The sequence below is a fragment of the Lacerta agilis genome, chromosome 1, assembly GCF_009819535.1.
Source record: "Lacerta agilis isolate rLacAgi1 chromosome 1, rLacAgi1.pri, whole genome shotgun sequence".
Taxonomy (NCBI): Eukaryota; Metazoa; Chordata; class Lepidosauria; order Squamata; family Lacertidae; genus Lacerta; species Lacerta agilis.
Genome location: NC_046312.1, coordinates 124,500,819 through 125,534,245, shown reverse-complemented (window position 1 = coordinate 125,534,245; position 1,033,427 = coordinate 124,500,819). Strand labels below are relative to the sequence as shown.

Below are 1,033,427 nucleotides of genomic sequence, written 5' to 3'. Positions count from 1 at the left end.
AAGAAAACTGCAACATTAAAGGGTAACACTGCACAGAACACTTCATCGGGCAGAACGGAACCAAAGAATTGGAAGGGACCAAGACGATCATATAGAGAGTCCACCCCCTTTTGCAACGCCCCGTGTGAGGCTCAAACCCACAACCCTGAGATTTAGAGTCTCCTCCTCTCCCGACTGAGCTAGCATGAAAACCTCAGTGTAATATGGAAATGCGTGCATTCTTATGCCTAGTTCTCATTGAAGTGGCTTTACCTATTATTTCCCATTCCTTCCACAATCCTCAGAGCGTTGACCTGCAATTGACACCCAGTCAAAACTGGTAGAACTTAAAGGAGGACTAAGGAACTGGTGCTGGAGGAGACTCTTGAGAGTCCCATGGACTGCAAGAAGATCAAACCTATCCATTCTCAAAGAAATCAGCCCTGAGTGCTCACTAGAAGGACAGATCCTGAAGTTGAGGCTCCAGTACTTTGGCCACCTCATGAGAAGAGAAGACTCCCTAGAAAAGACCCTGATGTTGGGAAAGATGGAGGGCACAAGGAGAAGGGGACGACAGAGGATGAGATGGTTGGACAGTGTTCTCGAAGCTACTGACATGAGTTTGGCCAAACTGCGAGAGGCAGTCAAGGATAGGCGTGCCTGGCGTGCTCTGGTCCATGGGGTCACGAAGAGTCGGACACAACTGAACGACTGAACAACAACAACAACAAGGAACCCGTGACCCCCTGGGATGTTGTTGGACTGTAACTCCCATCATCCTGGGCTATTGGCTGTGCTGGCTGGAGCTGAAAGGAGTCGGGAGTCCCATGGAGGACCACAGATTCCCCACCCCCCACCCCCATCCTTGACTTGGGAGGCCGATTCCCATAACCACATCTGACACTGAAGGCACCTATGTCAGTGAAGTGCTGGTGTCGAAGGAATGATGTGCCACAGGCTGACTTTTAGCAGGTCCCTCTGTGTTTTAGGAGCACCTGGCTGCATCCCCAAAAGCAGTGCGCGCCATCAGCCAGACCAGGGGTAGGCAACCTAAGGCCCGAGGGCCGGATGCGGCCCAATCGCCTTCTCAATCCGGCCCACGGACGGTCCGGGAATCAGCATGTTTTTACATGAGTAGAATGTGTGCTTTTATTTAAAATGCATCTCTGGGTTATTTGTGGGGCATAGGACTTGGTTCATTTACCCCCACAAAAAATATAGTCCGGCCCACCACATGGTCTGAGGGACGCTGGACCGGCCCACGGCTGAAAAAGGTTGCTGACCCCTGAGCCACACACATAAGCTCTTCCACATATGGCGCTGGCAGCTGGAATTTAGCATCCACTGTAGCCAGCTCCAACCCGAGACATTCTGTTTCTGTTTTTAAAATTTTCAAATTTATACATTCCATTAGTTTTACAATCCATTTAACATTACAAAATTTGACTTCCTTCACCCTCTTTCTGCGGTTCCTTAAACTCATTTTTTCTATCTTCTGCATATCCAAATTCGTTTAACTTGCTCATTTCTTTATCTACTGTAGATATACACTCTTATAAAACTGCAGGTTATTATATTAATCCCGCTAATTTTTTTAATCTGTTTACAACTTATCTGTAAACATTCAATAAACCATTTCCATTCTTTTATTAAAAGTTTCTTGGTTGATTTCTTATTCTTCCAGTAAGTTTCACCATTTCTGCACATTCCATGAGTTTTTGTATCCATTCTTCCTTTACTGGGACTTCTGCTTCTTTCCACTTTGGGGCAAGTAACATTCTTGCTGCTGTAGTAGCATACATAAACAAATTTCTATACAATTTAGGTAGTTCTGTCTCTATAATTCTCAAAAGAAATGCTTCTGGTTTTTTTTTTAACAAATGTTATTTTAAACATCTTTTTCAATTCATTATATATCATTTCCCAATACAGTGGTACCTCGGGTTACGTACTTAATTGGTTCCGGGTTGCCGTTCATAACCCGAAAAGTACGCGACCCGAAAATCATGCTTTGCGCATGCCCGAACTGTATCATACCACTTTAAACAGCCATGTTGTTGTTGTTGTTCAGTCGTTCAGTCATGTCCGACTCTTCGTGACCCCATGGACCAGAGCACGCCAGGTACCCTTGTCTTCCACTGCCTCCCGCAGTTTGGCCAAACTCATGCCAGTTGCTTCGAGAACACTGTCCAACCATCTCATCCTCTGTCGTCCCCTTCTCTCTTTCCCAACATCAGGGTCTTTTCCAGGGAGTCTTCTCTTCTCATGAGGTGGCCAAAGTACTTAACATGTATTTAAAAAGTACTTAAACAGCCATGGCTTCCCCCAAAAGCATCCTTGGGAAGTGTCCTTTGTTAAAGGTGCTGAGAGCCATTAGGAGACCCTTAATCGCCTCCCAAAGATGCAAAGCTCAGAGTGGCTTAACAGTCAATCTTTCTTTCCAAGGAACCTCCCTTGCAGAGCCAGTGTGGTGTAGTGGTTAAGAGTGGTAGATTCGTTATCTGGTGAACCGGGTTCGCGTCTCCACTCCTCCACATGCAGCTGCTGGGTGACCTTGGGCTAGTCACACTTCTCTGAAGTCTCTCAGCCCCACTCACCTCACACAGTGTTTGTTGTGGGGGAGGAAGGGAAAGGAGAATGTTAGCCGCTTTGAGACTCCTTCGGGTAGTGATAAAGCGGGATATCAAATCCAAACTCTTCTTCTTCTTCCCTGACTTGGGCTCACCTGCAGCGACTCAGATCAGTTTCTTTGCCCTTTGAAGCGAAAGGTAACACGGAGGCATTTAATACTAATGAGCCACATAATTAAAACCTTGTTTGTTATTGTGATAAGGACATGCATTGATTCACTGCTGCCCTAGGGTCCTTTGGGAGGATTGCTAGGATATAAATTTAATAAATAACTTACTGTTGCATGCTGTGCTCTCTCTCTGTCTCTCTCTCTCTGTGTGCTTAAACATATGCTTGGGGAAGAAAAGGGTACCTTTGCCAAGCCAAGGTTTGGGTTGGCTCTCAGTGGAACAATATAAAACGATACCATTAATCTGAAGGAAAAAGGAATGCGGCTACTCAGACAGAAAGAAGCACGGGTAGAGGAGAGTGAAACAGAAATGTGTGAGAAACTCTCCTTTATTTTTTTTTATGGTGATATGGTATTCCAAAGATAGACAGCTTGTACCTACCAAGTATTTTTAAACTGTGTGGGTGCATGTGTACATTTCACGAGTTCACACAGAGACCCAGGGCTAACAGATTGGAAAACACTTCAGCTTCCCCTCTGAATACCGAAGCGAGACTTGCGGGTTCCAAGCAGCCTTCCTGCAACAGACAGACGTAAATACTGAGACTGTGTACACGCTGTGCCTTAACAGCACATTCGAAGCACGTAACCTCCTAATTCTGGGCCCTGTAGTTTACCTCTTGCAGAGTTACCATTCCCAGCAGCCCTTAACAAACTATAGTGCCCAAAGGGTGGGCATGAGCTTTGAATTTGCTCTACTGGGAAGATCAGCACTAATAATAATAATAATAATAATAATAATAATAATAATAATAATAATAATTTATTATGTCCCCAAATGTCCATCTGATGGATCAAACCATGTCAAACCTTGATAGGGCAGCTCCAGAGAATCAGAAATACACACACACACACACACACACACACACACACACACACCGGGTTACTACCAGTGTGCTGTAGTGGTTAAGAGTGGTAGACTCGTAATCTGGGGAACCGGATTCGCGTCTCCGCTCCTCCACATGCAGCTGCTGGGTGACCTTGGGCTCGTCACACTTCTTTGAAGTCTCTCAGCCCCACTCACCTCACAGAGTGTTTGTTGTGGGGGAGGAAGGGAAAGGAGAATGTGAGCCACTTTGAGACTCCTTCGGGTAGTGATCAAGCGGGATATCAAATCCAAACTCTTCTTCTTCTACTACTTCTGAAAGAATAAGTAGGGCGTTTATATTTCGCGCATCAAATTTTTATTTCCCCCTCCCCAGAAGCACTTGCACCTGATTTTAATTCAAGCGTCATTGTTTTAGACCAGGCATGGCCAAACTCGGCCCTCCAGCTGTTTTTGGGACTACAACTCCCATCATCCCTAGCTAACAGGACCATTGGCAGGGATGATGGGAGTTGTAGTCCCAAAACATCCGGAGGGCCGAGTTTGGCCATGCCTGTTTTAGACTGTAAAGGTGGAAAAGAATGAATTGCTCCTCTTCACTCACCCATCTTCCCTCTTTCGGGGACAACCGGTGAAACATGCTCTTCCAAGGAGAATATGATTCTCCCCTGCTCCCTCCACGGTCTTCATCACATCAAGCCCTCACTTCCCTTATCTTTGATCATAGACCATACGCCTAAAAATGGGGTGATAAGGATTTCCAAGATAATGTGCGTGAAGTGCTTTGGCCACTTAGTAAAAGCTCGGTATCAATATCAACATCTGGCGCTGCAAGGCAGGTAGGGCAGCTGTTAAGAGCTCTCCTCCTTCTTTCAGAAGCAGGTAGTCTTCTCAGGGAAGTTGTTGTTTTGAATTCCACAACTGTAGGGCCCTGGCCTTTGTCTGGTGCTTCTTCGTTTATGAGGCGACTTTCAGATCTCTCAGTGGTGATTACTAATTGGATGTTATCATCACACACACAACACACACACACACACACACCCCTCCAGGAAAGTGTCACCTTCTGGGGACAGAAGAAAAGTCCACAGTGAATGTTTGTGCCGATAAAGCAAAGCTCTTGGTAATCCTGAATTTATTTTTATTTTATTTTTTTTAATCGCTGGAAGTTCAGATATACTACTGCCCACCTCCCTTGAGCGTACATTGGACCCAGGGCCGGATTTACGTATAAGCTAAACAAGCTATAGCTTAGGGCCCCACTCTCTTGGGGGGGCCCAAAGAATTTAAAGGAAAAAAGCCACCTGGATGTATATATTTTCAAAATATAAAATAAAAAACCAAATGAAATAAAACCTACATACAGCAACCGTGTTTTGTGTTGTGTATTACTTTGATAAAAATACGTCTTTTGTTATGTGCAAAAGGCTTTAGATACCTATTAGGTCCCTAAATTACCATATAGCATATATTCGACACAAAAAACAGCAACAGTTTGTTGACAAAGGACAGCTGGACATATAAAGGGCCCCATTACCTTCAGTATCTTAGGGCCTCATCAAACCTAAATCCGGCCCTGAGTGGACCCAGCTCCCCTCCCCTCCTGCCAGTTTCATCTCCTTTCCTGCCTCTCTCCTCAAATCCCACGCAGCCATTTTCTTCTCACTCAAAACTTGTTAGGTTGTTTTCCTAGGCGTACCATCTGGGGTGCAATGGGCCTGCAGCCTGTAGCAGGAGATATACGGTACTTACTCCGCCTGTTTGAATTAGTGTGCTGGGGGAGAACCGTACGTAGCTCATTGGCGGAGCATCTCCATTGCACACAGGGTCCCAGGGTCGGATCCTGGCAACTCCAGGTAGGAGCTCGGAAAGGCCTGAAACCCTGCAAACCTCTGCTGACTGTCCGAGAGTGCTGACTTAGATGGATCAAGGCTAGCTTCCTACGCTCGCCAATGTACTACCAATACGGGCTAGTGCACAATAGTAGCAAAAACTATGAATTAAGAGGTCTTCAGCTTCACAGCCAAATAATCAGTAGCATGGACTTCTCTAAGCCACTGCCCTCCCTGAGCGCAGGAAAGGAAATCAACAATAGAGACAGACTACTTACTGGAATAGGGACGCGGGTGGCACTTTGGGTTAAACCACAGAGCCTAGGGCTTGCCGATCAGAAGGTTGGCGGTTCGAATCCCCGCGACGGGGTGAGCTCCCGTTGCTCGGTCCCTGCTCCTGCCCACCTAGCAGTTCGAAAGCACGTCAAAGGGCAAGTAGATAAATAGGTACCGCTCTGGCGGGAAGGTAAACGGCGTTTCCGTGCGCTGCTCTGGCTCACCAGAAGCGGCTTAGTCATGCTGGAAGCCGTCTGCGGACAAACGCCGGCTCCCTCAGCCTATAGAGCAAGATGAGCACGCAACCCCAGAGTCGGACATGACTGGACCTAATGGTCAGGGATACCTTTACCTTTACCTTTACTTACTGGGATAATACAACATTTGAAATTGGTAGGAATATATCAGGAAGAGTGTTGCGGTAACAACACTTAGCATTTATACAGCACTGTAGAGTATTTAAAGTGCTCTCTCACATTGAAACCAGCTCCAGGCACAATATGATGAATGAGATGTTATAGGCATGAGATCTGCTACCTAACCATCTCATGAAGAATCCTATGGCAACTTAAATGTATCAGATTGATGGTGTCACAATAAAGCTTATGTTGCAATAAGGCTGCAATCCTAACGCATACCTGGGATTAAGTCTCATTGAGCTTAATGAGAACTTACTTCTGAGTAAACATGCACAGGGTCACACTGTCATTTTCCTTATCTTTAAGATTGCCACAGTAAACTTTATGTTTGCGGGCACAGACTGGCATGGCTACCTCTCTGAGATATTCATGAGATCACCGGGGATCAGTTCAGCTACTCTGCAAGCTGAGATAAGCAAGAGAAACCACGCTGTAAGAGGTGAGGTCAGCTGAACACAAATGTGAATTAAATTGGTGCCCGCATATTTTTTTTACAAAAATCTATGACCTAATTTAGTTGCCAGTGCAATCCCATTGAGTCCATTGACATTTACTCATAGGTAAGTGTGTCTAGAATCGCTGCCCGTTGGAACCAATCTCTTGCAGTTAGTTCAAGCAGTGAGAGTTTGGTAGGCAATTTCTAAGTCTGGTGGCCTTGGACTACTTTGGGACTTTCATATAGGCAGAAAAAGCACTGTCTCAACAGGCCTTTGCACAGAATAATTTTCCAGTGGATTGGGCCCATTGTCAGTAGAGTTATTTGTTTCAAGTATTTCCATAAAGTATAACATCTGATAGGGCATATTTTTGTCTTCATTACAATCTACACCTGCTCACATTTATAAAAAACAACAACAACCTGGAAACTTTATTTAGTCGGTCGCAGATGTCTAAGGAGAATTTTTAATACACCGCAATGCCCAATTTTGTTCTCATTCTGAAAACCAGGAAGAACTGGAGAGTGGTGGGGACACGGGGAAAGTGTCTTGGCCATTAATATAACAAAATCTGCTGTGTCTCAAGATGAGCCACATGCTACTTTTTGCCCACAAGTAGCAAGAAGTCTGAGAGACCTGGAAGCTCTGTGGTGATACGGATCCAAATCATGGATTCCTTGGGGGACCTGTGGTCCACCAGATGTTGCTGGACTTCAGCTCCAAGCCAGTAGGGTCAATGGTCAGGCATGATGGGAGTTGTAGTCTAACAACACCCGGTAGGCCAAAGGTTAGCTACCCTTGTCTCAAAGACAGTTCACAACCAGGTCCGGTGCACCTGGAAAGAGGAGAATCAACCAACTTACAATTTTTGTGTGCCCAGGCTCATTTTCTACAAAGCTGCTTCAGAAATACATGCCTAAACCATAGTTAGTGGCATTCGTTTGGATTGATGGACAAAGGTTCTAAATTTTGTTGGTTTATTCAAGCTAATAATATCCAGATATTGCCATGGTCCACCATAAACAGAGAGTATCTTTCTGTTTCTAACATACAGGCTTTGCCTCATGTTGAAGTCAAGGGATTGCTTAGGCCCAATTTGTGAGATAATTATAATTTTTAACTTGGCTCAGTGGTATTTTTCTACTCTGATTCTTACAGACGCTTCAGTATGGGGCTGTTTCACCGGCCACCTGTAGCAGTCATTAATAAAATTGGGAGCATAATCAGGTCCTTTATTCACCAAATTTTTCAGGATGGAAACGTGTGACTTTTTAATGGCTAGCTTATGGCTAAACAACTATCAAACTAGTCAAGAGGCTGGTTTATTTTAGTATATAAATCACTCCTGGAAACCATAACAGAGCTGCTTGTGTGTTCTATATAATTGCACAACCTTCAGAATCCCTATTTGGATACAGATGTGCTGGCGAAAAGAGAACGTGGGACTAAAATGAAGGGAATCGAGTCTGAAACATTTTGGCACGATCTCCAAGTATTTCTTACAGGCTGGCAAAATAAATACCTCAACTGCAATGGGAGCATTACTATGTGATTAGTACATAAATTCAGCTAGAGCAACACGATGCATCTGCTAAAGCAGGTAATCAGTAGCTAAAATATCCAGTAGCTGATATTCAGTGTTCTCTTCTAGTTGGTAGCTGTTCTTGGAAACTATGGCTAGACAGAAGCATGTACCATGTCACTGTGGTGTGACAAAACACATATGTTCTGCTCTGGCTGAAATGTTGATCCTTTAAAAAAAAAAAAACCACAATTGTAGCTGTTTCATCTGTTTTTATAATTGTACATTATATTGTTGTAGCATGCCCTGGGACTTTTTTTGGCAAAGGGCAAGTAAGAAACCTTGTAAATAAATATATTTCAGGGCCCTCCAGAACCCACGGCCCTCCAGATGTTGTTGGACCCCAACTTCCAAGTGCCCCAACCAGCAAGGCCAATGCCCACTGGTGATCATTGAACTGTAGAGTTTCAGGAGACCAAAAGGCAGGTTCCTCACTCCTGTAATATATCAACAGCTCACCATCGGCAGCAGCCACGAAACAACCGGATTTTAATGAGCCACAATGCAGCCATTTGTTCCTTTAAATTGACTATGTGCTTATGAGAACTATTCATATGAACGCTGCCTCCTAGGAAGTCAGACCATTGGTCTATCCAGCTCAGTATTGTCTACTCCAGAGATGTCCAACTTCCAAGAGACTGCGATCTACTCCCACCAAAAAAACCAGAACAAAAACCAAACCTGCCAGTGATCTACCCATTGTATTGACCAAAGTTGTTGAGCTTTTTTTGGGCAGGAAAACCCAAAGTTGTCGACCACAATCTACCAGGGACGCCCCGCAAATCGAACCAGTAGATCTGACTGACAGCGACTCTCTATTAGATGTAATTCAAGTGATTTTTTTGCATACAATTAAAGAAATGTTTTCGGTTCAACAACCAAAACCATTCAACAACCATTTGTACTTAAAGGTAAAGGGACCCCTGACCATTAGGTCCAGTTGTGTCCGACTCTGGGGTTGCGGCGCTCACCTCGCTTTACTGGCCAAGGGAGCCGGTGTACAGCTTCCAGGTCACGTGGCCAGCATGACTAAGCCGCTTCTGGCGAACCAGAGCAGCGCACGGGAACGCCGTTTACCTTCCCGCCAGAGTGGTATCTATTTATCTACTTGCACTTTGACGTGCTTTCGAACTGCTAGGTGGGCAGGAGCTGGGACCGAGCAACGGGAGCTCGCCCCGTCGCCCGCGACCTTCTGAACAGCAAGCCCTAGGCTCTGTGGTTTAACCCACAGCGCCACCCACGTCCCATTTGTACTTAGGTGTGCTGTTTTTATTTTATTTTATTTTTAAAACCAACCACCTTATTCCCCCCCCCTTTTGGCAGAATATAGAATTGGCAGAATTTAGGGGGCAAGAAGCCTGGAATGCCACAGAGGTGGCTGAAGGCATCTACTGCTGGAGGTGTTGGGTAGGAACAGATTGGCAGGTGCCTCTAAGTGGGGGCTGGTAGCAATACAGATGCTCTGTCTCTCCTCCAATGTTACATCTGCTAGCATTTCTCCCTCCTCCCTCCCCCCAGCACCCTCCCAGACATCTCTCTCTCTCTCTCCACAGCCATGAGAATCTTAAAGTTGTCTTTAATGAATGAGAATTGAGATCCTCTGGAATCTCACTTCTGTGCCAGATCCCACATGGGATTCCATGCAAGAGGAGCCACAGAAAAAGGAACAGCTGTTCCTGTAGCACATTATCTACACAGCTATAGAAGGGAAGAGATCTCTATCTGCGTTAGGCATGCATCTGGTTTACTTTCCCTCCCTTGACTGCACAGAGCTAAAGACCCTTTGTTGGCTTCCAGTAGGTACCAGCTTTGCCTTGGAATCAATGGCTACGGATGTATCAAATGGAATCCAGCTGTGGAGGTGGCTGCTCAGGGCAACCAGTCTTAATCTGGTCCCGGATTCCGCTTTTCCACCGACTTCAGCAAGAGCTCCGCTTACAAAGGGTAGAGAAGTTCTGGTCCCTTCGCGTTATTTCCACTGGAATGCAGAGGCTCAGCAAATGTTATCAGCGCACTATTGGAAGCTGCTGCAACCCACCCCCTTCTCGGTATATGAGAAACATCCATAAAACCTCACTGAAAAATAGGACAATCTGTAATTTAATTGCTCTTTAATAGTTTGTTTACTTCGCCATCTGCATTAAATTTGGTTGGAAGAATTTCACAGATGAAGTGCTGGCTGCAGTTTGCATGGGATGGAATTTCCTCTCACTGGAGGGGTGGGGGGTGGGTGTCGGCGATGGTTCTTCAAGTATGGAACCTATTTTCTCCCCCCCACACACACACACATTATTCTCTATTCCTGTCCTGAGAGAAAGGATTTCCTCTTCCAGCATCTCACCTTTCCTTTCTTCCTGTCTCTTAAGAAGCTGCGGCGCGAAAGGTTTCTCTCTGAATGGTGCCATGCCACTCCTTGACCACACTTGATAAAAGACAGAAAAGTTGCGTTCATAGAAACTGGCTCCAGGACTTGTATTTTGTGTCTATGTGGCTAAAACAGAGATTGGGAACCTGTGGCTCTCCATATGTTGTCAGACTCCTGTTCTCAGCACGACCAACGGTAAGTGATCATGGGATATGCAGTCCAACATCTGAGAAGCTGTAACTTTCATATTCCCAACCTAAAACAGGCTGGTTACCCTATGGAATTGCCAAGAGATGGACATTGCTGTAAATTGTCCATATCAGTGTGGGACACAAGCAAGGCAGACAGTGTCCGTGTCAGTATAGGACTCCCATGCGGCTGTGGTGATCTAGGCAACAAAGGCTGCATTGCCTGCTGCCACATGGGACAAGTTCCTTACAGAAGGCCTTTGCTCCCAAATAATCCCTTGACATCGCAATGGTGGCAATCAGCAACTTGAGAGAAGGCTCTGGGAAATGCAGTGTGGGGTATATTGCCCCAGAGCACCCCCTAAGGGGAGTGGCACTGGTTTCACTGCCTGCTTGCCTACCCAAACAGGCAGTGGCATAGCGTGGGTTGACAGAGGCCGGGGCTGTGCGGAGGAAGGGAAATGGACAGAGTACACATGTGTATTCAGCTTCCTCATCCAGGAGATTGCAGCTGCAGAGATAAGAAAAGAAGAGTCGTTCCGTTGTCTGGAGAGGTCACTTCCTGGTTTGCATGGAGAAGCCGTTTTCAACCGAGTCCAGCGACGGAAGCACAAACTGTATCGAGGCAGTATCGGGTGTGGAAATTTTGCGACCCTAACAATTTTGCACCAGGGGCAACTGTCCCTGTGTGCCCCCCCCCCATAACGCCACTGCAAACAGGGACCCTGGGGGGAGCAAAAGAGTTGGAATCGAAGTATAGAGCAGCTTTTCCCAAACCTGGTTCCCTCCCAATGTTGGTCTCCAGACTCCCATCAGTCACAGCCAGCATGGCGGAGAGTGAGGGATGATGGGAGCTGTAGTTCAGCAACATCTGGAGGGTGCCAGGTTGGCCTACCCAAACAGGCAGTGGCATAGCGTGGGTTGCCAGAGCCTGGGGCTGTACGGAGGAAGGGAAATGGAGGAAGGGAAGTCTGGGATGGGACAAGGAACTGAAACTTGGGGAGGGGGCACCATGCATTCTTAGGTTTGTTATTTTGATATCCCGACATTTCTCTGTGGATATCAGAGTTGCTTTTAAGCCTCACATGCAAAGTAAGTTGAGGCGCAGAGTAGTTCCTTATAGAAACCAAGACTACGCCATGCTTCCGAGGCCACTGAGCCCAGATAAGCCACTGTTATGTCACACCACATATTGTTTCTATCACAGACCCTTGAAACCATTCCAAAGAAGCAAACAAAATGGCAGGGCTGAGATTAGCGCGACCGAAAGCCAAACACAAGATTCGCTTGGCCACAAAAATGTGCAGAGCTGAAACTTCTCCCCCTGGCAAGGAACCAGAAGCAACGTAGCAGTGAGAGCACAAGGCAAGGAGCCAATGGCAAAATTATGGGTTTCAAGTCGTCATCTAACCTTGAGTCCGTTATGTGAGCTTAAGTATCAACAGCCTCAGCTTATGAAACCAGATCTAAGGGAACCAAGTTCCCCCTCTAAGAATGTATAATGTAGTGTTGCTGGAAGAACTCAAAGGGCTATCATAGCAGGAAAGTACGGCACCAATACACAGACCCACAAACATATACCAACACACACACACACACCCCAAATAAGGACTGAACATGCTTATCAATGCTGTTTCCCAAGGGTGGGAAACTTCAAGGCAAATTGAAATCTTCCAATGAAGAGATGTGTGTAACTTTAAAAGACGGCACTCTTTTACAACAGACTAGTAATGGCACCAAATTTTCTGAAATGCGGCTTGGGGGAGGCAGGATTGAGGTAAGTGCCTGGCCTCACTGGCAATGTTAGGATGCAACTGTGGCCCACAGCCCTTGCCAATTTGTAACAGGCTCGTTTAAAAAAAAGAAAAGAAAGAAATTAATTCAGGGTGCTCAGCAGGTGACCTCTTAATTAAGCTCAATTTAAATGGGCCAATTATAAATCAGGCTCGGGGAAGGCTGCCCAACTCTGTTCACCCTCCGTGGCTGATCCAGTTGGAAGGCTAAACATTAGTTATTTTGAATTACCATCTGCTGCTGTTGTGGTTCGAGGTGGTTAGTGCTGGTGGAAACAGGACTGGGAAGTCCCAAGTTCAAACACCCACGTGGTCATGAAACTCTCGGTTGCTCTCTCTCTCTCAGCCTAACGTACTTCACAGGGTTGCTGCGAGGTTACGAGGGAAGGGGGACCATGTGAGTTCTTTGAAGAATATAAATTTCATAAAGAGAACCCCGAGGGTCATCTAGTCCAACCCCCCCTGCAACGCTGGAATCTTTTGCCCAACATTGGACACGAACCCACAACCTTAAGAGTCTCATGCTCTACCAACTGAGCTATCCCTGGGTCTGTGGGTCTATAGGCAAGCGGTGATAGATAACAAGCTGTTTTCCTGGCCAATCGCACAGCCATGTTGAAAGTTAAAATGACAGGTCATCTCCATCAAATTCCTATTTAAATAGGGGCTGATTTCTCACTTGGGAAAATGTAAATATAAAGTTAGATGGACCCCAAATGTACCCACACACAGAGAGTGTTGTTCAATACCTGGTTCTGACTTGCTTTCCTCCTAAACTTTCAAACTGCTGTTAGTTTAATTAGCCATTCTTCTGGTGTGAAATCAATAGCTTTGAGCCTGGAGTAAGCAGGGAGATGAGGAGAGGAAGGTAGAGGGGAAATTACAGTTTTGGTCCTGAAGAGACTTCCAAGTGGGCCAAACCAATAGCCTACTCTACTCCTACACTGTTTGCAGAGATGTCAGTCAAAGGTCACAGTTAGGGGCAGGGCTGCTTTGGAGGAACAAACATCCCTTACAGTGTTTTTCAACATTTTTTGGGCAAAGGCACACTTGTTTCATGAAAAAAATCACGAGGCACACCACCATTAGAACATGTTAAAAAAATTAACTCTGTGCCTATATTGACTATATATAAAGTAATTTTTCAATTTTTCCCACAGCACACCAGGCAACATCTCGCGGCACACTAGTGTGCCGCGGAACAGTGGTTGAAAAACACTGCCTTATACTTTGCACGCCAGCGAGTTGGGACAGCTTTTAATTTCATTGCCCTTTATTGTGCATCTCCAGGATAAACACATTTGATACTATTATTTCAGGGGCAGTGCAATTCAGTTGTTCGTTTAAGGCTACGGTTGATAACTGACAGTTCGATTTAGATCACATATACAGTAGCACCATGGGATCCTTTAAAAAAAAATCTGCATTTTGAGGCTTATTTCATTGCGGCATAGTTCCCTAAAAACACCTATTTTCTTTATCTATCAGGTCATCTATACAGTACTTACTGATTTGTAGGAAGCTCTTTGCACCCATTGCCTTCTTGCAACCCTTACCACCTTCCTGTCAGTTTGGCCAATATTATTACATTCGCATTGCAGAAAGCCAGTGGTTTGCCTAAGGCCAGCTGGGGCTGCAAGAAGCCAGCTGCTCCTAAACCGGCACGCTGCCTCCGATCTTCACTTTGTAGCAGACTAGGAACTTGGGCTCTCATTTCTCATGCTGGGCTAGCAAGTTAGGTAAAGGTAAAGGGCCCCCTGACCATTAGGTCCAGTCGTGTCCGACTCTGGGGTTGTGGCGCTCATCTCGCTTTACTGGCCAAGGGAGCCGGCATACAGCTTCCGGGTCATGTGGCCAGCATGACAAAGCCGCTTCTGGCGAAACCAGAGCAGCGCACGGAAACGCCGTTTACCTTCCCGCCGGAGCGGTGCCTACAGGTGAAACTCGAAAAATTAAATATTGTGGAAAGGTTCATTTCTTTCAGTAATTCAACTTAAAAGGTGAAACTAATGTATGCAATAGACTCGTGACATGCAAAGCGAGATATGTCAAGCCTTTATTTGTTATAATTGTGATGATTATGGCGTACAGCTGATGAGAACCCCAAATTAACAATTTCAACTTTGGGGTTTTCATCAGCTGCACGCCATAATTGTCACAATTATAACAAGCAAAGGCTTGACATATCTCGCTTTGCATGTCATGAGTCTATCTCATATATTAAACTCCAGTAGCTAATGAAAACAATTGCTTACATAAATGGACTTTTTCCACGATATTCTAATTTTTCGAGTTTCACCTGTATTTATCCTACTTGCACTTTGATGTGCTTTCGAACTGCTAGGTTGGCAGGGGCAGGGACCGAGCAACGGGAGCTCGCCCCGTCGCGGGGATTCGAACCGCCGACCTTCTGATCGGCAAGCCCTAGGCTCTGTGGTTTAACCCACAGCGCCACCCGCTAGCAAGTTAGTTCTGACTTAATTGGGTTCTGGGTGCCCAGAAAGTCTCCGGCTCCTGGAAGTCACACGAGGTCATGTGCGTTTTCACTTTCTTTCTTTATAGTAATGTTTGCAATGAAAGAAAATATTTTTTTTAAGTGCACCTGAATGCAATGCTCCCTTACCGCCAGTTCAGACGAATAAGCATTGCTAGAAGTCCTTATTTAGATACGGTTCCTTGTCTTTCTCCTCCCCCATTCCAGGGCTTTGAAGCTGTAATGTGCCCAGGAACCATTAGGGGGCAGCTGTGACCAGAAAAGAGCTCAGCCAGAGGAATGGGGGGAGAGGGAGGGGGAAGGGAGTACGTAAGAAAAAAGAGGGCAGAATGAAGGAAATATTAAAAGAGAGAAACATGGGATAAAGTTATATATATATACAGTGTATACACACACACACACACACACACACACACACACACAGTACAGGGAATATCTACAGAAAGAGCAGATGGAGAATGAAAGGGGAAAGTACGACATGAATGGCATAAATACAATGAAATGGGGGAAAAAATAAACAAATTAATAAAAGGAAGATGGGGGGGGAACCCTCTGAATTAATCAGGATGAAATCTGCAATCATATTAGAGGAAAGGAATCGAGCACTGCTGAACCTGGGGAGGTTTAAGTCTTTCGAAAGCTCCTTCGGAGAGGGTGGAGTGGGGAGTTAATATTTTTTTTAAAAATAATAATATTTATTGCATTTTTTTTTACTAAAAACGTACAAAAAGAAAACACAACTACATTAATAACAAGCATAACAAAAACAACAACTTACACAATTATTTAAACTAATATTCCATCAAAGAATCCACATAAAAATGACAAATTCCAAAACTTGTTAAAAACCATTATACATCCATACATATTCCTTATACATCCCTATACTCTGCCGAGTATTGTGACTTTGATGTAATAAATAAAAGCACAATAAAAAATATAAAAATAAAAATAAACTAATATTCCTTCCTCGCATCATATTTGGACTTCCTCCTGTCTCCTCCTCCTCCTGCGTCCCTTGTGAATACCTTTTTTTTTGTAACTTCCAAAATTTCCTAACATTCTGTTCTATTCAATAACAAAAATCATGAATATTTTATCTCTCTTAATCTATATTATACCATTGCCTAAATAATTCCTCATATATCATATCTCAATGGAGTGGGGAGTTGATAATAATTTTTTTTTAAAAAGCTTTCAGACCTCAATAGGGCTGAATTAGAAAGGTGCCCATATTATTTCTCTCAGTGCCTCAGCAGTTTAAAAGGAGGCGATGGGTCTTTCTTTTCTTTTCCCTTTCTTTCTTTCTTTCTTTCTTTTTTTAAAGGCAGCTTCTTTACAATCTGAAGCTTTCAAGACCCACTTCAAGATCCCAAGCGCTCTTTTGGTTCCAGCAGGTTAACTTCATTAAAGTCTCCCTTCGGCCGCTTTCATGTTTGCTGGGAATCCCTACTGGGTGGTTACATTAGGCAGAGGAAAAAACCCTCTGTGGGGCGATTGTAAACGGATGTTTTACACCGGGGAAATGGAACGCATGGGCGGGTTTGGAGGGCTGGAGGGGGGAGAGAAAAAGGGGGGTCTTTCTGGACAGGAGAGATGGGAATCCTCCTCCTGGAGCTATTAATTGCAGCCCGCACACCAAGGCCCCAGACCCTTAGCAAGAAGCAGCCCTGGGGATTGGAGATGTGTAACTGAACAGGAGAATCTTAAAAAAACAAAAAACTGGATTCTGCGGAAGGAAGAGAATCGCCAGGCAGTCCGCCACTGACCTCTTTGTGATAAGGAATCTCAGTGGATGGTATTTCCCTTCCAGTTCCACTTCTTCTTCTTCTTCTTCTTCTTCTTCTTCTTCTTCTTCTTCTTCTTCTTCTTCTTCTTCTTCTTCTTCTTCTTCTTCTTCTTCTCCTTCTTCTTCTTCTTCTTCTTCTTCTTCTTCTGCAGCAGTTGCTGCCTCAAAGCTTTATCTCACTGGGCTTCCTCGCCTTTCTTCTCGCGGAGATTGGGAGAGAAGGTGTGGGTTTTCCTCTTGTGCGCAGGAGGGCCTGAAATCTAAAGGATTGGCCGGACGAGCAAATTAGTCCCCTGGCATTTCTAGCCATGTAAGCAAGCAACCCCCGATTTACGTTGGGGGGTTGTGTCCCGTGGCATTGTACGCAGTTGAAACACCCCGTTTTCCCTCCCCATCCCTGTTCCTCCCTTTCAGTGACATCTTTTACGAACGTTTCCAGGTCGCTTCTGGGTTTGGTGCTGTGTGCGATTGTGCACATATTTTTTTTGCGCCTAAAATGAACCCCCATTTTAGGCGCAAAAAAAATATGTGCACAGTCGCACACAGCACCACAGCCTGTACACTAGGGTCTGCACTCCATTCACCAACCCTGCTGCTATGTGAACCGTCCTGAGACCTCTGGGTATAGGGCAATATATAAATTCAATTAATAATACCCCCCCCCATGCACACACACATTAGCTCGCGAAGCTTCCCCATTCCACCCCATGCAGTTATTAGGTAAGCCTTTCATGGCCCCTTGGGTTTTTCTTCATGCAAATCCAGGATTTTGGTGTGGTAATCGAAATCCTCCAATGGGGCCTACGTGGCGACAGCCTTATATTTATATGTATATAGGAAGATACACCTGTGTGTGTATTAGCCACAATGCCCAATTCTCCTCTGGCACAAGTGGGACAAACAAACTGGAAAACCACAGTTAAGCTTGGCTCCCCATGACAGCCAAACTCAGTAGCATGGTGTTGTTGTTGTTGGTTTTTTGGTAAACCGCTTTGAGATTTTTCCCCCCCAATCAAGCACTGTATAAATGTTGTTAAATAAATAAACAAATTGGTGTTCCCTACAAAGCCAGGATTGCACGCTGGCCTTAAGTTACACTTTTGTTCTGGCGCGTTAAGGAGCAACAAATCGGAGGCCCTGGTTTTGACGTCACATGAAGCCAAGCTGAACTGCAGTTTTGTGGTTTGCTTCTTGCCCTCCTGCCGAGGGAGGAGCAAAGTGTGAGCTAGCACACTGTCCATTCCTGATAAACCATAATAAGCAAGTTGTCCAGGCTCCTGCCCCAGACATAGCAGCAGAGGCTCTTACCTGAGAGTAAAGGAGAGTACAATACAGGTGTAGCCAATGCTTTTTTCCCCCCTTAAAAAAATGTTTAGGGGTACTCTCATTTTGACTCAAGAAAATAGCCATTTTACAGTTCAAATCGGGGGAAATAAATACAGTAAATGGACAAAAGTAGAAAGATTCACAAAACGTTTAGGGGTATGCGTCCCCCTAGAAGAAAAGCACTGGGTGAAGCAAGCATGAACTTGAGGCTGAAAAGGTTCCTGGCACCTGAACGAGCTCATGGTCACCCAGTATGTTTCATGGCTGAGTGCAGATTATAATGCAACCCTCACCCAGTCCTGCACTCTAACCATTACCCCACACTGTCTACAAGCAGAATGGGGGTGTTACAAACTGGTACCTAAATTAATCACTCAAATCTTTGAATGTCTGCTATTTATTCTTGTTGACTAGAACAAGAAGCAAACTACACTGTATGAACGCTTTGACATAATTAAAAAACAACAACTTCTAATTGATTGGTAAAAGGTAAATGACCCCTGGATGGTTAAGTCCAGCCAAAGGTGACTATGGGGAGAGGCGCTCATCTCGCTTTCAGGCCAAGGGAGCCGGCATTTGTCCACAGAAGCTTTCCGGGTCATGTGGCCAGCAGGACTATACTGCTTCTGGCGCAACGGGACACTGTGACAGAATCCAGAGTGCACGGAAATACCTTGCCGCCGCAGCAGTACCTATTTATCTACTTGCACTGGTATGCTTTTGAACTGCTTGGTTGGCAGGAGCTGGGACAGAGCAACGGGAGCTCATCCCGTTGTGCGGATTCGAGCTGCCGGCCATCTGATCGGCAAGCTCAAGAAGCTCAGTGGTTTATTGCAAGCATTGCCCAGTAGCCTATGGAACCTGCTTTTCTGCTATATATGTCCTGCAGGCTGCCTTGCCGTCAGTACTGACCAGAGCGAGGGCCCCATCACGCGGAGTTCCCGTCAACAGGGGACTTCCAGCTACACAGTCAAAAAGGAGAAGCATTGCTCAGGACGTGGGCATGTGTCTGCCCTTGTGATGTGTTAAGAAAACATGTAAGGAAAAGGAAGTAATCTATGATTGTATGTTACGTTAGAAACCTTTAAAAATATGTCACAGAATCATAGAGTTGGAAGGGACCCAAGGGTCATCTCGTCCAACCTCCTGCAATGCAGGAATCTCAGCTAAAGCATCCATGACAGATGGCCATCCAACCTCTGCTTAGAAACCTCCAAGGAAGGAGAGTCCACCACCTCTCTTAAGAAGAGTCCATTCCACTGTCAAACAGCTCTTACTCTCAGAAAGTTCTTCCTGATGTTTAGTTGGAATCTCCTTTCTTGAAACATGTAGTCATTGCTTTGGTTCCTACTCTCCAGAGCAGGAAAAAACAAGCTTGTTCCCTCTTCCATGTGGCAGCATTCGAGGTATTTGAAGATGGCTGCCATATCTCCTCTCAGTCGCCTCTTTTCCAGGCTAAACATCTGCATTAATAGGGAACTTCTCAACCACTGAGTGTGGTCAATGGCCATGTAAACATCCACTGGACTCATATTTTGAGGTTGTATTTGTAAGAATCCAGGACAGCCAAACACAACATTGAAGTGTAACTTGATAAGGGGCCTGGCCTGTTCTACAGAAGCAGAAACCAGCACTACAGACTGGCGTCCATTCGGCTGATCACCGAAGAATTGATGCTTTTGAATTATGGTGCTGGAGGAGACTCTTGAGAGTCCCATGGACTGCAAGAAGATCAAACCTATCCATTCTTAAAGAAATGAGCCATGAATGTTCACTAGAAGGACAGATCCTGAAGTTGAGGCTCCAGTACTTTGGCCACCTCATGAGAAGAGAAGACTCCCTAGAAAAGACCCTGATGTTGGGAAAGATGGAGGGCACAAGGAGAAGGGGACGACAGAGGATGAGATGGTTGGACAGTGTTCTCGAAGCTACTAACATGAGTTTGGCCAAACTGCAAGAGGCAGTGAAGGATAGGCGTGCCTGGCGTGCTCTGGTCCATGGGGTCATGAAGAGTCGGACACGACTGAACGACTGAACAACAACAACAATTAAATTTGTATACCAACCGTCATCCAAAGATCCCAGGCGTTTCACAACAGAAAAATTCAAAATTCAAAATAAGGAAGGCAAAAACAAACCAATACCCCCCCCTTCCCTTTGTAGAAAACTCCTTTTGAAAAGTATGGGCCCTGGGAATGATCTGGGAGAGAGGAAGCTGTGTGGTTGAGTGAAGACCTATCAGGTGGTTGAATGAATGGATACCTAAACTGTTTGTGCTCCATGCCCCTGAACGTAGGGAATACCAAAATGCAAGCACAAAGCAGTACAGGCACAGAAACAAAGCCAATATCTGTAAAGATTCTTTTTTAAAAAACAACAACAACAACAACACCACGCACCATATTCACTTTTATAAATAGCCTTTCATTTTCTGCAGCAGTTCCTGCTACTGTTCTTAGAAGGAACCGGCTGCCTTTGATTTAGCTGTGCTCCTCGCTGCATTTCGAGGCCACCCTCCTCATTTCAGGGGCAGAGAACTAAGTGCCAGAATGTCTGTGCGGTATTTTATTCTATATTTATTTTTCTGCCAGCAGCCACCCTGTTATAAACACTGCCATAAAAAAAACAACAGATCCCTAAACCAAATTATCAGAGGCATATTTCATCTCCCTCCTGTCTGAAACAGCAAATAAATTATCGGGCCAGAAGTGATTCTCCCCCCCCTCCCAACTCCCCCCATCTTTCTTCTCCTCCATCCCCCCCACCCCTGCTTTTTTAAAAAGTGTGATTTGCAGTGTTTTGACTCTCCATTTGATGGGCCCTGGCAATAAAATCTACATATATTTCAACGACCTTCTCTTCATCTCTCTCTCCACCCCCCCCAACCTCGTTCCAATTTTGCTACGTTTTCATTTGCGACCTCTCATCTCCCCAATATTTGCACACGTTTTGGAATATATTTCCATCCTACCACACTCATATAATGCATGGCCATTAGTAGAAATTAACTCCGTTCATGCTATTATAGAAGAGGCTGTGAAACATTTTCCCCAGTTTCAAGGCACAAGGCTCTCAGCTTGTTCCACCAGTAAGTGCCATTGCGGCACTTCCTAAGCATTGCAGGGGGAAAAAAAGAATAATTCCTTGATCTGAAATGCCACCCCTAAAAGGAGGGTTGCTTGTTATCTCTGGGGGAAGGCAGGATGCTAAGTGACATCTTCACTTTCACAGTTACTCAGATAATACATTTAAGGATTTCTTGATCCATCTTGTTTGGAGGCAATTTCTCAGCATTAAACACAATGTCACAAACTAAGTGTGAAAAGAGGGGGAGAAAAGCAATGGGTCCCCAGAGGGAGCTGTTCAAATTCAAGAAAACACTGAAGAAGCTATAGATATTTATGCTTGAAAACAGAAAGGGTCATCGCACACTCACATACACTAAAATACGTTACAAATGTGCTTGCTTTACAGTACGCTAACGGGAGGTCTGGTGTACGCTTCTGAACAAACCAAATTAGTTAACTCCTGTGGGATGCCATACCAAAGTTGGCCAAATCAGTGTTGAAGTAAAGGTAAAGGGACCCCTGACCACCAGGTCCAGTCGTGTCCGACTCTGGGGTTGTGGCGCTCATCTCGCTCTATAGGCCGAGGGAGCCGGTGTTGTCCACAGATAGCTTCCGGGTCATGTGGCCAGCATGACAAAGCCGCTTCTGGTGAACCAGAGCAGCGCACGGAAATGCCGTTTACCTTCCCGCTGGAGCGGTCCCTATTTATCTACTTGCACTTTGACGTGCTTTCGAACTGCTAGGTGGGCAGGAGCTGGGACCGAGCAACGGGAGCTCACCCCGTGGCAGGGATTCAAACCGCCGACCTTCTGATCGGCAAGCCCTAGACTCTGTGGTTTAACCCACAGCGCCACCTGGGTCCTCCTCCAGTGTTGAAATACTAACCTCCAAATCCATAGTGCTCTGCAAGCCAAGGGGGGAATTGTCACATTCGGATCTTGAAATGGTATGTGTGCGCTTTCTGAAAATAGTTGTGTCTCAGTCCATGTGTGTCTCTGTGTGAACTGGACCCACAGTTTAGTTTGGACTGTGCACTCATTCCGTATTTGTTAAGTGTTGAATGGGGTCATAACACACTAAAAGAGCTTTCTGCAAAATACCTGGTTTTCATCAGATAATTATTATTTTTTTTTGGTGGATATCAAAAGGTACAGGCCCCCAAGTCACCGAGGCATGGAATATGAGGTAGCCCAAATATTATTCTGCAGGGCAGGGGCGTATCAACTTCAGTTCCTTACTGAGGCTGCTCCTTCAGCGGTTTTGAATGTTTGCAGATATGTCCGGGGGGGGGGGGGCAAGGATGGAAGAATGAGGAAATCCCAACAAAAGAACAATGGCAAGAAAAACTGATGAGTTATGTGGACAGGGCAAAGTTAACATATAAGTTACATGAGAAGGACAACCGTGACTTCAAGGAAGAATGGGAACTTTTTACAAACTATTTAAAAAGACAACAAAAGGACCTGGACTCCTTGTCAGGTTTTGAATAAACATCTACAAATTTTATTAGTAGAACATATGATAGATAAAGTAATGATATGTACAAATGCACAACATGCAGAGAATAATATGTGTAAGCAAACCAGAGAGGGGAGCTGAGGGTGGGAGAGGGAGGGGTGGGAGGGAATAAAGGGGGGTGTAATGGGTTATATTGATTGATAATTTGTTTTGTTAAATTTGTTCAATAAAAATATTTATAAAGAGAGAGAGAGAGGTCCGGAGGGTGGCAACACGAGAACGGGGCCTTCTTTGCAGTGGCTCCCCATCTGTGGAATGCTCTACCCAGGGAAGTTCGCCTGGTGCCTTCATTATACACCTTTAGGCGCCAGGAAAAAATGTTCCTTTTTAACCAGGCCTTTGGTTGATCTTATTGGCATCCAATAACCTTTTAGAATGTGGATTTTTGAGAGGGGGTGTTATTGGGTTATTGGGTTATTGCTTTCGGTTTGATTTTATATGTTGTGGTCTTGTTGTGAACTGCCCTGAGACCTCTGTGTATAGGGCAGTGTATAAGTTGAATAAATAATAATAATAATAATAATAATAATAATAATAATAATAATAATGTCCAAGGTCAGCCTCGTGAGCCACGATCTGCGGTCAGAGAGAAAGTGACAAATAAGTGCCATCACAACCTTTGAATACAACTGAGGAAAATAATCGTAGCCACGGTGCATAGGTGTATCTAGCTGAGCAGATACTTCTCGGGGGCTTGCAAGCAAAACGTGAAGGCTGCCTCTTTTCATCTGCCCCAGAAACTGGCATTTAGATGCCTACTGCCACCGGTCTTCACCGCTGCTAGCAGTATGGTCAAGAGGCCACGATTAACGTCCAAATCTCCTTTAAAGTCATCCAAGTTGGTGAGCAGGTGTGCCACTGCCAACTTGAATAAAATATTGGGATGGGCCCAGGTAAACCCGCCCTGCATAATCGATCACATGACATGGTACACTCACAACATTGGAATGGCAATGCCTATCAACTTGGGGACCCCCTCAAATATATTGTTGGGGGGCAGGCAAAGGGACCGCGGCCCCTAGCAGTTGTCTCCTACGTTGGTTACCGTCACCGAATCTTGCGGCAGCAAATTCCATGGTTTAACTACGTGCCTATTCTGCATCTTTCCAAACTGGGTGAACATACAGGTTCTCTGGATGACCCCGGGCTCTAGAGGAAGGAACGAGAGAGAGAGAAAGAGAAACTCATCTCTAGCCCCCTTCCCCCACCTTACTTATCATTTTTCTGTACTAAAAAGTCCCTTGACTCACAGGGAAATTCTAGTCCCATGATTTGTTCCGGTTGCTCTTTTCTGAAACGTTTCCAGCTCCGCAATAACCTTTTTGGAGCTGCGATGATCTCAGCTGAAAACAGCATTTCAACGCTGGTCTCAGCACAGGTTTGTATAACAGCAGGGTTCCCCCCCCACCTCCAGTTCCTTTCTGAATGATTTCTCACATTCAATGCGCCTTTTTCGCAGTTGCCACACACTACCCACCACAACTCCAGTATCTCTTTCCTGGTCAGCCACCACCCAGTTCAGAACTGGTGCATATGGGATGCTGGATTATTTATTTATTTCCACCACAGCTGCATCACCTTATGCTTGTTTACATTGACATACCCTCCAACATTTCCTCCAATGAAAATTGTTGTTGTTGTTCAGTCGTTCAGTTGTGTCCGACTCTTCGTGACCCCATGGACCAGAGCACGTCAGGCACGCCTATCCGTCACTGCCTCTCACAGTTTGGCCAAACTCATGCCAGTCGCTTCGAGAACACTGTCCAAACATCTCATCCTCTGTCGTCCCCTTCTCCTTGTGCCCTCCATCTTTCCCAACATCAGGGTCTTTTCTAGGGAGTCTTCTCTTCTCATGAGGTGGCCAAAGTACTGGAGCCTCAACTTCAGGATCTGTCCTTCTAGTGAGCACTCAGGGCTGATTTCTTTAAGGATGGATAAGTTTGATCTTCTTGCAGTCCATGGGACTCCAGCACCACAAGTCACTGATATCTTAAGGATGTAAAATCTTAAACAGTAAAACAGTAAATTTAATAAAAATTATATACAAAAAAAGAAAATCACATTCCGGGATCAAATCAGAACCCGGAATGGCTTCTGTAAATCCAGGACCATCCCTGGAAAATAGGGACACTGAGTCGCATTTACCATTTTAATACTTATTCCCCTCCCTGCAATCCCACACCACCCGATCTAGAGAGATCATTTTGGGAGCTCCTCTAATCCAGCTCACTTATACAGTATACCACATTTCCAGCAGATAGGTGCTCACAACAGTTTGCCAAAAACGACACTCTAAAATGCAATAGTACAATAACCGTGATATTATGTAATTCAGTTTAGCATTTTAGTATGACTGCAGTTCAACAATTAACAAGCCATTTAAAATATATAAAAGGAAATTAAGTGAGCATGAAGCTTACCAACAGGCCAATTAATATCCCAAAGGAACCCTAAAGCTAGTGACAGTATTAACTAGCAACTCCACACCCTCGGAAAATTTCTCCGATGAAAATAGGGACACCCTATTCCATAATCACCGTCATTATAATTGTATTATTTAAACCCCGCCCAACAGACTGGGTTGCCCCAGCCACTCTGGGCGGCTTCCAACATATATAAAAGCATAATAAAACATTAAACAACTTCCCTATACAGATGTCTTCTAAAGGTTGTAAAGTTCCTTATCTCCTTGGCTCAGGGGTTGCATGACTCCAACATTTCTGTGATGAAAATAGGAACGTCCTAAGGAAAAGTGGGACATTCTGGGATCAGATCAGAAACCGGGACAGCTTCTGTGAATCTGGGACTGTGCTTGGAAAATAGGGACACTTGGATGTGGGGTTAGCCTGCGGATGGGACGGCCGGTAATCCTGGATCCCTGCTCCCACCGCGCCGTGAAAAAGGGTCCGCTGGCTGGAATCTGAAGGTTAAGCTTGTGAGTTCGTAGTGTTGATGCCTCGGAAGTTCTCTGCGAGCGTCTGTGAGTTCCAAGATGTTCCGGAAAATAAGAAGAACTAAACTAAAAGGTGGCCAAAAACTAGACGGCCAAATAAAAGGCTTTGAAGTAAAAACGAAAATGAAATAAATACAACGGAGACTGCAGTCTGGTGAAGAAGCCTGCCGCTACCCTGCGTGGTTGGTTTCAGTTTCTCTTTCTCTCTGTGCTTGCCACGCAACGATGTTCTCACTCGGCTTGCCTCGCGCTTTCTCCACACCACAAACAGGGAGCGGCCGCTATTTATTAGAAGATCAACCAACGTCATAACAAGCATAACAACCAATTACAGTCCTGTTACCGGGCTAAGTTTAGGTGGGAAGAAGACTAACGACCGTTACCTTATTTAAAGTTGGAGACTTTTTTACCCGTGGAGGGATCCATGCATTGAACTGCCCGTCGGATCCCCTTTTTACCCTTCCTTCCAAGGCGGAAGGATATTACCAAGTAAACACAAACAAGCATAAATAAACATAAATAACCTGGTGCAAGGGCACCTACAAAACATAATCCCACACTTGGAGGGTTTGGAACTTTCTCCCCCAGCCCCGTGACACTTTTATACTATGAACTCAGAAGGTCAGAAACCTCCCTTACAGTTATCTGGGCAGCTCTTCCTTTCCAAAGGCGCCTGAGGCCACAAGTTGGGGCATGGCTGGTGAAAACAGCCACCCCAGGTGAAATATACTCGGAGTCAAGGGTGAATTCCATGCTCTTTATTCAGCTCAAAGTAGTGAGGAAAACGTCTGCTTTATATACACTGTTTACACAATGGGCCCCACGTGATTGGCTAATTCCTGTATGCAGGGGCGTAGCAAGGTAAATTGGTACCCGGGGGCATTTTTTTTGTCAACCCCCCCCCCAAGGCATGGGAAGGTCAGGTGGTACCCGGTGCAGAAAATTTCTTGTCAACCCCCCCATTGATCCCCCCCCGCAAAAATGGTTTTAAGTTATTTCATATTTTCTTACAAAGGAATAATAACAAGTAAATTATATATATATAGTAAAGTATAATAAAAAAAACTTTTTTTATATCCCACCCTCCCCGGCCGAAGTCGGGCTCAGGGTGGCTAACATCAGATACATAACATTGGTATAAAATCAAACAATAATTAAATTGCCTTCTAAAAACATCTCAAAATCAAATTAAGGTCTAATTAGATGGCTTTCCACAGGGTTAGGGTTGGGAACAGTAATTGTTCTCTGAACTGAAATTTCACCCTTCATGACGTAGGAAAACAGCCAAGTGAACAGCTATTTTGGTGGAGGAGGGTCAAGATACTAACCGATATGCATGAAATTTCACATATAGCTATATAATCCCTAGTATAGTAAGATAAGACCTTCGGAGCAGGCATTTTCAAAAAAATAATAATCAAAAACAAATTTCCCCCAAAAAAATTCGACCCCCCCAAAAAATTGTTCCTTGATAATTTGTCACCCCCTCCATTATGGAACATGGGGCGGACCACCCCCGCCCCCCTTGCTATGCCCCTGCCTATATGCCAATCGGGTTGCGGGTTCACTTCCACCTGGAGCTCGATTGGGTGGCTCCTGCAGACCAATCAGACTGCTGCATTCTGGATCCTATTGTTCTAGGACCAATCAGACTGCTGCATTTTGGATCCTATTCAACTCAGTACATAACACCAGGAATGAAAAACGCAGCCTCTCTTCCTCCCTCTCCTGCCGAAGTGGGTTGAGCAGCTCCTGCTACGGAGCCTCTTGGTGGGCAACTGGCCGAGTGGCCACTTAGCCGTGGATTGAAAGCTAATCACTATCGCTACCCTATGCCTGGGAAGCCCAGCCACCCCAACGCAGAAATGTTTCATGAATCAGCTTGAAAGGGAAACGAAGATGAAACGCTTCGCTTCTCCCAGCCTAAGGGGAATCAGGAGGTTGCGCTTTCAAATTACGTTTAGAGGAAAGAGCTCGATTCAGGCCCCAATTTAAACACCTCTGAGGGTTAGGAAAGCTTTAGTATGCAGTCGGTCTTCAATATAATACATTAACCATCCTATTAGCTCGTCTTGGGGAGGGGCCATGGTTCAGGGGCAGAGTGCAGGCATGCACCGCATACAGAACGGCCCGGCTTTGCTTCCAGTTAGACGGCTCTCAGGAGGCAGGGGCCTCCCCTCTCAAGATCTTGGAGGGTCCCTGCCACTGCAGGTAGATCAAAATGGTCTCGCTCGACTGTCACGACTGGTTTCCGGAAGGGTAGCTGCGTTAGCCCCCAGCAGTCTGTTGGCACTGCAAAGACTGCTGACTTGTTACGGAGTGAGCTTTTTTTTTTTTGTACTAACAAAAAGTTTTATTTATAAAGAACTACAATTCAACACCAATGTAGAAAAGTTATTGAAAACTATGCGAGCACAAATTACGTAACTGGCTTCATTCTTCACTCTTTAAACACCAATGGTAGAATTGGGAGTGATACCATTAAACCACTGCATATTTTCTTCTATAGGTTTAAAGATTAGAATAATAAGCAAAACAGACCCAATAGCTATTTCTAGTTAGAAACACTCGGTAGAAGAGCAATATTGTCTCCTTTTAACATGATTCGACCCAGCTGTTTTCTTGATTTTGTCTTTGAGTGAATCTCCTCAGCATCATCCAGAACCAAGTTCATATATTCATCAAATCCAATAACACAGCCTTCTAGCCTCATGTTCACCTGTTCATACAGCCACACCTGAATTCTGGACCTATTCTGTAGGTATCTGAAGATGAGGTTGATGGGCTGCAGCACCATCACTTTCTGCAGCTTCTGGCCTTGCCTGCGGTACGCCATGGCCGGCAGCTGGTCTGGGAAAGACCCTTGACAGAATGAGCCCTACTTAGGCGGGACGGGGCAGCCAACGGTCAACTCCTCTCCCTCCTCGCTTTCGGCATGAGCTTTTTGTGTGAACTTTATAAGGTGCGTGAAGTGTTAGCCTGAGTTACAAGGGGCGCGGAGCGGGGATTGGGAAGGAAGGAAACGAAAGGCAGAAAGGCACAAATAGCGCAGGGTTGCCGTACGTCCGGAATTTCCGGGACGTAGTCAGGATTCGGTCATCGGAAACAGTGTCCGGGTGGGAATTGCTGAAATGTTCGGGAAAGTCCGGATGAATTGCAATAGATTTTGGCGAATTTCCTTAAAAATAGGTCAAAGTTTTCTTTTTTGAGCTCGACAACTTTGCCAAAAAAAAAAAAAAAGTTCAACAACGTTTGTGTCCGGATGGCAACCCTAAGATAGGGTTGTGTTGATAATGCAGACATTCTGGCATTGGTGAACTAATTAACACTTGTAGGGTGAGATTCAACTTATGGGTACTGCTAGCAGAAGCCAGTGCAGGGGCTCCAGCTGGTGCAACAAGGGTTCCCCTCTCTCCTCTTTCTGTACCCCACGCCCCCCCTATTGACTCTGGGGCAGCACAGAACAGTGTGTGGCAGGACGAGATCTGGCTGTGAAGATGTTCACCTCCCATGGAGTCATGGCCCTGATCTGAAGATGTACATGTTCTCAGATGGTAACAGCAGTCACGAAATTAGAAGACGCCTGCTTCTTGGGAGAAAAGCAATGACAAACCTAGACAGCATCTTGAAAAGCAAAGACATCACCTTGCCGACAAAGGTCCATATAGTTAAAGCTATGGTTTTCCCAGTAGTAATGTACGGAAGTGAGAGCTGGACCATCAAGAAGGCTGATCGCCGAAGAATTGATGCTTTTGAATTATGGTGCTGGAGGAGACTCTTGAGAGTCCCATGGACTGCAAGAAGATCAAACCTATCCATTCTTAAAGAAATCAGCCCTGAGTGCTCACTGGAAGGGCAGATCCTGAAGTTAAGGCTCCAGTACTTTGGCCACCTCATGAGAAGAGAAGACTCCCTGGAAAAGACACTGATGTTGGGAAAGATGGAGGGCACAAGGAGAAGGGGACGACAGGATGAGATGGTTGGACAGTGTTCTCGAAGCTACTAACATGAGTTTAGCCAAACTACGGGAGGCAGTGAAGGATAGGCGTGCCTGGCGTGCTCTGGTCCATGGGGTCACGAGGAATCAGACACGACTGAACGACTGAACAACAACAACAAGAAGAAGTGGTGGAGTTTGGCAGCTAAATATGCGGGCAGCACAATCAGGGATGATATTCTGGGTGGCCTATAGTTCACCTTTGTGGGGAATGGTGGGACAAAAGGCCTCAAAACTCAAAATAACCAGGATGGTGTTTTCTGGGAGGTTGTCAGTGGATTGTGGTTTCCTCAGAAAGTCAGTGGAATCCCATAAGTAACTTGGGAGTACCTGTGGCATATGATCTGACGACGGACACTCTAGGCGACTCGAGGGGCCTCTTTGGGGGTCTCTGACTGCGTGGACAAAATGTCCTGCCCTTTCGCAATCCGCCATCATCCTATGACAAGAAGGAAAAGGTGCTGGTAGCAGCAGGAACATTAGGGTTCAGTTGCCAATGACTGAGAAAATTGATACCAGGTTAAGGTTTAACACACATAAAGGTAAAGGTAAAGGGACCCCTGACCATCAGGTCCAGTCGTGTCCGACTCTGGGGTTGCGGCGCTCATCTCGCTCTATAGGCCGAGGGAGCCGGCGTTTGTCCGCAGACAGCTTCCGGGTCATGTGGCCAGCATGACAAAGCCGCTTCTGGTGAATCAGAGCAGCGCACAGAAACTCCGTTTACCTTCTCGCCGGAGCGGTACCTATTTATCTACTTGTACTTTGCCGTGCTTTCGAACTGCTAGGTGGGCAGGAGCTGGGACCGAGCAACGGGAGCTCACCCCGTGGCAGGGATTCGAACTGCCAACCTTCTGATCAGCAAGCCCTAGGCTCTCTGGTTTAACCCACCGCGCCACCTGGTCCCAAAAAAGCAGGCCTACTGTGCCTTTCTTTACCTGTTTGCATGCCAGACAGAAGCTCAAGAGGTGAAGCCTGTCCCCATATCTCCATTCTGGGGAAATCTCTACCACTCGAATCCCTGCAAGCCACAAAGCTGTTAAACGCACAGTAGCCCTACCAGGAACAGAGGTTGAAATTCCAACAACCGAGGGGGTGCATTTGTAGCAGGCAGTGCAGGAAATAGTCATTTGGGAAGGAGAGTTTATTAGGTCTTGTCCAACCCAGGGAAAGGAAATCCACACGCCCAAGTGGCTAGTTGCCAGAGGACTGTGCGTCAGGCTTAGGAGCCGATTCAAATGCTGTTAGCTGCCAAGCCAAGGCGGCTGCAAATGCTTCCATCTGGCAAGTTCTTCGTGGGGAGCTAAGGGGGGGGGGGCTGCGACAAGCGAAAGCTGCTCATTATGTGTGGGTCACCCTAATCTCAATGACAGCCACAGCCGCATGGTAAATGATGTAGAGATTCTAACTCAGGGGTGGACCAACAACTCCTACCATCGCCGACCATTGAGCATGCTGTCTGGGGCTGGGGGGTGGGGTTGGAGTTCAGCAGCATCTGGGAGGCCACAGGTTCCCCACCCTGCTTTAAGTGGAAGAATCCCTAGGGGCAGCAGCTTTCAAACATGAGGGCGGTTTTCAGGGCCATCTTAAGCATATCCGGCGCCGTGGTGCAAATATCTCCCCGGCGGCGCCCCCCATTTCCCAGAGTTGTCGACCTTTTCTTGGGGGGGGGCCTTTGGTCCAGTGTGGGAATGCCGCCGTCCTGCCGATCCCTCCGTGCTGCTGCGCGCAGAAGGAGGAGAGAAAGACGATCCGTCCGGGATCACGGAGCTGGAGTTAAGTTCCCTCCGCTCCAAGAAAAGCGCTCCAGGAAGCCCCCAAATTAACGGTCCCTGAGACTGTTTCCCGCCCGGAAGGGCTTGTTATGCTTAAAGGTTATTGGATGTTGTTATGCTGATGTTATTATACAAATTGTTAATAAATAGCCCCTGCCTCTGTGAGAGGGAAGGAGGGCTCACTCGCTACCATTGAGTGCACTACAAGCTTCGACTGCAGTCCTTTTATTTTCGGCCACCTTCTGCTGCTTCGGCCGCCTTTGCTTCTTTAACAGCCTTTCGCTTCTTCAGCCCTGAACCTCCTATCATCTCTCCAAATCCTCACGACCTTCATGACTTGTTGGAGCAGGTTACTCCAACAGTCCAGCTTGTTTACATTGCGTGGTCCGACACATGCTCGGCGCTGCACATAAGAGGTGCCCGGATCGCAGCCCATACAACCTTCTGCACTCTCCTGTTAGGCCTCCCTCTGAGCGCCCAGCGCCCCTTACCTGCCCCCATCTGGGGAAGTCCGCACAACTGGAGGGCCAGCAAGCAGATTGGGTGGCTCTCCGGCTGTGCCATCCTCGCTCGGCACCAGGATTGCACAGGGTGCTTCCCTGCTCTGTTTGCAGGCTCCGCAGGGAGGCCCGCAGGCAGCGACGCGGCCAGAGTGGGGCGGGAGAGACAGGCCTGCCCTGTCCCGCGCCCACCCCCGATTGCAGCTCTGGCGGGAGGGAACGCAAAGGGGATTCCCTGAGCCGGATGCAGCGCGCTCCGATGGGCGGCTGAGAGGAGAGGAGTGGGCTGCCCCAGAGCGGGGAAGGGAGCGCGCCCTGACTCTCCTTTCTGGACACTCAGCCCAAAATCTGGCGCCCCGGTGCCCCGCGCCACTAACGTCTATGGGTAAGACGCCCCTGGCGGTTTTCGTTGGCAGCAAGTGGCCCTTAGTGTGATTGATGGTCACAACCTTGAGCATCAGGAGTGCCCATTTCTGATAGTCCTGGTGCCATCTTACAGTCAATCTTACAGTGCCCAAAGGAAAGCACTCAGCTCTCACCTGTGGCTCCTAGAAGCTGTCAGCATGAGACAGCGGCCATACTTTGACTGGCCAACTAAACCAGGTGAGGGTAGCCAATGGGTCTCAGGCCCTCAGTGAGTCAGGGACTTCCCCCTGCATGTGAAGACAGGCTCCAGCGGTATGAGCAAATGAGACCAATAGCCAACGGTCAAGAAAGCAGTTTCTGCAGGTGAGGGGCAGATGGGGCTCCTCAACTTGGGAAGGTAGCCCATCTAGGAGAAGGAAACTCTGATCCTAAATCTCCGCTGCCTTGCAGGATATCTTCAGGAGAAGAAAAGCGTAAGGAGTAAACCCTACACAGATCTGGAGTGGAGTCCCGAAGATGGTTGGGTGGCTCCTTGTACGGCAACTCCTGCAGCCAAGATGGTGCCAAACATGTTGCTCTGCTTTCCTTTGGACCGCATCAGTGAGGACGAGAGGGGGGGGGTCTTGTCATCTGGGCACCCCAGGACCTCCAGCCCAGGCTTGCACCCTGAGGAGGTCACTTTGGTGCTGCTGATGCAGAGGTCTGGCTTCACCCCGGGAGGCATACTCCATTGTCTCTTGTAGAAGAAGAATTTGGATTTGATATCCCACTTTATTATTACCCGAAGGAGTCTCAAAGCGGCTAACATTCTCCTTTCCCTTCCTCCCCCACAACAAACACTCTGTGAGGTGAGTGGAGCTGAGAGACTTCAGAGGAGTGTGACTAGCCCAAGGTCACCCAGCAGCTGCATGTGGAGGAGCGGAGACGCGAACCCGGTTCACCAGATTACAAGTCCACCGCTCTTAACCACTACACCACGCTGGCTCTTGAGACAGACGGGTGCCAACAACATGGGAAAGCAGGTCTGTTGGATCTTTGTGCTTTATTACTTCAACATGTCCAGCAGGAGAATGCAAAGCATTCAGCTTTCTTGTCAATATTTCACCAGGCAAAGGTGGTATAAAATCTGAATTTTTATTTTTTTGGTGTGTGTGTGTGTGTGCGCGCGCGCCCGCTGGTTCGATTGTAAGCCGGAGGATCATTACCATTAAAGAGACTGTGGAATGGCAGCTTTTAGTAAAACAAATGAAAAGCTGTATTTAGTGTCTTTTGCCACATTGTGAGAGGAATGAATAAAACACTTTATAATATATTTTACAGCTGCCATTTCTTAGGGTTTTCTGCTTCACAATAGTCAAAGCAGCTCTGGCTGGGGAGTAGCTGTGAAAACATTTTTGTTGTTGTTGTTTTAAACTGCTCTATTGAAAGAATGCATATTAATTGCCTCATCATTCCTGAAACTGTTGTTGTGGAGAGTTTGGGACCAGGGGTTTAGACGGAAGCAGTAGCTGCAGCTGGGAAGAAGAGGCCGGGCGAAGGAAGGCAAGTTCGAGGTAGTGTCATGGGTGACTAGCAGAAGCAAGGAAGCAGAGAAAACAGTGGCCGGGCACTGCCAAAACAAAGAGAGAGAAATTTAGATAGATTGCTCTGAGCTGGTCTCTGAGCCGCAGGGATCCCGAAGTACCAGGAGCTGGGAAAGAAGGAGGATTTCAGGGAGGTGTGTGGAGAACAAAGGAGATACGGTGTGGGGAGCGAAGGGAAACCAGGGAAGGAAAGATTAGGAAGGCACCATTTCTGGAGGGTCAGAAGCAGGGGCGTCGTAGGGTGGGGGCGGTGGGGGCGGGCCGCCCCTCGTGCCGCCCCTAGGCGGGTGTGTGCGGTGCTGCTGCTCCCGGGGTGACGGAGGGAGCGGCGGCGCGTCCCACCACTCCCATGCGCCGCCGCTTCCTCCGTCACCCCGGGAGCAGCAGCGCTGCACGGACGAGGCTCCCGAAGTGGCGGCCCGGCATACCCCAGGGGCGGGGGTGTCGCTGCGCGCGTCATGACGCACACGCAGCGATGCCCCGCCCCCTGGGATGCCGGGCCGCCGCTTCTGGAGCTTCGGTGGGCTGCAAAGAGCTCCGAAGCCGCAGCCTGGCAGCCCTTTGCGCTATGGCAGCGGCTTCGGGGCTCTTTGTAGCCCGCCGATGCCCCCAAGCCCCCGCCCGGCATACCCCAGGGGCGGGGGTGTCGCTGCGCGCGCGTGCGTCATGACGCACACGCAGCGATGCCCCGCCCCCTGGGATGCCGGGCCGCCGCTTCCGGAGCTTCGGTGGGCTGCAAAGAGCTCCGAAGCCGCAGCCTGGCAGCCCTTTGCGCTATGGCAGCGGCTTCGGGGCTCTTTGTAGCCCGCCGATGCCCCCAAGCCCCCGCCCGGCATACCCCAGGGGCGGGGCTGTCGCTGCGCGCGCGTGCGTCATGACGCACACGCAGCGATGCCCCGCCCCCGGGGATGCCGGGCCGTCGCCGCGCGTGTGTGCGTCATGACGTCATGACGCACGCGCGCGCCGCGATGCCCCGCCCCCCAGGGGTGCCCCTTGGCTTCCCGCCCCGGGCAGCCAAGGGGCTAGGAACGCCCCTGGTCAGAAGAGAGCCATCCTTCCACACCCTGCGTTTAAGACCACGAGACGCTTGTGTGCAAAGTGGGTTTTTGCATGAGGAGCGCAAACAGGGGGGAGAGCAAAGCTGAAGGAGGTGGGAATTGACGGCGTTGGGCCCCTGCTTAATCTTTCTGGAAAAGTGTGAAGGACTAAAATGGCCACCTTCTCCGAAAGCTGCTTGGAATGTCGCATACACCCCAGGGGAAGCCTTCCAGCACCAGAGGGCTCTGTGAAGGAACCAGCCAGCTCAGGGTGCCGCAGGGCCCTCCTCCCCGACTGTTGCTTCAAGGGCAAAGGCTTATTTCCCCCGTTCCAGGAGCGGTGGGGACTCGGAGAGAACGCACGTCCGGGGATCGGTCCCTGGGCGCAAATCCCTCCAGCCTCCGGCTGAGCCCTGCTTCCCCTCAGAGATAACAATGGGAGATGGGGAAGAAGAAGAAGAAGAAGAAGAAGAAGAAGAAGAAGAAGAAGAAGAAGAAGAGGAGGAGGAGGAGGAGGAGGAGGAGGAGGAGGGAGGAGGAGTAGTTTGGATTTGATATCCCGCTTTATCACTACCCAGCTAACATTCTCCTTTCCCTTCCTCCCCCACAACAAACACTCTGTGAGGTGAGTGGGGCTGAGAGACTTCAGAGAAGTGTGACTAGCCCAAGGTCACCCAGCAGCTGCATGTGGAGGAGCGGGGACGCGAACCCAGTTCACCAGATTACAAGTCTACTGCTCTTAACCGCTACACCACACTGGCCCTTAACCGCTACATCATTGGGTCAGAGACAGGGCCCAGTTCCTTCCTCATAATGGTGATCTAGAGGCCAAATGGAGGGTGGGCCTCCTCTTCCACGCTGAAGCAACCACGGAGGAGAGAGGGGGACAATTTGGGCTAAAGAACGGCGCATCCCTGTGGTGTCTTTGAGCCCAAATGCCCCCCTTCCCCATTATCTCAGAGGATGGATAAGGGAGGGCTTAGTTCAAGGGGGTCCCTCTATCTATTTGAAGGGCCACCAAGTCCAAGCAGGGGCCTTTGAGCTGCCCACCAACAGTTAGCACCCAAAGAGTGGACTAATCTGGTGAACCGGTTTAATATATATATATTTTTTTTAAAAAATAATCTGGTGAACCGGGTTCGCGTCTCCGCTCCTCCACATGCAGCTGCTGGGTGTCCTTGGGCTAGTCACACTTCTCTGAAGTCTCTCAGCCCCACTCACCTGACAGAATGTTTGTTGTGCGGGAGGAAGGGAAAGGAGAACATTAGCCGCTTTGAGACTCCTTCGGGTAGTGATAAAGCGGGATATTAAATCCAAACGCTTGTTCTTCAGTGGCAAGTCATCTTTCTGTTTCTATTATAATAATTATTTCTAAATTTGCCCCAATACTTACAAATTGGCACGTGCAAATTTTATGCATATCAGGGTAATTTTTTGGGGGGGGGCTGAGATCACCCTACTTTATTCCCTTTTCCCACAAGCCTTGCAGGGAGGAACCCCCCCCCACTTCTGCAGTACCACCTTTCACAAGGCATTTGCATGCCTTCTTATTTCATATACTGTTGGGTTTAGTTTGTGCATTGTTGCTTTTTAAATATTGCACATGTTCAAAAACAAGCTTCCTTTTGATACCCTGGGGTGGGTGAGAGGCAGAGCTTGGCTCACTTGCATAAATAACCTCAAGCTAGCAGTTCGAAAGCACGTCAAAGTGCAAGTAGATAAATAGGTACCGCTCCGGTGGGATGGTAAACGGTGTTTCCGTGTGCTGCTCTGGTTCGCCAGAAGCGGCTTAGACATGCTGGCCACATGACCCGGAAGCTGTACGCCGGCTCCCTTGGCCAGTAAAGCGAGATGAGCGCCGCAACCCCAGAGTCGTCCACAACTGGACCTAATGGTCAGGGGGCCCTTTACCTTTACCTAACTTGCTAGTCCAGCATGAGAAATGAGAGCCCAAGTTCCTAGTCTGCTACAAAGTGAAGATCGGAGGCAGCGTGCCGGTTTAGGAGCAGCTGGCTTCTTGCAGCCCCAGCTGGCCTTAGGCAAACCACTGGCTTTCTGAAATGCGAATGTAATAATATTGGCCAAACTGGCAGGAAGGTGGTAAGGGTTGCAAGAAGGCAATGGGTGCAAAGAGCTTCCTACAAATCAGTAAGTACTCTATAGATGACCTGATAGATAAAGAAAATAGATGTTTTTAGTGAACTATGCCGCAATGAAATAAGCCTCAAAATGCAGATTTTTTTAAAGGATCCCATGGTGCTACTGTATATGTGATCTAAATCCAACTGTCAGTTATCAACCGTAGCCTTAAATGAACAACTGAATTGCACTGCCCCTGAAATAATAGTATCAAATGGGTTTATCCTGGAGATGCACAATAAAGGGGTCAGGGGTCCCTTTACCTTTACCTTTATTGCGCTATATGAAAAACACATGTTGTTGTTGTTCAGTCGTTCAGTCCGACTCTTCGTGACCCCATGGACCAGAGCACGCCAGGCACGCCTATCCTTCACTGCCTCTCCCAGTTTGGCCAAACTCATGTTAGTAGCTTCGAGAACACTGTCCAACCATCTCATCCTCTGTCGTCCCCTTCTCCTTGTGCCCTCCATCTTTCCCAACATCAGGGTCTTTTCCAGGGAGTCTTCTCTTCTCATGAGGTGGCCAAAGTACTGGAGCCTCAAGTTCAGGATCTGTCCTTCCAGTGAGCACTCAGGGCTGATTTCTTTAAGAATGGATAGGTTTGATCTTCTTGCAGTCCATGGGACTCTCAAGAGTCTCCTCCAGCACCATAATTCAAAAGCATCCATTCTTCGGCGATCAGCCTTCTTGATGGTCCAGCTCTCACTTCCGTACATTACTACTGGGAAAACCATAGCTTTAACTATATGGACCTTTGTCGGCAAAGTGATGTCTTTGCTTTTTAAGATGCTGTCTAGGTTTGTCATTGCTTTTCTCCCAAGAAGCAGGCATCTTTTAATTTCGTGACTGCTGTCACCATCTGCAGTGATCATGGAAAAACACATACAGTATTGAAATGCCCTGGCTGTAGGCTTGAGGCAGGCTTTGCATAACCTGATATACGAAGTTGGGGCCGGTGGGGCAGCCCATTCCTTAGAGCGGAAGAGGAAATGGGTCGGACATCCAAGTCCTTCGCTGTTTATTTCCATGTTCGAAAGGCAGCTAAAGATTTATCTTTCTGAATCGCTACTATTAAAAGAGGGAATTTTCCGAGCATCTCTCATGGGTTGCCAGTGCAAACCGTTGTTGCGGGGTCATTGACCAGCTGAACATTTACTGTTTTAGCCCATTAGTATTTTCATTAAAAAATATATCACTCGGAATAACTCAACTGATTCTTAGGGCAAAAGAAACATGCAATCTGTCTCTGCAATTACAGTTGCTAAGGAATTGGAATGGAAGCCGCCGTCATATTACTGTAACTCATTACGGCTACTAATTGGACACTCATCTGACAAGTACCTTATTGCTTTACTAGGGAGAAAAAAAGACAATTAGAGACAAAACAAAATTAAAAATCTCTTTATGGCTGTAGGTACAATCAGGTTGCCGTTGTGTGTTCCCCCCCCCCCCTGCATGGTTACATACTTGTACATTAAGAAGCAACAGCTAATCAGATCTTGTTTCGGCTTTTTGTCTTGGGCGCTTGAATCCGATTGCCTCCCACTGTTGTGTCACATCGCCAGAGATAAAGCGACGATGACTTTCAAAGGTGCTCATTGCATCAAAGAACCGTGGACTCCATCAGGAATGGCTGGTTCCCGACACATCTGAAAACCAGCCTAGGAAACCTTCGAAGAGTTTGCACAACAAATATATATACCATCATTTTTTTTCTCGGCTTAGGATGCCATCCCCTTGCTAGGAAGAAAAACCAAAAGGAAAAATAAAAGGCTTGGGGTTTTGGTTTTTTTTTTTCCCTTTTCTGCAGTAAATCACAAAAATATCCCACGCCAGCGTTACCAGAATTCAATTTTAGCTCTAAGGCACGTGTCCCTGGCTGTGCGAAACACATAAACAGCTGTCATTCCAATAGATATTAATTTATATTGTTTTTTTCATTCTAGCCCTTGGTGCACCAACATACAAAGGGTGGCAGTGTGAGCTTTACATAAAGACATCTGCTTGAAAGGCTCACAGTAGCTGCAATGGGAATACCGCACCTGGGCTTCTGCTTCTATTTTTTTATTTATTTATTTTCAAACACTGTACAGTAACTGAATTGCTTCTTGGCTCTCTGCTTTGCAACCCACCTCAGCTCTCAGTCCTTCTGTACAGCTCCCTGCTAACCCCCCCCACCCCCACCCCCACCCCCAATTTATTTTCCATCAGTCAGAAGGAAATTAAATTCCAGAACGCGTTCTGGTGCCACGTGTAAATGGAAGCCAGGATTTTAGTGCCATGTGGATTTGATTCAAAACAACCCCCCCCCCAAAAAAGAGGCAAGTGGGGGGGAGGAGGAGAGAGAGAGAGCGAAGAGGAGGAGGGGGGGACAAAGCTGGTTATCTGGAAATCAGTAGCATCCATCCAACTTTTTAAAAGGCTTTCTAACAAGTAAGTGCTTGGAAATTCCCAGGGGTGGTGGTGGTGACGACCAGATCAGTAGCCTGACCAGCTGTTTCATATTTCAGGAAAAACATCTCTCCTTGAACTCTCTCTCCCTCCCTCCTCCTCCTTTTCCTTGGATTTAGGATTTTCATGGGCCAAATGAAATCTTGCTGTCTGTCAAACTACAGGCAGGAAACAGGGAGGGGAGTTTAAGCACACCTGATCCGGCTGGTAGGAGGACTTGCTCTGAGCAATTGGCTTCAGGTGTGGAGAGACAGGGAAGCTGCAAAAGCAGGAAAGGAAACCCTTTGGCTTCCAGAAATTTGGGTTGCTCCAGATCCTTCACTCTTTGGTGACCCCAGCAAGAGAAGCCTTAAAATTGCACAGAAAGAAGAATCTGGGTTAGGTGACCAAGGTAGGGTTTTCCCTGGCGCAGCGGTGCCATTGTGCGTCATATTATGTTTCTATGTGTGTTGGAAGCCGCCCAGAGTGGCTGGGGCAACCCAGCCTGGTGGGGTAATAATAATAATAATAATAATAATAATAATAATAATAATAGGCCTAAGAGCAGGTGGTCTACCCCACTCCAGAGTCAATGAAATGATTCGTATCTGAAGAAGTGTGCATGCACACGAAAGCTCATACCAAGAACAAACTTAGTTGGTCTCTAAGGTGCTACTGGAAGGAATTTTTTAATTTATTTTTAATTTTGTTTTGACTATGGCAGACCAACACGGCTACCTACCTGTAACTGAATCATTCACATTGCCATCTAAAAGGTTGTTTCTCATGAGACGATTAGGACTTTAAAAGCACCCAAGCCTCAGGTGGGCATTGCAAGCTGCTTCTGCACCAGGGCTGGGGAAGCTCAGGCCCAGGGGTCAAATGCAGCCTTTTAGACTTCTCTATTGGTCTCTTTAGGGACGCAGGTGGCGCGGTGGTCTAAACCACGTAGCTAGGACTTGCCAATCAGAAGGTCAGCGGTCGGTGATGGTGTGAGCTCCCGTTGCTCAGTCCCAGCTCCTCCCCACCTAGCAGTTCGAAAGCATGTCAAAAGTGCAAGTAGATAAATGGGTACCACTCCAGCGGGAAGGTAAACGGCATGTCCGTGCGCTGCTCTGGTTCACCAGAAGCGGCTTAGTCATGGTGGCTACATGACCCAGAAGCTGTACGCCGGTTCCCTCGGCCAATAAAGCAAGATGAGCGCCGCAACTCCAGAGTCGCCCGTGATTGGACCTAACGGTCAGGGCTCCCTTTACCTTTTTATTGGTCTCTTTGGACTCTTCCTCGGAGCACAAACAGTCTCCCCACTGGGCACACCCCTCACCATCATTGCCTATGGTTTAAAAAGCCCCCACCATTGGGACAGAAACCCTACAACATGATCTGGGCAGCTTAATCCTGTGCGAGAGAGAGACATTGGTGGTACAGTTAGGAGCGTGTGAGTGTGTGTGGGGGGGATGCCTCTGGGAGTTGTGTTTTTATAGCCTAATCTGATCTCTGCAACTTAACTCAGGAGGAAATCCTTATTGAGCTCTGTGGTGTTTTCATATTATTATTATTATTATTATTATTATTATTATTAAAATTTCTATACCAACACCTGTAGTTCTAATTGTAGTTCACAACATAAAAATCCAAGATAAAAACACAAAATACACGATAGAAAAAACAAGAACAACATACACAAACCGATCGACCTCCCCCAACACATTTAGAAAGGGTATAAGGTATTATTCATCCAAAAGCGTGGTTGGAGAGGAACATTTTCGCCTGGTGCCTAAAGGTGAAGGCGCCCGGCGAGCCTCCCTTGGGACAGCATTCCACAAACGGGGAGCCGCTGCAGAAAAGGCCCCTTTCCGTGTTGCCGCCCTCTGGACCCCGTGTGGAAGAGGCACACATAGAGAGGGGCCTCAGAGGATTATCTCGGGGTCTGAGTAGCGGGAATGCCAAATTGGCCCTGCGACCGTGGGTGCCATGCAGCGTGCATGCCCCTGGCGCTGAAATTTGGGGGTGCGCGGCCTCTTCATGGGGAATTTTGTGGGTGCACCCAGGGAGTTGGTACCTACGCTGATTAGGTTCATATGAGGAGATGTGGCCCTTGAGGTTTCGCGTTCTTGAGCAGTTTAAGGCTTTATAGGTCAAAAACAGCACTTTGAATTAGGTCTGGAAACTTAATAATAATAATTATTATTATTTATACCCCGCCCATCTGGCTGGGTTTCCCCAGCCACTCTGGGCAGCTTCCAACAGAATATTAAAATACAATAGTCTATTAAACATTAAAAGCTTCCCTAAACAGGGCTAATGTAGCTTGTGCAGTACTTTCAAGCAATGGTGTGCAGGCAGGAAGCCCTAAGCCGTCAGGCAAATTGTCAGCTTAGCAGCAATGGGGACGAAGGGGAGCAGAAACCGGAACAGCTCACCTGCCTATGAGTAAGAGGGTGGTCAGCACCCATGAGGTGGACTGGAAGCACCCACAACCCTAAAGCCAGACTTGCCCCATCTCAAACTGCTCTCCTGTTGCCCAGGTTTGCCTGCCTAACTATTTGGATTTTCTGTCTTATATCTAACTCATGGGTAGGCAAACTAAGGCCCGAGGGCCGGATCCGGCCCAATTGCCTTCTCAATCCGGCCTGTGGACGGTCCAGGAATCAGCATGTTTTTACATGAGTAGAATGTGTGTTTTTATTTAAAATACATCTCTGGGTTATTTGTGGGGCCTGCCTGGTGTTTTTACACAAGCAGAAAGTGTGTTTTTATTTAAAACGCATCTCTGGGTTATTTGTGGGGCATAGGAATTTGTTCATATTTCCCCCCCAAAATATAGTCCAACCCCCAACAAGGTGTGAGGGACAGTGGACCGGCCCCTGCTGAAAAAGTTTGCTGAGCCCTGATCTAACCCCAACCTCTGGTTGAAAGGCCTAAATGGATAGTAAACAATGGCACAGGACAGCGGGGATCTGCTTAGGAAAATCACAGGTTTGTTATTGCAGGGGGGTCTGGGTCAAAGTTCACGCTGGCTGCCGAGGCGAAATGTTTCAGTGGCAGCTCCCAGTGCTGCCGTCCTTTTGATTCCTAACTTTCCAACGCATATTTTCCCCATATGGGGTTGAGGGGTGGGGATCGCCTGCAGGGGAGAAGTGGGGGGCAGGAAGGGGCTTAACCCCCACGCCTCCACCAATTCACCCCTGCAAATGCCTCCCAATTTGGGGGCTGGCGTGTGTAGTGGTTATTGCTGGACTAGGGAGGCCCATGTTCAAATCCACTCTCGGTCACGAAGCCCACCAGGTGACTTGAGTCAGTCATTACACCTCAGAATAAAACACAGGAGACTGAGCAACTTGGATTTAAGTGCAAAAGAGAACAAAAGCATGCTAAGTCTTTTTCCCAGCCAGGTTCTTAAACCAGCTTTTCGATGGGGAGAGGAATAAGGTTGTGTTGAAGAGGGAGAGTTTTAATTCTCTAGTTTATAAGTTTATAAGTCTGTTTGTAACCAAGCTTTCTTGGTTAGCTTTCTCTCTCTCTGTATAAGTTGGAAAAAAAAAGTTTTTAGCTAAGAGCTTGTCTGCTAATGCATTCTTTACTGACATACTGTTAATCCAGAAGCGGGCAGCTAAGGGAGGGGGCTTCCTCCCCCTTTCTCCTCCTCTCTCTCCTCTCCTTATCTCATACCTGGCTCTGAGTTGAACGAAGAGGCCCCCCTGAATAACTGGAGCTTTCAGTTATTCTGTGAAAGTCAGTATACAGACGCAAGCTTTTTTCTGAATAGGAGTTTTTCAACTTACTCTGGAGTTCTCAGTTTTCTGAGCTGAAAGTCAGTCTTTTAACTGATATTTAGACGGAAAGCCTTCTCTGAATAACTGGAGTTCTGGAAGCCTCCCCTGGATAGTTTGATCTTCTTTCTTCTATGTAAGTTTTACCTTCTTCTCTATGCAACTAACCTTCTTCTCTATGCTTTTACCTTCTTCTCTATGCAATTAAGTCCTTTTAACTGATCTTCCTTTTTCTCCCTTTTAAGTCTTTTAAACTGATATTCTTTGTCTCTCTCTCTAATGCTTTTTAAGTTCTTTTATTTGACATGTAGCTTCTACTGATGTGTAGCATTCCTAGCCTCTCTATAAATGGTATTTAGACTTTACCTGAGTTTGTAAAACTTTGGCTTTTGTCTGTAGCCCCTTTTATTTGATACTATTTGCCTGGCTTTTATTTGATACTATTTGCATGGCCTTTTTAATATTTCTATGTTATTGGCATAATATTTAGCTTTTACTGTAAGCTCTGTCTTTGTGCTACTTGCTCTTAGTACATACCTCTCTGGCATATCATTAATCATGAAAAGGAGCAGGTTAGAGCGCCCCGTCCTTGGAGCGCCCCTTCCCTGGATGGCACAGGAATTCCTGGCCGAGGGATGTAAGAGTTGCCAGATAGCCAGAGACAGGATAATTCTTTGATGGATGGTCCTGCCGGTTGGAGGGAAAGGCGGGAGGTACCAGGGGCAGTCAGGGGCTGCTTAACCCCCACTTTGAGATAAGAGTGTGAGACAGGAATTTTCACCCAATAATGAACTCAAGGCTGAAACCCTTTAAGTAAAAGCTTTTCTGTAACCTGTTTAGATGAAACCTTTTCTGATAGATATGAACCTTGATTAGTAGTGCATTCCTTACTGGCATATTAAGCCAGGAAAGGAATAGATCAAGAGGGGCCCACTCAAGGAGACAGGCAGGCACCAGGAACGAACTCAACCTAAGTGACCTTTTGGCCTAAAGATAAGATTGTAAGAACAGGAATTTTCAAGGATGGTACTAATGGTGTGACGTGCAAGAAGCAGATTCCTGGGGAGGGGGAAAGAGGGGTTTGAAGATTATATAAACTGTATGCAACTGATGCTCGGCGCAGTTCGCTGTGAATTATCACGCGAGTGCCTTCCTGCCATTCTAAATGACAGGAATAAAAAATTCTTTCTCTATTTCAAATCCTCAGTGTCTTTTTTTGACTCCTTCCTCCCCCACCCCCCCGGGTGCAACAAAGAACCCAAGGTTAACGGAAAGGCCTGCAATAAGGCTACAGTGTGTGTGTGTGTGTGTGTGTGTGGATAAGCATTTGTCCCCCGCATATCTGTTGTCTCAGCAAAGGAAAATTTGAAGGAAAAAAATGGTTGTTTTTCTTAAGACAGCACGTAGTTCTACCCTGATGATATCCTGCATGCTTGTTTTGTCTTGTTAATTTATTCCAATGGCAGGACTTGGGTCCCTTTTTAAAAGAATTTTGCCTCAGGCTTGCGATAGTAGGTTTTGACACCAAAGGGCTTTTTATGCTCCCTTCTTAGCCCTTTCCAGCCTAGGCCTCAACTCCGTTAATTATTGCTCCAATTAATGGAGGCGAACAGCAGAGGCCGGTTGTTAACAAAGTGGACCCTCTGCAGAGATTCTTGGAGGAATAGTTGGAAACGGGGCCTGCTGGCAGGAGGATTGTCACTAGACCAAGATGGAGTGATGGAGGGGGGGGATCAACCTTTGTTGTTTTTGCGTAGGACCAGGCAGGAGGGGGGGGGCTTGTATGAGAAGGAACCAACAAATCAGGAAGAAAACACCAGACTGTGTCTTGCAATGAACAGATGACTGAAGCCCCTCTCTGAGGTGGGAGAAGAAGGCACCCCCCCCTGGCATTCTCCGCTCTGGTTTTTGCCTTGCCTCCAATCTGGTATCAAATTAGAATCAAACTTGGCCGGGGCACTTTGAAGTCTCCCTGTTTGAGGTTATTACGGTAAAGGGATAATGAGTGGATGAAAGGAGCCTCTTTAGCTTGAGCTTGTTTTCATGGAGACATAGATGAATTAACTTCAGAAGCAGGGGAGAGCACTTTGCAATGCCCTGGAAACAGAGGGCACCCGGCTGTGGCGTTTGCCTGCAGCAGTGGATTAGAGGGAGCAACGCCGCCCGCCCCCCCGCCCCCCCACCCCCCCACCCCCGGCCGCCAGGAAGGAACTTCACAGGGGATGCTTCTGTGTCAGATCCTGGAAAGCCGAAAGCTGCATCTGTGGGAGATTTCGGAAAGGGGGAACGTGCAGGCGGTTCAGTGGGGAGCTGGGTGGGCAGACAGAGTGCAGCTGTACTGCAAAAACCGTATTATTGTCAAATCTGCAGGCATGTGAAGCCCGGGTATAATGGTTGTTCAAAGCTTCTGTGGAGCATCTCTACTTCTCCTTCCAGCTTCCACCCAGTGGTATCTTCTTCCCATCTTGGGGCCTCCACCCGACGCACCCTTTTAGCAAGGCTAAATGTTGTCTTCCCTCGAAGCATTTGAGTGGGAACCCGAGTCTCTTGGTTCTGTTTTACCTTGCAGGTGACTGGGAAATCTCTTCCCCCCCTCCCAATATTGCCGCCCCCACCAATATATGGGGAATTGTTCAGCTATTACAGGCATGTCCCAAGTCTGTTTTGGGGGCCTAATTTGGCCCCCTGTGGCAGTTTATTTATTGGGCTCAAATCCTAAAAAAGCTGAACAAGTTCAATCCTAAAAACTCAACAACTTTGGGATAAAATCGTAAAAAAAAGCTCAACAACTTTGGTTGGTCCTCATGCATGTTCACTTCATCAACTCTGGCCCTCTTTGAAAAAAGGTTGGGCACCCCTGAGCTATTAAGTTCCGATTTTTAAGGTGGGATTCAATTAAAAGCAAATTTGGGTTGCGCATCTGAAGTAGTTTTGGTGCTGTTGTGCAACAAACCTATTGTTGGTGTTGTTGTTATATTTTTAAAAAGACAGCCACAAATTTCTGCAGTCAGGAAAGCGTGAGCTAACAGCGGATTGACATGACATTGTATAACCTCCCTGCAAACAAATCAGAACGGTTGCACAATAAACAGCCAAGTTGTGCAAACTAATTGTGATGAATTAGGAATAAAACAGGTAGTCTGGAAGTAAGATGTGAGAGGACAAAGGAGGATATGCATTCGTGGTGCTATTCCTGGCTCTTTCTTTTTTTCTTTGTCTCCCCCCCCCCCCTTTCTCCATCCATTCTGATCTGCTTTCCCAGTGGTTTGACTATGTCTGGTTTTTACTGAGCAGTCATTGCGATTTGTTTATGGGATGGCTGCATGACAATGATTGTTCATTTTGATTTGCTTGTGGGGTGTTTGCAGGTCTTTCTGTTATTCATTTGTCCCCCCCCCATTTCCTCATCACTTTCTTAAACAGCAAAAATTTCATTTCATTTCATTTTTTTAAAAGTGGATTTGTTGCTGTAGGCCATCCAAGTGCTTTCATCCATTGTAATTGAGCAAGCCTAAAGTTCTGGAGTGTGATTGAATCCTCCCACAAAATAGTGACTGCCCGAAACCACCCTAAGCTCATGATCATCTGGTGTAGTCAATGCATGAATTATATGAAAAAGGAGAGGGACGAGTTGGCCTGTTAGAGATTTCAAAGTGCCTACGTGCAGAAAGTCAGCTTATCACCTCTGTAGCAATTACCAGTTCGCAGAAAGCCAAGATCTGCTCTCTCTTCAGACCCTTAGCTCTCTCTTCAGACCCTCTCTCTTCAGACCTGTGATTGGTCAATGAGTTCCTAAAGAATGAGCTCTGTGTGAGAGCTGTGGTTGGTTGTTAGTGGTGTACTGAAGGTTGAGAGAGAGAGACAGAGAGGAGAGATTTTATGATTTGTTTCTTTTATTTGTAAAGTCTGTACATAGTAACTTATGGATACTAGTTGCTTCAATAAATACTGTATATAGTTATCCAAGTGAGTTGCTGAGTTCCTGAGTTGTGCTGTCCAGTTAATGCTCTACAGCCAGAAGCTTCAAGAAAACCTGCGGTTAACTCTGCTGTGTCCAGGACTACGTTATTTCCTGACACTAAATCTTAAGATGGCCAGCATCCACCCATTTGGATTCGTGGCCAACCAGAATGGCCAGTTGCATTGCAAAGACAAGTTTAGCTTGAAATGCTCAGGCTGAGGAGGAGTTCTGTATGGCTCATAGTAGATATCCAAGCATTTTAAGCAGTGATTGGTTGATCAAAGACAAATGTCTTCCAAGGGTCTGTGCATATGCAAGGGAGTGAATGGGTTGAGCTTTCTGTCTGCCTGTAACTGATGCAGCAGTAGAAAAACAGCATTCCTGGGAGAGATGTGTGAACTCCGTTCTGCCTCCAAGGCATGCACATCCATGGGTGGCGCTGTGGGTTAAACCACAGAGCCTAGGACTTGCCGATCAGAAGGTTGGTGAATCCCTGCGACGGGTGAGCTCCCATTGCTCGGTCCCTGTTCCTGCCAACCTAGCAGTTCGAAAGCACATCAAAGTGCAAGTAGATAAATAGGTACCACTCCGGCGGGAAGGTAAACGGCGTTTCCGTGCGCTGCTCTGGTTTGCCGGAAGCGGCTTAGTCATGCTGGCCACATGACCCGGAAACTGTACGCCAGCTCCCTCGGACAGTAAAGCGAGATGAGCGCTGCAACCCCAGAGTCGGACACGACTGGACCTAATGGTCAGGGGTCCCTTTACCTTTAATGCAAAAGCCCTCCTTGCTTCTCTGGGATTTGAGTCCTGTAGGAACGTCACAGCTGCAAAAATTGCATCGCATTCCAAAACTACCTACTGGGGAGTCAGAAATGGAGCAGCAGCTCCCCTGGGGGCAAGTCAAACAAGCCACAACCCCTCAAGCCTGGACTGAAAAACCTTTTGAATTGACACTGACATTACTCTGCACTCTGAGATATTTGGCTGAAGTTCTACTTCTTCCTTTCCTCCCTCTGTATTGAGGGAGCAGCACTTTTCCTGTCCTCTGCTGGGTTGCAAGATCAGCAGCTGCTTGGAGGGGGGGAACCTACAGCAACAGCCTGCCCCAGAAAGCATTGTAGTCACAAAAGACCCCACTGTGAGCCCCCTAGTATTGATTTAAGATAAGACTTATGTCCAAACCTTCCTGTTGTTTTTCTGTCTTCTTCCCTGCTGAGATCTGGCAGGCAGTTGTAGGATGGGAAGGAATATGCAGGCAGTACAATCTGATATACAGTAATAACAATAACAGTTATTGCTTCTTTTTAAAAATAAATTTTATTAAATTTTATATGGGATTAAAGAAAATAACACCATTTTACATTACATATTAGAATACACACGGACCAGATGCCAACCCCTTCCCCCAATAATTTCTTTGTAAGTAAGGCGCTGAGTCGAATATGTTTCATTGTTCATGTATATCCAATGTATCGGCTGCCTGGGGGGAATTCACTGTTTTTGTCTGAGTTGTTGGTGATCTAAATAATAAAAATTAATAATAATTTTTTTTAAAAAAAGAAAAAAAATCTTCATCCTGAGTGACCTCTATCTCCTCCTCTCCTTTTCTCTGCAGTCTTATAAACCTTTCCCCAGATAAATGCATAGTTTTTAAAGCAATAATAATTCAACACGGCCCGTTAACACAGCATACTTTGAGCCCACAAGCCAAACATTTATCTTCTGAACTCATACTTGTTTTGTTTCCAGTGGATTTAGCATTGCCTTATCTGGCGCTGTATGGCCTTGCACCCTGAGTTTTAAGTTCCCAATTTGCCCAGTGACATTTTAAAATTGTTTTAATATGCACGTGCCTAAAGATTTATAAGACTATATCCTGTTAGTAACAAAAATTTCCTGGCAAAAACAGCACCATCCTGAATTCATTTCTGTCTTGAACTTTTCCTGTGTTTACAGTCCCCACAATGTGATGTTTATGTGCTGGATGATAAGGACAGCACAAAATCTCTTGGTTTGAGAAAGCTGGCAGGAGGGAATCTCACACCCAAGTGAGCCATCAAAGCACTTTCAAGCACACATCACACACACACACACACACACACACACACAGACACACATCACACACACAAAATGTGTTCCAACAAACAACAAAGGCAGTTGGAGAAAAGTCTCATATATAGTTCCCGATTCAAAATGCCCAATATTACGAGTTAGGACTGCACATCCCTGCCCTAACACGCTTTGAAACATTTCTTATTTAAAAAAAATAATGCTGCTCTTTTAGTTATTATGCAAATGCATTTCATAGCTTTTGTAGAGACCAGGGGAATGGAGTACAAAATTTGTTCAAGGAACACAGCATGGGTGTTAGAGCTCCCTGTGCCTGGAGAGACGGGGGGGGGGGGCTAAAGGAAACTGGCTCTAGCTGCAGGGGCGTCGCTGGGGAGGGCGGTAGGGGCGGTACGCCCTGGGTGACAGGGGAGGGTGGGGGTGACAAGTGGCGGCCCCTCCCGCCACTCCCATTATCCGCCGCTCCCTCCGTCACCCCGGGAGCAGCAGCACACGGCCGAGCGAGCACCCCGTCTGTGCAGCGCTGCTTCTCCCGGGGTGACCGGTGGTGCATGGGGAGTGGCAGGAGGGGCCGCCGCTTGCCACCCCCACGCGCCGCCGCTCGCTCCATCGCCCTGGGAGCAGCAGCGCACGGTGTGTGCGGTGCTGCTGCTCCCGGGGCGACGGAACGAACGGCGGCACGTGGGGGTGACAAGCGGTGGCCCCTCCCACCACTCCCACGTGCCGCCGCTCCCTCCGTCACCCCGGGAGCAGCAACGCACGGCCCGATGACGGAGTGCGCCTGCGTGACATTTTGTGCAGGCGCACTCCATCGTCGGACTGCCTCTTCCGCAGCTCCCTTTTGAGCTGTAGAGGGAAAAGGCGGCTCGTGGGGCTGCCGTGCGCAATCGGTGGGGAGCCGGCGATAGTGCTCAGCAGCCCCACGAGCCGCCTTTTCCCTCTGCGGCTTAAAAGGGGACTGTGGAAGCGGTGGCGGCCCGGCGAGCGTGACGTCACAATGTGACGTACCGACGCCCCGCCCCCGGGGTGTGTTTTTTCGCCGCCCCAGGTAGCGCGGAGCCTTCCTCCGCCACTGTCTAGCTGCATCCAATAACAGCACTTGCCACAGGAGGTGTCACAATGAGAGAGGGGAAAGGCAGTGAAGTTTGGAAGCAGTGAAGAAGGCAAGGTGAAGAGGCAGCTCAAGATATTCCGCGACTCAAAGCTATAAAGATATTCCGTGACCCAACTATGAAGTCTGCTGCCTCAAGGACAATGCCTTATCCTACCTAACAAATGAGACCAGCCCAACAGGTAGAACAAGGAGCAGCAGCATAGAGATGGTGAGCACACAGGATTTGGGCTGCGGCCTCTGCCCTCAACATACATGTGCTCGTTTGAAAACATTCAAAAACACGTCTTGATTGTCACCTCTTTTCGTTGAAATGCAACTACTAATGTTAGAAGTGTCTGTCGTGTCTTTGATTTGGATGTATCGGGTAGCTGAGCCTCTTGGGCTTGCCGATCAGAAGGTTGGCGGTTCGAATCCCCGCAACGGGGTGAGCTCCCGTTGCTCTGTCCCAGCTCCTGCCAACCTAGCAGTTCGAAAGCACACCAGTGCAAGTAGATAAATAGGTACCGCTGTGGCAGGAAGGTAAACAGTGTTTCCATGCGCTCTGGTTTCTGTCACGGTGTTCCGTTGCACCAGAAGCAGTTTAGTCATGCTGGCCAAATAATAATAATAATAATAATGATAATAATAATTTATTTGTACCCTGCCACTCTGGGCGGCTTCCAACAAAGATTAAAAATACATTAAAATGACCTGGGAAGTCTGAAAGCGAGATGAGTGCCTCAACCACATAGTTGCCTTTGACTGGACTTAACCGCCCAGGGGTCCTTTACCTTTTACCTTTTACCTTTATGTTGCCTAGATAAGAAAAAAAGAATAATTGTGGCAAACTCTGAGAGCCCCGAAGCTGGTAGAAGAGACCTACTTTGGTTGCTCTTGAAGGTGTGTGACCCGTATCGCTGTTGTCTAACCTGAGCCTGTGACATACAGTTTTGAATTAAGTCCGTAAATGTGCTTGGACTTTCCCTGTGGCAGTTGGGATAGCCATTGTTCTAGCAGCACCCCCAGAGCAACTAGCTGTCATGGAAACAATTTTGTGGTAGTGCTCACTGCATACTTTTTTACAATGCAATATCTTAAATTTCCAGATGTGCCCACCAAGCCAAAAGGCTGAGGACTGGTGCATTTGCTCATCTATGCCTATGTACTTTAACATTTGCCCTGGAAACATCTCCAGTTGCATAATCTCATGCCTTGTACAGTACTGGTTTGTTTTGGGGAAACTAGCGACACTTCTTTTGCGTCTTTTTATTGGACCTGAGCAAATGCAACTAACTGAGTCAGAATGTTCTTCTCATTTTGGAGTTGCTGGAATATGCCTTGGGATGAATCTAACCCAATAGCTACCAATATTTTGTCTGTATTTTTATTTATTTTTTAATAGAAAAGTTATCTCCAAGGAAAAAGTGACTCCAGATCAGAAGCTTCGGTGGTCATCATGCAAAGTTCAAGTTGTCTGCCCCAGCATTGTTAATATTTCCTTCCTTCAAGGAAACAACTTCTCTGTGAACTGCAGAACTTTCCGGGGGCATTTTGAGGGTTGCTTTTGCAGTAAGAATTTAAGAACCACCAAGCATACAGAAAAAGTGGAGAAGGCAGTATAGCACCAGTACCCAGTAACAAACAATATTCATGCAATCCTGAAACGAATACAGTGGTACCTTGGTTTACGGACTTAATCCGTTCCGGAAGTCCATTCTTAATCCAAAGCGTTCTTAAACCAAGGCGTGCTTTCCCATAGCAGCGGGGGACTCAATTTACACTCAACAGGAAGCGGAACGTGTTCTGCTTCCAAGCAAAGTTCACAAACCAAAACACCTACTTCCGGGTTAGCAGTGTTCTTAATCCAAGTTCTTCATAAACTAAGATGTTCTTAAACCAAGGTACCACTGTAGTATGAAAGGACAGGTAACCCTTTCCTTCCCTGCTGTGCTCCTGAAGAATACTTTTCCTCTGGAGTTGATGACTATTGGGCGGTGGTGGTGGTGGGGGTTAATTTCAATGCAAATACAGTGTTACCTTGGTTCTCAAACTTAATCGGTTCCGGAAGTTTGTTCCAAAACCAAAGCATTCCAAAACCAAGGTGCGCTTTCCCATAGAAAGTGATGCAAAACGGATTAATCCGTTCCAGACTTTTAAAAACAACCCCCTAAAGAGCAATTTAACATGAAATTTACTATCTAACGAGACAATTGAGCCATAAATTGAAAGCAATAATCAGTGTTCTGTACTGAAAAATAAATAAGATTGTATTGTAGATGGTAAAAATTAAAATTATTTTTTTTCATACCTGCACTGATGATAGTCATTGTTTGGATGGGGGGCTTTTATCCATTTCCGCAGTCACACAATCAATCAATCAATCAATCAATCAATCATAAAATGAAAAGCAAGCCAAGTCACAAAAATGAAAAAGACACAAAAACAAAAACGCAAAAAATAGCAAAAACGAAAGCACCAAATATCACCTCAGAACACTGCAATCAGAAACAGAAGGCTTTAATTACGAAGCCGGGGGAGGGGGGCTTAAATTAGCTGCTCATGAATACAAACGGGATGAAAATAGCCTTTATTACGACCTGGGGGGGGGGGGACTGAAATGAGCTGCGCAACAGTGAAAACGGAAGCTCAGGAACACGTTCGGCTTCCGGGGCAAAGTTCAAAAACCGGAACACCTACTTCCGGGTTTGCAGCGTTCGGATTCCGAGTTGTCTGGGAACTAAGCTGTTCGAAAACTGAGCTACCGCTGTAGTGCATTCACAGGACATAGCGTAGCAAGCTTGATGCTTCATGCCAGGAGTGTGGAAAGGGTAGATCTGGATCTACTGATAGGTCCCTGGGTGATTTGCAGTAGATTGGCAAGGATTTCTCACCAGTGCTGTCAAGTATCCCGTTTTCCCCGGGATTCTCCCTTATTTCAAGCAGTTTCCCGCTGCTCTCCCTTATATTTTATTTCCCTTAAATTTCCCGTTTTTAATGGAAGCAGCTCCTCCCCTGCTGGCCAGGGACTGGGTGGGAAGACCTCACCTACTTGGAGAGAAAAGCCTCAGCTCTCAAAGCAAGTGGGAGCCGTTTCCCGTGCTTACGGGGGGTGTATTCCTCCCCCTGCATCAGCCCCTATCCGTTGCCGCCGAGCCCCTCAGCCGGCCAATAAGGTTAGCTGGCGGGCGGAGCCTGGCTGCCTTTGAGCAGCTGCTGCTTCCTGTCCTGTTTTGATGGGATCAGACAAGAAGGCGATGGGGCTCCATTGCGCGGAGCACATGGCTGCCCTCCTCTTTGCTGGCTGCCTTCCTATTTGTTCCGCTCCGAGCCCGAGCCCGCTTGGAGTTTACATTGCTGCTCCGCCCACTTTTTCACACCAGTGCCGCCCACTTTTGCTTCTGGCTCCGCCCACCACTGGCATGTGACTGTCCCCGGGATAGGAGAGACTGCTGATCCCTTATTTTCAAATCCGAAACTTGACAGCTATGTTTCTCACTCCCAGATCTTTAACAACAGCAACAATAACTTAGTCTCTACCTCAGTAGGGCTGCTGAGATGAAGAAAGGCAGAGGTAACCGGGAATGGATTTTTGTTAACACAGTGTAACAGAGAAATAAATCCCCGTGCGCGGCAGAAACGCGTTGCTTCGTAATTCTGTCCTTTACGCTTGGCTGTAGCTGGTGGATCTCAGGGTTTTGCTAAAACACAAAATCAGATGGCACAAGCCTGAAATCTCTCCCCTCACAGACCCACTCTATGCCACTGACAGAGGCAGGTACTTCTTAGAGGCCTCTTTTCAGATCAGGAGCTACCACAGGGGATATCCATGATCACTGGAATGGTTTCTGATCTTATCACAAGGAGCTCAGGGCAGAGAGGACATGGGGTTATCGCCCCATCGCTCTGATTTTGTCCCAACAACCTGGTGCTGCAGGTTTGGCTGGGAGGTAGGGACTGAACCAAGGTCACCAAGTGAGATCCATGACAGAGTGGAGTTTGCACTTTGATGTTCCCAGTTCATTTTTTCTTGCCCATTATACAGCATCTGCTATGACCCTGATAGCCCTGCACCAGTCAGGTCCATTACAGCTAGTTACGGACATTAAAGATGTGCAATACGGGATCTGTACTGAGACCGAACATATAATTTGCTAACAAGTCCATTTTCCTCCCTTGCACCAGTACTTTGAGCTATAATAAAACCAAGAGATAAAGGGAGAGTCGCTGATGGAAATTGTTTCACTATCTTAGGTTTTACATCTCTACGGCCACTTTGTGCTGGGGCTGAAAATGAAGCCGTAATGCTTTATGATATCAGGGTCGTTTTTATTGCGGTAGGCGGTGGGGGAATTGCTGGAGAAAGGTTAACCATATGCCACGTTTTTAATTAGGAGTCACCTCCAAGTAACTGACGACTGGGCCAGGATATCTGTCTGATTTTTTTACTAGTGTTTCCTTCCAGGTTTCTTATAAAACTAAAGCTCAGGTGTGGGAATACGCTCCGACGCCTCCCGCGCGCGCAGCCGCTCTCTTGCCGATCTTGTGCTGCCGCGCGCGGAGGAAAGAAAGAAGATCCGGCTGGGATCACGGAGCTGGAGTTGAGTTCCCTCCGCTCCAGGAAAAGCGTGCCAGGAAGACCCCTTTACTAACAGTCCCTGGAGCTGTTTCCCGCCTGGAAGGGCGCTTTATGCTTAATTATTATTGGTTGCTTTTATGCTTACGTTGCTGTACAAATTCACAATAAATAGCCCCTGTCTCCGTTAGAGGGAAGGAGAGCTCACTCACAACCATTGAGTGCACTACAAGTTTGACTGCAGTCTCTTTATTTTCGGCCACCTTCTGCTGCTTCGGCCGCCTTTGCTTCTACAGCCCTGAACCTCCTATCTTCTATACCTCAAATCTCACGACCTTCTGGAATTGTTGGAGCAGGTTACTCCAACACTCAGGCAATGGGGGCTGTGTTGCTATCCACTCCCTCTGCAAGTGGGTCTTGAGCTGGTTAATTCAGGAGTGAGGAGCAACTCTGTAATGTCTTCAAAGGAAGCCAGGGGATTAAGGAGGACTCCTGTTATCATCTCTCCTATGACAAGTAGGAAAGGCAAGCCTAGAGAAGGGCCTTCTCATTATTGAGGCTCCGGGATTCCCTTTCTTAGGTACGCTAAGCTCATTTCAAGAGTCCTTGTTGCTTTACAGAAGAAATTAAGCGTGTTCCTGTCATTAAAGCCCCACAGAGACTTCTTTTTTTGCCATTGAAATTAATGGGGCTTGTTATCAGGGTGAGGCTGCCTCTGGTTTGTGATGACATCCCTCCAGCAGGAAATGCAGCCCCCATATAATTATTATTTTACCTGCCCTAAGGTCCCTGGGTGGGTTCCAACATGAAAACACAATATTAAAAGCAGTTTTAAACTACTTATATGTATATTTTCCGAAGCGAATCTCTCCAAGATGGCGGCACAGGGAAGGAGGCTCATGGGCCCGGCAGCTCCAGCGGGAGGGAGAAGGTCACCATTTCTGCCATGGACTGTTACGTCGTTCGCAAAATCTACCAGGGCAAGAATGCTCTGGAGCTGTTTGAGCGCAAGCTGGAGCAGGCCTTGGAGGCTCAGTACAAATACATTGTGATTGAGCCCATGCGTATTGGGGAAGAGGCTGCCTGCTGGATCACTGTTGGGAACTGGCTGCACAAGACGGCCATGCTAGCCGGCAGAGCTTGCCTCTTCAACCCCCCCCCCCGGCTGTTCCAGTCGATTACTCCCATTACATCTCTTTGCCTGCTGGCGTCCTCAGCATAGCCTGCTGCACCCTCTATGCCAGGGGTAGGCAACCTAAGGCCCGGGGGCCGGATGCGGCCCAATCGCCTTCTAAATCCAGCCCGTGGACAGTCCAGGAATCAGTGTGTTTTTACACGAGTAGAATGTGTCCTTTTATTTAAAATGCATCTCTGGGTTATTTGTGAGAGCAGTACATGTGAAAAGGATCTAGGAGTCTTGGTAGACCATAAACTTGACATGAGTCAACCGTGTGATGCAGCAGCTAAAAAAGCCAATGCAATTCTGGGCTGCATCAATAGGAGTATAGCATCTAGATCAAGGGAAGTAATAGTACCACTATATTCTGCTCTGGTCAGACCTCAACTGGAGTACTGTGTCCAGTTCTGGGCACCACAGTTCAAGAAGGATACTGACAAGCTGGAACGTGTCCAGAAGAGGGTAACCAAAATGGTCAAAGGCCTGGAAACGATGCCTTATGAGGAACGGCTTAGGGAGCTGGGTATGTTTAGCCTGGAGAAGAGAAGGTTAAGGGGTGATATGATAGCCATGTTCAAATATATAAAAAGGATGTCATGTAGAGGAGGGAGAAAGGTTGTTTTCTGCTGCTCCAGAGAAGCGGACACGGAGCAATGGATTCAAACTACAAGAAAGAAGATTCCACCTAAACATTAGGAAGAACTTCCTGACAGTAAGAGCTGTTCGACAGTGGGATTTGCTGCCAAGGAGTGTGGTGGAGTCTCCTTCTTTGGAGGTCTTTAAGCAGAGGCTTGACAGCCATCTGTCAGGAATGCTTTGATGGTGTTTCCTGCTTGGCAGGGGGTTGGTCTGGATGGCCCTTGTGGTCTCTTCCAACTCTATGATTCTATGATTCATTCCCCCTCCAAAAAGAAATATAGTCCGCCCCCCCCACATGGTCTGAGGGACGGTGGACAGGCCCCCTGCTGAAAAAGGTTGCTGACCTCTGCTCTATGGCAAGCATAGCCAAACTTGGCCCTCCAGATGTTCTGGGACTACAATTCCCATCATCCCTGACCACTGGTCCTGTTACCTAAGGATGATGGGAGTTGTAGTCCCAAAACATTTGGAGGGCCGAGTTTGCCTATGTCTGCTCTATGACATCTCTTGGCAATTCGACCCCTGCTGCAAGTACCAATTGGAGTATAATGCCTATAAAGTCTCTCGCTGCCCCTGCACACACTCGCCTCCTCCACTCCCGTGGTTCTGGTGAGGGAGGACGACCTGCACAATAGCACTCACTGCCCTGTTGTACTTCACGTCGGATGATTGCGGCAGAGGAAGGAGAAAACCGCAAAGACCAACCACAGGGTGAGCTCCTGCTGTTCGGTCCCATCTCCTGCCAACCTAGCCGTTCGAAAGCACGTCAAAGTGCAAGTAGATAAATAGGTACCGCTCCAGCGGGAAGGTAAACGGTGTTTCCGTGCGCTGCTCTGGCTTTGCCAGAAGCGGTTTAGTCATCCTGGCCACATGACCCGGAAGCTATCTGCTAGTTTGGTCCCAAAAATGTGCCCAAAGAGGCGTATTTTAAGTTAAAAATTTGTGCAAAAAGCAAACATACCTGCTTTCGGGGTGAAATGCATGGAAACACCTGGAAACTGCTATTTTGCAGGAGGAGTGCATACAATTTAGATGATAATTGTGTGTATGTGTGCGCACGCGTATTCTTTTTGGAAAGCATTCAGGAGGGAAACCCTGTTGGAATAGACCTATGGTGGACACGGAACAGACTTCAGCTGGTCTCGTCTTCCCTGGCTTGTAAAGGGTGGTTCTTTGCTGGGGTTTGTGAGGATGTTCATGCCGGCAAAATAGATCTCCTCCGCTTCACAGCAGGCCATAAACCAGGCAAATTACATCACTTTCCCACTTACTCAATATGGTAGAAATTACATCAGTGCTAAACAGGATGCTCTTGATTCAGCGAGAAAAGGAGCCGCTACAGCTCTCGCCTGCTTCCCCTCCACTTGTTCTGCCTGGATAAGCCAACAATTTAGGCTCCGAGTGAGAAATATGCAGTGAGATTTTTATTTCTCTTATTACTTTCAAAGCCATCTTTTTCAAATCACTTTCCCGTTTCTAGAGGAGGAGAAATACAGGTGAAACGCGAAAAATTAGAATATCGTGGAAAGGTTCATTTCTTTCAGTAATTCAACTTAAAAGGTGAAACTAATATACGAGATAGACCCATGACATGCAAAGCGAGATATGTCAAGCCTTTATTTGTTATAATTGTGATGATTATGGCGTACAGCTGATGAGAACCCCAAATTCACAATTTCAACTTTGGGGTTTTCATCAGCTGTACGCCATAATCATCACAATTATAACAGACAAAGGCTTGACATATCTCGCTTTGCATGTCATGAGTCTATCTCATATATTAAACTCCAGTAGCTAATGAAAACAATTGCTTACGTAAATGGACTTTTCCACGGTATTCTAATTTTTCGAGTTTCACCTGTACCCCCTGGGTGCTGCTATGAAACAGAAGAAGCTCCCGATTTTGCAGCATTTCTGGGTAGATTATTGCTTGACGCAGGTGAGGCTTGGCAGGAAGACCACCTCCCTCTCCTCCCCCCAAAAAACAAGTGCAGAAAGTTTCCAAAGAGTGGAGCGGATCTTAGTGCAAGTTTACTCCCCTCCCCCTTTTTCTAATGAATTTTCATGGCGCCATTCGCCCCAGCCGCCGCGATTCATAAGAGAAAATTAAAAACCTGCCTTGAAACCTGGATGACAATGCCGCTAACATCTTGCAGTCGCTGGCATTATCCTTTGAGAACCTTTCAGCTCCATTTCTATGCCCCATTGTTTTCCCTCACAAAAACATATTTTAAATATGAAACATTGAATGTTCATTGCTTCTTTATATCATTTTTTTTTTTAGTATTCATTGTGTGTCGGAGGCAAAGGGCATGGTTTTATATAGAATCTACCCCGAGTGTCTGAATTTTGCATTTTCATTTGATGGTGCAGATTCCCTAAGGAATTTATTTTCTTTCAGATGCAGATGTTCTCTTGGGAATGGGAGTTACAAGTTTCTACTGAGGGTTACCAGGTCCCTGGAGACTCTGAGAGAAGAGGGCAGGGCACTGTGGCAGGTTAATGAGGCAAGAGCCAATGGCAAGAGCTCTCCCTTCAGCCTGCCGCTGACTTGTTCTTATAAGCCCCATATCAGATGGAACCTCGTGGTTGGCATCTTGGGAGACAATGGAGGAGTTCGCCCCGTTTAGATGCACCCAGGGGCGTCGCTAGGGGGGGGCGCTGGGGGCGGTACGCCCCCGGGCGACAGGGGCCACAAGTGGCGGGTGGGGGCGACAAGCGGTGGGTGGGGGCGACAAGCGGCGCCCCTCCCGCCACTCCCCAGGCAACGCCGGTCACCCCGGGAGCAGCAGCGCTGCACGGATGGGGTGCTCCCTCGGCCGTGCGCTGTTGCTCCTGGGGCGACCGGAGCGAGCGGCGGCGCATGGGGGTGACAAGCGGCAGCCCCTCCCGCCATTCCCAAGCGCTGCCGCTCCCTCCGTCACCCCAGGAGCAACAGCGCACGGCCGAGGGAGCACCCCGTCCGTGCAGCGCTGCTGCTCCCGGGGTGACCGGCAGCGTGGGGAGTGGCAGGAGGGGCCGGCGCTTGTCAGCCCCACGCGCTGCCGCTGGCTCCGTCCCCCCCCGGGAGCAGCAGCGCACGGTGTGTGCGGTGCTGCTGCTCCTGGGGCAACGGAGCGAACGGCGGCACGTGGGGGTGGCAGGAGGCAGCCCCTCCCACCATTCCCACGCGCTGCCGCTCCCTCCGTCACCCTGGGAGCGGCAGCGCACGGCCCGACGACGGAGTGCGCCTGCGCGCGCAGGCGCACTCTGTCATCGGATCGCCGCTTCCACAGCCTCCTTTTGAGCCGGAGAGCTTAAAAGCGAGCTCTTCGGCTTAAAAGAGGGCTGCAGAAGCGGCGCCGGCACCCCCGGAAACGCCCTGGGGGCGGAGCGTCATGACGTCACAATGTGATGTCACGACGCCCCGCCCCCGGGGCGTTTCCTTTGCCGCCCCGGGTACCGCGGAGCCTTATTCCGCCACTGGATGCACCCCAAGATTTCTTCTCTCTGCACTCCTCCCTGACTGCCTGTCTCCACGCACCGTGGTAATCTGCAAAGGATTCCCACACATGTCACATGTCAAAGAGCAAGCCAGCAGTAAACCACAAAGTTGGATTTGCATGTACTTTGCATGTCCTCTATAATGTATGTTTACAGTAGGTAGGCACAGTCGTACCTTGGATCCCAAATGCTTTGCAAGTTGAACATTTTGGCTCCCAAATGCCGTAAACCCGGAAGTGAGTGTTTCGGTTTCTGAACGTTCTTTGGTACCCGAACGTCCGATGTGGCTTCCGCGGCTTCTGAAGGTTTTGGAAGCCAAACAGACTTCCGGAACGGATTCCGTTTGACTCCTGAAGTACTACTGTATTCTCTGTCTCCTAGATTTGGACTTAGTTTGTGTCTTTTGAAGAACAAAGGAAAGCCAAAGTGTGCATTCTGTGTCTCTTCTTTCTTCTACTTTGGCGATCCCTTGTAGACAAGTAAGATTGTCTTCCATAAACACGGTTTTAACAAAACAAAACAAAACAAAAAATTACCAAACTTAAAACCATAAAGAGACCTGGTCTGAATAGAGACATTGGATTCTTATCTCACTATACATGACAAAGCTATTTTTAACCTCCTCACCTCTTGCTTTTTCCTGTAAGACCAATTGCAGTCGTTAACAGTCGTCAACAGGTTTTCCTCACCTATCAGCCTATCACCCATTCCCACCACCCTTCTGAGTAATACCCCTCCCCACTCCCTCACTATATATAAAGGTCTGGTGACTTCTGTTTCACTGTATCTGAAGAAGTGTGCATGCACACGAAAGCTCATACCAAGAACAAACTTAGTTGTTCTCTAAGGTGCTACTGTAAGCAATTTTATTTTATTTTTTAGTTTGTTTTGACTATGGCAGACCAACACGGCTACCTACCTGTAACGGTTTTAACAGTGAGTCCGTAAGTGACTGTGGAGGCCAATTCTGGATCCACACTTCCTTCCACAGTGGGGGCATTGGTTTCCGGGTGGGAGTTGATCACGGTGTGGATTTGCCAAGCGTGTCTTCCTCTTAGCACGTTTCTCCCTTGCGTCCTGAGTTCGAGAGTCTTCAAAGCCCATGACACCTTTGGTAAAGGCTGTTCTCCAACTGGAGCGCTCGCAGGCCAGTGTTTCCCAGTTGTTGGTGCTTATACTACATTTTTAAAGATTTGCCTTGAGAGAGTCTTTAAACCTCTTTTGTTGACCACCAGCATTACGCTTTCCATTTTTAAGTTCGGAATAGAGTCGTTGCTTTGGAAGACGATCATCAGGCACCCGCACAACATGACCAGTCCAACGAAGTTGATGTTGAAGAATCATTGCTTCAACGCTGGTGATTTTTGCTTCTTCCAGTAGCATTCTACTTCACTTATTGTAATATACATTTTCCCTTCTACCATGGTGCTCCCCTCCTCTCAATGTGTAGCTTTTAAAATTTTTACAGCAGGTAAGATTCTTGAATTCCTTTTCTGCTGGATTTCAAATCTGCAAGAGCATATGCCATACAATTGAATCGTTGGATCAGATCAGCTGGTGGGATACCTCATTCCACTAAACGGGGAAGTAATTCCAAGAGTCTCTGTAATCTTACTCTTGATATATGGTTATACTTGAATACTTTGTACAGGTATGTCTCTTTTTCTGATTCCACCCCACCCCTCCTGGGCCCCCTTCCTATTTCAGACATCAATCTCCATCAGGAGTTTGAACTGCAAAGGCATATACCATACTTCTCAAAGAATACGACAGGCCCTGCCTACAGGGTTACAGTTTAATTAATGGCACAAGATGGAGGAAAGGGGAAAGGGAAGGAGGGTCAGACAGGAACAACCGATTGGGGAGGGGGGGCGAAGGAAGAGAGGTGTCTTAGGGGAGTGTATGCATTTGATAACAGAGGAGGAAGGCAAATGACCGGTAGTAAAGATATCCTGGTCTTTGGTTTAATTAAGAAATTGGTGCCGGTGGAGTGGAGGGCCCAGGAAGAGAAGGAAAACACAGAAGAATGCAACCAGGCACCTGAGAATTATGTACAGGAAGCTCAGACTGGAGATAAACAGAAAGAGGAAGCTGATTGCAAAGAATTCTTCTCAGCTTCGCAGTTCCACAAGCAGTGAGAAGTTCGAATGGAAGCACTGTTGGTTTGGGGTGTTTGGTTAATGAGAATAAAAGGAGAATTCCCTGGATGCCTAGATTCAGGTTTGGGGCAGGCAAGTACTTTTTGGTGAGAGTCCCAACAAAGATTTAAAATCACGAAACATGCAGCAAAGGAAAGCATGGAAATATAGGCTGTTAGATCTTTAAAACATCCCCTTCTAAATTTCTTTCCAAATCTTTTCCTTGGTACCGAAAGAGACCAATGTTTGGTAAATGTTAATAATGGTTTACTTACAAACTCTCAAAGTCATATTCATGTGCTTTTCCATACAACAGCAATAAAACATTGACAGCAAAACTTAGTTTCAAAATCGGTAAATGTTTCTAAATTATTTGTATAGAAACACAAATATGACTTGCTAAAGCCACATGGTCTTGCTAAAACCACATGATCAGCCCAGACATCTTTTCTGGTCGGCTTCACATGGTGGAAGAGAGTGAACAAAGGCTTTTGACAAACATTTCTCCCAAGCTACGACCTAGTTACATTTGGCAGAACTGCTTACTCTATGGTCTTAACTCTTTCATGCATTAACTAGAGCTAAGCATGCTGGTTATATGAGGCTGATATCCCACAAGCACGATGTGCGTTTGGTTTTCATTGGCTGAGAATGAACTAGAAGCTTATAGCATATCTGAAACGTTTGCTTGATGATCTGCCTCGATATTTGAACGAATCCAGAATCCCAAGGTGAAGTGGGATGTCTCCGAGGGATTTTTGGCTTGTTATAAGTGAAGCAGGATCAGTACAAGGTGGAAGTAGAAGTGGGGACTCCTGAAGCGGTTTGTGTGAGCCTCAGCGATCCTGATATTTTCAGCAAAAGCTGGAGACAGTCATCAGCTGCAAGCAAAAGCAGTGTCCTTAAGCTTATCATAACTGAGTGGGATGATGGAGGAAGGGACAGCATACAATTTAGAGTGTTGTAAGGGAGAACTCCATGGTCCCTTTTAACCAGAATGGTTTTACCTGGGAAGCAGATCCATTCTTGTTCTCTCCACCCTTCTTTACTTTGGCAGGATTTCGCCCCCTTACAAATGGCAACCTTGCCATTGAATTTCATCCGAATCCACCCAGTTATTAATAATAAAAGTTAAACAAGGTTTCTTTCCCTCTTCTTTAAAATCGAACTGTAAAGATGTCTAGCGTAAAAGCCCCTGGACCTACAGTGGTACCTTGGTTCTCAAACGCCTTGGTACTCAAAGAACTTCGAACCCAAACACTGCAAACCCAGAAGTAAGTGTTCCAGTTTGTCAGGATAATTAGCTTCTGGGATAACCAGTCATCTGAGAGCCTGCTCTGGCTGGTTATGATGGGTCCGCTGGTTATGAAGTTTTCCTGAAGGTCGTGAGGAGTTTTCGGGAGTTGCAAAGGTTCTGAAGAGGATAGGATAGGCAGCAAGAAGCAAAGCAAAAGGTGTGGCTGAAGAAGCGGGAAGAAGGCCAAATAAAACAGTTTCAAGTGCACTCAATGCGAGCGAGCTCTCTGTCTCTCTGTCGCTCTGTGGCTCTGTCACCGAGCTAACAGAAGCAGGGGCTATTTATTGGCAAATTATACAGCGTCATCAAATAAGCATCAACCAATAATAATACAGCAACAACGAGTGTTTCCGGGCGGGAAACCAGCCTTGTGACCGTTTCCAGGAGGCTTCCTGGCGCGCTTTCGAGCAGGCGTGGAGGGATCCAGGCACCAATCTCCGGCCGGATCTTATTTCTTTCCGTGCAGTAGCGCGGAAGGATAAATAAAGCGGCAAAAGCGCGGGAAATCCCAAAACGTATTCCCACACCAGTTTGCAAACTCTTTTTGGAAGCTGAACGTACTCCACTCCACATGTTACGCTTCCAATTTGAGTGCCACACTTCCGTTTTGAGTGTTACCCTGAGGTCTGTCTGTTTTTGCTATTTTTTTGCGTTTCTGTTTTTGCGTCTTTTTTGTTTTGTTTTTGTGACTGTGTGGAACTCAGTTCAGCTACTGATTGATTGATTGTGTGACTGCAGTACATTGTTTATTGCTTTCATTTTACGGATCAATGGTCTTGTTAGTAAAATTCATGTTAAATTGCTGTTTCAGGCGTTGTTTTTAAAAGTCTGGAATGGATTAATCCGCTTTGCATTACTTTCTATGGGAAAGCACGCCTTGGTTTTGGAACGCTTTGGTTTTGGAATGGACTTCCGGAACGGATTAAGTTTGAGAACCAAGGTACCACTGTACTTGCTTGTAATTTGGCAGGCTTTGCCTACTTTGAAGGGGCACATATGCCTGCAAATTTCATCCGCTTCTGTCAAAACGGGGTGGGGAAGTTACAGCCATTTTAAAATCTCTCAACAGTAAAGAGGGACATTCTGAACTCTAATGAACCCCAAGCTGAATCAGGCAGCTTGCAGAGTACTTAAGGCAGGCCGTTTTCCAAAACACTGAACTTTGTGGCTGGTGCAGACCCCTGAACAGTAGTTAAGTAGGACTTTGGTGGAGAGAGCCATCAAGCATTCCTTCCTTCAAGGCCCCCCAGAGAGCAAGCTGGTCAGCCCTCTAGTCTGTGCCCCCAAGTTTCAGCTAAATCCAGCTAAAAACTCTCAGCTCTCTCCCTAAGGACATAGGAGATAAACGAGGAGCTATTTTGAGCTGGGTCCCCATAGTTTTAGGTTGTTCATGACTGGACAAATTGTGCTCCATAGTCTGTTCCTGCTTGATCAGAGAGTGTACAGTGGAATCCCTTCTAAAAATCACACAAATCTAGTGCTCGTTCTTTGATTTTAGTAGCCCAATCTAACACTTACGGCAGCTGCACAAGTTGGAATTGTTCAGCCTTCTGGTCTCCTTATAATTGCCAGTAGAGGTTTGTGCCTCTCCAGCTGTAGCTGTGCTCCATGGGCTGCAACTTTTTCAAGAAATTTGTATTTCTGTGTTAGAGAACTGTTTTGAATAAAAACCAACATTAATCTAGAATCAGGGGTAGGCAACCTAAGACCCGGGGGGGGCGGATGCGGCCCAATCGCCTTCTCAATCCGGCCCACGGACAGTCCGGGAATCGCATGTTTTTACATGAGTAGAATGTGTCCTTTTATTTAAAATGCATCTCTGGGTTATTTGTGGGGCCTGCCTGGTGTTTTTACATGAGTAGAATGTGTCCTTTTATTTAAAATGCATCTCTGGGTTATTTGTGGGGCCTGCCTGGTGTTTTTACATGAGTAGAATGTGTCCTTTTATTTAAAATGTATCTCTGGGTTATTTGTGGGGTCTGCCTGGTGTTTTTACATGAGTAGAATGTGTGCTTTTATTTAAAATGCATCTCTGGGTTATTTGTGGGGCCTGCCTGGTGTTTTTACATGAGTAGAATGTGTGCTTTTATTTAAAATGCATCTCTCAGTTACTTGTGGGGCATAGGAATTCGTTCATTTCCCTCCCAAAATATAGTCCGGCCCACCACATGGTCTGAGGGACGGTGGACCGGCCCACAGCCGAAAAAAGTAGCTGACACTCTTCCAGCCACTGACACCCACAATTCTACTCATCTCCCATGCAAAATAACTTTTCACCAAGTTCTGTGTCTATAGACTATAATTCAAACTAGTGTGCTCAGGATATAACAAGATAGGTAAACTCCACCGGTTTTATTTTCCGGCTATTGGAACAAACCTTTTTGTTGGTGACCCCACTCTTGTCTTCTTCCAGGCCCCATGCATGTTGGCATTTTTCTTATAGCATGGGCCAAGGGCTCAGTCAGAACAGTATTCTAGAAGTTGCTCACCTTTCTACCAATGGCATCTTGTTATATTTAAAACATAGAGCGTAAGACCAGTATATTGACATGGCATGGGTGGGGGGAAAACAACAACCCAGCCCTTCAGAAGCTGCATGTTGATTAGTCATCTGGGCTCATGGGTCAGCCTCTGTTTCTCTCCATCTCCTCAGTTCAATCCCACTTGTATTGTCTCTGCATTCTGGTATGAGAGAACTTTAGTTCAACTTCTGGTCTGCCTATATTACACTCCCTCACCATGTAATTAAGGTGAGTTGGCAACCAGGGCCGTCTTAAGGGGATCGGGCACCCTGGCGCGACGATCCCTCGGCGCCCCCGGTGGGCCACCTCTCCGCCCACCTCCCTCCCGCACTGGCCGCCCCTCGGGAGGGGGGGTGGGTGAGCGGGAGATGAGGGGCGTGGCGCTGGAGCGGTGTGGGGCTTTGCGCGCTCTTCCCAGCGCTCCAGCTGGGACTCCGGAGGGCAGCCGGCTTGCATCTTGCCCGCCGGCGCGCGAGCGCCCGCCCGCTCACCCACCCATGGGGGCGGGGGCGGGTTGGGGAGGGGGCGCCTGGTATGCCGGCGGGCTCGCGGGGGCGCCCCTGGGGGGCCTGGCACCCTGGTGCACCGCGCCACCCAGCCCCTATGACGAAACGGCCCTGTTGGCAACGCATTATCTGTGTAATGCCCAGGGAGATTTATTGCCTATCTCTTACTTAGGTTGTAAATCCTGGGTCATACCACTTCTAGCCCCTTGGCTGCCAGGGGCGGCAAGCCAAGAGGCACCCTGGGGGCGGGGCATTGTGGCATGTGCATGCGTCATGACGTCATGACGCACGTGCACAGCGCGATGCCACGCCCCTGGGGATGCCCCCGCAGGGGGAAAAAAGGAAAGCAAAGCGCCCGCTTTGCTTCCTTTCCTCTCCCTTTTGGCGCCGAAAGGCGGCCGAAAGGGGGGGAGAGAAGCAAACAGGCGCGTTTAAGCGACCGAAAGGGGAGAAAAGCGCCCGTTTGCTTCCCCCCCCCTTTTCATTTTCGGACGCTTCTTTCGGCGCTGGCTGGGCTGCGGCTCTGCAGCCCAGCCAGCATTGAAAGAAGCGTCTGAAAGGGGAGAAAAGCGCCCATTTGCTTTCGTCCGAAAGTGAAAAGGGGGGGAAGCAAATGGGCGCTTTTCTCCCCTTTCGGCTGCTTAAACGCGCCTGTTTGCTTCTCCCCCCCCTTTCGGCCGCCCCTTTCGGCTCCGCAGCCCAGCCAGCGCTGAAAGGGGCGGCCGAAAGGTGTGGGGGAGAAGCAAAGCTTGCACGTTTAAGCGGCCGAAAGGGGGGAAGCGCCCGTTTGCTCCCCCCTTTCCCTTTTGCCGCCGTTCGTTCCGTCGCCCCAGGAGCAGCAGCACCGCACACACTGTGCGCTGCTGCTCCCACGGCGATGGAGCGAGCGGTGGTGCGTGGGGGTGACACGCGGCGGCCCCTCCCACCACTCCCCACGCACCACCGGTCACCCCGGGAGGAGCAGCACTGCACGGACGGGGTGCTCGCTCGGTCGAGCGAGCACCCCGTCCGTGCAGCGCTGCTGCTCCCGGGGTGACGGAGGGAGCGGCAGCGCAGGGGGGTGGCGCTTGTCACCCCCACCCGCCGCTGCTCACCCTGTCACTGGGGGCGTACCGCCCCTACCGCCCCTCCCCAGCGACGCCCCTGCTCACTAAACCCTTCTGTTTCTGGCTGCACAAGACATATTTCTCCAGCCAAAACTTTTGTGCACAATCACGTGTGAAAATGGCACGAATGCTCACCATGCAACGATTACACGGCGCACTGATTTGCTATCATTTATTTTTGACTGGGATTCTTAATACAACCCTTAGCTTGCTGCTGAAGCGAAGGCAATTTCCAAGGATTCTCTCTTTCCTCAGCATCCACCACACACATTGTTCAGGGGGACACCGTGACCCCTGTGCAGGCGGCAGGAACTTCTCTGAAAGTCCTTGTTAACTTACCGGTATCTTAGCACCCGAGCTTCTGTGTTTGTGTGTAGCGGCAGCATGGAATACAGCAGATTTAAGAGTAGCTTAAAAAGAAAAAACAGCACAGTCACCGGGTTCTTTGTGCTTAAAAGACTTCTTTTGTTTCCTGTTCTCTTGATTCATCTGTTTATATCATTAGCGGGGGGAAAGGGGAATTAAAGCATTAGAGCTTTATCTACCTATGTAGATTTAGCTAAAAGTGCAACACACTTGACAGAAATCCCCTTCAAAATTGCTGTCTACACGGATTATCATTTAATATGTGCTAAAACCAACTTAATGTTGCCTGCGCCTTGGGTATAAATGTCAAACTCTGCATATATATGTCCTGGATTTTCTTGAGGACTGAATATGTTTTAATGAATCCAGTCACAACCTTGATAGATTTGAAGACCTTCTCATGTTCCAGGGTTGAGGTTTCGCCATCCTTCAGTTTGTTCACTGAATATCATAAAGGAAGAAATGCTTTTATTTAGTGTTGGAATAATCTCTTTACTGACTGCTACGGAGGATTCCATTTTCTTTTCTGCTTCTTTGAGGTGCTTTTGCCAGGCCGCAAGATCTCAAAGAGTGGCTCTAACCATCTAAAGATGTGGACCTGTATTATATATTCCTTTGACATCTGTCTTGACTGCTTCGCTTTAGTGTGAAATCTGTCCCCTTTCCCCCTGCATCTACTTTTAAAACATCCGACAAACTCGCTCGGTGGTTTTGCTGATTACAAACCACAGAGCAGAAGCTTACAAGACCAGAAGGGAAGTAATCTATGTGTAACTGAGACTACATAAGGGATTTGGGCAGATAAAAAGCAGCCCCTGACTGGACGATGCCAGACCACATCTAAACTCCTGTTAAAAGTGACAGAGGGCTTAGGGTAAGAGAGCTAAACTTGGCAGCCACTCATGTTAGAATGCTATGTCTCTGTCACGTGATTAAGCCCGTTCCATATTTCTGAAGAGTGAAGTGGCGGTTTGGAAACCATGCACGGTATTTTATACAGAAGGAAATCGTATCTTCTGAACACTGGAAACAGTGACAAGCTCTTCTGCATTTGTCACCCCCTTTCTCTTTGCCTGATTACCAGGGGCGTAGCAAGGTAAACTGGTACCCGGGGGCAAAAAAAAAAAAATTGTCACCCCACCCCCCCGAGGCATGGGAAGGTCAGGTGGTACACGGTGTGGAAAATTTCTTGTCAACCCCCCCCCATTGATCCCCCCCAGCAAAAATGGTTTTACGTTATTTCATATTTTCTTACAAAGGAATAATAAGAAGTAATGAAAAAACCTTTTATTTATATCCCACCCTCCCCGGCTGAAGTCGGGCTCAGGGTGGCTAACATCAGATACATAACGTTGGTATAAAATCAAACAATAATTAAATTACCTCCTAAAAAATCTCAAAATCAAATTAAAGTCTAATTAGATGGCTTTCCAAAGGGTTAGGGTTGGGAACAGTAAGTGTTCTCTGAACTGAAATTTGAGCCTTCATGACAGGAAAACAGCCAAGTGAACAGCTATTTTGGGGGAGGAGGGTCAAGGTATTAACCGATATGCATGAAATTTCATATATAGCTATATAATCCCTAGTATAGTAAGATAAGACCTTTGCAGCAGGCATTAAAAAATTTTTTTTAAAAAAAGCTATCAATTTTTTTTTCAAATTTTTTTTTTCCAAAAAAAATTGTTCCTTGATAATTTGTCACCCCCTCCATTATGGAACCCGGGCCGGACCACCCCCCACCCCCCTTGCTACGCCCCTGCTGATTACCCTTTCAACCCCCTGAACCCCTATTGCACATTGCTTGCTACTTATTCTGCAACTCTGATGCCGGTTAATTGACCGTGATTTCACTTTTGTAAAAAACAAAACCCCTCCAATACTTAAAAACCTCTCCTTCCCCAATTTATCTGGTTGTCCTTAAAGAACAGTAGCAACTCGAACGTGTCCTGCAACATTTACTATTACATACGGTCAGTGCTTCCCCCCCCTTAAATAAAAATGTTTAGGGGTACTCTCATTTTCCTACTCTATTGAAATACTGCCCCTCAATGAGGCCAAATTTAAGATTCACAAAATGTTTAGGGGTATAAAAAAGCACTGCATACAGTGCCTTGTTTTCCACCCAACCGGCAATATCATGGGTCAGCCCAGGTAACATATTTGTACATTTTGGCTAATGGACGCGGGTGGCGCTGTGGGTTAAACCACAGAGCCTAGGGCTTGCTGATCAGAAGGTCGGCGGTTCAAATCTCCGCGATGGGGTGAGCTCCCGTTGCTCGGTCACAGCTCCTGCCCACCTAGCAGTTTGAAAGCACGTCAAAGTGCAAGTAGATAAATAGGTACCACTCCGGCGGGAAGGTAAACGGCGTTTCCGTGCGCTGCTCTGGTTCGCCAGAAGTGGCTTAGTCATGCTGGCCACATGACCTGGAAGGTGTACGCCGGCTCCCTCGGCCAGTAACGAGAGATGAGCGCCGCAACCCCAGAGTCGGACACGACTAGACCTAATTGGTCAGGGGTCCCTTTACCTTTGCCACAGCGATTAATGTTGTCCTATGCTTAAGCCATTGTCCTACTTAAGCCATTTCTTGCTCTTGTTCCTAGGAGGCTGGTATTCGGAGATACAGTGCCTCTAGTGCAGAAGTACAGGGTAGCCATTTGCCCAGCTCCAAAGAGGATAGTCATCGGGTCCATGCTTGGATTGAAGAACCATAAGGAGGAATAGGGAAAGTTCCTCATCAGGTCAGTCTTCTGCCCTATACTGAGATGTACTGTATGTCCATTTAAATGGTAGCAATTATTCCTAAATTGGTGTTTATACATATACCAGGGACAGGGACAAGAACGTCCCTATAAATAAGGCACCGCTGGCTTCAGTTGAATCTAGTTCCAAGTAGGTGTGCTTAGATTTGCTTGGTATCTATTTGCTGTGCGGATAGACATTCACAAAAGCAGTTTTGAGCAGCTTCATTAACGTGTGACAAGGTTGGATTTGGGGACCCCGATTTGCTGTGTCAGTTACAGCGGTACCTCTGGTTACGAACTTAATTCGTTCCGGAGGTCCGTTCTTAACCTGAAACTGTTCTTAACCCGAGGTACCACTTTAGCTAACGGGGCCTCCAGCTGCCGCCGCCGCTGCGCAATTTCTGTTCTCATCCTGAGGTAAAGTTGTTAGCCAGAGGTACTACTTCCGGGTTAGCGGAGTCTGTAACCTGAAGCGTTTGTAACCCGAGGTACCACTGTACTCAGTTTGGGGTGGTGGTGGTAAGAAACTTAGGGTTTGCGGCACAAAAATGGTACTAAACTTTGGCATCAGGTTTTTTTTTGGGGGGGTGGGTGGGAAAGATCTGGAATTTCGGGGTCACGCTTTAATGAAGCTGTATTGAGCTAGACCTGCCACTGGATGAACGCAGCCTGAAGGTTTGTGGTGTGCAAAACAATGACAAGAAGGAAACTAGCCATTGTCGCAGCTGCCTGCACCCCCCCCCATTATGTTTCTTCTCAAAGAGTGCCTCTGTTGAGGGCTGAGCACAGTTGATGGGGATCAAAAGATCAGACAAAAAGAGCCCTTAGCAGTTGTTCTTAAAAGCCTTTATTTTAATGCAAAATAAAACTGTTCAGCATTTATATTGGTGATATGTAACACAAAAAAGTGAAACAGTGGTACCAGATGATCTCTTAAATCCCCCCCATAATTTTTAAACAATTTTAAAAAAGCACACACACACAAATATAGGCGCATATGCGCAACAACCAGAAAGAGTAGAAAAGGACATTGGTGTGCAAAACGAGCAATTCCCATTACCGTTAGTGGGATTGCGCCAGAAATAATCTGAAATTGATGCCTTGTGAATGAAGGCTTAAAAATATGCATGTGTAAGAAGAAAAAAGGTTCTGGTTTCTGCACCGAGAGGCGGACGTCTCTCGAGTAAGTGCACAGATGGCTGGAATGCTCTTGCAAAGAGTTATACTGTACTTGAGAGCCTGATCCGGGAAAGCTGTCCATGGATCTTAGCTCCCACAAGGGAGAGGATATGTTCACCCCAGAGCGCATCTACCATGGAACATCTAGTGTTTTTAAAAAGGCAGAAAGGAAGGAGGTAGCGTTTCAACAGTTTACGAAGATTAGGCAGCACGTGAAGCTTTATATCTGGCTAACGGTAGCACTTGGAATGTTGGGGTTTTGAAGAGGATCCGGAAAGATGACTTCCCAGGACCTCTCCTTGTTTTTTTTTTTTTTTTGGACTACTTGGCCTTTTCAGTTGCTGCAGTCAGAGTTGATCCTCCGTCCCATGAGCCAACAATGTCAACAGATGGTTCAGGAAACTGTTGGGTGTCTGTATGGAGCATCCAGTCACTCAACAGTTAACGCGTCAAATCTAGTTTTCGTAACAAATATAAAATAGATTTTTTTTTTTTTTAAAAAAAAATGCAACAGGAATTTGCTCCAAAGTACACTGATGTTTCCAGTAAGTTCAGCGGGCTTCCAGCCAGGCTTCTGTTCCAAATGCAGTACCTAAGCCAGCTCAGCGCTCGGGGAATAAATGTACGAAGCTGTATCTTGCCATTTTGACTGCATGGTCTGAAAGCAGTGTTATGCAGCTCCCATCCCTTGCGCTGTCCTTACGATTCCCCCGCTGGCATGGGCAAAACCTTTGCCCCTCTTCACAAGGGAGCCTTGTCCTTTGAAGAGCCAGCCTTTGAAGAAAGCACATCACACAGTTGGCTAGCAACTGCAGTGTGCTCCTCCTTAGCCCTTTGGGGGGTTAAGTGCTCATAAGGTGGGAATAAGGTATAGATGTCTTGTGCAGCTCATAGTTTGTGCCTTAGGATTGGACGCGTTCTCCCTACCGCTTGTCAGGATACGGGCATGAATCTGGACATCCATAGATGTTTGTTGGCCTGAGCTTTTCGTTTTGCAAACACTCTTCTGGCTACATCTCTAAAGCAAGGGGAAATTGGGGGGTGGGTGTAGTAGGAAGCCCCCTATGTCTTCTTCATAGGGCGGGGCCGACACAGCGAACCTAATCGACAAGCGCACTTTGTGCCCAGTTTCGAACTTGCGTGTGAAAACGCAACCCGCAGGGGGCAGATCGGAGCCACCCAAATCCACTTGCGATGGCTTCTGTCAGATTGGCACATTATCACAGACGTTTAGCAGACAAGGCCTTTGTGAGTAGAAAAAGAACTCAGATCCATTAATATTCGCAAACATGCGAGAAAAGAGCAACTTGTTTTCTTAATGGCTCGTGTGGAATTGTTGTGTGTGCAAGTGATATATATTTTGATCCACCAGCTGCAGCACCTTGTGATATATGTGTGTGCTACACATTTGTTTGCAATATGGTGCCGATAGCTTGTTTTGCGTTATTCCAGAGAAGCAGGATATATATACACATACACGCGTGCGTACACACACACACACACACACACCCACACCCTTCTGTGAGTCACTTAAAGCAGCCAACTGCTATCCCTCCCCATTAGAATCACGGGGGCATTTTTCAGACTGATGGGGATGCCATTCAGTTTCCTTTGCTCCTGTCCCCCCCAAAACCGGGCCAGGAGTTTTTGCTCCTTTCAGCAAAGCATGAAGCACCTATATAGTACTGCATCTATTTATTTTTTTTAACCAAAAGGAGGAAAAGTCTCCTATAGCTTTGGAAGCAGAAGCGTAGTTGAATACCCCACTGGCTAAGATTAACAGCTGAGAAGGGTCGTCTTTTGACCTGCCTTGTCCTACCGAATGGAGCCGCTGCAGTCAATGGGAGTTTTAGAAGGGTGTTTCGTGTTACATGGAAAACAACTGAGCACGAGCTTCAAAGGCCATAAATAATCCGGACAGGCTCTTTCCATTCAATTTGGATTTATCCCTAGCTCCTGAAATGCTGTCAGTTATCTCTGTGAATGGGAATGAAATGGCACCAGAGAAGGGGTTAGGAGGCAGGTGATTTATAAGGCAGGAGCTTATCTTCCAAAGCTCCCCTTAATTGTGATCAGGCTAGAGATAAAGCCACTGTCATCAACATTGGCTTCTTCCATCGAAGGATCCAACGTATCATAGGTTATATTTGTACAAAGTGCATTTTAAAATTTCTGCACTCCTTGAACACCTGCCTATCTTTGTCTGCCTTACATATGGTCTATTTTACAGAAATCTTTGAGGGGCAAGCACTTGTACTACACCCCAAAGGGGGAAAGGAAATGGGGTGGTTGTTCGAGAGCGGCCTTCTCAAGATCAATCTTGCTTCAGATCCAAAGTTGAAGCTTATCTCAGTTAAATGATTGCCTGCTCACACCTGAGACGAATGTCCACCTCCATGCTCTTCAAAAGAGTCCACAAGGCAAGGGATAAAGTAGAAGAATTTAATCACAGAGAATTCCCCCCACAGGCTGGGTTAGATGACCTGGATCATATTGTTCGGGAGCCACCAGGCACTCCAAGTGACCTAAAAATGTCATGCATTTGGGGTAACTTCCACTGTTGCAGGTGAAGCTGTAGACGCCCGCAAAATGGCTGGCACAGACTACAGGGCCACAGAAGGCAGAAAGCAACCTCTTTTTTCATAACGAACTGCACCCAGTGTTTCTCAGACTTGGGTGCCCAGGTGTTGTTGAACTACAGCTCCCACCACCCCTAGCTAGCAGGACCTGCGCTCAGGGATGAGGGGAATTGTAGCCCAACAGCAGTTGGGGTCCCAAGTTTGAGAAACAAGGAATAGCTTTGTCCGTCCTTCACCAAAGAGCCACAAACCAGGACAGAAGGAGGAAAGTAACATTTTAACATGATTGATCTGGTTTGGATGGCCAGTCACTACACACCAGTGATGAAAACAGGCCATTATTTCCTGTCTTCCCTGTGGTATCTTACCTCGGTTCAGATATGAAACAAGATATTCAACAGGAACTTAGGCTTAGCAAGGAGTAAACAATTCGACGTTCAACACTACTTAAGCCTGCAAATGTTAAGGAAGACATGACTGCACTTACCGGGAGGGATTTAGTGGCCCATTTAAAAGTGGACTGGACAAAATTTAAGGGTATTTTATAAAGATACATTTCCCAAAAATATCAGCCGTCTCGGCTTACTTATCCACAGCCACTTGAAATTCATCTGCTGGAAACAGATATTGGCCTTTTACATGGCTATAATATGTATTTGCCATTTTAGGAACAAGTAGCCTGAGAATAATTACAGGGGAAAAGTCACTCCTTGGTGACGTTTCCTTGTTAGAATTAATGGCAGAAACACAATTGTCCTCACTAAACTGTTTCCTGCTTGGTCCTGCCTACAGAGTAAATGACCTAGAGAAGGCGATGAGACGAACAACCTTGGATCCCAACCCTGCTATTTGTTACTCAGGGACTTTGAATCTGAGGCTCTTAGGTTTGGGTTTTGTTCCTTTTTATATTAAACAAACAAACAAACAAAAAATCAATTACTTATATGGATATTAATACTTGGGGGAAACAATGTTAGAAGCCAGTGGGTTCAATACGACACCGTAGAACCTTCCATGGGCAACGGAGAAGCTGGTCCTTTCAAACGCAGCAACACAAATTTGTGTGGTGTGACAGATTCACTAAGCGCAAAGTCTCTAGAGGCCACCGGGTATAATGAAGCCATTTCAGAAAGGGTAAATGATAAATGGCTGTGCCTGGTAGATGACCCCTCTGTGCAATATATAATAATTATGAGACGACCTGTGTAATGAATCCTGTTAATTTGCTGCATACCAAAAGGAAACCAACAGCTCCTTCTGCGGCCAGGCCCCCAAGGTCTTTCCCTTGAAAGGAAAAGGGCTATGGAATAAATAGCCTTGAAAGGCATCCAAAGGAAAGGATGGTTTTTTTTAAAGGGGGGGGGAATTAAAAAAACGATGCTGGAGCTGCTCAGAATTCCTAGCTCGTCAAAGTTTCAGAGGCAACTAAAAATAAACAGACCCTCCACGTCCCCCGCAGTCAATAACCTGCAAACAGGACCATGTCCCCCAGAAATGCAAGCTAGAGGAACACCAGGGACCACCTGGTGTGTTTTTGTCTTCTTTGTTAAAATGACCACCTGATAATCCACCATTTTAAAACAGAAGGAGCCTCCCTTGCTACCGGCCCACCAAGCCCCGGGTGCTGCAGCCCTGGAGAATTTCTGCCAGGCAACAGGGGCCCTGGTGTCCTTCAAGAGACCATGACCTCCCTTCCTGGGGTGGGATCTGAAGAAGAATAGCTTTCACAGGAGACACTTTGAAGTCAAAAGCCAATGCAAGGATAGCTGGGGTGCTGTGCTTGCCTGGCCAGCAACTGTTTGCATGGGAGGGACAGACTCCCGCTATTACTTCTGCAAAATTGGGTCCTGCCACCCTCCCTACAAACTTTTCATCTCTGAATTGGCAACTGTCGAGAGCAAATAAGATTCTCCAAAGTGCCTCCATGTGACAAAGTGAAAAACTGAAGAGGGAAACAGAAAAAAATGAGTATCTGAAGGGGCAATTAAAAAAATATTACCAGGATGAGAGCAAAACAGCATTTCCCTATGATAACAGAGAGAAATGTCAGGTCACACCGTGAGCCCATCTCCACTCTTAAAACAATTCTCCAATCAGAGGTCATAAGAGAAGAAGGGTCTGCCATACTGGGGGGCACACACAGTGGCACCCATAGAATACTCTTTCTGAAACAATGTCCAAAATAGTTCCCTGCAATGTGGGCATCTAGCATGCGCTTGTGTAATTAGTTGCAAACAGCCCTGAGTGGCACTTTTAAGGTGTGCTTAGAAGAAATTCTGCTTACTCTTCACCTGCCGCCACCTTCTACGTTTGAGGAAGCGTTAAAACACACACTCCGATACACTGGTGGTACCCAAAAGTCACTGTACCGCTTTTTGCGAGCTCGCAGTTATGTTCACGAACGTGTCCTGGGTGCAAACTGGACAGGCTCAAACGACATCTCTCCCCTGGGGTAGGCAGGATCAGTGGTAACGGCTGCAAGGAGAGATATCGACAGGAGTCCGGCTTTAGGCTATACAGCCGCAGTCATGGGGTCCTTCTGCCTAGGATCTTGATGCCTGTATTGGTACTGATCCGGACCAGCTCGGCGATGAGCGAGTCTGCCCATTTCATGATAAGGCAGCCCCCTGTGGCCTTGAGGCGGGGAGGGCGGCACATCTTGGCGGAGGGGTCCTTTGTGCTGGCCTACTGGTTGTTGTGGGAGACCACACTGAAGATACCATAAATCTGTTGCCCTTGGGCCATCTTGTGGGTGAGCATAGCTCCCTTTGGAGGGATGTACTGGCGGGTGGCCGGCTTGATAGTAAGGAAGATCTCTGTCTTTATACATCACCCGTTGCCCTGCTACATACTCCATGGGTTCTATGGGTCCATGCCTGGGAGGGAAAGAAAAGAAGAGAGCTGTCAATAGAAAGCCCCACGTCGCTTCCATTTGAAGTTCCCCGTTTGTTTGGGACAAGAAATGCTACCAAGCTCTAGCAACTGGCCAACGTGAGTCAAGACAGAATAAAGACTTCCTGGCTAGATTGGTAAAACACACGCCGGAAGCTGGCGCAAAGGTCCAGCGCACATCGCAGCTCCTTTAGAAAAAGGCACCACTGGAATCCTCCGGCTCACAATGCGAGCCCCTCACGATCCGCTTGCAATAAATGGGAAACAAAGAGCCCTTTCAGTGGTGTGTGTCGGACTGTGTCTTATCTAGCCTGAGGATAAACAGACGAGTTGGGCCTGCATCCTGGCGAGCCCCACAAGGCTCACGAACACCAATATTCACACCTCAAAGCTGTTTCGCCAATTTTCTTGTCTCAAACATGTCAGTCCATAAAAACTCTCCAAGCCTCGCAGTTGGAAAGCCGGGAACTCCCAAAAGAAAACAGTACGGATATGAGGATATCGTATCTGCATTTAGTGGGCTAGCTGCCAATACCGTTTCAGTGGAAAAGAGCACACTCAAACACACGTGGGCGTGAGTAGGAGGGCCTAAATCTGTTAACGTGCCGCCATCAATAAGGATTTGACAAGCTCTGGTGCATGTGAAAAGCAACATGTGTGACCATGTAATGTCATGGGGCCTGATTATGGAGTAATTTCTGTAAGTTTTCTCTGTCTTAATTCCAGGATTTACATTAATGAGGGGATTCTCCCTAATAAGGGTAAAGCCGGGATAAGTGTTACATGGAATAAATAACAGTTTTATGTAGATGTCAACCCAGAACCCACAAAAAAACAACAACTCTGTGTGGTTAGAGATTGTTCTCTTCAAGGCTAAAATATTCCTTCAGTTACAGAAAGAATGCTGACTGGCTCTGAAGAGAACTGTTGACGGCAACATTTTTTCAGATGCAAAAATAGATACCATGCTTTCTGGAATGTGTTGGTTTTTGCAGACCAAACATCGCCCTGCAATGCAGTGCTGAATATTTCCCCCACACAGACATATATGCTTTCTCTTTTGGACCTGCAGTGATTTGGGTTCTTTTTTTTAAATGTTTCATTAAAATAAAAAAAAGCAAATGCTGAATCTCTGCAATCACAGCCCTTCTCCTCTCCCCCATAACTCTGGTCCAGCTTCCCAGAAAAAGGTGGGCAACCTTGGAGCAAGCTAAGCTTATCTTCCACCTTAAGCAGTCTTGGCGCATGGAAACTCAGATATACGGATGCCAATTACAAGCAAACTGGAGGCCGCCTCCAGTAGGAAGGAGGAGAGGCAAGACTCTAGCCAGGGAGATATTTTTGGTCATTGTTTTTCAGGCCAATTGTTTTTCAGGCCAATCTTCTGAAATGCTGCTCAAGATATAACACACACAACCGGGAAGTAGAGCTCAGACAGCGACAGATCCCGGACCAACCTTGCTCCTTGTGCATTCAGGGAAGATCATCAAAAAACAAAACAGAAAAAACCCAGAGGAACTCAAGATGTAGCATACGACCATTTAACATCATATTAGCATCAAGTTAGCATGAGAGCTGTTCGGCAGTGGAATTTGCTGCCAAGAAGTGTGGTGGAGTCTCCTTCTTTGGAGGTCTTTAAGCAGAGGCTTGACAGCCATCTGTCAGGAATGCTTTGATGGTGTTTCCTGCTTGGCAGGGGGTTGGACTGGATGGCCCTTGTCGTCTCTTCCAACTCTATGATTCTAAGTAAAATTGGTAAAGGTAAAGGGACCCCTGACGATTAGGTCCAGTCGTGTCCGACTCTGGGGTTGCGGCGCTCATCTCGCATTACTGGCTGAGGGAGCCAGCGTACAGCTTCCGGGTCATGTGGACAGCCTGACAAAGCCGCTTCTGGCGAACCAGAGCAGCGCACGGAAACGCCGTTTACCTTCCCGCCGGAGCGGTACCTATTTATCTACTTGCACTTTGACGTGCTTTCGAACTGCTAGGTGGGCAGGAGCTGGGACCGAGCAACGGGAGCTCACTCCCTCGCGGGGTTTCGAACCGCCAACCTTCTGATCAGCAAGCCCTAGGCTATGTGGTTTAACCCACAATGCCACCTGCGCTGGTAAGAGTGAGCAATAAAGATTTACACAACGGCAACCTAAATCCACAAAAGGGAAGGAAAAGCCAGCAGATTCAAGAGGTGTGGGGAATTTAAAAAGTTTTCACCTGGAAAGAATCTAAGAAGAGTCCTGCTTGATCAGACCATTGTCAACCTCATGTGAAACTTTTTTCTTTTTTTCATTGTTGTGCCATACAACCTGAGCCCTTGTGGTGAAGAGTCTCACTCCCTCAGCCTTCACTCTTCTGAAAATTCATTCCCACCCCAATTTCAATTCCTGCAGATAACACTTATGTTTTCTAATAGGAGAGCAGCAGGAAATACCAGCCCAGGAAGCAAGAAACCACAGCATATCACCACCAGGATATATATGCACCCAGAAGCAGTCATTTGCTGTGGACACACACGGCAATTTCAGATACTGATAAAATGTTCTGAGAGTACCTGTGTAAACAGAAAGAAAAGAAGGAAGTGTGGAATGTTGCTGATTCAGCTCCAGCTCATTTTAACTTGGTTGCGCGAGGCATACACTTAACTGAGAAAGGACAGTTGTGCTTCCAGTTTGTGAAGTAAGACATACAAGAAAATTAAGAGCTCATATACAGGTGAAACTCGAAAAATTAGAATATCGTGGAAAAGTCCATTTATGTAAGCAATTGTTTTCATTAGCTACTGGAGTTTAATGTATGAGATAGATTCATGACATGCAGAGTGAGATATGTCAAACCTTTGCTTGTTATAATTGTGATGATTATGGCGTGCAGCTGATGAAAACCCCAAATTCACAATCTCAGAAAATTAGAATATTAAATGAAATCATCAAAACAAGGATTGCAAATAGAACAATAGTGGACCACTGAAAAGTAGAAGCATGCATATGTACTCAGTACTTGGTTTGGGCCCCTTTTGTATCAATTACTGCCGCAGTGCGGCGTGGCATGGATGCTATCAGGCTGTGGCATTGCTGAGGTGTTATGGAAGACCAGGATGCTTCAATAGTGGCCTTCAGCTCTTCTGGATTGCTCGGTCCCATATCTCTCATCTTTCTCTTGGCAATGCCCCATAGATTCTCTATGGGGTTCAGGTCAGGCGAGTTTGCTGGCCAATCAAGCACAGTAATCCCATGGGCATTGAACCAGGTTTTGATGAAAACCCCAAAGTTGAAATTGTAAATTTGGGTTTCTCATCAGCTGTACGCCATAATCATCACAATTATAACAAATAAAGGCTTGACACATCTCACTTTGCATGTCATGAGTCTATCTCATATATTAGTTTCACCTTTTAAGCTGAATTACTGAAATAAATGAACCATTCCACGATATTCTAATTTTTCGAGTTTCACCTGTATATGAACAAGCACCACATGGCATCACTTGGGTACCACAAGTATTACACATCTCCTGTTCCTAGTCATTTGCTTCTATAAATGCTGCAGAGACTGCAGTGGGGAAACTGAGTCCCTTGCCCATCAGGAACAGTGCTTGGACTGATCCAGCGCTCAGTCATCTTCATTAGGCGCTGGCCATTGACATCTGAGTAGCACAGGTTTTACTGGTGAGGGGGGGGGGGAAACACATGACAGCAAGGCAGAAAACAAAACACTGCAGACTCGCGATCTGATGCAATTCAGCTTGTGGTACTGTCTACTTCCAACCTCACAGGCCTGCTGGTATCAAAGCACAGCGGGCAAAGCCTATGTACTGTTGCTGCTCTTTCTTTTGCAGTTCCAGCAGCAGACTACAGTTAGAAATAAGGCTGAATATCCACCCACCCACCCCTGCAAACTCCCGGCTCAGATTTAGTCATCACTAAAGCGACAGCTTTTACTTGACAGATCTGATTCTGGTCACCCGACAGAGCCAGAGATGCTGCAAATAAGAATGGATGAGCGTCGCTGTGCCTACGGAGGGCAAACTCTCAAAATAGTATCAATTGGTTGGAGCAGAGAACGGTCCACCTGGCATTCAGAATATCAGGGGAAAGCACATCATCCTATTATTTAACACCTCAGTGGTTTTATTCATAAACTGTCAAGGAGGAATGAGATTGGCTCCTTCGCCAGCGAAGCAAATGTGCTCTCTGGCCAAAACGAATCCTTCCTATTGTCTCTCAAGGAAGCCCGTAAGAGGGACTTTGCAAAGGAGCTCAGTCACCAAAGACTAAATCTAGAGCTCGGGTGATTACGATTACAGCCATGCCAGTCACTGACATTTTTCATAACCCCACAGAATGACAAAGGAACAAAGCTCAAGATAAGCAGGGCCGCCTCACTTATGAGGCAATATGAGGTGAGTGGCAGGATCCCCAGAGGCGGCAGCAGTAGCAGGGAAGCTGTGGCACACTCCTTGGGAGACTGCATCTGCTGCCTCCTCGGCAGCCACCCCACAAATACAGCCTCAACAGTAGCCTCTCGGTCCTGGTGAGGAGAAACCATTTTGTGGTTTGCCTCAGGTGCCAAAATGTATTGGGTCAGCCTTGATGATGAGACTGGTTCATGTTTGTGTGTGTGTGTGTGTGTGTGTGTGTGTGTGGAGGCACAAGCTCTCTGCTTAGCCTTTTCTCCTGTTACTCTACCAACCGCAAGCTCTGTTTGAAACTGTTCTGCCACATAATACTCAAAAAATTTCCCTGATGCAGAGCGTGTGGGAACTTTTGAGGCGTCGCTCATGACAGCTGTCAGTTGTCCACAACTCACTTCCGAAAAGCAGCATGCTCAACATCCAAGCCTCGTAGACCTTCATCTTCGTAGTGGACATTAGCATCGCATTCTCTTTTACCGTTTTGGAGAGGTGAGCCATTGCCGTAGCTGCCTTGCTAATGCTCTCGTCCAGCTCAGCATCGATGCGTGGAACCGAGAAGAGTGGAACCCAGTTACACAAACCACCCCAAGTGTGTGATCACCATTGTTGATGCACGGAATGCTGGGCATCGCCCTAAAGACCTGCAAAGGCAACTTGGATTTCTCCATTTTCCTCTTTGTATGCCCAATCAAGGCACATGGTATCACTGTCACCCCTCCAAGTCCACCAAGGATGATAGCATCATAGAATCATAGAGTTGGAAAGGGACCCCAGGGGCCATTAATTCAACCGCCTGCAATGCAGGAATCTCAGCCAAAGCATCCATGACAGATGGCCATCCAACCTCTGCTTAGAAACCTCCAAGGAAGGAGAGTCCACCACCTCTGTTCCACTGCCAAACAGTCAAGGACATACAGTCAAGGTCCGGAGCCAACACTACCTGATAACACCAAAATTAAGGCAGGCCTTGGTGACAAGGGCTTTGCCTTTTTAGCAACCTCAAACAGTCCCCGGCTCAGCTTTGCCGAACCTGCACCAACGTGACATGCCATACCATGGTTTGTGGTGATGCCACGCCAGGTCCTGTTCCTGAAATGGCCACAAAGACCCACTGCCACCAAAGCCCCATGAGCCCAGCAGCCGAACAGAAAAGGCGCATAAAACCGGTTTAGTAATAACGGCACACCCAGACGGTTTCCCAGCAGTGGTTGGTGCTCTGGGTCACCCATTTTTGTGGCCAAAAGTCTAAACTTCAGCAGCTGCTCAACTCTTGTCAGATAAATGCATAGAATGAATACCCTCCCTCTCCTGGGCTGGCCACTAGTTTCTCTGGAAGGGGAATGAATGTTGTGGGCTGACGGCAACAGATCCCTAGACTGGAGGGCACACATGGAAGAAGAGAAAATTGGGACTGCCTTCAAGGGTGCTTCCTGATGTGGATATAATATTGTGGGGTCATTCAACTACCACAAAGGGGTCATTGGCAACAGGGTATTAATTTTTTTTATCAAATGGGGGGCAAAGTATTTCCATCACATGTTGCTTCTTAAAAAGCAAAGACATCACCTTGCCGACAAAGGTCCGTATAGTTAAAGCTATGGTTTTCCCAGTAGTAATGTATGGAAGTGAGAGCTGGACCATAAAGAAGGCTGATCACCGAAGAATGGATGCTTTTGAATTATGGTGCTGGAGGAGACTCTTGAGAGTCCCGTGGACTGCAAGAAGATCAAACCTATCCATTCTTAAAGAAATCAGCCCTGAGAGCTCACTAGAAGGACAGATCCTGAAGTTGAGGCTCCAGTACTTTGGCCACCTCATGAGAAGAGAAGACTCCCTGGAGAAGACTCTGATGCTGGGAAAGATGGAGGGCACAAGGAGAAGGGGACGACAGAGGATGAGATGGTTGGACAGTGTTCTCGAAGCTACTAACATGAGTTTGGCCAAACTGCGAGAGGCAGTGAAGGATAGGCATGCCTGGCGTGCTCTGGTCCATGGGGTCACGAAGAGTCGGACACGACTGAACGACAACAACAACACAGAAGCGGTTTTGGTTTGGGGTTGGGAGGAGTCCTTTAGTGTTTTGGGTTGCAATCCTAAGGAGAAAATCCTAGTGAACTCTGCAAGATCTCACAGTAAATACACCTAAGATTGTGCTCTAATCCCTGACCCAGAACATCCTTAGGGTGGTCATATTTCAAAAAAAAAAAAAAAAAAAACCCAGGTCAGCCCAGAAGTTGTTGGGCTTTTAAAAGGACCCCCCCCCCCCCGGACGTCAATTCTGGCTTCAAAATTCTGGTGATGTCCGGATGTATGGCATCCCTAATCTAGATGCAGCAACCATCTCCAGATAAGAAAGTTAACTTCCCCTCTTTCTTTAACCCCCTAGAAAAACACTTATCAGGTAAAAAGTCAACATGAGCATTGACTGAACCTACCTGGATCTTTCCACCAAAATACAGTATATATTTAGCAGCAATAACTCCAGATATTAGACTGAGAATGAGCTTTGTGCCCTCATGTTCCCTCCTCCTTTTTCTACCAAGCCTTAAATCAATACTCAGGAGGTTTGTTAGACCATAGTTTCTCACATCTGAAATGGGAAGCTTTGGTTTAATCAGACTACAAAACCAGATCGACCCATTTGACAACAACACTAGTAAAAAGGTAAAGGTAAAGGACCCCTGACAGTTAAGTCCAGTCGCAGACGACTCTGGGGTTGCGGCACTCATCTCGCTTTACAGGCCGAGGGAGCCGGCGTTTGTCCACAAACAGTTTTTCCGGGTCACATGGCCAGCATGACTGAGCCACTTCTGGCGAAACCAGAGCAGCGCATGGAAACGCCGTTTACCTTCCCGCCGGAGCGGTACCTATTTATCTACTTGCGCTGGTGTGCTTTTGAACTGCTAGGTTGGCAGGAGCTGGGACCGAGCAATGAGAGCTCACCCCGTTGTGGGGATTTGAACCACTGACCTTCTGATTGGCAAAACCCAAGTGGCTCAGTGGTTTAGACCACAGTGCCACCCGCGTCCCTTACAACAGTAGTACTCAGTCTGATAAACCATGGTTTATACTGTATTATTGCATCTGATCTGGTCCCCCAGGTTAGCTGGACGACCTAGAGTATTGCACTACAGCGCCTCCCATTATTTTGTATGCCAGTGTGGAAGAGCCGTTCCTTTTCTTGCAGATAAAACATAAACTTCCTTATCTTAATGAAAAGAATACGACTGGACAATATGACTGCTGTTGTCCACCTTTGGTATGCAATAGAAATCAAATAATGCCCCACACCTGCTGCTAAAATGTGGGTTTTTTAGGTGGCCCTGGTAGTAGCTGTCTCAACAACAATAGTAGCTGTCTCAACAACATGTGGCTTCAGAGTCCTTTCTGTGTCTCCAAGGGTGGCTTCGGAGTCCTTCAGCACTTTGTCTGGAGTTTCTCATGCAGAACTGGGAGGGCCTGTCTTCTATAACGTTCTGTTTTTAAAGTGAAAAATCTCTGGGGAAGGATGAGGGGTCCTAAAAGTCCAAGGCCTGGAATTCTTCCTCCCTCTCTTATTCCACTTTAAACAGGAAACGTTGGCGCTAAGCGATTCCAGGGGGAGAACGTAGGTTCATTTCAAGGCAGATAATGTTGGTACATTGCCTACATCAGAGATCTGTCCTATGGAATTAAGTGAGCGGGGCAGCGGAAAAATGCACATTATGTTTCACTTCATGCCAAACAATTCTCAGTGAGACGGGAGCACAGGTTAGATTACAGTACACTCAGAGGTGTGTGTACGTGTGGCGGGGGGTGGGGGACACACATTACTATACAAACAAGACAGACAGTGGAGGGCAAAAAACAGGGAGCAACCAACAATTTTCCTTTTTCTTAAAATTATTATGTTGTCAACTACGGAATATTTTTAAGTCTACAAAGTGCTCAGCACCAAGAGCAATTTATCTAAATGGCAATACGACTGGCTCATAATTGTCCTCTCAAATCAGAGGTCACTGGGATTGTGTTTTTGCAGTAAACTACATTCTCTGCTTAGGGACGTGGGTGGTGCTGTGGGTTAAACCACAGAGCCTAGGGCTTGCTGATCAGAAGGTCGGCGGTTTGAATCCCTGTGACAGGGTGAGCTCCCGTTGCTCGGTCCCAGCTCCTGCCCACTTAGCAGTTCGAAAGCACGTCAAAGTGCAAGTAGATAAATAGGGACCGCTATAGCGGGAAGGTAAACGGCATTTCCCTGAGCTGCTCTGGTTTGCCAGAAGCGGCTTAGTCATGCTGGCCACATGACCCGGAAGCTGTACGCCGGCTCCCTCGGCCAGTAAAGCGAGATGAGCGCCGCAACCCCAGAGTCGGACACGACTGGACTTAATGGTCAGGGGTCCCTTTACCTTTACATTCTGCTTGCAAATGTAAGCAAGAGGGGTTGGGGGGGGGCAGAGGGAGAGTACAAAGTCCCACTAGTCTAATCAGGTGGATGACAAAAGACCAGGCAGCAGGATTAACGGGGCTTGTGGTTAAATATGTGAACAATGACCCTTAGAGTTGTTTTTTTTAAATGAAACAGAGCAAGGAAGTCTGTTTAAGCCTACTGAGAGTAGGAAGGCTCCCAGGATGGACTTTGCATTCTTTTCTTGAGTGGTTTGATCAAAATCTCATCACGGCCCTGAAGATCCAGAACGACCTACTTGTTTTTATTTCTCTCTGGGACCATAAATAAGGCCCAGTGTCAAGTGTCCACCTGAGCTAATTTGGGGAGGAAGTGCATCTATTAACCTTTTGCTGCTCGGGAGGGATTGGTGAATGTCACTGCTGTTATAAATGCGTTTTCTAGGGGTCTATGACATCACAGGAAATCTTAATTCTGGCTGACTCCTTGAGCACAGATAACGCAACATACTTCTCACAGACCCCTGAGAGAATAAAGAAATCACTGGCTAGGATAGGGAAGTGACTGCTTGGAGCGGCCTAACCATGATTGCATTGAATTTCAGCCACATGTGCTGCTGACCCCTGCGAAGGCACTGTATAGGCATTCGCTCTTGAATTCTGCACCAGAGTTGACTTGTATAAATTTTGCCTGTCTTTAATCACACCGCAATGCTATTAAAATGTACTTCAAGTGTGAGTAGACTTGAGTGCACTCTGTGTAGAAAAAGGAGAGGATATAAATATTTTTTATTAAGAACCCTTTTTTGGGGGATAATATTACTTTTTTTCTTTTAGATGTAGGAAGACACAAAGTACTACACGACACACTCCCCGGCCCCAAATGCTGCCCAGCTTTTTCCTCTGCTTTTTTGTATATCTTTGCAGTATTTGTTATCGTTCAGTCATGTCCGACTCTTCGTGACCCCATGGACCAGAGCATGCCAGACACGCCTATCCTTCACTGCCTCTAGCAGTTTGGCCAAACTCATGTTAGTAGTTTCGAGAACACTGTCCAACCATCTCATCCTCTGTCGTCCCCTTCTCCATGTGCCCTCCATCTTTCCCAACATCAGGGTCTTTTCCAGGGAGTCTTCTCTCCTCATGAGGTATTAGGGGGGGGGGGCTTTTTAAAAAAGTGAAGACAGATGATTCGCAGGATGCTAAATTCAACACAGCCGAGGAGCTACGGCAAGGCAAAGCAGCCCCCTATGCAAATGCAGAGCTGGATTACGTGAGCAAAAATCCACATGGTGACAGTTCTATACCCTTCCTGTACTTTTACTTTCAAAATCACTTATTTTTGCACAGCGCTGCAAACCCAATGATCTACTATGGCTTCTAGCAAGGTCATGAAGTTGAAATTGCGGCTGGGGTGGTTCGCCAACTTTCTCATCACGTCCTACTGATGACATCAGGGCATGCCATAGCAGAACCCTCTTTCTGTCCATTACAAAAGGAAACACAATAGGGCAGGGATCAGCAAAATTTTTCAGCAGGGGGCCGGTCCACTGTCCCTCAGACCTTGTGGGGGGCCAGACTATATTTTTTGGGGGAAATGAACAAATTCCTATGCCCCACAAATGCATTTTAAATAAAAGGGCACATTCAACTCATGAAAAAACACGCTGATTCCCGGACCATCCACGGACCAGATTTAGAAGGCAATTGGGCTGGATCCGGCCCCCAGGCCTTAGTTTGCCTACCCGTGCAATAGGGGGACATCATTTTCTGCTACTGTTTCAGTTTGAGTGTGGGATTTACAAATGAGTCCCCTGACAAAATCCATCTATTTAGTAGGAAGTTGAAAAGTGTCCCCGAATTCATTGAAAAAAATCTGGTAACCTTACTGTAGTCATGCCCTCTGATATCAGAAAGAAAACTGAGATCAGACCCCACTGAAACCAGGGGAAGTGCTGGGGGAGATTTACAAGCAACCCCACCCAAAAGCGTGTTATCAAAAGCGGTAAAAGGATGAATCTATAGAAGTGCCCACTCCTACTTGGGCTTACGAAAAGCCTAACTTGTTACTTACTTTTCCTAAAAACTAATCACACACTCGCACACAGTTCACGCGCATGCTTTTGTCACCACCATTCCAGTGATAAACAAAACATGGACTGCATACTCCCCCTGAGGAAGTCCTAATGAATTTTGCCCCCACTTCTTGTTTTCGTTGGCTCCTGGGGAGCTCAGAGTTCAGATGCTTGGTTCATGCCTCTCCAGTGACCCATGATTTGGAGGGTACACATGTCTGCCAGGCCAACATTGAGAAGTGGAAAATTTGTGACCTCCGGGCCTCATCCAACCTGGCTGCTTCAGGCCCATCCATTCCAGAAGGCATGTGGGGGACCTTATCTGTAGCAGGAAATGACGAGAAGTGTCTGTTCTTCTTCGATTTCGTTAACTAAAGCGTGGAAAGGGACTGGATGCGAGCCAAAGAGGATTTAGGAAGATAGAAAGCTGTCTTATACAGAATCGGTATTGGTCACTCGATCCAGGGTCTCGGGCAGAAAGTCTTCTCTTTTCCCTTTGCTCAGATGCTAAGATCGATCCTGAAAGCTTATGATATGCAGGCAGAGCATGGGCCCTAACACCATTGCGGATTTGACTACCCAGATGAATGGCTGGAAAACTGCTAGGCTCTTCCAATGAGATTGTTATAACCATAGAATCGCTTGTCTGTCAGGCTGGCAATACAGAGTTAAGCTCGCAGTTGCACTAAGCAGGCAGGCAGTGATTGAACGCGTTTCTGAGATCAAGGAGCAAGCTAGAACGGCGGTGGAAAGACAAAGGTTGCATCCATACCACACAATGCTTCCCTCAGTTGTGGGAACTGCAGTCAACCCTTTACAATTGTGGATTTGGAAGGGATCGCGAGGGTCAACTAGTTCAGCCCCCTGCAATGCAGGAATCTGTTGACCAATGTGGGGCTCAAGCCCACAGCCCTGAGATTAAGAGTCTCGTTCTTTACCGAGGGAGCTGTTCCCATCATCTTTAACAAACTACAGCGCCTAGGCTTCTTTGGGGGAAGTCGTGTGCCTTGAAAGTATGGTGTCAGGATGTGACCATCCATGCCTGGATGTGGTGGTGATGATGATGGTGATGATGATAATTGTCAGGAGTAGCCCAGCTACTTACGAGGAGAGGGAGAGAGGAAGCCCTGCTCAGGAGCAGGGCAGGGAGAGCTGCTCTTCAAGGGAAGACAGCTCACGAAGCTATAGGGAACCCGAGCCCCTCTTGCAGACGGACTCCTCCTCCAGCTTATCACATGAATTGTCTCCAAGCGAGGGAGCGGAGCAAGGGCTCCGTGACACTGCTGAAAGACCCAGCACCACCAGCCAGACGAGATGGGACAGAAGCCCACAGCTTCCGACACACAGGCACAGTGCAGGGGGGCTAGAGGACCCAGGAGACATCGTTTCAGGGTGCCGAAAATCTGGTGTTGGGCGGGGAGCCGAAGGAATGTACTTCCGGATTCTGATAGTGATTGAACGGTCACGTTTTTGACTATCTCCGCTTGTAAATAGCAATGCTTAATAAATAGCTTCAGTTTTCAAAAGAGGCTCTGTTGTTACTCATGAGCAGTACTGGGGAAGATCCTGACGACGACGACGACGACAACAACAACAACAACAACAACAACAACAACAACACCTTTATTGTCAATGTGCAACCTGCGTACAATGAAATTAACCAAGCCTCCCCCCCCAAACACTCAAACTCATTGCATTCTGTGTGCTTGTCACACAACACACCAACCCCGAAAGTCAGTTGCCCTATATTATTTTCCGTTCAGCAGCCTAACAGCCCACAGATAGAAACTGTTTTTTAGCCTGTTGGTACAACTGATTATGTTTCTATCTCCTGCCCAAGGGTAGAAGATTAAAGAGGTGCTGGCCGGGGTGTGAATCGTCCCTGAGAATTTTTCTCATTCTCCTAAGGCATCGATCCCTTGCGATGTCATCTAGCGGGCTCAGGGGACAGCCCATGATATCATGTGCTGTGTTCACCACCCTCTGTAAAGACTTTCTGTCCGTGGCTGTCAAGCCAACGTACCACACTGTGATACAATTTGAGAGGACACTTTCTGTAGTGGACCGGTAGGAGGAGGTGATCAATTGTTGTTTAACATTGTTCTTTCACAAGACCCTGAGGAAATGGAGTCTCTGTTGGGCCTTCCTAACCACCTGAGTTATATTGTTTTCCCAAGTGAGGACTTCACTAAGGTAAACTCCCAGGAATTTAAATAAAGAGACTCTCCACACAACCCCCCCAGAGTCCTTTGTCTGAGGCACCTGGAGCTTCACACTGTTCTGTTGCAACAAAGGTTTGCCCCTCGCACCCAACAGAGATGTGCAGGCAGAATTTCACAGGTGCAGCTCCCTAAACACTCTGGCAAAATGGGGAAAAGAATCATGCTGCGACGAAAAGCATTAGAAGGACGGCAGATAACTGACTGATCAGAGGATCCGCCTGTAATTTTTAGATTATTCACATATGCAAAGGAGTAATCCCCAAAAAAACCTGTAGCAATTTCTTCCATTGGTGGTAATAGCTTTGGGTTTAATACCCTTCCCTCCAACACATGAATCCCACAGCGATAAAAACACAAAGGGAAAACTGCTAATCCTATGCTCAATGATCTTCCTTCCTATGAAAGGTTTTAGTAGGCTAGGCTTTAAACAACATGGAGATAACATGATGCTTTCGCTATTAGCTTCTTCGTGCCTGTTGAAAATCACCCTTAACCAACAAACCTTTTAAGAGGAGGTTTTTAACCCAGCACGTCTCTGTATTGGACTTGAAATGGTTTTCAATATATGCTTTTGTTGTCAAGATGCTTCAGGATGTTTTTCATGAGAAGCAACTCATAAATTAAACAAACATACAAACAAACAATAATAACCAAGAATTGCTGTTTCTGGAGCAAGAAGCCTAGCTTGGAAAAGCCTGATTTGGCCTGACTCACCAAACCATTTATTTTAATGAAGTGAAATGCCTGTGTGTGTTTGTGCATATGCACATGGGAACGAGAGAATGACTGCTCTCATGAATGCACCAGCAAGAACTGAGAACTCAACCAGCCCTTTTCTCAAACAGAATTTAAAAAAAAATTCCTTCTAGTAGCACCTTAGAGACCAACTAAGTTTGTTCTTGGTATGAGCTTTCGTGTGCATGCACACTTCTTCAGAAACTTCAGAATTCTTCAGTATCTGCATGCACACGAAAGCTCATACCAAGAACAAACTTAGTTGGTCTCTAAGGTGCTACTGGAAAGAATTTTTTGTTTTGTTTTGACTATGGCAGACCAACACGGCTACCTACCTGTAACTAGAATTCAAAAAAGCCCTCAAGGCTGGTGAATCAGGACCCACTGCTGGTCACCGTATGATCTAAGGTAAGTCACAACATTAGCATTACCACTAAAAAATATATTGCAAGAAGATAAAACATGGGTCCCCAAATGCATGTTTGGATTAAAGGTTACAGGTAGGTAGCCGTGTTGGTCTACCTCCTTATATATAGTGAGAGAGACCCTTATATATAGTGAGAGAGTGGGGAGGGGTATGACTCAGAAGGGTGGTTTTCCACACCTATCAGCCAATCCCCCATTCCCACCACCCTTCTGAGTCATACCCCTCCCCACCCTCTCACTATATATAAGGGTCTGGTGACTTCTGTTTTAGTGTATCTGAAGAAGTGTGCATGTACATGAAAGCTCATACTAAGAACAAACTTAGTTGGTCTCTAAGGTGCTACTGGAAGGAATTATTTATTTATTTTGGATTAAAGGTGGGTCCCAAATTTGGGGAAAAAACAAAACGCTTTAAGGCAATGGTGAGCCATGCTCTCCAATGTACATTACAGCATTCACAACTTGTGGTGGGGGTTTTTTTCAGTGGGGGGGGGGGGAAACATTCAGTACCATGTGAAACTGCCATGTGAATTTTCCCAAACACTGCAAGGTCCTAAGTTGTAAAACCAAATAAAAGGAAACAGTGGCACAGGCACATTAAAAGCCATTTCCACTAATGCAGGGATGTCCAACAGGTAGATCGTGATCTACTGGTAGATCGCGGGTGGTATGTGGTAGATCGTGTCCCCCCCCAAAAAGCTCAACAGCTATGACTTCCTAAAAAAAAAAAGCTCAACAACTTTGGTAGCTCTCTTGAAAGTTGGACATGCCTTCACTAATGTATTCATGCAGAAGAGTGAAACAGAATGCAAACAATGCATGGCAGACAGTGAAAATCCAGGAGAAAGAGCCCTGATTTTGGATCCTGGTGACTTTTCTTCAAGCCCTAGCTGGGTCACGGAGTCATTGTGGGGCCTCAGCGTTCTTCTCTCTCGCTCATCTTCAGTTCCCCATTTGTAAAATGGGGAAATCCCAGAGGCTTGTGGGGGAGAACTCACTAAAGATTATAAAGCACTCTGCAAATTAAAAATGTTACAGAAATGATAAATGGTGGCTGCTCGGTTAAGAACTACTTGCCCGTCTTCTCTTTCTGCAGAGGCTGGAAAAGATGCAAAAATGCAGACAGCCTCTGTGCCTCGAATGCTTTCACCATGAGGTTATAAACATGTGACATTTGCTTCTTGGCACAATCAAGAACTAAGCTTATAAAACCACCTGTCTAACCATCCGTGCACTGCTCTGGTTCGCCGGATGTGGTGAGCTCCCGTTGCTCGGTCCCAGCTCCTGCCAACCTAGCAGTACGAAAGCACGTCAAAGTGCAAGTAGATAAATAGGTACGGCTCCAGTGGGAAGGTAAACGGCGTTTCCGTGCGCTGCTCTGGTTCGCCAGAAGCGGCTTAGTCATGCTGGCCACATGACCCAGAAGCTGACTCGGCCAATAAAGCGAGATGAGCGCCGCAACCCCAGAGTCGTCCACGACTTTTCCTAACGGTCAGGGGTCCCTTTACCTTTACCTAACCATCAGGTGAGAATTTGTGCCTTAAATTTAGGACTGGTTCCTTCGCACTGAATTGTTTCGCTTCACCTCCTGAAGGAGACTCACCTAAGGGCACATTCCTCCATTCGAAAATGTGTCAGGTTTTTTTATTTTTAAGCTGCCTATATTTTCAGTCACATGAGCTGCACTTGCAGTCGAAAGGTTACTACCCTAATAAGAACAGGGTCTCAGATTAAGTACCGCTTGCAATTTGCAAACTAGTTCCGAATTCTTCCTTATACTGCACAAAATTGCTAAAGTTACGGACATTTAGGTAGGAAACCAGTGTTCCTCTACTTGAAAATGGGGTTTTGGCTAAATAACCCTCCCATCACCATAATGGAAAAAGGTGAGGAATGCCTACAATAAACAAGTGTCTCCCCACATTATCCATACTCAGCAGAAATCAGGCAAATTGTACAACCTTGCAGAGTGAGAAGGTGCACATGCCAAAATTCTGGCTCATTAAGCAGCACATAAACGGCACACAGAAATCTACCAAATCATTCCACGTTTTAAATCTTATATTAGTAATCCAAGAATTGAGAGAACAATGTGCAAAATCTAAAGACTGGAATTTTCCTTTTGTACAAACTTGAATTAGTTTTCTGTTTGTGGCTTCTGTATTAGATTTTGCACATTGTTCTCTCAATTCTTGGATTACTAATATAAGATTTAAAACGTGGAATGATTTGGTAGATTTCTGTGTGCCGTTTATGGGCTGCTTAATGTACCACGAGTATTGGCAGTATAGGTTTATTTTTTCAGAAATTCTGGCTCAGGCAAAATATCTTAGGAGTTCTGAAGTAACTTAAAAAGGAACATTATCCTACCTAAATTGGCAGTTTTCAGATGTTTCAGTGCAGAACGCATTGGTTAGATGTATAGTGTTATAATTATCTCAAATAATCCCAAGTTCGTAAGTATGTGTTTGGGGGAAGGAACTTGTGAAAAAAAGGGGCCTGTTTCTAGAGCACAGATTTCCCGGTAGTGGGATAGGACCTGCCAGTGGGTTGCAAAATCCTTGCCAGACTTTTGCTAATTCACGTTGAAGAACACAAGCCCGGAGTTTAAAGGAGCTTTCTTCTGAATGAGGGGGTTGTATTGGCAGGTTGGACGTGAACAAAAGAAAATTTCTGTGGGTGAATCATCTCGGTAAGAAGAAAGGGAGTCTCCAATGTGTGTGTAGGGAAAAGGCTGTTGGCCACAGCTCATTAAAATCAATTTTGTAACCCAAGAAGTCTCTGATACTGGCCTGCTATTCATCAAGTGCTCTTTGTTTTAGCAATTTTAAAACAACATTTACAGAAAAAGGGGGCATGATTTTTGCATTTTAAAAATTGCAGGAACACAAACGGACTTGCCGTGCTAAAAGGAAAACTTGCTCTATGATGCCCTGTTCTTTTTGCTACTGCTGATGTCGAAGAAAGGCTACCAAACAGATTTCCAGCACATGCCACACACGTGTTATTTATAGGCTGCTCTGGTAAAGGTGCTTTCTTCTCCTGCACTTCATCAACAACGAGTGGCTAACTCGCCCCCACCCGATAATGTAAACTAATGCAATCCCAGGGCTCTCACACAACACAGGCCTGGCTGCAGGGGAGCTGTTTTCAGTCTGAGGATTGCAACTGGAATTCCTAGAGTGTCAGATTTCCAGTTACCAGACCCCAGACCCTGGTCCCAGGCACGACTGTGGTTGAGCAGGATTAGCGGACCACTCTGCAACGTTATGTATTACATAGCTCTGCCTTCTTTAGGCTTTACAGATCCATAAAAAATAATGATCATTTGATGACCTAAGTACTGAGTGGAAAACAAATAGCGAAAGAAAAAAAACCCTTTACTTGTGCTACCTGTATCTGCTTTGGATTGCACGGAGCTGGAGTTCCCTCACTATTTGCCAGCGGTGTAATTAATTCAAGCAAGGGCACATTTTTAGCCAAGCTGATCGATAAGCGGTGGACTCCCAATTGACATAACTGCACTCAGCTGCAACTCCACGGCCATCCCTAACACACTCTCGGTGTGAAAAAAAATATCAGGTCCAAAATACTTTGCATCGTTTCCTCGTTCCTGTCTACAGAAAGAAAACAAGCTGAAAAACCTCCACTGGGAATAGTCAGGGCCTGATTAGAACTTACTGAAATGGGAAGCTGAACCTCCAGTGACAACCCTTCGTATTAAGGGCTGTCAAATAAAAATCAACCCAGTGCAGCTGTTTTAACTGGTTGAGTTGGAAACTCAATGCTAACCAACTTCAGAACGCGGAAGAAGATTCTGCTCCGGTAGAGTAATGAGATGCAAAGAAGAACCAAGGCTCCTGTGAGTTTAATAGTTGTGTAGAAGAGAGATTCTCCCTTTTTTTCAGACAGCTGCTGTTATTAAGCCACCAGAGCAGTCGTTCTCCAGTTCTGGAAAGACATATCGTGCCTTTTGTGTGCATGCAACACAAGCAGGTATTGGGAAGCGTACTTTACAACTGGTTTACTGCTGGAACTAACGAGTTCTCCTGCCACTTTAGCACACCTCAGGAGTAGTTTGATACTAAATCAAATGTGTTTTCAACTGGAAAAATCAAGCAGCGGTATCCCCGGGGAACAAACATTCAAGAGATGGCACAGACGGTTCTTAGATTTAATTGTAACCGACTTCTGTCCTGCCGCGGCGACAAGGTTGTCTAAGGTGCCTCGCGTCACGTGCCGCAGAGTCATTTCTTACTCGTGTGAGAATGCCATTCCAAAACGTGAAAATCGAGGGAGACGGAAATGAGTATGAACAGAAAACAGTTGAATTAAGAGCACTTGCCACATATACAGTGGTGCCTCGCAAGACGAAATTAATTCGTTCCGCAAGACTTTTCGTCTTGCGGAAATTTCATCTTGCGAGGCACCGTTTCCCATAGGAACGCATTAAAATTTAATTAATGCGTTCCTATGGGGAAAAAAGTCCGGGGGCCCCTTCCGACCGTCACCGGAGCCTCGCCGCGCCGTGTTTTAAAGCTACAGGGAGCGAACAGCAGCACTGCTGTTCGCTCCTTGCAGCTTTAAAACGTGGCGCGATGAGGCTCCGGTGGGGAGAGGCGGCGTCGGATCGCGCACGGCCATCCAAAATGGCGGCGCGATCCCACTCCGCCCCCCCGCGCACCGGAGCCTCGCCGTGCCGTGTTTTAAAGCTGCAGGGAGCGAACAGAAGCATTGCTGTTCGCTCCCTGAAGCTTTAAAACGCGGCGCGATGAGGCTCCGGTGCGCGGGGGGCGGCGTCGGATCGCGCACGGCCATCCAAAATGGAGATCGCAGACATGCACAGTCGATCCAAGATGGATGCGATGCACAACACCCCTCCCGACCGGAGAAAAAGGTAAGCCTTTACAGCTCCCTGTAATGGCGCGGCACCGCGTTTTAAAGCTGCAGGGAGCGAACAGGAGTGCTGCTGTTGGCTCCCTGCAGCTTTAAAACACGGCGCGACGAGGCTCCGGTGCGCGGGGGGGCGGAGTGGGATCGCGCCGCCATTTTGGATGGCCGTGCGCGATCCGACGCCGCCCCCCGCGCACCGGATCCGCGTCGCGCCGCGTTTTAAAGCTGCAAGGAGCGAACAGCAGCACTCCCTGCAGCTTTAAAACACGGCGGGGCAAGGCTCTGGGGGGCGGGGGGATCGCGCCGCCATTTTGGATGGCCGTGCGCGATCCGACGCCGCCCCCGCGCACCGGATCCGCGTCGCGCAGCGTTTTAAAGCTGCAAGGAGCGAACAGCAACACTCCCTGCAGCTTTAAAACATGGCGGGGCGAGGCTCCGGTGCTTACAGTGGTACCTCGCCAGACGAATTCGTCTTGCGAAAAAGAGCCATAGACGAATTCGTCTCGCGAGTCAACTAAAAACTCGCAAAACCCTTTCGTTTTGCGAGTTTTTCGTTGTGCGAGGCATTCGTCTTGCGGGGTACCACTGTAGTTGAGGCTCAATAAGTCTTCACCGGGTGAGTAGAATCAGATTAGAAAGGACCATTGCTTAGAGGCAGAGCACATGCACAAGGTGGGTCAATGGTTTGACAGACTATAAGGCAGTTTCCTATATTCTTAGATTTAAAATACTGCAAGTGCCGGGGGAAGTTTTTCAACCTTATTTGTTGAACAAAATGCAGCTTCCTTCTGAACTGGATTGGACTGAAAATGCAGCAAAGGCCTTCTGCCCCCTCAAAACCCCTTCTCTTCCCCATAACACCTCAACACAAGTGAGTGACCGAGCTCAGGAAGTCAGAAAGACACCTTTTACTTAACACTAACAACCCCTGGAAAAGACCCTGATGTTGGGAAAGATGGAGGGCACAAGGAGAAGGGGACGACAGAGAAGGAGATGGTTGGACAGCGTTCTCAAAGCTACCAACATGAGTCTTACCAGACTGCAGGAGGCAGTGGAAGACAGGAGTGCCTGGCGTGCTGTGGTCCATGGGGTCACGAAGAGTCAGAAACGACTAAACAACTTAACAACAACAACAACAACAACAACAACCCCTTCCCTGTGTTTGAGCTGCTCAAGATGGCGGCTGGTGTTCTACTGTGACCCTCCTTGACACAAAGGCAATAATGAGATTTGCACAAACTCTGGACACAAGAGAAAGTGAGCACTCTGCTTTCCTCCCTTTAGCCTACAGATCATCTCAAGCAATGCCGCCGTCTCCTCCGGGAGGTTGCGTGGAATTAAAGGACCCATTGAGCAACGTGAAGCTATTTTGCGACCTTTTCAAAAGCAAAAGGGGGCAAAAGCAGATTGTAATGGCTCGCTACTTAAATTAACAACATGTGTCATTTTGTATGTTGTACATTATTCCGCCCTGCGTAATACCTTGAGAGTCATTAACCTCTTGGCACCACCGGCTCCTGTCTCCATACTAACTAGTCACGCCTTTTGTGTTGCAGCCCCTGTTTAAAGAGCCCCAGGATTAGGATTTGGGGTCTCTGGCCTTTTGTTCCTTGGATCAGCAGAGGCTGAGATCTTTATGTAGAGAAAAACACCCAGTCTTGTGAAAGGGGTGCTTTGCATCTCATTGAATTAACCTTTCCGCTCAGCCTGCTAGAGAAACCTTACCCAATCCCTTTTAGCTAAAGGGAAGGCATTTTTGTGTCTGTCGTGTTTCAGGGAGGCAGCAATTCTTTGGCTGCTAACTGGAGCAATTCTTGCCTGGAACCTACCATGTTTATGAACATGAAATTGCAAGTAGTAGGCAAGGAGATGGTAGCACCATGTTGGGACCTCGGCCCCAAGGGGGTTGCTGATAAATTCACTGGGCATGTCCTCATCACGCAGTATTGTTTTTGATGGAAAAAGTAAGTAGAAAATATTATTATTTAGGCAGGGTATGGGTCTAACTTGAGAGTCCCATGGACTGCAAGAAGATCAAACCTATCCATTCTTAAGGAAATCAGCCCTGAGTGCTCACTGGATGAAGGACAGATCCTGAAGCTGAGGCTCCAATACTCTGGCCACCTCATGAGAAGACTCCCTGGAAAGGACCCTGATATTGGGAAAGATGGAGGGCACAAGGAGAAGGGGGCGACAGAGGATTAGATGGTTGGACAGTGTTCTCGAAGCGACTAGCCTGAGTTTGGACAAACTGCGGGAGGCAGTGGAAGACAGGAGAGCCTGGCGTGCTGGGGTCACGAAGAGTCAGACATGACTAAACCACAACAACAAAGGGTCTAAGATGGGAGAATGTGAGATGATCCACTCCTGTACCAAAATGAAGTGAAATATCTTCCCTTGCTGTATATCTCCTAGTCTAGTAACTTAGGGTTGTTGCACTTTTTAGGGGGAACGTGGCAAAAAAATAATAATTATCCCCCTTGCCAGATTTCGCAAAAATCCGCCCAGACATCAAAATGCTGCCCGATTCCTGGATGTGTTCAGGAAAACCCGGACCTATGGCAGTCCTGAGTACCGTATTTTTCACTCCATAAGACACACTTTTTTCCTCCTAAAAAGTAAGGGGAAATATCTGTGTGTCTTATGGAGCAAATGGTGGTCCCTGGAGCTGAATTGCCCAGGGGCCAAAAGAGGATCATGCTTTTTATTTTACAAGGAGAAAAGGGGGTGTTGAAAGGACCCCGCTCAGCAGCTGATCAGCAAGAGATCGGGAGAGAGATAAGAGTCCCGGCTCCCTTTCAGCCCTGCCCTCCTTTGTTGAATGTGCTGCAGAGGGAGGTTGTTTGTTTCCCCAGCGACATGTGACTGGCTGATTAGATTATCTGTCTGGAAACTGTAGAAAAGGCTCCCTTTAGAAGCTGCAGAAGTGTGAGTTGAACCCCATAAAAACAGAGCTTTTCCTCTTTGCTTTTCCCCCTTTGCAAAAGGAGTTTTGCTTTTCCCCCTTTGCAAAAAACTGCAAAACCTTTAGCTGATCCTCAAAAAACAGGGTTTTTCCCTTTGCAAAAAAAGCTGCAAAACCTTTAGCTGATCCTCAAAAAAACAGGGTTTTTCCCTTTGCAAAAAAACTGCAAAACTTTTAGCTGATCCTCAAAAAACAGGGCTTTTCCCTTTGCAAAAAAGCTGCAAAACTTTTAGCTGATCCTCGAAAAAACAGGGCTTTTAGAGGAGAAAAACCAGAAAAATATTTTTTTTCCCTTGTTTCCTCCTCTAAAATCGAGGTGCGCCCTATGGTCCTGTGCGCCCTATGGAGCGAAAAATACGGTAACTAAACACCTGACCAGAAAAGATATATGGTAGCTAGAAGGACAAGCTGTGTTACACCTCACATTAAATAGAAGCAGATGACAGAAAGGAAGTCCAACAGGTCGGAACGCTGCATGCTAGGAATTGCCCAGATTCCAAGGGGGTGTTGCTTCTGTATTTAAGACGAGCACTGCTGGTGTGCTGACGAAAACCATCCTCTCACATACGAAGGAAATGAGCAATCCTGGCTCTAAGGAATGGGGCTGCCGAAGAGCTACTGCAATGTATGTAATAATTCTTCCCTTCACTACATTGCAAGTATCCAAATCTTTCTATAAAGCACTTTGAAAGTCACATAAAAAAACACATTTTAATCAGTTCTCGTTCTACACATGAAACGAATTTTAAAGCACAATGAACATTCAGCCACATTGTTAAAAATGATTTTCGACAAATAATAGAAGCCATTAGAGAGTCTCCTTAAGTAATAACAACTGGTGCAGAGGTTCTAGCTATTCAAATATTGGATTACTATTAATACACAGCCTGATATTTAGAGGCTGCGTAAAGCAGCACGAGAGCAGGTTATCAATGCTATTACAGAACTTTTATTTTTAACATTATCTTTCATCTAAATCAAAGCATTTCCCCCCTGTTTTCCCTCCTTGCTGTCAGCATCCTCCCTCCTTAGCTATATTCTGTGATTAAAAGAAAACACCCCTCCATAAATTACAAAGATACAGAGCCAGAACAGATTGTATTTTCCTTCTGCTTTATTATTTTATTTCTAGATATGGTAACTCAATCGAACGCACTGAAATGTGCCTTTTTATTTTTTCATCTACGTGGTAAAAGACAACAGTTTAAGCTCAAAGGAAGTTCACAGTCTTTTTTTTTTTTAAATCAAGTTTTGTCATTGGTTTTATTTAGATATTACAGTTCATGCTCTCGCCTAGGCCTCAAGTGTACAGCTATGCCCTTAAACAGGTAACAAAAACAATTAATCATGTTTCTATTTCTGCTAGTTAGCGTGTCATTCCTATCTTCAGGCACACCAAAAGGTGTTTGGTATATTATGAAGGTGTTTCAGAAGGTAACAGCACTCTCTAAGCGTTATACTCCAGGCAGTCATTTTGCTGGTATTCCAACACATTCTTGTAGATTCCCAAACAGTCCACCATTCTAGTAACCATACTTCAAGAGAAAGCAGTTAACAATGAAGAAGAAGAAGAAGAAGAAGAAGAAGAAGAAGAAGAAGAAGAAGAAGAAGAAGAGTTTGGATTTGATATCCCGCTTTTCACTACTCGAAGGAGTCTCAAAGCGGCTAACATTCTCCTTTCCCTTCCTCCCCCACAACAAACACTCTGTGAGGTGAGTGGGGCTGAGAGACTTCAGAGAAGTGTGACTAGGCCAAGGTCACCCAGAAGCTGCATGTGGAGGAGAGGAGACGCGAACCCGGTTCCCCAGATTACGAGTCTACCGCTCTTAACCACTACACCACACTGGCTGAACTCATATTTTCAAACTGCAGGTGACGGCGGCAGAACTTTTGGTGCGCCCATCATGTAAAAAGTGAGGGCTGGGAGGGCAATTTCATAGCAGAAGAAGAGAAGAAGAGAAGAAGAAGAGTTTGGATTTGATATCCTGCTTTTCACTACCCGAAGGAGTCTCAAAGCGGCTCACATTCTCCTTTCCCTTCCTCCCCCACAACAAACACTCTGTGAGGTGAGTGGGGCCGAGAGACTTCAGAGAAGTGTGACTAGCCCAAGGTCACCCAGCAGCTGCATGTGGAGGAGTGGAGACGCGAATCCGGTTCCCCAGATTACGAGTCCACCACTCTTAACCACTACACCACACTGGCTCTCTAGTTTGAAACCCAAACTAATGTTGCTTTACGCATCTACTGAAAGCCAGCACCCCTCCTTTGTACACCAGAACCATACTCATACTTCTCTTCTACTTTCACACCAGAAACGGTTTCACGGCTACAGCAACCGAAGAGTAGGTTACCAATCTCCCCCGCCCCGCAATCAGGCAAAATTAAGATGGCAGCGTTGAAGAGAGGGAGCCCATTCACCTTTGATAATTCACTGATATTTACAGAGCTTAATTTGTTAAAAGAAAACTGATTGCATTAATTAGCAACGATATACCAATGTTAATAACGACAATCAAGAAGCATTAAGTGCACCAGTGATTCGTGATTGGTACATTTAACCACTTTGGTCATCAATATGCATCTTTGCACTAACCAGAGAACACAGCTGGAGGTCTCTTGCTTTCCCGAGAAAGTAGAGACTCTCATTGTTTTACACTGGTTGGGATTTCTGTGAGCTGCCTTGAGCAATTTTTCAAAAGGTGGAGTACCTACAGTTAATGAGGTGGTAATTTTGGCCTCAAGAACTTGCTGGTATATCATGAAATGTGTTGCATAAGTGTGTTTTGGAGAAAAAACAGCCCTCACTGAAAAGCTAACATGGAAGTTATGACCAGCAAGAGGAACAAAACATGAGACACTTTTGCTGGAGAGTGGTGAACCTCATTGGGGACAGGCACCACACTCCAGCAAAAAAAAGGAAAGGGGGGGGGAGAAAACCAGTTATCATGAAATCCATTTATTGCCAGAGTTTACACTAATATATGCATTTCATGATAATTTATTTCTGCATCCTTCTCCTCCTATTTATAGATACGTGTGCCATTATTACGTGGAAATTACAAGGGTGAAGATATCTCCAGAGTTGGGACGTGGGATTTTTTTGTTGCTGTTGACTTTGATTGTGTGCTTAGCGCTACAAGGTACAATGTTCACCACAACCCAGAAATAATACAGTGGTACCTTGGTTCTCAAACGCTTTGGTACTCAAACAACTTGGAACCCAAACACTGCAAACCCAGAAGTAAGTGTTCCGGTTTGTGAACTTTTTTCGGAAGCCGAAGGTGCGCCGTTTTGAGTGTTACGCTTCCGATTTGAGTGCCACACTTCCGTTTTGAGTGTTACGCGGAGGTCTGTCTGCCTTTGCTATTTATTTTGCGTTTTTGTTTTTGCGGCTGTTTTTGTTTTGTTTTTGTGACTGCGTGGAACCCAGTTCAGCTACTGATTGATTGATTGATTGTGTGACTGCAGTACATTGTTTATTGCTTTCACTTTATGGATCACTTGTCTTGTTAGATAGTAAAATTCATGTTAAATTGCTGTTTCGTTGCTTTTAAAAGTCTGGAACAGATTAATCCATTTTGCATTACTTGGTTCTGGAACGCTTTGGTTTTGGAACGGACTTCCGGAACGGATTTAAGTTTGAGAACCAAGGTACCACTGTTCTAGATTCAGGTAGGTAGCCATGTTGGTCTGACACAATCGAAATAAATAATTATTATTTTTTAGAAAAGATTGTCCAGTAGCACCTTAGGTACCACTGCATCTGCCTTTTTCGTGTGCTCTGCCCCCATATATACTGGTGTTGCAACTGCTGCTCTTTCCTGGTGCCTCTGGTTTCTAAGCAGGAAACATCTCTCTGTGTGTAGAGGTACTGAGGTTGAGTGAAGGGGTGTACATTGATACACTCCCTTCAAAGGACTGCCTCCAAATCTCAGTCCCTTCCCTCAACACCTGCCCTGATGTCCTCCTATTTAGAAACTAGGCCAGAGAGGATCAAGGTGCCAATAATATGACTCCCTGCTACACGAAACACTGGGCAACCTTGATTCTTTATAACCCTGACACACAGTTGGCATGTTTCCTTGCTGGTTTGCATATAAATAGTTGCTATGCCATAATCTGAGGGTTTTAAAAAAGATATTGGTATAAACTCATGGTTTATAACATTAAGGAAGGGTTAAGGAATGATTTTCATAACGTAGATGGGCACATTACGTTTTGCTTGAAACGTTAACAATGTGTTATTAAAATGTGACGCCAGAGGGTGCTGCAGAACAACCAGGAACTAATAATAATAATAATAATAATAATAATAATAATAATAATAATACAGTGGTACCTCTGGTTAAGTACATAATTCGTTCTGGAGGTCCGTTCTTAACCTGAAAGTGTTCTTAACCTGAAGCACCACTTTAGCTAATGGGGCCTCCTGCTGCCGCTGCGCCGCCAGAGCACGATTTCTGTTCTTATCCTGAAGCAAAGTTCTTAACCTGAAGCGTTATTTCTGGGTTAGCGGAGTATGTAACCTGAAGCGTATGTAACCTGAAGCGTATGTAACCCAAGGTACCACTGTAATAATAATAATAATAAATTTATATGCTGCCCATTTGACTTGATTCTCCCAGCCACTCTGGGTGGCTTCCAACAATAGGGAAACTGCACTGGTACGAAAAAAATAAGGCGAGGAACGTTTTTATTTTACCAGTATCTTTTGAATGCGGTTCCAGAGGGCTCCTGGTATGATCTTGGAAGGCCTTTGGGGGGGCTGCAGTGGAAAAGCCAGCATGCAGAAGTACAAAACACTTAGGGTTTGAATGTGACGTGTGTGTCTGTGTTTGTGTACAAACACACACAGCAAGTTATGTAAAGTCCTATAGTTAAAAATCCAGTCATGCATGTACAGTGGTACCTCTGGTTACGAACTTAATTCGTTCCAGAGGTCCATTCTTAACCTGAGGTACCACTCTAGCTAATGGGGCCTCCCGTTGCCAACACACGATTTCTATTCTCATCCTGAGGTAAAGTTCTTAACCCGACTTTCGCAACGCATTTAAATTGTTTGCATGGGTACCACGGAGTAATTTTGTTCTTCTCCAGAACATGTTAATCTGTAGGTCATGCTCATTATCAACCCCATCAGGTCCCAGTCACCTCAGGACAGCAAGCGAAGCAAATAAATAAATTTGTTACCCAGAAATGACAACTGCTGCTACTGATAAACTTTTATTTAATACCCGTGGTTTGCTTGCATATTTGGATTACAAAGTAAGGATCAGCATTGCGTAGTGTTGGCTAAGACCAGTTTCATGTAATTTGGGAACAGTTCCCAGGGGGTTATTTTTTTTGCTTGTACTTGAATAGTGCCAGCAAATGACCTAACAGAATGCATGATTCCCACATTTCTCGTCTTCCTTCTCAACCAGCAGTTATACATTATTTAAAACTCTCCTGCAACAGTGCAATGCTGTAGAGAACCTTATTTGATGTCACATTTCATTAAGAAAATTATTTATTTCTCTCTTTCTTTAGGTAGAAACAGTCTTTGTGCTGGTTGTATCTATACTGAATAAACGAACAGTAATATTGAATGTAAAGATAATACGGAAACATAGTATAAACCTGAATCTCTTTTTATTCCTTTATTTTGCTTTCAGCAAGCTTTCCTGTATTGTCTTTGGTCTCTCATTAAAACCTTAACTGTCCTTAGACCCAAGATTGCTACTGAACTTTTCAATCTTACTTATCAGAAAAGCGTTCGTCTGCTTTGTAAAATTTTTAATAAATACGGTGTATATATAATAAAGAGCAGAGCGCTTTTAAATGCCCAGAGGAGAGATGAGATACACTCATCAAATACCAGCATAGAACTAACACAGGCTTCCTCAACCTCGGCCCTCCAGATGTTTTTGGCCTACAACTCCCATGATCCCTAGCTAGCAGGACCAGTGGTCAGGGATGATGGGAACTGTAGTCTCAAAACATCCGGAGGGCCGAGGTTGAGGAAGCCTGAACTAACACATCAGGAGAAACCCTCAGTTTTGCAGGAGACATAGCTCATGGTTCTAGAGGATATGCTGTGCATCTGAAGGGTGCTATGCTCAAACCCTGGCTTCTCCAGGAATAGGAGGGCAAGGCTTCTGCCAGAAACCAGCATAGAGAAAGCTAAGCTGGGGAGATCAATGGCCTGACTTTCTAGAAGTCTGCTTCCTACAGGTCTCCTGGACTGACTGTGTTGCAACCAGGTTGCTAATGTTGTTTATAGCATGCATGAAGGAGAATGATGAGGAAGAAGAAGAAGAAGAAGAAGAAGAAGAAGAAGAAGAGTAGTTTGGATTTGATACCCCGCTTTATCACTACCCAAAGGAGTCTCAAAGCGGCTAACCTTCTCCTTTCCCTTCCTCCCCCACAACAAACACTCTGTGAGGTGAGTGGGGCTGAGAGACTGAAGTGTGACTAGCCCAAGGTCACCCAGCAGCTGCATGTGGAGGAGCGGAGACGCAAACTCGGTTCCCCAGATTATGAGTCTACCACTCTTAACCACTACACCGCACTGGCTACACCACAGGGAACAATGCCTTCCCTGTGAGAAGCATGGGGACGTTGTCACACTCCTAAAGCGTATTAAAAAATAATAATAATAAAGCACAGTTCATAGAATTGGAAGAGAGCACAAGGGTCATCTAACCAACCCCTTCAACGCGATGCTCGAACCCACAGCCCTTATATTAAGAGTCTCATGCTCCACCGACTGAGCTATCCCAGCTTGTTTTGCAACAGAAATGGGTCATATTGGAACTGTAGAATCTATGAAAAGTAAGCATAACAGAAAGATGCGTTTCCAACTCTCTCTCAGCTACTAGACGTCTGTGTGAGACACAAAGACTTTGAAATCTGATTCTAGCCCTAGAAGCGTTCATAATATTTTGTCTGCCTGTTCCATAAAAGCATAGAGGGACACAATCGGCTCTGCTGACTAACAACAGTCACAGGGTTTCTGACTGCACAGTTTGGCTTCTTTTTGAAGGGATTTCTGCTTTCTTCAAAACGGTACAACTTTTTCACTGCCCTAAATGCCGATTTCCAGATGTCTTGAGGGCTGACAGTACGTAAAAGACGTACATTACAGACACCTCAGCTCTCACGGAAACAGTTAGCAATGAGAGCAGTCAAGCCTGTATTTGGCCATTCCAGGATGTTTAGAAAGACACTTCTATATAAATGTCAGGTGATATTATCTGTGTTTCTTAAAAAAAAGAAAATAGAGTTTTATTAAGCAACAGAAAATACTGCCCATAAATGATCTGTGCATTTCCTTCTTTTTACTAGGTTATCCACATCAAAGTGCACAACATACCTTTTTCATGTTTGTTTTCCTGCTACTTCAATAAAAAAACCTCTATTTATTTATTTAAAAAATGAAAATTGATAACTAAAATGTCAAATGCTGTCATATAATACAGTTGCCGCAGCACCTTGATGCAAGTGAAAAGCCATTTGCGCAGAGTTTCAACTGTGAAATCCCACTGAGATTGCCTGCTCTTGCCAAATGTTGTTGCTATCTATAGCCGCTCGCTCTACGGAACACACCTTGTTTCACCCAGAAATCAAGAGGTTGTGAGTGATAGCAAAAAGGCTTCCATTTAATTTCTCACGATACACCCCCCGGATTCCCTGGGTGCTCCCCCAAGCCCTCTTCTGCATCAGGAGCCACTCAGAATTAATACACACTTGCTTTTGCTTTCCTCGGCTCCGTAGATTATGCCGCCCACCCGTTTCTAGAACACGGCCCAACAGATAGCTGAATGTGCAGTTTGCATTCTCCATACTAAATTAACTTTGAAGTGGAACAAAACTGGTAGGTAACTCACTTTCCTTCAAGGGTAACACCCTCCTTCCTCTCACTTCCTACGGCTGTTGAAGTCGTGTAGAGCATGTTATGCTGTTTTTTCAGCTGTTGCAAAAGTACCGGATATCAATTACTTTGCTCACGAAGGATGCTGACCTGAATAATGTCTCTCCCGTTTAACATTACTTCTCACCTCCCTATCAACCGCCTTGCCATTTAAATTCATGCCTCCTGGACTCCTCTTGAGTCAGGGCTTCCTGACTTCCCTTTCCCTTTTATTTTACTGGTTCAGAGGGGATTAACTCTTTTAAAACTAACATTTGTCCAAGGGTCTCCCAGGATTGCATGCATTTCAGTCTTCTGAGGCCAAAAGAAGGAGCGAAAAGCCTAGTAATGTGAGACTCGCATCACTATTAAGAGATGAAAGTTAAGCGGCAAGAACTTCGTTAAGCATGCGCGCAACTGGATAAAGTCGCACTTTAATTTAGTTACATGTCAGCTAAAGCTTTTCAGCACAAGATCATACTCCTGCCACCGTTGAAAGCTCTCAAACGTTTATTAATTTCTACCTTTCGTTAGGAAAAAGGCTAAAGGAAAGGGCCAGTGAAATTGAAAACGGTGTGTGACGCCACATGCATGCTGAAAAACGTATCATAAACACAGCACTCAGCATTCAGGTTTGACGCCGGTGATCTTTGAAACGGAGACGAAACGGGTCCAATAACACTTGAATCGCAGAAACATTTGCAAAACAGAAATGTGGTGCTCTCTCTCCGTCAAGCTGTGTGTTTTTGTGTGAACTGTTTCTCCATGCATCTCAACTCATGAAAAGATTCAAGTGTGTGTGTTTGTGTTTGTTTGTGTGTGTGTGTGTGTGTGTGTGTGTAGATAGATAGATATTTATTATTACGGCCATTGGCCCATCGCGCACGATTTTTCAAACAACATATATATACTTAGCCTTTCTACTTAGAACTTCGAAAGGACTTTAAAGTAACAGACTAAGCAGTAAATTTACAACATAAAACATCACTCCCTATTTATAAAATTATAAAAACATCAATTAAGGTAACACATAATTACTTCCTGAGTCATGATTTAAAAGGAATGTCCAATCCGCCCAGAAGTCCGTTTTTCTTCTTTTGGGATAGGATGGTGATCAGAAATCTGGCAACCGTAAGTGATCTTGGAGGGTCTTCATCATTCAGTAGGTATCTCAGTTTGGCTTCGAGTGTGTGTGTGTGTGTGTGTGTGTGTGTTGCCTTGATGTCCCTTCTCCATTGATTTACCATGTGGGCAGAAACTGTCCAGAATATTCGGTGTCGTGAAAAATTTCAGAGTATTACTTCGGATGATAATATCACATCATACAGGGTAAACCTCTTCGGCCACATTCCCACTATACCGTATCTTTCTGTGTATAACATGAGAGTGCAGACGATTGGTGGCTGAGACGATGCGTATTATTTTCATTGGTGGGCAGGTTGTAGAGCAATTGGTGGCAGTGACCCCCCCCAAAAAAGCTCAACAACTCTGGGCAATTCCCCCCCCCCAGTTTTTGTTGCGGTCCAAAAAAAATATAGGGGTCGTCTTATACATGGAGGCGTGTTATGGACGGAAGAATACAGTACTTTTAACGCATTACAGTACCGCTTGAAACAGTTATGGGTTTTCTTGAAGAATTCTGGGGGCTGCAGAGTTGTTAAGAGTGCCGAGAGTAGTTAGGAGACCCCCTTATTCCCCTTGGTGTTGTGCTTAACAGCAAGCAGTGCTCCGCAGAAAGCTATGTAGACCGTCTCCTTCTTGCAAAGCCCATGGACCTAGAGAAATAATAAGCTATTCTGTACAGAAAGTACAGGGAAAAAAACAAACCATCAGAGATCTTTGTGTCCTTGAGGGTAGTGGAGTGCCCCTATGCAGTCAAAATCTTGCTCCCCCCAATGCAAATTATCTCCTAATACGTTTTTGTAATTTTATTTCAAAACCAAACCAATTTTATTTTGATCTGTTGTTCTGGGGCCCCTACAGGCGGGTGCCTACTTTGCCTATCTGGCAATCTGGCACAGTCATGGTTCAACTCAGGGGGAAGGAAGACCCCCCCCAAATTACCCTGATTTGCCTCATTGTTTGGTTGCCACACTGACCCAGTGCACAACCTTCATTAGATGTACCTGACATAAGGGGGAACATGAAACCAGGTCTGACTGCGTTCAACCCTCAACACTCTAGATAGCTATTTCACTCCACTTCTAATTTTGCACACTCCCTTCAAGCCAGCCAGCTGAGCTTCTCAATCTCCCATCTCCTGAGTGATTACAGTACCTGCGTTATCCATGCCAAGGTTGCGTTTTGCTGCAGAGCTCTGTATTCTCCACACGCCGACCTCTTGATGTGTTCTATGGGACAAACACTTTTGTTTTGTTTAATTTGATCTTTCTCTTTTTAATTTGCATACAATTTTCTTTTTCTTCTGAGAGAGCGCAAAATCCTTCCTTTTGACTAAAAGCATTTTCCATTAAAATTTGTGTTTCTTTCTCTACCATAAATGGTTTGTTTTCAAAAATAATTTTTGCTCCCAGACTTCTGTGGTTACATGCTATCCTTTTCTTAATGGTTTAATACGTCTGTAATTTCTCTATTTATATGTGCTAGCATGCCTTTCTTTGGAGAAAGCTTTTTTCCTAGATCTCTCCAGGGCTGATCTTTTCCCCTTCCTATGCTTAAGAGTTAGCTCTGAGGCCATGAGAGCCATATGCCAAGAAAGACAAAACTGTTCCCCTTTCGCTTTGTACAAATGTACTACTTAGGGAACCATTAAATAAAAATCTCCTTTTCTATTTATTCAACTGTTTAGTTACAAGGAACCAACTGACTTCTAAACCATCTCATTTATATCAACTGGCTCTTTCTGAGGATGAGTCAAGAGCCATTAAGAGAGCAAAATCCAACTCTCTCTCTCTCTCTCTCTCCCTTTCTGATCTTAGTCTACATCTCCAAAGTATTATTCTGGAACAACTGGTTTTAACGGTTTCAGGGACCTTTGTTTTGTTTCGGTTTTTAAAAGAAATGTCCTCATTGATACCAGGATACCACTGCCCCGCCCGCAAGTTGAAATTTCTTTAGTTACTCCCTTGGAGATTACAGATCTGGTTGAACAGCTGCACTCCATGACTTGATGCTTTGACCTTGTGACCTCCTTGACTTCCTTCAAAAAGAATGCCTTTTCAGTATAAAAGACCCAATTCAGCCTTCAGAAATCGCAACTTGTTAATTACAGGCTTTGTTCCACTTTACATTAAAGGAGCACAAATTATTCCCCTTCCATTATCGGCGTCAAGTCTTTTCCTTTTTCCCTCTTGTAGGTTGCATCAAATTTCTACTTCCCCTTAAAAGAGAAAGTATTTCGCATTTCAGATGCAAACACACCTGACAATATATGCATGGTGGTGTCCGTATTCAAGAAGTGTCTTTCCCTGTTTTATGTTTGAGCTGAATACCTTGCTCTAAGGGAGCTTCCTTGCAGAGTAAGCCAGAGAGTTTGATCACAGTGGAACATAAACCCAGGCCACTTCCGTACTTACAAAAACTGAAGAAGTGTGCATGCACACGAAAGCTCATACCAAGAACAAACTCAGTTGGTCTCTAAGGTGCTACTGGAAAGAATTTTCTATTTTGTTACAAAAACATGTCGTGGTTCAGTTGGATGCTGTGTAAAAGGCTGTAAAGAGCACAGCCCATAGCAGTGGTGACCAAACTAGACACAAATTTACTTGTGTGAACGCAACCATTTTTTAAAACTTTAAATATCAGACGGGTAGTGGCGGAACTGGGTCTACAGCGTACAGTAGTTTTTAAACATCCACCTCACACCTTGTGGTCAGAATGAAAACCGCCACTCTCAAAACTCCTTTTCATCCCAATAATAAATCTTGTTCTTGGGTGGGGAGAGGGGGAGGGATATTTCTTTGCCTAGACCATGGTGGGGGAAAGGGTTAAACCCCACTCCCAGTATGCTGCAGGCCTGATCCTAACTGGTGAGCTCTGCAGTTGCCATTTAAGCTTTTTAAAACTTGGGGATGGGTTCATACCATTAATATCACGTCCAGTTTGTGGAGAGAAAAACGGGAAGCTGTGCAAGATGGATGTTATGAAAAGGGGTGCACATATGAGGAAACCCAGAGGGTCTTTTGGCCTCACTTAGGTCTGGCATTCCTGTCAGTTTTGTGCTTAGCCACTTGTACTAAATGCTTGCTCGCAACTTTCATCCCATCACAGAGGACACCCAAATTGCTCCACAGTGAAGAGTCTTCCTTCTTCATCTCGAAGTAATTTGCAGTTAGGTAGGGGCAGCTCACATAGGGACGCGGGTGGCGCTGTGGTCTAAACCACTGAGCCTAGGGCTTGCCGGTCAGAAGTTCGGCAGTTCGAATCCCCGCGACTGGGTGAGCTCCTGTTGTTCGGTCCCTGCTCCTGCCAACCTAGCAGTTCGAAAGCACGCAGTGCAAGTAGATAAATAGGTACTGCTCCGGCGGGAAGGTAAATGGCGTTTCCGTGAGCTGCTTTGGTTTTCCAGAAGTGGCTTAGTCATGCTGGCCTCATGACCCGGAAGCTGTACGCCGGCTCCCTCGGCCAGTAAAGCGAGATGAGCGCCGCAACCCGAGTCGTCTGCGACTGGACCTAACGGTCAGGGGTCCCTTTACCTTTAGGGGAAGCTCACAAACCATGACTAATCTGGAGGTGACTGCATTTCACCCTACTAACCAGTCCATAGGGTGGCTCTGGCTGCCGGCTTCCTCCTCCTCCGCCTCAGTGTTGCCCTTGCAAAACTCAGCAGGAGAGGTAGACTCTGTCTGGCATTGGCTCTCTGGCTCATCCCTACTGCTGGGCTCCTTGCTTCTTCCTTCACCATCACCAATGGGCAGCAGCCACCTCTGGTGTCCTAACCCATGACCACATCTCTAAAACTGGTCTAGATTGCTTCCAGTTCCTACTCGCTTGCTTGTAGCCTTAGCAACTCTGCCACAGTTCTGGCCCTAGACCTTGACATTCCTTTCAACAGCAATTGCTGTTCTTTCCATCCGGGGCCAAGTTTTTGCAAGCAGATGGAACATAACACGGATGTTGGCTTCCACCCCTCGCACTCAGTTTAAGAGACAAAGGCTCAACACAAAGAGGCACGCACACACACAAAAGAAACAGTGTGGTATGCCCAATATGATGAATGAAACATCCTAGTCTAAGCAAAATCAAACTGTCTTTGAGCTCGTAAATCTGACCTATGTGGAAAAACGATGACATGGAAAGCTGTGGTTGGACTGCAACACCTTCTCATAGCCCTGTTGAAATGACTTGGTTAAGAATGTGATTTAATGATGACAGCTCAGTCCCATGAACTGTACAGATGTTCCCCATTATGTGAGCATAGGGAAATAATAGGAAGCTGCTTTTTATCAAGTCAGGTTATAGCTCCATATCGTCTTCACTGGCTGGGACTGTCTCTCCAGGGTTTCTGATGGCAGCGTTCCCCAGTCAGACCGAGAGACATCAGGGGCTGAACCTGGGAGTTTTTGCATGCAAAGCACAGGCTCTTCCACTGAACCCTTTCCCAACAAGCAGAGGGTGAGGGAAAATGTCTGGCAAGCATTCCTTTCAGCCAGTCACAGCTAGATGTTGGTCAGAAGTGCCTTAGATGTCACTCTAACAGGAATCTGCCTTCAATTAAACAGAGAAACTCGGAACTGGACTGTCAGCATGAGGCTCAGTGGTGGGATCCAAACATTTTCACTAGTGCCAAGTACTTTTGGCTGGGCAACACAACTTCCCTTCCCTCTCCCTGCCTCCCCCTAAATCTAATCTGGAGGGCTAGGGGAAAACCCACAACATATTTAGGAGGCACATGGAGAGAGGGAGAGGAAGTTCTGCCACACAGCCCAAAGTACTTGCACTAGCAGAACGACTTACCGTATTTTTGCTCCATAAGACGCACTTTTTTCCTCCTAAAAAGTAAGGGGAAATATCTGTGCGTCTTATGGAGCAAATGGTGGTCCGTGGAGCCGAATTGCCCAGGAGCCAAAAGAGGATCATGCTTTTTATTTTACAAAGAGAAAAGGGGGTATTGAAAGGACCCCACTCAGCAGCTGATCAGCAAGAGATTGGGAGAGAGATAAGAATCCCCGGCTCCCTTTCAGCCCCGCCCTCTTGCCCAGGCCTCCATTGTTGATTGTGCTGCAGAGGGAGGTTGTTTGTTTCCCCAGCGACATGTGACTGGCTGATTAGGTTATCTGTCTGGAAACTGTAGAAAAGGCTCCCTTTCCTTCAGAAGCTGCAGAAATGTGAGTTGAACCCCATAAAAATGGGGCTTTTCCTCTTTGCTTTTCCCCCTTTGCAAAAGGAGCTTTGCTTTTCCCCCTTTGCACAAAAAGCTGCAAAACTTTTAGCTGATCCTCAAAAAAAACAGGGCTATTAGAGGAGGAAAACCAGAAAAATGTTTTTTTTCTTGTTTCCTCCTCTAAAAACAAGGTGCGCCCTATGGTCCGGTGCGCCCCATGGAGTGAAAAATATGGTAGTTCAATACCGCCCACAAAGTCAATGAACATCGTTTTCAAACAGGGGACACAGCATTTACTGGGGTGAAAAGAAGCTGAGCAAATATAAATTTACTGCAATGTTATTTATCAAGCCAAATCAACAACAACAACAACAAAAATTGCTAAGGAAGATATTTAACAGATCCATCAGTTTGGCGGTGGCAACAAAACACTCAGACTGGTGGCTGTTATCGCAAGCTTACATCTGCACGTAACCTTGCAAGAAGAAAAAAAAGTAATTGCAAACTCTGCATCTTGCTTCAACCTCAAGGGGAATATTCAAAATGGTAAGGTGACTCCAGAAGACAAATGCCTTCTACTGAGCAGATTAATTTTGCACAATAGCATGGGAGAGGCTGGATGGGAAGGGTGAATGTGTAAAATAAAGAACATGAATCTAAGAAATCTCAGGGTGATTATGGACATGAATTAATGCATTCTTTCAAGGTTTGGCAAGGATGTTGAATTTATGCAAATACAGCAGTTGTATAATAGTGTTGACTCCCCTCTTTGTCAAGTTATTATTTGATTCGCCCCTCTTAAATTACTGTAACAAATTACGCTGCGGGGAAGCCTCTGGTCCCTTGGGACATTTCACTAGACTTATCTTATTTAGTAGCCGGGGAAAAGTAAAGCAGCCATGGCAGGTCCTGAATGTCAAAGGAATGAGCTTCTGCAAGACAAACTATTCATCTGAGATAAGTCTAGATGTCCTTTATAAGGCCCACCTTAAACTTTAATGAGCCTGTGAAGATGGGAGTGTCATAGTAATTCCCCTCACCCATTTTCTTCACTGCTCCAGAAAGTGATTTGCACAACGAGATCTCACCCTTTATAGTCTTTCCAGTGTCCTTTATGGTACAAAATGTTGTTCTTGAATCAACACAAGGGCTGAGAAGGATCGAAACATTGATTTTTTAAGAATCAGCATTTCTTGCTAGAAAGGTGGCCAAGGCGCAGGAGATACATCATATTAATACCGATCATTAAAGGTCTCAGTGACTGACCTCTACTTCTGGTTAAGAGTCTATTTCTGGGTCCAAAAGGAGAAACTTTTCACATCTAAAGGCACCAACAGTTCTCTAACTTGGAACGCTCCTGATTATCCCTTGTATAGAAGGAGACGGCAATGAAGCCAAAGTCGGGAAGCAGGCTAATTTTAACTAGAGATAGTCATACTCAAAGTACACCCAGTGAAATCGAAAACTTAAATAACTTAAGTCCATTGATTTCAATGGGTCTACTCTGAGAAGGGGAAGAAATGGAGACAGTGAGAGATTTCACTTTCTTGGGTTCCATGATCACTGCAGATGGTGACAGCAGTCACGAAATTAGAAGACGCCTAAGCAATGACAAACCTAGACAGCATCTTAAAAAGCAAAGACATCACCTTGCCGACAAAGGTCCGTATAGTTAAAGCTATGGTTTTCCCAGTAGTAATGTACGGAAGTGAGAGCTGGACCATCAAGAAGGCTGATCGCCGAAGAATTGATGCTTTTGAATTATGGTGCTGGAGGAGACTCTTGAGAGTCCCATGGACTGCAAGAAGGTCAAATCTATCCATTCTCCAAGAAATCAGCCCTGAGTGCTCACTAGAAGAACAGATCCTGAAGTTGAGGCTCCAGTACTTTGGCCACCTCATGAGAAGAGAAGACTCCCTAGAAAAGACCCTGATGTTGGGAAAGATGGAGGGCACAAGGAGAAGGGGACGACAGAGGATGAGATGGTTGGACAGTGTTCTCGAAGCTACTAACATGAGTTTGGCCAAACTGCGAGAGGCAGTGAAGGATAGGCATGCCTGGCATGCTCTGGTCCATGGGGTCACAAAGAGTCGGACACGACTGAACAACAACAACAAAGTCATACTCAAAGTACACCCAGTGAAATCGAAAACTTAAATAACTTAAGTTACAGGTGGGTAGCCGTGTTGGTCTGCCATAGTCGAAACAAAATAGGAAATTCTTTCCAGTAGCACCTTAGAGACCAACTGAGTTTGTTCTTGGTATGAGCTTTCGTGTGCATGCAGAAGAAGTGTGCATGCACACGAAAGCTCATACCAAGAACAAACTCAGTTGGTCTCTAAGGTGCTACTGGAAAGAATTTCCTATTTTGTTTTAAATAACTTAAGTCCATTGATTTCAATGGGTCTACTCTGAGTATGGGCGGCAATGGATATTGTCCATTAAATGAAAACCACCCAACGTATCCACATGTCACAGATGGAACCAGAAAACAGTTTAGAGGCTTTTGGGGGAGGGGCAAAGGGGCAAGATTTTCAAGTATATTACCATTACCTGGCCTTATGGTGAAATTCACGGTGCCAAAAAAGCAAAGCATGGCTGGCAAGAATCATGCTATTTCCTTCCTAAGTGAGAAGCTTTAACATTGCTGAGTAACACTGCTCTGTTCACCTTAGAGCCCTAGAGCAACTACCGGTAGTGAGTATGAAGATCTCTTATCTTTCCTGCAAATCCTTGGCTTTGCCTTTTACGCTTTTCCTTCCCTTCTGGAGATTAAATAACACAATCCGGTATAAGAATAAGTATCCATCACTCCTGAGCCACTGGGAAGGTCTGACTTAGCAGAAAGTTTCCCATAGAAGGTTGCCAAATTATGACTGTATTTTTTTTTATTAGTATTAGGTTGTTGTTTTTTTAAATAAAAAGACACATGTTTGATTTGATTGACTCCTGGTTATTTTCCTTCACAGCTTTTCACAACAGAGAACTCACGCCACCCTTAGGACTCGTGTTCCATTAACACTGATGCTTATTTAAAAAGTCAACGTTATTTAACAACCGGAACCTCCAAAGCAGACTCCAAAGCAAAACAGCTAACTGAATTTATCAGCACGTTCATTTGCTTAGGAAGAGGGAGGCATCTCCCACCTTCCTGCCATTGGTATTAAACTGGGATAGCAAAGCTAGGGAGGTTGTGCTCTTGCTGATTAGTGTTGCTTCAAACTGTCACGGTGTGCATCTGGTATACTTGTTATCTTTGCATAGGCTGTACCAATGGCATTGCCAGCGGATTTTGGCTTCATTACATTCCCGCCCACTTTAATAGGGTATGACTGCATATCTCCACCAGCCCCTTTCTTAGCTAAGTATAATCCTTCATCAGGCTTATTAACTACTAGTGGTTTAAACACGTTAAATTAACGGGCGCTAGAACAGGGCTCCCCCCACCCTGCTCCTCACCCCTGTTTCCCCTGCCCTCGAAGCCCCCTCACAGGCCCTCAAGATGGGGAAAGAAAGTGGGCGGGGATCCCTGGAGGAGAGGTGTGGCCTCTCCACCACCACGCCCACCACCACCTCCCTCTCGCTCCAGGCCAGCGGATGACATTACTCCCTCTCGCGCAGGGGGGAGGGGCTAAGCATTGCCGTTTTTGCCGGCGGCAACAGCCGGGTGGCGTGCAGGATCCGTGGGCGGGGGGCGCCTCTGCTCTGGCGTCTCTCCCTCGGACCGTTTCCTTGGCAACGGGGGATGGAAACTGCATCTCCCCCAGCAGTGGGAGAAAGGGTGGCAAGGCGAGAGCCGCCCGCAAGCCCCAGCGCCGCGAGCTCCTCAGTGGCTGCGAGTCCCTGGCAGTGCGATGCCGCAGTGGCTGCTGAGTCTCCTGCTCTCTCCCGTGCCCAGCGCTGGCGCAGCCTCCGCTGCTGGCATGTTCCGAAGTGTCTCTGCGTTCCAAGTGCCAACGGCTGTCCATGGGGCACATGCACAGTAGCATAAACCCACGGACACAGGGACTGGGCGCAGAGACACTTGGACTTTATTATATAGGAAGTGTCAGGGACAGGCTGAAAGACAAAGAGTTGTGGGCGCTGTGGGCTAAGTCTCACAGAGGGCTTAGACCCAGGTCAGTGGTGGTGGGACACAGAGGACCAGTCTGTGGAAGGGGAAAGTTGGGAGGTGAAAGTAGCAGGGCAGGGTTGAATGCCGAGGGTCAGAGTGTGAGTGCATACTCTGACAGAGGGGAGCCAGACACTGCTTCAGCCCTTCTTCAGCTGGCTCTCCTCCTCCACTGACACCCAGATCATGAAGAGCTTTGCACATTGTCCAGAGGGAGATCCCTCTCCCTTTACGGGGTCTATAGCTGCTTGGGAGGAGTCCAGAAGGAGAGGGCTACAGAGGGCTACAGGGACCAAATGCCAGCTCCAGCAATGTCTTCAACTAGGGCATATTAGCCAAGATCAGGGGTCAGCAAACTTTTCCAGCAGGGGGCCGGTCCACTGTCCCTTAGACCTTGTGTGGGGGCCGGACTATATTTTGAAAAAAATAATAATGAAAGGATTCCTATGCCCCACAAATAACCCAGAGACGCATTTTAAATAAAAGGACACATTCTACTCAAACACGCCTTCTAAATGCAACAGCAGGCCAGATTTAGAAGGCGATTGGGCCAGATCCGGCCCTGGGCCTTAGTTTGCCTACCCATGGTCTAGAATGAACGCCGTTGTGTTTTTACTATTGTGAACAAAAGCCGATTGCCATTCCTGTCTTCTTTTCCTGACCTGTGGATGAACCTGCATTCCTGACAGTCCCTGGATGCTAATGAATGCCAAAATTTGGGATTCCCTCCAAACGCGTGCCAAAGTTTTGCAGTCGTTTTGCAGCTCTCCGAAACAGAAATTGATCCATCAAACCAGGGTTCGTAGTTAACACCCCGAAACCCAACAGTGTCCGAATCACTTCAAACCGGTGCGAAAGTTCAGCAACAGATTTGCAGCGAAAACTCCACCATTTTCAGCCCCCCAACTGAGTAATTTAAACAGAAACTGAAAGTCATAAGTATCACCCCCAAACCCAACGTTGTCTGATTTACTCCAAGCTGTTGCCAAGGTTTGCCGATAGTCCAATTGCAGTGTTTTTCAGCAAATACCCCACCAAGCTGAGTAATTGATATTCAGACTGAGGGTCATCGGTATCAAGCCAAAGCCCAACATTGTCCGATTCACTCTCAACTGGTGTCCACCAAGTATTCCTGGTGAGTGGGCAAGTGAGGCTCAGTTAGCCTCTTCCCGTCTATCGCAGGTAAATCTAAAGCAAATCATTGGCGTGGAATTCAAGGTAGTGCTAACTGGGACTCCCCCCCCCCCTTATTTCAGTCCAAATCTTCACCACCACAGCTAGGGTATGTGCTGGTGGGAGGTAGATGTTGATGCAGAAAAATGGGTCTCCCGCCCCTGCACTGAACTGTAGTGGCAAAAAATATTCATAAAGGAGATCTGACTCCACAACAATGATTTCCCCAGCCAAATCCAGTGAGGCAAAGGTGGTCAGTCCCCCACTTCCTCGTCCTTTTTGATGTCTCTTGACAGCAGGGAGGCTATGCTTAGAGTATCCCTTGCAAGTGTGGAAGGTTAGCATCTTGCAGCCAGGTTTCTTGTAGGCAGATGATGTCAAAATTCTGCAGAAACATAGTAAGATCTTTATCTCCTTTCTTGCTCTCCCATCCTGCCAAGTTCCAGGTGAGGATGTTAAGATCTTTCTTGAGTCTACTGAGTCAACAGCGAGAGCTCTCAGGTGGTCTCACCGCAGCACCAGCTCCAGTGTGGGTGCCTGTATCACCGACATTTAAACTTGAGGTTGCAAGGTTTTTTAAAAATTCTGGGCTCTTATGGAAATGACTAAATGTCAATTCCCCTTCCCTAGGTGGAGGCTTCTTCATCTAGCGTGGGAGCAGGGGCGTCGCTAGGGGGCGCTAGGGGTGGTATGCCCTGGGTGACAGGGGAGGGTGGGGGTGACAAGCGGCAGCCCCTCCCGCCACTCCCACGCTGCCGCCGCTCCCTCCGTCACCCCGGGGTGACAGGCAGTCCGTGGGGAGTAGCAGGAGGGTCCGCCGCTTGTCATCCCCCCGGGAGCGGCAGCGCACGGTGTGTGCGGTGCTGCTGCTCCCGGGGCAACGGAACAAACGACGGCACGTGGGGGGTGACAAGCGGCGGCCCCTCACACCACTCCCACGCGCCGCCGCTCCCTCCGTCACCCCGGGAGCAGCGGCGCACGGCCTGACGACGGAGTGCGCCTGCGCGACATTTCGTGCAGGCGCACTCCGGCGTCAGACCGCCGCTTCCGCGGCCCCCTTTTGAGCCACAGATGGAAAAGGCGGCTTGTGGGGCTGCTCTGCGGCTTAAAAGGGGGCTGTGGAAGCGGCGGTGGCCCGGCGATCGTGACGTCACAATGTGACGTCACGGCGCCGTGCCCCCGGGGCGTGTTTTTTCGCCGCCCCGGGTAGCGCGGAGCCTTCCTCCGCCACTGTGTGGGAGGGTCCTGCCATGGGGATCTAGGCGCGATGCTGGAGTAAGGGTGTCATCTCTGGGGAGAGGCTTTTCTTGTTGCCCATGTCTCTCCCTATGCACGGGGATGTTATTGGGGTAGGTTATATATGGGTTCAAGGGAGGAGCAGGAGTAACTCAACTGCTCTGCATTTATTCTGAAATATTTGCCTGTTGTCACACAATTCTCAAATAAAAATAAAGTAAAATAAAAAAACCTCACATTTTGTACCAGCTGAAATATCAATATTCAGAAATAATAATCTAAATTTGCTTATGTTATTTAAAGAACGGCATTCCAGATATTCTCACTTAAACTAGAGGCTGCCACAAACGCACCAGCTGACTGAGCAGAAATGAAACCCCTTCTACCCCCAGAAACGCGAAGGCTATGGAACATCTTGATTGCTTCTTAAACCCTTTCCAAATACATATCCGGAACAGAGATAAAAACTGAAGTTTGGAAAAGCAGAGGGTAAGATTAATGGCTTGATTTAGATTTAGAATCGATCAGGAAAGGAGATCTTTGTGTTCGTGTGAACAATGTAAATCTGCTAAACGCCCAGCAGAAGCTGCAGTCAAAGTAGTAAACAAGATGTTGAGGTGGAGGAGAACTGAATGGGAAAATAATATTGAAAAAGCTCCTATGTAATATAAATCAATAGTACATGCACAGCTGGGTACTATATTCAGTTCTGATGATCTATTACAGAGCAGATGTAAAAGAAATAGAGGGGATTCGGAGATGAGATGGAAGACAGCAGTGGCTGCAGGCCTAGAAATGACTTGAACTTGAAGGCGCAGAAGGAATGGAATAGATCTGTTAGGGAGAGGAAATGAGAGGATGCAATCAAAGGACGGAAGGAAAGACCTGGGCGGAGGGGTATGTTTGGCTCAGCCTTTTAACCTGCTCCTTTATGGAAACTTTAGTAACTTTCTGCAATACATAACCTGCCAGTGGGACTCACAACGCAAATGGACAGTAGCGGAGAAGAATTTCTGAAGATTAAAAAAGGGATCTTGAAAATATCTCATTACCTGAGGCATGCAGGAAAACAGTGGGGAGCCAAACTAAACTTTTAAGGAAGATAGCTCCTCTGATACTAACTTAGCAAATTACGTCCCGTATTAGTCACAGATGTGAATTAAAGAGATAGTCTGAAATGTAAAAATCCCCTTTAAACTGGAGAACACTATTAACAGTTCTAGTGCATGGTTAAAGAAAGTTAAAGCCTGGGAAAACTCTAATATAAGCCACAGCCTTTGGGAAACATAATGCAAAACAGAACTAAAATAATGCTGTACATAGATGGCTACCTCTTGGATTTAGAGCATTTTTGCATCACTTCTGAAAGGTGCTCATGCCCCAGATTTTTCACTATTCAAAATACTAGGGGGAGTGAAATTATGGTGCCAATTCCCTTTATTGGGATTCTGCCCTGTTATACCACATCAATGAAAGCATGGCATAAATACAGCGAGTGGCATTCAACTAAGTTTTAATCAAAGTAGACCCACTAAAATGAATGAAAATTGCTCCATTAGAGCCATTGATTTTAGTGCGCCCGCTCTGAGCAAAGCACAGTTGAGTAACACCCAATCTCTTAAGAGCGCAACACTTTCTTGTAAAAATATACTGGCAGGATCACTTGAGTGAAAACATGGGCGGCCAGGAAAATAGGGAGAAGTGTCATTTGGCAGATGCCAGATCTTTGAACAGTTTTGTAGGAATGCTCAAGGGAGCCAGCAAAGCGTCTTCAACCAGAACCCATCCTTCTCAAGGTGGGAAAGGATCCTGAGCTTGTGAACTACTAAGACAGGGATAGCCGACGTGGTGTCATGTAGATATGGGCCACAACTCCAATTGTAGCCCCAGCCAGTTTGGCGAATTGTCAGGGATGATGGGAGTTGTAGTCCCATAACATCTGGCAGGCACCATGCTAGCTGTCCGTGTACCAAGAGAAAGGCACCGGTTACATAGAATCATCGAACTGTAGAGTTGCCAGGGAACCCAAGAGTCATTTAGTCCAACCCCCTGCAATGCAGGAATCACAACTCAAGCATCCATGGCAGATGCCCATCAAATAGACTAATAGAATCAAAGATTTGTAGAGTTGGAAGGGACAACAATGACCATATAGTCCAACCCCCTGCAATACAGGAATCTTTCGCCCAACGTGGGGGTCAAACCCATGACCCTACGATTAAGAGTCTCGTGCTTCACTGACTGAGTCAGGTTTATTAAGGATATTTATTGCTTTCCACTACCAAAAGTCCCAAAGTGATTTACAACCAGAAGAAAAACACCATAATGAAAATACATATTAAAACCATAATCGGAATAAAAACAAATGCCTGGGAGAATGAAAAGGTATTTTCTTGGTTCCAAAATGATGACCAAGTTGGTGCCAGGCGGGCCTCAAATCAGGGGTCGGCAACATGCGGCTCATGGGCACGAAGACCGTTTTACCAGCCCACGAGCCGTCCCCAAACCGAGCCACCCACTCGGCGAGTCCCTTCTGCGCTGCGCTAAATCAGCGCAGCATGGTGCGGGGACTCGCTGAGTGGCGCCAGAAACCACGTCTGCGCATGGGCAGATACTGGAAATCACGTCTGTGCAGGTCCAGATGCCGAAAATCCCTTCTGCACAGGCACAATTTTTGGCATCTGGGCATGCACAGAAGCGATTTCCGGCGCTACGGACGTGCGCAGATGCGATTTCCGGCATCGCGCTGCACCAGTCTGGTCCACAGACGATCTCTGTAGGAGTGATCCGGCCCATGGCTGGTAAACCTTGCCAACCCCTGCATCAAATGGAACAAACCATTGTTTGCTCGTCAAGAGGCTAGAATTTCAAAGCACGTGATACAGTCTGAAGAGAAAACATTACTGCCTTCACACTCTGCTTCCAAAGCTGCGGTCACTTCTGTGTCGCCACAAGCAAAGGCTCCTGAAGGAAGCAGGTCCCTTTCAAGGCGGGGACCTCATTCATCACGGGACACCACTGGCTACCTAGAGCAGGGGTCAGCAAACTTTTTCAGCCATGGGCCGGTCCACTGTTCCTTAGACCTTGTGGGGGGCCGGACTATATTTTGGAAAAAAATATGAACGAATTCCTGTTCCCCACAAATAACCCAGAGATGCATTTTAAATAAAAGCACACATTCTACTCATGTAAAAACACCAGGCAGGCCCCACAAATAACCCAGAGATGCATTTTAAATAAAAGGACACATTCTACTCATGTAAAAACACGCTGATTCCCGGACCATCTGCGGGCCGCATTTAGAAGGCGATTGGGCCGCATCCGGCCCCCGGGCCTTAGTTTGGGGACCCCTAACCTAGAGGAAACCGGAAACCTACTCAAGGTACCCTCAGAGTTTTCTAGCTGTTAAGCAGCATTCAAGTAAGGCTTCTCTGGTTTCCAGGCCTACTGGGAGCTGTCCGTGGTGCTAACCACATCCTTGCTTGTCCTTTTCCGAGACCTGACCTCCACTTCTACCTTGTTTGTGGAACCTGCCCCTTGCTAGCCATCCTGGAACCTGAACTCACCATCCGTATTGATGTTTGCGGACCTGCCTTCCTGGAATTTGACCTGGGCTCCAGCGAACTCTGCTCACCAGGCCCTGTCTTGCGACACAGAGCTCAAGAAGCCAGTAGCAGGGATGGGGAGGGAGGAGAACAAATGTCTGAGACTTGCTCTCCCTCCGCATGACCATGGCTATTTATGGAGTTAACTATGCAGATACTTGGAGGATGTACTGTGGAGCTGTTACTGCTTACAGGACACACACATCAATGTGGTGTGTGTCACTGTGATCTCGGGTCAAACCTGATTTTTATGGTTCTGTAGCTCTCCAAGGAGTGAGAGCTGGACCATAAAGAAGGCTGATCGCCGAAGAATTGATACTTTTGAATTATGGTTCTGGAGGAGACTCTTGAGAGTCCCATGGACTGCAAGAAGATCAAACCTATCCATTCTTAAAGAAATCAGCCTTGAGTGCTCACTAGGACAGATCGTGAAGTTGAGGCTCCAGTACTTTGGCCACCTCATGAGAAGGGAAGACTCCCTGGAAAAGACCCTGATGTTGGGAAAGATGGAGGGCACGAGGAGAAGGGGACGACAGAGGATGAGATGGTTGGACGGTGTTCTTGAAGCGACTGGCATGAGTTTGGCCAAACTGCGGGAGGCAGTGAAGGATAGGGGTGCCTGGCATGCTCTGGTCCATGGGGTCATGAAGAGTCGGACACGACTGAACGACTGAACAACAAAACTCTCCAAGGAGTATGCAGGGAAAGGAGAAACAAGCCCACAGGTGTGAAAGTCGCAGGTACTACCCAACAGGTGCCTGGTGATGATTAACACACACTGTGCCTAGAGCATCTTTGGTTCTGATTTTGCAAATCTGAGAAGGAACTGAGTGGTTGTGTAACCTTCTAAAAAATAAAGGAGCAGACTTTTGCTTAGGAATGTAACTCTTCTTCTTCTTAATTAAATTGCTATACTGCCCTTCATCCGAAGATCACAGGTTGACTACACACACCCCATAAGCAAGAGAAGTTCTAACAATTATCCTCACTTCCAATTTTCTTTAGTCACAGAGCACAATCCTGTGCAGGTCTACTCAGAAGCTAGTCCTATTAAGTTCTGTGGGACTTATTCCCAGGCAAGTGTGTAAAGGATTGCAGCCTTAGCGTATTGGGAGAAAGAAACCAGAAACCCAGGTTCTTTTCACTCACCTCTGAAGCCACAAACTGCTGCACCGCTGAACTTTTCACAGCACAGTTCTGTCACTGCTAGCTATGATTTTTTCCCCCCATTGTAAATTCTGTCTCAGGCCCTGCTAAGACCTACTATAACTCTTGTGGAATAAGCTTCCTTCTATGTCATATTCTTCTTCGGCAGATCATGACTCTTGCTGACATGTTCATTGAGAGAGACTTTACTCTTCCTCCCCCCCCTCCAAATTGGCTGGCTAAATTATTAACACAGCTATAAAGATGGCACTAAATCATCAGCGGAAGGGCAGCACGACCAAATTGCAGCATAATCTCTCATTTCGTTGCCAGATGTCTGTTTGATGCAGATTTAGCTAAACAGTGCGACAACAGCAGAAAACCTGCCTGCGGAAGCAGTGTGCCTGTGTGTGCTTACACATGTATGTATATACTAGAGAGTGGGAGTATGTAAATCTAAAACAGAAGTTACCTGGGCAAGGAGGCGTATTGTCTCTCTCTTCCCTCAAACTGGAGATGGTGCGAAGTCCCATCTGGAGTTTTTCCAGGCACCTGTGGAGAACAGCATAATTAGAGATGAAGATCAATTATTCAACCCAGTTACTGACAATGTTTCTCAAAATGATAATCAGAGAACAAACGACGCGCCAGCATGCCAAAATCAACAAAGAAAAAAAATGCTGAGGAACCCACATTAATCTTACCACTATTATTAAAATTAAATATATACATGGAACAAGAGTGCTTGTTTTCCTGGTTTTGGCATTCTTTTTTGCAGTCCAGAAGAGATGCTGTCAATTTGTACGTAACACGGGGCAACAGAAAAAGATGTCCTGTGTATCCTACAGTCCATAAAAAACTAAGAAAAAGAATCAAGAATAATACTGGATGAAGTGAAAGCAGCCATTGATCATTGTGGACCATCTTAGGACTTGGGCCCAAGATAGCTATATCTGAACTGCGACGCACGCCATCGATAGGATGCACAACTCAGTTCTCCCGTTTACAAATGGGAATATTGTTGGGGTGACAACATAAAGGAGTGTTGATTTTGCAAACCCAAAGTATAGTGGGATTGAATAATCACTAACTGAAATAGCTCAGAACCCACATCTGCTTTCACTTTCCATCTCCTTATCACTCCCATTTTTTTCACAAGGCAGCAGCAGCCTCCAGAGGTATGGCTACAGCTATGGTTTGTCAACTCAAGACACAATGGAAACCATACGTTAGCACACACCATGGTTTGAAAACCTTTTTTGTAGCCATCATTTCTGATTCTGGTTTGCTGGCTGATCTCAAAGCATGACCTGTCAATTCAGCATTCTCAACTGTGGGTGGGCATGCTATCTAAACTGGGCCAGTTGCCTTATTAATGTGAATAAAATTTGGGCTCTTGATCACTCCCTCCCCCCGGGCAGCTTTTGCTTCCATTTTAAGTTAATGGCAGTTACTTGTTATGGCCGACAAAGGTCCGTATAGTTAAAGCTATGGTTTTCCCAGGAGTAATGTATGGAAGGGAGAGCTGGACCATAAAGAAGGCTGATCGCCGAAGAATGGATGCTTTTGAATTCTGGTGCTGGGGGAGACTCTTGAGAGTCCCATGGGCTGCAAGAAGATCAAACCTATCCATTCTGAAAGAAATCAGCCCTGAGTGCTCACTAGAAGGACAGATCCTGAAGTTGAGGCTCCAGTACTTTGGCCACCTCATGAGAAGAGAAGACTCCCTAGAAAAGACCCTGATGTTGGGAAAGATGGAGGGCACAAGGAGAAGGGGACGACAGAGGATGAGATGGTTGGACAGTGTTCTCGAAGCTACTAACATGAGTTTGGCCAAACTGCGGGAGGCAGTGAAAGACAGGCGTGCCTGGCATGCTCTGGTCCATGGGGTCACGAAGAGTCGGACACGACTGAACGACAACAACTTGTTATGGCTGAACCCAGATGTTATTTATTTATCGAAATATAGCCTACCTTTCCCTGCAAAGATCTCAGGACAAAGAAAAACGCAATTACACTTAGAAACGCCAGTCTACAACACATTAAGTGCAGAATAAAATTCATATTTCAATCAATCATAAAAATGCAAATGCCTACAAATTCTAGCTGAACATTAAAACTTTCCAAAGGCCGGAGTGGTTTAGTCATGCTTTCTCCTGGCGTGTAAATGGGAAAGAGAGAGAGTTGGCAGACTGCGGAGGAGTTTCACAACTCGGACACCATCACGGAGAAGATCCTCTCTCAGACCAGTGCATGATGTTTGACACCCGATGGCAGAATGCAAGTCTGAGCCTCCCTAGCTGATCTTAACACACCCAGGAAGGACTATATTTAGAGAGACATTCAAGCTTTTAAAGTCCCCGGTCATTCGGGGCTTGATAAGTCATCACCAGGGCCGTCTTAAGTATATCTGGCGACGTGGTGCAAAGATCCCTCCGGTGTGCCCCCCCCCCATTTCCCAGAGTTGCCAACCTTTTTATGGTGCTGCCAGCAGCTTTGCGGGGCTGGAGGTGGCGGGCGGCGGCTGGAGGGCGGCTCCTCTGGCGGGGAAGAGGCGGAGGCTCCGAGCGTGGCGCTGCTTCAGCGAGGCTGGCGAGGGCGGCAAGCTGATGCCAGGAGGCACCACGTCCAGCCTCCGCCTCTTCCCTGGCACCCTCCAGAACTTGGCACCGTGGCGCCCCACGCCACTTGCCTCTATGGGCAAGACGCCCCTGGTCATCACCAATACACTGAGTCAACCTCAAGGGCAGCCCTCCACAGAGCATGTTTCCTACATTTATAACTTGCCATGGGACACTCGGTAGAATGCGTGTGATTCCCAGGTAATCACCCCATTTGAAACCATGGCATACAATATTGGTTTGTCTCCTTACACCTGCCTTTGCCAACCTGGTGCTCTCCAGAAGTTGCTGAATTCTGACTCCATCAGCCCCAGCTGGCATGGCTAAGGCTGATGGGAGCTGTAGCTAAAAATAATAATAATAAAAAATCTGGAGGGCACCAGGTTGGGGAAGCCTGTCCTAAATCACAGTTAATAAAAATGAACGATGATTTCAAGCACTGACAGAAGGATAAACCATGGTTAATTTAAAATGTAGGTGAAGTATGAGCAGGAGGCTTATGCATGTAACACTAAACCATAGTTTGCCATTATGACTGAACCAGATCAATGTCTGCTGATGACTCAGAATATCAAGATGCTTCTTCAAATGACTTGTAATTCTCTAGCAAATGCAGGAGCTGCTGTGGCTGGATTCCCTGTTTCTTACATTAGCACGTGTTCCTATCCTGCTACCGCTTGAATCAGCAATTTTATAAAGCAATGCACTAAGAGGCCATTCGAAATATTTTTTTTTTCTATTAATCCCTGCTCCAGCACAGATTAATGGAAGAGAAAGGGGACAGGATTTAATGTCTTTTCAAAACATTGTTAACAATTTATGTAACAATTAATTGTTATTATTTTTCATAGGTTTTGGAAACGTGTGTTTAGCCATATATACAAGTAAAGCAAGACAAGGTGCAAAATTCAGCAGAAACTTTACTTGGTCCTCAGAGTTGACTATTGATTTGGGAATACGATAGGTCATTGCATTTTCATCCATGTCTTTCAGCTGCATTTGCCACATATCACACCACAGAGGTTGTGCCGCAGTGTAGAAATGTCACAGTCAAAACAGACGATGTTGCTTAAAAGTAGGGCTTTCATACTGCCTAACTTTATTGTAAAACTTTGGCTGACTCTGCAGGGAAATAAGTGGTGTGAGTCTCGATACTAATGCTTCCCTTTTGTCTTTTCCACACCTGAAAGTCTGCCCGTATGGTAGTGTGTTGGTGAGTTAAACTAGATTTAATATACTTTTTTTTCACATATGGACGGGCTGGAAATCTTTAAGTCGGCTGGACCCACTGACCTTCCTGCCTGACGATAGCAAATGTCTCATCTGGTACGCCTCATAATAATTTACAGTAATTGCAATATCTGAAGAAAATCTTTTTGGGAAATGGAACAATACGAGGAGTCTCTGCTAGCCAAATTCCCAAAGGACTGAGGTGGAAGGCCGAGGCTCTGCTGCTTATCACACAAGTCCATCCAGGACACAGTGATCAGTGATTTTTCTTGTAGAACTTGCAAGGAAGTTCCGACAAGGTACATTCCCTTATGTGAGGCTGCAAAGAAGAGCCCAGGAAATAGCGGTGCAAGAGAAGAAGTTTGGGAGGGTATCGGACCTCCTTCCTCAGAGGTCTCAGAGACAAAAATGCGTCAGGATTAGGGGTAACACGAGTTATCAAACCTGTGCTCCGATTCAGTCAGTCTTGTTATCCAATCCACATTTCATCCATTCATTTAATTCCTTGCATTTCACAATTCCCAGCAGCCAAGGGCTGTTGCTTTGGAGATATGCAACCAACAGGTGCGTTAACGAACCCGTAGGCAAGCACTTCAGTACCTTGTGACGTTCCATCTTTGAATTTATGGCCATGTCATGGAACGATGACACCAGAAGTCATGACAATATGAGTTGGTTAAGGAATCTGATTGCATTCTACAGGGTTTGAACAAGCGCTATGGAGTTACTATGGAGTTATTCTTTCACTATAAACAGTAATCGTGCTTGCTTATTGTATTCATGGCGTGTGCCACAAATCCAAAGCTCTCCAAGGAGTGTTTAGGAGTCCTTTATCGCCTTGATCATCAAGGTTTACTCCACCATGAGATGACACTATTTTTATACCATTATTTATTATCAATCATTTTGAGAAGACGATCAGTGTGGCTTACATGGGTGGCCCATTATACCCTCATAACAGCCTGTGACATAGGTTAGAATAATAGAGTTTTGAGGGCCAATGTGGATCATCTAGTCTGGGGGTCAGAACACTTTTTCAGCAGGGGGCCAGTCCACTGTCGCTCAGACCTTGTGGGGGGCTGGAATATTTTGGGGGGGGCGGGGGGGGGAAATGAACAAATTCCTATGCCCCACAAATAACCCAGAGATGCATTTAAAATAAAGCACACCATCTACTCTTGTAAAAACACCAGGCAGGCCCCACAAATAACCCAGAGATGCATTTTAAATAAAAGGACACATTCTACTCATGTAAAAGCATGCTGATTCCCGGACTGTCCGCAGGCCGGATTTAGAAGGCGATTGGGCTGGATCGGGCCCCTGGGCCTTAGTTTGCCTACCCATGATCTAGTCCAACCCCCTGCAATGCAGGCATATGCAGCTGTCCCTTCCGGGGATCGAGCTTGCAACCTTGGTGCTATCAGCACCGCGCTTTAACCAACTGCGCTGTCTGAGCTAGATTGTGACTGGGCCAAGCCATTCAGTGAGCTGAGCAGATGAATGGCTGAGCAGACATTTAAACCAGGTCTCACAAACTGATGTCTGGCACAATATTCACTATACCAGAAAGTAGCCTTTTAGTCTTTTCAGACGTGGAGTCCATCCTTCACACCAACCTGCTACTTGTTACTTAGTTTTCAGTTGTTATTATAGAAGCCCAACTTTCTGCTGCTTCCTCCCTTCCCTTTCTCCTTCATTTCCCACCATCTTCCCATTGTATGCTATGTTTCCCATATTCTTTAAAAATAACAAAGGGACCTAAGAGAAAAGGAACAGTTGTGCTCCTGGTGTGACCCAACCCAAGGTTGTCTCACAACACAGCTTTGGGTCCCCAACCCTCTAGTTTATTGTATTGTATTTATTATAATTATATGGCACCTTTACCTTCCAAGGAGCTCAAAGTGGTTCTCCTCTTCCCCATTCCATCCTCACAACGACCCTGTGAGGCAGGTTAGGCTAAGAGAGATGGTGACTGGCTCAAAGTCACCCAGTGAGCTTCATGGCTGAACAGGGATTTGAACCCTGGTCTCCCAAGTCACAGTCCAACACTCTAACCATTATGCCACACTGTACTCCAATGCACTGCACCTCACTGGTTCTGTGTTTTAAGGTACTGTATTTTCTGCTCCATAAGACACACTTTTTTCCTCCTAAAAAGTAAGGGGAAATGTCTGTGTGTCTTATGGAGCGAATGCATGGTCCCTGGAACTGAATTGCCTAGGGGCCAAAAGCAGATCGTGCTCTTTTTTTTTTACAAAGAGAGAAGGGGGTGTTGAAAGGAAGCCTCTAAACAGCTGTTCAGCAAGTGATCGGGAGAGAGATAAGGCTCCCTTTCCAGCCCGGCCCCCTTGCCCAGGCCTCCATTGTTGAATGCAGAGGGAAGCTGTTTGTTTCCCCAGCGACATGTGACTGGCTGATTAGATTATCTGTCTGGAAACTGTAGAAATGGCTGTAGGACTAGAAGCTGCAGAACTGTGAGTTGGACCCCATAAAAACGGGGCTTTTCCTCTTTGCAAAAAAAAGCTGCAACACTTTCAGCTGGTCCTAAAAAAACAGGGCTTTTCCCTTTGCAAAAAAAGCTGCACCACTTTAAGCTGATCCTCAAAAAAAATAGGGCTTTCCCCCTTTCCTCCTCTAAAAACTAGGTGCGTCTTATGGAGCGAAAAATGATCTTGACTGAGATTCAGAAAATCAGCATCCTGTGTCTTTTCCTTTCTTCTTCAGTTTTTTCACCAGAAAAACAACAGGTGTTTCAGGGAGGGGAAAACAACGTTAAACACCATCGCTGCTCATTGCCGTCACATTTGTAATTTAAGCAACTAATATTACTTTAAATAAATGGAAACTCTGGTGACAGACCAGCCTGGAATACTGTACTTAATCTTGTTTTGTGGAAAAATGAAATGAGTCCATGCTCCTGGAGCCAAGGGAACAGAAAATAAATACTGCTATCTGCTTGATCAGGAATGCCCAATTGCAGCTTCAAGCGATCTGCAAGGAAAAAGGATCTCCAAAGCCACTAATTACATATTCTAAAGCAGAACAGTCGTTTGAGGATGATGGTGATGAGTTCTCAAATCCACCAAGAATAAGGAGTCCATTAGTGTACAGAAACACTAAAAAACAACAACAACTATGAATTCATGGTTGTTTACCAAGGCAAGCCCACACAGCTGCCTTGCAAGGAAAAAGTGCTTGCATTACACGTGTGTCTTGTAATAGGGCTGTACCATCCAATTTCTGATTGTTTCTTTCAGAGGAAAAAGAAGGGATGGGAAAGGGGGGGCAATATCCCCCTGCCAGTGCTGTTTGTGTATGTGCTCTGAGATACAGTTGCCATAGAAACTGATTGTGGATACAGCCTTACCAAATTTGGCTCTGCAAGGCTGATAGATTCTTTAGTGAGGGTGAACTGGGAAGTGAGCTCAAAGAGCAGACTATAAGGTCCAGCGTCTCTCATTAGAGGCTCAGCTAAGCCCTTCTACCCCTCGCCATCTGTCTAGACACAAGCCGAGATGTTACGCCGGCGAATCAGGAGCGAAGGAGAGACTTGTCTGACCTGGTAGAGGATGGGGAAAACACACAATAACTTATGGAACCAGGAGAGCCTGTCAAGTCAGGCTGCCATTATAGTAACTGATTTTTACGTGGGGCCTTCTTGCCAAAACAAGTTTATCTTTGAGGCAGAGATTGATATCATAAATCTGATATCGGGAATCACAAGACAGAGAAACCAGTAGGAGAACACTTCAGTCTCCCAGGACATTCTATAAAAGATCTCAAAGTAGCTGTCCTAATACAAAAGGAATTTCAGAAATAGACTGGAAAGAGAAGTGGCCGAATTGCAACTAAACACCAAACTTAAAACCATGGAGAAACCTGGTCTGAACAAAGACATTGGATTCTTATCTCATTATACATGACAAAGCTATCTTTAGCCATCTCACCCCTTGCCTTTCCCTGTAAGACCAATTGCAGTCGTTAACAGTCGTCAACAGGTTTTCCACACTTATCAGCCGATCACCCATTCCCACCACCCTTCTGAGTAATACCCCTCCCCACTCCCTCACTGTATTTAAGGGTCTGGTGACTTCCGTTTCAGTGTATCTGAAGAAGTGTGCATGCACATGAAAGCTCATACCAAGAACAAACTTAGTTCGTCTCTAAGGTGCTACTGGAAGGAATTTTTTTATTTTGTTTTGTTTTGAGGTAGAGGTCACCCATGCCACAGATATTAGCACAATGAGTTTAGGAAATCTCGTGTCGTTTAGAGAACTTTCTCCTCCCATCTCCCTCTTTGGAACGGGTTAGCTGAATCTTTTGATCTATGGTTTTCTATTCACTGGACGGATCACATATACAGTGGTACCTCGGGTTACAGACGTTTCAGGTTACAGGCGCTTTAGGTTACAGACTCCGCTAACCCAGAAATAGTACCTCGGGTTAAGAACATTGCTTCAGGATGAGAACAGAAATCGTGCGGCGGCAGCGGAAGGCTCCATTAGCTAAAGTGGTACCTCAGGTTAAGAACAGTTTCTGGTTAAGAACACACCTCCAGGACGAATTAAGCTAAAGTGGTACCTCAGGTTAAGAACAGTTTCAGGTTAAGAACGGACCTCCAGAACGAATTAAGTTATTAACCCGAGGTACCACTGTTGTACATGAGAAATAAAATGAACCCCAAATGTTTTACATCCAACCCATGTGGAGAAAGAGGGAATGCAACACACTTTTGGTGGATATGTTCACGTTGCACATTTTACAGTTTCTGAAAACTTTCCCTTCCTTGCCTCACACAAACCACAACTAAACCGTACTTTGTTGCAATTCCCCTGCTAACCGCTGGGTGTATTTTACATAAGGCACCACTTCAGGTTGATAAGCCCCAGGGGAGAAGTGTGGCTAATATGAAATATCATTTGTGGAACTTTAAAGTATTTTAATTTTTACAATCTCTTACTGCTCTCATCATCATAATTGCAGTGTTATTCCAAAGAGCCTGTTTGGTTTTTTTTAAAGCAACAACCTGATTCCACCCCACCCCAAACAGCCAAACAGTTCCTGCTGAAAGTGAATCTTAGCGGATGTAAAGATACTATTCCCATTTGTACAGAATGCAGCAGAAACATTAGGCATGGGAAGCCTTGAAGTTTACACTGACACACTTGACTGGATTCGAAATAAAGCAGTTATCTCAGGAAAATGGGCTGGGCTCCTCTGGGGAGAAGACAGCCGAAGTCTGGGTCTGCCACAAAATCTGTTCTCGTGTTTTGATTTATTTCTTTGCTCAGCTCTTGCAAACCAGTGGTTCCAAAGTATTTGAATCTAAGTGGAACTAAAGGTGCTGAAACCCAGGTAAGGTAAAGGTAAAGGGACCCCTGACCATCAGGTCCAGTCGTGTCCGACTCTGGGGTTGTGGCACTCATCTCGCTCTATAGGCCAAAGGAGCCGGCGTTTGTCCGCAGACAGCTTCCGGGTCATGTGGCCAGCATGACAAAGCCGCTTCTGGCGAACCAGAGCAGCGCACGGAAACGCCGTTTACCTTCCCGCTGGAGCGGTACCTATTTATCTACTTGCACTTTGACGTGCTTTTGAACTGCTAGGTTGGCAGGAGCTGGGACCGAGCAATGGGAGCTCACCCCGTCGCGGGGATTCGAACCACCGACCTTCTGATCAGCAAGCCCTAGACTCTGTGGTGACCCACAGCGCCACCTGGGTCCCTAGTGAAACCCAGGTACTCCACCTTAAATGATTTGTGGATCAGACTAGAAAACACAAGGAGATTGGTGAGAACTTAGGGTAATGGGTGAGAGCGGGAGGGACCTCCAGAGTCATCTAGTCCAGGCATAGGCAAACTCGGCCCTCCAGATGTTTTGGGACTACAACTCCCATCATCCCTGACCACTGGTCCTGTTAGCTAGGGATGATGGGAGTTGTAGTCCCAAAAGATCTGGAGGGTTGAGTTTGCCTATGCCTGGACTAGTCCAACCCCCTGCAATGCAGGAATCACAGCTAAGGAATCCTTAACAGATGACCATCCAACTTCTGCTTAAAAACCTCCAATGAAGGAGAGTCCTCCACCTTCTGAGGGAGTCCATTCTAATGTTGAGCAGCTCTTACCGCCAGAAAGTTCTTACTAATGTTTAGTTTGAACCTTCTTCCTTATATTATGAATCCATTGTTCCGGGGCCTGAGTTATTTATGCTGCCCAAGGTGGCGTAAACATGCTAGTTTCTGTTTCCTAGCATCTCATAGAAAGATGTGACGGGATATATTAGGCCAGTGGTTTTCTAAACTTTAAGGTAAGGTTCCCCAGAGACGCATGGAGAGTTGCCAGGGAAGGAATTGTGAGCTTACAGCATACATAAAACACAGTAAAATATCAAACATTAAAAACTTCCCTAAACAGGGCTGCCTTAGATGTCTTCTAAAAGTCAGATAGTCGTTAATTTCCTTGACATCTGGTGGGAGCGTGTTCCACAGGGCAGACGCCACTACTGAGAAGGCCCTCTGCCTGGTTCCCTGCAACTTGGCTTCTTGCAGTGAGGGAACTGACAGAAGGTCCTCGGCGCTGGACCTCAGTGAACGATGTGGGGTGGAGACGCTCCTTCAGGTATACTGGGCCGAGGCTGTTTAGGGCTTTAAAGGTCAGCACCAACACTTTGAACTGTGCTCGGAAACGTACTGGGAGCCAACGTAGGTCTTTCAGGACCGGTGTTATGTGGTCTTGGCGGCTGCTCCCAGTCACCAGTCTAGCTGCCACATTCTGGATTAGTTGTAGTTTCCTGGTCACCTTCAAAGGCTGAGCCCCACGTAGAGCACATTGCAGTAGTCCAAGCGGGAGATAACCAGAGCATGCGCCACTTTGGCAAGACATTCTGCAGGGAGGTAGGGGCTCAGCAGGCATACCAGATAGAGCTGGTAGACAGCTGCCCTGGACACAGAATGGGTGCCACTCTTGCTAAGTGTGTATAGGTCAGGCATAGGCAAATCTGTCTAGGAAGGCTCAATAAGGTGTGGAAGAATAGTATCTTAAAAAGAAACCAAAGTTCTGGGTTTATCTGCAACGGGGAGATGAAAATTATTAATACATGGACCAAACATTTACAACCAACGTTGGAAAGGTATTGGATGGAATAGTGAGATGACAGAATACGTAAAATGAAACCACAGATCTGTGGAACTCCTTGACTCCAGAAACCACCCCAAAGGAAAAGCTAAATAGAACCTACATAAAATCAGATGGAACTACAACATAAAAGATTGGAGTTTGTCAAGCTACAAGTAAAGCAGTGAACTGTAAAGCAGTTAAAACAGACAAATGAAGTCTTTTGTCACCTTTCTGGGATTTTTAAAATTTATTTTAGGTGCATGAGCAGACATACAGAAGTAACTGTGGCTGGAGAAAATGCATTAGATGCTCAGGAGTGGGGAGTGACTGAGAGGAGGAGGAGGAAGAGTTTGGACTTGATATCCCGCTTTATCACTACCCAAAGGAGTCTCAAAGCGGCTCACCATCTCCTTTCCCTTCCTCCCCCACAACAAACACTCTGTGAGGTGAGTGGGGCTGAGAGACTTCAGAGAAGTGTGACTAGCCCAAGGTCACCCAGCAGCTGCATGTGGAGGAGCGGAGACGCGAACCCGGTTCACCAGATTATGAGTCTACCGCTCTTAACCACTGCACCACATGACTGATCCATTCCATCAAGCTCTACGACTGGTGTGGATGGCAAATGCCAGAACAGCAATGAATACTAAAACTGAAACTCAGCAGGGGTGGTGCCTGTCTAACTTCTAGTGGGGGGGAGTTCCATAGAGTTGGGTCTACGACACTCTTCATTGACAGGAGTCATGCTTCTGGCCCACAGGAGACCATTAATGTTGCTCCTCCAGGTGATCACAGTGATCAATTTGGGATGTACTAGTGAACACGGTCCTTAAGGTTCTAGGACGCAGTCATTTAGGAGACCTAGAAGTTTTACTTCTCTGTCATGCATAGAACACATATGTAGCCAGTGTACGTGAGGGAAGGTGCTGTTGCTGTTGCACACGTGGAAGAACGCATTTGTGGTAGAAATAAATATCTATCTGGAAGCACTCCAACACATTTATTACGGCATTAAGCTTTTGTACATGAATTTATTACCTTGGTGGACAAACCTCTCAGGGCACTAAGCTCCCCTCAGCAAGGTAGTCGCTATAAGCCCAACATTCTGCTTCAGTTCAAATAGTTATTGGTTGTTGCCCTGGATTCTGCAAAAGGAGAAAAGACGGACCCACAGGTGGCAGACAATGCCACAGGCAAAACGATTAGGATTAGCATTCAGATCCGGCAGGATGATAACTGCTGGCCTCTCAAGCCCAGCCAACTTGTTTTCTGCACGATTAATGCTACTACTCTTGCTGTTTCGAGTATCATTTCAGCCCAGTAGCCATTTCCAGCAGCAGCCAGTTTTATTATTCGGGCACTAAGACTTTTTTTTGGGTGGGGGGATAAAAAATTGCTGCTTTTGGGGGGTAAGGAGGGTGAGATGCAGTGATGCCTCGGCACCATTTAAAGATAATAATAGTAAAATGGCAATTGAGCCGAAGCAGATATTGAACAAGTAAGATGGGAAGAAGAAGTGAGTGGACGATCATAGAATCCTAGAGTTGGAAGAGACCACAAGGGCCATCCAGTCCAACCCCCTGCCAAGCAGGAAACACCATCAAAGCATTCCTGACAGATGGCTGCCAAGCCTCGGCTTAAAGACCTACAAAGAAGGAGACTCCACCACACTCCTTGGCAGCAAATTCCACTGTCAAACAGCTCTTACTGTCAGGAAGTTCTTCCTAATGTTTAGGTGGAATCTTCTTTGCCCTGTGTCCTCTTCTCTGGAGCAGCAGAAAACAACCTTTCTCACCTCCTCTACATGACGTCCTTTTATATATTTGAACATGGCTATCATATCACCCCTTAGCCTTCTCTTCTCCAGGCTAAACATAGCCAGCTCCCTAAGCCATTCTTCATAAGGCAATGTTTCCAGGCCTTTGACCATTTTGGTTGCCCTCTTCTGGACACGTTCCAGCTTGTCAGTATCCTTCTTGAACTGTGGTGCCCAGAACTGGACACAGTATTCCAGGTGAGGTCTGACCAAAGAGGAATACAGTGGTACTATTACTTCCCTTGATCTAGATGCTATACTCCTATTGACGCAGCCCAGAATTGCATTGGCTTTTTTAGCTGCTGCATCACACTGTTGACTCATGTCAAGTTTGTGGTCTACCAAGACTCCTAGATCCTTTTCACATGTACTGCTCTCAAGCCAGGTGTCACCCATCCTGTATTTGTGCCTTTCATTATTTTTTTTGCCCAAGTGTAGTACTTTACATTTCTCCTTGTTAAAATTCATCTTGTTTGCTTTGGCCCAGTTGTCTAATCTGTTGGTCATTTTGAAGTGTGATCCTGTCCTCTGGGGTATTAGCCACCCCTCCTAATTTGGTGTCATCTGCAAACTTGATCAGGATGGTCTCAAGCCCATCATCCAAGTCATTGATGAAGATGTTGAATAAGACTGGGCCCAAGACAGAACCCTGCGGCACCCCACTAGTCACATCTCTCCAGGATGAAGAGGAGCCATTGATGAGCACCCTTTGGTTTCGGTCAGTCAGCCAGTTACAAACCCACTGAATGGTAGCATTGTCTAGCCCGCATTTTACCAGCTTCTTTACAAGAATATCATGGGGGCACCTTGTCAAAGGCCTTGCTGAAATCAAGATAGGCTACATCCACAGCGTTCCCTTCATCTACCAGGCTTGTAATTCAGTCTTGCCGTGGCTGTCTGATGAGGAGCCTTACCACGAGACAAGAGAGGAACTAGTAAGGTGTGGGAGTCATGGAGTGCAAGATTCTCATAATTCCCCCCCCTTAAAAGGTGAGAGAATCAGAAATGGATCTCCACTGCACATTATATAATTCAATCCAAGAGAAATGGAGCGAAATAAAAGGGAGGGAGGGAGGGAGAGATAGGCATCTGAGAAATGTAAGCCATGGCCCTGTCAACTGTGATAACTATACAGTGCTTTAGCTGAGGCCTGTAATAAGAGCGCTGCAAATAATATCTCAATGCCTGACAATTCCCTCTATGAAATCTTCCCAGAGGGAAAGGGGGAAAAAACCCCACCCAATACAAACGTATGAGAGGAAGGACCTGGAGGCTAGTGGAGCAATGCTGCACATCAACGGAAGAGGAATGCAAAAAAATATTATGGTACAAGGGCAGCAGGATCTAACCACTGAGAGAAAGCCCACCCGTGGAGGTTCTTTCTATTGGGGGGGGGGTGCAAGCTAATTTGAGTCAGATATGTTGACGTTCGGGAAGCGGGTGGCGCTGTGGGTTAAACCACTGAGCCTAGGGCTTGCCGATCAGAAGGTCGGCGGTTCGGATCCCCGCGATGGGGTGAGCTCCCGTTGCTCGGTCCCAGCTCCTGCCCACCTAGCAGTTTGAAAGCACGTCAAAATGCAAGTAGATAAATAGGTACCGCTCCGGCGGGAAGGTAAACGGTGTTTCCGTGTGCTGCTCTGGTTCGCCAGAAGCGGCTTAGTCATGCTGGCCACATGACCCGGAAAAACTGTCTATGGACAAACGCCGGCTCCCTCGGCCAGTAAAGCGAGATGAGTGCCACAACCCCAGAGTTGTCCGCGACTGGACCTAATGGTCAGGGGTCCCTTTACCTTTACTATGTTGACGTTCATTTGAAATTGTTCAGACGTAGGTATACCTAACATTTTCTGAACTGAGTCACTGCTGAACCAGGCTATTGAGGGGTGTGTGTGGTCATTACGTTTTTTTCCACGTTTTTACATTGATTTGTGGGAAGATAAGCCTGCTTATGCCCAATCCCAAAGAAGGGCAGTGCCAAAGAATGCTCCAACTACCGCACAATTGCACTCATTTCACATGCTAGCAAGGTTATGCTTAAAATTCTACAAGGCAGGCTTAAGCAGTATGTGGACCGAGAACTCCCAGAAGTGCAAGCTGGATTTCGAAGGGGCAGAGGAACCAGAGACCAAATTGCAAACATGCGCTGGATTATGGAGAAAGCCAGAGAGTTCCAGAAAAACATCTACTTCTGCTTCATTGATTATGCAAAAGCATTTGACTGTGTCGACCACAGCAAACTATGGCAAGTTCTTAAAGAAATGGGAGTGCCGGATCACCTCATTTGCCTCCTGAGAAATCTCTATGTGGGACAAGAAGCTACAGTTAGAACTGGATATGGAACAACTGATTGGTTCAAAATTGGGAAAGGAGTACGACAAGGCTGTATATTGTCTCCCTGCTTATTTAACTTATATGCAGAATACATCATGCGAAAGGCTGGACTGGATGAATCCCCAACCGGAATTAAGATTGCCGGAAAAAATATCAACAACCTCAGATATGCTGATGATACTACCTTGATGGCAGAAAGTGAGGAAGAATTGAAGAACCTTTTAATGAGGGTGAAAGAAGAGAGCGCAAAATATGGTCTGAAGCTCAACATCAAAAAAACTAAGATCATGGCCACTGGTCCCATCACCTCCTGGCAAATAGAAGGGGAAGAAATGGAGGCAGTGAGAGATTTCACTTTCTTGGGTTCCATGATCACTGCAGATGGTGACAGCAGTCACGAAATCAGAAGACGCCTGCTTCTTGGGAGAAAAGCAATGACAAACCTAGACAGCATCTTAAAAAGCAAAGACATCACCTTGCCGACAAAAGTCCGTATAGTTAAAGCTATGGTTTTCCCAGTAGTAATGTACGGAAGTGAGAGCTGGACCATAAAGAAGGCTGATCGCCGTAGAATTGATGCTTTTGAATTATGGTGCTGGAGGAGACTCTTGAGAGTCCCGTGGACTGCAAGAAGATCAAACCTATCCATTCTCAAAGAAATCAGCCCTGAGTACTCACTAGAAGGACAGATCCTGAAGTTGAGGCTCCAGTACTTTGGCCACCTCATGAGAAGAGAAGAATCCCTAGAAAAGACCCTGATGTTGGGAAAGATGGAGGGCACAAGGAGAAGGGGACGACAGAGGATGAGATTGTTGGACAGTGTTCTTGAAGCTACTAACATGAGTTTGGCCAAACTGCGAGAGGCAGTGAAGGATAGGCGTGCCTGGCGTGCTCTGGTCCATGGGGTCACGAAGAGTCAGACACAACTGAACGACTGAACAACAACAAAGCCTGCTGAACATTTGGCTGGCACAGTCAAGTTTCGCAGCACTGTGCACCAAGGAGCATGGGAAAGCTGCAGGGTGGATAAGAATCAATGATTTTTTTTTAAATAATAATTTTAAAAAAACGGATTTTTAAAAATTTAAATCAGTTTTTTTTAAAAAAAAATTATCGGATATTTCAAAATAAAATGCTTTTGGAGGGAAAATCTTTCTAAAGATTGTTTTCTATTTAAGTTACATTATAGCCCGAAGGCTATTCAGCAGGAAATAAGGATTTGTTTTAAGTTTTTCACGTGTGCTAAAACTTAGTTAAAAATAATAATCGTTTAACCACATCAGTTAACGAACATGGATACATCTACACTAATAAAGTGCAAATGTCTCTGCGTCCAGAGCACGCCAGGCACGCCTATCCTCCACTGCCTCCCGCAGTTTGGTCAAACTCATGCCAGTCACTTCGAGAACACTGTCCAACCATCTCATCTTCTGTCGTTCCCTTCTCCTTGTGCCCTCCATCTTTCCCAACATCAGGGTCTTTTCCAGGGAGTCTTCTCTTCTCATGAGGTGGCCAAAGTACTGGAGCCTCAACTTCAGGATCTGTCCTTCCAGTGAGCACTCAGGGCTGATTTCTTTAAGGATGGATATGTTTTATCTTTTTGCTGTCCATGGGACTCTCAAGAGTCTCCTCCAGCACCATAATTCAAAATTCATAATGCTACCATTAGCTGCCTTTTGTTATTAATTAGTTCCGTTTGTCACACTTTCAGACATAAGACGATGCTGAAGGAAGGTATCAGCAGGAAATGGCATTGCCAACAGGAACTGTGCATTGTAATCTTTGGAGGAGGAGGAGGAGGAGGAGGAGGAGGAGGAGGAGGAGAAGAAGAAGAAGAAGAAGAAGAAGAAGAAGAAGAAGAAGAAGAAGAAGAGGAGGAGGAGGAGGAGGAGGAGGAGGAGGAGGAGTTTGGATTTGATATCCCGCTTTATCACTACCCGAAGGAGTCTCAAAGTGGCTAACATTCTCCTTTCCCTTCCTCCCCCACAACAAACACTCTGTGAGGTGAGTGAGGCTGAGAGACTTCAGAGAAGTGTGACTAGCCCAAGGTGACCCAGCAGCTGCATGTGGAGGAGCGGGGACGTGAACCTGGTTCACCAGATTACGAGTCTACCACTCTTAACCACTACACCATACTTGACAATCCTTGGACTTTACAATACCAATACATATAGAAGATATGATTATGTTGCGATCAGGAACTGTGCTTTTTGATATGACGATTAGAATTACAGTTTTATTACGTATCATGTTATGTTACTTTACAGCTAGTTACGTGTGTGTGTGTGTGTGTGTGTGTGTGTTGTGGTGTCTCTCTGCGTACCAGCCTATTTCTGCTGTGTGCTGCCAAGTTCAATGACTCAAAAGCACCTTCTGAGAAAAGTGACTTCCACCTTGGGTAGCAATGATGCTCAATGAAACTTTTATTTAATAATTCTAGGAACATGGAGAGCAAAAAATATGCTTCAGTTTGGAGGAACAGGCAAACCTTAGCTACCCAGAAGGGCTATAGGCATATGTTTGCTTATTAAGACTCATAACTGCAAGATGTTCCAACATATTCTGCAAAGAGCAAATCTAGCCTGGGCTTTCAGACTGCCCCAGGTATTAAGACACCAAGAAGCCATTGCGCATAAGGCGAAGATCTTAAACGCAGAGAGGCTGCTTAAATGTCAGCAACTTCAAATGGTGTTTAAGCACCTCAACTGTGCACAAAATTGTAGTCGTAACAGTGATAGGCATCACGTGCAAACTCCGTGGGTCCCACACATCTAAAAAAATAAATGGCCAGCTGCTCTTTTATGTCAAAGTGTCACCTTCCCGCCAGTGAAAGGTGACATTAGCAACTCTGAGATGTCTTGTTTGCAGTATTTTCTTTTACCTTTGCCAGACACAATAAAGTTGCCCTTTTGAGCCAAGTTCCGCTGTCTTTAGCTGCCCATCCACATTGTGCTCTGGGGTTTAGCTGCTGGCGGCCTCCTGACCTCTCCTCTCCAGTAATCTCCCCCCCCCCCCAACCCCATGGAAACCCCTCCACGCTTCTGATCCAAGTGCTGAAAAAGTAAAGGCAAGAAAAGAACCATGTGGAATTTGCTCTTTGATCTTTAGACATCTCCTCGCTTGGTTTTTATTTTCCACTTGGGGCGTGTCGGTGGGGGTGGAAATGGAAATAGTTTCTTTTTTTTCTTTTTTAAAAAAGTATCTTGCCCTGTCCACCTAAAGCTAAAACAAAACAAAATAAAAAATTCCTTCCAGCAGCACCTTAGAGACCAACTAAGTTTGTTCTTGGTATGAGCTTTCGTGTGCATGCACACTTCTTCAGATACACTGAAACAGAAGTCACCAGACCCTTATATATAGTGAGGGAGTGGGGAGGGGTATGACTCAGAAGGGTGGTGGGAATGGGTGATTGACTGATAGGTGTGGAAAACCTGTTGACTGTTAACGACTGCAATTGGTCTTACAGGAAAAAGCAAGGGGTGAGATGGCTAAAGATAGCTTTGTCATGTATAGTAAGAATCCAATGTCTTTGTTCAGACCAGGTCTCTCCATGGTCTTAAGTTTGGTAATATTCTTATCTCATTGGATTCTTATCTCATTAAAAAAATAAAGCTATTTTTGGCCATCTCATCCCTTGCTTTTTCCTGTAAGACCAATTGCAGTCGTTAACAGTCGTCAAATAAATAAGCTTCGGACAACAGTACTTTGGCCACCTCATGAGAAGAGAAGACTCCCCAGAAAAGACCCTGATGTTGGGAAAGGAGAAGGGAACGACAGAGGATGAGATAGTTGGACAGTGTTATTGAAGTGAGTGGCATTTGTTTGGCCAAACTGCGGGAGGCAGTGAAAGATAGGCGTGCCTAGCGTGCTCTGGTCCATGGGGTCACGAAGAGTCGGACACGACTGAACAACAACAAAAACAGTCGTCAACAGGTTTTCCACACCTATCAGCCAATCACCCATTCCCACCACCCTTCTGAGTAATACCCCTCCCCACCCTCTCACTATATATAAGGGTCTGGTGACTTCTGTTTCAGTGTATCTGAAGAAGTGATTCCTGTTTCCCTGGACCAGAGTCCCTGCCTGATGCATGCACACGAAAGCTCATACCAAGAACAAACTTAGATGGTCTCTAAGGTGCTACTGGAAGGAATTTTTTATTTTATTTTGTTTTGACTATGGCAGACCAACACGGCTACCTACCTGTAACTGCACCTAAAGCTACCGGTACATTAACTCGTGTAAGCAGAAAAAGAACATGTCCAATTCTATCATACGTAAGGGATTACCACATAAACAGCAGTCTTTGTGAACTGGTGTGCTGTTTCCTTTTCGGTACCAACCAAACTAACGCCTTTTCTCTGTCTCTAGATTCCACGGCACATTATTCGCTAAACCCTCCAAGGATTGTCCACTTGTCTTTTTATTTAATCAAAAAGGTGCAAATTAAAATTTCAAACATGTTGTGCTCAATTTAAAAAGGAGAAAAAGAAAGGAAAGGAAACAGCGCCAGCGTTTCCTTTACACAGGAGAGGGGGGTGTATTTTTTTTTTTTGCTACCCTGCTTCTTACGATCAAAGTTGAAACAGTGATTTAGCATTATTATAACACTCATCATTTCTGCCTCTAATTTGGATGGTTTTTAATAAAGCTCCATTGATTCCACTGAATGAAATCCCTCTTGGCAAATGCAGAACACACACACACTGATTACTAAATATGCAGCAATTATCATATTGAGCAGCTCACTTTAATATCTTATTTATAGACGTATCTGCCTATAATTTGCTTTAATTAAGTTGCATTGATTTTAATGGCAGGAGCCATCTCTTGAAGACGGGAGCTGGAGTTATGAGACCCTACCAGCACTGATGTGCCTTTGCCGGATGACAGCGACATTTCATAGTCCTCCTCAACTTCATTCTGCCACTGGTTCTCTCCTTTTTAAGGTGCACCAAGAGAGAGAAGAGGGATGCTTTTATTGCACCAACAGCTGTCATTGGAGGAACGTGGAAGCTTTCAAGTTAAACAAAACTAGTTCTGCATGCTTACCGTATATACCCGAGTATAAGCCGACCCGAATATAAACCGAGGCACCTAATTTTCCCACAAAAACCTGGGAAAGCTTATTGACTCGAGTATAAGCCGGTTCACCTTTGCCGCTGTGGAGAAGGAGGAGGAACGAGCAGCCCGAAAGCAGCCCTTTGGGCTGCTCCTTCCTCTTCCTCCTTTGCCAAGTTTGCATTTATGCGAGCAGTTCAGGAATGGAACAAGCTGCCTGGGGAGAGTAAAGAACCGCCGTTCTTGTACGCTTCTTAAGGAATGGTTGACTGGGGAGAGTGGGTGGCGGCGCGAGCGGAGAGAAAGGGCTTCTTTCTCGCTGCCCCCACCGCCCGCCTCACTCAAGTATAAACCGAGGGCAGCTTTTTCAGCACAAAAAAATGTGCTGAAAAACTAGGCTTATACTCAAGTATATACAGTAATCGGCAGATGAATCAAGCAGGGCTTTAGTTAATTAATGGAAGGGATTAAAATGGAGATGGGCTATGCATTAAGGTACCCTTGTGGTTTGTTTTGTTGTTTGGCTATTGTGTGTGTGTGTGTGTGTGTGTGTGTGTGTGTTAACTGCAATAGGGAATGGACAAGGCATCATTACATATGGTTTTTCTTTTTAACAAGCAGGATGCATCTTCACCTACAGTATGGTGTAGTGGTTAAGAGCGGTAGACTCGTAATCTGGTGAACCGGGTTCGCGTCTCTGCTCCTCCACATGCAGCTGCTGGGTGACCTTGGGCTAGTCACACTTCTCTGAAGTCTCTCAGCCCCACTCACCTCACAGAGTGTTTGTTGTGAGGGAGGAAGGGAAAGGAGAATGTTAGCCACTTTGAGACTCCTTCGGATAAAGCGGGGTATCAATTCCAAACTCTTCTTCTACACCTGTCACAGACAACAGACATACACAAGCAACACTGTTGGTCCTTTAACCAAGAGACCTGGTGTGCCATGGAAAACTGGGCCTCTTAATGAGAAGTATTGTCGATGAGACATGACTCAAAGATTAGAATAATCCAATACACAGTTTGCTGCAGAAACAGAACACAGACTGGACTAGCAATTATTTGGTTAAATCTATAAGCAGGGGTGACCCAGGGCTTGCCGATCAGAAGGTCGGCGGTTCAAACCCCTGGCACGGTGTGAGCTCCCGTTGCTCGGTCCCAGCTCCTGCCAACCTAGCAGTTCAAAAGCACACCAAAAAGTGCAAGTAGATAAATAGGTACTGCTCCAGCGGGAAGGTAAACGGCGTTTCCGTGCGCTGCTCTGGTTCGCCAGAAGTGGCTTTGTCATGCTGGCCACATGACCCGGAAGCTGTCTGCGGACAAACGACGGCTCCCTTGGCCTATAGAGCAAGATGAGCGCCGCAACCCCAGAGCCGGACACGACTGGACCTGATGGTCAGGGGTCCCTTTACCTTTACCTATAAGCAGGGGTGGGGAACCTTTTTTTAAGGAGTGAAGAACTCCATTAGGCTCTGTGAAATGCTGTACTTCATTAACAGTGTAGGGCTAGACCAGGGGTTGGCAAAAAGTTTTAGCCACGGGCCGGTCCACTGTCCCTCAGACCTTACGGCGGGACGGAGAAGCAGCACTGGGAGGGGGGAGCTGGAAGAAGAGACGAGGGGGGCAAGTAGTCCTCCCCCCACCCCCCAGCTGCTGTGCTTACCTTCCTAGGGGCTGCTGCCGCTGCTGCTTCTCGTGGGTAGGCAGAGTGAGCTCATCCACTCCGCTCTCTGGCCCACAGGAGCACCAGGGCGGAGGGGTCAGGAAGATGAGCGGCGCGAAAGGGCTGGCTCCGGAGAGGGGCTGCTTAAAATGGCGCTCAGCCAGCTCAGCCCAGCCCTCTTCCTCCTCTAGGCAGGGCGGGGAGAAGCCAGGAGGAGGGAGGGCGCCGCTGCGGTGTGTGTGAGGTGGGGGAAATGGAATGGCGCAGGGAAAAAATGGCACAGCCCGAATGAACAGAATCCCCACGCTGATCCACGGACAGTCCGCAGGCCGGAGATCCGGCTCACGGGCCTTAGTTTGCTAACCCCTGGGCTAGACCCACACAATCACAATCATAGTCACATGAACAGTCACACAGTACCCCTTCCCTCGCTCTCTGAGCAAGATCAGTTGAGTTTACAATGTACAGTACTGCAGTAACAAGGTGAAAAAGATAACACAGATCCACACATTATTAAATATTACGCAACGCTACATTCAAACATGGGAAATCCTAGGTTTCTCGTTCTTAATACTACTGATAATTGTTTATTGCTCAAAATGGCTTTTAAATTTTTTATTTTTATTTTTTTTTGCTTTTTGAAAAAGGGAGAGCAAGATATCGAAAACTGTTAAGGTCTTGCCACAGGTGATGAGTTCAGAAATGTGTAGGGTGCAAGTGGGGGTCACATGTGTGCAATCTGGGTGGAAATCTCCAACCCTGATTGGTGCTAACATGTGTACCTGTGGTTGGCATGGTATGTCTCCTAATACTGTGGGAGAGGGTTATTGTTAATGTTTTCTTATTATAGTATGTGTTTTTGTGTTGTATATTGTGAATTGCCCTGTGATCTTCAGGTGAAGAGTGGTATAGAAACTAACTAACTAACTAACTAACTAACTAACTAACTTGACAGGCGGAGTTAGAGGAGAAATGACGCAGAAAACTTTTGGTGAATGGAAAATATTTAAAGAATACATAAGAATATATTGCAATAATAAGGCCATATTAGCAGAACTAGAGTGATACTTGTAATTAAATAAATATTGAATACTATTGAAGATAAAAGAATGAGAAATAAAGATCAAAACTGTGCAGACAAACAATGATGTAACGAAAGTACATTAAGAAAGATTGGAAGATTTGTATGCATGTGAGAAGTGTGGTTATGTAAACCAATTTTAACTTTTTTCGCGTGTTTTTCTTTTTCTTTATTTTCTTCTTCTATTTCTTCTTCTTTTATTTGTATCGATGAGACTGTAAATATTTTTTAATGTGTGTAAATAAAACCAATAAAGATTACTTAAAAAAAAAACTAACTAACTAACTAACTAAATTCAAACTAGTTAAGAGTCACTTGTGCAATCTATGTTAACAATGGACCATCAATATTCAATGTTACTTTCTTATAGCCTGAATTCCTGAGCTTGGGCTTAGTATGGCCTTGTAGGTCAAACTGAGATTTATTGGAGTCAATGTGGTAGGCAGATACTGAAAATGACAACTCAGGCTGAGCCGTTGAGCAACAAGTGGAGGTTTTTGTTCTGCTTACAATTCCCTCCATATATATAAAAAGGCACTAATACCGAGGTATTTGTACTATGCAAACACATTTAAATTTCATTCATTTGTTAAAGGGTAGATGATTAATCAACTAAACATCATTTAGTCATCTGACAGCTCTATACAAAACTCTTAGTTAGCGAAATCAAGAGGGAAACGGGTCATAAATGCAAATATTTTTTAGTCACTTCAAATAGATAAAAGGCCTAATCACAAAAAAACACCGTTCACTTCCACCGTGCATACTAACTGAAAGTTACAGAATGTTGCCATGAGTGTAATTGTTGTTCCTGTGTTTTTTGTCTTGTCTTTCTATGAGCTTAAAGCTGAAATAAACTGATTGGATTGTTGCCATGAGCAAAGAAGTTAAAAAGATACCTCTCATCCTTGTTTGTGGAGCCCAATCCTAAAACTATTAAATCTATTAAGTTCTATGGGGATTATTCCCAGGTGCTGTGCAAAAGCAATCTCTTACTTTTGAAGAACCGGGATTGCAACAGATGAGTCACGACCACGGCCATTATGTGTACGGCCAGGGTCTGCACCCAAGGGCCGTGTACAGAGGGAGCCTTGCCACCAAGTGTGCGAAGGTTGGAGTGCGGGAATTGAAAGGCTTCCGAACAGGGGTATGATCAAAGGGCAGGAGGAAGTTAAGAACAAAGGAAGGAAAGGAGGAAGAGATGAATCAAGGGGTGCGGCTGAGAGGGAGGAGAAGCCATTCGCCCAGGAAGATGAAAAGGTTGTTTCTGGGGACTGATGGAGGAATGAGAGAGAGCGAGAGAGAGCAATAAAAAGGAGGTCGTTTCTTCAAGAAGCAGAAGACTCCACAGGGCCAGAGGCAGCACAGCACCCTCAGAAGAGATGGGTGAACAAAAGGCCCACACATCAATTACATTCGTACCTCGGAAGTTGAATGGAATCCGTTCCGGAAGTCCGTTTGACTTCCAAAACGTTCGGAAACCAAAGCGTGGCTTCTGATTGGCTGCAGGAAGCAGCGTCAGATGTTCAGGTTCCAAAAAAGTTTGCAAACCAGAACACTCACTTCCGGGTTTGTGGCGTTCAGAAGCCAAAACGTTTGAGCCACGAGGCATTTGACTTCCGAGGTACGGCTGTATAGGCCAAGTTGGAGTTTGCCAGCTTTCTGAGCTTCAGTGCTCTGCTTTGTTGCCCAAAAGCGAAGGCCACACCTAGGAGGAAGGGACGTAAAATAGTTCTCCTGGGCCAGAAGTTGCTTTCACTATACAATCCAATCCAGCTAAAAAAACATGTTTAAATGTTTCTCAGATTGTCCTTCAGTTTTCCTGCCACACTTGCCGTCCTCTCCAGTACCCACACCACCAGTATGGCACGCCAGACCCTTGGAGACCCACTGCCTTAGTGCTACTCTGAATACAAGCCAGAATTATCATCATCTTCATTATCTTCACCACCACCATAATTAATAGTGCTGTTACTATTACTACACACACCTCTTCCTGAACTCTGTGGAAATTTCTTTTAAACAACCTGTTATTGTGATTACAATGCCTTCATGGTTCCCAGAGCATTCCACAATGCTTATACACACACACACACACACACACACACACGTATAAAATGGATGGATCTGAACTGCTTTTGTAAATCACTGCGTTTTAGAATATATCATCATAACTGTGCTAGCATTATCCAACTAAAAATGCAAGAGCATGATCTGAAAAGGAGGGGGGGAACTCCTCTAAGGCAGTTTTACTGGTGCATTTTCAGTTTCTGGTCATTTTTCAACTCCCTGATTACCGCCATAAGCGTTGATTAATAGTTATGCTCATGTCACTAGAATGCACTTCCCATGGGTCAGGAAAATATCCCTGAATAAAATAACTAGATAGAATAATCGCACCATCCTTCTCGTTCACCATAAAAGACCAGCAACAGACTTGTGCATTAAGAGCTCGGTGTCTCTGGTTAGCAGTTCTGAACACTTTTGCTGAAAAGCAAAATTAGACAATTACGTGCCCTTTTAATCTCACCATTGTTCTTTTTTTTTTGAGAAAGACGGTGAAAAATACATAGAGAGTGGTGCTCAAATAATGACATTGCTAATATGTTTAAATTTCGGTTCTTCCCTCCATACAGAACCACCATGAAGCTTCTAAGACAATTGTTATTAGCTTGTTTCACTAATGCAATATCTGGACTTGGACAAGAGAACAGTTCTTAATGAAGAAACCAGAATGCAGATGGGGATTTCTGGCAAGAAAAATAAGAGAAAGAAACACCTGCACCTAAAATTGTATCAGTTGCCTTATCAAAGTAGTAGAGTAACTCAGAATTAGGTGTTATCGCTCTGTATAAAAAAATACAGAGGTTAACAGATTATGTAGCAAATGCAGGCGCAAGTAAATGTCCAAACCCTGAGCACACTGGCTATTCTTTCTCAAGCTCAATAAGCTTCTGCGTCAAGAATCTCATGGCTTGCCTCTGTTTCTTTTATCTATTACGGATGAGATCATTGGCTCCTCGGTGCCCTTCTCTCTGGGTGGCTTTCCTTCCCATTAATCCAATAATTTGTTTTTGTTAATTTGACCCCTTAATTGTCTTAAATGCGCACCAGATTGGTGAGCCCCTCACGGCTGCAACCGAACCCTGAGATAAACTTGAAAAGCAAACAGCAGACACCTCCAGCTTAGGGCTGGGAGTACTGGTATTTCAAACAAGCAGAAAGGCTCACATATGCTATTCCCACTTTTCTTCAGACCACATTAGTAATATCTCAGCGTCTTCACAGAACGTGGAACAGACAAAAGGAGGAGAGCCTCTTTCGAAGGCATCTAAGGAGCAGCAGTCACTCGGAAGGGCCAGCTTTTGTTTATTTTTTTTGAACTGGACGGACATGGTTTATCTAATACAGTCATGACAATCTGCCCCTTTGGCACATCCATAATATTAAAAACCAACCTTCTGACATTGCCTGTGACTGAGAATGAACTGCCTTTTGTTCATCCAAGATCTTGCAGTCTCCTCTCCTCCTTTTTTCTGCAATTAGTTTACTATACAATTTATCCAGATAACTGCTGCTTTCAGATTACAGGCTGTTCCCCTTTCAAGTCAACTCATTGTCTTGTTAACATTCAGAATTGTTATCTGTACTTCCAGGCTCTTGTGAGGCATTTCCTCCTATCACATTAGCCTTTTAACCAGAAGTATGCTGAGCTCTCCACACTCAGTGCTACTTCTCAGGGGCTAATCCAGCGGTCAGCAACCTTTTTCAGCTGTGGGCCGGTCCACCGTCCCTCAGACCATGTGGTGGGCTGGATTATATTTTGGAAAAATAAATAAATGAATGAATTCCTATGCCCCACAAATAACCCAGAGATGCGTTTTAAATAAAAGGACACATTCTACTCATGTAGAAACACGCTGATTCCCGGACTGTCCGTGGGCCAGATTGAGAAGGCGATTGGGCCACATCTGGCCCCTGGGCCTTAGGTTGCCTACCCCTGGGCTAATCTGTCCAGCCTAAGCCAGGCATAGGCAAAGTTGGCCCTCCAGATGTTTTGAGACTACAATCCCCATCAACCCTGACCACTGGTCCCGTTAGCTAGGGATGATGGGAGTTGTAGTCCCAAAACATCTGAGTTTCCCTATGTCTGGCCTAAGCCATGCAACAGATCTTTAGAAAAGGCAGCAGTGAAGTCAAAAAGGGGGGTGGGGGAGAGCGGGCAAAGGGCAGGGGTAGGGGCACCCAATTTCCCCCCTGTTCATTTGTTCAAGATGAAGCTTTTACCACTTTTAAAATAGCTAGCATGGTTCTGTCGTGCTACCATACCTGACTACAAGTGATTGGAAATGCTGGTGTTATAATAAAACACCCATATTTGCATACACGTGTGTCCTTGGTCATATTCACAGAATGGAAGATGGCAGGACCCCCAGGGTTTCCACCCCCCCCCAGCCAGAGCTCAATAGAACTCAGCTCTGGCTTAGAGACTCCATTCTCGATTTGTTTACTCCTTAGACTTTTCTTCTCCCCCCCCCCCACAAAAAATTCTTCCAGTAGCACCTTACAGACCAACTAAGTTTGTTATCGGTATGAGCCTTTCGTGTGCATGCTCACTTCTTCAGATACATCAGGAATCACAAGACAGAGAAACCAGTAGGAGAACACTTTAGGATTGAACTGTAGCACGGAGCATTCTTCGTCAAATATCTATCATGGCAGCGCAAAATCTGGCGAATGGATATGTGACTTCTGGGCTCTCGTCCTGTAGGGAGATGTTGTGTTGTTCTGAATGCACAGGAAGCTTATATAAGATGGGTTGGATAATGTCGGAATACACTTCGTGGATCCGTTAAAGATCCGCGGTTATTTGTTTATTTTAATGGTTATTGAGAACTACTTTTTGTATCCTTACACTTGAAAGTGAAAGTGAAAGTAAGAATGAATAGTCATTTTGCCAGTAGGATTATTCCGCCTTTAACTTGTAGTTCCGGTAATGTTTCAAAGTTATCAATGAACGTTTATCCTGCTTCCTGCCTTTTTGGAGGGCAGCAACAGTGGTTTTATTGGTTAAAATATTGGTCGTGATGTCATACCTGTTCCTAAATAAAAGGCTGAGGCTCCCCGCTTAGGCACGTTCAGTTTGGGTTAGTCAATCGTTCATTTACGTTTTTCCTTAGTTCTTTCAGTTAGGTCAAGTTTAGTTTAAGGGTTTTTTGGGAGCGGGCTGGACGGGTTTCTTTTAGTTAAGTTCAGTTTGCAGAAGATCTATCGGTGAAGTTTTAGTTAGGCTTTTAGGTTTAGCCTAGGGCTAGATTTGCGGAAGATTTATCGGTCTAGTTTTATTTAGTTTAGTATCGCGGAAGATTGGGCGCGCAGGGACTGAGAGCTTAGGGAAACTTAGCTTAGGGCAAGAAAACGAGCCTACGCGGGTTTTGCCAAAGCCACTAAAGATAGATTCGGTGTCTGTCGTCCTTTGGGGAAAAGGGTAAAGGTTTTAAGAATTTTTAATTTCAATCAAAACTCAGATAACGTCCTTGGTTTGGTTTTTCCAGTTCAGATTCGAGGCATCCATTAGTTTTCGAGGCAACCATTTAGTTTTGAGGCATTCATCCACTCACGCACCTTCGGAGTCATTTTCCGTCTTACTCAGCTTCCTTCAGATTGTGAGACTTGGCCGGCGCCCGTGCTCACAAGCACACGGAACGCTGGCCGCTTTCCCCCCGCAACTGGTACCTCGTGCGTGGGCAGCTTAGGCTCACGCACGGGGAGCTCCAGCACCGAACCCCGGCAGGATAAACCTAGTTCAACTGTCTACATAATATATATAAAACTGGCCATGAAGAAGGGCATGCTCTGTTGTTTCCTGATTTTATTTATTTTCATGGTACAGAAGATAAATTTTGAGAGAACAATTGTTACAACAGTAAACAGCACTGCACCAATTGGGACACAACTTTAGGGAAAAGGAAAATGAGACACTGCTGAGCAAAATCTACAAATTCCTTAAAAAGTGATCAAAAACACCCATCACGGTGGGGGTCGGGGGTGGGAACGGGACGCCTCACACAAGTTTTTGCTGTTACATTTTAACCCTGGACGTCTTTCCTTCTAATCTTAACGACAAACCAGATGAGTATTCGAGGAATTTTAATGGCCAGAGAAGTAAATCCACCTTAATCCTTTAAAAAATAAAGAGTAAGCAAGAAACGAAATCTCCTCGGCTATCCTCTTTCTCCATCCCACCTTAAATAACTGTGGCAAAACAACACCACCACCTTCCTGCAAACTCTGCCTTCAACAAAACACACCAACAAAATCCAGCAATTCTGCCTTATAAAAGCTCTCAGTAGAAAAGGGTAGCTCTATTCCATATGCCAAACCATCCTCCCTCTCTCTTTCTCTCTCTTTCTCTCTCTCTCTTTTGGTCCCAGCTTTCCAAACGATACGGATATTGTTTCCTTCAGTTGGCAGTCATGATTGGGAGGCAACCTCCCTTTCCGTGCCGATACCAATTTGGCAGCTGGTATAGTATTTCTGCGATCTGGTGCTATCTGTTATTTGTTGGTACCAGATGGATGCCAGATGGGCAATAATGGCCAACGCCTTCCCCGGCACTGCGGTTCTAAAAAGCACCACATACAGGGTCAAGTCCTGTCAGCTGGTGGACTCAAATGGCACTTCAAAGCAAGGCAACTTGGGGTGGGGGAGAGAGAGGGAGGGATTTTCAACATCTGTTCCTTACTCCTAATGACCCTACACACTGTATGTATATATGCCATGGGTAGCTATACTCTCTTTTAGCCAGAAGTTAATATCCAGATGCGGGGAAAGTTACAAGAATCTAGTTTCTACACTATGCCTTAGTAGATGGCACGGATGCCAATTCTTCGACCCCCCCCCCCAGTGTCGTCTCTGAATGTGACGCATAATCAATATAGTTCTCTCCTGTGATAGCACCACAAATAAGAGGCTCAGAGACTGAGCAGGGAAGCTTGAAAGTTCAATCTTTGTGCACTGGGCAAAGCGGGACAACAAGAAAACAAAACTCTCCGTGGCTTTTGAAGAGCTTCGGGGATGGACAAGAGGAGGAAAGTAATGGAAGAAGCCTGTTATAGGTACTGTATTCATATTCATATTCATATTCATATTATTATTATTATTATTATTTCTTTCAGGAGGCTGACCTGCCAATTCAAACTGGAATGGAAACTTAGAAAGGGTCATTTAATGGTTCCGAATGAAGCCTGAGGCAGTTAATACAAATGCAGTTTCGCAAAAGGCTCCATCCACTTCCACACACACACACACACACACACACACACACACACACAGAGACAGACACACCCCTCACACTTTCTTTATGTATAAATGAAAAAAAGTTTAAGAGGGTGAGTTAAATTGTCCTTAAGTTTAGAAGGGTATCTGCAGGAAAATACAGCTAACATCAAAGCATGCTCTCCACTCTGCAATTTGCTTCATGGAGAAGTTATGATAAACAGGATGTGTGGTTCCCTAAGGTAACCATGGAAACCTTTTTCTTTTCAGGCCATCATTTCCAAAGGTACAATTTGCATTAAAATGACAGAACTTGATTTTTTTTATTTTTTATTGGTAAGACTCAAGAGGGGTCATGCCGCCATATATTATAGCTATTATTTCAAAAACTTACGTGCATAATGTTCAAGGGAGAGAACTATTAATCCACATAAATATCTTGGTGACCAAGTACACTTTAATTGCTGGCTTGGCAGGCATTTTCCTGACAAATTAGCAGAGAATATTAGAAGAATAAAAGTTAAAGCTAATCCACTGGTTGTATACTTTTTTCTTCTATGGCTATGTTCACATACTTGGGTCTGGATTTTGGATGGCGGCAGGTCAGTCGTGTAAAAGATGACTTCCCATCTCTCTCACAAGAGCTTTGTGTTTCTGAATCAGTAAGTTAGTTTAAAAAAATAAAGAATAATCTTAAAATGGCACATGAAAGCACCGCGTAGTCACTGCAATATAAAAAAGATAACTCCGAGGCCTACACTTGTCTGTTTCTTCTGTAGCGGATGATTTCTTGGTGCATTGTATGTACAGAGACACAATAGCTTTTTAAAAAAATCATCCAAATGATAACCTCCATGTCTATTGCAGACATGTTTAAGATCATAAACACACAGGAACAGCTTTTTACACACACAGTCGTGTCCTCTTCAATGCGACATGTTCAAGAGTTGTACATGTGCGATGAGAAACGATGCCTTATGAGGAACGGCTTAGGGAGCTCAGTATGTTTAGCCTGGAGAAGAGAAGGTTAAGGGGTGATAGATTGCCATGTTCAAATATATCAAAGGATGTCATATAGAGGAGGGAGAAAGGTTGTTTTCTGCTGCTCCAGAGAAGCGGACACGGGGCAATAGATTCAAACTACAAGAAAGAAGATTCCACCTAAACATTAGGAAGAACTTCCTGACAGTAAGAGCTGTTCGACAGTGGAATTTGCTGCCAAGGAGTGTGGTGGAGTCTCCTTCTTTGGAGGTCTTTAAGTGGAGGCTTGACAGCCATCTGTCAGGAATGCTTTGATGGTGTTTCCTGCTTGGCAGGGGGTTGGACTGGATGGCCCTTGTGGTCTCTTCCAACGCTATGATTCTATGAGTATGTGTACACAGAACCCAAGCAGCAAACAATTCACCCATTGCTCAGAGGATGAAGGACACATTTACATCTCTCTCAACAGGTTGATCTGAGTTAAAGATGGCTCTTTGTAGACATATGCAAAGAACATGTAGATATATGCAAAAAGCATATTTTCAATTCCAAGCAAACGGATCTGACTATTTGAACTTTGGCTAGTTCCAAAAGTGCAGAATCTTGAATTAATTTCCTAAAGGCCACAGCCATTATGTCTATTTGGGGATGGGGGGGGGGAGGAGGTTGGCATGTCAGTGTTTTGCCACCAAAATAAGAGCCATGTGGTGTCCTGTTTGCTTGATGGGGGCAGTGGTAAAACCACTCCTCAAGAAACCCTGCTTGGATTTGGAAAACCTAAAGAATGGAAGATTAAAGGTACTATCCAAGTGGATATATAATATTGGTTTTAGTGTAAAAACTGGGATATTTTACACTTCTATTTTGACGCGATGGAGAGTAAGTGTAGGGAAGTCAACATTGGTATAAAAAATTGCACAAAACAATGTACTAAATATTGTATAAAAACTGATTCCCCCCTTTTCTTTATATTACTTTTTATTTAGTCTGTGTAAAAGAATCTAGTATTTCATGAAGAAATGTATGTTTATGTTAAAACTTTTTGTTGTAGTGATTGTTGATGTTGTTGTTGTTTGGTTATGTGAGTATGTTTGTCAAAAATGCATAATGAATAAATAAAAATTTAAAAATTTAAAAGAAAGAAAGAATGGAAGTGGTTTTGTTTGTAAAATATGGCAAGCATGGTTTGGGCTTTCACACATGCACGTTTTGCTTGTCATAATACAGACAATTTGGCACGACTCTGTTGAAGTACCCCATGAATTATGTTTTTGTTCGAAAAGACTGAAATACTGCAAATATATATATATGCAGAAGTATCATACAAACACATTCAAATAAGATAAAATAAAAAATTCTTTCCAGTAGCACCTTAGAGACCAACTAAGTTTGTTCTTGGTATGAACTTTCGTGTGCATGCACACTTCTTCAGATCATTCAAATAAGAATGATTCATAGGCAGATCATTGAAAGCATGGCAGATTTTGGAATGGTTTTCAGAACTTTTGAATTAATATTCAAAAGTGACCGTCCTGCAACATTCGGCTGGAATACAATTGCTCAAATGTCAGCAGCAAATCTATCCGTCTGTGTGTCGAGCTGCTAAGCAAATTCCCGAAGGGGGCATTTTAGCCTATGACCAGCCTTTATATAGCCATTGGAGCAGGCATGTCCAAAGTCCTAATCCGGGCCGCCGGTCGATTTAATCTGGCTCCTGTGGCAGTATATGTCCTGGGGTAAAATCCTAAAAAAGCTCAGCAACTTCAATCCTAAAAAAAGCTCAACAAATTTGGTCGGCCTTCATGATGTATGTTCACTTCATCAAATTTGGCCCTCTTTGAAAAAGGTTTGGGCACCCCTGCATGGTTGGAGTGACGAATGGCAAGGAGGAGGAGATGTAGCTTGGGGGTAGGGAGTGATATGGAATCTCTCCCTTCCTACCATCGCACTGTGCCACTCAACGAAATAAAACAGGAGAGCAGGAATGCTTTGATGGTGTTTCCTGTTTGGCAGGAGGTTGGACTGGATGGCCCTTGTGGTCTCTTCCAACTCTATGATTCTATGATTCTAAAAATTAAATTAACCAACCAACCAAACAAACAAACGGAAAAAAAAACAACCCCCAAAAAATGCCGTAATCACTTCCAGTACCAAACCAAATTTCATAGTGGAGACCTGAAGCCCCATGGATGAATGGGTTTCTCATTCACTCGTGTAAGGAGGAAATGGTCTGCAAATGACTGGAGATGGTGGATTGCGGCCAAGGGGAGCAATCCAGCGATAACGACACACACTTATTGAAATCAATGAGCCTTGGATTCTCAACAGCCTACTTCTCCTATTTACGGCTCAACCATACCCAATTATAACATCCTAGAACTTCTTCCCCAAAGGTTTTATTTGCTATGGCTGCGATCCCCTGGAATGATTCGATTTACTTAAGATCACACAATGCTTTTTTTGGGGGGGGGGAGTTTAGGATAAATGATTTTGCCATGACCTTAATAGTCGTGGACAGGGCTAGCACTCATTATCTTTTCCATAGTGAGCAAAGCCCAGGTGCCTCGTTTCTGAGTGGCGGAGAAGTACCTTTCGATTTCGCAACCGTGTAATATGATAAAGCAACCCAGCAGGACAGAGCAAAATGTGTAAATGCTACAGATGGGCGAACCATGCTGGCTCCAGTCCCCAAAAACAGACCTGCTGGCTGTTAAGATTATATTAATATTGTGACTCATGCTGCCTAAGCCTCAGGAACTGGTCCAGATCAGCAAATAAGAACACCAAACCTGGGACATGGTCAATCGAAGCATTGCGGCTTTTGCTGCTGCCTCAGTGGTCAAGAGAGCCAATGTGGTGTAGTGGTTAAGAGCGGCAGACTCGTAATCTGGGGAACCGGGTTCGCGTCCCCGCTCCTCCACATGCAGCTGCTGGGTGACCTTGGGCTAGTCACACTTCTTTGAAGTCTCTCAGCCCCACTCACCTCACAGAGTGTTTGTTGTGGGGGAGGAAGGGAAAGGAGAATGTTAGCCGCTTTGAGACTCCTTCGGGTAGTGAAAAGCGGGATATCAAATCCAAACTCTTCTTCTTCTTCTTCTTCAAGGGAATGGGAGCGATGGAAACACTAGGTCTCACTAAGCCAGTGCCCAGCCTTGTGATAGCCAATCCTGCCCTGCCCTGGGTTCAATCCTTGGCATTTCCAGTGAGAAAAGGTGGAGCCACTGCCAATCAGAGCAAACGAGATTGGCCTGACTCAGTATACGGTGGCTTTATATACAGCTGCGAGAGTGTACACAAATATACGGATGCGGGTGGCGCTGCGGTCTAAACCACTGAGCCTCTTGGGCTTGCTGAATGGAAGGTTGGCGGTTCGAATCCCTGCGACAGGGTGAGCTCCCGTTGCTCTGTCCCAGTTCCTGCCAACCTAGCACCTTGAAAGCACACCAGTGCAAGTAGATAAATAGGTACCGCTCTGGTGGGAAGGTAAGTAGTGTTTCCGTGCACTCAGGTTCCTGTTATGCCAGAAGCGGTTTAGTCCTGCTGGCCACATGACCCAGAAAGCTGTCTGTGGACAAATGTCGGCTCCCTTGGCCTGAAAGCGAGATGAGCACCGCAACCCCATAGTTGCCTTTGACTGGACTTAACCGTCCAGGGGTCCTTTATCTCTCCTATCTATCTATCTATCTATCTATTCTATACACACACACATACCCACACAAATATACATTCATTCAAATGCTCTAGCCATTTAAAAAATAAATAAACTGCGGCTAACTTTTTTGCTTTTGAACCCGTTACAACAGCAAGGACACTTCCTTCCACCTACTGCTAGGTGAATTAGCAGCTTTTGTCTATCTCGAAATCTAACAAAAAAACCTCTACCCCCAGATAAACCACAGGACTCCTTCTTCCTCAATTCCACCATTCTGTAGTCTGTCTGAAGCCTCACCGTGGACAGGCAAGGGATAATTTTAATTCTTAAAAAACACTAGAGGCCTCCTTCAAATAATAATGTCAGGTTCCTACTGGAAGACCGGATAAATGATAGAACATTAGCAGTGGCGAAGTTTCTATCGGTGGTGGCAAGAACCAATGATCTCTCTTCCTAAGTCTGTACATAATGCTTATATAACCTGAAGGCGGGCTGTCAAAACTGTGTACTGTTTTATAATGAATTGTTGGGTCTCTGGGCCGTAATAAAGATTTTATTTATTTTATTTAAAATGAGATAAAACACAAAACAAACAAAAATTTGCTAGGAGATTCCAATGATTTCCAGACTTCAGGTCCAATGAATGTGCAAACCAGCCGCACTGTCTTACATCGTTGTAAGAACACTGGGAAAATAAAATGTGGATGTGCTAACTTGCTAAGATTGTACATTAAATGGGGCTGCAGAGTCACACGAAATACGGTGAATATGCCCTTGACACAAAACGCTTCAAATAAAAGCTTAATATCATAAGTCTGTACTTTAAACGAGGCTGTGTTGTTTTAAAGCGTAGGTACTTAGGCCTCTAAAATAGTCAACTTCTCTCTCTTTCTGGAAAAAACTGAAAGCGTGGATTTCTTTTTTTTAAAATCCAATTTATTCAAGTACACAGGCACACCGAAGAAGATTTTTAAAACTAGAAATACAAACAAAATGGAATTGCCCGAGAACCCGAGCGGATGCTTTTAACACAAACCATGGCTTGCGCAGAACACCCTTTAATTATTTAAATCACATTTCCATTAAAAAAAATAAAATAAAGGTGGGGTCAGGCTACCTTTTTAAAAAAAATTCAGCATGTAGTGAAGTCGTGGGCAGGAAATCACAAAAAGAGAAGAGGACAAAAAAGAAGAGGAGACTTTTTCTTCTTCCAGAAGAGCTAGGTTTGTGTAATGCCAGGGGTTGATTTAGCAAATGAAGTTTTTTTCTGCCCTATTTTGGTCTGTACTTTAATGCATTATCTTATCAGATTAGGATCTGCACTTTGCAGACCTCGAAGTGGGAACTAATAAAGTTATCCGCACAATCTCCAGGTGTCTTAGCCACTGACTTTATTTTTCCTTTAAAATAATTATAACAATGCCACTTGTTTGTTAAAAAGCCTTTTTATATTCACAGATAATTGCCTTCTGCAACACCCAGCAATACATTCTCATTTTCACATCTTTGCTGAGAAAGTGTGTGTGTGTGTGTGGGAGAGAGAAAGAAACCTCACACTCTTTAGAGTTTGCTGCAAGTTAACAACAATGCAGCCACCATATTTTAAAGCGCTGAAGTTAAACAAGCGCAGGAGCTCTAACTGTAGATTAACAAGCAGCCGGGCAATTTCAGAACACCTTTAGTGGTGATATATTTTATCAGCCACGGGACTATTACCCATGAAAATTTATGGCCTGACCTATTCCAAGGAGTTAGGAAAGTATACGTGATAAACACTCAGATTTTAACCATGAAATAAGAGGTCGATCCCTTCTGTCCTTGACACCCAAACTGTAGCACCTCATTTTATCTGAGTCTAACATACAGTCAAGGGACGCGCTGTGGTCTAAACCACTGAGCCTCTTGGGCTTGCAGATCAGAAGGTCAGCGGTTCGAATCCCCGCGACGGGGTGAGCTCCCGTTGCTCGGTCCCAGCTCCTGCCAACCTAGCAGTTCGAAAGCGTGCCAAAAATGCAAGTAGATAAATAGGTACCACTCCGGCGGGAAGGTAAACGGCGTTTCCGTGCACTGCTCTGGTTTCACCAGAAGCAGCTTAGTCATGCTGGCCACATGACCCAGAAAAACTGCCTGCGGACAAACGCCGGCTCCCTCGGCCTGTAAAGCGAGATGAGCAATGTGGGAATATGTTTTGAGGTGCTCCTGCACCTGTTTGCTTTATGTTTTCTTTAAGGTAACCTTCCGCACATCGCAAGGAAGGTAAAGGATCCGGCAGAAGGTTTGCTGCCTGGATCCCTCCGCGCTGGGGGCAAAGCGCGCCAATTTAGCCAATGTAGCGGTCAGTTAAGAGTTTCCAACCCAGAAACTAGCCTAGAGACAACATTGCGATTGGTTGTTGTTAATGTTGTGATGATGTTTAGCTTCCTAATAAATAGCCTCTGCTCTCTGTAGCGTGTGTGGAGAACGCGCGAGACAAGCCAGAGAGAACATCAGTGCGAGACAAGCCAGAGAGAAACCGAAAGAGAAACCAAGCCGCACAGAGCAGTTGAGAGCTTCTTCACCATTGACTGCAGTCTCTTAGTCTTTATTTCTTTTATTTCAAAAACGTTTATTTGGCCTTCTAAGTTTTGGCCACTACTTAGCTTAACCTATCTTTCCTATCCGGAAACCTCCGGAACCTTCAGAAACCTTCAGAAACCTCCAGAACTCACAACAACTACCTTCAGATCATAGCCAGCGGACCCTTTCACGGCCAGTGGGAGCAGGAACTCCGGGATTACTGGTCGTCACATCTGCTGGCTATCCCCACAGAGCACCGCTATCCCAGAGCCGTCTGTGACTGGACTTCAACGTCAGGGGTCCTTTACCTTTTAACATACAGTCAGTGGAGCTGTGGTTCCACGCCATGATGTCTGCACCATCAGTTCAGATGGAGAATCATGGCAACTGTCCTCTTGATGAAGTCCGTTCCTTGATGAAACCGTACCCGGGAAATGGGGGACAACAAGCTAGCCACCCGTCGGAGGACAGATGAGGACGCCTGAGAGACTTTGCAGTATCACTTTGCAGTATATAAATATTGCACATATTTATATAATTCTGCACCTTCAGAGCTGATCATTTGGATAATAAGCCATAGATCATGCCTTCGAGATGATACTTGCATACATGTTTTATGTGATTTCAGTCTATTTGTTGATATAAATAATTTCTAGTTTAAATATTTTCATAATATTCTCGTAGTTCATACTGTAGTGTCTTGCATGGTTTTGTGTATTTTATATTGGGGTGGGGCCTGGCAGGCTCCATAAAAGACTGCTGCTGCTGCTGTTGGGCAGAGAGGGCTCTGTTTTTGTTTTGTTTTTTAATTGCTTTTATTTTTTTATCTATGCCATTTTGAATTGTGATTTGATATTAATGCTGTATTCTTTTTATATGCGACTACTGCAGCAAGAATATTACTAGCCCAAAGATGGAAGCAAGAAGAGATACCAACAAAAGAAGAGGGGCAATTAAAACGGAGGGACTATGCCGAGCTGGCAAGACTTCGAAACCAGACTTTCCTAAAGGACTGGAAGAAATTTATGTTGTATTTGAAAGACAATCGTAATTAACAAACATCGCTTGCAGGGTTGCGAGACGTTTTGCAAGGATGATTATTCAAATTATTGTGAAAAGGACTAAGACTAGCTGGTGTAAGAATGGACTTACAACAATAAGCATAGTCATAAAATGCAAAATCAGAAAGGTTGAAGGAAGTCTTAGGCTGTGATAGCCAAGGATTTGTTATGTTGTGTTGGAAAATTGTGTAAAATTTAATAAAAATTATATATATATATATGAATGAGATTTATATAATTATTTAATATAATTTATATAAAAATTATATATATGTGTGTGTGTGTGTTTGTGTGTGTGTGTGATATTAATGCAGTATTCTTAGTTTTAGATTTTATGATTTATGTGGAAATTGTTTTCCATTTGGTTGTGTACTTTTTGATGTGTTTTATTTATTGTTCATGATTTTTGTTATGTTGGTAATTATGTAAATCTTGTCATGTTGTAAGCTGCCTTGAGCACTGTTTTAACTACGGAAAGGCGGCATACAAATGAAATGATGGATGGATGGATGAATCAGCAGAAGACGTGCAGGAAGGCTTTCCTTCCTCTTCTCCTTCACCATGCCCCTAAAATTGGCTGGAACAAAGCATGCGGGGAGGAGGGAAGGTCATTCCTTCCGGCAAGCTGAAATGCTTGCACTGACAACATTATCAGAAGAGTGTGATGTTGACTTCCTCTCTCTGTTTTTCTTTCCTGACATCAGAAAAGTTGGGGTAGCGTTTGTAAAGTTATCAAAAAATAACCTTACTTCTTGGGGGGGGGGGTGGGAGGGATGTGGTTGTCAAACTTTTAAGAGGAATTCTACTTTTCTTTTCTTAACAAACACATTTAGATGTCAGAAGAAAGTGTATTTTATCCTTTGGCATAAATGGCACTAGCATGCTGGATGTCAAGAACAGAGCTGTAATTTGGGAGTGCGTTTCAAGCAGGCGAGTGAAGGCTCAAATGGAGAAATATTAGGAACGTGACGTCTTGTTCATCTTCAGAAAGGCTTAATGTCAGAAGCCCAACCACCCTTTTGTGATTGCTGCGGTTCGTGCGCTCTTTTCCACATGGATGGCCAATTCCAAGTTTGGAATACATGGAATCGGGTGCTTCAACTATGTTAACATATATACAGTGGTATCTTGGTTTAAGAACAAGTTAGTTGATGAACAACTTGGATTAAGAACGCTGCAAACCCAGAAGTAGGTGTTTTGGTTTGTGAACTTTGCTTGGAAGCAGAACATGTTGAGTGTGTCCCATCTGTAAATCGAGTCCCCCGCTGCTATGGGAAAGCACACCTTGGTTTAAGAACGCTTTAGTTTCAGAACGGACTTGGGCCATTCCATGAAAAATGAGCCTGATAAGAATGCTTGATGAGCGCTGGACTTTGGTGAGGAAGTTTCCAAACGTGCAGTCTAACCATTTTTTAAAAAGCTAGTCAAAAGAAGTTTATTTTATGGACCTTCTTTTCAAAAGTCCACCCACGTAGTCTTCACAGAAGTGTTCAAGTTAAAAGTTTTCTGATGATTGTCCCCCCCCCCCGTGACAGCATTTTTTCCTTAATTTTGTATCGTTAAATTTCTTAAACTTTATTCCTGATTGCATAGTTGTAACCAATAAACATTGTTTTAAACAGATATGCTGAGTTTATCATTGATTCACCTCCCAACTCAGAGTTTTTCCATAAATCAAACTTATCTCAAGCTCCATGTCATTTTTTGTCCCACCCGTGACAGCACTTAAAATATCCATAAAAATAATAAAAAATTAGTAAAATGTTCAGTATCTTATTAAGAACATAGTTTAAATTTTGATTGTTAATTTTTATGTATATTTACATTGTTACACATGTGTGAATACCAAAAAACATGGTCCTAGTGTCCCACCCGTGACAATGGAATGGCCCACTTCCAAGGTACCACTGTAACGCTGCACTTCACGAATGGCAGCAGCAGGGGTCTAGAAAGCTTTGGATGTTAGCCTGCAAATGCGCAGGTAATTCTTAGGGACTCACCTAACTGTGCAAAACATTGAGCTTGATGGCTCATTAGCCAGACCTGGCTATATCTGAGCATACAATAGAGTGGTACTTGCTGATGTGGAGTCTGTGGAAGTCGGTTGACCTTTATTGGTCTCTCTTGTGGTCGGTGACTTTGTTCTGCCTTGTCAAGTGAAAGGGGATGGACAGAACTCGTTACAAAGCTTTGAGTACAGAGCAAAAGGGGGGGAAAGCCGTATTGATCTGTGGGCACAATTTGTGGACGGGAGGAAATAAGTTAAGAAGTACTGTGATCTGTAAATAATTAAGGACGAAACGTCGGGTCCCTTTCAGCACAGCTGTTTTAGGAAACTAGGACAGTACTGGCCAGGATCAGTTCTTCATCACAGGGGGAGGAAATTAACCCTTCCCCTGTACTCTGATCCTGATAAAAAATCCCCCCATCCTGGTATTTGTCAAAGCACCTGCTAGAGCAGTTTGTTTCTCACAGCAAATGGCAACTAAGAGGGGGAGATCTCTGCCAGAAAGGGAGAAAGAGTCAAGCCCTCTCTCTGTTCATCATGGTCCTGGTACTCACAATCCCCCAACCCCTGGTTGCTTATAAAATCAAAACAAAAATGAAAGAGATGTGCTGAATGCGAACACACACATGACGTCAACGTGGATTCTTACTAGGCATCTGTATGGCCAAGAAGAGCTGGGAAGTGAGTGAGCAATGGCAGTACGTACTGCAAGCAGGGCTGGCCCACCCATGAGGCAAGGTGAGGAGACCGCCTCAGGCGGCAGGATACACAGGGGCAGCACATCCAGCCAAAAGGAATGCATTGCCCGCTGCAGCTATGGCAGATTGCTTGGAGGCCAGATCTGCTGCTGTCTTGACAACCAACTCAATGCCGTGTCTACAGTACCCTCTTGGAGGCACTTCTGGTCTCCTTCTAACCCTAGGGAGGAAATGGTGGGGTCTCCCAGGCTTTGCACCTGTCCTTCGTGGCCCAGAGTGGGCCTCTTTTGCCCCTGCGATGGACCTTGATTCCCATTTCAACCATCTGATAAGGTTGATTTGATTATTCCTTGGTTCCCAGTGTTGATCTTCACTCACTGCTTCTTCCCTGGGAGGGTGGAGCTGCCATTCTGTGGTTTGCCTTGGGTGCCAAAATGTATTGGACCAGCCCTGACTGCAAGGAGTACTCAGGACTGGGGAGGAAGGATAGGAATTCGCTGCTGCTACTTCTCGGCAACAGCTGGTCAGGAGGTTGGTACCAGTGCCCCCCCCAAGTCACTGGGGCCTTGGAAGCTGCCCAGTGGTGCCAAGCCAAGAGGGCACTGAAGACTTAAGGGAGTTCTGTAGTGCCTGTTTAGTTAACACTATGCATAAAGAAGGCTAATCGGCGAAGAACTGATGCTTTTGAATTATGGTGCTGGAGGAGACCCATGGACTGCAAAAAGATCAAACATATCCATCCTTAAAGAAAGCAGCCCTGAGTGCTCACTGGAAGGGTAGATCCTGAAGTTGAGGCTCCAATACTTTGGCCACCTCATGAGAAGAGAAGCCTCCCTGGAAAAGACCCTGATGTTGGGAAAGATGGAGGGCACAAGGAGAAGGGGACGACAGAGGATGAGATGGTTGGACAGTGTTCTCGAAGCGACCGGCATGAGTTTGGCCAAACTGCGGGAGGCAGTGGAGGATAGGGGTGCCTGGCGTGCTCTGGTCCATGGGGTCACGAAGAGTCGGACACGACTGAACGACTGAACAACAACAACAACATGCATGAGTTTGGCCAAACTGTGGGAAGCAGTGAAAGATAGGCATGCCTGGCGTGCTCTGGTCCATGGGGTCACGAAGAATCGGACACGACTGAACGACTGAACAACAACAACAACATGCATAAGTTTGGCCAAACTGTGGGAAGCAGTGAAAGATAGGCATGCCTGACGTGCTCTGGTCCATGGGGTCACGAAGAGTCAGACACGACTGAACAACTGAACAACAAAATGCATATGGAGCCCAGAAAAGGAGAAGAAATAGATACCCAGTACTGTTTAAGAAAGTAGAACTGGCTTTTCCTGAACAACAGTACCTGGTTCATTCCCCACACTTGCTTTGTGATAACAGCTGCAAAAATACCGACTTCATTTCTCTCTCGCACGTGCCATTATCTACGCATTTCTTCTTTTCCCTGCCAGGCTGAACACTGGTCTCAGCTCTCCTGTACGGAGAGGTAGGTGTGGTCTTCTAGGAACATGGAATGCCCAGCGGCGTTAACCGAACAAGCGTTAATTAACATCAGCTATCCAACAGCTCCACAAATTAACCTAGAGAAAAACTAACGTCTTCTCTTTGCTGCCAAGAAAGGACATCATTTTGGGGCAACGCAAGTCATAAGGCAGTTTTGTGAAAGGGATACCCCCGCGGCACATTTTTAAAACCGAGGTTTTCTTAAAAGGAGCTAAGAAGTACGGAAAGGAGTAAGAACGGCCCAATTGACTTTGCCAGCCAGATGGCTTTCAGAAACACTTGAATTCATAGGGCGGGTCGGCAGTGGCTTCCAGGATCACATAAAGTTGTCATATCTCCCATTGCATGAGAAGACAGGAATGCTATTACTCTCCCAGAGCTGGAATGCCCCCTTTTCAAAAAACACGATCCAATACAAACGTTTGTGGTTTTGGGGAGCCTAACCTACTTGAAACTCAACATCCTGAAGCTGGAATTAATTGCTCATTAAATGCACAAAGAGCTCCTTTCTGAGTCCAAAGTAAGCACAGAACCTTTTGACACGTTATGGAAAAATAATGCCGTTCTCAGGCTTCTTTTTCTCCATTTTACTTTTTTTGAGGTCTGGAACAGTGCCAGATGCACAATAAACTCCCTGGCCTTTAACACAAACTAGCATGATTCGTCTTCTTTCAGTAACCTTAATTGGGAACTGACAAAACTGAGCATGTTACAAAAGTGTTTCTGTCAAAAACCTGTTGACAGACCATATATTTGGGCCATACTATACAGATTTGACTCCGGGAATGGCTGAGAGGAGATCAAATAACAAAACATGTGATCATTTTTTAAGATGTTATTTATCAACATTTAAATCTTACTTGCAAAAGAGGAAAGGGGAAAAAAAAGAGAGTTATGAGGCTGGATGTAAACAAGGCATCTTAAAAGGAAATTGTCATGCCGTCTGCATCTCCCCTACTAGTGAAGAACTACACAATTACTGTGTTTTATGTGTTTTCTTGAAGACGAAAAGATAAGCAAGGGAGGAAATTAATGCCCCACCGAGGGACAGGGCTAAGATTATAAAGTAACCAAATCTATGTGTGAAATCTGTAAAGCAATCCCCACAAATGCACGAAGAAGATTACTAATTCTTAGCTATTTTAGGTTCCATGGGTGTGTGGAGATGCGGACATCCATATTCAGTGGTTCCAATCCAGCAGAGCATGCAAGGAGCAGCTGAAGCTGTGTGGGTGCATCACTTTTTACAAAGGGTTATATGCACCCGGGTTCAGATATTGGACTGGGCACATGTAGTTCCACCCCCCCCCCACCTGATTCCCCCCACCTCTTAAATATAGGCACAGTTCCCCATTCAAGGCAGTGGATAGCTTGGTTGGTTAGAGCGTGGTCAAGGTTGTGGGTTGGAACCCCGTATGGGACAGCTGCATATTCCTGCATTGTGTGGGAATGTTCAGGGTGGCAGGAGAGGATATATTGTTTATTAATATCCTTCCTAACTTGCACTAGCCAAGTTCCTTTACTTAGCAGAGTTTACATTCCCCTTTTACATGCACAGCAGATAGCTGGTTGCAGGCTCGTTTCAGCTTCGCACTATTATACAATTCTGTCTGTTTCAGATTGCATTGTACGTTCCTGGTAAGTTCCTTTGAATCCCTCTTAAAAGAACAAAGACACCACAATCTTATTCAAAGTCAATAAAATAAGTTTACAGTGGTACCTTTAGTTATGGACTCGATCCGTTCCAGGGTGCTGTTTGCACCCTGAAAAGTCTGTAACTAGAGCTCTGCTTCTGTGCATGTGCAAAGTGCGCAGAACGCTTCTGCATGCATGGCCAGGGGCGGAGGAAAAGGGGCGATGGGAGCGCACCGTCTCCACTGGTGTGATCCTGGTGGGGTTCCATCGCAGCTGCCCCCCTGCCCGCTCTGGGCGCCACACCCCCGCAGGCTGCGCACCACGCCCCAGAACGTGCATCCCACCCTTGCGGGCGGCGTGCCCCGCCCAAGTATGTGTGCCCCGCCCCTTTGGGCAGCATGCCCCCGCCCCCGGGATGCATGCCAGCCCCGCCCTGCCTGCTTCCCGGCCCCAGTGCTGGAGAATGAAGTTCCGCCACTGCGCACGGCGCAACCCAAAGTATACACTTCTGGGTTTGCCGCGTTCGCAAGCTGAAAAGACACAACATGAACCGAACGCAACACGAAGAAGAGAAGAAGAAGAGTTTGGATTTGATATCCCGCTTTATCAGTACCCAAAGGAGTCTCAAAGCGGCTAACAATCTCCTTTCCCTTCCTCCCCCACAACAAACACTCTGTGAGGTGAGTGGGGCTGAGAGACTTCAGAGAAGTGTGACTAGCCCAAGGTCACCCAGCAGCTGCATGGGGAAGAGCAGGGAAGCGAACGCGGTTCACCAGATTACGAGTCCACCACTCTTAACCACTACACCACACTGGCACATGAGGTATGACTATACTTACATCAGTTCACAGTTGGATTCCTGAAGGCAGACTTAGTTACAAATATGTACATGTGGAGCTACCCCACTTGGGGGAATAATCCCAGTGCTTCTGCTAGCTAGCAGAGCAGTCCTAGCTAAAAAGCTGATCAAACGAAGAAGGAAGTAAAAAAGAGGGAAGGTTGCAGCATGACTCATCCTCTTGTTACCTGGACAGGTTAGGTCATGCCCACCTTTTATCACATGCAAAAGGAAGGATGCTCCAGCCAGGAGGAACAGGAAGTTTCGACTGGCTGGACCAAACATTCCCTTCGAATGTCTTCTCTAGCATTTCAAGGAATGTTGTACTTGACTGCCTCTCATGGATCACATCCCACACATTACTGGGGGTTGGACTGGATCAGGGGTAGGAAACCTAAGGCCTGTAGGCCAGATGCGGCCCAATCGCCTTCTCAATCCGGCCCGCGGATGGTCCAGGAATCGGCGTGTTTTTACATGAGTAGAATGTGTCCTTTTATTTAAAATGCACCTCTGGGTTATTTGTGGGTGCTGCCTTGTGTTTTCACAGGAGTAGAATATGTGGTTTTCTTTAGAATGCATCTCTGGGTTATTTGTGGGGCATAGGCATTCGTTCATTTCCCCCCCCCCCAAAAAAAAATATAGTCCGGCCCACCACGTGGTCTGAGGGACGGTGGACCGGCCCACGGCTGAAAAACGGTGCTGACCCCTGGACTGGATGATATTCAGGATCCCTTCCAACAGTACAATTCTATGATTCGATCCAACCAGGGGATATGTACCTGTTTCAGCAAGTGCGCAGACCCAACAGGATCATGACAACATTACCTTCCTCAGCTTAGAATGCTTTTCTTAGCAGGAGCAAAGAAGGCCCAAATATACCAAGGCCCCAATATACTCTCAATTTCCTGTAATTTTCTTTCTGTTTGTGGAAGTACACTGAGATTAATAGGGAATTCTGTGTTTGACTTCAAAGGATTTTCACTCAGATTCCCTAAAGCGGAGACCAAAGGCTGCCTTAATTTATTACAGAGAACAATATACAAAACCTATTGATACCAGGCTAGCAGTATAGTCATAAGTAGATGTAATTTTTAAATCTGGGAACCTGTCTTGATTTTCTGATTGTTTTAAAAAGCAAGTATCACTTTTATAACTACCGCCTTGCCTGATTTGAGTTGCAGAGATGGCCCAAAAAAGGTTAACTGAAATATGTTAATAATCCAGATATGGTACAAGTGATACAGGATTCTATCATTTCTCCTCATGCTGAGAAAGTACAAGCTGTCCAGGAGTGAAGGCAGCAGGTTCTACGTTAGAAAGCAATCTGAGAAAAAATTAAAAGATTTCAGTCCTGATCTGAATATTCAATAATTCTAACCAGAACTTCTTACTAGTGTGGCACTGATTATATCAAAATCTGAAGTCCTTTTTCAAAAAATAAATAAATCCATAATTTGTGCATTGATGTTGTGCATTAAAAAAACACATGAAAACATCCTCAACAGAATAAATATTTTCCTTTCTAAGGAAGGTGGGTCTTTTCAAATAATGATGTGTAAGTTATATTTAATTTGTTGTGTTTTTATTTTGAGCTAGAGTGGTGAGGCACTCCTGCAGAAAGAAAGCTTTAAAATAATTTTTTTTAAAAAAAAACCTAAAAGGAAAAAAAGCCATTTTCTTCTTCCAAGCCAGCAAGATTTATTTATTTAGTAATCAAAAAATAAAATAAAAAAATACAGTGTTCAACTTTTTATTTTGTGCTGGTGTGATCCTTTTGAGTTATAAAATATTTTTTATGTTGCTCAAAGGAGCAAAAAGTTAATAACAAAAACCATCTTCAAAGGGATGAGCATCTCCTCCTCCCTCACAGAGATGTAGGGAATTTTTTGTTCTGTGCATGGGCAAAAATGCATGACCAGCATTCCCAAATTTTCCTTCCTTGCTGAAAGACAACTGGGGAGGAAGCCAAAACACAACAGAATGGTGGGAATAACGGAGTGGTAATGGGAGAAAACCATTGGGTCCATAGCAGAAACAATAAGCAACAACTATACAATCACAAAGAAAAACTATATAATCACTGGGATGCGGGTGGCGCTGTGGGTTAAACCACAGAGCCTAGGGCTTGCCGATCAGAAGGTCGGCGGTTCGAATCCCCGCGACGGGGTGAGCTCCCGTTGCTCGGTCCCTGCTCCTGCCCACCTAGCAGTTCGAAAGCACATCAAAGTGCAAGTAGATAAATAGGTACCGCTCCGGTGGGAAGGTAAACAGCGTTTCTGTGCGCTGCTCTGGTTTGCCAGAAGCGGCTTAGTCATGCTGGCCACATGACCCGGAAGCTGTCTGCGGACAAACGTTGGCTCCCTTGGCCAATAAAGCAAGATGAGCGCGACAACCCCAGAGTAGGACATGACTGGACCTAATGGTCAGGGGTCCCTTTACCTTTACCTTTATACAATCACTGTGTAAGAAACAGAATTGCAGAACAACATGAAGACAAAGCATTGTTGCTTGTTTGAAATGATATTTTTGGCTTGACTTCTAAACAACGATAAGTTTTACTTCTTCTACTTCTTCTTCTTCTTGTTGTTTCTTCAGACCCTCCAAGTGCCCCTATTTTCCAGGGACAGTGGCCTTGATTTCCAATTACCCCCACAACACTGGGTCGGGTTGCAGGTCGCACCGCAACATGTGCCCTCTTTTAACGGAGGACCCGATTTGTGAAACAAATTGCTCCATTCCTTTTTATGCTCTTAAGGCCGACGTGCTACGAAGTGGTGCTGGGAGGTTCTTAAGCCACTGCAGTATGGGGGAATGGAATCTAGAGACAGTGTGGTGTAGTGGTTAAGAGCGGTAGTCTCGTAATCTGGTGAACCGGGTTCGCGTCTCCGCTCCTCCACATGCAGCTGCTGGGTGACCTTGGGCTAGTCACACTTCTCTGAAGTCTCTCAGCCCCACTCACCTCACAGAGTGTTTGTTGTGGGGGAGGAAGGGAAAGGAGAATGTTAGCCACTTTGAGACTCCTTCGGGTAGTGATAAAGCGGGATATCAAATCCAAACTACTACTACTACTACTACTTCTTCTTCTTCTTCTTCTTCTTCTCTTCCCCAAAAGGGATGGTTAGAAATGCCTCTGTCAAAAGCTCTGCCCCCATTACGTCGTCAGCAAAAGGCCACTTGCTAACGTCAGCTCTACCCTTGTTTTATTTGTGTGTCCACACGTACGCAACCGGTATACACCAATGCATTCGAAAGAGGGACTGTTCTTAGCCTGCGGACTCGTGGCAGATGCCATCCAAACTGAACACTCGGTTAGATAGTGAACGGTGAATAATACAGCAGCTGCTATACATTAGCAGGACGTATTATAAAGGAAAGCTGGCTTAGTTAGCATGGCTAACTGACAAGAAACACAGGGAGAACCTATCTAGCATTAACTGTACATAAGAGGGGGTCACCAGCTGCATTCCCCCCAAGTGAATACCCTATACAGGGAAAGGGGAAAACCTTTTTAACAGCAGGATTTCCTCTTGTCTCAGCATTATGTGCCTTATTCAGAACAAAGACTTGGAACGATGTGGAGCTGCAGTAAGTTTTCAATTTAATCACAATTATGGAATTAGCCTTTTCTCTTCTCTTCTAGGAAGCAAGTCAGCTGTTGCTCAGGGAGGAAAAGCTAGTCGTAAGTAGCCTGTCTGCTAGCGATCATGGTCTAGGCTAGATCATTCTTGACCACATGGGAAGGGGAAATATACTACCCATACAAAAGCAGCATGAAGCAGGGTCTAAATTTTGGGTTGCAGCTGGATGCAGCACCAGCAGAGAAAAAAAAAAACGTTTGCAAGGACGTTCCCAGAGGCCCATAGCTAAGTGACCTATATGAACCAAGTTAGTGCAAAACTTGAATCAAATCAGTGCAAAATTCAGTTTCACTGCTGAGGGCATGCAAAATTTAGAAGATTCATATTTGAGTGTTTAGACCTCTTACCCACCCCCTAGAAATAAATTCAGTCAAGACTCCAATTTTGGTTTGGTTTTTGGCAGAATTTAGGCCACAACGTTATTGATTACAATCAAGTGAGTGGTTGCATAGGCTCTGGTTCGACTAGCTCCCTGCACCCTTGCAGGCAGCGCTGACCCAGAGCTCTATCGTAGGTCAGCCAAGGGTGAACACCTGGAACAGTGGAAAGCGGAGACATACTAGTCCACCATCCAGATGCCCCCCTGGACTCTGGCACAGGCACAACCCCTCTCAGGGTTGACTAAACCATTGAGTCCCTGGATTCCTTTCCCGGAATACCCTTCGCTTAGGGATGGCGAGAGCGTTCCCCCATCTATATCACCTGAACCAGACAGAGCCTATCCGCAACCTTACAAGTTGTGACGATTTGCTACACGGCAGGTGAAACCCAAATGGCAACAGCCAATCAGCCAAGTGGGGAAAATTCCTGCCGTGCCCCTGTCCCAACGACAGACCACACACGATGGCATAGCAGGGTCAATCGCAAAATACCCTAAATATAGGGACAGGTGGGTGGGTGTTCCGATGCACTAGCCCCAAGAGGAAGCTCAGGTACACGTGCATGGGGTTAAATAGGCCCCTCAATGTCCTTCTCTTGCATCCCATTGGTCAGATTGCTCCCAGCACCTACCAATAGGGTGTTGTGGCTATCTAAACGATCCCACCCACAACACAGGGTTTGGTTGCCAGGTTGCACCGCAACACGTGCCCTCTTTGAGGGAGGACCCGATTTGAGAAGATCCATTTGAGGGTGCCAAATGGATATGCCGACAGGGTCTCCTTGCTGCTGGCAATCGTGCTGCAGCATTCTGCACTAACTGCAGCTTCCAGACCAAGCATATGGGAGGCCCCACACAGAACGCACTGCAGTAATCCAACCCGGAAGTCACCAATAAAGGTAAAGGGACCCCTGAGCATTAGGTCCAGTCGCAGACGACTCTGGGGTTGCGGCGCTCATCTCACTTTACTGGCCGAGGGAGCCGGCGTACAGCTTCCGGGTCATGTGGCCCGCATGACTAAGCCGCTTCTGGCGAACCAGAGCAGCGCACGGAAACGCCGTTTACCTTCCTGCCAGAGTGGTACCTATTTATCTACCTGCACTTTGACGTGCTTTCAAACTGCTAGGTTGGCAGGAGCAGGGACCGAGCAATGGGAGCTCACCCCGTCACGGGGATTCGAACCACCGACTTTCTGATCAGCAAGCCCTAGGCTCTGTGGTTTAACCCACAGCGCCACCCGCGTCCCAATACTATGGTCAAATTCTGCCTGTCCAGGAATAGCCATAGCTGTCACACATAAGGCAATTCCTCTAGCTGCTGAGGCTACCTGGGTCTCCAGTGGCAGAGCTTGTTTTCTGCACTGGCAGGACGTTGGGCTGAATCCCTTCCGACTTCGTGATTCTGTGTGGAATTATCGCTTTTTCCGGGGCACGTTTGTGATCCTCTTAATTTTCAATACGACATGCTCCCAAAACCAAATAGCAATCACAGTTGGGAGAAGCTGGGCAGTTTGTGGAGTGGTGCTCAAGAATCAACGCAACGCCTGAGATTTATTTCATATTTTTTTTGCCAGTGAAGTTGGGCGAGTGTGATTCCCAGCCAGCCTCCTTGCGTTTCGAGCCGCCGAGTTAATGTTAGCACAAATGCATTTGAATGAGAAATGAAAAACAGCCTTGAGACTCCTGATATTAATCCGAGGGACTGAGAGATTTAAAGCTATCTTGGGTGCTTTGATTAACAACCTCTCCTCTCAAAAAACATGTCGCCTTGGGAATCAGTAATCTTAGGGTATTACACCTAATAGAAATGGCTTAAAGAGGATTACCCAGAAGAGACCTTTGTGAGGCTTTGGAGACTATATGGGGCCGCAGGTCTGAGCTCCCTCAGCAAGGTAATAAAGCCCTTCGAGGTCTGATAAGAAATGGGAATCCTCAGCCTGCTCCCAAAGCTTCATTGACCAGTCCTGGGATTATTTGCTGGGATATCCATTATTCTTTAAACATCTACCCTGGGAGCACAGGCATGTTATTTACGAGCATCGTTTGGTGAATGGTTTTCTTTTTAAAAAAACAAACAAACCTAAGCACTAAAACTTTGTATATTTGCCAAATAAGGTTGACTTCATCAGGAGTACGTTAAACTGATTTATTCAGCAGAAATCCCAACAAGAATATCTCTGTTAGAGCCTACAAAAAAGTCACTATGCAGTGAGCTAGCTATTGCGTTCATCGTAACTCTTCCTTGGGCTCGATGTCCAGCAAACAAACAAATGGAAAGAGGAAGGAGAGAAGCAACACTTGGGTATGGTGAACTCCGCAGTTTGAAATAAGAGTCAGTAATATATTGTGCAGACAATTAGCAGCAGGAGGCTAGAGGTTAAAAATCAAGGGGTGCAGGACCCCACCCCAAGAGGCCACAATTCAGATCATGAAAGTCTGGAGCCCCAGTTGTTGACTTGGAAGGGAGGTCTAGGGTGCTGTGACATGCTGTCTCTCTATTAGTAACTCAAGATTTCTGCTACAGGTAGGTAGCCGCATTGGTCTGCCATAATCAAAACAAAATATAAAATAGAATAAAAACCAAAAAATCCTTCCAGTAGCACCTTACGAGACCAACTAAGTTTGTTCTTGGTATGAGCTTTCGTGTGCATGCATCAGGCAGGGACTCTGGTCCAGGGAAACAGGAATTAAGTTACTGCAGGGCAGACAGGTGTAGGTTTGGTGATGCACAATGGACAATACTGATTTTTGACATAGCTTCCTAGTTTGATAAACATCTGTTCTATTAGACTGCATTTGTGACATCTGGACATTCAGTAAACCCCTCACCTGAACCCACTGCTTGACTTACAAAGCACGGATATTCCAAAACTGCTCTAATTTGTAAGGAAGAAGAATCTACTTAAAAAGATAGCACAAAGTTTAATAGCAGCGTATTGAAGAGATCACGAAATGTTCCCGATATAGACAGAAGATTTAAAGGGACAGCTCAATCCTTGTTAATATTCATAATTACATATTGATGCAATGTAGTTCCAGTCTATGAGGATTTGACCTAACGCCACTGAAAATTATGGCATAGATACCGAAATCAATTTATGAGGAAGGGCGAGGAAGTGGTTTTGTTTTTGCAAATAGTTTTGCTTCTTTTGGTAATTTGGTAGAGAAAATAAAACAACAACAACAACAACAACAACTCTAAATTGGCTTTGTGATGTCACACAACCATACCTTATTGGCTATGTTGCATTGTGGTATCATCCGGCTGACAGCATGACCTGTAAGCAGCTGGGGTCATGTGGCCAGCATGAAGGATTCAATATATTGGTTCAAAAAATGCAGCCAAAACACAAAAACCATGAGAAATGCAAAAACTTCCCAAATGTTAAATGGGTACACTAAATCCCTCCCCCTCTTTTCCATGAAAGTTGTTTGCTTTGTGGACATTTAAGTATAGGTAAAGGGACCACTGACTGTTAGGTCCAGTCGCGGACGACTCTGGGGTTGCAGTGCTCATCTCGCTTTACTGGCCAAGGGAGCAGGCGTACAGCTTCCGGGTCATGTGGCCAGCATGACTAAGCCGCTTCTGGCGAACCAGAGCAGCGCACGGAAACGCCGTTTACCTTCCCGCCAGAGCGGTGCCTATTTATCTACTCGCACTTTGACGTGCTTTCGAACTGCTAGGTTGGCAGGAGCTGGGACCGAGCAATGGGAGAGCTCACCCCGTCGCGGGGATTCGAACCGCAGACCTTCCGATCGGCAAGCCCTAGGCTCAGTGGGTTAGACCACGGCGCCCCCCGCGTCCCATATCTTGTGGACATTTAGGACAGCCTTAATGTCTCATCAGCTTTAGTTTTGGCAACATGCTTGGACGTAGAATGCAGAATAGTCCACGGTGTATTATGTACTCTGAAGGTATTTACAGCTTTCAATGTTAAGGTATCATCATAAAAACCAGGGGAAACTGTTTTAACAATTCCAGTCATTTCCGCTCCTCTGTCATGTGATAAGAGAACAGCCAGTGTAGTCTGAGACTGGGGAGAATTTAAGAGTCTAGCACAGGGCACAGAAGCAGAGACACTCATTTATGCTTACACAATCAAAGGGACTCTATTTTATAGCTTACTTAGCATAATGGCCAGTTTATCCCTGAAAGGCCCCGAGCTTTTCACAGAGCAGTTATTAACTTGGGGAGGGAAAGAGAGGCTTGATCATAATTCTGGAGAAAGGAAATCAAATGCCATTACCTGCTTTCATATGAACATGTAGCAACTTGGCACATAGAGGATCGGGTTGGGGTGGGGAGGCGATAAAAAAGATATTATATGACCACAGCAGACCCCCGGCGAAGATGTGTACCTCCTTCCATCACATGGATCTATCTCAATTAGCCCAGCTGAACATGAAACCAACTGAAGAACTGATATATAATTGAAATATCTCAATTGCCATGCTCACCTGTAAGACCGCTGGTTCTTCCTTAGCTACCACAATCTACATCACCCTTGCTTTAAGCACTTCTGTAGGAGCCACAGATAAAAATGAATTGTCTACAGGTAAGTACACACAGCCCCATCTAGATGAGCAAGGAAGCAGGCAGAAGCTGTGAGCTATCAAAAGTGTCGCAGGGTGGCGAAGGAGGGATGGCGCTCTCTGTCCCTCCTCTGCCAGCCCCCAGTAGCCTACTATTTTTTTTCCCACAGGCTAGTAATTTATGTGGGCTTATTTGCAAGGCTGGCCAACATATACTTCTCAATGAATTATTTGGGAAACACAACTGATCTTTTGTGTGTTGTCCCCATAAAACTCGACGCATACTTATTAGACTTTGGCTGAGCGCCTTACCCAGTGCTGATCATAGTCAGATGGCCTTCCTCTGCCCTCCTCTTCGTCGTAGAAAGGTAAGCCTTCTCGTCTTGCTTGATGGTACTCCTTCCGTAACTTCTGGATGCGGTCTGCAGTTCCAACAGCTGGATGGTCACTGGAGAATGAAGAAAACGTAGCGTGAGTTGCACCAGAGGGCATTTCATCGGCAGCAGGTGTAAGCCCAGAGTCCAGGTGGAATTCATTTTCAGTTCAAGTTGTAGTGAAAACTTTCATTTTGGAAAAGGAAACTAGCACGGACAGGCTAGTTAGGGCTCCTGCTTGCACCGTTTACACCAGGGGTCGGCAACCTAAGGCCCATGGGCCACTTGTTAACTGGTCCATGGACCCCCGCTGCCCACTCGGGGACCCCAGCTGCCCGCTTGGTCGGCACACATGTACCGCGCTAAACCGGCGTTGAGCAGAGCGGGGACCACCTTCTGTGATGCTGGCCGGCTTCCCATTGGCTGCAGGAAGCTCCTGCAGCCAATGGGAAGCTGCGCACACCTCCTCCGTGCCAGAAATAGCATGTGCGCATGCGTGCACAAACATTCCGGCCCACCGCAGCGTCTGCGGGACCGTGAACTGGCCCAAGCCACAAAAACTTTGCTGACCCCTGGTTTATACCTTTTCTCCAAGCCACCAATTCAAGAAAGCAAAATATTTAACAAATGAAACGGAACATGTTAATATTTATTTGGGTCTGTCTACATTGCAAGTTTATTTTTGGGTCACCGCAGAGCTCAACCTGAAACACCTACACCCAAGACATCTGGAAACCTGTGCAGACACCTGGATACCTGCCACAACTTAACTTTCAACCCGCTACTTAAAACAAAAGTGTGTTTTCATGAAACAATTCTCCGGCTTGGTTTGCTATGGCTCGGTTGGCTACTGAAGTAATTTGTTCAGAGTTAGAACACTGTGGTTGAAAGGGCTGAGAGATAGTTGGGTGGGAAGAAGGAGACAGTGGTGTTTGAGATGCACGATCAGCCTCTAAATTACAGTAATATTAAGCTTGCATTAGACGCATAAAGCAAAGAAAGAAATGAAAGCATATGCAGGGTTTGGGAGACTGCTAGCTGGCTAAGATTTATATTTCCTGTCTTATGCGGGTTTAAATATAAAAATACTAAACTAATTTGATTCACAGCGACGTTTATGGATGCCATATATACATTCCCCGTGCCTGCCCAATGTAGGTATTAAATGTCAAGGGAGAGGGAATAGTTTTTGATGAATGAGGTCACTTTGGGTAAATAATATAGGCACACTGTGGAAACCAAGCACCTGAATACTTCCCTTGATGTGGACACTATCCTTCTGTTGATGCAGAATAGCATTAGCCGTTTTTGCTGCTGCATCACACTGTTGCCTCATGTTAAGCTTATGGTCCACTAAGACCCCTAGATCCTTTTCACATGTACTACTGGTAAACCAGGTGATTGCCATTTGTGAGAGAGCCAGTGTGGTGTAGTGTTTAAGAGTGGTAGACTCGTAATCTGGGGAACTGGGTTCGCTTCCCCGCTCCTCCACGGTTGACTCCTCCACGGCTGACTGCGCGAGGTTGCAGGCACCGTCGTCTTCACAACATAATGAGAGAAACTGCCCTTGGTGGAAGCACTGTCTATAAAATACGATCTGTTGGCAAATCTATATGGTGGAATAGCAAGTTGGCTTTGCTGGCCATTTTTTGTGGGGCAGCAAACCTCTTCTGAGAAACCTTCTGCAGGATAATTGCAAGCTTAACCTGGTGCAGAGTCTTAAATACTAAGGGCTAAATGAAAAAATCAAGCTGCTGTGTGCCTTAGAATGAACTTTCACCAGCAGATTGCCCACAATTTAGCTGTAGGTTGGAGCTACAAAGCTCCACATTATAATAAGAGTGAAATTCTTCTGAAAGAAGAAGAAGCGTTTGGATTTGATATCCCGCTTTATCACTACCCGAAGGAGTCTCAAAGCGGCTAACATTCTCCTTTCCCTTCCTCCCCCACAACAAACACTCTGCGAGGTGAGTGGGGCTGAGAGACTTCAGAGAAGTGTGAGGGCCTTCTGGCGGTTCCCTCACTGCGAGAAGCAAAGCTACAGGGAACCAGACAGAGGACCTTCTCGGTAGTGGCGCCCGCCCTGTGGAACGCCCTCCCATCAGGGGTCAGAGAGATAAACAACTACCTGTCATTTAGAAAATACCTGAAGGCAGCCCTGTTTAGGGAAGTTTTTAATTTGTGACTTTGTATTGTATTTTAGCATTTGTTGGAGGCCGCCCAGAGTGGCTGGGGAGACCCAGCCAGATGGGCGGGGTATAAATAAATTATTATTATTAATTATTATTATTATTGCCCAAGGTCACCCAGCAGCTGCATGTGGAGGAGCGGAGACGCAAACCAGGTGTGGAGAACTAGCCCAAAGCCAGGGCTAAGCAAGGTAGGGGTTAAATTTTGTGTCAGTTAGAACCCAAAGGGGCGGGCTCAGCCTGGGTATAAAAACCCCTCCCTGTGGTCAGTCAGAGTGAGAGTTGGTGGGAGAAGTAAGTTGAGCAGGGAGTGAGTCAGGAGTGAGAGCTGGGTCTAAGAGTCTGAGGTGTAGCATTGGTGGAAGTTAGCAGCGAGGATAAACAGTTATTGTGAAATGTGTTGTTATTGTTAATTAGTTGACTGTTAGAGGTAATAGGCCGGTATCACCTAGCGGTAATAGGCCGGTATAGGACCCTCTTTATAAGCTTATTGAACACCGTTTAGTTATCAGAAACCACAAGCTTTTGTAAACAATAAACAACTTCTTTATTCACATAAACATCGTCTGTGGTAAATAAAGCAAGCAGGTTCTGATGGGTTGCAGCTGGGGACCGTTTGTCGTTGGTGCAGCACTCATAGGCCGTGAAACGTCCGGGGGTGGCTGTATAGGGTTGAAGTGCCCGCGACACCCGGTTCACCAGATTAGGAGTCTACCGCTCTTAACCACTACACCACACTGGGTGGGTTGGTGGGTGGAAGCTGAGGAAGGTCAGTGTTGGCAGTACTGTATAGCCCCCTTTTATCCCCCAAACATAAAATGCCGGACACAGCCTTAAGAGATGTTTGGCTTAATAACTGCCCACATAGTTAGAAGTACAGTACTGGCATTTTAAAGATTTCAGTATAACTGAGTAGAGAAATATGAACTGAGTAACCAATGCAAAGTCCCCAAGCAATGTGAAAGAAATGACTGTGATGCCCAGTCATTTAAGAGTTCTGAATCTCAACTTGGCTCCTGACAATTACATGAATATATGAACCACATTCAAACTCACCAGATGAATTCAATCAGGGCCAGGCAAATATCGCATACATAATCTATTAGTTTACCCCAAAGAAACCGAAGCATTGAATTCAAACAGAATGAAGTCATCAGTAATAAAAAAAAAGAGAAACTGATAAGGCAATATTAAAAAAAAGACCACCATTTCCCTCACATTTTCAAGAAAAATACTTTGACTGCAACCTATTCTCCCATCTGACTATAAATACATATATTTAAAAATATGGGTTTGATCAGATACCAATTCTAAAGCAAAGGAATGGAGAAGGTGGGGTGCGTGTGTATTTTTTTTTTTTTAGCTGCACAGGATGAACAAATGATTGTCCTGAAAAGAAATCAGACCTTGAAATAGAAATATAAAAGAATTATGCCAACTGCAAAACTAATACTTAAAAAAATTATACAATAAACAATCTCGCTGGAATGCATCAGTAAGACTTTGTGATCAGCATTTTAATTGTAAGATGGTTAAAGAGAGCTGCATTATCTCTTTCCTTTTGCGTGTCGAGGCTCCAGGACAGCCCCCCACCCCCAATAATTCAGACGTCACACAGTCATTTAAGTTTAAGGTTTTCTTGGCATAAATTTTTGGCCACAACTTTATTTAAATACAACCAATGTGAGTGGTTGCTTAGGCATTGGTTCCGACTATCTGTCCCCCGCCCTGGGACAGAACTGACACCCAGAGCCGTCTTAAGGAGATCGGCCGCCCTGGTGCGGCTATCCCTCCGGCGCCCCCGCCATGCCGCCTCTCCGCCGCCTCCCTCCCACGCTTGCCGCCCCTTGAGAGGGGGGTGGGCGAGCGGGGGATGAGGGGCGTGGCGCTGGAGCGGCGCGGGGCTCTGTGCGCCCTTCCAGCGCTTCCGGGATGGACTCTACACATGGACATCACCAGATGGGCAACATCGAAATCAGATTGATTATATTCTCTGCAGCCAAAGATGGAGAAGCTCTATACCGGGGGTCTGCAACCCGCGGCTCCGGAGCCGCATGCGGCTCTTTTGCATATTTGCTGCGGCTCCAGGCAGGGCCGGTGCATTTAGCGCCGAAATGTAGGGGGCGCTGCGCCACGCTGCTGGCCCGCCTGCGCCCACCCACTTCTCTACCTTGCCGGCGGCTGTGCTGCTCATGCGTGCCTTGTTTCGTGCCAGCGCAGGGGCAGCAACAGACCGCAGCAGCTTCCCTCCTTGGCGCCTGTCCCGGCGCTTGTGTTTGGCTGCTGCTGGTGGAGCTGCTGGCTGCTGCGATTCGACGAGGCGCGACTCGACGAGATATGGAGGCAGCTGCGGGCTGGGCCAGGGGCGGAGGGCGGTGGGCGAGGGGGAAGCCCTCTTTTAAAAAAGTGGAAGGGCCCGGCTCCAGGACACGTGGCAGTCTGGGAAGGAAAAGGAAGCCCGGCTGTTCAGCTAAGCGTGGCCCAACGGGATGAGATGGGCGCGGGAAAAAGCTCAGGGGACGACCGGTCCCGGGCTCTGTTTCGGGGGCGCACAGGAGACTTCCCTTAAGCAGCGTGGCGAAAGGGGCCCGAGCATGGGCGTGCCGACGGGGGGCAGGAGGGGCAGCGGCCCCCCCAGAAGCCCCCTGCCCCCCTAGAAGCGGGAGTCCCATGGACTGAAAGAAGGGTTTTATCCATTCTGAAGGAATGTTTTCCCGTGCCTGCAGGGGGGACTTCAGCCCCTCTCAGCTGCCCTGCCCAGCCCCTCTGCTGGCCAATAGTGATTGGGGCAGTGTGCATGCTGTGTGCTTTTGCATAAGTTTGCTAAACTTTTAGGGTTGCATTTGTGCTGTTCATGGGGCGGAAGTATTCTGGGGAGTTGGATTTCCCCTTCTAGATTTGCCCCTGCAGCGTCAGGCGTTCGGACGGTTCCTTTAATGCAGTGCTTGTTGTTTGGCTGGGGGGGGGGGAGCGTTTCGTGATATTTTGCCTTCATTACCTGCTCTTCATTACCTGTCTAAATTGTGCTATGAGCTTCTGGGTGTTTATAGTGCTTGGAGCCTGTACTTGCATCCGTGTTGGGCAGTAGTTTGGGGACATATTGGAGGTCACCATTTTTGGTGGGTAAAAAACTTCGTGTTTTAAAAGTCACCCTGCTGCATTTTAGAATTGCCCTTTGACTTTTCCCCCCCAGGCACTGTAGCTTAATCGCTGGCCTCTTTGTTATTCAGTTGCCTTGGAATTAGCTACATTGTTCTTTAATAGCTGGGCTATTACCTCACCGCAACTGGATTCCCAAATTGTTTTTTTTAAAAAAAGATTTTCTTGGTTTACAAAGTGTGTGCATTGAGAGAAGGGGGAAAGAGGTTTTTGTGCTGTTCATGGGGCGGAAGTATTCTGGGGGGGTTGGATTTCCCCTTCTAGATTTGCCCCTGCAGCGTCAGGCGTTCGGATGGTTCCTTTAATACAGTGCTTGTTGTTTGGCTGGGGGGGGGAGCGTTTCGTGATATTTTGCCATTTTGCCTTCATTACCTGCTCTTCATTACCTGTCTAAATTGTGCTATGAGCTTCTGGGTGTTTATATTTTTGTGGGCCGCAATGGTTTTGCGGCTCCCAGTTTTTTTTCCTCTTCGGAAACGGGTCCAAGTGGCTCTTTTTGTCTTAAAGGTTGCAGACCCCTGCTCTATACACTCAGCAAAAACAAGACCTGGAGCTGACTGTGGCTCAGATCATCAGCTTCTTATTGCAAAATTCCAGCTTAAACTGAAGAAAGTAGGAAAAACCACTGGTCCAGTAAGATACAATCTAAATCAAATTCCTTATGATTACACAGTTGAAGTGAAGAACAGGTTTAAGGATTTAGATTTGGTGGATAGAGTGCCTGAAGAACTGTGGATGGAGGCTCGTAACATTATACAGGAAGCAGCAACAAAAACCATTCCAGGGGTTAGCAGCTCAAAGCGGCTAACATTCTTCTTTCCCTTCTTCCCCCACAACAAACACTCTGTGAGGTGAGTGAGGCTGAGAGACTTCAAAGAAGTGTGACTAGCCCAAGGTCACCCAGCAGCTGCATGTGGAGGAGCGGGGACGCAAACCCGGTTCCCCAGATTATGAGACTACCGCTCTTAACCACTACACCCCACTGGCTCAGTGACTGCTGTAGCAATATGTCCCACAGTACAACAGCCTAAATGTGAGATTCCCAATGCATGTGCCACAGCGGACAAATGTCCAGGAAAGGGTGCTGTTGACACACCAGCCCAAGCTGATTGTAGGTACTCTTGGCTGTGGAGTCCACATGGGCATCCATGGGCCTAGATGGTTGCAGGAGCACCAAAACAACCTTCTTGCTGCGTTGCCCCTTCCTGGTAAGAAGCCATGACTCAGCTGTCAGAAGATTAGGTAAGCGCCAGAGATTTTAAAAATCAATATACAGAATAAAAGCCGCCACCCCAACCCCATTTTAAAGGATTCTGGCAGGAGGGGAAGAAACAATCCCATTCACAAACGAAGAAACACAACCGTGTAGTGATTGGAGGAACATGTCGATTCCTACAGCTACAATGCCATAAAAGTCAAAACAGAATTCTATCTACAGAAAGGAACACCCCTGTCTTGTACGTACATAAAACGTGTGGGAAAGCACTCCTGAATGGTATTGTTCATTTATGGTATCACTCACTTTAAGAAGTCAAGGCTGGTGAATTTCAAAGGGTGCGTTACAAAGGCTACATTTACGGTGCCAGCATTTTATTTCAGAGCAGTGAAATCTTGCATGTTTTATCGAAGCGCCTTCGCAGCTTCAATAATAGGAAGAGAGAAAAAGAATAGTTGGGGGAAAATGATAAAAAATAAAACCCACACTAAAAATTTTTTTAACTCTCCAATATTTCAAGCTTTCATCTTTGTCAGCTATGGAGAGAAAAAATATAGCTTACAAGGAAATGAGCTTTTGATGTTTACATCTCTACTTGAGCAAATGAATGATACTGCGATAGAAGAGCTCTCTGACAATTCTCTAAGATAACAGAAGTTAAAATTCAAATAAAGAGTACTCAAAATGTAAAAAAACCACACACACACACAAAAAAACACAGCTTGCAGTTTTGGAAGCCGAAATCGGCCGCAGGCTTCCGATTTCTGTTTTTCCGAACCAGGAAAAGTCTATGAACTGGTTAAAAAGAAAATGGGGGGAGAGTGAAGGTACCATACTACCAAAGTGGAGATTCCATGCCGTATCTTCCTATTATTGCAGTGGCAAAAAACAATGGCCAATGAAGTTAGGCACCATGCTATCCAACAAACACAAGAACCTTGGGCACCCCTGGAGATATGCATGGCAGTGGACTAAATTGGAAAGGCTGGCTAAACTTCTTGGCCCAAGGACCACATTCAAGAACCACATGCCTGTGGCCACTGAGCATACACTCGCTCTTGCATATTTGCACTGCGCACACCATGCATATAGACCCCATACTGCCACCACACATGCAGGGCACACACACCCTACTTTCTCTCCCCTTTCCACACATGCAGACATTTGCTGCATGCACCCCCAACACAGCACAAGGCTAAGAGGAAAGGTTTAAACCTCCTCTGTGGCGCTGTGGTCTAAACCACTGAGCCTCTTGGGCTTGCTGATTGGAAGGTCAGCGGTTCGAATCCCTGCGACGGGTTGAGCTCCCATTGCTCGGTCCCTGCTCCTGCCAACCTAGTAGCTCGAAAGCACGTCAAAGTGCAAGTAGATAAATAGGGACCACTCCAGCGGGAAGGTAAACGGCGTTTTTGTGTGCTGCTCTGGTTTCGCCAGAAGCGGCTTAGTCACGCTGGCCACATGACCCAGAAGCTGTCTGCAAACAAACGCTGGTTCCCTTGGCCAGTAAAGCAAGATGAGCGCTGCAACCCCAGAGTCGTTCGCAACTGGACTTAACTGTCAGGGGTCTTTTACCTTTACCTCCCCCCCCAACCCAGTGCTGCAATGAGAAAACCACCCCAGGGGTTAGCAGCTAACCAGGGTTTGTTTCAAGCCAAGATGCCTGGTTCTCACCTAACACTAAACCGAGTGAGAGTCTTTTAAAATAGAAGGAAAGGTGGGGTAAATTCTGTTTGTGGCTCCAGGGGAGGGAAGTGTGCAAGCCTGTTGGGGCTCCCTGAGGCTCCTACACAGTGGGTAGCGTTATATGAGAACATGGAGATAGGCAGTGCTTTTTTCCTAGAAAAAGGGTTGCCTGTACTCAGGGGCGTAGCAAGGGGGGGTGAGGGGGGCGGGGCGCCCCGGGTTCCATAATGGAGGGGGTGACAAATTAGCAAGATTTTTTTTTTGAAAATGCCTGCTCCAAAGGTCTTATCTTACTATACTAGGGATTATATAGCTATATATGAAATTTCATGCATATCGGTTAATATCTTGACCCTCCTCCACCAAAATAGCTGTTCACTTGGCTGTTTTCCTATGTCATGAAGGCTGAAATTTCAGTTCAGAGAACACTTACTGTTCCCAATCCCAACCCTGTGGAAAGCCATCTAATTAGACTTTGAGATGTTTTTAGGAGGTAATTTAATTATTGTTTGATTTTATACCAATGTTATGTATCTGGTGTTAGCCACCCTGAGTCCGACTTCGGCTGGGGAGGGCGGGATATAAATAAAAGGTTTTTATTATTATTACTTATTATCATTCCTTTGTAAGAAAATATGAAATAACGTAAAACCATTTTTGCGGGGGGGGGGGGGGGAATCAATGGTTGACAAGAAATTTTCCGCACCGGGTACCACCTGACCTTCCCATGCCGGGGGGGGGGGGGGTTTGACAATTTTTTTTTGCCCCCGGGTACCAATTTACCTAGCTACGCCCCTGCCTGTACTCACCACGAAGTTGTTACAGTAAGTGCCACACTTTTAACAACAACAAAAAGAGGTGCAGGTACTGCGTACCTTTGAGCACCCCCCCCCTGGGGGGGGAAGGGATCACTGGAGATGGGATACTTGGCTGCTGTTTCCAACACATTGTCTGTGCCTTTTATTGTGAAATAGCTCCAGTGTGGTGGCGAGCATTGGCGGAGGGGCATACTTTGAAAAAGCACATGGAAAGGCGAAGTTTAAGACAAAACACTTTGGGCACTGGGGGAGCTGCTGAAAAGGAAAAGAGGAGGGGAAGGTGTTCTCTTTCAGCTGCTCTTGAACACTCAAGAGTGCTTTAGGAACTCGGGATAGTGGGATGGTGTGTGTTGAAAGGGAAACTCTCTGGAAACTGGGAGGCTCACCTCAATCAACATCACAACTGATGCCAGCAGCATTTGAAAATGTATCCCCCACAACCGCGAGAGTGCAGTCAAGTTTTAAAGGCGGAAACCCGAGAATTTTCAGCGCACAATTCTGGGGCAGAATTCCTTTCGGGCAGAGTTACAGCCCTAGACATCCCTGAAAACGGGAACTGACAGAAAGGTAACCCTATAGCTAGACATATATAGAATATATGGAAACCATATTATTTGGTCACAGAGCAACACAAAATGCATGCCAGGGAGGGAGAACCAAGAGAAAATTGCATAGACATCCATTTGTAAACAGAAACTGGCTTTAGCTTGGGCTGGAAAAACACCAACCAGATCATGATCTAGTTTTAAATGCTTTTTTAGAAATGAAAAACAAACGTGGCGACCTTTTAGCCCTGCAAACTTGCACGAAAGCATTACGGCCACTTCCACCCAAAAGGTTAAGGATTCCCAAAGCAACACATGGGCATCATTTATCTGGATGAAAATTGAGCCTAGTGACCCACAACATCGCTGGTGACTCTTTGACTTCAGAGGCGGCTTAGTGGAAATGCAGCAACTAATATTATTCTGGCTCCCAGGGATTAATTAAAAAACAATTAGGCTCTTCTTCTTACCTGTAGCAAGCAGCACTGAGTGGAATTAAATATCAGCTGCCTGAACTAGTTGGCAGAAGTGCTTTTTGCAAACATCTCACGGTCCGTTGTTATTACTTTTTAAGTATGACTTAGCGTGCTCGAACTATTTTCTCGACTGCTCATAATGTATCTTCTCGATACAAAATATTAAAACAACAACAACACACTGATGAACTACTTCATTCAAGCTTCTTTCCCACCCTGCCTTTGCTTCAAACCCACGCTTTCTTGATTTCGTAACCTACAGCTGGCAACGGAATTCTCTTCCGACCGACCTTGATAAAAGAAGGCTGCAAGAAAACATATTCCAAGATTGGCTGAGGTTCACTTGGATTCTGCACCCTAATCAGCAAAGCCCAGATTATCTCCATTTTGGGGTTGGAGGATGCTTAATTTTAAAACAGGGCAAAGTCCCCAGGAACACAGAAATGTACCTTGTTTAAAAAATGTCAGATCCTTGAGCCACCGAGCTCAGTACAGTGGTACCTCGGTTTTCGAACAGCTAAGTTCCCGAACAACTTGGAACCCAAATTCTGCAAACACGGAAGTAGGTGTTCCGGTTTTCAAATTTTGCCTCAGTGCTTCTGTGCTTCCGTTTTTACCGTTGTGCAGCAAATTTGAGCCCCCCCCATCGTAATTATGGTTTTTTCCATCCTCTTTTACCCTTGTGCAGCAAATATATGCCCCCCATCATAATTAGGGTTTTTTTATCCTGTTTTCAGCATCTTAAAAAGCAGAGACATCACCTTGCCGACAAAGGTCCGTATAGTTAAAGCTATGGTTTTCCCAGTAGTGATGTATGGAAGTGAGAGCTGGACCATAAAGACGACTGATCGCCAAATAATTGATGCTTTTCAATTATGGTGCTGGAGGAGACTCTTGAGAGTCCCATGGACTGCAAAAAGATCAAACTTATCCATCCTTAAAGAAATAAGCCCTTAGTGCTCACTAGAAGGACAGATCCTGAAGTTGAGGCTCCAGTACCTTGGCCACCTCATGAGAAGAGAAGACTCCCTAGAAAAGACCCTGATGTTGGGAAAGATGGAGGGCACAAGGAGAAGGGGACGACAGAGGATGAGATGGTTGGACAGTGTTCTCGAAGCGACTGGCATGAGTTTGGCCAAACTGCGGGAGGCAGTGGAGGATAGGGGTGCCTGGCGTGCTCTGGTCCATGGGGTCACGAAGAGTCGGACACGACTGAACAGCAACAATCCTGTTTTACCCTTGCACAGCAAATTTAAGTCCCCCCCCCATCGCAATTAGGGTTTTTTATTCATCTCGTTTGTATTCTTGAGCAGCTAATTTAAGCCCCCCCCCCCCGTAATTAAAGCCTTCCGTTTCTGTTTGCAGTGTTCTGAAGAGATATTTGGTGCTCTCTTTTTTTGCATTTTCTTGCGTTTTTGTTTGTGTGTCTTTTTCATTTTTGTGACTTGGCTTGTTTTTCGTTTTATGATTGTGTGACTGCGGAAATGGATAAAAGCCCCCCATCCAAACAATGACCATCATCAGTGCAGGTAAGAGAAAAAAAAGTAATTTTAATTTTGATCATCTACAATACTGTCTTATTTATTTTGTAGTACAGAACAATGAGTATTGCTTTCATTTTATGGATCAATGGTCTCATTAGATAGTAAAATTCATGCTAAATTGCTCTTTTAGGGGTTGTTTCGCTGTGGGTTAAACCACTGAGCCTAGGGCTTGCTGATCAGAAGGTCGGCAGTTCGAATCCCTGCCACGGGGTGAGCTCCCGTTGCTTGGTCCCAGCTCCTGCCCACCTAGCAGTTCGAAAGCACATCAAAGTGCAAGTAGGTAAATAGGTACCGCTCCGACGGGAAGGTAAACGGCGTTTCCGTGCGCTGCCCTGGTTCGCCAGAAGCAGCTTTGTCATGCTGGCCACATGACCCGGAAGCTGTCTACGGACAAACGCCGGCTCCCTCGGCCTATAGAGCGAGATGAGCGCCGCAACCCCAGAGTCGGACACGACTGGACCTGATGGCCAGGGGTCCCTTTACCTTTACTTTGAAAGTCTGGAACAGTTTAATCCATTTTGCATTATGGGAAAGTGCGCCTTGGTTTCTATGGGAAAGTGCACCAAAGTGCAAGTAGATAAATAGGTACCACTCCAGCGGGAAGGTAAACGGCGTTTTTGTCTGCTTAAAAACCATGCACCTTTAAGGTCCTGTGAGGCTGCACTAGAAAAGGGGCAATCCGGTATTCCTTACTTCGCTGAATGCAGTACAACAAAAATGTTTAATTTTCAGCCTCACCAGAACGGCAGCTACAGGAGGGGGGGGGGGACCCAATGGCTGGATAAATTGGCTGCTTGCGGTCATATGGTTGAGGGGAAGAGTCATTTGGGGGAAAAAACATTTCTTGCACCGAAAGACTCTTAGCCAGAATGCGCCTGTTATGGGAAAACAGTCACAAGATCTTCATTAAAAAGTATTATGGAAAGGGTGACGTTTGAGGAGCTAGTTAAGGGGCATATATACTCCCGCTGGTAGTTCTACAATATGAATGATTCTGCAAAGGGCTACAAAGTGCAGGGCGATTACGGGACTCAGCTGCTGACAACAGTTGAACTTTCCGCAGCCTATGCACAATAGCAAATAACAAAAGAGAGACTCAGGGTGTCCCCCCCTCCCACCTGCCGCCAATGCTCGAGTTTCTATTTTGTACTACAAAAATGACATCAATTATGTCTTCTTTCCATCACAGGATCTTAATGAGGTACAATAATGGAGGGCAATCTCTGTGTGGCAGTTTCCTTAGGACACACACAGCAGAATACTTAAAATTGCCATCTTCTGGCACCCTCTCGTTTTACAACTGACGTTTTATTTTTATTTTATTTATTTTATATATATATATTTAAAAAAAAACTTCACTGAGAGAAAGCAGCTGGCACGTTTTTAACATATAGGTCACACCAGCACGGAGTGAAGATTTTCAGCCTTCCCACTCAATTTACCAACAGCTGTAACAATTCAAGGGAACAAACGCTGAATGCTAATTATGGCAAAGGAATGCTATTGTATTTCTCACACCTCTCTGCTAAGAACGCTTACTAAGGGTGCAATCCTACACGCACTTAACTTGGGAGCAAGTCCCCTCGGACTTAGGACCTGTTTCTGCGTAGACCTACATAGGACCGCACTGTCAGAAGTCGGCGTTATTTTTTATTTTGTAAAATTTATACACCTCTTGATTGCAAAAGAACAACAACAACAACCCCGAGGGCGGTTTACGGAGAGATGAAAACAATAAAATAAAGAAAAATCCACAAACGTACTTTAAAATATACAAAACATGCTAAAAGGGATAAAAACCCAACTTTCTGAGCATTGTATTGGCATCCATATTCAATCACAACTAGTCAATTGGTGACACTGCTCCAGGTCTGGAAACACACATGGCGACAAGCAGCAATTCTCTGTCATACTTCAGAGAAAGGGGGGGGGGAACGCATCCTGTTTTGCTGTGCTGCTGCTGCAGACTCAGAGGCAGACAAAAGGGTGCAGGGTACTTGCCGTCCTGTCTTGCCATACCAGTGTGGTATGGCACACCCTTTGAGAGAGGGTTCCCCTACCTCTTTAGGACACAGGTTTTCTAAACCACTGAGCCTCTTGGGCTTGCTGAATGGAAGGTTGGCGGTTCGAATCCGTGCGACAGGGTGAGCTCCCGTTGCTCTGTCCCAGCTCCTGCCAACCTAGCAGTTCGAAAGCATGCCAGTGCAAGTAGATAAATAGGTACCACTCCGGCGGGAAGGTAAACGGTCTTTCCGTGCGCCACTCTGGCTTCCATCACGGTGTCCCGTTGCGCCAGAAGCGGTTTCATCATGTTGGCCACATGACCCGGAAAGCTGTCTGTGGACAAACGCCGGCTCCCTCGGCCTGAAAGCGAGATGAGCGCCGCAACCCCATAGTTGCCTTTGACTGGACTTAACTGTCCAGGGGTCCTTTACCTTTACCCTCCTACCTCTGAGAGGATATTGTAATAAATAAGTCACATATATTGCCTTTTCAAGCAGGAAGCTTGGTAGGTGCAGGGCTCTTCTGTACGGTCATCATGAGTTAACACGGCAGGGGAAATCAGCGCTCTGCTTTAAGGAGACCCGCAGCTGCTCAGCAGCAAAATCCTGGAGCAGAGCTCTGATCAGAGAGACCACCTAAGGATGTGGTGTGGATAACTTGAGATATATCTCAAGCACAGCTCAAGGAAAAAAACAACAACCAGCTGCTGTGGACACACCCTTAGGAGTTCTGCCACAGAGGGAGGCAGATAATCTTTCCTATATTGCTGAAACAGCAAATATCGAGTGAGACCCTTTCCCCCCACACTCTAGGTCACGTCATACGATCTGTTGAGAGGTCATAAATTCCAAATGATCACACGCCACATCATTTCTTTCGCCCTGCCATAAATTCTGGCACCAAAGTGTAGCCGTAGGGAGGTGAAAATAAAGGGATGCCATGCTGATCTTTAAAAAAAAAAAAAGGCACGGCGTAATATCAGGAACTATGATTACACCTGGAAATACTTGAAAATGAAATAGACAGTGTTGAGTAGTGGGCGGGAACCCTAAATTTTGCTTATTATGAATCGGCACATCAACGTCACCGGGGGAAGTTCGGTGTCCCATTTTATCGCGCTCCTTCATTTTTTAAACGCTTATCCCGAAGCAGAACTATCGCAAGGATATACGGCCATGGCAAAATCTCCTTACATTTTAGATTCTCTGCATAGGTAATCCTGAAGAAATAATTTGCTTCTCTCTTCTTTAAAGGTTATTTATAGGCAGCCTAAGATGTCAGAGGAAAGTAGATTGCGCACATGGTCAAAAAGCACCCTTATAATAAAAAAGAAACCTTTTAATGGATGATGGCTACTGGGATAACATTAATCCAGTATTAGGACTTTTACGGGAAAAAAATACAAATGTAATTTATCTTTTTAACTGTCAGCTGCACTTCTAAAGCTTTCAAATCTGTAGCATCCAGGGGCCCTTTGTCTTTCTGCCATGGCAGGAATATCTTGGACAGCTGTAAGAGCCTTGGAAGCTATCTTTCTCAAAATCCATTAGCTAATTCAAGGAACCTAATTAGAGCTGCCATTTTGATGAAGCATACCAAATTCTTAATACAAACTAGTAACACCACCAGTGTTTATTAGGAGACCGCAAGAAACAAAGGCCCATTAAATGTTAAGAACAAAAAGTGATGGACATAAGCGCACAATTTATGAAAACGTGCATGTTAATGACTATATAAAGGAATATTAAGGAAATGAATGCACATTTCTTGGCGGAATATAGACATACACTAAAATGCACAATTTCATATAAATTAGTAATCTTGGCGGGGTGTTGCTGCAAGAGGAGCTGTTCTCCTGCTGGCATTTATGACTTTTTTCCCTTTTTAAATATGCAATTAAATGACTACTTAATTTAATTATAAAATTAATATACTGCCCATTCAGCAAAGCTCTCTGAGCAGTTTGTAAACTGATTAAAATTGGGTGGAAGAACACAAAAGCCACTGAAATTAAAAGGTCTGCTTTTTAAAAGGTCACAAAATGGTCTACGATTGTAACAGATTTTGTGGGAGGGCAGTTATGTCATGAGCCGCACTCCAAAGTTCCTTTTCATTGCTGACTGACTGGGGAAAACCTCTCATATTTACATATTATAGTTTTATTAAATAAAGCATAGACAAGAACTTTAGTAGGAGACACGAAGACGAACTTTAGGAAGTCATTTTTACTTTTTTTTTTTACTTTTTTCCCCTCTGTCTTTTTTGAGTTCTATTTTTACTTGATTGTGTAATTGTATGTAATGATGTGGTTGTGTAATTGTTTTTTGTAACTGTGTAGACTGTGTTTGTATTATTATTTGTATTATCTTAAAGAAATTTCAATAAAAACTTGTTTTTTTAAAAAAATTTTTTTTACATATTATAGTTAACTAGATAGACATTAAGCCTGTTAAATTAACGGGCGCTAGAACATATGTGGTCTATGGTATAGATCACACCAGTGGTTCCCCCCCCCCCCCCAAATAATGTTTGTCCTACAGAATTTCAGAGGTGACTGCCTCAATGTTAGTTATAGAAACTTTGTCAGCTCTGCGTCCCTGTTGCCCTAGCAACGCCGGGGACATGCGCAGAGCTGACTGAGCGGCTCTGGCTTATCTCGGTTTTTTTCCCTAATAACGCGAGAGCCGCATGACATAGCCAGCTCTGCGCATAGCATCCCTGTTCCCCTCGCCCGCCGCCACTTGTAACGGCCGCTGCCGCTTAGAAGTAAGCCCACGCAAGCGCACACCCGCGCACACCCGCCGCTTCAACAGTTTCGCCCGGCCGCCCAAGGTCTCTGCGCTCCACGTCCCAACGGCTGTCCGTGGGGCACATGCGCAGTAGCGCAATCCCACGGACACAGGGACTGGGCGCAGAGACACTTGCACTTTATTCTAGTGGATTGCCACAAGCCATTAACAAGGATACGTATCAATCTTCAACTGCTATAGCATATTACACTGGCTCCTGCTCTGGAGGGTAGGACTTGAACCCGTGGCTTCATGTTACAAAAAAAGGAGACTCTTAACTAAACATCAGGAAGAACTTTCTGACGGCAAGAGGTGCTCAACAGTGGAACAGCCTCTCACAAGAGGTAGGTGATGGGCTCTCCATCCTCAGAGGTTTCTAAGCAGAGGATGGATGGCCAACTGTCATGGATGTTTCAGCTGAGATTCCTGCATTGCAAGGGGTTGGACTAGATGACCCCTGGTGGCCCTTTCTCACGCTACAATTCTATGATTGTTTCCTTGCAAAACAAAATGAGTGGAACAGAGCTATGGCCCACAAAACCTATGTCACAACAGAATTGTTAGTTTTAAGGTGCTACAGTTGTCCTGGGGCTAAATTATATATACCGTATATGAAATTATATATGACAGATAACTTCATCATCCAACAGTTTTTTTAGCTTAAAACAATGCTGTGGAGGGGAAAGCGAGCTGTTTGCCTTCTCCATCCCAGATGTTTTTAAGGCTAAAATATAATAATAATAATAATAATAATAATAATAATAATAATAATAATAATAATAATAATAATAATAATAATAATAGTGATGGGGTGGGGAGAATGTTATGTTGGAATTTGCACAGCTATTCCTCTGGAAATTTTTACTAAATGTATGACTCAGTCTACAACCTACTTCTAACTCAGGGGTCAGCAAACTTTTTCAGCAGGGGGCCAGTCCACCGTCCCTCAGACCTTGTGGGGGGCCGGGCTATTTTTTTTGGGGGGGATGAACGAATTCCTAGGCCCCACAAAGAACCCAGACATGCATCTACTACATACATAAAATCCTTCAAGTTGGGTGTTTGTTACTGACAGCTTTTCTCTGCAACCGCTTGACCGATTCCGTTCAAATTTGGAAACAAGGTTCCATGGGCATATGGGAAGGATCTTACGTAGTTAGATTGCAAAAATAATACACCTAACCCACTGAAAAAATGTGATTTTTTGCCAAAAAACACAGCGCCGTCCAGTGGACGGAACGCAGCATAACACACTGAAAACGACTCAAACCCCTCCTCCTCCTGTTAGAATGTCACTACCACCAGCCAATAGAAAGGCAGGCCACTCACAAACACCGCTGCTGTCATCGCCAACCGCAAAAACGGCTTTTCCTGTCAGCGGCCAAGGCACCATTGGGTGGGGTGTGAAAGGTAGCCAAAACGTCGCATCCGCTATTTGTGCTAATACCTCGCCCGCCTACAGAGCCAGTACGGAAACAAGCGGGGGGGGGGGACGACTACGTCACCCACAACGCCAAAACAACACCCAAATCCAATCGTCACCATAAAAAAAAAACATTCCTAACTTCACCATTACGGAGCAACAATCCATCTACACACCATCAACTTCAACAAGAAAAATTGTTGGTAAACACACACTTGGTCTTTGGCTATGCACCTCCCTTTTCCTTATCACAAAAACAGCCACAGCAACGTGCGGCCGGGCCAGCTAGTTTTAAATAAAAGGACACATTCTACTCATGTAAAAACACCAGGCAGGCCCCACAAATAACCCAGAGATGCATTTTAAATAAAAGGACACATTCTACTCATGTAAAAACACTAGGCAGGCCCCACAAATAACCCAGAGATGCATTTTAAATAAAAGCACACATTCTACTCATGTAAAAACACCAGGCAGGCCCCACAAATAACCCAGAGATGCATTTTAAATAAAAGCACACATTCTACTCATGTAAAAACACCAGGCAGGCCCCACAAATAACCTAGAGATGCATTTAAAATAAAGGGACACATTCTACTCATGTAAAAACACGCGGATTCCCGGACCGTCTGTGGGCCGGATTGAGAAGGCGTTTGGGCCTGATCTGGCCCCCAGGCCTTAGTTTACCTACCCATGTTCTAACTGAATAAAGCTATTATTTATTACACTTTGATGGGTGTGTGTGTGTGTGTGTGGTCTAAACCACAGAGCCTGGGGCTTGCCGACCAGAAGTCGGCGGTTTGAATCCCTGTGACGGGGTGAGCTCCCGTTGCTCGGTCCCTGCTCCTGCCCACCTAGCAGTTCGAAAGCACGTCAAAGTGCAAGTAGATAAATAGGTACCACTCCAGCGGGAAGGTAAACGGCGTTTCCATGTGCTGCTCTGGTTCGCCAGAAGCGGCTTAGTCATGGTGGCCACATGACACGGAAGCTGTACGCCGGCTCCCTCGGCCAGTAAAGCGAGATGAGCACCGCAACCCCACAGTCGTCCGCGACTGGACCTAATGGTCAGGGGTCCATTTACCTTTATTATTTATTACACTTTGATGGGGGGGGGAGCAATTTGGTTTGCTTTTACATACGTTTTCAAATCCAGACCTCTAACGTTGCAAACAATGGAAGACTTGGCATACCCTAGCAAGAGCATATGTGGCGATGCATTTCGAAACAAACATCTAATTATATCTCAATCCCACTTACATGTTCAACCAAACAGATGTAAAAACAAAACCAGCATCTTTTTTTTTTCCTACAGAAAGACAGCAGATGTTCTAGTTAAGCCACTTGCGAGCGGGAGGTGAAAGGTGCGAGCCTTACAAGGAGAAGAATGAAGCATCCGAACGGCGATTTAACGAGGGACAGCGCAAACAGCAAATGAAATAATTTGTAAAGTATTCCATTAGCTGTCAGCGCAAGATGCGAGGCAGGATGAAAGCACGCTGGGTAGTAGCTGTGCATGGCAGAGTGGCTCTTACCAGAACAGAGAGCTCCTCAGAGATGGGCACATTTAATCAGTATTATAATTATTGTGATATTGCCTCAGGAGTCCCAAGCACAGGGACCAGAAGCAATTTTGCTAGGCATTGCTCAAAGACACAGCCAGTGCAGTTCTTCAGTAGATCGCACACATCATTCTCAAGGAGCCTTTGGAATCGGGGAAGCGCCACACAATAGGAAAGAAGGCAAGCATCCTTTGAATTAGTAAGGAAACTATTCGGGGGGTGGGGGTTCTGGCACTCCTATGAGAAGTGCAACAATGCAGTTAACGTGGAGAGCGATCCGAAAGCGCCTTTGGCTCACGAACCCGAATGAAATTCAAATCTCCATGCATGGCCGCCGATAATAATCATTCTGTTTTTGCCACCCACCAGCAGCTGTCAGGCACCAAGACACTTGAGGGAGCGCCTATTCCCAAATTGTCCTGCCCAAACATTAAGATCTGCCGGGGTGGGGCTCTCTTGCACCCATGAAGCAAGAAGGCTTGGCGGCGATGCCTTGTGGAACGCCCAAGCTGAGCCAGTGTGGTGTAATCGTCTTGATGGTGGCGCCATTTTTGTATCAAAACTCAGTATTAATCCCTCAACGGCTCCCACCCTGGGAGCCAGTGTGGTGTAGTGGTTAAGAGTGGTAGACTCGTAATCTGGTGAACTGGGTTCGCTTCCCCGCTCCTCCACATGCAGCTGCTGGGTGACCTTGGGCTAGTCACACTTCTCTGAAGTCTCTCAGCCCCACTCACCTCACAGAGTGTTTGTTGTGGGGGAGGAAGGGAAAGGAGAATGTTAGCCGCTTTGAGACTCCTTCGGGTAGTGAAAAGCGGGATATCAAATCCAAATCCAAACTCTACTTTTATACATTCTAAATAGCTTTTCTCTCTCTCTTTCTTCACTGCCTTCCCAACCCATCGTGAAGCTTATCAAAAGTGACCATAGCAAACAAAAACAACAGTTTAGGTTACAAGTGTTTGTACAAACTCAGGGTGACATTGATTCATTTCCCCCTTTTCCATTAAACAGTAGGCTTTTACCACTGCCAAGGCTACATTTGAAACTCCTTTGAATTCAGAAAGGAGTCAGAGAAGGAAACCCATTTGGATGTAACATCGCATAAGAACACCCCATTACAAGCCCTTGGTACTAAGAAATCTAATTTGAAGACAAGTAAACAGTAGACTAGAAGGACAGATCCTGAAGTTGAGGCTTCAGTACTTTGGCCACCTCATGAGAAGAGAAGACTCCCTGGAAAAGACCCTGATGTTGGGAAAGATGGAGGGCACAAGGAGAAGGGGACGACAGAGGATGAGATGGTTGGACAGTGTTCTCGAAGCTACTAACATGAGTTTGGCCAAACTGCGGGAGGCAGTGAAGGATAGGCGTGCCTGGCATGCTCTGGTCCATGGGGTCACGAAGAGTCGGACACGACTGAACAACAACAAAAACAGTATGGATTCTACCCTATAGCTTGATTGCTTGTAGGGAGGTCACACCCACCCACACCACCAGAAAGCGAGATTGGGCGGTGGGGTGGGAAGGAAATCACACATAACTGCATAAAATTTGGATGTGCTGAATTATACATATAGAAATTCACACCAGAAAGAAAGCTTTGTCGCCAGCAGAAGACCCATTCAGAGAGAACTTTTAGCTTCAAAATACAGTTTTGATAAGAAACGGCACAATGGAGATTATCATGTCCGGAGCCTTTGAAAATTGCTCAAGTCATAAGGTGAAAGATGGTTCCCTCTGTGTGCGTGTATGGTGCTGGTTTTTCACAGTGACGCTGCGTAAGTTACCTCCCAAATGGCCACATTCACACATGACGCCAAACCCGAGTTTGTTCTGAACTATGGTTAAACATGAAAGAGTTGCCCTGCTTATTCTCAATGCGCTAGCATCGTGCTCTGTGAACCAAGCTTGCGGTTCGAAAGAAACCACAAACACTTGGCCAGAAATGAGCCAAGGGTAAATAGCATGCAAAACAAAAAAAAAACCAAACCCCACAGTTCACGAGAGGAGTCCCACATAGTGCAGATCGAGAAAGTGGAAAGGTCATATTCAAATCAAATAATTCAGGCTTAGCTTTCAGCTTAAGTTCAGAGTAGGTTTCAGGTTTAGGTTGTAAAGCTAAAAGTCCAGCTTTGGTTCAGTTCTAAAAACCAGTTAGAGATTATTAGGTTTTTGGCTTTCTTGGCCTGAATGTCAAGTAGAGACTCATAGTTTTCACTATAGGTGAGGAGGTGATTTGTCTAGACTGGGGTGTGGTTTGGACTTTTTGTTGACTGCTTTTGTTATGTTGCAGTTGTGTACTTTTTCATGTCGTAAACATGCACATGTATAGCTGTACATTTATAATTAATTGCTGCAATTATTTATATACCCCCATAGTGGGTATATACCTATATACCTGAGAAGCAGGTGGCGCTGTGGTATAAACCACTGAACTTCTTGGGCTTGCTGATCGGAAGGTCAGCAGTTCGAATCCCCGTGACGGGGTAAGCGCCTGTTGCTTTGCCCAGCTTCTGCCAACCTAGCAGTTCGAAAGTACACCAGTGCAAGCAGATAAATAGGTACCACTGTGGCAGGAAGGTAAACGGCGTTTCCGTGCGCTCTGGTTTCCGTCGCGGTGTCCCATTGTGCCAGAAGTGGTTTAGTCTATGGACAAATGGCGGCCACATGACGTGGAAGGCGGTCTATGGACAAATGGCGGCTCCCTTGCACTGAAAGCGAGATGAGTGCCGCAACCCCATAGTCACCTTTGACTGGAGTTAACTGTCTTTTACCTTCACCTATTCAGAGGCTCCGTCATGGTTTAATGCTCTCTGGCACACACACACACATGTTCTACGATGTCTGGAGTAGTATTATTTTTCCTTCCTATCATAATCTAAGAAGATGGAGAATTACATTCCTAGGTCGGCGGTTCAAATCCCCGCGACAGGGTGAGCTCCCATTGCTCAGTCCCAGCTCCTGCCCACCTAGCAGTTTGAAAGCACGTCAAAGTGCAAGTAGATAAATAGGTACCGCTCCGGCGGGAAGGTACTGGTAAATTGTGGGAATATGTTTCGCAGGTGCTTTTGCACCTGTGGTTATTTATGTTTATTTGTATTTATTTGGTGATATCCTTCCGCCTTGGAAGGAAAGGTAAAAAGGGATCCGACGGGCGGTTCACTGCCTGGATCCCTCCGCGGGTAAAAAAAGGCTCCAACTTTAAATGAGGTAATGGTCATTAGTCTTCTTCCCGCCAAAATCTAGCACGGTAACAGGACTGTCATTGGTTGTTGTACTTGTTATGACGTTGATTGATCTTCTAAAAAATAGTAGCCACTCCCTGTTTGTGGTGTGGAGAAAGCGTGAGGCAAGCCGACTAAGAACATCGTTGCGTGGCAAGCACAGATAGAAAGAGAAAGTGAAACCAACCACGCAGGGTAGCGGTAGGCTTCTTCACCAGACTGCAGTCTCTGTTGTATTTATTTCATTTTCGTTTTTACTTTAAAACCTTTTATTTGGCCGTTAGTTTTTGGCCGCCCTTTAGTTTAGTTCTTCTTATTTTCCGAAACATTTTGGAACTCACAGACGCTCGCAGAAGACTTACGAGGCATCAACAATCCGAATTCACAAGCTAAAACCTTCAGATTGTGGCCAGCGGACCCTTTTCACGGCGCGGTGGGAGCAGGGCTCCAGCATTACCGGCCGTCCCATCCGCAGGCTACCCCCACAGTAAACGTTTCCGTGCGCTGCTCTGGTTCGCCAGAAGCGGCTTAGTCATGCTGGCCACATGACCCGGAAGCTGTACGCCGGCTCCCTCGGCCATTAACACGAGATGAGCACCGCAACCCCAGAGTCGGACACAACTGGACCTAATGGTCAGGGGTCCCTTTACCCTACCTTTACCTATACCCCCTATAGTGGAGAAATGCTGTGATCATTCTGCCAGCTCAGCCTGCTCCTCAAGTGATAAGTGTTGATGGGCAACTGTGAGACCCCCTGTGCTCTCCTTTCCTAGGGTCCTTTATATTTAAACCAGACTTGGGCTGGGCATCCCTTCAAGCAGAGGGCTGCTTCATGTAGAGGACCACTGTAAAAAGCTGGACATTTGGCCACAACAACAGCTCTAGGAGTGCAATTCTCCATCTTCTTAGAATATGATGGGAAGGAAGAAAAAGACTACTCCAGACATCGTAGAACATTTGTGTGTGTGTGTGCCAGAGAGCATTAAACCATGATGGAGCCTCTGAACACTCTAGTAGTATAAATATCGAACAGCCATAGTTCTGTTTCGAGCCTTTGTGGGCAGATAGCTCTTGCGCCCGTGTTCCAAATGAAGCTGTAGTCAGCTTAATGAGATGGCTAATTGATGAGCACCACTTCCTTCTCTCGTCCATTAAGGGAAGTGGAGCACGTGGACATCTCAGCTCGTCAAAGGCAAGAAAAACACATTAATTTGGTGAGTAGGGGAGCTGTTAATAAATCTGACATTGCCTGGCAGTTTTTCTTCATTTCCTCCTATTTGATGGACACTGCGATCGTAAGTTGCAGAAGACCTGTTCTCCACCACCACCACCCCCAAGAAATTGCTACGTGTTTGTGTGTGTGTGCTCACAGAAAGAAGCTTCAAAATACAGCCACAAGGGTATTTTATTTCACTTTAGGAAGCCTACTCAGTGAATATTTGCTAGTGTGAGCAAGCCACTTACTCAAACCTGCCCTGTGCTGTATTCATGAATTTTATTATAAAAAAAACAAAACATGCAGTCTGCTTGTTTTGATGTAGTTGGTATTCTGTTCAGAGGCACTCCTCGTTGTAAATCCCTTATACTATACTTTTCTCCCTCCCTCCGAAACTGAAATTTGTACAGGCTCAGCTGAGCTATTTCTAATAATTTTTCATTACTAACAGATTTTCATGTGTGCGGGTGTTATGCCTTTGCCTTTGGGATGGGGAGAGGCAAAGGGCAGGAGGAAAAGCTTCTTTAACTGCCCTGAAAATGATCTTCCTGAATCTGGGCCTCATAAATCCTATTAAATGTTATATTTCATCAGCAGACTGGGGGTGGGGGTGGGGGTGGGGAGCTTCTTCTTTATTTTCCTGGGCAGTGATGAAGCCCAGCCTTTAAATTTATGGTTTCATTTTAGAAATGGACTATAAAGAGAGCCTGGCTTTGTTGTCTATCAAAGTGACATGTGTGTGTGTGTGTGTGTGTGTTTTCTAAACAGGCTTCATTAATGCATTTATTGTGTGGGCCCTGGGCACATTTGAAATTGGGGGTGCTGAATTTACAGACATACCAAAAGAAAAATTCTCTCCTAAGGACTGCATACTTGTGTCAGTAAGCAATCCTCTAGAAGAGTTCTATTGTTTTCCTCAAGCAGTAAACACAGGGAGGGGGGGGGAATATGTTCGGCTAAATCTCCTCCAATCTGCCTTTTTCACACGTGACTACTTAGCCTCTTGAACCCCTCTAGGATGTTCCTGCATCACTGCTACTTCCCAGCTCTGCCCCCTTCCCTTGGACTCCTCTGCAAACTACTTCACACTTTACTGAGCAGTTGTGATTGTCATGACGACACGGCCAACATACATAGTAAACACATCATGTGGGGAAGGGCACTCAGGAGCAGGCAGAGGAGGAGAGCACTGACTGGCTATAGCTTCTTGGCACATGTCCACAGCACATAGCTACGGCAAACAGGATTGCTGTGCAAAATGACGCTGCCTTCAGGTTTTGTTTCCCACTTGAAGAATGCAAGGCGAATCGCTCTGTGTGTATTTGAAGAAGAAGAAGAAGAAGAAGAAGAAGAAGAAGAGGAGGAGGAGGAGGAGGAGGAGGAGTTTGGATTTGATATCCCGCTTTATCACTACCCGAAGGAGTCTCAAAGCGGCTAACATTCTCCTTTCCCTTCCTCCCCCACAACAAACACTCTGTGAGGTGAGTGAGGCTGAAAGACTTCAGAGAAGTGTGACTAGCCCAAGGTCACCCAGCAGCTGCATGTGGAGGAGCGGGGAAGCGAACCCGGTTCCCCAGATTACGAGTCTACCGCTCTTAACCACTACACCACACTGGCTCTCCTTCGGTTCTTCTTTGCCTGCTTCTTGGGAGAAAAGCAATGACAAACCTAGACAGCATCTTAAAAAGCAGAGACATCACCTTGCCGACAAAGGTCTGCATAGTTAAAGCTATGGTTTTCCCAGTAGTGATGTATGGAAGTGAGAGCTGGACCATAAAGAAGGCTGATCGCCAAAGAATTGATGCTTTTCAATTATGGTGCTGGAGGAGACTCTTGAGAGTCCCATGGACTGCAAGAAGATCAAACCTATCCATTCTGAAGGAAATCAGCCCTGAGTGCTCACTGGAAGGGCAGATCCTGAAGCTGATGCCCCAATACTTTGGCCACTTCATGAGAAGAGAAGACTGCCTGGAAAAGACCCTGGTGTTGGGAAAGATGGAGGTCACAAGGAGAAGGGGACGACAGAGGACAAGATGGTTGGACAGTGTTCTCGAAGCTACCAGTGCCAACATGAGTCTGACCAAACTGCAGGAGGCAGTGGAAGACAGGAGTGCCTGGCGTGCTCTGGTCTCGTCAGACACAACTAAACAACAACAACAACAACAACAACAACAACAACAACAAATTTGGGTTTGGAGCAAGATCCAGGCACCTCAACACCCCATTCTGGGCTTCCTGCCAGTTCTGTGCCTGTTCTAAGGCAGGGATGGGAAACCTTTCTCTCTCTCCGAGGGCTACATTTCCTCTTGGGCCAGCCTTCCATGCTAGTAATGGGATGGGTTAGAGGCAACAGATGTGACAGAACTCAACCATGCAAGAGTCAGAGGTGAACCAGTGAGAGACGCAGCCTGTGGAGAGTCTCGAGGGCTGGAGAGAGAGGCCTGGAGGTCTGCATTCAGCCCCCTTGCCCTGAGACCCCCTGTGCCTGGCTCTAAGGAAATACTATACTCAGGCAACACAGCTTGGTTACATTTTTTCAGAATTCCTTCTACAACCCCATCCAGAGAGCCAAGCATCTCATGAGCACTTCAATTGCCCAGGTGAAACTTTGCACCTAGGCATTTAGCACATCTTAATCAATGCCTTAGTCACAAATGGAAATAGATTATTTGCGAATTGAGGAAAGAAAGATAAAAGAGAGAGGCAGGCTCCCATAGAACACAAGACTAAAAACTGGATTTTTGGGGGGGGGGGGAGAGAAGGAGCTAGGTAGTGTTGCCATGGCAAAGTCCAGATTCTTACATAGCATTCTTTTTCCTCCCACTGATAAGCGCTATTATTATTTTCAAACCCATGTATTCAAAGTAGCAACACTGCCAGAAAAAGTCACATTAGCATGATAAAATAATGTTTATGGCCTCACAGATGAAAGATCTCTATGCTTGGCGTATAAATTTAGGGAGAATTCAGCAATTTGCATCCAATTGTTGCTAGGTGAGCAGAGAACCCCACGCACCGGCATCGCTATAATGAAAGTGGAATAAAAATCCACACAGGAGCAGAAAACAATGTAGCTGGAATTCCCTTTTGCTATTGTTGTTGGCATTCTCCCTACTCAGTCAAAAAGAAAAGAGTGGCTTTGGGGCAGGAAAAAAAGGCCTACCCGTCTTATTCGGCATTATAGCATGGTGTGAAAGTTGCACCACGAGGAGACAATGGTTGGAGGTGAATAGTGAAGAGAGAAAGACAATGGTACTGATGGGGGGGGGGGAGAAGGGAGTTAATGGGCAAGATTCTGAATACAGGGAGCACCCTCTCTCTTTTTCCATTGCCAAAGGATATATTAAACCTGAAATTAAATACAGGTCACTTGCACCAGTGGCGTAGTGTAGGTTGCCAGAGCCCGGGGCAAAGCAAGTATTGTGCCCCCTTGTCAGGGCAGGGCATTGGCGGTGGGGAAGGGTCTTCCCATGGAAGGAAACTGGGGATGGGACAGCTGCTGTTGCCACCATTTATTTTATTTTTATTTATTTCAAGGAATTTTTACACTGTTTGATTATTTTTTTAATAAACAACAACAACAACAACCCTCAAAGCGTTTTCTTTTTCTTTTGAAATTTCGTGCCCTCCCCAAATTTTGCCCCCAGGGCAGTAGCCCCTCTGCTGCCCCCCCCCAATTACACCACTGTCACGCAGGTGCGGCCTCTGACTGCTTGGAGAGGAGGGGACTTAGGCAGTTGTGGGGAGATGGGGACCCTCAGTCTTGACAGCTGCTTCATGGAGGCAAGACCTGCCAGAGACCAGTTGCTGTGCTCATGAGTGCTATAGCTGTGTGGTCAAGCCATGGCAGAGCTCAGTGGAGGGAGAAGCCAGCCAACCAGCCTAGTCTCAGGGGGTACTTGCCTGGAGGCAGAGTCCGTAAACAAGGTCCAGTCCAGCCCAGTACTAAGGTCAGGAATATCTCAGTTCATGTAGTCAGACACAAGAAGGTTACAAGAAGAAGCAAGGTCTGGCCAGGAACAACAAATGCTGTTGCCACGAACTAACTGAGGCTGGAAACCCAGCTCAAGAAAGCTGGAGCCAGCTCGTTCTCATCAGGAGCAAGAAGGCTGATCAGCAGCAGGTGGAGTCACTTTGCCTTCTGCTCCTTCAGGCTGCTGTTCAGCAGGTGAAGCCGACTCCTGGCCAATGACAATTAGGCCTGGTACTCGGGTGCAGATCCTGCATTTGCTAATGAAGAATTAACTCCAACTTGCTCGGGCAATTTACAGCTAGCTAAACCACTTCTGGCGCGATGGGACACCGTGACAGAAGCCAGAGCGCACGGAAACGCCGTTTACCTCCCTGCCACAGTGGTACCTATTTATCTCCTTGCACTGGTGTACTTTCGAACTGCTAGGTTGGCAGAAGCTGGCTCCTGTCAGCACATGATAATGGGAGTTCTCCGTGCTTAGATTTCGAAGAACCTGATGGCAAATTTTCCAGTGACAATGGAATTCTCCCGATACTTCTTCAGCAGTTGGGTAAAATCCCTTGAAATCACATAAGTTCCCCACAGGTTTGACCGTGTCTCTTCTGAAGCAAGCACAGAGAAGACCCCAAGCAGTGCCGGATTTACGTATAAGCTAAACAAGCTATATCTTAGGGCCTCACTCTCTTGGGGGACCCCAAAAAATTTAAAGGAAAAAACAAATGGATGTACATTTGCAAAGTACAGTGGTAGCTCGGGTTACAAACTTAATTCGTTCCGGAGGTCCGTTCTTAACCCGAAACCATTCTTAACCTGAGGTGCGCTCAGGCCAATGGGGCCTCCTGCTGCCACCGCGCCGCCAGCATGCGATAACCGTTCTCATCCTGGGGCAAAGTTCGCAACCCGAGGTACTACTTCCGGGTTAGCAGAGTTTGTAACCGGAAGTGTTTGTAACCCGAAGCGTTTGTAACCCGAGGCACCGCTGTATAAGATTAAAAAAAGCAACCTACATATAGCAAGGGTGTTTTGTGTTGGGTAGGCTATGATGTAAGTAATGGGCCCCGCCTGCTAGCCTGCTCCCTAAAATATCACTGGTTTGCTCATTTCTATATATAGGGTGCCTACATTCGGCATGGACTGGTTGCATGGGAACATGTGCAAATGGCTTTAGATACCTATCAAGTCCGTAAATTACCAAATAGCATATATTCAACACAACTGAATATTTGTGACAAGTTGTTGTTGACAAAGGACAGCTGTACATATAAAGGGCCCCATTACCTTCAGTAGCTTAGGGCCTCATCAAACCTAAATCCGGCCCTGACAAGGCACATATGATCAATGCACTAAAGGAGAACTCGGCAACCATTTTAGCCTTTTCCCTTAAAGTCCATTTGAGATCGTCTTAATGGTGGCACCATTTTTGTATCAAAACTCAGTATTAATTAAAAGTATGACATCCCTCAACTGCTCCCACCAATGGGAGCCAGTGTGGTGTAGTGGTCAAGAGTGGTAGACTCGTAATCTGGTGAACCGGGTTCGCGTCCCCGCTCCTCCACATGCAGCTGCTGGGTGACCTTGGGCTAGTCACACTTCTTTGAAGTCTCTCAGCCCCACTCACCTCACAGAGTGTTTGTTGTGGGGGAGGAAGGAAAAAAGGAGAATGTTAGCCGCTTTGAGACTCCTTCGGGTAGTGATAAAGCGGGATATCAAATCCAAACTCTTCTTCTTCTCTTCTTCTATAAAACTGAAGGCCATGTTGCAGGCCAAATAAGTGGGTTTCCTCCTTGAAGAAATAATTTGGTTTTTATTGTAATTAAATACACTTACAATGAAGACATTTCGTTATCCACTATATTATATTTTCGCTAAAAGGTAAACAGTGATTCTGATGAGTAAATACTGAGTAATCTATCTGCACTTTACACAACAAAGGAGTAGAAAATCTGCTTAAAGTGATATTTAAAACCTTCTCCCTAAGGAGATGAATGCAACAGAAAGCGGATTCTAGCATCTTGGCGGCAGAGTATCCATTCCTCTATTTCCGAATAGCTGTGCATATCAGCATGTTAGTGATGCTTTTGCAAAGAAGGTTTGACAACAATAGAGAGTCCCCCGCCCGCTAAACAAGAAGTGACAACTCCATTTGAAAGCTGTCCCTGGATGTGTTTTATGTGCAGAAATTATCTGTGACAGTTCAAATCAAAACAGAGTTTTCATTTCACATGGGAGGTAAATGGACGATAGAGTAGGTTGCTTTAAATGCTACGGTCTGGTGCAATTAACGTTGCAGAAAATTTCTTTCTGGGGAGACTGCTCATTGCTAGTTCTAAACTTTCGGGGAGAAAAGAATGTAAAAAAAAAAAAAAAGTTATTTCCTCTGATGGCTACTCCTTGGGAGGAAAAAAAAAATCAAAATGGAATTAAATGTAACTTCCAAGAAAGAAGCATCAACTTTCAGCTACTGTGCCAAAGCAGTGACATTAATCATAGAAATAAAGAAGAAAGTGAGTTCATTATCATTTTAACAATTATATTCTTAGCTTAATTTTCCACTCTACTATTCGAGCACACATTTAACTGCATGTCAAGGAATAGAAGCTTCATTCCCAAGGATTTGGGAAACTAGGAAAGAATATGATTGCATTCTATCCTTCACGCAGAAGAGAAGGGACTGTAACTTTGTGGCCGAGCACATACTTTTCATGTAGAAGGTGGATAGATCTACATAGAATCATAGAGCTGGAAGAGACCACAAGGGCCATCCAGTCCAACCCCCTGCCAAGCAGGAAACACCATCAAAGCATTCCTGACAGATGGCTGTCAAGCCTCCACTTAAAGACCTCCAAAGAAGGAGACTCCACCACACTCCTTGGCAGCAAATGCCACTGTCGAACAGCTCTTACTGTCAGGAAGTTCTTCCCAATGTTTAGGTGGAATCTTCTTTCTTGTAGTTTGAATCCATTGCCCCGTGTCCGCTTCTCTGGAGCAGCAGAAAACAACCTTTCTCCCTCCTCTATATGACATCCTTTTATATATTTGAACATGGCTATCATATCACCCCTTAACCTTCTCTTCTCCAGGCTAAACATACCCAGCTCCCTAAGCCGTTCCTCATAAGGCATCGTTTCCAGGCCTTTGACCATTTTGGTTGCCCTCCTCTGGAAACGTTGCAGCTTGTCAGTATCCTTCTTGAACTGTGGTGCCCAGAACTGGACACAGTATTCCAGGTGAGGTCTGACCAGAGCAGAATACAGTGGAACTATTACTTCCCTTGATCTAGGGAATCTACATCTATCTTAGCTTAAAGCAGGGATGGCCAAACTTGGCCCTCCAGCTGTTTTGGGACTACAGTTCCCATCATCCCCGATGACTGGTCCTTTTAGCTAGGGATGATGGGAGCTGTAGTCCAAAAACAGCTGGAGGGCCAAGTTTGGCCATCACTGGCTTACAGAAACCTCAGGTATCAAGAGCGAGGAAAAGCCACCTTAGAGTCGGTTCAGTCAGAGTAGAAATAATTGGATTGACTGGAATAATGATATTCCACTTTGCATTGATATACACGTGTTGTACAACCATTATTACGACATTCAGAAGACATCTGAAGGCAGCCCCGTTTAGGGAAGTTTTTAATGTGTGACATTTTAATGTATTTTTAACCTTTGTTGGAAGCAGCCCAGAGTGGCTGGGTAAACCCAGCCATATGGGTGGGATACAAATAAATTATTATTATTATTATTATTATTATTATTATTATTATTATTATTATTATTATGTGAATATTTGCATTTTTATGGAACCCACTCCTTTGCTCTCACTTAATGTATAATAATGATAATGATAATGATAATGATAATGATAATGATAATGATAATGATAATAATAATAATAATAATAATAATAATTTATACCCCGCCCATCAGCCTGGATCTCCCCAGCCACTCTGGGCGGCTTCCAACAAAAATCAGATACAAAAATATCACACATTAAAAACTTCCCTAAAAAGGGCTGCCTTCAGGTATTTTCTGAATGTCAGGTAGTTGTTTATCTCCTTGACCTGTGATGGGAGGGCGTTCCACAGTGCGGGCGCCACTACCGAGAAGGCCCACTGCCTGGTTCCCTGTATGAATAAAATTTTAAACCAACAAATTAGGCTTTCTAACACTTTACAGGGCTACTCTATATGGAGAATACTCATATTTTAAATAACCCCATTTCCAATGTCTCTCCCCCCCCCTTTTTGGGGAGCAGGCAGAATAGCTATACAAATGCCTTAACTTAATGATGCTTAACCCCAAGTGTGTGTCGGAATACGTTTCACGGATCCGCCATGGATTCATAATTAATTGGTTATTTTATGGGTTTTTCAAGGTCTACTTTTGGTATAATTGCGCGCAAAAGTGAAAGTGAAAGCATGAATGAATAGTGTGATTCACTTACAAGATTAATCCGCCTTTATTTTGTAGATCCGGTCATGTTCAAAGTTGTTAATGAGCGTTAAACTTGCTTCCCGCCCTTTTGGAGGGCAGCAACAGTGATTTTATTGGTTAAAGTACTAATGATGATGTCACGTTTGTTCCCTAATAAAAGGCAGAGGCACCCCGCTTAGGCAGGAGGAGTAGCACGAGACCGCACGTTCTTCTTATGTTCTTTTAGTTGGGTTTTAGTTGAAGTCAAGTTTAGTTTAAGGGGCTAGGAGCGGGCTGGACGGGTTGGATGGGTTTTTCTTTAGTTAGAGTTAGATCGCGGAAGATCATTCGGTTTAGCCTTAGTTAGGTTTTCTTTAGGTTTAGCCTAGGGCTAGAATTGCGGAAGATATTTCGGTTTTAGTTTATTTAGTTAGCCTCGCGGAAGATTGGGCGCGCAGGGTCTTTAAGCTTAGGAGAACTTAGCTTAGGGGACGAGCCTACGCGGGTTCTGCCGAAGCCACTAAAGATACAACCGGTGTCTGTCTTCCTTTGGGGTTAAAGGGGGGAGTAAAGTAAAATTTTTATTTCTTTAAATTGGTCCGTCTATTCAGAGTCAGGGTATATATTTTATTTCACGAGGCAACTGTTCATTAAAGAAGGCAATTAGGAACTCACACTTCATCGGAGTCGTCAATTGGCTTACTCATCATCCTTCAGACTGTGAGGCTTGGCCGGCGACCGTGCTCAAAAGCACGCGGAACGCTGGCCACTTTCCCCACAACTGGTACCTCGTGCATAACCAATCCAAGGCCGTGCACGAGGAGCTCCAGCACCCAAACCCCGACAAGTGGTGCCCTCTCTGAGGCAAAGCGTAGTCAAAAATCGCTTCCACGAAGACTCCGGTTAAAGGCAACATATCGGAAGTGGCTCGGAAACAGACATTGAGAGGTGAGGTATAACGGCCCGGTTTATCCAGGATTTCGCTGCAGTAGCGCGAATCCACCGCTTGCCCAAAGTAGTGTAAATAGAAGTCGCGCGCGTATATTTTGCCCCAAGGGGTCCCCGGGTAGAGCGGCAAGGAGTTTAGTGTAAGCCTACGGGCAGAGTAAGGTCTTCCCTAAAGCCTACGGGTGGGAAGGGTTCTGGCAAAAGCCTACGGGTGCCAGGGTCTGGCAAAAGCCTACGGGTGCCAGGGTTTTCGGTCAAAGCCTACGGGTAGGGCCGGTGTCTCCCGAAAAAGCCTACGGGTGGGAGGGAAAGGTTTTCTGGCTAAAGCCTACGGGTGCCAGGTTTTTCGGTCAAAGCCTACGGGTAGGGCCGGTAGCCCCTAGTAGAAGCCCACGGGTGGGGGCGGAGGTTTTCTGGCTAAAGCCTACGGGTGCCAGGTTTTTCGGTTAAAGCCTACGGGTAGAGCCGGTGTCCCCTAGTAGAAGCCTACGGGTGGGGGAGGAAAAGTTTTTGAAAAGTGTTTAAAAAAATGGGCTCCTCACTCTCAACTGCTCAAGTAAAATTTTGTGAAGATTTATTGTACCTTTTGAAAAGAAATGGTCACCCTGTCTCTGAATCAGAAGTAGAGCTTTTAGTTAAAACCATTGGGGAAATTTGTCCCTGGGTCCCTAAGGAGGGAACGAAAGATTTAGCCTCATGGGAAAGGATCGGGTTAGAATTTATGGCCAACCCGAAAATCGGAATTCCTGTACAATTAGTATGGAGCAAAGTAAGAAACTGCTTTCAACAAATCGCTCCAAGAAATGTTTTGCTTAATGGAACAGTGAATTTAGGAAATACTGCTTTTAATAGTGCCCCTGTGCTGCCGCTTGCGGTTGTGCCATTTTCGGCCCCCTCGCAGCAGCCAGTTCAGGCCCCGTTGTCGTACACGCACTCGCCCTTGTCCAATTTGTCATTGCCAGATTCATTGCCGCCTGTGCCGGTGCAGCAGACGCCGTCGGCCTTTCAAGCCCCGCCGCGGACTGCCCCACCGCCAGTCGCTCAGCAGTCATCGCAGGCCTTTTACCAGCCAGCGATTTCAAGTCAGCAGCAGCCGCGGACCTCGCTCCAAGCAACGGTCCCGCTTCCTCCATCGCAAGCCGCGCTTTTGCCAGCGATCCAGCAGCAGCAGCAGCAAGCAGCCTTTTTGCCAGCAAACCCTGCTGCCCTGCAGGCCGCGCTCAAGCCAGCAGCTCCAGTTTTGCAGCAAGCTGATTTCCAATCAACAGCAATCCAAGCTTCAATGCAAGCAGCACAACAGCAATTTACCAACCCTTCAGCACCTCCAATGCCAATGCAGATTCCAAGACAAGAGCAAAGCCAAACAATAATGATCCAGATGCCAGGACTTGCAGTACAGAGCCAACAACCTTATGCTCCAACTTCAAGTCATCCATCTTTTCTTCATCCAACTTCAAGTCAGCCATCTTGTCTTCATAGTCAGCCATCTTCAAGGCATCCAGATGTCAAAGACTCTTTAGCACCATCTAGTGGCTCATCATTTGGAAAGCATCAAGAAGATTTAAACTCACTGATGCCACCTACAGATCCAACAGCAATGCAGCCCATCTGCAGAACCCAAGCTTTGGAAGCAGCTTTGGGACAAATAGACTTTAGTGCTGATCCAATGCACATCTTTCCAGTGATTCGTGCTAATGGAGGACAACCTGCAAGATATCAAGCCATTCCTTTTGAAACACTACGTGAACTGCGAAAAGCCATACGCGAAAATGGACTTCAAGCTCCTTATACTAGAAGTTTACTTGAAGGACTGTCCACTAGTAGACTTCTGCCATCTGATTGGAAGTTGATTCTTCGCACCTTCCTGTCGCCTACAGATGCTCTTCTGTGCCTGCAAGAGTGGAAAGAAGTAGCAGCCAGACGTGCAACGCCACTTGCCACAGAAGATATGCTCACAGGATCAGGACATTACTCCAATCTCAATCAACAGCTAGCCATACCTGATGCTGCACTTGTCACCATAGCAGACATTGTAGTCAAAGCTTGGCGCAGACTACCCAATCGCACAGATGCTAGCTCAGTATCAGGATTCGCTGCAGTTAGGCAAGGTCCAAAAGAACCTTATGGGGACTTCGTGGATCGCCTGATTGTTGCAGTGGAACGCCAGATAGAAGATCGTCATGCCAGAAACATGCTGACAAAACAACTTGCCTTTGAAAATGCCAATGATGACTGCAAGAATGCCCTAACAGCAGTTGCAGCTCGTCCAGATGCCACATTGACTGAGATGCTACGCGTCTGCCAGAATGTCGGTACCCACTCCTACAAAGCACAGCTCTTGGCAGCTGCGGTACAGATGCCACGTCAAGACAGCTCTACGCCAGTCAAGAAGTGCTATGGGTGTGGAGGCGATGGGCATTTCCGGTCGCAGTGCACAACAACGCCAAGGCCTTCTGCCAAGCCGCCAGAGAGATGTCCCATCTGTCAGAAAGGATTTCATTGGGCGAATGATTGTCGCTTGAATCCACAAAACACATCACCTACCTCATCTCCAGTTCAGGGAAACGGTTCTGCGGGCCGCGCCCCGGCCCCGGTAAAACAATAGGGTGCAAGTTCAAGAACATCATGAAGGTCAACCATCCCAGAAAGGTGAACAACGCTACTCCTTATCCAGGTCATCAGGAAAAAAGAGTGATCCAGAGAGATATCTACTCTTCAGATGTCCAGAGAAAAGATGTGACCTCATCAAACATTCAGGTTCCAGAGGTTTCATCATCTGCCTTACCTATTCAAAGGGTTCCAGTAGAGAACACAGCATTCAGTTCACCTTCTGCTGACCGCCCTTCAGTTCCTGCTGATGTTGATCCTGCTTCACAGCAAGCAATCACAGTCAAGCCTCTGATCGCAGAATTGCCTTCAACGTTGAGAAGACATCCTACTGAGATCAATCTCGCAACTCCTGAGCTTTATTCATCTTCAAATCAAGGTCAATCTGTCATTGAAGGACATTTGCCCTTGATGAAACAGCAGTGTTCAAGTTGCAACCCAGCTGATGATCACTTTCCATGTGGCCAAAGAATGCAAGTGAGTGAGCCAGCTCCCTCTTGTGGAAGCTTAAGCATCACTCCAGTTAACAATGTCCACACCTTTGTGTCACCTCCAGCTTTTAAGCTCAGCCCGCCACAACCAAACAACTATCAGGAACAACAACTTCTACTGCCTCGTGTCAAAGAAGAAGTTCCATCCTGCCAGTTTGATGCACAACTGACTGAATGCCAGCAGGTTCAACAGCATCAGCAACTTTTACCAACAGAGGAACCTCAAGTTTGCCAACTCAACGCCAAGCAGCTTCAGAGTTGCCAACTTCAGCAGTGCAAAAAACCCGAAGCCAAAAAGATATCTTCAAACACTGCCAACGAAGAACAAGAAGAATCTTCTGTCCCAGGTATACCACTCTTCTTAACAGAGGACTGTTACTTTTCAAATCCATGGTTTGCTCAGCAATTGCCAACATCCATTCGTGGTCCATTCCCAGACACCTCAATTTGCCTTATCCTGCCTAGGATGGATCGCCTCCCTGCCACAGTCACACTGACTGCAGGCCTAGTTCGAATCACAGATTCATCGCAGTTGCTGATTCCAGGATTTTCAACTGTTCCTTGTGTCCTAACAAAAGGTTTGGAAATTGCCAGACTCTATTTGCTTACTTCTACGCCTACAGCTCCTGTAGACTCTTTGCCTCCTCAGACAGCAATGGCGCTAATCAAGATTACAGAAGAACGCCCTCATCTCGTCTTAGAAATGGGTGGACGAAAGATCAAGGGTCTTCTTGATACAGGCGCAGATGTTACAGTGATCGCCAGAAAAGATTGGCCTGACCAGTGGGCAACGACTGTCACCCAGGAAGGCTTCGGAGTCGGAGGTTTCGAACCCGCCCACCAGAGTGTGCATCCGATTACCTTCCAGTCAGACTCAGGCTCCATGGTGCAGCTCCGTCCACTTGTTATGGATGTGCCTATCACCCTTTGGGGTAGAGACTTATTGTCTAAAGCAAGAACTGTTGTCCATACACATTTTTGATGTGGGCCTTTGCATCAGCGCCAGTACATGCTCTTCCACTCACATGGAAGGAAGGACCCCCTGTATGGGTCGACCAATGGGCGCTGACGTCAGAAAAGCTCGCTGCAGCAGAGGCCCTAATCAAAGAGCTGCTACACCAGAATCACATGCAACTCTTTACTCTCCATCAGTACCTCATGGATAAAGCTCCACAGTCATTGACTTTAGAGTGTTCCCTTGATAGTCTTCAAACTGTCCCTTGCAGAAAACCTATTGCAAAGTTCTCCTGGAGAATTTCACTGCTTGGTAAGGTGAATTCTCCTGTCTACAAGTTCTGTTCAGCAGCATCTTCAAGCACTCTCACGCCGTTGAAACTTTCCTTTGTCTCAGTGATCCAATCGTCAACCATGGGACGCTCCTTGCTATGTTCCGTGCTGTCTTTTGCATGGGCATTCTGTTGGCTGGTTTTGAATGGTACTCACCGTGCCTACAGATTGCTGCCATCACTTCTTGCAGCATACCTGTTTCCAACCAAAACCGCAAACCCTTTTCACCTGCTTTCTGTTGCTCTCTACCTGGTTGCAAATATGCTCCGCATCTCCCCAGGTATTCTTCTGGAGTATCTTTTCCTGCATCAACCAAGAACTCTACTACAGGCTCTTCAGGCAGTTCCTCCCTGTGCTCAGAAGTACTGTCTTCCGCAAGGAACTCTTCACCTGAAGATCAAGTCATGTAACCCTGCGTGGTACTTGCCAGCCTGCATCTTCAACGACAACCCCTTGTTGCTTAATCTTCTCAGCGGAGGACTGTCCCTACTTCTGCGGAAAGAACCCCTATTTCCCACACCTGTTTGTGTGCTCAACTCCATTCTTCACTCAAGAAACACGCTGGACAAACTTTGCGTGAAATTCGATACTCCCTTTTCATCACAAGCCGTGATGTCTAACTCTGGTTGTTAGCTATTCGCTAACTTCTCAACTTCCTGTCAAATGCAGCAACTCTTCAACTATCCTCAACCTATGCCTTTTGTTTGCCTCTGGGCAGCCCCTTGGTTCCTGGCTGCCTAGATTTGTTCCAGTTATTCCCATACCTGCATTCACTAGCAGATCACCTTGATTTGCTTGCTTAACCTCCTTTCTTCTACAGGTATCATTGTTTCTTCAGAACTCGATGTTTCAGTACTTTCCTGAGCTCCATGAACTTTTCCTGAGTTCCAGGACTATTTCTTCTACATGGTCATGTGTAGTCGGAGAAGAAGACGACCGGCAACTCATTCATCGTCTTCATCCTCCTCTCCAACACCATTTTGCAGTTCTAAACCTGTCTTGTATTTGTAAAAATTGCATATTTACCTTTGTATGCTTCTTGAAATATCCGCCTCGCATATTACATGTGTTTTCCATATAGCTTGGTAATTAATGATATGGATGTTTATATATGCAAAGCTTTTCTGAAATGGTTTCCATTTAGAGCGTCACAACTTTGATGATATGGAAATGTTTATGTAAGGTTAAAAACATCATCTTTGTGCAGTTCTAGTCATAGATATATTTATACATATATGTTTTATTTCAATAATCCTAAATCTCCACGTTGTGCTTGCAAAAGTTGTAGTTCAAAATGTGGTAACACTTATATGCCTTATTTGAAATATTTCCTTTGGTCAAAGAATTGGTCATTCTCGGATTTGTTCAAGATATATGTGTCAAGTCTGGTGGCGTCCTACCCTTTTGGTAACCCTATTTTCTTTGAAGAATACCCCTCTATATGCTACCTTTGGCAGTAAACCAGGTTCCCAGCTTTTCCCTTCACTTTGTTTCCTGCTGTTGATGGGAGACCCTTATGTAGTTGGTTTAATTCCCATCTCGTTTCGCTGGAAACCCTTGCGTAGATGGTTTAAATCCTCATCCTGGCTGGGACACCTTTATATAGGTAGCTTAAATCCCCTCTTGTGGCGAAAACCACTTGTACATAGGTGGCTTAAATCCCCTCTCTGGAATCGGACCCTAGTTCCCCGTTACCTGTGGTCGCTGTGGTAAGTCCAGAATCTAAAGTTCCCTCGATTCTGTAGCCTCAGAGCCACAACCCTTTTATGTTTCCTTATCCATTTTCCTTAGTTTCCAAATAAAAAATTTAAAAAAAATGGGGGAGGGGTCTGGGTAGGCCATGTAGCCCCAGCTCTAGTTATACTTTAATTTTGGGTCCCGGATCGGGACCTCTCTTATGTTTGGGCAGTCGTTATCCGTTATTCTTAATTTTGGACCTGTATCAGGTCCTCTCTTGTGTTTGGGGAGTAATTTGTTGTTTTACGCTGCACGCGAAAGTATACATGCTTATGAGGTGATTTGTTGTGTTACACTACATATTGAAGTATTTATATATATGCCTAGAAGGTTTATAGTGTATCGGATCGATCATTTTTTATGTTCGGCTAGTGGTTTGTTATTTTCATGACTTTATTGCTACATTATTGTACAAGTATTTCCTCCTATGAAAGGGGTGGATGTTGATGGTTTTGCTGGTGTTTATATCACAGTCTTGATGTGGACACTGTCAGCACTGTTGACGCTTTGCCTTTTCATGTCGAGGTTTATATCGAAGCAAATGGTAATGTTTGTGTCAAGATAAATGCTTATGATATCTCTAATTTTTTTTATATAACTAAATCAAAATTAATTTAATTTAAAACAAAAAAAGAAAGATGATATGTCGGAATACGTTTCACGGATCCGCCATGGATTCATAATTAATTGGTTATTTTATGGGTTTTTCAAGGTCTACTTTTGGTATAATTGCGCGCAAAAGTGAAAGTGAAAGCATGAATGAATAGTGTGATTCACTTACAAGATTAATCCGCCTTTATTTTGTAGATCCGGTCATGTTCAAAGTTGTTAATGAGCGTTAAACTTGCTTCCCGCCCTTTTGGAGGGCAGCAACAGTGATTTTATTGGTTAAAGTACTAATGATGATGTCACGTTTGTTCCCTAATAAAAGGCAGAGGCACCCCGCTTAGGCAGGAGGAGTAGCACGAGACCGCACGTTCTTCTTATGTTCTTTTAGTTGGGTTTTAGTTGAAGTCAAGTTTAGTTTAAGGGGCTAGGAGCGGGCTGGACGGGTTGGATGGGTTTTTCTTTAGTTAGAGTTAGATCGCGGAAGATCATTCGGTTTAGCCTTAGTTAGGTTTTCTTTAGGTTTAGCCTAGGGCTAGAATTGCGGAAGATATTTCGGTTTTAGTTTATTTAGTTAGCCTCGCGGAAGATTGGGCGCGCAGGGTCTTTAAGCTTAGGAGAACTTAGCTTAGGGGACGAGCCTACGCGGGTTCTGCCGAAGCCACTAAAGATACAACCGGTGTCTGTCTTCCTTTGGGGTTAAAGGGGGGAGTAAAGTAAAATTTTTATTTCTTTAAATTGGTCCGTCTATTCAGAGTCAGGGTATATATTTTATTTCACGAGGCAACTGTTCATTAAAGAAGGCAATTAGGAACTCACACTTCATCGGAGTCGTCAATTGGCTTACTCATCATCCTTCAGACTGTGAGGCTTGGCCGGCGACCGTGCTCAAAAGCACGCGGAACGCTGGCCACTTTCCCCACAACTGGTACCTCGTGCATAACCAATCCAAGGCCGTGCACGAGGAGCTCCAGCACCCAAACCCCGACAAGTGTGCAAAAAGTGCACAAGGGTTTTGAGCACTTGAGGGTCACTTGTTTCACATTCACGGTGAGGCACCTCGCTGGTTGTTTCTGTGCCCGCGCAGAATTGCAAACATCTCGTTTGATTGCACACCCAAATTAAGCTTCTCAATGGATCTATGTAACCCAAGACTACAGAAGTGGCTTTGAGCTTAACAGGAGAGGGAACTAAGTGAGAAAATGAAAGCGCGCAGATCAAAGAAAAGTGAAAGAAACGCGACTTAATAGGACTGTTTAATATGGCAGCCCAACCACAAAAGGCAGCCTTACAGGTGAAACTCAAAAATTTAGAATATCGTGGAAAAGTCCATTTATGTAAGCAATTGTTTTCATTAGCTACTGGAGTTTAATATATGAGATAGACTCATGACATGCAAAGCAAGATATGTCAAGCCTTTGCTTGTTATAATTGTGATGATTATGGCGTACAGCTGATGGAAACCCCAAAGTTGAAATTGTTAATTTGGGGTTCTCATCAGCTGTACGCCATAATCATCACAATTATAACAAATAAAGGCTTGACATATCTCGCTTTGCATGTCACGAGTCTATCTCATATATTAGTTTCACCTTTTAAGTACTTTTAAGTAGCTGAAGAAGTGTGCATGTACATGAAAGCTCATACCAAGAACAAACTTATCTGGTCTCTAATGTTCTACTGGAAGGAATTTTTTAATTTTATTTTGTTTTGACTTTTAAGTTGAATTACTGAAAGAAACGAACCTTTCCACGATATTCTAATTTTTCGAGTTTCACCTGTACATGTTGGTAAGTACAATTCATGATAGCGGAACTTTCTTTATGTGAGGTTTGGAGCTTTGAGGGTTAAAGAAGCTCAACAGTTCGCTCCTCCCACAGGGATGATGTCACTACTGTCTGCTGTATGCGATGTCTTTGTGATTTATGTGACGCACCGTTTATTTCTTGGTCAGTCCTGCTTTCACTTTTGAGCGGACATGTCTTCCGTGAGCCCCAGAGAGGAGCTCCATGATTCATATGCTTGTAAATAAAGCTTACTTGCTTTAATCAAGCCAGACTTTGTGGGAGTTTAATTGCTGGCACGAAAGGCACACATACCGTTGCGCAGGAAGAAGAAGTTAGAAGTTTGAAGAAACTCTGCTAAAGCACTGGAGAAGCAGGAGAACGTAGAAGGAAGCCTAGCTGGACACCACTCCAAGTGCTAAACTGGTTTTGAGACTTTTCCAGTTAAAACCAAAAGCCCTACACTTTACAGCAAAGCGTAAGAAGGATAGCGGCACGAAGCAGGTTTAACTAGAAATAGCCGAGCATCAGTTGCGGTTAAACTGATCAAGTTGGCATCAGCACTCAAGGCACGAGAATGAGATTTTCTGACTGTTGAGCTCTGCAGACAGTGCCTATTGCTCAAGGTGGAAAAAAGGCTTTTCAAGCTCTGAAGCAGGGAGGTCAAAGCTTCAACAATGATGCAGACAGTGGCATTTACAGGGAAAAAGAGGAAAAGATCAGTTCACCCCCTTCCCCACCCATTTAGAAGCAGCAGCTGCATAAACATTGCTATTTGCCATACAGGCCCCTGAATAGCTGCCTCTCTTATCCTTACAAATCAGGAGCAGTAGTTACGGAAAATATCAAAGGGAGGAAACGAGACTTTCTTCAGGTGGGGAACTCGCATGGGCTGTTTTCCCCGCAATTTGGGCACTTAACAATCAATAACAATTAGGCGCAGGCTTGTGGCTGATTTAATGTGGCTCCCCAAAGCCGTGCCCCCCCACCTCTCTCCCCCCACAAACCACAACTCACCCCCCCACCCCAACCCCTCCATCATGCTGCAGGAGTAGCTGCTGATTTGTAAAGCAGGGACCCGCATTGCAACAACCCGCCTCTATCATTACCTGCGAATGGATAGAAAGCACTTCAGCTCCCCTGGTTAGCGGAACACTTACTGCACAAAAGTACTCAATTAAAGCAGTCCTTTCAGGCAATTATTGAGCATTACAGGCGCCGAGAAACAGAAAATAGCACTACCCTTTACTCCAAAAGAGTGGGTTTTTACCCCTTCCATCAGTGCTCCATACTCCCCCCCCCCCCCAAAAAAAAAACCTATATATGTCGTGGCTACTTTCAAGATTTTTTTTTTTTTAAAACCACAAAAGTTTATTTATAAATGTTTTTGGCTTGTGGCCTTAAACAAACCGCACATACAGGCTAACCCCGCCCCCCTCTCCATTAATAAATTAAACGGTGTCCCCTTTGATATGTTTTAAGGTTCCTACCGACTTATGAGGTAAACACATCTTGGGCTGAATATCCTTAAAAGCCCAAAGGCAGAACTGTTTAACGCCGATAAATTCAAGAAGCGAGCGCAGGCTATGTTTTCAGTGATTACGGAGTTGACAGACAACACCCCAAAGTAACTATTACGCTGAAAATTATAATGTATCACCATTTGAATTTTAAACGAATAAAGGGGGGGGGGAATCAGGCACAACAATGGGTTGTCAAAAGGGCTGATTATTCAGATTTATTTGCAAAGGCGGTAAAATATTGGCACCTCGCTGCCCTTTCCCTCCATTGTGACGGCACTCTCATCTCGCACCTTCTTGGCAAGACTCAAAAGCTCTTATTCCCTCGGAGATGAATCGAGAGGGAGGGGGCGCACACTGTGACAATAATATGTGACAGCTGCACAATGGAGAATGAAAAGACTTTTGGCCTCTGGGGGAGGAGAGGGATCGCGGCATGAGGAATGGAGGAGGAAGGAGGCATTAAAGGACAGGGCCTGAATAATGTCTTATGTTTCAAATATATACTAAGAGTGCATGGCATTATTGCAGCCAGACAGGCCTGGCCCTATATGCTGTTTCTATGCCTACAGCAATCTGCTCCTCAAAGAAGGAATTTGAGCAGCAACATTCAAAAGGCATTAAAAAAAAATAGCAACAACCAACGTTTGCTTTAAAACACGAGCGCTCCATGTATTACTGAGCTGGCACTCCTGTAAATTCAATAAATAATAATATATTTAGTGGTTTTATATTTGGATTTTGTTCTGTGAAGCGCCCTGAGACTTCTGGGTATAGGGCGGTATAGAAATTCTATAAATCACCACCATCATCATGATTCACTGACTTTGGTCACACTGAGTTGAGTCCAACACGGTCTGGATACCTACACAAATTTCCAACCCATTGTTTGTAAAATTATAGAAAATACGGAGAAAGCAGATGGAGATGTTTTATTTCTTTTCATTATGATTACAAAAAACTGTATTATAAATAAAAGGGAGCTGTCAGTTCTTATAGCCTAATCATGATAATGAAAATTGGTTAATGAAAAGATATTCCATCTATCTATACCTACCTACCTACCTACCTACAAGAGCCCTTTTTCCCATCTTTCTTCAAATAGTAAAGTTAAGTGAAACAATGTTGAATGTTGCAGGTGGGTAGCCGTGTTGGCCTGCCATAGTCGAAACAAAATAAAAAATTCTTTCCAGTAGCACCTTAGAGACCAACTAAGTTTGTTCTTGGTATGAGCTTTCGTGTGCATGCACACTTCTTCAGATACCTGAAGAAGAAGTGTGGTATCTGAAGAAGTGTGCATGCACACGGAAGCTCATACCAAGAACAAACTTAGCTGGTCTCTAAGGTGCTACTGGAAAGAATTTTTTATTTTGTTTTGACAATGTTGAATATTAGGGATGGAGAGATTTTATTCCCATGTGTTGAAATTTGGGGTTGCTCAAATTTGGGATGGTGAGTAGTAGTTTAGAAGCTTCTGTATCTTGCCAGCCACATCTTTCCATGACGTTCCGATCCAAAATTGTGCTTCATTTTAACTAAGACTAACAAGTAACTTCAGTAACCATCGTTTGAAGTTGGCTGTTTGAAACCAGCCCCTAGCTAATGTTGACCACCGTTTGTAAGTCAGTGTGACATGACAAATAGAGGCTAAACAAAGGCCCTAGTGAAAGCTTTTGAACTCCTTCCCCTGGCTCTGTGAGAGGGGGCTCTTTAATGTTCATTTGCATGGCACTAGACTATGGTTTAGCATGATGGTCTTGTTTAGATGGAAAACTCTGATCACCAGGCATGGCCGCATGGTCATGGGAATGCATAAAGGCAGCTCTCTTTTAAACTATCTAGAAGAAGAAGCTTGAACTGCCCATGTGCAAAATGACGGACACTTCTGTGTTATGCCTGTTTGCAAATTAATTCATATCTGTAAACCCCGTAATTAAATAGTAATACCGAATTTTTCCGTGTATAAGACAAAGTGTTTTGCTATAAAAAATTAAGGCAAAAATTGGGGGTCATCTTATACACAGATAGTGAATGCAGAAGGGGTGGGTAGGCGATTGGCAGTGGCAACCTCCCCCCCCCCAACCCCAAAAGCTAAACAACTCCAGAAATATTGATTTCTTAATTTGGGGTTTAAAAAGGGGGGGTTCTGTTTTACATGGGGGTGTCTTATACATGGAAAAATACGATAATACTTGCCCATGGTTCAAATGACTGATCTACTCTGGAGATCCGCCAGTACATTTCTTTTGTGCAATATGAATTGCCTGAAGAGTCAATTGGTGAAGACCCCATCACCTTTCTCCACATGCTGGACTGATGCAGTGCTCATATTAATACTTTGGTGCCAATGTCTGTGGCTGGTTGCCCAGTTTTGTCCATTGCCATAGGTGCCAAAGATGTCAATTCCCAATTCTAGCACATTGGTATGAAGAACTTTTTTCCTGTTTCAACTATCTCCTATTGACCAGGTGCCATGCACAATGAGCCCCCCCCCCCACCTCCAAGCTTCCAGTAGACAACCTCGGTGGAACTACCTTGTATTTCAGGTGCCAAGTCCCAAATCAATATTTCAGGAATTTCCTGTGGTGCTGATGGGTTGCTTTGCAAACAAAAAAGCCTCCTTTAAAAACCATAAAGGATTTGGGCCACCTTAATTGGTTACTAGGGACGCGGGTGGCGCTGTGGTCTAAACCACAGAGCCTAGGGATTGCCGATCAGAAGGTCAGCGGTTCGAATCCCCACAATGGGGTGAGCTCCCGTTGTTCGGTCCCTGCTGCTGCCCACCTAGCAGTTCAAAAGCACGTCAAAGTGCAAGTAGATAAATAGGTACCACTCCAGCGGGAAGGTAAATGGTTTTTCTGTGCGCTGCTCTGGTTCGCCAGAAGCGGCTTAGTCATGCTGGCCACATGACCCGGAAGCTGTCTGCGGATGAACGCCGGCTCCCTTGGCCTATGGAGCGAGGTGAGCGTGCAACCCCAGAGTCATCCGCGACTGGACCTAACGGTCAGGGGTACCATTATATTTACTTGGTTACTATGCCTGAAAAGTCTATTGTTGCTGTTTTACTTGTTGAAGGCCCTTGGGTCCAGCATAGACACTTTCCCTTGCTGATCAGAAAACACCTGAAATTTATTAGGTAGTTCCTGATTTAATAATTACTCAGGCATCGATTGAAGAAATGGAGGCAGTGAGAGATTTCACTTTCTTGGGTTCCATGATCACTGCAGATGGTGACAGCAGTCACGAAATTAGAAGATGCCTGCTTCTTGGGAGAAAAGCAATGACAAACCTAGACAGCATCTTAAAAAGCAAAGACATCACCTTGCCGACAAAGGTCCGTATAGTTAAAGGTACCATTGGCACAGCATTTTCTCTCAAATTGTAACATGCGGTGAACTTTATGTCTTCTCTCCAAAGCCTTTGGGTTGGACTAGAGTGCTCACTGGACTAGAGTGCTCACTGGAAGGACAGATCCTGAAGTTGAGGCTCCAGTACTTTGACCACCTCATGAGAAGAGAAGAATCCCTAGAAAAGACCCTGATGTTGGGAAAGATGGAGGGCACAAGGAGAAGGGGACGACAGAGGATGAGATGGTTGGACAGTGTTCTCGAAGCGACTGGCACGAGTTTGGCCAAACTGCTTCAGGCAGTGAAGGATAGGGGTGCCTGGCGTGCTCTGGTCCATGGGGTCGCGAAGAGTCAGACACGACTGAACAACAACAACAACAGGCATCGATTGCATAACTCTTTTTATAAACCTGCTTCCTATTGGAGCGGCGTCTGATAATCTAAAAGCATTGTCAGTGCATCAGGAAGAACATGAAAAAAAAATCATATAACCTCTAGAAATTATGGAAGGATCCCACTAGTTTGATGTAATTTCTGACCAAAAGTCTCCAAATGGGGTAGCTTATTGCTGTAAGATAGGTAGGCAACACATCTGTTGTGAATCATAGTGGAAAGGTCTGCTTAGAAGTCAAGGAAACGGTCTCCAGGGGAATGTGAATATTATTTCCCACTAGGTTTCTGGTACTGACGACAGCCCTGCTGCTGGTGGCCATACTAAGATTTATAATGAATATTACATTGCATGAATATCTATTCTGCCTAGGATAATGAATCTGAGGTGTCACAAAACACCTCCGATTTTGTACTGTTGGAAGAGGAGCTGTAAGCCTGAAGGACTGTGCCAGGAACCTATTTTCCCCGAACTTTTCCAGGAAGTTTTATTTCTGGGACATTAAACAGTAAGTTCTTCCATCTTTGCCTTCGCATTAGCTTGCAAAGCAGTGAAATCCAGCCAAACATGGCTTCTAAAAAAAACAAAAAACCAGCTGTGGCAGTATTTCTTTACAATCCACAGCATGGCACACCACATTTCTTTTTGCCTTGTTGAATTGCCCCTTTCCTTTAGAATTGCCCCCTCTCTCCTGTCGCTTCTTGTCCAGAATGAGATCTGGCTAAGATCTTTCCCAAAAAGATCTTAGTCAGAACTCATTCCAAAAAGACCAGATCCCTCCCAATAATCAGCTGGTTTAATTATCCAGTAGTTTCTTAGTACAGAATAGAATATACCTCTCCTTATCGAGTCCAGTTCCCCCCCCCCGCTTCCTTCATTTATAATAATAATAATAATAATAATAATAATAATAATAATAATAATAATTTATTTGTACCCCTACCATCTGGCTGGGCTTCCCCAGCCACTCTGGGCGGCTCCCAAACGAATGTTAAAACAATACAGCGTTTACAGGTGCTGAAAGAGCATGCATTTGTTTTTCCTTGCATAGCTTTGAGCGCTGCATAGCTCTGGAACTGGCTTAGGGACGTGTATACAAAAATAAACAGCCTCTTGCTAAGGCTTATACCCTGGTCCCATCATTTTAAATGGCAGCGAAGCTACTTTCACCTACAGTTTGAATGCAACATCTAAGAGCTGTTGTAAGACGACTGGACTCATTATTTTCCTGTGAAGAACTCTGAATACTGGATACTCTGAATACTGGATCCAACATTTGTGGAAGGGCTGGAAATCTCTGTGCCCCCCCCCGTATAGTCCTCATTGGGTGGCACAGAATTAGGATTCCCCCTGCTGCCTTTTTGCCATCAGGCAATGGTTCAAATGGTTCAATGGTTGGACAGTGTTCTCGAAGCTACTAACATGAGTTTGGCCAAACTGTGGGAGGCAGTGAAGGATAGGCGTGCCTGGCGTGCTCTGGTCCATGGGATCACGAAGAGTCGGACACGACTGAACGACTGAACAACAACAACAAATGGTTCAAAGGAGAAATCTTGACCCTGATATAAATCACTTTCATGCTCATGTTAGTTGAAAATCTGGATCTTTCTAGTTATCGTAATATAGGGGATGACGAAATTGTGGTTCAGAATAAGGACCTGGTGTTCTCTAACCAACTCTTTGTATCCGAAGAAGTGTGCATGCACACGAAAGCTCATACCAAGAACAAACTTAGTTGGTCTCTAAGGTGATACCAGAAGGATTTTTTAATTTTTAATTTTGTTTCAACTCTGTACAGTATTCCACATAAGGGCTGTCAACATAATAACTTCTGAGCACCACCCAGCTCTGCAGCAACTCTCCTCAGGACTGAGTGGATACAAATATAATTCCTTTTCCTCAAAAACAAAGTGTCTATAGCTGATGTACTGGCAAGCTTCAATCTCATCTCAAATGCACTGATCAAACAGTGTCGGAAACAAATTTTAAAAATGGCAGCCCTAAAATGTGGGATGGGTACTCTTGGCGAAGGACTAATGTCTCTCATATTTTTTAACACCCATTTGCCACTTTATCCCAAATAATGAGAGCGCCTTGCAATCTTGGATTTCTTTCTCCAATGGTTCCAAAGCTGATTCCTCCTGACCCTTATCCCTGCTCTGAGGAAATGAAAAGGACCACACTCTATGCTTAGGTAAAGGGTAAAGGGACCCCCGACCATTAGGTACAATTGCAGACGACTCTGGGGTTGCGGCACTCATCTCGCTTTACTGGCCGAGGGAGCCGGCGTACAGCTTCCGGGTCATGTGGCCAGCATGACTAAGCCGCTTCTGGCGAACCAGAGCAGCGCACGGAAACGCCGTTTACCTTCCCACCGGAGATGTACCTATTTATCTACTTGCACTCTGACATGCTTTCAAACTGCAATAATAATAATAATAATAATAATAATAATAATAATAATAATAATAATTTATTTGTACCCCGCCCATCTGCCACTCTGGGCAGCTTCCATCAAATATTAAAATACATTTAAAATATCACAGTTTAAAAACTTCCCTAAAAATTCCTGCTAGGTTGGCAGGAGCTGGGACTGAACAACGGGAGCTCACCCCATCGCGGGGATTCGAACCGCTGACCTTCTGATCAGCAAGCCCTAGGCTCTGTGGTTTAACCCACAGCGCCGCCCGCATCCCATTACTCTATGCTTAGCTCTCTTTATAATGCAATTATTTCTGTACTGGGCTCAGTTTCAACTGAATCTGGGTGGATTCTAACTATCACATCACACCCACTGCCAAGGCAGTGCTTTAAGCTGCTTTAAGGGACACAGCCCAGTCACTGTGGGCTTTTGGCACGAATTGCTGGCAAGCAGGCCTCCTCTCGCCTGGGTATACTTTGGCAAAAGCCCTGTCGGTGCCATAAATTCCGCAGCCCATGCCAATGGATGCAAGCACATGTTTGGATTTTACTTTCTTGGGATCCATGATCACTGCAGATGGTGACAGCAGTCACGAAATTAGAAGACGCCTGCTTCTTGGGAGAAAAGCAATGACAAACCTAGACAGCATCTTAAAAAGCAAAGACATCACCCTGCCGACAAAGGTCCATATAGTTAAAGCTATGGTTTTCCCAGTAGTAATGTACGGAAGTCAGAGCTGGACCATAAAGAAGGCTGATCGCCGAAGAATTGATGCTTTTGAATTATGGTGCTGGAGGAGACTCTTGAGAGTCCCATGGACTGCAAGAAGATCAAACTTATCCATCTTTAAAGAAATCAGCCCTGAGTGCTCACTGGGAGGACAGATCCTGAAGTTGAGACTCCAGTACTTTGGCCACCTCATGAGAAGAGAAGACTCCCTGGAAAAGACTCTGATGTTGGGAAACATGGAGGGCACAAGGAGAAGGGGACGGCAGAGGACAAGATGGTTGGACAGTGTTCTCGAAGTGACTGGCATGAGTTTGGCCAAACTGCGAGAGGCAGTGAAGGGTAGGCGTGCCTGGCGTGCTCTGGTCCATGGGGTCACGAAGAGTCGGACACGACTGAACGACTGAACAACAACAACAACAACATGTTTGTAAGGCGACTTCTTTCAAAGAACAAACAAAACCACTGCAACCTAAAGAGAATCTCTTGAGGATGGAAACACCAGAAAGCACACGCAAATGCTAGAGGGACACTTGAATGGTAGAGGACTCTGGAAATTTCCACGGCCGGCATGTTCGTGCACAGTTCCCAACACGGCAACTGTGCATTGACCATGAGGATGAATTATCAGTGGCTAATAGCTATCGCAGGTGGCGCTGTGGGTTAAACCACAGAGCCTCTTGGGCTTGCCGATCAAAAGGGTGGCGGTTCAAATCCCTGCAACGGGGTGAGCTCCCGTTGTTTGGTCCCAGCTCCTGCCCACCTAGCAGTTCAAAAGCATGTCAAAGTGCAAGTAGATAAATACAGGTGAAACTCGAAAAATTAGAATATCGTGGAAAAGTCCATTTATGTAAGCAATTGTTTTCATTAGCTACTGGAGTTTAATATATGAGACAGACTCATGACATGCAAAGCGAGATATGTCAAGCCTGTGCTTGTTATAATTGTGATGATTATGGCGTACAGCTGATGAAAACCCCAAAGTTGAAATTGTGAATTGGGGGTTCTCATCAGCTGTACGCCATAATCATCACAATTGTAACAAATAAAGGCTTGATATATCTCGCTTTGCATGTCACGAGTCTATCTCATATATTAGTTTCACCTTTTAAGTCAAATTACTGAAAGAAATGAACCTTTCCATGATATTCTAATTTTTTGAGTTTCACCTGTAGGTACTGCTCCGGCAAATTACTGAAAGAAATGAACCTTTCCATGATATTCTAATTTTTTTGAGTTTCACCTGTAGGTACTGCTCCGGCAGGAAGGTAAACGGTGTTTCCGTGCGCTGCTCTGGTTCGCCAGAAGTGGAAGCTGTCTGCGGACAAATGCTGGCTCCCTTGGCCTATAGAGCGAGATGAGCGCTGCAACCCCAGTGTCTGTGACTGGAACTAATGGTCAGGGGTACCTTTACCTTTACCTTTAATAGCTATCACCGCTAAATAGAACACCCATGTTCAGAGGCAGCATGCAACTAACACTGGGAAACCAAATGCTTGGATAGGCTGTTGCTTTCATATCCTGCTTTGCCCATGGGCTTCCTGGAGGAATCTGCCTAGGAAAGAGGGTTCTGCAACAGAAAGAACATCTGGCTGTTGCCTCCAGCACAACTCTGCATATTTTTCCTTGTATAAGACGGACCCCTATTTTTTGGGACTCCAAATCAAGGAAATGGGGTAAGATTGCCCAGAGTTCATGAGCTTTTTTGTGGGGAGGGATTGCTCAGAGTTGTTGAAATTTTATTGTTGGGGATTGCCGCCAATCACTCACCCGCCTGACTGCCGCTGCCAATCGCACACCTCATTGAAGCCCCCAATCGTCTGCCCGCTCACCACCAACAGCCCGCCCACTTGCCGCAGCAACAGCCAATCACCAGCAGGCCTTGCCGCAGCCACCAATCACCGCTTACAATCTCCTGCTCGCAGCCACCACCAATCCCACATCCCCCCTCTGCACTATCAGTGTGTAAGACGAGCCCCTATTTATCACAATTCGTTATAATAATAATAATAAACCTCGTCTTATACACGGAAAAATATGGCATGTAGTTTCATAGCTCAGTTTGCACACAGCATATATCAGCAGCAATATATTCATGGACATATAAAGGAAAGGAAACGACTGCAGAAACTTTTGTCTGCAGACTTTAACAATGGCTTCCTTATTTCAAAAACCGAAGCACAGAAATGCACACAGTGGGGGAATTGCCGCACACTCACTCTAAAAAAATCAGACACAGTAGCCAGCCCAGGTGGTCTTCATCTTAAGCAATACAGAACCCAGGGAGAGCGTTGCAGCTGTTTCCAGTTCACTGTCATCTTAATCATCATTGTGCGTGTCCTCTTCCACCACTTCGTGCATTAAGACTTTCCATCACTGTCTAACAAATCTTTTGCAGCAAGCAGCATGTAATAATTGCCAGGGGAGCTCTCTTGGTTGCTCCATACTGACCTCACGCTTATGAGGTCACCTGGTCAACCGAAGTATTTATTTTGATATAGATGGGAGAACTAGGCCTGACATCCCTGCTTAATCATGCTAATCACTGTAGGAAAGAACTCAAGATTGGAAATGACTTGGGAAGGGCTTTGCACTTTGCTTCTCCATCAGACTGCCTCCCCCCCCGGGGGGGGGGCAGTGTCATGTTGTTATCTGTGTCCACAACCTCTCCATCACCAACACCTGCTGGGAATAGGAATATCTGATTCCCCCCCCCCACTATAATTCCTGTGCTGCATTGCAGACGGACTCAAAGGCAATTTGGTTTGCCAGTTGCGATGGATTTTGTTAAGGGGGAAGCTCATCGTTCAGCAGGCATGCTCTGCCATTGACAGGCCCTGTGCCAATTGGGGGGAAGGAAGTTTTAGTTGTGATGGTGGATTACAGTTAACGGTTTGTCCGTTCAGCCTGCGGTAACTGCGGCTGAGAGCGCTGGCCCTCTTAAGAACGTGAAAGCCGACACTCTCTGGTATGGCCTCAAACGAAGGAATGATATACAAGTCGTACCAAAGCCTAGAATGCTTCTTTCTCAAGATTCTCAATATGCACAATATGGTGAACTGTGTTCTAAGGAATGAAAACAGTACATTAACGGGCTTTCCAGAGAATCATTATATTGCACCAAAAATAAGAAATAAAAGTGGATAGCTGCCTTGCGATCCAAATCTCCCCCCTCCCCAAGCTAGTGCGTTTCCCAGCTTTCAAAAACAGCAGCGTTTTGATGCTTACAAAATGTGAATCTCCTTCCCTTCCTCACCCACCACCAGTGAGATGAATACTGGTGGAACAACAAATTCAAAGTTTTATCGTTCGTTTTGTGGTATTTATTTAGTATTAATGTAAGGTAAAGGTAAAGGGGCCCCTGACCATCAGGTCCAGTCGTGGCCGACTGGGGTTGCGGCGCTCATCTCGCTCTATAGGCCGAGGGAGCTGACGTTTGTCCACAGACAGCTTCCGGGTTATGTGGCCAGCATGACAAAGACGCTTCTGGCGAACCAGAGCAGCGCACGGAAACACCGTTTACCTTCCTGCTGGAGCAGTCCCTATTTATCTACTTGCACTTTTAAGTGCTTTCGAACTGCTAGGTAGGCAGGAGCTGGGACCGAGCAACGGGAGCTCACCCCGTGGCAGGGATTCGAACCGCCGACCTTCTGATCAGCAAGCCCTAGACTCTGTGGTTTAACCCACAGCGCCACCTGGGTCCCTAGTATTAATGTACCCTGCAGTAAAACCTTTGTGACCTTACATGTATGTAGCATGCTGGAAAGGTGTGTGTGTGTGTGTGTGTGTGTGTTGTTTGAGGAGGGAAATACTCTAAATTGCTTGCTAGATAGGCTTGCACTTTCGCTATGAAAGTGACTGGCCTACTAACAAGATTTTAGCAGGTTCTCTTTTGAACAACTCTGACTATTTAATTAATCTTCAAGCCATTAACCATTCATTTAAAATGCCACTTACGAAATCTTCATTTTGCACATTATCAGCTGGTTTGCAAATAGCTATCCATGAGCAGAGGCGTAATGATCTCTCTCTCTCCCATTCTTAGAGCTTACCAAGCTCATAGTCAATTTTGGCTTCTTAATTACCTGCACACATATTAGCATTTAAAATTAAATGGCAGATTTTTTTTTTTAAAAAAATTATTATATGCCCCCGCACAAAAAAGTTAATATTCTTATTACTGTGCTGCCTGTTAAAGGGACCACAACCCACTTTTGGTTAAAGGGCACTTTGGTGCTTTCCCCCCACCACACACACACACACACACACAGAGAGAGAGAGAGAGAGAGAGAGAGAGAGAGAGGAAAAACAACAACATTGTGGAGAAGCGTTCACCTGTTCAGAAATGGATTTGAATCAGAGTTCTAAATTCCTGTTCAGGCTTGAATTTAGTGGCTGAACCTGGGCATCACATCAAACCAAATGTAAGAAAGCTAAACGATAGTTTGGCTTTATATCCAGATCGACAAACCATAGTCTGCAACCAGCCAACAGACCAGAAACAGCAGGGCTTGCCCAACACATTTTGTTGCTATTGGCAAAACGACCCAATGCCCTCCAACCAGATCTGGGGCCCTGCCGCTGCAGCCTCGCCACTGCAACTGTATCCTTACTGAACCGGAGCGGAGATGTCGTCTGAATCTCCGGGAAAGTGTCCGTGATTTATATGTCTGTAAATAAAGCGTGCTTACTTTGAAACAACCCAGACGTTGTGGGAGTTTATTTGCTGGCACGAAAGGCACACATACCGTTGCGCAAGAAGAAGAAGTTTGAAGTCTGAAAAACTCTGCAAAAGCACTGGAGAAGCAGGAAAACGCAGGGGAAGCGTAGCTAGACACCACTCCAAGTGCTAAACTGGTTTTGAGGCTTTTCCAGTTAAAACCAAAAGCCCAACAGGAGTACATTTAATTTTCTTTTTGTACACGAAAGAAGAAAGAGGAGAAAGAAAGATTCTAACACATTGTTCAAAGTTTAGACCCGTGGTTCCCAATGTGGCGAATGTTCCCTTTGACTTGCATTTGCAGCATGGACATAGCGTCACAGGTTGCCTCCTGTGTTATCCTGAATTCCTCCCTCTCCTTTCTTGCCCTCTCTCCTTTTTTTACACTCTTTTATTTCCTTGAGTGACCTTTTGACTGTCTCTTTCAAATTCTGTATTTTATTTTTGTTGTCCTGTATTGTCTTTGTCAATTCCTTGTTCTCCTCAGCTAGTTCAGATACCTGTGTTTTCAACTCTGTAATTGATTTTGTATTAATTTCTATTCTTCCATTCATTTTGTCTAATTTTTCCTCTATTCCTTTCATGTTATTACTCACTTCCATTTTTAAATCATTAAATTCTTTCCTCATTTCTCCAATGTCCCCTCTTAGACTCAAAATTAAGTCTTCCATTTCTTGTTCTAAACCCGAGTTCCTTCTTACTTGTTGATTATATAACCCACTTTGGTTGTATTTTTGTTGTTGTTAATGGCCTTTTAGGCTTCCTCCATGTGAATAGGAGTTCACTTCTTGAATAATAAGAATTATATGTCAACGGGAGGGGAGGGGTAATCAGGATTTTAGAGATGCTTAGGCGGGGCATGGCCAAAAAAAGGTTGGGAACCACTGGTTTAGCTCTCTGGAAGACCGGGGGTTCCTGGCTCTACTACACAAAATGGAGTGTGGAATTTGCCAGTTTGAGGAGTGGTGGTTTAGAGAGAGCCAGCCTGGTGTAGGCGTTAGCGTGCCCGACTGGAACATGGGATACCAGGATTCCAACCCCAAACTCAGCCATGAAGCGCGCTCGGGCCAATCACTGCCTCTCAATTAACTCTCAGGGCTGTTGTGCTTGGAATAAAACGAGGAAGGGGGAGAACCACGTATGCCACCTGGCACCATTGGAAGGAAAGGCGAGGTGTAAATGCAATGGAAAGATAAAACAACAGAAGGAAAGATAGAGGCATGCATGGCACAAATCTTTGAATTAGTGGAAGTGCTTGGTGAACATGTACGAGTCAGATGATTGGTTAGAGCATGGTGCTGATAATGCCAAGGTTGCAAATTCAATTCCCATATGGGACAACTGCATATTCCTGCATTGCAGGGGGTTGGACTTGATGATCCTCAGGGTCCCTTCCAACTCTATGATTCTATGAGTTCCATGAGTTCAACAGGTAGCGTTTCTCTAAAGCCAGTATTTTCCCATCCCAGTTACTTTTGTGATGGGATTAAGTCTACAGCAGAGAGGCCTCTACCACAGTGCCTCGGTTCCTCCATGAGGTCTCAAAGAAGACAGTCTTAGTTGATAGAATGCAAAAGCCCACCAAGCTATTTAAGCTCAGGTAACTGTGACCCAGGTGGCGCTGTGGGTTAAACCACAGAGCCTAGGGCTTGCTGATCAGAAGGTCGGCGGTTCGAATCCCTGCCACGGGGTGAGCTCCCGTTGCTCGGTCCCAGCTCCTGTTTCGATTATCTCCTATTGACCAGGTGCCATGCACAATGAGCCCCTCCCCACCTCCAAGCTTCCAGTAGACAACCTCGGTGGAACTACCTTGTATTTCAGGTGCCAAGTCCCAAATCAATATTTCAGTAATTTCCTGTGGTGCTGATGGGTTGCTTTGCAAACAAAAAGGCCTCCTTTAAAACCCATAAAGGATTTGGGCTACCTTAATTGGTTACCAGGGACGCGGGTGGCGCTGCGGTCTAAACCACAGAGCCTAGGGCTTGCTGATCAGAAGGTCAGCGGTTCGAATCCCTACAATGGGGTGAGCTCCAGTTGTTCGGTCCCTGTTCCTGCTCACCTAGTAGTTCGAAAGCACGTCAAAGTGCAAGTAGAGAAGTAGGTACCACTCCGGCGGGAAGGTAAATGGTGTTTCTGTGCGCTGCTCTGGTTCGCCAGAAATGGCTTAGTCATGCTGGCCACATGACCCGGAAGCTGTCTGTGGACTAACGCCGGATCCCTCGGCCTATAGAGCAAGATGAGCACCGCAACCCCAGAGTCGGACACGACTGGACCTGATGGTCAGGGGTCCCTTTACTTTTACCTTTAACTGTGAATTTTACAGACTGCAAATCATCCTCCAGTTACACACACTGGGATCCTATTAAACTAAACCAGGGATAAGGCATAAGGAATGCGTTCGCAGGATACAGGTTCACGCTACATGCTTTCAACAGGAGGGATTAACACTATACTGGTAAACATACGATTTTAGCCCTTGCATTTGGGATTATTTCTTGGGTTTTGATGTATGGAAAGGCTTCTAATTATTGGAATGCTTTGACAGTAATGTCCTATAATGAGTAGGACTTTAAAACCGGGCACTTTGTAGAGGGAGCTATGACTAGCTGTACGTCAGTATGAGGTACACTGATCAAGCCACAGAGATCTTTCATTATAAGATGCCTCATAATTTTATAAAATCATTAAAGGGATGATAATACATTTTTCACCGGGGAAAATAAGTGATTGCATGAGTTTTAATTCAATCCTCTATGGTAATGGCCCATGACTGGAATTCTAAGACTGAGATGAAGTAATCTGGGTTCTGTTTGTTGAAGCTAAACAACTAAACACGAGCACTGTGCACAGACACCCCCCCCCATTCTGATTCGTGGCCTCAGTTTGTAAATCTGGATTGGACCTGATTCAGTCTGGACTGGTTTGGACCCGATCCTATTTGCCCTGGATCATGATCCGGAAAATACAAATCTCTAGAAATCCCGTTGAATTGCATAGCCAAACCAAAATGGAAATAACTTTCTTGTTGTTGCCCACATAAGTCCATATTATTTACTGTCCCTTTAACCAAAAATAGGACTAGTGATAGTGCTGACAAACAAATTATATGAACCTTAGTAACAACCATTCATTTTTTATTCTTCCATCATAGGTGCCAACTCCCTGGGACCCTGTGTGCCCAAGCACCCAAAAAAACACCCCATGAAGGGGCCAGGCACCCACAAATTTCGGTGTCAGGGCCATGCACACCGCATGCCACCCACGGCTCCGGGCTCCCACGGTCGCAGGGCCAAGCTGGCACTCCTGTCTTCTAATTTGTCCAGCTGTTTGTCTTGCTTACACTTTCACATACTGCCTCCACCTCCAAAAATGCCTGCTCCGAAGGTCTTATCTTACTATACTAGGGATTATATAGCTATATATGAAATTTCATGCATATCGGTTAATATCTTGACCCTCCTCCACAAAAATAGCTGTTTACTTGGCTGTTTTCCTATGTCATGAAGGCTGAAATTTCAGTTCAGAGAACACTTACTGTTCCCAACCCTAACCCTGTGGAAAGCCATCTAATTAGACTTTAATTTGATTATGAGATGTTTTTAGGAGGTCATTTAATTATTGTTTGATTTTATACCAATGTTATGTGTCTGATGTTAGCCACCCTGAGCCCGACTTTGCCCGGGGAGGGTGGGATATAAATAAAAGTTTATTATTATTATTATTATTATTATTATTATTATTATTATTATTATTTGTTATTATTCCTTTGTAAGAAAATATGAAATAACGTAAAACCATTTTTGCAGGGGGGGGGATTAATGGGGGGCTGACAAGAAATTTTCCGCACCGGGTACCACCTGACCTTCCCATGCCTTGGGGGGGGGGGATTTTTCTACGCCCCTGCATGCAGGAAGCCTAGTCAAGCTCTCTCTCTGAGAGCCAGTGTGGTGTAGTGGTTAAGAGCGGCAGACTCGTAATCTGGTGAACCGGGTTCGCGTCTCCACTCCTCCACATGCAGCTGCTGGGTGACCTTGGGCTAGTCACACTTCTTTGAAGTCTCTCAGCCCCACTCACCTCACAGAGTGTTTGTGGTGGGGGAGGAAGGGAAAGGAGAATGTTAGCCGCTTTGAGACTCCTTTGGGTAGTGATAAAGCGGGATATCAAATCCAAACTCTTCTATTTTTATTTTGTATTATCAAATGCCAACTTTCAGAATCTCATGGTGATGGCCCACAACTGGGCCTGGGAAACTGTGTTTTCTTTTTCTTTTTAACTCATGGGGGGGGTGGGATACTATATTTCTTACTGCTATCAACCTGGAAGCTTGACAGTAAGGATTAAAAATGGCTGCTCTCTCCCTACTTGGTTATTGGAAAGGCCCTGAAAGGCAATCTGTCTTGCAAAGCCACGCTCTACAGTCTGCATAAAAGTGCCATGATTCTCAGTCCTCCCTCCAACTTAATTGAAAGCGCATAATATCACACAACAGGGGAAATGTAAACTGTAAGCATACATAGTAAATCACTGCATATGGTACAAAAGCTGGTTGCTAATGGCGCCGAATGACCATGGGGGCAAAAAACAACAACAAAAAAAACCCACAATTTGAGCACACAAGTCTTTTATGCTGCAAAACAACAAGTTCTTCAGAGCAGAAAGGGGGAGGGAAGAACCCACTTATTTGGTGGCGCCGCAACTGGATTGGAGTCAGGTCAATTCTGTCAATTTTGTGAAGTAGAAGCCTTTCAATAACGATTTCGATTTCATCATGACCCTGGGCAGTGGGACTGGGAACTGGTGCAAATGTAAAGCGAATATTGTGTTCGCATTTAAACAAATTTCCCCCGATCGTTTGCAGTAGCTAAGCCAAAGTGAGTAAAATTGCAAAAGCGCTGAAGCAAAGTTATAATCTGGATCTCTCCTCTTGTAAAAAGTGGATTTGGGAATGGAAAAAAAATCTGAAGCTTATGATCTTGACATTCTGATCATAAAACATTTCGACTGTTTAATTTCACCACCTCTCAGTACTTTGTCATAACATCACAGTTTGTGATGGTGTTGCAGTGCTACAGCCATTCGTGTACGCTATCCAAAGTGGTAGAATCATAGAGTTGGAAGAGACCCCAAGGGCCATCCAGTCCAACCCCCTGCCAAGCAGGAAACACCATCAAAGCATTCCTGACAGATGGCTGTCAAGCCTCTGCTTAAAGACCTCCAAAGAAGGAGACTCCACCACACTCCTTGGCAGCAAATTCCACTGCCAAACAGCTCTCACTGTCAGGAAGTTCTTCCTAATGTTTAGGTGGAATCTACTTTCTTGTAGTTTGAATCCATTGCCCCGTGTCCGCTTCTCTGGAGCAGCAGAAAACAACCTTTTCTGCTCATGCTCTGGTAATATGCTCATGGGACAAACCTTGCAGAAAGTCACAAAACCAGCCCGATCTCAGAGACTGATGGAACCTAGTACAGTATGTTCCTGAATGTCCTGCCTTTTGAGGTCAAGCCTTCATTGTATTCCTTTTGGTGCCTGCTAAAAGCATTCTTGTTTAGGCAAGCCTACCCCAGATTCTTAGAAAGTTGAGGTAATCTTAAACTCTTTTAGTATTTTAACTTTTGTATGTCTGTAAAGTGTGGTTGTGATTTTTTTCCTTGATTTTACTGTTTTATCTTCTGCAAACTGCTTTGAGGATTTTTAACAACCAAGCGGTGTACAGCTGTACCTCAGTCATCAAACGGAATCCATTCCGAAAGTCCATTCAAATTCTGAAAACGTTCGGAAACCATGGCACGGCGCCCAATTGGCTGCAGGAGCTTCCTGCACTCAACCGGAAGCCGCGGAAGCCCCGTCACACGTTCAGCTTCCAAAAAAACGTTTGCAAGCCGGAACACTCACTTCCGGGTTTGCGGTGTTCGGGAGCCAAAACATTCAAGTCGCAAGGCGTTCCACAACCAAGGTACGACTGTATAAATTTTATGACATAAACAAACAAACGACATGCTATTTTGTTACACCTGTAAATACTTGCAGATGCATTGATTTCCATGATATGAATTATTACCTCTCCACAGGAGCATGCTGATGAAGCGGCTTGTTTATCCTGGCATACAGTCCTTCAAGGTGGTCCCTGTCCACTGGCACCGGAGGGCTGTCACACCCAAAGTTTTCCGACACAGGTGGAGAAGACGGCCTGTAAGAACTGGGAGATGGATACATTTCTCGGAAGTGATTGACTTGTGCGTAATTGGGGTCTGTCTCGTCGTCGTCAATATCAGGCGGAGGGCCCACGGGGCCAGGGGAATACTCGGCAAGCCCCCTGGCCTGCTTCTGCCGCAGCTCCTGATGTTTCGCACCAATCCTAGGAGACAAAACAACGAAGCTCAGCGTCTGCATCTAGCGAAGCGAAGCATGCCTACTTCCGGAAGCAACAGTTGTTTTGCACAGACAACAAAAACCACAGCTAGAACCTTAGGAAACATCTCACGCTTTATAATCATGCTCCAGAACTTAACGCAACATATATCAAGCAAGCATGTCGATCATAAACCCACCACGATTCGCAACAGACAAGCGCCCAAGCGCCATCCAAGTATTTGCAACATGGTGACCCATATCCTAACTGCAGAAGCATGCATTACTTGGAAGAAGAAGAAGAAGAAGAAGAAGAAGAAGAAGAAGAAGAGGAGGAGGAGTTTGGATTTGATATCCCGCTTTATCACTACCCGAAGGAGTCTCAAAGCGGCTAATATTCTCCTTTCCCTTCCTCCCCCACAACAAACACTCTGTGAGGTGAGTGGGGCTGAGAGACTTCAGAGAAGTGTGACTAGCCCAAGGTCACCCAGCAGCTGCATGTGGAGGAGGGGAGACGCGAACCCGGTTCACCAGATAACGAGTCTACCGCTCTTCACCACTACACCACACTGGCTCTCTTTGAAGATTATGAAAAAGACATCTCCATAACAGGTCCATATTAAACGCCTGATGAAAAGTAACCCCTTCTTCTTCTTTGCCTCTGAATTAACAGATAACGTTATCGGTGCCACTTCCTCTCATTTGTGAGAAGTGCAGTAATGTGGGCATATAAATGCAAAAGGGGGCTTGGTGTCCTGAAGAGTCAAAAAGACCAGAGTCAGTTCACTAGGGATTTTTGGACCCCCCCCCTCCCCCACTTAAGTGGGGGGACATCATACCTCATTATACAGAGGCTAGGGACAGAGTAAGACAGGGGAGAAATGAATAGAAGCCTGACAGAGATGAATTGGTACATATAAGTGAATTAAAGACTATTACTGGCAGTACTCCACTGTGATAAAGCCTTAAGTGGTATTACAAAATGCTGCTGCTAATCAGTGCCATTGTGTAATCTGCTGGGAATAGGAACGGTAAAAACATACCCAGGTATAATTTCAAACCTCGCCAAATTCAGATGATTCAACATTTGCTTTGCAACTGAAAACTTTAAACAAGGCGCTATTAATATGAAACTTAAACGTTCAGCTGCCACACTCCATAATGAAAGCAACGGAAAAGATCACAGCGGCAAGATGAGCCCCGGTACACGGAGAGCAGGGAATGAAAGGCGAGAGACGGATTAAAGCATAAGGAAAGCTGCCAATTAAAAAAGCCTGGCTTTACCCACCATTATTAAATTCTGGAGAACAGAAGATGCTCCTGGAAGCAAGTAGGTGTAGAGGATGTATGAAAAGAATGACGAGAGAATAACAAATGTTTTTTTTTTTTTAACCCATCAACTTTTGAAGTTGGAGAAAAATCAAGAATCAGTACACGAGTAACTTTCGATGGCAAATTAGGGAAAACACACACACACACACACACACACACACACACCAAGAATTAGGTAAACTAGGTAGAGAAGACGGAAAATACCGTATTTTTCGCTCCATAGGGCGCACCGGACCATAGGGCGCACCTCGTTTTTAGAGGAGGAAACAAGAAAAAAATTATTTTTCTAGTTTTCCTCCTCTAAAAGCCCTGTTTTTTGAGGATCAGCTAAAACTTTTGCAGCTTTTTTTGCAAAGGGAAAAGCCCTGGGTTTTTTTGATCATCAGCTAAAAGTTTTGCAGCTTTTTTTTTGCAAAGGGGGAAAAGCAAAGAGTAAAAGCCCCGTTTTTATGGGGTTCAACTCACATTTCTGCAGCTTCTAAAGGAAAGGGAGCCATTTCTACAGTTTCCAGACAGATAATCTAATCAGCCAGTCACATGTCGCTGGGGAAACAAACAACCTCCCTCTGCAGCACATTCAACAATGGAGGCCTGGGCAAGAGGGCGGGGCTGAAAGGGAGAAGCAGGGGACTCTTATCTCTCTCCCAATCTCTTGCTGCTCAGCGGGGTCCTTTCAACACCCCCTTTTCTCTTTGTAAAATAAAAAGCATGATCCTCTTTTGACCCCTGGGCAATTCAACTCCAGGGACCACCATTCGCTCCATAAGGCGCACAGATATTTCCCCTTACTTTTTAGGAGGAAAAAAGTGTGTCTTATGGAGCGAAAAATACAGTAGATGCCTCTAGAAAATGAACACAAATGAGAAGGCATGAAGACATTAATGCTTATACAATGCTTGCTACCCAGTAAATGTAAAATTATTATACCCCAGTGTCTTTCACTAAGAATGATTGTGAAATCAGTGGACCTCTTCCTGTATTAGAGGCTTTAGGTATATGCCAGGGATTGCGTACATCTAAAATTGAAGATGCGGACATTGTGTAAAAGAGGTTTGCAACCCATGTTATCATGGCACAAGGTTAGATAGCCTCAATCAGCTCCAGTTCTCTGTAAGTTGTAAACTCAGTTAGAAACTTGGGTTTAGTGTTGTGTGAATAGCCAGAGCGCAAACTGCAAAACCTGACGATTTCACACGTCAGTTTCTCATTCAGTGCTGGGAAACTGGAGCAAACGCAGGCCCCTAACGCATGCAGAGACAGATAACCCCATGTGTAAGTTCGCCATACGCAGGGATCCATAAATCTTGAGGGAAAGTGGAGTGGGGAAGAGAGAATCACAGTTTCTCAACAGCTAAATGTTCACTTTGATTGTGCAAATACATCATATGTGCAACAAAAATGCCGCCTCGAGGAAAGAACTCTGGATCTTCTGTATTAAAGAAGTAACAGCAGTGCTTTTTTTAATAAGGCCTTTCTAGACAAAATAAGTTTATCTCTTAAACCCATTTACTGAATTCCCTACCTTTAAGCCTACAGACAAGTTCTTTCTTGAACACTTCAAAAATCTTAGCTAGCCATTCTGATCTCCCCTCCCCCTTCCTATCATCTTCATAGTCACCTGAGAACCCCTCATGGTAGCAGGATACCACAGCCCATCAGGGTTTCGTATGGGCTGCAGGATTGTGCAGTCTCTCCCCAATCTGCTTTGAAACTAGTTTCCAAACCCTGCTTAATAAACAACCCATGTTATGTGGGATATCCAACACTCATAACTCTAATTAATGCATTAAGGGGTTAAGACCACAGAGTAAGTTATCCTGCCAGGCTTAGCTAGGTCACCCCTCCTCACTTTGGGATGAAGCCTTTGTTCTTTCATTCAACCATGTGAACTCTACCAGCAAGACAAAATAAAATAAAAAATTCCTTCCAGGAGCACCTTAGAGACCAACTAAGTTTGTTCTTGGTATGAGCTTTCGTGTGCATGCACACTTCTTCAGATACACTGAAATGCATGCACGTGCATGCACACGAAAGCTCATACCAAGAACAAACTTAGTTGGTCTCTAAGGTGCTACTGGAAGGAATTTTTTATTTTATTTTGTTTTGACTATGGCACGGCTACCTACCTGTAACTCTACCAGCAAGGTCTAAGCTGGGTGCTCGAAGCTTAGACCCGTGTGGCTTAAGCAAGCCACATTTGCGTTTCTATACCAATAATTTAGAAACTCTTGCCATTTTGGAATCTTAAGTTACGCTGCCTATGTTTTCTTGCTATGCGGAAAAACACATGAACCTGACCTTTGGAGAGTTTGTAAGTAAACCTTTTTTTTTAACTCACCAAACGTGTGGTCTCTTTCTATGCTGGGAACTTTGGAAGCGACTTAGAAGGGGATATTTTAAAGGTCGAACAGCCTGCATTTCCATGCTTTATTTTGCTGCATGTTTTGTGATTTTAAATCTCTGCTGGGGTTTTCTCACCAAAGAATACCTGCCCCAAACCTGGGTCTAGGGCATTCTCCTTTTATGACGGCGTACTACATTTTCCCTTTTACCGAAACCCAACAAGTTAGCCCTAACCGATGGTTAAGGGCGGGCGCCAAAATGGGGGTCGCATGCAGAAGGGAGTGGTTTGGAAATAAAGCCCATGATCTATTTCCAATCCTTTAATCATGAGCACAAACACCCTATCCGCAATCACTGTTATTCCCATGTACAGAATGTTTATTGTTAACTGCAGGCAAAAACACGCCTCCAGGATGGTAGGGCTATTTTGTGTGTGTGTTTGTGGGGGGGGGGGCATTCTTCAGATGCAAGTAATCCCCAGAAAGTTGGAAGAGCTGTAAACAAACAAAAATAGGATTAAGGAGAGGCTTTGAGGTTGCCACAGATAAAAATAAAGAATGAACATTTCCCTTTTATTTCTATAATGTAACAATCCCTAGCACACAAGTAATTAGTGAACAGATTTTTAAAAAAAGAAATATGAAAGAGGCTCAATTCTCCGAGGGTCCCTGAAAGAAAGATGAAAGAAAGATCACATAACAGCGAGAGAGAAGCAGAGGCCCGGTTTGCCCATTCAATGTCTTGACGGAACAAATGCATGTGGAAAGTTAAAACCTGATCAATTTTTGTCAACAGAAACAATCCTTCCTGAGAGAGTGGAGCCTATGGATCCCATTGCCGGCGAATGCCCGCTGCATGGCAACAACCAAGATGGATTTCCATTGCAAATAAAGGTACGAAACGTCAATACCAAAGACATTTGTGGGTGGGGGGGGGGAGGGGGGCAACTGAATGGATGCTCTCTAGCTCTCTCCCTTTCACACAGAGTGCTTTCAAGAGAAATTATTATGTAGAAAAGAAATTATTTTACACACCCCACTATAGGGTTTTGTAGTAATGTACGGAAGTGAGAGCTGGACCATAAAGAAGGCCGATCGCCGAAGAATTGATGCTTTTGAATTATGGTGCTGGAGGAGACTCTTGAGAGTCCCATGGACTGCAAGAAGATCAAACCTATCCATTCTCAAGGAAATCGGTCCTGAGTGCTCACTAGAAGGACAGATCCTGTAGTTGAGGCTCCAGTACTTTGGCCACCTCATGAGAAGAGAAGACTCCCTAGAAAAGACCCTGATGTTGGGAAGGAAGGAGGGCACAAGGAGAAGGGGGTGACAGAGGATGAGATGGTTGGACAGTGTTCTCGAAGCTACTAACATGAGTTTGGGCAAACTGCGAGAGGCAGTGAAGGATAGGCGTGCCTGGCGTGCTCTGGTCCATGGGGTCACGAAGAGTCGGACACGACTGAACGACTGAACAACAACAAATACAAATGAAGATTGATTTAAATATATATATATATCTGTCAGTCAATTGATTGGCGTCTGTTTCTGAATGCTTCTGTCTTCTGCTGTCACGGAATCATAGACTTGGAAGGAATCTCAACAGTCGTCTAGTCCAGGCATGGCCAAACTTGGCCCTCCATCTGTTTTGGGACTACAACTCCCACGATCCCTAGCTACAGGGGCGTAGCAAGGTAAATTGGTACACAGGGGCAATTTTTTTGTCACCCCCCCAGGCATGGGAAGTTCAGGTGGTACCCGGTGCAGAAAATTTCTTGATTCCCCCCCACCCGCAAAAATGGTTTTACGTTATTTCATATTTTCTTACAAAGGAATAATAACAAGTAATTAAAAAAACAACAACTTTTATTTATATCCCGCCCTCCCCGGCCAAAGTTGGGCTCAGGGTGGCTAACATCAGATACATAGCATTGGTAAAAAAATCAAACAATAATTAAATTACCTCCTAAAAATATCACAAAATCAAATGCAAAGTCTAATTAGATGGCTTTCCAAAGAGTTAGGGTTGGGAACAGTAAGTGTTCTCTGAACTGAAATTTCAGCCTTCATGACATAACAGCTAAGTGAACAGCTATTTTGGTGGAGGAGGGTCAAGATATTAACCGATATGCATGAAATTTCATATATAATCCCTAGTAAAGTAAGATAAGACCTTCAGAGCAGGCATTTTCAGAAAAAAATTGTTCCTTGATAATTTGTCACCCCCTCCATTATGGAACCCGGGGCGGCCCACCCCCACCCCCTTGCTACGCCCCTGCCTAGCTAACAGGACCAGTGGTCAGGGATGATGGGAGTTGTAGTCCCCAAACAGCTGGAGGGCCAAGTTTGGCCATGCCTAATCTAGTTCAACCCCTGCAATGCAGGAATTTTTCACCCAATGCGGGGCTCAAACTCACGACCTGAGATTAAGAGCCTCATGCTGACTGAGTTGTATCTGACTGACCAAGGTCTGAAGGCCTGATGTTCAGTTGGCTTCCCTTGAATTATCTCTGCTGATATCAGTTGAGTGTTATATTTACAACAAGTTAGGGTTGCCATACGTACAGAATTTCCTGGAAACACCCAGAATACTGCAGTGGGAAGCAGTGTCTGGGCAGAAATTGTTGAAATGTCTGGGAAAATCAGGACGCATGGCAATCCATGTCGGCAGTGTCGTTTTTGCCGATTTACAATTTGAATTTTCCCCATTCTTTCTCCACCGCGTCGTCTCTCTGGTCACGGATCTTTCCGGTCATTTCTGCAAGCTCCATGTAGTCCATCATTTTCATCTGCCATTCTTCGATCATTGGTAAATCTTCTGTCTTCCAGTTTTTAGCTATCAAAATTCTAGCTGCTGTTGTGGCATACAAAAACCAATTCCTATCACTTTTTGCAATGACTTGACCTAGGATGCCCAGTAAAAAGGCCTCTGGTTTCTTCTTAAATGTGTTTTTCACCTTAGGGCACAATCACCACATATGGAAGAAGGTTCCTTCTGTTTGTTTACATTTCCAGCATTTGTTACTTTGACCATGGTATATTTTAGCCAATTTCACAGGGGTCAAATACCACCTGTACATCATCTTCATGATATTCTCTCTTCTCCTTTCCATTTTGGGGCAAAGGAATTTTATTTTATTTTATTTTGGCTGTAGTTCAACAGCTTTGGTCCAACCCCAGCCCCCCAACTCAACAACTTTCGTGTCTGGATTTTTACTTTTTGAAATACACCAACCCTAAATCAAGTGAGAATCTTGCCCATTTACGACATAGCTTTTGTGCCAGACATGGGAAAGCCTACAAGTATTAGAAAACCTCCCTACTAGTATTAAATATGTGTATTTTGCACTGCAAATCACACTTTCAGAAATGTAACGAAGGAAGGCTATACTGGGCTAACCTCCAGAATTAAGAAAAGAGTTCTTGAAAGGTTACAAGTATGAGAACAGTCAAACTAACAAACTGGATAAGTATCCCACGAGGAGGATGAAGCTGTAACCACGGCTGTTCGTATTCTGGGAATTTTGATGAAGACGATGCATCCTTAACAACAGCTACAGCTGGGATAGCTCAGTCGGTATAGAACGAGACTCTTAATCTCAGGGTTGTTTGCCAAAAGATTCCTGCATTGCAGAGGATTGGACTAGATGACCCTCAAGGTCCCTTCCGACTCTACGATTCTACAATTCTATACTATCCATAGATTTGTCTTCTTGATAGATTTGAAATGCAATGTTAAAGAGGATTAATAAAATAAGAGCTCCTGCCTAATTATATTATCCACCCATTAGATCTGTTCAACCAAGGCACAAAGAGAGGAGTTCTTTGTGCTGGCTCCCAAGCGGCCTCCTTGCATTGGCATGCCAGCATATGATTTTACAGCTTGTATTGTTGAATATGCCCGTTTTCCACTGCCAGGCAGGCATACTGGATTTGCGTGTCAAGACCCTCAAGCCATCCCCCATTAGAATAAAGAAATTCACACTGGCGCAGAATTTTGGTTTAAGGTTAATGGGCAGAATTTAGGCCACAGACTTTATTGATCACAGCAAATGTGAGCGGTATTGGCTGAGGCATCGGCGAAAAGCTATCTCGGACTCCTGCCCGCTTTGCAGAAAGGTCAGTAAGGGGAAACCACCAAAGAGGGAGCTGCTTCGGGGGAACCCGCCTGCATCTCCCCTGGTGTTCCAAGAGGTCTGGCATGGCCCTAGCCCCTCAACCGGACTTTGGACAGGATCCAGGCCCCGGATTCCTTTAACGGAATACCCTTGGACAATGGAGGGGCAGGTGATGGATGACCTCCCCTCCCCCACTCATCAATAAGCCAATGCCTAACATCCAAACCTTATAAAGTTGTGATGATTGCCAAGAGGTACCGTATTTTTCGCTCCATATGGCGCACTGGGCCATAGGGCACACCTCGTTTTTAGAGGAGGAAACAAGAAAAGCTCTGTTTTTTGAGGATCAGCTAAAGGTTTTGCAGCTTTTTTTGCAAAGGGAAAAACCCTGGTTTTTTTGAGGATCAGCTAAAAGTTTTGCAGCTTTTTTACAAAGGGAAAAGCCCTGTTTTTCTGAGGATCAGCTAAATGTTTTGCAGCTTTTTTGCAAAGGGAAAAACCCTGTTTTTTTAGGATCAGCTAAAATTTTTGCAGCTTTTTTTGCAAAGGGGAAAAAGCAAAGCTCCTTTTGCAAAGGGGGAAAAGCAAAGAGGAAAAGCCCCATTTTTATGGGGTTCAACTCACATTTCTGCAGCTTCTAAAGGAAAGGGAGCCTTTTCTACAGTTTCCAGACAGATAATCTAATCAGCCAGTCACATGTCGCTGGGGAAACAAACAACCTCCCTCTGCAGCACATTCAACAAAGGAGGGCGGGGCTGAAAGGGAGCAGGGACTCTTATCCCTCTTCTGATCTCTTGCTGATCAGCTGCTGAGTGGGGTCCTTTCAACACACCTTTTTCTCATTGTAAAATAAAAAGCATGATCCTCTTTTGGCCCCTGGACAATTCGGCTCCAGGGACCACCATTCGCTCCATAAGACGCACAGATATTTCCCCTTACTTTTTAGGAGGAAAAAAGTGCGTCTTATGGAGCGAAAAATACGGTAGGTGAAAAACCAAAAAGGCTAGTGCCAGTCTTCCAAATGGAAAAAATTCCTTCCCAGTCCCCGTCCCAAGACGGGTGACCAACCGAAGTCCAAAGCAAGGCCAGAGGACACCTAAATTAAAGGGAGGGCGGGCGGGTGTTCGGCAGCGCGAAGCAGGTGCTTGGCACACGTCGTGCTGCCGCTTTTATATCCCCCATGATCACACCACTCAAAATGATTGGCCAATAGGCCTGGGGTGATCGTGGTGCCACCCCGGCGTGAGGGTATTAATCCACCCACGCCAGGGTAGGGGGAACTGGGTTGAGGGCCTGCCTGCAACCGGGACCATCTTTTAAGATGATCCCACTTACTCCATAGGGCTCTGATTGAATCATTCTATAGAATCGTGCATACTGCTAAGCAGATAATGCAGATTCGTTTTAACCACACCAGCACTTTGCTGTGCCACTGAAATAAATAAGACTAAACCAAGAGTAAACGGCTGGACAAACTGCGGCCTTAAGAGAAGGAACAGGTAAGTCAAGTACCATCTATGCATCTGAATGCACACAACACACACAGAGATAGCTTAGTCTGGAGAACCTGAGCATCTAAAACATCAGGGTTGTTGGTTCAAGCCCCACGTTTGCAAAAGATTCCTGCCCCATGGGTCCTTTCCAACTCTACGATTCTATGAAAAAAATCCAGGTTGATAATCATTTATTGTTAGTAGTCGAAGAACCTGGGATTTCTTGCTTAGTTCATATTTCGGGGGATGGCTCAGTAAATACTGCCTGAAGAAAGAACAATATGGGTGTGTGTGTGTATATATATATATATATATATAGTGTATATATGTGTGTGTGTGTGTGTATATGTATGTATGTATATATATATATATATATATATATATATATATATATATATGTATATGTACAGGACCCCATGACAGTTAAGTCCAGTCAAAGGTGACTATGGGATTGTGGTGCTCATCTCACTTTCAGGCCGAGGGAGCCAGCGTTTGTCCACAGACAGCTTTCCGGGTCATGTGGCCAGCATGACTAAACCGTTTCTGCCACAATGGGACACCGTGACGGAAACCTTCCCACCACAGCGGTACCTATTTATCTACTTGCGCTGGTGTGCTTTCAAACTGCTAGGTTGGCAGGAGCTGGGACAGAGCAACAGGAGCTCACTCCACCGCGGGGATTCGAATCACTGACCTTCTGATCGGCAAGCCCAAGAGGCCCAGTGGTTTAGAAGAATAGCATGGGAAGGCTATGAGATGCTCTACCAATATGAAGAATGTCATCTTCTGGTCAAGCTCATGCTTCACCCATTTTCTATAGTGGCACCAACTACAATTACATCATATTTGGACCACTGGTACATTGCTAAACATTTTAAAAGCTGGTGTCAAATCACATGCAAACCACGGAGACTATATTATTATTATTATTATTATTATTATTATTATTATTATTAATAATAATAAAATTTGCATACCCACAGATTGCAGGGCGGTTCACAACACAGAACTACAATATAAAAAACACAGAATACATAACAGAGATAAGAACAAAGGGCACACAGTAATCCTCCCTTCCACAACCTATTTGAGTTAGGGTGTATTCACCCTACTGCTTCATGAATGTACCTCACTTCTGGGTCTCCCTAACAGTAAACTCAAATCTCAGTGTGGTTATTCTATGGCAAATACATCCAGCTGCCTGACTGGTTCAGTATTAGCTTTGCTGCTGGGGGAACTGCTAGCCAAACAGATTATTCCCCGGCTGCTGCTATGGGAAAATGTGTGTTGTGGCTCAAAGTGCAGGTTAAAGTTTAAGTCATAAGCAGAGCCATTTGTGAGTGCAGTTGTTCACAATACTGATCATGCACCAAAATGGACAACGCAAGAGTCCAGGATTCTAAGTATCTCTGCTTTAATTTGAAAGAAAAAAACCCCCAAGTTTCCAGCCATTATGTCTGGTAAAAAAATTGCTGCAAGTTTGTGGGTTATGTCTGCTGGAAACTCAGACGCCACTGTTTTGCACATATCATTCTTTGCCAAACCTCTGAGGCAGAACCAGTGAAAATCTCTTCTCCTTCCTTTCTGTGCTGGTGGAAGTAGTACCCTCTGGGTCAAAGAGTCTTTGGGCTGCAAAGGGATATGGTTGAATGCAGCCTACAGTGTGTCTCTCTCTCAAGAGGATTATTGTGAAGATAAAATGGGAAAAGCAGAGCCATATATGTCACCTTTAGCTAACCGGAGCAAAGGCAGTCTATGATTGTGATAAATAAACTAACAGCAGGCCCATGGGTGAACGTTAGTGATAGAAAGGAATAAACAAATTGCTGTCATTCATAATAATCTTTTGCTTGTCTCATTAATGCTTCTTTAGTTCAACTTCCCCTCTTTTACCCCAATGGCGTGTCCTTTATCTATTGCTACTTAATCTCACTCCACCAACAAATTTCGCCATGCCATTTCTTGAAAGAAATAGCAATTGGTCAATTGGTCGCTCCAATGCAAAATATTTGTTTTACATGCATTTTTTAAAAAAATGAATGTCCAATATTAACCAATTGTGTTTGATACCACTGAAGGCCATTATTGACCCAAAAATATAGTCCGGCCCCCCACAAGGTCTGAGGGACAGTGGACCAGCCCTCTGCTGAAAAAAGTTTGCGGACCCCTGTTTAAGCCCTTTGGGATAGTGGGCTTAAATATGGAAATGGAGTACAGTCGTACCTTGGATCCCAAACGCCTTGGTACTCGGATATCTTAGCTCCCGAACATCGCAAACCCGGAACTCTTCCAGTTTGCAAACATTCTTTGGAACCCGAATGTCCGACGGGGCTTCCACTGCTTCCAATTGGCTGCAGGAGCTTCCTGGAGCCAATCAGAAGCCGCGCTTTGGTTTCTGAACTTTTTGGAAGTCGAACAGACTTCCAGAACAGATTCCGTTTGACTTCCGAGGTACACCTGTAGTTGGTCCTAAGAATTCTTCAGTGGAAGACTTGAGAAGGTTCATTAAAAGTACTGGGCTCCTTTGGAAGGAAAAATGGAGTGCCAATTTCAGGAAAGAAGGAAGGAAGGAAGGAAGGAAGGAAGGAAGGAAGGAAGGGAGGGAGGGAGGAAGGAAGGAAAGTACTAGGCCCAGATTTTTTTCTCTCTTAAAAACTTTGAGAGATTTCTAAATTGTATCCAAGGAGGTGGCTCAATCCATCTCAGACATACAGTAGTAGCATTCTTTCGTATTTGATAGCAACAATAACTTGCACTGCTGTCAATACTGGCGCTCTGTACACAACAAAAGCTGGAATTGGGTCACCACAATTCTCTTTTGTTCCTACAGAAAGAAAGAAAAATATATATACATACAGTTTCTTCACTTCGTTCCCTTATAAATGCAGCCTACAATTGCTTCCACAGCTGTAGTCTGTACCTGCTCAAAGACAATGACTGCCTCTTTATGTTGTTACATGGCTAGCCAATACTAGCCTTTGCAAATTTGTCCATGATCAATGCTTCATCTCCTTGACAAGGCTATTATAATTGCATTAATATTTCTTGTTTATTTCTCGCTCCTCTGTGGAAAATCTATACTGTTTCGTCAATGATCTCTCTTTTATCCAGTTCCATTTTTCACTTGTTAGTTCAGTTATAATGCCCGAACAATACTGTACACATTTCTGCCTATTTTACCATATTCCCGCTAACTTCTTTCTCCTGCCTTCCGAAGAATCATTTGGAAGGCCACATTTTAAAATGTTTGTACCTTTGGGGAAACTGAAATGCACCTACTGTGTAATAGACCAGGATACTTTGCCATTTCCCTAAAAATGGTAGTAAGCTCACCTGGAAAGCAAACCCACATTAATTGTGTATTTCCGCAGCATTTCATTATTTGCTAATATATTGCTCGCGACATTCATCTGCAGATAAATCAAATCAATTGAAATCAAATCGATTTAAATCACGATTTAAATCACTAGTCAGTAAGACTTGATTTAAATCTTTTTTTTTCTTTTTTCTTTTTACACAAAGACTCATTCTTGCTGGTATAATCTTAATATTTACAACCAGATGAAGGTTTCATTTTGGGAATACCGGTAATAAATTTTCAGAGTAGTTTTTAGAGTTATATAAAAATTACTGATTTGGTTATACTATTAGAAATGTACATAGACAGATAATTATGAAATTATTGTGAGGTTTAATAAGTTGACTGTTTATATTTGGACAACTTTTCTGCTGTACTTTATTGGAAGGAGAAAAATAATCATTCCTTAATAACAATTTAAACAATTTATTTAACTAAAACAATAACATTATAGCATATGTATCCATGTTTGTTAACTGATGTGGTTAAACGGGTTAAAAAAAAAAAAACTTAGACTACGTTTTAGCACACATGGAAAACTTAAAACAAATCCTTATTTCCTGATGAATAGCCTTTGGACTATAATGAAACTTAAATAGAAAACTAGCTTTAGAAATATTTTTCCTCCAAAAGCATTTTAGTATAAAAATCCGATTTAAATTTAAAAAAAAATCCGATTTAAATAAAATATATATAATTAAATTTAAAAAAACCCATTGATTTTTATCCTCCCTGTCTAGAACTCACAGGAGACAATCGGCAGAAAATCTTTCATTTCTTCCCCAAACTTTGCTTTTCTAAGGCACAAGTTTAGAGTGGGAGACAATGGAGATTCCATCTGTTGTTCCTCCCATTGGACTTGTTTCTGAAACACTTTTGGGCACAATAGTTCAAAGCATAATGTAGAAAATGGAAACCTGCTATTATTTCTAGCAATCAGAGTACATATACAAGTTACTCTTCTTACAAAAGGCTGCCACATCAATGACAAACCAGCCTTTGGAGTTGCCGTAACAACCTTTGGGTTTGATCAACTGCGTCCAGGGGGCAAATTTTGTCAAATGGCAGGCATAGATGCATAGCAACCGACTCATCAGCCATGATGATGGAAATAAAAACACAGAGAATGCAAGATATGGATCACAATTGCTATCACTCATTGTAATTGAAAGGTTCTTCCTGATGGTAAAAGTGCAATAGAACAAAAAATAGGGAAGAGTCAGAGAGCAGCCTTCACTTTCCCTAAAAAGGTAAAGGACCCCTGACAGTTAAGTCCGCTCACAGACGACTCTGTGGTTGTGGCGCTCATCTCGCTTTACAGGCCGAGGGAGCTGGTGTTTGTCCACAGACAGTTTTTCCAGGTCACATGGCCAGCATGACTAAGCCGCTTCTGGCGAACCAGAGCAGCGCACGGAAACGCCCTTTACCTTCCCGCAGGAGAGGTACCTATTTATCTACTTGCACTTGATGTGCTTTGGAACTGCTAGGTTGGCAGGAGCAGGGACTGAGGCAACGGGAGCTCATCCTGTCGCGGGGATTCGAACCGCCGACCTTCTGATCGGCAAGCCCAAGAGGCTCAGGGGTTTAGATAACAGCACCACCTACTTTCCCTACTAAGCTCTTGTTCTTCTGCAGAGATGCCTATCTCCTACTTTAAGAACTCTGGGTCTAGAAGACATCACAACAGGTCACATCACCCAGCAACACAAAGCTAGGTGAGCATGAAACTAAGGGATGAGGGCTGCACAGTATAGCAATGCAGTACACTACTGCCAGGCTGGATTTAGGGTGGCTCCACATAGGACAGGCATAGCTGCACAGATCCTGTGTCTTCATTTCCAGGAGCAGAGTATGACACCTTAGTGGAGGCATCAGGGAGGTTCCCAAAGCATGTGTACATGGGCGCATCTGAATATGTCGCCCTGCCATAAGTGTTTGCTGTTGAAAAACCACAATGTACCCACACAGCAGCCCCGCTCTCTGCATCGAGTGAAGTATGGAAATGAGTGTCTCCATTTCCAGATCTCTAGTGCAGGGGTCAGCCAACTTTTTCAGCAGGGGGCCGGTCCACTGTCCCTCAGACCTTGTGGGGGGGGCGGACTATTTTTTTTTGGGGGGGGGAGAAAGTGAATGAATTCCTATGCCCCACAAATAACCCAGAGATGCATTTTAAATAAAAGTACACATCTACTCATGTAAAAACACACTGATTCCTGGACCGTCCGCGGGCTGGATTGAGAAGGCAATTGGGCCGGATCCAGCCCCCGGGCCTTAGTTTGCCTACCCATGTGAGTGGCATGTGAGAAGGAGGAAGGACTTTCAGGAGAGCCTCTCACACCTCCTCCTTGCCCAACTGCCCAGCAGTGTTTCTAGGGGGCAGGGGTGGGCCAGCCCATTTTACTGCCTGAGGCTTGACCCTTTCTTACCAGGGTCAAGTAGCTGCAGTGGCTTCCAGCAAGATCATGCAGAACTCTCACAAGATTTACATTTCCTAAAGCTGCTGGGTGACCTTGGGCTAGTCACACTTCTCTGAAGTCTCTCAGCCCCACTCACCTCACAGAGTGTTTGTTGTGGGGGAGGAAGGGAAAGGAGAATGTGAGCCGCTTTGAGACTCCTTCGGGTAGTGATAAAGTGGGGTATCAAATCCAAACTCTTCTTCTTCTTCTTCTTCTTCTTCTTCTTCTTCTTCTTCTTCTTCTTCTATGGCTATTTCTCAAATAAGCTTGCCTATACAAACGCAGCCATGCCCTTAAAAGTTGCCTTCCCTCAGGAAAAGCTACGCTGGGTGGATTCCATTTTGTGTCTTTGCTGAGGAGCAAAAGAGGAGGCTTGGCTATCTCTATATATCTGCAGGAATAATTTATTCTTACAATGGGTCTGTAGCAATCAAGCAAACTCTAAGCCCTCCCTACCTATAATCTATGTTATCTAGGAAAAATAATTATCCTAGAAACATTGCCATTTTTATTTAAAATATTTCTTCTTCTTCTTCTTCTTACCTGCATTATCTGATCTGGGAAAATTCTGACTGGCTCATTTTCTACTTCATTAGTGCCTTTATCCTCCTGGTCAGACTTATTAATGAAATGCACTACAACTGATTGCGATAAGGTTTGCGTTTCATGGCGATGATATGTGGTTAGAAGTTGGAACCTGAAGAGTCAGCAGATGGATGCTTAAACCAGCACAACTATACGAAAAATAAAAATCTCAAGAGTCCTGCTGCTATAGATTCTTTAAAAAAGAAAAGAAAAGAAAGGGAAAAAAACAGCAGATGGTGGCAGGCTGCCAATTTATAATGTGTTTTCGTGTGGCCTCAATCCCAGCAACAGCGATGGAGTAACTAAAACCCCGTCAACAGCAGGCTATGGGCTGAAAGTATGGTTGGTCCTGCGCGGTAGTGGCAGTGGAAATGGGCTGAAATATGGAGACAAATCCCACAGGGCAGCTTCGTTTAAAATTAGGAAGCAGTTGGATAAAAGATACCCAAGGAAGTCAACCTGGAGCCCACGTCTATCATAGGCAGGGGACCCAGAAGACGAGGAATTCAGGGGAGCATCAGATCGAAAAGGAGGCAGCTGTCAAAAGATAAATAAAACCACTCTGGAAATCAGGGAAAGGCATGTGCAGGGAAATCTAGAGACAAATTCGGATTTTGTCTTTTACACAGGCAAAGCATTTACAGTCAAACTAAGACTAATAATAATACAGTAGTACCTCGACTTCCGCATTTTTCGACTTCCGAATGACCTCCGGAAGCGAAAAAATGGCCGCCGCTTCCGAAATTTTCGACTTCCGAAGTGAAAGTGGCGGCACGATACCTCGACTTACGAAGATTTTAATGCGCTTTTTTCGACGTATGAATTTTTTTTTTTCGTTCCGAGATGGCGGCTTCGACCTGCGAAGATTTCGACTTAGGAGCGCGCCTTCGGAACGGATTAACTTCGTAAATTGAGGTACCACTGTAATAATAATAATTTATTATTTATACCCTGCCCATCTGGCTGAGTTTCCCCAGCCACTCTGGGCGGCTCCCAATCGAGTGTTAAAAACAATACAGCATTAAATATTTAAAACTTCCCTAAACAGGGCTGCCTTCAGATGTCTTTCAAAAATAAGATAGCTGCTTATTTCCTTGATATCTGATGGGAGGGTGTTCCACAGGGTGGGCGCCACTACTGAGAAGGTCTGCTGTCTGGTTCCCTGTAACATCACTTCTCACAGGGAGGGAACTGCCAGAAGGCCCTCGGAGCTGGACCTCAGTGTCCGGGCTGGATGATGGGGGTGAAGATGCTCCTTCAGGTATACAGGACCGAGGCTGTTTAGGGCTTTAAAGGTCAGCACCAACACTTTGAATTGTGCTCGGAAATGTACTGGGAGCCAATGCAGATCTCTCAGGACCGGTGTTATGTGGTCCCGGCGGCCACTCCCAGTCACCAGTCTAGCTGCCGCATTCTGGATTAGTTTTAGTTTCCAGGTCACCTTCAAAGGTAGCCCCACGTAGAGTGCATTGCAGTAGTCCAACGGTGTGAGAGGCAGCCGTGCTATTGCCTAAGAAGGAATTACAGCAGTACCTCCAGTTGCGGACGGGATCCATTCCGGATCCCGAGGTTTCCACAACCTGAGTACAGTTTCTGTGCATGCGCGCAGGGCGAAACCCCGTAAAATACTTCCGGTTTGCCACGCATGCATCCCGAAGTTTACATAACCAGAGGGTTACGTAAATGGAGGTTCAACTGTCCTACCCCTCCCCCCGCCCCCCATCTCCCCTCAAACCTTAACTGTTTCACCACAAGGAGGTCTAGTACACATACGGCAATGCGCTTAGCTCAAGTCCTGGCTGATCCCGACAACCTCCGACTTACAACAAGCTCTTGACTTTCGTTCTCTATACACCGTGCAATAATTCACAATGCATGTAGTCTTTCAGCCCTGACTCAGTAACATAAACTATGGTAGTGCTTATCTTTATTCTGAGTGCTTATCATCACAAAACTATTGACCAATGTAAACTATAGAACACGAAGAGCTGTTGAAAGTTTTGTTTCTGTGCTCCATTCTTACGCTTCATGGTGAACACTTCTATTGGTGAACTGCTTGGAGAGCTTTTCATTAATGGGTGGGACAGAAAATATAGATAAATTCCACGTTGCAGAGGATAGACATCTTCAATTTTCATTATATATACTCCATGAAAAAGATGAAAATTGAAATGATGTCTATCCTCTGCAACGTGGAATCTATCTGTCTATCTATCTATCTATCTATCTATCTATCTATCTATCTATCTATCTATCTATCTATCTATCTATCTAATGTGTGTGTATAGCTGTCATTTGTTAATGAAAATATGGAGGAAGGAGGGAAGTCATGCCTGAGAATTCTGTTGTGGCTACAACAGGCTGACGTGGGTGGCGCTGTGGGTTAAACCACAGAGCCTAGGGCTTGCCGATCAGAAGGTCAGTGGTTCGAATCCCCGCGACGGGGTGAGCTCCCGTTGCTCAGTCCCTGCTCCTGCCAACCTAGCAGTTCGAAAGCACGTCAAAGTGCAAGTAGATAAATAGGGACCACTCTGGCGGGAAGGTAAACGGCGTTTCCGTGCGCTGTTCTGGTTCACCAGAAGTGGCTTTGTCATGCTGGCCACATGACCCGGAAGCTGTACGCCGGCTCCCTCGGCCAGTAACACGAGATGAGCGCCGCAACCCCAGAGTCGTCCGTGACTGGACCTGATGGTCAGGGTCCCTTTACCTTACAACAGGCTGAATTTTGGGCTGTGACAGTAAAACCATGGTTTGATGCAGTTCCAAAAATCATCATATGGGCACCAAGGTACCTCTGTGGTTTTTAAGCCACAAACAAACAAACAAACAAACAAACCAAAAACAAGAAAGAAGATCATCCAGGTACAAAACCCCTCTATTTCCATCCGCAACAACGATGCATGAGAAACTTGATTTGTGGTGAACTGACCCAATAGACATTCACTGTGAGGCTAGAGGAGTACAAAAACAGAAGGCTGAAAGCACACTGTTCTGCACTGAAGCAGTATAAAAGATTTACCACCAGTTAAACACACAATGTGATATCCCTCTCAATTCTGCAAAACATTTTTGGCAGGGAAAGGAGCACCAACAGAGCGAATGATAAAGAGATGCCTTCTGCAAGACTTGGAAAGCCATTTTTTGTTCGGGTTTGCAATTACCTTAAATCATCGTTATTTATTTTCAAAAGGTGACCAGTGAGAGTTTGATAAAAGAAGACGTCTGACAAGATCAATAGAAAAGTGACCTGTTGCACGCACATCTGCCGAAATTCAATTCAGGTGGAAGCACAACTGTCTCAACTCTTTTTGCAAGCATTTCCTGGTTTAGCAGTAGCAGATTAAGCCGTATCTGAAAGTGTGGTGTAGTCACAAGTGAAGAAGTGAAAATGCACTGAATGGAACATCTGCAAATATTGCTACTGTAGGATGGAAAATTGGAAGAAACACATAAGTTTTCCATTTTTGAATTACTCAAAAGTACAATTTGTCAAGAGCAGTGCAGCAAATCTGTCAAGTTCCAAGTCTGTTTTAGTCAGCCCAGAAGTTACTACTTTATTCTAAATGCTGCATCACACTCTATGGATGGAAAGATAAACAAACTGTTTACACTGGCCTGTATTGTCAACCACATTCCTTAAATGGCCAGTGGAGAAGTGTATACCAGAAGATCTGACTATCCTAACCTTCTGTGTTGTGCTTTTGGTGTTTCTTTGGAAACCAGAAATCTGATAACTTCATGTAATGGTAAAGGCCAGTCATGTCCGACTCTGGGGTTGTGGCGCTCATCTCGTTTTATTGGCTGAGGGAGCAGGAGTACAACTTCCGGGTCATGTGGCCAGCATCACTAAGCCGCTTCTGGCGAACCAGAGCAGCGCATGGAAACACCGTTTACTTTCCCACTGGAGCGGTACCTATTTATCTACTTGCACTATGACGTGCTTTCGAACTGCTAGGTGGGCAGGAGCAGGGTCCGAGCAACGGGAGCTCACCCCGTCGCTCACCCCGTCGCGGGGATTCGAACCGCCGACCTTCTGATCAGCAAGCCCTAGGCTCTGTGGTTTAACCCACAGTGCCACCCGTGTCCCGTAGTCAGCATAAAATAGAATGGCGACCTTGTCTAGCACAACACCAGCCAGTATATTTTTCCCATAAATTAGACATACCATAGCTATGCTGCTATGATCTAATAAGAATCTAAAAGTAATTAACTGATTTTTATAAAAAATATATATAAAAAGCCCAACCTTAATCAAATATGTATTCTTATCAGGGTTCTGAGGCAGCAGTAAATTGGGACATTTAAAAAACTGGGACCTCATCCAATCTGTGATCTGATCAGGGTTCAATGCTTATAATAAATTGGACTATTAAAACTGGGATCTCATCCAAAACTTTATTTTGTCTAAACCACAGAACCTAGCGGTGCTGCTAAATCAGGAATATTCAATGAACAGAAATGCTGTGTTGAATTAACTCTTACCAAATACGATGCAAAATATATAGGAGATTCAACAAAGATACACTCGTTCTAACGTTGCGTTGTGGTTATAATAACATTAGCTATGTTTTATTTGGAATTCAGTAAGATTTTCTAGTATAATATCTTTCTATATCTATCAATACAATTACTATATAATGTTATTTTAGAAGCAATAATAATAGTAATAATAATAATCTATTTCTGCTATCCATTTCAGGAACAACCTGAAGGACAATCTGCCTTAACGTTGATATCCACTATCACTTGAAAAAGAAAAGAAAAAAGATGAAACATTGCATAGGCTAGAAATAGATTTTTCAAGCCTCCAGCATTCCTTCAAATATACAGGCCTGGTTCAAAGGTCACAATAATCCAAACTGTGTCTAACTGGGACCACGTACCGTATTTTTCGCTCCATAGGGCGCACTGGACCATAGGGTGCACCTCGTTTTTAGAGGAGGAAACAAGAAAAAAAATATTTTTATGGTTTTGCTCCTCTAAAAGCCCTTTTTTTTGAGGATGAGCTAAAAGTTTTGCAGCTTTTTGCAAAGGGAAAAGCCCTGTTTTTTTTTTTAGGATCAGCTAAAAGTTTTGCAGCTTTTTTTGCAAAGGGAAAAACCCTGTTTTTTGAGGATCAGCTAAAAGTTTTGCAGTTTTTTTGCAAAGGGGGAAAAGCAAAGAGGAAAAGCTCTGTTTTTATGGGGTTCAACTCACATTTCTGCAGCTTCTAAAGGAAAGGGAGCCTTTTCTACAGTTTCCAGACAGATAATCTAATCAGCCAGTCACATGTCGCTGGGGAAACAAACAACCTCCCTTTGCAGCACATTCAACAAAGAAGGGCGGGGCTGAAAGGGAGCCGGGACTCTTATCTCTCTCCCGATCTCTTGCCGATCAGCTGCTGAGCAGGGTCCTTTCAACACCCCCTTTTCTCTTTGTAAAATAAAAAGCACGATCTGGTTTTGGCTCCAGGGCAATTCAGCTCCAGGGAACCACAATTCGCTCCATAAGACACACAGATATTTCCCCTTACTTTTTAGGAGGAAAAAAGTGCGTCTTATGGAGCGAAAAATACGGTAGATGTTTGGGCTCTTAGAGAAGAACTCAAATCCACTTCGCTCGCACTGGTCTTATTTATTCCCATACCCCATTGAGCTAAGCCAAGATGAATCCCAAATCGGAATTAAGATTGCTGGAAGAAATATCAACAACCTCAGATATGCTGATGACACAACCTTGATGGCAGACAGTGAGGAGGAATTAAAGAACCTCTTAATGAGGGTGAAAGAGTAGAGCGCAAAAAAGGTCTGAAGCACAACATCAAAAAAACTAAGATCATGGCCACTGGTCCCATCACCTCCTAGCAAACAGAAGGGAAATAAATGGAGGCAGTGAGAGATTTCACTTTCTTGGGCTCCATGATCAATGCAGATGGTGACAGCAGTCACGAAATTAAAAGACGCCTGGTTCTCGGGAGTAAAGCAATGACAAACCTAGACAGCATCCTTATATGCAGAAACACCAACTTGCTGACAAAGGTCCGTATAGTTAAAGGTATGGTTTTCCCAGTAGTGAGCTGGACCATAAAGAAGGCTGATCGCCGAAGAATTGATGCTTTTGAATTATGGTGCTGGAGGAGACTCTTGAGAGTCCCATGGACTGCAAAAAGATCAAACCTATCCATTCTTAAAGAAATCAGCCCTGAGTGCTCACTGGAAGGACAGATCCTGAAGCTGAGGCTCCAGTACTTTGGCCACCTCATGAGAAGAGAACACTCCCTAGAAAAGACCCTGATGTTGGGAAAGATGGAGGGCACAAGGAGAAGGGGACGACAGAGGATGAGATGGTTGGACAGTGTTCTCGAATCAGCAAGCATGAGTTTGGCCAAACTGCGGGAGGCAGTGGAAGACAAGGGTGCCTGGCATGCTCTGGTCCATGGGGTCACGAAGAGTCGGGCACGACTAAATGACTAAACAACAACAAGGTGTGAACCCAGGCTTATGGTTGAGCTCTCTCTTCACTAACCCTGAAATGTAGCCAAGATTGGCACAGGAGTTAAAAAAACCCAAAACTAGGCAGGAGAATGTTGGGCGAAAGATTCGTGCATTGCAGGGGGTTGGAAGAAATGACCCTCACGGCCCTATCTGACTCTACAATTCTATGATTCTATGAAAGTGGATGTGAAACAACTTTGCCCAGAGGCTTGCATGGTCCCAGTAACCCATAGTTTAGCTTACCATGCCATGTAAATCAGTTTCTCTCTCTCCCCATACACATGAATAAAAATGTTTCTTCTTCTTCTGTGGGATGAATGTAGCTTGTACAGGATGCTCAGAGCTGCGATATTAAATTGCACTTTCCAAAACGTATGTATTGATTTAAAGAATATTAACATGCAGCAAGGCTCAGGGCTGATAAGACAGGGGAGAACAATTCTACGGCGTTGGAAGGCTTCCTAGAAGTAAACCACAAACCTGAAGTCATTTGCAAGGTCCTAAGTCTGAGATTCACTTGCTTAAATATTCAGTCCTTGCCGGCTGCTGAGAATAGGAGCCAGATGTACATCCAACTTCTTACTTTTCTGCTTATTTTATCCAGTGAGAAAACCACAGGCACAAGTGTTTTTATTAAGAAAATAAGCTCCTATCACAAAGGGACCAGCATCAGGATTTAACTGTATCCAAGGCTGTGCCAGTGGAGCTCCATTGGTTCAATGGGACTTTTGTTCCCACTCTTCCCCAGTAGGCCCCCCAAATCTGCTCCAGTGGGTCCCCCAACCTTCTGGAGGTCATTTTGAGGGAGCAGGGGCAGGGGTTGGAGGGGACGGGACAAGGAGACCAATGTCTGATGGAATGCATTGGCTGCGGCCCTTTATATTTACAATTTATATTCTATAATGAGCTTTTATGAAAAAATACAATAAATTATTACACACACACACACACACATTTTAGGGGTGTGTGTCTATATTTATTTATCAGCAGAAAGATGTAAGGATCTCCTGAAAATAAGAATCTCAGTAGGGATACTTAGGAGAAACAGGTAAATAATCAAGAAAACAGCTCTCTTTCAGCAGATAGTAATATGAAATTCAGTTTCAAAAAAGAGGACAAATTATCACAAAGCAAAAGCTACTCAATACATCTGGTTTACTTTAGATAGATCTTCAAAGACAAGAATATTAAAAAGCAACATGAGTAGCCTCACAGGTCTGAGTGAGGGAAACACTTTTCATTTCAGAAAAGGAAGCCTGCGTCTTTCCATACTGAAAGTTTAATCTGCAGTGGTTTAAGACTGAATCATCTCAATTAAAAAGAAAATACACCGAAAGTAATGTTTTCCTTTTATGGGTAGACTTTAAACCTTTGAAGCTGGTCTAGCCAAATTTTGAAAAGCAGGAGCTACACAGTGACTTTATGCATACCATGAAACAGATTCACTCTGATGAGACAATAACTCGGTTTACGAAGGACTAGTAATCTGCTCTCTGCGAAAACTGTATCCCTGGGAAATGAAGACCAGCAGTGGCCTCCTTAGGGACAACTGATCTTTAGTTTTCGGTCACCTCACTGATGTGTCAAGGGTGACTTTCACCTATAGCTTTGGTACATTCTTGGTTGGACCAACAAATATTCTCGTGTCTAAATGGCTAGGTAAAGGGACCCCTGACCGTTAAGTCCAGCCGCGGACGACTCTGGGGTTGCGGTGCTCATCTCGCTTTACTGGTCGAGGGAGCCACCGTTTGTCCACAGACAGTTTTTCCAGGTCATGTGGCCAACATGACTAATCTGCTTCTGGTGAACCAGAGCAGCGCACAGAAACGGCGTTTACCTTTCCGCCGGAGCGGTGCCTATTTATCTACTTGCACTTGACGTGCTTTCGAACTGCTAGGTTGGCAGGAGCTGGGACCGAGCAACGGGAGCTCACCCCGTGGCAGGGATTTGAACCGCCGACCTTCCGATCAGCAAGCCCTAGGATCTGTGGTTTAGACCACCGCACCACCCGCGTCCCTCCTGTCTAAATGGCTAGCCATTTGTCATCTGACTGGTTTTGTCCGGCTATTGCCACTCATAGGCGAGCAGCTTCTTCCAGCCATGAAAGGCACTGAACATTTACCAGAAGCTTAGATATGTTTGCAATGTGGACTACACTCTCTGTGCCAACATCTCCACAGGAACCTCGAACGCACAAGCAGTCAGTGCCGGTGGTGAGAAGGGGAAGAAATCTGCACATTTGAGCTTTGGCTGAAAAGAAAGCCATAGTAGTAGTAGTAGTTCTTTATTACGGTCGATGACCAGCACACACACACACACACACAAAAGACACATACAGAATCAGTAATAAATGCAATTTAAAATTTATCTGAGATTTGATCTAAAAGGGGTTGGCCATCTTAAAATTAAAGTACATTAAAATTAATAATTATTGCTTTAAAAGAATAAATTTAAAAATTAATTAAAAGAATCAACAATTCAGGTGGTCAGGTATTTAAACATTTTAAAAAGCAATTTAGCACAGGCCTTTTCTAAGACTTATGTGGATTTTTTTTCAGCAGTAAGACTTGACACCTGCACATTCTTGGCTGATTGGGCTAAATGGCTGCGATCATCCCTGCCAGGTGTCAGTACATCCCATTTACTGTTGGAAAGGCACTTGACAGCCATGCTAGTCAATCTACACTTACAGAGGATATTGTGCTTCCTTGACTAAAATTCTTTTGAAGAGCTCACCCGTCAGCCTCTGTGACAACGGAAGATTTTCTGGAGGCGTCTATCACAGAACTGTCCCCATCAGCAGAGCCCAGTCAGAACCAAGATGGCCGCTTTCAGCATGATCCTCTCCACTTTGTGCGTTGGGAGACGTTTGCTTCACAGAAGGAATTGCTTCGTGTGAGAGCAAGCTTTCTCTCTGTCTTCTCTGAGATGATTCCACTCTGTTTTCTTGACAACCAAGGCAGGAATGAGGACAGGCTGATGTCTCACTTTGCAGACATCTCTCAACACAACCGAGTGGCTTGGTGGGAGAAGAAGAGAGCATGTTGGGTATTTTTACACTTGTCTGTTGTTACACGTTAGACCAGGCTTCCTCAATCTCGGCCCTCCAGATGTTTTGGGCCTACAACTCCCATGATCCCTAAGCTAGCAGTACCAGTGGTCAGGGATGATGGGAATTGTAGTCTCAAAACTTCTGGAGGGCCGAGTTGAGGAAGCCTGTGTTGTTGTTGTTTAGTCATTTAGTCGTGTCCGACTCTTCGTGACCCCATGGACCAGAGCACGCCAGGCACTCCTGTCTTCCACTGCCTCCCGCAGTTTGGTCATACTCATGTTGGTAGCTTTGAGAACACTGTCTAAGCCTGCGTTAGACCAAGGCAATCTTTATCTCTCCAGTCTCAATGGCTGGCCAGACTGGTCAATTCTTATCTGACTGGTTGGGCTTGGCTCCTACCACCCAAAAAAGCAGCTGCTTCTTTGAGGCTTCTTGCACTTTGAGCACTTGCACTTTCCATCGAAAATGCAGTTTTCACCGAGGAACCCAGGGGTGGGTTTTTTGTTGTTGTTTTTTTGCATCTGACGTGTGCCACATATGAAACTGTGAATGGGCCACGGCAAGCCAAAACAACTGGAATATGTAAATCTGTGACACCCGCAAAAACAAAACAAAACCCTACATTGGCCTATTCCACCAGTCCTTGGTTAACGGAGGCCTCAGTATTGGGTGGAAGGAGGGCAGTGCATCAGAATCTTTCTTCTGAAAAGCAGCACCGAGTTAGGCCAGAGTTCTTGGGCTTGGACCAATTCTCTCCCTGTTTCCTTTCACCACCAACACCAACAAAATCTTCCATGTTACCAGGCATGGAAAGTGAGCAGTAGGAGGCTAGCGAACTTTTACCGACGACAGCGAATCAGGAGAGCAATTAAGATCTCCCACAAGGCCAAGTTGTTTGTACCTGTGGTGGCTTTCTCACGCCACATACAATACTCCTTTCAACTCTGGGCCCGTCAATCGTTACGTTTTACTATAAATTAATTTCTCTCCTAGTAAGGAATGTGCCGAGTCTACATTCTAGTAAATCTTTCCCGAAGCTTTCGTCCATTTGGAAGGCAAGACAAAGTATGCAGCCAGTGAAGTCATAGTGGCAGCAAGATCTATGGCACCGAATCGCTGTGCAGTCGCCGTTGCCAATATGTGCATTAAAATCTTAGGCCTGAATTACATTATACATTATGGGATTAGTGGATCTGGGGACAGAGTTATAAAACTCATCTTTACTGTCTATGTAAGCTATCATTAGGTGAGCAGTCAATAAAAACATAAAACACCAAAGTTCCACTCAACTGGATAACTTGGAGCTTATCTTTCAAACTCTCCTGCAATTCCACCCCTCCCAGAAATATGTCACAAGGAAGGCAGCTTTCCCTTTTTATTGTTGCTAATATCATCTGCTACCTTTCCAAGGGCTCGGCAATAAATTATTTTCACCAGCCCAAACTAGGCTCCTGAGTTACTTCAGGACTTCTCTTCCCTAGGGACCAGTTCATACTGTACATGCATGTTCATCATTTGATGACTGAAGCATCATCACACAGGCGATTTGTATCTGTAAAACAAGCTATCACTCATCTTATCCATCCATCCATCCATCCATCCATCCATCCAAAAATACAGTCAGCATAAAATAATCACTGAGTGCCCAATCAGTAGTACAGGTGGCCACAGACAGAATGGGTTTGAAGCCAGTTATTTACTTATTTAGGGACGCGGGTGGCACTGTGGGTTTAACCACAGAGCCTAGGGTTTGCCGATCAGAAGGTCGGCGGTTCGAATCCCTGCAACGGGGTGAGCTCCTGTGGCTTGGTCCCTGCTCCTGCCAACCTAGCAGTTCGAAAGCACATCAAAGTGCAAGGAGATAAAGAGGTACCGCTCCAGCGGGAAGGTAAACGGCATTTCCGTGCGCTGCTCTGGTTCGCCAGAAACGGCTTAGTCCTGCTGGCCACATGACCAGGAAGCTGTATGCCGGCTCCCTCGGCCAATAAAGCGAGTGAGCGCCGCAACCCCAGAGTCGTCCGCGACTGGGCCTAACGGTCAGGGGTCCCTTTGCCTTTACTATTTACTTATTCATATTTACTGAATTACATTTATACCCTGTTCTTCCTCCTGAAGGAGCTGAAGCAGGGCATGAATTCAATCCTTTCTCAAGTAGCTTAGCTGATCAGATTTTTTTGGGGGGGGGGTTTAACTGTGGAACTGCTACATGCATGTGCTAGAACGAAGCACTCGTGACGCAGTTGCCAGCTACCACTGCTACCAAGCAATGTGAGCTTGAAAGTGAGGTTATGTAGATATGACAGAGAAAACAGAAATAGCCTGCTTATCTCAAGTCATCCTTTGGGAGTTCACTGGATAAGCATCCCCCCCCCCCACAACAGAATTAAAAGGATATGAAATTGCCCAGTGGAAAAAAAGGTGATATTTCAGCTCTCGTTAATTGTGGGATAAGAATCAAATATGTGAGTTAAAAATATCATCTAGGTTCATCAGCTTCTAAGCACACCTGCTGTTCTCCATTTCAGTCTCAAACATTTCCAGGTCAGAAAGGTGAATAATTATTAGAGAAGATAAACCAGAATTATAAAGGCATTGAACTGACTGTTTTTAATAGGTTCTTACCAATTAACTGTCACTCCAGGGAATACATTCTATTTCGGAGGAGAATTTATCACTAAAAGAAATGTTCACAACAATTATTCCACGTCCAATTGGAACATTAGCCCTAGAAACAGACGGGATCATTCCTTTAAGTCTGCCAACGATTTTGCAAATGACACTGGCCCTTTAACAGATGGGACGCATACTTCTTAGCTTGCCAGGATCCTAATAAAAGACATTGGCTCCTGTAAATGAAGGACACATACCTCTCAAATTGCCAGCATCCAAACGGGGAGTTAGAAGTTTAAAATAAATGAGGACCCAAGCTAGCAGTACCAGGCATATGTTACAGAAATTTCAGTACCACCGGTGCAAACCTTGGCCAAATACTAATTAATTTGAAAAAAACCACTTGTGTATATTCGGGATAAAGTTCCATTTCTACTAGACAGACTGTCAGTTGTGCCATAACAGAAACTTGGTGTGTGTGTGTGTAGTGTTTCGCTTTTCAGTTTGTTTGGCATGGCTGCTGATTTTGTGATCGCCGGATATTGTTAGAAGGTTTCATCATTCTATAAAGCTTTGATCATATTTTTAATGTAGAAAATCATGTTATAAACAAACTATAATGAAACAATTTGCTGCATTGAGCAACCAGAACTAATTAACAGAATTAATTTTGTTCATTGCTGGGTGATGTGGTCTTGTCTTTTATGACATTTCAAGGATTTCCATTGTACACGGCATTGTTTTTCTTATGAGTTGGCAGTTTACAAATGCCCCAACAAACAAACACTAACCATTAGCCTTATGGTCGCAAGTTATGACCCACCAAGCCAAATGATGTGCGTAAGCCATGCACAACAAACTTACCATTTCTTGTTCCCTGGAAGATCAGGGCTCTATCTAAATCGCTAATGGGGCCTAAATGTGCACAGCTGGCTCCCTGCTGCAAATGTTACCTTCACAACACATAAAAAGTGATGTGACAAAGGAGGCCGGGTCATTCCACCTGCTTGCATGAATGTAACTGTGTGACGAGGAACACCAGAGGAGGGTTTAAGTATTTACCTGTACTTGGGATCTGTCTCTCTCTCCCACCACCTCTTTCAGTGCGGAAACAGATAGAGCTTCAATTATGAAGGAAGAGATGGGGGTGGGGGTCTTTAATTAAATCCACAAGCCCACCCCTTGTCTCCACCCATTAGTTTAGACTAATTATCTTTTAGAGACGGAAGCTAAGCAGGCCGGTGCAAAAGGTTGGGGGAGAACTCACTTTGGGCAGGTTCAAGGAAATACTAGGTACAGCTGTGGCAGGACAGACTCTAGTGCAGGCATAGGCAAAGCCGGCCCTCCAGATGTTTTGGGACTACAACTCCCATGATCCCTAAGCTAACAGGACCAGTGGTCAGGGATGATGGGAACTGTAGTCTCGAAACATCTGGAGGGCCGACTTTGCCTATGCCTCCTCTAGTGATTTGCAAGGAGGATGTTCAACGCACACAGGGTTCAGAAATGACGGTCTGAGTAGGGCCAGAGCTAAGGAAGGTATATTCCAGCTGCGGTCAATGAAGAATCTCATATGGTTGCTTTCCTTCCAACCTAGCCAACTCGTTGTGCTGTTTGAGAGCCAAAATAATCTGTCCGGAGTGGTCGACCTGCAAACAGTGCTGCACGGGTATTTGCCTGAAACGATCAACTTTGGCCATGCCATTTCTGCATGGAACCCTTATTTATTTATTTTAAAATATTTTTATTTTGCACCATAAAAACAAAACGAAAAATGAAAAATAAAAACGAAAAATGAAAAATAAAAACGAAAAATGAAAAATAAAAACGAAAAATGAAAAATAAAAACGAAAAATGAAAAATAAATGCATGGAACCCTTAACCAATTTATTTTTGGCTTTTTCTGGGGGAAGGGAACCATCTCCAAGTTACTCCCCCGCTGCCCGCTCTGGGTTGAAATGCCAGAGCGTCCAACCCAGAGATGCCACACAGTGATGGCTCACGATGTGGGTTGACAGAAACGAACAGGGGACCCAAGATTGAGAAGACGTCTTCCCCTTTTCCAGGGATGTTAGGCATCGAGCACTGGCCTTGTCACTAGTACGGTGCAACGTGCTAATAACAGATACAAGGAAACAAAAACAGTGTGTAGTGCAGGCTTCTTCAATCTCGGCCCTCCAGATGTTTTGGGCCTACAACTCCTATGATCCCTAGCTAGCAGGACCAGTGGCCAGGTATACAGTAATGGGAATTGTAGTCTCAAAACATCTGGAGGGCCGAGGTTGAGGAAGCCTGGTGTAGTGTGTGGTGGACATGTAAAGAGGTAAAAGCTTACTGGGAAATGATATATAATGAGTTAAAGAAAATGTATAAAAACACTTTTGTTAAAAAAAACTGGAAGCATTTTTATTCGGTATAGAGGGGGGAGAGATACCAAAGGGAGATAAAAAATTATTTATGTATGCAACAACTGCAGCAAGAATCCTTTTAGCCCCAAAATGGAAACAACAAGAAATACCAAGGAAAGAAGAGTGGCAGATGAAGATGATGGACTTTGCGGAACTGGTGAAGCTGACAGGGAAACGACCAGCACAATCAAGTATTCCAAAAAGACTAGAGGAAATTTATACAATATTTGAAGGACCATTGTAAGCAATTAACAACACTAGCAGGGTTGCAAGAAGACTTATCATGATAATTGTTCTTACCTTTCTATATTTATTCAAAAATTGTGACATTTTGAATGAGTGAGACCTACCGTAAGTTGGAGAATGCATAAATGCTATGATATCAAGTTTAACTCTGAAAACCAAGAGGCGGGAGGGAGGGGAGTCAAAGCTCGTAAGAGCAAAAGAAGTTAAGTGGATAATGAGGATGTGTTTAAATATTATGGGAACTCAATAAAAAATATTATTATAAAACAAACAAACAAACAAAAGCAGTGTGTAGCGAAGCAAAGTGAGGCTTGCTGTGGCGCAAGAGTCTGGCAAAAGACGGAGGAGAGCTAAACAACATGGCTGTCTGCAAGAGAATAATAACTGACACACTGGTTGCAGGATGACTGGGTTTGCTATGTAAGCTGTATCTGCTCTGGCTTCTCGCCCATCTTCAGTGAACACAGGCAGGGGCGTACCCAGGATCAAAACTGGGGGGGGGGGGGAGCCATGGTCGTTCAGATTGTGACATTTCAGCATGGAAAGGTGAATGAAACAAAATTTTTAGGAAAATTATATATAATTATAGCAGTGCTTTATTACGGTAGTTATTATTTGCTTGAATTTTTTTTAAATTTTTATTCTAGTTACATGTCTTATATCATACCAGGGGTGGCCAACTCCCAAGAGACTGTGATCTACTTTCAGCAGTGATCTACCCCCGTTTTTGGGGGTTCAGCTCAAAGTTGTTGACCTTTTTTGGGGATGAGGAATGCCCCGTTTTTTAGGGGTTCGGTTCATTTTTAGATTACTGACCATATTATGTAAACAGCAAACCAAAACAGCTTCAATAGACAGAAAAACTCCCCCCCCCCAAACAGAAAGCCCCCAAATGGCTGAAAAACTCAGTTTCCCAGGATCCTCAGCCCTCGCAAAGGAACTACTCACCATGCAAGGGAACTGTTTCCAAAGCTCCTTTGCAACGATCAGCCGGCGCAACACACACACACACACACACACAGTGGTGGCCGGCTGCTGGTCGGCAGAGCTCAATTGTTATTTAGATTTTGGGAGGGGGAGAAAGACCAGTAGTTGAGCTTTTTTAGGAGAGCTTTTTTTTTCCTTTTAGGCTGCCGATAACCATTTAATTATTATTATTATTATTTTGCTTCGGGGGGCAGGTGCCCCCTCCTGCCCCCCCTTGGGTACGCCCATGAACACAGGACAAAATATACCTGTCGCTCCGACTCACCTTTCCCGCTCCTCCTTCATCTTTTCCAGGTCCTCTTCTCTGAGCTTGGAGTTTCCCTTCTGATCACCTTTGGCACCTTTCTCCTCTTTTTTCTTGCCAAACCTAATTAGGAAAGGTGAGATTAAAGGAGGCTTATAAACAGGAGGAAAAGTGGGCACAAACCAAAACCCGCATGATTTAAACAAGTACGGTATAATGTGCTTCTGGTACGTACAACTCCTAAAACAAAGCTGATACGCAACTAAACATCCCTCAGAGTATGAATTAACTAATTTTCCATACACTTGCAGCTTAATTTTTTTCCAAGACACATGAGTAATGCATGCTAGAGATTTCTCAAGATGTTAAATGAATGGAGTTTTCAGTGCTAAACTATTATTAGCATAAATTCTGAAGGAGTTGAAGGGTCTTCTTTCCCCAGGGACAGCTTGTGTGTAAGTAATCCTTTGGCAGCCTCCAAGCTAACACAAGGAACCACTAAACCATATCTTGGTCTCATCAGTAAAAGCTCCTGCACATCATGCACAGCCTAGGTTGCATTCTCTTTACCTCTAAAATAAAAGTTATGCGTAGACAGCGTCAAACTAAATGATACTCCATTGGATGGGCAACAAAAATAATCTACTTTAGGAAAACCACTTTGCAAAACTCAATACTCTTTTTCATTACGAGGAAGTAACTTGCCTAGGCTAGTGACATAAAAGGTCCTGCAAATAATAGTTTTCAATTGTGCGCATATATATATATATATATATATATATATATATATATATATATATATATAATCTCCTATGCTGAAAACCCACTAAGCATTATGGATTAGAACTGCAACTTTTATAACCAAGACTAATGCCTGCAGTTGGAATGTTTTATCTTCTTATTTAGATATATGCATTATGCTGCTTTTTTCTGACTCAAATTTGCATGTAGGACTGTTTCTTTGAAAATTTGACCATGCAATACAGGATTTTAAATGGGGGAATGCAAATGATATGGAAAATACAAATGAATAAGGATTTATTTATTTTTTACTAATATATCTCTGACCAGAGGACATTGGGTTGCCCTCCTCTGTGGACTGCCAAATGACAATTTGATTTATTTTGTTTTATTTTTACTTAAAGCAAGAATCACAACATTGGAAACATATAGCACCGATTCAGTTCAGTACGAAAAACAAATGCCACTGATGAAATGATAAGACATTTTAGGAATTAATTATTTGCGTAGCTCAATACATGCTGAATATTTCATATTTCATTTGCCATTCATCCCTAATGCCATCTATTTAACAGAAAGCATTTATCTTCGATTTCCATTAAATTAGGAATTAGAATCGAGATGCAATAGATGTGAGACAACATCTCCCTCTAAATGCTACCTTCTGCCTACCGAACCCTTGTAGATAACTTTGCATAAAACTACATGCCCCAAAATGTATCCAATAAGCACATTTCATATTTATCAACATAATCTTCAGGTGATTTTAAAAATCCCGTTTCTCATCTGTCTAGAAAATGTTCTTTTATTCATTAAGTAGGCTCTCCATGGCCTCCAGCATGTTGGCTGAACTATATTCTTCTCCTCAATATTGGCATTTCTCCAGTGACCAACACTGAGATCTTGGGTTTCACGGCAATCTTACAGAACTCAAATTACTAATGAATTCAAGCAGCGAGACTATAGCAGACACGCAAAATTAGCCCCCAAAAGGCAACACAGTACCGCAGACTATCCCCAAAGTGTTCGCTGCAGACTGAAAAAGTCTTACCATAAACAAATCCCTAGCTAACAGGAACAGTGGTCAGGGATGATGCGAATTGTAGTCTCAAAACATCTGGAGGGCCGAGTTTGCCTATGCCTGGACAAGACAGACTCCATCACGTGCAAATGCAGTCTGCTTCAGATGGCGTCTGAAAGAGTGGGCCTTTGGAGGTCTTCCTGCATCTGCCCAGGTGATGTGGAGAGCCTTATACATACTTGGATTATGGGTACAATTATGAGGGTGAAAGAGGAGAGCGCAAAATATGGTCTGAAGCTCAACATCAAAAACAAAACAAAACCCTAAGATCATGGCCACTGGTCCCATCACCTCCTGGCAAATAGAAGGGGAAGAAATGGAGGCAGTGAGAGATTTTACTTTCTTGGGCTCCATGATCACTGCAGATGGTGACAGCAGTCACAAAATTAGAAGACGCCTGCTTCTTGGGAGGAAAGCAATGACAAACCTAGATAGCATCTTAAAAAGCAGAGACATCAACTTGCCGACAAAGGTCCGTATAGTTAAAGCTATGGTTTTCCCAGTAGTAATGTAAGGAAGTGAGAGCTGGACCATAAAGAAGACTGATCGTCGAAGAATTGATGCTTTTGAATTATGGTGCTGGAGGAGACTCTTGAGAGTCACATGGACTGCAAGAAGATCAAACCTATCCATTCTTAAGGAAATCAGCCCTGAGTGCTCACTGGAAGGACAGATCCTGAAGCTGAGGCTCCAATACTTTGGCCACCTCATGAGAAGAGAAGACTCCCTGGAAAAGACCTTGATGTTGGGAAAGATGGAGGGCACAAGGAGAAGGGGGCGACAGACGATGAGATGGTTGGACAGTGTTCTCGAAGCTACTAACATGAGTTTGGCCTAACTGCGAGAGGCAGTGAAGGATAGGCGTGCCTGGCGTGCTCTGGTCCATGGGGCCACGAAGAGTCGGACACGACTGAACGACTGAACAACAACAATTATGACCCTATCAGATCACGGATAACCTGGATTCAGTCATCTATGCTCTGGTCACCTCCGCTGCCTTACGCATCATTGAGCATCATGAAAGGGCAGAACGTTGATCAGTTTATTATTGTTGCATTTTAACTGCCAGGGAAAGGGAGATGCACATGTGATGTTTTTCATTTAACCTCGAGTGCCAAAATATGTATTTGTATGTATACTTGCTGTTGCACCCAAGGCAACAAAATATCTCGCATTGCCCATGCTAAGAGTGTGTCTGTGTGTGCATGCATACACATAAGCACATATAGGTGAAACTCGAAAAATTAGAATATCGTGGAAAGGTTCATTTCTTTCAGTAATTCATTTCTTTCAGTAATTCAACTTAAAAGGTGAAACTAATATATGCAATAGACTCATGACATGCAAAGCAAGATACGTCAAGCCTTTATTTGTTATAATTGTGATGATTATGGCCCAAATTCACAATATCAACTTTGGGGTTTTCATCGGCTGTACGCCATAATCATCACAATTATAACAAACAAAGGCTTGACATATCTCGCTTTGCATGTCATGAGTCTGTCTCATATATTAAACTCCAGTAGCTAATGAAAACAATTGCTTACATAAATGGACTTTTCCATGATATTCTAATTTTTCGAGTTTCGCCTGTACATATGAACTGGGGGAGTGGCTGCTTCTTTTGTTTGCTGCAGTGTTTAACCAGCTGCAGATTTTTTTGTTAAATGTACCACCATTTAAGTCCTTGAACATGATTTTGAGGGCCCTGCTGCTTTTTATACAACAACTGAGAAACTGGGGGCCCTGACCAAATCAAATCATTATCTTTTTTAATGATCAGGAACCATTGACCATGATATGAAGGACCACAGGTTGTCCATGGCCATAGCTGTCAACTTTTCCTTTTTTTGCAATGGGAAACGGCACTGGAATAAGGGAATTTCCTGCAAAAAAAAGGGAAAGTTGACAGCTAGGCATGGCTGGTTAGTGAGTCTCAAGTGCTACTTCTCTCTTTGCTAGTAGCAGACATGGAAAAACAATTCTCTCCCCTATAAAGTCCATGCAGATGCTTTCGGTGGCTCTACTCTGGTCTTCCTTCAGATATGGACTTCTTGTTCAGGGAAACTGAAGCCCTGGTTTCTATATATGCTACCAATCACAGTGCTTGTTCCGCACAAGGAATGGGATAAAAGAAACAACCGAGAAACCCGATCAGAAAACAGAAAGAGAATGGAAGAAGTGGAGAACGCTTCCTTCCTTAAGAGCAGGAATACCACTGGTTTCCACCTTCCTCCTTTTCAAGATGGAAGTGGAAAACGATACGTAGAAAATATCTGCTCCCCGTTTTTTGTTTTGTTTTGTTTGAGAGATCATCAGAAGAGGAGGATTTGGGGGAGATTCTTCGGATCCACACACATTCCCCTCTGAAGGATCAAGCTCGCACTTCGGCAGAATACTCATGAACACAAGGAGATCACAAACTACGCATAAATACCGCAGATCTACAACTTTATAGGTTCAGGCAACTCATATATGTCAAAACCTAAACAGAGAAAAGTGAATGGGAATATAACTGTATCATGCAACGTTCCAAGTATAATCAAATGCATAGTGTAAAATGGCCTTGAAACCAATTCTGGAAAGGTCTGAATCTAAGAGCAGATAGCTTTCTTGACTATACCATAGATATTCAATGAATGCCTCATTGCTTCTGTTGTTGTTCAGTCTTTCAATCGTGTCCGACTCTTCGTGACCCCATGGACCAGAGCACGCCAGGCACCCCTATCCTCCACTGCCTCCCGCAGGTTGGCCAAACTCAGGCTAGTCGCTTCGAGAACACTGTCCAACCATCTCATCCTCTGTCGTCCCCTTCTCCTTGTGCCCTCCATCTTTCCCAAGGAGTCTTCTCTTCTCATGAGGTGGCCAAAGTACTGGAGCCTCAACTTCAGGATCTGTCCTTCCAGTGAGCAATCAGGGCTGATTTCTTTAAGGATGGGTAAGTTTGATCTTCTTGCAGTCCATGGGACTCTCAAGAGTCTCCTCCAGCACCATAATTCAAAAGCATCAATTCTTCGGTGATCAGTCTTCTTTATGGTCCAGCTCTCACTTCCGTACATTACTACTGGGAAAACTGTAGCTTTAACTATACGGACCTTTCTCGGCAAGGTGATGTCTCTGCTTTTTTTTTTTTTTTTTTTTTGCTTCTAGACAGTACCAAAAAACGCCTGGCTATGTTCCATAACATACTTTTGTTCTACCTGCATTCATTTCCTTATAGTTTCATCTAAGTAGGCCTGGAGTATTTGATTTAGCATTTATAGATTTTTTTTTTAAAAAAGGAATATATTATTGCTGGGGTTTTTTATATTATGATAGGGGGAAAGGCAAACATAATAACATATATCAACACAAGTTACATAATAAAAAGGAATGCAGCAGCTACATAATTTACCTCTGCTGTCTCTTCGAATCTGATACTGGTTCTTTTGCATAGAAGAAAAAAGCTTTATTTTTAGAAATGACAATTTTAATTTCCATAACCGCCAATCAAACAATATGGGAAATCATTGCTGCCTGGCGGTACAGTTTCTGTTGTTGCAAGAAACTGGTAAGTTCAAATGTGATTAAAAACTAGTAAGTGGTTAGTAAATTTAGAAGGAAATTATTTTTTTCACCTTTTTTTTTTTTTGGCTTCACAGCGGAGCTGTCTGAAGTTGTTTACCACACCTGCTCTACTAAATAAGCAATCTTTGGCCCCAGGTTGGATCTTTTTTGTCTTTTACGAAATCCTTAAAAAAAAAATCCTATTTAGCCTTACACCAGAGCAGAAAAGTAGACAAACAAAAGTAGAAAATGCATCATACGCCCTTTCTCATACATCACAAGAATTCAAAGGGTTTGATCCAATGACATTGACAGGACTTGAGGTAATCATGACCACCTCAAGTCTCACTGATTTCAAGTGAACTGTTCCAAGTATGAACAGGTCTGACTTCAGCCCTTAGTATTAACTTATCCCTGGTCTCCTTCCCTCTTTCCATGATTCGTGTTACTAAGTGTACCGCAGGCATGGCCAAACTTGGCCCTCCAGCTGTTTTGGGACTACAACTCCCATCATCCCTAGCTAACAGTACCAGTGGTCAGGGAGGATGGACATTGTAGTCCCAAAACAGCTGGAGGGCCGAGTTTGGCCATGCCTGGTGTTTGGATTTGATATCCCGCTTTATCACTACCCGAAGGAGTCTCAAAGAGGCTAACATTCTCCTTTCCCTTCCTCCCCCACAACAAACACTCTGTGAGGTGAGTGGGGCTGAGAGACTTCAGAGAAGTGTGACTAGCCCAAGGTCACCCAGCAGCTGCATGTGGAGGAGCGGAGGTGCGAACCCGGTTCACCAGATTACGAGTCCACCACTCTTAACCACTACACCACACTGCCTGGTATACTGGAAGCAGAGGACGCCTTCAGAAAATATGGTACACTGCTACAGTTGGTCTGATTCAGAGATCAAGAATACATTCAAGTGTTGAAGTTCATAAGTGTAAGCTAGGTCTGTCTATTGCAGGAAATAGGATGGAGATCTGTCCTTCAGGTGTGGAAAGGTGCCAATCATCTGCGGAAGGCAGCCCTGAAACAGTGGCAGGAACTGACTGCATTTAATAGCCATGGTGAACAGGTCTCTTCATCCGGCGACCGTTCTGTTACTGGTCAAATTAGGAGGACAGAAGGAAAGGGAACGGAGAGCAGTAGCATTAGACAGAAAGGAATTATGAGCAACATTAGATTTCTGCTGCCCAAAGATGGAAAGAAGCAGCAATCCCAATGAAAGATGACTGGCAATTAAAACTCATGGAATACACAGAGATGGCAAAACTTACTGGAAGAATAAGAGATCAAAATGAGAGACTTCTTTTAATAGAATGGGGGGGGGATGGTTGAATGTATGAAGACAAACCGTAAACAATTAAAATCACTAGCATTATTGACAAAAACATGAGCAGTAAGAAATAACTTAAAAGGGAGTAAAAAGGTTAAATTTGTAAATAATTTTTAATTGGTTATGCAGTAAGGTAAGGAACTGCAGAGAGAAGTCGAAGAAAATGGAGGTTGAATTTGTTTAGATTTAGTTTTTGTTGTTGAAATATTGTAAAATGGAAAATTAAAATATCTGAGGAACATTAGGTTTCTAAACGGCAGGCTGGTGCATGAACATGGCTGGAACCAAAAGAGAGCAGCAGAATTGAAGTCTATATTGCCTGTATAGGTTTTGACCATGGGGGCATATACTGTCCATTGTTCCCAATTCCTCTCTGGGAGAATGCGCTCAGATAACTTTTCACGATCAATACAAGCACATGGCTGTGCAGTCATGAAAGAAGTGTAGGCAGAGCAAATAATTAACTTCTAATAGGGCTCAGGATCCAGAAGTCTCACATGATGCCGATGGGAAGAGGGTGATCTAGAAAGGGATGTGAGTTGTTGCATGGGGGGGGGGGCAGAGGTGGTGACAGGGCCACAATTCACAGCAAGTATAAACAGAAACAAAATTCTGTTGAAGAGAATTTCTTGTGCGATCCGTTGGAAAAGAAACCACACCTCAGAATACCCAGAGATGGGAGTATTATTCCTCAGGCATGGGAGGAGTGTCAGAAAGCGATGGGGGCAAACCGTGTCCTCGCAGCCAAAATTGCCAATTCAATGAGCAGAGAAGAGACTCGGAAAAGATGAACAAATCCGCTGGCTATTTAATATGTTAAATATTTCAGAATTGCTGTTTTAAAACTGCATTAAAAAAGGAGAGAGGGGGGGATATCAAGTTACAAACACTGTGGCCTCATGCCATCCTGTACAGTGTTTTGGTGACACAGACGGAAGTCCGTAAGACGCTACGAAGGCAGCTGTAGCTATAAAGCCATTAGTATTCTGTCTACAAGGGAAAGGCAATATTCCAAATGCATTGTGCATACGAGGTGCGCATACGAAAGCAGGAAGGGATTTTCCTTTATGTGACTTGCCACCAGATTTTATTTTATTTATTTTATTTTTTTGAAGAAGGGTCATTCTCACGGGAGAGCCAGCAGCGCACTGTACTTGAGAACAAGCAATGCAGATACATGAGATACACTCCCCACCAATTTCTGATACTAGCTTTAACAACAACACCCCGAGAACAAGAAGTGGTCCAAGTTCTGGAGCTCCGCTTTTGGCTACAGGAATACGAATCAGTGGTATGCGCCACAGCAGCAACTTACCACCAGTCTTTCCCAGTCTTACCACCAGTCTTTCCCAATCTAATGACAGTGTTCTCGAAGCTGCTAACACAAGGGCACAAGAAGAAGGAGACAACAGAGGATGAGATGGTTGGACAGTGTTCTCAAAGCGACTGGCATGAGTTTGGCCAAAATGCGGGAGGCAGTGGAGGATAGGCGTGCCTGGCGTGCTCTGGTCCATGGGGTCACGAAGAGTCGGACACGACTGAACAACAACAAAATTGTTGAACTACAACTCCCATCAGACTTGACATTATAGAGCTGCATGGGCAGGGGGGTGTTGTAGTCTAAAACAGCCGTAAGGAATTAGGTTGGGGGAAGGCTGCCCCAGTCACCTCCACAGAATGGAAGATGGCAGGATTCCTGACGACGTGGTCTATGGGGAGCTGGCTTCGGGCACCAGGCCCATTGGCAGACCAACTCTGCGCTACAAAGATGGCTGCAGACATGACATGAAGGCGGCCAACATTAAGCCCACTGTGTAATAACCGCTTGCAGGTAATCACAGTGCCTGGAGAAGGCAAACAGGTCATGCACCCATAGCAGTGACCAGAGGAGGGATGATTGCTGAGAGGAGCGCAAAGAATGGAGTCGTCATTGTACGCCTGCATCTGAAGGGGTTAATTAGCTAACCTGTATATATTTACCTGAATGTACTGTTAGTCCAGAAGTATAAAAGAACTCTTTCTTATGGAGGCTTTTGCTGTGAACTTTGATCTGCATTGCACTCCTTACTGTGTAAGCTATGACTAAGAGACTGGAGATAACAGTAGAAGATCAACCTTGCACAGAGAGGAACTGTCTAGGTCAGAGACAGATAGGATAGCCTTGCTGAAGTACGCATGAACCAACTCAGGGCTAAATGTCCTTTTGCCTTATATGTACAACAGGAAATGTACAACAGGAAATGCTCTTTATATGGACAAGGATGTACAAGAGGCAGATTCCTGGGGTGGGGAGAGCCAGAGAACTGTCTATAAGAACTGTCTGAAAATTGACTAGCTTTTGTACTTGCTTGGGTGTCTGAACACCGCAAGTGCCTCTGCATGCAGAAAATAAATCTTTCTCTCTCTGAAGCCAGCAGCCTCAGGTGTCTTTTCTGCTTCCATGTTTTCTCACCGGGCGCAACCATGGGAACCCGTAGGGGCAAATAAGGCTTCACATCAGCACGACCGGAAGCTACCCTCTGCCCCAGCTGCAACAAAACATGTCTCTCCCATATTGGCCTCTCTACAGCAACAGCAGCTGCTGTAACTCTCCAACAGTTTGACTTCACCCCCAAAGGCGCACTCCTCCGTCATCTCCAGAGTCTGACAAATGCCACCAACAAAAACATTCTACACATTCGAGGTATAAGCTTATTTAAGATGCTGTGTGAGAAACAGCCGCCACCTCTGTACCACTCCAGCTGCTGTTGGATCATGGAGGGCAGATATAAGCACAAGAGGCCCACAGGATGAAAGACTTCACTGGCATGGATTAGCTTGGTCTTTCTGAGCTGTTGCACCCAGGTAATGAAAGGGCATCACTTGCAAATGACCCTGGTTTCATCAAGTCACGCCATTGTGACATCTTTAGTTTAAAACAACATGTGGGTCTTGTTGATTTCTGCTCAGTGCCTATACTGCTTTGGCTGATTGCTTGATTTTATACTATGATTATTGCTTTACGGTTATATATGTTGAATTGCGGTTTTACTGGCCATATCCTGGCCTGAGAACGGTTGATATGAGCAGGTTAGAAATATTTTAATAAAACAGTTAGTAACAAATGAAAAGTGGATCCATCATTTGAATTTGGAATGTGCGATTGTGTACAAGAATATTTGTCGATCTACCGTATTTTTCGCTCCATAAGACGCACTTTTTCCCTCATAAAAAGTAAGGGGAAATATCTGTGCGTCTTATGGAGCAAATGGTGGTCCCTGGAGCTGAATTGCCCAGGGGCCAAAAGAGGATCATGCTTTTTATTTTACAAAGAGAAAAAGGGGTGTTGAAAGGACCCCACTCAGCAGCTGATCAGCAAGAGATCGGGAGAGAGATAAGAGTCCCCGGCTCCCTTTCAGCGCCGCCCTTCATTGTTGAATGTGCTGCAGAGGGAGGTTGTTTGTTTCCCCAGCGACATGTGACAGGCTGATTAGATTATCTGTCTGGAAACTAGAAAAGGCTCCCTTTCCTTTAGTAGCTGCAGAAATGTGAGTTGAACCCCATAAAAAACAGAGCTTTTCCTCTTTCCTTTTCCCCCTTTGCAAAAGGAGCTTTGCTTTTCCCCCTTTGCAAAAAAAAAAAAAAACAACAACAACAACTGCAAAACTTTTAGCTGATCCTCAAAAAACAGGGTTTTTCCCTTTGCAAAAAGCTGCAAAACTTTTAGCTGATCCTCAAAAAAAAAAAAAAAAAAAAAACCAACCACAGGGCTTTTCCCTTTGCAAAAAAGCTGCAAAACTTTTAGCTGATCCTAAAAAAAACAGGGCTTTTCCCTTTGCAAAAAAGCTGCAAAACCTTTAGCTGATCTTCAAAAAAACAGGGCTTTTAGAGGAGGAAAACCAGATTTTTTTTCTTGTTTCCTTTAAAAACGAGGTGCACCCTAAGGAGCGAAAAATATGGTAATTTGTCACTTATGTTTTATATATTCTGTAAGCTGTCCAGAGTGGCTGGGGAAACCCAGCCAGAGGGGCGGGGTATAAATAATAAAAGTATTATTATTACTATCAAATTACTAGTGTACATGAGACAATATTTCTGTATCTATGCTGACTTGCCCAGGCGATGAGAAGAGCTGATTATTACTCATCCCAGTGACATCATCTTTTCTTTGTTTCCTTTTTAATTTTGAGGCAGGCTTAAGATGAACTTGCTGTTCTGTGAATCTACTTTGTTGCTCCCACGATGGATTTCTTACATGCGAGACCTAAAAGCGGTGGCCATGGTAACATTTCATTTCTGTGCTGAAGAGCCAGTTTTCCACATCTCAAATGTGTTGATATTTACTTTGAGGATTAAAGAGCAGGGAGGTCTACAAAGTCCCCAGACTTCTAATGCAGGGGAAACATCTGCTGGACAGAGTCCTAAGCAGATTGCTAGCTAAATCCAGCAACTGGGAATTCTTTTAGTTAATTAGGTCTCCCATATCAGTAGATGTCACAGCAGCTAACTGAGAACACAATGGTATTTGAAGCATTTTGTGAGAAAGGAACATTAATTCAAAAGGTCACCCAGTAAAAGGGGGGGGGGAACGACGGTGACGACACAGCAGCAACAACAACAACAGCAAAACTTAATACGTAAATGTTGCCATCTGTAGATGCGATCTGTGTTTTTGTAAAACTAAAGTGGCTTGAAAATTACATGAAGAGGTGTGTGGGCGCACCATCAAACCCATAACCGCACCCGCTACTGTTTCTGTTGGGACTGTCCTTTGTCGGGCTTCATCAGCATTTAAAGTAGATGGAGCTCGTCAACCTGGGCAGGTAGCCCACCTAGGAGAAGGAAAACGCCGACCCTAAACCTCCGCTGCCATGTGGGATAACTTCGGGAGAAGAAAAGGCTAAGGAAGAAACCGTACACAAATCCAGAGTGGAGTCCCTAAGATGGTTGGGTGGCACCTTGTACGTTTCCTTCTGGAAACTCTTGCCGCCAAGCCTGTGCCAAACGCATTGCTCCATTTGGAGCATATTAGCAAGACCAAGAGGGGGGGTCCTTGTTGTCTGGGAAGACCAGAACCTCCACACACACTGCCCAGGCTTGTGTTTCGGAGAGGTCGCATTGATGCTGCTAACACAGAAATTTGACTCCGCCCCAGGACACACCAAGGGCGTAGCAAGGTAAATTGGTACGCGGGGGCATGGGAAGGTCAGGTGGTACCTGGTGTGGAAAATTTCTTGTCCCCCCCCATTGATTCCCCCCCTCACAAAAATGGTTTTATGTTATTTCATATGTTCTTACAAAGGAATAATAACAAGTAATAATAATAATAAAAAACTTTTATTTATATCCCGCCCTCCCCTGCCGAAGTCGGGCTCAGGGTGGCTAACATCAGATACATAACATTGGTATAAAAATCAAACAATAATTAAATTACCTCCTAAAAACATCTCAAAATCAAATTAAAGTCTAATTAGATGGCTTTCCACAGGGTTAGGGTTGGGAACAGTAAGTGTTCTCTGAACTGGAATTTCAGCCTTCACGACATAGGAAAACAGCCAAGTGAACAGCTATTTTGGTGGAGGAGGGTCAAGATATTAACCGATATGCATGAAACTTCACATATACAGTAGCTATATAATCCCTAGTATAGTAAGATAAGACCTTCGGAGCAGGCATTTTCAAAAAAATAATAATTCCAAAAAAATTGTTCCTTGATAATTTGTCACCCCATGGCACACTGGTTGAAAACCACTGGTGTAAACAATAATCTGTTGAGTTGTAAACTAAAAGTGTTTAATGGTCAGGTTTGCATCATTGTTTAGGAAATACACCAACTATCGACAGGAAGCTCAGTTTAAATCAACCCACTCTGTTTCTATTTGAAGGCAAGTGAAATAAACATACAGCAAAACATTCTCAATTTTTTTTGGGGGGGGATGTGTACAGGAAAACCCCTCATTGCTAAATTCAAATGTAAGTAACAAAAGTGAGTGAGAAAGATAAAGATACTAATAAGGTATGATTTTCAGGTCCACACAGGGACTATAAAAAGCTTATTAGCTGCCACTATTGCTGTGTGTTTTAAGTTATTTTATCACTCTGCTTTACAGCAGGAGAAATACTCTCTTGGAGCAGCACTGTGCTTTTGATTAATTACTTTCATACATAGGCTTTTACAGTGCCGGAGTGAGTCAGACTGGCTGCCTGTGATTACCAGCCAAGGCTCATTTTACATTTATGTTAATAGGAGTGTTAATGAAAGAAATCTTTTACATTTTTAGTGTTTTTCTAACTACCTAAAAGCTTTCTGGTTATATACTTATTGGACAGGAATTATGGGTGCTGTGCACTGCAATTCTATGGAATATGCACAGTAAATCACAGAGGAGCCAGCTCTCAGCCTGGGAACAACTGGCCAGACACCCAGCCCTTCACACCTTAAGTGAGGACGACAACAGCCATGCGAGCTACTTGCTGTTCAGATTTAAAGCACAGCTAGACAACATTGAAGTTTCCAGAGCTCTTCAGCTATGGCATATCTATATCTATACCTATCAATCTAGATCTTCCTTTATTTTGAGATCTGATGCTAATAGGAATGGTGGTTTCTCAAAATGTCAGGCAGGTGTTTATAGTCAAATCAAATGTCAGGCAGACGTTTGTTCAGGGTCCATTGTGAATTTACGTGGCGGTTGAGAGGAGACATGACATCTATCTTCCAATATCTAAAGGGCTATCACATGGAAGATGGCGCAAGCTTGTTTTCTAGTAGGATCTGAACCAATGGAATCAAGTCACAGGAAAAGAGATTCTGATTAAACATTCAGGTTTTTTTTGGGGGGGGGGGCTTTCTGACAGGAAGAGATGTTCGATAGTGGAATAAACTCCCTCATAAGGTCGTGGACTCTTCTTCATTTGAGGTTTTCAAGCAAAAGTTAGATGGCCATCAGTCAGGACTAGATGACTCTACAATTCTATGATTACAAGACAAAACCATTATGAAAAAAAATAACTCAAGAGAAACCACATGAATAAACTATTAAACACTCAAGTGGACCAAACTTCACATTGCTATTAGAGGTGATGCACTTCAGATCAAAAGTGTTGTAAACTTCAAGCATCTCCTTGAGCCGACACTATGAATGCAAGTCCTGGCATTAGCCCAGTGTATTTCCAGGAGCAGCAAACTTCTGGTGCAGGCTAAAGCTTTTTGTAAGCTAGGAGTGGGATGGGGGTGGGGATAGCAGCAGCTCCTACCTTTGCTGGTATTGGGCAGATGGTCCAGGCTTCATGCCATAAGCTAACAGACACAGAGCAGTAAGTCTTCAACTCTCACCCTCTGGCTCCCACCTTTTACTTCCTTATTATACCAAGAAGGGAGGGGAAATAAACATTGCCTAGTTCCAACCTCTATATGCATGTCACCTAAAGCAACAGCCCCATGACTCTTCATCTGGTGTAGAGTGTTGTATCCAGTTCAAAAATATCTATTGTCATAAACTTCCAAACCTAATACATCTGTATTCTCCAACAATATCCAATCCCTTAACCAACATAGACAGGACATTTCATAATATAATCTCAAATCTGGCAGAGAGAAACCACTTCATTCTTTTGTATCTGTAAGAAGCTTATATTTAATTCTTGGTGTGTCCCCCCCCCCCAGATAAATTTTGATAATACTTTTTGCTATTCTTTCAAGTGACCCACCCCGCTGATCACCGGGATTGTTTGAAATAAAAGCAACATTTTAGGTAGCACATTCATCTTTACAGCAGATATTCTTCCCCAAAAAGATAATTTCATCCTTCCCGTAATGCTAAACTCTTTTAACAGGGCTAGGACTGAACTGGGACCTCAACAATTCAGATTCCTCATCCCTACAGCAATGACTAAACCAAGTCCCGATGGGTCTACCAAGTCTGGATCTAACCTAACATCTAGTTCTAACCTTGGTAGGTCATCCAAAAACAGGTTAAAACAATGCCTAATGCTGCTATGATCAGCAATATGGGACAACAAGGAAGGACAAGACATTTTGCACTCTGGATGTGCACTATGAATGGGGGAATAGATATGCTGAAATAGCATGGCAGCTGGAAAATATAAGAGTGAAAGAGAAATAATCATGCAGGAGTGGGATGATTGAGTCCCCTATGGTTAAATCTTATCACTGCTTTCAGTAAATCAGACTAAAGATAGAGAATAAACACACATTCACAGAGAAAAGTCCTCTTTGAAGTCAGTGTATCTCAATGTGTGAGGAAGGAATCTTCCATTTCAAATCTTACCTCAGTCATAGAGGTTGCTAAATTATAGCAGGGGTCACCGAGCCAATGTTTGTGAAGCACTTTAAACACTCAGAAAGCATTATATATCTGGTAGGATTTCTCCTTCTGAAAACTCAAAACGGCGGATAGCTTATTTTCAGCTGCACTGCAAGAATGGTGCTTCAAGCAGATGAATGCAGAGTGGATAAAGTCAAGAGTGGGAAGTAACACATTCTTACAGAAATAAAGATATGAAGGAATTCGGCTGAGCAAGCCGAAACAACTGCATTGGAAGAAACTTGCCACTTATTTGATTAAAGCATTAAAAAACAACAACAAAAACCAGCGGTTTTGAGCAGAAATGGGTTGGAGGGCAAAAAAGGGTGAACCAACAAGGACAAAATTGGAGAGGCGTGAAATCCAGTTCAAAAATTTGGTAGGGAGGGAAAAAAATGAAGGAGAATAATGATGCTCTGTTAACAAGTGAGACACCTGAAACAGAATGGGACTCCTTCCAGTAACTGCACTTACGTTCAGGACTCCAGCCCATGCGAACATAAGCTTTGTGGTGCTGTTCTGACCTCTTGTGTGGGTTATATACCAGTAATTGATATATATGAAAATGTTCAAGATGGGTGTGCGGCCGCGAAGGCCTTGCTCCGTAACCGCTTGACCGGTTGCCTTCAAATTTGGACACAACATTCCTTGGCCATATGGGAAGGTTCTTAGGTACCTAGATTGCAAAAATATCACACTTTCCCCAGGTAAATCCATGAATTTCTGCAAAAAAGAAAAGCGCCCTCCAGTGGACGTCAAAGCAACACACGCTTTACAACAACAGACTTCAGAAGCAGGTAGGAGGGGGAGCGGAACTTGAGGTTGCCTCAGCCAATAGGCTGTTGGCGGGGGAGGGGCCGAATCCACCTTTAGCTACCACCGCCATAACAACTCCTTGCCTCAGGCTTGGACAATCCCCATTTTAAAACAGTGAGCAACAGACAGGAGAGTGCAGAGGTGACGGAACAAATCACAGTACAGGAGTTCCACAGAACAAGCTGTGGAGAGCCAGGCGAAACCGGGGGGGGGGGGGACCGGAGAGAAGGGAGGTAGGAGATCAACACAGTTTCAGGGTGACCACGGAGAGTGCAGGGGAGGGGAATAAATCACGCCGCGTGAGTGGGAGGAAGACGAAAATGGGGGGGACGGGACTGAGAGGGGGCACGCAGAAGTTCATCAGGATAAGCTGTGGGAAACAAGGCGAAAACGGGAGAGAAAGACTGAGAGGAGGCAGGCTTAAGTTCATCAGGATAACGTGTGGGAAACCAGGCGGAAACGGGGGGGGGGAGGGAAGACTGAAATGGGGCACACGGAAGTTCGTGGGGATAAGCTGTGGGAAACCAGGCGAGAACGGGGGGGGGGGGGGAAGAGCCACAGCAAGGCGTGGCTGGGCCAGCTAGTATCTTATATAAACTTACTTAGTAGCGACCTGAGAGAAATGCACCGTCTCCCAAAATATTTAGGGAATACTCCTTGTGGTGCAACAAATTATTGTGAAATGGACCCCGGCTTTAGATCTTCTTACAATCCTTTACCCTCCAGAAGTCAGGCAAAACTGTTATTTAATAAACATTAGCCCAGGCTTTCTCAAACTCGCCCCTCCAGATGTTTTGAGACTACAATTCCCATCATCCCTGACCGCTAGTCCTGCTAGCTAGGGATCATGGGAGTTGTAGGCCAAAAATATCTGGAGGCCTGAGTTTGAGGAAGCCTGCATTCGCCGCACAAGCATTATACGGTTGCAAGGATAGTACATGTATGATAGGAAACTGAACGTGCATTCTTAGAAAATATGACACTGTTATAAATCCGTTCCTTAGCCAGTTCTTGCAAATAAGCGGAGGGTCCTTACAGATAAAAGAGATTATCATAACAAGTGCAGTATTACTTTGATGGACAAAAAAAATTCAGCTGTATGCAATAATAATAGATATCTCTCTTCCACTTTTCATGAAATATAAAGACAACAAAAGATAAAACAAATTAAAATATCAAAGCCCAGTAATGTAGATTAAAAGAGTATTGAAACAAAAACAAGTTGAAATATTTATTCTCCCAACTACTGGCATCATCCCCTTATCGCTGAAATGTAATTATGAGAGAATTCAGATCTCACAATGCGCCGCAACAATGTGAAATCAAAAACTCTCCAAACCTGCCACCAAATGTGGTATTCTTAGGGAACAGATGACAATTAGACTCATATCTATCTTGCGGGAGAGCTGTATCCCTAGACTGTTATTTAACCCACTGAACAATAGAAGAAGAAAAAACAATTCAAATATGGCCCCTTCAGAATTTACAATGCTTTCCTGTCCTGATTATGCCTATTCTTGCATGCACTCGTTTTATCATTTTCAGAGAGCAAAATTAAAAACAATCATTGATTGTAGCCATAACCCTGCCACTTGCCGTACAAGATCAGCAACCATCCCGATGGCTGTGTGTGTGTGTGTGTGTGAGAGAGAGAGAGAGAGAGAGAGAGAGAGTGTTAGGGAGGCCCAGTTCCATTTCCACTCCCCAATGAAACTGCAGACCTTGAAGAAACTGCTGGTGAAACGGGAAGTTTTGAAGCTGGCCACCCGTCGGGAGGACGTACCCACATGTTTGAGTGACTTTGGGTAACCTTCTCCAACACTGGGAGGATGGAGCCATGCGTCTTATAGACTTTTGCATAACCATCTTTAACATTATATTGAACATTATATTGAACTTTGTATATTGCACTTTGTATCAGCACTTTGATGTTTTAAATCATATATAGGCTTTGCCTCTGAGGAAATATCTATGAATGCTTTTTGTATGATGATATTGAAAGCTTTCAATAGGCTACTGTTAAAATGTAAGTAGACAGGATATATTTTAATTAGCCCCGAATCCTTGGGCGAGAGCACAAAAATCTAAACAAACTCCTGTTTTCTAAGAATATGCTTAAAAACAAAAACAAAATGCAACAGCCGATTCGGACTTTTCAGATTTGTGGCTAATTATTTCAAAAGTTAGATCACATGCTTTGAGACCACCAGCTGAGACGTTGCATCTGCTGTGGTTGTGAAGATAATATAAAATAACATGAAAAACATGCACAAGTACCATGGTGGTACAGAAAGCTCACTGGGAGAAAATAGCTCGGGGTGATGCCGCAAATAATAATAATAATAATAATAATAATAATAATAATAATAATAATAGTAATAGGAATCACTAGAAAAGGAATTAAAGATAAAAGAGCAATTCATCACAACACCATTGTATAAATCAGGTTGGCTAACCTGCGGCCTGGCAGGTGTTGCTGAACTACAGCTCCCAAAACAACTTCAAACCTTGCATTACGTGAAATACATTCGACAAACACACAAGATGCAACTGGCTGTGCATTCACATAAACAATACTCTCCCATATATTCTTATCACAATATCAAATGTTTATCTTGCACATAAACAACACATAAAATGCAGTAATATAGACGGAAGTCCATTCATAAAGACCAAATATCTGCTAGTTTCTGTTCCACATATGTTCATAAAGTCCAAATTGGAGCCTACTACAATGGGGTTTAGGGACGCGGGTGGCGCTGTGGTCTAAACCACAGAGCCTAAGGCTTGCCGATCAGAAGGTCAGCGGTTCGAATCCCCATGACGAGGTGAGCTTCCGTTGCTTGGTCCCAGCTCCTGCCAACCTAGCAGTTCAAAAGCACATCAAAGTGCAAGTAGATTAGTAGGTACCACTCCAGCGGGAAGGTAAACAGCGTTTCCGTGCGCTGCTGTGGTTCGCCAGAAGCGACTTAGTCATGCTGGCCACATGACTTGGAAGCTGTATGCCGGCTGCCTCAGCTAGTAAAGCAAGATGAGTGCCGCAACCCCAGAGTCGTCCGCGACTGGACCTACCTGTAATGGTCAGGGGTCACTTTACCTTTACCTTTTTACAATGGGACGTCCGAGTGTATTATTGCACTTTATGTGTTGTTTATGTGCAAGATAAACATTTGATATTGTGATAAGAATATATAGGAGAGTATTGTTTATGGGAATGCACAGCCGGTTACGTCTTGTGTCTTTGTCGAACTACAGCTCACATCATCCCTGATAATTGCCACTCCCAGTGTCACTTATGGACTCACTGTTAAAAACGTGTTCTTACTTGGCTATTAGTGATGAAGAAGAAGAAGAAGAAGAAGAAGAAGAAGAAGAAGAAGAAGAAGAAGAAGAAGAAGAAGAAGACGTAAAAGTTATAATTGTTGTTTCCTATCTGAAATGGTTTTAAGATTGCACTGCTAGGGCGGACCAGATGAGGAGGAAGCCAACTCCTTAGGTCCTTCACAATCTACCACAACTATACACAACACACAATTCTGGTTGCCGCCATCTCAAAAAGATATGTAAGAAAACGTACAGAAAAAAACCACTAAAAGGAGCAAGGAATAGGGTACATCTTTGTCATGACATACAAAAGAAAGCAATGCCACCACAAACAACACATAATTTACGAAAATTGCTACTTGCTTAGACAGATGAGACAATTTTAATGAAAAGCAGGCCTTATAGCTGGGACGAGGGTGGAGCTGTGGGTCTAAACTACAGAGCCTAGGGCTTGCTGATCAGACAGTCGATGGTTCAAATCCCCGCGACGGGGTGAGCTCCCGTTGTTCGGTCCCAGCTCCTGCCCACCTAGTAGTTCGAAAGCATGTCAAAGTGCAAGTAGATAAATAGGTACCGCTCCGGCGGGAAGGTAAACGGCGTTTCCATGCGCTGCTCTGGTTCGCCAGAAGCGGCTTAGTCCTGCTGGCCACACGACCCGGAAGCTGTACGCCGGCTCCCTCGGCCTATAGAGCAAGATGAGCGCCGCAACCTGAGTCGGACATGACTGGACCTAACCGTCAGGGGTCCCTTTACCTTTTCGCCTTATAGCTAAGCCAGCTAAACTGAATGTCTGTGCCTAGAGGCTTGGGTCCCCCAAACCACGAATGGAGAAAGTGTGTTAGTGTAGTTCTGCGAACTCTTGCACAAGCCAGCGGAAAACTTTTCATAGCACAGCACTGCCATGTATCCAGGGTTTGGTTTATGCTATGAGAAATGTGGTGCACAGGGCTTTTTCCAGCTGGATCTCACTGGAACTCAGTTCCAGCACCTCTCAGGTGGGCGCCATTGCCATTATGAGAAAACGAGGGAGGCATTTATGGTGAATTCTAGAAAAATAGCACTGGTGGTACATAAGGAAAACGGGTTATGGAAAGGTATTCAGAAAGAGCTCAGCACAAGGACTTGGGTGAACAGATCTTACCAGGGTTTGAGGTCCTTTCCCCTCACATATCAACATTCCCCTAGGTCAGGAACTGCCTTTTTGTGAATAGAAATGCCCCTTTGGCTCCAACATCCCTTGCAAGTGAGTTTCAGAAACATCTGATTGGCCATTGCTGTAGGCAAAATGGACTGTAGAGGTTTGGAGCTTTTAGAGTTAACAAGCTCAACCAGGTTGTCCCACCCACAGGAGGAAGAGCGTCACCGGAAGACACTGTGTAATGTGATACTTGTTTTTTCTGTGTCCGGAGAACGGAGAAGGGAGAAGACGGCAAAATGTCTTGCGTCTCTCCAGGAATGTAAATTTATGCCTTGTAAATTAAAGCTTCTAGATTAGAAAGAAGCCGTTATCTGTCGTCTGTAATTTTGCTGGCAATGCACACACCCCGCTGCGCGAGATAAGAGGAATACTCTGCTGATAGCACAGGTGAAGCAAGCAAGGAGAACGTACAGCAGCTACGGGCGCAGAAGGAAGCTTGCTGGACACCATTTATGTGCCTTGTTGGTTTGAAGCCTTTCCAACAATCAAAAAACGCTTCATGGACCTTTAGTCTCATGCACCATAAAGTCAATTGTTCTTCTTAAGTCAAATACACAGTGTTTTATTGTTGTTTGACTTGTGATACGACTCTTCATGTTCCTCAGTCCTCACCCTTGCGTTAGATGGAGTCAGTTCTAAGTAGGAGGCATTAAGAGCTCAGCATTGACAAAACCCAAGGCCTAACTTCCCAGCATTCTGCTGAAAGAGAAGGATTACTGCCACAAAGGTTTAATCGGATGTTTGCTCAAATATCAGTTTTGTTAGAAATGACAACCTGGCTGAAATCAAGGTTAACCGAAACACTTCAGTATATCAAATCCATGCATTTTGAAATCAGCTTTAGAAAGAAAGAGCTCCCGACAGTAGAAGATTGGCAGATGAAGCTAATTGAATACATGGAACTCGCAGAACTGACCGCGAAACTCCGAGACCAGAGGGAGGAGAAGGTGCAAGAAGAGGTGCAAGAAGAGTGGAAGAAATTCAAAGAATATTTGAAACAACGTGAAAAGTTGGACATTTGAGAAATCGGCGAATATAATAGGCGATAGCTATACAATGTTAGGTTAAAATAGTATATAAGAAGTTAAGATTGTGATTTCTTCTTAGAATTTATATTATGGTTATAAATAAATTGATAGAGATAAGGTGCAAGATTAGGATTAAGAATAATTGTGAAATGAGTGTTAAAGTAGTTACAAAGTTACTAAAGCAAATTTGAACTGAACGCAGAAGAGAGAACGTGAGGAAGTCCCCTAAGTAAGATTCAAAATAAGGTTAAAATTAGGTATGTATCTGTTTGTCATGTTTTTGTTTTTTTTTTGTATTTGGATTTTGCAGTTTGTTTGTATTTTTTGTAGTATGTAAGTTTTTGCTTTGTTTGTTTTGTGTGGAAATACCAATAAATTCTTATTAAAAAAAGAAAGAAAGAAAGAAAGAAACTGGTCATGGCAGTACCGATAGACAATATTTACTATTTGCCAGGAGAAATTGAGAATGGAACAGTGAAGCAATTCAAAATGTTACCTGGAGTTTATTTCTAAAATTCAAAGCAGCCTCATTTTGTTAAAAAGGACAACGCTCATTAACATCATCAATATTGGCTGCTGTTGATGCTTATAACATGAAAAAAGCACTCCTATTCTCAGGATTCAATTGTGGGGAGCAACACCCAAATCACCGAGCTCCCGGAAAGTCCAATGGGAGCTAAACTTATCTTTTTCAACAACTCTGATTAAACAAAAAGGAACGACTACTTTGATGCTCAAATTAGCATCTTTTCTTCAACAAGCTGAATTAATTAGCAGAGTGACAAAAGAATTAGTCCAGATAGGATCAAAGCTGAAACTATATTTATTTGGAATTTTAAATGAAACGCACAAAACATTAACCCTTTACATCCCAATTTATCTCTTTTGTTCAAGTGTGCGGAACATGTCACAAACTGAACCCTCAGATTGTTGCCTGTGGTGTTCTGAAAGTGTGTGTGTGTGGAAATGGGATCGCTGTAGCAAAGCTTTCCAATTCCACAAGGAATCCTAGGGCGTCGGGGTGGGTGGTTTGGAGTTGCTGGGGCTTGTTTTTTGTGGTCCCCCCCCCCTTTTTTCTTTTTGGTCTTCTTGATTAAGTAATTTCAAAAGCATCAATATAATTAAGCATGAGAGATCTCATGAAGAATGCTTAATTTGAACTATCGCTCAGATCATTATTTTAATTAGATCTTAGGCCCAATTTTAGAAACCTTCTCTCTCATGTGATAGTTACAACCATATTTTAGTTATAATTGCCTGCATGTGTGAAATGGCTGTCACAGATTCTAACCTTATGGCTCAAAATAGCATTGTTTCGTGTTTGTGAGCCTGTGTCATCTGTACATTTTTTTTCACGTTTTGTATGTTCAGCTGTGATTTCAAATATCACCATTTACGGTGTTATATCCCACCTTTTCCTCCAAGGAGCTCAAGGCGGCAGTGACAGACCCTCCGTGTCCCAATTTTCCAGGGACAGTCCGGGATTTACAGAAGCTGTCCCGGTTTCTGATTTGATCCTGGAATGTCCCGCTTTTCCTTAGGATGTCCCTATTGACATCGGACTGCAAGAAGATCAAACCTATCCATTCTGAAGGAAATCAGCCTTGAGTGCTCACTGGAAGGACAGATCCTGAAGTTGAGGCTCCAGTACTTTGGCCACCTCATGAGAAGAGAAGACTCCCTAGAAAAGACCCTGATGTTGGGAAAGATGGAGGGCACAAGGAGAAGGGGACGACAGAGGATGAGATGGTTGGACAGTGTTCTCAAAGCGACTTGCATGAGTTTGGCCAAACTGCGAGAGGCAGTGCAGGATAGGCGTGCCTGGCGTGCTCTGGTCCATGGGGTCACGAAGCGTCGGACACGACTGAACGACTGAACAACAACAACAAAATTGACATCGGAGAAATGTTGGAGGGTATGGTAGGATATGTCCCTATTTTCATCAGAGAAATGTTGGAGGGTATGGAGGTATCTGACCCCCCCCCCCAAGGCATCTAAAGGCAGCCCTGTGTAGGGAAGCTTTTTAACATATAATGTTTTATTATGTTTTTATATATGTTGGAAGCCGCAAAGAGTGGCTGCAGCAAGCTAATCAGATGGGTGGGGTATAATAATAATAATAATAATAATAATAATAATAATAGAATAGGACATCTCTATTTTCATCAGAAATGCTGTAAGGTATACCATGACTGTTCCAAGGTGAATTTGTAAGTGGTTATAGCTGATTAGAGATTTGAACCCTGGTCTTCTAGACCCCAGTCTGACACATCCCAGGGCCTACAAACGCCTTGATTACTCAAACGTCTTGGTACTCAAACACCTTGGCTCTTAAACACCAAAAACCCGGAAGCATGCCTTGGTTTTAGGACGCTCTGGTTTTGAAACAGACTTCCGGAACAGATCAAGTTTGAGAACCAAGATACCACTGTACTGGACCCAGCTTCCATCTTGAGTTATGGAGCAGGTAGTTTGGGAAACCTTATAACTGAGATGCTGGTCCATGTGTTGAGTATGATGTACAAGCAGGTTCTAAGAAAGCCTCTGCTCCTAGCCTCAACCCCTTTGCTAAGCCATCTTGGCAAGGTTGCTCCCTATATAGAATCATAGAATCATAGAGTTGGAAGAGACCACAAGGGCCATCCAGTCCAACCCCCTGCCAAGCAGGAAACACCATCAAAGCATTCCTGACAGATGGCTGTCAAGCCTCTGCTTAAAGACCTCCAAAGAAGGAGACTCCACCACACTCCTTGGTAGCAAATTCCACTGCCGAACAGCTCTTACTGTCAGGAAGTTCTTCCTAATGTTTGGGTGGAATCTTCTTTCTTGTAGTTTGAATCCATTGCCCCGTGTCCGCTTCTCTGGAGCAGCAGAAAACAACCTTTCACCCTCCTCTATATGACATCCTTTTATATATTTGAACATGGCTATCATATCACCCCTTAACCTTCTCTTCTCCAGGCTAAACATACCCAGCTCCCTAAGCCGTTCCTCATAAGGCATCATTCCCAGGCCTATGACCATTTTGGTTGCCCTCTTGTGGACACGTTCCAGCTTGCCAGTATCCTTCTTGAACTGTGGTGCCCAGAACTGGACACAGTATTCCAGGTGAGGTCTGACCAGAGCAGAATATAGTGGTACTATTACTTCCCTTGATCTAGACGCTATACTCCTATTGATGCAGCCCAGAATTGCATTGGCTTTTTTATCTGCTTCATCACACTGTTGACTCATGTCAAGTTTGTGGTCTACCAAGACTCCTAGATCCTTTTCACATGTACTGCTCTCAAGCCAGGTGTCACCCATCCTGTATTTGTGCCTTTCATTTTTTTTGCCCAAGTGTAGTAAGTACTTTACATTTCTCCTTGTTAAAATTCATCTTGTTTGCTTTGACCCAGTTGCCTAATCTGTTAAGGTCATTTTGAAGTGTGATCCTGTCCTCTGGGGTATTAGCCACCACTCCCGATTTGGTGTCATCTGCAAACTTGATCAGGATGCCCTCAAGCCCATCATCCAAGTCATTGATGAAGATGTTGAATAAGACTGGGCCCAAGCCAGAACCCTGTGGCACCCCACTAGTCACTTCTCTCCAGGAGGAAGAGGAGCCAACCCCAACTTACACACTGAGTTGTATTAACTGTGGTTGGGCGAGAAATTTGCCAAAGGGACTCTTCTTCATAGGGCAGATAAAACATCTGGATCACAGATCTCCCACTGGTGTTCTTATATTCCAAAGAAGAAGCAGAAATGGGAACACCAAAATGGCGTGCTTCTAGTGTAACTTATGAGAAGGATTTTTGTGCAGACAGAATAACAGAATTGTAGTGTTTGTGCAGCACAAACTTTGATCACCTTTTTTAAGACTGTACAAACCCTATCTGAGCAATGTCAGGGTAATGCTCTGTAGTTTATCTGTAATGAATTTCAACCTTGCTCAAGTCCAGGCTGTTCGAGCATTTTTATATGCAGTAAGGTAAAATAAATAAATAAATGGTTTGTTTGTTTTGGGGTTTGTTTGTTTTTTTAAAAAAAATCCTCACATTTTCCAAATATAAATGGCGTGTCTCAATATCATAAACATCTAATATTTTAGCACTTTAAAGTGTCAAAAGAAGGCTGTATGACAAATAATATCTTCCATCCCTGGCTATAACCACAGCACTCTCATACATTTATAATTAGATATAGTAAGATATGCTTAGCATCTCATGAGATTTATTATCAGTGTGTAGATTCTTTTTCAGTTGAAATCAGCTAATGCTAAGGATCACTGGAGTCAAATCATTTGAAGCACCGGCAAAGAGAAATCCGCTTGCCTGTCAAAAGGGTGGTTATCAATTATAAACTGTAAATGCATTTTTTCCTTACATTTTGTTTTGTTGGCAGATGAGCATTCTAAGCGATGCATGTGGGGTTTGAGAGACTGGTTTTGTATTAAACTAGGGGATCTTTAGAAAAGAACTGATGTACCAATAAAGAGGGGGGAGGGGACTGCTCTTTAAAAAAAAAACAAGAAAACAAAACTAGGTCCAGAATAATCATGCTTAATACACACACACACACACACACACACACACACGTGAAACTCGAAAAATTAGAATATCGTGGAGAGGTTCCTTTCTTTCAGTAATTCAACTTAAAAGGTGAAACTAATATATGAGATAGACTCGTGACATGCAAAGCGAGATATGTCAAGCCTTTATTTGTTATAATTGTGATGATTATGGCGTACAGCTGATGAGAACTCCAAATTCACAATTTCAACTTTGGGGTTTTCATCAGCTGCACGCCATCATCATCACAATTATTCCAAGCAAAGGCTTGACATATCTCGCCTTGCACGTCATGAGTCTATCTCATATATTAAACTCTGGTAGCTAATGACAACAATTGCTTAAATAAATGGACTTCTCCACGATATTCTAATTTTTTGAGTTTCACCTCTGTTTGTGTGTGTGTGTGTGTGTGTGTGTGTGTATATATATATATATATATATATATATATATATATATATATATATGCATTCAAATCATTTTAAAGACTCATTGAATGGGACATCTTAATAAATCTGGGTCGGGTTCATTCTTGTTAGGTGGCTTAGCAAAAATTGCAAGACAGCTGCTAAATAGAACAGGAAATAATGAAACAGTTGAAAAACACAGTGCATAAAAGCTAGCAGAAGGATGCAATTATACTGCTCAGTAGAAGAATCTAATTTAGGGGGGGAAACCTCAGGAGCAAAGGTAGTTGTTTTTTCTTTGATACAAGCACATAACTCTCATTAGTGTTAATAAGACTTATGTGCACATATATCGAGGAGAGCATTCTTTCCCGGAGATTAACGCTACCTTGTTATGTGGACTAAAGGAGGTTCTGTCACTCAAAGACTGTGTCTCCGCTGGTTAATTAAGCAGGAACCTCTGTTGTCTATCTTGGGAGGAGGCTCTGCCTCTTCTACCTCCAGCCAGGTCGACACAAAACCAATTGTCAAATGTCAAGAACAACAAAATGGATGATAGCAGCATAAAAAATAGACGTATCCAAGACAGGTTCCAACATCTCACTGCCCTGGTGCTGGGCCGACTCGGGCTTCTGACACAGTTGAAGTCCAATTGATTTCTTACAGATAAATTTGGGCTTTGGAGGCTGCGGATAAATAAATCCAAGGAAAGGATTTGTTTAATATCAGAATTGCATATTCATTATCTTGTCTCGGGGATAGGCCAAGATGTATGAATAAGGATCAAGCCAGTTTAAGATAACAAAGATTCTCTCCCTCCCAAGTGGCTGGTACAAATAATATATGCCAGCAAAAGCCCAGGATAATACTATGCGATCAAAAAGATGACTTTCTGCTCTCAAAAGGGCAAAGATCCAAGACATGGACGGATTTGTTCATCGGCTACGTACACAACAGACAACTCCAAAATGTTAAGAAATGAGGCAAACAGAAACATTTCGCCATTCCACCAATGCAAAGCTATATGTTAAAAAAGAATACATCCCAAACCAACAAACTACAGTAGTGAATATTCCTTTAATAAAGCCTGATTATTATTTTTTAAGATGCTGTATTTTAAGATTTCATGTTAAACATCTCAGGAATAAAAATAGCCAGGGCATAATAACCTGGAAACAAATTATATGCATAAAAATCCCATGGAAACAAGGCATATTTATGGATTATTTAGTGAATTACAAGATATTTACATAAAAGACTACAGGATTAGAGTGTGTCCCCCTCTTTAGTCTTAAAGGTCATAGACGAAGAAAGGGACCCGTGGAGCTAATGTACCATGCTGTTTTGTACCAACGGTTAATAGTAGTAGCAGTCGTAAGCATTTTAAAACATTTCACGCATTATAATTCTTTCAGTGTTAAGAGATGCAACGAATACCAACACAATAGTGACAGCCATAGGCAGCCTATGGGAACACATGTTTCTAGCGGCATAAACAGTATATGTTTGCCCTGTCGTCTACTACAGGGATCTGTGGGCAAGAAGCAACCCAACCCATCCCCAAGCAAGGAAAAACCCATATTTCCAGTAGTGTGACCAGGGGTGGCATGTCCCGTTTTGCATGCTGTTTTGCTACAGGGAACCAGGCAGAGGGCCTTCTCGGTAGTGGCGCCCGCCCTGTGGAACGCCCTCCCATCAGAGGTCAAAGAGATAAACAACTACCTGACATTTATAAAATACCTGAAGGCAGCCCTTTTTAGGGAAGTTTTTAATCTGTGATATTCTAATGTATTTTAATATTTGTTGGAAGCCGCCCAAAGTGGCCGGGGAGACCCAGCCAGATGGGTGGGGTACAAATAATAAATTATTATTATTATTATTATTATTATTATTATTGCCCTGCCGCTGCTCCTGCCACCACCTACCTGCCCCTGTGTTGCCCTGCCACACCCATCTGCCTCTGGTAGAGAAGCAGCACCACCATCCGTGCTAAATTTGGGCAGGATCGCGCTGGTTTTTGGTGAGATCTCACCCAAAACCACGCGAGATCTTGTGTGCTCCACAAGAGCTCGCCCAAAATGGACGCAATCTTGCCCCCAAATCGGCGCCGAGGCAGAGGGGTACCCTTGTGTATGCCACCTCTGAGGTTTCTGCTGTCTGAAGCAGTTGACTCACCCTCCCTAATGACTGTGTAACATTATCTCATTCTTTGGACATCATTTGTGGCACACCTGTCAAGAAGACACCGCAACACTGCTTTAGAAGGAGATATAATATTTGCTTTCCACGCCGCCACACAGAACTCCCCTCCGCATCGCTGTGCCATTTTGCATTTCTCTATCTTTCCCTTGGGTGCCGTTTCATTGCACCCTTGAATATCTCAAGTTTGTACTCCTTGCGCTGCTCTGTACCCTATAACCAAATGTTAATCTGGGCAACAAATTGTACAAAGCACAAAACAATCCATTCTTGAAAGCAATTCTAACATCTAGCAGACACAAAAACAGCTAGGGCCTAGTTCAGATATAGCAATTTAGAGTCCAGCAAACCTCCCAGTACATGCCTGGTTTCGTAAAATTGGTTTTCCATGACATTCAAACTAGGAGGTCATGATTTCGCATCTTGGCTTGTAGAGAGTCCTTAAATTGTGGCTTCCTAGTGTGGCTGTCACAGAGGCCACCGATATAAGAAACTGGGAAAGCTTCACTGAAGCTTGTGTGTGTGAAAAGAGGAAGGGAGAAGATGAAGAAGAAGAGAAGAAGAGTTTGGATTTGATATCCCGCTTTTCACTACCCGAAGGAGTCTCAAAGCGGCTAACATTCTCCTTTCCCTTCCTTTGTGAGGTGAGTGGGGCTGAGAGACTTCAGAGAAGTGTGACTGGCCCAAGGTCACCCAGCAGCTGCATGTGGAGGAGGGGAGACGCGAACCCGGTTCTCCAGATTACGAGTCTACCGCTCTTAACCACTACACCACACTGGCTCTCACACTGGAAGGGGGGCAAGAAAGGGACATGAATCATTCCTGGTCCAAAAACCTATAAATGGAGCCTGATAATGGGGTGGGGGGATCTTCATAATATAGCTCACACAAACTCGTTGGGACAGAACGTGACAGAAAAACCCAGGCACATATTTCAAACAATTACACAGAATGTTACTGTAACTGACAGAAAAATCAATGGTTGAGATGAATGAAAATGTGTTGATAAACACCATACATCTGTAACCAATTTGTAAATAACTTAGCCTCTTCACTTCAACTCTCAGTCTGCCTCTGCATTAACCGCAAATCGTCCGAATCTGCTTATTATTAGCACCTATCCCTCAAATCTGTGGGGGGAGGCAGTAATATTCCTAAACCATTTCTAAGAAGTCCTTTCCCCTCCTCGCTACATTCTTCCACGAGCCCAACATTTGTTATACAAGCAAAGCTGTTTGGAGAATGGTATAATGATACAAAATGGTCGAGACCAGGCAGGCGACCAACAACAACATATAGGGTTGCTAGCAAATTGTGTCAGCATAATTTCAGGTCAATATATGCAATTGCATCAAGTGAGAATATTGCTCTGAAATTGCAGGCAGTATTACTGAAATCCGCGATGCCTCTGTCAGATCTGCTAGTCTTATTCTCTGAAGTGGCGGAGCTTTCAGTGCCACACAACCAGTGTCCTGTATTCTTAAAATATTTTAACCCAATTATGTCAAACCATCTCATAGAAACCGCATCCAAACCCACATCATTTTTAGGCACTGAACGTCAGTTGGAAACTTTGAAAGTCTGCCGCCTTCCCTGCCAGTGTGGTGTAGTGGTTAAGAGTGGCAGACTCGTAATCTGGTGAACCGGGTTCGCGTCTCCGCTCCTCCACATGCAGCTGCTGGGTGACCTTGGGCTAGTCACACTTCTCTGAAGTCCTTCAGCCTCACTCACCTCACAGAGTGTTTGTTGTGGGGGAGGAAGGGAAAGGAGAATGTTAGCCGCTTTGAGACTCCTTCGGGTAGTGATAAAGCGGGATATCAAATCCAAACTCTTCTTCTTCTTCTTCCTCACAGATCAGAGAACAGAAGCTTTAGTACTACAAAAGCATGATTGCAGCGTAAATGGAATACGCACAAGCGAGAATTTGTGGGCGTCTTGAATTTAAGACGAACTTGGGAGAGCCAGGGGCAGCCTGTCTGAGGCAGACAGAGGCCACCACCACCCCAGCAGCAGAAGCCAAGGGCTGCCTCTGCAGATCTGCCGTCGCCAGAGAAGTTAGGAGAAGCAGCCGCGGCATCTTCCAGATTCCAGCAAGATCTGGCAAGAGCCCTGAAAGGTTGCGCAGAGGCCTTGCGTGGCGTTCCCAAGACCCTGGTAAGCAGCGCAGAGTACCTCGCTTATCAGGGTCTCAGGAAGGCCTCTGCAGGGCTCTCTTAAGACCCCACTGAAACCAAGAAGCTGTAGCTTTGTTGTTGTTGTTGTTGTTGTTGTTGTTCAGTCGTTCAGTCGTGTCTGACTCTTCGTGACCCCATGGACCAGAGCACTCCAGGCATGCCTATCTTTCACTGCCTCTCGCAGTTTGGCCAAACTCATGTTAGTAGCTTCGAGAACACTGTCCAATTATCTCATCCTCCGTCGTCCCCTTCTCCTTGTGCCCTCCATCTTTCCCAACATCAGGGTCTTTTCCAGGGAGTCTTTTCTTCTCATGAGGTGGCCAAAGTACTGGAGCCTCAACTTCAGGATCTGTCCTTCTAGTGAGCACTCAGGGCTGATTTCTTTCAGAATGGATAGGTTTGATCTTCTTGCAGTCCATGGGACTCTCAAGAGTCTCCTCCAGCACCATAATTCAAAAGCATCAATTCTTCGGCGATCAGCCTTCTATTACTACTGGGAAAACCATAGCTTTAACTATACGGACCTTTGTCGGCAAGCTATAGCTACACGAGCCCAATAAGCGAGGCTTCCTGCTTTGCCTCAGGTGGTGAAAACCAAGGGTTTAGTTAAGTTTGGGTTATATCTTTACTACATCTTCACCTCGTTTTCACCTACATCTTCACCTCATGTCACGGCTGAGTATTTTATACTTTTTTCCCTTGGTTATTATATCAGGTGGTGAAAAAGCATGGGAGACGTCTATGGAGGTTGAAGGCAAACACAGGAATGGGCCGTGAAGAATTGGCCCAACGTCTGGTAGCTCGGGTCCGTGAACATGTTATTGGCAACGGAATTTCTGCACGCGGATTTCTGCACGTTCCCAGGATGTGCCTAAATAAAACTGGCAAGCAATGCCAACTTGTAGTCTTGTGCCCATTCGCCTCGGAGTACCCACCACAATAAGACACTGACTTCTGAATAGACATACATAAAACTGCACTGTGAAGCTTTCTCACTGCAGGGGCGGGGGGGGGGGACCTTGATCCTGTGAAGTATCCAGAAAAAAAGTCTTCTGTCTACTGTGTCCAACGGTCTACTGTGTTTTGTATGCTATCAGTTCATAATGTTTCCCTTGCTGTCACCCCTTATTAATCTAAGTAGCCTCAATCTTTTTCTATCGCTCCCTCCAGGTAGACTAATATTGTATGGACTGTGTTTGGCTAATATTTGTTCATCCCTTGACCCCTTCTGTTTCAGTTTTCCTGGCGAGAGCCATACTATTGATTTATATAAGCGAATTTTACATTTCCAGTATTATTATTTTCCCCCAGCTATATATCTCAGTCATATTCTGCTCCCTCCCCCTGCTAATAAAGATGGAAATGAAACCCCTTTTTCATTCTTCTCTTTCAGTCACACAATTTCCTGTCACCTTAATACTCCAGTTCTACAGTCATACTGGTGGGAATTGTGAACACACTGGCCAGTGATATTTAGCGGTAGAGAACAATAGGATGTAGGAGCAGAAAGTGGAAATCATGATAAAATCCAAGGCCCTTAAAATGCGGCTGATGGAAGCTTTATGTCCTGAGAAACAGGAAGCAACCTAGGTCAGTCATAATACCTGAGATTTAACGACCGTCTTCATGATATCAGGTTTTGCTTTTTTGCTTTTCTGCTTTAACCCACTGTTTGTCTTCTTATGCAAATCAAGAACGGTAATAAAATAGCTCACCCTTCATTGTCGCTGCCTTGTTCTGAAACTCGAGTCAGTTTTTGGATAGGGCTGGAAGCCAATTTCTGAAACACTGCAGCCCGACTGATATAATAATAATAATAATAATAATAATAATAATAATAATAATAATAATAATAATAATTTATACCCCGCCCATCTGGCTGGGTTTCCCCAGCCACTCTGGGAGGCTTCCAACAGAACATTAAAATGCAACAATCTATTAAACATTAAAAGCCTCCCTAAACAGGGCTGCCTTCAGATGTCTTCTAAAAGTCTGGTAGTTGTTTTTCTCTTTGACATCCGGTGGGAGGGCGTTCCACAGGGCGGGTGCCACTACCGAGAAGGCCCTCTGCCTGCTTCCCTGTAACTTCACTTCTCGCAGTGAGGCATAGCTGTCAAGTTTCGGATTTGAAAATAAGGGATCAGCAGTCTCACCTATCCTGGGGACAGTAACATGTCAGTGGTGGGCGGAGCCAGAAGCAAAAGTGGGTGGAGCAGCAATGTAAACTCCAAGCGGGCTCGGGCTCAGAGCGGAACAAAGAGGAGGGCAGCCAGCAAAGAGGAGGGCAGCCATGTGCTCCGTGCAATGGAGCCCCATCGTCTTTTTGTCTGATCCCATTAAAACAGGACAGGAAGCAGCAGCTGCTCAAAGGCAGCCATGCTCCACCCGTCAGCTAACCCTATTGGCCGGCTGAGGGGCTCGGCGGCAACGGATAGGCTAATGCAGTGGGAGGAATACACCCCCTGTAAGCACAGGAAACGGCTCCCACTTGCTTTGAGGGCTGAGGCTTTTCTCTCCAAGTAGGCGAGGTCTTCCCACCCAGTCCCTGGCCAGCAGGGGAGGAGCTGCTTCCATTAAAAACGGGAAATTTAAGGGAAATAAAAAATAAGGGAGAGCAGTGGGAAACTGCTTAAAATAAGGGAGAATCCTGGGGAAAACGGGATACTTGACAGCACTGCAGTGAGGGAACCACCAGAATGCCCTCGGCACCAGTGTCTGGGCAGAACAATGGGGGTGGAGATGCTTCTTCAGGTATACTGGGCCGAGGCTGACTTCAGATCAACTGAGGCCAACTTCCAAGAAGGTTACAAACCTGGGTGGTCTGTGAGATCCAGGGAACAGTAGTGGACAGTGAAGTGGAGCGACACCATTTTCCTGACCTCCCCTGCAGTCAAGTTCCTGCTGCATGCTGGGACGGAAAGAGGGGAGAGCTGGTGGCAAGATTAGCCTGGTTAAAATGCACCAGCAGAACCTACCGTATTCAGTGCCCCTGCCAGTGAGTTTGCATCATGCTGACCTTTTCCACCCTGATATGCAACAGTGACTTGGGTGGAAACTGGACACATATAAAAACCATCCTGAAAATGCCTTTAAAGAAAAGTGTTTTTAAAAATACACTGAATTTTCCATAAGGCTCACCATTGCCATCTAGTGTCACATTGAATATTGCACTTAAAACAAACTTAAAACGTTTTTATTTACAGCTGTATAACTGACCTATCCATTCTCAAAGAAATCAGCCCTGAGTGCTCACTAGAAGGACAGATCCTGAAGTTGAGGCTCCAGTACTTTGGCCACCTCATGAGAAGAGAAGACTCCCTAGAAAAGACCCTGATGTTGGGAAAGATGGAGGGCACAAGGAGAAGGGGACGACAGAGGATGAGATGGTTGGACAGTGTTCTCGAAGCTACTGGCATGAGTTTGGCCAAACTGCGAGAGGCAGTGAAGGATAGGCGTGCCTGGCGTGCTCTGGTCCATGGGGTCACGAAGAGTCGGACACGACTGAACAACAACAAGTATAACTGACTCCTTGGTCAGAGATAGGTCAGGCAATTGTTCATCATCATCATCATTATTTATTGAATTACAACACCACACCATAGCAGCAAACCAGAAGAGTAACCCCCTCCGCACAGTTTTAGAAGGCTATAGATTGTTTCATTAGCCAAAGGCCTGGGAGAAGTGGAATGTGTTTGCCCGGTACGCCTAAATAAATGTAACAAAGGTGCCAGGCAAGCTTCCCTGGGGAGAGCATTCTACAAGCGTGGAGCCACCACAGAAAAGGCCCGTTCTCGTGTTGCTGCCCTCTGGACCTCTCACAGAGGAGGTATATGAAGAAGCGCCTCAGAGGACGGGTTGGTTCAAATGGCATAAGTGTCACAGCCTCACCATGCTGTTCACCGCCAAAAACAGATTATCACATTCATAGTCTGAGGGTCCTTCCTGAAATTATATTCATAACACAGGGGCCTCTTCAGCCCAGCTTCGTCCCATACAACGAAGGTAGCATCACAAGCCCCGTGCCAAGAGCCCCAAATCCAAAATCTTCCCATATCTGTGTTGCAATTCCTAGAAAATTTAGATTGCATAAGGGGAAACTGAACCCTAAGGACTCTTATACAGTAATACCTCCGTGAACGTCCACCTCGTCTAGCGTCCGTTCCGGCAAACATCCGCGGCAAACCCGGAAGTACCGGAACAGGTTACTCCCGGGTTCGCCACTCGCCCATGTGTAGAAGCACTAAAGCACGCTTTGCACATGCGCAGAAGCGCAAACCGTTCCGCGCACGTGCGCAGACGCGGCGCTTTGCCCTGCATCCTGTACGGCTAGTGGCTGGGGCTCCGGAACGGATCCCGGTCACAAAACAAGGTACGACTGTATAAGCCAAAACATGACTAATGCACACAGTGTTGGCGACCGGCAGCATTCTGAGAGAAACCAGGAGAATTTCTGCAACAGTAGCATGGTAAAATGGCTTGGCATGTGCTTGGAGGTCTGCAAATGCTGCGACACTATGGGATCATCGCTATTTCAAGACATGCCTTCTCTGTTGTTGTTTTTTTAAAGCCTTTTAAAGGTTCCTTCAGTTTCCACGTAAGCAAAGCGTGTTATAAATGTCCGTTACAAATATTTGCAGCAAGACCAGCTGCCAACGTGACTATTAAAGTCCTGATCAAATAGTATATAGCAGGATATGTGGAGTACAGCTATAATTTTCATTTGTTAAAGCTACATACATTTTATTTTGCCTATGTTAATCTTTACTCCTGCTAATTGAGTGCAAAAAAAAACAAGCTGCAGCTGTACTTTGATACCTCTGCTCCCAAATTGAAATGACTTCTAACCCAGCATTAAATATTTAAAGAACTTTCCTTTTGCTACACTAACTTACGAGAGCTTCGGAAAACAGCTCCCTTTCTCATTGCAAATGCTCTCTGGCATTTACTTCTGACGCTCTGAGCTGCAGCCATGTCAGACTGCAGAAGCTAAACAATTTCTCAAAAATAATAAGTAGCCAGGTTCAGAAAGTAGTCACGATACACGGATAGAAACCTGTTCAACCTTATCTAAGAAACTCTAAATGTGCAATTAAGGTAAATGAAGAATAGCTTCTTGCCAGGAGGCAAGCACCAGTCTCCCGGAGGGCAGGGAGTATATATTTATGGACACGTGGAAAATAATTGTCGGATAGCTAGGGCAGTTGTCTTGTTAGCAGGTCACTGTGTGCAGCACTCAGAGGCCAGATCAGAAATCAGCCCTGGGCTAACAGCAGCATAATTTAGATGACAGTATAGCAGCTATCGCCAAAGGAAAAACCAGCGAGCGTTGCAGAATCTGGTGTTTCAAGTTGAATGTAGATCAAAGCCGTAAGACAGGTTACTTGTGAAGTATAGCCTACGGACCGAAATAACACCAGGTGTACACTGGAGAGAGAAAAACCTTGTTGCTTCCTGCCCTACTGTATGTTGCGAAATGGCCATTGTCATTTAGTCATGACTACAGCCAGCATACAACCTATGCTGATGATACAACCTTGATGGCAGAAAGTGAGGAGGAATTAAAGAACCTTTTAATGAGGGTGAAAGAGGAGAGCGCAAAATATGGTCTGAAGCTCAACATCAAAAAAACTAAAATCATGGCCACTGGTCCCATCACCTCCTGGCAAATAGAAGGGGAAGAAATGGAGGCAGTGAGAGATTTCACTTTCTTGGGCTCCATGATCACTGCAGATGGTGACAGCAGTCACGAAATTAGAAGACGCCTGCTTCTTGGGAGAAAAGCAATGACAAACCTAGACAGATTCTTAAAAAGCAAAAACATCACCTTGCCGACAAAGGTCCGTATAGTTAAAGCTATGGTTTTCCCAGTAGTAATGTTTGGAAGTGAGAGCTGGACCATCAAGAAGGCTGATCGCCAAAGAATTGATGCTTTTGAATTATGGTGCTGGAGGAGACTCTTGAGAGTCCCATGGACTGCAAAAAGATCAAACCTATCCATTCTCAAAGAAATCAGCCCTGAGTGCTCACTAGAAGGACAGATCCTGAAGTTGAGGCTCCAGTACTTTGGCCACCTCATGAGAAGGGAAGACTCCCTGGAAAAGACCCTGATGTTGGGAAAGAGGGAGGGCACAAGGAGAAGGGGACGACAGAGGATGAGGTGGATGGACAGTGTTCTCGAAGCTACTAACATGAGTTTGGCCAAACTGCGGGAGGCAGTGAAGGATAGGCGTGCCTGGCATGCTCTGGTCCATGGGGTCATGAAGAGTCGGACACGACTGAACGAATGAACAACAACAAATCAATAATTTCCAAAACAAAATAAAAATAAAATGAAATTCTTTCCAGTAGCACCTTAGAGACCAACTAAGTTTGTTCTTGGTATGAGCTTTCGTGTGCATGCACACTTCTTCAGATACCTATCATTTTCCAATAAGTGAAGTTCATGTATGTGAGAAAAGAACTCAACTCATTCTCCTAAGTATCTTTTGTTGCTTCCGACGGGAAGGAAGTAACACTCTAGAGAGTAACTTTCTGACTTTCTTTCAGTGACCCTCATCCCAAACATCTGAGAGTCTATTTGCAATTGTGCAGCTCATAATGCCTTAATGCTCTGATGCATTTGAATGGACCTGCTATACGGCTGAATGCAGAGAGAGAAAAACGAATGAAGTCAACAGGGTTTCTGATTCTCCGGAATGCAACGCCCATCTGGAATCCTCACGTCATTAGAAAACAACAGTTTGGCTGGTGGATGGAAGGGTTTATTTTCTAAATGCACGCAGGGAAACTAACAGAGAACATTCCCTCTCTTCTAAATCAAGACAATGCATTGCCAGCCACATAGCTCTTTGATTAGGAGCCATATGTCATTGAGTTTGTCAGCCTCTAGAAAGCACATGTTGATACCTCACAGAATGAGTGTTTTCATGGAGTTTGCACCTGACCCGCTTTGATATTCAGATGTCGGCGGGCGGAGAGAACATTGCCAAAGCTGTTTGAGCTTCGCCAGCCAAGACCGGAAAGGGGGAAGAAGCAGAGGCCCTGTCTTCCCTTCTCCAAAGATACCTGGTTTAGTGCTGAGGCTTTCCCTACAGGCAGCCGTGACCAGAAACACACACACACTGTGTTCGTTTCTGAAAGCCCCAGCAGGGCAAAGCTGAAGGGATGAATTGGGATGTAGTTTGTGGGAGGAGGTGAAAGCAAAATGACCTGCCCTCTTTGCACAGGGCTTCGTGGGACACTGGCAGAGATGACACCCCATTCTTGTACATCCAAAACAAGAATCTTATACAGGGAATGGCCATTCTGGGTGTGACCCAAACATGGTATGGTCCATTTAGAGCTGGACCATACAGAAGGCTGATCGCCGAAGAATTGATGATTTTGAATTATGGTGCTGGAGGAGACTCTTGAGAGTCCCATGGACTGCAAGAAGATCAAACCTATCCATTCTTAAAGAAATCAGCCCTGAGTGCTCACTAGAAGGACAGATCCTGAAGTTGAGGCTCCAGTACTTTGGCCACCTCATGAGAAGGGAAGACTCCCTGGAAAAGACCCTGATGTTGGGAAAGATGGAGGGCACAAGGAGAAGGGGACGACAGATGAGATGGTTGGACAGTGTTCTCGAAGCGACTGGCATGAGTTTGGCCAAACTGTGGGAGGCAGTGGAGGATAGGGGTGCCTGGCGTGCTCTGGTCCATGGGGTCACGAAGAGTCAGACACGACTGAACGACTGAACAACAACAACAACAACAACAATTGTGGGAGGAGGTGAAAGCAAAATGACCTGCCCTCTTTGCACAGGGCTTCGTGGGACACTGGCAGAGATGACACCCCATTCTCGCACATCCAAAACCAGAATCTTATACAGGGAATGGCCATTTTGGGCGTGCTCAAAGCACGCACGACCGTGCATGCACATGGAGTGCAATGGGGCGGTCTTATGCATGCTCCGACCTGGATTGTAATAGCTGCACAAATCAAGGGTTGCCTGTATATCACTACAAACTCTCATTTCCTATTTTCTCAGGTTTCATTCCCAAAATGTGTACCCGTGTGTGTGTGTGTGAGAGAGAGAGAGAGAGAGAGAGAGAGAGAAAGAAAGAAAGAAAGAAAGAGAAATGAAGATGCGTTAGCTGTTCCTCCTGATGTGTAAGCAGTGCCGGATTTACGTATAAGCTAAACAAGCTATAGCTTAGGGCCCCACTCTCTTGGGGGCCCTCAAAAAATTTAAAGGAAAAATAAACTGGATGCACATTTCCAAAATATAAGATAAAAAAACAAATAAAATAAAGCCTACATACAGCAACAGTGTTTTGTGTTGTGTAGGCTCCCTAAAATATCACTGGTTTGCTCATTTCTATACATAGGGTACCTACATCCTGCATGGACTGGTTGCATGGGAATATGTAGCATGCAGCTGCAAGACTGCAGCGCAGCCTAGCTGAATGTGGGTCAAGCTGTTGTACCCGTTACCTAATATTAAAGAGTGCTTGTCGACTGATGATCAGGCAGCATAGACTAAGGGTATGAGTCTTATGCTTACCGACTGATTTCATGTAATGCACAATTTATTTATTTATTTTGGTCCCATTATGGCTTTCGATACCTATTAGGTCCACAAATTACCATATAGCATATAATATATTCAACACAAAAAAACAGCGGCAATTTGTTGTTGACAAAGGACAGCTGGACATATAAAGGGCCCCAATAACCTTCATCAAACCTAAATCCGGCCCTGTGTGTAAGAAATCAGGGCTGGAGAGGAGGACTTCCTTCCTTTATCTGACTCTCCCACAGGGCAGAAGGCATGTTTACCAAACAGTTCTGTATTGCAAAGGGTTGGACTCGATGGCTCTTGGGGGTTCCCTTCCCACTCCACAATCCTATGATTCTACGGAGGGGGGCATACTATTATTATATGCCGATAAGACGAAGGCTTTCCTATGACTTTGTAGAACAGACCTGCATCCTGTCAACATTAAATTAAATATGTAAATCATTCTGCAATACATATTCATAAGTGGGTAGCGATACACTCAAGGTGCCAGAGGAGGATTTACAATCTTCATATACAGAGCTCGCAAGGATATTGCAGCATGTTATTGATTACTGATATCAGGCACAGTGTGGAACATTAACTATAAATTTGTTGACATTTTCCTGTTGATGTTCTCTGCTTTAACCTTTGAAGGTATTGGTCTGGTTGCTTGGGGAATGTAAGTATAACTAATTCCTTATTTCTCTCCAATGAATAAACCTTACCATTATGAAGATGTATCTTCATTTGTGATATCGTTGCAGTTAGTTTCAAGGCGCCTCTCATAAACGAAATTAACTAGGAAATTCATTAACTTATTTGGTCATAAATGCAGCCCTAGATCATGGGAACTTCTCAACATCTGCGGGGTACTTTGGTAAGTGATACAAATTAGGATCACTAAACGGAGATGGAAGCAAGTGCTGCTGTAATATATAGGGCGTAAAAAGTGAAATTGTTATTATTGCTTAAAGTCCCTTCAGATTCTAACACGTCTTTCAAGGCATAACAACTAAAAACAGCAGCAGCAATAAAGTTTAAGAACAACCCAAGCTTACTGATTACAAAGCTTTCTATAAACAGTTTGCCTCGCTTTTAGCTGATTAATTAACAAATTAAAATATTATAGTATCTCATCACAGATGTTTCGAGGATATGGAGCGAAGACAATAGATCCAGCTAATTTTAAACACACTGCATGGATCAAAGGGAAGAAGAAAGAGGGTTTATGTCATCAGCCCTGAAAGTCTCTTCAAAAGGAACACATCCAACTCAGATCTCAAAGTCTGTGGTTAAGGGATGAATTAATTGATTCCAACTTTTGTATTTAGTCTTTCACATTTCAAGCCTGATTTAGGGGAATTAAAGTCTGTTCTGCCCACTCATGGGGGAGAGTTGCGCTCCCCCCGGATGGCTGGCAGTGCGCAGCTACGGCAACCCCAACACTATCCGTGGTAATTTGTTGGCGCTGAGCGGATATCTGCACCCCGGCGCCACATCTGCTAAAGACGGCGCTGCATGAATATAAGGAAAAACGAAATAAACACTCTTAATTTGGGGCAGGGGGTGGTTAGGCAAAGCAAACAGTGCAAACCATCAAGTGCAGATGGCCTGTAAAAGTTTGATTTGCAAGTCTATAAAGTACGCCCATAAAATATGCACAGAGATGCAGCAGTTGGTAAACACCAAAGCTTCACCGTACACTGTTCTTACAAGTCAACCGACTTTTAAAACGGAAAAGCACCTCTCACGTTTCGACTGAGGGCTTGAAACATTTAAATCTCTGCTGTTCACAGGTATTGCTAAGGCTGCTTAAGTCTTCCCACACATTTACTAGCGACTTGGCGCACAGGTGCGTTTTGAGACGGGGAAAGAGAAGTTGGGCTCTTGTTCAAGAAGCCAAGGAACTGTCGGTTTTCCACATATAGCACACCAAAATTTCCTCATTTAGCTTGCTATTTGGCATAGATCAGTGATTAATTATGTCTCCATTAAGCTGAAATTCCTGATGTAAAACTATAACACACACACACACATACCCCAGCTTTTCATTTTGAGTGGCTGGTACCATCTTCAGGGATTAGGCAAGGTAATATTTGTTTCATAGCCTTTGAACCTAGTAAAATTATGAGTCATGATAGTGGTTGGCATTGAATAGCTGGACCCCCACCCCACAAAACCTCCACAGGGGGTGTAAAAATAGCCATAATGCAAAATAATCAAATGTGAGCAACACCAATGAGAAAACAACTTGGAAAATGCAGTATAGTCTAAAAGTGATAGAGGAAAATAACAGATTTTGATTCCCTGACAATACTTTCATTATGCTAGTCTGCTGCCATACCTCCATTCACAAGTCCACAAAAGCAGAAAAGCAAAGATGTGTTTTCTCTAGCACTTTAACTCACTATGAAAACAATCGTCTCTTTAATAGCAACATGGCTCATTACTAGGGTCCTATCCTATCCAAAAAAGGGGGGAAAGTTTCCTTGGTTATTTACCCTGGATGCTAATGAGCCTCTTCTGGTCCACAGACTTCATGGAGCTTCCAAAAAAAAAAAAAAAAAACCAACCATGTACATGTGAAATTGATGGTATAGCTTTAAGATTACAAAAACCATGATGCAGTGTGCCTGGAACCATACACATGCAACTCCACCACACAAATAACTGGAGCTTTTAAGTCTGTTGATTATATTGAACAAAGAGCAGCAGAAACTAAACTGTCACCAGCCAAAATTCAAATATACAGATGGATTATTATTTTTTCTAGAAATCTGCTGCTGAAGAGAAATGGAACTGTTATTAAAGGGGGGGAAAGCAGAATTGGAACATGCTGAAAAATGTTCAAAACATGCCTGTGTTTTAAATAAACTGTTTGGTAGCCCGAGAAGTAATGGACAACTAGCTTAAGTTACTCAAATTCTGAGAGGCCCCCAATTGTAATTATACTTACACAATGAAAAGCAACTTCTGACTTCTTGGGATTATTTATTTCAAAGGGCTGGTGCAGATGTCAACGCAGGTGATCATTAAGATATTGGGAATCCACTGTGGGACTTTGTATTCTCTCCTTCCCCTGGAGTATGAATTCCCTTCACATGGTATTTGTATGGTTAGCCGTGATAGCGACACTGATGTCAACAGCGGCAAAAGGCAGCCAAGGTTCCCAAGTAATTCATGATTTGAAACTGGATCGAAACCTTGATTTTAGTTCCTGATGAAGGCAAAACCCTCTACATTAAGCAACATGAACCAAACTGGACATTCACTTCAGATGTGCTTTGTAATAAAATATTAAGGTGGTCGGTACTTGAAGCCTCAGGCTTTCTTCATCTAAGACTTTTGTTGACTGTTTAAAAAAGAAATTCTACTAAATAACTTGAAATAGTCTGACTTCAGAAGTCCAGGTTCACAGGTCATTGTGACCCGACAAGGCAAGTAAGAGAATGTGCAGGGAGGAAGCGTTACAAGCGTTACCAGTCTCTCTGTCGACATCTTGGGAGATCATTTCCAGACCCTCTTTCTGTGCACAAAGTAGAGACTCGCTCATTATAGGTAGACAGAGCACAATTTGCAACAGAGGCCAGTTGTTCAGGAAATAGATGCCATTTGGCAAATGGCACGACATGCACTTTGCGTTCCTTGATGCAGCTGCTAATGTCCTAGGTTGCAATCCTGGAGTCGCTTGCGCTAAGCCCACTGCATTCAAAAGCTCCTGAAGGATATACAATTGCAACTCATATGCAGCCATAAGTACATGCTTAATGGTGATACTACATATGGGACGGGGATGGCGCTGTGGTCTAAACCACTCTTGGGCTTCCTGATCTGAAGGTTGGTGGTTCGAATCCCCGTGACGGAGTGGAGCTCCCATTGCTCGGTCCCTGCTCCTGCCCACCTAGCAGTTCGAAAGCACGTCAAAGTGCAAGTAGATAAATAGGTACCACTCCGGCGGGAAGGTAAACGGCGTTTCCATGCACGGCTCTGGTTCGCCAGAAGCAGCTTAGTCATGCTGGCCACATGATCCAGAAGCTGTCTTCGGACAAACGCCGGCTCCCTCGGCTAGTAAAGCAAGACGAGCGCTGCAACCCCAGAGTCGTTCGCGACTGGACTTAACTCTCAGGGGTCCTTTACCTTTACATATGGCCATCTTTTCACCTTCCCTCTGGCTTCTTATTATTTTTGCTGTTTGCAAGTATATTTGTATTCCTAAGTCACATCAAATACCTTTTCATTTCCCTTCCATTTTACCCCAAGGTTAACCAATACCTTAATGCATTTCTGAATGCCTTTCGTTCTATCCATACTGTATTCTGAAGAATGATGGAACCAAAAATAAATGAAAATCAGCACCACCATTTCCAGAATTCACACAAGGGAAGGAGACTTAGATCTCCAATCTTCTTTCCTTGCTATCACGGGGGGGGGGGGGGAATGAAAGCCCAGAATGCATATAACATTTCCCATTCATACTAGAGGTGATGGAATAATGAATTATAAGGGAAATTATGCTAGTCACCATTAAAAGATTAGGCTACCTTTGCAGAAATTGAAAGGCTTTGCAGATGCATAGGGAGAAGATAGACCACATGTTGCAACCCTCCACCATACAGTTTTGAACACCAGCATTGTTTAAATCTGAATCAATTCTTTTTTACATAACCTACTCCAAGCATAATGCGTTTATTGGCAACCCCAGTTGGACGCATTATGAGACTTCTGGAGCCTTTTCTGCCATGAAGTTTCTTCATGTTTTCCATGGAAGCTCATCAGATTCAGCCAGATGGGGAAATAGGAGGGAGGGGAAGCCATGGACATCTGTCTCTTTCTGATGTGCCACAACCGAAAGCAAAAGAAACTTGCGGACAAGTGGGAAGGAGGCTAGGAGCTTTTTCACCAGGACCCATGAATGCTATCAACATAGCTTTATGGAAAATAAGGTCCTCTTGCCATTCCACCCAGCCATTAAATCCTCCTCCTCATGTGTACTCAGAATCCAAGACTTCCAAATCCAGCTTGAATCAGGCTCGCATGGTGAGCACATTCTCAGTCGATATGCGGTGTTGCCTATTCATATTCTGTATCAGCTTAACCAACTGCCTGCAAGGGAAAGGGTTCCTTTAAAAAAAAAATTCTCCCCCTATTGTTACACAATTATTAGGCTCCCTATTCTGCTTCCCTGAAACACCACGGCTGTATTTACAGAAAGGCAGACTGTGTTCTTTGAAGGTTACAGGTTAGTTTTGTGACAAATGAGGAATGTGCAGGGCTGAAATCCAGCACTCCTTATGCACCATAGGTAAACAGACATTTCCACAAGAGAGTATTCAATCACTATGCCCAGGAGCGGCAACTGTATAGAGGGACTTGTTAATACATACCATCTGTAACCACTTCATCAACTTCAAAGTACGTACACAAAGTCAATTAAAAATCCCTAAAAGTTTGATTCACCTCCTTGTCTCTTCTTTCAAGTGCACCTCTGCTCTATACATGGGACGCGGGCATTAGGGGGAAGGGAATGGGGGGCGTAAGGTGGGTGCCCCAAAAGCAAGCCGCCCAAACAATTTAAAACATCTGCTTTGAGGCGAAGAACAAGCACAATGTCAGGTTTTGTTTTAGGTGGCCTTTGTGTCAAGGTACAATGAAGCAAAGCATGCACATCCATCAACTGAAAGATCCAGAGCCGAGATTAAAAAAAAAACTCAGAATGCCTAAAAACCTGGTTCTTCGGCATTCCAAAATCATTTTTCAAATGAAGAGTGGGAACATTGGAATGAGCACGATTCTTTTCGCTCCCCCAAGAGCTTATAGAAAATTCAGGGGTTAACATCCCACCCGAAGCTACTAACATGAGTTTGCCCAAACTGCGGGAGGCAATGAAAGATAGGGGTGCCTGCCGTGCTCTGGTCCATGGGGTCACAAAGAGTCGGACACGAGTGAACGACTGAACAACAACAACAACCCACCCATGTCCATGATTAAGGAGAAAATACCTTCCACTCAGGAAAAGAGATGTGGGCTAACATTTCTTTCCATCAGCAGCTCCTCATGTCTCAAGAGGTGACACTCCAGAGATCCCTTGATCTTGGAGGTAGCTTCTCAAGAGACATGTGGGGCTGACCCTGGAAGCACGGCTGAAATTCCCCAAGAGCACAAAGGTACGGTAATAACTGCATGTCACAGAATGCCATCAATTTTTAACATATTTATTAAAAAATGCAGGAGGTCAAGTTCTCTCTGATATATTATCCTTCTGCATACCCAACTGATCTCTGGAAACCTTCAGGGCTGTTTTAACTGGGATGTCAGTGGTGGAATTACCGGTAGTTAATTTTTTGACTCGTCGGTCTTACCCAGGGGGATGGGAGGCAACTCTTGCTGATTACTTTACTTATTTTGAAATGTGTAAAAGACGGGCATGTTGACAGTGTGCTGTGTGGTAGACTAGAACCTGGGAGACCAGGGTTCAAATCCCCACTTGACCATGAAGCTCACTCAGGGGGGTCTTGGGCCAATCACTCACTCTTACCCTAACCTACTTCACAAGTTTGTTTTGAAAATAAATAGGGAGGAGTGTGGGGTCTCAGGAAAAGCCACAGAGGCCTGTTCTTGTCCTGTTTTTTTGGTTAGCCGGACGGATGCCATTTTGCTTCTGTAAAAAAACTGCCTGCTTTAGAATTTAGGAGGGTGAGCCACAAATATGTGAAGACCAGATGACGTTGCTAGGCGATTCTCAGGAAAACCTCCCTCTGCCAGGCAACTCTCCCCTTCAAGGTCTCCAGGCAGGGTGTCCTGTTTCGATCAGCGCAAGGAACCTCGAAAGGGGGAAAGGGAGCGGAGGGTGCCTGTAAAAAGTATGAAGAAAGGCTATTTGGGGCAGCTTCACCATCACACTGGGGAGTGTGGCTTTCCCGCTCTGAATACTCCAGATAAAATACAAAACCGTGTGTATAACAATGTATTAATATGGAACTAAACTGACAATATCATCATACAAAAGGGCTTTGCCTCTGAGGAAATATCTATGAATGCTTTTTGTATGATGATATTGTCCGTTTAGTTCCATATTAATACATTGTTATACACACGGTTTTGTATTTTATCTGAGGTACAGATACCGTGACTGTCTGTTGTTGTTTCTACTGTGTAACCGCTCTGAATACTCAGCTGAATAAACGAGTGATTATGGGAATCTCCTCGGTCTATGGCACTTATTGGCTTTTCAGTGACCAAGGCAGCTTGGGCGCGACTAGCGGACCCCAATAGGAGGAGAAATATTTACGCCACCTTGAGCACCTTGGAAGAAAGTTGGAAAATAAATGTAACAAAATAGAAAATTCTTTCCAGTAGCACCTTAGAGACCAACTGAGTTTGTTCTTGGTATGAGCTTTCGTGTGCATGCACACTTCTTCAGATACACAAAAGCTCATACCAAGAACAAACTCAGTTGGTCTCTAAGGTGCTACTGGAAAGAATTTTCTATTTTGTTTCAACTATGGCAGACCAACACGGCTACCCACCTGTAAAATAAATGTAGTAACTAAATAAATAATTTTTGAGGGAATGGTGTCCTTTGACTCACTCTTCTGAGTGGGGCCTGGTATATATTTAGGAATTAGCACAAGAAGCAGCATGTTTGATGCCCTTTGTCAAGGCATTAATCAAATTGTCATTGCTTTCTGTAGCACCAAGAATTTTACCGCCTCTTAAAACTTCAACATGTGCACATGGACAGGAAGGGGAAAAAACAAGAAAGACAAAGCGACAGACAAAGCAATTTTAACTTTCCTATGCACCGACCTCTAGATTTCCCCAATCTGCGCCATTTTGTATTCGATGTAATCTCCTAGAATAAAGAATTTTTGACCATCCTGCATTTTTTTGTGTGTGCTCGCATGCACTAAAGGAGTGCTGGACCACAGATAAAGAGACCGTATCGGTCACCCAAAAGTTGAACACAGCAAATACTCTGAAGGTGTTACAACATCTAAGAGGAGGAGGAGGCATTAGCCATTCTTTAAAAAGCCACTTTTAAATGGGGTGGGGAGAAAACAGGCAATTCTGTGTGGCAGGGAAGAAGGAAAAACTAGAAGAACAAGGTACCAAGAATCTATGAGACCGTGCAGGAGTCCTTGCGTACCTCAGATGTCACCCTTGCTTAGTTACAGTCTGTGTAAAATAAAAAACCCCTTTCACATTTAGAATGAGTGGAATAATTGTCAAACACATCTCCCATTTAAAAAGAAACAAACTTTGTTTCATCAGTGTTTATTTGACTTCAATATAGTAATAACCAGTGCTTTTTTCCCAGGGTGTGTGTGCAGGGGTACGCATACCCCTAAACATTTTGTGAATTTTGTACTTTTGTCCGTTTACTGCATTTATTTCCCCCAATTTGAACTATAAAATGGTGGTTTTCTTTAGTCAACATGAGAGTAGCCCTAAACATTTTTAAAGTAGAAAAGCACTGGTAATAACCAATATAAGCAAGTTGTTGTGATGATGGAAACAGCAGATCTCAAAGCTAGCAACTGCTTTTCAGGCTCTCTGTTTTCTTTTCACAGGTTATAGAGTTGTTCCGTCTCAACAGCCACAATGGATTTGCAATTATAAGGTCAAGTGAAACGTTTCTGGAAAGACTGGGCAGACAGTACTAGGAAGTAGAGGGATGCAGGTGGCGCTGTGGGTTAAACCACAGAGTCTAGGGCTTGCTGATCAGAAGGGCGGCGGTTTGAATCCCCGCGATGGGGTGAGCTCCCGTTGCTCGGTCCCTGCTCCTGCCAACCTAGCAGTTCGAAAGCATGTCAAAGTGCAAGTAGATAAATAGGGACTGCTCCGGCGGGAAGGTAAACGGTGTTTCCGTGCGCTGCTCTGGATCGCCAGAAGCGGCTTAGTTATCCAGGCCACGGATAACTACCGGAAGCGGTACGCCGGCTCCTTCGGCCAATAAAGCGAGATGAGCGCCGCAACCCCAGAGTCGTTCGCGACTGGACCTAATGGTCAGAGGTCCCTTTACCTTTACCTTACATACATACAAATCCTTTATTCGACATACATACAAATCCTTTACCTTTACCCTTTCTAGGAAGTAGAAGCTTCTAAGCATTTGGCTAGATCCTGAAAATCTCTCTCACAGTACCCTTTCAAGGCAACTTACTATTTATGAACCAATTCACAATGTTGGCTAAGTTCTTCCAGGTTAACTTAATTTCTCCAGTTTCAAACTTGGAGGAAGAGCAATAGGAGTGAATTACTAAGAAACACACACACACGATTAGCTCCTCTTTCCCCACCTCCCATTATTATCAGGCAGTTGCTCATTGAAAGCGCATTACTGAACATTATGGTTGGATCATAGCCACAACTTAAATCTCCCCTTTGGCTCTGCTCAAGGTTTCAGCAATATTGTAATAAGCCAGGACCTCAACATTAATAGTAATGCTTTTATAAATGAGATTTTTAGAGGACGTGCAGAGCATTTATACAATTATTTTTTAGGTTTCAGATATACCATATCTGCATCTCATTTCCAATGTAGGTGAGTTTTACATTCTAGGCAAGGGGGAAGTATTGGTTTTCCGCAAGTTTTCACTCTTTTGCTCACTCACTCATTTTGCTTTACAAGGCAAATGCTTCTTTGCACCCATAAACTCTTACGAAAGTCTTCTAAGAAACATGAAGGCCAATACCCCATTCCCAACCATTTGCAGATTTCATTAATATGTGCCACTATTAACTGCTAGTTTGCTGGGGCAGCAGTCTAGAGATTACACCATGAGAATCATTTTTGGCCTAGCAAGTCCAAGTAATAATTGTAAACTTGTTTTCCAAATGCGGACATCTATATGGCCAAATCAACACCATCTATGCACAAGAGGGTGGTATCAGCAGATTTGGTGGAACCACCCAGTACAAAAATTAAAATAAAATACAGGGGGACCCCCCCTCAACACAGCACAATGATGACTTACATGTTCTCAGCGGCCACAGAATACTGGCTGACAGAGGTAGGAATGAATGGATACCCAGGGGCAGGGAGAAATGGGATGGAATGTCCTAGATAAGGTTGCCATGTGTCCTCTTTTTCCAGGACAAGTCCTCTTTTTCAGGGGTAAAATCTCTGTCCGGGTGGAATTTTTCAAATTGCCAAAATGTCTCTGGCTATACTTTCTGGATGAGACATAGACATAACTGGTGGTTGAAGACTTGCTTTTCTCTTCTCTTGCCCCCCCCCCCCAGCAATATATCACAGCTTCTAGGGCCTACCTATAGCAGGGGTATTTAAAATGAGAGTCGTCATAGCGTCCGCTTTTTTTGCTCTTCAAAATATGGCAACCCTATGACCTAGGAGAGAACATGGCTGACTAGAATCAAGAAGGGGAACGCGACAACGTTTTGTTGTATTCCTCTGGCTGTCATTTTAACAATGTGAGTAGCGCTACCTAGAAGTCCTCTGCCATGTTCATTTTTTTGAGAAATTCCATGACTCAAATCAGTATTCTTGTTTGCCCCATGGGGATAAATGATTCAGGATTCTGCAGCTCATTCACACTGAGCTATGGAAGGTAGGAAGGGAATTAGCACAAATTGGGAGGTGGGGGAAATACAAGCCCTACATCCCACTGTTGTGTATTGATTCAAGAGTTATCATATCTGTATTATTATTGTCTGTATTCACATTAGGGGAAAGTAACTGCCTTCCTGTTCCAGAAGGAACAGCTACTATTGGTTCATTTAAGTTGCTGCATTTGGATCCTCAGTCTTATTGGTTCCCACCAAAAGGCAGCTTTGTGACTGCTTGAGATTGTTCCCTCTAAAATGTATCCTTTTTAGCCAGTCTTTCTGTTCCTATAAATGTAGCACCCCTCTCCTCAGTTCCCCAGTCTTGTTTGTCTGAATAAAGAGTGTTACATGAAGAAGCTGTCTCCTGCCTGCTATGTCAGAGCTGAAATCACTGGCTGAATCACGATCCCCACGTTACAACACCCACCCCTGTACAAAGCCTGAAGGACACCCATCAATATCCCCAAGCAGCCCCACTCAGAGCACACTGCAATAATAAAGGTGAAAGTTGACTAAGTTGTAGATCACTGTAGCCAGATTTGCAGATCCTAAAAGGGCCACGGCTTATTCATCAACCTTGCCACAGCAAAGGCTGGAAATCAAGGTTTAAGGCTGGGTCAAAGAGGATTTCCAAGCTGAATTCCTGCAATCTCAAAGGGATTTCAATTCCTTGCATCCAGTTAAGCATCCAAACTGATCCCTTCCTACTGACGAAGGACTTAGGTAGAACAGAAGGGAGAGGAGACATTTCTGCTATCTGTTCCCAAGGAGGCAAGTCCTTAGAAGAGTGTCAGTTGCCACTATTTAAGTGAAGAACTGCGTAAAATTTAGTTATAACCCAGCGGCTGAAAAAAATATGGCATTAATTTTCTAAGCTTTGCTTCAAGCCCACTGATCCCAATTTTAAGACTCTTAAGCAATCCATAATTGCTTTCTAATTTCCTCAGTAATAAGAAAATAGTTTCATCATGCTCTCCAGTATATTAAGAATATTATGCATCAAACTTGATAATAGTTTCTTGCACCACTTTCTGCCTACATTGCTCAGAATTTCACAGTTGATTTCGACAATCAAGTTAGTTACTTGCTGATTATAGAACTAGCATCACCCCCCCAAAAAAAACACACAACAACAACAACAACCCTTTATTATCTGCTATGTTCAGATGAACATGAATAGTTCCAGGTTTCCATATCTTAATATGCAATGATCACCCAAATAAGATATATTTCTAAAGTGTAGAATTACACCAAAATCCATAGCTGGAAGATTAAATTGAACATTCTGCTCTTACAAGATCATCCAAGTATTAAAAATGTGAGTTTCTGAATATATAAATAATCAACCCAACCTATCCTATTAAAGTCCTGTAATGATCTTTCTGCTAGTTGGTCAAATACACTGTTGTCCATATTTATTCCAACTAAATTGTCTGCCATGTTACAGTTCATCACAGGATGATTTGCAGCACACTGGAAATAATCTCAGGACTTCTCATTTTCATGGTTTCAGTCCTAAATTGCTTAAAATCCCTGAGCATTTCACAGTGAAACTAGTTCATTTTTTTTTCTTATTCTGCCCTTAAAATCCCCATGGATATTCAATAAATATCTGCTCGGAGTCCTATGCTTTATTCTTGAGAGAACGTCAGCTATTCTGTAGTTTTTAATTAAATCTCATGGCTTTAATTATCTATATACAGATGTTGTATAAATTTATGTTTATTTTACAGCACTTTCCTGTACTTTTGCATCTCCCCCCTCTTTCATTGATGTTTTGAGGAATTATTAAGAGCCTAAAAATATATTTACAAAGGTCACGATCCTCTTCCACAGCAGGTACAACAGCTTTAAATAAAAAGAAAATTCAGAAGGGAGCCTGACTGTACTTAAAAGACACAGTTCATGAATATTATGCAGTGCTTGGTGACCCAGAAAAGCACTGCTCAGGGCTCATTCTCTTCATGCTAATCTCAACTGCCACACACTCTCTCTATACCAGAGTGGTCCTCCATGTATTCCAATTCCCATCAGCGTCAGTCATCATGACCAATAGTTCAGGAAGATGGGAGCTAGAGTTCAGCAACATCTGGAGGGCAAGCGAAATAATGCAGGTGATTGCTGGGTTCTAGATGGCTGGGATCCCCAGTCCATTTTAGGGGGGTCTTGCCTTTTCCAATGTTCCCGGCAGTGGGGTTTTGGAAAACTGGAGGTCTCAGTGTACCTCCCATATATTGGACTCACAGTTGTCCACGGAGGCGCAGGTCAATTCTGTGTCCAGGGAAGCTGCCTACCAGCTCCATCTGGTACGCAGGCTGAGACCCAACCTGCCCGCAGACTGTCTTGCCAGAGTGGTGCATGCTCTAGTTATCTCTCGCTTGGCTTACTGAGAGCCAGTGTGGTGTAGTCGTTAAGAGCGGTAGACTCGTAATCTGGTGAACCGGGTTCGCGTCTCCGCTCCTCCACATGCAGCTGCTGGGTGACCTTGGGCTAGTCACACTTCTCTGAAGTCTCTCAGCCCCACTCACCTCACAGAGTGTTTGTTGTGGGGGAGGAAGGGAAAGGAGAATGTTAGCCGCTTTGAGACTCCTTCGGGTAGTGAAAAGCGGGATATCAAATCCAAACTACTACTCCTCCTCCTCCAATCCGCTCTATGTGGGGCTACCTTTGAAGGTGACCCGAAAACTACAACTAATCCAGAATGCGGCAGCTAGACTGGTGACTGGGAGCGGCCGCTGAGACCACATAACACTGGTCTTGAAAGACCTACATTGGCTCCCAGTTTTTCCCCGAGCACAATTCAAAGTGTTGGTGCTGACCTTTAAAGCCCTAAACGGCCTTGGCCCAGTAATAATAATAATAATAATAATTTATTATTTATACCCCGCCCATCTGGCCGGGTCTCCCCAGCCACTGCAACAATTACCAAAATACAATACAGAGTCACAAATTAAAAACTTCCTGAAGGAGCATCTCCACCCCCATCTTTCAGCCCAGACACTGAGGTCCAGCTCTGAGGGCCTTCTGGCAGTTCCCTCACTGCGAGAAGTGAAGTTACAGGGAACCAGGCAGAGGGCCTTCTCGGTAGTGGCGCCCGCCCTGTGGAACGCCCACCCACCAGATGTCAAAGAAATAAACAACTATCTGACGTTTAGAGGACATCTGAAGGCAGCCATGTTCAGGGAAGTTTTTAGTGACTGATGTTTTAATCTTTTGTTGGGAGCTGCCCAGAGTAGGTGGGGAAACCCAGCCAGATGGGCGAGGTATGTATGTATGTAGAAATAAACAAATAAATAAATAAATAAATAAATAAATAAATAAATATTATTACTACTATTATTATTGAATTTAAATCAAGCTTCAGGAAAAGCCTGTGTGAAGGGCTTAAACGAGCACCTTAAAATTACTGCTGATATTAATAGGAAGGAGATTCCATAAGGTTGTAGGACCTGCTCATCCTTCTAGCAAAATGCAGGCAACATGCATACTCTGATGGGAGTCCTATTTCTAATTGCTAGAGAGCTGAGTCTGGGCATAGTGGCAAGTTCTTGGACCTAACCTGGCAGATAACAATAGGCATAAGTAGATGCCAAAGCAGGAACAGTAAGAGGTACCTGAGAATCTGCTCAACCCACCTCCCATGGGTTTAAATGAAGGCCAGGTTGCAGACCATGGTAGTTACAACCAGCAGTGGAAATGTGCATTGGCTGCAGTACCCCCAGCCCAGCATGAGGTGAGCATGCCTTTATTGTGGCTATTTGAAAAGAGATGATGTGTGAAAACCAAGTACAATAAATTAAAATGGAAGTCCTGGGCCATGAGAATTATCGCCAGTTTGCCTCTGCCACAGTTTGGGATCTTGCGATGAAAGGAGAACCAGAGTAACCTGACAATATGAAACATTTATCCATAGATAGTGCGTGATTACAAGTCTGCAGGGTTTTCAAAGCATATTTTACACATTTGTAAAATCTGACGTGCTTCTAAACCGAGCAGGCATCACAGGGTGCCCAGCAGTGCGGTTCCTCCAGCGAAAAACCCAGGAAGGTAACAAATCTCTGTAAAATAAGGAGTATCTCTACAAGACATATTTGTAATAGCAATTTCTGAAAAGGATCTGCAAGAGAACGAATTCCATGTTATTATGGCAGTAGGAACTAAAGCCAGTTATCCACTCAGAACTAGGAAGCTGCGTGCCAAATCGGTTTTCACCACCCTGTGGGTACAACACACTTCTCATGCAAATCAAGAAATTAAACAGCTTACGTAGAGTCATAGCTATAAAATCGACAAGATTCGTAACAGGACAGATCCACAAAAAAATAACGGAAAGGATGTGTTTGTTTCGGGAGTTGATGAAATACTAACATTGTGTAGCTGGAAACAGCTTTTTAAACTTTGCAGCTGAAATTAATATAGCGAAGATACGAGTTTATGAAAGTGAAATGTGGAAAATTTCAGAGACAGGATTGAATAATAAAAAGTCTATGTCCTTATAAAGCAAACAATCCACATACAAGCTTAACATGAAAGGAATGCAGGATTGCACCCTATCTATGGCCATACAGTGCTCAGTCAGCGCATTGGAAGCCTGCATAATATGCCCAATCCTGATACGAGTGGTTTCTACCCTCAGAATTTGAGTACAGAGCGCATGGCTTGAGCATGCATACACATCAAAAATGAACCTATTCTTATACAGCTTGCAGACTGTGCACAAATTATGTACGCTTGGGGCAAGAATGTAAGGAAAACAGTGTTCTAAAAGAACAACAACAAAATAAGTAGAAAGGCTTAATATTTCTAGCTCTGCACACTCAAGAAGAATGCTCTGTGGGCTTCTGGTGATTGGTTTGGTTTTAATCATCTTCATAATCTAACTTCCTGTCTCCTCCTTTTTTTTTGTAAGGGCACAATAAAAGGTCAACCTTCTGAAATATTTGCTAGGCCATATTTTCATGCTTGAAACAAATGTATTTTGAAATAATTAGACTAATGACTGTATATCGGTAATAATCTTTGCTAAAAATGCCAGTTGGGTTTGAAATGACTTTTTTCATTTAATCAGTGTCGGGGCACTATAAAACAAATTCTGCTTTGATCTTATTCCATTGCCCAGAGTGAGTCAATCGAACAGAAGGCTGGGAACAGCAAAAATTTATTGACACTGTACTTAATGGGGACCCTGTTCGCATGGTTGTTGCGCTTCTGTTTCTATCTCAGTTACCAATTGCTTGGGGGGGGGGGAGACATCCTGAGACACCTACAATGCTATTTCAATGGGTCAGACAACCTCTAATTCCACCACCTCCAGTACTTGAGACATCTTTTAGGTGGACAGCTTACAGTGATCCATAATAGATCATGGAACCGTATGGGAGTTTATGACGAAAAAGACTTCAAGCTGGACCAAAACGCTCACATTTCAGAACGTCAAAGTGCCCTCCCGTTCCTGCCATTTTTTTGCCACTCACCGTGAGCTCATTTGTATTATGTCAACGAGATGTCTTCTTTTGTGACTGATGTTGCTGACCTCATTTGCCCACGCCGCCATTTAACACATGGCGTTTTTGATCAGTTTAGAACACTACGCCTGGTGTTACGGTTCCATTGGTGTGCAAGCAACGACGAGTGGGTTGCTCTAGGCAGGCAATTTAAGTGAGAATGAACGATGCCAGCAATGAGAGCAGCAGCAGCATAAAAACCATGTGAATGTTTAGCAAGGTCCCGAGCCACAAGGATGCTAGGTTGGCTTCAACTAGGGCCAGGGCCTTCTCAGTATTGGCCCCGACTTGGTGGAACGGTCTGTCACAAGAGACCAGGGCCCTGCGGGATTTGGCATCTTTCCGCAGGCCCTGCAAGACGGAGCTGTTCCGCCTGGCCTTTGGGTTGGTTTCAGTTTAACCCCGATGTTTCATTCTTTTGGTGTGATTGGTGGGCTACTTAAAAATGAGGCTGCAGTCTAGATTAAATTTAAAATTGTATTTTAATCTGTATTTTAATGAATTGTTTTATGTTTTTGTTGTGATTTTATCGGTGTTAGCCGCCCTGAGCCCGGTTTGGCGGGGAAGGGCGGGATATAAATAAAAATTTATTATTATTATTATTATTATTATTATTATTATTATTATTATTATTATTATTATTATTATTGGTAACCTGGGTGCTATTATTAGGGTTGCCATACGTCTGGGAATTCCTAGACATGTCCTCTTTTGGGGGTCCTACCTGGGGGGAATTTCACATTTTACAGCAAATGTCCTGGATTTTTATTTTTTTAAAGGTTGCATGGGCAGCTCTGGTTCAGGATCAGCGGCGAAGCAAGCCAATCAGGCTCCTGGGGCGGAGCGCGTGCCCTGCACCCAGGGGCGGGGCTAGCCACCTAGGGGCAGGATGCTCCGCAGGGCCTCTGAGGGGTCTGCCTGCCTCCTCCCACTCAGCCTCCCAGCTGGGGAGGACGCAGCAGGCGGACGGTTGGGGGCAGAGCGGAGCCTGCGGGTGCGCAAGCCACCACGTCACTCCCAGGAGAGACGCGATGCTCAGACGCACTGCTGGCCCCGCGGTGAGTGCCTCCCGGCATTTTGTCACCCACCTCAGTGGTGACACCCAGGGCAAACCGCCCCCACCGCCCCCCTTCCTCCGCCCCTGTTCTGGCTCTGGCACTGCAGTGGCCAAGGGGCTATGGGGCAAATTGCCCTAAAAAACCTCAACAACTTTTTGTGTCCAGATTTTTACCTCTTGAGATATGGCAACTCTAGCTACTATCAAGGTAAAAGTGAATTCTGTCCTAACTGCAACAAGCTCCAGCCGTTTTTTGCTATTGCACACAAATAACAACAAGTGAGATTCTAGATCCTTTCCTCTAGATCAGGCTTCCTCGACCTCGGCCCTCCAGATTTTTTTGGCCTACAACTCCCATGATCCCTAGCTAGCAGGACCAGTGGTCAGGGATAATGGGAAATGTAGTCTGAAAACATCTGGAGGGCCGAGTTTGAGGAAGCCTGCTCTAGATCCTTTCCGTACTACATTGTTTTCTGAAAATCTCTTGTGTTACTCTTCCATAAAATATTCCCAATGGTGAAGGAAGTGGGATGGGCAGACCCCAGGGGATCTCAAGAACAGCGCATCATGAAGCAGGCAAAAGACAGCACTGTTGCATTGTGAAGTTGTATCCTTCGACAGCTTACACTATCCTTAAGATTACACACACACACAATTATGTTGCTGTGAAACAGCAAGCAAAAGCAGAATGTAGACTTGACTAAAGAGTTTGTCTAGAAAGGTGAGAAATCAGCCTGTAGTTTTTTGCAAGTCCTTCTGTGTGACAGCCGGAGAAAGAAGGAATGAAGCAGCAGCAAAGCACATGGGAAACCTGCAAAGACTTGAAAGCAAAGTTTCTGTTCCTTAACAAGGTTTTTAGTTTGTTTTTATTTTTTTAAAATGATATAAATAGAAGACAGCTTCCTAGACCCTCCAACTTAAAGTTATGTTTTTTTTATAATTTATATGGCAGTTTTATTTATAGTTGCACACTTTTATAAAGTTTGAGTCTTTTTGTGTGTGTGTGTGTGTGTGTGTGTGTGTGTGTAATTTTTAACCTCTCACAAACACACACACACACACACACACACACACTCTTTCAAAGTTGAAGCTTTTAGTCTCCAGTTCTTTCCTTTCCATCAAAAACAAGTCGGAAGCTTGACTATGATTTGCTCCACAAATATAGGTCATCTTATTATCAAAGTACATTAATGAGTTAGAAGGCTATACTCCCCTATGATGCGCCGGCCTAACTCATTAACATTAATGAGATTTATGCATGTATGCTAAGAAAAGAATAGAACCCTAATTAAACAAATAAACCTTTAGCAATGTGTACATGAGCATTTTTAATATGAAAATATTCCTCTTGTCTTTGCTTTTGACAAACACTAAGCACAACCAAGGACTAATCAAAATTTAGGGGGAGGGGAGAAGAGGAGGGTGTCATAAAGCAGCCAGAATTTTTTTTAACGATGTGACAAATGGGCCATGCATATGTTCTCAGATTAATTATTGCACCCACCCCCTTTGCCTGCAATAACTAAAAACACGGTAGTTTTATTTAACAACTGACAGTTTCGTACGGCAGATATAAATCAGTCGAGAAAAAAATTAAAAATGAAGGCCTCACAAAACCTTTTAAACAGCTTCTGTTTATAATTTAGTCCTCCCTTTGCAGTACCAATGTATGCATTTATTCCCATCACATTCCCACCTACATTAAGTGGTACTAAAAACACAAATGCAGCAGTGGATTCAGGAAAAAAAAATAAGTGTATGAATTCCCTGTTTAGGGAAGTTTTTAAACTGTGATATTTTAAATGTATTTTAATATTTGATGGAAGCCGCCCAGAGTGGCTGGAGAGACCCAGCCAGATGGGCGGGGTACAAATAATAAATTATTATTATTATTATTATTATTATTATTATTACATGCAAAGATTTAAAAAACGCCCCACACTTTTGTGACGGGATCCTTTTCTGGACATGACTGGTTCATGCACACATGTATTGGCCAATGGTTCCCAGGATAGGACCCCTGCATCTATTTATTTATTTTTGTTTATAGAAGTATGGCTAAACCAGGCACCCCCAAACTCGGCCCTCCAGATGTTTTGGGACTACAACTCCCATGATCCCTAGCTAACAGGACCAGTGGTCAGGGATGATGGGAATTTTAGTCCCAAAACATCTGGAGGGCCGAGTTTGGGGGTGCCTGGGCTAAACTGTGGTGGTAGCCCAAATGTGATAATGTGTACACGTAACACAGGTTCCCAACATGCACACTGACACAATGTAACAGAACACAGTGGGAATCAGAACTTATAATCAGCAGAAATTGCCAGTGCTTATTGCACATGTGTAACAATGTATATGATTGGTGAAAATTGAAATGCTTTGTTTGAAATTTCATAAATACCACCGGCTGGACCACTGGGCGGGGTTGCAGTTTTGCGTAACGATCCGACTGTAACCTATTGCTTTGCAATAAACAATGTTGGACTCCTAACTCCTCACGTTTCTGAGTTCCATTGGCGTGAACTCAGGAGATAAGCCATGTTATAAAATACCAGAGCAATACGTATACAATGAAACATAAATCACGATTAAAACCAGTACAAAATAGTCATTAAATTGACTGGCCAATAATGAATGCTTTACACAGTGGTGTAGGCCTATTGTAATTAAAAAAAAAAAGTCTTCAAGAGATACCTGAATGTTAGCAATAAGGAAGGCCTTCTGGATCCCTACTGGAAGAATATTCCTCATCATGGGGCCAGTAAAACCAAATACCTGACTTCAAGGGGAGGCCACTCTACCCTCTGTAACATGGGGAATGCCTAGCAGCACTCCTCCAGGTGGTCTCAGTGATCGAGCAGGTATATAAGGAATCAGGGGTTCCTTAGGTTATCCTGGACCTAAGCTGTTCAGAGCTTTCCCTAGCAACACAAACCTAGCTAGGCAAGGCACCAAACACTGAATTTGGATGAATGTATGTCCAGGGGCGTTGCTAGCCTCTGCGCTGCTGGGGGCGGCGGCAGCGCAGAGGAACCCCCCTGGGGGAGGGGCACGACGCGTGCGCCGTGACGTCATCATGACGTCACGACGCACGTGGTTGCAGAAAGGGGGAATTTCTGCAACCACGTGCGCCGGCTCTGCTTCCTTTCCCCGCCCCCCCCGCGGGTTTTTTCGGCGGGGGGGTTAGACTAGCGAGGAGGGGGTGACAAGCGTGACACCCTCCCTCGCTGGTCGACCCCCCCCCGCCGAAAAAACGGCAGGAAGCACCCCTTCCATGTGCTGCTGGGGGACGGAGGGAGCGGCGGCGCGTGGGAATGGCGGGAGGGGCTGCCGCTTGTCACCCCCACCCGCCGCTTGTCACCCTGTCACTGGGGGCGTACCGCCCCCACCGCCCCTCCCCAGCGACGCCCCTGTGTATGTCATTTTCTTCTTTGGCGATCCCTCGTAGCCAAGTAAGATTGTCTTCCATAAACACGGTTTTAACAATGAGTCGGTAAGTGACTGTGGAGGCCAATTCTGGATCCACACGTCCTTCCACAGTGGGGATATTGGTTTCTTGGCGGGAGCTGATCACATTGTGGATTTGCCAAGCGTGCCTTCCTCTTAGCACATTTCTCCCTTGTGTCCTGAGTTTGACTGTCTTCAAAGCCCGTGACACCTTTGGTAAAGGCTGTTCTCCAACTGGAGCGCTCACAGGCAAGTGTTTCCCAATTGTTGGTGTTTATACTACATTTTTTAAAATTTGCCTTGAGAGAGTCTTTAAACCTCTTTTGTTGACCACCAGCATTACGCTTTCCATTTTTGAGTTCGGAATAGAGTAGTTGCTTTGGAAGACGATCATCAGGCATCCGCACAACATGACCAGTCCAACAAAGTGGATGTTGAAGAATCATCGCTTTGACACTGGTGATCACCCATATGTATCACCCATATCAAGGGAAAAAACAACAACAACAAAAATTCCTTCCAGTAGCACCTTAGAGACCAACTAAGTTTGTTCTTGGTATGAGCTTTCGTGTGCATGCACACTTCTTTAGATACAAAGGGACTTAATGTTGAGGGCAGGGACAGGTACTGCGGGCAGCAAATCCAGAGGTGGCTGGCACACTTGCAAAGAAACAAGAGAACCAATGACCTGTGACAATCTGCGAAGGCACACAAAGGTACACACACAAAGAACCGCAAAAAACCAGCTCACGGCTGGTGTGTCCCTCTTGACTGAGGGCTGTAAAAGCAGGGGGTTAGTTTAAGCCAAAGGATGGCTATTATTCTACCTTACTATTACAGAGGCAACACCGCTGGCCATAAAAAAAGTAAGAGGTGAAAAAAGGAACTTCATTTGATAATGAAAATGTTTCTTCTTGCCAGGGAACTGCCACAAGGCCCGCCGAGGGGAACGGAGGGTCCGTTAGCATACAGAGAGCCCCAGCGCCAATTGAGCAGCAGCACCTCTTCTAGCGGGGAAAGCTGCCACACCTCCAGTGGGGAGGAGAGGGAAGGAACCAACCTGGCGGGGAGGGGGCTTAGGGAGAGCCCCAGCGCCTCTTCTAGCCAGGAGCCACAAACTGTGGAGAGAGGGCTTGGGGATGTTGCTGAGACCCTGCTCTCACCTCGCCCGGATGGTCAGGAGGGAGGCACGCCATTTCCATTCTAAGGTAGAATAATAGTTGCGCAGAGGGGTGAAACGCAAGGAGGGTTGGAGGAGACTTGGGGTGCAGAAGTTCTTATGCTGGGGGAGAAGCCGGAAGGGGCCACTCCCGGATTCTGCCAGCGACTGAGACAGACATGCATTTTGTAGCTCTGCACTGTAAATAGTTGAGTGCTCACTAGAAGGACAGATCCTGAAGTTGAGGCTCCAGTACTTTGGCCACCTCATGAGAAGAGAAGACTCCCTAGAAAAGACCCTGATGTTGGGAAAGATGGAGGGCACAAGGAGAAGGGGACGACAGAGGATGAGATGGTTGGACAGTGTTCTCGAAGCGACTAACATGAGTTTGGCCAAACTGTGAGAGGCAGTGGAGGATAGGTGTGCCTGGCATGCTCTGGTCCATGGGGTCACGAAGAGTCGGACACGACTGCAAAAGACTGTTTGGGCTCCTGCTCCGTTACTCATGAAGCACCTTCACATGAACCTTACACTTCTCTTCTAACTAAAATTGGGGCGGGGGGGTGATCAGGCGCTTAGCTCAAAGCAACACTAGCAAATCATTTAGACAAACAACAGCTACTACCTTCACACTCTGAAAGGGAATGTAAACACTCTTTTAAGATTAATTGCGAGTAGGAAAATGTAATATTTCCAAAGAAGAAAAGAGTGGGTACAACTCATATTATCAGACACTATATTAATTGTTCCTGCACACTTAATTGAGTAACACATAACAGAAAACTGTTTTCCACTGAGGTACCCCCCCCCTGCTATGTGTCAGGGCTGTTTATCAATGCTCCCCCAGAACAGCCACCATCGCCATGAACATATTCAGGCTAACTCAATTGTGGAAAGAGAGAGAGAGTGCTACACTAATGGCATTTCGGATATACTATGGAAACATAATACGATGTTTGGAGCCCTGCACTGCATATACAATACATGGTTTCCCTTCTTTTCCCCACCGAATGTGCCAGATATACAGTTGGGCTGTACTTTATAAAACCCAAACATCATGACTCCAACCTATTGGCGGCCTATAGGGAGCTAGCTATTAAAAATTTCATTGGTATGGCTGCAGTCCATTAGCTAACTTACCTTCATGCCCATAAAAAGTGAAGGGTAAACCCAGGATTTTTTACAACCACTATCTGGAAAAGGTAATAGCAGGGCTACAGTCACATTACATTTATTATACACCATGACTCTAACAACTGCTCTGGGATCGGGCCACAGAGCAACAGTGCACCATGACAGATGCCGTTTTCTCTCAGTGATTTAAAAGGTCTAGCTTTTATTTAACTTAATTTAAAAAAAAACGAAGTCAAAGCTTTGGGCTTTGCAGTAAGGAAAACACACTGGCTGAGATGATTCCAGGTCAGGCAACTAGACTAACTAGGCCACAAATTAAGAACTTAATACCCATCATCCAATTCAGCAAACTCGAGAATAAGCTTTCACATAATACCCATTTGGATGAGCAAGCACTGTGTTAAGCGCAGTTAAGCACTAAGAAAGTGACAAACGGATTACCGTCTTCACACTGACCCAAATTGCGTCGGATGGGGTTGTCATAAGAATTGGAAGATTAAAAGTTCCTGCTTTGCTAAGTAGAAACACAACATGCATTTTACATGGTTGTCACAGCGCGATTTGTATAATAGTGTTTCAAGGTGGGGGGACGATGAGGAGACGCCATACATTCAGCTTTACAAAACCTACAAAAACTTTTAGCAAGGAAGCAAAATATATTTCAAAGACTAGTTACTGGTAGTCTAGTCCAGAGCCCATAAATCCACTCATTTGTAAGGCTCTAGAAACTTCATAAGCTGGGGCTGCCATATTTCAAAAAGTGATTAATGTGTGTGCCAAAGTCGTTGAGCACAGTCCCAGGAAACACCTCCAACTGTCTGGGTTACCCTAAAGCTTTACAAAACCTACAAAAACCTTTAGCAAGGAAGCAAAATATATTTCAAATACTAGTTAGTCTAGTCCAGAGCCCGTAACTCCGCTCATTTGTAAGGCTCTAGAAACTTGATAAGCTGGGGATGCCATATTTCAAAAAGTGATTAACGTGTGTGCCAAAGTCGTTGAGCACAGACCCAGGAAACACCTCCAACTGTCTGGGTTACCCTAAGGCCTTGAGCCCCCTCTCTCTGTGCATTTTCAAAGTCCTCATGTTTGCTTTTATCAGTGGTTGGAGCCATCTGAAGTACCACGTTGCCCTTTTGTACTTAACACACAGGTAGGCGCCATTGCCATTCATGGTGAGTTCCGGCACCCCTTTTTCTAGAAAAACAGCGCTGCTGACATGTACGGCAAACATTTGCTGTATAAAATGTGGATCACAGCTGTCCATTCAGAAAGAATGAATCACGCCAGAGGCTTAAGGGGTGCAAGTGAGCAGAGTTATAAGCAGATACTGGGGACAAAAATTTGACTGGCTCACAAATAAAGCTGGAGAGAAGTGAATCAACTAAATTGTGTCCTCCCTAAAAGAGGGCGCGTGTTGCGGTGAGACCTGGAGACTGACCTCCTGGTTGTGGGTGGGTCCATTGGTTAGCCACAACAACCGATTGGTAGGCCCCTCGTTGCTGGATTGAATCTGGTCAATGGGGTGCAGTCTAAATGATCAAGGGACCTATATATACCCATGCACGTGACCCAGAGCTTCCTCTTTCGGCTCATGCATCGGAACACCCGCCCACCTCTCCCTATATTTAGGGTATTTTGCAATTGACCTTGCTATGCCGTCGTGTGTCATCTGTCATTGGGACAGGGGCACAGCAGGAATTTTCCCCACTTGGCTGATTGGCTGTAGGCATTTGGGTTTCGCCTGCCGTGTAGCAAACCGTCACAACTTGTAAGGTTGTGGATAGGCACTGGTTCAGGTGATAGGGATAGGAGAATGGTCTCGCCATCCCTATGTGAAGGGTATTCCTTTAACAACAACAACAACAACAACTTATTTGTACCCTGCCCATCCAGCCGAGCCTCCCTAGCCACCCTGGGCGGCTCCCAATCGAGTATTAAAACAATACAGCATTATATATTAAAAACTTCCTTAAACAGAGCTGCCTTATAGGATAGCTGCTTATTTCCTTGACATGTGGTGGAAGGGTGTTCCACAGGGTGGGCGCCACCACCGAGAAGGCCCTCTGTCTGGTTCCCTGTAACCTCACTTCTCGCAATGAGGGGACCGCCAGAAGGCCCTCGGAGGTGGACCTCAGTGTCCGGGTAGATCGATGGGGGTGGATACGCTCCTTCAGGTATACAGGAATCCAGGTTAAAGGAATCCAGGGGCTCAACTTGATTTGGTCAACCCCCGAGAGGGGGATGTGCCCGTGCCTGAGTCCAGGGGAGCATCTGGGGAATGAACAGAGTTTGTTCCCAGGCTTTTCACCTGCCTCAGGTGTTCATCCTTGGCTGACCTACGATAGAGCTCTAGGTCAGCACTGCCTGCAAGGGTGCAGGGAGCTAGTCGAACCAGAACCTATGCAACCACTCACTTTTCTATAATCAATAAAGTTGTGGCCTAAATTCTGCCAAAAAACAAAACTAAAATTTGAGTCAAATGTTGTTGTTGTTTTTTTATTTAGGGGGGAGGTCTCTGGGTCTGAACACGCAAATGTGCAGAGCTGCTGAAGAAGCATACAGTTCATAAAACAAAACGCAGAGAGCATCTGTGCAGTAATCTCCAGTACCTTCTCTACGCCCCGGGTCACCAGATGAAAAAAAAAACCTAGCACCATGCTCCAAGTGGGAGAACACAGTCTTATGGTCATGGCTCATGGCCATGCACCGATTGCCTACAACACAATGCCCCACAGAAAGGCAGAGAATCAGCTCAATGCTTTCCAGTGACCCAAACAGTGGGAGGAAATGAGATGCTCACCCAGAAAGCAAAATAACGGCGAGATTTAGAAACACGAAATGCATTTTATACAGCAAGCATCCCGAGATGCACGTTGACATAGAACAGACATGTTAAACCGGTCAACCACAATCGACAGGTAGATGCCTGGGTGATCCTGGTAGATCGCGGTGAATCATGGGATCCTTATCAATCGCTTGGGGGGGGGAGGAACGGGGAAGGAATGTTTTCCTCTCCCTCCTCTCTATGTCGCATCATGTGGGCAGTCGTTTGGCGCTTGCTGCAGTTGATTGTGGATACGGTGATTGTCTATTTTGGTGCCTGCGTGTGTTTGATGTTGATTTCCCGGTTAGCGATGTATGGCATTCCCCCGTAAAAAAAGCTCAACAACTCTGGTCTCTCCTCCCCCCAAAAAGCTCAACAACTTTGGTCAGTGCTGCCCCCCCCCAAGCTGAACAACCTCTCCTTCCACACACCCACGTTCCTCCTCCCTCCAATGACAATGGGTAGATCACTCCCAGTTTTTCTTTGTATACTGGGAGTAGATCGCAGTCTCTCTTGGAAGTTGGACGTGCCTGACACAGAAGAACTACTGAGAATTAGGGCAATCAATTCCACCCCCCATTCCTATTGTAACGTCACTGGGTTCCGCTCAAGAGGGTAATGTGTTTTTTTTCCCCAGGATGAAGGGCACACAGATAAAAGGAAGGTATTTAGTGGAAAACATGTAGCCTGAAGACCTGTGTGAAACCAACTCCTTAAGGACACTTCCTATGCAACCTTTCCCTAGATGCGAAAAGCATCCATCATCTTTGGCAGACGGTGCCCTTTCCTTTCATGTCAAATTAGAGAATGCACATTCCTCTCTGAGCTTCCCTGTGCCCTTAGATCTCATAGGAAGTGCCCAGCTACGATCCCCTTCTCTTTCTACTGATATATGACACTTTGAGGAGGAATTGAAGAACCTTTTAATGAGGGTGAAAGAGGAGAGCGCAAAATATGGTCTGAAGCTCAACATCAAAAAAACTAAGATCATGGCCACTGGTCCCATCACCTCCTGGAAAATAGAAGGGGAAGAAATGGAGGCAGTGAGAGATTTTACTTTCTAGGGTTCCATGATCACTGCAGATGGTGACAACAGTCACGAAATTAAAAGACGCCTGCTTCTTGGAAGGAAAGCGATGAGAAACCTAGACAGCATCTTAAAAAGCAGAGACATCACCTTGCCGACAAAGGTCCATATAGTTAAAGCTATGGTTTTCCCAGTAGTAATGTACGGAAGTGAGAGCTGGACCATAAAGAAGACTGATTGCCAAAGTATTGATGCTTTTGAATTATGGTGCTGGAGGAGACTCTTGAGAGTCCCATGGACTGCAAAAAGATAAAACTTATCCATCCTTAAAGAAATCGGCCCTGAGTGCTCACTGGAAAGGCAGATCCTGAAGTTGAGGCTCCAGTACTTTGGCCACCTCATGAGAAGAGAAGACTCCCTGGAAAAGACCCTGAAGTTGGGAAGGATGGAGGGCACAAGGAGAAGGGGATGACAGAGGATGAGATGGTTAGTTGGACAGTGTTCTCGAAACGACTGACATGAGTTTGGCCAAACTGTGGGAAGCAGTGGAAGACAGGAGTGCCTGGTGTGCTCTGGTCTATGGGGTCACGAAGAGTCGGCCACAACTGAATGACTGAACAACAACAACATGGCACTTTATTTTCCATGATGGCAACGAATCCACAGAACACCATCTCAAGAGAAGCGCACAAAAGCTCCAGTCTTACAGACATTTAGATATTTTTATTTTATTCTTTTGCCAAACCACATTTGGCTCAATGTGGTTTACGCTATGTAGTTAAACAGCTTTGTTTGAGTGACCTGGCTTTTTTCTAAGAAAGAAAGAAAGAAAGAAAGAAAGAAAGGTGGGAAACAAACTTTAAAGAAATAATTAAGAGGCCTGTGTTGCAAATGTGCATTCCTGATACTGAGTTTAATTGCTGAATAAAGGAAACTAGCAATCAAAGTGGCCTTTTGTCAATAGCAAGCGTGGTTCAGCGGTTCAGTGGATACAGTGCTTGGCTTGTAGAAGAAAGACTATCAGTTATAATCTGTCTGGGGAAAGCTCTCCTTCCCAGAAGGAGCACCTGCTCTGTATGCAAAATTATTCCAGCTTTAATCCCTGGCATCTGGATAAACTTTGGGCATTACTTCTATTAGAAACCTAAAAAGGTTACTGCAGAGAACACTGAGTGTGAAGGACCAAGCATCTGAGTATTTTCCTAACTCCTTGAGTCGGCAGTAATAAAGAAATTAATATCCATGTAGCATAATATTAATTGATGGAGAGAGAGAAATTTCATTTACCTCAACATGGCACCCAAACCTTTCTTCTTTGTTTTTCTTTCTGGATCTTCATTTTCTTCCTTCTTGTCCTTTTCTTTCGTTTTAGATTTGAGCTTCAGATTTGCTTTTTTATTCTTATCTTTCATTTTTTCTTTTGCCTTCTTGTGTTTCTTCGCCTTGTCTTCCACATCCTCTAACTCAACCTTCACGTGAAGGGCTGGTTCAAAGTTATGAGCTTCCTGATCTGAGAGAGAGCTTTTATCAGACGGACCATCTGCAGGAGGAGAAAGATAATCAATAAGTACAAACAAGAGGTGTTTATGACGAACACGTGGAAATTGCAGGGTTGTTGTCCACATGCAGTGTCTTATAATATACGTTCACTGAATTAAAAGGGCTATCAAACATAGCCAGTTAATTTCAGCCGGACTTTATTGCAAATTAAGAAAAGACTCATTATGGGTTCTTATTTCCTAGTTATTCCATTTGATAACAGGTAGATAGGGAAACACACTGTTGGTGTGCATGCTAGGCTTGTTGACGCTTCTAAGTCTAAAAAATACAGTCATACCTTGGTTTTCAAATAGCCTAGTTCTTGAACGTTTTGGCTCCCGAACAATCAAAGTGACTGTTCCGGTTTTCAAACAATCTTTTGGAAGCTGAACATCCAACGGGGCTTCTGCGGCTTCTGATTGGCTGCAGGAGCTTCCTTCAGCCAATCAGAAGCCATGCTGTGGTTTTTGAACACTTTGGAAGTCGAACGGACCTCCGGAACGGATTCTGTTTGACTTCCAAGGTACGACTGTACAGATATACTCCCTTTTGGAACACCCACAGTCACGGATTATTTCAGTGATGGAACTTATGAGTCCACATTTTGTGTATGTAACCGGACCAAGTTATTTGGCAGCTTTCCAAAACTCCTGGTTGGGTATTGCAACGCATGGTTTTTCATCTGGTGGGCTGCGTCTCACGGCTATGTGGTCTAAGGCAGAAAGCACCCCCACCCCTTACTTATGTCTGTCCCGTCTCCCACAGGTGAAGAAAGGGAACAAAGGCAAACAAAGAAATATACATAAAAATCAAAAGTAAATGGGAACTGTCAGGATTCATCCTACACACGAGTAGAACCTTGGCAGAGACACATGCCCGACTGGCATGTTCCCTCCCTCCTGGTAGATCGTTCGGGAGCTTCCTAAGCATTCCTCAGCCCAAACATCACAGCGACTGATGCCAGAAGACATCAGCACACTTAGGGATCCGCAGAGGTTTGCGCAGTTGCGTAACAGAACTCAGCAACTCAGTATTTAGGCTAATCTACTTTATTTACATATAAACATACACGGAGCACTGAAACATGGCTCCCTCTCTCTCTCTATCATCAGGCAGCAAAGAGAAAGAACAAAGGACAATAGTCCCACTTCAGGGAACACAGTAATACAAACATCCTGTATTCGTCACTTCCCATTCCCGTGGAATCAAAACACATACCCAGTCATGTGATAGACAATAAACCCATGACTGCACATGGGGAATGAATCTCTAACAGGAACATGGATGATGTCCAAGGGAAAATGGAGGGGACACATACATAAACGCTGTGGAAAGCCATCCATTCAGGTTGTGTAAGCTGCCTGGGACATACTGAGCTGCCTGGGTCAGCTGAGGCTGAGGCAACAGGCATCCCCTAAATTACAGCCATGGCTCCAGAGATGCTGTTTATTTATGAGGGTTCTTCACCATATGGTCCAGGGTGGACCAAAGCAATGAAACCCTGTGGAGGCTGGTTCACTAGGACAGGTGGGGCGCTGCCCCCCCCTAAACCCTCAAAGGATGCTTAGGACCACAGCCTCCAGGAACCTCCAGAGTAACATTTGTAGACCCCCATGTGTTGTTAGTCACCTGCAAACCTGTCCCAACCCTTGCACTTCACTACTCTCACGGGCGGAATCTACTTTCCCTACAGAGGGAAGGACAACTCAATTTCACAGGCTCCGCGGCCTGTGAAACTGACTGTACTAAACCGGGCAAAGTCTCCAAAAATTGGAGAAGGGAAGGAAAGATGGAGAAAGAGAAGGTGATGACCTCCCTGCAGACCTTTTTCCCAGGAAAGGTGCAGGAAGGGTGTGTCCTAGCCTGTATCTTCACCAGGACACTGTCTCACCACAGCAATAGCATGATATGATGGCTTCTGCTGAGGAATTGCCCCCCTCCCCAACTCCACACAGAGTCAGGAACGGTAAGGAACCATCCACCAGCACTGGCCAAGTCACAGCATTTGAATAGCTCTTGGTGGTTGCTGATTGGCTGCAAGTCAGCAGCAAGCTCCTCCCTCTCAGCCTCCCGCATTCTGGTCCATGTTCTGCCTCTGCTTTAGCCTATGCCATAGTTCACTCTGAGGAAATGAGGTGAAATCCTGTTGCCGGATGAGCAGCAGAGGAAATCAAGCACTGGCTGGAGGAGTATTACCGTATTTTTCACTCCATAGGGTGCACCGGACCATAGGGCACACCTTGTTTTTAGAGGAGGAAACAAGAAAAAATAAATATTTTTCTGGTTTTTCTCCTCTAAAAGCCCTGTTTTTTTGAGGATCAGCTAAAAGTTTTGCAGCTTTTTTTTGCAAAGCGGGAAAAGCAAAGAGGAAAAGCCCCGTTTCTATGGGGTTCAACTCACATTTCTGAAAAATCTTAAGGAAAGGGGAGCCGTTTCTACTGTTTCCAGACAGATAATCTAACCAGCCAGTCACATGTCGCTGGGGAAACAAACAACCTCCCTCTGCAGCACATTCAACAAAGGAGGCCTGGGCAAGAGGGCGGGGCTGAAAGGGAGCCGGGACTTTTATTTCTCTCCCGATCTCTTGATGATCAGATGCTGAGCGGGGTCCTTTCAACACCCCCTTTTCTCTTTGTAACATAAAAAGCACAATCTGCTTTTGGCCCCTGGGCAATTCAGCTCCAGGGACCACCACTCGCTCCATAAGACGCACAGATATTTCCACTTACTTTTAAGGAGGAAAAAAGTGCATCTTATGGAGTGAAAAATACGGTACTTGTTGCAGACCCCTTGGGATGATTCTGTAGCTCCACAGGAGTCCAGGGCCCACAGGTTGGAAACTACTGACCTAAATTATCTTTTCCATGATTTTGTCAGCTTAGTCAGGACGCACAAGAACGTAGACAGGATTTAGGCCTTCATTCAAAGCTCTTAAGCATACCAGCTCAAATTGGGAGAAAACAAGACACTCCTGTGCACTGAAACGGAAACTTTCTGAAGCAGAAAATAGAAGTAAAGAATACCTTCTGCCATATCTTCAGGTCCATCGTAAGATTTGTCAATAGCAGCTCGAAAACTCTCGTTGCACCCTCTGCCACGGACCATGTGAGGCCTGGGCCTATAGAAAGGAAGCTCGTTCTTTTTCACTTCAGCAACAGCAGTCTGAAGACTCTCTAGGGAGCTTGACTTCTTTAAACCCAGGGTGGGACCAACGTCCTTTCCAGAAGATGCTGAAGAAAGAGAGCGAGAAATATTTGACTACTTGGTACACTTTTTTAAACCTTAGATTCTCCACCTGCCAACTGGAAGTCACTTCTTGTTCTCTAAACTAACCAGAAGAAGAAGAGTTTGGATTTGATATCTCGCTTTTCACTACCCGAAGGAGTCTCAAAGCGGCTAACATTCTCCTTTCCCTTCCTCCCCCACAACAAACACTCTGCGAGGTGAGTGGGGCTGAGAGACTTCAGAGAAGTGTGACTGGCCCAAGGTCACCCAGCAGCTGCATGTGGAGGAGCGGAGACACGAACCCGGTTCACCAGATTACGAGTCTGCCGCTCTTAACCACTACACCACACCAGGGCTTTTAAATCGAATACATTGGGTTTGTAAAAAAACAAGAACAAAAACGTATGTAACTCAAACACAGTACTAGTATTCTGAGCCCTCCAGAGAATCAATCCGAAGGAGAAGGCGATAAAAGGAGCTATTTTGCTAAGATGAATGAATACGTATTTTGCAAAGGAAGTCACTCTCCTGTTATAATCACAGAAATCCTAACTCCATCAGCCCATTACACTGAGATTTGTACGCAATCCCCTTTTACTGCTCAGCCTTTCCCTTTAAGAAAAAGTTCGCATTAATTCCTTTCTGTTAGATAATTTACACCCTCCATTTTCGGCACAGAGGCACATCAGTCAAAAAGCAAGTTGGCATTCCCATATCCAGAAGCCTCAGTGTTGGCCTGTTTGAGCCACCGAGGGAACTGCTGTTTCTCTCAAGACCAGTAAAGGTAAAGGGACCCCTGACCATCAGGTCCAGTCGTGTCCGACTCTGGGGTTGCGGCACTCATCTTGCTCTATAGGCCGAGGGAGCCGGCGTTTGTCCACGGACAGCTTCTGGGTCATGTGGCCAGCATGACTAAGCCGCTTCTGGTGAACCAGAGCAGCGCACGGAAACGCCGTTTACCTTCCCGCCGGAGCGGTCCCTATTTATCTACTTGCACTTTGACGTGCTTTCGAACTGCTAGGTGGGCAGGAGCCGGGACTGAGCAACGAGAGCTCACCCCATCGCAGGGATTCGAAGCGCCGACCTTCTGATCAGCAAGCCCTAGATTCTGTGGTTTAACCCACAGCGCCACTTGGGTCCCTTCTCTCAAAGCTAGAGCCCCCCGGAAGAGTGGGAGAGAGAGAAGATTAAATAGACTGGATAGAATCACAGCACTAGTTGCCAGATGGAAAGGTTGCCAGATGGAAAGCTACGGAGCAGGTCTGCACAACATTAACTAAGGGAAGGTAACAGTGCATGAGCAAAGTGATGGGGAATTCTCAAGAGGTGCCTTTAAAACAGTTTATTATTGAGCAACATCATGTTTTAAATCCAATGACTCTTTGCCAAGGCGGGCCAAGTTCCTTAAGCCAGCTAAAGCGTCTCTGCCTGCTGACAGCGAAAGCAGGTGTGGGGAGCTGCCAGCCATAGCCCAAATATGTGGTGGTGGTGGCCCCCCCAAAAAAGAAGCACGCAGAGGAAATTTTCATCCCCAATGCATCAATTTTCATCCTTAGGAGTTTAACCTCTCTACCCAGTCCAGCACTCAGTGGTGTGGGGTGTGGGGCACAGGGGCGGTATCCCCCAGGTGCAAAATTGTTATGGGTTCCAAATTTCAACATCCTCAGTACAGCTGCACGCTTCCGTCACTGGGATCCGGTGATACCGGCTTCTCCATGCAAACCAGGAAGTGACCTCTCCAGACAATGGAACAACTTTTCTTATCTCTGTGGCTGTGATCACCTGGGTGAGGTGGATGCTGTTAGGCAGTTGAACGCACTGAGTCCGTTTCCCACCCTCCACGTGGCCCTGGGCACTGACAACCCACGCTATGCCACTGCCAATGCTACAATGGGAACGAAAACCACCCTCTAACTTTCGGATCAAGACTTGAAACAAATGTCCTTTTGTGTGTACCTCTGTACTGGCTGCTAACAAAAAAAAAAAAAAGAATTCTGGGAATGTATAATTATTTCTCAAGAGTAATGTTTTCTTTTTAGCATATGGATGAAAATTAGCAAACCTGTGAATCCTTGCAAAGTTCTTAATAACGCAGCTCTAAGCTATGCCTGCCAAACATGGAGCTACGCTATCAAATTATCAGCATGGTCTCCATGAATTAAACATAAATATTCCTAGCAAGATACTGATTAATACGCATTTCATTGCACTTCATGAGACAGCATTTTTTTTAAAAAAAAAATAAATTAATAAAGAGGAGCAGTAGGTATTCTTTCTTCCCTGCCAGTTCCTTCCTTTTGCACAAGAGCTGCATAGCCCACAGTGGAACTACAGCCGGAACCCACTTTGCAGGAATTTCTTGCTTCTGTAGTGGTTGTTCATGAGTGGTGATTTGCTGAGAACACTTTCGCACAAAGTGGATTGCTTTGATTGCTCATCCAGACAACTTCATAATAATTGTCATATTCTCAGACCACAGAAATTCCCACTATATTCTGAAGAATAGGAATGAAGAGTAGCGAAAACTTGCATAGGTGTCGATGCCTTTAGAACTACTTTTCCACCCTTCTTCAAGGGCAGGGATTTGACCTGGGCAGAGACAGTATGGGCCAGGTGAACAAAACACAGCTTAGCACACCCTTACTATAACCACTTGTAGTGGTCACTATTTTAGCACAATATTTGCATTTTAAAATCAACCTTTTGATTAGTACTGAACCACTTTTCAGCTACACATTATATATCTCCTGTTAGCAAATGAAATGAAAGTGGTGAAATGGGAAGAAGAAGAAGAAGAAGAAGAAGAAGAAGAAGAAGAAGAAGAAGGAGAAATAATGGCTGGCGGGGGGGGGGAGTCCTCTACCCCACTCTGTCATTTAAAACATACAAATAATTTGTGTTATATATGAAACAAATGATAATGATGCAAATGGTGATTAATAAAATGGCAGGAACCACAACAGGTACAGATAAAACAAAACAAAAACAAAATTTCCAGTAGCACCTTAGAGATCAACTAAGTTTGTTCTTGGTATGAGCTTTCGTGTGCATGCACACTTCTTCAGATAGTCTCTAAGGTGCTACTGGAAATTTTTATTCTATTTTGTTTTGTTTTGACTATGGCAGACCAACACGGCTACCTACCTGTAACTGGAACAGGTACAGAGTTTAGCTTCAAATGGCTGCTTGTGTGAATCAAACCTCTATCAAGCAATACTGGTGTGTGTGTGTGTGTGTGTGTAGATTATCTAAAATAAAAGTGATTAAGTGAACCAGGAAAGTGGGGGTGGGGGTGGGTGGGTAAGCCAAATGATGAAAGATCAGCAACACACAAAGCAATTTAGCTTTGCTGTTCCCTGAGGAATATGACATCTAGTGTACATTGGTGTGTGTGTGTGTGTGTGTGTGTGTGAGAGAGAGAGAGAGAGAGAGAGAGAGAGAGGGAGAGAGAGAGAGAGAGAGGAACCAGTTTAAAGGGAAACCTGGTTGCTAGGTCACAAAGTGCAAGCTTCCTTTGTTCATTAATTGCCATTGTGGAGACTACCATTATTGCCAAATTAGCAACTGCTGAAATGGGTTTTGAGCACTGCCTTGCTTGAAACATAAAGGTGCTTAAAATTATCCCAGGCATAAGCATCAAGTGGGAAGTAGAGCAGGGCACATTTGAGGCTTGGAGGGAACAGCAGAAAAAGAGGGGCATAATCACTGAAGAAGAAACAGATAAAGTAAAAGCTTTTCTGATCAGCAGAGGGAAAAGCCAGGCTGCTTTCCGGCGAGAAAACAGCTTTGATTGCTAGCTTTCGACAGGAAAATCACTGCGCAGCTCAAAATATAAGATTCTCTTGCACGGCTTAATCTGAGCTGGGACTGAGCCTCGAGATCTGCTTTCAGTGTTCATGCTCATCCTTGAGAGAGATTTCTTTTTGAGATATATAAGGATAATAAGGAGAGTGTCTCTGAGCATGTGCAATGTCTTTTTTTCCAGAATGCAACATTATTATTTGGACAAAGGTAAACAAGCGTGATTGATAAGACGATAATGAAATACCACTGAAAACACTACTCATGTACACAACGTCTCTGGCCATGTGTGCTTAAGATGACACTGGGAGAGCCAGTGTGGTGTAGTGGTTAAGAGTGGTAGATTTGTAATCTGGGGAACCGGGTTCGCGTCTCCGCTCCTCCACATGCAGCTGCTGGGTGACCTTGGGCTAGTCACACTTCTCTGAAGTTTCTCAGCCCCACTCACCTCACAGAGTGTTTGTTGTGGGGGAGGAAGGGAAAGGAGAATGTTAGACTCCTTCGGGTAGTGAAAAAGCGGGATATCAAATCCAAACTCTTCTTCTTCTTCTTCTTCATGAGAAATAGAGGAAGGAGACAGGAATTATTCTCCATACAGGTCCTGCTAGCTAGGGATGATGGGAGTTGTATTCCAGAAACAGATGAAGACCCGTTTGGGAAACTCTGACATAGAACATTGGCATCAGGGAGAAGACTAGTTTTATAATTTTAGGGTTAGTTTGTCTTGTCTGTAGACCCCAGTGTGTATTGTTTCACATACTTCAAACTATGGAAAGCCAGCCCTGCTGTGTTTGGGGGTCCTCTTGTCCATTGTGTTGACAAGGAGCTCTCAACTTCTTCACCAGGGTCCTGCCTGGACCACATCACTGCTAGGCTAGACAAGCTGCTTTTCTGCATGGAAATTTTTTATTTCACCTTACTCTTTGTACGGAGGGGCATTCAGTGATGTCAGCTCCCACGTGCAGCCTGAAGCAATGCACCCCAGATTATCACCTGATCTGCTCTGCTTTGAAAATCCATGCCCCAGAGTGCATAGGGGCAGGTGGCAAGAATTAAGATGGTCTGCTCCATCTCCAGAAACCTTCTTGGATCCACCCCAAGCTACCTCGTCGGAAGCAACCTGAGATGTGTTCAGAGTCGGGTATTTAAGCAAAGACATGCCATTTGGTTGTGTACGTCTAGGAGGACCCAGCCGAGACCATGTTTTCACTACCAGCTTAAAGATGCTGATACATTCATACCCCGGGTTACGAACGCTGCGGGTTGCACGTTTTCGGGTATCGGACCGCGCCGAACCCGGAAGTACCTGAACGGTTTACTTCCGGGTTTCAGCACTCGCAGATGCGCAAAATGATGTCACGCGCATGCGCAGAAGTGCCGAATCGCATCAGGCTGCGAACACTGCGGGTTGCGAACGTGCCTCCCGCACGGATCACGTTCGCAACTGGAAGGTATGACTGCAAATGTTTTAAAAGCACTAGCTTCATGCTGTTCCCAACTCCATGTAGAGTATCAGTTTTGGGGTTGGGGGTGATGTATGGTGTCCTCTGAAGGCACATATAGCTCCCACCTTGGTTGTGGGAATACGTTTTTGGTGACTTTCCGTACTTTGCCGCCTCACAAAAACCTTCCACGCTATGCACGGAAGAAAAGGAGATCCGGCTAGCAACTGCTGCCTGGATCCCTCCGCGCTTGTTAGAAAGCGCGCCAGAAAAGCCTCAGTAACGGCCGAAAGCTGTTTCCCACCCGGAAACACAGACAAATGCAATGTTGTGATTGGTTTATGTTAATGCTATGACGTTGTTCAGTTTATCAATAAATGGCCCCTGCTCTGCCTATCCTTTCCTCTCCGGAACCTTCAGAAACCTTCGTAACGACCTTCAGAACTCCAGAATTACTGGTTATCCCAGAAGCTGGTTATCCCCACACTTGGTGGAGCTAAGCAGGCCTGAGGCTTGTCTGAGTCTGGGTGGGTGATCAGCTGGGACTCACATGTATGCTGCCTTGAGTTCCAAGGCTGAAGAAGAGTGGGATATAAATTTAAGAAAATAAACAAATTATGCAACCATCACTATACACGAAGCAGGGGCAGCCTACTCAGTTTGTCTTTGCACATGATCGGATCTTTCCCTGATCATTCTGGTTGGCGGTATTTATTGCAAATGCTTCGGCACTATGGAATGGGTTAAATTGACTTCCGGCGGCGACGCCATAGCGGAGCGGTCGTGGGTTGCCTCGGCTGCGAGGCGACCCAGTCCGTCCCGGGGGTTGGAGCCCCGCTACCGCAAAGCGGGGCTCCGGTGGGGTGCGGGAAGAGCGTCCCGCACCCTGGGCTCCCCGGCTGTGCCCACTGTGGCTCCGAACCCTTCCCTCGCTCCCCCTGTAAAGGGGGAGTGGGGGTGAAGGGACAACGGAGCCGGGCTATAGGGGAAATGCCCCAACCGGGATGTAAATGCGGCGGTCACCCCCGCGACGAGCGTCAAAGTTCTACCTGTCATTCTTGGAACGAAAGAAACCCGGTGGTCGTGAGTATTTGATTGGACTAGATTTTGTGCTTTTTGGACGATCTGGGGGGATGTGGAAAGGAAGCCTGCCTCCCTCCCTTCGGGGGAAAGAAAATAACCAGCTTAAGTGACTGCTGTTACAGAAATGGTTACAAAGTACTCGAACTTTGATAAGTGAGACTTTCAAAATCTCTCTTTGGGGAGTAAGTTGGTGGAAAATATCTCTGTTTAAAGTTTTGGTCTGCGCGCTCTGACTTCAGGGAAAATGGCTACGAAAAGTTTGAGCTGATGTGGAAAACAACTGTTACAAAAGGAAGAACATAGAAATAGAAACTGAAATTTGATACCCACCCCCTCTCTCAACATGTTGGGCTTTATGTTTGAACTTGTTTTGAACTCTGGACTAACGGATGAACAAAGGCTTATTGTCTTGAAGCTGGAACTGCTTTATCGGAAAGTGAAGGTCTTGAGTGGGGACATGAAAAAAAATCTACTTCCCACAGAGGAGGCTTTCCAAGCTTTTGACACCATGGGAGAAAACCTTGGCAAAGAGCTGAAAGGGATGCTTGAAGGATGGAGAGAAATGACAGGGCGACTCCGGGAAAAAGATCCGTTCTTTGGGGGTGGCAGCCCCGGGACGGCAAGAATTGTTATATCCAGCCCCCGAGGTGTGAGCTCGGGAGTAAGGGTCAAAGAATTAAGATATCTACAGATAGAGGAAGAACGTTACAAGGAAGCGGAGGAGCAGAAAGAAGATGAGTGGTGTACCCTGATGCTCGATGCAAGGTTTGTTGTGAACTGTGCCTGGATCTGTGGACATATGGGAAAAGAGGAAAATTGGAAGATTGGTTCCGGTGATAGATGGAAAAGGACAATGGACAGAGGGGGAGTAGGGTGAAGTATTAAGTGTAAAATTTATATGGTTTGTTATGGTATTCTGAAATTGGAGGGTTAAGACTCTAAGTTTTATTTTACTTTTAATAAGAAAAGGGATATTTTGAATTTTATGTTATTAGCAGCAGTATAAGGGATAGAAGAAGTTCGTATAGATTTGATATAAGAATAAGTTGTTAAGATTTAAAGATTTGTTATTAATTATTATGGATTAAGATGATTGTTCAGGTCTGAATTTTCTTAAAATGAATTTAATTTTTAGAGAGAGGATGTTATTAAAGTATATTCTGGATTTAAAACCGAAGGTGAAAAGGCAGGGGAAGTCAACCGTCAAGATTCGGAACTAGAAATTTTTTTTTGTATGTAAACAAGAAGAAGAATCATGGCTATGTTTGTATTTGTTTTGTATTTGTAGGTGTGGGTGTGAGTTTGTGTTGTGTTATGAAAATGCTAATAAATTCTTTATAAAAAAAAAGGAATGGGTTAAATTAAGACTAATGGAGAGCAAATGTGAAATATCTTCCATCCATCAAGTCAAGTTTGAACTTGCGAAGGCGGAACAAAGACATGTGGCATTAAAATATGGCATATAGATGGATGCCATGTGTTCTCAGCGACACTTGGGAGACATTTTATATTCCTACAAAATAAATGTATTTTTTGCCTTTGAAAACGTAACTCAAGGATAATTATTTATTTACTGAATTTATCGTTCTCGATGCACTGATATGGGCAGATGGCTGTGATCAGGTATCCCTGGTTCTATTATCAATTCTGTCTGACACATCCTTGGATTTCGCAGCTAGCTCAGACAGGTTGCAAATAGGATGGGACAACTCAATGTAATTGCCGCAAAAATGCAGAAGGACCCGCTCGATTGACACAGCCACAAAACACTCCACATGTTGTCCAGCCACCACATCCTATATGTTGAATCTAGAGATACAAAACCCATAAGCTGAATACGCCCCATTCTAACGAACACTGGCAAATATTTCTGAACTTGAAAAAAACCTGGGGGTGGTGTTAAATGCGGGTCCTAGTAAGAGTAGGCCCTTGGAAGTCAATAGACATGATTAACCGAGATTCATTAATTTCTCTGGGTCTACTCTGAGTAGCACTTAGCTGAATATAACCCCATGAACGTGCTTGTTGTTGTTGTTGTTGAGTCGTTCAGTCGTGTCCGACTCTTCGTGACCCCATGGACCAGAGCACGCCAGGCACGCCTATCCTCCACTGCCTCCCGCAGTTTGGCCAAACTCATGCCAGTTGCTTCGAGAACACTGTCCAACCATCTCATCCTCTGTCGTCCCCTTCTTCTTCTGCCCTCCATCTTTCCCAACATCAGGGTCTTTTCCAGGGAGTCTTCTCTTCTCATGAGGTGGCCAAAGTACTGGAGCCTCAACTTCAGGATCTGTCCTTCTAGTGAGCACTCAGGGCTGATTTCCTTCAGAATGGATAGGTTTGATCTTCTTGCAGTCCATGGGACTCTCAAGAGTCTCCTCCAGCACCATAATTCAAAAGCATCAATTCTACGGCGATCAGCCTTCTTTATGGTCCAGCTCTCACTTCCATGCATTACTACTGGGAAAACCATAGCTTTAACTATACGGACCTTTGTGCTTGTTATTACTATTGTTATTTGAAGCTTAAAGTAATTTTGGTTTGGTGCCAGAAAACCACACGTTTGCAGCATATTTTCATTAGTTTACAAGTGTTCAGTTTTGCCTAAAAGAGAGGAATTCATTTTAGCAATTAGGATCTTCTTCCTGATTTTAACGTTTCAGAGGAGAAGAGAGGAAAGCATCACAGTTACAGGTAAACTCAGTCAAGCACTTCATTAGATCATTCAAGCTCCTGTTAATGCACCTAAAATTAGAGAACAAGTTGAAGTCTTAAGTTCAGTTTATGGCCTAACAGCATTTTATAGGTATCCTGTCAAAATACGGAGTGAAGTGGCAAAGATTAACTATACGTTCTAAGCACTTGAAATGAAACTGAAATTCCCCCTGTCACTTCCTTCAGTTCTGCCATTTAAAAATAACTATCCTCATTTATTTTATTTTATTTTTAAATCTCACTGAGGATTCTCTTTGGTGGATTAATAGTTGAACATTTAGTTGCCCTTTTCCTCAGGCTATATAATCATTTAAACTGACTTTTTGTTGTTGTTAGCAACACTGGAAATTTCCTAAGTTAAACCTTCAAATGTGAAGCTATTTTGGAACAGAAATTAAAATACTGAGGCCCTGAACATCACTTAAATGTGTTGACCGGCTATTACTTGTGTAAGCAAATCAAAAGGAAAAATTCAAAGTAAAAGAAAATATGAGTAATACCCTGAAACAACCATACTATATTATGCATTATGGTGCTGGAGGAGACTCTTGAGAGTCCCATGGACTGCAAGAAGATCAAACTTATCCATCCTTAAAGAAATCAGCCCTGAGTGCTCACTGGAAGGGCAGATCCTGATGCTGAGGCTCCAGTACTTTGGCCACCTCATGAGAAGAGAAGACTCCCTGGAGATGACCCTGATGTTGGGGAAGATGGAGGGCACAAGGAGAAGGGGACGACAGAGGATGAGATGGTTGGACAGTGTTCTCGAAGCTACTAACATGAGTCTGGCCAAACTGCGAGAGGCAGTGAAGGATAGGCGTGCCTGGCGTGCTCTGGTCCATGGGGTCACGAAGAGTCGGACACGACTGAACAACAACAAGTATAACTGACTCCTTGGTCAGAGATAGGTCAGGAAATTGTTCATCATCATCAGGGGACGACAGAGGATGAGATGGTTGGACAGTGTTCTCGAAGTGACTGGCATGAGTTTGGCCAAACTGTGGGAGGCAGTGAAGGATAGGCGTGCCTGGCGTGCTCTGGTCCATGGGGTCACGAAGAGTCGGACATGACTGAACAACTGAACAACAACAATATTATTGTGCACATATATAGCGGCTATATATTTTGGAAAATGGTTTGTCTGTTTGTTTTCTATACCTCTGAATGCCTCTTGAGATGCTGTTGCCAAACTTGGCATGAGGGTTCCTGAGGCAGAGGTGGCAGAAGATGTTGCCATTTAGACACCAGGAGCCATTTTTAATCAAGCTGGTAGACCGGAATATAACTTACCTGTGGCTTTGCCCATTTTTTTGGCATAGGTTCAGAGGCCTCTGAAGTTGTCATCACCAAACTCGGCATTGAGTGCTAGTGGTGTGTGTGTGTGTGTGGTGGACTTTGTCAACATTTGGATGCCAGGTGCCATCTTGAATCAAGATGGCGGAGCAAAATGTGACTTTGTGGTGATGTCACCTGGGTTCAAAATCACACATTACACTAGCCATTTAAAAACCACAGATAGATGCAGTTGTGACCTCCCAGACTCTTCTTCCATAGTCCCTCCTTTTCTGGTCTATAGTTGTTTTACTGATTCTTTTAAATAGGATGCTGAGAGCGGTTCCACACATGGATGCCATTTGTACACTTGCATAATTACATACAGGTGAAACTCCAAAAATTAGAATACCATGGAAAAGTCCATTTATGTAAGCAATTGTTTTCATTAGCTACTGGAGTTTAATATATGAGATAGACTCATGACATGCAAAGCGATATATGTCAAGCCTTTGCTTGTTATAATTGTGATGATGATGATGGCGTGCAGCTGATGAAAACCCCAAAGTTGAAAATGTTAATTTGGGGTTCTCATCAGCTGTACGCCATAATCATCACAATTATAACAAATAAAGGCTTGACATATCTCGCTTTGCATGTCATGAGTCTATCTCATATATTAGTTTCACCTTTTAAGTTGAATTACTGAAAGAAATAAACCTTTCAATGATATTCTAATTTTTCAAGTTTCACCTGTACAGTGAAGTGAAGAAAGAGAGAAACATTACGGTAACCTAGAATTATTACTTATTTTAGATTTGTGTTGGAAGGTCGAGTATTCCTCTATCTAATAGTTATCATTAGCAGATTCTTCTCCTTCCTCATTTCCTCCTCTGCACACGTTCCAGCTTGTCAACATCCTTCTTAAATTGTGGTGCCCAGAACTGGACACAGCACTCCAGGTAAAGTCTGACCAAGGCGGAATAGAGCAATACTATTACTTTCCTCGATCAGGACACTATACTTCTGTTGATTCAGCCTAGAATACCATAAGCTTGTTTTGCTGCTGCATCTCACTGATGCTAATGTTAAGCTAGTGGTCTATTATGACTGCTAGATCCTTTTCACATATATACTCCTGGCAATCTAGGTATTCCTCGTGGAATATTTGTGAGGCTGGTTCTTCCTTCTTAAGTGTAGAACCTTACATTTGTTCCTATTGAAATCCATTTTTTAAAAAGTTTGGGCCCAGTTCTCCAATCTGTTATGGTCACCCTTGAATTCCAATTCTGTCTTCTGCATCGTTAGCTACCCCTCCCAGTTTGGTGTCATCTGCAAATTTGATGAGCCCTCAATTCCTTTGGCCAAGTCATTTATGAAGATGTTGAACAACAGCGGGCCCAGGACAGAACCCTGCAACACCTCACTTGCCACTTTTCCCCAGAATGACAAGGAGCTATTAAGGAGTACTCTTTGGGTTCAGTCTGCTAACCAGCTACAAATCCAGTAATCTCATCCACATTTTACCAGGTTCTCTGAAATAATATGATGGGGGACTTTGTCAAAAGTCTTACTGAAATTAAGATATGCCATTTCCACGGCATTCCCCTGATCCACCAGATCTACCCAAAAAAGAAACGAGTTTCGTCTGTCATGACTTGTTTTGGAAAAACTCGTTCTGGGGTTTAGTAATCACAGCATCTTTTCTAAGTGCTCACAGACCGACTGTTGAATTATCTGTTGTGTGTGAAGAACCCCCCGCCCCAAGACCTCCCAAAGGAAGACACAGTTGACACCAATATTAGTTTAAGTTTGTTGACGTAATTTTGGCCACAACTTTATTGATTACAGAATGTGAGTGGTTTGCTTAGCCATTGGTTTGCTTAGCTGCACCTACACCTCTGGCAGGACAGCACTGACAACTGGACATCGGCAAAAGTCAGTATGGGTAAACAGACTGGGGGAGCCTTGGTCCTACCACAGATGCAACTTGCTCCCAGGTGCTCTGGCGTGGCCCTGACCCCTGGAAGGGAATCGGACAAAAGCATGGCGAGCACCTGGATTCCTAATGTACATTCGGAGGGGCAGGTGTGACAACCTCCCCTCACCACACCTTGAACCAATGCCTAACCGCCAAACCTTACAAAGTTGTGACGATTTGCTACGCGGCAGGCAAAACCCAAGTGGTACCAGCCCATCAGCCAAATGGGAAAATTCCTACCGGGCCCCTGCCCCAAAAGCAGATGACCCACGACAGCATAGCAAGGTCATAAAAGGTAAAGGGACCCCTGACCGTTAGGTCCAGTCGCTGACAATTCTAGGGTTGCGGCGCTCATCTTGCTTTACTGGCCGAGGGAGCCAGCGTTTGTCCACAGACAGCTTCCAGGTCATGTGGCCAGCATGACTAAGCCGCTTCTGGCGAACCAAAGCAGCGCACGGAAACACAGTTTACCTTCCTGCTGGAGTGCTACCTATTTATCTACTTGCACTTTGACGTGCTTTTGAACTGCTAGGTTGGCAGGAGCAGGGACTGAGCAACGGGAGCAAGACCCTAAATATAGGGAAGGTGGGCGGGTGATCAGATACACAAGGCGCTAAGAGGAAGCTCGACACAACGTGCAGCGATATAAACAGGTCCCCCGGCTGCAAATTCTCTCAACCCCATTGGCCAGAATTACCCCAGCAACCGAGGGACCCAATCGGGTTGTGGTGGCTATCCAAACGATCCCACCCACACAGACAGTGAGGTCAGTCTTAGTGATCTCATCACAATGTGTGCTCTCCGTGAAGAGGACATGATTTCTAGTACCTTTCCTTAGCCTGGCTTGGAAGTCTACAACAGACACTCCTGGCTGTTGGCAAAGCCATGGCTGCTTCCCTCTCCTACCATTTTTGCCCATAAGCTGTCCATCTGCCTTCCTTTTCCCAGGTCACGGATCTCTTCGCAAGTACACACATCCTTTACATATGATGCCACTCCTCTCCCTTCCTGGAAGACGAATATAGCATAGGTGTCACAGGTTACTGCAGCGGCTCCCTCACCTTCAATGTCTCTTGGTCCTACGTACACCGAGAAGCAGAACTCCAGGGCCTCCCTCTCAAAATGTCCTCGGAAATGCCTCTGTTTACAAGTTCTTGCCACGAGCTCCTGGTTACAAGCTCCCAAAAGCTGCAATCAGCTGAACTGCTGCTGGCTGCTAACTGCTCCCCCAACCCACTTCCTTGTTTATTTACACATCATTACTACCTGAGTCTGGACGCGGGTGGCGCTGTGGGTTAAACCACAGAGCCTAGGGCTTGCTGATCAGAAGGTCGGCGGTTCGAATCCCCGCGACGGGGTGAGCTCCTGTTGCTCGGTCCCAGCTCCTGCCCACCTAGCAGTTCGAAAGCACGTCAAAGTGCAAGTAGATAAATAGGTACCACTCCGGCGGGAAGGTAAACGGCGTTTCCGTGCGCTGCTGTGGTTCGCCAGAAGCGGCTTTGTCATGCTGGCCACATGACCCGGAAGCTGTACGCCAGCTCCCTCGGCCAGTAACGCGAGATGAGCATTGCAACCCCAGAGTCGGATATGACTGGACCTAATGGTCAGGGGTCCCTTTACCTTACTACCTGAGTCTACGATGGAGAGCTTCGCAGCATTATCACCCCAAAAGGGTCTTGCTGCTCCCATAGCCACAGCATTGGCTTCCAGCAGAAATCAGGCAGAGCTCCGTCTTCCAACTGCCCACCCTGCAGTAGGCAGACCAGAATATCAGAAGGGGAGATAACGCTACCTGAAACATAAGGCCATTGGGCAGCTAAAGTGGTGGGGTTAATGACTGAGAAACTAAACAGAGCCAGAAAATTAACAAGTGCTTCAAATGCTGACATTTTAATTTATCTTACATGGTAATTTCTTTGTGTACTCCAGTTAGGAAAAGGTGCTTCTGGGAGTCCGTTCAGAGGAACAAAATTTGTGTAAGACAGGTTATTCAGCTATCTAAATGTTAAAGGGATATAATGAGATTACAGCCATTTCAGAAGAGAGGAGAAATTTGGATTAATACATTGGTTTCTTCTTTAAAAAAACATGATCAGAGCACCTACATATTTAGTTAGGCACATGTCTGCGTCCTTCATATATAAAGCAGCTTTGTAGTCTATTTTCTTTTTTTACTTCTCAAAACAGCATGAAAATGAAGGGAACTAAACTAAACTTGAAATCCATTTTTGTGATTTCTGGCCCAGTTCTCCAATCTGTTAAGGTCATCCTGAATCCCAATTCTGTCTTTTATGGCATTAGCTACTCCTGCCAGTTGGGTGCCATCTGCAAATTTGATGAGTATCCCCTCAATTCCTTTGCCCAAGTTGTTATGCTCACAGGAAGAAACCAGTAAAACACTCACACTTTGAAGCAATATTAGCTATATATTAGAAATGAACATAATGTTTTATAAAAATCTTTTCAAGACTGTGCCGCCTCCTCTTCTGTTCCACCCCGTCAATTACTCATACACATTTTCAGGCACGATCTCTACAGAGATACTAAAAGTTATCTTCAACGGAGGGGATTTCAATATTCATCATACTGTTTAATTTGCGCTCTTCAGCTGAATAGCTATCAGAAGCACTCCTGATGCTGTGGCCTTTTCAACACTGGCTCATTTAGAAAACATGGAGAGAATTATGAGGGGCTGGATAAAAGCAAAGAAATGTGCTAAACCTCTTATACTCAGAAATTAGCGATAACGATTATCTTTTAGTTAGTCTTTCGCCGTAAGCAAAGGGTCCTAAATTGGAAACAGAAATAAAAGGTGTCTGAGTAATCTTATGCCTGCGCTAAAAAAATAAATCACAAGAATCAAAATTCACAAAATGGGGAACTTGATAAGTTCTTTGATTAAAACCTCTCATTACAGATCTGAGATTTACTAATATTTAAATTGTCCCTACCACCTGCCTACATATAATGGCTACATTTCAGTTTCTAATTTCATTCATGAATAGCGATTACTTGTGACCGTGAAAGGCCAGAAAAACTCCTCTCTACTCAGCTGATAACCCAGAGGAGAAATGTACTGATGGCAGCCATGTTCTCCCACCAATTATTGGTAGATTGTGATTCTTTTTATAGCACTTGAAATATCTCAACTGTCAGGAAACACCCCCGCCCACGGCAGGTAGCATCCCGGGATCGTTTGCAGTACAGGGAACCACCCCCTTTGTTCACCAGTTCGTCATCCCCCTCCTCTGGAGGAAGCGACTATTCCTCCAGTGGGGAGGGGGAGTTGGAGGAGGAAGTCGGCGCAGGGGCTGTGAAGGGATCGCAGAGCCTGAGCACCAAGGGGGAAGCGGGGAACAGGCACAGGTTCCCGCACCCCGAGTTCGCAGACATGAAAGACGTGGAAGGGGGAGGCGGGGGTTCAGAATCCCGCGACTCTTTTGCTGGACCAAGAACCGGAAGGGTTCATTCCCAGACTCTGCGGAGGGATGAGATGGACGTTTGAACTTTTGCTCCACTGTAAATATCTGGACAATAAAGAACTTAGTTTTTAGAAGTTCTGTGTTCGGCTGATTTCTCATGAGCAGCCACTGAACGTCCTTACATCAACAATTATAACTAATGACACCCAAACTGCAACTGTGTTAAAAGCGCAAGAAAATAACCACATTCAAACTAAAGCCAGGGTAAAATGTGCTTGCATTCTTCAGCTTTCTGCTAAATATGCACACAAGTTAGCCTCCACCACAAATCATTTTTTAAAAAAATGCTTTTTAGATATTTCTCGTTAGCTTATGTAATTGTGAAAGCTTGAAGAGCGTTCTCACACCATTTCTCGATGCTTGTATACATGTCACAAAACTGAAAATATTGAGGATCCATTCTGGGCAGTTGAGTATGTTATTCTGGAAATCGTGTCCTCCCTAAAAGAGGGCACGTGTTGCGGTGAGACCTGGAGACTGACCTCCTGGTTGTGGGTGGGTCTGTTGGATAGCCACAACACCCGATTAGTAGGTCCCTCGTTGCTGGGTTTAATCTGGCCAATGGGATGCAGTCTAAATGGATCGAGGGACCTATATAAACCCATGCACGTGTCCCAGAGCTTCCTCTTTTGGCTCGTGCATCGGAACACCCGCCCACCTCTCCCTATATTTAGGGCATTTTGCAACTGACCTTGCTATGCCGCCGTGTGTCATCTGTCGTTGGGACAGGGGCACAGCAGGAATTTTCCCCACTTGGCTGATTGGCTGTAGGCATTTGGGTTTCGCCTGCCGTGTAGCAAATCGTCACAACTTGTAATGTTGCGGATAGGCTCTGGTTCATGTGATAGGGATGGGAGAACGGTCTCGCCATCCCTATGTGAAGGGTATTCCATTAAAGGAATCCAGGGACTCAACTAGGTTTGGTCAACCTCCGAGAGAGGGTTGTGCCCATGCCTGAGTCCAGGGGAGCATATGGGGAGTCTGTTCCCAGGCTTTTCACCTGCCTCAGGTGTTCAGCCTTGGCTGATCTATGATAGAGCTCTGGGTCAGCGCTACCTGCAACGGTGCAGGGAGCTAGTCAAACCAGAGCCTATGCAACCACTCACTTTTCTGTAATCAATAAAGTTGTGCCCTAAATTCTGCCAAAATCCAAACTATAATTTGAGTCAAATGTGTATTTAGGGGGGAAGTCTCTGGGTCTGAACACACAATACTTGCTGAATTATGACATTGTATGGCAACATGCCAAAATATTCAACCCAAGCCCCCAAACCCAGCAACTATTCCACTATAAATGGTAAGTGCTGAAAGGCCCTTAATGATATTTCCAATAGCAGCAATTCTTGCCCAAGCCTCCCTATGAAGCCTTTTCGTCAAAGCACTGTAACTCTGAAATCTCAAACAGGGGACTGAACAGTTTCAGCAATTGGCTTCTGAATTATGCCATTTTTAAAGGCAGCATTAAAAGCAACAACAACTTCCTAACCCACATCTAATGGATAATCACAATGGTGCAGGCAACGGCTGTTTAATGCACATGCAAAAGACACTGTGCCAAACCCGGAAGCCACCGAAAACATCACTAAACATGGCACCCCAAAGGGCAGAACTGGGGTGGAGCAGAATGGGGAGCGTGTTTATATGTGCTCTGCCAACGCATGCATGGGCTGGGAACGTTGTCGTCTGTGGGAATACGTTTTAAGGTGCTCCTGCACCTGTTTTCCTTAAGGTAATCTTCCGCGCATAGCAAGTAAGGTAAAAGGATCCAGCAGAGGTTGCTGCCTGGATCCCTCCACGCTTGGGGCAAAGCGCGCCAAGACAAGCTTCATTAATGATCAGTTGAGAGTTTCCCGCCCAGAAACTAGCCTAGAGACAACGTTGTGATTGGTTGTTGATAATGTTGTGATGATGTTTAACTTCCTAATAAATAGCCCCTGCTCTCTGTAGCGGTGTGGAGTGCGCGCGAGACAAGCCAGAGAGAACATCAGTGCGAGACAAGCCAGAGAGAAACCGAAAGAGAAACCAAGCCGCACAGAGCAGTGGAACGCTTCTTCACCATTGACTGCAGTCTATTAGTCTTTATTTCTTTTATTTCAAAAACGTTTATTTGGCCTTCTAAGTTTTGGCCACTATTTAGCCTTGCCTATCTTTCCTATCCGGAAACCTTCAGAAACCTTCAGAACTCACGACAACTACCTTCAGGTTCATAGCCAGCGGACCCTTTCACGGCCAGTGGGAGCAGGAACTCCGGGAATTACTGGTCGTCCCAGATGCTGGCTATCCCCACAGTCGTCCCCCCCCCCCCGGGTGACATGGTTGTTGACTGTATTTAGAAACTAGGAAACAGGGCTAGAGCCACATGATGACTGCTTGACAGTAATATACAACACGGCCAACTTCCTACATTTTAGGCTGGCCAAGGGAATACCTGTTACGAAATGCAATGTTTTCCCAGTAGTGCTGTATAGAAGTGAGAGCTGGACCATAAAGAAGGCTGATCGCCGAAGAATTGATGCTTTTGAATTCTGGTGCTGGAGGAGACTCTTGAGAGTCCCATGGACTGCAAGAAGATCAAACCTATCCATTCTCAAAGAAATCAGCCCTGAATGCTCACTAGAAGGACAGATCCTGAAGCTGAGGCTCCAATACTTTGGCCACCTCATGAGAGGAGAAGACTCATTGGAAAAGACTCTGATGTTGGGAAAGGAGAAGGGGACGACAGAGGACGAGATGGTTGGACAGTGTTCTTGAAGCTACCAACATGAGTCTGACCAAACTGTGGGAGGCAATGGAAGACAGGAGTTCCTGGCGTGCTCTGGTCCATGGGGTCACAAAGAGTCGGACACGACTAAACGACTAAACAACATCATCATCATCAACAACAACAACAACAACAATGAAAGTCACACCTTTCTCTACTACTGAACTATGCCAATGATGCTCAAAACTCAGATTAAATCTTACAGACTTTAGATACTTATGAATAATATTTTTGACTGACTTGGGGGCTTATACATAGACTTGCACTCAACTTGTGACCGTACCAATTTAAGCAAGGATTAACTTTTTAGGTACAGTACTGGAGCAACCATTTAAACATTATTTCCAATTTCAGTATTTCTGTTTTTTTGTTTTGTTTTGTTTTATTGAGCTATTTGCTGGGGTATGGAAATCTGCTCTCCCTAAATCCATTATTTAACATACAACTGATTAAGTTCAAATGTGCTCTGCCAATTTTCACAGAAAATTGAACTTAAACATTTATTTCAAACCACACATGAATGGCTGTGGGAGAAAGACTGCCTGGGGCTCTATTTGGAGGAATTATTAAAAATATTATCACAATGTGGAAAATTAATGTAAAGGGGGGAAGAGATGAGGCTACGTGAGGATTCAGTTTTCATGTTTGAAGCCGCACTTAAAACAAAACAAAACACCCAACAGAATTCTGCCACTCAGTCAGAATTGTTAAGGCTAGAAGTATAAAGCAGAACTAGCCAAATCGAATTAGGGGGAAATCTTTTGTACACCTGCCGACTCTCCATCCGATTTAGATGTGTGCGGTTCAACCGCACACTTGAGATGTTTATGAGCTCACTTTATTAGACCTCTTCCTGCAGCTGCCCAACATTTACTCTTAATTTAAGAAGCTCTAAATATTGTTGCTGTGGGCGACACAAGAACACAGAACTAGGCAAGACTCCACTAATAAAAAGCCTTTCACGGCGTTTCAGCCCTTGCTCACAAGTAAAGTTGAAATTTACGGCTTTCAAAATACTGGATCCGGGAGAGGTCAGGTTATATATCTCCCAGTAATAAAAGAAATCAATATGGCAGCGCATCTGAGGAAGCCGGAAAACTAAATAAACACTTCATCGAAATCCACTTGGACCTGAATTAAGAGAACATAAAGTACCTGTGTTTATTTTCCTTGCTCTTTATCATTCGGATAGTTTGCATAGCTCGAATCCCCACAGTCTGACACCAGGTGAGACACTAATATTTGCCAGCCAAGGGACAATTAAACTAGATGTCAGAGCCAAGCCTTTAACATTGTAAAGAGATCCATTTGTACATGTTACAAACACACCCTAGACTCAATAGAGTTCATTAAAATAACTCAATACACCCATGCCTGATTCATAAAGAACGGGGGCTGGGAGCCATCAAAACACTTCCCTTAGTTCAGTCTCATAACCTGAAATCACATCAACCGCTACACTATTTTCACCCATCTAAAACTGAGAATAAGGGTTACTACGTATGACAAGGGCCGGATTTAGGTTTTGATGAGGCCCTAAGCTACTGAAGGTAATGGGTCCTTTTATATGCCCAGCTGCCCTTTGTCAACAACAAATTGTCGCTGTTTTTTGTGTTGAATATATGCTATATGGTAATTTACGGACTTAATAGGTATCTAAAGCCATTCGCAGAGTCCATGCAGAGTCCATTAGTCAGTCCATGCAAAATGTAGGCACCCTATATATAAAGGTAAAGTTAAAGGTACCGCTGACCATTAGGTCCAGTTGCGGACGGCTCTGGGGTTGCGGCGTTCATCTCGCTTTACTGGTCGAGGGAGCAGGCATACAGCTTCCGGGTCATGTGGCTAGCATGACTAAGCCGCTTCTGGAGAACCAGAGCAGCGCACGGAAACGCCTTTTTCCTTTCCCACCGGAGCGGTACCTATTTATCTACTTGCACTTGACGTGCTTTCAAACTGCAAGGTGAACAGGAGCTGGGACTGAGCAACGGAAGATCACCCCGTCGCGGGGATTCAAACTGCTGACCTTCCGAATGGCAAGCCCTAGGGCAGGCATAGGCAACCTTCGGCTCTCCAGATGTTTTGGCCTACAACTCCCATGATCCCTAGCTAACAGGACCAGTGGTCAGGGATGATGGGAATTGTAGTCCGAAACATCTGGAGAGCCGAAGGTTGCTGACCCCTGCCCTAGGGTCTGTGGTTTAGACCACAGCGCCACCCGCGTCCCTTACCCTATATATAGAAACGAGCAAACCAGCGATATTTTAGAGAGCAGGCTAGCAGGCGGGGCCCGTTATTTACATCATAGGAGCCTACACAACACAAAACACTGCTGCTGTATGTAGGTTTTATTTTATTTGTTTTTTATCTTATATTTTGGAAATGTACATCCAGTTGGTTTTTTTCCTTTAAATTTTTTGGGGGTCCCCAGGAGAGTGGGGCCCTAAGCTATAGCTTGTTTAGCTTATATGTAAATCCGGCACTGCATATGACCATCCCTTCCACACACACACTAATATGACACAGCAAGCAGATTTTGAGGAACAAGGCAAAAGAAGGGCTGACTTCTCTTTGCTAATGAGGTTCATCTCTCATCAGATTTCTACAGAGGCAAAGCTACCAATCCTGGATCCAGGCTAAGTTAAGCAAACCAAGAAGTTTTCAGCGATGTTAAGAACACTCAGTGCCAGCAGCAAACACTTTTTTCTGAAAATGATCAGAACGGTTACAAGGCAGCAGATAAAATTCAAGAGGAAGCATGTGTTGATATTTGTACGCTTCCTACTAAAGAATTATATTTAGCAGCTTCCCATCCTGAGAACCAAGGGGTGATGGCTGTTTCAAGCCCACATTTTTGTAACGATGCTGTGTAAGCAAAGAATCTAGTATTTGGCACAGATTCCAGCATTTTAAGAACCTGTGCTTGCTTTTTCTAAAAAATAATCGTTTTAAAACCCCTTAGGGTCATTGGTCCCATGACAACAGAAAAATATATATGGTGATATTGGGAGAAACTGGAAATTAGAGCTGGAAGATGTTCCAGTGGCAGTCTGTGGAGCTTTATAGTGACCTGCAGAAAACCTATAATCCTACCAGACAGCTGAAAAATCAACTCCAGTATGTTAATGATTATATATGCATCTATAGGAGTCTTTTGCAACAAGAAACTCTACTACGTCCACTTCTTGGGTGGGTGGGCTGGAATGGAGGGGGTGAGGAATAGTTTCCCTTGTAAATTACTAAGAAATTGCTTCATTACTCTGGTGTGTATGTGTGTGTGTGTGTGTGTGTGTGTCACAGGTGTTTATAGAAACAGAGAAACTGCCTTATACCAAGTCAGACCTCTGGCCCATTTAGCCTAGTACTGTTTGCTCTGACTGTCAGCATTGCTTCAGCGTTTGGGGCGGGAGCTTTCCCCTGTCTTCCCTGGGAACCCCAGGGGCTGAACCTCCTGGAACCTTCTGTACGGAAGATGTGATGCTCTATCACGGAACCATGGTCCTTCCCAAAGGACTTTGGTAAAGACTTCAATTTGGAAAACAAGCTAGCTTTGTCGACTTCTGTTAGAATCATCCAGAACCGCATATACGAACCTCCCTGTAGAATTAAACAATAAGCAAATCCCCACCAACGTTTATTTGAAGAATGCACTTTAAAAAACCTGCACACAACCCCCCCCCCAAAAAAAAAACTTACTTTCCTCAAGGCTATAGAGCAGGGCTGGTGAACCTATGACCCTCTAGATCAGTGGTTCCCAACCTTTTTTTGGCCATGCCCCACCTAAGCATCTCTAAAATCCTGATGCCCCTCCCCCCGTGACATATAATTCTTATCATTCAAAAAGTGAACTATTCACGTGGAGGAAGCCTAAAAGATCATTAACTTAATAACTCTAGTTACAGGTGGGTAGCCGTGCTGGTCTGCCATAGTCGAAACAAAATAGAAAATTCTTTCCAGTAGCACCTTAGAGACCAACTGAGTTTGTTCTTGGTATGAGCTTTCGTGTGCATGCACCTCTCTAAGGTGCTACTGGAAAGAATTTTCTATTTTAATAACTCTAGATTCAGGTAGGTAGCCGTGTTGGTCTGACACAGTTGTTGTTGTTTTTTTAATTGTCCAGTAGCACCTTAGATACCAACTAAGTTTGTTCTTGGTATGAGCTTTCGTGTGCATGCACACTTCTTCAGATACACTGAAACAAAAGTCTCCAGACCTTATATAAAGTGGGAGGGTGGGGTGGGGTATATCTCAGAAGGGTAGTAGGAGTCGTTAACAGTTGTTAACATGTTTACCATACCCATTGAGTCAATCACCCATCTCCTACTACCCCTTCTGAGAAACACCCCACCCTCCCACTATATATAAGGGTCTGGTAACTTCTGTTTCAGTGTATCTGAAGAAGTGTGCATGCACACAAAAGCTTATACCCAGAACCAACTTAAGGTAAAGGTAAAGGGACCCCTGACCATCAGGTCCACTCGTGACCGACTCTGGGGTTGCGGCGCTCATCTCGCTCTATAGGCTGAGAGAGCCGACGTTTATCTGCAGACAGCTTCCGGGTCATGTGGCCAGCATGACAAAGCCACTTCTGCCGAACAAGAGCAGCGCATGGAAACACCGTTTACCTTCCCACCAGAACGGTACCTATTTATCTACTTGCACTTTGACGTGCTTTCGAACTTCTAGGTGGACAGGAGCTGGGACCGAGCAACGGGAGCTCACCCCGTGGCAGGGATTCGAACCGCGAACCTTCTGATCAGCAAGCCCTAGACTCTGTGGTTTAACCCACAGCGCCACCTGGGTACCTCAGAACCAACTTAGTTGGTCTCTCAGCTGTTAACTCATTCTCAAATTGCCCCCCCCCTAAAAACCAAACTGCCCCCCTGTGGGTCGTGTGCCCCATGTTAGGAACCATGGCTCTAGATGATGTTATACTGCAGCTCTCATCATGCCTTGCTGTTGAAGCTGCTAGAAGTTGGAGGCCAACAACATACGGAGGGCATCAAATTCTGCAACTCTTCTAGAAAGGTTACCAATTTCCTCTAATCACTCTCCTCCCCAAGATCGATATAGCTCAGTGCACAGTAATACTATCAAGGGTTTTTTATTATTTCCAACCGAAGCAATGTTTCACTTTTACAGGTACTATTTTAACTCCTTCGAGAGGTGGCTGTGTTAGTTTTGTTGCAGGAAAAACAGCACCTCGTGGTGTCTTAAAGAATAACAGATGTAGTGTGGCAAAGCTTTCGCAGACTCGAATCCAACAAAAAGCTTATGCCACAACAAATCTCTCACGCTGCAATCCTATATACAGTCTCCTAGGAGTAAACCCTAATGAACTTGCAGTGCTAAGTAAAGGCAAAGGACTGCACCACAAGTTTCTAAGGTACCAAAAGATCCCATTATCATCATTCTGAGCATTGGAGCAGTTGAAGGGAGCAATGCCAAGGACCCATAATCAAAAACTTTGTCAGATGGCTCCCGGGAACCATTCGGAACTGAAATTGCTTATCAGTCTCTCCATGGTTCAAACAAAATTCCTCGTCTTTTGAGAGCTGAAGCTGTCGGAACAAAGGCCCGGCATAATTTTATCAGAAGCAAGAGCTATGGTGTAATAAGTTTTTCCTACTCTTCTCACCTAGAAGAGTTAAAATTCCTTTGCCATAAATACTGTATCAATGTTCCAGTAATCAATTCAAAATGACAAACGCAGATGTAGTGAGTTACGCTCCAGGATATTTATAAAGTATCTAGAAATACGAGGGGAAGATCCAAAAGTCACTTAATTTGATATTATACCCATAAATTAATGTATTTGTTGGGACAACAACATTCCTCAATTTTCAGACAATGTACACAGGCAAACAGTGTCATTTATTCTGCTATGTTCACATTAACGTAGTAGAAAGCTTTATCTTTGGACAAATTCTCTGCATTCATATAACCACTAAGAGGCATGGACATTAGAATTCAGATCACTAATGACAAGAAGTCAACCGAATTGTGCTTCAGCATCAGGCTATCATATTATGCTTTTATAGTTTTGACCAATGCTACAGTTTAAAGATACCCTGCAGAAGTGGAAGAGCAGCTATTTTCTTTCAATTATTTTGTGAATACCTTGATTAATACTTTTTGGGATCTGTTCAATTACATTAACTCATCTTTTCAAACTACGGTCTCTTCCATATTTTTGAACTGGACTAGTGTCCTGTTTTAAAAATGTTTTTATTTCTTCTTACAATATATAATACAGGAGAACTGTTATGAACATCTTGACAGTCTTTGCCTAAGTCACCAATTCTTAAGAGCGTTCAGAATACAGTGGTACCTTGGTTTACGAACTTAATCCGTCCCGGAAGTCCGTTCTTAAACCAAAGCATTCTTAAACCAAGGCGTGCTTTCCCATAGAAGCAGGAGAATCAATTTACAAATGGAACACACTCAACAGGAAGCAGAACATGTTCTGCTTCCAAGGCAAAGTTCACAAACCAAAACGAATTCCAGGATTGCAGCATTCTTAATTCAAGTTGTTCATAAACTAAGCTGTTCTTAAACCAATGTACCACTGTATAATGAATGTAAGGAATGCCATGCCACACAAATAGCCTGCAAGAAAATACTCTTAAGGAGTATATTCTCCAAGGAGATCTCTCCAAAGTCCACCAGGAGACTGTGGTCTAGGGGTCCTTGTCTACTCTTCCTGTCTCATAAATGGATGCCATGCCATGTAAAAAGAAGAGGGGCTTGTCCTTCCTTTAGCTGCGTGGATTTGGCATGTTAAGTTTTTCTGCCAGTACTGCTGACCAGACTCTTTAGGACCATGCTTTGACTCGCGTTGCTCCTCACCTGCAATATTATTCTAAACAGTTTGCTACTCCTCCAAACCCAGTCCCAGACACATCGACCTTTGAAACCCAAATTTCAGTTGTACTCCTTCTACAACATGACTATATTCCACTTAGTCTGTATACATGATGAACATCCAAAACTATGATGAGGAATGTACAACCGTGTCAAGAAGCAATACTGATGGGTGGGTGGATGCTGCCCCCCACCCTGATCATAGAAGATTCAGGATGGCAGATGCTATCTCAGAGGTCCTCAGTTGGAACACAGTCAATGAAGGATGATGCTGGGCCCCCTCAGTTACCCATCCCAATTGCATTAGTGATTAAAGGTTGCAAAATGCATTTACTTCTTCCAGATCTTGCCATGTTTAATAAGCATTACTTTATGTTTTCTCCTTATTTATTTATTTATTCAGTTTACATCTTGCCCTTCCTCCTGAAGGAACGCTTAAGGAATGATAAATATTCATATTAAGAATTTTTTGTCTCACCTTGCGAAACTAAACTAAGATGTTTGGTTGTCCATGATATTATTGCAGTCTCCTAACATGAAGGATCATTTCCTTTTCCACAGAAGCAACTGTGTACACCCAAGGGCAAGAGAACTGGGAGGCGGCAGCAAGAAGGGGAAATGTCACGCAGAATAAAATTCAGTTGGAGAGGGAAAATAGAAATACACAGTGCTTTCCCCATGAACTTGAATAAGCTCCTGTGGACTAATATTATTTCTAGGCCTTCAAGTGGGAGCATGGAGTAGAAAATTATTTCCCCCTTTCCCCAAATTGACTGGTGATACAAGCAGCATTGTCTAGCACACAAGAGTGGTGGATTTGCATTCAGATATTAGTACAGGAAAGGGTTCAATGGCTGACCTTTAACAAGTCATCACAATTCCACCTCAGTTTTACTTCCAAAAAAACAGGGACTTCCAGAGGAAGTACATGTACTGGTTATAGATTAGCAGTGGCATACCGTGGGTTGCTGGTGCCCGGGGCAGGGGCATGTGGGGCAGGGGTGCCTGCGTGTTGGGGGGATGGACACAATGGGTGAACGGAGCCTGCCATGCAGGGAGGGCAGTTGGACGATGCAGCCCTTGTTGGGCAAATCCCCCACGACACACGTGATGACAAGCACAAGGCCAGGCTGTGCTGAGGGGGGGCTGTGTGGAGGCCCCCTGGTTCACACCCCTCAAAATTTTGGCCCCTGGCCACACACTCCACACTACGCCCCCGTAGATTAGTGTCTCTTACAGGTGTCTAGTAGTTGTACACCTCTGTGTAAATGCAAACAAAAGTTATGTTATATGTGGGAAATAGATTGGGTAGTGCTTCACATAAATTGCCTTGAAACCAGATTACTTTTTTCACATAGAAACTATGAGTGCCTCCTTTGAAATATGCCAAATGTATTCAATGGGGCATAAGGTACAGGTAAAGGTAAAGGGACCCCTGACTGTTAGGTCCAGTCGCGGACGTCTCTGGGGTTGCGGTGCTCATCTTGCTTTACTGGCTGAGGGAGCCGGCATACAGCTTCCAGGTCATGTGGCGAGCATGACTAAGCCGCTTCTGGCGAACGAGAGCAGCGCACAGAAATGCCGTTTACCTTCCCACCGGAGCAGTACCTATTTATCTACTTGCACTTTGACGTGCTTTCGAACTGCTAGGTGGGCAGGAGCAGGGATCGAGCAACGGGAGCTCACCCTGTTGTGGGGATTTAAACCGCCAACTGCCTGATTGGCAAGCCCTAGGCTCAGTGGTTTAGACCACAGCGCCACCCGCTTACTTTTTGGTAAATGTATGATATTCTAAGACTTAAACATTCATATGCTTGATATCTAGCCGAAAAGGCTTCAGAGATTTTGTGTACCCTCCCCCCGCCCCCAGAAAGTCTTAGCTCTCCGCAGATAGGAGGAGAAAGCTTATTTAAGGATATGTGATATCCTCCACCAACATCTTGTACGGCTTGAGGATGTGATTTCGTTCAGAGACTGACCACAATGAAATTCTGAGACGATATTTTGCCTGAAGGCAGTACTAGATAACCATCAACTTAAATTCTTGGCAGACATTAAGAACTCCAAGGCAGCATTCCAATGGACAGATGGTTGGCAAGAGGTCCATCCTCAAAGCTCAAATGGCTTATCTGTGGTCATGATTATTTTGATGTGGTCCATCAAGATAAGGGGGAGGGGGATTAAAGAAAGCTGATGAAGGTTCCAGAATGGCGCACATTGTTACTGACTATTCTCAATCCCCATATGGAGCATGTGCTACTATACCTTAAAGCAGGGGTCGGCAAGGTTTACCTCGCCTGGGCCGATTCACTCCAGCGGAGATCCCTCCGCAGTCCGGATTGCGCGCACGCATGAGCGTATCCGCCTGCAATTTCCAGCAGCTGCATCTTGTGGCCCATGGGCCTTAGGTTGCCTACCCCTGCCTTAAAGGAAACAACTCAGATAGCTGGTGCACTCTAATTATGGGATGGAATATGCTTGCAATCCCCGCTGTGGCTTCCTGAAGTGGGCATGCACACGAAAGCTCATACCAAGAACAAACTTAGTTGGTCTCCAACGTGCTACTGGAAGGAATTTCTTTATTTTTTATTTTGTTTTGACTATGGCAGACCAACACGGCTACCTACGTGTAACTTGTAGGCTATATCTCAGTTATAGTTGTGAACAAGACATGTGACGTGAAAGATGGCTGAGTGCTCACATGTAATAACCACCACATTGAGTTTTTCCTCTCCTGAAGAGACTAAACAAACCTTCATCTCTGTTAAATGTGAAGCAGCTAAAAAATGAAGCACTTCTGAAGACTATCCAATGATAGCGACTACTCAGAAGGCTTCCAAAATGGACTAGGCAAAGTCATGTCTAGATCTAGCAGCTACCAGTCCAGATGTTAGCTCAGTGAACTTCCGTTTTCATACTCACTGTCGTTCTGAATACAGGAGCTGGGGAACAAAACTGCAAGTGCCTAGTCTGTGGTCTCAAAAAAAAAGAAAAAAGTATCAGGTATTATAACGATTATAATACAACAAAACCAAAACACCAAACCGCCTTGCAAATATAAAGAACAATTTTACTCAGTTAAACACACTGAAGTGCAGCGTGCACTGAGCTGGTAGCCGCTAGATCTAGACACCAGGAATCCAAAATGCACAATAAGCTGCTCTTCCTGCTCAGTTCCTGTCTGTGCTAGTTTGGTCTCTCCTGTGTTTTACATGCCCTTTTAAAGATGATGACACTTCATTTGATGTGAGGACCGATGCGGGCGCTGATGTGGGCAACTTCTCCGTCGATGAGAGTCACACCCTCACCATTTTGTAGTCCAGTCATTCTTTATGCTCTTTTCAATGTGGCAGCCATTTTGTGTTATCCACAGCCCCGTGGCAGCCATTTTGTAACTGGCGCCCACGGAACTTTCTCGAAATTCCAAATGTGCCCACAGCTCCAAAAAGGCTGGCAGCCCTTGGTGTCCATAAAATTGTCTATCAGCACTTCTGTATCTCGTTTCATTAGAGGTCCGCGGCTTTCTACTCTATTAGAATATTTTCCTGCTTAAAGATTTCGTATCCACGGTTGGCATTTTAAGCTTTCCAGCAAAAGTGTCTCTTAGAAACTTCTGTGCCTAAAAATAGCTGACCCAACTCATTGAAGTATACTTCCTTCCTTATAATCTTGGAGTACTTACTTGGTCCTCTTTTTGAGGAGGCTTATCCGAGTCTCACACTTCCAGTATAATGAGTTTCTTTACAGTTTATTGTTCAGTGTGATGTCTGAGGCTTAAATATTTCATGGAGAACAATTCCTCTTTTTGATGTGTAGGATTCCTCAAGCATGTCCCTTTCTTCTTCCAGTCAGCTTAGATGTGCCCCTTTTAAAGGTGAAAGTAAGCAGCTGATCTGATGTAAAATTAAATTCCTATAGATATGCACTCAATCCAGCCTGAACTTGAATTGTTGAGATAAGTATAGTAATTCAGATGGATGTGTGAGTGCCGGCCTGCAATTGAGTTGGAGGAAAAACTCCTTGTAGTAACTTCAGTTGAACAGACTATAAGTGCAATCTACTTGGCCCCTAAAATACTTGGCCCCTCTATTTGTCTCACAGCTGGGATAAGTGTGTTCTGAACGCCACTTGAACCTTGCTTCTTATTTCTTACGTTCTATAAGAAAAACACACAGTTCCCTAACTGCACATTAAACACATATAGTCGACAGTAGTCAGTTGTATTTATATTCATGTGTCACTGCATTGGGGTTCCTTATCATTACACATTGGTAGCACTAATCTTGCTGACTGGAGCATGCTGAACTGTATATCCCCAAATTTTAATCTGGAACAAAGTATTTGATTAATAATGTTTGATGTCAACAAAGTATGTGTGGCTCTTATCAAGCTGAAGATTGTTTTGATTATTTTTAAAATTAAAATGGTTATCTGTGAGATTTCAGGCTTCTAAGTAATGCAAAAATGCTTGAAAATTCAATCTTAAATTAAAACAAATTCTCTGTTAAAGATAATACATGCATGTGGTCCTAAAGCCACATTTTTCAGAGTCATTTGCCATTCTGGAATTTGTATTTTTGATGTTACTGTTAATTTCTGCTGCTCTTCTACCTATTCCTGTTCATAGAATCATGGAATCATAGAGTTGGAAGAGACCACAAGGGCCATCATCCAGTCCAACCCCCTGCCAAGCAGGAAACACCATCAAAGCATTCCTGACAGATGGCTGTCAAGCCTCCGCTTAAAGACCTCCAAAGAAGGAGACTCCACCACACTCCTTGGCAGCAAATTCCACTGTCGAACAGCTCTTACTGTCAGGAAGTTCTTCCTAATGTTTAGGTGGAATCTTCTTTCTTGTAGTTTGAATCCATTGTTCAGGTTCCTCATACTCTGCCATGTAAACATGATAACCCATGAATGCTCTGGTTTGCAGATCTTACAAACTAGAGAAACTCCGCATGTAGTATGTGGATTTTCAGATGTAACATTGTACAAATAAAACTGGAAAAATACCATCCTTTGTTCTACTAAAGAATGACACATATATAACACCACTCTGGGCGGTTCTCTTACAAAGGGAATAAGTGGGAAAGACTGCTGTATGCCACAATGAAGTTAAACCAGTGTTTCCCAAACTTGGGTCTCAAGACGCTTTTGGACTACAAATCCCCTAATCCCGGCCCCCTGGTCTTGCTAGCTAGGGGTGATGGGAATTGTAGTCCCAAAACAGCTGGTGACCCAAGTTCGGGAAACACTTGTTGTTGTTGTTCAGTCGTTCAGTCGTGTCCGACTCTTCGTGACCCCATGGACCAGAGCACGCCAGGCACGCCTATCCTTCACTGCCTCTCGCAGTTTGGCCAAACTCATGTTAGTAGCTTCGAGAACACTGTCCAACCATCTCATCCCTGTTGTCCCCTTCTCCTTGTGTCCTCCATCTTTCCCAACATCAGGGTCTTTTCTAGGGAGTCTTCTCTTCTCATGAGGTGGCCAAAGTACTGGAGCCTCAACTTCAGGATCTGTCCTTCTAGTGAGCACTCAGGGCTGATTTCTTTGAGAATGGATAGGTTTGATCTTCTTGCAGTCCATGGGACTCTCAGGAGTCTCTGAATTAAACTAAAACTCAATTCAGAAAGTGAATAAAAGAGCTGCCTGATAGATTGGCTCCATGCAAAAATAAAAAAATAAAAATTGCTGATTATGAAAAGGTAGTGTATTAAGGAGAAGGCTTCAAGAGGATCTTTAACAGCAAGGTATGAGCGTTCTACCTGTGGGCACATCAGCGGAAGGATGGAGGGAAGAGAAGATGCAGAGTGAAAAGGTAAGGTAATGGGAGTGAACCACTACCACCCTGTTTGCTGAGCATTTGACAGTAGCCAATTCTACAAGTCTGCATCACAACTAGAGTAAAGTACTACTCTGTTAATCTTCCTCCTGTCCTCTGAGGTTTAAAACTAGGAGGGCAGATGTATTATCTGGGAAGTGTTCCAACTTCATTAAGTCCAAGGCATCAGTGGTTCCAGCAAGCCCACTGCCAGAGGAGTGTCACGAGCAGGGAAAAAAAAAAAATCTAGCATCTGCAGGGAAAGGATTAAGGAAAATTAGGAACTCATCAGTAACTGCAGGTTTCTTTAGTGGCATGCAGTAACTCACCGTGTTTGCCAGCGACGAGAGCCAACTTTTCAAGTCTCCATGGAACAGGACTACACCCCCCCAAACCTCCACCCAGGGCTTTCCTCCTGCATATCTGCTGACCTCTCAACCAGGACGGGGAACTTGAAAAGACACTCACTGACTAGAGGCATAGAGCTAAGAGACAGAGGTCAATGGTGGGGTAATGCAGAGCAAATTAAAAAGCACTCCACAATTCTAAATGGCTTTGCTGCAACAGAAGCATGTTCTGACACGGTGCATAAGCTGCCACGGCCATTTCCCTCCCTCCCTTTGTTCAGAAGATTTCATAATTTCGTTGTTGTTCTAAAGTCAGCATGTTTGTATAGGGTATGCAACTTCTTAAAAGACTAGAAGGCAGTCTAACAGCAGAGGAATTTCAAAAAAACGTATCTGGAAGATTCAAGTCTTTTTGAATGTAAGAGGATTTCAGTACAGAAATGAAATGTTTATTTGCCAAGCTGAGATCATTTGGGGATTTTGCAGGTGCTTTGCAGCCAGGTGCTGTGAAACAGTTTCCCATTCGAGCACCCTTTGACGAGCAGAACTGCATATGATTCCCCAGATATGGGGTGATTTGCAAGAGATGGAGCTTTCTAAAGTTGTCTGAGGACTTTTGACATGTCCATCAAGCACTAGGTATTTGGCTACCCAGCGTGAATTGTTTGCCTGCATTTGAGGGTAAAATTGCTTGACCTCACAGTGACCTTGATGCTGATATTATCGCAAGTCCAAATGAGGCGTCCAATATGCCATCCGACAGAGTTTTGTGGGGTCAATTTCAGTTAATGCAGTCTGAGAACATGGACACAGTACTTGCTGATATGCATCCATCCACATGATCTCTCGACCCGTGGCCGATTAAAGCTAGCCAGGGAGGTTTCACTGCATGGGTTCAGACTAGTAAATGTCTCATTACTAGAAGGAGATGCCTCTGGTTTTAAGAAGAAGAAGAAGAAGAGTTTGGATTTGATATCCCGCTTTTCACTACCCGAAGGAGTCTCAACCCACACACATTAGTTCTTAAAGGGAAAAAAAGTAGGAGAAACTTCTGATTGTCTAACAAAATATGCAACTTGTCGCAAAAGTCCGTCTCCATACCAGGGAATCCGAAAGTAGACAACCTAAAGATGGGATTTAGGAGGGGATTCAAACAATCACTATCCAGTTAGCTAACCTTCAGTTCTGGATAAAGTGAGAGGAAAAGGAGGAGGAAGAAGAAGAAGAAGAAGAAGAAGAAGAAGAAGAAGAGGAGGAGGAGTTTGGATTTGATATCCCGCTTTATCACTACCCGAAGGACTCTCAAAGCAGCTAACATTCTCCTTTCCCTTCCTCCCCCACAACAAATACTCTGTGAGGTGAGTGGGGCTGAGAGACTTCAGAGAAGTGTGACTAGCCCAAGGTCACCCAGCAGCTGCATGTGGAGGAGTGGAGACGCGAACCCGGTTCCCCAGATTACGAGTCTACCACTCTTAACCACTACACCACACTGAGGTTATTATACAACTTTCCTAAAGCTGAGAACTTCAGAAGCAAATTGCGCTGGACAATTATAGGTCAGTGGCCAACACTACTTTTCTGGGTAAGTTGACTGAGAGGGTAGTGGTCATGCTATCAACATTCTTGGAAGATACAGATCATCTTGACTGGCTTTGGGAATGAATTGGCCCCGGTCACTCTGATGGATGGGGGTGTAAGGAATGTTCCTTCCCAGAGTGAAAGTGAGGGATCCAAGGACCGGGGGGGGGGGGCAGAAAGAGATGGAGGTTTGCTTTCTTCACAGGCAGAGAGTGAAACGAGCCCCTCCTCCCCTGGAATGCAAGTCGTAAATTCCCAGGGAGGTGTAAGGCAAGCAGAGGAGCCGCAACTTTCAGACACGCTTTCAGAGGAGGAGACGCAAGCTGGACAGTCTGTTCCGGAATCTCCTCGCTCTCGGAGATTGGGCAGAGTTCAGACTTGGCGTCAAGCCCACAAGAGGAGGAGGAGCCGATGACATATATCCTGTTGGAAAAGAACCCACCCTCCAGTGCGCTCAACATACCTATCTAGTGAGGAAGACTGAGCTGTGTGCTCGAACTGAGCTACTGTGTAAATACCAATAAGTCTGCGCATTATAAAACCACCAGCCTGTTGTCTCTTGGTGTGAGGGAGAGATTGTAAATCCTGACAGGGGGAGTGCAATCCTGCTGTTGTTACTTGATCTCTCAGAGGTATTCAAGACTGTTGGCCATGCTGTCTTCCTGGACCAGCTCTGTGGGAAAAGGTGGCACTCTCCTTCAGTGGTGCCATTCCTGCCTGCAAGACCATTAACACAGAGTGACTTTGCGTGACTGTATGTCAGCCCCCTGGCATATGGGCTTCCCCTCAGGGTACCATCTTGACCCCAATGGTTTTAAACAGTTGCTTGAAGGTGGTGGGGGTTGGTGATGGGCCAACAAACTGAAGCTGAATCCTAATAAGACAGAAGCCCCATGGGCAAGCAGTTTGGGAAAATGGCAGATTGCCTGTTCTTGACAGAGTTGCACTCTCCCTGAAGGAGCAAGTATGTAGCTTGAGGACACCTCTTAGATGCAACACTGTCCCTGGAAACAAAGGTGTCCTTAGTGGTCAAGGGAAGTTTTTTGGGTTTGTTTTTTTACCAGCTGTGACTAATACTCCAGCTACGGCCATTCTTGGACAGGGCTAGGATGGAGGGAAGAAAAGATCATTCCCTCAGTAGAATTACAGATCTGGAGTTGTTGTTGTTGTTCAGTTGTTCAGTCGTGTCCGACTCTTCGTGACCCCATGGACCAGAGGACGCCAGGCACGCCTATCCTTCACTGCCTCTCATAGTTTGGCCAAACTCATGTTAGTAGCTTCGAGAACACTGTCCAACCATCTCATCCTCTGTCGTCCCCTTCTCCTTGTGCCCTCCATCTTTCCCAACATCAGGGTCTTTTTTAGGGAGTCTTCTCTTCTCATGAGGTGGCCAAAGTACTGGAGCCTCAACTTCAGGATCTGTCCTTCTAGTGAGCACTCAGGGCTGATTTCTTTGAGAATGTATAGGTTTGATCTTCTTGCAGCCCATGGGACTCTCAAGAGTCTCCTCCAGCACCATAATGGATGGAGGGAAGAAAAGATCATTCCCTCAGTAGAATTACAGATCTGGAGTAGGACACTTAACTATTGGCTTTGCTTAAACACAAATTCCCCTGGTCTAATATCCCTAGTGCTGCGAGATTGTCAGAAGAGTGCCTGGACTAAAACTGTCTATCAAAAACTTTACTCTTGTGGTTTATCACAACAGCTACTCACTTTGGGTTTTAGTAAAGCAAACAGTCTAATTTGTCAGTGCCTAAATGATATCAAGCGTCAGAACAACTTGGCCACAATAAGGAAATTTTGCCCATGGTGTGGCTATTTTCCACCTACCCATTTCGACTCTCTGGAACCCTATCTGCATAACCTAGCAATTCTAAAATATAGACGTGCTTTTACTCTCGCAAGATTGAATGTATTGCCCTCGGCTGTACTTGAGTGACGATTCCAACAGATTCCACACAAAAACTGCTTATGTCCCTGTGGAGATGGCAGTACCAAATTGGTGGCACGTGCCCTTCTGGCTTGCAATCTTTATAAAGACTTGAGGAATGAGGTTATCACCCCTCTTTTATTGTCCATTCTGGGTTGCCCAGCCACTGCCCCAGTGTCCTTTCTCTTGGCAGATCAAGATGAGCAGGTGACAGCAAAGGTTGCAAGGTTTTTACTGGGATAATTAGAATAAGATCCACTATTTTATTGATTCAAACCCCTAAAATGTATTTTATACAACTGACTTTTTATTTCTATTCTTTTTATATCATATTATGGTTTTATTGCTATGGCCGATGGCTGAAGCAAATAAAGATTCATTCATTCCCAATGGGAGTGAACCACCAACACCATCACCCTCCAACAGTCAGAGGTGATGAGAGATATGGTCCAAGAACATCTGGAGGACGCCAGGTTGGGGAAGTTTGACTTAGACATTGACTCCAGTCCTGCCTTCCTGTATACCTGAAGGAGCGTCTCCACCCCCATCATTCAGCCCGGACACTGAGATCCAGCGCTGAGGGCCTTCTGGTGGTTCCCTCACTGCGATAAGCAAAGCTACAGGGAACCAGGCAGAGAGCCTTCTCGGTAGTGGCACCCACCCTGTGGAACGCCCACCCACCAGATGTCAAAGAGAACAACAACTAGCAGACTTTTAAAAGACACCTGAAGGCAGCCCTGTTTAGGGAAGCTTTTAATGTTTAACAGACTATTGTATTTTAATATTTTGTTGGAAGCCGCCCAGAGTGGCTGGGGAAATCCAGCCAGATGGGCGGGGTACAAATAATAATAATAATAATAATAATAATAATAATAATAATTCCTTTTCTCACTTCCTGTTAGACTCTATTCCCTATCAGATTCAATGCACATGAAAAGTTGGGAAGAAAGTCCAACACCGTCGCATTTTATTTCAAAAGCGGGTGATTATTTAGAAGGAAGCTGAAAGGGAGAACTAAATGGGCTAACTTTCTCCAAGACACTTGGGAAGCTATTTTAAATCATTACGATAGAAGCTCAGCTAGAATGTATATCAACAGATTAGGAAATGTACCAAAAAAAAAAAAAACCCAACCCAAGATGATGCCAGTGTGATTAATGAACAGAGGCAAGGAAGCTATAAAAAGCAGAATGGCTGATTTCAGAAAATGGAAGCCTTCCCCAATTGAGAAGAGAAAGCAGCACAAACTCTGCCAAAACTCTGTATGTTGATGATAGAGTACGAAGAAATGAATTTGGAGCCACATATTGCTAAAAAAAACATTAAGACCAACAGAAAGAAATCTTTAGAATATATCAGGAGGATGGTGGTTCGACCGTTAGATGACAAAGGAGTGAAAAGAGTTCTAAAGGATGAGAGGGATATTTCAGAGTATCCAAATTAATGATTTGTGTCTGACTTCGTTAGCAAAGATGTAGAAAAGATACTGTGCTTGAACTGGTATCATTCCAGTTGTCGGAAACAGCAGAGGGCGGGAAGTGTGCTAAGGTTCTGCTTGAGGGTTTCCCACAAACATCTGCCTGGCCATTGTGAGAACAGGATGCTGCATTTTGTTATCGTCTGAATTTAACAAGAGAATGAAGTCAAATAAAGTTGAAGTTTCTTGAAAATTAACAAGTCTTGAGGTCCAGTTTGCCCAGACACATTAGTTCTTAAAGGGGGGAAAAAAGTAGGAGAAACTTCTGATTGTCAACAAAATATGCAACTTGTCGCAAAAGTCCGTCTCCATACCAGGGAATCCGAAAGTAGACAACCTAAAGATGGGATTTAGGAGGGGATTCAAACAATCACTGTCCAGTTAGCTAACCTTCAGTTCTGGATAAAGTGAGAAGAAGAAGAAGAAGAAGAAGAAGAAGAAGAAGAAGAAGAAGAGGAGGAGGAGGAGGAGGAGGAGGAGGAGGAGGAGGAGGAGGAGTTTGGATTTGATATCCTGCTTTTTATCACTACCCGAAGGAGTCTCAAAGTGCCTAACATTCTCCTTTCCCTTCCTCCCCCACAACAAACACTCTGTGAGGTGAGTGGGGCTGAGAGACTTCAAAGAAGTGTGACTAGCCCAAGGTCACCCAGCAGCTGCATGTGGAGGAGCAGAGACGCGAACCCAGTTCACCAGATTACAAGTCTACCGCTCTTAACCACTACACCACACTGGCTCTCAAGGAAGAGGAAGAGGAAGCATTAAGGTTAGAATTATTAAGATTCTATAGAACAAATACTGTTGGGGGGGGGGGATGCTGAGGGAAGGCCCAAACCAATGCATTCAAGTTACAAGAAAGGAGCTTCCAACTAAACACCAGGAAGAACCTTCTGACAGTAAGAAATATTCTACAGTGGAACATATTCCCTAGGGAGGTTGTGGACTCTCCTTCCTTGGAGGTTTTTAAGCAGAGGTTGGATGGCGATTTCTCATGGATGTTTTGGCAGAGATCCATGCGTTGCAGGGGTTGGACTAGATCAGGCATAGGCAAACTCAGCCATCCAGATGTTTTGAGACTACAATTCCCATCATCCCTGACCACTAGTCCTCTTAGCTAGGGATGGTGGGAGTTGTAGTCCCAAAACATCTGGAGGGTCGAGTTTGAGGAAACCTGGAATAGATGACCCTCAAAGTCCCTTCTGACTCTACAATTCAATGATAAGAATGACTTCTTCAAAGGGAAGTCCTGCTTCTCTAATCTTTTGGAGTTCTTTGATTGTGTCACAAGCATAGGGATATAAGTGATTGAACAGATACAGTACTATATACTCGCAAAGTGTCTGTAGTAGGCAACCCACAGTATACTCTCATAATTCTATATCCAAGAAGAAGCCAAAAGAAACTGGTTCAGTACCAAGCAAGCACCACTATATTAGGCAAATTCAAGCATTTATTTTCCAAATCATGACCAGGTTAGTGGAAAACAAAACAAAATCTCCCACAACCAATGTTTCTTTCAGTTTCCCAAAATCTTAAATTAAGAAACTGCATATGATAGGATAAATTCTAGGGATATTTGTTCAAAAGAATTGCTAATGCCTAAAAGATAAAAGCCAGGGCTTTTTAAAGTGGGGACTCTCCGGAACGCAGGTGGGCGCCATTACCAATCTAAGAGAAAGAGGGATGCCTTCATGGTGAATTCCAGCACCTCTTTTTGTAGAAAAATAGCACTAATGAAAACTAACAAAAGCTTAAGAATGAAATATGCCTTGGAAAAGATGTTCTACATAGCTTTCATAAACCATTTTTCTCCCCCAACTGAGAATCCTGAAAAAAGAGCTCATCATAAATTAAGGTTCCAAGTATGTGAACAATCATCTACTGCAGAACACAAATTAAGGGAAGTAAGGAATACCTGAACTTTGCACATGGAGCACAAGTAACGCTAAACCACGGTTTTCCAATACAAGGATGAGCCACAGCGAGCCTTGGGAACATGTGCTCATTCCTTCCCCCCGTTGCACGGTCACATGAAGAGAAGATTGGAAACTCCCACAGTTAACACTACAACCAAACCCTAAAATGTGGCAAATCTTATCTATGGTTATTAAAACTAAGGTAAAGGTAAAGGACCCCAGTCCAGTCAAAGGTGACTATAGGGTTGCGGCACTCATCTCGCTTTCAGGCCGAGGGAGCCAGTGTTTGTCCACAAACAGCTTTCTGGGTCGTGTGGCCAGCATGACTAAACCGCTTCTGGCGCAATGGGACACCGTGATGAGTGTCAGAGTGCATGGAAACGCCATCTACCTTCCTGCCGCTAAGACAGCTTAGGGAAGTATGGTTTCCGCTAATCACAGCTAAGATTCACCACAATTTGTCCAGTTAACTGTGGTTAGCTTAAAATGGAAGTGAAAGCTCTCAGACTGCTCCTTGCAGCCACGATCCATCCCTATGACTTGCCCACACAAAAGTTGCAAATGCAACCAGTCATTATCATTCCTTTGAATGGAAGATGTCAAATAGTATTTCATGAGTTACACCCAACTTTACACTCCGGAGAATTCAACTTTTTCTGTTGCTCATGCAACAAATGTTCAGGATAGCATCATCAGATTCTCTAAAAGAACAGACATCCAAGAAAGAAAGAGCATAATTTGGCAACCAGTGTGGTCTTAGGGAGTGAAAAAGATCACTGTGTTAACCTGCTGGAACGTGGAGCTTTCCAGACACGCATTAGTCCTTTGATGGGAGCTATTGGTTTAAAATCTCAATATACATGTGTTTTAGAAAATTAAAATAGAAAATAGCAAAGGCTTCTTTCTTTTAGTCCACTTTGCTAATTAATATGTCAAAGCTCGTAAAGGAGGACTCATCAGCTTTTCTCCAGTACTGTATCATTTTAAAGAGCTGTGTCAGCAGAGACCTCAGCAGACAGTCAATACATATTAAGAGAGTCGCAAGCATTAAATCAAAAAGAGAAAGAAAGAAAGAAAGAAAGAAAGAAAGAGGGAGCCATATGAAAAATGAAAAATAAAGCAAATAGCTGCTGTGAGGCTAATGGAATACCATTTGTGACTTTGCATAAACAAAGGGAAAGGGCAGCATTTGCCCAATATAAACAATAACCTGTACAGTACATAAATCCTTCTTACCAATTCCATTATAAGTACTATAACACACAACAGTTAGTTGCACATTTATAACAGCTCAAGTTAACAGAGGCATCTCGTGAGTTTTTGTGGCAAATACACTACAGCAATAACCACCCATGTAAATGCAGCTTGGTGGAATATGGTATTTTGAAGCAATTGTGGCTCAGTAACCTTGCCACCATCCCAACATTACACCACACCCAGAAATCACTTACGCTGTCACCAGATTCTGTGCAGCCTTGATAGATATACTTCGAAAGATGGTCTGTGATGTAAATCAACTTTAAATAGTGGCCTAAAATATTGTTGGATCTATATTTTAGTAGCCTATCTCATAGAACCGATACCTGAGTCTAAATTTTATTAGTTATATCTATGTTTAATCAATGATTTTAAGGACATGGTTTAAGTCGGGCTGGATATGTTGAATATGCCCTCATCATGTAATGAGTACCCATTTAAACATATATTTTTAATATTGTTTTTACATTGTTTTTATAAATGCAAATATCTTGTTTTATGCTGGTCTGTGACCGAATAAAGTACATTCATTCATTCATTCATTCATTCACCACATACTCCAAAGGGCTTATTGCTTTTCCACTTTGCCTCCCACACCCTTGAAAGCGTTGTCTAGAAACGTTGCAGATTGGACAGGGGGAAATATTCACCTCCAGTTCTCTTCTTCGGCTTGTTCCCCCCCCATTTAAGACTCACTGCTTCCAGTTCACTGTGGGTCTCATAGTAAACTGTTTAGCCGGATGAAAGGGTCTAGTAAATGTTATTAGGAATTATTTGCACGAGGCTGCTGCTTTGGGGAAGATGAGAGTGCTGTGTCATTCCACTCTCCTCCATTCAACCTAGTCTTTCCTCAGTTCTTCGTGAATGGTAAGAACTGGTGCCTAAGTTAGCTTGTTTGCCTCTTCTTTCTCACCCCCTTTTCCTTGTGTGTCTTCTTAGGCATCCAGGCAACAACTGTCTTTGTGTTGTTTGTTGGTTAAAACTTAAGATTTAATATTGAATGTTGGGTCTTCCTGTTTATATCAACACAACAACAGCACCAAATTAAAATAACCCCAGGATGGAAGGGGCAAATGGGGGGGGGGGGAAGTAGGTCAGATTTGGCCATATAGGTAGGGATACTGGAGTGGCTTGCCAGTTCCTTCTCCAGGTGGGGACAACAGAGGATGAGATGGTTGGACAGTGTTCTCGGAGCTACTAACATGAGTTTGGCCAAACTGCGAGAGGCAGGGAAGGATAGGTGTGCCTGGCGTCTGGTCCATGGGGTCACAAAGAGTCAGACACAACTGAACGACTGAACAACAACAACAACAAATATAGGTTGGTAAGCTAAAAAGCAGAGACATCACCTTGCCATTAAAGGTCCGTATAGTTAAAGCTATGGTTTTCCCAGTAGTGCTGTATGGAAGTGAGAGCTGGACCATAAAGAAGGCTGATCACCAAATAATTGATGCTTTTGAATTATGGTGCTGGGGGAGACTCTTGAGAGTCCCACGGACTGCAAGAAGATCAAACCTATCCATTCTTAAGGAAATCGGCCCTGAGTGCTCACTGGAAGGACAGATCCTGAAGCTGAGGCTCCAATACTTTGGCCACCTCATGAGAAGAGAAGACTCCCTGGAAAAGACCCTGATGTTGGGAAAGATTGAGGGCACAAGGAGAAGGGGACAACAGAGGACGAGATGGTTGGACAGTGTTTTCGAAGCTACCAACATGAGTCTGACCAAACTGCGGGAGGCAGTGGAAGACAGGAGTGCCTGGCATGCTCTGGTCCATGGGGTCATGAAGAGTTGGACACGACTAAATGACTAAACAACAACAACAACAACAACAACAAAGCTAAAATCTGCAATCCACAATATACAGCTAGTTCATACATACTGAGTAAGGACCTGCCCAGTCTACACTGATGGATTGTTAAGATTGTGTTTACTTTTCTAACTTGGGGGGGGGGGGGTGACACGTTTGGCAAACAATAGGGCATGCCTAAGCCACTGCCTGTAAATTTTAGTTCTGTTTCCAGGAACAAGGGGATACAAACAGTGTTCTCTGTCCAATAGAAAAAAACAACAACATTGCAGTACCACACCATGTATGCTATAGACCTGCCTACAACACTGCATTGCCAGTAGCTGGAGGAGGAAAGCATACCCCCTACCAAAATAATCTCTGCTCTATGGAGTGGAATCTCAAATATAGGGCAGAGGCTTTAAGCGAAGAGAGCACAGCCTTCCGTTGGCTATAATTCCATTGGCTATAGCAGTTTCCCAAACTAGGGTCTCCAGCAGTTTCTGGACTACAACTCTCATCATCCCTAGCTAGCAGGACCAGTGGGTCAGTCCAAAAACATTTTGGGAAACCTTGGACTCTTGTATCCGTTTGGGTAGTGTGGGTAAGTAAAGTAGATTCTGTAATATATTGGGGGGGGGGGACAATTTAAAAGCACTGTGAATTACATTTACAGGTTAAGAACTTAATTCGTTCTGGAGATCCGTTCTTAACCTGAAACTGTTCTTAACCTGAAGCACCACTTTAGCTAATGGGGTCTCCTGCTGCTGCCGCTGCGCCACCACCGCAAGATTTCTGTTCTCATCCTGAAGCTAAGTTCTTAACCCGAGGTACTATTTCTGGGTTAGCGGAGTCTGTAACCTGAAGCATCTGTAACCCGAGGTACCACTGTACTGCCACTGGGAGGTGTCTGGTAATCCATATGGTTCTTAAAATGAATGCATCTGCTTTCCATTTCTATAAACGTAACACACACACACACCCCAAAAAAGTGTGACCAGCAATTCTGGGTTATGTCAAGTTGCTATTTTTTTCTCATGGGTCAAATTTGTGTGGACAGCCTTGAGCATGTCCTACTACATGCCAGGAGAAAGTGGTAGAGACGGCAAGAATTTTATCATAAAAATGTGGATATGTTTGGAACCGAGGGCTGTCCACCCCGTCAATAGTTTTAGTGAGATTATGTACAACAACAAGCAAAAACAGCAGCACCCCAAAAAGCTGTGCATGTATGGATAAATAAAGAGGAGATAGAGGCCTATCACAAAACGTAACAAAACCCACAGCTGGTCCAAGAGGACCAGCTGTAATCTGATGGCTGTTTTTCAGAAACCCAGGGTTGTTCTCTTTCTTATCCGCTCTTGACACTTATGGATGGGGGGGGAGGGAACACCCACCCACACTTGGAGCTTGAAACGGTAGATTCTTGATTTTCTGAGCAACTCTTTGCCAACTTCTATGTCTGCAGTGGGATTTGTTCCAATGTGGACTGACAGGGAGGGCTTCCATTTATCGCTGGCAAACCAAAGGCAGCTGCAATATTTGCAAGCCTCCTTCCGAGTAATAACAGGGCACACCTTTCCAAATGATGAGTCACTTCTTGGAAACTTTCTCGTATTCTCCTCGATGAAGATAAAACAGAAATTTCAGGTGCAAGGAAAACAGAAGGTACCAGCTGAGAGAGAAACTCACGTTTCAAATAAATAAGAAAACCTCTTTAGTATACAGGTGAAGGAAAGGATTGGTGGAGCTGGGGAAGGGTGGAAGACAAGAAACATGAAAGGGGTATTATCTGAGGAAATATGAGCAGCCTAAATGTCAAAAAGGCTGAATGGAAATGTCATGTATTTCCTATAATCATTCACTATTTGTATATACTTTAATTCCAGGGTGTGTGTGTCATTTTTAGGATATATGAATGTGATAACACTGAAGCCTATACTTTTCTGACGCTTGCAAAATCTTTTTAACTTATTCAAAATGACTAAATGCCCCATACCTTTTTCAAGCAGGACATAGCTTCTGGAGATAGGTAGAAAAGGTACCAAAATACTTCTCTCTGGCATTCTGTTTGAGGAAGTTAAGTAATTTTCTAAACTTGCATGGGAGAACTTAAAAATGATTATCTGAAGAAGTGTGCATGCACACGAAAGCTCATACCAAGAACAAACTTAGTTGGTCTCTAAGGTGCTACTGGAAGGATTTTTTGATTTGATATTTTGTTTTAAAAATGATTCTTAGCTTGTGAGCTTCTTGCCTGATGCAATCAAGAGTAACTCTCGCCATGGGAATGCTTCCAGTATGAAGAAGGGATATGTTTATTGTACCTCCCAGACCGCATGTTGCAGGACCAGTTTGAATCCAATAGATACTAAATACTTCGGAACAGAAAAGTAAGGGGAGTTGTGGAAAAAATATGGACTTTAATATTTTTCTCTGCATGATCCATGGATTCACATAAACAAGCGCATTGTGGCCAACTCAAATTATGAAGTAAGAAGTTTTCATTCAATTCACATTCCAAGATCTCCTGAAAAAACATGTAGTTCCATTCAGCGAACACTCAAAACAACAACTCTACATTTCTATTTGGTGTACTCTCATGACCAAGACAGCACAAGTAGGGTGTCCCAGAGGCATCCCACAATATATGAAGGGAGAAGATCCAAAACTCAGAACTAATGCGACACCTTTCAAATACTTTCCCTGGGCCTGCATCGAGCAGGCATTTAAAGCAAATTTAGTTTCTGTGAACTAGACGAGAACTATGTGCAGCACAGTCAAGTCACACCAAGAATCTCTTACCTAGTTTATGTTCAGTCAACAAGCAAACATTGCTTTCATCTGGCACTGAAGAAAATGGAGGGAAAAGAGAAACAGTTAACAGACATTGTCATGAATCAAACATTTATTTAACAGATACACAGTTTTCGATCAGCACTTAATCCTTTCTTAGCAAAGCTTGTTAAGGTCCTGTTTTTGGTGCCCAATACACAAAACATGTATAAAAAAAATATTTCCTAGAAGCCAACAGAAGGTCTGCACCATTTATGTCATAGAAACGCTAAAGGAGTATACAAATTCATCATATGTTATAATCTACAAAAAGATACACACAGGTCTTTTTCACAGATTTGGGAAGCATACAATGTTCAGTGTGCAAGAGGATTGTCTGCACTTGACTGATCCTGACACAAGTCCTTATCCATACATATTTGATACGCATGATTTCTAAACTTCCCATTTTGAAACCTACATACCACCCAGATATTTGAAGTTACAGGTGGGTAGCCGTGTTGGTCTGCCATAGTCAAAACAAAATAGAAAATTCTTTCCAGTAGCACCTTAGAGACCAACTGAGTTTGTTCTTGGTATGAGCTTTTGTGTGCATGCACACTTCTTCAGATACTTCTGTTTCAGTGTATCTGAAGAAGTGTGCATGCACACGAAAGCTCATACCAAGAACAAACTCAGTTGGTCACTAAGGTGCTACTGGAAAGAATTTTCTATTTTGTTTCAGATATTTGAAGGTCACAGCTGACTTGTATGTTGACGCAGACCCACCATTCTGCCCCACATTGGACTTTCCCAGTAAGCCCAATGTCTCTGGGCAGAACACTTAAACCTAGAGAAGTACTAATTGTTCATAGTTCCCTTACCCAAGCTTCCTAGCTTACATCACAACTAATTCATGTATGTTCTTTCAAAGGATTGCATGAATGAACTAGTCACCACTATTTACAACATTATTTTTATTTCTTTGGGGGGGGGGAGAACTATTGGATGCTAAGAGGCTCACTCCATACCCATTTGGCTTTAAGGTGGTGATATTATTATAATATAATATAAATGGAAATCCTGCCAAACGAGGCATGTTTTCCAAGTGGTTTGGCCTTACACGGCAGATGATTGTTAATTGTTTTTAAAACATAGTTGGTTCAGGGAAGCCTGAGTGCCTCGGTTCCTGCCCCAAAACTCAACAGCATGTGCTCTTATTTGAAAGTATGGAAGCGACCAACATTTCAAAGAAGAGAGTAACAGTACCGATTCAGCAGCAGGAAAGCAGCTAATTCAGTCCAAGAGCTCTCTCGAGGCAAAGGGTTGGTGGGGAAGATCCTGGTCTAGGGCCAAGGGCCATGACTCAAGGATCAGCAACGAAGAGTTCACGACTGCAGTGGAGACGAGAGGTTTTTTCTAAAAAGTTTGCACGCCCACCCAACAAGTTTAAAGTCACAGCAGGGTGCGGTGGGGGCGGACCGGCCTGGGTGTCTTCGCTGAGGGGGGTGACATTTGGTGTGCCGCCCACCCGCAACTCCCAAGCCTACCCCGAGCCGTCGGGGTAAGGGGGAAGCTGTGCCGCTTTGCCAGTGGCATCCCCCCTTCCCCCTTCGTTTTGACAGCTCGGGGAGGTTTGTGAGTTGTGGGTGGGCGGTGTGCTGAATGTCCGCCATCACTTCGCCCCCATTGGCAGCTCGCTCCACCCTCGGCCACAGGGCACGCATGCCACTCCGTGCACCCGAGTGACTATCCCACGCGTGGGAGGGCACCCTCCATGCCCCTTCCCCCTCGGTAGCGTGTCTGCCCTGGGCAGCACGGGCATATGCTCCGCCGCTGCTTTCTGGACCCGCCCCCCTCTGAATCCTGTTGGGTCACTCCAGGATGAAGCCCAGTGCTCTCCCTAGACTCCAACAGTGCTCTCTCCTTCAAAGGAGGGGAGGGGAGAAAGGAGGATTCCTGCCTCAATACTAGAGCCAGATATGTTCAAAGGGAAGGAAGGGCTAAGAGAAACTAAGCTTAGATGAGCTATAACATAAACAGATTTAGACAAGCAATGGCACAATGAAAAATAACTAGCACCCCGCTAAAAACCTCCCTTAAAAAGTCACAAGTATTCTATCTGTAGAAAGCTGAACCGAAACCATCTAAAAAGCAGATTAATCAGTCAAGGTCCTGTTTCCAAACACAAACACTTCTTGCATGCTTTTAAGGATCTAAATAAATTACTTTCCCTGATCTGAACATATTTGCAGGCAGGGGGAAAATCAGATGCTAGCTCTCCAGATGGATATTATCCTTACACAGCCCTTTCAGCATAATAAAGATATAGCACCATCAATTAATTTTAAGTCAATGATTGTGCCAATAACATGACTCCAGCAGCTCTTATTTATCCACTGCAGCCTTTCCTCATTTAGGGATGGCTGCATATTACTCACAGAAAACATGTCAAATTCTGGCCCGAAACCATCCTTTTACATAATTTCTTTAAAGCTGTTTTGTTTTTTTGAGTGGGAACTCTTTTTAGCGTAAGTGGACATTCTTCATCTCTAATGCAATGGACTGACTTTACAGTTATACATTAAAAGTAAGTATTTATAAACCTAGGATAACTTCCAAACTACACTGCAATCATCTTTAAATACTTGAGAAGCAGATTTCGATGTTAAATGTGGGAAACAACGAGGAGCGGAAGTTTATTTAGCCTATTCTCAAAAAAGCAGCAATGCGTTTACAGGTGAAACTTGAAAAATCAGAATATTGTGGAAAGGTTCATTTCTTCCAGTGATTCAACTTAAAAGGTGAAACTAATATATGAGATAGGCTCATGACATGCAAAGCGAGGTATGTCAAGCCTTTATTTGTTATAATTGTGATGATTATGGCATGCAGCTGATGAGAACCCCAAATTAACAACTTCAACTTTGGGGTTCTCATCAGCTGTACGCTATAATCATCACAATTATAACAAACAAAGGCTTGGCATATCTCGCTTTGCATGTCATGAGTCTATCTCATATATTAAACTTCGGTAGCTAAAGAAAACAATTGCTTACATAAATGGACTTTTCCACGATATTCTGATTTTTCGAGTTTCACCTGTATACTCTCTCTGTGTGCCAGTTTGTTAGACTCTCTAAGATACTTATAAGATACTTCTATGCAGCTGGCAGTATATTCAGAAACATACTATTACTTCTACATTACTTGGTTAATGAAAACACATATCAGTGCTAGGGCACAAACTGGTTCTATACATTTATAGGCCTGAATCAGATGCCATGCTAAATTATGAACTAGAGCAAGAACACCATATGCTTATCTTTCACCTCCCGTCCTCTTTCAGGCATGGAATGATACTGAAAGCTTCTGCTCCCTGCTTAGAACTAGAGTCAGGGCTGTCTTTAGCATATGCACCACCGGGGCGCAAAGATCCGCCCAGCCAGAAGTGTAGGAAGCCCCCTGGGCACCCGGATACATATGCATACGCATGCATCATAGATAGCGACGCTGTGCATGTGCGCTACGTAGCAGGTTGCCGGCGGCGGCACTCCAGCGCTGTATGGACTGTGCCGGGATCCTCTGCTCGCAGCTGCAACCGCAAACGGAGGATCCTCTACTTGCAGCTGGAGTGCCGCCACCAGCAAACCACATTCCTCGTCACCCCCGGAGACGTGGCACCAGGAGTGCACCGCTCCACCGCTCCCCCGTTGCTACACCCCTGCGCCCAGCGCCCCCAAATTAATTTTTATTATGCTTATGTCAGACACCACGCTTATGCCTCATCTCCCGTTTACGAAAGAAGGGAGGAAAAAGAAGGGAAAAAAGTGTCCTGCTGCGGGCAGGCTCCGGGAGGGGTCGGCGAGGCTAAAGCGCCTAGCACCAGCCAGCAGGCGGCCAGCAGAAGCAGCAGCACAGCCAGGGCCCACCTCCGAGCCGGCCCACCCATGCCGAGCTGCAGGCAGGTCTGGCGTGGCAGTGCGGAGGTCCGAGCTGGCGGGTGCCTGAGAGGGGTGCACAGAGCTCAAGGGGGTGGCCAGGCACCAGGAGGGACGCTATGTTTGGGAGGACGGAGGGAGGCCAGCGAGCTGGATCTGGGCATCCCTCTTGGATAGCGAGCTGGTCGGTGGGAGGCAAGGTGGCAAGTTGGGAGCAGGTCCGCCAAGAGCGGCAGGGCGGTGGTCGGGCAGAAAGGGGGCGAACCTGGAGAACCCGAGTTGCCCGGCGGCCTCCCGGCAGCCAGTTGCCAACGGGCATCTCTGAAGCCGGCAGCTCCTGCTTCATGGTTTCAGTTTGTTCGCCTCCAGCTCACGCAGAGTCCAGCCAAAAAGGAAAAAGAGGGGTGGGGGGAGTGCTGACACCAGCGGTGGGCGGGGCGGTGGGCGATTTGTTGTTGTTTTTTGTGAGTGACAAGAGCCACTGCTGGTGTGGCGTGTCTTTGGTAAACGAGTGCACAAAGTCAAAAGTCCTTTTGCTTTTCTAGCTTGATCAAAATTATTTATTATTTCGTAACAGGTAGATAGTTAAGAGCTTAGGAGGGTGCCTGGCGCCCCCCAGAATTTAGCACCTAGGTGCCCCGCACCCCCCGGCCAAAGACGGCCTTGACTAGAGTCATGGGGGGGAAAGAAAGAACACCCTCTTTGAATTCTGTGGTTTTACATCTCAGGACATAATAACAATACCCTGTTCCTTAGCAGGTCTTAACAATTAGGTAAATACAACCTCACATGAACAACAACACACGACCTATTACACAGTGTCCTGATTTATTTAACAAAAAAATATTAAAAGCCCAAATGGAGAAGTCATGTGTGAAAAACTAAGTGCATCGCTTGTAGAACGACCTTTAGCGGGAATAACTTGGAAGCGATCGTTTTCTGTAGGACTTTATCCGTCTCTCACACCGTTGTGGAGGGATTTTGGCCCGCTCTTCTTCACAACATTGTTTCAGTTTATCGAGGTTTACCAGCATTTGTTTATGCACACTAAACTATGGTTTAGTGCTATATGGATGAGCCTGACTGTGCCTAGGCAAAACACTGGGCCTATGCAATCCCTCGTCCCAGACAGGTGAGAGAAGTTCTGCCAGGCTCAGTTTCATTTATACTCAAACTCTGCTATCCATTGTTGTTGTTGTTCAGTCGTTCAGTCGTGTCCGACTCTTCGTGACCCCATGGACCAGAGCACGCCAGGCACGCCTATCCTTCACTGCCTCTCACAGTTTGGCCAAACTCATGTTAGTCGCTTCGAGAACACTGTCCAACCATCTCATCCTCTGTCGTCCCCTTCTCCTTGTGCCCTCCATCTTTCCCAACATCAGGGTCTTTTCCAGGGAGTCTTCTCTTCTCACGAGGTGGCCAAAGTAATGGAGCCTCAACTTCAGGATCTGTCCTTCTAGTGAGCACTCAGGGCTGATTTCTTTAAGAATGGCTGCTATCCATGACTTTTGCTCAATGCCAGCTTAGTTTCATGACAGTGCAGTCCACCGGGATGCATTTTCAAAAATGCACTTGGGCTGCACAAACTATTCGTTATCTTTGCGATGATGCAAATTGTTCCTTTCCATAGCGTTTTCACCTCTCCTAAGTAATTCATTGTTAATTAAGCCCACCCTAGCTTATATTACACTTCTTCGGTTTTGCTGCACCTACTTTCCCCACGCACTAAATGAAGCTGAATAATCCCCTTGCAATGAAATACTGTAAAACATTAATAAACTAAATCCTAATTGAACTTTGTGGCACGCCGTTATCAATTCTGCTCAGCTTCCATGGCATAACCACCACCACTTTGTTATCAAAACTTCTCACGGATCGGAGTTTATGAAGGAATAATCTCTCTTCTCGGCCTGAATCTTCAGCATCGTCGAGCCATTCATGGGTATCATAGAAAAGGGGTTGATATTGTCTATTATTCCAGTGTTTGGAGGGGCAGCTTCTAAGTTTAGAATTTTTTTTTTTTACTTAACAATTCCGATTCAAGAGGAGATACTAATGAATATTAAACTTTGAAGTCAACAAGAGGGTTTACTAAACAAACAAACAAATTCAATTATAGGTAAAGGTAAAGGTAAAGGACACTTGGACAGTTAAGTCCAGTCAAAGGTGACTATGGGGTTGTGGCGCTCATCTTGCTTCAGGCCGAGGGAGCCGGCGTTTGTCCACAGACAGCTTTTCGGGTCATGTGGGCAGCAGGACTAAACCGCTTCTGGTGCAACAGGACACCGGGACGAGTGCCAGAGCGCACAGAAACGCTATTTACCTTCCCGCCACAGCGGTACCTGTTTATCTACTTGCACTGGCGTGCTTTTGAACTGCTAGGTTGGCAGGAGCTGGGGCAGAGCAACAGGAGCTCACCCCGTCATGGGGATTCGAACCGCCGACCTTCTGATCGGCAAGCCCAAGTGGCTCAGTGGTTTAGACCACAGCACCACCTGCTCCCTTTAAAAAATCCATTTAAAAACTCACTTATAATATCATTGCAATCTATACAATCACACTTCCCATCTTTCTAGCACGAGGAACCACTAAACTAGCCCTCCCACCTCTTGCTTCCTCACCTCCTACCAAGTCAAATTAAACTTAGAAAAGTACCACTCCTCCTAATGACAAACTCAGGGGTAGCCAAAAATGAGGCAATGGCAAACCATGGTGTGTGTGTGTATCAATATGCCTAAGGAAACCCTAATGTTTGTATCTGTGTGTGTGCCTTACCTAACAGGGCAAACCCCACAGAAAACAGCCCGCTGAAGACTGAGCACGCTCAATAGCCATGGAATGCAGAGTGACAATTGTCCCAGAAAACACAGTGGAGGGAGTGGAATAAGCAGCTTAGAGTGAAGGGCTGGCGGTCGCCCTGAACTCTTTTTAGGAAGGAAGATACTGTTGGTGATCTCACTTGAATAATGCAAGTTGAGTCCAGAGAGAGGAAAATACCTGATAGGGTGATGGACTCCCTCAAACCCTGGGTCCAAGTAGGTGCTAGAATTTAATTGAGGCTTGGGGTGTTAAAACAGGTTTAATAGCCAAACCCATGTGCGTCAAGCTTTGTGCTGGACACTTTTAATCCTTTAATTAAGCCAAGTGTTAACCGCTAATTAAGCAAGGCTAACTTCCATGTGAGTTGATAGGCTGCGGGAAGGGCCATTGAAAAAGAACACAATGGATAAAAGGAGCCCAGTGTGAGATGGCAGATGAGTGGCGCCTTTCTCGCCACGGATAAAGCAACGTGGGTTAGAAGCTTAGGGTCAGGAGTCACGTGAGCAGGAGATGCAAAGCAGTAGGCAGAGCATGATGTCGGATCTCGGCTGGGATCCTAGGCTGCGCCCATGGAGGAAGCAAGACCCTCTTGGAGTGTTGATGCTGCAAACTCCTCCATCATAGGCAGGGCCAGATTTAGGTTTGATGAGGCCCTCAAGTACTGAAGGTAATAAGGCCCTTTATATGTCCAGCTGTCCTTTGTCAACAGCAAACTGTCACTGTTTTTGTGTGTTGAATATATGCTATATGGGACGCGGGTGCAACGGGACACCGTGATGGAAACCAGAGCGCACGGAAACGCCGTTTACCTTCCCGCCACAGTGGTACCTATTTATCTACTTGCACTTGACATGCTTTCAAACTGCTAGGTTAGCAGGATCTGGGACCGAGCAACAGGAACTCACCCCGTCACGGGGATTCAAACTGCTGACCTTCTGACGCGGGTTTAGACCACAGCGCCACCCGCGTCCCTGGTGACTATGTACAGAGCTTCAGATGAATGTATGCAAAATTAGGCCATTGAGGAAAGAACTACGCCTTGAACAATGGACAAACCGTGAGGTAGACTTGTCCGTCTGTTTCACAGAAACAAAGGAAGCTGTTCTACACCAATTCATACCACTGACCTATCTAGCACAGTATTGTCAACACTGGCTGGCAGCAGCTCTAGAGAATTTCAGGCAGGAAATTCCAGGACCTTATTTGCTCTACTGTATGTCCCTTCCCATTTCCCGAGAGAATGTCTTTTCTAATGATTCATCACTCTTGCCCTTGCAGATATGAAAGGAAAAGCTTCAGTCAGTTGCACGAGATCTGACAAAAACATCCAAAAATAATATTCTTGCAAAAATGATCATATTGGAGCATTTTTATGGTTGTTGTTGTTTTAAAAAATAATCATTAAAATAAAATAAAAACCCATGTAGACCTTGGCTGGCTATGCAATTAAAAGTAAGCACTATGTGGGTGAAAATCCTATTAGTCACTTGCCAGTAGCAGCCAAATGTACAACAGCATTTTTCTGCTCATATGGCTCGCTAAAGTACATTCATCATGGACAAGTTTATTATGTTATTGAGAAATGTAGCGTTCGTTTTGTTTTTTTGTACAGTATGGCTCCCACTTCCTCTAATGAGCTGAGGAAAACTTCGCTCGGAAAGTAAAGGTTAGGACAAAACAGGAGTTGGAAACTCATGTGCCTGTTTAAAAATTCACCCTTCAATGTAGGATTCAAATTACCTCAGAAAAATCGTACTTGCAGTACACTCCCACAAACTCCCTATATATACACAGAAATGTCCTTTTTCTCCATTAACAGTGCCAGACATTTGGTCTTCAGCAGCCGTTCAGCAACATTGGTATATGTTAATATTACTCAGTTCCCTATTTAACTTATACCAAGGAGAGCTTAACAGGGCTTTCATGTTTTCTAACGCATTTTCCGCGGCCGTAGTTCTTTCAGATCACTTGTGCAAGGCCGGAGGAGACATTGTGTAAATAGGTTTGTGGAAAACAGCTAAGTGATGCTGATATAAATAAATAAAAATGCTAAGCTTTTTTTTTTTTTTAAATGGTATTCGTCTTCTGTTACAAGTTAGGAGGGAAAAAAATCGTTTTGTCATGCAGCTGGCGAAGAACACTGGTGGCACACGTGACCAGTTAATGCATTTTAGTGCATAATGTGGCAATTATTGTCTATACAACTATCCTATTGTGCATGAATAGGAAGTGGCATCATCCTCACAATAAATTGTACGGTAATTAGCCATTTCCCCTCATTTCCTTTCTGAACTCCGATAACACCGAGATATATCATCTGTCTTGCTTATTTGCAAAAGTAAGGACAAACCATCTGTACTGCCACTGTTCTAAATTAGATGGACTGTAATTTTCAGGTCTGTAAAGCAAAGGCTAGGAGGTCAAACCTTGGAATTGTTTGCTGAGGGTCACATTGTATTTAATTTAGGTGCCCTAAGATATTCCATACATAAAGAAAAACGTGGCAGCTAAACTATGGCCCAGTTTAGAAGCAGAGAGAATGCAGCCAGCATAATCCAGTTATACAGTTTGTTTTTAATATATATATTAAAGAAACATGCAACCTACTGCTCAGCCACAGAGGGATGGATGCTGATTTAGCCACCTGCCACTCTTTCATCATTTCTGCAGCCCCTCTCAGGTCACTGGCTTCTGAACCCCAGCCACATTTGCATATCCCAAATAGAGATCATATTATTCTTTACATAATTACTTCTACCAAGGAACAGCAGATGCAACCCATAATTGACAGAGAGCAACCTTCCCCTCAGTTCCAACTCATTCATTTCTATTTAACTCCTTTTAGCAACCTGGCTTGCTCAGTCATCAGAGCAAACTCTCACCACCAACATCCTCCCCTCATTCATTCCCCCGATATTTCTCTCTCTCCCTCTCTCTCTCTCTCTCTCTCTCTATATATATATATATATATATGCATATATTTTCCAAACACGTAACATCTCTTTTTAATCTTATACAATATTTTGGCTGTAAGCCTAGGACTTCCATCAACACCGTCTAATGATTTTCATTCTTCCTTTCTTCTTCCTGCATTTCATTACTTTCACTATTACTTTTAATAATCCAATAATTAATAGTCGGTTTCATAAATTTCCCCTGCAATATTTCCTATATTCCTCCTTACAAAACTTCTTGCAATCCTATAGCGTAGTCAGTTGTTTACAAATAATCCACATATTCTTCCCAATCTTCTAAGAACTTCTGATCCCATCGGTTTTGAATCCTCCCTGTCATTTTATCCAGTCCTGTATAATCGATTAATTTTGTCTGCCACTCCTCTTTCGTTGGTAATTCTTCTTGCTTCCATTTCTGTGCTAATAATATTCTTGCCGTCATCATCGCGTATAAAAACAATTTTTTTATCTTGTCTACTAATATCTTCACCTACCATATCAAGTAAAAATGCTTCTGGTTTATATATATATATATAAATGTATATTTCAACATCTTTTTCATCTCATTATATATCATTTCCCAGAAGCTTTTCTCTTTCTTACATTCCCACCACAGACGATCATTTCTACCAAACATGCTTGGTGCGATGGATTTCTGCCTGAGGTTAGATCCCAAGGCTGCGGCTGAGATAGTACTGGAGCAACACAGAATCATAAAACTGCAGATCTGGAAGGGATCCTGAGAGCCATCTGTTGTTGTTGTTGTTCAGTCGTGTCCGACTCTTCGTGACCCCATGGACCAGAGCACGCCAGGCACTCCTGTCTTCCACTGCCTCCCGCAATTTGGTCAGACTCATGTTGGTAGCTTCGAGAACACTGTCCACCCATCTCGTCCTCTGTCACCCCCTTCTCCTTGTGTCCTCAATTTTTCCCAACATCAGGGTCTTTTCTACGGATTCTTCTCTTCTCATGAGGTGGCCAAAGTACTGGAGCCTCAACTTCAGGATATGTCCTTCCAGTGAGCACTCTAGTCCAGTGAGCACACTAGTCCAACCCAAAGGCTTTGGAGAGAAGTCATAAAGTTCACCGCATGTTACAATTTGAGAGAAAATGTCATGAAAATGCTGTACCAATGGTACCTGACCCCGGCCAAATTGACCCAAGACGTATAAGAATAGCTCAGACGCATGTTGATGTAAAAATGGGGTGGGTACCTTTGTGCACATGTGGTGGGACTGTGTGAAGATAAGAGAATTTTGGGATAGAATATATAATGAACTCAAAAAGATCTTCAAATTTTCCTTAAAAAAACACTTGAAGCCTTTCTGTTAGGCATTATGTCAATGGAAATACAAAAGAAACCTCAGAACCCTTTTTACGTATGCAACCACAGCGGATAGGATTTTAATAGCTAAAAATTGGGAAAGTGATTTGTTCCCCACAAAACCCGACTGTCAAGCGAAAAGGGTAGAATACCCAGAGCTTGCGACAATGACTGGGAGAATAAGAGGAAAATCAAATCAGAAAGTTATTAAAGGTTGGACAATATTCAAAGAATATCTTTATAAGTATTGTGATAATGCAATGCTCCTGGCAGACTTAGATTGAATCTTGAAGTGTAAGGAAACCTTAATAACAAAATTTTCTTTTGATAAGCAAGGGAAAAGAATGATAATAATAATGAAGTGCGTATAGAATAATAGGGTGTAAAAAATACAATGAGGTGAGTCGGAAGTTAAAGTGTGTGTAATCTCAAAAGATATGTTGCTAGTGTTTATGGTTTGTTTATGTTGTTTATTGTGTTTGTCTATGTTTGATGTAAACTTGTTTTTGTAATAAAGAATCTAATAATAATAATAATAATAATAATAATAATAATAATAATAATAATTTTTAAAAAGCCAATGCAGGAATCCTGCCCACGGCCGTCTCTGAGTGGGCTCAAACCTCCAACCTTCTGGTTAACAGCCAGATGTACTGATGCATCAGGCCACCTCATATTGAGGCAGATTTGAATACCGTGAGGATGAGTGACCAAGGAAGCTGCGGAAAGACCAGGAGTTGCTGTCCTTGCCTGTTGCCATAATTTCAGTAACCCAATACAGTGGTGCGTATGCATAACCGACGGCAGCGAGATGGGAAGGAACACTATTGGGGATGATGCACTGGAGACAACTGGACAACCCCCTGGGTCCCCTCTGCAATGGTGCTAGTACCGCCACTCCCCCAATGCCAACACAAAATGTCTAGCAAAGGTACAGAAAGCAATCTCCATGTCACCAATTCTCCACCCTCCTCCACACACACACACACACACACACACACAACATTTGGAAGTCGGTTGCTATAACTGGCTAGGAAATACAACCTCATGGTTTTATTTGTTTGTTCAGGGGCCAAATTACTGAAGAATTGAAGCCAGAAATCAGTCGGGAGGTGAAAGGACAATGTAGGTGGCCCTATATGTGGGAGGCGTATGTCCCATGCCATGTTCCACGTGTGAAGAAGATTTTGGATTTGATATCCCGCTTTATCACTACCCGAAGGAGTCTCAAAGCGGCTCACATTCTCCTTTCCCTTCCTCCCCCACAACAAACACTCTGTGAGGTGAGTGGGGCTGAGAGACTTCAGAGAAGTGTGACTAGCCCAAGGTCACCCAGCAGCTGCATGTGGAGGAGCGGGGATGCGAACTCAGTTCACCAGATTACAAGTCCACCGCTCTTAACCACTACACCACACTGGCCCTGTGTGTGTGTGTGTGTGTGTGTGTGTGTTTGTGTGTTTGGATGGAGAGAACAACACGAAACATGGCTCTACACTCGAAGGATGGAGAAGCCGTGAACTGGAGCATGTACGTTTTATTTCTACCAAAAAACAAAAACAAGCCCAGTTCGGTCAGAGAAAAAGGCAATATATCCATCATAATAGGGACAACAAGACCATTCACTGAAAACAACTAGGCAGCATTGCATTTCTCTGATGCTGCAAAGCTAATTCCCTCTTTTCCCTACTCTACGGATGAAAGCAACAGTAGCATGAAAACGTCCAGCATTTTCTCTCTCTTCATAATGCTCCGTAGTGCTAGAGCACCCACCTTCTGCGAAAACAAAATTTTAATTAAACATTGTTTAATTGGATGTATCAAAAATTAATTGGAAACTGATTCTGTAGTAACCAACAAAGGGGTTTTTTTGCAGATGGAGAGAAGGAAGAGGTGAAGAGAAAGGAACAACAGTTTACCCACGGCTTGACTCAAAAGACATGCCAAATGTAAAAACAGAAAACCAGCATGTACACGGAATAGCAGTTTAGCTCTGCAAATATAGTTTCAGTTATGGAGTAGGGGAGGCATTTAGATGCTTTATGCTCCTGATTAACTCTTCTGAACAAGTGAAATATGGAAGCAAAATATACTGGTAGCTATTTACCAACTTTGCTCCCATTCTGACACAGCTGAACAGAGTGCTGAGAGCTTTCTGACAACTAATGAGAGATGCATGGCTAATCACAAAAGACATTACGACTGCCAAAGGTATAATGATAATAAGCAAGCTAACAATAACAGGGGAAAAAAACAATGGCTACCAGGGATGTGTAAGTAACAGGATTCGAGCAGCAAATACTTGGCACTGTTTCATTTTATGCCTTGCTTTTTTTTTTGCTGAAAAAGCTCTCGCTAACTACTTGAAGCTCCAGTACTTTGGCCACCTCATGAGAGGAGAAGACTCCCTGGAAAAGACCCTGATGTTGGGAAAGATGGAGGGCACAAGGAGAAGGGGACGACAGAGGATGAGATGGTTGGACAGTGTTCTCGAAGCTACCAACATGAGTTTGGCCAAAATGCGGGAGGCAGTGAAGGATAGGCGTGCTCTGGTCCATGGGGTCACGAAGAGTCGGACACGACTGAACGACTGAACAACAACAACTACTTGAAGTCAGAGAAACCATATTGGAAAGTCTGCCGCCAGCCATCAGATCGTCTCACTAAACCAACTACCCTGCAAGAACAGGTCACATTCTGCAACATGTGCAGCGACGCGCTCAAAGCTACGAGGGCAAGCGGCTTCCAGCTCAAGAGATAGAGCTTCAGTGCTGGGCAGCTACTGTTTTGGAAGAATGTATGATTCTACACATGCATAAAAAAGGTGTTTCTGTTCGTTGCAAAGTTCAGTGGCCACTTATGGAAAGCATCTTAGTACTGCAGTGTGGAGAACTAGCCCAAAGCCAGGACTAAGCAAGGTGTTGTTGTTGTTGTTGTTGTTGTTGTTGTTGTTGTTGTTGTTCAGTCGTGTCCAACTCTTCGTGACCCCATGGACCAGAGCAGGCCAGGCACCCCTATCTTTCACTGCCTCCCGCAGTTTGGCCAAACTCATGTTGGTAGCTTCGAGAACACTGTCCAACCATCTCGTCCTCTGTCATCCCCTTCTCCTTTTGCCCTCCATCTTTCCCAACATCAGGGTCTTTTCCAGGGAGTCTTCTCTTTTCAAGAGGTGGCCAAAGTACTGGAGCCTCAACTTCAGGATCTGTCCTTCTAGTGAGCACTCAGGGCCGATTTCCTTGAGAATGGATAGGTTTGATCTTCTTGCAGTCCATGGGACTCTCAAGAGTCTCCTCCAGCACCATAAGCAAGGTAGGGGTTAAATTTTGCGTCAGTTAGAACCCAAAGGGGCGGGCTCAGCCTGGGTATAAAAAAACCCCTCCCTGTGGTCAGTCAGAGTGAGAGTTGGTGGGAGAAGTAAGTTGAGCAGGGAGTGAGTCAGGAGTGAGAGCTGGATCTAAGAATCTGAGGTGCAGCATTGGTGGAAGTTAGCAGCGAGGATAACCAGTTATTGTGAAACGTGTTGGTATTGTTAATTAGTTGACTGTTAGAGGTAATAGGCCGGCATCATCTAGCGGTAATAGGCCGGTATAGGACCATCTTTATAAGCTTATTGAACACCGTTTATTTGTCAGAAACCACACGCTTTTGTACACAATAAACAACTTCTTTATTCACATAAACCTCGTCTGTGGTAAATAAAGCAAGCAGGTTCTGGTTAGCAGTCTGGTGGGTTGCAGCTGGGGACCGTTTGTCGTTGGTGCAGCACTCATAGACCGTGAAATGTCCGGGGGTGGCTGTACAGGGTTGAAGTGCTCGCGACCAAGAGACCACCACATAAGCAATACCTCCAGTCGCAGAAGGGATCCGTTCCAGAGCTCTGGTCGGATCCCAAGGTTTTTGCAACCGGAGGTGCCAGTTCTGCGCATAGGCGCGGTGTGGCAGAGCGCTTCTGCGCATACGCGCGCAATGAAACCCGGAAAATCCTTCCAGCTTTGCCACGTGCGTATCCTGAAGGATACATAACCAGAGGTGCGTGTAAGTACAGCTACCACTGTACTTTCATTCTGATGCCTTACTTATCTTCCTAGGTATTCAGGGAAGTCTCTGAAGGTAACAACTTCATTTCCCACCTCTTGCACAGTTCTCCGAATTAATTTGGCATCGCAGCCTGCAACCCTCACTTCTCCAACTCCAGTCCTCAGCTGTCTAAGTGTCTCCTGCTCTCTCAGATGACTACCCTTCTCCCCCCCCCCTTGCAAAGCACCACCACCCAGAACAGTTACACTCCATATGATAGCACTGGACTTTTTCTTGGCAGTGATGTGGTAGGTAAAAGGTAAAAGGTAAAGGACCCCATGACGGTTAAGTCCAGTCAAAGGCGATTATGGGGTTGCGGCGCTCATCTCGCTTTCTATTAAGATTTAGTGTCAGGAAAAACGTAATCCTGGACACAGCAGAGTGAACACAGGTTTTCTGGAAGCTTCTGGCTGTAGAGCATTGACTGGACAGCATGACGCAGGAACTCAGCAACTCACTTGGATAACTATATACAGCATTTATTGAAGCAACTAGTATCCATAAGTTACTATGTACAGACTTAGGAAATAAAAGAAACAAAAGTAAAACCTTTCCTCTCTGTCTCTCTCTCTCTCAACCTTCAGTAACCAAACTACAAACACCACCACACCACACAAGCTCTCACACAGAGCTCATTCTTTAGGAACTCCTTGACCAATCACAGGTCGTTGCTAAGGGTCTGGAGAGAGAGCAGATCTTGGCTTTCAGCCAACTGTTAATTGCTACAGGTGGCTAGCTGCACGTAAGCACTTTGAAATCTCTAACACTTTCAGACTGAGGGAGCCAACGTTTGTCCACAGACAGCTTTCCGGGTCATGTGGCCAGCAGGACTAAACTGCTTCTGGCGCAATGGGACACTGTGACAGAAGCCAGAGCACACGGAAATGCCATTTACCTTCCCGCCGCAGTGGTACCTATTTATCTACTTGCACTGGCATGCTTTTGAACTGCTAGGTTGGCAGGAGCTGGGAATGAGCAACGGGAGCTCACCTTGTCGCAGGGATTCGAACCGCTGATCAGCAAGCCCAGGAGGCTCAGTGGTTTAGACCACAGTGCCACTCGCGTCCCTGATGTGTTAGTATTATGTAGAACTGAACATGCAACTGAACAGCTGTGTTACCCCAAGTCATATTGAACTTTGCAAACCTCTGGCATTTAGTTTAGGTTGGCACTGGCTAGAAATAGGTTTCACCTCACATCGTCTTGCACATTCGAGCTAATTTGCTTCTAAGTTGAAGGTACTTCACTAAGATCTACTGCTTTTTATATTTTTTGAACTTGTTGCCAGAGCGACGAGGAGTACAATTGAGGTACTACCTAGAAGTGTTGCCTTAAAGAAAGCTCTGTATAATGATCACTTTAAAGGAAGGCTTTATTTTGAACTATTGGGGGAGCTGTTATCAGTCCCCCACAGCCAGATATACACGTTTCCCCAATTCCAGCTATTATCATTGGTGAATTTCTTCATCAAAACCTGGGGAAAGGTTCAGACATACATTTCCAGCTCCCTAAATTGTAGTTTAGGATCTGAGTGGTAAACTGAAAGTAGCAACCCACAGTTCTTCATAGCAGGGAAGTGTAGTTTAAGCTCACCAGGGCCAGCATGCCACTGAAGGGAAGAGGGAAAGGGATGGAAGGGTTAATTAGCTAACCTGTATATATTTACCTGAATGTATTGTTAGTCCAGAAGTATAAAAGTGCCTCTGTTAAGCTTTTCTTTATGAAACCTCTCTGTAAAGCTGTGAACTTTGATCTGCATTGTACTTCTTTCTGGCAAGTTACGACTAAGAGTCTGGAGATAACAGTAGTAGACCTTGCACAGAGAGGAACTGTTGTCTAGGTCAGAGATAGGATGGCCTTGCTGGAGTGCGCATGAACCAACTCAGGGCTAAATGTCCTTTTGCCTTATATGTACAACAGGAAATGTACAACAGGAAATGTTCCTTATGTGGACAAGAGGAAGATTCCTGGGGTGGGAAGAGAGCCAGGGAGCTGTCTATAAGAACTGGCTGAAAATTGACTAGTTTTGTACTTGCTTGGCTGTACAAAACACCGCAGGTACCTCTGCATGCAGATAATAAATCTTTCTCTCTCTGAAGCCAGCAGCCTCAGGTGTCTTTTCTGCTTCCATCTTTCCTCACCGGGCGCAACCATGGGAACCCGTAGGGGCAAATAAGGCTCCAGGGAGAGCTCACAAGACCAACACTTACCCCCTAAAATATACAGGTAGGTAGCCGTGTTGGTCTGCCATAGTCAAAACAAAATAAAAAATAAAAAATTCCTTCCAGTAGCACCTTAGAGACCAACTAAGTTTGTTCTTGGTATGAGCTTTCGTGTGCATGCACAGTTCTTCAGATACCAAGTGTGCATGCACACTTCTTCTGCATGCACACGAAAGCTCATACCAAGAACAAACTTAGTTGGTCTCTAAGGTGCTACTGGAAGGAATTTTTTTATTTTATTTTGTTTCCCCTAAAATACAGTTTAGCAGGCCAGGGATTTATGTCAAAGCTGGGCTTTAGTACAATCCTCTCTCTTCAGAGGTGCAACTTCATATAAGGTTCAAGTGAGATCTGGGAATGTGTTTGGACCTACCTTTTTCCTTATGCAAAACAAGAAAATCTGATTCTGATTCCCTAGAAATTTATCCTGCTAAGAGGGAAACAGTAACAGCATTCCAGACCAGCAAGCATAGCCTGCTCCTGACTCAGGCTCTGCCATTACCATTTTGATAGTGATTCAAATAACTTTCTCTTTGATTTCAGGAATTGCTGTAATTTTAGAACTACACTTATAATTACAATAAGCTGTTTTGAAGAGGGAAATGATTAGAGGTTGCTTTGTGGGGGGGGGGGGAATTGATTGTTTCATGTAATATTTTATATTTTATTATGTCTACTCTGTGAGGTGACTTTTATGTAAGATAGGCGATGACAATTAGACTATGTATACCAGGAAGCCTATGGTTGAGCTAGCTGTGATGTTATGCAAAGTTCACCATCATTCTCTTTGCCTTAGGTGCCCGAGAAAGCTCCATTCCCTTTCCCCTTCATTGTTGTGCAATTTTTAAAAATTCAGTATGGGTCACTAAATTTGACACGCGGCATCTACCTTACAGAATTACATTAGCCTGAAACGCAGGACAATTTTTTTTAAAAAAAAATGGAGCTGACCCAGAACAAACATGAAAAGCTGCAGACTCCAGTCTGACGCTCAGAGCACCTAAACAGTCGAGGAAATTCAGAAGAGGGCAACACTCGGTTCCAAGAAGCATGAAAATAGAGAGTTAAATGCGCTGTATCAGCCTTTCCCAACCTTGTGCTCCCAGATGTTGTTGGGTCTACAACTCTCATCATTCCTAGTGAATAGGGCCAATGGTTGTAGACCAACAAGATCTGAGGGCACAAGGCTGGAAAAGGCCACTCTATATTAAAGCTTTGTTCTTATTTATTTATAAAAGATTTGTTCGTTCACACTAATCGTGCAAGACCCACTGAACATAGCAGGTGTTAGGTCAAGTCACGATTAAACCAGGAAGTCTCTAATTAACCATTGTGTTGTGTTTTATCCAAAACAGGTGACCAGCTTGAGAACAAGCCGGGATATTATACACTGTTTGCAGTTGGCTTGAAATCCTGGATTTTCCAAAGCTGGTAACCATAATTCCTAATTTAAATGAAACAGGAAGTTTTGGTTAATTAGAGATTTCCTTGTTTGATTGCTGTACAGAGCAAGAAGAGGAGCAAAGAAACTAGGAAAAGACTTGTGCATGCTTTAGCTCAATAAGCAAATGCATGATTGTCTGAACACAGCAAATACTTTCTCAGGTAAAAAACCACTATACTTTTAATGTGCGTTTTTAAATCCACTCTCAATGGTTGTCTAAATATGTTTACTGTCAGGAAACCCCCCTCCCCACAGCAGGTAGCATCCTGGGATTGCTTGCAGTACAGGGAACCTCCTCCGTTGTTTACCAGCTCCTCATCCCCCTCCTCAGGAGGAAGCGACCATTCCTCCAGTGGGGAGGGGGAGTTGGAAGCAGGAAGTCGGCGCAGGGGCTGTGAGCAGATCGCAGAGCCTCAGCACCAAGGGGAGAGCGGGAAACAGGGACAGTTTCCCACGCTCCGAGGTCGCAGACAGGAAAGACGTGGAAGGGGGAGGCGGGGGTTTAGAATCCCGCGCCTCTTTTACTGGACAAAGAACCGGAAGGGTTCATTCCTGGACTCTGCAGAGGGATGAGATGGACGTTTGAACTTTTGCTCCACTGTAAATATTTCTGCACAATAAAGAACTTAGTTTAGAAGTCCTGCGTTTGGCTGATTTCTCATGAGCAACCACTGAACGTCCTTACATTTACCAAGGCATGAGTCCTAGTGGATCACCCAAATAACTCCCCACTAGAAAGCCAAGCTGATATTGCAGCTATGAGACTCTGTCGCCATCATTTTTTTTTCTGTCGCCATCATTTATCAAGAATATTGAAGCACTAATCTGATTACACAAGGGCACAAACTCATTGTTGCATTCACGAATCAATAATCATTTTGCAAGGAGCTTTATAATTGTTGTGCATCATTACAGGATTTCTGCGAGGTATATACTTGCAACTCTATTTTATAGCAGGACAAAAGAGGCTGAGTGATAATGAGTTAGTAAAAAACATATGGCTAAAACCCAAATGTCTCGGTCATAAACTCTCCAATTTTGGTAAACTAGTCTTGATACAGTGGTGCCCCGCTAGACGAAAATAATTCGTTCTGCGAAAATTTTCGTCTAGCGGGTTTTTCGTCTAGCGAAGTGGCAATGACAGCCGCGCTTTCGCTAGACGAAAAAAAAGACGAACAATTTTCGTCTTGCGAGGCAGCCCCATTGACTTTTTCGTCTTGCGGGGCATCCTCCCGCTAGGCGAATGCCTTTGTCTAGCGAGTTTTTCGTCTTGCAAGGCATTCGTCTAGCGGGACACCAATGTATATGAACAATTAACATTCACAAGGAATGTTGAAAATGTTTATATTTTGTTTATTGCTTTCTCCATGAAAAGATTTTAAATTATCAATACAAATATATTCAGGTACTTCGTAGGTCAATCATTCATGGTTCAAGGTATTTATACCAAAGTAACTTGACAAAAGACAGGAATTGGATCACACTGTCAGCCATCTTCAAAGCATTAGGATAACAGCTATCTTTCCATGCAGGGAAATATTTATAGCAATACATATCTAACTTTTGATTTTAATTCCCTACCACCCCACCACCCTCCAAATGTTCATTTTAAGGATTCTGGGATAAGAGTTTCATTCTGCAAGCAAAAAAAAATATTTGCATACATAAAATTCAGCAGAGAGCAGGTGAAACTAAAATTATATCTTATGCAGATGCTTTGTGTCTTTAAAGAAGAAAAGGGGGGGGGAACCCTGAATGTCCTAGTTTTTCAGAAATGCTGACTATTCCGTATTGTCCATCATTTTATTGTTCAATGCTTATTCTTAGAGCCTTTGGGGGAGAAAATTGTGGATATAAACAGGTCTATATGTTTGCTGATGATGCATGGCATTCAGAAGCTGGAGGATCTTAGTTGTCTGTTGTTGTTTTTAAAAACCACGTTGTGGATAAAAATAGCTGAAACTCAATAGGCGGGGCGTGCTGAAACCTGGCAAACTCCCGGGGGGGGGTGAGAGAGAGAGAGAAAGCTTTAGGTTCTTTGACCTGTGCTCTTTTGCGGTCCAACATGTTCAACCTACCCTTAACCTGCCAGTTCATATTCACTGAAAACTGTGAAGCAGTAACATGGTATCACTGGAGACCACCAGCTCTTGACATGGGTAGAATTGTTTTGTGGGGTGTATTAAGGCAATAGGTGAAAGGTAAAAAGGTAAAGGACCCCTGGATGATTAAGTCCAGTAAAAGGCGACTGTGGGGTTGCGGCACTCATCTCACTTTCAGGCCGAGGGAGCCGGCGTTTGTCCACAGACAGCTTTCCAGGTCATGTGGCCAGCAGGACTAAACTGCTTCTGGCACAACGGGACACTGTGATGGAAACCAGAGTGCACGGAAATGCTGTTTACCTTCCCGTCACCTATTTATCTACTTGCACTGGCATGCTTTTGAACTGCTAGGTTGGCAGGAGCTGGGACCAAGCAACGGGAGCTCAACCCGTCGCGAGGATTCGAACCGCCGACCTTCCAATCGGCAAGGCCAAGAAGCTCAGTGGTTTAGACCACAGCGCCACCCGCACCCAATGCAATAATAATGTGATAAGCAGTCACCTCTGATTTTATCCAAGTGATAACCAATCTTAAGAGTGGATATAGTAATTGCTCTCTCACAGTTAGGGCAGTTTCACACATTGTGATTATTCAGGCTTTTTCTGTTGTCCAATGGATCTCTGCAACAAACATAGCACAACGTGTAGTCCAGACCCAGGACCCATGATAGCCTTGCCCTCACATTGATGTGTTCCCCACAGAGACATATGGTAGACTAGAAGGAACCTGGCCCTCCTATAACATTTCAAGCAGCACTTGAAACATTTCAATGTCCAGAGGAGGGCAACCAAAATGGTCAAAGGCCTGGAAACGATGCCTTATGAGGAATGGCTTAGGGAGCTGGGTATGTTTAGCCTGGAGAAGAGAAGGTTAAGGGGGGATATGATAGCCATGTTCAAATACATAAAAGGATGTCATATAGAGGAGGGAGAAAGGTTGTTTTCTGCTGCTCCAGAGAAGCAGACACGGGGCAATGGATTCAAACTACAAGAAAGAAGATTCCACCTAAACATTAGGAAGAACTTCCTGACAGTAAGAGCTGTTTGACAGTGGAATTTGCTGCCAAGGAGTGTGGTGGAGTCTCCTTCTTTGGAGGTCTTTAAGCGGAGGCTTGACAGCCATCTGTCAGGAATGCTTTGATGGTGTTTCCTGCTTGGCAGGGGGTTGGACTGGATGGTCCTTATGGTCTCTTCCAACTCTATGATTCTATGATTCTATGCTGCCAGCGAGAGGTACCAACATAGGGCAGATATAATCTTGAAGCCAATCTACAAACCTTAGTTAGTGGTATGGTTCACCCTTGAAAAACTGTCTGCGATCTAAACGTATGTACTGCTGTGGTAACTGTGGATCTGCCTGAAACACTAAAGAGGGACTAAGACTCTGATGTTTCAAGCAGGTAAAACAAAACAAACAAACAAAAAAACCCCACATTGCCTCTGAGCAGTCAGAATGCTGCAAGTTTCATTCTAGCTAGAGACAAAATAAGAGCCTATGCTGAAATATCCAGCTACATTCCACAAATAAACTGTGCAAAAGATACGCCACCTTTCTCCACAGAAAGCAATCTCCAAAGAAATTGTTCTATGCTGTGCTTACAGGGCGGAAACTCTTTTCTGCCATGCTTTAATATATTTTGCACAGCTCCAACAGCTAGCAAGGCGCAATGCCGCCGCCGAAAACATATATGTAAAAGTGAGCCCGTAGGTTCTTCTTAGTTCTTCTTACTGATGAAGTCCCCACGCACCACCACCAAGGCAAGACAAATATCACCTTCGTTTTTTAAGCTATTTTAAATTGCTGGAAGAAAACTCTCTTTCCCGTTAAACGAGCATTTAGACACATAGATAAAAGATAAACTTCGCAATTGTCCTGCCTCAAGTTTTCTACGTAATTCCCTTGCATAGAATCATAGAATCATCGAGTTGGAAGAGACCACAAGGGCCATCCAGTCCAACCCCCTGCCAAGCAGGAAACACCATCAAAGCATTCCTGACAGATGGCTGTCAAGCCTCTGCTTAAGGACCTCCAAAGAAGGAGACTCCACCACACTCCTTGGCAGCAAATTCCACTGTCCAACAGCTATTACTGTCAGGAAGTTCTTCCTAATGTTTAGGTGGAATCTTCTTTCTTGTAGTTTGAATCCATTGCCCCGTGTCCGCTTCTCTGGAGCAGCAGAAAACAACCTTTCACCCTCCTCTATATGACATCCTTTTATATATTTGAACATGGCTATCAGATCACCCCTTAACCTTCTCTTCTCCAGGCTAAACATACCCAGCTCCCTAAGCCGTTCCTCATAAGGCATCGTTTCCAGGCCTTTGACCATTTTGGTTGCCCTCCTCTGGACACGTTCCAACTTGTCAGTATCCTTCTTGAACTGTGGTGCCCAGAACTGGACACAGTATTCCAGGTGAGGTCTGACCAGAGCAGAATATAGTGCTCCTATTACTTCCCTTGATCTAGATGCTATACTCCTATTGATGCAGCCCAGAATTTCAATGACTTTTTTAGCTGCTGCATCACACTGTTGACTCATGTTAAGTTTATGGTCTACCCAGACTCCTAGATCCTTTTCACATGTACTGCTCTCAAGCCAGGTGTCACCCATCCTGTATTTGTGTCTTTCATTTTTTTTGCCCAAGTGTAGTACTTTACATTTCTCCCTGTTAAAATTCATCTTGTTTGCTTTGGCCCAGTTCTCTAGTCTGTTAAGGTCATTTTGAAGTGTGATCCTGTCCTCTGGGGTATTAGCCACCCCTCCTAATTTGGTGTCATCTGCAAACTTGATCAGGATACCCTCAAGCCCATCATCCAAGTCATTGATGAAGATGTTGAATAAGACTGGGCCCAAGACAGAACCCTGTGGCACCCCAAAATGTGGGACACTTTTTAATGCTGTACTGATAGATGTGTCCCCCGTGTGATGCAGCATGTACCTCGGTCCTTTCTTATTGGCTAAGTATCACTTTGGGCAGGGAAATTAAACCTATGCAAGACATTGCAGTAAATAAGATATTTGAGGTTGCTCCCCCCCCCCCCCCGTTCATCACTGAAACATGCACACAGTCCCATGCTTAAAATTTGTTATTACAAAAAATGAGGTGGTCTTGCTGTCTTCAGTCCAAACTTTCAAAAGATATCCCCCCCTAAAACCATATGACAACTATTAATGCAATGTCTGTATTTTCAAAAAAACAATATTAAAAAGTACTGCAAGTTTTCCTTACATACTAAATAAAACTGCAACTTCCTGTTAATGCATACACATGCAGCAACACAAAAGCAGAAACTTCCTGTCTCATCCCCCTCCCTTCCCCATAACCCAGGCATCCCCAACCTTCGGCCCTCCAGATTTTTTGGACTGCATTTCCCATCATCCCTGACCACTGGTCCATGAGAGTTGTAGGCCAAAACATCTGGAGGGCCGCAGGTTGAGGATGCCTGCCATAACCAATCATCAATACCCCCTTTTGGGGGGAAAGTGGTAAAAAAACTGCAATGGAACAATGGCCAAGTGTTCCTGGATGACTCTCCTTACCTGGATCAATCTGAGTTCAAGTGTGGTTTTGGGCAGTGCTTTTTTCCTGGGGGGGACACAGGGGGATGCATACCCCTAACATTTTGTGAATCTTTGTACTTTTGTGTACAGTGGAACCTTCGTTCTCAAACTTAATCCATTCTGGAATTCCGTTCCAAAACCAAAGCGTTCCAAAACCAAGGCACGATTTCCCATAGAAAGTAATGCAAAACGGATTAATCCGTTCCAGACTTTTAAAACAGCAGTTTAACATGAATTTTACTATCTAATGAGACCACTGATCCATAAAATGAAAGCAATAGACAACGTACTGCAGTCGCACAATTAATCAATCAGCAGCTGAACTGGGTTCCACACAGTCACAAAAAACAAAACAAAAAAGAGCAGCAAAGAAAAAAACAAAAAAATAAATAGCAAAAACAGACAGACCTCAGCGTAGCACTCAAAACGAAAGTGTAACACTCAAAATGGAGCATGTTTGGCTTCCGAAAAACGTTCGCAAGCCCGAAGACTTACTTCCTGGTTTGCAGTGTTTGGGTTCCAAGTTGTCTGAGTACCAAAGGGTTTGAGAACCAAGGTACTACTGTATTTATTTTTCCTGATTTGATCTATAAAATAGTGATTTTCTTGAGTCAAAATGAGAGTACCCCTAACCATTTTTTTAAAAGAAAAAAAGCACTGGCCTTGGTCCCCATTCTGGATGACCTTTATTGAGAAGGGGACAGAGGAGTATGAATCGGTTACTCAATCTCCCAGCTGTTTCCCATACAATTGACCATAATATCCACCTGGATCAACTGTTCTGGATGGGTAAGTGAGGCAATGTATTGCAGCGCCTTTGTTCATACCTGTGCATTGATTTTGACCAAACAAACAGCAGGAGGAACTGAGTTGTTTCTGATAAACTGAGCCTTCCATAGCTGCTTTCAGCAAAAAATAAAATGCAAGAGAAATTTCTCCTGCATTTCCTGCAAAGTTTCCTTGTTTGGCCCTAATAACGTTTTTCTTCCAATGTATGTGTGTTTAAGAAACAAAAGCAGAAAATAAATGATGAGGCTAAAAAGAATTATTAGTATCTCCCCCACCCCATCTTACCAAGATCCATGCTTTTGGAGACTTTCAGATTAATTGATTCTGTCTGCTTGGCCAGTGTCAAAGATCTGAAGTTGATGTGCTGATCTCGTAAGTATGTTGCTGAATCTGCTACTGAGCTGTGGAAAGAAGCCATACCACAAATAAAGCAGAATGAAATAAAATAGGCACCAGCTCAAAAAACAAATGAAGTAATTAAACCCTATGAAATATAAACGAATTTTCCCTTCTCTGTTATAATGCAATTTAAATTTCTTACATGAGTTATTGCCTCTATTAAATCTGACTTTACTTAGGAGAGCCATAACCAGAGCAAAAGAAGGCAGGTTTTATCCGGTCTGTCCACTTTGTGGGCCATCTCGGTAATTAATAAGGCTTATTAAAGGTTCACTAAGGATCAAAAGGCAGAAAATGCCTAATACATATATTCAATGTAAGTTATTTTTGAAATGCGTTTAGCTACTAGGTGCCACACAGCATGCCTCATTCCGAAGTTCAGGTATGGGACTATCCAAATATAAAGCAAAGTGAAGCCCAAACTCGTAAGATGATTAGTGTTTCAGCTGAGATTACATTTTATCCTTCCCAGTTTCAGGCAAATCTTTAAAATCACTGGCAGCACCAGATGCAGCAGACAACAGATTTCCGTAAAACTTTCTCAACGGTATCCTCTCTCCCTTCAGTTACAAACATTCCCCTTTTCAAGCATATGCAAGACACAGGAGGAAGCTACTTTCTTCAGATCTCTACTACTTCCTCAATAAAAATTGCCATTGGGAAATGATTTATAATGAAATGAAAAAAAATGTTTAAGACGACCTTTGTTAAAAGACCAGAAGCTTTTTTCTAGGTAATATTGGTCAAGACTTGCCAAAAGAGTGGAAGAAACTGTTTTATGTATGCCACAACAACGGCTAGGATATTACTAGCCCCAAAATGACAAGATACCAATGAAAGAAGAATGGCAAGTTAAATTGATGGAATACGCTGAAATGGTGAATCTTACTGGGAAACTTGGAGACAATGACAATAGAGACTTTAAAAAGGATTGGGAACCGTTTATGGTGTACTTACAGAAACTACTGCAATGCGCTCTATGTGGGGCTACCTTTGAAGGTGACCCGGAAACTGCAATTAATCCAGAATGCGGCAGCTAGACTGGTGACTGGGAGCGGCCGCCGGGACCACATAACACCGGTCCTGAGAGATCTACATTGGCTCCCAGTACGTTTCCGAGCACAATTCAAAGTGTTGGTGCTAACCTTTAAAGCCCTAAACGGCCTCGGTCCTGTATGACTGAAGGAGCGTCTCCACCCCCATCGTTCAGCCCGGACACTGAGATCCAGTGCCGAGGGCCTTCTGGTGGTTCCCTGATTGCGAGAAGCAAAGCTACAGGGAACCAGGCAGAGGGCCTTCTCGGTAGTGGCACCCGCTCTGTGGAATGCCCCCCATCAGAGGTTAAGGGAATAAACAACTACCTGACATTCAGAAAATACCTGAAGGCAGCCCTGTTTAGGGAAGTTTTTAATCTGTGATATTTTAAATGTATTTTAATATTTGATGGACGCTGCCCAGAGTGGCTGGGGAGACCCAGCCAGATGGGCGGGGTACAAATAAATTGTTGTTGTTGTTGTTAAGAAGTGGACTCACAAGCAGGGTTTGAGTAAACACTTACAATTAAGAAAACAAACATAAAAGTCAAGGTGCAACAACTGGGAAAAGAGCAAAGTGTAAGACGTAATTTGAAAAAAATATGACATAGAATTGATAAGGCTGCAACAATATTTAGCTAAATGATCGCAAAATTAAGGTAGAACAAAATAGGCAGGAGAAGCAAATATTTAAAGAACCAGAAAAGGAGGTTGAGGAAAGTCGGGGGGGGGGGGAGATTGGGGTTTACATATTGCCCACTTAATTTAGTTTCTTTTTTCTTCTTCTTTTGATATTTTTAAATTAAATTTTCAATTTTATAATTCCAAATAAATATTTTACAAACTTTAAAATATCCAGTGACTTCCCTTCTTCTCCTTCCATGGTTCATTTTACATATCATACATCCCTGTTCAAATCAGTTTTCCTTTTACATTCATTGAAAATTATTTACTCTGTTGAATTTATCTTAATGCTGTCAGCGTTTTCAGCTGTATACAGTTATTTCCTATACATTCAATAAATGTTTTCCACTCTTCTTTAAATGTATGTTCTTCTAGCTCTCTTATTCTATGTGTTAAATCTGCAAGTTTTGCATATTCTGTCAACTTAAGTTGCCAACCCTCTTTGGTTGGGACCTCGCTCACTTTCCATTTGGGGGCTAACAAAACATGGGCTGCAGTTTTTGCATACATAAATAACCTTTTCTGACACCTAGAGTCATTCCCAACAAAAAGGACTCTGGTTTCTTGGGGGGGGGGTGTAGTTTTAAACATTTTTTTTCAATTCATTATAAATCATTTCCTAATACAGTGGTACCTCGACTTACGGGCGACACGACTTCCGTATTTTTCGACTTCCGAATGACCTCCGGAAGCAAAAAAATGGCCGCCGCTTCCAAAATTTTTGACTTACGAAGGGAAAGCGATGGCACGATACCTCGACTTACGAAGTTTTGAATGCGGTTTTTTCGACATATGAATTTTTTCCCCATTCCAAGATGGCGTCTTCGACTTACGAAGATTTCGACTTACGAGCGTGCCTTCGGAACGGATTAATTTTGTAAGTCGAGGTACCACTGTACACTTTTACCTTTTTACATGTCCAACACATGTGAAACAAATATTCCCACCACTTCTTTACACTTCCAACACATATATCTGATTCTGTTTTATAAATCTTAGCCAACCTACTCAGTTAAATACCATCTATGAATCACTTAACTTAACTAAGATTCTTAACCAGTTTCAAACCCCATTCAAGAATACCAGCAAAGTGGGGGGACATTATTAGCCTCAACTGAAGATAATGTTGGTGTTAATGTACACCATAGTAATCCCTGAAGATTAGAAAAACTACATCTAAGCAATAAATAAATGTCTTCTGATGCAAATTAAATGTCATAAGGCAACATGGTTGTTGTTTTTTTAAACGTATCATGTAGGAAAAACATTCCTATCACCAAAAATAAAGTTATAAATAGTTAGCAGCTTCAAACCTTTGATTATAATCTGCAAGCAGCTCATCAGAAGGATGTGGAGGCAAAGGGGGTGGGATTTCGTTTTCAGCAATGCCGCTCTCAGATGTATAAAGCTCTGAAATTAAAGGGGGGGAGAGGAGGAGTAATAAACTACGGCACCACAAATGTATTACGTCTGTTTGCTGATCAAGAACCGAACCCGCATGTCTCTTGAAACTAATAACAAATTATTTTAAAAAAAATCTCCAAACTAGAATTAAAATTACACCAAGCAGAAAATACATCCCTTAGGATTTTCAAAAGACCTGATTTTCTCCATTTGAACATGCATAATTAAAGATAAACATATTGAAATCCTCCTTATGGTAGAAAAGAGTCAAAAGTTTATATTGGTTTTATTAATTTCAGCGGATAGTCTCTCACACGCCAAACATACACTGAACTAAGAACTGAATAAAACATTCAATAGGTGCATAGCTGCAGCACACCAACAGGCCTTTAGCTTTTCTAAGCATTTGTCTTGGCATTTATTTTTCTTTCTCTTTCTTATCTACAAATTGGGGCTAGGCCATAGATTCATAGAACTGTAGACCCAAGGGTCATCTATTCCAACCTCCATGACAGATGGCCATCCAACCTCTGCTTATAAACCTCCAAGGAAGGAGAGTCTACAACACCCTTCCACTGTCAAACAGCTCATACTTCAAGAATTTCCCCCCTGATGTTTAGTCAGAATCTCATTTCTTGCAGCTTGAAGGCATTGGTTTGAGTCCTCCACTCCAGGGCAGAAGAAAACCAGCTTGTTCCCTCTTCCATGTGACAGCCCTTGAGATATTTGAAGATGGCTATCGTATCTCCTACCAGTCTCCTCTTTTCCAGGCTAAACATACCCAGCTCCTTCAACCATTCCTCATAAGGCTTGGTCGTAACCCTCATAACCCTCGATCATCTTGGTTGCCCTTCTCTGCACACGTTCTCCATAAAAGTTCTTCCAACATTGTGTATGCAATCAAATGCCAACAGTGCCCTTCAGCTCTCTATATTGGACAAACAGGCCAAACCCTACGCCAAAGGATAAATGGACATAAATCTGATATCAGGAATCACAAGACAGAGAAACCAGTAGGAGAATACTTCAATCTCCCAGGACATTCTATAAAAGATCTCAAAGTAGCTGTCTTAATACAAAGAAATTTCAGAAATAGACTGGAAAGAGAAGTGGCTGAATTGCAACTAATCACCAAACTTAAAACCATGGAGAAACCTGGTCTGAACAAAGACATTGGATTCTTATCTCATTATACATAACAAAGCTATCTTTAGCCATCTCACCCCTTGCCTTTCCCTGCAAGACCAATTGCAGCCGTTAAGAGTCGTCAACAGGTTTTCCACACCTATCAGCTGATCACCCATTCCCACCACCCTTCTGAGTAATACCCCTTCCCACTCCCTCACTATATTTAAGGATCTGGTGACTTCTGTTTCAGTGTATCTGAAGAAGTGTGCATGCACACGAAAGCTCATACCAAGAACAAACTTAGTTGGTCTCTAAGGTGCTACTGGAAATAATTTTTTATTTTGTTTTGTCCATAAATTGTGGTGCCCAGAACTGGACACAGCATTCCAGGGGTGGCCTGACCAAAGCAAAATAGAGAGGTCAGCTTTAGGGTTTTGTGGGGCCCCAAGCAGAACAGCACCAGCGCCTTCTCGAACCATCTCTAAAATCACCGGGGCAAGCGAAAAGTGAGAGCTTGCCTTCAAGTCTAAGCCTTGGCAATAACTTCCTTTGCCAACCGTATTCAGTAGTAGTTCTTCCTACATTGAAAGAAGCTGCAACTTAATCAATTCTGAATGGAATGGGAAGTCCACACCGTGTCTGTTCTCTTTTAGTGAATTGAGAAGGAGAGAAAAGTAAGGGAACTTTGCTTACATGCTTGCATTTCTGAGGGCAGGGGGAGTGCAGGTCATTTCCTGGGATGTAAGACTAACACAGTTTCACCTACATACCTTGCCATCGTGCTCTTGGAAAAAAATAAAGCCTTAGCTAGCTAGTCTATGAGGTAAAGGAGGATGCAATTCTTCTGTTATGTTAAATGCACATCATGGGTGGTACTCAACTAAGTTTTACCCAAAGTAGACTTACGGAAATTAATGAATTAATGAAGTAAGTTAGGTTCATTAATTTCAATGGGCCTACTCTTAGTAAAACTTCATTGACTACCACCCCATAATCTAAACAAATTTTATGGCAGATTTGAAAGAGGAACTCTATCCTTGTTGCTAGTCGCTTTTAAAACATTTATCACTCATGTATACTTGAGTGTGTATGGAAGTCTTTCTCTGCTGGTTGCCAGAATTAAATTTCTGGTTGCCATAGGCAGACGCGTTCGTGAACTATTATACAAAAACATGTATTCATGACATAAGGCTTATTTATATTATCTGTTATCCTGAGCAAAAACTGTACACCAGAACCTATTTCATTCTGTGATTTATCACTATAATCAAGTGGTTTTATATGGAGCTGAAGTAGTGTGAAAATGAGACGAGAGCTTCTGGAGAAATTGAAGACCCTCTCTACAAAAGAGGAAAGTGGTCATTAACTTAAACATACAGAAATGGATGTAGATATTTTGGAAATATTAATGCTAATACGTCATATTAATATGTCCTAAATGCACGGCAGTCCTGTTTGTTCTTTTGGTCGAGGCAAGCCAGAAACGGTAGGGAGTAAAATGAACTGCTCTGACACAATGGGACTTCCTGTATGCATAAATAAATCTGAATTAATGACATCTGGCATTAATAGCATGACTGTAGCCTGATGAAACAGAGGCTGGAAAAAGTTTTGCCTTTATAATGAGGATTGCAAACTGTAGTCATTTTCAATTGGTAGATCAATCAACCCAAGCTTTAGTTGATTAATCAGTGGGAACCAATTTTAATAGCAGAACTGGAAGTTAAAGATATGCTATTTCCATTCTAGTGTATTGACTAATAGACAACGAAGAAGAAAAAAATTCAATATAGCCTTTTATTCTAGAATGAATGGCTGGCTTAAAAAGAAGTAAATTCTGTGTTTTCCTATACTCACCTTAACATCTGAAAAAGCCTCCTTATTATGAGGGGAGGATAACATACATATTTAAATGTAACCATTAATGAATTGCTTATGTGATAGATGATTAACAAACTAAAATTCTTTATTGGATTCACTGCCTTGGTATGAAGTAACATTTCTCTCTGTAATGTATTCTTGCTTACACTTAATTTTCAGAGCCGTTTCTTAGGGCAAACATTAGAACAAAAACCTGTTACTTAGCCACAAAGATGACAGCAAATCCCTTGGCAGACTGGTAATTTTTTTTTGGAAGTTACAAAGCTTCTGATGAGGCAGATTCCAGTAATCTTTCAGCAACAGAAATGTGAAATTGCTGGCACTGAAGTAAGACTTCTTTGAAGAGGTTGTACTAAAAAAAAATGCTGTCTCTGCACAACAGTTTGGCAGAGGAACAAACTGAGGACCTCTGGGTGGCAAGTATTAGATTATTCATATAAAAATAGACTGAATGCCCGCATTTCAATATTGGATTTTAAAGATTCTTTTATTCAACTACCCATAGGCAAAGCAGATTTGTTTTTTTTGAAAAAGATATCATTTAGCAGGTGTTTTTTTATATAAAAAAACACCCTATGCTTTATATTTTCTCTTTAATGAGAATATTAGATTTTTTAAAAAACTCAAAGTGAGTTGGTAGAGGACCTGTGTATTTGCATTGGGTTTATAGAACTACACTACAAAGAGTACTAGGCGCATCAATTAAACATTTAAACCAGGTGTCCCCAGACTTACCAGACCTCGGGCTGCTTCCTCCAGTGTCGATCGCGCGGCGGGCCGGAAGGCAGGGGAGTGCACGCCCACACGCTATTTCCGGCGCACTTTCAGGTTGACCGGAAATAGCTTATGTGCATGCGCAAGTGTAATTTCTGGCGCTTTCAGGTCGGTGCAACACTGGAAATAGCTTGTACGCGTGCGCACGGGCCTCCGCAGACCCGGAAGAGCACCGGAAATGACACTTACGCATGCGCACAAGCTATTTCCGTCGGTCTGCTGACCCGAAAGTGGGCAACCGCGCCATGCTGGTAAGAGCGGGCGGAGGCAGCAGGAGGCGAGGATCGCCGGGGGCCGGATAAATGAGCCCCGTGGGCCGCATCCGGCCCGTGGGCCTTAGTTTGGGGACCCCTGATGGAACCTCACTATGGCATGCACCAAATTAGTATGACTAGGCCTTAATGTCGAAGACTGAAGTCCTGACCTCTCCACCTCAAATGCAATTTATCTGTTCAGTTACATATGCCTATGTAATTCTTACCTAATATTTTAAGGATCAATTCTTCCCCCTCTCCTCATCCACAGCCGCCACAGATCACACCACTTGACACTCAGGGGTGTCCTTTTCAAGCCAAGACCCCATAAACCAGCAGGTCCTTATCTGCACGAGAGCTCTGTAAGGAGCAAGATGTTCCCACTTGCTTGAATCTGGGGGTCTGGCTCCATGCGGGCACCAGAACAGCATCTGCAAAACTACCGCTGACGCTGTGGCAAATGGTTATCTTTCCTCACTAGGGCACAGTAAGTGAGACCCCCCAGAACCAAGAGAGGCATGAAAAGGGCAGAGCAAAGACAGGCGGCATGCAGGCACAGTCTTTGATTGCTTGGAAGAAGCCCTGGAGAGGAGGAGACGTAGACGGCTGTGGGGAGACTGGGGCCTTTAGTCTCTGCAACTGATTTCATGGAGTAAGACCTAAAGGGAATGAGCTGCTGTGCTCATTAGGCCTGACACTCAGTCACATCTATGAAGATTGTGTTCTTGCTAATACAGTGGTACCTTGGTTCTCAAAGGCCTTGGTATTCAAACAACTTGGAACCCAAACACTGCAAACCTGGAAGGAAGTGTTCCGGTTTGCGAACTTTTTTCAGAAGCCGAACGTGTTCCGTTTTGAATGTTACACTTCCGTTTTGAGTGCCACACTTCCATTTTGAGTGCCACGCTTTCGTTTTGAGTGTTACGCTTCTGATTTGAGTGTTAACATTTCTGTTTTGAGTATTACACTGAGGTCTGTCTGTTTCCGCTATTTATTTTGACTTTTTGTTTTTGCGGCTGTTTTTTGTTTTGTTTTTGTGACTGTGTGGAACCCAGTTCAGCTACTGATTGATTGTGTGACTGCAGTACATTGTTTATTGCTTTCATTTTTCATTTTATGGATCAATGGTCTCATTAGATTGTAAAATTCATGTTAAATTGATGTTTTAGGGGTTGTTTTTAAAAGTTTGGAACGGATTAATCCATTTTCCATTAATTTCTATGGGAAAGCGTGCCTTGTTTATGGAATACTTTGGTTTTAGAACGGACTTCTGGAATGGATTAAGTTTGAGAACCAAGGTACCAAAGAGTTAGCTCCAACTTTCTTCTGTGTCATTTGCTGGGCAGCGTGCTCTGTGACAGTAGAATATTGTGCCTTGTTGATTGATTGAAACTGCCATTGTTGGGAGGGGGAGATAATCCAGGCAGTGTCTGCATTGTTAACGAAAGCACATACATCTGTTTGTGTATAAAATTTGTTTTAACAAATATGTGTGTGTGTGTGTGTGTGTATATAATTAAAAATATTAAGAATATTAACTATATTGCAAACACTTTACGATATGAAAATTTAATTCAGTGTGCAGCCCCCAGTTTCTGTGTTGAAATCAGGGAGGTTGGAACCACCCTGCTATAAGTTAAAACCCTGACATAGCTGCCACACCATAATGAACTAAAAGAATCAAGGAGGAGCAAAATGGCTGCAATCACCTCCCTGGAAAGCAAGCAGCTTCTGGTGTTTGGTGCTCAGACATAATTGGCTTAGAGTTATGTGCAAACATGGCCAACTTTTTAGAGATCATCTTTCCATATTCCATACTGCTGGAACCTGCAGTCTATTGATAAATGCAAGCTAACCTCTGTAGCTCCATGAACTTTGCCTCAACACAACTATATTTACAATTACAACCTTCACACTCATATTAATTTACTGATTCATCGATTCAAAGAATATAGAGCCCTGCCATATGTACCCTAATAGCCTGTGAAGAGTCACAGGTTCCCTACTCCTCCCCATTCTACAATGCAGGCTAAAAAGCTACAGAAAACCTCAGACTGGTTTTTGCTGAATGGCGGTTGGTTGCAAACACTCCTAAATGAGGTCAAGCAGCATCAATAAGGTCCAAGCCAGATAGGCGTGTTCAGCTAAAGTAGAAAATAAAAATGAATCATTTCTGTGAAGAACTCTGGGCTTGCATATGTCTATACAAGAAGAAGAAGAGGAAGAAGAAGAAGAAGAAGAAGAAGAAGAAGAAGAAGAAGAAGAAGAAGAAGAAGGAGGGGAGGAGGGGGAGGAGGAGTTTGGATTTGATATCCAGCTTTATCACTACCCAAAGGAGTCTCAAAGCGGCTAACATTCTCCTTTCCCTTCCTCCCCCACAACAAACACTCTGTGAGGTGAGTGGGGCTGAGAGACTTCAGAGAAGTGTGACTAGCCCAAGGCCACCCAGCAGCTGCATGTGGAGGAGCGGAGATGCGAACCCGGTTCACCAGATTACGAGTCCACCGCTCTTAACCACTACACCACACTGGCTCTACAAGCACACTCAACAAACTGTTATTGTAATGGGAGGGGATTATTGGTTTGTTCTGTTCTTATTTTTAGTATGTATTATGTAAATAATAATAATAATAATAATAATAATAATAATAAATTTTAGAAATTTTAAGGTGTGTTACATCTAACAAAGCAAACAACAGGGCTTATTTTTCAGCTGGAACTTAGTTGGATGCCATCGCCATTGTAAGAGAACAAGGGAGACATTTGTTGTGAGTTGCGGCACCTCTTTTTCTAGAAAAGTAGCACTGGCAAACAATATACGCAAAATATTAAAAAACAAATAACTAAGAATACATCCATAAGTCACTAAAAGCAACACCGGGTGCCGCCTTAAAACCAGATACACAAGTTTAAGAACATTGGGATGAAGAGCTGTAAGAAACAAACGCTACAGCTGCAATTTCCACCTGTAACTGTTTTATATCCAGTGTTATGTGTTGGGCCAGCAAGCTAGAAACTGTCACTTAAAAAGTGGAATTTGTGCCAGGAATCTAATTTGCGGGTTCTGAGTCAGCTCTTCCACCTTCCCTGAAATCTTCACGTCTGCACTTACTCTAATTAATTGCCTTCGAAGTGGGAGAGTTTCTGAAAACAAAACGCCACCAAAACACACACACGCACACACACACAACACACACACACAAAAGTTGAAAGCAAAAGTTAAAGTAGGATGCACAATGCTCACCTTTCAACCTCTCCTGAGGGCAGCAGGATACCAAACACTGAATAGCAGCATCACTCCGTCTCGGAATGGTTGTAGAATTAACATTTCCCTCAAGCTCCAGTTTTGGAAATGCTACAGCATGCTCCTAAGAGGAAGACGGATCGCATTTATTGATGTAAAAAAAAGGGGGGGCTAACTATCACACTAAATATATCAGTCTCCCTATCTGCTACTCACTTTGTACATTATTTATGAAGTGTTTATTGCATGTTATCAATGCTCAGAGCTGAAAACAGTAAAACAGCCTTTTTTTAAAAAAAGGCATCAATAGTTATTGATGAAGAAACAAAGAGATACCCAGCTAGAAAGGAGTCCTATAATTTAATCCACTAGGTAACGATCCCAATTACTGCAGCAAATTTCCAAGGATCCCATTCTTTGCACTTGAGGCTGAGCCATAAATTCTCTCAACTCCAATTTGGGGGAAAGAAGATTAGGGGGCAGAAGGACATAACTGACCAACTTCTTCTGCCCATTCTTTGCCATTTCTTGTTTTGCGGCAGAGCTACTCCTCCTTCTTAGAATCCTCAAGTTGGAAACCACCATATTTATGTCCTTTAATGGTCCTTAAAATGAGGTGGTATGGTGTCACTGAAGTCCTAATCTGGGAACTGACTCAAACCCTGCAATCATCATCTGAGGCCCTTATTTGTGTGCTTCCACCACGAGAGGCCCAGAGGGCAGCAACTTGAGAATGGGCCTTTTCTACGGTAGCTCCCCATTTGTGGATTGCTCTCCCTAGCAAGGCTGGGCGATGTATTGTATTTTTAATATTCTGTTGGGAGCTACCTAGAGTGGCTGGGGAAACCCAGCCAGATGAGCGTGGTATAAATGATAAATTATTATTATTATTATTATTATTATTATTATTATTATTATTATTATTATTATTATTATTATTATTATTATTTTATTATCGTCCAAATCCAGTTTAAAGGCCACATCATGGTAACGGTTTCATAACATGTCAATATATTGTGAATCACAATGTGTGTGCGTGTTATGTAAAGAAACACGATACAGGGGGGGGGAAACGTGAAGTTTCCTTTTCCTAAATCTCCAAAAAGACCCTCACCGCAGGGTTGGGGATCTCAGCCTTGCCCTGCAAGGCCCAGCACCTTGCAAATGTTTTCTGCAACAAAATCCCCCCTTCATCTGATTATGTTTGGCATTCCTTGCAAAAAACACTACAGTGGTACCTTGTGTGATGGCCTGGGAGTCAGACTCAGATGCTGAACCTGAGGGATCCCAGCCTGCACAGGATTCCCCGCCTCCAGAACCAGCTGAGCCGGGGCCAGGGCTTGAGCCTGAAGGATCCCCACCTGTGCTGGATCCCCAGGTGCAGGCATCAGCAGAGTCTGCTCTGGCTCCTGATGGGAGGGAGGACCCATTGCCTGCAGGTGCTCCACTCCCAGCCTCTTCAGAGGAAGCTGAGGCAGCCCCTGGGTCCAGTAACCCACCAGCCTCTCCTGAGCTGCAGAGGCTCAGGACAGAGAGGCGAAGGGAGCTAAGTGCCTACAGGAAGAGTGCTCGCCTCCAGGCCCGGAGGAGAGGCGAGTCTCCGGAGGATCGGGGCCGCCCTAAGCATAGGGCCAGATAAAAGCCAGCCAGACCCAGCCCAAGTTGGTGAGCAACTTAGTTGCAAGCGTATGCTCAACCTGCAACCTCATGCCTGCACCTGCCTTGGACCTTGACCTGCTCCCTGCCTCGCTCCCCGCCGGACTGACCTCCTTTGGACCCTTAGACCCAGGACTGGACTTGGACTTCGCTTCACGGACAAACCCCTGGGGCCAGCATACCTTGGGTTACGGGCTTAATTCGTTCCGGAGGTCCATTATTAACCCGAAACTGTTCTTAACCTGAGGCGCGCTTTTGCTAATGGGGCTTCTTGCTGCCGGCACACGATTTCCGTTCTCATCCTGGGGCAAAGTTTGTAACCCGAGGTACTACTTCCGGGTTAGCGGAGTTTGTAACCCGAAGTGTTTGTAACCCGAGGTACCACTGTATTCATGTAGACAGCATGAATGGCTATCCTGCCATCCGTGACATCATACTGCATAAAGTTAGAACTGATTACATATTTGGCCACATAATATTGTGGCACCATTCCTGATTAGCTGTGATCACCTATGAGTGATTCAGAAAAGAAAAGGCATTTGGGGAACAATAAGCACTGAAGCAGCAGCATCCAGGAAAAACAATGGCACACTAACCAGCGCAGGGGGAAAGAAGATGGATATTCACAGAATCCAATTCTGTGGGGTTGTGTTTTTTTTTGGAAAATATTTCTACCACAACAAATTTCTGGCCTGAAAGTTGAAAACCGGAGCATATTCGGCACAGTCCCTGATTATGCCCATCAAAAGCAGAATGCAGAATAGCGTTTCTTCTGACCACAACTGGCTTCCCATTATTACTCCATCTGTGAAGGCAGCTTGTAGCCTTGTCAAGACAAGAAAAACTGTGCCAATGGTAATTTTCTGACAGCCAGCTGGTTCCCTTCTCTCAGTGGCTGCCACATATGCTCTGTAATGAATGCACACCAGAATGGCTTTGGAAGTAAATGGCAAACCCTTTGGCTTCTCAAAGTTTCCCTCTCTCTCATCAATAACAATTCCAAATTCGTTCTGACATTTGCTTTGTAAAAATAAACAATTTACTAAGCAGAATTAGTTTTGAAGGACTAATTAACTGTTCTACTGTAAAAACCTGAACACGATTCCCTCACATCCATGTCTATTAAAAGCACTCTGCCTTCATTCAAAACTATTTGCAAAAACATGCCAACTTGGCCTCTATTTCGCAAATCTGAATTCACAGGCGAAGTAGATCTTGCTTTCAAGGTGCAATTACTTTCAGTGGTTCTTTTATATATATATATATAAAAGAGTTCTCATTAAAGCTTTTAGACCATTTCAAAATGGGTTGGAATTACAGCCAAACTACAGTTAGTTGAACTTAGGTCCCTCTGAAATCAGTGGGATAAATTAATTGTGACCTAAGTCCCACTGATTTCTGAGGAAAATACATTACATTAGCTTAGTCTGGATCCAACCCACTATAACCATTTGCCTGTGCCTGCCTTTGTGCATTTTGATCGCATAAGACCCAAGCAGTTAATAAAGTGCCTAATGTGTATTAGGTATTGCACATTTATTTTATTTGATAAAAAAAGTCTCTGTTGATAGGCTCACAATTCAAAAATTGTTAGAAAACAGAGGGGAGTTGGAAGGTAGGGGGAAATGTGACACAAGCCTGGACAGTCTGGAAGGAGGACAGAATACAACTATTACCCTAAGATTAGGAATGAAACAAAGACCGTAGCTAAGAAGTCAAAAACATTGGGAGGGAAAAGAAAGAGACAAACAGATAGTTTACAGCAATTCCTTAGAGTGAGACAAAGAAGAGGACAATGGGATGTCATGGAATGGCTGAATGCCAAGGAGTGGTTGGAAGCACCAGCTTGGGAACCCCAAGAGAAGAAGGATCAGAGCCCAGGGAGTGGTGGTGGGAAAATGATGAGTGGTCAGAGGGAGAAGACTGGGAGGACAAGATTTCGGACACTGAGGAGTTAACAGGGTTTAGGGAGCAGGAAGAGTCTGTGGCAGACAGCAGTCCAGAATCAGAAGCTGGAGAGCAGGAGGTCCAAGAGGCAGACTGCTGAAGAAGCCAAGGGGCCTCCCCCTCCTGCTGCAACCAGCTCCTCTCCCCGCTGGTCTCCCAGAACCCACAGTGACATGAAGAGGGCAGAGCAAAGACAGGAAAGGAGGCAAAGTCTCAGATTTGGGAAGGACTGGGCGGTGGGGAAGAGGCTTAGACAGCTGTGGGAAGGCGGGCTTCTTCTGTCCCCACAACTGCCTGAGAGGCGCAAAAACTACCGGGATGAGTTGCTGTGCTCACGAGGCCTGGCCTCCTAAGCAGACCTTGTTTCCTTGAATAAAGAGTTACCGATAAAGAGTTACCGTATTTTTCTGTGAATAAGACTAGGCTTTTTAACAACAACAACAACAACAACAACAACAGGTTTAAAATTGGGACTCATCTTATACACGGGTAGAGCTGAGGGGGTGTTTTCTTAATTTGGAGTCCCCCGAAACAGGGGAAGTCTTATACATGGGGGCGTCTTATACACAGAAAAATAGGGCAAATTGCACTGATGCCGTTTGATTTATTGCTGACATGCGGCTTCCCACCTCCTTCCCACCACATCCCCCAAAATTGGCTCTAGGGGATTTAAGAGAACCCCCAGAACAGTGATCGGGTGGGGGGGGGGAATCATTCTATTGGGCAAGCTACAATTGCTTGTGCAGATGTTCATCACAGAGTGGCACTGAATTCCACCCAACACCCCCCCAAAATAACTTTTGAAATCTTTGAAAACAGATTCTGTTCTCAAACCTTTACGATACAACTCCCAAATTCTCTTATATGGAGAATTCCGAATACATCACGGGGGCAAACTATTACTAAACACAGATACCTTATAGGAGAGGCAGCTGTAAATTAACGGCAGCTGGGGTGGTGGAAAATGTGCTTTTCTAGCTCTCTGATAAATAACAGAATCGATAGCTCAACAACTGATCAGTACCCTGCCTAATTAGAGAGCATTCAGCTAGTGAAACAGAGCTGTCATGAAAAGGTTCCATTAGTGTCCCAGCCAATAAGAAAATAATGGATTTTTAAACATATCCTGCTGTACTAAGCTGGGATGCAGCAGGGAAGGAAGTAGTTCAGGTAAGGGAAAAAGGAAAGGGTCATGCCCCATTTCGCTATAGTCCTCAGCCGCAAATGGAATTACAATTGAACTGCAAGCACATCCTATAAAAATTAATTTCTGCTTAAAATGAGTTTGATTCAATAAAGAGCCGGCTGCATGGTCTTCAAAGAGAATGTGCTAGAAGTGCGGGTGCATTTCGTACGCACGTAGCCATATTGGGTGGGACTCAAACAGCTTTTAGTGCAGGATTTCAATAGGATATTCAACTGTGGGGTGTTGGTAAATCTCCTGAAGAAGAAAAAAATGTAAGTGAAGGCCATTGATCCTGTTTCAGAAGACCAACAGGACCCTAATTTGTTGATAAAGATTGCACACAACTATACACCAAGGGTACAGTTGTTTTTATAATAATAATAATAATAATAATAATAATAATAATAATAATAATAATAATAATAATTTTATTTATACCCCGCCCTTCCCAGCCAGAGAACCGGGCTCAGGGCGGCTAACATCAATTAAAATCACAACAAAAAACATAAAAACGATCAATTTAAAATAACATATTAAAATACAAATTTAAAATTCAATTAAAACTGCAGGTCTCAATTTCAAAATAACCCACCAATAAAAGATGAAGCATAAATATTAAACAGAAACCAACCCAAAGGCCAGGTGGAACAGCTCCGTCTTGCAGGCCCTGCGGAAAGATGGCAAATCCCGCAGGGCCCTGGTCTCCCGTGATAGGCTGTTCCACCAAGTCGGGGCCAATATTGAGAAGGCCCTGGCCCTAGTTGAGGCCAACCTAACGTCTTTGTTGCTCGGGACCTCCAAAAGATTATCACTTGAGGACCTTAAGGTCCTACATGGGACATACCAGGAGAGGCGGTCCCTTAAATACGAGGTTTTTGTTTTTTAATTCCGATATAGGGTAGCTTATGTCCATTCTTCTGCATGAACAGCCCCTGTTGTTGCACTGCAGTAAATAAGAATTACAATTGTCCCTACGTGACATTTCGTCGTGTTTCTCCAATATACCAAGAACAAACTTAGTTGATCTCTAAGCTGCTACTAGACAATTTTTTTTAATTTTTTATTGCTCCCCCATTAAACCACAGTGCTTAGTTATTGCAAAAACAGGTAGACTTCAATAAAGTAAGTTGCTGCTGTTTGCCTAAAAATTCATAAATGGAGAAGGGTGAAAGGTAAAGGACCCCTGGACAGTTAAGTCCAGTCAAAGGCGACTATGGGGTCGTGGCGCTCATCTCACTTTCAGGTCGAGGGAGCCGGAGTTTGTCCACAGACAGCTTTCCAGGTCATGTGGCCAGCATGACTAAACTGCTTCTGGCATAACGGGACACCGTGATGGAAACCAGAGCGCATAGAAATGCCATTTACCTTCCCACCGGAGCGGTACCTATTTATCTACTTGCACTGGCATGCTTTTGAACTGCTAGGTTGGCAGGAGCTGGGACAGAGCAATGGGAGCTAACCCCGTCACGGGGATTCGAACTGCCAACCTTCTGATCGGCAAGCCCAAGAGGCCCTGCATCACCCACACCCCTTAAATGGAGAACACCTCCTTTGGTCACCCAATCATTTTGGGTTCCAATTATATTATGGAGCTCCTCTCACAATTTGTAAATTATTTTCTGAAACCATTCATACCCTAAGTTCCATCCTGTATACAGGGCAACGTATTGAATTAACAGACTGGAGTTGATAAAAGTAGAACAAAGAGTGCCCAAAGAGCCTAGAGAAGGGGAGGGTTTCTGCAGCTGGCCAATGATAGGAGAACTGGTAATATATTAAGGCAGTGTCAGTCCTTAACCACCACAATTTTGGGGGGATAGGAGCCAGATATTTGTAGAGGAGACAACCCAACATCAGAAGAAGCAAGACACTGTTCCTTGGGTCACCTGCAAGCTCTTTGAACAAACCATGGTTATAACAAACTATGCCTTAGAGCAGGCTTCCTGAAACTCAGCCCTCCATATATTTTTTGGCCTACAACTCCCATGATCCCCAGCTAGCAGGACCAGTGGTCAGGGATGATGGGAACTGTAGTCTCAATACATCTGTAGAGCTGAGTTTGAGGAAGGCTGCCTTAGTGTTATGCACCCAATGTCAATACTAGCTGAATGCTCTTGTTCTAAGATGAATTTTCAAAGGAAAGAAATAGCAATGTCAACTGAATCAGCCCCATCTCCTCATAGCAGCCGTTACATAATGATGCACACATCTCCCAGAAATGCATAAACAGAGACAAATGCTTTGCATACCGCTTCTGTTTGCCTATCCAGCCTTCTGAGAACCACTAGCTGGATCATTCCACGAATGTTTCCTTCCATGGACATGGAACGCCTCAAGGTCTCCATAGCTTCATGGTTGGATTTTCCAAGCAGGGATTCCCCATTCACTGCAATCAGCTGGTCATTTATTCGCAGCCGTCCATCCTGAAAAGGAAGGATACAAAACATATTAAAGAGAAAAAATCCCAGTTACAGGTAGGTAGCCGTGTTGGTCTGCCGTAGTCAAAATAAAATAAAAAATAAAAAAAATTCCTTCCAGTAGCACCTTGGAGACCAGCTAAGTTTTTTTTGTTTTTTTTTAAGAATTTATTAGTTTCCACATTAAACAACAAATAAACCATACAAATACAAATATAACAACACTACAAATGCAATAACAAAAACAATAAAAAGAAAAGAAAAAAAGACTTATACATACCTAACACAAACACTGGAACACTGCAATAATTATTATCTATATCTAATTTCAACTCTTAGTTGACCAGCTAAGTTTGTTCTTGGTATGAGCTTTCGAAAGCTCATACCAAGAACAAACTTAGTTGGTCTCTAAGGTGCTACTGGAAGAAAAATCCCAGATAGCAATAAATGGAAAAAAGTCAGTGTGGTGTAGTGGTTAAGAACGGCAGACTCATAATCTGGGGAACCGGGTTCGCGTCTCCCCTCCTCCACATGCAGCTGCTGGGTGACCTTGGGCTAGTCACACTTCTTTGAAGTCTCTCAGCCCCACTCACCTCACAAGACTGTTTGTTGTGGGGGAGGAAGGGAAAGGAGAATGTTAGCCGCTTTGAGACTCCTTCGGGTAGTGAAAAGCGGGATATCAAATCCAAACTCTTCTTTTAAAGATAAGAAGAACAACACTTGCAAGTTTTGCATATGATTTGTGTGGTATTAAAGCACAAACTGACAAATATTCATTTTTAAAATTTATTTTGTATGACCTGGGAAACATATTATGAAAGCGGTGAATGCAAAGGGGAAATAAAAAACGTCATCTTGGTCACTGGCTGCTTCAAAGCACGGGGGCAAATATTATCAGACAGAAGACACTAAAGGCAGGTTTAGCAGATTGTTGTTGTTGTTGTTAACAAAACATGCTTCTTCCAAAATCCGTTCCTTACACTGGACACTAGGTCTGAACTAGTGAAAACATACAGGTCATTCAAAGGACCATGCAGCAGCATGTCACAGCTGTCAACCCTCCCTGCAGTTTCCCAATGCTATAATAAGGGAATTTTCCGCAAAAAAAGGAGGAAAGGTTGACAGCTATGGTTCTGAGTGCAACAAGCAGTGCCAAAAACCTGTCAAAAATGTTGCAATTGGCCCAACACAACACGAGAAGCTGAAGAAAAATGGAAGAGCGTCAATGCATACCTAGAAGACTTGCACAGGTCTAAGGAAATATTTGGATTTTAATTTGCCATTAAAAATAAATAAATCTCTGACCATCAACCAGAGTTTGAGTGGCAATGCACAAGACACCAGGGGACGAGGCCGTCCAGAAGTTACTAAGCTATAGCTCCCACCATCCTTGACCATTAGCCATCCTGATGAGAGTTGGGAGTTCAACAACATCTGGATGGCAACAGATTCCCCGCCCCTGCCGTAAGACAGATGGTACAACCGTGATGAAGCGCCAAGCACATTCTCAATCTATTCGCCGCATCTCACGTGGAGATTTGTGGTACTGAAGCCACAGGTTTCTTTAGGATAGCGAGGAAAAGTGAAGTAAATGGAAGCGTGTCATGCAAGTCATTTCAAGACGCAGCGCTTCCATATAGAATCATAGAGTTGGAAGAGACCACAAGGGCCATCCAGTCCAACCCCCTGCCAAGCAGGAAACACCATCAAAGCATGCCTGACAGATGGCTGTCAAGCCTCTGCTTAAAGACCTCCGAAGAAGGAGACTCCACCACACTCCTTGGTAGCAAATTCCACTGCTGAACAGCTCTCACTGTCAGGAAGTTCTTCCTAATGTTTAGGTGGAATCTTCTTTCTTGTAGTTTGAATCCATTGCTCCGTGTCCGCTTCTCTGGAGCAGCAGAAAACAACCTCCCTCCCTCCTCTATATGACATCCTTTTATATATTTGAACATGGGTATCATATCACCCCTTAACCTTCTCTTCTCCAGGCTAAATATACCCAGCTCCCTAAGCCGTTCCTCATAAGGCATCGTTTCCAGGCCTTTGACCATTTTGGTTGCCCTCCTCTGGACGCGTTCCAGCTTGTCAGTATCCTTCTTGAACTGTGGTGCCCAGAACTGGACACAGTATTCCAGGTGAGGTCTGACCAGAGCGGAATACAGTGGTACTATTACTTCCCTTGATCTAGATGCTATACTCCTATTGATGCATGCCCTACAGTATACAACATTTATCTCAATCATAGAGATATGGTAGTGCTTCTTTATTAAGGAAGTGGTTTTTCTTATCTGAGAGACATCTTAGTTCAAATTATTCATGTCGATGCCATAAACCTGAAGAAACCTAATATGGGCTGAAAGGGTTTGCGGTTAAAAAAAAAAAAAGACCCACAGTAGAAGAAGCAGGATTGAAAAACCATTAGGCTGCTTACAGTGAATTTGATTCAATCATAACCTCATTAAGAGTTTTCTATAAGCACTCGTCAGGGTTGCTTACATTTCTCATATATCTTAGTGGTCCATAATATGTATATTTGCAATTCAGATACCCCCATCGTTAAAAGCATTCAATGTATTTACGTTACATTGATGCTAAGTCTAACGAAGCATTTTCTCCTTGTAACCTAGTGATGAAAGCTGTTACAAGAACAGGGTTCAGAACAATGAGCACTACCGCCCAACTGATGAGGAAAGAAAAGAGGGGTTAGGAACAGGATGAAAAAAAATAAATACTGTGTATTCTGGCATATAAGACTACTTTTTAATCCAGGAAAAAATCTTCTCAAAAGTCGGGGGTCGTCTTATACGCCGGGTGGAGAATCTGCGGTCAAGTATATCTCAAACTCTATATATTAACTGGGAAAGTTGGGGGTCATCTTATACACCGGAAAATACGGTAAACCCAATTAGTGAAACAAGAGATGGGAACTTATAGTAAACACAAGAGTTCGAATCTAGGTAACAAAGCTTTTCATGAGTGGCGCAACATCCTTCACAAACGGAATCTCAATCTTGGACACAATTGGAACATTTATAGACATTTTGACAACCTTGTGTTGTCACTATTACTGTATACACAACAACAACATAATAAACTTTATTTGCATAGCCAACAGCCATTGCAACAAAAGATGCCCAGGAACCTCACCAAAATGCTGGAGAGGGTGCACCTCCACAGGCACATACCTCCACATGTGGTGGGAATGCCCCAAAATCCAACTATTCTGGACAACAACCATACGAGAAATAGGTAAGATAACCAAGCAAGTGCTAGAAATCACCCCAGAATTGGAATTCCAAGACAATAATGCCCACTTACAACACAGAGAACTCATAATCCATCTACTCTCAGCAGCCAGAAACATCATAACCAGACACTGGAGAGATCTGTCAGGAGTAAGCATGGACCAATGGTACCAAGTAGTATGGGAAACAGCCCTACTAGAAAAACTAACCAATAACCTGAAACTGACACGGAGACAAACAGAAGAAGACACCTTCACCCCGGTATGGTTCCCCTTCATCACACACACAGCCCAAGAAGACAATGACAAAAATCTACCGACAGCATACAAATCAATATGGCTAACCTGATCCAAAACACCCACCAACCCCACTCACACAGGAAACCAAAGATAACCACAGCCAACCACAAATGAACAATCACATCCTACACCAACGCCGACCTCTCTCACCACCAAAGGAACACAAGTGAACAACAGAGAACCTGCACAAACAACGCTGACACCAAAACCTACATATATTAAGTAAAATAGAAACATCGTCACCCCACCCCACCCATCTCCCCATCCCGCCCACCTCTTTCCTCCTTTTCTTCCTAATGTCTCAACAAACGAAATTGACTTGTAAAAATGTTACATGGAAAAAATACGAGAGAGACATTGCACTACCTTTGCAAATCAAGAAAATATTTAATAAAAATAATTTTTTTTAAAAGTACAAAGATTCACAAAATGTTAGGGGTATGCACCCCCCCTGCGTCCCCCCAGGAAAAAAGCACTGCCCAAAACCATACTTGAACTCAGATTGATCCAGGTAACGAGAGTCATCCAGGAACATTTGCAGTTCTTTTACCACTTTCCCCCCAAAGGGGGTATTGGTGATTGGTTATGGGGAAGGGAGTGGGGGAGGAGAAGGAAGTTTCTGCTTTTGTGTGTCTGCATGTGTATGCAATAACAGGAAGTTGCAGTTTTATTCAGCAAGTAAAGAAAACCAGCAGTTCGAAAGCACATCAAAGTGCAAGTAGATAAATAGGTACCGCTGCGGCAGGAAGGTAAACGGCGTTTCCGTGCGCTGCTCTGGTTCGCTAGAAGCGGCTTAGTCATGCTGGCCACATGACCCAGAGGCTGTACACCGGCTCCCTCGGCTAATAAAGCGAGATGAGCGCCGCAACCCCAGATTCATCCGCGACTTGGACCTAACAGTCAGGGGTCCCTTCACCTTTACCTAAAGAAAACTTGCAGTACTTTTTAGTATTTTTTTTTAACACAAACATTGCATTAATAGTTGTCATATGGTTTCGGGGGGGGGGATATCTTTTGAAAGTTTGGACTGAAGACAGCAAGACCACCTCATTTTTTGTAATAACAAGTTTTAAGCATGGGACTGTGTGCATGTTTCAGTGAAGAACGGGGGGGGGGGCAGAAAGCAACCTGAAATATCTTATTTACCGGTACTGCAATGTCTTGCACAGGTTTAATTTCCTTGCCCAAAGTGATACTTAGCCAATGCACCACATGGGGGACGCATCTGTCAGTGCAGCATTAAAAAGTGTTCGGTTTTGGAACGCTTTGGTTTTGGAACAGACTTCCGGAACGGATTAAGTTTGAGAACCAAGGTATCTCTTTATTACAAGCCACTCAGATTGGCAGCCGTATGAGCAGAACCTCCCCTGCTTATACTCAGCAAACAATGAGAGAAGAGCTCTTTAGAAGACTTGGGCCACACGGGCCACTCAAAGCTATATGCACAAATACCAAAGTCTTAAATTGTCCACGCAGCGGCACACAAGCAGAAATCATTTCCCACTGCGATGGTTTCCTAGTAAGATATATGATGCAATCTTAATTTGGATCCCCCGTTTCTCCTTTTTTTAAATCTGCCACTCTACATCCTTTATGTAAATATGCTGCATGAAAGAAGTGACAGAGATAATTAAATACTGGGGAGGGGGAAAGAACCCATAAGAACGTTTCTAGGCCAAAGTCGAAGGGAGTGTGCCCTGTGACAATGCTGGCAGGAATTCACCTAGAGCAGGGGTCTGCAACCTTTAAGACACAAAGAGCCACTTGGACCCGTTTCCAAAGGCAAAAACAACAACTGGGAGCCGCAAAACCATTGCGACATTTAAAACAAATATAACGCTGCATATATTGTTTCTTACCTTAATGCAATAATAATAAATAACGTATAGGAGCCAATGCAAAGTATAATTAGTAAAAACAACAAGAATAAGTTATTACTTTTTTGCATTGACTCAGGGGCGTACCCAGGATCAAAACTAGGGGGGGGGGGCAAGTCATGGTCGTTCAGGTTGTGACATTTCAGCACGGAAAGGCGAATGAAACCAAAATTTTAGGGAAATTATATATAATTATAGCAGTGCTTTATTACAGTAGTTATTACAATTATTTGCTTGGTTTTTTAAAATTTTTTATTCTAGTTACATGTCTTATACCAGGGGTGGCCAACTCCCAAGAAACTGTGATCTACTTTCAGCAGTGATCTACCTCCGTTTTTTTGGGTTCAGCTCAAAGTTGTTTTTTGGGGTGTGTGGTGGGTGGGAGAGAGGGCTTCCCCCTCTAAGATAGGTTGGCAAGCGAACTAATAAAGAAAGAAAAAGGGGGGGTGGGAATGGAAAAGTGGGGTGGAAAAATATAAATTGGGGGTGGGGTGGGATGGGGAGAATATCTATTAAAAATATGTAGTAGTTTAAAAAATAAAAATAAAGGGGGGAAATCTTTTTCTTCTTTTTCCTTTTTTTGAAAACAAAAACAAAAGGGGAAGAGAAAAGAAAAAGGGGGGATAGAGGGAGAAAAGGGTAATAATAAAAATTCAAATAGAGTGGCTGCAGCAGCTTGGGGGGGTTGTTTGTTTTTCGTTTGTTTGTTTGTTTAAAAAATGGGATTTCTCCCCTTGGATTAAAAAAGGAGGGGAGGAAGAAAAAGAGAGGGGGGTGGGAGAGCAAGGCAAAAAGCCAAAAAGCAAAAAACAGGTTGGGGGGGGGGAAATCACGGCAGGCACTGCAGCGCGCCGGCCTCAGGGCTCCGGGCCCCCGAGCCGCCCTTGGGGCCGTCTTGAGCATGTACACCGCCCGCAGCGAGCGCTGGCGAAGCACCGGTTGGCGGAGGTTTCAGAAGCAGCCCGGACGTTTTCGCCGCCGCCGCCCCAAAGCAGCTCTACTTCATCCTGTCGGCGACCATCGCCGCCCTCCCGTCACGGCGACGCCTGGCCTGCCTGCTCCGCCCTCCGCGCGGCCGCTTTGAAAAGGATTCCGCCCGACAGGGGCCGCTCCAATCGCCGCCGCCACCTCCCGCCGCCTTTATTATCCCGACTCTTTTCTCTCTCTCTCTCTCGATAACTCGCAAAGCCCAGCTCCTTCTTCTCCCCGCCCTAACGCCACCCTCATTGGCATGTTCCCCTCAAACAGGAACAGGCATCCCAGCGGCTCATTGGCCGGACGAAGCATCGCTCTCCCGTGCCCGCCTCCCGCCTTCATCCTCAGTGGCTACCTTGGCGGTAAGGCCCCGGCTCCGAGCCTATGCGCCAAGGCGGGCGATCTGTCCTGCCAATCGGCACGCAGAGGTGGTAAAAGCTCAGCCCTCCCCACACGCTTATTGGTGTGAAGAAGTCGCTTCCTCTCTCTGGGAGTGGTCAAGGTGGACATCAATCTTGGGTCTGTCCTCGGGAACCCCGAGAGGGCTGAGAAAGACCGCCCAGCTGTTCAACGTTGATGCGGATTATTCATGGGTTTTTTGGCCCCCCTTTTTTGCCGATAACCATTTAATTATTATTGAAAGGGCATTGAAAGGGGGCATGCCGGAGCCGCGGGAGACCTGTCAGAGAGCCGCATGCGGCTCCGGAGCCGCAGGTTGCTGACCCCCGACCTAGAGGAAGTGATCTGTAACAGATAAGGGTCCCTATTAAAGAAGCACAGAGCAGGCATTAGACACAGTACTCATCATCTTTTGTATTCTAATAAAATCCTCGCCAAAGAAATCATTCATTTCAACGGTTGAAGGAAAGAACGAGTATTTTATTGTTGTGATCTTCTTTTTATGGAGGTTCTGAAGAGTTCTTCCACTTTTTGCGAGCACAAAGCTCACTTCTTTTGTTAACATTCAGCTCTAGCCATTTTAGCGTTGCTTCAGAGTCCTTAAAAGTACGGAAGATTTGTTCGAACGGAGCTTGGAATGTCTGTCCTACAAATTAAGGACAAGTAGATGGGTGTTTCGCTCCATTCCGAGCAGATGACAGGATACGCTGAGGTGTGCTGGTCTTGTCTTTTTTTGCAAGTCGGGAAAGCTGGAGCGTGGAGCTTAGGTGAGAGCTGTGATAATGCTGGTCCAATAACCACGGTTTATAGGACCACAAAGCGGTCTTGTGAATTGACAGGCCAGGATAAAGACACCGAAATCAAACATGCAAAGGAGGAAGAGAAGGGTGAAGGGCAAGGATGTTGGCACAATGTTCATTCACAGTTCAATAAACTGCTGGTATATTATTAGCTCAATATTATTACACCAGCAAAAGGGCCATGGAGTGTCAGTCTCCTATAAAGACCATTTCAGCCAGAGTCCATTGCTGAAGGTACTGCGTTTCGCTAGCAGTGGACCCTGGTCAAGCACTCTTATATAACTTCTGTGACTTCATCTCAATGCTGGCAGAACTATAAGAAGAGGACCATCATCATCATCTGAATTTATATACCACCTTATACCTGGAGGCCTCAGGGCGGTTACAGAATAAAACCAAAATATAAAACCACAAAATACACGATCAAAATAAAAACAACAACCAATAACACCCCCCCAAAAAAATCACATTTTAAAAGGGCATAGGTTGTAAATCAAATCAACCAAAGGCCTGCTTAAAAAGGAGCGTTTTTGCCTGGCACCTAAAGGTGTATAATGAAGGTGCCAGGTGAGCCTTTCTTGAGAGAGCATTCCACAGATGGGGAGCCACTGCAGAGAAGGCCCCGTTCTCATGTTACCACCCTGCAGACCTCTCAAGGAGGAGGCACAAGAAGAAGGGCCTCAGAAGATGATCTCAGGGTCCGGGTAGGTTCATATGGAATGAGGCGTTCCTTGAGGTATTGCGGTCCTGAGCCATTTAAGGCTTTATAGGTCAAAACCAGCACTTTGAATTGGTCCCGGAAACTAATTGGTAGCCAGTGCAGTCGGACCAGGATCGGTGTAATATGCTCAAACCATCTTGCTCCAAGGAGCAACCTGGCCACTGAATTCTGTACTAGCTGAAGTTTCCGAACCGTCTTCAGACACAGCCCTACGCATAATGCATTGCAGTAATCTAACCCTGAGGTTACCATACATATCATACATTTATGGTGGGAGTGCAACAAACTTACTGGGTTTCGGTGACACATTTCCAATGTTGTTTTCAATATTGCTGGGTGGACCATCATACTTAAACCCTGCTCTGGCCCTTCCGCCACTAGACGCCAATCTCGACCCTCCCCTTATACATAAGGACCAATTGCCATGCAGTTTACTGATGCCTGTTTAGGGATCATCTCCAACAGAAAAGACTCCAAGGTATGGTTCTTGACTGGATGGCAAGGGGACGTTGGGGAGCTGGTTCTTTCAGAGCAACTCACACAACACAGAAGAGTTGCTAGAGGTCCGAAAAAACACCATCATTTTAACAAGGCATGGTCCCCATGTATCAGATATGCAAACGTAAGTGGCAATAACATCACCTCAAGCCACTCACACGTACTTTTGGAGAAGCTAAGTCATTGGCAGTTGAAGCCTAGACAATGTGTGCAGTGACTCAGTTACCCGATAGTGTCCCTGTTCAATTCTACTCCTTATAGGTGACTGATATAAGCATGTAACACTCTACAAGTTTTGTTGGTACAGGTCAATGTTATTTTACTACAGAATCAATAAAATAAAAATATTCTCCCTGGTTTTCCAACCTACCCAGCTTTTCCCATTTCAGCAGCATGATCTACGTCCAACAGGTTGATCACGACCTACCGGTCGATCGCGGGTGTGTCCCTGGTCAGTCATGGTCTTAAGGAAAGTGATTCCCTGTGTGATCCTTAATGAGCCCCCAAAATGCTCAACAACTCTGGGGCATCCCTCTCCCCAAAAAAGGTCAATAACTTTGGTCACTTCTCGCCCAAAAGAAAACCTCAACAATTTTCGGCAATGCGTAGATCACAGCCAGTTTTTTTTTTAATACTGGGAGTAGACCACAGTCTCTTGGAAGTTGCACATGCCTGATTTAGAGGAACTGGTGGGTGGATTAATTTTTGACACGTAATTTCTTTTAAAAAACAGAACTATGAAATCCCCATCCATCTATTTCAAATCACTCAGAGATCTACTAGCAGATCCTGGTCTAGCTTCTGCTTATCACTGGTTTACAAGACACCTCAAGGAGAGACCGCAAAGGCTGCCAAGTAGAAGCTCACCAATACCATAAAGGCTACAGCTTGAACAAACATCTCTACTTCTGAGTTCTCACTTCTAAAAAGGGTGAACTTAATGGAGTCCCTGATCCTTCTAGATAGTCAGCATTTTGAGCACTGTTTCTTCAATAGAGTGGGCGAAGATTCCCAGGGCTGGATAAGTCATTTCCTGCAATTTCTAAGGATCTATACTGTCATTTTACAGAGCAGTCAATTCCCCTTTATAACTAAGAACAGTATTTCTAGTACAATATTACAGTGGGGAAAAATTGAATTTGCTTTAGTATTAACCTCCTTCCTGGATGCTATCCCAAGGCATTTCTGAAACTCATTTATTAGACTAGCTTCACACTCACATTCTCTCCTCTCGGTTATCACAAGCTATCTGTAAAGGGACTATCCTTACAAAAAATAATGATTTTATATGTTACAGTTTCACGGCAGAACTTCGGTTCACTTAAATTCAATGTATACCCTCAAGCAAACAACATTTGCAGCTCTAGGAAGGAGCAGAATGTATTTAAAGGGAGGAAATGCATAAAACCAAGAGCAGGAAGGAAAAATTAAAGATGTTTTATGAATTTCATGCTAAGAATGGGAAGCCCAGCCTTAAGGTTGGAAGGCATGTACATGAATGCCTGAATGCAGATAGATAAAAATCTCGCATCTACAGATGTGCATATCCATCCAAACATCTGCACTCCCCTATTCATGTTGTTTCTAATGTTGTTGTTGTTGTTATTTAGTCGTATCCGACTCTTCATGACCCCATGGACCAGAGCACGCCAGGCACTCCTGTCTTCCACTGCCTCCCGCAGTTTGGTCAAACTCATGTTGGTAGCTTCAACAACACTGTCCAACCATCTCGTCCTCTGTCGTCCCCTTCTCCTTGTGCCCTCCATCTTTCCCAACATCAGGGTCTTTTCCAGGGAGTCTTCTCTTCTCCTGAAGTGGCCAGAGTATTGGATCCTCAGCTTCAGGATCTGTCCTTCCAGTGAGCACTCAGGGCTGATTTCCTTCAGAATGGATAGGTTTGATCTTCTCGCAGTCCATGGGACTCTCAAGAGTCTCCTCCAGCACCATAATTCAAAAGCATCAATTCAATTCAATGTACCTAATTAAAAATTTTATAGCAAAAACTGGTGCTGTGCAAGGTAGAACTCTCCCACAAAAAGTTCACCCTGAACTATTTTTAAAAAGATGAATAGAATTTTTACTTTTATTGCCTTTTTCTCCCCAAGGGCATCAGCTCCCCCCCCCACAAAAAAATACATGCTGTGATAGTTTCTAGGGGCTTCTTGCACAATAGAGAACCAGGGAAGAAGTGAAGTTGGCTTGCAACTTCTGCATGAGTTACCTTCTGGAGATAGTATGGAAAGCCAAAATCGTGTATAGCCAAAACCAGCTCTCCGACTTGCTTAGTGGGCTCTGCAAGGCTCTTCTGAGATCTCACGAGGCCACCTGGCATCTAGTGAGAGCCTTCCAGAGCCCAGTAAACAAGTCTGAGAGCTCGAAAGCTCTTTCTGCGCTGTTTTTCTCCGAGTAAACTTGAAATGGCTTGGCCAATGTTGAAATGTGCGCATGTTGATGGAAACGACATGGGAAGATGAAAGACTTGGAAAGATTGAACTCTGGGGGGGAAATCTGGGGGGTTTGGGAAGGGAAGGGGGGAGGGAGAGGATGGTTAGGAAAGGCATGGGGTAGGAAGATTGTGTAAAGGGGATAAAAAATGGATAACCACGGAACTCCGAAACCGGAAGGGAAAAACGGTGTATGAGTATGGCAAGAAGCATTTAATTAATTGATAGAAGGTGATTAATTAATATCTGAAATTGGAATCAGAAGAGATTTAGGCTACAGTATTTAGAAGTTAAGTTAAGAGAGGATATAAGTTGGAGATGTGTAATGTTTATTAGTTAGACATAAGATTTTAAGTATATGATTATTAGGATTGGTGAGATTAAGATTAGTTGTGAGATAGAAGATTTTACAATGTTACAAAGTTACCAAAGAAGATTAGAATTGAACGCAGAAGAGAGGACGTGAGGAAGTCCCAGAACAATGATTATAAAGAGGATAAGGATGGATAAGTGTTTTTCTTTTTCTATTTTTGTATTGTTTTTTGTTGTATATGTAGTTTTTGTATTTTGTATGTTTTTACGGCTAAAATCCAATAAATTCTCATTTTTTTAAAAAAGAAATGTGCGCATGTTGTGAGCCGACTGTATTAAAACTGCATTGAAGCATCGGTTTGCGTGTATCTTCTCTGTCCTTGCCCTACCACATTCAGCATGGTAGTCAATAGCGTCCACACTGGAGGTGGCTGGGGTGTTTTGTTTTTTTAATGGATTGAAGGTCGGGGTAGATCAGAACTCATAGATAAATGTGACCTCTTCCAATTCATACACTGCCTACAAAAATCAATTGGAATAAATAAATGCACTCAAGCCCAAGAATCTTATTGCATTGTATGGGCAGGCAGAGGGGAAGAGGTATAATGCAACTAAACAATTGAAATGAAGGCACAATTATCTAATGTAAAAACAGGGCTCCTCCAATAATCACTAAAGCTTTGTTTGTGTTCTTTAAAAAATTATCTCCATCTCAGAATGAATCCTGTCCTTTCAATATTGCCAACTATACGCTAAAAGGGAGGCAAAAGAAACCTCTCTTAAAAAGTGTATACCATGGGCCGGCAAACTAAGGTACGCGGGCTGGATCAGGCCCAATTGCCTTCTGGATCCGGCCCATGGATGGTCCAGGAATCGCCGCGTGGATTGCCAGTGTGTGCGTTCTTTCCCTCTCCTTTCCTCTCCCTCACATGGCGGTGTCGGTGCCTCCTCCCTCCCTCCCTCTGGCTTATCCCCACCCTGCCTAGAGAAGGAAGGGGGCTGGGGTTTGTTGGTGCCCACGGTAGCGCTCAAGCAGCCGCCATTTTAAGCAGCCACCATTTTAAGCAGCCCCTCTCTGGAGCCCTTTGGCGCGCCGCTCATTGTCCCCCCTCCCCACCGCCGCCAGCCCCTGCCACTCGCAAGACACAGGTAAGCAGCCACTCGTGGTGTTCTTGCATCATTTCCCCCCAAAAAAATATAATCCGGCCCCCCCAAGGCCTGAGAGACGGTGGACCGGCCCCCTGCTGAAAAAGTTTGCTGACCCCTGGTGTATACAAGGGTAGCATGTGGAACTCTCCAATCCGTTTGTGATTTATATGACCAAATAATCTCATGGTTGGCACATTCTGACTAAATGGGAGTTTATCTGGCAACATTCATGAATATTTGGTAAGTTTGGTAGAAATAAGAACCTTTTATTCCATTATGGCATATATTTTACGCCATCCATTCAAGTTTTCTATGATTGTTATTCTATTTTCTTGCAATTTTATTCCTCCTGTTTTTCAGCACAGATAGAGCGAACCTACAGAATCAGCAGCTTTGGGACTTCCTTCTCTATTAGGGCGGCTTACTTTTAAGGAAAGGGCTGGTGCTGTGATGTTTTTTTATTGTACCGATCTGTACGTGATCTTTCATATTTGTAAGAAGGATATTGACAAGCTGGAACGTGTACAGAGAACAGTGACCAAGATGATCAAGGGTCTGGGAATCGAGACTTATGAGGAACAGCTGAAGGAGTTAGAGAGGGAAAGAGGAGACTGTAAGGAGATACGATAGCCATATTCCAGTATCCAAAGGGCTGTCAGGTGGAAGACGAAGCAAGCTTGTTTTCTCCTGCTCTGGAAGCTAGGGCCTGAACCAATGTATTCAAGTTACAAAAAAAGAGAGATTCTGACTAAACACCAGGAATAACTTTCTAAGAATTTGAGCTGTTAACAGTGGAGTAGACTCCCATGAGAAGTGGTGGACTCTACATCCTTGGAGGTTTTAAAGCAGGGGTAGGCAACCTAAGGCCCGGGGGCCGGATGCGGCCCAATCGCCTTCTCAATCCGGCCCACGGGTGGTCCAGGAATCAGCGTGTTTTTACATGAGTAGAATGTGTGCTTTTATTTAAAATGCATCTCTGGGTTATTTGTGGGGCAAAGGAATTTGTTCATTTCCCCCCCAAAAAAATATAGTCCGGCCCATCACATGGTCTGAGGGACAGTGGACTGCCCCATGGCTGAAAAAGGTTGCTGATCCCTGTTTTAAAGCATAGGTTAATTGGCTATCTGTCGTGTATGCTTGAGTTGAGATTCCTGTGTTGCAAAGGGTTGGACTAGATCAGGGACATCCAAGTCCCAAGAGACTGCAATCTACTCCCAGAATAAAAAACTGGCAGTGATCTACCCATGGGGTAGGGGGGGAGAGGAGAGCCCAAAGTTGTTGACCTTTTTTTTAGGGGGCTAGCTCAAAATTGTTGAGCTTTATATAGGGGGCCAGGCTCAGCAAACAAGAAACCATGCAGCGATAGCTCCATCTTCCGTTTTTGCAATCGTGCGCGAATGAAGGATGGAGCAAGGGGGCGAGGGCAGATGTTCTCCCTCCCCACAAAGGAAATTGAACGCGATTGGCTACTAGCATCTGGGGATTGACCTGTCAATTGCGGCCGACCAGTTGGACATCCCTGGACTAGATGAAGAAGAAGATCAAATCAAATCAAATTTTATTAAACGGTCACAGACCAAATCGTCCTCTTCAGCTGATCAACGTAGCACACACAAGACAAACACACGAAAAAACAGCATTTCGAAATTAAGATCTTAAATAAAATGAAACATTTGCCTTTGCCTGCACATTGTCAATGGATAGCTCATATTTCCTGCGTCTAATAGCAGAAACGCAGAATTTGGCAACATTAATCGTAGTCTCGGAGACCCTGTCTTCTACTAGGGCTCTCAAGCGTTGGGATTCTGATTCATTTTTAAACTTGTGAAGAACTGGGGTAATAAAAGTCTGTCGTAGATCCTCGTAGAAACTGCAATGCAGCAGTGTATGCAGGTTTGTTTCCACCTCCAAGGAGCCACATGGGCAAACACGTGACTCATACGGCTTGCCTTCATACCTACCTAGCAACAGGGCAGAGGGCAACACGTTGAATCTGACCAAAGTGAAGGCATGTCTATACTTGGGTATTTGTAGTTTGGTCAGATAGTCTGCGGGTGAAAACCCTCTCCCGAAGTCGAAGAAGAAGAAGAAGAAGAAGAAGAAGAAGAAGAAGTTTGGATTTGATACCCCGCTTTTCACTACCCGAAGGAGTCTCAAAGCGGCTCCCATTCTACTTTCCCTTCCTCCCCCACAACAAACACTCTGTGAGGTGAGTGGGGCTGAGAGACTTCAAAGTGTGACTAGCCCAAGGTCACCCAGCAGCTGCATGTGGAGGAGCGGGGAAGCGAACCCGGTTCACCAGATTACGAGTCCACCGCTCTTAACCACTACACCACACTGGCTCTCAGATGAAGCTCAGTTCCCTTCCAACTCAACAATTCTATGAATTCGTGTGTTTTATTTTTAAAGAAAATAAAGTAGTTTGCTGTATATGAAGACATAACTTCATTGTTCTTCCCCAGATCCCTGCCTCTAATTCACACAAAGCTACATGGCAAGAGACACTCATTGAGTTTCATGGCTGAGAAGGAACTAGGGCACAGGTTTCTCCAATGCAGGTGCCACTCTTAATCTACAAAGCCACACTTGGGTTGTAAGCTCAGAGATCCAAATATATGCACCCACAAGGCTTAACTCACAACCACACGGTCTAGATTTCAAATTAAACTTTTGCTTCGAAGGAAATAACGCCAACAGTAAGAACTGAAGTCCAGTTGTTTAAAAAAAGCCCCATTTTCTCATAGAAATGAACTGAACGGCTTTTTCCCTTTAAGGGAATTAAGGCAACTGTGTGTTGCATATTCACCATGCATGCCAATTACTTGATTAATATATTTTCAATAACGCATATATCAGCCATACAGCAAACTGTCCTATTTAGAGGAGCGCCAGGATATGTTGTTGTTGTTCAGTCGTTCAGTCGTGTCCGACTCTTCGTGACCCCATGGACCAGAGCACGCCAGGCACGCCTATCCTCCACTGCCTCCCGCAGTTTGGCCAAACTCATGCCAGTCGCTTCGAGAACACTGTCCAACCATCTCATCCTCTGTCGTCCCCTTCTCCTTGTGCCCTCCATCTTTCCCAGCATCAGGGTCTTTTCTAGGGATTCTTCTCTTCTCATGAGGTGGCCAAAGTACTGGAGCCTCAACTTCAGGATCTGTCCTTCTAGTGAGCACTCAGGGCTGATTTCTTTGAGAATGGATAGGTTTGATCTTCTTGCAGTCCATGGGACTCTCAAGAGTCTCCTCCAGCACCATAATTCAAAAGCATCAATTCTTCGGCGATCAGCCTTCTTGATGGTCCAGCTCTCACTTCCGTACATTACTACTGGGAAAACCATAGCTTTAACTATACGGACCTTTGTCGGCAAGGTGATGTCTTTGCTTTTTAAGATGCTGTCTAAGTTTGTCATTGCTTTTCTCCCAAGAAGCAGGCGTCTTCTAATTCCGTGACTGCTGTCACCATCTGCAGTGATCATGGAACCCAAGAAAGTGAAATCTCTCACTGCCTCCATTTCTTCCCCTTCTAATTTACATAATTTGATGAAAAAGTGTTTCTTTCGGAGGGGGGGGTGTCTTTAGGAACTGAATTTAAAAAATAATGTCTATTTAGGAAAGTCAATATACTATTAAATAATTAGAAAGGGTTTGTTTATTTTTGGGTGTTTACATCTATTCAAATCTTACAAATCAAAACAATAGTGTAGAATACTAATTGTGTTGCAACATGGTGGAAAAACCCAGAAGCACTTTCTTTTATTGATCTGTTTAGCTCAGAAATAATTAAGTTTTATGCAACTGATATAACTCCTGCCAAGTAACACATTTTTGTCCATAATACTATTTTAATTATTCAATAAAAACATGTGGAAGTAGTTTTTAATTTCTCACATAAACGGAATATACTTCATTTCAATTCGTAGGCTTGGTGAATTTATTTCTACAATCAAGAATTGTGTCTCTTCGTTGCTTTTGTGCTGGTTTATGGGCCCACCTGTGTTGCCCCTGGGGACTATGTAAAGCAGCACAAAAAAAAATGTTAAATGGCAGAATGTTATGGAGGCACCTTCGTGGCTTAGCAGTTTGCCGCATAAAACAGAGTTTGAATCCCTTAATGAAAACATGAAAATTCAAGGAAGTCACTCTAAAAAATGTGAGTATTTTCAATAACTGATTTTCTAAGGTACTTTCACTCTCTGAAGGTAAGTTTTGTAGAAATAAAAAATAACAACATATGCCATTCCTTTTAAACGATTATATCTACAACCACTTTTTCAAAGATGCAATGAGAGAGAAGGTATAAGATTCAGAAACTTGCAATAATTTCACCCAGTATTAAGAAAACAGAGGAAATCTATTATCATAAGGTAAGGGGGAAAGGATCTGTAAAATATGCATTAAAAAGAAGTGTGCATGCACACGAAAGCTCATACCAAGAACAAACTCAGTTGGTCTCTAAGGTGTTACTGGAAAGAATTTTCTATTTTGTTTCGATTAAAAAGAGGTACAGTGATACCTCGGGTTAAGTACTTAATTCGTTCTGGAGGTCCGTTCTTAACCTGAAGCATACTTAACCTGAAGCACCACTTTACCTAATGGGACCTCCTGCTGCTGCTGCACCACTGGTGCGCGATTTCTGTTCTTAAGCGGAGTTCTTAACCTGAAGCATACTTAACCTGAAGCGTACTTAACCCAAGATACCACTGTACAATCGCCCCACCCCCACCCCTCTTCCTAGAGTCTTGTATTACTTGTCCAAGCGGGAGAAAACTGGAGCATGCACCGCTCTGGCGAAACAGTCCATGGGCAGGGAGGGTCTCAGCCTGTGTACCAGATGGAGCTCGTAGACAGCTGCCATGGACATAGAATTGACCTGCATCTCCATGTTCAGCTGTGAGTCCAAAATGACTCCCAGGCTGCACACCTTCAGGGGCACAGTGACCCCATTCAGGACCAGAGAATCCCCCACCCCTGCCCACCCGCCTGTCCCCCCAAAACAGTACTTCTGTCTTGTCAGGATTCAACCTCAATCTGTTAGCCACATCCATCCTCCAACCTGACACGCCTGACACGCATTAGGCCTGACACGCTTGCATGGATTGCATTTCTGCTCATAAAGAGTTAACACCAGCTTTCACGGTGTGATTTACTGCTGGCTCGCCTCTGATATAGTAAGTAGGCAGGCCATAGCTTGGTGGTTGACTATGAAAATATATATGCAAAAGAGGTCCCAGGTTCTATCCCTGGCACTGAAAGAACTTGCAGGATGGTTGGGGTCATGGGACAGCCATGTGTGCGCACAAGTGTGTTTCCAGAGAGGAAGAGGTACCATTCACATTCTAATTTTGGGAGATGCCTGCCGGTCAATGTGCACAGTATTGAACTCGATGGGCCAATGGGTTTGACTCAGCGTAAGCCAGCTTCCTTTGCAAATGCGTTCTGAACAGATGTCTGAGAAGCTTCCGCGGCAGAAACCGAAATTTTGTAGAATTCTATGTAAAGATTCTGAATATTCTTGGACAAATTAGTTGTTGCCACACAACCTAAAAATAATTTTTTGGGAGTTTTCTTCCTTACTCATTTACAGGTCAATTAAAATATTTCCATTTTGGGACTCTTATGATGTCACTGCAAAGCATTCTGATTCATCACATTCTTAAAAGATGACAGGGCTGAATAATCTAGTATTGTCTCTTTTGCCAAATCTATTATCACTGAAGTCTGGTTAGCTTCCTCCAACTCAATGGGTTTAATTTTTAAAGAAACCACTTATTTTATCCCACTTATCTTACCTTTATACACCATTGTTTCGTAAGAATTTGGACAATTTGATATGAGTAAAAGGTTAAGGGACCCCTGACCATTAGGTCCAGTTGAAGACGACTCTGGGGTTGCGGCGCTCATCTCGCGTTACTGACCGAGGGAGCCAGCATACAGCTTCCGGGTCATGTGGCCAGCATGACTAAGCCGTTTCTGGCGAACCAGAGCAGCACACGGAAACACTGTTTACCTTCCCGCCAGAGCGGTACCTATTTATCTACTTGCACTTTGACGTGCTAGGTTGGCAGGAGCTGGGACCGAGCAACGGGAGCTCACCCCGTCACGGGGATTTGAACCGCCAACCTTCTGATCAGCAAGCCCTAGGCTCTGTGGTTTAACCCACAGCGCCACCCATGTCCCTTTGGTAAGAGTAGAGGAGGCAAAAAGTGCTTCCCTTGCAGGGAGTGTAGGCTTCCAAAAGCAAAAAACAGGAGACTTAATTTTCAACCTACTAGGTGTTAAGAACAAGCAACTCTTGATACATGTACTGGAAAGAATGTGCAGCAAATAGTTGAGAGGAGCCTGGTGTTCTCAAGTCAGGGGGTATTTGCAGTTGCTGCCAAGTCAGGAAAGCGAAAGAAGAAGCTTCATGTGAATGAAAGGAAGGAGACAGAGAGCCATATGCACACTTAATGGTTCTCCTGCAGCAATTCCTAGTATGGCTGAGTTGTATCAGCCATCCAGCCTCACCTGAGTAAGCCACGCTACAGAACTCCTTGTTAGAGGGAAGCTATAGAAAAATCCACAATCATCATCAAGCTCTGGTGGCTTCTTGTTGGTCAGACAGATGATGGGGCAGAGTATGGACCTTTCGATTGACCCAGCACCTAGATTCTTATGTTAAGTACACACACTGTTCTTGTGTACACAAACCCGGCAACTGGTTCTCATATTTACATTCAAGAGTATTGGTTAAAATGAAATAAAATAACCGATTTTTCCCCCCATACCTTGTAAGCAGCACCTCCGTGGATGATGGATTTGATGAAAATCCCAAGGTCAGCCCCAGTCTCTCGAGATTTGTTGCCCTTTAAGCTCACACCAAGTCCGGCCGAACCCGAGTCATTGAGAGGGATCTCAAAGGTCAATTGCTCTGTGGTGTCAAGCGAAAGAACGCTGCAGTAGGGTTCTCCTTTCTGTTAAGACAAAGAAGCAGAACATCTGCATAAACAAGACAGGAGTTAAATAAATGCCTACTTCTCAGGTGCCCTGATCTGCATTTCGCAAGTCAACAATTTGAGAGGCATACAACGAGGGAAAGGAGGTGTATTACTTGATTCTCTCTTTTTTTAAACATGGTCAATTGGAAATCATCATGAAAGAAATGCCCCCCCCCATTGGACCAGAAATTATTTATATTACAATTTAAATATAATTAAAATTCTCCAAGTTTCTATAAGCAAAGGTGATATACAGAGAAGTATGGGTGGGTGTGAAGCCAAGCTATCCCCTAATCCAGCCCCCAAAGGAGCACCCAGTTTTTCATCACACCTAAAAAGGTAAAGGTAAAGGTAAAGGGACCCCTGACCATTAGGTCCAGTTGAGGACGACTCTGAGGTTGCAGTGCTCAGAGTTTATAGGCCGAGGGAGCCGGCGTACAGCTTCTGGGTCATGTGGCCAGCATGACTAAGCCGCTTCTGGCAAAACAGAGTAGCGCATGGAAACGCTATTTACCTTCCCGCTGGAGTGGTCCCTATTTATCTACTTGCACTTTGACGTGCTTTTGAACTGCTAGGTGGGCAGGAGCAGGGACCGAGCAATGGGAGCTCACCCCGTTGTAGGGATTAGAACCGCCAAACGTCTGATCGGCAAGCCCAAGAGGCTCAGTGGTTTAGACCACAGCGCCACCCGCATCCCATTTCTACTCCAATGTTATTCACAGCACTGCTTCTTCCATGGTTTGGTTTGGTTTTTTACTGCTGCTCTTTCAGTTTCTTCATATTCAGACTCACTCATTGAGCCCAGATAATCAGGAAGATGAAAGCAGCATGACATCACAACATGACTTTTCCAACCCACCGCTTCCTGTCATTCCTGTACCACTCTGCTCAGGTGAAAGTTGCAAAGTTATAAAGCAGGTTTCTGCATCTGACTGGAAGCCCTGGTGGTCTTAACGCCAATGTGAGGACCTTGAAATCGACTGGCAACTAATGCAATGTAATAAAATGAAACAGTTTAGCCTATGTGATGCTGCCACAAGGGGAGTTCAGAGGTTAGCACAGCAGTTCCTGTCCTCACGCTAAATGGGCAAACACGTTCACCTCTATTTGAAACAAAATAACCAATAGAACAACATGTTCTTCATTAAAACATGAGCACTTGTAATCGTTGACTTGGTCCTAGTCAAGAGTGCCAATCAGGACACTTCCCTAAAATCTCTTACGTGGACCACCATTGAAATTGATGAACTATGAAATAAAGTAGCTTCCTCCCCTAAAACCCTTGATCAGGTGCCCCCACAATGCAATTAAAACCTACTATTTTTAGTCCTGTGGAAAACTAAAACAAATAATACACTTTTAATCTGGAAGCCTCCATATGGGGGAACGGGGGAGATATGCAAGGTCTACTGAACCTCAATTCCAATAAGTATCAAGAGCAAATATTTAATATATTTAATCATATGACAAAGTTAATGCACTTCATTTAATTGGAAAACATAAAAGTGGCCTGATGTTGACATTAATAATTTTTTGTCTGATCTAGCTATCCATTTCCCTTGTTCTTTGTTAACTTTTCTGATATATATTTTTATATAAAAATAAAAGATGCTCATGTGCAAGGCTGAGTCCTTGAGAATAGAACTGCCCAACTAGTACTATTGGAAAATGAATGTTACTTTGCAATCACTGAATCATAAAAGCTCCCACTTTTAAGAAATAATAATAATAATAATAATAATAATATAGGCCTACTAAAGGAAATATTTTTGGGTTTCTGACATTATGATTTTGAAACACTAACTCAGCACTAGATCACTGCAGTTACAAGTAGTTTTGTACGAATAAAAACGTGAGGCCAAATGGAAATCTGTATAAAATGTTGAAAAGCAAATAAGAAAACACACAAGCACTGTGGTTAGATCAGAGCCAACTGCTCATCATTCTTCCCAGCTATAAAACCACCTTTGGATATTTTACTGTTCTGAAGTTGACAGAACTGGGTGCATTTTTATTAGACTTTATAAATATTCTGTATGTGGGCTGTGTCTAGCACTGCCTAGGTTTGCGCAGAGCACTTACACCTTCCTCTCCTTCGCACTTTAGCCTTCTGTGCGCCCTCAAAATCTGCTTGGGATAGTTGAGGATTTAATCTCCCTCTCTCTCTCTCTCTCTTCTTTCTTCATAACAAACTATCCTTCCCTCGACTTTCTTTCCAATTCACTCTTTTTTTAGCCACCCAGCAGCCACATCTTCCAACTCTCCCGACTCTATCCAATTTATTTATAACATGTCTCAAGACCAGGACTGGGATGCAAATTGCTTCTTTCACATCTTACACAAAGCCACTAAGGCTTTTTCCCTTTGAAAAGCGGAATACATGACACTCAATATCACAAAGTCCTTTCCACTCAACTATGGCAGGCATGTGGCATGCTACTTAATTAAAGGTGAAGGACCCCTGGACGGTTAAGTCCTGTCAAAATTGACTATGGGGTATGGCACTCATCTCGCTTCAAGCCAAGGGGGCCACCGTTTGTACGCAGACAGCTTTCCAGGTCACGTGGCCAGCATGGCTAAACCGCTTCTGGTGCAATGGGGACACCGTGATGGAAACCAGAGCACACGGAAACACCATTTACCTTCCTGCCACAGCAGTACCTATTTGTCTACTCGCGCTGGTATGCTTTTGAACCGCTAGGTTGGCAGGAGCTGGGACAGAGCAACGGGAGCTCAACCCGTCACGGGGATTCAAATCGTTGACCTTCTGATCAGCAAACCCAAGAGGCTCAGTGGTTTAGACCACAGTGCCACTCATGTCCCTGATGTGTATTATGTAGAACTGAACATGCACCTGAACAGCTGGTGTTACCATAAGGCAGATTGAACTTTGCAAACCTCTGGCACTGATGCGCAGATTTAAACTGCCAACCTTATGATCGTCAAGCCCAAGAGGCTCGGTGGTTTAGACCACAGCACTACCTCCAAGCACCCTTGGTATCTTTAGATTCTGGCCAGGAGATCATAACACAGATATATCTATCTAGTGGATTTATAAATACTGCACCCACCCCACCCCAAACACACAAACACAACAGCTTCGAGGCAGTGTTCAAAATTAATACGTTAATAAAAGCACAACGTAATAAAATAAATGCAGCTGAAAACACACATGAGCTAAACAGATAAGATATTGAAACAGCACCAGATAAGGCTGGGATACATGGAGAAGTGTGAGGGCGTTGTAAGGGATCATACTATGAAAAGCTTCCAATCTTTCTTTTCTTGTTGATTCAACAAAAAGCAGAGAGATATGGTGGGAAGGCCATCATGGAGCCGAGGTAATTCAACTCTATATACACACATATTTCAAGAAACATTGAAGCTGTTCTGATCTGCTTGTCTCCACATTGGAGAGGGCTGCAGAGTCCCTCGGGACTGGTCGGGAAGAAGGCAGGGAGACCAAGAGCAGTTGGCGCTAGAGCCGAAGACAGGGAGGAGAAGAAGAAGAAGAAGAGTTTGGATTTGATATCCCGCTTTTCACTACCCAAAGGAGCCTCAAAGTGGCTAACATTCTCCTTTCCCTTCCTCCCCCACAACAAACACTCTGTGAGGTGAGTGGGGCTGAGAGACTTCAGAGAAGTGTGACTAGCCCAAGGTCACCCAGCAACTGCATGTGAAGGAGCGGAGACGCGAACTCGGTTCCCCAGATTACGAGTCTACCACTCGTAACCACTACACCACACTGGAGAGCCAACTAACTCACTTTGTTCCATGCGGAGTTGTACAAGGGCAACACTGAGCAGAAGGAGGATGAAACTGTCATACAGAGTGACCCACTGGACTAGCTGTAAATAAGAAAGTAGGCAGTCTTGGCTACAGGGAGACTGAAGTTGGTGGGGGCCTAATGGACCAACCTCCATTGAGCAACTGGAGACAAGCAAGGCAGGCAAAGCAACACAGCAGGGCAGTGACTTCAGCACTACGGACAGCTCCCCGTGAATACAATGCCCAAGAGATGCTGGAGTGAAACTGATGAGCCTGTGTGTGGCAAGTCCAATCCTTCTAGGCTCCACCCCCTTGCTGGAAAAATGTAGATTCTTAAAGGGACAATGCCTTTTGATTTATGCCACACCCCCATCTTAAGCAGATATTTTTCTCAGACTACAGTGGTACCTCGGTCTACGAACAGTCCTGTTAATGAGCTATTTGGGCAACGAACTCCACAAAACTGGAAGTAGGCGTTCCGGCTAGTGAACTCTGCCTCGGAAGACGCATGGAAGCCAAACGGTGGAAGGGCACCAGTGGTGGGAGACCTCAGTAGGGAAAGCGCGCCTCAGTTTAAGAATTGCTTTGGTTTAAGAACGGACTTCCGGAACGAATTAAGTTCGTAGATTGAGGTACCACTGTATTACATATTTCCAGTTTTCCCATGTGAAGAATATGAATAAAATGCTGTGTTATACGAATTTGGGGAAATAGGTTTTATTGAATAATTAAGCTATTGCACCACCATGCCAGGGATCCTACTGACCTCAAAGTCCATCTCTCCCATTAACATATAAGCAATACAATATAAGCTCCTTGGGAAACTTTTGCACATAGCTGTACCCATCTGTTGAAGCACCACACGTACATCTTCATACAGACAAGTGCACCTGTGTGTTTACTTGCCTTTTTGCCAAGTTATTTTTTTTGTACCAAATTGCTAACTTTACTTCCCACTTCCAATGGAGCAACAGAATTAATTGGAGCACGGCAATTATCTCAATTTATATAACGTGCTTGTGTAACAACAAATATTCTGCACACCTGTTCATATCTATCACCGGAATGTTCTCCATTTCCATCTGCAACAATTTTATTATGGGTATTTTAATAAATACTTAAGTCTGAACACGCCAAACCTTTGATCACAATAAATCTCAGTGTAGCAGAATCTAAAAAGCAACAATACAGCAGAGAAGTATTCTTTTTTAAAAAATAATAATGATGATGATGACAATTTAGAGGATTTTGGGAACAAACTGTTCTAATTCTAACTGTACTCCTAAATAAATACAGAGCTAAGTGACTGGATTACCAAAATAAACACAGCGCCAAAAACAACATGACACACAAATTTAGGTGCTCAAGTGTTTCACGTTTTTCCTAAGATTTATTAGTTTATTAAAAGGGAGTGAGTACCATGCATTAGCTCTTTGCACCAATCTGCTGGGTTATCGTCAGACTGTGTGGGCATGCTATCAGTACCAAAATAGAGTTGTTAAAATGTGTTGAAGCGAGACGACAGATATAAATATACTAAATCATTTTCAAGTATTAGGTTTCCTCCAGCTCTCCGCTTACATCCAGTTTGGAATCCATAATATTTCGCAGCTATTTACCACACTGGAGCTCTCTGGAAAGCAAATAAGCGGTTTGCACAAAGCTCTGAAATTTAGGGGGGACACTTTCACAATGCCAAGAGAAGAACTGTATCGCCAAATAAAAGCAGGCGGCCACATTTGCATAACATTTGCATGTCCTAATTTTTATGTATAGGTGGATTATTTGGAAAGAATGACCATAATTTAAACAGAAATACAATACACCTCACCACAATGAAGGCTGTGGTTAGGTGACCTATGTTTATGCTTGGTCTGCTCTCCAAAGTCCCTGCTCTCTTTTTAAACTGAACAGCCCTTAGAGGTCTGCCTCTGTAAGGTATAATGCATGGGTGGGCAAACTAAGGCACGGGGGCTGGATCCGGCCCAATCGCCTTCCAAATCTGGCCCACGGATGGTCCGGGAATCAGTGTATTTTTATTTAAAATGCATCTCTGGAACTCCGAGACCAGAGGGACGACACGGTGGAGAAAGATTGGAAGAAATTTAAAGTATATTTAAAGAATTATGCTAAGATTTCTATTTAAACCAATCAGGAAGAAATAGATAGGCAACAGATATGGAAGTTAGATAAGAAGTAGTTATAGATGAAGTAATGTTAAGGTGTTAAAACTTAAGAGAAAGTTGTTTTTTATACTAACATTAGATTTAAAAAAGGTAAAGAAATTACTAAAGATGATTTACAAGGAAAGCAGACGGAGAGGGCGTGAGGAAGTCTTTATACAATGTTACAAAATAGGGTTGGTTAGATTTAACTAATTTCTTTTTATTAACCTTTTTTGTTGTGTATTTTGTTGTAACGTTTCTTGTTGTATGTGTTGTTTGTTTGCGGTTTTTAAAAATCAATAAAACTTTTGAAATAAAATAAAATAAAATGCATCTCTGGGTTATTTGTGGGGCATAGGAATTCGTTCCTTTTTCTTTCTTTTTTTTCCCAAAATATAGTCTGGCCACCCACAAGGTCTGAGGGACAGTGGACCAACCCCTGCTGGAAAAAAATTGCTGACCCCTGGTATAATGAATGACAATCCTATCTAAATTACTGTTAAGTTAAAAAAAAATGTACACCAGCTAGTTTAGGAACAATCCATTCTGGTCTCATTCTGTTCACATCAGGTTTTCTTATCCGTGGAACATAACACAGTTATACATTCTTAGCAGTGAGATTAGTTTCATTACCTTCACAGTAATGAAAAAAACAGGCTTCGTCTGCTGTAGCTTGATGAATAGTAACACATTAGTAAAATCTCAACAATGAAGCAGCTGCTTCTGTGTTTGCTCCGGCCATTAGGTGACAAGAAAGGCACTGTGAAAAATTGTTATACTGCTTGCTATGCAGTAATAAGCTACGAAGTGTGGAAGAAGCTGAATGAATTCTTTGCATCTGTCGTCACACCAGTTCTAGGCCTAACAGACAAAATAAAAACTGACCCATCACCAGTTCTGGGTGGCATCCAACAGGCTTCTCAAAGAGCTCAAACGTGAACATACAGATCTAACAAAAATATGGAACTTGCCCCTCAGATCAAGCTTCCGTACCTGAGGTCTGGAAAGCAGACGAACTCCAATTTTTAAAACGGGATCCAGGTTAGAGAAATTGGATAGAGAAGAGTTTCCGTCCCTCACTTAACCCTAGAACTTGTGAACATTCAGTTAAGCTGACGGTTGGAAGATTCGGGACAGGTGAAACAAAAGTCCTTCTTCGCTCAGCGCATAAACTATGGAACTAGCTTCCATGGAGAGGGCTAGCAATGGCTACTTGCTATGATAGCAATGATCTGCCGAAGAAGAAGAAGAAGAAGAAGAAGAAGAAGAAGAAGAAGAGTTTGGATTTGATATCCCGCTTTTCACTACCCGAAGGAGTCTCAAAGCGGCTAACATTCTCCTTTCCCTTCCTCCCCCACAACAAACACTCCGTGAGGTGAATGAGGCTGAGAGACTTCAGAGAAGTGTGACTAGCCCAAGGTCACCCAGCAGCTGCATGTGGAGGAGCGGAGACGCGAACCCGGTTCACCAGATTACGAGACTACCGCTCTTAACCACTACACCACACTGGTTGCTGGAAACCATAGGAGGGGAGAGGGCTCTTCCCACAGGCATCTGGCTGGCCATGGTGAGAACAGGATATTGGAATACATGGGCCATTGGCCTGATCCAGCAGGCTCTTATTATGCTCTTCTGTACTACTCAATGGGAAGCCTTCGTCATCCCTCATCTTCACCCCCTCCCAAGCTCCGATGGTTTATACACACACACACACACACACACACACGAAGAGCCCTGCGGATTAAGGTCCCATCTAGTCCAGCATCCTGTTTTCACAGTGGCCACAGCGCCCTCCCAAGGTGTGGAGGTAGAACACAGCCATTGTGGCTATGTTGAAAATCATGTTTGTATAATTTATACCCCACCTCTCTGTCAGCCTTATCATTCACGGCCGTCAGTCGTAATACCCAGAAAGGGATGGCATTGTGTTAAGCAGCAGTATAATGCATTGCTCCACTAGCTCCGAAGAAGCCAGGGCAAGCCCTGTCTCGGATACTGGGAGGAGAAAGCCTGCCAGCTCCTCCCACTAGCTGAAAGGGCAAGATTCCCACATCACCCCTGGTTTCTGAGAGCAGGGCAGGGAATGACCCTGAATCATCTGCACGATCACCTGCTTCTCTCTCTTGCAACTTGCTTGTTCTCCCTGCATACCAGTGAGGCTACAGCAGAACTGCTGTGTGATACGGTCAGAAAGGAGATCCTGGACGGTTACCCAGATAGTCCCCTGCCACTAGGCCAGGCGCTATCTACTTGCTGAATTACTGCAGTGTGCTTTCAAACACGAATCTAGCTTTTGATTCTAAGCTTCTGCAGGAATATCAAGTGATATTTTAACAGACTCCTGGGAGGAGATTACTGCAGGGCATGCTTGAATCGCACACAATGCAGGAGTACGTACTACAGTAAATCCCACATTAGTTACTGGTACAAATACAGCACTCGAGAAGCAGGTCCTGCCTTCAGTATTGCATTTCCCACCCCAGCTGTTCTCCTCCAGTCCAGCTCTTATGGTCCCAGCACTCTTCTTTCTCCATTTACCGTATTTTATTTATTTCCAGCTACACTTCGGAAGCCTACCTCTGCATTTGGGGATTGCAGCTTGTAGCTAGCTAGTTACGTCACAATGGAAGCAAAACAAAAAACCCAAGTTGACAAAGGAAAATACTATTTTAACACACACCATGGCATGATACAGGAAAACTAAAGTGTCATATGCAGAGCAAAGTACGTTTCTCTTATTTAAAAAGCAGCAATGCAATTGACCGTATTTTTCCTTGTATAAGATGGTGGTTTTTGCTTTTAAAAAATCAGGCAAAAATTGGGTGTCATCTTATACACGGATAGTGAATGCAGGAGGGGGTGTGTGCAATTAATGGCAGCAGCAAGCAGGAGACTGGCAGCAGTGAGTGGGTGGGTGATTGGTGGCTGAGGCAAGGCCTGCTGGCGATTGGCTGTGGCTGCGGCAATTGGGCAGGCGACTGGGAGCTGTGGCGAGGCGGGCAAGACGATTGGCGGCTGCAGCAAGTGGGCAGGTGGGCTGTTAGTGGCGCTGAGCAGGCAGACATTTGGTGGTTTTGACCTTTAAAGCCCTATGCGGCTTAGGACCCTCGTACCTAAGGGACCGCCTCTCCTGGTATGTCCCATGTAGGACCTTAAGGTCCTCAAATAATAATCTTTTGGAGGTCCTGAGCAACAAAGACGCTAGGTTGGCCTCAACTAGGGCATCTTTCCGCAGGGCCTGCAAGACGGAACTGTTCAACCTGGCCTTTGGGTTGGTTTCTGTTTGATATTTATGCTTCATTCTTTTATTGGTGGGTTATTTGAAAATGAGACTGCAGTTTTAATATTGAAATTTTAAATTTGTATTTTAATCTGTTATTTTAAATTGACTGTGTTATGTTTTTGCTGGAATTTTAATTAGTGTTAGCCGCCCTGAGCCCGGTTTTTGGCTGGGAAGGGCGGGGTATAAATAAAAACATTATTATTATTATTATTATTATTATTATTATTATTATTATTATTATTATTATGGCGAGGTGTATGATCGGCAGTAGCTGTGGAAAGCGATCAGCAGTGGAAGGCTAGTGGGTGAGTGATTAGCGGAAGCGCCCCCCCCCCCGAAAAATCTAAATTTCGGGTTTTAAAAAACAGGGGTCGTCTTATACATGGGGGCATTTTATACACAGAAAAATACGGTAATCAGGTATGCTGGGAAACACCATGAATGTTCGCTGATAGCCTACATGTAGCAATTCAGTTATGAGGGTCTTCACTAACCAGACATCTCATTAAGAAATGTCTCAAGGCAGGAAGATTTGCAAGCACGTCTCCAATATCTGTTTTCAAGGATGCATATATTCTCAATCAGTTTTATGACAGCTGGCATTACTTGGCAACTCTAGAATCCTAAACAACTAAAAATAGTAATTTTGCTAAATTTAAACACTTGCTGCAGTCAAATGTTTTTCTCCTACATATCAGAGACGACTGAAAATTCATGGGATATATCAAACCTAGTAACTGGACGTGAATGCGGCGCTGAATCCATACCCTTAAAATAGATATGGATTTGACACATGTCAGTGAAACAAAGTGCCAACACAATCCCCCCCCCCCCGTTCTTCCTTTGGCAGCAATCCCTCAAAGTGTCAATAATTTACCCAAACAGTAAAAGAATTTAAGAACTCTGGGTGCCAATGCTGATTTTACTCATTCATGTTATCAAAGAGATTTTAAAGAAAATAAACACATTCAAAAGCATTGCAAGTTTTAAAAAGTGGGGGATAGTAGAAAACAAAAAACTAATAAGCCAGAAACCTGATCTACTGATCTACGATTCCTTCCCCCTCTTACTAGTGCTTCAGAGAAGATAAAGGTAAAGGTAAAGGAACCCCTGGACGGTTAAGTCCAGTCAAAGCTGACTGTGGGGTTGTGGCGCTCATCTTGCTTTCGGGCTGAGGGAGCAGGCGTTTGTCCACGGACAGTTTTCCGGGTCATGTGGCCAGCATGACTAAACCGCTTCTGGCGCAACGGGACACTGTGACGGAAACCAGAGCGCATCTCTGCTAGGTGGGCCTCTCATCGGGAATACAAAGACAGCAGTACCGTGTTTCTCCTAAAATAAGACACCGTCTTATATATTTTTTCGCTCAACAAAACACAGTATGGCTTATTTTCAGGGGATGTCTTATTTTAACCGCGTCGCATCGGTACGCTGCATAGCCACGCCTCTCCAGGCTGTTTTAATGGGAGGTGCCGCGTCACTATGGCTTATTTTCGGGGTATGGCTTATTTTTGGGGAACGGCTTATATTTCACAAATGCATAGAAATCCTGCTATGGCTTATTTTATGGCTATGTCTTATTTTAGGAGAAACAGGGTAGTATTTCTCTAAAGCAACCGGGATGCGGGTGGCGCTGTGGTCTAAACCACTGAACCTCTTGGGCTTGCCGATCAGAAGGCCGGCAGTTCGAATCCCCGCGACGGGGTGAGCTCCCGTTGCTCGGACCCAGCTCCTGCCCACCTAGCAGTTCGAAAGCACGTCAAGTGCAAGTAGATAAATAGGTACTGCTCTGGCGGGAAGGTAAACGGTGTTTCCGTGCGCTGCTCTGGTTCGGCAGAAGCGGCTTAGTCATGCTGGCCACATGACCTGGAAGCTGTACACCGGCTCCCTTGGCCAATAAAGCAAGACGAGTGCCGCAACCCCAAAGTCATCCGCGACTGGACCTAATGGTCAGGGGTCCCTTTACCCTTTACCTATATGCTATATGGTAATTTATGGGCCTAATAGGTATCTCAAGCCATTTAGCTTTTAATAGTTGAAAACAAAATGTTCTTTGGATCACCAGTTCATTTTACTCATCCTCAGCTCTTTCCCCTTGTGAGGGACCTATGGCATGGCGTACCAACACAGAATATACCCATACTTATTGTAACACAGATGTGTATGCAGTGACAATAACATGCTCCGAACACTGCCAAATAGTACTGAAACTACAATCCTACATTGGGGGGGGGGGGATAAGATAAAACTATTCACATGCTCAAAAGTATTTAACAGATGCTGTCCATGCATGTCTAATGCCAGTAAAATGCGCTTTTGGCCTTTCCTACTGCCTAAATTAAGATCCACTTTATTAAACAAACAAACAAACAAACAAAACTAAGATTGTTCCTCATCCCATAAATTCTTCTTTGTCCGGCCAACGTTAATATATGCTCCGTCTTGTCTCAATCGTCTCTCTCTCTTTCTCTCCTGAGACGCCTTTTCAATTAAACCCTGTTATTTAATCTAAGAATGCCGACACTCATTGACCACTGCACTTTCTATCTGTGGATTTATGATAATCTAATGCACATCTCCCTTGGCAGAAAGGCTGTCTTAGCTTTCCCTATTGTTCCGTGGCCAAAAAAGAACCTTACAAAAAAAACAACACAAAAAATACTTTAGCTCTCACTGAAGCCAGGAAGGAAGCAGCATTTATTGAACATAGCAAGAGACCTTTCACTAACTGTCAGATGTCCTTGACCACCACACACCATCAGGGCCTCTCCAGTATGTGCTGGCTGCCCCCTTGCCTGGCTGCTCAGTACTGATAAGAGGAACATATTCCCCAGAGTGCCGTTCAGATCTGAGAGCAAGAGGCAATGGACTTAGAAGGGATCATTTTCAAAGGCTTACGAATTTGCATTCTCCACAGTGTTCTTTTCAGGAAAGAATCATGCAAGATTAAAGAGCAATACCCCGGTGCCATATAACCATTAGCTGACAGAAATACTTGAAAATGAGATGTTTCGCAGTTTGTATTTATTCCTTATGATTTCTTCCAGTAAGATTTCTTTTTAAAAACGGCGAAACTCCAAACGCCGCCAACCAGCCACAAACTCACCGTTTGGACGATACCCGCAAAATGTTGCGCTGACATGTGATAAGGAAATCTTGCTAAAGCAATGCTAGCCTCAAGTTAATGTCGATGGTTCAGCTCAGAAATAATTGAGTTACCAAATGGTAGCACTCTTTCCCACGTACAGTGGTACCTCTGGTTACGTACTTAATTCGTTCCAGAGGTCCATTCTTAACCTGATACTGTTCTTAACCTCATAGAATCACAGAGTTGGAAGAGACCACAAGGGCCATCCAGTCCAACCCCCTGCCAAGCAGGAAACACCTTCAAAGCATTCCTGACAGATGGCTGTCAAGCCTCCGCTTAAAGACCTCCAAAGAAGGAGACTCCACCACACTCCTTGGCAGCAAATTCCACTGTCGAACAGCTCTTACTGTCAGGAAGTTCTTCCTAATGTTTAGGTGGAATCTTCTTTCTTGTAGTTTGAATCCATTGCCCCGTGTCCGCTTCTCTGGAGCAGCAGAAAACAACCTTTCACCCTCCTCTATATGACATCCTTTGATATATTTGAACATGGCTATCATATCACCCCTTAACCTTCTCTTCTCCAGGCTAAACATACCCAGCTCCCTAAGCCGTTCCTCATAAGGCATCGTTTCCAGGCCTTTGACCATTTTGGTTGCCCTCCTCTGGACACATTCCAGCTTGTCAGCATCCTTCTTGAACTGCGGTACCCAGAACTGGACCCAGTATTCCAGGTGAGGTCTGACCAGAGCGGAATACTGTGGTACTATTACTTCCCTTGATCTAGATGCTATACTCCTATTGATGTGGCCCAGAATTGCATTGGCTTTTTTAGCTGCTGCATCACACTGTTGACTCATGTCAAGTTTATGGTCTACCAAGACTCCTAGAACCTGAAGCACCACTTTAGCTAATGGGGCTTCCCGCTGCCGCTGCACCGCCAGAGCACGATTTCTGTTCTTATCCTGAAGCAAAGTTCTTAACCTGAAGCGTTATTTCTAGGTTAGCGGAGCATGTAACCCGAAGCGTATGTAACCTGAGGTACCGCTGTACCTGTATTTATATGCCTGGGATTTAATTTAATTTTGTAATAATATCTTGTCTCAAGCTACAGGTTTGAGTTCATTTTACCTTAACAGCAAAACAAAAAAGACAAGATCTGTTGAGAGATGCTTGCTTGCCAAAAGGCCACCCACCCGGCAGCTTGGCAGCTGAACAAGAGGCCTTAACTGGGGCCTCCAACACAGAAGGCTAACACCATGCACTGGGTTGGACAATCAGCTTAATCCAGAGTGTTTCAGCTTAATTAAATTGGGCTGTGTCTGGCCAGCCTTTTATGCTACATCAAGCAGTTCAGTTGCTCCCCGTGTCAAGGACTCCCGATATTTACATAACTGCGAGCTGTTTACTTTATATAAAACCAGCATGTTTTAAAGGGAGCACATGTTTAGGAGCATCTGATTTACAAGGAAACATGTGCATTCCAGCTGTCGGCTTCCCTGGACTTTCTGCAGTTGTACACTTGTCCAGGAGTTGAGATCTCTAATAACAGAAAACTCGAGACACAACACATAACGCACCTAGATACGCATAAACGTATAGAACGCCTGAATATAACACGCTATACGCATCCTTCTTTTGTTAAAATACGCACCATCGGTTCAGAACCCGGTTGTGTTACAGCACTGCAAGGACTTTCTACGGTTAAAGTTACAACTATATAATCTTTTTATCCCCAGCCAGGGAAGCTGATGATGTTGTGAAGTGGTGTCCGGAGCCAGCTAACAGGCTGGATGAGGGCTAATAAACTGAAATTTAAATCCAGTGAAGGAAGAGATTCTTCTGGCCAGGAGACAGATAAGAGTTTGGGATATGAAACTCTTTACCCTGCATGGGATGGTGTAGCACTCTCTTTGAAGAATCAGTTTTCACAGTTGGGGTGTGCTTTCAGACTCAATCTTGTATCTGGCTTCTCGGTTGGCGGCTATAACCAGGAGTTTCGGCTGGTGCATGGACAATGTCAATACCTGATGAGGTTTGACCTGGTCAGGGCCACACATGCCTTAGCTACATCTGGACTGCATGACTGCAGTGAGCCCTACAGAAGCCACCTTCTTGAGAAGCTGTATGTGGTCCTGAACGCAGCAGCGAAAATGCTGATTAGCGCTCGCTTACAGAATCACATGACACCGCTGCTGCAAGGACTTCATTGGTTTCCAGCTCGTTTCCAGGCAAAATTCAAAGTGTTGGTGATGACCTTAGAAGCCTGAAATGTCCTAGGCCCAGGATACCTTAGAACGGCCTCCTTCCAGGTCTGCTTGCCTACATCATAGGAAGCGGCAGGCAGACCCTTCTCCATGTTTGGTCTACGGTAGAGGCTCAGCTTATGGGTTTAGACAAATGACTTCCTTTATGGCTGCACCCAAATTGTGAAACCTTTTGTCCACTGGCAGAGGAAGAGGAGTGCAGGGGGAGCACACTGCCCCCAGCAGCGTGATCCCGGTGCGGTGCCATTGCGGCTGCCCCCCCCCGCCCACGCTGGGCGCCATGCCCCCGCAGGCAGCATGCCATGCCCCCAGGATGCATGCCAGCCCTGCCCCCACCTGCTCTCCACCCCCCCCCCCCGGTGTCGGAGCATGAAGCTCCGCCACTGCTTTTGTCCACAAGAGTATTTGCCTTTTAGAGTATTTATTTGCCCAGCAAAAACCTTTTTATTTAGGCAAACATTTGTTTTATTGGGTAGATAAGTTATTTATCCAATGCTTTATTTTTTATTTTATTTTATGCACTTGGAACTATTTTTTGTTATAGTGTGTTTTTTAAAATAATAATAATAATAAAATGTTGTATTTTATGTTTGATTTTAATTGTTAGCTGCCCTTAATACTGCCTATGCACCACAAGCACAGGTTACATGGGGGGGGGATTTAGATTTTACATCAAGTTTAAGGTACATAAAAGTAAAACAAAAGTAAAACAAACAGAACATAACAATAACAACAACAACAATAACAACAACAACAATCAAAACAATCAAGTGTGCAACTATCAAATTTTAAACCAATGACAAGTAGGTTCCATATCTATGCCAAATATGGTCCATAACGTTCCGTGAGTTGTGGAAGGGTGAAGAATGCCCTCAGACTTAGCTATATGCTCAAAGATACATACAAACACGTGTGTAAGAGAACGAGAGTAAAAGTATATATGCTGTCATTTCCTAACAAGGGGCAAATCTACCTTTTTAAACTTTTTTTTATTATTATTTGTCATGTTTGGCTAAGGACCAGTCTTCTGCCTTTCCGTGCATGCACAACATGCAAGCGTTTCCGTGCGTCCATCTCCAGGTCTCTGGACTCTCATTAAAATAACAAAAAAAAAACATCTTTCATAGTTATTTTGCACAGGGAGCCCGCACAGCTGCAGCGCAGCACGGGTTAAACAGCAACTGCTTCCAATTAAAGTGGCTTGCTTACTTTGCCAGCATGAAGAAAAATGATCCTCAAGTTAGTTTAGAAAAGTGTGGGCTCGTGATCAATCCTTTTGGGGAATGGCGGATGAGAAGAGGTGGCAACAGGCAACGACCAAACCTTTTAATGTTTTCGGAACAGTAGCACGACTCCCCGAATTCTGTTTACTTTTAAAGCAGTCAGAAAATGCAAACCAGATCACTATCAGACAGTCCCCCACCCCACCCCACCCCGCTCCTAATCTTTAAACAAGTCTTCAGAGAAGTCAGCAGAGTATTTACTACATAGCTTAAAACCCAAATGTATCTTATAAAATATACTAATCACAAGGCAGCCTGGAGAGTCTGGTAATTAAGCAAATCAAGATAATCCCCCTGTGTTTTGCAACCAGCTCCTTACCCCAGCTGCTACACTGTCAACAGCTGGCATGAATTACTAGTAACATTTGGCTAACTGGATAATAAAGAGGACAGACTGTGTTGGTCCCAACTATACTTTGCTGATCTGCTTCACAAAAGAATCTTCTTAAGATTTCTCTTATTTCCTTCTGAAGCAATGGCAATCCCTCAAAGAGCAGGCTGGGTTTCACTTTGCTCGCAACGCGAAAACAACGTTAATTAAGCAGCTCTTTGATGTTAGTTTACAGAGCTGCAGTTAACTAAGCCCCAATATCCTGTAATCCAATCAACAGCCATTATATCCTATACCTTGCCAGGAGCAAGAAGAGTCCTAAAACCATATGGCAAATTTAGGCTGCCTTCAGAACCCCCCCCCCCCCCGTCCGAGACTAGCATTGGTATCAGCCTTATGCACACATACTTAAGAACTGCGGGTCACCCAAATCGTTTCAGGGTCAGCGGGAGATGAATTGCTACAGGTGTTTGGCAGATGCCCAGGAAAACTGCAAATTATGACCTTGCGATTGCAATATTTCATATAGTACTCTTAAACAGAAGGCTGACACAAGAAGGGAACTCTGGACTGGTGGTTGTTGTTTTCCTCCAGTGGTTGCTGCAACACATTCTCTGGAGCTACTTTATCTAAAAAAAGTTGTCGACTGCCACGCTGCAGCCATATGGATGCAGTCAAATAAGCGCAGCCTCTGCCCAAGGGGCCGCAAACTGCTGGTTTCCCCTAAATTGGGGCCAAGGGAGTTTTTGTCCACCCTTGTTTTCCCATTGCATGCTACACATGAAATTCTAGGACTCAACCATGACTAAAAGAGGCTGCATTGTGGCAAAACTTGCACAGTCGCTCCTACCGCAGATCCTGGTGTGCCGTGCTTAATGGAACACCCTCACCTTCTTACCTGTGCATATCAGGTGTGAGCACGCATATCTGCCGCTGCCTGGTGGGCCACAGCAGGGAAGTAATCCTGCCTTTGCTTTCTGGATCAATTGTCTCCACATCAGGGGTGGAGGAAGGGGGGTGCGGTAGGGGCGGTCCGCCCCGGGTGTCACCACTCAGGGGGGTGACAAAATGCTAGGCGGCACTCACCGCGGGGTCTGCAGCGCGCCCAAGCCACACGTCTCTCCTGGGAGTGACATGGTGGCTTGGGTGCCTGCGGGCTCTGCGCTGCCCCAACAGTCTGCCCGCCGCCTCCCCCTCAGCTGCCCTGGTTTGCCCCACCCTGTGGGTGGCTGGCTGCACCCCTGGGAGCAAGGCACGAGCGCTGCCCCAGGCGCCCGATTGGCTTGCTCCGCCGCTGTCCACCATAACTATAAAGGTAGGTAAAGGGACCCCTGACCATCAGGTCCAGTCATGTCCGACTCTGGGGTTGCGGCGCTCATCTCGCTCTATAGGCCAAGGGAGCCGGCGTTTGTCCGCAGACAGCTTCCGGGTCATGTGGCCAGCATGACTAAGCCGCTTCTGGAGAACCAGAGCCCCGCACAGAAACGCCGTTTACCTTCCCGCTGGAGCGGTACCTTTTTATCTACTTGCACTTTGACATGCTTTCGAACTGCTAGGTCGGCAGGAGCTGGGACCGAGCAATGGGAGATCACCCCGTGGCAGGGATTCGAACCGCCAACCTTCTAATCAGCAAGCCCTAGACTCTGTGGTTTAACCCACAGCGCCACCTGGGTCCCTACCATAACTATACACCAGACCAAATTGTACCCCAGGAGATAGAAAGCTATTCAACAGAATCCACAAGTGACAACAGAATCCTTCTCCCCACGCTTCCTTTAAACCAGGACTTGTCATTTGCTTCTTTTGTAAAGGTTTATATTAGTCCTGGGATGGCCAAGGGAAATAATAATACAATATTTAAGGAAGAAAACCAAGAGTAGCATTGGCAACGTTTGGTTTTTTTTTTTAGAGGGGAGAAGCTTTAGACTCGTTTCAGATGGCACAAGGTTTAAAACACTCTCAAAATCAAGCAGGCTATTATTTCAGCCAGTCGACTACTGAACACACGGTGTTATGTAGTTGTGGAGTAACCTACCTAATATGCATTAAAATTCATACGTTACACTTGCTATGAGGCCTACCCACCTGTGCATCCTTCCCTCTCTCAAGGGAAGCTGTTGAACGGGAAAATTAACAATATGGGGCATTATAAATGATGCTAAAAGCCCTGAAATAGTATTCGAGCAAGCAAACGACAAACGAAAGCTTCACAACCAAAACCCACACAGCTCGGCACACTTACTGCCTGCAGCCTTATCTAGACACAAGTGTTCAGGAAGCAGCGGCAGAAGCTGTGAAAAGATAAGGGGGTCACTTCTCAACAATTCGACCTACATTAGGGCTTTCCTGTATGCCGACCAACCAACTGACCAGCCAACCAGCCAACGGTGGGTCCTCATTGCCAAAACAGACAGCTAACAGCGATAAGAGTGCTAAAAGTAAACAAAAGGGGGAAATGTGGGGAAACACAGATTCGGGGTGGTCATTTCTGCATTACGTGAAGCTAGAAGGTGTAACACCGAGTTAAAATAAAGTTCCTGGTGAAATGAAAAGTTCTTGGAGCCAGAAAACAAAGGCAGTTTTTCTTTTCTTCCAGGAGGAGAAAATTAGACAAAGGCAGGAAGTTCTGTCCTTCCTTTATCCTACTGGAGTTTGAGTTAAAAAATAACAAAGTAGACACATCCATCAAGATAACAGGGAGGGGACCAAAGAGGTTACGTTTGTTTCTGTGAGAGCAGATATATATTCCAGAAAAGTACGTTCTACATACTGAAAACCCCTCTTTATGCATTTCTTTGGTAGAAAGAAGATATTTTCAAATTAAACAATCCTCTAATTTTATACTATCATTCAGCAATATATCGTTGCCAAATTGGTGAATAGGAAACTATTAAATATTTAAGACACTTTTAAAAATCACTTTAAAAACAGGGGTCAGCAAACTTTTTCAGCAGGGGGCCGGTCCACTGTCCCTCAGACCTTGTGGGGGGCCGGACTATATTTTTGGGGGGAAATGAACAAATTCCTATGCCCCACAAATAACCCAGAAATGCATTTTAAATAAAAGGACACATTCTACTCATGTAAAAAAAACACGCTGATTCCCAGACTGTCTGCCGGATGGATTTTGAAGGCAATTGGGCCAGACCCCCCCCCCCCCGGGTCTTAGTTTGCCTACCCATGCTTTAAAATGTCTAGAGGCCAAAATACTACTCCAAGACCCAACAAACCCCCTCACCACAATGACCAATGGGAGCATGACATAGGTAACGAAATAAACCCCACCCAATGGTGTAAGCTGTGGTCCAAACCACCTTTTAAATCCATCTCAGCCAAAACAAGGGAACTCACATTGAAACCTATTTATAGATTGTACCTAACACCATGAAAGCTGGTGCTGCAACACCCAGGAACCTCACGTAAATGCTGGAGAGGCTGCACCTCTACAAGCACATACCTCCACATGTGGTGGGAATGCCCCCAAATCCACCCCTTTTAGATATCAGTCCTGCAAAATAACAAAACATATACAGCACAGGACAATGACCTACCACCACCACCCCAACAGCATAAAAATCAATATGACTAATATGACCCAACAACACAAACACCCCTCACACAAACAAACCATACTGCAACTAACCAAAAATAACCAACCAAGCTCTAGACCTTCCTATAAACCAGGCATGTCCAACAGGTAGATTGTGATCTACTGGTAGATCACTGGACGTCTGCGGTAGATCACTGGTAGATCATTGGGTCCCCCCAAAGAAGCTGAACAACTGTGGCCCCCCTAAAAAAAGCTCAACATTTTACCTCCTCCCTGAAAAAACTCAACAACTTTGATCCGAAACCCCCCAAAACGGGCCTTCCTCCTTCCTATAAAAAGCTCAACAACTTTGACCTGAACCTCAAAAAAGGGGGTAGATCACTGCCAGTTTTTAACTCTGAGTAGATTGCAGTCTCTTGGGAGTTGGCCACCCCTGCTATAAACAACTACCTGACATTCAGAAGACTTCTGAAGGCAGCCCTGTTCAGGAAAATTTTTAATGTGTGATATTTTCCTGTATTTTAATCTCTGTTGGAAGCTGCCCAGAGTGGCTGGGGAAACCCAGACAGATGGGCGGGGTACAAATAAATTATTATTATTATTATTATTATTATTATTATTATTATTATTATTATTATTATTATTATTATCTCCCACAATGCCAATAAAAATAAATACACAGTCGCAACCTGGTTATCAAACAGCTTAGTTGCCGAACAAATCGGCTCCTGAACGCCACAAACCTGGAAGTAAGTGTTCCAGTTTGCAAACGTTTTTCAGAAACCAAACTTCCGACGCGGCTTCCGCTTGACTGCAGGAAGCTCCTGCAGCCAATTAGAAGACGTGCCTTGGTTTTTTTAACGGTTTTGGGAGTTGAACGGACTCTGGGAATGGATTAAGTTTGAGACCCAAGGTACCACTGTATATATAAATAAATAAAGGGCCTACACACATGACTCACATAAAACCCCCACACAAACACTATCCAACAGAACAAAGTATCATTACCCCCCCTCCCAATCTGCCTCTGGGGTTCCCCAGAGGAAAGGAGTGGGACAAATGGAGGTGTGGCGAAGCCCGAAGTTAGTCCCAAAGCAAAACTTTGTTGAATACTACCCGGTATGTTGCAGTGGCCGGAATGTGGCATTAGGACAGGGAAAACCCATCTTCAAATCACTTGCCAACTACGACGTCTGCTGGCTGAACTCAGAGCTGTCACTATCAAAGATTCCAACCTAACTTTGCAGGATTTGCAATCTGTTGTCCTTGAAGGAAGGGTCAGATTAATGTAATAAATTGTCTGGACTCATCTAATTGAGGAGATTTGTATTACTAAAGTACACTGCCGTGTATTTTGTCACCACCACGGACGGCGGAGAAACTTGCTATTAACCATCATCATTAGAATGGTAATTTCACAAGGCATAAATGTCCAGCTTTGAAATTGTGCTTCAGATTAATTTCTTTTTTTTTCTTTATGAGGGATAATATAGTTTTAGTCATTCTCTGGGAGACAGCTAATGATATCCGCCCACATGCACAATGAAATTCCACTTGTGTAATGGTTTCCTCTCCCTCCCCCTGCTCACACAAAATCTGCTTCAGATGCCCCCCCCCCAACTCCAAATCAATCACCCACTAGATTTCACCCTCTGATTTTAGATATAGCTAGATTCATGCACATGTATCTTGTTGGTTGTGCTGAATATACCTTTTCTAGTATAAAGTTAAAAATCTAACTTTTACGGGCCTTGTGACATCAAGTTGTTGATGTCATAAGAAACATTGACTTCTCAAATTAAGGTTTCCCATGTCAGCCGTCTGATTAACCGAAATATTTCTCCTGTGTACTCCGCTATGCAAAGACTATTACCAGTTCTCTGGGCAGAAAACTTTCCTCTTGGCGAGCAATGGTGAGGGAAACGATCTCTCCTTGCTTTGTGCTCCTCAGCATACTGACAAGCTCCTCCTGGGTTCTGCCACTGATGTCTCTACCATTCACCTAAAAGATGCAGACAAACACAGTTAGGGGGGGGAGGAAATGAATTAATCAGAAGGTTTTGAAATATATCCTACTGAAACTTTATGAGTGCAGTCTGCCCTATTAACAGTGTTGGGTAGCGGTCCACAGTGTGGATGATTATCCCAAGCGTTACACACTCACTGGCTGTTGAATGAATGGATTTCTGGATCTAGCCCAGAACAGCACAGAATATTTTCTTTTGCCTTGCATCACTGCAGCCTCCTAAATGTGCGGGCAATTGCAGAATTCAGGGCACCACTTAGCCTTCACTGGATCAGAACTTGGTTTGTTGATAAATTAACATGTGCCATTAAGGTGAGACGCGGAATATGCAGGAGAAATGATTTTGAAGAGATATGGAAGGTGTTTGTAGGATTTGTGCTGTTAACACAGAAAGGAGTCGAACCATCGCAAGAGGTGTCGAAATTTTGGGAGGTTGGATAGTTAAAATGGAATGGTCTCAGTGGTGGGGTGCACACTTTTATTCTTATTTATTTATGATTATTAAAGGTAAAGGGACCCCTGACCATTCTGTCCAGTTGTGGACAGCTATGGGGTTGCGGCGCTCATCTTGCTTTATTGGCCGAGGGAGCCGGCATACAGCTTCCGGGTCATGTGGCTAGCATGACTAAGCCGCTTCTGGCAAACCAGAGCAGTTCATGGAAACGCCGTTTACCTTCCCGCCGGAGCGGTACCTATTTATCTACTTGCACGTGGTGCTTTCGAACTGCTAGGCTGGCAGGAGCTGGGACCAAGCAACGGGAGCTCACCCTGTCGCGGGGATTCGAACCACCAACCTTCTGATCGGCAAGCCCTAGGCTCAGTGGTTTAACCCATAGCGCCACCCCCGTCCCAATACTTTGTCAAAATAAAAAAATAATAATGTATAAAATGTAAATAAATGTATAAATATAAATAAAAGAATGGGAAGGAAGAAAAAGGGAAAGGGGGAGAACTTGGTTTGTGTGTGTGTGGTATACTTGGAAGACGTCCTACTGAACTCAGGTGGTCATGATAGAGTAACATCAAGTACAGGCGTCCCACTACTTCTGCAAAGTTTACATTCCAGGCATAAGTGAAATTGTGCAAAGTGGGAGACCCTCTCATCCAGTGGCGTAGGAAGGGCGGGGTGTAGGGGGCACTCCGCCCCAGGTTCCATCGGAAGGGGTGACACTCTCTGGCCCCTCCACCGCCACCCCGTCCAGACAGGGCAGCTCCACGAGCCGCTGCTCGCTCACCGGCTTGCCAAGGGAGCAGCAGAACCGGCCCGGATGCATCCAGCCGGCATTGCTGCTCCTGCGGCGAGCCGGCAAGCAAGCAACGGCTTGTGGGGCTGCCCGACCCGCTGCTTGCTCGCCGGCTTGCAGCAGCACCAGCCAGATCCACTACACATGCCCGAATGCGTAGAGCATCCGGCCGGCGCTGCTGCTCCCGCGGCGAGCGAGTGGTGGGATCTGCTGCTCGATCACCGGCTCGCTGCGGGAGCAGCAGTGCTGACCCAGGTGTATCCCCCGGCTGGCCGGTGAACGAGCGACGGGTCGGGGGGCTGCCCGACCCACCGCTTGCTCGCCAGCTTGCAGCAGTGCCGGCTGGATCCACTACACATGCCCGGAAACACGCACGCGCCGTGATGCCCCGCCCGCAGGGGGTGCCTCCTACGCCACAGGCTTCCAACGCTGCTGCTCTCAGCTCTGTTTAGACGCCCTCTCTTCTGCTCTCTCTTCAACCCATACCAAAAATTATGTATCCAAAATATATCAAAGCTTTGGGACAGGCCCTGTTGCTGCATTATTCTGTGCATGAGCTCTTAGGCAAGGAGACTGAACAGCGTAAACAAAGACTGCCCTCACTGATGTCCTCTTTAGCCTCTGGGAAGAGTAACCTCGTGAGCCGTGAGGACTCTCCAGCTCTCTCCCGCCCAGTGGCTGAGCTAGCCGATCGGGCACCTAGGGTGGCGCTAGCCGCCCATGGGGTGGAGCCAGCTGGGGCAGGACGCTCTGCGGGGTCTCCGAGGAGTCTGCCTGCCTCCTCCTACAGCTGAGGGAGAGGCGGTGAGCGGACTGTTTGGGCAGTGTGGAGCCTGCAGGTCCCCAATCCACCACGTCACTCCCAGGAGAGACGTGTGGCTCGGGCAAACTGCAGGCGCCACGGTGAGTGCCACCCGCCATTTTGTCACCCCCTCTGAGTGGTGACACACGGGGCGGGCGCCCCCACCGTCCCCCCTTTCTCCGCCCCTGCTCCCGCCATTTCCAGGTTTGAATCAAAATATTGAATTATTTAACTACACGTATACGTGGTCACGTGCGAGTCGGTTGTGCCTAAGTGTGTGTGGGGGGGACACTTGTACCTTATGTGTGCAGTCTTGGTTGGTTGGTTGCTTACACGGACATGTACACAAGGGGGGCTTCTGACCAAAATGAAACTGTCCTAAGTTAGAAGGTACAACAGGGAACAGTTTCCAACCCACATAACAAGGGGAACGCCTAACAACTCCCCAGGGTTTTGCAAACTGTCTGGCAACTCTCGCCAGCGTAGCTTAGACTGGACAGGATTGTTTGCTGAAGTATCTCGACATCTTTCTTGTAGCTGCTATGAAAATGACAACGTTAAGGTCAAGGTCTTAAGGCTGAGGCTCTAATTTGCAAGCACTTTGTAGAGAAAGGTATTAAAACGAGGAGTGAGAGCAGGTTTTACTGGCTTCTGGGGGGGGAGGGTCCCTACATTTTATGCAGTAACTGTCTGGAAGATTAGAAGTGAACAAATAAAATCAGTAAAGAGCACTCCCGATACAGTCACATAATTCAGGTTCATGAAATTGGTAGCCACACAACTAATTCCATGCACCCAGAGAGTCTTTATGATAGCATTTGTGTTCCTCGAGCAGCAACAAAGCCCCGATCCCAAGCTGTATGGAAACCTAAAACCTTGGGCATCATGTTCCATAACCCTCAGAATTTTTATTTTTTTTAAAGATTTAGAAGAGAATGTATCAACTGGGGTGCTTTGAGTAAATGAGAAATTTCCCTTTCATCAAGTGTTCTGTTAGTCAACATTACCCTATTATCACAAGACTCTGCAGAGTTTACCCATTGAAATTAATGGACCTAAGCTCATCACGTCCATTTACTTCAATGGATCTACTCCAAGTATTATTATTGGTTGGTTGTTTTGTTTTTGTTTTTTAATGATCCACTGGACATTAGCTTTTTTTGTGGAGAGAAGCAAATGAACATTTTCCAAACCTCCAGTATTCTGTCTCCCGACTGCAAGCGGCCATCTTTAACTGCTGCGCCACGGGGTAAAATGCTTTTCACAAATATAGGACCGGGACCGTGAACTGAAGAGTCTCTGGTAACCACAGTGAAACCAAGTCCTTCGGGGCCTAAAGTGCAGACACACACAAAATATTTGAATCTCACACTACTTTTACGTATAAGCCAAACAAGCTATAGCTTAGGACCCCACTCTCTTGGGGGGGCCCCCAAAAAAATTAAACAAAAAAACTGGATGTACATTTCCAAAATATAAGATAAAAAAACAAATAAAATAGAACCTACATCCAGCAACAGTTTTTTGTGTTGTGTAGGCTCCTATGATGTAATTAATGGGCCCCGCCTGCTATCCTGCTCCCTAAAATATCACTGGTTTGCTCAATTCTATATATAGGGTGCCTACATTCTGCATGTGCAAATGGCTTTAGATACCTATTACCGTATTTTCCGGCGTATAAGACGACCCCAACTTTTACAGTTAAAATATAGAGTTTGAGATATACTCGACCACAGATTCTCCACCCGGCGTATAAGACGACCCCCGACTTTTGAGAAGATTTTCCTGGATTAAAAAGTAGTCTTGTACGCCAGAATATACAGTAGGTCCACAAATTACCATATAGCATATATTCAACACAAAAAAAACAGCGACAATTTGTTGTTGACAAAGGACAGCTGGGCATATAAAGGGCCCCATTACCTCCAGTAGCTTAGGGCCTCATCAAACCTAAATCCGGCCCTGACCTCAATCAAGTATGAGCACAAATACTGTGGCTAAAAGATATGAAAGTCCTTTTTTAAAAACATCAGGGGAAGGTTTAACTGACCTTTCCTGAGATCTATCCTTATCCTTTTTGCATTCTTCTTGCTGCCGAAACCCATCAGGGGCGATAAGGTGGGTGACGATGGCTTCCTGCTAACTCTTGAAAAGCTGGGGCTCTTGGCAGGATGCATCCCAGACTCCAGGTGGCTTGTTCCAGACAAGTCCACTTCCCTTGTCATTGGCTTTGCATAGATGGGAGGTGGAACCTTCGCCCTCGAGACATGCTCTGCCGGGTATAAAGGTACGATGGCGGACTTTTCATATTGTTCACGGCTGTGTGGAGGAACCACTTCCAAGAGGATAGTCTGGTATTTCATGGCTAGCCGAAAGATATCTTGCGCTCTTGAAAAAAACAAAACAAAACCAAGGCACAGAAGAAACGTATGAAGATCTGGAAAATGCAAGCCATGCTAAATGCACACGGTGAGAACTTGGAAGTTGCTTTGCGGGAAAGGCTTTTAAAGATCCTTTCCAAACAATTCCTTTTTCGTTCTTGTAAAAATTGTTGTCACTTTGCAGGTGGCTTTCTTTGTCAAAAATCTTTGTTATTTCCCACTTTTATAGCACTTCAGTTTCCACTTCAGTTTACAGAGCTCTAGCCTCATTTTCTGCTCCAAATTGTGAGATAAGCATTCCTCACTGAGATGGAAGGACCTATTGTTATCAAGAGAGCACCACAGAGCAGGCGTAGGGAAACTCCGGCCCTCCAGGTGTTTCGGACTACAATTCCCATCATCCCTAGCTAACAGGACCAGTGGTCAGGGATGATGGGAATTGTAGTCCCAAACATCTGGAGGACAGGGGTTTGCCTATGCCTGCCATAGAGGCATAGGGGTTTCCATACAAACCCCAGAACTGTATCCACTGAAACACAATGACTCCCCCAAGTACTACTGATTTTGTGTGCAACTTGTTGTTGTTGTTTTTAAATATTTTCATGTGAATAAAAATCAGTAATTCCAAAGAGAGACCTATTTTAGTTTTACACAAAACACCTGCTTCATCACAGCAAACAGTTTCATTTGTGTGTGTGCTGGACAGAGAGAGAGAGAGAGAGAGAGAGAGAGAGACTTCTTTTTTGGTTGAGATGGAATTATTTAAAAAACAAAGTTAAAAATACAAGAAACACAAAAAAGGAGCTCGCAACAATAAACAGATCACTAAGCATGAGAAAAAGTAAATCCATCATATTTCTTTGAATGTTTCTCTTCTGAGATGTCACCATCCACCATATTTAATAAATATGTGTTTTATGAATAACTTACTTTACATTTTTACATATGAGCATTATAATTTCAAAAACTACTGCTTGAATAATTGGAAAGAAATCTTTTAAAGCACTTCTTTAAAATCTAAAATTCTGGTAAATGCTGTATCCCTGCAAATAATAATCATAATAATAATAATAATAGATAAATCAGCAGAAATTCCTTGAACAACACTAAAAATAATAATCACGAATAAAGCAACTGGCTATGCTTTAAAAAGTAACGAACAGATCTAATGAATTGCTAGAACTAAAAATTCTATCAGAAATAAATTTCTAGCTTACTAAGCTACCTATAGCAAGCGAGCCGGCTTGCCCCCATGACTGAGGGCCAGTGCGCACATGTTGATGTGTTGTGCACACGCATGACGTGAGCATGTTGCACGACATGTGCACGTTGTCATGGAATATTGAGAGGGCCCGTTCCTCTCCTCAAAAAATTTGGGGAGGCCTTCAGCCCCTCCTTGATGGCACCGCTGACCTATAGGTAACTCACCCAAAAACAACAAAACAACCCAGATTAATGAAATCATTTATGTTTTATCACTCGGATCAGGTTATGAGTCTCTTAGTTGGACTATTAAATAGCGCTTTCCTAAGTGGCTAATAAAACATTCCGCTTACAGTCAGTCTCTACAGCAACAGAAGATCATATATTCTATCCCCAGTGTGAGTCTACTAGAATTTTATTTTATTTTATTTTTGTTGTGTATTGATTCAAGGATTATCATATCTGTATTACTATTGTCTGTATTCACATCAGGGGAAAGTAGCTGCCTTCCTGTTCCAGAAGGAACAGCTACTATTGGTTCATTCAAGTTGCTGCATTTGGATCCTCAGTCTTATTGGTTCCCACCAAAAGGCAGCTTTGTGGCTGCTTGAGATTGTTCCCTCCAAAATGTATCCTTTCTAGCAAGTCCACTGTCCCTATAAATGTAGCTTCCCTCTCCTCAGTTCCCCAGTCTTGTTTGCTTGAATAAAGAGTGTTACATGAATAAGCTGACTCCTGCCTGCTATGTCAGAGAGCTGAAGTCACTTGCTGAATCACTATCCCCACGCTACAACAATTTTATTTTACTTCATAAGCTTCCGAGGCAAAACTGCAGTATTTTAATTATAGCCAACATTGTAAAAACTGACTTTTGAAAGTCTGGATTGATGTGCGCTGCATAAATTCCTCAGGTTAACAGAATAAAACAATTCGGCAAAACTCACTGTGCAAAGGTTTTATCCGCAAGTTCTGTGTCGTTAATTTTCACAATACACTCATTTTCAAGTAAAAGTCCATCCCTCTTAGTTCGGCTGTTCTCCTCAATGCCACGGATAAAAAGCCCTAGAATCCTGAGGGTAGGAATGCAAAGTAAGTTATCTGGAGTTACCTAAATTAGATAAACGAATTTTAAAGTCCTGCTTGCAGCTACTCCCAGAAGGCATCTGGTTGGCCACCGGAGGGAATATACATATATACTGACAACACAGTAATGGGGAAGAAACAAGTATATCTGGAAAACCATACATTTCCAAATGTCAGTATAGCTTACCTTTTTCATCATTTACTTCATTTCAATTCATATATGAATCACTTTCCACAAAACATCCCTTCTTTAACAATGTTGGTGGCATTTTTTTAGTAAGAATGTCTGTTAAAACTTGCCTATTCTACATTTATACTCCAATTCTGAATATTTAAGGAAGTTTTTCAAATGAATTGTTTGCGTTTATTTTTTGAGTAAGAACGTCTGCTATACTTGTCTATTCTGCATTTATATTCTGATTCCAAACTCTTTTAAGATAATTTTTGAATGAATTTTTCTGTGGTTATCACCAGGAAGTTCCACTTAAATGCAGTATAAGACATCAAAAGTAAACTTAATCATGGTTTGAATAAAACAAAATAACAGAAGCAAGGATATTTTCTAAACTACATGTTATACAAACCCTACTGTAACCAACATAATAACCCTATAGTTTTATATGATAGCCTCTGGTCTTAAATACTTATTTGAGATGTGGAATATAGACATGTGGATTGAGTTAAGTGTTTTCTGGCAACATAAACCCATTACTTCCTTATTTTTATTATGTAGCGTCTCAACATTAACATCGTTTTATTGTGTTTTTAAATTTTTAATTTCCTCTCTTTTATTGTGTAACATTTATATATGTATACACACATATAATATAAATTAGACAGAAGACAGAAGTAGGATGCTGATTGTGCACCAACACTTAACTCAAAGCATTTAAAAGTAGACACAAACGCTTAACAACTATTTTAATCAGTATTATTTGGGGGGGGGTCAAAAAACCCTCTTAGTATTAGCATGAAGAACTCCCCAACATACTTCTCAGTACAGTGGTACCCCGCAAGACAAATGCCCCGCACAACGAAAAACTCGCAAAACAAAAGGGTTTTGCGAGTTTTTAGTTGACTCGCGAGACGAATTCATCTATGCCTGTTTTTCGCAAGACGAATTCGTCTGGCGAGGTACCACTGTAAGCCGGCTTACCTTTTCGCTCCGGTCAGGAGGGGTGTTGTCCGCGTCCGCCATTTTGGATCGACTGTGCATGTCTGCGCATGTTCAGACATGCGCAGCCGATCCAAAATGGCGGACGCGGACAACATCCCTCCCGACCGGAGCGAAAAGGTAAGCCCTCCTGGAGCTCCGTGGCGCCGCGTTTTAAGACTGCAACGCTCACTGCAGTCTTAAAACGTGGCGCCACGGAGCTCCGTTGCCGGTCGGGAGGGGGCCGTGGGATCGTGCCCAATGGCAGGCATTATCCCACGGCCCCCTCCCTCCCTCCCGGAGCCGCGCCGCCGTGTTTTAAGACTGCAACAAAAAATAGTAAAAACGCTGCTTCCGAGTAACATTATGCAAGGACCTCGCAGGTTTGTACACTCCTCCTTGCACTGCATGCATGATATTATCTAGTCAGCATTTGCAAAACAGCTCCAAAACCTCCGTTTCAAATTCTAGCTTCAAGCTACCCGTGATTAGCGTCAGCACTGGGGCGTAATTCAACATGCCCGCTAATGCGACAAAGGGAGGGAATTTACACAAGAGGGCAAGGTAGTATGCCAGACGCATGGGTAAGAGATTAGGAAATGTTGTTTCTTAACAGACCAAATACATCATGAGAACCATACCCTGAAGTAAACATGTTGATAAGCCTTAAACCGAGGTGCAAAGGTTTGAATTTATTAGTTTAAGGCATATGCACAACAGCTGACCGCCATATTAAAATGATCAAAAATAGGATAATCAAGGGGAGGGGGGAAACATATGGTATTTTCTTTATATGGCAAAATGTTCTGCAAGGGGGGAACATAATTTAATTTAGATGTCATCAAGCTGATTTCTATTTAAGGGGTACAGATATGAGAGACAGATGGAATCCTGTTCTGGGCGCCACAATATAAGAAGGATGTTGACAAGCTGGAATGTGTGGCGAGAAGGGCGACCAAGATGATCAAGGGTCTGGAAACCAAGCCTTATGAGGAACAGTTGAGGGAATTGGATATGTTTAGCCTGGTAAAGAGGAAACGGAGAGGAGATATGATAGCCATCTTCAAATACCTAAAGGGCTGTCACACAGAGGGTGGAGAAAGCTTGCTTTCTCCGGCTCCAGAGGAGGGTAGGAACCAAACTAATGGGTTCAAGTTCCAAGGAAGGAGATTCCTACTAAATATCAGGAAGAACTTTCTGACAGTAAGAGCTGTTAAATGCTGGAACAGACACTCTCAGGAGGTTGTGGACTCTCCTCGCTTGGAGGTTTTTATGCAGAGGTTGGGTGGCCATCTGTCATGTATGATCTAGTTTAGATTCCTGCATTGCAGGGGGCTGGACTAGATGACCCTCGGGATCCCTTCTATGGGACACAAACATCTTCTCCTGTTTTCTTACACCTTTGAGCCACTTCTGCATATCTACAATCAACATGCTTATGCGTAAAGGTGTTTAGGACAAAACAATAACAACAGCAACCGAGTTCGTTTTCATCAAAATGGCAACGGAAATCCTTACCTTCCACTTAACGACGAAATATATGGTACCACGTGGATCCCCAGTGGCCCGCCTTCCCCAGAAATCTCTACCGCTCTTGTCACGCCACTAAGGAAGAGGAGGGGGAAACAGACATGGTTACATTCAACAAAAATTGAAGAGCAACGGTCTCTCGAGAAGGACAGCTTACCACCAACCTTGTCGTTGTTTCAATGCCAGGCAAAGATGTTTTCATTTTCCTGGGAATCTGGGCAACATCCATGATTTATTGTATTGTTAAAACTGTTTTTTACAGGTTTGTATGATTTTATCCTTGTTTCCTCTTCTTGTACATAGCTTTGGGGCTGTTGCTTTTAAAGTTAGAAGCTATACAGTAATGTAGTATTAAGCCTAAACTTTAAAAGATATCAACACAAAAGCAGCTGTGAGAGGTCAACAAAAGTAGAATAGTCCCGCTCCAGCTCTGGTCTCACTGACACATATCTTCTCCTTTATTCTAGTATTGGTTCCGCAGTGTGGGGCCTTTAGTATTCATGTATTCTTCCCAGAAAAACCCTGGAAACCCATGTGTGCAATAATAATGGTGGCTAAAGACAGGGACCAGGGACTTTTTTATATATACTTGTGCTACAACACCTGAAGTGGGCTCATGTGGAAGTAATACTTTTCTGACAATGCCCCTTCTTTTTTTCCTTTTTTTTTGGGGGGGGGGTGGCCCCGCTTTCTTTCTTTCTTTTTAATGTATTTATTAACTTTTTTCAAAACATCAACAAAACACATAAAATAAACCAATACAGCAACTACAAACACACCACAGATACAGAAACAAAAACTAAACAACCTACAAAATACAAAATCAAAAAACAAAAAAATATTTGTTAAAGACTGCTCCTTCCTTATCATTGTTGCTTGACTTCCATGCGTCTGCCCTTCCTGCATTCATTGTCCTTCATCTTTAGTAATTTCTTTACATTGTACCAACCATATTTTCCAAAAAATCTTATCTATTTCTTAAATTATTTTCTTAATTCATTATTTCACATTTCGTTAGCACTTTACATAATTCTAAATCTGCAGTCTAACTTTTCTTACAAGTTCCTTCTAAATTTCAATCTTACTATACTTTTTAAAATACAGTTTAAATTTCTTCCATTCTTCTCCCATCGCGTCGTCCCTCTGGTCACGGAGCTTCCCGGTCATCTCAGCAAGTTCCATATAGTCCATCATTTTCATCTGCCATTCTTCAATCGTTGGTAGTTCCTCTGTCTTCCAGTTTTTTGCTATCAAGATTCTAGCTGTTGTTGTGGCATACATAAATACAGTTCTATCACATTTTGGAATTTCTTGGCCTAGGATGCCCAGTAAGAAGGCTTCTGGTTTCTTTTTAAATGTGTTTTTCAACACCCTTGTATACAGTTGTACCTTGGTTCTCAAACGCCTTGTGAGTTGAACACTTTGGCTCCTGAACGCCGCAAACCCAGAAGTGAGTGCTTTTTGGTTTGCGAACGTTTTTTGGAACCCAAACATCTGACACGGCTTCTGCAGTTTCCGACTGAGTGCAGGAAGCTCCTGCGGCCAACTGGCAGCCGCGCCTCGGTTTTCGAATGTTTTTGGAAGTCGAACCGACTTCTGGGACAGATTCCACTCAACAACCAAGGTGCGGCTGTAATGAAGTTGGAATTTCAACCTGCTTCTGATCTGCAGTTCCTAGACGTAGTGGTGGCATCTCTTTCACAAACATACTCAGCTCAGTATGGGATGTCTCTCAAAACCGAAAGTTTACTTCAGCCTCTGTGTGATGTCTTGTTCTTGTCTGGACAGCCATCTATTAGTGCACACTTGACCACAACAGCTCTTTCTTCCTGTTTTGTCCCCCCGTTTCATTTCCTGCTGCGTTGCGGATTTAATCAGTGGATAATGTTCTGTGTTGATTGACACAATTTCCTGATTACCTTGTTATCACCTCCCCTGTCCTTTCATATGCTATGCTCAGGTGTCCGTCACTGCTAATCATTTTCTAGGATTGTATCTGAGCCCTGCCAGGTTGAGGATGGGAAATGCATCAACTGAAAATTTTTGTGGACATGAAGAACACTTTTATCCATGATAGGTTATGGCAGGCATAGGCAAACTCGGCCCTCCAGATGTTTTGGGACTACAATTCCCATCATCCCTGACCACTGGTCCTGTTAGCTAGGGATCATGGGAGTTGTAGTCCCAAAACATCTGGAGGGCTGAGTTTGCCTATGCCTGGGTTATGGTCTGACAGACCTGTTATGTGCTAACCACGAGTGTGGAGATCTCTCTCGGCTGCTGTTAGACCTGGTTCACATGGTCATCTCATACTAGGACCTTGGGGGTAGTAACTGCTGGGCTTCTTGCCCCTTCTCTTCTACTTTGGCGATCCCTCATAGCTGTGTAAGATTGTCTTCCATGAACACAGTCTTAACAGTGAGTCCATAAGTGACTGTGGAGGCCAATTCTGGATCCACACGTCCTTCCGCAGTGGGGGCATACACTCCCACAGGGTGGGAGTTGATCATGGGTAGGGTTTGCCAAACGTGCCTTCCTCTTAGCTCGTTTCTCCCTTTCACCCGGAGTTTGAGTGTTTGAAGAGGTGAAGAGCAGGGGCCCAACGCAAGTTTTCAGTGTACAGTGGTACCTCAGGTTAAGAACTTAATGTTGTGATATCAGTACAAGCCGAGCTGCGATGAGCTTCGTCAGCGAGGTCACTTGACTCAAGAGTCATGTTTCACACTGTGGGAAATCCAACAATCATTCCACACATGTGATGTCATTGTACTTTACTTTCTGTTTTTGCATCGGAGATGCAAGACGCTTTAATAGACAGCTCTGAATTAACGAGCTGGCTACGCAGACATTCTGCTCTTTATCTACAATAAAGTAGGTTTTAGCCAAAAGGCTTGTGTGTGTTGTTTTCAAGCTGGGAACAACCGCATATTACAATTGTGCCCCTGGACTCCAGAAGCCAGAGGGCACGGAAGGCTTCGTCCACCTTGGGGTCAGTCTCTCAACTTGCCCCCGCGGGAAGTTTTCATAACACTTAATTCATTCTGGAGGTCCGTTTTTAACCTGAAACTGTTCTTAACCTGAGGTACCACTTTAGCTAATGGGGCCTCCTGCTGCCGTTTCACCACCGCCACCGCATGATTTCTGTTCTCATCCTGAGGCAAAGTTCTTAACCTGAGGTACTATTTCTGGGTTAGCGGAGTCTGTAACCTGAAGCGTCTGTAACCTGAGGTACCACTGTACTTGCCAATGTGCATAGTATTAGTTACGTACAAGATAACTGCAGGCTCCCATGTGTAGGTTCCCAGGTGGGCTGGGCAAGGTAGCTGTTCAATGGAGCAAGCTTGTTTTCTCCTGCTCTGGGGGGAAGGACCCAAACCAATGAATTCCAGTCACCAGAAAGATGATTTGGACTAAACATCAGGAAGAACTTTCTGACGGTAAGAGCCGTTTGACAGTGGAACAGACTCCCACAAGAGAATGTAGACTCTTCATCTTTTGATGTTTTCAAGCAGAGCTTGGATAGCCATCTGTCATGGATGCTTTAGTTGAGATTCCTGCATTGCAGGGGGTTGGACCAGATGACCCTTGGGCCCCTCCCAACTCTATGATTCTAATGCCACTCAAGCACTTTGGAAAGTTCTTCCTTCTGCTATGCAGGATGCTTCTTCAGTTACATTTTAAAGGTGTATTTTACACAAGGCATGGGGGTCAATCAGGATCAGGACCACAGTGCATGGGGAGGGGTGGTTTAATGCAACCCCAGTAGCCAAAATTAAATTTTAAAAAATGCTTACTTAGGAGCCAAAATGTTTTTTGTTTTGTTTTTAATTACCAGTAACTGCTATATGGCCAGGGGAAGGGGTGAAGCTGTAGAGGGAAGAATTACATGCAATTCCAGTCCTGATCGGGGGCAGGGGAAGGGGGTGGGCAAACTTACTTTTGAGTAACAACAAATAATATATGTAGCTGCTCACTAAATATAGTATTTTAAAAAACCCAACAACATGCAGTTTGACCTCAAAACAGCTGGAAAGGGAAAATGAACCAGACGTGCTGAAAATAAAATAAAATGTGAGCTTTTTATTGTTGCACTTACAGTTTATTAATGTAAGAAGTGTATTTAAACCAAACTGCTACCAAAGCTGGCCTGATACAACCCGGGCGATCCAATGGAGCCTTTAAATGCATGATGCAGTTTCAGGATGCCAAGGAATCTAATGTTAATAAACCAAGGATCTACTTTCTAATGGTCTAGGTTTAATTTTTCATTAACAGAGTTATTTTTATTATTGGGGGGGGGGACATGTTTCTGTGTGAGGCTTGCAAAAATATTTCTGTTTCTACATGCTGCACTACAGGGTGGAATTTCATGACTGGTGATACATTCCTAAACCACAGTATAATGCCGTGTTATTTTTAACCTCTTCCAATTAAGAGGTATTGGACAAGAAACATGAATGTTAAGAAAGGGGGGAAGGAAGAAAAGAGAAAGAGAAAGAAAGAGAGAAAGAAAGAGAGAAAGAAAGAGAGAAAGAAAGAGAGAAAGAAAGAAAGAAAGAAAGCTTCAAGTCATTAGCTATTACGGAGCACGTTAAAATTCTATGCAAGGGTGTGTGATTTTATTGAGCTTGCTATTAAAGCACCACGTTTGTTTATTGTTAAATAAGAAAATGCACCATTTTTTGTAGACAGGGTTTTTGCTAACTGGTAATAAACAAAACACCTCTCTCTCTCTCTTCCCCTGCATATTTCCCCTCCTTCTATAAGCACACAAATAAATATTCTCATTTTTTTGGTGGGGGGGGGGGAAATCACATAGTTTTCCATTCTCTATTTTGAGACAAAATTAAACAGTAATTTTAACAAGATAGACATGGGAAAGTATTAGGGGTAAGGCATGCAGGCCTATATTGAAAGCGTTTTTTTTTTTTAAAAAAAAACTTTTCTGAAATCTTGGTTAAAACACGAACGAACACACACACGCACACACACACGCACACACTTTGGTTTAGGGCTTCAATGTGCTAAATCTAGCTCCATTCAGTTACCAGGCACCTGCAGTTTTCAACACTGCCACTGAGACTTCCTTAAAACCACCTAGAATGCAAAAATCGCAAGCCGTTCTGAATTCGAGAGTGCGCTCGCAGACTTGCTGTTTTTAGCTAGGTGCTCTTAACCGCCTCACCACTGTCTGGAGAAGAGAAGGTTAAGGGGTGATATGATAGCCATGTTCAAATATATAAAAGGATGTCATATAGAGGAGGGAGAAAGGTTGTTTTCTGCTGCTCCAGAGAAGCGGACCCGGGGCAATGGATTCAAACTACAAGAAAGAAGATTCCACCTAAACATTAGGAAGAACTTCCTGACAGTGAGAGCTGTTCGGCAGTGGAATTTGCTACCAAGGAGTGTGGTGGAGTCTCCTTCTTTGGAGGTCTTTAAGCAGAGGCTTGACAGACATCTGTCAGGAATGCTTTGATGGTGTTTCCTGCTTGGCAGGGGGTTGGACTGGATGGACCTTGTGGTCTCTTCCAACTCTAGGATTCTATTCTATACCGTTATGACCTAGTAGTGCATAGTCAGAATCACACTGCAGACATGGAAATCCTGAGATACCTGTCACCGCAAGCAGGTTTAAATATCAGATGGGAGAACAAGGCACCTTCTTACCAGAATATTTATATTTGGCAAATCTTTATCTGATTAGGAAACTCGTTGCTTCCTGCTCGTTACCGATCTGACCACAGAGATCCTTGAATTCAAAAAATGCCAAAACGAGTAACACGAACGTAACATAATTGAAGGTGGCAGCCATGCAGAAAAGTTACCGCTAACATAATACGCCTGTTTCCTGACCGCCCAGATCTTACTATCACTTCCCCTGCGGTTCAAAGCCATCAGCGGGTCAGGGATCGGCTGTTCCGTCCCCCTCCATCTTTTTATCCACCACCCGCCAAAACTAACGCTCTCGTTCGGACCATGCTGTTCTTAATTTGTTTTAGCTGAAGCAGAATGATATGATGATATATAGAAAGAGCAGAAGAAAGCATGGCAAAGAATGAGAATGACGAATTAGGTTGCAGGGAGAGAGACTTGCAATTACATACATGCTGGTGAAAATGTTATTTCATTACAATCAGGGTCGGCAGGGTCGGACACAGACATAGCCCACCCCAACCAAATACACACACCGTAGCAGAATGTCACTGTATTTCTGCAGGGAGAAGCTTAATTGCCCCCTTATTTTATTCAAGTTGGCATCCCTGAATGGGTTTGGGCCAGTCACTCTTTGGCCTTGCTCACATATCACAGTGAAGGCCTGAGGCTTACTAGGACTGCCCAAACATAGAGAGGAACTTATGCCCGCTTTATTCCTCCCCAGTCCTTTTAGTGTGGCACAGCAACTAATCCAATGGACTGATGAGGAATGGTGGGAGCTGCCCCCCCCCTTTCTGAACCTTCCCAAGGACAGGAGGACAGAATTGATTTAGAACAGCGGTTTGCAGAAGGGCATAATCCAGAGGGGGAAAGCTGGGATATACTGGAATAGCTAGAAGAGGAAACACCGGAAGAGAGACAGCTGGTAGATTCAGTGTCCTTGGACAGCATTCCTGACCCCCCCCCCCTTTCGCCTAGGACCAGACAGGCTCTGAGAGTGATAGAACAGAAAGCGCAGAGGCAACTAGCTCAGATTACCCGACGGAGGAGTGAAGTAGGTTAATGGGGATGGAGGGGGTGTACCTTAACTGGGAGCAACACCATTTTTAGAGAGATATGCCTTCCTTTGTGTCTCGCAGTGATTATTAAAGCAACTAACTGGTAAGAACGCTCCTTTTCATTTGATCTGCTTAATTACTGCCACCAGGGGAGGGCTCCGATTCAGTTAACTTTATGTTGTTATGACGTATGTTTCATATGGTGACATTTAGCAGCTGCGAAGGAAATGTTATACTGTATATTTAAGGACCTCTAGCTGCCATTTTGGCCACCTCGTGAGAAGAGAACACTCCCTGGAAAAGACCCTGATGTTGGGAAAGATGGAGGGCACAAGGAGAAGGGGACGACAGAGGATGAGTTGGTTGGACAGTGTTCTTGAAGTGACTGGCATGAGTTTGGCCAAACTGCGGGAGGCAGTGGAGGATAGAGGTGCCTGCCGTGCTCTGGTCCACGGGGTCACGAAGAGTTGGACACGACTGAATGACTGAACAACAAAGCTGCCATTTGAATTTTGCATTGTAAGAACTCATGTCGCTTTTCCCGTTCTGGATTTTCTAGCATAACCAACCTAGATACGGCATGCGAGTTTCAGGAGTAGATCTCACAATGCCTTCTTCCATGTTTGAAACCAGTCACAGGGGGAGGTTTGTGAGTTACACAGGGGGGTCACATGGCAATGAGGGAGTTAACCTTTTCTCCCCATCCCACAATGCAGTGTGCTCCAATTAAAAATGCCAACGTGGTTACTATTAGCCTGGGGTTGGGGGCAGACATCTAACTTTTTTCTCCTTCCAGAGCTAACAGAAGTTTGGAGAGAGAGATTGGGGAAATCACATGCTGGAGAAAGTTAAAATCCTCTCTGCCTGCTATGCAAACCCTTTTTTCCCCCATCCTTGCCCCACAGCAACTTTAAGCAAATTGGAAGGTCTAGGCATAGATCTCCCATGTCACATCTAATTTGGCACCAGGTAATGTGACAATAAAGAGGCTCTTGAAATCTACTAGGTGTAAATATATGCCATTTCTCTTCAACAAATTGATTTAAGGAACTATATTATTTGATCTACAATAGGGAGAATGTCACAAGCCGTACATAAACACACACATACAAAATAAAGATGTATGAGGTTTTTCTTTTTTTTTAAGTATAAAACAGATAAGGTACAGTATAGCAGAAATGAAATATAAATGTATTCTCATACATACTTGAAAATGAATTTAGTTTTCTGAGGTGCCAGCACTTCGCTGTGTGCAGCAAGATCCCAATCTTCCGAAGACGAGTGCGTCAAACCCTAAAGAGATTTAGAAAATGTGCATTTTAACGTTAAGTATTACGATTTGGATTTAGAGCGGTTGTTAATACTTATGAATTAAAACTCCAAACCGAAAAGCAGATACCTAGGAGTTCCAGCCTTATTGATGCTAACTACTGCTCTATACCTCTGCTGCAATAAGACTTGAAAAAGACATTACTTTTGATATGACTTTATTTCCACTGTTCCACGAAGCAGTCAGAATTGTAAGGCTGGATAGAAAGAGGGGGAAGTGACTGAGACACGTACACACAAACCCCACATGTGAGCAGAAAGTGGAAAGAAGAGAATTTCCTTACGGCAAATTCATTTTTTAAAGTCCCTGATAAATGTAGCTGAACATAGTGAGTCCAATGTAGACATGGCTTTCTGCAAGGGCCCCCGACCCGGCAGTGGAGGAGAAATGAGGGAGGGGAGATTATTGGCAATTTCCTTTCCTCCTCCATGAAACTTCTCAGTTGCTCTGGAGAGTACCCCAACCCTCAGAGAGTCCCCCAGAGCAGATTTTCAGATTGCTGCAGGAGGGGATTTGCAAAACTACCACCTTGTGAACACCCTTCCTTGTGAACAGAACTCTGCTTCTGAGAAATCTGGATCCAAACCCTTGTTAAATATCTCTTTAAAAAAACAAAACCAAAAACTTTCAACCTGAAAGGAAAATAGGAAGGATGTCGATGGGTGGGATCCATATCTGTCAAAATGAGCCTAGGGAGGTCAGACATGGGTCCCTGCTGGTCAGAAGGGTTATTGAGGAAAACTGTGGGGAAATTATGGTTAAATGCCCCATTGTTTAAATGGAAACATTATCAGGATCAGCATGAAACTAATCGTGTTTTGACATGGCATTACTTTCACAAATGATATTCTAAAACGGACAGGACTAACCTACTGGGATAGAATTAGAAGCATATCGACTCTTCGTCACTTTTTTAAAATATATATTTAGGTGTAACAGACCCCCCCCCCCTTTGTATCAGGAACTGAAACTGAATCTGAATGTCACCACCTAGTTCAAGCCACTTTATATAAGGAAATAATTGTGGCTGGAAATGTCAAGATTAATTAGTGAAGTCCTGTTTCATCCACAGGATCAACACTGATACCGAACGATCTAATTTCGGCTATAAATGATGTAATGCGAACTAATAACACAGAAAAACAACAGTTGAACAAATGACTTTTTCCCCTCACAAGGGATTTCAGTTACAGGTGGGTAGCCGTGTTGGTCTGCCATAGTCGAAACAAAATAGAAAATTATTTCCAGTAGCACCTTAGAGACCAACTGAGTTTGTTCTTGGTATGAGCTTTCGTGTGCACGCACACTTCTTCAGATACACTGAAACAGAAGTCACCAGACCCTTAAATATAGTGAGGGAGTGGGGAGGGGTATTACTCAGAAGGGTGGTGGGAATGGGTGATCGGCTGATAGGTGTGGAAAACCTGTTGACGACTCTTAACGGCTGCAATTAGTCTTGCAGGGAAAGGCAAGGGGTGAGATGGCTAAAGATAGCTTTGTTATGTATAATGAGATAAGAATCCAATGTCTTTGTTCAGACCAGGTTTCTCCATGGTTTTAAGTTTGGTGATTAGTTGCAATTCAGCCACTTCTCTTTCAGGACAGCGGAATACCTTGAGATGAGCCAATTCACCTTATCTATATACTAATACCAAGTCAAGGCCTACACTGTGCTTGCGCTTATCCACCTAAAACACTATATATGCATCCTCTTGAACAAGGGTTCAAAATTCTTCGAAATTTTGCAAACCTTTGATACTGAAAAAGCCCTGGAATTCTACAGCTAGTTCAGATCACAGCTGCAAAGGCTTTTGACTGGGACCAATCGGCAGAATCATATATCTTCACCGATTCCTGGCCTGTTTCAAAGCACAGTCAGAAGCGCTGGTGCTTATTTTTGAAACCCTATACTGTTTGGAATTGGGCATACACGAAGGACTGCCAAACACAAGCACATCAACCTGCTTGACTGCTAGTACAATAGTCACAGACCCTTCTTCCGGGGGTTCCCATCTTTAGAAATTACCGTATTGGCCTGAATATAAGCCACACTCCTCCCCCCCAAAAAAATCGATCGTGAAAAGTTAAAGTGTGGCTTATATTCAGGGCCGGATTTAGGTTTGATGAGGCCCTAAGCTACTGAAGGTAATGAGGCCCTTTGTATGTCCAGCTTTCCTTTGTCAACAACAAACTGTCGCTGTTTTTTGTGTTGAATATATGCTATATGGTAATTTAGGTATCTAAAGCCATTTGCACATGTTCCCATGCAACCAGTCCGCGCAGAATGTAGGCACCCTATATATAGAAATGAGCAAACCAGTGATATTTTAGGGAGAAGGCTAGCAGGTGGGGCCCATTACTTGCATCATATGAACAAACCACCTGGAGTCTGGGATGCATCCTGCCAAGAGCCCCAGCTTTTCAAGAGTTAGCAGGAAGCCATCGTCACCCACCTTATCGCCCCTGATGGGTTTCGGCAGCAAGAAGAATGCAAAAAGGATGAGGATAGATCTCAGGAAAGGTCAGTTAAACCTTCCCCTGATGTTTTTAAAAAAGGACTTTCATATCTTGTAGCCACCGTATTTGTGCTCATACTTGATTAAGGTCAGGGCCGGATTTAGGTTTGATGAGGCCCTAAGCTACTGAAGGTAATGGGGCCCTTTATATGCCCAGCTGTCCTTTGTCAACAACAAATTGTCGCTGTTTTTTGTGTTGAATATATGCTATATGGTAATTTGTGGACCTAATAGGTATCTCAAGCCATTTGCACATGCCGAATGTAGGCACCCTGTATATAGAAATGAGCAAACCAGTGATATTTTAGGGAGCAGTATAGCAGGTGGGGCCCATTACATACATCATAGGAGCCTACACAACACAATGCACTGTTGTTGTATGTAGGTTTTATTTTATTTGTTTTTTATCTTATATTTTGGAAATGTACATCCAGGGTTTTTTTTCTTTAATTTTTTGGGGGCCCCCAAGAGAGTGTGGCCTCAAGCTACAGCTTGTTTAGCTTATACATAAATACGGCACTGCTTATATTCGCAACCTTACGCCCCTGGCAAACCAGCGCAGCTCCCCCCCCCCCCCCCAGGAAGCAGCACGGGGCAACGGCGCCCAACCCGCCCGTGGCTCCCAAGCCACCCCCAAGCTGCCGAATTTTAATGGTGCAGCTTATATTCAGGCCAATACGGTATGTGGGGCGACTGGGAAGAGGGTCTTCTCAATGGTGTTATCCTGCTTACTGAGTTCTCTCCCAAGAAAGGCATAGAGTTTCCCTTTGGGGTCACCAAGTCTGCTTAAAAATAAAATAAAATAATCCCTAGACTATTTTTATCCATAAGATACAATCTATAAAATATAATAATAATAATAATAATAATAATAATAATAATAGCGATACAGAAAATTTTGATTTATACGGATCTCTGTGGGAATATGTTTTATAGGTGCCTTTGCACCTGTTTATTTATGTTTACTTTGTGAAATCCTTCCGCCCTCGGAAGGAAGGGTAAAAGGATCCGACAGGCAACTCGCTGCATGGATCCTTCCGCGGTTAAAAAAGGCGCTCTAGTTTTAAATAAGGTAACGGTCATTAGTCTGTTTCCCGCTTAAACTTAGCACAGTAACAGGATTGTAATTGGTTGATATGCTTGTTATGACGTTGGTTGACCCTTCAATAAATAACCGCCACTCCCTGTTGTGGTGTGGAGAAAGCAAGCCGAGTGAGATCATCGTTGAGTGGCAAGCATAGAGAGAAAGAGAAACTGAAACCAACCACGCAGGGTAGCGGAAGGCTTCTTCACCAGACTGCAGTCTCCTTTGTGTTTATTTCATTTTCGTTTTAAAACCTTTTATTTGGCCGTCTAGTTTTTGGCCATCGTTTAGTCTAGTTCTTCTTCTTCTCCTCCGGAACCTTTGGAACTCACAGACGCTCGCAGAAAACTTCAGAGGCAATCAACGACTTTCCGAACTCACAAGCTAAACCTTCAGTTCGTGGCCAGCGGACCCTTTTCACGGCGCGGTGGGAGCGGGAACTCCAGCATTACTGTTTTTTTTTTTTTTTATAAGAATTTATTGGCATTTTTCTATAACAACATATACCCACACCCACACCTACAATTAAACAAATGCAAAACAAATGAAACAACCTCTCCTTGCCACGAGTTCAGAGGTGTCCATCTCATCATCTCTCAGCTTCTTCGGTTCTTTGTAACATTCCTTTTCTTCTTGTAAATACCTTAATTCTCTGTCCCTGGCCCCCGAGCTCACACCTCGGGGACTGGATATAAGAAATCTTGACGTCGCCTTGGGGCTGCCACCCCCAAAAAGCGAATTTCTTCTCCGAAGTAGCTCACTCATTTCTCTCCATCTTTCCATCCACCCTCTCAGCTCCTTGGCAAGGCTTTCTTCCAAAGTGTCAAAAGTTTTAAAAGCCTCCTCTGTGGGCAATTGGTTCCATTTCAGACCCCCACACAAGACTTTGACTTTTCTATAAAGCAGTTCCACCTTCAAGGCAGTGAGTCTCTGTTCATCCGTTAGTCCAGAGTTCAATACCAGTTCAAGGACGAAACCCAGCATACTGGCAGAGGAGGAGGAAGTGGGTGTTATATTTCTACTCCCCTCTTTGTTCGTCGCCATTTTCCTGAGCTGGAGCGCAAATACCGCAACTTTAAATGGAGATATTTTCCTCTAGTTAGCTTCCCGAAAAAAGAGTTTGCCAGTCTCATGTGTCAATTTTAAATACATTGTAGCCAGTTCTGTAGCAGTAATCACTCAAGTTGGTTAGATTCTTAAGCTCGAAGGGAGGGAGGCAGGCTGCCTTTCTCCTTCCCCCCGGATCGTTCCAAAAGCACGATTTCTAATCTGATTCTTTACTCACGACCACCGGGTTCCTTTAGCTCCATTCTTCAAAGGTAGAACTTAGACGCTCACCGCGGGCTTTGTCGCCGCATTTACATCCCGGTTGGGGCATGTCCCCGAAGCCCGGCTCCGTTGTCCCTTCACCCCCACTCCCCCTTTACAGGGGGAGCGAGGGAAGGGTTCGGAGCCTCCGCGGGCGCTGCCGGGGAGCCCAGGGTGTGGGACGCTCTTCCCGCACCCCAACCGGAGCCCCGCTTTGCGGTAGCGGGGCTCCTAACCCCCGGGATGGACAGGGCGCTTCGGACCCGAAGCAGCCCTCGACCACCCAGCGATTGCGTCGCCGCCGGAAGTCCGAACTCCAGCATTACTGGCCGCCCCATCTGCTGGCTACCCCCACAGATCTCCCAGGCTTTTAATCAGCAATTAATTTTTGCTGCTAGTTTTATTCGCTTTTTAAATTTTGTTGCCTCTTTTATCCCCCCCCCCCCCGTTTTCGTGGTGAAAGCTGCCCTGAGATATGAAGGTTGTCACAGAAATGTATTAAAAGGTTTTAAAACTGCATTGGTTTCAATGGCAGCGATGAGCGCATGCATAAATTTCCCCCAATGACCTCAATGGGACTTCTGAGGAACTCTGGCTAGAATGATCGTGCTCCACATTTTAAATGCATTACAGATACATGCAATTGCAACCACAGTCCAACTTAGCTTTGTTAATAAATCTAGTGCTTTTGCCATCTTCGGACTTAAAATATATATATATATATTGATAGTTTATCTTAAAATCCATAAGTTAATTTGGAAGCAAAACTGTCCTACTACTGGAGAAAACATTGTTATTAAAAGAAATCCCGATGGATCTATAAATATATTTTAAATCCCGTGTGTGTTTGTGTAATGAGACAGCAGAAAATAACCTTTAGCGAAGTGTGATTTGTTCTAATAATTTAGTGTAGAATTCAGTGAAATAAGAACTGAAGTAGTGTATTATGCCCTGAATACCTAAGTGACTGGGTGGTTTGATAAAATGGTTGCATAACCTGCACTGAAACAAAGCAAAATAATTATTAAAGATTTTTTTAAAAAATTGAGAAAAAGCAGGATATATTAACATTTGTAAGTAATGAGATCATGATGCAGAAATTCACGGGACAAAAAAGAAAAAACCCCAGCACAGCTACAAAAACCCAATAAAAGGTTAATTAAAGAACATTATATAATACATCCTCAGAATCATAAAATTATTAAGACAACAACTACCAACAGAAAAGCTACCGCTAATATGCCTAATTTGTAATTTATTTATTTATTAAGAAGCATGAACTCGCACAGAAGACTTCATTTCATACTGACAACAACAAAGTCTTCAGGGGTTCAGAGGGTTTAATTGAAGCATTGCTGCAAAGTAATGGCTGCAAACTTAATTAGAAGAATAAAAGTAAGGAAACAATTTGTTGCTTAGGTGAGCACGACATGGACACACAAAAATGGAACAGTCGAAAAACAATATATTATATCAGGGGTAGGCAAACTAAGTCCCGGGGGCCGGATGCGGCCCGCCAAGCTCATAAATCTGGCCCGCGGAACCTGCCGCCCAATTGGTCAGTCCCCGCGCGGTGTGGACCCCTTACCGCGCAGGGACGGACTTTTCGCGACGCTGGCGCGGCTTCTGGGCGGGCAGTGACGCTGGTGCGGCTTCGGATTGGCTGCAGGAAGTTCCTGCAGCCAATCCGAAGCCTCACCCCCAGTTCACTGAGGTAAACCCAGTGCAGCCATGGACGCAGAAGTCAATGGGTGGGCGGCGGGTCTGGGCCACGCCATGCGCATTGTGATGGGCATGCCATGGATCTCCGTCTTGACACAGCTTGACACGCCTGGTGGCCCCGCGCCTGGCGCCCGGCATGGCGGTGGAGGGTGAGCTCCGTGTGTGCGCACCTGCCCACCAACCTGGCCTCGGACGACGGGCCACAACAAGAACAACAAACTTTAATTGCGTAGCCTACAGGGCCATTGCATCAAAAAGACACATATTACAGATACTAGTAAAAAACCCTATAAACCAATAAGGTGGGCTGAATCAGGATTCGGCACAGACGAAGGGCCGCAGCACGTGGTACACACCGCCTGGGAGCTGATGGAGCGGCTGCTGCTCGTCAACAACACCGGTGAGCGGGCGGCGCCGAGACACGCTCCTGAGCGCGTGCAGAGGGCGTTCCTCCTCCTCCAGGTCCTGAGGCAGCTGCGGGACTGGCTTGCAGGGTATTTATATTATTCAAAAATATTATATATATATATATATATATATATATATATATATATATATATATATATATATATATATATATATATATATATATATATATATATATATATAATATTATTCTAAATATAGCCCAGCCCCCTCCATACTAAACTATGATTGAGTATGACACCTGGACACATCCCTCTCAAATTTGGTAGCGACAGTAGCCCAGTTTGCATGTCACAGTCAATATAGTTTACAAACCTTGGTTTAACACCATGGTTTGTACAGAGCCAAACGAACTATGGCCCTGGGAGTGGCCAGAAAACTATGGTTTGTTGCTCCTGTTGGCTAGAAGAAAACAGCAAAGCAGGAATAATTTCTGTGTTTTTGGCAAACTGTTAGCTATGATTAACCATGGCACATGAATCCACAATAAGCAACAACAACAATCTTTATTACGGTCCATACACTCATCAATTTGTTACAAAGCAATACCCAATTTGAACAACCAGCCTTCAGGTTACACAAGCATTTTGTTCAGACTTAAAATAGGGATGATTGGTTCTTGCAACCACCGATTAAAAACTCTGCCACTGCTAATGTTCTGGCATTTGTGCGGTCTTCCAGTAGGATCCTGACATTGTAATCCTCTGATTTTCCTGAGATCGGAACTAGCAGGGGTGAAATCAGTTCAGCCCTGGCTTGCTCGAATTTCACACAGTGCAGCAATATATGTTTTATAGAGTCTGTAGCTTCCAACGTGACATAATTAAAAAAAAAGTCACTCTGAACTAAAGAATGAACCAATTGTACTGCTTCAACATAAAGCACAAAAAATGTGAGCACCTTAATTTAAGTTTCTACTATCAAATTAGTGTCAAAAGAGGGCACTGAATCTTGTGTGGGTTGGAGTCGCAACTTGGCCAGACACCATTTACTCCTTTTTTTCTGGAGGAAATGGAAACCCAAGAGCATAGTTCCTAACATTTCCAAGAAATGTCATTTATGAATTTTATGGTTGGGATCCAGAGAGCTACTCCAGACACGCCAAAAGACTTAGTGGGATATTTGGCTTTTACCTTTTAACAGGAGACACATGCCCCAGATGACAATTGTTTGTGATGATGATGAAGAAGAAGAGTTTGGATTTGATATCCCGCTTTATCACTACCCGAAGGAGTCTCAAAGCGGCTAACATTCTCCTTTCCCTTCCTCCCCCACAACAAACACTCTGTGAGGTGAGTGGGGCTGAGAGACTTCAGAGAAGTGTGACTAGCCCAAGGTCACCCAGCAGCTGCATGTGGAGGAGCGGAGACACGAACCCGGTGTAACGAATCGTACCTAAGTTAAGGGATTTTCAGAAACCCACGGTGTTTGAGGAGTTAATGGGCACCCCAGTTTGAGTGGCAGTTATCTCATGGGAGCCGGGACATTCCGCTCTTTAAAAGGAGGGAGCAGCCGTTAGAGAGGGAGGAGTGGTGACTGGAAGAAGGAGGGCGTGGGGCCAGGATAGTGGTGGATAGGTTAGGATACGTTGAAGATGTGTATATGATACTGAAAGAGTTTTCACTGTTATGAAACTAAGCTTATAAACGATTGCTTTACTGAAACCGTTATGTTCTGAAACGAATAAAGACTTCTTATTGTTGAGCTAAGAAAATATCGTCGTTCATTTGGTCCAGCGAGTTATGTATGCTCATGAGGAGGGGAACTCAGGGAAAGGACAAAACTAACCTGAAAGGCGATAGTTTGTGTCTCGGAGTTCCCTCAGGAGGGGCTAGCGGGCGGAAACCCTGGTATTGCCACAGAGTTGCTAAGAGGGCTTAGCTAACTGATATAGTGAGGGATCTAATGAAAGAGAGACCCTGAACTGTGGGCAAAGAAGAGTTTAACCCCTGAAGCCCAGAGCGGAGGATATAACCGGCCACGGCCGCTGGACAGGAAAACTCCCGTTACTAAGGGATCCCCAGATTGTTAATAAAAGGGGATTGACATCACAGACGGACCTCAGAGGGACAGGTGGGGTAGATTGAAATTTGACCCAGAACACCTGATTAGAAATTCACTTAGTAACAAAGGGAGAGTGTGAAGTGGAGGTTCGTTGCACCCGGTTCCCCAGATTACGAGTCTACACTCTTAACCATATGAGATGAATAGGCCTTGAATGGCTAGGATGGCTCACACTTCATCTTTGTCCATGTTCTAGGTTAACACCACAGCTCTTTGAAGTAACAGGTTGGGGTGGAGAAGCAGCTATTTTTTTTTGTAAACTTGATTGAGTAACGTGAACTACATAGGCATTATGCAGGCATTATAAAAGCAGCCAACTTATATTCACTACTAACAGAAGGTCAGATGTTGTTGCTTTAATATAAAAATTAAAAAGGTTATTTCCAAGTGAGAAGTTCCTAGTTCTGATCCCTCTGAAGGAGGACGGAGCTGACTGACAGGCGAATTACGCACACAAGCAATGGCAGGTATATAATGAAGTCTTTTTACACAAAACTGGAACTTAAATCTCACAGGAACTGTTCCATTCTTCAATATTTTTCCCACCAAGTAAGACTTTTTCTTCCTTCAAAGTCTGTTATCTTTTATTGCCACCTTACAAGGCTGCACAGCAGGAGTTAAGGTTGCATGTGTGACTAATTTTAGGAAATTGGACACATGCAGAATTTCAGTGACAAGCGATTTAAGTGTTTTTTTTTGAGTTTTTAGGAGTGTTCTGTATTTAAGAGCATTTCAACTTAATTTCTCCAAATATCAATGCTGCTTTGACATACGATTTCCTCTAATTATTGCAGCTATTAGAAAATCAGGTGAACAACATGGATATGTGTGAATTATTTAGTTGTTGGAACCTCTGATTTCATATGTCTGCAGGTGGCAGGGTAGTTTCATTTGTCCCTTAAACCTTTCAAATCATCATCTATGGAAAGGCCAAATATTAATTTTCCAGTTAAAATCCAGTAATATATGCTTAGCAATACAGTGGTGCCTCGCAAGACGAAATTAATTCGTTCCGCGAGTGCTAGCGTATAGCGAAAATTTCATCTTGCGAAGCACAGTCGGAGGAAGTGCGGATTTACGAAAGGAAAAACAACCCGCAAAACGTTTTCGTTTTGCGAGTCGCGGCCATAGGAAACTTCGCCTTGCGAAGCACCCTTTCGCTAGCGAATGCCTTTCGTCTAGCGAGTTTTTCGTCTAGCGAGACATTCGTCTAGCGAGGTACCACTGTAGCTAAGCACACAGTAAGACCAAGTGTGAGACTTCCGCCAACTTGTCGCTTATTCTAAACATACGGCCTGATTGTTTTGATTTGGGAACACTCAGATAAAGTTAAAGAAACTGAAATAGGTGCAAGCTGCTAAACATCATTTGTGCCATTTATGACGACAGATAACTTGATAAATCTTGAACTTGGTTTTGCTAAAAACCATTTTCTGAAGAAAGAATGAGAGCAACTGTGCGGGGGAAAAAATTGCTGGCCAAATCTCAGCTCACTGTCTCTGGGCTGTTTCCCAAGATAAAAAGTTCAAATGTAATCCAGCCACTGAAGTCAATCAACCAGGGCTCCCTGGAATATTTGAAAGTTTACAACTGTACATTTCAAGGTATAAAACCTAAAACATAATAAGTGAAGCACTTAAGTTGCATTTTCCTATCTATAAATTTGAAATGACTACCTATAAGGCAGGGGTAGGGGGGAAAAATGACTGCAAATCTTGCAAATTTGGGGAAACATAAACCTTGGGACGTGGGTGGTGCTGTGGGTTAAATCACAGAGCCTAGGGCTTGCTGATCAGAAGGTCAGCGATTCAAATCCCCACGATGGGGTGAGCTCCCGTTGCTCAGTCCCTGCTCCTGCCAACCTAGCAGTTCAAAAGCACATCAAAGTGCAAGTAGATAAATAGGTACTGCTCCGGCGGGAAGGTAAACGGCATTTCTGTGCACTGCTCTGGTTCGCCAGAAGCGGCTTAGTCATGCTGGCCACATGACCCAGAAGCTGTACGCTGGCTCCCTCAGCCAATAAAGCGAGATGAGTCATCCACAACTGGACCTAATGGTCAGGGGTCCCTTTACCTTTACCTTTTAAAATCTTGCATGTTAAGATAATTAATTCAGGTGGAAAGTGCTCTTCACTTGTGGGAATCATGAATGGTTTTCACTGATGGATCTAAATGTCACTTCTTTGGTTAACATTATCATTGCCTTGGATTCTATGTTTCCCTTCCCTGTAGCCCCCATGCCCATGAACAGTCTCATGAATGAATGGGAAACAGTGTCCTATAAGCCATTCAGAAGACCAAAGTCAATGTTTGAAGAAATGGGGGGGGAACTATACAGTAGTACCTCGGTTCTCAAACTTAATCCGTTCCAGAAGTCCGTTCCAAAACCAAAGCATTCCAAAACCAAGGCACACTTTCCCATAGAAAGTAATGCAAAATGGATTAATCCGTTCCAGGCTTTTAAAAACAACCCCTAAAACAGCAATTTCACACAAAATTTACTCTCTAACAAGCAATAAACAATGTGCTGTGGTCACAAAATCAATCAATCAGCAGCTGAACTGGGTTCCACCCAGTCACATACACAAAAAGATCTGCAAAAATGCAAAATAAATAGCAAAAACTGGCAGACCTCAGCGTGGCACTCAAAACAGAAGTGTGGCACTCAAATTGGAAGAGTAACACTCAAATCAGAAGCGTAGCACTCAAAACGGAGCACGTTCGGTTTCCAGGTTTGCAGTGTTTGGGTTCCAATTTTTTGAGTACCAAGGCATTTGAGAATGAAGGTACTACAGCAGTTATTAACTTGTGTGTGTTATGAGGAAATAAAACCTACATGGAACAAAAATCCAGAGCTGGTTAAAATTAAGCTGAAGTCGCCAAACTAGTCTTAACAGTCCTCATACTTCTACACTCTGGTCTGTTTTCTAACTCAAGTTTAAAGTGAAACAGTTTACAGTTTGATGAGAGAGAGAGAGAGAGAGAGAGAGAGAGAGAGAGAGAGAGAAAAGAAGAAGAAGAAGAAGAAGAAGAAGAAGAAGAAGAAGAAGAAGAAGAAGAAGAGATAGAAATATATTAAAAATGATGCAGTATTTAGAAACAAGCAATAGTTTTCCTCCCACCTATAGCAGGTGACAAGACAAACTTTATCTGGGATAATGCAGGCTTTGCTTTTGCTTATTACAGAATTTTGATTTTATTTACTGAACAATTTATTGCTATTGTGTTTTATTTGTTCCAACGTATGCGAACGGCCTGAGAATTTTAAATGAAAAGGCAGGATATGAATGTTTTTAATAAATACAAGTGAGCATGCTGCAGTTCTCATATAAACTCACAAACCTTTAGGCGCAAAAATGCAGCTCTTGAATGGTGTCTTTAAAACAAACAGTAAAAGTATTTTTAAATTCGATACATTTCGTATAGGCGGTTTGGGTAGGAAGCCACGCTGCTGTAAGTGTTCTGCTGGAATGTGTAAAAAAAAAGTGGGCTGCTTCTTTAGCAGTTCCAGCAAAGAGGGCTAAAACAGGTGTAAAGCTGAGAATACCAACCTGAGTTGAGATACTTGAAACAGGTCCTTTCTAGTCTTCTCCAAAGTGAATCCCTCTAACTGCAGTTAAGAGCTATGTCAACTTGGGTATTAATTGCAGTTTGTACTCAATCGGCTCCATCCTAATGAGGGATTATTAACCAGCTCATTTCAAATTCCATTTCATCCGACCTAGTATTAACTGTGGTCAATAACTTCAATAATAACACATCTTAAGTGTGATTGTGTTTGAAGGGGGTACTATTTTTTAGTGAAGGGTAGGGACTGAAAGAAAACTATGTTTCAATGCCCTACTCCCCATCAGAACAAGAATTATAGTGCACTAATGCATAGCTCTCAAAACAAAACTTATTTTGTAAGATGATAATTTGTTTACAATTTCAAGGGGGTGGGATTGGGATATGTCCCCCCGTTACATTTTAGGGTGGAGTATTGCTGCCATGCTCATGGCACAGAATTACTATGGTCTACTTCAGACTGGAGGAGGGCAAATGTTGTCCCTATTTTCAAAAAGTGGAAAAGAGAAGACCCAAACAATTACCGCCCAGTCAGCCTGACATCAATACCAGGAAAGATTCTAGAGCAGATCATTAAGCAAACGGTCTGTGAGCACCTAGAAAGGAACGCTGTGATCACTAAAAGTCAGCATGGGTTTCTGAAAAATAAGTCATGTCAGACCAATCTGATCTCATTTTTTGACAGAATTACAAGCATGGTAGATGAAGGGAACGCTGTGGATGTAGCCTATCTTGATTTCAGCAAGGCCTTTGACAAGGTGCCCCATGATGTTCTTGTAAAGAAGCTGGTAAAATGTGGACTGGACAAGGCTACCATTCAGTGGATTTGTAACTGGCTGACTGACCGAACACAAAGGGTACTCATTAACAGCTCCTCTTCATCCTGGAGAGAAGTGACTAGTGGGGTGCCACAGGGTTCTGTCTTGGGCCCAGTCTTATTCAACATCTTTATCAATGACTTGGATGATGGGCTTGAGACCATCCTGATCAAGTTTGCAGATGACACCAAATTGGGAGGGGTGGCTAATACCCCTGAGGACAGGATCACAATTCAAAATGACCTTAACAGATTAGAGAACTGGGCCAAAGCAAACAAGATGAATTTTAACAGGGATAAATGTAAAGTACTACACTTGGGCAAAAAAAAATGAAAGGCACAAATACAGGATGGGTGACACCTGGCTTGAGAGCAGTACATGTGAAAAGGATCTAGGAGTCTTGGTAGACCATAAACTTGACATGAGTCAACAGTGTGATGCAGCAGCTAAAAAAGCCAATGCAATTCTGGGCTGCATCAATAGGAGTATAGCATCTAGATCAAGGGAAGTAATAGTACCACTGTATTCCGCTCTGGTCAGACCTCACCTGGAATACTGTGTCCAGTTCTGGGCACCACAGTTCAAGAAGGATACTGACAAGCTGGAACGTGTCCAGAGGAGGGCAACCAAAATGGTCAAAGGCCTGGAAACGATGCCTTATGAGGAACGGCTTAGGGAGCTGGGTATGTTTAGCCTGGAGAAGAGAAGGTTAAGGGGTGATATGACAGCCATGTTCAAATATATCAAAGGATGTCATATAGAGGAGGGTGAGAGGTTGTTTTCTGCTGCTCCAGAGAAGCGGACACGGGGCAATGGATTCAAACTACAAGAAAGAAGATTCCACCTAAACATTAGGAAGAACTTCCTGACAGTAAGAGCTGTTCGACAGTGGAATTTGCTGCCAAGGAGTGTGGTGGAGTCTCCTTCTTTGGAGGTCTTTAAGCGGAGGCTTGACAGCCATCTGTCAGAAATGCTTTGATGGTGTTTCCTGCTTGGCAGGGGGTTGGACTGGATGGCCCTTGGGGTCTCTTCCAACTCTATGATTCTATGATTCTACTTCGGTGTACAGGAGAAGGCCTGAGGATTCTGTTCATTTGCCACCACGTTCTCCATGGGTTATCCAGATACCCCATTTCTGCAACATCACATTGGGCTTTGCGATCAGAAGGTTGGCGGTTTGAATCCGCACAACGGGGTGAGCTCCCATTGCTCTGTCCCAGCTCCTGCCTACCTAGCAGTTCAAAAGCACACCAGCGCAAGTAGATAAATAGGTACTGCTGTGGCGGTAAGGTAAACAGCGTTTCCATGCACTCTGGTTTCCATCACTGTGTTCCGTTGTGCCAGAAGCAGTTTAGTCCTTTAGATTTGAAAGAGTCCATCAACGGTGTCTCCGAAAAATTTTACACATCACTTGGGAAGACAGGCAAACTAATATCAGTGTACTGGAAGAAGCAAAGATCACCAGTGTTGAAGCAATGATTCTTCAACATCAACTTCGTTGGACTGGTCATGTTGTGCGGAGGCCTGATGATTGTCTTCCAAAGCAACTACTCTATTCCGAACTTAAAAATGGAAAGCGTAATGCTGGTGGTCAACAAAAGAGGTTTAAAGACTCTCTCAAGGCAAATCTTTAAAAATGTAGTATAAGCACCAACAACTGGGAAACACTGGCCTGCGAGTGCTCCAGTTGGAGAACAGCCTTTACCAAAGGCGTCATGGGCTTTGAAGACACTCGAACTCAGGACGCAAGGGAGAAACGTGCTAAGAGGAAGGCACGCTTGGCAAATCCACACTGTGATCAACTCCTGCCCGGAAACCAATGTCCCCACTGCGGAAGGATGTGTGGATCCAGAATTGGCCTCCACAGTCACTTAGGGACTCGTTAAAACCGTGTTTATGGAAGACAATCTTACTCAGCTACGAGAGATGGCCAAAGAAGAAGAACACTTTTACCTTACCTGTGAAAATGCTGTGCATGCAGGAACCCACATGACTTCTTATGTGCGGTGTCCTATAGGGTCTACCCCCAAACCTCCCACCAGTCTATTAATGAACCTGTGTAAGCCTTAAGGCATACAGGTATATATATGGAGAGGCAGGATATAAACGTTTTTAATAAACAAAAGTGAGCATGTTGCAGTTCTCATATAAACTCACAAACCTTTAGGCGCAAATGCAACTCTTGAATGGTGTCTTTAAAACAAACAGTAAATATACGTAATTTTACAGAAGGCAAGAGGTTACAAATTTCCTAACAGATGAGAATCTGCCCATGAAGACCTTTGCATCTGAAGAAGAAGAAGAAGAAGAAGAAGAAGAAGAAGAAGAAGAAGAAGAAGAAGAAGAAGAAGAAGAAGAGGAGTTTGGATTTTGTCACTACCCGAAGGAGTCTCAAAGCGGCTAACATTCTCCTTTCCCTTCCTCCCCCACAACAAACACTCTGTGAGGTGAGTGGGGCTGAGAGACTTCAGAGAAGTGTGAATAGCCCAAGGTCACCCAGCAGCTGCAGGTGGAGGAGTGGAGGCGCGAACCCGGTTCACCAGATTACGAGTCCACCGCTCTTAACCACTACACCACACTGGCTCTCTCTTTAGAACATGAGCATTCCTGTACACATCACAAACAGATGTTGCAGTCTCCAAAACATCATTACCCCCTCAGACAGCATCTCTGTAAGACTCTATAATCCAATGGTTGCAGAACTGACAAGGAATATTCTAAGCCAATGCTGGGCTGGAGTGACAAATGTGAAAATAGAGGAGATATCAGGTTGCTTACTATAAACAGAATTAAGATAGCTGTGCTTATTTGTAATAGCAACCCTCCATATCTATCTATCTATCTATCTATCTATCTATCTATCTATCTATCTATCTATCTTATTAGGTCTCCATTCTCCTGTGATATCTGGAGCAGACTGCATACTTGCATTGCAGCTTTGTAACATTTTCTCCTTTAGAGCTAGTAACACATTCTTGTCACCTCCCATCTGAAGGCTGGTGGGAAGGAGAAAATGGGGGGGGGGGAGAAAACACATAAGGGGAAAAAAAATCTAGTTTATGTTGCAGTGTTCAAAGCAAACAGAAAGAGTCTGGTATAGATAAACTAATTTCCACCTGTTTCTGCTTACTGCATATACAGTAACTCAATTTAGATTGATCGGATAATGTTTGCAGACTTACTACACTGGCACGGGACGACTACAGCCATTCAGGTTATTATTTCAAAAGCACCAAGATGAAATGCTGCTTGTGTTCCTTTTAATTTCGTTTTAGCTCTTTGTTTATCTCTCTACTTCAAAGCACTCTCTGCATCTGACAACTATGTAAAATTGAAACAGGGAAAGGTGCCACGCTCAATCTGCCTTACTTTGCAAGGCGTTAAGAGAGGCTTGATTCGGATATGATGCCATACGAAGAAGAAGCACCCTCTAAAAAATAAGTTCAGCCATGTGCCAAACACAGCTGGGAACTACATTAAAATAAAAAAAATAATAAATAAGGCTCAACATTTCCAGTAGTGCTAGTTTTATTAAGGAGGAATCGTCTCTTTTTTCCAGATAGGCAGACTACATGCAGTTCCTAGGATTGAAAACGTGGTAACTCACAACGTTCTGTGGTTACATCGCCCCAACCATAGAATCCTAGAGTTGGAAGAGACCACAAGGGCCATCCAGTCCAACCCCCTGCCAAGCAGGAAACACCATCAAAGCATTCCTGACAGATGGCTGTCAAGCCTCCGCTTAAAGACCTCCAAAGAAGGAGACTCCACCACACTCCTTGGCAGCAAATTCCACTGTCGAACAGCTCTTACTGTCAGGAAGTTCTTCCTAATGTTGGTGGAATCTTCTTTCTTGTAGTTTGAATCCATTGCCCCGTGTCCGCTTCTCTGGAGCAGCAGAAAACAACCTTTCTCCCTCCTCTATATGACATCCTTTTATATATTTGAACATGGCTATCATATCACCCCTTAACCTTCTCTTCTCCAGGCTAAACATACCCAGCTCCCTAAGCCGTTCCTCATAAGGCATCGTTTCCAGGCCTTTGACCATTTTGGTTGCCCTCCTCCGGACACGTTCCAGCTTGTCAGTATCCTTCTTGAACTGTGGTGCCCAGAACTGGACACAGTATTCCAGGTGAGGTACTATTACTTCCCTTGACCTTCCTCAGGAGGACCAGATCTCTGCTACCAAGCTCCCATATCAAATGAAAGTCACATGGTGGTGATGGCAATGTTTTTCTTCCTAGCATCCTGATTTTGGGGGGTTGGGGAGAGTTTAGGGCAGAGAGGTCACCCTCCACCAGGAGTCGCTCCTACCCTGCCCAGCCAACCAGCTTGTCAACTTCAACATCTGCATGCGATGTCAACGACAGACACATGGATTTCTGGAAAATGCTGAAATGCTGCTAACATTTACCACAACTTCGTGAATGGCCTCTAACATATACCTATATTACCCTACATGTGCCCCCTTCAAGCACTTTGGCACTACAGCAGGTGCCACATAATACCCGCATTTGTAAGAACTCGCTTGTTTCGTGTGGCAGCGGGACATTGGAACTCCCTGCCTATTGAGAGAAAGCAGGCACCTTCGCTGAATTCTTTCCGGCGCCTGCTTAAAACATTCCTGTTTAGACAAGCCTACCCCGATGCTTAGAAAGTTTTAGTATTTTAACTTATTTATGTTTCCAAGTAGGGTTGCAAATTTTCATTGAATTTGCTGTTTTATCTTTCGTAAACCACTTTGAGGGTTTTTGTGGGAGGTTATTTTGCAATCAAGTGGTGCATAAATTTTTACGAAAGAAAAATAGATAAAATATTTGATATAAGTTACAAATGCAGCATTTGTTGCTGAAGCACAAATATACCATAATAGTTTTTTTTTTTATGTCAATTGAGATACCTGAGGAATTATGACCTCGCTGGGATAACTAAGCCAGCAACTTTCATTCGCTTGCATTTGTTTAGGGCTGAACTATGGAACTATGAATTCTGAAAATGCAGAGTTGATTGCGAAGAAGAAGAGGAGGAGGAGGAGGAGGAAGAGGAGGAGGAGGAGGAGGAAGAGGAGGAGTTTGGATTTGATATCCCGCTTTATCACTCCCCGAAGGAGTCTCAAAGCGGCTAACATTCTCCTTTCCCTCCCTCCCCTACAACAAACACTCTGTGAGGTGAGTGGGGCTGAGAGACTTCAGAGAAGTGTGACCAGCCCAAGGTCACCCAGCAGCTGCATGTGGAGGAGCAGAGACGCGAACCTGGTTCCCCAAATTACGAGTCTACCACTCTTAACCACTACACCACACTGGCTCTCTTAACCACTACCACTCTTAACCACTACACCACACTGAAGCCAGTGGTCTGCACAAACTACAAGTTATGTGTCTTTCCCCCAGCAGAGATTAATCTCCAGTATAAGGGATGTCATAATGTACAGCGGCCAAAAGAAGCCCCCCCCCAAAAAATTATCTATTCGGTATTTGCCTCCCTGAAGCAAGTGCCCATGCCTTTATTACTTCTTTTTTTCTACTAAGCCGACAGCCAAAAGAACAAATAAAACAGGGAAAACAGAATCAAACAAGTGCTGCACAGATTACAGAACTGAAAGCAGGTCATGGAAAGGACGCAAGCTATTGCAGTACGCTTTGATCTCTCCCTGATCTGACTTTACCCCACATCCCCAAACCAATGAGTTCAACATGTTGAAGTCATAACAGATCCTCCTTCTGAATACTGCCTTTTCAGTCAAGCCGGCAATTTTATGTTATGCGTTCATATTCGTTGCATCTTTGCCATCTAAAATAGCAGAAGACCCACGCGCTCGCTGGTCATGGAAGAACAAGAAACACAGTAGTATGTTAACTTGGCAGCTTTTTATTTATTTATGCATCATAAATAAGTCTAAAAACTTTTTTTTAGAAAGCACATTCTGCACACACACACCCCATCCCTGTCCCACCCCATGGATTAAGACAGCTAGATAACTTTGGCTTCTGCAATGCATCATAGCAACAGCTCCAAAACTAACTCGCTCCAGATGTCCCTGTGATCATCTAATCAGACATCAAAAGCAGCACTCTGACAAGCTCTCACACTGATTATAAGTATTCTATATATGTATTCCCACAGCATAAATACACACAGTAGCTACTTGGGAGCTGGGGGTTTGTTGTGGTTTTTTACTCTCTCTCTCTCTCTCTCTTTAAATTGACTCATCTAATTCAGAATTCTATTTAAACATACATGAGCAGCTATGGAAAGCAACGCCAGGCCTTCCAAATGACAGGAAATTCTCCCATTCGTTCCCAAAGGGCTCTGTTCTTCTTCCGCTCAGTGCAAATGTATGCATTTCAAGATAGTATTTAAAAGCAGAAGCAAAAAGAAAAGAAAAGAAAAGAAAAAGAAAAGAAAAAGAAAGCTTGATAGCTAACAAATACTCCTCAGGTTCTGAACCAGACATAGGTCTCCGAAAGAGAGGAGTCATGTGTTCATCTGTTCACACATTCACCAAATGTTATAAGATGGGTAAAAGGACCTCTGCTGATGTGGCCATAGTGCATTCTGGTTTATTTATACTTGGGAGCAGACCTCCTCCTTGGAAAACTAAATAATAATAATAATAATAATAATAATAATAATAATAATAATACAGTGGTGCCCCGCTGGACGAAAATAATTCGTTCTACAAGTGTCTTCATAGAGCGAATTTTTCGTCTAGCGAAGCGGCAATGCAGCGCGGAGGTTTTCGCGCCGAAAAAACATATTTCGTCTTGCGGGGCAGCCTTCCGCTAGCGAATGCCGTTCGTCTAGCGAGTTTTCCGTCTAGCGAGGCATTCGTCTAGCGGGGCACCACTGTAATGTGGTAGCTCTGGTTACCCCTTCATGGACCACTGCCTTGTCGTGGCGAAGGGGCTTGAATAACTCATGGAAGCTATGAGCTATGCCATGCAGGGCCACCCAAGACGGACAGGTCATAGTGGAGAGTTTTGACTAAACGTGATCCACCTGGAGAAGGAACTGGCAAGCCACTACAGTATCCCTGCCAAGGAAACTCCATGGACAAAGACAACAGGCATATAAAAGTTACGAAGCTGGAAGATGAGCCCCTTGGCTCGAGGCGAAGGTGGCTCCAAGCGGCCACGCAATTAAGAGGATCCGGTTTATCATGAGGTGGACCAGCCCATATGGGAGGTACCAACTCAATGGTTTCCCCCATACCACTGTTGCCTCGTTTCCTGGGAGGAGCTGCAGTATGAGGTCTTCACACCACTGTTGCAACAGCCCCTCCTATACCACCAGTGTAACATAAGAAGGGAGCCTTAACTATTTTACTCAATCCTTAAATTCATTATTTAAATTGTCACGGGGAAGCCAAGCTGCATCTCAAAGATGCAGCCTTGGTTTTAACATCGTACAACTACAAATTAACCATAGAAGGCGCCTACATAATTCATTAATTACAGCTAGGCATACAACTACATTTTGTAATATAATGTAACATTTCTGTCAAGGACATAACATTCTGCGCACATCTTTGAATTTAATTAGGAATACATGGGCAAGGATGCAAAACTTTCCAATCTGAGCAGAGCAAAAGAAGAACAGCGAAAAAAATAATAAATAATAAAAATCCTAGCAAGAGAGAGATCATTTTGAAAACACAGAGGCGCATAATATTTCACTCTCACAACCATGGCCTAATTGAACAGCTGGAAGTACACATTCTGTAAGTATTAATTCTCTGGGTCAAGAAACACTCCATCCGTATGTGTGATTTAATGGTTTAAAAATTAAATAGTGCTATTTAAAAGGTAATTTACTCCCCACTTTTTTTTTTAAACATACCATGTGTGTGTGTGTGTGTGTGTGTGTGTGTGTTTTAGTGGATAAGTGATTGATATAGCTTTAGCTCAAATATAATCTTTTGAATTGCAACATTGTTTCATCTCCAAACGAACCCAGCCACATGAAATTATGTACAATGGTATCAGTTGGCCTAGTACATCATACTATTATGCTAATGTTAAAACACTTAAATCACAATAGCTAATACTTTAAAAATTACAATTAGCTGTATAAGAACCGGAGGCTTGACCTTTGTTCTTTTTCTTTTTAAAAGCAAGAACACGAAACATGAAAAGCTTCTGATTAAGTATGAACCTTTTTCCAAATTACAAATTATATACCCACAACGCATAAAAGGGGACCAATTTTGATATGCATAATTTATGTATAAATTATGTATAAATTCCTAGTAGGTGGAGCTATTGGAGCTTGCCAAATATTGATGCAACATATTCTAAAGTGTAGAGTGATCTTGCTACAAATCAACAGAGCACCTAGACCAGGGGTAGGCAACCTAAGGCCCGTGGGCCGGATGCGGCCCAATCGCCTTCTCAATCCAGCCCACGGATGGTCCGGGAATCAGCGTGTTTTTACATGGGTAGAATGTGTGCTTTTATTTAAAATGCATCTCTGGGTTATTTGTGGGGCCTGCCAGGTGTTTTTAACAACAACAACAACAACAACAACAACAACAATAATAATAATTTATTTATACCCCGCCCATCTGGCCGGGTCTCCCCAGCCACTCTGGGCGGCCTCCTACAAATGCCAAAATACAATACAAGTCACAGTTTAAAAACTTCCCTAAACAGGGCTGCCTTTAGGTATTTTCTGAATGTCAGGTAGTTGTTTATTCCCTTAACCTCTGATGGGGGGGGGCGTTCCACAGGGCGGGTGCCACTACCGAGAAGGCCCTCTGCCTGGTTCCCTGTAGTTTTGCTTCTCGCTTCAGTGTCTTGCTTCAGTGTCTTGGCTGAATGATGGGGGTGGAGACGCTCCTTCATTTTACATGAGTAAAATGTGTCCTTTTCTTTAAAATGCATCTCTGGGTTATTTGTGGGGCCTGCCAGGTGTTTTTACATGAGTAGAATGTGTGCTTTTATTTAAAATGCATCTCTGGGTTATTTGTGAGGCACAGGAATTTGTTCATTCCCCTCCCCCCCCCAAAAAATAGTCCGGCCCTCCACAAGGTCTGAGGGACAGTGGACCGGCCCCCTGCTGAGTCCTAGACAAAACTTCGTCTTCTTATTTCCTTCCTTACGCAACTCATTTGACCAATAGTGGTTCTGCAAGTGGCAATAAAACACCTATTTATGTCCATGTATTTGAGCTTATATATTATACGTACGAATATTCGTAGCCATCTCACATCATTGGCTTGAGCTTTAAAATTAGTACATTTAATACAACCTTCTAAATCGTTAACTGTAAGGAAATACTACTTAACCCATGGGCACGTTGAAGTTAACTGAAGCAATATTTAGTTCATACTTCAGGGCAACACCAGACCTGACCTTTATTAATTGCAAGAAAACAATCTGGTTGAATTTGGAAGGCTAGATAGAAAGCGCTTCTGGCTGGAACACATGTTGCGACATCCTCTTGGTAAACGTGCTCGGTAAATTGTTCATTTCTCCCAAGCCTACATTTACATAGCCTACATTATGAATTTTGATCATGTGCCGTTTCGTTTTCCAATTAATTATTTGTGATTGTGTATGTTAAGATATAAAATAAGCTGTGTAACATAATAGTCGCTACAGACAAGATTGTGCTAAAGCAAAGTGTCCACAAATCCGTCCTTCTGCCTATTACGGCGCACTGAGCTACAACACAACACCATGAAACTCTTCTTAAAAATGATTAACCAATGTTGCAATCACTCCCTTATTCAGCAAACCACATACATCCACCTTGATTTCACTTAAAGCAATACACATATCTGGCCTTGTGCTCAGAATTTTTACAACGCGGGAAAGCATACTGAACTTCTGTGATGGAAATATGAATTGCGTGTTCTGTATATAATTCTTTCATCAGCTTGGTTATAGAACTTGCAAAAGGCCCATGGCTCATTCTCTCAGATCTGGGTTGTTTTCCCCTGAAACGTCTATACAAGGAATCCTAACCTTTACTTTACTTTGCTCTTTGAACTAAATCTGAGCTTCTCCTGCGTCTCCTTTGAGCATCTTCCTGGTGGTGTGGCCTAACAGTGCAATGCTAATTAACCGTGCTCCAAACTCAGCTTAATGTAGAAGATGCATATTAATGAGTTCATTATGGCTCTTTGATTTCTGTCCATATTTGTTCTAAGAAATAGATGTTTACAAGCTACATTAGTAAATACTTCCAATTTCACGGGGAAACCTTCAGTTTTGCAAAGAGAAAGCCAAGTCAAACCATGAATCCTACATTCCCACGGGATTTTCCATGAGTATCAACTCGGATATTTAATAGCTTTATACAGGAAAAAATCATCTCACTTATAGTGGGTGGATGGGGGGGTGTCTTTCAATATCTGGATGTATAAAACTCATGCCAGTTAGAACCAACGAAATAAGTTATAAAAAAAAGTCCATACTATTATTGTAATCATTTCTCACCTGCTATGTCCCGTCTGCTATCAAAAATCAAATGTAACAGTAAGAGCTGGTTAACACCTTCAGAAAGATGCATATAAACCAAGTTAAATAATTTGGTGTGAATTCAATGCTATTAAGCAATGAGCCTCCCATCTTGTAATTATATTGTATTTAACACTCCCCTTGTTCCCCAAGGAACTCAGTGGCTTGCATATCTTCCAGGGAATTTCCAAGCCCAGACATACTGCAGGGACAGACATGCTTAGCTTCAACAACTGTGGGTGCAACAGAACTGCATCACAGGTGAGAAAACCCATGGGTCTGGGTGTATGCATGAAAAAAAGAGACTTCACAGTTCATATGACCTTTTCGTTGCTGCGAATACACAAATATTACATGGGCATTTCCCATACCATACATAGGAAGCTCAAATGACGGCTCCTTGAAACACCCATACATGTATCTTAGGAGTCCCAATGGGATCCTGTACCTGAAACTTAACACAATTGCCACATATCACTAATGTAAGAAATAATCAGAGGATTTATTAGTTTTGTCGTTTTTATCAAGTGTGCAAAACCCCTGGCCCTGAAGGCATTGCTGAAGTATAACAAGGACAATGGTCATGGAAGCAGCCCGCCCACATCTGGAGGGCCAAAGTTTCCTCACACCGAATTTAAATAATCACACATTATGCAGTGAAAGAGTGTGCATTTTTGTATCTCATGTGATTGTGGTTGCTATTAAACACAGCACCAAAACGGCCTGGGTTCTGCACAGTGCTAAAAATGGCAACCCAACAGACACGCACATCCGTACAAGAGAGGGAAACAAGAGAGTTAAAAGCAAGCCAGTCTTCTATTGTGTTTCATCATGAGAATTGTGTTTGTCTAAGAACCATACGCTTAGATGGAAACATGTGAATATGAATAGGTGAATAAGGCTATGCCTATCCCATGGGGCTCCCACCCCCCACCCCTTCCCCAGGATGTGTCTCAGGACAAATATCAGACGCCGTAGCTTGGATAGAAATAGCTGCACCTCTGATTCCTCCCAAAACTAAAGCAGAATTTGCTACATTACATATGCTGTTGGAGATTCCCCCCAACTCTTCAGGTGGAGCATTTCGGAGAGCATGGAGGGTTGCTGTAGAAGGTGGAGCAAGAAGCCCCATTGATCAAGTACGGAAAGCCACACTCACCATTTGCCCAGACCACGCCAATCATTGGCTCCAGACATGGTCATTGGGAAGTGGCCCCCAACTTCCCACACACTGCTGTATGTGGCCCTCTCAAGGCTCAAAAGGTTCCCCACCCGGGTCCAAGTGGAACTCTTCCTGTGATTCTTTGGAACAAGCTACTACCTGCTGCTAATTAATATTAATTTCTAAGGAGTCTGATATTACCAGGAACAATGGTAACAGAATTCAGAAGCACAAGATACCTACTGTCACCGATGTCTTCAGAACATGGTCATTGGCATTCAAAGCTCCTGCTCCGAATTCGAGAGGTGGGCCTAGGGCAGGATCACTGCTCCTTCTCACCAAAAGCGGTGTCCCTAAAGACAGAAGCAAAATGAAGGATAGAAATAAGACACTAGGAATTTAATTGATTATTGCAACATTTCCAGCATACACTCTAAAGTTGTTCTGCTACTTCACATCACCAGTAGAAGACAAAGACTGGTCCGGTGACATGCTAAAAGCTAATACAGCAGTTAGCAGGGGAAGGGAAACTTGTTGTTGTTTTTCAGTATGCAAGAGAAATCGGGGGGGGGGGAGAACCAATCTGGTCCCAACTCCTCTCTACAACTCACAGAAAATCAGAACTTCTTAGGAGTCCTCCAACAGTTCCTGAATTACCACAGTTTTGTGTTCGCAACTGGCTAAGCTACCATTGTGTTTAGGATTATTGCAAAGTATTATGTATGCCAAAGCATGGAAGAATACACAGAAAACAAATAAATGGAAATTGAGAAAATGTTGGAGCTGTGTAATGTGATCAATCTAACTACTGCGCAGAAGGATTAGGGAAAGTATTGTAGAGGTGTAGAATCAATGGAACCTGATAACCGTTTCCATTGAAAGAGAAAAATATTTGTTATTATAAACAAATATTGTTTGAATTTAATGCCCGGGAAGCTTCATTTTTAGGGTGAAAATAAAAACAAGCAAATGAAGATAGATAACTTTTCTGCGTATAGCCCTTTTAAACCTTTTTTTAAAATTTTGTACAACTTCGATACCATTTTGATAATTTGTATACAGTCATAATAATAATAATAATAATAATAATAATAGTAATAATAATAATAGTAATAATAATTTATTATTTATACCCCGCCCATCTGGCTGGGTTTCCCCAGCCACTCTGGGTGGCTTCCAACAAAATATTAAAATACAATAGTCCGAACCTTGGTTCTCGAATGCCTTGTGGCTCAAACGTTTTGGCTCCCGAATGCCGCAAACCCGGAAGTGAGTGCTCCAGTTTGCAAACTTTTTTTGGAAACCGGACGTCCGGCATGACTTCTGCTTGAGTGCAAGAAGCTCCTGCAGCCAACTGGAAGCCGTGCCTTGGTTTCTGAACTTTTTTGGAAGTCGGACAGACTTCCGGAACTGATTCCGTTCAAGAACCAAGGTACGACTGTATTGCACTGAAGCTGCTTCACACGGTACAGTAAATCAAACTCTGGCTTAGCGGTACCACATGAATGTGAAGGCTCCAGGAGATAGACTTGCACCCACCTGGCAGCAAAAAAAAAAAAAAAAAGGAACCTAGGTGGAGCAAAACAGCTGTAAGATCCTCCTGTGGGAGCCCACACAGTCCCTATAAACCATAGCTTGGATTGTTGTTGTTCAGTCATTCAGTTGTGTCTGACTCTTCGTGACCCCATGGACCAGAACACGCCAGGCACCCCTATCCTCCACTGCCTCCTGCAGTTTGGCCAAACTCATGCTAGTCACTTCGAGAACACCGTCCAACCATCTCATCCTCTGTCGTCCTCTTCTCCTTGTGCCCTCCATCTTTCCCAACATCAGGGTCTTTTCTAGGGAGTCTTCTCTTCTCATGAGGTGGCCAAAGTACTGGAGCCTCAACTTCAGGATCTGTCCTTCCAGTGAGCACTCAGGCCTGATTTCTTTAAGGATGGATAAGTTTGATCTTTTTGCAGTCCATGGGACTCCCAAGAGTCTCCTCCAGCACCATAATTCTTGGATTACCGTATGTAATAAAATACATTTTAAACTACTGTAGCATATCTCCAACAGGTCCTCAAATTCGTTTGTACTTTTATCATTGCCAATGTACTCTAAATGTCATTCATCTTCAAGACCAGCCAAAAAACTTCAGATAATTCAGAAAAGCAGCTACCATGCTTTTTCAACTGAATTCTTGTGAAGTTAAAGGGGGGGACTAGTCTTTCTTCTGTCTAATATGGTAAATGTGGGGATTTTTTTTTAATTAAAAAACTTAACTTAAAACACTAGAAATGAAGCCCCTCCCCCCTTTCAACTGTTTCCAAATTAATTTACCCTTGGAGTAGTGCCAAGAATGAGCGTTAATTGGCCCAAAATGGTTTTCTATCATTTACAAACAACTGGAAGTAGGTTCATGAAACCGGAACGCATCTGCAATATTATCTAGAGGATTTAAAAATGCAGTGTTCTATTTTTGACTAATATAGACGCAAATAAATGTACTTGAATTCGGAATTTGGCATGATATACTTGTAATAAAAATGTACAGGTCTATGTGTGCAAGTGTGTGTATGTTTGAAATATACTCTGAGAAAACACATTCAGATTGGCTCGCTGATAAAAATGTTTGATCGTCCAAATTCCAGTTGGCTTCTGCCCGGTTATTGGTTCACTGAGATCAATCAGCAAGACAGTGTGCATTGCCCAGTCACTTCCACTTCATTCTCCCAGAGTGGGAGAAACAAACCAAGATGACACAATTAATCTTGGCTTTCCATTTCATCTGAACCCTTGACTTGCGGTGTGTTGCCCCCTAACAAGCCACAAGTGCTAGTGAGCCTTAATCCATGGTTTGTTGTTGGCTTACAGATGACAGTTGTTGGCTTACAGATGACAGCAACAAGCCACAAACCTTGTTTTGGATGTAATGGAAAGTCAAGCATAAATGTGGCTTTCAGGCTTGCTTCTTCTGCTCACACCGGAGAAGATACAACCGGGAACAAATGAGCAGCGATCCTTGCCTATTGTGGCATGTGAACACAGCCAGTGCAATCTTATACTACTACTACTACTACTACTACTACTAAAGGTAAAGGGACCCCTGACCATCAGGTCCAGTCGTGTCCGACTCTGGGGTTGTGGCGCTCATCTCGCGTTACTGGCCGAGGGAGCCGGTGTACAGCTTCCGGGTCATGTGGCCACATTGACAAAGCAGCTTCTGGTGAACCAGAGCAGCGTTCTAAAAACGAGGTGCGCCCTATGGTCCGGTGCGCCCTATGGAGCGGAAAAATACGGTAATTTGTAGGCTCAATATTGTATTGGCTGGGTGTGGATGAAACAGGAAACAAGGAGAAGATTTTGGCCAAACCATTGCCTTTTATTATTTCACCCTAAGTATTCCAACTTGCAGGCACACCTTCTGCTTCTTGAGACTCTTCCCTATTAGTAAGAAATGATCCTAATAAGTTTAGTGTGGCTGAGACCAAGGAATGCAATGTAGCGCTTGAGCTTCCTTTTCTAATGGAAGAACTGGGGCTGATGCCAGCTCTAATTACCCCTTCAATGCCAAGTACTAAACACTTGACAAACTTTTTTTTTTAATTGCCAGAATAATTCTTGCTTTCTGTGCAGCCTGATTTTTTTTTTCCAGCTTGTGTTTTAATTATTCAGTAGTCATTATGTCACATTGTATGATGCAGCCAAGTCGGAGATCCAATGCTTAGGCTCAAGGACTAGACCAAACAGCTGGAACAACATGGATGCACCCAACTAAATTCTACTTACAAATAGACCCACTGAAATTAACTGGCCAAACCACACTTCAAGTGTTGGGCATGGGGGCCATCACTGTAACTCTGTACAAGCAGCAAGGAATTGGCATTTCATTTAGTGTGGAACTGCCTTAAGGAAAGTTCCCAAAGGAGGAAGAAGAAGAAGAAGAAGAAGAAGAAGAAGAAGAAGAAGAAGAAGAGGAGGAGGAGTTTGGATTTGATATCCCGCTTTATCACTACCCGAAGGAGTCTCAAAGCGGCTCACATTCTCCTTTCCCTTCCTCCCCCACAACAAACACTCTGTGAGAGACTTCAGAGAAGTGTGACTAGCCCAAGGTCACCCAGCAGCTGCATGTGGAGGAGCGTAGACGCGAACCCGGTTCACCAGATTACAAGTCTACCGCTCTTGACCACTACACCACACTGGCTGATGTTGCGCATGTGTGTGAAAACCTCTGGATTATAGTACTTAATCATGAATGTTACACAGAGCAGACTAATATGTAGATATTCTATTCCAATCACACTTTTCTCTCTTCTGTATCTGTGATATGATTAGCCGCATATCTATTCTAATTAAAACCATTCTCCAACAATTTTTGTGTGTGTGTGTTTAAAAAAAAATCCTAAACAGGGTCAGTTCACCCATAATTTAGCAAGTCAGATTGTATTCCAGTCATGCAGAAATAGGACAAGACATTTTCATTTGCATTATGGAATTAAACTGTTAATAGTGGCGGGCACAATGGCATTGAGAGATGTAAACAATAGCAGAATATTTATTAACACAGAGATATGATAGCTACAAATCGGTCAGTCAGATTTTCAGAACCAAGGTAAGCTTTATACCACACCATCAAGACATGCGGGGAAAATATTTGAATCCATTTGCGTGGCGAGGCCCCGGGTTCCACAGTTCCCTCAGAAACTGTGGGGATAACCAACATCTGGGACAGGCAGTAATTCCGGAGCGCCTGCTCCCACTGGCCGTGAATGGGTCTGTTGGTTATGAAGCTGAAGGTCGTGAGATTGTTGTTGGGAGTTCCGAAGGTTTCTTTGGAGTCACGAAGGCTTGAGGTTCCAAAAGGGAAAGGATAAAAGAGGTGGCCAAAACTAAGAAGGCAGCCAAAAATAAAATAAAGAACTAAATAAAGACTAAGAGACTGCAGTCAATGGTGGAGTTGCGCTCTGTTGCTCTGTGCGGCTTGGTTTCTCTCTTGGCTTGTCTCGAACGGCTGTTCTCTCTTGGCTTGTCTCGCGCACTCTACACACCGCTACAGAGAGCAGGGGCTATTTATTAGTAAACTGAACAACGTCATAACATCATCATTAACCAATCACAACATAGTATTCTGCTGAGTTTCCGGGCGGGAAACTGCTTCCCGACCGTTACCAAAGGCTATTTTGGCGCGCTTTGCCTCAAGCGCGGAGGGATCCAGACAACAAACCTTTGCCTGATCTCCTTGCCTTCCGTGCACAGTGCGGAAGGTTACCATACTGCGGCAAGGTGCAGGAGCACCTGAAAACGTATTCCCACAAGAAACAAACACTCAGACATGAATATGTTGGGTTAATGGGATAAATTAGGCCTCAACTTTATTGGTTACAGATGTGTGCAGTTTGGCTTAGGCAACTGGGTGAAGCAATACTATATCCTGACTCCTGCCCATCTGCAGGAAGTATTGAAAGGGTCAACCACCGATAGGGAGAGCCTTATGATATACATCAATTAAGAACTCCCCCAGGGTTACTGATGGGGTTGTGGCATGGCCCTAGCCCACGTCCAGCCTTCAGACAGGAACCACACACCCGGTTCCCTTTAATGGGATACCCTTAACATGGAGAGGCAGGTGGAGGCAGCAACCTCCCCTCCCATAACAAGGCTTACCCAATGCCTACCCTTACAAAGTTGTGACGATTGCTACTAGGTAGGCAAAAACCAAGTGGAAAAATTCCTATCCGGCCCCAACAACCAAGCGACCAACATTAGTCATATCAAGGCCATAGTCAAGCAACACAAGAAAGAGGGTGGGAGGGCTGGGAGATCCAATGGAGGAGGCAAATGGAGGCTGCCCCCCCAGCAACGCCACGGTTTCAAGGCAAGTGGCCACGCCCCCCAGCTAACCCAACTGGTCAGCTGGCAGTGTGTCGCAGCTCCGAGTCCTAATGACGTGGGCAGCATCCCTCCGCCCACAGCTGGGTCACTGGAAGGTCCCAGATCACTGCCCGCAATGTGCCTCCCAAAAGGGAACCGTCTTGCATGTATGCATTGAACTTCTGGACTTTCTAGTAGCCATTGTCTTTTAGTTCCATGAATTTTAGTAACAGAAGCAACTAGGCCTTGTGAATGGCATCACCATCAACAACATCATTTTATTTCTATGCCACCTTTCTACAGATAAAACCATGCTCAAGGTGGCTTACAACACGACAAGATTGATATAATTAAAGGTAAAGGTAAAGGGACCTCTGACTGTTAGGTCCAGTTGTGGATGACTCTGGGGTTGCAGCGCTCATCTCGCTTTACTGACCGAGGGAACCAGTGCATGTAAACGCCGTTTACCTTCCCGCCGGAGTGGTACCTATTTATCTACTTGCACTTTGACGTAATTACAAACATAATAAATAGAACAGATCGAAAAGCACACAACCAAATTGAAACAATTTCCACATAAATCATAATTAAGATCAAAAAATAAAGATACAAAATTTAGTATCAATAACAACAAACCCCAACAAAATACCCTGAACAATACCACAGCCCAAGGGTCTGTTCAGCAGCTTTTGTAGCTGGAGTCAGTCAGGGCTCTGCCCTCCTACGCCAGGTTGGAAAAGGCCAGCATGGTGGGAGCAGGTCTTCCAGGACTCGCAGCCAAGATGGTGTTTGGCCTCTTCTGCAGCCTCCGTATTTGTAGTTGGAGTCATCTAAAAGCAGCTTCAGCGCCACAAATGCTCTGTGGCCCCCTAATCCCTGATGAATTGGCATGGGTCTGGGCCAGTTACTGAACTTGAGAGGACAACTTCCAACACTATTTTTCTATTCGCATTTTAAAAGTATGAAGGGGAGGGAAGAAGTGGAATAGCACCAGTCCCAATGCTAAACACTGGGGGGGACCCAACCATCTCCATTGTTAGAACTGCCTGCTTGCTCCACTTCTCTCATAGCCTCATAGTTTCCAATCTGTAAGGGGAACCAGTCCTATGCCATGACAGCCAGGTCTCAAGGAACTTGTCAAGGCTGGCGTACAAGACATGTCAATTCTTCCTCTGAAATCTTGCTCCTCTATTCTTTAGTTTTTCACTGACTTCTGCTCTCCACCAACAAATAATGTTTTTCACCTCACATTAGCTAACTGGCACGTGATTACACAGACCAGCTTTGGGTCCCCTTTTGAAAATCAGTGTTACATTGGCTGCTTTCCAATCCTGTGAAATGGAGGTCGTTTTTACGGAAAGTTCTTCTTCTTCTTCTTTTAGAAAATAGTTTCATATTGAGTCATTTTCTTTATAAACTCTCGGGTAGATGTCATCTGGGCCCAGTGACTTGCTCATTTTTATTTCTCAATAGAACCTATCACTTGTCACTTCTGTTTGATTCAAGTCTTCAGACACATTTCCCGAAAAAGTCAGTTCAGTAGTAGGAATCTGCCCTATATCTTCTGCAGCGAAGACAGACACAACTAAATCATTTAATTTCTCTGCAGTCCCCCTAGCCACCTGCTTCTCGTGTATTTAAAGTATTTTTTACTGTTATCCTTAATGTTTTTAGCAGTATGTCCTCAAATTTTTTTCTTCTTTATTTCCCTAACTGTCAACTTACATTGGTTTCAACAGAGTTTATGCTCCTCTTTCGTCTCCCTCGATTTCTGAAAGTAAACCTTCTTGCCTTTTATAGCTTTCTTCTCTGTTCATTAATCATGCTGGCATCGTCTTGGATTTAGTGGTTCTGTTCCTAATCTGTGATATACATTCCAGCTAAACTTCTATCATCATGGTTTTAAAAAGCTTCCAAGCTTCTTGAAGAAAGATTTGACCCTGTTGACTCTCCCTTTCAACAATATTCTAAATATTCTTCTCATTCTTGAGGAGTTTTGCCTTTTGAAACTGAATGCTACTGTGTTATTCCTCTGCAAAAAGAAATGCCTTTCCCTGCATTCAATAATTTAGTTGGATAGAAACCTAAGTCTAGGAATTGTCTCTGCCTAATTCCATGGCCAACTGTTCTAAGGCATAGGAAATTTAGGATACAGTGGTGCCTCGCAAGACGAAATTAATTCGTTCCGCAAGACTTTTCGTCTTGCGGAAATTTCGTCTTGCGAGGCACCGTTTCCCATAGGAACGCATTAAAATTTAAGTAACGCGTTCCTATAGGGGAAAAGTCCGGGGGCGCCGGTCGGAAGGGGTGCCGGCCGATCGCGTCCGCCATCTTGGTTCGACATGCGCAGTCGACCCAAGATGGCGGATGCGATCGGCTGGCACCCCTTCCGACCGGAGCCAAAAAGTAAGACTTTACAGCTATGGCGCTGCGCCGCGTTTGAAAGCTGCAGCCGGCGAACAGTAGCACTGCTGTTCGCCCGCTGCAGCTTTCAAACGCGGCACGGCGCGGCTCCGGTCGGAAGGGGTGTCAGCCGATCGCTCCCGCCATCTAGGGTGGACATGCACAGTCGACCCAAGATGGCGGGCGCGATCGACCGGCACCCCTTCCGACTGGCACCGGACTGTGCCGCACCGCATTTTAAGGCTGCAGCGGGCAAACAGCAGTGCTGCTGTTCGCTCGCTGCAGCTTTAAAACGCGGTGCGGCGCGGTCTGCTGCCGGCTTAAAGTGGTACTGCGCAAGACGAATTCGTCTGGCAAAGCACGGTCATAGACGAATTCGTCTTGCGAGTCAACTAAAAACTCGCAAAACCCTTTCGTTTTGCGAGTTTTTCGTTGTGCGAGGCATTCGTCTTGCGGGGTACCACTGTATTTGGCATTTTTGTCTCTTTGTTTGGAATAACAGCAACAACCCACAAGTCCAGTTTTGGGTGACACAACAAACAGGACTGTTGCATCTGTGATTTCAGGAATTTCCCAACTATATTCTTCTGTTGAGATGCCAGGGACCTATTAGAGTGGTACCTCAGGTTAAGTATTTACTTCGTTCCGGAGGTCCGTTCTTAACCTGAAACTGTTCTTAAGCTGAGGTACCGCTTTAGCTAATGGGACCTCCTGCTGCCGCTGCGCCGCCAGAGCACGATTTCTGTTCTTAAGCGGAGTTCTTAACCTGAAGCGTACTTAACCCGAGGTACCACTGTATGTACTCCATTGACCACAATCACAAGGACACTTTTGGTAAAAGCAATACACAACAAAAAGAGCTACCATATTTTCCAGCGTATAAGATGACCCCCAACTTTTCCAGTTAAAATATAGAGTTTGAGATATACTCGACCGCAGATTCTCCACCCGGTATATAAGACGACCCCCGACTTTTGAGAAGATTTTCCTGGATTAAAAAGTAGTCTTATACGCCAGAATATACAGTACATTTAAAACACTACTCACAAAACATGATCTCTACCAGTAAGGCAAGGTCCCTTTCAAACTATAGCACTTCCCAGAACCTTTTGCAACACTGGGAGCTGCCTTGTGAAATTCCAGTGTTTATATACACACACAGGTTTCCCTTTTTGCTTATTACACACACATATTATTATTATTATTAATTGAATTTATATTCCACCCTATACCTGCACAAGACACATGAGCTGTAGACCAGCATATATCTCCAGGATCCTCTCCAGAATTTACCATTTCTCACATGCCAATTCGATCTTTCTCACTATTACAAATATGCTCTGCTCAGTTTCCTACATGCTTTTACAATTATGAATGAACACTTGAGATTTACCGTCTCGAGTTCTGACTCCAGAACTTGTAAGGAGGAATAGAAGGAGAGGGAGAAAAAAAGTGATCATTGACAAGGCCAACTAGATTGCACTGTAGTGTCCCTGTGCATGGAGTGTGTTTGCAAGAAATAAGGTAAAGGTAAAGGCCCAGTCATGTCCGACTCTGGGATTGCGGCGCTCATCTCGCGTTACTGGCTGAGGGAGCCGGCGTACAGCTTTCGGGTCATGTGGACAGCATGACAAAGCCGCTTCTGGCGAACCAGAGCAGCACACGGAAACACCATTTACCTTCCCGCCGGAGTGGTACCTATTGATCTACTTGCACTTTGACGTGCTTTCGAACTGCTAGGTGGGCAGGAGCAGGGACCGAGCAACAGGAGCTCACTCCGTTGCGGGGATTCAAACCGCTGACCTTCTGATCAGCAAGCCCTAGGCTCTGTGGTTTAACCCACAGCGCCACCCGTGTTCCCATTTGCAAGAAATATTCAACAATAAATATGAGGAGAAAGACAAAACAAGTGTGCACACTTTCAAGTTCCACTTCCTGTTTATTTACAATGGCTGACTTCCTACCAAATGGAAAATCAAGCTTTAAAAACTCCTATGACACATTGATTCCCATGTTGTACAGTTCTCAACTTAATAAATGCATTGGAAAAAATAACTATGCCAATGAGCAGCTGAAACAATAACACACCAACGTATATTGTTTATTTTCCAAAGTTTGATTCCAGCTTTCCAGCTAAGGGACAATAAAATCATGTGGCAACTCATATCAAAAGCAGTCTGTCACACGGCAGCTACAGTTTATCTTTAAGACACCGGTGTACCGCTAATATTTTGTAGACAGAAGAGCTGTATCCTTGACCCACACTATTTATGCTGACATGTACAAATGGAATACATATAGTCAAGGACAAAGGAAACAGAAATAAACGTAATGATGAATGGTAAAAAAATAATTAATTTACGGCTCAGACCCATAAGCAAAAAGGGGGAGTGGAAATTATTTGCATTAAACAGCCCCAGAGTCTAGTAAACTATTGTATGAAACAATAAAGGTGAAACTCGAAAAATTAGAATATTGCAGAAAGGCTCGTTTTTTCCAGTAATTCAACTTAAAAGGTGAAATTAATATATGAGATAGACTCATGACATGCAAAGCGAGATATGTCAAACCTTTATTAGTTACAATTGTGATGATTATGGCGTACAGCTGATGATATCCCAAATTAACAATTTCAACTTTGGGGTTTTCATCAGCTGTATGCCATAATCATCACAATTATAACAAACATGGGCTTGACATATCTCTCGCTTTGCATGTCATGAGTCTATCTCATATATTAAACTCCGGTAGCTAATAAAAACAATTGCTTACATGAATGGACTTTTCCACGATATTGTAATTTTTTGAGTTTCACCTGTACTTCCTTGGCCTTTACACACACACACACACACAGAGAGAGAGAGAGAGAGAGAGAGAGAGAGAGAGAGAGAGAGAGAGAGAGAGAGAGAGAGAGATATTAACACCATACTAACATATAGGGACAAGGTCCCTAGGCAAAATTTCTTCATTTGTTTTATTTTATTATTATTAATTTGCCGGAAGCCGCCCAGAGTGGCTGGGGCAACACTGTGAGATGGGTGGCTGATGATGACAATGGTGATGACGTTCTGGAGTTTTTTTGGCGCCTTGTGCTAAGGACTTTTGCTGTTTTAGCAACTCGGAAGGTACTAGTCAGTAAGCACTACAGAATTTTCTTCATGCCATCGGCATCCAAGGAACATATATATTCCTATGTACCTTGCCGACAAAGGTCCGTATAGTTAAAGCTATGGTTTTCCCAGTAGTAATGTATGGAAGTGAGAGCTGGACCATAAAGAAGACTGATCGCCAAAGAATTGATGCTTTTGAATTATGGTGCTGGAGGAGACACTTGAGAGTCCCATGGACTGCAAAAAGATCAAACTGAGTGCTCACTGGAAGGACAGACCCTGAAGTTGAGGCTCCAGTACTTTGGCCACCTCATGAGAAGAGAAGACTCCCTGGAAAAGACCCTGATGTTGGGAAAGATGGAGGGCACAAGGAGAAGGGGATGACAGAGGATGAGATGGTTGGACAGTGTTCTCGAAGTGACTGGCATGAGTTTGGCCAAACTGCGGGAGGCAGTGGACGATAGGGGTGCCTGGCGTGCTCTGGTCCATGGGGTTACGAAGAGTCGGACACGACTGAACAATAACAACAATGTACTATGTTTCCACCATCATGCGGAATTACAAAAACATCCTCAGATTCTGGAATTGGCTATGTAATTCAGCTTCTTAAGAACGCCAGCTTTAATTTTAGTTTACATCAGTAATTTCCACTTCTTATTGTCTCGTATATGCTTGTGAGTAGCATGCTGAGATTTCAGAAGCCAGGAGATTTTCCAACTTAAGAAACCACAGTGCCTTACATTCAACTCTCGTGCTTTCTCCCAAAACAACAGAAATAGTGGAATAAATCATGTATACTCTAAGAGAAACTAAAGAAAACATGTCCAGTTGGCATGATTCGCATATAATATGCATAGTATTGTTATTAAAATATTATAGCATTTTATTTAGTTATTTAAAGCATTAATCAATTATTACAAGGCGGTTTAAAAAAAAAACTAAAACAAGTACACATGTAAAGTAGCCACCAGATAAAAACGCACAACCCTGAAAATCTTTTGAGTTTAGAATGCCTAGAAGACAACAAAGTTGGTGCTAGATGTAACTCCTTCGGAACAGCCTATCACAGCTGTGGCATCAATATAAAAAAGAAAAAAGCACTCTCTTTTGTTGTTTCATCTGTAAAAGATATGGAATTTGGAATAATGCATTAGCCAATGAAGTTAGCAAGTTGGCAGGCTGATAAGAATAGGAGATTCTTCTTATTCTTCCAAGTATGTTTTCATCAGTGTGTGCAAACCCAGAAGATGACAAACGCACCCGCAGAACTGCAGAAACAGCACGTACCTCTCATCCAAGATAACCATCAATCCAAAAAATGTATACGCACGTACCTAGTCTCAAAGCGGAGGGTGTCACTTCAATCTCTCCTCTGATTGGCTGAAATGCAGCCAGCTGGGCAGCTACATCCGTCTCGAAGGCATCGGGGCTGTTTCCATTTGTCAGACTAGCACTGGCGTCCTCAGACTTGCAGACCGGCTCTTGCTCGTCGTACACAGCAATCAACTGCAAAATGAAATGTCACTTTATGAAACTTCTGTAACAGGAAGGTGGCCCCCTCATGGAAACGCAACTAATTATGACTTGGATCCAAAGAACTCTATGCGCATGATGACATGAGGATTTTCTCACCTGCTGTTGTATTTTATTTGTTTTCTTTAAAATGTATTATCCTACAAGTACCGCATTTTTCCGTGTATAACACGGCCCCATGTATAAGACGCCCCCTATTTTGGGAGACTCAAAATTCAGAAAATGGGGGGAGATTGCCCAGAGTTGTTGAGGTTTTTTTTAGGAGAGTTTGCCAAAAATCTCTCACCCGTCTGACCAGCACTTACATCACAAAAGCCACCAATCGCTTGTAGCAGTGGCCAATCAACACCAGCGCTTGCCACAGCCACCAATAACGGCCAATAGCCTCTGACAATCTTCGGGTCACGGCAGCAATCAATCCCACGTCCCCCCTATGCACTATCTGTGTATTAGACAACCACACATTTTTGACATTATTTTTTAATAAAAATATATATAGTCTTATACACTAAGCCAAGTTACAGGGAACCAGGCCGAGGGCCTTCTCAGTAGTGACACCCACCCTGTGGAACGCCCTCCCATCAGATGTCAAAGAGAAAAATAAGTACCAGACTTTTAGAAGACATCTGAAGGCAGCCCTGTTTAGGGAAGCTTTTAATGGTTTAATATATTAATGCATTTTAATATTCTGTTGGAAGCCGCCCAGAGTGGCTGGGGAAACCCAGCCAGATGGGCGGGGTATAAATAATAAATTGTTATTATTATTATTATTATTATTATTATTATTATTATTATTATTATTATTATTATTATTATCATCATCACATGGAAAAATATGGTAACTTAACATACAAAAATCAAAACAGCAAAGCTCTACCTTGAGAAATCAGAAGCAACATCACAGCAAACAATAAATTATGTAGTATATCAGCAGAACATTCAAAAATCTACAACGGTAGGCCATGACAGTCCACGTGGGAGGGCAAAACAACTGTGTCCAAAGACTCTTCTAAAAACTTTTTACCAAGTATGTTAAGGCATAGAGTGTTGGTGGCTGGGTGTGCCTGCTGTTGTGATATTATAACATGCCGAGCTGCGAACGCTGCAGCAGCAAGGTCACAAGACTTAAGAGTCATGTTTCACACTGTGGGAAATCCAACAGCCATTCCACACATGTGATGTCATTGTAATTTACTGCTGTATTTTACTTTCAGTTCTGCGTCAGGAGATGCAGACGCTCTTACAGACAGCTCTGCAATAATGAGCTACGCAGAGACAGACTCTGTACTTTATCTACAATAAAGTAGGTTTTTAGCCTTACTGGCTGATGCATGTTGTTTTTCAAGCTGGGAAACAATCGCATATTATCCTTGTGCCCCTGGACTCCTGAAGCCAGAGGGCACGGAAGCTTCGTCCGCCTTGGGGGTCAGTCTCTCAACTTGCCCCCGCGGGAAGTTTTCATAACACCTGCTCCTTGTATGTGGCTCTTCAGTTGGTAGGGCCACATAGCAAGATCTCAAATGCAGAGCGGACACACAATGGTCCCAAGCCATTGAGATACAAGTGGCTAACCCATGACTTTCCAATCTGGTTGGGCTACAACTCTTTTATAAGCAATCTCACATGCTGGTTAATGATTAGTTCCACAGGAACAACTTCAAGGACCAAATAAGGAAACATACAGCCCAATGGTGATACACCCAAACCATATAAGGAAATGCTCCTACACAAGGGTACTCTGGTAACACCCCAAAACTTCCCCCACGTGACATCTCCATTGCGTACGTGCTCATCCTCCATGCCTCTCCCTCATGCACCCCTCCTGTGCTCATCTTGTGACTTTCCAGTACTTTCCCACCACTCCTTTGTTTTGCTGTCCCGCTGACCTGTGTGTATCCCATCCTGACGTTCCAGGATCAGCGTGGTTTGCCAGCGCTGTATTTCTAACCTTGGCGGAACCGACGTGGTTTGCCAGCGCCAATCCGACCATATTCCCTACACTGGACATGCTGGCTTGGGCGGATGGGAACTGGTGTTCAATGGCAACTTGCCCAAGCCTCTAGGGAGGGCTGATGTTCACTATGTATTGAGAATGTGGATACCATGTGAAATCTCGTGGTGGTGGGTTAACTGGCCAATGCATTATTTGTTTTACACATTGTCTGATTGCAGTTTTGATGCAAATATTATCTCCCACCCTGGGACCTTTTGCTGTAGCCCAAATAGGAAGAAAGAAAAAAAGTATTAAACAAGCATCTGGGAAAGGCACAGATTAGCCGCCCCTGTGTTTTAAAACATAAAAATGGGCACCTTGAACTAAGCTTCAAAATGAACTGTGCAGATCAAAAGCTGCCCTAAGAGATATCTCAAGGTATATTGTAAAACAGAGAAAAATATGCGAGGCACAAATGTAAAGGGTTTATCTTACGGTACCCAACAGGTAAACAGAAAGAATCATTCTACAAATAAATAGTTGTGAACAAGTAGGAGGAATCTATAATGCGTGTTCTCCATCCTAGAGAGCACCGGTTGCGGTGGGGGCCAGAAAATCCACCCTTCCAGTGTGGGTTGGTTCTGAGTTAGTTGCTGTTTTGATTGGGGCATTAATTGTTGTTGGGGAGAAATTAACGTTGCAATTTTGGTTGATGGACAGTTACTGGATTAAAATCCTTGGCACGCCCTGTATTATTTCTCTTTGCTGCTTGCAGTTAGGCATTGGTTTCGTGTTCGTTGCTGGAGGGGTTATGATTGTGTCTGCCCCTCCAATGCTGCTGCTGCTGCGTGGGAATTCCGTTAAAGGAATCCAGGGGCTCGCCATGCTTTTGTCCGTATCCCCCGGTTGGGGGCCAGGGCCACGCAAGAGCCCCTGGGAGCATTTGGGGAGAGTCGTAGTGTCTGACCCCCCAGCTCCTATTCTCTCCCCAATATGCCTTCCCTTACTGACGGTCGTCAGTTCTGTCCCCAGTGGGTCAGATAATCTAAACCAATGCCTACGCAACCACTCACATATCTTGTATTTTAATAAATTTGTGGCCAAAATTTATCCCAAAAACCAAACCAAAATTAATGTTTCTGGTGTGAGTTATTTACTGGAGGGTGGTTGGGGACCTCGATACGCAAGCAGGCCACCAAAGCATAATCAATCAAATGTTTTGTTTTGTTTTGTTTTAACAGGGCATGAACACAGAGTAAAGACAACAATAATGGGAACATATTCACGTTCACGTCTTAAAGCAAGTAGATAGAATAGTTTGAGGCAAAATAACAAAGGTATGTGGGGGAAACAAATTGAGGGGTGGGAGAGGAAGTTTCTAGAAATGACAGGGGGAGCTGTGTTGCCCATACAGACGGTAAAGATGATGATGATGATAATAATAATAATAATAATAATAATAATAATAATAATAATAATAATAATAATATCTTTATTACGGTCCAGAGACCCAACAATTCATTATAAAACAGTACACAGTTTTGACAGCCCGCCTTCAGGTTATATAAGCATTATGTACAGACTTAGGAATAGAGATCATTGGTTCTTGCCACCACCGATAGAAACTTCGCCACTGCTAATGTTCTATCATTTATCCGGTCTTCCAGTAGGAAGATAAATAATCGTTATGGCACTTTGATACAATAGACGGTGGATAATGAGGGAATTGAGGTGGCTAACACCCAGAAAGCAGAATATAAAGGGGGGGGGGACAGGGAAATGCCAAAAGCACAGAGGAAAGGTCATCGAAGGCAAGCACATGTACAAACAGAGTAGACTGAGGAAGCATTGTAAATGAAATCAGATTTATTACGGAAAAGAAAAGTGGGGCTGAAGGGGTCACTGTTCATCAAGCTGAAATAAGAAACAACTACGGTATGTAGAAACCCCCGTCTGAAAAGAACTGGACCACACAATATGCGTTTGTGTGTTAAGAAATAGAGTACCTTCTAAATAAAAAAATCACCATACCTATGCATGCTGCATTGGGAGAAAACAAATACAGACTTTTGCATTGGGAGAAAACAAATACAGTAAAATAGAGAAGGTGGCCCAGGTAATATTCTGTTTAAAAAATTATGGAAAACATTAAAGACTACAAGTAGCAGAAATAGCAGCTGATTTTTTTTTTTATCACATGGTGGTGCAGAAGTACTATACCTAAAGCAGCGATGGTCAATGACAGGGGTAGGTAACCTAAGGCTCGTGGGCTCGATGCGGCCCAATCGTCTTCTAAATCCGGCCCGCGGACGGTCTGGGAATCAGCGTGTTTTTACATGAGTAGAATGTGTGCTTTTATTTAAAATGCATCTCTGGGTTATTTGTGGGGCATAGGAATTCGTTCATCCCCCCCCCCAAAAAAAATATAATCCAGCCCACCACATGGTCTGAGGGACGGTGGACCGGCCCACGGCTGAAAAAGGTTGCTGACCCCTAGTCAATGATAATGAAACCATACTGTCAACAATGCAGCCTAATATATCTTGGTATTACAAAGCAGGTGTTTTACTTTCTATGGCTTATAAAAAAGGTAAAGGTACCCCTGACCGTTATAGAAGAAAGTAAATACTTTGGACCCGTGAAAGAATTAGCAGTAACAATTGGCTCTTAAAAATAAAACAACCAAACAGGGATGTTCTCCCATGATAATTCCTGCCACAGCTTTGCCAAATCTGATTTATATTGGGATATTATTGGGAAAGAGCACTGTGCCTTCAATTCAAGATTATAATACTGTATGTTGGTGAGAACTTCCAGAAATGCTTAATTATTTGATCATGGAACAGCTGTCAGGCTGTCTGTTTTTCTTCTTATATTTTCTTTGTAATAGCTTTTGCTTATACATAAATAAATGTTTTTTTAAACAACGACAACAACAACAACAACAACAACAACAACAGGGAAAGCGACAAGAAACATAATAATGCAATAGATACCTGCCTGAAGATATGGGATCAATAGAAACCTTAAGAGAACATGGGGAATTTCCACAATAGCATCCATCGTGGAAGATGGAAAATGTTTTTAGCAAGCACTGAAAAGAGCACAATGCAGGGACTTGCCTGGTGTCAATAGGCAGGATGTTCCACACCAAAATACTGATTTCTTGCAAATGCAGAATGGATATTATGTATCACCTGTAATTCCACTTATCAAAGGCGACCTCACTGGTAAACTGGTTCCAAGTTGTTAAGGGATCAGAAGGTCGGCGGTTTGAATCCCCATGACGGGGTGTGCGCCCGTTGCTCGGTCCCTGCTCCTGCCAACCTAGCAGTTCGAAAGCACATCAAAGTGCAAGTAGATAAATGGGTAACCGCTCCGACGGGAAGGTAAACGGCGTTTCCATGCGCTGCTCTGGTTCACCAGAAGCGGCTTTGTCATGCTGGCCACATGACCCAGTAGCTGTACGCCGGCTCCCTTGGCCAGTAAAGCGAGATGAGTGCCGCAACCCCAGAGTTGTCCGCGACTGGACCTAATGGTCAGGGGTCCCTTTACCTTTATACTAACAGTAAAACCTTGAACTTAGCACAGTAGCAAAAAGGCAACCAGAGAATCAATAGACCATCAGAATATTCTGACTGAATAGTCTCCAAAACTACTCCCCACAAATGCTCCAAACTAAAAGTCAATGGATAAATTCAAGTAGCGCATCTCTTAAACGGCACCATGGGCAGCTACACATAAGAGGGTGCTTCATGTTTGAATGTTCCTCATGGAAAAATAACTCCCCACACATAGAAAACTAACATGCAACAGTCGAGTTCTGCCTAGTCATCTCCTTGGTATGCTATTTTTTTTCTTTTTTTCTTCTTTTTTCCAATTTTCCCCCCTTTTATTAAATTTTATTGTTACCGTTCACATTAACACACCATACAGAAAAAGAAAATAAATTTCCATCACCACCAAATAAAAATAAAAAAGAATTAGTGCATCAACGAGTAACCTTCAAAACATAAAATAAAAGTGGTCTTTTTCTATCTACCAGATGCTATTTTTCTATATGATGTGAGGCTGCCCAACCCCCAAATGGGGGAGCATGAAATAAATCGTGATTTAAATCAGTTTGATTTAAATCAAATCCACCCTGCTTCCAACTGGTTTGCAAACTAGGTTTGAACATCATGCAACCTGCGTGCAGACATAACTTTACTGCATGGGCTAGTGCTAAAAAGCAAAGGAGGGTGATTTGCGTGAGGGGAAGGGAGCCCATTACCCAATAGTTTGCCCCCCGCCCTCTTTCTCACTAAGAGAATAGAAAATATTCTATATTCACCCGTTGGAAGGAACAAGGCCTAAAATGGTTTTCAGGGTTACAACGCTGTTAAAGCGTAGGGTGCAAGAAAGTGGGAGGGGCACCTTTTGTGCACCATGGCTTTCGTGCCTCCCACTGCACCCCCGCAAACGTGGTTTCTGCAGGTGGAAGGAGCTTTTGGAATGGCACAGGACTGCAATGGGAGGGCAGACCTGGCAGAAATTGGAAGGGGGGGGCTTGCATGAGTGGGAGCATCTTCCACTCAAAGGGAGAATCCCTGGATCTCGGTTACTTCAGCTAAATTAAAACAGAATGCAATGTTACATGTGCAAATTTAACTCTCTTCGGATGCTTCTGTAAGCCCAGAAGAGAAAGGTAGGAGTGCTGTTCCGTTATATTTAAAATACTACTGTAACATCTCATTCTCTTTGCCACTTTGAAGATCTATGTCACAATGATACACTAGGGTTAGTAAAACAACAGAGCAAAAAAGACAAATATTTAAGGAAATCCATTTGCCCGGGGCAAGGAAACTATGTGAAATAACGAACTGGGTGGAAAAATAAGGAAAGAAAGAAAGAAGCGGGGTGGGGGTGGGGGTGAAATTTAACAGCTCGAAAGAAATTGACATTTTTGGGTCTCCTACTCATTTATAATTTGGTTGTGGAAAGGGTGTCAGATCATGTCACAAAGACATATTTTAGAAGCATCCACATGCATGATAATTAGGGCGGTAACATTGTGCCCCTCTTCAAATAAAGCGTGCATACTTTTGGCAGGTCTCTTGCCATCCAATTTAAGTTCTGCGCGGTGTTTGTTTAACATCACCACCCTGCCACCCCCCATAAGAAGAGCGAAAGGCAAGCAGCGACATCAAACCGGAAAGCAACAATGTAAAACATCAGTTGCAAAACATCATTAACGCACATTAACAAACGCAGCTGTAGAATAAGCAACATCGAGAGCAGCAGCAAGCGTCGTTATAATAAAGTGCAAGTGTCTCTGCGTCCAGTCCCTGTGTCCGTGGAATTGCACTACTGCGCATGTGCCCCACGGACAGCCGTCGGGTACTTGGAGCGCAGAGACGCTCTGCGCGTGTTCCCGATGTTGCTAGGGCAACAGGGACGCTATGCGCAGAGCTGGCTACGTCATGCAGCTCTCGCGTTGTTAGGGGAAAAAACACGAGATAAGCGAGAGCCGCTCAGCCAGCTCTGCGCATGTCCCCGACGTTGCTAGGGCAACAGTTTGACCACATATGTTCTAGCGCCCGTAAATTTAACGGGGTTAATGTACTAGTTTCAAATAAGCAGACTGCTAATAGCTATACGACTCAGACAATCACCTGCAAGCCACAGAAGATGCCCAATTACGACCAATAGGTGTATGGCAACTGCTTTAGGAGAAAGTGCACATGGAGAAGGGGGCGACAGAGGATGAGATGGTTGGACAGTGTTCTCGAAGCGACTAGCATGAGTTTGGCCAAACTGCGGGAGGCAGTGAAAGATAGGCGTGCCTGGCGTGCTCTGGTCCATGGGGTCACAAAGAGTCGGACACGACTGAACAACAACAAGCACATGTGTTGGAAGAGGCGATGGCGCGCATGCCCACGGAGAGGGCTCTGGTACATGTGCCATAGGTTTGCCACCACTGGGATGGGGCAAGACAGGGTTTAAGGAACACTACTGAGCATCCTGAATCAGATTGAAACCTGTACCAAGCTTCTGCGAAGGGGCAAGGAGACTATAAATGGTGAGTTGAGACAAGCAAGTCATGAAAGCGAAAAAAAAAAGCATGCCAATCTCACGTAGAACCCCAAACCCTAAAGATGAAAATGGTGAAGAATACACATGGGTATGGAAGATTTAACCAAGCTCTGCGAAACTACTAAATGTAATTAAAACACTGAAGTTTCAGCACTTCAGCAAATGGGGTGGGGGAGGGGAGAATTAGCACCTTTAAGTGGAGAGGGAAACAGTTGTGTTTTAAAGCATTTATATAATTGTAACTGAAGGCAATTAGTTTATATCAATTGTATACGATTTCAAACATTTCGTAAGCACTTGTTTTTCCTTTTTTTGAAATGTGGAACCAGATTAGCGCTTTCAATTAGATTCTTATTAAGGTAAGATTCTTATTAACCTCTTCCTGAGTATTCTAAAAACAACAACAACAACAACAACAACAACAACAACAACAACAACACGTGACTACACTAATTTAGTATCACTTAAGTGGAGCCAAAGAGATACTTCTGTTTCTTCCCCAATCTCTGAAGCTTGGTGAGGGAGGAAAGACACCGTCAATGGGGGGGCCCCCCACAACTGAAGCTACATGCAATTAAATTCATCAGTTTTCAAGTACCGCCAGGTTAAGAATCGTTTAAAGAAATAAATATATTCTTCTTTATTTTATTTTAAACAACATATTAGATAATTAAAGAGGGTACATTGGAAGACGGAATGCACATTGCGGACTTACATTGCGGACTGGCAAGACGACATTAATGATTTCCACGTCTAACTTTTTTGTTCTTTGGGACCTTCATCTGAATTACCGTATTTTTCGCTCCATAGGGCACACCTTGTTTTTAGAGGAGGAAACAAGAAAAAAAAATATTTTTCTGGTTTTCCTCCTCTAAAAGCCCTGGTTTTTTGAGGATCAGCTAAAATTTTGCAGCTTTTTTTTGCAAAGGGAAAAGCCCTGGTTTTTTTGAGGATCAACTATAAGTTTTGCAGCTTTTTTGCAAAGGGAAAACCCCTCTTTTTTTGAGGATCAGCTAAAAGTTTTGCAGTTGTTTTTTTTTGCAAAGGGGGAAAAGCAAAGAGGAAAAGCTCTGTTTTTATGGGGTTCAACTCACATTTCTGCAGCTTCTAAAGGAAAAGGAGCCTTTTCTATAGTTTCCAGGCAGATAATCTAATCAGCCAGTCACATGTCGCTGGGGAAACAAACAACCTCCCTCTGCAGCACATTCAACAAAGGAGGGCGGGGCTGCAAGGGAGCCGGGACTCTTATCTCTCTCCCGGTCTCTTGCTGATCAGCTGCTGAGCGGGGTCCTTTCAACACCCCCTTTCCTCTTTGTAAAATAAAAAGCATGGTCCTCTTTTGGCCCCTTGGCAATTCAGCTCCAGGGACCACCATTCGCTCCATAAGACGCACAGATATTTCCCCTTACTTTTCAGGAGGAAAAAAGTGTGTCTTATGGAGCGAAAAATACGGTACTGTATGTAGGTTGCACGGGACTTGCTGACTCTTGACGTTATAGATTTTCGGTAGAACGTTTGTGTATCTTTGTATATTTGTATTCTATTCATATATTATATTGTATATTCTGTTGTACCAGTTATGTACATGTTTGGTGTGTTTTATATGTAAAAATTATGCAATATTGAGACTAATTTATCAGCCGGTTACGTGTTGTTGTTTTTTGTGTGTGGTTATTATTCAAAACCATGGCAGGAACCCCATGTCTTTTTCTGATGCAGATGTACTACAGCTCCCATGATCTCTTGCTATTGACCATGCTGACCGATGGGAGTTGTAGTCCAGCATCTAGAGGACCACGGGTTTCCTATCACTTTTATTCTTTTTTAATTGTAACTTGGAACAAGACATAAAATCCCTGTTTTTATTAAGTGATCAAATGCTCTCCCCTCTTTTTATTTTTGCTTTTTTCCGAAGGCAACAAATAAAAACTGCTCGCACATCTTAAACATGCAAGGAACTGCTTAAAGACAATGTTTCCTCATGTTTGTAACCTGCTTTTCTATTAAAAAATAGCGAAAGCAGTCCACAACTCCATAAAGCTCATAAAATTTGCACCAGTTAAAATACTGTAGCTAAAATAACAGCAATCTTAAAGGCAGCCAGACTAAGCCAGCAAACAACCCCAGAAGGATAACTCTTACTCACGCTGTAGTCTCAACACAGTTTACCACATATCCCCAAAAGATTTGCTGGAATAAATGCGCCTTCAATGCCCACTGAACAGCAAGCAGAGAGGGAACCAGACAGAACTCCTTTGGGTCCCTCAATTTGGCAATCATTTAGCAAATTACATCTACCTTTCAAGCTGCTGGGTACCTTTGTTGCAGACCTCCAGTGTGTACATCACACTGGGACCACTACAGAAAATGGCAAATTCATTATTCTTGTACGTGCTCTGAAAGATTTGGGTTTGCCCCTTCTAGTTTACTTCCCCACGCAGTTAAAAGTAACACATGTCACATTACAGTGGTGCCTTGGTTCTCGAACGCCTTGGGACTCAAACAACTTGGAACCACAACACTGCCAACCCGGAAGTAAGTGTTCCGGTTTGTGAACTTTTTTCGGAAGCCGAACGTGCTCTGTTTGGAGTGTTACACTGACAATTTGAGTGCCACACTTCTGTTTGGAGTGTTACACTGAGGTCTGTCTGGTTTTGCTATTTATTTTGTGTTTTTGTGGCTCTCTTTGTGTGTGTGTGTGTGTGTGTGTGTGTGTGTGTGTGACTGTTTGGAACCAAGTTCAGCTACTGATTGTGTGACTGCAGTACATTGTTTATTGCTTTCATTTTATGGATCAATGGTCTCGTTAGATAGTAAAATTCATGTCAAATTGCTGTTTTGGGGATTGTTATTAAAAGTCTGGAACGGATTAACCCATTTTGCATTAATTTCTATGGGAAAGCGTGCCTTGGTTTTGGAATACTTTGGTTTTGTAACAGACTTCCAGAACAGATTAAGTTTGAGAACCAAGGTACCACTGTGTTCTAGCTCTCAGGTCCACCAAGTGAGGTTGTAGCACAGCAGATTGTTTATGCAAACTGAAAAGCAAAGCATCATGTGCTTTATATAAAATCTTGCATCAATTCGTTGGGCTGCAGCAGGAAGGGGTATTTGGAGAAAATTGCATCCTTTCTTCCTCCAACAGGAGCATCCAGGAGGTAGAGTTCTGTTCACTGGACTTCTACATTCAATCCCTCAATTTATTTTCTCAAGAATCAATTGTTTTCAATATGCTGCTCCATATTATTTGTTGCAATATTTCATTTCGTTTCTACTACATAAGCTACATAACTTGAAATACAACGTTCAAGGCTGTACATCTATGAGAAAATAAGATGCATGGGATTTGCTTCTAGAGTAACATGTACAAGTTTCTCTGAATAGAAAGATATATATATATTATAGTGTGGCTACTCCTTCAAACCTGTGTGCGCAAGCATGCATTCAACTGCTAAGATTTTAACATTTGAGATTTATTGTTATACAAGCTGGAGGATGAAACAAAGAGAGCCTTATCAGACTGAAATAAATAAACCAAAAGGCCATTTCTCCCTTTTGTGCTTGGCAAGATTCATGTTCAGCGTTATTTGTAGAACCCATTTCATTCTTTCAGCTATAAACAAGACTGCTCCTGAGTTTTGAATGATAAGAAAAGTCCTTATTTATTTATTTATTTTCCATTTGTCCAAACATGACGCACAACAAGGAACACTACAAACTTCAATTGAATGCTGGCTCTATTTCTGAACCTGCAGAATCAACATGAAAGACTAAAAGAAAAAGACTTCTCCGTTTTCTGCTTCCCACAGAGGTGACATATTGCAGCCTCCAAACACAAGGGATTCCTCTTCCCCCCCCCCCGCCGCCCACTTCCAGGAAGTTGGAGGCAAAGCTGATCAGCTACACAAGGGCCATGAAGTGGTTTTCATGTGCATGTTTACTGCCTCAAATAATTCAGTTCTCCAGTAAGTCAGCACAGGTAACAGGCTTCAAAGAGAAGAGGCTGTGACCAAGATGGAATATGCTGCAGGCCACATCTTGCCCATGGGCCAATAGTTGCCTACGCCAGGAGTGTAGTGTTGTGTATTGATTCAAGGGTTATCATATCTGTATTATTATTGTCTGTATTCACATTAGGGGAACAGCTACTATTGGTTCATTCAAGTTGCTGCATTTGGATCCTCAGTCTTATTGGTTCCCACCAAAAGGCAGCTTTGTGGTTGCTTGAGATTGTTCCCTCCAAAATGTATCCTTTCTAGCCAATCTTTCTGTCCCTATAAATGTAGCATCCCTCTCCTGAATCCCCCAGTCTTGTTTGTCTGAATAAAGAGTGTTACATGAAGAAGCTGTCTCCTGCCTGCTATGTCAGAGCTGAAATCACTTGCTGAATCACGATCCCCACGTTACAACATGTAGAAAGCAATGGGGATACCAGTACTACAGAAGAAGAAGAGGAGGAGGAGGAGGAAGAGGAGTTTGGATTTGATACCCCGCTTTATCACTACCTGGCTAACATCCTCCTTTCCCTTCCTCTCCCACAACAAACACTCTGTGAGATGAGTGGGGCTGAGAGACTTCAGAGAAGTGTGACTAGCCCAAGGTCACCCAGCAGCTGCATGTGGAGTAGAAGGGACGTGAAACCGGTTCACCAGATTATGAGTCTACTGCTCTTAACCACTACACCACACTGGCTCTCAGGATCTGATAAATGCTTAAAAGCTCTGACATGTGTTCAAGTGGCACCAAGTCTGATTTTTACGGAACCAAAGAAATGCACACAAAATTGAAAAGCTGGGGGGGAGGGGGGAACAACACCTGGCAGATCTATGCAGAACGAGTTCTACTTTTTCAACATTACCATTAAAGGGTGCACGTTTTGCTGAACTCCTCTGTAACATTTGGGGAATAATTTTGTTAAGAGGAGCTAAGTACCAGTACTTTTAGGGGAAATGCAATCCATGCAGAAGAAACCTATACAAATTTGCACGATTTAAAGTAGTTTCCCCAAATGCTCTCAACAGCAAAAAAATAATAAAAAAAAATAGTGTTTCAAAAATGTGCTTAAAATCCTAGAGAGATTTCTGTGGGTTTTTTTCTGAAGCGAGAAACAGAAAGGAAAGTATCCTTAGTCAATCTGAGAATGTATTTTATGCAAACCGTCTCTCAAAAATATTTCCTGGGAAACTTTCCTACAGGAATACAGCAGATATAGGTCATCCATAAAATATACTATATTGAAACTGCTACAGCGTACCGATATTTGGAGAATTTTTAATATTAGTGTAGAGCAATCTCCTGGACACATGCGACATTGAAAGAAAGCTGCAAAACTATTCAAAAAGTGAAAAATAATTCTCATTTGAGTTGTCAAATCCTCTTTTTGTACAGATCCTCTTTTTGGAGCAAAATTACATGCTTGGCCCACTCACAAGATGCCTGGCAGTAAATATAGGCATATTACGTTTCAGCAATTGTGCACACATCTAAAACTGAGAAGAAAAGTTAATTCTTTCATGTTTTGACCACACAGAAAGAATCCCTATCATCGACAATGGAGCGCTAATGAACCAGCACTGATTGCGGTTTCCATTTTTTAAAAGAGGTACTCACAAATCTGATAAATAAAAATGCAGCAGAGCTTGGGTAAAGATCACCAGTTGAACCTCACTTATCTATTGCACATCTGCCACACCGCATTATTTTACTGCTCAAGCGTCAATTTTGCATTTCAATGCAGCAGCGGCGCCATCAGATTAATGCCCAAGACATTTCAGCTGTGTGGCACATAAGTGAGTGGACGTACAGGAATATTATGCATGGTCTGTATCATTGACACTAAGCAAAGGAAATGTGATTAGTACCAAATTGCATGTGACAGGGGAATCGGAAAGCTGTCAAACACAATGACATGGATTCAGTATTTAGAAGGTAGAATGTGGAAAATAAAGGGAGCTGGCCAGCCTGGCACAGAGACAGCAATAACACACAGCCGCTATGATAAATTAATTCATTTACTTATGAAAAATTAGAGGCTTCCACACGCAGCTCTCATTTATAATCCTGTCAATCAGGCTAAGTAAATAAAAAAGCCTGTAAGATTCAACATACAGCACATGAGCAAGTGAGGAAAATGGCATTTTTTTGCATTTAATTTTAGACTAATTAAAAAAAAAAACACCAACTCATTATATTGGGCCTTTTTTATAGAGTTACTAATGCAAAGACATATCTTTTTTTTAAAAAAAAATATTTTGATGAATAGCACTAGTCTTAATTTTAAAACCAGAAGATTGTGAAATTAAACACCAGGTGTCCATATAAACAAAATTCCTACACTGGACTGCCTATCCATTACATCCCAATAAACCAGAAAACGCTGTCTCAATATCATGAGTAGCAACAATACGGTCACATCAACATAGTCAATGTCAGTTGACTAGTATCATCGCATTTTATCTTCCTGAGATGCCAGCCACCTGGAAAACTACTGGGTCAGTTTGTTTTAGAAATCCCTCATACCAGGTGAGGGAGGCAACAAATGGCATTTTCCACCTCCTCCAGGTCTCCAAATTGATTTTCTTATACAGTGGTACCTTGGTTCTCAAACACCTTGGTACTCAAACCGGTTTGCGAACTTTTTTCAGAAGTTGAATGCGCTCCGTTTTGAGTGTTACGCTTCCGATTTGCATGCCACACTTCCATTTTGAGTGTTACACTGAAGTCTGTCTGTTTTTGTTATCTATTTTGCATTCTTGTTTTTGCGGCTTATTTTTGTTTTGTTTTTGTGACTGTGTGGAACCCAGTTCAGCTACTGATTGATTGTGTGACTGCAGTACAGTAATACCTCCATGAGCTCTTCTCAAATGAGAAATACCCTACTTTGTTTAACACATGTATATGTCAAGGAAATTGGCAATGAGACTTGATCTGAGGCAAAGCAAATATAATTATTGCCTTAAAGGTAAAGGGACCCCTGACCATTAGGTCCAGTCGCGAACGACTCTGGGGTTGCGGAACTCAACTCCCTTTATTGGTCGAGGGAGCCGGCGTATAGTTTCCGGGTCATGTGGCCAGCATGACTAAGCCGCTTCTGGCGAACCAGAGCAGTGCATGGAAACTCTGTTTACCTTCCCGCCGGAGCGGTGCCTATTTATCTATTTGCACTTTGACGTACTTTCGAACTGCTAGGTTGGCAGGAGCTGGGACTGAACAATGAGAGCTCCCCCCGTTACCGGGATTCGAACTGCCGACCTGATTGGCAAGCCTTAGGCTCTGTGGTTTAACCCACAGCACCACTCACGTCCCGTAATTATTGCCGTAGAGAGCAGAAATAGCTGAGAAAGAAACACTTAAGACAATGAAAGCAGTTATCATTCACTGCTTATTTTTGATGGGTGGGATACTGCAAGCAGACAAACTCCCTTGGATGGCTTGCCATGCCATCACATTCTTGTCCACACAGAATATATAGATATAGATACATAGTTATATATAAAGGTAAAGGTAAAGGACCCCTGGTCGGTTAAGTCCAGTCAAAGGCGACTGGGGTTGTGGCACTCATCTCGCTTTCAGGCCGAGGGAACCGGCGTTTGTCCACAGACAGCTTTCCGGGTCATGTGGCCAGCATGACTAAACTGCTTCTGGAGCAACGGGACACTGTAATGGAAGCCAGAGCGCATGGAAACACTGTTTACCTTCCCACCGCAGCGGTACCTATTTATCTACTTGCACTGGTGTGCTTTCGAACAGCTAGGTTGGGAAAAGCTAGGACAGAGCAACGGGAGCTCACCCCGTCAAATACACATTATAGTGGTTTATACCAAGAACAAAAAAATGCTTTCACGAGGTATGAAGACCTTATAAGACCTTTAGAAGTTCATAAATATAATTTCTCACATCTCCTTTCTTCTCTGTTGCTGAAATAATATAAAGTTGTAGCAACTGGGTTTAAGGACAAGCATTAAGAGATGAAGAACATCTGAGGAAAGTCTGAGGTAAGGGCTTTAAAACTGACAGTTCTGGTACGCACGGCGACGCATTTTAAATCCTTGTGAGATGGGCAGAACACAACATTTGTTAATTTTTAAAGTGCAGGCTATTTACTGAGACTGAACACATCAATCAAGCATAATCATTGTTTATAATAATTTTAGAAGTTGTTGTGAGAAACACATTTTCATAAGCTGATTATGTGTATGTTTAAAATATATATGTTTGCTGATATTTTTACGTTTCCTAGGTGTTTTTGCTGTGATTTGTGTTCCTAGTTTGAAAACCATTGTAAATGGTATTTCAGGTCTATTACACGCTTATAGTGTTTTTAAACAAAGGGTGGGATTCAACATTGTACTCTTCCAAATGTTCCGTCTGTGTAAATCACTGCAGCTTGGCAGACGGAGTGATCCCTGCTCTCCATTCCCCGCATGATTTTTCTAGAGGTACCAGTAAATCGTTTTATGGATTCCTAATACCTTTGGGCTCAAGGAACTAGTTCCCTGTTCAATGTCTGTTACTTTAGTTGAAAAATTTCAGTGTTCCATAAGAAATCAAAAATTTCACAATGTGTATTCCATTGCCGGATTTAGGTTTGATGAGGCCCTAAGCTACAAGGTAACGGGGGCCTTTATATGTCCAGCTGTCCTTTGTCAACAACACATTGTCGCTGTTTTTTGTGTGGAATATATGCTATAGGGTAATTTGTGGACCTAATAGGTATCTAAAGCCATGTTCAAATATATAAAGGGATGTCATATAGAGGAGGGAGAAAGGTTGTTTTCTGCTGCTCCAGAGAAGCAGACACGGGGCAATGGATTCAAACTACAAGAAAGAAGATTCCACCTAAACATTAGGAAGAACTTCCTGACAGTAAGAGCTGTTTCCTTCTTTGGAGATCTTTAAGCAGAGGCTTGACAGCCATCTGTCAGGAATGCTTTGATGGTGTTTCCTGCTTAGCAGGGGGTTGGCCTGGATGGCCCTTGTGGTCTCTTCCAACTCTATGATTCTATAAAGCCATTTGCACATAACAAAATACGTATTTTATCAAAGTAATTATTGAACTGAAATACATTTAAGAAGAAGTATATTAATAGTGAAATAATTATTAAGCTCTAACTGTATGTAGGTTTTATTTTATTTGTTTTTTTATATTATATTTTGGAAATATACATCCAGTTTTTTCCCATTTAATTTTTTGGGGGGCCCCCAAGAGAGTAGGGCCCTAAGCTAGAGCTTGTTTAGCTTATACGTAAATCCGGCACTGGTGTATTCATCAAAATAGAGTATTTAGTTAAATCATGGGGAGAACTTCACTTGAATACTGCCAAGGAAAGGGAAACTGCGTAATAATGGTGAAGTGGTAAGGTACCCCTGACCATTAGGTCCAGTCACGGACGACTCTGGGGTTGCGGCGCTCATCTCGCTTTACAGCCCGAGGGAGCCGGCGTACAGCTTCCGGGTCATGTGGCCAGCATGACTAAGCCGCATCTGGCGAAACCAGAGCACCGCACGGAAACACCATTTACCTTCCCGCCGGAGAGGTACCTATTTATCTACTTTCACTTTTGGCATGCTTTCGAACTGCTAGGTTGGCAGGAGCAGGGACCGCGCAACGGGAGCTCACCCCGTCGCGGGGATTCGAACCGCCGACCTTCCAATCGGCAAGCCCTATGCTCTGTGGTTTAACCCACAGCGCCACCCGCGTGGAGGAGAAGGTAAAGTTTGGGCCCTGCAAATAGGCATCTGAACCTGAGGGTCTGTTTGCCGATGTCAAGGCTCTGTTAAGGATTCAAGAAAGCTATTCCTATCCTGGTTGCAGCCAGAGCAGAGAAAACAAGGTGGAGTCCTTTTTAATGAGTTCAATTCAATCCTAATAGCGAGAGACAAAAGAATGCAACAAGCCTTGACAATGGCATTGCTCCAAACTGGGCTCCTTCTCCCTCCTCTCTAGCAACAGCATCTTCCCTTACGGGGGCCACTTGTGGTCAAATGTCTCTGATTCCGTTGTTCCTACACCCTTAAACGAACGCCAAGTTCTGGGGGAAGGGGGATCAGAGATACTCTCCAGTGACAACGTTTCAGCTGGCTGCCCTGCCACAGTCCCTCCTCCCTTCTTCTAACACTTCCCAACTCTTCTGTTCGCCTATCTCCTCGAAACCCTGCTGTAAATCATTCCTCTCCTCCTGCAGTGTCAGGAGGGGTGTGTGATCTCCACCATTCCTCCTCCTCTCTCTCGCCCTCTTGAGTCCAATCTGATTAGTCTGCAGGTCCACAGTTCCAGAAATGAGCAGAAAGGTAACGCTGGATGACGCCAAAGACCCCCAACTCCAGAAGGCAAAGCAGTGGATTTGCCATATCATTTGACTGCTGTCTGGACTTGTACTTATGGGGTCCTCGCCGCAGGATCACATTCACCCAGTGCTATACCAGCTGCGCTGGCTCCTGGTGGAGTACAGTTTAAGGTGCTGGTTTTGACCTTTAAAGCCCTATACAGCCTAGGACCCTCGTACCTACGGGACCACCTCTTCTGGTATGCCCCACGGAGGACCTTACGGTCTGCTAACAACAACACCTTGAAGATCCCGGGCCCTAGGGAAATTAGACTGGCCTCAACTAGTGCCAGGGCCTTTTTGGTCGTGGCCCCGGCCTGGTGGAACGCTCTCCCACAAGAGACCAGGGCCCTGCAGGATTTGACATCTTTCCGCAGGGCCTGCAAGACGGAGCTGTTCCGCCAGGTCTTTGGGGAGGATGCGGTTTGACTTACTTTCCTTTGTATAAAACAAGCCCAAAGGAGGCCCCCCAACCCACTCACAGGTCCTTGTAAGATCAGTGGAAACAGATGGTCCTGGCAATTATTAAACACTCTCAGTTCCACCCTGATAATTGCCACCTGCCTGGATTTTAACTTGTCTGAATTAATTTTAAGATATATTTTAATTAATTGATGTCTGTTTTTATGCTTATTGTGTTGTTTTTATGATGTTAGCCACTCTGAGCCCAGCCTTGGCCAGGGAGGGCGGGATACAAATACAATTATTATTATTATTATTATTATTATTATTATTATTATTATTACTCCAGAAGAAACATGATTAGACAAAAATGACCGAGGTTACCAACCAATATTCTAAAATTATCTACACAAACTAGAACATAAGATTCATGGCTGTTAGGCTGTAACAATTTTCATCTCATGCGTATTTTAAGTTTTAGATGCTAAGAGACAGGCAATTATAAATGGCACTTTGACTCATGGTGCTACAAAATGCAATCAATCAAGAGGCTTTAAAATTAGATTTACTAGTAATCTTAATCTCTGCTGCCAAGTTTTCATCTGATGGCAATTTCCCCCACAAATACGCATTCGCATTCATGGATTGCTCAGATGGAGGGTTTCCTAACAAAACACAAATGCAAACTGATCTGGAACAACATTATCCACACATTAAAAAAAAATACTAGCTGTTATCAAGGAATGCTTTGCAAATCAAGTTGCCAGACTATAGTATGTATAAGCTACACTGCAATGGCTTATGTAGCCAATGGACACTGGGTTTTCTCAAACCGGTGCTTTTCACAAAAAGCTGGTCTACACAAAAGCAGTTGCTGCAGTACTTTGGTAGAATATTTTAAATTCCAGGCAGAATTTGAAGTTGCAGACCCTGGTGTTGCAAACGTTAATGTTTGTTTGGATGGGATGTACGAGTGTGAAGAAACTAGCCTACTAGACAAAGATGCCTGGACTTGCCCACTACTGGCAGGGATACGGTTGCAAATATAGAGATAATGCAGAGAAGGCTAGGAATTTCCCCTTATTTGTCAAAAATCAGAATGAGCCTGAGTCCCCTTGGGTGCTGCCAATCACCCCACCACTGTCTCCCGTATTATTGCATCTTTTGTAAGATACTTTCTGGCAGCTTTTGACAGAGAAGATGATCTCCATCCACTATAGCAAATAGGCAGATTTCACCCACCTTGGAAGTGAATTATTTCTAGTTTTGGCAGATTTTCCAGCACACCAGTTTTTTTTTGGGGGGGGGGATATAAAGGATGAAGGAACTACAGTACAAGAAAAGCTTTCATGCTAATATGTTTCCAAGGGCTGCTGATTCTGCTAACCCCTTCTATTTTAATCTTCCAGCAAAATGTCTTAATCTCTCGCCCTACCTTCCCATTCTACCCACCTTTGTAACAACCCTGTTTCAAATGGCAGGAACTGGAAACACTGACTTACAATAGAGTTGACTCATAGAAGAAACCCAAGGCAAAGAAAATTTCAATCGCCTAATTTTAATAATCAAGTGACATTTCCAATAATCATTTATCCAGATAGGAGCTGCTTGTTTAAACCCCCGTGCGACATGATCCACTTAACTACTACTTTTCCACAAATCTCTTGCCATAAAAAGAAAATTATTTTCTGACAGCCTATTCATGAGCAGCACCATTTAGCATATTAGCAAAGCACCTAGGATTACTATCAGATGCAACTCTGAAGGCAGGTAGAACTGCCAACAAATCCCCTGCCCCCCACCCTCTCAAACACCACTCTTAAAAAACAATTTTCATCGTATCAGAGGAAGATGATACCCCCCCAAGATTTCTTTAATAATAATAAAAAGCCCTACCCTCCTCAAAGTTCCCTCTTCATGCATGCTCAGAGCTTCATCATCATACAGTTGCTAGACAACAGGCATTACATTATTATTATTACTACTACTACTACTACTACTACAACATTTGTATTCAGCTGTTGCAGGCACCACAACTTGAGTTTCAGAGTGTACAAAACTGCCACCCACTGGAGAGCTACAAAATTTGTATCCTGGAACAGGTGTGTAATTTACTCTTCTACATGGGAGCCATCACTCCACTCCTCCTCCCTAGCCTGTCAGATGTACTACGTTCTTGTTGCCCATCCTGCAATAAGGGGTTAAGTGGCGACGCAACGGTCTGCTTTCACACTGAGGCTTAATGGTCTGCGGCGCTTCACCGTTGTGTGCAAGCGTTGTCCATACATAGCCTGGATGGTGTGCTTATCCTGCTCTGAGTTTCCAGAACAGGTGTTCTTGCAGCTCTTAGATTCGCTGCAATTTCACTCATCAGAGCTTATTTCAATTGTCTGGTGAGATCACTCCTGATTGCTGAATTGTTTTGCTGCTGTTGAGTTGCTTTGGCAAAAGACACCCTGTTTTGTTGCATCATGGTAGTATAAGATCAACAGGCTTGCTGGCATAAGTTTAGTTGCATATAGTTCGGCGGTCCCACATTTTGCTGTTGCAGCACTGGTCTACAGTATATTGTTTCACCTGTAGGGGGCAGTGTAGAGCGGCTGGGTAAACTCAGCCAAATGGGCAGGGTACAAATACTAAATTATTAAATTATTATTATTATATATGTTGTTGTTGATGTTGTACTACCTGTATTTGGCCTGTGGTGGCAGCAGAGTGATTTGGCTGCAATGTGACCCTTTCACCAGTGGTGGCAGTATAGGATTATAATCCCCATTATGTCTGCATTGATGGCACCTGACCACTGAAAAATGAGCAGTTTGATAAAGTCTGCTCCTCCTGGTGCCTGACTGTGAGGCAGATTCTTTTAGGGTGCTTCCCTCACCAACGGGTTTAATTGTATGACAACATCAGAGCTTGGGACTTCTGTAGGCTCTTTGTCCTCCGAAGACAGCTGAGCGATAGAATGCTTGTCCAATTTCCTTGATTTTTTTTGCCCAGTTTTCATTAGTTTATTTCGACAGGGTCCTTTTAGCTGGTACTGCCACTCCTGCTGGGTTGCCTGGGCAACCTTCCCCCACGGCCATGGCTACTTGCCATGGACTGCTTGGACGCAGCGGAATGGTGGCAGGTACCAGCTGGGGAACCACCAAGGGAAGAAGACTCAGAGCCTGGGGAGTGGGACAGTGATGAGTGTGTCAGAGAGGAAGGCTGGGGAGAGGTGTCGGAAGCTGAAGAGGTAACAGGTCTTAGTGAGCTGGGAGAGTGTGTGGCGGAAAGAAGTCCAGAATCAGAGGCAGAAGCTGAAGCAGGAAATGAGGGGGGGCCAAGAGGCAGGGATGAGTCAGGCTGGTGAAGAGTCATGGGTGTCCCCCTCCCCTGCTGTGAAAAGCTCCCCTGTTCTCTGGTCTCCCAGAACAAGAAGAGGCTTGAAAAAGAGAGACGTGCAACACAGCCTCTGATGGGTGGCGCTGTGGTCTAAACCACTGAGCCACTTGGGCTTGTTGATCAGAAGGTTGGCGGTTCGAATCCCCACGACGGGGTGAGCTCCCATTGCTCTGTCCCAGCTCCTGCCACCCTAGCAGTTCGAAAACACACCAGTGCAAGTAGATAAATAGGGGGCAGGAAGGTAAACAGCGTTTCCGTGCGCTCTGGTTTCCGTCACGGTGTCCCATTGCACCAGAAGCAGTTTAGTCATGCTGGCCACATGACTGGGAAAGCTGTCTGTGGACAAACACCGGCTCCCTCAGCCTGAAGACGAGATGAGCGCCACAACCCCATAGTCACCGTTGACTGGACTTAACCATCCAGGGGTCCTTTACTTTTACCATTAGGCAGTGCAAGATGGTCTCCCCCTCCTGCTGCTCCTCCCCTCTTGTTTCCCAGAACCAAAAGCAGCATGAAAAGGGTGGAGGAGAGGTTTGCTGCATGCAGGAACAGTCTCTGATTGCTTGGGGAAAGCAATGGTGAGGAGGGGACGGCTGTGAGGAGGTGGGGGCTTTGAGTCTCTGCAACTGGTTTTCATGGAGGAAGACCACCGAGAGTGAGCTGCTCTGCTCATTAGACCTGACCTCTGAAGCTTTGTTGGGTTTTGTTGTTTTCCCAGCTTGTTCCCATTTCTTCCCCCCTTCGCTTCAGAAGAAGCTGTAAGGTGTTTTTTTTTTCCAAAGATGGGCCGAATGGCATGTGGGGTTGTGGTGTTGCCTCTCCCAAAAGCCTGTTATAATCAACTGCAGTTGCTTGGGGCTAAACAACAAACAGTTCAATTTCGAAAGCTAAACTGCATAAAATTCATCCAGGAAGTCATCAGAACCAAATAATCACTGCATCAGTTGATTTGGGGTAGCTACTTACAATCAAATTAATTGCTTTCAAAATCAGTTTTAATCAATCCATTTTAATCAATTTATTCCATTTCATCAGCTTTATTCCTTTTATAAAAACAACAACACAACCTAGTCTTTATCTCTCAAAGGAGAGTAAAATACCCAAGTAGAAAGAGCACACAAAATAACATGGAAGTAACCCTTCGTTAGCCCTTAGCTAACTGTGAAGTTTCTCCTGTGGAGTTTAAAGTCGAGGGGGAAATCTGGCAAGAGTAAAAAAAAAAATGTGTTAAAAAAAGAGAAACTGCCAGTAAAGAATGGAAGAATAATCACTCACACTTACTTAAGAAAAATATCAGGCACTCACACTTGCATTTTTCCTCATGCTGAGCCAATCAAACAATAGATTTTTATTGTTTATAGCCAGCAGACATCACAATACAAGAACAGCTGAGCCAGAGGTAAAGGTAAAGGTAAAGGGACCCCTGACCATTAGGTCCAGTCGCGGACAACTCTGGGGTTGCGGCACTCATCTCACTTTACTGGCTGAGGGTGCCGGCGTACAGCTCCCGGGTCATGTGGCCAGCATGACTAAGCCGCTTCTAGCGAACCAGAGCAGCGCACGGATATGCCTTTTGCCTTCCCGCCAGAACGGTACCTATTTATCTACTTGCACTTTGACGTGCTTTCGAACTGCTAGGTTGGCAGGACCTATCTTTCCTAACTATCTTCAAAAGGCCCTGCAGCCCCTTACAAACCACTGGTTGGATCGAGGGGCAGCAGGAAACCTGATCTCACTGAGAGAGAGAGAGAGAGAGAGAGAGAGAGAGAGAGAGAGAGAGAGAGAGAATTGTGAATGTAAAGGAAGTCAGTGTCTAACGCACATGTGTGCATGCACATGCGTGCGCACACACACCAGCCACTCTTTCCCCTTTAAACTGAAGGCGGCAGCATTTCAGTTGTATAATAGTCCTAATGAAAAAGGCTGAGTCATTCATAGGAAGAAGAGGAAAAGAGAATACAGTACTGGAGAAAACAGCCTCGGACACATTTAAAGTTTAACATTGCACATCTAGATAGGGTTGTGTTATCTGTACTCATCTAAAATTCCTTTGCACTGAGGCCAAATATCAAGAGAGCTACTTGAGGTGCATAGCAGCCTTCAAAAAGCACTCCAACCTTTTGCAAATCACATCACCAATACGTTTTTGAGCTCTACACGCTCCGTCCCACCTTTCAAAATAACTCCTTTGTGTATTTACTTATTTGTGGTTTTTTTCCTTTAAAAACACACACATACACATTCTGATATGGGCATGACAATCTAACTCTTGCTATAGTTCAAGATTTAGACCTGAAACCAGTAGATGAACACCTCCCAGAACAGCTGGCATCCTTCCTCCCACCACAGCAATGGGTAGATAGAGAAACAGATCCGTCTACTGCAGGCATGGCCAAACTTTTCCCTCCAGATGTTTTGGGACTACAACTCCCATCATCCCTAGCTAACAGGACCAGTGGTCAGGGATGATGGGGATTGTAGTCTCAAAACACCTGGAGAGCTGAGTTTGGCCATGCCTGGTCTACTGCCATCCATGCACGCATGAAGTTCCTTCGCTGATGGAACTGGTGCCTTACTGCTATGCTGGATTCCACCCTCTACGTTGATACAAGGGCAACCTGAAAGGTCCCAGATCAAACCTCTCTCCCCTTCTATGAATTCAACAGGTCATAAATCAAACCCCTATTTGCATTTCAACATACACAGCTTCAATGATCTAACAATATTGACCCGCCTTATAGGGTTGCTGTAAGCATTACTGACATTAAGTACATGAAGTTTTTCAAATGCTGTATAAATGCTAAGGATTAGTCGAGGTATTAAATGCATTCCACAGAAGTAATTAGAGGTTTTATTGCACTCTAGAGAGCTCAATACTATTCCAGTTCTCATGTCCTCCATTACCTGAGCACCTGAATATTCTCTTTTAAAGAAGAACAACAACAACCCCACTCTCTCCATCTTCCTCCTTTAATAAATAAAGCATGAATTAAATGAAAGTAAAGTGGATTACCTGGCACTGAATTTGCATTCTATGTATTGGATAACTTTGCCATATAAGAGGAAAATTCTCTTCCCTGCCAGTTTCTGTAAATATTTAATATTTATGCAACATACAAAAAAAAATGTTCTGGATCAGATAAGAGCGTAGCCTGAACCATTTGTCTCGTATCAAATTCAGTGTTTTTTAAAAAAGGAAAACCCAGCTAGCTTAATATTCCTCAGACTTGTTTGAAAACAGCTGCAGACAGCAAGGAGTAAAATTTCAATGGGAATATTCTTTTGATTATGCAGACAAAGGATCCAGAAATCTACACGATTGCAATTACACCACAGCTTGCCTCTCTGAACTTTTTCGAGATGCTAAAAGTCTCCGTGTTAATTTAAAATGTGTCTCAACCTCATGACTGCCATGCAAATTTTGAAGACACCACCCCTGGAGTGGGATTATTATTATTATTATTATTATTATTATTATTATTATTATTATTATTATTATTTTCTGCTTATTAACAAAAACTATTTTTTCAGGAATAAGCAAGTAAAATATCTGCTTGCTCCTCTCTTCCACGGAGCCCCAGGTCCAAACCACTAGTTCCATTGCACCTCTTGCTTAAAGCCTTGTCTTTACCCTCAACAGAAATGAAGTCTAAGGACATTACTGTCTGCACATGTTGTTGTTGTTGTGTTGTTGTTCAGTCGTTCAGTCATGTCTGAATCTTCATGACCCCATGGACCAGAGCACACCAAGCATGCCTATCCTTCACTGCCTCTCGCAGTTTGGCCAAACTCATGTTAGTAGCTTCGAGAACACTGTCCAACCATCTCATCCTCTGTCGCCCCCTTCTCCTTGTGCCCTCCGTCTTTCCCAAGGAGTCTTCTCTTCTCATGAGGTGGCCAAAGTACTGGAGCCTCAACTTCAGGATCTGTCCTTCTAGTGAGCACTCAGGGCTGATTTCTTTAAGGATGGATAGGTTTGATCTTCTTGCAGTCCGTGGGACTCTCAAGAGTCTCCTCCAGCACCATAATTCAAAAGCATCAATTCTTCGGCGATCAGTCTTCTTTATGGTCCAGCTCTCACTTCCGTACATTACTACATATTAATACATATTAATCCCAATTTAATCTTGCCTCTCCTTTTCCCCCCATGTCCCTACCTTCTCCCACAACCAAGCAGGAAACATTGCCAGCAACGACATATAAACACACCAACTGTTCCCACAACAAATGTTAATGCAAGCATCCCTAGCTTCCACAATAACACTAAAGGCTCTGGGTGACATAATCTGTTGATTTATTCTGCAATAGCCCATTCTGGGACAGGTGATGATGTGGGGCAGAAAGTTTTACAATGCCCCCTCCCCGTGGGCAATCTTCTAAATTTACAAGTTCATAGTAAGAATGAACGAATAGATGTCAATGGCAGTTACCAAGTTTTTAAGCTTTGTTTACTAAATACAGGTAAAAGGAGCGTGTTAAATTGCTTGCCCTCTAAGGCACCAGAAAACACTTCAGTGCAAATTACCCCCCATGCAAATTACTCAAAATCAAGAATTTCAAGAAAACCTGCATCGCTGGGAACAGATGTGCTACCAAGTTGACCATAATAGCTTCCCTTGTTAAACGTGTAAGAACCTTTGATAAAATTCCATTTCAGAATGGACCCGGCTATAATTATTGAAGAATAGTTGCAGTCCTACATGTTTAACAACATTTGCTAACTGGATGGGAAGTTGCAGAAGGAACAAGCAAGAACACTCCACAGCAGGTGTGTGAACAGTAGCAGGAAACATTTAACGCAGGCCAAAGGGAAGGATTTAGCAGAGACAAGTGCTTTAATCAGCGACTGTTCATATTGGGGTATTTTAGAGTTTCTCGTTGTCTTTCTATTTTACACTGAAATATCCCACATCCACCGAAACACTGGAGAACACAACAAGAAGCCATAATTCCTTAATCAGGAGAAAGATGGTGACGAAAGTTGGCGCTTGTGGCCAGTGCCGGATTTATGTATAAGCTAAACAAGCTATAGCTTAGCTGCCCCACTCTATTGGGGGCCCCCCAAAAAATTAAATGAAAAAAAACACCTGGATGTACATTTCCAAAATGTAAGATAAAAAACAAATAAAATAAAAACCTACATCCAGCAACAGTGTTTGGTGTTGTGTAGGATCCTATGATGTAATTCATGGGCCCCGCCTGCTAGCCTGCTCCCTAAAATATCACTAGTTTCCTCATTTCTATATATAGGGTGCCTACATTCTGCATGGACTGGTTGCATGGGAACATGTGCAAATGGCTTTAGATACCTATTAGGTCCATAAATTACCCTATAGCAGGGGTCACCAACCTTTTTGAGCCATGGGCCGGTCCACCGTCCCTCAGACCATGTGGTGGGCCTGACTATATTTTGGAAAAAAATGAACGAATTCCTGTCCCTCACAAATAACCCAGAGATGCATTTTAAATAAAAGCATACATTCTACTCATGAAAAAATACGCTGATTCCCGGACCGTCCGCGGGCCAGATTGAGAAGGCGATTGGGCCGCATCTGGCCCCCGGGCCTTAGGTTGCCTACCCCTAGCATATATTCAACACAAAAAACAGTGACAGTTTGTTGTTGACAAAGGACAGCTGGACATATAAAGGGCCCCATTACCTTCAGTAGCTGAGGGCCTCATCAAACCTAAATCCGGCCCTGACAAGGCACATGTCTGGGAGGCCCACAAGCATGATATGAGCATAAAATCCCTCTCCTGCCTGCATACCACAGTAACAGGTATTCAGAGGCACGATCATTTGAATCAGAATATTTACAATTTACAGATTAAGTGAGCAGGCACAATATTGCTAGGAATTGTTCCATATGCCCAAATCTGATGTGGGGGAGGAGAGGGAGATTAAAATGTATCATGGCTTTGGATTCTTACTTTAAAATTCTTACCCCGAGAGTCTTATTTCAGAGGCCTAAAAAGCAGTTTCGCTGAAGCTTTTAAATTTCAGCTAGACAACTTTTTGACGGAGAGTTCATTAATTACTCTGAATATGCTATCTTTGCTGGTTTGTAATTCTTCCTGGTTTTAAAGTTGTAAACAGCATGGGGGACTGTTTTGTTTACATTTGGTATATGTTTAATAATTTAAATTTAAATCTATAATGTAACATTTATTATTTTAAATAAATAAATGTCACGGTTCTCTCTCTCTCTCTTTCTCTCTCTTAATTGTGCAGCTGGAAATATTCCAAAGCAGTTATTTGCCTTCCAAATTCTATCACAACATCACTGGAATTTGAAAATATACCAAGGTCCCCTCTTCTCTCCTCCACATCATCCAAGCATAGACTTGTTAGCTAAAAGATCAGAATATCGCTTTCATTTTTGGACTACTGAACATTCTGCTCAGGCGAGATTACAAAACAATAGTTCCACACTCAGAAGAACAACATCACAGTCACACTTCCAGAACATCTGCTGTAATGTAACCACCTGATGGTAGCTCTGCTCCAAAGTAATTAGTTATCTTCCTTTTCCGATGGGTTTACTGCGAGAAGCGGGAGATCAGAGGGGAAAAAAACATACCCTGTCTACTGTAAAGTAACTTCAGTACAAATCAGCTGTATATTTCCGTGAATAACAAAGCTTTTTACACACTTCCAAGTGCACTGCAAATAATGCTCGGTCAAGCCATAGATGATGGAAATGGTTCGGGGGTTAAGCACAGGTGAGCATGTATTAAGCTCTTCTCTCCCAGGTTCACACTATTTAATCTCAATTTTTTTTATATGTGCTATCCCCAGCAAGGAAAGATATTAAAAATGGGGGGGGGGGAGAGATGAAACAAGGTATTTGAATGGATGCTTCGGTGTGGAAATAATTGTCTGGTGCAAATGGGTTAAGCATCCTTACAAGGAATACAAATTACAGTGGACCCTCTGGTTACGAATTTAATTCGGTTCGGGGGGGGGTCTGTGCGCACCCCGAAAAGTCTGTAACCAGAGGTGCCGCTTCTGCGCATGCGGCGAAACCGGGAAGAATACACTTCCGGGTTTGCCGCTTTCGCAACCCGAAGATTACGTATCCAGAGCGGTACGTAACCCAAAGGCCCACTGTATAGGGTAGCTCAACCAGCACAGCTTGAGGGTCTCAATCTCAGGGTTGTGGGTTTGAGCCTAACGTTGGGTGGAAGATTCCAGCATTAAACTGTTGCACTAGATATGGGGTTGGCAATGTGCGCCCCTCAAAGACCTTTTTACCGGCCCATGAGCCACCCCTGAACCGAGCTGCCTGCTCGGCGAGTCCCCCACCGCTGCGCTAAACCAGTGCAGTGAGGACTCACTGAGTGGCACCAGAAATTGCATCTGCGCATGCACAGATACCGGAAATTGCGTCTGCGCATGGGCAGATGCCAAAAATCGTTTCTGCGCAGGCACGATTTTCGGCGTCTGGGCATGTGCAGATGCGATTTTCAGCATCGTGCTGCACCAGTCCGGCCCACAGATGATCTCCGTGGGTGTGATCCGGCCCATGGCCGGTAAACGTTGCCAACCCCTTCACTAGATGATCCTTGTGGTCCATTCCAACTCTACAATTCCATTACTCTATCCAAGTGGCATGTTTTATGTAGGAAAAAGTGGCATGTTTTATGTCGGAGCATACAGGCCTCAGCCCTGAAGACACAACCAGGGACTTTGAAGAGTTGTACGCAGGGGGCTGGTCCACTGTCCCTCAGACCTTGTGGGGGGGGCCGGACTATAATTTGGAAAAATAATGATGATGCAAGAGCACCACGAGCCCCGGTGGCTGCTTACCTGTGTCTTGCGAGCGGCAGGGGCTGGTGGCGGCGGTGAAGGGGCGATGAGTGGCGCGCGAAAGGGCTCTGGAGAGGCGCTGCTTCAAATGGCGGCCACTCGAGCACTGCTGCTGCTGCTGCTGGCACCAACAAAACCCAGCCCCCTTCCTCCTCTAGGCAGGGCGGAGAAAAGCCAGGAGGAAGGAGGTGCCGCCGTCACCGCCATGTGAGGGAGAGAACACGTGCGCTCTCAATCCACACGGCAATTCCCAGACCATCCGCACGCCAGATCCAGAAGGCGATTGGGTCTGATCCAACCCGTGGGCCTTAGTTTGCCTACCCATGCTCTAACCAACTGAGCTAACCAGGCTGAAGTCAGCTATTCAGCATTTTTGCAATCTAAAGTAGTTTGTAAATGTACTGGCCTGTTTCATACCCTCAAAATACTGTAACTATGACAGTGTTTCCAATTTTTTTATACAGTGGTACCTCGGGTTACAAACACCTCAGGTTACAAACACCTCGGGTTACAGACTCCGCTAACCCGGAAGTAGTACCTCAAGTTAAGAACTTTACCTCAGGATGAGAACAGAAATCACGCAGCGGAGCGGGAAGCCCCATTAGCTAAAGTGGTACCTCAGGTTGAGAACAGTTTCAGGTAAAGAACGGACCTCCGGAACGAATTAAGTTCGTAACCAGAGGTACCAGTCTACACACATTGTATGTAATGTGTCCACAAATTGTTACTGAGATTTGGCATTCATATTAGATGCAAGTCACGCATACAGTATTTTTTTTCTTACGAAAGAACTGCTCAAACATACAGGCTAAATGCACCTAAAATTAACCAAGAACTGCTGGCTGCACTCGAGTTGTGCCTCTTATCTACAGGCTGAGTCTCAAAATGGAATTTCATTCACCCAAAACTGTTTCCTTCAACAACTTGCCCATATATGCACATGCCGGCAGGCATCAGGAAAACACACCTTGCAACAAGTGGAGCACCATGCAGTATTTAGGTGAGCAGACAGTCCTCAGAAAGGACACATGGCGGTAGCAGAGAAAGTCCCCTTCCAGAAGTTTCTTTCCGCTCACATATATATTATCCCCCATCCCGGAAGCTCCCGCTCTGTGAATCTAGGAGTGCCATAGAAGAGGGACAAGCTAACACAGAGGTGGCAAACCTGCAGCCTCTCCATAATTCTAGTACAGCACCCTAGCCACAATGACTCTCACCTAGGCTTGCAATGTAGAGCTGGTTAATTTTAAGAAGCAAGTCTTCTTCTTCTTCTTCAAACCTTTATTAGGCATTTTTACAGATAAAACCGCGGAAAAAAGAATCACGTACAAAAATCTTAAAATGTATATAAAAAGGCAAGAGTCGAATACACATGCTGATTATATGTAACCAGGAATTTCTTCCTGTTAAGCTACTCCTTGGGGAGACTGCTGGCACAAAAATTCGGCTACCCCAGCCGTCACCCTTTGGTCAATATCTGACAAACAGAATCCAACGCTTCCACCGTGCAGGGGTTTCAAAACCACCCAGGAGGGGGGACAGCACACGTTCACACAGCGTATTATGCAGTGGGCAATAGAAGAGGATGTGCTCTACAGTATCCGGGACCACATAACACCGGTCCTGAGAGATCTGCATTGGCTCCCAGTACGTTTCCGAGCACAATTCAAAGTGTTGGTGTTGACCTTTACAGCCCTAAACGGCCTCGGTCCTGAATACCTGAAGGAGCGTCTCCACCCCCATCATTCAGCCCGGACACTGAGATCCAGCACCGAGGGCCTTCTGGCGGTTCCCTCACTGCGAGAAGCAAAGCTATAGGGAACCAGACAGAGGGCCTTCTCGGTAGTGGCGCCCGCCCTGTGGAATGCCCTCCCATCAGGGGTCAGAGAAATAAACAACTACCTGTCATTTAGAACATACCTGAAGGCAGCCCTGTTTAGGGAAGTTTTTAATTTGTGACTTTGTATTGTATTTTGGTATTTGTTGGAGGCCGCCCAGAGTGGCTGGGGAGACCCGGCCAGATGGGCAGGGTATAAATAATAAATTATTATTATTATTATTATTATTATATCCGGGACCTTCAGGGAGCATCTACACTATCTCTTGTTTCTAGGAATGTTCCGGTATCTACCCCTGACAAATGCCGAGGGGAAGGCATTCAGTGGGGCCAGCATAAATGCCCTATGTTGGGTTGGAACATAGTTGACCCTGCTATCTAGGATATTTATATCATAGAATATAGGAGAGCAAAGAAGCAGTCTTCATATACTGTATATTTTTGAGAGAAGGCATCATCTATGGACAATTTTCAGATGTTTCAAGAAATCACGAAATCTTTGCAAATAGATGTGAATAATGAGTGCTCTCTGGTGGTCACCTGCTCTGCCTAAGAATTATAACCGTGCTCTTAGGAAACCTTGCCTCTCCTCCCCTCCTCAAAGCCTTTATTCTTGTAAACACAAAAACACGGCATTTTGCAATACTTTTTTTGGTAGTCCAATAAGTCTTTGCTTAATGCAGGAGAAACCCCAAACTGATAATCATGCAGGCCATTAAAATGCAATTAAATACAAGCAGCTCATTTTGTCCAGGGCTTTCTTACCTAAAACACCTAGAATTAGAACACTGAGACATCACATAAGAATTATACCACCCACCAAGCCACTATGAGCAATGTAAACTCGTAACAGCCATACTAGGTAAATTATGGTCTAAGGTCAATATTTTCAGATGGGTGCGTGTAGAGAGAAAGGACACACACACACACACACACACAAATCTCTATTTATGCACCTCTTTCTATACAATTCCAATAGTGCCCAGATACATGTCTGTGGGTGGTCAAAGCTCTTGTAGCTATAAAAATGCAAGCCATTAATTGTTGGCGCCCTACGTAGGTATTTGACCGCTGAACAGCGAGAGAGACGAGTCTGAAATTACTACAGCTCCTAAAACAAATACCTTGAGAAACGAGGAAGAGGGAAAATGCTAGATTACATAATCTGCTAAAAACTGTATCTTGCTAACATAGGATGAAGAACTGGCAGCCTCTTTAAAATGTTTAACACGGTTCAGACACTCAAGAAAATTTTCTTCCAAGGTCAGGTAACCTTCTAAATTGTTTGTATATGGAGGAAAGTTTTCAACCAGATACTTGCATGGAGCTTCATTTGGAATATATATTCATGGCTTTAATTATTCCAAATTAAAAGAATAATTTTGCGCTTTCCTCCACAGCCACAAGAAACATTCAGGTGTCCCCACAGGTCTAACTATGCTCTCCTACAACACAATTTATTACTGTGGTGGCCAAGATTTTTGCCATTTGTGCTGTTACGGAAATTACTGGGGGGGGGGGTCACCCAAGCAAAGTCTCCTCCCGAGCAAATTCAAATTCATTGGGGTATGGAGTGATGCCCTTAAGGGGACCCATCTCTCTGTCATGATCCAGTAGGCAAGAGACCGCGTGCACAGGGAAATGCCTCAGCAGGTAATCTCTGGGTGCTTCAGGAAGCCACTGGGCTAATATCCCTCAGCTGGAATCCCATTGTTCTCTCCCAGATAAGTGCTCAAGGTATCCTTGCCAATACTTAACACCAATTCACATTGGCTCAGGGCTATCTCCCTGATATTGCTCTGTTTCCCCCATATGTTAATCTTCTTTTTCCTATATGTTAATCATGTATAACCCTTCCCTTTCATGATGTAGTGATGATGTTTCCAAACTGTATTCTCGGATACGATAGGAGTTTTTAAAAGTTCTTGTAACGCTGCTCTGGGTGTGCAGTTTGACTGTAAGCTATTGAGCAATAAACCCTGTCTTGTCCTTGCTCCAGTGGCTGGACTTCTTTTATTTAACTCCGCAGAAACCAGTGGGCTTATCCCCAAGGGCCAGGTGCCTGGGCAGTTCCACACCTGGGATTTTCCTTTTACAGTGCCACAAGTCAAGATCAAATTATGAGAAAGTTCCAACTTGTCTGTGAGACTTAAGTCTTATCAATCAAGGAAGATGCAGCAGCAGAGTCTGAAAGGGCAGGTAAGAATGAATGACAGGCTATGCCATAATGAAGAATGCCCTGACCCCCCTGCCCATGTGTGCCTAAAGTCATTATATTCCGAGAATGGCCATTGATGTTTAATGTCTTCCATTTTCCATAGACTGGCGTCTGCAAAGAGCATGAATACTGAATCTCTGCCTTTCTATGTATCAAATATCCACAGCAAAGATTAACTTTTTTGGCTGATAGAAGGAAGGGGGTGGAATTAAGATATTACGCTCGCCTTTCCTGTGTACATACATGTCGGAATACACTGCGTGGATCCGTTAAAAGATCCGCGGTTAATTGTTTATTTTAATGGTTATTGAGAACTACTTTTTGTATCCTTACGCGTGAAAGCGAAAGTGAAAGTAAGAATGAACAGTCGGTTTGCCAATAAGATTAATCCGCCTTTAATTTATAGTCCCGGTAATGTTTCAAAGTTATCAATGAGCGTTAACCCTGCTTCCCGCCTTTTTGGAGGGCAGCAACAGTGGTTTTATTGGTTGGGGTGTCAATTGTGATGTCACATCTGTTCCCAAATAAAAGGCTGAGGCTCCCCGCTTGGGCACGTTCTTCTTTAGTTCTTTCAGTTAGGTCAAGTTTAGTTTAAGGGATTTTGGGAGCGGGCTGGTTGGGTTGGATGGGTTTTTCTTTTAGTTAGGTTTAGTTCGCGGAAGATATTCGGTTTAGCTTTAGTTAGGCTTTTAGGTTTAGCCTAGGGCTAGATTTGCAGAAGATATTTCGGTTTAGTATTATTTAGTTTAGTATCGCGGAAGATTGGGCGCGCAGGGACTGAGAGCTTAGGGAAACTTAGCTTAGGGCAAGAAACGAGCCTACGCGGGTTTTGCCAAAGCCACTAAAAGATATACTCGGTGTCTGTCGTTCTTTGGGGAAAAGGGAAAAAGGTTTAAAGATTTTTTTTAACTTTAACCAAAACTTAGATAACGTCCTTAGTTTGGTTTTCCTGGTTCAGATTCAGGGCATCCATTGGTTTTCGAGGCATCCATTGGTTTTCGAGGCATCCATTAGTTTTCGAGGCATTATTTTAGTTTAGAAGGCATTCAAGAACTCACACACCTTCGGAGTCATTTTCCGTCTTACTCAGCTTCCTTCAGATTGTGAGACTTGGCCGGCGCCCGTGCTCATAAGCACGTGGAACGCTGGCCGCTTTTCCCCGCTACTGGTACCTCGTGCGTGGGCAGCTTAAGCTTACGCACGAGGAGCTCCAGCACCGAACCCCGGCACATACAGACACGGGTGGCGCTGTGGTCTAAACCACAGAGCCTAGGGCTTGCCGATCTGAAGGTCGGCGGTTCGAATCCCCGTGACGAAGTGAGCTCCCGTTGCTCGGTCCCAGCTCCTGCCAACCTAGCAGTTCAAAAGCATGCCAGTGCAAGTAGATAAATAGGTACCGCTCCAGCGGGAAAGTAAACGGTGTTTCCGTGTGCTGCTCTGCTTTGCCAGAAGCGGCTTAGTCATGCTGGCCACAAGACCCGGAAAAACTGACTCTCTCAGCCTATAGAGCAAGATGAGCGCGCAACCCCAGAGTCGTCCGCGACTGGACCTAACGGTCAGGGGTCTCTTTACCCCTTTACCTTTACCTGTGTATAACTGCAATGGGAGGGCTTTTTTCATCTGAAACTTGCTGGAACTCAGTTCTGGGACCTCTCAGGTGTGTGCCATTGTCATTTTAAGAAAACAAGGGAGTCGTTCAAGGTGAGTTCCAGCCCCTCTTTTTCTAGATAAATAACACTGTGTAATGGCATTTGTCAAAAAAGAAAAAAAAGTAAGCAAGCAAGAGCATGAATATGTACACAGACACACACGCACACCTTCCTCTCAAATAAGGCGTAGGCAGCATTATCTTTTTTTTAAGGTATATTATACAAAAACATGCCTAGTATAATAGCAAATTACACTTCCAAACATGCCTTGCTGAATCACTGCATTGCTGCTTCCCAACTCTGTTTTTAGAACTGTGTTGAATGGGAAAATTCAGACTACAATTTTTTTGGTAGGTGGCATAAATATATTTGGGCCTTAACCATTTATGATAGATCTTACAGCTCCATCTAGCTCTGTGCGAGGGAACTCTTGAGTTAATGATAAACACTGAAAGCAGCACGCATTGTTAGCGGCTTCTGAAATTAACACAGTAGCTATTAGTTAGGGGACTAATGGTTTCAAGAGTAACACTTTTTTTCCAAATGATACAATTGATCTACATCCACATCCTGTTACAGTCTCTCACCTGATTTTAAAAGTGAGGCCTTGGACTAAAATGAAACAGCTTATGAGCAAAGGTGAAGAAGATAGGAATTATGGCTTTTTCCAAGTATACTGATCCTTTTTCTGCCGTTGTTTAAAATGTGTTACGGCTAGCTATTGACAAAACCCTTCTATCTACAGACCTCTGGGAGGAAGGGGGGCTCTATCTGTTAGGGTAAAGACCAGGGGTCAGCAAACTTTTTCAGCAGGGGGCCGGTCCACTGTCCCTCAGAACTTGTGGGGGGCCGGAGTATATTTTGGAAAAAAATATGAACGAATTCCTATGCCCCACAAATAACCCAGGGATGCATTTTAAATAAAAGCACACATTCTACTCATGTAAAAACACAAGGCAGGCCCCACAAATAACCCGGAGATGCATTTTAAATAAAAGGACACATTCTACTCATGTAAAAACACCAGGCAGGACCCACAAATAACCCGGAGATGCATTTTAAATAAAAGCACACATTCTACTCATGTAAAAACACCAGGCAGGCCCCACAAATAACCCAGAGATGCATTTTAAATAAAAGGACACATTCTACTCATGTAAAAACATGCTGATTCCTGGAGGGTCCGCAGTCTGGATTTAGAAGGCGACTGGGCCAGATCCGGCCCTTGGGCCTTACTTTGCCTACCCCTGGTAAAGACTGATCTTTAAGGAGCTCAAGAGAGGAGGAATTTGGTTGAGTCTATATTTGTTAATATTGCCTCCCAACACAGGTAAACAAACACATGGTGGAAATATTTCTGGAGCTTCAAAGCAGTTATACCAGGGAACAGAGTAGAACAAATAACTGATCTGAAACCGGGTATTTTGTTTGTGAAACTCACATGTTTATCCTCTATGATGACAGAATTCCCTAAACAACAAACCACTTTTGGTAGCGTCTAAGAGTAATTTCAAGTGGATAGAAAGGAATGTACGGTGGTACTTTGTTTTGTCAACCACCTTGTGACTCGAATGTTTTGGCTCCTGAACGCCGCAACCCCGGAAGTGAGTGCTCCGGTTTGCAAACGTTTTTTGGAAGCTGAACGTCCGACGCGACTTCCAATTGAGTGCAGGAAGCTCCTGCAGCCAACCGGAAGCTGCGGCGTGGTTTTCGAAAGATTTCAGAAGCCGAACGGACTTCTGGAACGGATTACGTTTGAGAACCAAGGTACGACTGTATGTAAAGTTCAAACGGTTAATATTATGAAGCAACTATTGCTCCGCAATTTCAATGTTAAAGAGTGCTCAAAGTCCCCAAGTTAGATATTATCAACAAAGCCTACACAATACATAAATTGTGTAGTGCTGTGTCCCACCCATTGGGACCTCCCTGACTTTGGATGTGGCAAACTTCTTAGTGGTTTCTCCTCCCTTTCCACCGAGACAGCTCAGTAGGATCGCATAGGCAAGTGTTTTTAACAAAAGGCTAACTCCTGCTCCTTAGAATCCCAGCAAGGCTTTGGAAATGCATTTTGTTTCCAATACCACTAATTGCGTTTTTTATCTGTGTTCTATACAGTGGTACCTCGGGTTAAGAACTTAATTCGTTCTGGAGGTCCGTTCTTAACCTGAAACTGTTCTTAACCTGAGGTACCACTTTAGCTAATGGGGTCTCCCGCTGCCATCACACGATTTATGTTCTCATCCTGAAGCAAAGTTCTTAACCCAAGGTAATATTTCTGGGTTAGCAGTCTGTAACCTGAAGCATCTGTAACCCGAGATACCACTGTACTCTCTTATCCAATCTTATTAATATTCAAACACTGTTTTGATTTTTTTTTAAAGCAAACTGATTTTCATAAATCATAAATATAAATATCTGAAGAAGTGTGCATGCACACGAAAGCTCATACCAAGAACAAACTTAGTTGGTCTCTAAGGTGCTACTGGAAGGATTTTTTTTATTTTTATTTTTTTATTTTCATAAAATCATTTCCCCGACATTGTTCCCTTAAATATTTTGCTGCCAGGCCAAACCCACAATAAAGTCTGAGAGGTGCACTTATTATCATGGGAGGTGATAGACTGCCTACTTAACTGGTAGTAACCTAGTGCTATCTGAATACTAATGGAATATAACTCTCTTAAGAGGAGAAGAAATGTGTAAAGGACACTACTAAGAGCCCCGCCAAATGCAAATATCCCAGCATAACTTACAACGTATAAAAGCAGGCCACAGCAGCACTTATAAAGCTCAGTTTACACTAACCGCTGAAGGCCATGTCAACAATGTGGTTCTTTGACGACTGTTTAGAAGCACTGAGGGAAGGAACAGTGAGAAATAAAATTTATATATCCTATGCAATTCGTTTAGTACCAGCAGAGTCAGAGATGGGCTCTGTGGGACTCTGAATATCTATGTCAGTTCAGCAATTCTTGCTACAAGTGTGATCAAGTTCGGAAGAGGTTAAACTGGAGGTTCTACTTATCTCAGAATTGAAAGTGTTCAGAATAGATTAATGATAAAATCTTTCCTGTGGGTGGCCTCAAACTATGTATTTCATTTTGCATGAGAAACAAAGGGGTCGTTCCTTAACCCACATCTGTTTCAATGCTTGTAACAGTTGATGTGTAATCTAAAAAACAAACCAGCACCAGCAATATACCGTATTTTTTGCTCCATAAGACACACTTTTTTCCTCCTAAAAAGTAAGGGAAAATATCTGTGCGTCTTATGGAGCGAATGGTGGTCCCTGGAGCTGAATTGCCCAGGGGCCAAAAGAGGATCATGCTTTTTATTTTACAAAGAGGAAAAAGGGTGTTGAAAGGACCCAGCTCAGTAGCTGATCAGCAAGAGATCGGGAGAGAGATCAGAGTCCCGGCTCCCTTTCAGCCCCGCCCTCTTGCCCAGGCCTCCATTGTTGAATGTGCTGCAGAGGGAGGTGGTTTGTTTCGCCAGCAACATGTGACTGGCTGATCAGATTATCTGTCTGGAAACTGTAGAAACGGCTCCTTTTCCTTTAGAAGCTGCAGAAATGTGAGTTGAACCCCATAAAAAACGGGGCTTTTCATCTTTGCTTTTCCCCCTTTGCAAAAAGCTGCAAAACTTTTAGCTGATCCTCAAAAAAACAGGGCTTTTCCCTTTGCAAAAAAAGCTGCAAAATTTTTAGCTGATCCTCAAAAAAACCAGGGCTTTTCCCTTTGCAAAAAAAGCTGCAAAACTTTTAGCTGATCCTCAAAAAACAGGGCTTTTCCCTTTGCAAAAAAAGCTGCAAAACTTTTAGCTGATCCTCAAAAAAACAGGGCTTTTAGAGGAGGAAAACCAGAAAAAAATATTATTTTCTTGTTTCCTCCTCTAAGGACGAGGTGCGCCCTATGATCCGGTGAGCCCTATGGAGCAAAAAATACGGTAAACAGTTTGACCGCAAAACTCCCCACTTAAGAGTTTTCCCATTCAGCTGAAAAATATCCCCATATACATTTATGCTTTATCTAATATTACTGGAAAGGGATGCAGGTGGCACTGTGGTCTAAACCACAGAGCCTAGGACTTGATCAGAAGGCTGGCAGTTTGAATCCCCGCGATGGGGTGAGCTCCAGTTGTTCGGTCCCTGCTCCTGCCAACCTAGCAGTTCGAAAAGCACATCAAAGTGCAAGTAGATAAATAGGTACCGCCCCGGCGGGAAAGTAAATGACGTTTCCATGTGCTGCTCTGGTTTGCCAGAAGTGGCTTAGTCATGCTGGCCACATGACCCGGAAGCTGTACGCTGGCTCCCTTGGCCAGTAAAGCGAGATGAGCGCTGCAACCCCAAAGTCATCTGCGACTGGACCTAATGGTCAGGGGTCCCTTTACCTCTACCTTTAATATCACTGGAGTTCGGAGAAGTACCATAGTTTTCATCCAGAATCAACATTGCTACTTCTGCGGTACATGGGCAACTCTGAGATTTTTTGCATTCCTGGACAGGAGCAGAAACACTACAGTTCGGATATACAATAGCAGTGGTCGCCAATGTGACAACTACAGGTGCATATGTACCTACAAATCCTTCCATTGGTACTCACATAATCCACTGCCTCCACTGAAATTAGACTTGAAATAAGTATTCTATTGAAGTAAACAGATGAGGTTGTCAGTGGGTGGGGTGGTTGCCCATGGCAGCTTCTCTAGTTTGCAAATGTACTCACCGGCCAAAACATGTTAGTGACCCTGATGATGATGATGATGAAGAAGAAGAGTTTGGATTTGATATCCCGCTTTTCATTACCCGAAGGAGTCTCAAAGCGGCTAACATTCTCCTTTTCCCTTCCTCCCCCACAACAAACACTATGTGAAGTGAGTGGGGCTGAGAGACTTCAGAGAAGTGTGACTACCCAAGGTCACACAGCAGCTGCATGTGGAGGAGCGAGGAAGCGAACCCGGTTCACCAGATTACGAGTCCACCGCTCTTAACCACTACACCACACTGGCTCTCTTAGCGTTGTTAGACATAAATGCTTGCCCACCTCTCTAGTGCCATCTGCTTCCTGGCCTGGCATACTAAAAGGAAAAACCAAAGTAGGGCTGTAAATACTGTGTCTTGCTGCACTTTGGCCAAAGCCCAGCTTCCACTACCTTAGGGGGAAAGGGAAGATGGCACTTTGATCTTCCCTCTCACTGAGATTGTCAAATCTTGTACCAGGGGTTGCTCTACTTCAGATTCAAATTCAAATTCAAATTCTCTACTTCAGACTGCAGACGGGAGGTCACATGGCTGCTCCTTCGTGTCAAAAGCTGCAGTGGGGATAAGAAAAATCCCTTCATATATGAAACAGCATGTCGGGGGGAAGTGCTCTAGCATAACTTTCCCGGCGTGATAGCAGACTTTACGGTGGCTTTACAAGTCCTGTTACACAGCAATTAGTCATGGGCCAGGAGCCATGCATTCAAATGGCTCTGTCTGAAGTTAACTGCACAATCTACCTTCTTGGAGTAGGTAGGAAATAAAAATTTAGGGCTGCTGCTGGTGGTTATTCCATTTTTTGGAAATAGACTGAGTAATGTGGTAGCTAGCTAGTCAAGTCACTAACAAACATTTATTCTGCTCAATGGTGGGTTGTTGTTGTTTTTTTTGAACCTGCCAGTTTTATTTTCTGTACTTGGTGGTTTATTTATTGTAGTATCGCTGTTAGCTGCCAATCGTAATTTTCCAAATTTAACAAATACGTCGTAATCATGCAGATAGCTGAGAGGGAAGGAAACCGATTTAGTCAGATGCCACACAAAGAGAGGGGAAGAGGGAAAGAGGAGGAGAAGAAGAGGAGGAGGAGGAGGAGGAGGAGGAGGAGTTTGGATTTGATATCCCGCTTTTCACTACCCGAAGGAGTCTCAAAACGGATAACATTCACCTTTCCCTTCCTCCCCCACAACAAATACTCTTGAGGTGAGTGGGGCTGAGAGGCTTCAGAGAAGTGTGACTAGCCAAAGGTCACCCAGCAGCTGCATGTGGAGGAGCGGGGACGCGAACCCGGTTCACCAGATTACGAGTCTACTACTCTTAACCACTACACCACACTGGCTCTCAGAAAGAGAGAGAACAGTTCTGTATGGATAGCACAATGGGACAACTTTGCTGGGGTATTCCTCACTGCAGTACCAAATAAGCAAAGGGACCTTTGAACGTTTCCAAGTGAAATCATTTCAGATCTTCTTCAAATGCCTTATTCCTTTTCCCAATCCCACTTTCCAAAGCTTCCTTTACTGCGTATGTGAATTATCTTAGGGCGAAAGCACAGGAACAGATTTATCAGTGTGGGTAATTATATGGAAATATTAACAGTTGTAGACTTTTTGAACCATGGCGCTTCTTCTTACATCTTTATAACTTTGCTTTCACAGTATGATAAATAACAACTGCACAAAAGTTTGTTCATGAGATTAAGGATAATAGACTCCACTGAGTTTCCCTACGGCTATAAAAAAAAAAATAATCCCACGAAGTCAGAATTACAGACTTTGCTGTCATTTATTGTCCTAGCTTCTTTGTTGTTGGTGGTGGTTACTACTACAACAAACTTATCTAATGACTGAATCACAGGACCTTCTAAGGTTATTGCTTTCATAATCTTAAAGAGTGTAAAATCCAGGAAATATTATCTTTCCATTAAAAAATATTGTATCTAAATTATTTGGGGCATTAGAGTTGATTGAAAATAATGTCTTTCTCAAGTTCACATATTTAGAAACAGACTTATCTCTACAACCATAGGTGGTTTAATATTAAATAAACCACATTTGCATCTTCACAGTTGAAATGGCTCAACTTTGATGCTGCATATTGAACTACAGTGTACAACAATACTATATTGTATTATGAGAAATTCTTCATGCAGGACTGAAACAAACACTGCGAGAATTATCTTGAAAACTATATCTCTGTTCTTCTTTCTCTTCTTCCATCACTTCAAGGCAACAATTATAAGAAGCTAAAGTAAAATAAATGAAAAGCAATTAAGGTTTGCAGGAGAAGAACTGTTGCATATGACAACTTATCCCCATTTTACAATGGGGAAAGAAACCAAGAAGATAATATAAACCACAAACCTTGTGAAAATTAAAACACAAGACTTTGCTAAACTAAAAGAAAGCCAGAAGAAGAAGAAGAAGAAGAAGAAGAAGAAGAAGAAGAAGAAGAATTTGGATTTGATATCCCGCTTTATCACTACCCAAAGGAGCCTCAAAGCGGCTAATATTCTCCTTTCCCTTCCTCTTCCACAACAAACACTCTGTGAGAGACTTCAGAGAAGTGTGACTAGCCCCAGGTCACCCAGCAGCTGCATGTGGAGGAGCGGAGGCGCGAACCCGGTTCACCAGATTACAAGTCTACCGCTCTTGACCACTACACCACACTGGCTGTTGTTGCACATGTGTATGCAAAACCTCTGGATTATAGTACTTAATCATGAATGTTACACAGAGCAGACTAATATGTAGATATTCTATTCCAATCACACTTTTCTCTCTTCTGTATCTGTCTACTGCTCATAACCACTACACCACACTGGCTCTCACTGCCACATTCAGGACCAGAAGAATGTTCCATTGATACCAAGCACTCCACTAGCTAACACACTTGGTTAAGATGTCCCTGTGTTTGTTTAACACAGGTTCATTCTTTGTTTAATTGTGAACAAAACCATTATTTGAAGCCCTATCTTCTTCTTCTTCTTTTTTTAAAGATGCAATCTGCAAAAGAAAGGGAGCACTCTCTGAAATAACAGTGCCATTCCATCACAGAACAAGCAAAGCTGTGTAACAAACACAAAAGACAACGCTCTGGAGGTTCCCCCCATTCTGCAAGCAGCTAATGAAAACTTCCAACGTGTACACTAAAACTCCTCTTTTTTAAAAATTTTATTGCATAGTTTTATTTTACGGAAAAAAAATAAAATAAAATTAACGAACAACAGAGGCATAACTTTGTTCCCGCATAAATTTCCAGCTCACACAATAGCAAATGCATATCAAAAGTAAGTAGATATCTTATCCAATGATTTATCGAACCAGCTCTTACCAATACAACGTTTTAATAAAATTAAATACAATACTTATTGGTTGTTTGTGTCATATTTTTGTCCTTCTGTACCCATTACCTTTTACCACATCCTTTTTTAATGGGGGGAAAAGGGGAGAAAGGGGGGGGGAGAAAAGAAAAAAGAAGAGAAAAGAAAAGAAGAAGAAAAAAGAAAGAAAGAAAGAAAGAAAGAAAGAAAGAAAGAAAGAAGAAAAGAAGCAAAATAAAATAATAATACTAAAAAGAAAAAGAAAAAAAATATTATTAAGAGAGAGAAAACTCCTCTCAATTACGTCATGAATCCACCAATTAAAAAAATAAAAAGCCTAGGCTGCCCACTTACCCAGGAGTAAGCACCATTAAACACTTAGGGCAGAGTTCAACATTGCACTCAGGTGACGGTTCCTTTTCAATTCATTATATATTGAAAAGGATGTTTAAAATAATGTTTGTAAAAAAAAAAAAAAAAACAGAAGCTTTTCTTTTGGGAATTATGGGGACAGAATGACCTAAACCATGCTTCCTCAAACTCAGCCCTCCAGATGTTCTTGGCCTACAACTCCCATGATCCCTTGCTAGCAGGACCAGTGGTCAGGGATGCTGGGAATTGTAGTCTCAAAACATCTGGAGGGCCGTGTTTGAGGAAGCCTGACCTAAACTGTATAGAAACTAGATGTATGAATGCTACTACAAGCAGCAAGAATGTTAGTTGCCCCAAAATGGAAAGAAAGCATGGTCCCAGCAAAGGAAGAATGGTTTAAAAAGAAAAAAAACTTTATGGAATATGCAGAAACTTACTGGAAGAATAAGAAATCAAGATAACAAACTTTTTAATATAAAAGAATGGGAATGGTTTATTGAACATTTACAGATAAATTGTAAACAGACAAGAGCATTGGCAGGATTACTGTAATAGCCTGCAGTTTCATAAGAGTAAATATTTAAACTGGATGAATAAATGAGCAAATTAGGTTAAATTGGATCTGCAGAAGATATTAATAATAAATTGAAGGAACCACAGAAAAATGGGGAAGGAAATCAGGTTTTGAAATGTTAAAGTGGTTGTAAAATTAGTGAAATGTATAAACCTGAAAAGCTTAAATAAAATAAAAATTAAGGTGATTGTTCCATTGGGGTTCCTATTGCCTGGTGTCCAAACTCACTCCTCCATCCCAGCTCTGACTTTACTCACTGGCTAAAAACACAAGACAGCAACAGCCAGGCTAGAGATCATCTCACCGTAATAACTTATAAGGGTGCCTGAGCATTTTGCGTTATAAGCTTCCTTATGAGGTAGGGATTTCTTTAAAGATGAAAGCTCAGAGTCCAAGGCCCCTCCAGCTGTGGTCCCAGCACATCAGCACCCAGCCCTCAGTGGGCCTGTTTGTGCAGACAAGGGTGGCTGTGGACCCAGAGAGAAGACAGTGGGTCGAAAGGGTGGTTTGGGTACCATGAGCTGCAAATTCAGCACAAATGCATCCTATCTTAAGCAGGTTACGAATGTATAGTAAAAGAAAATGATGGATGGAAGACATGTGCATGGCAAGGCCCCGAGTCCTCCCCCGTTTCTTGGATAATAAAATACATGGACCCCAATAGTTTGGGTTAAGGGGAATAATTAAGGCCACAACTTTTGAATTATGGTGCTGGAAGAGACTCTCGAGAGTCCCATGGACTGCAAAAAGATCAAACTTATCCATCCTTAAAGAAATCAGCCTGAGTGCTCACTGGAAGGACAGATCCTGAAGTTGAGGCTCCAGTACTCTGGCCGCCTCATGAGAAGAGAAGACTCCCTAGAAAAGACCTTGATGCTGGGAAAGATGGACGGCACAAGGATAAGGGGACGACAGAGGATGAGATGGTTGGACAGTGTTCTCGAAGCGACTAGCATGAGTTTGGCCAAACTGCGGGAGGCAGCGAAAGATAGGCGTGCCCTGGTCCATGGGGTCATGAAGAGTTGGACACGACTGAATGACTGAACAACAACAACAAGACCACAACTTTATTGGTAACAGATGTGAGCGGTATTGGCTTAGGCACTGGAACTGAACTGACTATATCTGACTCCTGCCCGCCATGCAGGTAGTCTCGTAAGGGTCAACCACCAGTAGGGGGGGCCCTGTACATCAACTGCGAGCTGCCCCAGGGTTCCCGATGGGGTCGTGGCATGGCCCTAGCCGCTACCTGGGCTTCGGGCAAGATCCACACCACCGGATCCCTCTAACGGAATACCCTTAAAGAGGAGTGGCAGGCAAAGGCCACAACCTCCCCTCCCTTCCTCCCCCACAACAAACACTCTGTGAGGTGAGTGGGGCTGAGAGACTTCAGAGAAGTGTGACTAGCCCAAGGTCACCCAGCAGCTGCATGTGGAGGAGTGGAGACACGAACCCGGTTCCCCAGATTATGAGTCTACCGCTCTTAACCACTACACCACACTGGCTCTCCAACCGTGGTCCACAGCAAGGACAAATTACAAACGCATGAAAAAAGGGTGGGAGGGCGAGAGATCCGACGAAGGAGGTGGTAAAGAAAGGGAGCTCCCTGGCAGCAGTTTAAATGAGGTAAGCCACGCCCCCACCGCCGGATTGGTCAGCCAGAGGGGCGTGATGGCTTTCCCACGCTGTTTGTGGGGAGTGCACGAAGCCCGCCTGCAACCCCACCCCTCTGGGAAGAGGAGCGGCCCTATGTACTCCCCAAGACTTTGGGACCGTGAAAGAGCTATGAACGTGTGTCTTTCAAGCCCAGGTCTGGCATTAGGAACTCAAACACTGGGTTGTTCACGCCAGTTCAGGCCCACGCCTATGTATTTTAAATTAATGTATCGAAGGTTCCTTAGCTCTCTCTCTCTCTCTCTCTCTCCCCACCCTCCAACTTATAATCATAAAGAATGTTCATATTCCAATTAAACTATATGAAGAATTTAAATAAGTCAGCACTTAAAAATAGAATAATTAGAACTGTAAGACACTCCAGGGCAGTGTATATCGGTAAAATTATTACTTGTCTCTGGAACATTAAAGCAAAAACCAAAGACAAATTGACTTAGCCTCTTGGGAAATGCAACATCCCCAGAAATTCTCTATTTAAGTCTCGCCTCTTACTGGTATTGTGTGTGACTCTTTTATGCTAAAGGTCATGGTAAATGAACTCACTGCATTTTTTTTAAAAAAAATGCCTTATTTCATTAAAGGCTTTCTTTATTAAAAAGATAACCACTATATTTAGATGAGGTGCTATAGACAATTTTGGAGCATCAGCAATTTTAATTTTTAGGAGTATGCTAGGTGGTACTTGCTATCAACTGTTTAATTTCCATGGTGAAATAAAAAATGTACTCTAAATTTAATCACCCTATTTTAGTGCAACATAAAAGCAGAACTGTGAACACAGCTCAGTTTAAGACTAATAGCTGAGTTGTCACGAACCAAAAGCAGCATATGAGCCTTAAAAAAGTTTTTGAACTGAATATTCTTATACTGCAGCCTCATTTTGTTACCGATCTATAAATCTAACAACATGACCTGATCACTATACTGAAGGAAACAAAAATAATTCACTATTTTTTGCAGTATGTGTTTGAAAGACTTCTACAGCCGATATTCTACAGCTGATATTTAAAAGCAGAAAATGTGGGTTGTTATTTATTATTCAAAGTGTTGGTGCTGACCTTTAAAGCCCTAAACAGCCTCAGTCCAGTATACCTGAAGGAGGGCCTCCACCCCCATTGTTCAGCCCGGACACTGACATCCAGCACCGAGGGCCTTCTGGTGGTTCCCTCATTGCGAGAATTGAGGTTACAGGGAACCAGGCAGAGGGCCTTCTCGGTAGTGGCACCCGCACTGTGGAACGCCTTTCCACCAGATGTCAAAGAGAAAAACAACTACCAGACTTTTAGAAGACATCTGAAGGCAGCCCTGTTTAGGGAAGCTTTTAATATTTGACAGACTATTGTATTTTAATATTTTGTTGGAAGCAGCCCAGAGTGGCTGGGGTAACCAAGCCAGATGGGCAGGGTATAAATAAATTATTATTATTACCACTACCACTACTATTTGTTACACATTAGCTGAGAGTTTTTAGAACAACCGTATTTTTCGCTTCATAGGGCTCACTGGACCATAGGACGCACCTCGTTTTTAGAAGAGGAAACAAGAAAAAAATATTTTTTCTGGTTTTCCTCCTCTAAAAGCCCTGTTTTTTTGAGGATCAGCTCCAAGTTTTGCAGCTTTTTTGCAAAGGGAAAAGCCCTGCTTTTCTGAGGATCAGCTAAAGGTTTTGCAGCTTTTTTTGCAAAGGGGGGAAAGCAAAGAGGAAAAGCCCCATTTTTATGGGGTTCAACTCACATTTCAGCAGCTTCTGAAGGAAAGGGAGCCATTTCTACAGTTTCCAGACAGATAATCTAACCAGCCAGTCACATGTCACTGGGGAAACAAACAACCTCCCTCTGCAGCACATTCAGCAATGGAGGGCGGGGCTGAAAGGGAGCCAGGGACTCATATCTCTCTCCCGATCTCTCGCTGATCAGCTGCTGAGCGGGGTCCTTTCAACACCCTCTTTTCTCTTTGTAAAATAAAAAGCACTATCTGCTTTTGGCCCCTGGGCAATTCGGCTCCAGGGACCACCATTCTCTCCATAAGACGCACAGATATTTCCCCTTACTTTTTAGGAGGGAAAAAGTGATTCTTATGGAGCGCAAAATTCGGTACCTGAGGCACCCATGGGATACAGATGCTCTCTTGGGAAACCAGGTGTGGGGTTAGCAATTTTGCTGTCTTCGTATTTGTGTCCCATAGTCTCTACTTACATATTGGTAAATTTAAATATACAAATAAACTTATGCTAACACGAAGCAGTGTGCTCTGACTGAGAGGAAGCTAAACTCGCAAGTTCTCTCTCTGCCTCTCTCTTTTTGCAGTCCAGACACATCAATTCAACGCGACAAGAATAGTGAACAGATGCTGCTGGGCTCACAGAAGCCTATCCATCTCTGTATAAAGATATTGTCTTCTGCCTTAAAAGAAGAGAGAGCTGTGTTGTGCCAGAACGCACACTGTGAGCCAGAGATAACTTATCTGGGTATTTGGGTTGGAGGAGGAGTTGATATTGTATCAACAACTATCATTTACCATTGATAGCAGCCACAAATATGCAAGTTAAGACCAGGAGACCAAAGAAAAAAACATAAATCAGCAATTACATGTTTCTAATCCTTTGGCAGCGTAAGCCGAAAGCTCTTCCTTTTTTAAGCAATGGGGGGAACTTTCACCTATCCAGAACTTCAGCTACAGCAGTGGAAGAAGATGAAGAATTTCTCAAAGCACAATACACAGAACCATAGACAATCAACTGGCCAGAACTACAAAGCGTCCCTTAACACCGTCACATGGCTCCGCTGCCATCTTGCAGATCAGCCTTCTGCAATCTGGTGCCTTTCAGATGTGTCAGACCACAACTCCCATCTGTCCCAATCCTCATGGCCAATAACCAGGGATAATGAGAAGAGGTCTCCATTCTTGCAACCAATGTGGCAGTAGCATTATCGGATGGAGTTGCTCCCAGGACCAATCGTGTTTAAAGCTTTATGAGGTATGTTCAACTGATCATTCCTTTCTGCTACCCAAAAAATGTCCCTGGCCTATGCTCTCACACCATATAAGGCCTTTCCACTTCCAGGGAAGTTTTTAATGTTTAATGCTGTATTGTGTTTTTAATATTCTGTTGGGAGCCGTCCAGAGTGGCTGGGGAAACCCAGCCAGATGGGCAGGAAATAGATAACTTATTATTATTATTATTATTATTATTATTATTATTATTATTATTCCAATAAGTAATAGTAAACAGTGCTGTGGACTGTGGACTTGAGACAGTAACAGAGAAAAGGAGGTTTTCTATATTGGTGACAGAAAAAGGAGACTCTTTGAATAACGATGCTCTTGAAAAAAGAGCCGTGACTAGTCCCTAAAACGAGGGAAAGGTATAATAGTATAATAAAGGGACAAAGAAATAACCCAAAATGAACTGAAAATGGGGTGAGGGTCCCCAACCAACTCAGTGAAATAAGGCAAAATTATGTACTTATTTAACTGAAAAACCTCAAAACTGAAACCCTAACGAGCTGCTGGCTCTACCTCGTTTCACTGGACACTCCGTCAGTTTCCTCAGAGGGAAATCAGAAAGTTACTAAGATTAATTCCAAATAATAACGAGCAGTAGAGGGAGTCCTCCCAAAATATATTCTTGTAATTTAAACCAAGGCTAGCTAACCTAAATAAGTTATGATAACGAAAATCATAGTTTAGAAGACGAAGCTGCGCGGGCTCCTGTGGCCAAGTGCTACAAGCACATGATTGAGACTGCTACAGATGCTGCCTGTTTCCTGGTTTATATACTTGATTGCAATTGTTTCTTAAAGAGATAGGTACATAATGTTCTAGGCGTGTCCAAACACTTACAGTAGAAACTAACCTATTTGTAGTATATTCAAACGGGCTCATTTTGTGAAAACTAATAATAAAAAAACACCTCTGTGTTTTAAGCAGCTTGAAAATTTAACTATATTTTTAGGCTACTCATTCAGAGATCTTGGCTTTTCAAAATATAACTGGAATTGCTCTTATAAATGAATGAAAACTCATTTGGCATCAAACCTGACCTGATGCTATTAAAAACGACAAAAGTGTGCATCTTATAAGCAAAAATTGGTATGCACTGTTCTTTAATAGCACCATATAGTTAACATTCAGTATTTTAAGCAAACATGCATCTATCAGGTATCAGAATGTTATTTTCATCATTTTTAAGGGGGGGGGGAGGAGAATGTGTTTTGTGAAGTTGGTCCAGCACCCTAGAGCAGAACATGGAGACACACTCCATGCTTATTGTTAAGTTACCTTAACTGTTTCTTAACTGTATTATTATATACTGTAACTCGAACTGTTAGTATATTTTATGCCTAAACTTTTGGCTGAACAACTGTTGCACTCTCCGTGTTATGCTGTAAAATATCATGGGCGATACAAATCATTGCTGTATTCACTCACCTTCTTTTCTGTGGGCCTCCTCCCTGGCCACAACGCATGTCTGCTAAATAAACTGACTATGCCTAGAATATAACATAAGGCATTAGCCCAAAACAGTGTATTGAGAATCGCTTCCGTATTGCAAGAATAAACGAATGGGCAAGTAACAGCAGGGAACAGGACCTACATTAAACTGCTATCAAAGACTGTGACAGTCAAGACATTCTGTGGGTACCATTGTTTCAGGGGGGAAAAGTAGTAGCTGGCATGTTTGTCCCTTGTATTCCATGTGGGATAAATTTTCTAGAAGATTGCAAAACCCAAGGTGGTTTTCCTCTCTCATGGCACCTGATAGATAGATAGATAGATAGATAGATGTTTATCCAGCATTTGCACCCATCATACAATACAAAACAGAACAAACAAACGAGAATCGAATAAAACAACGGCACCGTACAAGCCGCAAATAAGATAACACAACTCACAAAGACCAATATTAAGGCACCTGAGCATACAGCTCCTCATAACACAGATTATGTGATCACAGTGTGCGGCGTGTGTGTGTGTGTGTGTGTGTGTATGTAAGTTGGACCCCTGAAGAAGTGTATCAAATCACAAAGGAAAATTGGTGAGCCCCTGAGTGATACAGAAGTTATTTTCTGGTCTATGCCAACGTAAGTATCCAATTTAAAATAAAATAAAAAGGTAGGGGTTCCAATTAAAATAGCGGTCAGTGTTTTCTTTTTTTCTTTTCTTTTTAAAGTCCCTGATATTTGAGGCTTCCACAAGTATTTCCTAATTGTATGCCTGAAATAACCGCATTATCAAGGTGTGCCTTTTGCACTGCTTTTCTTGGCATGGGAAGATTAAACTGGGCTAGAATGAAGAGTGCTGGGGGGGGGAGAGAAATCAACAGCTGCTTTTGAAATTGAGCTTACTATCTGTTATTGTACAGCTTAAAACCTATTCACATTCAGCACAGTCAAGGAATAAGCAAGGTGAGAGCCTGGAGGCAGATAACATACAAAAGAAAATATATATTTTTCAAAGCGAGTGCTACAAACAAAGGAGTGGGGTTTTTTCCCCTGGTTTTTTTTTTAATGGCTTGACATATTAATTCTTCAATGAACAGTAGGCTTCCTTCATCCACAAAAGACAAGCTATCTCTAAGATCAATCTTAATAGCTGTGTGTTGTAATAAGGAACCCAAGGTAGTGAAAAGCCTAGGTGCCATAGACTTAAATATAGATTGGCAGAATCCTTTAAGGTTCCCCCTCTCAAGAAAAAATCCAAGTCTAATTTAACAGAAACAAATCCGCAAGGAAAAAGAACTTCAAATGCAACTCTTCTCAACATCTCCTATTAACTTGGATTTTACTAACAGGTTACTGTTGAGCTATTTATTTATGTTTTAAAGATCTGTGCTTTCAATGCTGATTTTTTAAAAAATAACATACAGGTAGGTTTCAATCAATAAACAAATACAATGGGCCCAGGATCTAAACAATCATGAAACTAGTTCTGCATATCCACTGCTGTTTTCCCTTGTTGCCTCAATAGCAGGCTCCCCACTGGCATCACACGAGTAAATGTTTATAAAACAGGAGGATTCAAAAACAGTTTGTGATATTGCATTGGGGAAACATTTGCAAAGAGAATGTTTGAAGTTTTAAAAACCTTCCGCCGAGATTACTCAGAACCTGAAGCAGCTCTTTGGATGGATGTGAATACTTTAGAAGTGAGGTCGCAGTTGTCACTTTGTGGCACTGATAATATCCTCAAAATTCAAACCTGGATTTGAAACATCTAGCAACTTTAAAAGGAAGTCTCTTTCACAGGGATGCCAATTTTAAGATTTTTATTTGAAATGAAGACTTGACGCCACTCTGGCTTTTGACAATGTAAAAAGCATCACGGAAATCTCTCGTTATGGGGTTCCAAAGGCTCACACAGAACAATACTCACTGGACCAGCTACAAGTCTTCCTTGCAGAGTGACAAATTATATAATGGCTAAAATTATACTTCAAGGGCAACTGCTGTAGTAGGACACATTTGACTGCTAAGATTTATGGTAAGTTTCCCCCCCCCCCCCAATATTCCTTTCCCCCCCTTGTAAAGCTCCTCAAAGAATCATTAAAAAGTTCACTTAACTCAGCCTGACAGTTTTTATTACAGATGCAACTTGAATTTTCTGCAGCTCTCAGGGGAAAGGAGGTGGAAACTAAAATGTACATACCTCAGGCAATCTCTTGTTAGATTGCATTTACTCTACTTATGAACATACTTGGAAAGTAATTCTGTTCGCTATGCCACGATTAAAAACAAGCACATTAATGGCTTCTTCTCAAAGCTTTGCTTAGTGGAGTTACAGGACAGTTCGAAAGCACGTCAAAGTGCAAGTAGATAAATAGGTACCGCTCCGGCGGGAAGGTAAGCAGCGTTTCCGTGCGCTGCTCTGGTTCGACAGAAGCGGGATAGTCATGCTGGCCACATGACCCGGAAGCTGTACGCCGGCTCCCTCGGCCAATAAAGCGAGATGAGCGCCACAACCCCAGAGTCGTCCATGACTGGAGCTAATGGTCAGGGGTCCCTTTACCTTTAGGCCAACAACCAGGAGTGATGGGAAGGGAGTGGAGTTCATCACCATCTGGGAAGCTTTTAATGACTGATGTTTTGATGTATTTTTAATCTTTTGTTGGAAGCCGCCCAGAGTGGCTGAGGGAAGCCCCGCCAGATGGGCGGGGTATAAATTATTATTATTATTATTATTATTATTACCCCCTCCCAATCTAAAGGGACATAAAGCACCCAAAGCTGATCAAGTTATGTTGGCACCAAAATCAGAAAATCTCACAAGCATCACTCCCTGACAATAAATATACATTAATATTTAGCCATTTCTTGCCCTTCAGCAGACACCCAAAAGAGGCTTCATCTGGCACAACCTGGTTCGCTCAATACTTTCCCCCCCTTTTCGCTGAGGAGGGTTTGTAACATCCAATGCCTCAAAACTGTGCAACATTCCCTGATGGCGAAATACGAGGAGGATAAACGGCTGTTGTTTTCAATCTCTCATTTGTAGAAATAATAAGCTTTTTTTGGTAAATATTTTCAATGCATTTTTGGAATTGAACATTAAAAAAAAAGTTGTCCGTGGCTCTAAGCACTGTAAGAATTATAGTTCAGAAGCCACTTGCTTGTCTTCCGGCCAGTTTGGCACCCAGTGATTCTGCCACCTACATCCTGGAGAGCTAGTGTGGTGTAGTGGTTAAGAGTGGTAGACTCATAATCTGGTGAACCAGGTTCGCATCCCCGCTCCTCCACATGCAGCTGCTGGGTGACCTTGGGCTAGTCACACTTCTTTGAAGTCTCTCAGCCCCACTCACCTCACAGAGTGTTTGTTGTGGGGGAGGAAGGGAAAGGAGAATGTTAGCCGCTTTGAGACTCCTTTGGGTAGTGATAAAGCGGGATATCAAATCCAAATTCTTCTTCTTCTTCTTCTTTTTCTGGTCCTCCAACATTGGTTCGGAGTGTTCTTGCTCCACTTGGAGGGGTGGGGAGGCTGTATTAACTAAATGATCATCATTATACCAAGCACAAAACACTATTAAAATACTAGGTATTTATGAATTTTTAAAAGTCTCCAAGCACTATTATACCCAATTTTTAAAAAAATAAAAAACACCATTAAACTTATTAAAATCTGACCTTGCGTGTAATCTTCCATTATACCTTCCAATTACAAATGTGTCTTTGAGGTTCTTTCTTGAATGATGCAAAATGAGTACCATTAGCCAAGATCTGCAATGTGCTTTACTACTATGTTTTAATAATAAATACGGTTCTTTAAAAATATATACTGTATATTCTGGCGTATAAGACTACTTTTTAATCCAGGAAAATCTTCTCAAAAGTCGGGGGTCGTCTTATACGCCGGGTGGAGAATCTGCGGTCGAGTATATCTCAAGCTCTATATTTTAACTGGAAAAGTTGGGGGTCGTCTTATACGCTGGAAAATACGGTATTAGCGCTAAAAACAGCTGACTAACCAACATGATAAAACTACTGTGGATTTTGACACCTGCCGAAAACCCCAGACACATGACAGAACACTTTACACTCAAGTAATGACTGCATATCCTACATCCATAATAATTTCCTCTAAAATATTTTAAGTATTTCAGGTGTTATAACCATCATCTTGTTATTCTTTACCCTTTTTTTAGATAATAGTACGTGAATAGATTAATAATAATAATAATAATAATAATAATAATAATAATAATAATAATAATAATTTATTTATACAAACATTTTAGAGCCACTCTTTTCCAAAAGGCTAAACCAATCAGGGTCTTCATCCCGATTACTGAATTCAAACCCCAGTTTAACCCTGGATTTACCAGAGATATCAAACATTTAGCACCATCTTATTATTTGTATCATGGGAGTAGAAGCAATCTATCTCACAGGACAACTGCTGTGGTGACAGGTGAGGATAATAAGTCAACACTGTTACCCCCACGTTGTGCTTTCAAAAAAAAAAAGGCGGAATGTAATAAAGCAAACAGACAGCAGCGAATAAAATAACAAGATAAGAACTAGAAATCAGTTTGAAATTACGCATAGTTTTGATAAGAAGATCCAAGATTTCCTCCAGTCAAATGTTGCTTAGAGCCATCAGGTCTTGCATTGCATTTGACATGTTGATAAATCAGTTCTGTTCTTCAGAAATCGAGGGTGGGCAATTTCTTAACAGGCTTGCTGATATCTGCCAAGTAGGCTTCTAGGAGAGAAAGAATTTACCTGACAAAGATTGAATGGGCTTATGTGCTGCGATAAAGCTCTCCTTATTCGGATTCCACACTAAGATTTACTTTTTAATCTCTGGGAGCATGTGGCACATTACTGATACTTCGCATAACCAGGCTGTACCTGTGAAAACATGATCTATTCATAAAAGCGGCAAGATCCTATACACTTGACCTTTATTATTCTCTGTATTAAAAAGAGCAGCCCTTTTTCATTAGCTAAAGAGCACGCATACAAATTTGTAGAATTCTAGTGTTGTTGTTTTAAGAAAACAATAACCATAGCTTTTCTCTGCCTCATATAGCCAAGAAGAAATGCAAAAAGTCTTCACTATGCAAGAAAACAACAACATTACAATACTCCATCAAAACCACAAATAAAGCAATGGGAGTTTAAAAACAAGTTAAAATCAAATAAAGGCCCGCAGCAAACTGGGTAAATAATAATAATAATAATAATACCGGTATTAATACCCTGCCCATCTGGCTGGGTTTCCCCAGCCACTCTGGGCGGCTTCCAACCAAATATTAAACGCATTGGCAAAGTAACGACGCATTTTCTAAAATACATCATAAAGATAGAAAGACAGCAGAGCAAGGGTGCTCTCAAGGTGAGACATCACAACAGAGAAGATCCTATTCCTCATTAGTACCTACCACAGGGAATGGGAATCTGTAGCCCTCTTGATGTTGTTGAGCTAAACTCCCACTATCCCTAGGAGTGCTGCCTGGAACCAATAGGAGATGGAGTTGAACAACATCTGGATTTCCAATGGTTCCCCATCTCTGACCTACCATTTGGACACGACCAGCTGCACGGTGGTGAAATCGTAGAATTCAGAAATTAGAATTTAGAGTTGGAAGGGACCCTGGGGATCCTCTAGTTCAGGGATGTCCAACCAGTAGATCGTGATCTACCGGTACATCCCTGGCTGAATCTGGTAGATCGCAGGATCCTTATCTTGCACAAAAAGTTACGGGGGGGGGCTTAAAAAAACCTCTGTGCAATCTTTCCCCCCCCAAAAAAAGCTCAACAACTCTGGGCAATCCACCCACCCCACGCATGCTCCTCCTCCCTCCAATGACAATGGGTAGATCACTGCCAGTTAGTTTTTTTTTAATACTGGGAGTAGATCGCAGTCTCTTGGGAGTTCGACGTGCCTGTCCAAGCCCCTGCAATGCAGGAATATTCAGCTGTCCCTTATGGGGATCGAACCTGCAACCTTGGTGTTAACAGCACCATGCTCTAACCAACTGAGCTCTACTATTAATATCCTTAATATGGGTGGATTTTTTAATACTGGTTTTAAAGTGCTGTTGTAATTTTAAGGTTTTGCTGTATTCTTGCTGGACAGCAAACTGCCCCAGGATCCAGTTACAGGTAGGTAGCCGTGTTGGTCTGCCATAGTCAAAACAAAATAAAAAATAAAATAAATTCCTTCCAGTGTGGGAATACGTTTTAAGGTGCTCCTGCGCCTGTTTGCTTTAAGGTAACCTTCCGCGCATAGCACGGAAGGCAAAGGATCCGGCAGAAGGTTTGCTGCCTGGATCCCTCCGCGCTTGGGGCAAGGCGCGCCAATTTAGCCTTATTAACGGTCAGTTAAGAGTTTCCCGCCCAGAAACTCTCCTAGAAACAACGTTGTGATTGGTTGTTGATAATGTTATGACGATGTTTAACTTCCTAATAAATAGCCCCTGCTCTCTGTAGCGGTGTGGAGTGCGCGCGAGACAAGCTAAGAAAGAACATCAGTGCGAGACAAGCCAGAGAGAAACCGAAAGAGAAACCAAGCCACACAGAGCAGTTGAGTGCAACTTCACCATTGACTGCAGTCTCTTAGTCTTTATTGCTTTTATTTCTAAAAAGTTTATTTGGCCTCCTTACGTTTTGGCCGCTATGTTAGCTTTTCCTATCTTTCCTATCCGGAAACCTCCGGAAACCTCCGGAACCTTCAGAAACCTTCAGAAACCTTCGGAAACCTTCAGAACTCCAACAACAATCTCACGACCTTCAGGTTCATAACCAGCGGACCCTTTCACGGCCCAGATGCTGGTTATCCCCACATTCCAGTAGCACCTTAGAGACCAACTAAGTTTCTTCTTGGTATGAGCTTTCGTGTGCATTCACACTTCTCCAGGTACCAAGAATCAGATACCAAGAATCGCCCCAGGGTCGTTAACTGATGAAGGCAGTTTAGAAATGGAAAGCGAGCACACTCACTTCAGAGGACCGGGGTAATTCTGAACAGGGTTTAAATATACTCAGGTCTGAAGCCATTTAGGGCTCTCAAAGCTTAAAAAACTAGCACTCTGAATTGTGTCCAGAAACGAATTGGCAGCTGGTGACATTCTTACGTTTCTTTAAAAAAAGGTGGCAAGATGTGTCCCTTATTAGATTTGTACCAGTTACAGGTAGGTAGCCGTGTTGGTCTGCCATAGTCAAAACACAGTCAAAACCGTCATCTTCCCATCACTTTTCCAGCAAAGACGACCAAAAGGGAGCTTACAAATACAGCAATAAAAAACAGTATAACTCCCCCCCCCCGGTGAAAAATTCACACAGTACTGTTTTAATAACACATTCTGACAGAATTCACGTGGAAAGCCTTCCGGTATAAAAACTGTCTTCAAAGCAACTTAGAAGCACAAAGAGCAGGTATTATTTGGGCGGAGGAGATGTGAAAGGTCTCTCAGTACCTGGAAAAAGCTCTGCTGGACACTTTGCACAAAAGAAATGGTGACCGGAATGTAATTCCACCTCTGTCAGTGAAACACACCAACATTCTCCACAATCCTAAAGCATGTGAGAGGATGCGAGTGTGTGCATGGGTGGGAGAGAGAGAGAGAGAGAAGAGAAAAAGAGATTTATTTTTACACGATTGGACAATCGAAGCTGAATGGTTTACCTGGCTGCATTCTTAACCTTCCCAAGAAGCAAAATTAATTAGAATGTTAAGAAACCTTTCTGTTAAGTGGTTCTTTCTTGCACTGTAAATCTGCCAACTAGAGCATGGCAAAATGTCACAAAATTTCAGAGCTGCCAAGAAGTGAGGACTGGAAAACAGAATTGTATGCCGCCATCAAGACACCTAATATTCTGTGTCCTGCGTGGATCACACAAAATTAGAGAACGTGTGCAAAGAGACTTCTTGTATATTTTGCTTCTTATTTTCTTACATGGGAACAAGAGCCAATGAACACTGGAAATCTTAATCCTCCCCGCTACTTTTAGACAGGGAGTAGAGGCAAACCCTGAGTAGAAAATTTTGGTGTAATGCTAAAGGCAGCTAATTGTATTTGTTTAACGAGGAAAGTTCTACAAGCTAACTTCCAACAAGCAGCTCAAAAACTTACATTAAATAATTAAGCTATAATGAAATGCCATTTATCATGTCTAATGTCTTGAATCTTTTGGAAGTATTTACAAGCAACCAAAATGCATGGAGACATTTGAGAGAGAATCTCAGTTCTCTCTCTCCATTAATACAGCCGAACATTGGAAGTAGCTCGTTTAAAAGGCATGTGCCACAGATTCATTATTTTAGCTACTCTTAACATTCTGACCTCTCTTTGCTAGGCTAACAGAGGCCCCAGAACATCACTGATTCAAATATTTTGACCTTACAGAATTATGTACTATGACTTTTTAGCCAGGTAACACAATCTTCACTGAGAAGATATGACTGTATTATTTCAGAAGCAATTAGTAGAGCGGCATTAAGGCACTTGTAGCATTTAACTGACTTGTCAGTTTTTCTTCCCAAAATGCCTTCTTCAAGTTGAAGCAGCAATAAGGAAAGATTAGCTCAGCCACTCCAAACTAGACTAACGGAACTGCGCTGAGGAACCACGTCATATATAGAATTCCTAGCCACAATGGAAAGACGTAGAAAGTTAGGGAATACCATTTAGTAAACAAAGCTAAAAACTGCCTAGCTTGCGTAATATTTATTCACAGTTGGCATCCGTTCATTTTCATTAATGAGCTTACAGAAACTTTTCTGCAGATAAATGAAGCAATGGGATATTTGCTATTTTGCTAAATTTCCAACCTCGCATTATTAGACCAGTGGCTCATCTCGCCCACTATTCTCCACTCTTACTGGATACAGTTGTCCAAGGCCTGAGTGCTCACTGGAAGGACAGATCTTGAAGCTTAGGCTCCAATACTTTGGCCACCTCATGAGAAGAGAAGACTCCCTGGAAAGGACCCTGGTGTTGGGAAAGATTGAGGGCACAAGGAGAAGGGGACGACAGAGGACAAGATGGTTGGACAGTGTTCTCGAAGTGACTAGCATGAGTTTGGCCAAACTGCGGGAGGTAGTGGAAGACAGGAGTGCCTGGCGTGCTCTGGTCCATGGGGTCACAAAGAGTCGGACACGACTAAACAACAACAAGCAGTGCCAGCTAACTATAGGACGGGAACCTCTATCAGAGAGCAGCCAATATAATTGAGAAAGCAGAAACAAAGGATGCTTGAATTTTACTTTGTGGCTGGATGGTCAGGAAAGATGATCCCAGGGCAGCAGTTAATAGGACACAGACAACTGACTTCAGCACTACCAGCACATAATGACCAATTTATACACACAGCTAACACAACATTGGCATGGTTGGAATTTGATTGCTCGTGACCAAAACAAACAAACAAAAACTCATTCACCACATGGTGCACTACCCGTGGAGATACAGGAAAAGCCGAGTGTCTTTTCAGGCTTTCAGTCTGGTTATGGGGAAGAGACTGCATTAATACCCCTGAAAGACTGTATTTGTCCAGAGAACATCATGACAGGAGGGGAGCTTTCTGCTGATGTTGATGGAATCCTCAGTAGCTATCGACACAGCAGACTGTGCTATTCTTTCAGACCATTTCAAATTTATGTCAAGTGCCTTGGGAAGAATCCAATAAATTCAGCCTCTCTTTTTTTCATCTAAATGGATTCTAGAGGTTGGTTACTGAAGACGTCAGGTCAGTGGGTGTTAGTATCAGCTTTAGTATTGGGGTCCTCAATATGCTGATGACATCTAATCCATGTCCATCTTTAACAAAGCACCAAGGAGCAACGCTCTCTCGCTCTCTCTCCATCTGTGTTCCAAACCAATGTCTTGAAGCTCTAGTCAAATGGACGAGAAGGAACAGCTTGAAGTTGAATCAAGATGAAGATGTAGGTCAGACTGTTACTGGAATGTATGAAACAGCCATTTTCTAGAGGGCGGAAACTTTTCTATGACAGATGTGACCCAACCTCATCAGATAAAGAGAACCATATTCCTGGACCGGATCCACTTCCTGAGAAGCAGGTTGGAGTTGTTGCTAAGACTGTCGTTCTCCATCGGCACAAACACAGCTGTTGTGTCCCCCTTACTATGTGACTGGTTGCGTCTGTAACTTAAGGCTTCATAACTGCAATGAGCTTTAAGAGGACTTGGGAGTTATAGGAATAGGAATAATTTTATTGGCCAAGTATCAATCATACTTGGAATTTTGCTTCGACTACATTGCAATGTAAAGAAAATGTACCTCATACAAACACTATTCCCCTCACGATACAACAGCCCAACAAAGGAACCCCATACCACCAACTGACCTCCCTTCCACACACAACGACAAATTCAACAGTTTGATCGCACAAGGGAAAAAACTATTCCTGTGCCTAGACGTTTTTGTGTATAGAGTCCTGTAACGACGTCCGGATGGAAGTAAATCAAACAGGTTACGACCAGGATGTGAAGGGTCTGCGACAATTCTCTCTGCTCTCTTTCTGACTTGAGCAGTATAAAGTGTCTCTATTGGAGGCAAACTAACACCAATTACCCTCTCTGCAATTCTTACTGCTCGTTGGAGGCTCCTCTTATCCAGCTTAGAGGCTGTGCCATACCAGGCAGTAATAGAATTGCAGAGAACAGTTTCAATGGTACCTCTGTAAAATTGGATCAACAACAATTCTTGGGGCAAATTAAATTTTCTTAGTTGTCGCAAGAAATACAATCTCTGGTGGACCTTTTTAATAATAATATTGATGTTGCCTGACCAATTTAAGTTTTGAGAAATTATAGAGCCCAGGAACTTAAAGGACTCTACCACTACAACCATGTTACCAAGAATGGAAAGTGGCAGTGAGATGGAAGGATGCTTCCTAAAATTGATTATCATTTCCACTGTCTTTTGGGCATTTAGCACCAAGTTATTCCTGCTGCACCACGAAACAAGATGGTCTACTTCCCGCCTATATGCAGATTCATCATCCTCCTGGATGAATCTGTATCAACGAATACAGAACACGGATTCACATCTACTCTCAAGAATTCAAACATTCAGTATGTTTGGTGACTAATGCGCTTCTGGAACCAATTTCAAGGTGCTGATCCTGAAGCGCTGCTTTTGTGAGGGTCTCTTGCCATGCACAACCATCTTCCAGTTGAGATCCAGACAACTGGTCCCATCTTGGCAGGTCAGACCATCAGTAGATAGAAGCAATAACCGTATGGTCACAGATCTAAAGCTATGAAGCCCTCCTTCCTGAAGTAGTTAAGAAACTTCCCCCTTTAATAGGTTTGCAGCAGGGTTGCAAAACATTTATTTTTCTGTCCTCTGCTCCACCCCCACTCCCACTGTTCCTGATGTGTGGTTTGTTTTTATCTTTTATAGATTTCACTTCTTGTTCTTATGACTGTTATATGATTTCTGGTCCGATTCAAAAGCATACAAAGGGAAGAAATGGAACGTAAGTTAATGAAACATTCCGCGCAAGTTGGTTTGTCTTTTGCGCATGTTAAATCAATACAATTTAGACAAGACATCAAGAAGTTAGCTACAAACCCTTTCAGCACAAACACCGCATTAAAGCAACCACAAGCTTCTTCTAAAAATCAATTTGCAATACCAGTGGCAGAAATCTTTTAACATGCCACAACTTCTATCCACTCAATGTGACTTTGAACAAGCAGGAGAGCTAAGCCACGGCTATAATATTCAACCTTCACTTGAAATTTATCTCCAGGGCAGAAAATAATTGGATGTCGCACCTATTAACTCAGCTTCATTCTGCTAATTATCCTTTAGCAATAATCTTGGGTTTCTTTCCTCACCACTGTATTTTGAGCAGGATTAATATATGCACTGGTGAAATTATTTTGAAGGCTATCAAATAATACAGTAAATCAAGCTTCTACGGCCATACCTACTTCAGTTAGCACCAAGGACAGCTCCGACACAGAATGCTTTGTACTAAATTTAAAAACAGCTCAAGAGCTGCATCCCTGCCTCAATTTCTCACTTAATCCTCAAATTAGCCTTTCCCGCAATCTTCCCTTCATTGTTACGTTCTGGTTTTATTTTAATAGGCCATGAATATTGGTTTATGTACTGTGGCAAGACTGAACGCAGTCCTACAACAGCTATCACATGGCAACAGCCATTCCACCAAGATACAGCACAGGGAGAGGTGGGAAGCTGAGCCGCTGAGTTGGCTCCACAGAGAGACCAGCTACATTTTACTTCTCCTCTAAATAAATCTGTTTTTTCTTCCAGGTGGTCATAATAACCACTATTGTTCCCTTCCCCCCCCTCCCCAATCCCTCTCCCTGTTCCGATTCTTTTAGATTAAAAGCCCATCAACGGAGACGTCTTATTAATGTTTGTAAGCCACTCTGGGGGCCCCTTTTTCACATGAAGAGTAGGGTAGGAAAAACATGCATTAAATAGTACAAGGCCAATCATCTGGTGTCAGGTACATGACAGTTATCTCCCGTTTAAGCACTATGATAGGAGATACGCCCTACTTGAGAGGAGACTGCAACAGAGAGAAGCCTTCTGGCTGCACCTTGACAGTAACAGGTAGTATTTGTCCCCAACTCCCAGCCCAGAGCTGGGTGGAAATGCAGCTTTTCTACTCTTAAGGAGCAGGCAGGTATCTAAAGAGCAGGCAGAGGACTTTTATCACCCAATATTAGCACTAAGCTATGAACCTCTCTATTAAAAGAACCTTTTAATGAGGGTGAAAGAAGAAAGTGAAAAATATGGTCTGAAGCTCAACATCAAAAAAACTAAGATCATGGCCACTGGTCCCATCACCTCCTGGCAAATAGAAGGGGAAGAAATGGAGGCAGTGAGAGATTTCACTTTCTTGGGTTCCATGATCACTGCAGGTGGTGACAGCAGTCACAAAATTAGAAGACACCTGCTTCTTGGCAGAAAAGCAATGACAAACCTAGACAGCATCTTAAAAAGCAAAGACATCACCTTGCCGACAAAGGTCCATATAGTTAAAGCTATGGTTTTCCCAGTAGTAATGTACAGAAGTGAGAGCTGGACCATAAAGAAGGCTGATCGCTGAAGAATTGATGCTTTTGAATTATGGTGCTGGAGGAGACTCTTGAGAGTCCCATGGACTGCAAGAAGATCAAACCTATCCATTCTCAAGGAAATCGGCCCTGAGTGCTCACTAGAAGGACAGATCCTGAAGTTGAGGCTCCAGTACTTTGGCCACCTCATGAGAAGAGAAGACTCCCTAGAAAAGACCCTGATGTTGGGAAAGATGGAGGGCACAAGGAGAAGGGGACGACAGAGGATGAGATGGTTGGACAGTGTTCTCAAAGCGACTGGCATGAGTTTGGCCAAACTACGAGCGGCAGTGAAGGATAGGCGTGCCTGGTGTGCTCTGGTCCACGAGGTCACGAAGAGTCGGACATGACTGAACGGCTCAACAACAACAATGAAACTCTCTAAAGAGCAGCCACGCCACCCCAGTGTTGCAATGGAGGACTGGAAATTCTATAAGTGAGTGACTAACTTGTCTATGTATGTGTGAGAAAGAACTAAAGGGTGCCTAGGGATCTGGTGCATATATGTGTTTATGACAATGGAGTGGGGAAAATAGAGGTGTGTGTGTTTCCTTTGTGGAGGGTTGCACCCCCTACCACTGAAATACAGCTCCAATCTGGCCCTTGAGCTGAAACAGAACCTGAGCAGCTTGTTCTGCCTCGAAAGGTTTTCACCTCTAGCCCAACCAATGGAAGAAGACTCTGCCCACATGGTTGCCGTAAGCGATAAAACATTGAATGCATGCAAACGTGGGGCTTCTGGAGTGCTCTGTCCCTCCTATGCCAGTTCCTGTTAAGTTACTTTTTTAAAGGCTAATCTATGTTCTAGGGTTATGAGCTGTCTCATGAATTCATTCAAGATGCCTCAGTCAGGAGGTTCCCTATTTGCATAATGGTGGTCATAGTGGCATGACAGTTTGTAAGAGTTCCGAGAAAGGTAAGTGGGTGCACAACATCCTAACAAAGATTGGGGGGCTCCTCTAATATTCCATCCTAAGTGTCAGCAATGAGCCAGCTCCAAGCAAAGGTTTGCAGCCAACTGCAGAAAGCAGTCAGGAACAGAGAAGCTTAGATGTTAGTCAGGCAGGGGAGAGCCGACAACTGCAGACTTCGGCTCTTCCTGAACTTGACAGGCAGGCTGATAAGGCAGTAGCTGAGAGTGGGATAGAACGCAGTCAAAGCTTGTCGGAAGCATAAATAGGCACGAAAGAACTCAGAGACAGCCTCTCAGAAAAGGAAGAGGTGGGAGCTGATCCACTAAGTCCAAGGAGTCGGTGAATGGGAGGTCTGCAAGATACGAAGCAAAACAAGAGACATAAGGTTTGTAAGTTCAATTGCTTCTGGCGATGCCGGAAGGAGTCTTCAGAAGGGTCATCTTGAGTAATGGTGCCGGAGGCTTTGTTAGAGCCGTCCGGAGCCATCTGTTTGTTTTGGCAATAAATCCACCTTTTTAATTAGCTACGCTTACTGTGTTGTTATAAAGCTGGGAATCTGGACTCCTGACACTAAGACTGCAACCAGATAGCTTCACCATCCGCCAACCTTTCCCTCCCCTGCAACCTTGCTTTTGTTTACCACCTACCTCGTTGCAGATAACTCAAAACCTCGCATGCAATTTTGTGAAATTTGGGTTAACCTAATAAGCATACTATGAATTTTGGAACAGATTAATGAGCTCATTATATAAATCAATAGATCACATCCACTTATTATTTCTTAGAAGCAGTGGGGACGGGTCTGAAATCTGGAACTGCCGTAGTTGTTCTGCCCCCTAACCTGTGGAGCTAGTTATGACTACTTTCATGCAAAATATGGGGCATGTTATTGCTTTAGATGGGCAGTGTTGGGAGAACTGGTATTCAGAACAGTTTTGATTAGCTCAGTCTTATAAATAAAGGGTTAATAAGAGGTCTCACAACGCATGTCTTGCAAATGAAAAAAGGATAGGCTCTTAAAACTGAAACAATGCCAAACAGAACAATCCCTCTTTAGCACCTTAAACTACAAAAAAACCAAATGAGCCAGAAATTAAATTTTTATAACAGCTTTTCATTATTTTAGACTGCTTCAAATTACTAGAGACTGCAACTCTCAGTCTGAATTTATTAAAATATAAGTTACATAGTATTAAGCAAGGCTGTTTATTAGCTTACTTTCCTATAGTTATTCATGAAAGGCTAATTACAGTTTGAAATGTATACAGTCTGTGTCATAATTAACCACATTGTGATAGTCTAATTAATCATTATAGTCTGAGGCCTCATTTTTAATGCAGGAAATTAAGTAAAGGATTCTACAGCAACACAGAGAACGCTCTTGAAAGCCACGAGGAATACCAAGAGATCCAACTTTTGAAATGTAGTCTTCTTGTGCAAAAGGCTGCAAGTGTTTTAGGAGCACAATTTGGCCACAATCTATTTCAGAACAATCTCTAAAAAACCAATGGTGTTTGTGAAAAGCGATGGAGCGAAAGTCCCCCGCCCTCCTCCTCCTCTGTCGCTCTTCTACTCTGTTGTGTCAAATATTCCCGAGTCACGAAACAAAAGCAGTTTTTCTGCTGGGTCGTTGCTCAACAACTTTGGCTTTCCCCCTCCCCCAAAAAAGCTCAATAAAAGTTAATTTGGGGGCGGCTGAACTAAATTTGGGGGCGCTGGGCGGATCTTTGCACCCCAGCGGCGCATATGCTAAAGACGGCCCTGACCAGAAGCGCCAAACAAGCCATAAAGACTTGTACGACTGTGAAGCCATGGTCTGTTCTTTGCAAGCTGATCATGTTTTGTACGGGATTAACAACCCGCAAACCCAAATTTGGACATAACGGCAAGATGAGACTTCATGGTTTGTTGCTCGTGTTAATGGAGGAGTAAGGTGGGACTGGAGGACCTGATAAGACCTGCTTGATGGCTTCTCATTGTGAACAAAACGGACAAGGTTGTGCGTCCATGCCTGGGCAAGAGAGGGGTTTTCTGCAAGGAGGACAAAGAACAGGCAACACCAAAGTCCTCTCCCCAGTTATGATAGTGTGGCATCTGCACCAGCAGTTATTGGTGGCCATTTTTATGTGTGAATGGACCACAAAAAGGAATTTCATATAGTCTCGCATCTCAAAATGCAGGGTTTGTTAATACAAAACTTCTTTACGAGTAATGAGAAACCAAACTACATACATTTATGTTTTACCCGATTCAAACATTCTGCATCTAGAGACACTGCTCACTAATAATAAAAGCAGATGAAGGAAACACAGAAGGCAACAAAACGCCATGGAAAAAAGCTCAGATTTAAAAAATAAAATAAAATTGGAGGGGGGAATACACACAATAAAATTGTCATTGATTTAATAACGAGCTGAAGGAGGGCAACAATTCCATTTTCAACATTAGAACTTTATTGATCCTTGTAAGAGCAATGACAGCTCATGTCTTGCACCAGGAGTTCGTTGAATAAAGCTAGGTTCTATAATGTTCAAGTTTTTTATTGCCTTGCCTCTTCTCATTACCCCAAAAAAAGAACACAGAGACAAAAAAAAATGACCAATGCAGTTTGATGGAATGGTAATATGGATGCCCTTTCAAAAATTAAAAAAGGTAAATCATGTTTCTCTGCGCCATTTTTAAACATATTGCCTCAAGATAAAAACACCACAGAAATCAATGGAATGCAAAGATGTATTTCAATTGCTGGGAAGGCTCAGGGAACAACCGTGAGAAAATGGAGGTTTAACAAACCACGAAGGTTGACTTAAGTGAAACAAACCATGATCCCCGGATTGGACATACCGCTAAGCTAGGTTGGTCTCTAAGGTGCTAATGGAAGGAATTTTTTATTTTATTTTGTTTTGACTATGACAGACCAACACGGCTACCTACCTGTAACTGGTTCTTCAGTCGTTACCTTATCCCACTTATCTTAGTCTACCTTGATTTTATAATCTCGTAATTACATATTGTTTTCATTTTTGCGCCATATTTTCCCATTACCTCTTACCGTTAATTATTTTCCATTATTACATCTTAACTTTTATGCTTGTCTTCTTAATTGTAAGTGTTTAATCAAACCCTGCGAGCGAGTCCACTTCTTTACGATATTTCCGTCAGTACCTCATAAACGGTTCCCAATCCTTTTTTGAAGTCTCTATTGTCCTCATCTCTGAATCTTCCAGTTAATTTAGCCATTTCAGCGTATTGCATCAGTTTTTCTTGCCATTCGTGTCACAAGCGTTTTAGTGCCTTGCATTCCATCTTTACAGCTCAGATTATATTAGCACTATTTCAAATGCACAATCAAGTCTCAGGTCTTGTACAATAAGTACCACTCAAGTCTTTCGCCAACCTACTAAAAACAAGTTGTTGTTGTTCAGTTGTTCAGTCGTGTCCGACTCTTTGTGACCCCATGGACCAGAGCACGCCAGGCACGCCTATCCTTCACTGCCTCCCGCAGTTTGGCCAAACTCATGCCAGTCGCTTTGAGAACACTGTCCAACCATCTCATCCTCTGTCATCCCCTTCTCCTTGTGCCCTCCATCTTTCCCAACATCAGGGTCTTTTCTAGGGAGTCTTCTCTTCTCATGAGGTGGCCAAAGTACTGGAGCCTCAACTTCAGGATCTGTCCTTCTAGTGAGCACTCAGGGCTGATTTCTTTAAGAATGGATAGGTTTGATCTTCTTGCAGTCCGTGGGACTCTCAAGAGTCTCCTCCAGCACCATAATTCAAAAGCATCAATTCTTCGGCGATCAGCCTTCTTGATGGTCCAGCTCTCACTTCCGTACATTACTACTGGGAAAACCATAGCTTTAACTATATGGACCTTTGTCGGCAAGGTGATGTATTTGCTTTTTAAGATGCTGTCTAGGTTTGTCATTGATCTTCTGCCAAGAAGCAGGCGTCTTCTAATTTCGTGACTGCTGTCACCATCTGTAGTGATCGTGGAACCCAAGAAAGTGAAATCTCTCACTGCCTCCATTTCTTCCCCTTCTATTTGCCAGGAGGTGATGGGACCAGTGGCCATGATCTTAGTTTTTTTGATGTTGAGCTTCAGACCATATTTTGCGCTTTCCTCTTTCACCCTCATTAAAAGGTTCTTCAATTCCTCCTCACTTTCTGCCATCAAGGTTGTATCATCAGCATACCTGAGGTTGTTGATATTTTTTCCGGCAATCTTAATTCCGGTTTGGGATTCATCCAGGCCAGCCTTTCGCATGATGAATTCTGCATATAAGTTAAATAAGCAGGGAGACAATATACAGCCTTGTCGTACTCCTTTCCCAATTTTGAACCAATCAGTTGTTCCATATCCAGTTCTAACTGTAGCTTCTTGTCCCACATAGAGATTTCTCAGTATTCCTACCCAAACAAGTATTCCTACCCAAATGCCTCTTGTATTGCTCACGGAGATGTGTTTATAATAGCAGTTGACAAGGCAGCCCAGGTGTTTTATAGGCACTAAGCTGTTTCTCCTATTATTAGTTTGCTGCCCGAGGACAACTACCAACCATGTTCCTTCTGCCACCCACTGCCTCTTAGAAGAAGTGAACACCGCACAGGGTTTTTTTCTGTATGGTTGTTCCTTTCACTTTCAGTAGCAGCAGGAGGCAAAATTGAAAAGCAGCAGCTTGAAAGAAATAAAGGCAATTCTGAAATTCTGAAATTACCACTGCTTCATAACCCGTTGCCTCAAGGGGCGTCGGGGGGGGGGGCAGGGGGCGGACAGCCAAGGCTACATGAACCTTTGCCTCCTAACCTCTCACTTTTATAAAAGATTTTTATTACAGAGGCACAGGGATGAACTATCTCTCCATACTTCCTCCAGAGGGGTCATACTTTCAAACTCACCCAAATCCTGTTACAGGAGCAGATGTTTGCAAAAAAGATTTGGGAAACTAGACCACGTTTTTGCCCCAAGGCGTACAAAAATATAAGCCAGCCCTTCCCGAGCATCGGTGAGTTCTCTTGGGTGCAATAACAAATCCTACGGACATTCATTGGAGAGCCAGTGTGGTGTAGTGGTTAAGAGCGGTAGACTCGTAATCTGGTGAACCGGGTTCGCGTCTCCACTCCTCCACATGCAGCTGCTGGGTGACCTTGGGCTAGTCACAATTCTCTGAAGTCTCTCAGCCCCACACACCTCACAGAGTGTTTGTTGTGGGGGAGGAAGGGAAAGGAGAATGTTAGCCGCTTTGAGACTCCTTCGGGTAGTGAAAAGTGGGATATCAAATCCAAACTCTTCTTCTTCATTAGAGAAAACATTGCTGTTTTTATGTTTGCATAGCGAAAACACTTGGGCAGATTCAACCTCCACTGAACTGGACACTGGGTATGTATCAGTCAGTCTTTCTGGAGAGGAAATGCATGGCTTTTTACCTGGTGCATTATTGTAGAAACATCTATAGCATTTCCAGAGCAATCCTAACCATGTCTACTCATGTCGGCCCTACTGAATCCACTGGGACTTATTTCCAAATAAGTGGGGCTAGGGTTGCAGCCTAAGGGGGGGGGGTCAAACAAATCTTTACTGTTATATTCACATCTCCATATTAGCTGTTGATGGGTACCTATTTTGAACCTAGATGCAGAGTGTACTCATCTTGCCACTTTCTGCCATATGGGAGAACTGGTTAACCAACTTTGCAACTGCGGTAGCAGGATTTAAGTTGAATAAAGCAAAGACTAAAGTTTTAACTAAAAACTTATCAATTATGCAGGTACAGAAATTACAAGCCCAAACTGGACTTAGTTTTGTTAACAAGGTTAAGTATCTGGGAGTGAATCTGACTCCTAAGAATTTGAACCTGTTCAAAGACAATTATGAGAAATTGGGGAGTGAGATAAAAAGAGATTTGGACATATGGACTAGATTGAAACTGTCTTTGATGGGCAGAATAGCAGTTATCAAAATGAACGTACTACCAAAGATGCTGTTTTTATCCCAAGTGCTTCCGAGTATTGACAAGTTGGGCTGTTTTAGAAGATGGCAAAAGGACACATCTCCATATTAGCTGTTGATGGGTATCTATTTTGAACCTAGATGTAGAGTGTACTCATCTTGCCACTTTCTGCCATATGGGAGAACCGGCTAACCAACTTTGCAACTTGCATACAGAGTTTACAGCTTTGGAAGAACTAACGTACAAGTCTGCCAAATAAAGGTTGTACAGATATGCATGTATTTTTAGAATATATTTGGAGGGGCATCATCACACTATACAGTGGTGCCCCGCTAGACAAAAATAATTCATTCTACAAGTTTTTTCGTAGAGTGAATTTTTCGTCTAGCGAAGCGGCAATGGAGCGCGGAGGTTTTCACGCTAAAAAATAAATAAATAAAATTCGTCTTGCGAAGCAACCCCATTGACTTTTTCGTCTTGTGGGGCAGCTTCCGCTAGACAAATGCCGTTCATCTAGCGAGTTTTTCGTCTAGCAAGGCATTCGTCTAGCGGGGCACCACTGTATTAGCTATTGGGAGAGAGAAAAGGATGGCAAGTTCTGTTTTCTATATCCTGTTACAGTTCTGAAAACAACACCTTAAATACACAGTAACACAACGCATCGTGGTTGGTCCTAATACAGCTGACAAAACTGTGGCAAAAAAACTGTATTCCTCCACTGTGGGTTTCGGAAGATTCCCCCCCCCCTTATGGATCAATACATTTACCTTCCCTTCTTACAAACCAGCATAAAGTGACTCACACCACAGAAGAGAGAAACTAAAACCCCAACATAATTGACAGACATTTCAGAGAAAAGTCACAAGAGAAAACAGATGTGCCCAAATTATAAAACTCTTATGTGAGAATTTTAAGCACAGCATGAAATTTTGCATTCCTATAGCTAGGTCGGAAAACTTCATGATAATGCAGGCGGAGGACTGACATTTCCTGTGAGCAGGTGTTGTTGCTCAACACTCGAACATGTTGAACATTACTTCCACGCCCTAGAAAAGGGGACTGAAATAAGCAAGTTGGAGGAAATCTTAAGACACAAGATTCCCTGTGAATCAGAATATTCAAACCAACCAAAAAAATGCATCAGTAAAGCAGCAAGATGCAGTATTTTAAATCCATGCAAAAGAAAATTAAGTGAAAGTGTTCCGCTGTTTATTACAGAGCGTCACATATCACTTCCATTCAGAAAAAAAGGGTAATGTGTTTTAACCGCCACATAAATATTCAGTATCTGTTTGTAACAAATATGTAAATGCTTTATTTAACCTGTAAGAAGGATGTTAGTGCAAATGCTACCGTCCCTTGATAGCACAAGCTCTGCTTTTATTCTCCTCCCGCCCCCTGAACAAAACCATACCTAGTAATTTGCAATTGTTGACTGTGCCTCAGCTTCCCTTTGAAAAATTGTTCTGTATCAAGCGCTCTCCCTTTCACACATTTCAACCCAATTAGAGACAAGACAGATTAGTGTGAAAAAGGCAGTTAATTTTAGAAAATGTATGCATAAAATCAAACGTGTTTAATTATTTCAATATTTCCAGCATATGACAGATTTTTTAAAAGGCAATGAAATAATGTTTCACAAAGTAGAATGAGAACAGCAGATTGACCAATAAAGGTCTTTATAGTGGATTTTAAATGCATAATGTTTCAATTTGCCTTTCATTCAAGTTCTGTATTAGATTTTACTAATAATATACCACCGGAGCTGCAAATTCTGAACCACGCAGTTTTCCCCACATAGAATATTTTTGGCCGTTTGTTCTGTGATATGCAGGCTGTTATCTTCTCCAAATTCACTGTAAATTAGTAGGGAGACTTTTAATCATTTAAAATATTTAAGTGTGTTACTATGCTGGCAACATGCAACATTTTGCTAGCATGCACCGCTGTCATGTGAGAGACAAGAGCTCTCAGACCTCAAGAGCAGCAAGAAAAATAGTTCACACAGAGAAGGACAACGATGTGCAATTACAAACGTCAATCAACCCTGCTTTCCTAGACTTCTTAATCCCATCTACACCTCCAAATGGATTGAATTGAGCTCTGAGCAGAAGAAACACAATTTATGAAGATAAAAACATTGCAGAAATTGGTTGCTTGTAAGTTTTTTGTGGATTCATTTTTATTTTAAAAAAGCAACAACAACCTGAAGAATCATGCCTAATAAAACTATAAAAGATTGCAGTCACAATTCTGTAGGACTTACTTATGTGTAGACATGGTGAGGATTGCATTGCGCAAGATACTTTGGACACTCTATAAATCACTTCACAAACATTAGTTGAACATTAGTTGAGCATTAGTACAACAGCTTGCGAAGGAAATTTGGCGTAATTATCCCCATACCAATGATGAGGCTGAACAAGAATGGTTTGCCTAAGGCCACTCAATAAGTTCACAGCTAGAGGCGAAATTGGAAACATAAGCCTCGAAAGCTCACACTCTGAACCACCACGCTAAACCAGCTTGGGAAGCGCCTGGGCTGAAATCTCTTCAAAAACTAATTCACTACATGTCAACTTTGTTAGGTCCATGGGCACACCTGGAGCTTTCACACCTGGAGTGCTGTGGCCTCCACCTCCTCTGGTAACATCTCTTCACACACACACACACATCCAAGAAACAGAAAGAAAGTGTCTGCACACAGACTTCACTTTTCAAAGGGAATTGGGCAAAAGTTGGACCCATTAGAATTCATCTCAATCTTGAAAAGCACATACAGCTAGAAGAAGAAGTGGAAAACAGCACCATCCTCCAATTCCTTGCTTCGGTTCAATGCACATTTCAAGAAAAAGTTAAGCCATCTTCACTACCACGTGATCAAGGAGGAAGCGAGTGTGTGTGGGAAGGAGATTCAGAAAGTTTGTGGGCACCAGGGGATGTTGGCAACTCAGTTACGCAAAAGTAACAATACTGCCCAGCTTTATAGGGATGTTGTAAAGGTTGCGGAGACAGAGCAATCTGAATGATTTGCATTCACACAGGACCATTGTTATAAATGAGAGAGGAGTGTGGCAGCACGCTAGATTCTTAGTAAACAAAGTGTTGTGAGAAGAAATGGCGTATTCTTTGCCGGGGTGGGTGGTTGGTGAGCAACGAAGACCGGAGAAAGATGAAAAGAGAAAGGAATTAAAAAGGTAGCAAAGAAGATGCAAGAGGTAATGCAGGTTTCACTAGCAGCTGGTGGAACAGAGAAAGTCTGTCTATGGTGGCCCTGGGTAGGCTTTGCCACTGATGTGGAAGGGCTACAAATTTGGGGACCTTCAAAAGCAGCAAACTTCTCTAATTATACACAGGGGAAGGCAGGCCCAGGCAGCAGTGTCAAGAAGAGCTACCGAGGCAGGATGGAAAGCTCCCAGACACCAGGAACTAAAATAGGTGCATGGTTGCCCTCCTCTTTCATACCACTTCTTTAGCATCTTCCTAAAAGTAAACAGCGTGCAAGAATAGCTGGTTCCTCAAAAGGATGGAAAAGACATAGAGCGAATAAGACTTTCCTTATACCAGAACACTTTGTTGTTTGCTCATCACCGCCAAAGCACTCCCTGTTCCTATTACCTCAAACAGCTGTTAGCCAGCTCTTCTCCACAATCCCAACAGTTAATTAGCAACAAGAAACAGTAAACATGTACAGCCTGCCACATTTAATTATACTGTAATTTTCTTAAGTTAGAAACAGCGCATTATTCAAATGTATGTCCCTTTTTAAAAAAAAAAAAAGAAGAAGAAGAAAGGGGAGCAGTTTTTTAACCTTACAACTAAAAATGTCTCCGAGTTCTATCTTTGACACTTCTAAGATGGTTAAATTGCTTCAGGTGCCTACCGTAACTTCACAGAAGGTAAGCCATGTAAGGAACTAATAGGCATTTTGAAATTCCCCGTGTTTTACTTCACAATGTGATAAATAAAGCTTGGTGGTGCCTTCTTTTCTCTTCTCCCAGTCTTAAGAAACTACAGGATGAAATTGTACTTTAAGATAGCGGTACTCTATTTCAGTACAGCGGACGCTGGGGTTGCGAACGCGATCCGTGCGGGAGGCGAGTTCGCAACCCGCGCCGCTGCATCTGCGCGCACGCGTGATGCAATTCAGCACTTCTGTGCATGTGCAAAGAGCAATTTAGCGCTTCTGCGCATGCGCTGAAACCCGGAAGTAACCCGTTCCGGTACCTCCGGGTTTGGCGCGGAGCACAACCCAAAAAGACGTAACCTGCAGCGGCCATAACATGAGATAGGACTGTAATTGTTTTTTGTTACTGTACTAAAACAATCACTTCGTGGAATTGGTGGAGAATTCTGCTGAGTAGAGGAAGTAACTATCTTGCCCACCAGCAAAATCCAGTTTTCCACCCCTCACACACATACACACACAGGTTCGTTTTCCATTCACTCAAATACCTTATTATGCAGACATTTTGGAACTCCTGGGCTACCACAAGATTGCAAGCTCTTTAACATTGTTCCTTCTCCCCTTTAACAAGCTATCATATTCACTGTTGTTGTTGTTTTTTAATGGGAGATGGCACATTGTGCTGTGTATACAATGAAAAAGTTGAATACTGCAAACCACAAAACAGCAACTTGAAAAGAATAAGCTGATAATCACACCACATCTCCTTTGCAAGCCTGTTGTAAAGATGTTGAACGAATGCAGTTTTTTTTTTTCCTTTTTGAAAAATATGCTTAGGGGTACTCTCATTTTGACTGAAGAAAATCACTATCTCATAGTTCAAATCGGGGAAAAATAAATGGACAAAAGCACAAGGATTCACAAAATGTTTAGTGGTATGCATACCCCTGCATACCCCCAGGAAAAAAGCACTGGACGAATGCTTTATAGCAGGGGAGGCCAACTCCCAAGACACTGTGATCTACTCACAAAGTTAAAAACTGGCAGTAATTACCCCCTTTTTGGGGTTCAGGTCAAAGTTGTTGATCTTTTTTAGGAAGGAGAGCCCTGTTTTGGGGGTTCAGGTCTAAGTTGTTAAGAGGAGGAAGGCCCCGTTTTTGGGGAGGTGCAGGGGAACAATATTGAGCTTTTTAGGAGGGCAAGGTTGTTGAGCTTCTTTGGGGGGAGCCAGTGATGTACCAGTGATCCACCACAGGTGTCCAGGGATCTACCGGTAGATCACCATCTACCTGTTGGACGTACCTGCTTTATAGGGTTTTAAAATTGTGTCATTCAAAACAGTCCCAACTTTTTTTTTCTGCCTGTGACCTTCTAAGCACTAACCAAGTTTAATGAAACAGCTGTTTTTATATACAGGATTAAAAAAAAAACCTCTGTCTTTAAAAGTAGCACGGAATGAAGAATGGTATCCAACTAATAGATCCATTGTGACCAATTGACTTAAGCCTACTTATTACAATGGGTCAATACTCCGAGTATGATTTAGACAGTTGATTAATATACTTTGAGTTGAGTGTCTGATGTGCTTGTGTTTAGTCAGGGCCAGAAAGCAACACCATAAAGTAGCGTTTCACAAATATTACACAAAGATTTGGAGACAATGGCTCCTAATGAATTAATAGAATGGGCAACGGCTCAGGATTTGTTTTGAATTTAGAGGTTCCTGTGGTTCACTCCCTGGTAATTCCAGCTAACATAGCTCAAAAGTAACAGGGCTGGAAAGGTATTTCTGGAGAGGCCCTGGCAGTCTCAATTCAGTATAAAGCAGATCAATATGCTTATTTTATGTGCAGAAGTAATCACTGGCATTTGCCATGTTAGTACCAAGGGAAATAATACAAAAAAGAAGAAGAAGAGATGCCTTTAATTTCATTAGAATCAACTACTTTTTTTGCAGTGGCAGACTAAACATTAATTGCAGCAAACAGGAAGAATTCACCAGGCAGCCAACGGCGTCTACCTTTCAGGTGATCTCTCATATGAAAACAATGAATGAAAAAAGCTTGCTAGACCACTCACCTCTCAACTGGCACCCAGACCCATTAAATCTCTCTCCCAGAAACCTTCTATTGCCCCCTTCCCTTAAATATTTAGAAAAATGAACACTGCACTGCTTCAACAGCCCATCAGTACTTCAATATTGGTGCCTTCATTGTTGGTGGATTCAGTGGCGTCGCAATGGGGGGTGGGGGCGGTTCACCCCGGGTGCCATGTCGGGGGGGGTGACAAGAAGGCACCCCGCGGTGGGCTCGCGGTGGGGCGAGCAGCTATCGCGCCGCCACATGGGTGGATTCTTCTGAATGGAACAGGCAGGTAAAAACAGGTGGCTCACTCCATCTTGTTTTTGCATAAGCCCCACTGAAGCCCATGCCATTTTGTTTCCATGAGGGTTCCCCCCTCCCCTGAGAAATTCTGAAAAATCCTTCAAAATTCCACACACAAAAGAACTCCAACCACGATTTATCCGCATGTTATCAGGTACTATCATTGTGAGGGGGAATTAGAGCAGAGCACAGAGCTACCCACAGCCCTACCCACAAACTACTTCTCAGGGTGGCTGGTATTATCTGTTTTTTAAAAAAAGAGAGAGAGAGGCAGCCCTTGTGCCAATCCGTCATGCAACCCAGCAGCAGTGTAGATTCTGAAGTGGACCAAAACCGATCCGCACATTGGTGCAGGCAGTGTGAATCATGTGAATCCACTTCAGAAACAGAGTTTCTTGGATTCAACTTTTCCATGTGACCAAAGTCACAATATGGTAATCTGAGCATGAAGCTAAGTGAGGATCTTAAGGCAAGTGTGTGTCTACTGCATAGATAAATTATGAGACCTTGAGAGTAGTCAATGGGGGCAGGGAGTGGCAGCTTCCCCCCCCCCAACAAATGAATAAAAATACAGTGCACCCTCTAGTTACAGACCGCTCTGGATATGTAACTTTCAGGTTACGAACGCGGCAAACCCGGAAGTGTATACTTCCGGGTTTCGCTGCGCATGCATGCGCAGAATAGCTCAATCGCACCGTGCACATGCGCAGAAGCGGCACCACTGCCTATGGACTTTTCGGGTTGCGGATGGACCCCCGGAACGAATTTATTTCATATCCGCAGGGTCCACTGTACATAAAAATACATAGCTAACTGAGGTTCTGCCCCCCCAGTAACAAAATCCTGGCTACGCCCATGTACGAGACCCAGAGAATTTAACTGAAAAATACACAGGTGTTATCAAAAGAAGACACAGCTTTCAAAATGTGGATCAATTAAATGGGGGTGTGGGGGTGTGTGGGTGTGATTTCCTTTATTATAAATATTTCACACACATACAATGAAGCAAGGCTGGCTTTGTGAAAACAAACAGAAGCATCATAGAATCGTAAGGGTTGGAAGAGACCCACGGGTCATCTAGTCCAACCCCCTGCAATGCAGGAATCTCAGCTAAAGCATCCATGACAGATGGCCACCCAACCTCTGCTTAGAAACCTCCAAGGAAGGAGAGTCCACAACCTCTCTTAAGAAGAGTCCATTCCGCTGTCAAACAGCTCTTACTCTCATAAAGTTTTCCCCGAATGTTTAGTTGGAATCTCCTTTCTTGCAACTTGAAGCCATTGCCTCGAGTCCTACCCTCCAGAGCAGGAGAAAACAAGCAAGCTCCCTCTTTCATGTGACAGCCCTTACTTAAAAGTATTTGAAGGTGGCTATTATATCTCCTCTCTTTCTTTTCCAGGTTAGACATAACCCAGCTCCTTCAAGAGCTCCTCATAAGACTTAGTTTCCAGACCCTTGGTCATCTTGGTTGCCCTCCTCTGCGCACGTTCCAGCTTGTCAACATCCTTCTTAAATTGTGGTACCCGGAATTAGACACAATATTCCAAGTGTGGTCTGACTAATTCAGAATAGAGCGGTACTATTACTTCCCTTGATCTGGCAACTATACTCCTTTTAATGCAGCCTAGAATAGCGTTAGCTTTTCAAATCAACACACATCTAAAATCAGCAGCTACTTTTTTCAGAATTGTAAAAAGAGCAGGAAATATATTTTTAACCAAACTCCTAACGCAAAGCAGAAATGCATCGTGTTGCTTCCGTCCAGCATCGATACTGTGCAGCAGCACTGTACCTCAACAAAAGCCTGCCAACGTTTAATTATTTGGGCTATTCAACCTAATATCACTCTATGAAATAGCTATTCAATCTATTAAGTTATATGAGGTTATAACACAGTCAAGTAGAGCCTTAATTCAATCTGACAATTTCCAGTTAAAAATAGAGCATTATTTTCCATCTACCTTATCTTTGTCTTCCACAACATCTGCCAGGATGTCATCTGGGTCCAGGATTCCTCCATCTGTGTATTCCAGATGGTGAATATTCACCCAATACGAAGGATCCTGCAAATGAAACATAAGTGTATTTTCTCCTTAATTTACCACTTTAGCACGCTTCATTCAGCAACATAATATCAAAATATTTAGTTAAAAACATTGTCTTAAAATCAGGACGTGTTCAAATAATCTCTCTTCGGAATATTGCAATTCTTTTTAAAGAATACCGGTAATTAATAGCCGTAGCTCCCCCAAAGAAGCTAAAAAAACTTTGGCTCCCCTAAAAAAGCTCAACATCTTTGCCCTGCACCCCTAAAATGACCTGAATCGCCAAAAACAGGGCTTTCCTTCCTAAAAAAAACACCTCAACAACTTTGACTTGAACCCCCCAAAAAGGGGGTAGATCACTGCCAGTTTTTAACTCTGGGAGTAGGTCACAGTCTCTTGGAAGTTGGCCACCCCTGACCTAAATTAACCAATATCCCAAACCAGGATGAGATTCTTACCTTGTAAACCTATCTAAATGGAACCACTGATTCCCAGCTGTTTTCAATAAGGATCTTCACATTCAAATTTAAAAAGACAAGTGCATCCTCACTGTAATTAATCCAGTGTCACAAGGAAGTTGCATTTTTACCTGCAAGGTCACCCTGCTAGTCCAAGTTAGCAAAATTCATTAACTAGCTAAATATGGACAAAGGACAGTAACATTCAGAAACAGTTAAGCACCAAGTATTCCCAACTAACAATAGCAGCAACAAAAGCTTCCAGGTCCTCCATCCAGACCGACCGCTCTAGGCCAAGCTAGCACAACTAAAGTGATATTACAACTGAGTGATATATACCAAATGAAGCCAATTATCAGTTAAAAAGCCATAAAACTAATGCGGAGCTCAGGTCATTGCTTCCTCTGTCTACGCCATCTTGAAAATAATCGCCAGGGCCGATGACCGCATGAAATATCTACTGGTGGATGCCAACCCCTTGGTTTCACGTGGAGTGGCCATCTACATATTACAGGCCCTGAAACTCAGGACCACCTTTTTGGCCAACTTCCCTTAGCCTTAGTCTTATGTATATTCCCAACATGGACACTGTTGTCACGCCTGCTAGTACTTTTTTATTTTATTTGTTTTATCCTGTACGATTTTACTTCCAATTGTTTTAACTGTATCTGTTGTATTCTTTGCATAATCGTGTCAGGCTACTGCCTGGTATTTTACTATGTGCTATGGCCATAGGGCTAATGCAATAAATAAATTGATGGATTGATATATACAAGTTAACTATACTTCAGTTTCTGCCAGGCATTCCAGAACAGGCATCAAGCAATGTCCAAGATTGTTTATCATGCCAACAACACCTTTCAGTTCCCAATCTTTTCACAGTTCAGCATTCTAGTCCTCTTGGTCATTACAATACTTTCTGGCAACTCCTTGCTTTTTCATAGTTTCTTTTGAGAACTGGATGCCACACGTATCTGATAAGACTTACACATGCAAGCGTTCACTAATAAACAAGGCAATTATTCAGCACTGTTTGAAGAAGCCATTTACTCTCTCTTTTTTACATAACTTGTTAGATAAAAATTAGTCTAGTTTACAACGGTCATGAACACAAAAGACGGCACTTCGTAAAAAAAGAAGAAGAAGCAAGCCAAGCTTTCTTTTCTTCTGCAACAGTTCCAACATTTACTATACCCCAACTCAAATTGTCTCTGCTTTTAACAACACCCAGGTCATTTCACATATTTCTACTCACATTTCATAGCATCGCAGACTTGGTTCATCAAGTCCAAACCCCCGCAATGCAGGAATCTGTTGCCCAACATGGGACTAAAACCCATGTTGATCAGCCCCTGAGCAGCTGATCTCATGCAGGCAGGCAGTACAATGCAAAAGACATGGAAGCAATCTTGTCCTTTTGCTGCACACTACATGCATTTTCATTTGTGTAGTACCATATTTTTCGCTCCATAAGACACACTTTTTTCCTCCTAAAAAGTAAGAGGAAATGTCTGTGCGTCTTATGGAGCGAATGTGTGGTCAATCGCTGGCTCCCTTTCCAGCCCCGCCCCCTTGCCCAGGCCTCCATTGTTGAATGTTGTGCAGACGGAGGCTGTTTTTTCCCCCAGTAACATGTGACTGGCTGATTAGATTATCTGTCTGGAAACTGTACAAACGGCTCCCTTTCCTTTCCTAAAGAAGCTGCAGAACTGTGAGTTGAACCCCATAAAAACAGATTTTTTTTTTCCTTTTGCAAAGTAAGCTCAACAATTTTGAGCTGATCCTCAAAAGGGGGCTTTTTCCCTTTGCAAAAGAAGCTACACAACTTTGAGCTGATCCTCAAAAAAACGGGGCTTTTCCTCTTTGCAAAAGAAGCTGCACAACTGTGAGCTGATCCCCCCCAAAACGGGGCTTTTCCCCTTTGCAACAGAAGCTGCACAACCGTGAGCTGATCCCCCCAAAAACAGGGCCTTTCCTCTTTGCAAAAGAAGCTACACAACTTTGAGCTGATCCTTAAAAAAGGGGTTTTTCCCCTTTGCAAAAGAAGCTACACAACTTTGAGCTGATCCTTGAAAAAGGGGTTTTTCCCCTTTGCAAAAGAAGCTACACAACTTTGAGCTGATCCTAAAAAAACTGGGCTTTTCCCCTTTGCAAAAGAAGCTGCACAACTGTGAGCTGATCCCCCCCAAAACAGGGCTTTTCCCCTTTCCTCCTCTAAAAACTAGGTGCGTCTTATGGAGCGAAAAATATGGTGGTTTGGTTTGTTTACAGTTCTATCACTGTCATACTAGTTTTTCAACGTTTCAATGAAGTTTCGTGTGGCAATTGCTAAACACCAGAACTTCCCGCCTAGAAGAAGCTATTTCAGAATAAACTGTTAGTTAGCGGTACTGGTTTATATATGACATAGTGCCAAGTACAAATTCTTCCTCAACCTGCTCCAAAATCTTCCTACAGAGTAACTTAATGATAAAGTTTAGGATAGAACTCGCTAGACTTGTATTTCATCATTGTTTCCCCTTTTAACCCTTCAATTTTGTGTCCCTCTCTTTCTTCAGTGATATCAGACATACACAGCTATATGTAACTTTTACCGCAGCATCTCTGCCAAAGTTGTTATGCCTTACATAACTGAGACTTAGTGCTGAAAAAGAGTTTGGAGAGATGACTGGCTTCAGCCATGGTGAGCTTCTCAGTGGTACCCACTGAACGGGCAAAGGTTGTGAACACAGCCCTCTGATGTCCGAGTTCAGTTACATCTGTGTGCATATTTTAATTCCAAAGAAATCAATCTTCTTCTTCATTCAATCAACCCTCTTTAAAAGCCAACGTAAATCTGGTCTAGATTCTACCCACCTCCATAGGCATTAGGCGAGAAAAAGACCTTACTGTAATTCAAAATGCAATATAAAAACAGGCAATGAGGTGGCATGAAAACATACATAACTTGTGTTCTGCTAGAATGGAATACAGACATCTCTTTTCCCTAGGATGATAGTTTATTTAGACTGTCCGTAAAAAGATGAAGTTGTATTATATTCCATTTAAATGCACAAAAATTAACATTTTCAATTTATTTTCCAATTGGCTAGTTGCTTCATACAATGAATTAAAGGGAAATAATTGAAGAATAGGTCCTTCTGTTGGGGGGGGAGTCTCAATATTATAATGTGCTGTAAATATCGATCATTCTCTTATCATCATGAATCTTGCAAGCTTGATGGTATCTTAAAAGCTGAACGGGGGGGGGGGAGAATCAATAGAACTGGTGTGTGTGAGTCTTCTGCAGCTGAAAACCAGGGCAAAAATACTTTAAATAATAAACAAACCTTTCCTATATAAAAAATTTGGAAATGAAAAGCTTGAATATGTGTTTTCAAACTAGAATACAAATTAAAGCAACGCAGGCCTCGTTTCTTTTAAGTCAAGACTTTAAGCCAATTTCATGGGGATTTGAGCATTTGAAGATGAAGGGAGTGTAGTCCTGGCTAGCAATCATGAATAAAGCTCCCACTCAGTGTTTCAGAATCAGACCCAGAAAGGGCAAGAATACAGGCCCTTTCTTTTCAAGACCAAAGTCTTTGCAGAACCTTGTGGGCTGGTGTGACGGATTGGCCCTAGGGTGGAGGAGGTATGACATCCCAGCGCAGAAAGGGTTAAGCCACCTTCATTTTGACGGACAGTTCATCCTTTGGGGGCGGGGCGATCCCGTTTAAAAGGAGGGAACGTTTTGGCAGTTTGAGAAGAGGGAGGGTGTGTGTGGAGACAGGGAAGAAGAGGGGTGTGGGGCCAGGATAGTGGTGGTTAGGCTAGGATAGGATGAAAATTAGTTGGTTATACTGAAAGAGTTTATATTCTAGATGTAACTAAGCTGATGAACTATTGAAATACGCGAAACATGATGTTCTGAAATAAATAAAGACTTGTTTTTGTTGAGCCAAGAGAAAAGAGGCATTTATTTGGTCCAGCGATATATGGATGCTCATGAGGAGGGGAACTCAGGGAAAAGGCAAAACTGACCTGCAGGGTGATAGTTTGTGTCTTGGAGTTTCCCTCAGGAGGGGGCAAAAGGGCAGAAACCTCGGTAAGGCTACACAGTTACTAAAAGGGTTTAGCTAACTGACGCAGTGGGGGGAATCTAATGAGAGAGAGAGACCCAGAACTGATAGAGCTGAGAGGTATTTTCAACCCAGGAGCCCAGAACAAAATATAAATATAACAGGCCGCGACAGCTGGATAAGAGAACCCCGCTACTAAGTTATCCCTAGTTATAATAAAAGGGGATTATCCACACAGATGGACCTCAAGAATCGAGGTGGGGTGGATAGAAAAAGTGACTCCGAACACCTCAGAAATAATACACTTAGTAACAGAGGGGTAGTGGGCAGGGAGGTTCGTCGCAGCTGGAATTCACCTAAACCAGGCATAGGCAAACTCTGGCCTTCCAGATGTTTGGGACTACAACTCCCATCATCCCTGACCACTGGTCCTGTTAGCTAGGTTTGATGGGAATTGTAGTCCCAAACATCTGGAGGGCCAGAGTTTGCCTATGCCTGACCTAAACAGCCACATCAGCCAATGCCCTGCACAAGGATTTCCAAGGGGGCTTTGCTCTACTCCTTCACCCAATGTCCGTCCCCCAAAAAATGGCTAGTGGAGTTTCAGGAGAACCTCCAGAATAGTGTGCAGGCCGGGGCGGGGGGGGGGGGAGAGAGGCACAACTGTTCCACCTGGTGAACTGTAATTTTTGCGCATACAGAACATTTGTAATACAGTAGTGTAAAGCTGAACTCTATCCTGTGATTTTTAGAGTCTCGCTCACCTCCTCTTCAGCACTGAGATTCCAACATGATGGAGCCCTTAGGACCCAGCTCTTGAGAAGAATGACACAGGCCATTTAACTTTTAAACACTTTTAAATTAAACGGTGCCTGGCATGCGAAAGTTTAAAGCTAAGAATTGCCCGAATCACTGCAATACCAACAGCCCATGAAAAGATGACAAATGTGCGAAGGCTGCTATCAAAAGTTTTAAAAATTTTATTAGAAAGGTAAATGCTAATATGATAATGTTAAGAGTTATTAACTGAACTGCATTGCCTAAGCTTCCCGTTATTTAGCATACATTTCAGTTAACCAGTTTTTAAACATAAATGCCATTTTTAATTTAAAAAATTTAAAATGAGCCATAGAGGTTTGGTTGTTGTTGTTAATCTTATAATTTTGGCGTCATGGTTCCCTAAACACAACTACAAGACATTTGTCCGTCTTCTATATTTTTCAAAACACTAATGCAATTCCAAAAAAAAGTAGCATCATGAACATGATCCAGAAAACAAGATTAAGCATTTGAGCTTTTATTTGCACACACTAGATTGGAGCAACCATTGTCACCCAATTAGCATGCATAAAGATTTTTTTATGGGTTCTAATAAATCGCTGGTGATGAAGACTTAGAAGAAAACTTATGTGCTCTTCAGGAATGCAGCTCGATGCCAGAAGACAAGACCACCCTTTTTGCAAACACATACCCCACCCCACCTCAAGGACTCTGAGCTACAAAAGAATTAATTTGCAAGTGTAGTATCTGCACAGATATGCGCAGCTCAGCAAAGTTTTACTCAAAAAAGTACACCATGATCATATGCCTTAAGGCAAGTAAGATCGACAGGTATCCAAATTCAGTATGCAACCTCACTACCGGTAAATGGATTAGAGGAAGTGGTTGCAATGAGATTTTATTTGTTTTTTTTATGTTACACAGCAAATAGCAAAACTACTACAGCAACTCCACTGTTGCCAGAACTTCACATTGTTGTTGTTGTTGTTGTTGTTCAGTTGTTCAGTCATGTCTGACTCTTCATGACCCCATGGACCAGAGCACGCCAGGCACGCCTATCTTTCACTGCTTCTAGCAGTTTGGCCAAACTCATGTTAGTAGCTTCGAGAACACTGTCCAACCATCTCATCCTCTGTCGTCCCCTTCTCCTTGTGCCCTCCATCTTTCCCAACATCAGGGTCTTTTCCAGGGAGTCTTCTCTTCTCATGAGGTGGCCAAAGTACTGGAGCCTCAACTTCAGGATCTGTCCTTCTAGTGAGCACTCAGGGCCGATTTCCTTGAGAATGGATAGGTATGATCTTCTTGCAGTCCATGGGACTCTCAAGAGTCTCCTCCAGCACCATAACTCCATGGACAAAGAACTTCACATACAGTGTTCCAGTTCACACTTCATAGTAAACCACAGTTAACAGCTAACCATGAATGTCGAGATCACTACAATTTCACTCCTAAGGGGAATGGAAACAACAAACCACAACGCCTGACTTTGCACCGTGTCCTAACCAGGGAGTGAAGATTGCTTCACTGAAACAAACGGTGACTGGTAAGCCAAGAACAAATGTTGGCTTCACATTGTTGGGAGAGAAACTAATCGTATTGCAGGGTTGGGCATAATTGTAACCTGATGTTTATTGGTGAGCCAAGCAGGAACCACGATGCGCTGTTGTAGCTTTGTTGGTTTACCACTGTGGTTTGTTGGGAGAGAAACAAATCTCAAGGACTGGGAAGGCAGCCATGGGTTTGCTCCTTACACATAAGTAAGGAAGGAGCAAGGGAGGCATGCCACATGAACTTCTGAGCAACGCATGCCAGCACGCTGACCACTCACGTTATACCTCAGTTTCATTCAAACCACGGTTTAATGTGAGACATGGACCAGGTCTGAGAAACACATTACAGTGGGTACCTCGGTTTTCAAAAAGCTTAGTTCCTGAACAAACCGTAAGTAGGTGTTTCAGTTTTCGAACTTGCCTCGGAAGCCGAACGTGCTCATGAGCTTCCGTTTTTACCCTTGCACTGCTAATCTGAGTCCCCCGCAAAGTAATTAAGGCTTCCTTGTGCAGCTCATTTGTGTTCTCCCCACCCCCACCCCATCGTAATTAAAGCCTTCCGTTTCTGGTTGCAGTGTTCTGAGGTGATATTTGGTGCTTTTGTTTTTGCTAATTTTTTTGCGTTTTTGTTTGTGTGGCTCTTTCATTTTTGTGACTGTGGCTTGCTTTCATTTTATGACTGATTGATTGATTGATTGTGTGACTGCAGAAATTGATACAAGCCCCCCCCTCCAAACAAGGACTATCATCAGTGCAGGTAAGAAAATTTTTTAATTTTAATTTTGATCATCTACAATACTGTCTTCTTTATTTGACAGTAGAGAACATTGATTATTGCTTTCATTTTATGGATCAACGGTCTCGTTAGAAAGTACAATTCATGTTAAATTGCTGTTTTAGGGGTTGTTTTTTAAAAGTCTGGAACGGATTAATCCGTTTTGCATTACTTTCTATGGGAAAGCGTGCCTTGGTTCTGGAACGCTTTGGTTTTGGAACGGACTTCCGGAACGGATCAAGTTTGCGAACCAAGGTCCCACTGTAGTCCCCTGGAGACTCCTATAGTTCAACACAATTCTTGTGCAATTGCTTGAAAGGCACTGCAGCGTAGTGTTAACAGGGTCATTTAGTAAAAGCATTTTATGGTCTACTCTTTTGAATACCTTCTAAACTCCTAATTATGGGAATGGCAATTACCGCCTGCAGCGTGACATACGTTAGCATATGTGCTAAGCTACAGTTCTATCTATAGTTTCAATCAAGGCATCATACTACATTTTTAAAAGAGGAGGCATCTGAAAATACCTACTTACTTTAATTCACCTCGGCACTTCAAATGAATATTGAACAGCAATATTTAATGTGCGTGTGCTATTTGCCTAAGGGCTGAAACCCATGTTTAGAATCAAACTATTCCAAGGTTGTTTATGATCACATTTTTTTTATGCAAAGAGCAATGCTTTCAGGGTTATTATGTAAATATTTTCCTCATCACATATATATATTTAAAAGCTAGTCACTTGAACATTAATATATATATTTATATGAAGCAGGCATTACGGTAGCTTATTTAGACAAATTTAAGTCACCTCTTGCAGTGAAGGCTGTTCAGAAAAATCAAACCACCACCAATAATTTTACCTCACCTCTAAGCGCTAACAACGCAAAGCTTGTTTCTAGACTCACAACACAGCAAAGGAATAGGTGGCTAAGGAGATATATGCTAACACAGCATCCCATGCTGATTACAAGTCATGGTGTCGACAGAAGACGTAACATGAAGCAAGAAGAAAGGGCGATAAATGAATACAAGCAAGGACTAGGGGCAGCTGATGTACAACGGCCGCTCAAGTTAGATCAGTTGCATTTGACTTCTGTTCGTTGTTGTTGTTCAGTCGTGTCCGACTCTTTGTGACCCCCATGGACCAGAGCATGCCAGGCACGCCTATCCTTCACTGCCTCTCGCAGTTTGGCCAAACTCATGTTAGTAGCTTCGAGAACACTGTCCAACCATCTCATCCTCTGACGTCCCCTTCTCCTTGTGCCCTTCTCTCTCCCTGAACTCCCTCCGTTGCAACTGGTCATTATAAGAATTACCGTGCAACTTTAAGAAATCCTCCATTCTCATCCTTCCCCCTTTCCGTCACCTATTTTAGATTGCAAACCTGTGACCAGGGACTGTTGTTTCTTTGTATATTGTGTAGGGGGCTTTCCCCATCTTTATGTAGGAGGATTTATCTGGGAGTCTTTCGGCAGAAGGGTGGGCAAAATGTTTTAAATGACACAACAAGCCGTGGGCTGTGAACCAGGTGTAACGTGAGCAGTTTGTGTTAGGTATTTCATTGGTGTTAACTCAAGGATGCCCACATCCCTACTTTTGTACTGAACAAATTAGGCGTTTTTGCTTTTACCTGCAACTTTAGATGCAATGATTTCAGTTTCTCTGACTAATAGGGAAGTAATAGTACCACTGTATTCCACTCTGGTCAGACCTCACCTGGAATACTGTGTCCAGTTCTGGGCACCACAGTTCAAGAAGGATACTGACAAGCTGGAACGTGTCCAGAAGAGGGCAACCAAATGGTCAAAGGCCTGGAAACGATGCCTTATGAGGAACGCTTCGGAGCTGGGTATGTTTAGCCTGGAGAAGAGAAGGTTAAGGGGCGACATGATAGCCATGTTAAATATATAAAAGGATGTCATATAGAGGAGTCAGAAAGGTTGTTTTCTGCTGCTCCAGAGAAGCGGACACGGGGCAATGGGTTCAAACTACAAGAAAGGAGATTCCACCTAAACATTAGGAAGAACTTCCTGACAGTAAGAGCTGTTCGACAGTGGAATTTGCCGCCAAGGAGTGTGGTGGAGTCTCCTTCTTTGGAGGTCTTTAAGCAGAGGCTTGACAGCCATCTGTCAGGAATGCTTTGATGGTGTTTCCTGCTTGGCAGGGGGTTGGACTGGATGGCCCTTGGGGTCTCTTCCCAACTCTATGATTCTATTAATTTAATCCCTAGTCTCCCTAGATAAATTTCACATTTACGTTATAAGAGTAAGCCACGGTGTTACAAGAAGAAACCAGCACGAGCCTCAGGCTCATCTCACACGATGCCCCGTTCCACCTCACAGCAAGCACAAGGAGGACACTGAAAGGACTCATATCTCACTGTATCCAAACTTGGGCAACAATCCCCGTTCTGTGTTTAGTCCATGCAACCTAGGCAACAATTTAGAGAGGAGCTCTTGCAGGGGAGGGGGGCATAAGAGCTCTAAAACAGAGGTCAGCAACCTTTTTCAGCCGTGGGCCGGTCCACCATGCCTCAGACCATGTGGTTTGTTTGTTTTTTCCTTCCAAAATATAGTCCGGCCCACCACATGGTCTGAGGGATGGTGGACCAGCCCACAGCTGGAAAAGGTTGCTGACCCCTGGTGTATACATATCAAACAATTACCAACAATATATAAGAGTAGCTATCATTTTTATGGCTGGATCAGAGCATAGTCTGCTCCCACACAAGTCTGCTCAGAAGTTCCAAAGAAACCACAACTTATAACTGGGACTTTTATAGCTAGGATCACTGTAACATGTGATCTACATACCCCTTTTATAAGATAAACAAAACCTCAATCCAAAACCAGGAAATATGCCAAAATCATGAAAAATAAACTCACTCTAGATAATGTGCATGTGGTGCTGGTTTTCAGCCAAGAGAAAGAGTCTTCATTTTCCCACAAAATTATTAAGTGGCTTCATGATTACAAAAGGGATGACATAATCAGAAAACAAATGGAATTCCTCACAGCCTCCAAGTAAAATGATATGAGAACAGTCTTGTTTTCAACCAAAGTGCAATAATGCATTTCTAAAAAGGTATCCAGTAACAACTTGATTGTGCCAAACATCTGTTTGGATACAGATGTTATGAAATCACTTTTATACTACTTAATTAATGTAGATACATTAATTAATGTATTTTACAGCAAGTTTTCTAAAATTCTCAATATGCAAAACAGGTAAACCTTTGGGTTTGCATGTGGGGATTTTAAATGAATTCTGGGAGCCGGGTTGACATTTGCAATATTTTTAAAAATAAATAAACAAAAGTCTACATAAAATTGTCTTCCATGGGTTAAGTCCATGGGAAGTTATTTGGTGTCTGTATAGATCCAGTAGCAATCCCTTCCTTCTTAATATCCCAGCATTTGATGGTCACTTTATGGGAAATATTTTCAAACCAGAGGGAGTGTGGAATTAAAATGCTTTGAAAAGGGATTATTATTACGGTATTATTATTCAGTATTATTCAGTATTTCTGCAGTTTCCCCCCCCCCAATAACAATCCAGAGTGTTTGCATTCAGTAATGCTTATTACTAGAGATGTAAAATTTCCAGAAATTTTGAAGCTTGGAAAAAACCTGTTTTTTCGGGGCGGAATGAAAATTTTCGGAAAAATTGAAAAAAAATGCTACATTAGCACTTCGTTTTTCTTTTCCAGATTGAAAGTAATTCTGTTACTTTAGAAACATAAAATATAACTATGGACAATTTTAATGGGCATAAAATTATCACAACTAGCATATTAAAATATAGTGTATCCAAACATTTATTACAAACAGAATTTACTTTTAAAATATTTATTTGTATTTGTAACAAATGGAGCAACAATCTCCTGAACTGTTTACTAGTTTATGTGGAACAAAAAAAAAATCCACAAAACAATTTTTAAAAATCCAGAAGTAACAATTATTCATATTTCCTCTCCACAGTATTTAAACAAACATTCTCATAAAAAGAACTGAAGAAGGAAGTGGGACTAAGTTTCAATGAATGGGCATGAAATTTAATCAGAATCATTTTCTGAGCTGTAATTAAGTATATACTTTCAGCTCCTTTTTGTTGCTCTATATTTTCTTCCAGTGCTTTGAGGCCTAGTGAAGAGGAACAGAACCAATGCATACCACATGCATGCAGAAACAAAACTGAAACCTTTTTCTTTTCTGGTGACAACAGCACCTCCTAAAGGAAGAAATGTATCTTGTTCTTGCATTGGAGAGTTCAGTTTGTAACCTAGGACTTGCTTGTCCTCACAGAAATTAGAATAATCTGATACCATACATATTTTTTTAGAAATGATTTATAAAATATAACCCCTTATTTAAAATATTTTATTCATCATGTTAAAATAAAACATTCCATAATCTATTTTTATTTTTCCAATTTTTTGGAAAAAAACAAAACAAAAAAGGCTTCAGGGGAAAAACAGGGGGAAATGGAAAAAAAGTTGTTTTCCGAATTTTTCCAGTTTTTTCCCGGGCCTTCACACCTCTATTTATTACACTGCTAGACTCACAGGAAGATGTTTTGCTTCATGAACTAGCTTTCGTCAGTTCTGTTTTTAATTATAGCTGTTTCTCTAAGCACAGGTGTTACGAGCATTTATGTGACCCCGCATTAATGATGGGAAGTTTTATTTCAGCTCTCACCAGTGTCATCACAGGCTTTGACGTTGGCAGAAGACAAGAAAGAGAGGCTTGCTGGGGGGCTTTCAAAAGGTGTCGCCAAGTGAACTGGCAACCAAATGTCTAGTTTTCGTCACAGCCAGCTGAAACTTAGGAGGTGCTAGAATGGAAGGCGACCCTAAGAGGAGTGTGGTGGTCTTTGCTTACTCCACATATTGGGTTCACTGGTTCTTTTGCAAAAGCTAATAACCATGGGTAGGCAAACTAAGGCCCGGGGGCCAGATCCGGCTCCATCGCCTTACAAATCTGTCACCAGACAAGGCACCACAGCAAAACATGTCCTCTGCCGGTCGCCTCAGATGGTGGGGATGTTCTCAAAAGTGCACTATCAACTGGCTAAAATGTACACAGGAACCAGCAGTATTTTAAGTACAGTACAAAATTAAAAAAAAAAAATTCCTTCCAGTAGCACCTTAAAGGTAAAGGGACCCCTGACCATCAGGTCCAGTCGTGTATGACTCTGGGGTTGCGGCACTCATTTCGCTCTATAGGCCGAGGGAGCCGGCGTTTGTCCGCAGACAGCTTCCGGGTCATGTGACCAGCATGACAAAGCCGCTTCTGGCGAACCAGAGCAGTGCACGGAAACGCCATTTACCTTCCCGCCGGAGTGGTACCTATTTATCTACTTGCACTTTGACGTGCTTTCAAACTGCTAGGTAGGCAGGGGCAGGGACCGAGCAACGGGAGCTCACCCCGTCGCGGGGATTCGAACCGCCGACCTTTTGATCAGCAAGCCCTAGACTCTGTGGTTTAACCCACAGCACCTTAGAGACCAACTAAGTTTGTTATTGGTATGAGTTTCCAGGCCTTTGACTATTTTGGTTGCCCTCCTCTGGACACGTTCCAGCTTGTCAGTATCCTCCTTGAACTGTGGTGCCCAGAACTGGACACAGTATTCCAGGTGAGGTCTGACCAGAGCGGAATACAGAGGTACTATTACTTCCCTTGATCTAGACGCTATACTCCTATTGATGCAGCCCAGAATTGCATTGGCTTTTTAAGCTGCTGCATCACACTGTTGACTCATGTCAAGTTTATGGTCTACCAAGACTCCTAGATCCTTTTCACATGTACTGCTCTCAAGCCAAGTGTCACCCATCTTTGATATCATTGCATACATAGTAAAAAAAATGAAATGGAGCTAGAGGTAAGCAAAAACTGAGTCCGCTACCAATCTAAATTCCATATAGATAATCAACATTGCTTAAAACTTCTCAAAACTATTTTGTGAAAGGGGTATCATTAAGTACATGGCTTCTAGCAATAAATCCACCTCAGTTCTTTCTCAGTATTTGAAATAATCAGAGCCCATTAATATGTTTTCAGGATGCCAGTTGTGTCAAACACAAGAAATCCAGGCTCCAGGAAAAGATATACAAAGCTGTCATTACTGAATTCAAGGCAACCAACCACCCCCAGATTTAATTTGTTCATGAACCTTAACAACTCTGCAGAATGTATTTTGTGACACTATCAAGGTGGCACCCATTGTTCCAGATTTATCTGACGAATCAAGCAGTCAGTCAATCTAAAACCGGCACACAAAAGGTTCTGCACAGCTCACAAAAGGACGGGGGAGGACACACACAATCACTGCAGTGTTCACGTTTGAACAATGGCTAAATAAGGAGGAGCATCAAGGATGCAGCCATCTAGAAATGAGAGTATTCTTCACATTATCTACTCAAACCTTTAAAAGATGAAAGGTCAGCGGTTGGGCTAATATTCTGCTTAGTAATATGCTAATTTCGAAGCCATAGCCATTTGGGGGGGGGGAAATCTGTCAGGATCATAATAAAGCAGACAATTCATCAACAGGTTTACCTTCTCCAAATTATAAGGTGTAATTTTAACACAGAGACACACAATATGCATCTAAATTAAGGTCCAGCACTTTATTTACCAATGCAAGCCACAGCAGGGGAGGTTAAAATACAGGTGCATTTTTATGTGTGTGTGTGTGTGTGTGTGTGTGTGTGTGTATATATATATATATATATATATATATGGCTTTAGCATTTTACAAAACTGGGAGTAATAATAGTAATTCTGCCAGCTATTCTGTAACATATTCCCGCTGGAGCACAGGAATAATGCAATCAATGTATGGTATTTTTTTAATGGTTCTTCCAGTAATTGTTGTCACTCAACATGAATATTCCTTAGCCAAATCACCAAACTTAAAACCATGGAGAAACCTGGTTTGAACAAAGACATTGGATTCTTATCTCATTATACATAACAAAGCTATCTTAGCCATCTCACCCCTTGCCTTTCCCTGCAAGACTAATTGCAGCCGTTTAGAGTGGTCAACAGGTTTTCCACTTATCAGCCGATCACCCATTCCCACCACCCTTCTGAGTAATACCCCCCCCACTCCCCCACTATATTTAAGGATCTGGTGACTTCTGTTTCAGTGTATCTGAAGAAGTGTGCATGCACACGAAAGCTCATACCAAGAACAAACTCAGTTGGTCTCTAAGGTGCTACTGGAAAGAATTTCCTATTTTATTCCTTAGCCACTCTTCCTATCCCTGGGGAAACTTTAGATCAAAGCTGATTTCCAGTTGGTGCCATAGCTGTCAACCTTTCCCTTTTTCTGCGGGAAATTCCCTTATTATAGCATTGGGAAACAGCAGGGAGGGTTGACAGCTATGGTTGATGCTCTGTGTACAGAAATAAATAAGACCGATTTTAAACCCACAGAGAAGAGCACATTTACCTTATGAGCAATTGTGCCAGCACAGCAGTGCACGAGTAAGATTTGAAAGATTCCATCAACGGTGTCTCCGAAAAAATTTACACATCACTTGGGAAGACAGGCAAACTAATATCAGTGTACTGGAAGAAGCAAAGATCACCAGTGTTGAAGGAATGATTCTTCAACATCCACTTCGTTGGACTGGTCATGTTGTGCGGAGGCCTGATGATCGTCTTCCAAAGCAACTACTCTATTCCAAAGTTAAAAATGGAAAGCGTAATGCTGGTGGTCAACAAAAGAGAAGACTCTCTCAAGGCAAATCTTTAAAAATGTAGTATAAGCACCAACAACTGGGAAACACTGAACTGCGAGCGCTCCAACTGGAGAACAGCCTTTACCAAAGGTGCCATGGGCTTTGAAGACACTCTAACTCAGGACGCAAGGGAGAAACGTGCTAAGAGGAAGGCACGCTTGGCAAATCCACACCGTGATCAACTCCCACCCGGAAACCAATGTCCCCACTGTGGAAGGATGTGTGGATCCAGAATTGGTCTCCACAGTCACTTATGGACTCATTGTTAAAACCGTGTTTATGGAAGACAATCTTACTTGGCTACGAGTGATCGCCAAAGGAGAAGAAACAGCAGCACAGGATAATGGATCTCATCATTAGCAATGCCACAAGTCAGGGCACTGCAACCAACCAGCATAGGATCTACTATGCCAATAAGGATGCCCTATCTAGAAGGCACAGAAGCCCCGTAGGCCAATTTTACACTGAAGAAACAAGGGGGAAAGGTTCTCTCAAGAAGTAAGAGAGAGTAACCTTTTACTCTCAAGCAAGTAAGCAGGGTAGCTCTGCCAGGGACAAAACACTTCTGCAGATGCCTAGCGCAACAAAGGACCTCAGTAGAAGTCAAAAGACTCACATCCATGTCAGCAAGAAAGGGGAAACCAAAGCAGTTATTAAGAGGGGGATGGAGGGGTGTATGCCACAAAAGTAAACGAAGGAAATCACTGTGGTTTACCAAATAACATATGCGAAATTCTGGGTTTGAAATCCATGAGATCATTTTGCGGTATAATTCTATTTTTGAAAAGAATATATGGCCATACTTCACAAAGCACACTACATCTTTCTCATTCAACATTATGGGACAAAGTCTTTCATTTATGGGACTTTGGTCTCCATAGACTTTTCTCAGCATTGACTCATATTTCAACTATGACCCTTCCTTGACAGTGATACCGCCGTCTCAGCAATCCATGCACTGGTAACCCCCCATGACTGCAATGTGTTGAATATGCCTTTGAAGCAGGGTGGATAAAAATCAGTGATTAAAAAAAAATCGGATTTTTTTTATTTAAATCAGATTTTTTTTATTTAAATCGGATTTTTTTTATTTAAATCAGATTTTTTTAAATAAAATGCTTTTTGGTGAAAATATACTACCATCCAAGGTTATTCAATCATGAAATAAAGAGTAGTTTTTTTAATTATGTAGAATAAGGCTGTATATGTTTAATTTTTTGGTAAATAAATTCCATTAATCCATGCACAATGTCATTTGCTCTTCCAGAGGTTTTTGTATGATTATTGGGCAGTGTCTCTGCCTACAAGATACTTCTCACAGATGCTTGGTTTACTTTTGCAGTTCTCAAAACTGAATTTGACTCAGCAGAGATCACATGCCTCTTCTTCACAGCAAAAATGTTATAACATGAAAGAGTTGAGAAAAAGACCTTAATCCTATTGTTCTACAAACCTATGAATACAGAATCAACCCCTTCAGTGTTAAGTTTCAAGAAGTTCAGTGAATAGAATAGAAACAATATTTTTCTGATTGTTTGGAGTGGAATGGATCTAATAAATCTATTTAAATTGTTATTATTAAGGTAATGATTGTTTTTCTCCTCTCCTTCCAACTACAACAGAAAAGTTGTCCAAATATGAATGATTAACCTATTAAACTGGGGATAAAAAAAAACTAATATGAAAAGTCGTTATTCTAAAAATCTTCATCTACTTGCATATTAAAAATTCTTTCCAGTAGCACCTTAGAGACCAACTGAGTTTGTTCCTGGTATGAGCTTTCGTGTGCATGCACACTTCTTCAGATACACTGAAACAGAAGTCACCAGATCCTTAAATATATAGGGAGTGGGGAGGGTATTGCTCAGAAGGGTGGGGAATGGGTGATCAGCTGATAGGTGTGGAAACCTGCTGTAATTAGTCTTGCAGGGAAAGGCAAGGGGTGAGATGGCTAAAGAAAGCTTTGTCATGTATAATGAGATAAGAATCCAATGTCTTTGTTCAGACCAGGTTTCTCCGTGGTTTTAAGTTTGGTGATTAGTTGTAATTCAGCCACTTCTCTTTCCAGTCTATTTCTGAAATTTCTTTGTATTAAGACAGCTACTTTGAGATCTTTTATAGAATGTCCTGGGAGATTGAAGTGTTCTCCTACTGGTTTCTCTGCCTTGTGATTCCTGATATCAGATTTATGTCCATTTATCCTTTGGCGTAGGGTTTGGCCTGTTTGTCCATATAGAGAGCTGAAGGGCACTGTTGGCATTTGATTGCATACACAATGTTGGAAGATGAGCAATTAAATAGTCCTGAGATGGTATGTTTGATGTTGTTGGGACCAGTAATGGTGTTGTCCGGGTTTATGTGGCAGCAAAGTTGGCATCTGGGTTTATTGCAGGCTCTGGTACCAGTGTCCATGTTGAGTCCTGTTGTAGTATTATTGTGGGTGAGGAGCTGTTTGAGATTGGGTGGCTGTCTGTAGGCGATGTAGGGTCTTCCTCCCAGAGCTTGAGAAAGAGAACTGTCATTGTCTAGAGAGGTTGTAGATCTCTGATGATGCGTTGTACTGTTTTAATTTGGGAGTTGTATGTGATTACTAGTGGTGTTCTGTTATTTCTTTTTTGGGTCTGTCTTGCAGCAAGTTCTCTCTGGGTATCAGTCTGGCTCTGTTGATCTGTTGTTTAACTTCATCAGGTGGATATTTAGTTCTAAAAAGGTTGTTGTGCCAATTAATGGCTAGCATTTCGTTGGATTTTATTATCTGAAAATTGTTTTAATTGTTCACCGCCCAGAGAAGTTTGCTATGGGGCAATTAACACATACAATAAAAAAGCAAATAATAAAATTCATACTGTGAAAAGGGTGTCTCTCTCCTTAACCTGGCAAGCAATCACCAGCAACTCCCACAATAACATGAGGAACTGTTGCACAAAATGATACTTGAGCTTATTAATATGCTTGTCATGGTGAACGAACTTTAATGCTGTACAGCTTAATTAAGATTTTCTATTCAAGAAAACATATTGATGCAAGGGCAAATTAGAGGGTTGTTAATGAACTCTGATCCATAAAGGATAAATTAATATTTAGTTGGGTATGAGACGGTATAATCTTGAACATGTCTGAATAAGTTGCATCTAAAAACTCCGCCTACAGTTTCTCTTGCTACAGGAACACAGATAATCCTACTCACTGGGAAAATTAGAAATCACTGTCTCTATCCAAGCGGGGAAATACAACTGAAGAAAATCACTATAGACCAACCCTGGTTGTTGTTACATTGTTACAAGCAATAATTTCACCTTCCTCTCTTAACAAATACAATATACCACACTGCTTTAGCAGCTACCAATATGTTTTGCTTCTTAAAAAGAAATGCCTAGGTACTCATGGGGAAACAATGTCCAAAACCAACCAGAGCTCAAAGTAACTAGAAAACTAACCCAGAATTTAGCACAGAATTAACAACTTGTGTGTCCTGACTCCTGCCATCTTCCTCACCTCTAGTTTATTGAAAGACCCCATATAAGTGCTCTGCTCAACCTGGGAAAGAGGGTGATACTGCAGGAAACGTGTGGGTAGCATAGAATATACACCTCATTTGGCAATTTAACCTCCCCACCCCAAAAAGCAGCAAATAGGACAATCACAGAGCTATCTCACCACCATTCATTCCTTTGGTCAACAACGGAAATGATCAGGGGTAGTCAGTTGCAGTATATACAGGTAGTACTGTACTTGCCCTCCAGCTGCACCTAATTGTTATAATATGCTTATTTCAGAAATATTCTCATTTAGTCTAGTTCACTTCTTTTTTGCAGCAAAATGCTCTAACTATCCAAGTCATTTATCTACTGTTCGGTTCTCTAAATTCAGTCCCTGGTTCACACATAATGCTAAGCCATGGTGCATTTAACAAACCACAAGTTAACCAAAATTTGTCCCACGGATTCTGGAACAAACCATGTGGGGAGCGGAGACGCGAACCCGGTTCACCAGATTACGAGTCTACCACTCTTAACCACTACACCACACTGGCTCTCAGTGTGCAAAACTCAGAAGCAAAAACGTAGTTTGGTTGAAATAGTCCTGATGCACAGTTACTCCTCCTCTTTCAATACCAGCAGTAAGTTTTTGTCTCTTGCAAGGACTAAATTCTTGAGACTAAATTCTTGATTGATCCCCACAGGAAATCCCAAGAGGCAAAGGCAAACACCCAGAAGCCATCTAAGCAGAAAACCTCACTGAACAGTTGCAGCTCAGAGTCCTACTTCTTTATAATTAAAGGGCCACACCTCTGGATTAAAGAAGAAGAAGAAGAAGAAGAAGAAGAAGAAGAAAGAAGAAGAAGAAGAAGAAGAGTTTGGATTTGATATCCCACTTTATCACTACCCGATGGAGTCTCAAAGCGGCTCACATTCTCCTTTCCCTTCCTCCCCCAAACAAACACTCTGTGAGGTGAGTGGGGCTGAGAGACTTCAGAGAAGTGTGACTAGCCCAAGGTCACCCAGCAGCTGCATGTGGAGGAGCGGAGACGCGAACCCGGTTCCCCAGATTACGAGTCTACCGCTCTTAACCACTAAACCACGCTGGGAGTTAGGCACAACCTGCTTACTTCTGCTGGTTGGTAACAGTTAACTGATTTGTATTCCCACTGGGGGAAAAGTTACTCTGCCAAAAAGAAAGAAAAGAAAACTAGGCTGTTTTGGCATTTGTTTTTGAAAAAAAAAATCCATGTTAACTACTGTTAATCATCTTATTTTCTTTTAAATGCTTACAAAATCAGTTACAAACTACATTCACGCAGCATTAACTCTGCTGGGTGTGGATGTTTCTCTAATTGGATTACAGGTTGCAGAGCAACTCTAATTTCTTTTTTTAAAAAAAAAAACACACCACTAAACCATGAATACAGAATTTCTGATAGTTTTGAGATCAGACTACTAGAGATAAGGGCTTTGAAGAAAACATTTTTATTTTTATTTTTTGTCACAGGAAAGATGTGGCACCACACAGTTTACATCCTTGTGACTGAACTTTTTTGTTAATTATCCGTTATTGACAACTCCAAGCGTGTGGAAAGCAAGATGTCTGGGTGGCGTCAGAAGCTGCATGCCTGGGATCCTTGGATCTTGACCATTTTCACAAACGAGCACATCCTATAGAATTCTTTCAGATATATTTCATCTGCACAATCGGAATGAATTTCAGGAACCCAAAAGTCATATTATAAATTTGACTTTTGAGGCATGTGGCCCCAAAATGGCAACTAAGTCTTTCGTTTTGGGGACCCCTGACCGTTAGGTCCAGTTGCGGGCAACTCCGGGGTTGCGGCGCTCATCTCGCTTTACTGGCCGAGGGAGCCGGCGTACAGCTTCCGGGTCATGTGGCCAGCATGACTAAGCCACTTCTGGCGAACCAGCAGCAACACGGAAACGCCGTTTACCTTCCCGCCGGAGCGGTACCTATTTATCTACTTGCACTTTGACGTGCTTTTGAACTGCTAGGTGGGCAGGAGCAGAGGCCGAGCAACAGGAGCTCACCCCATCGCGGGGATTCGAACCGCCAACCTTCTGATTGGCAAGCCCTAGGCTCTGTGGTTTAGACCACAGCGCCACGCGTGTTTGGGGACTGTAACCCTGCTCTAAGGAGCCATTTGGCGCCTAGCTTACATCTGAGTTTCTAATGCTGGCGCATGCTTAAGACTGCAGCCATGAAGCACAACCTTGTATATGTTTACCTATAAGCGAGCCTCGCTGTTTGGTGAGACAGACTCCAAAAATGTGCACAGGACTGCAACCTTGAAGTGGGTTGTCGTGTACAAGATTAAATGAGGAACTGAACTGTTTTTTATCACCCGGACTGACAATGTGTAACAGAAGCTGCATATACAACTTAAGAGACTTATTCACAACATTTGACACCCCTCCCAGTAATAACAAACAACACAAGAAATTTTAAACAACAGCAAAAACCAACACATCAACCGTAGCAGCAACAAAAGGGCACTATTCCCATTCAGTCAATTCATTGATATGTGTGGGGGATCTTAGATCTCCTAGGGCAAAGCAGTTTCAAGACTTATTGGGGGTCACTGCTGTACAAGGCCCCAAACCCCCTGAACCTAGCCTGAAAGCTTACATTGTAACTGGTGCCAAGTATTAATAGAATCACAGAATTGTAGAATTGGAAAGGACCATGTCGGTCATCTAGGCCAACCACCTGCAATGCAGGAATTTTTTTTACCAAGGTGGGGCTCAAGCCCACAACCCTGAGCAGACCTGTCTCTCCCTTTGGGTTTAGTGGCGCGTTGCGCCAGGGCACCGGCCTCCCAAGGGCACCCCAGCGAGTGGGGGAGCTGCGTGGCTTTGCCCGGCCTCCCCTTTCCCTCCTGCACGCTCGCAGTTGTGCCTCGTCAACCGTATGCCCGGCTGGCATGCAGCTTACCTCCCAAGGCTTCTCAGGAGGAGAGCGATACCTGCAGAGGATTAGGATGGAAGGTGTGCCCCGCCAACTACACGGCTGGCGCACGTGCAGCTTCCTTCCCAAGCCCCCACGGGAGGAGAGCGATCCGCACAGAGGCTTCGGAAAAGGTCAACAACTCTGGGAAATGGGGGGGGGCCAGAGGGATCTTTGTACCACGGCCCGGATATGCTTAAGATAGCCCTGACCCTGAGATTAAGAATCTCCATGCTCCAGCAACTGAGCTATCACACAGTCATGCACATAACATGTGCCTAAAAAACTTCACAAAGCACCACCATTGCAGATGTTCTTTTGAGACTGGAATTACACGGGCGGCGATGAGAAAACTTCACTTTTCAGCAACATTATAAAAAAATAACCCTGTTAGAAACAAGTCTATCAGTCTTATAACACACAGTTTTGACGATGTCTTAAAAAGACTGGCTAAATATAACCAGCCTCCTCCAGGTTTAGCAGCATTAGGTTTCCAAACTGTGACTATCACTTGAAAATAGATAATGGCACATTTGTGTTTTTATTTGTTTGTTTGTTTGTTTTGGTCTCTCACAAGCATGAAGGAAGCCTAAGGCCTAAGGGAGGTGTGGGCAATAGGGGCAAAGTCCTCACCACGCAGTTTGTGAAAACAAGTTATTGGTTGGGATCCAAATCAAAGGTGCCATCCATCTGCACGCCCACATAAGATGTGCTGGAGGAAAGCACTTACGCTTGGTTGCAGTAATATTTATAGTCACATAAATACTACACAAAAATATACATTATATGCAAGCGTAAAGAAGTAGGAGGAAGGAGATAATACAAGCTTAAACAAGACTTCTATAAATACTGTATGATTTGTTCACATACATAATTCAGTTTGTGTTGTTTATCCTACAGTCCCCAGTTAAATATATATATACTACTTTGGCTTCTCTAAACATTTCAGTAAAGCAACCTCTTCAAAAATGTTGCCCATCCAATGACCTTTTAATGATTTGTCCTTTCCTACTGTTTTTGGGGGACAGGGGGTGGGCAGATGTGGTCCTGAACGGGGTATCTGACTTGCCTTTCCCTGCAAGACCAATTGCAGTTGTCAACAGGTTTTCCACACCTATCAGCTGATCACCCATTCCCACCACCCTTCTGAGTAGAAGAAGAAGAAGAAGAGTTTGGATTTGATATCCCGCTTTTCACTACCCAAAGGAGTCTCAAAGCGGCTAACATTCTCCTTTTTTCCTTCCTCCCCCACACACAAACACTCTGTGAGGTGAGTGGGGCTGAGAGACTTCAGAGAAGTGTGACTAGCCCAAGGTCACCCAGCAGCTGCATGTGGAGGAGCGGGGACGCGAACCCGGTTCCCCAGATAACGAGTCTACCGCTCTTAACCACTACACCACACTGGAGTAATACCCCTCCCCACTCCCTCGCTATATTTAAGGGTCTGGTGACTTCCGTTTCAGTATATCTGAAGAATATGCATGCACACGAAAGCTCATACCAAGAACAAACTTAGTTGGTCTCTAAGGTCCTACTGGAAAGAATTTTTTATTTATTTGTTTTGACTTTAGAAGACATCTGAAGGAGGCAACCCTGCATCGGGAAATTTTTTATGTCTAATGTTTTGCCATTTTGTATGTGCTGTAAGCCAGTGTTTTTCAACCTTTTTTGGGCAAAGGCACACTTGTTTCATGAAAAAAATCACGAGGCACACCACCATTAGAAAATGTTAAAAAAAATTAACTCTGTGCCTATATTGACTATATATAAAGAAATTTTTCAATTTTTCCCACGGCACACCAGGCAACATCTCGCAGCACACTAGTGTGCCGCGGAACAGTGGTTGAAAAACACTGCTGTAAGCTACCCAGGGCGGGGTATAAATAATAAAATTTATTATTTTCCCACTATAAATCATTTAAAGAAGGGCAAAATTAACTTCCAGAACTCCCTTGCACCTTGTGGGTGCCGGTCCAAAGGGCCCTGAGAGATTCAGGAAGGTCAAGACCACGAAGGTGAACAGATCAGCACACAGAACACTTTGGCTCACAGCCCAAATCTCGACTATGGAAGGAAGGCTGCTAGTGAGCATTGTGCCTCTGAATGCCCTAATATTTGTCTCTACGGGTAGCAAGAGCACAACACTGCCCATGAGAGCCAGTGTGGTGTAGTGGTTAAGAGCGGTAGACTCGTAATCTGGTGAACCGGGTTCACGTCTCCGCTCCTCCACATGCAGCTGCTGGGTGACCTTGGGCTAGTCACACTTCTCTGAAGTCTCTCAGCCCCACTCACCTCACAGAGTGTTTGTTGTGGGGGAGGAAGGGAAAGGAGAATGTTAGCCGCTTTGAGACTCCTTCGGGTGAAAAGGGGATATCAAATCCAAACTCTTCTTCTTCTTCTTCTTCTTCTTCTTCATGTAGTTTTTATTTCCACATGGTCCTTTCCTAGCTAGATACATCTTGGTGTACATGCCATACACCAAGAGTTCAAACTAACAATTCACCCATTTCAACTTAATACGCCTTGGGCTTGCCCATCAGAAGGTTGGCGGTTCGAAGCCCTGCGATGGGGTGAGTTTCCGTTGTTCGGTCCCTGCTCCTGCCAACCTAGCAGTTCGAAAGCACGCAGTGCAAGTAGATAAATAGAAGAGAAGAAGAATAAGAGTTTGGATTTGATATCCAGCTTTATCACTACTTGAAGGAGTCTCAAAGCGGCTAACATTCTCCTTTCCCTTCCTCCCCACAACAAACACTCTGTGAGGTAAGTGGGGCTGAGAGACTTCAGAGAAGTCTGACTAGCCCAAGGTCACCCAGCACCTGCATGTGGAGGAGGGGAGACGCGAACCTGGTTCACCAGATTACAAGTCTACCGCTCTTAACCACTACACCACACTGGCTCTCAGGTACTGCTCCAGCGGGAAGGTAAACGGCGTTACCGTGCGCTGCTCTGGTTCGCCAGAAGCAGTTTAGTCATGCTGGCCACATGACCCGGAAGCTGTCTGCGGACAAACGCCGGCTCCCTCGGCCTATAGAGCGAGATGAGCGCCCCAACCCCAGAGTCGTCCGCAACTGGACCTAACGGTCAGGGGTCCCTTTACCTTTAATAAGCTTAGACGAATTACTTTTCCTTTTGGGGGAACGCTCTCCATGACAAACAAAAACATTGCAGCTCAATGCTGAGAGACAGGCTTGCTGGCTACTTTCTGCTTACCGTATATACTTGCGCATAAGCCGACTTTTTCAGCCCATTTTTTGGGCTGAAAAAGTCGCCCTCGGCTTATGCGCAAGTGAGCGGGCGGTGGAGAAGGAAAAGCAGAGAGAAAGAGCTTCTCTCCGCTTTCCTCTCCCTCCCCCCACCCCACCGGGAAATGTGCAGGACGGGGGCATCTTCTCCGATCCCGTCCTGTGCGTTTGCAGCTGTTTGCGAGGTGGTTGGGAAGGAAAAGCGGAGAGAAAGAGTTTCTCTCCGCTTCCCCACCCCCCACCCCACCAGGAAATGCGCAGATGGAGATCTGAGATGCGTCTTCTCCGATCCCGCACGATCCCATCCCTGCGTTTGCAGCTGTCTGCGAGGTCCTAACGCCTCCAGACACAAGCTGGAAGGGTAAAGACGCCTCTGCCTCCACTCACCAGCAGAAAGGCACAGAATGGAGGATCGGAGAAGCACTACACAATGCTTCCCCCTCTGTCAGTTGGGGGGGGGAGAGAAGTGGAGAGAAGCTCTTTCCTGCAAAAGGCACAGGACAGGATCAGAGAAGCTGGGGGCATTGGCTTGCCAAGGGTTAAAAAGGATTGAGTGGGATTCCTAGAGAGGTCAGGAAATACCAAGCCCACCTACAAAAGGAGGAGGGGGCCTTTGTCTCTCTCTCTCTGCATGTGCTTCATCCCTGGCGCCTCCTGAATCCAGTGAGTCTCTGCTCATCTTGCAAAGGGTCCATTGGGGAGAAGAGGGGGGTCCCTGGGATGAAGGGGAGGGTGCAGGGAGGACCCCCAAGTCAAGGAACAGAGGCTCTTTCCCCCCCCTCTCTGCAAAGCCCAGGAGGAGGCAAGGTCACAGGAGCTCTGCAACTCTTATCTTCCTTTGGATCCATTCACAGCTTGGCTGTTTGGGAAGGGAGGGTTCTTTGGGGAGGGAAGAAAAGGGCCTGAAAATAAACCCCCTCACACTCAGGAATCAGTCCCATTTATTGATAGAGGTTGTAGGGGGATGGAAATATTGGACATAAAATACACCAAAAATAAAAAGGAAAGCCTAACTGTTGGAAGAGGGGAGGGGGCAAATAAAAGAAAGCGCTTATTCCTGTGGTGCAGAGTCAAGCCTATGGAACTTCTTGCCCCTGTTTTTCTTTGAAATAAATATTCAAAAACATTTAATCTACTGATGTCTCAATTAATGTAATTTTATTTATTTTTATTTTTTAAATTTACCAGTAGTTGCTGCATTTCCCACCCTCGGCTTATGCTCAAGTCAATAAGTTTTCCCAGTTTTTTGTGGTCAAATTAGGTGCCTCGGCTTATATTTGCGTCGGCTTATACTCGCGTATATACGGTATTCCCACCTACGAGCAGTTGAAGATATTAAGCAGCGCAGCAAAAAGGTAACTATTCTGGTTGTTCAGCTTTAGTGAGCTCACTGGTAACTTTTTAACAAGTCGTGGAGCTGGGAGTGATAATCCCATACAGTGGTACCTTGGTTCTCAAACGCTCGGTACTCAAACAACTTGGAACCCAAATACTGCAAACCCAGAAGTAAGTGTTCCGGTTTGCGAACCTTTTTCAGAAGCCCAACATGCCCTGTTTTGAGTGTTACGCTTCAGATTTGAGTGCTACGCTGAGGTCTGTCTATTTTTGCTACTTATTATGCGTTTTGTGGCTTTTTTGTTTTGTTTTTGTGACTGTGTGGAACCTAGTTCAGTTACTGATTGATTGATTGATTGATTGATTGTGTGACTGCAATACATTGATTATTGCTTTCATTTTATGGATCAATGGTCTCGTCAGATAGTAAAATTCATGTTAAACTGCTGTTTCAGGGGTTGTTTTCAAAAGTCTGGAACGGATTAATCTTTGGGTTGTTTTCAAAAGTCTGGAACGGATTTCTTTGGGAAAGCGCACCTTGGTTTTGGAATGCTTTGGTTTTGGAACGGATTTCCGGAATGGATTAAGTTTGAGAACCAAGGTCCCACTGTACTAGTCAAAGTTCAGCCTAATAGTAGTTGTGGCCTCTCATTGAAATATCCCACTTTCCCCCAAATTCCAAATAGCTATTTTATCTGTTAGAGACCACCTGGTTTAGATCAGGGGTGGCTAACTTCAGTTTTCTTAGAAGCCATATTCTATTTGCCACACAAAATTGAATGCCTCACAAGTAATCAGGCTCTGAAATAAAACCAGCACTTCTATTTCTTACATGTTGAGAATGTTTTAATTGTACCTTTATTAAAATGTGAGGCCAGATAAATTACCTTAGGATGCAGATCTGGGGCTCACCATTCAAAAACTCCTAGCTGGGATTATGGCTCATAACTAGTAGTAACTATTCACTCTCCTATGTCTCCTTATACCTGACAAGAGGCTTCATTTTAATATATTTTTCTCTGTTTCAGAATTTGTCTCCAAATGGATAGTGCAAGAGAAGAACATCCCATCTGTATTATACCCAACAATGCAGGCTTTTTTTGAGAATCTCTCGCAAGAAGTTTGACCTGAATTTTTCAGGTCTCTGGAATGTTTGTTTTGGATTCCATAACTTCTTGCTCCCTTATGAAACAAACTTATGAGGAAGTTTTGACTGTTGGTTTTACCATCATAATTAACGGTGACAATTTAGGCTTAGATAAATAATCAGGCACTTTGGACGCTATACACAAATAACTCAAGACATTTATCAAAGACAGGAGAAGCTGAATCTTCATCTTTCCTCCCCTGAAAGCATTGCTTAAGAGGAACATTTAATTGAATGGAACTTCCCACACGTAACTCAGACTGCATCCCAGATTCTTGTGAAGCTGATACACATATTTGCAATCAGTATGACAATCGAGATGCCAGTGCTCACTGGGGCTGGTGGATGCTATAGTCTAGGGGTCAGCAACCTTTTTCAGCCGTGGGCCAGTCCACCGTCCCTCAGACCATGTGGTGGGCTGGACTATATTTTTTTGGGGGGGGGGTGAACAAATTCCTATGCCCCACAAATTACCCAGAGATGCATTTTAAATAAAAGCACACATTCCACTCATGTAAAAACACGCTGATTCCCAGACCGTCCGCAGGCCAGATTGAGAAGGCAATTGGGCCGCATCCAGCCCATGGGCGTTAGGTTGCCTACCCCTGCTATAGTCCAAAACATCTGAAGGGCCATAGGTTCCCCACCACTCCTCTAGAACAGGCACAACCAACTCCCAAGACACAGCGATCTACCCACAGTATATATATAAAATAAAACAGACAGTGATCTAACCATTGTCTTCGGAGAATGGACCAGAACTGTTGAGCTTTTTTTAGGGAGCCAGAGTGCAGGGGGGGTTGGGGGGGAATCGTTAAGGGTCCAAAGATCAACCACAATTGACCAGGAACACCTTGCGATTGACCAGTAGATCACGATCGATCTGTTGGACATGCCTGCTCTAGAACAACAGCAAATTAATTTCCTGGACTTTTGTCACAGAGTTACATTTATCACGGGCCCCCATTCCAAGCCCCCTATTTATTTCATAGGTGAAAACTTTAAACACATCACCAAAGCTGGAACTCTTGTAAGGTAAGTTCTGAAAGAGATTATATCTTTCGGAACTCAGAACACAGGCACAGTGATTACAATACATTTTTTTCATACGCAAATAATTCATATTTGGTGCGCAAATTGTAATGCATTGTAATCAGCATAAAATACAAGGTATTTCCTTGTCAACAGAAGAAGAAGAAAACTTACAAGTGTTTCCTACGGCTCTTTCTCAACCACCTACACTGATACTGCATCTTGTGGATGAAAGAATACTCAGCTTGTGAAGCAGCATTATCAAGGAGGAAAATGTGTCTGTAATCAGCTCTCTTCTAAATCAATCACACGACACAGGTGTCTAGGGTTTATGGTGTTAACAGAGCAATAAAAATGATGCACTTGCAGAGTATCTGATTCATCAGCATGTGCTTGTTTTTAAAGGAGAGGGAAGAAAGCTCTGATCAGGCATTTGCAGAAGCTTGGAAAAGGCCCAAAACTGGCCCAAACACACATTGATTTGAGAACCAAGGACTCTGAGGGGCATCTAAGGCAGAGTGGTCCAAGGCCTTTCTTCAGGGCCCTCAGAAACATCTGACAGGGTCCCAGAGTCCTCCCACATCCTTCCCAGGAGGTAGGAGTGCTCTGGGGCAGGCTTCCTCAACCTCGGCCCTCCAGATGTTTTTGGCCTACAACTCCCATGATCCCTAGCTAGCAGGACCAGTGGTCAGGGATGATGGGAGTTGTAGTCTCAAAACTGGAGGGCAGAGTTTGAGGAAGCTTGCTCTGGAGCTCTGCCAGAGCTTTGCAACTCCTTCTCAAAGCCCAGTGCATCACTTACCCAGCTTTGGGAAGGCAGCATGAGGGTTGGGAGCATCAAATTTTGCCTTGACTCCGCACCCCTGTACAACACAGCAGTGTGCAGCCAGCAGGATCCATGTTGAAGTACCCGTTCAATATAAAATGTTGGACCGCCCTGATTTATAAGTAAATATGCACACCATCACAACTGTTTACCAAATACAACCACTCCCTTTACGTCCTACTGCTTCATCTTCTTTATTATACTGTACCCACATTTAACACAGCAGAGTATAACGTATGTTTAGCAGCTCAACAAACATTCTGAAATAGCGACCACCCATTATGGTGGAGGGGAAGTGGACTGGGAGTGGCGATTTGTGTTTACAAATGTTTCATGACAAAAATCAAGGCAGGAAACTTATATTATGGCAGAGCCAGTTGGAAGGCCAAAATCAGCCACCAAACCTCATGAATCTCTGAACTGTTCATGTACAGTGGTACCTCGACTTATGAGCGACTTGACTTCCACATTTTTCGACTTCCGAATGACCTCCAGAAGCGAAAAAATGCCCGCCGCTTCTGAAATTTTCGACTTCTGAAGTGAAAGCGGAGGCACGATACCTCGACTTACGAAGATTTTAATGGCGCTTTTTTTTCGACGTACGAATTTTTTTCCGTTCCGAGGTGGCGGCTTCGACTTGCGAAGATTTCAACTTGTGAAGATTTCGACTTACGAGCGCGCCTTTGGAACGGATTAACTTCGTAAATCGAGGTACCACTGTACAAGTTCTTGTTTTTTTGCTACTCAATGGTTTCTTTTCAATTAGTGTGATCCTCCAGCAGTTGCCAGGAATGTGGGGGCAGCGCGAGAACTCAAAATGAGACGGATGGAGATGGACCCACATAGCAATAGCTGTTAGATGCTACAGACTGGGTGAAGATCATTCATCACAAGGAGGTTGGTTTTGCTGGCCATCTCATTGGCAAAATCATAATGAATGCTAGAAAGTGACAGTCAAGTCGAGTGATGCAGACTTTAACAAGTCTACGGCCCTTCAGTTTAGGAACCTTTAGTCACCTGTGGTATGTAGCTCAGAAATAAAGAAGAAAAATAGTTAACATGGAAGTTAGCAGCACTGCAAAACCCAGGACGCTTAAATTAGAATAAAGGCCCGTTGAAGCAGTAAACAAAATAGAGCTGTACGTCTAACCTTCCGATTATAACAATTCATACAAACATATTTGGCAGTGCTGTTCTGAGTATTATTGCAACCTCTTGTCTTCCTTGTACCCAAGAGCTGCTATTGGCTGGACAACCTATCAGCTCCCCGGGAGATCTTATGATGGTGGTATATAATCTAATAAATAAAACAAAAGTTTGGCAACTAACATTTTGCCTTTAGAAACACTTCAACCGCCCATAAAACACAACGGGTTTTTTTTCCCCTTAAAGGAAACCAGACAATATTTATAAGCAACATTTATGAAGGGAAATTGACATGGAACATCACAATCCCATCTCTCATCTTACGCTGTGGTGTCATTTTTGACAGCAGTCTACCATCTACACGAAAAGGCCATCCAAGCAACTGGCAATATGCTTCCCTTTCAAAATATGTACGCATGCAGCAGAAGGATGCATGCAACCGCCTTGCAGCCAGAAGCCACAGGAGGCGACTTTGCCTTGCTGCGTTACAGGTAAAGAACATCCCTTACCTTTTCTTTGGTTCTCAGGTATCTGGAGAGCCTGCTGTGTTAAGTCTCTAACCGGGATCTGTCCATCCTTACAGGGAACCACAATCCCGTCTTGCCAAAGCAAACCGTCACTTTCATCTCATCCAAATAAAAACCTATTTAGAGGCCTGTTGTTGCTTTGTTGTTGTTATTGTTGGTTTTTAAAAAAAACAAAAAACAAAAAACGAGGGGTTTCAAAAGGAAAAGATTGGAGGGGGGGGGAGGAGAGCACTGTGCCAGCGAAGTGAGCAAAACAACATTCACCTTCCAACTCTTAAAACAGATCCTAAGCCTCAATGTTTTTTGGGGGGGGGCAATGGGGTGGGGTAGAGAGAGAGAAACTAAAAGTTCCTCTGAGCAGCAGCAGGTGTTTAAGGAAGATGGGAGAAAGAGAAGGAAAAAGGGCCAGAACTGCTGGAGGGAGGGAAACAGGCCCGGGAGATGGAGGCAGGCCAAGCAGCCCTGGAGGCTAAGGCAAAGCGAAACGGCAACAAAGGTCACACGCGAGTTCTCCAATGGAGAAAGAGAGAGAGAGAGAGAGAGAGAGGCAGAGTTAGGGAAGGAGGGATCGAGGCAAACTGGGTCTGCTCTATGGAAGCCAGCTGCAGCACACCACGGAGAGGGGAGAGAGAGGGTGGCGGCGGCAAGCGCGCGGCCTCCGTCTCCTGCGCGCCCAAACGCAAGCGGCGGCGGCGGCTCGGAGGGAGTTGGGAAGCGGCGAAGGCGCGCAGCGGCGGCGACCCGGGGCGAGGGAAAAGGGCGGCCCTTGGCTCCCTACCCCGCCGAGCCTTCCCTACAGGCTGCTTCCCCAGAGGCGGAGGCGGCGGCCAAAACCGGAAGGGAGAGATTGTGGAAGCGTCTGTGCGCCCCAGGGGAAGAAGCGCAGGCCGAGCCTTGGAGAGAGGCGCGCCAAAGCGGCGAGGCACCTCAGTCTCGGAGGGAGGGCAGCTTGGGAACGGTGGCGGCGGCGGCGGGGGGGGGGTTCCTCCCTCCCTCCCTCCTCTCCTTCTCGCCGCCCTCCTCTCCTTCTCTGTGGGGCAGCTGCCTGGGCGCCCCGACTCCCGCCCCTTCCCTTGCGCGTCGTCGCGCGCCCTGCCCGGGTCTCTCCACCCGACTCCTCGTGGATCAACGCCCAGGCACCCGGGAAGGGAAGGCACGGCTCTCGGTCGTGGGGGGTGGGGGTGGGCAAGGTTTGCGCGCGTGCTTTGCTTCCTCCCGCAGCAACGGCAACAGCTTAAAGGGGCCGCGGACACCTCCTGCCGGCCGGCCGGCCGCCCTCCTCCTGCTCCTCCTCCTCCTCCTCCTGCATCGAGCGTTTTAAATGCAAGCTCCGTAGCGGCGCAGCAACAAGTCTTCTCGCCAGGGCGAGGCAAAGCAGAGGGGAACGTTCCCCTGCTTGATCTGCTTCCCACCAAGTTGCGTTTTTGTTTTTGTTTTTTCCGAAACTTTGTTGAGATTTTTAAATACAGTTGCCAAAGCCCTGAGTGTTGCCTTCCAACACATGTGAAGTGTTGCAGGCAGACTTCGACGCTGCACGGACGGCAGAAAAGCAAACTTGGGGGAATCTTTCACGTTTACAGATCCCAGTTCTGAAAGGGCATATGGATTCTAACATAGAGTCGGAAAGGGCGCAAAGGGTCATCTAGTCCAACCCCTGCAGGAATCTTAACACGCGGTTCCCCCACCCGATTTGAAACCGGACCGGAGCCTGCTTACATTTGCAGATTACTATTTGTTAACAGACAATGCGAACCAGCCAAGTTGACTTGGAGAGGTTAGCCTGCTTTCTGTGATCTTCCTCACTTTCACCAGGGACTGTGCAAACCCTGTGTGTTTATGTGGCAGTTAAGTTCCACCAAATTCACAAGTATGGCCTGGGTGGCAATGGTATGCATACTTCCCATGGCAATAAGCAGGGCCGGCCCATACATGAGGCATAACTTTTCCCTTTTCTTGTGAGGAATGCATGACAAAGCCGCTTCTGGCGAACCAGAGCAGCGCATGGAAACGCTGTTTACCTTCCTGCCAGAGCGGTCCCTATTTATCTACTTGCACTTTGACATGCTTTCGAACTGCTAGGTGGGCAGGAGCTGGGACCAAGGAACGGGAGCTCACCCCATCGCAGGGATTCGAACTGCCGACCTTCTGATCGGCAAGCCCTAGACTCTGTGGTTTAACCCACAGCGCCACCTGGGTCCCTCATTGCTCCTTAGGGTGAAATAAATGCACTGGAAAAGGTAGGTTAGTGAGCAGGCTGGAGGGTGTCATTCTAGGATTCTGCACATGCCCTACAAGAGATGTGCAATGCAACACATTTGCTCAAATAAATCCCACTGTGAAGGCAATATGGTTTATAGAAGCTGTAATCAATCATAGCTGTATTCCCTGATTTTTTTAAAACAACAGCAACATCCAAATTAACTAGCACCCCACATTATTTCCCTTTAAAGTGTTTAACGTGACTTAACAGTCAACTATTTAGAATGACAACAACAACAATGTATGGAAACAATAAAATCTATCAGTAAAATAGCAGCAAAGCAGCAAAAGAAAATACAGATGATTAAAAGCTCAGGAGATTAACACTGTCTTGGCCTGCTGCTTGAAGGTTAATGAGACTGGTGATGAGGTTCTCTTTCTTGGGATGATATTCCACAACCAGGGCGCCACCACAGAGCAGTCCCTGTCTCTGGTGGTAATCGACTTAACCTTTGAAGACACAGGGTTACTGGGTGAGTAGTTTGGCACCCATTGGAACTGGTAGGGTGGCAAACAGAACATGAAGCCAGAGCCAAAGACAGGCAGACAGGTACCCCCTCACTGGTTGTAAGCAAGAAGGCAGGCAGGCAGGGGGTAGATTGTGATTGATGGGGTACTGTCTCATTCACTGTTCTAGAACAAGGCTCCAGTTACCATTATTATTTGGTTGCTTTGTAAGGAGAAAGCAGGATCACTCTTGGCCATGTGGAAGTACATTTCCTCATTCCTAGAAACAGCTGCAGTGGCTTTGGGTTTGTTTCCTGGCACAGTTCCAAGTGCTGGTGTTGACCTTTAAAACCACATTACTTGGGTGCAAAGTACATGATCGCTGAATTCACTGAATTCATTGCTGGAGGTTGTTCCACTGTATGAAGTGAAAGAAGGATGTGAGCCTTCTTGGTGGTGGCACCTAGCCTGTGGTATGTTCTTCCTACAGAGGCTCATTTGCTGCTCATGTGATTTTTTTCACATCCCATGCAAATGCCTTTTCTATTTCCCCAGAAGTTTTAACCCTAAGCAAGTAAGTGTTGTTGTTTTTTTTAATGCTGCTGTTACCTAAAAAGGTAAGGTAAAGTTACCCCTGACCGTTATGACACAAACATGTATTAAAACACTTCCAGCATTCTGAAACTACTCTGATGATGATGCCAACCAAGGCTGTGATCCTAACTGCTTGCCTGAGAGTAAGACCGATTGAATTCAATACCGGTAGGACTTACATTTGAGTAGGCATGTTTAGGATTGCATTACTAGTCATTAAACATGACTAACACACCTGGAGAATCCCTAAACCAGGGGTCAGCAAGGTTTATCTTGCCTGGGCTGGATCAGTCCCATGGAGATCCCTCCATAGGTGGGATCGTGCATGTGCGTGAGAGCGCATGCGCCTGCGATTTTCAGTGCCACAGAAGCGAGTCCCTGCGCTGCGCTGTGCCAGTTTAGTGCAGCGTGCGAGTGGGCAGCTCAGTTCAGGGGGGACACTCGTGGGCTGGTGAAATGACCTCCCCGGGCCACTTCTGGCCCATGGGTCTTAGGTTACTGACCCCTGCCCTAAACAGTCAGACTCCCTCGGTCATAAAGACAGCGGTTCCTATGAGATGAAGTTGGGCCCATTGAGACATTAGGAATTGGCCATCCTAGCTGCAAAATATTCAGGGTCAGAAATCTATTCAAAGAGCAGAAGCAACAGGTTCATCTTGTAGTCCAGCTGATGATCAGGAAGAGGTGGACCTGACTGTAGCAGCAGAAAGCTTTAGTCTTTTCCTGGCCTTTGCTTGTGCAACAGTTCTTAGTTGGCCTTTTGTTGTTGTTGGGTAGCCCCATAGCTGGGGCTGATTGATCTACCTCAGTTACAGGTGGGTAGCCGTGTTGGTCTGCCATAGTCAAAACAAAATAAAATAAAAAATTCTTTCCAGTAGCACCTCAGAGACCAACTAAGTTTGTTCTTTAACAAACTTAGCACCAGAGCACGCCAGGCACGCCTATCCTTCACTACCTCTCGCAGTTTGGCCAAACTCGAAGCTACTAACATGAGTTTGGCCAAACTGCGAGAGGTAGTGAAGGATAGGCGTGCCTGGCGTGCTCTGGTCCATGGGGTCACGAAGAGTCGGACACGACTGAACGACTGAACAACAACAACAACAAGTTCTTGGTATGAGCTTTCATGTGCATGCACACTTCTTAAGAAGTGTGCATGCACACGAAAGCTCATACCAAGAACAAACTTTAGTTGGTCTCTAAGGTGCTACTGGAAAGAATTTTTTATTTTATTTTGTTTTGATCTACCTCAGCTGAGCGGGAAGGGGTTGCCTGGGTAATATGTCACAGCCCCATCCCATATCCAATCTGGTAGGAGAGGCTGCTGAACTGGTCAGACAAGTTTAGCTAGGTTGCAATAGATACAAGGAAGTGATGGTGCTTTTCAGGAAGTGGGGGCTAGCATTTCTCCCACTCCGGATGCCACATGAACCTAGGATGACGAACACTTGGCCAAGGGGGCTGTCTGTGCATAGGAGAGTTGTGAGGAAGAGCTGGCTGATGCTGGAAGATGGAGAACAGAGGTATGCCTTTCAGTGTGCTGGGCTTTGGGTTCTGCTGAAGTGTGAATGTTTTGTTTTTTGTTTTTAATATTTTTATTAACTTTTACATAAAATTTCCAAATATTTAACATTCCTTCATATCTTATACAATATTTTTTTGGACTTCCATCAACCAAAGATTTCTAATCTTCATATCTTTATCTTGTATTTCTAATTTCACTATTACTTTTAATAATCTATAACCGATTATCATTTTTCTAATTTTTTCCTGTAATATTTCATATAGTTCTCCTTACAAAACTTCTTGCAAACCTACTAGCGTAATTTGTTGTTTACAATCATTTTTCAAATAATTCTCAAATTTCTTCCAATCTTCCAATAATCTCTGGTCCTGGTGGTTTTGAATTCTCCCTGTCATCTTGTCCAATTCTGCGTAGTCCATTAACTTCATCTGCCACTCTTCTATCGCCGGTAGTTCTTCTGAAGTGTAAAGCTTTGAGCCCCTCCATCCTATGTCCAGGTCACATATATTACATCTAAATAAAATACCCATGGCTATTAAGGTAAAAAAAGGTAAAGGACCCCTGGACGGTTAAGTCTAGTCAAAGGCGACTATGGGGCTGTGGCACTCATCTCCCTTTCAGGCCGAGGGAGCCTGCGTTTGTCCACAGACAGTTTTCCGGGTCATGTGGCCAGCATGACTAAACCACTACTGGTGCACGGAATACTGTGATGAGTGCCAGAGCGCATGGAAACGCTGTTTACCTTCCCGCCACAGTGGTACCTATTTATCTACTTGCACTGGTGTGCTTTCGAACTGCTAGGTTGGCAGGAGCTGGAACAGAGCAACGGGAGTTCACCCCGTCATGGGGATTCGAACCTTCAGCAAGCCCAAGAGGCTCAGTGGTTTAGACCACAGCATGGCTATTAACCATGGAAGTCTGAATATATAGTGCCTGGCCAAAAGTAGGCTGCCAGAAGCGCCTTTGCTAGTCATCATATTTTGCTGGAAGTGAGGCACAGAGGAGCTTGTGTGGTGGCCAATGGGCTTAGTCAAATATACAAATCATCTTCAAATATCTAAAGGGCTGTCATATGAAGGATTCTATAGGCTTGTTTTCTCCTGTTCCAGAGGCTAGGCTTCAAGTTATAAGAAAGAGATTCCGACTAAACACCAGGAATAACTTATCTGACAGTAAGAGCTGTTTGACAGTGGAACGGACTCCCTCAGAAGATGGCGGACTCTCCTTCCTTGGAGCTTTTTAGAGTTAGATGGCCATCTGTCATGGATGACTTAGTTGAGATTCCTGCGTCTGGTCTTGTAGATCCTAGGATTCTTCTTCAAGTTCGATTTTTAAATCGAAAGAGCAAATTCCTCTGAGAAAGCTCTCAATCCCATTTGCAGCTATTCATTCCTATCTGCTTATCTTGCTACTTTGGCAGTCATTCACACACACACACACACCCCAAATCTCCCCGCCATTTTTCCATGCCATGTTGGATTATCCTAGTCAATCAGGGTCCGCATATTGGGGTAATGATGTCACAACACTATATAATCAAATAGATTTTAGCTATGTGCTGGTGTCACCAAGGCAAATGAAGCTCATTAGAATGAGGACAATAGTTCGTGTCCTGGGGTTCAAAGGAGACCACTCTGAAACTTATATCTCTGCCAATTTGTAGCACTCCCCAAAAAATTGTGAAGTGGGTTTCATCTTGATTCTGACAAAACTTCTAATAAGGCTACCTCTCCTTTTAGCTCTGTAATTGGAGCTGCAGCTACGGCAATGTGAAATCAGATTCTTCACATGTCAATGTGGAGCAAACCTCAGTACAGCTATCAGAAGAGGAGGAGGAGGAGGAGGAGGAGTTTGGATTTGATATCCCGTTTTATCACTACCCTAAGGAGTCTCAAAACGGCAAACAATTCCCCACAACAAACACTCTGTGAGGTGAGTGAGGCTGAGAGACTTCTCTTAAGTGTGACTAAGAAGGAACATTTTTCCATATGTGGCGGACATGCCCAAAGGTAAAAGACTTATGGGAGAGGATTTATAATGAATTGAAAAAGTTGTTGAAAAACTCTTTGTTTTCTTCTTCTATCTCTTCTTTTTATTTGTATTGATGATGAGACTGTAAATATTTTTTAATGTGTGCAAATAAAACCAATAAAGATTACTTTAAAAAAAAGAAAAGAAAAAGTTGTTGAAAAACACTTTTAGTAAGATACCAGAAGCCTTTTTACTTGGTATTGTAAATCAGGAAATCCCAAAATGTGATAGGGTTTTCTTTATGTATGCCATGACAGCAGCTAGAATTTTGATAGCTAAAAACTGGAAGACAGAGGAGTTACCAATGATAGAAGATTGGCAGATGAAAATGATGGACTATATGGAACTTGCTGAGCTGACCGGGAAACTTCGTGACCAGAGAGACGATGTGGTGGTAGAAGATTGGAAGAAATTTAAACTGTATTTTAAAAACTATTGTAAGATTAAAGATTAGAAGTAAGCTGAAAGATAAGATAGGCTGCAGGTCCACAAGATAGATTTAAGGTTTATAATTGTTGGAATAAACGATAAGGATAGTAGAAAAAGAAGAGATGTTAAGGTTAAGAAATAAAAAATGATTTCAATAATGTAAAGAAATTACTAAAGATGATATTTAAGGAACGCAGAGAGGACGTGAGGAAGTCAACCTACAATGATAAGAAAGGAAGATAGGTTTATTAAGATTTAAGTGTTTTATTTGTAGTATTGTTTTTATTGTTTGTGTGTTTAGGTTTGTATGTTTGTTTTTGTTATATTCTGTTAAAACCAATAAAAAATTATGTTTTAAAAAAATTAAGAGATGTGTGACTAGCCCAAGGTCACCCAGCAGCTGCATGTGGAGGAGCGGAGACGCGAACCTGGTTCACCAGATTACAAGCCCACCGCTCTTAACCACTACACCACACTTGCTCTCCTTGGTAGCCACATTTGAGAAAACCTGTGCCAGAAATGAAGAAGGAACTAGAACTCTATTAAAGCTTCTGCCCAGGAGGACTGCCTGCTGAGGGCCTGAAGGGCGCCTGCCCTTGCCTATCTCCACCTGGCTTGGGGTGAGGCCTGACAGGCTTCACAAGGACTGCGGCTGCTGCTCAGCAGAGAGAGCTCCTCTTTTAAATTGTTTTTAATATTTATCTGTGTTGTTTTATTTTATTTTTTTAAAGCAGCATCTTTATTTCATACATGACAATCAGTATAAAAATGTTTATTACATAAGAGCTGTTTTGTGTACACAATATATTATTATTTTTCTTTGTTAGATAGTTTATTTGTAAACTGTTTAACAAAAATATGCAAAATATTCCTACTGCAAATCATAATAAAAACTTTTCCAAAAAAACCCATTGTCAGTTATTGTCATCAGTTTGTTGGGTTATTGATCCATTCCTTTCTGAATTATTACCAAAAAAATCTGCATTAATTTAAATGGTATTAACCGAACATATTCTTTCATCAATCCATATGTTCATGACACAAGAAAGAAAAAAAACCAAAAGAAAAGAAAAAACGGTCAAACGCCCTCCCCCCTCCCTCCCTCACAAACAACCTGGGGGGGGGGGAATACATAATTAAAACTGAAAAACAGTATCAACCACAAAACTCAACCCTCTCGACTTCCTGTCAGACCCAAACGTAAAACTCACTCTTACTTATGAGTGTGTATCAACATGTCTCCTTATCTTTATAAAACTCTTTGTTTCATTACCATCTCGACCAGTGCCCCCATTTCACTTCAACGCCTTCTTTTCCGTCTCCAAGACTATTGAAAAGCTGGCATGGCTATCCTTCCCTTAGTGTACTTTTCAACATATTTTATATCTAACCCAATTATCTAGAAATTTTTGCCTTGATCCCCCTCTAAAACTGTTAGTTATTTGGGCCATTTCGGCAAACTCTTGCAGCTTGTTTTGCCACTCTATTGTTGTAGGTGGCTCTTGTTCCTTCCACCTCTTAGCGATTATAATTCGGGCAGCCGCCGTGGCATACAAGAAGACCTCCCTTAATTTAACTGGGATTTCATTATCTACAATACTCAATATGAGACCATCTTGGCTGTGAGCCCTGGAGGACCTGCACCCTGCCTGGCTGGCCTTTTCCCATCTGGCCTGGGAGAATGGAGTGCTGACTGACTCCAGCTACAAAAACCAAGGCTGTTGGAGCAGATTCTTGGGCTGGAGTATTGCTTATGAGGAGTTGAGAGAGCTTGTTGCTGTTACTGATATTGTTGTTGCATCTTTAGTTTTAGGTCTTGTGGTTTACATGGAAATTGTTTCCATTTGGTTGTGTACTTTTTGATGTGTTTTATTTATTGTTTGGGATTTCTGCTATGTTTGTAACTATGTAATTTTGTAATTATGTAAATCTTGTCATGTTGTAAGCCACCTTGAGCATAGTTGCAACTATGGAAAGGCGGCATATACTGTATTTTTCCGCTCCATAGGGCGCACCGGACCATAGGGCGCACCTTGTTTTTAGAGGAGGAAACAAGAAAAAAAAATATTTTTCTGGTTTTCCTGTTCTAAAAGCCCTGTTTTTTTGAGGATCAGCTAAAAGTTTTGCAGCTTTTTTGCAAAGGGAAAAGCCCTGTTTTTTTGAGGGTCAGCTAAAAGTTTTGCAGCTTTTTTTGCAAAGGGAAAAACCCTTTTTTTGAGGATCAGCTAAAATTTTTGCAGCTTTTTTTGCAAAGGGGGAAAAGCAAAGCTCCTTTTGCAAAGGGGGAAAAGCAAAGAGGAAAAGCCCATTTTATGGGGTTCAACTCACATTTCTGAAAAATCTTAAGGAAAGGGAGCCATTTCTACAGTTTCCAGACAGATAATCTAATCAGCCAGTCACATGTCGCTGGGGAAACAAACAACCTCCCTCTGTAGCACATTCAACAATGGAGGGCAGGGCTGAAAGGGAGCCGGGACTCTTATCTCTCTCCCGATCTCTTGCTGATCAGCTGCTGAGCGGGGTCCTTTCAACACCCCCTTTTCTCTTTGTAAAATAAAAAGCACGATCCTCTTTTGGCCCTGGGCAATTCAGCTCCAGGGACCACCATTCGCTCCATAAGACGCACAGATATTTTCCCTTACTTTTTAGGAGGAAAAAAGTGTGTCTTATGGAGCGAAAAATACGGCAAATAAAATGATTGATGATGATGATACCCCATCTCATCTTACAATTCCTGTTAAACAAGCCATATTATATGAGCGTATCTTAAAATAAATTAAGACAAAATGGGGACCGGCTGTTGCTTACAGTTGCCTTGGGGCTAAGGACAGGCAGAGCCCTAGAAAAGTAAGCGAACAGGGCCCAGAGGTCTGCTATGCCCTTTTAAGATCCTCCTCAAAGGAACCAGGCCAAGCTCCATTCTAGGTGCATCTATTTCACACCTTGAGAATTACTAGCAACAAAATGTGTACACTCAGTAAGTTCTTTTTAACCATTTTTTGGGGTGGGGGAACAATCCCATGCAGAACACCAATAAAAATTTCACCGTCACAGCACCACTTTAAGAGCTCTCATTCTATAAGTAGGTTGCTTAGCTATGTAATGGATGAGGTGGTGGTAAAAGGAGCAAACTTAAGAAGACTTACACATGGGGAACAGGAGTGAGCATTTGTTGTTGTTGTTCAGTCGTTCAGTTGTGTCCGACTCTTCATGACCCCGTGGACCAGAGCATGCCAGGCACCCCTATCCTCCACTGCTTCCCAGAGTTTGGCCAAACTCATGCCAGTCTGTTCGAGAACACTGTCCAACCATCTCATCCTCTGTCGTCCCCTTCTCCTTGTGCCCTTCATCTGTCCCAACATCAGGGTCTTTTCCAGGGAGTCTTCTCTTCTCATGAGTGGCCAAAGTGCTGGAGCCTCAGCTTCAGGATCTGTCCTTCCAGTGAGCACTCAGGGCTGATTTCTTTAAGGATGGATAAGTTTGATCTTTTTTGCAGTCCATGGGACTCTCAAGAGTCTCCTCCAGCACCATAATTCAAAAGCATCAATTCTTCGGTGATCAGTCTTCTTTATGGTCCAGCTCTTGTAACATCAAGCAAGTTCAGGACTACTACTGAAGAGCAAAGGGAGAAATAGTTAATTGGCACCCGGTTAGACCATCAAACATTCCCATTTTCCTTAGCCTAGTTATACACAAGCCATCTGGAGCAGCCTTGCCGAATTTCCTACCCTCATCTATTTATTTTTTAAAAAACCAGGGACACTCCCTTGCAATATCCTTTCTCCAGATGGTGTTTGTTTCTTGCACATACCTAAAATATGCCAAGCCCTCCCCCCTCCTTTTAACTTGTGCAACTATTTATGTATGGACAACAAAATATGTAGCATCCTTGGTTCGTAACGTTAACAGGCTTTTCTCTATTTCCAGCTACAATGCCCCTCCCCTCCCCCACTTCTGCATCTTCTTTAATTAACATCCTGAAATTGTCCTGTCTGCTGACATCAGCGTCTTCACCACAGTATTTCCAAAGGGAATTGCACAACCTGTGTGCAACTGCAGCTAAGGGGAGGCCAAAAAGCAGAGATGAGGCAGGCTGCTGAAAAAAAACAGGGGTTTCTGGCCCCTTTGCAACCAGCTTCCCCCCCCCCGCTCTGTTGTTCCAGAACCCAAAGAGGTATGAAGAGTGTTGAGCAAAGACAGGCAAGATGAAGGAGCCTCAGATTGCTTGGAAAGGACCCTGGAGAGGAGGTGACTTAGGCAGGTGTGGGAAGGCAGGGCCCTTCTGTCCTCACAACTGCCTCCTAGGGGCAAAATCTACCAAAAGAGTTGATGTACTCATTAGGCCTAGCACTACTGAGCAGTGTTGTTTCTTCTAATAAAGAGTTAACTTCACTTACTCTGTGTGATTTATTGCTGACCCACAATAAAAAATTTATTATTATTATTATTCTGACATAACTTCCGTGGAACAGCTTTTCGCAACATGTTGTTACCTTCTAATGTCTACACATCAAGCTGATTTTAAAGAAACCGTGCTGTGTTTGGCAATGCCATTTCATTCACATTTGACAAATGGGGTCCCATTAGAGCTGCTCAAGGGCACTGGCAAACAGAGCCACTTGGCTGCCCGGAGTGGCAAACGCAGGGGCACCTCCCGGGGGCGGGATGTTGCTCCGTAGCGCGCATGCATCACGATGCATGACGCATGTGTGCTACAAAGCGGCGCCATGGCAAACCCCAGAAGCAAGCGAGGCAGCGTTGCTCCGCAGCTTGCTCGCAAATCTGTTCGGCGCCGCTCGCTCGGCGACTCGTAAGGTTGCCGCGGGAGCAGCAGCACAGGTGGACTGCGCATGTGCGGCATTCTGTACGGAGTGCGCAGCGTGGGATGCCGCACATGCGCAGTCTGTCCGTGCTGCTGTCACGCGTGGCAACCTTACAAGTCGCCGAGCGAGGCTCTGTAGCGATGGGGCTCAGCTTGGGAGTCGCAGGGGCGCCCCCGAGTGTCACCCCCTCCAGAGTGGCACACGGGGTGAACCGCTGCCAATGCCCCTACCTTGCTGCACCCTGCTCAAGGGCTAGAGTTGGCCCTGAGGAGTCCAGCTGCTGATTTGAGTATACATACATTCCTTAACTCATATTGTCAACTCTGATCATGTACGTAGGTGTCTCGCTCATGCTCCCTTCAACACCTGGGAATAACTGTTTTCTGATTCAGACTACAAGGAAGAAGATTCCACCTAAACATTAGGAAGAACTTCCTGACAGTGAGAGCTGTTTGGCAGTGGAATTTGCTACCAAGGAGTGTGGTGGAGTCTCCTTCTTTGGAGGTCTTTAAGCAGAGGCTTGACAGCCATCTGTCAGGAATCCTTTGATGGTGTTTCCTGCTTGGCAGGGGGTTGGACTGGATGGCCCTTGTGGTCTCTTCCAACTCTATGATTCTATGATTCTGTCTACAGCCATGCACATCACAAGTAAACCGGTCTATTTGGCAGGTCTAATGTGGTTCATTAAAGGTCACGGCCATGTCATTGTAGAAGTGCTTTTGAACAGCAGCAAGTAGTTATCACAATTAAAAGAAAATTGGTGGAAATGGCAAGGTAGGTGGTTCGGGCGGCTATCTATGAAATATATAACACAGATAATAAGTGATAGAAGAGATACAGATATTATAAAATAACGTGCATTAAAGCAGAACATCTTGAATGAAATGCACAGTAATGAAAATCAGCTTTGTGTACAAGACCCCCAGGTTGTACATTAGGAGGGTTTTCTTGCCATCCATCACAGTAGGGAGTGTACTTCACAGACTGATGGCATATTTTAATTATGCTGATGTTTCACAGTGCTCCTTGTATTACCTGAACAGAGTATTAATACCCTGCAGAGGTAGATATGTACAAGGAAGCTACAGAACATAGAAGGAGGATCAATTGAAAACAGATATATTTAGCAAGATTCTAAAGAAAAGAGTGTTGATTGGTAGTGATTAACTATACAAGCTGGGAAAATGCAGTGATTAGAGTTCAGAGAATTGATATACAAAAATCTGCGTTTTACATTTTGGGGAGCTTGAATCTGCTTGATATGCGAGTTTATCTAGGCTATTTATTTCCATTTTGAGTGCTTGCTTCAGTAAATGAAAAATCTGAAGGCAATGATTTTTGTGCCATACTTGTTTATATGAAATGCGATCTGTAATTGAAAAAAAAAAATAGATTTTTCTCTCTTTTAGCCATTAATGTTCTTGGAGTCATTAAAGTTTCTAAAAATAATCTCCAAAGGGTGATGACTTTGGTTTATTCATTTCTCAGTCTTTAGCTGAAAGAATTCTAATGCTAATACAGTTTTTGAGACCTGCTGTCCGATGTAAAATAACTAATGTAAGCATTATTTAGTTTGCGAGAACTTAGTCACTGTTAAAGTTTTTAAAAAATCACTCTATTACATGGCCCAATTCAGAGTTGACACCAGGCTATAGTTTGAGCGATTCCTAGCCCAGATTTGGATGTAACATCAAATTATGGTTTGTTAGGAGAATTTGCCACAATCAGACTTGAGCTGGGGGGCTGGGAAGGATAAACGCCCAATGCCTGAGCCAAGGTCTCCCTACACCTGATATTAATAAAGCTGTGGCCAATTTAATCCCATAGAACGTTGTCACATGTCGTTACTTCCCTCAGGGGCTGCCTGGGGTTCGGGGGACTCCACCTGGCCACGCAAATAGCTAGGCAGGGCAACCCAGATTATTTCCCGAGGGGAAGGTAAAGATCCCAGAAGAGTATTTTACAGGCTTTGCAGAACAAAATATCCATTCTAGGAGGAATCAATTTATGCAAACACAGAAGTGGGAATCTTAAGTAAGGTTTTTGACTAGATCTGTAAAGAGTTTCTGGCTGGGATTGGTTGAAACCAATAAACTGTAACCCTCATTGGGTATAAATGTATAAATAACATTCCAGTTTTCTTTCTAAAGTCCCCTTCCTTGGATCCTCTTAATCTGCAGTAAAATAAGTAAAGGACAGGTAGGTCTTTGCAACCCAGGTGCTTGGAGTAGTCCTGGTCTGATTTAGATATATCTCAACATGGATAAACTGAAGGGAAAGAAGGCATTAAAGGGTCCTTCTACATTTGTTCGCCTTTCTTGTGCTCAGGACTCTGGACAAGACCAAGGCAGAATTTATAGGGTGTATGTTATGTAAAATTATTATCAGGTGACGAATGCTTCCGTGGCATCCCGACTCTTATACTCAGATAACCAGCCTCTGTTTTGGAGCAGCAGCAATATCTGCTTCAGTAGCTTAAATTACAGTGATTTCCATTTTTGAATTTTTTTTTGTAAAATAACATTGACATTTTTGAGGCTGATGCATTTTCTCATATTATCAATGTGCCACAGCATTGTTACCTTAATGGATAGCTTACAAAATTATCTCTTGCACTGTTTCCCCTAATACGTGATTTTATATCCATGTCTGTAAATTATCTCATATTGTAATTCCATCACACAGCTTGTGATCCATGTTAAGACCATGCCTTGGTTTTCTGATTCATGCGTGATCGTTTGCTTTTCTAGTAAACGAGGGCAGCATTTGGGTGGCTGGACAAGCTAGGGACGTTTTGTCAAGTCTGTATTTTCTTCTACAGTCACGCTGTCGTTGCAGTGGATGCTCAGCTGATTTACTATATCTATATTCATCTACGAGTGGAGTGTCATGATCACGCTGAAGCTGCCGGTTTAGACATATCTGCTACATGGCTTTGTGGAACTCTGCTTTAAGGGTAGCACAAAATGGGGCTGTAGGGAACACAAAAATTAGTCCACACGGCTCAAAGCAAGGGACAAAGCAAGTTGTTGTTGTTGTTGTTGTTGCAAGTTCCCTCACTGCGAGAAATGAGGTTACAGGAAACTAGGCAGAGGGCCTTTTCGGCAACCGCGCTGTGGAATGCCCTCCCATCAGATGTCAAGGAAATAAACAATAACCTGACTTTTAGAAGACAGGTAAAGGGACCCCTGACAGTTAAGTCCAGTGGACGACTCTGGGCTTGCGGCGCTCATCTCGCTTTACTGGCCGAGGGAACCGGCGTTTGTCCGCAGACAGCTTCCGGGTCATGTGGCCAGCATGACTAAGCTGCTTCTGGCGAACCAGAGCAGCGCACGGAAATGCCGTTTACCTTCCCGCCAGAGCGGTACCTATTTATCTACTTGCACTTTGACGTGCTTTCGAACTGCTAGGTTGGCAGGAGCAGGGACCGAGCAACGGGAGCCCCCGTCGCGGGGCCTCGAACCGCTGACCTTCCAATCAGCAAGTCCAAGCAGCACAGTGGTTTAAACCACAGCGCCACCCGCGTCCCTCTTATAATCCATACCAAACCACAAATAACCAAAGTGCAGTCAGGATGTGTTGGTGCAATACATCTCAGGGGAAGCTACAAGTAGGGATTTTCCCAGAGTGAGATAAAACACACTGTAATCGTCCTGGGTTTGGGCGACATTGGCTTTCCGGCCCTTTGAAATCTTTGTGCCTCAATTAGGTGACCGTGACAGTCTTGTTCCACTCAGCATAAAGCTAACAGAACTCAAAACATTTTGAAGAGCAAACAAAACCTCTCGTTCTCTTCTTATTGGTTTGTGTTAGGTCTTAAGTATTGCTGTGAGGTTGTTTGTAAAAGGATCATCCGTTCTCTTCATGAGCCTCTCCCATTAAGGAGGTAGCTCTTCCTAGTTACTCTGTAACTGCATATTGTAAAATGAAGTGATCATCTCATCACTTTTCTTCTTCCCTGACGCATCCAGATGTACTTAACCCAGCTCTCCTTTAAAGCCTAGTATGTCTAAATCCAGTTATTGGTTTTGTTTTGTTTTAATTACCAAGGGACAGGCTGCGTTGCTTTTACAGTGAGCATGTTTGGCCAAATTGCGGGAGGCCGTGAAAGACAGGCGTGCCTGGCGTGCTCTGGTCCATGGGGTCACGAAGAGTCGGATATGACTGAACAACTGAACAACAAGAATGTCTTTAAAAAACAACAAAACAACTCTTAAGAACCTGTAATATGAAAAATCTGCCCTTATTCCCTTATGGGGTACACAAGAGCCCTTGTAAAGTCCTTGCCAGTGTGGTGTAGTGGTTAAGAGCAGTAGACTCGTTATCTGGGGAACCGGGTTCGTGTCTCCGCTCCTCCACATGCAGCTGCTGGGTGACCTTGGGCTAGTCACACTTCTCTGAAGTCTCTCAGCCTCACTCACCTCACAGAGTGTTTGTTGTGGGGGAGGAAGGGAAAGGAGAATGTTAGCCGCTTTGAGACTCCTTCGGGTAGTGAAAAGCGGGATATCAAATCCAAACTCTTCTTCTTCTTCTCTTTCTTCTTCTTTCTTCTTCTTCTTCTTCTTCTTCCAGGTTCTCCATTGGTAGGAGTAAAAAACAGAGGCCAACCAGAGAAGCTTGAGAAGCAAAGCAACTAGTAAGCTTGATCTTTATTGAAGCTGCTGCAACAGCGGTGATTTCAGGGAAAAGACCCAGAACAATGCACCCATGCTCTTATAAAGACATTTCAAAATCCCTCCTGGAGTCTAGCCCACCCCCAGAAACATCGCCCAATCAACAGAAGAGATGTAACCCAAGATCCCCCCCCCCAATACATCAGAGCTACATCACAAATTGGGAGGGTCAGAGGAGGTGACTTGGGAATTTTCCACACCTGTGCCATCTCTCCTTGACCCCTCCCAGACACACATTTCTGCAAAACAAAAGGTTTCCTGCCCTGGCCAGTAGGGCTAATGGCTGTTCCTTTGTGAGGGAAATGAGCCATCATCTGGCACTCAGGCATAGACTTCTCACCTCCTCCCTGCAGATGAAAACACTTGGCCAGCTAGGAGTCGAAATGGAGTGAGGCCTGTCTTCCTGTGCTGTTTTCAGATATGTGGCCTTATTTGTTTGGTAAATTAATAACAATTATCTCATCTCATAATATATATAATATATATATATATATATATATATATATATATGAGAAAGACCTTAAAATTCTTACAACAAATGCAAAATAATTCTCAGTTCTGTGCTCTCTCGCATACCTTCAATTGAAGGCTTGTACCATTTTTATTTTTATTTTTTTTGTTATTGTCCTGCTCCTCTGCCCTTTAACAACGGATGGGGAGAAATGATCCAGCAGCTGAAGCTTTTCCTGGTGGAGAAATAAACTGGCGGGCAACACTTCATTTGTTGAATGTCCCTGTATTTGTTTGGTTGCAATTATTAACTTTTCCTTCAAGGATAAAGATAAGGCCTTACATGTATGGTTTTGGGTTTGTTTGTTTTTTACCATCTCAAACCAAGTTCCAACGTATCTTAGCATCCTGAAGTTTCTCAAAACAAAAGTCATGTGTGTTCAGGGCCGGATTTAGGTTTGATGAGGCCCTAAGGCAGGCATAGGCAAACTCGGCCCTCCAGAGGTTTTGGGACTACAACCCATGATCCCTAGCTAGCAGGACCAGTGGTCAGGGATGATGGGATTGTAGTCTCAAAGCATCTGGAGGGCCGAGTTTGCCTATGCCTACCCTAAGCTACTGGAGGTAATGGAGCCCTTTATATGTCCAGCTGTCCTTTGTCAACAACAAATTGCTGTTTTTTGTGTTGAATGTATGCTATATGGTAATTTATGGCCTAATAGGTATCTAAAGCCATTTGCACATAACATAACAAAATATGTATCTTATCAAAGTAATTTTTGAACTGAAATACAATTAAGAAGTATATTAATATATTTTGGAAATTTACATCCAGTTTTTTCCTTCAATTTTTTTTGGGGGGCCCCCAAGAGAGTGGGGCCATATGCTATAGCTTGTTTAGCTTATACGTAAATCCGGCACTGTGTGTGTTATGTCATAGTATCATAGAATTGCAGAGCTGGATGGGACCAGAATGTGGGGCTCAAACCCATGACCCTGAAATTAAAAATCTCATGCTCTGCTGACTAAGATATCCAATCAGAGAAGGGAATCCTACTTTCGGACCAGTTTTTGTTTGAAAAGCTCCACACACTCTCACACACAACCCTAACACACACATTTTATTCCTACTCCAAACAATTCACTAATTTCTCCGGAATCAAAGGAAAACAAGGATTACCTAGGAATTGGACCTTGGCCTAATAAAGAGTAAGAACCCATCAATGCAAATAACAGCAATGATAACAAATTTCTAATAATGTCCGCAAGGGGATATCACTGTACACAATAATAATGAGGACACTAAATCATGTATAATGTCAAAACGTAACTGCTAGCAGTGGATGGAGGCTTGTAAACATTAAGTGATGGCAATAATCTCATCCTGTATCAGTTCCAGACACGAGTTTCTTGTGTTATTTAGGTAGCCTTTAGCTGTCTGCTCCAGATGGTAGTCAGCAGTTGCTTTGACAGAAGAGACTGTCTGTTTATTCCATAGCAAATATCTCAGACCAGGGTGTCCCAACTGTGGGATGTAATCTACTGAGAGCAGTCAAGTACAACATTCCTTGTTTTCCTAGAGTGGACATGCAAGGGAATGTTTGGTCCAGCCAGTTGAAACTTCCTGTTCCTGGCCTGGAGCATCCTTCCTTGCATGTGACTAGGGGGTGGGTGTGACCTTTCCAGACCTGGTAAAAGGACAAGGCATGCTGCCACTCTCTCTCTCTGTTCCATCTCCCTTTCGTCCTGCGAACTTCCCGGACTGTTAACTGCAGTCAATAGGTCAACCCACAAATGGGGTAAACCTGTTTGTATATGCTTGTAACTTTAAGCCTTAAGCCGGCCTTCAAGGGATCACACTGTGCTCTTCTGATCGTGAGTAAACTTTCTTTTTATTGCTTATGACTGTGGTGTCTTATTTTTAGGAGGATTCAAGGGGTCTTACCAGGAAAATATTAGAACACATTTCAATCTGGACAAGCCAGATTGAATTGCATACTGTCTTAAGAAGCTCACATGAGTTTGCAACTAGTTTTCTGCTGTGTAAAGGGGAATGCACTCTGCTAAGTAAAGGAACTTGCTGCTGCAAGTTAGGAAGGATATTGAAAACAATATATCCTTTCCTGCCACCCTGAACATTCCACACCAACATGGGCTCAGTTTGAGGAGCCTGTTAGAGGAAGTTGCAAGCATTAGGAATAAGCCCAAACTACCACTCAGAGTTGTCTTTGTCCATGGAGTTTTTTGGCAGGGATACTGGAGTGGCTTGCCAGTTCCTTCTCCAGGTGGATCACATTTAGTCTAAACTCTCCGCTATGACCTGTCCATCTTGGGTGGCCCTGCACGGTATAGCTCATAGCTTCCCTGAGTTATTCAAGCCCCTTCGCCACGACAAGGCAGTGATCCATGAAGGAGCATAAAGGAGCAGTCGCGAAATTAAAAGACGCCTGCTTCGGGGAGGAAAGCAATGACAAACCTAGACAGCATCTTAAAAAGCAGAGACATCACCTTGCCGACAAAGGTCCGTATAGTTAAAGCTATGGTTTTCCCAGTAGTAATGTATGGAAGTGAGAACTGGAACATAAAGAAGACTGATCGCCGAAGAATTGATGCTTTGAGTTATGGTGCTGGAGGAGACTCTTGTACACCCTTAAATAAATCAGCCCTGAGTGCTCACTGGAAGGGCAGATCCTGAAGTTGAGGCTCCAGTATTTTGGCCACCTCATGAGAAGAGAAGACTCCCTGGAAAAGACACTGATGTTGGGAAAGATGGAGGGCACAAGGAGAAGGGGACGACAGAGGATGAGATGGCTGGACAGTGTTCTCAAAGCTACTAACATGAGTTTGGCCAAACTGTGGGAGGCAGTGAAGGATAGGCGTGCCTGGCGTGCTCTGGTCCATGGGGTCACGAAGAGTCGGACACGACTGAACGACTGAACAACAACAACCACTCAGAGTTATGGTGAGAGGGGCCTCGTATGCCAACCTGATCTCCTCGCAGAAAGGGTGGGGTCACAACATGTTAAAATGTAGATAATTAAAGCTCCTCAAGCCTGGCTGAAAACAGATGGGTGAGTAAGGTGGACTATTGCAGGGGTAGCCAACGTAGTGCCCTCCATATGTTTCCGACTGCAACTTTCGTCATCCTCTCCCATTGATGGCTGGAGCTGGTGGGGAGCTGGAGTTCAAAAGAAGGCCGCCACATTGGCTATGCCTGGACTATTAGCTCTTGGTGTCTAAAACTCTGCCCCTTGTGGTGAACTGTACAACCGACATGACTTATTTTTGAGAAACCTATGCTGGGTCTTAGTAAGCACAGCATGCTTTTCTAAGTGCTCACAGACCAACTGTTGAATTATCAGTTCTAGGACCTTTCCTGGTATCCATGTCAAGCTCACCGGCCGGCAGTTATCATGGGGCTTAAAAATCACTCCTCAGAAAACGCAGAAAACCTTTGGTGAATGGAAAATATTTAAAGAATACATAAGATTATATTGCAATAATAAGGCCATATTAGCAGAACTAGAGTGATACTTGTAATTAAATAAAATTGAATACTATTGAAGATAAAAGAATGAGAAATAAAGATCAAAACTGTGCAGACAAACAATGATGTAACGAAAGTACATTAAGAAAGATCGGAAGATTTGTATGTATGTGAGAAGTGTGGTTATGTAAACTAATTTTAACCTTCCCCCCCCCGTGTTTTTCTTCTTCTTCTTTGTTTTCTTCTTCTATTTCTTCTTTCTTTCTTTGTATTGATGAGACTGTAAATATTTTTTAATGTGTGTAAATAAAACCAATAAAGATTACATTAAAAAAACAACCACTCCCCAAGCATCACCCTCTGGGAACAACTATCCAAGTTGAACTAGAACCAGTGCAAAGCAGTTCCACCCACTCCCAACTCAGACAGCTGCTCCAGAAGGACACCATGGTTGAAGGTAACAAAACCACTGAGAGCCCGAGGAGAATTAACAGGGACACATTTCCCCTCTCTCTCCCGTCTAAGGTCATCATGCAGGGTGACCAAAGCAGTTTCTGTGCCAAAACCTGGCCTAAACCCCATGAAATGGATCAAGAAAACCAGTTTCCTCCAAGAGCAAAACTAAAATTAGTTGTCTTGCCTGTCACTGACTCCGGCTCTAACTGCATCTAGGAAAGCCTTTGTGTATTACTATAGATAAAACCAATAAGCAGGAAAAAAAGAAAGACAAAAAGGGAGGGAGGCAGAGAGAGAGAGAAGACTTTGATTATAAGTTGTGAATCAGTAACTTTTTAGAGCGAACCCGAAGCTAGGAAGGTAGATTGATGGGAAAGAAAGCCTGTCAGCCAGGAAGGTTATATAAGTACAGAATGACAACCACCTGTGGAGAATCTATCTGTCCCTCCTTACACGGAAAGAACATTGCTGTGGGAAGTTTTATTTTTTGCTTCCAATATTTATCTGTTTCAGTGCTTTTGGAGACAAGTGTCCCAGCAGGCATCCTCTGCACTGCCATCCGTTCCTTAGAAAATTGCAGTGCCTTTCGCCTTTCACATTTTGACACGGTGTGTCTGCCTGGGACTCCTGGCGCTGTCAGGGGCGAGGTGAAATCCTTTGGGTAACTATCAATTTGAATACATCGCTGGCTTCATTTGTCATCTATCTACAACACCACCACAGTTACTACTTTATTTTTAAAAAAAACAACAGCTACTGAATTTTTTGCCTCATTTTCCCCGTGTATAACACGCCCCCTTGTATAAGACGCCCCCTATTTTGGGGGACTCGAAATTAAGAAAATGGAGGGAGGGGAGATTCCCCAAAGCTGTTGAGCTTTTTAGAGGGGAAGTGCAGAAAATCGCTCACCTGCAAGACCGACAAAGCTGCTTGCACGCCTCGCAAATGCCACTGATCCTCTGTCCCCTCGCCGTCAAAGGCAGCAAATCGCCCTCCCAATTGCCGTAGCGACAGCCAATCAACACCAGCCCTTGCCGCAGCCACCAATAACAATCTACCACTCGCAGCAGCAACCAATCCCACGACTCCACAACGCACCATCCATGTATAAGACGACTCCCAATTTTAAAGATGATTTCTGAATAAAAATTCCTAGTTTTATACATGGAAAAGTATGGCAATTCTTTTTTGTGTGTGAAGGTGCTTAAGCACCCCACTCCACTGTTTTCGCACTTGCTTCTCCTCGCGCATATTCAAAGAAGAAATCTCTGCTTGACTTTAATCCACGAAGCGCTACAAAGCCATGGAATGGTAAGGAAAGGAAGGGAACAAAAATGGAAGCCAACTCTGGGCTCGTCTACACTTCTGCTTGTCCTACACAGGTCTGGGTGGGTTTGCATTTGCCCTACAGCTTTTCCCCCTGGGAAACAAACTCCTCAGAACTGAATTGGAACAAACAGCCACCCATGGAAAGCCCCATTTGGTCTGATTCAGCAGGTAAACCGTGGGTCTCCCCAGGGAAAGCAGTGAGGCAAATGTTTCTGGGTCAGCGACATTGGTTTGACGGCCAAGTAGCATCTTTTCTTTGAAAGATAGAGATTTGAATGGAAATCAGCTGAGATAATAGGCGATAGCAATAAAATGTTAGGCTAAAATAGGATGTAAGTAGGTAGAATTGTAATTAAGGTTTTTTGATTAAAAAGATTATGATTAGGAGATATAGATAATGAGTTAGATAAGTTTTAAAGAAGATTTTAAAGTTGTTACAAAGTTACTACAGTAATTTGAAATGAACGCAGAAGAGAGGGTGTGAGGAAGTCCACTAAATAAGATTTGAATAAGTTTAGAATTTTGATGAAATTTTGTCTTTAATTTTTGTTTTGTTGGATGTATTTTTGTATTGTATTTTTGTATTTCTGTATATGTATCTTGAATGTTTTTATTTTGAAAATCTCAATAAATTCCTTAAAAACAACAACAAGTAGCATCTTTTTTGGGCACCTCACACAAATAAAAACAACATATTCCATGTGAAAAATACAATATAAAACAACGTAAGCAGCACATTCTTTCAGGGAGGCATACAAAAAACAAATCTCTTTATTTATTTTATTAAATTTGTAGGCTGCCCTTCATCCGAAGATCTCAGGGCGGTTCACAGCATAAAGGTAACAGAGAAGAACCTTGGACGGTTAAGCCCAGTCAAATTGACTTTGGGGTGTGGCACTCATCTCGGCTTTCAGGCTGAGGGAGCCGGCGTTTGTCTGCAGACAGCTTTTCTGGGTGATGTGGCCAGCATGACTAAACCATTTCCGGCATATGGGACACTGTGATAGGGGCCAGAGCACATGGAAACTCTGTTTACCTTCCCACCACAGATGTACCTACTTATCTATTTGCACTAGTGTGCTTTCAAACTGCTAGGTTGGCCGGAACTGGGACAGAGCAACAGGAGCTCACCTTGTTGTGCGTATTCGAACTGCCAGCCTTCTGATCGGCAAGCCCAAGAGGCTCAGTGGTTTAGACCACAGTGCCACCCGCATCCCTACTCACAGCATAAAAATACAAAGTAAAAAACACAAAATGCATAATTAAGAAGAAGAACAAAGCAAACCAATATCTCCCCCTCAAAAGAAAACCATTTAATAGGACATAGAATGTTAATCAGCCAAAGGCCTGGTTGTAGAGGAAGATTTTCACCTGGCAACTAAAGATGTATGATGAAGGCACCAAATGAGCCTTCCTGGGGAGACACTGCAAAAAAGGCCTGTTCTCATGTAGCCCAGATTGAATGAATGAATGTAATAAAATGCTAGGTGAAAGTAGGATGTAAGAAGTTAGAATGGTGTTATGTTTATTTTGTTAGGAATAAGTTTATAGATATATGAAGATAGATAAGGATTAAGAGTATTGGAGGAAGAGGAATTAAAAATGTTATAGAGTTACTATAGTATATTTGAAATGAAGACAGAAGAGAGGACGTGAAGTCCCAAAATAAGTTTATAAATAAGATAGTTAAATAGTTTTTTTCCTCTTGTTGTTAGGTTCTGTTTTGTATTTGGGTTTTGTAGTATATTGTAGTAGTGTTTTGTTTTGTATTTTTATTGTATTTTGTATGTTATTCCTTTTTTTGTATTCTCTAAAAACCAATAAATTCTTATTAAAAAAACAGATTGATTGATTGATTGAATGAATGAATTTATTTTTACGGTCACAGACCAACTTACTAAATCAATAATACAAAAATAATACATTAAAATTTGCACAACAAAAACCATACACGTATATACGTATATGGCAGCATTTAAAATATATAGATTAGAGTAGCCCAGATTAAAAATAACTGCTCCAAAAGAGATTGGGTATCTCAATGAATCGGTACTTCTTGTGACATTGCTGTTCAAGAAGGCACTCAAATCCACTCCTGTTGAAATTAGCTTGTGCATAAGAACATAAAGGCTTGTTTGGATGTGGGTGTTAACAGTTACTGTTTTGAATGAGAGTGATTTGTGATGACTCCCCTCCCCTAGTTTTCCTTGTTCTTATCAAAGGCAGATATTGTAGATTTCACACATCTCACCCATGTCTTGTCAGCAAGTTCTGAATGCAATTGTTTTTTCTCCATGGATACTCCACCATTTGAAGAATGCTTCTCATGCAGTTAGTGCTCTGTTAGAATTTAAAATGCTCAATTGATGGCACATTTGCATTAAAGCCTTCAGTCAAGTAGCCCAAAGTGTCACTCGGTTATCATCCCCTCTGGCAAAACAGAACAAGCGTATCTTCCCCATCTACCCTCACTTTGTGTGTCTTCCTGGCCATTCTGAAATTAATTTACCTGTTTAGGGCTATTATAGCATAGATAACAGTGTCCGGCACTTGGAATCCAGGCGTCAGAAGAGAAATGCCATTCACTTTTGTTTATTAATTTCACTCGTTGTAGATAAAAAAATAAAAAATTGCAAATACAAAAAAAACAAGTCTATGTATTTTGCGTATTCTTTTCCGCGATTATTCTTTTATTTTGAACTGCTCCCTGCCTGTCTGAGGGGGGGGGAGGGGGATTCTGACTGAGACTCAGAGAAAGATGTGCTCTTAACCCCACATTCCCAGCATGTTCACACTCCTGTCTCAGCAACATCTATGCTGGCTCGGTCATGTCCACAGATTGGAAGATGGTGGGACCCCCAAGGATGTGCTCTATAGGGAGCTGGATTCAGGTACCAGGCCTGTTGGCAGACCAGCTGTGTGTCACAGCAATGACTGTGAAGCAAAGAGCCCTCTCTGGGTTCAGAGAGAGAAGGCCACTTGTAACATCGGTAAATAGTGTGGGTATGTATGGTAGTGTATCGCTGGTGTCAGCCTAGTAAAGACAACTCTGCTAAATGGCTTTTCTGTGGTGGACCTAGCCACTTGACTGAGCTTCTGTGGCCCATACACCCAACACAGATACCAGCAGGAAGCCTGGTTCTGGTAATACCAAATCAAAAATAGAGACTGAGTTGTTAGATAGTAAAAGGAAAACATTGTCGAGAATATAAGTTATTATGAGAGCCAGCGTGGTGTAGTGGTTAAGAGCGGTACACTTGTAATCTGGGGAACTGGGTTCGCTTCTCCGCTCCTCCACATTCAGCAGCTGGGTGACCTTGGGCTAGTCACACTTCTCTGAAGTCTCTCAGCCCCACTCACCTCACAGAGTGTTTGTTGTGGGGAGGAAGGGAAAGGAGATTGTTAGCCTCTTTGAGACTCCTTTGGGTAGTGATAAAGCAGGATATCAAATCCAAACTCTTCTTCTTCTACTGGAATGCCACACAAAGGATGAAGAAGTGAAGACGGTTATGATTAAATGGGCTCAAGATTTGGGTCACAATATTGATTTTGAAATGTGGGAAAAATTGTGGACGAAAACAATTAAATTTACTGTATGTATGGCACTTAAGGAAAATTTAATCAAGAATGTATAGGTGGTATTTGACGCTGTCTAAACTTGCTAAAATGTATAGAAATCAAGACAAGGAATGTTGGAAATGTAGGGAAAAGGAGGGGAATTTCTTCCATATGTGGTGGACCTGTACTAAGGTTAAAGCCTACTGGGATATGATATACAATGAACTGAAAAAGATTTTTTAAAATACCTTTATCAAAACAAACAAAAAAACCAACCAGAAGCGTTTTTGTTGGGTATAATTGGAGAAGAAATTCCCAAAAAAGATATAAATTTATTTATGTATGCTACCACAGCCGCGAGGATACTTTTAGCCCAGAAATGGAAGCAGCAGGAACTTCCAACATTGGAAGAACGGCAGACTAAAATGATGGAATATGCAGAACTGGCGAAGCTGACAGGGAAGATACGAAACCAGCGCGACGAGCTGTTTGAAAAGAACTGGAGTAAATTTATACAATATATGAGAGAACATTGTAAACATTTGAAAACATTTGCAGGTTTGAGTTGAAATATTTTGTAATGTTAAATTTTTTGGAACCTCTTTACAATTATTAAGGTAAATTATATAAGCATGAAAGAAGATAAATAGGTTGATATAGAAATGCTAAGTTGTAAGTGAACATTTATGAAAGCCAAGGAGTGTGTGTGTGGGGGGGTGAGTCATAGAATCATAGAATCATAGAGTTGGAAGAGGCCACAAGGGCCATCCAGTCCAACCCCCTGCCAAGCAGGAAACACCATCAAAGCATTCCTGACAGATGGCTGTCAAGCCTCCACTTAAAGACCTCCAAAGAAGGAGACTCCACCACACTCCTTGGCAGCAAATTCCACTGCCGAACAGCTCTTACTGTCAGGAAGTTCTTCCTAATGTTTAGGTGGAATCTTCTTTCTTGTAGTTTGAATCCATTGTCGAGGCTCAGTTTGAGCAAGGCTATAAGTGATGTTATGATTCTAACAGATGATGATTATGGTAAAAATAATGTAAGCGCAATAATAATAATTATTAAAATTTTATTATTATTATTATTATATATTATTATTATTATTATATTTTAAAAACATACCAGTAGGAAGCCTTCAGGCTGTATATGACTGCAACAGCACTGCCCACCTGCAATTTCCAACAAAAGGCCTATCATTGCTGCATGCAGCAGTAGAAAGTGGAGAAAAATTGTATGGAGCTCCCCTCATGTCCTCTGACGTAAGACACTTCCTTAAAAGCCATTACTCAGGTTATGGGACCTTAGGGGATGGATGCGGGAAAGATCAGAGACTGAGATTTTTTTTTCAGGGACTGACTACTCTAGACTGATTATCTCATGCAAGAGAGAACTTGTACCGAGCAAGAGAAGAGGGAAAGAATAGCAGAAAGCCTGAGGGGACCTGCTGAGGTGATTAGGCCGCTTGAGCTAGTAACCCTGATGATCCTGCACTGGAATATCTTGATGCCTTAGGGAGTGCATTTGGGAGCACTGAATGAGGAGAAGAGTTTCTGTGGAAACCTCAGCTGTCAGAAACCAGGAGAGAAACTGTCACAGTATGTAGCTCATCTAAGCACAACTTAATTAAGTCGCTTGTCACAAGAAGGGAGTAGCAGTGCAAGACTAAGATCAACTATGACCAAGGCAAGCACTTAAGGGGCCAGATATGCTGGACTAATGTTTTGGTTGAAACTAGATGGCAGGAAGGATAAAAAGGTAAAGGGACCCCTGGCCATTAGGTCCAGTCGTGTCCGACTCTGGGGTTGCGGCACTCATCTCTCGCGTTACTGGCTGAGGGAGCCGGCTTACAGCTTCCGGGTCATGTGGCCAGCATGACAAAGCCACTTCTGGCGAACCAGAGCAGCGCACGGAAACGGCGTTTACCTTCTCACCGGAGCAGTAACCATTTATCTACTTGCACTTTGACGTGCTTTCAAACTGCTAGGTGGGCAGGAGCTGGGACCGAGCAACGGGTTGCTCACCTTGTCGCAGGGATTCGAACCGCCGACCTTCTGATCAGCAAGCCCTAGGCTGTGTGGTTTAACCCACAGCGCCACCCGCATCCCTTGGCATGAAGGATAATCCACCACAATTTCCACCTCTGATGATAGATATTAGACCTCTGATGATAGATATATGATCCCTAGCTAGCAGGACCAGTGGTCAGGGATGCTGGGAATTGTAGTCTCAAAACATCTGGAGGGCCGAGTTGAGGAAGCCTGTTTTAGAAGGAGAGGGAGAAATTGAGGAATTGGATAACAATCCTCTCAGAGAAGCTATGGTGACTGCATTCTTCCTAGAAGCTAAAGAGATGCATTTTTTCCGAAACTGGTAAGACAAGGAAGCAACAGCTGGATTTAGACACATCCAGATCACTGGTACGTCAACTGCCCAAATTATTCAGGCACAGATTAACAGCCTCAGAAAAAGCAAGGGAATACACTTGAGTTGGGGAGACCACTGTTCGCAGCATTTGGAGGAGTCAGCTTTTAGTTATCAGTGTGGAGAGGGCTCTTATTATTTAATCGGGTACTCAAATCCAGCAAATCCATTGAGAGCTGCAGAAACTTCAGAGCAAGGAAACTTCAAAATGCCAGGGTAAGGGAACAAACTATACTACGTTCCAAGTAGATATATGGAAGGAGACTAGACTGTTATCCTGGAAAAGTTTACTTTCTCTGAAGGAATAACCCAAACATCATGAAGTTTCTATCACACAGAGAAGCTTCCAGAACCCTCTTGAATTAATTAGAATAGAAAAGATCTCTACACTTCAGATCAATACTTTCTGCACTAAGAAATGCAAACTGACAATTTCATAGTAATTCCCCAGCATTTGACAAAACAGAATACTTTTTTTTGGAGACGTGTCCCTGGTATATCTAGCTAATAATCCCTAAATTATTGACATTGTGTGAGGGGTAATAAAGTGTTGGTGCACCCCCTTTTAAATTTCCGTTTTGATGAAGACTGAAAATATATTAAAAAGTGGAACTGTTTTAGAAGTTTCATGCAGCTAAACGAGGGAATAGGAATAATTTGTAGTGGCAAACCAATGTTTTCCCCAGGATCTGAAGGGGGAAAAAAGCTTAATAACTAACAACTCCTATCCCACAGCAGCAAAGCCACATTTAAGACTAAATTTACATTGTAATTAGCTTCTCAGAAATGCAAAGAACTTCAATATAGTTGTCCATTAATAATCTCACTGCTGTTGGAAAGCCTGTTACCCACACGAGCTCCTTAATTAAACTCAGTGTTCCTCATTCATATAAGGCTGTTATGAGGAGCAGGTGGTACCTAATTTGAAGATAATGGATGTATGGATCTTCGTGTAATTTCATCACCCTAAGTGAAATTATCTGACACCTTGCCTGAACCTACAATCTTTTCTTCTCTCCTAAAAACCAACTTCCTCCGAGGATTGCAAAAAAACCTTTAGGTTGATATAAATGTGTATGGTGCAATAGGCTACTCCACTGCCATGAAAAAGTAATGGTTGAAGTACAATGGCTTTGAAGTGTAGGTGGCTTCCCACGAGGCAAGACACAGGGATAACAGCAAGAACCTTTATTGGACTACAGAACTAGGGAACAGAGGCAAAGCAACTGCTTATATACGTTTCTGAAAGCCTGGGCCACTCCCACTCCCAAAGTGATTGGCTGTCTAAACGTCCAAACTGCGAATCACGACTCAGAGTTGAAGGGCCAATGGCAGAGGCCCAAATCCTGAAATGTTCTGTGATTGGACAACATGTATTGAATCAGAACACAGGAGCTCAGAATGCTAGTTCAGGCTGAAGCTCAGGCAAACAGTGACCACTGAATACATAATAAAAAAAAATTCCTTCCAGTATTATTTTGTTTTGACTATGGCAGACCCACACCTGTAACACTGAATACATAACAGGCTTGTTCCATCCAGGATGCTTTGTAGATGATGGCTTTTTCACAGTTATGAAATTCAGAGTCTGGGACTCCACCCTGCTTGGAAATTGACTCCAAATGTTAACTCAAGCCTTCTCTGGTATAACTTGTTTCCATAGCTCTTGTAAACAAATAAAAGGATTTGTAGTTTTACCACTGAATAAAGGGCATATCTTTGAAGGCAAACCTTTACTTTTGGGTTTGCATTCAAAACTGGTAAACTCACTCTTTGTACAGTCTGTTGAATTGATTCTTTAGTTATAAAATGATGGACTTCGTAGACACGGCATGAGTTTACACACAGATGTCCACCAGTTCTTCGATGGAGCCCTTGGCTGTTGGCATCTTTGTCGGCAAAGCTGGGATTTTGAAGGAAGGTCTAGACCAAACTTCCCCAACCTGGTGCCCTCCCAGTGTTTTGAATTACAACACCCATCAGCCACCTTAGAAGTGCACGAGGACACTTTGATGTATATAAAACTGTAGAATAAAGCTTGGATCCTGTAAACAGTGCTCACCTTCTCAGAATGGGGCTTTCCTGCCTACTTCACACATCCTCCCCCCACTCCCGCAGCCCCCTGTGCCTCCCGACTCTGGGAGCTTGGAGGTCTCCAGGGCTTTGTGGGATATGCTCTAAGGAGTGGCGTCGAAAGGAGGCGGAGGCAGCCAGTGTATTCCATATTAATGGTGGAGAAACTTAGGGTCTAAGTCTTAAGTTCAAACATTGCTATGGAAATAAAAAGTGTGACGATGAAAATAGTTTATCAGGGTCTACATGCATACATGTACAATGCATGCTCTAGAACCAGTGGATTCAATGTGGGGCACCCCCCCAATAAGGGGGCAATTTGATTTTTAAGGGAGACAATTTGAGAATGAGTTATTAACCATCAATGGCCTTTTAGGCTTCCTCCATGTGAATAGTTTACTTTTTGAATAATAACTTATATGTCATGGGGTGGGGGGTGGGGCATCAGGGTTTTAGAGATGCTTAGGTGGGGCATGGCCAAAAAAAAGGTTGGGAACCGCTGCTCTAGAAGTAATTCACATTTGGAAATGGAAGATTTGCATTGCATAGTCAATGAGCAGGACCATAAAGAAGGCTGATCGCCGAAGAATTGATGCTTTTGAATTATGGTGCTGGAGGAGACTCTTGAGAGTCCCATGGACTGCAAGAAGATCAAACCTATCCATTCTCAAAGAAACCAGCCTGAGTGCTCACTAGAAGGACAGATCCTGAAGTTGAGGCTCCAGTACTTCGGCCACCTCATGAGAAGAGAAGACTCCCTAGAAAAGACCCTGATGTTGGGAAAGATGGAGGGCACAAGGAGAAGGGGACGACAGAGGATGAGATGGTTGGACAGTGTTCCCGAAGCTACTAACATGAGTTTGGCCAAACTGCGAGAGGCAGTGAAGGATAGGCGTGCCTGGCGTGCTCTGGTCCATGGGGTCACAAAGAGTTGGACACGACTGAACGACTGACCAACAACAAAAGTCAATTTCTCATCAGCTTCTGTGGCAGTGGTTCTCAATTATTTTTTCTCTGGGCCACACTTTCAGAATAAAAATTTGCCCGCGCTATACAATTTATTTTTTATTGATAAGGAATACATTGGAAAACAAAAAGAAACAACCCCCTAGCTGTGCTTGATTTATAACACAGAGTACAACTACTTTATAATATGATCATGGGACATCTGGAAAGTATAAAACAATGCAGCGACATAGGAACATGAATCATTCCCGAAATATAATTATATACTACACTACACTGAAACGTTTAAATGTTTCTTCGATTGTCCTTGAAACTTCCCGGCAAACTTGCCATCATCTCCTGCCACAGCACAATGGTGCACAATGCCCTTCAAGAACTGCCTGTTCTATGGAGTGAAAATTTAGTCTGTAGAAAATAACGGGTTGGAGCCAAGCAGTTAGCAGAAGGAAGTCTGGCCATGATGCTGTTCCATTAACTGTTGCACAAGAGATACTGGCAGGGATGCCAACAGGATTTTCTGGGTCCAATACACTGCATTTGGATTGGGGCCCCTACACACACACACACACACACACACACACACACACTGTGGGCAAGACCTGCTCCTTAGCTGTTATTTGTGCAACTAAATGCACATTAAAATCCTATTCCAATCAATGGGGTTTAATCATAACAGAGTTTTGCAGGTTTCTACCCAGCACATGTTTCTGAGGGGGTCAAAACCATTTCTGATTATCCCGACACAAATGGTGATCCAGACAATGAAGAGGACATTTGCTATTTATAAAGACGCTTGTAGACATTTAAAAAATGCATAAGAACCTTCAGTGACTGACTTGAGAGACAAGAGAATTTTACAGATATCGCGCTTTGGATTTTGACCCTACAGGCTATCGCAATTTACTAAAACAATGAAGCATTTTAAAGCCTGGAAGATTGTTTGAGGAGAAACTAATGGCTCTTTTAAAACTTGATTCCAGCAGCCATTTAAAAGAGAAAATATAATCACGGCATAATCAATGATGTGAGTTATATTTACTGGTTGAATGATGAATGACACTCTTGGGGAGAAGGAATATTTTTATGCATGAGTTCCGACAGCTAAGGTAGCCTTAAGCAGCAGCAATAAATATTTTATTTTGAGGAAGCTGGGGCCTTCAAATAGGGCGAGCAAATTTACCGATGCCTACACATGCTACTCATTGTCTAGATTTTTCTTCTGCTGGTTTACAAAAATTAAAGCAGTAGCCTACTTTCTCACCACAGCTGATTCAATTTTCACTTTTTAGGTTAAATGGCTTTGATCACTTACGGTACCTGCAGCACTCAGTTTTGATGCAAGGTACCTATGCTATTAGGGACGCAGGTGGCGCTGTGATCTAAACCACTGAACCTAGGGCTTGCCGATCAAAAGGTCGGTGGTTCGAATCCCCTCAACGGGGGGAGCTCCCGTTGTTTGGTCCCAGTTCCTGCCCCTAGCAGTTCGAAAGCACGTCAAAGTGCAAGTAGATAAATAGGAACCGCTCCGGCGGGAAGGTAAACGGCGTTTCCGTGCGCTGCTCTGGTTTGCCAGTAGCGGCTTAGTCATGGTGTCTGGGACAAATGCCGGCTGCCTCGGCCTATAGAGCGAGATGAGTGCTGCAACCCAGAGTCATCCGCGACTGGACCTAACGGTCAGGGGTACCTTTACCTTACCTTATATATGCTATTATTCTGGGAGCGAAAAGTGTGGTGTAGTGGTTAGAGAGTGGTAGACTCGTAATCTGGGGAACGGGTTCGTGTCTCCACTCCTCCACATGCAGCTGCTGGGTGACCTTGGGCTAGTCACACTTCTCTGAAGTCTCTCAGCCCCACTCACCTCACAGAGTGTTTGTTGTGGGGGAGAAGGGAAAGGAGAATGTTAGCCGCTTTGAGACTCCTTCGGGCAGTGAAAAGCGGGATATCAATCCAAACTCCTCTTCTTCGTTCTTCTTTCTTCTTGTTCTTCTCTCTTCTTTCTTCTTCTTCTTCTTCTTCTTTTCTTTTCTTTCTTCTTCTCTTCTTTCTTCTTCTTCTGTTGTATTCTGTGCTAAGCTAGTGAAATGCCTTCATTTGTGAAATAAGCAGCAACATCACATTTGCAAAGCAGGCAGTGTCTTTGCCTAATTTAGAAAATAAAAAAGCTATTCTCTATTGCTGTATTGCTAAAGCTATTCTGATATCTCTGCATTTTTCACCTAGAGAAAACTGGTAACATTCATTTTGACCCGCTGCACTGCTTAAAGGAGTCTATGAAATTTCTGACTCCGTTCTCCTTTTCAAAACAATTGTATTCCCCACAATCCACTGTATTGCATCCTCTATGTCACGTCAACTTCAAGCAACTCTCTTTCTTTGTGGCTTTGTCCCAAAATTAATGCATTGAGTGTGGGGAGAAATATACTCATGAAATGTTAGTACAGAAGATGCACTATAAAATCTTTGTTAAAATTTGCTCCATGGTCACTAGAATGATCTGTTGCATGGTCTTCTATATCATTAGAGTGGAGCTTGAATCATCTCCTGACCCCCACAAATTATGTAAGTGTCAGGGGCGTAGCAAGGTAAATTGGTATCCGGCAAAAATTTTTTTTTTGCCACCCCCCCCCCGAGGCATGGGAAGGTCAGGTTGTACCTGTGCGGAACATTCTTGTCAACTCTCCCCCATTGATTCCCCCCTGCAAAAATGGTTTTTACGTTATTTCATATTTCTTACAAAGGAATAATAACAAGTAATAATAATATAATAATAATACTTTTATTTCTATCCCACCCTCCCCAGCCGAAGTCGGGCTCAGGGTGGCTAACATCAGATACATAACATTGGTATAGAATCTAACAGTAATTAAATTACCTCCTAAAAACATCTCAAATCAAATTAAAGCCTAATTAGATGGCTTTCCACAGGGTTAGGGCTGGGAACAGTAAGTGCTCCACTCACTGAACTGAAATTTCAGCCTTCACGACATAGGAAAACAGCCAAGTGAAGAGCTATTTTTGTGGAGGAAGGTCAAGATATTAACCGATATGCATGAAATTTCATATATAGCCAATAATCCTAGTATAGTAAGATAAGACCTTCGGAGCAGGGCATTTAAAAAAAAAAAATCGATAATTTTCACCACCCCTCCATTATGGAACCCGGGGCGGCCCGCCCCCGCCCTCTTTGCTATGTCCCTGGTCAGAGGCATTTGTGTTGTATCACCATGGTAAAAATGAAACCTGATGCCTGCTCATCAGCTCCTATAGCCCAAACATCAGGAATGCACTAGGTTGATTCAGCCTGCCTTATTCCTGATCCACCCCCCCCCCATGAACTTGCAGCTAGTTCTTATGTGAAGCATGGAATCAAAAGTCAAACCATTCCAAAAAGCCATCAAGCTTCAGACAGGTGACGTGCAGAGAAATATGACAAGGGACAACGACAACAACAACACAAACTTTTAGGATGGTCAAATAAAAGATGGATGCAATCTTGCCATTTCCCAGAGGAGAGTACTTCAGTCATTGTGACATCGAAGGCCTAATTCAAACACCGATTCTGTGGTACGGTTGTAGGGGGTGGCACTGGCAAAAATGTTTTTCTCATACAATCCAGCAAATTCACGTGGGAAGAAGATGCAAATGTTTTTGCTGCAGAGCCATGAAAATTAGCAAGGTTTTGCAGGCAGATGATTGAATTCGTTTCATTTTTCAAATGCCATTCATCCAAAAGGACCCCAAGGCTGTTGGCAGTGTTACATTAAAACGTAAAACTGCTCATGGAATATAATCTAAACCATCGGTATAATCACAACCGGAAAACAGTTCCATATCAATAGCAATGGAGAAATCAGTTTTAGATGCTCCACCACCTTCGCATAATTTCCTCTAAGCATCTGAGTGAAGAAATGGGTCTTAAGGTGGCACTGAAACCACACCAGTGATTCATAATGGGGTGCCACTACACAAAAGGCCCTGTTCCGCATCACACCAATGGGCTGAACCCATTGGTGAGATGGCAATAAGGGCCTGGCCTGCAAATCTTAACAGGCTGTGTAGAGATATGTACCTTTTCTTTCATATTTGGCTCCCAAATGGGCAACGGTGTTGTCTTGTAGACAAAACATTTGGCACAAATCTTGTTTAATATCTGTGCTCAGGGATATTCACTGGGTGGCCTTGGAAGTAGAAGTCCCACGTTTCTTTAGTGCTTAGTTTCTCCACCTATGTTTTATGAATCATCATAACCCGCCTTGAAGAATTGTTGTGTGTATAGCTGAGATAACTAACTTTATGCCCTCAGCTAATAATAATAATAAAACAGTTCAAAGCAATCCATGATTATGAGAAGGAAAACTCCCTAAAGTTTGGTAGTCATTTGATACTCTGGCCTGTGACCTGGAAGGCCTGGAAACAGCCTTATGAGGAACGGCTTAGGGAGCTGGGTATGTTTAGCCTGGAGAGAGAAGGTTAAGGGGTGATATGATAGCCATGTTCAAATATATAAAAGGATGTCATATAGAGGAGGGTGAAAGGTTGTTTTCTGCTGCTCCGAGAAGCGGACACGGAGCAATGGATTAAAACTACAAGAAAGAAGATTCCACCTAAACATTAGGAAGAACTTCGTGACAGTGAGAGCTGTTCGGCAGTGGAATTTGCTGCCAAGGAGTGTGGTGGAGTCTCCTTCTTTGGAGGTCTTTAAGCAGAGGCTTGACAGCCATCTGTCAGGAATGCTTTGATGGTGTTTCCTGCTTGGCAGGGGGTTGGACTGGATGGCCCTGTCCTGACGCATGTGTTGTGACGTCACGGCGCATGCGTCAGGTCGCCCACCCCAGGGGGGTGCCTCGGCGTGGCAACGCCGCCCCAGGCACCCGAGAGGCATCCTACGCCTCTGAAAGGTACAAACCTTTGGCATTGCCAAACAACTTGAACCTACAATATACTGCACAGCATGACAAGCTTTATAAGATCTGTCTTACAAAGTTGCTCTTCTGTCATTTTTCCCCCCCAGTTAAAGGACTCCTCTTTAAAAGGAGTGTATGCAATGCGAACTAAAATTATTATTAAGCTATGCTTGCTATAGAGCAGGATTCCTGCTGATGTGTAGTTATCTGGCAATGACTCCATATTCATTTATCCAAAGGGGGCAATCCTTCCCCCATAAAATAGAGCCATGTATGGTCGGGAGGCCTACCCTATTCTCTGTGCCCACGGAGATCTTTTTAAAATTCACCACAGCTAGGAACATAAATCAAAAAGAAACAGTTGGGCAATGTTCCTAGCCATGGGGAATGCTATTGCACCTGCTTGCTGGGCCTCAATGAGCGAAATGACTTAAGTAGGTTGGTGAGAAGTTTTGTAGCAAAGCACCAGAAATTAAACCTATCTAGTACCAAAGGCTGGAGTTGCTCCTTTGAATGTGGCTCCTGGGGTGAGATTAGTAGAATGGAGAGAGTTGAGCATTTGTATCTCTGGCATACCAACACTGAGCTTAGATGAGGGAGGAGGCTGCCGACACATCCTACAAACTGTGCTGTAGCTGTTCACAACCTACTATGACCGTCTGTTGCTGGCATCCATCTGTCTTGAGAGACAATGGACTGCACCTCTGGAGTCAGCAGCACTCCCCAGGGTGCAAGCCTGGGCAGTGTGTATAGTGTTGAAGATTCATTCCCCGTGTGTTGTCATGAGATTGTTGTCTATCACATGACAGTGTGTGTTTTGATTCCACAGGAATGGGATGTGACCTAGACAGGATGTTTGTCTTACTGTGTTCCCTGAAGTGGCACTATTGTCCTTTGTTCTTTTTCTTTGCTGCCTGATGATAGAGAGGGAGCCATGTTGAAATGCTCCGTGTGTGTTTATATTTAAATAAAGTAGACTAGCCTAAATGCTGAGTTCTGTTACACAACTGCGCAAACCTCTGAGGATCCCTAAGTGTGTTGATGTCTTCTGGCATCAGTCGCTGTGGTGTTCAGGCTGAGGAATGCTTTTGAAGCTCCCAAATGACACTTAGGAGGGAGGGAACATGCCAGTCAGGCATTGTCTCTGCCAAGCTCCTACTCGTGTGTAGAACATCCTGAAATATAGAAGTCCTGGGCTGCCCAGATGACAAGACCCCCCTCTTGACTTCACTTAGGTGGTCGAAAGGAGAGGAGATCAACATGTTTGGCACCAGCTTGGCTGCAGGAGCTGCTGGAAGGAGGTGTACAAGGCACCACTCAACCATTAGGGAGTCCATTCTGGATTTGTGTAGCCTATTCTCTCCAGGAAATAATCCAGAAGATAGAGGAAGTTTGGGATCAAAGTTTTCCTTCTCCTAGATGGGCTACCTTCCCAGGTTGATGAGCTCCATCTGCCCCTCACTTCCCTCTACAGCTCATGCAGAAACCGCCTTCTTGACTGTTGGATATTGGTCTTGTTTGTTACATCTGACAGAGCTTGTCTTCACATGCCCTAAATCACAGAGGAAAATGCCGACTGGGTGGGAGACCAGAAATAAGTGCACCTGCAATGTGGCAATTGAGGGGGAGAGGTTTTCTTCCTCTTGGCCAACCGGTCTCGAAAACGAGCAATGACTCCCCCCAGCAAGGATTTTCATGTGACTTTGGTTGTCCAGTCAGAGAAGATGAACCATCCTAGGTGGGATATGATTGTCTAATAGTTAGAGATATGGGTGAATTTTGGCCAGTTTGTATTTCAGGGGAATTTACCTAATTCACACTTCTCAAACACACACACTAACTAAAATGCAACTGTCTTTCAAAATTTGCCCTTCTACGTAGTCCATAGTTTTGCTCTCCAATCAAATAATGTGTACAACATTGCATATATTAGTGAACGTAACATACAAAAAACGCAATGTACATACTAGCAAAAATTGTTTTCAAAAATAAGGTGTGTTAGGAGAAAATCATATTAAAATGCTGGTGAATTTTCATGAAGACTTTTTTGTTTTTACAAAAAGTTAATAAATATATTTTAAAAAAAGACAAAGTGATCATTATTAGCAAGCAAGCAAGCTAAACAAAACACAGTTGTCTCATCCCTTGATAACACCGTGATGGCATTTCCAGTTCACGAGGTCATAAGATGTCGTCACTTTCTTCACCTAGCTGGTTTCCAAAACAAACTTCCTGGAAACCACTGTCGCCACCCCCAAATGTGAAACTCAAAGGGAGAGGGAGGGAGAAGGGGGAAGTTTTGCAAGAGACCAGAAATCCTGTCGTCTTTGGCTTATTTATCACCAACCAAGGTGCAGGAGCTCTTTTATTGCAAATCCTGCCTAGCAATTTAGTGTGCTGCCGCCGTGCCAGCCTGATGACACATCATCAAGCTAATTACACTCATTCACTAAGTGCCTGTCCTTCTTGTTAGAACAAGAACGGTGAAAAGCTAGTTAGGGAACAAAGTACTGCAAGGAGATATCACGGCAGTGAGCTGGCACAGGAGAGGGATATTTGTCTGTGTAGAGGGTCTGTAATAAATGAAACATCTGGCAGAGGAGAATGTATTGGCAGCCTTCTTCAATCTTTCCAAGGAACTGACAGTGTGCTCTACAGCCATGTGGCAGCAGTTACAAAGAGGTTCTCTGAACAAACTAATATAGATTATGTCAGCCTGTCATTAATTCTAACCAGACTGTTGATATCTCTTTTTCCCCAAAGAAGGAAAGGAAGAAAGAAAGAAAGTACAGTATTAAGCTTGATGTTGTGCTCTCTCAAAATGGGGATATATGAGAAAGATATTTCACAAATAAATATATTTAAAATTGGTACCAGGGCTGCAATCCAGACAGCTGTATGTGGATAGCCACCTAGCCTGAATCTTTTCCCTTTCACCACTTGTCCGAACTGGAGAATGCAAAGTCTCAGCAAATTCATGCTTGCTGTTCATGCGCATGTGTTTGCTGTCATAGTGTATGTGGGATGTGATACATAAGTAGCAGTCAAGTACAACATTCCTTGTTTTCCTAGAGTGGACATGTGGGGGAATGTTTGGTCCAGCCAGTCAAAAACTTCCTGTTTCCTCCTGGCTGGGACATACTTGCTTTGCATGTGACTAGAGGTGGGCGTGACCTTACCTGTCCAGGTAACAAAAGGGGCAAGGCAGGCAGCCATCTCTCTTTTTCACTTCCTCCATCGTAGGACCAGCAGCTTCTTAGGTAGAGATGCTCTGTTGGCTTCCAGAGCATCTCTACGACAGAGGACGAGATGGCTGGACAGTGTTCTCAAAGCTACCAACGTGAGTGTGACCAAACAGCGGGAGGCAGTGGAAGACAGGAGTGCCTGGCGTGCTCTGGTCTATGGGGTCACGAAGAGTCGGACATGACTAAATGACTAAACGACAACAACAATTTTGTATATTTTGGATACCATCCCTTTACCATGTCTCTCTGCTGTCAGGAGGCTTTCAAAGGTGGTCAAGGGCCTAGTGGCTGTTGATTTTTACTGTTGGATTGTTTAAGAAGGCATGTAGTCGATGGTGTGTCAGCCAAGATATTTGGATGTCCCCTAGTTCGTCCTGTATTTCTTGTGTTGGTATGGGTTTGTTGTTGTTGTAGAAGTCTTTTAGACAGTGTAGTCCATGGCTTTATCTGGAGGTTTTGTGCTACATGTTGGAATAGTGGGTGATAGGCCACGGGGGTTAGTGGGAATAGGGGTAGTTTGCCTGATTTCCCCTTGAACCTGTTCAGTGTTGCCGTTTAAGGCTTTATAAGTCAAAAACAGCACATTGCATTGGGCCTGGAAGCTCATTGGCAGCCAGTGAATTTGGTCCAGGATTGCTGTAATGTGCTCAGATCGTCTTGCCCCGGTGAGCAACCTGGCTGCCAAATTCTGCACCAGCTCAAGTTTCTGAACTGTTTCAGAGGTAGCCTCACGATGCAGTAATCCAGCCTAGAGGTTACCAGTAAGGACCATGAGAGAGTGATGACTGCTGAGAAAGGCCTACATGATATCTTGCAGCCAGCTGGTTGTAACCTTTATACACGTTCTTCCCTATAGAAGTGGCTTCACATAGTTACTGGGTTTATGTGATGGTAACCACAAAAGTAAGTTCAGCTCCACCCAACACGCTATCCTTTGGCAAAGGAGATAAGATTCCCTCTTCTACCTGCTTGGTCATTCTGACTGTTTGAACAAAAATGTGGTGAAAGCTTGTTAAGAGATAATTAATATCCATTAAGAGATCTGATGAAAGCCACCTACGATAGATTTGCATAGGCACCAGTCCTAAACATATTTGTCAGTCCTATGGAAATGAATGAATCACAGCCTAAAACATGCCTGTCCTTTCCAGATTCATAGTCGGCTCGATTTAGAAAATTGGAAGCACATGTCTCAATTAAGAACCAATTAGTATGGCATCCCAGTAGGAAAGAGGGTTCTGAAAAGGCAACCTGCTGCAAATTAGCCCATTTAAAATCCCGCAGACTTTCAAAACCGATGTTTCATAGAACTACTAAATGTTTAACAATTTAGCTGCACCAGCCTAAAAGTGAGCGTTGCCTCTCTTAAGGCTGCAGTCCTAGATACTCTTACCTTCGTGTAAGTCCCACGGAGCGCATCTCTCAGTCAACATGGACTGTCTTGCATGTTGACAATGGCTCAGCAGGCTAGCAGATAGCTCATCTTCAAGATCCCCCAACCTGGATAGGACTGGTAATTGATTTTTGCATGTCGATTAAGGTAAATCATAAAGGCCTGGTCTCCCAAATGAACGGCCATGAATTATTAATAACCAGCAGTTGTTATTAGCTGTGCGGTAAAACCTATTTAACTGTATAAATAATTAGACTTTAAAGGCCCTTGCCTGGGGTGTAAAGATTGTTGTGGTGTAATGGATCTTGAAGGCGATAGCTTGACTCTGAATGAATGTTACTCCTTAGAGCACTGCAAACAACTATCCTTTTTTAAAAACATTTTTATTTATTTTACAAAAAGAAATACAAGCATAATAAAACAAACACATACACAAATACAAATACAACACATAAAAATTCTTATATATTCCTAACATATTTCCTCTCACATCTTAAAGGTGACTTCCCTCGATCTCCTCCTTCTGAATTTCATTGTCAATCTTTGTTGGCAATTTCGTATACATACAATCACCTCCTATTATTTCTTTCTATCTTTCTATCTTATAAAGTTCGTTTCATTACCGAAGACCTATAACAACTTCCCTAGGGTATACAGAATTTAAATAAAACAATTTTTTTTCAAATAACATCTAAATTTCTTCCAATTTCCTGCACCGATTCCTCTCCTTGGTTGCGTAATCTCACTGTCAGATCGGCAAATTCCATAAAGTCCATCATCTTCATTTGCCATTCTTCTACCGTAGGCATCTCTTGATTCTTCCAGTTCTTGGCAATTAGAATTCTTGCTGCTGTTGTGGCATAGAAAGAAAGTAGTATCTTTTTTGGGAATTTCTTCCCGTATAATTCCCAATAGAAAGGCTTCCGGTTTCTTAATAAAGGTGTTTTCCAACACTTTTTCATTTCATTATAAATCCTTTCCCAGAAGCCCTTTATCTTGGGACACGTCCACCGCATATGATAAAAGTTCCTTCTTTCTCTTTGCACTTCCAACATTTGTTATCTGATGTATGATACATTTTTGCAAGTTTTACCGGAGTTAAATACCATCTATACATCATTTTCATCATATTTTCTCTCAACGCTGTGCATGCAGTAAACTTATAACCATTTCCCCATAACCTCTCCCAATCCTCCAACATAATATTGTGCCCCACATCTTTAGCCCAGCGAGCAACTATCCTGATACATTGACGCAGGAGAAGTTGTGAGATTTTGGAGTTTTAGTTTGAAAGCGTTGCAGTGAATAATGTCGGAAACATGGTGTGGCGATCATCCAAACTTAGGGACCGCATAGAAAGAGTTAAAGGGAATTAGCCAGTTAAAACCTTAGGGGGCGGAGTTAGGAGGACTATATAAACCACCCCGGGGAAGAGGAGGGGGTTCGGAGAGGGAGTTCTGAGAGGGGGCTGCTGGTGTTGTTGGGAGGTTTGTGGAAGGGTGGCGGGGAGTTCTGAGAGGGGGCAGTGGACAGGGCCGTCTTAAAGGGATCGGCCGCCATGGCGCAACGATCCCTCGGCGCCCCCGGCGTGCCGCCTCTCCGCCCGCCTCCCTCCCGCGCTGGCCGCCCCTTGGGAGGCGGGGTGGGCGAGCGGGGGATGAGGGGCGCGGCGCTGGAGCGGTGCGGGGCTTTGCGCGCCCTTCCCAGTGCTCCAGCTGGGGCTCCGGAGGGCGGCCGGCTTGCAGCTCGCCCACCGGCGCGGGGGCGGGTTGGGGAGGGGGCGCCCGGTATGCTGGCGGGCTCATGGGGGCACCCCTGGGGGGCCCGCCGCCCTTTTGCGCCGCGCCACCCAGCATCTATGACGAGGTGGCCCTGGCAGTGGAGATAGTCTGAGGGTAAGATAGAGGTAATGAGGTCAGAGGAAGGGAGAGATAGTTGGGAACTGTAATGGATTAGAAGCTGTAGGTATTAGGCCTGTATAGGAACTGTTATTAAAGATAAAAAAGACTATTCATTCGGAAACCACATGCTTATGTACTGAACTTCATAAACACAGTTTGTTCCAACATTATCCCTGACCGAAGTGAGTGAAGCGATTACCAGGCACATACTGGTTGGTGGCGGCGTGTAATTAACAAGTGGTTGGTTCAGGTACCAACGGACCGTCAAACGTCGGGGGTTCTGTGCAGGTGAAGTGAACCGCCACACATGGCGGATGTTGATTTTTGCCACTACAGTCATACCTCGGGTTGCGTTCTCTGCAGGTTGTGTTCGCTACGGGTTACGAACGAGCCGAACCCAGAAGTACTGGAACGGGTTACTTCTGGGTTTTGGTGCATGCATGCGCAGAAACGCCAAATCATGCCACGCACATGTGCAGATACGGCGCTTCAGGTTGTGCTCTTTTCATGGGACTAAGGTTTTATGGGACTAAGGTTTGGCAACGGTTCGGCTCCATTTAGATTGTGAGCACGACAGCATTTTGATTCTAAACCAATGTGGACCACTACATTCTATGGGATTCTGATATTTTTGAAACGATGCTTCTGGTGAACCTCCTCTCAAGATCTGTTCTTTTTTTTGTTGTCATTCCTTTCCATCATTTAGAGAGTCTGGAACTATCAGTGTCACTACGGGTTGGTCAAACTTAATAAAAGTGATGGCAAACAGAAGGCTTGGTTTGGTTAGGGCTTTTACTTGGAGGGATAAAATCCATTCCACATGCCCGTTCTGTATTCTTCAAAACTGCGAAAAGAGTATCTGATATGTGTGTATACTTCCATTTTGATTGCTGTGCTCGTCATAAAGATGAATTAATGTGGTGCCATTTCCAATTCTCATTATAATTCTTTACCATGAGATGAAATATTGGACTTCTAATGGCTATACGAATTACAGCAGCATGCTGTACCACGTTGACCTTTTCAATATTCTGTGTTTTCACTGGCTGGCATTTCCACTCCTCCTCTCCGTGTAACAATGGCACTAAACTTGCTGGTACTCCTTGGATGGGGAGCCAATGGAAAAGGAGAATATTGAAAAGGTCATTGCTACGCAGTCACTCCCAAATTTCACTCTATATAAGGCATTCAGGTGCTCGTGAAACAGCCCGCGACAGCCCTGAAAAATGACATTGTTCGCCCCTTCTCTCATTAGCCTGTTACAAGAGCCTGGCGAGGTTTCGTGACACAAAACTATAACGGACAAAATTAAAGAGTGCTTGTTTTCAACAGTTATCGACGCAGGGTGCTTTAAAACAAAAAGTAAAACCGTTTCTCGTGTGCTGAGGTCCAAACAACAAATGACGTTAGATTACTATTGTTGTTCATTCATTCATTAAGTAGCAACATGAGAAGAAAAGGTCCCATATGATAGCTGGAAGGGACTACTACCTTCTGTGGGTGGTAAGAGTTAAGAACTACCTCTAAGAGAGGACTCTGTACTCTATTTTCATTTTTTTTGTAGAGCGGGTTCTCCTTCATGGAGAGCACCTGTTGCGGTGGGGGCCACCAAGTCACCCCTCTGTTGGGCGGGATTGTATAGATGGCCACTGCAGTGATTGGGCTCTGGGTGTAGTTGGGGAGATTTCCATGTTGCAATTGTTGATGGACAGCCCAGTGACTATATATTGCTTGGCTCGCAGCGTGTTATACCTCTTTGCTGCGTGCATCGGATCACCCGTCCCCCCTCCCTATTATTAGGCCTCTGCGTACGACCTTGCTGTGCCTGTCATGGGGTCGTCTGCTTTTTGAGGCAGGGGCCTGGTAGGAATTTTTCCATTTGGCTGATTGGCTAGTGCCATCTGTTTTTCGCCTACTGCGTAGCAATTAGTCACAACTTGTAAGGTTGGTGGTTAGGCATTGGTTATTAATTGGTTGGTGGAGGGGCAGGATTGGCTGTGGCTGCCCCTCCAATGCTGCGAAGGGGCAGGTTGGCTGTGGTTGCCCCTTCAATGCTGCTGCTGCACGGGGAATTCCGTTAAAGGAATCCAGGGGCTCGCCATGCTTGTCCGTATCCCCCGGTCGGGGGCCAGGGCCCACGCAAGAGCCCCTGGGATTAGGGGAGAACGGGTGCACATTCTCTCCCCAAAGTGTTTTCCCCTTTACTGACTCCACAGGGGGTGGATGTCAGTTCTGTCCCCAGCCGGACAGATAGCCTTAACCAATGCCTAAGCAACCACTCACGTATTTTGTATTTTAATAAAGTTGTGGCCAAAATTATGCCAAAAACCTTAAACTTAAATTTCTGTGTGAAGTGTGCTTCATTTGAGGGGTGGTTTGGGGACCTCGACACGCAACTGTTTTTTTTTTTTTTGGTTAACGTTAGTTTTCTATGTTTTATTGCATCATGAATAAACTTTAATAAAAATCTGAACACAAAAGAAGAACAAAGGAAGAGCACTAGGGCACCAGACCAGAGGTGTATCTGGTCCAACATCCCCCCCACCCCCACTGTGGCCAATCCACAGTCTTTGGGAAGTCCACAAGGAAGACATCATGAATGTAAAGAGACACAGCAGCCAACCTCATGTCTATGGAGGAGTCCACAGGGAGGACATGAAAACAAAAACCACACAGGTTTTTGAAATAACAACAATAATGCTACTACTACAGTGGAACCTTGGTTCTCGAACTTAATCCATTCTGGAATTCCGTTCGACTCCCGAAACCATTCAAAAAGAAAGGCATGGCTTCTGATTGGCTGCAGGAGCTCCCGAAAAACATTAGAAAACTGGAACAGTTCTGGGTTTTCGGTGTTCGGGAGCTGATTTGTTCGTCTACTAGGCCGTTTGAGAACCAAGGTTTCACTGTAATAATTTATTACTTATACCCAGTGCTTTCCGCCCCCCCTAAAAAAAATGTTTAGGAGTACTCTCATTTTGACTCAAGAAAATCACCATTTTATTGTTCAAATTGGGAAAAATAAATACAGTAAATGGACAAAAGTACAAAGATTCACAAAATGTGTAGGGGATGCATACCCCTGCGTCCCCCCCATAAAAAACGCTACTTATACCCCACCCATCTGGCCAGGCCTCCCCAGCCACTCTGGGCGGTTCCCAACAAAATATTAAAAACCATGACAAAACAAACATTAAAAACTTCCCTAAACAGGGCTGCCTTCAGGTGTCTTCTAAAAGTTGTATAGTTTTTTTAATCTCTTTGACATCTGGTAGGAGGGCATTTCACAGGGCGGGTGCCACTACCGAGAAGCCCAGTGCCCGGTTCCCTGTAGCTTCACTTCTCTCAGTGAGAGAAGGCCCTCGGAGCTGGACCTCAGTGTCCGGGCAGAACGATGGGGGGTGGCTCCTTCATGTATACTGGGCCGAGGTCACTTGTCTTTCTTTGACAGTAGCGAGGTCGCCTGTCGGGGTTTGGGTGCTGGAGCTCCTCGTGCACGGCCTTGGATTGGTTATGCACGAGGTACCAGTTGCGGGGAAAGTGGCCAGCGTTCCGCGTGCTTTTGAGCACGGTCGCCAGCCAAGCCTCACAGTCTGAAGGATGATGAGTAAGCCAATTGACGACTCCGATGAAGTGTGAGTTTCTAATTGCCTTCTTTAATGAACAGTTGCCTCGTGAAATAAAATATATACCCTGACTCTGAATAGACGGACCAATTTACAGAAAATAAAATTTTTACTTTACTCCCCCCTTTAACCCCAAAGGAAGACAGACACCGGTTGTATCTTTAGTGGCTTCGGCAGAACCCGCATAGGCTCGTCCCCTAAGCTAAGTTCTCCTAAGCTTAAAGACCCTGCGCGCCCAATCTTCCGCGAGGCTAACTAAATAAACTAAAACCGAAATATCTTCCGCAATTCTAGCCCTAGGCTAAACCTAAAGAAAACCTAACTAAGGCTAAACCGAATGATCTTCCGCGATCTAACTCTAACTAAAGAAAAACCCATCCAACCCGTCCAGCCCGCTCCTAGCCCCTTAAACTAAACTTGACTTCAACTAAACCCAACTAAAAGAACATAAGAAGAACGTGCGGTCTCGTGCTACTCCTGCCTAAGCGGGGTGCCTCTGCCTTTTATTAGGGAACAAACGTGACATCATCATTAGTGCCTTAACCAATAAAATCACTGTTGCTGCCCTCCAAAAGGGCGGGAAGCAAGTTTAACGCTCATTAACAACTCTGAACATGACCGGATCTACAAAACAAAGGCGGATCAATCTTGTAAGTGAATCACACTATTCCTTCATGCTTTCACTTTCACTTTTGCGCGCAATTATACCAAAAGTAGACCTTGAAAAACCCATAAAATAACCAATTAATTATGAATCCATGGCGGATCCGTGAAACGTATTCCGACATATCATCTTTCTTTTTTTGTTTTAAATTAAATTAATTTTGATTTAGTTATATAAAAAAAAATTAGAGATATCATAAGCATTTATCTTGACACAAACATTACCATTTGCTTCGATATAAACCTCGACATGAAAAGGCAAACGTCGACAATGTCGACAGTGTCCACATCAAGACTGTGATATAAACACCAGCAAAACCATCAACATCCACCCCTTTCATAGGAGGAAATACTTGTACAATAATGTAGCAATAAAGTCATGAAAATAACAAACCACTAGCCGAACAAAAAATGATCGATCCGATACACTGTAAACCTTCTAGGCATATATAAATACTTCAATATGTAGTATAACACAACAAATCACCTCATAAGCATGTATACTTTCGCGTGCAGCGTAAAACAACAAATTACCCCAAACACAAGAGAGGACCTGATACAGGTCCAAAATTAAAATAACGGATAACGACTGCCCAAACATAAGAGAGGTCCCGATCCGGGACCCAAAATTAAAGTATAACTAGAGCTGGGGCTACATGGCCTACCCAGACCCCTCCCCCATTTTTTTTAAATTTTTTATTTGGAAACTAAGGAAAATGGATAAGGAAACATAAAAGGGTGGCTCTGAGGCTACAGAATCGAGGGAACTTTAGATTCTGGACTTACCACAGCGACCACAGGTAACGGGGAACTAGGGTCCGATTCCAGAGAGGGGATTTAAGCCACCTATGTACAAGTGGTTTTCGCCACAAGAGGGGATTTAAGCTACCTACATAAAGGTGTCCCAGCCAGGATGAGGATTTAAACCATCTACGCAAGGGTTTCCAGCGAAACGAGATGGGAATTAAACCAACTACATAAGGGTCTCCATCAACAGCAGGAAACAGAGTGAAGGGAAAAGCTGGGAACCTGGTTTACTGCCAAAGGTAGCATATAGAGGGGTATTCTTCAAAGAAAATAGGGGTACCAAAAGGGTAGGACGCCACCAGACTTGACACATATATCTTGAACAAATCCGAGAATGACCAATTCTTTGACCAAAGGAAATATTTCAAATAAGGCATATAAGTGTTACCACATTTTGAACTACAACTTTTGCAAGCACAACGTGGAGATTTAGGATTATTGAAATAAAACATATATGTATAAATATGTCTATGACTAGAACTGCACAAAGACGATGCTTTGACCTTACATAAACATTTCCATATCATCAAAATTGTGACGCTCTAAATGGAAACCATTTCAGAAAAATTATCATATATATAAACACCCATATCATTAATTACCAAGCTATATGGAAACACATGTAATATGCGAGGCGGATATTTCAAGAAGCATACAAAGGTAAATATGCAATTTTTACAAATACAAGACAGGTTTAGAACTGCAAAATGGTGTTGGAGAGGAGGATGAAGACGATGAGTTGCCGGTCGTCTTCTTCTCCGACTACACATGACCATGTAGAAGAAATAGTCCTGGAACTCAGGAAAAGTTCATGGAGCTCAGGAAAGTACTGAAACATCGAGTTCTGAAGAAACACGATACCTGTAGAAGAAAGGAGGTTAAGCAAGCAAATCAAGGTGATCTGCTAGTGAGTGCAGGTATGGGAATAACTGGAACAAATCCAGGCAGCCAGGAACCAGAGGCCGCCCAGAGGCAAACAAAAGGCATAGGTTGAGGATAGTTGAAGAGTTGCTGCATTTGACACTGGAAACTAGTGCAGTCAAACAACGAGGTGGATATTCTCAACTTGGTTCCTTAGCTCTCCAAGGGCGCACACATCTGGCAGGCACCCAAACAGCCTTTTCTTCAAGGGCAACGGCAGCATACCCACGACCCCAAGTGATGAGTGGAACTGGTCCTCGCCATTCAATGTCAGGCAAGAGGCGATAAGAGACCAAAGGTCGAGGAAGCTGTCTTCTTTCTTGAAGTGGAGATCCACTGGGGAATGAGGCTTGTTATGTGGAAAGAGAAGAAAATTTAAGGTGAACAGCACCTTTGCAACTGCCAAAGGGATCTCCGAGGCTGGAAGGTGACGTCCTGCGGTCTGTTTGTGGAGCAGAGTTTTGAAAGTGAGGTGTGTCCTTTCAATGAGAGCTTGGCCTGTCGAATTAAACGGAATCCCGTGGGATAGGGAAATATTCCATTGCACACAAAAGTCATTAAAGGCCTGAGAAGCATAGGCCGGGCCATTATCTGTTTTAATGGCTTGAGGTTTTCCCATAACTGAAAAGGTTCTCATGCAGTGCTGTATGACGTGCCTCGTAGTTTCTCCCTTCAGTGCTGTAGCCCAAATGAAACCTGAAAAGGTGTCCACTGTGACATGCAACTTAGACATTGGAGCAAGGGCTGGGACATGTGTCACATCCATCTGCCACAGCTGATTCGCCTCCGTGCCTCGAGGATTTACAGCATCAAATGGCAAGCAGATAGGAGACTTGGAGCACGAAGGGCAGCATGAAATAATGTCCCTTGCTTGTGACATTGGAATGTTGAAGGTCTTGTGTAGAACCTTTGCTGATTGGTGGAAAGTTTCATGGCTTGTCACAGGATTGTCGAACAAGGAGAAAGCTAGAGTCCTGAGGGCAGCGTCTGCTACTGCATTTCCTTCCACCAGGAATCCTGGAAGGTTAGAATGAGAGCGCAAGTGTGCAGCAAAAAAGGGAAATGAACGTCTCTGTAGTAGTTCTTGAAGCTGCGCGAACAGATTAAAGAGATTTTCGTCCATGGACGGAGACAGATAAGCAACTGGAAGCGATGATAACAGTCTATATACATACTGAGAATCTACAACGAGGTTGAATGCTTCTGTAGTGAAAGTTTAAAAGCGAGAATCACTGCTGCCAGTTCCGATCTTTGTGCTGAAAGTTGTTCTCTGTAAACACAGTTTTCCATTGTCCATCCTCCTTCCATGCAAGGACACCATAGGAAGAGGAGCCATCTGTGAACAGAGTTTTTGCAGTGGGAATAGGCTGAAGCACCAACATGGATGAAAGGTGATAGTTTACTTGTTGCAACAAAGTGAATCTTTTGTCCTTAGGAGGATTATACAAGAATGAACCGACAAAATCTGCAATAGCAATTTGGAAACTATCTGAAACTGAATCAAAGTCAGCACTTGTTCCTGAGAGAAAGGAAGGTAGATGGAAAGCAGATCATTTCCACTCAGGCGAATTGCACGGCCTCTGCACTTAACAAGGAGATCAGCAACAGCGTCCATACTGGGGTACACATTCCTTTGAGGCGTGTGCGAAAGATGAATCCACTCCACGATCGCCACCTTTGAGGAAGTATCCGGAACGTATAAGGCTGCTGTCGGCAATCTTGGTGTAGTGAAGATAGCACATGAAAGAGCGCAGTTGGCTGTTGGCACACGATCTACAGCTATTTGGTGCAGTTTTGTGTTTACCCCTTGTAAAGCAAGACGCATCTCAGAAGTGCATGGAATAACATCTGAAGGAGATGTATGTCCCTTAAGAGCAGAAAACAATGGCGAGAGTTCAGATGTTGGAACTGCTAGAGACTTTCGAGCCCAGTTTATCTGTCCCAAGAGATGCTGCAATTGTGTTAAAGTAAAGGATTCTGGAATGACTATGCTCGGCATCTCTGGCAGGGCTGTATTGAAGCAGTCTGTGACCCAAGTAATGAAATGGAGCAGTGCGCTGTACCTTTTCTGGGGCAATACAAGCCCAAAAGAGTTCAGGATGCGCGTAAGATGCTCAATATGATGCTCTGAGACCTTTTCTCCATGGATCAAGATGTCATCCATGTAATGACAAACTTCTAAGGCTGGATATTGTGCTGAAAGCTGTAATGCTTTATCTACAAAGTTCTGGCAGAGAGTCGGCGAATTCACCATTCCTTGAGGGAGTACCTTCCAAGAGTATCTGGAAGCTGGTCTGGTGTTATTGAACACAGGTAGAGTGAAAGCGAACTTTTCTTGATCTGCAGGTGCCAGTGGAATGGTAAAGAAACAATCTTTAAGATCGATGATTGCAAGCTGATGGTTTCTAGGAATGAGGTTAGGGTTAGGAAGTCCACATTGAAGGGGACCCATTGGAACAATTCTTTCGTTGATTTTTCTCAGGTCTTGAAGCAAACGCCATTTTCCACTTTTCTTCTTGATGACGAAGATTGGAGTGTTCCAAGGGCTATTAGAGGGTTGCACACGATCCTGGTGTAGCAGCTCTTTGATTAGGCCTCTGCTGCAGCGAGCTTTTCTGACGTCAGCGCCCATTGGTCGACCCATACAGGGGGTCCTTCCTTCCATGTGAGTGGAAGAGCATGTACTGGCGCTGATGCAAAGGCCCACATCAAAAATGCGTATGGACAACAGTTCTTGCTTTAGACAATAAGTCTCTACCCCAAAGGGTGATAGGCACATCCATAACAAGTGGACGGAGCTGCACCATGGAGCCTGAGTCTGACTGGAAGGTAATCGGATGCACCTCTGGTGGGCGGGTTCGAAACCTCCGACTCCGAAGACTTCCTGGGTGACAGTCGTTGCCCACTGGTCAGGCCAATCCTTTCTGGCGATCACTGTGACATCTGCGCCTGTATCAAGAAGACCCTTGATCTTTCGTCCACCCATTTCTAAGACGAGATGAGGGCGTTCTTCTGTAATCTTGATTAGCGCCATTGCTGTCTGAGGAGGCAAGAGTCTACAGGAGCTGTAGGCGTAGAAGTAAGCAAATAGAGTCTGGCAATTTCCAAACCTTTTGTTAGGACACAAGGAACAGTTGAAAATCCTGGAATCAGCAACTGCGATGAATCTGTGATTCGAACTAGGCCTGCAGTCAGTGTGACTGTGGCAGGGAGGCGATCCATCCTAGGCAGGATAAGGCAAATTGAGGTGTCTGGGAATGGACCACGAATGGATGTTGGCAATTGCTGAGCAACCATGGATTTGAAAAGTAACAGTCCTCTGTTAAGAAGAGTGGTATACCTGGGACAGAAGATTCTTCTTGTTCGTTGGCAGTGTTTGAAGATATCTTTTGGCTTCGGGTTTTTTGCACTGCTGAAGTTGGCAACTCTGAAGCTGCTTGGCGTTGAGTTGGCAAACTTGAGGTTCCTCTGTTGGTAAAAGTTGCTGATGCTGTTGAACCTGCTGGCATTCAGTCAGTTGTGCATCAAACTGGCAGGATGGAACTTCTTCTTTGACACGAGGCAGTAGAAGTTGTTGTTCCTGATAGTTGTTTGGTTGTGGCGGGCTGAGCTTAAAAGCTGGAGGTGACACAAAGGTGTGGACATTGTTAACTGGAGTGATGCTTAAGCTTCCACAAGAGGGAGCTGGCCCACCCACTTGCATTCTTTGGCCACATGGAAAGTGATCATCAGCTGGGTTGCAACTTGAACACTGTTGTTTCATCAAGGGCAAATGTCCTTCAATGATAGATTGACCTTGATTTGAAGATGAATAAAGCTCAGGAGTTGCGAGATTGATCTCAGTAGGATGTCTTCTCAACGTTGAAGGCAATTCTGCGATCAGAGGCTTGACTGTGATTGCTTGCTGTGAAGCAGGATCAACATCAGCAGGAACTGAAGGGCGGTCAGCAGAAGGTGAACTGAATGCTGTGTTCTCTACTGGAACCCTTTGAATAGGTAAGGCAGATGAAACCTCTGGAACCTGAATGCTTGATGAGGTCACATCTTTTCTCTGGACATCTGAAGAGTAGATATCTCTCTGGATCACTCTTTTTTCCTGATGACCTGGATAAGGAGTAGCGTTGTTCACCTTTCTGGGATGGTTGACCTTCATGATGTTCTTGAACTTGCACCCTATTGTTTTACCGGGGCCGGGGCGCGGCCCGCAGAACCGTTTCCCTGAACTGGAGATGAGGTAGGTGATGTGTTTTGTGGATTCAAGCGACAATCATTCGCCCAATGAAATCCTTTCTGACATGGGACATCTCTCTGGCGGCTTGGCAGAAGGCCTTGGCGTTGTTGTGCACTGCGACCGGAAATGCCCATCGCCTCCACACCCATAGCACTTCTTGACTGGCGTAGAGCTGTCTTGACGTGGCATCTGTACCGCAGCTGCCAAGAGCTGTGCTTTGTAGGAGTGGGTACCGACATTCTGGCAGACGCGTAGCATCTCGGTCAATGTGGCATCTGGACGAGCTGCAACTGCTGTTAGGGCATTCTTGCAGTCATCATTGGCATTTTCAAAGGCAAGTTGTTTTGTCAGCATGTTTCTGGCATGACGATCTTCTATCTGGCGTTCCACTGCAACAATCAGGCGATCCACGAAGTCCCCATAAGGTTCTTTTGGACCTTGCCTAACTGCAGCGAATCCTGATACTGAGCTAGCATCTGTGCGATTGGGTAGTCTGCGCCAAGCTTTGACTACAATGTCTGCTATGGTGACAAGTGCAGCATCAGGTATGGCTAGCTGTTGATTGAGATTGGAGTAATGTCCTGATCCTGTGAGCATATCTTCTGTGGCAAGTGGCGTTGCACGTCTGGCTGCTACTTCTTTCCACTCTTGCAGGCACAGAAGAGCATCTGTAGGCGACAGGAAGGTGCGAAGAATCAACTTCCAATCAGATGGCAGAAGTCTACTAGTGGACAGTCCTTCAAGTAAACTTCTAGTATAAGGAGCTTGAAGTCCATTTTCGCGTATGGCTTTTCGCAGTTCACGTAGTGTTTCAAAAGGAATGGCTTGATATCTTGCAGGTTGTCCTCCATTAGCACGAATCACTGGAAAGATGTGCATTGGATCAGCACTAAAGTCTATTTGTCCCAAAGCTGCTTCCAAAGCTTGGGTTCTGCAGATGGGCTGCATTGCTGTTGGATCTGTAGGTGGCATCAGTGAGTTTAAATCTTCTTGATGCTTTCCAAATGATGAGCCACTAGATGTGCTAAAGAGTCTTTGACATCTGGATGCCTTGAAGATGGCTGACTATGAAGACAAGATGGCTGACTTGAAGTTGGATGAAGACAAGATGGCTGACTTGAAGTTGGATGAAGACAAGATGGCTGACTTGAAGTTGGAGCATAAGGTTGTTGGCTCTGTACTGCAAGTCCTGGCATCTGGATCATCATTGTTTGGCTTTGCTCTTGTCTTGGAATCTGCATTGGCATTGGAGGTGCTGAAGGGTTGGTAAATTGCTGTTGTGCTGCTTGCATTGAAGCTTGGATTGCTGTTGATTGGAAATCAGCTTGCTGCAAAACTGGAGCTGCTGGCTTGAGCGCGGCCTGCAGGGCAGCAGGGTTTGCTGGCAAAAAGGCTGCTTGCTGCTGCTGCTGCTGGATCGCTGGCAAAAGCGCGGCTTGCGATGGAGGAAGCGGGACCGTTGCTTGGAGCGAGGTCCGCGGCTGCTGCTGACTTGAAATCGCTGGCTGGTAAAAGGCCTGCGATGACTGCTGAGCGACTGGCGGTGGGCAGTCCGCGGCGGGGCTTGAAAGGCCGACGGCGTCTGCTGCACCGGCACAGGCGGCAATGAATCTGGCAATGACAAATTGGACAAGGGCGAGTGCGTGTACGACAACGGGCCTGAACTGGCTGCTGCGAGGGGGCCGAAAATGGCACAACCGCAAGCGGCAGCACAGGGGCACTATTAAAAGCAGTATTTCCTAAATTCACTGTTCCATTAAGCAAAAACATTTCTTGGAGCGATTTGTTGAAAGCAGTTTCTTACTTTGCTCCATACTAATTGTACAGGAATTCCGATTTTCGGGTTGGCCATAAATTCTAACCCGATCCTTTCCCATGAGGCTAAATCTTTCGTTCCCTCCTTAGGGACCCAGGGACAAATTTCCCCAATGGTTTTAACTAAAAGCTCTACTTCTGATTCGAGACAGGGTGACCATTTCTTTTCAAAAGGTACAATAAATCTTCACAAAATTTTACTTGAGCAGTTGAGAGTGAGGAGCCCATTTTTTAAACACTTTTCCAAAACTTTTCCTCCCCCACCCGTAGGCTTCTACTAGGGGACACCGGTTCTACCCGTAGGCTTTAACCGAAAAACCTGGCACCCGTAGGCTTTAGCCAGAAAACCTCCACCCCACCCGGGCTTCTACTAGGGGCTACCGGCCCTACCCGTAGGCTTTGACCGAAAAACCTGGCACCCGTAGGCTTTAGCCAGAAAACCTTTCCCTCCCACCCGTAGGCTTTTTCGGGAGACACCGGCCCTACCGTAGGCTTTGACCGAAAACCCTGGCACCCGTAGGCTTTTGCCAGACCCTGGCACCCGTAGGCTTTTGCCAGAACCCTTCCCCCCGTAGGCTTTAGGGAAGACCTTACTCTGCCCGTAGGCTTACACTAAACTCCTTGCCGCTCTACCCGGGACCCCTTGGGGCAAAATATACGCGCGCGACTTCTATTTACACTACTTTGGGCAAGCGGTGGATTCGCGCTACTGCAGCGAAATCCTGGATAAACCGGGCCGTTATACCTCACCTCTCAATGTCTGTTTCCGAGCCACTTCCGATATGTTGCCTTTAACCGGAGTCTTCGTGGAAGCGATTTTTGACTACGCTTTGCCTCAGAGAGGGCACCACTTGTCGGGGTTTGGGTGCTGGAGCTCCTCGTGCACGGCCTTGGATTGGTTATGCACGAGGTACCAGTTGCGGGGAAAGTGGCCAGCGTTCCGCGTGCTTTTGAGCACGGTCGCCGGCCAAGCCTCACAGTCTGAAGGATGATGAGTAAGCCAATTGACGACTCCGATGAAGTGTGAGTTTCTATTGCCTTCTTTAATGAACAGTTGCCTTGTGAAATAAAATATATACCCTGACTCTGAATAGACGGACCAATTTACAGAAAATAAAATTTTTACTTTACTCCCCCCTTTAACCCCAAAGGAAGACAGACACCGGTTGTATCTTTAGTGGCTTCGGCAGAACCCGCATAGGCTCGTCCCCTAAGCTAAGTTCTCCTAAGCTTAAAGACCCTGCGCGCCCAATCTTCCGCGAGGCTAACTAAATAAACTAAAACCGAAATATCTTCCGCAATTCTAGCCCTAGGAACCTAAAGAAAACCTAACTAAGGCTAAACCGAATGATCTTCCGCGATCTAACTCTAACTAAAGAAAAACCCATCCAACCCGTCCAGCCCGCTCCTAGCCCCTTAAACTAAACTTGACTTCAACTAAAACCCAACTAAAAGAACATAAGAAGAACGTGCTGTCTCGTGCTACTCCTCCTGCCTAAGCGGGGTGCCTCTGCCTTTTATTAGGGAACAAACGTGACATCATCATTAGTGCCTTAACCAATAAAATCACTGTTGCTGCCCTCCAAAAGGGCGGAAGCAAGTTTAACGCTCATTAACAACTCTGAACATGACCGGATCTACAAAACAAAGGCGGATCAATCTTGTAAGTGAATCACACTATTCCTTCATGCTTTCACTTTCACTTTTGCGCGCAATTATACCAAAAGTAGACCTTGAAAAACCCATAAAATAACCAATTAATTATGAATCCATGGCGGATCCGTGAAACGTATTCCGACAGTCGCCAAAATTTAATGGGATCATGGAAGTGACATGTGAACATTTCCTCTTGCCGTGGTCCTGAGGAAAACTCCTCTTCTGACACTCGCATTTGCTTTGGGGGAACCTCTCACTGTTGTCAAAGCACACCATGATTACACTGGCTGCTGATTAGTTTCCGGACCGAATTCAAGTGCTGTTGTGACCTATAAAGGCTCAGGACCGCAATACCTTAAGGACTACCTCTCCCAAACAACCTGACCCAGACCCTTTGCTTGCCACCTGAGGCCCTTCTCTATGTCTCCCATCCCAGAGTGGTTTAGATGGTGGCAACAAGAGAAAGGGCCTTTTCTGTGGTGGCTCCCTGAATGTGGAAGGCTCTCCCCAGAGAGGCTGGTGCCATCATTACATGTCTTTAGGTGCCAGGCAAAAACATTCCTCTTCACCCAGACCTATGGCTATTAATAACCAAGGGCTTGTGAAAGTGTGGGGGACAGGACTGTTATTATGATGACTATTTTATTATTAGAATGTCAGTCTGCTTTTTAGTATGTTTTTTTAAATCACTGATGTTCTGTAATGTGCTTTTATTTTATTTTATTATATAATTTTTCTTAAATTTTCTAATTTACATTTCAAAGCATTCATTTAAGCAGCCTTAAATCAATGATTTCCCTTCTTCTCTTTCCGTGGTTCATTTTGCATACCATACATCCCTGCATATTTTACATGAGCTACCAGTAAACCCTTCAGTAACCATTGTTAACATCCATCAAACTCATTTGCACTGTTGAATTCATATTAATGCTACCAGCATTTTTAAATGAACACAATTTTCACCATATATTCAGTAAACATTTCCAGTCTTCTTTAAATGTATGCTTCTTGTTCTCTTATTCTATATGTTCTATATGCACATACAGCCCCGTCTTGTCCATTTGTCCTACTGGCGCAGGGCGCCAGGGCACCGGCCCTCCCAGGGGCACCCCTGGGAGCGCAGCATGGGCCCGCCGGTGGCCTCCCCCTCCCCTCCCCAGCCCGCCCCCCTATGGGCGGCTGGGTGCTTGCGTGCTGCTGCCACTGCCACTGCCCCGTGCTGCTCACGGGCGGTGGGGAGCCTCAACTGGAGCGCTGGAAGGGTGCAGAGTCCCGCGCTGCTCCAGCGCTGTGCCCTCATTCCCCGCTCGCTCGCCTGCCCCCCGGCACTGCCCCGAGGGGCGGCCAGTGCGGGAGGGAGGCAGCCCCAGAGGCGGAGAAGTGTGAAGGTGGCACGTTGGACCTCCCCGCCAGCCCACCACCACCACTCCCCGGGGCACGGCGGCCTGATGTGCCTAAGACGGCCCTGTGCACATATTCCATCAATTTAAGTTGCCGTTCTTCTTTGGTTGGGACCACGCTTTAACGTTGTGCTTCTAAAGTTGTGCACCGTTCCAGGGTCTTTTGATAAAGGGCTTGCAAAAAGATCAACCTATCCATCCTTAAAGAAATCAGCCCTGAGTGCTCACTGGAAGGGCAGATCCTGAAGTTGAGGCTCCAGTACTTTGGCCACCTCATGAGAAGAGAAGACTCCCTGGAAAAGACCCTGATGTTGGGAAAGATGGAGGGCACAAGGAGAAGGGGACGACAGAGGACGAGATGGTTGGACAGTGTTCCTCGAAGCGACTGGCATGAGTTTGGCCAAACTGCGGGAGGCAGTGAAGGATAGGCGTGCCTGGCGTGGTCTGGTCCAGGGGGTCACAAAGAGTCAGACACGGACTGAACGACTGAACTAATTAATAAAGCAATTTCTATAGCCAGAATAGGTTGCCTTCCTCTATGCACCTGCATGTGAGCAGTCAGAAGAACGGGAATTTGATTGGCACGAGATCCCCCAATCAATTCAGCACTGCAGCCCTCCCATGGCTTAATTCCATGCTGAAGAGGAAAGCAGATAGGCACTAACCTATGAGGAGCACTGGAATGTGCTGCCTTATCTTCCCAGGCTGTCTGTCAAACACCTAAGCAGTTTCCCTCCTGTTGGCTTGCATTTTAAGCCTCCTGGAGGTTCATTGTTAGAGCTCAAGTTATCACCAGTCAGAGCCAGACAATTCGGTGCACACATCAGTCTTAGCGACAATGACTGTCAAAGGGGAGCTTAGAAATACCCCACAAACCCTTATTAATGAAATTATGGCAGGTGCAGCAGCAGAAACAGCATCTGTTAACCCCTTCCGCCTCTGTTTTGGTCTCCCCGTTCTGATCCATTTGAGATTTCTTTGCCACACAGAAGTGCATTGCATTGCATTTTAATTTAACAGTACTGCAGACCCTCCAAGTGTCCCTATTTTCTAGGGATGTCCCTGATTTAGAGAAGCCGTCCGGTTTCTGATTTGATTCTGAATGTCTCGCTTTTCCTTAGGTTGTCCCCATTTTCATTGAAGAAATGTGTCTGAACACAATCCTGTATAGGAAATTTTTTTAAAATATAGATATATATTTAATGTTTTATATGTTTTTATATATGTTGGAAGCTGCCCAGAGTGGCTGGGGCAACCCAATAAGATATGTGGGGTACAAATAGTAAAACTATAATTATGGAATGGGATGTCCCTATTTTCATCAGGTAAAAGGTAAAGGGACCCTGACCATTAGGGTCCAGTCATGTCCTACTCTGGGGTTGGGGCACTCATCTCGCTCTATAGGCCAAGGGAGCCGGCGTTTGTCCGCAGACAGCTTCCGGGTCATGTGGCCAGCATGACAAGCCGCTTCTGGCGAACCAGAGCAGCGCACAGAAAACGCCGTTTACCTTCCCGCCAGAGTGGTCCCTATTTATCTACTTGCACTTTGACGTGCTTTTGAACTGCTAGGTGGACAGGAGCTGGGACCGAACAACAGGAGCTCACCCCGTCACAGGGATTCGAACCGCCGACCTTCTGATCGGCAAGCCCTAGACTCTGTGGTTTTAACCCACAGCACCACCTGAGTTTTCATCAGGTGGCGTTGCTAAAGCCACATGCTATAGGACAGGGGTCAGCAAACTTTTCCAGCAGGGGGCCGGTCCACTGTCCCTCAGACCTTGTGGGGGGCCGGACTATATTTTGGAAAAAAAAAAGAACAAATTCCTATGCCCCACAAATAACCCAGAGATGCATTTTAAATAAAGGACACATTCTACTCATGTAAAAACACGCTGCTTCCGGACCATCCGCTGGCTGGGTTTAGAAGGCGATTGGGCCAGATCCGGCTCCCGGGCCTTAGTTTGCCTTACCCATGTTATAGGATATCAGAGTCTTGCAGGAGTGAAGGGAGGAGTGGATCTTTCCTTGGGTAGCACCTGAAGGTTGGTGCAGAAATCTCTTGAAGAGTTCCTTCAGAGTCTACAGTTCCTGTGACCTTTTGTGTTAATAAAGTGCTGTGTTTCAGTTACAGGGCCCTGCAAATTATTTCTAATAATATCATAGCATGAGCGAGTGTCAGATGATGTGGAAACTAATGCACATTTAGATGCTTCGAGTCTGCCAAGTAATTAAAAGGACAATTTAAGAGAGAATGAAATAATGAATAGTTTAGCTGGAGATGAGAATAGCTAGGCTGTAATAAACGAGAAGGGGGTAGAGGGAGTAAAGATGAAGATCTCTTGCCGGTGGCAGAAAGAAATTGCCAAACAAAAGATAAAAAAGAGCTTCCTGCCTTTATTCGGCAGTGTTTATGGGAAAGAGGGGCATAAACAACATTCCACAGCTTGCTTTGTCTGCCCGAAGGTAGAAGTTCTGCTGCTCCATCTATCTGCGGTGATTCTTGCTTGGCGTGCACAATTCCGTTTCAGATGGGAAGTGGCGAGAATATTCTCTCGGCTCAACGTTAACCATTTCAGATTCAGGAGTGGTCCAACGCCATACCTCACGTGAAGCTGCCCAGGGGCGTACCCAGGATCAAAACTAGGGGGGTGGGGGGGAGAGCCATGGTCGTTCAGGTTCAAAAACAAAAACAGCTTCAAAAAACAAAAACAGCTTCAAAAAACAGAAAAAAACATCCCCCCCACAAACAGAAAGCCCCAAATGGCTGAAAAACTCAAGTTCCCAGGATCCTCAGTCCTCGCAAAGGAACTACTCACCATGCAAGGGAACTCAAGTTTGCCAAGCTCCCTTGCAACGATGAATCCTGGCAACGATGAATTCGCCCCCCTGACACTGCCCAAAGTCTCAGCCTGCATCCCCATTGACAAAGCAGGGTGTAGGCTAGGATCCGGTCTCTGATAGGCACGCCAGCTCTTTGTCGGCATGAGGGAGGGGGGAAACAGCCGGCGCAACACACACACACACACACACCACACACACACACACAGAGTGGCCAACTGCCTCGACAAGAGCGGAAGAGCTCAATTGTTATTGAGATTTGGGAGGGGGGAAAAGACCAGTCTTGAGCTTTTTTCCCCTTTTAGGCTGCCGATAACCATTTATTATTTATTTTTGCTTCAAGGGGGGGCAGCTGCCCCCTGCTCCCCCTGGGTATGCCCATGAAGCTGCCTCATACCAACTGTGCAAACGTTATGAGCCTCGCCGGTGAGGGAGCTGACTTGCGTACGGTCTGCCTCAGGGTCGGCGCGATACATTTTGCCGCCTGAGACAAAGGACAAGATGGCGCCCTCCCATTCTGCGTGCAGAAGCTATCAGAACTGGCAGCCGACTCTTCCTTTAACAAGAATAAGAACCCTTATACAGAGTCAGACCCTTGGGACAACCAGCTTAGAAAAGCCTCCATGGACAGGCCGATGCTCTCCAGAGTTTTAGGCACAGACTTTTCGACTAGGCACAGACTATTTTCCTCCCGGATTTACAGAAATGGTCCCGGTTTCTGATTTGATCCCGGAATCTCTCGCTTTCCTTAGGATGTCCCTATTTTCATCACAGAAATGTTGGAGGGTATGGAGTTATGTGACCCCCCCAAGCCAAGGCGATGAGTAACTATATAACCTTTAGAAGACCATCTGAATGCAGCCATGTATAGGGAAGATTTCAACGTTTAATGTTTTATGCTTTTATATCTGTTGGAAGCAACTCCAGGTGGCTGGGGCAGCCCAGTCAGATGGGCAGGGCATAAATATTAAAATTATTATTATTATTATTATTATTATTATTATTATTATTATTCTTATTATGGAATAAAGGCAAAGGGTAAAGGGACCCCTGACAATTAGGTCCAGTGTGGAGGACTCATCTCGCTTTATTGGCCGAGGGAGCCGGCATACTGCTTCGGGTCAAGTGGCCAGCCTAGGACTAAGCTGCTTCTGGCGAACCAGAGCAGTTGCACGGAAACACTGTTTATCTTCCCACCCAGAGCAGTACCTATTTATCTACTTGCACTTTGACATGCTTTCGAACTGCTAGGTTGGCAGGAGCAGGGACCGAGCAATGGGAGCTCACCCCATGGCGGGGATTCGAACCGCCGACCTTCTGATTGGCAAGCTCTAGCTTTAGGGCCTCATCAAACCTAAATCCTGTCATGTCTCTCTCTGTTTGTATCTTAGCTACATCATAGAGCCGGTCTGTAAAAAGTTAAGGTTCTTAATTCTTTTTGGAACCTCACTTGCTAAAATAGTGCAGATAAATAATAAAACACATTGGATATGGAAGCTGGTGGCAAGTGTGACTTTGTTCTTACCTTGTTTCTCCATAGAGGTTGACTTTAGTTTTCTTTATGGGCGAGAGAGAAAAGAAATTTGTTGAGTTTTAAGGGTGTGTGTGTGTGTGTGTTTTAAGCTCATGCAACTGCTGACATTAAATGATGTTTGGGGGGGGGACCACTCCATGCCTTGCCACAAGTCACAATAATGTCAAGCAGCATGGCTCTTTGCAAATATATTAGGGACAAACAGGTGTCAAGGCTGGGTGCGCTGGGTGTGTGAAGTGAGCACAAAAGCATTTTCTTGTGCATTGTAATGCCCGTGGAATTGCAGGGAAAGCACACCAGTCAAATCGAAACAGTTCTGGGGAGGGTTGGCGGGGGGTGGGTTGGGACATGCTTCTAAAAATAGAAGCCAGCCTGCAAGATTTTTCCACTCTGATTCCTCTGGCAAGATTTCATCCTGGGGCGGGGGGAAGTCTTGGCATCCTACACATCCCCCGGCTTTCTTAGGGATTCTGTTCTCCCCTAGTGCAATGACAATGGAGGGCAAATATGCCTTGATGCCTACTTTATAGTAGTCACACTAGAGGGCTCTAATGGTATTTTATTGGTTTAAAGGGTAATTGCTGCCATTGCATTGGAGGTTATTTAGTTAATTGATTGTCAATTTTGTATCGCGTCCCTCCACTGCATTTGCAGTGCAGGCGGTGGCTTACGACAGGTGTATTTTTAATAATAAAAAAATGCAACATAAATAAACAGCAATAGAAACATATTCAGCACAATCAAATCTATCTTGGAAAATAAGATGAAACCAAGGGGCCAATCACAAAGAAATCCTTAATCGGGCAGATGGCGCTGTGGCCTGGTACCGCCCCCCCCCCACATCACGATTCTGCGGCGGCTGCGTTGGCCAATCACAGGCAGGCTACTGTGCAGGAGCTCCCCAGAGGCGGGGCCAACCATGTTGGCAAGTGTTGTTTGGGTCTGTGCCCAAGACTACATTTGCCCAGCCCAAGATCACAACGAGCAGGTAAGGTGGCTGCACAGAAAGCAAAGTGGTTGCAAGATCTGGTTGCAAGAAGAGGAAGTGACGAGGGTGACTCAGGGGGGAAGTGGGTGGAAAGCTTAATTGGGAGCACCTTTACGCCAATAATAGACTCTTTGTTCTTTTGCTGTGTTCATTAAAATCTCTTTGAATGGTAAGAGACTATTTTTGTTTTGTTCTGCTTATCCACAGCCGAAGGGAGGGAGGAAGCCATTTCCCTGAAGCCTGACAGGTGCCGAGGTGGGGCAAGGGCCGCAGAACTTCTCCAATGGGGAACTCTTAGGGGTGGGTGGGTATCCCTATTTGATGTGGGTCATACGACCCCCCCTCCCCAAGGTTGGGTTGACCCTAGCAGATATAAACTTACAGCAGATGAGTCAAATGGTCTATCCAACGCTTAAGCCAAACCACATCTCTAATCAATAAAGGTAAAGGTAAAGGGATCCCTGACCGTTAGGTGCAGTCGTGGACGTCTTTGGGGTTGCAGTGCTCATCTCGCTTTATTGGCCGAGGGAGCCAGCGTACAGCTTCCGGGTCAGGTGTCCAGCATGTCTAAACCGCTTCTGGAGCAATGGGACACTGTGACGGAAACCAGAGTGCACGGAAACGCAGTTTACCTTCCTGCCACAGTGGTACCTGTTTATCTACTTGCACTGGCATGCTTTCGAAGTGCTAGGTTGGCAGGAGCTGGGACAGAGCAATGGGAGCTCACCCCACTGGCCACATTTGAATCTCTGACCTTGCAATCAGCAAGCCCAAGAGGCTTGGTGGTTTAGACCACAGCGCCAAATGCTGTACTTTTTACCCCTGTACCTATTTTGGTAATGCTATTTCAACCTCTCAGGACAATCTGAAAGTGACTATCCTGGAGTAAAGGAACTTCAAAGGAAGACGGCCACGTGAAGCCACTGAATACAGTGGTTACAAACACCTCAGGTTACAAACACTTTGGGTTACAGACTCCACTAACCCGGAAGCAGTACCTTGGGTTAAGAACTTTGCCCCAAGATAAGAACAGAAATTGTGCGGCGGTGGTGCGGTGGCAGCGGGAGGCCCCATTAGCTAAACTGGTACCTCAGGTTAAGAATGGTTTCAGGTTAAGAACAGACCTCCGGGACTTCCGGCGGCGACGCCATCGCCGGGTGGTCGAAGGCTGCTTCGGGTCTGAAGCGCCTTGTCCATCCCGGGGGTTAGGAGCCGCGCTACCGCAGCGCGCGGCTCCGGTTGGGGTGCGGGAAGAGCGTCCCGCACCCTGGGCTCCCGGCTGCGCCCGCGGAGGCTCCGAACCCTTCCCTGCCCCCCTGTAAAGGGGGAGTGGGGGTGAAGGGACAACGGAGCCGGGCTTACGGGGACATGCCCCAACCGGGATGCAAATGCGGCGGCAAAGCCCGCGGTGAGCGTCCAAGTTCTACCTGTGAAGAATGGAGCTAAAGGAACCCGGTGGTCGTGAGTAATAATCTTGGCAGAAATCGTGTTTTTGGAACGATCCGGGGGGAAGGAGAAAGGCAGCCTGCCTCCCTCCCTTCGAGCCTAAGAAACTAACCAATTTGAGGGATTGCTGCCACAGAACTGGTTATATAGTATCTAAAATCGATACATGAGACTGGCAAACTTTTTTCTTGGGAAGCTAACTAGCGGAAAATATCTCTATTTAAAGTTGCGGTGTTTGCGCTCCAGCTTAGGAAAATGGCGACGAACAAAGAGACAGGAGAAGAAATATGATACCCACTTCCTCCTCCTCTGCCAGTATGCTGGGTTTCGTCCTTGAACTGGTATTGAACTCTGGACTAACAGATGAACAAAGGCTCACTGCCTTGAAGGTGGAACTAATTTACAGAAAAGTCAAAGTCTTGTGTGGGGGTCTGAAATGGAACCAACTGCCCACAGAGGAGGCTAACAAAACTTTTGACACTTTGGAAGAAAATCTTGTCAAAGAGCTGAGAGGATGGATGGAAAGATGGGAAGAAATGAATGAGCTACTTCGGAGAAGAAATTCGCTTGTTGGGGGTGGCAGCCCCAAGGCGATGTCAAGATTTGCTATATCCAGTCCCCGAGGTGTGAGCTCGGGGGCCAGGGACAGAGAATTAAGGTATTTACAAGAAGAAAAGGAATGCTACAAAGAACCGGAGAAGCTGAGAGAGGGAGAGTTGGATACCTCGGAGCTCGTGGCAAGGAGAGCTTTGGACTGTGCCTGGATCTGTGGACGTTGGGAGAGGGAAGTTGCATGGAAGTTCAGGGCTGATGCCATCAGGAGAAGAAGAATGGACAGAGGGGGTGTGGGGTGAAGTATTAAGTAAAATCTAAAGCAATCTGTTATGGTATTTTGAAATTGGAGGGTGAACACTGTCAACAATAGTTTGTTTTATTATTTGTTCGAACATGAAAGAGATATTTCAAGTTTTTATGTTATTAGCAGCAGTTCAAAGGATAGAAGAGATAGATTTGATGAGGATGATTTGTGAGGATTTATGAGGATGTAGTATAAATGAAGTCATTTCAAGTGGTTTAAGTTTATAGATTAAGATGATTAAGATTAAGATGAAGATTAAGATGAATGTTTTACTTTATATATATAATTAAGTTTAATTTTTTAAATGAAGAGGTTAAAAAGTAGATTATGGATATAAACTCGAAGGTGAAAAGGCAGGGGAAGTCAACTGTCAAGATTGGAAAAAGAATTTTTTTTTTTTTGAGATGTCTAATTAAGAAGAAAAATCATGGCAATTTTTGTATTAGATGTGTAATTGTATTTGTTTTGTATGTGTATAAATGTAGGTGTGGTTAAGGTTGTATGTTGTTATAAGTAAAAATGTCAATAAATTCTTATAAAAAAAAAAAAAGAACAGACCTCCGGAACGAATTAAATTTGTAACCAGAGATACCACTGTATATGTCAATAGGTCCCATGCTATCATTTGCGTATTAAACTAAGACCCATGATTTTGTATGCGTTAATTGGCTTTTCTACTGCTAGGTTGCCTGTCATCAGGGGCGGAGCAAGGGGGCGGGGGGTGGGCCTCCCCGGGTAGCGCAATGGGGGGGTGACACTCAGGCCGAGGCCCCGTCCCCCGCAATCCCCGCCTCCAGCCAGCGGCGAAAAAAGCCACTGAAAGGGGAGGCTTTCCCCCTTTCAGCGGCTTTTTTTGCCGCTGCGCTCCCTGAGCTGGCGGGAAATGGAGAGGGACGGGCCAGCGAGGAGGGTAACACCCCCCTCACTGGCCCAACCCCTCTTCATGTCCCGGGGCCGGCTCCGGTCAGGGAGTGCAGCGGCAAAAAAAGCCGCTGTGATCCCTAAGCGGAGCCTGCGGGGAATGGAGAGGGGTGGGCCAGCTGGCCCGGGCAGAGGTGTCACTCCGTGCGCATGCGTCATGACGTCATGCGCACTGAGAAACACCCCACCCCCAGGGGTGCCGCTTGGCTTGCCGCCCCCGGCAGGCAAGCGGCTCGCTACGCCCCTGCCTGTCATATCAGCAACTTTTTTTGCGTGTGAATTACAACGGTCAACAATGTATTTGTATCACTGTCTATATTCTGCATTTGACTGCTAAACCTACTCACCCAACCCCCATTGTGTATGTGAACATTTCACGCATTTGACAGCAGACCATCGAATAATTTGTTAGCCTTTGAGGTGCCACAAGACTTTCGGTTGCTTTTGCTGCGAAAAGGCTAACGTGGCTATCCCTCTGGAAATTCAGATAAAAGAGGCTCATCTGCACCAGAATTGCGGGGGAGGGGGGAGTACCTACAGAGCACGGTTAGGGTATTAATTATATGGTACTTGAGTTTTGTATTTGTACGAATCGATTAGCGCTGAAAATATCTCTCCAGCAGATACAAAAATATTTCTTCTTCTTCTTAATTAGATGCATTGCTTTCCATTGCACCTCTACCGAGGGGAGTTCTCCCTAGCAGGAACTGATTCAAATGGAGCTGGCTTGAGTGAAGTTGTTTATGTGGCGCAGGATCTGTTACTGAAACACATCGAAAGAGTTTCCCTTTAGGGGGAAGAGAGTTATTTTGCAGCCAGCAGTGTGCAAAGATTTGTGTGTTAGATTTTAAATAAAAACCTACTATGGAGGAGCCAGAGGGCCCTTGCTGGGTTTCATGAGCCCATTGTTAGCAGTGATGCACTCCTGGGGCTGGAGGAGGGAAGGATATTAACTGAATTTAAAGCAAGACGGGGAAAGTCTAGCTATTTGAAGCAGGAGGAGGGGAGCTAGCTTAGGAAACTGAGCTGTTCTCCACAAATGAACGGCTCTACTCGTGTGGCAAGGCTTCTAACTGGCCTCCTTTAAATAGTCCGCTATGTTTTCATAACCCAGCAATTGTGGGCTCAGCTTGCATTCTGCGTAACAGACAGCTTAAATGCACATACAGTGAAACACACATTTACATATACACACATAATCCAAGAAAAGACATCCCACAATATTTTTGAATATCCATTGACTCTCTTCCAGTTGCCACAAACACCGATAGACCACTAAGCCCATTCTGGTATGCCAGCTTCTCAAAAACCTCGCCATCTTGATATTGCTATAAGATCGGAGGTTTTGCTCGAGGACCTCTTGGGTCTACTCGGCAATTGTAAGAGTCAGGTCTACTAAACTGATCAAACCAGCAGGACTGCTGGAGATCACACGAATAGCCCTGGTAAAGGTCTGCTTTGTGACAGAAATTGCAGGTAAATGGCCCACAGTGACAAAGGAATGGGCAGCGGCTTCTATGTGCCAAGGTCCCGTGACCCGCCTCGCCCCCGATAGTAAAATAACCAGACAGGAAAACAAGTGTAAAGGAAGAATGGATCAAATAGGCCATAGCTTGGGACGCGGGTGGCGCTGTGGGTTAAAACACAGAGCCTAGGGCTTGCCAATCAGAAGGTTGGCGGTTCGAATCCCCGCAACGCGGTGAGCTCCCGTTGTTCGGTCCCTGCTGCTGCCCACCTAGCAGTTCGAAAGCACAAAGTGCAAGTAGATACAGTCATATCTCGTGTTACGTTTGCTTCGGGTTGCGTTTTTTTCGTGTTGTGAACGCGGAAAACCCGGAAGTGTTTACTTCCGGGTTCCCCCATTTCGCGCATGCGCAAAAGCGCCGCTCGGGTTATGGACTTTTCGGGGGTGCGAACGGCACCCCGGAACGGATCGGGTCCGTAACCCGAGGTACCACTGTGAATAGGTACCGCTCTGGTGGGAAGGTAAACCGTGTTTCCGTGCGCTGTTCTGGTTCGCCAGAAGTGGCTTAGTCATGCTGGCCACATGACCCGGAAGCTGTACGCTGGCCGTGGACAGTGGTGTAGCTAGCCGCTGGGGTGGCGGGTGCGGTGTGCGCGTCCTGCAGCTGGGTAGTGGATGCGCACGGAGCCTGCTGGCGCCCAAGCCTCCACATCACTCCCAGGAGAGACGCGTGGCTCAGGCACACTGCAGGCCCCGAATGTTTTGGAAGTCAAATGGACTTCCAGAATGTATTCCGTTTGACTTCCAACGTACGACTGACTGTACATTGAATGCCATACTATGGCCATGTTCCCTTCTACCAAATTTAGACCCTCAGTCCATATATTAGTACAAATGATTTTGGGGTGGGGTTTTTTTGCTTATAATTTGGTGCACACATTGATGCTTTTGTTAACACCGCCCCCTGGTAAGTCTTATTTTCAGGAACAAAAATCTGCTTCCCTTATCCATTTTTTGATAAATTATTTGCATTACTAAAGACACCTTTAATACCGACCATAATTCCTCTGGTTTTCTTTGTTGCTGCAGCATGAAAGATGTTGCCTGAGAAAAATTCTTTCAGATACTATTCATCTTTTTTTCTTTTTAACTGCATGTGCCTCTTAAATAAATAAAATGTCATGTTCATCACAGACTTTATTTTTTTAAAAAAATCTGCATCTTTTGAAGGGGCTCTGTAGGCCATTAGCATCCAATGCCATAAACATAATTGTTTTATTCATTCTTTATTTTAAAGTGAAAAAGAAAGAAAGAAAGAAAGAAAGAAAGAAAGAAAGAAAGAAAAGCAGAATATCAAAAGCAACAATCCTCAGGATTATACCACAGTTCTGTTATCTGGGACTATGCCCCGGCTTTTTGTTAGATTTTTGTAGCTAAAAGTCAGGGAAGATTTCCTTTCTGTCTGTTCTATTTAATTCTTCTGCTCCTGCTTCATCATATTGTATATTCCTTTTTAAAAAATCGTCTCTTCCGGAGATTTGATCACTGTTTGATTCCTATTATACATCATAAACTGAAACAGAAAACCTCATTTATAACAGATTCCTTCTTTTTCAAATACTTTGCTAGAAAGTTCTGCTCTTTTCTTTTTTTAAAAAAATGTTCCTAGGAAGGTCTACTAGCACACCTCTGTCAACTTCCACTTTTCCTTCTACTCTAAATAACTATTATCTTGCTCTTTGAACCCCAGCCCATACACTTAGTTAGCGTGGCTGTGGTGAGAATCTTATTGTGAAGACAACTGACCATGGACCAGATCAGGCATAGGCAAACTCGGCCCTCCAGCTGTTTTGGGACTACAGTTCCCATCATCCATGACCACTGGTCCTGCTAGCTAGGGATGATGGGAGCTGTAGTCCCAAAACATCTGGAGGGCCGAGTTTGCCTATGCCTGGACTAGATCAAAGTTTCCCAAACCTTGGTCTCCAGCTGTTTTTGGATTACATTTCCTATCATCCCTGACCACAGGTCCTGCTAGCTAAGGATCATAGGAATTGTAGTCCAAAAACAGCTGGTGACTGAGGTTCGGGGAAGCCCTGAGCTAGATCGTATGATCACGTCTCTCACGGGGTGATGAGAGTAGGGAAGAGCTTCTGTGCTGTCTCCATTGTGTCCTTGAGTTCAGGAGAGTCCAGCAGAGTTGGTTCAAGTGGTCCACATCTACCTTGGCAAATGGGGTGCTGGATCCCCAAAACACCTGCTGCGACACAGTTGCAAGGAGGTGAAATCACTCATCCACATGCTGACTTGAATGCCAAGTCCAAACAAGGGGCTTGTTTTGAGAGATCAGGTCCAGCTTCTGAGGACGTGGAGAAGATGCTTGGAACACTGTTTCCACCTACTTGCCCTGTTGCCCTTTGGTTGCCCTTTGTGGCTAATTCAAACTAGTTGCAGGGGATTGACTTGAGTTGCTCCCATGTGTGGCAGACGTGTCATTGTGGGATGAGTGGGTGCCTTGTGCCTTGAAGGAGGGCGCTGCTGCAATGGGGTCGCACTTCCTCAGAAGCTGCAGGTCTGTAGTCTAGGGTGACTCCTGGGTCTATCAGTGCCTACAGAGACACAAGTGGTGTCCATGGAAATAAGCACTTTCCCCCGGCTATGGCTGGTATGCCAGCTACAGTAGTTCTTGGACAGAGAAGGTTGGCCACAGTAGGGGTTGAAAACTGGTGACCCACTGGTCTGATCCAGCCCCCCCCCCAGCACTCCAATTTAGCATGACCACCGTGTGTGTGTGTGTATAGCACCAGAAGATTTTCATTCCAATCACGGTGCTGGGCTGGGCAGAGAGGCTTCAGCCATTCAGCCCAGTGTTGTCATGATTTTAATCAAGATTGCTTCCCCCTTCTGCTTAAAGGTAAAGGTAAAGGGACCCCTGACCATTAGGTCCAGTCATGTCCGACTCTGGGGTTGCGGCACTCATCTCGCTTTATTGGCCGAAGCAGCCGGCGTACAGCTTCCGGGTCATGTGGCCAGCATGACAAAGCCGCTTCTGGTGAACCAGAGCAGCACATGGAAACGCCGTTTACCTTCTCGCTGGAGCGGTACCCTATTTATCTACTTGCACTTTTGACGCGCTTTCGAACTGCTAGGTGGGCAGGAGCTGGGACCGAGCAACGGAAGCTCACCCTGTCACAGGGATTCAAAGCACTGACCTTCTGATCAGCAAGCCCTAGGCTCTGTGGTTTAACCCACAGCGCCACCCGCGTCCCATACCCCTCCCCTAACAACCCCCCAATTCTGCTTCCAGATATTTCTGTCCCATTCATCCAAACAATATGTGGACAAGAGTTATAGTATGTTACTGTATTCTTCTGTGTATAAGACGCTGCTTTTTGCTACAACATTTCAGGCAAATATTGGGGGTTGAACAACTCAAAGCTGAACAACTCAAGGGCGATCTCACCCAAAGAAGCTCAACAACTGTGGCTTAACTCCCCCCCCCCCCAAAAAAAAACCCTCCGCACACAAAAAGCTCAACAACTCAATCTTATACATGGAAAAATATGGTAAATTATTTTCTGTCTTTCCACAATTAGCTCCAACAGGACAAATGTATCGTTCCCAACAACAACAACACACACACATTATCAATTCTCCAAGCTTTGAAATGCAGCGTTTAAAACGGCCCCCCATTCTATCAGCCCCATCAAATCTTTCTCCTCTTCGGTGTGCAGAGAGGATTAAGCTTTTTTTTGCCGTCACGCAACATTAAAATAAGAAAGGCTGACATGCATTTGACAAAAAATTAATGATTTGTATATCACTTTAATGCTTTGAATCTGCATTTCATGTATGCTAATTAGGTCGTAATGGGCCTGTTTGAGAACTGAACTGTCATCCTGCCGCTGTGCAGGTTTCTGGAAGTGGAGATAGAGCTGCTCCCCTCCCCTCCACCCCCCCCCCCCACCCAGTTGGCTCAGAGCTTGTGTGCTGTAACCCGGCAGATCTGTTTGCTGAGCCTAGCTTCCCACCACCCCTTCCACTTTACAAGACAATTGTTTTGAGGATGGGGGGGGGGTTCTTTCATCTATCAGGGTTATAATGGCATATCTCCACCAGCTAGTTCCTGGGCCCCGCAATAATACATCCTAGCAGGAGGAGAGAGTTACAGTAGCTATATCTAAATGATTGATTCGTAGACTTTGCAAGCTGTCATAGTATATCTCGTAGGGCAGCTGTCAGCTTCTCAGATACATAAAGTTGTATTTATGCAGCACATTATGGGGGAGAGAGAGAGAAAAAAAAATCTAACTCTCTTATTTATGGACAAGGAAGGCTGTAAAACTTAGAATACAACAGCAGCAAAGGATTCAAACCGGGTCTATGTTTTATTCCCTTATTGAAAAGCCTTTCCTATCTGGCTGCTGCAGGAAAATAACACCCATGCAGATCTTCTCCCTGAGCCAGGAGCTGTGCCAGTGTTTCTAACAACAGAGAGAGCTTGGGGGAGAGAAACGGCTACCAATCTCGTGCCAGGAAATGGTGTAGCTCACGATAACATTATAGGGGATCTTTCTCTAGTCGTAGCAGCAACAGATTTTGAGGGGATCGGAGAAACCCAAAGAGAAACCCAGGCAACGTCCTAGCAATTAGCACATGCAACTGTTCTGGAAGTTACGCCTTTGCATACCCTCCAACATTTCTCCGATGAAAACAAGGACGTCCCATTCCATAACGATGATTTTTACTATTTATACCCCTCCCATCTTATTGGGTTGCCCCAGCCACTCTGGGTGGCTTCCAACATGTATAAAACATTAAACATTTTTTTAAAAAACCACTTCCCTATACAGGATATACGGCTCAGAGGTTGGATAATTTCATACCCTCCAAATTTCTCCAATGATGATTGATTGGGCTAAAGATGTGGGACATAATATAATGATGGAGGGTTGGGAAAGACTGTGGAGGGAAGGTACCAAGTTTACTGCATGTAATGTGTTAAGAGAGAACATGATGAAAATGATGTACAGATGGTATTTAACACCAGTAAAATTAGCTAAGACGTATCATAATGTGAGTAATCAATGTTGGAAGTGCAAACAGGTTGAAGGTACCTTCTATCACATGTGGTGGACATGCCCAAAGGTAAAGGACTTCTGGGAGAAAATTTACAATGAACTCAAGAAAGTGCTGAAAAACACTTTTTCTAAGAAACCAGAGGCCTTTCTGCTGGACATGACCAATCATGAGATACCCAATAGAGACAGATTTTCTTTATGTATGCCACAACACCTGCTAGGATTTTGATTGCTAAAAACTGTAAAACTGAAGAGTTACCAACAGTCGAAGAATGGCAGATGAAGATGATTGATTATATGGAACTCGCAGAACTGACAGCGAAACTCCGTGACCAGAGGGAGGAGAAGGTGCAAGAAGAGTGGAAGAAATTTAAAGACTATTTAAAAAAACGTGAAAAGATTTGAATGGAAATCAGCTGAGATAATAGGCGATAGCAATAAAATGTTAGGCTAAAATAGGACATAAGTAGGTAGAATTGTAATTAAGGTTTTTTGATTAAAATAAGATTATGATTAGGAGATATAGATAATGAGTTAGATAAGTTTTAAAGAAGATTTTAAAGTTGTCACAAAGTTACTACAGTATACTTAAAATGAACGTAGAAGAGAGGGTGTGAGGAAGTCTACCAAATAAGATTTGAATAAGTTTAGAATATTTTGATGAAATTTTGTTTTTTGTTTTTGTTTAGTTAGATGTATTTCTGTATTGTATTTCTGTACTGTATTCTGTATTTTTGTATTGTTTTGTAGTTGTTGTGTAGTTGTATTTTGTATGTGTATTTTGAATGTCTTTACTGTGGGATGTAAACACAGAGCAGCCAAACACAACACACCTAGAGAGGACATGAAGGTAACTCAGTCCTCCAGGCTTAACTTCCTGTTTACCTGGACTGAGTTACAGGAACCAGAAGTAGGTGTGGTCTTACCTGGGAGGAAGATCCCAAAGAAGACTCTCCATTTTTGCCTCGTCCTTTGAAGAAGCAGCATGCTATCTCTCAGCCTGCAGCTGAGAGAAGCAGGGGTGAAGGCTGTTCCCCTATGGAAGCAGCTTCACTGCATGTAAATACATTTACCTAAGTTTGTCTGCCTCCTTGTAGCCTGTACTGTGACTCTTGGATGTCCGTGAGTAAACTCTATTATATCTAATAATCAGTACTGTATTGTGTCTTTTTGCTTTTAAGAGGGAACAAGGGGAAATATACCAGGAATATAGCTGGCTTAAGCAAGCCTATGCAAACGTTTTCTGCTGTGTTTTAAAAGGGAATGTAAACTCTGCTAAGTTTGGAGCTTGCTCACACAAGCTGGGATTGAGATATATAAATAATATATACTCATCCACATTCCTAAACATTCCCACATTTACTTTGAAAATCTTAATAAATTCCATTAAAAAAAAAATTCTCCAATGAAAATAGGGGCATCCTAAGGAAAAGTGGGACATTCTGGGATCCAATCAGAAACCGGGACGGCTTATCTAAATCAGGGACGTCCCTGGAAAATAGGGACACTTGGAGGGTTGGTCTTTGCTGGAGATTCTTTATGAAGAGAGCCATTTCCCGTTCCCGGGGAGATGTCGTTGTGGGCTGGGAGCAAGCCCTCCCCACGTGCGCAGAGCGGGATCGCTCCTGTGCCATTGAATGGTCCTAAGCCACGTCACCCTTAGGCCATCCAATTCGGACGGTCCGGGGGCGTGTCTCGGGCTATTTAAACTGCCCGTGGCCGAGACTCGCCCCTGTTTTTCTCCCTGCTCGGCCAGTTCTCCTGCCTGCCCTCCCTCCCTTAGGCTAGACTCTTTTATTTCTTGACCTTGGGGGATTTCCTAGTTGATGTGCATCAGCAGGGCTCCCCCTACTGGTGGTTAACCCTTCCAAGACTCCTGCAGACGGGCAGGGGTCAGATATAGTCGTGTGGTTCCCAATGCCTAAGCCGATACCACTCACATTCTGTAACCAATAAAAGTGTGGCCTTTTTCGTCCATTAACCAAAAATACCGTTTCACGTGTCTTTATTTCACTCCCCGGGAGGTTTTGGGACCTTGCCACCCAATACTCTAGAGCTCACAAGATGCCTGTAATGACAGCAAGCAAAGTGTGCTTTAGCAGAAATCAAGAGAGTTCAGAGCTCTAGGGCTGGCCCAAGACATTTTGCTGCCTGGGGCGAATGACTAGACAGTGTCTCTGTTATGTACTGAGTTGAATAGGATCCAAACTGCAGCAGTCTGATTGGTCCTAGAACAATAGGATTGAGATTGCAGCAGTCTGACTGGTCCCAGAACAATAGGATTGAGATTGCAGCAGTCTGATTGGTCTGCAGGAGCCACCCAATCCAGCTCCAGGTGGAAGTGAATCCGCACTCTGATTGGCATACAGGAGTATCCCGGAATTAGCCAATCACGTGGGGCCCATTGTGTAAATAGTGTATATAAAGCAAACGTTTTGGGGGAACTACATTCCTCACTACTATGAGCTGAATAAAGAGCATGAAAGTCACACTGGACTCCGAGTATCTTTCAGTCTCCATTCCACCTGCTCTGGAGAATGGGGATTGTTTCCTCCAAGCACACTGCCTCCGTCATCTGAGACAGAAATCTCACTCTGCTGCCTAACGGTCAGACTGGTCCGGCATACCCCAGGGGAAGAGCACATCTCCTCCATGAAGAAGGTCCCCTACACCAGCTCAGCAACCAAGACAGCTGTTTTTCTGTTCAGCCATGAAACTTACCGCGTAGCCTTGGGCAACTCAGTCTAAATTGCCTTGCCCTGTTGTTGCGAAGGTAAAAATGGGCTCCCGTCATCTGCAGAGGGAGCGCAAGGTGACAACAACGGCATATATATCAATGCACCACTTCACCCTTTCTTTCTCCCAACCCCTTTTGTGGTGTGCCTTTCACATTGTCAGCCTAAAGCAGCCTAAGGACAAGCTCTGTCTTATTGCTGATATTTGTAAGCCGCTCTGGGCGGGTTTTTTATTTTTAAGCTGTAGAGTGGGGTACAAATGCTTCAGATGGATAAACAGAGAGATAGAAAGTCTCTGGCTGGAATGGCATGTTCGGGAAGGATAGAGAGAGGGAGATAGAGCCAATGATCAGAGCTAGAGCAGAGTGAATAATAAACAGGAGGCATTAGGGATAGTTATTGGAATACTAGGTAGAGAGTTGATATATACTTAGCTGCATAACCATGCAGTTATATTAAACATTTCACCAAGTCATTTGAAACCATTACGCTTTGTACACACAATAAAGAAACTTATGTTTTATTTTACCAACATCTGAATCTGAAGTGAGTTATTCATTGCCAGAGTGAATACTGGCTGGTGGCAGTGGTAATACCATATGTCGTTGGGGCAGTTACCAATAGACCGTTAAACGTCCGGGGGTGCTGCTCAGGTCTGAGAGAGTGACCGCGACAACTATTTTTAATACCTGAACTTCAGGTATGTTTTTCTCGCATGTGTCTTGGCTCTTTTTGGATGCCTTCAGAGTGTAATATTAATGCTTGCCTGAAGCAAAAACATAGTTCTTTCTCTCCTCCTCCTACATATAAATGTATTCAGACCCACCTTGAGCAATTAACTTCAGCAAGGCTGCTTTGACACAGAATGCCTGTCGGCTATACTTTTCTTGGTGCATATACAGTGTCCCAAGAGGTTGCTGCAGGATTCAAAGGTGCATTTTTGAAATATAATTCATGTGAGTGGCAGCGACAAATGTCTCTGAGCGTCACGTCTTTGTCCCATCAGAGGTAAAGAGATACCTTTCTCCGACTGCTTTTGACAACGTAAACAATCTCGCTTGGGCATTTGACCAGTCCAAAAGAAGCAACAGCAACAGAACACATAGTCAGTTGACATGACATATCACAGGCTGTTCATTTACAGCAGGGTCAGAGAACTACAACTCCCATCATCCCTGACCACTGGCCATCCTGGCTGGGGCTGATGGGAGCTGGAGTTTACCAACACCTGGAGGCCCACAAGTTGCATGGTTATATCCCTCCCTCCCAGGTAAATAATGAAACAGGACACATTGTATCGAATTAAATGGGCGAAAAGGCCATGACTTTATTGGTTACGGATGTTGAGCGGTATTGGCTTAGGCATTGGATCCTAACCACTATATCTGACCCCCAACCCAGGTGTTGGGGGTCCGTGAAGGGTTAACCACCAGGGGCAGCACCGCTGAAGCATATCAAGGGGAACTGCCCCCGTGATCACCGTTGGGGCGTGGCTCAGCCCCTAACCTCCCTAGGCTTCGGACAGGGCCACGCCCCCCAGAAACCTTTAACGGAATACCCTTCCAATGAGGGGCAGGTGATGGCGCTACCTCCCCCTTTAACCTCTATTGATGTTATCCAATGCCTAACCGCCAAACCAAAGTTGTGACGAATTGCTACGAGGTAGGTGAAAAAAACCCGATTTGGCTAGTCCAAATGGGGAAAAGTCCTGCCAGGCCCCCCAGCCAACTGGGGTGACCAACCGGAGTCCATAGCAAAGTCAATAGCTAACCTAAAGGGTGGGCGGACGGGAGAACCGATCTAGTTGGGGGCAGCGAAAGGAGAGGGGGGAGGATTCCCGCCGTCTCCAGTTAAAGGGCTGATAACCCCTCCCCTCGGCCGACCAGATTGGTCGGCCACTGGAGAGAGGCGTCGGGAATCCTCCTATCGTGCAGGGGCTGTGTATCAGCCCCTGCACACGTGCTCGGGTCGTGATACCCGCAACGCCACCTCCTGCCTATAGGCGGAAGTGTCTTTTTCCACCCCAGATTTGAACCATTAATTTATTAGAACAATAACAACAATATGGAAGAATTGTGACAGTAAAACAGCAACTATTTTCTAGAAACAGGTAGGTAGCTGTGTTGGTCTGCCATAGTCAAAACAAAACAAAATAAAAAATTCCTTCCAGTAGCACCTTAGAGACCAACTAAGTTTGTTCTTGGTATGAGCTTTCGTGTGCATGCACACTTCTGATAGCACAGGCAGGCGAAACTCCTACACCTTCCAGCAGTTGTAATGGGCAGGTGAGACAATCCTCCCTTCTACACAACTTTTAAGGAGCCGGGGTCCTTCCTTGTATCTGGCCACTGTTTTCACAAATGATAACTAAAGCATATCATTGTGCAAGTGCTTGGTCTTGAGGAACCTTGTAAATATCACAGATGCAGGTGAAACTCGAAAAATTAGAATATCGTGGAAAAGTCCATTTATGCAAGCAATTGTTTTCATTAGCTACTGGAGTTCAATATATAAGATTGACTCATGACATGCAAAGCGAGATATGTCAAGCCTTTGTTTGTTATAGTTGTGATGATTATGGCGTACAGCTGATGAAAACCCCAAAGTTGAGATTGTGAATTTGGGGTTCTCATCAGCTGTACGCCATAATCATCACAACTATAACAAACAAAGGCTTGACATATCTCGCTTTGCATGTCATGAGTCTATCTCATATATTAGTTTCACCTTTTAAGTCGAATTACTGAAAGAAATGAACCTTTCCACGATATTCTAATTTTTCGAGTTTCACCTGTATAACTTGTTCCTCTGTGACAATTACTTGTATGGCTGTGTACACATTATACCTTCAGAGCACATCCGAAGCATATTCAAATTCTTTCCCTCAAAGGATTCTGGGCATTCTAGTTTGTTAAGGGTTGCAGCAAATGGTTAACTCTGTGAGAGACAAACTACAGAGCCCATAATCCTTTGAGGGGAAAGAAGGTATAGCCTGTACACAGCCTGTGTGTGTTTGCTTCATGTTTCCATTTCTGGAAGAATGAGCAAAAGGGCAATTGGATGGGTGTCAAATGAGGTGTGCCTGTAGATTGTTGTACAAATCCCCCACATTATGCTAATTTTTTTTTCCAAGGCTGGAAAACATTTCCTTTCTTCCTTGTTGGGTTTTTGAAGTGTCCCCCACCCCTTCCCCAATTTTATGGCCATTGGATATGATCTCTTACAAGCCCCTGGGATGATAAACCTTCAATCTTTGCCGGCGGGGGCTTCTCTCATCAGCGCGGCTCAGTTTCAAGAGACTCTTTTGGACAGATGGATGACTTCTCCTCTAATTCGGAAGAATGACTTCTCAGCAGCAAGAAATGAGTGCTGTAGCAAATCTATTCTGACAGCCGACAAGCATAGAGAATGGGCTTTCCTCTGCCCCCTTTAATGGGATGTGGTGAAATGAAAAAGCCAGAGGACAGAGAAATGTTTTCAGTTCTGAATGGACAGCACAACATTTGTTTGTGTAACAGGATAGGCCGAGTGAACCTCTACTTCATAGACTGAGGCCAATTCAACTCTCTGTCTACTGAGCTTTAGGTAGCTGACATACAATGGGCTTTATTTTATTTTTTATTTTTTTAAAATAAGCTCCTCTGAAATCCTGTCAAATAGGCAGCAACTTAGGGCTGGGTTGGTGGTGAATGCTTCTGGGATGGGATGAAAACTGAACGCTGCAAACCCTGAAGTGGGCGTTCCGGTTTGCGAATGTTCTTTGGAACCCAAACGTTTGAAGCAGCTTCCGATTGGCTGCAGGAGCTTCCTGCAGCCAATCAGAAGCCGAGCCCTTGGTTTACAAATGTTTTGGAAGTCGAACGGACTTCTGTACCGGATTCCGTACGACTTCTGAGGTACCACTGTGTTATGTACTAAGCTTGGATCCCACTGTATGCACAAATACGAGTCTTAGGGAAATTTGGTAACCGGTTTCTGCTTTTGTGCTTAGGGTCTTAACTCAGTAAAATTTTCAGCGGCGCATTGTTGTTGTTGTTCAGTCGTTCAGTCATGTCCGACTCTTCGTGACCCCATGGACCAGAGCACGCCAGGCACGCCTATCCTTCACTGCCTCTCGCAGTTTGGCCAAACTCATGCCAGTCGCTTCGAGAACACTGTCCAACCATCTCATCCTCTGTCGTCCCCTTCTCCTTGTGCCCTCCATCTTTCCCAACATCAGGGTCTTTTCTAGGGAGTCTTTTCTTCTCATGAGGTGGCCAAAGTACTGGAGCCTCAACTTCCCTCAATGAATGACTGATGGTGATTTAATTACAATTATACGCTGGCCAGCCAACCAAGTTCGCTGTGTTTCTGATGTCTTCCATAATGAGCATTGCTTGTCCCGTTCCCCTCAGCAAAGTGGAATTTGCTCTTTTTTATTATTAAAAAAGGAAACATTTATTTATTGACCAGCCAAGCTCTACTGTGTACGTGTCAGCACTTTCAAAGCCGGAGGCCAATTGAGTTACTGCAAATCTAAGAGATATTCTTCCATTGTCATTCGAACAGTGTCCTAAAATAGACCGGGTCCCTTTCAGAGTAGATGCTGCCTCCCAACGGTGAGGCTAGCTGTTCAGAGATACCCGCGGTTCCATTCAAGGCTCAGTTGGTGTTGTCTGCTTTTGGAGCTACATTCAAGTCTGTCTTTTCTGACTAGGTGACACTGCTTGCAATATCCTTGCCTGCCTTGTGGACCTTAACCTCTGCTTGCTATGTTGCCCCACCCTCCGCCTTGTTGGACCTTGAACTGTGTTGAACTTGTCTTTGTTTTCTGGGATTCTTGAACTGAGATAATGGCCCTAGTCACAGCTCTGCCCTGAAACAGGTTTTGATCTTACCTTTTGCTGGACCCCGACATCTTCTTAGCTCCCTAATATCAGGGAAGCAAGGCAGCTGATATTTCCTACTAGGTCTCCCCTTCCGGGACGCGGGTGGCGCTGTGGGTTAAGCCACAGAGCCTAGGGCTTGCCGATCAGAAGGTCGGCGGTTCGAATCCCTGTGACGGGGTGAGCTCCTGTTGCTCGGTCCCTGCTCCTGCCCACCTAGCAGTTCGAAAGCACGTCAAAGTGCAAGTAGATAAATAGGTACTGCTCCGACGGGAAGGTAAACAGTGTTTCCGAGTGCTGCTCTGGTTTGCCAGAAGCGGCTTAGTCATGCTGGCCACATGACCTGGAAGCAGTACGCCGGCTCCCTTGGCCAAGAAAGCGAGATGAGCACCGCAACCCCAGAGTCATCCGCGACTGGACCTAACGGTCAGGGGTCCCTTTACCTTTACCTTTCCCCTTCCGTTAGCGATGTTCTATTCCACCCCATCTGCCTGCACTGCTCAGCAGAGAGAAGTCCAACGTCCCGGCTAGCAAGAGCTGCTTTTTCCTGACAACGTTGCGCAACACCACGATGGCTTCCTTACCACCGCTCGCAACCCACCCACCCCTTGCAGTGACTACAAACTGAATAGCGAAAACATGGTAACCACCTCCATGGAGCCAGACTTCTCTCCTGAGCCCAGAATCTCATGGAACCATCGGAGCAAGATCAGAACAAAGGTCTCGCTAATTAAGCAGGCAGGAGGAGAGGGGGGAATAAAATCTAGGAGCAATCCAACTGGCCTTGGGGACCGGTTTAATTTCATTAGTTGGAGAGGAGCTGCATCATCTCGAGCGGTAATTGGTGTGCTGAGCATGTCCCCCTGCACTTGCAATGAGAGAGAATGATAATGATGATATCCCAGGGTTCATATTTTTTCGGCCCGGCATTGCTTTTTCAAGAGGACTAATAAAGTGCATTATTTATAGAGTGGCATTCTGGGAGACGCTTTGGACCACGCCCACAACGCCTGCCAGCACCCCATGCTGTGTGCCTTTAAGCAGCTTGCTGATAATGTGTGCCTGGTATTCTAGCACACACAATTAGTTTTAGCAATAATTAACCCTCTGCATCTGTTGCCACGCGAAGAGAATTCATCCGCAAAGACATAGATTTGGTACATTAAAAAAGCGAAACAATAGAGGGGTGGGGTAATGGGTGAACTATTAAATAGGGAAGATTGACCATGGTACCCGACACCAGAGGGAAAATGGAATATGAGACTGGAAGAAATATTTAGGAATAGGTTAATTTGAGTTTTTAATAGATTGAGAATTGGAATCAGAAGATATATAGGCTATAGTATAACTAAGTTAAGTTAAGAAGGATATAAGAGGTAGTGAGGGGCAATTTGAGGTTGGTTTGACAGAAAAACTTTCTTCTTTTTCTTTTTGAATTTAAGATGTGTTGAAAAATTAAGAATTAAGATTTAAGATATAAGGAGTAGGATTTTATGACTAAGATGAGAGGGTGAAAAGTAGATATTACAATGTTACAAAGTTACTAAAAGAGGTTTGGAAATGAACGCAGAGGAGAGGACGGGAGGAGGTCCCAATGGAATGTTAAAAAACTAGGGAAAGACAATGAGATTTTTGTTTTTTTCTTTTTGTAGTATTTTTGTATGTTTGTAGAATGTAGTTTTTGATATTTGTTTTTTTTTTTGTATGTTATTGTTTGTATTTGTCTTATTGGAAAATCTAATAAATTTTTTCAATAAAAATAAAAATAAAAAAGTGAAACAATATTCCACACACCCCCTTATTGCTACACTATATAAACGGTTGCTAATTTTTTGACCGTATTGCTGCCGCTAAAACAACAGCCAACTCCCATTTCAGAGGGCCTGACAATGTCCTGTTTAAACGCACAGGATTCACCCTTTTTTTTGTGTGTGTGTTCCCTTTCTTGTGCTTTTCGCATGGCATGCAAAGCCTAAATAACGAGAGCCCAATTAAAGATTTTATTTTTATTTTTGCAAAAATACACCCGCAAATCCCAAGGTTTTTCAGCTGCGGAAGAGACAGGGCAAGGAGGACAGGTGAGCTTGGCATCCAAATGAGTGGGCAGCTAATTCAAATTGGTTGGTAAGAAACTGAGTGGGGAACCAAAAGGGAAGTATCGGTAAGGAGGCAGGAGAAGCCTGAGGATAATTTCAGATTGTCCATAACCGACGTGGGGATTCAGGGCACAGTCCGACAATAGCTGCGCTCCTTTATCTCAGGTCGGGGACAGAGAGTGGTGCTAGGGAGGGAGTTGTCGCCGCGACACTCCTTGGTGTGTGGAGTTCCGCAGGGCACAATCCTTTCCCCGATGCTTTTTAATATCTTTATGCGCCCTCTTGCCCAGATTGTCCGGAGTTTCGGGCTGGGTTGTCATCAATATGCTGATGACACCCAGCTTTATCTGTTGATGGACGGCCGCCCTGACTCGGTCCCAGACACACTGGCCAGGTGCTTGGAGGCTGTGGCTGCATGGATGCGTGGGAGCCGGTTGAAGTTAAACCCTTCGAAGACAGAGGTCCTCTGGCTGGGTCGGGACGACATGGGGTTGGGAGGCCAACTCCCATCTCTTGCGGGGGCCCAACTAGTGCCAGCGCCTTCTGTCAAGAGTTTGGGTGTAACCTTTGATGCCTCTCTTTCTATGGAGGCACAGGTTGCAACCACAGCAAAGGTGGCATTTTCCCATCTCCGCCATATTAAACAGTTGGCCCCCTACCTCTCTTGCCCTGATCTGGCCACAGTGATCCATGCGATGGTCACCTCCAGACTTGATTATTGTAACTCGCTCTACGCGGGGCTGCCCCTAAAACTGACCCAGAAACTCCAGCGGGTGCAGAATGTCGCGGCAAGGCTCCTTACTGGGTCTTTGCCGCGGGACCACATTCATCCAGTGCTTTACCAGCTGCACTGGCTCCCGGTGGAGTACAGGATCAGGTTTAAGGTGCTGGTTTTGACCTTTAAAGCCCTATGCGGTTTAGGACCCTCGTATTTAAGGGACCGCCTCTCCTGGTATGTCCCATGTAGGACCATAAGGTCCTCAAATAATAATCTTTTGGAGGTCCCGAGCAACAAAGACGTTAGGTTGGCCTCAACTAGGGCCAGGGCCTTCTCAATATTGGCCCCGACTTGGTGGAACAGCCTATCACAAGAGACCAGGGCCCTGCGGGATTTGGCATCTTTCCGCAGGGCCTGCAAGACGGAGCTGTTCCACCTGGCCTTTGGGTCAGTTTCTGTCTAATATTTATGCTTCATCTTTTATTAGTGGGATATTTTGAAATTGAGACCTGCAGTTTTAATTGAATTTTTAAATTTGTATTTTAATCTGTTATTTTAAATTGATCGTTTTTATGTTTCTTGCTGTGATTTTAATTGATGTTAGCCGCCCTGAGCCCGGTTTTCTGGCTGGGAAGGGCGGGGTATAAATAAAATTATTATTATTATTATTATTATTATTATTATTATTATTAGGATGTCTTGTTCAGGCTGAAGTGCTAAGGCTGTGTCAGAAGCTTTATTGACCAGGTACATCCCTGCCGGCTTCTCACATTGGGATACTCTCTCTGAACTAAAAGCTGCACTCTTCTACTTCTTTGGCCATCACTTGTAGCCAAGTAAGATCGTCTTCCATAAACATGGTTTTAACAGTGAGATAATAATAATAATAATAATAATAATAATAATAATAATAATAATAATAATTTATTTATACCCTGCCCATCTGGCGCTGTGGGTTAAACCACAGAGCCTAGGGCTGGCTGATCAGAAGGTCAGCAGTTCAAATCCCCGCAACGGGGTGAGCTCCCATTGCTCAGTCCCTGCTCCTGCCCACCTAGCAGTTCGAAAGCACGTCAAAGTGCAAGTAGATAAATAGGTACCGCTCTGGCGGGAAGGTAAACAGCGTTTCTGAGCGCTGCTCTGGTTCGCCAGAAGCGGCTTAGTCATGCTGGCCACATGACCTGGAAGCTGTACGCCGGCTCCCTCGGCCAGTAATGCAAGATGAGCGCCGCAACCCCAGAGTCGGACACAACTGGACCTAATGGTCAAGGGTCCCTTTACCTTTTACCCCGCCCATCTGGCTGGGTTTCCCCAGCCACTCTGGGCAGTTTCCAACAGAATATTAAAATACAATATTAAACATTAAAAGCTTCCCTAAACAGGGCTGCCTTCAGATGTCTTCTAAAAGTCTGGTAGTTGTTTTTCTCTTTGACACCATCTGCCTGTTTCCCTGTAACTTGGCTTCTCACAGCGAGGGAACCCACAGAAGGCCCTTGGCACTCCTGTCTTTCACTGCCTCCCGCAGTTTGGTCAGACTCATGCTGGTAGCTTCGAGAACACTGTCCAACCACCTCTTCTGTTGTCCCCTTCTCCTTGTGCCCTCCATCTTTCCCAACATCAGGGTCTTCTCCAGGGAGTCTTCTCTTCTCATGAGCTGGCCAAAGTATTGGAGCCTCAACTTCAGGATCTGCCCTTCCAGTGAGCACTCAGGCCTGATTTCCTTCAGAATGGATAGGTTTGATCTTCTTGCAGTCCATGAGACTCTCAAGAGTCTCCTCCAGCACCATAATTCAAAAACATCACTTCTTCGGCGATCAGCTTTCTTTATGGTCCAGGTCTCACTTCCATACATCACTACTGGGAAAACCATAGATTTAACTATATGGACCTTTGTCGGCAAGGTGATGTCTCTGCTTTTTAAGATGCCGTCTAGGTTTGTCATTGCTTTTCTCCCAAGAAGCAAGCGCCTTCTAATTTCGTGACTGCTGTCACCATCTGCAGTTATCACGGAGCCCAAGAAAGTAAAATCTCTCATTGCCTCCATTTCTTCCCCTTCTGTTTGCCAGGAGGTGATGGGACCAGTGGCCATGATCTTAGTTTTTTTATGTTGAGCTTCAGACCATATTCTGCTCTCTCCTCTTTCATCCTCATTAAAAGGTTCTTTAATTCCTCCTCACTTTCTGCCATCAAGGTTGTGTCATCTTTTTGCACTTAGGATGCCCCTACCAATTTGTGCAGTGCACTGTATAAAATTTGGCACCTTTTGGGTTTCCGAAAAGCTTTGTATTCCTATTTTTCTAAGGTGCTTTAAAAAAATGTGTGGATGCCTGCCAACCCCCTCCTACCAAACTAAACAACAACAACTCCTGTGTCCCCCTTCCCCACTTTGCTTTAATGCACGTCAAAGAGGATGGAAGGCTTTTTTGAATGTACAAACCACCTTCTGAAGCCCCCACCCCACCCCTCCCACCCTTTGAACAGTTCACAAAGCTGCTTGTAGCCTTAATACCAGAAAATTCTGAATGGTGCCTGTAAGCTTAAATTGTTTCCTTCTTGCCATGAAATATTTAAGACCACTTTGTGTGTGTACGGCACAAAGGGGAAAGTTATTGTGTGTGTTTATGTTTCTTGTTTTCCTTGATTCTCTCTCTCTCCCCCCCTTTTCTTAAGAATATGGCAACCTTGTGCTTCCTGGTCCTTACAGCATTCTGCAGATGCAGGCGTGCCGAAATAAGCAGGACTCGTCTCCTCAGAGTAGACCGAGGGCTGCATCCCAAATATTTCTCTTACAAATATTTTCATCAAGGGCTGGAATTATGCAGCAGCTTTCAAATACCATCAGGTTCACTCACAGTGCAGCTGACAGATACATAGAAGGTTTGATGAAAATATATTCATTTGAAAATATAATTTCTCTGTTGGTTGCTGTGTTCCTGAGCCTCAGTCTGCCTGGACCGCTGGGAGAGGCTGCAGAGCAATGAATGATGCTTCTCTCTCTGTCTCCCCCCATCCTCCACTTTCCCTTTCTCTCAAATTACTTGTGAAATAGTAGGGGAACTAATACGTTATATATTCAAATGAAAGGTTTTCAAAAACAGAGTTCAGCTGAACTGCAAATTCAAATCACAAGGGTGATGGGCTTAGAATTGACCTTTATCTTGTCTGTCTGTCAGGAATTTTCAACTAAGAATAAAAAATGCAAAATATGCTCTCTTTCGCCCCAAAGCCATCGCGTAAACCCAAACTGCACTTGCCGGTGGGTGGAGATGGGGAAGAGGAAATGTTTGGGTACAGGTGAGACAGAATTGGTGTTACTAAACATCTTCCAAGACAATAATGCCCACCTACACCACAAAGAACTCATAACGCATCTACTCTCAGCAGCCAGAAACATCATAACCAGACACTGGAAAGACCTGTCAGGAATAAACATGGACCAATGGTACCAAGTAGTATGGGAAACAGCCCTGCTAGAAAAACTAACCAGTAAGCTGAAACTGACATGGGGACAAACAGAAGAAGATGCCTTCACCCCGGTATGGTTCCCCTTCATCACACACACAGCCCAACAAGACAATGACAAAAATCTACTGACAGCATACAAATCAATATGGCTAGCCTGATCAAAAACACCCACCCACCCACCCAACTCACACAAGAAACCAAAGATCACCACAGCCAACCACCAAATCATAGCTGTCAACTTTTCCCTTTTCTTGCGAGGAATCCTATTTGGAATAAGGGAATTTCTCTTAAAAAAGGGAAAAGTTGACAGCTATGCACAAATGAACAATCACACCCTACACCAATCCTGACATCTCTCACTGCCAAAGAAACACAAGCCAACAACAGAGAAGCTGCACAAACAATGCTGACACCAAACCCTACATATGTTTAGGAAAATAGAAACATCGTCACCCCACCACACCCATCCCCCATCCCCCCATCCCACCCACCTCCTTCCCCCTCTCTCCCTAATGTCTCAACAACCAAAACTGATTTGTAAAAATGTTACATGGAAAAATACGAGAGGCATTGCACATTTTTGTAAATCAAGAAAATCTTTAATAAAATAATAATAATAATAATAATAATAATAATAATAATAATAATAATAATAATTCAGACAGGGAAGCAGCTGCAGTCATCTCAGTCATCTGAGTCCATTACATTGCTCATAGGGGTTGCAAGTTCTGATCGACCCAAGCCGTGCAATGAATCAACCAAAGCTTTAATTGTGCAGATTAAAATTTACCCCCTTGATTAATTAGTGGTGCTGCTCACAATCTCAAGCAACCTTTTAACGATGCAAAATGAGTCTGGAATTCTAAAGTGTCTTGTGTTTATGTCATGTGTTACTGAAAAGTTTTTGGACAGAAACGTATCACAAAATCTATTCCTCATTAATGCCGGCGAGCTTTTAAAAAATGCCCAATTTGGGTTATTGGTATGCTGCTGCTCCTTCTTTCATTTTCCCCACGACAGCGGGCAGGGCATTTATGGCTGTTTTGCTCCACCATAGCAGCACAGAGCCACTTAGAGCATTACATAAGATTGCTGTATGCAGAATAACTCTGGAATATAGTTTTTCATGAATGATAAACTTGCAGAGAGCCCCTTTCTCCCAGAAACTATTTATATCTGTGTGGTTATCATGGGGCATATTATTCAAAATGTACAGTGCTTCACCCAAATTGGGTGGGCACGTATTTATGTATCAGCGTACGCCGTGTGCTAACTGAAAAAGCACCATGGGTTGATCTTCGTAAAATAATTACTGTTGCTGATACAGTGACTCTGCTTGGCAGCTAAGACCGTTCTCTGCAAGCACTCTGTGGGGAAGCAGGGAATAATATGGGAAACTGCCTTACTTTAAGACAGTCACTTGGTCCATACTGAGCTGGAGGGACCAACGGTCTGATAAGGCAGCTTTCTTTACTCCTTGCTCAGCCTTGTCTGAAAGACGATGCTCCAATGTATAGCAGAGGGAAGAGGATTCCCTATTACAGGGACAATGGCAGAAGAAAATGTTAGGTTTTTTGGGGGGGGGTCATCAGCAAAGGTGACAATCAGGGCCGGATTTAGGTTTAAGCTGTCAGAAAACCGTCCTACTCACAAGTAGAACCCTGGCAGAAACACATGCCCGACTGGCATGTTCCCTTCCTCCTGGGCGATCGATCGTTCAGGAGCTTCTCAAGCATTCCTCAGCCCAAACATCACAGCGACTGATGCCAGAAGACATCAGCACACTTTAAGAATTCCGCAGAGATTGCGCAACTGTGTGACAGACCCCAGCAACTCAGCATGGAGGCTGATCTACTTTATTTACATATAAACACACACGGAGCTCTTCAACATGGCTCCCTCTCTCCCTAGCATCAGACAGCAAAGAGAAAGAACAAAGAACAATAGTCCCACTTCACGGAACACAGTAACACAAACATCCTGTCTCCGTCACTTTGTGGAATGAAAACATACACCGTCACGTGATAGACAACAATCCCATGACTGTAGATGGGTGTAAGGTCCGCTGGATGGTTGCTCGCGAGTAACCAGGCAAGACTCCAAACCATCTTTTAACAGGTTTATTGTGCATGCTATTTACAGTGCAGAGCTACAAGTTCATGTCTGTATCAGTCACTCGCAGAATCCGGGAGTGGCCCCTTCCAGCTGTGACCCCAACATAAGAGTTTCGGTATCCCAAATCTCCACTTCCCCTCCTTACGTTTCATCCCTCTGCACACCTGGGGTGCCGGAAATTGTGTGTCTCCCTCCTCACCCGCAGAAAATGTACATCCATTTCATTTTATTAAGTGGAATTTTTATACAGTGGACACTTGGGTTGCGAAAGCAATCTTTGCAGGAGGCACGTTCGCAACCCACGCTGCTGCGTCTGGGCATGCAGGTGATGCAATTCGGCACTTCTGTGCATGCGCCAAGCACGATTTAGTGCTTCGAGCGCCAAAACCCGGAAGTAACCCATTCTGTTACTTCCGGGTTCGGCATGGTTTACAACCCGAAATCACGTGACCTGAAGCGGCCGTAACCTAAGGTATGACTGTACTGCTTAATTGTAAATAAAGCCTGTAAGCTGTTTTAATTGAATGGCTGTTGTTACTGGTATTATTTATTTAAAACATTTTATGCTTTTCAGCCTCAAAGGCTTCCAGAATGGCTTGCAGATCAATAACAAAGTACCTGATCTTCATGTCCAGATTGATTCAAGTTGAACTTTGCCTTTCCCACATTCATCATGTGGTTGATGAAGTCAAGTCTAGATTTGTATGTTTGTGCCTTCCATTTATTTCTACTTGTGCCTCCTCTGGGTAGATATCTGCCACCGTAAGAAAGCTCCCAGGTGGCTGCAGTGAGTGCTGGATTAAACCAGCACATGCATCTCCATACCCTGCCCTCAGGGCATCCTTTCCATGTGCCAAGGAACCTCTACGCATTTGCCATGGGGGTGCTGTCAGGCAGGGCACCCAGGCGCCGAATTCTGGGGCATGCGATGTGCCTGCTGCTGAAGCCGCCTAAGCTCTTAACTATCTACCTGTTGTGAAATAATAAATAATTTTGATCAAGCTAGAAAAACAAAATACATATATACCTAGGTATTACCGAAATGCCTGTTGTCTTTGTCCATGGAGTTTTCTTGGCAGGGATACTGGAGTGGCTTGCCAGTTCCTGCTCCAGGTGGGTCACGTTTAGTCAAAACTCTCCACTATGACCTGTCCATCTTGGGTGGCCCTGCATGACATAGCTCATAGCTTCTCTGAGTTATTCAAGCCCCTTCGCCACGACAAGGCAGTGATCCATGAAGGCTGATCGCCGAAGAATTGATGCTTTTGAATTATGGTGCTGGGGGAGACTCTTGAGAGTCCCATGGACTGCAAGAAGATCAAACCTATCCATTCTGAAGGAAAACAGGCCTGAGAGCTCACTGGAAGGACAGATCCTGAAGTTGAGGCTCCAATACTTTGGCCACCTCACGAGAAGAGAAGACTCCTTGGAAAAGACTCTGATGTTGGGAAAGATGGAGGGCACAAGGAGAAGGGGTCGACAGAGGAAAAGATGGCTGGACAGTGTTCTCGAAGTGACTAGCATGAGTTTGGCCAAACTGCGAGAGGCAGTGAAGGATAGGCGTGCCTGGCGTGCTCTGGTCCATGGGGTCACAAAGAGTCAGACATGACTAAACGACTAAACACATTACCAAAATGTATACCTACTGTTTCAGTTAAGGACTTTCGAATTTGTGCGCTCATTTACCAAAGGCGTGCCGCGCCAGCGGTGGCACTTGTCAGACTCAGCGACGGCGCCCTGCACACGAAATTAACTCTTACATCAAAATATTATGTAACATATTGTATTGAGCTGCTATGCAGCAGTGGGGTCAGCGGCACCTTTGACATGACTGATGTTTCTCCTAAGTAGGTGCCTAAACAATACTTATAAGTTTAAGTATAGTGGTGTTGTATAGTTAAGTATAAGTCTATTGTAAATAAATGAGTAAATAAAAAAGTTTGTTTCTTTTTCCTCCGTTCTTTCGTAAACAAGAAATGTGGTGTCTGATATAAGCATAATAAAAGTTAATTTGGGGGCTGAACTAAATTTGGGGGCGCTGGGCGGATCTTTGCACCCCGTTGGCGCATATGCTAAAGACAGCGCTGCTGTCAGGGATCTCGGGGGACCTTCCAAGACACGTATTTGGGTCACTCCTCATTTAAAGCTGCCTTTTAAAACATGCTTAAATTGAGTTACAGGTGGGTAGCCGTGTTGGTCTGCCATAGTCAAAACAAAATCGAAAATTCTTTCTAGTAGCACCTTAGAGACCAACTGAGTTTGTTCCTGGTATGAGCTTTCGTGTGCATGCACACTTCTTCAGATACACTGAAACAGAAGTCACCAGATCCTTAAATATAGTGAGGGAGTGGGGAGGGGTATTGCTCAGAAGGGTGGTGGGAATGGGTGATCAGCTGATAGGTGTGGAAAACCTGTTGACGACTCTTAATGGCTGTAATGAGTCTTGCAGGGAAAGGCAAGTGGTGAGATGGCTAAAGATAGCTTTGTTATGTATAATGAGATAAGAATCCAATGTCTTTGTTCAGACCACGTGAGGGAATGGTCCGAGACACAGACGCACACACCCTCTCACACAAAAATTCATGCGCAAAGAAAACCAGCACACAGAGGCTTTTTCTTCCTGATCTCATAGTTTTTCTTTCGGCCGGGAATTCCAAGATGTGAACCCCCACCTCCATTGCCTCTCTTTATTACTGCTGTCAACCTGCCCCACTGGATTGGGCAAACCGAGAATCCGATAAAGGACGTGCCGGGTGCTCTCTTGCCCTCCTTCACAGGAGGGGAAGCTTGTTAATGGGAGATCAGTAATGGCATTCCGAGTATTTTTGTTATCTTGAGTCGAGCGATTGCTGTGTGATGATGACAATTAATCCCTGTAGAGTTTCGGTGTTTGGGGTGTCAGGCGGCGAAGGCTGAAGTTGGAGCCCTGCTGTCTCGGAAAGGAAAGTGCCAGATGTATTACTTGAGGAACAAGATGTGCCACTAATTCACTGTGTACTCTGGGTGTCACCCAGGCTCCCAAAAAAGAATGATCACCTAGCCGGCAGAGTCAAGATAAATGATGCCGTTCAGGAGATAGCATGCATGTTTATGTAGGGGACTGGGGAATAAGAACTATGAGAGGGAGATGGATTATTAAAAAAAAATGTAGGAGGGCAATATTACTTACTTGGCAGGTTCATTTCCACCATCAAATGCATGCACACTCTGCAGGTATGTTTATCATAGGGCCCAGCTGACGCCATCTGTATGGATCTGTGTTAAAATTTGTGATCAGTCAACGGCGCAGGGGAGGAAAGGAAAGGGGACCGGGGAAAAAAAGCACCGCGAAAGAAACATCTCTGTTCCCAAGCACACTCACAACTCAGGAGACAATGCCTTCTTTCCTCCACATCTCAATTCATGTGAACCAATGTGGCGTGCATCCAAGTGGCCAAAGGTCTAGAATAAAAATGACACTGAAACAGGAAATTAATTAGCTGGCTGTCTTCAGGATATTTGCTTTGGGAGGACTGTAATAAATTAAGACTCCCATTCCTGAATGACGGGAAGGATGACAGGGGAGAAGTAAAGACATGAAGAAAGGGAGAGTAGCAGCAATAATCCTGGTTGTGTTTAAGCTTTTCAGATGTGTCAGACTTTCCTCATGCTGTCTGTTTGGTATTGGCCAGGATTCTTTCCCCCTGGTAAACAATTTCAAGCTATTAAAGAAAGGTAAAGGTAAAGGTACCCCTGACCGTTAGGTCCAGTCGCAGATGACTCTGGGGTTGCACGCTCATCTTGCTCTATAAGCCGAGGGAGCCGGCGTTTGTCCGCAGACAGCTTCCGGGTCATGTGGCCAGCATGACTAAGCCGCTTCTGGCGAACGAGAGCAGCGCACGGAAACGCCGTTTACCTTCCCACCGGAGTGGTACCTATTTATCTACTTGCACTTTGACGTGCTTTCAAACTGCTAGGTTGGCAGGAGCAGGGACTGAGCAACGGGAGCTCACCCCGTCGTGGGGATTCGAACTGCCGACCTTCTGATCGGCAAGCCCTAGGCTCCGTGGTTTAACCCACAGCGCCACCCGCGTCCCTTAGATCTAGAACGTATAAGAAGCAAAATGGAATGGACTCCCATCCACAGGAATGGATATCACTAATTGTGGCTTCATTTGTCTAGTTCGCTCCTCCCTTTGAGTGTCAAAGAATCCCCTATATTTCTGGTCAGATCATGGAGTGACTATTACTGACGCAATTCAATGGGTTTTTTTTTTTTGGGGGGGGGGGTTACCCAAGATCTCTTTTCCTTCCCATTTCCTCTTCCAGCTTTTTAAAAATGCTGTGCTGTTTCAGTCCTCTGCATTCCACGGCAATCTCTGGAAGAATCTGGCAACACTATGTGGCAAAGGAGGACCTCCCCATTCTTTCTTTCTGGGTAGGGGTATCCAGTAAGAAGGAAGGAAATGTCCTAAGCAGGCTAAATTTAAATGTTTTTTCTTCCAGGCAGCCTCTCACAGTGCTGGGTGCTATGGAGTGGCCATGCGCAGAGTAGGCCGGGGGTTCCTGCATCTGTCAAAGATCGTGCAAATGAGGGATTTTGAGCAGGCCCAGCCTCTGTGCTGCAAGCTGTGTCTCAGCAAATAACCTATACAGTGGTACCTCAGTTTACGAACTTAATTCGTTCCAGAAGTCCGTTCTTAAACCAAAACTCTTCTTAAACTGAGGCACGCTTTTCCTAATGAGGCCTCCCACCGCCAGTGCCCTTCGACCATTCGGATTCCATTCTTAGACCGAGGTAAAGTTCGCAAACCGGGACACTATTTCCAGTTTTGTGGAGTTTGTAAACCAAATCGTTCTTAAACCAGACTGTTCTTAAACCGAGTTACCACTGTACACATTAAGACCTCCTCTTATTTTTATTTTTAAAAAAATATTATTTAGGAAACTTGCATGTTAACACAATGCACTAGAAAACAATTACAACAATAATTGTATATTCACATCAAACCTGGGAGGTAGTTTAGGCTAAGATGCTCACCTTCTGGGGTGGGCAGCGTTGCAGCTGGGTCTCTGGGCCCTTGTAGCATCCTGGCTAGGGGGCGGGGGGTTGACGCCCCCTCCGTGCCAGTCCTGGCCGCGTCATCCCCGCCTGGCTAATCCATGCTGGCAGGGTGTGTGGCCTGGGTAATTTAAACCGTGGTATGGCCGAGGGCTTCCCTCTCTCGCTTCCACACCAGATCTCCCTACTCTCCTGCCCTCTTTTAAAGCTTTGGTTTGACCTGGCCTTACTGCTGGAGGAGACTCTTGGGAGTCCCATGGACTGCAAGAAGATCAAACCTATCCATTCTCAAGGAAATCGGCCCTGAGTGCTCACTGGAAGGACAGATCCTGAAGTTGAGGCTGCAGTACTTTGGCCACCTCATGAGAAGTGAAGACTCCCTGGAAAAGACCCTGATGTTGGGAAAGATGGAGGGCACAAGGAGAAGGGGACGACAGAGGATGAGATGGTTGGACAGTGTTCTCGAAGCAACTGGCATGAGTTTGGCCAAACTGCGGGAGGCAGTGAAGGATAGGCGTGCCTGGCATGCTCTGGTCCATGGGGTCACGAAGAGTCGGACACGACTGAACGACTGAACAGCAACAATACTGTGGACAACCATCGGCCGCCTTGGTTTTGGGGCCGGGTAGGAATTTTTTCCTCCACCTTGCGAATTGGCACCTGCCCTTTGGTTTTTGTCTACCTTGTAGCAATCGTCACAACTTTGTAAGGTTAGGCATTAGGTAAGCCTTTCTTTAATGGAGGGGAGGTTGTAGCCTCTGCCTGCCCCTCCTCAATAAGAGTATCCTGTTAAAGGGATCCAGGGGTGTGGATTCTGTCCGAAGCCCAGGCGTTGGCTAGGGGCATGCCACTACCCCAACGGGGACCCTTTGGGGTGCCCCTATTTGATGTAAGTCATAGGGCTCCCCCTTCTGGTGGTTTACCCTTCGTTCGACTCCCACAAATGGGCGGGAGTGAAGAGACAGCCTGGTTTCACCCAATGCCTAAGCCAAACCGCTCACATCTGTAACCAATAAAGTTGTGGCCTGTTTTAGCCCATAATCCAAAATACTTGTGTTGGTGGGATTATTAATCAATGGGAACTACAGGGCACAGGGCCTTGACACGCAAAGGGGGAACCAACAAGATACCCTCCAACATTTATCTGATGAAAATAGGGATGTCCTATTCAATAATAATAGTAATATAAGTAATCATCATCATCATCATCATCATCATCATATACCATCCATCTGACTGGGTTGCCTCAGCCACTCTGAAAAACTTTCCCATACCCTTGGGATGTATTCCAAAGGTTGTATATCTCCTTGGCTTGCAGGTCGCATGACTCCATGCCCTCCCGAATTTCTCCGATGAAAATAGGAACGTCTTAAGGAAAAGCGGGACATTCTTGGATAAAGTCATAAACTGGGATGGCTTCTGTACATCTCAGACTGCCCCTGGAAAATAGGGACACTTGGAGGGTCTGATGGTGAGTAGCCCAGGTTCATAGCTTTCCATGCGAACCACCACACCGACCCGGCTTTTCATTTTAGCAATATTCAACCGGCGATTCTTCCCTCTTATGCTGACCTACTCAATGAGGCTAAGCAGAGGGAAAGAGGACAGTACTTTTAGTTCCCATGTCACAGTACTGACCCACCTCACAATAGCCCACTGACTCCAGTGCCATCATGGGACATACTTGAGCAAATTCAGGGGCCCCATCAGGACCCACCACTGCTGACTCTGGACCTGGTAGGTGCCAGGCAGAAGGAGAGCAGAGTGCCAGGCCTGCAAGGCTGGAATTGATTCTGCCGCCGTTGTAAATCCCTTGTAGGGTAGCAATGCCCAGTAGTTGCCAGGGCAACCTATTGTCTTCATCCTGCTGAGATCACTTTGACCACGGTACTCTCAAATCAGGAAGCAGCCCTGAGTTCTTTCTGTCCTGGCTATCAATATTTCTAGATGCGGTCTAGTGGCAACAACCAAACCCTGGCTATGCTGTAGCTTCCCAGTCTTGCTGCTGGTTTTATTGCCTGTCAGCCTACTTGTTCATTTCTCTTTCTGCCAAGGCCTTTATCTGATTTGACCCTTCTTCTCCTTGTGTCGGCTTCTTATAGCAATGCGTTATACATAGGGTCGCCTCTGAAGCCAGTTTGGGAACTTCAGCTGGTGCAGAATTCAGCGGCTATGTTGCTCCCCGGAGGAAGACGGTTTGAGCATATTACACCAATCCTGGTCCGACTGCACTGGCTACCAATTAGTTTCCGGGCCCAGTTCAAAGTACTGGTTTTGACCTATAAAGCCTTAAACGGCTCAGGACCGCAATACCTCAAGGACCACCTCTTTCCATATCAACCTACCCGGACCCTGAGATCATCTTCTGAGGCCCTCTTTTGTGTACCTCCTCCTCATGAAGTTTGGAGGGTGGTGCGACGAACCCCCACGTCTCAATTACTAAAATCATGTCCAAAAGGGTACAGGGGTGGAACCAATCCCCCCCCCAACTCGGTTCGCCTCAAAACAAACCCCTCTTACTTCAAGGACTTGTTAGTAATGAGAGCCTAATTCCAGCTTTGGTATCCTCAATACTCTGGGTTACTTAAATGAACAGCCTCTTGCCTACAGTAAAGGGCCTCACTCAGCTCGGATCCCCACTGTCTCGATTTGCCTCAACACTCTGGCAACTTCGTGGCACTCTAGGTTTTCACCATCTAACCCTTTTCTGTGTGACTCTAGGACACAAACTATCACCTCCCTTTCCTCAGGTAAGTTTTGCCTTTTCTTGAGTCCACACCTCTGTGAGATTTGATACCCTGCTGGACCAATAATGACGATTCCTCCTTGGCACCAAAAAGAACTGAACTTTATTTTCTTGAGAACATGGTTGTTTTAAAGATTCATGCATTCACCATCTTAGTTGCGGTAATACAGAAACATCTTTCGATCTATAGTTTCATGTTAAACTAATCCTAACCTAAACCACCACTATCCTGGCCCCACACCCTTCTTCTTCCCTGTCTCCACACACACCCTCCCTCTTCTCAACTGTCAAAACGGCTGTTCCCTCCTTTTAAAGGGGGGGGGACTGTCCCGCCCCCAAAGGATGAGCTGTCAGTTAAGATGAAGGTGGATTAACTCCTTCTGAGCCGGGAGGTAATAACTCCTCCACCCTAGGGCCAATCCGTCACAGGTGGCAACACGAGAACGGGCCTTCTATGCAGTGGCTCCCTGTCTGTGGAATTCTCTCCCCAGGGAAGTTCGCCTGGCGCCTTCATTATCCACCTTCAGGCACCAGGCAAAAACGTTCCTTTTTAACCAGGCCTTTGGTTGATTTAATTTACATGCTATGCCTTTTAAAATGTGGTTTTGGGGGGGATAGGCGGACTATTGGGTCGTTGTTTCTATTAGGTATTTTGTGGTTTTTGTTATAACGTGGGGATCGTGATTCAGCAAGTGATTTCAGCTCTGACATAGCAGGCAGGAGACAGCTTCTTCATGTAACACTCTTTATTCAGACAAACAAGACTGGGGAACTGAGGAGAGGGGTGCTACATTTATAGGGACAGTAGAGGATACATTTTGGAGGGAACAATCTCAAGCAATCACAAAGCTGCCTTTTGGTGGGAACCAATAAGGCTGAGGATCCAAATGCAGCAACTTGAATGAGCCAATAGTAGCTGTTCCCTCTGGACCAGGAAGGCAGTTACTTTCCCCTAATGTGAATACAGACAATAGTAATACAGATATGATAACCCTTGAATCAATAAACAACAGTTTTATATCTTGATTTTATTCTGTGAACTGCCCCGAGACCCCTGGGTAGAGGGCGGTATATAAATTCAAATAATAATAATAATAATAATAATAATAATAATAATAATAATAATAATAATAATAGCAAACGGGAGAAAAAGGAATGTTGCAGCTCGGATGCTGGCCTGCTGCGGACTCTCTCACTGGATAACACCTCTCATGGTTTCCTCCACCCTTCATGGTTCTGCCCAGGTGCCCCCTCCATCTCTGGGTCCAAGGTTGTTGGTCCTGCGTTTTGGCTCCTGGCATGTTTGGTGTTAGGGCGCCAACAAGTCGGCGTGTTGAAGTGCAGCAGTCAGTCAGATAAGCCAAGGTCAAACAGTCCAGGTCAGAAGCCAGCTGAAGTCAGGTATCAGTATGGGGTCAGGAGAAGCCGAAGTCAGAACAGTCCAAGTCAGGAACCCGCCAAGCCAGTCAGAGAAAAGCCAGGAGCCAGGAACAAGCCAGGAGTCAGGAACAAGCCGAGGGTCAGGAACACGCCAGGAGTCAGGAACAAGCCGAGGGTCAGGGACATGCCAGGAGTCAGGAACAAGCCAGGAGTCAGGAACAAGCCAGGAATCAGGAACAGAACGAGCAAGAGCAACCACATACTCAGCATATCAGTTGCAGGTGCTAGTGAAGGGAGGAGCCAGCCTTTCTTAAGTAGCTGGCCTGCAACCACGTCTCTTACGAGTTGCAGCTGCCTCTAATTGTTCCCTGTGTCTCTCAGCTCTACGCTCTACAGCTGAGAAGGGAGGCGGGGAAGGGCTGTTTCTCTCCTCACAAGGGCCTGATTCTGACTTGACTTCCTCCTCCTCCTGTTCTGGTCTTTCCCCCTCTCCATCTGACTCCATCTTCCGAGGAGTGCCGCCACCAGTCTTCTCCAGGTACAAACTCCTCCATTTCCCCAGGTTCTTCCGTGGGTGCAGCCTCACCAGGGGGGGGCTTGCCACCACTCCTCCTCATCCGGCTCAACCCTGACATTTGGCAGCCTCCATCCCAGCACGGACAGCCTGTTTTTTTTCTGGACGGGAAACTGAGGCTGGCAGGGGGTGGTGGTGGTTTGTGGGGCTGGGCTTGAATGCCTCGACCCTCTTGCGTTGGCAGGAGTCCTACAAAAACGAGAGGCTTCCCCAGCCTGGCGGGGGATTTTGAAAGTCTGAACCCTTAGGAGCTTGTTCCCCAGACTCCTGACAGAAATAACAGTTTTGCGAAGGCATCACATGCTCTCGCACTTGACAGAAGTCGGTAGTAAATACGCTGCTCCAGCGTGTCTGCGTTTTTGCGGGCAGACATCCGTTTGGGTGTTATAAGGAGGGCCGCAGAAGCAGAACTCCGGGGATGCAGAGCTCTAATAGATTCGCAAGGCCGGCTTGTTTAAATGGGATTTCATTGTATTACACAGAGGATTCCCCCCCCCCCCCGAGGATGTGATTATTCCAGGCCTTACGCTCTTGCTGTGATATGACCACTCTTGGCACCCTGCTGCATGGCGTGGGATTAGTCTGCCGGCATTGTACAAAGTGACTTAGACATGTTGTCTTTCTTATTAGCATGTGGTATTGTAGATCATTTTACAGAGGCAACAGCTGCAGCCGCTATTCCTACAGTTATGTCATAATTTGGTATGTTAGCTGCTGCTGGCAGCACAAATTATTCAGCTTGCTTATCGATACGTTGAATTCTCCTAGCCCTCAAGCTATCCATTCTCTCCAGTCCCCCACCCCACCCTCTTCCACCACAGCAATAAAAACGGTTAAGTGAGAACTCTCAAGGATTAGCAGCGAGAAAAGTGGGGACCATGAAATGTACACCGTACACAGCCCGAAATAATTATGACTGAGAATAACAAGAGTGGAAGAGAATCACATCTGTCTCTGTGTGTCTGTGTTTCTGTGTCTGTATCTCATACAATCACACATGTACACACACAGGTTTTCTCCCCCCCCCAAAGAATTGGGAATTGTAGTTTGCCGTCCAGAGCACCCTTAACTAACTACAGTTCCCAAGATTCATTGCGTGAAAGCATGCACTTTCAATATATGGTGTGGGACCTTGAGCTTGTTTGGAGGTTCTAGCAGGGGAGCGCAGCTATCGTATACCCTTGACCGAAGAACGGTACACTCCTTCTATCTGGGATGGTTGTCCTCTTCCACCGAGCACGCAGCTTTGGGAGGGACGCACATGGAGCGGTGAGGGAGGAAGGGGACACCCGCCTAGCCAGCCAGATCAGCTGAATCAACGCTGGCGATCAATGGGGTGACAGATGTCGCAGCCAGATCGCCCTCACATCAAAGGTGAATTCAAAGTATAAAATGTAATGTAATAGTAATAGTAATGTAATAGTAATAGTAATAGTAATGTATAAGATTTGTTTTATGTTTATGCAAGAAACCAATAAAAAAATTATGAATAAAAAAAAAATGGTGTGGGAGGCCATTAGGCTGCGTGATTCCTGAGTCCCTTCTAATCCCCTGTATCCAGCAAGGGTGGAGATCTGGTGGAGGATTCAGTTGCTGATTGTGAGAAGGACAAAAGCCAGAGGGTTGAGTGTGTCTAAGAGAGAGCTGAGGAGGAGGAGGAGGAGGAGGAGGAGGAGGAGGAGGAAGAAGAAGAGTTTGGATTTGATATCCCGCTTTATCACTACCCGAGGGAGTCTCAAAGCGGCTAACATTCTCCTTTCCCTTCCTCCCCCACAACAAACATTGTGAGGTGAGTGGGGCTGAGAGACTGCAAAGAAGTGTGACTAGCCCAAGATCACCCAGCAGTTGCATGTGGAGGAGCGGGGATGCAAACCTGGTTCACCAGATTACGAGTCTACTGCTCTTAACCACTACATCACACTGGCTCTCTTGAAGCAGGCAGGAGGTCAGAGAGTGAGAGCCATGCTTCATTTCTGTTTGAATCCAAGGCTGGGACTATGGGAGAAGCAAGACCTTCTGGGATGTTGATGCCATGAGCCCCTTCAGCTTAGAAGGGGTATATATATGTAAGGAAACCATATATCATAAGGATACCAAAGTCTCTACTGTCTCTCATTCCAAGGAAATAGAGAACTGGATAATTACCTGGAATCCTTGGAGTCTTGCTATGCTCAGAGACTGGGCTGGCACTCTTGTTATTATCACTAATAATCACTTCAGGCTGCAATCCTAAATGCCTAGTGACATGTGCTTCGTCCCACAGAAGTTAACCGCGTCTCTCCAATGCTTCGGCAGGAGCTCCTGTGTACACAGGGGCCTCCCCAGTTCCCTTAATGGGGAAAGATAAAAGAACTGTCAGCCGTGATCTGAATTGGTTTTACCCAGGTAGAGATTGCTACGCAGTGTAAAATAATGGTAGCTAAAATCACTTTCTTCAAACCGGTGTATACCGGGCCAAAGTTGGAGCCTCTGAAGAAATCCTTGTTTCCCCACTTTTATATGAACCTTTTAACGTCTTGCTTTGCACATTGTGCTAAGCCAAACCACGGCTTATTGCACGTGATTGCACAAATATGCTTGCTCCCACGGAGGAGATTGCAATAGCTTTGGCTCTTCCTGGTCGTTTTAGTCCTGTGCTGTGTTGAGCTCAAGTTTGGCTTGGCATAGTGCATTGTCCAAACCCAGGTTTGTGGTTTCATTCTTTGACGTGCTTTCAAACTGCTAAGTTGGCAGGAGCTGGGACCGAGCAACGGAAGCTCACCCCGTTGTGGGGATTCGAACCGCCGACCTTCTGATCAGCAAGCCCTAGGCATCCTTAGCCAGTAGAAAAAGAGAGAGGTGCTCGTTGCCACGGAGAAGCTTCTCCCTTAAAAACGTGGGAGGGGCATGTTTTGCATCAGGAGTAGCCATCGCTCAATGAAATGAAATAAATTCTGCAGCAGTTGGAGGTTTCGGCTTGTAGGATCTTAATGGGAAAGGAGAAAGATGGATGAGCAGAAGCTAGTCTTTTATAGCAAGCTTTTGTTTGCTTGCTGTCATGAAAGGGAAGGAGCAGGGACAAGGGGAATCCAGCTTGTTAACCTGCAGCAGCTGACATTTTTTATTGGTTTTTAATTAAAGCCCCCCTCTCCCCCCAGCCAACCTCACCGGCATGCTTGTCTCCCCTCCCACTGCCATTCCGCAGCCTCCTCTTGAAACCTTATTAAGGGAGAGGACCACAATTACACTTGGAATCCAGGGTCACCTCTCCCAGTTCCACTTCGCTGCCTGATCTGCTTTGTATGTGCAAAGGGCATCGCCGGGTAATGCAATATGTATCACGTTGTCTTCTGAATCTCTGGACGAAAAGGGCAAATAACCGGCATATTCAATATGGATCTTTCTCTCTCCGTGTGTCCAGTATTCGAAAGGGAAAACTGCCGTTCATTCCAGATAAAGGACAGATGCAGCGCTTAGGGAGAAACGAAGACACCGAGCCTCTGACTATTGTTGCGATCACAGCTTCTGATTGCGGCGATAATTAAGATTTAATGACAAAGCTGAGGACCATGACAGAGGTGAATGGGAACAAGTTGTGCGTGGCAACATTCTTTCCTGTTAGCCGTCTCAGTGGGCCGCCCTGGAAAAATGAATTAGCCGTCCCAAGTGCGTTTCCATGCCATAAATCGCAAAGCTGGCCATCCTATATTTTTTATAAGCTCTGGGTAGGTGAAGGTACTGCTCCCGTACGAGATGCTTTGATACCGATGACCGAAAGATGTATAGCCAGGGACCCCAACTCTGCAGAAGGGAAATGCAAATCCTGCGAGCTGAAAATTATGACTTCTGCCAAAGATTAATGGCTTGCGCAGATTAAATTCTCCTTTAATCGAGTATATAAATTTCGTTCAAAATGACCTGGCAGATTTTGAGAGGGGCTGGTGGGCGATGGATGCGGGCCAGTGAAAACATTAAATTGCTGGAGACCTGCTGAGAACAAAGGAAGGAGACAATGAGCCAGGGTGTTCATAGGGGTGGCGGGTGACCTTTAGGGTGCTTCCAGCCACCCTCTGAACCCTGGAAGGAAGGAGAGTATCCAGACATTCAGGATGGAAGTGGTCAGTAATGTTCTAGCACATTTTGACTGTGAAATTCCAGGCCTCGATGTTCTGAGACTTTGGATATCGGGTGGCACCTGGTTATCTTTTCTCATGTGTCCACCATGATTGTATACCTACTATGGTATGTGTTGTGTATTAAGCAATAACACAGTCAAGATGTTTAATAGAGTGTATTGTGTGTATTACAGACCTTATTTGAATCTACAAGTTACAGCGGGAACAGCAATCATTTGCTGATTCAGGGAGCAGGATTTGGATCCTCTGCTGGATTGGTTTCCACGGGAGGGAAGACGTGCCATTGGTTCCCGCCAAAATGTATCTTCTCCCTACTAGAGGCCTGTTAATATATAAACCCCAGTTTTCTCCATTCCTGTTAGTTCTTCCCTGTTCCTGAAATAAAGAGATGTTGTACCTGATTCTTGCCTCCAGTTATTAACAACACAAGAGTATGCATCTCATCATCATTATCATCATCATCATCATCATCATCTAGTTTATCAGTGACTTTCAGCCATAATGTTATATTCTCTTTGGCCCAGTATACCTGAAGGAGCATCTCCACCCCCATCGTTCAGCCCGGACGCTGAGGTCCAGCTCTGAGGGCCTTCTGGCGGTTCCCTCACTGCGAGAAGCGAGGTTACAGGGAACCAGGCAGAGGGCCTTCTTGGTCGTGGCACCCTCCCTGTGGAACACCCTCCCATCAGATGTCAAAAGGAGATAAAGAACTACAGGTATCTGACTGTTAGAAGACATCTGAAGGCAGCCCTGTTTAGGGAAGTTTTTAATGTTTGAAGTTTTATTCTGTTTTTAGTGGGCAGGGTATAAATAATGGGCAGGTATAAATAATAAAATTATTATTAAAATTGTTATTATGTGCTGAAGTGGCTCAGCACTTAATTGCAACCAAACAGACGTTGAGGAAATTTAGGGTGTGATCTAAGTTCCTCAGCACCACATGGCTTCCTATCAAGTAATACTGCAAGCCAGAGCATGTTTTCTAACAGAGGAGCGGAGACGCAAACCCGGTTCACCAGATTACAAGTCTACCACTCTTAACCACTACACCACACTGGCTCTCCAAGTTCCTTTCCCCACAAATAAATAAATAAATACAGCTTCTTTTTTAATGTGTCCATTTGTGGCATTCCGTTCCTGGCTTCTCACTTAACATGTTTTGATTGTCTCTCTAAAGGAACAAACAACACATTTTAACTCTTTGCAAAAGGGAGAGCGAGAGAGAAAGAGAGAAAGAAAGAAGAGGAGCTGGCTTGCAGTTGTTATGGCAACTAAACTTCTAAAAATAATGCAAAGAAAAGACCACCTTTAATATTGCAAGAAGTTGTTATGGTAACTTGAATTTTTAAAGTAACTAGGTTAAACTACACTTTTTATTCACAACTCTGCATAAACAAATTCTGATTAAAATATCAGGTTTAATTTAATCAGTTAATTAATGTCACTAAATGTCATTTATCTTATAACTCATTCATATTCAGAGCAAAATTACCCAACTTACTGAGTTCTAGCTATTCTGTCATCAGCCTGATATTTTGGAAAAGGAAGATGCATTCATTTTGACTCCCCCTGCCCCCAACAGTAGAAACAGAACTTTTGCTGTTTTGATCATAAAATCATAGAATTGTAGAGTTGAAGGGGACCCTGAGGATTATTTAGTCCAAGGCTGTCTTGTATGTGGATCAAACCAGCAACCTAGCTGTTATCAGCACCATGCTCTGACCAGCTGAGCTATCCAGGCTTGTGTTATACAAGGTGTGACTGGAAAGTTCGGTAGTGAACGGTCACAGAAATCGGACAGTGAGGAATATTTGAACATACAATCGGCACCGGAAACCCACGAAATGCTCACAATTGTGTACGGAGATGAAGTTGTAACTCAAAAGACAGTTCCAGTTACAGGTAAGTGTGTTGGTCTGCCATAGTCAAAACAAAATATAAAATCAAAAATCAAAAAATCCTTCCAGTAGCACCTTAGAGACCAACTAAGTTTGTTCTTGGTATGAGCTTTCGTGTGCATGTATCTGAAGAAGTGTGCATGCACATGAAAGCTCATACCAAGAACAAAAAATTGTTCAAAAACTGGAACACTCACTTCCGGGTTTCGATCATTCGGGAGCCGATTTGTTTGGGAGTCAAGGTGTTCGGGATCCAAGGTACGACTGTATATGTTTTGCACTTGGTTGTCTAGTACTGTGTATGCAGCATAAAATGTAGTCCGCACCCCTGGACGTTTTGGCAAATTCAGAAAATCCTCCAGGATGGACATTTTACTGCTGAAAAAGAGGGCATGTCCTGGAAAAAGAGGGTGTATGGCACCCCTATGTACCGTATTTTTCTCACCGCAAGATGCACCGGACCATAAGACGCACTTAGTTTTTAGAGTAGGAAAACAAGAAAAAAAATATTATAGCATATGCAGGTGATGCTGTAAGCAACTCCGGAGCAAGAGGAGGAGCTGCGCACAGCGTCAAACAGGCAGAACTCCCCTCCTCCCCAGCTGGCTTTAAAGCAAGTGGGGGGAGAGCAGAGCATCTCCTCCCCCCCCCCCCGCCGCTCGCAAAAGCAGAGCATGCTGGCGGTGGCTTCAGAGGAGGAAGAGCAGCCTGGGCTGCTCATTCCTCTACCCACCCCACCCTGCCGCCGCCGCTGCCCGCCTCTCACAAAATTCTGCTTGACAGGGAGCCTTCACTCCATAAGACGCACAGACATCTCCCTTACTTTTTAGGAGGGGAAAAGTGTGTCTCGTGGAGCAAAAAATACGGCAAGTCTCTAGCCCTTCTAGAAAGAAAATTAGGAAGCATAATGAATAAAAACATCAAATGCTTAATAAAAAAACAAAAGCAGTACAAACCAATAACCCCAACCCACCCCACCAATGTGGCAGCAGCATCGGAGAAGCATCACAGAACCACTAATAAAACAGAACCGAGTAATGCACTACGATGGTGTCAAGAACATGCTGCAGAAGAAGAAGAAGAGTTTGGATTTGATATCCCGCTTTTCACTACCCGAAGGAGTCTCAAAGTGGCTAACATTCTCCTTTCCCTTCCTCCCCCACAACAAACACTCTGTGAGGTGAGTGGGGCTGAGAGACTTCAGAGAATTGTGACTAGCCCAAGGTCACCCAGCAGCTGCATGTGGAGGAGTGGAGACTCGAACCCGGTTCCCCAGATAACGAGTCTATTGCTCTTAACCACTACACCACACTGGCTCTCAACCTCTGGAACAGCCATGAACAGAAGACACGCCTGTATTAAAAAACCAGACTGGAGGGGCCTTTAGGCTGTCACCCACCGCCGACTTACCTGCGGGAAGGACCACGGAGCTCAGTGTGCTTACTTCTGAGGAGACATGTGTAGAATCGCACCGCTGGTATTGCTTAGAGCATGTATTATTGCTGGCCTAGCTGTTTTCCATACTTTGTGTGATGATAAGTATAAAAGAGTAACTTTTTACAGCCTTCCCTTCTCCAGCCTCACACTAAAATGACAGCCAAGATAAACTGTGCCTGAATCACGCCTCTCCCTCCGTATTTCTGGTGGGCTGTCTGCTTTTAAAATCTATTCATTCATTGATCCGTTTTTTTAAAAAGGAAAGAAAAAAGATAACTGCAAAGCAGGAATATATTCCCTCGGGGTTTAAGCAGACTTGTGGAAAGGATTCTGCGGAAGACCAGGTACTGTTTGCAGTAGGTGTGAGGAGAGTTTGAGGGCATCTCCAGAGAACTCACTCCACTCTAAAAATGTGGCATATGTCTTCTTCCCCCATTGGGTACATCAACTTCCAAGAGGCTCATCCTGGGAAGAGGAACGGATTGTCCTCGCCTTGTTGCCGACTTCAGCTGTTTGATTAGGAATGCGAATTACCTGGAATCGCCAGAGATTATTACGTCGGACAAGCGCTTAGGAGTATTGATCAGACTTGACTCTAGCGACTAGGCAGCGCGAGGGGCACAGCTGCCAGAGTGGCAGCACGAGGCAACAGCTGCGGACAGGCAGGAGAAGCCAGTAAGTACTCAGCTGTAGCTTCTCTAAACCATTTTGGACGTGTCATTTATCTTCTTCTTCAGAGAGGACACGGAAGGGCGACAAGGCCCACAAGGAAACGAGGAAGGCGCAACGTGTGGAATTGTGGAGTTGGAATGGACCCTGAGGGTCGTTCAAGCCAACATTTTCTTTTTTTTCTTTTTTTTCTTTTTTAAGAATTTATTGACATTTTTCTTATTACAACAAAAACCCACACCCACACCAACATTAATAAAAATACAAATCACTTACTCACTAAAACAAACACAAACATTGCCAAGTTTTCTCCTTCTTCCTTAAGCTTCTTCTCAGAAAAAAAAAAAATTCTATTTCCATATCTTGACACGACTTCCCCTGCCTTTTCTCCATTGGTTTTACACCTAATCTATTTTTCTTAACCCCTTCTTTTAAAAATTAAACATACTTTTATATATAAAATACAAAAATCATCTTACTTAACATGATCTACTATTCATCTTAAACTAGTCTTCTTAGTAATACCCCCATATGATCAAACCTCATCCTAAATCCTCATCTATTATTCTTATCTTATTCTTAAACATTACTTATTCTTCTGTCCTGCAATCTGTTGCTAATCACATAAAACTTCAGATATCTCATTTAAAAAACAAAAAATCTAATCAAACTGCCGATCTTCACATTCCAATTTTAGATTACCATATCCAACCGTTTTAAATTTAATTTATTACTTCACCCCACACCCCTTCTGTCCATTGTTTTTCTCCTAGTAGTGCCAGAGCCAAATTTCCAATTGTCTATTCTTCCCAAAGAGTCACAGAGGCAGGCACAGTTCAGCGCGCTCCTTGCAACGAGCTCCAGAGTATCCATCTCACGATCTCCCGGCTGTTCCATTCCTCCAAACCATTCTTCTTGAAAATAGCTCAATTCTTTGTCCCATGCCCTCGAGCTCACACCTCGGGGGCTGGATATAACAGAACTTATTACCGTCTTGGGGCTGCCACCCCCAAAGACGGAGTCTTTTTCCTTTTGGAGCAGCCCTGTCTTTTCTTTCCATCTTCCTACCCACCCTCTCAGCTCGCAGCAGACGCGTTCTTCCAAAGTATCAAAATATTCAGAAGCCTCCTCTGCGGGAAATTCATTTCTTATCAGGCCCCCACACAAGGCTTTTACTTTCCAATAGAGAATCTCCAACCTCAGTTCCAGGAGTCTTTGTTCGTCCGTCAAAGTGGAATTCAAAACAAGCCTCCAAACAAAGCCCAACACGGTAGAAGGAGGGGTAGGAGTGAGTGTCATATTGCAATTCCTGTCTTTATGTCCGGTTAGAACTTCAAGCCTCCCCATTTTGTCGGTTAGAACTTTTCGTCGCCATTTTCCATGAAATCAGTATGCAAAGACCGAGACTTTCAAACCGAGATATCTTTCACACCTTTACTCCCCGAAGGGAAATTGTAACAGTCTCACTCTCCACAATTCCGATACTTTATATCCATTTAGTAGCAACAGTCATTCAAGCTGGTTAGCTTCTTCCGACCAAAGGGAAAAGGGCAGGCTGCCTTTCTTCTTCCCCCGGATCGTTCCATACAGTAAAATATTTAGTCCAATCTCGTACTTACGACCTCCGGGTTCTTCAGGACCTAACATCACAGGTAGAACTTCAACGCTCATCTCGGGATTTGTCGCCGCATTTGCATCCCGGTTGGGGCATGTCCCCTATGGCCCGGCTCCGTAGTCCCTTCACCCCCACCCCCCCTTTACAGGGGGAGCGGGGGAAGGGTTCGGAGCACAACGGGCACCGCCGGGGAGCCCAGGGCGCGGGACGCTCTTCCCGCGCCCCAACCGGAGCCCCGCTTTGCGGTTGCGGGGCTCCTAACCCCCGGGATGGATCGGGCGCTTCGCAGCCGAAGCAGCCCCGACCACCCGCTATGGCGTCGCCAGCCGGAAGTCCAAGCCAACATTTTCATTGAGGTATTCCTGCCTTCCCTTGGCTCCAAGTTTGTGGCTGTTCCAGAGGTTGAGAGGGCAGGTTCTGTTCATGAATGAGGAGCCGCTTTGAGCCAGATTATCTGGTTTCACAACCGTGTCATAATTGGTCTTCACAACCTTAAATTCTGTTCATGAATGAGGAGCCACTTTGAGCCAGATTATCTGGTTCCACAACCATGTCATAATTGATCTTCACAACCTTAAATTACTACTGGGGTGGGGTCATCTTTGAGGGACCGAAAAGCTTCAGTCTGCACAACTTGTTGCTGATGAGGTGGACCACTTTCCCTTTTGTGCCATTTGATGACAAGCCTTCAGCTGGTCCTCACCTGTCAGGGACTGGGCAGAGGAGGAATGGTGGAGACCGCCTCCCCAGCCTGACCCTTCCAGAGAAGAGGAAAACAGTTTAGATTTACAACAGGGGTTTGAGGGAGGTCACAGCTCAGAGGCAGAGGAGGGGGAAAGTTAGGAAATAATGAGGAGGGGGGAGGAAGAGGAAGCAGCAGGGGGATGACAGCTGATGGACACAGAGGGCTTGTAGCAGCACCCGTAGGAGAGACGAATGAGGAAGTGGGAGAGATGGTGGGTGGAGATTCACTCGGGACAATGCCATTATCCAAGAGGCTGAGTTCTATAGCCTCTCTGTAACTACTGAATAAAAATAGAATGGTAAGAAACGTTCCCTTGTCTTTGTACGTTCATGGGTAACCAGCCGTGAGTTGCTGGCAGCAGTCTGACACCCCCTGTTCTTGGGCCTGAACTAAGGTTACCAGATTTTTTTCAATGAATCTGGGGACACTTTTCAGCTTCAATTGATTTTTGTTTGGGGGCTGATTTGTAAATCCGGGGACTGTCCCCGGGAAACGGGGACTTCTGGTAACATCTGACAGAACTCATCATTGGCACGTTGGCTTGGGCCCCAGGGCTGTTTTAAGCCAGAGCTCACTGGAGCTCAGTTCTAGCACCTCTCAGGTGGGCGCCATTGCCATTCTAAGAGTGAGTTCTGGCACCTCTTTTCCTAGAAAAATAGTAGTGGGCTTGGCCATGGCTTGTTGTGTTAGGGCTCCTTTGCCAGTATAATGTAGTGGCTCTACTTTGGCCAGAGATATTTAGGTTCAAATCTCTGTTCAGCCCTGAAATTCGCTGTGTGACCTTGGGCCCTCTGCTCTCCCTCAGCCCACCCTGTTCCACAGGGCCGCCGTGGAATTTAAATCAAGGAGAAGTAAAGTGTGTTTGCCACCGTGACATTGAAGGGCATGGAGATTGATTGGTTGATAGGGAGATAAATAAATAAATGGCATTTCTCCTTCACAGTCTGAGGATACTGCCGATATTTCAACCACGGTTGCCCACTTGTTCTAGAAGCCATTGTGTGCAGGGGAAATGCCATGTCTGAGGTGGCTCGTGGCACGGTAAGGATACCTAGAAGGGTTTATGTGTTGCCATCTACGAATGCCTGACTGAAAAGGAAAATAGAAATCTGTGGGGCCAAAGAGGTACAGGCAGTGTTCAATGCTGCTGAAAAGAGCAGGTTTTTTCGATCTATGGCGCTCAAAGGGCTTATCCCTTTGTATTTACGAGGTGTATTGAGCTGGTGTGAGCGAGTTTAAAAAGTTAATTAAAATGTTTGCAGTTCTCACAATGGCAGGCCGTGAACAAAAAAACGAAAACAAAAAAAGGGGGGGCGAGCTGGCCCTTTCTCTTGATACAGCACATTAATTTGTTATAAAGCATGAAATAAGACAATTGAAGGGAAATTAGAATTAATATGAAACATTTGTCTCCAGCCTTGGTTAAACGGTAAAACGGAACGGCCTAACCCGATAGTCAAGGAATATACAGCGTCGGGAGATAAGCTGAAATTAAACTGTGCAGCCCCGTGTAATCCCCCTTTTGAAGAGAGCAGTTTGATGCAAAATATCTTTACATGTCTTCATAATGGAAGGCAGATAAGGAAAGCGATAGGGAGCTGGCGGTAAATAGAACGTCACAGCACAAAAGCATATTGCTCCTCGCAAATCCTTCCTGCCACTTTCTCTGCTCCCCTCCTCCTTCCCCGCCAGTGATTATATTGTAAGCGTACTTTTACACAGTTACCAATGCCAGGTTTGCGCCAGAGTTGTGCGCCCCCCCCCACTCGCCCCATGGTAAAGCTCCCACTGACTCCGGTAGGTTCATGTTTATTTCACCGTCTTGCAGCGATATGAAAAGCAATCAGCTCCTTGGGCTCCGTTGTGCATTTTTCATATATCGAGACTCTGAAGTCAGAGGGGGCGGGGGGGGGGGAAGAGAGATTTTTGTTTGTTCAGGTTGCCGATGGGTGCGCCAGCCCTCAGCAAAGATCCATGCGAGATAACAAGTAGGTAAGGCGAACAACCCGCGCCCGGTTTGTAGTGTGCAGAGCATATGCAGTTCCTGGAACTGTGCAAACGTTTCCACAAGACTCGAGTCTGCTGTCACCCACTGACAAAGAATTCTGTGAAACTCAAAAGGCTACATGTTCCTTCAGCGGAAACTAGCCCAATATAATCACATTCCCTGACTCGGCGATCACATTTCAGCAGTTATCTCCCAACGCACACAGGTTTATGTTGTTAACTGTACTAAATCAACCCAGACTTGGGAGAATGAAAGTGATTCAACAGTTATCTTTTGTTTTTTTGTGTGCCTGAAGTGCATAGCTGATAATATCAGTAGCCTGACCCACACTTGAATATTGAGGTAGAGGACTGGTACATGAGGATAGCTTAGTGGGTAAAGCATGAGACTCTTAATCTTGGGGTTGTGGGTTTGAGTCCCACGTTGGTCAAAAGATTCCTGCATTGCAGGGCTTTGGACTAGATGACCCTTCAGATAACTTCCCACTCTACAGTTCTATGATTCTACAAATTTGGTTTTTTGTTTGGTTTTGGAAGGACGATTCTAGAGAGGACACAATTTCCCTGCCTTCAACAATGACATCTGTATGCCATTAAAACGTTGAGCTGAGAGAGTTTAATTGTATTGCTCTCTCTCTCTCTTTCTTTTTGCAAGCAATATTTTCTTGGTCTTGAGGAAAAGAATGACTGTTAAACAATGAGCAAATGTAGTAGAGTATGCATTTCAAAGGAGAGAAAACCAAGAGACCACAGACCTTTTACAGCTTCAGTCCTGCTAGAAGGCACTATGCCCCTTCAGAAAGTGTCATGGGAAACTACAAGAACAGAACTTGCTCACAGAACTTGGAAGAGGAAACCAGACATTCTCAAAATGACCACACTCCGACATGCCTCTGATCACCCTGCTGTGTTGTGTTAGGCATCAGGAAAGAGCAACCGGCCATCCCAAGGTCCATTTGCGCTGGCAGTATGACCTGTGCGCCAGATTTCCAATGCAGTGCAATTTTCACAGAGTTTAATTTTATGTACACAAATAACAGTGGTACCTCTAGATACGAACGGGATCAGTTCCGGAGCCCCGTTCGTATCCTGAAACGTCCGCAACCCTCAGCGCCACTTCTGCGCACACGCGGGTCGTGATTCGGCGCGTCTGTGCATGCGCGTGACGTCACTGCGCATGTCTTCACATGCGCGACCCACTGAACCCGGAAGTAATCCGTTCCGTTACTTCTGAGTTCAGCAAGTTCGTAACCCATGCCATTCGCAACACGCAGCGAACCCAACACGAGGTATGACTGTACATAAAAAGGTAAAGGACCTCTGGACAGTTAAGTCCAGTCAAAGGCGTCTATGGGGTTGCAGCGCTCATCTTGCTTTCAGGCCGAGGGAGCCGGCGTTTGTCCGCAGACAGCTTTCCGGGTCATGTGGCCAGCATGACTAAACTGAACACCGTGATGGAAACCAGAGTGCACAGAAATGCTGTTTACCTCCCTGCCACAGCGGTACCTATTTATCTATGATTCTACTGCCTTTTCAACCACATTGGCCAGTTTAGCCCTGTTAAGATTTTCATTTCCTGGGCTGGCCTGGTCACCAACACCTCCTTATCCATTCCAAAGAGTGACTCGCTGCCTCCCTTCCTCCAGGAAGCCTGTCATTCTTAGTGGGCCTTTCATACTCCAGGGCAACATAATAAAGCCAACAGCTATCTAGTGCCCTTTCATTTCCCCTTCCCGTTGCTTATAATTGGTCTGTGAATAATACGCAGCCAACACAGGAGTGGTAGCTGTGGGCTGAGTCTAATCAGTGCCCCTGCGCGTTATTCTATCTGGCTAGCCGGAGTCTAATATTAATTTGGGTAATGTCCCCCCCCCTTTGCTATCTAATTACAGGCATTTATTCAAAGCCAGCCAGAATGATGGGGGTGGGGTGGGGGTGGGGGTGGGAAGAAAGAAATCAAGTGTAATGTGCTGGCTTTGCCCCCTGCCAAATTAAGTGTGTGGACCCTTTTAAAAGGCGATTCCATTTAGGCACTCTTTATTAGCGGAGATATTCTGCAAACTCGAATCAAGCCCCGAGTGCAGGGGCACCGCTGAGTTCGCTCCCACTGTTGGATCAATGGGCTGGCAGGGTTCCTCTGCCAAGCGGCTTACAGCGCCTTGGACTTCGCAGCAGGGGACCCACTCAGTGCCGAATCTGAAGACAAAATAGGATTCAAGTGCAGGGGACGTGCTTGAAGCACTCTTCGCTTTTAACAGGATGCTATTTCAGATAGCGATGAAAGGGAGAAAAGAGGTGTTGTTGCTGACCTTCCAAGTATCCCTATTTCCCAGGGACTGACCCAGATTTACAGAAGCCACCCCAGTTTCTGACCCACTTTTCCTTAAAGGTTAAGGGAACCCCTGACCATTAGGTCCAGTCGCAGACGACTCTGGGGTTGCGGCGCTCATCTCGCTTTACTGGCCGAGGGAGCCGGCGTACAGCTTCCGGGTCATGTGGCCAGCATGACTAAGCCGCTTCTGGCGAACCAGAGCAGCGCACAGAAACGCCATTTACCTTCCCGCCGGAGCGCTACCTATTTATCTACTTGCACTTCGACGTGCTTTCGAACTGCTAGGTGGGCAGGAGCAGGGGCCAAGCAACGGGAGCTCACCCCGTCGCGGGGATTCGAACTGCCGACCTTCTGATCAGCAAGCCCTAGGCTCTGTGGTTTAACCCACAGTGCCACCAGTGTCCTTAGGACACCCCTGTTTTCACAGAGAAATGTCGGAAGGTATGGAGTTATATGACCCCAGAGCCAAAGAGATAAGTAACTGTACAACTTTTAGAAGACATTGGAAGGCAGACCTGTATAGGGAAGTATTTTTTTTAATTGTTTAATTGTTCAATGTTTTATTATGTTTTTATATGTTGGAAGCTGTCCAGAGATGTTGACACGCCATTTCTCCAGGTCCTGTTAAATAATATGCAAAATGCCCTCGGTGATCCATCTCTCCCTTTCAATTAACAGCAATAAAGTCCACATAGAATATTCTAAACAATGCCGGACTTTTCTTCTGCCTTTACATTATTCACGGAGCGCACTGATTATACTCGTCCTTAAAGCAAATTTGGAAAGTGTGCCTCCCCTTGTCCGCGGGGAACACAAAGTTGATGCGTCCAAGTGGGACACATTCTGTTAGCAGGCTTGTCTGATGCCATTGCATCACACACACACGGAGCGCCCTTTAGAGGTGGAAATCTGTCATGACCACTGGTGTGAGCACATGTGTGTGTGTGTGTGTGTGTAAATCTTGTGTTTCCTGACGTTTTTGCCTTTTTCGGAGAGACGCTTAAGAGGCTGAGTGCTGCAGCAAAATGTAATATCCTATGGTATAGAAATTTAATAATAATAATAATAATAATAATAATAATAATAATAATAATAATAGGCAGGATGTTGTCATAATTAAGCAGGTTTAAGACCCATTGATTTCAGTAGCAAAAAGTTAACAGCATGCCTTAAATCTCCCGCTGAAACCAATGTTCAACTGTGGTTGGATTGTGCTGCGAAGCATATAAGCCAGGGGTCGGCAACGTGCGGCCCGTGGGCCAGATGCGGACCATGAATACCGTTTTACCGGCCCATGAGCTGCCCCCTAACTGAGCCGCCCGCTCGGCGAGTCCCCTGCACGCTGCGCTAAACTGGCACAGGGTGGCGCAGGGACTTGCTGAGAGGTGCTGGACATCGCGTCTGCGCATGCCCAGACACTGGAAATCGCATCTGCGCAGGCGCAATTTTCAGCGTCTGGGCATGCGCAGAAGTGATTTCCGGCGTTGCGCTGCGCCAGTCCGGGCCATCTCCGTGGGAGTGATCCAGCCCATGGCCGGTAAAAGCCTTGCCGACCCTTGATTTAAGCACACTCTGCCTACTGTAAATACAGAACTGCTTTGTGTTGTAAAGAATTTCTGCTTGCCCTGTGTAATCTTTTGCCTAGCAGCAGAGATCCACGAGGGCTGGGAATGCAGGCCCCGTAGTGAAATGAGCGGCCCAGGAGCCGATAACTAAGTGTGTGGGTGTGCGCTGAAAAGAAAGAGCTGGTGGTTTTACTATTAGCCTTCTGGGATGAACTTATTAGATGACTTTAATTAGTAATTATGTTATGGGCAATTGTAGCGCTTTTGGAAATTAACCTTCAGCAGGGCTCCAGAGAAAGGTCAGGAAAGAGATGATCTCGGCAGGTTCCTTCCTCCGCACCATCAGGGAGCTGCTCTGTGTCATGTATTGCTGACTGCCTTCCATTTGGCTTGGGGATTTCACTGGCACTAAAGGGTTTCGGAATGACGCTTCCTGTATTTTTCATGAAAATAGCTGTCTTCTTACTCCCCACCCCACCCCTGCGCGCTCTTCCTCTTTTCCTGTGCTAAGATTGATGCTTCCCCCCCCCCCAAATAATACCCTTGCAAAAAAATACAGGATTTGGAGTGGTGTGATGTGAAAAGTACATCTCACCTGTTTCCAGGCTCAATGAGTCATGGAAACACCCATTTTATGAACTGAACAAAAGCAACCGGAAGGTTTTGGGCTGTTTTTTTCGGAGAAAGATGCCTCAGAACAGGAAAGATGACAGCATAAGCTACAGACACCTCTTCTCGGCAAACACAAGCCCACTGTTAGCCCATTTGCAGAAACTGGTTTTAGCGTACTAAGTAGGAAAACTCTCTGAGGTCACACAACAGGATTGTTTACCATTCAAAGGAAAGATAACCCAAATGCCCTTTCCCAGCCAAGGCAACACAGAAGATTGGCAATGCTGAGTCCAATCGGATGTCCCTTCATTTCTCCAGCTGCTGTTATATTCTGTAAGGAAGTGACTTCACCCAAAGTGATTTTATAAGCATTCTGGATTGTTGGCAGTTCCCCTTGAGTGGGAAATGACGGACATGTTTTTTTGTTGTTGAAAATGGTGCAATGTGTAGAAATTAATCACTGAGTTGAGAGGGGGCGAAATGAAGACTCATGTACTCCCGACTTCCTGTCCTTCCCAATGCCTGCTTGGTTCTTGACAAGATGCCCGTCTAGCTTGTTCTCCATTTCTCTATGCCGTTTGCCCAGTTTATGGAGCGCATGGCAGCCTGGTTAGAGTGTCCGCCATGCCTGCAAATTTCATCCATTCATACAAACACAAACTGTAGGCAACTCTTTTTAGGCAATATTTTTAAAAGGTACTGAACAATTGCACCTCCGCCCCTGAACCTATTTGCCTGTAGTCTGGGAAGCTTGGCCACTCAACCTGAATGGGGTTTGGCTGTAGACACTGAGCCCAATTGGATATCCTTTGAAGAGCTTCAGGCTGAAGTGGGCTGTTTTCCTAAGGCACCAAATTGAGCTCAGGACTGGATCCTGTTTGGTACCCACTGCTAGAATACAGTGGTACCTCGGGTTAAGAACTTAATTCGTTCTGGATGTCCATTCTTAACCTGAAACTGTTCTTAACCTGAAGCACCACTTTAGCTAATGGGACCTCCCGCTGCCACTGCACCGCCAGAGCACAATTTCTGTTCTTATCCTGAAGCAAAGTTCTTAACCTGAAGCGTTATTTCTGGGTTAGCGGAGTATGTAACCTGAAGCGTATGTAACCTGAAGTGTATGTAACCCGAGGTACCACTGTGTAGGAGACTTAAGTTTAAGGCCCCTGTTGGGGCTTTTGTTTTAAACTGGAAAAGCCTCAAAACCAGTTTAGCACTTGGAAATGGTGTCCAGCTACGCTTCCTGCTGCATTTCCCTGCTTCTCCAGTGCTTTTGCAGAGTTGTTCAAACTTCAAACTTCTTCTTGCGCAATGGTGTGTGTGCCTTTCTTGCCAGCAAATAAACTCCACAGAGTCCATCTTGTTTTAAGCAAGCTTTATTTATAGGCATATAAATCACGGAGCTTCTCTCCCGGGCTTATGGAAGACATATTTGCTGCTCCGGTCAAAAGTGAAACAAGGACTGACCAGAAAATAAACAGTGCGTCACATAAATCACATAGGCTTCGCATACAGCAGAACCCCGGATGTTGTGACACATCTTCCCTGTGGGAGGGGTGTACTGTTGAGCTTATTTAACCCTGAAAGCTCCAAACCTCACAGCCCCCTATAGCCATGAGGCTTGCATGAGACATTAATCTCTCTGGCAAACCTATTTGTGTTACTAAAATACTGTTCTTAGCTCTTTAGAGGGAAAGCCTGGTGTGAATAAATACAAATTAATCCAAAATAAAAAGAAGAAATGCCGATGAAATTCTCATATCAGGTGATCTTGCAGAACAAACAGACAATGGGAGATAATACAGAAAACGAATCACAGCCCCCTCCTTTTCTTACCACAGATAAAACCCCCTCCTTTTCTTACCACAGATTTAATTGACTAATGGAATAGGCCCTTATAAAAACAAAAAACCCAAAACCCTCAATGCCTTGTATCAGAAATGTTTCCACACATAATGCGCATGATATTTTCAATTTCATTCAGCCCACATGCACATTTTCTACTCTTAAAAGGTGTTCTGTTTCATTGACTCAAAATTACAGCAGTTTTCAACCGACTAAAACATAAATGTGCCGTTGTTTTGCTCAGCTTAAAATGCAAAACACTTGTTAAGTAACATTCCTCAGCAAAAGGCATATTAAAAGTGGAGCGGGACATGATGGCTTTACAACGACGAGCACATTGTTCTGCATGCTGATGTGCAGAAGCTGCCTGCTTCATTTCCATCTTCGGTTTTTACGTGTTCTTCTCCAAGTAAGAGAGGTCCCTAACCTCCATAAGCAGACTTTTCTGTTTTCGGACTGTGCCTAATGAGGTTTTCCTAACATTGACTCTAATCTATCTGCTTGTAATGCAAACCCATTCTTCCTTGTGCTGCCCCCAGCATGATTTATCTATCAAGTTTATATAGCCACCTATCAATAAATATTCCATGGAAGGCTTAAAAGCAAAAAAACAAACAAGCAAAAAAGAAAAAAACAACAACCAGTGTTAAGAATGCAACATATGATAATAATAAACACCAAAGAAGAACAAAATACAGCAAAACACATTTTCTTGTTCTAAGAGATGCACCATAAAACAGCTCAGATGAAAAACAATTAAAGACCACAGAAGTGATAGGCATAACTTTCTCATTTCTGCCTCCTGTTTTCTCATGATGATGGCAGAATGCAATCCAGCTGACTCACCCTTAACTGTAGGGTAATATATGCACTGCTGTATATTTCTCTTTTCCTTTTCCCAAGTTTTTTTTCTGTCCCTCACAAAGCCACAAAGGTCATAGAATCCTAGAGTTGGAAGAGACCACAAGGGCCATCCAGTCCAACCCCCTGCCAAGCAGGAAACACCATCAAAGCATTCCTGACAGATGGCTGTCAAGCCTCCGCTTAAAGACCTCCAAAGAAGGAGACTCCACCACACTCCTTGGTAGCAAATTCCACTGCCAAACAGCTCTCACTGTCAGGAAGTTCTTCCTAATGTTTAGGTGGAATCTTCTTTCTTGTAGTTTGAATCCACTGCTCAGTGTCCGCTTGTCTGGAGCATCAGAAAACAACCTTTCTCCCTCCTCTATATGACATCCTTTTATATAGTTGAACATGGCTATCATATCACCCCTTAACCTTCTCTTCTCCAGGCTAAACATACCCAGCTCCCTAAGCCGTTCCTCATAAGGCATCGTTTCCAGGCCTTTGACCATTTTGGTTGCCCTCCTCTGGACACATCATTTTCCAACTGACCCTCCCCACCCGACATTCATTCTCACTCCATCTGACCATTCCACCGTTCAAGATCCTTTCTCTTCTCTTGTGGCAGGTTTGTACTGAGCACATGTGTTTGGGGGCACTCTTGCGTGCCCAGGTGCTGTGAGCACCCACCTCCTTCCCAAAGACCACTCGTGACCAGGGGCATACGAAGGGGGCGGCGGAGAGGGTGGTGTGCCCTGGGCACCACCCTGGTGGGGTTTGACAAGATAACCCACTGTCTCCCCCCAGCTGTAGAGTGGAGGAGGGTGTGAACGTAGTCAGTGTGGGCGCTGCTTGTGCTGCGTCTGCATGGCGACCGTACAGTCTGCTGCGCGTGCACAGTCCGTACGGACATTGCACATGCGTCACTGGGCGGTTTGCCCCGCCCCTCGGCGTCTGGTCCCGGGTGACGGAGAGGGTTCCTCCGCCACTGCTCGTGACAGCATTATAAGGTTTGAATCGGCCACAGCTTTGTTGGTTACAGATGGAAGGGGTTTGGCATAGGCACTGGGTCAACCAATACCAACCAACCAACCCAATACCAAGAGGTCCAACCAGTGTCGAGGAGGACCTATGACATATACCAAATAGGTGCCACCTCTCCTGGATGGTCAACTAGAACAGTGCTATGGCCCTAGCCCCTGCCTGGGCATCCAGACATTTCTGTGAAGAACAGTCCAGCAGTGGACACTCATAACAGTCTCTGAAACATACAGTTAAATACCAGATGGCAGCACAACTGGATGATTTGGCTCCCTGGAATCTTGGAGAACTGTTACAAGTTAGAATAGATGGAACTGAGCTAGACTGGTTATTACGGCTTGGTTCTGTATCAGGTTGCTTCATATATATATTTGGAGGGGAACCCCGAAACCTTAGAAATTAATAAATGGTCGGATTTTGATTAATTGGGACCTGGATGGAAGTACAAGCTGCAGAGCTGTGCCAGACAAAGAATCCCTGGACTGACTTATTCAAACCAGCCTGGCAGGCCTAGCGAAGAGCACGTGTGTGTGTGTGTGTGTGTGTGTGTGTGTGTGTATAATAGCTGTCAACTTTTCCCCTTTCTTGTGAGGAAATGAGGGAATTTCCCTTAAAAAAGGGAAAAGTTGACAGCTTATATATATATATATATATATATATATATATATATATATATATTCTCCAAACATTATTTAACATTCCTTCATATCTTATACAATATTTTTGGACTTCCATCAACCACGTCTAAAGATTTCTGATCTTCATAACTTAATCTTGTATTTTCATAGTTTCACTATTACTTAATCTATTACCAATTATCATTTTGCCAAATATTCTCTGTAATGTTTCATATAGACCTCCTTACAAAACTTCTTGCAAACCTACTAGCGTAATTTGCTGCTTACAATTGTTTTTCAAATAGCTCTCAAATTTCTTCCAGTCTTCCAAGAACCTCTTGTCCCGTCGGTTTCGAATTCTCCCTGTCATCTTGTCCAATTCTGCGTAGTCCATTAACGTGTCCGCCACTCTTCTATCGTCGGCTGTTGACATGACAAAAGGTGTTGATGGGCCATCTGAGAGGAATCCTTTGGCCTAGGGAGACAAATGTTGCCAAGGTGATAAGGTGTGTGTTTGAGGTGACAGGAAAAGGGAGCCTTGAGCAAGGGTTGCTGGGAAGAAAGAGGAGGAAGTGAAAAGATTGGCATCCATCTTGGGCAGGCTGGCTGAAGGGTGGCTGCAGTGCTGTGGGGAATAAGCCTCTCTTGAATTGACCATGCTGTAGTGAGAGATTTCACTTTCTTGGGTTCCATGATCACTGCAGATGGTGACAGCAGTCACGAAATTAGAAGACGCCTGCTTCTTGGGAGAAAAGCAATGACAAACCTAGACAGCATCTTAAAAAGAAGAGACATCACCTTGCCGACAAAGGTCTGTATAGTTAAAGCTATGGTTTTCCCAGTAGTAATGTACGGAAGTGAGAGCTGGACCATCAAGAAGGCTGATCGCCGAAGAATTGATGCTTTTCAATTATGGTGCTGGAGGAGACTCTTGAGAGTCCCATGGACTGCAAGAAGTTCAAACTTATCCATTCTTAAAGAAATCAGCCCTGAGTGCTCACTAGAAGGACAGATCCTGAAGTTGAGGCTCCAGTACTTTGGCCACCTCATGAGAAGAGAAGACTCCCTGGAAAAGACCCTGATGTTGGAAAAGATGGAGGGCACAAGGAGAAGGGGACGACAGAGGATGAGTTGGTTGGACAGTGTTCTCGAAGCTACTAACATGAGTTTGGCCAAACTGCGGGAGGCAGTGAAGGATAGGCATGCCTAGCGTGCTCTGGTCCATGGGGTCATGAAGAGTTGGACACGACTGAACGACTGAACAACAACAACAAGGTCTGGACTTCCTCCATGCAGACTGAAGGTGTAAATAGGTGAATAAACCGTATTTCTTAAAGCTACGACAGTCTCTGCCGTGTCTCAATTCTCCAAAGGAACACAGACCCTGGGTGAGTGCCGGGGACCCCAGGGGCTCTTGCTACTGCTTGGCAGAGAGAGGGGCGGCCACCCAACTTTTGTAAGAATGTGTTGGAAAGGGCATCCCAGCTAGAGAAAAATGTGATCTGCTGGCTGCGTTCAGACAAAGATTTAAAGCATGCTGCATAAGCAGTGGTCTGAATCTGGCTATGATTTGAAGGTCACTATCTGCGAAGGTAGAAAGAAGCTGCTCTTTCAATGTTGGAGACCTTTCCGTCTTATGACTTCTCTTTCACTGACATGCCCTTATGTCTACTGAAGTACTTTTATGTCGTTTATCTGTTCACATATAGAATGCGTACTAAAAAAAAGAAAGGCTGTTGGAAATGGAGCAAGTTCTTCAGCAGAATGCCGCAAACCCGGAAGGATCAGCAGCACGGCTTGGGAAAATCTTGCGTCGCTTCTCGTTTTCAAACACACTGGTAGTAGTTTTGCCTTTTTAATCTTCTCGGTTCTCCGTGGAAGAGTTGTGTTATATCACGCACTGTGACAGAAACAAATCTCATTCTCTTCCAGAGACAAAAGTGAAAATAAAGTGTGGGGAATCAAAAGGAAGTTGTAGAATGAGCGGCAGATGTTGTTACATTTTTCTAACAAAACCCTGTGTGTCAGACGCATGATGGATGACACCCACAAGACAGACTAATGGGCATATATCCCACTAGTTATAATGTTTTTAAATGGGGGAAAAAATCCTAAATGGGTGTCAAACAAATGTAAGAAGTAGTCCAATAATAGAAATATTTCAAAACATGTTTGCTACAATTATCACGTTGGAGGTATATAAAAGAACTATTTTTAGATTTTATTTTAAAATGCAGTCTTTTCTATTAACCATGTCTCCTTAATCTCCTTTGATATTTGTCTTGGTTGTTCTATTGAAGTCTTCCCAATTGTTGTTGCCTCATTCCAAGTCTTTCCCTGTTATCACTGATGAATGCTTTTTGTCTGTTTCCTTAACATTTCTTCTTAATTTCACCCTCCATGGATACAAATAAAAAGAATGCGTGCTGAACAGAAAAATAATTCAAATGGGGATTTTGGCACCAAGTGGCATGTGTCAACCTATTCTGCAAACAGTGGCTCAGGCAGGTTTGACACAGCCCACTCCAGTTTTTCTAGTGAACCGACCCGATTCCCTGAAACGTTGCTCTTGGCCGCAAACACCAAATGTGATACAGTAGGCCCGAAACTTAATGGCGGTATCATAGCCTTGTGACAATTAAATAGAAAGAGGGCGGGTGACCAAAGGGGTTCTGCAGCATCTCACAATAGCCTCCAGAGACTTGCACGACCCTCCCAGTGGCCGGAAAGCGAGGCTGAGGAGTTAAAAACTATTTCGATGGTGGGAAAACCCAGCGCAGAAAGAGCTTTTTAAGCTCTCCGCCTTGCTAACTGGCCTCTAGGAAGGTTGTGTGAGGACTCTGGAAGGCCCTGAGAGGCTCCCAAGATCTCACCTGCTCAGCATATCAGGGTCAGACAGACAGGGACCGTTGCATGATGGTGGTGGGGTTCTGATGTCTTCCTGAGTCTGCACAATTTTGCCTCTGTGCACACATTGGCGGAGCTTCATGCTCCGGCACTGTGGGGCGGAGAGCAGGTGTGGGCGTGGCTGGCGTCCTGGGGGCATGACACACAGCCTGTGGGGGCGTAACGCCCAGCGCGGGTGGAGAGGAAGCTGCGATGCCACCCCGCCGGGATCGCGCTGCCGGGGGCGATGCGCTCCCCTGCCCCCTCTTCCTCCGTCAGTGTGTGCACAGACCCCCAGAATATGTAACCCCTTTTTAGTTTTGGGCCTACTGTATTCTCCATGATAGCCAAATTTACTCAACTCTCTCTCTCTCTCTCTCTCTCTCTAGAAAGGATGCCCAGATTATGTGTACCTGGCCTCTTGAGTGGCCAATGTATGCTACCTGTTCTGTTTAATCTGCATAGCAGAACAGGACACTGCCTCGTATTGAGTAAATCTGGGCAATATCTGGTTTTCAACACCGCAACATATCACCAGCTAAACATCGCGATGTACTGATATATCACAATATCTTCAATAAGGATGGAGCTATGCAGAGGCATTGGCTAGCTTCACGGTCGTCCGTCCGTCCCCACACACACATTGAGATTTTTGCATAACACGCACATAAATCATGACTCGAGATACATTGCCAGGTCAAAAATTATGAAAGGGTCTTCAAACCAGCTTTGGATGATATATCAATATATTGCCCAGCCCTAGTATTAAGTCAAGACGCCTGCCTCTTGGGAGGAAAGCAATGACAAACCTAGACAGCATCTTAAAAAGCAGAGACATCACCTTGCCGATAAAGGTCCGTATAGTTAAAGCTATGGTTTTCCCAGTAGTAATGTATGGAAGTGAGAGCTGGACCATAAAGAAGGCTGATCGCCGAAGAATTGATGCTTTTGAATTATGGTGCTGGAGGAGACTCTTGAGAGTCCCATGGGCTGCAAGAAGATCAAACCTATCCATTCTGAAGGAAATCTGCCCTGAGTGCTCACTGGAAGGACAGATCCTGAAGCTGAGGCTCCAGTACTTTGGCCACCTCATGAGAAGAGAGGTTTCCCTGGAAAAGACCCTGATGTTGGGAAAGATGGAGGTCACAAGAAGAAGGGGACAACAGAGGGTGAGATGGTTGGACAGTGTTCTCGAAGCGACTGGCATGAGTTTGGCCAAACTGCGGGAGGCAGTGGAGGATAGGGGTGCCTGGCGTGCTCTGGTCCATGGGGTCACGAAGAGTCGGACACAACTGAACGACTGAACAACAAAAGTATTAAGTCAGACCCATCACTCAGGATGACTCAGTATTCTCTACATCAGGCACGTCCAACTCCCAAGAGGCTGTGATCTACTCACAGTATAAAAAGACCGGCTGTGATCTACCCATTGCCATTGCCAGGAGTTGTTGGGATTTTAAGGGGAAGGGTTGACCAAAGGCGATCACTACACTTCATACCGCGATCTACCTGGGACACCCCCGCGATCTACTGTTAGATCGCGATCTACCTGTTGGACATGCCTGCTCTACATTGTCTGATTGTCAGGGGCTGGACTACGAAGGAATGGTGGGAATCACCACTCCTTCCTTCACCTTACCGAGAGGAGGAGGACAGTATAGATTTAGAACAGTGGTTTGCAGAAGGTCATAGTTCAGAGGCTGCAGAGGGGAGAAGCTGAGAAATATTGGGAGAGCAGCAGGAAGACAAAGGACCAGGGGAGAGACAACTAACAGTGTCTCTAGAAAGCCTTCCTGACCACCACCCTCTCCCAGGACCAAGTGTGTCTTGAGAGTAGCAGAGTAGAAAGTAGCTGAGAAGCAGAAAGCACAGATCAGCTGGCTTAGGGATGACATAGAATAGGAGGGACTGAGGGGTGGGACTTGGAGCAACACCATTATCTAAGAGAGACAGCATTTCTACGTGTCTCTCTGGGACTATTGAATAAACTACTTGGTAAGAACTCTTCTTGTTCATCTGTTTCTTGGCATCCCACCATGGGAGGGACAGGATTCCCTGAAGCCTTGTCGCCGATAGTGGCTGTCCAGGATTTCAAATTGGAGTCTTTTTCCAGATCTACCCGGAGATACGAGGGATTGAACCTGAGGAGTACTGCATGCCAGGCATGTGTTGTACTGCAGAGCCTACAGCTCTTTCCCCAAGCTGCCATTTTGTGTACGGAGTCATAAAAAACTGTCATGTGAAACTGATCTGTCTTCCTCCTCTCTCCATTGTTTGTGTCGCTAAGCTCAGAGTGACACACGAGCACACTGTGATTTGGTTTTGCAGGCGGGGTGGTTTCGCCGCAGTTTGAGAATATAAATTTGTTGAGCTTAATCTGCAATGTGAATTACGACTGAGCATAGCGCTGTTGCTTGCATACTGAAGATGATTTATGTGATTTTCATGTAGCTGTTGGACTTTAATTATTCACTTGATTATCAATAAAAAATAAGCACGGACCGACACAGAATGCTAAGAGGCCTGAAGGGGGCAAGGCACCACTGGCAAAAAGCAAATATGGATGAGGAGAAATACATTTCACTTTCTCTCAGTGACGAGTAGAAGGACAGTTCAAAAACAGAATTACACATTTTTCTTGGATTTTTTTTTTTAATTCTCTTTTACAAACAACAACAAAACCTGCCAACCTGTTAATCAGTTTCCTGATGACAGACAAATGTTCCAAGGGGGAAAATGCCAAGTATCAATTGATATTGGCTGAAATTCAATTGGACCCAATGAATTGAGCCTGGCATTCCATTTGGCACAATGCAATCGCTGATCAATAGCAAGTAATTGGACGCTGCTTTGTGTGGAAGAGAATGCTGGAGCTGTTACATCACCCTGCGTTATAGATGAGATTAATCACTGCCTAAGTGTTTCATCAATGTAACTTCTTTCCATCAACGTGCCACGGTATTTAAAAAGGCAGCCAGGAAGCTCGCTGCTCTACCCATCCAGTTATTAACTCGAAATTAAAAGCCGAGATGCCCAGTGAAATGTGACAGCGCAGCCGCGTTACAAAGTAATCACATCATCATGCAAAGTTATACAATGCACACTTGCAGCAAGCGGAAGAAAATCACACACACACACACACAGACACGCAAATCAAATAGCAGGCGCCCATCTGGTTTTAGGAAGTATTAACTGAAAAGCATGTTTCCCCCAGTTCTTCCTAATTGCAATCACTGAAAGACCAGCAGGGGGAAAAGATACATGTCTTTCGACAACTTGAGATAGTTTGCAGATGTCGGTATCGTTGGATGATTGTGAATATGTATATTTGGAAGACTGGTTGGCAACACCTTTTGTGCCTGTGATTCAGACATGTGAAGGAACATGCGGCATAAAATATGAAGCCCAGCTACAGCGGTACCTTGGTTCTAAAACTTACCGGTAATCCGTTCCAGAAGTCCGTTCCAAAACCAAAGCGTTCCAAAACCAAGGCACGCTTTCCCATAGAAAGTAAGGCAAAATGGATTAATCTGTTCCAGACTTTTAAAAACAACCCCCAAAACAGCAATTTGACATGAATTTTACTATCTAACGAGACAATTGATCCATAAAATGAAAGCAATAAACAATGTACTGCAGTCACACAATATCTATCTATCTATCTATCTATCTATCTATCTATCTATCTATCTATCTATCTATCTATCTAATCTATCATCTATCTATCTATCTATCTATCTATCCATCTATCCATCTATCCATCTATCCATCTATCCATCTATCCATCTATCTATCTATCTATCTATCTATCTATCATCTATCTATCATCTATCTATCTATCTCTATCTATCAGTAGCTGAACTGGGTTCCACACAGTCACAAAAAAGAGAGGCACAAAAATGCAAAATAAATAGCAAAAACAGACAGACCTCAGCGTAACACTCAAATCGGAAGCGTAACACTCAAAACGGAGCACATCCGGCTTCTGAAAAAAGTTTGCAAACCAGAACATTTCCTTCCGGGTTTGCAGTGTTTAGGTTCCAAGTTGTTTGAGTACCAAGGCATTTGAGAACCAAGGTACCACTGCAGAGGGAATATTTTCCCTGCTTCAGATACTTATGATACATTCCAGGTATTTCATTTTTTATCTGTGTTAGTATCTAACAAGTGCGACCTGCAGTAAAATACTGCTGTGCGGAGTGTTCCCATGTACTGTTGCAGCTAGTCGTCCTTGCCCCCTCCAGAATTCTGTGTTCCATTACCCACACACAATCCTGCCCTTTCTCCATCACCTAGAATCCCATAACCAAATACACTGAGTCCTCACTGGGTTTTCCTAGGATTCTCCCCTTAGGGTTTTTCCCCCCTCATAAGTTTTTTGTTTTGTTTTGTATTTCTTCTTCCCCAAGCCTGCTGCTACGTGAGCAGAGGTGATGCCGTTTTGACTCATTCATGAACACTGGAAACAGTCAAAACAAAATAAATAATAATAAAAATTCTTTCCAGTAGCACCTTAGAGACCAACTAAGTTTGTTCTTGGTATGAGCTTTCGTGTGCGTGCATACTTCTTCAGATACACTGAAACAGAAGTCACCAGACCCTCTCACTATACAGTATATAAGGGTCTGGTGACTTCTGTTTCAGTGTATCTGAAGATGTGCATGCACATGAAAGCTTATACCAAGAACAAACTTAGTTGGTCTCTAAGGTGCTACTGGAAGGAGTTTTTTATTTTATTTTTTATTTTGTTTTGATTATGGCAGACCAACACGGCTACCTACCTGTAACTGGAAACAGAGGGGATGATAGAATGCCTATCTTACCACTCAAGCTGGGTCGGGGCTGCTGATTCTTTTAGACCTGTCAGCTGCCTTTGACATGGACGATCACAAACTTCTAGACCACTGCCTCGCCGACGTGGGGATCTAGGGCACAGTCCTTCAATGGCTGCGCTCGTTTGTCTCTGGTTGGGGACAGAGGGTGGCACTGGGGGGGGGGGGAACTGTCGCCGCACCACTCCTTGGTATGTGCTTTTCAACATCTTTATGCACCCCCTCGCCCAGCTTGTCCAGAGTTTTGGTTTGGGCTGCCATCAGTATGCTGATGACACCCAACTCTATCTGTTGATGGACGTACAACCCTGACTCGGCTCCAGACACACTGATCAGATGTTTGGAAGCTGTGGCTGGATGGTTATGTGGGAGCCAGTTGCAGTTAAATCCTTCGAAGACAGTGGTCCTTTGGCTGGGTCGGGACGATATGGGATTGGGGGCCCAAATCCCATCTCTTGCGGGGGCGCAATTAGTGCCAGCACCGTCTGTTAAGAGTTTGGATGTAATCTTCAACACCTCCCTTTCTATGGAGGCACAGGTTGCAAAGGCGACAGTCCCCGACTTAGAGAACCTGTCCTGCTATCTGATTTGAGCCTGGAATGCCCCACTTTCCCTTAGGACGTCCCTATTTTCATTGGGGACGAAGGGGACGACAGAGGATGAGATGGTTGGACAGTGTTCTCGAAGCTATTAACATGAGTTTGGCCAAACTGCGAGAGGCAGTGAAGGATAGGCGTGCCTGGCGTGCTCTGGTCCATGGGATCACGAAGAGTTGGACACGACTGAACAACTGAACAAAATTTTCTTTGGAGAAACGTTGGAGAAGTTATCCAACCCCCAGGCCATCAAGTGTTTTTTTAATGTATGTTGGATGTGGTTTAAATGTATGATATGAATTTTAAAAAACTCCAACTCCCAAATCCTCCAAGTGTCCCAATTTTCCAGAGATAGTCCCGGATTTACAAAAGCCACCCTGGTTTCTGATTTCATCCCAGAATGTCCCGCTTTTCCTTAGGATGTCCCTATTTTCCTTGGAGAAATGTTGGAAGGTATGGAGTTATGTACAGGTATATCTCCGAGCCAAGGAGATAAGTGAAGCTGAAGGCAGCCCTATATAAGGATTTTTTCCCCCATCTTTAATGTTTTATTATGTTTTTATGTGTGTTGTAAGGCGCCCAGAGTGGCTGGGGGAGCCCAGTCAGATGGGTGGGGTATAAATAGTAAAATTATTCTTATGGAATGGGATTGGGACATCCCTATTTCCAACCGAGAAATGTTGCAAGGTATGCAAGATTTTCAATGATTGTTGGAGATAGTTAAAGCATGGATGCGACGAACCTCCACTTCACACTCTCCCCTTGTTACTAAGTGAATTTCTAATCAGGTGTTCTGGGTCAAATTTCAATCCACCCCACCTGTCCCTCTGAGGTCCGTCTGTGATGTCAATCCCCTTTTATTTATAATCTGGGAATCTCTTAGTAATGGGAGTTTTCCTGTCCAGCGGCCGTGGCCGGTTATATCCTCCGCTCTGGGCTTCAGGGGTTAAACTCTTCTTTGCCTACAGTTCGGGGTCTCTCTTTCATTAGATCCCTCACTATATCAGCCCTCTTAGCAACTCTGTGGCAATACCAGGGTTTCTGCCCACTAGCCCCTCCTGAGGGAACTCCAAGGCACAAACTATCACCCTGCAGGTCAGTTTTGTCTTTTCCCTGAGTTCACTTCCTCATGAGCATACATAACTCACTGGACCAAATAAACGACGATACTTTCTTAGCTCAACAATAAGAAGTCTTTATTCCTTTCAGAACATAACAGTTTCAGTAATGGTTTATAAGCTTAGTTTCATAACAGTGTAAACTCTTTCTTTCAGCATCATATACACATCTTCAACCTATCCTAACCTACCCACCACTATCCTGGCTCCACACCCTCCTTCTTCCAGTCACCACTATCCCTCTCTAACGGCTGCTCCCTCCTTTAAAAGAGCGGAATGTCCCGCCTCCCATGGGATATCTGCCACTCAAACTGGGGTGCCCATTAACTCATAAAACACCGTGGGTTTCTGAAAATCCCTTAACTTAGATCCGATTCGTTACACATGGACACCAGGAATTGGCAGGGTCTTTTCCATTTTGTTTTGCTGTTTAATTTGCTACAGGAAAACTGTACGAGACTGTGGCACTTCTCACATGTCATTTCATGGTCTGTTACAACTCTGTAAGAAAACCCAGAATTGGGAAAGTCGAGATTCACCTCCATTGCGGCACTGTTTATGTTCCAACAAAAATATGCAACTTACTACTGAAACCAAACCCCTTGGAAAATAGCCAACATGTTACCTTTAAAAAACAACAAAACAAAACAAAAGGCTTCAGAAAGGTGCCAGGAAATTTTAGGTCCTCTCCCAGGTAAGTTGATGGAAAGTGTTAGTAAAGCCAGAATTATTTAAAAATATAGTAAAACTGGTCTTGCTGAAAAAAGAACACTGTGGTTTCTTCTGCAAAGCAAAGTCTCTTTTTGGAGTATCAATAAACAATAGATTCAGGTAGGTAGTCATGTTGGTCTGATGCAGTAGAAATATATATGAAAATTGTCTAGTAGCACATTAAAGGTAAAGGGACCCTTGACCATTAGGTCCAATCACAGAAGACTTTGGGGTTGCGGTGCTCATCTCGCTTTCTTGGCCGAGGGAGCCGTCGTACAACTTCCGGGTCATGTGGCCAGCATGACTAAGCCGCTTTTGGCGAACCAGAGCAATGCACGGAAACACCGTTTACCTTCCCGCCAGAGTGGTACCTATTTATCTACTTGCACTTTGACATGCTTTCAAACTGCTAGGTGGGCAGGAGAAGGGACCGGGCAACAGGAGCTCACCCCGTTGTGGGGATTCGAACCGCCGACAAACTTAGTTGGTCTCTAAGGTGCTACTAGACTATTTTTTTTTTAAAAAAAATTTTTTTATACATTTCTAATAAACAACAGGGTACTAGAACTGAAGACTCTCCAATGTAGTTGATGGGGCACAGATTCAGAACAGATAGACGCAAGTACTTGTTTACACAGTGCATAATTAATCCTGCTGCAATAGGGGTGATTTTATTTTTTCTAATGCTAATTGCTGTGCTGGAGGGATTCTTCTAACCAAGATCAGGGCTGGATAACAACGCTTAACTCTCCTCTCCTGGCGCACCAAGGCTGTTCCTTCCCCTGATACCAAGACTCCATTTAAAAAGATGTGATTGCTAATCACATTATTAGTGTCATGTGCCGTTAAGCCTTCAGTAACGTTAGCATGGAGTAACAAGCTCTGGCCTCCGAAATGAATAAATAAGATTGCAGAGTGTATCCTTATTTCTTTTTAGTCATTTTCATTGATTTTGCATGATTAGAGGCTAAAGCTACTCAAACTCATGCAGTTCTACACATCTCACCGGGTATATTGAATTATTTTGAAGATTTCCAACATTTCGAATTGAGTATCTTATACGTAAGATGGAGAGTTTGTATCTTACCAGCTGGAAGATCTGAGTTTACCGAAGGTGGGAATTAATCTTGCAAGTTTTGCGGCTCATTTGAATGCCCAGCTTGGAATCTTATTGCTTGGTTATGCCTTCTGCTTGTTGTGATGCTACAGTACTGTTACTGATCTTAGATAAGGAATCTCAAAGGATATTGATTATTAGGTTGTGAATACAGCACTATTATTTGTGCATCCGTACAGATGCCAGGTTTGGTTCATTACTGCTCTCCCTCTTTCCCCCTTTCTTTTAAAAACATGTCTCCTCTCCTATGTGGTTGAAATGTCACTTGGATGCTTTCTTTTTTTGTAGAACCCCAACCACACCTTATTGGAAGTTGGGCTGAACAGAATGAAGCCCCATTGGAAACAATGCATCCTAACAAAGTAGCTGTGGATAATACTGTGTTTAGGGCTGCAATTATATACAGGTGAAACTTGAAAAATTAGAATATCATGGGAAAGTCCATTTATGTAAGCAATTGTTTTCATTAGCTACTGGAGTTTAATATATGGGATAGACTCATGACATGCAAAGCGAGATATGTCAAGCCTTTGTTTGTTATAATTGTGATGATTATGGCGCACAGCTGATGAAAACCCCAAAGTTGATTTTGTTAATTTGGGGTTCTCATCAGCTGCATGCCATAATCATCACAATTATAACAAATAAAGGCTCGACATATCTTGTGCTTTGCATGTCATGAGTCTATCTCATATATTAGTTTCACCTTTTAAGTTGAATTACTGAAAAAAAATGAACCTTTCCATGATATTCTAATTTTTCGAGTTTCACCTGTACATACTTACCCTATGAGTAAGTGCTATTGAGCTCCATGGAATTTGCTCCCGAGTATACATGCGTTGGATTGTGCTGTTGATCTCACTTTGACTGTCAAGGAGGATGTGTGAGTTCCTTTTTAACCCAAGCTAAACTCTACTAGATAAAAGAGAATGCCTTTGTTTTTAGAATGTAACTGACAAGGGCCTGAGGTGTGGGGTGGGGAAAGCCATTATAGTCTGAACTTCTACTTTCATGTTAATTGAACAGCAGGTGTACAGCTGTTGGACCACAAGAAACATCATCATCGTCGTCATCATTGTCATAATCATCATCACAATAATTTTATTTATACCCCGCCCATCTGGCTGGGTTTCCCCAGCCACTCTGGGCATAGAGAGAAGGATGCAGCAAGTTGTCACATCTTGACTAGGGTTCTCACACTCTTGAGCACAAAGCCATACCTGGAGACGGAGGAGATTACACTTTCTTGGCTTAAGGAAAGAGCCCCAATCTCTCTCTTTTTTGTGTGTTTTGGGAATTGACTTGAAAAGTGTAGTATGAGTGAGAAATGAGAAGCCGTGTAAATGCCCCGTAAACAAATCAGGATGAATGCTCATTGTCCTACAAATGCTCTGTAAAGAAATCAGAATGAGTGCTTGATAAAGGCAACACACAGGGTAGTTTAATAATAATAATAATAAATAATAATAATAATTTTATTTATACCCCACCCTTCCCAGCCAGAAAACCGGGCTCAGGGCGGCTAACATCAATTAAAATCAACACAGGTCTTTATCAGCGCAATAATTTTCACTTGCACAATGGGGTTTCCTCTTCTCTCCACCCCTATATGTTCTAGGGCTTCCCCGAACCCTCTGGAGGAGATACGGGGAGGACATGGGGCACATGTGGGACAGAAATCCTTGCTCTGATGATAGGAAGCGTTACTTGGCTATTGCCCAAAGTCTAACCCCCCTGTAAGCTTCGTGCAAACAAATCAAGATGAATACTGGCAAAACAGGTTGCCAGGTTGTCCTCAGGTATAGTGCCGGGTGGGGAGCAGTGGGATAGCATGGTGGAGCACAGGAGCGGTTGCCCCAGGTGCAATATTGTTAGGGGGTGCAAAGTTTCGACACCCAGTGCTGCCTCAATACAGCTACTTGCTTCCATCTCTGGGCTCCCTTGAAAATGTCTTCTCCGTGCGAACCAAGGAAATGGCCTCACCTGAGAATGGAATGACTCTTCTTTTCTTAGGTGGCTGTGACAGCAGCAACATCCTGGGAACGACTTAGACTGGCTGGACAAACCATGTAAGGGTCGCTGATGGGTCCCAAACCCTCGGTGAGTTAGGGACTTCCCCCTGCATGCAAAGCCGGGCGCTGGTGGATTGAACAAACAGAGGGCAGTTTACTAGGAAGGTCGCCCATCTAGGAGAACTCTTATCCGAAACCTCTGCTGCCTTGCAGGACTTCTGTAGGAGAAGAAAAGGCTAAGGAGTAAATCCTACACAAATCCAAAATGTAGTCCCAGCCAAGCTAGTGCCAAATGCTTTCTTCTGCTTTCCTTTGGACCACATCAGCAAGGCCAAGAGTCTTGTATGGAGGCCAGCACCTCCACACACACTTCCCGGGCTTGTGCCCCAGGGAGGTCACTCTTATGCTGCTAATGCAGCAGTTTGATTTCACACACGCACCCCAGAGGCGCACTCCATTGTCTCCTGAGATGGACAGGTGTCAACAACAGCAAATCTGCATATGCTTTGCCCAGGTATTTTTAGCAGCCGCGGGTGAATCATTTTTCGACAGATGGGGAGGCCAGCTTTCGCAATATCGCACAAAAATAAAAGGGGAGAATATTTACGATGTATGAACAATTGCTCATTTATTTGGAGGAACAGTATGGTTCAGTGATCCAGACGCAGGAGGAAAGTGCAGCCAACTCTTTGTGTGTATGCTTGCCTCCCATTTCAATTCACAGCAAAAAACAAAAATTAAATGAGATATCTGCATTTTTAAGCTGATTAGAATACAGATCCTTAACACGTTCGTGGCGTTTGCCCTCTTAGGCTAGTGATGTCATACTGGGAAAAGAGTGAAAGAGTTAAAGAGTTGAGAGCCAGTGTGGTCTAGTGGTTAAGAGCGGTAGACTCGTAATCTGGGGAACCGGGTTCGCGTCTCCGCTCCTCCACATGCAGCTGCTGGGTGACCTTGGGCTAGTCACACTTCTCTGAAGTCTCTCAGCCCCACTCACCTCACAGAGTGTTTGTTGTGGGGGAGGAAGGGAAAGGAGAATGTTAGCAGCTTTGGGACTCCTTAAGGGGAGTGAAAGGCGGGATATCAAGTCCAAACTCCTCCACCTCCTCCTCCTCCTCCTCCTCCTCCTCCTCCTCTTCTTCTGGCTGCCATATGTCCAGGTTTTCCTGAAACAGCAAGTAGCATGAATTGGTGTTTTTTTTGGCAACTTTATCTATTCATCCCTTTAAAGCCAAATAATAATAATAATAATAATAATAATAATAATAATAATAATAATATTCTCCCTGCCTTAAAAAAAACTTCCAGAATGTGTGTTTTTTCCCCTAGGAAGGGAGATTTTTCTACATTTTGTTTTGTTTTAGTAGAGAAGGAAAAGACCAGATTTGAAGCAATACCTCAAACTCATATCCATGCAACTAACCAGCAAGAAGGAATGGTGGCTGCTGAGTGTGTGTGTGTGTGTGTGTGTGTGTGTGTGTGTGTGTGTTTCACAGTGGGAGCTGACAATTTGATGATACTTCATCAGCTCAGATCCCCTGCTGTGCAGTAGATTGAGACAAAGGAAATGCCTCTCACTGATGAAATGAATGGAAAATCAGATTTTCTAAAGTTATGGTTATCTTGTTATAAAGGGTGCTTTGGGTCAATTCCATAGCAGATAACAGTTTTTATTTTGTCTAGACTCTTTCCGGGCTTTGAGCAATTCCATCTCAGACACCTATCACTGAAGGAGAGAGCCTCACTTGGTGGCTGAATCTTTGTATTGTGCTTTGGGAACGCTAAAATGCAATTTAAAGATCTCAATAGTGACTTAATACGGACATGTATCTTGGCTCCGTATCTATATTTGCTCTGTGTTCTGTAGAACCTCCCAACTCATGCTCCGATGTTATTTGTATGTGAAATGTGCATGTGACTCTTCGTATCAGGGTTGTGGGTTCAAGCCCCGCCTTGGGCAAAAGATGCCCGTGTTGCAGGGGGTTGGACTAGATGACCTTTGTGGTCCCTTCCAACTAGACTGTTCTATGTTCTATGATCCGAGTTCGTGGGGAGTTTTGAGTTTGATCACCCCACTACTGCACTGTCAGCGCCCATCCACAGGATAAGTGAAGCAATACACTTTGCAATCTCAAATGGGCTTGCTGTAAGATCATTAAGTCTGAAGCCTAAAATTACCCATGTGCATCACAGGGTGCCAGGGTGCTGTCAGCGGCTCCCGGCTGGTTGCCCAGGAAATATAAAGACAAGGAAAAGTTTCTTACAGTCCTTTTTTATTTCAGTCTTTACAAAGAAAGGCTATAGAACACAGCCTCTTGGATAATGGAATTGTCCCGAGTGAATCTCCACCCCCATCTCTCCCACTTCCTCATCCGTCACGTCTACGGGTGCTGCTATGTGTCCTCTGTCTTTGAGCTCTTTGCTCTCCTACTTTTAACACTCGCCGGGTTCTGGGAAATGGTGGGTCTGGTATGGTTTCTAAAGTCAGCATGTCAGCCAGCTGCTGTTCTGGTCCTGCCTCCTCTTCTCCTATGATTTTCCAACTTCCCCCCTCATCTGCTTCTGAGACGTGACCTCCCGCAACCCACTGTTGCAATTCTATACTGTCTTCCTCTTCCTCCTCCCTGGAAGGGTCAGGATGGGGAGGTGGTCTCCACCATTTCTCCTCTGCCCAGTCCCTGACATCAGGGAGCAGTCTTCTCCTAATAACTTCAGGACTGCCAGTATCCCCAAGGAACCCATGATTTCTGTTGAGTCTTCAGATGCCAACATTTTTGCTACAGCACCAGGAAAATGATTGCTGGTTGCCTGCGCTTCTAGCTGTCTCTTGGATCCCACCACCTGATCACCTCTGGGGCCTTAGGCGCAAAGGAGAGGACAATCCACTCAGGAATTATGTTGCTATGCTTGTGAAGAAGAAGAGGAGGAGGAGGAGGAGGAGGAGGAGGAGGAGGAGGAGGAGGAGACGCGAACCCAGTTCCCCAGATTATGAGTCTACCGCTCTTAACCACTACACCACACTGGCTCTGTGAAGGGCCCTGAAAGCCACAGGAACCTACGCATCAGGAGAGGGAACAGGGGGAAGCCTGTGTGAGCACCAGAAAGGGGCAGGACCTCAATATCTGCTGTAAGCGCTCTGTCTGAGCCAGGCCACAGCTGACATAACTGAATCATCAGACTTTCTGGCAAGCTCCCAGCGACTCACATCCACTGCCTCTCCAGAACTGGGGAAGCGGTTATGCACATGAAAACCTGGGAAATGGGGTGAATGGCTATTAAAAAATTACCTCTTCTGTCAAATTTCTTGTGATCCAAAGGATGGACACTAACATAAGGGACAAAGGCTTAGCAATCCTTTCATCCATCTGCTGTTTTCAGAGCTCCTCAGCTGGTAGAGAGAAGCTCTTGATCAGGCATAGGCAAACTCGGCCCTCCAGATGTTTTGGGACTACAACTCCCATCATCCCTAGCTAACAGGACCAGTGGTCAGGGATGATGGGAATTGTAGTCTCAAAACATCTGGAGGGCTGAGTTTGCCTATGTCTGCAGTTGATCATTCCCAGGGTCTCAGCATTTGCAAAGCCCATGTAAGTGTCTTCTGTGTGAACCACTGCAGGCGTCCTGACCCACATGTTGAGAACCGACGATGTAAATGCATGTTTGGGGTGGCCAGGTGTAAAAAAGAAAAAGAAGTAAAGCTCCCATACCTTTTCATAGTTAAGGAGAAAAAAGGACTCTTGGCAGGTTCCGCTTGTCTGTATTTAACTATAAAATTGTCAAAAGCTAAATGGAAACATCATGTTTAAAACCGAAACACCTTTCTAAGTGAAGCTGTTGAAAGCAGAACCACAATAGCCAACAGCTGCAGGGCTTCAAACTCGAGATGTAACAAGGCATTGATTTCCACCCTCCTTCGTATTTCTGGAAGCATGCAGTGCTGTTTCCTTTCCACTACAGTTCAGCTTCCAGCAAAAGCTATGTGCTCTGTCCCCCATGGCTAAATTTTATGTCATTAATTACATTATTCCACACCATTCGTTTCAATTCAAAGGAAACTGGAGGGGAAAGCTGTCCGTGATGTATGCAACCTTTGTCATGCAACATTTGCAGACTGAAAACAACAAGAAGAGTGGAAATGGGCTGCACTCGTTGCAGACTTCTCCAACATTAATTAAAAAATTGGAGTCCTTGGAGAATACAAGAAATAAAGTAGAAAGTAGACACACTCGGTACACTTTGACCATAAAACTAAGAAATGATAGGTAAGCTGCCTGTGTTTGCTTCATGAATTGCTATATTATTTACTATAATTTGTTATGTGTATTCTTTTATATAGACATGATAAAACTTTCTCTGGATGTCGAAATGCTTGTTACACAATTGTCTTGATGGAAATGACTAAATAGATAATAATGTCAGAAGATATAAGTTTAATTTGAGATTCTTCATTATTCCAGCTGATGAAGAATAAACAAAACAGGGCCTTGTCCTGGAATTAACAATCGTTGTTAATGGAATTTGTTTTATACTTTCAACAACAAAAATAGAGAAAACCATTGTTTATTGCCGTCCTGGCCTGAGTCCTTGCAACCTTTCTCCTTGACTTCTCCAACATGGCTACTTCATGGCTCAGTGCAAATAAGGAAACCTGCAAATTACCACTCTAGACAAGCCAAAAGTTGTTATTAGCATTCTTGGAAGTAGTTGCTGATGGGGCAGCTTTTATTTTGTCTAGATTCTTTCTGGCACTCCTGCCTCAATACCTCGCCCCTCTCAGTAACTGGCAGTGATGCTCACCACTGGGAAGATAAGGAACTTCTTCTGCTCTTCTGCACCAGCTGCTACTGGTTTTTCGTTTACCGCTCATGGGGCAGGAAAACTATGAGCCTGGGTTTGGACAGAACAGTAAGCAAAACATTACGTTAGCCCCGGCTAGCGCAGCAGCAGGAGGACCTGGGGAGGAGCACAGTTGCTGTGATCTTAACTCTGGGAGCTTGGACATTTGCTTGTGGTGCATGCCAAGACTGTTAGGATCATCCTACTTGTGGGAACGTTTATATAATATAGTTGCAGAGTTAAACGTTCCTTATTTAAACCTGCACAGCGGCAAACGGCTGCTGACTCGTTTGAGTCTTTCGTCCTTCTCTTGATTGTCAATCCCTTTATCCCCCTCAAAATAAAGATGCACATGAATCTGATTAATAACCAAAGTAAAGTAATTTACTGACAGTTTCATTCATGTACATATTTAGGTTACAAAACAAAAGATTTGTTGTTGTTCAGTCATTCAGTCGTGTCCGACTCTTCGTGACCCCATGGACCAGAGCATGCCAGGCACCCCTATCCTCCACTGCCTCCCGCAGTTTGGCCAAACTCATGCTAGTCGCTTCGAGAACACTGTCCAACCATCTCATCCTCTGTCGTCCCCTTCTCCTTGTGCCCTCCATCTTTCCCAACATCAGGGTCTTCTCCAGGGAGTCTTCTCTTCTCATGAGGTGGCCAAAGTACTGAAGCCTCAACTTCAGGATCTGCCCTTCCAGTGAGCACTCAGATATAAACTATATAAACTATATTAGTGAGTCTCTTAACACATGTTTAAGCAGCAGCAGCCTTACAGACCAACAGACTAAAACTAACTGACACAAAGTGGCAGTTGGTCCTCCCTTAGAATCTTGGACTTGACTGACATAATCCCACACTACTCTCGTGTAGGACCCTGGTAGATACACATGCCTGACTGGCATGTTCTCTCCCTCCTGGTCAGTCATTCAGGAGCTTCAAAAGCTTTCTTCAGCCCAAACATCACAGCAACTGATACCAAGAAGCATCAGCACACTTACGACCCTGCAGAGTATTTGCAGTTTGTGTAACAGAACTCAGTAGTACAGCATTTTGGCTAATCTACTTTATTTACATATAATACACTCGGAGCATTCTGACTTAGCTCCTTCCTCTTTCTCATCAGACAGCAAAGAGAGAAAGGACAAAGGACAATAGTCCCACTTCACAGGGCACAGTAACACAAACATGCTGTCTCTGTCACTTCCCACTATGTGGAATGAAAACATACACCGTCATGTCATAGACAACAGTCTCATGACTGCAAACACGGGGAATGAATCGTAACGAAGATATGGTCCGGCTTAGCATTATGCGAGAACTGGATCAGACACAGAGCCGTAGAAATGTCAATGAATGAGCGTTGCCAGTGCTCAGTCTTTTCTCAGTTCTGCAAAAGAAGTGTGTTGTTGTTTTTTAAGCACAACTCTTGTGCTAAAACCATTCTGCAGCATTGAGGGGGGAGGGGATCCAGAGTTGGTGTGGCCTTGGAAAAGAGAAGAAAAAGAAGTCGCAGATTCATGCTGTCACATGCTACAAACAGACAGGTATCGAGTTGCATTTAGTAAAATCAATATCTTTCTCAAGCTGTCTGAAAGCAAATCTATCATCCAGTCTCTCTGATCTGCAGAAACGCAGCAAAGTCCTGTTATTGTAGTAAAAGCTTGGGGTGTCATTTTAATGGGATTATTTGTGCTAAACTACCTAACCTTCTTTCTTTCAGTGCCCCTTAGTGCAGATCGTCGGTTTTAACTAACTGCTTTGGCGTGCAGGATCCCCAAACAGTTCCTTCTCCAAGGAGGTGGTCTCAATAGCGTTCTAACAAGCAATATGTGTGCACCGCAGAGCCTGAAATGGGGATGTGGAATGAGTCATATATCATCGGCAGTACCTAGTAACACTGCACATAATAATATATTGATAAAGGACCCTGTCAAGTCCACTATGGTTCCTGGTCATAAAGCCACATGACACTACATTTTCATTATTGAAAATGAAATAACACAATGGCCAGCTTGTTCTGCTATGAGCCCAGAGCTGTTCCTTGAGAAATACCGACTCAATCCCAAGGTTTTACAGCACCTCTCCACAACATAATGAAGTTGGCCTTGTACTGGTCTAACACAAGGACTTACTGAGGCTGCTTTTTTGTGATGTGTGTAAACACAAAACATGGAACAAAATGCCAATTGGACAGTGGGTGATAGGTTGCCTGCCCTAGAAGCCTCATGAGCTGTTTCTCATCTCAGCCTCTATTTGCGTCTTTTACACATGATAACTTTAGTCCTTGGAGAAACTGGCTTAAGCCAAGCTCATTTCCTGGTGTGACAATATCTCTTGCTAACAGGGACTGGAATATGTATAAAAATTCTACACATCACTTGGGAAGACAGGCAGACTAATGCCAGTGTACTGGAAGAAGCAAAGATCACCAGTGTCGAAGCAATGATTCTTCAACATCAACTTCGTTGGACTGGTCATACTGTTAGGATGCCTGATTATCGTCTTCCACAGTAACCTACTCTATTCCGAACTTAAAAATGGAAAGCGTAATGCTGGTGGTCAACAAACGAGGTTTAAAGATTCTCTCAAGGCAAATCTTAAAAAAAAAGTAGTATAAACACTGACAATTGGGAAACACTGGACTGCTGGGTGGTAAATAACATAAAACAAATGTAAAAAAAAAACCCACAAGAACAAAGAAACAGCAAATAAAATCTGAGAACAGTGCCATCTTATACAGGGTACTCACAAGCAGGTGCAGAGAGCGGTATCTGTAAATCTGCAGAGACCGAAACAGGAAAGATATGTTTTGTTGCAGCTGGGGCAGATGAAGGCGCCCAGAGTAATCGCCACTAAATTCAATAGCACTTCCTTCTGAGTAAAATTCCTGCGTATTAGGGAGAGAAGGGGGAGAGAGGTGGGTGGGATGGGTGGGGTGTCTCAACAACAACAACCGATTTGTAAAAATGTTATATGGAAAAATACGAGAGAGACATTGCATTACCGTTGTAAATCAAGAAAATCTTTAATTTAAAAAAAGAGAGAGAGAAAATTCCTGTGTATTTTTCTTTTTAAAAAAGGTTAGCTTCTTTTTAAAGTACAGTACCATATATTTTCTTTATATACAGTTGGGAATTAAGTTTCCTTTCTCGTTAGTGCCCAATGAGGAATTCTGTACAATTTTAAAGCTTGAAGATGCCTGGCTTAAGAAAGGTGCTTTGAAAAGGTATTAATGCATGCATTAAATGCTGGGACCAACATAAACACGCTTCGTGGCTACTGTGGTTTTCTCCAAGTGAGGCGAGAGTGGCAGTCTAGGGTTGTTTGGGAGGAAGTCCCGTTGACCTCAGTGGGGTTTTCTGTGAATGGAGTGAACCATATAAACACTGACAATTGGGAAACACTGGACTGCGAGAACAGCCTTTAACAAAGGTGTCATGGGCTTTGAAGACGCTCGGACTCAGGAACGAAAGGAAGAAATGTACTATGAGGAAGGCAGGTTTGGCAAACCATCACCACGATCAGCTCCCAGCCGGAAACCTATGTCCCCACTGTGGAAGGATGTGTGGATCCAGAACTGGCCTCCACAGTCACTTACAGACTCACTGTTAATACCATGTTCATGGAAGAAAATCTTACTCAGCTACGAATGATCGGAGAAGAAGAAGAAGAAGAAGAAGAAGAAGAAGAAGAAGAAGAAGAAGAAGAAGAAGAAGAAGAAGAAGAAGAAGAAATAAAGTTGGAAACAACTTGCAAAGCAGAACTTGGTTTCCAGAATTGGACAACTTTTTATGTGGAAACTGAACATGTGGAATGTTGAAGCTTTTGTAGGGTATCTGGGTTATGTCCGTTTTCAAACACTGGCACGAAAATTTATTCCATAATTAACAGGTTGGGCTTTTAAAAGTCCATTTTAAAATTGCGCATAATCAATGGATGAAAGAAATGGGGGCCAGAGGAGCCTACCACAAGTCAGTGATGGTGGAGCAAATGTTCTGTATTCAGATGATCCCAGGTTCAATTCCCAGTATCTCTAGCTGAAAGTATCTGGCAACGAATAACTGAGGGACACCTCTGTCCAGTGGCGGAGGAAGCCTCTTTGCTGCCCGGGGCGGCGGAGTGGAGGCACACGCCTGCGGGGGGGGGGCGTCATGACACATGCATCGTGACATCATGACACACGTCGGATGCACTGCGCATGCCCGGAATTTCTGGGCATGCGTAGTGCATCCGGGCTTGCACTGCTGCTCCCACGGTGAGCTGGCAAGCGAGCAGCGGGTCGTGGGGCTGCCCTGTCAGTCCGTAAAGTGGCACGGACGGGGTGCCGGGTGGTGGGGGAGTGGTGGAAGGGGCCGGGGAGTGTTACCCCCTCCCCTGGAACCTGGGGCAGACCGCCCCCTACGTCCCGCCCTTCCTACGCCACTGCCTCTGTCCGAAACCCCGGAGAGCCTCTGTCCATCACAGCAGAGAATCCCTGCTCCAATGGTCAGACTCAGAATGTGGCAACTGCCTCTGCTCCTAACACCTCACAGAATCTGGATGTGAGACATGTTGCTAGGGCTTGCCATCTGGTATTTGTTATCATGCATCCCCTTTGGTGGTTGGCATCGTTCTGTTTGATTTATGCTATTCCTACTGAGTCATTATACTCGCAAGTAAGGAGAACATAAGAGAGGGGAAAGTGGAGATGTGAGCCCCACTCTGCCCACCCACCTCATTTCTGGAGTAAACGTCCCAAACCATCTGCTGTGGATTCTACATCACACGCGGCGTTTCTGAGTAGAGGAGGTTCAGATGAAAGAAATCAGGATGAGTGGTCACCGATCTATAACTGCTGCTTTAAAAAATAATAATCAGATTGAATGCTCAGTAAGGACAGGTGAGAATCTGACCTCCATGTAAGCTATGTGCAAGCAAATCAGGTGGAATGCTCTATAAATAGGCCACCTAGAGGAGATCAACTCTAAATCAGCCTGTTGTCTGCATAGGTCATTTTTTTGGGGGGGGGGGAGATGGATGGTTGGGTTTGTTTATTTACTGTTGGCATCCCACTCTTCCTTGTCACCCAAACCACAGTTACTGAATTGCTGGGCGAAATCACAGATACCGGGGAAGATTAAAGGGGAATAAAAGGAAAGAAAAGCAAAATTGCTCTGAGCAGGCAACATCTGCTACGAAGCTAGGGTTGTTTTTAGGGAACAGTAAATAGGCAGAAGCCAAACAGAAAAATAATAAACTGGCTTTTAAGTAAAATCAGCAACAACTCGGATTTATATAGTGCTCCATATGTTCTGCATGAGTAATACCCTAAAGCATTTCAGAGTAAAATAAGGTAAGGAAGCTGCTCAAAGGCAGGAAGAAAATATATTACAGGGAAATATGCAAAAAGCACTTCCAGCTTTTAGTAGGGGCCACTCTCTTCATTTTAAGGTAACTGACAGGTTATGGCATGAAGGTGCTGTGGGAATGATTAGGAGTGTGGATGAGGATATATTAACTTATATATCTCATCCCAGCTTGTGTTAACAAGCTCCAAATTTAGCAGAGTTTCATTCCCTTTTAAAACACACACACAGCAGACGTGCTTGCACAGGCTTGCTAAAGCCTAAAATAATATATATATATATTCCTGGTATAATTCTCCTATATTCCTCTTAAAAGACTGCACATGACACAACGTATCTTAAATTAATAAAAAGAGTTTACTCACATACTTCCTGAGTTACACAGCGTTTCTCAGAAGGCAGGCTTGCTCAGTAAAAAGTATTTACATGTGGTTGCTACTTTCATAGGGAAAAGTAGCTCCCTTTGTTCTCTTGGATGAGAGCCAGGAGAACATGCTTGTTGCTCTTTGGATAGATGAGGAGAAAATGGTGACTGGTCTTGGGATCTTGTTCCCAGGTGAGACCACCCCTACTTCTGGTCACAGAGGAAGTTAGCTCAGTCCAGGTAGCAGGAAGTTATGCCTGGAGGACTGAGTTACCTTCATGTCCACTCTAGCAATGTTGTGTTTTGACTGCTTTGTGTTTACATCCCACAGGTGCTGCTTGAGCGAATGTGTGGGGGACCACTGTGGGGCAAGCAACACACTTCTCTGCTCAAACTTCTAGCCTCCCATGTCTATTCTTCTTCTTCTTCTTTTTTTAGGGAGGGACTTGTCCGCTAAATAATGTCTACTTTAAGGGAGCCAAGACCTGTAAATGTGGGCAAAAATGTCCTTCCTTTAATTTGAATGCTCATTTTATTCTTTTGGGTGCTGGCACAAGTTTGATGCCACATGGAAAGGGGGGAATCCCATTAGCCCTCCTGGAAGCACAGCTGAGATTTGTGTGGGGCAGGGTGGAAACACATCCTTGGAGGGCTGGTGGTTATTCTCACTGGTAGCCGCTTTGTTTGTTTTCATCTTAGGCCAGAGACCTTCCAGAGTGCAGCTCTCGGTAAAAAAGGGGCAGTCTTAGGTGGAATTGTTTGGATTCCACTCAAAATGAGCTAGTGAGAGAAATGAAAGAGAGTGAGCTCGAGACGTACAGTATCAAAGGTTTGTGCAAAAACAACTTTGGAACAATCCCCCTCCCTCCCCGCCTTGTTTTAATGTTGTTTACCGTGCCTGACGTGCTCTGGTCCATGGGGTCACGAAGAGTTGGACACGACTAAACGACTAAACAACAACAACAACAACAACCATGACTCATACCTAATCTAAGCCAAAACAAAATATAAAATTAAAAATTAAAAAAAATCCTTCCAGTAGCACCATAGAGACCAACTAAGTTTGTTCTTGGTATGAGCTTTCATGTGCGTGCACACTTCTTCAGATACCAGATAATCTAAGCCACTATTTGAAGAGTTTGGAAGAACAAGAGTTTGGATTTGATATCCCGCTTTTCACTACCCGAAGGAGTCTCAAAGCGGCTAACATTCTCCTTTCCCTTCCTCCCCCACAACAAACACTCTGTGAGGTGAGTGGGGCTGAGAGACTTCAGAGAAGTGTGACTAGCCCAAGGTCACCCAGCAGCTGCATGTGGAGGAGCGGAGACACGAACCCGGTTCCCCAGATTACGAGTCTACCACTCTTAACCACTACACCACACTGGCTCTCTTTGGTACCATCATAGAACAAAGAAGAAGGAGGACCTCCAATTATTTTGCAAAGTGGAGTTCTTCCATTCTCCCAAGTCCAGACTGATGGCCTGTGCTTCCTCTCTCCCCCACCCGCCGGGCACTCTTAATAAATCGTTGAGTAGGCCTCTCTCGTCTGCCTCCAATTTAAGTTTTCATTTCCTTTATGGCAATTCAAAAACTCCGTGATTTGCATGCATTTGAAATATTGCCAAAGGATGCGACCAGGTGTCCGTTGCTGCTCTGAATGAAAAAGAGTGACCAGAGGGACGTAAAGGACTAGGCTTTTCAAGTTCCTTTAATAGTTGTGTGGGAGAAGGGATTTCACAACTACAGCCTCGCATGGCATTGGCACACGGCACTTTCTGGGAATCCTTCAGAGGTGCAGCAGGAGATTGGTCTTCTTTTGCTACCTGGCTCCCTGAGCACAAAGGTTTACACGCTGCTTGAATGGTAGACAAAGAATAGAATTCATGCCAAAGCCTCGAGAACTTCCCATATTTGCAGACTAAATTAAATCCTGTTAATTTCTGAGCTAGAGAAAATTTAATACTGGACGGAGGTGCACTGACACACACATATATGTGCAAGTAAACACACACATACAGTCATTCCTCATGTTGCGTCTGCTACAGGTTATGTGTTTTCGTCTTGTGTCTCACAGCAACCCGGAAGTACTGGAACGAGTTACTTCCGGGTTTCGCCTCTCGCACATGCGCAAAAGCACTAAATTGTGCCGTGCTCAAACGCGGCGCTTCGGCTTGCGTCAGTTCCGTGTTATGGACGGGCCTCCGGAACGGATCCCGTCCGTAAGACGAGATGCAAGGACTGGGGAAGTTTTGTTGGGAGTTTTTGCTGTTGTTACTGATATTAACTGATACTACTGATATTAACTTTTTGTATCTTTAATTTTACGTGGAAATTGTTCGGTTTGGTTATGTAGTTTTTAATGTTTTTTTTTGACTACTTTGCTATGTTTGTAATTATGTAAATCTTTTCATATTGTAAGCCACCTTGAGCATTGTTTTAACTGTGGAAAGGTGGTATACAAATAAGATGATGATGATGATGGAAACACAAAAGGTAAACACCACAACCGTGCTACATAATATTGTTGCAAGATTGAAGAGGTGTGTTGGTTGGGTCAGAAGAGAGTTAATGGGGCCACGTTGATGGCACACGTTTCTTAAAGGTCAAGCGGGCCAAGTTGCCAGCCATATTTGTTGCGACTGAACAACAACAAATATCATGAGGTTGAAAACCAGATATCGCCCAGCCCTATTGAACACACAGCCTTCCCCTGTTTATGCTGTGGATGTCTAGGGTTGTAGCCATGGGCATTACTTTCTTGGGAATAATCCCCATCGAACTCCATGGGACTCACTTTTCAGAATATATGCATCAGGACTGGGCATAGCAAAATACTTAAAAGAACACATTTGCATAAGAATTGAAACGGCACAATGGAAAACATAAATATGTTCAGAATTTCTATGTCCCCTTACGGCTTGGCATTTTGCTAGGACTTAAAGGTTATATCTGTCATGTGTGGATGTTGGGAAAAGTCCTTCACCCTTTCCCAAGTAATTGGGCTTCACGCTGATAGGAAGAATGGAGCCGCTTATTTCTGCAGGCCGTGATGATAGACAGTTTCGGGACGAGGCCCTAATGTTATGCACAAACTCGTCACACCGGAATAAATAGACAACTCTTTTATTCCCTGCGGAAAATAAGATATCTTGTAATATTCTCGGTCACGTGGCAACAATAGAAATCAATCAAGGGGGCATCAAATTAAATTAGCCTGGCACTCAGATTTGGACATGTGTGACAGTCCTCTTAAAGGAGCCCCTTCATTTATAAACCAGAGTAAGTGGATTACAACAGTCTGCGACCCTCTCCCCCTGGTTTCCAACAAGCGCCATGTGTCTGTTTCAATATATGGGAGCTGTCCAGGAGAGGCCCTGGCTGAGGCTGTGGATGCCAGCACCTAGGACGAGACATGGCTGACATGATGTCTGATTTGTAGTCCTTGAAGTCGTCAGTCATCTGAGTTTATGCCCTCCAACATTTCTCCGATGAAAATAGTGACGTCCTATTCCATAATAACAATAACAATAACAATAATAATTCTATTGGTTATACCTTGCCAATCTGACTGGGTTGTCCCAGCCATTCTGGGCAGCTTCCAACATATACAAAAGCAGTGCTTTTTCTGGGGGGGACAGGGACGCAGGAGACGCATACCCCTAAACATTTTGTGAATCTAACAGGAGAAGAAACTATTTTATTTTTTTTTAAAAAAAGTTTCTTCTCTAGCACGGTGAATCATCAGTTCCGTTGCTACACCTGATGGCGGCCTCCTGGTGTTTCCTGAGTCTCAGATGTGTTATAAGAATTTATAATTCATATATATATATATATATATATATATATATATATATATATATATATATAATTGTTATTAATTTTCCAAGCAAACAGGCCACATGTCTGAGGCAGACAGGTCTCACACCATTTTGACTCTCAAAATGACCAAATGTTTACCAAATGGGTCTCTGCAAGGAAGGAAGGGTGAGGGATTTAATTGTTCCAGGAATTAAAGAAGATTACCATCTCAAAGGAATGGCCAGGCTACTGAGAAGAGGCATCAGATAACGCCTTTTTGTGTGGCGTAGGTGTGATGCATCTGGGACGTGATGAGCTTGGGTTACACCTCTTCCGTGATTGATGTTTCTGGGGGGTGGGCTAGACTCCAGGAGGGATTTTGAAATGTCTTTATAAGAGCATGCCTGCATTGTTCTGGGTCTTTCCCCCTGAAATTCACCACTGTTGCAACAGCTTCAATAAAGATCAAGCTTACTAGCTGCTTTGCTTCTCAATCTTCTCTGGTTGGCCTCTGTTTTTTTTACTCCTACCAATGGAGAACCTGCAGAGGACTTTGCAAGGGCTCTTGTGTCCCCCTTAAGGGAATAAGGGCAGATTTTTTTCTTACAACAGATGGAAGCCAGTGTTTAATGCAGGCTTCCTCAACCTCGGCCCTCCAGATGTTTTTGGCCTACAACTCCCATGATCCCTAGCTAGCAGGACCAGTGGTCAGGGATGCTGGGAATTGTAGTCTCAAAACATCTGGAGGGCCGAGGTTGAGGAAGCCTGGTTTAATGTGTGAAGTAGGAGTTGGAATGTAGATGTGTGGTGTTTTACTGATGAAAGTTTGAGCAATGCATGTTCTTTGCACTTTTGTCCATTTACTGTATTTATTTCCCCCGATTTGAGCTATAAAATGGCGCTTTTCCTGAGTCAATTTTTTTAAAAAATTAAACTTTATGCATCTTAAAAATTGCACAGTTACACAAAAATACAACAAACACAAAATAAAAAAAATAGAAATAGAAATAAAAAAATAAAATTCCACCATTTCATATTCCAAACTAGGGGGGAAAAACACAAATAGAAAACACAAAGAAAGAAAATAGACGTATGAATTAGCTTACAGTGCAAGGATCTAAAAGTTAATTCTATAAATGCATTTTATATATACATTTCCTGAGTCAAAATGAGACTACCCCTAAACATTTTTTTTTATTTTTTATTTTAGAAAAAAAGCACTATATAAAAACAAAGCAAAACATTAAAGATTGGGGGGGGGGGGGAATTCCCTATACAGATGTCTTCTAAAGGTTGTATAGTTCTTTATCTCCTTGGCTCAGGGGTTGCATGACTCCGGACCATCCGATGAATGAAAACAGGGACATCCTAAGGGGGAAAAGCAGGACATTCCAGGATCAAATCAGAAACCGGGACGGCTTCTGTAAATCCGGGACCATCCCTGAAAAATAGGGACACTTGGAGGGTCTGTGAGTTGGCAGAATGGGAGTTTTTAGATTCATACCATATATTTAAACCACACCCAACATCCATTAACAACACACGATTTCCCCTAAAGAATCCTGAGAACTGTTGTTCATTAAGGATGCCAGGAAGCGTATGTCTGTGAACGGAAAACTACAGTTCTTCAAATGTACAGTGTGGATCTTGAAAGGTTTGCTCGGGCAAAGGAGACCGGATATCTAGAACTGGTAGGGTGGCTTTATCCTCCCCCAACCTCCAGAAGGAGATGGATTTTCGTACAACTTAAATATATGTTATGAGCTGGGATAGCTCAGTCGTGTGAATAGCTGGAGGAATGACATAAATATGAAAACTAAACTGACAATGTCGTAATGTAAAGGACGTTTATAAATATTCCATCAAATGCAAACCTATGCTCTGAATCATCAAAGTGCTAATATAAAGTGCTACTACAACGTGCAAAAATACAAAGTGCCATAAATGTTCAATATAATGATGAAGATGATATAGAAAATGTCTATCAGACACGAAAGTCCAATCTCACAATGTTGGGGAAGGTGCTTCAGAATCCCTCCAACATGTGGGTGTGTTCTCCCGACGGGTGGCTAGCTTCCAACTTCCCATTTCACCGACGGTTTCCTCAAGGTCTGGACTTCTTTGGTAACAACAATACAAACCATCAACTTCACTACAGATATAAATTCAATATCCAATAAATTCGATTATACAATGAAAAGTTCATGTACTCACCATCACATCAGAACAAAGAAAACATAACAGCTATTCCCAGTGCCTCAGACTCACATCTTTCCAATACAGCTAATGAGGACTCTAAGTATCTCCAAGTTAAATACTTGCAGGCAGGTTAACATTTAAAGGAACAGATTACTATTTGTGCTTGATGTAGATATTTAAAGATATAGCACCATTTAAAGATCTAACTTCATTGACAACATCAGTACATGATATACAGACTTTAACCATTTCTTAAGAAGGTTATAAGGAAACCTATAAAATTTCTGTAAGAATTCTTATATGGTCCAAGCCTCGATCTTGTTGTCAGGGACTATATGAATATATTATAAATTTATATAATTGTCAGAAAACTAATATGCAAAAGTTTCCCCAGCTTATAAATAAGGACTGAAATCAATATTGAGATTTAAACCTGTGGGGGCTAAGGACCCAAACCTGTATATCCAATAGGATTCCTTCTGATGTAATTTCTTCTTTAAAGCTTCAATGTTTGCCTCAGGGATAGAATGCTTGTAAATCACAAACCATTGAAAGTCCGTGGGTTTATGGTTCGCCTCGACAAAATGTGAAGTAAGGGGTGCTTCCATGATCTTATTATGAATACGATTTTTATGCTCCAGTATTCGCATTTTAACTGGTCTTATGGTGCTTCCTATGTACCATAGGCCACAGATACATTGTATAGCATATACGACTCCTCTAGAGTCGCAGGTTGTGAATGATTCTAGTTGGATAGTATTGTTGGTCCCTGGTATATTGAATTTTTTCACTTCCTTGGTTAATTTACAAGCAGCGCATTTCCCACATTTAAAATGTCCCTGTAAACCAGATTGGTTATGACTTTCTAGGTCTGGTAATGCTGCATGTACTAGCATGTTTTTAAGGTTTTTTGTTCTGCGGAAACCTATGCGTGGTGTTAAAGAACAACCTGGTATTTCTTTTATAAGGTGCCAGTGCTTCTTGATTATTTTGCTGATAGAATATGCGAGTGGAGTGTGATCGATGGCACATGTTATGGAAGGAGTTTCTTGTCTGGGACGTTTTTCAAATAAACTATATCTAGGTCTTTGAAGGGCTCTGGTTTGTGCTGTTCTAATCACTTCATGTGGGTACCCCCTTGAGAAGAATTCTTGTGCCATGACCTGACTATCAATCTTATAATCCTTTGGAGAAGTGGAGTTGCGTTTAATCCGTAAGAATTGGCCATAAGGTAAGTTATGTTTTAAATTGGTAGGGTGAAAAGATTTATAATGAAGATATGATGTTTTGTCTGTGGGCTTTTTAAAGGTTCGAACTGCTAGTTTGTTAGCAGTATCGCGATATACTATAGTGTCTAGGAACGTTACTTCTAGGCTATGGTGATGGCATGTGTATTTTATGTTGGGATGGATGTTATTGCACCAAGAAAAGAATTCAGTTATATTTTCAGCTGTTTCAAAAATCAAGAACAGATCATCCACGAACCTCTTATAGAATATTATGTTATCAAAAAAAGGGTTAACTTCCTGATTCAAAATGAAGTCTTCCTCAATCTTTCCCATGAACAAATTTGCAATGCTTGGTGCACACGCGCTGCCCATAGCAACACCTTTAGTCTGTATGAAAAAATCCTTACCAAATTTAAAAAAATTGTGCTCAAAAATTAAATCGACCAATTCCATAAGAAAAAAAGTGGGTGGTTGCTGCAATTCTCTGGCCAAAAATATATTTTCCACTACACAGCGAACCTTGTCTAAAGGTATATTTGTATATAAGGAGGTCACGTCCATGGTCACCAGAATAGCCGGTGTGGGTATGTACAAGCCCTCAACTTTTGCAATGAAATCTCTAGTGTCATGTAGGTAAGAGGGTAGTTTAGTAACACAGGGATTTAGAAAGGAATCAATGTATTTTGAAAGGGGCTCCAAAAGTGAGCCAGAACCTGATACAATAGGCCTACCAGGTGGTGGAAAACCTGGTTTATGGATTTTTGGCAGGATATAGAAAAGTGGAATACGAGGATTTTGATTGATTAAGTATTTGCTAAGATTGGAATATAGGCCATATAGATTCCAATCTTAGCAAATACTTAATCAATCAAAATCCTCGTATTCCACTTTTCTATATCCTGCCAAAAATCCATAAACCAGGTTTTCCACCACCTGGTAGGCCTATTGTATCAGGTTCTGGCTCACTTTTGGAGCCCCTTTCAAAATACATTGATTCCTTTCTAAATCCCTGTGTTACTAAACTACCCTCTTACCTACATGACACTAGAGATTTCATTGCAAAAGTTGAGGGCTTGTACATACCCACACCGGCTATTCTGGTGACCATGGACGTGACCTCCTTATATACAAATATACCTTTAGACGAGGTTCGCTGTGTAGTGGAAAATATATTTTTGGCCAGAGAATTGCAGCAACCACCCACTTTTTTTCTTATGGAATTGGTCGATTTAATTTTTGAGCACAATTTTTTTAAATTTGGTAAGGATTTTTTCATACAGACTAAAGGTGTTGCTATGGGCAGCGCGTGTGCACCAAGCATTGCAAATTTGTTCATGGGAAAGATTGAGGAAGACTTCATTTTGAATCAGGAAGTTAACCCTTTTTTTGATAACATAATATTCTATAAGAGGTTCGTGGATGATCTGTTCTTGATTTTTGAAACAGCTGAAAATATAACTGAATTCTTTTCTTGGTGCAATAACATCCATCCCAACATAAAATACACATGCCATCACCATAGCCTAGAAGTAACGTTCCTAGACACTATAGTATATCGCGATACTGCTAACAAACTAGCAGTTCGAACCTTTAAAAAGCCCACAGACAAAACATCATATCTTCATTATAAATCTTTTCACCCTACCAATTTAAAACATAACTTACCTTATGGCCAATTCTTACGGATTAAACGCAACTCCACTTCTCCAAAGGATTATAAGATTGATAGTCAGGTCATGGCACAAGAATTCTTCTCAAGGGGGTACCCACATGAAGTGATTAGAACAGCACAAACCAGAGCCCTTCAAAGACCTAGATATAGTTTATTTGAAAAACGTCCCAGACAAGAAACTCCTTCCATAACATGTGCCATCGATCACACTCCACTCGCATATTCTATCAGCAAAATAATCAAGAAGCACTGGCACCTTATAAAAGAAATACCAGGTTGTTCTTTAACACCACGCATAGGTTTCCGCAGAACAAAAAACCTTAAAAACATGCTAGTACATGCAGCATTACCAGACCTAGAAAGTCATAACCAATCTGGTTTACAGGGACATTTTAAATGTGGGAAATGCGCTGCTTGTAAATTAACCAAGGAAGTGAAAAAATTCAATATACCAGGGACCAACAATACTATCCAACTAGAATCATTCACAACCTGCGACTCTAGAGGAGTCGTATATGCTATACAATGTATCTGTGGCCTATGGTACATAGGAAGCACCATAAGACCAGTTAAAATGCGAATACTGGAGCATAAAAATCGTATTCATAATAAGATCATGGAAGCACCCCTTACTTCACATTTTGTCGAGGCGAACCATAAACCCACGGACTTTCAATGGTTTGTGATTTACAAGCATTCTATCCCTGAGGCAAACATTGAAGCTTTAAAGAAGAAATTACATCAGAAGGAATCCTATTGGATATACAGGTTTGGGTCCTTAGCCCCCACAGGTTTAAATCTCAATATTGATTTCAGTCCTTATTTATAAGCTGGGGAAACTTTTGCATATTAGTTTTCTGACAATTATATAAATTTATAATATATTCATATAGTCCCTGACAACAAGATCGAGGCTTGGACCATATAAGAATTCTTACAGAAATTTTATAGGTTTCCTTATAACCTTCTTAAGAAATGGTTAAAGTCTGTATATCATGTACTGATGTTGTCAATGAAGTTAGATCTTTAAATGGTGCTATATCTTTAAATATCTACATCAAGCACAAATAGTAATCTGTTCCTTTAAATGTTAACCTGCCTGCAAGTATTTAACTTGGAGATACTTAGAGTCCTCATTAGCTGTATTGGAAAGATGTGAGTCTGAGGCACTGGGAATAGCTGTTATGTTTTCTTTGTTCTGATGTGATGGTGAGTACATGAACTTTTCATTGTATAATCGAATTTATTGGATATTGAATTTATATCTGTAGTGAAGTTGATGGTTTGTATTGTTGTTACCAAAGAAGTCCAGACCTTGAGGAAACCGTCGGTGAAATGGGAAGTTGGAAGCTAGCCACCCGTCGGGAGAACACACCCACATGTTGGAGGGATTCTGAAGCACCTTCCCCAACATTGTGAGATTGGACTTTCGTGTCTGATAGACATTTTCTATATCATCTTCATCATTATATTGAACATTTATGGCACTTTGTATTTTTGCACGTTGTAGTAGCACTTTATATTAGCACTTTGATGATTCAGAGCATAGGTTTGCATTTGATGGAATATTTATAAACGTCCTTTACATTACGACATTGTCAGTTTAGTTTTCATATTTATGTCATTCCTCCAGCTATTCACACGGTTTTGTATATTTATTTCAAGTACAGATACCGTGACTGTCTGTTGTTGTTTCTACTCGGGATAGCTCAGTCGGCAGAGCATGAGACTCTTTAATCTCGAGGCTGTGGGTTCAAGCCCAAGGCTAGGTGAAAGATTCCTGCATTGCACAGGGCTGAGCTAGATCACTCCTGGGGTCCCTTCCAACTCTACAATTCTATGATTCTGTGCTAAATTATTTGTATGGATGCAAGCATATGTTGTTGTTGTTGTTTAGTCGTTTAGTCGTGTCCGACTCTTTGTGACCCCGTGGACCAGAGCACACCAGGCACGCCTATCCTTCACTGCCTCCCGCAGTTTGGTCAGACTCATGTTGGTAGCTTCGAGAACACTGTCCAACCATCTCATCCCTTGTCGTCCCCTTCTCCTTGTGCCCTCCATCTTTCCCAACATCAGGGTCTTTTCCAGGGTGTCTTCTCTTCTCTTCTCATGAGGTGGCTAAAGTATTGGATCCTCAACTTCAGGATCTGTCCTTCCAGTGAGCTCTCAGGGCTGATTTCCTTCAGAATGGATAGGTTTGATCTTTTTGCAGTCCATGGGACTCTCAAGAGTCTCCTCCAGCACCGTAATTCAAAAGCATCAATTCTTTGGCAAACATATAGATGCAAACGATAATAAATATATCCCTCCATACTAGAGAAGACTATGACCAGATGAGTCATTTGCATACTCAGTTTGCAGTGTTATTAAGGTTAAATGAGTGTCACTGGATGATAGTGTTATGTTATCAAGTTATTACTCAAACACCTGCAGTATTTTCTGGGGTGTGCGCACTGTTTCTTCTGCAATGCTGCATGTATTAATTAAAACCGGGCTGCTAATATCATGGCATTATTCTAAATTCTCATTTGCACCCAGACCTCTTTTGTCTTTTCTTCACAATTACGAAACTGTTTTATGGTGCCCTGCCATTCTACTTCCTTTCCTGCACGCTGCCATTCCAGCTCAAAACCAAGTAGTAAACAGAAAAGATTGTCTTAACAGCAGAGCAAAGGAATCACATTGACAATTACCTGCCTATTGACTTAATGGGAAAAAAGCTGAATTGATTACACAGAATATGTTCCATGCAAACAAACCTTTCCTGCATCAGAAAATAATTCACGATCCGGAAAAGGCACTCAGCAACTCTATAAATGTACCGGCTTGACAAATAAGTAAATAGGGTTTATCATTCCACTGTCTTGAAAAGGATTAGAAGCAAGAATGGGAGACAGTGCAAATGTTACTCATTCTGGACACAGTCCCAGAACAGTAATCTTATTGTCCTTCACGGTGAGTTATATCGCAGTGCCAAAGATGAGAGCACGATTTTAGCTATGTTTTATATTTTAATTATTTTTCCCTTGCTGCTTATAACAAATAACTCTTTGAGAAAGGCACAGAGATGAGGCGTATTAGATTTGGGACTAGGAAATAAATAGCCAGCGCAAGAGTGAAATGACCCCTGGGTTACAGTGTAATGTGAGCATTATTGATGTTTGCCATTGATTCTTCTGCAAAGTTCAATGCTGGAGTGAAAAGTATTGCTCGGTAGGCACTGGAGTTGTCTGCTCTGGACCAGGGTTACTGTGAAAGCCAAAGCCATTGTCTTGTGTTGGGGGCCCACAACCTGTCTGCAACAGAGTGCCTTTTATCAGCAGCTGAACCTGGAGCATCCATGCACCCAGATGATCTTGCAGGGCCAGTCCACCACTGGGCAGAGTGGGTCAGCTGCTGCAGGAGGCTGGCGAGGGCCAACAATTACCACACAGGCTGAGACCCTCCCTGTCTCACCAGAGTGGTGCATGCTCTAGTTATCTCCCGCTTGGACTACTGCAATGCGCTCTACGTGGGGCTACCTTTGAAGGTGACCCGGAAACTGCAACTAATCCAGAATGCGGCAGCTAGACTGGAGACTGGGAGCAACCGCCAGGACCATATTAACACCGGTCCTGAAAGACCTACATTGGCTCCCAGTATGTTTCCAACCACAATTCAAAGTGTTGGTGCTGACCTTTAAAGCCCTAAATGGCCTCAGCCCAGTATACCTGAAGGAGCGTCTCCACCCCCATTTACAGGTAGGTAGGTAGCTGTGTTGGTCTGCCATACTCAAAACAAAATAAATAAATAAATTCCTTCCAGTAGCACCCTAGAGACCAACTAAGTTTGTTCTTGGTATGAGCTTTCGTGTGCATGCACTCTTCTGTTTCAGTGTATCTGAAGAAGTGTGCGTGCGCACGAAAGCTCATAACAAGAACAAACTTAGTTGGTCTCTAAGGTGCTACTGGAAGGAATTTTTTTATTTTTTATTTTGTTTCCACCCCCATTGTTCAGCCCGGACACTGAGTTCCAGCGCCGATGGCCTTCTGGTGGTTCCCTCGCTGTGAGAAGTGAGGTTACAGGGAAGCAGGCAGAGGGCCTTCTCAGTGGTGGTGCCCACCCTATGGAACGCCCTCCCATCAGATGTCAAGGAAATAAACAACTGTCTGACTTTTAGAAGACATCTGAAGGCAACCCTGATTTTTTTTTTGTGTTGGATGTTTTATTCTGTTTTTAATCTGTTGGGAGTCGCCCAGAGCAGTGTTTTTCAACCTTTTTTGGGCAAAGGCACACTTGTTTCATGAAAAAAATCACGAGGCACACCACCATTAGAAAATGTTAAAAAAATTTAACTCTGTGCCTATATTGACTATATATAAAGTAATTCTCTTGAATAGGAATCAAATAAACAAATTTTTCCCACGGCACACCAGGCAACATCTCGCGGCACACTAGTGTGCCGCGGAACAGTGGTTGAAAAACACTGGCCCAGAGTGCATGGGGAAACCTAGCCAGATATGTGGGGTATAAATAATAAATTTATCATCATCATCATCATACCACCTGTTCCTCCTGAGCTCTTCCTGGTCTACAAATAAAGTAGTGAGAAAGTGGCTTGATTTACGGGGCTAGGGAAGCAATTGCAAGCCATCCATATTTCTCCATGTTTCAAATGCCACCACCTATATTTGCCACTTGAGAGGCATTTGCTGAGCTGCTTTCACGACACAAGACAATGCAGGGCACCACAAACGCAATAGTATCAGTCAATTCAGAGATACAATGGACTCTTAAGTGATGTTTGGTGTCTATGAGGCTGCTGTGAGAGAATTTGAAGATTCCTTTTGAAACGCTTCCATTAGCAAAACGTTTGCGGAAGGCTAATTAAAGGTTTTTAATTTAACCATCTTGTTTTTAACTAATTAACTGCCCGATTAGCAGTTTACAATAAACACCATAGTTTCTCAGCACAGATATTTTAAGGACATCATCATTGGGGTCCTTCTTCAAGTGCATTGATTAATAGGCCACACGGTTTGAACCCAAGTGTCAACATTGTAAATCGGACTTTAATTTTGGCTTCACAGATGTAGAGACTACTGAGGGAAATGGTTAAATGCCAGGAAGAAATAAGGAAGGCCTTGGATGGAAAGCTTCTTGTTCCCATTCTGGGTCATTCCATATCAAGAGATCCAGCTTTACCTCATGTCTTCCATTTTTCTTAATATTTTGTACACTTGTGGAATGATCGAAACTAAGTTTAAATCTAAAATTTTAGTAGTTTTTTTTTTAATCTCATCCCGTTTTTAAGTTATGAGGGTTTGAAATTTCAAAAAATTGACAATTTTGGCTTTGTCAGGCTACACAAAAACCTTAAAAGCTCAGCCCAGCAGTGAGATACGTCAAAATTAAAAGCACCAATCTCTTCAGACTTCATGGGATTTAATATGATATGTCACATGATGGACTTACTTTAAATTTTAGATTTAAGTTACAAAATTTTAAATTTTAAAAAGAGATTTAAAAATTAATATGATTTTTTTTCAAAAATTGTATCGATTATTTAATATTTTAAGAGCTACCTGCAAAATTTCATCTTGGGATCTCAATCGGATCACATAAAAAAATCATTTTGTTCATACATGTCTGCCTTATTGGGTTCTGTTTAGAATAAATGGGTTTTCTTGGAGTAAAATATAACAGATTAAACAAGATTTCAGACTATAATATCAGTTACTTCAGGCATTTCTTTAGATGAAATGCTAGTTGGGCTTTTCTTTTAAAAATGTGTTCCAAAGCAGTGTGGTAGCTTGTTGTTGCATGATAGAATTAACGCTTTGAAATAATTCTTGCCAATACTTCATATCATGAACATTACAACCAAATGCAATTTTCAAACCCTCTTAACTAAAAAAAAATGGGATGAGATAAAAATAAACACCCTAAAATTTTATATTTAAACTTAGTTTCGATCATTCCACAAGTGTACAAAATATTAAGAAAATTGGAAGACATGAGGTAGAAAAAAGTTGGATCACTTGATATGGAGTCAGTGAGAAGGCGGAATCAGAAAGCACCAAAATTGTATGGCTAAAATTTGCCTGCCCTCCATGTGAGCCCAGGGGGATTAGATATGGCAAAACTTCTGTTGCTGGCTCTCCCATTCGCTCTGCTGTAGAATTTACTCTATAAATCTAATTGAATTATTTTTAAAACCTCTGGTTGGGATGCATGTTTTCATCCCTATAAGATTAATCTTACTCTTATTGTGATTAGATGGATTGTCCTGGATCTTGTTTGCTTGATGTTTGTGTTCGCTGGGTTGCATTTTATGATTTATGTTAAATTGTCTGCTTTAATTTGTGGTTGCCTGGAGAACATATGTGATAGGGAGACTCATAAATAAAATAAACAAGAACTTCTGCTCCCCTCATCCGTCAGTACAAAGAAATACTGTTACATACGCCCCAGTCTCAGGACGATGCGAGATTTCAGGGAACCCAGTGCATACCTTGGGTTTGGTTTCCTCGGTAGGAAGGACATTGGAGACTTAACAGAGCTTTCTGGGACGTAAGGTTTATATTTACTTAAGACTGAGCATAAGGGAGAAGTTTCACACCATTAACATGTCAACAGATTCTGTTCTTCACCAGATTTCTAGCAGGGCTCCTCAGTGTCATAGCTGAGTAGATCCTCAAAGAGAGCAAGTAAGGTCCCTTTGTCCCACTCCGAAGACCATCAATTGCTTTTAAACACTGAGACCTTGATTATGTGGTTAAGAATTTGGCTTGTTGTTGTTGTTCAGTCGTTCAGTTGTGTCCGACTCTTTGTGACCCCATGGACCAGAGCACGCCAGGCACGCCTATCCTTCACTGCCTCTCGCAGTTTGGCCAAACTCATGTTAGTAGCTTCGAGAGCACTGTCCATCCACCTCATCCTCTGTCGTCCCCTTCTCCTTGTGCCCTCCATCTTTCCCAACATCAGGGTCTTTTCCAGGGAGTCTTCCCTTCTCATGAGGTGGCCAAAGTACTGGAGCCTCAACTTCAGGATCTGTCCTTCTAGTGAGCACTCAGGGCTGATTTCCTTCAGAATGGATAGGTTTGATCTTCTTGCAGTCCATGGGACTCTCAAGAGTCTCCTCCAGCACCATAATTCAAAAGCATCAATTCTTCGGCGATCAGCCTTCTTTATGGTCCAGCTCTCACTTCCGTACATTACTACTGGGAAAACCATAGTTTTAACTAAACGGACCTTTGTCGGCAAGGTGATGTCTTTGCTTTTTAAGATGCTGTCTAGGTTTGTCATTGCTTTTCTCCCAAGAAGCAGGCGTCTTCTAATTTCGTGACTGCTGTCACCATCTGCAGTGATCATGGAACCCAAGAAAGTGAAATCTCTTTCAAATATTAATGGCATTTAAACTTTAGAAAGGTGGAATGCATCACTGACATTTTATAACATTTTATAACCCCTGTGTTCTCTAGGTCATGAACAAGAAATCTTAACTAACCCTGAAAGTGGCACAAATGGTCATTAAGGACGTTGTTCTAGTTAACATTGGAGTGCAAACAAACACATCTCCTTGAAGCTTCCTGAGATGGCTCAGGGACAAAGGGAAGTGAGATGGGGACAGGAATGTCAACGACCCTGTCAAAGGCCTTATTGCCAACGAAACAGTGATAAACCCAAATGTGAGACCTAAATGGCTTGGGCACTTAGGGGCACCCCAAGGAAATTGTGGGGGTGAAGGTACTTGAGTGGAGTCATGTGTGTTTTACTTCTCATGACCTATAACCTTTCTTGATGTACATAGAAGAATGTTTGGTGTTTTACGACTCTTGGCGTGCTGTGCTTGAAACCCTATACCTTGGATCTCAAATGCCTTGCAACTTGAACGTTTTGGCTCCCGAACACCCCGAACCCAGAAGTGAATGTTCCAGTTTGTGAACGTTTTTTTGGAAGACGAACGTCTGACACGGCTTCCGATTGCGTGCAGCTAGTTCCTGAAGGCAATCGGAAGCCGCACCTTGGTTTTCGAACATTTTCGGAGGTCGAATGGACTTCTGGAACGGATTCTGTTTGAGAACCAAGGTACAACTGTATGAGCTTTATTACAAATTTGCTCTGGGCAGTCTTTTCTACCTGTTTCTGCTGAGTAACTGGTTGGCAAGGCTGTCCTATTGCAGTAGTTAATAAAACGGGCCCCTAACTTGATCTGCTGACGCTTGCTGCAATTCTCTTGGTTCTGTGTTTTATTTAAAAGGTGTTCCCTCACCTGGGTAATGAACAGGTGGTGTATAAGCCAAACTTGAATTATGGTGCTGGAGGAGACTCTTGAGAGTCCCATGGACTGCAAAAAGATCAAAGGATGTTTCTAGAAAATGGAAGCTGTTCTGCCGCATTAGCCCAGAGAACCTGCCAAATCCATTTGTACATAATCACAATACCTGTATGCCTTAGACACCCATTGTTTGTGAGTTGTGGCCTTGTGTTGTCTCCACCTGGTGCCCCTGGCTGCTAGAAATAAACCAACAGGAGTTCTTTTTGCAGGGCCAGAGAATGATCCGATTTCTATCACATACAGCAGAACCGACGTTGGATCGGTTTCAGTCACACAGCGAAAGACATTACTGCGTTGTGACTAATATTCCTTTGCAAATGAGCTGTGCCTCAAGACAGCCTCACTGCAGTTCTGAATAACGCATCTGACTATCGATGCTTCTCGGTGCCTTCTGCCCTCTTGTCCTGTCAGGAGAGATCAGGCCATCCAGTGTCAGCAACTGACAGCAGGTTGTGCCCCAGCGCAACGTTATCCTCAAGTGCCCTGCTTTTCCTTTTCCCGTAGGCATCAGTGGCAGCCATTAATTTATTATATCACGATGGCTGCTGGCTGACTATTCTTTTGGCTAGGTTGAAAGCCTGGGACGGCTGGCTGACGTTTGACGTTAATGGCAGGAGACAGTCTCCCGAGAGCTCTTAATTCTTCTGAAGCGTCTATTAGAGTAGAGATGGAGAACCTGTGGCCCTACAGAAGCTGTAGGACTGATGTCATCCCCCTGACCACTGTTCATGCTGGCTGGGTCTCATGAGAATTGCAGTCCAACAACATCAGGAGTGGAGAACAGGTGATCCTCGTGTGTGTGTGTGTGTGTGTGTGTGTTTGTGTATGTGTGTGTGTGTGAGAGAGAGAGAAAGAAAGAAAGAAAGAAAGAAAGAAAGAAAGAAAGAAAGAAAGAAAGAAAGAAAGCTGTGAATCAGCTGTGGGTACATTTGGGAGGTGCAGGATAGCTCTAGTGATTTGACGCAAGGTAAGGTAAGGCCTTGTCATGCTGCCCACATGACCCAGAAGCTGTCTGCGGACAAACGAGATGAGCACCGCAACCCCAGAGTCGGACATGACTGGACCTGATGGTCAGGGGTCCCTTTACCTTTACCTTTAAGGTAAGGGTGGCGCTGTGGTCTAAACCACAGAGCCTAGGGCTTGCCGATCAGAAGGTCAGTGGTTCGAATCCCTGCTTACAGGGTGAGCGCACGGAAACACCATTTACCTTCGCGCTGGAGCGGTACCTATTTATCTACTTGCACTTTGACGTGCTTTCGAACTGCTAGGTTGGCAGGAGCAGGGACCGAGCAACGGGAGCTCACCCTGTCGTGGGGATTCGAACCACTGACCTTCTGATCGGCAAGCCCTAGGCTCTGTGGTTTAACCCACAGCGCCACCCGCGTTCCTTAAGGGAACTGATTACTGGAGAGCATACCGGTATATTTGTTTGTTCCTTGGCAGATCACACAACCTCATTGGCATTGCTCCTGAGCTCAGGCTCTTTCCGACAACAATACACTGTGATTAAAATGCAGCCTTCTCCAAACCCTGGTGAAGTCGTTCCTGTGCTTCGTAAAAAACCCAGAACTCGCAACTTATTCTGAGCCAACGCAGGAGCAGCTTGTGTCCTCAGCAGCAGGCATGTGTGATGCCTCTCCCCCTTGGCTGTGCAGCTGGAAAGGCTTGAGTCATTTCTGAGAAGGAAGCCCTCGGAGGCAGAAGCGTGACATTTTTTTAATGCAGAATTTCAATGCAAAGCCTCCGACGCTTCTGCATGGCCGTCGCGCAGAGCAACCGAGTGCTGACAATAACATCCATCACACACAAGCGAGGTACCTCCAAGCCATCCTGGCAGCAGGCCTTGGGCTCTCCCTCCTTGGCTCTCTGCCGGAACAGCGAGAGCCCGAATCAGTGGCACAAATCAAACGGCATCCCTGACACAGCAGCTGTCCATTAGAAGGTGCACTGGGCACTAGAAAGGAGGCACTAGAATATTGTGATGAGGAGGAGATTCTTCATCTCCTTTCCTTCACAGAGATTTGAGGTGTGCTGCTATGGTGCTTCTCTCATACAGAAGTGGCAATCCTATGCATACTTACTCATCAGTAAGTCCCATTGAACATAGGGAGACGAAGGACTCAACTGTGGGATGTAAAAGGACAGGGGCAGTCAAACCCAACTTCCTTATATGGAACTCTACAGTTGGGAGTGAACTCTACAGTTGGGAGCTTCCAACTGTAATATATGCCGAGTCTCCATGTCGCTGGTCAGTTGTCGTGTTGATCTCTAAGACAGTTTAAAAGCAGCATTATTAAAATGCACCATTGGCACTAGGCCAAAAGTAAAAAGAGGGACTTTCTCTCAAAAGGAGAAAGTCACCATATGTATATTATTTAGTAACTTTTAAGCCTGCCTCTAGGATCCTTGTGTGACTAGATGATTACTTGTAACTAAACGTTATACACTTTACCAAACACTGTGAAGTGTCTTATTGAAAGAGGGATAAAAAGGGGAAGACACCAGGACAATATTTTTAATGACTCTAGCGAGTCTATGCAAACTATCTGCTGCGCATATGAAGTAAAAAGGGAATGTTAGCTCTGCTGATATTATCGAGCTTGTAAACGCAAGTTGGGATAGGATATCTAAAACAATATATCCTCTCCCACATCCCTCAACATTCCCACATCAACCAGGGGCGGAGGAATGGGGTGCGGTGGGGCGGTTCACCCCGGGTGTCACCACTGAGGGGGGTGGCAGAATGCCAGGTGGCACTCACTGCGGGGCCTTCAGCATGCCCGAGCCACGCGTCTCTCCTGGGAGTGACACGGTGGATTGGGCACCCTCAGGCTCCACACTGCCCCCAAAACGGTCTGCCCACCGCCTCCCCCACTGCTGTAGGGCAGCTGAGTGGGAGAAGGCAGGCAGACTCCTCGGAGGCCCCGTGGAGCATCCTACCCCAGCTGGCTCCACCCTGTGGGTGGGTGGCCCCGCCCCCAGGCACAGGGCATGTGCGCGGCCCCAGGTGCCCGATTGGCTTGCTCTGCCATTGGATTCACCTAACTGACTTTTGTCCCATACTTTCTAAGCACAGGCCCACACTCGGCGCCTTTTTCTGACCTGGCGTTTACCTTGCGAAAACTTTCTCTCTACCACTTTGTTGTTATTCAGTTGTTCAGTCGTGTCTGACTCTTCATGACCCCATGGACCAGAGCACGCCAGGCACGCCTATCTTTCACTGCCTCCCGCAGTTTGGCCAAACTCAGGCTAGTCGCTTCGAGAACACTGTCCAACCATCTCATCCTCTGTCGTCCCCTTCTCCTTGTGCTCTCCATCTTTCCCAACATCAGGGTCTTTTCCAAGGAGTCTTCTCTTCTCATGAGGTGGCCAAAGTACTGGAGCTTCAACTTCAGGATCTGTCCTTCCAGTGAGCACTTAGGGCTGATTTCTTTAAGGATGGATAAGTTTGATCTTTTTGCAGTCCATGGGGTCTCTACCACTAGATCAAATCAAATGGCAATCTGTGGGAAACCCAAATTGCCATTTGTTCCAATTCAGCGTTCCAGAGTGGGTTTTCCTGGGGAAAGAAGTGAGACATAAAATTAGCTCGGACACAGCACTTTAAAGCGAATGTTTGAAATGAGCCAGGGGCCAGGCGCATTTTTGCTCCTGGGTATCAGCCACTTGCGACCAGGTGAAGATGCCTGGGCACCAGGCTGTCACCTGACATCTCCATCGTCTGGAGGTGTGTGCCTGGTGATCACTGGGTCTTGGCTGTTTTCACACAATAATACCACATCCTTCAGAATTCTATCCGTTATGTTTTATCTGCACAGTCAGAATGGATTTCAGGAACCGACATGCTTTTTCTGTGCTGCCTGAGCAAGAACAGTGAATGATGTTATAGTTAAATGTTGTCACTTCTCTTCACTTACCCTACTCCACTGCCCTGCCCACAGTTGTGAAGAATATTCCTATGTGTCACTATTAAGAAAAAGAGGTAGGAATAGGCCAATATATATGCAGACTGTCCCTGGATCAAGCGACTTTTCTTCTTTAAGTTGTTGTTGTTATTGTTGTTGTTGTTGTTGTTGTTGTTGTTGTTGTTGTTGTTGTTAATATACTGCCGTATACCCGGAGGTCTCAAGACAGTTCACAGAATAAAATCACAATCTATGAAATCAAAACAAGAACAATAATCCAATAACACCCCCTCCCAAGAGCCACATTTTAAAAGGGTGGAGGATGTCCATCAGGTCAACCAAAGGCCTGGTTAAAAAGGAACATTTTTGCCTGGTGCCTAAAGGTGTATAATGAAAGCGCCAGGGGAACTTCCCTTGGGAGAGCATTCCACAGATGGGGAGCCACTGCAGAGAAGGCCTTGTTCTCCTGTTGCCATCCTCCGGACCTCTCGAGGAGGAGGCATATGAAAGCAGGGTCTCAGAAGATGATCTCAGCGTCTGGGTAGGTTCATATGGAAAGAGGCAGTCCATGAGGTATTGCGGTCCTGAGCCATTAAAGGCTTTATAGGTCAAAACCAGCACTTTGGATTGGGCCCGGAAACTAATTGGTAGCCAGTGCAGTCGGACCAGGATTGGTGTAATATGCTCAAACCGTCTTCCTCCGGGGAGCAACCTGGCTGCTGAATTTGCACTAGCTCACGTTTCCGAATCATCTTCAGAGGAAGCCCTACGTATAACACATTGCAGTAATCTAGCCTTGAAGTTACCAGAGCATAGACAACAGTAGTTAGGCTATCCTTGTCCAGACAGGGGCATGGCTGGGTCACCAGCCGAAGCTGATGGAAGGCACTCTGGGCCACTGAGGCCAAAGCTCTTAACCTAGCTCAAGGTTGCCATCTGAACTAGCCAGATGTTTAACTGAGAACCAACTGCAGTCAGTCCATCATTTGAAAAATAAAGACTTTAGAGCCATCTTGCCCCAAAATGGTAACATTCTGTTTTGGTGAAGAAGAAGAAGAAGAAGAAGAAGAAGAAGAAGAAGAAGAAGAAGAAGAAGAGTTTGGATTTGATATCCCGCTTTATCACTACCCTAAGGAGTCTCAAAGCGGCTAACATTCTCCTTTCCCTTCCTTCCCCACAACAAACACTGTGAGGTGGGTGGGGCTGAGAGACTTCAGAGAAGTGTGACTCGCCCAAGCAGCTGCATGTGGAGGAGCGGAGGTGCGAACCTAGTTCACCAGATTACGAGTCTACCACTCTTAACCACTACACCACACTGGCTCTCAACCTTGGTGACTGCAACCTTGGTTTAAGAATCCATTTGGCGCTTCGCTTATATATCCAAGTTTTTAACACTGTTTATAGCGTGGACTTGTGCTTGGAAATGCAGCACAAAAGGAAGCCTGGATGAGGCCTTGCCCATAGAATTGTGTGGCAAATGTCTTTCCTATGCAGCCAAATGCACCATAAGTTTTCTTTGACGACCAGCTCCCGAGCCCAGTGGTATTTCAATAATATTGTGGCAGGATGGTGGTTGATAGATGCATTTTCTTTGGTCACGGTGCGGCTGTGATGGCAGGAGCCACATTTGATAAATGTTTCCTGTACCAACCAAGCAGGCATGAAAAGCACAACAGTGCCCCTCTGGAAGCCAGGCTCTGTTGCTGCAGAAGGAACATCTGAACAATTGCTTTAAGAGCCAAAAACGAATTCCAACTAGAGATGGACAGATCAGTTCATTCCACATGTGTTCATCCATAAATCCGTCCCAGCACCTATAAAAAAAACATATGAAGGTTTATATTTTATATGTACCTGATAATAATATTAATTATTATTTCAATTTATTACTTGTTTGTAACCATAAGGTCCCAGGGTGGGCTGCAACACTTTAAAAGAATGATATTAAGAACAGTTTAAAACAAATTACAGTCACAAGAACAGGGTATGTACTGAAATAATCATTCTTATTTATTGAATTTATCACAAAATGTGTATTTTACCTTGATGTATGCATTTCTAACAGTGTTTTATCCTAAAACATACATCTGTTTTACACATTGTGGCACTTCTTTCAGCCAAGAATTGCATTGCACAATTTGGTTAGATCTGAAGGATAATTATGTTCCAGTCTCTGCATTAGTACGAAAGATACAAATTAGGTCGACGCACTTAAAAATGCACACCAAATGAAGTTCGCTCGCTTCCCTACTCCCACCCGGTTAATCATTTATCAGATTATTCTTAAATTTCAATCTCTATAGAATTTTCAGAGTGTTCTTCCCCAGCCGTTGGCTAATCTTCCAAAAGGAAGATCTGTAAGGCAAACAGAGGAAGCTACCTTTTAACAGAACAAGAAGAGAAGCTGAAAGACAGTGGTTTTCTAAAGGCTTGCTTGTCATGTTTGTGAAAGAGCTAGGGATTTGAAAGTGGTCGTCCCAATTAGAAAAATCAACATTTGGTCGGGCTGAGTTGCCAGTTTACAACCCAGAAAAAAAGTGTTTTCCTTCAATCAGGTATCCAGTTCTTCACCACAGGAAAGGGGTAAAAGGGGCTGATGGAGAACCAGGGCCAAAGCACCACCCTGTGGCTTCATAAGAACACAAAAAGTCCTCTTGGATCATCCAGAGAGCCAGTGTGGTGTAGTGGTTAAGAGTGGTATACTCGTAATCTGGGGAACCGGGTTCGTGTCTCCGCTCCTCCACATGCAGCTGCTGGGTGACCTTGGGCTAGTCACACTTCTTTGAAGTCTCTCAGCCCCACTCACCTCACAGAGTGTTTGTTGTGGGGGAGGAAGGGAAAGGAGAATGTGAGCCGCTTTGAGACTCCTTCGAGTAGTGAAAAGCGGGATATCAAATCCAAACTCCTCCTCCTCTTCTTCTTCTTCTTCTTCTTCTTCTTCTTCTTCTTCTTCTTCTTCTTCTTCTTCCCAAAGGCCTTCCCTAGTTGAGCATCCTGTTCTCATTGTAGGGCAAATTTAGAGCATATTGTTAGAGCTGGGTGCCTGGGTTTGTGGGTGCCAGATTCCCCTAAATTGCCAGGTCTGATAAGTGTTAGAATTTAATCAATGCTTAGAGTGTTAAAGCTCACTGTCTGACAGTGGATTTAGCAAAGTGTTAATACACAGACCAAAGAGTGGATGGCAGTTAGGAATTGTGCAATGGAGTGGCCTGGGAGTGGCCTGGGAGTGGCCGCCGAGACCATATCACACTGGTCCTGAAACACCTGCATTGGGTTCCCAGAATGTATCCAAGCACAATTCAAAGTGTTGGTGCTGACCTTTAAAGCCCTAAATGGCCTCGGCCCACTAGACCTGAAGGAGCGTCTCCACCGCCATTGTTCAGCTGAGGCCCAGCTCCGAGGGCCTTCTGGCAGTTCCCTCACTGCGAGAAGTGAGGTTACAGGGAACAAGGCAGAGGGCCTTCTCGGTGGTGGCGCCCACCCTGTGGAACACCCTCCCATCCGATGTCAAGGAAATAAAAACTATCTGAGTTTTAGAAGACATCTGAAGGCAGCCCTGTTCAGGGAGGTTTTTAATGTCTGATGTTTTATCACATTATTATTATTATTATTATTATTATTATTATTATTATTATTATTATTATTTCTGTTGGGAGCCACCCAGAATGGCTGGGAAAACCCAGCCAGATGGGCAGGGTATAAATAAGAAATTATTATTGTTGTTATTATGATGATGATGGTGATGATGATGATGATGCAGCAAGCTGGAGAGAGAGTCAGAGAGCCACATTTGGGAGGAATGTCTGGGGTCTTCTGAAGTCCAAGGATGTTGTGGCTCTGGAAGAAGCCCAACCTCTTGGAGTGTGAATGTTGTGAACCCCTCCGCTGTTGGCTCAGACTGTATACTTGGGTAAATAAACCATGTATCATAAAGACACCACAATCTCCGTTGTGCCTCGTTTTCCCAAAGAAAACACAGACTCCAAGTAAGTGTGCCTTCATCTCACACGGCTCGTGAAGATTGAGGTGGCATGTAACAATTTATTTATTTAAAGGACATTCAATGCACATTTAAAGCACATGACTTCCCCCAAAGAATCCTGGGAGCTGTAGTTTCCCCCTCACAGTTCTACAATTCAATCATTCATAATTTTATTTGTATGCTGCTTCTCTCTCTCCCCCCCCCCCCCCACAAAAAAAATCATGCTCAAAGTGGCTTACAACGAAGAAAGCACCAATGCATTTCAAACAGTGGAAAAAAACAATTTCCTAGTAACAAAAATAACATGATAGCAGATATAACAACTTAGAAAAAACCCGAAAGATATTTCAGTAGTCTAAATTTCATGCTCTTTATTCAGCTCATAGTAGCAAGGAATGAATCTTTTCCCCAAAACGTCTGCTGTATATACATTATTTACAAAATGGGCCCCACGTGATTGGCTAATTCCTGGCTACTCCTGTAGGCCAATCAGGTTGCGGATTCACTTCCTCCAGGAGCCTGATTGGCTGCTCTTGCAGGCCAATCAGGTCGCTGATTCACCTCCACCTGGAGCTGGATTGGGTGGCTCCTGCGGACCAATTAGATTGCTGCATTCTGGATCCTATTGTTCTAGGACCAATTAGATTGCTGCATTCTGGATCCTATTGTTCTAGGATTCAGCTCAATACATAACAACTAACAACAGTAAAAATAACAAGGGAGCATAACAGTTCCAACTTCATCCTGGAAACTCCCCTGCTATGATGTTGCTCACAGTTCCCACTACAGTCATACCTTGGTTGTTGAACGCCTTGGTACTCGTACGTTTTGGCACCTGAACAATTGAAACCTGGAAGTGAGTGTTCTGGTTTTCGAACTTCTTTTTTTGGAAGCTGAACGTCTGATGCAGCTTCCGCTGTTGTTTCCGGCCCGCCTGCGCAATCGGAAGCTGCGCCTTGGTTTCCGAATGTTTCGGAAGTCGAATGGACTTCCAGAATGCATTCTGTTTCAAAAACCAAGGCATGACTGCACTCTTAACAAACTACTGTTCCCAGGATTCTTGGGATGGGGGGGAACCTTGTGCTTTAAATATGGATTGATTGAATGTATGGTATGGTTCTGCAAACAGTGGCCAACCAGATACCTACGGGAAGTTTGCAAGGAGCACCTGGGGACAACACGACACTCCCCTTTTGTGGTTTCCAGGAACTGGCATTCAGAGTCATGCTGCCTCCAACAGTGGATTCAGAACGTAGCCATTTTGGCTAGTAGCTACTGACATTGGTATCCCCTCAGAATCTGTCTAATCCTCTCTTAAAGTCACCCAAGTTCATAACATTTGAAAGGAAATGTTGAGACTTGGCAACCCTGTTGTCAGATGGGCATCCCGTGTCAAGAAAATAAATCTGAGGCTTCCCAACATAACAGACAGACTTTACCTCACGGAAGAGAAAACGAAACAGAAATATATAAATTTGGTCTTTTAAAAAATCAAATAAGCAACAACTTGGATTTAAATAGCACCCCATATGTTCTGCATGCGTAATACCCAAGGCAATATTTTAAGAGCGAAATAAGGTAAGCTGTCTTCCAAAAAACAACAACACGACACTCTCCCACCAAACCTTCGGAAATCAGCTAAAAATATTTTCAGTACAGTTCTATATAAAAAGATAACAGCAGCTGGGCAACAGCATGGCACTGTTGCATCGGAGAGCATAGCCACTGCAAGGAAAGCACAGAAGGTCGTTCCTAGGTACATGCTTGTTGTTTAGAATTAAAGTTTTGTTGTTGTTGTTGTTTAGTTGTTTAGTCGTATCCGACTCTTCGTAACTCCATGCACCAGAGCATGCCAGGCACTCCTGTCTTCCACTGCCTCCCGCAGTTTGGTCAGACTCATGTTGGTAGCCTTTAGAACACTGTCCAACCATCTCTTTCTCTGTCATCCCCTTCTCCTTGTGCTCTCCATCTTTCCCAACATCAGGGACTTTTCTAGGGAGTCTTCTCTTCTCATGAGGTGGCCAAAGTACTGGAGCCTCAACTTCAGGATCTGTCCTTCCAGTGAGCACTCGGGGCTGATTTCCTTGAGAATGGATAGGTTTGATCTTCTTGCAGTCCATGGGACTCTCAAGAGTCACCTCCAGCACCATAATTCAAAAGCATCAATTCTTCGGTGATCAGCCTTCTTTATGGTCCAGCTCTCACTTCCATACATCACTACTGGGAAAACCATAGAATTTAAGTTAGAGGCACTAATTTGATGGCAAGGAGAAAAAGGATAATCATATACTGGTAATCGAGCTCACTTGGAAAGCCAATGGTTCCTCCCATAATCCAGACTATTATTATTATTATTATTATTATTATTATTATTATTATTATTATTTATATACCACCTTATACCCGGAGGTCTCAGGGCAGTCCACAGAACAAAATCAAAATAGAAAGCCACAATATATATAATCAAAACAAAAACAACCCAATACAATGTGCCACAAGCACAGAGCAAGAACTAAAGATGTCCACATATCAAGGTCACAGTCTCATCCATGGAGTACACAACATGCACACATGCAGCCTAAAAGGAATCAAGCATCTGAAAAATGGATATTGTTTTCCTAGTTTAGGGAAGTGAAAATCTGGACACAAACGTTGTTGAGCTTTAGGCCAAAGTTATTGTGGCAGCTTTTTTAAAAAAAGTTCTGCCAAGAGTTGCTGAGCTTTCCCCAGGCATTACAACAATTTCTGTTTTTGTTGACCTAACACAAAGCACAAACTGCATATCCTTCAACATTCCTCTGATGGAAAACAGAACATCCTATTCCATTCTTCTTCTTCTTCTTCTTCTTCTTCTTCTTCTTCTTCTTCTTCTTCTTCTTCTTCTTCTTCTTCCTCTTCTTCTTCTTCTTCCCCGTCCATCTGACTGGGTTGCCCCAGCCACTCTGGGTGGCTGCCAACATATATATAAAAACACAATAAAACATTAAACTTCCCTATACAGGGCTGCCTTCACATGTCTTCTAAAGGTTGTGTAGACACTTATTTCCTTGGCTTGGGGGGGTGTCACATAACTCCATACCTTCCAACATTTCTCCGATGAAAATAGGGACATCCTAAGGAAAAGCAGGACATTCTGGGATCAAATAAGAAATTAGGACGGCTTCTGTAAATCCTGGACTGCCCCTGGAAAATAGGGACGCTTGGGGGGCAGGTCTTAGATTGAGTTTTGAGACTCAAAAATAATAAAAACATAGGCTGGGCCTATCCTTAAATAACCCCAGTTCCACCCTAACAAAGATAAATGGAGCGGAGGAACAGGGAAGTCTCTGCCCAGCCCTGATACAATTGCTCCCGAGAGACTGTTACAGAGGGGACGCAGCCCACCCAAAAGGCTTCTCACCCCTGAGCTAGAGTGAGGATTTTGTTCAGAGTATATACCGTTTTCGGGAGGATGCAGTTGGTTTAAATCTTGTTAGCAAGATAAAAGTAAATGTAAAGGGACCCCTGACAGTTAGGTCCAGTCGCGGACAACTCTGGGTTGTGGCTCTCATCTCGCTTTACTGGCAAAGGGAGCCGGCGTACAGCTTCCGGGTCATGTGGCCAGCATGACTAAGCCGCTTCTGGCGAACCAGAGCAGCGCACGGAAACGCCGTTTACCTTCCCACCGGAGCGGTACCTATTTATCTACTTGCACTTTGACGTGGTTTCAAACTGCTGGGTTGGCAGGAGCTGGGACCGAGCAACGGGCGCTCACCCTGTTGCGGGGATTTGAACCGCCGACCTTCTGATCGGCAAGCCCTAGGCTCTGTGGTTTAACCCACGGCGCCACCCGCTGGATAGTTTGTACTAAATTCTTGGTCGCAGACTTTTACAGACTCCTTTGGAGAGTCAAAGACCTTACAGTCACTGCATTCTTACGCTCGAGGCAGAGGAGATTTTGGATCTACTGAACACAACTTCTCCTTTCCTCCCAAGGGCCTTTTGTGTGAGCCATCCAGAGCCTTTTCTCTGCCAATGGAGGCTGGTTATTTCACTGAGTGAGCCATTACGCCAGGGAGTAAGGGAATTACTTCTTTGTCTCCCATTCGAAGGCCAGAGTAGAAAGGGGAAATGAATGCTATAGCCTTTTTTATCAGACAGGATTGATTTCACATCCTTCAGCTATTTATCTGCTGTTCCAAAAAAAAAAGAAAAGGTATCTGTGGATTGGGCAGATGGAGGGGGGGGGATGATTCTCATCTGCTGCTTTCTGTACAAATTTGGTTTTGGTCACTGTTATCCATTTGCCACCGGCTGATTGCTTGAATTAATTTCTAGAATGAATACTTCCTCTTGCATTACCAACGTATGTGACAAATAACTAATCTGGCTCATCAAAATGCTTTAGGATGCATCGTTCCAGCTCATAGAGGACATTCTGAATGCTGCAACTTGATAGATACAGAGGGGCTACTTATGAAGAACTATCCATGTCTGGATAAACGCACATAAGAAACAGTTATAAGTAAAAAAACAGCCGGCTCCTTTTCCCTTATGGGGTACCGAAGAGCCCATACAAGGTTCTTTTGTAGGTTCTCTATCGGTAGGAGCAGTGGCGTAGCAAGGTAAATTGGTACCCGGGGCAAAAAAATGTTTGTCACCTCCCCCCCCCCCCCAGGCATGGGAAGGTCGGGTGGTACCCGGTGCGGAAAATTTCGTGTCAACCCCCCCCCCATTGATCCCCCCCGCAAAAATTGTTTTACGTTATTTCATATTTTCTTACAAAGCAATAATAACAAGTAATAATAATAAAAAACTTTTATTTATATCCCACCCTCCCTGGCCAAAGTCGGGCTCAGGGTGGCTAACATCAGATACATAACATTGGTATAAAATCAAACAATAATTAAATTACCTCCTAAAAACATCTCAAAATCAAATTAAAGTCTAATTAGATGGCTATCCGCAGGGTTAGGGTTGGGAACAGTAAGTGTTCTCTGAACTGAAATTTCAGCCTTCACGACATAGGAAAACAGCCAAGTGAACAGCTATTTTGGTGGAGGAGGGTCAAGATATTAACCGATATGCATGAAATTTCATATATAGCTATATAATCCCTAGTATAGTAAGATAAGACCTTCGGAGCAGGCATTTTAAAAAAATTCCAAAAAAATATTTCAAATTTTTCAAATAATTGTTTTTTCAAAAAAAAAAAATGTTCCTTGATAATTTGTCACCCCCTCCATTATGGAACACGGGGCGGCTCGCCCCCTCGCCCCCCTTCCTACGCACCTGGGTAGGAGAAAACAACAGAGACCAACCAGAGAATATTGAGAAGCAAAGCAGCTAGTAAGTCTGATCTTTATTAACTGTTGCAACAGGGTACCCCCCTCACACACACAGAGGAGGAGGACCCCGAGCCATGCGTGCAAGCCCTTATACAGCATAGACATTTTAAATTGCCCGCCCTGGAGTCCAAGAAACATCATACATACATCACAGAAGGGGTGTAGCCCAAGACCACCACCCCGACCCATCATACCTACATCACAGAAAAGGAGGTCTACAACAGAAACCTGAGTGCTTTGTTTTTACCTTGTCTGCCAGGTTAGCTGATTGGATTAAATTGCATCCTGGCCACTCTTTTGTTATGATAACTAATTCCTGAATCTAGTTCACAGGTCACAGGCTCACACCCTGTCCATATATTGAATGTGCCCTTAAGACAGGATTTGTGAGCAAAGAGACAATGGGGAGGTTTCCCACTTTGACCTTGCAGAGAAATATTGGAGGTCAATTTGTTCAGGACATTTTCTGCGGGGTTTCAGACATGTGGTTTATATATACAGTTATGAACATTTAATTTTTTATATATGACCTTAAAATTCTTATGACAATTCCAAGAGGGGCCGAGTGGGGGTGGGGGCGCAGAGAGAGAATATGTGTGAAGATATCCTCTTGCTTGCTTTCTGCGGCGAGAAATGTAACAACCCTTTTCTTTGCAGTTCCTATAGTGTTTGAGCAATCGCCCTTACAAAATGCACATTTGGAAGACAGGTATTGCATGAATATTTACTGTTTTAGACTGTGTACGAACTCATGTTCACTCTGCATCCAGCTGCTCTCGCTGCTGGTTTGGGAGATGATACACATACAATGTTAAGACACAACCCACAAATTCCTCATGAAACGCTGCATTTTGTTCTGCCTCCTGATTTGTTCTTCTTTCCCTGCCTTATGGAGTGTGGAGGTAACGGCTGGGCTGGTGGAATCTTGGTGTGGGTGTGCCGGCCTCATTGTGTGTGTTTTGTCTGATGTCACAAAACATGTAGGAGCAGTGTGACATCATTGTTGTGTGCTTGTCAGTTGCCTCCGTGCCCAGATGGTGTGTGGGTGCCATTGCCGTCACCATCTCTGTGACTGTTTGTTTCAGGGACACTGTAGGTGTGTCTTCTTGTTTCTCCATCGGTTTTGTATTTTCTATTTTTGCGTTTTCCTTCCCTTATTTAATTTTAAATAATTAATTTTTCATATTTATAAAACGCCTTCCATTTATCCCATGGATATTTCAGATGAAATATCCATATGCCACCTTTCCTTTTAAAATTCCAGGGCAATGTACCAGATCTATTAAGGCAGCAGTGAATTAAAACCATAGGGTTTAGTTCCTTCCTCCCCTATATGAACAGCGCAGGGTTGTCAATCATTCTGCAGGCATAGAGGGGGTATCTATCTAGGGACACACTATAAGAGGGTGGCTAAACCTGATATTTGAATTGTGGCATGGGGGTCTCAGTTTGCTTGAGGTTTAGGTGCGTTTTGTGTTAACAATTAAATCATTCCTTGCTGATTCTAGAGCTTTATTCTAGAGCATGCTTAGTCTAATGGCAAATCCTGCCCCAATGTCAAGGAGAAATCACCATATTCTATATCCTCTTTGGAATTTTGTACATAAATGAGTTCAGAAAGGGTAAAGAGATGCATGTGATGTGATGTGGAACCATCAATAATAAATGGATTTACTTGCAAAAATGTCTGCTTATTGAAGTAAATAAAATTAAGTACGGGTAGAAGCGAGATCCATTTTGTGTGTGTGTGGTTCAGGGCACGGAGATTAAGGTTCTCTCTAAAATGTTTCAAAGTAAACGAGACAGTTTAATGCTCTGGATTCCACAGAGATCTGAACAGCTGAGGTTGCTCTGAGAGACAAAACTCCCAGGCAATCTGGATGGAACGGTGTAAGTTCTGAAACGGCAAGAAGTAGGTTATTCTGAAGTCTATACGGTTACTAGCAAGCAAAAACAAAACACCAAACCTCCGTCTTCAACCCAGTGCTAGTGACAAATATAACAACAGCGTTCCAAACCAAACGTTATTGAAATGATTCATTTCGGTTTCTACAAAATGGCAATGCCTGGGATTGCCAACTGGCAAGGGGAGTCGGGGAATCAACTCTGCTTGGCTTGCTCTTGTGCAGCACAATGTGTAGCCAGCAGCAGGCGATGGCTTATCTCCATGCCATCAAAAGCTTCACCTGCTGGTTTCTGCACATCTAGCTGCTGTTAAAAGTACAAGTGCAGTGGCCAGTTTGAAAGCTGGCAACTCCACTGCCACCCATCAATTCTTTTTGTACTGAAACCTGCATCTGTAAACCATTGATACAGTTCCTGGGTCTTTTGGAAGCCTGTTGGCGTGAGCCCACTGTGGCCTTAGATGCCCTTTCTCCATCGCCACCCAAGTAGTCTTGGTACTGGGGCTGTCCCTGTTTCACATTTCAGGATCTCTGGAAGCCCCTGGGACACACGAGAAAGTAAAGGCTGATCAATATTATTGTTTATTTGCTTACTACCTTAATGTCTGAATTGGTTTACAAAATGTAAAAGCCAAATACGCAAAACCAGATTAAAACCCATGATTAAAATGCATAATAGAACAGTGTCATAAATGGTGAGATGGATTGGGAAGGTTGTTGTTGTTCAGTCGTTCAGTCGTGTCCGACTCTTCGTGACCCCATGGACCAGAGCACGCCAGGCACGCCTATCTTTCACTGCCTCCCGCAGTTTGGCCAAACTCATGCTAGTTGCTTTGAGAACACTGTCCAACCATCTCGTCCTCTGTCGTCCCCTTCTCCTTGTGCCCTCCATCTTTCCCAACATCAGGGTCTTTTCTAGGGAGTCTTCTCTTCTCATGAGGTGGCCAAAGTACTGGAGCCTCAACTTCAGGATCTGTCCTTCCAGTGAGCACTCGGGGCTGATTTCTTTAAGGATGGATAAGTTTTATCTTTTTTTCAGTCCATGGGACTCTCAAGAGTCTCCTCCAGCACCAAAATTTAAAAGCATCAATTCTTTGGTGATCAGTCTTCTTTATGGTCCAGCTCTCACTTCCTTACATTACTACTGGGAAAACCATAGCTTTAACTATACGGACCTTTGTTGGCAATGTGATGTTGGCAAGCTTTTTAAGATGCTGTCTAGGTTTGTCACTGCTTTCCTCCCAAGAAGCAGGCATCTTTTAATTTTGTGACTGTTTTCACCATCTGCAGTGATCATGGAGCCCAAGAAAGTAAAATCTCTCACTGCCTCCATTTCTTCCCCTTCTATTTGCCAGGAGGTGATGAGACCAGTGGCCATAATCTTAGTTTTTTTTTTTTATGTTGAGCTTCAGACCATATTTTGCGCTCTCCTCTTTCACCCTCATTAAAAGGTTCTTTAATTCCTCCTCACTTTCTGCCATCAAGGTTGTGTCATCAGCATACAACCTTGGGAATTGGGAAGGTAGAATATGGTATTTATTAACTGCCCTTCCTCTTACTCACCTGAGTAAGATGAGCGTCTAGTTTAGCAGAGCTAAAAATATACCTTCCTTTGCAGCAATAACACCGAAACCTGGGACAAAGCTGTGTTAGCTTTCTCTGATTATCCAGGATGTCTTGAGCAGACTGGATCTCCCCTTTCCTTTATCCCTCTAAACAAAATGAGACAAAAATCTGTAATGTAAGAATATAAAAGTATTATTTACCGTAAATACCCGAGTATAAGCCGACCCGAATATAAACCGAGGCACCTAATTTTCCTACAAAAACCTGGGAAAGCTTATTGACTCGAGTATTAAGCCGGTTCACCTTTGCCGCTATGGAGGAGGAGGAGGAACGAGCAGCCCGAAAGCAGCCCTTTGGGCTGCTCCTTCCTTTTCTTCCTTTGCCAAGCTTGCATTTATGTGAGCAGTTCAGGAATGGAACAAACTGCCTGGGGAGGGTAAAGAACCGCCGTTCTTGTACACTTCTTAAGGAATGGTTGACTGGGGAGAGCGGGTGGCGGCACGAGTGGAGAGAAAGGGCTTCTTTCTCGCCGCCCCCACCACCCGCCTCACTCGAGTATAAGCCGAGGGCAGCTTTTTCAGCACAAAAAATGTGCTGAAAAACTAGGCTTATACTCAAGTATATAAGTACTTACATAAAGTTGCAGACTTGATTCAGGCAGAAAATAGCAGTGAAGCAAGTTAAGTAAAATCTACTTCTAGATTGCAAAACACACGGTTTAGTAGATCAAAGATGGCACCTGGGCTCAGGAGCGCACCGACTCTGCATCCTGTCCCTATGGCTGAATGACAGAAAGATGGTGGGAGGAAGTAATAAGGATTATCTTCCTAGTATTACTCTTCTTGCCTGGAGAAGCAGAGGAAGTGACCTCACAGAGTACCCTCTAGGAATTTACAGGGAACTCCAGGTGTCTTAACCCTTTGCTCACCTACCAAACATAGAATTTAATATCTTTGACTGCAGCGGTGTTTTCCCACAATAAAAGCAGTACGACGTTAACAAAAATAATGTTGGCCAGATCCTGGTCAAGGGATCAGGTGCAACAGTTGTGGAAAGAGGTGCATCTTCAAGGGGGGGGGGGGCAGAATGCCAATGGATATAGTGTTTCTTCAGTTTCAACAGAGAGGGCATTCTGTTGGTCCAATACAGTAAACGAAAAGCCTGTTCACATGGTCACAAGTCAATAGTTATTGGTCGCAGCCAACGCTAATTGGGTTCTGTTCACTGATCTTACAGGGCTATAGAGGAGAAGCTGGCCTGTCAGGTAACCTGGTCGTGAGTAGTTTAGAGTTCTTGTTTGCTGCTACTTTCATTGCTCAAGCAGAACATAGCCAAAAAAAGAAGGATACATTCAACAAGTCCTGCTCATGTATTCCATTGCATGCTTTAGTATTTATTGCCGAAAGTTTCCTTCTAGAGAGATAGGTGCCAAGTCATTTTTAGTTGCAGACTGACGATGCAATCTGACAACCCTGAAGTAATTGTAGACTCCTGTGATTATATTGTCACTACTTGGAAGACTCTAAATAATCCTGACACATTCCCCCCCCCCCAAACTGATTGATTGCTAGCAATGATGTAATTTGTTCTAGCTGCAAGTCAGATTATTAAGAAACTGTCTCATCTGTTGTGTGGTTAATAGAGTATCGGGAGACGGTTGTAAATAGCTGCACTGCTAAGTCTAAATTATAAGGGAACATCCCAGAAAGGGCAAAATGGGCATGAGTTCATGTTCGTCTGTTGGAGTCCCCTACTCGTGTTGTAGTTCTGCTTGAAATTCAGGGGTCTGGAGAAAAGGAAAGTCAATAAATGAACCATCGAAAGGTTCGTTGGGAGTCTTTGCTTAATATCCTGTAATTCCAAAGTTTCATCAAAACTCAGTTGACAACAAATCTCTCTGACTGCCTGGTGGTTCCATCATTGCTATTGCTGCTCCGTCCCCCACAACACAACACACTAAAAACCTCCTTAAACAGGGCTGCCTTCAGATGTCTCCACATAGCTGCTTAGGAATAATTTATTTATTAGCCAAGTACATTTTCCAACATACTTGGAATTTTGCTTCGGCTACATTTCAATGTAAACATACCTTATACAAACACTGTTCCACTCACAATACAATGACACAGCAAAGAAACCCCACCCATAACTGGCCTCCCCTTCTGCTACACAACTACGAGTTTAACAATTTAATGGCACAAGGGAAAAAACCTGTTCCTGTGCCTAGCCGTTTTTGTGTATAAAATCCTGTAGCGACGTCCAGATGGAAGTAAGTCAAACAGATGATGACCGGGATGCAAAGGATCTGCGACAATTCCCTCTGTTCTCTTCCTAACTCGGGTAGCATAGAGTGTCTCTATTGAAGGCAAGCTAGTACCAATTTGACATCTGATGGGAGGACGTTCCACAGGCCCTCTGTCTGGTTTCCTGTAACCTTAGCTCTCACAATAAAGGAACCACCAGAAGGCCCTTGGAGCTGGACCTCAGTATCCGGGCTGAACGATGGAGGTGGAGATGCTCCTTCAGGTATACAGGGCCAAAGCCGTTTAGGGCTTTAAAGGTCAGCACCAGCAGTTTGAATTGTGCTCGGAAATGTACTGGGAGCCAGGGAACATCCTTGTGATGGCCTGGGAGTCAGACTCTGATGCTGAACCTGAGGGATCCCAGCCTGCACAGGATTCCCCGCCTCCAGAACCAGCTGAGCCGGGGCCAGGGCTTGAGCCTGAAGGATCCCCACCTGTGCTGGATCCCCAGGTGCAGGCATCAGCAGAGTCTGCTCTGGCTCCTGATGGGAGGGAGGACCCATTGCCTGCAGGTGCTCCACTCCCAGCCTCTTCAGAGGAAGCTGAGGCATCCCCTGGGTCCAGTAACCCACCAGCCTCTCCTGAGCTACAGAGGCTCAGGGCAGAGAGGCGAAGGGAGTTAAGTGTCTGCAGGAGGAGTGCTCGCCTCCAGGCCCGGAGGAGAGGCGAGTCTCCAGAGGATCGGGGCGGCCCTAAGCATAGGGCCAGATAAAAGCCAGCCAGACCCAGCCCAAGTTGCGTGAGCAACATAGTTGCAAGCGTGTGCTCAACCTGCAACCTTGTGCCTGAACCTGCCTTGGACCTTGACCTGCTCCCTGCCTCGCTCCCCGCCGGACTGACCTCCTTTGGACCCCTAGACCCAGGACTGGACTTGGACCTCGCTTCATGGACAAACCCTTGGGGCCAGCACAGTTTGCTCACGCCACACCCGCACTCCCCCTTCGCTGGGGTGCGTTCGGGAGGAACTAATAGCCATGGCTGACCAGGCGGCTGCGCTGGTGGCATTGGCCCAGGAGAACCAGGCCTTGACCCACACCGTGCAGCAGCTAAGCAATGTGGTTACGGCGCTTCAGCAGCGTTTGGATGCCTTACCGGCTCCTGGGGCCGCCGCCCCAGCTCCTGGCAAGTACCCCGTGGCCCTGCCAGAGAAATTTGATGGGTCCCCAGCCAGCTTTCCCATGTTTCTCGCCCAGGCCAAGCTGTATATTCAGGGGCGAGCTCGGGATTTCCCCGACGACCGCACCAAGGTGCACTTCCTGATCAGCTTGCTGAAGGACCAGGCGGCCAAGTGGGCGTTGCCGCTGCTCCGGCAAGACTCCCCCTTGCTGACAGACTATACGGGGTTTTGCAATCTTCTGGAAACCACGTTTGCCAACCCTCAGAAGGGGAGTCAAGCCAATCGGGCAATTCGGCGGTTGAAACAGGGCAAGTCCACAGTGGCCACCTACGCCACAGAATTTCGGCTGCTGGCGCAGGACTTGACCTGGAACGACTCTGCACTGCGGGACCAGTATCTCGAGGGACTTTCAGACGAGGTACTGGATCAGCTGGCCACGTTGGATCGCCCTGCCACACTGGATGCCCTCATCCAACGGAGTCTGCAGATAGATGATCGGTTGGAGGACCGTCGCCAGGCCCGGGGCCGCCGGCACTCCGGGCTCCCAGCGCCGGTGCTTCCCTGCAGTTCCATGGCCAGAGCTGAGTCATTGGAGGAGCCGATGCAGCTCGGGGCAGCGCGGCCTCGCCTCTCCCCCTCGGAAAAGACTCGGCGTCGGGAGGGGAACCTGTGTCTCTACTGCGGTGGGAGTGGACACTACGCCCGAACCTGCCCTGAGAAACGCCAGCCGCAGGTGAAACGGCCAACCCCAGTAGCCGATGGCCCAGGCTACCTGGGGCCCCAAGCATCGCATGATGGGCCCTCACCAGTAGAATTGCAACACCTCATGATACCGGTGCGTCTATACCCCCCCGGTGGGCCCTGGATTCTCACCCACGCTCTGGTGGATTCGGGGGCAACCCGCTCCTATATGGACTCTGCCTTCGCCACTCAGCATCAGGTGCCGCTTCAGAACAAGCCGGAACCAGTACAGGTGGAGGCAATTGACGGACGGCTCCTACGCTCGGGCGCGGTTACTCGGGAGACCCAGCCCTTGGTCCTGTGCTACCAGCAGCACCGGGAGGTGCGAACCCTGGACATTGCCACCATGCCCCGGTTTCCCCTGGTGCTTGGGATGGACTGGCTGGAGTCACACAATGTTCAGATCGACTGGGTCAATCGGACTGTACGCTTCCCAGACCCGGGTTCCCATGCTCAGTCCGAGTTAGTAGCAGCTGCCCCCATGGGGCAGGCTGTGTCAACGCTCCCTGCCGTGTACCAGGACTATTTAGACGTGTTCGAGGAACAGGGAGCAGACCAGCTGCCACCTCATCGGTCCTTCGACTGCGGCATAGACCTCCAGCCTGGGGCGCCCCTGCCTGTAAGCCGCCTATATTCTCTTTCGGAGCCAGAGCGTGAAGCCTTGCAGGACTTCCTTCGCAAGAACCTGGAACGCGGGTTCATTAGGCCCTCTACCTCACCCACTGCCGCTCCTGTACTCTTCGTTAAGAAGAAGTGTGGGGAGCTTCGCCTCTGCCATGACTACCGGGCCCTGAATAAGATCACCATCCCAGACCAGTACCCCTTGCCCCTTATTGCAGAATTGCTGGAGCGGGTGCAGGGGGCGCAGATGTTCACCAAACTGGACCTCCGAGGGGCCTACAACTTGATTCGGATCCGTGCCGGGGACGAGTGGAAGACGGCATTCAGGACCCGGTATGGGCAGTTTGAATACCTGGTTATGCCGTTCGGATTATGCAACGCACCCGCCGTGTTTCAACGGTACATCAACCACGTGTTCCAGGACTTGCTAGACAAATACGTGGTGGTGTACCTAGATGATATTCTGATTTATTCCCGTGACCCAGCCCGTCACGAGAGTCATGTTCGGTCCGTGTTGCAGCGCTTGCGGGAGCACCGCCTGTATGCCAAGCTCAGCAAGTGCGAGTTCCACCAGCAGTCAGTGGACTTCCTTGGACACCGACTCTCCCCTGACGGGCTGCAGATGGACCCTGGGAAGGTGGCTGCGGTTCGAGAGTGGGCAGCGCCCCGGAACCGCAAGGACTTACAGCGGTTCCTAGGGTTCGCCAACTATTACCGGACCTTCATTGCAGATTATGCTCATCGCACCACCCCATTAACCCGACTGCTGCGCCCCAAGACACCCTTCTCCTGGGATGAGGAGGCTGAAGTGGCATTTCAGGGGTTGAAAGCCTGTTTCCAGAGGGCGCCGATTTTACAGCATCCTGATCCCTCTCGTCCCTTCGTGGTGGAGACTGATGCCTCCAGTACGGCTCTCGGTGCCATCCTGTCTCAGCAACACGGACCCGATGCGCCGCTGTTACCCTGCGCCTACTACTCCCGGCAGCTCCTTCCGGCGGAGCGTAACTATACCGTGTGGGAGCGGGAACTACTGGCCATCAAGGTGGCCTTTGAGGTCTGGCGCCATCATCTGGAGGGGGCACGACACCCGGTGGAAGTGAGAACGGACCACCGGAATCTGGAGTACCTCCAGACCACCCGCAAGTTGAACCAAAGGCAGATCCGGTGGGCGCTGTTTTTCTCCCGGTTCCAGTTCCGGATCCGCTACATCCCTAGCTCCCAAAACCGGAAAGCGGATGCCCTGTCCCGGAAACCCGAGGACGTCGCAGACACTGTACAGCAGGCAGTACCGACGACTATCTTACCACCAGCCACATTCCTGGCCACTCAGGAGGCCAAGCCACTGCAGGCTCGGGTGCGAGAACAGCAACGGGTCGACGCTTGGGCTCAGGAACGGCTCCGGGAACTGTCTGACGGGTCATGCCCTCGATATCCAGGGCTGGCCCTGCACCAGGGCCTACTGCTGCACCAGGGTCGTCTATACATCCCACCAGGACCATTGCGGGCTGAGGTTCTCCAGATGTCCCACGATGCCCCAGCAGCAGGGCACTTTGGGCGGTACCGGACCACTCATCTGGTAAGCCGGGAGTTCTGGTGGCCCCGCCTGAAGGCTGATGTGGCACGCTATGTTGCTGGTTGCGATGTCTGCCGGCGGGCCAAGGGTCCTACTGGGCGACCCCCCGGTCTGCTCCAGCCATTACCAGTCCCACCACGTCCCTGGCACACGGTCTCACTGGACTTTGTGGTAGACTTGCCCCCATCTCGTCACTGTACCTGCCTCCTGGTTTTCACGGACCATTTCACTAAGATGGTGCACTGTGCCCCCTGCCCGTCCATACCCACAGCTAAGGAGACGGCTCAACTGTACATGCAGCACATCTTCCGCCTGCATGGCCTTCCCGAGCGTGTGGTTTCTGACCGCGGCGTCCAGTTCACATCCCACTTCTGGCGAGCCCTGCACCAGACCCTTGGGACGGAGGTCTGTCTATCTTCGGCCCACCACCCGCAGACCGATGGCCAGACGGAACGGGCAAATGCAGTGCTGGAGCAGTACCTCCGGTGTTACTGCAGCTTCCAGCAGGATGACTGGGTCGATCACTTGCCATTGGCGGAGTTCGCCTACAACAATGCAGTGAACGCCTCCACCCAGCAGACCCCGTTCCAGGCCTCCTACGGCTACCATCCACGTTTGTTCCCGGACGTGCTGCCAGCTTCCGCGGTCCCCGCAGTGACAGACTGGCTTCAGGAGCTTCAGTCCCAGCAACAATTATTGATGGAGCAACTGCGCCAGGCCAAGGACGCATACAAGGCCCAGGCTGACCGACATCGTCAGGAGGGGCCAGAACTCCATGTTGGCGATCGGGTGTGGCTCTCTACCCGTCACCTGCATCCTTCTCGGCCCTCACGAAAGCTGGATGCACGGTTTGCCGGCCCATTCACCATCACTGCGCAGGTGTCACCGGTGGCGTTTCGCCTCCAGTTACCTCCATCACTCAAGGTTCACCCAGTATTCCACCGGTCCCTACTTAGTCCAGTCGCCCCGCCCGACGAGTTCCACCCAGACAATCCACGACCGCAGCCAGTTTTGGTTGAGGGGGAGCCTGAGTACGAGGTGGAGCGCATTCTCGACTCACGATACCGCAGGGGGAAGCTCCAATACCTCATCGACTGGAAGGGGTATGGGCCTGAGGATCGTTCATGGGAACCAGTGGAAAACGTCCACGCACCTGCCTGCCTCCGTGATTTCCATGCAGCTTACCCCAGCAAGCCTGGTCCGGCCCCTCAGTTGAGGGGGAGGCCTGGGAGGGGGGATGGTGTGATGGCCTGGGAGTCAGACTCTGATGCTGAACCTGAGGGATCCCAGCCTGCACAGGATTCCCCGCCTCCAGAACCAGCTGAGCCGGGGCCAGGGCTTGAGCCTGAAGGATCCCCACCTGTGCTGGATCCCCAGGTGCAGGCATCAGCAGAGTCTGCTCTGGCTCCTGATGGGAGGGAGGACCCATTGCCTGCAGGTGCTCCACTCCCAGCCTCTTCAGAGGAAGCTGAGGCATCCCCTGGGTCCAGTAACCCACCAGCCTCTCCTGAGCTACAGAGGCTCAGGGCAGAGAGGCGAAGGGAGTTAAGTGTCTGCAGGAGGAGTGCTCGCCTCCAGGCCCGGAGGAGAGGCGAGTCTCCAGAGGATCGGGGCGGCCCTAAGCATAGGGCCAGATAAAAGCCAGCCAGACCCAGCCCAAGTTGCGTGAGCAACATAGTTGCAAGCGTGTGCTCAACCTGCAACCTTGTGCCTGAACCTGCCTTGGACCTTGACCTGCTCCCTGCCTCGCTCCCCGCCGGACTGACCTCCTTTGGACCCCTAGACCCAGGACTGGACTTGGACCTCGCTTCATGGACAAACCCTTGGGGCCAGCACAATCCTTTAGGACCGGTGTTATATGGTCCCTAGCTGCTGCATTGTGCATTGGTTGTCGTTTCTGAGTCACTTTCAAATATTGGTGGACTCCAACCATCCCTATAGCCACTATGGCCTACAGTCAGGGGTAGGTGGTATTGTAAGTTCTCAAAGAACTGCAGAACATTATACATACATTGTTGTTGTTGTTCAGTCATTCAGTTGTGTCCGACTCTTCGTGACCCCATGGACCAGAACACGCCAGGCACCCCTATCCTCCACTGCCTCCCGCAGTTTGGCCAAACTCATGCCAGTCGCTTCGAGAACACTGTCCAACCATCTCATCCTCTGTCGTCCCCTTCTCCTTATGCCCTCCATCTTTCCCAACACCAGGGTCTTTTCTAGGGAGTCTTCTCTTCTCATGAGGTGGCCAAAGTACTGGAGCCTCAACTTCAGGACCTGTCCTTCTAGTGAGCACTCAGGGCTGATTTCTTTAAGGATGGATATGTTTGATCTTTTTGCAGTCCATGGGACTCTCAAGAGTCTCCTCCAGCACCATAATTCGTATCTGAGGTTGTTGATATTTCTTCCAGCAATCTTAATTCCGGCTTGGGATTCATCCAGTCCAGCCTTTCGCATATACATACATATATCTGCCCAAATGTGACCATTGCCTGGAATTTCACCAACCCTGGAGTGTCAGAACTGCAGCAGCAGAAGGCAAAGCTGAGAGCAGTTGGGAGCAGGTGTCTGGCGGTACCAGCCACTCTTGGAGCTCATTCCCTGACATTTAGGAACATCGTGGCTGCACATTTCCGTGCCAAGAACTGGGGGCTGCTATAGCATGTGCCCACCCCCTTCCTTCGTCGGGACATTTGTTAGCCCACCCACCTAGCGAAGAAAATGGGAACGCAGCACATTAAGAGGGCGGGTTTGTTGTTTTGTTGTGGCTGCTAGACAGCAGGTTTGTTTTGCAGCAGAACATGGATTGGCGGAGGGATAGAATTGTCTCCAAAAGGAAAAGAAGAAGAGGAAGAAGAAAAGCCCTTTATGGCTGCATCACGCTTGGAAGCATCACTGAGCAAACAGGTGGGATGAAAAATGTCAAGGCAGATGAAGGAGAAACATTTCAAAGCTCCCAGATAAAGATGTGCAGATTTAAAAGATGGACAGCGTTCGCACAAAACCTGGCGAGCGGCGGGTGCTTTCGCAAGGCAGCCTGAGAACGCCTTTATGCTCCTGCGGTATTGCAGCATTTAAGACAGGAAAGTGGTCCTTTTTAATTTAAATGAGACCCTAAGAAAATACCCCACTCTTGAGACATTCTATACTTTGCTTTCAGGTTTAATGAATTGGTGGATTCTCCCCCTGTGCTTCTGAGGCGATGGAGTCTTAGAGATTAACACTATCAGTTATGAAACACCATTTTTTACCATAGATATATATTAAAAAACATGTATCCAAACTTTCCCCCTAGGAAGATATGAAGGCGTCTTATACTGAGTCAGACTATCCAGCTTTGTAATGCCTCCCCCCAGATGTTGACGGACTCCAGTTCCCATCAGCCCCAGCCACTGTGGCCAATGGTCAAGGATGAGGGAAGCTGTAGCTCTGCGCAGGAAATAGTGTTCTCCTAGCAAACCCATAACATGCCACAGTTTCCAGGATTCTTTAGCGAGAGCCAGTGTGGTGTAGTGGTTAAGAGTGGTAGACTCGTAATCTGGGGAACCGGGTTCGTGTCTCCGCTCCTCCACATGCAGCTGCTGGGTGACCTTGGGCTAGTCACACTTCTCTGAAGTCTCTCAGCCCCAATCACCTCACAGAGTGCTTGTTGTGGGGGAGGAAGGGAAAGGAGTATGTTAGCCGCTTTGAGACTCCTTGCGAGTGTGGTGTAGTGGTTAAGAGCGTAATCTGGTGAATCGGGTTCGCTTCCCCACTCCTCCAAATGCAGCTGCTAGGTGACCTTGGGCTAGTCACACTTCTCTGAAGTCTCTCAGCCCCACTCACCTCACAAAGTGTTTGTTGTGGGCGAGGAAGGGAAAGGAGTATGTTAGCCGCTTTGAGACTCCTTTGGGTAGTGAAAAGCGGGATATCAAATCCAAACTCTTCTTCTTCTTCTTCTTTAGCGAAAGCCCTGCCTGTTAAAGTGATATGATAGCGCTATCAATTTATAGCACAGATGTGAACCACTGCAGTGATGTCTTCTGGAGGAAGGGCCATGTCACGCATCCCAGTGTCCATCATTTTAACAAAAGACAGGGGAAGAGCAGCTAATTTTCTGCCAGGCGTTTGTTGAACCTGAGTTGCTCCCCTAGCTTGAGCACAGAACCAAACACTTCGTTGCAACCAGTTAAAGAGCATCTTGTGATCCACCTGAGATCCAAGATGTAGCTGTAGGTCCTGTTTCTCGAGCACCTAAGTTAGCACTCCACCCTTGCCTCGTGTAGTAATGGGTAACGACAAGAGTTAAGCATTGTCTCTGGTAATTTTGGGCTGGAGCAAAGACAGCTTGCCCTTTCTTTTCCCTATGCAGTTGTATAAATAGATTCTTGTCCCGGGCCTAAAAAGTGAGTAAGCCTGCTTCATGTTAAAGAAGAACTTAACAACTAAGCTGCCATCTTCCTCATGGTCTCTCGGCCAAGGAGAGGTGGCATGGCTGGGGCAGGTGGTCCTTTCTGATTGCGGTCCACTCATTTCCAGTCTTGAGCCCCTCTGTTCAGCCCCTTCTGGTTCTCACATCCCTCCTCAAGCCTTCTCCTGATGCCACTGACTGTGCTTATGAGGGTCTGGCCATGAAGAGGCCACAGAACACTACCTGCCTCCCCCCCCGCAAGGGAGCTTCTAACCAAGATGTAGGTTGGGATATGGACTCCTGTCTGCCGTTCAGCTGGTATGTGGCAATTGGGACCTGCACGCATCTGGGCTCATCCGCCACTTTGACCAGCAGTTGGGGACATCTGCTGTGGGTTAATGGCAGACCCTCCAAGTGTCTCTATTTTCCAGGGACAGTCATGGATTTACTGATGTTGAGTAGTGGGTAGAAGGATGAAGACACAGCTCTTAAAACAACCAGCTCTTTATTTCAGCTCTGAGTCCTGGACTGAACAACAGCTTAGCCGCCTGGCTTATATAGTACTCAGTAACCCGCAACAGTAACCAATTCCCCTTAGCTATCCAATCACTGAACAACAATCTCAAGTCTTCATTTGCATGTTGGGGAGGACCTGAGTGGAAACAGCAGCACTGTGGGCAGATTGAGAACTGCAGCCACGGTGGCCAGAATGAGTACTGCAGTTAAACTTAATACATAACACCAGAAGCCATCCTGGTTTCTGATTTGATCCCTGAATGTCCCACTTTTCTATAGGACATCCCTATTTTCACGCTAGACGGTATGGAGTTATGTAACCCCCGAGCCAATGAGATAAGTACCTATACAACCTTTAGAGGACATCTGAAGGCAGCCCTGTATAGTTTTATTACGCTTTTATGTACAGTAGTAATGTACGGAAGTGAGAGCTGGACCATCAAGAAGGCTGATCGCCGAAGAATTGATGCTTTTGAATTATGGTGCTGGAGGAGACTCTTGAGAGTCCCATGGACTGCAAGAAGATCAAACCTATCCATTCTGAAGGAAATCAGCCCCGAGTGCTCACTAGAAGGACAGATCCTGAAGTTGAGGCTCCAGTACTTTGGCCACCTCATGAGGAGAGAAGACTCCCTGGAAAAGACCCTGATGTTGGGAAAGATGGAGAGCACAAGGAGAAAGGGACGACAGAGGATGAGATGGTTGGACAGTGTTCTCGAAGCGACTGGCATGAGTTTGGCCAAACTGCGGGAGGCAGTGAAGGATAGGCGTGCTTGGCGTGCTCTGGTCCATGGGGTCACGAAGAGTCGGACACGACTGAACGACTGAACAACAACATGTTGGAATCTGCCCAGAGTGGCTGCGGCAACCAAGTCAGATGGGTATGATGTTATGATTGTTGTTGTTGTTACGGAATAGAGTGTATCATTTTCAAGGCCCAAAATATAAGCTGAGCAGAGGCTCTTGGGAAGAGAGCTCTGCTCATACGCTTTTTAGACCTACCATTTTACTATTCCTTAGACCTAAGCAACTCGGTTTCCGGATAACAAGAGGATCTCGCTTTGTTCCGTCTCCAGTTGACAGGTGGAGAGTTGGGGCTAACAGCTGTCCGTCATACTCAGAGATGACATTTATCCATGAATGCTCATCATTCAGGCATTAGCACATTGGCCTTGGGAGCCACTCTCCAGGCCTGCACTTACAGGTGGGAACTCGCTTCATATTTTGATGGCATTCAAACAACACCGGAACAATCTGTGATGCCTGGCCCAAAGGGAGTTAGCGTGGCTTTCTGAAAATGTCATTTCTTGGTTCACAAAAACCTGTACACTGTCACGGATGGAAAATGTAGGCTTCAACCTTCTTGGTGCCACATTAGAAACACACACACACACACACACACACACACACACACACACACACACAGCAGCAGCAGCAGCAGCAGAAACCGAGATTGCTAAGTATGCAGTCAGAAGGCTAATCAAAAGTTTTCCCATTCTAAATAACATGTGAACCACAAAGCTCTGTTGTCTCTTGTGTTTGACAGGGTACCTGTGCTGCAGTCAGGCTACAATTTATATGAGGGGGAATCAAATCATCAGCTAAAATCATCCAGTCCTGATTGTCAGGCTCTTGTATTCCAAGTGTAAGTCTTGAGAACTATGGTTTAGGAAGGCAACAGATAGAAAGCTGCCTTGCATTGAGCCACTCATCCTGATTATTGATTCGTTGTATTTTAAAGAAGAGTTTGGATTTGATATCCCGCTTTATCACTACCCTCAGGAGTCTCAAAGCAGCTAACATTCTCCTTTCCCTTCCTCCCCCACAACAAACACTCTGTGAGGTGAGTGAGGCTGAGAGACTTCAGAGAAGTGTGACTAGCCCAAGGTCACCCAGCAGCTGCATGTGGAGGAGGGGAGACACGAACCCGGTTCACCAGATTACGAGTGTACTGCTCTTAACCACTACACCACACTGGCATTATACACTGTCTCTTGAATGTTGGTTGGCAAGATGGGAAATACTGGGTGAGGAACAGCTAGAAGAGGAAACACCAGGAGAGAGAGAGAGATAGCAGATTCAGTGTGCTTCGACAGCATTTCTGACCGCCGCCCCCCCCCCCTTCACCTAAGACTAGACGGGCTTTGAGAGTGATATAACAGAGAGCACAGCGGCAACAATGTCAGATTACCCGACGTAGGAGTGACATAGATTATGGGGGACAGAGGGGGTGAGCCTTTACTGGGAACGAACGCCATTTTTAGAGAGATATACATTCCTTTGCCTCTCACTGTGATTATTAAAGAAACTAACTGGTAAGAACTCCCCTTTTCATTTGATCTGCTTATTCACTGCCACCGGGGGAGGGATCCGATTCCCCGAAGCCTGACTGAAGCCATGGGTGACCGGGTGCACTCCACAAATTTCTTACTTACTTACTTCGCCAAACCTTTATTTGGCATTCCAAATATAGGCCACCATAAAATATATATATATATATATATATACATATACATATATACATATATACACACACACACACACAAAAACAGCCATGTAAAATATGTAACGAGGAGTTTCATTGGAGTTTCTTTCTGCTGAATAGGGATGCTGTGGAGACACTATGAAGTTTGACACAGACATCAATGGAAAGCAGCCTAGAAAGACCGAGGGAATCATACATTTCCGTGGTCATATCTGGTTTCAGAAGTGGGATTTTATTTATTCATGTATTTATTTTTAAATGAGAAGATTAGTTAAAGGGCAAAACCCTTTAGGAAGCTGTCAGACTGCCTGAACCCGCTTTTAAGGAAGGATCACGTAGATATTTGTCTCTTTTTAATCTTGTGGTGTTTAAGGAAATGGCAATAGGATTAAAGGGCCGAGCGAAAGGGACCATACGTGGATACATGTACACACAGGATTCCTGCATCGCAGGGGTTGGGCTAGATGATCCTTGGTGTCCCTTTGAACTCTGTGGTATGAAGAGAATTGTGGGAGGAGGAAGAACATTAAAAAATTTAGAAAGGAAAAAAAGGCAAGAGCTGAAACCTAACGTCTAATGACAACTTGAAGAACAAATTGCTAAAGTTAGAACAATTCACAACTGAAACATGTACTTAAATCCACCGGGACCAGAAAACTAGTAAGAGAGGCAACGGGACATTTGAGAACAAAGGAGTAAAAGTGGAATTGAAGGGAGACAGAGAAACCAACGCAACGTTTGGGTTTCTTGGGCAGCTCAACTCCCTTTAATTGGCAAAGCCCGTGCTAAGATTCCCACCTCCGGTCTGCTGCCCTGCCAAAATGCTCAACTCCCTTAACATCTTTCTTTCTTTTTCTTTTCTTTCTAAAAAGCATCTTAGGGAAATTTGTAGCTTTTGCATTAGGCAGATCATTAATAAATTGGACTGTAACAGACTCCAGCTGCAAGCCTGCTGAATAAGCTGGATGCAACATTCAGGTAATTGGCAAACGAGCCACCTGTCGCCTTTCTTCGCGGCACCAGAAGCCTGAATTGCTTCTACCTGGGGTGCGATTCCACTCAAGGAGAAAATGGGGTTCTTTTAATTAAATTAGCCAGAGCGGCAGCATTTCCTTCCGCATCATCCTCGGCTTTTCTACTCCTTTTCTCTTTTCAGAAGGCGGAATTATTCGCTGGGATTTACAGACACAATGGCGGCAGCTTGTCATGCTGCAATACACCCTGATCAATACGCGTGCGTTGCTTGGGGGGGGGGAGATTTATTTGCAACCAGAGTTCTGAAAAAGCTTCGGCTCTATGCTTCCCCCCTTCTAGATGTGCGTCTTAATTGTAGTCACAAGATATTCTCCGGCATCGACTTCCTCTGGCGCAGAGCAATGTCCCTCCTCCAATCCTGAGGGGTTTTTCATTGGAGCTGGAAAAAACTAAAAGCGGCACTCATTTTATGGCGGCGAGAGCCATGACTGGGTGCTCAGCACACTGTCACTGGTGGGGCATGAAGGGTGGCTCTGCTCCGTCTTGAAATTGTGCGCCCCCTACATGTGAGTAAAGCATAAACAAGTTTACCCTGCTACTCCGAACCACAGCACAGAACCACAGGGTCATGGGGCCTGAACCAAAATGACCCCCAGGATACAGCACAGGCCTCAGTTATCCTATCTCCGAGCCACCTGAAGCCAGGCCTGTACAGTGGTACCTCGGTGTCAGGATCTTCCCAAGTGTTGCTCATGAGTAACGACAGAGCCTTCAGTAGCTAAGACTATTTATTGTGCGTAACTATTTACAGTGTAGAGCTAGTTCAAAACATGACCGCTCAGTCCCTTGCAGAATCCGGAAGCGCCCCTCTCCTGTTTGCCACCCAACACCAAAGTCTCGGCACCCTAAAATGACGTCTGCGGTGCCCCCTGAACCCCCGATGCTGTGCTGGCGCTGGAAGCGGCCGTTCTTCCTCAGATCCTCTCTGGCTGGCGGTGCTGGGTCTTTGCCCAGAGTCTCCAAGCCTTCGTAGCTCCCCCTTCCTTGGGCGAGAGGCTAGAAGAGGAGGAGGAGTCTGTCGACAAGCGGCTGGGGTTCCCTGTAGCGTAGAGAGCCCTCCTCTTGAGTAGTCCTCCTGTCCCTCTTTTCCCCTTGTTCCTCCCAAGGAATAACCTTACCCCGGCTCTCCTCCCAAGTAGGACCTCTCCTCTCCCTCTCCTTGCGAGGAGCCGGGCAATCCCTGACACTTGGGTTACATACGCTTCAGGTTACATACTCCGCTAACCCAGAAATAACGCTTCAGGTTAAGAACTTTGCTTCAGGATAAGAACAGAAATCGTGCTCTGGCGGCGCAGCGGCAGCGGGAGGCCCCATTAGCTAAAGCGGTGCTTCAGGTTAAGAACAGTTTCAGGTTAAGAACAGACCTCCGGAACGAATTAAGTACCTAACCAGAGGTACCACTGTATAGGGACCCCCCCTAATGTTGAATTATGTTGTTATATATGTCGGAAGCCATCCAGAGAGGCTGGGGCAATCCGGTCAGATGGGCAGGGTATAAATAGTAAAATTATTATTACAGAATGGGACGTTCCTATTTTCATCAGAGATATGTTGGAGGGGATGTACAAGCATTAGAGAACAAAAGGAAATGATATTCAGAAAGAAGAATTATAAGGTACTAGTAGACATTAAACCCGTTAAATTAACGGGCGCTAGAACATATGTGGTCAAACATTTGCCCCGAATCCTAGGAACTGTAGTTTACCTTGCGCAGAGCTGCAGTGCCAACTACAGTTCCCAATATTATTTGAGGGGAATCATGCACTTTAAAATGCATGGCAAGCCTAACTGCACTTTCCTAAGAGAAAGCCTCATTGAGTTAAACAGGAGCACCTGCATGCCCTGCTTTGAAACATCCACATCAATTAACCTCCCAATATTACTGGCAGGATGAAGCTCTTCCAACTTCAGAACTTTCTAGACAGGCTGATTAAACATGATAGTTGCTGGGAATCACACCTAGAGTGTTTCTCAGTACTTTCTAAAGAGTTTGGGCAGTGTTTGTTTATGGTATAGATCACCCGGTGACACTTTTCAACTTCCTACTAAATAGATGGATTTTGTCAGAGGACTGATATGTAAATCTGGGGACTGTCCCCAGGAAACGGGGACTTCTGGTAACTTTAACCTATGGGTCTAACTCAGGGGTAGGCAACCTAAGGCCCGGGGGCCAGATGTGGCCCAATCGCCTTCTCAATCCGGCCCACGGACAGCCCGGGAATCAGCGTGTCTTTACCTGAGTAGAATGTGTGCTTTTATTTAAAATGCATCTCTGGGTTATTTTGGGGGCATAGGAATTCGTTCATTTTTTCCCCCAAAATATAGTCCGGCCCCCCACATGGTCTGAGGGACAGTGGACCGGCCCATGGCTGAAAAAGATTGCTGACCCCTGGTCTAACTCAAGGAACAGGCACACATTATCTACCACCCAACCCTATGCAAAACGTATAACAAATCTAATCCTCTCTTCTGCTGCCCGCTGTAACTTTGTAGAAAGCCTTCTACCTTTTCCCCAGAGTCTTTGCTGACAGCTGGCAGATGCAGAAATAAGGAAACAAACTCCCCCCACCCCGCCCCAGTTGATCACAAAGTCAGAGCTGGAATAGAGGTACCAAGGTACTGATAAAACCATAGAAAGTTTCTGCCTTTTGCTGCCACATGGTGGAAGAATGGGGAATTTTTCCTCTCTCTTCAAAGATGTCAACAGCTTCCTTAATATACATATAGCATATGATGGGCATTTGGGAATAGATGTGTTTATGGGCGTGCCATCTTCAAAGCCTCAAAAAAGGGGGCTGCAAAGATTGGATTATAAATTGATTACGTTATTGATTATAATGTTTGGTAAAGCGCAATGCTGGTGGTCAACAAAATAGGTTTAAACACTGTCTCAAGGCAAATCTAAAAAAAATGTAGTGTAGACACAGAGAACTGGGGAACACTTGCCTGCGAGCGCTCCAGTTGGAGAACAGCCTTTACCAAAGGTATCATGGGCTTTGAAGACACTCGAACTCAGGACGCAAGGGAGAAACGTGCTAGGAGGAAGGCACGCTTGGCAAATCCACACCGTGATCAACTCCCACCCGGGAACCAACGTCCCCACTGTGGAAGGACGTGTGGGTCCAGAATTGGCCTCCACAGTCACTTACGGACTCATTGTTAAAACCGTGTTTATGGAAGACAATCTTACTCGGCTACGAGTGATCGCCAAAGAGAATGTTTGGTAAATGAGCCCTTTATAAACCCGATGGCATGCTCTGGCTTGCCTGCATCCTCTAAAAACAAAACAAAGCCCTGTTTGTTTTCATATGCATATGGGGGGAAAAATTAATTGGTCAATAGGAGTAGAATCATAGGATCATAGAGTTGGAAGAGACCACAAGGGTCATCCAGTCCAACCCCCTGCCAAGCAGGAAACATCATCAAAGCATTCCTGACAGATGGCTGTCAAGCCTCCGCTTAAAGACCTCCAAAGAAGGAGACTCCACCACACTCCTTGGTAGCAAATTCCATTGCCGAACAGCTCTCATTTTCAGGAAGTTCTTCCTAATGTTTAGGTGGAATCTTCTTTCTTGTAGTTTGAATCCATTGCCCTGTGTCCGCTTCTCTGGAGCAGCAGAAAACAACCTTTCACCCTCCTCTATATGACATCCTTTTATATATTTGAACATGGCTATCATATCACCCCTTAACCTTCTCTTCTCCAGGCTAAACATACCCAGCTCCCTAAGCCGTTCCTCATAAGGCATCGTTTCCAGGCCTTTGACCATTTTGGTTGCCCTCTTCTGGGCACGTTCCAGCTTGTCAGTATCCTTCTTGAACTGTGGTGCCCAGAACTGGACACAGTATTCCAGGTGAGGTCTGACCAGAGCAGAATATAGTGGTACTATTAATTGTACTAGTAATTGACTAAGGTTTCAGTTGCATGCTCCCTTATTTGGGATGAAGTCCTATTGAGCTCAATGGCGTTTACCCTAGAACCATAGAACTGTAGCATTGGAAGGGACCCTGAGGATCATCTAGTCCAACCCCCTGCAAAGCAGGAATATGTGGCTGTCCCATACAGGGATCGAACCTGCAACCTTGGCATTTGCCTGCACCACGTTCTAGCCAACTGAGCTATCCAGTCCCTTCTGGGTAGACGTGACCAGCACAGCCCGATAACAGTGCTGTCAAGTATCCCGTTTTCCCCGGAATTCTCCCTTATTTCAAGCAGTTTCCCGCTGCTCTCCCTTATTTTTTATTTCCCTTAAATTTCCCGTTTTTAATGGAAGCAGCTCCTCCCCTGCTGGCCAGGGACTGGGTGGGAAGACCTCGCCTACTTGGAGAGAAAAGCCTCAGCCCTCAAAGCAAGTAGGAGCTGTTTCCTGTGCTTACAGGGGGGTGTATTCCTCCCCCTGCATCAGCCCCTATCCGTTGTCGCAGAGCCCCTCAGCCGGCCAATAGGGTTAGCTGGTGGGCGGAGCTTGGCTGCCTTTGAGCAGCTGCTGCTTCCTGTCCTGTTTTGGTGGAATCAGACAAGAAGATGATGGGGCTCCATCGCGCGGAGCACATGGCTGCCCTCCTCTTTGCTCCGCTCCGAGCCCGCTTGGAGTTTACATTGCTGCTCCGCCCACTTTTGCTTCTGGCTCCGCCCACCACTGACGTGACTGTCCCCGGGATAGGTGAGACTACTGATCCCTTATTTTCAAATCCGAAACTTGACAGGTATGCCTGATAAGAACCTGATTTCATGACAGCTTGCTACTTACTGGAAGGTGGGGGGGGGGAGAGATCTAGAGAAGAGCACAGCCTTGATAGCTTTTGTTTATTGTGCCATTTTCAGGAGCGCAAGTAAAATGTTGTCACGCTCCTGTTTCGCCAAGTGTTTCTGAAGAAGGTGCTTCAAACCGCTCTGTTCAAGTGTATCCCAAGCAGCCTATGAATAGGAGGCTCTTGTTGCAGTGGTTGCTATTAGCAAGCCCTTGTTCTAAAGTGAATAGCGCAGTAAATAATACTTGATGAGCTGTGAAACACACACAAAAGGGTAGGATCACCAGTTAAAATAGCCCTGAGCCATTTTTAATTGCCTATTGTCTTGTTGCTGTTTTTATCATCATCCTGAAAACTGTTCCCTTTTTATGCTGTGGGCCAGAGAACAGGAACACCATAATAATAATAATAATAATAATAATAATAATAATAATAATTTATTATTTATACCCCGCCCATCTGGCCGGGTCTCCCCAGCCACTCTGGGCGGCCTCCAACAAATACCAAAATACAATACAAAGTCACAAATTAAAAACGTCCCTAAACAGGGCTGCCTTCAGGTATTTTCTAAATGACAGGTAGTTGTTTATCTCTCTGACCCCTGATGGGAGGGCGTTCCACAGGGCGGGCACCACTACCGAGAAGGCCCTCTGTCTGGTTCCCTGTAGCTTTGCATTATTATTATTATTATTATTATTATTATTATTATTATTACTATTATTTTATTAGTAGTAGTAGTAGTAGTAGTAGTACAAAGAAATACTGTTACATACGCCCCAGTCTCAGGACGATGCGAGATTTCAGGGATCCCAGTGCATACCTTGGGTTTGGTTTCCTTGGTAGGAAGGACATTGGAGACTTAAAAGAGCTTTCTGGGACGTAAGGTTTATATATACTTAAGACTGAGCATAAGGGAGAAGTTTCACACTATTAACATGTCAACAGATTCTGTTCTTCACCAGATTTCTAGCAGGGCTCCCCAGTGTCATAGCTGAGTAGATCTTCAAAGACAGCAAGTAAGGTCCCTTTGTCCCACTCCCAAGACCAAAAATTGCTTTTAAACACTGAGACCTTGATTATGTGGTTAAGAATTTGGCTTGTTGTTGTTGTTCAGTCGTTCAGTCGTGTCCGACTCTTCGTGACCCCATGGACCAGAGCACGCCAGGCACCCCTATCCTTCACTGCCTCTTGCAGTTTGGCCAAACTCATGTTAGTAGCTTCGAGAACACTGTCCAACCATCTCATCCTCTGTTGTCCCCTTCTCCTTGTGCCCTCCATCTTTCCCAACATCAGGGTCTTTTCCAGGGAGTCTTCTCTTCTCATGAGGTGGCCAAAGTACTGGAGCCTCGACTTCAGGATCTGTCCTTCTAGTGAGCACTCAGGGCTGATTTCTTTAAGAATGGATAGGTTTGATCTTCTTGCAGGATATCAAATCCAAACTCTTCTTCTTCTTCAACCTGTGACAAGCATTTATCTCTTGAATGAAACCACACTTTTCAGGGGCAAAGACATGTGCGATGGATCTAGACTGCGAAGAAGAAATCAAGGACGCCATCTGCATCAATTCTAGCATAAAATGTTTCGTGTTGAAACAAAATAATAAAAATTCCTTCCAGTAGCACCTTAGAGACCCAATTAAGTTTGTTACTGGTCTGAGCTTCCGTGTGCATGCACACTTCTTCAGATACCATGTTTCGTGTCGGCAGCCTAAGCTTCCCAAACATTAGAGTTTGTGGAAGTCAGAAGTGGTGGTTGCCTTACTCTGTTATCCACCATATCACAAGAAGCTGTGGACAAATTCCTCCCCAAGGTGTTTCTCGTAGATCCAGCCTCCTCATTAGCAGACAACACCTGTTTCTTACCGTAATTAGCTTCCAGTTCAGTAGGTATCTTCAGTTTCTTACACCTGTACTTGCAATCAACACAGAAATTTCAGAAGCATGCCTTGTCTCCTTCTGCCCCTACCTTTATTTATTGAATTTATATTCAGCCGCCCTAGACCCGGAGGTCTCAGGGCGGTTCACAGAAAAGATCAACATGAAAACCACAATATATATCACCGGAATAAAAACAGCTATGAAACCAACGTCACTTCTGCACCCTGCTGTTTTTCCAACAAAGGGGAACTCGGCATTATTCCAACACCCCTCCCTTTGTTTTGATTTAGGGGTGCTTTAAAATAAATAAATCTATCTATATATAAAATTGTTCAAGCTGGGTGTTTGTTGGTGAAAGCCTTGCTCCGTAACCGCTTGACCGATTGCCTTCAGATTTGGACACAACGTTCCATGGCAATATGGGAGTGATCTGGTGTACTTACATTGAAGAAAAACCACACCTATCAAACCTAAAAATGCGATTTTGTACAAAAAAGCATAGCGCCCTCCAGTGGACGTAAAACGCAGCACACTATAGAGCAAAAGACAGGGAGGGAGGAGGAGCGGAACGTGAGGTCAGCTCAGCTCAGCCAATGGGCTGCTGGCGGGGGAGTGGCCAGAACACACTTCAACTGCCACCGCAAAGACAACTCCTTGCCTCAGGCTGCGCCATTTGCAATTATACAACAGTAAGCAACATAATTTCAGGGTGACCAGGGAGAGTGTGGGGGTGGCAAACAAATCACACCACAGAAGTTCAACAGGAGAAGCTGTGGTGAGGCAAGCGAAAGTGGGGAGGGTGGGGAGACGGAGAGGTGCCAGGCGAGAGTTCAATGGGATAAGCTGTGGGGAGGAAGGCGAAAACAAGGGAAAGACAAACAGGAGGCAGGCGGAAGTACAAAGGGAGAAGCTGTGGGGAGGGAGGTGAAAACGGGGGGAAAGACAAACAGGAGGCAGGCGGAAGTACAAAGAGAGAAGCTGTGGGGAGGAAGGCGAAAATGTGGGGAAAGACAAACAGGAGGCAGGCGGAAGTTCAATGGGAGAAGCTGTGGGGAGGAAGGCAAAAACGGGGGGAAAGACGGACAGGAGGCAGGCTGGAGTTCAACGGGAGAAGCTGTGGGGAGGAAGGCGAAAACGGGGGGAAGACAAACAGGAGGCAGGCGGAAGTTCAATGGGAGAAGCTGTGGGGAGGGAGGCAAAAACGGGGGGAAAGACAAACAGGAGGCAGGCGGAAGTACAAAGAGAGAAGCTGTGGGGAGGAAGGCGAAAATGAGGGGAAGACAAACAGGAGGCAGGCGGAAGTTCAACGGGAGAAGCTGTGGGGAGGAAGGCGAAAACGAGGGAAAGACAAACAGGAGGCAGGCTGGAGTTCAACGGGAGAAGCTGCGGGGAGGCAGGCAAAAACGGGAAATATGGAGAGAAGGTAGACAGAAGTTCAACAGGAGAAGCTGTGGGGAGGCAGGCAAAAACAGGGGGAAATACGGAGAGGAGGCAGGCGGAGGTTCATCAGGAGAACGTGTGGGAAACCAGGCGAGAACGGGGAGGGGGGGAAGAGCCACAGAACGGCGTGGCCGGCCCAGCTCGTAAATACCGGTAAATACAGTACATACATACATACATACATACATACATACCTGGATCTTGAAATTCAAACACACTTCCAGTTTGCAAGTTAAAGCAAAAATAATAATAATACCCGTTTCCCGAAAGACTGAGGAGGAATTCTTAATATGCTCGACCCAAGCCATCCCGAGTCGGGCCATAAATTTTTATTTCTTGCCACCTGCGCGATGGTGCTGAGAGAAATGGGGGGGGGGGAGTAGATTAGGGAGGGAGGGAGGGGGGGAGCCACGGGAAGAGAATAGCAGCTGGTCCTGCTGGTGAAGTATTACAACTGGGCTCTTTGGAGTGGAAGGGTGTGAGGTCTGGGGTCATTTCCTGCCAGGTTTGTTCCTAGAGGGAGGGGGGGGGTTACATAATTACACCGTCTCGCTCAGCCATTAGTGTCAAGACTCATTAGGAACCCCATCCACTCAGCAGCCGTGACAGTAGGTACAGGCAAAGTCTCACACACAGCAGGAAAAAAAAGCCAGCCAAAGTCTCTCCAGGCCGACGAGCATTTTTTAGATGGGAGATGGTGGGAAGGAGCAATTGTGGAATTCCCGTCTGGATAATTAGAAGCAGCAGGGTATCGGATTGGCCCCGGCAGGGCTTTCATCCCCCCCTCCCTTGTTGTTTCAGGGGGATTGGCAGGTGCTGCTGTCTTCCGAGGGCGAGGTGATGTGCCTGTGTCACCATTCAAGAATGAGAAATGATCGTCAATTTGCCGCGATGCTCCTGGGGTGAAGCCGAGCAGGCCGCCTCTGATTGCGGCGGTTATTAGGGCCTTGTTAGCGCACAAGAGCGAGCTTGCTTGGAGGCAGTTGGCTCGGGGGAGAGGGCGGGGTTTTCCGCAGGAGCAGATTGCAAGCTGGAAATTTGGAACGGAGGGAGTTTATTAATGAAAGGAGCTTAAAACATTACATGCTCCCTAGGTAGGGATCCATTTATTACGTGGAGAACAGAAGCAAATGGACTAGAAGGATTGTGCAGTGTGTAAAAAAAAACAAAAACACAACGGCAGCTTATTAGTTTCCCTTAAAGAAAAATCGCAGCGGTTTGTTTTGGCGAAGTCTAATATTCAGGAAACAAATGCAAAGCATTTGAGTTTTGACACCCTGCTTATTGCTTATTATGTTAAGCTTAGAAGATGCCTTAGTAGTTAGGAGAGGATTTATTCCAACCATTATCTCACTTTGAAGATTTAGGGCTGGATTCACAAGTTACTGCCGTTGCCAGAAATTATCACCTTGGTTGTTACCTTTCTGGATAGAATCCATGCAGGGTGTGGGTCAAACACGCAGCTTCTTATCTTCTGAGCTTCTTATCTTCAGTGTATGTGGAATTTGTGGCCGAATTCTTCAAAACTTCCTTCCTTCCACCATCCATCCATGTGTCTAGACCTTACTGTTGTGTTCCACATTGCTTGTTGGCAATTGGATGTTTTGCTTGGGGCGAGGATTCACATTATGCCCGATACCTGACCCCTTTGTTATGGGCCTTGAGCATGTGCCATCCTTCTGTTTCCTTCCCCACTATCACTCGCCTTCGCTTTTCTTTTCTTTTTTAATTTAATTTTTATTAATTCATTTTGTTTAACAAACAAAGAAAGAAAAAAGTAACAAAGTATTACAACTGCTATTATATAATATTGCTGAATAAAATTTAACATCCCACATAGTCGTATCTGTGTCTTATTGTCTATATCTTAAGAGAAAACTAAAAAATAAAGGAGAAAAAAATCAGCCAGGCATATAATTAGATAGTCCATACATCCACTTACTTATACATACCAATATATACCTAGACTCTCTTACCTACGTATACATAACAAACTTAACTTGACAAAACTTTAGTTTCACAAATCAGACTTCCTGTCAAATCCCCATGCGTCTACCTCTCTTATTATTATTATCTCGCCTTCGCTTTTCGATGTCTTTTGTTCTGTCTCTTACGGTTGCCAAAAGGTTGCTATTCTACAAAAGCTGAATTATTTGGGATCAAATGCAGATTGAACAAATTGATTCATAAGAACAGGATTCATTTTCCTAATAGGGATGCAGTCTGTAGTTGACTGATTAAAACCATTGATTTAAAATTGATTAACCATTGATTAAAAACGGGAGGTGGCTTTTACTGGTTGCCCCCCTCCCCATCTGCTGAAATATGAAGCAGATTTCCATCATCGGGGGACACCAAGGGTGCAGCCCACTTCTCTTTCTCTAAAGCCACAATCTTTTGTCATGTGCACATTTATTTAATGTTCAGTCTCTCTCTCTCTCTCTCTCTCTCTCTCTCTCTCTCTCTCTCTCTCTGTGTGTGTGTGTGTGTGTGTGTGTGTGTGTGAACATTGCTCATCCCAGGAGTGGGTAACCTGTGGCCCTTCTTGTTAGACTCCAACTCCCATCAGCCCCAGACAAGATACCCAATGACCTAGGATGATGGGAGTTGTAGTTCAGCCACATCTGAAGCACCAGAGGTTCCCCACCCCTGGTTTATCCAGTGCCCAGCATCACAGAAATAAGTATGAAGGCCTCCTCTGCCTTTGTTTTGTTTAAAGGTGTTTCTCTTCCCTCCCAATGGGAGGGAAATACCAGTAAATGGGATCTATTTATGTCAGTTCTGGGTCTGGTGCAAATTTATCAGGTTGCCCATGACCAATCCAAGCCTCCCCCAGCATGTTTCTGAACCCTCACAACATCCCCACTTTTTCGGGCCCTACCTACATTGGAAGTCTACTTTGGTAAGATCAGGACTAGGGCTGTGGGGAAACCTAGCTATGGATCTGCCTTCCTGAGGTCAGCGCTCTCTCTCTTTCACACTCAAGAGGGAGATTGCATGTACCCTGTAAACACTGAAATGTCCTCTCAGGACAAGAGTTTTGCAGACTTCATCTGTTAACCAAGCAATGAATTGAAAATAAGATGAATTAACTAAGGCTGCATGCAGGTTTACCATGGAGAACTTACGTATAAACAGACTTGTGGTCTAAACTCCTTCCTAAGCTTGCAAGTTAAATCTGACTGCAGTTTCCCATACCAGTAATTGGAACCTTCCACTCCTTTCGTCCCTCCCAACGAGCCAAGAACAATGTGGAAGGGTTTCTTGTTTTAGCTCATTCTGTGAATGAAAGTGGCAGGACCCTAATTTGGCCTGCATCCCACAATACACACTTTGGCCCTTTGTGGATGTTCAAGCCATTGGTGGGCCCTGAGGAAAGTGCAGTCATGAAGTTCATCCCAAACAAAAAAGACCTTTCTATGCATCAATAGGAGTATAGCATCTAGATCAAGGGAAATAATAGTACCACTGTATTCTGCTCTGGTCAGACCTCACCTGGAATACTGTGTCCAGTTCTGGGCACCACATTTCAAGAAGGATACTGACAAGCTGGAACGTGTCCAGAGGAGGGCAACCAAAATGGTCAAAGGCCTGGAAACAATGCCTTATGAGGAACGGCTTAGGGAGTTGGGTATGTTTAGCCTGGAGAAGAGAAGGTTAAGGGGTGATATGATAGCCATGTTCAAATATATAAAAGGATGAGGAGGGTGAAAGGTTGTTTTCTGCTCCTCCAGAGAAGCGGACACAGAGCAATGGATTCAAACTACAAGAAAGAAGAGTCAACCTAAACATTAGGAAGAACTTCCTGACAGTGAGAGCTGTTTGACAGTGGAATTTGCTGCCAAGGAGTGTGGTGGAGTCTCCTTCTTTGGAGGTCTTTAAGCAGAGGCTTGACAGCCATCTGTCAGGAATGCTTTGATGGTGTTTCCTGCTTGGCAGGGGGTTGGACTGGATGGCCCTTGTGGTCTGTTCCAACTCTATGATTCTTCCTCTCCCTGTTTCTGACCACACAAAATATCACCCATCAAATCACTTTGAAGAAGTAGCAGAAGGCAGCTGCCTATTAGCAACAGCAACAATAAAAATGGTCCCCCCTCTCCATCTTCTGGAATCAACCATGTCTGTGCCCAGGCATAAACTTGCAACTTCAGCAGTAATGAATTTATTACATTGGCCGGAACAAATCCTATGAAATGAGAGTAACAGCTGCCTCTATCTACAGAAATAAACAAACCAACACAACCTTTCCCCCCTATTACTAATACAGGACTTACCCAATGCTAGTATCAATCAGTTAAGTTTCACACCCCATAGTCGCCTTTGACTGGACTTAACTGTCCAGGGTTCCTTTTTACCAGTGTGGTGTAGTGGTTAAGAGCGGTAGACTCGTAATCTGGGGAACAGTGGCGTCGCTAGCCTCTGCGCTGCTGGGGGCGGCGGCAGCGCAGAGGCACCCCCTGGGGGAGGGGCACGACGCGCGCGCCGTGACGTCATCATGACGTCACGACGCACGTGTATACAGAAAGGGGGGATTTCCCCCTTTCCGAGGCTTTTTTTCGGCGGGGGGGTGGTGGTGACCAGCGAGGAGGGGGTGACGGGTGACCCCCACCTCGCTGGTCGCCCCCCCCGCCGAAAAAAAGCGGCGGAAAGCGGAAAAAGAAGTAGAGCGGCGCTTAAACGCGCCTGCTCTGCTTCCTTTCCAGGCTTTCCCCGCCCCCCCCCCGCGGTTTTTTTCGGCGGGGGTGGTGGTGACCAGCGAGGAGGGAGTGACGGGTGACCCCCACCTCGCGGGTCGCCCCCCCCCGCCGAAAAAAAGCGGCGGAAAGCGGAAAAAGAAGTAGAGCGGCGCTTAAACGCGCCTGCTCTGCTTCCTTTCCAGGCTTTCCCCGCCCCCCCCCGCGGTTTTTTTCGGCGGGGGGGTGGTGACCAGCGAGGAGGGAGTGACAAGGGTGACCCCCACCTCGCTGGTCGCCCCCCCCCCGCCGAAAAAAAGCGGCGGAAAGCGGAAAAAGAAGTAGAGCGGCGCTTAAACGCGCCTGCTCTGCTTCCTTTCCAGGCTTTCCCCGCCCCCCCCGCAGTTTTTTCGGCGGGGGGGGGGGTGACCAGCGAGGAGGGAGTGACAAGGGTGACCCCCACCTCGCTGGTCGGCCCCCCCCCGCCGAAAAAAAGCGGCGGAAAGCGGAAAAAGAAGCAGAGCGGCGCTTAAACACGCCTGCTCTGCTTCCTTTCCAGGCTTTCCCCGCCCCCCCCCGCGGTTTTTTTCGGCGGGGGGGGGTGACCAGCGAGGAGGGGGTGACAACCCCCCTCGCGGGTCGCCCCCCCCGCCGAAAAAAAGCGGCAGAAGCACCCCATCCATGTGCTGCTGCTCCGGGGGTGACGGAGGGAGCGGCGGCGCGTGGGAGTGGCGGGAGGGGCCGCCGCTTGACACCCCCACCCGCCGCTGCTCACCCTGTCACTGGGGGCGTCCCGCCCCCACCGCCCCTCCCCAGCGACGCCCCTGCTGGGGAACCGGGTTCGCGTCTCCACTCCTCCACATGCAGCTGCTGGGTGACCTTGGGCCAGTCACACTTCTCTGAAGTCTCTCAGCCCCACTCACCTCACAGAGTGTTTGTTGTGGGGGAGGAAGGGAAAGGAGAATGTGAGCCGCTTTGAGACTCCTTCGGGTAGTGAAAAGCGGGATATCAAATCCAAACTCCTCCTCCTCCTCCTCTTCTTCTTCTTCTTCTTCTTCTTCTTCTTCTTCTTCTTTCCTCTCCTCACAAATAACTGCTACTATCAGAAATGCCCCCCCATGTTTCAGAAGACAAAAGGAAAAGCAGTGATTTTGATCAGTGTTCCCTCCACCCCAAATGCATACCCTCCAACATTTCTCTGATGAAAATAGGGATGTCCTATTCAATAATAATATTTATACCCCACCCATCAGAGTGGGTTGCCCCAGCCACTCTGGGCAGCTTCCAACATATATAAAAACATAGTAAGACATTAAACAATTTCCCTATATAGGGCTGCCTTCAGATGTCTCTTAAAGGCTGTATAGCAGGGGTGGCCAACTCCCAAGAGACTACGATCTACTCACAGAGTTAAAAACTGGCAGTGATCAACCCCCTTTTGGGGGGTTCAGGTCAAAGTTGGTGAGCTTTTTCTTAGGAAGGATAAAGGCCCATGGGGGGGTGGGGTGGGTCAAAGTTGTTGAGTTTTTTCAGGGAGGAGGTAAAATGCTGAGCTTTTTTTTAGGGGAGCCACAGTTGTTCAGCTTCTTTGGGGGGAGCCAATGATCTACTGCAGACATCCAGTGATCTACCAGTAGATCACGACCTACCTGTTGGACATGCCTGCTGTATAGTTACTTATCTCCTTGGCTCGGGGGGGGGGGTGTCACATAATTCTATACCCTTCGAAGAAAATAGGGACGTCCTAAGGAAAAGTGGGACATTCTGGGATCAAGTCAGAAACTGGGATGGCTTCTGTAAATCTTTCACTGTCCCTGGAAAATAGGGGCATTTGGAGGTTCTGCAAATGTGAACCGTCAAGCTGAGTGGCAGAGGGAAACCTGTTGGCTATGAGAAACTCATAAAAAACCTCCACACCATTGTTATAACAACGAGCCAGTGAGGACTTCCGATTTCACCGCGGCTGCAACGGGTGAGCTCCGACTGCAGTTGGCAAGTCGGGGTGTACGCCGGCCTGCGAGGGGGAACGTTAGGCTAAAACGACCCCCAGAAGGCTTGGAAGGAAGCCCAAGCTAAAGGAACTTCGGCAGTGCCATTTGGGATCCCGGCACCCCTCGCCAGAAAAACGGCTGAGGTGGGGGGGAACCAAGGCACAGAGAAGAACAACACGCAGACCGGCAGAAAGCCTCATGTTACCGAAGCAGCTACAAGACGGTGAAATTTCTATTTTTATATCAAAACTAACATAAAGTGGTGGCGGTGGGAAAGGATTGAAACAAAAGGGAAGAAGGGAGGAACGAGAACATAAAAAGGGGGAAAAAACCTCCCGCAGAGTGAACTGTAGTAAAAGGAAAAAGGGAGAGAAAATAAGCAGCGGAGGGGAAAATAACGCTACCACAAAATAAACAGGAAAACAGAAGAATAGAAGGAATATAAAGAGAACGTATAGAAGTCACTCAGACTGTAATTAACTCTGTTAAAAGCACACTAACCGAAACGGACTTGAAGCCAAACGAAGCAGAGTGGTGCAGGCAGTTGGCGATTGGGAAAGAAGAACGTGGGGCGGCCGCTCTGAAATAAAACGCAGATCTCTGAAGGGAAGGCAAGGACAAGGGAAAAAGGATCACTGTGGGGGAAAGGAGGAGGACAAAGCAAAAAAGATGGCGACGAGGGTCTGAAAAAGCTGAGCTTCCACCAAGAAGAAGGAAGTAACAGAGACAAAGAGCGGAAGCAAGCTAGAGAAAGGAGGACACTGGTGGACTGGAAATAAAGAACACAGCGACACCCACTGGACAGAGAAGGAAAGACAACTGGAAAATAATTTGAAAGCGAAAAGAGGGACATCTGGTGGCTGGGAAAAAGAACGCGAAATGTCTTATGGAACCAGGAAACAGACTGGAATTGCAGGTCAACAACAACAAAGAAGAAACTCAGGTTTGGAGCAGGAAATGGACTTAAGAGAACTCATTGTGAGCCTGAAGGGGGACATTGGGGAAATGAAAAAAGATCTGGATGAAAAAATTAATACAATCGATGGGAAATTAGAAAATTTAGAGACTACAATGAAAAAAAATGAAAAGGAAAACGAAGAAATAAAGGAGAAATTATCAGAAGTCCTGGAAGGAATGAAGGAGACAGATAAAAAAGTGCAAGAATTAAAGAACAAGAATCAGCAAATGGAAGAGATGGTGAAAAAAGCCAGTAAAGAACAAAGAGAATACAGAAAAGAAATAGATAGACTGAAAAAGGAGCTGGAAGAACAAAAAGCAATCCAGGAAGCCACTGCGGATGCTCTTTCAATGATACAGATGCAGATTAAAGAGAAGACCTTGAGATTTAGAAACATCCCAGAGGAGGAGAAGGAAGATATATGGAAGAAAATGATTGACATTTTAGCAAAGTGGTTGCATCTGCAAGAAAAAGATATAATTGAACAGACAGAGAAAATCTTCAGGGTGAATTCAAGAAAAGCTAAAATGAACAAATGGCCAGCAGATTGCATTATCGAATTCACATCGAGTTGGATGAGAGATAAAATTCTTCAAACAAAGAGCAAGAACAAATTAATGATTGATGAAAAAGAAATAATAATTATGAAAGAGGTCCCACCGAGGCTGAGAAAAAAGAGACAGCAATTCCAATTTTTAACAAAAGCGCTAAGTACAAAATCAATATCCTTTAGATGGGAATATCCAGTGGGGATGTCCTTCAACTTTAAAGGAAAAAGAAGACGATTTGAGACATTTGAGGAAGCAGACATATTCTGGAGGAAATATTGTGATGAGCTGGGAGGAGGAAAAGGCGAAGGAAGAATAGAGGAAAGGAAAAAGGGAGAACTATCGGAGGAGGAGGAAGAAGTCCAGCAAAGGGTGGAAGGATAAAGAACTATAACAGGGGTAATAACCAGACCAATAACAAATATAAACTCATTTCTTTCACTTACACAGAAACCTGAAAGCCTTTCAATTGACCTTTAAAGAAAAAGAAAAAAAAGGAAATTTTTTTTCCCTTTTTTTCCCTTTTTTTTTTTTTAATTAATAAAGAATGAAATTCAAATTGTTATCATGGAATGTAAATGGTTTAAATAATAGGAGGAAAAGACAGAAAATAGAACGCATCTTAGATAAACAAAAGTGGGATTTAATATGTCTGCAAGAGACTCATGTTAATAGGAAACATAAAAGAATACTGGTCAAACCAAAGCTAGGGGAGGAGTTCATCTCATCTGATGTAAGGAAAAGGAGGGGGGTTGTAATATATGTTAAAAGCAAGTATGAACCCAAATCATTATATGTAGATGAAGAAGGGAGGATAGTGATCATTAAAATAATATTAGAAGGAGAATCAATTGTAGTTGTTGGAATTTACGGGCCAAACAACGGGAAATCTGAGTTTTACGCCAAAGTAAGATCTCTGCTAATGGAATATATGGACATGAATATTATTCTGCTGGGGGATTTGAACGGAGTAATGGAACCGGAATTAGATAGATTGCAGAAAGGGACGGGGAGAAATGATGGGAAGTTACCAAAAAGCTTTGTGGAAATGGTGAAAATTCTTGATTTGGTTGATATATGGAGAGACAAACACCCTGTTGAAAAAGAATTTACTTACTTCTCAGAACCCAACGATTCTCATAGTAGAATCGATGGAATATGGGTAACCAAAGACATGACAATAAATACAGAGAAAGCAGAAATACTACCCAAAACACTTACTGACCATAACCCAGTATCATTAATACTTAAAGAAAAAGAGGAGAAAAGGAGCAAAAGGTGGAGAATGAATGTTTTTTTGCTAAAAAATCAAGGTGTAATTCAGGGAGCTAAAAGACTGATGAAAGAATATTTTGAAAACAACTGGAAGAAAGGGATAAATGTGAAAACAGTGTGGGATGCTGGGAAAGCAGTTGCAAGGGGATACTTTATACAACAAAATTCAATAATACATAAGAATAAAGAAAATAAGAAAAAGGAATTATTGAAAGAAATTAGGAGGAAAGAAAAATTAGCATACATGAGTAAAAATAAGGAGAGATTAAAAGAAGAAATTAAAATATTGAGAACAGAATATAATAGAATCATAGAACAAGAGGTTGAGCAACAAATTAAATTCTGGAAATATAGGAATTTTGAGTGGGCAAATAAACCAGGCAAGGTACTTGCCTGGCAATTAAAAAAACGAAAAAGTGAAAAATTAATAAACAAAATAAAAATAGGAGAAAGAACAATAAAGGATGCAGTAGAAATCAAAAAAGAATTCGGAGAATATTATAAAAAATTATATCAGGAGGATGAAGTCTCAACAGAGGAGATAGAGAAATATATAGAAGAAAACAAATTAACAAAAATAGCAGAAGAAGATTATAAATTACTTAATGAACCAATATCAACCATAGAAATCAAAGAAATAATTCAAAAGACTAAAATAGGAAAATCCCCAGGCCCGGACGGCATACCATCAGAATATTATAAAGAAATGATAGAAGAAATAGTTGAACCATTAAAAGAAGTGATAGAGGAAGCACTAGAGAAGGGGAACATTCCAGACTCTTGGACCCAGGCATACATAACACTCTTACCAAAACAAGGTACGGATCTAGAATCAATTTCAAATTATAGGCCCATCTCTCTATTAAATGCTGATTATAAAATATATGCAGGATTATTGGCTAATAGGTTAAAAAAAATAATAGGGAAAATAGTACACAAGAATCAGGCTGGTTTTGTACAGGGAAGGCAGATAAAAGATAATATAAGAAATATAATAGATATAATAGAATATCTTCAAATCAGAACCGATAAGCAAGCGGCACTGATCTCAATTGATGCCGAAAAAGCATTTGACAAAATTTCATGGGAATTTATGGGGAAATTGATTGAAGAAATGAATTTAGGAGAAAATTTCCAAAAAGGTATTAATGCAATATATAATAAACAAAAGGCACAAATCATAATTAATGGAGAGATGGGGGAAGAGATCAATATATTCAAAGGTACAAGACAAGGATGCCCTCTATCCCCAATGTTATTTATAATAGTATTAGAGACATTACTCGAGAAAATAAGATCAGACAATCAAATTAGAGGTATAGCAGTGGGTGTTAAAAGATACAAGCTGAGAGCTTACGCGGACGATATCATGATTACAACAGAAAATCCCTTACAGTGTGTACCCAGAATATTAGAGTGCATAAATGAATACGGTAGATTAGCAGGTTTCAAATTAAACTATGGGAAAACAAAAGTATTAGTGAAGAACATGAAAGAAAAAGATAAAGCGGAATTACAAGAAATTACAGGATTGGGCATTCAAAAAAAATTAAGATATTTGGGAATTAACATAACGACAAATACTATGGATTTAATTAATGAAAATTATGGGAAAGTATGGAAAGAAGTAAAAAACGATTTACAAGTATGGGACAAATTAAATTTATCATTACTAGGGAGAATATCAGTAATAAAAATGAATATATTACCTAAGATGATGTTTTTATTTCAATGTATCCCAATATTAGGAGGAGAAAAATGCTTTAAAAACTGGAAAAAAGATTTGGCAAATTTCATTTGGTCAGGGAAAAAACCAAGAATAAAGTACAAAATCATGATTGATAAGAAAGAAAGAGGAGGATTTAGCCTCCCCGATTTAGAATTATATCACGATGCGGTGGGCCTGACCTGGCTGAAAGAATGGATTAAACTAGACGATTCAGACGTATTGGACCTAGAAGGAGTGGAAACGAGATTTGGATGGCATGCCTATCTAGTGGACGAAAAAGCAAAAGTGCATAAAGGTTTTTTGGGGCATATAATTAGGAAATCTATTTACAAAATTTGGGAAAAACACAAAAGAATCCTAGAGCCCAAAATACCATGGTGGGCATCGCCGGCAGAGATAGTCGCAGTTAAAAAATGGAACATGAAAGAAAATTGGGTCACTTATAAAGATGTATTAGAAGAAGAAAATGCTGTATTAAAGTTAAAAGATTATGAAGAAATAAAGGCATATATTACAGACTGGTTTCAGTACACCCAAATTAAATACAGATTACAAAAAGATAAAAAAATAGGATTTGAAAAAGGAACTTCTAAATTTAGCAAATATTTATTACAAGAAACTTCAAAAAATATATCCAAATTATATAATTTGTTGTTAGAATGGGAGACAAAGGATGAATTAGTTAAAGAATCAATGATTAAATGGGCAATAGATATTGGAAAGAATATTATGTTAGAGCAATGGGAAAAATTATGGAAAGAAGATATGAATTTTACTAGATGTAATATATTGAAAGAAAATTATTTGAAAATACAACACAGGTGGTACTTAACACCAGAAAAAATAGCCAAAATAAATAAAAACTGCGGAGATGTCTGCTGGCGGTGCAATGCAGGAAAAGGCACCATGATACACATATGGTGGAATTGCCCCAACATAGTCCGATTTTGGGAAACTGTATATAACGAGATGAAAAGAATGTTTAAATACTCTTTTAAAAAAACACCAGAAGGTTTCCTACTGGGAATAGTACCAGACAGTTTAAAGAAGGAAGATAAAACATTATACTTATATGCAACAGTAGCCGCAAGGTTACTGATAGCAAAAAATTGGAAAAGTGGAGCAATCCCAACAAAAACAGAATGGCTCGCCAAACTTCTAGAATATCACAATATGTCTAAAATAATGGAAGAAATTGGAAGGACCACAAAAGAAAGGGCAGACAAAGATTGGAAAGCGTTCAGAGGATACTTGAAAAATTATGTTGAAAAGTCAAATCTCCTATTATAATGAACAAGTTCCGTTACAACTATTGGATATTAAATAAGTTAGACAACAAAGGGGAACTGTAAATAAACGAGAAATTGGAATAATAGTGTGTTAGAAGAAAGAAAGAGGAGAAACAGAAAGAAATTATAGCTGAGTTGACTGGAAGTCATGCACAGGGTGGGGTGTGGGGTGTTGGAAGGTGGTGGGTAGAGTGTGATGAAGATAAGGAAAGTATGATGGAGTGTTTGGTTTTTAAGATGTTGAAAAATGTATGTAGGTTGTGTATGTTTTGTCGGAAATATGTGTATGTATTATAATTTGAAACATTAAAATAAAGCATTTTTAATTAAAAAATAAAAATACAATGTCATATAGCCTTAAATAAATAAATAAATAAATAAATAAATAAATAAATAAAAAAAAAACAACGAGCCAGTGAGAAAATAAATCTTTGACATTTGTGTAGAGGGCTTACCAGTGACCTTCTGCCCGTTTTCAAATAGGTGCCTCTTGGCAATAATCACAATCCAAGCTCTGGCTCAGGGATGTACAGTATGTAAGCCCTGGGAATGAGTGGCTGGGGATTTGTGAAATCATCTTATTTTTATTATATATATTTTTTGACGTGGCTAGCTTTTTCCTGGAAGTGGGTGGCACCCCACTCCAGCTGTAGAAAAGCACAGGAGAAGCCACAGCCATTGGCAGGAGCCAGGTAGAGTAATATTGCGTCAATATGAGACAAATTACAGGTGGGTAGCCGTGTTGGTCTGCCATAGTCAAAACAAAATCGAAAATTCTTTCTAGTAGCACCTTAGAGACCAACTGAGTTTGTTCCTGGTATGAGCTTTCGTGTGCATGCACACTTCTTCAGATACCTGGTATCTGAAGAAGTGTGCATGCACACGAAAGCTCATACCAGGAACAAACTCAGTTGGTCTCTAAGGTGCTACTAGAAAGAATTTTCGATTTTGTTTTGAATATGAGACAAAGTCTGCCTGTTGTCTCCAAACTTAATCCCCGCTTAAAGGTAAAGGGACCCCTGACCATTAGGTCCAGTTGTGTCCGACTCTGGGGTTGCGGCGCTCATCTCGCGTTACTGGTCGAGGGAGCCGGTGTACAGTTTCCGGGTCATGTGGCCAGCATGACAAAGCCGCTTCTGGCGAACCAGAGCTGCGCACGGAAACGCCGTTTACCTTCCCGCCGGAGCGGTACCTATTTATCTACTTGCACTTGACGTGCTTTCGAACTGCTAGGTGGGCAGGAGCTTGGACCGAGAAACGGGAGCTCACCCCGTCGTGGGGATTCGAACCGCCGACCTTCCGATCAGCAAGCCCTAGGCTCTGTGGTTTAACCCACAGCACCACCCGCGTCCCTGCTTAGCTCCTTTATTAAGCCAAGGGAGATATATATATATATATATAATGGTTTACTGAATATGTACAAATAAATTGTAAACAGATAAGGACATTATTGTAATAACCTGCAGTTTCATAAGAGTAAATAATTAAAGCAGATGAACAAAAGGAGACGGTAACGAAGAATATGCAGGAAATGATAAATATAAACTTAAGGAACCGCATAAAGAGGAAGTAAGTCGAGTTTTGAAATATTAAAATGACTGTAAAACTATTGAAATGTATATAACTGAAAAATCACAAATAATTTCAAAAACAAACAAACCAGTTCTTACCTTTTTACAGGTGGGTTCTTGGTGTCTGTAACTGGTGCTCATAATGATGGAAGGGGGAAGAGGAGGAACTATAGCCATAGATGACCCAGATGTTGGACGGCACACATTCTTAGCGAGAAACAAGAGCTTCTTCTCCTGTATTTTTCTCCCTGCTGAATCAACAACAGACACAAAACAATGCCTCTCAACAACAAAAAACTGATACGAGAGAGACATTGCACTTACCTTTGTAAATCAAGAAAATCTTTAATAAAAATATTTTTAAAAAACAAACAATGCGGGTCACCACTCTGCCCCCCCCCCCAATTTCTCTGTATTGCTTACAGTCTGATTTGGGGATTTGGGCATTTGGATTAACTCATTAGTGGGGCAGCGTTCCGTCGAAGCCACTAATCTGTGGCAGTGGTGCATAGCGGTGTGACAGATGTATTACACGGAAAATGAGAAATCTAATCAGATTAGGATTTCATGCATTCAGGCAGGCCCTGGTGCTCTAATGGCCTGCGGAAGCTGCAGGGGTCTGTGTTTGTGGGGGGCCGTGTGGCGGAGCCTTGCAGGGAAGGGGACGGCTGCATTTAAGAAGAAGAAGAAGAGTTTGGATTTGATATCCCACTTTATCACTACCCGAAGGAGTCTCAAAGCAGCTAACATTCTCCTTTCCCTTCCTCCCCCACAACAAACACTCTGTGAGGTGAGTGGGGCTGAGAGACTTCAGAGAAGTGTGACTAGCCCGAGGTCACCCAGCAGCTGCATGTGGAGGAGTGGAGACGCGAACCCAGTTCCCCAGATTATGAGTCTACCGCTCTTAACCACTACACCAACATTTAGGTGCCCTGGAGAAGTTGCACAATGAAGGGCAGGATAAACAAACAAACACATACCCTCCAACATTTCTCTGATGAAAATAGGGACGTCCCATTCCATAATGATAATTTTACCATTTATACCCCACTCATCTGACTGGGTTGCCCGGCCACTCCAGGCAGCTTCCAACATATATACAAACATAATAAAACATTAAACTTAAAAAAAAAATACTTGCCCTAAACACGATTTTGCGTTCAGATGGCTTGGTGGGTTGGATAAGTCCATACCCTACAACAATAGGGATGTCCTAAGGAAAAGCAGGACATTCCGGCTTCTCTAAATCAAGGACATACCCCGATAATAGGGATACTTGGAGGGTCTGCAAACATCCAGTAAAATCTCACTGTGAAACACTTTCAGAGAGGAGATCACTAATGAGAGTTTGGGAGAGATATAAAGATCTAACAGAACGAAAAACACCTTGGTGGTTACCACCAATTGAAGCTTCGCTGCTCAAACCGCTTGGTAAAAATGGAAAATGGCCTACTTATAGGGATTTATTGAGAGATCAAGAAGGGAAATGGAAATTAAAAGATTATGAAGAAATTAAAGAACATTTTCAGAGTTGGCTGCACTATAGACAATTAAATGAGATGTACAGAGAAGATAACAGAAAAAAGGGTTTAGTTATACAATCTCTAGATTTCAAAAGGCGGCTACAGAAGAGGATCCAAAGTTACTGAAGACAGCATATAGTATTCTGCTAGAATGGGAAACGAAAGACGAGGAGGTAAAATCGGTCATGATTAAATGGGCACAACACATCGGACATAATATACAGTTTGAAGATTGGGGAAAATTGAGCGGTACCTATTTATCTACTTGCACTTTGATGTGCTTTTGAACTGCTAGGTTGGCAGGAGCTGGGACCGAGCAACGGGCACTCACCCCGTGGCAGGGATTTGAACCGCTGACCTTCTGATCAGCAAGCCCAAGACGCTCAGTGGTTTAACCCACAGCGCCACCCGTGTCCCTAGGGACTCAGCTATACAACCGCAAATAAAACGTTTTAATTGTGTTGAAAGGTGCATTATACACATGTGACACTAGATGGCGGCGGTGAGCTATGGCAAATTCAATATATATTTTTTCAAAACGTTTTTCGTTTTTTTCAAACAAAAGCCTCACTTTCCTCCCCAAATTCCAACCGTGAAAAGTTAAAGTGCGGCTTATATCCGCAACCTTACGGTATTCAGCCAGGAGCGTGGGGCAAACAGTGCCAGGAGCGCAGCAAAGCGGCGCCCACCTCACGCGTAGCCCCCCATCCTCTCCCCCAAGGCCGGGAAGGGAGAGAGCAAGAAAGGGGAAAGGCGGCCGTCAACGCAGCGTGACCCCCACCCCCCCAGTATGCCGCCAGGAGCAGCGAGGAATAGAGTGACTTATATTTGGGTTTCCCCATTTTTTTCTTCCCCTTCCTCCAATTTTAAAGGTGCGGCTTATATTCAGGTGCGGCTTCTATTTGGGCCAATATGGTATATCAGGAACAAGGAATAAAGAAAGATCTTACCTTGCCTTATGGGTGGGCCAGCCAGTGCTGTCAAGTATCCCGTTTTCCCCGGGATTCTCCCTTATTTCAAGCAGTTTCCCACTGCTCTCCTTTATTTTTTATTCCCCTTAAATTTCCCGTTTTTAATGGAAGCAGCTCCTCCCCTGCTGGCTAGGGACTGGCTGGGAAGACCTCGCCTACTTGGAGAGAAAAGCCTCAGCCCTCAAAGCAAGTGGGAGCCGTTTCCCGTGCTTACAGGGGGGTGTATTCCTTCCCCTGCATCAGCCCCTATCCATTGCCACTGAGCCCCTCAGCCGGCCAATAGGGTTAGCTGGCGGGCGGAGCCTGGCTGCCTTTGAGCAGCTGCTGCTTCCTGTCCTGTTTTGATGGGATCAGACAAGAAGACGATGGGGCTCCATCGCGCGGAGCACATGGCTGCCCTCCTCTTTGCTCCGCTCCGAGCCCGCTTGGAGTTTACATCGCTGCTCCGCCCACTTTTGCTTCTGGCTCCGCCCACCACTGACATGTGACTGTCCCCGGGATAAGTGAGACTGCTGATCCCTTATTTTCAAATCCGAAACTTGACAGCTATGGGGCCAGCACTGCCTAATTTTGAACGCTGGAGAGCTGTGGCTAGTCAGGTAAGCAACATATTCCTAGATGGACCGAAGGTCCTACTCTAAATAAGGCAGGTCCCAAGAATTCTTGAATGAGAATGGTCACCAGATATTTAAAAGCATCCCAAAGATGATGGGCAAATAGCCAATTTTTATTTCCCCCCTAAAAGTCCTGTATAGGATCAACATTTACAATAATTCAACACTCGCCATATCGTTTAACAAGTCATCTGAAAACTAAAGGTAAAGGTAAAGGGACCCCTGACCATTAGGTCCAGTCGCGGATGACTCTGGGGTTGCGGTTCTCATCTCGCTTTATTGGCCAAGGGAGCCGGTGTACAGCTTCGGGGTCATGTGGCCAGCATGACTAAGCCGCTTCTGGCGAACCAGAGCAGCACACGGAAACGCCGTTTACCTTCCCGCTGGAGTGGTACCTATTTATCTACTTGCACTTTGATGTGCTTTTGAACTGCTAGGTTGGCAGGAGCTGGGACTGAGCAACAGGAGCTCACCCCGTCACGGGGATTCGAACCGCCGACCTTCTGATCGACAAACCCTAGGCTCTATGGTTTAACCCACAGCACCACCCGCGCCCCATATCTAAAAACTGAACACACGCAAACACGTCTCCTGCCCCCCCCCCAAAACCCAGTGATTACGCAAACCATAAAATGAAGCAGGCAGGCTTTTTGAAAACCACCCTGTGTGATTTATTTGCCTCGAATGAGAGTGTGGGCGCCACAGTCTGCGCAGGAGAGAGCAGGCTGCAAAGTTTAATAGAGCAATAGCTCTGGTGACCGTAACTCAGTGTTCTGCCGTGACAATAACTTGGGGATTTATCTAGATGACCAGGCGTGCTGAGCTTTGGATCCTTAATATATGGATTGGATGAGGGAGAATTGTTCTTCTTGATTTAGTGAGGGAGGTTTTTATCACCCGACAAACATGACGCGGGAGGGGACGATGAAGAGGAGGAGGAGGAGAGGGCAAACCAAATGACCGGATCAGGAACCGAGTTTGACTGATGAATTCAAACAAACCAGGTAGGAGGAAGCAAAATGAAACACCGCAAATACGTGTGCCTTGGTCGAAACAAAATAGGAAATTCTTTCCAGTAGCACCTTAGAGACCACCTGAGTTTGTTCTTGGTATGAGCTTTCGTGTGCATGCACACTTCTTCAGATACACTGAAACAGAAGTCACCAGATCCTTAAATATAGTGAGGGAGTGGGGAGGGGTATTACTCAGTGGGAATGGGTGATCAGCTGATAGGTGTGGAAAACCTGTTGACGGCTCTTAACGGCTGCAATTAGTCTTGCAGGGAAAGGCAAGGGGTGAGATGGCTAAAGATAACTTTGTTATGTATAATGAGATAAGAATCCAATGTCTTTGTTCAGACCAGGTTTCTCCATGGTTTTAAGTTTGGTGATAAGTTGCAATTCAGCCACTTCTCTTTCCAGTCTATTTCTGAAATTTCTTTGTATTAAGACAGCTACTTTGAGATCTTTTATAGAATGTCCTGGGAGACTGAAGTGTTCTCCTACTGGTTTCTCTGTCTTGTGATTCCTGATATCATATTTATGTCCATTTATCCTTTGGCATAGGGTTTGGCCTGTTTGTCCAATATAGAGAGCTGAAGGGCACTGTTGGCATTTGATTGCATACACAATGTTGGAAGATGAGCAATTAAATAGTCCTGAGATGGTATGTTTGATGTTGTTGGGGCCAGTAATGGTGTTGTCCGGGTTTATGTGGCAGCAAAGTTGGCATCTGGGTTTATTGCAGGCTCTGGTACCAGTGTCCATGTTGAGTCCTGTTGTTGTATTATTGTGGGTGAGGAGCTGTTTGAGATTGGGTGGCTGTCTGTAGGCGATGAAGGGTCTTCCTCCCAGAGCTTGAGAGTGTGCCTTGGGTGTGCATATAGGAAACAAAAGGGCGATAATTCAAAGTTTCCATTCAGTATGTATTGTGCCTCTTTAAAACGTTCTGCTCCTTCGAGTATCGCATTAAGTCAGAGGTGGGGGGGAGGGGAGAGAATCTGATTTGCATTTTGTTATTAATTCCAAGAAAAGAGTAAAACTGTCAGCTACGTAATCTTTATACAATGGCAACAATATCAGTACGGGAAGCAAATATTTAAAATAATAATAATAATAATCAGAACTCTGAAAAATGAATAGAAGTGTAATTCGGAGCCGCAGCGGCACTTCGTCTTCCTGTAATGAAACAGATGAAGCTTGAATTCCTACCATTTACAGTGAATTATGGGACAGGGCACAGCTTACTGGGGCTGCAGCTGCCTCCTGAAGAAATCGCACACTACGGCTTATGATGTCCCATTAGGAAAAGGTGATATAATGAATTCCCCCCTTTTTTATAGCCCTGAAATAGCACATTTCATTCAGCAGGTTATTTACTCTCTGGATTAAAGTGATGAGGTTCGGAATAATGCGCGAGGGGGGAATATAGTTTCTTTCGTCTTGTTTGCATTATCCGTTTCGCGAGCTGCCACGGGGAGGTCATGGGGGGGGGAAACTCCTGGGCGTAAATGTCGGGCGACGCTAGCTTGCTTTTCCAGCTCTTCAATGGGCTGTCAGCGATCTGGGTGGATCCATTGGGTGGATCAAATGTCCCACTGCTCTAATCACAGGTGGGTAGCCGTGTTGGTCTGCCATAGTCGAAACAAAATAGAAAATTCTTTCCAGTAGCACCTTAGAGAATTGATGCTTTTGAATTATGGTGCTGGAGGAGACTCTTGAGAGTCCCATGGACTGCAAGAAGATCAAACCTATCCATTCTCAAAGAAATCAGCCCTGAGTGCTCACTAGAAGGACAGATCCTGAAGTTGAGGCTCCAGTACTTTGGCCACCTCATGAGAAGAGAAGACTCCCTAGAAAAGACCCTGATGTTGGGAAAGATGGAGGGCACAAGGAGAAGGGGACGACAGAGGATGAGATGGTTGGACAGTGTTCTCGAAGCTACTAACATGAGTTTGGCCAAACTGCGAGAGGCAGTGAAGGATAGGCGTGCCTGGCGTGCTCTGGTCCATGGGGTCACGAAGAGTCGGACACGACTGAACGACTGAACAACAACAACAACAACAAGCACCTTAGAGACCAACTGAGTTTGTTCTTGGTATGAGCTTTCGTGTGCATGCACGAAAAGACAGAGAAACCAGTAGGAGAACACTTCAGTCTCCCAGGACATTCTATAAAAGATCTCAAAGTAGCTGTCTTAATACAAAGGAATTTCAGAAATAGACTGGAAAGAGAAGTGGCTGAATTGCAACTAATCACCAAACTTAAAACCATGGAGAAACCTGGTCTGAACAAAGACATTGGATTCTTATCTCATTATACATAACAAAGCTATCTTTAGCCATCTCACCCCTTGCCTTTCCCTGCAAGACTAATTGCAGCCGTTAATAGTCGTCAACAGGTTTTCCACACCTATCAGCTGATCACCCATTCCCACCACCCTTCTGAGTAATACCCCTCCCCACTCCCTTACTATATTTAAGGGGCCGGTGACTTCTGTTTCAGTGTATCTGAACAAGTGTGCATGCACACCAAAGCTCATACCAAGAACAAACTTAGTTGGTCTCTAAGGTGCTACTTGAAGGAATTTTTTTATTTTGTTTTGTTTTGCAAAAAAGTTGTAAAACTCACAATTGAAAATATAACCGAGTTGCGATTTCAGCTCCACAGCGCCATCTGAGGTCAGTGTTATAATGTATTTATAATGCTGTATTTTGACTAATGTAGCTGAGTCCAAAGTGACCTTAAAGGTAAAGGTAAAGGGACCCCTCACCATTAGGTCCAGTTGCGGATGACTCTGGGGTTGCGGCGCTCATCTCGCTTTACTGGCCGAGGGAGCCGGCGTACAGCTAGCTTCCGGGTCATGTGGCCAGCATGACTAAGCCACTTCTGGCAAACCGGAGCAGCGCACTGAAACACCGTTTACCTCCCCGCCGGAGTGGTACCTATTTATCTACTTGCACTTTGACGTGCTTTTGAACTGCTAGGTTGGCAGGAGCAGAGACCGAGCAACAGGAGCTCACCCCATCGTGGGGATTCATATCCCTGACCTTCTGATCAGCAAGCCCTAGGCTCTGTGGTTTAACCCACAATCTAAAAATAGCAGAAAAAAATTGTCAGTTTAACCCGACTTAACCATGACATGGATGAGATGGTTGGACAGTGTTCTCGAAGCGACTGGCATGAGTTTGGCCAAACTGCGGGAGGCAGTGGAGGATAGGGGTGCCTGGCGTGCTCTGGTCCATGGGGTCACGAAGAGTCGGACACGACTGAACGACTGAACAACAACAACCATGACATTCACAAATTGATTTTTTTACCTGGATTAACATAAATTTCTATTATCTTGCAGGTTCTAAGTCAACTTGGCTGACATATCAGCCAATGCACAGATGTTGATGGCACTCCAGAGGTAAAGGTAAAGGGACCCCTGACCATTAGGTCCAGTCGTGTCCGACTCTGGGGTTGCGGCGCTCATCTCGCTCTATAGGCCAAGGGAGCCGGCGTTTGTCCGCAGACAGCTTCCGGGTCATGTGGCCAGCATGACAAAGCTGCTTTCTGGCGAACCAGAGCAGCGCACGGAAACGCCGTTTACCTTCCCGCCGGAGCGGTCCCTATTTATCTACTTGCACTTTGACGTGCTTTCGAACTGCTAGGTGGGCAGGAGCTGGGACCGAACAACAGGAGCTCACCCCGTTGCAGGGATTCGAACCGCCGACCTTCTGATCGGCAAGCCCTAGACTCTGTGGTTTAACCCACAGCGCCACCTGGGTCCAGCGCCACTCCAGAGAGGTCACTAATTCTGATCTGTTAAGACGTGACTGGCTATTCCCCGAGGTGTTCTGTTAATGGACGAATCCACAAATTAAGATTTGATATTTGGAGTTCACATGGTTTGAATTTGGAGTTTGCTTTTACTGGCCCAAACCAGTAAAACCTGTCCTTGTGTGTGTGTGTGAGGAGGGGATTTGCTCCACCTCCAGCTGCATCCTGTAACGCTAGCAACCTTTCTCCCCGACACAAAGATTAAAAGCCTGTTTTCTCCTTGTCTACTGATGGCCATCTTTATACAGGCCTTTAAATGAATCATCATTCTTCCCTTGCACCTGGACTTCCATCACCAGAGGTGCAGTATATTAGCTGGTCCTAAAGTTCCTGCAAATAGCCTTTTACGGTAGGTGTGGTGACATCTGAAATGGCCTCTCCTTTGCATGAACTGTTTTAAGAATCCTGTCTCTGACAGATGGGCCTATTTTCCACACTCGGTATGTCCATAAAACATACCAACCGTCCTTCAGCATACATTTTCAGAGGTCTCTCTTTCCCCCTCAGAGCAAAAGAAAGTTTAGTTGTCCCTAAAATGGCCCAACTGTTTGGCCATTTTTATTTTCTCCCCCCCCCCAATCATTTTGGGGCTTTTTCTTTGATTTTTTAAGACTTAAAATAAAAAATAAAAATAGCCCAACGTGCCATACATCCGAGTTTTCTCAGTTGTTGTTGTTGTTGTTGTTGAGTCATTTAGTCGTGTCCGACTCTTCGTGACCCCATGGACCAGAGCATGCCAGGCACCCCTATCCTCCACTGCCTCCCGCAGTTTGGCCAAACTCATGTTGGTAGCTTCGAGAACACTGTCCAACCATCTCATCCTCTGTCGCCCCCTTCTCCTTGTGCCCTCCATCTTTCCCAACATCAGGGTCTTTTCCAGGGAGTCTTCTCTTCTCATGAGGAAGCCAAAGTACTGGAGCCTCAACTTCAGGATCTGTCCTTCTAGTGAGCACTCAGGGCTGATTTCTTTAAGAATGGATAGGTGTGATCTTCTTGCAGTCCATGGGACTCTCAAGAGTCTCCTCCAGCAGACATTTTGCCAATTCAGCCAAAAAAATCCACCCGGATGCTATATTTTTGAGCAAAAACGTGGACGTATGGCAGCCCCAATCACCTGCTCGTCTCTGTTTTTCCTTTAGGAAGGGGGTGGCAAGAATCAGCCATTGGCTTTGTCGCCTTTTCTTCAAGTATGCAAAAAAAAAAAAAAAAACCCAAAACCAAAAACAACCCACTGTCTTTTGGATTGCTAGAATCCAAACTGCACAGCCCCACGGAAAATAACAGATGGGCTTATTTTCCCCATTCTGTACTCCCACAAAACACCCCAATGGCAAGTCATTACTCTGCTCCGGGGCTTTGCTATTGCTTCTGGGTGAGCTGGCTGGCTGGCGATCTGTGCCCTTGGGCCCTGATGTAGCAGCAGGACTGAATTATCTCGTCTCCATTGCATAGGCTGCCCACAACATAACAAATGCACCATATAAAGCCTTCTGGCTGCCAGTGGGTCGTGTCTTTCTTGCCAGGTAAGGGAGAGAGGGAGTGGGGGGGCATCTCAGACGGCAATAAGGGCAGGTGCTCTCATTTGGGAGCGATCCAAGGCTAATCGGTGGTAATGACCTTTTAAAAACTTAACCTTCTGATATCCCCGAATGTCTGATCTGCCAAGCAGAACGGAGCCCTAATTGGCAACCTCATTTGCAGGTTGTTTTCCTTGCCTGCACAACCGTAGCTGGTTAGTTTCCTGGATTTCTTTCAGCTTTGGACTTTTGTCTTGCTGCTGACGTGAAATATACTCGGGGTTGAGTGCCGATTTCATGCTCTTTATTTCAGCTCATGGTAAACAGTGAGTGAGTGCTTCCCCCCCAAACCTCTGGCTATATATACCGTATTTTTCGCTCCATAGGGCGCACCGGACCATAGGGCGCACCTCATTTTTAGAGGAGGAAACAAGAAAAAAATATTTTTCTGGTTTTCCTCCTCTAAAAGCCCTGTTTTTTTTGAGGATCAGCTAAAAGTTTTGCAGCTTTTTTTGCAAAGGGGGAAAAGCAAAGAGGAAAAGCCCCGTTTTTATGGGGTTTGTTAAGTTGTGGGTGGACACAGCAGACAACACAGTGATTTCCAAGCAGCTCTTGTTTATTCTCAGGCTGGAACAGAAGTGAGCTGAAGGCCTCAGCAGCCTGCTTATATAGAACTCAGCTACAAAGCAACAGTAACAACTTTCTGTAGTTACCCAATCCCTGAACGTCAGTTTTCAATCCCTAATTTGCATATGCTGACCTGAGTGAAAACTGCAGCAGAATGAACTATATACACACACCCCTAGTGGCCTAGGGTGAGAACTTCAATACATAACAGGGTTCAACTCACATTTCTGCAGCTTCTAAAGGAAAGGGAGCCTTTTCTACAGTTTCCAGACAGATAATCTAATCAGCCAGTCACATGTCGCTGGGGAAACAAACAACCTCCCTCTGCAGCACATTCAACAATGGAGGGCGGGGCTGAAAGGGAGCCAGGACTCTTATCTCTCTCCCAATCTCTTGCTGATCAACTGCTGAGCGGGGTCCTTTCAACATCCCTTTTTCTCTTTGTAAAATAAAAAGCATGATCCTCTTTTGGCCCCTGGGCAATTCAGCTCCAGGGACCACCATTCACTCCATAAGACACACAGATATTTCCCCTTAATTTTTAGGAGGAAAAAAGTGCGTCTTATGGAGCGAAAAATACGGTACATTCTTTACACAATGGGATTTCCTGAAATTGGATTCTGCCCAAACGCACTTTCTTAGCACCATCCTTAGGATACCCCCCCTTGGTGGTGGGCGCAGCTATGAGACTTGAGGTCGGCTGGCAAGCTCTACGATATGTGGCCTTGAAGACAATGCTTTGGCTATGGCTCAAACTTTGTTTTAAGCCAGTGGGCATTGCCCCCTTGACACTGAGGGATGATTTCCAGTCATCGTGGGAAAGGGAGGTCATAAAAGAGGTTCTGTCCTGTGGAAACCAGGGATGTTCCTAGGGGACCAGATATATCAAATGACACCAGCCCCTTATCTCGCGGAAATCCACTACGTGGAATACCGCAGACTCCTTACAGCGGTTAGACTAAACGCCCTTGATTCCACATATTAAATAGTGGGTGGACATAGCAGACGACACAGGGATTCTCCAAGCAGCTCTGTTTATTCTCAGGCTGGAACAGGACTTGACTGAAGGGCTCAGCTACAAGCAACAGTAACAACTTTCTGTAGTTACCCAATCCCTGAACGTCACTTTCAATCCCTCATTTGCATGTGTGGACCTGAGTGAAAACTGCAACAGAATGAACTATATACACACACCCCTAATGGCCTAGGGTAAGAACTTCAATACAAGGGGAAGGTACAAGGGAGTTCCATACCCCCAGAGAACCTGTCATTGTACTATGGGCGTGGTTGAGTCTACCGAACATATTCTTCTGACTTGTCCTCTCTATGTAGAACTCAGGCAAAACCCTATAGCTCCACTTTTACGTCAATCTAGGTTTCTATCCAGAGAAAGACAGGTTTTATCCTTACTGAACAATGTCGCTAGAAATACAGCCTCCCAGGTGGCTAAATTTCTTTTTTTAGCTTCTAAGCGCCGTAAGATTTTAATTGATTGTATCGATATGGGGCTATCTGTTTAGCTCCATTCCAGTGAGGGTTATGCTTTCCTTTTTTTCTTCAAAGTTCCTTCAGAGGTTTTAATTCTGTACAAATGTATTTTTTTCCTGACGGACGGTCGAATAAAAGAATGTATGTATGTACACAATGGGTCCCGTGTGATTGGCTGATTCAACTCCCCTCCTGGAGCCTGATTGGACTGTCCCTGCAGGCCAATCAGGTTGCTGATTCACTTCCTCCTGGAGCCAGATTGGGCGGCTCCTACAGACCAATCAGGTTGCTGCCTTCTAGGATCCTACCTGCCTATTAGGATCCAAGCTCAATACATAACATGACCCCTTGACCCAGGCATGTGTTTTCTGCTTTCCCATTTTAGCATATCATTAAATCACCCCACCCCAAGCTTTCTCTGTGCCCTGATGCCTTCTTAATAGGACTGCCAATTGACCAGTAAGAAAAGCCTGGCTTGCAACCAGCTTGAGAGGCAGACATGGGAATGAGGGTTATTACATTTTGGCAGTAGACACTATCATTTCTTCATGTCTGCCCCTCTACCTGCTGTTGAAGGTACAATTAAGAGTGGACAAATCTGCCATTTTTGGTTTCTCTCATTTTCTTATTTTCCAAGTCCAAAATTAAGTCCACCACATTTCCCTATCAGTTTGCCAGAAAGGAAGAAGGAGTGTCTCCACCCCCCCATCGTTCAGCCCGGACACTGAGGCCCAGCACCGAGGGCCTTCTTGCGGTTCCCTCACTGCGAGAAGTGAGGTTAGAGGGAACTAGGCAGAGGGCCTTCTCGGTGGTGGCGCCTGCCCTGTGGAACGCCCTCCCATCAGATGTCAGGGAAATAGGCAACCCTGTTTAGGGAAGTTTTTAATGTTTAATGCTGTATTGTGTTTTTATATCCAATTGGGAGCCGCCCAGCATGGCTGGGGAAACCCAGCCAGATGTGAAGAGTATAAATAATACATTATTATTATTATTATTATTATTAGGCCTTATGAAAGTTTTCAAGAAATTTAGAGCACCTTTCCCTCAATGGACACATTTTTACGAGCAATTCCCACAATATAATGCATTTTTCTGTTTGTTATTTTCACCGCTATATTCATTTTGCTGATTTGGGCCTTGGGCTGGTTTTTTAAATTTCATTTTTTGTTGTTGGGAATATTTCAATTGAACAAAATAAAGTAAAAAGTGAATAGATTTTTTTTTAAAAGTACAGTGGTACCTTGGTTTTCTAATGGAATCCATTCTGGGAGTCCGTTTGACTCCCGAAACCATTCGAAAACCAAGGTGCAGCTTCCGATTGGCTGCAGGAGCTTCCCACACTCAATCAGAAGCTGCGTCAGATGTTCAGCTTCCGAAAAACGTTCACAAACCGGAACACTCACTTCCGGGTTTGCGGCGTTTGGGAGCCAATTTGTTTGACAACAAAGGCATTCGTGAACCAAGGTACCACTGTATATCATATCACTAAATATACAAACAAACAAACAAACAAACAAACCAATAAATAAATAAATAAAAACGTGCCAGGAAATGGCAGGAGAGAGCTAGAGGGTCCTCATGGCTCATGAGGAGACCCTCACCGGAACCCCAAAGAGGATGTAAATGAGGGCAAAGGAAGTCCTAAAGAGATCTGAGGTGCAGGGGAGTTTTATTTAGGCTGCTCAGCCTCCCCGCCTAACAGCTGGTGTTCAGGGTAGCGCAGCAGCCATCGCCACTTTCCTGCATAGCCTCAAACCGGCTCCAAAGCTTCAACTTCAGATATTTGGTCCGGATTGGGGAGAGAGCTGAGTTCCAGCACCTCTCTGGTGGGTGCCATTGCCATTATAAGAGAACAAGGGGGGGTATACCTGTACATGGTGAGTTCTGGCATCTCTTTTTCTAGAAAAAATGGCACTGACTATATATAAGTGTTATTACTTAAATACATATATGGTTATTTATAACCAGTGCTTTTTCTGGGGGTATGCAGGGGTACACATACTCCTAAACATTTTGTGAATCTAACAGGTGAAGAAACTAAATATTTTAAGATTTTTAGTTTCTTCCCTACCACGGTGAATCATCAGTTCTGTTGCTACCCCCAATGGTGGCCTCATTTCCTGTCACAGTGTTTCCTGAGTCTCAGCACCCCTAAACATTTTAAAGGGGAAAAAAGCACTGTTTATAACCTACTATTTTTTAATATATAAACACGGTCCAACTAACGTTATACTTGTTCGTACAAAGTCTAGGTCTGTAAGCAATCAGTTCATAAGTTGCGAGTGTCGTCATGTCTTCAATCCATTGACTAAAGAGGGGCATAGATTTATCTTTCCAGTACATCAATATCCGTCTTTTGGCTGTAGTCAGGGCATGAAAAATCCATTCGCCTTGTCCAGTTGTCAAATTCCATACAGCAGGTACATAATTCAAAAGGGTAATTCCCTCTGAAAATTTTAACTTTTTCAGCACTGTCATGTTTATACAATCCAATATTTTCTCCCAAAACTTAGTAAGTGAAGGACATTGTGAAAACATGCATTTCAAAGAGCATATTTTCATTCAGTGTCTTCACTGTGTGTTTTGACCAACTTACAAGCTCCAGTTTGGGTCTGATGGAAATAGTTCCAATGTGTCACACTAGAAATCTGAACTTGGACGCTGGGCCGTAACCTAACTAGCAAAGTTGTCAGTGGTTTTACTTTATTGATCCTTTTATAATTTCATCTGCCAATTGCAAGCACCTTTACTGAAAGATAGAGCTGCAGGCAGAGGCCGAACTAGCTGCTCCAGCACCTGGAGCGGCGCACATGCTGTGCACCCGGGGGGTGGGGCCATGGGGGCGCGGCGAGCATCCCAGGGGGCAAGATGCCAATGGGGACGGAGCATGAGCAAGCTGCTCATGGCGGGCTGCTTCCTAGATGGGGGGGGGGGGCAGGGAGCCGCGCTGCTTTGCCAGCAGCCTTCCTCCCTTCTGTCTTCCTTTTGACAGCTCGGGGGACGCTTGACATCACATGAGTCAACAGTGTGAAGCAGCAGCTAAAAAAGCCAATGCAATTCTGGGCTGCATCAATAGGAGTATAGCGTCTAGATCAAGGGAAGTAATAGTACCACTGTATTCCGCTCTGGTCAGACCTCACCTGGAATACTGTGTCCAGTTCTGGGCACCACAGTTCAAGAAGGATACTGACAAGCTGGAACGTGTCCAGAAGAGGGCAACCAAAATGGTCAAAGGCCTGGAAACGATGTCTTATGAGGAACGGCTTAGGGAGCTGGGTATATTTAGCCTGGAGAAGAGAAGGTTAAGGGGTGATATGATAGCCATGTTCAAATATATAAAAGGATGTCATATAGAGGAGGGTGAAAGGTTGCTTTCTGCTGCTCCAGAGAAGCGGACACGGGGCAATGGATTAAAACTACAAGAAAGAAGATTCCACCTAAACATTAGGAAGAACTTCCTGACAGTGAGAGCTGTTCGGCAGTGGAATTTGCTACCAAGGAGTGTGGTGGAGTCTCCTTCTTTGGAGGTCTTTAAACAGAGGCTTGACAGCCATCTGTCAGGAATGCTTTGATGGTGTTTCCTGCTTGGCAGGGGGTTGGACTGGATGGCCCTTGTGGTCTCCTCCAACTCTATGATTCTATGATTCTATGATTCCTTCCCCCAGAAGCAGCCCAGGAGTGGGGGCCAATGGCGCACCACCCACCCACAACTCCCAAGCCTCCCCTGAGCTGTCAAAATGAAGGGGGAAGGAGGAAAGGCTGCTGGCAAGGCGGCGCAGCTCTGTCCCTTCCCCCAATGGCTCGGGGTAGGCTTGGGAGTCGCAGGCGGGTGGCGCGCCGAATATCACCCCCCTCAGTGATGACACTTGGGGTGAGCCGCCCCCACCGGCCCGCCTTCATCCGTCCCTGGCTGAAGGCGGCTACCAATGAATGTTTCGATTTGCCATGATAGTTCATGCCATAGCTGTCAAGTTTCAGATTTGAAAATAAGGGATCAGCAGTCTCACCTATCCCGGGGACAGTCACATGTCAGTGGTGGGCGGAGCCAGAAGCAAAAGTGGGCGGAGCAACAATGTAAACTCCAAGCGGGCTCAGAGCGGAACAAAGAGGAGGGCAGCCATGTGCTCCGCGCGATGGAGCCCCATTGTCTTCTTGTCTGATCCCATCAAAACAGGACAGGAAGCAGCAGCTGCTCAAAGGCAGCCAGGCTCCGCCCGCCAACTAACCCTATTGGCCGGCTGAGGGGCTCGGCGGCAGCGGATAGGGGCTGATGCAGGGGGAGGAATACACGCCCCCCCGTAAGCACGGGAAACGGCTCCCACTTGCTTTGAGGGCAGAGGCTTTTCTCTCCAAGTAGGCGAGGTCTTCCCACCCAGTCCCTGGCCAGCAGGGGAGGAGCTGCTTCCATTAAAAACGGGAAATTTAAGGGAAATAAAAATAAGGGAGAGCAGCAGGAAACTGTTTGAAATAAGGGAGAATCCCGGGGAAAACGGGATACTTGACAGCACTGGTTCACGCCATAGCTGTCAACTTTCCCTTTTTTTGCGGGAAATTCCCTTATTCCAGCGCCGTTACCCATTGCAAAAAAAAAGGAAAAGTTGACAGCTCTGGTTCACGCACCCCTCCACACGATGCAACACAGGACATGCTATGGTTTGGGTGGGAAAATCCAATGAGTTTGTAAATTACGGTTACTCCTGTTGTTTACTTGAACAGTTGAGAGATCTGCATTGGCTCCCAGTACGTTTCCGAGCACAATTCAAAGTGTTGGTGCTGACCTTTAAAGCCCTAAACGGCCTCGGTCCTACATACCTGAAGGAGCGTCTCCACCCCCACCGTTCAGCCCGGACACTGAGATCCAGCACCGAGGGCCTTCTGGCGGTTCCCTCACTGCGAGAAGCAAAGCTACAGGGAACCAGACAGAGGGCCTTCTCGGTAGTGGCGCCCGCCCTGTGGAACGCCCTCCCATCAGGGGTCAGAGAGATAAACAACTACCTGTCATTTAGAAAATACCTGAAGGCAGCCCTGTTTAGGGAAGTTTTTAATTTGTGACTTTGTATTGTATTTTAGTATTTGTTGGACGCCACCCAGAGTGGCCGGGGAGACCCAGCCAGATGGGCGGAGTATAATTAAATAATAATTATTATTATTATTATTATTATTATTATTATTATTATTATTATTATTATTATTATTATTATTATTGTCTCTTCCTGCATCTCAGTAAATATTCAGAGGTTTCGTTTACTGAAAAGTACAGACCCTATAGACTTCATGCACAGAAATGTCACAAGCCTATCCTTTTAAGTAACACAGTGAGGGGGGTGGGCGGAATCCAAATCAAGCTAAGGCCCTTAGTCCTATTTAAGTTTCCTAAAAAATTGCTTTCCCCCCCAGAGAGCCGAAAAGCTGAATATATTTCCCTAGCTGATTGATGCTTTTCCATTTATTTATTTTTAATGTAATTTTTCCCCCAGTAAGGAATTGTTCTCTTGAATGTCAAGGAGGAAATATTTCCCCAATCATACACTCTGATTGGCTCGCCGCTGCCTAATCAGATAGAGCATTTGGAGAGGAACGGTGGGGGCAAGCAGTGAAGGGGACGATTTGTCATGCTGGGAGGCTTCCACCCCACCCCACCCCACTCCCCAGCCATTGCTAAAGAGCTGCTTTGTAATGCTCGCCTGCCAAATCTCCCAGCCGCAATCAAATTACTCCTTGTCCCCTCATTCTTCTCCCCCACCCTCCCTGCCGCCCTCTTCCAGTTACTATATGCGCACTTGCATATAAACACCGACGAGCCTCCTAGATCTATCACTGCCAGAGCAGTTATTAAACAGAAACTCAGCCTAGGGAATTATTAATCGCCAAGATTCATTTCTTTATCAAATGCTCTGGCCTGAAGGGAGAGGTCTTTAAGCTTTCGGAGGGACTGGAGCACATTTATCATTAGGGGAGAAGGGTGTAGGCTCGGCATTTTTAAGATGCCAGATTGGAAACAGGAGATTTAGAGATCAAAAGGAGATGTTTAATATGTGTAGAAGTTAAGCTGATCGAGTATCTTCCCTCCCCCCCTTCCTGTCCATGTGGCTGTGGCCTGTGGTGTGTGTTTTGAAGCCCCTACGGTTCCTGTTGTCAAATTTGCAAGGACACAATTCAGCCAAAGTTTCCCACAGTAAATGTTTAAGATGCATTGGCATCAGTCAGCAGGAGAGATTTCACCTATTGAAGAGAAGGTTAAGGGGTGATAGGATAGCCATGTTCAAATATATAAAAGGATGTCATATAGAGGAGGGTGAAAGGTTGCTTTCTGCTGCTCCAGAGAAGCGGACACGGGGCAATGGATTCAAACTACAAGAAAGAAGATTCCACCTAAACATTAGGAAGAACTTCCTGACAGTGAGAGCTGTTCGGCAGTGGAATTTGCTACCAAGGAGTGTGGTGGAGTCTCCTTCTTTGGAGGTCTTTAAGCGGAGGCTTGACAGCCATCTGTCAGGAATGCTTTGATGGTGTTTCCTGCTTGGCAGGGGGTTGGACTGGATGGCCCTGGTGGTCTCTTCCAACTCTAGGATTCTATGATATGCCAAGGGGGTGGGAGGGAGGGAAATGGAAGGAGAACACATGCACATTCAACTACCTAGCAGCGTCCACATCACCCAGGAAATCGCAGCCGCAGAGAGACCATTGTCTGGAGAGGTCACTCCCTGGTTCTCATGGATAAGCCAGCAACAGAAGCAGGCAGCTGTTTTGAGGCAGCACCGGGTGTTGAAATTTTGTGCCCCTAATAATTTTGCGCATGGGGCAACCAGCTGCCCCCGTGGCCACCACCACCACCACCACCACCCCATGCTATGCCACTGCCCAGAGCCACAAAGCAAGATCCACAGCTAAGCAGAGTTTTGAACATAGTTTCTCAGCCAATGCTCTAGCCCAGGGATGGGGAACCTGCAGCCCCCTTGGGTGTTGTTGAACTCCAACTCTCATCAGTCCCAGCCAGCATCGACGATGGTCAGGGATGATGGGAGTTGTAGTCTTATAACCACATTGGGAGAACCACGGGTTCCAGCTGCTCCCACCCACTGGTTCTCCCTGCTTCCAATAGAACAGGCCCAGTTTATTAGCATTCCAATGCGCTGCCCGCAGAGAGTGTTTTGGTGGCTTGATAAAATAGCTTTTCACCTCCCGATTTGAAATACGACTATCTTGGTAGCTTTCAACAGCTGTAATGATAAAACGAAGGAGCATGGCAGAGAGCCTGTAGACTAGTTGAATTGTTAATTAGTATTGATGTGACTCCCCTCTAACAGTGTCCTCTTTGATCCCTGACTGATAGAAAATCAGAGCGGTTGCTGCTGGGAGACAGGGTGGATGCGTTTTGCGTTGGCACTTTTATTGAGAAAAAGATTGGCGGCACGGTCCTTCTAGGCCCTCCTTCTCTTTGCACTTTCAGCACCCCGGTGCTCCACCTGCAGCACTGTATAAACACCGACAACTGGGAAAACACTGGCCTGCGAGCGCTCCAATTGGAGAACAGCCTTTACCAAAGGTGTCATGGGCTTTGAAGACACTCAAACTCAGGACGCAAGGGAGAAACGCACTAAGGGGAAGGCATGCTTGGCAAACTCTCACCGTGATCAACTCCCGCCCGGAAACCTATGACCCCACTGTGGATATGAATCAAGAGACCAGGTGGAGAAGACGGCACAACTTCTGTTCCTTTAATAGTTGTGTGGGAATTCTCTCTCTCTGAAATCCCATAATTCCATGGATATATATATAGATATGTGGCTTTTGGTACCTTGGTGCAACATAATTCTTGTCAATATTTGCTCTTTGGTTGCCAAATCAATACAAGAAAAGAGTGAAAAATCCTTTCCATAAAAACTGATGTCGGCAAGCACATGACCAGGGTTTGTTCACTCAAGTGATGCTTTCAATGATCAGTGTTGACTATACGGCAGAACCTTAGCAGTGAAGCAGTCTTCCTCAAACTGCGCCCTCTAGTTCCCCCCCCCATCCTCTTCCCAGATGAATTCTATGAGGGCAACACTGTGTCTACAGAGGAGGTTGTTGGTGCTCAGTCCCAGCCCTGAACTGGTTAAGAAGGTAGGCGATTGAGGGCTGTCTGAGGGCAGACTCATTCACCCAAATGGACCAGCCTCCACTGCGCGAATTTTTGTTTTTAACAGGATTTGCACCTTAACAATAAATAAACTCAGAACGAGTCTATGAACCAAGTGCATGACCCACAACAGTAGTTTAGGAACTTGGAGAGGTGTTTCCATTGTGGGGGAATGCATTTGGCCTATTTCTGGAGACACAGAATGTCCTAATGCTATGAAATGCAGAAGAACTGAGCATGGAGCAATAAATTGCATAGGAGGCTGTCTGGTCGCACAACCAAATCAAGGGACAGAGAAGAAAACGAGCAGCACATCATCTATGGGAGGAAGTGGGAGGGGCAGTAGATGATGCAGTTCTCATGGTTTATGATGTAATGGGGGTGCTTTATAAAGTCACTGTACAGTTCAGTAGTCACCCAGTAGGCATGGGAATAGATACAGGTCCTTCTGTTACAGTAGTCAGTGAGAAACGTAGAAGATGCCTGAGTGCAGCGATGAAGATAAGAGTGAAATTAAGGGCTTAAACTGGGGGAAATACACATACAAAGGACAACATAAAATCTTAAGTAGTAAAAGGAGAAAGGGCCCACCTGTTTGGTTAAGCATGGCTGAAGGTGTTGTGTATTGATTCAAGGGTTATAATATCTGTATTATTATTGTCTGTATTCACATTAGGGGAAAGTAACTGCCTTCCTGTTCCAGAAGGAACAGCCACTATTGGTTCATTCAAGTTGCTGCATTTGGATCCTCAGTCTTATTGGTTTCCACCAAAAGGCAGCTTTGTGATTGCTTGAGATTGTTCCCTCCAAAATGTATCCTTTCTAGCCAGTCTTTCTGTCCCTATAAATGTAGCATCCCTCTCCTCAGTTCCCCAGTCTTGTTTGTCTGAATAAAGAGTGTTACATGAAGAAGCTGTCTCCTGCCTGCTATGTCAGAGCTGAAATCACTTGCTGAATCACGATCCCCACGTTACAACAGAAGGAACTCACACTAGACTGGGACCAGATCTGTAATAGAGAAGTACAGAAATGGCCATACCCACAAGGAACAGATTGGGGCAAGTATTCTTGGTAGGAGAACCCCAGCAGAGATTTCAAGTCACCAAATATGCAGCAAAGTGGAAATATAGGCCACTAGACCTTTAAAATATATCCTCCCAAGTTACTTCCATAATTTCCCTCTTCCCCCAGGGAAAGACCTAAAAAAATGGTTTACTTACAAATCCTTCAAAGGTCTGGTTCATGTGCTTTTCCGCACATTAAGTTGCACAGTCAGTAAAACAGATTAATTACAAAGTGGTAAAAGTTCCTAGATTATTGGTGTAGGAACTCAAGAGTGGCTGATAAGAGTCTTGCAATTGAGCTGGAGTAACCAGCTCAAACCTCTTCGCTTGCAGAGTTTCACAGGTAGATGGGGGTGGGGTGAGGGGCAATAGGCTTGGTTTTCTATTTCCTTCCGAGGTAAGGGAGGTGACATGGCATTAACCCCTTCATGCATTAATTAGACTTAAGCATGTTGGCTATATGAGGTTATTTGAGGCTGGTTATCCTACAGAATAAAAGCTAGGATTTCTGTCTAGGAGGAAAGCCAGCCAAAATACTTTAAAGCCAGAGTAGTGCCCTAGAGAACTGAAGTGGAACTGGAGCATGAAGACATCATTTCCCTTATACAGTTTTTTCTGAATGGGCAACACCCATGGTACTCGTTATTATGGTCCATTGGTGACTGTAAAGTCACAGTCAATCAAGTTTCTAAACTAGACAGCTACTCCATTCCTTGAATGGAGGACTTGCTAGCAGTGCTTGGAGGAGCCCGGTGTACTTCCAAGTTGGACATGTCCCATTCTTTCTAGCCCTGATGAAGACAGCAATAAATTTCCTACAGTCGATGCACACAAAGGCTTGTACCAGTATAACACCTTGCCCTTGGGAGTATCACCAGAACCAGACCTATTCCAAAGGGTCACTGAAAACCTCTTAAAGGAGATCTGTGGAGCATTGGCGAGGATTAATGATATTCCCATCAGAGGCAAAAGTGATCAGGATAATCTCACAACACTCAAGAGAGCTTTTCAAAGACGGAAAGAAGCAGGGATGTGTTTGAAACAAAAGAAATGCTTCCCGCACCTCGAGGCATGTAGGTACAGTACTCAGGCTACAATATGGATATGGCATGGGTATTGAAGGAGAAACAAAGCGATACCCACATTGGCTACAGCACAACTATGGTTGAGCATTGGCCCCGGGCAGTTTAGGAATACCAGATAGCACAGCCCTATTGTGTTTGGGGTTCGTGAGAAGTTCCTGCATCTAATCTTAATTTGGCTTACTTGCCAGCTACCGCAGCAGTTTCATCAGAGCATTTGAGAGCCCTTGACCCCAAAATAGGCCCTGCCATCCTTTCATCCTCGCTTGTTCACTTCTCCTCCCCTTCCTGGCCACCGCCCCTCCTCCACCTCTCCAGGGACCACACAGCTCAACCGTTTCGGCATTAGACAGACAGAGAACTACTCAATCACTGCAGTGCCCAGACCTCTCACTTCTGGGTTAATTCACAAGTAGTTGGAGAGCACACCTTGAAATTAAACTACAGCTCTGATTCCACACACCCCATCTGATTAGGAGAGCCTTGTAAAGTTACTTAATTTATTCCTAGGAGCCCAAATCCAATCAAGTCCTGCTAAGGGCCTTTCTAATTAAGACTTCTAATTGAAGGAGATCTATAAGCATCACTGCACACTATAAGGCACGGGGTCAGCAGACTGCTATGGGGTTATCTCCTGGAATGCTAATGCTACCCCAGAGCAAATATTTTATTTATTTCTGGTCTGTGTATCTAGAATGTGAATGCCACCTGCCAGCCTTTGTACCCCTGGCAGGAAGAAATTCAACAGGAGCAGCCACCCCCATCACTTCGTTTCCATTACGGAGGGACTTTGTGCTGGCAATCAGGCAATGGTTTTTTTCCACCTGCCTTGCCCGACCCTCCAGCCCTGGGAGCCTTTCTCAGACCCTGACTTTGAGAACAGCAGAAGCAGCTGGGAATTAATAATAATAATAATAATAATAATAATAATAATAATAATAATAGTAATAATATTTTATTTATACCCCGCCCTTCCCTGCCAAACCGGGCTCAGGGCGGCTAACACCAACAAAATCACAACAAAAACACAAAACAAATCATTAAAATACAGATTAAAATACAATTTAAATTTCAATTAGACTGCAGCCTCATTTTTAAATAGCCCACCAATCACACCAAAAGAATGAATGAAATGAAGAGAGAAGAAGAGTTCAAGAATATTTTTTAATAATAATTCTATAGTGTTTCTCAATTTGACCCTCTTACATGCTTTTGTGGTATTTGTAGTTTTGTATGTTTTGTGCTGTTTTATGCATTGTGACTTGCCGTTATTTTCATTGATTATAGCCGAGCAATTCTTTATTGTAATTTTTAAAGTGTAAACTGTTTAATTACCATCTGCTGTTATTTAATTTTACTGCTTACTACTATGTTCTAATGGACTGTTGAATGTTGCTTTATTTGAGATATAGTAAGTGGCTTGTTTTCAAGTTACCATAATTTTTGCTCCATAGGGTGCACCGGACCATAGAGCGCACCTCGTTTTTAGAGGAGGAAACAAGAATATTTTTCTGGTTTTCCTCCTCTAAAAGCCCTATTTTTTTGAGGATCAGCTAAAAGTTTTGCAGCTTTTTTTGCAAAGGGAAAAGCCCTGGTTTTTTTTTTTTGAGGATCAGCTAAATGTTTTGCAGCTTATTTGCAAAGGGAAAAGCCCTGGTTTTTTGAGGATCAGCTAAAAGTTTTGCAGCTTTTTTGCAAAGGGGGAAAAGCAAAGCTCCTTTTGCAAAGGGGGAAAAGCAAAGAGGAAAAGCTCTGTTTTTATGGGGTTCAACTCACATTTCTGCAGCTTCTAAAGGAAAGGGAGCCTTTTCTACAGTTTCCAGACAGATAATCTAATCAGCCAGTCACATGTCGCTGGGGAAACAAACAACCTCCCTTTGCAGCACATTCAACAATGGAGGGCGGGGCTGAAAGGGAGCCGGGGACTCTTATCTCTCTCCCAATCTCTTGCTGATCAGCTGCTGAGCGGGGTCCTTTCAACACCCCCTTTGCTCTTTGTAAAATAAAAGCATGATCCTCTTTTGGCCCCTGGGCAATTCAGCTCCAGGGGCCACCATTCGCTCCATAAGACACACAGATATTTCTACTTACTTTTTAGGAGGAAAAAAGTGTGTCTTATGGAGTGAAAAATACAGTAATAGAATACACGGAGCTAGCAATGTTGACTGCAAAGATAAGAAATCAGGTGGGCGACCTTTGTTGTCTATTTTGTTGTTTTTCTTTAGCTTGTGAACCATCCTGTGTGTAGAAAAAGGGTATACAAATTAAAATGAAATGAACACGAAATGAAATGAAATGAAAAGCTTTGCCTGTTTTCGTGCCTGTACGTTAGAAGTACAAAAGCTCAGTTGGGGAACAGTGGCTCCCCGTCTGTGGAATGCTCTCCCCAGGGAAGTTCGCCTGGCGCCATCATTATACACCTTTAGGTGCCAGACAAAAACGTTCAAAAAACGGTCAAAATCAGTTGACCTGATTGACATCCTATACCTTTTTAAAATGTGGCTCGGGGGGGGGGGGTTTATTGGGTTGTTGTTTTTTTTAATTTTATAAATAAAACCGGGGGGGGGGAGATTGGTAAAGTGTTTTTTTAAAACAACAACAACAACAACCACTGGATGCTACAGAACAGACAAGATGAATTCCATGTTTGCTCCCTTCTGAGTTCAACAGGGCTTAGTCCCAAATATGCGTGCATGAGACTGAAAGCCTCAACGAGCTTTGAAAGAAACAGTGATCATTTGCAATTTGTGCTAATTGCAGGGGTTATATGATAGGTTGCAATGGCAAAACTGGGATCCAAGCCATTTCGGAAACCTGCAGCCTTCATCTGATCAGCCACTTTAAATTAGCAGATAAAACTAATCACTATTTTGACTCCTCAAAAATCTGGAAGGCTATATATTCCATTAACAAGTCGCTGAAATTGATCCAAATGAAACATTTATATGGCGTTGTGCCAGAGCTCAGAAGTCTTTTGTGATAAGGTTTTGAGGGGGAAAAACAAGATATAAATAAAACAACATTTTCAGACAGCACATGGTATTCCAGACATGGAACAGAATGGATGCAGTTATTTTGTTGATGCAGACACAGCCTGATCCAGTCCTTTGTAATTGGCTGCGATAGATATATGCTCACTTACTGCATCCTCGTGAGGAGGGGGTAACCATTTGCCACAGCGTCAGTGGTAGTTTTGCAGATGCTGTTCTGATGCCCGCATGGAGCTAGACCCCCAGATCCAAGCGAGCGGGAACATTTTGCTCCTTACAGAGCTCTCGTGCAGATAAGGACCTGCTGGTTTATGGGGTCTTGGCTTGAACAGGAGGACACAGAAGTTAGCCTGTCCTACGGAGAATCGCTACTGAGTTCAATGGCAGAAATTTAGGGTTTCCATATTTTGAAGAGCGAAAAAGAGGATGCGTTTGACGACTTCTGCTTTTGACCATGGATTGCTATGGCGACTCTCATTCTACATACCCATGACAAAGAGGACGTGTCCTGGGAAAAGAGGACATATGGCCACACAGTTCAAAGCTGGAGTTCACTCTTTATTAGCGAAACACGGTCTTCACCAACTGGACAGAGTTTCAGCCCTGATGAGCACAAACAGCTCATGCCCTGTAGGTCTTCCTCCATGAAAGAAGACTAAAAGTCCTGTCTTTGCTACAGCCTTCCAAGCCTGTTCTCCTCTCTGGGCTAAAGTCCTCCTCTCCAGGGCATCTTGCAAGCAATCGGAGACTGCGCCTGAGCGTAGCCTGTCTTTGCTTCTCCCATTTCATACCTCGCCTGGTTCTGGGAGTCAGTGGGAGAGGGAGCTTTTCAGAGGAGGAGGTGGAGACACCCCTGACTCCTCACCAGCCCGACTCAACTCTACCTCTTGGCTTCCCAATCCCTTGCTTTAGCTTCTGCCCCTGATACTTGACTTCTTTCTGCCACAGACTCTCCCAGCTCACTAAGACCCGTTACCCCTTCATCTTCTGAATGTAATATGGAAAACTGGGCAGAATGGGTTTATGGATGAACACATGGAATATTTGCAGGTAGGTAGCCGTGTTGGTCTGCCATAGTCAAAACAAAATAAAAAATAAAAAAATTCCTTCCAGTAGCACCTTAGAGACCAACTAAGTTTGTTCTTGGTATGCGCTTTCATGTATCTGAAGAAGTGTGCATGCACACGAAAGCTCATACCAAGAACAAACTTGGTTGGTCTCTAAGCTGCTACTGGAAGGATTTTTTTTTAATTTTTAATTTTGTTTTCACATGGAATATTGACAGGCACTGGAAACAGGTGGCTCAACCCACCTCTTATGCTCACGTTTCGATGCATCTGCATAACAAGTTTGAAATATATTTGTCCAGAGATCAATCACTAGATAAGCACTGAATATGCCAAAGTTGTGAACATTCTGCTCATAAAACAAGTCTAGTTGAACCATCCTTTTATTGCTGTCTTCCTTGATTCTACCCTGTATGCAGGGCTGCTTCAATTAAAATCTGTCTACATGTCTCCCATCTGAAAGTAATAGCAATGTAATAGTTATATTGCTTGGTTATGAATCATAAACCTGCTCATCTGCCCAAGATTCAAATTGAAAAATATCAATTTGGCATCCTCTCTTAGGGTTTTTTTTGTAGTCCATTCTCTTTCTAGTTTTATCATTTTTATGTTTCAGACCCCCCACCCACCCCCGGTAGCCCCTCCCCCTCTTACCAAAAATTCCTTGGCATATAACTATACGCAGCAAATACACAACAAAATTCTTTCTTTCCTGACAGCCAACTATTAATCATACTTAAAAACAGAAAGTTAGATAATGTATGTCAATAGACCTAAGCGCTTTTGCTATCTGCAATATTAAAAGACAAATGTGCTTTGCATGATCTGCGAGAGGTTACAAGTTCTAATAATGCGACGTGCGAAATGGGTATGCCAAGGCATTGCCTCCCCTCCAACCTTGTTTATTTTAGAAGGCTGTGTGGTTTTAGCGGTCTTGCGAGTGTGGTGTAGTGGTTAAGAGCGTAATCTGGTGAATCGGGTTCGCTTCCCCACTCCTCCAAATGCAGCTGCTAGGTGACCTTGGGCTAGTCACACTTCTCTGAAGTCTCTCAGCCCCACTCACCTCACAAAGTGTTTGTTGTGGGCGAGGAAGGGAAAGGAGAATGTTAGCCGCTTTGAGACTCCTTCGGGTAGTGATAAAACAGGATATCAAATCCAAACTCTTCCTCCTCCTTCTCCTCCTCCTCCTCCTCCTCCTCCTCCTCCTCTTCTTCTTTCTTCTTCTTCTTCTTCTTCTTCTTCTTCTTCTTCTTCTTCTTCTTCTTCTTCTTCTATTATTCCAAATGGTCAATAGGAGTATAGCATCTAGATCAAGGGAAGTAATAGTACCACTATATTCTGCTCTGGTCAGACCTCACCTGGAATACTGTGTCCAGTTCTGGGCACCACAGTTCAAGAAGGATACTGACAAGCTGGAATGTGTCCAGAGGAGGGCAACCAAAATGGTCAAAGGCCTGGAAACGATGCCTTATGAGGAACGGCTTAGGGAGCTGGGTATGTTTAGCCTGGAGAAGAGAAGGTTAAGGGGTGATCTGATAGCCATGTTCAAATATATAAAAGGATGTCATATAGAGGAGGGTGAAAGGTTGTTTTCTGCTGCTCCAGAGAAGCGGACACGGGGCAATGGATTCAAACTACAAGAAAGAAGATTCCATCTAAACATTAGGAAGAACTTCCTGACAGTAAGAGCTGTTCGACAGTGGAATTTGCTGCCAAGGAGTGTGGTGGAGTCTCCTTCTTTGGAGGTCTTTAAGCAGAGGCTTGACAGCCATCTGTCAGGCATGCTTTGATGGTGTTTCCTGCTTGGCAGGGGGTTGGACTGGATGGCCCTTGTGGTCTCTTCCAACTCTAGGATTCTATGATTCTATGATTCTATGGTCCAGCTCTTCTTCTACCTCATTATATTTTCTTTCATCTCACACGAGCTCCCACTCTCTTATCTCCTGAAACAGTATTTTCTTTTACTGTGAGGCAAACAGCTATTTTTGGAAAGAGTGTAAGAGCATGCCCCCTTAAGGGTAATAAAAAATCACCCTTTGCTGTGAAGTTACAGCCCCCTTTGGCAAAATGCTGGCTGGACTGTTGCGGAAGCAAATGGAGACAACAGGTAATGGGAAAGTGTAACAACCAGCCTTGGCACTCACTTCAGGCTTTAATGGGCTCAAGGAAAACTTGGGAGAAGAAATATCTTAAGGAAGGGGACCAGGCATAGCCAGTGAGCGGTGGAGCACATTAACTGAGGCTGCGTACACACCATAAATTTAAAGCACATTGCCAAAGAATCCTGGGAACTGTCATTTACCCCTCTCTAGAGAGTCAAAGGCCTAGGAAAAGGGTTTAACAACAACAACAACAACAACAACAACAACAACAACCAAGTTTTTCCTCAGTGAAATGAGCATTCCTCACAGTGTGACCTCCATTTTGTCATTTCTGGACACATAGGTGTGTTCAGGGGAAATAAGCAACGCCTGAAATAAAGCTAGCCGTTGTATTAGTGTTGAGACCGTGGATAGTGTCCCAGCATTCACTTAGACAAATGCAGTTTTGAAATAAATAGTACCATACCCTGGCCTCTCTTTGGGAATTTCCTTAATCTATGTATCTGCTGGCAATCCTATAATCCCACATAATTGTATTAGTCTCAATAGCAGATTAACTCTAAGTGCCCCTACAGACAGGGAGCTGTCAGTTCTGTCATTGTTTTTTTTTCCTTCTCTTTTTTTCTTTTTCACTTAATGTGATTCCAAGCAGCAAAGGAGAAAAGCAGCTGAGAGCCCCTCTGTCTCGCATTACGGCCCTCAGCTTCTAAACCAATTAAGGAAAAAGGGATTTACAGTCAACTGGATTAGGGGGCTCTGTTTATATCATCCCATATTTCTTTGTCTAATATTCTCCACTTTCTTCCTATTCCTGGAATCGAGTCTCTCTCTTTCAAGAGACTCCCATGTACCTTTCTGTCTTCCCATTTGCCGATCCAATCTCCTCATGTAGCCTCTTGGGTCACATGGACCAATAGATGATTTCTTACATCTTCACCACCCGGTTCATGGTGATGAACCCACCATGCATGCTTCTGAGTTTCACAAAAGCAACAGCACCCAACAACATGCTTTACCCTTGGAGAACTTCATAAGCAAGGCCTCGGAGGTATAATAGGAATAGGAATAATTTATTATTGGCCAAGTACATTTTCCAACATACTTGGAATTTGTTTCGGCTACATTGCAATGTAAACATACAGACACTGTTCCTCTCACAATACAAAGAATCAAAGAAACCCCACCCATAATTTACCTCCCCTTCAACTATACAACTACGAATTTAACAATTTAATGGCACAAGGGAAAAAACTATTCCTGTGCCTGGCCGATTTTGTATATGAAGTCCTGTAGCGACGTCCAGGTGGAAGTAAATCAAGCAGATGATGACCGGGATGTAAAGGATCTGCTACAATTCTCTCTGCTCTCTTTCTAACTCGGGTAGCATAAATTGTCTCTATTGAAGGCAAGCTAGCACCAATGACCCTTTCTGCAATTCTTACAGCTCGTTGGAGCCTTTTCTTGTCTCTCTTGGAGGTTGTGCTGTACCAAGCTGCTATAGAATTACAGAGAACAGTTTCAATGATGCCTCTGTAGAATTGGATCAACACTTCCTGGGGCAATTTAAATTTCCTTAGTTGACGTAGGAAATACAGCCTCTGGTGGACCTTTTAAATAATACTATTGATGTTGCTCAACCAATTTAAGTTATAAGAAATTATAGAGCCCAGGAACTTAAAGGACTCTACTACTACAACCATGTTACCAAGGATGGAAAGTGGTGGCAGGACGGAAGAGTGCCTTCTGAAATCAATTACCATTTCTACTGTCTTTTGGGCATTTAGTACCAAATTATTTTTGGTGCACCACGAAACAAGATGGTCTACTTCCCGCCTATACACAGATTCATCGGATGTATTCATCTGTGTGTGCATCGTTTGGCAAACTCCACCTCAGAAACTGTGAGAACTACAGCAGAACCTTGGTTTTCGAACATAATCTGTTCTGGAAGACCATTTGAGTTCCGAAACATCTGAAAACCGAAAACCACATACGGAAGCCTCAGTACAATGTTGTTGTTGTTGTTGTTGTTCAGTCGTTCAGTCATGTCCGACTCTTTGTGACCCCATGGACCAGAGCACACCAGGCACGCCTATCTTTCACTGCCTCCTGCAGTTTGGCGGGAGTACAATAGGGAAACTCAAAACAGAAGTTTGACTTCCAAGGCGCATTCAAAAACGGAAGCATTTACTTCTGGGTTTACGGCGTTCAGGTTCTGAAACGTTCGTCAATGGAGGCATTCAAAAACCAAGGTTCCACTGTATATGAATTTATTGGCAAATTTGATGCTCTTCACTTTGGGCTCGATCAAGACCCAGGTTTCTTAAGTTAGCGTAGCCTAGGAGGAACAGCAGAATCATCAATAATTGCTGTTGTTGTGAATGAGTTGCTGCTTTCGTCTAGGGCAGGCATAGGCAACCTTCGGCTCTCCAGATGTTTTGGACTACAATTCCCATCATCCCTGACCACTGGTCCTGTTAGCTAGGGATCATGGGAGTTGTAGGCCAAAACATCTGGAGAGCCGAAGGTTGCCTATGCCTGGTCTAGGGTAAATGTGGGCTTTGAATACCCACAGCTGTAGGTATTCATGTATGTGACTACAGCGGCAGGAATGTTACTTGCCCAAAAATGGAAAGAAGAAGAAGAAGAAGTCCCAGTGAAAGAAGAATGGATACAAAAACTTATGGAATGTGGAGAAATGGAGAAACTTACTGGAAAAATAAGAAATCAAGATAACAAACTTTTTATAAAAGAAAGGAAATGGTTTATTGGATATTTACAGATAAACTGTGAACAGATAAGAACACTGGCAGGATTATTGTAATAACCCGCAGTTTCATAAGATTATATATTTAAAGTAGATGAATAAATGAACAAATTAAGTTAATTTGGATATGCAAAAAACATTAAAAATAAATTTAAGGAACCACAGAAAGAGGGGAAAGGAAGCCGAGTTTTTAAATGATAAAGCGACTGTAAAATTATTGAAATGTATGAACCTGAAAATCATAAATAAAATTTAAACAAAAACAATTGTTGTTGTTGTGGGAATGAGTCAGTGTTTTCATCTTGGGTAAATGTGGGCTTTGAATACCTACAGCTGTTCCATGTTCTTTAGTTCCTCTGTTTCCCATTTCTCTCTCTCTCTGTAATACATCTGTCAGCTGGAGATAATGCTATTTAAAAAACAACACCATGTTGCCATAAACCTTACAGTGCCTCAAGACTTTTTTTTGTTATTCTTTTTGTTATTCCAGACAAACGTTTCCAGTTATCGTTCCCACAAAGTGTTTGCCCAAGAGACGAAGAGTTCTGGTATTCAGGAGGAGCGGTCATTATGAAGCAGGCGTGGCGGCGGCAAAAAGCCCTGATGTGTTTGCATATGGCAATGAAAGCAAACTTCCTCTTTGGCGATCACTTGTAGCCGAGTAAGATTGTCTTCCATAAACACGGTCTTAACAGTGAGTCCGCAAGTGACTGTGGAGGCCAATTCTGGATCCACACATCCTTCCACAGTGGGGACGTTGGTTACTGGGTGGGAGTTGATCACGGTGTGGATTTGCCAAGCGTGCCTTCCTCTTAGCACGTTTCTCCCTTGCGCCCTGAGTTTGAGAGTCTTCAAAGCCCATGACACCTTTGGTAAAGGCTGTTCTCCAATTGGAGCGCTCGCAGGCAGGTGTTTCCCAATTGTTGGTGTTTATACTACATTTTTAAAGATTTGCCTTGAGAGAGTCTTTAAACCTCTTTTGTTGACCACCAGCATTACGCTTTCCATTTTAAAGTTCGGAATAGAGTAGTTGCTTTGGAAGATGATCATCAGGCATCCGCAAAACATAACCAGTCCAACGAAGTTGATGTTGAAGTATCATTGCTTCGACGCTGGCAATCTTTGCTTCTTCCAGTACACTGGTATTAGTTTGCCTGTCTTCCCAAGTGATGTGTAAAAAATTTTCCGAGACACCATTGATGGAATCTTTCGAGGAGTTGGAGATGGCATTTATAAGTGGTCCATGTTTCACAAGCATACAGTAAGGTTGGTAGTATGATAGCTTTGTAAAAAAACAAACTAAGACTCAGCCATAACCAGTCTAATAATTACTCCATTGGCCTTACTCTCCTGAGCCGTACATACGTGCATGTATATACCAGAAAATCTAAGCAATCTCTGAGGCCAGAAGCCACATTGAGACTAGTCCATGATGGTTCAAATAGGGATGCACTAGAACCCTGGTGTTCAACCTGAAAATTGGGCGCTTTCAAAAACTTGAAGGAGCGTCTCCACCCCCATCGTTCTGCCCAGACACTGAGGTCCAGCTACGAGGGCCTTCTGGCTGTTCCCTCACTACGAGAAGTCAAGTTACAGGGAACCAGGCAGAGGGCCTTCTCGGTAGTGGCACCCGCCCTGTGGAATGCCCTCCCATCAGATGTTAAAGAGAAAAACAACTACCAGACTTTTAGAAGACATCTGAAGGCAGCCCTGTATAGGGAAGCTTTTAATGTTTAACAGACTATTGCATTTTAATATTCTGTTGGAAGCCGCCCAGAGTGGCTGGGATATAAATTATTATTATTATTATTATTATTATTATTATTATTATTACTATTGAACCTTTTGCTAGGGCTTGGGTTGAGCTGTTCAAAAGCCTCATGCAGGTGTGCGATCCCTGCTACCGACACCTCTCCTGCCTTCCATTCCATGTGCCCCAACCTGAAAAACTTGGCTTGAATGTGGCAGCAGCGACAGTGGTGGTGAATACTCCAGAGAGCGCCCCCCTCAGGATGGGGGGTGTTTCTGCCTTTAGGTTCCGTACTCATGAAACCAGCTGCTGAAGCTGTGCGTGCCTTTGGTATTGACATGGTATGCCACAAGCAGCACATCATATTGGCCTCATTCAGGTGCTCAAACTCTCCTCGGATGAAAACAAATGCAGCCCCAGTTGCACAGCCGAGTCTCACCCTCGCCTTTACACTGTTTAGAGACCTCTATGAGTCGGGTATGAATGTCTGAACTGAGCATCGTCCTTGCGTGGTGGGAAGCCCTGCAGAATCTGTTCCCTCTATCCCTTCCCCCCAGCACACGTTGGGGGGACGACGACAATACAACAGCCCTAATGTGAGCGTCAGAAATACCTTGCAGTGTCTAGGTTACGCTTTTGCAAAGAAAATAAATTCCAAGGTTCTTCCAGCAATTGTATCCCACAACACATTTCCCCCTGAAGCCTTAACTCATCCAGCCGACTCGTATTTTTATATGTTTTCCTCCGTGGTATTAAACAGCAAATACCCTGCTTTATGGTATGGTTCTTATGACCAGATTGGTTTTTGTGCCGCAGTTTGCCCTGAACAGAGATTTTTGCTATTGAATTCCATTTTTCAAAACTCCCCCACCCCCGCCCTGTTAGATTGCTTCAATATTTAAACAGGTTTAAATTTTAAATCTCCTCCCTGTACAAACCCACTTATATTTTAAAATTACTGTAATACTTCACCAGGTTTCATTTTTAAGCCAATGCAATATGTATAATCCATTCCATGAATCTTAGATCAGCTTGGTATTCTGGTGCCGTGCTGTTTGGCGCTTTTGCTCACTTGAGGTGAGCTCTTCCACTCCAGGCGATAGCTTGATGCAGAAGGCTTCCCACCCGCCCCCGCCCCCCACCCTCCTAAAAAGTGAGATGATGAAAAATGATAAATAAAACATGCAGATTGCAATAGAATTCAATTAAATGGCTCTTTTTCGGGCTTGTTATTGTTCTCCAAGCGCTTGTGACATTTCAAAGTGGATTTGTTCGGGAAATTACAAACCCAAGACTTCCATCTCTGTCAAAGTTGCTCTTTCGAGCTGTTGGAGTTTCAGATGTTGGAGCTTTCTCAAGGTCCAGGCTAGGAATCGGACAATCTTTTGTTTCCCTCAGTTTCTCCTTTCTCCCGTCTTCAGTTCAATTTACTTCGTTTCTCCATTAGTTTGTGGCTTTTGTTGTTGTTGTTTATTTTTTAAAAAAGATTTTTATTAAAGATTTTCTTGATTTACAAAGGTGGTGCAATGCCTCTCTCGTATTTTTCCGTATAACATTTTTACAAATCAGATTTTGTTGTTGAGACATTAGTAAGAAAAGGGGGAGAGAGATGGGTGGGATGACGATTTATTTGACTTAATATGAGTAGGGTTTGGTGTCAGCGTTGTTTGTGTAGGTTCTCTGTTGTTCGCTTGTGTTCCATTGGCGGTGAGAGAGGTCGGGGTTGGCGTAGGTTGTGATTGTTCATTTGTGGTTGGCTGTGGTTATCTTTGGTTTCCTGTGTGAGTGGGGTTGGTGGGTGTTTTGGATCAGGTTAGCCATATTGATTTGTATGCTGTCGGTAGATTTTTGTCATTGTCTTGTTGGGCTGTGTGTGTGATGAAGGGGAACCATACCGGGGTGAAGGTGTCTTCTTCTGTTTGTCCCCTTGTCAGTTTCAGGTTACTGGTTAGTTTTTCTAGTAGGGCTGTTTCCCATACTACTTGGTACCATTGGTCCATGTTTGCTCCTGTCAGGTCTTTCCAGTGTCTGGTTATGATGTTTCTGGCTGCTGAGAGTAGATGGATTATGAGTTCGTTGTGTTGTAAGTGGCCATTATTGTCTTGGAAGATGCTTAGTAAGACCAATTCTGGGGTGGTTTCTAGCACTTGCTTGGTTATTTTACATATTTCTCGTGTGGTTGTTGTCCAGAATGTTTGGATTTTGGGGCAGTCCGCGTGAACATTTATACACCGTTTTGCAGGTGTCTCTCTTTCTCTGCCCATACTTGCACCTGCTATGTCTCCTTAATGTTTGCATGGAATTTCCTCTATAATAATGCATTTTTGTCTTTTATTTTCACCAGTATATGCAAACTTCTGCATACAATGCAGATGGTTTGGTTGGAGAACCTCATCGCCAAATTCAGAGGGCGATTGTGAGGAGGCCCTCTGAGATCTGGGTTAAGAAATCTTCTAAGCCTGGAGACAAGAAACTGGGACAAGGCATGTATTGCATGCGCATATGTGTGAGAGAGGGGTGGCATGCAGACAATTTTCAAATATTTAAAAGGATGCTAAGAAAATTTACTCAAGTTGTTCAGTTAATCCACTGAGGCAAGATGTAATGGGTTTATACTGTAGCAAGACAGATTTGGGTTAAGAAATCTTCTAAGCTATCAGTTGACGTTAGTATGAAGAGAAGCATTATTGCTCTTGGTATAGGCACTCATCCCATTGTCTCTCTCTTCGCAGGTTTTTGTAGTGCCTCAAAAATCTGTTTCTTCTGAAATGCAGTGGGACAGATATATAGAGAGAGATACAGTGCTTTTCTATGGGGGGGACACAGGGGTACGCATACCCCTAAACATTTTGTGAATCTAAGTTTGGCCTCATTGAGGGGCAGTATTTCAATATGAGTAGGAAAATGAGAGTACCCCTAAACATTTTTTTTAGGGGGGAGCACTGGAGAGAGAGATATCATGGCTGGTGACATTGGAGTACAGAGGAAACACAGCATAGCATTCTTTTTCTTTTTAAAAAACTCAGCCAGACATTCTGAAGAAAGTTAGAGCACAAAACATGGAGGCAGCTCTTCAGGACCATTGTGAAGGACACTTAACCACTTTTGCTTCACATTTTTAACGCCATGTCTGGCTTACCTTAGGAACAAAGTAACAGGATCGGGACGCTCTATGGATTAGCTTCTTGGCTGCATACACACCATACATTCAAAACACTTGACTTCTTCCCAAGAATCCTGGGAACTGTAGTTTGTTAGGGTTGCTCAGAATTATAGCTCTATGAAGGTCCACGAGTCAGTCAATTTATTGTGTATAGCCCAAGGCCTTTACAATGTACAGCAGGGTTGTATTTTGTATTTTGTGTGTGTTTTATTGTTAAAATTTAATAAATTCTTATAAAAAAATACAATGTACAGCAGGGATAAGAACGAGGCTGAAATCAGACAACATGACATATAAAAGTTAAAACCTACAAATTTACACATGTGGTTTTAAAATTAGGAAGCATTAACATATCTAGAACAGCGCTTCTTAGCTGCCAGAGCAAATTTGGCTACCAGATATTTAATCTGGAGGTCTTTTTCAACTAGGAGCTTGACCGTCACCTCCTTGGGGGGGGACACTCTGTGAGGGGTAAACTACAATTCCCATAATTCTTTGGGGGGAGAGACCATGTGCCTTGGGAGGAGTGCAGGTATATGTGCAGTAGAGTAGAAGCTTCTGTCTATAGGTGTTGGCAGAGATTGTAGTCTTGGTGGAAACTGCAACATTCCTGATAGCTGGCCATTCAACATCTGCTTAAAACCCTCTAGCAAAGGAGAGTCCCTCACCATCTGAGGCCCTATTAAGAGAAACAACTGTGACCCAGGAGGTCAGTTCCTCCAGAGCTTACCCAGAGGTATGGCCTGCCTGGAGAACTCATTACTACTTGACAAGAAGTCATTCTCGTCAAGTTTATTGATGAGTTTATTATGATGTTAAATCAGACGGCAGTGGGTTTCTGCATAAACAGCAGAGGGGAAAACACAGCTCACTAGTGGCCTCACTGTTTTAGATATGCTGCCGCAGAGAAACGTTTTTAAAAGCAATGCTCCATCTCTGGTGTAAAATGGCACAGTCTATTGTACCGCCCCCCAAATCCTACCCTTTTTGGTTGTATAAGTGTAGATCCAGAGTTGCTGCGGTTAAGTGTATAGAGTATTTCAGAGAGACAAGACAAGCAGCAAATAATTCCTTCTTCATTCCTGATGGGTTAACTTTGGCCCCTGTGATATCAGCACTCTAGTACTTCTCCAGTAATCAGAAAGGGTTTCAAGGTCAGGCGTCTTTTAATAAAAGATGAGGTGAAGCGCGACCCTTTTACAAAGCAAATCAGCTTTGCAAGTCTTTCCCTGTATATCACCACTGACAACTTTTCCAGATGCTTTGCTGAAGGTTAAAGTCCAGCTCCTGGTAGCTGTTGATGAACACCATGAAATAAATCCATTTGGGAGATTCCATAGGTCTGTTTCTGTAATCTCCTGTTGCCCTACTTCATCCGACCCCCAGGTTTAGGGGCTTTTCCTTTCTCCCGTGCATAATCTTACGGGAGTTTGAAAGTCTGGGCAAAGGAACACACGTGTGTCAGTAGCTGTTCCTCGGGGATGTCCAGGAATTATGCAGCAATGCTACCGTTGGATGGGAGGCCCTCTGTGTGCTAGAGGTCTCCTTTCTTACATAGCCAATCGTTCGCCATCCTCTGCAGGGAAGGGCCTCCTGCAGCTACCATCTTCCTTCCAGATACCATTGGTCCTTCCAAGTGTTCTTGAATCTACTCTCCTATAGAATAATAATCCCATAGAATATTAGACGTCCAATGCTGTCTAAAGAATGACACCTTCTATCAACAAAGTTTTAAAGTTGAGTTCTTTCCCAGTCTGCATCTGTACTGGATTTTGGTTGCGTTTTTTTCCTCTCATTGTTTGCCACCCTGGACTCCTTTGGGAGGAAGAGGAGGATATAAATTTAATAAAATCGTTGTTGTTGTTCAGTCGTGTCCGACTTTCGTGACCCCATGGACCAGAGCACGCCAGGCACGCCTATCCTTCACTGCCTCTTGCAGTTTGGCCAAACTCATGCCAGTCGCTTCGAGAACACTGTCCAACCATCTCATCCTCTGTCGTCCCCTTCTCCTTGTGCCCTCCACCTTTCCCAACAGCAGGGTCTTTTCCAGGCAGTCTTCTCTTCTCATGAGGTGGCCAAAGTATTGGAGCCTCCGCTTCAGGATCTGTCCTTCCAGTGAGCACTCAGGGCTGATTTTCTTCAGAATGGATAGGTCTGATCTTCTTGCAGTCCATGGGACTCTCAAGAGTCTCCTCCAGCACCATAATTCAAAGACATCAATTCTTTGACAATCAGTCTTCTTTATGGTCCAGCTCTCACTTCCATACATCACTACTGGGAAAACCATAGCTTTAACTATATGGACCTTTGTCGGCAAGGCGGTGTCTCTGCTTTTTAAGATGCTGTCTAGGTTTGTCATTGCTTTTCTCCCAAGAAGCAGGTGTCTTCTAATTTTGTGACTGCTGTCACCATAAAATCGTAGTAGTTGTAATAGTTGAAGGAGGAGACTCTTGAGAGTCCCATGGACTGCAAAAAGATCCAACTTATCCATCCTTAAACCTGGTCCATGGGGTCACGAAGAGTCGGACACGACTGAACGACTGAACAACAAAGTTGTAATAGTACTGATGTGGTGGGTGGTAAATGTATTCTTGCTGCCATCTTTGATTAGCCAAGGATAGATAGATAGATAGATAGATAGATAGATAGATAGATAGATGAGATAGAGATAGATGATATAGATATAGATATACACAGAAACTATTGCAGCGTTCTGCCTGAAGACGAATCTTCTGAAGGAAAAGCCCTGCCCACTAATTTCGGATGCAAGACATTTGGATGTGGTGCTGCATTCGTGAGTGCAATATGTGCGGCTTCTTTTGCAACCTTTTTTAAATAATTGGTTAAGAAGTGTCTAACAAAGGATCTTCGCATGCTACTCATACAGCTTTGGTGGCTGCTCAAAGTTTTTATCTCTTCCTTTACGATGATCCCCGGAACTATTTCCTCCTATACAACCACTCATGGAAACAGTTTGGTTCCTGCGTGCATTTTCAAAAACAGTGATTATTTTCTCAACAACCTCGCTGAGCTAGTTTGCCGAAGACAACGCAATGGACTTGGTTTTCAAATTGCTTTCTAGTACAGGGTATGTTCCGGCACTCCCATTTCTTTAAGAACTTGCCATAGTTTGCTGTGGTCAACACAGTCAAATGCTTTTGCGTAGTGCCGGATCACCTCATTTGTCTCCTGAGAAATCTCTACATGGGACAAGAAGCTACAGTTAGAACTGGATATGGAACAACTGATTGGTTCAAAATTGGGAAAGGAGTACGACAAGGCTGTATATTGTCTCCCTGCTTATTTAACTTATATGCAGAATTCATCATGCAAAAGGCTGGACTGGATGAATCCCAAGCCGGAATTAAGATTGCCGGAAGAAATATCAACAACCTCAGATATGCTGATGATACAACCTTGATGGCAGAATGTGAGGAGGAATTGAAGAACCTTTTAATGAGGGTGAAAGAGGAGAGCGCAAAATATGGTCTGAAGTTCAACATCAAAAAAACTAAGATCATGGCCACTGGTCCCATCACCTCCTGGCAAATAGAAGGGGAAGAAATGGAGGCAGTGAGAGATTTTACTTTCTTGAACGACTGAACAACAACAACAGGGTGTGTTCCCTCCGTAAGACAAGTAGGCTTATTTCTGATAAACTCCAAAAAAAAAAAAAAAATCCCCCTCCCCACTTATTAAACCAACGGAACGAACAACTTCCGAGCTTCTTTTAATATATCATAAAGATGCGGCAAAGGGCAGAAGCATTTTTCAGGCTTTTAATATACATCATAAAGATGCAGCAAAGGGCAGAAGCATTTTTCACCACTGCCATGTCCTTTCGCAGGGTCACCTTGGTAACTTTGTGCCGTCTCCAGAGACGTCGCCATAAGAAACCCAAGCGCTTAGAACTAGGAGCAACTGTGGCAAAGCTATGATTTAACTACTTCAAAAGCCCCTTTTTGATCAGGATGGCTCTCTCCCTCTGAACTGAGGCCGATTCAAGGGTGAGATCAAAGCGGAGAATTAAGCAAATGATTGATGTATCTAAAAGGAATTTTTAAAAATATCAAAGGTGCACAAAATTTTAAGCACCGAGAAATAAATCGTCTCATCTCCTTTCTACGTGGGCAGGCTTAAATTGTCAGGATGTATTCGGGGAGCCCGGTCCCTGTTGTCTATTGTACCTCCGTTCCATTGACTTCCTTGTTTGCATGGTGCATCTAATCAATTGCAAAGCCCTTCAACGTGGCACTAAAAAAACCCTCCCCCTTATACTAAACGTACATGGTATGCCATGGATGCAAGAGTGACTCTATAAAGTCTTTAGGTCTGGGTTAACCATAATATTCAACTCTCCGATTGGAAAAGGTTATGGAAAATTGACTTGAAATTCTCAGCGTGTTGTACGCTGAAAGAAAACTACCGGTGTATGAAAATGATGTACCAGTGGTATTTGACTCCTAGTAAGTTAGCAAACATGCACAAGACAAGTACAAATACCTGCTGGGAATGTAAAGAAAAAGAAGGTAAAGTCGTACCTCGTGTTGCGTTCGCTGTGGGTTGCGAACGGCGCGGGTTACGAATGGAGTAAACCCGGAAGTGTTTACTTCTGGGTTTCACACGCGTTCTGCACAGGTTGTGCATGTGCGATATCACCGCTCGGGTTGCGGACTTTTCGGGGTGCGAATAGCACCCCGGAATGGATCGTGTCCGCAACCCGAGGTACCACTGTACCTTTTAACATATGTGGTGGTTGTGTAAGGTAATAAAAGCATTCTGGGAAATGATATCTAATGAATTTAAAAAATGTTTAAAATAACTTTTTTGGGGTGTGTGGGAACCAGAAGCTTTTTTTAATCAGGAATTGTAGGTACGGAGATCCCAAAGAAGTAGAAAATACTTTTTATGTATGCGAAAACAGCCGCACAGATGTTACTAGCCCAGAGATGGAAAGAAGATAAAGTCCCAACCAGAGAGGAATGGCAAATCAAGCTGTTGGAATACGCCGAAATGGCAAAATTTACCGGAAACCAGGAAGACAAAAACTTAAACAAAGAATGGGAAAAATTATAATTTATTTAGGAGACCGCTGTAAGCAGATGAAAACATTAGCAGGATTCTGATAACACTTATAATGTAGCAAATATCGTGGACAGTATGGAACGATACAAATAAGGATTCTGAAATAATATGCAGTCGAAAAGGTTGACAATAGGACCCATGGAGGGGATGGTGGGAAGCCTGGAGATTCAGAGAAATCTCTAACTATGGATATGCATTTTGTATTGTTATGACTTGACACTTGTAAAAATCAAATAAAAATTATTTCAGGAAAAAATAAGAAGATCTGGATTAACCAATATAGGGACCTCCACCTGTTGCTGGACTTCAACTCCCATCAGCATCAGCCAGGATGACGAGGATGACAGTTTTGTAGTTCAGTTGCATCTGGAAGGCAGCATGTTGGCTATCTCTGCTTTAGATGACAAATCAAAGGCATCCATAAATGTGTTTACACTTTTCTTTTAAAAGTAATATTTTACAGACGACGGAGCCCATAAATTATACGGCACATGAAAGCACGGTAGAGATTGCACAGCAGCAATTAAAGGCAATTCATCAGAACCAATCCATCGCTGTCTACGGAGGTTGGAGCTTTCCTCTTGCACCCTCATGTGTCTTTTAAGACCTGCTATACCACCCGAGACTTAGCGCATCTCCATATTTTAAGATCTACCCAAATATAACACACCCCGACCGTGGGTGCAGCTGCTACAGAAGACGTTCTGGTTGTACCTTTGCACAAAGATGTTGAATAGCATAGAATAAAACGGAGCATTTCTTGGCATAGAGTTAGAGACTCAGAGAGGGAAACCTACATATTATGCTCCCACGAAGTTACCTCTCTCCATTCAAACTTCCTTGCTTGGTATGTTGTTGTTGTTGTTCAGTCGTTCAGTCGTGTCCAACTCTTCATGACACCATGGACCAGAGCACGCCAGGCACTCCTGTCTTCCACTGCCTTCCGCAGTTTGGTCAAACTCATGTTAGTAGCTTCGAGAACACTGTCCAACCATCTCATCCTCTGTCGCCCCCTTCTCCTTGTGCCCTCCATCTTTCCCAACATCAGGGTCTTTTCCAGGGAGTCTTCTCTTCTCATGAGGTGGCCAAAGTACTGGAGCCTCATCTTTAGGATCTGTCCTTCCAGTGAGCACTCAGGGCTGATTTCCTTCAGAATGGATAGGTTTGATCTTCTTGCAGTCCATGGGACTCTCAAGAGTCTCCTCCAGCACCACAATTCAAAAGCACCAATTCTTCAGCGATCAGCCTTCTTGATGATCCAGCTCTCACTTCCATACATCACTACTGGGAAAACCATAGCTTTAGCTTTACGGACCTTTGCCGGCAAGGTGATGTCTCTGCTTTTTAAGATGCTGTCTAGGTAGGTTTCACAAAAATCTCGCATTGTGGAGTGGATGGTGTTGGGTTTGGATCAGGAAAAAAGCTAACCAGTTTTGCTTATTCCAGGCAAGGAAGAGAAAATGCCTCTTGCTTGAATGAAGGAATGCCTGGATGCCGGCTGTGAGGTTGCTCAGGGGGGAGCCTTAAGGCGCAGGAAGATGTCTCAGCAATTGATGCAGAATGAAATCAGTGGCTGCTGAATTAGCAGGTTTCATTTGGGAGGTGGGGGAGATAATACCGCACAAATGAATTCGTGCAATGTGCACAGCCCTGTTCGTACCAGATAGTGCCTTCTAGCAAATAATAATAATAATAATAATAATAATAATAATAATAATAATAATAATAATAGAGTTGTACCTTGGCTCCTGAATGCCTTGGGAGTCGAACGTCTCGACTCCCGAACGATCGAAAACTGAAAGCGAGTGTTCAGGTTTTTGAACGTTTTCTTTCTTTATGAAAAAATAAAGAGCTCTTGATTAAATATTGATCAACAGATCCACTCCCAGCCCCTTCCTTTTAAAACCTCACAGTCGTACCTTGGAAGTTGAACACAATCCGTTCCGGAAGTGAAACTTCAGAAGCCGCGGAAGCCCCATTGGATGTTCGGCTTCCGAAAGAACTTTGAAAACTGAACACTCGCTTCCAGTTTTCAATCGTTCGGAAGCTGAAACATTCGACTCCCAAGGCGTTTGGGAGCCGAGGTACGACTGTACTGAAACGGAACGTATGCCACAAATCTGGAAACGTACCATGAGGAACAAGATGACACCAGTGTGGTTGACGAGCAGGGTCCAAGAAGCTATTAGAGGCAAAATTTCATCTAAAAAAATGAAATCTTGTCCAAATGAAGACTTCCAAGGTACAACTGTAATTAATAATAATAATAATAATAATAATAATAATTCCTTGTGTAGTTCTGTGTAGTGTTATAGAAAAAACTGGAGTTTGCTTTGTCAGCTCAACTCTCGATCAAGGGATCCAGTGTCCCCCTATGTTCATTACCGGCCAGAGAAAATTGAGTGGAGGCGGGATCCAGTGAAATCAAACAAGTTCTCTATTTTCTGTCGCAACAGCAGGTCCCCCCTCCCCACTTTGCATGGAGTCGAGGACCCAAAACAAATGTGTGCAGGAACTTTTAAAGGCTTTAGAAATTGTGCAGCCCCTTAGCCAAAGACCACTCAAAATGCATCATGCTTTGTCACAGAAAGAGGCAGTCTGCAACAGAAATTTGAGAGTGTGGCTTGTCTCTTGTCTGACAAGTTTCCTGATAACGGTCACTGATTGCATTAACTGGCTAGTGTGACCATTCCTTTGAGATCATAAATACTTTAGTTCTTGAATCCAGGTCATAGGCCTACCCTGTTATTCTGCAAAATATGCCCTTAAGACAGGATTTGTATGATTCGTAAGTGAAAAGAGCAATTGAGAAAAGTTTCTCCGAGACATTTCCTTCTGTAATTTTCTCAGGGAATATTTCCTAAATTCTGAAGGGTGAAGGATTGGTTTTCGCGGAGTGTGCGCCACCCTAAATTTTTATAACAATAGAAAACCTACTAGACAAGCTGCCTTTGACAATGTTCTATTGAGGGAATCACTCAGTGTCTGGGTGAGATAATAAACACACAGATTTAATCTCCGCAGCGGTTTTTGCTTGACACCTTTTACTAGTTCTGTGTCCACATACAGGTGGGTTTTTTATGTTTTCAAGGAATAAACGTTAACTTGTGCAATTGGTTGCATAAACCAGTTCAATAGATTGGGGCCCCCTCATTGATTTGCTGAGAATTGAAATTGATGACTCCTGTTTAGAAGTGTCGTAAATCTTTCATAAGTTGATGAGAGTAGAGGCCATTAAAAACACCAGAGCTGTTGCAACTCACATAAAACTGGAAGATTCGATATACCATAAAGGTAATAGCACGGGAGTGAGTGGAAATATAATTCTTTCTCTCTGTCTCCCTCCCTCCTGCGGACTGGCATAGGAACTGTGATCCATTGCATAGTTTTCTTGCACTGTCTTCGCTTCAGTATTTATAAAATGAGAATCAGAGCGACCTGCCTTACCCACTGTTGCCGACAAACAAGATAAACCTTGCAAGACACTCTGCACAGCAGCACTCAACAAAGAAAAAAATAAAATAATTGATGTCTGCATCAGCCTTATGCAGAATGATGGCCTTCCGTATAGTCATTTATGAATTGCACGTGAAAAATTACTAAACTGATCCCTTTAAAATGGTCTCCCATTCTTCAGACACAAAGCATTCCTGAATGCATGCAGTTTTGGAATCTGTTTGCGCTTAAGCTGCTCCCAGATGGATGTTTATTGTGGGATGGGTTCTCCTCAAATGTGCCAGTTGATTTGCAGCAACCGGCCAACATTACCAGCATCAAAATGCCAGCCCATTTTTTGAAAAACAATTTGATCCAGATTTTTCCTTTGCGAGGGAAATCTGATAATCTACCTGTTTGTAATATCTCAACAGCCCGTTTACAGTCTGTAAATGTAAATCTCAGCCAATTGTGGCCTTATGGACAACCTGAATAAGTTATGTAATGAATCCATGCACATAAGAAGAGTTCTGCTGGATGAGACCATCTGCCCATCATCCTGTTCATTTGGTGTGTTGTTGTTTATCTATTGATTGACTGACTTAGGCCTCGGCTGCATTAGTCAAAATACAGCGTTATAAATGCATTATAACACTGTGGCACCAGGTGGCGCTGTAGAGCTGAAATCGCAACGCAATAATATTTTCAACTGTGAGCTTTACAACTTTATTTGCAGAGCGTTTTTTTATAGCCGTGTAGATATAGCCTTCCCTGGATTTATTCCACTGATAACAATGGTTAAAAACCATACCGGACCCTGCTTAGCTTTGCAAATGTGCCGGCAGTTTTGTTGCTGCGCCACTAAGAGGATGTGGTTGAACTGCCGCATTGTGTAACAACCCCATTGACTTTGGTGACTCACATTAAGGATGGTACCTGCTAATATCCATATTAAAAATACCAGTTAAAATATATAAATAAAAATAATATATTTCTCTCTCTCTCTCTCTCTCTCTCTCTCTCTCTCTCTCTCTCTGTGTGTGTGTGTGTGTGTGTGTTCTGTAGCATCTTTTGGGACGGTATCCCCCCCCCCTTTCAGCTCTAATTCTTCTCATTTCTGTTGCAACCAGGTGTATGAAACACCATTTTATAGCACCATATAATATTTGAGAGCTAAATAAATTGAAAGCCTGAAAACTGAAAATTCCACTCTCAAATACAATGTCCCAGAACTGCAAAATCAATAGAACCCAAGGAGCATATTTTAACGAAACTTCGGCAAAGTTTCCAATGAACTTCTTACGTTGTTTAAGTATTCAGTGCCTGTCAGCCAGAAATACGAGCAGTTGAAATTATTCATAATTCTACAAAGTATATGACCCGGTGCGATTGTCAGCTTTTGAAGGATCACGATGATTGCTGCTTTGCAGAACTGCTGACCCAGGACATTTAACCACATGATCCAAGATATGAGTCCCAGGCTGTCTTGTGAAGTCACTGAGGATGCTGCGGCACAACTCAAGTGAAGTTGTGGTTTGTCTGCTTTTACTTTCCATATTAGCATGTTATACTGACTCCATGTAGCTCAGTATTATCTATATTGACTGTCACTGCTTCACCAGAATTTCGCACAGTTGTCTCTCCCATCTCTACCTGAAGACTGAACCTAGGACTTTCTACATGCAAAACAGGCCCTTCCCCAATACTCAGCAGTCTATTCTTTAGGGACAATTAGCCTTTAGTCTGAAGGCACAGCGATGACTATTTGCTGTCAATTCAAACACAATGCCAAACTATGGTTGGCACAAACCATGGTTTACAAGCCCACCTCAAACGCTAGTTCTGTTTCTGGTTTGCTGACTGGTTCTAAGGAGTTTAGCTTCTTTAGCCATAGTTTTGTGTGACATCTGAAATGAGCCTTTGGGGTCAGTCCTCATCATTCACTGCATCATTGCAAGGGATCCTAAATGGAACTTTATGGATTACTAGTACATTAACCCCGTTAAATTAACGGGCGCTAGAACATATGTGGTCAAACTGTTGCCCTAGCAATGCCAGGGACATGCGCAGAGCTGACTGAGCGGCTCTTGCTTATCTCGTTTTTTTCCCTAACAACGCGAGAGCCGCATGACGTAGCCAGCTCTGCGCATAGTGTCCCTGTTGCCCTAGCAACATCGGGAACACGCACAGAGCATCTAGGAACTCCAAGTCCCAACGGCTGTCCGTGGGGCACATGCGCAGTAGCGCAATCCCACGGACACAGGGACTGGACGCAGAGACACTTGCACTTTATTATAGGTGATACGCTGCTTCATTGATGCTCCCACAAAAATATTTCAGCTTCAAGTGCATATATTTTTTTTGTCCAATTGTTGATTGTTGTGCTGTTTGTTTCCATTGTGCCATTCCAAGACATTCATCATGAAACACAAAGAAAAGTAAGACTTACTAACACACAAGACAAACCTATATATAACCCTTTCCCATTGCTACAAGAGTTTTTTTTAATGGTTTTTAATGGTTATGAGCGCATATATATATACAAGCTCGTAACCATTAAAAACAAAAAAAAACCTCTCTTGCAGCAATGGAAAAGGGTTACCAAATAATAACCTTCTGTTCCAACGGAGATTGAAATGCTTATGGAGATTCCTTGAAAGTGTTATTGTATACTTTCCCCCCATTTAGGGCAAGGACTGTGCTGCTTCACACACCAAAATATTCATTAAAAATGTAGCATACATCAGTTCTTCCCCACAGAAGAATAGGTGGCTGTAGAATTATTTTGTTCAGTGTATCTCCCATGGTTATGTTTCAGGGCAGAAGCAAGCACTTGCTAAATTTTTAATATACACCTATATGGAGTCATGTGAAACAGCCCCAAGAGGTCAAGGAAGAAGTCAGGAATCCCTGACAGGAATTTCTGAACTCAGGAAGTCTACACATCTTTTAGCCTGGTAAACAAAGTCTGTGCATCTTTTCCCCCTGGTGCATTGGCTTCCGAATTCAGTAATATATTCCAGAAAGCTTTCTTTTCTTAACACTTCCTTGCCTTCCAAAATTAATAAGCACAAACATTCAAACTCTGTCTCAAAGACGCAGCCTAGAATCTGATCATTAAGTTGTTCAGATGGTCGAGTTCCACTACAGCAGTACCTCGGGTTACATACGCTTCAGGTTACATACGCTTCAGGTTACATACTCCACTGACCCAGAAATAACGCTTCAGGTTAAGAACTTTGCTTCAGGATAGGAACAGAAACCGTGCTCTGGCGGTGCAGTGGCAGCAGGACGTCCCATTAGCTAAAGTGGTGCTTCAGGTTAAGAACAGTTTCAGGTTAAGAACGGACCTCCGGAACGAATTAAGTACGTAACCACTGTACTTGTTTGAATGTTCGAGAGATAAAACTCAGAGGACCATTCCTTTTTGCAATTTCTAACTCAGGGGTAGGCCAATCGCCTTCTAAATGCGGCCCACGGACAGTCCGGGAATCAGCATGTCTTTACATGAGTAGAATGTGTCCTTTTATTTAAAATGCATCTCTGGGTTATTTGTGGGGCCTGCCTGGTGTTTTTACATGAGTAGAATGTGTGCTTTTATTTAAAATGCATCTCTGGGTTATTTGTGGGGCATAGGAATTCGTTCATTTTCTCTCTCCAAAATATGGTCCGGCCCACCACATGGTCTGAGGGACGGTGGACCGGCCCCCTGCTGGAAAAGGTTGCTGACCCCTGTTCTAACTTCAAAGAGTCCATAAAGAGTGTCTCTCTGTCTCTGTCTCTCTTTCTCTAGCACACGGCAAGGCAAATCCTGAAGTACCCTAAGAAAGCAAAGGTTGCTATTGCTTCTGCAAGTGTTACTTTGCCTCACTTCTTCAAAGTTTTGATGCTTGGGGGATGGGTGGTGGCTGCAGGTCTTGTTTCGTTGGTTTCTTTACAACGAGGAAAAGGAGTTAGATATCACTTCAGGACTTCAAAGAGTCTCCTTTGCGAGGGGAAAGTCTCTGGTTTTTAACGGAGGAGGACACACATGGAACAGGCTACCACAAGAAGCAGCCTTTCCCGGACACTCTGTTTTAGATTATTTCAGCAGCCATTCCCGACCACAGTAACATCATGCTTAGGACCAAACATGACAGATTTCACTTTGGCGAGTGTTTCGACTTCCACATGCCTTTTCAGTAATTCATGAGAGGATGAAAGGGATTCACACATCTTGCCGAAATGTCTCCCAGACATGCTGGGATGACAGAATCGTAAGCAGGGCTGCAGTGCGGAATATTACCAAGTCTTATTTGCTACCCTTGTTTGAATGTCAGAGAGAGAGAAATCCAACTGAGCTGCCTGCGCTGTGTGAAAGGAGGCCGGCTGCTGAACTGGTTGGCTGTGTTGACTGAGAGCCAGAAGGCCACAAATTCCCACCAGGGAATATTTGCTTCCGCCCACCTTGTAAACAAATCCACAGGAGAATGAACAAGCAAGACTTTACTTAACACAGTGTTAACTCTTTCTCCAATTGATCTTTAACGGGCTTCTGCCCTAAATTTCCATTTCCTGCTGTGGTTCCCTGGACAATGATGATTTCCCTTCATTGATCCCCCTATGGAGCATCTTTCGTAAGGATGGACAGGTCAGTGGACCATATTCAACTAAACTATTGTGCTAGCAAAAGTCAGAACAAGGAAGAAGAAGAAGAAGAAGAGAAGAGTTTGGATTTGATATCCCGCTTTTCACTACCCGAAGGAGTTTCAAAGTGGCTAACATTCTCCTTTCCCTTCCTCCCCACAACAAACACTCAGTGAGGTGAGTGGGGCTGAGAGACTTCAGAGAAGTGTGACTAGCCCAAGGTCACCCAGCAGCTGCATGTGGAAGAGTGGAGACGCGAACCCAGTTCACCAGATTATGAGTCTACCGCTTTTAACCACTACACCACACTGGCAGTACAGTGAAAATTCCCCCCTCCCCATGTGGGCCACACACCCTCTCCAGATCTGCTCCCGAGAGTTGGGAGATCCTCCAGAATGGCAGGTGGGGGGGGGATGAGAAGGAAGAACCTTCCATTGGGCAAGCAGAAATGCTTTCACTGACAGAACAACATCTGTAGTGCTGCACTGAATACAACCCAGGATATTTCCATTTTGCACATTTCCCTGTCGTTGATCCATTCCATCCTGTTCCTTCATCAAACAGCAATAAACCATGAAAAAATAACACCCAAATATGACCCCAGGTGGGTTGCATTTTACATCACCCTGGCAGTCTATTTTGTATATATTTTGCCCATTTTAGTTCATTTCTGCCCATTTTTTTGAGCCAAAACCTGCATCACAAGCAACATCACAAAATTCAGAGAAATGCTTGTATCTGATTGAATTTTGCGTTATGCTGTGCTCAGTGGTTCATGGGGCTGTGGGTTGGTCTGGTCTCCCCTCGAAATGCAGACCGAATAAAATCCTCAACCATCCTTAATCTTCAGCTCCTGGAATCTTTATACAACCTCTGTGAACAAATGCAGTGCTGCCCCAAAGGGGTTCAATTCCTTTGGTCTGCCCGGGACTAAGAAGATGGCAACTCACTGAGAATAAGACTCCTTCCAGGACCAGCCTGTCTTTTTAGCAGCTCCTTTGGGAGGAAAGGCAGATATAAATGTAATAAATAAACTAGATTCCAGTGGAGTAACTAACGGTGGGTAGGAAAGAATGACTGCATTTCCAAGCATTACATTTTTCTATAGTGCCATCACTCAACTCCCAGGTTCAGTTCTGGACTCACATGTGCTCTTGGGGTGGTACATTCAATGAGTGTCCAATGTACATCTATATAGACAAACAGCTGAGCTGTGTACTTGTACAATGATTCACAAGTAACGTCCAGCAAGTATACCGTCTGTGCACCCGTGCACTCAACGGTTGAGATGTGCAGATCAGCGATTAATACACGAGATAAAAAAAACTGTTCCTATATGCAACAACAGCAGCAAGAATGTTATTGGCCCAGAAATGGAAGCAAGAAGAATTACCGACAATGGAAGAATGGCAGACAGAATTAATGGACTATGCAGAATTAGATAAGATGACAGGAAGAATTCGAAACCGGCGGGACCAGGAATTCCTGAAGGATTGGACTAAGTTTGAGAAATATTTGAAAGACTATTGTAAACAACAAATCACGCTAATAGGCTTACAAGAAGTTTTGCAAGGTTAAATTTAGGAAATATTATGGAAATAATTTGGATGGTAATAATTAATTGCTGTGATAAAAAATAATAATAGTGAAGTTGGAAATACAATAAGAAATTAGGAAATTTGAAAATCCTGAGAAGCGGTTGAGGGAAGTCAAAAATATGTATAAGAGATGAATAAGAATGGATGTTTAAAAGAATGTATGTAAAATTCAATAAAAAATTATTTTTTAAAAAAAGAGATGTGCAGATCGAATACTCGTCTAGAGCCAGCACTTACCTGTGTTCAGGTGTTTGTGTCCATGAGGGTGAAAACAACTTGGGGAGGAGGAGGGTGTCTGAGAACAATAACAGGCTGGTATACAGTCGGACCTTGGAAGTCAAACAGCTTAGTTCTCGAACATTTTGGCTCCCGAATGTTCCGGTTTGCGAACTATTTTTGGAAGCCAAACGTCTCATGGGTCTTCTGTGGCTTCTGATTGGCTGCAGCAGCTTCCTGCAGCCAATCAGAAGCCATGCTTTGGTTTCCGAATGCTTTGGAAGTCGAACGGACCTCCGGAATGGATTCTGTTTGAATTCCAAGGTGTGACTGTAGTGTTGTTCAGACCCTTGTGAGTTCCCCTGCCTTCCCCTGTTAAGCCTTCTGAGCTAGTCAAAGAAGCAGGCAGGAAAGTACCTGGACAAACAGCCACTACACAGAATGGTCAGGATTCTAGAATATCGAAGTCCAAACACACATTGGACTGGTTTCCATTGCCTAAACAGGATCACAGCCCTGGCTCCTCGTTTTCCACCTGGCACATTTAAAGAACAGAAGGCATGTTTGTTATGCCGGAATTGATGTTGCTTCAAAATTCTATTTGATTTAACGTTGTATGGATTGGTGGATAATTATTCCATGAATGACAGCGCCCGTAATATAGCACAGGCACCTCAAAGTTATTGTGGCTTATTGCATTTTCTCTCTCCTAAATTCTTAAGGGGGACTGGGGAACAATGAATAAACATTAATGTTGACAGGATAGGAAAAACACACACAAACAAACATAGAAATTATTGCATGCGTGTCTGTGGGGGTAAGTTATGTCATTTTATTGTAAATAGCTCCTTTGGGGTTTATTTATTTATTTGTTTGTTTGTTTAAAAAAAATGTATGTCTGAAAAGGGCGGCGGAGATTGCGAAAACGAGTTAAGCTTTTAAATCTGAAAGCAGCCTCGCCTTTTGCCTAGTAACGCTTTTCTTGGTTATAGCATATGCCTTCTTAATAGATCAAAAGGAATTACGTTAAAGTATGTTGCTTACTCGCAAGATTCATTATGGTAATGCTTCGCCATCGTTAGCCAAGCTGTTCTCCCCCCCTTCCCACCACCATCGCACTCTTCACTCTATTTGATCTGTTCCTGTGGCCTTTTGTCTGCTCCTGCTGTTAATCTACATTTCGTTGGTGTCGGAAAAGGTTCTCTCTTTTTCTTTTTTTTGCTTTTCTGTCTCTGGCGTGTTATATATGGCACTAACCCTGCAGAATTACAGAATCGGGCCTTGTCACTGATTTTAAATCAGGCTTTTAGAAAAAAAAAGTCTTCCTTTATGAAAAAATAAAGAGCTCTTGATTAAATATTGATCAACAGATCCACTCACTCCCCCCCCCCCCGACGCCCTTCCTTTTAAAACCTTGCCACTTATTGTCCATTAAACCTAATTTGCTGTAAAAGTGAAGAATATTCCATCTTCTGCTACGGCTTGGATTTATTTGTATATTTAAAAGGGCTTATTATGGAAGGGGCTGTTGCATTAACGAGCTTTTGCCGAGCGGCTTGGGACGCGTTGAATGACATTGCAAATGAGTCGTGTTGACAAAAGCTGCCGGCTTTGATATCTCCAAATTAGAGCCTCTCAGGGTCAGGTTTTTTCCCCCCTTCTTTCTTTTTTTTTTTTTGGAATCAGGATTCATTTTTTTAAATCACGGAAGAAGGCTAGAAACTAAAGTCCCAAGGCGAGAAAGATTTCCTGAAGGTTTTCGGGAAGGGTGGAATAATGCCAATATTTAGAAGGTTATCTTAAAAGTAGGTAGCCGTGTTGGTCTGCCATAGTCAAAACAAAATATAAAATCAAAAAAATCAAAAAATTCCTTCCAGTAGCACCTTAGAGACCAACTGAGTTTGTTCTTGGCATGAGCTTTCGTGTGCATGCACACTTCTTCAGATACACTGAAACAGAAGTCACCAGACCCTTATATCTTAAAAGTACCAGTTACAGGTGGGTAGCCGTGTTGGTCTGCCATAGTCGAAACAAAGTAGAAAATTCTTTCCAGTAGCACCTTAGAGACCAACTGAGTTTGTTCTTGGTATGAGCTTTCGTGTATCTAAAGAAGTGTGCATGCACACGAAAGCTCATACCAAGAACAAACTCAGTTGGTCTCGATAAAAGTCTGTGATGTAGCTAGGTCCTCTTGTCTTCGAAGCAGCGCTCAAGCTGGAGAGTGGGTGTCAATAGTGCTTCCAGAAGCTAGATTTTATCATTCATGTTTCAAACAGCATTACAATTAACATGCCAACTTTCTGTGGAATTCCATGTACATCTTTCAGGGTTTTGCCCCCTCATAAAACTCTCTCTCTCTCTCTCTCTCTCTCTCTCACACACACACACACACACACACTCAGATGGACCTCGACAAGCAGCCACTTCATATATATATATATATTGATTTCCTCATTCTAGCCTACCTTGAGGACTGAAGAAAGAAAAAAAGGAGGGTGAGGAGAGAATAAAGAATGAAAAGTTTTCTTTGCTGGTGCTTCCAATTAAATATCTTAGTATAATGTTAGGGAAAGCAGCAGGCATGTAAAAGTATAAAGGACTTTTATAAAAAGTGATTTATATCTCCCCCCCATCCCCAATAATGGTTTACAAAAATGTGGTACGTAAGATGTTGTTTAACCTTCCTGGGCTGATATTTATGCGGATAATAATCGGCTTGCCCTTTCCCCGTGCAGCTATTACTCATAATTATTCCATTGCCTGAGGTCTGGGAGTAAACAGGAGGATCTGGTATGTGCTCTGAATGTGCAGGGGGTTGTATGAATTACATAACCAGGATGCAATGTCAAAGTGGTGATGGGTGGAGCAGGAGCGTCTTTCAAAGGATTTTTGTAAAGGCTAGTCCACGGCTTCCAGCAAAATTATCCAGTGGCCAGAAGACACACACACAGAGAGAAATAGGAACATGGGCCTCTCTCAAGTTGGTGCTTTCCAGATGTTGTTGGACTACAACTCCCAAATAGCATTTCATAGAATCAGAGAATTGTAGAGTTGGAAGGGACCCCAAGGGTCATCAAGTCCAACCCCTGCAATGCAGGAATCTCAGCTAAAGCATCCATGACAGATGTCCGTCCATCCTCTGCTTTAAAACCTCCAAGGAAGGAGAGTCCACAACCTCAGGAGGGAGACTATTCCACTGTCCAACAGCTCTTACTCCTGGTGTTTAGTCGGAATCTCCTTTCTTGTAACCTGAAGTCATTGGTTTGAGTCCTACCCTCCAAGGCAGGAGAAAACAAGATTGCCCCATCTTCCGTGTGGTGTAGTGCTTAAGAGTGGTATACTCATAATCTGGGGAACCGGGTTCGCTTCCCCGCTCCTCCACATGCAGCTGCTGGGTGACCTTGGGCTAGTCACACTTCTCTGAAGTCTCTCAGCCCCACTCACCTCACAGAGTGTTTGTTGTGGGGGAGGAAGGGAAAGGAGAACGTTAGCCGCTTTGAGACTCCTTCGGGTAGTGAAAAGCGGGATATCAAATCCAAACTTCTTCTTCTTCTTCTTCTTCTTCTTCCGTGTGGCAGCCCTTTAGATATTTGAAGATGGCTATCATATCTCCTCTCAGACTCCTCTTTTCCAGGATAAACTTCAAACGTTGTTCGAACGATCGAACGAAACTCTTTTCCAGCTCCTTCAAACGTTGCTGGTAAGTCTTGGTTTCCAGTCCCTTGATCATCTTTGCTTGCCCTCCTCTGTACATGTTCCAGCTTGTCAACATCCAAACAGCATTTGTTGGGAGTTGTAGCCAGTCAATCTTATGATCTCAACGGGCCCAGTCTGAGTACGACATGGTTGGCTAGCCTCCATAGTTCTTCTAAATTGCAATAAATTAATAAATCCCAGTGTGTTTCGGCTGAACACAACCTTCTTCAGGGGCACCTATCTAGAGGCACACACTCTTTGATAAAGACAATTCTGGGGTCTCTCCTCTTCCATTGTTACCTTGAGTTCCCTTCTTCTGAATTTGACCGGTGAGGATCTTGTTCAGGTTCCTCTTGAGCTAAAAGCATGCAGGAAGAATTAGAAGGCAGACACCCTTCGAAGGCAGACAGACTTCCCCAACCTCGGCCCTCCAGATGTTTTTGGCCTACAACTCCCATGATCCCTAGCTAGCGGGACCAGTGGTCAGGGATGATGGGAATTTTTGTTGTTGTTCAGTCGTTCAGTCGTGTCCGACTCTTCGTGACCCCATGGACCAGAGCATCCCAGGCACGCCTATCCTTCACTGCCTCTTGCAGTTTGGCCAAACTCATGTTAGTAGCTTCGAGAACACTGTCCAACCATCTCATCCTCTGTCGTCCCCTTCTCCTTGTGCCCTCCATCTTTCCCAACATCAGGGTGTTTTCTAGGGAGTCTTCTCTTCTCATGAGGTGGCCAAAGTATTGGAGCCTCAACTTCAGGATCTGTCCTTCTAGTGAGCACTCAGGGCTGATTTCTTTAAGAATGGATAGGTTTGATCTTCTTGCAGTCCATGGGCCTCTCAAGAGTCCCCTGCAGCACCATAATTCAAAAGCATCAATTCTTCGGCGATCAGCCTTCTTTATGGTCCAGCTCTCACCATAGCTTTAACTATACGGACCTTTGTTGGCAAGGTGATGTCTTTGCTTTTTAAGATGCTGTCTAGGTTTGTCATTGCTTTTCTGATGATGGGAATAGTAGTCTCAAAACATCTGGAGGGGCGAGGTTGCGGGAGCCTGTTGTAGAGGGTGTCTGAGGAGCAAAAGAGAAGCCCACCATTTTGGTAGGCCTCTGCTTGTCTCTGCTAGGCACTGTCCCTCTTCATTGCTGCTGGTAAAATCAAACTAACTCTACAGTCGCGTGTGGCAGGCTTCCAAGTCTCGGCCTTTCTGTGGGATTGCCCTTTCATTTGAGATGAGAGGAGGACTGGATGCTTTCCAGGAGGGAAGGGAAGCCCACTTCCCGCTCCTCATGACTGCAGACGAACGTGCTTGCTCAGTCACGACAAAGCGGCGTTAGAGGCCGGTGGAGATAAATCAGAAGTAATAATGAGGGACATCCCTCCTGCCAGTCCTTGCTAATGTATTATTTCATCATCTGTGGAGAATAATAAAATGGTCCTCCTGCACATCCTTGCATACTGAAGATTCCTGGCCCTGCTTAACAAGCAAAGCAAATACTCTCCCATGCCATGAGGTGAAAAGGAACATCCAAATGCTGGATGCATTTGTCTGGGAAAGACGGGGAGCAAATCCCCTTCGCCTCATGGATAGGGCACATTTAAAACAAACAAACAAACCAGAGCAGACCTAAGCTGCCTGAGGCAATGATGGTGTTATATGGCCGCCGAGACCAAATAACACTGTTCCTGAAAGACCTACATTGGCTCCCAGTACGTTTCCGGGCACAATTCAAAGTGTTGGTGCTGAGCTTTAAAGCCCTAAACGGCCTCAGTCCTGTATACCTGAAGGAGCATCTCCACCCCCATTGTTTTGCCTGGACACGGAGGTCCAGCTCTGAGGGCCTTCTGGCGGTTCCCTCACTGTGAGAAGTGAAGCTACAGGGAACCAGGTGAAGGGCCTTCTTGGTAGTGGCGCCCACATTGGAAGTCATTGGGGAATTCAGGTAATCAAATAGAAAGGTTGCAAGGACTCAGCTGAGGAAGAATAAACAAAACAGGGCCTTGTCCTGGAGTTAAAAAATCATTGCAACTGGAATTTGTTTCACACTTTAAACAACAAAAATAGAGGAAGCCATTGTTTATGGGTCAGAAGGCCAGGCATAAGACTAAAATTGTAAAATGGGGGAGGTTGTCATTGCTATACTATTGTTTTTTAAAAAATAAAAATGCTTTATTTTAATGTTTCAAATTATAATACATACACATATTTCCGAAAAAACATACACAACCTACAGACATTTTAAAGACATTGCTATACTATTTAACTTATATGCAGAATTCATCATGCGAAAGGCTGGGCTGGATGAATCCCAAACCGGAATTAAGATTGCCGGAAAAAATATCAACAACCTCAGATATGCTGATGATACAACCTTGATGGCAGAAAGTGAGGAGGAATTGAAGAACCTTTTAATGAGGGTGAAAGAGGAAAGTGCAAAATATGGTCTGAAGCTTAACATCAAAAAAACTAAGATCATGGCCACTGGTCCCATCACCTCCTGGCAAATAGAAGGGGAAGAAATGGAGGCAGTGAGAGATTTCACTTTCTTGGGTTCCATGATCACTGCAGATGGTGACAGCAGTCACGAAATTAGAAGACGCCTGCTTCTTGGGAGAAAAGCAATGACAAACCTAGACAGCATCTTAAAAAGCAAAGACATCACCTTGCCAACAAAGGTCCGTATAGTTAAAGCTATGGTTTTCCCAGTAGTAATGTACGGAAGTGAGAGCTGGACCATCAAGAAGGCTGATCGCCGAAGAATTGATGCTTTTGAATTATGGTGCTGGAGGAGACTCTTGAGAGTCCCATGGACTGCAAGAAGATCAAACCTATCCATTCTCAAGGAAATCGGCCCTGAGTGCTCACTAGAAGGACAGATCCTGAAGTTGAGACTCCAGTACTTTGGCCACCTCATGAGAAGAGAAGACTCCCTGGAAAAGACCCTGATGTTGGGAAAGATGGAGGGCACAAGGAGAAGGGGACGACAAAGGATGAGATGGTTGGACAGTATTCTCGAAGCTACTAACATGAGTTTGGCCAAACTGCGGGAGGCAGTGAAGGATAGGCGTGCCTGGCGTGCTCTGGTCCATGGGGTCACGAAGAGTCGGACACGACTGAACGACTGAACAACAACAATACTATTGAACTGCTGCAAATTCTATTGCCCATGCAGGTGGCGCTGTGGGTTAAACCACAGAGCCTAGGGCTTGTTGATCAGAAGGCTGGCAGTTCGAATCCCTGCAACGGGGTGACTCCCGTTGCTCAGTCCCAGCTCCTGCCAACTTAGCAGTTCGAAAGCACGTCAAAGTGCAAGTAGATAAATAGGTACCGCTCTGGCGGAAAGGTAAACAGTGTTTCTGTGCGCTGCTCTGGTTCGCCATAAGCGGCTTAGTCATGCTGGCCACATGACCCGGAAGCTGTACGCCGGCTCCCTCGGCCAATAAAGCAAGATGAGCGCCGCAACCCCAGAGTCATCCGCGACTGGACCTAATGGTCAGGGGTCCCTTTATACTATTGAACTGCTGCAAATTCTATTGCCCACCATTCACCAACAGGTCCCAGGGCAGGTTACAACAATTAATTTTTTTTTGTTTATTTGGTTTTTCAGATTAAAATTTTGCAATCACATATCCAACATTAAAACAAGATTCCAAAGAATCTCCTGGACTTCCAACCTCCCCCTTGTGTGTCCTATTGTTAATTGTTTCCTCCTGCATCTTTCATGATAATCCAAAATCTTTTACCTCTGCAGTGTGCCCAAAATTCACCATTAAACTACAAGTGTTATTCCAATATTACTAATGATTTTAACTGTTTACAATGGTCTTTAAGACAAGTTAGGGGGCTTTGTTGGAGGGGGCTGTTGCTGTTATCTATACTATTCTTTCTGTATCTTTATTTTAGATCTTTTGATTTATGCGAAAATCGTTCCGTTTGGTTGTGTATTTCTTATCTTTCATTTATTGTTTATGACTACTTTCGTTATGTTTCGATTTTGTGTGTCCCCCCCCCCATTGTAAGCCACCTTGAGCATGGTTTGAACTATGGAAAGGCAGCATACAAATAAAATTATGTAATGTATCTACGTAGTTCTTTCCATTTCCACATCAGTTCGTGATTATTATTATTTTTTAAAAAGTCGCTGTGAAAATTCCCCAGAGTGAATTTCTCCTAATATGCACCTTTTTAACGCAATTTTGCCCACTATACATATTTTTGCAAGTGATTTCCCCTAATACAATGAATGCCCCCCCTCGAGTAATATATGCACACTTTATCCTAGTATATGCCCTTCTGCACACAGTGCTTGGCTGAAGAATGCTGCAAAATTCAGAGAAGTGCACATTTCAATGGATGGCTGTGCTCCTGGTTCACATGCTGTTTTAGGAAGTGGGAATTTCCTCTCCATCCCTAGCCTAGACACAACAACAACAACAACAACAACAACAACAACAACAACTTTATATTACAGTGGTGCCTCGCAAGACGAAAATAATTCATTCTGCGAGTGTCTTCGTATAGCGAATTTTTCGTCTTGTGAAGCACCAAGGCAGAATAGCGGTTTTCGCGGGAAATTTTTTTCCCCCGTCTCGCGGGGCAGCCTTCCGCTAGCGAATGTGGGGCTACCTTTGAAGGTGACCCGGAAACTGCAATTAATCCAAAATGCGGCAGCTAGACTGGTGACTGGGAGTGGCCGCCGGGACCACATAACACCGGTCCTGAGAGATCTGCATTGGCTCCCAGTACGTTTCCGAGCACAATTCAAAGTGTTGGTGCTGACCTTTAAAGCCCTAAACGGCCTCGGTCCTGTATACCTGAAGGAGCGTCTCCACCCCCATCATTCAGCCCGGGCACTGAGATCCAGCGCCGAGGGCCTTCTGTCGGTTCCCTCACTGCGAGAAGCAAAACTACAGGGAACCAGGCAGAGGGCCTTCTCGGTAGTGGCGCCCGCCCTGTGGAACGCCCTCCCATCACAGGTCAGGGAAATAAACAACTACCTGACATTCAGAAAAAACCTGAAGGCAGCCCTTTTTAGGGAAGCTTTTAATGTTTGATATTTTTGTATTTGATTTCTGTTGGAAGCCGCCCAGAGTGGCTGGGGAAATCCAGCCAGATGGGCGGGGTACAAATAATAAATATTATTATTATTATTATTATTATTAGTGAGTTTTTCGTCTAGCGAGGCATTCGTCTAGCAGGGCACCACTGTATTTATTTATACCCCAGCCACTCTGGGCGGCTTCCAACAAAATATTAAAATACAATAGTCCGTCAAACATTAAAAGCTTCCCTAAACAGAGCTGCCTTCAGATGTCTTCTTATGTCCAAGTAAGAACTCTGTAACAAGTAACATCTCAAGTCTGTGGACAACGATTGTCAAGTGGAGAATTTATCTGGTCGCATTTATGCAGCAGCATGAACACCCTGTGTGCCTCTGCCAGTTAGTTAGACCCTCTCCTGACTAAACCACTAAAAACCTCTCCAATGTCAAGAGCTCTTAGCATTTCAACATCTTCACTTGCTGACACTGAGATGGGTCTCTGGTCATATCAGCCCCCGGTCTTCATTCAGAGCTACTATATACTATTTTTTATTTTATTTTTTTTAAGACTCCCAAAGACCTTTAAAGAATCTCAATTTAAATGCAGAGTGGTTATTTAAGAATTGCAGGAAAGCAGACGGGCCGGATTTTCTTTCCGTGCTAAGTGGCGCTTCGATATTTTAATAGCTTTCCGAATCTGGCAATCCGTGCTGCTGCTTGGTCACCGCTGGTCACCTAATTCCTGCTGGGAATATCCTGCAGCAATTTTCAGGCTCCCTGTAAAGTTATAATTGCACCTTTTTGCACCGGAGAACTCTCATTCCAGCCGCTGCCCGGAGTTCATCTTGAAGGAACTTGATCTCAGGCATGAGAATGTTACAACACCATTAAAATGTCAACTATGCAGCAGAACGACCCAATAGACACTGAAGGGAAGGGGAAAGGGGAAAGTCTTGCATGCTCAATAACAGGCAGGATTCAGATGGGGTGGGCAGAATCTGGGCTACGGAACGGTATTGGGGCATTTTTATTGCTAAGTCATTTGACTTTCATATTCAACCTCTTGTCAAGGGTTTATTTATTTCCCGCCCTCTGGTTATGCTGAGTCCTAGAGGAGGTGTAATATTTTACTGCCTTGTGTATATCTTGGGCTGCCAGGGCTGCTAAATCTTCTACTATTTTACCGCAGGCTTGCTTCCAGTATTGCTTTTCCTTAAATAGATCGTGCATCTCAAAGCTTTAAAGACGTCCGTGTGTATCTCTTAAGAAAGGCTGCTTTCTCAAGCCACCCTCATGCTGCCGGGGTTCGGTGCTGGAGCTCCTCGTGCGTAAGCTTAAGCTGCCCACGCACGAGGTACCAGTAGCGGGGAAAAGCGGCCAGCGTTCCACGTGCTTATGAGCACGGGCGCCGGCCAAGTCTCACAATCTGAAGGAAGCTGAGTAAGACGGAAAATGACTCCGAAGGTGTGTGAGTTCTTGAATGCCTTCTAACTAAAATAATGCCTCGAAAACTAATGGATGCCTCGAAAACCAATGGATGCCTCGAAAACCAATGGATGCCCTGAATCTGAACCAGGAAAACCAAACCAAGGACGTTATCTAAGTTTTGGTTAAAGTTAAAAAAAATCTTTAAACCTTTTTCCCTTTTCCCCAAAGAACGACAGACACCGAGTATATATTTTAGTGGCTTTGGCAAAACCCGCGTAGGCTCGTTTCTTGCCCTAAGCTAAGTTTCCCTAAGCTCTCAGTCCCTGCGTGCCCAATCTTCCGCGATACTAAACTAAATAATACTAAACCGAAATATCTTCCGCAAATCTAGCCCTAGGATAAACCTAAAAGCCTAACTAAAGCTAAACCGAATATCTTCCGCGAACTAAACCTAACTAAAAGAAAAACCCATCCAACCCAACCAGCCCGCTCCCAAAATCCCTTAAACTAAACTTGACCTAACTGAAAGAACTAAAGAAGAACGTAAATGAACGATTGACTAACCCAAACTGAACGTCCCTAAGCGGGGAGCCTCAGCCTTTTATTTAGGAACAGATGTGACATCACGAACGATGCCTCAACCAATAAAACCACTGTTGCTGCCCTCCAAAAAGGCAGGAAGCAGGGTTAATGCTCATTAATAACTTTGAAACATTAACGGGACTATAAATTAAAGGCGGATTAATCTTATTGGCAAACCGACTGTTCATTCTTACTTTCACTTTCACGCGTAAGGATACAAAAAGTAGTTCTCAATAACCATTAAAATAAACAATTAACCGCGGATCTTTTAACGGATCCACGCAGTGTATTCCGACACTCATGCAACCACCAAGTCCCGGGTCAGGAAGCAAGGGTTTAAAATACTTAGGTAAATAAACACATTAATCTGCACCACAGCGAACTTGGCGCATATATAGTCATACCTCGAGTTACAGCCGCTTCAGGTTGCACGTTTTCGGGTTGCGCACCGCGCCGAACCCGGAAGTACCGGAAAGGGTTACTTCTGGGTTTCGGCGCTCGCGCATGCGCAGAAGCACTGAATTGCAACCTGTGCGTGCGCAGGCGGGTTACGGACACTGCAGGTTGCGAACGCGCCTCCCGCATGGATTGCATTTGCAACCCGAGCGTCCACTGTATATCGGTTTCCTAACACGAGTAAGCATAATTCCCCCCACCCTGGTTTTTTTTCCCAAGTGGCAGGATATCACGTGTGAAAACTCTCCATCTCTGGCCGGAAGTAATTTTGCTGGGGGCTCCTTTGGATGGGAAAGACCCAAGTGACACTTGCCAGAAGGTCTGCTGGCCACTCTTGTTGCCAACAGCTACTGGTCTCAGCATGCTCCTGTTTTGTTTTTGTTTTTTTAATCCCGGGGCAGTAGGGCTCCCATTTCAAGTTTTAATGGTAAGGGGGGGGGGGTTTAATGTGGAAAGGCAATCCTTACAGGAAGGATCTAAAGGTCTGTTTTGGGGGGAAATCAAGACTAAATGGTTGGGGGATGTTTGTTTGTTTGTTAACAAAAAATAACTATATCATTACAGTGAGAGATTTTACTTTCCTGGGTTGCATGATCACTGCAGATGGTGACAGCAGTCACGAAATTAAAAGACGCCCGCTTCTTGGGAGGAAAGCAATGACAAACCTAGACAGCATCTTAAAAAGCAAAGACATCGCTTTGCCGACAAAGGTCCGTATAGTTAAAGCTATGGTTTTCCCAGTAGTGATGTATGGAAGTGAGAGCAGGACCATAAAGAAGGCTGATCGCCGAAGAATTGATGCTTTTGAATTATGGTGCTGGAGGAGACTCTTGAGAGTCCCATGGACTGCAAGAAGATCAAACCTATCCATTCTCACAGAAATCAGCCCTGAGTGCTCACTGGAAGGACAGATCCTGAAGCTGAGGCTCCAATACTTTGGCCACCTCATGAGAAGAGAAGACTGCCTGGAAAAGACCCTGGTGTTGGGAAAGGTGGAGGGCACAAGGAGAAGGGGACGACAGAGGACGAGATAGTTGAACAGTGTTCTCAAAGCTACCAGTATGAGTCTGAACAAAAAGCTGGAGGCAGTGGAAGACAGGAGTGCCTGGTGTGCTCTGGTCCATGGGGTCATGAAGAGTCGGACACGACTAAACGACTAAACAACAACAACATATTATTACACATGCACCAATTCTCTAAGCAGTGGCAATCCCAGAGGCACAGTGCGTACCCAGGACTTGCTTCCTTGGTAGCTTGTGGTATCTCTGGTAATATTTGTATTTATTTATTTTTAACAACAGGGGGAACCTCAAGTCCAGGGCAGCAAATGTGGAACTCCTGGCCTCTCTGTCTGGCACTTGGGATTCTCTCCAGGGCACACATTCTCTGTCTTCCAGCCACACCCCTCACCAGGCATTGCTTCATAACCTCCTTAAGCATTTTTGCCTGACTGGAATGCATCAGTGACTCTTCGCATGCTTCTTGATTGCCTGGATAGAGGACATAGAGGGATGAGTGTAGATGTAGAAGCCAGACTACAGAAGAAAGGTAAAATCTGCATTCATTGCTCCACCCAGTTTTCAAAGAACCAGAGAATCGTGGATCCTTTTGTGGCGGAATAATGCCTGCTGATGATTCAGGTTCATCAGGGGTTAACCTATCACTCCCATGTTAGGTAGGTATTCCCTGGGAGGTGGAGCTAGTTGGCATTCTAAAAGGAGGGGGAACAACCTTGAAAGGCGGTTGGGGGTTTGGCAGTTGGGGGTGGAGGGTTAGAGAGAGAAAATAAGAGGTTAGGCTTTGGGGGGAATGGGAGGAAAGGTCATTACCATTGCTAAAGGGATGCAGGAAATATTATAACTAAGCTGAATTATATGAGAAGAAGATTTGTACCAGTAATAACCCGAGACATCCATGTTTTCAAGTTACCTAATAAAGTTAAATGTGCTTAAACGTTCGTTGACTCTGGCAGTGTATCAGTACCTTAAGAGGTTTGACTAAGAGGAGAGAACAAAACTTCCCTGTGGAAGAGGAAACTGTTTGCTTATTCTCCTGTCATACAGAGGGCTGGACAGTGAAGCCAAGTGTGCCACTTATCTGCCTAAAGGGGAGGCAAACTGCAGTAGTTGGGAACCCTGGTAGGGAGATCCCATAGGTGGCAAGACGTTTCGAAACGTAGAGCCCTGAGGTACCCCAGAGACAACTCCCATATGAACACTGAAGGATTCATCCTAGTTGTCAGTGAAACCTAGGGAGAGTCACTGTTGGGGAAGTATTGAAGGGGGGGAATAGGAGCCCTCACACCTTTCTGTTAGTTTAGTTTGACCTCTGTTGTATTTTATGTGGGGGGGGGGGAGGAATGGATAAAAATTTGATTCAAAAATAAATGTAATAATAAATAATAATGTAAATCTGCTGGGTTGTCAACTGCGGGAGGAGGTGGGTGTGGGGAGCAATTTGGCTCAGTGGTTTCTCACTGCTGCTGTATAGAATTCCTACATCTGAGGTTCCACCACTCTGGCCCAATTTTTCCTTAATGCTGCTTCGAGTCCAGTCGATGTTCCCACGTTGGAACTGACTTAATCTTCAACGTTGGCCGTGATGTACGCCCTGTTTCCGCTCTAAACTAATGACATCGGCAAGTTTCAGCAGCTCATATTAGGAATTAAAGGCATGTGCCATTTGGCCAAAGCCACGCAATTTATCTCCCCGTTCTATTTTAGTCGCAGCACTTAGATTTCTGGAGCCTCTGCGAAGAGCACGGCCTGCTAAGCTTTCCAATCCCCCAATGCGCCAGGCATAGGCAAGCTGCCATTTAAAAGAAGCCGTTCCCAGGTGGGGAGACAGGAGCAAGAGATGACAGCAGCTCTGCCCTGTCGAGATCAGATGTGCTGTCATGTTAATGGCTCGAATTTGCAGGAGGCTACTGCCGAAACACCCTGCAGTGATGTTCTGGCACGCCGTCCCTCGAGATGACTCCCCCCCCCTTCCTTTTAGGGCATCGTCTAAACCAGGGAAGCAGACAAATCGATCAATATAAAATGCTGCGAGACAGATTAGCCAGTGATTCATGCAAATGCAAAGCCATCACTTTGGCTTTGTTGGGCTAAAACAAAAGAGGAGTGGTTCGGGGGCCTTTCTAGCGCAATAAATGTCTACTTACCTGCCATTCGTCCCATGGCATCCATGGTTTTTTCCAGTGAGTAAGGCTGCTGTTTCAGTGTATCTGAAGAAGTGTGCATGCACACGAAAGCTCATACCAAGAACAAACTCAGTTGGTCTCTAAGGTGCTACTGGAAAGAATTTTCTATTTTGTTTCGGCTACTGTTGAGATCACCGCAATGCTATGTACCTGGACGTAAGAATCATTGAATTTAATGGGCCTTACTTCTGAGTTGATACATATAGGATTGTACTTGTAGAGATCGGTCTGTTAATCAGGTTTGAATCCTGTTGTTTGGAGAAGGGTTGTAGCTCAGTGGGTGAGCATGCAGGAGACTCCAGGTTCAATGCTCAGCATTTATTTTTTTTAGAGCCATTGTGTGGTGTTGTGGTTAAGAGCGGTAGACTCGTAATCTGGTGAACCGGGTTCGCTTCCCCGCTCCTCCACATGCAGCTGCTGGGTGACCTTGGGCTAGTCACACTTCTCTGAAGTCTCTCAGCCCCACTCACATCACAGAGTGTTTGTTGTGGGGGAGGAAGGGAAAGGAGAATGTTAGCCGCTTTGAGACTCCTTCGGGTAGTGATATCAAATCCAAACTCCTCCTCCTCCTCCTCCTCCTCCTCCTCCTCCTCCTCCTCCTCCTCCTCCTCCTCTTCTTCTGGCAGAGACCGCTGTCTGAAGCCCTGGAGAGCAGTGGGGACAATACTGAACCAGATGGACCAACAGTCTGATTCCGTGTAAGTCAGCTTCCTGTGTTTCTTCTTTCTAGTAGCACCTTAGAGACCAACTGAGTTTGTTCCTGGTATGAGCTTTCGTGTGCATGCACACTTCTTCAGATACACTGAAACAGAAGTCACCAAACAGAACAGGCTACCCACCTGTTCCTGTGTTTCTGTTTTCCTATAGTGCAGCTGGTAAAGCATGAGACTCTTAATCGCAAGGTTGTGGGTTCAAGCACCACTTTTCATTGCAGGGAGTTCGACTAGATGACGCTCCGAGTCCCTTCCAACTGTACAATGTTATGTATAGGAGCCAATTCCTAGGGGCTGAGGTCCTTTTAGGGGCCCCCATAAAGTATCTGAAGGGCCAGGGCCCCCCAAAGTTGATAGACATTGGCATTCAAATAGTGCGATCAATTAGGCAGGGCAGGACTTACTTGAGCCCCCAATATTTTATTCAAGTTGGCACCCCTGGGTTCTAATATGTATTAAAGCTGTGCGTAACCATATATCCTGCCTTTCTGATCCTTTCATGGGCCATTGTGGAATTCAGTTCCCAACACATTCCTGGCAAACATTTCCAAGCCCAAACCCAAGCCCTGCACAGCGCCAGATTTACGTATAAGCTAAACAAGCTCTAGCTTTGGGCTCCACTCTCTTGGAGCCCCTCATAAAAAATTAAGGGGAAAAAACTGGATGTACATTTCCAAAATATAAGATAAAAAACAAATAAAATAAAACCTACATACAGCAACAGTGTTTTGTGTTGTGTAGGATCCTATGATGTAAGTCAGGCTTCCTCAACCAGATGCTTTTGGCCTACAAGTCCCATGATCCCTAGCTAGCAGGACCAGTGGCCAGGGATGTTGGGAACTGTAGTCTCAAAACACCTGGAGGGCCGAGGTTGAGGAAGCCTGATGTAAGTAATGGGCCCTGCCTGCTAGCCTGGTCCATAAAATATCACTGGTTTGCTCATTTATTTATTTAGGGTGCCTACATTCTGCATGGACTGACTGGTATATACTTCTTAATTGCATTTCACTATTAATATACTTCTTCTTAATTGTATTTCAGTTCAACAATTACTTTAATAAAATACAGTGGTACCCTGGGTTACGTACTTAATCCGTTCCGGGTTACAGTACGTAATCTGAAAAGGACGTAACCCGAACAATTCGTTCTGCGTATGTGCAGACCGAAAAAACCTGAAAAATCCAGAAAAAAATGAAAAAATCCACGAAAAACGCTCTGTGCATGCACAAATCATGCGCGCGTCGGGTTGCGCTTCCAGGTTAGCGGAGTTCGTAACCCGAAAAGTACACAACCCGGAGTGTACGTAACCCTAGGTACGACTGTACATATTTTGTTATGTGCAAATGGCTTTAGATACCAATTAGGTCCATAAATTACCACATAGCATATATTCAACACAAAAACAGTGACAATTTGTTTTTGACAAAGGACAGCTGGAGATATAAAGGCCCCCATTAACTTCAGTAGCTTAGGGCCTCATCAAACCAAAATCCGGCCCTGGCCCTGCATCAGTGTGACATCAGAGCAGTCCAGCCAATGGCAGTCAAAGGGGGCAGGACATGCCACCTCTGCCTGCCAGGCTGCACTGTGATATTGGAGCGCTGAAGTCACTGACATGGGCAAAAGCGGCAAATGCGGGCAGAGAAACTGCAAGAGCAAAGGAATCAGCAGCTGGAGCTCTGTGAGAAATGGTGGGAAACCAGAGGGAGAAGTTCCAAGGGCACTCAGATGTGTGGTTTTTAAAAAATATTCGTCACTCTGTTACCTGCAACCTGTTTGCGCAAAGTGGATGCTGACAACATTGCCCTGCATCAGTGTGACATCAGAGCAGTCCAGCCAATGGCAGTCAAAGGGGGCAGCCATGGGCTGTGAACATGTCAGCTTACTGCACCATTAAAACCCATCCCATTCAAACGAAGGCGTTTGTCTTTAGAAACAGCCCAAGTGTGCTTTCCACTTAATAGAGCAGACTGTTCTAAAGCGAGTAATACGCTGAACCATGGAAAATTCCACCCAACCTGCCAGCATCTTACAATCGGCAATAATTATCTTGACAAGGTCAATTAGTAAGGAGGGTGGGGGGAAAATGATAGTGTTACTTGACGGCTGCGTTCAGTTTTTTGCTGCTTCTCTGCAGAATGCTCTTGGCACCGTTTGACATGGAAGCTGCATTGCACCAGAGGGAACAGCTTTTCCGATCTCGATGCCAGAAGAGAGACAACCTCCGAGCAGACTTCTTTCTCCAAGCCTACAGGTTTCTAAGGCAAAGGAAGAAGACCTCCTGGCACCTGCCGGTCCAGCCGCAATGGCGCTGTTGTCCATGTGGCTGCAACAGTTCAGCTGTACTTCTCCACTGCCGTGAGACAAATTCACATTACGTTAAGCTCCAGAGCGTGTGAGAAAGCTAGATGGGAGAACTATCTGGACTCACTGTACAGAAAACAAACACAAATAGAGACATGTCTAAAGATACCGTCCCTTAGACATTTGATCAGTTACAGGTAGGTAGCCATGTTGGTCTGCCATAGTCAAAACAAAATAAAATAAAAAATTCCTTCCAGTAGCACCTTAGAGACCAACTAAGTTTGTTCTTGGTATGAGCTTTCGTGTGCATGCACACTTCTTCAGATACACTGAAACAGAAGTCACCAGACCCTTAAATATAGTGAGGGAGTGGGGAGGGGTATTACTCAGAAGGGTGGTGGGAATGGGTGATCGGGTGATAGGTGTGGAAAACCTGTTGACGACTCTTAACGACTGCAATTGGTCTTACAGGGAAAGGCAAGGGGTGAGATAGCTAAAGATAGCTTTGTCATGTATAATGAGATAAGAATCCAATGTCTTTGTTCAGACCAGGTTTCTCCATGGTTTTAAGTTTGGTGATTAGTTGCAATTCAGCCACTTCTCTTTCCAATCTATTTCTGAAATTCCTTTGCATTAGGACAGCTACTTTGAGATCTTTTATAGAATGTCCTGGGAGACTGAAGTGTTCTCCTTCTGGTTTCTCTGTCTTGTGATTCCTGATATCAGATTTATGTCCATTTATCCTTTGGTGTAGGGTTTGGCCTGTTTGTCTAATATAGAGAGCTGAAGGGCACTGTTGGCATTTGATTGCATACACAATGTTGGAAGATGAGCAATTAAATAGTCCTGAGATGGTATGTTTGATGTTGTTGGGGCCAGTAATGGTGTTGTCCGGGTTTATGTGGCAGCAAATTTGGCATCTGGGTTTATTGCAGGCTCTGGTACCAGTGTCCATGTTGAGTCCTGTTGTTGTATTATTGTGGGTGAGGAGTTGTTTTAGATTGGGTGGCTGTCTGTAGGCGATGAAGGGTCTGCCTCCCAGAGCTTGAGAAAGAGAACTGTCATTGTCTAGGAGAGGTTGTAGATCTCTGATGATGTGTTGTACTGTTTTAACTTGGGAGTTGTATGTGATTACTAGTGGTGTTCTGTTATTTTCTTTTTTGGGGTCTGTCTTGCAGCAAGTTCTCTCTGGGTATCAGTCTGGCTCTGTTGATCTCTTGTTTAACTTCATCAGGTGGATATTTTAGTTCTCTTTTGTTAAGCTCTTTGATGGCTGAGAACAGCCTTTAATGTCCTAATCTGTTGGAAGGAAGAGATAGTGATGAGTACCTTCTTTGATGTTGGACATTGTTTGGAGAAAGTAAGGTAGGCATGCCCAAAGTCCATTTTGGGGGCCCAATCCAGCCCACCGGTCGATTTAATCCACCCCCTGTGGCAGTATATCCTGGATTAAAACCCTAAACTAAAAAACTCCAGTCCTAAAACTTCAATCCTAAAAAAAAGCTCAACAATATTGGTCGGCCCTCACGCATTTGGGCTAGCTATCTTGTTGTTGTTCAGTCGTTCAGTCGTGTCCGACTCTTTGTGACCCCATGGACCAGAGCACGCCAGGCATGCCTATCGTCTATCGTCTATCGTCTAACTATCTAACTATCTAACTATCTAACTATCTAACTATCTAACTATCTATAAATCTATCTAACTATCTATAAATCAGATGGTTTTGGGCATAGAGAGGGAGAAGCTCGTGCACGGACTGACGGCCGTGGGGCCATGCAACCTGAGGCTACTGGGGGGGGGGATGTCACTTTGCCACTTCTTGAGGGCTTCCAGGTGGCACACTGAAGTGCTTGCTTGGTAATGTATATATTGCTGGCTGTTTAGAATAAAATCTTCAACCTTCTCACTCACTTGTGTTTGTACTACTTCTGAATCTCTTTTTAAAAGAACCACCTTGCATTTGGCAAGACAACCGTTTCTCCCCCCCCCCCCCCTACAAAGAAAGATCCCCAGCATCATGATATGTTTATTGCCAGATAAATACATCACCACATAATATAAGTAGTCATCGAGTGTGGTATCAACAAGAGCCCCTGAGCCTTTGCATTGCTTGGCTAATGCAACATAAGGAAGAAATTGGCCCCACAAAGTGATTGAAAAGCTGTTTTGTTTGACAAAGGATCTCCCCAAATGTGTTTTCTCTCTCTAGTCTCCCCCACTGCTCTCTTTCTCTAGTGGGTCCTAGAATAATTTGTAATTCAAACTTGGATGGAAGTCAGATGCTATTTCCTTCAGACTTATTTGTTCCACATGTGAAATCTAGTAATTTAAACACCTCATCTCCTTTCATAACTGAAGCAGAAAGAAAATAGCCAGGGGCTGCTGATTGAATCCATATTTCCACAGTCTTCCAGCCATTTCATGTGATGGCTTAAAAAAAGAAAAGGAAAGGAAAGAAGGAAAAGGAGAAAGAAAAAAGAAAAAGAAAATAGTTGTTACAATAATGAGTGATTTTGAATACAGATGGCTTTAGGAATATAAATAAATAAACCAAGATTTATTTCTGCTTGCAAATAAATCCTGTGGCGTGATCTCAAATCCAGTGTTTTCTAACCGAGCTGAGGAGGCAAAATTGGCTTCAGAATATTGCCAAGGATGGGATTCAGAATGAATGAGTTTCTGGCTCTAATCCTCAAGAACTGTGAAGGGATAAAGATTCCAAATAAACCCCATATTCAGTGCATCTCGCTTAACCATTTCCCCGGACGCTGGAAAACTGATCCCTCTTCAGGAAAGGGCAACCAAACTCTATCTTTCTTCGGCTTCAGTATTCGTTCTCAAGAGCATGGCGCCGTGTTCCTCAAATATTTTGCAGTGGCAGAACCCTTCAGTTCAAACAAACTAGTTTTGTTGATTATTCAGAGAGCAAGGAAGGGAAACCTGAGTTTTATCAGAGAGAGTTCTTCTCTCTCTCCATCCCTGGCATATTTAACCCTTGCAGCTCGATGGAAGGTGTTAAGAGCGGAGATGAGCAGTAGCTTAGAGGACTTGGACTGGTGGAGAAAGAGGTCCTGTTGGGTCCTGGCATCAGACTGTGATGGGCAATCATCATGAAATCATGGGATTCATGCTAAAATCCCTAGGGAAAGTTACAGGTAGGTAGGTAGCCGTGTTGGTCTGCCATAGTCAAAACAAAATAAAAAATAAAAAATAAATCATTTCCAGTAGAAGAAGAAGAAGAAGAAGAAGAGTTTGGATTTGATATCCCGCTTTTCACTACCTGAAGGAGTCTCAAAGCGGCTAACGTTCTCCTTTTCCCTTCCTCCCCCACAACAAACACTCTGTGAGGTGAGTGGGGCTGAGAGACTTCAAAGAAGTGTGACTAGCCCAAGGTCACCCAGCAGCTGCATGTGGAGGAGCGGGGAAGCGAACCCGGTTCACCAGATTACGAGTCTACTGCTCTTAACCACTACACCACACCTTAGAGACCAACTAAGTTTGTTCTTGGTATGAGCCCACGAAAGCTCATACCAAGAACAAACTTAGTTTGTCTCTAAGGTGCTACTGGAAAGAATTTTTTTATTTTTTATTTTGTTTTCCCTAGGGAAAGTCTTTCTGGGAAATTTTGCACAGAGTTTCCCACTAATTCCTTGCATGCACAGAACAACCACCAGTTGCACAAATGGACTTCCTCCCCCCACCCTTGTGTGTGTTCCATATCCCCCTGATCTGTTTGGGGGGTTTCCTGACACTCTGGAACAGTTTTGGGAAAGGCACTGGGCATGGAGAGAGACGGTGTTCGGTTGCAGATGCGGAAGTTGTTCCACATGTGCACGAATTTGTGGAACCTGTCCCGCAATCTGCAGGTGTGCAAATTTATTTTATCCATATCTTGCCTTTCTGCCGTATTGGAGTTCACTCGGGATTCTGAGGTTCCGATTCATCCAGATGCTGTCCAGACTCAACCCTGCTTAGCTTCAGAAAACGTGCTGCATTGTATACCTTCAGAGCGTACGGTGGGTCCTTATATAAAACAGCTGTGAACTTGATACCTCGCTTAATCCATGCCTAAATTCTGGGGCAGCTACCTCAGGCAGCTGGTTTGTAAGCGTCACGAAAGAGCAGCTAATTGTTAGCATCAGCATCATCATCATCATCATCATCATCATAGATTTACTGCCAGGGAGGGAGAAAGGCACTCCTGGGATGTTCTGCTTCAAGGGCCAAAATAACCTGATCAGTTGCAGGTGCAATATGCAATTTACTAGTGCCAGAAATCTTTCATCTAGCTGAGTACCACCAATAGGGATCTGAAGCTAGAATCAGATCCTTTGTTGAGCACGGAAGAATATACAGGTGAAACTTGAAAAATTAGAATATCATGGAAAGGTTCATTTCTTTCAGTAATAATAATAATAATAATAATAATAATAATAATAATAATAATAATAATAATAATTTATTTGTACCCTGCCCATCTGGCTGGGTCTTAAAAGGTGAAACTAATATATGAGACGGACTCGTGACATGCAAAGCGAGATATGTCAAGCCTTTATTTGTTATAATTGTGATGATTATGGCGTACAGCTGATGAGAACCCCAAATTCACAATTTCAACTTTGGGGTTTTCATCAGCTGTATGCCATAAACATCACAATTATAACAAGCAAAGGCTTGACATATCTCGCCTTGCATGTCATGAGTCTATCTCATATATTAAACTCCAGTAGCTAATGAAAACACTTGCTTACATAAATGGACTTCTCCACAATATTCTAATTTTTCGAGTTTCACCTGTATCTGTGATATTTACAAGGTTCATCAAGACCAAGCACTTGCACAATGACAGGCTTTAGTTGTCATTTGTGAGGAGAGTGGCCAGATATGAGGAAGGACCCCATCTCCTTAAAAGTTGTGTAGAACGGAGGATTGTCTCACCTGCCCATGACAACTGCTGGAAGGTGTAGGAGTTTTGCCTGCCTGTGCTACCTGGCTACTCTGTCATTGGTGTGTTTACTTCATCAGTGCATGGTATTAACTCCAGACTGAGTCTGAAGTTGTGACGCCTGCAGTAAGTGTGGTGTGCTTTGTTTTCTTCTGTGAGAAAGTGGAGTTGTGTGAATGTGAAGTGTTATGGGGTGGAGGAGAACCTGGCAAACTTTCTCAGTGGGTGAATTGGAGCACCCAGATGGGGACTGGGGAGGATTTCCTAAGACCTACTGTTGGAATCAGGTGCATTGCCTCCCCCCCCCCCCATGACAATGGGTGCCCAGAGTGCACCAACATCACCATGACGTGCGCACATATGTGTGTGACATTAGAATCATAGAGTCATAGAGTTGGAAGAGACCACAAGGGCCATCCAGTCCAACCCCCTGCCAAGCAGAAAACACCATCAAAGCATTCCTGACAGATGGCTGTCAAGCCTCTGCTTAAAGACCTCCAAAGAAGGAGACTCCACCACACTCCTTGGCAGCAAATTCCACTGCCAAACAGCTCTCACTGTCAGGAAGTTCTTCCTAATGTTTAGGTGGAATCTTCTTTCTTGTAGTTTGAATCCATTGCCCCGTGTCCGCTTCTCTGGAGCAGCAGAAAACAACCTTTCTCCCTCCTCTATATGACATCCTTTTATATATTTGAACATGGCTATCATATCACCCCTTAACCTTCTCTTCTCCAGGCTAAGCATACCCAGTTCCCTAAGCCGTTCCTCATAAGGCCTTTGACCATTTTGGTTGCCCTCCTCTGGACACGTTCCAGCTTGTCAGTATCCTTCTTGAACTGTGGTGCCCAGAACTGGACACAGTATTCCAGGTGAGGTCTGACCAGAGCAGAATATAGTGGTACTATTACTTCCCTTGATCTAGATGCTATACTCCTATTGATGCAGACCAGAATTGGTACACCCCGCAACGTACGTGCATGATGTCAGCGTACTGATGTTATTAACGCACTCTGTGGGACATGCACACACCACCAAATGGAACCTTGGGGTGCCGGGCCCCTTCATTTGATATTTGTGAGTTCCTGAGAACCCAGGGCCCCACATAGTTGGTGCCTATGGTTGGCATAATCATTTTATACTCCTCGTTTTAGGAAGAGGAGGCAAGAAATGGAGATTAAGAGAAGAATGGAACTGGGGGAAGGGAGGCTAGAAGAAGACCAAAAGGAGGATGAAATAGCCCTGGGTGTCAAGTTAAGGCAAAAGGTGGGTGGGCCCTTTGTCTGAAAGGCTAAAGTCTCCTGTCTTAAGGGATCTCTTCTGTGAGCATTTACTTGACAAGGAGAGGAGACATATCTCTCCCATACCCAAAGCCATCTTTCAGTGTACGGGATTTCAGATTTCAGTGACAGCTGAGACTCTGAAGAGATTTCCTCTTTTTCGCATGGATGGTATATGCTATCAGCTCCCCTCCCGCAACCACCCGGTGTCTCTTGAAGCAAAAATAACTGCCTAATTGTAGTCATGCCATAAAAATACAAATATGCAATACCGGAGAACGAAATTGTACGAGGCCATTTTACGCTGTGATTGTCTGGTTTTATTTGTTTCCAGTAAAACATTTCCCAGTCATCAAGGTAGTGAATATGCTTCTTTTTATTACACTGATAAGCAAATTTGAATACAGGAGCTTCCAAGCGTGAAGAAGTCTCTCCCTCTTTCTCCAGGTGTTGACAACCCATGCAGAAAGTGTACATCCCGTTTTCCGAGTGGAAGTAAGCCACTTCTTGGTTATTCCAGCCCTCCCCAACAGGCGACTTGGGTTTCCCTGAGCATATGTCGTCTTGTGAGGGAACTGTACGTACATTGTATGTTCTGCTCAGTAAAGTTCTTGTGGATCTCTTACCTCTGCCAAAGAAAACGGACGGTTGCCTGGTGTCGTTCCTGCGTCAACAGGCGGCGATTAGAGGTAGCACTTATGTGGGGCAAACACCAGCAATTACAAGAGTAAGAGTCTCATTGCAATGTATGATAAGGGCCAGCCCACTCATAAGGCAAATGGGGCATTTGATCCAGAGGCTGAGCATTTAGCCGCAAAGCTCTGCTTCTGAATGTGCAGCTGTCTGCAGGAGCAACGGTGGCAGACCGAAAAGGATAAGGAGCTGGCAGGGTGAATGAAAATGCACGGTTCTTCTCCTTGAACGGTGATTTAGACAGGGTAGGATTGCCAACTCTTCTGGCAAGGTCCCTGTAGCTTTCACAGCTGTGTGACAAGCAGAAATTCACCCTTTTCTAGGCATGGGAGTGGAAAACTTCCCCTGCTGAATTTCTGCTTGATGTTAAGGAATTAAAACCTTATGGAATGGATTGTGCATTTGTGAGTCATTCTTATAACGCACATTAGCCCATGCATTTAGCCGGGGGAACTGCTCATGGGCCGAGTCGCATCATTCTAGGTCCATATAGGCTCAGGGTCAGATTCAACTAACATGCCCTCCAAGTGTCCCGATTTTCCAGGGGCAGTCCTGGAATTGCAAAAGCCACCCAGGCTTCTGATTTGATCCCGGAATGTCCCTGTTTCCCCTGTCAATATTGCTGCCACCAAGCTTAAGGAAGAGGAGAAGCCAGTGCTTGTCCTAATCTTACCCCTTTCTAAAAGTTATTTATTGGTGTGTGTTTTCCCCCCCTTTTGTACATCTACCAAAAAATAAAATAAAACCTTTCAAATTGGCGGATTTGCAACTCAATACCTTTGTCATGTGATCAAAGGTTGCATTAAGTTTAGCGCTAGAGAACAATCAACAGGTAATCATTAGCCTATTAAGGAGATTATTATTATTATTATTATTATTATTATTATTATTATTATTAGTACCCTGCCCATCAGGCTGGGCCTCCCCGGCCACTCTGGGCGTCTTCCAACAAATATTAATATACAATACAAAGTCACAGATTAAAAACTTCCCTAAACAGGGCTGCCTTCAGGTATTTTCTAAATGTCAGGTAGTTGTTTATCTCTCTGACCTCTGATGGGAGGGCGTTCCACAGGGCGGGTGCCACTATCGAGAAGGCCAGAAGGCTTAGAGTCCCTTAGAAAACTACTGTGGGAAAACCCCAATGATAGCAATACACATTCTCCATTTTAAATCTTCATTAATACGCGCAGCCATTTTCCAATTTCTATGCGAATTAAACCAATTATACCTAACACTTATAACATGCAGGCACAAAACCTTGTACAAACACAGTGAACACCCCCCCACACACACACACACACACTGTGCATGACAAATAAAAATGGAGGAGGGGTGAGAGCTGTGGGCTGATGGTCCATCAGTAGGAGATTATTACACTAAGTTTCAAACTTCTAGAAATCTTCTTCTTTGGCAATCACTTGTAGCCAAGTAAGATTGTCTTCCATGAACATGGTTTTAACAGTGAATCCGTAAGAGACTGTGGAGGCCAATTCTGGATCCACACGTCCTTCCACAATGGAGACATAGGTTTCCGGGCGGCAGTTGATCACAGTGAGGGTTTGCCAAGCGTGCTTTCCTCTTTGCACATTTCTCCCTTGCGTCTTGAGTTCGAGTGTCTTCAAAACCCATGACACCTTTGGTAAAGGCTGTCTCCAATTGGAGTGCTCACAGACTAGTGTTTCGCAGTTGTCAGTGTTTATACTACTTTTTTAAAGATTTGCCTTGAGAGAGTCTTTAAACCTCTTTTGTTGACCACCAGCATTACGCTTTCCATTTTTAAGACTATACACACACACACACACACACCATATATATAGCTACCAATATAGAGGATGAGATAGCTGGACAGTGTTCTCGAAGCTACTAAAATGAGTTTGGCCAAACTGCGAGAGGCAGTGAAGGATAGGCGTGCCTGGCGTGCTCTGGTCCATGGGGTCACGAAGAGTCGGACACGACTGAACGACTGAACAACAACAACAATATAGACTATATGTCTAGCTATTGCTCACTAGCATTATTCATTTAACTGCAGTTTTGAAAATAGCTGCTAAATCTAACAACACCTCGCTCCAAATTTCAATGGATGTTGGCGAGCGCGAGATTTCCCAGCTTTAGAGAATAATACATTTTGGCCACTGCAGCAGCTCTTAAAATCTGGATTCTGCATCCGAGTTCAAGTTCCCATTCCAAAGCTGTGTTCTGTGATCTTGGAGATAATTGTGGATACGTTTGTACGTTTGCACTTAGCCATATCAGCAGTAATGTCCACAATACGATTTGCTGCTGTCTGATCTGGTTTGCAGATGTCGCTAAGAAGAGTGTTAGATGCTTACTTGCAGGATTGTAGGCTGTGTGGTGCCTTTTCCAGCAGAGACTGGAATAATTCCATAGAGTGACATCTCTGACTACCGGCCACCCAAGGGACTCAGTGATATTGTGGGAGTAAAAGCACAGAAGACACCTGAAATTGTTCCCCGTTGCTTTTAGGCAAGGGTGATGCTGACCTTGAGCCAAGGATCTGTAAATGACATGGGCCCTGCATCTCTTAGGAGTTTCTGCTTTCCCATCATGTCATTTAAGATAAACAAACTCCCTCTTAAGGTTACCATCTTCCAAGTGAACCAGGATCACAGTGGTGTGCAGACAGGCCTTCTCCAGGGGTTCTCTTCACCTGGAGACTTGCTAAAGCTCAGAGCCAAAGATCTTGAAGGAGCAGCGTGAATCCCATCCCTCTCAACTGTCCCATTTTAAGCAGGACATCCCAGAATCACAGGAGCCAATCCCGGCTTCTGTCCGGATCCCAGAATGTTTCCTTTTTTTAATCCCTCGCTCTGGACCAAAAGACGATCACTCTGGTGTCAATCAGCAGGGTCACACCAGAACACCGGACACTCCTTTTTGGGTCCGGCATTCTGCTGTGAATCAGCTCAGTCATGCCAGAACACTAGAGCATCTTTGGGTCTTGTCCTCTTGGGCATACACTAGAGCTTGGGACCAAAAAAAAAAAAAAAAATGGAGCATCCCGATTTAGATGGGTATGGAATTCTTTTAATTCTTATTGTCAAAGGATGAAATAAGGCAAGATGGGTTTTAATTGACGCTGTTAGGGCATTTGTAATTAACACACTCCTGCTCCGAGCCCTTGGGAGAACGCCAGGTTTGTGTTAAAATTAAATATAATTAATTGCGTTGATTAAAAGAGTGAAAAATACATGGCAGGATGGGCACATCAGGAAAGTTGTTGTCTTTTAGAGCATTGATGTGGATTGTGTGGCCCTCCGAGTATTGTTAGACTACAACTCGGCAGTGATTGAGGTGGTGTTGCAGCCAGGGCAGGGTTGTGTACCGGGCTTCTCAACATTATGACGTAGCTGGCATTTTCCAAGAAGCCAGATATAGTGCCAGGAGTGTTGGCTTGGCCCTACCACCAAACCTGCACTGTGCTTTATTCCCCATGCCTCAGCCCTTCCTGAACCACCCTATGGGCTGCTGCCACCGCCACTGCCACAGCCACAACCCCTGACCTTTGGCCATTTTTACTGGGGTTGATGGGAGTTGTAGTCCAACGACATACGGAAGGCCACAACTTCCCCAACCCTATTTAGCGAGAAAAGTTACAGTGCATCACAGAGCTGGGTGCGATTGGCACTCTTTGCTTACCTCGCTGGTCTGAAATTGTTGCTGGATTTTCCAGTGCCTATATAAGTCCTTGGGGGCAGTGGGTGGCTCTGTGGGTTAAACCACAGAGCCTAGGGCTTGTTGACCAGAAGGTCGGCGGTTCGAATCCCCGCGACGGGGTGAGCTCCCGTTGATCGGTCCCAGCTCCTGCCCACCTAGCAGTTCGAAAGCACGTCAAAGTGCAAGTAGATAAATAGGGACCGCTCCAGCGGGAAGGTAAACGGCATTTCCCTGCGCTGCTCTGGTTCGCCAGAAGCGGTTTAGTCATGCTGGCCACATGACCCGGAAGCTGTACTCCGGCTCCCTCGGCCAGTAACGTGAGATGAGCGCCGCAACGCCAGAGTCGGACATGACTGGATCTAATAGTGAGGGGTCCCTTTACCTTTACTATATAAGTCCTTGGAGGGTTTTAAGCAGAGGTTTGGATGGCCATGCTTTAGCTGGGATTCCTGCACTGTAGGGGGTTAGACTAGAGGACCTTGGGGGTCCCATTGCAACTGTACAATCCTGTGATTCTATGATTCTAAGTCATAGAGGTGGCTTAAATCTCAACTCCGTAAAGTATTTAGTGTGGAATTAGAAATCTTGGCTGTGTCAACTGAAATCATTCTAATGAGCCTCTTAACCACTACACAGTTCACCTCTCTGACGTATCGTCAAAGGCAAGGACTGTTTAATTATAATCACAGACTGAGGGATGCGAGGGGGGGGGGAGAGAAATCCAATTCTATAGTGCTAGCTGAGAAGGTACCAAAGCTTGATGTAGCGCAGCAAAGATTTCAATTATGACAGCGCCACAGACACGCTAATGGGTGGAAACTGTTCTCATCCACTTTCAGAAGACAATAGGAGAAAATGCATTCTAATATAATAAAGAAATAACAAGCACACACACAAAAAAATCCCATTTATTAAAGCCAGCCCCATTATGACCTTTCTGCAATGCGCTATTGACAATTCCGTTAACATTTCCTTAAATTTAATTCGCGAGCCCAAGACATGACAGAAAGGAAGATGCGTTCATCTCAATTGTGAAGCCTTTCACTTTAATGCATCTTTGAATTAATTGGGCACACAAGCTTCCTATCAAATGCAATATAGCAGGGTGGTAATTGATTAGGACCCCGGGGAACAATGGGGTTGGGCTGGCTAGCAAAAAAGGAAGTGACCTATAAAAAAAGATTCGGAATTTAAATGTGGGGGTGGGAATGTGTGGAACGACTGAGCCATCTCAAAAGGCACGTTAATAAAGAAATTGTCTCCGGGCCTGGAATTAAAAATTCAGATTTCATGAATCACTCTTCCCCGATACAAGTATGTCAAATTATTTGATGTAACTCAAATTTCTGGCTAGCTCTCCATCCTCTAGCAAAAGGAGATAAGTTACTCTCCGAGCTCCTGTTGTGCGACTTAGTGAGAGTACATTAATAGCCCAGCATGGGCTCCCTTGTCTTCTCTTCCTATCACTACAGTTGGGAGATGCCTCCTAGCTCTCTCCCTCTCTCTCTCTGAAGCTCTGAACTGGGGATGACAGGCTCACGCTGTGATTCTGGGTTGTTGCTCTAAATCTTGTGCTTGTTGAGCACACAGAGCACCAGAGTCAGGCAGGCAAGAAGTCCCGTATGGCACAAGGAAGCAGAAACAGAGGATTTGGGGAAGGGCCGTAGCTCAGGGGTGGAGCATTGGCTTTGCACGAGAAAGGCCACAGGTTCAATCCCTGGTGTCCCCAGGTGGGTCTGGGCTAGACGTGTGGGAATATATTTTGCAGGTGCACTTGCACCTGTGGTCATTTATGTTTATTTGTAATTGTTTGTACTTATTTTTACTGTGTCCTTCCGCCCTGGAAGGTAAGGTAGCAATAGGATCCAACAGGCGACTCACTGCTGGGATACCTCCACAGAGAAAAAGAGGCTCCAACTTTTGAATTAAGCAACGGTCAGTTAATCTTCTTCCCGCCTAATTTAGGGCAGCAACAGAACTGTAATTGGTTGTTGTATCGATTATGACGTTGACTGTTCTCCTAATAAATACCAGCCGCTCCCTGTTTGTGTGTGGAAAAAGCCGTGGAAAAAGTGCGAGGCAAGCCCAGAAAGATCACTGTTGCGTGGCAAGGAAAGCGAAACCGAAACCACCACGCAGGGCAGCGGTAGGCTTCTTCCATCAGACTGCAGTCTTAGTTGTTTTATTCCATTTTCATTTGTACTTTAAAGTCTTTTATTTGGCCGTTTGGTTTTGGCCACCTTTTAGCTTAGTTTTCCTCTCCGGAACTTTTTTTGGACCAGACAGACGCCTGCAGACATCCACGAGGCAATTTCACCACGAACTCACAGATTCAACCCTCAGATTGCAGCCAGCGGATCCCTTTCTTCACAGCACGGTGGGAGCGGGCTCCGGAATTAGCGGCTGTCCCATCCGTAGGCTGCCCCATAGCTGGTGCCCGGTAGGCGCCGGCAACCCCCACATAGACGACTTGTTTGAAACCCTAGAGAGCCATTCCCACTCAGTGCAGATAATACTGGGCTAGATGCATAACTTATGTCAGCGCACTCTTTTTATGCCCAGAGCCCATTTATTGCAATGCCCAATTTCCATAGGGGTGCTTCGTTTTACTGAAGGCCATAATATACCCTCCAACAGTTGTGTGGCAATGTCCCTCCTTCCCATTGAATAATGAGATGTGAGACATTGTATCGAATTAATGGGCGTAAAGGCCACAACTTTATTGGTTACGGATGTTGAACGGTATTGGCTTAGGCATTGGACCCTAACCACTATATCTGACCCCAACCCGGGTGTTGGAGGTCCGTGAAGGGTTAACCACCAAGGGGAGCCCAAGTGATGCTTATCAAGTGGAACTCCCCTTGGGATCACTGTTAGGGGCGTGCCTTAGGCCCTAACCTCCCTAGGCTTCGGACAGGGCCACGCCCCCCCAGAATCCTTTAACGGAATACCCTTCCAATGAGGGCCAGGTGATGGCGCTACCTCCCCTTCCCACCTCTATTGATGTTGTCCAATGCCTAACCGCCAAACCAAAAGTTGTGACGAATTGCTACGAGGTAGGTGAAAAAACCCGATTTGGCTAGCCCAAATGGGAAAAAATCCTACCAGGCCCTCCAGCCAACTAGGGCGACCAACCGCAGTCCATAGCAAGGTCATTACCTAACCTAAAGGATGGGTGGGCGGGAGAACCGATGCAGCTGGGGGCAGAGAGAGGAGAGGGGGGAGGATTCCCGTTGTCTCCTAGTTAAAGGGATGCCGGCCCCGCCCCTCAGCCGACCGGATTGGTCGGCCCTTGGGGGGGGGAGCGGCAGGAATCCAGCCAATCGCGCAGGGGCTGTGTACCAGCCCCTGCACACGTGCTCGGATTGTGAGCCCGCAACACCACCTCCTGCTCATGGGCGGAAGTGGCTTTCTCCTATGAAAACTGGGACATCCTATTCCATACCCTTTAAAATTTCTCCAATGAAAACAGGGATCTCCTACTCCATACCCTCCAACATTTCCCCAGTGAAAATAGGGATGTCCTAAGGAAAAGGATGTGGGTGGCGCTGTGGGTTAAACCACAGAGCCTAGGGCTTGCCGATCAGAAGGTCGGCAGTTCGAATCCCTGCGACAGGGTGAGCTCCTGTCGTTTGGTTCCTGCTCCTGCCAACCTAGCAGTTTGAAAGCACGTCAAAGTGCAAGTAGATAAATAGGTACCACTCTGGCGGGAAGGTAAACGGCATTTCCATGCGCTGCTCTGGTTTGCCAGAAGCGGCTTAGTCATGCTGGCCACATGACCTGGAAGCTGTATGCCGGCTCCCTCGGCCAGTAAAGCAAGATGAGCGCCGCAACCCCAGAGTCGTCCGCGACTGGACCTAACGGTCAGGGATCCCTTTACGTTTACCTAAGGAAAAGTGGGACATTCTGGGATCAAATCAGAAACCTGTAAATCCAGGCCTGTCCCTAGAAATTTGGAGGGTCTGTGATAACCCTGTAGGAGATGAGTGCCCTCTTGGATGGGACAGGAGTTCAAAGAAGATCAATGTATCCCCAAGTTTTGTATGCACAGAGCTGGAAACTGAATTTGGGTGGATGTGGGTGCAGAAAACATCGCATGTGCGCATGACGCAGTACACTAATGGTGGTATGATATTATAATTGCAGTGCTCTTTGCATAACTACAATTAGTTCATACTTACATAATGCGCCAAGCTGTCGTATCATTCCACAAACAGATGTGAGGAGAGAGGGAATGAAAACTGTGCCTCCTTCCCAAAGTCTTCCCACACTTTCTAAAGGTGATGAGAATCTTAACTTGAAAAGATAAGTTCTGGTGTTCGCCATTATTCTGTTTTATTTATGGAAATCATTTCTCTACTGCTTTAGATTTAAAAAAACAATAATACAAAGAGTCTCCTCCAGCACCATAATTCAAAAGAATCAATTCTTTGGCGATCAGCCTTCTTTATGGTCCAGCTCTCTCTTCCACACATCACTACTGGGAAAACCATAGCTTTAACTATACGGACGTTTGTTTTAAATTGGAGTCCCCCAAAATATTAATAAAAATAAAAAATAATAAAAAATAAAAAATGGAGTCTCATGCACGGAAAAATTCGGTATCTCAGGGCTTTCCTTAATGCTCGCCTCCAAAGGTATCCTTCACCTGCCATTTGTTGTCTTGCTCACTGCGCCAGGCCAAGGTGTTCCCTTTGTCACCATGCTGATGAAGTTGAGGCAAAAGCATCCATCACAGTCTCAATGGCTGCAACCTGGACACTTTTGCTCATGCTGTACCTTCCCTTCCAGCAGGTCCAAAATGTATCATCTGGACTTCCTTCTGTGATGATCAAATTAATTAGCCCACGCAGCTTCTGCCCTGTCGTCTTTGGACTGGCTCCCAACACATCAGAGCATCAAAATGAAAAAAACTAATCCTCTTCTTACGGGGTTCTCTGTATTTAATGCATGTATCCATTTTTCTGTTTTCCACCATGCTCTCTCCTGCAGCAAAAATGCTTTCAGGGAAGCTGGCAATGGATAAAAAAAATGAGAAGGTTAAAGAAAGGATATAATAAGAATGGTGAACAGAGTTAAAAGAGAAAAGGCAAGTGATGAGGGAGGGGAGAATAAAATCACATTGTATTGTTGTTTCTAAAGACCTGGGAAAATAAAGTCAATAAAATATACATTTGCCTGATGCTGGGTGGGTGGGGGGAACATTAAGGTTAGTGTCAAGTGGGTATCTTTGGGAAGAGCATTTCGAGAGAGCCAGTGTGGTGTAGTGGCTAAGAGCGGTGGACTCGTAATCTGGTGAACCGGGTTCGCGTCCCCGCTCCTCCACATGCAGCTGCTGGGTGACCTTGGGCTAGTCACACTTCTCTGAAGTCTCTCAGCCCCACTCACCTCACAGAGTGTTTGTTGTGGGGGAGGAAGGGAAAGGAGAATGTTAGCCGCTTTGAGACTCCTTCGGGTAGTTATAAAGCGTGATATCAAATCCAAACTCTTCTTCTTCTTCTTCTTCTTCTTCTTCTTCTTCTTCAAAAACGGGATGTGAGCAAGGAGAGCCCAAGATACTTTGCTGCTTGAGGCGAAAGACGAGATGGTGCCCTCACTTTCACTCCACGTACAGAAGGTTACCAGACTGGTAGCTGAATCTTATTTGACAAAAGCGGAGTGTCCTCTTCCACACTTGAGGGAGCTTTGGGTGTTCAGGCCAGGCTTCATGGATGCATAACTCTGTCCTCCAATGGAAAGGACAACCAGGGAGCTCATTCAGTAGGGAAGGGTGAGAAATTTGATTATTTACATGTAAAGGTGAACTTACCTAATCTAGTTACCGGTAGGTAGCCGTGTTGGTCTGCAATAGTCAAAACAAAATATAATAAAAAATTCCTTCCAGTAGCACCTTAGAGACCAACTAAGTTTGTTCTTGGTATGAGCTTTCGTGTGCTTGCACACTTCTTCAGATACCTGCATGCACACGAAAGCTCACTAAGCCGCTTCTGGCAAACCAGAGCAGCGCATGGAAATGCCGTATACCTTCCCGCCAGAGTGGTACCTATTTATCTACTTGCACTTTGACATGCTTTCAAACTGCTAGGTTGGCAGGAGTTTTACCTAATCTACACTTTCCAAAACATTATGTGAGTGTAAACACATCAATCCTTCGAGCTTCACACTTCTCCAGATTTCGAAATATAACTATCCAGCTAAGTAATGTGTACAAAAAATAATAATTGCACATGTAGGGGGTGAAGTGGACATAAAATGCATATATTAGTGAAAATAACACCCCAAACTGCATTATGCTTTGCAACATTGTGTATATTTGGCAAATATGGCATACAAAAGTATATGAGGAGAAATTTGCACCGAAATGTGGGAATGTGGAGAAGGCAGGATTAGCAGCCCAGCGTTGCTGAATCCAAATTCTGACGTGGGTTTTTCCTTCAAAGACAGCCAGAACTTCAGATCAGGCCTAGGGAGAAGCAAACCCAATTTTAACGCTCTGGATTGCCACCGCGAACCATGGGGGTTGCAACACAGAAATAACTTAATTACTTAAGGTGTTTTACAACTCCCGGCCCCTTTGGCTTCCGAAACGCAGCAAAACACATCAGTTTTATTTTAGGAGCAGGCTGGTTGGTTCCAGCTCCAATAACTATTAACTGGTTGGCTGTGGACATGGATTTTCAGTCAGTTTTGGCCTCTCGCTGTCCCAGCCAGCGAATGAATTAAGCCACATCAGTGTCCAACAGATCTATGTATAGGGATAAAAGATTGGAGGGGAAGAAATAAATTTCAGAGTCGAAGTCCAAAAGTGTCTGGCATTGGCAGGACTTGGAACATTGTGATAATAGCAAGGCCGGCGTCATAAAGAGAAAGGAGGGAAAGAGGGAAAGGAAGGCTCTATTCATTATGCCGGCTGCCCTTGAATGGAAGACATGTTGCTTGTCACAGAGGCAACTTTACATATTCAAAAGAAGGAGCAGGGCGCTAAGGTGATCAATGGGCAGATCAAGGAAACGAGGCTGCTAACCTTGTACGTTTTTGTTTTCTATTGTTTCCCACCCCAAAGGAGGTACAGAAACTTTTAGGGGGGTCATTCGAACGCTTGCTTTCTCTCCCCACACCCACCCACATTCATGATGATCTGACTCGGAGGCCGACTGCAACTTCTTTTCAGACCAATGGCTCTGTGGGGCCAACCCGCAAGGCAAAACTGCCGGTTTTAATATATTTAATTATGGATAAATAAGTGTTTTGTTTGTGTGTATTTTGCTTTGTAGTGTGTATTTTGTTTAGTGTACACAAAATACACATATTTTGTGTATGTTTACTATTAAAATCCAATAAATTCTTATTAAAAAAATTAATATATATAATTTATTGTTGTTGTTTTTTAAAAAATGTTTAATTGTTCTTACTAATAATATTGTTGTTTTATTCTCTCTCCTTCTTTTGGAAATAGCTCTGAGGTTTTCTACCATCTGCTGTCAGTTGCTGCTCTCCTCCCTGCCCTGCGCATACAGGCCAACCTGGGCAGACCTTGCCACGATGGGAAGGAGCCATGTAACTAGATCCCCAGGAAAGGGAGGTGAAATATACTCGGAGTCCTGTAGTGGTTTCATGCTCTTTATTGCAGCTTGTAAAACAGTGAACAGTGACTGAAACTTTTCCCCAAAACGTCTGCTATATATATATATACACAATGTCCCCCGCCTGATTGGCTAATTACAGGTTGCTCCTGTAGGCCAATCCGGTTGCGGATTCACTTCTTCCAGAAGCCTGATTGGCTGCTCCTGCAGGCCAATCCAGTTGCAGATTCACTTCTTCGGAATCCGGATTGGCTGCTCCTGCAGGCCAATCAGGTTGCTGATTCACTTCATCCAGGAGCCTGATTGGCTGCTTCTGTAGCGCTGTGGAACGCCCTCCTATCAGAAGTCAAGGGTATAAACAACTACCTGACATTCAGAAAATACCTGAAGGCAGCCCTGTTTAGGGAAGTTTTTAAACTGTGATATTTTAAATGTATTTTAATATTTGATGGAAGCCGCCCAGAGTGGCTGGGGAGACCCAGCCAGATGGGCGGGGTACAAATAAATTATTATTATTATTATTATTATTATTATTATTATTATTATTATTATTATTATATTCAGTACATAACAGGAGGGCTACATAGTACGGGTGCACTTGCATGGCCTGTTCTTTCTACAAACAGAGGTGGACCTTAGTAATATGCTGCACTGTGCGAGACCAACATTTGATGCCCTCCGCCCAACCCTCCTGGCACTGGCTTCAGCTTGGTGAACAAGGCACTGGGAAGGAGGAGTGAGGCTCTGGCAGGGTCCTAGTGCCCTCCCTTCCACCCCCCAAAGCCTGTTTTGTTTTTTCGCAGCTTTGGGAAGGATGCAGGAGGACACTAGGACCCTGTCAGAGCCCTCACACCTCCTTCCTGAAGCTGGGCAAGCACTAAATTGGCTTTGAGGAGGCTTCTTCCTTGGCTGCGCACCCAGTGCCCCCCCTCCACTGCTTGGGCTGCCCTCAATCTGCCTCTGCTACAAAAATATGCAGCAGCTAAAAAAGCCAATGTAATTCTGGGCTGCATCAATAGGAGTATAGCGTCTAGATCAAGGGAAGTAATAGTACTACTATATTCTGCTCTGGTCAGTCCTCACCTAGAATACTGTGTCCAGTTCAAGAAGGATACTGACAAGCTGGAACGTGTCCAGAAGAGGGGAACCAAAATGGTCCAAGGCCTGGAAACGATGCCAGAAGAGGAACAGCTTAGGGAGCTGGGTATGTTTAGCCTGGAGATGAGAAGATTAAGGGGTGATATGATAGCCATGTTCAAATATATAAAAGGATGTCATATAGTAGAGGAGGGAGAAAGGTTGTTTTCTGCTGCTCCAGAGAAGCGGACACGGAGCAATGGATTCAAACTACAAGAAAGAAGATTCCACCTAAACATTAGGAAGAACTTCCTGACAGTGAGAGCTGTTTGACAGTGGAATTTGCTGCCAAGGAGTGTGGTGGAGTCTCCTTTGGAGGTCTTTAAGCAGAGGCTTGACAGCCATCTGTCAGGAATGCTTTGATGGTGTTTCCTGCTTGGCAGGGGGTTGGACTGGATGGCCCTTGTGGTCTCTTCCAACTCTATGATTCTATGAATACAGATAAGTGGGTGGACCAGATAGAGAGACCCAGAGAGCTGTATTCAGCCACCAGACTTGAGCTTCCCCACCTCCCTGAGCTCAGGAACATAAAGCTGAGCCTAGCTTAGGACTGACACTCCCCATATTTGAGCCTGGGGAGACCCAGGCGGAAGCTCCGGCTGTCAAGCTCGCCATAATTCAGACAGTTTTCATTCAGGCGAAGGTAAAAGTGGCAACGGGGTTTTGTTACTCTTCTTGCACGGAGGGACTTTGCCAGCTGCCAACAAATTTCTTTGCAGACCTCTGAAGGGGCATAAAAACAGTACCAGAGCCAGTGTGGTGTAGTGGTTAAGAGCGGTAGACTCGTAATCTGGGGAACCGGGTTCGCGTCTCCTCTCCTCCACATGCAGCTGCTGGGTGACCTTGGGCTAGTCACATTTCTCTGAAATCTCTCATTCCCACTCACCTCACAGAGTGTCTGTTGTGGGGGAGGAAGGGAAAGGAGAATGTGAGCCGCTTTGAGACTCCCTCCAAACTCTTCTTCTTCTTCTACCACTAATAACCACAGGAGCATGTTTACTCTCGGGTTACATTCGCTGCGGGTTGCGTTCGTCACGGGTTACAAACGTGCCGAACCTGGAAGTACCAGAACGGGTTACTTCCGGGTTGCGGCACGTGCACATGCACAGAATTGCAAAATCGCGCTTTGCGCATGCGCAGAAGCACTGAATCGCGCCGCGCACATGCGCAGACGCGGCACTTCAGGTTGCGCTCTGTTCATGTTGTGAACGGGGCTCTGGAACGGATCCTGTTCGCAACCAGAGGTACCACTGTATTTATTTTTTCGAATGTAATCCGTTCTGTTCGACTTCCAAAATGTTCGGAAACTGAGGCACAAAGGGTGGACTGCAAATCTAATTGAGAAAAATAAGGAACATTCAGCGGAAGCCATTCAACTTCCAAGGCACATTCGAAAATGGAAGCATTTACTTCTGGGTTTTCAGCGTTTGAAAACTGAAACGTTCGACTTCCGAGACGTTCGAAAACCGAGGTACCACTGTATTTTAATTTTATTTTTAAGCAACTCTGTTTGTGGCCAATTATCCCCTTGGGATTCGCCAAAATCATCTGCCGTTGCCCCAGGCTTTTACTTTTGAAATCCTCCCCTTATCTAAGCACGAACCAACTCAGCCCTACTTTTGGTTATACAATCTGACAAGATCACATCCCGAGATGATGTGGCTTAAGGCATGAAACAAGTGTACTGACATGTAAGTCACACTTGCTACGCCTTTCATACATCACAGGGTCAAGTTTCTGGCCTGGACCTATCAATAGTGACTTAGAACTGCAGCTACGAGGCAAGAATCTGAAAGCAGGTTATATGTGAGGCAAAACAGGGCAATCAGGCAGGAGATTTCAAGTGGCCTCATCATCTGAAAGCGGGAAGAAACCCAGCTTTTCATTTCTGGCGTTATCTGAGATTGAGGCTACAGATCTTCCCGAGGCCCTCGTGTTTGAACCCTTAATCCGTGCCGAAAATAACAATATGCCGGCCGTCACCGGCTTGTGTGAACGCTGCACCCCTGACCTGCCACTGTAGCCCAGCTAAATTTCTGCCCCGTCAGCATTATCCTCTGTCTCCCCCTCCCTGTGCTCACAACAGGGCTTTTTACCACAATAAGGTGTAATGGTTAAGAGCGGTAGACTCGTAATCTGGTGAACAGGGTTCGCGTCTCCACTCCTCCACATGCAGCTGCTGGGTGACCTTGGGCTAGTCACATTTCTCAGCCCCACTCACCTCACAGAGTGTTTGTTGTGGGGGAGGAAGGGAAAGGAGAATGTTAGCCGCTTTGAGACTCCTTTGGGTAGTGATAAAGCGGGATATCAAATCCAAACTCTTCTTCTTCTTCTTCTTTCTCCTCTTTCCTTTTTTTTTGCAAATATATTTCTATTTTCCATTTACAAAACAAAATAAATACATATTCATCAAATATGATTTTTACAATATGACATAAACTCTGCCGAGTTTCCTGACTTCCTTCCATCTCTATTCTGGTTTTCTAGTTTCTAGTATCATTCCATCGCTTTCCCTTATTTCTCACATGTTTTGTCATCTTACTATTGTCATTATCTATCTTTACACTTTTTTTGTCATGCTGCAAGAATTTCGTCACACCTGTAAGTGCTTACAAATTTATATAATCCAAAAATTTACTCCATTCTGATTGAAACTTTTGATCTCTTTGGTTTCTTATTCTTCCCGTTAGACTCGCTAATTCTGAATACTCTGATAATTTTCTTCTCCAATCCTCAACCGTTGGTAGATCTTTTAATTTCCAGTTTTGTGCCAGTAATATTCTCGCTGCTGTGGTGGCGTAGAGAAAGAATCTTTGACCTCTCCCTTCAATCTCTTCCCCAACTAATCCAATCAGGAAGGCTTCCGGTTTTTTTCCTTTCTGCCTCTTTCCATATTAGGGAAGAGACAGGAATGCGTGCATCAGCTTGGAGGCAAGTCAGGAGGTTTTTGTTTTTGTCAAACTGCCTGCGTGGATGGTTTGAAATGCTCGGATCCCACCAGCACTCCTTTCCTGCAAAAGGGCTGACACATTTGCTGAGCCGTTTTCGGAGCCAGTGTTTTTGCAGGTGCTCTCTGTAGTGGCCGCGCATGTTTGAACCAGGCGCCCCGTTGAAACGCTCCCTCCCCTCCTCCGAAAGCTCCACTTCCTTTGCTTTGTCAGCACGGATCCCCTTGGCCTGTGAAGGCGGCTTTTGAAAAGCGTGAGGGAAAATGAGTCACCCGGCAGAATGTGGGAATTATCCTGTTTAGCTTCTCTCCTTTATCCTTCCAGCGAAGCCTGATGAAAAACTTCAGTCACTAGACACCAGAAGTCTCCCATGTAACTGACAGAAACCAAATGTTTGAGAGCTCTTGGATCCTGTTATGGAAAGGGGCCTGACCCTAAAGCTGCGTCTCCGTTTGCCATCCTTTTAATCTGATCCTTTACAAAAGCTCTCATCTGCTCTCGTTCCTTTGCTCCCTTTTGGATGCGGTTCCTTTGTACCTTTATCTTGTGTTTTTGTGCGTGCATTAGCGGCGAGCCAAGGTAACAGTCTTAATTTTCCAAACGTTGCCAAGCCAACGTTCCTCCAAGATAGTGAAGTAAAATCTGGAGTTACTTCCAGCGAGCAGAGTGATTCCAAGATTCGATTTACAACAATGCAAGATGCTTACTCAGGCTGCATGATGGCAGGCAAGGAAGGGGAAAGACAGCATTGCAGCCTTCCATTGGTTCCCAGTACGTTTTGGAGTTGACCTTGAAAGCCCTAAACGGCCTCAGCCCAGGTTACCTGAAGGAGCGTCTCCACCCTCATCGTTCAGCCCGGACACTGAGGTCCAACACTGAGGGCCTTCTGGCAGTTTCCTCACTGCGAGAAGTGAGGGTGCAGGGAGCCAGGCAGAGGGCCTTCTCGGTGGTGGCGCCAGCCCACTGGAATGCCCTCCCACCAGATGTCAAGGAAATAAACAACTATTGGACTTTTAGAAGACACCTGGAAAAAAAACAAAATATCCTAAACAAGCAACAAACAAACCAATAAATCAAGAGAAACCAACAACAACAACAATAATAATAACAATAATAAACAGTTTGCAGTTATGCCCAAATTAAAATAACCGCCAATCCCAACTAAACATTTATTTATTTATTTATTTTAAAGATATTTTATTATTTTCGCATTGAACAACAAAAACACAATACATACACAAATACACAATAAAAAACATAATAAACACATCAAACAAAAACAATAAAAAGTTAAAGAAAACTTATACATACCTACATAAACAGGAACAGTAAACTATCCTTATTCAATTCTAGTTTCTATCTTCTTTAAAAGGTGACTTCCCCCGCTCCCTCAACTGCGTTCAAAATCAATATACTTTAGTAACTTTGTATCTTTTTTCTTAAACATTAACCACTCTTCTTAATAGTCTTTGGGACATTAATTAATCAAATATAATTCATCACTTAAACTACATATCCTAAAACATTCTTAAACATTTGAATCATTCATAACAATACTTCTTGTATACAGTTTTATCTAACATCAACTAGCTAAAGCCAATCCACCAAGCTAATTCTGCTCAAATATCCAATTTTGCACGATTTTTTAAATAATCCTTAAATTTCTTCCAATCCTGTTGCACCTTCTCCTCCCTCTGGTCTCGGAGTCTCGCGGTCAGTTCAGCGAGTTCCATAAAATCCATTAGCTTCATCTGCCATTCTTCCCAACTAAACATTTAACCAACATCAACCTGACAAAAAACCAAAAAAACCAAAATTAGAACCGTTTAAAATGTTTAAGAACTTTTTAGTCAGTTGCCCCCACCCAAGAGTGAATGCATGAGAAAGTAATGCAGGGAATTTCTAGTTCCGAATAACAAACGACCTGACTTCTAGCTTCAATGACATTGCGTCCTGATGGCACATGCTTTGGCGATCCTCTGATACATACTTGGTGCATATATCTTTCCCCCCACTATAATATGCACCTCCGATGTTATTTCCTTATTCTTTGAGAACATTACAAGTCGTGACTGTGGGCCATGATGGGGAGTGGCATATGCTGGCAGGTGTCATGGAGGAGGGAGGAGGAGAGGATTATATCAATAAATGCCCGAATTTCATATTCTAGTTTGCATTCTCTGCAGAACTGCTGTTGAGCTGAAAGCGGGTTCCTCTGTTCACTTATCATCCTTGTTTCTCCATGACCCCCACGCTCCCCCACCTTAATGGGAAAGATTTGCGGCTTTCGGAAATCCTTGTCTTGGTTAGAAGAACTTCTTTTGAGCAAGTTAAAAATTCAGTGCCAGCCAACACTGGCGCTATATTTATGAAGACAAAAGGAGCAGGTGCAACTGCAGTCCTCTTGCTGTTTCTCTTTTCCCTTGAAATGGCGCAAACTCAACTCCTTTTCTTCGCGAGAGAAACCAAACCGGGAAAAGCAGGGCACTGGCACAACTGCACAAATCTCTCCAGATGTTTGAAATCAAAGAAACGGGGAGCAAACCTATGAGGAAACTGAAGACAGCTCAGGACACAATCTGGTTCCTTCAGAACAACCCAGCCATGCACAGTCTTTGATTCTAATTCAGAAGGAGACAACCTGAGTCATCTTAAGTTAAAGGTAAAGGTAAAGGGACCCCTGACCATTAGGTCCAGTTGTGTCCGACTCTGGGGTTGCGGCGCTCATCTCGCGTTACTGGCCGAGGGAGCCGGCGTACAGCTTCCGGGTCATGTGGCCAGCATGACTAAGCCGCTTCTGGCGAACCAGAGCAGCGCACGGAAACGCCGTTTACCTTTCCGCCGGAGTGGTACCTATTTATCTACTTGCACTTTGACGTGCTTTCAAACTGCTAGGTGGGCAGGAGCTGGGACCGAGCAACGGGAGCTCACCCCATTGTGGGAGTTCGAACCACCGACCTTCTGATCAGCAAGCCCTAGACTCTGTGGTTTAACGCACAGTGCCACCTGCATCTTACGTTTGTTGTTCAGTCGTTCAGCCGTGTCCGACTCTTCGTGACCCCATGGACCAGAGCACACCAGGCACCCCTATCCTCCAACTGCCTCCCGCAGTTTGGCCAAACTCATGCCAGTCGCTTCAAGAACACTGTCCAACCATCTCATCCTCTGTCATCCCCTTCTCCTTGTGCCCTCCATCTTTCCCAACATCAGGGTCTTTTCCAGGGAGTCTTCTCTTCTCATGAGGTGGCCAAAGTACTGGAGCCTCAACTTCAGGATCTGTCCTTCCAGTGAGCACTCAGGGCTGATTTCTTTAAGGATGGATAAGTTTGATCTTTTTGCAGTCCACGGGACTCTCAAGAGTCTCCTCCAGCACCATAATTCAAAAGCATCAATTCTTTGGCGATCAGCCTTCTTAAGTTAGCTTAAGGCAAATACAGTAAGCTGATATCACATCCAACCGAAGCAAGCTGACCTCAAGTTTCCAGTCAGACATGCCTTGTTAGGTTTTATTAAATAAATAGAATGCCTGGCTTCATAAGAGCGATAACCAGCAATCCAAGCACGTATGTTGGGTGTAATATATAGTGCTTATTCAATACTGAGGCAATACTGAGGACACAGGCGGCGCTGTGGTCTAAACCACTGAGCCTCTTGGGCTTTCCAATCGGAAGGTCGGCGGTTCGAATCCGCGCGATGGGATGAGCTCCCGTTGCTCTGTCCCAGCTCCTGCCAACCTAGCAGTTGGAAAGCACACCAGCGCAAGTAGATACATAGGTACCACTGTGGCGGGAACGTAAACAGCGTTTCTGTGCACTCTGGTTTCCGTCACGGTGTTCCATTGCGCCAGAATTTGTTTAGTCATGCTGGCCACATGACCCAGAAAGCTGTCTGCGGACAAACGCCAGCTCCCTCGGCCTGAAAGCGAAATGAGCGCCACAACCCCCATAGTCACCTTTGACTGGACTTAACCATTCAGGGGTCCTTTACCTTTACCTTTTACCTTGTTGAGGCATACTATGGCACCTCACAGACTAGGGACGGACAGTATCCTCTAGACGTTGTTGGACTGCAAAACTCCCACCAGCTCCAATGGGCAAGGTGGATAGAAGATAGAGTCCAAAAACATCCTTCTGGAGTCCACCAAAATGGCTACCCCGACGGAGACAATGACAGGCTGGATGTGGGTCAATAAACTGAAGCTGAATCCTGCTAAGAAATAAAGGTGCTGTGTGTTGTTAGTTATCAGGTCCAAGAGGTAGAGAGATGGCATGTTCTTGGCAGGGATGCATTCCTCTGGAAGGAGTAAGTCCACCACTTAGTGGCACTCAGTGTTGTCATTGGCGACTCTGGTGGCTTCAGATGCTAGGAGTGCCGGCTATCAGCCTTTTTCGGACAGAGATTATTTGGCCACCACATTTGGCTTTGGTAATTTCCAGGTCAGATCGTTGCCATTTGGAACGGCCCTTGAATATGATTCAGAAGCTCCAGCTGGCCCAAGATGCAGCTTCCAGATTACTTTGACAATAGCCAGCACAAGCTCTTTCACTCTTCCTTGGCAACTTAAGACTACATTAATTCTGCCATTCGCTAAAGCTGCTGAAATTTCCTTGAGAGACATGAGAGTGGCGAAAGTCATTTGAAATAGGATCTGGGGAAAGTGACTTGACTCCTTTACCAAGGGCTCAACCAGGCTTGTGCTCACCCCGTGCTTAAAAAGCCTGGGTCCGAGCAGTTTTCCATTTGTCCCATGCTTTCTAAGAAACAGGGCCTGCAATTTCCCCCTGGAAAACCTACTCTGAAGCAATAAATTTGAGCGAATGTCAGTCCATAGAAAACCCAGTTGACATTTGCTCCGATTCAATGGTAAAGTTTGGGCTTTCCCAGGAGAAAGCAGTGGGGCAGAGGCAAGTCCGGATGAGCCCCAAGTGCTCCAATCCAGTCAACTCTTATTGTGTGTTGAGGACCCCCGTGACACCCCCAAATAAAAACACAGTTCAAACAGAATTTTGTGTTTGGGTTTTGGCATAATTTTGGCCACAACTTTATGGATTACAGCATGTGAGTGGTTGCTTAGGCATTGGTTAGCGACTATGTGTTCCCACTTAGAGGTAGGAACAGAACTGACATTCGCAAGCCTGCGAAAGTCAGTAAGGGAAAACATTTTTGGGGAGAGCATAGAGCTGGGTGCCAGGATCTCACCTCTCCCCAGATGCTCCCAGGGGCTCTTGCGTGGCCCTAGCCCCTTGCTAGGGATTCGGACAAGAGCACGGCGAGCCCCTGGATTCCTTTAACGGAATTCCCTGCGCAGCAGCATCATTGGAGGGGCCGGCACAGCCAACCATACCCCCTCCACCAACCCAAATTAACCAATGCCTAACCGCAACCTTAAGGGACCCATGTGGTGCTGTGGGTTAAACCACAGAGCCTAGGGCTTGCTGATCAGAAGGTCGGTGGTTTGAATCCCCGCGATGGGGTGAGCTCCCGTTGCTCGGTCCCTGCTCCTGCCAACCTAGCAGTTCAAAAGCACGTCAAAGTGCAAGTAGATAAATAGGTACCACTCCGGCGGGAAGGTAAACAGCATTTCCGTGCACTGCTCTGGTTCACCAGAAGCGGCTTAGTCATGCTGGCCACATGATCCAGAAGCTGTACGTCAGCTCCCTCGGCCAATAAAGCAAGATGAGCACTGCAACCCCAGAGTCGGACACGACTGGACCTAATGGTCAGGGGTCCCTTTAACCGCAACCTTACAAGTTGTGATGATTTGCTACACAGTAGCCAAAAACCAAATGGCACCAGCCAATCAGCCAGATGGTAAAAATTCCTACTGGGCCCCTGCCTCAAAAGCAGATGACCCCGTGATAGGCATAGCAAGGTCAACGCGAACAGCCCTAAATATAGGGAGGGTGGGCAGGGGATCCGATGCACGCAGCGAAAAGAGGAAACTCAACACTGCGCACAGGAAATATGGCAACATTAAATTCTCCCCAGCAACATTGAAGGTGGGCACCCTATCAGCTTAATGGCCATACATTCTAACCTGCCAAGCAACAGGGGAATGTCATGGTTGTCCCCACCGCAACACATGCTCTCCATGAAGGAGAACCCGCTTTCTCAACACACTGAAATATCACATCAAGAAAAAACCTGCTTCTGGAAGAAGAAGAAGAAGAAGAAGAAGAAGAAGAAGAAGAAGAAGAAGAGGAGGAGGAGGAGTTTGGATTTGATATCCCGCTTTTCACTACCCGAAGGAGTCTCAAAGCGGCTAACGTTCTCCTTTTCCCTTCCTCTCCCACAACAAACACTCTGAGAGGTGAGTGGGGCTGAGAGACTTCAGAGAAGTGTGACTAGCCCAATGTCACCCAGCAGCTGCATGTGGTGGAGTGGGGAAGCGAACCCGGTTCCCCAGATTACAAGTCTACCACACTTAACCACTACACCACACTGGAAAAGGTCCTGTGGATTCATTCTTTCACATGCAGACCTGAAGAGTGGCTAGGAAAGGGCCACAGAGTGCCGTGAAGTCAGCCAATAAACTTGCCTGTTGTCATTATCACAGGAGGACACATAAAATGAAAACTTTTAGTCAAAAGTCCAGTCCGCCGTTCAAACAGGATCATGCAGGTCCTCGAACAACGGGCAAGTTCAGCTTGCAAGACAGTTCTGCATGAGCTCATTGGCTTTAGCTGGGCCTAGTAAAAAGCATTCTCTCTGTTGCTGACATGAGTTTTGATCTACCGGTATTGCAGGATAATCAACTACAGCGGCTCCACGAAGGAAAATCGCTTCATCTTGCCCCTTGTCTGTGCAGGAATAAAATCTGTTTCTCATGTGAAAATGAGAAGAGGTAACTCACTGCCCATCACACCATGTTTCTAGGAGACAAAGCATTCTGCGGCCCACTCTTGGGCATCGCTTTCAGCAGTGCTGCCAGAATGGAGCTTTCTGTTGGCAATTCTCCTCTTGGTAGGAGGAGAAGAAAATGTGTTTGCTGCACTGAGACTCTTTGTCCATGGAGTTTTCTTGGCAGGGATACTGGAGTGGCTTGCCAGTTCCTCCTCCAGGTGGATCACGTTTGGTCCAAACTCTCCACTATGACCTGTCCATCTTGACCTGTCCATAGCTTCCCTGAGTAATTCAAGCCCCTTCGCCACGACAAGGCAGTGATCCATGAAGGGCCACCTCATGAGAAGAGAAGACTCCCTAGAAAAGACCCTGATGTTGGGAAAGATTGAGGGCACAAGGAGAAGGGGACGACAGAGGATGAGATGGTTGGACAGTGTTCTCGAAGCTACTAACATGAGTTTGGCCAAACTGCGAGAGGCAGTGAAGGATAGGCGTGCCTGGCGTGCTCTGGTCCATGGGGTCACGAAGAGTCGGACACGACTGAACGACTGAACAACAACAACAACAACAAACACTGAGACTCTACCTAGCTGGAAGCAAAGCTGGAGCATTTATTTGTTTCCTAAGGTTTATACACTGCTTGATTGTAAACAAAAACCAAAGCAGTTTATAAAAAGATAAGACAAAATCAAGGGGGGTAGGTGGGCTGAATTACAACTCTACTTTAAAGCATGTTGTTGTTTAGTCGTGTCCAACTCTTCATGACCCCATGGACCAGAGCACGCCAGGCACTCCTGTCTTCCACTGCCTCCCGCAGTTTGGCCAAACTCATGTTAGTAGCTTTGAGAACACTGTCCAACCATCTCGTCCTCTATCGTCTCCTTCTCCTTGTGCCCTCCATCTTTCCCAACATCAGGGTCTTTTCCAAATTATTGGAGCCTCAGCTTCAGGACCTGTCCTTCCAGCGAGCGCTTTAATGCATACAAAAGTTAAATCAGATTAAACTGACCTCAACTTTCTAAGCATCTGGGTCGGCTTGGTCTAAACAAGAATGTTTTCAGCAGGATCTGAAAAGAATAAAGTGCCTGCTTGATCTCTATAGGCAGGGAGTTCCAAAGTTCCACTAAACGACCTCTGAACATGGTAAAGGTAAAAGATAATGGACTCCTGGATGGTTAAGTCCAGTCAAAGGCGACAATGGGGTTGTGGCGCCCATCTCGCTTTCAGGCCGAGGGAGCCGGCGTTTGTCCACAGACAGTTTTTCCGGGTCATGTGACGAGCATGACTAAACCACTGTGATGGAAACCACATCACACGGAAATGCCGTTCTCATTCCCACCACAGCGGTACCTATTTATCTACTTGCACTGGTGTGCTTTCAAACTGCTGGGTTGGCAGGAGCTGGGACAGAGCAACAGGAGCTCACTCCGTCACACCGATTCGAACCACCGACCTTGCAACTAGCAAGCCCAAGAGGCTCAGTGACTTAGACCGCAGCACCGCCCCTGGTGTTCCCCAGGTGTTAATGGAGTCCAACTCCCATCAGGAGTCAGGAATAGCAGTTCTACTGCATCTGAAGGGCATCACGTTGACTACTCGTGGAGGAGATCCATCCGCCATCAGCTAGAGGGAACAACCTGCGGTTTCAGGTGATGACCCCTTGCTTGCTTCAAACCCTCATGTATGCCAGACAATTAGATGCTCTGCGGTCAGTTTGCAGCTGTCCCTCCAGCAGGGAACGATGCCAAACCGCACAACATAAGCACAAGGGAAATTCCCAGTTGCCTAGCATACGGCACAAATAAGAGGCTAAACAGAGGCCTCTCTCTCTCTTTCCTTACTGTACGCAGGTGCAGAGGCTGAGCTTGGCAGTGGGCATGGAGCGAGCCTTCTGAACCCATCCTTCGCTTGCCGCCTCCCTGGTGGTTGTCATGGCATCCGTAGCTGAAGGGCTCAGCATTTTAGTCCGTATTGATTTACTGGAAATGATGTCACGTTACGAGATGCCCGTTCTTCTCTGCTGATGTCAGCACCAAACAGACGAGGCGCAAGAGGGGAGAAGAAAAACCATTCTTTTTAACTTCGGCGCTTGCTACAAATCACCTTTCTGGTAGCCAGGCTGCACGTTGTGCTTCTGTCACAGGGAAGGCGCTAAATCACAAACAAATGAAACGAGAGACATAAAGTAGATAAGGCGATACCTTTTATTGAACCAGCGTCTGTTGGCGAAGGGTGTATCATAATTCCTGGTACCACTTAATTTCCTACTTCTTTCTCAGCACTGTGTTCTTTCATGCAAACTGGCACCGCAGCTTTGTGCTCTATCTGTGTGCAACGGGCGCTCTCTAGTGGTCGGATCCATCGGAGGAGCTGCAAAGACGGAGGAGGGGTGGAAAGTGCAAAAGAGCAAGAAATTTGTGCAGAGAGCGGGGGGACCAGGAAGGGCGTGGAAGCGAAAAAGGGAACAGGAAGGCTCTTTGGGAAGATTGTCAAATTCATTGTGTTGTCTCAATCTGAGATCCTTCCAGTGTCAAGGGCCAAGTTATATGTGCTTCAAAGAAGACAAAATCTGCTTGCCCCTCCTTCCCGAATAAATACAGCTTGCGGTTGGTAACGCTAGTCTGCTTTTATGGTATTAGTAAGACCAAAAGAGAGAGAGAGAGAGAGAGAGAGAGAGAGAGAGAGAGAGAGCGCTTTGATGTCTGCCCTACTTTATTTAAAGGAATGACTAGTTAAAGTATTACATTGTGCCGTTTCACATTCAGAAAGCTGTCTTCGGGCGGGGATAAAATAACAACTGGCAACCACTCCCATTCGCAAAATGCTGATAAACCATGATTTCAGCTTCTTCAAGCATCAAGTGGTTCATTAAAAGCTGGGAATTGAACCAGTTCCATTTCAGAGCTTTGCTTTCTATAGCAGGGTGTGGCGACTTCTGCACTGCAGAATTTTCCCTGAGACAACGGCCAAGGAATTTTCTAACAACTGAAAATAAACGATGTACCAAAGCTAGTTACAGCAACATGAAGAAAAAGTCGAAACAAAATAGAAAATTCTTTTCAGTAGCACCTTAGAGACCAACTGAGTTTGTTCTTGGTATGAGCTTTCGTGTGCATGCACACTTCTTCAGATACACTGAAAAAGTGCCATTGTTACCAAGATTTTATATTAAAAGCTGTTGACCTATGTAATATACATTGATGTGGAATTCCCCCCCCCTCCTGCAGCTATTGGCTGATCTGTTGTCATGTTATGGAATGTTCATCAGTGCTCCAACTGTTCAAGGTAAACATTGTCAGAAAAAAAATATTTTCACAGATACTGTTTCCTTTTTTTCCAGGGAATTTAGATGAGAGAGTCATTTCATCTAGGCCGCAGAAACTGGGATATGTGTATTGGCAGCAGTTTATTTATGAATCTGAGAGATATGCCTTGCATTTGCAAGATGGCCAACTCTATGGACCACTTTACATTTATAAGATGGGCATCTAAGACACTTTGTGTCCCAGAATGTAAATTGTGGATGCGACAAACACATGTTTGCAACCACCACGTGCACAGTACAGACAGGCTCATCAGGGAACCTAAATTGGCTGCAATGCCTGGTTGAATGCCAAACCTAGGTTGACTTCTGAGTAATGTGTGAATAGCCCTTATGTCAAGGAAGAAAATGTTTTTACACAATCCTTGTGTGTGTGTGTGTGTGTGTGTGTGAGAGAGAGAGAGAGAGAGAGAGAGAGAGAAATTGTAAGTGCATTTTAAAGTTAACTTTATAAGTTATACAAATTATGATAAAACCAATGACATTCACTCTCAACTCATGTTGGGGGCCACCTCATGAGAAGAGAAGACTCCCTAGAAAAGACCCTGATGTTGGGGAAGATTGAGGGCACAAGGAGAAGGGGACAACAGAGGATGAGATGGTTGGACAGTGTTCTCGAAGCTACTAACATGAATTCGGCCAAACTGCGGGAGGCAGTGAAAGATAAGCGTGCCTGGCGTGCTCTGGTCCATGGGGTCACGAAGAGTTGGACATGACTGAACAACTGAACAACAACAACATGGGGGGGGGGGGTAGACAGCATACAGGAGGGCTCTGGGTTTAATTTGATTTCTTACAGTAGCATTGTGTGTGTGTGTGTGTGTGTGTGTTTTTAAACTGTAGCTGGAAAGCAGCATCAAAATGAACTGAAACGAACTGACATGTTGAGAGAAGACCATTTTTAAAGCATTTATGCTCGGCCATTTCTACACAGCCCTGCCTCTGTCCCCCTCCTGATACAGCCCATGTCAAGAACGCACAGAGCTGCCCACCGAAAGCCAACTGGAAAGCGAGCGGCTTCCTTGATTAGCTGAAAATAATTGTACTTAATTTCTCAGGAAAAACAGACGAGCATGTGGTGATTCTGGCCCTGCAGAAAACCAAGATAAATGGATTCTGTTTTCCTAGAATATCTCCAGCCTGCAACTTGTCATTGTAACCTAATAACAACAACAAAAGAGATGGGAAGAGACGTCTTGCGATAGCCTCCCAGAAAGCACTCTGCATGCTCTCACTTGGTACCTGTTAATCCAAATAACATCCATTGCACGGATCCACACTTGAATAATGTATAGGATTCTGAATGAGGGCAAAGAAAGGGGGAGGAGACTCCCACGGGGAGGGGGGAAGGAATGGAACGCACTTGAAAATAAGGAGGGAGATCCCTAGAAAGGATCCTTGCTTTGCAAACGCTGAAATCATACTCCCTGATTACAAATTAATATACAGTGCCTTTTTCTTTTCTTATTTTTTTTTTTTTTTAGAAAACAAAGTCTTGTTTCACAGATGTACCATATACACCACATGTTGCAGTTGCTATGGCAATAATTACGGGTCTTTTATTGAACAGCACTGTTAGGGGTTACAGAGAACTGCGGCTGGTAATTTTCTAAGAGGCCCCATGATGTATGCTGAAGCAGACGCAGTTTTAAAAGCAGGGGGACTTGTGACTTTTTGCAACCGGCCTCGATGCAATCGGAGAAAATTGGGAGAGGGGGGAGCGCAAGGCAGCAGTGGCTGCTTTTGACAGCACGGAGTAGTGTCTGTTATCTAGGCCTCTCTAGAGCTTTAATTTTTAGGCACAAATCAAAGATGTTTTCAGCTTCTAAATGTGCTTTTAAAATTATGAAGTTAGAATGCATGGGTATTGCATAGATAGCAAACACACGTGATGTTAACATACACCCATGTGTAAGCTCCTGGCATTTAATTGATTAAAAGCATTTTTGTTTTTGTTGTTGTTGTTCAGTCGTTCAGTCGTGTCCGACTCTTCGTGACCCCATGGACCAGAGCACGCCAGGCACGCCTATCCGTCACTGCCTCTCACAGTTTGGCCAAACTCATGCCAGTCGCTTCGAGAACACTGTCCAACCATCTCATCCTCTGCCGTCCCCTTCTCCTTGTGCCCTCCATCTTTCCCAACATCAGGGTCTTTGGGGACCATTTAGATGGTGCGCATTGTCTTGCCAGACTGGCACATGCCCTTGTTTATCTCTCACTTGGACTTCTGCAGTGTGGCTAACCCAGAAACTGCAACTAATCCAGAATGCGGCAGCTAGACTGGTGACTGGGAGCGGCCGCAGGGACCATATAACACCAGTCCCGAAAGACCGACATTGGCTTCCAGTACGTTTCCAAGCACAATTCAAAATGTTGGTGCTGACCTTTAAAGCCCTAAACTGCCTCCTCAGCCATGTACAGTGGTTACCTCGACTTACGAATTACTCGACATACAAATTTTTCGACTTACGAATGAAAAAAGTGCCCACACGCCTACGAATTTTTCGACATCGGAAGGACATCCGTTGGCAGTTTTAGATGGGGTTTACTCGACTTACAAATTTTACATGCGGTTTACTCGACTTATGAATTTTTCCGAATTTTTTCGTTTCCAATGCATTCCTATGGGGAAATCGCTTTTTTCAACTTACGAATTTTTCGACCTACGAATGTGCATTCGGAACGCATTAAATTCGTAAGTCGAGGTACCACTGTATACCTGAAGGAGCATCTCCAACCCCATCGTTCAGCTCCACCCACTAAGGTCCACCTCCGAGGGCTTTCTGGTGGTTCCCTCACTGCGAGATGTGAAGCTACAGGGAACCAGGCAGAGGGCCTTCTCGGTAGTGGCACCTGCCCTGTGGAACGCCCTCTCATCAGATGTCAAGGAGATGAGTAACTATATAACCTATAGAAGACATCTGAAGGCAGCTCTGTATAGAGAAGCTTTTTAATGTGTGATGTCTTATTACGTTTTTATATATGTTGGAAGCCGCCCAGAGGGGCTGGGGGAACACAGTCAGACGGGCAGCGTACATATAATAGAATTCTGGGACGCTGACATAACTGATTTTCAGTTTCAGCAGGTCCACGTGAGATCGGTTTTGCGAATTTCTGGTCACAAAAAAAGGCCTTCGATTGGGTGGGTGAGGTTGGGAACCGTCAGGAATTACGCCATGGCAGCAGCAGCAGTTTTCTTAAAATTAAAATTAAATTAATTTACTGGCGGGGTCATTTATGAGCTCCAGAACTTCCCGTTTGAAGGCTCTGACGTTTTGCCAAATAAGGATCTGCTATCCAGATAGCAGTCCCCTGGCTTTTTTTTTTTTTTTTGCAATTGAAAATAATGATTAGTGGAACTAGTTCTCCAAAAGAAATATTTTCTCCTGTGCAGTATAAATACATGTAACGGGGATTGATGCATTGAACTTGTTTGTATTGAAGTAAAATGTACGAGCCGTGTCGAGTGCATTCCATGGGGAAGTTTTCCTGTGCTGGCCCCTTTGAACTAACTGTGCATTCGGCGAGTAATACAATCTTCGGGAAAAGGCTGCTGCTTTAATAGCTGTGTCTAGCATAGCCTGAACTCTGCATTTCTTGTACTGGATTCTATTACCCTGCTTTGACAGGAAAGACCTCTTGGAAGTCTTTGAAGCCGTGCAGTTGGGACCTGTTATAGGCTGCAGGGCACATATGAAAGGGGTGTTCAAGATTTCTAGCCTGGAGGAAGATTTGAAAGCTTTGTTTGGTTTTCTGCGAAATGGCTCCAAAAAAAAAAAAAAAAGCGAGGGCGAAACAGATATGCTCAGTTTATTTCATCTTATTTACCTACAGAGTCTTTCTGAGTTTGCAGAGATCCTTCCGAGTTTGTTCTTGATTTCCAAGAGACTCTTAAAATGCGAATGGGGCCCAGTCACATGGGGCCCAGTGGAACCCCGGGTTACGCACGCAATCCGTTCCGGGTCGCCGTGTGTAACGCGTGCGTAACTCGAACGCACATAAAAAAAAACCCTGAAAAACTGGAAGACGCGCGAGTTGAGCTCTTCTGCGCATGTGCGAAGTGCGCAGAAGCGTTCTGCGCATCCGCCGGTCCCGCACGCTCCAGAAAACGCTTCCGGGGGGCGGGAGTGCGTATCCTGAACGTACGCAACACAGAGTGTACGCAACACGAGGTATGACTGTAATAAAATTATTATTATCTCTCTACCTGCAACCCCAACTGGTGCACAGGATGTGGGGGGGGATTCTGTCATTCCCCAAATTAATAGGCTTCCCCCCTATACTGGAGGTCCTCAGCTGGGATAACTTTGGAAGATCTTCTATTACTAAGGTGGGGGTTTTGTGCTAGTAATAGCAGGAACTGACGGATCTGTCAGTTTCTCATTTTTCCAATCTGCCCCAGAACTGTGCCTCATTTCAGAATCAGCTTGCAATTCACACGCACACGCACACACACACACACACTCCAGGAAAATTCATATTCATTTCCAATCATATTCATTTCCATCCATAATTCTCCTAATGCACCCATTTTCATATGCAGCTTTGCCCAATCTCTGGCAAGCAATTTTGGCTCATATAACGCATTTTGTACATTAGTTTCACGTGTGCGCATGTGTGCCTCTCTCTAAGACACACTTTTTTGTCTGCATTTGTAGTTGAAAAACTGTGATGTGAAAAAGTTGAAAGTGGGTGGTGATGGAAAGAGCTTCTGCCGGTCAGAGTAGAGAATACTGGGCTGGATGGACTAAGTGCAAGGCAGCCCCCTGGATTCTGTAAGGTCTGCCAAGGCATGAACACTTTCTTTTTTTCTTTTTTTAAATAAGAATTTATTGGGTTTTTCAAAATCAAATTCAACAAAATACAAAAACACACAATACACACACTACACAAAAACACACCAACAAAAAACACAATTATTTAACAATCCTTTTTTTCTTTAAAATCCTAGGCTTGGGACTTCCTCACGTCCTCTCTTATGCGTTCATTTCTAATCTTCTTTAGTAACTTTGTAACATTGTAAAATCTTATTTCTTACATCTAATCTTAGTCTTACAGTTATAACCAACATATCTTAAATCATACAACTTGTTCTTATCAAATAAAATATCATATTCCAAATCTTAACTTCTTATATCCTTTCTTCATTTAACTTAGTAAAGCTGTTGCCGTCGTTCCTTCTGATTCCAACTTCAAAAATATAAAAATCAACACATTTTACCATAAACCTAAGTATTTCTTCCATTCTCAAAATCCGTTTTCCCCTCTGATATCGGAGTACCGTGGTCAGCATTTGTAATATACCTCTTAATTCCCATTACCCCACCCACCTCCTCACCATCCTCCCCCTTCCCATTCCCATCTCCCACCAGACTCCCCCCCATGAACACTTTCTTTCACTTGCCAAATCCTTGGTGGGGAGCCTTCTCTTTCCAGTACTCCCCAGTGGTTCTACCGTATCAGAATTCCTCTTCCTTCAGAAGTCCTGACCTGGTGGAACAGTAGTATTACTCAGTTTCTAGTCAAAGGATGGTAAAGCAAAATTCTTATCAAGATCATTCCCATACAGAAGACGTAGCAGGGAACAGGCTTCCTCCATAGGAAAAATTGCTTTTGATAAGCTCTCTGTGTTTGTTTACACTGGGCACGTCTGAGAAATGGAAGCAAAAATTGCCGGTGTTCACAATCGGTGAGTGCAATCAGTGTTCGCTGCTGCTGCTTTTGGTCCACAAATGATACATAGCCGGTGCTTTCCTCCCCAATTCCATTGCATTTCCTCAGCACTGAAATGAATAGTATGGCATAATGCAACACAGTCGTATCTTGGTTGCCGAATGCCTTGGAACTCGTACGTTTCGGCTCCCGAACAACAACCGAAAACCAGAAGTGTGTGTTCTGGTTTTCGAACGATTTTCAGAAGCCGAACGTCCGGCGCTGCTTCCGCGGCTTCCGATTGGCTGCAGGACGCTCCTGCAGCCAATCGGAAGCCACATCTTGGTTTTCGAACAGTTCCAGAAGTCGAAAGGAATCCCGGCACACATTCTGTTTGAGAACCAAGGTACGACTGTAATGTTAATTATGTAAAATTGTGCCCCAGCGGATTGCAAGGCAAACGATGTCGCTTTTATCGAAAACTGAACTGCAGTGGAATGGGAACAGCGCTGCGTGCAGAGCGGAACAGGAACGGATTCCTTCTTGCAGGGGCACATTAACTAACACGGTTCTTACGGATTAATTTGTGCTCTATTAGGTTTGCCTTCAGGAAGCAAGTGCTTCCCACATTTATTGAGCTGTGTGTGTGTATGTGTGTGTATACAAGGGCACCTGCTGTTGGAGCAAGATGCTGTGTCTGATTGTGAGATTTGGTCTGACACCTCTTGAGCTCCATCTGAGAGATATGCGAGTCAAATATATGTCCCCTGTAGCAAGAAACATGGACGATTTGAAATTGGCAATCATTGCAAGCTCATTTTCGCGAGAGGCACTGCTGGTGTCTTCAGCGGTTCACACTAATTATGTCAGCTTGTCTTTCACCCAAACTCCAGTCACTTCTTTGTCACTGCCCACATCTGTGGCTACCAATTAACGCTGCGCTTGAGCTCGCATGGCATAACCAGGCAAACCAACACAGCCTTAACGGCTTTTTGAATACTGTTTTGACCTGCATGAATTCACTTTGTTGGACAATTACAGTCTGATACAGGCAGCAATTACAATGGTACCCCTCGTACCACAGATACCATTGAGAGCATGATGTATTAAGAACAAATAGTGTTCCGAGGCAGTCAGTGCGCCCAAATACTCTCATTTAGATCATTTAGAAATGTTTAAGGAGCCATTAGCGCTGCAAACGGGTTTGTGAAGTGTGATGATATGTTCACCGCTAACTGGAAGGCTTGTCAGTTCAGTTATGCGGAAGGAGCCAGCGTAACAGTCACATTTATTTTTAACACCGTATGGGACATAAATAGCAGTCTTAAGGGGGCTTCGGCATTAAAAAAAATAAAAATCCTTTGCCAGGAGGATTCCATCACCATCCGGAGGTTTCCGTGAGGCAATATTTCAGGAAAGGAATGTGGTATTGAGGCATGAAATATTTACATAAGGCATTGAGGACAATAGGCTGCCTTTGCAGCAGTGTCTTACACAATTAACACCATGTTTCTTAAACTTTATGAAGACCTGAGCCAAAACAGACAGCTCTAATTTCACAGGTGCGCTCAAACTATGTAAAAATAGTGGTAATAATGAAAATAATGCAATCACCCACTTTCAGCAATTTTATCTTATTGTATTTTTCTTCAACGATGCAATAAAAACGAGAGACGTACAAATACAAAAAAGCAGTGCAGTATAGCTAGAAGACACTTAAATCAGGTAAGACCACTAGGAAAGCCAAATTTCATGTGGTACTCTGGAGAGAAAGGGACACGGGTGGCGTTGTGGGTTAACCCACTGGGCCTAGGGCTTGCCGATCAGAAGGTCGGCGGTTCGAATCCCTGCGACGGGGTGAGCTCCCGTTTCTCAGTCCCTGCTCCTGCCCACCTAGCAGTTCAAAAGCACGTCAAAGTGCAAGTAGATAAATAGGTACCACTCCAGCGGGAAGGTAAACGGCGTTTCCGTGCGCTGCTCTGGTTCGCCAGAAGCGGCTTAGTCATGCTGGCCACATGAACATAGCTGTCAACTTTCGGATCTGAAAATAAGGGATCAGCAGCCTCACCTGACAGTCACGTGGCAGTGGTGGGCGGAGCCAGAAGCAAAAGTGGGCGGAGCAGCTAGAACACACCTCAGCCGTCGCAGCTAAACTGGTGTCGTTCCTGCATTGCAGCGGGTCGGACTAGATGACCCTTCTGCGATTCCTCCTCCGCCACGCCGGCAATTCACACACAGGCCTAAACACACGTGCTCAGTTCCTCCTCCTCCCGCCCCGTCTCAGCCTTCATTGGCGGCCTCCAAACGGGGCTGGCTCAGCCTGCGGGCGGTTGGTTGCTGCTACTCCGCCCGAGACCCGGCGCGGCGTTTCCCCGTGTGCGCTCGCCGCCAGCCGCCACAGCGAGGAGCCGAGAGGCGGCGGGGCAGAGGCGGCGGAGTCCGGGTCCCTCTAGTCCCGGTTCCCGTGCTGGGGCTCGGCGCAGCGCTGGAGGAAGAGGCGGTCTGAAAGCGCCGGGGAGTCGTTGCCCGGCGAGACCGGGAGTTCGCCTCCTGCCCCCTGCACGGGCTGCAGAACAACAAGCAAGGAGGAGGCTGCTCCCGAGCAACTCCTGCCGCCCGAAGTGGGCGAGCGCTGGGGACGCCGCATTGCTTTTCCGCCACGGCGGTGGCCGCTTGCATAGCGCGGGAGGGCGAGCGCGAGGCGCCTCAGCAAGTGGCACTCTGCGTCCCCCCACCCTCACCCCCGCTGGCTGCACAGAGAGAGACGCCATTATTTGTGTGAGGGCGTGCGAGCGCGCGCCCGGCCTCCGCTTTTGCGCCGAGGGTCGTTCGCTCTCCCTGTTGCAGAAAGAGGCACCTTTCCCTGTGGGCGGGCTGGCGGGGGTGCGCCGACGCACGAGCAAAAGGGGGCTGCCCCCACCCTAGCTGCTGGCCCCGCACCCTCCACAAACACACCCGCCTGCAGCGCGGGCCCGGGAACGGAGGGAATCCAAGGCGCTCTCCTTCACTGGGGCTTTTTTTGCTGCTTGGTCTCGCCCCGCCGCCCCTCCTTCAAGGGTGAGGAAGAGGAACGGCTTGCCAGCCAGCGAGCCGCGCCGCGCACCCTTTTGTTTCCCCAGGCCCGGCAAGAAGAGTTTGTGCACTGAGAAGGGGCCGGCTCTGCCGGGCGGGAACGCCCAAGGGCCTGGCCAGTGTGCCGCGCCCCGCCCACAACCCGGGAAAATACGGGATTTTGATTCATCTGGGATAAAAGCAGGAAACGCGTATAAAACCGGGAGAATCCCGGCCAATACGGGATACTTGACAGCTATGCACATGACCCGGAAGCTGTACGTCAACTCCCTCGGTCAATAAAGAGAGATGAGCACCGCAACCCCAGAGTCGTCCCCAGAGTCGTCCCTTTACCTTTACCTTTACTCTGGAGAGAGGGAGTCCTGTGTATCTGTATTTTATTGTATATATGACATCTCTCTACAAACAGGGTCAAAAGGCTTGCCCATCTTACTGGTAATGTGCACAAAGTCATGGTGATGTTGAAGGCAGTAGTTTGCCTTTGTTTTTTTTGGCCGGAAGTTGCCGGAACTCAGTTCCAGCACCTCTCAAGTTGGGTGCCAGTAGGGTTGCCTCAACCATTTTACCATTTTGCCTAAAAAAAGCTCAACAATATTTGTGTCCAGATCTTCACTTTTGGAAATATGGCAGCTCTATTATAAGAGAACAAGTGAGGCATCCATGGTGAGTTCTGGCACCTCTAGAAAAATAGCATTGGCCCTAACCAACTGTGACCTCCATGCTTTCCTCCTTCTGATAGAAATGCTAGTCCCATTCATCCCAAGTAGGGCAATGCAATAATAGAGGTTCTCCTCGTTCTGAGGGCTTAATTTTCTCTCAGTCGTGCCAGATCTGATTAGTTGTTCAGCATCATGACACCATCACGTTCCCAGCATGGCTCCTGACTGCGATGTACAGCAATTTTGTATGGAGTATGCCTAGAGTTCTTGCTGAATAAGAAATGAAAGATTGTTGTTGTTCAGTCGTTCAGCCATGTCCAACTCTTTGTGACCCCATGGACCAGAGCACGCCAGGCACACCTATCATTCACTGTCTCCTGCAGTTTGGCCAACCTCATGCTAGTCGCTTCGAGAACACTGTCCAACCATCTCATCCTCTGTCGTCCCCTTCTCCTTGTGCCCTCCATCTTTCCCAACATCAGGGTCTTTTCCAGGGAGTCTTCTCTTCTCATGAGGTGGCCAAAGTACTGGAGCCTCAACTTCAGGATCTGTCCTTCCAGTGAGCACTCAGGGCTGATTTCTTTAAGGATGGATAAGTTTGATCTTTTTGCAGTCCGTGTGACTCTCAAAGAGTCTCCTCCAGCACCATAATTCAAAAGCATCAATTCTTCGGCGATCAGTCTTCTTTGAAGATTAGGAGACCTTAATCCTTTGAAATTAAGAGCAGGGCTTCCTTTCCAGGTGGAGAGCAGAGGTGTTAAAGCGGACCCAAGTCTAACACCACCACTATACTTCTGCTACTACTCTGTTTTTTAAAATAAATAAATAAATAAGCAAACAACTGCTCACATCTTCCTGGCATTCTGAGAGTGCAGAACACTTTGTGGGAGAGCATTTGAAAATTCTGTCGCCCGCTGTCTCTGTGACACCTTTAAATCTTAAATTTCAAGTGGGCAACCTGAGGCCCCAACCTCATTTTATGTCCCCCCTGGTGCATCCTGAAGCTGCCTCATTCTTCCATCTCATCAGAATTTATTTCCTCTTAATCATTTCCTCCCCACTTTTGCTGGGTTTTTAGAAACACTCTTCCTCTCCTGTGGTGTTTCTGAGTAATATCCACGATTAATTGGGAGGGGTAGTGTTTTATTTAAAATGATGATGATGATGACGATGACGATTATGATATAAAAACAAGAAGAAGATGAAGAAGGAGGTGGAGGAGGAGGAGGAGGAGGAGGAGGAGGAGGAGGAGGAGGAGGAGGAGGAGGAGGAGGAGGAAAAACAAGAAGAAGAAGAAGAAGAAGAAGAAGAAGAAGAAGAAGAAGAAGAAGAAGAAGAAGAAGAAGAAGAAGGTTTTTCCTGGTTGTGTATGGCTTGCAAGGGGGAACAACAACAACAACAACAACAACAACAACGTTTTTCCTGGTTGTGTATAGCTTGCAAGGGGGAATTCCTCCCCTCCCCTCCCTCCCAGCTGTCTGGGAACTAATTGATAAGCTCCTGCTGTGTATAGCACACTGAAGTCAGAAAGGAGTCGCTTTCACTTATTTCCCAGATCAGTAGCTATGCTCCTTTATATACTTACTTGAGAATAACCTGTGCAAAGTCTGTGGAGCTTCCATCTGAGCAGAATACGACTTGTAACCCGAGGCAGCCACGGCGAAACTTGAAGCAGGTGGTCTTTCCCCAAGATGAACTAATTCAGAATACTTTTACTTCAGCTTTGTCTCCACCCACCACTGGCAGATTACCCCTGAGGAAATGTGGGCCTTTCATAACGGAGTATACATCAAAAGTTGCTGCATGTGGTAGTCATAGAAACATAGAATCTTAGAGCTTGAAGGGACCCCCCAAGATCTTCGAGTCCAACCCCTGTAATGCAGGAATCTCAGCTGAAACATCCATGACAGATGGCCACCCAACCTCTGCTTAAAAACCTCCATGGAAGGTTGAAGTTGTCGCACTATTTTTTTAGTTAGAACAAATGCGATATATGGCTTTGGACTCAACCAGCTTTTAAATCAATGTGATGTCAGGGGAGAGCATATTTCTGTATGCATTTCATTCAGAGAAGCAGTTTAAGCAGGGCCCTGCCAAGAACAGCCTGCCGTTTCACCTCACCCATGAATGTCTACCAGCTTTCCTTGGAGGAACTACGAGGTCCCTGACCTAGGAACTCTCCTGAGCACTGTTCGTTCTGCGTCACAATTTTGCAAGTCCGTCTGGCGGCATGAATGCAAAAGCTGTGCTAACTTGGTGTAGATGGGTGTCCTTTGCAAGCCTGTGACCCTGTGGTTATGCAGCATTTTTTTTAATTGTTATTAAGTTAACGCTGGCTGTGAGGCTGTTTTATAATGTAATCAAAATGCCCCCGAAAAGACCCTCCGTGGGGCTCTTAAGAGAAGTGAAAATATTTAACTGCCTTCAAGTTTGTCAAATATATAAACTTTGCCGGGAGACAAATCAGTTAAATGCGCACTGAAGGAGCGTAGGCCTTGGTTATGTGCTCAGAGAAGCAATGCACAGAAAGGATATGAATATTTCTCCTTGTCCTTGGATAGCCTGTGCAGAAGAGTCTATTTTTGCATACATAATGCATGGAGCTTGCAACATTTGCATCCAGAATTTAAATTCTCTGAAGCCTGTCAGTGTTTGAATGCACAGATCTGAAGGAAGTCCTTTTATGTCTCAGTGGCCCAGGGGAAACCATGGTTTCCTGTTACATAAACAAGCCTCTCCCAATCTTGGGTTGACATTCTTCTCTCCTCTCTTCCACCAGAGGAGGAGATCTGTAACTTCTGGTTCTGGTTTTCGACAATATAAAGTTCCGTGTGAAATCTGGGCACCACAGTTCAAGAAGGATACTGACAAGCTGGAACGTGTCCAGAGGAGGGCAACCAAAATGGTCAAAGGCCTGGAAACGATGCCTTATGAGGAACGGCTTAGGGAGCTGGGTATGTTTAGCCTGGAGATGAGAAGGTTAAGGGGTGATATGATAGCCACGTTCAAATACCGGTATATAAAAGGATGTCATATAGTAGAGGAGGGGAAAAGGTTGTTTTCTGCTGCTCCAGAGAAGCGAACAGAGAGCAATGGATTCAAACTACAAGAAAGAAGATTCCACCTAAACATTAGGAAGAACTTCCTGACGGTGAGAGCTGTTCGACAGTGAAATTTGCTGCCAAGGAGTGTGGTGGAGTCTCCTTCTTTGGAGGTCTTTAAGCAGAGGCTTGACAGCCATCTGTCAGGAATGCTTTGATGGTGTTTCCTGCTTGGCAGCGGGTTGGACTGGATGATGGCCCTTGTGGTCTCTTCCAACTCTATGATTCTATGATCTAAACTCAAGGAACTTTGGTTGATGGCTTTGTGATGGTGGCAGTGACCCGGGGCACCAACGTAAATAAAATATGGGGGGCAGGTAAGCCCCACTCCGCATAATCAATCACATGGCATGATGCAAGCACACCATTTGAATGGCAATGCCCATCAACTTGAGGGGGGCTGGTCCCCTCAAATATTTTATGGGGGGGCTGATAACCCCTCGGTCTCTAGGAGTTGGCTCTTATGCAGTGAGCAGAGGAGAAAGAAATGCCATGTGGGGGGTGCTATCATTTGCCCCAGCTGCAACAAAACATGTCCCTTCCATATCGGTCTCTACAACCACTAACGGCACTGCGACTCTCCAACGTCTTGACTTTACCTGTGAAGGTGCACCCTTCCATTGTCTCCAGAGACAGATGGATGTCAACCAACCAGAAGGTGCCAATGGGACATGGGGTAGGGATATACTTGGGACTGGGGAGAGTTCCACTAGGACAGGTGGAACCTCTCCCGGATGAAATGTCCTCCTCTGATGTTCAGCTACTTGGTGGTGGATTCAACAGACCACACCCAGCAGCTCCTCAAGCAGGTCTTGTGATTGTGGTTCGTCAATCCATTTGTCTAACTGTTCCGAAAAGATGGGCAAATTGTGGCTGGGAATTCTTTGCGTACCTGCTGCCCACATCCCATTTCTTGGCACATACTACGTGAATCAGAAAGTAAGAAACGGGTACCGTAGAGAAAGGGAAGAATTAGGTATGTGCAAGCAAAACAAAACAAAATACAAGTCTCTAAGTTGGGGGTTCAGAAAGCCTAATAAACATTCAGAAAAGTCCAGGTAAATGGGTCTCTCCTACCTACCTACCTACCTACCTACCTGCTTGCCCACCCTCCACCCCCAATCATTTGGGAACAAAAAAGCCATTTTTGCCTCTCCCTTGGAATTGCTACCTCTGGAAGAACAGAGGTGGGGATTTTTTTAATGAATCAGTCAGTTTTTAATGAGTCAGTCCAGTTGCTAAACTCTCCCCTCCCCTCCCTGTCTCTAAGATTTTGATTTAGAAGAAGCTTGTTTAGACGGCAACGGAGGATATGAAAATCAGCTGTTTGCTTATGCTCTTTGACAGTGAGAACATAGACAATTTTTCCCCCTACTATGCATGAATATGTAAAATCTTTTTCTTTTGTAGAGGATTTGTTAACCAAAGACTGTCTGTCTTCCAGAGATAAGTGTGTAGCAAAATAAATCAAAGTCTTGTGTGCCTTCCTCCCCTCCCCTCAATATGATGATTTCCCCTAAGGAAAAAGGTTTGTGTTGGCCTGAATCCCTTACTCAGTCCTGAAGCTCCCTGGGTGACCTTGAATTTGTATCAGTCAGCCTAACCAAAGATTAGGAGCTCCTCCAGACCACCTGTTTATTCAGCATTCATTCTGATTCGCTTGCACAAAGTGTACGCGGTGGTTAGACTATGTCCAGTCTTTACTGAGCATTTGTTCGGATTTGTTGGTAGAGTGGTTCTACAGCAATATACTGGAACCAGTTGCATACCATAAATCCCTCACTTGCGTTGAAGTGTCTTCCAACAGGAAGTCCATCCCATCCTTTTCAGTGCCTTATCCCCTCACTTCCCAAACTGCTGCTTTCTTTTGAGTGGATTTTTTTGTGTGCCAGAACAACAGAGCACTTTGGCCCATGTTAATTGTGCAAACCTAAAATTCCAGTCTGCGCTTCAATCCATCCTGCAAAATATTGATGATCTGAAGGAAGCCTAGGAGAAGGATAAAATGAGTTGAGATCATGCATCCTGCCTTGAGCTCCTTGAAGGAAGCATGTGGAGGATACAGGTTGTTGCATCCCTATGTGCTATATATATATATATATATATATATATATATATATATATATATCCCTATATATATATACTATATATGTATGTATATATTCACCAGAAAGTGGTTTAGTCCTGCTGGCCACATCACCCAGAAGCTGTACACCAGCTCCCTCAGCTAGTAAAGCGAGATGAGCGCCGCAACCCCAGAGTCGTCCATGACTGGACCTAACGGTCAGGGGTCCCTTTACCTTTACAAACACACACACACACACACACACACACACACACACACACACAAATTATCAATAAAAGACAGCTAAAACAGGTATTTTAAAACATTCAAAACCTAATTGAAATCATCAATAAGCTAAAATAGTTTAAAATACAAGTAACTTCCACATGTTTAGATAGGCTTGCTTAACACACATGTACAGTGATGGTGCCTAAATGTCAGAGAAGGCAGAGGGGTGGTTGCCCCAGGTGCAAATTTGTTAGGGGCACAATATTTCAACACCTGTTGCTGTCTCAATACTGTTGTGTGCTTCCATCGCTGGACTCCATTGAAAACGGCTTCTCCATGCGAACCAGGAACTGACCTCTCCAGACAATGGAATGACTCTTCTGTTCTTATCTCTGTGGCTGCGATCTCCCGGGTGACGCAGATGCCATTAGAAAATTGAATGCACATGCTTTCCATTTCCATCTCTCCCTTCCATTTCCATCTTTCCCCCTCCTACTTCGTGCAGCCCCGGGAACTTGCAACCATCGCTACGCCACTGATGTAGGCACCAGCACACTAAAAGAGAAACTCCTCACAAGATCAGATTTAGAAAGACGATGACCATAAGCAAGCATCTCTCGCATCACCCACATTTTTTGCTTTCTCTCCAAAATGAACATGTAGCATGGAAGGGATCAACAGTCAATGGATTTCATCCACAGGGGTCACCTGCAGAAAGCAGCAGCGGCATACAAGAGGTCTACATACCAGTGGCATCTCCAGATGGTCTTGATGAAGGACTTGGTCAACAACCAACACCTGGGGATCAACAGGACATTGAGAGAAGAACTACACAGCAGGCAACAGCCAGCCAGCCAAGGATATCCAAAGCAGCAGTGATGGGTGACAGCTCATCTTCTCCTCTAGAGCATTTACTGCAAGAGGACAAGCTCACGTGAAGAATGGGGAAGCTCCAAAGGCATTGCCATGTGACATCACGTCCCCTAACAACATGGTAATGCTTGGAATTGTTTACAGTTCCATTTGACAGAAGATGTACATTCCTCTTATAGTTTTTCTTTTTGTTGTTGTTGACAGTTAAAAAAAGGTCGGTTCATGTTGAATTACCCCCTTTGGGTAATAGATACATTTCCCTTCCCCTGCTTCACTTCATAAACCCTCCTTGAAACAGCTGGGTAGTCATCCAGGCATTGTATGTTGTTTGTCACCTTTCCTCTGCCCTTCCTTCTCTGGCCTGGCTTGTCAGAAGCTCTAAAATTACTTGTTCTGTGAAATTATATCTTCAAAGCTCGGCTGAAATCCATTGTATGAAAACTCTCCTCTTTATCATTTACGCTTATGAATGAAGACATTCCGAGTAAAAGAGCTGCTGACCTTGGGATATATTCTTAAAAGGCATGATTCTCATGACAAACGTTCTGCTAATAAGATGGCAAATAAGTAATATAATAATAATAATAATAATAATAATAATAATAATAATAATGTGCCAAGCTCACCAGCTGAGTTCGAAGAGCTAATAAGCCAACATCCCTCCTCTCAAAGAACATCTCTTCCTGGAGGTGTAATTACTGAGTTGTATGTCTAGATAAGCTCAGCCACTCATAATGAACAAGGCCAGCTTTAACATTAGGAAGAGTGAAGAAGCTGCATCAGGTAGCTGAGTATGCTATTTTCTGCCTCAGGGGCCGAGAGAGAGAGAGAGAGAGAGAGAGAGAGAGAGAGAGAGAGAGAGAGAGGCCAAGAGAGCCAGTGTGGTGTAGTGGTTAAGAGCAGTGGACTTGTAATCTGGTGAACCGGGTTCGCGTCCCCACTCTTCCACATGCAGCTGCTGGGTGACCTTGGGCTAGTCACACTTCTCTGAAGTCTCTCAGCCCCACTCACCTCACTTTGTTGTGGGGGAGGAAGGGAAAGGAGAATGTTAGCCACTACTCCTTCGGGTAGTGATAAAGTGGGATATCAAATCCAAACTCCTCTTCTTCTTCTCTTCTAATAATAATGTGCCAAGCTCACCAGCTGAGTTCGAAGAGCCAATAAGCCAACATCATCTTCTTCTTCTTCTTCTTCTTCTTCTTCTTCTTCTTCTTCTTCTTCTTCTTCTAAATAACGCGATCAAACTTGGCCTCAGCCCAGTATACCTGAAGGAGCGTCTCCACCCCCATCATTCAGCCAAGACACTGAGGTCCAGCTCCAAGGGCCTTCTGGCAGTTCCCTCACTGTGAGAAGTGAGGTTACAGGGAACCAGGCAGAGGGCCTTCGCGGTGGTGGCACCCGCCCTGTGGAATGCCCTCCCACCAGATGTCAAGGAAATAAACAACTATCGGACTTTTAGAAGATACCTGAAGGCAGCCCTATTTAGGGAAGTTTTTAATGTTTGGTGTTTTATCGTGTTTTCAACATTCTGTTGGGAGCCACCCAGAGTGGCTGGGGAAACCCAGCCAGATGGGTGGGGAATAAATAAATTATTATTATTATTATTATTATTATTATTATTATTATTATCCTCAAGGGTTCGGCAGCAAAATGTTTGGGGCAGGCCTTACAGACGAGAACATGGCTGGCCTGTCATAGTGTGCTGGAAAAAAAAGAACTGGAGATACCAACCCAAATATCAAAAAACAGAACAATGGGTTGCGTCCAAAGTAAGGAACATGTCTCATCAACACAAGGAATTCTGCTTGCATAATAGGACTTCCCCCTCTCCTGCATGCCACCTAAATCTGTTCTAGGGGTTCCCCCAAGATTTGGGGAGGGTGCACGGCATATAGGGGGGAGGAGAGGGGGTGGAAATCCCATTTTGCAAGATGAAATCCTTGCACTGATGGAACATGTTATTTGGATACCACCCACAATATACAGAAATGACCACACAAATCCTAGTCTGTTTCTCACTTAATTTAAACCCCATACTGAACAAAAAAGGAATGGCAGGATAAATTATTAGATTATACTGAACTGGCCAGATTAACAGAGACAATTCCCAGGGGACAACCCAGACAAGAATTTCAAAAAGAATGGGGGAAATGCAGAGAATACTATACCAAACAGTGCCCCAAAATATATACCTGGACTTGTTTCGATTAATTTCTACAGGAGACTTTCTAGGGATTTTTAAGTCATAATTAGGAAAAATGGTAATAATCACATATAAAAGAAACAGTATTCAAGAAAGTAAATAATGAGACCATTTGCAGGTTAAAGGAAGTCTTCTATTTTTATGCTATGATTTCTTTATATAAGGGGATAGGAGTTTAATTTTGATAATTAAATTGTCAATGGTGGTGGGTTGTTTGTTTGTTTGTTTGTATGAGTTGTTGTGGACTATGTTGTAAATAAATTATTAATAATTAAAAGGGGGGAAAACTCATACTGAACAGTAAAGGTAAAGGTAAAGGGACCCCTGACCGTTAGGTCCAGTCATATCCGACTCTGGGGTTGCGGCGCTCGTCTCGCTTTACTAGCCGACAGAGCTGGCGTACAGCTTCCGGGTCATGTGGCCAGCATGACTAAGCCGCTTCTGGCGAAACCAGAGCAGCGCACGGAAACACCGTTTACCTTCCTGCCGGAGCGGTACCTATTTATCTACTTGCACTTTGACGTGCTTTCGAACTGCTAGGTTGGCAGGAGCAGGGACCGAGCAACGGGAGCTCACCCCGTCGCAGGGATTCAAACCACCGACCTGATCAGCAAGCCCTAGGCTCAGTGGTCTAGACCACAGTGCCACCAGCATCTGAAAAGTATCTCATGACATTAACCTGTCCCACATTCTTACTTTAGACAGGATAGGCCTATATAATATACCTCCCAACAGCATATCTTCTTAGCTTGCTTTCTGGCTCTTTCAGCTTTTACATATTTGGAAAGTTAAAAACTACAGTGGACACAAAAAAAAGATCACCACAGAACAATACAACACTAAGCAGAAAAGGAAACCCATACACACACACACACACACACACACACACACAATATATATATATATATATATATATATATATATATATATATATATGTGTGTGTGTGTGTGTGTGTGTGTGTGTGTGTGTGTGTGTGTGTGTTGTTCAGTCGTTCAGTTGTGTCCGACTCTTCGTGACCCCATGGACCAGAGCACGCCAGGCACGCCTATCCTTCACTGCCTCTCGCAGTTTGGCCAAACTCATGTTGGTAGCTTCGAGAACACTGTCCAACCATCTCATCCTCTGTCGTCCCCTTCTCCTTGTGCCCTCCATCTTTCCCAACATCAGGCTCTTTTCCAAGGAGTCTTCTCTTCTCATGAGGTGGCCAAAGTACTGGAGCCTCAACTTCAGGATCTGTCCTTCCAGTGAGCACTCAGGGCTGATTTCTTTAAGGGTGGATAAGTTTGATCTTTTTGCAGTCCATGAGACTCTCAAGAGTCTCCTCCAGCACCATAATTCAAAAGCATCAATTCTTCGGTGATCAGTCTTCTTTATGGTCCAGCTCTCACTTCCATACATTGCTACTGGAAAAACCATAGCTTTAACTATACAGACGTTTGTCGGCAAGGTGATGTCTCTGCTTTTTAAGATGCTGTCTAGGTTTGTCATTGCTTTCCTCCCGAGAAGCAGGCGTCTTCTAATTTCGTGACTGCTTTCACCATCCATATATGTGTGTGTGTGTGTGTGTGTGTGTGGTACGCATGTGAGAAATTTATTGATTAATTAAGAAATGTGTAATCTACCCTATCACTGAAAGGACATGTAACAATAACACAACACAAAAAGCTTAAAGCAATTATTTCAGTGCAACTCAACTCTGCGTCAAATATCTGGAGGAGAAGTTTGACCGGGTATTATATAGCCGAATTAAAAAACAATCAAAATTATATATGTATGCATCTGAATTTGATTTTGGAACGCCTTCACCGAGGTTTACTGTCCTTATAAGGAAGGAGCATGTGAGGGGGGGATAAGGGAAAATGTGCCCCCACCCCCGTCACCACCACCGGGTTTAAAATACCAGAAAAGCAGCTAAGGTTGACATTTTGTATTCTGAGTTATTTGTCTCTCTGGTTTCCGAAGAAACAAAACACTTCAGGGGCTGGATGAGAACAATGAAAACAATCCTTTCATAATGTATTCCTGTTTTCAAAGCAAGAATACATCTAAAATCTGCATAACATGAAATATTTTGCGGTGGGCATCCTGGCAGAGTTGAAACATACACTGGAAACGGATTAAAAAGTAATGTGCAGATTGGGATGGGTGAATCGGTGGGTTTTGGTTACTCTCAGTTTCTTATTTTTCCAGTTCAGTTCTCCGCGTTTCCAGACAAGTTTGTGATTTATCTCTCTCTCTAAGTCATACTGAATCTTCATGATTCATCATTTTAGTGCATTCCCCCCCGAAATACTTGTGTTATATGCAATTTTGCCTAATATGCACCTTTTTTGCATCTCAATTTCCCCTAAAATGTGTATTTTTTGATATTATTTTCACTCATATGTATTTCTGAATATTATTTTCACTAATATATATGTTTCAGTGCATGCCCCAGTACTTGCAATTTTGTACACTTTATTTGACTGGAGAATTGCATTGCAAAATTCAGAGAACTGCAAATTTCAAAAAGACACCCACATTTCAGTCCTCATATTACTTCGGATGGTGAGAATAAGGTAGGTTTGCCTTTAACTGTGAACTGAATCAAGTTTCTCCTCCTTCTCTATGTGCAGGAGGACATCAAGGTCCAGGACGTGAATTCTGTCCACGTTGTCCACAGCGCATGAACAGCCGTTCGAAGTGGTGGAAACACTGTCTAATGCAAAGAGAGATTGCATATATATTCACATTTCATTATTTCCCCCGCTCCCCGATCAGCTTTCCTTCCCAATCATCTTATGACCTTAAAATAGTAATTACTGGGAATATAAAATTGTTCTGCTGTAATTTATAATTAAGTGAAGGATTTAGGAAAAATGATTTTAAATTAAGATGAGTATAAAAACCTAATCTGAGATAAGTTAATATCTATTTCTTCAGTGCTGAGGACTCTTTCATCTTGAGCTCGAACAAATTCATTTCATGCTGGATCAGGAATGGACAAGGCTGATAGCCCAAGACAGCTCAGAGGGAGAGACTTAGTCACAAGAGGTACCAGAATGTCAAGAGTGAACTATGTGGTTTCACATACCTCCTTCATTATACGGGGGCTGTTTACATGATTGCACCAAGATATATAAAAATCAGTTTGTCCCTAACTAAATATAAAACTTATCTGGACCGAATTAGGTGGTGTTTTAAAGAAATTGTTCCATAATGAAAATTAATTAACTGACTCACTGCAGCCTGCAGGGAGTAGAGGTTAGAGAACGTTGGTGCAATCTGCCCCCCCCCCATACACATACCCTAACCTTTTAGTATTATTATTATTATTATTATTATTATTATTATTATTATTGATTTTCAGTTTTATACATTTCAATAGCTGTACAATCATTCTAACATTTCAAAACTCATCTTCCTCCCCCCTCTTTCTGTGGTTCCTTAAATTTATTTTTCATATTTTCTGCACATCCAAATTAACTTAATTTACTCATTTATTCATCTACTTTAAACATATACTCTTATACAACTGCAGGTTGTTACAATAATCCTGCCAATGTTCTTATCTGTTTACAGTTTGTTTGTAAAGATTCAATAAACCATTCCCATTATTTTATAAAAAGTTTGTTTTCTTTGTTTCTTATTTTTCCGGTAAGTTTTGCTATTTCTGCATATTCCATAAGTTTTTGTATCCATTCTTCTTTTGTTGGGACTACTTCTTTCCATTTTTGGGCAAGTAACATTCTTGCCGCTGTAGTCGCACACATGAATAAATTGCTATACAGTTTGATTAGTTCTGTCCCTATAATTCCCAAAAGGAAAGCTTCAGGCTTGGTTTGTTTTTACAAACGTTATTTTAAACATCTTTTAAAATTCATTATATATCATTTCCCAGTAAGCTTTAACCTTACTAGAAGACCACCACATATGCTAAAAAGAAGCTTCTTTCTCTTTGGTTCAATCTGTGGTGACAAATTATTCCCCATTGACCATGTTGACCATTCCCATACTGGCAGGAGCTTGACAGGAGTTGTCATCCAATATCACCTGACAGGTGGGCCACAGGTCACCCCACCCCTGAGGGTCAGATTAGGACTGGAAGGATGCAGATTTCAGCCATGAAGATCTGTGCATGATCTTGAGCCCATCGATTCTGTCTATCTCACCTACTTTGCAAGGGCTCCTGAGAAGATAAAATGATGGGTCGTGTGGGGGGCAGGCATGGAGAACCAGGTGCTCTGAACTCCTTGGAGGAAAGGCGAGATTAAAATGTAATAAATCAGATAAATGACTTCTCAGTTGGCTTCGGACAGATGTTCCATAGTCCTCAAGACAGGACTCACAGAACCCACTGAGCAGCTGAAACATGCTTATCGTGGGGTGACTGCATTTGAACGTCAAGAAATGAGACTTTTGCAACAGATCGCAAAATGTTGGGAAGTGGGATGCACTGAGCTGGAAATGAGCCGAGGGAGAATGTTTCCACTCCACGGTCAGCTTCAGTTTCTGGAAGGCAATAGTGACCCTGCTTTAAAGGGCTGAAGCGAGGATTAATGAGAAAAGCAAATGTGACCTGCGTTTGGAGTAGGATAGAGTATCAAACTAAAAAATTATGTCTTGGTATTTAGAGCACACATAATGTATACTAAACATGCCAGGCATGGAAAGTAGATCCAAGTAATGCCAGTGGACTTCACAGGTAAATGGGATATGAGTTTGTTTTTGTTGTTTAGTCGTCTTAGTCGTGTTAGACTCTCCATGACCCCATGAACCACAGCATGCCTTGGAAACTCTCACTTTCTTCCCAAAGCTTCTCCTTTTTTTATGTCCATGGAGTTTTCTTGGCAAAATACTGAAGTGGTTTGCCAGTTCCTTCTCCAGGTGGATCACATTTAGTCTAAACTCTCGGCTATGACCTGTCCGTCTTGGGTGGCCCTTCACAGCACAGCTCATAGCTTCTTGGAGTTATTCCAGTCCCTTCGCCACGACAAAGCAGTGATCCATGAAGGGGATGCCCCTTTGTTAGGGGGTGATGAAAAGCCATTAGAGTCCTCACGTTTAAATGTCACTGGCTCCTTCTTTTGGAAAATTATCAACGAAATATTCTCTGATTTCGTAACTGAAGAATTTGACCATTGCTCTGACCCTGCAGGCCACAGAACATCACTGTCAGGGACTGAGCAGAGCAGCAATGGGGGAGACCACCTCCCCAGCCTGAACCTTCCAGGGAGGAGGAAGAGGAAGACAGTGTAGATTTACAACAGTGGTTTGTGGGAGGTCACAGCCCAGAGGCAGATGAGGGGAGAAGCTGGGAAATAATGGGGGAGAGGAGGAAGAGGAGGAGGAGGAGGAAGTGGGGTGACAGCTAATGGACACGGTGTCATTGGAAAGCCTTCCAGACTGCTCCCTTCTCCCAGAACCCGGCGAGCCTTGAAAGTAGGAGAGCAAAGAGCTCAAAGACAGAGGGCACGCAGCAGCACACGTAGAATTGACGAATGAGGAAGTGGGAGAAATGGGGGATGGATATTCACTCAGGACAATGCCATTATCCAAGAGGCTGGGTTCTATAGCCTCTCTCTGTAAATACTGAATAAAAAAGAACGGTAAGAAACCTTCCCTTGTCTTTCCTGGGCAACCAGCTGGGAGCCGCTGACAGCATCCTGACAACGACACAGGGCTACAGTGCAGCTAAAGTTAAGCCCTTGTAAGTCCAATGTTGATTTCCATAACAGTTTTAAGCATATGGTTAACCCTCTTCCCCTTGGGAATCAACAGGACTGGAAAGTTATTCTCTTTTGGCCCGAGTGTGCTCCCGTCATGTGACCATCACTGGTCCCCACATTGCCCCTGTTCTTCCTCGCCTTAGCAGCTACTGCATTCTTCTGTTTAACAAAATTTGTATACAGTCATACCTTCGTTCTCGAATGGCTTAGTTGACGAACAAATCGGCTCCCAAACGCCGAAAACCCGGAAGTAAGTGTTCTGGTTTGCAAACGTTTTTCAGAAGCTGAGCATCCGACACGTCTTCTGCTTGAGTGCGGGGAGCTCCTGCAGCCAATCAGAAGCTGCGCCTTGGTTTCCGAACGGTTTCAGGAGTCGAACCGATTCCCGGAACAGATTAAGTTTGAGAACTAAGGTACCACTGTACATCCCCATTAATGTGGATCTTCAAAGTGATGCGCAGTTTGGCCCCAAGGTGGCGCCTTTCTTGCTTATGCTCTCTGCCACTCTGCTGCACCACCTTTAATGGCCAAGTAATGGTTAAATTCTTGGTTGGGAATGGGATCTAGAGGAAAGAAGAAGTCTACGTAAATTCATCAAATTCTAATGGCGGTGCAAAATGCCCCTATCATACGACTAAATGTGAAAATAATGCCACTCTTGAGGGGCAATATATTTCAGCGCTTTTGAAGGAATTCATTTAGTCCTATTAGGCTGAAAATGTGTTTTTGGTTTTGTTTGCGTGTATGTGCTCTCTCTCGCTCTCCTAGCTGATATATAGGGCCCAGCACAGATGCAGTTATATGTTTATCAGTTTTCATTATCCTATTTGGGAATTCAAATGACATATTTGCATTCCATCTGCGGAGAAACACAGCACGCATCTTAAACTCCTCGAGCCGAGGAGGGCTCCCCGTGTTCTCGGGTGATGTGGAGAAAACCTTCCTGGAGGTTTCTGCCGAAACCACTGTGGACTGTGCTGGGTTGATCTCATTTGATCTATGCGCTTGCTGACTGGCTTCCTCAGAGCTATTTTGACAGTTCATGTGGAATGGGAAAACATGCTGACAGAATAAGCCCCCTTTCCCCCCCTTTGAACCTTAGTTTCCCATCAGGCTGAGGAACTGACAAACGAGTCTTTCGTTCTTGGTGATGAGGATACCACAAAAACTGTCAAGTGATGTACATTTGCCCCCATAAGCCGTGAGGGCAGGATGTGGGGGGGGGGGAGGGAGAGGGAAAGAGAAAGAAAATCTGTTCGGAATTATAGTACTTTCTGCTTTCATTCACATCTCAGCCCACATTTGTCATTCGTCACCTCCGTAAAGAGCCAAAAACAATGTTATTATCCTTAAATGTCTCCGATGGCATTTGCATACATGAGAAGGTCATTAAGGGGCAGTTTGCACCAGTGGCTCAGGCATTTCCCCCACCCCACACACACTATAGGAAGGGATGGTTCCATGGGGTGTTGCCTGCTCAATGGCATCCTACAAAATAAGAGAACAATAACCAAAAATGCCTCTCTCAGGAAACGTACCATTTCATCGCAACAATAATGGCTTCATAGTTGACGCTGTCATTTTGTGCTGATAAAGCTATAGCTCTGCCTGGGGGGGGGGGGCGCATGCGGGGTGGTGGAGGAAAGTAAGTAAGTGATACAAATGAAAAAGAGAGATGTATGAAGATTTAGAGCTCAGCAACTGCAATGCATGCAGTCAAGTGTTAAGTTTCCACTGACCTTTTTCTGCTCGGAATCGGGGAGGTGAAAGTGCTGCTCTCCTTAAAGGGATCTCCATCTCTCCCCCCCCCCCCCGAGACAATTCTGAGCAGAAAAAAACATCAGCACCCCTTCCCTTTCTTTCCTCTCTCAGACAAACTGATGCTTCACTCGAGATTTGAGCCTTACTGCCTGGTGTCTGATTTAAAAGTGGTGAAACCAAACACACACTAGTTTCACCCCCATTTCGCAGAACAGTATTCCATTTGCAACCGGTCTGAAGCGGATGGGATGCCTCTAGACTGTCAGTATTTTTCAGGAGGGTTCATATTGTGAAACTTAGGTTTATGCCCATTTCTTCTGCTTTAAAGAAGAAATGGGCTTCTTGCAGTTAGGAAAGTGATGCAGAAATGCATTGAAAATGAATGAATTATTAACAGCGAGAGGTAGAAGCTGCATGAAAGCAAATTGAAATGAATGTTAAATAAGCAGGTCATCTGGAGAAGCCCTTTGTTGCCATTTATTATTATTATTATTATTATTATTATTATTATTATTATTATTATTATTATGGATTTTCTTGTTTTACAAAGGTATATACAATGTCTCTCTTGTATTTTTCCATGTAACATTTTTACACATCAGTTTCATTTGTTGAGACATTAGGAAGAAAAGGGGGAGAGAAGTGGGCGGGATGGAGAGATGGGTGGGGTGGGGTGGGGATGTTTCTACTTTACTTAATATATGTAGGGTTTGGTGTCAGCGTCATTTGTGCAGGTTCTCTGTTGTTCGCTTGTGCTCCTTTGGTGGTGAGAGAGGTCAGGGTTGGCGTAGGGTGTGATGGTTCATTTGTGGTTGGCTGTGGTGATCTTTGGTTTCCTGTGTGAGTGGGGTGGGTGAGTGTTTTTGATCAGGTTAGCCATATTGATTTGTATGCTGTCGGTAGATTTTTGTCATTGTCTTGTTGGGCTGTGTGTGTGATGAAGAGGAACCATACCGGGGTGAAGGCGTCTTCTTCTGTTTGTCCCCACGTCAGCTTCAGCTTACTGGTTAGTTTTTCTAGTAGGGCTGTTTCCCATACTACTTGGTACCATTGCCAGTTTTGAAATATAATTTGCTTATTCATGAGTAACGTACGGAATAGTCCTTGCACGTGTGTTCTGTACACGTGCAAGGAATAGTAGAGGATCCTGCAGGAGCAATGAGGGACAGTTTGACCTACCTTGTCCTGGAAAGAAACCCACTATTGGAAACACAACCAATTTCTGATTGTTATGCCACAAATTCTCCCAAAGCGATGAACAATTGTACCCTTTTGGACCATTGTTGTATGGTGTCATGATTGGGGCTGCTGGTGGTGGGAAAAAGTATGCTAGGGAGATGACAAGTCTAGGACTTTTCTCCCTGACAGTTTTCTAAGTTCTGAGAGATCTTTGCGCAGAGGAGCAGCCCAGACAAAGATGAAAGCTGTATTATTTTCTGCTGTTTGCGAGAACAAGGCTATAGACCAAGGATGTGGAACCTGTGAACCTCCAAATGTTGCTGGGCCACAATTCCCATCATCCCTGGCCATTGGCTTTGCTCGCTGGGGACTTATAGGAGTTGGAGTCCAACAACATCTGGAGTGCCACAAGTTCCCCCCCAACCCACCCTAGAGATCCACCAAGCAGCTTTCTACATTTGTCTTTTGACACGATGGAACGCACTTTATAGTAATGGGAAAGGCCTCTGCAAGAGGTGGGCATTCCTTCACTTCTGTGCTCAAGCTGGAAAGCAACCAAGGAGAGTGTGCAGATTAAGTTGTTTCTCTCCAGCCAGGGGCATAGCAAGGGGGCGTAGGGGGACCGCCCCATGTTCCATAATGGAGGGGGGTGACAAATTATCAAGGAACAATTACCGCCCTACTAGGGTGATGCATTAAAAAAAGACTTTTTTAAAAAAAATGCCTGCTCCAAAGGTCTTAGAATCATAGAAGCAAAGAGTTGGAAGAGACCACAAGGGCCATCCAGTCCAACCCCCTGCCAAGCAGGAAACACCATCAAAGCATTCCTGACAGATGGCTGTCAAGCCTCTGCTTAAAGACCTCCAACGAAGGAGACTCCACCACACTCCTTGGCAGCAAATTCCACTGCCGAACAGCTCTTACTGTCAGGAAGTTCTTCCTAATGTTCTTTCTTGTAGTTTGAATCCATTGCTTATCTTACTATACTAGGGATTATATAGCTATATATGAAATTTCATGCATATCGGTTAATATCTTGACCCTCCTCCACCAAAATAGCTGTTCACTTGGCTGTTTTCCTATGTCGTGAAGGCTGAAATTTCAGTTCAGTGGAGCACTTACTGTTCCCAACCCTAACCCTGTGGAAAGCCATCTAATTAGACTTTAAATTTGATTCTGAGATATTTTTAGGAGGCAATTTAATTATTGTTTGATTTTATACCAATGTTATGTATCTGATGTTAGCCACCCTGAGCCCGACTTCGGCCAGGGAGGGCGGGATATAAATAAAAGGTTTTTATTATTATTATTACTTGTTATTATTCCTTTGTAAGAAAATATGAAATAACGTAAAACCTTTTTGGGGGGGAATCAATGCAGGGTGACAAGAAATTTTCCGCACCAGGTACCACCTGACCTTCCTACGCCTCTGTCTCCGGCACAGACGTTGGTCTTTCAGATTCCAGCAGCGACCTGTGCGAAGGCCAAAATTCGGCGCCCCCTCTCTCTTGAACTTCATTCTGCTCAATTCACGACACCGTAGTTGTGGCGCCCTGTGGCGCCCCCTAGGCTCAAGTCCCCGGGATGGGAGAACTGGTTGTGCTGCCCTAAATCCATCTCTGGATAACACATTCAGCTCCCTGGCTAAGAGCCAGCCTCTATCATAGCACTCCAAGCCCTCCTTCTGGTCATTTCAAAAGAGCTTATGTGAAGCTCCCCACTGAAAGGAACGTCGCTGCAGCACTTGATGGGTTAACGCCATCAGTGTGTATAATTCCCACCTTTATGAACGACTGCAAGGCGTTCTCCTTCTCCTTTTCCCTCTAAACTCCCCTCCCTCCGCGCCCTGCACAAATGGACATTGAATGCATGTCAGTGGCTTCTGGGCTTTGGAACGTGGCTCTTTTCTCTGTCTTGTCTTAAAAGCAAATGAGAAACAATTAATGGGGAGAGAAATAAAAATTACACAACTGTTAAAGTCCTCGAGGGATGCTTCTGGCAAGCGGGCGTCTCCCCGCGGCCCTTTTTTTCCTGGTTCCTAATTTCCTCCCATCTCACCGAGGGCTGGTTTCTCTAGAACGTGTCCTTTTTACAAGCCTTTAATTATGAAAGTGGGGTCTATGTCAAATTCCGCCAGCGTTAAAGCGGCGTGTGACATTGCAGGGGTAGACTCACTGCTTCCCCTCCTCGAACCTTTCCCCCCATCCCAAATCAGTAAGTAGCTCAGCATACTTTCTAGCGAGAAGAGTACGCGCTCCAGTTTTTCATACTCTTTCCCAAGAGCCAAGCTGAGTTTCATTTTGCTGGGGCAAGTGCGAGCGAACCACTATCTGACACCCTGGTGACCAGAAACATCTGCATAAATATAACAGACACAACGTATATGTAGTGAGGGCTCTTGCATTAGTTTTGCTACCAGAAATCGGGTTCTCAAATGAGAGCACGTGTTGCGGTGGGGGCTAGAAGACACCCCTTGTTGCTGGGCGGATTGGCTAGCTGGCCACAGCTTCTATTGGGCCCCTGTGAGTTGCCAAGCAGAACTTAATGTATCAATTTGATGATGGACAGCCCAGCATCCTATATAGTGTCCTGTAAGAAGGAGGATCCTTCTCTTGGCTGTTTGCTTCAGATCACCCTCCCTCCCTCCCTTTATTTAGGCCTTTGCTCTTGACCTTGCAACTGCCTGTCATGGGGTCGTCTGCTTTTGGGGCAGGGGCCCAGTAGGAATTTTGTCCATTTGGCTGATTGGCTGTTGCCATCTGGTTTTGCCTACTGCAGTAGCAACTAGTCACAACTTGTAAGGTTGGCGGTTAGGCATTGGTTCCTGTGTTGGTACTGGAAGGGTGGTGCCCAGCTCCAGAATGATGATGGTATGCAGGGAATTCCTTTAAAGGAATCCAGGGGCTCAAGATGCTTTTGTCCGAACCCCCGGTCGGGGGACAGGGCCACGCAAGAGCCCCTGGGACCCCTGGGGAGGGGGGGCACTGCTTCACCTGGCCTCCTTAACTCTCCCCAGGTGGCATTCTCCCACGCTGACAGAATGTCAGCTCTGTCCCGGCGGACAGCTAGTCTGAACCAATGCCTACGCAACCACTCACATAATTTGTATTTTAATAAAGTTGTGGCCTAAATTATTGCCAAAAACCCAAACAAATATGATGTGTCAGGTGTGCGTTACTGGAGGGTGTGTGTCTTGGGGACCTCAACACGCAAGAGCTTCATGCTGTACAGTTCCTGGACATTGGTGAGTCTCCACCATAGCTGTCAACCTTCGCCTTTTTTGTGGGAAATTCCCCTATCAGTACTATACTATAGACTATAGTACTGAGAGCTGGACCATAAAGAAGGCTGATCGCTGAAGAATTGATGCTTTTGAATTATTTATTTATTAGTAGAACATATGACAGATAAAGTAACTATATGTACAAATTTATAACATGCAGAAAACAATATGTATTAAAAAAATCAGAGAGGAGAGCTGAGGGAAGTCTTGGGAGGGTGGGAGGGGAGGGAATAAAAAGGGGGGAAATGTAATTGGTTATATTGAGTTTTAATTTGTTTTGGTTGTTGTTGTTGTTCAGTCGTTCAGTCGTGTCCGACTCTTTGTGACCCCATGAACCACAGCATGCCAGGCACGCCTATCCTTCACTGCCTCCCGCAGTTTGGCCAAGCTCATGTTAGTAGCTTCGAGAACACTGTCCAACCATCTCATCCTCTGCCATCCCCTTCTCCTTGTGCCCTCCATCTTTCCCAACATCAGGGTCATTTCCAGGGAGTCTTCTCTTCTCATGAGGTGGCCAAAGTACTGGAGCCTCAACTTCAGGATCTGTCCTTCTAGTAAGCACTCAGGGCCGATTTCCTTGAAAATGGATAGGTTTGATCTTTTTGCAGTCCTTGGGACTCTCAAGAGTCTCCTCCAGCACCATAATTCAAAAGCATCAATTCTTCAGCGATCAGCCTTCTTTAAGGTCCAGCTCTCACTTCCATACATTACTACTGGGAAAACCATAGCTTTAACTATACGGACCTTTGTCGGCAAGGTGATGTCTCTGCTTTTTAAGATGCTGTCTAGGTTTGTCATTGCTTTTCTCCCAAGAAGCGGGCGTCTTCTAATTTCATGACTGCTGTCACCATCTGCAGTGATCATGGAACCCAAGAAAGTGAAAGTGTTTTGGTAGGTTTGTTCAATAAAAAATAAATGTCAGTAAATGTTCTGCCTCCATCTTGTGACTTGCTCTCTCCCTGCACCAACAATTAGAGGTGGGCTTCTGTAATTTTCAGCCACTTTTTCCGTTGGCCCCAGGGGTAGAAATTGTGAGGGCCCCTACAGTAGAGCGAAGCACTGTGCAAAGTTGTAACATGCCACAGCAAATTTTATCCATGTACATGGGCTGAGGATGCTTAAAGTTAGGGGTCTTGTTTACATATAATCAGGAATGATTCATTTTGCATTTGAATGTGAGCTTGCCTAATCTGCCATTTCCAAATCCAGGTGCAAACCAAGACACAGCTGTCCATCAGAAATTCGCACACCTCCGAAGTTTGCGATGCAGTTGTCCCTCTGTGTAATGTGTACAAATATGCATAGACTGAGGGAAAATATGGACAAGGATGAAAGTAACATACAAAATCCATCATGTTAGGCAAAACTTCTTTGCAAGACTGTTTATATAAGGAAAGGTCTTTCGCGCAAAGAGAAATTCGCACACAAATGTTGGTGAATTTTCACGAGGATTTTATTGTTGTTGTAAACCGATGTGGAAATGTGGGGGACAGGACTTAAGACTGGAATAATGAGAAACTGAGAGGAACTCAAATTGTCATAATCATCCGTCGCTACACGCAAGGGTTTCCTCTAGCACAAAAGACAGAGCAAAGCCTAAGATGGTGCAACGAATAAGTCATTTTGTGAGCTTTTCCAGAAGGCCAGGTTTACGAGTTCAGCCTACCAGCCATTATTTTGTCGGCCTTGCTGCGTGGCGCAAATGCATGAGCTGGTGCCCCTTCCCCCTCCTCCCTCTTGGGACATCCAAAGATAGTAAACAAGGGAAGGCAGACACAAGGCCTGCCTTTCCTGTCCAGGCAGCAGCTGCTGCTAAGTCTGCAGATTCTCAGTTCATGCACAATCTTCCCTTTGACCCCCTTTGCTATCCAGTTCCCTGTGTGGCAGGCTCTCCTGAAAGTTGCGATTTCCTATCCTGACAGGCAGCAGGAAGAGGAGAAAGCTGCCAGGGAACCTTTGCTCTGAGATCACGGGAAAGTTATTAACCAAACCACTCGTGACAGACACGTCTTCGGAAACGACTGATAAGATCAAGGAAGAAGAAGAGGAAACCAAGCAATTTGCTGGCTGCGGAGGACATTTTGGAACTGGGTCAGATTCAGTGTCCTGCATCACCCTTTCCCCTCCTTTTTTGTCGCTGCTGCAAAATGGGCACTGTGTCAACCCAAAGAAGTCAGTGAATAGAGCAAGCTGCGCCGGCGCGTTTATATCTGCGTGCAAATCAGAGGCAGGTGTCAGTGTGGTCTAGAAGTCTCAACTCCGAACCAGAGCTTTGTGCCAAAGGACATGTATTGCATGCAGAATGACCCATGTTTGATTCCTGGCGTCGCCAGTGTGGTGTAGTGCCAGTGTGGTGTAGTGTAGTGGTTAAGAGTGGTAGACTCGTAATCTGGGGAACCGGGTTCGCGTCTCCGCTCCTGCACATGCAGCTGCTGGGTGACCTTGGGCTAGTCACACTTCTTTGAAGTCTCTCAGCCCCACTCACCTCACAGAGTGTTTGTTGTGGGGGAGGAAGGGAAAGGAGAATGTTAGCCGCTTTGAGACTCCTTCGGGTAGTGATAAAGCGGGATATCAAATCCAAACTCTTCTTCTCTTCTTCTTCTTCCAGTTTTCTGGGTTTTTAAAGACAAATCTCAGCAAGACCCCTCTGGGGAGCTGCTGCCGTTCAGAGGAAGCAAAATGGGAGTAGGTAGACTGACTCAGTATACATTCACATTTATGCCTCGGAGGCCTTAGCAGAGATCCAGGTTTGGAGTGGGCACTGTGTGGTCGAAGGCAGCTTGCCTGTAAAATGGGGACGACAATATATTATGTATTTCCCCAACAACACGGTGACCATCTGCAAAGAAACACGTTGTAAGATCACCATTGCTGAACTTCCAGTCCACTGTCCTGCCCACTGGGCAATGCAATGCCTCATAGCCGCCATAAGCCGGCAACGGAGATGTCTGGTTTCTTCCTCTCTATTTGCCTCTGAGATTCCTTTCTAATGTTCAGTGACAGGCAGATTCAAAGCTGGATAAGGGCTTTTTGCAGTGTTAATAAGAACAGGGTGGTTATCAGAAGGAAGCATCCGAAAGACCATGTCGGAAAGAAGCCCCTTCTGTCAACAAAAAAACTCGAATGTCGCACGCGCATTTATTTAACGTCCTAATAGAATCACTCTTATGTCAAGGTCTCTGTCTGTTAAACTAGGGACTCCCCCCCCCCGAGAAGCCCCCTTCTTGATGGAAGATGACAATAGAACCTCTGCAAGGCCCGACTCTGAGATTGTATCTTTCACATTTTTGCAGTGGCTGTTGTTTAGCATGACTTGTCAATCTGTCAGATAAAGGCGCATGTGCGCGCGCACAGATTCCTATGAGGAATTATTAATGAAGATTCAACCGGTTTTTCTGTGGGAAACCGATCACTTCATTCTTCATCTCGCTGACTTTTTACATTAGAAAACTAAAAATAGCCCTGGGTGTTTATAAGGGAAAGACCTTCAGCATCTGACAGATTCACCCCCTCCCTTCCCCCCCCCGTACTTCTTGTTCTGTTTCCTTTGTTCTGTAGGATCATGCAAAGTGGAACACTCCAAGCATCTAGCGTATTCACCCACCCACCCCCAATTTTCCCATTACCCCGATATCATGCACAGATCAGTCCCATCTGGTAGCATCTCCCCTCAGCGGCGGCGGCAGCTTCCCTGAATCTCAAGCTGAGAGTACAAGTGTTCCTTGATCAGAACTTCCCAGGAGCTCTTATTTGAAGTCAAATGCATACTGGGAGTGGGGGCGATTGGTTTTGGACTGCAGTACTGGGGCAGTGAGATTGTTTCTTCGTCTCCGGCTCTGTTCCAATGGAGAACGGCCCCATGGTGTGGGAGAAGGCAGCCATTTCTGTTCTGCCTGCCCTGTGGAACACCCTCCCACCAGACGTCAAAGAAACAAACAACTGTCCGACTTCTAGAAGACTTCTGAAAGAAGCCCTGTATAGGGAAGTTTTTTAGTGTTTTACTGTGCTTAATGTGTTCCATTTGTTGGAAGCTACCCAGAGCGGCTAGGGCAACCCAGTCAGATGGGCGATTGTGGGCAAATAAATAAATATTATTATTATTATTATTATTATTATTATTATTATTATTATTATGGCTTTTTTCAGCTGGAACTCATTTCCGGCACCTCTCAAGTGCATTGCCATTATAAGAAAACGGATTCATGCTGACTTCTGGCACCTCTTTTTCTAGAAAAAATAGCACTGATTATTTTCTCACAATCAGCACTGTTTCCATTCTGCTGAAATTCAGTTTCTGCCAAATTGTAGGCTAGCTGACCTAAGTGATATAAGTTACATAACTTTTACTCATTTTTATGTGAAGGGACCATCAAAACCATGTAATTTTTTTAAAAAGGCCCATCATTAATTTTCTATCGTATGTAGACTTAAAACTTCCCAACAAGAATGTGAACAAATACTGCTCATATTTGCTAGACTGATTCTGGCTCCTGGCTGCCGCTTCTTTCTCCTTCTCCCAGCCCCCAAAATTCTCCAACATCCCTAATTTAGCCCAGAGCATCTGCCTGACATGAGGACGGCCTTAGGTTCGATCCCTGGCCTCTCCTCTGCCAGTCAAGATTGAGAACAGTGAACCCAGTAGACCAATGTTCTGAAACAGTACCTGGCAGCTGTCTTCCGATATGGTATTTGTATTTACCCCACAGGGGGAGCTGCAGAATGGGGATATGGCCACCCATCTTTTCCCCTGTAAGTGAAAAGGTTGGTTGGCGAGGGTGATCTTTCGCTGGGAAAGTACTTGTGCGGAAAGGGACGAGCAGCTTTTCCTCCTGCAGCATGTCCCGGTCTGCTTTAGATTAAGCGAAGAGACTCAGAGAGAGGAAATTATGGAACAAGGATGGTGTGCAGTTGGAGCCTCGGGCAGAGAGGTCTTTCCTGGCCCTTTCAAGTGAAGATTCCAGAGGCTGGGGCAAGGGATTGTCTGCATGCAAAATGTGGGCTCTCTTGCTGGGCTGCGGACCCCTCCCAAAGGTTAGCAGTTCCTGAGCAGGCAGCATCTGTCCAAGGTGAACATAATTGGATTCTGTGCGCATTTACTATCCAGAAGGGAGTGAAATTCTATCCAGTGCACTTCCAAAACACTGGAGTGTTTTCTTTCTTTTTAAAATTGTGGTAACATTAGCTTTTTCAGAAAAAAAGAAACTAGTCAAAGACAAGCGCCGCACTTGCCAACACTTCTGCCAACTTCTCCATCTCATCTTTGGAGAATGAAAGGCGATCCCGCTTACAGTATCCACATGAACCACAAAGGCACGCTGCTCTTTCCTAGGCGCAGACAAAGAGCAGGCATTTCGAGTGGAGAAGCCATTCCTTGTTGACAGTTGTGTGTGGAGAGGAAAGGAGGATTTCTCAGTCCAAGGTGGCCAGGAATTTCATTTCGTAACGTGTTGCTTTGTGCTTGCAGGACGGACGGCATGCCTAGCGCTGGGGAAAGACTTATGGCCCAGATTATATCTGGACAGATACCGTCCTGGCTCTCAAGTTGCAGCAGAGAATTCCCAACTCTCTCATGCAACTACAATTCCCAAGATACCAGGGGTGCCAACTTGAATAAAATCTTGGGGATGGGGCCAGGTAAGCCCAACCCCACATAATCAATCACATGACAAAGTGCATGCACACCATTTCAATGGCAATGCCCATCAACTCTGGGGGGCCCTGGACCCCTCAAATTTTTTATTGGGGGAGCCCATGGCCCCTAGGAGTTGGCTCCTATGCAAGATGCTTTGGGGGAGGGGATAACCTGGTCTGAAGCTGCTATATGTTTTTGTGCTCAAAGAGCAGAAAGGCTGTCAAGTGTGTTTGTGAGTGTGGCACTTCCCCCCAGCATTCTGAAGCTTCTAGAAGAAGAGAAGAAGAGTTTGGATTTGATATCCCGCTTTTCACTACCCGAAGGGAGTCTCAAAGCGGCTAACATTCTCCTTTCCCTTCCTCCCCCACAACAAACACTCTGTGAGGTGAGTGGGGCTGAGAGACTTCAGAGAAGTGTGACTAGCCCAAGGTCACCCAGCAGCTGCATGTGGAGGAGCGGAGACATGAACCCGGTTCCCCAGATTACGAGTCTACCGCTCTTAACCACTACACCACACTGGCTCTCTAGCTTCTAGCTTCTCTCCCATTTCCCATAACTTCTTGGTGATTGCATGTGTGTATGCGTCTCTGTGAACGCATGTATATGTTATGCCTGTTCTTGGTCAGCCCAACCTGTATCCAGTCAGCCTTGGTTTGCATGAGATCTTAATGATCTAATGGCTTTCTGTTCTGCAGACGAAAGCAGGGACAGCAGCCTTGGTTTCCTGCCAAAGAATCTGAGTGTTCCACATGATTCAATCTCCAGAATAAAATCACTTAGTTAGATGTCAAAGCTGTGCTTCATATTCAATGTTTTCCAAACCCCAACCAAGTCAACAGCTTGCACGCTCTCCCTCTCTCTGCCTTGAGTGAACAACAAAACCAAACCACAAGAGGCGTCTGTATGCTGTCACCACACAAATATCTGCTGTGAACCAGCTGAAATGAGAAACAGGACAAGCACGATTCAATCCCCATATTCTCTTGAGTTTACTTTGGCAAAACATGGCGGAAAGTAGGGATATGATTCTTGCATGATCAAGAGTGGGCCACCAATGTTCAGCGTTCCTAGGAACCAAAGATTCCAAGGAATGAGCTGTTTCTCTCTAAAGCATAGATATAATCTCATAACGTTCAATGTATCTTCCTGAGAGTATTTGGAACTGGTTCTCATTTTCCTAAGAACGCATCTTTTACAACAGAACATGAAACTCGTACATATGTTGCTAGGTGTTCGTGATGAGGAGACTCCACTCTCTTTATTAACTGTGAGTACAGTCTCAGGTCTCCCTGACGTCTCTGAAATCTCCTCCCCTTTTGACTCCTGAACCAGGGTTTCCCTCACAGTACATGTACCACAAGCCAGCTCCATCCTATTCCTGGAAGCCAAGACCAGTGCATAACTTCTTCTCCAAGGTCCAAGGAAAAGCCCTGACCTAGGGGTAGGATGAATGTTGTTTTACAGATGGTCCTGTATTAAGACAGACACATTGGACAGAATGACCACTGGTGGTGAACCTGTGGCCCTCCAAATGTTGCTGGACTCCAGCTCCCATCAACCCCGGCCAACACAGCCAATAATGAAGGATGATGGAGTCTGTAGTCCAACAACCTCTGGAAAGCCACAGGTTCACCACACTTGGTCTATATAGTCTACTGGGCATATCATTGATTACTTCAAATGAGACTCTACAGCTTTGTATTTGATCTTGACACAATGGGCTCAATGGCCAGATCTGCTTTTACTTCTTCTTCTTTTAATTTTCAATTTTCAATTTTATACATTTCAATAATTTTACAGTCATTTTAAAATTTTGAAACCCGACTTCCTTCCCCCTCTTTCTGCGGTTCCTTAAATATATATTTTATATTTTCTGCATATGCAAATTAACTTAATCATTTATTCATCTACTCTTATAAAGCTGCAGGTTATTACAATAACCCTGCCAATGTCCCAGTTACAGGTAGGTAGCCGTGTTGGTCTGCCATGGTCAAAACAAAATAAAATAAAAAATTCCTTCCAGTAGCACCTTGTTGTTCAGTCGTTCAGTTGTGTCCGACTCTTCGTGACCCCATGGACCAGAGCACGCCAGGTACGCCTATCCTTCACTGCCTCTCGCAGTTTGGCCAAACTCATGTTAGTAGCTTCGAGAACACTGTCCAACCATCTCATCCTCTGTCGTCCCCTTCTCCTTGTGCCCTCCATCTTTCCCAACATCAGGGTCTTTTCTAGGGAGTCTTCTCTTCTCACGAGTCTTCTCTTCTCCTGCACACGAAAGCTCATACCAAGAACAAACTTAGTTGGTCTCTAAGGTGCTACTGGAAGGAATTTTTTATTTTATTTTGGCCTGCCAATGTCCTTATCTGTTTACAGTTTGTTTGTAAATATTCAATAAACCACTTCCATTCTTTTGTAAAAAGTTTGTTATCTTGATTTCTTATTATTCCGGTAAGTTTCGCCATTTCTGCGTATCCCATAAGATTTTGTATCCATTCCTCTTTCGCTGGGACTTCTTCCCATTTTGGGGCAAATACCATTCTTGCCACTGTAGTCACATACATGAATAAATTCCTATACAGTTTGGGCAGATCTGCTTATACAACCACATGCTCCCATTCAAGTAAGTGGACTTGCATGGAAGTCATGGAAAATATATTGCACATGAAATAGGTGTGACCCAATAAGATGCTGGAGGCAGGCACGCAGGCAGGCATATCTCTTGTTTTCAAGAAAAATACAACCATGATCCGTTCCAGAGCTGGCAAGCTGATAATGAGTTGGTGAATTGGTACCAGAAGAGCTCTCAAGATCCGGAGCAGCAGCAGCAACAGAAGAAGAAGAAGAAGAAGAAGAAGAAGAAGAAGAAGAAGAAGAAGAAGAAGAAGAAGAAGAAGAAGAGGAGGAGGAGGAGGAGGAGGAGGAGGAGGAGGAGAAGGAGGAGGAGGAGGAGGAGGAGGAGGAGGAGGAGGAGGAGGAGGAGAAGGAGGAGGAGGAGGAGGAGGAGGAGGAGGAGGAGTTTGGAATGGATATCCCACTTTATCACTACCTGAAGGAGTCTCAAAGCGGCTAACATTCTCCTTTCCCTTCCTCCCCCACAACAAACACTCTGTGAGGTGAGTGGGGCTGAGAGACTTCAAAGAAGTGTGACTTGCCCAAGGTCACCCAGCAGCTGCATGTGGAGGAGCAGGGACGTGAACCTGGTTCACCAGATTACGAGTCTACTGCTCTTAACCACTACACCACACTGGCCAGCTTTGGTAAAGGGAGGGGGGAAAGAAAGACTTAGAAGTGCGAAGAGTCAGCACGATCCAAACAGATAGCGGAGAATTCTGTTTGACAACCAAATCGGTGTTGCCCGGAAAAGATAAGGCTCTTGCTGGGAGGGGAGACAATAATTGTTTTTAGTGTGACAGATAAGAGATTAGGCCTTATTCCTTCTATGATCTGCCGAGCTCGAAAGATCCTACGCTGCTGCTGTTAAATATTTAAATTGCGGGATGCAGCTACCCAACCTCCTCTATCCATCCATCCATCCGTCCCCTGGGGATGCTGAATTTCCTCTAAGCTTAATTTAATTTTAAAGTTGGAGATAGTTCTGCCATTTCTTCTTCCCTGTGATCATTTCAACGTGGACTTATCGGAAGGGCAGGGCGGGGAAAACTTAAAGGAAATATAAATCAAAGGTCAAGCAAACACCGCTGATTGATCTGTCTCCAGAAGAGAAGCCCTGCAGGGTTGTTGCAGCAGAAACAACCACGTGCCTCGGGGCACTTTGAGCATTAACACATTTAGGGCACAATAGATCTGCTGGCTTTTTAAAGGTTCGCGCAACGGCAGCGAGTGCGTAGGCCCACCCTGCCCCTTTCTGCCCGGTTCCGTGCCCCTGTTCCGCCCCCTTTTCTGGCCATTTCTGGGTCGCCACGATGCACACATGCATGGCTGCACATCAATCAGACATGCGTAAATTGAACGCCTCCTGCAAAGTAGGGGAAGCTGCTTTGGGGGGGGGAATTGTATTTTTGTCAAAATTGCATGCAAAAATGTGTCTTTGGGGAGAAATTTCCCCTAAAATGCTGGTGAATTTTAAGGAGGATTAAAAATAATTTTTTTAAAAAAAATGATGTGGTAATGTGGAAAACTGAGATTAGGAGTGGGGGGCGGGGAGGAACCCGAAACTGAAATTGTCTGATCTGCCTAGCCCAACTTCACAGTGTTCATCTCAGGACTCAGCTACACAGCTGCAAATATAACATTTTAAGTGCGTTTTAAGTGCATTATACAAATGTGACACTAGATGGCGATGGTGAGCTTATGGCAAAGTCACTATATTTTTCAAAACGTTTTTAAAAAGCATTTTCACAGTGTTTTCTTTTTTATGTGTGTGTCTAGATTCCACCTAGGTAGGGGCACAAAATATATAAATGGCATTTCTCCCATGCTCTTGCCCAAGCAGAAGTCAGTAGTGTACAGGGAGAAAACACGAGGCTCCTCTTTTCAGTGGCAACTGTGCATCAACCGCCATGCCTAATCCTGCCTGTGGATGCTACAGTTCCCTAGCACCAATGCTACTCATTTTTAAAGGGTACCCAAGTGCACATGGATATACCTGCAGCCCAGCCATGGTTCATCTGAGGTGGGTTTGCTGCCCAATTTCCTGATCAGCTTCCTGACTTTAACCAAGCCTATCTCCGGCCTGCTTCTCACTTACATGCTGGAAAGAAGAAGCCAACATTTGTGACTTCGGCAGTAAAACTGCAGGCCTCGCAACCCCGCAACGGCAAAAAAAAAGAAAGAAAGACATTTCCATTCCAATCCTAGTTTTAAATTAAACGGTAATGAAAAATCAGCAGTGGCAGCTGGGGCCAGAGACAGAGATTGTCTCCAGAAACAAGAGAGGAAGAGAGAGACAGAGAGAGAGAAGGAAAGAGAGAGAGACGGCAAGGAGGGCTCAGTCTGGCAATAAAGCAGTTGGTAAACCTTCAGTAAAAAAAGAAATTAGGGAAACAAATCTGGGAGGGAGACAAGCAAAGAGGCGGCTGCTCGTCTTCTCTGGCGTGGGGGAGGGGCAGCCCCCACAAATCAGCCTCTACTTTATGAATGGACATTTGGAGATGGGGAGGAGGAGGAGAGGAGATCTGCAGTCTTGTGCTGACATCTGGAGGAAAGAGAGGGGATTTGTTGTCGTTTGTTTTTAAACAAATTTCACTCTGGGGAAAGGGCAGAAGAGAAATGGCCGTAATGCCAAGCATTTTATGCAACTCATTTCTAGGAGGGCATCGGTCCCTCCCTCCCTCCCCTCCATTTTCTCTCTCTCTCTCTCTCTCTCTCTCTCTCTCTCTCTCTCACGCACTGGGCAGAACTTAAGACTGCAAGCATTTCCACTTGGCAGATGGAATGATATTGCCTCTCCTTGACCCACATGCTGTTCTAGGAGTTCTCTAGAGCTGATGGGGGGTACAGGGGGGGAAGAAGAAGAGTTTGGATTTGATATCCCACTTTATCACTACCTGAAGGAGTCTCAAAGCGGTTAACATTCTCCTTTCCCTTCCTCCCCCACAACAAACACTCTGTGAGTGGGGCTAAGAGATTTCAAAGAAGTGTGACTAGCTTAAGGTCACCCATGTGGAGGAGCGGAGACGCGAACCCGGTTCACCAGATTACGAGTCCACTGCTCTTAACCGCTACTACACCACACTGGTGCAGAGAGGGGAGAAAGCCCCATTGTGCCAGCAGGACCCATTGCGTGCACTGAGTTTGACATCCCACTCCTACAAGATTCAAGCTGAAACTAGTTGAAAAGCTCGAATGCAAAAAGAGAGGTGTTTGTGAGGTGGAGCAGGGCCGTTTCTGAGAAGAGAAAGCCTGTTTGGATTTACGGCACTTTCTTCGCATTGCCGAATCAGTCCAGGTTCAACTCTTCATTTGTTAAGCGTCCAGCCGCTTGGGAACAAATGTGTGACGTCTGAAAACAATTGCTTCCTTCTTGATGGACACGGGTCAAACTAGTTCACTGGCCCTGGGGCAACTTCTCACCAGAAGCAACTGCTGGCCAGGAATTATAGAGTCTTCATGCTATCCCCCCCCCCCCCCCGCTTTTCTCCAGGAGCCTGTATGCTTGCATTTCAACAAAAAAGACCGAGTATTCATTTCAAATAAACAAATGTTTGTCTTTTCAAGCTACTTATTACTGATGGTTAAGGGCTGTGGCTCGGCAGGACAGCATCTGTTTTGCACCCAGGTTCAACTCCTGGCATTTCCACATAGGACGAGAAACAGTGTTTGAAACCCTGGAAAGCTGCTGCCAGCCAAGGCAGGCAATACTAAGTGGACCCAGCAGTCTGACTCGGACTAAGGCAGCACCCCATGTTCCTAATGTATTTTAAAATTTAAGGTGCCCCATTGTTTTGCATTATAGTTGTGAGTAGTGATGTATGGAAGTGAGAGCTGGACCATAAAGAAGGCTGATCGCCAAAGAATTGATGCTTTTGAATTATGGTGCTGGAGGGGACTCTTGAGAGTCCCATGGACTGCAAAAAGATCAAAGGTATCCATCCTTAAAAAAATCAGCCCTGAGTGCTCACTGGAAGGACAGATCCTCAAGCTGAGGCTCCAATACTTTGGCCACCTCATGAGAAGAGAAGACTCCCTGGAAAAGACCCTGATGTTGGGAAAGATGGAGGGCACAAGGAGAAGGGGACAACAGAGGATGAGATGGTTGGACAGTGTTCTCGAAGGTACCAACACGAGTCTGACCAAACTGCAGGAGGCAGTGGAAGACAGGCGTGCAAGTGTGATGGCCTGGGACTCAGACTCAGACTCGGAACTGGAGGAGTCTCAGCCTGCACCGGATCCTCTGCCTCGGACATCAGCTGAACCAAGTCTGAGGCCTGATTCTGAGGAGCCTCAGTCTGCACAACCTCCCCTGCAACAAGCACCATACTGGCTTCCCTTCGTTGCTAAACAACAGCTTGTGGGCTGGTTGTGTTTTCAACAAGACCAGGAGCTCAAGAGAAAAGGATTAAGGCAGTGTGTCAGTGTCCTAATCCGAATTGTTGCCGCCCACCGCATTATTACTATTCTAAAAGGAAACAACAGGGGCACACAAGGGCATCGAATTTGGCCCGAGGAGATGGTCCTTTTCCTGGGTCGTGTGCAAGGCAGAAGAGAACAGTGGAGGGTCCGTACAAAAGGAACAGGTGGGTGAAACAGACTGTGAATAGTCAAGAGTTGTACAGTCGAGAGACGATAGTGATGCAATACAGAGTCAATAAACGAGACAATAAAGACTCACTACAGGCCTCTTGGGCCTTTGCAGCCAGAGAGAACAATTATCCATGTATGCTGATGCTGCTTGGCATGCGATGAAGCAACAGGACGCCCCAGCTTACAGGCATTTGTTATATTTGCACGGCAGCTACCCATAGGAAAGGATGGGGCTCCCTGTTCTCTGGCCACTTTTCGGTTTGCTAGAGGGCAAATTCGGGACAAATCCAGCCCAGTTTGCATTTAAAGGCATCCCGACCTAATCTACACTGCCTGAAATAATAGGTGAACCAAAACACAGTCGTCCTTAAATATTGGCACCTCTCTGAATTTTGCATCACCGGTTAAGTAACAGAAGCATAAAATTGTAGAGTTGGAAGGGACCATGAGAGCCAGTGTGGTGTAGTGGTTAAGAGCGGTAGACTCGTAATCTGGGGAACCGGGTTTGATTCCCCGCTCCTCCATGTGCAGCTGCTGGGTGACCGTGGGCTAGTCACACTTCTCTGGAGTCTCTCAGCCCCACTCACCTCACAGAGTGTTTGTTGTGGGGGAGGAAGGGAAAGGAGAATGTTAGCCGCTTTGAGACTCCTTCGGGTAGTGAAAAGCGGGATATCAAATCCAAACTCCTCCTCCTCCTCCTCCTCCTCCTCCTCCTCGTCGTCGTCTTGTGCTGCTTCGTCGTCTTCGTCTTCGTAATCTTCAACTAGCCCATTTTTTTGGCCAAACTTGCTTTTTTTATTTTTGCAAAAAAAAAAAAATCCACACTCTGACATTTTTACCGATCTTTGCCAATTCCTCCCGGACACCGTTTTTGACAGACGAATCCCGGATATGTCCAGGAAATTCCAGACCTCCCCAACCCCCTCAATGAAGCACTCTAGCCCACAGACACCCCTGGGTGGGCTCCAACCAGCAATCTTCTCATTAACAGCCAGACACACTGACCTGTGAGATGCAAAATAAATTTCATATACTACGGTGAAGCATGCATAAGAAAAGCATTTATTCTTAAAAGACTTCTGGGAAATGATATATAATGAATTGAAACAAATGCTGAGAATTTATTTTCCTAACAAACCAGAAGCTTTTCTTTTACTGTAGGTATTACGGGACCAGAGCTCCAGTAGGAACAGATGAAACTGTTTATGTACGTGACCACAGGACTCTGTTAGTCCAGAAATGGAAAGATGGTACAACGCCAACCAAAGAAGGGTGGCAGACCAAATTGATGAACTATGCCAAGATGGCAAAACTTACAGGGAGAATTAGAAACCAGGAAGTGGAGGTCTTTAATAAAGAATGGGGGAAAGTTTATACTTTATTTGAAAAGCTATTGTAAACAATTACACACATTGGGAGGATTGACAGAAAACTTGTAGTAAAAATTTGAACTATGGAATGATAAAGGATTTATAAGAATAGAGCTATGAAAGAGATGGAGAGTGGGAAATCATTATATTAAGATCCGCAATGGGCGGGGAGAGAAGTAAAAGGGAATTCTATGTTTATGCTTTTAATTTGTTTGCTTATGTAAATTAGAAAATGCCAAAATAACATTTTTTAAAAAAATGCATTTATTTGTCAAAATTACATACAATTGATTATATTAGGGGAAAGTGACTTTGTAAAAATGTGTACATTTGGCAAAAATGCATACGGGAAAAAATGTCCAGCAGGAGAAATTCACACTAGAACGCTTATGAGTTTTCGAGAGGACAGTTGTTGTTTTTTTCTAATTGCAAACTGGAAACGCAAGAAACTGAGAGAAACCAAACTTGGCAAATTTGCTCCTCCCTGGCTAGCGGACAACCTTCTCTTCATTTGGCCAGCTGGGGATGGGAAACGATTCCTTCCAGACTCATTTTCCAAATAGACAATAGTGATGGCATTCAGGCCACAAGGAAGCGCAGAACTCTGTTTTGATCCTTTAAGCACCACTGAACTTAGGGCCCCCAGAGAGAGGCATTGGGAACCAGCAAATCTTGACATGCAGGTGTCTCCCATTTATATATGGGCACCAGCTTCTACGTGTCACTGAATCTCAAACGCCACATTACTCTCATTTCTTCCAAACCGAATCTTCCCAACCAGAATGGCCGAATCAGGAGATGAGTTAAGATTTCCACAGCTGTTTAGTTCCGCTGTTTAGAAGCGTATTGAGCATATTTACATGATAATGCGCTAAGTTGTTGCTAGATGGGATTGGGTCCTTTTGTTTGTACAGTTGTTCTGTTGTTCTTCTGCCTATCCTCGCAATTTTGGCCGAGGGCCAGGTTCTGCCGCTTATTGTGCACGAGCACAAAGCATGGATCAATTAACTCCAAGACAATACTCGAAATCAATAGAAATTGCTCCTGGCCATGTGCATCTGGGGGCAGAATGTAAATACATGACTTAATAATTCTGAACCAGAGCTTGCCAGCAGGGCACCTTCACAAAGCAATTGCCGACTCAGGCGATCTGCCACTTCTTCAATACTTCTACTTGAATGGGGTTACATTTAAAACAATCCTGTATTATTGCTACTGGCTACATGTTATTTTCCACTGTGCAATCGTAATATTCAACACGTTCTGCTAATTGTGGAATACACAGACACTGTCCTTCCTCTAGCCAAGCTGAACAGGTTTCTCATCTTGCATTTCTAATGTATGTAAATTGCAAGAGGTCATGGTTTAGTCTCTTTGCCTGATAAGAGCTACATGAGCAATGATAATAATAATTGTAGTGAAGAAGCGCAGAATGAGACTCCCGCCTCCCAAACTTGATCCACTTGTTGAAATGAAAGGGAACAAAACATTGGATGGTTACTTTCACACATACTGGCATAGACTGGCTGGATGCACAGGTGGGAGGCATCATGTGATGGCCTGGGAGTCAGACTCTGATGCTGAACCTGAGGGATCCCAGCCTGCACAGGATTCCCCGCCTCCAGAACCAGCTGAGCCGGGGCCAGGTCTTGAGCCTGAAGGATCCCCACCTGTGCTGGATCCCCAGGTGCAGGCATCAGCAGAGTCTGCTCTGGCTCCTGATGGGAGGGAGGACCCCATTGCCTGCAGGTGCTCCACTCCCAGCCTCTTCAGAGGAAGCTGAGGCAGCCCCTGGGTCCAGTAACCCACCAGCCTCTTCTGAGCTGCAGAGGCTCAGGACAGAGAGGCGAAGAGAGCTAAGTGCTTTCAGGAGGAGTGCTCGCCTCCAGGCCCGGAGGAGAGGCGAGTCTCCGGAGGATCGGGGCCGCCCTAAGCATAGGGCCAGATAAAAGCCAGCCAGACCCAGCCCAAGTTGCGTGAGCAACTTAGTTGCAAGCGTATGCCCAACCTGCAACCTTGTGCCTGAACCTGCCTTGGACCTTGACCTGCTCCCTGCCTCGCTCCCCGCTGGACTGACCTCCTTTGGACCCCTAGACCCAGGACTGGACTTGGACCTTGCTTCACGGACAAACCCTTGGGGCCAGCACACATCAGCTGAGGAACCCCAAGGGAACCCCGAGAGAAAGAAGGCCCAGAGCCAGTGGATTGGTGTTGGGGTGACGATGATTAGTCAGAGGGGGAAGAGGGAGGACACTGGGAGGTGAAGGTGTCAGAAGCTGGAGAGGAAACAGGGTTTAGTGAGCAGGAAGAGGATGGGGGCAGAGAGCAGTTCAGAATCAGAGGCAGGAGCAGAGGCCGGTGAGGGCAAAAGGCAGAGTGGAGGCAGGCTGGCGAAGAAGCCAGGGAGTCTCCCCCTCCTGCTGTGGCCAACTCCTTTCCCTTCCTGGTCTCCCAGAACCCACAGAGGTATGAAGAGCGCAGAGCAGAGACAGACAAGGCGTTGGAGGCCACCCCTCTTTTTAATTATTTCGTGATTTTTCAATTTTATACATTTCAATCATTTTATAATCATTTTAACATTTCAAAACTCGACTTCCTTCCCCCCCTTTTCTGCGGTTCCTTAAATTTATCTTTAATTATTTTCTGCATGTCCAAATTAACTTAATTTGCTCATTTATTTATCTACTTTAAACATATACTCCTATACAACTCCTATATAATCCTGCCAATGTTCTTATCTGTTTACAGCTTATTTGTAAATATTCAATAATCCATTTCCACTCTTTTATAAAAAAAAGTTTGTTTCCTTGATTTCTTATTTTTTCCGGTATGTTCCGCCATTTCTGCACATTCCATAGGTTTTTGTATCCAATCTTCTTCTGCTTGGACTTCTTCTTTCCATTTTGGGGAAAGTAACATTCTTGCCGCTGTGGTCACATACATGAATAAATTTCTATACAGTTTGGGCAGATCTGCTTTTACAACCACATGCTCCCATTCAAGTAAGGTGTTGGAGTCTCAGATTGCTTGGGGGAAGGAGACTTAAGGAGCTGTAGGAAGGTGGGCAAGACCTACTGGGAAGAGTTGCTGCGGCCACTAGGTCTGTGCTGTTTTTGGTTTCCTTGAGTTAAGAGTTAGCTTCTCTGAGAATGGTGTTTTTATCGCTGAGCTACTCCTGTCCCTGGTTCCTGGCACATACCTTTTCATAGGTTTATAGAAGACACACTTCTAATATCATTGCCCTACTGTTCCCCCCCCCCCCCCGATCATGGCTGAGCCTAGGCAGAAGGCTATGCTAGGCAGACCCAAGCATTTTTGCCCCTGCACAAACCCAACCTCACCACCAACCTGCCCTGACAGCAATGCTAATGTCAGAGGGTGGCTCCACGACACAAGTCAACTAGCCATTAGGCTACAACATGCACCTGGTGCTGGAGAAGAAGAAGAAGAAGAAGAAGAAGAAGAAGAAGAAGAGGAGGAGGAGGAGGAGGAGGAGGAGGAGGAGGAGGAGGAGGAGGAGGAGGAGTTGGAGGAGTTTGGATTTGATATCTCTCTTTATCACTACCCTAAGGAGTCTCAAAGTGGCTAACTTTCTCCTTTCCCTTCCCTCCCCCACAAAAAACACTCTGTGAGGTGAGTGGGGCTAAGAGACTTCAAAGAAGTGTAACTAGCCCAAGGTCACCCAGCAGCTGCATGTGGAGGAGCGGGGAATCGAACCTGGTTCACCAGATTATGAGTCTACCACTCTTAACCACTCCACCACACTGGTGCTGACATTTACACACAAATGTGCACGCACAGGCCGTACTGTTATCTCTCACCGTTGAGGCCACGACTCCCCTTCCCTAACTTTGCACCCCTGGTGGAGAATCCAAGCGGCCCTCTTTCTATATGGACTGGTTACATGCCATATGTTTAAAGCACATGACTGCCCCCAAAGAACCTCGGAAGGTGTGGTTTGTTAAGTGTGGCGAGCATACTAGCTCTGTGAGGAATGAACTGTAGCTCTCAGGATCTTTGTGGAGAGTAATGTGCTTTAAATGTGTGGCATTCACACAACCAGGTGACATACGTGGCGAAGACTGAGAGCCCCACATGCTCAAGAGGGCAACTCTTTACAGGGAGGTAAATGTGTTTCTGTGAAATAGTTGATAGCGACTCTTCTTAGGACTTCCCCTCACATCGCAAGGGGTAACATCCTGACCTCAACATTATATCCTGTATAATCACATTCATGGGGCAACAAAACCCCCACAAAGCTGCACTATCATTTCAGGTTTCTTTCACGCTGGAGCAGGGTCTGAATCTGGTCAGTAAACGGATGGGAGACCAGTGAGGAACAACAACAACAACAACAATGATAATTTATTTATGCCCTGCCCATCTGCCTCGGTTTCCCCAGCCACTCTAGGTGGCTCCCAACAGAATATTAAAAACATGATAAAACATCAAACATTAAAAACTTCCCTAAACAGGGTTGCCTTCGGATGTCATCTAAAATTCAGATAGTTGTTTATTTCCTTGACATCTGATGGGAGGGCGTTCCACAGCGCAGGTGCCACCACCAAGAAGGCCCTCTGCCTTGTTCCCTGTAACCTCACTTCTCGCAGTGAGGGAACTGCCAGAAGGCCCTCAGAGCTGGATCTCAGTGTCCGAGGGAGATGGAAAGGTCCATCTGTGGTTCCTGACTGGCCATGGCTTGGCTTATTCTGCGCACACTGGTCATCAAGAGAGAGACATGCCTGTGTGAGCCAACCCTCTGTGTCACTAGACCCTCACTTTCTCTCCGTATGGTACTGAGGATGTTTTGGCCTAAATGATGTATTTTTAGAACCAGCCCTGAGACTGCCTTAGATTCTGTCCCTGAAAGCACTTAGTGCAATTCTGCAGCCAGTGTCAGACAGCATTTCTCCAGCCAAAAACTCTGCCCGGTGCTTTCTATGCACAGGGACAAACGAAGCCCATTAATTCCACAACCAATCAGTGGAGTGTTCTTTGAGCTTGGCAATTTGCTGCGTATCTGTCAGACAGCAGGTTGCTGCTCATTACCAGCTAGTCTGGTTATGCGCCTAATTCGCAAATGCCGAATGCCGGAAATGTAACATATGCAAATAGGCCTTGTTGTTGTCATGCCCTTTCATAAGTGATCTGGCATTTTGGGATAATGGCTCCAACCTTACATGATGTAGGGCTGAGCCATAATGCACCGCTGGTTCTGCAAAGCCAGCCGTGCCTTAAAAAAGGATCCCTTTCCCAACCATATGTTATTGGAAGGAGAGAATACAGGGAGGATCGTAGGTTTTTGTGTTCACTGACATTCACTGAGAGCCGGTGTGGTGTAGTGGTTAAGAGCGGTAGACTCGTAATCTGGGGAACCGGGTTCGCGTCTCCCCTCCTCCACATGCAGCTGCTGGGTGACCTTGGCCTAGTCCCACTTCTCTGAAGTCTCTCAGCCCCACTCACCTCACAGAGTGTTTGTTGTGGGACTCATTCAGGTAGTGATAAAGCGGGATATCAAATCCAAACTCTTCTTCTTCTTGTGTTTTTCACTCAGAAAAGGACTGCCTATACTTGGGAGAGGGGAAACAACAGAAGGGTCAGGGCTGTCTTTACCCGGGGTGCAAGGCACCCGGGGGCCAAATTCGGGGGGGCACCAAATGTATACCTACTGTACACCGGTCCCTCTCAATCAGTGGCAGTGAAAAGCAATGGAGCGAAAGTCCCTGCCATGCCTTCCTCTTCCATCGCTCTGTTACTCAGTAACAAGACATATTCCCGAGGAGTCAGGAAACAAAAGCACTTTATTCTGCTGCGCCCATGTTACAGGTGAGCGATTTCCCTCCCAAAAAAAGCTCAACAACCTTGAGTTCTCTCCCCACACACACACACAAAAAAAGGTCGGCAGTTCGAATCCCCGCAATGGGGTGAGCTCCTGTTGCTCAGTCCCAGCTCCTGCCCACCTAGCAGTTCAAAAGCACATCAAAACTGCAAGTAGATAAATAGGTACCGCTCCGGTGGGAAGGTAAACGGCGTTTCATGCGCTGCTCTGGTTCGCCAGAAGCGGCATAGTCATGCTGGTCACGTGACCCGGAAGCTGTACGCCGGCTCCCTCGGCCAGTAACGCGAGATGAGCGCCGCAACCCCAGAGTCGGATAAGACTGGACCTAATGGTCAGGGGTCCCTATACCTTTACCTTTAAACTAAATTTGGGGTTGAGACCCTGAGAAGAGGCCTCACCAAAACAATAATAAATAAAATAAAATAAAATAAATTTGGGGGCGCTAGGCGGATCTTTGCACCCGGGCGTCGCATATGCTAAAGACGGCCCAGGGAGGGGTGTAAGTCCAGCAAATATGTAGCAAATGTCCCCCCCCCCTTTAAAGGCAGGTATGCATAGCAGCATGAAGAGATGAAAAGTCACCCTCCTGAGTGGGGGCTTTTCAAACCCATAATTACAATGCACAAGCTTGGAATAAATGCCCATTATTTATCCATTTTCCCTATTAGATGGGACAGTTTTGACAGAAATAGTAATCTACTTGAAGAGGCCAACGGCTATTTGATATTAATGCAGGCAATGATAAATTAAAGACCGGAGAGGCCCTCCAGTTATAATGAAGGTCTCGGGCCATTAGCAGAAAAGGGGGTCCTTGGTTTTCCCTCCACCGCCCATCCCTAGATGTTAATCCCTCTCACCCAGACAAAAGAAATTGATAGCATCATACAATGCATAGGCCATCAACTCCTTTGGCCTAGAGGGAGCCAGGGGTGCCTTTGTGGTTTCAGCTGCAGGGCTAAGTTCCTTAGGGGCATAAATCCTCGTTCTGCTTAGCTTTAATTCTGCATAGAAGTACAAGATGCCGATTCCTGGCTTATTTATAGAACAAATCATAGACCAGGCTATGTGAACTAAAAAGCCCGATTTTCTAATCGCAATCCTTACAACCCATTTGTCCCATTTTGAACTGTGGTCTTTGCTGTCATTTTGATCCAACTTTTTATATCTATGATGGAGCTAAGCAGCACAAACTTTAACATTTACTGGTTTGTTGTTGTTCAGTTGTTCAGTCGTGTCCGACTCTTCGTGACCCCATGGACCAGAGCACGCCAGGCACGCCTATCTTCCACTGCCTCTCGCAGTTTGGTCAGACTCATGTTGGTAGCTTCGAGAACACCGTCCAACCATCTCATCCTCTGTCGTCCCCTTCTCCTTGTGCCCTCCATCTTTCCCAACATCAGGGTCTTTTCCAGGGAGTCTTCTCTTCTCAAGAGGTGGCCAAAGTACTGGAGCCTCAACTTCAGGATCTGTCCTTCCAGTGAGCACTCAGGGCTGATTTCTTTAAGGATGGATAACTTTGATCTTTTTGCAGTCCATGGGACTCTCAAGAGTCTCCTCCAGCACCATAATTCAAAAGCATCAATTCTTCTGCGATCAGCCTACTTTATGGTCCACCTCTCACTTCCATACATTACTACTGGGAAAACCATAGCTTTAACTATACGGACCTTTGTCGGCAAGGTGATGTCTCTGCTTTTTAAGATGCTGTCTAGGTTTGTCATTGCTTTCCTCCCAAGAAGCAGGCGTCTTTTAATTTCGTGACTGCTGTCACCATCTGCAGAGATCATGGAACCCAAGAAAGTAAAATCTCTCACTGCTGGTACTTAATGCTTTTAGCTTTATTGTTGTTGTTGCTGTTGTTGTTGTTAATTCACTTGTCTTTAGGTTTGAAAACATTTTGGGCGCCTTTGAGTTTGGGGTACTAAAAAGAAACAAGAAGAGGAGTGAATTTGAAGTTAGATTATCTCCCAAGGGCTGTGGCGACCAACCCTTTCTTTTTGGCAGAAATGTGGTCAGTCACACTAGCCGGGTCCAAAGTATGACATGGCACCATTCCTGAGAGCACGGCACACATTTCCCTTTGCCCTTTTTACTTAATAGTCTAACTAGTGTGGGGTCAATAGAGGGCATCTTTCCTGAGCATAACCTGCCCAGGGTGCAAAAAAGATACAGGCAATTGTTAAAACAGCATCATATCATGCCATTTTTTTTTGTTTTCATTGTGGGGAACCTCAAAATATTTTAAAGATGGTAAGTGAAATGTCACGGGCTTACTCAGAGGCTTAGTAGGGGAAGAAGGCCTAAGTGACTCTGTGACCTTTTCTTACTCAGTCCACGTGGGTAGACTAACACAGTAAAGCACATCCCCTCAGTAAATACTACTGGTTGATTGGCATCCCTCTGTCTTGGGATACAGGGGGTGAGGTCAAACCACTGGAAGGTTGCAGAGCCAGCTGTGGCTAGTAGAGACCGATATGGGAGCAACATGTTTTGTTTTAGCTAGGGCAGATGGAGGCGTCCGGTTGTGCTGCTACTGGTGCACCATGGCATTTCCACACTCCTCCCAGAGGTCATTCCTCCTCTGGTTGCTGCTGTGGATACACCACCAGTCTGTCTCCAGGCCCTGTGGTCCTCAGCAAGGGATTCCCATCAGGCTGGGGAGGAAGGGTGAATTGGAAGCATGTTCTTTAGCACAGCAGCAACAGACACAAGATTGCTGAGCAAGAAGAATATGCATTTCGGTACAAGCACCCTGAAAGGTCCAAGCAAGTTGGTTTCGGAGCATTGGGTGACAAATATCTTTTTTAAAAAACAAAAACTTCATTAAACTTCCAACACACATTTACACAGCAATTTGCCACATTACAGTTTATGCACAAACATCACACAATGAAAAATAAAGAACAAAAGAAAAGAAAAGAAATAATGAAAATAAGGATAAATTAAACTTCCGATGGTTCTCAAAAAACTAAATCTCATAGAATCATAGAGTTGGAAGAGACCACATTTGTTATTTTTACACAGTACCATGTTATTATACTTCGTTTCCTTAATTGGATGTACTGTATATACTTGAGTATAAGCCTAGTTTTTCAGCACATTTTTTGTGCTGAAAAAGCTGGCCTCGGTTTATACTCGAGTGAAGCGGGCGGCAGGGGCGGTGAGAAAGAAGCCCTTTCTCTCCGCTCATGCCGCCACCCGCTCTCCCCAGTCAACCATTCCTTAAGAAGCATACAAGAGTGGCGGTTCTTTACTCTCCCCAGGCAGCTTGTTCCATTCCTGAACTGCTCGCATAAATGCAAACTTGGCAAAGGAGGAAGAGGAAGGAGCAGCCCAAAGGGCTGCTTTCGGGCTGCTCGTTCCTCCTCCTCCTCCACAGCGGCAAAGGTGAACCGGCTTATACTCGAGTCAATAAGCTTTCCCAGGTTTTTGTAGAAAAATTAGGTGCCTCGGTTTATATTCGGGTCGGCTTATGCTCGGGTATATACGGTGTTCTGTCATTTTTACCTGCCATTCTAACTTTGTAGGTGTCATTTCACTCTTCCAATTCATTGCAACCAGAATCCTGGCAGCAGATGCTCCATACATAAAAAAGTGGTCTTACTTCTTTCTTAATTTCAGTTGATATTATCCCTAGGGGTGACAAACATCTTAAGTTACAGCCCTCATTCACTCTGGGTCCAGATGTGCCATAAATTCCTGCTGCCTGATTTCTATTTGCAAAGTTGGAGGTGCATGCTCTGGGGATCCTTCGTCTATCATCCCCCCTTTAAGAGCCAAGTTGGGCTGGATGTGCTGGTGTAACCCAAACAACTCTATTCATGGACCAGAGCAGGATTCCTCAACCTCGGCCCTCCGGATGTTTTGAGACTACAATTCCCATGATCCCTGACCACTGGTCCTGCTAGATAGAATCATAGAGTTGGAAGAGACCACAAGGGCCATCCAGTCCAACCCCCTGCCAAGCAGGAAACACCATCAAAGCATTCCTGACAGATGGCTGTCAAGCCTCTGCTTAAAGACCTCCAAAGAAGGAGACTCCACCACACTCCTTGGCAGCAAATTCCACTGTCGAACAGCTCTTACTGTCAGGAAGTTCTTCCTAATGTTTGGGTGGAATCTTCTTTCTTGTAGTTTGAATCCATTGCTCCGTGTCCGCTTCTCTGGAGCAGCAGAAAACAACCTTTCGCCCTCCTCTATATGACATCCTTTTATATATTTGAACATGGCTATCATATCACCCCTTAACCTTCTCTTCTCCAGGCTAAACATACCCAGCTCCCTAAGCCGTTCCTCATAAGGCATTGTTTCCAGGCCTTTGACCATTTTGGTTGCCCTCTTCTGGACATGTTCCAGCTTGTCAGTATTCTTCTTGAACTGTGGTGCCCAGAACTGGACACAGTATTCCAGGTGAGGTCTGACCAGAGCAGAATATAGTGGTACTATTACCTCCCTTGATCTAGACGCTATACTCCTATTGATGCAGCCCAGAATTGCATTGGCTTTTTTAGCTGCTGCATCACACTGTTGACTCATGTCAAGTTTGTGGTCTACCAAGACTCCTAGATCCTTTTCACATGTACTGCTCTCAAGCCAGGTGTCACCCATCCTGTATTTGTGCCTTTCATTTTTTTTTGCCCAAGTGTAGTACTTTACATTTCTCCTTGTTAAAATTCATCTTGTTTGCTTTGGCCCAGTTCTCTAATCTCTAATTTTGAAGTGTGATCCTGTCCTCTGGGGTATTAGCCACCCGTCCCAATTTGGTGTCATCTGCAAACTTGATCAGGATGCCCTGAAGCCCATCATCCAAGTCATTGATGAAGATGTTGAATAAGACTGGGCCCAAGACAGAACCCTGTGGCACCCCCCTAGTCACTTCTCTCCAGAATGAAGAGGAGCCATTGATGAGCACCCTTTGGGTTCGGTCAGTCAGCCAGTTACAAATCCACTGAATGGTAGATAGGGATCATGGGAGTTGTAGGCCAAAAACATCTGGAGGGCTGAGGTTGAGGAAGCCTGGACAAGAGAAAGGTCAGCTGAGGTTTCATCCTGTTCCATCCATTCACTGTTCATCTCTAAACAGTCCACATGTGAATTGCATAGTTTTCTGAACTCATTACCCCCCAAAGTATGCATTTTCTAGACCAGGGGGTCAGCAAACTTTTTCAGCAGGGGGCTGGTCCACTCTCCCTCAGACTGGTGGGCTGGACTATATTTTGGAGGGGGAAAATGAACGAATTCCTATGCCCCACAAAATAACCCAGAGATGCATTTTAAATAAAAAGACACATTCTACTCATGTAAAAACACACTGATTCCCAGACCGTCCGCAGGCCGGATTTAGAAGGCAATTGGGCCGCATCCAGCCCCCGGGCCTTAGTTCGGGGACCCCTGTTCTAGACATCCAACTCTCCAAAAAAGCATGCCTGGCTGTACTAATGCATTTTTCGTACCTACCAGAAAATTCAGAGAAGCATGTGGTCTCTTTAAGCACCGTGTTCCCATCCCTGTAGACGTCCAGGAATAGCAAATTAGACCACTTTGGTTCAAAACACAGATGGAACAAAAATTTCCCACCCCTGGCGCACCTGCGCATGAGTGCACAGATCTCAAGTGTTTATGACGACGGCCGTGCTCCTGGGGTGCCTTTCTTTTGGCCATGAGAGGAGAGTCAGTGTGTGTGTGTGTGTGTGTGTGTGTGTGTGTGTGTTATGTTGTGCGACGGAACTGAATTCATGAATACTGCATATTAAGAGATTATGCTTCAGGCAAGTGTGGCAGCATATGGTAGTTAAATGCAGGTCTTCTCAGCTACATGATGGACTGTCTAGCTTATTCCTGCTATAGCGCTATCAGCCAATGGAGCTGTTACATTTTTTTAAAGTGTGTGTTGGGGGGGGGGTTGTCTCTGCCTTTAATTTTATCTTTTAAAAAAGGATCCCAGATAGCGCTGCAGCTGCTCCAGCATTAGCAGCCTTGAAATAGAACATGTTAACTTTGCCTAGCAAGAGACAGCTGCATGGGGCGTGGGGAGAACGAAATCCATTTGAATTGATTAATCCATGAAGATGGCTGTTCATATTTTATATTCGCGTTGTTTAAACTCAAACATGCTTGCCTCCGAGCCATTCCTTGGTTCTCTTCCTTCCTCAAGTGATGGTAATTTTAGGGATCTAATCTCTAATGGACAGATATCTCTTTTATTGTGATTGTAACTGTGGATCACCTGAATCACTGCATCACATACTTCTTGGCTGTCCTCATTATTCCTCGCTCAGGAGTAAGTTTCTTGCTCCATATTTAGTAGGATGCACGGGTGATGCCAAAGAAACCAAACTGAGATTTCTACTGAACGACGAAGATCCATCTAGATCACGCACTGTTGCCAAATACTTGAACAGAGTCTTAGCTCTAAAGAAGAAAAAAGGGCTCTGATATGGTCAGGGGAACCCCGCTAATCCAGGAGCCAAAATGCGAAAATAGATAGTCGGACAGTCTGTGCTTTTATTTAGTAACGAGCAGAGGGTTTCAGCCTCTGGCGAAGGTTTTAAATATTATAGGTTGTTTTGGAATTGTATTTTATGTGTTGGGCCAATGGCCGTAAATAAAACTTACTTACTTACTTATTTTAGGGATCTAAATAATAATAATAATAATAATAATAATAATAATAATAATAATAATAATAATAATTTATTTGTACCCCGCCCATCTGGCTGGGTCTCCCCAGCCACTCTGGGCGGCTTCCAACAAATATTAAAATACATTAAAATATCGCAGATTAAAAACTTCCCTAAACGAACCTTCTCCAAACAGCTCAACACCTCCAGCTGCACACTGGGCCCCTGCCCTTCTTCCGTGTCACCAGCTGAGCTTTCTGAGATGGCCCTCTGGGGGGCTCTTTATCGAGTGTGAGGTAAATAACGACCCCCAGCTTTAGGTTCCTCCGCCTCCTTCGCTCCTGTCATCGTGAAATTGGCCCTCGCAATGAGCAAGGGACTTCATACTAACATTATTAGAGTCTGAAGGAACATACAGTGTTTCTGAGTGCGTCAAGGAACATAAGCCCTGAGAGAGCAATAAGGCAAGTTCAAAGGTTTCCAGATTGATTATAGCCCAACTTGAACACCGCCTTCAGAGAGCATGTTCTTCTTGTTTCCTTCCCCTTGTAAAGTCCTTGGCTCCATCATGAATCTTGACTTCCTTACTCTCTGTGTAATCCTACAGTCCAAAGCCTGCTTACTGGAATGAAAGACCTACGTGATTTCGGACCTAATAGGCTGGTGACATTGGCCGGCTTCCCCCAGCCTGGTGCCCTCTAGATGCCACTCCCGTCGTCACCAACCATTGGGCATGCTGGCCATGGCTGATGGGAGCTGAAGTCGCACAACATCTGGAGGAGGAGGCTATCATAGATTGCAACATATCCATTAAAAAGAAAACTGGGGAGGGGGTGCAACGAAACTCCCTTTCACACTCCCCTTCCCTGTTACTAAGTTTATTTATTTTTATTTTTTTATTGCTCAGGTGTTACGGGTCAGACTAATTAGCCACCCCACCTGTCCCTCGGAGGTCCGTCAATGAAGTTAACTCCCTGGTACAGTGGTGCCTCGCTAGACGAAAATAATTCGTTCTGCGAGTATTTTCGTCTAGCGATTTTTTCGTCTAGCGAAGCACCAATGCAAATCGCGGTTTTCGCTAGACGGAAAAAAAAAAATCCGTCTTGCGAGGCAGCCCCATAGACTTTTTCGTCTTGCGGGGCAGCCTTCGTCTAGCGAGTTTTTCGTCTAGCGAGGCATTCGTCTAGCGGGGCACCACTGTAGTTACAAAACGGGAGTATCTCAGTAACCGGAGTGTCTTTGTCCAGCTGCCGCAGCCGTTTATAATCCTTGCTCTGGGCTTCAGGGGTTAAACACCTTATTGCCTACAGCCCCCAGGGTCTCTCTCTCTCTAGATCCCTCACTGTAGCAGTCTGCTAAACCCTTTTAGCAACTCAGTGGCATACACAATGTTTCAGCCCGCTAGCCCCTCCTGAGTGAAACCCCTAAGACACAAACTAACACCCCGCAGGACAGTTTGGACTCTTCCCTGGGTTCACCTCTTCGTGAGCAGTTTATAACCCGCTGGACCCAAAAATTGACGACGCCTGACTTATAGCAACAAAAGCTAGTCTTTATTTTTCTTTATAGAGCATAACGGTTTCAGAGAATCAAATGTTTAAACGTAGTTTCATAACAGCATAAAAGGTTTTTCTATTCAGTATAACATATTAAACCTTCGACCTAGCCTAACCTACCCACCACTATCCTGGTCTCTAACCCTCTCTCCCTCAGTCACCACTCCCTCCCTCTTTCTCCCTCCTGACCAACTGCCGCTCCCTCCTTTTAAAGGGCGAAAAGTCCCGCCTCCTGCGAGCGAACTGCCACTCAAACAGACGGAATCTTAACTCTTCACACGCTGGGGGTTTCTGACCATACCCTGCCTAAGGGCAGATCCATTACAGGGGGGTCCCCAGGTTATTTACTGTGGCAAAGCCACGAGCTGTTGTGGTCTTAAATTGCTAGAAACATCTTTGCCCATATAGGACCTGTGAGTTCTCTCTCTCTCTCTCTCTCTCTTTCTCTTATGTTTCTTCCTTCAAGATAAAAATCATCTTTAGATTTTAACACCTTTTCCTTGCAAGTTCTACATCTCAGCTGTTCCCATTGCTGTCTCTGCTGGTTTAATTCTGTTAAAATTTCTGCCTAAAGTCCTTTTTAAAAAAAATTCTTTCTGCTTTCCTTGTGCAATGACAAGTAGACAACCTTCCTCAGACATATTTGGGGTTTAACCGTGGCTCTTTTATTCTCACCTGAAAGGGGTAACTACCGTATGTCTACCCATTTCTTAAATAAGAACTTCATGTCTGAAGAATGCAAAAGCAGTTGACCCAAACCTTTTATTCGAAATAAGTGAAATTGCTGTATATCTGAGTCACTGCTGCTGCCTCTGGTAGTTTTTGTACATTTCTCATAGTACCTTTTTTTAGCAGAGCGATCAGAACAGCATATGGTCCTTGAATGGTGGTTTCCTGGCTATTTAACCAGCGCCATAATAATTTCCTGTGACTTAGATTCGATACATCCTATATTAATGCTTCCCAGGATTTTGCAGTATGTACATTGGGGTCACGTCCAGGTTTTCTTGTAGGTTTATTATTTCTCCCAAGGTTAGAGATCCCACATTGACTTCTGCAGGGAGTTGGTTAAGACAACTGTCTCCACATGGAAATCTAGGCAAGAGTTTGAATTATGGGTTGGATCCACACGCAGTCATGCTTAGAGTAGACCCACTGAAGTCAGTGGGGCTTAAGAGGGCAATCCAGAACCCATCGGTGGCAGTGGTGGGGTTTAATGAAGCAGGGTAGCTCAGTGGCGGAGGAAGGCTCCGTGGTACCCGGGGCGGCAAAGGAAACGCCCCGGGGGCGGGGCGTCGCGACGGCCCATTGTGACGTCACGATGCCCCGCTCCTGGGCGTTTCCAGGAGTGGTGCTGCTGCTTCCACAGCCCCCTTTTAAGCCGAAGAGCCCCCTTTTAAGTTCTGCGGCTCAAAAGGAGGCTGTGGAAGCGGCGGTCCGACGACAGAGTGTGCCTGCGCGAAATGTAGCACAGCCGCACTCCGTCGTCGGGCCATGCGCTGCCGCTCCCAGGGTGACGGAGGGAGCGGCAGCGCGTGGGAATGGTGGGAGGGGCTGCCGTTTGTCACCCCCACGCGCCGCCGTTTGCTTCGTTGCCCCAGGAGCAGCAGCACCGCACACACCATGCGCTGCTGCTCCTGGGGCGGCGGAGCGAGCGGTGGTGCGTGGGGGTGACAAGCGGCGGCCCCTCCTGCCACTCCCCACGCTGCCGGTCACCCCAGGAGCAGCAGCGCTGCACGGATGGGGTGCTCACTTGGCCGTGCGCTGTTGCTCCTGGGGTGACGGAGGGAGCGGCGGCGCGTGGGAGTGGCGGGAGGGGCTGCCGCTTGTCACCCCCACCCTCCTCTGTCACCCAGGGCATACCGCCCCCACCGCCCCCCCCAGCGATGCCCCTGGGGTAGCTACCTCCAGATCCACAGCCCTGCCATTTCTGCCACCTGGGATGGAAAGAACGCCTCTTCCTCAAGCAAGCTCTTCGGCTGGCACAGCAAAGAATCGCTGGGAAAACAACCACCATGAAACTTAAAAAGTCTCGCTTTGCAGAAGCATACACGGATTGTGGCGCGGCTGGATGTACGTGGAGTTCCCCCAGGATGTCCTTCGTTCCACATTTTTAAGCGATTCAACCTGATTCTTGCTCATATGCAGTCTGAAATTTTTGCATCCCCCCCCCCTCCAAACTTTTGTGATGCAGTCCTTGGTTCAAAAAATAAAAAAGCAGCAAAATCCAGATATTTCAGGGTTACATGTGTAAGAAAATATGCTCAAAAATAAAGAGAGTTTTCTTTAAAAAAAATAAATGAATTTCAGATTGACGTGGAACTGGCATGGAGATGGATCAGTCTATCTCTAGGCGCACTCAGAGGCTGCGGGAGAGTGATCGGAACTATCAGGGGCAAGTTTTCCTATCTACCCTGCCCCCCATCACCACCCCTGTCTTGGACCCTCCTGAGGAGGAGCTGCCCCCTAAGGATTTACTTTTGCTCTCTCTGACATCTTTCTGGGAATGGTCCTTTGCCTTTTGTCAGGAGCATGGATGTGGTTGGCTTTTAGTTTTTCTGGAAATGCAAAGACTTTGCAGTCTTAAATGTTTGTAATTTTTGTGTATGTCCTATCTAATGTGGCCAGACTCTCCACGCGGTTCCCTCGCGAGAAGGCAGTTAGATCTCTGGCCCACTATCTGAGTGATCTGATAAATCCTACGCTAAGAAGGGCCTTTGCACTAGCTCGATTTCATGCCATTACCACAGCATTCTTACAGGGTGTATTTTCCAATACCCCTCTGGATCTTCATCCAGTGATAAAGCTGGATCCCGCTTTGTCACTACCCGAAGGAGTCTCAAAGCGGCTAACAATCTCCTTTCCCTTCCTCCCCCACAACAAACACTCTGTGACGTGAGTGAGGCTGAGAGACTTCAGAGGAGTGTGACTAGCCCAAGGTCACCCAGCAGCTGCAAGTGGAGGAGCGGAGACACGAACCCGGTTCACCAGATTACAAGTCTACCGCTCTTAACCACTACACCACACTGGCTCTCTACCGACTGAGCCATCAATCTCACCCAAAATTGGCACCGCTTCTCACCGGCGGCACAGGTGGCAGGGTGGGATGGCACTTCTCGTTTGACTTCAAGCGGTGAAACTGAACGCGATCCCCCTGGTCAGAGGAAGGGACCCAGGGAAGCAGCAGTCTCCCCAATGGAGGTTGGGGTAAAGAAATAAGCAAAGGGTTTGGTGTTGAGGCAGTAGAGGAGGAAGCGTGATGACAAGTAGTATTTAATGTGTAGGAAGTTAGAAATAGTAATGATGATTAATGGGATCTTGGAGCGGTGGAGTGGGGGGGGGGTAGAGAGAGAGACATACACCAGTATTGGTAGCTGATGGTTGTGAAAGGGGAAAAATAAACATTGGGAAGGCCTGCTGTGTCTCATGGCTTCCACCACATGGAATATTCTAGTTTCGCAGCTCTTAGGAACCTTATTGGCTCTCTAGCTAAAAATCTCAGATTGAACTAATTTGTCTTAGCAGCCGAAAAGAGCAAATCCTTGGGGCACTGAAGGCTGAATGTGGTTGTTTGAAAATTCCACTTTTGATATTCTAGAAACCATTGTGCATTGCTTCCCATTCCCCTAGCAGTCCGCTGCACTCTCTTCTGTGTTTACTGGGGGCCAAGCCACATGCCTCACCTTTGGCTAGAAACCAATCAATCTCTTCAAATCTCTCCTGCCTCCTTCTCGGCTTCAAATGCACGCCTACAAAAGCACACGAGTCAATCCTGCAAACTGTTAATACTCAGCCCCTGAGCTTCTCCAGCTTAAATCAAGTGCTGATAGCATCCAGCCTACTTAAAGGTGAAACTCAAGTGTGGACAGTGGAGATCCCCTTCTGCATCGAGGAGTGACTGCACAAACATTTCAGTTCATAAGTACCATTAATCTACAAGGCAGCACCCTAAGGGAGACATGAAAATGTCTGCTTTCAACTACCAACACTGAAATGTCGAGCTACAAAACAAACACACAATCTGCATGACTTGTAAATATATTCATAAGAAGATTTCCCCAGAGTAATAAACTCTAACCTTTGGAAAGAGCTGTAAGGCTGTTTGGAATCCAGATCTGTCCAATTTTTTATTTTTTTTGTTCACAGGCTGTGCAGCCAACTGTGATGGGAGAAAGTCACAAGATCTGCTGCACTCGTCTCAATGAAAATGGGCTTGCGAGATGCATCGTGTTCAAAGCTTTGGGGCGAAGGTCATTCTTCCTTGGCTATCAATTGTGTTGTGCTCACCACCAGTAAACGTTATACGGAGATAAAGGAAAGTGCTATCATTAATATGAGAACCAGGGTTTTCTTTTTAAGGGATCACTCGTTCCAAAAGGTTTTTTTAAAAAATGTACTGAGGAGCTAGCAATAACTGAATGTGTGATATTATGCAGTATGTAAAACTGACTTACTTAAAGTAAGCTGACTTAAAGCAATTTGAGCTGACAAAACTCAGATGGGGGGGGAGGCACGTGAAAAACAACTCTGTTTATTCTTCACGCATGCAAATCACTGTGATTGGAGTATATTTGGGAAATAATGCTCTGTGATTAAAAGCTAGACCTGTCTCTCAAAATGAAAAATCCCAATCCCGCTTTCCTCCCTTTGAGCTTTGGTTATGTCAGAGAAGTTCCTTCACTGACTGGTTATGTCCTCAGTTGGCTAGGTTTGGTTCCTCAGGAAAGAAAAGAGGGGAAACACTGTTCATTTCGCTTTGCAGGGTAGGGGACCAAGGCCATTGAAATATACTCAGAGTCAAGTGTGAATTTCATGCCCTTTATTCAGCTCATAGTAGCAATGAATGAATCTTTCCCCAAAACATAATATATATAGAGAGAGAGGTGAAACTCGAAAAATTAGAATATCATGGAAAGGTTCATTTCTTTCAGTAATTCAACTTAAAAGGTAAAACTAATATATGAGATAGACTCATGACATGCAAAGCAAGATATGTCAAGCCTTCATTTGTTATAATTGTGATGATTATGGTGTACAGCTGATGAGAACCCCAAATTCACAATTTCAACTTTGGGGTTTTCATCAGCTGTGCGCCACAATCATCACAATTATAACAAATAAAGGCTTGACATACCTCACTTTGCATGTCATGAGTCTATCGCATATATTAAACTCCAGTAGCTAATGAAAACAATTGCTTACATAAATGGACTTTTCCACAATATTCTAATTTTTTGAGTTTCACCTGTATATTATTTACACATTATATATACATTATATATATACATTATTATATTATTACATTATATTATATTATTACAAATATATACATTATTTACACAAAGGGCCCCACGTGATTGGCTAATTCCGGGCTACTCCTGTAGGCCAATCAGGCTGCAGATTCACTTCCTCCAGGAGCTGGATTGGGTGTCTCCTGCGGACCAATCAGACTGCTGCATTCTGGATCCTATTGTTCTAGGACCAATCAGACTGCTGCATTCTGGATCCTATTGTTCTAGGATTCAGCACAGTACATAACAGCCATGTAGTGACTCGGAAAGTCAAGGCCTCCCTGATCCCTGTCAACTTGCATCTGTGTGATCTGAGGAAAATGGGAGTCTCTGGCAAGTCATCCCAATTTGCCTCATTATTCATGGAACACCCCTAGATGCGGATGCAAAGCCCTTAAACATTCAATAAAAAATAATGATGGCAGTAAAAATTGCATGGGGAAATTTTAGTTTTATTTTTAAGTTTGATCTTCAAGTTTATGTATTTCTGCTTTGCGACTTCCAATCGAAGGGCGGAGTGTTGTTATTATTTTAACAGTTAATTGAATAAAAAAGAGAACTCGCAATGCCAGCATGTTACAGAAATGAAGGGCAGATTGGGAAGCTGAAGCGCTGTCTCTGGGTGTTTCGGTGAGACAGAGAACTTTTGGTCTTGCCTCCCGGTGCAAAACTCTTGTATCATCCTTCCCTCTGTGACCTGCATCTGCGATCTCACATGGCGCCTGGCTCTCACCTCCGTGGGCCTTCCAAGCGAATGTCGTTGTGCCTCTTCTTGCCTCCTCTCCATTAAGTACCCTTCCCAGAGTCTTAAAATAGCTTTTTTAATTAAGTCCCGGTTTTCATGAGAAAATTAAAGGAATATTATCTTTTAAAACCAATTCGGTACTTTAAAAAGTCTAATAAATAAAATGTGCTAGTTCAAAATTAAACACAATATTTCATCTTCGGCTCTTAAGCTCGTTAAATATTTAATCAAATTCTTGGGCAGATTTATTGCTGTGGGCGCAGGGGGGTGTTGATTGCCTTTCTGACACTCCTGTGCCCATCGGAAAGCAGCGGCTCTGATGCATCTTTGCTCTGCGTTGGGGAAAGGCACTTCAGAAATCAGTCAAGACACCTCGGAGCTTCTCCCCACCCCCAGCTCACATACCTTGAGGGTGAGATGCTTGCAATGAGGTCATTTCTCATCCTGTCTTCCCATGAGCACATTTGGGTCTGAGTTTTCTAGTGCAGGAAGAACGGTGAATGGTTCTCACCAGCCCAGCTGCATCACTGGACATGTGGCTTTTGCACTGAGTTAACCACGGTCCAGTTCTGGCACCTACGTTTTGTGCAGTTCTGCAGTTCTGCAGCCTTGGAAATCAGTACCATGGACAGGGCTTGAGGGCCCAACTTTCCATTGGGGCTGAGAGTCTAATGCAGGGCTCAGCAACCTTTTTCAGCTGTGGGCCAGTCCATCGTCCCTCAGACCATGTGGTGGGCCAGACTATATTTTTTTGGGGGGGGGGGGTGAACAAATTCCCATGCCCCACTAATAACCCAGAGATGCATTTTAAATAAAAGCACACATTCTACTCGTATAGAATGTGTGCTTTCTCCAGAGAAGCGGACATGTGCGCTGCTCCAGAGAAGCGGACACGGGGCAGTGGATTCAAACTACAAGAAAGAAGATTCCACCTAAACATTAGGAAGAACTTCCTGGCAGTGAGAGCTGTTCGGCAGTGGAATTTGCTACCAAGGAGTGTGGTGGATTCTCCTTCTTTGGAGGTCTTTAAACAGAGGCTTGACAGCCATCTGTCAGGAATGCTTTGATGGTGTTTCCTGCTTGGCATGGGGTTGGACTGGATGGCCCTTGTGGTCTCTTCCAACTCTATGATTCTATGAAAAACACCAGGCAGGCCCCACAAATAACCCAGAGATGCATTTTAAATAAAAGGACACATTCTACTCATGTAAAAACACGCTGATTCCCGGACCGTCCGCAGGCCAGATTGAGAAGGCGATAGAGCCACATCCGGCCCCTGGCCCTTAGGTTACCTACCCCTGGTCTAATGTGCCTGTGTGGGAGCTCTGGATCAAACAGTGCTGCATGATCTATAGCAGGCTTCCTCAAACTCGGCCCTCCAGATGTTTTTGGCCTACAACTCCCATGATCCCTAGCTAGCAGGACGAGTGGTCAGGGATGATGGGAATTGTAGTCTCAGAACATCTGGAGGGCCGAGGTTGAGGAATCCTGATCTATAGCAGCAGGCTCCAGATTGCCAGGCACCTCAGTTACCTTCCTTTCATGGCAAAGATGGCAAGGAGACATTGGATTGTTTTGAGTTATTGGAGACTCGCGTCCACGTGGACACTCAGTGTGTGGAGTGTCATATAAAAAATAATCATCAGGAATAATTTTGGGAAGGGGATTCAGTGGATGAGTTTGCATCTTTTTCCCCAAGTAGTACACAACAATTGTTACAGGTGCCTAATTGTCCAATATATACCGGAAGTGCAGAAAGCAATTCCAACATAAAGCCACGTTTGCTTGGGTTGGTGTTTGTGCAATGTTCCTTATTGAGTTGGATTAGTCATGCTGGCTGTTGGCGGGTTGTCTGGTCAAAGGATTGTCAGAATAGAGACCAGCACATTGTCCATGCTGCTATTGGTCCCTTGTTGTTGTTGTTCAGTCATTCAGTCGTGTCCGACTCTTCGTGACCCCATGGACCAGAGCACACCAGGCACGCCTATCCTCCACTGCCTCTCGCAGTTTGGCCAAACTCATGTTAGTAGCTTCGAGAACACTGTCCAACCATCTCTGTCGTCCCCTTCTCCTTGTGCCCTCCATCTTTCCCAACATCAGGGTCTTTTCTAGGGAGTCTTCTCTTCTCATGAGGTGGCAAAAGTACTGGAGCCTCAACTTCAGGATCTGTCCTTCTAGTGAGCACTCAGGGCTGATTTCTTTAAGAATGGATAGGTTTGATCTTCTTGCAGTCCATGGGACTATCAAGAGTCTCCTCCAGCACCATAATTCAAAAGCATCAATTCTTCGGCGATCAGCCTTCTTTATGGTCCAACTCTCACTTCCATATATTACTACTGGGAAAACCATAGCTTTAACTATACGGACCTTTGTCGGCAAGGTGATGTCTTTGCTTTTCAAGATGCTGTCTAGGTTTGTCATTGCTTTTCTCCCAAGAAGCAGGCGTCTTCTAATTTCGTGACTGCTGTCACCATCTGCAATGATCATGGAACCCAAGAAAGTGAAATCTCTCACTGCCTCCATTTCTTCCCCTTCTATTTGCCAGGAGGTGATGGGACTAGTAGCCATGATCTTAGTTTTTTTGATGTTGAGCTTCAGACCATATTTTGCGCTCTCCTCTTTCACCCTCATTAAAAGGTTCTTTAATTCCTCCTCACTTTCTGCCCTCAATGTTGTATCATCAGCATAACTGAGGTTGTTGATACTTTTCCCGGCAATCTTAATTCCGGTTTGGGATTCATCCAGCCCAGCCTTTCGCATGATGAATTCTGCATATAAGTTAAATAAGCAGGGAGACAATATACAGCCTTGTCATACTCCTTTCCCAATTTTGAACCAATCAGTTCAAAATTGGTCCCTAACACAACATTAAACCTAGGTTACATGGAAGCATTCACAAACACACCACAAAGACGTAACCAGCTGTAACAAAATAGCATTCATGCAATATATTTCTCTCTGTATCAAAAGTTCTTCACAGACATAGTCTATATGTAGAGATCAACAAAGTTCAGCAAAGTGACATCTCTGTGTGTTTGTGTGGTCCAAACACAATTCACAAGAAGAGCTTGCACAGTTCACGGACAAGGTTTTCCGGAAAAGTAACCTTGTTTCGCCCTCCTGGGCTTCATCAGAGGTGCATACTTCATATAATGTTTATCAAAATATATACGACTCTCATGACATAGTGGTTTCTTGTTTGGACCGCACAAACACAGAGACATATGTGGATAAGTCCATATCTGGGACTTTGTGATCGATATCCTTCATTGGGACTTTTATTCATTTTGATATTACGTCACTTTTATGAACTTTTATGAAGTCCTGTTTATGAACGATTCGGTTTACAAACTCGGCAAAACTGGAAGAAGTGTACCAGTTTGCAAACTTTACCTCGGTCTAAGAACAGAATCCGAATGGCGGAGAGGCACCGGTGGTGGGAGGCCTCATTAGGGAAAGTGCACCTCGGTTTAAATAGGGACCCAGGTGGTGCTGTGGGTTAAACCACAGAGCCTAGGGCTTGCTGATCAGAAGGTCGGCAGTTCAAATCCCTGCCACGGGGTGAGCTCCCGTTGCTCGGTCCCAGCTCCTGCCCACCTAGCAGTTCGAAAGCACGTCAAAATGCAAGTAGATAAATAGGGACCGCTCCAGCGGGAAGGTAAACAGTATTTCCATGCGCTGCTCTGGTTCGCCAGAAGCGGCTTAGTCATGCTGGCCACATGACCCGGAAGCTGTACACCGGCTCCCTTGGTCAGTAAAGTGAGATGAGTGCCGCAACCCCAGAGTCGTCCATGACTGGACCTGATAGTCAGGGGTCCCTTTACCCTTTACCTACCTCGGTTTAAGAATGGTTTCAGTTTAAGAACGGACTTCCGGAATGGATTAAGTTCGTAAATCAAGGTACCACTGTAATCAAGTGATTTCTCTCCTTATCACTGCCTGAAACAGTTGATGGCTCATAGCTTTCCCTCTGATGAGCTTTGCATCCCAGTTAGCTAGGGATATATCTGCTCTGTAATGTTTGTCCATTCTTTCAGTGGTGAATCAGTCGTTCGCATGAATCCTCTATCAGTTATGTGGTTCCACTTTTTAAAAGGGAGTCACATGAACAATCTACCTGTTGGAATTTAAAGTGGTGGGCCTATTATCCAACTCACTTTTCCTAGACCTCATGAGACCTAGGAACCTGCACATGGATCTTCCCTGGAAATGTTATATTGCCCATGTAACATATCCATGAGTGAACATCTGCGACATCACTTAAAGAAGTGAGTGTCAGAACATGCCCTAAGTTAGACATCAAATCTCAATCAAAGTCCGCCATCTGTAGATCCTTGAAATGATGCTCCCTCACACTGTCCCCTTACACAACCTGAACTAGCCTCTGCATCTGATCTGGGGAGAGGAGACATTAGTGGAGTATGGAAAAGCTAATTCTTGTGACATTCATATAAGCCCACTTCTCAGGGCAATGCAAGGCACTGTGTACTCAAGCGTCTAGAGTACACAGGCTCAGGGTATCTCTTCTGAGCAATTATATTTCAATCTGTCCAGTGTCGGTATCCAGAATAGCAAATGAAACACAAGCAAAAGACGATGAGAGCCTCGATCCTGAGAGCGACAATGGCTTTTCCGAGGTTTGCCATCTAGAGCAAGTTACAGAAACAGGCGGAATAATGGAGTTGTGTTTTTCAAGTCACTAAATCATACAGCACTTCATGAGCTCACCTTTCACCTCGGGGAGATTGCATAGAAAATAAATCCATGGTGGAGCACACGGGGGCGGGAGAGGGGAGAGGGACTGACTTAAATTCAGCTCCCCCTTTCTTGCCCCTCTCCTATGGAGCCCCGCAGACCCCAGGCAAAGTAGTTCATCTGTGTCTGTGGGAGAGGCACAGCTGAAATAAATCGGTAAGCTCTTGCAGGTGTTCCCCTTTCGCACAATACTGTTCTTTCTCATGCATAAGATGTCAGGGCTGCCTAGCCTTCATCGACTCAGAATACACTACGGAAGTGAAAGCTATGGGGACTTAGTGCCACAGGCCTCTGGGAAGCTGCATGCATCCTCTTATGTAGTTCGGCTGATAGACTGAGTGGCATAGCATCTGCTTTGCATGTCAAAGTCCCCAAGTTCAATCCCTGGCATCTCCAGGTAGAGCTGGAACTCTGGGGAGGCTCTGCCAATCAGTGTAGACGATACTGAATGAGATGGACCAATGGTCTGGCTCATTATAAGACAGCGTCCCATGTTCCTGTTTCTGTGTATGGTGCAGTGCACCCCAAAAGCAGAGGGGCTTTCATGTGTACCCCTATACACACCCACACCTGACATGATAATAATAATAATATTATAATTTATTATTTGTACCCCACCCATCTGGCTGGGTCTCCCCAGCCACTCTGGGCGGCTTCCAGCAGATATTAGGATACATTAAAATGTCACAGATTAAAAACTTTCCTGAACAGAGCTGCGTTCAGATGTCTTCTGAATGTAAGGTAGATGTTTATCTCTTTGACATGAGACAGGAGGGCGTTCCACAGGGCGGGCGCCACTACCGAGAAGGCCCTCTGCCTGGTTCCCTGTAGCTTTGCTTCTTGCAGTGAGGGAACCGCCAGAAGGCCCTCGGCGCTGGATCTCAGTGTCCGGGCAGAACGATGGGGGTGGACTCCATGTACACTCCTTCAGGTATACATGACACATCAGCACTGTGTGACAGACCCTCCAAGTGTCACTATTTTCCAGGGACAGTCCTCGATTTACAGAAGGCGCCCTGGTTTCTTATTTGATGCCAGAATAGCCCTCTTTTCCTATTTTCGTCGGGGGGGTGGAGGAGTTGGAGAGTGTGGAAGGATGATCCTATTTTCAGAGATCAAATCAAATCAAATCAAATCAAACTTTATTCACGTAGCCAACAGGCCATTGCGACTAAAAATACAGATAAAACAGATAAAAATACTGGAGAAATGTTGGAGGGTATGGAGTTGTGTGACAGCTGAGCCAAGGAGATAAATAACTATACAACCTTTAGAAGATATCTGAAGGCAGTATCTTTGGAGGTAAGAGATAAATTTATTTCTTGTTATCACAGTGCAACCATGTGAGCAACCACTCTTGGTTTACTTTTCTTACCTTAATAAGCTTAACTGCTTAATAGGTTTTTATTGTTCTGTCTCCATGCATTTTCCTCAAGTCATTCTCTCATTCTATCTCCCTCTCTCTTAGAGCCCCTGCAAAAAGACTCTCTCTCTGTCTCATCTTCTCTTCCATGCCCCACTGATTCATGCCCCCCGCTTGCCTTTGTCATCATTCATTTGTACACCCCCTTGGCTGCTCTTGCAGTTAAATCATGGATTTCTGCAGGGGGGGGAGTGGCCCAAACCACCATCATACCGTCCCCACCTGCTGTAGCCATCTGCAAAACCCCAAGGAGGAATTCCTTTTGCGCTTCTGTTTTTTTGGGCCCCTGCAGGAGGTTTCCCATGGAAAATCCATCTGACAGTTAAAAAATATGGACTTCCCTCTTGCATCTCTATTCCTCCAATATCATAGCACTCTTGGGGTATTCTACATTAGGGTTAAGTAAACATACAAGGGAGGGCAGGCATGGATGAGTTCATTCAGTTGCCTTCCACAAGTTGGAGAGTGAAGGTCTGAAGTGGGGACTCTCCAGTACATGTAGAGACTTCCCGTGCATCTTAGAACCCTGGAAAATAATTTTTACTTCCACCCCCCAGCTAACGGAGGTGTTATGTCCTGAGTTGAATAGGATCCAAACTGCAGCAGTCTGATTGGTCCTAGAACAATAGGATTGAGATTGCAGCAGTCTGACTGGTCCCAGAACAATAGGATTGAGATTGCAGCAGTCAGATTGGTCCACAGGAGCCACCCAATCCAGCTCCAGGTGGAAGTGAATCCGCACTCCGATTGACATACAGGAGTATCCCGGAATTAGCCAATCACGTGGGGCCCATTGTGTAAATAGTGTATATAAAGCAAACTGCATTTGGGGGAACTGCATTCCTCACTACTATGAGCTGAATAAAGAGCATGAAATTCACACTTGACTCCAAGTATATTTCAGGAGGGAAGAGCGAGTTCTCCACTTAGGGAGAGCATGGGTTGCGGAAGGGTTAACAGGACAACTCCCTTGTCGCTGGGCGGGTTAGTTTGGATGGCCACAGCTGGGATTGGGCTCATCAGGTTGCTGTGGAGATGAGCATGTCGCAAGTTAATGATTGACAGGCATAGTTGTTTAAATTCTTGCACGCGACTTTTAGGTTTCACTTTTGCTGCGTGCAACGGATCTCCCTCCCTCCCTCCCTCCCTATCTTTAGGGATTAATTTTTTTTTTTGCATTTGACCTTGCTATGCCTGTCATGGGGTCATCCGCTTTGGAGCGGGGGCCTGGTAGGAATTTTGTCCATTTGGCCGATTGGCTGGTGCCATTTGGTTTTTGCCTACTGCATAGCAAATCGTCACAACTTGTAAGGTTGCGGTTAGGCATTGGTCAAAATTGGTTGGTCTAGGGCAGGCATAGGCAACCTTCGGCTCTCCAGATGTTTTGGCCTACAACTCCCATGATCCCTAGCTAACAGGACCAGTGGTCAGGGATGATGGGAATTGTAGTCTGAAACATCTGGAGAGCCGAAGGTTGCCTATGCCTGGTCTAGGGGTACAGGAATTGGCTGGGCCTGCCCCTAAGGATGCTGCTGCAGGGGTATTCCATTAAAGGAATCCAGGGGCTCATCTTGCTTTTGTCTGTACCCCCCCGAGAAGGGGCTAGGGCCGTGCAAGAGCACCTGGGAGCATTTGGGGGAGAGCAGAGGGCCTGGCACCCAGCTCCTGATCTCACCCCTATAAGGTGTTTACCCTTACTGACTTTGCTGGCTAGCGGGTGTCAGTTCTGTCCCAGGGCGGGGGACAGATAGTCGGAACCAATGCCTAAGCAACCACTCACATTGGTTGTATTTAAATAAAGTTGTGGCCAAAAATTTATGCCAAAAAACCTTAAAACTTAAATGACTGTGTGAAGTGTGAATTATTGGGGGGGGGGGGTGTCTTGGAACCTCAACGCGCAACTAGAAAGGAGACGGAGAACAGAAATAGTGCCCTCATCCACATTGACTTCCCTCATGTGTTTACAGTATGTGTAACACCTGAAGAGGGCTCATATATTGGTTCGCTGTCATCTGTTTGCACTTGCAGCGATTCATGGGTTTTGTAGTCTCTGCCTGGGGGGATTGGCCCTCCGCTTCCAGGACACCTCAAGCAATGCACCGAAGCCACCGAATGTGAGGTAAACATTCCAGTTTACAGGTGCCAACGGAAACCATTACTGCTATTTTCTCTTCCTTTCTCCCCAGATATAAACATCTCGATGGGTGGTATTGAGTCCCGAACTTGGATTTTCAGGGAAAGGGCTTCCATGCAGCTAAACCTTCATTCCTCCAGGGAGAGAGCTGCAGTGGACTTGGATTCCCCCGGGGCTAATACTCTTGCCTCAGTTCCCTGTTCCCAGATATTTTCTAAGTCCAGGAAGCACCTGTAGTTCCTGTCACCTGCTACCCCTTCCTCCTCGCTCAGTTGGCCTGTCACTTTTTTTAAAACCTGTTCTGTGCTGCTTTTCTGTCCTGGCTCTCTACCTTTGGACTCTTGCTTCCTCTTCTCACATCTTGGTCAACTTGTAGCCTCCTAACAATGACATCACTTCCTGCTTTTGGGTGGGTCATTGGAACAAGGCCAAGAGCAGGAAGACAGTCTCCCAGCTCTGAATTGCACATTTAATAATAATAATAATAATAATAATAATAATAATAATAATAATAATTTATTTGCACCCGGCCCATCTGGCTCAGTTTCCCCAGCCACTCTGGGCGGCTCCCAATCGAGTATTAAAACAATACAGCATTAAATATTAAAAACTTCCCTAAACAGGACTGCCTTCAGATGTCTTTTAAAAATAGGACAGCTGCTTATTTCCTTGACATCTGGTGGAAGGGTGTTCCACAGGGTGGGCACCACTACTGAGAAGGCCCTCTGCCTGGTTTCCTGTAACCTTACATCTCGCAATGAGGGAACCGCCAGAAGGCCCTCGGAGCTGGACCTCAGTGTCCATGCTGAACAATGGGGGTGGAGACGCTCCTTCAGGTATACAGGACCGAGGCCGTTCAGGGCTTTAAAGGTCAGCACCAACACTTTGAATTGTGCTCGGAAACGTACTGGGAGCCAATGTAGATCTCTCAGGACCGGTGTTATGTGGTCCCGGCGGCCACTCCCTGTCACCAGTCTAGCTGCCGCATTCTGGATTAATTGCAGTTTCCGGGTCACCTTCAAAGGTAGCCCCACGTAGAGCGCATTGCAGTAGTCCAAGCAGGAGATAACTAGAGCATGCCCCACTCTGGCGAGACAGTCTGCAGGCAGGGAGGGTGGAGCTGGTAGACAGCTACCCTGGACACAGAATTGACCTGCACCTCCATGGACAGCTGCGAGTCCAAAATGTCTCCCAGGCTGCGCCCCTGGTCCTTCAGGGGCACAGTTACCCCATTCAGGACCAGGGAGTCCCCCACACCCGCCCGCTCCCTGTCCCGCAAAAACAGTACTTCTGTCTTGTCAGGATTCAACCTCAATCTGTTAGCTGCCATCCATCCTCCAACCGCCTCCAACACCTTACAAAGGAATATAAATGGACACTCATTATTTATTATGGACACTTCTGAGAGGGTTCTTTGATGAAGAGATTCATACATCTTCCTAAATGCATAAAATCATGAATAGGCAGACCATTATGAATAGTAGAGCAATCAGCTTTCTGATGGTCCATGTGGGATATCTGCAAGGATGCAGGTTAGAAGCAGGGCGATGCTTTTTATAATGATAAATATCTGATTATTCCTTATTCAAAAAGGGCACTCATATGTTACTGAATTAACTCAAGCTCCACAATAATCAATAGACATTATTATTATTATTATTATTATTAATAATAATTAAATTAATATACTGCCCTATATCTGGACGTCTGAGGGTGGTTCACAAACAAGAGCACAACATACAAAATCAAACCAAAAACAATAACCCAATTTAAAAAACAACAACAAATTATTTATGATTATCATTTCTGTTTGTTTTTTTGTTTTTCAGCTGAAGGACAAGAAGACCACAATCTTCATTCAATATGCTACATTTTGTCAATTTTTGTGTGCAGTCTAACCTACGAAAGGACTGGCCCATCACCACACAAATGAAGACGTCGCCTTTGTCTTTCTGTCAGAGGTATTCCAACTGTCAATTGCGCAAATGCCGTTTCTCGTTTTCGTAATTCAGCACAACAACATGCGCTTATAAAATGCCTCTCTGATAGCTGGTCCAGCAAGAGAGATCACCTTGTTTTCCTTGATATGTCTTTCATTCTTTAAGGCACTGTGCCCTGCTAACCTTATTCAGATCTTAATGCCTCCCATATGCCCCTGTTTCAGAGCTGAAATTCCTCCGTTTACTTCCCCGGAAAGCCATTCTTCATTATAATATGTTTCCCCAAGTAAATTTATTCATCATATTTTTCTCTCCCTGTGACAGCCGCGTCCTTCCACTACGGGAAATTAAACACTGTACCATATGGCCAGAGCAGCAAACTTTTTAGTACTTGCTTGCTCAATTGTTTTAACACATTGCCGACTTCAGACAACATTCTGCTTGCCCGAATAGTATCAGGCTTGTGCCTGACATATGCATTAGACATGTTAATGGCAAGGAGGAAATTAAGTGAAGTTGACAATGTGAGGAAAGAACAGTATGATCCCATTAAGGACTAAATTTTTGCCATTTTTACTTTTGTGCCAGTGGGGAAGGGAGGGGAAAGAAGAAGAAAAAAAGCTTAAACGAATCCCTCAGAACAGGTTATATGATTTCCCTGCTGTGCAGCCAGATGCTACCAACTTGCAAAGCTGTAACAGTGCGAGAGACGCAAAGTGATGGGCCCGACATCTTCAGATTGCCTCCTTCATATCGTAATTCTGCGTCTGTGTGGCTCACTTCAACGTTAGCCTACCTTTCTGCAATGGGGGGGGGGGGGCTCTGCTGGAACCTGTGTCTTTTACTTGTTTGGAAGTTCCTGAGCTGCATCATCGCCATCTCTTATTTGTATGCTTTCTTTCCATAGTTAAAACACGCTCAAGTTGCGGTCATTTTTATGAGCAAAGCAGCTAATAAATGCACATCACCATCGCCTTCGTCAATGCGGCTTGCCACATGAAAAGATGTACATAATCCCAGAATCAAAACGAAAGGTAAGTAGTCACTAACAATACAGTCATGTTCGAGTTAAGAACGCCCGCAATCCAGAAGCATTTCCAGACCGCGCGTGAGCCCCCCGGATGCGCAGAACGCTTCTGCGCACTTTGCGCATGCGCAGAAGTGCTCAAATCGCGCTAATTCCGGGTTTTCGGGGTTTTTTCTGGGCGTTTGTGTTAAGCACGCCCATGTTACATAGCATGATCCGGAACGGATCGCGTGCGTAACACGGGGTACCACTGTATATTAAAATACTCAATATGTATACAGTAAAATTAAGCAATCCACACATAATTCATTATGAAGACTAAGAATAAGGATACAATGACATAATAGGTTAAAAAAAAAAGGTAAAGGACCCCTGGGCAGTTAAGTCCAGTCAAAGGCAACTATGGGGTTGCGGCGCTCATCTCACTTTCAGGTTGAGGGAGCCGGCATTTGTCCACAGACAGCTTTCTGGCTCATGTGGCCAGCATGACTGAACCGCTTCTGGTGCAATGGAACACCGTGACAGAAACCAGAGTGCACAGAAACGCCGTTTACCTTCCCGCTGCGGTGGTACCTATTTATCTACTTGCACTGGCATGCTTTCAAACTGCTAGGTTGGCAGAAGCTGGGACAGAGCAACAGGAGCTCACCCCGTCGCGGGGATTCGAACCGCCAACCTTCCGATCGGCAAGCCCAAGAGGCTCGGTGGTTTAGACCACAGCACCACCTGCATCCCCTTTAATACAGCAAACATTAAGTACTTCCCAAATCAAATCTGCACATCAACAAAAACTCCTATACCTCACTCCAATAGTCTGCAGGTAGCAAGAAACTATAATAAAATAGAAGGCAAGTATAAATTAATATCTGCAAATCTATCCTCTATCTATCTGTCTATCATCTATCTATGCCTTGGCCTTGGCCTCAAGCTCAGGGTTAGAGGAGGAGGAGCTGACTGAGTCTGCCATAGCTGAGTCTGACATTGCTGTACCCCCACCAGTCTGGGAACTGGACCTGATATTTATAATGCATACAGAAGCTACGATTTTGAAGACTGGGGGGAAAAGGGCCTCTATAGACTGGCCATGTAAAAACCATAGTCTTCAGGCCAAGGGGGCAGAGCTTGGGAAAGGTGAACTGGAGGGGCCTCTGGCTTTCATTGGAGCTATCCATGGTGCTGTGTCTAAATACTACCTATTTGCCCATGGCGCTGTGGTCTAAAACAACTGAGCCTAGGGCTTGCCGATCAGAAGGTCGGCGGTTCAAATCCCCACGACGGGGTGAGCTCCCGTTGCCTGGTCCCTGCTCCTGCCAACCTAGCAGTTCAAAAGCACCTCAAAGTGCAAGTAGATTAATAGGTACCACTCCGGCGGGAAGGTAAACGGCGTTTCCGTGTGCTGCTCTGGTTTCGCCAGAAGCGGCTTAGTCATGCTGGCCACATGACCCAGAAAAACTGTCTGCGGACAAACGCCGGCTCCCTCAGCCAGTAAAGCAAGATGAGCGCCGCAACCCCAGAATCATTTGTGACTGGACTTCACTGTCAGGGGTCCTTTACCTTTACCTTTTTCCTTCCTCCTAGTTATAGTTCCTGAAGTGGTTTAAAATAAAATGGTAGCCTCTGTTGCTACCAAAATTGATTTTTTTTTCTGGTGGTACATAGGGGTACACATACCCCTAAACATTTTGTGAATCTTTGTACTTTTGTCCATTTACTGTATTTATTTTTCCCAATTTGAACTATGAAATGATGGTTTTCTTGAGTCAAAATGAGAGTACCTCTAAACATTTTTAGGGGAGGGGGAGTATTGACTACCAGTACCCAGTGTTGACCTTGCACTGGGATTTTCTGGGTTAATTTTGAACTGCCTTAAAGAAGTTGCCACACAATAAGCAATTGTACAGTCATCGACTGCTTCCTAAAGTTAGATATGATCATCCACTACCAGTTGTTCATTGTTTTCTCTGCAACTATCAAGGGAACAATTGCTTTCACCTGTCACAAGCTAAGAATTCCAAATTTGTGGCTGATTTAGTCATTTGAGAGCTCTAGGAGTTTGACTGAAGTCCATTTCCCCTGGAAAGCCAAAAATATTGCCGAACAAGGCCAAATGAAATATGATTCGACCCCTGTCTTTCATGTCTGCAGTTTGAAAATGTTTTGTTAATCCCTTGCCCGGCTTTGGGGTTTGTTTTCAGTAGGCTTCAGGGCTAAAAGATGGGGGGGGAAGTCATAATTTTCTGGCAAAGCATTTTGCCCACTCAGGAGAACTGGAGTCGTTCCTGGAGCCCTAGATATTTTACAGTATATAAACTTTGGTTTCCTCTATCATTTGTTGTTTCTGGCAGGGGCAAAGATGAACTATTAACCCATTATTACGAATAACTTATAACGAGGATTATTAATGTTTCTTTACTTCATGTGTCAGAATCAAGAGTGACACATGTGCTAATTGCGCAATTAGTTTCACAAGAGAGAAGATCAAGCAACATGGATTTTCTAGTTTTTGAACTTAACATCGTAACAAATCATAACTTGGGTTGTGTACAATGTCTGCAGAAATGAGAATGATTGTCAGGTTTTTGCTACCGCTTCCTATTTCCACTCGTCCACACCTGGGGCAGCCCAGTCTGATGAGTGGGAGATATCTTTATAATTATTATTACAGTTTTAAATGTTTGTCCCAACAACATCAAACATACCATCTCAGGACTATTTAATTGCTCATCTTCCAACATTGGGTATGCAATCAAATGCCAACAGTGCCCTTCAGCTCTCTATATTGGACAAACAGGCCAAACCCTACGCCAAAGGATAAATGGACATAAATCTGATATCAGGAATCACAAGACAGAGAAACCAGTAGGAGAACACTTCAGTCTCCCAGGACATTCTATAAAAGATCTCAAAGTAGCTGTCCTAATACAAGGAAATTTCAGAAATAGACTGGAAAGAGAAGTGGCTGAATTGCAACTAATCACCAAACTTAAAACCATGGAGAAACCTGGTCTGAACAAAGACATTGGATTCTTATCTCATTATACATAACAAAGCTATCTTCAGCCACCTCACCCCTTGCCTTTCCCTGGAAGACTAATTGCAGGCGTTAAGAGTCGTCAACAGGTTTTCCACACCTATCAGCTGATCACCTATTCCCACCACCCTACTGAGTAATACCCCTCCCCACTCCCTCACTATATTTAAGGATCCGGTGACTTCTGTTTCAGTGTATTTGAAGAAGTGTGCATGCACACGAAAGCTCATACCAAGAACAAACTCAGTTGGTCTCTAAGGTGCTACTGGAAAGAATTTTATATTTTGTTTCGACTATGGCAGACCAACACGGCTACCCACCTGTAGTTTCAACATTGTAAACCTTTTTCAGCTTTTGGGCTATCATTGTGCAATTTATTTTATGGCAGATTTTTCTTGGTTTTCCAGGGGAAATGTTACCTGGTTGTTTGCTTCAAGGCACTTATCCAATATTTCACATAGCTTCAGCAATACAGTGCAATAGGTTGTACATAGCCTCAGCAATACAGTAAATAATTGCAAATGCCTTCTGTTTCCTGAGGACCACAGATGCATAGATGTTCACTTACAGGAAACGTTGAATAGCAGGTCTCCAAAAACTGTGATGGCATTGTTTGAAAATGCAGCGTGTTCATGCCTTTCACAAGCTGGCAAATGTGAGATTATGTAAATAACTTTCAAAGGCATGCTTCCTTTTAATATGCGGATAACATCTTGAGAAAACTGAGTGTTGGGTTGACGCCATGTCCCTTTGAACATTAAAATATTTTTGTTCGTTCTTTTTCAATGGGCGGACTTCTGAGTTTTCCAACCAGACCATATTTCTGCCTGTTTACTTCTACGCTCAGAAGGTCAATTTATTTTTCTTATCTATTTATTACAAATTATTATAATATTTATTATAAATATTTTATACCATACATCAAGTATCATTTATAAAATTGTAACTAGTTCCTGGTTAGTTGACCTCCCCCCCCCAAAAAAAAAGATCACATTAAAATGTAAGTACATTTCCTTGTGTTATAAGGAACATTTCAGGATGATTTTCTTCTGCATGGCCAACCTCAACCTGATTTCTTATCACTGCAGAGTTTGCACCTAATTATATACCCTTGCGATCTACTTCAGCTGCCAGATATGTGGCAAAGATCATTTGTGGGAAGGAACAGTATCAGGAATTACTTCAAACATTTATGTGGGGCTTTACCTACGGAATTTACATCCCCACAACATTATAACGCAATTTTAGGTTACTTACAATTTCGAAGATTTTAAAGAGTCTTAAGTAAAGCCCAAGAGGGCTTGAATGGATTTGGACACAGCAAGCCTAACAGCTATAAATGGAAATTCCAATGAATGGTTTCCATGATACTTGACGAAGCCCACATTTTTGAAGCTCTGGAATTGTTCTGTTTCCTGACTATCAAATACTGGGACAGCTCACAAAAGCACAAATGCACAGCACCCTCTTACGCACGTTTGCTCAGAAGTAAGTCTCAGCCTTTTGTCTCCAATAGTCTGTATTTTCTGACCTTTTCTTACCCTCTGACTCAAAACTGCTGTCTATTGTTCTCCACTCCCAGCTAGTTTATCCCTGACCCGACCCAACCCTGCTCCCCAGAAAGGGGTGGAGATAGGATGGATTAGATCATCCAGGAAAGGATGCGTATCAGAATTTGGTCTGCTGGCTGACTAAGAAATATATACAGTCATTTTGGTTTCATGAACCCTCTGCTGCCAACCCCTCCCAACTTACAATTATACTGCCGAAGAATTGATGCTTTTGAATTATGGTGCTGGAGGAGACTCTTGAGGGTCCCATGGACTGCAAGAAGATCAAACCTATCCATTCTTAAAGAAATCAGCCCTGAGTGCTCACTGGAAGGACATATCCTGAAGTTGAGGCTCCAGTACTTTGGCCACCTCATGAGAAGAGAAGACTCCCTGGAAAAGACCCTGATGTTGGGAAAGATGGAGGGCACAAGGAGAAGGGGACGACAGAGGATGAGATGGTTGGACAGTGTTCTCGAAGCAACTAACATGAGTTTGGCCATACTGCGAGAGCCAGTGAAGGATAGGCGTGCCTGGGGTGCTCTGGTCCATGGGGTCACGAAGAGTCGGACGCGACTGAACGACTGAACAACAACAAAGGAGGATATGAGAAAGTATCATTGCTAGCAGCCATTAAGAACCTTATCTGCTATGAACCTGTTAAGAAGGAGAGCTGCGATAGGAACTGCAAACAGTCTGCATTTTATGGGTCGTTCCCGCCACCCCCAACCCCAATGCAGAGCCATGGGGCCC

At 44.6% G+C, this 1,033,427-nt stretch overlaps 3 protein-coding genes across 3 annotated transcripts; 1 reads left to right on the top strand and 2 right to left on the bottom strand.

Moving 5' to 3' along the window:
* Nucleotides 1–28,036: 28,036 nt before the first annotated feature.
* On the bottom strand, nucleotides 28,037–28,478 carry LOC117061364 (small nuclear ribonucleoprotein E-like). Its single transcript, XM_033174124.1, has one exon. It carries the CDS (start codon nucleotides 28,476–28,478, stop codon nucleotides 28,197–28,199), a length of 282 nt encoding a protein of 93 aa, XP_033030015.1. The 3' UTR covers nucleotides 28,037–28,196.
* A 27,302-nt stretch (nucleotides 28,479–55,780) lies between these two features.
* LOC117048689 (transmembrane protein 11, mitochondrial-like) lies at nucleotides 55,781–57,421 on the top strand. Its single transcript, XM_033152886.1, is given in 4 exon segments — nucleotides 55,781–56,092; nucleotides 56,095–56,175; nucleotides 57,225–57,318; nucleotides 57,321–57,421. Coding segments are annotated over 4 exon segments (588 nt in total).
* Nucleotides 57,422–76,648: 19,227 nt separating this feature from the next.
* PARD3B (par-3 family cell polarity regulator beta) lies at nucleotides 76,649–637,522 on the bottom strand. The gene is given in 25 exon segments (XM_033152744.1): nucleotides 76,649–77,546; nucleotides 125,586–125,665; nucleotides 179,104–179,239; nucleotides 240,035–240,331; nucleotides 272,047–272,148; nucleotides 339,284–339,536; nucleotides 342,559–342,765; nucleotides 387,078–387,122; nucleotides 412,565–412,680; nucleotides 415,710–415,806; nucleotides 423,082–423,205; nucleotides 430,120–430,293; nucleotides 449,779–449,964; nucleotides 471,594–471,722; nucleotides 474,986–475,125; nucleotides 475,843–476,180; nucleotides 478,321–478,446; nucleotides 481,131–481,217; nucleotides 489,063–489,148; nucleotides 514,561–514,670; nucleotides 527,021–527,192; nucleotides 606,234–606,335; nucleotides 637,379–637,403; nucleotides 637,405–637,462; nucleotides 637,465–637,522. Coding segments are annotated over 25 exon segments (3,585 nt in total). The 5' UTR covers nucleotides 637,496–637,522; the 3' UTR covers nucleotides 76,649–77,182.
* Between the last annotated feature and the right edge of the window lie 395,905 nt (nucleotides 637,523–1,033,427).

Excerpts from the sequence above, each read along its gene's own strand:
- LOC117061364 (XM_033174124.1), bottom strand. The coding sequence starts at position 28,478 with ATGGCGTACCGCAGGCAAGGCCAGAAGCTGCAGAAAGTGATGGTGCTG.